Raw genomic sequence first — 1,153,433 nt, 5'->3', positions numbered from 1 at the left:
ATACAACATTATTTGCAAATACCAATTTACAAGTTACAAATATGAAATTTGCATTTGTGGATATCTGAACACATTTGCAAATCAATGATTATTTGTAGATCACCCTGTGTGCATTTACAAATATTAATGAGACAATTTTAACCCCATATTTGAACTATGGACTTCTAATCACACCAAACTTATATTGGTGAGCAGTGGTGGGCACACTTCCGATAATCCGATAACAGATAATTATCGAAGATAATGTTTTCATTATCGGATTATCTTTTTAGATAACTTTAAAAACCATCATCGGACTAATTATCTTCCGATGAATTGCCGTCCAATAACTTTTATACCGATAACGTAGTAAACCAAGCTGAACAGTGAAAAACATTTTTAAAACTTAAAAGCAGTTGAGACCTACGTGTTAAAAGTTTCCTAATAGGTATATTGTTCTACCCTCTGCAAACAGAAGAGAGCTGTTTTCAGAAGAAACCACTCTATCCTCTGTAGGCAAAGGAGAACTTTTTGGCTTTGCAAATGGCTTTTTTTTTTTTTTTTACAAATTAAGTTTAAAAACAAAACAACAAAAAAACATTACAAAACAGCTCTGCGGTTCGACGCTTGTAGCTCTTCGGCAGCAGGAGGTGGTCGTGAGATGTTAAAGCTTGTTACTCCACTACACGATGCAGGACGCGCGATTAACCTGAAACTCGGTCCAAAAAATTCTCGCATGAATGAAAATTCATCTGAAAAATGGCCAAAACACGCACAGTGTAAAGCCAACATTTATGTGTCAATTGTCCTTTGTTTTGTCTATGTTTTTATTATTTATTATTGCATTTTAACCTGTGAAGTGCTTTGTGACTTATGTCTGTGAAAGGCACTATATAAATAAATTTACTTACTTACTTACTAATATTGAGTGCACGTTTTACAATATCATAAAATGTGCGCACATCATCAAACGTGCTCATGGCACTAATAAAACGTGCGCACATTCTCTCCACATGCAAAACATTTTGCAATGACACTTCCAGGGCTCTGTAAAAATGCCTGTTTTTACAAATAAAAATGGAATATTTTACAAAAGCACATTTATCTTTAAACCAACACATGACACACGCCACATTAACGTGTTGGTTTACATAATGAATCAGTGTTTAGCAGAGGCACTTTTACGCAGAATGCTTTGCAGTCTGTGTTTGTTACAAAACCTCAGAATTAGTGCATTATTCAACATTAAAAGATATATATTTTAACTTTGTACAAATGACAGAATTAATGGAGTTATTCTATCAGTATTTTCACAAAACCATAAGTTAGTATGACTTTATTTTTCAAGACCTCCACCTGACCGGAGCATTATGAATAGTAGAGAGCTGATTTTGTGGGTGCTCTCAGGATTCTTCTGTGTAGCTTCCTACAGGTGGCAGCATGGTCAAGCATGGAAATACTGGCTAATTCTTTGGGTCTTGCATCAAAAGCGATCGTGTTAAAAGTCAATTTCAGCTTCTTAGTAATTGCAAATGTACCAGAGACAATACTGGAAGTTATCAATTATCTGTAACTTCCGATACATTTTTGTGTAGAGATGGGATTTATGGCTCTTTGGGGGGATCCGGATCTTTATGGCGCGTTCCTTTCAAAGAGCTGTTCAAAAAACTGGCTCATATGGCTCTTTTTTTTTTTTAAGTATTTTAGGCTTAATTATCAATTTCCGCCATGTGCGCATTTGTGGTGGTGCATGTGCACTTTGCCATTACAATGCATTCTGGTTAGAAATTCCTAGTGCCATTTGTGACATAAATTGATAATTAAGCCTAAAAATATTGAGAGAGAGAGAGAGAGAGAGAGAGAGAGAGAGAGAGAGAGAGAGAGAGAGAGAGAGAGAGAGAGAGAGAGAGAAATGAGCCATCTCAATGTCACTTTTCAAATTTGCTCCCCTATTATGTGTCTCCCTACCTTTTCTGCCAGCAGTGGACATCGAAAACATGAATCCTTGGGGAGAACAGCACGCTCAGGCAAAAGACTGGTGTTGACTGACTGAAATCTCATTCCAATTTCCAAACGAGAAGAGAACAGGGAATAGAAACCTGACATTAAACCAAACCTGTTGTTGCTTAAAGTAGCCAGTAGATGGCGTTAACGCATTGTAAATAACCAAGGAAACCGATACTGAGAAACACAAAAATGAATGAAAGGTCATTAAGACCAACACCATTTGTTTTTGTTCTTTCCATATATTTTTGATTTTGAAAGTTTTTGTATTGCACATGTTCTTTTTTTCTATTCACTTTAAATCTGATATCACAGCCATTATCAACCATTATCTGAGTTTGAATTATTTGGAAATGCTGATTATAACCCAATTATAATATGTTGAAAAGAATTTTGGTCTGAATTCATTGTAAATATTCCACTAGGTGGAACAACATCCCTCTGCCTAGACATCAATACTGTGGATTTACCTTGTACACGGATGTGTATGCGTGTGATGCTACCCTGACTTGTTATTCATGCAATAGATAAACACTTATAAATACACATTAAAAACAAAGCCAGCTGCAATGAATGTTTGTTCAAAATAGTTTTTAGTGCAAAAACAGAACATACAATGCAATACGATACACATTTTGATAGAAAATATATAAATAAATAAATACAAAAACGGTGTAAAATATTGGCCATTTTCAGTAACAGTAGATAAAATTAAAATAAATACAGAATACGATAACTAAGTCAGCTGCAGTGAGTGCAAAAATGTCACAGTATCACACGTGAGAAACAAAAACTTGTAAAATATTGGCCATTTTCAGTAACAGTAGATAAAACTAGAATAATTACAGAATACAATAAAAAGGTGCAGAGTTGCACAGAGCTTCAGAGAGTGAAAAAAAGTTTCTTATGTTGTCTTCTGTTTCTCTGTCTTGTCCTTTGGCAAATTTGCATTGAGGAAGACGAGTGCTTGGACATTTTTTGGGTTGAGGCGACTTCTTCTCTCGGAGATCAGTTGTCCAGTCTTCAAGAATATTCTCTCAGAGGGAACTGATGTCCCCACCACACAAAGCTTCTTGGCCATCAGCTTGCTTAGTCTAGGGTATAGAGGGGCTCGGCTTTCCCACCACTTCAGGGGGTCTTCATGTCTTGGAAGGAGAGGCTCCTCCAGGTAGGCTCGCACCTCCATGATGGCATCTGCGGTGGGGTTCCTGGCTCCTACTGTTTCAGCTACCTGCTCATAGGGGTGATAGGAGACATGACAATGGATACCATATTATATTACATTAAATTCAACTTTTGTCATTACACACATAGCAATAAAAGGCACTTTAATGTCTAAGTAGAAGTGTCAGTAACATTTGCATATGTGCAATATGTGCAGTATGTACAAATTAAATGCAGTTATGATAGAGTAAGCTAGACTGAGACTAGATTTAGAGGTAAAAAGAGAGTAGTTGTTTCCATCCTTACTTCTTCTTGGAAATAGCTCCAAACAATTGATCCAGCACCACCTCCTGCTCCTTCCGCTCCTCCTTCAGCTGCTTGCTGCTGGTGGGTGGGTCTGCTGAGTCTTGCTGCTGCGGTTGACACCCTCCGAAAGGCTTCATCTGCCGTTCTGCTATCAGGGAAGGCCATTCGCTTGAACCGTGGGTCAAGTGCAGCAGCATCTGCTAGTATGGGATGTGCTTCAATCCTGTGGAAGCGGGATGACATGCTTTCGGACAGACTCTGTAGCATGTCTTGTGCTGCTTTTGTTGTTGTGCTTCTGCGGAAATCAGCTGTGGCTCTTTGCAGTCCCCTGGCCAACACTATGACCTTAGAGGCAGTCAAATACCTAGTGAGCAAAATAAATAAATGAATAAATAAATAAATCTTAATCACTTTACTAATTATCACTTTAAAGTTACAATTTTAAAGCTGAAACAACGGGTAATACTAACATTATTACAAATATTTGTCATGGTATTAAATATTCATAATATACAGTTTTATCAGGTACATGCATGGTACAGAAATCTATTGCTGAGATACATACCTTTCTGCACCGAGTTCGACGGTGACCTCTTCAAAGGGCTGCAATATTGCGCACATTTCCTTGATGGCAGTCCATTCTTCTTGGGACAGGCGGTCCACGGGTACATTGGTGATGGTCAGTGTGGAGATGATTGCATCTTTGCTGTCAAGAACACTTCGCAGCATGTAGTAGGTTGAGTTCCACCTGGTGACACAATCCTGCTTTGGCCTCCGTTCCTCCATGTTCATTTGCACTTGTGTTTCCTTTAGTTTTTACGCACCCACTGTGCTGCGGTGGAAATATTCTACCGCAGCCTTCACCTTTTCAATTACGGACTGGTTGCTTTTGAGGGTATGTCGAACCACCAGGTTGATGGTATGGGCCAGGCATGGAAGGTGCATCCATCCCGTTATTTGTATGGCCCTTGTGATGTTGGCTGCATTATCGGTCAGGCAGCATGTCACCTTTGAATCCACCCCCCACTCTGCTGCAACATCCAGGAGTTTTTTTGCGATGTTATCTGCCGTGTGCTGCTCACTGAACTCGAAGCAGTCTAGGAGGCAGGAGGATATGCTGAAATTTTCAATGAAGTGACAGGTTACCGACATGAAAGCAGTTGTCGTCCTTGAGGTCCAACAGTCCGTGGTCAGACAGACAGCTGGCGCTTTTGACACTCTCCTTTTCAGTGCTGCGGCTTCCCTCTGGTACATGTCACGGCATCTCTGTGTTAGTGACCTCCGACTCGGAAGACTGTAAGCAGGGTTGAGAGCCTTGGAATAGCATTTAAACCCTTGGTCCTCCACTATCGAAAAGGGCTGAAAGTCAGTGGCAACCATCTTTGCCAGCTCTTCATCGATTCTCTCCTGTCTCAGCGGAGTCAAGACAGGAGGGAGATATTGTGATAAGAATGCCTGCTTCCTCTTTGGAGCTGGAGCTGGAGATGGTGGTGGTGGTGCCTGGCCAGGCGCAGATGTGGCACTTGTCTCAGAGGCAGCTGTTGAAGTTGACGCAGAGGATGCAGAGCCTTCATCATCACTGTCTACTTCTTTCCTAACTTCACTCAGTTGCACGGATGGGTGCTGGGTCCGTAAATCTCTATGCAAATTGTTCATTGATCCCGACCTGAATGATATCTTTTTTTGACATATGCACTTGGCTTTGGTTTCCCCCTCTGCCGAAAAGTGGGTCCAAATACTGCTCCTCTTCCTCTGGCTCATTTTAAAACAAACAAAGGCTGGCTTTCCCTTTCCGTCCCTTCCTTCGTGCGACGACCGCTCCCGCTGTCAAACACAGAGTTGAATTTATATTATTGCTACTGTAGTATAACTATCCCATAACTACTTTCAAATGCATTTGAGGGAATTATCCGGAGTTGAAAAATACTGGGCTGTTTTGTTTTTTTTGTTTTTTGTTGTTTTTTTGCATGTGGGAATAAATACAATCACTAGAGAGCAAATACACTTCACTTGGATGTCTTTTGAGAAAGGTTGACACAACCTCCGAGGCCCAAGCTAACTGACAGCGGTAGCTAGGTTGTGGTTGAGCAAACGCCTCCATCTATTTAAGTGCGCAATCTGTGTTGCTTAGATAGCTAATTGATTGTTGGCTTATTTCGCTAAGGTATGATCAAACTTTCTGAAAATACATCCATAATTTTGCCCTCCAGTATCTGCTCTCCGTATATTGTCAAACATACAAAAACATCCCAATATGCTTTCAATTCTGGATAATTCCTTTAACCAGAACAGGCAAGAACGATTAACACCAGCTAATTGTCACCGAACATGTAGGCCTACTGGTGGACTTGTTAAAGTAAATTAAATTGAATTCAGATTTGAGAATACCTATTAACCACCTAAGACAGCTCATTGTATACCATGGTGAAAATACACTGAAGGCGAAATGTATGCTGTTCTTGATTAATTCAGAAATTTACCTCAGCAGAACCTCCGTCCATATGTGGGGGTGGCACAAGACTGGCCTGCCCTGGCCTGACTCTGAGACTGATGCCTGTGCCCCTCCCCCCATAGCTGCTCTCTTTCTATGCGGGCGGGGGGGCCACAGCCGCAGCCGCAACTGGATGTTCCTGGGAGCTGTGTGAAACAAACACACATGAAAAAAAAAGAACGGCTCCCGTGCAGCCGCGACTCAGCTCCCTTCGTTCATATTAAAGAGCCGTTCAAAAGAATCGGCTCATTCGCGAACGTCACAACACTATTTTTGGGTGGTTTATCGGTTTATCTTTATCAAAAATAACTTTTCAGTTATCTAATTATGTTATCGAAGTTAATTTTTTGGTTATCTGTGCCCACCACTGTTGGTGAGTAAACAATCATATTTTATGCCAGAAATGAGGTCCAGGTTGTTATCTTCCTTAACTCAAACTGAAAGCAAATCTCTACAACTTGATATAAATGAATTAAAAATATAAAATCCAGCTTCCTGATGAAGTGGCATAGAGGAGGATTTTCTTAAAAGAAGACCTGAACGTTCAGCTACAATTTGACAGAAAGTACATTTGAGATGAAAGCCTAGATTTGATGTTTTGGTGAAAGAAACTTTTGTATTTCTTCATAATTGCGTAAATAAAGTCTAAGACATATTCAGTGACTTGTAAATGTTCATGTTTCCATCCCCTGACTTGTCTAAAGAAAACTGGCAATAAAACTGATTATTATTGAAAGGTTTTTATCAGGTTTTAGAGATTTGCTTTTAGTTTGCTTTCAGTTTGAGGAAGATAATTTTAGAAATTTTTATTCTTTATTGTTTTGTATCTCTTGTATTTAAAATGGCATAAACAAATTAAAATGTGTGAAATTCCAAGTCTTCCAATACTTTTGGAGGGCACAGTATCCTAACCTTATGATGAGTGCAAAATGAGTGTGGTATTATTACTGTTTTGTTTAAGAATGTTTAATTTTCACTGTTGCTGCACTGCGTGTGAAATCATAGTCATATCATATATCATACTGAAATGAAAATTCAGTAAGGTATATCTTCTATTATACATTCCAAAGCTAAGGTGGAACTGTACTAGTGTTTACTAAGGTACACCTAAATATCTTAAAAAAGAGAGAGAGTAGAGCCACTTAGGTGCCTGCGGTCTTGAGAACCAGGGATGGTAGGTTGAAAAGCTTTTTTATCCCATGGGAATTCTCCCTACCCACCCAAACGGCTCAAGAATATGGACAGTATGTAATTTACATGACAATTTATATGACAATATTGAGATACAATAATTTGGTCGTATTGTACAGTCCTACTGTCAACTATAGCTGAAAACTTTGAATATTAATTTACATCCACATCAAAAAATGCTTAACCTAATGCTCCCCTGAAGCATTTACTCAAAATAAAGTCTGAAGGACCTAAATGACACGGTGAGATGCTGACGAGCTTTGCTCATTCATGTCCACAACACATGCATATTAATAATGATGATAATTTTGCCCTGAAACATGAATAAATAGTAAATATCATTCTAATCAGATATAAAATATCATATTTGATGTTCAGTTTTACACACACAAACTAAATTCAATATGGCTGCCTAAAATCCAAGGTGGCACCTAAAATACTCCAAATGTATCAATCAATCAATCAATCAATTTTTTATATAGCGCCAAATCACAACAAACAGTTGCCCCAAGGCGCTTTATATTGTAAGGCAAGGCCATACAATAATTATGTAAAACCCCAACGGTCAAAACGACCCCCTGTGAGCAAGCACTTGGCTACAGTGAGAAGGAAAAACTCCCTTTTAACAGGAAGAAACCTCCAGCAGAACCAGGCTCAGGGAGGGGCAGTCTTCTGCTGGGACTGGTTGGGGCTGAGGGAGAGAACCAGGAAAAAGACATGCTGTGGAGGGGAGCAGAGATCGATCACTAATGATTAAATGCAGAGTGGTGCATATAGAGCAAAAAGAGAAAGAAACAGTGCATCATGGGAACCCCCCAGCAGTCTACGTCTATAGCAGCATAACTAAGGGATGGTTCAGGGTCACCTGATCCAGCCCTAACTATAAGCTTTAGCAAAAAGGAAAGTTTTAAGCCTAATCTTAAAAGTAGAGAGGGTGTCTGTCTCCCTGATCTGAATTGGGAGCGGGTTCCACAGGAGAGGAGCCTGAAAGCTGAAGGCTCTGCCTCCCATTCTACTCTTACAAACCCTAGGAACTACAAGTAAGCCTGCAGTCTGAGAGCGAAGCGCTCTATTGGGGTGATATGGTACTACGAGGTCCCTAAGATAAGATGGGACCTGATTATTCAAAACCTTATAAGTAAGAAGAAGAATTTTAAATTCTATTCTAGAATTAACAGGAAGCCAATGAAGAGAGGCCAATATGGGTGAGATATGCTCTCTCCTTCTAGTCCCCGTCAGTACTCTAGCTGCAGCATTTTGAATTAACTGAAGGCTTTTTAGGGAACTTTTAGGACATCCTGATAATAATGAATTACAATAGTCCAGCCTAGAGGAAATAAATGCATGAATTAGTTTTTCAGCATCACTCTGAGACAAGACCTTTCTGATTTTAGAGATATTGCGTAAATGCAAAAAAGCAGTCCTACATATTTGTTTAATATGCGCTTTGAATGACATATCCTGATCAAAAATGACTCCAAGATTTCTCACAGGAAATTAGAGGTCATCCATGTCTTTATGTCTGTAAGACAATCCTGCAGTTTAGCTAATTGGTGTGTGTCCTCTGGCTTCATGGATAGATAAAGCTGGGTATCATCTGCGTAACAATGAAAATTTAAGCAATACCGTCTAATAATACTGCCTAAGGGAAGCATGTATAAAGTGAATAAAATTGGTCCTAGCACAGAACCTTGTGGAACGCCATAATTAACTTTAGTCTGTGAAGAAGATTCCCCATTTACATGAACAAATTGTAATCTATTAGACAAATATGATTCAAACCACCGCAGCGCAGTGCCTTTAATACCTATGGCATGCTCTAATCTCTGTAATAAAATTTTATGGTCAACAGTATCAAAAGCAGCACTGAGATCTAACAGAACAAGCACAGAGATGAGTCCACTGTCCGAGGCCATAAGAAGATCATTTGTAACCTTCACTAATGCTGTTTCTGTACTATGATGAATTCTAAAACCTGACTGAAACTCTTCAAATAGACCATTCCTCTGCAGATGATCAGTTAGCTGTTTTACAACTACCCTTTCAAGAATTTTTGAGAGAAAAGGAAGGTTGGAGATTGGCCTATAATTAGCTAAGATAGCTGGGTCAAGTGATGGCTTTTTAAGTAATGGTTTAATTACTGCCACCTTAAAAGCCTGTGGTACATAGCCAACTAACAAAGATAGATTGATCATATTTAAGATCGAAGCATTAAATAATGGTAGGGCTTCCTTGAGCAGCCTGGTAGGAATGGGGTCTAATAAACATGTTGATGGTTTGGATGAAGTAACTAATGAAAATAACTCAGACAGAACAATCGGAGAGAAAGAGTCTAACCAAATACCGGCATCACTGAAAGCAGCCAAAGATAACGATACGTCTTTGGGATGGTTATGAGTAATTTTTTCTCTAACAGTTAAAATTTTGTTAGCAAAGAAAGTCATGAAGTCATTACTAGTTAAAGTTAATGGAATACTCAGCTCAATAGAGCTCTGACTCTTTGTCAGCCTGGCTACAGTGCTGAAAAGAAACCTGGGGTTGTTCTTATTTTCTTCAATTAGTGATGAGTAGAAAGATGTCCTAGCTTTACGGAGGGCTTTTTTATAGAGCAACAGACTCTTTTTCCAGGCTAAGTGAAGATCTTCTAAATTAGTGAGACGCCATTTCCTCTCCAACTTACGGGTTATCTGCTTTAAGCTACGAGTTTGTGAGTTATACCACGGAGTCAGGCACTTCTGATTTAAAGCTCTCTTTTTTAGAGGAGCTACAGCATCCAAAGTTGTCTTCAATGAGGATGTAAAACTATTGACGAGATACTCTATCTCACTTACAGAGTTTAGGTAGCTACTCTGCACTGTGTTGGTATATGGCATTAGAGAACATAAAGAAGGAATCATATCCTTAAACCTAGTTACAGCACTTTCTGAAAGACTTCTAGTGTAATGAAACTTATTCCCCACTGCTGGGTAGTCCATCAGAGTAAATGTAAATGTTATTAAGAAATGATCAGACAGAAGGGAGTTTTCAGGGAATACTGTTAAGTCTTCTATTTCCATACCATAAGTCAGAACAAGATCTAAGATATGATTAAAGTGGTAGGTGGACTCATTTACTTTTTGAGCAAAGCCAATAGAGTCTAATAATAGATTAAATGCAGTGTTGAGGCTGTCATTCTCAGCATCTGTGTGGATGTTAAAATCGCCCACTATAATTATCTTATCTGAGCTAAGCACTAAGTCAGACAAAAGGTCTGAAAATTCACAGAGAAACTCACAGTAACGACCAGGTGGACGATAGATAATAACAAATAAAACTGTTTTTTGGGACTTCCAATTTGGATGGACAAGACTAAGAGTCAAGCTTTCAAATGAATTAAAGCTCTGTCTGGGTTTTTGATTAATTAATAAGCTGGAATGGAAGATTGCTGCTAATCCTCCGCCCCGGCCCGTGCTACGAGCATTCTGACAGTTAGTGTGACTCGGGGGTGTTGACTCATTTAAACTAACATATTCATCCTGCTGTAACCAGGTTTCTGTAAGGCAGAATAAATCAATATGTTGATCAATTATTATATCATTTACCAACAGGGACTTAGAAGAGAGAGACCTAATGTTTAATAGACCACATTTAACTGTTTTAGTCTGTGGTGCAGTTGAAGGTGCTATATTATTTTTTCTTTTTGAATTTTTATGCTTAAATAGATTTTTGCTGGTTATTGGTAGTCTGGGAGCAGGCACCGTCTCTACGGGGATGGGGTAATGAGGGGATGGCAGGGGGAGAGAAGCTGCAGAGAGGTGTGTAAGACTACAACTCTGCTTCCTTCTAATGTTTTCCCAAGAATATGTCTTTTATGGTCATATATAACATGTATGCATATGAGTGCTTGTAGTTTTTGTTTTAACAACATGCAAACCAGATAGATATGCGGAGATAACAAAAAACATCATTATTTGTGGAAAAAAATTATTTCAAGTCTGAAAATATTTGAAACAAAACTTCAATTCAAAACAAAGTTTTAAAGGTTTTTGTGTGTTTTGTTTATTAAATGTCATGTTTAATACATTGCTACAGTTAATATAATTAGTTGAATAATTTAAAGCAATTACCACTTAAAGACAAACTAGGCAGTTTTGCTGGTTTGAACGTCAGCCATGACGTTTAGTATGATTACAATGCCATTTGTCTTATTGTATTATGCATTTGTATGTGCTTATGTGCAAAAACAACAAAGATTTTAATAAAATTTAAATGTTATTCCAAAGGAGGTTTGTTGAAAAGGCTATAAAATCAATAAGCTACACGACAGTGATTGCTATCATGCCAAAATCAACTCCAGAGACACTGTAGAAAGCTTTCAAAAAATGTATATACTTTGCATTTTCCCACCCAAGTGGCAGTTATTCACCCCCCTGGACCATACTCTTCATGGTATTGTCTTCCCTGAACTTTGACACATCGATCAGTAGCCAGATCCTCATTGACGAGGACATGGGTTTGAGCCTTCTGTAGCTTCAGTAGTTACGAATGCACACGTCCACTGGTTCATCAATTGAAGCATTCATGCTTCTTCCTGTTCACTGTCTCTTTTAGAGGACCCTTCATTTGGGACTCAACCCACAAATACCACCCTTGTATTTTCTTTGTTTTGCCCTTTTGATCCTAACATGCTCCCACAATCCCTCAACTTGCTCATCTTTTATCTTTTTTATCTTAGTAAAACCCATTTTCACCCCATTTTGAGTTTCCATTACTTCTCTGAAATTAAATGATATTCCCATATTTTCTTTATGGCCCCTTCACACATAGTGCAAAGTTTGGACGGCGTTTGGATGAAAATGGCAAAACAGCACGAAACAGTTCAAAATTAGCACACAAAACATCGTACCAACGGGCAGGGGTGCATGAACCTGGTGCGAGAGTTTGTGCACGCACCACTGTCTTTTGAGCAGGAACAGTGCCAGGTGCAGCACATGGTGCCGCTTATGTGGAAGAAATAAAAAATATAAACCAGCCAGTATCTGTGGAACCACATCACACCACTTATGTGGAATAATTAAAAAAAAAAGAGAGAGAGAGAGAAAACACACCCACTGAATGCAAACTCATGCCTTTCAAAAGCTCTGATTGCGAGTTAGTGACTTTATCGCTGAACTACGGAGCTGTTCTTTGAAAGTTGTGGGAATCTTCCTCATATTAGGAAGGACATGGAAGTATTACAAAAAAAAAAAAATTAAAATCACACACCATATAAAAACACCGCATTTTTCAAGCGCACACACACATTAAGGGTCACGGGGGGCTGGAGCCTATCCCAGCAGTCACAGAGTGCGAGGTGGGGTACACCCAGGATAGGATGCCAGTCTGTCACAGGCATTTACCAAGCGAGCAATACAAATATGATCCCTTCTGTTTCTTTGTAAATGACCCATGGTCACAGACGTACAGTCATGAAATGACATGAATGAGAAGCAGTTCATCGTCTCATTCATGTCCACATCTACTGGTGCATCTCCAACCGGCCATGTCTTGTGGACGATGCACTGCAGGACACCACGTCATGTCGAGCTCACATGGGTGACGTGACAGAGATCACCTGCTGCGTGTTCTGATCTGGCGGTCCGTTTCAGCCTGGGAGCACCCTGTCCATGTGCACGCCGTGCCTGCATTAGCTCGCTACAGCACGTTGCCACAGTGATGTGTTCTGATTTATGTCCAGTTGATAACAGCAAACAGACACACACACGTCACAGTGGGCAGTTGTTTGTCTATGTCCATCCAAACACAGTACGTGGTGTCCATGTGGAATGTCCAGATCCTCAGATTTCCACAGCCATTTCAGTGGGAGGAGACACCTCCTGTCAGTTCTCAGCGCACACACCAAACCCTTACCAAAAAGTAGTACATGCAAGTATGTTTCAAGTATACGTCCAGTTTACTTTTTCTATACTTATCAGTACTATTTTTTGGTAAGGGAAGTCACATTCATTTGGGACTTAGACAAATTTCTTTGTGAGTACGACAGTGATTGTTTGCAGACTGTTGTCGTGCCAAGAGTGCGACTGGCCACACATTTTCTAAGTCCCATGCGAGCGGTGTTTGATGTTCGTGCATGTCACCTGGAATTTGGCCAGCACCTGCCGCGAGAGGGTGTGATGGGTCACACGGGCGCATACGTTGTTTTTCAGGTGCTTGTGTGCGCAAATAGTTGTAGCAACAGGCGTACGAGGCGCTAGAGGCAGGAATGACATTACACGGTTTGCACACGATTCCTGTGTCATACGCACTAAGTGTGCACTTCGTCCAAACTTTGCACTATGTGTGAAGGCACCCTTAGGCCTGTCAAGAGTGTAAATATGCAGAATTGCTGCTTTTGCTTTGTACCAAACTGTTCCATAATGTGATCACCACAAACCTTTTAAAAGCTTGAAATAAAAATGCTGAATGAATTTGGAATAACATAATGATTTTAAAAATGAAGATCTCCTTGACTTTTGCTTTTATCGGTAGAGCACAAGTGTAAACTGATGTGGACTGGTGTAACGTCGCATCTTATCTGGGTTTCTATTCCTTTATTTTTGACAGTTGTCATCTGGAGGCTGAAGTTTTTTGAAAGGTGTGAAAATGATGCAGCTTGTTTTAATTCCCTTCAAATTCCATGTTGGCAATTCATTTATGGGATATTTGGGGGTGTTTTGCATAGCTTTGGAATATTGCCACCAAAACCAATCCCATGAAAAGGTATTTCTCTCAGAGGACCATTTATTTAGTGAAGGCTAGCGTAGTTTAGCGGGATGGCTTTCATTTCACGGTTCATACTCTCAATGTGATTAATAAGTAAAATGCTGTTGAGGAGAGAGAAAAGCTATCGTTCAGTTCTCAGAATTCTAGGAGGACACATCCTTTTGGAAATTACAGGTTGTTCTCAGTCACTGCATAGGTCATGAAGTAAACGTATTTAGTCTGACATCCTGACAATTTCTACAGCTAGAGTAAGATTTTTATCATTACAATATACCAGTGTTATAATTAAAGTGATGGATGATTTGTCGGATTCATAAAGTCTCTTTTGATTATGGATTGGTTTTCTTAACTGGTTTCATAATAAACCACTGGTTGCTCTGACAGCTATGTTGGATTATGTAATTTCAGTTTATGATTAATACTTACTTCCAAATGTAGCTCTGGAACTTGCTGAAACTGGCAGTTGGCCCTGTATGTGGGGATGTATATAGTAAATGGACTGGATTTATATACAGGCAAGTAAGTCCCTTCGGCTGCTCCCTTGTTTGCACTCGAGGTCGCCACAGCAAATCCAAGGTGGATGTTGAATTGGCACAAGTTTCATGCCGGATGCCCTTCCTTACACAACTCCACATTACATGGAAGCAATGTGGCAGGGGGTGGTGATTGAACCGCAAACCTTCCGTATTGAAACAAAATGCACATCTCAGTAAATTAGAATATCATTGAAAAATCAATGTATTTCAGTAATTCAATTCAAAAAGTGAAACTCATGTACAGATTAATTACACACAAGGTGATATATTTCAAGCATTTTTTTCTTTTAATTTTGATGATTGTGGCTTACAGCTAATGAAAACCCAAAGTAGCCAATGGGACGCCAACGCTGCACCTGGTTCTGACATTTAGATGCTCACTTTCAAGAGGTGAGGATGGGCCACTTCTCTGCCTGAGTGGTTGCCATTCAGGATCCAGGGTGGTTCTAGACTTGACTCAACTTTCCAATGATGCCTCCCATTCACACATTCCCATGCTGATGTTATGGTGCTGCCTTTCGAGATGCTAAACTGCAGATCAGGAGCAACCTGTAGATTAACGATCTCACTGAAGGGCATCATTGCAATTTTTCTGTCTGATCAAGAAATTAAACTTTTGACGCTCTGGTCACAAGCCTGCTTCTTTAACCTTTAGGTGACCTCATCCCCAAAGTGGTGCTAATATGTGGTTGGCTTTACTTAAAGTATCCATACTTCATCCAGCAGATGGCGCATCATATCTGCCATATTGCATTTGATTATAGGTGGAACTGGAGGTAAGAAATCAGATTTAAGTCAGTTTCAGTCTCCTCTATTTCAACCTACTGAAATCAGAGAACATGGGTTCCAGCGACCAAGCCAGATAATTAAAAAAAAAAACAAGGATAGCTGTGTGTGCGAAGGTTAATTACTATATCATGTGCTGCCAGTCAAAGCAGCCCAAGAATCCGATGTGGATTTCTGACTTCCTGCCATGTTAAGTTTTGTTCTTTTTCTCCTTTCTCTGAATCGGAAGTTGGTGAGCTCAAAGTAATAACTGAATGCAGCTCAAAACCAGTGGTGGGCACAGTTCTGCTAACTTCTAATTATCGAAGCTAACATTTTCATTAGCGGATTAGCTTTCCAGATAACTCTTAAAACCATCAGTGGACCAATTAGCTTCCAATAAATTTAGTTCTGGTAACTTTTAGACTGCTAACATATTGTTGCGGGCATAGTGAATAAAGCTTAACAGTTAAAACATTTGTAATGTCTTAAATCAAAGATTTTTGTGCCTGTCTGTCACATGTTTTGTAGCAGACAGACAGTCATCAATGGTAGAGCTCTATGCTCTGCAGGCACAGGAGAGCAGACTACCAGAGAGAAAGGAAGAGGGAGGGAAGGAAAAAAAGATAACTTCTCTTCACACCATACAGACCTGCCGGTCATTTCACTGGAGACTTGCACAGGCAGACAGTTTTGACTTATGGTTATAATTTCAGTGTTGGTATATCAGTCAGACGACATCTCCACCTCTTTGCCGAGATATCGTTCTACCTTGAAGGTAACGTACCTCAGCTGACTGTGAGACAGTATCCTTTTGTTACTTGAGCGTTGTATTGTGAACTACTTTTCCAACGAGAGGTGGAGGTAGCTTTCCTGCCATACGGATTGCTGGGTGCAAACGCGCCCTCATTTAACTGCTTTTTGTTCCTCGCCAGCAGTACCAGATCCGACACGCGGAGGCAGTGGCCACCTGGGAGTTCGGGACTTGGCGGCTCCAGTATTCCCGGGGTCTGGTGGCGGAGGAAATCGTGTGGTTCCGGTTCTGCTTTGGACAGGTGTCTCCTATCTTCGAGCCTGCCCACATGACACCTTTGTGATTTGACTCCTGTCTAGTGTTGTAATCTGTTGTATTGGTTGTGCACATTCGCAACAGTAAATTGTTGTTATTTGACCTACTCCATTGTCCGTTCATTTGCGCCCCCTGTTGTGGGTCCGTGTACCTACACTTTCACAACAGGATATCTCGGCCATCGTCATGGATCCCGAGGGGCGTCAACCGGCTGTTGAACGGCCAATGGAAGAACAGGGCGCACAGGCGTCCGCAGGAGGGGTGATCGGTGAGTTGCAGCGGATCCTCACCGCTTTCACGACTCGGTTGGATTTGATGACCGAGCAGAACGTCCTCCTGAACCGCAGGGTGGAGGCTCTCGCCGCGCAGGTGGAAGCGCGCCCTCCGGGCGCCGCTGCGGCTCTCCCTCCCGTCGACCCTGTGCGTAACAGTGACGTTCCACTGGTCGTTCAACGACCCCTCCCACCTTCCCCGGAAGCATACATAAGCCCCCCAGAGCGGTACGGAGGCTGTGTGGAGACGTGCGCGGATTTCCTTATGCAGTGTTCGCTCGTCTTCGCACAGCGTCCCGTCATGTACGCGACTGATGCTAGCAAAGTAGCTTATGTGATAAATCTGCTTCGTGGTGAGGCACGCGCTTGGGCTACAGCGCTCTGGGAGCAAAATTCACGGTTCCTTCAGACATATGATGGGTTTGTGAGGGAGTTCAGAACAGTGTTCGATCACCCAAATAGAGGAGAGACCGCTTCGGCCGTGCTACTGTCAATGAGACAGGGGCGCCGGAGCGCAGCTGCCTATGCAGTCGACTTCCGCATCGCGGCTGCGAGGTCAGGCTGGAATAGCACTGCCCTCCGCGCCGCCTTTGTAACGGACTGTCATTGGTTCTAAAGGAGCACCTGGTGGCTAAGGATGAACCGCGGGATTTAGATGGGCTTATCGATCTCGTCATACGATTAGACAATCGGTTGGAAGAACGCCGTTGGGAACGAGACAAAGGGCGTGGCCGGGCATGCGCCGTCCCTCTCCCTTCCGGTTCCGATCGCGTTCCACCCTCCCCACGCTCCATGGCCCCTGCGCCTCGTGTGGGTACAGCTCCCCCTGCTGACGAAGCTATGGACACGAGCAGGGCCACATTTAGAGCACCAAGTAGACAGAGGAGGCTGGACTGCGGGGCGTGTTTTGTTTGTGGCTCGATAGAGCATCAATTGAGAGACTGCCCCGAGCGGTTAAACACCAACGCCCGCCCCTAGAGACTGGGCTAGGGGTGGGCCGAGACATTCACGTGGGACACACCCACATTGCCACTCGACTCCCAGTTACAATCCTTTATGAGGATTTAACCCTGAAGGCCCCAGCACTGGTGGACACGGGCTCTGAAGGGAATTTGCTAGACAGCAAATGGGCCAGGGAGATAGGGCTCCCTCTGGTGGTGCTTACCTCGCCTGTGCAGGTGCGGGCACTAGATGGCTCCCTACTCCCTCCAATCACTCACAAGACACCACCAGTAACCCTGGTGGTGTCGGGAAATCACCGGGAGGAGATCGAGTTTTTTGTGACCCCGGCCACCTCCCATGTGATTTTAGGGTTCCCCTGGATGTTGAAACACAATCCCCGGATCGATTGGCCGTCCGGGGTAGTGGTTCAGTGGAGCAAAACCTGCCATCTGGTATGTTTAGGTTCCTCGGTTCCTCCCGGTTCCCAGGCCAGGGAGGAGGTCAGAGCCCCGCCCAATCTAGGGACGGTGCCGGTGCAGTACCATGACCTTGCGGAGGTGTTTAGCAAGGATCTGGCGCTCACCCTTCCCCCGCACCGCCCGTATGATTGTGCCATTGATTTGGTTCCAGGCGTTGAGTTCCCGTCCAGTAGGCTGTACAACCTCTCACGACCTGAGCGCGAATCAATGGAGACCTACATCCGGGACTCTTTGGCTGCTGGGTTGATCCGGAATTCCACCTCCCCGATGGGTGCGGGTTTTTTGTGGGGAAAAAAGATGGCGGACTACGTCCATGCATCGATTACAGGGGGCTGAACAAAATCACGGTTCGTAACCAATACCCCTTACCCTTGTTGGATTCTGTGTTCACGCCCCTGCATGGAGCCAAGATATTCACCAAGCTTGATCTTAGGAATGCGTATCACCTGGTTCGGATCTGGAAGGGAGACGAGTGGAAGACGGCATTTAACACCCCGTTAGGTCACTTTGAGTACCTGGTCATGCCGTTCGGTCTTACAAACGCTCCCGCGACGTTCCAAGCATTAGTTAATGACGTCTTGCGGGACTTCCTGCACTGATTCGTCTTTGTATATCTGGACGATATACTCATCTTTTCTCCGGATCCTGAGTGTCATGTCCGGCATGTACGTCAGGTCCTGCAGCGGTTGTTGGAGAACTGGCTGTTTGTGAAGGGCGAGAAGTGCGAGTTTCACCGCACTTCTTTGTCCTTCCTGGGGTTTATCATTTCCCCTAACTCCGTCGCTCCTGATCCGGCCAAGGTTGCGGCGGTGAGAGACTGGCCCCAACCCACTAGCCGTAGGAAGCTGCAACAGTTCCTCGGCTTTGCTAATTTCTACAGGAGGTTTATCAAGGGCTATAGTCAGGTAGCTAGCCCCCTGACAGCCCTGACCTCACCGAAAGTCCCCTTCACCTGGTCGGATCGTTGCGATGCCGCGTTCAAGGAGTTGAAACGGCGCTTCTCGTCTGCACCTGTTCTGGTGCAGCCCGATCCTAGTCGCCAGTTGGTGGTTGAAGTGGACACCTCGGACTCAGGGATAGGAGGTGTGCTCTCCCAGAGCGGGAAGACCGATAAGGTCCTTCACCCGTGTGCCTATTTTTCCCGCAGTTTGACCCCGGCCGAATGGAACTATGACGTCGGCAATCGAGAGCTCCTTGCGGTGAAAGAGGCCCTTGAAGAGTGGAGACATCTGTTGGAGGGAACGTCCGTGCCATTCACGGTTTTCACTGACCACCGGAACCTGGAGTATATCAGGACCGCCAAGCGGCTGAACCCCAGGCAAGCCCGCTGGTCACTGTTCTTCGGCCGTTTTGACTTCCGGATCACCTACTGTCCCGGGACCAAAAACCAGAGATCGGATGCCTTGTCCCACGTACATGAAGATGAAGTCAAAACGGAGTTGTCGGATCCACCAGAACCCATCATCCCGGAGTCCACTATCGTGGCCACCCTCACCTGGGACGTAGAGAGAACCGTCCGGGAGGCCCTGGCACGAAGCCCGGACCCCGGAACCGGGCCGAAGAATAGACTTTACGTCCCACCAGAAGCCAGGGCTGCAGTCCTGGACTTCTGTCACGGCTCTAAGCTCTCCTGTCATCCAGGGGTGCGAAGAACCGTGGCAGTTGTCCGGCAGCGCTTCTGGTGGGCGTCCCTGGAGGCTGACGTCCGGGATTATATCCAGGCCTGTACCACCTGCGCCAGGGGCAAGGCCGACCATCGCAAGGTTTCGGGATTGCTACAGCCGCTGCCCGTGCCTCATCGCCCCTGGTCTCACATCGGCCTGGATTTTGTCACGGGCCTCCCGCCGTCCCAGGGCAACACCGTCATCCTCACGATAGTGGACCGATTCTCCAAGGCGGCCCACTTCGTGGCCCTCCCGAAGCTCCCAACGGCCCAGGAGACAGCGGACCTCCTGGTCCACCACGTCGTCCGGCTGCATGGGATCCCAACAGACATCGTCTCCGATCGCGGTCCCCAGTTCTCCTCACACGTCTGGAGGAGCTTCTGCCGGGAACTGGGGGCCACGGTCAGTCTCTCATCCGGGTATCATCCCCAAACCAACGGACAAGCAGATCGGGCCAACCAAGAGATGGAGCAGACCCTGCGTTGCGTGACCAGCGCGCACCCGGCGGCCTGGAGTACCCATCTGGCCTGAATCGAGTATGCCCACAACAGCCAAGTGTCGTCAGCCACCGGCCTCTCCCCTTTTGAGGTGTGTCTAGGGTATCAGCCCCCGTTGTTTCCGGTGGTTGAGGGAGAGGTCGGTGTGCCCTCGGTCCAGGCCCACCTGCGGAAGTGCCGTCGGGTGTGGCGAGCCGCCCGTTCTGCTTTGCTGAAGGCCCGGATGAGGACAAAGGCCCATGCAGACCGTCGGCGGACCCCGGCCCCTACGTATCGTCCAGGGCAGGAAGTGTGGTTGTCAACCAAGGACATTCCACTGCAAGTGGCCTCCCCGAAACTACAGGAACGATTCATAGGTCCCTTTAAATCCTCAAGGTCATCAGTCCCGCCGCAGTGAGGCTTCAGCTTCCGGCCTCACTGCGGATCCATCCCGAGTTTCACGTGTCAAGGATCAAGCCCCATCACACCTCACCCCTCTGTACTCCGGGTCCGGCACCACCTCCTGCCCGGATCATCGATGGCGAGCCGGCTTGGACTGTGCGCTGGCTCTTGGATGTCCGCAGGATGGGCCGGGGCTTCCAGTATTTGGTGGACTGGGAGGGGTACGGACCTGAAGAACGCTCCTGGGTGAAGAGGAGCTTCATCCTGGACCCGGCCCTCCTGGCCGATTTCTACCGCCGCCACCCGGACAAGCCTGGTCGGGCGCCAGGAGGCGCCCGTTGAGGGGGGGGTCCTGTTGTGTGGGCCGCTGAAGAGGAGGTACTGCTGGCCCACCACCACCAGAGGGCACCCGGCCTGGAGTGCGGGCTCCAGGCACCAGAGGGCGCTGCCGCCTCACAGGAGCAGCCAGGGTGACAGCTGACGCTCATCATCTTTGACAGCTGTCACCATTCATCAGGATCAGTGTTGGTATATCAGCCAGACGACATCTCCACCTCTTTGCCGAGATATCGTTCTACCTTGAAGGTAACGTACCTCAGCTGACTGTGAGACAGTATCCTTTTGTTACTTGAGCGTTGTATTGTGAACTACTTTTCCAACGAGAGGTGGAGGTAGCTTCATGCCATACGGATTGCTGGGTGCAAACGCGCCCTCATTTAACTGCTTTTTGTTCCTCGCCAGCAGTACCAGATCCGACACGCAGAGTCAGTGGCCACCTGGGAGTTCGGGACTTGGCGGCTCCAGTATTCCCGGGGTCTGGTGGCGGAGGAAATCGTGTGGTTCCGGTTCTGCTTTGGACAGGTGTCTCCTATCTTCGAGCCTGCCCACACGACACCTTTGTGATTGACTCCTGTCTAGTGTTGTAATCTGTTGTACTGGTTGTGCACATTCGCAACAGTAAATTGTTGTTATTTGACCTACTCCCATTGTCCGTTAATTTGCGCCCCCTGTTGTGGGTCCGTGTACCTACACTTTCACAACAGAAAGTTGTCAGTTTAGCTTTTATCTGTAACTTCCACAATTTTTTAAAGGGATTTATTGGCTTAGCTTTGAAAAAGTTAACTTTTCAGTTAGCGGATTAACAGTTATCGAAGCTAACCTTTCGGTTAGCTGTGCCCACCACTGCTCAAAACTCCTCAAACGTTTGAGTCAGTGGTCCGTTGAATTTCTTTGGTATTGTATGTAAGACTTGAAGGTGAATAAACATGTATATGTCTTGCACATGCTGGAATGGGAAGAGCAATATTTCATTACACTGGAACAAAATTTAAAAATCAATATTTGTCCAATGTGTGTTTATCATAAAGTCATACTCGATGCTTTCTCAGTATTCTTTTTCTTTATATAATGTGCCTTCAGCCAAGCAGTGATTCTAAGCTGTATGTGTAAGCAGACTCCCCCTCCTCAGTCCTCTAGTCCCCCGCACCAATGGGAATATATGTGTGATTAATACCACTTTGGTGCGTAGAGTGCACTCACCATGTAGGCTGTGTCTGTCATGACTCATTCAGCCACTGACAGGTGGAACAATATCTATCTAAATTCCGAGGACTGTGTCGGTAACATCCTCTGCTTTGTTGTTTTTAATGGTGTACGATCACCTGTCATGTTGATTAAGTAAGCTCTTGAATCTTCTCTGCTGTTATTAACTTCTTTTTCCATTTCTCATTGTAGCTGCGGCAGACTGAGGACAAGAAGAAGAAGAAGTGGGCATGTCTTTTAAAGTCTGCTGTTTTAATGGTTCATTTCATTTTACATATTACATTCTCTTATTATACAATACACAAAACATAACATTTTTACACGATAAATAGACATGTGAGGGAAATATTTAGTGACAAAAATTACAGGCACAAGGCAGTAATACTGGGGGGGGGGGGGGGGGGGGGGGGGGGATTATGCTTACTGGAGTGAACCTGACCTGTTTTGCAATATGTCACACAATATTCATATATATGTACAGTATTTGTATATCCTTGTGGGGGATAGAAAAAAGGAATTTATTGGGCGGAGGAGGGGGAGGGTCAACAGTGTTGGGTTTACGCACTTTGTGCAAATGTCAGCAGGCTTTCCAGCACCTCCCAAGTGCTCTAAGTGGAAATGGCAGTGACACACTGCTGACCATATGGCTCTTGTAATTAATCGTGCCGATTAACTTTTGGCTTGCTTTCAGTGGCTGCACAGTCATTTATGCAAAACCAGAACCCTGCGTGCAGGCACTTTACCTCACTTTCCATAATGCTAGAATCGGAACAGAAGGTCACATCATGTTGAGGTTAACGCTGTAGCAGAAGGCTTGATTTAATTTGCAAAAACATGGTGTGTTCATTGCAGAATCAATGGATTTACTTATTTCAGCAGTTGAAGAGCTGAGTGAGTCCGAGTCGATGAGAATACTACTTCTAATTTTAGTTATATGATGTTTGCGGGTTCCACAGGGATCTGTCTTGGGCTCCCTGCTCTTTTCCCTGTATGTAGTACCCCTTGGGCATATACTGTGGCATTTTGGGATTGCCTTTCATTGCTATGCTGATGATACTCAATTGTACATCCTGATAACTGCTGGTAATCTCAGTCAAATAAAATCTTTAGAAGGTTACCTTGCATCAGTGAGAATTTGGATGTCTCGTAACTTCCCACTTTTAAGCTCTGATAAAACTGAAATGATGGTTTTTGGGACAGCGAGGCATTGGCATAAATTTGACCGGCTAGTACAACCCCTGGCAAAAATTATGGAATCACCAGCCTCGGAGGATGTTCATTCAGTTGTTTAACTTTGTAGAAAAAAAGCAGATCACAGACATGACACAAAACTAAAGTCATTTCAAATGGCAACGTTCTGGCTTTAAGAAACACTATAAGAAATCAAGAAAAAAAATTGTGGCAGTCAGTAACGGTCACTTTTTAAGACCAAGCAGAGGGAAAAAAAATATGGACTCACTCAATTCTGAGGAATAAATTATGGAATCACCCTGTAAATTTTCATCCCCAAAACTAACACCTGCATCAAATCATATCTGCTCGTTAGTCTGCATCTAAAAAGGAGTGATCACACCTTGGATAGCTGTTGCACCAAGTGGACTGACATGAATCATGGCTCCAACACGAGAGATGTCAATTGAAACAAAGGAGAGGATTATCAAACTCTTAAAAGAGGGTAAATCATCACGCAGTGTTGCAAAAGATGTTGGTTGTTCACAGTCAGTTGTCTAAACTCTGGACCAAATACAAACAACATGGGAAGGTTGTTAAAGGCAAACATACTGGTAGACCAAGGAAGACATCAAAGGGTCAAGACAGAAAACTTAAAGCAATATGTCTCAAAAATCGAAAATGCACAACAAAACAAATGAGGAATGAATGGGAGGAAACTGGAGTAACGTCTGTGACCGAACTGTAAGAAACCGCCTAAAGGAAATGGGATTTACATACAGAAAAGCTAAACGAAAGCCATCATTAACACCTAAACAGAAAAAAACATGGTTACAGTGGGCTAAGGAAAAGCAATCATGGACTGTGGATGACTGGATGAAACTCATATTCAGTGATGAATCTCGAATCTGCATTGGGCAAGGTGATGATGCTGGAACTTTTGTTTGGTGCCGTTCCAATGAGATTATAAAGATGACTGCCTGAAGAGAACATGTAAATTTCCACAGTCATTGATGATATGGGGCTGCATGTCAGGTAAAGGCACTGGGGAGAGGTCTGTCATTACATCATCAATAAATGCACAAGTTTACGTTGATATTTTGGACACTTTTCTTATCCCATCAATTGAAAGGATGTTTGGGGATGATAAAATCATTTTTCAAGATGATAATGCATCTTGCCATAGAGCAAAAACTGTGAAAACATTCCTTGCAAAAAGACACACAGTGACCCTGTGTGTCTTTTTGCAAGGAATGCCATGGCCTGCAAATAGTCCGGATCTTAATCCAATTGAAAATCTTTGGTGGAAGTTGAAGAAAATGGTCCATGACAAGGCTCCAACCTGCAAAGCTGATCTGGCAACAACAATCAGAGAAAGTTGGAGCCAGATTGATGAAGAGTACTGTTTGTCACTCATTAAGTCCATGCCTCAGAGACTGCAAGCTGTTATAAAAGCCAGAGGTGGTGCAACAAAATACTAGTGATGTGTTGGAGCGTTCTTTTGTTTTTCATGATTCCATAATTTTTTCCTCAGAATTGAGTGATTCCATATTTTTTTCCCTCTGTTTGGTCTAAAAAAGTAACCGTTACTGACTGCCACAATTTTTTTTACCTGATTTCTTATAGTGTTTCTTAAAGCCAGAAAGTTGCCATTTGAAATGACTTTAGTTTTGTGTCATGTCTGTGATCTGCTTTTTTTCTACAAAATGAAACTGAATGAACATCCTCCGAGGCCGGTGATTCCATAATTTTTGCCAGGGGTCGTAGTGCTTAGCTTGGGTTCATGTGTTATACATCATACGAACAAAGTGAGGAATCTTGGGATAATTTTTGATCCTACATTGTCTTTTGACCTCCACATTAGAGACATTACGAGGACTGCTTTCTTCCATCTGTGAAATATAGCCAGGATTTGTCCCATCCCATCTATGGCTGATGCTGATACTTTGATGCAAGCATTAATCTCTGCTAGATTGGATCACTGTAATGCTTTATTTTCTGGTTTTCCGCAGTTCAGTACTAGGGGTCTTCAACTGGTTTGAAATGCTACTGCCAGACTCTTGACAAGAAGCAGAAGGTTTGATCATATTATCCCCATATTGGCATCCCTTTACTGGCTACCTGTCTCTGCGAGGTTGGATTTTAAGTTTTTGCTATTGGCCTATAGAGTTGTTCATGGACTGGCACCGGCCTGTCTGGTTGATTTAGTTAAACCTTATGTACTGGCCCAGGCTTTGCGTTCACAGGATGCAGGACTGTTCTGCGTACCAAGGGTGAGGAAAAGCTCTGCAGGACAGAGAGCCTTTTTGTACCATGCTCCTGTTTTGTGGCATGCTCTCCCGGCCTCAGTGGGATTTTCAGATTCTGTGGAGATTTTTTAAAAAAGACAAAGAAACATCTTTTTATCCCGTCTTATGGCTTGGTCAGCAAACGTATAACTGTATGTGGTGAAAGTGATGAACTTATAGAGACATTCACTTTTCTCAGCAGGAATGTTCATGTCATCAGTTTTTGGCCTTTGAAACAGAGGGATTCCTGGGAAAAGCTTATGGAGTTAGTAAATCACTGGACCAAGATGTTTGGTGATGCCAATATCTTTGCAGGAGAAAGAAGGTCTGAGTCTTTGGGGTTCTGGTGCTTCCTGTAAATGGACTGCATTTATATACCGCTTTTCCATCTGCATCAGGCGCTTCCTGTCTTACTGTATAGTTGTGAGACTTGGACCAGCAGCCAAAGGAGACCAGATATACATGGTACCATGTCACTTCCGAGGATTCCTGAGTACCACTGGACAGGGGCATAGCACCAAATTCTGGGCCCTAGGTACTAGCCATATTGATGACCCCCCCCCCCCCCCCCCCCACACACACACACACACACACACACACATAGTTATGTTCTTTTTTTTATTAACGCAAACACCAAATTTCTAATGCGTAGTCAAACCAGGTCTAAATCATGTATACCTTAGATCACACCTGGGAGTCAGAACCCTTTTTAAAGTTGGGGGAGCAATATTGAGTTGGGGGGTCTGGGGGGCCAAATTGCACTATTCCCTAGAAAAATGGTGCAATTTGGTGCATTCCTGTCTGTTAAAATGCACAGGAATGCACCAAACTGCACCATTTTTTTCTAGAAAATGGTGCAATTTGGTCCCCCAGACCCCCCAACTCAATATAGCTAGCTTTCAAGCTCACCTCTTTTTTCAAAGAATTTGGTTAGTAGCTGCTTTCCCGCATTTAGTTTTCTTTCCCTGTCCTTTTTTCTCTTCTTTTTTGAAATCCAGACTTTGATCTTTTAGGAAAGACATATTTTATTTCAGCCTAAACACTATACATACATACATACATACACATACATACATCACCGACGCACCACAAAGAGATTTCCATCAGGTTTCACCTGATTATGAGCATTTTTAGATGCCTACAGCAACTATCTCAACCACTGCCAACATATTACAGCAAGAGTCCACGGAAGTATTTTAAAGGCCTGACTAAAGTGTAATATGTTATATTTAATAAGATATTTCATGCAATTTACTGCATTTAATTTTTTGTTATGTAAAATGTGATGTGGTTTGACCCAAACAAATTGTCATTAAACTTAATAAAATTAAATAAAATAGGGATGAAGTTGAGGTTTAAGAGTCACTAGGTGTTCACAGGAAACATTTATTTCTATATTTATTTATTTATTTATATTCATTGTTAGTTGGTTTAATCTTTTCTGTTTTGTTTTATCAGATTCTTTTTGTCCATTTCTCTAAAACTGTATTGTGGCATTATTAGTTATTATTACTATTATTGTTGTTGTTGCTATTATTATTATTGATATATAAATGAAAATAAATTAATAAAATTTACAATTTGTAATACATTTGACTCTTTTACAACAACAAACACCGAGCCATGAATTATTATAGAGGGTTTTCATGTGACGTATCGGTCACGTCATTTTGTGTCCTGCACCCATTCTGGATTACGACACGGTGGCTGCTGTGATACGCTACGTGCATTTGGCGAACACTTGCAGAAGCTTCAACGTCGGTGTGAAGAAGCCTCACGGCACAGTGGCACTGAGAGAGGTCCGCCGCTAACAGAAATCCACTGCCACCAGAATTTTATTTTATTTTATTCGGCAATAAAATTATATACTGCCCTTCTAGCGCCTGGTGAGAGAAATTGCTCAGGACTTCAAGATGACCTCTGCTTTCAGAGCTCCGCTGTGATGCTCTGCAGGAGGCCGGCGAGGCTGACCTGGTCAGCAGCTTCATAGTTCACAATATTGCAGTGTGACACTGTCGGCCAGTTTGTTACATCACCACTACATTCACTATCTGGTATAAGATATGGATCCAACTGCTACACATCTATCATGATAAATAGCTTCATCTCGCTTTAAAGCATCGTAATAACCATACATTCTCTCAATTTTTCTATCACGCACCAGCCTCCTTGTAATTCAAGATGGAGACGGCACCTGTCCTGCAGAAAATCGGTCACGTGATTGAAAACCCTCTATACAAAAAACAAATGTGCTAACAGCTTCAACAGCTTAATGCTAACTTTAACATGGAAAATGCCATAGACATGCTAACGCATTAGCATCTGTCCCGTTTTTAAGTTAGAAAATACATCCACTGTTTCAGAAGACCATAACAGGTCAGATTAACATAAAAGGTAAATGTTACTCACAGACATATGCTCTTTGGGGTTTTAGTGGGGAAAAAATAAGATTAAGTGAAATAAAACACTGAATCAACAAAGCACCAGATTGAAGCACTGCTTTGATCTGTGACTCACTGCTTCGATTGGTTCAAGGTTCAAAAGCAAAGCCACGCTGCAGAAACGTTTGATTTATATGGAAGAAACTAAACATTTGCGGTAAAACAAAGTTATTTAACAACTAATTGATGACTGAATTAGTTGACAACTATTTTAATAATCAATTAAATCGATTGATTAGTTGTTTCAGCACTACTAAACACCTCCTCTTTCTGTCAGAACCCGTTTAGGGTGTGTGTGTGTGTGTGTGTGTGTGTGTGTGTGTGTGTGTGTGTGTGTGGTGTGTGTGTGTGTGTGTGTGTGTGTGTGTGTGTGGCAGCGTGCCACCTGTGCGCCTGGACTAAACCATTGTACAACTGCGCAGGGGTGGGAAGGGCCCTCATAGATCTTTCAATATTATTGTTAGAGCAGAATTATGTTTTGCAACATTTATACATTCATTCTAATTATATTCTTTTACAACATGATTTGTATGGACATTAATAACATGCAACACAAAAATGTATTTAATGCCAATTCTTTGGCATTAAATACATTAAATACCCCCCCCCCCCCCCATGCTCTGGACCCCCCCAGTCCGACGCTCCTGCCACTGGAATGACTTTGCATGAAAGGAGCAGTTACTTAGAGAGACCTAGATGAGTACTGTCACTTGCATTGTGAATTAACATCGTGTACAACCTTTTGGCCATGGGGCTGGACATCAGCAAGAGCTGGACATTAGCAATTTTCCGGCAGATTTCACTTTTAACAAGAGATTTTGTCATGAAAAGACCCGCGGAGGCTTCGCTCATCATGACAGAGCCGCTGATGGAGCGAGACAAAGAACGCCTCCGTTTTGGAGTGTCAGAGGACAAGTTGGGACATGCCTATCTCGGCTTTCAGTGGCTTACCAGAGAAATTGTGGAGAGCTGGGTATGTCCCAACTTGTCCTCTGACACTCCAAAACGGAGGTGTTCTTTGTCTCGCTCCATCTGTGAATCCGTCGTGACGCACGAAGCCTCCGCGCAGCTTTCCATGACAAAATCTCTTGTTAAAAGTGAAATCTGCCGGAAAATTGCTGATGTCCAGCTCTTGTGATAACCAGAGGAATTGCACACGACGGTCCCGGATCCACACAGCGATCCATTTAGAAATGATCTGGTGGTTTCTGCCTGTCGATCGAGCGCAGCGCGCTGTGCGCCATTGTGGGCCGTCCTGAAAGTGGTAGTAACACTCCTTAATCTCTGTGAAGCCCATAAAATTTTCACCGAAAGCCATCTGAATTTTCCGAATGGTTTCCAGCTGCCTGTCTCTAACAGTTTCTGAAAAAATTCTGATGGAACAAAGCCCAAATCATTCTGCCATTTCCTCGCAATGAAAAAATGACGAGAGGGGTGGACCAGTGCTCACTCAAAGCCTGCCCACAGGCGAATGACGCAACCGACAGGCGTGAAAAAACTCACGCATGCGCACAAAGGTTCACGACGTAAAAACATATGAATGAAAGCCATATATTTTTTGCATAAAATAAAAAGGTCGGATACTTTTCTAACAGACCTCGTATATTCACCCATAAAATTGCAAATACATGGGTATGTTAATTGTTCATAAGTGTTTTTCTGATGTACACATCACTCTGATGACTTCTTCTTTTCACACTATTAACTGTTCCCACCATCACCTCTATATGTTGGCTGTGGAACAATAGCTGTAGAAATCTGTACGCCAGCTGTGATCTTTGTGTGGCGCACCACACATTTCCACAGTCATTTCACTTCTGATACATCTGAATGTGAGCGTGGAGACAGACATATGTCACATTTTTGTGCATACGCAGCCTTTATACATGAGGCCCCTGACCTCTAGTTAAGACAAGCTAGCATGGACAAGCTAGAACAGACAAATACGGCTTACCTTACTGTAGTGAGGTAGGCTATACACTTTGGTTAGACATTTGGTCATCTTTGTTTGTGGTTGAACAAAAAAAGTAAAAAACAGGAGCAGTTTTGTGCATAAATGTGGTAAATCTTAATAATGATGAGGCGGCTACTCTGTCTGTAGCCACCTCCCATTTCAGTACCATCCCCCAGTGATACGAAGTTCAAACATTCCCTCAATACTCATCATGTCCTACAACGGGTATTTAGACCTCAGTACTCACCTCTTAACTCCCGTGGGAACAGAGGGATCATTCATTTTTAGTATAGGACTGTTGTTTACAACAGAGAACACTGGAAAACAGGATGTAACTGTTGATATATTACAGCGTAGGCCTTTACTGCTATGAACAAGACCTGCGGCTGAAAGACAGTGTGTCCTGTGGGAGCCCATCAAACCCTGTCCTGGCAGGTGTTGGCCAAATTCCAGGTGACACACACGAACATCTCACAATGCTCGCTTGGCACTTAGAAAATGTGTGGCCATTCGCTCTGTCAGCATGAAAACAGTCAGCAGATGATCACTTTCAAGCTGGCGGTAAAACATGTCTAAGTGCCCCCACGATTGTGAAGTTGCTAAGTACACATGTGGTATGACAGAGTGTCTGCTTCCCCCACAACACATGTGAGTGTTTTTTTGCGTGGTCCTCAACCCAACACATGGCGTGCGTGTGACCCCCCCCCCCCCCCCGCAGAGGAGGTGCCTCTCATCTGATCACATAGTAATGGCTTGGTCTGTGTGCTGACCAGACAGGTGGCATGGCTGGCTGCCAACAGCAGGAGCTGGTGACATCTCTGGTCCTGGATGTCACAGCTGCAGAACATGTACCGTGTTTTGGCGGACACACACTCGCGTGTGTGCGCTTGCTGTCCTCACGTGGATATGCAGAAAATATATATCGCTTTTGTGATGGGCTGGAGAGCGTGCACATGGACAGGCTGTCCCAGGTTAAACGGATCATCAGTTCATGTGGACACGCAGTCACATCTGTCTGACAGGACACACGTGTCCTGTGAGTGGCGTGCCGCAGGACTATATAACCAGCCAACAGTGCGACAAATACGCCACTTTCAGTCACGTATCAGCAGAAATACACTGTAACAAAGGCCTTTTGGTCAGTTATCATGATGCTTTTTTCTGTTTTTTAAAGAAATGCATTCATGTCTTTGTTGATTTTAGCCATTTCACACTCTTGTGATATGATTATAGCACAGTGGTAAAGTTTCCATCTGGTAATCAGAGCTTTTATAAATTGCAGGTTCGAATCCCATGGGTGGCATGTATTTTTCTTTTTCTTTTTTTCCACAGCAGCTGTGCGATGTGGTTACACATGCTCCAGCTGCTGGCATTGTGTTCCCGCTGACGGCGTGCACAAAACCGTCGCAGCGGGATCGTTCATGCCTGCCCGTCGGCTTGAGGTTTTCTTGGTTCACTCATATGAGCTGTTCTGCCTTGATTCATCCTTATTTGTACTTATTCCTATTATGTGTGAAGGGGCCCTTAGATTGGCATAACTCTTGTGGTCTTCATGCCCACATATATCAGGTGTATTTTATTCATTTATTTTGAAAAATGAAATTTATTTGCCCGCCTTTTTCTTTCTTTTTTAAATCTATTTTTATATCTATTTTAGCCAGTCATACAGTAAAGGGTTATGTGTTTTTTTTTTTTCATTTTAATTAATATGCTTTCATTTTCTTGTCCTTATTGCTAGCACACATCTAATACTATCATGCAGTAACAGTGCAAAAGCTTAATATTTGATAAGGAACAATGAGCAATTGTTGCATTAAAGCTTGATTTAGTCAATTAATCAGTTTGGATAATTAACTTCAACTCTTAGTGCATATAAGACACATGATTCATTTTGAGTTTTTCTTCTTTTTCTCGAATGGGAGATGACAGGATGAAGTGACCTATATTAGTGGTGTACACTTTGTTTACCATGTACAGCAAACATCCTAATTTGTATGCACAGGCACCACCAAACACTGCACCAACCGCTGTGTCATACACACAGCAAATCGTCCTTGGAATGACTAAAGAGCTCAAACGTGAGCAATATTTTGTTTAAATTTAATGTATTTATTGTCATAGTAATGTGAAAGTTCAGCCCCTGAGAATAAAGACTGTGGGGTAAGTCACAGGATGGCCATCATAGACTGAAGGCTTGACGTGAGTCAGTCTTGGAGTCTCATCCATCTGCTGCTCTTTCACCTTCACTCTGGCACTGATAAGACTTTGGCTGATGCAGCTGTGCTGCTCTGAAGCATTGCCAGCGATAACAGACTAGCCAGACATCACGCTGTTATCTCCTTGATGCTGACATTCACCTTATGTACTTGGTAGTGTGCACCCAAAAGGCAGAGTGTCCTCGCTCACGAAGCTGCAGGGAACCTAGCAGACAAGATTCGCTCACATTTTTACAGTCGATCACAAAATAGACCGAAATGAGGTAAATACTTCACTGAACAACAACAACATCCTGATTGGAGATGACAGGATGTCAGCAAGCAGTTGCACTCACTGTAACACAGTCCTTTACATTAGGATTTAAAGTATTTGTGATGCAGAATCAATGCAGAATTATATTTTGCTGATATCTTGAGATATCAGTTGGGGGAGAAGGCCTACATATTTTTAATTATATACGTATATATATATACACGAGGTCTGTCCATAAAGTATCATACCTTTTTATTTTTTTCAAAAACTATATGGATTTCATTCATATGTTTTTACGTCAGACATGCTTGAACCCTCGTGCGCATGCGTGAGTTTTTCCACGCCTGTCGGTGACGTCATTCGCCTGTGAGCACACCTTGTGGAAGGAGTGGTCCCGCCCCCTCGTCGGATTTTCATTGTCTGGAAATGGCGGAATGAAAAGGACTTTTTTCCATCAGAATTTTTTCAGAAGCTGTTAGAGACTGGCACCTGGAAACCATTCGAAAAATTTATCTGGCTTTCAGTGAAAATTTTACGGGCTTCACAGAGAATAAGGACTTTAACTACAGGTTTAAGAACCCCTTTAAGGACGGTCGGTGCGCGCGCTCCGAGCTGCGACGATGCGGCACAAACCACTGGATCATTTCTAAGCTGATGGCTCTGTGGATACGAGACCGTCGTGTGCTCTTTCTCTGGTTATCACAAGACCTGGACATCAGCCATTTTCCAGCAGATTTCACTTTTAACAAGAGATTTTGTCATGGAAAGCCGCGCGGAGGCTTCGTGTGTCACGACCGATTCGCTGATGAAGCGAGACAAAGGAACACCTCCGTTTCAGAGTGTTAGAGGACAAGTTGGGACATGTCCAGCTCTCCACAAGTTCTTTTATACTCACTCGACTGGTAAGCACTGAAAGCCGAGATAGACATGAGTGTAATGTGGTCGAACTTTCTGCTTCGTGTCAAAAGTCTGGCTGCAGCATTTTGAACCAATTGGAGAGCCCTAATGCTAGACTGCGGTAAACCAGAAAATAGAACATTGCAGTAGTCAATCTAGAAGAGATAAACTCATGGATCAGGGTCTCAGCATCAACCAAAGACAGGATGGGACGAATGTTCGCTATATTTTGCAGGTGGAAAAAAGCAGTCTTAGTAATATTTCTAATGTGGAGGTCAAAGAACAATGTAGGATCAAAAATTACCCCAAGGTTCCTCACTTTGTCAGTGTGATGTATGACACACAATCCTGGGTTAAGCGTTAGCTGGTCAAATTGATGCCAATGTCTCACTGGACCAAGAACCATCATTTCAGACTTACCAGAGTTTAAAAGTAAGAAGTTTCTAGACATCCAACTTCTCACTGATGCAACATGTACACATGAAACATGTAGAAACAGATCCAGAAGTTAAAGAAAGATTAATAATTTCCAGCACAGTCGGCCCAAGAGTGGGCCATGGGTCCTTAAACAGTTTTGCTGGTATAGGATCAAATAAACAGGTTGTGCTTTTTGTTGACATTACGAGTTTCGTCAGCATGCCCAGTGAGGTACTATCAAATTCTGTAAATCTAGGAAATACCTCAGTAATGGTGCCCACCTCAATAGCAGGGCATAGTGGCTGGGTTAGGGCATGCTGGGATATGTTTAACCAAATGTGTTCAATTTTTTTCTCAAAGTAATCCAGGAAATCTTGTGCTGTAAAAGGAGAGCGAACTACAGGTGGTTGTCCATGAATAAGTGTTGCCACGATGTCGAACAAGAACTTTGAGTTATGCTTGTTTCTGTTGATCAAAACAGAGTAATAGGTCCGCTTTGTAGCCAGTAATGCATGCTTATAGTCTAAGATGGCGTCACGCCATGCAAGGTGGAAAACTTCTAATTTTGAACGATGCCATTTCCATTCTAGGTCTCTTGCCTTATGCTTGAGGTCACGCAGGTAATCACTGAACCAAGGTGACTGTGTTTTGGGGGAGCATGGTTTTAACACAGGTGGCACAATCATGTCGAGTGTAGTTTTGAGCATTGAGTTTAAACTATCCACAAGACTGTCTACTGACTGGGTATTTGCCAAATGTGAGGCTAAGACATCAGGCAGTTTAGCTTCAAATTCAGTCTTAGTTGAGGAGTTGATGCATTGCCGTAGTGATATATAAGGTTGTTGTTCCACTAAACATGGCAGCGAAACTGTAAACTTAATAAGTGAGTGATCAGAGACCACTGATGTAAGAGGCATGATGTCACTATTCGTGACAGCAATACCATGTGCGAGAACCAAATCTAGGGAATTTCCACTAATGTGCGTTGAGTCCCGAATGCATTGCCGAAATCCTAATGCATCCACAATTTCCATAAATGATTTGCAAAGGGGATCAGAAGGCTTATTTATGCAAAAGTTAAAGTCACCAATAATCAGAATGTTATCTGCACTAGTTGACAAGTTAGAGATGAAGGCACCAAATTCATCTAAGAATTCAGAATATGGGCCAGGAGGCCTATATACAGTGACAAAGTAATACGGCTGGTTTTTATTCTTCTGACTTTGGCAATGCTTAATATCCTGAGCAGAGTGGAGAATCACATGCTCAAACGAGTTATATTTGTGATCCCCAACAGCTAATAAGCTACACCTAGATTTATAAATAAGAGCAACACCCCCGCCTTGCTTCGCATTATGAGGGACGTGACTAAATGTACATATATGCTGGTGGGCAGGCCTCATTTAATGGGAGGATAGCTGTAGTTTTAAGCCAGATTTCACATAATCCAATCATATCTAAATGATGATCAATAATAAGATTATTAATCAACAATGATTTTGAGGATAGTGATCTTATGTTAATGAGACCCAGACTATGGACCTCAGTGGGGTTGACAGTTGAACTGTTTGAGTTTAGGAGTGGTTCCAGAGTAGCATATATAAGATGCCTAGAAGTAGAATTACATTTGAGACATTCCATGTGCGTTGTAGGTAGCGGACATGAAATCTTTGCTATTGCTGGAACAACCATTGGGCCATCCTCAATTTCAACATCATTCAATGTTGTAATGGGGATTAAGTTTGCAAAGCATATCTTTCTATGATTTTTATGGACATGTCTATGGACGCAGGCCATAGTCTCAACTTGTTGAATTTCCCTCCCTGGCAGATAAACTGCACTATCACCATAGTGGATTTTCTGGACTAATTTCCCTGCTAAGCTAATGGATTCCACACCTACATTTGTCATAAGCTTTGCAGGGTCTCTAATCACCTGATCTGTGGCCTGCTGTAAATTCCTAATGTTACCCTCCCTGTAGAGGTCTATCTATGTTTGGAGACAAGATGGCAGCGCCTTCCCCAGTAGGGTGGAGGCTGTCCGGCATCAGCAAGCCACGGCGTTGCCTGAACGAAGGCCAGTTATTAATAAAGCTAAAGCCTTGCTGTCTACAAAATTGCGCCAGCCACCTATTTAACGATGTCAGCCTGCTAAATGCTTCATCATTACCCCGGGAGGGGAGGGGACCAGAGACTATTAATCGATGCAGACACATCTTTCACAAGTCCTCTCTGTGTCCATTTTTGTGACTTCTGAGTGTTTCATCCTGATATCATTGGTGCCAACGTGAATAACTATGTGACTATATCTCATGTCATGTTCCTTTGTCTGTCTTCCCTTCTGCAGTGTCAGCACCCTAAGATGGGATGCAATCTCGGGAGCTCTGGCCCCAGGAATACCTTTAATGTCAGCCGGCGTCTGTAACCTGACTTTGCAGGTGATAGAATTCCCTATCACTAAAGTCTGGTGTTTTGGCCTGGAGACAGGAGTGGAAGTCACCTGTGGGCTCAGAGAATTCACATCAGGCAATTCCGAGGGGGGGAACCAATTCACAGTTCGCAGTGGCAAGTGTGCTCGGGGTACCACAACTGGGCATCAAGCCCTACGGGGCTTCCTCTGCCTAGCCACAGTCCGAAAGCCGTCCTCCACAGCCAGTGTTTCTAGGGTGATGCTAATGGGCTCGCTAGCCGGCCCAACACTAACCTCATCTGTAGTGCCCATAACATCTAACTCCACTGAGCTAAGAAGCTGCTTTAACTTATGAACACTGCTCTCTAAGAGAGCCACCCTATCTTCCAACATCACGCAGGATTTACGGAGGGTGTAAAGTAGGTAGTGTACTTTGTGCACTAAGAAATTCAAGCGTATAGCCAAGCAAGCACGAGCTAACCCATAATGGATAAGCTAACCACTCCTAAGGCTCACACAGGATTCACACAGACGCGAATAAATGAATTACAGTTTACAGCAGTTACACTGAAACAGTAGCAGCAGTATTAGACTTGTATGAACAGTAACAGTAAAAAAAAAAAAAAAGTTTTAACACCATGATCACAAACCCAAACAATGAATCACCACTTCTGTCTTTGTGCACTGTGCCCCGTCCTGGAAGCTCCTGTTTACTATGTATTTTTCTCCACCACAGCAAAAGGAGCCTGACCACCAAATTGTCACAAAAAAAGTAATTATGCCTTAACCACATACAGCAGTTCCATCGTGAGGCAGAGGTCTTTGAAAATAAAGCAGTTTTGACTTGTGGTTTTGATTCATAAATCAAATTATTCTGAATAGAATAACTACATTATCACAATTCTGTCATTTGTACAAACTTAAATATAACACATATCTTTTCATTTTAAATAATGCACTAATTCTGAAGTTTTGTAACAAACACACACAGATGCCAAAAGGATTATGGGTAAAATGAGCCTCCGCTAACACTGATTGGTTGACTCATTCATTCTATGTAAAAACTAACACATTTTGTGATGCGCATGTTGGTTTACATATAAATGTGCTTTTGTAAAATATGCCATTTTTTCATATGTAAAAAAAAAAAGCCATTTGCAAAAGCCAAAAGTCAAGTTGTGATTAGACAACCATCTGATATAACAGGGTCAAAATGCATAGAACACTGCCATCTACTTGCGACCAGATGCTCAGACCCTAACCCATAATCCTTTCCTCACCAGAGAGTTGCTGCGGTTTAAACAGCACAGAGAGAAAACACATGACAACAATTGTAAATGAACATTATACAACCAAAATGTACAGCAACTGTCTGCCATGCAAAGGATTATGGAATATCTCAATACTTAGGTCAAATACTGCCATGAACACTACTGGCCAGTAGATGGCAGTAGAGACCGTGAAAACTTGCCAAAACAAATATTCCAAATAAATAATCCATCCGTGTCTGCTATGTTTAATCTGCATGGAATTTAATAAACACAAACCGAATTTCAGACCTCTTATATATAAGATGACAAACAGTGTTGTAAAGGACAATAACCAGGACATTATAGAGCAAACAGGAAGCGAATGCAGCTCACAGTGATTCCAACTGAAAATAATGGAGAAACAACCTGAGCTTCTTCTGGCATTTTTACATAAAACAAACACAATTATCACGTCTATAAACCCAGAGAATATATTCACAAGAGTGTTAGGCACAATATACAAAGGGTTTAATACTGTTGTCCATGTGGAGCCTGATCAGAGCGTCTCAAATGCATTTCTCCTGTTGTGAACTTTTACGTGACCCATAATGCACTGGGGAGTGCGGCCACACCATGCCCACACTAAAACCTTTAAAATTAGTGCAATACTTTAAAACTAAAACATATAGCTGATATTTTCATTTTATAAAACTTCAGACATGACGTTAAGTTAAATAACTTGTCCAAAATTAGTTTGGTTAAAATTTTAACTATAAGTTAAAACTGTATGCCTCTGGATGACTTGGGTGATATTGCCAGCTAGTTAGTAGGGTGTCAAGAGAACTGACTTTGTTGGTGCTCATTTTGGTTCGCTTCTGTGACCAGCTCTTATAGAGGCTTTGATATCAGACTTTAAAAATGTTTATTAACTGTTAAAGGGCAATTCTATAGTAACAGAATTCCAACAGCAGCAAAATCTGGACATATGGCATCTAACCATGACAGATTAGCTCAGATTGTAATTCCATTACCGCACAATTGCCCTAAAGCTTTATTCACTAAACTTGCAATAATATGTGACCAAAATTTATTGGAAGATAATTGATCCGATGATGATTTTCAAAGTTATCTGAAAAGCTAATCCAATAATGAAAATATTAGCTTTGATAATTAGCGGTTAGCAGATTAGCGGAACTGTGCCCACCACTGATAGTATGTGTGTTGGGGAGGTGGGGTCCACTGTCCATGAGTTGTCGCCATCAACATCTTTTTCTGAAACAGGTGGTTCTGTGTTTCAAACCTGTGAGTCATTTTGTCTCAAAGCTTTAGATTCATTTTCTCAAGCAATTGTTTTACTTAGTTGAAAAACTATTTTGAAACAGTGAATCAATTTTGAATCAACAAATCCCCCATTGGCATCAAGGTGTAAGCAGTGTCAGGTTTTGAGGATTTTGAAACATTCAACCATGTTCTGAAAGTCTTGTTTTGAAACTGAGAATCATTGTATGAATCAAATGTTTAATTTAACTTTTCAAGTGATTTTAACATGCCTTTTTTTTTTTTTTTTTTTTGAGCAATTTCAAGGAAAATCTTGTCTTGTAATAAATCATTTTCCAAATCAATCTGGTTTGTGTGAAATTGAAGTTAATTAAAGTCTTTCATTTTGTATCCAATTTAATTTTTTTTTTTGACAACTGTGCTGCCTCACTCATCTTCAACCGCTTACTCCAGTTAAGGGTTGCGGGGGGCTGCAGCCTATCCCAGCAGTCTGTACTGCCTCAAAGGAAGCTAAAATTTGCAAACAATGTGCTCTAAACACGTCCACAATTACAGTAACTATGATGTTACAAGTGGCATACTTATCTGAGGAAGAAAAGTTGTGCCCATGACCACTTTGTTCTAATTCAAGCTGCTCCAACTTGGAATTGATATTCCAAAATTTCTTTTCAAAGGCGTCTGCCATTCTGCTCAATGTTTATACCATTTTGAATCAACCATTTCTCTGAGAACACAAACTCTGCAGCTGTCACTTCAACAGACAGGAAATTTGTGTAACATTGGACACTATGATGAAAACACCTATATTTCAATCGAACAAAAACCCAGATTTAGGCAACATGGTGGTTTATTGGTTAGCACTGTTGTCTCAGTAAGGTCATGGGATCACATCCCACCTGGTCCTTTCTGTGCTGAGTTTGCATGTTCTCCATGTTTGCAACACAGTGGATTATTGGTTAGCACTGTTGCCTCACAGCAAGAAGGTCATGGGTTCAGTTCCCACCTGTGGCCTTTCTGTGTGGAATTTTCATGTTCTCCCTGTGTTTTCGTGGGTTTCCTCACACATTTAAAGACATGCAGGTTAGGTGGATTGGAAACTTTATAACTGTCCAGGTATCCCTTGCAAAAGAGGTCTCCATCTCAATGGGACCAACCTGGTTAAATAAAGGTTAAATTAAAATTGTGTAGGTTCCCTCTGGGTGCTCTGGCTTCCTCCCACTTCCAAAGACATGCAGATTAGGTGGACTGGAAACTTTAAATTGACCATAGGTGAATGTGTTTGTTTATGTGTGGCCCTGCAGTTGACTGGCGGCTCATCCAGGGTCTTGCTCAGTGACTCCTGGGATGAACCTTAATTGGAAGAAGTGGGTGTCAATAATGAATGAATAATAAATAAATCACCTTTACATATGTGCATGCACAGGGTAGGCATCAGTATTTATTTGATTTCCTGTTCTGAGTACATAGATATACTATTTTTTAAAGTGTTCCTGCAACTGAGTCTTTTGATCTTTTGAAACACTGAATTGTTTTCTATTACTATTGTTTTTGTTATTAATATTATTCATTCATTCAAGGGTCACATGAGATGAGGTTGGTTACATCTTGGATAGACTACCAGTCTACTGCAGGGCCACATATAGACAGAAGCACACATGGGGAAAAAATGCAAATGCCACACAAAGAGGACAAGGTCTGAAGTGATGCCAGGATCTTCTTGTAGTGAAAAAACACTATGACGTGAAGGTGCCGACACTGACGTAGCAGATTCTCAAAACTCTCTGTGAACACCAGAGAAGGATCACACCAGTGGTCCAAATTTCTGTATGTATATGTGTATGTATATATGTATGTATGTATATGTGTATGTATATATGTATGTATGTATATGTGTATGTATCTCTCTGTGAACACCAGAGAAGGATCACACCAGTGGTCCAAATTTCCTGTCTTCAACTGAGGTTGCCATTGCTCAGCAGGGGGCAACATTTGGAAATGATCCACTGACTTACAATTGGATGTAGTTTAACGTTTGCCATCAGAGGGCGGTATTCTGATAGCGCACACTGCAGAGCAGTGGTCTAGCTTGGTGGAGCTGATTATTGACTTTGAGATGTCAAGTACATAGCCTATATAAACCCGAAGCAACTGTAGCTACGTCACTTGCTACTGGAGCATTGTTGAGAGAGTTTCCACATATTCTGTTACATTTCTTCATATTCCTACATATTTGCCCAGGGATTGAACTGAGGTGTTCCATCCAGTGCAGCCTCCGCTGGCCAACATCGGAGGCTGGTGGAGGTGAGGGGAGCAGTAATGGTGTACTAGTGTAGGTCATATAGTGGAGGCAGAGCTCAACTCTTGTCAGGGTTTTAGCATGAACTTAGAAGATTTTAAGCATTTTTTTAATTTTTCCAGGACCACGACAAGTTCAGCATTGCCCGATTAATGTCAACTTAAGGTGCCCTGACACTTGCATGACTTTTATCCGCGCACTTGCACTCACATTGTTGTGATGATCCCACCCGCTGTGTTCCCAGCTGGACACCACTTTTTCTTCCACTGGATGCCACGCATTGTGCGCTCAACGATGCGTATATAGTAGAGAAGCTTGAATCTTCGACTGGACTGAGTTGCTTGATGCGAGGATGTTTCTCTTCAAATCGCAGAAGCTTCCTCAGCTAAAATTCTTGCTCTGCTGGTCTGACTTCTGTCTTGACTCTTGTAGAGAAGAATAACAGAAGCCACAAAGGCTGGAGTTTTAAACCTAACCAGACCACTCCTACCGAGAGTCAGACTGCTATTGGCTAGTGACTAAACAATTGCTTTAATTAGCACCTATTGTGCTCTAGTTAGCACCCACCTAATGACAGGGTAGCTGTCCCTCCTAACGATGCCACTGACGCCTCTCCTGATGGCTCTCCTGACAAGTCTCCTGATGACATGAATGACTCATTAACGTGAGGTGCTAATTAAAGCAACTGTTTAGTCACTAGCCAGTAGCAGTCTGCCTCTCGGTAGGAGGGGTCTGGTTAGGTTTAAAAGTTCAAGCCTCTCTACTATGGAAACCACCTGGACAACTGAGAACCTTCACAGAAACATAGTGGAATAATCATTTTCTCTCCAAGTTGACTATTGTTTCTAATCACTTCCGGAATCACAGAGGACTATTCCAGCTGCCGCTTTTCTCTCTTGCATGTGCACGCGTGCTTACTGAGGCAGCGAATGCATTGGAGCCATCTAAGGTAATTATTTGTCATGTTGGTTTTGTAATAACTTGGTAAAACAGTTGCATGTTCTTTTCTTGTTATGAGTAGCTGTAAAATTATGTTTATGATAGATTTAACATCTCATTATAATCATTCACATAATGCGTGATGAAGATTTGAACATTTCAAAATTTTCTTTGCGCATGTGCACGAAGCAACGCACAATTTACACCAGGCTACGAGTTTGAGACGAGTTTACTCTCCTGCACGGCGGAGTGTGTGCAAGTGCAAGCGTTAGGGGGCCTTTAGCCCCTGTAGGGTCTGGCAGACCTCATCGCTGGTCAGCAGTAAGCAACTTTTCACTCTCCGTTAGCAAACACCGGGCTAATCATTAGCGTGCAAATGGGCAATTACCACCGTCCCACCATACCACCCATTATTATTAATGCTGTTATTTAATTTTGTGTTTCAAGCATTTTCTAATAGTGATTACGTTTCTCACAAAATTAGTTAATTTGCTTCCAAATATTATAAAAACACTTCATGAAATATTCCATGTAACAATGCCAGATGTTTAGCTAAGCAGCAATTCCACCCTCATATCTACACCTGTGCAGTCAGGCAGTAAAGATATAGGCGCTTCTGCTTCTACACAACTGCATACAAAAAAGATACAGTAGTTCAAAAACATGTCCTGTCATAAAGTGAGAGAAGACACAAGGCTCGCTTTGAAGCTGTCAGTCCTTTGTGTTTCAAACATGACTAGTTGGACAGAACACGCCATGTCACAATATGTTTTCTTACACTTTATTCTTCTGAATTAAATTAAGTTCCACATAAAAAGCGGTTTGTACTTCATAAGCGGCTGTAATAAAAGGGAAGGAGGTACGTTATCTCTGCCTTTGCTCTCTCACTCGCTTTCATTACGGAGGTAATTTGCATTTTAATTTGGAGCTTGAACCTGTGTTTAATAGAATTAAACTGAGATACACGGTGACATGGTTTTGTGACCCCTTCAAGGCCTGAAAGTACAGAAAGGGCAGAATCACTCAAGTTGTAGCGAGGCACAGAGATGACCGCAGCTCAGATAAGCCTTTAAGGTAAACATGGGCTTTTTAAGTGCCAATTATTTCCATAATTTTCAGCAAATTCCCTGCAGACGCAGTGCATTAACTGGTGAAATGCTGTTAAGTAAACACAAGTCAGAGATCTTTTCTTGTACTTTTTCAGCCATTTCTTTCTTGGTGGCTGGCATCCGAATACAATGCAGGGTAATTAAAGGTTATTCCAATTTCCATCATTTCACCATTAAATTTATGAAAAGGATTTTCTTCACCACAGTACAGTTTTGCTCCTTAGTATTCAAATAAACAATCCCCGATCTCATATTGCCAGTCTGATCAAAATTTACCTTTGTCTGGAAGCGGTTTAGGATTTTGAGTCACAGGTATTAAAATGCAGTGACAAGACGGCATACTTTCTTCAAAGATGACATGGTGTGTGTGTGGGGGGGGGGGGGGGGGGGGGGGGCGTCAGACACTTGAATGGTAAATTTGCTCAGCATCTTGCAGTTGATGCAGTGTGGCAGACCTTTAATTGTGACTCAAACTGTCAAAAATTTCACATAAAATTGAGGGAAAATAAAAAAGCAAGTCATAGGTGACCAGAGATCCTACTCCGGATAAAATCTGAACACATTTCACAGAAAGGTTTTGCATGATACAAAACAACTTTCACACAGATCAAGGAAGAACTTTGAGAAACATTCACTTAGCTTGTTTCTGTGTAGGCTCTCAGTTGTCCAGGTGGTTTCCATAGTAGAGAAGCTTGAATCTTCGACTGGACTGGGTTGCTTGACGTGAGGACGTTTCGCTTCAAATCACAGAAGCTTCCTCAGCTAAAATTCTTGCTCTGGTAGTCTGACTTCTGTCTTGACTCTTGTAGAGAAGAATAAACCAGAAGCCAACAAAAGCTGGAGTTTTTAACCTAACCAGACCCCTCCTACCGAGAGGCTGACTGCTATAGGCTAGTGACTAAACAATAGCTCTAATTAGCACCTATTGTGCTCTAGTTAGCACTCTCCTAATGATGGGATGGAAGCCTCCCCTGATGGCTCCCTTGACGACTCTCCTGATGATGTGAATGACTCATTACCATGAACAAAAGACTGAAACTGCTTTGACCTGAGTACCCCATTGTAAACAGGGGACAAAGCGTGTCTGAGACCCGCCCCCCGGTTAAGGCTGGGTTTCAGCTGTTTTACAAAGAATGCTTCCTTGACATCTCTCTCAAACCATTTCTTCTCTCTGGCTAAGATTTTAACTTCCTTGTCCTCAAACGTGTGGTTAGTGTCTTTCAGGTGGAGATGAACTGCAGACTGAGGTCCACTGGTGACCTCTCTGCGGTGCTGGTATAGCCTCTTGTTTAAAGGTTGCTTAGTCTCACCTATGTAGTGTTTATTACAGTTTTCCTGACATCTGATATAATACACTACATTGCTCTGTTTGTAACTAGGGATCCTGTCCTTAGGGTGAACTAATTTCTGTCTCAAGGTGTTAACCGCTTTAAAATAAACTGGGATTTTGTGCTGTCTGAAGATCCTCTGTAGTTTTTCCCCTACTCCTGCAAAATAAGGGAGAGACACTCCTCTTCTTCTTGTCTCCGTCTCCTGTCTTCTTCTTCTGCACTTCTGTACTTTGTCCAGGGACCATCGTGGGTACCCACATACTGTGAGGGCTTTCCGTACAAGTTGTTGTTCTTTAGCCCTTCCCTCTGCAGTTGTGGGCACCTGTAGGGCTGTGTGTTGAAGAGTCCTGATCACCCCGAGCTTGTGTTCAAGGGGGTGGTTTGAGCCAAAGAGCAGATATTTGTCAGTGTGAGTGGGTTTTCTGTAAACCTCTGTCTGGAGCCGCCTGTTCTCTCCAATCGTAACATCACAGTGTTGGGAAAGTGTAGTAACACGGACCCACAACAGGGGGCGTAAATGAACGGACAATGAAAGAGTCGAATATGAACACTTTACTGTTGTGAATGAGCACAACCATAACACAGAGGAATGTGAAATTTTGCAAACAGTCAATCACAAGGGTGACATGTGGGCAGGCTCGAGGATAGAAGACGTCTGTCCTGAGAAGAACCACACGATTTCCTCCGCCACCGAACCTGAAGAATACAGGAGCCGCCAAGTCCCGAGTCCCCAGGTGGCCACCGTCTCCGAATGTCAGATCTGGTACTGCTGGCAAGGAGCAGAGACAATAAGATATGGGTGTGTGCACACCCAGTAACAACAATGATGGAGAGTCCACCTCCACCTCTAACACACACTCGTGCAGCTCCTGTCTTAACACTTATCTGGTGGGGGTGTAAAGCGAAGCTGTCGCCGGTCATGCCAATCTCCAGATAAACACTCCGCTGGAAAACAGCTGCAAAAACGAGTTCACTAAACAAAGTCAGTACGGCACAGATCAAGGCTGAGAATGTTACCTTAACAGGTCGACGATATCTCGGCAATGAGGTGGAGATGACGTCCGGGTTTTATGGAGTGAGATGATGAATTGTAGATGGGTGACAGCTGTCAAGAGATAATGAGTGACAGCTGTCACCCCCGGCTGTGTCCGTGGCGGCAGCGCCCTCTCGTGCCTGAAGCCCGCACTTCAGGCAGGGCGCCCTCTGGTGGTGGGCCAGCAGTACCTCCTCTTCTGGTGGCCCACACAACACACAGTCCAAGAAGGCTAAATGGTTGTTTCTGGCATCCTCACGAGTGAACTTGATATTGGAATCCACCGAATTGATGTGCTCTGTAAAGTCCTCGACCTCCTGTTGCTTGATTTTAACCCATGTGTCATCGACATATCTGAACCAGTGACTGGGAGAGATGCCCATGAACGACGTCAAGGCTGTCTTCTCCACTCGCTCCATGTACAGATTGGCCACAATGGGGGATACCGGAGACCCCATCGCACAACCATGGATCTGCCTGTAGTAATTCCCCCTAAACAGGAAATACGTGGTGTTAAGACAGATCTCCAAGAGTTGGCAGATGTGGTCTGGTGTGAGTTTGGTCCTTTCAGGTAGAGACACATCCTCCAGCAGTCTCTGCTTCACAGCTGAGATGGCCTCAGCGGTGGGGATGCAGGTGAACAACGAAGTCACATCAAATGACACCATAGTTTCATCTGCCTCCAGCTGCAGGTCCTTGATCTTGTTCACAAAATCTTGTGTGTTCTCCACATGGTGGTCTGAGTTACCCACTAGAGGAGCCAAAATCCACTTGAGGTGCTTGGCCAAATTGTATGTGATGGAATCTGTGCTACATACAATAGGCCTGAGTGGCACGTCCTGTTTGTGGATTTTGGGCAGTCCATAGATGCATGGAATGGTGTCCCCCGGGTACAGTCTGTAGTATGTCTGCCTGTCGATGAGTCCCTCTTTCTCCAGGTTTTGGAGGTAGCTAATGATTTTATTCTTATAGCCACTCGTGGGGTCTCTTTTCAGACGTTCGTATGTACTGGAGTCACTGAACAAGTTGTTGATCTTGCTTCTGTGGTTTGAAGCGAAACGTCCTCACGCCAAGCAACCCAGTCCAGTCGAAGATTCAAGCTTCTCTACTATTCACTTAGCTTCATGTTTCTGGATCTTTGGAATTTAGAATTGGGAGACACTTGGAGTTTATGGAGCTTATGGAGTTGAGATGTCACTTGACAGAGGTGTTTCATGATGCCAAAATCTTTGCTTTAGAATGAAGGTCCAAGTATTTAGGGCCATGGTGTAAAGATGCTGAGAGAGTCGGTCAAAGTGTTTCTGGCTTGATTGTTGTGGATCATGACTAAGATCCAGTGACATTTATGTTTCTGGACACTGATACCTTTCCAGCAGAATGAAGGACCACATTTTTTTAGGGCCCTGGTGTTTTCTGTCTTGTGTGTGGTTGGGATCTGGGTGTCTGGATGTTTTAGGTAGTCATTCTCTTGCGAGGATCCTTGGGTACTGCTAGAGTGACTTTATGTTAAATTGAGTTACTAGAGACTAGGCAGAGGAGTATCACTTTCATTATGAGGGAATATCACCTGCAACATTTTGGCAATGTGGTGTGTTCCTCTGTACATGATCAAGCATGTAGGTGCATCAGTGTTGAGGACCCCAGCAGCTGGAGAAGGCCAAGATGATGCCCACATTTCACCTGGCTGCAACACATGGATTGTTATTTTTTTAGAGGTAGGAATGGATCGGTTGTCTGCCTGGGTGGTTGCCATCCAGGACACAAGGCAGTTTTGTAGTGTGATGGATGTGACAATGAATGACACCAGAGCATATTCCAGGACTTGAGTTGTCACATCTGTTTGCATACACTGATGCCATACTTTGCAACATCCACGACACCACAGAACCACCCTGGGTCCTGGATGGTAACCACCCAGGCAGAAAATTCCTCCATTCCTACATCTCTAAAATAACCAGAGATGTGGGAATAGACCAGTAGTCTTGAGGTCACTTTTAATAAAATTGAAGGGGGACTGTATCTTCAAAGCTGCTGTGCGTAGGATTTAGTGTCATCTAGTGGCGAGGTTGCAGATTGCACTATGCCATTGCCAGTCAGTTTTGTTTCCCTTCCCATTTTCATTTCATTGGTGACAGGGATTCATGCTTCCTTGTATTCTCTTGTGATAACTAATACGCATGACCTTCGAGTTCAGTGTTTCCAAATGTTGGTCCTCGGGACTCAAAGTACTGCAGATTTTTCATTTGTACCTGAACTAATCAGATCAGCTCAGTCCAGTGTATTCAGTTAATCAATAACAGACTGATAAATGAACACATCTGAACTGATTTGTTCAGGGATAAAAGGAAAATGCGCAATACTTTGGGTCGTAAGGACCAAGATTGCAAAACACTGCTCTAGTTCACAAAAAGGAGAGCTCTCAAACTTATTAGCCTCTGTTCACAACCAGTAGACAGCATAGGTGTCAAACTGATTCTAGAAACTGCCAAGAAGGTGCAGGTTTCTTTGTAACCACCAACTCCACCAGGTGATTTCATTGATTAACTCATCCCGTCTGCTCAAAGTGTCTGAGGGCATTTTTTGGACAGTTCACTCGCCTGGCATAAATGTTTTATTATTGCTGTTAACAGCTCTCTCTGCATCCCACAATCAAGTTTTATGTCTCTTTTTTTCAGGACAACATGTTCTTTCATAATCAGTGTTGGGGAAAGTAACTTTGGAAAGTTACTTCATTAGTTAATTTATACAGTTATATTTTACAGTTACTTCATACAGTTAGTTCATTAGCAGCTGCGGACACCTTGTCGGCAGCTGCTGAATGTAATTAATAAAGTTACTCATAATCTAATTTGGTTATTTTTAAGATTTAGTACTCAGAAAAGTAACTATTAGTTACTTTGCTGATGAGTTACTTTGCTGATTGCTCAATCTTACGAGTAACCAAGTTCCATTACTCGTTACCTTATTAGTTACATTACTTATTGTACTGTCCCCTTTATTGTATTGTCCCCTTTAGTCCCCCTTACTTATCTGCAAGTTTTCGGCAGATTCTAATAAAGTAATTGCATAATGCTGCTAATGAAGTAACTGCATAAAGCAACTGTATAAAGCAACTAAAAAAGTAACTAAAAAAGTAACTTGTCAAAGTTACTTTTGACACAACACTGTTCATAATATATATGCTTTTCTTGTGTTGTGTAATAAAGGTTTACATTCACAAATAAAGAAAAAAGTAAAGCGGAAAATAATTTTCCACACATTTATTCAAAACACACAGCAAACTATAATAAACACCTGTTTTGACACTTTATAAAGGTAATTTGAGGTCTTGTGTGAAAGACTACAACAAAACAATAAACACAAATGCACATTTTGAACAATATATACAAAATGGTCTATGCATTTATGCTCCAGTATGAGGAGCGGCTCCTCTCCCTCACCCCATTGATATGGTAAACAGTGCTTTACGCCAGAGGGAGAGAGCCACAGAGTAATCCAGTAACATTCAAATGTAAACTAGTGGAGCAATCCTGATAGTTACACACTCTTTGTTTGAGCACGTGAGGTTGTCATGCGAGGCTCTCTGTCTGCTTTCACTTTCGCTGTGCATAATGGCACAGGGTGCATTGGAGGAGTTAGGGGGCTATTCAAATGGGCTAACTAGTAAGATATCACTCCTGAAAATGATCTTTGGTTTATCACGTGAGGTAAATCTGCCCTACGATTGGATTTTGGAAAACCATGTGACAGTGAACCAATTCCAATTGGAAACTCACAGAAAGAAAACCTACACCCTCTTGGCCCTTTCAGAAATGAGTTGAACACCCCTGGTATAGAGGAACAACCAGAGTATCAATATGGCACTGCAACATGGGATCCTCCATAACGGGGCCCACTGCCATGTACGTAAGGGCTCATAGTAAGCTTATGAATACACACCGAGTTGTTGTTGCACACAATTATACACTAACGAACATATGGCTATGCTATCTTCCATTTCAACTCATAACCACCCATAAATTCTATACACTGCACCTTTAAAAACTCCTCTCTTCCCTTTCATGTACACCAACATTGCAGTTTTCTCTGTCATAATAACTCCCATGCTTGTATCTGGGAAAGTGGAAATGGACTTGTCAGACATTTGAATGTTCACAGCAGTTTTGAATTTCCTGTTACAGTCAATATTAGGTTAGGCTGTAGGGAAAGTTTCAGTAGGGGAGTGCTGTGAAGCATGAACAGCTTGCTGTCGAACTGCAAGAAAGCAAAGCAGATAGGATGAAGTTTGGCATTTTATAATTAGACATGCGGCCGGAGCGCCAAACAATGCGTTTCAGCTGGCAGACATCAGTGTCTTCGAGCGTAAGTGAAACATCATGAGTAAGACATACTCTGAGCTGCAGCACATAATAACAGGGCAAAACAAGTGATTATTTGTTTATTGTATGATCACTTTCACTGCTTTCAGCTCTGTGATGTGACTCAACAAAGCTGTATTGTATCATGATTGATTAAAAGTCTTACATCCCATCTAAATTCAAGAGCTAAAGTGACCATTGTTGTTTTGTGGAAGATTTGATTTTCATTGTTTTGTTTCGCAGAAAGCTTAGGGGGGTAGGGGTAGGGGATGTAAGATACAGGCAAGTGTTTGTGTTCTGCACATTAGGCAATAGGTACAGATCTTATTTTGTCATTTTTGCTCTCCGAGAACCATCCTTTTCTGGGAACCATCATCTTGTCATGGTGGAGAGGATTGTGTGTCCCTATGAACCTGAGAGCTGTGTTGTCTGGAGACTTCCTGCTCCTGGTGGGGTCTTCCATGGAAAATTGGTCTCAGGCGAGGAGCCAGACAAGGAATGGGTCACAAAGACTCCATGGAAAAACAATGCAGAGGAATTGTGACCCGGCTTGGATGAAGCCTGGGGCCCCCATCAGGCCTGGGCGGAGCGCTGGACAGAGAGTGCCAGGTGGCCGGGCTTGCCATGGATCCCAGCCGGGCACAGCCCAAAAAGGCAACGAAAAGGGATTTGAGCCAAAAGGTGAAGCTCTCATTCTACTGGTCAGTCTTCATTCCTGCTCTCATCTATGGTCATAAGGTTTCGATCATGATTAGGGATGGGTTTTGATATGATTTTATCGATATCGATGCCATTATCGATTCTGCTTATTGATCCGATTCCTTATCGATATCTCTTGTGGATGTTCTGTGTACTAAAAGTAGGCTTTACAGGTTTTCTATGTCAACATTTTATTGAGTCTTAAAGTAAATAAATATGAAATTGGTCACTGGATCCTTGAACTCTGGACATAAATAAAAATAAACAAAATCTGTAGTTTTTGTCCAAAGCATTTCCGTTCATAGTAGAGAAGCTTGAAACTTTGACTGGACTGGGTTGCTTGACGTTTCTTGATGTTGCTTAACATTTCCTTTCATACATTTTGGCATGAATATCTCTCCATACCTCTGAGCTGAGCTCAGTCAGCTGCTGCACGTCATCGCAGGACATCTCAATTTTGGAGGAAAAAAACTTTTTGATCGATTGCAGTTTGTTTGTTTTTCAACATTTGGAAAGAGGTGCCAATTGATTTAAACTTGACTCAGCAGTGAACAGCTTAATGCTAACTTTAACATTGAAAATGCCATGGACATGCTAACGCATTAGCATCGGTCCTGTTTTTAACTTATAAAATACATTTATCAACTGTTTCAGAAGACCATAACAGGTTGGTTTAACATAAAAATGTAAATATTATTCACAGACATATGCTCTTTAAGGTTTTAGCAAGGAAAAATTAAGATAAAGCAAAATACAACAAAGAACTGTTGGGAAAGTGTAGTGACACGGACGCACAACAGGGGGCGTAAATGAATGGACAATGAATGAGCCGAAAATAGAACACTTTGCTGGTGTGAATGTGCACAACGAAATACAGACGATTACAGAATTTGTATGTAGTCAGGCTACAAAGGTGACGTGTGGGCAGGCTCGAGGATAGAAGACGTCCGTCCAGAGAGGAGCCGGAATCCACACCATTTCCACCGCCACCGAACCCGGAGAATACTGGAGCCGCCAAGTCCCGAGTCCCCAGGTGGTCACCGTCTCCGGCTGTCGGATCTGGTACTGCTGGCAGGAAGCAGAAACAATCAAGGGTGGGTGTGTGCACACCCAGTAACACAGTCAGAACAGTTAGATTTCTCCTTTTGTGGGAGAATCTCCACCTCGGACACAAAAACACAGAAACGTGCAGAGACCGACTGTTACTTCTCTGGTTTGGAAAGAGGAGTGAAGTCCGTCACTCTTCTACGTCCAAAACCCAGCTCCCAGCTGACTGAAGATAACAGGTACTCCTGCAAAGGTTTCAAAAGACAATGATAAGTGCGTTCAGCACAGACACGGCTGAGAGTTTTACCTTCTTGGCTTGAAGATATCTCGGCAGCGAGGTGGAGATGTCATCCGGCTTTATGGAGTGGTTGATGAATGACAGCTGTTGGAGATGATGATTGACAGCTGCCACGTCTGACTGTCCTGAAGAGGCGGCAGCACCCTCTCGTGCCTGAAGCCCGCACTTCAGGCAGGGCGCCCTCTGGTGGAGGCCAGCAGTACCTCCTCTTCAGCGGCTCACACAACAGGAACCATGAAGCAGCGGGTCAGATCAATGCTTCATTGCTTCAACCTTCAAAGAAGAGCCACGCTGCAGAAATGGTTGACAGACCCTGCAGGGGTTCTGTAATCGACGTAGAGACATGATCATTTTCCTGACAAACACCCCAAAAAACAACGCCCACTCTAAAGGACCAATGAGGGAATCGTTAAGCAAAAAGGCTATTGATGTCAGTGGATCGAATCATTTCTTAATGATACCCGATAAGAACGATACCCAACCCTAATCATGATGCGAAAGAAGTATATCATGGGTACAAGCGGCCAAAAAGGATTTCCTCGGGAGGGTGGTTGGTGTCTCGCTTAGAGATGGGGTGAGAAGCTCAGTCATCCGTGAGGAGCTCGGAGTAGAGCCACTGCTCCTTGGTGTTGAAAGGAGCCAGCTGAGGTGCTTCAGGTATTTGGTAAGTATGCCTCGTGGGCGCTTCCTTAGAGAGGTGTTCAAGGCACGTCCAGCTGGGAGGAGACCCTGAGAAAGACCCAGGGCAAGGTGGAGAGATTACATCTACGTACACACTGGCCTGGGAACACCTCAGGATCCCCAGTCAGAGGTTTTTAATGTGGCCCAGGAAATGGAAGTTTAGGGTCTCCTAATGGAGCTGTTGCCCCCGTGACCCGATCCTGGATAAGTGGCTGAAAATGTATGTATTTTCCTCAGTACCGTGATGAATTGCTAAGGTTTGAAGCCTGAAACCTGTGGCCAGTAATATATAATGATAATGATAGAGATGTTGCAGTGTTGCAACACTTACTCAAAATAAAAGTAAGAATTTGATTTGTATCTTTGTTCCAGTCTGTGTGCAGTTTACTTGTAATAAAATATAACTGCTGTATGCTTCTTCAAACCACTTTTTTTCTTCACATTTAGTTAGTTTCATGAGCAATCTGTATTTTAATGTTTCTGGTTTTGGGTTCTACCTTGATTATCATCCCCGTACCAGTTAGAACCAAATGAAATACTGGTTAAGAGTGTGACATAATATCTTTCAGAAGTTATGAAAATGTCAATTGCTATATGTCAGGGGTGCCCAAGTTTGGTCCTTGAGATCTACCTTCCTGACACTCTTAGTTGTCTCCCTGTTCCAACACACTTGAATCCAATGAAAGACTTATTTGGCGGCTTTTAATGAGCCTTTCATTGGATTCAGGCGTGTTGGAGCAGGGAGACAACTAAGAGTGTCAGGAAGGTAGATCTCAAGGACCAAACTTGGGCAACCCTGCTATATGCTGTATTTTATTAAGATGAAGCCAACTTTGAAGTGCCAAAATCTGCAGTTCCTTGAATGGCCCTTTGAGACAATCCCTATTGAATTCCATGTTAAATTCTCTAAATTCACAGCACAAATAAAAATGTTTACAGAGTGTGGTAGAGAGGTGAAGGATGCGTGCAAGAAGGATGGAGTGGGTGACGAAAGGCGGCAGGAGTGATTTGTGACTGAAGAATATCTGCAAGAGTGAAGGGGAAAGTTTACAAGACAGTAGTGAGACCAGCATGTTGTATGGCTTAGAGGCGGTGGCACTAACAAAAAGACAGGGGGCAGAGCTGGAGGTGGCAGAGCTGAAGATGTAATTCTCTTTTGGAGTGACGAGGATGGCCAGGATTAGGAATGTACATATCAGAGGGACAGCTCAAGTGGGACAGTTTGGAGGCAAAGTCAGAGAGGTGAGATTGAGATGGTTTGGACATGGACAGAGGAGGGACCCAGGGTATATAGGGAGAAGGGTGCTGAGGATGGAGCCATAAGATAGCAGGAGAAGAGAGAGGCCTAAGAGGAAGATACAGAGGACAGGTTGAGATGGAAATGATTGATCTGCTGTGGGAACCCCTAACAGAAAAAGAAAAAAAAAATGTTTTGGTCTCTGTGCGTGTTTCTTCATTCATGAGGGTTGAGTGGGAGAATTATTATATCACCACAAATCAGCCATTGTCCTTTACCCCTTTGTTTACATTAGCTACAAGAGACCAAGGCAAAGCGATGAGCTGCCGTTGCTGAAGCCAGTCCCGGCAGTCATATGGAGTAAGGCGGGGTACACTCTGGACAAGACACCAGTCTATTACAGGCCCATACACAGACGGACAAACAGATTCACACTCGCATGCACGCCTACGGTCAATTTAAAGTTTCCAACCCACCAAAGTCAAAACAGACATGTTTCTCAGTGGTGATGTCTGATGTGTGCATGCAGGGTATTGTAACCACTGGTATGTGTGTGTGTGTTCACTTGTATAGGTTATTATTGCAAAAAATAATAATAATAATAAATAATAATAATAATAATAATCCAGAGAATGTTGAGCAGGTTTTGTCAAAGTTGGTAGGAATATTTCTTTGGTGAGTGTCTCTAACTGATTAACTTTTGGAACAGATCGGTCAAAGAATAGAAGAAGGACCTTTTATTGTACATACAACAAAATTTGTATTCTGCATTTTTAACCAATCTTAATTAGTTAGATACAATCCATCCACTAGGAGCAATGGGCAGCCACAGTCCAGGGCCTGGGGACCAACTCCAGATGTAAAGATGCTGCCTTGGTCAGGGGCAGAAAAAGAAGCAGACCCTAAATAAATGTTTATTAATATTATTATTATGGGAGAAAACCGGAGTGCCAGCAGGAAATCTATGCAGACATAGGGAGAACATGGAAACTCTACTCAGAAAGGACCAGGTGGGAAGAGATCCCATGACCTTCTTGCTGTGTGGCAGTAGTGCTCATTAGACTAGGGTTAGGGGTTAGCCACCGTGCCGCCGTCAAAAGGTCAAAGTAATCAATAGCATGTTTTTCAAGATAATGCTTGAGAGACGATGAATCATGATCATAATCTGTAAATTATTTGTAACTGAATAAAATGAGTGATGTTATGGTAATGTCACACACACACACACACACACACACACACACTTTACAGCATATAAGGGTTAGAGGGGGGATCCAAAGCTAAAATAAAAATACATTTATTGTGTTTGTACAAGGTACATACCCCTCTGATGCCTCTCATGCAGAAGGTAACCAGAAGGTTTGGGTGTGTGTGTGTGGAGGTGGGGGTGGATTGAGGTGCCACATGCAAACCTGAATGTTTACAGATTGATTGTTCAATTAAAAGGCAGACAGAAGGATCCTCATTCATTGCACCAGAGAGATTATATCAGCATACACAATATTTCAAATTAAACAAGCTCCCGCTGCACCAGAATAATAAAGCTTGCAGGAGAGAATGATCAAACTACTGAGTGAAAAAAAAAAAAAATCTTTTCATATTTTTCCTTAGAATTTGAAGGGAAAGTCTTGTACATTCAGTCTGATTTAGGCATGTTGTTTCCATCACATACATACTCCTCTATAAAAAAAAAAAAAAAAAAACAGTTTCAAATGTGTATGGGAGGTTCACACAATTATTCACTTTGAACTGCTGTGTTGTCGCAGTGGGAATCTGTTCTGCACGGGAGTTGTGGGTATAAGATCTCCTGAACACACTGAGATCATTCCACATAATCCTTGCTTGCTCTTTCCGGTTGCTGCTCTAGTCACAGTGAGCAGTTTGGAAATTTGAATATGCTATGTGTTTGTTTTGCCGAAGGATGGCACGCACGCACCCCAGAGTATGATCTGAAAGAAAGTAGCTTTAGCCCTGATCTATAATTGGAATCTGGATGTGGAGCATGTTTAATGCTTTTTGCCCAAAACACTTCCGAAGGCATGGACACACATTTTTGAGATTTTACTTTGTGTTTGGTGGTCTGCACAGAGGACAGCAATGCTTTTGAGACATACTAACACAGAATTTACTGTGCGATTTAATGCATGAACTGTCGCACCGGCATCATGCACGCCTGCCCATCGCGGGGGGGGCAATGTGCAGGAACACATTGCCACCAGCTGTGTGATGTGTAACAACATCGCACAGCTGCTGTGAAAAAATAAATAAATTACATGCCACCCATGGGAATCAAACCCACGCCAAAAGCTCTGATTACCAGTCAGAAACTTTACCACTGAGCTACAATCACTGTACTGTGATAGCTGTGGGAAACTGCCTCATATCAGGAAGGACACGGACGTATCTAAAAAAAAAAAAAACAATAAAACCACACACCATATAAAAACACTGCATCATATTCAATCCCTCTTATCAAGCGGGCAATACAAATATGACCCGTCTGTTCCTCTGTAGATGACCCATGGTCACAGACATACAGTCATGAAATGACAAGAATGAGAAGCAATTTGCTCTTCTCATGTCCACACCTACTGGTCTGGTGCCTCCAGCTGGCCACGCGCGCGTTCGGCCCAACACGTTTGTCTTGTGGATGCCGCGCTGCAGGACTGACACTGCATCATGTGGAACAGAGCTCACATGGATGATGTGACAGTCACATGGTGCTCTGTGTGTTTTAATCTGATGGTCCGTTTCAACCTGGGCGCAGTCTGTCAATGTCTGCGTCGTGCACTTGCGTGCTTACTGCAGCCCGTCGCCACAATGATATGTTTTTATTTATGTCCATGGAAGGACAGCAAGCAGACACATGCACGTCACAGTGGGCAGTTGTTAGTTCATGTCTGTCAAAACACAGTATGTGTTGTCCAGATCCACAGTCACCACAGCTGCTTCTGTCAGTGGCCACACCTACTGTCAGTTCAGCACACACACCAACGTGTCAGTGTGTGTGTCTGCAAAGCCACACTCATGGGGCACTTAGGGAAATTTCACTGCCAGCACGACAGTGTTTGTCTGCTGATTGTTGTTGTGTTAATAGTACGAATGGCCACATATTTGAAATGAGGGATTCTGTTGGAACCAAACCACGGTCAGGTAGACCAACAAAAAATTTCAGCAACAAAAAAGGTTACATTTGCAGATGAGTCAACAAGGCCTATGATGAAAGCTACACCCTTCCTACTGTGAAGCACAGAGGTGGACTGCTAATGTTTTGGGGATGTGTGAGCTACAAAGGCACAGGAAACCTGGTCAAAATTGATGGCAGGATGAATACAGCATGTTGTCAGAAAATACTGGATGAAAATTTGCATTCATCAGCCCGGAAGCTGTGCATGGGACGTACTTGGATATTCCAACATGATAACGATGCAAAATTTGACCTGTCATTGGCTACAGCAGAATAAAGTGAAGGTTCTGTAGTGGCCATCTCAGTCTCCTTACCTCAATATGACTGTGCCACTCTGGGGAGAACTCAAATATGCAGTTCATGCAAGACAGCCCAGGAATTTACAGGAACTGGAGGCTTTTTGCCAAGAGGAATGGACAGCTTTACCATCAGAGCAAATAAAGAACCTCGTCCACAGCTTCCACAAAAGACTCCAAGCTGTCAATAATGTTAAAGGGGGCAACACACGGTATTAAGAACTGGGGTATACAAAATTTGATCAGGGTCATTTGGGTAGTTTCTGTTGCTATTCTGATTTAAAAAGAGTAAACACAGTAATTGTCAATAAATGGCTTCACACAACCACTAACCATGGATGAAAAAAAGGTTCTGTTTTATCATTCATATTCTCTGAAAAATTGCCAAAAAAATCAAAAGTTGTAATTGGAAAAATGTAAACTTTTGAGCACAACTATATGTGCAGTTAACAACAACAACAATTTTATTCATACAGCACTTTAACTCAGACAAATTGTTTTATAGAACAAGCCACAATTAAAAACACACCACCAGTAGTCAATAATTAGACAACTATGGCAAATAATGAAATAACACACACACACACATCTTCAACCGCTTAGTCCAATTAAGGGTCGCAGGGGGCTGGAGCCTATTCCAGCAGTCATAGAGCACGAGGCGGTATACACCCTAGATCGGACAACAGCCTGTTGCAGGGTCACATACAGACAAATAAACACATTCACACCCGCATGCACACCTACGGACAATTTAAAGTTTCCACTCCACCTAACCTGCATGTCTTTGGATGTGGGAGGCAGCCGGAGCACCCGGACGGAACCCACACAAACACGAGGAGAACACGCAAACTCCACACAGAAAGGCCACAGGTGGGAATCAAACCCATCACCTTCCACTGTGAGGGAACAGTGCTAACCACTAATCCACCTGTGCTGCCTAATAAATGGCATAAAAACAGAAAAAAAAAAAAATAAAAATAAATCAATCCCACTATCAACAATTGTAGGCAGCCAAAAAACACCTTTTTCCACAGAAAAACCACATGTTTTCTCCTTGTCAGATCTATGCTTTACTGGATAAAAGACAAAATACCCTGACTGTTCTAAAATTATATCAAATTTTATTCAAAAGAAAAAAAAATATTAGTTTTGTGCCTACTATTATGCTACTATTCAAATTAAAAAACTTTTAAACTGATTTTGTTCAATAAAGTTTACATGGCAACAACAATTCCTCTTTAGCAGGGGGTGCTGCAGCATCCTCAGCACCCCTACTTCCAGTGTCACTTGTAATATTGCGTGTTCCATGTCTGCTGAGACATTGCTATGGCCTCCAGCTTGTAAAAGTGTGCTGTGTCCAACCTGAAATCAGAAAAAGTTGTGAAAAAACATCAAAGATTAAAAAAATAGAACCCCAGTGATCCTTATATTTACTTTAACTTCTTTTTTCAGTGCAAACAGTATGAACCCAAGATATTTCATTTTTTATACGGTAAACTGCATTGCCTTTTTTGTTTTTAACCTTATTCCTATTGCCCCATTCCAGCTTTTTAATGGAATGTGTTGCAGGCTGTAAATGCAGGAATTGATGTATATTAATAAATGAAATGAAGTTGATCACACAAAACATGAAATATCATGGGTTCATCCTACCTGCAGTGAAACAGAAATCCAAGTGAGTGCAACAATCACGACTCCCCCCCCCCCCCCCAATTTTCCATAACCTGCCAACCGTTTCCGATTTGGGATTGTTTTATTTGACCAGCAGATGTTAGAAATATCTAATGTACTGTTAAATGAGGCTTTGGTGAGGCAATTGTCTGTGAGGCATCTTTAAAGGTGTTTTCACATGAGGCGCAATTGCATTTTTCCATGCTTGAACACAATGTTGTTCTATACCAAGTACACTGAGGAGAGGTGATGGTCTAGTGCAGTGGTCTCCAAACTATTCCAGAAATGGCCGAGAGGGTGCAGGTTTTCTTTGCAGCCACTGATTTCACTGATTAACATCACTTGGAGCAGGTGGGATGAGTTCATCAGTAAAATCACCTGCTCGAGTCAGTGGCTAAGTGAGTGGTTAAGCACTGGGCTTGAGACCAGAGGATCCTCGGTTCAAGTCCCAGCCTGACCGTAAAATCACTAAAGGCCCTTGGGCAAGGTCCTTAATCCCCTAGTTGTTTCCTGTGTGTAGTGAGCGCCTTGCATGGCAACAGCCTGACATTGGGGTGAATGTGAGGCATACTTGTAAAGCGCTTTGAGCATCTGTGCAGATGGAAAAGCGCGATATAAATGCAGTCCATTTACACTTGTATCATCACAGTTCATCATTACACATTTGCTGTGAACCCTAAATATAAATTCTCTTGAAATATTGCAAAAATGACTGAATATTTTTGGCTCAGGTTTACACAGATGTTGGCCTGGTGCCCTGCTGTGAAACCCCCATTAACTGTCTAATGCCCCAGTCACACGGCAATGAAGATAGCTGGACAAAGGATTAAAAGTCAAAAATCACCAAGAAAAGATAGGTGAAAGATGCTGCACTTTAACCATCATCGAAAAGCCTGCAAATCAAGCAAACTCAAGCAGAACTTAAAATTTATTGACGTCTGCGAAGATTTCAATGAAGGACTGAACGAAACTAACAAAAGAAAAATTAAGCGAACGTCAACCTCGACGCTTTAAACAAAATCAAAAGGAAACATTCACGATGACGTGACCGAAAGTGGATATAAAACTGAGCGCAGCCAGCCGTGTCCTCATTTCAGCAGTACTTGCAGGTGTGAAATTTTGTTTGTCTCAACAACAAGTTTTGTTTGTCTTCACATTCTCGTGGCATGTCTGTACCTTGTTGTACACTTTATCTGCGATAGTACTTGTCCTGGTGAGTACCTTTGACGACTCCATGGCATCAGCCATGGGGAACTGTCTGTGTCAGACGAAGGCTTCTCCCGAAGACATGCAAATATAGGCCAGCCACAAATGGTTAAAACATGCGTAATTAGTTAAAGTAGTTGATAAAACGTTCTTAACACTATTTTTTTTTTCTGTATTAAAACATTACTTTTTCATCCCAAACATGGACGATTCATTAGCAATATAAGGATGTTTTGTTCAGCTTGTCGAAGCTTTAGTTACTGATTAGTTTAGCTATCGTTGCGTTCGTCAACCTTTGTTCAATATGTCGGACTTGGGAGGTTGAATGAAGTTGGACGAAAACGAAAGTCAAACAAATTGCTCGCGCTACAAAAACTAAGCAAATGATAATCATTGAGAATGATGGCAAAATGAAATATGGACAAATTGAGGTTGTCTGTTGTGTCACCATCCGGTTATGGGATCTTACTGTTTTGTGTGTTGTGTCTACCTCCCTGTTTTGACCGAACCTTTCCTTGTAAGGCTGTGGTACTTGTCTCCCTGCATGGGCATGTCTGCATGTGTTTGTGTGTGTGTGTGTGTGTGTGTGTGGGGGGGGGGGGGGGGGGGGGGGGGGGGGGGGGTGCGTGTTTTGTTTTCCTCCTCCTCGTCTGATGTCAGCATCATGTTAGTCCTGTGTCTGTCATCTCATTTGTGTCTTAGTCCTGTCTTATGGACGTGTCCCTCTTGGCAGCGTTGGGTGTGTCTCGGCGTTATGTTGTCTTTTGGATATTCTTATTTCTTCGTCAGTTTTGTAGTCCAAGTTTTATGTATTCTGATTTTCTCATACATTTTGTGATGTGTTCATCCTTGGTTGTTTTTTATTTGTCTTTGTAGAATTTATTCTAGCCAGCCTTTCGGGTTGTTTATTTTTAATCTTGGGTTTATTCACTGTTTTCTGTTATAATATGCATTGGGGTTCTTTCTCAGTGTCTGATTATTTTATGTGAAGTATTTTTTGTTTTCTCTTTAGACTGTTATTTTTCTCTAGGTGTTTATTTTCAGTCTTGGGTTTGTTCACCATTTTGTCTTATAATATGCTTTGTGGTTCTTTCTCAGTGTCTTTGATTATTTTCTGTGGAGTATTTTGTTTTCTCTAGAGGAAAGTCCAGGTTTCTTGCTTCGTTATCCTTTGTTAGTGCCGTGTGACCGGGGTTTAGCTTTAACACATTTTATTCTTTAGTCAGCTTTACCGTTATTATCAATACCAGTGGTGTGTCATGGACAGCTGTCACATGCGTTGCTGCAGTTGCTACAGAGGTGCTAATGCCACTGGCTCATAACATGTTTATGACCTCACTTGAAGCTCATGATCTTCCCTCACGCACTTTGCCTCATCTATTTCTTTCCTAAAGTGAAGCTGTGGTTCGTCTCCATGCATACATGCTAGCTCATATTGGAATAGACGCCTTTACGGTGTTAAATCTCGCGCGTAATCACGTTCTCCCTCGGGAGGCCGAGATTTCATTGTCAGTGTAAACAAGCGTTTGTGGGTAGTGGAGTGGACAAGCAACAAGCAACCTGTTTGCAACACTGCGTTGTTATGGAGGTGAGTTCAACCAAAATATGTATTTAGGTGTTTAACTAAGATAATCGTGAGTCTTTAATGTGAGTTTTATATTAAAAAAAAGTGTGTTGCTGTTAGGGTTGTGTGTCGGGAACCGGTTCTTTTTGGGTATCCTTAAGAAATTATTCGATCCATCGACATCAATAGCCTTTTTGCTTAATGATTCCCTTATCAGTCTTACAGAGTGGCTGTTGTTTTTGGGGGTGTTTGCCAGAAAAATGATAATTTCTCTACACTGATTACAGACCCTGCAGCGGGTCTGTATAATCAACAGTTTCTGCAGCTCGGTTTTGCTTTTAACCTTGAACCAATGAAGCAGTGCTTCGATCTGCTGCTCCGTTGGCTCTTTGTTTTATTTCGCTTTATCTTAATTTTTCCTCGCTAAAACCCTAAAGAGCATATGTCTGTGAAAATTTACCTTTTTATGTTAAACTGACCTGTTATGGGATTCTGAAACAGTTGATAGATGTATTTTATAACTTAAAAACAGGACCGATGCTAACGCATTATCATGTCTATGGCATTTTCAGTGTTAAAGTTAGCATTAAGCAGAGCCATTATCAAGCCTCCCTCCCCAGCGTGCAAAGGATTCTGGGATACTCTAAAACTGTGAATAGACATGCTGTTATGCTGATGTGTAACACAGTCACATAGACGAGCAATGGCAGTGAGCAACAGTGCAACACTCTCATACGCAGAATCTGTAATCTTACTGCACTTTTTACACACGTTGGCGTGCCGTCCAGCACACATGAAGCGTCTACATCAATCATAAAAACTGCTCGTGGCTTTTATGTTCTCGTCAGATTTTAAAATGTGCTTTTACCACAAAACGCTCACTGTTAAGTGTATTTTTCATGTGCAAAGCAAAAATTTTAACAAAAAAATCCCATAGCCTTTGCCAACAAATACGCATGATCGCTGTATTTTCTGGATCCCTGAGAAATTTAATCATGAATATTTTTTGCATGTTGTCTTATTGCATATTTTCTTATTAACAGCTTACAAGTTGTAAATATAGCACACAGCTATTTTCCAAGAGCGTTTATGGTTCAGTTTTGTGTTTGTGTGCACTGTACTCCTGAGCAGTGTGTTCTTATTGGAAACACCAACACGGAGCAGCCTGCAGCGCTAATGTCATGCTTTCGCATTTGTCCAGACACTGAGCAATGGTAAACGGTTACAGCATTCAGATCCTCTGCAGAGTCTCTGACTGCAGCCTGTGCCTCAGCATCCATCCTCAGCAGGATGTCTGTAGCTGTAGAGAGGAAAAATGAAAGGGCTTGCTGAGACTTTTTTTGTGGAAATCTCATGTCAGGTGTAATTTGATTTGAAAAGCATTTGTGATAAGGGAATTAAATGTGTTCCCTTTGACAGAGTGGATGAAGTCTGATGAAATGCTTTTTTGTGATGTGATCATTACTGTTGACTAAAGCCATGGCTGACAGTTATCATCTCAAAGAGAATAAAGAGTTGTTTTTTCTTCCTTTCTTCATTTTGCAATTATATATATATAGATAGATTGATAGATAGATAGATAGATAGATAGATAGATAGATAGATAGATAGATAGATAGATAGATAGATAGATAGATAGATAGATAGATAGATAGATAGATAGATATCCATCCATCCATCCATCCATCCATCCATCCATCCATCCATCCATCCATCCATCCATTTTCTTCCGCTTTATCCAGAGTCAGATCGCGGGGGCAGCAGCTCAAGCAAAGCCGCCCAGACCTCCCGATCCACACACACCTCCCCCAACTCCTCCGGGGGAACCCCAAGGCGTTCCCAAGCCAGCTGAGAGATGTAGTCCCTCCAGCGTGTCCTGGGTCTTCCACGGGGCCTCCTCCCAATGGGACGTGCCCGGAACACCTCTCCAGCGAGGCGCCCAGGGGGCATCCGGAAAAGATGCCCAAGCCACCTCAACTGACTCCTTTCGATGTGGAGGAGCAGCGGCTCGACTCCGGGCTCCTCCCGAGTGACCGAGCTCCTCACCCTATCTCTAAGGGAGCGCCCAGCCACCCTGTGGAGGAAACTCATCTCAGCCGCTTGTACTCGCGATCTCGTTCTTTCGGTCATGAGCCAAATCTCATGACCATAGGTGAGGATCGGAAGATAGATCGATCGGTAAATCGAGAGCTTTGCCCTCCTACTCAGCTCTCTCTTCACCACAATGGTCCGATACAGCGACCGCATCACTGCAGATGCTGCACCGATCCGTCTATCGATCTCACACTCCATCCGTCCCTCACTCGTGAACAAGACCCCGAGATACTTAAACTCCTCCACTTGAGGCAAGGACACTCCACCGACCTGAAGAGGGCAAAGCACCTTTTTCCGGTCGAGAACCATGGCCTCGGATTTGGAGGTGCTGATTTTCATCCCTGACGCTTCACACTCGGCTGCAAACCACCCCAGTGCACGCTGAAGGTCCTGATTTGATGAAGCCAACAGAACCACATCGTCTGCAAACAGCAGAGTCAAGATTCTGTGGTTCCCAAACCAGACCCCCTCTACACCCTGGCTGCGCCTAGAAATTCTGTCGATAAAAATAATGAATAGAACCGGTGACAAAGGGCAGCCCTGGCGGAGGCCAACGTGCACTGGAAACAGGTTTGACTTACTACCGGCAATGCAAACCAAGCTCCTGCTGCAGTCGTACAGGGACCGGATAGCCCTTAGCAAAGGACCCCGGACCCCGTACTCCTGGAGCACCCCCCACAGGGTGCTCCGAGGGACACAGTTGAACGCCTTCTCCAGATCCACAAAACACATGTGGACTGGTTGGGCGAACTCCCATGAACCCTCAAGCACCCGATGGAGCGTGTAGAGCTGGTCCAGTGTGCCGCGACCAGGACGAAAACCACACTGCTCCTCCTGAATCCGAGGTTCGACCATTGGTCGAATTCTCCTCTCCAGTACTCTGGAATAGACCTTACCAGGGAGGCTGAGGAGTGTGATCCCCCTATAGTTGGAACACACCCTCCAGTCCCCCTTCTTAAACAGAGGGAAAGCCACTGTCCCCGATCGCCATGCGATGTTGCAGAGGCGTGTCAGCCAAGACAGTCCCACAACATCCAGAGACTTAAGGTACTCAGGACGGATTTCATCCACCCCAGGAGCCTTGCCACCGAGGAGCTTTCTAACCACCTTGGTGACTTCGGCCTGGGTAATGGATAAGTCTGCCTCTGAGTCCCCAGTCTCTGCTTCCTCTTCGGAAGACGTGACGATGGGACTGAGGAGATCCTCGAAGTATTCCTTGCACCACCCGACAACATCCCCAGTCAGGGTCAACAGCTCCCCACACGCATCGTAAACAGTGCTGGTGTAGAGCTGCTTCCACCTCCCGAGGCGCTGGATGGTTTGCCAGAATCTCTTCGAGGCTGACCGATAGTTCTCCTCCATGGCCTCACTGAACTCCTCCCAGACCCGAGTTTTTGCGTCTGCGGCCGCACGGGCTGCAGCATGCTTGGCCTGCCGGTACCTGTCAGCTGCCTCCGGGGTCCCACCTACCAACAAAGATAAGTAGGACTCCTTCTTCAGCTTGACGGCATCCCTTACTTCTGGTATCCACCACCGGATTCGGGGATTGCCGGCGCCACAGGCACCAGAGACCTTGTGACCAAAGCTACACACGGCTGCGTCAACAATGGAGGTGGAGAACATGGTCCACTCGGATTCCATGTCTCCAACGTCTCCCGAGATCTGGGAGAAGCTCTCCCAGAGGTGGGAGTTGAAGACCTCGCTGACAGAGGGTTCCGCCAGTCATTCCCAGCAGACCCTCATGATACCTTTGGGCTCGGCTACGGTTGTCTTGGCTTACGGGCCGAGCGGCAGTGCAGAGTACCCGACCTTCTTGGAGTCCCTGGGAGGGGTACTAGATAGCGCTCCGACTGGGGACTCCATTGTTCTCCTGGGGATTTCAACGCCCATGTGGGCAGTGACAGTGAGACCTGGAGGGGGGTGATCGGGAAGCATGGCCTCCCCGATCTGAACCCGAGTGGTGTTCAGTTGTTGGACGTCTGTGCTAGTCACAGTTTGTCCATCACGAACACCATGTTCGAGCACAAGGGTGTCCATAAGTGCATGTGGCACCAGGACACCCTGAGCCGGAGGTCGATGATCGACTTTGTAGTCGTATCATCTGACCTTAGGCCACGTGTCTCGGACACTCGAGTGAAGAGAGGGGCAGAGCTGCTGACCGATCACCACCTGGTGGTGAGTTGGATCCGCTGGGAGTGGAGGCAGCCGGTCAGACCTGGCAGGCCCAAATGTGTGTGTGTGTATATATATATATATATATATATATATATATATATATATATATATATATATATATATATATGAGGTCTGTGATGAAAAAAGAGGTCCTTTTTTTTTCAAAAAATAAATGGATTTGATTCATATGTTATATATCAGACAAGCTTGAACCCTCGAGCGCATGCGTGAGTTTTTTCACGCATGTCTGTGATGTCATTCGCCTGTGGGCAGGCCTTGAGTGAGGAGTGCTCCACCCCGCCCGTCGGAATCTCTTTGTCTGAATAGCCGCTGCAAACGGCGCGCGTTGCTTTATCAACATTTTTCTGGACCTGTGAGGGATATCCGAGTGGACATTATTCGAGAAATTAAGCTGGTTTTCGGTGAAAAGTTTAATGGCTGATGAGAGATTATGGGGTGTTTCTGTCGCTGTAAGGACTTCCCATGGAGCGGGACGTCGCGCACCGCTTCCAGGCGCCGTCATCGGCCTGTTTCGACCTGAAAACATTCTAATTTAAGGCTTAATTCGCCCAGGACGTCGTGAGAGAACATAGAACATTCAGAACAGGCCGTCATGAGGACTTTATGCGGACATTCCACTGTTTAAGGACATTTTGTAATGAAAGACGTGTGCGCAAATTCGCCGAGTCATTTCCGTGACGACTCTACGAATCTGTGTGCGTTGCGAAAGGAAAAACACCTCCGTGTTGAAAACAATTTGTAAAATTCAGGCGGCTTTTGATGACTTTCAACAAGTGAGTAACTGAGAAATTGTTTAACAGCTTCGGCATGTTCCAACTTGCCCGTTAAGGTTTCCAACGGAGGTGTTTTTCCTGTCGCGACCCCCCGCGGTCGGGTCCGGACCTTTCTAATTTTAGACTCTGCCCGCACGTTCTTTCATTACAAAATGTCCATTAACAAAGGAATGTCCGAATAAACTCCTCATGCCGACTTCTTCTGAAAGTTCTCTGTTCTCTGATGACTTACTGGGTTAACAGAGCCTGAAATGTGAACGTTTTCAACTTGAAATGGCGAGACGCTGCCGCCTCGAAGTGCAGATCACCGTCAGGCGCCGTGGGCCGTCCTTACGGCGACACTACCATACCAAAATCTCTCATCATCAGTTAAAATTTTTACCGAAAACCAGCTGAATTTATCGAATGGTGTCCACTCAGTTGTGCCTTACAGTTTTTGAAAAAATTTTTATCAAACAAAGCAGCAGTCTCTGAGCCATTCCTAAACAATGAAAAAAATGACGAGAGGGTGGGCCACTCCTCACTCAAAGACTGCCCACAGGCGAATGACGTAACCGACAGGCGTGAAAAAACTCTCGCATGCCAACGAGGGGTCAAGCATGCCTGATGTAATCTGATGTAAAAAAAAATGAGGTGGGCTTCATAGATAATTGGCAAAGCTTCTGGGGAAAACCTGGTCTTGTTAGGAGAGACGGCATCCATCCCACTTTGGATGGAGCAGCTCTCATTTCTAGAAATCTGGCCAATTTTCTTAAATCCTCCAAACCGTGACTATCCAGGGTTGGGACCAGGAAGCAGAGTTGTAGTCTGCAGCTTTTCTCCCCCTGCCATCCCCTCATTACCCCATCCCCGTAGAGATGGTGCCTGCTCCCAGACCACCAATAACCAGCAAAAATCTATTTAAGCATAAAAATTCAAAAAGAAAAAATAATATAGCACCTTCAACTGCACCACAGACTAAAACAGTTAAATGTGGTCTATTAAACATTAGGTCTCTCTCTTCTAAGTCCCTGTTAGTAAATGATATAATAATTGATCAACATATTGATTTATTCTGCCTTACAGAAACCTGGTTACAGCAGGATGAATATGTTAGTTTAAATGAGTCAACACCCCCGAGTCACACTAACTGCGAGAACGCTCGTAGCAGGGGCCGAGGCGGAGGATTAGCAGCAATCTTCCATTCCAGCTTATTAATTAATCCAAAACCCAGACAGAGCTTTAATTCATTTGAAAGCGTGACTCTTAGTCTTGTCCATCCAAATTGGAAGCCCCAAAAACCAGTTTTATTTGTTATTATCTATCGTCCACCTGGTCGTTACTGTGAGTTTCTCTATGAATTTTCAGACCTTTTGTCTGACTTAGTGCTTAGCTCAGATAAGATAATTATAGTGGGCGATTTTAACATCCACACAGATGCTGAGAATGACAGCCTCAACACTGCATTTAATCTACTATTAGACTCAATTGGCTTTGCTCAAAATGTAAATGAGTCCACCCACCACTTTAATCATATCTTAGATCTTGTTCTGAATTATGGTATGGAAATAGAAGACTTAACAGTATTCCCTGAAAACTCCCTTCTGTCTGATCATTTCTTAATAACATTTACATTTACCCCATTAGAGCGCTTCGCTCTCAGACTGCGGGCTTACTTGTAGTTCCTAGGGTTTGTAAGAGTAGAATGGGAGGCAGAGCCTTCAGCTTTCAGGCTCCTCTCCTGTGGAACCAGCTCCCAATTCAGATCAGGGAGACAGATACCCTCTCTACTTTTAAGATTAGGCTTAAAACTTTCCTTTTCGCTAAGGCTTATAGTTAGGGCTGGATCGGGTGACCCTGGACCATCCCTTGGTTATGTTGCTTTAGACGTAGACTGTGTTTCATAATTATTGTATGGCCTTGCCTTGCAATGTGGAGCGCCTTGGGGCAACTGTTTGTTGTGATTTGGCGCTATACAAGAAAAAAGTTGATTGATTGATTGATTTACTCTGATGGACTACCCAGCAGTGGGGAATAAGTTTCATTACACTAGAGGTCTTTCAGAAAGCGCTGTAACTAGGTTTAAGGATATGATTCCTTCTTTATGTTCTCTAATGCCATATAACAACACAGTGCAGAGTAGCTACCTAAACTCTATGAGTGAGATAGAGTATCTCGTCAATAGTTTTACATCCTCATTGAAGACAACTTTGGATGCTGTAGCTCCTCTGAAAAAGAGAGCTTTAAATCAGAAGTGCCTGACTCCGTGGTATAACTCACAAACTCGCAGCTTAAAGCAGATAACCCGTAAGTTGGAGAGGAAATGGCTTCTCACTAATTTAGAAGATCTTCACTTAGCCTGGAAAAAGAGTCTGTTGCTCTATAAAAAAGCCCTCCGTAAAGCTAGGACATCTTACTACTCATCACTAATTGAAGAAAATAAGAACAACCCCAGGTTTCTTTTCAGCACTGTAGCCAGGCTGACAAAGAGTCAGAGCTCTATTGAGCCAAGTATTCCTTTAACTTTAACTAGTAATGACTTCATGACTTTCTTTGCTAATAAAATTCTAACTATTAGAGAAAAAATTACTCATAACCATCCCAAAGACATATCGTTATCTTTGGCTGCTTTCAGTGATGCCGGTATTTGGTTAGACTCTTTCTCTCTGATTGTTCTGTCTGAGTTATTTTCATTAGTTACTTCCTCCAAACCATCAACATGTCTATTAGACCCCATTCCTACCAGGCTGCTCAAGGAAGCCCTACCATTAATTAATGCTTCGATCTTAAATATGATCAATCTATCTTTATTAGTTGGCTATGTACCACAGGCTTTTAAGGTGGCAGTAATTAAACCATTAATTAAAAAGCCATCACTTGACCCAGCTATCTTAGCTAAATATAGGCCAATCTCCAACCTTCCTTTTCTCTGAAAAATTCTTGAAAGGGTAGTTGTAAAGCAGCTAACTGATCATCTGCAGAGGAATGGTCTATTTGAAGAGTTTCAGTCAGGTTTTAGAATCCATCATAGTACAGAAACAGCATTAGTGAAGGTTACAAATGATCTTCTTATGGCCTCAGACAGTGGACTCATCTCTGTACATGTTCTGTTAGACCTCAGTGCTGCTTTTGATACTGTTGACCATAAAATTTTATTACGGAGATTAGAGCATGCCATAGGTATTAAAGGCACTGCGCTGCAGTGGTTTGAATCATATTTATCTAATAGTTTACAATTTATTCATGTAAATGGGGAATCTTCTTCACAGACTAAGGTTAATTATGGAGTTCCACAAAGTTCTGTGCTAGCACCAATTTTATTCACTTTATACATGTTTCCCTTAGGCAGTATTATTAGACAGCATTGCTTAAATTTTCATTGTTACGCAGATGATACCCAGCTTTATCTATCCATGAAGCCAGAGGACACACACCAATTAGCTAAACTCCAGGATTGTCTTACAGACATAAAGACATGGATGACCTCTAATTTCCTGCTTTGGAATGAAGTTTATGTTGATGATGTTGATGAATCCTATGATGGTTTCATTTCTTTTATTTCCAAGTTATATGATCAACACTGTCCTCTTGTTGACAAAATATACACTAATCGATACAGCAATAAACCATGGATAACCAAGGGACTTCAGAGGGCATGTAAAAAGAAGAATTTACTGTATAAACAATTTATAAAATTAAGAACAAAGCTGAAAGTAAATATAAAATATATAAGAATAAATTAATTTATATTATGAGACTTAGTAAGAAAAGATATTATAGTGAGTTACTTATTAAAAACAAGAATAACATAAAAAATACATGGAACATTTTAAATGAAATAAAAAAGAACAAAATTCCTAGAGATTCTTCTTCTTTTTTTCTTCTGAATAAAACTGTGATTGATGATAATGAGTCCACTGCTGACTATTTCAACGAATATTTTGTCAGTGTGTGGAAAAATCTTGCTAGTAATATTGATTCATCGAGCGCCAACTCTTGGGAAAATAAGATAACATTCAATAAATCTGTGTCAGTGTTTATTGGTGGAACTAATGAAAAATAAATAACTGATCTGGTGCATAATTCCAAAAGCAAGAAATCAACCAACTTCAACAATCTGGATATGGGTTTTTTGAAAAACAATTATTGATTGTATAGTAAAACCTTTCAGATACATTTGAAATATATCATTAAGTTCTGGTAAATTTCCTTCTCAAATGAAGATAGCTAAAGTAATACCTGTTTAAAACTGGTGACAAACACATCTTTTCCAATTACAGACCTATCTCACTTTTACCACAATTTTCCAAAATACTAGAAAAATTTTTTGTAAAGACTGAATAATTACTTACTAAAGCATGAGATACTCTGCGAAGAACAATATGGATTTAGAAAATCTAGGACTACTTCACATGCATTGATGGATTTTGTGGAAAATATAGCGACTGCAGTTGATAATAAACAATATACAGTAGGTTTTTTTTTTTTCTTTTTTTACAGAAAGCGTTTGACGCTGTTAACCATGAAATATTACTAACTAAATTACAGAAATATGGAATCAGAGGACTGGCATATGACTGGATAAATAGTTATTTACATGGTCGGTCTCAGTATGTTCAATATAACAACATTGACTCTGAACTCCGGGAAATTACGTGTGGGGTGCCCCAGGGTTCGGTGTTAGGTCCTTTGTTATTTATACTGTATATAAATGATATAAGTTGGGTGTCAAGAGCACTGAGGTGTGTCCTTTTTGCAGATGACACAACTGTGTTCTGCAGTGGTGATAATCTTGAACAGCTTCTGGACACTGTGGAAAATGAATTGGATAAATTTAAGGCTTGGTTTAACGCTAACAAATTGTCACTCCACCTTGGAAAAACTAAATGTATTATATTTGGAAATAAACTTGTACCTAAATGTAATAATGTAACCATTAACAATATGGAAATAGAGACAGTAACTGAGAATAAATTCCTAGGTGTTATAATTGATAATAAACTCAGCTGGAAACCACATATAAATTACATAAAATCGAAAATGTCAAAATCTATCGCCATCATGTACAGGGCCAAGGACATACTGTCACAGGAAGGGTTACTTACTTTATATCATTCTTTAATAGCACCATATATGACATATTGTATTGAGTCTTGGGGTAACACTTACAAATCAAACACCAATCAAATATTTCTCTTACAAAAACGTGCCATTAGAATCATCTGTAACAAACATTATCTTGAGTCAACACATTCCCTGTTTACGACTTTAAATTTATTGAAATTCAGAGATTTAGTGGATTACTAAAGCTAACAACCAAGCCTTACCACTTCATGTCCAGAACCTGCTCAAGATGAGGGACTCTAAATATAGTTTACGAGGATGTGCTGTATTCAAGAAGCCTCCTGTACGCACCGATGTAAAGGGTTTTTGTGTTTCAGTTAAAGGGGTGAAGGTTTGGAACGAATGTCCTGTTGAAATTAGATTATGTGGTTCTTTAGTTTGTTTTAAGAAACATAATAAAAATTTAATAATTTCCTGATATCATGAAAAATATAATTGAATTAAATAATGTATAAATATGATGTATAACCTTGTTAATGTATGGTATGTAACTGTGGTGTATATATGTATATATAGGAGTGTGAGCAAAAATGAATATGTATTTATGAGTCTGTGTTTTTTTGAGAATAAGAGCTAATAGTGTTGGACTTGCACTTTTGGTATGGGGGGTGGGTAACTGATAAGCTTTGCTTCTGTTGTGTGGGCCACCTGAAGAGGAGGTACTGCTGGCCAACGCCAGAGGGCGCCCTGCCTGTTGTCGGGTTTCAGGCACCAGAGGGCGCAGTCGCCAGGTGTCACCAGGAGCCAGGAACTGACAGCTGTCAGCAATCATCATCATCATCCCCATAAAAGCCTGGAGGAGACACCACATCTCTGCCGAGTTATCAGCTTACCACGCAGGTAAACTTTCTCAGCCATTCGCACAATACTTCCTACTGAGTTTTGCAGTTGTAACTTTTGTATACTCGCAGCTTGGAGCTGGGTTTGTGGAAGTTGGAGGGAGTTGGCGTTCCCACTCCTCACTTTCCTAACTTGCTAAGTATACTGTTGGTACTGCACGTTCTCAGCGTTCCTGTTTTCTGGGAGTGGTGGATTTTTCCCTCAGGAAGGAACTGTGATTTTTTGCTGACTGTTTACTGGGTGTTCACACACCCACCCTTAACCTGTTTTTGTTCCTGCCAGCAGTACCGGATCTGACAGCTGGAAGCAGAGGCCACCTGGGGACTCGGGACTTGGCGGCTTCGACGTACTGCAGGTTTCCGTTGGCGGTGGAACCTTGTGGGTCCCGGCTCTTCTCTGGATAGGCGTCTCCTACCCTCGGGCCTGCCCACACGTCACCTGCTGTATTTGTGATTGACTGACTAAAAGCAGTATTTGACCTGTTGTGAACATTTGCTGCAATAAATTGTATTTATTGGCTCATCTATTGACCGTTCATTTTTCGCTCCCTGTGTTAGGTCCGTGCATTACACTTTCCCCAACAGGATAACTCGGCCAACGTCATGGATCCTGAGGGGCACAACCCACCCGTTGAACAGTCAGTGGAGATGCAAGGTGCACAGGCTCCAGCAAGAGGAATAATGGGTGAGTTGCAGCAGATCTTAACCGCCTTCACTGCTCGGTTGGATTTGGTAACCGAGCAGAATGTACTACTCAATCGTAGGATGGAGGCTCTCACCGCACAGGTGGAAGTGCGTGCACAGGGCGCGGCTGCTGCTACTCCTCCTGCCGACCTGTTGCTGAACAGGGACCCTCCAGTGGTCGTTCAACGGACCCCCCCCCATCCCCTGAAGCATACATAAGTCCCCCGGAGCCATACGGATGTTGTGTCGAGACGTGCACGGACTTCCTAATGCAGTGCTCGCTCATCTTCGCACAGCGTCCCGTAATGTACGCGTCAGACTCCAGCAAGGTGGCTTATGTCGTTAATTTGCTTCGAGGTGAGGCACGCACCTGGGCTACGGTGCTTTGGGAGCAGAATTCACGGCTCCTAACGACATACACTGGGTTCGTAAGGGAGTTCAGACAGGTGTTCAATCACCCTAATCGAGGCGAATCTGCTTCCACTATGCTGCTGTCCATTCGACAGGGGTGTCGGAGTGCTGCGGAGTATGCAGTCGACTTCCGCGTCGCGGCCACGAGGGCCGGCTGAAATGCTGTAGCGCTCCACACCGCCTTCATAAACGGAGTGTCTCCGGTCCTGAAAGAGCACCTGGTGGCTAAGGACGAGCCGCGGGATTTAGACAGGCTTATTGACTTAGTCATACGTTTAGACAACCGATTAGAAGAATGTCGACGGGAACGAGACGAAGGACGTGGCCGGGCACGCGCCGCCCCTCTCCCTTCCCGGTCCGAAGCAGCCCCGCCTTCCCCATGCTCCAGAGCCAGACCACTCCGTGTGACGTCAGCTCCCCCTGCTGACGAAGCTATGGACACGAGCAGGGCCAAAATGAGATCAGAAAACGGACAGAGGAGGCTGACCCGTGGAGAGTGCTTTTTCTGCGGCTCTAATGAGCATTTGCAGAAACAATGCCCCAAGCGATTAAACACCAACGCTCGCCCTTAGAGACTGGGCTAAGGGTGGGCCATAATACACACGCGGGTAATGCACGAAAATCCACACGAATCCCAGTTGTGATCCTCTGTGGTGATTTAACCCTTCAAGCCCCAGCACTAATCGACACGGGGTCAGAGGGGAATCTGCTAGACAGTAGATGGGCAAAGGAAGTGGGGCTCCCTCTAGTGGCCCTTCCTTCTCCAGTGAGGGTACGGGCACTAGATGGCACCCTTCTTCCACTAATAACACACCAGACACAGCCCTTAACACTGGTTGTGTCTGGAAACCACAGGGAGGAGATCATGTTATTTGTAACACCTTCTACCTCCGGAGTTATTTTGAGTTATCCATGGATTTGTAAGCACAATCCCCGGATCGATTGGCCGACTGGGGCTGTGGCTCAATGGAGCGAAACCTGCCACCGGGAGTGTTTAAGATCCTTGGTGCCACCTGGTACGGTTGCTAAGGAGGAGGTCCGCATTCCCCCCAATCTTTCGGCGGTGCCGGCTGAGTACCATGATCTCGCTGACGTATTCAGCAAAGATCTGGCCCTCACGCCTCCCCCACACCGACCGTATGATTGTGCCATTGATTTGATACTGGGCGCTGAGTATCCGTCCAGTAGACTGTACAACCTCTCACGTCCCGAGCGCGAATCAATGGAGACCTACATCTGGGACTCTTTAGCTGCCGGGTTAATCCGGAACTCTTCCTCCCCATTAGGTGCAGGTTTCTTTTTTGTGGGCAATAAGGACGGCGGACTCCGTCCATGCATTGATTACAGAGGGCTGAACGAGATTACAGTTCGCAATCGATACCTGTTGCCTCTGTTGGATTCAGTGTTCAAAATCTTTACAAAATTGGATCTTAGGAATGTGTATCACCTGGTTCGGATCCAGAAGGGAGATGAATGGAAGACGGCATTTAACACCCCGTTAGGTCACTTTGAATATCTGGTCATGCTGTTCGGCCTCACTAACGCCCCCGCGACGTTCCAAGCATTGGTAAATGACGTCTTGCGGGACTTCCTGCATCGGTTCATCTTCGTATACCTAGACAATATTCTCAAGAAGAGGAGGTACTGCTGGCCAATGCGAGAGGGCGCCCTGCCTGTTCTTGGGTTTCAGGCACCAGAGGGCACAGTCGCCAGGTGTCACCAGGAGCCAGGAACTGACAGCTGTCAGCAATCATCATTATCATCCCCATAAAAGCCTGGAGGAGACATCACATCTCTGCCGAGTTATCAGCTTACCACGCAGGTAAACTTTCTCAGCTGCTCTGTGCTGTTCACACAATACTTGCTACTGAGTTTTGCAGTCGTAACCTTTGTATACTCGCAGCTTGGAGCTGGGTTTGTGAAAGTTGGAGGGAGTTGGCGTTCCCACTCCTCACTTTCCTAACTTGCTAAGTATACTGTTGGTACTGCACGTTCTCAGCGTTCCTGTTTTCTGGGAGTGGTGGATTTTTCCCTCAAGAAGGAACTGTGATTTTTTTGCTGACTGTTTACTCGGTGTTCACACACCCACCCTTAACCTGTTTTTGTTCCTGCCAGCAGTACCGGATCTGACAGCTGGAAGCAGAGGCCACCTGGGGACTCGGGACTTGCCGGCTTCGACGTACTGCAGGTTTCTGTTGGCGGTGGAACCTTGTGGGTCCCGGCTCTTCTCTGGATAGGCGTCTCCTACCCTCGGGCCTGCCCACACGTCACCTGCTGTACTTGTGATTGACTGACTAAAAGCAGTATTTGACCTGTTGTGCACATTTGCTGCAATAAATTGTATTTATTGGCTCATCTATTGACCGTTCATTTACGCCCCCTGTGTTGGGTCCGTGCATTACACTTTCCCCAACAGCTTCTTCCCACCCTCTTTCAGACACACAGTGCAAATTTTGGTTTTGTTTTGATACGTTGTGACTGTGCTGTGTTGCTGAAATAAATTTCATTCATTCATTCATTCATTTATTCAGCTGCAAAAAATGTTATCTAATACGTAGTAGAAACTAGCCTAACCCTTAGGAGTAGAATGAACAACCATATACAGAGACTTAATAAAATGAGATTTATTTTTTGCTCATATGTCATAATGTAGATGACATAGATGTAATGCCTATAGAGGAATTATTTTTGGAAGAGGGCGAATGCCTGAGCTTAGTCTCAAAATGATTACAAAGGGAGGAATACTGGTACAAGGAACTAGCCACAATTTTTCTGTACGGGCTTAATGATAATGTCATAAAACTAGGTAATGTTTGTCAAAAGGTATTGAAAATATTGTAATATGGACACACTTTAACAAAAAACAATGCAAGTTCAAAAAACAATCAGGTAAGTGCAATAGACAACATGCAACTACAAAGACAGGTTTAGAATTTAGATTAAGAGCACTAGTTAACAATTACAATAGACCTGGGTTAGTACATGAACTTATCACATTAATTTTTTTCGGTTTTACAATGAAAATTTGGTATCCTCATAGCTTTTGCAAATACAATACTTTTGGAACAAAAATTACCTACTTATATTCCTCTTGTCATAAAAGATTTAGCTAGCTTTGGGTTAGGTTTACAAAAAACAGAAAAAACTACAATAACCAAAGATAACAATAAATCTTTCTTGAAAATTCCTTTTCACAACAAAGGCATCACAGATTCTACATAGCAAACCTATTCAAAAAACTATACCAAATTTCATCAGTGATTAACCCCCCGTTATTAGCTATTCATATACTAACACTATAGCTGGTAAAGTTTTTAATTTCAAACAAAGAATAAAAAAAATTAGAGTTTGAATTAGGTATGACAAACCTTAGCTGCGACTGCACTCATCAAATTTCAAATACAAGCCAACAGGACAGTAATCTGGAAGCTTAGAAAATTGCTGATTAAAGGACCATCGTTTAAAGAACAAAATAATATTAACTGGGACACAAACCTCACAATAATTAAAAAAAAAAAAAAAAAAACCATTAGGGATTACAAAAAACATTGGGCTAAAAAACAAGAAGTAGATACGAGAACATTGGATGAATGGGAAGGTAGAGTATTAGACACAGTTCAAATTAAGATAGATAGACTTAGGAAAAAAGGAAAAATCCATACAAAAAACATGTACTGTCAGACAAGGTTTGCCTAGAATACCTAAATAACTTTCAAAGACATTTTGTTTTAGTACCAGCAGATGAAGCCAGCAACAATATCCTAATTGGTTTGCAAAAGAATATTTAGATGTAGTTTTAAAGGAACTTAGCACTAGTGATGGGACTAGCCCACAAACACATATGTCTTATAATAGTCACATAGAAGATATTGTAACTAAACACCAAGAATTTTGACTAAATATAACATTAAAATTATGACCGATATGAAACAATTACCATCCTTCTATTGGCTTCAAAAAATGCACAAAAATCCGATATGTAGTAGATTTATAGCAGCCTCTAGTGCATGTACAAGTAAATCATTATCGACACCTGCTAATCTCTAGCCTTAAATTAGTTACAAAACATTTCAAACAACACTGCGAAAGCATAGCTCGGAACACTGGAGTTAACTGTTTTTGGATTATCGATAATGCCACAGAGGTTTTAAATAAACTAAAAAAGTTAAACAAAACAAAAGTATCTACACATTTTGATGGTTTAGATTTTTCCAACCTGTATACGAATATCCGACATGACCAACTTATATATAGTAGCAGTGAACTAGTCAGGGAAGCTTTTAGGATTAGAGGTTCTAAATATATCATTATTAGAAACTATGGTACTACATACTGGTCTAACACAACAGCAACACATTATCGTAATGTAACTCAAGAAAACATGATAGAATTCCTTGTAGACAATATCTACATACAACCCCAATTCCAATGAAGTTGGGACGTTGTGTAAAATGTTACATCACCTTTCCTTCTAACAACACTCAATAAGCGTTTGGGAACTGAGGACACTAATTGTTGAAGCTTTGTAGGTGGAATTTTTTCCCATTCTTGCTTGATGTACGCCTTCAGCTGTTCAACAGTCAAGTGTCTCCATTGTCGTATTTTGCACTTCATAATGCACCACACATTTTCATGGGCGACAGGTCAGGACTGCAGGCAGGCCAGTCTAGTACCTGCACTCTTTTACTACAAAGTCACACTGTTGTAACTTGTGCAGAATGTGGCTTGGCATTGTCTTGCCGAAATAAGCAGGGACGTCCCTGAAAAAGATGTTGCTTGGATGTCAGGATGTGTTGCTCCAAAACCTGGATGTACCTTTCAGCACTGATGGTGCCATCACAGATGTGTAAGTTGTGCATGCCATGGGCACTAACACACCCCCCATACCATCACAGATGCTAGCTTTTGAGCTTGGTAACAATCTGGACGGTCTTTTTTCTCTTTTATCCAGAGGACACGATGTCCACGATTTCCAAAAATAATTTGAAATGTGAACTCATCAGACCACAGCACACTTTTGCACTTTGCGTATTTCCCTTTCAAATGAGCTCAGGCCCAGAGAAGGCGATGCATTTCTGGATGTTGTTGATGTGTGGCTTTCACTTTGCATGGTAGAGTTTTAACTTGCACTTGTAGATGTAGCAACGAACTGTGTTAACTGACAATGGTTTTCTGAAGTGTTCCTGAGCCCACATGGTAAGATCCTTTACACAATGATGTTGATTTTTAATGCGGTGCCGCCTGAGGGATCGAAGGTCACGGGCATTCAATGTTGGTTTTCGACCTTGCCGCTTACGTGTAGAAAGTTCTCCAGATTCTCTGAATTTTCTGATTATATTATGGACTGTAGATGATGTAATCCATAAATTCCTTGCAACTGAACATTGAGAAACATTGTTTTTAAACTGATGGACTATTTTGTCATGCAATTGTTCACAAAGTGGTGATCCTTGGCCCATCTTTGTTTGTGAACGGCTGAGACTTTTGGGGATTCTTCTTTTATACCCAATCATGAGTGTCCTCAGTTCCCAAATGCTTACTAAGTGTTGTTAGAAGGAAAGGTGATGTAACACAGTGGTTAACATATCACTGTTGTTGGGGAAAGTGTAGTGACCCACAACAGGGGGCGCAAATGAACGGTCAATAGATGAGCCAAAAGGTAACAATTTAATGTTGTGAATGTGCACAACGACTATACAGACAATCTCAGAATATGATAGCAGTCAATACACAAAGGTGACGTGTGGGCAGGCTCGAGGATAGAAGACGACTGTCCTGAGAAGAGCCGGAACCACACGATTTCCGCCGCCACCGAACCTGGTGAATACTGGAGCCGCCAAGTCCCGAATTCCCAGGTGATCACCGTCCCCGACTGTCGGATCTGGTACTGCTGGTGAGGAGCACAAACAGTGAGATGTGGGTGTGTGCACAACCAGTAACAAAAAGAGTCAGAAGGTGGAAAGTCACCTCCACCTCTAATCACACACTCGTGCAGCTCCTGTTAACCACTTATCTGGTTGGAGTGTGAAGCGAAGCCGTCGCTGATCACACCAAACGCCAATCCCACAGATAAGGAAACACTTACAGGAAAACAGCTGCAAAGAAGTTCAGACTATTAGTCAGTGTTTTCAGTTTAGCAGAGAATTACCTTCACAGGTAGATGATATCTCGGCAATGAGGTGGAGATGACGTCCGGGTTTTATGGAGTAGTATGATGAAACGTAGATGGGTGACAGCTGTCATGAGATAATGAGTGACAGCTGTCACCCCCGGCTGTGTCCGTGGCGGCAGCGCCCTCTCGTGCCTAAAGCCCACACTTCAGGCAGGGCGCCCTCTGGTGGTGGGCCAGCAGTACCTCCTCTTCTGGCGGCCCACACAACAGGACCCCCCCCTCAACGGGCGCCTCCTGGCGCCCGACCAGGTTTATCCGGGTGTCGGCAGTAGAAATGGGGGCTGGTACCCCAGACACACCTCAAATGGGGAGAGGCCGGTGGCAGAAGACACCTGGCTGTTATGTGCATACTCGATCCAGGCCAGATGGTTACTCCAGGCTGTCGGGTGCGCGGATGTCACACAGCGGAGGGTCTGTTCCAACTCTTGGTTGGCCCGTTCTGCCTGTCCGTTCGTCTGTGGGTGGTACCCGGACGAGAGGCTCACGGTGGCCCCCAGTTCTCTGCAGAAACTCCTCCAGACTTGAGAGGAAAACTGGGGACCACGATCCGAGACTACGTCAGTTGGTATCCCATGCAGACGGACGACGTGGTGGACCAGGAGGTCTGCTGTCTCCTGGGCCGTTGGGAGCTTCGGGAGGGCCACGAAGTGGGCCACCTTGGAGAATCGGTCCACTATCGTGAGGATGGTGGTGTTGCCCTGGGACGGCGGGAGGCCCGTGACGAAATCCAGGCCGATATGGGACCAGGGGCGATGAGGCACAGGAAGCGGCTGGAGAAGTCCTTGGGACCTTTTGTGGTCTGCCTTGCCCCTGGCACAGGTGGTGCAGGCGTGGATATACTCCCGGATGTCGGCCTCCATAGACGCCCACCAGAAGCGCTGCCGGACAACTGCCACGGTCCTTCGCACCCCTGGATGACAGGAGAGCTTGGAACCGTGACAGAAATCCAAGACTGCAGCTCTAGCTTCTGGTGGGACGTACATACGATTCTTCTGACCAGTTCCGGGGTCCGGGCTCCGTGCCAGGGCCTCCCGGACGGTCTTCTCCATGTCCCAGGTGAGGGTGGCCACGATAGTGGACTCCGGAATGATGGTGTCCGGTGGATCCGACAGCACAGTTTTGACTTCGTCTTCGTGTACCCGGGAAAAGGCATCCGATCTCTGGTTCTTGGTCCCGGGGCGATAGGTGATCCGGAAGTCAAAACGTCCGAAGAACAGTGACCAGCGGGCTTGCCTGGGGTTCAGCCGCTTGGCGGTCCTGATATACTCCAGGTTCCGATGGTCAGTGAAAACTGTGAACGGCACAGACGCTCCCTCCAACAGGTGTCTCCACTCCTCAAGAGCCTCTTTCACCGCAAGGAGTTCTCGATTGCCGACGTCATAGTTCCGTTCAGCGGGGGTCAACCTGCGAGAAAAGTAGGCACACGGGTGAAGAACCTTATCGGTCTCCCCGCTCTGGGACAGCACGGCTCCTATCCCTGAGTCAGAGGCGTCCACTTCAACCACAAACTGGTGGCTAGGGTCAGGCTGCACCAGAACTGGTGCAGACGAGAACCGGCATTTCAACTCCTTGAACGTGGCTTCGCACCGATCCGACCAGGTGAAGGGGACTTTTGGAGAGGTCAGGGCTGTCAGGGGGCTAACTACCTGACTGTAGCCCTTAATGAACCTCCTGTAGAAATTTGCAAAGCCGAGGAACTGTTGCAGCTTCCTACGGCTTGTTGGTTGGGGCCAATCTCTCACCGCCGCAACCTTGGCCGGATCAGGGGCGACGGAGTTGGAGGAGATGATGAACCCCAGGAAGGACAAAGAGGTGCGGTGAAACTCACACTTCTTGCCCTTCACAAACAGCCGGTTCTCCAACAACCGCTGCAGGACCTGACGTACATGCTGGACATGAGTCTCAGGATCCAGGGAAAAGATGAGTATGTCATCCAGATATACGAAGACGAATCGGTGCAGGAAGTCCCGCAAGACGTCATTTACCAAAGCTTGGAACGTTGCGGGGGCGTTGGTGAGGCCGAACGGCCTGACCAGGTACTCAAAATGACCTAATGGGGTGTTGAATGCCGTCTTCCATTTGTCTCCCTTCCGGATCCGAACCAGGTGATATGCATATCTAAGGTCCAGTTTGGTGAAAATTTGGGCTCCATGCAGGGGCGTGAACACTGAATCCAACAGGGGTAAAGGGTATCGATTGCGAACCATTATGTCGTTCAGCCCCCTGGAATCAATGCATGGATGGAGTCCGCCGTCTTTCTTGCCCACAAAAAAGAAACCTGCACCCATCGGGGAGGTGGAATTCCAGATCAGCCCGGCAGCTAATGAGTCCCGGATGTAGGTCTCCATTGATTCGCGCTCAGGACGTGAGAGGTTGTACAGCCTGCTGGACGGGTACTCAGCACCCGGGACCAAATCAATGGCACAATCGTACGGACGGTGCGGGGGAAGGGTGAGCGCCAGATCCTTGCTGAAGACGTCAGCAAGGTCGTGGTACTCAACCGGCACCGTCATCAGATTGGGAGGGACTTTAACCTCCTCATTAGCATTTACACCAGGAGGAACCGAGGATCCTAAACAATTCCGGTGGTAGGTTTCGCTCCACTGAGTCACAACCCCAGACGGCCAATCAATCCGGGGATTGTGTTTAATCATCCATGGGAAGCCCAAAATCACGCGGGAGGTAGAAGGAGTTACAAAAAAATCAATCTCCTCCCGGTGATTCTCAGACACTACCAGGGTTACAGGTAGTGTCTTGTGTGTGATAAAAGGGAGAAGAGTACCATCTAGTGCTCGCACCTTCACTGGCGAAGAAAGCGCCACCAGAGGGAGCCCTACCTCCCTTGCCCATCTGCTATCCAGCAGATTCCCTTCTGACCCCGTGTCCACCAGTGCTGGGGCTTGAAGGGTTAAATCCCCGCTCAGGATTTTAACTGGGAGTCGTGTAGACAGATGTGTATGACCCACGTGAATGTTTTGACCCCCCCTCAGCCCAGTCTCTAAGGGCGGGCGTTTGTGTTTTGACCATTTGGGGCAGTCTCTCTGCTGATGCTCACTCGAGCCGCAGACAAAGCACTCCCCACGGACCAGCCTCCTCTGTCTGAATGCGGCCCTGCTCGTGTCCCTAGCACCGTCAGCAGAGGGAGCTGTAGCCACACGGAGCGCTGTGGCTGTGGAGCGTGGGGAAGACGGCTCCCTTTTGGACCCGGGAGGAAGAGGGACGGCTTGTGCCTGACCACGCCCTTCGCCTCGCTCCCGTCGGCGTTCTTCTAACCGGTTGTCCAACCGTATAACCAACTCGATAAGCTCAGCCAAATCCCGCGGTTCCTCCTTAACCACCAGGTGCTCCTTCAGGACCGACGACAGTCCGTTTATGAAGGCGGCGCGGAGCGCAGTCATATTCCAGCCGGACCTCGCAGCCGTGATGCGGAAGTCGACTACATATTCGGCTGCGCTCCGACGCCCCGTCTCATTGACAGCAGCACGGTAGACGCGGTTTCGCCTCTGTTAGGGTGATCAAAAACAGTCCTGAGCTCCCTCACAAACCCAGTATAAGTGGTAAGGAGCCGTGAACCTTGCTCCCAAAGCGCTGGCGGCCCACACAACAACTGTCCCAGCTTTTTTGAAACATGTTCCAGGCATCCATTTCAAAATGAGCAAATATTTGCACAAAAACAAAGTTTATCAGTTTGAACATTAACTATCTTGTCTTTGTTGTGTATTCAATTCAATATAGGCTGAAGAGTCGTATTCTGTTTTTATTTACATTTTGCACAATGTCCCAACTTCATTGGAATTGGGGTTGTATATAGAGGTTGGCAATAGAATTTTCAAACAAACAATAGGGATGCCTATGGGAACAGATTGTGCTCCACTTTTAGCTAACCTTTTCCCTTTTAATTATGAATATAAATTTATAATAAATAAACATAAAACAAATAACTAGTCAGCAAAAACCTTTAGTAATACCTTCCATTACAATTATGACCTACTTACTTTAAATAACCCTAATTTTGAGAATGAAATTAAAAATATTTATCCATCAGAATTAGAGCTTAAACAGACTACAGAAAACAATAACAAACTCTCATACTAAGATATATAGTTGAGCATTATAGATAGACAGCTTAGAACAGCAGTTTTCGACAAACGGGATGATTTTAATTTTTATATTGTTAAATTTCCTTATATGAGTAGTAACATACCGAGTAAACCTACATATGGTGTTTACACCTCCCAATTAGTCAGAATTGGTCGTATCTGTGATAATTACCAGCGTTTTTCCATTAGACAGCATAAACTGACTAGTAGATTAGTTAAAAAAGGGTTTCTGTATAACAAACTGGTTCTTCAATTTAAAAGATTTTTTAATAGATATCAAGAGATAATATCTAAGTTTGGGGTTCCCATTAAAAAGCATGTAGAAGATGGAATTTTTTTCTGCCTATAGTAGCTAGCCATAACCTAACAATTACGATAAACTTTAAATATAAACTTATATTATATCTTAGCTTCTGTTTATATAGTAACATAGCTACAATTACAGCTTAGCCTACTAGCTATTATTTATTTAATAACCTGCCTGACCTGATTCACCTCATTATTCATCATAGGTACACTTCAACTATGAGAGACAAAATGAGAAAAAAAAATCCAGGAAACCACATTGTAGGATGTTTACAGAATTTATTTGTAAATTATTGTGGAAAATAAGTATTTGGTCAATAACAAAATAATATCAAAGCAATAACAAATGTTCAACTCAATACTTTGTAACATAATCTTTGCTGGCAATGACAGAGGTCAAACGTTTCCTGTAAGTCTTCACCAGGTTTGCACACACTGTAGCTGGTATTTTGGCCCATTCCTCCATACAGATCTCCTCTAGAGCAGTGATGTTTTGGGGCTGTCACTAGGCAACACGGACTTTCAGCTCCCTCAACAAATTTTCTATGGGGTTGAGGTCTGGAGACTGGCTTGGCCACTCCAGGACCTTGACATGCTTTTTACGGAGCCACTCCTTTGTTGCCTGAGCGGTGTGTTTGGGATCATTGTCATGCTGGAAGACCCAGCCACGTTGCATCTTCAATGCTCTCACTGAAGGAAGGAGGTTTTGGCTTAAAATCTCATGATACATGGCCACATTCATTCTTCCCTTAACACGGATCAGTCGTCCTGTCCCCTTTGCAGCCAAACAGCCCCAAAGTATAATGTTTCCACCCCCATGCTTCACAGTAGATATGGTGTTCTTGGGATGCAACTCAGCATTTGTCTTCCTCCAAACATGACGAGTTGAGTTTTTACTATAAAGTTCCATTTTGGTTTCATGTCACCGCATGATATTCTCCCAATCTCTTCTGGATCATCCATATGCTCTCTGGCAAACGTCAGATGGGCCTGGACAGGTACTGGCTTAAGCAGGGGAACATGCCTGGCACTGCAGGATTTGAGTCCCTCTCTGCGTAGTCTGTAGCCTTTGTTACTTTGGTCCCAGCTCTCTGCAGGTCATTCATCAGGTCCCTCCATGTAGTTCTGGGATTTTGCTCACCGTTTTCATGATCATTTTGACTGCATGGGATGAGATCTTGGGTGGAGCCCCAGATTGAGGGAGATTATCAATGGTCTTGTATGTCTTCAATTTTTTTACAATTGCTCCCACAGTTGATTTATTCACACCAACCTGCCTGCCTATTGCAGATTCACTCTTCCCAGCCTGTCTGGTGCAGGTCTACAATTTTCTATCTGGTGTCCTTCAACAGCTCTTTGGTCTTGGCCATGGTTGAGTTTGAAGTCTGACTGTTTGAGGCTGTGGACAGGTGTCTTTTATACAGATAACAAGTTCAAACAGATGCCATTAATACAGGTAACAGGTGGAGGACAGAAGAGCTTCTTAAAGAAGTAGTTACAGGTATGTGAGAGCCAGAAGTTTTGCTTGTTTGTGGGTGACCAAATACTCTATTGGTTGATAGATTATCCAAGATGGCTCATTTTGTTCCTCTGCCTCAGTTACATTCAGCCAAGGAAACCGCTGAGGTGATGCTTAAGAACATCTTTAGGATCCGTGGTTTTCCCCAGGATATTGTGTCTGATCGGGGTCCTCAGTTTGTATTACATTTCTGGAAGGAATTCTGCCATCTCCTTGGGGTTTCAGCTAGTCTCAAGTAGGTTACCATCCACAAGCCAATGGACAGACCAAGCGGGTCAACCAAGATTAGGAAAAGGGTCTCTGAATTTTAGCCTCCCAGCAGCCTGCCACCTGGTACGTTCAACTGCCCTGGGTAGGACTTGCTCATAATCACTTGCCCTCAGTATCTACCGATTACTCACCTTTTCATGTCGTTTTTGGTCATCAACCCTCTCTGTTTCCTCCCCTAGATCTCAGCTCCTCGGTTCCTTCTGCTCTCTGCCTCATCCTTCGCTGCCAACAAACCTGGGAGCGGGCCAAGAGGGTTTTGCTTTGCACCTACCGGGCCTATAAAGTCGATACTGACCACAGGAGGGCCCCTGCCTATGTGCGCGGCCAAAAAGTGTGGCTTTCCACACTTCATCTAAAATTGAGAGGACTGTCTTGTAAACTGGCTCCCAGGTTCATCGGTCCATTCCCTGTGACCAAAATTATTAACCCTGTTTCCGTTCATCTTCATCTCCCCAGGTCACAGCGCATTCATCCGTCCTTTCACACCGGTCAGATCAAACCTGCTAGGTCCAGTCCTTTATCCTAAGAGCTTTGTTCTTAATTGATGCAAAGTGGCTTCATACATATTTGTTTGGTAATTTTCTACATAATAATAGTAATAATTGGTGACCCAAATTCATCATCAAATTCCAAACATATCTCTTCACTTTAAATCGTTAACTTTGTTCTTCACTGCTTCATCTTTTAACATCTCATGTATAACATTGTCTCTGTAATAAAACCAGGAATTATTATTCATCGTCTCAAAATGACACTCATCTTTTTTATCTCGTATATACGTATGTAAATGTGAGAAAATTACACCAGTGGTTTTTAATTGTGTTCAGTGAAACAGAATTTGGTAAATCATATTCATCAGAGAAATCACGACCGTAGATAAGAGACTGATTTATGTTTAAATGAACATTTCTGTTCGTAAAACAGGTGGTGCCCCTTATTTCTCGGGTAATTAAGTTTCATACCTAATTATATATTGTATTATATTTTTAGTACATAAATTTATTGTGAGCATGCAGGTGCTCTCCAAAAAAATTAAGAATTTAAATTTGTTACATTAATGGTGCCCGTATGTGAGGCACAGTCAAACATTGTTAATCTTAAAAGTTAATCATTATTAATGTTTCGAATTGTTACATTGTTACAACTATTTATTTTCTTACTAAATTTTAACAGCACTGCAAACCAATTCTGAAAAGGCAACGTTTTGGTGGAGACTCATCATTACATAAAGCCGACCTCTGAGGACTGCATTAATCTGATAATATGCTGCATGTAGCCGTGTTAATATTAATAGAAAACCATTTCAATGTCAGCAGGCATGTTTACCATTGAAGTGTGAACTGAGAGTGGCAATGACAGCAATGGAAAGGCTGTCGGATGATAAAGCCACAAAATGGTTCCCCATCGTTGGAGCTCAGCCTGTGCAAATGTCAATAATTTATGCTGACACATGTAAATGCACTGTCACATTAATAATTATGTCCACAAAATAGCTAAGGAAAAAGGCACATAGAGCAAAAAGTAGGCAGCGGACAATATGTAATGCTTTTCAGACATGTAAATTATACAGTACGATAACGATCAGTGCAAAGCTGGAGCCCATTAAAAGCTGTCCTCCAATCAACTTCTGACTACGAAGCCGGCGTGGAGACTTCAGGGAAATCCTTTAATTCTATTTAGAGAAACCTTTAAGAACCAAAGCAATGCAGAAAGAAATTTGAGACCACAAAAGTCTTCTTTCATACAAGTAGATGGCAAATCAATAGTGGTTCTGTGATTTTTATTTTGCACAGCAATTTGATTCATGCATGTCTTTTTGCATCCTATGTCTTGCCTTTCAGCATTGAAAATCACAAGCTTTTTATTTATTTGGTCAAACTGATTATGGATATAATTTTGGACCCAGGTCACGACTCTCTGCATTATTGAAAGTACACTCTTTGAGAGCAGAGGCACAAACCGAACACTTCATCATACTTAATGTTTTTCTTACTAAATTATTGCAGCTATTCATTCTTCTACACATCCACCAAATGTGTGTGTTTCTAACGATAAAGTTATATTTAAAAACAATCAAAAGTTGCTTGTTGTATTTCAGGAAAGAAAAATAAAATCTCAAGCCCCAAATAAAATCCAAAAATCAATACTATGTAATCCACTTCATAACATTACAGAACAAACAGGTGTGAATCAGGTGTTCCCTATTTAAGGATGAAGCCAGCACCTGTTGAACATGCTTTTCTCTTTGAAAGCCTGAGGAAAATGAGACGTTCAAGACATTGTTCAGAAGAACAGCGTAGTTTGATTAAAAAGTTGATTGGAGAGGGGAAAACTTATACGCAGGTGCAAAAAATTATAGGCTGTTCATCTACAATGATCTCCAATGCTTTAAAATGGACAAAAAAACAGAGACGCGTGGAAGAAAACAGAAAACAACCATCAAAATGGATAGAAGAATAACCAGAATGGCAAAGGCTCACCCACTGATCAGCTCCAGGATGATTAAAGACAGTCTGGAGATACATGTAACTGCTGTGACCATTAGAAGATGCCTGTGTGAAGCTAATTTATTTGCAAGAATCCCCCTCAATGTCCCTCTGTTAAATAAAAGACGTGTGCAGAAGAGGTTACAATTTGCCAAAGAACACATCAACTGGCCTAAAGAGAAATGGAGGAATATTTTGTGGACTGATGAGAGTAAAATTGTTCTTTTTGGGTCCAAGGGCCACAGACAGTTTGTGAGACGACCTCCAAACTCTGATGCAAGCGTCATGTTATGGGCATGTTTCTCGTACTATGGTGTTGGGCCTATATATCGCATACCAGGTATCATGGATCAGTTTGAATATGTCAAAATACTTGAAGAGGTCATGTTGCCTTATGCTGAAGAGGACATGCCCTTGAAATGGATGTTGCAACAAGACAATGACCCCAAGCACACTAGTCAACAAGCAAAATCTTGGTTTCAAACCAACAAAATTAATGTCTCGCAGATGTGAAGAAATCATGAAAAACTGTGGTTATACAACTAAATACTAGTTTAGTGATTCACAGGATTGCTAAAAAAGCAGTTTGAACATAATAGTTTTGAGTTTGTAGCGTCAACAGCAGATGCTACTATTATTGCGGACACCCCCTTTTCTACTTTTTTTTTACTAATAGCCCAGTTTCATAGCCTTAAGAGTGTGCATATCATGAATGCTTGGTCTTGTTGGATTTGTGAGACTCTACTGAATCTACTGGTACCTTGTTTCCCATGTAACAATAAGAAATATACTCAAAAGCTGGATTAATCTTTTTAGTCACATAGCACTTCTATTATTCTGAACACTACTGTATAACAGCTGAGTGGATCCTTATCATTTGATTGGTGCTTTTTATGTCACATGACATGGATTATTTGTCGCATTTGTATTGCATTGCATTTAGAGTGCAATTAGGTTCCATTTAGAGTGTAAATTTGGTTCCATACGTTTGGTACCATTGCATTCTTCACACACACCTACACACACAACGTGCACGCAGGCACACACAAAACAAATCCACTGCACTGTCTGGAGGCTCTTAGCAGGAATTTAGAATGAAAAGCTGGACTAATTTCTGACGTAATTTTTTTTTTTTTGCACTGCACTGAGGATGTACACAGCTTTTTTTGTAGTACATGTGTGCACAAGTGCGGACCCGGTTGACTCGCACAAGTGCGGGACAACGACACAAGCAAGACGACGATTTGATTGAGCTAACTGATAGTGCTAATTCTTGTAACACACACATACAAAATCCACTCCGCTGTAAGCCATTTGGATGCATGAAGAGCTGTTCAGATGAAAAGCTGATGTGATTTTTGGCTGGATTGAGGAACTACACAGTCTTTTTTTTTATGGAAGTCTGAAGTCAGTGCACTGCATCACCGGACTACACGTCACAATTTGGACTCCAGCAGCAGTGGAACACCAAAATGCAAGTCCCTTTTCTGTTGTTTACAAATTAATAAAATATCAAATGACAAGGATCTATTTTAGCCATTATATAAAACAAATAATTAATGTTTTTAAATTCTTTCAATGGTACGAATATTTCATGAGGTGAAAGCTGGAACACACCATTCAATGAGGCAAAGCCGAGTTGAATGGTATGTTCCAGCTTTCAAAGAATTAAACTCATAAACATTCATTATTTGTATACCATTTTTTTCCACAAAGATCACAGCATCGTCTACGAAATCAAGATCAGTAAACCTTTCTTTGTGACCAAAAGAACATACAGAAGTCACTAATTTACACAACCTTACCCCAAAAAAGAGATCAATTATTTGGTGTTTGTTACTTGGTAGTGTGAAATATACTTTGTTTTTGGCACTAAACTTGTTTTTGGCACAAAAATACAACTTTTCTACTCTAGCAGATTCATTCATTCATTGTGACTATACAGTCATCATTATAATGACTGAAAAGTCCATAATTTATGTAATTAACTTATTTATTGAAAGGTATTTCTGCTTTAGATAATAACATTTTTTTTTACATAAAAATAATAATACCAGATTTTGCTTCTGCACTCCTTCATCGTATCAAGACCAGGATTCAGAAACATTTGTTCGGCTGATAGCTTTGGAATTTCTCCAACGACACTGAAGGCAGTGCTACCTAATGGTACCTGAACATGTAATACAAGTGCAGAGCAGTTTTCACGCTATCTGAGCAAAGCATAGCAATAATCCCTCCTGAGAAAATAATATATTGTAAAAGATAGCAGTTATCTGGGCTTCCTCTGTGCTGAAACTCAACCATGTTCCTTGATGGCTGATATAAAAATGGAGCTCTGACATGTGCTCTGTTATTTTGGTGAGGTTCAAGCCCATCACCTGAACACAGCAGGAAATTCAACCAGTCAGCTACAGTGCATCAAGAAAATATTCGTAGTGCTTCACTTTTTCCACATGTTATGTTTAACCTTATTACAAAATGGAGTAAATACTTTTTTCCTCTAAAAATTGTACTCACAACACCCCATAATGAACATGAAAAAAGTTTTTCTTTTTTAATTTATTTTTGCAAATTTATTATGAATAATAAATTTGGCCATCTTTCCATGCCATACATAAGAAATTACAGCCTTTGCTCAAGACTTTGTTGAAGCATTTTTGGCAGCAATTACAGCCTCAAGTGTTCTTATATATGATGCCACAAGCTTGGTACACCTATCTTTGGGCAGTTTTGCCCATTCCTATTTTCAGCAACTCTCAGACTCATCAGGTTGGATGGGAAGCATCGGTGCACAGCTATTTTCAGATCTCTCTGGAGATCTCCATTTGGATTCAGGTCTGGGCTCTGGCTGGGCCACTCAAGGACATTCACAGAGTTGTCCTGAAGCCACTCCTTTGATATCTTGGCTGTGTGCTTAGGGTCATTGTCCTGCTGAAAGATGACCCATTGCCCTAGTCTGAGGTCAAGAGCGCTCTGGAGCAGGTTTTCATCCAGGATGTCTCTGTACGTTGCTGCATTCATCTTTCCTTCAATCCTGACTAGCCTTCCAGTTCCTGCCGCTGAAAAACATCCCCACAGCATGATGCTGCCACCACTATGCTTCACTGTAAGGATGGTGCCTGGTTTCCTCCAAACATGATGTCTGGCGTTCACGCTAAAGAGTTCGATATTTGTCTCATCAGACCAAAGAATTTTGTTTCTCGTGGTCTGAGTCCTTCAGGTCCCTTTTGGCAAACTCCAGGTGGGCTGCCATGTGCCTTTTACTAAGGAGTGGCTTCCATCTGGTCACTCTACCATACAGACCTGATTGGTAGATCGCTGCAGAGATGGTTGTCCTTCTGGAAGGTTCTCCTCTCTGCACAGAGGAATGCTGGAGCTCTGACAGACTGACCATTAGGTTCTTGGTCACCTCCCTGACTAAGGCCCTTCTCTCCCGATCGCTCAGTTTAGATGGGCAGCCAGCTTTAGGAAGAGACCTGGTGGATCTGAACTTCTTCCTTTTACGGATGAGGGAGGACACTGTGATCACTGGGACCTTCAAAGCAGCAGAAATGTTTCTGTACCCTTCCCCAGATTTGTGCCTCAAGACAATCCTGTCTGGGAGGTCTACAGACAATTCCTTTGACTTCATGTTTGGTTTGTGCTCTGACATGCACTGTCAACTGTGGGACCTTATACGAGGTCTATTAGATAAGAAACCGACACTTTTATTTATTTTTTTAACTATATGGATTTGAATGACGTGCGATTACACCAATCATGTTGGGGAAGTGTAATGACACGGACCCACAACAGGGGGCGCAAACGAACGGTCAATAGGTAGTCCAATAAATACAATTTATTGTGGCAAATGTGCACAGCAGGTCGAATACTGCTTTTAGACAGTCAATTACAAAATACAACAGGTGACGTGTGGGCAGACCCGAGGGTAGGAGACGCCTATCCAGAGAAGAGCCGGGGCCCACAAGGTTCCGCCGCCAATGAAGACCTGCAGTACACCGAAGCCACCAAGTCCCGAGTCCCCAGGTGGCCTCTACTTCAGCTGTCAGATCCGGTACTGCTGGCAGGAACAAAAACAGGTTAATGGTGGGTGTGTGGACACCCAGTAAGCAGTCAGCAACTCACAATGTTTATCCACTTGGAGGGAACAACTCCACCTCCAACTCTGGAACCAGTTAATGGCAGAGCCTGAACTACTACTTAACGTAAGTGGAATGAGGAGTGAAGATCGTCACTCCCCCACTGTCCACCAACCCAGCTCCAGCTGTAAGTAGAGTTCCAGGTACTCCTGCAAAAAGTTCAGAACAAACAAGGTATGTGCGTTCGGCACAGAAACAATGGCTGAGAGAATTACCTGAGTGGTAAACTGATATCTCGGCAGATATGTGGTGTCTCCTCCAGGCTTTTATGGTGCAGTGATGATGATTACTGACAACTGGTAGTCCTGGCTCCTGGGTGGTGACTGCGCCCTCTGGTGCCTGAAACCCGACTACAGGCAGGGCGCCCTCTGGCGTTGGCCAGCAGTACCTCCTCTTCGGGCGGCCCACATAACAAATCATGCTTGAACCCTCGTGCGCATGCGTGAGTTTTTTCACGCATCATTTCCCTGTGGGCAGGCCTTGAGTGAGATGTGGTCCAGCCCTCTCGGCTGAATTCCTTTGTTTCACACGCTGCTCGAGACGGCGCGCGTTGCTTTATTAAAATTTTTTCTGAACCTGTGAGGAATATCCGAGTGGACACTATTCCAGAAATTTAGCTGGTTTTCGGTGAAAAGTTTAACAGCTGATGAGAGATTATGGGGTGTTTCTGTCGCTGTAAGGACTTCCCATGGAGCGGGACGTCGCGCAGCGCTTCCAGGCGCCGTCGTCGGCCTGTTTCGACCTGAAAACATCCTAATTTAAGGCTTAATTCACCCAGGACGTTGTGAGAGAACAGAGAAGATTCAGAAGAGGCCGGCATGAGGACTTTATGCGGACATTCCACTGTTTAAGGACATTTTTTAATGAAAGACGTGCGCGCAAATTCACCGAGTCGTTTCTGTGACGTAAAATTCAGGCAGCTTTTGATGGCTTTCAACAAGTGAGTAACTAAGAAATTGTTTAACAGCTTGGGCATGTTCCAACTTGCCCGTTAAGGTTTCCAACGGAGGTGTTTTTCCTGTCGCGACCCCCCGCGGTCGGGTCCAGCCCGACATGCGACTCTGCCCACATGTTCTTTCATTACAAAATGTCTGTTAACAATGGAATGTCCGAATAAACTCCTCATGCCGACTTCTTCTGAAAGTTCTCTGTTCTCTGACGACTTACTGGGTCAACAGAGCCTGAAATGTGGAAGTTTTCAACTTGAAACAGCGAGACGCTGCCACCTCGAAGCACAGATCGCCATCAGGCACCGTGGGCCGTCCTTAAAGCGACACTACCAGACCAAAATCTCTCATCAGCAGTTAAAATTTTTACCGAAAACCAGCTGAATTTATCGAATGGTGTCCACTCAGTTGTGCCTTACAGTTTTGAAAAAATTTGGATCAAACAAAGCAGCAGTCTCTGAGCCATTCCTAAACAATGAAAAAAACAACGAGAGGGTGGGCGACTCCTCACTCAAAGACTGCCCACAGGCAAATGACGTAACCGACAGGCGTGAAAAAACTCTTGCATGCCCACGAGGGTTCAAGCATGTCTGATGTAATCACACGTGATTCAAATCCATATAGTTTTTGAAAAAAATAATAAGGTTGGATACTTTTCTAACAGACCTCGTATGTAGACAGGTGTATGTCTTTTCAAATCATGTCCAATCAAACATCTCAAGGATGATCAGTGGAAACAGGATGCACCTGAACTCAATTTTGAGCTTAATGGCAAAGGCTGTGAATACTTACGTATGTGTGTAGTACTGCATTTCCTTGTGCCGTAATCCACATGCTGCGGATGTCCCGTGTAAATCCACATAAGGTTTGGGTTCATCCTCTTGTACTACAGCACATGAGGATGTTTCCACAAAACCTCTTTGCAAATCTTCTGTCCAGCAATCAATTTTCTGTGCTAAACCTTCAAGGCATTGCATAGCAAATATCAGCTTTGCCAAACAGGAAATATCATCTGAGGCTGTGTTTATGTGTGGTAATCTTGTAGACTTTCAAGTGCAATCACTCTCCAGCAGAAAGTGCTGCTCTTCATTGGACATGGGTAGTTAATGTAGACCGTGGGCTAATCATTTTGGCTCAGTGATTAACAGTTAAAGGAAGAACTCTTTTTCAAAAGTGAGGGCAATGTTTGTTTTGCAACAGAAATTCAGTTGTCTTTTTTTGTTACTATCGTGTAGTTGCTGTCCCTATGATTTCTGTGTATCTTACTTTTGAATATAGTGATAAAAAATGTCAGACTACCTGCAGCACAGGTTTTGTTGGCCAAGATCCAAAAAGAAGGTTAAGCCATTTGTGTTTGATCCAGAAAGGCTTATCTGGTGTCCCATAATGTTTTAATTTATTATACCTTTCAGTTAATGTTCAGTGCTGTGAAATAAAGATTAATTCAGGTTTAAAATTCAGAAAACTATCTTTATTATTGTGATTATTACGTCCGCTGTCTGTCTGTTAGCAAAATTATGTCAAAACTACTGCACAGATTTTGACAAAGTTTTCAGTACAGAGACATATTAGGCCATGGAAGACTCCTAGTGCAGCAGATGAGTGAATATTTAGTGAGGGATCATTCAAATGGTGATGCAAGCACCAAATTTGGTACACATACTCCTTAGACATTGCTCTTTTTAAAATGCCAAATGGCCACATGAATTTTCAATTGGCGGCCAAGAAGGGGTCAATTGAAAAATTACACAGGGGTCAAAATTGAAAAATGCTCTAATCATATTGAAAGGTATTCCATATTATTTGTCTGATGATAAAGATTCCAAAAAGGTATAGTTTGGACTATCTATGAATGAATGTTATGGAGTTATGGGGTAAAAACAGCAAAACACTGAGAAAGGTCAATTTCAGTTTGTACAGGGGTCAAAAGTTAAAGTTGCTCCAATTTTGGTAAAAAGTGGTGCAAATTACTGGTTGAGCTAATAGGATTAATAAATGGAATAGTTTTGACTGTGTTGCATGCTTGGTTTGCAAAGTAAAGGTTAAACAATGTTGGCATCCATTGGATTCTATGACATGTGACATATGCTACCCTGTAACATGATAACTTTTTGATAACATGATAACATGATGCAAACTATTCCTTTTTAAAACCATATTCACTCAACTAATAATTTGCATCACTTTTTACCAAAATTATAGCAAATAGAAAGTGACCTTTGTTACCATTCTTGCTGTTTTTTCACCCCATAACTCCATAACATTCATTCACAGATAGTCCAAACTATACCTTTTTGGAAACTTTATGATCAGACAAATAATATGGAATACCTTTCAATATGATTGGAGCATTTTAAAATTTTTACTCCTGTGTAATTCTTCAATTGACCTCTTCTTGGCCGCCTGTTGAAAGTTCATGTGGCCGGCCACTCAGCATTTTTAAAAGATTCATCTCTAAGGAGCATGTGTGCCAAATTTGGTGCTTGCATCACCATTTGAAGCATTTTTTTCAGTTATCCACTGCACTATCCATTAAATTTTGGAGGTGATCCGGATTCATTTTATATAGGCTTTGAAGGATTATGTCACAACTACTTAACAGATTCTCACCAAATTTGCACCACAGATAAATATTAGGGCATGGAAGACTCCAATGCATTTTGAAGGTGATCTGGATCCGGATTGGAGAACTTCAGAAATCTCTGATTACTCTTTTTATTATTTAAATATTATCTTGGGGCACCACCTACCGCCAACAGCAGAAAACCACATTAAAAATCAGTTTCAGTCTATATGAAAGATTACCAAACTAAGGGGTTAAATTTCTGTCTTTTAATTGGACACACAAGTCACAGCTGTCTCATCTTAACTTTTATTACATTAGTTGCAGATACAGTACTAAAATCCATGTTGCGTTAATATGAACTTTGGTTGAATGTTGTGAGGCTTGAGAAACATGAGACTATAGAAATATGAGTAACCACAGGACTCCATGTTACAATGTGCAACTTTAGAGCAGAAACAAACATGATTATAATTGAACTGAATTGAATTTATTCATGTATCCGGCACACAGCTGAGCAACAACAAAGGCAATAACAAAACATAAAAGAAACAATGTACAAAGAACCCGTGTGGCCGAAAGGGTGAAGGCATATATATGTATATATATATATATATATACATATATATGCCTTGAATTGGCACAAGTTTGATGCTGGATGCCCTTCCTGACGCAACTCCACATTACATGGAGAAATGTGTCAGGGGTGGGATTTGAACCCGGAACCTTCTGAACTGAAACCAAGCACATTAGCCACTTGGCCATTAACCAAGTAGAAAAAAAAACAGTTTCGATATCTGTAGATACTTTTCTTCTCCAAGACAATTGTACATGGGGTGAGTTTTTATTTATTTACTTTTTTAAAGATGTTTTAAGGTATAAAGTTCTGTATAGTTATGGTTGTTGGTGCGTCTCTTCATCTTGTACCGTCTGACCATAATTCAGAATCCACTGGATGTGGCTGGTAACTGTTGTGGAAGGCTATGTATGATTGTTTAGAGTATTTTATTAGAAACACCTGGAATAATATGGCTTGTTGGGTCATGAAACGTCCTAATGGATCTTCTAAGATGTCTCTGCTGCAACATTCATGCTGAGTGAAACTCTCGTCTTATTTAATGTTGTATGCTAATGGTGTTAGCCCTTTTAGCAGCTGTTGGTAGCTTCATCCGTTAAGTCCACTTAATGTAGGATTACTAAGAAAAGAGTGTTTTTTGCAGGCTGTGACTGTGTTGCGCTCCTCTCAGTGCTTAGAAGCTGGGATGGAGTACACTGTGGAAAGTTCTTTCATCAGGCAGTGTTAAAACTCTGCTTTTGTTTCCGGGTCTTTGAACTTGGTGATGTTGAATCTTCACAGTTTTGCAGTGTCTAAGCTTCCTCTTGGGGTGGATGTTTAGCTGGATCTTGGAGCAGATTATACAATGATTTGCCCAACAGTTGTCTGCACCAGTCATTGCCTTGGTGGACAGGACATCTTTTTTTCATGCTTTCGGAAGATGATGTCGAGCAGGGTAGAGCGAGGGTGTTGCCAGGAGAGTTTGAACTTTTCTGGTGCCTGAAGATGATGTTGGTGATGACGAGCTTCTGTTCGACACACTTTGTGAGAAGCAGAGTGCCATTGATGTTGCACTTGCCTATTTCGTTTTTCCCGATGGTTCTGTTCCACAGCTGATGGTCCTTTCCGATCTGGACATTGAAGTTACAGAGGAGGACGATCTTGTCAGATGCTGGGATCACAGATAGAATGGTGTCAAGCTTGGTGTAGAAGGTTTCTTTCTTTTCATGGTCTACGTCAAGTGTTGGTACATAAATACTGATGACTGTGGCATGGCATTTGCTTGCCATTTGGAGACTGAGTGTCATCAGTCATTCATTGACACCCACTGGGAGTTCATTCAGTTTTGGAAGGAGAGAGTTTTTGATGGCCAAACTGATACCGTGGATTCATTGTTTCACCTCAGGAATCCCTTTCCAGAAGAAAGTGTAGCCCCCCTTGCTCTTCCAGTAGCTGGCCTTTGCCTACTCTTCTTGTCTCACTCAAGGCAATGATATCGAGGTCAGGTTTCTGGAATTCACGGGAGATGAGAGCTGTTCGCCTTTTTGGTCAGCCGGACTTTTTGTTGTCCATCAAGTTTTGCATGTTTCATGTACCAAATTTCATCACTTTTTTTTTTTTACTGCAGAGCTGGTGACTCCTGGACACTGGATTCCAGACAGTTTAAGGTGAAGCGGTGAGCGGAACCCAATAGGGCTGCTCAGTCACTTCTTCCGAGGGTTTGACGACTGAATCACACATCTGTCGCATCTGTGCCAGGTCTGAGCTAAGGGTTTCCATTGGTGGATTGCAAACCAGATTTTGAGGTGTGTGCATACTGCCTCTACTATTTTGGATTTGGTGGATCTGTGGCATTAATTCTTCTGAATCAATACAATACAGAACATGAAACAATAAAATAATGAAAATGTACAATATTAGCACCATATTAGGAAGTTTGATCATTTTAGCACAATCACACAGAACTATTAAAAGACTGAAGAACAACACTGAGTGGTGCAGTTTGTTTATAACCTAATACCACTGAGTTATGTGCTGAATCCAAGTGTGTGCTTCTTATTTTGTTAATTTAACCAAAAACACTTGGTAACTACTCTTCACCCAGGCAAAGACAAGTACCTCTGCTAGTAGGACTAAAAGTGGAGCAATACACACAATGATTAAACCTCTGTTTGACAATTGTGGTGTGTTTCCAGTTTAGTGTGAGCCAACTTACTGAAAGGTTACATTTGCAGACACACAAACACAAATTATGAGGATCAGTATATAAATAATGAGCATTGTCAGGAAGAATGACTGCATTTCACTGAATAAATAATTGTATGTGTATTTTGCAAGAATGTTCATTATTGTCTGCATCAAAAACATGCTGGTGTTTTCAAAGAAGTAAAGGATCGGACTCTCATTTTCAACTATAAAGAGTACTGAGAGCTGGACAAGACAGAATACTAATTAATGCAATTACAAGCACAAATTACAGCTCTGAATATAGTTTTATGTTTAGTAACTGTGCTGAAGCCATTGTTCCTGCAGGTCCATTGTTTTCCACAGTTATTATTGTATTCACGGTTTAAATAAAGGGCCTCCAAATGAAAATGTCGTCATGTTGAACAGCAGCTGGAGAATTCAGTCTTCAATTGCTGCACAATGTTGTGCTGTTTTTATATTACTTTCCTTAACTTTGCCAAGCTTTTGCTTTTTTTGCCAATAGGTTCACATGTTGGAGATGTGTAGTTTAAGCTAAAATATAATCAAAATATTATTTTAAAAAAAGATGCTCTGCAGAAGCAGAAAATATATAAATAAATAAAAGTCAAGAACTGGCTGCATTAGTTTCAAGACAGCTCAGTGATGCATGAAATAATGTCCTGTGGCATGTTGCTAAGACCCATCCCCAATGGGAGACAGCACTGAAATAGCCACCGAGCTCCAGTGTTCAAGCACCAAGGCACCATCAGCTCTGTTGGGAAAGTGCAATGACACGGACCCACAACAGGGGGCGTAAATGAACGGACAATAGATGAGCCAAAATACAACACTTTACTGTTGTGAAATGTGCACAACGAGAATACAGACAAACACAGAATTTGGGTTACAATCAAAATGTACAAGGTGACGTGTGGGCAGGCTCGAGGGTAGGAGACATCTGTCCTGAGAAGAACCGGATCCCACACGATTTCCACTGCCACCGAACCCGAAGGATACTGGAGCTGCCAAGTCCTGAGTGCCCAGGTGGTCACCGTCTCCGACTGTTGGATCTGGTACTGCTGGCAGGATGCAGAGAAACATATGATGAGTGTGTGGAAACACACCCAGTAAACAGTCAGCTGGAACAATAGTTTCTGTTACGGTGGGAAAGACACCTCCACCTCAAGTACACATTTTATGCAGAGTCTGTTTTCCTACTTAATGAAGTTCGGAGTGAGGAGTGAAGTGCGTCACTCCTCCACCATCCACGAAACCAGCCTCCAGCTGAAAGTAGCGAGCAAGACACCTGCAAACAGTTCAACAAACACGAAAACAAGTAACGTGCGTCAGCACAACAACGGCTGAGAATTTACCTCGTATATAGACGATATCTAGGCGATGAGGTGGCGATGTCGTCCGGCTTGTATAGTGTGGTTGATGACCTGGTGATTGGTGACAGCTTTCACAGTGATGAGTGACAGCTGTCACCTCCGGCTGTTCTTGAGCGGCGGCAGCGCCCTCTCGTGCCTGAAGCCCGCACTTCAGGCAGGGCGCCCTTTGGTAGTGGGCCAGCAGTACCTCCTCTTCAGCGGCCCACACAACAGGACCCCCCCCCATCAACGGGCGCCTCCTGGCGCCCGACCAGGCTTGTCGGGATGACGGTGGTAGAAATCAGCCAGGATGGCCGGGTCCAGGATGAAGCTCCTCTTCACCCAGGAGCGTTCCTCAGGTCCGTACCCATCCCAGTCCACCAAGTACTGGAAACCCCGGCCCTTCCGGCGGACGTCCAGGAGCTGACGCACAGTCCAAGCCGGCTCGCCGTCGATGATCTGAGCAGGAGGCGGTACCGGTCCGGGAGCACAGAGGGGTGAGGTGCGATATGGTTTAACTCTGGAGACATGAAAAAGCGGGTGGATCCGCAGTGAAGCTGGGAGCTGGAGCTTCACTGCGGCAGGACTGATGACTTTGAGGATCTTAAACGGTCCAATGTATCTGTCTTTAAGTTTTGGTGAGTCCACTTGTAGAGGAACGTCTTTCGTGGAGAGCCATACCTCCTGCCCGGGCTGGTATGCAGGGGCTTTGGAACGCCGGCGATCTGCACGGGCTTTCAACAGGGCAGAATGGGCGGTGTGCCACACCCGACAGCATCTCCGCAGGTGGGCCTGGACCGAGGGCACACCGACCTCTCCCTCCACCATGGGAAACAATGGGGGCTGGTACCCCAGACACACCTGAAACGGGGAGAGGCCAGTGGCAGAAGACACCTGGCTGTTATGCACATACTCGATCCAGGCCAGATGTTCACTCCAGGCCATCGGGTGCGCAGACCTCACACAGCGTAGGGTTTGCTCCAGTTCTTGGTTGGCCCGTTCTGCCTGTCAGTTGGTCTGCGGGTGATACCCGGACGAGAGACTCACGGTTTCCCCCAGTTCTTGGCAGAAACTCCTCCAGACTTGAGAGGAGAACTGGGGACCACGATCTGAGACGATGTCAGCAGGTATCCCATGCAGACGCATGACGTGGTGGACCAGGAGGTCTGCTATCTCCTGGGCCGTAGGAAGCTTCAGGACGGCCACGAAGTGGGCCGCCTTGGAGAACCGGTCCACTATTATGAGGATGGTAGACATGCCCCGGGACGGCGGGAGGCCCGTGACGAAGTCCAGGCCGATGTGGGACCAGGGGCGATGGGGCACAGGTAACGACTGGAGGAGTCCCTGTACCCGTTGATGGTCAGCTTTACCCCTGGTGCAGGTGGTACAGGCCTGGACATAGTCCCGGACGTCCCATGGACGCCGACCCTGCCGGACCACTGCCACGGTCCTTGGCACCCCTGGATGACAGGAGAGCTTGGAACCGTGACAGAAGTCCAGGATGGCAGCTCTGGCCTCTGGTGGAACGTAGAGGTGGTTCTTCGGTCCGTTACCTGGGTCCGGGTTCCATGCCAGGGCCTCCCGGATGGTCTTCTCCACGTCCCAGGTGAGGGTGGCCACGATAGTGGACTCAGGTAGGATGGATTCCAGCGGATCCGACAGCTCGGTTTTGACTTCGACTTCGTGAACCCGGGACAGGGCATCCAATCTTTGGTTCTTGGTCCTGGGGCGGTAGGTGATCCGGAAGTCAAAACGCCCGAAGAACAATGACCAGCGGGCTTGCCTGGGGTTCAGCCGCTTGGCGATCCTGATATACTCCAGGTTCCGGTGGTCCGTGAAAACCATAAATGGTACCGCGGCTCCCTCTAACAGATGTCTCCACTCCTCAAGAGCCTCTTTCACAGCGAGGAGTTCCCGATTGCCCACGTCATAGTGCCGCTCAGCTGGGGTCAACCTGCGTGAAAAATAAGCACAAGGATGGAGAATCTGATCGGACTCCCCGCTCTGGGACAGCACGGCTCCTATCCCTGAGTCCGAGGCATCCACTTCTACCACAAACTAGCGGCTAGGATTGGGCTGCACCAGAAGTGGTGCAGTCGAAAACCAGCATTTCAACTCCCTAAACGCGGCCTCGCACCAATCCGACCAGGTAAATGGTACTTTGGAGGAGGTCAGAGCTGTCAGGGGGCTAACTACCTGACTGTAGCCCTTAATGAACCTCCTGTAGAAATTTGCAAAGCCGAGGAACTGTTGCAGCTTCCTACGGCTTGTCGGTTGGGGCCAATCTCTCACTGCCGCAACCTTGGCCAGATCAGGGGCGACGGAGTTGGAGGAGATTATGAACCCCAGGAAGGACAAAGAAGTGCAGTGGAACTCGCACTTCTTGCCCTTCACAAACAGCCGGTTCTCCAACAACCGCTGCAGGACCTGACGTACATGCTGGACATGGGTCTCAGGGTCCGGAGAAAAGATGAGTATATCGTCTAGATATACGAAGACGAACCGGTGCAGGAAATCCCGCAAGACATCATTAACCAACGCTTGGAAAGTCGCGGGAGCGTTTGTGAGACCGAACGGCATGACCAGGTACTCAAAGTGACCTAATGGGGTGTTAAATGCCGTCTTCCACTCGTCTCCCTTCCGGATCCGAACCAGATGGTACGCATTCCTAAGATCGAGTTTTGTGAATATTTGGGCTCCATGCAGGGGCGTGAACAACGAATCTAACAGGGGTAAAGGGTATCGGTTGCGAACCATAATCTCGTTCAGTCCCCTGTAGTCAATGCATGGACGGAGGCCGCCATCTTTCTTGCCCACAAAAAAGAAACCTGCACCCATCAGGGAGGTGGAGTTCCGGATCAGCCCGGCAGCTAACGAGTCCCGGATGTAGGTCTCCATTGATTCGCGTTCCGGACGTGAGCGGTTGTACAGCCGGCTGGACGGGTACTCAACGCCCGGGATCAGATCAATGGCGCAATCGTACGGACGGTGCGGGGGAAGAGTGAGTGCCAGATCTTTGCTGAAGACGTCAGCGAGATTGTGGTACTCCTCAGGCACCGCTGCAAGATTGGGGGGGACTTTAACCTCCTCATTAGCGGTCAAACCGGGCGGAACCGAGGATCCTAGACATTCCCGGTGACAGGTTTCGCTCCACTGAGCCACAACCCCAGACAGCCAATCAATCCAGGGATTGTGTTTAATCATCCATGGGAAGCCCAAAATCATGCGGGAGGTAGAAGGAGTCACATAAAACTCAATCTCCTCCCAATGATTCCCAGACACCACCAGAGTAACTGGTAGTGTCTTGTGTGTGATTAAAGGGAGAAGGGTGCCATCTAGTGCCCGCACCTTCAATGAGGAAGGAAGCGCCACCAGAGGGAGCCCTACCTCCCTTGCCCATCTGCTGTCCAGCAGATTCCCTTCTGACCCCGTGTCCACCAGTGCAGGGGCCTGAAGGGTTAGAGCCTCACTGAGGATCGTAACTGGGAGCCGTGCAGAAAGTCGGGTTTGTCCCACGTGAATTTCTTGGCCCACCCTTAGCCCCTGTGCGCGCGCTTCCACCTGCGCGGTGAGAGCCTCCATCCTGCGATTGAGTATTACGTTCTGCTCGGTCATAAAATCTAACCGAGCAGTGAAGGCGGTGAGGATTTGCTGCAACTCACCTACCACGCCTCCTGCTGATGCCTGTGCACCCTGCTCTTCCATTGGTCGTTCACTCGATGGTTGCTACCCCTCGGAATCCATGATGATTGGCCGAGATATCCTGTTGGGAAAGTGCAACGACACGGACCCACAACAGGGGGCGTAAATGAACGGACAATAGATGAGCCAAAATACAACACTTTACTTTTGTGAAATGTGCACGAGAATACAGACAAACACAGAATTTGGGTTACAATCAAAATGTACAAGGTGACGTGTGGGCAGGCTCAAGGGTAGGAGACGTCTGTCCCGAGAAGAACTGGATCCCACACGATTTCCACTGCCACCGAACCCGAAGGATACTGGAGCCGCCAAGTCCTGAGTCCCCAGGTGGTCACCGTCTCCGACTGTCGGATCTGGTACTACTGGCAGGATGCAGAGAAACAGATATGATGAGTGTGTGGAAACACACCCAGTAAACAGTCAGCTGGAACAATAGTTTCTGTTACGGTGGGAAAGACACCTCCACCTCAAGTACACAGTTTATGCAGAGTCTGTTTTCCTACTTAATGAAGTTCGGAGTGAGGAGTGAAGTGCGTCACTCCTCCACCATCCGCGAACCCAGTCTCCAGCTGAAAGTAGCGAGCAAGACACCTGCAAACAGTTCAACAAACACGAAAACAAGTAACGTGCGTCAGCACAACAACGGCTGAGAATTTACCTCATAGGTAGACGATATCTCGGCGACGAGGTGGAGATGTCGTCCGGCTTGTATAGTGTGGTTGATGACCTGGTGATTGGTGACAGCTGTCACAGTGATGAGTGACAGCTGTCACCTCTGGCTGTTCTTGAGCGGCGGCAGCGCCCTCTCGTGCCTGAAGCCCGCACTTCAGGCAGGGCGCCCTTTGGTAGTGGGCCAGCAGTACCTCCTCTTCAGCGGCCCACACAACAAGCTCCAAGATGTGGGAGGTCACATCCTCTCCTCTGTTTCTTCAGCTCATGCATCCCATAATTTCTGTTTCATGCAACCCTTTTAAGTTTGTTATATAATGCATCCGTACAATGCTTTGCGCTTTCCAGCAGCTGTCTGGCAAGCCCTTTCTTGTTTCTTGCTGATAGTCTGAACCCACGAGTTGTTTGTTTTTAATTAGTCGGTTGTGAGATTGCACTCGGGAAAAGATTTGGAAAAGGTATGCACAGTGGGTGTTACATGGCATTTAAATATCTCCTCTGAATAGTTGCATTCTTTGATACTCTCCAAATTACATACTGTTGCAAGTGGACTACAGCACAATGAATGTCAATACTATGAAATCAATGTCAGCCACTCTACGATCTAAAAGCTCACACTGAGCTGCCTGTTCAGACAAAGACTAGCTCATGCATTGCTGTATCAATGTCCAGCACTTTATTCAACGACATATGCTATGGTTCTTATCATATCTTAGACAATTTATGTCACTATAATTGAAAGGAACCAATTCAGCCAGTGATAGGGTAGTCTAAAATCACACTAGGCTTACATCTAGTGATACTGCACAGTCTTTTATGACAGCTGTAAGCTGCATGTCAAACAGATTTAACTGAAAAACAGTACATAACCTACTGGGGAAAGTAAGAACTGTGGTTTAATTAAATTATACTCGAAATTTAATTTTGAGTAAAATTCTGCTGCCACACTTCTGAGACAAAGCAGAAGGGTTGACCACATTATGCCAGTTCTGGTATCCCTTCACTGGCTTCTGGTCTCTTTGAGATCCGATTTTAAAATTGTTCACAGACTGGCACCCCCCTACCTGGCCGGCCTGGTTGAGCCCTATGTACCAGCTCGGGCCCTGTGTTCACAGGGTGCAGACCTACTGTGTGTCCCTAGGGTGAATAAAAAGTCAGCGGGTTACAGAGCCTTTTCCCACCGTGCCCCAGCTCTGTGGAATGATCCACCTGTGCAGATCTGACAATCAGACTCTGTGGAGATTTTTAAGGCTAAATTGAAGACACACATTTTTCCTGTTTTATCATCAGCATTTGTCTTCTTTTATTCCTTTTACTTATTTTATTCTTTTTACTTATTTATGTTTTTAATTTTTTATTGTGTTTTGAATCTTTATTTAATTTTATTCTGCCTTTTAAATGATATTTGTGAAGCGCCTTGAGGCGACTTGTCATGATTTGGCGCTATATAAAATAATACATTTGAATTTGAATTTTCAAAAAATCTCACTGATATATACTAGAGTTGGGATGACTCATGAAAATCACTAGTCATCAACTTGTAAACTACTCGGTGACTAAAATGGACATTGAATGAATTAAGCCAATTTGGAATCTTCATATAAGCACAAAATCACAAATACAAAAAAGCATTAACATGAAGATAATACGTGCATTCATTTACTAGGCATAGGCGACCTGTTTCACCTGCCAAGGTTCAGACTTTCTTCACTGAGTGAAGGGAGTGGTGGCAGCTCCAGCAAGTCTATTCTTTAAAGGGTTAAATGAACTTAATAAGAGTATTAAATCATACCATCTACAAAATCAGAAATGTTTCTGAATAATTTTCTGGACCAATTAGTGTTTTTATTGAAAATAAATGAGAAACCCTGAAATTTTCTTTGGATTCATCTTCATTTACAACAATATTCTTTGAGTGCTGTTGTGATCACATTATGGATAGACATCAGTGTACTGATTGTAAATGGGAGGGCCTGGTTGAGATACACAAATTTATATTGTTACAGCTGCAAAATTAAGGTACTTAAAGTTGTGCGAGGGTTGTACCATCTGATGTTACCTGATGAACACAGAAGAATTTTTTCAATTTATTTTTCTTTATATAGCGCCAAATCACAACAGAGATGCCTCAAGGCGCTTCACACAGGTAAGGTCTAACCTTACCAACCCCCAGAGCAACAGTTGTAAGGAAAAACTCCCTCTGAGGAAGAAACCTCAAGCAGACCAGACTCAAAGGGGTAACCCTCTGCTTGGGCCATGCTACAAACAGAAATTACAGAAATAATTCACAGAACAATTTACGGACAAATATACAAGAATTGCTGTTGGTGCACAGGACAGGAGGGTCGCCAACACAAACACAACTCCCATCTCTGGATGGAGCTGCACCTTAAACAGAGAAAAAACAGAATCAGGCATCAGAAAGACAAAAAATACTGTATAATTTGCCAGCATTAATCAACAAGAAAAACAGAAGAAATACTACTAAGGTGATCGCCGGCCACTAGCCCTAAACTTCACTAAAAGACCCAGAATTTAGGTGAAGTTGAGGCCACGGCCTACTCCAATTACTAATAACATGAATTAAAAGAGTAAAAAGCATAAAACAAAACTGTACCAGTATGCTAGCCATATGAAAGGGGAAAAAAGTGCGTCTTAAGTCTGGACTTGAAAGTCTCCACAGAATCTGATTGTGTTATTGATGCAGGGAGATCATTCCACAGAACAGGGGCACGATAAGAGAAAGCTCTGTGACCCGCAGACTTCTTATTCACCCTAGGGACACAAAGTAGTCCTGCACCCTGAGAACGTAAAGCCTGGGCCGGTACGTAAGGTTTAATTAGGTCAGCTAGGTAGGGAGGTGCCAGTTCCATAAATAATTTTATAGGTTAGTAGCAGAACCTTAAAATCTGATCTCACTGGGACAGGAAGCCAGTGAAGAGACGCCAAAATGGGTGTAATGTGGTCGAACTTTCTGCTTCGTGTCAAAAGTCTGGCTGCAGCATTTTGAACCAGTTGGAGACCCCTAATGCTAGACTGCGGTAAACCAGAAAATAGAACATTGCAGTAGTCCAATCTAGAAGAGATCAATCAATCAATCAATCAACTTTTTTCTTATATAGCGCCAAATCACAACAAACAGTTGCCCCAAGGCGCTCCATATTGTAAGGCAAGGCCATACAATAATTATGAAAAACCCCAACGGTCAAAACGACCCCCTATGAGCAAGCACTTGGCAACAGTGGGAAGGAAAAACTCCCTTTTAACAGGAAGAAACCTCCAGCAGAACCAGGCTCAGGGAGGGGCAGTCTTCTGCTGAGACTGGTTGGGGCTGAGGGAAAAAACCAGGAAAAAGACATGCTGTGGAGGGGGGCAGAGATCGATCACTAATGATTAAATGCAGAGTGATGCATACGGAGCAAAAAGAGAAAGAAACAGTGCATCATGGGAACCCCCCACAATCTACGTCTAAAGCAGCATAACCAAGGGATGGTCCAGGGTCACCCGATCCAGCCCTAACTATAAGCCTTAGCGAAAAGGAAAGTTTTAAGCCTAATCTTAAAAGTAGAGAGGGTATCTGTCTCCCTGATTTGAATTGGGAGCTGGTTCCACAGGAGAGGAGCCTGAAAGCTGAAGGCTCTGCCTCCCATTCTACTCTTACAAACCCTAGGAACTACAAGTAAGCCCGCAGTCTGAGAGCGAAGCGCTCTAATGGGGTAATATGGTACTACGAGGTCCCTAAGATAAGATGGGACCTGATTATTCAAAGCCTTATAAGTAAGAAGAAGAATTTTAAATTCTATTCTAGAATTAACAGGAAGCCAATGAAGAGAGGCCAACACGGGTGAGATATGCTCTCTCCTGCTAGTCCCCGTCAGTACTCTAGCTGCAGCATTCTGAACCAACTGAAGGCTTTTTAGGGAACTTTTAGGACAACCTGATAATAATGAATTACAATAGTCCAGCCTAGAGGAAATAAATGCATGAATTAGTTTTTCAGCATCACTCTGAGACAAGACCTTTCTGATTTTAGAGATATTGCGTAAATGCAAAAAGGCAGTCCTACATATTTGTTTAATATGCACTTTGAATGACATATCCTGATCAAAAATGACTCCAAGATTTCTCACAGTATTACTAGAGATCAGGGAAATGCCATCCAGAGTAACGATCTGGTTAGACACCATGCTTCTAAGATTTGTGGGGCCAAGTACAATAACTTCAGTTTTATCTGAGTTTAAAAGCAGGAAATTAGAGGTCATCCATGTCTTTATGTCTGTAAGACAATCCTGCAGTTTAGCTAATTGGTGTGTATCCTCTGGCTTCATGGATAGATAAAGCTGGGTATCATCTGCGTAACAATGAAAATTTAAGCAATACCGTCTAATAATACTGCCTAAGGGAAGCATGTATAAAGTGAATAAAATTGGTCCTAGCACAGAACCTTGTGGAACTCCATAATTAACTTTAGTCTGTGAAGAAGATTCCCCATTTACATGAACAAACTGTAATCTATTAGACAAATATGATTCAAACCACCGCAGCGCAGTGCCTTTAATACCTATGACATGCTCTAATCTCTGTAATAAAATTTTATGGTCAACAGTATCAAAAGCAGCACTGAGGTCCAACAGAACAAGCACAGAGATAAGTCCACTGTCCGAAGCCATAAGAAGATCATTTGTAACCTTCACCAATGCTGTTTCTGTACTATGATGAATTCTAAAACCTGACTGAAACTCTTCAAATAGACCATTCCTCTGCAGGTGATCAGTTAACTGTTTTACAACTACCCTCTCAAGAATCTTTGAGAGAAAAGGAAGGTTGGAAATTGGCCTATAATTAGCTAAGATAGCTGGATCAAGTGATGGCTTTTTAAGTAATGGTTTAATTACTGCCACCTTAAAGGCCTGTGGTACATAACCAACTAACAAAGATAGATTGATCATATTTAAGATTGAAGCATTAAATAATGGTAGGACTTCCTTGAGCAGCCTGGCAGGAATGGGGTCCAATAAACATGCCGATGGTTTGGACGAAGCAACCAAGGAAAATAACTCAGACAGAACAACCGGAGAGAAAGAGTCTAACCAAATACCGGCATCACTGAAAGCAGCCAAAGATAACGATACATCTTTGGGATGGTTATGAGTAATTTTTTCTCTAATAGTCAAAATTTTGTTAGCAAAGAAAGTCATGAAGTCATTACTAGTTAAAGTTAATGGAATACTCAGCTCAATAGAGCTCTGACTCTTTGTCAGCCTAGCTACAGTGCTGAAAAGAAACCTGAGGTTATTCTTATTTTCTTCAATTAGTGATGAGTAGAAAGATGTCCTAGCTTTACGGAGGGCTTTTTTATAGAGCAACAAACTCTTTTTCCAGGCTAAGTGAAGATCTTCTAAGTTAGTGAGACGCCATTTCCTCTCCAACTTACGGGTTATCTGCTTTAAGCTACGAGTTTGTGAGTTATACCACGGAGTCAGACACTTCTGATTTAAAGCTCTCTTTTTCAGAGGAGCTACAGCATCCAAAGTTGTCTTCAAAGAGGATGTAAAACTATTGACGAGATACTCTAACTCCCTTACAGAGTTTAGGTAGCTACTCTGCTCTGTGTTGGTATATGACATTAGAGAACATAACGAAGGAATCATATCCTTAAACCTAGTTACAGCGCTTTCTGAAAGACTTCTAGTGTAATGAAACTTATTCCCCACTGCAGGGTAGTCCATCAGGGTAAATGTAAATGTTATTAAAAAATGATCAGACAGAAGGGAGTTTTCAGGGAATACTGTTAAATCTTCTATTTCCATACCATAAGTCAGAACAAGATCTAAGATATGATTAAAGTGGTGGGTGGACTCATTTACTTTTTGAGCAAAGCCGATAGAGTCCAATAATAGACCAAATGCAGTGCTGAGGCTGTCATTCTCAGCATCTGTGTGGATATTAAAATCGCCCACTATAATAATCTTATCTGAGCTAAGCACTAAGTCAGACAAAAGGTCTGAAAATTCACAGAGAAACTCACAGTAACGACCAGGTGGACGATAGATAATAACAAATAAAACTGGTTTTTGGGACTTCCAATTTGGATGGACAAGACTAAGAGACAAGCTTTCAAATGAATTAAAGCTCTGTCTAGGTTTTTGATTAATTAATAAGCTGGAATGGAAGATTGCTGCTAATCCTCCGCCCCGGCCCGTGCTACGAGCATTCTGACAGTTAGTGTGACTCGGGGGTGTTGACTCATTTAAACTAACATATTCATCCTGCTGTAACCAGGTTTCTGTTAGGCAGAATAAATCAATACGTTGATCAATTATTATATCATTTACCAACAGGGACTTAGAAGAGAGAGACCTAATGTTTAATAGACCACATTTAACTGTTTTAGTCTGTGGTGCAGTTGAAGGTGCTATATTATTTTTTCTTTTTGAATTTTTATGCTTAAATAGATTTTTGCTGGTTATTGGTGGTCTGGGAGCAGGCACCGTCTCCACGGGGATGGGGCAACGAGGGGATGGCAGGGGGAGAGAAGCTGCAGAGAGGTGTATAAGACCACAGCTCTGCCTCCTGGTCCCAACACTAGACAGTCACAGTTTGGAGGATCCCAAAAAATTGGCCAGATTTCTAGAAATGAGAGCTGCTCCCTCTAAAGTGGGATGGATGCCGTCTCTCCTAACAAGACCAGGTTTTCCCCAGAAGCTTTGCCAATTATCAATGAAACCCACCTCATTTTTTGGACACCACTCAGACAGCCAGCAATTCAAGGAGAACATGCGGCTAAACATGTCACTCCCGGTCTGATTGGGGAGGGGCCCAGAGAAAACAACAGAGTCCGACATTGTTTTTGCAAAGTTACACACCGATTTAATGTTAATTTTAGTGACCTCCGATTGGCGTAACCGAGTGTCAATACTGCCGACGTGAATTACAATCTTACTAAATTTACGCTTAGCCTTAGCCAGCAATTTCAAATGTCCTTCGATGTCGCCTGCTCTGGCCCCCGGAAGACAATGAACGCATGGATCAGGGTCTCAGCATCAGCCATAAACAGGATGGGATGACTCTTCGCTATATTTCACAGGTGGAAGAAAGCAGTCCTAGTAATATTTCTAATATGGAGGCCAAAGGACAACGAAGGATCAAAAATTACCCCAAAGTTCCTCACTTTGTCAGTGTGATGTATGACACACGAGCCTAGGCTGAGTGTTAACTTGTCAAATTGATGCCGATGTCTCACTGGACCATGGGTTATTTGCTCCTAAACTTCACATTCATTTCCTAGCTATATACATGCTACCTATGCTAATATGGATAGATAAAAACTGTACCTATAGAATGGACAAAAGTGGCTACCTAAATTAACAATTACATGAAGGGAGTGATTCATCTTGTGCTGCATTATCTTATACGCTACACTACTAAATATTACATCAGTGTTTTAGGAAAGTTTTATACTTTGGTAAGGCAAAATTGTACCAAATTATATGTCACATGATGCTGAGCTAATATGCCACCATGGTAAGGTAACATTGTACACTGCAGTAACTAGCTAGCTAGCAGATAATGCAATAGTGATAGCTGCCACATTAACAACTATCTGAAGACACTGTCTTTGCGTAAGGTATGTAGTATTTTAATGCAAGTGACTTCAAACTATATGGATATGTTTTTACATATGTTTTGGTTGGGAATAATTTTTACAAAGTACACAAACGTTTTGAATATTATTATATCAGCCTGATCTAAACTGCCATTTAAGCAACACAGTTTTGCATCCAAATCATGTTTAAATTTTGTTTTTAATTATTTGTGTGTTTCTACGTCATGTATTGAATGACTGCAATAATGAGACATATAAAGACATATTATAAATACTTTAGAAAACGTTACTTTACGCTATTTCTACCTTACATACATGGATAGAAAACAAATAAAAGTGTGCAATGTCATAATCATGTGACCTAGACCATTTGTTCTCAAACGGAGGTATGTGTACCCCTGGGGGCACTTGAAGGCATTCCAGTGGGTATGTGAGATTTTTAAGAATATATATATATATATATATATATATATATATATATATATATATATATATATATATATATATTTACAAATGTCATCAATTGAAAAATCATTTAAACATTTTTATTATAAATTTTTCAGTAAAATATAAGTGCAAGTTCATAAACTGAATTTTATATTCAGTAGGCTATTCAACTTCATTATCCTAAAAAATGCAGAGTCTACCCCAATCCAGGATGGTTTGACCCAACCTGGCACATGCCACAAGGCATCAATGTCCCCTTGACGGCTCAACATCAATGTTGCCTTGACAAACTGTTGTTTGTTAAATTGCATGTCTGACTGAAACAGGGATTTCTTAAGAATGAGACTTTGTGCATAAATAATGGTTAAATAAAAATAAAAATGGTTTTGGGGGGGGGGCACGAGCGTGCGAAAAAAAAAAAAGAAACACTCAAAGGCGGACACACTTCACACTAGTCTCGCGCCAGTCCCAGCTAGCGAGCTAGCTAGGTAGCAAGCTGCACATAATGGCAGACAATTTGAATGTTGTGGACCGGATTTTGGCGAAGCCATTTGATAGTCTTCCTTACGAAGAAGCCATGGCTGCTGTCATGGCTTCAGCTCTCAATGGTTTGCAGGCCAAAGTTAAAGCAACAGCCCCCAGTGCAATGTTTGTGCATTACTATGCACACAGACTGAATCTGGTTCTGTCTCAGGGGGCTAAATGCTTATCTGAGTGCAGAATATTTTTTGCATCACCCTCTGGGTTTGCCACATTTTTCTCAAAATCCACAAAGAGGATGTCTTTTCTTGAGTCTGCAGGCTGCTCAAGGTTGCCCAGAAATGCTCCTACTCGATGGAATTTCACATCACGGATAGTGAGCACTGTGGCAAACAATTATGATGCCCTCCTGCAAACTTTTGTATATAGACTGTTTTCCTCTTACTTCTTTTGCACTTCTTGTTATTTATGACAAATTATTGTGGTTTGCCATTTTTGCCTTTAAAGAGTGTTAACTTCTTCACTTGTTGCTTCCTGTTACTTATGATACACAATAGTGTTTGTTATTTCTTTTTATGTGTACAGTAATGGGTATAGAATTTACCTCTGTCGTTAGTTCATTTATTTATGATACATGATTGCGCTTTACCATTTTTGCCACTTTAATGTATAGGGGTTTTTTGTACATTTTTTGTCACTTCATGGTATTCTGTAATATACAGATTGTTTAACTTCTTTTCTTATTTATATGGTGCGACTTTAATGGTGGTTTAAGTCTTGTTCATTATGGTGTATGGTACTCTATGATAATGCAAAGTGCACTCTGTTGGTAAAACTGAATGACGTGCAATATTTTGACCATCGGGTGGTGCTGTAGTGCAGTTGTGCTTTCTTAAATACCTGTACTGTACATAGTTATAATGTGAAGTCACTGAGTCTTTTGTTTTTTTTATGTTCAAAAACTTTATTGAAGTAATTATTGTTTATCTTTGTGTTTGTTATTGCAGTAAACATTAAAACCGGAAATTTGTTCTTGAAAATAGCTGTTGTGAGTTAATTTGTGGAATTGTGTGTGTTCTGGATGAAGTTAGTGTTTTCATGGGTGGTGGCCACATTAGTGTGCGCGGGGGGGAGGCACGCAGGGGGTTTGTAACAATACAATAAAATAAGAAAATGAGGTAGAGATAGAATATTATGTGTGTGTATATATGTGTGTGTGTGTGTGTGTGTGTGTGTACATATGCATATATAAACATGATTGGACAAGAAAAAAGAGCATCTTATTTACAATATGTGAAGTGGAATTAGGTGTGATAAAGTGACATTAGTGCTGGGATTTGTAAACAAGTTGTTACTGCACATGCTTTGTGGACATATTGCATGTGGTTATTTCACAGTGTTATTGTACAGTCTGACAGCAGCAGGGAGGAATGACCTGCGGTATCGTTCCTTCTTGCACTGAGGGTGCCTCAGTCTGTCACTGAAGGAGCTGCTCATCCCCATGACAGTCTGGTGCAGAGGGTGAGAGAATCACAGAAATTCCACAACAGATTGGCGTCACAAACAGGATTTCAACATAATAATGCTGGTAAGTGCAAACCCTTTTATTCTGCCTTGCCAGGGTATTCTTTGATGAAATCTAAAAGAATTTATAATGTGGGTTATTGTTAAAATGGAATCAAATCTTTTCATTGTTCGATGTCAGAAGTCAAAATTACAGGCCAGTGTCATTGCTTCCACAGTTTTCTAAAATGATGGAAAACGGACGGAAGATGGCGTCAGATGTGTCCACGTCGCGTCAGCGGCGGTGATTTTGCATGACGAAGTCATTGTTCCTGTGCATATTTTTAGTGAACTGACTGAACTTTTGAAAGTTAACGAGCATTGAGTTTGATCTTGGACATAACTTTGAGTATGAGCTGATCGTACCTGGGTCGGCCATTCGTCTGGGCCCGCGGCGCCCGCGGCGTGGAGGTTCATCCAGGCCCACGGCATCAGCGGAGGCGGTTCATCCAGGCCCACGGCATCAGCAGAGGCGGTTCATCTAGGCCCGCGGCATCGGTGGAGGTGGTTTATCCAGGCCCGCAGCATCGGCAGAGGCGGTTCATCCAGGCCCGCGGCATCGGTGGGGGCGATACATCCAGGCCCGCAGCATTGGCTACATCCGAGGCTAACGGAGGCTACATCCGTGGCTAGCGGCGACTACATTCGGAGTTGACGGCGGCGACATCCGAGGCTGGCGGCGGTTACATCCGAGGCTGCCTACGGCTACATCCTGGGCTGATGGCGACTACATCCATGGCTAGCTGCGGCTACGACCGAGGCTGGGGGCGGCTGAGACTGAGACGGGGAGGGCTGGTGTGTGGCGACCGAACCTGTGGTGGTGGAGGCTACGGGTGAGAACTGTTTTGTAATTGATAGTGGCCATACTGGGCCATGATAATTAACATAGCACCACGCAAGAAAACAGATAAACTCGAGGAAAATATAGAGGAGATAAAGACCTCAATAAACCGGATATCAAAAGACATGTCTAATTTAGACAAGCTGACAGTGGAGATTAAAGAACTCCAAAAGTTGGTTAAAGAGAAGGACAAGATCATTAAGAAACTTGAACAACGTGTAGATGAACTTGAACAATTCACTAGAAAAGATGATGTTATAATATCTGGACCAGAAACTAAACATCGGACATATGCAAGGGTAGTGGATTCTGGTGGAGCCAATGGGGAGGATGCACCACCTGAACAACGACTATCATTGGAACAAGTAACAAACTTTTTATATCAAAAAGGTGTTGTCATCCATCAAGACACAATATCAGACTGTTATACTATTCCATCTAAAGAGAGAAAAAATAAACTATCTAACATTGTTATACGATTTACAAGCAGAAAATAAAAAAATGAATTAGTAAGACAGGCAAAGAATTTGAAAGGAACGAGTGTCTATATGAATGAGCATCGAACAAAAAAACATGCAAATATTGCTCGGGAAGCAAGACTACTAAAAAAACAGAAACACGTTTGTACATGGGTCTGGAATTGTAGGGTGTGGATTAGAGTGAAAGAAGGAACAAATGGTATACAAATCAAAAACATGGAGGACCTTACAAAATACAGACCTGAATAGACAATCAAATATGATGTCTGTTGGTAATTTGACCAACAAAAAATCAGATTAAACATGGAAACAGATGATAAAATATATGACATAGACACTAATATTGATGAAAGTATATTTGACTTAAAAACGATTGGTTGCGAGTATTATACGGAAGAACAGCTAAATAGTGAAAAAATTGCAGAAGATACCCTATCACTCATACATATAAACAGCCGAAGCTTGTATTGTAAAATGTCACAAATAAAAGATTATTTAAATCAGTTTAAAAATAAATTTAGTATTGTTGCAATCACTGAATCTTGGCTTAAAGATGATCTCATGGCTGATGTTCAAATGGAGGGATATGAGCTGTATTTTGTAAACAGAAGAGATAAAAAAGGCGGAGGTATTGCTCTGTACATAAAAACAGATCTGATATGTACAACTGTAGAAGAAATGACAATTATGGATGATGTCATAGAAATTGTAACAGTGGAACTTATACATGAAACATCTAAGAATATTCTAATCAGTTGTGTATACAGAGCACCTGACTCATGTGTTGTGAAATTTACAGATAAAATAATAGAGTTATTCCATCAAATTAAAAACAAAACGCTTTATATGTGTGGAGACTTTAACATTAACATAGAAAGCTCCAGTTGCCAAAGAATAAGTGATTTTGTGAATTCAGTGTATAGTTTGGGGTTATTCCCCTTGATAACAAAACCAACCAGAATTACATCGCAAAGTGCAACGGTAATCGACAATATATTTACAAATAGAACAGATGAAAGTATCAAGAATGGGATCTTGATGACAGATGTTAGCGATCATTTACCGGTTTTTTCAATATTTAAATATAAAAATAGGTACAAGAAAAAAACTGTTATAAACTTTAAAAGAGATAAGTCAGTAAAAGCCTTAGAGGCATTAAAATATGACCTTAAAAATCAAAATTGGGAAGAAGTTATGTCAGTGATGTTAATGTAGCATATAATTCATTTATGAAAATATTGATGAAATCATATAATAAAAACTGTAAATTAATAGAAATTAGTAAGAAAAGAGTAAATAAACCATGGCTGACAAAGGGAATAAAAAATGCTTGTGCAAAGAAAAACTATTTATACAGGTGCTTTTTAAAAATGCAAACAAAGGAAACAGAACACAGATACAAAAAAATTTAAAAATAAACTATTGACAATAATTAGGAAACAAAAAAAAAGATTATTATTGTGAACAATTAAATAAGAGTAAAGCTAATATGAGGGCAACATGGGGAATTATAAAGTGTGATTGAAAGTGATGGAGCGAAAGCAACTTTTCCAAATTACTTTGTCGTGGAAAATAAAGAAATATATGACATAAAAGAAGTTGCAAATGGGTTTAATGATTATTTTTCAAATGTAGGATCAAGTCTGGTGGGAAATAAACCAATAGTAGAAGATAAATTACATACACTTGTAAATACGGTCAACAGTATTTTCCTGGACAGTGTGGAAAAAGATGAAATAAGAAATATTGTAAAAAACTGTGTAAGCAAAAGATCAACTGACCATGAAGATTTAGACATGATGACTGTAAAAAGTATAATGGAAACTGTTATTGAACCATTTACTTAGATTTGTAATCTGTCTCTGTCAACAGGGATTTTTCCAGACGAAATGAAAATTGCCAAGGTAGTCCCATTATATAAAAAGGAGACAAACATAATTTTTCTAATTACAGGCCAGTATCATTGCTTCCACAGTTTTATAAAATTATGGAAAAAGTTTTTTGTAACAAGGTTGGATAAATTCATTGAGAAACATCATATTTTAAATAATGCTCAGTATGGTTTCAGAACAAAACATTCGACAGCTATGGCAATTATGGAATTAATAGAGAAAATATCAACAACAATAGAAAATAAGGATTATTTTGTAAGTATTTTTATCGACCTGAGAAAGGCTTTTGATGTTATCGACCACTCAAGATTGCTTTACAAGTTACAACAATATGGAATAAGATGTATTGCACATCAGTGGGTAAAAAGCTACTTAGAAAACAGAAAACAGTTTGTTCAGATAAATAATACCAAATCAGAATTGTGTAACATTATTTATGGAGTACCACAAGGATCGGTACTTGGACCCAAACTGTTTATTTTGTATATTAATGATTTTGTGAATGTATCTAATGTGCTTGGCAGCATTTTATTTGCTGATGATACAACGCTGTTTTACTCTGGATCAGATATACAGGAAGTAGGACAAGTGATAAATACAGAGTTGAAAAAAGTTAAATATTGGTTTGATATAAACAGATTGTCACTAAATATTAGTAAGACAAATTTCATATTGTTTAATGACAGAGTGAAAAAAATAATGTGTCATTACAAATAGATGGAATGGATATACAAAGGGTAAAAGAAATTAAATTTTTAGGAGTCATGATTGATGAAGATCTTACATGGAAGTCACACATAAATTACATAAAAGGGAAAATAGCGAAAGCCATTGCTGTTTTGCATAAAGTAAAATATTCATTAAATAGTTATGGTTTATTAACATTGTACAATTCATTGATTGTTCTGTATTTAACTTATTGTGCAGAAATCTGGGGATCAACATATACAACTTATTTATTCTGCAGAAAAGAGCTTAAAAAGTGATTAGCAACAGTGGTTTTAGAGATCCATCTAATCCATTGTTCATTAAGTATAGGGTACTTAAATTTCATGATTTAGTTGATTTGAAAATATTACAAACAATGCACCAAGCTAATAAAAATACTTTACCAACAAACATTCAAAATATGTTTGAAAAAAGAGTAAGTAGTTATAAATTGAAAGGAATAGAAGTCTTTAAAAAACCAAGATACAGAACCAAAGTAAAGGAACGGAGTATTGCAGTAAATGGTGTAAAATTATGGAACAATCTCAACAAAGAAATCAAAGAATTAAGGTTGCTTAAGTTATTTAAAAAACATATTAAACTAGATGTATTAAGTATGAAACTATGAAATAAGTCAGTGGGCTGTGAGAAAGCCAAAACATGTAATCTGTTAATAATGTTTAAAATATTTTAAGTTTAAAATGTAACCTGTCAGAGATGTAATCTACTAAATAATGGTCATAATTATGAAATAAGTCAGTGGTATGTGACAAGTCAAAGAAATGCAATCTGTTAAATAATGTTGAATAATGACGCTGGATATTGAAAGATTGTATTGTAAAAAGGGCAGAAAACATAAGACTTGTTCTTCTCTTTGCTCCTTTTTATTCAGGTGATTTGTGATGCTTTATTTCTGCTTTTCTGTTTTTTTTTTTCTTTTAAATGAATGAAATAAATATTAAAGAAAGAAAGAAAGAAAGAAAGAAAGAAAGAAAGAAAGAAAGAAAGAAAGAAAGAAAGAAAGAAAGAAAGAAAGAAAGAAAGAAAGAAAGAAAAGGTTGAAGGAGCAAGGAGCTAATTTAATTCAAGTTGTTTAATTGTTGAATTAAATTAAAACACCAGTTTTTGTTTGCAGTGACTGGGTTTGAAAGAAAGCAGGTAGTGAGATTAGGGAGGTTGGTTGGACATTAGACAGTCTGAGGCAGACGGTAGATTCCTAACAATACACATCAGTCTATTGGTGCTAAAGGGTTCTGACACCTCTAAATGTGAAACATTAGAAGTGCTAATAAAATCCACCTAAATGGCCAGAATCCTCAATGTATACACTAAGTTGCATCCACAGACTTAACTGACCACTGTTAATTTGTGTTTATAGATCTGATTCCATTTGCCTCAGCTTGTTCACTGTGAAGCGATAAAGTCAAATGGCCACTTGTTGTGCCTTGGTTCTGGCTCTTCACTTCCTCAGGCTCGTATACTAATCCTGATGTTCAGGTACAGCAGCAACTTGTGACCTCACTTCCCAGAATGGTTGCTTTCATGAGAGTCTGCTTGGGACTGATGTCTATGATTCTGAAATGTTTGTCACTTTATAATTTCTGGGTAAAATTGAAAGTTTTATTGGTATGTAAAAGAACCTATCTTACTTTCATTATTTGGGCCATTCATTAATTCATGGTAATTCAACTCATGAACAAGCACTTTGTTGATAGTTGTAAAGAGGAACTCCCTCAGTGTTCTTTGATTATACGTAGGAAGTCCATTCAAGCAGACCTCAGTCACTGGGGTGGCCAACTGCTTCTGACATACTAACAAATAAAATCATACAGAATTATCAGAGCATGCAGTGAAAAATGTTGAAGCTCAGCAATCATAAATAGTTCAGTGTTCACCAGAGGCATCATGTACAAAGGTTGCATACGCAGTACATCCTTCTCCAAGCTAATTTTCAGATATATTAAAAGTGAAATGGCCATGGAAATGTGAGGTGCACCACACCAAAATCATGGCTGATGTACACGTTTCTACAGCTATTGATCCATTGCCGACACGTACGTATAAGTGATGCTGGGAAACTGTTAATAGTGTGAAGACAATAAGTCCTCATAGTGATGAGCACACCACTGACACACTTATGAACAATTAACACAACCACATCTTTGCAATTATATGGGTGGAAATAAAAGCATGTGCAAAGTGATGAGGCAGATGACATGAACAATGGCTGCATTAGCTTTGTTACAGGTCCTTGCAAATGGTGCAATCCGAGGTGAGCGTGTATTCAGGGAACACAAGGATTTACTTGCAAATGACGATAATTGACTCATAACCTTATTCCAATTATCAAGGCCACTGTTACTGAAGCTGCATCCAGAATTGCAGTTGGCCCGAGAGTGCAATACAGCGAGGCGCCAGGGCTTGTCTGTACCTAGACAGATGTTGACCATGCTGGGCTTCCTGACAACAGGGGCATTGCAGCCGAAGCTGGCCGATCTGTCAGGAGTGTGCCTGTCTACCTTGAGCCGAGCTATGCCAGCTGTGGGGAATGCAATCATCCAAATGTCATCCAGGTACATCACATTCCAACATTAAAGTGCAATTTGCCATGAGAGCCGATTTCCCTAATGTAATCGGAGCGATTGACATATTGCTATAAAAGCGCCATCACATGATGAATTTGTTTTTGTTAACTTATTCACTGCCAAAGACGTCTATAGACGTTAATTATGTTTTTCAACCGGATCAACTTGGGAACGCCCTCGCACAGCTTGTCAGTAAATATCGGACTTCTAAATCACTTGTAAGTACCACTACCAGCCAGTAGGTGGCAGTGGTGCTTTAGATCATGTGAGATGAATACAGAGTGACTATCAGAGAAGAAGAGAACGGTTCAACGTGAGAGACTGTCGGGAAGTCGGAAAATTTTAGGCAGCTCACACTCGAACAGAGTTTGTGTCGCAGTCGATGTTCAGGTAATGTCCCGATCGTGAAAAATCAACTCGGCCCAAACGGAGAGAGTAGGGCTCAATTGAGGTGTTTTTCACCGCAGCCACAGCTGAGTTCTACAGACAGTTCCAGATCAACAGAGTTTAGAAACCTGCTCATGGGCTGATCCAGATTCATCTGATGAGTGGTTGCCGATACCCAGGAGCAGCAGAGCCTCATCCCCAGACTTTCCACGAAGACATGAGGAAGGTGAGAGCTAGCTTTTGGTTTGATTGATTTATTCGTTCCTCCCCGCCGCCTCCCGCTAGTTCATGTACCACCAGTTAGCCTCGGCTAGCACTACCGTTAGCCTACCGATGTGAGGGAATTTTCAATTTACAGATAATGCATCCAGGCTATCGGGCAGAGCTCAGAGTCGTGTTGTTGGCACTATGAAGATAAAAGGTTATAAAATACAAACTATTGTCCTCGTCATACTTCAGCAATTTTATTTGTAGAAATGTATATAATTTACAGATCTATAATTTGCAGGTTGTGCATCGAGCATCAACCACACTCCCACTCCTGTTGTCAGTGCAAAGATTAAAGGTAACATCATAGCAAACTGCAACAATAAATATATGACCAAATAAATTCATGATAAAAGTATATGTCTCTATAATTTACAGGTCGTGATCCACACAGAGATCTCACTCCTTGCAGTAAGAAGACGAAAGGTAAAAAAAATAAATTGTCTACATCATACATAACATACATACATTTATAGTATATGTATATATTTCTATAATTTACAGGCTGTGCATCAAGCAGAATTCCTGGGCAAGATTCTTGCTGGCATACAGACAGCTGGCAACCAAACAAGATTCCCTTCACTGCAACCCCTGGACCCAGAACTGAAAACTTTCTTTGGACTCATTTGTATTGATTGTATTGACATTTGTATTGATGAGGGTATGATGCTCTGGCGGGGGCACCTGTCTTTCAGGGTATACAACCCACAAAACCCTGTGAAATATGGAATCAAATCCTACATACTGTGTGACTCTGCCACAGGGTACTGCTTCAATATGAGGCCACACCAAGATGTGATGCAGAAGGTTGATGTGTGGCAGAAAGGACAAGAAGTCAAGATTACTCAGTTCAAGCCAGTGTATTGTTGCCTACATATCCTTCATGAATGGGGTAGATAAGTTGGACCAAAATATTGCATACTACCCCTTCATCCAATGTTCGCTAAACTGGTCCAAGAAGTTTGTAGCCTAGAGGAGGAAGAGGAAGGCTCAGATGTGGAGGTTGAGGGGGGTGGGGACCTGGAGGAAGGTGGACTAAGAGCAGCATATATGACTGACCCAGAGACTAGGCTAGATGGAGACCTCCGCAGACACAAGCTCCAACACCTGACACCCACCAGCAGGAAGAAAAGGCCAGCAAGGAGGTGTAGGTTCTGCATGCGCAGGGGCAGGCGCAGTGAAACTAAGATGTGGTGCAGGTCATGTTGTGTCCCCTTACATGTGGGACAGTGTTTTCCAGACTATCATACAAAGAGGAACTACTCTGTAACACACACACACACACACACACAAAATTCATTAGGTTACAGCTCCAACAGCATACAGTATATGCATACACCTGATGTACAGTAGTTTGTTTTTTGTTTTTTGTTTTTTTGCAAAAAAAAAGTCAGAACTATTTACATTTGTAAATAAATCATTATTTTGTCATCAAAAGACCTTTCTAAGTGTTGTTTTTTTTCCATATTATTGAAGAAAAACACTTTTCAGATGTGTAAGGTCTCAGTAAAGCTGAAAATATTAGTGTCAAAGACACATTTCTGCTTGATATGTCTCTCTTCACAAAAAGCTCGTTTTCTCCCTTTTTTGGTGAGAAACTGCTGTTTCTAGTGAAACCACCCCGTGTTCTACTGCTGATTCCTAAAGAACAGAACAAGGTAGGAACAAACTTTTTTCTGGATGAAAGAAGAGAGAGTGTCTACCCTTTCTTTTGATAGTTTTGGTGTTTACATTGTCCTAAAACTCAGTATTCTGTGCCTCCTTAAAAATCAGTCAAAATACTCAAAAATGGCTGGCAGTATGGAACGCTCTGCTCTGAACTCTGAAAATGGCTGGCAGTGAATGAGTTAATAGGAAACAGTTTCATTCCATCAATATATAAAACTTATGTGATACAGACATTGGGAGGTGATGGTCTATTGGTTAAACCAGAGGATCCTCGATTCAACCTCCAGCCTGACCTGAAAATCAATAAGAGCCCTTGGCCAAGATCCTCAATCCCCAAATTGCTCCCGGTGTGTAGTGAGTGTCTTGCATGGCGGCAGCCTGACTTCGGTGTGTGAGTGTGTTTGTGTGAATGTGAGGCATAACTGTTAAGTGCTTTGAGCGTCTGATGCAGATGGAAAGTCACTCTATACATGCAGTCCATTTACCATGTGCAAATGCATTGGGTTGGGTTGGGAACAGGCTACGGGGTGGCACAGTGCACAATGGGTGGCTGCTTAGTGAGTATATAGTTTATTCATGTAACTGTTTGGGCCCATTTGGGCATGTATGCATTCAAATATTTTTTTGTTATTATTATTAATGTCTTTTTATTTTGCTTGATGGTGAAACTAGAGCTGCAGTGCTTCTTAAAAGGCCCCCGATTGTTTCCCTGTGTTCAGTATTTGACAATAAATGCGCATGTAAAGTTGTGCACGTCGCACACTGTCAGCAGTGGCGTACTTCAGTGTGTGCACTACTCTGAACCCACAGGGTTTATGGGCACACACACACACACACACTCCCGCTAAATTTATTTCCGTTTCATGTTTATTCCATTTGACAGGGAACCAAATAAACTATCCCTGCATGTCCCCACATAATTTCCAGTCATCTATAGCTCATAGTCAGTATAATTTCTTTTCTGTGTTAATTCAAAATTATTGGACAGAGGGTAATCCCACATCCCAGGGCATATTTACATGAATTTGCATATTTAAATAGGGGCATGGAGAGGGAGGAGTTTGGTACTTCTGCATGTGCACTCAGTTCCATGTTCAGTGGGATATACAAACGGAACATACTTGGATCCATGTGTACACACATGTTGATACATCTGGATTTTTTTGTGCGTACACCGGTTTCTGGGTTTTAGCATATGCCATATTTTAGTAGGAATCCATGCAAGTCATTGTACATGAGGCTCCAGGTCAAATGGACTGAAAGGAAAACCCAGAGGCACAGAGCAGTGTCCTGGCCAAACAGACTGCACAAGATAATCAGAAATTGCATCTATGCCAGATCAACCATTGAAATTATGAGATTCCCCAGTTGGAACCCCAACTTGATTCATCTCCAAACCCCCACAAAACATCTCATGTCCCGCAAGCTTCTTCTGGGTTTCAACAGCTTTAATGAAGACCACATGCACCTCCACACTTTAGCATGACAGGCCGACATAATGTATCATAAATCTAAATCTTGTTGCATATTTTGGGATACGTTAGGACCATTTGTATAAAGTTATCTTCACTTGCCATGGTTGGCAATGACTGGCCATGAGTAAGTTTGACATGTTGAAAACATGCTACTTTTTTACAGTCACTGTGACAAATTCCGACAATGTTCCATGATGCACCAGAAGTAGTTATGGTTAAGCAATGGATAGCTAAGAGTGACCACAAGCTCTCTATGTCTGAGTGATGAGTTGTCATGACACGATGTAGAATCAATGAAATGCCATTGACTGTTTTCTAATGTCATATTATGCAGGTTATCCTCACAGAACAATTCATAGTATAACATCCAAAAGGTAATACACAAAAGTGGTGGCTCTTGTGACCTGAGAAAAGGCAGAGCTTCATCTTATTAATATTTTTAAACAGACCCTAACCTTAATGCATGCTTCTGAACATTAAATGTGAAACACATGGAAATTTGAAGGAATATGCAGTTTTTTTTATATCATCTGAAAGGCTTCATGAGAACACGTTGCACTACAAAACTTGGAAGCACCAATTTAAAATCCATCTGGTGCTCATCAGCAACCATTCTGGCCCGAATCAATTACATGTGATGTGTATAATCACCTTAATGAAGTACTACATTAATGTGTTGTGTGTATGATATGTTTTGACTTTAATCCGTTAATAAAACATAGGCATATTTTTAGAAATCAAAGGGTTGACTTTTTTCATGTCTCTCTCTTTCAGCATATTTCCTTGTGGAAAGAAAATTTGTGTCACAGCGTCAAGAATTTTCAACACCATCTATAGGAAAATCAATGGGTCCCAGTCATGTTCATTGACGTCCACTTTGATATCTTGAAGCAATTGAAGATGTGCCCCAGGCAACCCTTAAATTGTAAATGCAGTTTAGCCTGAGATCATCAAAAGTGAGTATGCGAGTTTGAATGCTGAAGTACCCAATGATACAGGAGATCAGTGTGTTTAGATACATTTAAAGCTCAAACCCTTTCAAAAGAGGCCTACCAGTGATTTCTTGACATCACCTAAGCCATCTTTGCGTTAGTATCTGCATCAAATCAAGGTTTGCATTATTTTCAAATTCTCTGAGGCAATCTAGTGAAGACCATGTCTGTTAAAAACCATGGCTGCACATATTAAATGCAGCCCTCAAGAACCTTGAATGAATGCCAGCTGTTCCCTACGGTGAGACACTGTTGGGAGCATCTGGCTGATTTCAGTGAAAAGCAACATTTATCAAAACTTGAAGTGCAGCACAAGAGCCAATTTAAAGGAAGATGCAGCTGCATTTAACAACAGGTATAAGAGCAAGAGAGTATAGCACAATGTCATCATTATGTGACAACGTTGCTGTAAAAAAGGTCAAACTATGTGTGGCAATATGAGCAGTTCTAATTGATTGAGAAAGGAATGTAATTTAACTTAGGGAAGAAACCAACAACGCCATGTGGAATTATTAAGAAAAAAAAAAAAACACCACCCGGGACGCAAACCCGCACCTTTCAAAACCTCTGATTACCAGTCAGAGACTCTACCACTGAACTACAGAGCTGTTCTTTGAAAGCTGTGGGAAGCTGCCCTATACCAGGAAGGACATGGAAGAATTACAAAAAAAATTAAACTCCCACACCATATAAAAACACTGCATTTATCAAGCGAGCAACACAGTACAAATATGATCCGGCTGTTCCTCTGGTGATGACCCATGGTCACAGACATCCAGTCATGAAATGACATGAATAAGAAGCAGTGTGCTCTGATCATGTCCACATCTACTGGTCAGGTGCGTCCAATTGGCCGCGCACGTGTTCTGGCCACAGCACAGGTACCGCGTCATGTGGAACAGAGCTCACGTGGGTGATGTAACAGTCAGATCGCCCACTGCGTGTTCTGATCTGATGGTCCGTTTCAACCTGGGGGGCTGTCAGTGTCCACTCCATGCATGCGCTCACTTGCTGCAACTTGTTGCCACCATAAATACAGCAATCAGACACATGCGCCTCACAGTGGACAGTTGTTTGTCCATGACTGTCCAAACACAGTAGGTGTTGTGTAGCTGGAATGTCCAGCATGACAGATCACCACAGCTGATTCTGTCGGAAGCCACGCCTCCCGTGAGTGGAGTGCACACACCTACGGGTCAGTGTGTATATGTTTGCAAAGTCACACTCGTGGGGAACTTAGACAAACTTCACAGCAGTGCAACAGTGGTCATCTGCAGTCCTTTGTCGTGCCAAGGCAGCGACTGGCTACACATTTTCTAAGTGCCATGCGAGCGGTGTTAGACGTTTGTGCGTGTCACCTGGAATTTAGCTGACACCTGCCACGAGAGGGTGGGATGGGTTCGCACAGCGCACACTTTGTCTTTCAGGCGCTTGTGTGCACAAATAGTTGTAGCAACAGGTGTACGAGGTGTTGGCGACAGGGACGACATGACACAGTTTGCACACGACTCCTGCTTCATGTGCACTAAGTGTGCACTTTGTCCAAACTTCGCACAGTGTTAAGGGGCCCTAATAGGTAGCAGATCAAGTATTTTCCTGGTGAAAAAATGCATTTTGTAGCAGTTTACCAGCTGAAGAACACCTTGCAGTATAACATCTCACAGGACATGGCCAAAGCAGAGCTTTTAGTGATGTACAACCCCAATTCCAATGAAGTTGGGACATTGTGTAAAATGTAAAAAAAAAAATGAATACAATTATTTGTAAATCCTCTACAACTTATATTCAGCTGAGTACACCACAAAGACAAGCTATTTATTGTTCAAACTGATAAAATTTATTGTTTTTGTGTAAATATTTGCTCATTTTGAAATGGAAGCCTGCAGCACATTTCAAAAAAGCTGGGACAATGGTATGTTTACCGTTGTGTTACATCACCTTTCCTTCTAACAACACTCAATAAGCATTTGGGAACTAAGGACACTAATTGTTGAAGCTTTGTAGGTGGAATTCTTTCCCATTCTTGCTTGATGTATGACTTCAGTTGTTCAACAGTTCAACAGGGTCTCCGTTGTCGTATTTTGCACTTAATAATGCACCACACATTTTCAATGGGCGACAGGTCTGGACTGCAGGCAGGCCAGTCTTGTACCCGCACTCTTTTACTATGAAGCCACGCTGTTGAAACACGTGTATAATGTGGATTGGCAATGTCTTGCGGAAATAAGCAGGGACGTCCCTGAAAAAGACGTTGCTTGGATGGCAGCATGTGTTGCTCCAAAACCTGGATGTACCTTTCAGCATTGATGGTGCCATCACAGATGTGTAAATTGCCCATGCCAGGTGTACTAACACACCCCCATACCATCACAGATGCTGGCTTTTGAACTTGGCGCTGGTAACAATCTGGATGGTCTTTTTCCTCTTTTATCTGGAGAACATGACGTCCATGATTTCCAAAAACAATTTGAAATGTGGACTCATCAGACCACAGCACACTTTTCCACTTTGCGTCTGTCCATTTCAAATGAGCTCAGGCCCGGAGAAGGCGGCGGCATTTCTGGATGTTGTTGATGTATGGCTTTTGCTTTGCATGGTAGAGTGTTATCTTGCCTTTGTAGATGTAGCGACGAACTGACAATGGTTTTCTGAATTTTCCTGAGCCCATGCAGTAAGATCACAATGATGTTGGTTTTCAATGCAATGCAAGCTGAGGGAGCGAAGGTCACAGGCATTCACTGTTGGTTTTCGGCCTTGCCGCTTATGTGTATGAAGTTCTCCAGATTCTCTGAATCTTCTGATCATATTATGGACTGTAGATGATGGAATCCCTAAATCCCTTGCAACTGAACATTGAGAAGCATTGTTCTTAAACTGTTGACAAACTGTTGGACTACTTTTTCATGCAGTTGTTCACAAAGTGGTGATCCTCGCCCTATCTCGCCCACACAAGTAAGGTTAGACCTTACTGTGTGAGGCGCCTTGAGGCAACTCTGTTGTGATTTGGCGCTATATAAATGAAAATAAGTTGAAATTGAAATCTTTGCTTATGAATGGCTGAGACTTTGGGGGTGGGAAAGAATTCCACTTACAAAGCTTCAACAGTTAGTGTCCTCAGTTCCCAAATGCTTATTGAGTGTTGTTAGAAGGAAAGGTGATGTAACACAGTGGTAAACATACCACTGTCCCAGCTTTTTTGAAATGTGTTGCAGGCATCCATTTCAAAATGAGCAAATATTTGCACAAAAACAATAAAGTTTATCTGTTTGAACATTAAATATCTTTTCTTTGTAGTGTATTCAATTGAATATAGGTTGAAGAGGATTTGCAAATCATTGTATTCTGTTTTTATTTACATTTTACACAATGTCCCAACTTCATTGGAATTGGGGTTGTGTGTGGGCTCTAGAGTTTAGTCAGTAACAATAAATAATTTTCAATTACGTGTAATGTAATGGCATGGATTATTGTATAATTAGCAAATTTGTCCAATTACCTGTGGACCACATAAAAAGGATTGTTTTGCATTCGCAATTCTGATGATTTTGATGTTAAAACTCAAACAACGTTAAGCTCATGCTAACTCTTTAATATGCTCCACAAATAAAACAAGACTAACACTGACAGTGTCCAAGTATCAATCAATATTTACAGCATACATGAGTAAAATTAAAACAGATTGAATTTTATATGGTGAAATGAAATATGATTTTTTTTTTTTTTAGATTATACTTTAAAGGATGTCATGCTGATTTTGTCACAACCTATTGTTAACATATATTATGTTGCATGATGGGAAGCTTATAAAATGAGTTGGGAAATGTTGCAGTAACAGCTTTGCTCAATCTCTTCTTCAGTCAAAATCTATAGGCCTTTTTCTGATGGTACAATAATGACATCTTTGTGAAGTGTGCTATGCATGAACATGTGCAGACACACACACACACACACACAGAAAATCCTTTTAGAACTCAAACTGTTGTCTTCAGCTGACAACTGTTCTTGATTAATCAAGTGATAAGGAGGTAGCAAAATGACAGTGACATGATGAAATTGCTCAAGGTTTTTGTCAAAATTATGATTATTATTATTTTCTTAAAGAATCTTTTATATTTCTTGATTACGACCAGAGTCGACAAGCCCTGACTTGGAGACAAAACAAAGCTATTCTTAATTTCCAGCAGTTACAAATGCCAGAACCCGAGGCACATGGAGGAGGCAGATAAAGTTGTTATTGGCAAATGTCCTTGGTGCAAGCAAAGTGAGCGCTCAGTAATCCTACTGTGTTATTAGTCTCCGAGGACCCTGGGACTTTGAGCTATCACAGGCTGGTCCCATGTAGATAACACCAGCTCTGTTCACCCTCACATCTACTCATAGCTAAATTGAACGCAATTATCAACACTGGGGAGCTTATTATTAGTTGTTTTTATTTACACGCAGACCCGCATACAAATTCAGACTTTTTTTAATTGGAAGATGTCGGACATTTACTGACTTGTCTTAATTCACTTTTAAATCCATGGGGGAGCAACAACAGTGATTCCATCTGTTTCTTCCTAAGCCATAATTGACCCTAAAGCAAATGAGGTATTGTATAGCTTGTATTCACAATTCTTCATGTAAAAGTTGTGTAAGTTAATCTGAAAAACTTCAAATTCATTAACACAAATTATGGCTCACTGGTATGCAAACAAAAGAAATATTCTTCACTTTTACAACCAGCTTTTTTAGAGACATGCCAGGGGACGGGTACATGAATATTTTAAAGTCAATGAAAATACCTTGGAGTTAATTTACATCAGTCATGAAGAAATACAAACATAATGGTACAATGCAGTAAATCTGTCTGGAGTGGGCAGGTCTACAGTTAAAACTCAGGAGATGAGAAATCATTAAAAAGTTCATCCATAGTGATATTGTACAAAATGTTAGAACAGTCTTTGGGAAGGTCTCAGTCACAACTGTGAAGGGGTATGTTGATCTTGAATCCTGGTGCTGGAAAAAGGCAGGGACAGAGCCTATCCCAAGCCTCAGACAGGGACCAACTGGTGGCAGTGGGGTGGAGGAGGTATTGTTTTAGGCCAACAACTCCAAGCAGCATAGAGGTGAGTTAATACAGTTATTTTTAATGATATGTACAATTCCTGTTGTTTGTAAGTTGATGAAGAAATGAGTGAGGGAAGCCACCAAGACATACATAGGAGCTCTGAAGAAATTATAGACTTCTGTGGCTAGGATCCCCTTCCTGGACTGCCCCCTGTTGGTGGTGGAGGGCTTTGTGTGCTCCAATGATCCTGGGAGCTGTGTTGTCTGGAGAATTAGCTCCTGGTAGGGTTACCCTTGGCAAATTAGTCCCAGGTGAAGAAACAGACAAAGGGGAATCCATCTGAGCCTTTATGACAGACACAAATAGAGAAGGTCACCTCAACCAGATTAGGGATACCCTGGTGACCGGGTCTACAACCGTGGGACTCGGTTGGGCTCAGCCCGAAGAAACAACATGATGTCATCTCCATATGGGCTCACCGCCCTCAAGGAGTCTGTAGAGGGTCTGGTGCCCTGCTTTTCTGGCAGTGGACAGAGGCAAATGTCCACACGGACTGACACTCAGTTATGGAACTTAACTCTTGAAACATGGAGCCTGAGCTTGTGCAGGAGGTTGAGCAATACAACTAGAAATAGTTTGGCTCACCTCCATGCAGAGCACAGGCTCTGGAATCAAACTCCTGGAGAGGGGCTGGACTCTCTTCTTTCTGGAGTTGTCCAGGGTGATAGGCACCGAGTGCGCAAATACTCAAGTCCCCGGCTGAGTGTCATTATTTTTTACTTTTCCCCAGTGAATTAGAGGGCTGCCTCAATGAGACTTTGTGTCGCAGAGAGGAATCTGACTGTTATTGTTGACTTCAGTCGCAACTTAGTGAGCAACAATGGAGAAACTTGGTGATTGGGAGGAATGCCCCCCACCCCCCCCAAGCCTGATCTGATTCAGAGTGGTGTTTTGTTGTTGGACATCTGTGCTGGTCATGGATTATCCATAGTAAACAACTTGTTTCGGCACAATGGTGTTCATAAATACAGATGACACCAGAACACCCCAGGTTGATGATTTATTTTGCAGTGATGTCATCATCACAGAGGTCTCAGCAGCAGGGACTGACAGGCCAAAAGGACTGCAGCCTCACTGGTGGTTTAGGCAAAAAAAAAACTCGGGCATGGGAGGAGTTTGGAGAGGCCATGGAAAATGACTTTTGGTCAGCCTCAATGGTTCTGGCAAACTGTCAAGTGCCTCAGAAAAGGGAGACAGTTCTTAGCCCAGGCTGTGTTCAGCAGGGGAGGAGAGCTGCTAAACTAGACTGAGGATATCATCAGGCAGTGGAAAGAATACTTTGAGGATCTCCTCAGCCCCACTGACATGTCCTTCATTGAGGAAATAAGGATAGAATACTTGGACAGATTTTGGGGCCATCGTCCAAGTGGAAGTCACTGAGGTAGTCAAAAAAAATCCTTGGTGGCAATTTGCTGGGGGTGGACGAGATTTGTTGTGACATGCTGAAGTCTCTGGATGTTGTTGGGCTGTCATGGCTGACACGCTTATACAATGTAGCATGGAACTCCGGGACAGTGTCACTGGATTGGCAAATTGAGTTGGTGGTCCCCATATTTAAAAAAGGGGACTAGAGCATGTGTTCCAATTATATGATAAATTCCAATAAAGGAATCACACTTCTCAGCCTCCCTGGGAAAGCCTATGCCACGGTACTAGAGGAGACTTAGACTGATAGTCGTACCTCAGATTCAAGTCAAGCAATGTGGATTTTCTCCTGGTCTTGGAACAGTGGTCCATCTCTTGCAACGATATTACAGGGGTCTTGGAAGTATGACCAACCAGTCTACATATATTTTGTGCACTTGGAAAACGCATATGACCAGGTCAATCAAGATAACCTGAGGGCAGGTGCTCCGGGAGTATGGGGTTCAGGATTTGCTGCAATGTGCAATCCAGTATCTATTTGACTAAAACAGGAGATGTGTCAGTATTCTTGGCATTACATCAGACCTGTTTCTGGTGGGTGTTGGACTCCAGCTGGGCTGTCACTTGTCTTCAATCCTCTTCATGATATTCATGGATGGGATTTCAAGGCACAGTCAGGGACCAGGGGGTATCCAGTTTAGTGACCTTAGAGTTGCATCTCTGCTTTATGAGGATGATGGTTCTTTTTGCTTCACCATCAATGTGCACTGATCAGGTCTGAGGTTAAGTGTGAAGCAATTGGGATGAGAATCAGCACCTCCAAATCTGAGTCCATGGTCCTCTGTCGGAAAACCGAATTGTCCCCTTAAGTTCAGAGCAGAGTTACTGCCCTAAGGGGAGAAGTTTAAGTATCTCTGGGTCTTGTTCATGAGTGGGGGAAACTTGGAGTGTAAAGCCCCTATCACACATAGCAAGAATGTGCAGGATGGTTGGAGTATCACATGGGATGTATTTTTTTTATTGTGGGTGAGAGGATTTTAACCACAGGCTGTGGTCTGGCTTCACATCCACGTCCATGCTGTGAACCACTCCTGGACCGCTGTTGGTGGTGAGATTCATGTTTATTAATGCTGTAACGGCCCGGCACAACAGTTCCATGTCATATCTCCTACAGAGTTAGAAGGCGATCATATATTACAGCAGTGAGATCTGTTCAGCTCCGAACCTGATGCGTGTAATGATGCATTACTGTGCATGAGAGCACGGAGAGGCACAGTTGCCCGTGTTATATGCAGTTGTGATGGAGATAATAGTTCACATTATTTATGCCACCCTTGGGAAGGAATGGACAAATATCTGTACTGTAAGGTCTATTGTGGATATAACAGCTTTTTCAGATTTGTGGCGGTGCGTGCACAGTAATGCACAGTGCTTTTGGTTTGATAATTCAGAATTATTATCATGATGAAGCATGCCACATACATTTCAACAAATCCTTTGCGCTCCGGGGGGGGGTGGACATTATTATACATGGCACATGCAGGTCATGCTGGCAGGCTTTGCCATGCAAGATCCATCTTGATGTTCCCTTGTATGCGCTGAAATCGTTTCGCATCCCGTTTTGCCACCATCGAAATATGTAAATAGCGGTCAGTTGGTCCGCAGATTGGACATGGATCGTCACCACATAAGTGTTCCATCTCGACGGTGCCGGGAGAGTTTTGAACATGTGCATCACACTCGGGGCCGCCGTGCAATTTTGACCAACTGTGGATTTCCGCAGACGGCTGTCAGAACGTTTTGGAACTGAAATCTGACACTTGGATACTTTGGATGTGCGCCGATTTGTCATTCTGATGCCATTCTGCATGATTCTGCCTATGTGTGACGGGGGTATAAGACTGACAGATGGATTGGGGCAGCATCTTATGTTTTATGGATGCTGTTTTGGACTGCTGTGGTGAAGAAGGAGCCGAGACAGAAGGTGAGGCTCTCAATTTACCAGTCGATTTATGCCCCTATCATCAGCTCTGGTCATGAACTTTGGGTAATGACTGAAAGAAGATGATCATGGATACAAGCGGCAGAAATGAGATTCCTCCGTCACAAATCTGGGTTTACGCTTTTGGACAGGGTGAGAACCTTGACTATCATGGAGGGACTCAGAGTAGAGCAGCCGCTCCTTTGCATCAAAAGGAGCCAGCTGAGGTGGTTCAGGCACCTAGTGAGGATGCCCTCTGGTAGTCACCCATGGGAGGTCTTCAAGGCACATTCAACTGGGGGGAGGCCATAGGGAAGAACCAGGACACACTGGAGAGATTATATTCCCCAGCTAGTTTGGGAACACCTCAAATCCCCCAGGAAGAGATAAAGTACTTGGCGGAAGACAGGGAAATGAGCTTGCTCTCCTGCCACTATTATCCTGACCTGAATAAGTGGCAGAAAATGAATGAATGGATGAATGTGGCAATGATTTGGGAAACTGGCCAGTGTGCATATTTTATTTGTTGCATCACCTGTTATATAGCTTCATGTTGGAGTGGAACAGAGAAGGAGAGTGGAGGAGAACAGAGATTTTGTAACAAAAAATGGGTAAAATCTAGGCTTGAATCTCATGTGCCTTGTGGCAAATTCTATCTGAAAATTCACATTTTGTTTTTCATCAAAGCACTTCTCGGATCACTGTTGATCCAACAGGTGACAAGTTGCACTGGCTCAACTTTTTCATGTCACTGTATTTGCTTGTAATATTTACAACATGTTTATCTCCTTCTAATTTCTGGGCCACAATTAACAGAGGGCATGAAGCAAGAAGGTAAGGGTTGAAAAAAATCCACTTGGAAAAGACCAACTGCCTGTGACTCACAGTGACCCCTCTATCAGGAAGATATCACCTGTGGTCATCTGCTGTATGTGAAACTTATAATTTTTGACACAACATTCATCAAAGCATTTTCAGCCTCATTTGTATTCCAAGTTCCCAGAGACTTTGGTTTCCATCCATATAAGCGTGATAGCTGAAAAGCTCAATAAAAAATAAGCCTTCTGGATAAACCGACATACAAGTACCATTGGACTTAAAGTACACAGGGATTTTTTTTCATAAAGAAATAATGAAGGTGAGTGTACTTGTAATATATCATATTTTAAAAATAACAAAAATTTCTCAAAATGGTGGAAAAAAATTAATGCAAATGACATATTTTGTTACCCCTAATAGCAGCTATTAACATGAAGGCTAGACAGGAGATTACATCTGACTTGCCCAAAATCATATAGAGAGAAGGCAGACCTGTTTTTTTCTGAGAATCCCTTGTACCTTTGCCAAATGAAGGATCAGTCCATGTACTTGTGTGTGTGTGTGTGTGTGTGTGTGTGTGTGTGTGTGTGTGTGTGTGTGTGTGTGTGTGTGTGTGTGTGTGTGTGTGTGTGTGTGTGTGTGTGTGTGTGTGTGTGTGTGTGTGTGTGTGTGTGTGTAGAACACAAAATCAGAAAAGGTTGGGATGTAAGAAATTTGCAAAATAAATAAATAAAATAAAACTGATTCTTATTGTGCTTATTTCCAGTGCAGAAGGTTTCCGCTTCAAAGCTACTGCTGCCTATTCCCTATGTAATATGGAGTTGCATCATTAAGGGCATCCGATGTAAACCTTAAAATTAACATGCATATCCACATCCAATTTGCTGTGGTGACCTCAAGTGAAAGGAAGGAGAAATCGAAGGGAGTTATTCAATTATTTTGATTACTACATTGCAGACATATGAATCTTGTATATTTCATGTTTTTGTGTGGTCAACTTAATTTATTTATTAATATAATATGATATAGTCAAATCTGAGCTTGTAATGAGATAAAATAATAACAATATGAAGATAAAAATAAATGCATCTTCTTCTTCGTCTTTCAGCTGTTCTTGTTAGGGGTCGCCACAGCAGATCAATCGCTTCCATCTCACCCTGTCCTCTGTATCTTCCTCTTTCACACCAACCACCTCAGCACATCCATAAACCTCCTCTTTGGCCTCCCTCTTCTCCTCCTGCCTGGTGGCTCCATCCTCAGCATCCTTTTCCCTATATATGAGGTCTGTTAGAAAAGTATCCAACATTTTTCATTTTTTTCAAAACCTGATGAATTTGAATCGCGTGTGCTTGCACGAGCCAACCTTGAACCTTCGTGTGCATGTGTGAATTTTTTCACGCCTGTCGATTGCGTCATTTGCTTGTAAGCAGCCTTTGTGTGAGGATGGGTGTAGTCTCTCGTCGTTTTTTTCTTTGCAATTTCTCGGATAGTCACATGACTGAAAAGCCACCGAAAGCCGTCTGAATCTTCCGAATGGTGGAAGAGGTGGGCATGTCACAACATATCCTGTGAGACTTCAACACGGTGTCGCCTTTGTTCCGCCATCAGCTTCGTGCCAAAGCCATCGGCATGAATTTCGCTGCAACTCTTTTCATGGCAAAATCTTCTGTCACAGTGGAATGTGCCGAAAAAGTGCTGATGTCCACCTCTTCCACAATATCTCGGATAGTCACACCACAGTCCCACATCACCACAGCGTTCACTTTGGAAATGATCTGGTCATTTCAGCATGTTGATGGCCGACCGGAGTGTGGTTCGCTCTCCACCGTTGTGCAGACGTCTTTAAACCAGTTGTACCACTCCTTAATCTGTGTGATGCCCATAGGATCGTCACTGAAAGCCGTCTGAATAATCCAAATGGTTTCCACCTGGCTGTCGCACAGTTTCTGGCAAAATTTGATGCAGTCGCGCTGCTGCAGTCGTTCCGCCATTTCCTTGCAAAGAAAAAAACGGCGAGAGACTCCACCCATCCTCACACAAAGGCTGCTTACAAGCAAATGACACAATCGACAGGCGTCAAAAAATTCATGCATGCGCACGAAGGTTCAAGGTTGGCTCATGCAAGCACACGTGTTTCAAATCCATCAGGTTTTTGAAAAAAAAAAAAGGTTGGATACTTTTCTAACAGACCTCATACCCTGGGTCCCTCCTCTGCACATGTCCAAACCATCTCAGTCTCACCTTTCTGACTTTGTCCCCAAACCGTCCCACCTGAGGTGTCCCTCTGATATGTTCATTCCTAATCTTGTCCATTGTCGTCACTCCCAAAGAGAATCTCAACATCTTCAGCGCTGCCACCTCCAGCTCCGCATCCTGTCTTTTTGTTAGTGCCACCGTCTCTAAACCGTACAACACAGCTGGTCTCACTACTGTCTTGTAAACTTTCCCCTTCACTCTTGCTGATATTCTTTGGTCACAAATCACTCCTACCACCTTTCGCCACCCACTCCACCCTGCCTGCACTCTCTTCTTCACCTCTTTAACACACTCTCCATTACTTGGAACAGTTGACCCCAAATATTTAAACTCATCTACTTTCACCACTTCTACTCCTTGTAACTGCACTATTCCAATGGGCTCCCTCCCATTTACACACATGTACTCAGTCTTTTTGAAATGTTTAAAAATAATGTTCATTAGAGAAAGATTGGAATGGATTTGTATGTTTTCTCTGATCCTTCTCACAGCACTGTGACAAGAACCTCATCACAATCTGATATACAGTAAACACATGGTAAGGGGCTACTTTGGGAATCCATTCTCAAGCACTACAATTCGAAGATACATTCACAAATGCTACTTAATACTTTACTGGGCAAAAAAGGGTCTGGTTTTGACCTTGCGTTGATGTCTGTGGGCTCGGAGAAATCTGGGATTGGACCATGACAATGGAAATGTGTCTTGTGGTCAGACAAATCAATATTCCAGAACTTTCTTTCTTTAATAAATATGTGGCATGTGCTCTTGACCAAAGACCCATGGAGACTGTTATCAGCAACAAGTCCAAAAACCAGGTTCTGTCATGATATGGCTGTGTCAGCACCCTTAGCAAAGGCGATTTACACTTCTGTGATGGCAGCATTAATGCAGTAAACTACAACATATTTTACCTTCAAGATGGCATCTTTTCCAGTGACGTCTGTGAAATTTTCAACAACAGTCCAAAAATACATTCTGGGCACATTATAAAGGTAAGACTGTGGAAGAACAAAGTATTGGAGTAGTCTGCCTGCTGACCTGACCAACAACACCCCCATGCTGTTGCACAGTAGTTTGCAGGAAGAATGAGACAAAATAACACTGGAAACACTTAACTGCTTTTCAATGCCAGTACACCTTTTAAATGCTGAGAAGGAATGGCAACATTGCAAAGAGGTAAATGCTGTTGTGTCTCAACTTTTTTGAACATGCTGCAGACCTTAAATGCAGGAATGGATGTATTTTCCCAAACTAAATGAGGTTGATCAGGAAAACAATAAATATTTGGGGTGACCTAATTAAACCCTACGTACCGGCCCAGGCTCTGCTTTCTCAGTGTGCAGGGGTACTTTGTGTCCCTAGATTGAATAAAAGGTCTGCGGGTCAAAGAGCTTTCTCTTATCGTGCCCCTGTTCTGTGGAATGATCTGTCTTTATCATCTTTATCAATAAAACAGTCAGATTCTGTAGAGACTTTCAAGTCCAGACTTAAGATGCACTTATTTTCCCTTTTGTATGGCTAGCATACTGGCATAGTGCGTTACTATGCTTTTTACCCTTTTAAATTCATCAAGTTAGGAAATGGAGTGGGCCGCGGCCTCAACTTTATCTAAATTCTGGGTCTTTTAGTGAATCTTAGGGCTAGTGGCCGGCGATCATCTTAGTATTTCTTCTGTTTTTCTTGTTGCTTAATGCTGACAAATTATACTGTATTTGTTGTCTTTCTGATCCCTGATTCTGTTTTTGTATTCCTCTTTTTGAGATGCAGCTCCATCCAGAGCTGGTTGTGGTGTCTGTTTCTGAAACCCTCCTGTCCTGTGCCCCATCAAAATTTCCTGTATATTTGTTTCGTAAATTGTGTTGGTAGCATGGCCCAAGCAGAGGGTCACACCTTTGAGTCTGGTCTGCTTGAGGTTTCTTCCTCCAGTCATCAGAAGGAGTTTTTCTTTACTTGTGTGAAGCACCTTGAGGCAACTTTGCTGTGATTTGGTGCTATATAATTGAAAAAAAAAATTGAAAATGTTTATGCAATGAAATAAAAGTCAAAGTAAATGCATGAATCACTGCTTAGGTATTTTTTTTTATCTTTGCATTTTCCATATTGTCTGATTTAGGGTGGTACTTAGATCAGGGTTTAGAGATTAGAAACAAAATATTACTGGGCCAAATATAGAGTTAGGCATTTCTGACACATTTCAAGAAAGTGTGAGCCTTACTGTAGTCTGATCATGGTGATGTTTGAATTTATCGCACTCATTTAGGATATCCACTTCAAATTTGGTCAAATTCCAACAAATATTGCAGAATTTATCATTTGCATGAGAGTGTTTTGTTTTTTGTTTTTTTTTCTGACAAACATACCTCATAGTATGGCCAGCGTAGGGAGCAGGGGAGATGGAATGTGTGGATGGAATTAAACTTGTGCTGTCCTCAGGTCTAAAAAATTATGATGTGCAACATGTATTTTGTGAACCATAATGTCTGTTGTTCAATTAACAAGACACACTGTAATCAGTCCTACTGTCAGCGATCATCACAGAAAGGGGGAAAAAAAAGTGTCCAGGAGCTGCGAGAACAGCCTCATTGTCTTGTGACGTACCTTCCACCAGTCTTGGAAATGTGTTCCAACATTTGTTGCTTTGTTTGACATGTAGGTGTGCAGGACATGAAGTTTTGGTGACCTTGAAAGACACATCATGTGATTTAAACATTTTTCGTATTCATTAACTCTGTGTTGGTTGACATGACACTTTTTGGTGCCATTTCACTATGATCTGGCACAAATAGCAAGTACATAAATTACAAGATAACAAAAGCACAGCAACTTTTAAGCAAAGTATTCCTTGAAGATTTTAAAATGTATTTGTTATGAATGAGCAATAAAACAAAATTTAATTAGTCTCACGGCAAGTTGGCTTACATTATTAGTTATTGGTTTGGACGATCGCACCTCCAAGGCTATTGGAGGTATCAGCATAAAATTTGGCAGAGATTTTTATTTTGATCTCCAGATTGCTGTTGGGGGATTTATTTGGAATTTGGCTGTAATGATAATGAAAAATTTTAGCATTTGTGTCCGCCCCCCCTCCCCCAACACCATGTACCAGCAGTAGTGGCTTTGATGGGCCTTAAACATATGACATTGGAATGCAAATCCTGATGAACAAGCACATTTCAAGCTACATGTATGTTCAAACACATTTGATACCAATTCCCATCATCCATACAGCAATACTCAACCAAGCTGTGGGTTAGATCTGGGAGCATGTACAGTAATTGTGCAGTATGTTACCTCATCCACCACACTACAAAAACACTGTGGGTCCTGAATGGCAACCACTGAGGCAGACAATCATTCCATCACCACATCTAGAAACACTGTGGCACCTGCATGGTGGATAATACCAATCATTCCAGCGACACCCAAGGATCTTCCAAAAAGACTATGTATCAAAGACATCTAGTTGTTGCCTAGATCACAGCAAGTACACTGCCATTGACTGGCAGGAAAGATGATTGGTCTGGTCCATTAATCAGTGAATTTCATCAGGGTTTTTTTCTCATTACATGACATTTCTATTTGGAGTTGTACAAAATGAGATTTGTTAGTTTTCAGTTATTGTTTTAACAAAGTGAAATAGTCATTTGTTTCTCTAACATTCATTCACTTACTACATTTTACAGGGTGCATGCCTTGACTTTAGCAATATCTATTCTATATTTCTGCAGTCATACATTTTATATGACAAGATGGGGCACTTCATGTGCGCATCATCATCAAGTAGGCCACTGTCAGTGTCATGTCACCAAAATGGAGGAAGTAACCCTAATGCATGACCCTTACCATATTCATGTTGATGTGCATCTCCCCCAATAAGCACCCATCCTTACTCTGAGTTTTCCATCTGATCATAGCAGTTTCAAAGCAAGTTTCTAGAATTTTTTCTTGTGTTGCTATGTGTAATGCTGTGAGCACAATCGACCCCAGAGCAGAGGACAACATGTATGTAAAAACTGAACAGGTTTTGTTCTTAGCTATTGTTGTTGCAATGTTCTGGATGCAGCAGCAGATTAGCCAATAGAGAAAATGCCTCCAGGCAGGAACACAGAGATGGCTGAACAAATTAGACCGGCAATGGGTCAGAATACACCAGGAAAACAGTCCACAATGTAATGCTACATTTACACATAACTACGACAAGTCACGAATGCCACGAAGTACGCATTCTTGGCCGCTGATCACGAATGTGATTATTCGGGGCAGAGGCGTCAGGTGTCCTCAGGAACTGCTGCAACCTCTTACCACACGTTACGATTAATGGCACATGTTGCCGGAGAATTATCAGGAACCATTACGCACGGTCAAGAATAGTGTTCCGTGTTGTTGCGCGCTATTGCGCGTAACAGCGCATCGTTAAGTTCTGTCACGTTGTGAACGAGGTGAATTGTCTCCGCACACACACCCATATTCATCCAATCGAATTCAGATCGCTCCAGTTTTTCAGAAGAACTTTGTGACTGCATGCGTAGTTGGGCTCTGTGCCATGGAGTGGCGCAGAGAGGAGGAGGAGGACAGAGCCGGCTCTCGTCTGGCACATTTCCCCAAACATTGGCACATGCAGCAGGTGTAACACCTGCAGGAGCGCGCTGAAGAGCACTGAAATTTGACTTTTAACCGACTTGGTGTCAGCAATCAAACAATGTTGTGCAGCGCAGGGTTTAATTGTGCGCGCGCTTCTTCCTCCGCCGAACTGGAGGAGGTGCAGAGATGTCTGGCTGCACGTGAGTCTCCTCTCACTCCTCTGGCTCACACTCATTCTCCCGCTCATCGGTTACAGCAGGTGGGACACCTGCAGGGGCGTCCTGAGGAGCTTCAGCAGGAACTGTGGACTGACATTTAAAGCCGAGTTTAATTGTGTACACGTGACAGGAAACTGATTCGTCGTGGCGCGCAGTGAAATGTGACGCCGCGTTACAAGTCGTGTCAAAACTTGACAGTTTCCGTGTCACTTCGTAATAACGCGTGACAATTTGGGCTCCAAGAACCATCACATGAACCACTACGAACGTTGTCACGTTCTATTAAGGATCAATACTCATCAAGACGGATCAATACGCTCAGTTGCGACCTCCACGACGTGAGACGAAATGAGGGTGGTGTGTGACATTCGTGGAAGATTTTTTGACCGGCAAAAACATGCTCCACGAATATCAAGAATATCACGCACCAACACGCACTATTAAGAAACCTATTCAGATGCGTTAAGTCACATTAAGAATGTCAGGAATGTGTCACGAATGACAGAAAAATGACATTCGTAACGTGTCTTGCTTATGTGTAAACGCACCTTAACACTGTCTGTGAATGATCAGGTGAAGAGGTTAACCAGTAAATCTAGCACACCATGCACAAAACCCAGAAGACTGCATACTAACTCATGGAAAAAAGTGTGGTCAATGTGGTTTGGCAACTGTTGACAAAACACAAAGAACAAACATGAGCCAGCAAGTAGTGAGATAATCTGGCGCTGGAATGAGAGATATGTGATAGCAAAATAATTTTTCAAGCAATCATTAAGGAAACAACAGTGCACTTGAACCCAAAAGGCCACTGACAGGAAGTGAAACAAATAAAATGAATAAAGAACAGATGTCGCAATAAATAATAATATAAGATGGACTGAGAAAAGTCGCTGCTTCTTCACAGTGAAAGCAGCCAGCTGAGGTGGCAAAGGCATCTAGTGAGGATGAGCCCTTGTCATCACCCTCTGGAGGTCTTCCAGGGATGACCTCGGGAAAGCGCACTTGGGAATGCCTCAGGATTCCCCAGTGAAGAAATAAAGGACTTGGCTGAAGATAGGGAAATGAGCTTCTTCATCTACTGCCACTGAGACCCAAACCCAGATGAGTGGCAGCAAATGATTGAATTAAAGAGTGAAAATGTTATTAGAAAGACAAATAGAATTTAGATGAAGGAGGAACACCATAGATTAAAAACACGACTCACAATATCGCACATAATAGAAACCCAGCTATTGGAAACTCCATCAGGAAAATGAACCGTAACTCTATGTGTATGTTTGAGACTAGATGTGATGAAGACAGAGAACAAAAACTGAGCCAAAGACTCACATTTTTTTTCTATCAGATGCACACTTCTGAGCAGATTTAAAATGCACATTTAAAAGCCTGCGATAGCTATTTGTTTAAACAGTGACTGGAATTAAAGATCAAGCTCATGTCTCCTTTACCAGAAGGGTAGTTGCGCTTTCGCCCCCTGGTGACCAGCTGCGGCTGATGAAATCATTCAGTAAGTCCATACATGAGACACTGCTATCGTGGGAGAGGACAGAGATTTATCTCACAACCTGAGCAGATTAAATGCAATCCATATGCACGATAACATCCAGAGGATGAGATGAGAAAATCACTTTCTCAGTCAGGTTGACCCGATCCTTTCAATTACATGAAAGCGCAACTACGGCCATGAAGTAACAAAAGCAATACAAGTAATTATGTTGAATAAACATACATCCATATATTATCTGTGTGCTTCATTACTCATTAATAAATGGTTCAGTGTTGCATGACGAAGCACTGAATAATCATCAGCGATGTTGACACAGCTCCCAAGTGCTACCCCACTGTTGGGTGCCATCGCTGCTGGAGCTGCCCAGTTGAAAAATAGGCAGTTAATTAATTCAGCCCAAAACACAGTCAACACACTGACATTTTGTTTGCATAAAATCATTATATAAATAATGGGATATTCACCAATGAAAAACACACATTCCTACATTCTAGAACGCACATGGACCGTCCCGAAACGGTGCGCGTCACCTTTTCCTCGGGATGCGTCATAGCAGCTGACCTTTTGAAAATGTAATCTGTGATTGCTTTGAATGGGAAGAAAAAATACATATATATATTGAAAAGATCTTAATCCACAGTCCACATTTCAGTCCGGTTCTTTGCACGCAGAGACTTTAAATTGAATTGCGAAATCGCGCGTTCCTCATTTTCCATTTTCTTGTCTTGCGCCGAGTATGACGAGTCTAACAGACACATCTACTGACCTTTTGAGAGCAAATATGTGAGGAATTTATTCACTGTGGCAAATTTATGAGTATGTGTCTTGTTTCATAGTCGAGACATGGAGAAAAGAGAAGACCTCCATTGATTGGGCTTTTGACAGAGTGAGGTAGTAATAGAGAAACAGACGATCGATCTGTCTTATGTGTTTTCCAATATCCAAGCTGCACATGAGGCAGAATGCACAAATTTGTGTGTTAAAATGAATTATTCAGCTGGGACTAAAAACTTGTGATCTTGCTGATACACCATGCGAAAGGACTTGCAGTAACTGTTGAAATATTTATGCAATTAAACACGAGAATACAGGGCAGAGAGAAGGTTATATCTCATGCTCATCAGTCACAGTTTGTCCAGAGAAATCATCCTATAGGAGGCTTAACTCGCCAAATAATGTGTTTTTAAACCTTACAAATGTACTTAGTGTATTTTTAATCACACAAAATGCTGAGTAATAACCATGACCATTGCAGGAGCTGTTAATTCTTCAGTATGAGCATAAGTTGGAGCATTCTGATAGAAGAGATTCTCCCCGTAGGTGTAATTAGAAATGCAACTGCCAAAGCATCCCTTATAGAGAACCTGCCACAGGTTCTGTTTCTTCCTAGTGGAGGCCTGAGCAAAGATAATTGGTATAATGTTCACATGCGACATTGTAAGCTAATTAAAGCTCGGGGCATTGGCTATCAGATTTCACAAAACTCATAGCAGATGTCCACTAGTCTACAAAATCTCATAAAATAACCTTTTTTTTAATTGGTCATGGAGGTGTTTTTTTTTTTTTTAACCTGCAGTGTCTGTTTGCTGTTTGTTTTATTTGCATTTTTTTCAAGCTTACTCAAAACCTAGCATCTGGATTTTGATGAAAATTGGTGAAAAGGATGATTGGATGGTTTTTTGAGCAATGGGGTTGTTACAGCCACTAGCCTCTACAGTACATGTATATGATTGCTGAGTGATACATTTCTTTGCTTACTTGGTTTGACATTTATTGGTTATGCTTTATTATTGATAGTATGGCCAAAGCAGATGTTCACCCCACTGAGTCTGGTCTGCTTGAGGCTTTTTCCTGTAATCAAAAGCGCCTGAGGGAGTTTTGCCTTACCACTATTGCCAATATGCTTCCTCAAGGGGTGAGTAAGGGTAGACCATATTTTTGTGAAGAGCCTTGAGATGACTTATGTTGAGATTTGGGGTTGTACAAATATATTTAATTGAATTTAAAAGTTGGGACTGGCCTGGTGGTTGATCTGGACAAATGATTTTCTGACAGTGCAAGAAAAGACATGGTGCTTTAGGTCTTGCTTTAGGTCTTGCATGGGTGGTGCTGGTGTCATTGCATCCACCACACTAGAACCACCTAGAATCTTGAATGGAGGCCACCCAGGTGGACAATCAGTCCATCCCTATCTCTTGAAACTATCTATCTGCCACAGCCAGGTGAAACGTGCTCCCCTTGGCCATCTTCACCCTGTGGGGCCTTCAACACTGAGGCAGCTGAGTGCTGGATATACACCACCTGGCCAACATTATGCAGCTGACTTTCACTCACAAAGCAAGTATTCTCTTCATCTGTTTGTCTAAGTACCTGTTCATTTAACCCAAAGTCATTCCAGCACTATGCATAGATTGTCCAAAGAGACGAAGTACCAAAGACACAAACAACTCTGTCCATTGACTCGCATGACGCCACAATCTCCTTCCCAGGGGTGTGGGAAGGAAAGTCTGAGGTCCTGAAGACTTGAGTGTTGGAGAAGTGAATGTCTACTGTGTACAAGTTCAACACTTTTGCTGCATGCAGATACAGTGATGGAAGTCATTCAACATATGGATCTTAGTCATGATCCAGGACAGTTGCAATTCCAGACACTCTGATTCTTCCCTTTGCTTCTCACGTGTTGCTATAAGGGCATCCACGGATTCTACAAGAATTACAGCATTGTAAAAAAAATAAATAAATAAAATTGAAGTCTCTAAATTTTGTAATTTAGCTTCCAAGGTTTAATGCTAGTGGCCTTTCTGGTCATTAAAAAAAGTTAATTAATCATGTTTGATAAATTATATGATCGCCTCTTTCTGTCTGTTTTTAGTGGACATTAAAATGCAAGCAGTGACTTACAGATAATGATAATGATGATGATCATCATCATGAAAAGCTGGTCTCTGTCATGAGGGAGAGTGGAATGAATTTTGGTTGTAATGTGAGAATGTATCCAAGCTTTTCCTTTAACCTCCTTGTTCCCTTTTGCCAAAAGCAAGACAGGTTTTCCATTTACTTATTTCCACTTGAACTATGGTGAGCTACCAACATATAGACCTGGGCTTGATTCTCACTGTAGGGTTTAGAATTCCTATGTCCATGGACAAAATACATCATCTGTATTGTCCCAGACCACCCAGCTGTACATGGGTACCAGCCTCTGCTGGGGAAGGAACCTGTGACTCCCATCCAAGGGGATTCATAGACTGACAACACTGGTCCAATGGGCCGCAGGGCCTGTACTTAATTCTTCTGCAGTAACAGTAGTGATATTCTTGGCTCATGTCATCACAAATATGTGATAAAGTAAGAAAGTAAAATGAAGTATCCATTTTTGAGAGGATATAGAGATAAACCAGATTTACACACATGCACATTTTAATCTTCAGCTGTCTGGGAATTTTTTCCCACTAGCTGCCCTTGACTGCTTGTCTTTTACCTGTTCTGCATAATGCTGATGTGTATGATGTCATCACATTGCCAGGAAGTGTGTGGTTCATGTGCCATACATGATGGTATAGTGTCTGTTTAGTCTGTTCTTTCATGTGTTCAGGCTTGGGGCCTCAACAGCTTTAGTAGGTAGGTTGTTCCAAGGTGTAATAACTGTCTCTGTGAAGAAATTCTTTTTGATGCTTTTGCTGCAGTGATTCTTGACAACCTTGAAACTATGTCCCCTGGTATTCACTTCTGCTTCATTGATGACTAGAGGACTTGAATCAAGTTGATAGGTACCGTGGGTGTACTTGTATGCTTCTATTATGTCACCCATGTATCTCCTGTAGGCCAGTAATGTTCGTGTCAGATATTTAGTCTCGCCTCATACCCTCTGTTTCAGCATTCTTATACAAGCTTGATTGCCCTCCTGTGTACACATATAGCACAAATCAAACTTCAGAAGGATACTGGATATGTTACAGTATTCCTTATGTGGACATTCAAGTGTCTTATTCATCAGCTGAATGAGTCTATATTCATCTTGTCAAGTGATCTTCTCATGATTCTTAAAAGTTATTCAGTTCTTCAATTCATCTTGAATACTTGGTTTTTATAGTGGACATCAAATTTCAGTTCATTGTTGACTAAATGTTGTGCAGCAAACTTTAAATTAACTTCAATGTGCTTTTTCTTCAGCAGTGGAGTCTGCATGATGAGCGTGCATACAGACCATGGCAATTGAGTGCATTACTTACTTTTTTTTCTTTGAAAGAATTACCTGCTAATTCCAGGTCTTTTTGAAGCTCTCCACAAGTGGTCCTTTGTGCTTCAACAACTCTTCAGATAATTCTTTTCATTCCTCTGTCAGATATCTTGCGACGAGCACCTGATTGTGGCCAGTTTAGGGTGAAATGATGTTCTTTCCACTTCCTGATTATAGACCCAAGAGTGCTCACTGGAAGTTTCAGAAGTTTACAAATCCTTCTGTAACCAATGCCCTTCGTATGTTTTGCAACAGTAAGGTTTGAACATATTGAAAGACCTCTTTGCTTTTACCCATCATGAGATGTTTCTTGTGTGACATCTTGTCAATAAAACATATTTTCCTAGGCCATCAGTTGGGACTGAACAAACTGATATTAATGTGCACTGACAAAGGGCAGGATTGCTTTCTAGTTACTGATAGATTTCAGCTAGTGTCATGGCTTTCCACGCCATTTTGCACCTCCCTTTCTTCAGATGTTCAGTAGTTTTTTTGTGTCATTTCACATAATTACACACAAGTTAATTTATGGACATATATGGTTTGATTCCATTCCTTGTATGTATTACTTGGGTTGTTACCAACATCTGATGAAAATGTCATGTCAGTAGCACCTTTAGAAATATATTTACTGAGAAAAATGGTGATGGTAAAAAAAATGGTGAAATGACTTATTTTGCCAACTGTATGTATGTGTGTATATATATATATATATATATATATATATATATATATATATATATATATATATATATATATATACACACACACAAACACTTGACTGGGCTCATCATCAGCACGCTAACTATCCATAGGTTGGAATGTTGGTCATTTCTTCACACTGCTGACTGAATTGTTGTGGAAATGAAACTCCTCGTACTTCACACATAGCACTGCTCCCCTGTACCACTTCAACATTCCACATAACTTTCACAACTTTTCCCACCCAGAAAGGTTGTTACAGTTTCTTCCAAATACATGCAGTACAGTGATGCACGTTATGATTTATGCTTGCGACCATAATGCTGAGATGTCAAATGATAGAAGGGAACAGACAATCTGGAGAGTCTTTTGTACACAATGAATTGCAAGGTAAATCATTTTCTAATGTCCTTGCTGTAACTGCATTTTAAAATCTACAGTAGTCGTAAATCTTGCCTTGACAGACCACACCACATTACTGGAAAAACTTATAATGGTTTACAGCTTACATGTTTATTTATGTTTGGAAATATAGCCCACTCCAATTTTATTATTGGGCTGATGGTGAATGTTCAGCGGGATGCTGTTTGCAGGACTGATGAGGACAACAGCCTGCACAGCAATCTGACCTCCTGCAGACAGGCGCTGTGGACATCAGCAATGAGATCTCCATTACTCTGTTGAATTGTGACCGAGAACTCAACCTCACTATTGTGCCAGTGTCACCGGTTTAATCCTGATTCACGCTGCTGCACAAATACCAGATTAACCTCCAAGATGGAAGAGCTCATTCAGCCCAGACTGCAAATCCAGATGAAGAGACAATGTGACTTTTTGGGGGGGATTTATCCACAGCTGAAAATTCATTTTGTATGTTTTTAGCTGCCTTTTTGCTGATGTTTTGTTATCAAGTTATTCTTTCATGCTTTTTTTTTTTTTTTATAGCCTAAGTAATTGCTTACTACTTGGATTTTTAAAATAAAAAATAAGCACTGCATGTTCCAAAGGATAATTCGTATATAATATAAAGTTGTAGTGGAGTATAAATTGCACTTTGTATTATCAGCTGTTTAATTTGGATTTTCTGTGCTCTGCTGTAGTATACTTTTTATTATTAGCATTTATTCCTTTATTATTAGTGTTTGTTTCGTTTAGTGCTTTGGAGAGTCAGACTATTTTACATACCACCAAAAATACACAAGGACCTCATGAAATTCCACCAGGGAGACCAATTGTCTCAGACTGCAGTAGTGAGATTTACCACACAGGAGCTTTCATGGATTTTTATTTGAATCCTCAATCTTGAATCATCAATTTTAGGCTGAAGTTACATTAAGGACACATATAAACTTGTGGAAAATGTTAAAAAAAATCTCAGCGTACCCACAGATGCCATCCTTTTCACCATGGATATTGACAGCCTATACACAAATATTAACATTAAAGAAGACATACAAGCCATTCAAAAAAATATTTCAAAAGTACCCCCCCCCCCCCCCCCAAAAAAATGGACAAAGAATTCTACAACTATTGGAAATACATTTAACCAGGAATGATTTTGATTTCAATGGTGATTTCTTCCTTCAAATTAACTCACTCGATGTCATTGACTCTAAAACGCGTCATTTCTGATAGTAACGCCCTGCGCCAAAAACACGTCATCGAGCCAATTTCTTTTCTTCTCTTTTCTTTTCTTGTGGTATGTTTGTTGTTGACATGGACATAGAACTCAATTTTCTGTGGGTCTTGAAAAAACACTCAAATGCTGAAGAAATCCTGGCACTGGGATGTTCTGAACTTTGAAAATGGCTGGCACTCAATGAGTTAAGGGCACAGCTATGGATAAAAAGTTTGCACAGGCCTACGCAAATATCTTTATGGCCGAGTGGAAAACCTCTGCCTTGGCTACTTGCCAAAAAATAAACACTTCATTATTACAGTTACCTAGATGACATTTGGGGAGTCTGGACTTACTCCAAAGAGGAATTCAACCAGTTTTTGTCCTGTTTGAAAAATCACAATAATCCATTAAACTTAAATCCACCACGGCCTTGACCTTGGTACATTTTCTGGACACAACTACATACAAGGGGAAGTATTTTTTGGAGACCAATAAACAAATCCACCACGGACTTGACCTCGGTACATTTTCTGGACACAATAGTAGAGAAGCTTGAATCTTCGACTGGACTGGGTTGCTTGACGTGAGGACGTTTTGCTTCAAATCACAGAAGCTTCCTCAGCTAAAATTCTTGCTCTGTTAGTCTGACTTCTGTCTTGACTCTTGTAGAGAAAAATAAACCAGAAGCCAACAAAAGCTGGAGTTTTTAACCTAACCAGACCCCTCCTACCGAGAGGCCGACTGCTATAGGCTAGTGACTAAACAATAGCTCTAATTAGCACCTATTGTGCACTCTCCTAATGATGGGATGGAAGCCTCCCCTGATGGCTCCCTTGACGACTCTCCTGATAACGTGAATGACTCATTACCATGAACAAAAGACTGAAACTGCTTTGACCTGAGTACCCCATTGTAAACAGGGGACAAAGCGTGTCTGAGACCCGCCCCCCCGGTTAAGGCTGGGTTTCAACTGTTTTACAAAGAATGCTTCCTTGACACCTCTCTCAAACAATTTCTTCTCTCTGGCTAAGATTTTAACTTCCTTGTCCTCAAACGTGTGGTTAGTGTCTTTCAGGTGGAGATGAACTGCAGACTGAGGTCCACTGGCGACCTCTCTGCGGTGCTGGTATAGCCTCTTGTTTAAAGGTTGCTTAGTCTCACCTATGTAGTGTTCATTACAGTTTACCTGACATCTGATATAATACACTACATTGCTCTGTTTGTAACTAGGGATCCTGTCCTTAGGGTGAACTAATTTCTATCTCAAGGTGTTAACCGGTTTAAAGTAAACTGGGATTTTGTGCTGTCTGAAGATCCTCTGTAGTTTTTCCCCTACTCCTGCTAAATAAGGGAGAGACACTCCTCTTCTTCTTGTCCTCCGTCTCTCTGTCTATCTGGTCTCTTTGTTTTCTGGGACTTCTGCACTTTGTCCAGGGACCATTGTGGGTACCCACATACTGTGAGGGCTTTCCGTACAAGTTGTTGTTCTTTAGCCCTTCCCTCTGCAGTTGTGGGCACCTGTAGGGCTCTGTGTTGAAGAGTCCTGATCACCCCAAGCTTGTGTTCAAGGGGGTGGTTTGAGCCTAAGAGCACATATTGGTCAGTGTGAGTGGGTTTTCTGTAAACCTCTGTCTGGAGCTGCCTGTTCTCTCCAATCGTAACATCACAGTCCAAGAGGCTAAATGGTTGTTATGGCATCCTCACGTGTGAAACTTGATATTGGAATCCACCGAATTGATGTGTTCTGTAAAGTCCTCGACCTCCTGTTGCTTGATTTTAACCCATGTGTCATCGACATATCTGAACCAGTGACTGGGAGAGATGCCGGTGAACGACGTCAAGGCTGTCTTCTCTACTCGCTCCATGTACAGATTGGCCACAATGGGGGATACCGGGGACCCCATTGCACAACCATGGATCTGCCTGTAGTAATTCCCCCTAAACAGGAAATACGTGGTGTTAAGACAGATCTCCAAGAGTTGGCAGATGTGGTCTGGTTTGAGTTTGGTCCTTTCAGGTAGAGACACATCCTCCAGCAGTCTCTGCCTCACAGCTGAGATGGCCTCAGCGGTGGGGATGCAGGTGAACAACGAAGTCACATCAAATGACACCATAGTTTCATCTGCCTCCAGCTGCAGGTCCTTGATCTTGTTCACAAAATCTTGTGTGTTCTCCACATGGTGGTCTGAGTTACCCACTAGAGGAGCCAAAATCCACTTGAGGTGCTTGGCCAAATTGTATGTGATGGAATCTGTGCTACATACAACAGGCCTGAGTGGCACGTCCTGTTTGTGGATTTTGGGCAGTCCATAGATGCATGGAGTGGTGTCCCCCAGGTACAGTCTGTACTATGTCTGCCTGTCGATGAGTCCCTCTTTCTCCAGGTTTTGGAGGTAGCTAATGATTTTCTTCTTATAGCCACTCGTGGGGTCTCTCTTCAGACGTTCGTATGTACTGGAGTCACTGAGCAAGTTGTTGATCTTGGCCTCATAGTCCGATGTGTTCAGGACCACTGTGCATCTGCCTTTATCCGCTGGCAAGATAAGGATGCTTTGGTCCTTCTGCAGTGCTGCCAAAGCTTTCTGTTCTTCTCCTGTGATGTTGGACGGAGGAGGCTTAGCACTGTTAAGCACTGCTGTGACTCTTAGACGGAGGTCCCCAGCTTCTGACTCTGACAAACTGTTATGTTTAATGGCTGACTCTACTGCAGTGATGTAAGCTACTGTTGGTATATGTTTAGGGGTCACTGAGAAATTTAGTCCTTTAGCGAGCACATGCTTTTCTGTCTGTGTAAGAACCCTGTCGGACAGATTCTTTACCCAATTTTCCCTGTTGTCACTAATTTGTCTGGGTGTATCTTTAAAACTACTCCCCCTGAAAGTACACCTTTTCAGCACTAAAAGGTTGTGAAACTTCCTGATTTGCCGTTCCTTACTTTTTAAATGCTCAGCCATTTGAATTTTAACTATGAACTTTGTGATCTTATTATGGGCCTCTTCCTCCACTAAGGTTTCTAACCTTTTGTAAAGACTATCAAGATTATTTTGGAGGTCTAATATTTTAAAATGAAGCCTTCTAATTCTAAGACCCAAAATCCTCCTAAGGTAACAGTGCTGGATCTTTTCTGCTGTGTGACCTGCTTCTAGTGCCTTTTGCTTCATGCATTTGGGAATAACATTGTTTTGTTTGCATCTTAGGTTAAATCTTAAGTGGTTTCTAAAGTTAGCTATCTTTTTCGCAGTCCTTTCTAGCTTACGTACCAGTGCCAGGACATCATGCCCATAGTTGGTCGCAATGTTTCTGTGTAGGCTCTCAGTTGTCCAGGTGGTTTCCATAGTAGAGAAGCTTGAATCTTCGACTGGACTGGGTTGCTTGACGTGAGGACGTTTCGCTTCAAATCACAGAAGCTTCCTCAGCTAAAATTCTTGCTCTGGTAGTCTGACTTCTGTCTTGACTCTTGTAGAGAAGAATAAACCAGAAGCCAACAAAAGCTGGAGTTTTTAACCTAACCAGACCCCTCCTACCGAGAGGCCGACTGCTATAGGCTAGTGACTAAACAATAGCTCTAATTGTCCACTCTCCTAATGATGGGATGGAAGCCTCCCCTGATGGCTCCCTTGACGACTCTCCTGATGACGTGAATGACCATGAACAAAAGACTGAAACTGCTTAGACCTGAGTACAACATTGTAAACAGGGGACAAAGCATGTCTGAGACCCGAGTTTGCATAACGGCTGGACCCGCAATGCAAACTCCCAGACTAGGCTTGGGTGTAAGAGAAAACATGGTCTTTATTCCAAGCTCTGGTTCGGTACACATGTGATCAAGCAGCGGAGCAGAGGTACAATCAGGATCAGGCAAAAACGCAGTGATGGTTGAGCAGGGGTCAGAGGCACGAGCAAATACAGACATCTGGGATGAGGCAAGAGGCATGGTCGAGGAAAACAGAGCAAAAATACATTACATGGCAAGGCAAAAAGCAGGACTGACAAAGAGAGCTGGAATGTGTACAAGACAACAAATTGCCGCTGGTGTGGTGACTGGGAGGAGGTTACATAGGACAGGGGTTAACAAGATGCACGTGAGGAACAATCTAGAAAGGGGTGTGGCTAGTGAACGAAGATAAAACTGTGCAAGATGAGGAGGGAGAGAGTGCACAAAGTGAAGTGATGTAGGAAACAAAGATGCGTGAGCAGGTGCCAAGAGTGAGAGTGAAAGAAAACACAGAGCGGACAGAGACAAAATGAAAGACAAAGACATGAGGCAGGTGCAGAGATGTGAAGTGAGAACATAATCGGATGGGTGTGAGAGAAACAGGGAACTGTGAACCTAGGATATAAACAGATGATAGAACAACTAATCAAAGACTAAATTATTAACAGAAAGCAAAACCGGATAAGTAAGCATAACTGATGACAACAAAATAAACAAGTGATAACCTAATGAAAACTAAATGAGCATAAACAGAGATAAATTCTAAAACTAAACAGAAGCTGATTAAAAAAACAAGGTGGTAAAACAAACCATAAGAAAAGCAGTGACAAAACAGTAACAGAAAACAAAATCTGACATTTAAGCACCACAAATGTTAGAAATGAGACAATCTAAATAACCAAGTGATAAATTAATGAACAGTAAATGAATACACAACTGACTGACAAAAATGAGAAGTGAATGAAAGGCCAAAGTAAAAACTGCTGGGATAGGCTCCAGCCCCCCGCGACCCATAACTGGAATAAGTGGTAGAAGATGAATGAATGAATGAACTCAAACATGAGGTAGAAAGGGGAAAAAATGGGCTCAATGCCCTAATCAGGCCAAAACCATGACAAACAGATGGACACACATTCACTACTTTACAAAAAAAGTCAACATCCCAAGCAGGTTTTTGCAGGTTTGATCAAATTACAGCTATTATGCTTTCTTAGAACAGTGATTCTCAACCGGGGTGCCGCGGCACCCTAGGGTGCCGTGATCGATCGTCAGGGGTGCCGTGGGTATTTTTCATATTCGTGATTACCATGAATTATTTATTTTATCCACAAAGCATAAAATGACTCAGAATCTGATGTCAAACGTGCTGCAGCCTCGCTCTCGTCTTAAGGCGGGACAATAACAAGGAGGCTGACGGCCGATTAAAACAGTGCCGTCTCCATCAAAAGCCGTCTAAAATGCGGAGCTGTTGGTGTATGTGTCAGTGCTTGTGTGTGTGCGCGCGCGCGGAGTTAACAGGCTGCAGACTGTGAGGGAGGGGTGGGTAAGGGAGATTCCTGAATGCAGGCGCGACACGTTCGGTGCGCAGCGAGCGCGGAGCAGAGAGAGGATTTTAACCCGAGTGAACGTTAACAAAACGGAAACATGAAGCTGCCTTTACTTCTCTCTGAACTTTCTCTAAAGGTGTGATTCTGCCGTTACCGTCCTGTTCACACCATGTGCGCGTCGTATGCTGAATTTATGAGATCATGAGATGAAATAAATGGTCAAATATCTTTAAAAACATATTTAAAAAATGAGAATATATGAATGAACTGAGCCACAAAAAAAACAATGAACTTTAACAGCTGTTATTTTCCAAAGGTATTTATTTGTTCAATCTTGAGCTTAATGCAGTGTTTAAGCACAAAACGTGACTGATGAGGAGAAACAATTTCAGAAATGCAACACAAACAACCACAAATCAGAAAAAGTTGGGACTGTATGTAAAATGAAGATAAAAATAAAAATGTTGCACCATTCCCAGTTTCTCCACTCACAGAAGCCAAACGTTCTTCCAGAGTTGTGTAATTATACTACAATACTAGAATATAAAGAAGGGGAAAAAAAGAAGAAAAAAAAGACAATATATTCGTCAATCGCAATTATTTGTCTGACAATTAATCGTCTCCAGAAATTCCTAATCGTGACAGCCCTACTTGAGATCAGAGCACAAAATGCTTGAGGATTTTCGAAATGCGGTGTTTTCTGTATCGATTTTCTATTGCGATAATTGGGTTTTGCGCAAAACCAGAGGTACTAGCATTATAATATTATTTTGGTTGGTGGTGTGCCGCAGGATTTTGTAAATATAAAAGGGTGCCGCGGCTCAAAAAAGGTTGAAAATCACTGTCTTAGAATATGCACAATGACATTAAACAAGCTACCAAAAAAGTTACCCCTCATAACAATGTACTCTCCATCAGCAGTCCAGTTGGTCACAATATGAAAAAGCAGTTTCCAAAAGGCCATTTACAGGCACAGAAATTTTACCATGACACTGAATTATAGCAGCATTCAGAAAGAACAGAAATCTACAGGACCACCTGGTTAAAGCCAAAATCCTCCTGGTAGAACTACCAGCCAAAAGAGGACACAGGCAATTGTTTTTAAACACCAGACCTAGGTCCAAAACAGATCCAACAATAATCTTTATAAAACAATGACAGGGGGAAACCCACATTGCCACAACTGTGTATACTTGATTACATGCAACAAATGTGGCATTCAATATGTGGGGTAAACTAAAAACAACCTATTGACAAATCAAATCAAATCAATTTTATTTATATAGCGCCAAATCACAACAAACAGTTGCCCCAAGGCGCTTTATATTGTAAGGCAAAGCCATACAATAATTACGGAAAAACCCCAACGGTCAAAACAACCCCCTGTGAGCAAGCACTTGGCGACAGTGGGAAGGAAAAACTCCCTTTTAACAGGAAGAAACCTCCAGCAGAACCATGATCAGGGAGGGGCAGTCTTCTGCTGGGACTGGTTGGGGCTGAGTGAGAGAACCAGGAAAAAGACATGCTGTGGAGGGGAGCAGAGATCAATCACTAATGATTAAATGCAGAGTGGTGCATACAGAGCAAAAAGAGAAAGAAACACTCAGTGCATCATGGGAACCCCCCAGCAGTCTAAGTCTATAGCAGCATAACTAAGGGATGGTTCAGGGTCACCTGATCCAGCTCTAACTATAAGCTTCAGCCTCCTTCAACCCAACCCTAAATCTCCAACAATTAAACCCCTAACCCTAACCATCCTAAACCTGAACCCTAACCCTAAACCTAACCCTTAACCCTAGCCCTAACTCTATGGCCTGTGCATTGAGGTCTGTCATTAGCTCCCAGTTGCGAAGCTCCAACTTCAACCTCCTTCAACCCAACCCTAAATCTCCAACCCTTAAACTCCTAACCCTAACTCTAAAAAAATATATATATGTCTAAAAAAAATCAACCCAGTCTCATGACAGGTCATGGGACTGGGGAACGAAAGGTAATCTAATGGTTTGTGACGGGGTTACGACAATGCGGCACTTTTCTTAAGGGGGGCACGATTTAATTTCATGTCAGGGGCCACAAAATGTGGGGTGACGGGGGGGAGTATGGGGGAGTCATGGTTAACGTTGGGGGAGGGTACACACTTATGCTATGGATATGGTTAGCGTTAGGAGGAGGAGAAGATTAGAAATAGATAAAATTTTTAAAAAGGGCCACGAAACATGAACGCTAAACGTGAGGGGGGGGCATGAAAAAAAAAATGTGAGACCGAGCTGAAAAAAATAGATAATTCACGCCAGAGTTGCAGGATGTCCCAAACTAGTAAAAATAATGTGACTTATACACCAGAAAATATGGTATGTGTGTATTTGTGCATGCACATGTGTATAAATGTTTTTTTATTACCTTCCTAATATTTCCAAAATGATTATGTTCAATATTCAGCTAAACATTTGACTAAATAGTTCATTACATAATTGTACAAAGACATTTGCGAAATATTTAATTATATATTAAATAATTCAGTAAATCCTAAACACTTAACTATATATTTATTCAATTTTCAGTACACGCTAAATACTTCACAAAATACTGAGTTAACTTTTAGCAAAATATTTAAGTGAAATATTTGGCAAGAAGATTTAGGATCTGGTTAGTACTTGGATGGGAGACCTCTTTGGAACACCAGCGGCTGTGTGTGTTTCTCCAGGTAAAACTGGAGTTGCGTCAGGAAGGGCATCCGGCGTAAAACTTGTGCCAATTACTAATGCGGATCTGGCTGTATCTGCTGTAGTGGCCCCGAACAAAACCGGGGGCAGCCGAATGAACAACAACAATTTGGCAAGAAGATTGTTGATAAAGAGCTGGTTCTTCTGTGTCCAAAAGAAATAAATGTTGCAGACAATGGACTCTGTGGACGGTGGTTACACTGAATGGGGAGGATGTTAAGGTAAGCGGCTGACTGTATAATCATTCTTTAAAAGAAGAAAAACTTTTATTTTCATTTCTGAAAATAAGCTTGCATAGTGGGTCAAAGAAGTTTTTCTCAGTCAGCTGGTCCACAAGCTGCTGAAAAACAACTTTCAAGAATTTTGTAAAGAAACGATAGGTTTGATATCTATTTTCAGTAGACTTGGATCAAGGTTGTTTTTTTTACCTCCGCCAAGGAGGTTATGTTTTCGGTCGCGTTTGTTTGTTTGTCTGTCTGTTTGTCAGCAGGATAACTCAAAAAGTTTTGAACGGATTTTGATGAAATTTTGTGGAGTGGTTGGAAATGACAAGAGGAACAAGTGATTAAATTTGAGTGGTGATCCGGATCACGATCCGGATCCCAATGCTAATGCATTAGCATGTCTATGGCATTTTCAATGTTAAAAGTTAGCATTAAGCAGTTGCAGCTGTCATCACGTTCGGGTGCATTTGTTTTCAAATTGTAATATTTCTTACATTTATTTTTGTTTATATATTAATAATGTAATGATTATCATATACAATTTTAGAGAAAGAGACAAAAAGAAATAGATCACTGTGCTTTAGGGTCACTGACCCCAAAGAGATTGTGTGTTTCAAGTGTTTCATGAATGTTAAAAAATTCATATATTTGCAGTTTAGTTGAATAATAAATTGAATTTTGTCTCTTATTTGTTTTTGTCTATAAGCACATGCAATATCAATATCAGTGCTCAGATGACAGTAGCTTCTGGAAAAGGTGCAAGTTGCAATAAACTGTGATGCCAAGCGCTAAGGATACATGCTGTCCAGTCACGGCAGATGAAACTTTTTTTACTACTGAGCAAACATCATTGTTAAGACTTTTTTTAGGTTCAATGATTCCACGGCGTGTAGATGTTATGGCGTCAGTGACCCCATGGCCTTGGCGGAGGTTTGCACTCTCTGAGTGCTTCTAGTTTAAGTATTTGTTTAATCAGGTGAATGATTAATAATTTCCAGTACAGTAGGCCCAAGTGTAGGCCACAGGCCCTTAAGCAATTTAGTTGGTATAGGGTCAAAACCCAAAAACTTTAAATCCTGGTGTTGCCCATTTACAAAATTATTGAATGGCACACTATCATAAAGTTTAACTGATTGCCCTCACATTTGTGGCCAGGTGGTTAGTGCACTTGGTTTCAATGCAGAAGGTTCCTGGTTCAAACCCCAAGCCTGTCACATTTCTTCATGTAATGTGGAGTTGCACCAGGAAGGGCATCCGGCGTAAAACCTGCGCCAATTCAACATGTAGATCCACCTTGGATTTGCTGTGGTGACCCCGAGTGCAAACAAGGGAGCAGCAGCAGAGACTTACATACCTTCTTCATGCAGTCATTTTCTTTTTCATTGTCATAAATCCATCATAAATTAGAACCAAGGTCCAGCACGCTTTGGAAATCCTCTTTTAACAAGACTTAACAATTGGAATTTCTTTTAAATTACTTTCAGATGATCATAACAGTTCTCTTCCTCTAATAAGAGTTGAAGAATATTCTTGTAAAATTGCTCCTGTCGGACTGTGACTGATGTCTGTCTTCAAAGCTCAGGGTTCCCATTCAAAAGCAATGAAAGATGGTTTGTGTTGATAGCATGCAATGTCAGTTGAAGTACTTTGGTGTGACAAAAAAAGAGTGCTAATATTTTTTGACATGTGCAGTGTGCTCACACAGACAGTTTTTATCACTTTACAGTTTCAACTTGCATTAATGATTGCTAAGCAATTACCACATGATGTATTGGGAAAATTTTGAGTTTTGACTTCAAGCATGGGCACAATTTGGTGGGTGATAGGGGGCATGCCCCCCCCCACCTTTTCAGCCAGGGGGGACAGAATATGGTATGTCCCCCCCACCTTCTGACATATATGTGTGTACTTGAAACATGCTATGCCAGTCTTATGTGCAAAACCATTAGGGAATAGTATCTTTAGCCCCGTTTACACATAGATGGTAAGAGCTCCCAGAAGCGTCCCGGAAGAGTTTTTTGCCGTCTTAAGGATCACACGGCGTTGTTAACGCCGGCACTAGGGGGCGTGGCTTACTTCCGGCTTTACCGGGAATCATCGAAAAAATTATTCAACATGTCGAATAATTCCGGGAGCGCTCCCGGACAATTCGCGTGACGACGGAGACAACGCAAACAACGGCATTTGATACATTTTAATCACCGTTTCATCCTGCCCCTTCCTGTAGTGCCGCAGTTTACACCGCCGTAATTGGCGGCCGGCGTTGTATCCCTAATCAACGGCATGTAAAACGGCGATAGAGCCCACATCGGCGTCCTCAAGGGCATTTTAACCGGCGACAGAGGTAGACAAAACGGTGGCGCTAGCGGACAGTATGCCGTTCTAAACGCCACCTCCCGGTTAACAGCATTCCAAACGGCCGATAGGCGGCGGTCAGTATAAAAACGCTAGCGCGCTGCATGCAGGCCTCTCACTCGCAGCCAGCTCCAGATATTTTTGCAGAGAAGCTCCAGTATGCCTCCTAAAAGAAAACTGGCAGCGGCAAGGACTTACCAAGAGGTCTGGTTCAGAAGCAGAGGGTAGCCCTGTGGTGGAGACGGAGCAACACGTTGAGGAGGGGAAAAGAAAAGGCTGAGTATGATCTCCCTCCCCCTGCAGTGACAGAGGCATGTATTCCTGCTGCTTCAGCCTATTATACTCTGGGGGCGGTGCCTATATGCAAAAGTTCCTGGAGTAACGCAGGATTTACCTGGATAAATCCAGCGGTACACAGGGCATTATTGGCGGCAGCAGAACACCGCCGTTCTCACGCGCATCTTAACCTGCGATTGCAAAGGATGGGTAAGGATTGTAAGACTGGGTATTAACTCCCGTTGCCTGACGTGTGCTGGATGCTACGGCATCAAAACACCACTTTATTCGGTGGATTTAGCGGCGTTTAATCCGCGTATTTGTGGCTAGTATGGTGGTCAAAACGCTGGCGAAATGCTCCACCCCTTTCTACCGCGAAAACAGCCGGAACTACCGCGAACTTCAGTCTACATACTACTCGCCGACAAAACCGTCTATGTGTAAACCATGCTTTAGTTTCTGCACGTTTGTATTTTAGCAGCATTGACTTGTTTACAACACCTGTTTCTTGTTTGTCACATTCGGAATTTTCTGGGACTGCATTCGCCCAGATTTGAAACCAAAAATAGTTGCCTCTAGGGACTAGTGTCTACACATAAGTATCAATGGACCATATGCTAATTTACTAAATTCTGAAAGTTAGAAAAGGAAATCAGAAAAGCTATCTGGGACCTCAGAAAGCCCATCTGCAATTATTGCTTGATCTCCAAAATCAGTCTATGCAAGCGAAATTATGTTCAGTATGAGTGTTCGAAAATTAAATTCATGATAATTTATCCTAAACTTATGATCTGTTGTTTTTTCAAACTTATGCAAAAACAAATCTTGAGAAAAAAAATACAGTATGCGATAGTTAATAATTATTAAGAGCCTGTTCTTTCATATTTATGAATACATTTTACCACATTGCAGTTGTTTTTTTTAATGAGAACTCAACCTATCATTCTTTTTGAGTTCTACACATGTGGTGATACCTTATTTACACCAGGATGTTAATAAAATCAATGCTGGCTATTCTCAGAATAAAGTATTTATATCCACAGTTTCAAATTGCATATGTCAAATGGTGTCCACTTTATGGTCTTCTCAAAACATTAAAATTACTGTTCTGGATGCTCAGAATGCATCTGAGCTTATCTAGAAACCGTTGGCTTCTGGGGGCCTACAGCGGCCCCCAGACCCCCGGCCTATGGGCTTCAGCCCTGTGGACCTCGCACTTTGTCTCCCCCAACTTCTAGTTCTAAATTGCACCCTTGACTTCAAGGGATGAGACACGACTTTTACAAACAGATGAGCAGCTGCCTAAAGCACTTTTTTTGTTTTCTCTGTGGATTACACTGCATAACCGTGTGGAAAATAAATGCATAAGATGTAGCTCGGAAAGCACAACTGGGGCTGAGACACGGTATAATGAAGGGTATGTCTTGCAAGGTTATGAGGTCTTGGGTTTGGCATACATAAACCAGGATGGAACAATGGAAAATACACAGAAAAGAGAAACTGGCAGTGATCTGATACAGTGAGATGTGCCAACACAGCTTTCTAAGCAAAGCCGGGACAATGAATCAAATACAGAAAGATTTTTTGTTGCAGATTTGGGGAAAACATGGATTATTTCATCTGTATTATTATTCAGATATCCAAAACTAAAACTCTCAAACGTCCTTGGGTCCTTGTGAATGCACGTACATGCTCAGCATGTCAAGTTATTTAAATGAAATAATCTCCATTCATCCTGGTGCAATGATGTCTGTTAGACGAAATGTGCATTGTTCAATTAATTCTTTACTGGCTGATCTGCAGCGGATGCAAATGTTCTACCAGACTTCCAGTTACTTCAGTTATTATTGTATAGATATTTGGTTTCAGAATGAGCCATCTGTTTGTTAGTTTTTGATTAGCAGTAAAATACTTATTCTGATATTTTGATTTGAAGCCAAGGGGTTAGTTGGATGACCTTTTAGTCTTTAATTGCTGAAAAAAAAAAAAAACACACAAAAAAACAATGTTTTGGAGCTGTGAGTGTCAGACCAGCTGTTCCAACAGCATATATCTGGTCTGCTTGTTCCTTCATGGAATTTTGAGGCTTCAAGTAATTATTATGGGACACCACATTCTTGCAGACTGTTGGGTCTCAGATTCAGAAGTACCAGGGTGCAAAACAGTGGGCCAAATGTTATATTATTGTAGGGAACATTTTTAGGTAATGACAGTTCAGTCACCCTTCCTGTGCTTTCTAACTTGAAAAACATCAGTATCAAATTCCATGAGAAAAAAAGTGCAGTTGTGTTATATGTCACTTTTTCCATTAAAATACTGCTATAATGTATCATAGCAACAACCAATGGAATTAATAACACAACAACAGCATGTTTGGTGGACATTTTGGATGCCATCTTGAATATCTGGCCAGTTTTTACTTTTAGTAAAATTCTGATTATATTTTGGGGGGTCAAGAAGTAGATTAATTGTAGTTTTTTTGGGGGGGGGCAATGGATGCACACAGGGTGCTCCTCAATACCCTCCTTCTCTTTGACATTAGACATATTACAAGGACTACCTTCATCCATCTGCAAAACACTGCGAAGATTCGTCCCATCCTGTCTATGGCTGATGCTGAGACTCTGATACATGTATTTATCGCTTTGAGTTTGGATTATTGTAATGCTCTGTTTTCTGGTCTGCCACAGTCCAGCATTGGGGTCTTCAATTAGTGCAGAATGCTGCTGTCAGACTTTTGACACAAAGTAGAACATTTGACCACATTACACCCATTCTGGTGTACTTTCATTGGCTTCCAGTTTCTGTCAGATCGGATTTTGAAGTCCTGTTGCTGGTCTATAAAATTGTTCATAGACTGGCTCCTTCCTACCTGGCGGACTTGGTCAAGCCCTACGTACCGACGTGGCCCTTGCGTTCACAAGGCGCAGGACTTCTGTGTGTTCCAAGGGTGAATAAAAAGTCTGTGGTGTACAGTAGTTTTCAGAATAATAGTAGTGCTATGTGACTAAAAAGATTAATCCAGGTTTTGAGTATATTTCTTATTGTTACATGGGAAACAAGGTACCAGTACATTCAGTAGATTCTCACAAATCCAACAAGACCAAGCATTCATGATAGGCACACTCTTAAGGCTATGAAATCGGGCTATTAGTAATACAAAGTAGAAAAGGGGGTCTTCACAATAATAGCATCTGCTGTTGATGCTACAAAGTCAAAACTATTATGTTCAAACTGCTTTTTTAGTAATCCTGTCAATCACTAAACTAGTATTTAGTTGTAGAACCACAGTTTTTCATGATTTCTTCACATCTGCGAGGCATTAGGTTTGTTGGTTTGGAACCTAGATTGTGCTTGTTTACTAGTGTGCTTGGGGTCATTGTCTTGTTGAAACACCCATTTCAAGGGCATGCCCTCTTCAGCACAAGGCAACATTACCTCTTCAAGTATTCTGACATATCCAAACTGATCCATGATACTGGTATGCAATATATAGGCCTATATCATGATGCTTGCACCACCATGCTTCACTGTCTTCACTGTGAACTATGGCTTGAATTCAGAGTTTGGGGGTCATCTCACAAACTGTCTGTGGGCCTTGGACCCAAAAAGGACAATTTTACTCTCATCAGTCCACAAAATATTCCTCCATTTCTCTTTAGGCCAGTTGATGTGTTCTTTGGCAAACTGTAACCTCTTCTGCACATGTCTTTTATTTAACAGAGGGACTTTGCGGGGGATTCTTGCAAATAAATTAGCTTCACACAGGCGTCTTCTAACTGTCACAGCACTTACAGGTAACTCCAGACTGTCTTTGATCATCCTGGAGCTGATCAATGGGTGAGCCTTTGCCATTCTAGTTACTCTTCTATCCATTTTAATGGTTGTTTTCCATTTTCTTCCACGCGTCTCTGTTTTTTTTTTTTTTTTTTTGTCCATTTTAAAGCATTGGAGATCATTGTAGATGAACAGCCTATAATTTTTTTGCACCTGTGTATAAGTTTTCCCCTCTCCAATCAACTTTTTAATCAAACTACACTGTTCTTCTGAACAATGTCTTGAACGTCACATTTTCCTCAGGCTTTCAAAGAGAAAAGCATGTTCAACAGGTGCTGGCTTCATCCTTAAATAGGGGACACCTGATTCACACCTGTTTGTTCCACAAAATTGACGAACTCACTGACTGAATGCCACACTACTATTATTGTGAACACCCCCTTTTCTACTTTTTTTTTACTAATAGCCCAATTTCATAGCCTTAAGAGTGTGCATATCATGAATGCTTGGTGTTGTTTGGGAGAATCTACTCAATCTACTGGTACCTTGTTTCCCATGTAACAATAAGAAATATACTCAAAACCTGGATTAATCTTTTTAGTCACATAGCACTACTATTATTCTGAACACTACTGTATATCCATGAACATGACAATAGGGCTTTATTCCACACTGTCCACAGTGTGGAATAAAACTTCCCATAGGGAAGTAGAGGGCTGCGTTTAGCATATGGCTGGGCAGCAGGTTTGCCTGGGTGCCAGTTGCCAGTTGCATCCAGATGTGATTCTATCAGTTACTTCATTTCATTTCATTTATTTATTTATTTCATTCATTTAAAAGAAAAAAAACAGAAAAGCAGAAATAAAGCATCTCCATTACCAGAATGAAAAGGAGCAGAGAGAAGAACAAGTCTTATATTTTCTGCCCCTTTTTACAATACAATCTTTCAATATCCAGCGTCATTTTTCAACATTATTTAACAGATTGTATTTCTTTAACTTGTCACATACCACTGACTTATTTCATAATTATGACCATTATTAAATAGATTACATCTCTGACAGGTTACATTTTTAAACTTAAAACATTTTATACATTATTAACAAATTACATTTTTTTTAACTTCCTTACAGCCCACTAACTTATTTTATAGTTTCATACTTGCTTAATACATCTAGTTTAATACGTTTTTTAAATAATTTAAGCGACCTTAATTCTTTAATTTCTTTGTTGAGATTGTTCCATAATTTTACACCATTTACTGCAATACTCCGTTCTTTTACTCTGGTTCTGTATCTTGGTTTTCTAAAGACTTCTATTCTTTTCAGTTTATAACTACTTACTCTTTTCTCAAACATATTTTGAATGTTTGTTGGTAAAGTATTTTTATTTGCTTGGTACATTGTTTGTAATATTTTCAAATCGACCAAATCACGAAATTTAAGTACCCTGTACTTAATGAACAATGGATTAGATGGATCTCTAAAACCACTGTTGCTAATCACCCTTAAAGCCCTTTTCTGCAGAATAAACAAAGGTTGTATATAAGTTGTATATGTTGATCCCCAGATTTCTACACAATAAGTTAAATATGGGAAAATCAATGAATTGTACAATGTTAATAAACCATAACTATTTAATGAATATTTTACTTTATGCAAAACAGCAATGGCTTTCGCTATTTTTCCTTTTATGTAATTTATGTGTGACTTCCATGTAAGATCTTCATCAATTATGACTCCTAAAAATTTAATTTCTTTTACCCTTTGTATATCCATTCCATCTATTTGTAATGACACGTTATTTTTTTTTGCTCTGTCATTAAACAATATGAAATTTGTCTTATTAATATTTAGTGACAGTCTGTTTATATCAAACCAATGCTTAACCTTTTCCAAAACCATACATAACCATATTTTCCTGAGGCCAAAGGCCGAAGGGTGTATGGTTTTCTTCAGGGTGTATAAAGCCATATTCATTGGTGAACAACTTGATAACAATTTTATCATATACAGTGGTCCCTCGTTTATCGCGAGAATTACGTTCTAAAAATAACCCGCAATATGCGAAATCCGCGAAGTAGTCAGCGTTATTTTTTACAATTATTATAGATGTTTTAAGGCTGTAAAACCCCTCACTACACACTTTACACACTTTTCTCAAACAGGCATTAACATTCTCTCACTTTTCTCTCCTGTGTAAACACTCAAAGTTCAAACCTTAGTAGAAAAAAAATAGAATGTTTTCCTATAAATAATTATGAGGGCTTTTACGACTAACAAATTTAATTTTAATGATCAACCTACGAGGTTGGACACATAAGAAATTACATCCCCTGGCAAAAATTATGGAATCACCGGCCTCGGAGGATGTTCATTCAGTTGTTTAATTTTGTAGAAAAAAGCAGATCACAGACATGACACAAAACTAAAGTCTTTTCAAATGGCAACTTTCTGGCTTTAAGAAACACTATAAGAAATCAGAAAAAAAAAATTGTGGCAGTCAGTAACGGTTACTTTTTTAGACCAAGCAGAGGGAAAAAATATGGAATCACTCAATTCTGAGGAAAAAATTATGGAATCATGAAAAACAAAAGAACGCTCGGACACATCACTAGTATTTTGTTGCACCACCTCTGGCTTTTATAACAGCTTGCAGTCTCTGAGGCATGGACTTAATGAGTGACAAACAGTACTCTTCATCAATCTGGCTCCAACTTTCTCTGATTGCTGTTGCCAGATCAGCTTTGCAGGTTGGAGCCTTGTCATGGACCATTTTCTTCAACTTCCACCAAAGATTTTCAATTGGATTAAGATTTGACTATTTGCAGGCCATGACATTGACCCTATGTGTCTTTTTGCAAGGAATGTTTTCACAGTTTTTGCTCTATGGCAACATGCATTATCATCTTGAAAAATGATTTCATCATCCCCAAACATCCATTCAATTGATGGGATAAGAAAAGTGTCCAAAATATCAACGTAAACTTGTGCATTTATTGATGATGTAATGACAGCCATCTCCCCAGTGCATTTACCTGACATGCAGCCCCATATCATCAATGACTGTGGAAATTTACATGTTCTCTTCAGGCAGTCATCTTTATAAATCTCATTGGAACGGCACCAAACAAAAGTTCCGGCATCATCACCTTGCCCAATGCAGATTCGAGATTCATCACTGAATATGACTTTCATCCAGTCATCCACAGTCCACGATTGCTTTTCCTTAGCCCATTGTAACCTTGTTTTTTTCTGTTTAGGTGTTAATGATGGCTTTCGTTTAGTTTTTCTGTATGTAAATCCCATTTCCTTTAGGCGGTTTCTTACAGTTCGGTCACAGACATTGACTCCAGTTTCCTCCCATTCGTTCCTCATTTGTTTTGTTGTGCATTTTCGATTTTTGAGACATATTGCTTTAAGTTTTCTGTCTTGACGCTTTGATGTCTTCCTTGGTCTACCAGTATGTTTGCCTTTAACAACCTTCCCATGTTGTTTGTATTTGGTCTAGAGTTTAGACACAGCTGACTATGAACAACCAACATCTTTTGCAACATTGCGTGATGATTTACCCTCTTTTAAGAGTTTGATAATCCTCTCCTTTGTTTCAATTGACATCTCTTGTGTTGGAGCCGTGATTCATGTCAGTCCACTTGGTGCAACAGCTCTCCAAGGTGTGATCACTCCTTTTTATATGCAGACTAACGAGCAGATCTGATTTGATGCAGGTGTTAGTTTTGGGGATGAAAATTTACAGGGTGATTCCATAATTTATTCCTCAGAATTGAGTGATTTCATATTTTTTCCCTCTGCTTGGTCTAAAAATGTAACCGTTACTGACTGCCACAATTTTTTATTTTGATTTCTTATAGTGTTTCTTGAAGCCAGAAAGTTGCCATTTGAAATGACTTTAGGTTTGTGTGATGTCTGTGATCTGCTTTTTTCTACAAAATTAAACAACTGAATGAACATCCTCCGCGGCCGGCGATTCCATAATTTTTGCCAGGGGTTGTATTAATAGTGACTCACCAGTATTTCACAGTTCCTCTGACTGCGCCTCTTCGTCGTGGCGCCGCTCCACTGTCCAGATTGGCTGATTACTCGAGTGGTATGAAAAATATTACCCATCCGCGAAAAGGGTGTATTGCTATTTATTCTTTAGTGTTTTATCCAATCATATTGGCGTATCATTTATAGGTATATGATAATGTGAGTTATTGGATGTGGCAACACACAGCAGCAACACATCATCTTCGACTTGACCTGAGTATCTGCTTGTGAAACTACTCAAGATATGTGAACATTCTTACCCCTGTTTCTCACAACTAAACAAACTATCAAGTGTTATTAATGGGACAGAAACTATCAAGCATTCAAGTATTATTAATGGGACAGAAACTATGAAGCATTCAAGTATTATTAATGCAACAAAGCATAATTTGAACCTTTCCTAATATTCTTTTTGGAATATTACTGTGCCTCTGAAGATATTATTGTCAGGCTTTTACTGACATGTTTCACTGTAGGACAAAAAACATCCATAATTAAGATTAATGAGACTGGAGGTGGTTTTGTAACTTCTCTATTCTGTTTTTTCTCTCTGTTTAAGGTGCAGCTCCATCCAGAGATGGGAGTTGTATTTGTGTTGGCGATCCTCCTGTCCTGTGCGCCAATAGCATTTCTTGTATATTCGTCTGTGAATTGTTCTGTAATTTATGTTTGTAGCATGGCCCAAGCAGAGGGTCACCCTTTTGAGTCTGATCTGCTTGAGGTTTCTTCCTCAGAGGGAGTTTTTCCTTACCACTGTTGCTCTGGGGGTTGGTAAGGTTAGACCTTACCTGTGTGAAGCGCTTTGAGGCAACTCTGTTGTGATTTGGCGCTATATAAATGAAAATAAATTGAAATTGAAATTGAAAATTGAAATCTATAAAATGAAAAAATAAGTAAATGTGACATGTACATCGACATCATTAGTATTTATTAAACCATTTAGGTTTGTTGGCTTTAAAAACATTTTGGTCACATATTGCACAGCATGTATAATGTTATGAGCAACACACCATTGTGCACACACCAGCAGATAGCAGCATTCTGTTCACTCTAATTTCCAGTGTACATTCTGTTGCGGCACTGTAACATCCTTTCCTATGCTGGAAATTACATGCTTGATATGTTGAAATAGCGGATTACAATGCAGAGGATTAGCCTAAACCAACTACGCTTGCCTAATCACTACATGTTAAACAGGGTCAATGGGTTCATGCTCAGGTGAGGCTGTTTATTAGCATCCAATTTCAACTCCGACAAAAATAAACCCACTGTACAGCTGGTCCGTACAGACGTTGCCCAATATGCTAAAGAGATAATATGCTGTATTACAGCGTCAAACCATTTATCAGTGTTCTCCTCACTATTGTGCTGTCACCTTCTAGATTGTTTGACAGCTTTTGGATGGATGTGCAGCTCGCTGTTCTAAGTTATTAAAAGGCAAAAGGTTACAATAAGCAACAAAAACCAATTCTGGTTCTCCTGTCTAGTTTGTCCTGTTTGTTGTTGTGGACAGAATAATAATCCAGTAAACATTCCCACTAAATGAATAAAATGTAACACAGGGTTTCTTGGGGTGTTCGCTGAAGCTTATCATATCCTTTGGACAGACTGCAAAGTATGTCGTACAAAAGAGGAACTCACTGCCAAAGACAGAATTCTTGTGCAATGTCGATATCAGGATAATGGTGCTGCTTTAAAGGTACAATGTGTAGGATTTAGGGGTGCTTAGCATAAAGGGAACATAGCAGTAATAGCATATGTTCATTAGTGTATAATTATTTGCAACAGTGAATCAATGTGTTTTCTTAAGGTGAAAATGAGCCCTTCATATCAACATGGGAGTCGACCCCATCACAGAGGCTGCCATGTTGATATTCCCTGTGTACCGCAGGGCATCATGTTGGACGTCTTGTCTCGGGTCCTCATATGCTATGGTTAGTGAGTCATCCAGGGTCCAGGATACCTGCTCCAGTTTGTCCATCAGGAATGCATGCTGTATTGTATTGAAAGCACAGGAAAAACTGTAAAACATGATGTTCACAGGGATCCCAGGCTTTTCTACATGATGAAGAGCGCTGTGTTGAAGGTAGATGAAGGCATCATCCACCCCAATGACAGGCTGGGAGGCAAATTGCAGTGGGACCATTGATGGTCACAACAGGGACCCAGTCCCTCAGCCAGAACAAAAAGGCAAACAAGGACAAGGCACTGCAGAGTAAAGGTCAACCAGTTATCAGCCTTGCTGATTATTGGAGCCAATATCGAAAATTTGTAAGGGTATCGTGTCGGCCATTTGCTGTAGAAATGTGTAGCGGCTTGTAGTCTCTCTGCTTCTGCTGTGTTTTGTGTTGTCATTGGGTCACACTCACCCCCCTGGGACGTGACCTCAGGATCTCCAGCATAGGATGTCTGGGCTCTGGCCTGTGAGGCCAGAGTATCATTAGCTGTTGAGGGAATGAGGCTTATTGACTAGCACATGCACAGCTACTCCTGCTGGCCTTGTCACACATTTATGTGGCCGCTTTGAGTGTTTCTCTGCCCAGCCCAGCGCATGTATCCCCCCCGCCACATTTAAAAGCCCAGACTCTCTGTGTATTTATTTCATTTTTTTCAATTATCATTTTGAACTACATAATTTATTTTACTGACACATGAGGTCCGGGGTGCAAGTTATAAACATGCCCCCAAATTTATTACATCCAGCTTGAAAAATACAAAATCACAGGATAGGGCAAGAAAACAAACGTCTTTTTATGTTTTTTTTTTTTTACTTTGAATAACTAAAATAAAATTGAGTAGAGAGTCCCAGATGGATCAGGCAATGCCTGATGCTTTCATAGCCAAAATTCAAAGTAATCAGCCAAAGTGTCTCCAATCATCCAGTCAGCTCTCTTCTTGCAGGATCTGGACACAAATAATCAGAGCAGATACAGCTTGCAAGGCCAAGACATGTATTTCTGAAAAAACAAACACAAAAAAACAACTAAAACCAAAATTAGATGTGTGTGTGTGTGTGTGCCTTGGGGCAACTGTTTGTTGTGATTTGGCGCTATATAAATAAAATTGATTGATATATATATATATATATATATATATATATATATATATATATATATATATATATATATATATATATATATATATATATACATATATATATATATATATATAAAAATAATTTTCACATTTCTTTGTGGTGTATTCAATTGAATATAGGTTGAAGAAGATTTGCAGATACAGCTTGCAAGGCCAAGACATGTATTTCTGAAAAAACAAACAAAAAAACAACTAAAACCAAAATTAGGTGTGTGTGTGTGTGTGTGTGTGTGTATATATATATATATATATATATATATATATATATATATATATATATATATATATATATATATATATATATATATATATATATACACGAGGTCTGTTAAATAAGTATCCGACCTTTTTATTTTTTTAAAAAAACATATGGATTTGAATCACATGTGATGGCATCAGCCAAGCTTGAACCTTCATGCGCATGCGTGAGCTTTTTCACGCCTGTCGGTTGCGTCATTCGCCTGTGAGCAGGCTTTGTGTGAGCAGTGGTCCACCCCTCTTATCGTTTTTTATTGTGAATACCGTTCGGAAAATTAATATGGCTTTCAGGAACGATTTTGTGGGGATTACACAGATTAAGGAGTGTTACTGCCACTTTAAGGACGGCCCACAGCGTCTGAGAGCGCGCCGCGCTCCGAGCGCCTATCGATAGGCTCACACCCCGCTGAAACAACCAGATCATTTCCAACGTGAAGGCTTTGTTGATCAGGGACGTCGTCTGACTTTCACAAAAAGGCAGGAGACGTGGACATCAGCACTTTTTCGGCACATTCCACTGTTAGAGGAGTTTTTTTCATGGAAAGAAAAGTGGAGGATTGCGCCACCGTGCCGTTCATGGGGTGGGACAAAACCACCTACGTGTTGGTCTCACAGGACGGCTTTGAGATGGCTTTCAGATGGCTGTTGGTAGGTTTTCAGTCGTGTGACTAACTGAGAAATTGTGGATGAGCCTGGACATGCCAGAACATGTCCTGTGAGGGTTCATCACGGCGTTGCTTTGCACCATGCGGCTCCACCGCGACGCGCGGAATTCCTCCGCACGTCTGTCTCAATGTGCAGTTTTTGTCATGGATTGAGGAGCGGAGGAATTCCGCGCGTCGCAGCGGTGCCGCATGGCACAAAGCAATGCTGTGATGAAGCCTCACAGGACATGATCTGGAAATGCAACATCACAATAAATGGTCCTCAGTACTGTGGAGAGGTTTATATACTTGGGCAGCACCCTGTCACATCAGGTAAACAATGATGAAGAAATGAATTGCAGAATTGCCCATTCTAGTAGTGCTTTTGGGAAACACCGATGGAACGTATTGGAGCAAAGGGCATCACTCTCATTACCAACGTCAATGTATACTCTTTGCCTGTGAGACTTGGATGATATACAGAAGACACGTCCGGGAACTGAACCACTTCCACACATATCTCCGCTGGCTCATGAGAATTTGATGGCAGGATCACATCCCCAACACAGAGTCCTCGTCCATGGCAAACATGACCACCAACAAATCCCCAGAGTCCTGCTACTGTATATGGGGAAGCAGAGTGTAAGAGGCATGTTGGGTGCCCAAAGCTGCGCTATAAGGGCAATCTCAAGGCAACACTAAAGAGCCTCAACATTCCATTGGAAAGCTGGGAAAATGCTGCCTCTGATGGACTCTTATGGCGCAGAGGGACAAGCCAAGTCACCGGGTCTGCTGAGCATTGGTGCAACACTTCAGCTGTCAGCAAGTGGGCAGTTCGTAAGATGCACCCCACCCTGCCCAGCTACCACTCAGACTCGAGTGCATAATCTGTTGCAGGTGTTTCATTGCAAGGATTTGACCGATAACCCCCTGCTGAACTCACAAAGTCAATTGAAAAGTCAAGATCTTCATCGACTATGATGAACGAGCATCATCATGTATAGGGACGCAGAAATGCTGTCTATAAATGGAATAATAATCACAATAAAATTAATAATAATAAAGCATTCTATTCTATTCTATAATAACAATAACAACAATAATAATCACAAAGTACTTAACTAACATTGTTAGAAAGTCAGTTAAAATGATGACAATTATTTGATTGTGCAGTGGTAAACATTCAGCAGCGTAGATCCATTAGTGCTAACGTATTTCCTGCAGTAATGGAAATATGTATAATGCCTTGTGACAGTTATGACATAAAGAAAGCAAACCCAACTCTGCTGCCACCATGTATTTATCCATAAAGCCCAACATTTGTATGGCACAAATATTAAAAAATGATGGGAAGCACTGTCAGGCTTTTTTCCATCTTGTACAAAAAATAATTTCATGCTGGATTAACTCCATATTGACCGGGGTGATGTAATCTATTGCCAAAACTGTAGCTTGTAGTCTTGCAGATCTTCATCAATTCACTGTTAGAACACGACTGAAAACAGGGGCATTGCTATCACAAATCTCTGCTGAGGCACAGGCCAAACATTATTCATATTTCTATTTTTGAAAGACGGATGTGTGCCTAAAATGTGCTATAACAGCTTCCTTTGCTTAGACCATTTATTTATTCCAGCCACTGCTATAATCCTACTAAAATAAATACGGGTAAAGCCAAAAATGTAGAGATATACTGTATTAATTAATTCAAGAAGATACTTCAAATAAAGGAATATTCTCAAACATTTAATGGCATAAAAGGCATATTTTGTATTTGCAAGTAACAACAAAAGCTGACTCAAGTCATTAAACATTCTTGCACATTTGTGTGTCTGGAAAGCCCCTTTCACACCGGGTCTGCTTTGAGTTGCATCATGTGGCGTAATGACGACGCCAAGTTGATGCAACCTAGCGCCAAGTTTATGCAGCCTAATGCCACAATATCGCGAGAGACGCAAAGGTCGACGTAAAACGAATGCCAAAAAATAAACATGTTTATTTTTTCACGAATTTTTGATATTGAGCACTGGGCACAGAAAGGAAGTAGTTTTCGTGCAAGATGAGGAAACGTAACAGTACTTAATGTGACTGGATGCCACACCCATACAATATAACGCTACCTGATGACAATTTATGATTTCTGCTGTGCTCCATTGTTGCCGCGCTATAAATCATGCAGGATTGTCGACCTTTTTATACCGTGTATACAATGCAGTAAATCTATACCCCTCGAAGAGCACATCTGAACAATTAAAAGAAAAAAAATGCTCATTACAGCCTGGCTGCAGCTCCTCGCTCTCACCTCAAGTTCTCTCACGATTGTGTTAATGATATAAAATCAAAACAAGATCAGTCCACAAAACAGTTAAGCACATAAAATCTTTAACTTGCCTGGCAACATCTGATGCCTTGGAAACATCATCCACTGCCATCAGGACATGACACAAGATTTTCTTTCTGTAGTGCATCTTCAGTGTTTGTATGAATGTTGTTGATCCGCATTTTACCAACACTAAAATCAACAGCTAACTTTCACAAACCTTCTCCTTTCTCATTCAAATGAATGACTTTCACTGTTTCAACTAACATTAATTTAACACCGTTAAGCTTTTCTTTTCTGTGACACAGGAGTTTTGCCGACGTCAGCCATTTTTCTTTGTTCCTTGTTTTCACCATTTCTTTAACTGTAACGTTAAAATGTTTCTTTTACGTGATGCGGGAGTTTTGCCAGTGGGAGCCATTTTCTTTGGTCTTTTGTTTACAGGAGAGTTTGAACGCCACTTTCATGGGAAAATGAGGTTGGGAATTTCGTGGACTGGCTGTTGTTGAGGGGATTTTTACATTTTCAGTAGGTCTCTGGCTGCGTTTGAGGGGTGGCTGCTCTTGAGAGGAGAAATCAATAAAAAAACAAAACAACAACAAAAAAAAAAACAGTTGTTGCAGTAGAAATGTGGCCATATATGCGGGGTGGCCGCTCATGAGAGGAGCCGCTAATGAGGGAAGCCACTGTACGTGTCAGGTGACTATAACTCAGTTCTAAAACTACAGTTTCTCATGCCAGTACCTATCTGTGTGCACTTTTAAAGTCCAACAGCATTGCTCTCTTTGGAAAATATTTTATCTGTACAAAATTACACTCAAGCATTTCACAGGCTGGTTTCCCTGAAAATTACACAGAATTTCTTAGAGTAGCTGTGCCATGAGCTAGCTAGCCAGCTATTAGCTGTGTTGAACTCTGAGATTTATGCACAGTGAATGGAAATTGCATATCAGTAAAATGTTATAAACCTTCACACGCTGTTCTGCATTCTATTCGTCCCAGCACTCCCAGGATACATTGTATTGATGAGAACATGTTCTGTTCTCTATGCTGGCTATATACGTATGCACACTAATGGAGACAGACAGGAAGACAGAATATTCACACTTAGCATTTGGGGTTAAACTAACTTGCTTTTACATTTTGGATTCAAAAAAACATTATTTTACTGGTATTATCAGGCTAAATTATTCCACTGCCAAATAAATTAGGTTGCCTGGGAAAGGGAAGTCTTGGGTCCCCTGCTAGAGATGTTGCCCTGCGACCTGATACCAGATAACCAGTTGAAGATGAGTAATGAGTGAGTGAGTGTTCAAACTTGAATGTGTGATTTTACTGGGGGACTGCAAATCAATACTGGGGCATGTGCCACAATAAAATGGGTGTGGCAACACCCATGACTGAAAAAGACAGAAAATGTTAAATACTTACAAAAGATGATTGATTGAATTTAAATCTGAATTAGTCTATTTCCCTGAGGGCTGCCATGTATTTAATCGAGAGACATTACTTCTGATACCCTGGTGCACATTCCCTCACACATCAGTTATTAAATTCCACTATTTTACATTTTCATTGCTTATTATTGAAGGTGAAGAGAGAGCTGAGTAGGGGACAAAGCTCTCGATTTACCAATCAATCTACGTTCCGATCTTCACCTATGGTCATGAGATTTGGCTCATGACCGAAACAACGAGATCGCGAGTACAAGCGGCAGAGATGAGTTTCCTCCGCAGGGTGGCTGGGCGCTCCCTTAGAGATAGGGTGAGGAGCGCGGTCACTCGGGAGGAGCTCGGAGTCGAGCTGCTGCATCTTCCCCCAGAGGAGCTGGAGGAGTTGTGTGTGGATTGGGAGGTCTGGGCAGCTTTGCTTGAGCTGCTGCCCCCGCGACCCTACCGGATAAAGCGGAAGAAAATGGATGGATGGATGGATGGATGGATGGATGGATGGATGGATGGATGGATGGATGGATGGATGGATGGATGGATGGATGGATGGATGGATGGATGGATGGATGGATGCTTTATTACAGTGAGGAGTGTAAAGGTTTACAGTAGTAAAATGTCCTTTTGTAAAGCCTATTGTAATAGCAGAGACACGACCAGGATATGACCACCTGCTACCACTCAGACATTCTGTCTTCAGTTCATTAAATCACATGAAATCACTTCATTTGTCTTCACCTCCACATATGATGTGGCTGTGGCAGGCTGCAATGACTCAAAGTCAGTCTTAATTTGTAAAAATAAGGTAAACATGATGTAATTACATGTATTGTAAAAGTTATCTGCAAACATTTAGTTGATGAATTCAAACATGAGATTATTTTATGATCCTTTTGTTATTGCTCTCAAATGAAAACTTGATTTTCTAGAGCAAAGTACTGCATGCATAGTAACACATAAAGGTTTGGGGACTCTGACCTTTTAAACATTTGTTTGTTTTCATTAAAATTTCAAAAGTTATACTCTTTGAACTTAAATCACTTAGGTAAATAAAAATTCTGAGCCAAAATAATGGAAATAAAATTTTGGATGCTCTTTATTATCATCAAAATAAACCGTCACTTTAAAAGTCATTTCTCTTTAAACAAGTGAACATACATACAGTACATCTTCAACCGCTTATCCAGGATTGGGTCGCGGGGACAGAAAACAATTGCAAGTCAGTGAATATGTATTGGACTCGGTCTTTGTTGCTCTAAATGTCACATTTTTAGGTTTTTAAATGAAATTTCTCACTGCAATATGTGACTGTTGTGTTCGCTGCCATATATATGCAGTATCAGTCAAAAATTTCCCATTAAATGTTGACACTTTCCCATTTAACTGAATGGGAAAGTATCTCCAAAGTTTTGAGTAGTGCAGCTGTCCATCTATTTTGATGATCTCTCTCTCTCTCTCTCTCTCTCTCTCTCTCTCTCTGGGAAATTCAGAAAGTTAAGCAAGAGGGGGTGTCTTTGGGGTCTCCTTTGATAGGTTTGGATCCTAAAGTTGGGAACACAGCATTTCCCACAGGTTGGGCACAGAAAACCCTCCCCAAGAGGGAGAGACCCGCGGCTTTGTTCTTCTTGACGATGAGTGCAGTTGGCCTCCAAAGTTTGCACAGCACTGTGGCAGAGTGAGCGCCACTCAGCCCTGTTAATGGTGAGTCACTCCAGATTAGAAAGAGGGATGTCATACTTCTTTAAGGTAACCTTGAGGTGATATCTGAAGTACTTCTTCTGACCTCCAGCACTGCAGCGACTAATGGCAAATTCACCAAAGAGCAGTTTTTGGTGAAGGCATGTGACCAAAACAGTGACGCTGCTGTTGGATGATGTAGGCCTCTGTGCTCATACAACCTAAAGACTGGAGGATGGTCATGTGAGGAACCCAATCAGCCCAAGTGATACCTCAGATCTGTTGCAAGCAGCAGATATGAAATGCCACGAGGCTTCTGATATGGGTCAGGTAGATTGTCCAGGCCTCACAGCTCTAGAGCAGAGTGGAGACGCACATGGCTTTGTAGACTTTGTGGGCCTAGTGACCTTAGTGGGCATACTGAGGCCAGGATTGGAAAAATACATGGTGTGAGAGGTGACAAAAGGCACTAGATGCTTGCTGGGATCCTGTAGTGATATTATTTAGATATTGACAGTTTGATTCATTTGGCTTTCACATGCAGTCACTATTGTAGGAATTCAGATCTGCAGGTTTATTTCAGCTGCCATGTAAGCAGACATTGTTTGGTTGTTTCTTTCTGTGGTATTTATGAAGCAGTCTGGGTCTCAGTGCACAGATTCTGTGCACAACCTGATCAGTGAAAGCTTTTGTGACTGATTGCGAGTACAGATTGTATTTGTACTTAACCACGGCGTACAGGATCTGATGCTTCAGCAACTCCAGCAGATTAGGTCATTTTTCATTACTGAAGCTTATACACCACTATGCTGCATTACAAGAATGTAATTTTGATGATAAAGATTTTATAGAACCAGAAATAACTATATGGTTACATCCAATTGAGCAATTTAGAGCTATTCCCAGAGACATACACACAGAAATGTGAGTTCAATGTTTTCATCCTGGTCAAAATAATCAGCACGCTTGATTTTCAGTAGTATAATTCATAATTCATTTATTGTGTGATGTAAAAAATGTATCAAAATACAATAAAAGCACACATTATTAGTCATAAAAAATCAGTAAAACTCATAAATACCACAATATAAAACTCATACATACATAAAACTCATAAATATCAGTAAAAATCGACAACCACCGTAAAAATCATCATAGTTTTTTTTTTTTTTTTAAGTCAATCAATCAATCAATTTTTTTTTTATATAGCGCCAAATCACAACAAACAGTTGCCCCAAGGCGCTTTATATTGTAAGGCAAGGCCATACAATAATGATGTAAAACCCCAACGGTCAAAACGACCCCCTGTGAGCAAGCACTTGGCTACAGTGGGAAGGAAAAACTCCCTTTTAACAGGAAGAAACCTCCAGCAGAACCAGGCTCAGGGAGGGGCAGTCTTCTGCTGGGACTGGTTGGGGCTGAGGGAGAGAACCAGGAAAAAGACATGCTGTGGAGGGGAGCAGAGATCGATCACTAATGATTAAATGCAGAGTGGTGCATACAGAGCAAAAAGAGAAAGAAACAGTGCATCATGGGAACCCCCCAGCAGTCTACGTCTATAGCAGCATAACTAAGGGATGGTTCAGGGTCACCTGATCCAGCCCTAACTATAAGCTTTAGCAAAAAGGAAAGTTTTAAGCCTAATCTTAAAAGTAGAGAGGGTGTCTGTCTCCCTGATCTGAATTGGGAGCTGGTTCCACAGGAGAGGAGCCTGAAAGCTGAAGGCTCTGCCTCCCATTCTACTCTTACAAACCCTAGGAACTACAAGTAAGCCTGCAGTCTGAGAGCGAAGCGCTCTATTGGGGTGATATGGTACTACGAGGTCCCTAAGATAAGATGGGACCTGATTATTCAAAACCTTATAAGTAAGAAGAAGAATTTTAAATTCTATTCTAGAATTAACAGGAAGCCAATGAAGAGAGGCCAATATGGGTGAGATATGCTCTCTCCTTCTAGTCCCCGTCAGCACTCTAGCTGCAGCATTTTGAATAACTGAAGGCTTTATAGGGAACTTTTAGGACAACCTGATAATAATGAATTACAATAGTCCAGCCTAGAGGAAATAAATGCATGAATTAGTTTTTCAGCATCACTCTGAGACAAAACCTTTCTGATTTTAGAGATATTGCGTAAATGCAAAAAAGCAGTCCTACATATTTGTTTAATATGCGCTTTGAATGACATATCCTGATCAAAATGACTCCAAGATTTCTCACAGTATTACTAGAGGTCAGGGTAATGCCATCCAGAGTAAGGATCTGGTTAGACACCATGTTTCTAAGATTTGTGGGGCCAAGTACAATAACTTCAGTTTTATCTGAGTTTAAAAGCAGGAAATTAGAGGTCATCCATGTCTTTATGTCTGTAAGACAATCCTGCAGTTTAGCTAATTGGTGTGTGTCCTCTGGCTTCATGGATAGATAAAGCTGGGTATCATCTGCGTAACAATGAAAATTTAAGCAATACCGTCTAATAATACTGCCTAAGGGAAGCATATATAAAGTGAATAAAATTGGTCCTAGCACAGAACCTTGTGGAACTCCATAATTAACTTTAGTCTGTGAAGAAGATTCCCCATTTACATGAACAAATTGTAATCTATTAGACAAATATGATTCAAACCACCGCAGCGCAGTGCCTTTAATACCTATGGCATGCTCTAATCTCTGTAATAAAATTTTATGGTCAACAGTATCAAAAGCAGCACTGAGGTCTAACAGAACAAGCACAGAGATGAGTCCACTGTCCGAGGCCATAAGAAGATCATTTGTAACCTTCACTAATGCTGTTTCTGTACTATGATGAATTCTAAAACCTGACTGAAACTCTTCAAATAGACCATTCCTCTGCAGATGATCAGTTAGCTGTTTTACAACTACCCTTTCAAGAATTTTGAGAGAAAAGGAAGGTTGGAGATTGGCCTATAATTAGCTAAGATAGCTGGGTCAAGTGATGGCTTTTTAAGTAATGGTTTAATTACTGCCACCTTAAAAGCCTGTGGTACATAGCCAACTAACAAAGATAGATTGATCATATTTAAGATCGAAGCATTAAATAATGGTAGGGCTTCCTTGAGCAGCCTGGTAGGAATGGGGTCTAATAAACATGTTGATGGTTTGGATGAAGTAACTAATGAAAATAACTCAGACAGAACAATCGGAGAGAAAGAGTCTAACCAAATACCGGCATCACTGAAAGCAGCCAAAGATAACGATACGTCTTTGGGATGGTTATGAGTAATTTTTTCTCTAATAGTTAAAATTTTGTTAGAAAAGAAAGTCATGAACTCATTACTAGTTAAAGATAATGGAATACTCAGCTCAATAGAGCTCTGACTCTTTGTCAGCCTGGCTACAGTGCTGAAAAGAAACCTGGGGTTGTTCTTATTTTCTTCAATTAGTGATGAGTAGAAAGATGTCCTAGCTTTACGGAGGGCTTTTTTATAGAGCAACAGACTCTTTTTCCAGGCTAAGTGAAGATCTTCTAAATTAGTGAGACGCAATTTCCTCTCCAACTTACGGGTTATCTGCTTTAAGCTACGAGTTTGAGAGTTATACCATGGAGTCAGACACTTCTGATTTAAAGCTCTCTTTTTCAGAGGAGCTACAGCATCCAAAGTTGTCTTCAATGAGGATGTAAAACTATTGACGAGATACTCTATCTCCCTTACAGAGTTTAGGTAGCTACTCTGCACTGTGTTGTTATATGGCATTAGAGAACATAAAGAAGGAATCATATCCTTAAACCTAGTTACAGCGCTTTCTGAAAGACTTCTAGTGTAATGAAACTTATTCCCTACTGCTGGGTAGTCCATCAGAGTAAATGTAAATGTTATTAAAAAATGATCAGACAGAAGGGAGTTTTCAGGGAATACTGATAAGTCTTCTATTTCCATACCATAAGTCAGAACAAGATCTAAGATATGATTAAAGTGGTGGGTGGACTCATTTACTTTTTGAGCAAAGCCAATAGAGTCTAATAATAGATTAAATGCAGTGTTGAGGCTGTCATTCTCAGCATCTGTGTGGATGCTGAGAGTGTTAAGTGTTAACTTTTACCACATGGTGGGGGCTGTTCCACAAAATTATAATTCTATTAGAAAACAAAAATTTTCTTAGGTCATTTGCATCTGTGCACCTCAAACATGTGAGTGACCTCGCAAAACGGAATAAACTCAATCACACACTCATCTTCAACGGCTTATCCGGGACCAAGCTGTTGCGGGGGCAACAGCTCCAACAGGGGACCCCAAACATCCCTTTCCAGGGCCACATTAACCACCTCTGTCTGGGGGATACAGAGGCGTTCCCAGGCCAAAGTGGAGATATCGTCTCTCCACCTCGTCCTGGGTTTTTCCTGGGGTCTCTTTCTAGCTGGACGTGAATAAAAAAAAATCAGGCCTGATATATTCAAAACCATAAACCATCTTGTAAACCTTATTCAGGTGTCCATGAGCCTTTCTATTTTCAAGAGTAGTAAGCTTCAATTGCTTTAATCTCTCTTCATATGGTGAATCAACCAACTTGGGTACAATTTTTTTGTGGCCCTCCTCTGAACGTTTTCTAATACTTTTTGTCCTTCTGAAGCTGAGGGAACCAAATTTGGACACAATACTCTAAGTGAGGTCTGACATAACTTTTACACTCTGTGTAAATACATCTACTGATGCTACTGGACACATCGTCAGTGATGTTCCTGGAATCATTGAGTGTTTCGGGTCTTTCAACATCATACACCCTCAACCAGGTGACCCAGCCGGGGTTGATCATTCCCCAACTTGTGTCCAGATGGCTAACTAGCTACCACGACTCCATGATACTTCTCTCTTGAGCCACAGCCATCTTGAGGCCCTCTCTGCTGCTTCGATGGTATTGCGGATGGCTCTCCTCTTTCGCTCTCTTTTAATGCCTAAACTCTTTAAGGCTCTGGCAAAGGAACAGGCAGCAAAACATCTGCATCCTACCTCCACTGGGAGGCATCTTGCTCTACATCCAGCCTGCTGACAGTTGTTGACCAGCCCCACGTACTTAAGGAGCTTCCTCTCAAATGCTTCCTCCAAGCAGTCTTCCCATGGAACTGTGGGCTCCAGTAGCACGACTTGCCTGGTCGACAAGGACAATGTCTGGTCGGAGGGTGGTGACAGCAATGGGGCTGGGCAACTTCAGCTGCCGTTCGAGGTCCACCAGCAGCAGCCAGTCTCTAGCAGAGGTCAGGATACCACACCCCTTCAGCCACTCGCCATTGATCTGGGATCTTTCCCTTTCTCCAGAAAACTCGCAGGATTTTCCACAGTCGCAGTAGGAGTTTAGGACAGTTCTTGTACACTTTGTATGAAGGGCCACTTGGTTCTGGTGCAGATTTCGCCCTTGCTTTGTGGACGACTTCTCTGACTTCCTTCAGCTGCAGCTCTGACAAGTCAAACTGTACTTCCATTTCAGGGGGATCTATGAGGATGTTGCATTCTCCCAGCTCTGGCTCTTTTCCAGAGTCGCTGTAGATCTGTGTGAGGTGTCGGTCAATTTCTTCCTGTGTGGAGGCAAGTTTTCCACTGCACTTCTGTCCCAGAAGCTCTGTAGAGAACTTGAAGGGGTTGGCGATAAAGGCTGCTCATTTACGTGACTTCTCGCACCACCGCCTTTGATACCACTCTGCCCGGCGAAGAACTCTGATCTTCTTCCATAGGATGCACGTTAACTGGGCCAGGCCAATGCGTTCCTCTTCTCCTGCTACCTTATACTGAGACTTCAGAGATTTTATCTCCTTCCTGATATTCTGGATCTTCACAGCTCTCTGGTTCACTGAGTAAGATGTTCCAGAGCTCTTCTCCTCCTCCTTGCCAAACCGTTCAGCTGCAATGCTGACAATGATCGTAGTCATGGCTTATAGTAGAGAAGCTTGAATCTTCGACTGGACTGGGTTGCTTGACGTGAGGATGTTTCACTTCAAATCACAGAAGCTTCCTCAGCTAAAATTCTTGTTCTGGTAGTCTGACTTCTGTCTTGACTCTTGTAGAGAAGAATAAACCAGAAGCCAACAAAAGCTGGAGTTTTTTAACCTAACCAGACCCCACCTACCGAGAGGCTGACTGCTATAGGCTAGTGACTAAACAATAGCTCTAATTAGCACCTATTGTGCTCTAGTTAGCACTCTTCTAATGACAGGACGGAAGCCTCCCCTGATGGCTCCCTTGACAACTCTCTCCTGATGACGTGAATGACTCATTACCATGAACAAAAGACTGAAACTGCTTTGACCTGAGTACCACATTGTAAACAGGGGACAAAGCGTGTCTGAGACCCGCTCCACGGTTAAGGCTGGGTTTCAACTGTTTTACAAGGAATGCTTCCTTGACACCTCTCTTAAACCATTTCTTCTCTCTGGCTAAGATTTTAACTTCCTTGTCCTCAAATATGTGGTTAGTGTCTTTCAGGTGGAGATGAACTGCAGACTGAGGTCCACTGGTGACCTCTCTGCAGTGCTGGTATAGCCTCTTCTGTAAAAGTTGCTTGGTCTCACCTATGTAGTGTTCATTACAGTTTTCCTGACATCTGATATAATACATTACATTGCTCTGTTTGTAACTAGGGATCCTGTCCTTAGGGTGAACTAATTTCTGTCTCAAGGTGTTGACTGGTTTAAAGTAAACTGGGATTTTGTGCTGTCTGAAGATCCTCTGCAGTTTTTCCCCTACTCCTGCTAAATAAGGGAGAGACAAAAATCTTAAAATCTTAGCCAGAGAGAAGAAATGGTTTGAGAGAGGTGTCAAGGAAGCATTCTTTGTAAAACGGTTGAAACCCAGCCTTAACCGCGGAGCGGGTCTCAGACACGCTCTGTCCCCTGTTTACAATGTGGTACTCAGGTCAAAGCAGTTTCAGTCTTTTGTTCATGGTAATGAGTCATTCACGTCATCAGGAGAGAGTCGTCAAGGGAGCCATCGGGGGAGGCTTCCATCCTGTCATTAGGAGAGTGCTAACTAGAGCACAATAGGTGCTAATTAGAGCTACTGTTTAGTCACTAGCCTATAGCAGTCAGCCTCTCGGTAGGTGGGGTCTGGTTAGGTTAAAAAACTCCAGCTTTTGTTGGCTTCTGGTTTATTCTTCTCTACAAGAGTCAAGACAGAAGTCAGACTACCACAGCAAGAATTTTAGCTGAGGAAGCTTCTGTGATTTGAAGCGAAACGTCCTCATGTCAAGCAACCCAGTCCAGTCGAAGATTCAAGCTTCTCTACTATGGAAACCACCTGGACAACTGAGAGCCTACACAGAATCATGGCTTATAGAGCTTCCAGTCAGCTTCTCCCTTTGCCATTGCCTCCAGAATTTGGTCAACATCATTGTTGAACTGCTTCCACAGTGAAGTCATAGTGGCAGCCAGCCATTTAATCCGTACTCGGTCTGGCTTGATGTTTGGTCGATTAGTTGTCAACACTTGGAGGTTTCGGGTACTGTGGGGTGACTCCGGGCCAGGCTACTCCTGCGTCTCACCAGGCTGGACACCTGAGCGTTGTGTTGCTCCTATGCACAGCAAACACCTCATCCTCGCTTGGTGGATTTTTAGGTCGTGGATGTTCTTACAGACTTTGTCACATGTACACTGCTTACTCATAGACGTTTGTCCATTACCAGGGTCTGTTGCCAAAGTATCTGTCCAACTGGGGTGCTCACCCCCACCCCCGGGCACCCCTGGGGGTATTGTTCCATTCCACAAGATCAAAAAAACATTCTTTGGAAATATAAGTAAAAGTTCTCTTGATCATGCCCAAAACTCTATTTGCTTTGGCTGCTGCATTACATATATATTTGGGAAAAATTTAAATTGTCATTTAAAAGTGCACCCAAATCTTTATCTTCCTTTACAGTTTCCATTATAATTCCTGTTGTGTGGGCCGCTGAAGAGGAGGTACTGCTGGCCCACCACCAGAGGGCGCCCTGCCTGAAGTGCGGGCTTCAGGCACGAGAGGGCTCCAACTCCACCTCGCTGCCGAGATATCATCTACCGCTTAGGTAATATTCTCTGCAGTATCTAAACTGTGACTTACGTCTGATCTGTTTGCAGCCGTTGTCCTGTGGTGCACTTTCAGCTGGGTTGGCGGTCAGTGAGAGAACCGACGTCCTCGCCTCTCACTCCAACCAGATAAGTGGTTTAACAGGAGCTGCTATTGTGTTTCCTACTTCGGAGGTGGAGGTGCTCCCTCCCGGAGGAACTGTATCTGTGTGTGAGGATTTACTGGGGGTGTATCCACACACCCACCATTAACTGTCTCTGCTTCCTGCCAGCAGTACCAGGTCTGACAGCTGGAGACGGTGACCACCTGGAGACTCAGGACTTGGCGGCTCCGGTGTTCTTCAGATCCATTGGCGGTGGAAGCCGTGTGGGACCCAGCTCTTCTCTGGACGGACGTCTTCTATCCTCGAGCCTGCCCACACGTCACTTTTCGTATAATTGACTATCATTCTCCAACTGCATTTGACTGTATTCCACTGTGCACAATTCACAACATTAAATTGTTATATTTTGGCTTATCCATTATCCGTTCATTTATGCCCCCTGTTGTGGGTCCGTGTCACTACACTTTCCCAACAGGATATCTCGGCCAACGTCATGGATCCCGAGGGGCGTCAACCATCGCATGAACCACCAGTGGAAACGCTACGTGCACAGGCACCAGCAGGAGGCGTGTTAGGTGAGCTGCAGCAAATCTTAACCGCCTTCACTGCTCGGTTGGACTTGGTAACCGAGCAGAACGTTATACTCAATCGGAGGACGGAGGCTCTCACCGCTTGGGCGGAAGCGCACGCACAGGGCGCTGCTGCAGCACCTCCTCCTGCTGACCGAGTGCCGAGACATGCGCAGACTTCTTAATGCAGTGTTCGCTCGTCTTTTCACAGCGTCCCGTCATGTATGCGTCAGATGCTAGCCGGGTGGCTTATGTTATAAATCTGCTTCAAGGACAGGCAAGCGCCTGGGCTACGGCGCTCTGGGAGCAGAATTCACGGCTCCTAACAACATATGCTGGGTTTGTGCGGGAGTTCAAGCAAGTGTTTGATCACCCCAATAGAGGCGAGACTGCTTCAAACGTGCTGCTGTCAATGAGACAGGGGCGTCGGAGTGCAGCCGAGTATGCAGTCGACTTCCGCATCGCGGCAGCAAGGTCGGGCTGGAATACTGTTGCACTCCGCGCCGCCTTCGTAAATGGACTGTCTCCGGTCCTGAAGGAGCATCTGCTGGCTAAGGACGAACCGCGGGATTTTGACGGGCTTATCGACCTGGTTATACGGTTAGACAACCGACTAGAAGAACATGGTCGGGAGCGGGGCGAAGGGCGTGGCCGGGCACGAGCCGTCCCTCTTCCTTCCGGGTCCGAAAGGGTGCCGCCGTCCCCACGCTCCACAGCCAGAGAGCTCCGTGTGGCAACAGCTCCCCCTGCTGACGAACCTATGGACACGAGCAGGGCCAAAGTCAAATCAGATAACAGACAATGGAGGCTGGCCCGCAGGGAGTGTTTTTTCTGTGGCTCGAGTGAGCACATACAGAAGAATTGCCCCAAGCGGTTAAACTACAACGCCTGCCCTTAGAGACTGGACTGAGGGTGGGCCATAACACTCACGTGGGGAAACCCCATAAATCCGCACGCATCCCAGTCACGATCCTGAGTGGGGATCTAACCTTTCACGCCCCAGCACTGGTGGACACAGGGTTGGAAGGGAATCTGCTGGATAGCAGATGGGCAAAGGAAGTTGGGCTCCCTCTAGTGGCCCTACCTTCACCATTGAAGGTACGGGCACTAGATGGCACCCTTCTCCCATTAATCACACACCAGACACAGCCTGTACCATTGGTTGTGTCTGGGAATCACAGGGAGGAGATTGTGTTTTATGTAACACCTTCTACCTCCCGAGTGATTTTGGGATTTCCATGGATGGTAAAGCACAATCCCCAGATAGATTGGCCGTCTGGGGGTGTGACGCAGTGGAGCGAAACCTACCACCGGGAATGTTTAGGATCCTCGGTTCCACCCGGTGTGACAGCTAATGAGAAGGTCAAAGTTCCCCCCAATCTGACGGCGGTGCCTGAGGAGTACCACGATCTTGCTGACGTCTTCAGCAAAGATCTTGCACTCACTCTCCCCCCGCACCAGCCATACGATTGCGCCATTGATTTGATTCCAGGCATTGAGTACCCCGTCCAGCAGGCTGTACAACCTCTCATGTCCAGAGCGCGAATCAGTGGAGACCTACATCCGGGACTCTTTAGCTGCCGGGTTGATCCAGAACTCCACCTCCCCGATGGGTGCAGGTTTCTTTTTTGTGGGCAAGAAATACGGCAGACTCCGTCCATGCATCGATTACAGAGGGCTGAACGAAATTACGGTTTGCAACCGATACCCGTTAGCTCTGTTGGATTCGGTGTTCACGCCCCTGCATGGAGCCCAAATATTCACTAAATTGGATCTTAGGAATGCGTACCACCTGGTTCGGATCCGGAAGGGAGACGAGTGGAAGACGGCATTTAACACCCCCTTAGGTCACTTTGAGTACCTGGTCATGCCGTGGACCAACCAGGATTTGGAGCAGGCTCTCCACTGCGTGACCTCCACGCACCCGACAGCCTGGTGCAACCATCTGGCCTGGATCGAGTACGCTCACAATAGCCAAATTTCATCTGCCACCGGCTTCTCCCCATTTGAGGTACGTTTGGGGTACCAGCCCCAATTGTTTCCGCTCGTGGAGGGAGAGGTTGGGGTGCCCTCGGTCCAGGCCCACCTCAGGAGGTGCCGTCGGGTGTGGCGTACTGCCCGCTCTGCCCTGCTGAAAGCCCGGATGAGGGCCAAGGCCCATGCAGACCGCTGGCGTTCCCCGGCCCCTGTATACCAGCCCGGGCAGGAGGTTTGGCTATCCACCAAAGACATCCCACTGCAAGTGGAATCCCACAAACTTAAGGACAGATTTATTGGACCGTTCCCCATCCTCAAAGTCCTCAGTCCGGCCGCAGTGAAGCTGAAGCTACCAGCTTCACTGCGGATCCATGTGTCACGGATTAAGCCCTACCACACTTCACCACTCTGCACCCCCGGACCGGCGCCACCTCCTGCCCGGATCATCAACAGAGAGCTGGCATGGACAGTACGCCGGCTCCTGGACGACCGTCGGAAAGGCCGGGGGTTCCAGTACTTGGTGGACTGGGAGGGGTATGGACCTGTGGAACACTCCTGGGTGAAGAGGAGCTTCATCCAGAACCCGGCCCTCCTGGCCGACTTCTACACCCGACACCCCAAAAAGCCTGGTCGGACGCCAGGAGGTGCCCGTTGAGGGGGGGGTCCTGTTGTGTGGGCCGCTGAAGAGTAGGTACTGCTGGCCCACCACCAGAGGGCGCCCTCCCTACAGTGTGGCCTTCAGGCATGAGAGGGCGCTGGAGCAACTGGGAGTGACAGCTGTCACTCATCAACAGCACCAGCTGTCAATCATCATCACCACATCACCATAAAAGCCAGGCAGCAACTCCACCTCGCTGCCGAGATATCATCTACCGCTTATGTAATGTTCTCTGCAGTATCTAAACTGTGACTTACGTCTGATCTGTTTGCAGCCGTTGTCCTGTGGTGCACTTTCAGCTGGGTTGGCGGTCAGTGAGAGAACCAACGTCCTCGCCTCTCACTCCAACCAGATAAGTGGTTTAACAGGAGCTGCTATTGTGTTTCCTACTTCGGAGGTGGAGGTGCTCCCTCCCGGAGGAACTGTATCTGTGTGTGAGGATTTACTGGGGGTGTATCCACACACCCACCATTAACTGTCTCTGCTTCCTGCCAGCAGTACCAGGTCTGACAGCTGGAGACGGTGGCCACCTGGAGACTCAGGACTTGGCGGATCCGGTGTTCTTCAGATCCGTTGGCGGTGGAAGCTGTGTGGGACCCGGCCCTTCTCTGGACGGACGTCTTCTATCCTTGAGCCTGCCCACACGTCACTTTTCGTATAATTGACTGTTATTCTCAAACTGCATTTGTCTGTATTCCATTGTGCACATTTCGCAACATTAAATTGTTATATTTTGGCTGATCCATTGTTCGTTCATTTACGCCCCCTGTTGTGGGTCCATGTCACTACACTTTCCCAACAATTCCATTCATTTTGTACTGGTAACTTAGATTTTTACAACCTATATCCATAACTTTGCACTTGCTATTATTAAAGCCTAATAATCATTCATCAGACCACAAAAGTGATGTAGAAAGGACTCTGTGCCAGAGTAATGGGGGTCTTTGTCATAGTCTAAAGTCTAGACTAAAATGTCATGGTATTTAGTTGACTAAAACTAAACAAAAAACAATTCAAATGATTAGATGATGACTAAAATTTAATGACATTTTAGTCAAAGCTATGACTAAATATGCTGTCAGAACTTTACAGGTAATTTTATCATGTTTAGGGGCTGTTTTGTTGCCTTTGTGTTGTGTGTTGGGGGGTTTGGCTGGACATTTTGGTGTTTTCTTTTCTTTGCTCTCCAGGTGGTATGCAAACTGGTTTTTTTGTCTGTGGAGAAGGTGCTGGCAGAAGAGTCCTTCACCCTCATCAGCATTATTGGCTGCACTTGTGGAGGATGTTCACGTGCAGGCCTAATGACTTGCAGCACCTGTGGATGATGCTCACGTGCAAACTTAAAGACTTTCAGCTGAAGCAGATAATGAGATGGCGTTCTGCATTTAAGCCATGAGTGATTCGAGCAGAATTGCCGGGAACTCGACCTTGTGACGTTCGTTTGTGAGACGCTGAGGACCGCGCCAGGGTTTGACACATCGTGCCTGTGAAGGAGGACGGGTGAGGGACACATGATGTCAGCACACATCAGAGGTGATGATTGTCTGAATAAGTGTTAACAGTAATTTGGTATTTTGTTACGCAGTATATTTGAACATTGATGAGAATTGTGCAGCTCGCTTCTCACTGCTGTGGCGTACGGAATGATGATCCTCCACCTGTTGTGAGAGGCTGCTCATTTACATAAAGCTTAAATTCAGACCTAAATGTGTTGCTGATAGTGTGTGCCTTTGAAGGATATTTGTTGTAGCTGTTGACTTACCTCACCTTTTCCATCCTTCACAGAGTCAGTTTGTCGTGTCCACCTGGGGGGTGTTCGGCGGTGAGTCTGGGTCCAGAAGCGTCGGGCTTCGATCCATTTGGGCGCTGGAGAGCGCGCCGTCCTTCACCTCGCCAGATAACTGCACATTTATGTTGTACACAGTTATTGCACAGAAGGAAAATAAATTTGTTTTGTTTTTGGAACCGCTTTCTGGTTATTTAGCGCTGGGTTCAGTCAGACTCTGGTCCGCTCCTCAACTCGCGTCTGCACATAACACTTTGGTACTAGAGGCATTGAAAGTAGAAGGAATGATGAAATCAAAAGATTATCAAGGCAGTTCATAGACAAATGTGCTGCATAGTGTCAGAGCACTGGGTTTGAGGTGAAGGACTTTGGTAACAACCTGAAGTTCACACCCAACAACAGAAAATGGTCAAAAAGGAAAGCATGTACTGCTTTAAACTGGCCAACAATGAGTACCATTGAGAAGCATTAGAGAGACCTGAATTCCACTATTGTGTAAAGGATTCCTGCAAAGTTAAACAACACTGAAAAGAGTAAAAGAAGTGACAGAAACTACCAGCAGACAGGTGAAAAAAGCTTCTAGAAGACTACAACAAACTCAGGCTGTCACTAAGCATTTTTGTTGTGTGTTACTGTTATTTTTCATTCACTTTTGACATATTAATAAATATTCAAAGTATATAAAATGGTTCCATTTGAATTAACTTTGAAGGATATTTTGATTTATCTGCTTGAAAATCGGCATGCCAATAATTTTTACCACGACTGTATGACTGGCATACTTCTGTCTGCCAATATTGTTATGGTTAGAGGTCTGGACCGGTACAGACAATTAACTCAAATGCTGCGAACAAGGAACAGAACTGGTTGTGAAGGAAAAGATATTTATTTACAATAAATAAATAATATTGCTGCGCTGGGGGTGCCTGCAGAGTGGAGAGTCAGCCCGCTTGTAGCGATGGAAATTAATGGGCTGCAGGTTCCCGAGCCAGTCTTGTAAGAGAACCGAAATCCTGGGGTATATGGGACTGGAACATGAGCCAGGTGGGATGCATGGCACAGAGGAACTAGGAGAACAGAGGTGAGTGACTGCACTCATAACTCTGAAGCCTTTAACAACAAGCAGTTCACTGAAGTCTTAAACAGGAATGTTCACAGTTCTGGAAATAATGCTGCGTTTACACATATGCAAGACGTGTTATGAATGTCATATTTGCATCATTCTTGGCACATTCCTGACATTCTTAACGTGACTTAACGCATCTGAATAGGTTTCTTAAGCTGTGTTTACACATAACGACAACAAGTCAGGAATGCCGCGAAGTACACATTCTTGGCCACTGATCACAAATGTGATGATTTGAGGCAGAGGCGTCAGGTGTCCTCAGGAACTGCTGCAACCTGTTACCACTCGTTACGATTAATGGCACGTGTTGCTGAAGAATTATCAGGAATTATATAACGGCTGAGTGGATCCTTGTGATTTGATTGGTGCTTTGTATGTCACATGACATGGATTAATTCATCCCATTTGTGTTGCATTGCATTCAGAGTGTGGCTCGGTTCCATTTAGAGTGCAAATTTGGTTCCATACGTTTGGTACCATTGCACTCTCACGTGCACGTGCACGGCCTCGTGTACACGCGCACATGTGATCATGCATACACAAGTGCGCACGAGTATGTGTGCATGCACACGTCGCAAAACGCGCGCACGAGTACCCACACATGCGTGCGCGCGCACGCACACACAAAACCAATCCACTGTGCTGCCTGGAGGTTGTTAGCAGGAAGAGAGAACAGAAGCTGGACTCATTTTTGACGTGATTTTTTTATTTATTATTTTTTTGCTGCACTGAGGACATATACAGTCTTATTTTTGTTGTTCACACACGCACAAGCGCCGACCAAGTTGCGTGTGTGTGTGTGTGCGCACAGGGGACACGACTCTCCTGAGACATAATTTGAGCTAACTGACACTGCTAATTCTTGTAAGATTCAGACACACACACAAAACAAATCCATTGTGCTGCCTGTTAGCAGGAAGAGAAAGAAAACCTGGACTCATGTCTGATGTGACTTTTTTTTGTTTTTGCTGCACTGAAGAGGTACAGCTGGACCGAGCCGGTTGCGTGGGCGTGTGCATGGGACAGCGACATGATGATTTGATTGAGTTAACTGATGCTGCTGTGCACACACACACACACACACACACACACACACACACACACACACACACACACACACACACACACACACAATCCACTTCCCTGTAAGCCGTCTGGATGCATGAAGAACTGCTAACATGAAACACTGATGTGTTTTTTGGCTGAACTGAGGAACTACACAAACTCTTTTTCTTTTCTTTTTTTTTTTTTTATGGAAGTCCAAAGGCAGTGCACATGTTTTTACATTCTTTCAATGGTACGAATAAGTCGGTGAAAGCTGGAACATACTATTCAACGAGGCGACGCCGAGTTGAATGGTATGTTCCAGCTTTCACCTCATGAAATATTCGTACCATTGAACTCATAAACATTCATTATTTGTATACCATTATGCACGATCAAGAATAAGTTTCCGTGTTGTTGCACGCTATCGCGTGTAACAGCATATCATTAAGTTCTGTCACGTTGTGAATGAGGCGAACTGTCTCCACACATACCCATATTTATCCAACCGTCAGCTGCTGAACAATTCAGATCGCTCCAGTTTGCCCCTCAAAATCCACAGCAGCAGAACTTTGTGATTACATGTTTAGTTGGGCTCTGTGCCATGGAGTGGCGCAGAGAGGAGGAGGAGACGGAGAGAGCCCGATGTGTGGCTCCACATGGCTCTCATCTTGCTTGTTTTCTCAAACATCAGGCACATGCAGCAGGTGGAACAGCAGCAGGTGGAACGCCTGAAGGAGCGTGCTGAGGAGCACTGGAATGAAACATTTAGCCAACTTGGTGTCACTTTCCTCGTCTTGTTGTAAAAGTTGGTGATGATCTAGTGGTTAAGCATTGGGCTCGAGACCAGAGAATCCTCAGTTCAAATCCCAGCCTGATTGGAAAATCACTAAGGGCCCTTGGGCAAGGTCCTTAATCCCCAAGGTGCTCCTGGTGGGTAGTGAGCACCTTGCCAGGCAGGACCCCGACATGTGTGTGAGTGTGTTTGAGTGAATGGGTGAATGTGAGACATCGTTGTAAAGCACTTTGAGCTTCTGTTGCAGATGGAAAAGTGTTATATAATGTAGTCCATTTACCATTTAACCCTCTGGGGACGATGCCGTCATATTACTAAATTATAAATAACTTTTTAATGATATGAGATAGAAACATACTTTTTTTTTTTTTTTGCTGAAAAGTTAACTCTGCAGACTTTTGAGCCAGCCATCCACCATCTTTGTACACCTCATAGAAGCTGTGTGATGAAGTGCACAATGTGAGTGTCCAATCGGGATTGGTTCACCGTCACATGGTTTTCCAAAATCCAATCATAGCGCAAATTTACATCACGTGATAAACCAAAGATTGTTTTTAGGAGTGATGTGTTACTAGTTGACCCGTCTGAATAGCCCCCTGGCTGCTGGCGCCAATGCATCCTGCACCATTACGCACAGCGATCAGTGAAAGTGAGCAGACGGAGGGCTTCTCATACAATCTCACGTGCTCAAACAAAGAGTGTGTGAGTATCAGGATTGCTCCACTAGTTTGCCTGTGAATATTATTGGGTAAGCCTGTGACAAGCTCTCTCGCTCCGGCGTAAAGCACTGTTTACCATATCAATGGAGTGAGGGGCAAGGAGCCGCTCCACAAACTGTGAATGAACGTCAAAGTGTGAAAGCTGCTTTCAGTGCTGCCACAGTCAACTACATAAGAGTAGATGTTTGTGACGTGACCTTTTTGTAATAGCAGACAGAAATTGCTTTGAGATGAAGACAAACAAAATGCATAGACTATTTTGTATATATTGTTCAAAATGTGCATTTGTGTTTATTGTTTGAACCTTTTTGTTGTACAGTCTTTCACACAATACGTCAAATTATGTATAAAGTCTCAAAACTGTTGTTTATTATAGTTTGCTGTGTGTTTTGAATAAATGTCTGTGAAAATCATTTTCCAATTTACTTTTTCCTTTCTTATTTCTGATTGTAAACCTTTATTACACTTATAAAACACCACTATAGCATATATATTCTGAAAGTACAGGTTGTCCTGAAATGAAAAGACATAAAACTTGATTGTGAGATGCAGGGAGAGCTGTTAACAGCAATAATAAAACATTCATGCCAGGCGAGTGAACTGTCCAAAAAATGCCCTTGGACCCCAGAGGGTTAAAACTATATAATAACAATGAAACAGTGAATAATTAATAAGTGGACTTAAAATGTTTAAAAATATTTATTTCCTTGGAGGGATTGTGCACTCTGTAAGTGCTATAGTTTATTTATAGCCTAAAACTTTGGGGGAGGTGATGGTCTAGTGGTTAAGGTGTTGGGCTTGAGTCCAGAAGATCATGGGTTCAAATCCCCACCTGACTGGAAAATCACTAAGGGCCCTTGGGCAAGGCCTTTAATCCCCTAGTGCTCCCAGTGTGTAGTGAGCGCCTTGTATGGCAGCACCCTGACATCGGGGTGAATGTGAGGCATAATTGTAAAGTGCTTTGAGCATCTGATGCAGATGGAAAGGCGCTATATAAATGCAGTCCATTTACCATTTAAAACCACTGCAATGATTCACTACATATTCACAATGTTCTTCTTTTTTATTTTTCTATGCCTAGTAGAACCAACCAACCAACCAACTGCTAATCCAACAGACAAACACTTGTCATTTGTACAAGTAGGTTAAGCACTATAGGTGAAAGTAATTTTCTGTCAAAAGATGCACAGTTCATGCACAATTATTACAGGGGCTATGTGTTACACTACACATGCCGCACAGTAGCAGCTCGTGACTGGTGGTGGCTCAGCCAAAATAGGATGATTAGAGCTAATTAGCATAGAGTAGCATGATCACAGGCTGCTATCTGCTGTCCCCTACACCTGTCTAGTTAAAGTCACATATGATGTAAACCACAGCAACAGTCATGGCGTGCTACCCTCTGATTTCTGCTAGTTATGGCCAGGTTTTTGAAAACTGACAGAGGGACACATGGCCCATATGGCCAAGACCCAGTTTACCAGGCCACTTCCAGAGATGCATCACAATAATTAGATAGACAATTTACTGAGAGATGTACAGTATGCATCCCATCAAGTTAATGCGAAATCAGCCCAGAAATGTGTCTTCCGTAACGTTTTGAAACATTATCTCCACCTGATCTTGGAAAGCAGCACCATACTATTTTCGCAGATGTTCCAAACCTAATGCACTACTTTGTTATCAGGTACATTTTTATAGACAATGAGATAGTTAGTCGTTATTAATGTCAGCTCCAGCTCTGAGTCTGCCTCTGCTGTTGTAAACTCTCCTACAAAGGCTTGCAAAAGAGTGAAGCTATTTGTCCAATCAAATTTATGATAGTGTACGTTGGAGGTCACGGTGGAGTTCGAGTTGTAACAAGTTCATTAAAGAGCAGTTAAAGGTTGTCGACTTCAAATTGCCAGGACCATCTAATGCAGTTTGCCCTCTCCATAAAAAAAAACAACCTAATCAGTGTGTCCTTTGAAACACCTTATTAAAAATGTATCTGTTGAATTTGCTTCATTGCTCTTTAAATAATTTAAAACATATTAAATGCTCCATCTACATATTTGCAATTATAACTCTTAATTTAAAAGGGAAAAGCTCATAGTTCTCAGTCGTGAGAATACTGACATTGGCATAAGTTATTCATTGAATTTCAAGTGAGTATAATTTGGTAAACTTTATTTCAGTGTACAGCTTTGAAAACAGAATTTCCCTCTTAGATGTATTAATAATAGAACACACAGCAACTTTGTTTCCAGACTCTGGAGAGCAGCAGAGAGAGCTTTCCTTGAGAAATGAAGGAAATCACTGGTATCTACTAGCCCCGGGTCAAACTCATCAACATGCGCTACAGCAGAATTATGGGAACAGAGAGGACAGTACAGGACAGAAGGCTATAAAATATGTGCAACAAAATAATGGCTGTTTAATGTTTTATACGAGGTCTATTAGAAAAGTATCCGACCTTATTATTTTTTTAAAAAACGATATGGATTTGAATCACGTGTGATTACATCAGCCAAGCTTGAACCCTCTTGGGCATGCGAGAGTTTTTTCACGCCTGTCGGTGACGTCATTCGCCTGTGAGCACGCCTTGTGGGAGGAGTGGTCCAGCCCTCTCGTCGGAATTCCTTTGTCTGAGAAGTTGCTGAGAGACTACGCTGTGCTTCATCAAAATTTTTTCCAAAACTGTGAGGCACATCCGAGTGGACACCATTCGACAAATTAAGGTGGTTTTTGGTGAAACTTTTAACGGCTGATGAGAGATTTTGGATTGTTTCTATCGCTGTAAGGACTTCCCACGGAGCGGGACGTCGCGCAGCGCTCCGAGGCGACATTGTCATCCTGTTTCAAGCTGAAAACCTCCAAATTTAAGCCTCTGTTGACCCAGGATGTCGTGAGAGAACAGAGAACTTTCAGAAGAGGTTGGAATCAGCAGTTTATCCGGACATTCCACTCTTAAAGGAGATTTTTTTAATGAAAGACGTGCAGACGGATTGGCGCGTCGGTCGCAGCCGGCGCAGCGCGCCTGCCACAGGAAAAACACCTCCGTTGGAAGCCTTAAGGACAAGTTGGAACATGCCCTGCTGTTAAACAATTTCTCAGATACTCACTCAACTGAAAGCCACCAAAAACCGCCTGGATTTTACAAATGGTTATCAACACGGAGGTGTTTTTCCTGTGGCGGGCGCGCGGCGCCGGCTGCGACGCACCAATCCGTCCGCATGTCTTTCATTAAAAAAATCTTCTTTAAGAGTGGAATGTCCGGATAAACTGGTGTCCACTCGGATGTGCCTCACAATTTTTGAAAAAATTTTGATGAAGCACAGCGCCAGTCTCTCAGCAACTTCTCAGACAAAGGAATTCTGACGAGGGGGCTGGACCACTCCTCCCATAAGGCGTGCTCACAGGCGAATGACGTCACCGACAGGCGTGGAAAAACTCACGCATGCGCACGAAGGTTCAAGCTTGGCTGACGTAAAAACATATGAATCAAATCCATATAGTTTTTTTAAAAAATAAAACGGTCGGGTTCTTTTCTAATAGACCTCATATGTCAATAATGATACCTCATAGTCTGATCTCACAGGAGCAAGCAGCCAGTGAAGAAAAAGTTGAAGTAATATGGTCAAATTGTCTTGTATTAGGTACAATTAGAAGTAATGCCTCTAGTGATGTTCAGGTAAGAATACAACCCCTGGCAAAAATTATGGAATCACCGGCCTCGGAGGATGTTCATTCAGTTGTTTAATTTTGTAGAAAAAAAAGCAGATCACAGACACGACACAAAACTAAAGTCATTTCAAATGGCAACTTTCTGGCTTTAAGAAACACTATAAGAAATCAGGAAAAAAAATTGTGGCAGTCAGTAACGGTTACTTTTTTAGACCAAGCAGAGGGAAAAAAATATGGAATCACTCATTTCTGAGGAAAAAATTATGGAATCATGAAAAACAAAAGAACGCTCCAACACATCACTAGTATTTTGTTGCACCACCTCTGGCTTTTATAAAAGCTTGCAGTCTCTGAGGCATGGACTTAATGAGTGACAAACAGTACTCTTCATCAATCTGGCTCCAGCTTTCTCTGATTGCTGTTGCCAGATCAGCTTTGCAGGTTGGAGCGTTGTCATGGACCATTTTCTTCAACTTCCACCAAATATTTTCAATTGGATTAAGATCCGGACTATTTGTAGGCCATGACATTGACCCTATGTGTGTTTTTGCAAGGAATGTTTTCACAGTTTTTGCTCTATGGCAAGATGCATTATCATCTTGAAAAATGATTTCATCATCCCCAAACATCTTTTGTTTAGCTTTTCTGTATGTAAATCCCATTTCCTTTAGGCGGTTTGTTACAGTTCGGTCACAGACGTTGACTCCAGTTTCCTCCCATTCGTTCCTCATTTGTTTTGTTGTGCATTTTCGATTTTTGAGACATATTGCTTTAAGTTTTCTGTCTTGACGCTTTGATGTCTTCCTTGGTCTACCAGTATGTTTGCCTTTAACAACCTTCCCATGTTGTTTGTATTTGATCCAGAGTTTAGACACAGCTGACTGTGAACAACCAACATCTTTTGCAACATTGCATGATGATTTACCCTCTTTTAATCCTCTCCTTTGTTTCAACTGACATCTCTCGTGTTGGAGGCATGATTCATGTCAGTCCACTTGGTGCAACAGCTCTCCAAGGTGTGATCACTCCTTTTTATATGCAGACTAACGAGCAGATCTGATTTGATGCAGGTGTTAGTTTTGGGGATGAAAATTTACAGGGTGATTCCATAATTTATTCCTCAGAATTGAGTGAGTCCATATTTTTTCCCTCTGCTTGGTCTAAAAAAGTAACCGTTACTGACTGCCGCAATTATTTTTCCTGATTTCTTATAGTGTTTCTTAAAGCCAGAAAGTTGCCATTTGAAATGACTTTAGTTTTGTGTCATGTCTGTGATCTGCTTTTTTTCTACAAAATTAAACAACTGAATGAACATCCTCCGAGGCCGGTGATTCCATAATTATTGCCAGGGGTTGTATAAAACACTGTAAAAATCTGTTCTGGAGGCAACAAACACAAGAATTAGGCGGGGCTTAAAAATTAATACAGTGAATATTAGATAACACAAACAAAACAAAAATATTGCTTTTAAAATTAAGGAATGATTGAAGCTCATGCATAATCCCTTCATTTTCAATAACTGGGCAAACTAAGATAATTTTAAATATGCGTCATACATCATCACTTTTTTGTTGTTTAGACAAGTCAGGGGATTGATACATGAATGTGTCTTGGACTTCATTTACTTCATTTATTTTCAGCCACTTATACGAGGTCTCTTAGAAAAGTATCGGACCTTTTTATTTTTTTCAAAAACCTGATGGATTTGAATCACGTGTGCTTGCATGAGCCAACCTTGAACCTTCGTGCGCATGCGTGATTTTTTTCACTCCTGTCGGTTGCATCATTTGCTTGTAAGCAGCCTTTGTGTGAAGATGGGTGGAGTCTCTCATCATTTTTTCTTTGCAAGGAAATGGTGGAACGACTGGAGCAGCGTGACTGCATCAAATTTTGCCACAAACTGGGTGACAGCCAGTTGGAAACCATTCGGATTATTCAGACGGCTTTCGATGACGATCCTCTGGGCATCACACAGATTAAGGAGTGGTACAACTGGTTTAAAGACGGCCGCACAACGGTGGAGAGCGAGCCACGCTCCGATCGGCATCAACACGCTGAAACGACCGGATCATTTCCAAAGTGAACGCTGTGGTGTTGCGGGACCGTCGTGTGACTGTCTGAGAAATTGTGGAAGAGGTGGACATCAGCACTTTTTCGGCACATTCCACTGTGAAAGAATATTTTACCATGAAAAGAGTTGCAGCGAAATTCATCGGCATGAAGCTGATGGCGCAGCAAAAGCGCCTCCGTGATGAAGCCTCACAGGACCTGTTGTAATATGCCCTGACATGTCCAGCTTGTCCACAATTTCATCACGGAGGCGCTTTTGCTGCACTATCAGCTTCGTGCTGATGAATTTCGCCGCCACTCTTTTCATGGCAAAATCTTCTGTCACAGTGGAATGTGCCGAAAAAGTGCTGATGTCCACCTCTTCCGCAATTTCTCGGATAATCACACGACGGTCCCACATCATCACAGCGTTCACTTTGGAAATGATCCGGTCATTTCAGCATGTTGATGCCGATCGGAGCGCGGTGCGCTCTTCACTGTTAGGCGGACGTCTTTAAACCGGTTGTACCGCTCATTAATCTGTGTGATGCCCAGAGGATCGTCACCGAAAGCCATCTGAATAATCCAAATGGTTTCCACCTGGCTATTGCCCAGTTTGTGGCAAAATTTGATGCAGTCGCGCTGCTCCAGTCGTTCCGCCATTTCCTTGCAAAGAAAAAACGACAAGAGACTCCACCCATCTTCACACAAAGGCTGCTTACAAGCAAATGACACAACCGACAGGCGTGAAAAAAATCATGCATGCGCACGAAGGTTCAAGGTTGGCTCATGCAAGCACACGTGTTTCAAATCCATCAGGTTTTTGAAAAAAATAAAAAGGTCCGATACTTTTCTAACAGACCTCGTACGGGTCCGGGTCACGGTGGCAGCAGAGAAAGCAGCTCATCCCACACTTCCCTATCCTACGCCAAGTCCTGCAACTCTTCCCAGAGAATCCAAAGGCGTTGCAAAGCCAGCGGGGAAAATACAATCTCTCCAGTGTGTCCTGAGTCTTCCCCAGGTCCTCCTCCTGGTTGGACATGCCTGAAAGCCTTAGGGAGACAATGAGGGAGCATCCTAACCAGATGCCCGAACCACCTCAACTGGCTTCTCCTAATGCAGGGGTGGCCAAGTTTGGTCGAGAGCCACACTCCTGACACTCTTAGTTGTCTCCCTGCTCCAACACACCTGAATCCAATGAAAGGCTCATTAAAAGTCTGCTAACGAGTCTTTCATTGGATTCAGGTGTGTTGGAGCAGGGAGACAACTAAGAGTGTCAGGAGTGTGGCTCTCGAGGACCGAAGTTGGCCATCCCTGTTCTAATGCAAAGAAGTAGCAGATAATCAAGTTTCTCACCCTGTCCAGGAATGTAAAACCAGACACCCCACAGAGGAATCTCATTTCTACTGCTGGTATCCATGGGCTTATTCTTTCAGTCATTTCCCAAAGCTCGTGACCATAGGTAAGGATAGAAGTGTAAATCTACTGGTAAATTGAGAGCCTCGCCATGCGGTTCAGCTCCTTCTTTACCACAATGGTCCGGTACAACGTCCGTAAAATTTCACACTCTAACTTAACCCCACTCGTTAACTTGGGGCAGTAACTCTTCCCTAACCCAGAGGAGAACAACCCACCATTTTCCGACAGAAGACCATGGTCTCAGATTTGGAGGTGCTGAGTCTCATCCCAGTCGCTTCACACTTGGCCTAAAACCTACTCTGTGTGCTGCCTGATGAAGCCAACAGAACCAAATCATCTGCAAAAAGCAGAGATGTAAATCTCAGGCCACCAAACTGGACAACTGTTTGTTGTGATTTGGCGCTATATAAAAAAAAAATTGATTGATGATTGATTGATTGACAATCTCCAGTCCCTGACTGTGCCTTGAAATCCTGTACATGAACAACACAAACAGGATTGGTGACAAGGGGCAGCCCTGGTGGAGACCAACTCCCACCAGAAACAGGTTTGATGTAATGCAAAGAATGTGGACACAGCTCCTTCTTTAGTCATATGGAGACCAGATCAATCAATCAATCAATCAATCAATTTTTTTTTTATATAGCGCCAAATCACAACAAACAGTTGCCCCAAGGCGCTTTATATTGTAAGGCAAGGCCATACAATAATGATGTAAAACCCCAACGGTCAAAACGACCCCCTGTGAGCAAGCACTTGGCTACAGTGGGAAGGAAAAACTCCCTTTTAACAGGAAGAAACCTCCAGCAGAACCAGGCTCAGGGAGGGGCAGTCTTCTGCTGGGACTGGTTGGGGCTGAGGGAGAGAACCAGGAAAAAGACATGCTGTGGAGGGGAGCAGAGATCGATCACTAATGATTAAATGCAGAGTGGTGCATACAGAGCAAAAAGAGAAAGAAACAGTGCATCATGGGAACCCCCCAGCAGTCTACGTCTATAGCAGCATAACTAAGGGATGGTTCAGGGTCACCTGATCCAGCCCTAACTATAAGCTTTAGCAAAAAGGAAAGTTTTAAGCCTAATCTTAAAAGTAGAGAGGGTGTCTGTCTCCCTGATCTGAATTGGGAGCTGGTTCCACAGGAGAGGAGCCTGAAAGCTGAAGGCTCTGCCTCCCATTCTACTCTTACAAACCCTAGGAACTACAAGTAAGCCTGCAGTCTGAGAGCGAAGCGCTCTATTGGGGTGATATGGTACTACGAGGTCCCTAAGATAAGATGGGACCTGATTATTCAAAACCTTATAAGTAAGAAGAAGAATTTTAAATTCTATTCTAGAATTAACAGGAAGCCAATGAAGAGAGGCCAATATGGGTGAGATATGCTCTCTCCTTCTAGTCCCCGTCAGCACTCTAGCTGCAGCATTTTGAATTAACTGAAGGCTTTTTAGGGAACTTTTAGGACAACCTGATAATAATGAATTACAATAGTCCAGCCTAGAGGAAATAAATGCATGAATTAGTTTTTCAGCATCACTCTGAGACAAAACCTTTCTGATTTTAGAGATATTGCGTAAATGCAAAAAAGCAGTCCTACATATTTGTTTAATATACGCTTTGAATGACATATCCTGATCAAAAATGACTCCAAGATTTCTCACAGTATTACTAGAGGTCAGGGTAATGCCATCCAGAGTAAGGATCTGGTTAGACACCATGTTTCTAAGATTTGTGGGGCCAAGTACAATAACTTCAGTTTTATCTGAGTTTAAAAGCAGAAAATTAGAGGTCATCCATGTCTTTATGTCTGTAAGACAATCCTGCAGTTTAGCTAATTGGTGTGTGTCCTCTGGCTTCATGGATAGATAAAGCTGGGTATCATCTGCGTAACAATGAAAATTTAAGCAATACCGTCTAATAATACTGCCTAAGGGAAGCATATATAAAGTGAATAAAATTGGTCCTAGCACAGAACCTTGTGGAACTCCATAATTAACTTTAGTCTGTGAAGAAGATTCCCCATTTACATGAACAAATTGTAATCTATTAGACTATGATGAATTCTAAAACCTGACTGAAACTCTTCAAATAGACCATTCCTCTGCAGATGATCAGTTAGCTGTTTTACAACTACCCTTTCAAGAATTTTTGAGAGAAAAGGAAGGTTGGAGATTGGCCTATAATTAGCTAAGATAGCTGGGTCAAGTGATGGCTTTTTAAGTAATGGTTTAATTACTGCCACCTTAAAAGCCTGTGGTACATAGCCAACTAACAAAGATAGATTGATCATATTTAAGATCGAAGCATTAAATAATGGTAGGGCTTCCTTGAGCAGCCTGGTAGGAATGGGGTCTAATAAACATGTTGATGGTTTGGATGAAGTAACTAATGAAAATAACTCAGACAGAACAATCGGAGAGAAAGAGTCTAACCAAATACCGGCATCACTGAAAGCAGCCAAAGATAACGATACGTCTTTGGGATGGTTATGAGTAATTTTTTCTCTAATAGTTAAAATTTTGTTAGCAAAGAAAGTCATGAACTCATTACTAGTTAAAGATAATGGAATACTCAGCTCAATAGAGCTCTGACTCTTTGTCAGCCTGGCTACAGTGCTGAAAAGAAACCTGGGGTTGTTCTTATTTTCTTCAATTAGTGAAGAGTAGAAAGATGTCCTAGCTTTACGGAGGGCTTTTTTATAGAGCAACAGACTCTTTTTCCAGGCTAAGTGAAGATCTTCTAAATTAGTGAGACGCCATTTCCTCTCCAACTTACGGGTTATCTGCTTTAAGCTACGATTTTGAGAGTTATACCATGGAGTCAGACACTTCTGATTTAAAGCTCTCTTTTTCAGAGGAGCTACAGCATCCAAAGTTGTCTTCAATGAGGATGTAAAACTATTGACGAGATACTCTATCTCCCTTACAGAGTTTAGGTAGCTACTCTGCACTGTGTTGTTATATGGCATTAGAGAACATAAAGAAGGAATCATATCCTTAAACCTAGTTACAGCGCTTTCTGAAAGACTTCTAGTGTAATGAAACTTATTCCCTACTGCTGGGTAGTCCATCAGAGTAAATGTAAATGTTATTAAAAAATGATCAGACAGAAGGGAGTTTTCAGGGAATACTGTTAAGTCTTCTATTTCCATACCATAAGCCAGAACAAGATCTAAGATATGATTAAAGTGGTGGGTGGACTCATTTACTTTTTGAGCAAAGCCAATAGAGTCTAATAATAGATTAAATGCAGTGTTGAGGCTGTCATTCTCAGCATCTGTGTGGATGTTAAAATCGCCCACTATAATTATCTTATCTGAGCTAAGCACTAAGTCAGACAAAAGGTCTGAAAATTCACAGAGAAACTCACAGTAACGACCAGGTGGACGATAGATAATAACAAATAAAACTGGTTTTTGGGACTTCCAATTTGGATGGACAAGACTAAGAGACAAGCTTTCAAATGAATTAAAGCTCTGTCTGGGTTTTTGATTAATTAATAAGCTGGAATGGAAGATTGCTGCTAATCCTCCGCCCCGGCCCGTGCTACAAGCATTCTGACAGTTAGTGTGACTCGGGGGTGTTGACTCATTTAAACTAACATATTCATCCTGCTGTAACCAGGTTTCTGTTAGGCAGAATAAATCAATATGTTGATCAATTATTATATCATTTACCAACAGGGACTTAGAAGAGAGAGACCTAATGTTTAATAGACCACATTTAACTGTTTTAGTCTGTGGTGCAGTTGAAGGTGCTATATTATTTTTTCTTTTTGAATTTTTATGCTTAAATAGACTTTTGCTGGTTATTGGTAGTCTGGGAGCAGGCACCGTCTCTACGGGGATGGGGTAATGAGGGGATGGCAGGGGGAGAGAAGCTGCAGAGAGGTGTGTAAGACTACAACTCTGCTTCCTGGTCCCAACCCTGGATAGTCACGGTTTGGAGGATTTAAGAAAATTAGCCAGATTTCTAGAAATGAGAGCTGCTCCATCCAAAGTGGGATGGATGCCGTCTCTCCTAACAAGACCAGGTTTTCCCCAGAAGCTTTGCCAATTATCTATGAAGCCCACCTCATTTTTTGGACACCACTCAGACAGCCAGCAATTCAAGGAGAACATGCGGCTAAACATGTCACTCCCGGTCTGATTGGGGAGGGGCCCAGAGAAAACTACAGAGTCCGACATTGTTTTTGCAAAGTTACACACCGATTTAATGTTAATTTTAGTGACCTCCGATTGGCGTAACCGGGTGTCATTACTGCCGACGTGAATTACAATCTTACCAAATTTACGCTTAGCCTTAACCAGCAGTTTCAAATTTCCTTCAATGTCGCCTGCTCTGGCCCCCGGAAGACAATTGACTATGGTTGCTGGTGTCGCTAACTTCACATTTCTCAAAACAGAGTCGCCAATAACCAGAGTTTGATCCTCGGCGGGTGTGTCGTCGAGTGGGGAAAAACGGTTAGAAATGTGAACGGGTTGGCGGTGTACACGGGGCTTCTGTTTAGGGCTACGCTTCCTCCTCACAGTCACCCAGTCGGCCTGCTTTCCCGGCTGCTCGGGATCTGCCAGGGGGGAACTAACGGCGGCTAAGCTACCTTGGTCCGCACCGACTACAGGGGCCTGGCTAACTGTAGAATTTTCCACGGTGCGGAGCCGAGTCTCCAATTCGCCCAGCCTGGCCTCCAAAGCTACGAATAAGCTACACTTATTACAAGTACCATTACTGCTAAAGGAGGCCGAGGAATAACTAAACATTTCACACCCAGAGCAGAAAAGTGCGGGAGAGACAGGAGAAGCCGCCATGCTAAATCGGCTAAGAGCTAGTAGCTACGCTAAGCTAGCGGATTCCTAAAAACACGCAAAGTGAATAATGTGTAAATAATTTAGAGGTGATTCAGCAGAAGGAGTGCTTTAGTTAAGGCACGTAAAGATTACACTGGGAAACAAATCGTAATCTAGATAGCTAGATCAATCTAACTGCGCAGATTAAACAGCTAACAGATACAGAAAAACACTGCTGTGCTCCGGAACAGGAAGTGATACAATACCGCAGTGAGAGCCAACCACCAGTAGAGGCAAGCAAGAGCAAGAGGCAAGAGCAAGAGCAGATCACATCAAAGCTGCCCCAAGGGGCTTCACACAAGTAAGGTTTAACCTTACGAAACCCTAGAGCAAGCACACAGGCGACAGTGGTAAGGAAATACTCCCTCAGAATGATCTAAGCAGAGGCTCACCCCTTTGAGTCTGGTCTGCTTGAGGTTTCTTCCTCTATTATCAAACAATTACAAGGTTTTGCGAAGTTTTATAAAACACAAGAAAAGAAGATGCATTTGATGAGAAGTCCATGCAGTCCACAGGCAGGAGTCATCCAGCACTGCTCATGCACAGTATCTATCTATCTATCTATCTATCTATCTATCTATCTATCTATCTATCTATCTATCTATCTATCTATCTATCTATCTATCTATTCACTGCATTTTTCGGAGTACATGCCTCAGTTTTTCCAAAGTCTAGTATTATTCCCTATGCATCTTCACACTTGCTGTGAATGGCACTTGCACTTGTTCTCTTCAGAGACCATCTGATGCCCTTCATGTGGAGAGCGCTTGCATTATAGTATATCTAAGGAACACCCATCTCCAGAGAGTCTGTGCCAGATGCCAGCCGAGCGTGTGATATCTCCCAGAGGTGATATGTCAAAAACCTATTATTGGGTTCAAGGGACATCCTCCATCCCCAGCCCCCAACGCTCACTCCCACTTGCGCCCCATTCACAGCTAACCCTAACCATCTGCAAATTTGACTTTTCCAGGCAATTACACAACCTACCAATTTTCTCTATCTGAGTGCACCATGGAACTTAGTAAAGATAATTAAGAGTACGATAGGGACAGGGAGTTGAATGGGGGCCGCATGGTGGAGTCTGGGAGACTTTCAGATCTGTCATTTGGAGACAATGGGCATTCTTCAAGGGTCCAGGACCTTTTGCTGCTTCGCTGTAATGTTGTAGTCAAACACTGTCAATTTTTTAAAATGTGATCAAAATGGCTTGATTTAATACAGGACATGATGAGAAACAGTGTAGCCATGAGTAGAATTACTATTAGCACAGAGAGTGAGAGACAAAGGCAGAAAGTGAGAGCGGATTAATCATTGGTGCCCTGCAGCCTTTTCTTCAAATCTATAGCAGATGTAACTCCCCCACTTCTGTCTTTTGAGGTCAAAGCCAAGACTGGAGTGTTTTGTTTGCATTGCACTGACAAAAGCCCACGCAACATCACTAACTTCAGCCTTAAGCACGTATATAGTGCACCCGGAAAGTATTCACAGCGCTTCACTTTTTCTACATTTTGTTACAGCCTTAAGGCCCAGTCACACGGCATTTAACGAAGGGCAACGAAGCCCTAATGAAACAAGAAATCTGGACTTGCTGACTTTCGCTGGCATCGTTTAACCTTCGCTCAGCTTTGTTCCTGCAGCGGTCTCTTCGTCAGGATTTTTAACGTGTCAAAAAGTTTGAACAAGGGGTAACGAAAACCTCAATTCATCCGTATTTCATTTTGCTGTAGTCAGTGTTATTTTTTTTACAATTATTATAGATGTTTTAACGCTGTAAAACCCCTCACTACACACTTTATACACTTTTTGCAAAGAGGCATTAACATTTTCTCACTTTTCAAACCTTAGTAGAAAAATAAGTCCAGTATTATAGAATAAAACCAAAGATCAAAACCTGTTTTCAGGCCCAAACATTTGTTTGAGAAATCAAAATAGAACGTTTTCCTATAAATAATTATGATGGCTTTTAGAACTAACAAATTTAATTTTAACAATCAACCTACAAGGTTGGACACATAAGAAATTATTAATAGTGACTCACCAGTATTTCACAGTTCCTCTGACCGCGCCATTTCATCCTGGCGCCGCTCCGCTGTAGCTGTAGCTGGAGTGACACCTCGGTGCAGGTGTCTTCTTCCGAGTGAAGAACATAGTTATGGGTAGTTGTTGGCGCTCTTTCTTTCTTCTGGGCGAGAAGATTCTTATAAACAAATTTGGCAAGCTGAACGCATTCTGTACTGTACAGGAGACACGGCACGGAGAAGAATGATTGACAATGCGTGTGCTCTCCCTTAGCCAATCACAGTGATGTCAACCAGTGCCGCGACCGGCCTGCCTGATGAGAACGCAGAACACAACGCACTGTAAAAAACTGTAAATAACAACAATGTAAAAAAACAAAAAAACAAAAAAAAAAAAAACTTTTTTGAGATTTAAAAACAACAATAAAAAAACTTAGACAGGGGTGGTGGCCAAGTGTGTTTGGTTTCAGTGTGGAAAGTTCCTGGTTCAAATCCCACCCCTGCCACATTTCTTCATGTAATGTGGAATTGCATCTGGAAGGGTATCTGTCGAAAAACTTATGCCAGAGGCATGATGTCAATATTTTTGATAGTGATACCGCAAACAAGGACCAAATCCAGGGTATTTCCATTAATGTGTGTTGAACCCTGAATGCATTTCGGAAATCCTAATACATCTATAATGTCCATGAATGACTTGCAGAGGGGGTCAGAAAGCTTATTTATATGAATGTTGAAGTCACCAAAAATCAGAAAGTTATCAGGAAGGGTTGCCAAATTAGAGATAAACTCACCAAATTCACCTAAGAATTGAGAATATGGGGCTGGGGGTGCACAGTAGTGTTCCAAATAATAGTAGTGCTATGTGACTAAAAAGATTAATCCAGGTTTTCAGTATATTTCTTATTGTTACATGGGAAACAAGGTACCAGTAGATTCAGTAGATTCTCACAAATCCAACAAGACCAAGCATTCATGATATGCACACTCTTAAGGCTATGAAATTGGGCTATTAGCAAAAAAAAAGTAGAAAAGGGGGTGTTCACAATAATAGTAGTGTGGCATTCAGTCAGTGAGTTCGTCAATTTTGTGGAACAAACAGGTGTGAATCAGGTGTCCCCTATTTAAGGATGAAGCCAGCACCTGTTGAACATGCTTTTCTCTTTGAAAGCCTGAGGAAAATGGGACGTTCAAGACATTGTTCAGAAGAACAGTGTAGTTTGATTAAAAAGTTGATAGGAGAGGGGAAAACTTATACGCAGGTGCAAAAAAATATAGGCTGTTCATCTACAATAATCTCCAATGCTTTAAAATGTACAAAAAAAAACAGAGACGCATGGAAGAAAAGGGAAAACAACCATGAGAATGGATAGAAGAATAACCAAAATGGCAAAGGTTCACCCACTGATCAGCTCCAGGATGATCAAAGACAGTCTGGAGTTACCTGTAAGTGCTGTGACAGTTAGAAGATGCCTGTGTGAAGCTAATTTATTTGCAAGAATCCCCCGCAAAGTCCCTCTGTTAAATAAAAGACATGTGCAGAAGAGGTTACAATTTGCCAAAGAACACATCAACTGGCCTAAATAGAAATGGAGGAATATTTTGTGGACTGATGAGAGTAAAATTGTTCTTTTTGGGTCCAAGGGCCGCAGACAGTTTGTGAGACGACCCCCAAACTCTGAATTCAAGCCACAGTTCACAGTGAAGACAGTGAAGCATGGTAGTGCAAGCATCATGATATGGGCATGTTTCTCCTACTATGGTGTTGGGCCTATATATCACATACCAGGTATCATGGATCAGTTTGGATATGTCAAAATACTTGAAGAGGTCATGTTGCCTTATGCTGAAGAGGACATGCCCTTGAAATGGGTGTTTCAACAAGACAATGATCCCAAGCACACTAGAAAACAAGCAAAATCTTGGTTCCAAACCAACAAAATTAATGCCTCACAGATGTGAAGAAATCATGAAAAACTGTGGTTATACAACTAAATACTAGTTTAGTGATTCACAGGATTGCTAAAAAAGCAGTTTGAACATAAAAGTTTCGAGTTTGTAGCGTCAACAGTAGATGCTACTATTATTGTGAACACCCCCTTTTCTACTTTTTTTAAGTAATAGCCCAATTTCATAGCCTTAAGAGTGTGCATATCATGAGTGCTTGGTCTTGTTGGATTTGTGAGAATCTACTGAATCTACTGGTACCTTGTTTCCCATGTAGCAATAAGAAATATACTTAAAACCTGGATTAATCTTTTTAGTCACATAGCACTACTATTATTCTGAAAACTACTGTATATACGGTGACAAAATAACACTGTTGATATTTATTCTTCTGACATTGGCTATACGTAGTATCCTGGGCAGAGCAGAGTGTCAAATATTCAAACAAATTATATTTTAGACCCCCAATAGCCAGTAAGCTGTACCCAGATTTATAAATTAGACCAGCTTGCCTTGTATCATGTGGGATGTGACTAAATGTGCAGGCCGGTGGGCAGGCTTCATTTAAAGGAAGGACAACAGTAGGTTTAAACCAGGTTTCACATAAATCAGTCATATCTAAGTGGTGTTCCATAATTAGATAATTAATCAACAGTGATTTTGAGGACAGTGACCTTATGTTAATGAGACCCAAACTAAGGATGTCATTGGCATTGACATTTGGACTATTGGGATTTAGGGGTGGTTCCAGAGTAATATATATAAGATATCTAAAATTAGGTTTATGAAGCTCCACCCAGGTTGATGGTAGTAGATATGAAATATTTGATGCTCCAGGAACAGCAAGTGGGGTATCCTCAATTTTACTGTTTTCCAATGTAGTAATGGGAACTAAGTTTGCAAACCATGTCCCTTTATGCTCTTTATGGGTACATCTGTGCAAACAGACCACAGTCTCAACTTGAAAAATTTCCCTTCCTGGCACGTAAACTACACTGTCACCATAGTGGAGTTTCTGTGCTAATTTCAGACTACAACCATGTAGCTGTTGCAATCCATGCAATTGGGCACACCTTTGCGTATGCTGATGCACATAAATCATCTTTGTCTTCTTACATTTTTAAATGTCATTCTTAGTGCATTTGTAAAACTGCATTTGTATCCACAACTCAGGTTAAATAGCTTCTAAATGACATCATTACATGTATTGATTGGTAGGATAATGGTCATCTGAGACCACAACAGGGTGTTTTATTGTGTGATAAGTAAATCACACAATAAAACACCCTGTGACACTGTGATGTGACTGCACTTCTGAGTGACACTGTTAACTGTCCTGTTGGTACAGTCGGCTGCATATTCCTCCTTAGAGGGAACTGGTCTCCCGGTACCTGTCTGCTCATCAATCTCCATCCCTGCTGTTATCAATCAATCACACATCTACAGTTCATGATTTCAGGGTCTGACAGAAGTAATGGTCCAAGCAGAAAACAAACCTACTGCTGTTTCGACAAAATAAACTATCTAACAAAGAAGAGAGGGAACCCACAACTTACATGTTTGACACATAGGCATGCAAAGTATTTCCTTGTGATTCAGTGTTATGCTAATATATGGTGTGGGCTTGACAAACTCACAGCCCTAAATTTACTCCATATGCGCTCCACAGTGTTTGTGTTAACCCTCTGGAGTCGTTTCACACGGAGATGCATCAAAGTCACTTGACTGAATTAAGCAGTCATACCATCAAATCCCCCACACTCTGAATTTCTGTTTGAATGTGTGTTGAAAATGTCTACTTCAAACTATATACCAGTTTTTAAATTTTGTTGATAGGCCCAGTGAAACTAGAATAATGATTAATAATTTTTGCCAGGCTTTTTCCTGAATATTATGAGAATGTGTGGAGGGGCGTTTCATGCAGCACATGTGTGAATGGGAGTTCTCTCCCTCTTTTCTCCTCTTTGGTTGAAAAAAAAAACGTGACTTTCCCTTTATCATTTGGTGGAAAATGCACAACCTAAACCAATCAAAAATGATCCTCAACCCATGTATTTGGATGTTGAGGCGCTGTGTTTGACGTGCACAAATGTCTTTCTCTCTTCTCTGACTGGGGGGGGGGGGGGGGCAACGACAATGACAAAAACACAATGTAAACCAATCAAAACCACCAACCCCATGTAGATTGATCAACATCCCCACGTGGGGGTGTTGCTGAGGAAAAAAAAAGTCACCAAAGACAAACTAAGGTGCCAACCCTGCCTCCAGATGGACAACAGGAGGAATGATGACAAAGTGTCAGGCCTGTGACATGTCCATCACAAGACAGAGAGCTTGTGTTGGACAGTAACAATTGTCTGAGTGGCACAAATAATTTCTGTGCTATCTGTACAAATAAACACGTGAAGCGTTTCTTGCATTTGAATGTAAATAGTTGTATATCATTTTGTTGTTTACTACATTTGTACATATGTTTTTTAATTTATAATTTATATTTCCATTCTAAGTTATTAAAATGGTTTGTTAAACATGTTTTTGGTTTTCACAGTAAAATCAAAAAAACTTTTTTTCAATTCGGATTTTATGTTTCCATGTGAATTTAGGTCCATTGTGTTAATGCAGTATGTCTGAATGAAAGAAAAAGTGTAAAGTCACACAGGAGAGGTTGTGCTGAAAAAAAAGACACCAAAGGCAAAGTAAACAGTTTTTAAGGTAAATTATGATGGTAAAACCAAAAGTAGTCAAAATGAACTATTATACCCTGGACTCCAGAGGGTTAAAGAAATAATAGTTTGTGTTTAAACTTTTGAGATCACCAAAGGTCAAAGGTGACATGGTCAAAGGTGACGATAGGAGATATATGAATTCACATTACTAATTCATAGTAATCATAGGTGTGTTTTTCATCAGCTGTTTGGAATAACCATTCTCATTATCTCCTAAATTGTGTATAAGCATTGGGTCACAATTTCATCAGTGTTATTTCTCAACATCCAGTCACTTTGTCCTTGGCTGATCCTCAATCATTCCGCCAACTTTGGTCCAAATTAGATCAAAACCCTTCTTGTTCACTCACTAATGGACACACAGGACCAGAAATACATGTCACATTTAAAACAAAACCCATTCTGTTCTTAATCAGTGTGTTTGTTATTGTTAACATAAATCTTACTAATAGTGACTGTTGATTCCATCTCTAGCCGCTCCCTATTCTGTCTTCAGCCACCTCCCAGTTATGTACCATCCACCAGGGATATGGTACAAACTTTCCATCAATACCCATCATGTCCCACAGGGTGGACAGAGGGTAGTTAGATTTCAATGCTTGCTTTCTTTCCTCCCACGGGAAGAGAGGAATCTTTCACCCAGGCTTTAAGTACAGGACTGTTGTTTACTGCAGTGAGCAGTGGAAAACAGGTTACTGCTGCTATATCACAGCTTCTGCCTTTATTGCTATGAACAGGACCTGCACCCAGAGAGCACCCCTGTGTGGTGCAGTACATGTGGAAGTTTCTATTTACAGCAATTAAATCTTATACTGCAAAGAATTGTTTGGCTGTGTGCTACCAGGAGGTTACAGGCTGGTTAGAACAGAAGCCTTATAGACACTATCTCCATGCTATAAGCTCAGGTGAGTCTGTATGATGAGGCTATGCCATCACTTACACTAAAGTGATTTATTTGAAGTTTCATTGATAGGACAGTAATGTGCATGTGCACTGTTTATTGTCGAGTTAGTGAACGTAGCGTGGGGTTTGCCGCTAGTACCCAATAATAATGTCTATCACACAAGGTGTTATGTTGCATCTCAGCTGTTTGTGCAAGACCTGTGATAGACTGGTGTCGTGTCAAGGGTGTATCCCAACCTCATCCAATGACTGATGGGATGGTCCTGTTTCTAATTAGCAGGATAAAGGGTTCCTATGCACCACAGATTTTAAATGGGATGACAAATGACTATTTGACTGTTGAAATTCACATTAAATGCAAAACATATCAATGACGACCGAGAATTAACATCCCCTCTGCAGTCAGATCATAACACGTTAAAAAATTTAAAGTAGCGCTGAACATGCCCCAAATTCACTCATAATTTGCACTGTAGACTGTCCAGCATATATTTCAAGATAGGCCCCTCTGAGTCAAAAATAGTGAAATATTGTAAAACCACTTACATAGGGAGTATCCTTTTCAGAACAGGCAATGTAACTTCGATTAAAGAGCACAGAGGTGTGTGATGAGATAGGATGGGGTGTCTTCACAGACATTTTTCCATTTCCATCACTCTGCATGACATGCTCGTTTCATGGAAAACGAAGACTCAAACCCATCAACAGATTATCATTCAAGTACAGCTTCTGTCTGACTCAAGGACATGGGCATGACCGCAGGAATGTAGTGTCACCTGACATCACTTAAACATCTCTCCCTCTCTCTCTCCATATTATATATATATATATATATATATATATATATATATATATATATATATATATATATATATATATATATATATATATATATTTATATATATATACACACACACAACACACACCACTTTTAGTAGCACAATTGTTTTTGTTTAGCAAATTGATCAGTAATTGAAGTGTAATGTTTCTCATGTGGAGGGGAAAATTAAACGATAGAAATAAAATGAATACCATGACACCACACATGGCCTGGCTTTCCTGCTACAACGGCCACCACTCTGCTCCACTGTGTCCCTCACATCGCTCATTCTATTTACTGTGGAGTTGCGGATCTTACATAGGTCTTGTATATTTGCAAACAACAGCCAAGTGTGTCTAGCCGCAATAACGCAGAGCGTGCACTTCCGGGAAACATAACCCATAAATGTAAGCACGGAATTGCTTCCTCGTTGCAAAGTTAGTGCTAATTAAGTAAAAACAAAGTACATTTTCGAGTTAGGATTAGGGTTGCGGTCAATTATAAGCTTGACAGAGCGTGCACAGACTGCACATGCTGCAGCTAAACCCTTCTCTCCACATCTGGCTTCTTCTTCTAGGTTTCTTTTATGCTGTGCTTTCTGCTATTAATTGGTGCTGCCTCCAGTGGTGAACAAAAGCTGCACAGAGGCAGCACCTATGTTTTGCAGTACTGCAGAAAAAAACCTGAAGATGCTCCTCGGTTTTTCATGAAATATGTTTTGGAAGGTAAGCAATGTCTCTTTTGGGTTACTCTAATTTGTCATGCAAAATTAGTTTCTACAATAATAATAATTCTTCTAAATAGTCATTCTCTGAATAAATGTGGGGAATTTATTGATATATGAAAATGACTTAAGGAATGACACCAGCAACATCAATAAAAAAAAAAAAAAAAATTTGACTGACAATAATAATAATATTATTGTCATTATTCTAACTATTATTATTATTATTATTATTATTATTATTATTATTATTATTATAGATATCCATCACTAATATATGACAACAATTACATAATAATAAAAAAGGAATATTGGTCACACTCGGTAGTGGTAATAATATATGAGTGTTTGGGGGTGGGATTAAATAAGCTTGTCTTCGTCCCACCCCTTTTCAGGCTAAATGCGTGTGTATTTATGTATGTACGTATGTATTTCCTGTTCTTTTCAACCCAATGTGGGTAAATGTAAATGTGAAAGAAATGCTTATTTTGTAAAGCTCGAAATAAATTATCAATCAATTAAATTCAACAATAAACAAAGAATTGTGCTGGATTGCATATTATCACACTGAAATGAATTGCTGCTTATTAAAAAAGTGTAGTTCCAGGAGTGTATTGCAGCCCATGTACCTAGATTGGTATTGTATTGTTTTAAAAAGGAGAATAGCACCCCCACAAAATACGTATAAATAAGGTGACAGATCACAATTGTGCAATCACACAATGTTAAATTCTTTTGCCTGTGCTAAAAGGAAAAAAAAAGTTTTCATTTTCACTTCATCCTCGTTACTAAAAGCAAAAATTGCATCATATGTTATTGCTGTATGGCAGCACACCAAGTTATTAAGTTACATGTGTCATAGGTTTCTCTAAACTGAACTGGATTGAAATTGGATTGAATTAAAGCCACATTCCATCATTTTGCTGAAGAGATGTAAAAACATTTTTTGGTGGGGAGGTGGCATGCTGGTATTCCAACTCTGTGGGTGGGAAAAGCTAATTTCTGCACTGAGGACGTTTCCCTCTGAGGATGAACCTCTGTGCTGTTGGACATGTAAATGCAATTTGCAGGGAGGTGGTGATGCTTTTGCTCTGTGCAGGGAGATGCACTCAGTGGAGATCAGAAGACCAGTGCCATCTCGTGGTGTGATTCACATTATAAAAATAACTCCTGTTATTCAACATTAGATATACAACTGAAGAGATGCTAAAAGAAAAAAATAATAATTAGAATACATGGAATTGTCCTGCTAGATAGAAATGTATTTTTATGTTAATATTTTGTTGTCAAATCACATTACAGTTACATTATTTCACATTTATTGGCTTATTATTAATAGGTATTAATTAATCCATAAAAACAAACAATCAGCTGTGTTTTGGTTGTATTCCTACATTTGATTATATGATATATTTAGATGTTCGCAGTAATTAAAAAAAAAACTGGTAGATATTTAAGAGTGTCTCTGGAAACATTTTTGGAATAAAAGAAAAAAGCACTTTATTTAAGGTAAATAAATGTTGGATATTAACTCCATATTGTGCCATATAGACATGAAAGTTTGCTTTTTTTTTTTTTTTTTTTTTACAGATTGTACCTGCTCTGCCTTTGTCCCTGTTTATGAATTAAATGACTTGCTGATTCTCCAGATTGGTAAACTCCGGAAATCACTCAGCCATGTTCATCGCAGTAATTATATTTTGTTTTGCCCACACAAGTGAGTCACAAAAGAACATCTGCACATATTGTTGCAAACTCAGAAATGCCAGCACACACAGGAGGTGCACGTACAGATCTGTGCAAGTTATACAAGGTCACACAAAGCCTGAAATCGGCAACTGAAAGTTTTGATAGGACGTCATATTGAAGCGTGCTACATCCTTTATTATTATTGCCAGTCTTATAGATGTTTAGAAATCTGACAAGTAAAATAGTGTAAAACAAATTGTGAATCCATGTGTCCTTATGCAAAATATAGCAGGAACCACTCAAAGATCAAGATAAGAAAGTTTTCTTTTTCATTTTGTTTGCATTACAAAATGTACTGTGACAAGGAGTTGCTTCAGCAACGAGAGATAAAAATGCTTCAGTTCTCCACTACAAATTGTATAGGAGTGAAAATGTGTTTGATGATTATATTTCCAGTGTGCATCTGCTCACAAAAGCATTTGTCAAGAAAAGCTAAATAACAAAAGTGTAGCATTAGAATGTAAAACTGGTGCACATTTGATCTTATACTGAAAATGTAAAGCTGCAAAAAGCATCACTCAGTGCAAAACGGTGGGAAAAAAAGCTTTTATGAACAAGGGGAACATTTTTTGTTTGCTTTTTTTGCTGAAATAAATAATCTAAATGTATAATTCATTGGCCATTAGAAGGAGCTGGCACCCTTAATATACTTGTAGAAATGTGTGAGAATATAAATTTGCATATATATTGCAAAAGCATCAAGATATAAATGGCTTCAACAAAATTCAAAGTTTAGTCATATAACTGAATTAGATACTAATTGAAATCACCAGCATGTTTTGAATACATGAAGTCAAACAGTGAAGGACATTTTCATTTTGTTCTTTCTTGAACTTTCAAGCTTCCAAAATCATCATGGCTATTAACAAAGCATGGAGGATACACCAGCACATCATGGTCACATTTTTATCATATTTCCATAATGAACTCAGTGATGGAATGTTATAGAGACTTCATTCAACCACTTCATGAAACTACAACTTCTCAGCTGTAGGTTCCATCTTCCCCCTTGACAATTCATCACTCATAGACAGTCCTAGAAGCCAGATCACATGGTCAGTGCTTCTCTGCACTTTTTTTTTTTTTTTTTGGAACTAAACTATTGATTGATTGGGTTGATTTGGTCATGGTAACCACTGGATTTAATAAGTACCTGGATGCTGAGTTCCACCATCTCTGTCATCTTTGAAAATTCTTTGTTGTGCTTTATTTGAATTTTGATTATTGGTCATATGGCTAGAGCAGATTGTCACCTGTCTGAGTCAGGTCTGCTTGAGGTTTCATCCTACAAAAAATAAATAAATAAATAATGAAATGCCTGAGGAAGGCTCTTTTGCCTATGGGCTTACTAACGGAGGTTGGTAAGGATAGACCTCACCCTTGTGAAGTGCCTTGGCTAAGTTTTGCTATACTTTTGCATGCTGTAAATAAATTGAATTGAATAGTAGTAATAGCAGTATGTGGATTTAATTTTCATCTCTGAAGATATTTGTAGTTAGTTAAACTGTGGATGATTTCAAGTGATTAAATGCGTCTTCTTCTTTGTTATTTTTGTTATTATTAACACAGATCTTTCTGTTATTCTGTCCTACAGATGTTTCTCAACTATTCCTTTATGTCACAGCATCAATCGTCTGTCTTCTATGGATAGATAGATAGATAGATGAATGAACTAACACTTTCACTTCAACACTACACCCAGTTGTACATCCTTACTGTGGTTGCTGTAGTGTTTTGCACAGTTTTCATTATGGAGACTTGTTAGTTTTGACACCAACTATTCAGTATGTCTCACTGTCTCCCTCCCTCTAAATCTATTTCTTTTATCATATCCTCGGCCGTGCACTGTATTGTTGCGCTAGTGATGAATGACCGTGGCAGTAGAAGCCGCAATGAGCTCTCGCTGAGCCCACATGACTGCCAGACTTTCAATAGCTCTCCAGAAAGATTCATTACGGTAATTAAAGTTCTGTTTTCTCACATTATTTCTCAAAATTCACCTTGTGCAGTCATTCCCAAACTCTGAGTGGAAACAAAGCCCGCTGCACTTCTATCGGCAGCAGAAGTGGGCGGCTCGACTGCTTTTCTATTTTTATCGAGGTGGACATCAGCAGCTTGGATAATCAACTCAAACAGATTGTGCTCTGAGAAACAAATTGCTTCATTTAACCATGAAAATGATTGAGCAAAAGGATGACAAACACAGTGAAGTGCATTTATCAAAGCTGTTTACACAAGACTCAAATCACAGCCACTGTGTCCACTTGAAAAATTGTTTTATTAAACTTACAATTTATCATTGACATGTATTTACCAAAAAAATATGTATCTGTCAGTTTGTAATCAATATAGATCCAATCTGTCAATTATTACCAACAAATAGAATTACAGAGAGTGTGTGTCTGGGTCGTAATAATGTCCAAGCCATAACTGAGTTCAAATTTCAGACATGGCCATTTTGGAGAGAAGGTTCATTTGTACCTGTGCCCTCAGATTAGTTGGATATTATTATAAACTGATGAAGTATATGTTCTGGAAGTTATTTGATTCTGATTGTGTTTGTGAAGAGGATGACAAAATGGAAAGCTTTTTATTATTTCACCAAAGAATGTTTGCTGTGGATACACACTTTAGTTTTGAGACCGAAAATGAGTGAAATTACTGAAAAACACATCATGCTTGGATAGAAATATTAAGTCTGTACCTCTAGAAGGATTTACGTACCTCTTCACAGTATGAGTGCAGTAAATAAGGAGGTATACTGAATTCAGTATATATATATATATAGCGCCAAATCACAACAAAAGCTGTCTCAAGGTGCCTCACACAGAAAAGTTCAACATAAAAAATTAAAATAAATTAATAAAATAAAAAATCAAATACATAATTAAAAACAGAAGTAAAAGAATAAAACAGATAAAAAAATATTCATAAAAAAGAGAATAAAAATGGGTTTTAAGTCTTGACTCCGACTGCCTCACGATCGTAGGAAGACCATTCCACACAGCGGGTGCACGACAAGAAAACGCTCTTTGACCTGCTGACTTCTTCTTCACCCAGGGAACACAGAGAAGTCCCGCATCCTGCGACCACAAAGCAACCAGGCCGGGATGTAGGGTTCCACCAGATCGGCCAGATAAGACGGCGCTTTAAGGAATGAAACGCAAATTTTCCTTAGAATTTGCACTTTAATTATATTACCTTTATTTTTCAACATTGTCACCAGATAACTGAATACATTTCCACCAGTGATGAACATGTTTAGTGAAGTTGTTAAGGAAGAACTCCACCTTCTGTTTCTGCAACCAGCTCCTGACTGCCATCATCATTGGAGTTGTAGTGATTTCCACAAAGGTCTTTCTTCATTTTATGGAAAAGTGCCAAGTCTGGACTGTATGTTACCGCGGTAATGTGCAGAGTTGCAGCTTCCTCAGCTCTGATAGTAAAGCTGACACTGAATATGAGTGTCATACTGTTTGTATTTCGTCATAATTAATGTAAATAAAGTCCAAGACATGATCAGTGGCAGCTCTACCATCATAGAGTCTCATCCAAAACTACCACAAAAGACTCCAAGCTGTCAGTGATGTTAAAGGGGGCAACACACAGTATGAAGAACAGGTGAATGTAAACTTTTGATCAGGGTCATTTGGGTAGTTTCTGTTGCCATTATGATTTAAAAAGAGTTGTGACAATAAATGCTTCACACAACCACTAACCATGAGTGAAAAAAAAAAAACGTTTTTGTGTTATCATTCATATTCTCTCAAAAATGGCCAAAAAACTATACATTTCTGCCAGGGTATGTAAACGTTTGAGCACAACTGTATTATTTAGATGAATAGCTCTTTAATGTCACTGTAACACATTGCCAGGCAAAGTCATACTGTGTACAGTTTAGTAGTTCTTCGGATGATGATATACAAAAGAAAACAGTAAAATAATAATAAAAGATATATATACAAAATAGAATAAATGAGCAGCATAAAATGTACGAGTGACACTTTTAAAACATTGCATAAAAGCTAGAAAAAAAAGTCCACCCATTACAATTCAGATCAATATTCCATCACAAAGCCACAACATCCTCTGTCTCTATGAAGCATGTGTTAACTCAGAACAACACACATGATCAAATTAGGTGCCACTAATGACACAGGGTTCTGTTTTCACAGCGTGCAACAACCACAACAATGACTGTGGCCCATTTCAAAGGTGAGATCAGTTTAATCAGTTGGCCCTGATTTTCACACCACACATTCTTCGAGCACGCACACGCTACGCTTGAGCTGATTATTAAAATGTGTGCAAGGCCTCTGTTTCTTCTGCCTTTGTCCTTGAGTTCTTTCATAGGTGTTAATAGCAGACTGCACAGGCAGGCGACCTCCAGCCTGAATGTGTAAGAATTTACATGGTGGGACGGAGGCAACGCTGATGAAAAGAGACTGAAGGTTAAACAAGGACTGTGCTGAAATGAATCTGTTTAAAGGGTAGAATCCCAGGATGGATCTGATCATTTTCACCAGCCACAGCAGCAACACTCATTACTCAGTCTGCTAAACACCGTTCAGACCAAACTGAGACATTTCTGTTTGAAAATTAGTTATTTCACTGGGACTTGAGATAAAACCTGGAGGTAAAAGTATTATCTGTATCCAGCGGTGTGTGTGTGTGTGTGTGTGTGTGTGTGTGTGTGTGTGTGTGTGTGTGTGTGTGTGTGTGTGTGTGTGTGTGTGTGTGTGTGTGTGTGTGTGTGGAGAGTTGTATAGGTGGGCCCATACATATTTCAAGATCAATGCCAATTTATTTTAGCTTTCTGCAATTATTGGACAAACTGCTAGACATGGACGATGTCAGTCATTCTCTGCACACCATCATCAGCAACCAGAGGAGCCTCTTCAGCCACAGACTGCTCCTTCCCAAGTGCAGGACCAACAGACTGAAAAACTCCTTTGTCCCTCAGGACAACAGACTGTACAACTCCTCACTCAGGGAGAGGAGGAGTAACAAGAAGACAGAGGACGGGAATGAGAGGAGCAGCAGTAGCCAGTAAACAAGTGTTGATTAGTATGTCTGGTATTTATGTTGTGTATTTGTATTTATATTTATATTTGCAAACTGTTTTTCTTTTTTACTTTCACTTTTGATAGTCTGTGTGCTTCTTAGCCTGTGTGCTGCTATACAATGCTGCTGGAACCTCAATTTCCTTGAGGGAGTCTTCCCAATGGATCAATAAAGTTCTGTCTAATCTAATCTAATCTAATCTCTTCGAACACATTGTCGCATTTACTGTGATGTTACAGCTACATTGTGTATGATTTAGTGTCACCTAGTGGTCAGGTTGCAGATACTCTAGGTGATACTCTAGGAGAGTAGAATGGCAGGCGTTCATGTGACAGGGAAGAGTCTGAAATATGAGACACTGCAGCTGCATAAGCAACATGGAAACCAGAACAGACTTGATAAGATTACGTGGCAATGAGGTAGGGCTATTTTGTTTTGACTCTGTTCTCTGTGCTCTCAGGAATTTGCAGTTTCACTGCATGCAATGTGTTGAAAAAAATCAGGGGTGGTGTTTAATATGGTGGGGGCATTTAATTGAGTAAACACAGTATACTATGAACAGGTATAATTGAACAGCTTTGCAGTGGACAAAGGAAAAAAGCACTCAGATTAATATTGATTAAATGGCGCTGATAAAAAAAAAACAAAAAAAAACTTGTGGTTGTATTTCAGTTATTTAAAAAAAAAATTCATTATTATTGTGGGACAGCTAAAACAACAACAACAAAAAAAACCTTTGTCAGTGTCCAAATATATCTGGATCTAACTGTATGTAGAACACTAATGTATGTGCAATGAACACATCACACTCAGTTCTGTTTATTTATATCTTGGAAACAAATCTATGTGACTTTTAACGTACACAGTTTTATTTATTTGACGTCCCTCTCATTTCAAAGACTATGCCTGGTTATGTGCAGCGAAACCTGTTTACTGCAGTTTTCTGGAGAGTTTACTATGGTCTTCTGCTCGAGTGAGATCTCATACAACGTGCGTTTTCACAACAAAACCTTAGGAAATTGGCACAAAGATCAAAAAAAAAAAATCAAGCCTGTGATACGGAGAGCATGCTTGAGAGGTTTGTGCACGAGTGTGTTCATTTCCCTGGAAGCAACATTACATCCTCTACAGATCGGCCAGCCATATTTGTTGGATTTTCAGCCAAACAACAATTTGGAATGAGACCAGTGGTAACCCTCATCAGGATTTACTGGCAAACTGCCACACAGTCTTAAGGTGCACGACGATAATCTTTGCATTAAAACTAGATTAATCACTTCAGCCACCACAGATGGTACTAAATGCATATGCTGCTAGTTCATTACAAATGCATCTTATTTTTCCAGCAGTCTGTTTGTGCCTTATGGGCTCGAATGCTTTTGAGGTTGATTTAAAGGATTAATTCATGAGATATTCACTGCTGACTCAATTAACTTTTTTAATGTGAAGTTTACTGCAACCTTACAACAAATCTGCAATATCATACCAACTACTGCACCTGTAATTAATGACCTCAGTGGGAAGAGTAATTAATAAAGCATGTGGGTCTTACATGGTTCCTGTCTGCTCCTGTGGGGGACCAGCTCCAGCAGGGGACCCAAGACTTCCCTTTCCACATTGACCACCTCTGACTGGGGGGATCCCGAGGCGTTCCCAGACCAGTGTGGAGATATAATCTCTCCAGCTAGTCCTGGGTCTTCCCCGGGGTCTCCTCCCAGATGGACGTGCCTGGAACACCTCCATAGGAAGGCACCCAGGGGTCATCCTTACCAGATGCCCGAACCATCTCAGATGGCTCCTTTCAATGCGAAGGAGCAGCGACTCTACTCCGAGCTTCCCACGGATGACCGAATTTCTCACCCTGTCTCTAAGGGAAACATCAGCCACCCTCCTGAGGAAGCCCATTTCAGCTGCTTGTACCCGTGATCTAGTTCTTTCGGTCATGACCCAACCTTCATGACCATAGGTGAGAGTAGGAAAAAAGACTGACCAGTAGATCAAGAGCTTCACCTTTTGGCTCAGCTCCCTTATCGTCACAATAGCAAATGTCTCCTCAGGTAAAACTTAGGGGTTTAGGGCTAGTGGCCAGCAATCACCTTAGTATTTCTTCTGCTTTTCTTTTTGGTAAAGGCTGACAAATTATATTGTACTAGCTGGGGTACCTGTCGCTGCCCGGGTTAACCTGTTTTAGACATAAGCCAAATGCCAATCATTTTAATCAAAACAATTGCCCAACATTTGTTTTTGTAATGCTGATGTCTTATAATAGTTAATGGGCTAAAGTTTGTCCAACAGAACTACGAAGTCTATTAGAAAAGAAACCGACCTTTTTATTTTTCAAAAACTATATGGATTTGAATCACGTGTGATTACATCAGACAAGCTTGAACCCTCGTGCGCATGCGTGAGTTTTTTCACGCCTGTCGGTTAGCACTGGTCCACCCCCCTCGTCGGAATTCCTTTGTCTGACTTCTTCCTGAGAGACTGGCGCTTTGCTTGATCAAAATTTTTTCTGAAACTGTAAGGCACATCCAAGTGGACACCATTCGAGAAATTCAGACGGTTTTCGGTGAAAATTTTAATGGCTGATGAGAGATTAAGGAGTGTTACTGTTGCTTTAAGGACTGCCCACGGAGCCGGACGGCGCGCCGCGCCCCGAGCCGCCGTTGTCAGCCTGTTTCGAGCTGAAAACTTCCAAATTTAAGCCTCTGTTGACCCAGGACGTCATGAGAGAACAGAGAAGTTTCAGAAGAGCTCGGGATCAGCAGTTTATCCGGACATTCCACTGTTAAAGGAGATTTTGTAATGAAAGACGTGCGGACGGATTCGCGCGTCGCCACCCAGCCGCTCATCGTGCGGCGCCACAGCAAAACACCTCCGTTGGAAGCATTACAGGACAAGTTTGAACATTTTGCAATCAAAATTACACACAAAAGGTAGGTAACAGTAAATGTAAATATCAATGAATCAAAATTAAGGTAGTGGTGTATTTCACTGTTTTTACATTGCAATTTTACAAACATAAAATGAATGTATTCAGACAAGAAGGCAAACTGGGTTGTATAGGACAGTCAGGTGCTTAACAATTGAGAACATATAGTAGCTGAAGAAAGGGATTAAATAAACAGAGATGGCCAACACATATACAGGGCTGGAAATTTGAATCTGCCTGGTCATACCCACAGCCTCAGCCTAAGTATGTTGTTGTTTTGCTGAGTGTGCTGTGGCTGTGCTGTGCTGAGTGTGCTGTAGAAAGGGATTAAATAAACAGAGATGGCCAACATATATACTGGAAATTTGAATCTGCCTGGTCATACCCACAGCCGGCTACTTTGGGGGTAATTTTCAGTTCAGCTTTTTAAAAAATGGTACCAGTTTGTTCCCCATGTCATGAGGATTCAGAATATATATATATAGGTTTTAGGGCTACATATTATTGTTTGGGAGTTGTCAGATCCCGCTTTTTAGATACACTGCACACGCTCACCCTCCAATGAGTGTGTTTGTGTACAAAACCAGCTCTCCGTCTCTGGGGTCCGACCTTCGTGTCTCCACGGGTATTACCCCGCAGGGCTGAACAAAGGCTGTTCAAGCTGGTGGCGAGGAGATTCGTCTAGCCGCTCACTGCCTCCATCCGGACGTGCACCCCGCTGACGCTGATCTCGCACCCTGGTCGAATAACCTTCTCAGGAACCAGGATACAAACCGGCCACGCCCATTAACGGCAGCTCTCCTCTTATGGATCAGGGCTCTTGGAATGTTGCTAGATTTGAATTTAGTGACTCGTACAGCGAGTCCCCAGGATGTGTTATTTCATTAAAAAATCAGACTAACCTTTTAGAGCCTTCTTGATGTTGTACACCCAATAAACTTTAACTTTTACACCTTAAGAAGCATCAATAATCCAATGTCCAAGCCGTAACACTTTAACTGCATGCTTGGAAATTTATTGCAGGTTTTGCAAGTGCCAATAACATAATCCACATAGATTATATGGTGATAATCTCACAACAGTAATTCAAGTATAATTAGAATAATGATTGGCAGAGATTTTTGTTTTTAATTCAATAATTCTAACTGATCTTACTTTGACTGGGACTGGATTGACTTCTTAACATTTTTTTCTAGGAGTGAGGGAAGGAGGTTTTTGAGGTTAGGGTCCCCAGCTCGATGAACTTGATTTCCTCTTCATCAGCTGTTAATTGTTAGCTGACCACAATCCTTGTGTGATGTTATAATCCTTCAGGAAGTTAATCCACATAAGAATTTATTCCGTCTTCAATCAACCAAAAGTTGATCTAATCCATTCTGGTATGCGATGATGTTCTTTGAGAGAGAAATCGTTGAACATTCCCCACTCAGACTTAAGGCCAGTGGTTACTCTCCGTTGTTCTGCTACTCCGTGACTGGACGGCCTGAGTGGGAGTTGAAAACTCTCTCAAATGATCTTTTATGGCTCCAATCCTCTCACTCCACGATTCCAATTGATGCTCACAAGATGGTCAAGTCTTGTGATTTCCTCGTAGCAGGGGAGTAGTGGCAACAGCACCTCTCCCTGGAAGAATAACCCCGTTTTCTGGTGTTTCACAGTTTATATATGTGCTTGACTCTTGTTGTCCTCAGATGATCTTGGTTACCATGGGGACGCTGTTGACTCAAAACCTCCTCCCTTCTCCTTCCACTTTACTGGAAATCCCCGCAGCCCTTACCAGTAACTTATTTCTCAAGTTCCTCTTTTCTGTTAACACTTCAGCTTTTCTGAGAATTCATTCTTTTAAATCATTTCTTTAGAATCACATCAATCATATTCAATTGTTTCATTACAACTTTCTTTCACATAAAAACAATTCATATGATCATATACAAACATTTTCATTCCTTATCATTCATTTCATATTTTACCAACATCTTAATCATTTGATCAGTTGTTTAACATCAGCTCTTCTTGCCCTGCTTGCAACATCTTCTTCACTTCCTCTTTTTCTCTGACTCTGCACTCTTTATCAAAAAACAACTCATATAATCATTCATTTCACTTATTTGTAACATACTTTTCTAATCAACTCTTAATGTTAACACATTAATACTCCATTTGATCATACTTGTCATGTTAGAATCATTCTTAGACATATTCCCTCGTCTTCACCACCGAGTTCATTCAGTGGGCCTCCCCATTTACAATGGAAAAGTCCGGTATGACCTCACTTACTTCTGTAAGGTACCAAACACTGTGCAGTTTAATCCACCAGCATGTATATTAATCCCATGGCACGTATTATATTCCAAGATGAAAACAAGCTGAAAGCAAGCTTAAAGTCATCTTTCCTGACAGAGTTTATCCCGGACAAACAGACAGACAGACAGAAGTGGCAGCATGAAAAACACATGGTACAACACTGTATGGTCTTACATAAATGGCTATTTTGGGGGTAATTTTCAGTTAAACCTTTAAAAAATGGTACCAGTTTGTTCCCCATGTCATGGGGATTCAGAATATATATAGTTTTTAGAGCTACATATTATAGTTTGGGAGTTTATCCCGGACAAACAGACAGACAGACATAGCCCTTTATGTATACAGATTTGTTGTCTTTCTGATGCCTGTTTGTTTTTTTCTCTCTGTTTGAGGTGCAGCTCCATCCAGAGATGGGCGTGGTGTCTATGTCTGTAACCCTCCTGTCCTGTGCACCTGTATATTCGCTTTGTAAATTGTTTTGTAAAATTGTGTTGGTAGCATGGCCCAAGCAGTGGTCACCCCTCTGAGTCTGGTCTGCTTGAGGTTTCTTCCTCAAATCATCAGAGGGAGTTTTTCCTTACCACTGTCGCCTGCGTGCTTGCTCTGGGGGTTGGTATGGTTAGACCTTACTTGTGTGAAGCGCCTTGAGGCAACATTGTTGTGATTTGGTGCTATATAAATGAAAAAAAAAACTACAGACACTGATGTGGGTTAAAGTAGCCTTTGGACAACATTCCTAGTCTAATCATAACACCATAGGGACTGGATTGCAAAAATATTTGATTGAGTGGGTGAATAAATTCGTCCACCCCTGCCAAATTCTGCTGACAATAACTCCAAAACAACAAATGCTACCATCTTATAACTCACCACTTTAAAATAATATATAATGAAGAAAACCCCTGTTTCATCTGCTGAATTTTGGTGCACCACATTAATAAAAAGAGCAGTTCTGTTTTTTGCAGTGCAGCATCACTGATTCCTCGTTCTTGCTGAAAATCATCACTGTACTTTTTGCAATGAAATATATGTGGATCTGTATGACTTTGAGGCTCCTGCACTTCTACCCAGTCCAGCCTGTGCATTCATCCACCAATGTTCAGGCCTGATGCCGCACAATCTGATAAAAAAAAAAACAAAAAAAACAAACAAAAACAATGTTTCTGGCTTTGTGTCTTTCAGGCTTCTGCAGACTTGCTCATGAATTGCTTTTTGTGAGACAAGGCCCAATCTCCATTACATTCAGTGGAAAACCATCTCGTTGAAGTTGCTGTCACCTCCAGGCTGATGCTCTCTTACGTCTGACAAACAGCGTCCCTCCTTCTGTTTCCCTGTATCTCTCTGTTTGTCCCGGCACATCTATCTCTCTTTCGATCGCTTCAACCCCCTTTGCACTGCAGTCTGGTTAGATCAAACTGCCTCCTTCCTGCAAGCATCTCTGATTTTCAGTCAATTTCTGAATCGCCACCTCCTCGCTGTTGTCTGCCTGTCTGCCAGCCATCAGAACACCCGTTGCTCCAGGGAGTGGACGCCGAATCCATCAGCGACACAGCCTGATAACATGCACTCTTTACACGCTAGTTTGAGCTCCATTTATGCAACACTGAGTGCTTCATTCGTATGCCGCAAGGAGCCTGGGCCATAAATATTTGGAAAATTGTAAATTCTCGGTTGTTTTAGCTGCTGGAGCATAAGTAATGAATGTTTAATCTTGAAATGTATATTTAATAAACAATGTGGGAATTACAGCACTTTAATTCTGGTCCCAGATTTTTTTTACATACCCAAAAATTATGACAATTATTGATTGGTTGGCCAGGAACAAAACTTTCCCTAATTATTTTCTGTATTTAATTACAAATACGACTTAAGTTGATTTAATGTGTTTTTGTATTTGCATTTGGAGCTGGGTGATATCTGGGTGCAATTATAAAAACATGGTGTGACAAAATCATCTATTTGTTCTAATTTTTTGAAGAAAGGGTAAGTGATGGTTTAGTGGTTCAAGTGTTGGGCTTGAGACCAGAGGATCCTCGGTTCAATTCCCAGCCTGATCGAAAATCAGTAAGGGCCCTTGGGCAAGGTCCTTAATCCTCTAGTTGCTCCCGTTGTGTAGTGGGCGCCTTGCATGGCAGCAGCCTCACATCGGGGTGAATGCAAGACATTGATGTGTAACGCGCTTTTTTTATAAGAGCTTTCAAGATCAAAAACACTCTCCAAGAAATAAGAATACTGAATACTAAACATTAATATTCATCTATTTTCTGAAAATATTGATTCCAGTTCAGGATTATCGGGGTGCTGGAGCCTATCACAGCAGTCATTGGGCGAGAGGCAGGATACGACCTGGATAGACCACTACTCTTTTGCAGGGCTGATGCACATGGACAGACACATTCACATTCACACTTTCATTCAGTTCACATAAGCCGCATGTCTATGGAAGTGGGAGGAAGCTGGAGCACCCGGAGTGAAACCACCCAAATACAGAGAGAGCATGCAAACTCCCCAGGTGGGAAGTAATCCTGAGACTGTCTCACTCTGAGGCAACAGCACTAACCACACAGCCACCATGCTTCCCAGTTTAATGTCAAAGTACTCCAAATAATAACTCACTTTCTAATTTAGTAAGATTGTCAAATTATTTGTAATAGGGTAATACTATCGGTGGCCATGAAGACAGCAAGGGCATTTGTTCGCAATGACCGTGACCATCAGCCAAATGTTTTACCTATGGCTCACCTTGCCAGGCCAGTTCTGGAATCCACCTAACTGTGTGCCACCTTTGGTCCAAATTGGGTTGAGAATATACTTTGATTAACTTTGACAATATGAATTATTTTAGGAGAGTTTTGGAGTCAATCAATCAATCAATCAATCAATCAATCAATTTTATTTATATAGCGCCAAATCACAACAAACAGTTGCCCCAAGGGGCTTTATATTGTAAGGCAAGGCCATACAATAATTACGTAAAACCCCAACGGTCAAAACGACCCCCTGTGAGCAAGCACTTGGCGACAGTGGGAAGGAAAAACTCCCTTTTAAGAGGAAGAAACCTCCACTAGAACCAGGCTCAGGGAGGGGCAGTCTTCTGCTGGGACTGGTTGGGGCTGAGGGAGGGAACCAGGAAAAAGACATGCTGTGGAGGGGAGCAGAGATCAATCACTAATGATTAAATGCAGAGTGGTGCATACAGAGCAAAAAGAGAAAGAAACACTCAGTGCATCGTGGGAACCCCCCAGCAGTCTAAGTCTATAGCAGCATAACTAAGGGATGGTTCAGGGTCACCTGATCCAGCCCTAACTATAAGCTTTAGCAAAAAGGAAAGTTTTAAAGCCTAATCTTAAAAGTAGAGAGGGTGTCTGTCTGCCTGATCTGAATTGGGAGCTGGTTCCACAGGAGAGGAGCCTGAAAGCTGAAGGCTCTGTCTCCCATTCTACTCTTACAAACCCTAGGAACTACAAGTAAGCCTGCAGTCTGAGAGCGAAGCGCTCTATTGGGGTGATATGGTACTATGAGGTCCCTAAGATAGATGGGACCTGATTATTCAAAACCTTATAAGTAAGAAGAAGAATTTTAAATTCTATTCTAGAATTAACAGGAAGCCAATGAAGAGAGGCCAATATGGGTGAGATATGCTCTCTCCTTCTAGTCCCCGTTAGTACTCTAGCTGCAGCATTTTGAATTAACTGAAGGCTTTTCCGGGACCTTTTAGGACAACCTGATAATAATGAATTACAATAGTCCAGCCTAGAGGAAATAAATGCATGAATTAGTTTTTCAGCATTACTCTGAGACAAGACCTTTCTAATTTTAGAGATATTGCATAAATGCAAAAAAGCAGTCCTACATATTTGTTTAATATGCGCATTGAAGGACATATCCTGATCAAAAATGACTCCAAGATTTCTCACAGTATTACTACAGGTCAAGGTAATGCCATCCAGAGTAAGGATCTGGTTAGACACCATGTTTCTAAGATTTGTGGGGCCAAGTACAATAACTTCAGTTTTATCTGAGTTTAAAAGCAGGAAATTAGAGGTCATCCATGTCTTTATGTCTGTAAGACAATCCTGCAGTTTAGCTAATTGGTGTGTGTCCTCTGGCTTCATGGATAGATAAAGCTGGGTATCATCTGCGTAACAATGAAAATTTAAGCAATGCCGTCTAATAATACTGCCTAAGGGAAGCATGTATAAAGTGAATAAAATTGGTCCTAGCATAGAACCTTGTGGAACTCCATAATTAACCTTAGTCTGTGAAGAAGATTCCCCATTTACATGAACAAATTGTAATCTATTAGATAAATATGATTCAAACCACCGCAGCGCAGTGCCTTTAATACCTATGGCATGCTCTAATCTCTGTAATAAAATTTTATGGTCAACAGTATCAAAAGCAGCACTGAGGTGTAACAGAACAAGCACAGAGATGAGTCCACTGTCTGAGGCCATAAGAAGATCATTTGTAACCTTCACTAATGCTGTTTCTGTACTATGATGAATTCTAAAACCTGACTGAAACTCTTCAAATAGACCATTCCTCTGCAGATGATCAGTTAGCTGTTTTACAACTACCCTTTCAAGAATTTTTGAGAGAAAAGGAAGGTTGGAGATTGGCCTATAATTAGCTAAGATAGCTGGGTCAAGTGATGGCTTTTTAAGTAATGGTTTAATTACTGCCACCTTAAAAGCCTGTGGTACATAGCCAACTAATAAAGATAGATTGATCATATTTAAGATCGAAGCATTAATAATGGTAGGGCTTCCTTGAGCAGCCTGGTAGGAATGGGGTCTAATAGACATGTTGATGGTTTGGATGAAGTAACTAATGAAAATAACTCAGACAGAACAATCGGAGAGAAAGTGTCTAACCAATACCGGCATCACTGAAAGCAGCCAAAGATAACGATACGTCTTTGGGATGGTTATGAGTAATTTTTTCTCTAATAGTTAAAATTTTATTAGCAAAGAAAGTCATGAAGTCATTACTAGTTAAAGTTAAAGGAATACTTGGCTCAGTAGAGCTCTGACTCTTTGTCAGCCTGGCTACAGTGCTGAAAAGAAACCTGGGGTTGTTCTTATTTTCTTCAATTAGTGATGAGTAGTAAGATGTCCTAGCTTTATGGAGGGCTTTTTTATAGAGCAACAGACTCTTTTTCTAGGCTAAGTGAAGATCTTCTAAATTAGTGAGACGCCATTTCCTCTCCAACTTACGGGTTATCTGCTTTAAGCTGCGAGTTTGTGAGTTATACCACGGAGTCAGGCACTTCTGATTTAAAGCTCTCTTTTTCAGAGGAGCTACAGCATCCAAAGTTGTTTTCAATGAGGATGTAAAACTATTGACGAGATACTCTATCTCACTTACAGAGTTTAGGTAGCTACTCTGCACTGTGTTGGTATATGGCATTAGAGAACATAAAGAAGGAATCATATCCTTAAACCTAGTTACAGTGCTTTCTGAAAGACTTCTAGTGTAATGAAACTTATTCCCCACTGCTGGGTAGTCCATCAGAGTAAATGTAAATGTTATTAAGAAATGATCAGACAGAAGGGAGTTTTCAGGGAATACTGTTAAGTCTTCAATTTCCATACCATAAGTCAGAACAAGATCTAAGATATGATTAAAGTGGTGGGTGGACTCATTTACATTTTGAGCAAAGCCAATTGAGTCTAATAATAGATTAAATGCAGTGTTGAGGCTGTCATTCTCAGCATCTGTGTGGATGATAAAATCGCCCACTATAATTATCTTATCTGAGCTAAGCACTAAGTCAGACAAAAGGTCTGAAAATTCACAGAGAAACTCACAGTAACGACCAGGTGGACGATAGATAATAACAAATAAAACTGTTTTTTGGGACTTCCAATTTGGATGGACAAGACTAAGAGTCAAGCTTTCAAATGAATTAAAGCTCTGTCTGGGTTTTTGATTAATTAATAAGCTGGAATGGAAGATTGCTGCTAATCCTCCGCCTCGGCCCATGCTACAAGCATTCCGGCAGTTAGTGTGACTCGGGGGTGTTGACTCATTTAAACTAACATATTCATCCTGCTGTAACCAGGTTTCTGTAAGGCAGAATAAATCAATATGTTGATCAATTATTACATCATTTACTAACAGGGACTTAGAAGAGAGAGACCTAATGTTTAATAGACCACATTTAACTGTTTTAGTCTGTGGTGCAGTTGAAGGTGCTATATTATTTTTTCTTTTTGAATTTTTATGCTTAAATAGATTTTTGCTGGTTATTGGTGGTCTGGGAGCAGGCACCGTCTCTACGGGGATGGGGTAATGAGGGGATGGCAGGGGGAGAGAAGCTGCAGAGAGGTGTGTAAGACTACAACTCTGCTTCCTGGTCCCAACCCTGGATAGTCATGGTTTGGAGGATTCAAGAAAATTGGCCAGATTTCTAGAAATGAGAGCTGCTCCATCCAAAGTGGGATGGATGCCGTCTCTCCTAACAAGACCAGGTTTTCCCCAGAAGCTTTGCCAATTATCTATGAAGCCCACCTCATTTTTTGGACACCACTCAGACAGCCAGCAATTCAAGAAGAACATGCGGCTAAACATGTCACTCCCGGTCCGATTGGGGAGGGGCCCAGAGAAAACTACAGAGTCCGACACTGTTTTTGCAAAGTTACACACCGATTCAATGTTAATTTTAGTGACCTCCGATTGGCGTAACCGGGTGTCATTACTGCCGACGTGAATTACAATCTTACCAAATTTACGCTTAGCCTTAGCCAGCAGTTTCAAATTTCCTTCAATGTCGCCTGCTCTGCCCCCCTGAAGACAATTGACTATGGTTGCTGGTGTCGCTAACTTCACATTTCTCAAAACAGAGTCGCCAATAACCAGAGTTTGATCCTTGGCGGGTGTGTCATCGAGTTGGGAAAAACGGTTAGAAATGTGAACGGGTTGGCGGTGTACACGGGGCTTCTGTTTAGGACTAAGCTTCCTCCTCACAGTCACCCAGTCGGCCTGCTTTCCCGGCTGCTCGGGATCTGCCAGAGGGAAACTAACGGCGGCTAAGCTACCTTGGTCCGCACCGACTACAGGGGCCTGGCTAGCTGTAGAATTTTCCACGGTGCGGAGCCGAGTCTCCAATTCGCCCAGCCTGGCCTCCAAAGCTACGAATAAGCTACACTTATTAAAAGTACCATTACTGCTAAAGGAGGCCGAGGAATAACTAAACATTTCACACCCAGAGCAGAAAAGTGCAGGAGAGACAGGAGAAGCCACCATGCTAAATCGGCTAAGAGCTAGTAGCTGCGCTAAGCTAGCGGATTCCTAAAAACACACAAAGTGAATAATGTGTAAAAAATTTAGAGGTGATTCAGCAGAGGGAGTGCTTTAGTTAAGGCACGTGAATATTACACTGTGAAACAAATCGTTATCTAGTTAACTAGATCAATCTAACTGCGCAGATTAAACAGCTAACAGATACAGCAAAACACCGCTGTGCTCCGGAACAGGAAGTGATACAATACCGCAGTGAGAGCCAACCACCAAATGACGTGTTCAGTTCAAATCTGAAGCAAACTCTCACAAGTTTCACGAGTCAATTGACATATCCAGGTTGGTAGAAATTAGCAGAAGGACCTGAGAGGAGACAGTCAACAAACAGGACAGGCAGACAGGACCTTGGCCACAATGATGACCTTTGGCCAGTTTGACCTTGCCAATAAACTCCTGAACCCACTTTCACATGTATGCCGTGTTTGATACAAATCTGAATGAAAAACTTAAAATCATTAACCTCGGGTAAAATTGGCCTCATCATTGGTGTTAAATACCAGTCATAGTTTTTAATACCCCCACCCAAGCTAGCTGTTATTAGAATCACTGTTGACTCAATTATGTGTCATGTGTTAATCACCCAAACCTAGGCTACAGAGCTTGTTAACCTTAGCTAGCTTGGCAATATTGTGATAGATAAATGTGTTCAGGCTTCATTTGTCCCTCCATGGTCATGCCTGTCTTACCTATGCCCTACGTCGTTACTCACTTATGGCTTGGCTAGGTGTTAGGCAGAGCCAATCATGGCCAAGATGGTGACAACCACACTTTAGCTTCAAACCAGCTCTTCAGAAAGCCTGCGTGTGGACATCATGGAGAGTCCGTCCATTTTATATATTCAGCAGTGTTCAGAATAATAGTAGTGCTATGTGACTAAAAAGATTAATCCAGGTTTTGAGTATATTTCTTATTGTTACATGGGAAACAAGGTACCAGTAGATTCAGTAGATTCTCACAAATCCAACAAGACCAAGCATTCATGATATGGACACGCTTAAGGCTATGAAATTGGGCTATTAGTAGAAAAAAGCACCTGTTGAACATGCTTTTCTCTTTGAAAACCTGAGGAAAATTAGACGTTCAAGACAGTGTTCAGAAGAACAGCGTAGTTTAATTAAAAAGTTGATTGGAGAGGGGGAAACTAATACGCAGGTGCAAAAAATTATAGGCTGTTCATCTACAATGATCTCCAATGCTTTAAACTGGACAAAAAAAAACAGAGACGCATGGAAGAAAACGGAAAACAACCATCAAAATGGATAGAAGAATAACCAGAAATGGCAAAGGCTCACCCATTGATCAGCTCCAGGATGATCAAAGACAGTCTGGAGTTACCTGTAAGTGCTGTGACAGTTAGAAGACGCCTGTGTGAAGCTAATTTATTTGCAAGAATCCCCCGCAAAGTCCCTCTGTCAAATAAAAGACGTGGAGAAGAGGTTACAATTTGCCAAAGAACAACATCAACTGGCCTAAAGAGAAAATGGAGGAATATTATTGTGGACTGATGAGAGTAAAATTGTTCTTTTTGGGTCCAAGGGCCACAGACAGTTTGTGAGACGGACCCCCAAACTCTGAATTTAAGCCACAGTTCACAGTGAAGACAGTGAAGCATGGTGGTGCAAGCATCATGATATGGGCATGTTTCTCCTACTATGGTGTTGGGCCTATATATCGCATACAGGTATCATGGATCAGTTTGGATATGTCAAAATACTTGAAGAGGTCATGTTGTCTTATGCTGAAGAGGACATGCCCTTGAAATGGGTGTTTCAACAAGACAATGACCCCAAGCAAACATTAAAACAAGCAAAATCTTGGGTTCCAAAACCAACAAAATTAATGCCTTGCAGATGTGAAGAAATCATGAAAAACTATGGTTATACAACTGAATACTAGTTTAGTGATTCCACAGGATTGCTAAAAAAGCAGTTTGAACATAATAGTTTTGAGTTTTGTAGCGTCAACAGCAGATGCTACTATATTGTGAACACCCCCTTTTCTACTTTTTTTTTTACTAGCCCCATTTCATAGCATTAAGAGTGTGCATATCATGAATGCTTGGTCTTGTTGGATTTGTGAGAATCTACTGAATTGTACTGGTACCTGTTTCCCATGTAACAATAAGAAATATACTCAAAACCTGGATTAATCTTTTTAGTCACATAGCACTACTATTATTCTGAACACTACTGTACAGTCTATTGCTTGTAACCAAGGAGTGGGAAAGGTACATGTGAGATGTAGGCGGCCACGCCCCACATGAAATATCTCATCTTACCATCAGTAATGTTGTAATAGTCCAACCTTCATTCAAAACTTTGTTTGTGGGAGCAAAGATATTACATAGGCTGACTTTACTATGGCCAATAATATTTTTATTCCAAACCATCTCAAATGACATAGACTGTGTTTATTTTCCAAGATCAGGGTTATTTCTCCTTGTTCAATTTCAGTACATTCTTTTCTGCATGGACATGAATTTGTGGAAGGGCCCTTCTCTGTCTGCTTAGTGAGCACGCCTCACCTGCCGCCTGATTAGATGTCATGTGAACAGCGCAGTGGCCCTTCATCCATTAGACAGTTCTGTCATGCTGACCAGTTACCACATCGCCTGCTGATATATCACAAGCTGCCAATGTCAAATAATTCAAGAGATAGAAAACAGTGCCTGAGACTTTCTAATGAGGGATGTTGAGTTGAAAATAGAAGCATTTCTTTTAAATGTTTTAAATTAATTGCACATTAATAAACTAAATTTTTTTTTAACATCCTACAAGCCTAGTCAGATTATGGGATCCCAATATTCTATTGAGCACAGTTTTACCAAATGGAACAATTATTTCATTTCATTCACTTTCTATACCCCACTTCCTACCATCAAGGGTCATGGGAGGCTGAAGCCTATCCCAGCAGTCATAGGGCATGAGGCAGGGTACACCATGGACAGGATGACAGTCTGTCAGAGGGCCACACATTGATGACAAACACATGCACACATGGACACCTGCATTCAATTTAAAGTCACCAATTGGACTCCAACACTGCATGTCTTTGGAAGTGCAACTGCATGACGCTGTAGTGCCCTGAGGGAACCCACATAAACATGAGAGAAGATGATGAAAGAAGAAGACTGGAGAAGATGCAAACTCCACACAGAAAGGCCCAGGTGGAAAACGATCCCTGGACCTTCAGTCTCTAAGGTAACAATACCAAACACTAAGCCCACCGTTCCAAATGGAAACCATGCTATTTCTTAATGACTAATCGAAATGTGCTGTGTGCAGTCACCCTCTGCACACCATCATCAGCAACCAGCGGAGCCACAGACGCTCATTCCCAAGTGCAGGACCATCAGACTGTACAACCTCAGGGGGAGGAGGAGTAACAGGAAGACAGAGGACGGGAATGAGAGGAACACTAGTAGCCGTAAACCAGTAGCAAGCAGTATTTCTGGCATTGATTACATTTGTGTATTCATATTTATATTTGCATTTTGTTTTTTTTTGTTTTTTTTTTTACTTTCACATTTGATACTCTGTGTACTTCTTACCCTGTGTGCTGCTATACAATGCTGCTGGAACCTCAAAGGATTAATAAAGTTCTTCCCAAAGGATTAATAAGTTCTATCTAATCTAATCTAATGTAATCTAATCTGTCACGCATACATTTTACGAGGTCTGTTAGAAAAGTATCTGACCTTTTATTTTTTGCAAAAACCTGATGGATTTGAATCACGTGTGCTTGCATGAGCAAACCTTCATGCACATGCGTGAACTTTTTCACGCCTGTCGATTGCATCATTTGCTGGTAAGCAGCCTTTGTGTGGGACGTGGTGTTGTGCGCTCGGCGGATTTTCATTTCAAGGAAAAGACGGAACGACTGGAGCAGCGCCGCAATCAAATTTTGCCAGAAACTGGGCGACAGCCAGGTGGAAACTATTCAGAAGATTCAGACGGCTTTCAGTGGACGATCCTATGGGGCATCACACAGATTAAGGAGCGGTAGACCGGTTTAAAGACGTCTGCACAATGTGGAGAGCAAGCCACACTCCAGTCGGCCATCAACATGCTGAAATGACCAGATCATTTCCAAAGGTGAACGCTGTGGTGATGTGGACCGTCGTGTGACTATCCCAGAAGAGGTGAACATCAGCACTTTTCTGTAATTCCACTGTGACAGAAGATTGGCCATGAAAGAGTGGCTGTGAAATTCATTGCTGCTGCTAACGGCGGAGCAAAAGCACCTCCGTGTTGAAGTCTCACAGGACATGCTGTGACATGCCACCTCTTCCACAATTTCTCAGATAGTCACACGACTGAAAAGTCACCGAAAGTCATCTGAATCATCTGAATGGGTTTCCACCCTGGCTGTCACCCAGTTTCTGGCAAAATTTGATGCGGCGCTGCTCCAGTCGTTCCGTCATTTCCTTGAAATGAAAATCCGCCGAGCGCACTACACATGTCCTCACACAAAGACTGCTTACCAGAAAATGATGCAATCCACAGGCGTGAAAAAGTTCACGCATGCGCACAAAGGTTCAAGGTTTGCTCATGCAAGCACACGTGATTCAAATCCATCAGGTTTTTCAGCTCGAAACAGGCTGACGACGGCGCTTCAGAGCACAGGGGCGACGTCCCGCTCCGTGGGTTTTCTTTAAGGAAGTCCTTAAAGAAAACCAGCTGAATTTCTCGAATGGGGTCCACTTCGATCTGCCTCACAGGTTCTGAAAAAAAGTTTGATAAAGCAAAGCGCCAGTCTCTCAGGAAGAAGTCAGACAAAGGAATTCTGATGACAGGGGTGGACCACTCCTCACTCAAAGCCTGCCACAGGCGAATGACGTAACCGACAAGCGTGAAAAAACTCTCGCATGCCCACGAGGGTTCAAGCTTGTCTGATGTTATCGCACGAGACCTCGTAATGCTGAATTAATCAAGAATCTCATTTATCTCTGCACACTAGTGTAACCAAGATGGAAACAGTTTACCTTAAGTTTAAATTTTGAGTTTGCATACACCAGTGATCTTTCAGACATTGAAATAAAAGCAGAAAATGTATCTAATGAAGTTCATTTTTAGCCGAGGCCAGCAAATATGGCCATGGGGTATTGCCACGGCTTTTCGTCCGTTTGTCCATCTATCTGTGCTTCGCATGAGTCCAGTTCTACTACCAGCATCTTCAAATTCACAGAGAACATTCTTGGGACGCAGACCTTGGACAACTTCAAAGATGGCTAACCTGTGCCTATTCTAAGAGGTGTTTTAGGAGGTTAAAAGTCACATTCTGCTCCTGTTTTTTATGGTATGATCTCATGGACATTAGTGTGGTGACGTCACTAACTGGTGTCACTAGCTGGTAACTTTCCTTCATTTTTGGCTAGAAATAACACCTTTTTCATATATTATGTAAAAGCAAGCGACAAACACTTCTAAAACTGAAAATGTTGTTTTTGTAACCTGATAACACTCTGGAAAGATTTACAAAACATTTAGCAAATGTTAGCTTAGTGACATCACAGGCTGGTTGCTAGCTGTGAACTCTGTTTTGTTTGTGTGTAAATGTAACATCCATCCATCCATCCATCCATTTTCCTCCGCTTTATCCGGAGTCGGGTCGCGGGGGCAGCAGCTCAAGCAAAGCCGCCCAGACCCTCCCGATCCACACACATCTCCCCCAGCTCCTCCGGGGGAACCCCAAGGCGTTCCCAAGCCAAGCCGAGAGATGTAGTCACTCCAGCGTGTCCTGGGTCTTCCCCGGGGGCCTCCTCCCATGGGACGTGTCCGGAACACCTCTCCAGCGAGGCGTCCAGGGGGCATCCGGAAAAGATGCCCGAGCCACCTCAACTGACTTATTTCTACGTGGAGGAGCAGCGGCTCGACTCCGAGCTCCTCCCGAGTGACCGAGCTCCTCACCCTATCTCTAAGGGAGCGTCCAGCCACCCTGCGGAGGAAACTCATCTCGGCCGCTTGTACTCGTGATCTCGTTCTTTCGGTCATGAGCCAAATCTCATGACCATAGGTGAGGATCGGAACGTAGATCCATCTGTAAATCGAGAGCTTTGCCCCCGTACTCAGCTTTCTCTTCACCACGATGGTCCGATACAGCGACCGCATCACTGCAGATGCTGCACCGATCCATCTATCGATCTCACGCTCCATCCGTCCCTCACTCGTGAACAAGACCCCAAGATACTTAAACTCCTCCACTTGAGGCAAGGACACTCCACCGACCTGAAGAGGGCAAAGCACCTTTTTCCGGTCAAGAACCATGGCCTCGGATTTGAGGTGCTGATTTTCATCCCGGACGCTTCACACTCGGCTGCAAACTGCCCCAGTGCACGCTGAAGGTCCTGATTTGATGAAGCCAACAGAACCACATCGTCCGCAAACAGCAGAGACGAGATTCTGTGGTTCCCAAACCAGACTCCCTCTACACCCTGGCTGCGCATAGAAATTCTGTCCGTAAAAATAATGAACAGAACCGGTGACAAAGGGCAGCCCTGGCGGAGGCCAATGTGCAGTGGAAAAGAGGTTGACTTACTACCGGCAATGCGAACCAAGCTCCTGCTGCAGTCGTACAGGGACCGGATAGCCCTTAGCAAAGGACCCGTACTCCCGGAGCACCCTCCACAGGGTGCCCCGAGGGACACGGTCGAACGCCTTCTCCAGATCCACAAAACACATGTGGACTGGTTGGGCGAACTCCCATGAACCCTCGAGCACCCGATGGAGCATGTAGAGCTGGTCCAGTGTGCTGCGACCAGGACGAAAACCACACTGCTCCTCCTGAATCCGAGGTTCGACCATCGGTCGAATTCTCCTCTCCAGTACTCTGGAATAGACCTTACCGGGGAGGCTGAGGAGTGTGATCCCCTATAGTTGGAACACACCCTCCGGTCCCCCTTCTTAAACAGAGGGACCACCACCCCGGTCTGCCAATCCAGAGGCACTGTCCCCGATCGCCACGCGATATTGCAGAGGCGTGTCAGCCAAGACAGTCCCACACATCCAGAGACTTAAGGTACTCAGGACGGATTTCATCCACCCCAGGAGCCTTGCCACCGAGGAGCTTTCTAACCACCTCGGTGACTTCGGCCTGGGTAATGGATGAGTCCGCCTCTGAGTCCCCATTCTCTGCTTCCTCTTCGGAAGACATGACGATGGGATTGACGAGATCCTCGAAGTATTCCTTCCACCGCCCGACAACATCCCCAGTCAGGGTCAACAGCTTCCCTCCCGCACCATAAACAGTGCTGGTGGAGAGCTGCTTCCGCCTCCTGAGGCGTCGGACGGTTTGCCAGAATCTCTTCGAGGCCGACCGATAGTCCGACTCCATAGCCTCCCTGAACTCCTGCCAGACCCGAGTTTTTGCCTCTGCGACCGCACGGGCTGCGGCACGCTTGGCCTGCCGGTACCTGTCAGCTGCCTCTGGGGTCCCACCTACCAACAAAGATAAGTAGGACTCCTTCTTCAGCTTGTAACGTCTAAATGTAACGTCTTTGTCATATATTATGTAAAAAACACTTTGAAAACTGAAAATGCTATTTTTGGAACCTAATAACACCTCTGGAATGATTTATAAGACATTTAATGGACATTAGCGTCCGCTAGTTAAATTTGTCTCATTAATACCTGCAAATGCACAAAGGGTGAACTACAAATATTCCTTGATTTGCACAGCTTCCATTCTTGTCAAAAGCTCATTTAAACACACACACAAGGCCTCCTGCAGATGCTGTTAGAATGTAATCATTGATTTGATTGATTTGATAGAGGGGCTTTATTGAACATGTGCAAATTGTATGCAAGACAATAGGATCTTCATAATTAATTAAACAATTGCAAATTATTAAGAACACAATGTTCATAAGGCCGAGAGTATTTGGTGTTGCGTTATATTTATATATGTTGCTGTTAACGCAAGAGTTGTTAGCTACTTAATCAGCCAGCCTAAGTGTCACATTAATAAAGCAGCAGAGAAGTAAACAAATATGTTTTCCACCCTCATTAGGAATATTTCCACACTGGAGGAAGCTGCTGCCTAATCACACGGCAATAAATTAGACACAACCTATCACGCCATAATATTTCATGGACAGAACATTACGACTTAAAGGTAAATGCATACCCAGTCTCATCGGGGCACTTGGAGAGAGCTGCGGCGACAACAAATGCTCTGTAAAGTTGATAAAAGCAAATAACAAAATATCATAAAATGTGTTGTTGCTGGAAACATAAACAGAAGAAAACTGTAAAAGTAGAAGTTCTTCAAAGAACATCAGGTTAGAATCCCATCATTTGTCAAGTTAGTGCACAGAAGCTAAATATTTTCCATTTTATTAGAGGTTTATAATGAGAGGAGGGGGATTATGAAGTGAATCCTTCGTAATTAGGTCCCCCGGGTGAAAGTCTTAGAAATAATAAACTTCAGAGGAAGCAGAAATCAAGACAGTCTGCAGAACATTTCACTCAAACTCTATTTTTTCTGTACTCAAGAGTATTTCTACCTTTTATTAAATGTAGTAAATCAGATGTCCGCTCTACCATTGCTGACATGTTATCGTTATTATCTGGCTTCCTCCCTGTGGACCATCACGGCCCTCCTGCTTCCTGTCCCTGACTTTGGATGAAATATCATTGTCCCTGGTGTCTTGTCTGTTCAGCCACCACAGAAAGATAAGGAGTCCTGTGGCAGTGTTGGGTTCACGCAAGCACCAGCTGCAGTCTCGTCAGGTTGAGCCTGTGGCCCATGACCGCTGACTGGAGGCGGCACTGCAGCTGACTGCAGGGTTGTCTTGTATGAAGTCTCTGTAACACCTGACAAACTCAGTTTCCTTCCACTATATGTCCTTCATTAACTTCTTGATTTATCTGACAATGTGGCTGCAAGTATCTGGTTAAGCAGCACGGCTGGCCCGGCCCGACCCGATCCTCCCTGTGGAGCGGGATGAGTTGAGCTTCTGGCTACAGAGAGTTCACATGAAGCATCTGGATACTGTCACCCACACTTGCATCTATCTCTTCAACAGAGAAGTGTTTTCTTGAAAAGAACAGGTGAAATTTCAGCTGCTGTTTGTCAGAAGGCACATGGGAGACTCACGCTTGATTTTTAGGTTTTCTTGAAACAAAGTTCTCTTCTCTGGTCCACCTTGAATCTGTGTAATCACTGATGGAACAGGCAAAAGTTCTACTAAGCACAGTCCTTCAGAGTTATTATACTTATCTTGGTAACTTCCATTACTCATCTCATCTTACAATCACTCAGCTTTTGAGAACTGTCTATTGTAGGCTATCAGTTCGCAAAGACTGGTTCATGGCCAGTGTTGCCACAGTTACTTTGAAAAGTTACATTATTAGTTACATTTTACAGTTACGTTATACAGTTACATTATTAACAACTGCGGACAACTCGCAATCTAACTTGGTTTGAATTTAAGATTGAGTAACTCAGTCTTAAGAGTAACCAAGTCATATTCCTATTTACCTTATTAGTTACACGTTGTCGGCAGCTGCTAACAAAGTAACCGCATGAAGCTGCTAATGAAGTAACGGTATAAACTAAGTGTGCAAACTAACTAAATATGTAACTAATAAAGTAACTTTTCAAAATAATTGTGGCAACAGTGGTCATGAATAACAGTTGATTCACAGGAGATTTTATTTGGCTGCCATATAAATTTGCAGAGTTCCTCACATAGACTGTTATTGATGTGTCAGCAGTGCTTTGTTTTAATTAAACATTCTGATTTGGAAGGGCCAAGGAATGAGGAAAAGGGCATCCAGAGAGGAAGAGAAAACAGGGGCCATGGCCATACAAAACCTACTCTGATCCAAAACAGGAAACACAACCAACTGCGGCAAAAAAAACTTGCAAATGGGAGTCTGAAGTCACTCAACACATCACCAAAAGGTGGAAAATAAGCCACTGGCTTTCCTTCTAAGGAAAGCACAGGAAATGAAACCATTGGATGTACTACACAGTGCTACCAGGGGACTCATGATTCAGAGCTTCTTACAATCAACTAATTGACTCCATCCACGAATATAATGCTGAACAGGTGTTAGCGTTAATCATCACCACAACCAATAGGACACAGGCATGCCCTTTAAAGTTTTCAGTGTCTCGCTCACATTTGACTATTTTTCAGTTCCTGGCCTGGTGTTCCCTCCACCACCCCATCACCACCAGTTGGTCTCTATCAGCTGGGGGGAATGGGTTCCACCCCCTTCCTCTTCCATCAGCAGAATTTGATGGTTTCTGCTCACCCCACTGCTGTGATGGAGACTGGGGCCAAACCAAAATTGTAACTCTGTACTCACCTATGTAGTAAATAATTTTCTTTAAGCTGATGAGTCTTCTGATAGAAAAGATTTTTCTTATGAAATGGCAAAACCAGCTGCCCTCCTGTATGATTTGTTATAATGTGGCCATGGAGACACAGCAACACACATGTAGTTACGTATTTTGGTTCCCATTGACTTTCATTCCTCTTCAATCCAGAGCATATCTCCCCCTCTCTAGGCTTGGCTCAACCTGCTCTCTAGTCTCAATACAGATCACAAAGTCATCTGCAAACATAGTCCTGGCTGATCTCATCCTTCAATCTGTCCATTACCAGTCTATACAAGAAAGGGCTAAGAGCTGATCATTAATGTAATCCCATCTCTGACTGGAATGCATGTCATTCCAACTGAACTTACCACTGTCATGCTGTCTTTGTACATATCCTGCACCACCCTCACATACTTCTCTGCCACTGCATGCAATACTGCAAATCTTCTCTTGGCACCCTGTCATAAGCTTTCTCTGAATCTGCTAATCTAGAATTCAATTCCCCATTGCAGAAATACTAATCCTGATTGTCAAAGTTAGCACAATTATTGTTGAAAACTCAGCAAAAAATTAATTGTGAGTAACAACACTGTTTCCCAAAGAAATGATATTCCAGACAAACTTGAGGAGCAGCTTATTTTAACACTAAAGGAAGCAGGGAATTTCTCTATCCAGCTTGATTAAAACACAGATGTTTCAGATTTGTTGGTTTATGTAAGGTACATGTGGGAAAATAAATGTGTGGATTTGTTATTTTGGTTGACTATTCCTCCCGGAAAAAGGTTTGAGCAAATATTTTGTGTGTTGAAAACTATACTCAACAAAAATATAAACGCAACACTTTTGGTTTTGCTCCCATTTTGTATGAGATTAACTCAACGATCTAAAACTTTTTCCACATACACAATATCACCATTTCCCTCAAATACTGTGCACAAACCAGTCTAAATCTGTGATATTGAGCACTTCTCCTTTGCTGAGATAATCCATCCCACCTCACAGGTGTGCCATATCAAGATGCTGATTAGACACCATGATTAGTGCACAGGTGTGCCTTAGACTGCCCACAATAAAGGCCACTCTGAGAGGTGCAGTTTTATCACACAGCACAATGCCATAGATGTCGCAAGATTTGAGGGAGCGTGCAATTGGCATGCTGACAGCAGGAATGTCAACCAGAACTGTTGCTCGTGTATTGAATGTTCATTTCTCTACCATAAGCCGTCTCCAAAGGCGTTTCAGAGAATTTGGCAGTACATCCAACCAGCCTCACAACCGCAGACCACGTGTAACCACACCAGCCCAGGACCTCCACATCCAGCATGTTCACCTCCAAGATCATCTGAGACCATCCACTCGGACAGCTGCTGGAACAATCGGTTTGCATAACCAAAGAATTTCTGCACAAACTGTCAGAAACTGTCTCAGGGAAGCTCATCTGCATGCTCGTCGTCCTCATCGGGGTCTCGACCTGACTCCAGTTCGTCGTTGTAACCGATTTGAGTGGGCAAATGCTCACATTTGCTGCCGTTTGGCACGTTGGAGAGGTGTTCTCTTCACGGATGATGCGAAGGAGATGTGTTGCACTGCATGAGGCAAATGGTGGTCACACCAGATACTGACTGGTGTCCCCCCCAGTAAAACAAAACTGCACCTTTCAGAGTGGCCTTTTATTGTGGGCAGTCTAAGGCACACCTGTGCACTAATCATGGTGTCTAATCAGCATCTTGATATGGCACACCTGTGAGGTGGGATGGATTATCTCAACAAAGGAGAAGTGCTCACTATCACAGATTCAGACTGGTTTGTGAACAATATTTGAGAGAAATGGTAATATTGTATATGTGGAAAAAGTTTTAGATCTTTGAGTTCATCTCATACAAAATGGGAGCAAAACCAAAAGTGTTGCGTTTATATTTTTGTTGAGTATATGTGGTTACAAAATAAGGTTTGGAAAGGGGTAATTTTGAAGACATAATGAGTAACGAGGGCACGAATAGGGTTGGCAGTAACAGTGGAGATGTGAAACAAATCATGGAGACTGCTGGCAAGGACAATGAGTCGAATCATTGTTTCGTTCCTTGACAGGCATTGGCATACAAAGGAATACATCTCAATCTTGACAAAGCACTGACAGAAGTTGTCCTTGTGGTGTACTTTCACACAAATGCACATTCGGTTTCATCCAGAAGAGTTCTATAATAGGAACTGATAAATGAAATATGTGGCCAATATGTAAACTTGGGCCCAATTCCCACTCACACAATCTGTCTGCAAGGTAGTTCATCTGCATACTCCCAGTCCACACAGCTGTAAAGAGGTACCGCCTTGACTGAGAAGTAATCTGCATGCTACTGGCATCCTGTCTGGGGGGAGTTCTAGACTCTTGTTCATTTCTTGCTACTGAATGTGGAGATAAGCACCAACACCAATGGGCCTCACGGATGCCTCACAGGAGTTACTACTTATTCTCCTTGAGAAGATGTTCCCCTTGCATAATTCTTCATTTGCATTTGGCTTCTCACATTATTGTATCTTTTCATCTCTGTGCAAGTTAAATGGGAAATTGCAAGAACAAGAATGTAAGAATGTTTTCTAAAACTGGAAACATATTCTTGCTTTCCCAAAGTTCCTAAAGCTGTGGCTTTCGTGACTTAGACCCCTTAAACTCAAGCTACTACTTTCCACTGTGGTATAGCAGATAAACAAAAATTAGACCACAGACAGAAACACAAAACATCTGCTGGACTTTATCTAAGCATACCTAGTCGCAGTGCATTCTAAAAACAATAAATGTGCCCAACTTAAAAAAAGGTAACAATTTGGATCTATCTAACTAAGTAAATGCCATGAGGCTAAATAAAGTTTATTAATGCATTTAGGTAAGTAATTTAACATTGTTAATTTGCTTTGTATTTCACTGGGTTAATTAAGACAAACCAACTTAATTAAAAGATTTTGGTGTTAAGTAACCAACTCTTTTAAGTTATTTTGATTAAGTTTATTTTACCAAGTGGTGGGCACAGCTAAGCAAAAAATTTGCTTCGATAACAGATAATCAGCTAACTGAAAAGTTATCTTTTATAAAGCTAAACCAATAAATCACCCAAAAATTTATCAGAAGTTACAGATACCGATATCTTCCGGTATTGTCTCATGTACATTTACAAATACTAACAAGCTAATTTTGAGTTTTAACACCACAATTGCTTCTGGTAGCATCAAAGGCAACGACAAACCCAAACAATGAATCAGCACTTCTGTCTTTATGCACCCTGTCCCCTGCTGGAAGGTCCTGTTTACTACATAGCTTCCAGCATTGAAGCCGATGAGAAGAGCAGCAAAGCTCAACTCTCTACTAAATAACAATGCTGCCGTCAGGCGGAGGTCTTGGAAAATAAAGCAGTGCTGATTTATGGTTTGGTTTATAAATAAAATTAATACTGATAGAATAACTCCATTAATGTCAAATCTGTCATTTGTACAAAGTTAAAATATAACATATATCTTTTAATATTGAATAATACACTAATTCTGAAGTTTTGTAACAAACACAGACAGATGGCAAAGGATTATTGGTAAAATGTGCCTCCACTAACACTGATTGGTTGACTCATTCATTGTATGTAAACCAACACATTAATGTGAGGTGTGTCGGGTGTTGGTGTTTACAGATAAATGTTCTTTTATAAAAGATGCCATTTTTCGTAAAAAAAAAAAAAAAAAAAAAAAAAAAGGCATTAAAAAAAGCCAAGTTGTAATTAGATAACTGTCTAAAATAACCGGTGTCAAAATAAACAGAACACTGTCAACTACTGGACACTCAGTACTAGGGCGAATATTGCCATGAATACTACTGGCCAGTAGATGGCAGTAGAGACCGTGAAAACCTGCCAGAACAAAATTCCAGATAATCTGTGTCTGCTATGTTTAAGATGCATGGAATTTAATAAACGCAAACTGAATTTCAGACATCTTATATATATTACTCTGGAACAAAGACAGACAGTGTTTGACATAAGCAGGACTCAAATAGCAAACAGGAATTGATTGCAATGATTCCAATTGAAAATAATGGAGGAGCAACCAGAGCTTCTTCTGGCACTTTTACATAAAACAAACACAATAACAATGTCTATAAACCCAGAGAATATATTCACAAGAGTTTTATGCACAATATACAAATAATTTAATGCTGTTCTCCCTGTGGAGCCTGATCAGAGTGTCTCAAAAGCATTTCTTCTGTTGTGAATGTACTGAGGTACCCATAATGCACCTGGGCACAGCATGTCCACACTAAAACCTTGAAAGTTAGTGCAACTTTAAAACTAAAACATATATCTGATATTTTCACTTCAAAAAAAAAACTTCAGACGTGACTTTAATTTAAATAACTTGTCCGAAATTAGTTTGGTTAAAATTTTAACCATAAGTTAAAAATGTATGCCTCTGGATGACTTGGGTGATATGCCAACATGTCACTATAAGGTCATAAGAAATGAGCTTTTTTCTTTCTAGCACCAGTTTGTCTGTGCTTGCAGAGGATAGAGCAGTTTCTTCTACAACCAGCTCTCCTCTGTTTACATAGAATAGAACTGTGCATCTACTATAAAACATTTAACAGATAGGTGCTTAACTGATTTTAGATTTCATAGTAGAGGTGGGTGATACCTGGAATTTTGGTATTGGTCCGATACCAAGTAAATACAGGCCCAGTATAGCCGATACCAATACTTTTTCATATTTAAACTTCATAGATCCAAAGGATCCAAAAGACCTAGGAGAGAATTTTGCCAAACATTGTACATGACAACAAAATACTTTATTATCACAAACAACATTTTTGTTTAAAAAATACCACTCAACACAACTTAAAATCTCCTGAGGTAGAGGGCTGACAAACCACAATACAAGGGTGCACTGCTCCGTGTTGTGTGACACAGCGCAGTGCTGCTCTTACAGAGAATAGACCTTGATGAATCTGCGTGCACAGCAATCAGTGCGTGCAGGAGAGAAAAAAAGCTTGAGTATCAATCTTTTTACACGAGGATCGTTCAATATCAATACCAGCATTGGTATCGATATTAGGATCGATCCGCCCACCTCTATTTCATAGATGTTTGTTACTATTCAGCTTTGTTTACCACATCTGCAAAAATATTTTAGGGGTCTAAAACTTATCGGAAAACGTATTGGAAGATAATTAGTATGATGATGGTTTTCAAAGTTATCTGAAAAGATAATCCGATAATGAAGACATTATCATCGATAATTAGAGGTTAGCGAATTAGCGGAACTGTGCCCACCACCGATTTTACCTCCATTCTACTCAAACAAAATTTTGACCTTATTTTTTTTCTTGAGGATTAGTATCTTATTCCACTTAATGTAGAATAAATTAGATGTAGCAATTATTATGTGACTGTTTATTTAAAGCAATTGTCAACTATTGTCCACTAAGTTGTCAGTTTAGTAAAATGTGGTCATGTCAAAAACTTTTTTCAAGCTGAAGAGGTTTTTTTTTTTTATTTAATTGATCACTTTGATCGCTATTATTCAGCAAAGGCATTTTGAGTGATTTATGAAAATCTTTGCATTTTCAAATGTGCTTTACATTAAAATCCAATATTAGAGTTTGAGAACTGCCTACTCTACACAGATTTACCATCGAGTGCCATATGGTTTGTATTTCTTTATAACTGATGTAAATAAAGTCCAAATCATATTCGGTGACTTGGAAATGTTCATGTATCCATCCTCTGACTTGTCTGAAGAAAACTGGCAATAAAACTGATGATTTACAGGTATTATACCAAAGGGCCCCATTACTTATGCAACCCATCATCTTGGCTTTTATATTTTTTAATTAATTTATATCAAGTTGTAGAGATTTGCTTTCAGTTTTACTTTAAGGAAGATCATTTCAGAAAGTTTAATTTTTTGTATTTTCTGTATTTCAAATTACATAAATTAAAATGTGTGAAATGACAAGTGTTCCAATACTTTTGGAGGGCACAGTATGATGCAATGTTTGTTTGACTCCGGGAGCTGGGAACCCCGCAGTTCTTCTACTTCCAATACACAGGTAGAAATAATTTTGTCTGAATTTAGCCATTAAAGCAAAAAATAGTTACAGAGACAGTCAAATGAGGTACACAGTGAATGGTTTCCAGAAAACACACCAAAATGGACTAAATCTGACACATAAACCATGATTTACTGATGATTAACAGTGGTTGTGTTCCAAAATGCAAACAACACAGTGACGAGTCCCCAAAACCCCACAAAAACAATTTTGTATGAATGTAGATGAAGCACACAATTCTTCCTTCTCTCTGTCTCAACACACAACCCCAATTCCAATGAAATTGGGAAGTTGTGTAAAATGTAAATAAAAACAGAATACAATGATTTGCAAATCCTCTTCATCCTATATTCAACTGAATACACCACAAAGACAAGATATTGAATGTTCAAATTGATAAACTTTATTGTTTTTGTGCAAATATTTGTTCATTTTGAAATGGACCACTGTGTTATATCACCTTTCCTTCGAACAACACTGAATAAGTGTTTGGCAACTGAGGTCACTAATTGTTGAAGCTTTGTAGGTGGAATTCTTTCCCATTCTTGCTTGATGTACGACTTCAGTTGTTCAACAGTCCGGGGTCTCCGTTGTCGTATTTTGCACTTCATAATGCGCCACACATTTTCAGTGGGCGACAGGTCTGGACTGCAGGCAGGCTGGTCTAGTACCCGCACTCTTTACTATGAAGCCATGCTGTTGTAACACGTGCAGAATGTGGCTTGGCATTATCTTGCTGAACTAAGCAGGGACGTCCCTGAAAAAGACGTTGCTTGGATGGCAGCATGTGTTGCTCCAAAACCTGGATGTACCTTTCAGCATTGATGGTGCCATCACAGATGTGTGATGCCCATGCTATGGGCACTAACACACCCCCATACCATCACAGATGCTGGCTTTTGAAGTTTGCACTGGTAACAATCTGGATGGTCTTTTTCCTCTTTTGTCCGGAGGACATGATGTCCATAATTTCCGAAACAATTTGATACGTGGACTCATCAGACCACAGCACACTTTCCACTTTGTGTCTGTCCATTTCAAATGAGCTCGGGCCCAGAGAAGGCAGCGGCATTTCTGGCTGTTGGTGACGTATGTCTTTCACTTTGCATGGGAGAGTTTAATGTGCACTTGTAGATGTAGTGACGAACTGTGTTAACTGACAATGGTTTTCTGAAGTGTTTCCTGAGCCCACATGGTAAGATCCTTTACACAATGATGTTAGTTTTTAATGCAGTGTCGCCTGAAGGATCGAAGGTCACGGGCATTCAATGTGATTTTTGGCCTTGCCGCTTACGTGTAGAAAGTTCCCCAGATCTCTGAATCTTCTGATTATATTATGGACTGTAGATGATGGAATCCCTAAATTCCTTGCAAGTGAACATTGAGAAACATTGTTCTTAAACTGTTAGACTATTTTTTTTTCACAAAGTGGTGATCCTTGCCCCATCTTTGCTTGTCAACAGCTGAGCCTTTTGGGGATGCTCCTTTTATACCCAATCATGACACTCACCTGTTTCCCATTAGGTGTTCTTTGAGCATTCATCAACTTTCCCAGTCTTTTGTTGCCCTGTCCCAACTTTTTTGAAATCGTTGCGGCATCCATTTCAAAATGAGCAAATATTTGCACAAAAACAACATCTATCAGTTTGAACATTAAATATCTTGTCTTTTGTGGTGTATTCAGTTGAATATACATTGTATTGTTTTTATTTACATTTTACACATCTCAACTTCATTGGAATTGTGGTTGAATTTACACTTTTAGTTATCTGCAGTTGCTTATTAGTTTCTTTCATTTTCCAATCCTGCGTCTAGTGGTGAGACATCATTACTTGTTTATCAACCACACATCTCTTTGACCTGTTCAAGACAGGTGATGTGGAACTGCCACTACAAATGGGCATGAATATGTACAAATTTGACCTTCTCGCAATTTACAGATAATGGTGTCTGTGACACAAGTTATGCTTAAGCTGTTGTCATACTCTAATTTGAGAAATTCTTGTTTCTGTGTTTGTTCTGCATTTCCTCTGAGGTGCTTGGGACATTTTCACCAAACTTGCTGTGTGCATGTGGGTTGACCCCAGAATTGCCATGAAGGGATTTGTTTAGTGAGGGTTCTAGAATTGTGCGAAGCACTGATGTTCTGTCCAGGGGTGTACTTCTGTCTCATGCCCTATGATGGCTGGGATAGGCTCCAGCCCCCCATGAGCCTTAAATGAGAAAGCAGGTACAGAAAGTGAATTGATCTATGGGTTCCTGAATTGTCCAGCAAGATCACGTTTGACGAAGGTCAATCATTGGGATCAGATTTGGTTTGCCTAGCACACATACAGAAGTAGTTTCCAGAATTGCCATCAAAGACAAATTTGCCAGATGGTCACACACGGGGGGCCAAGATCATGTCTGCTCTCTTTTCTGGCTGACTCCTCCCAAGTCTTTCTGCTGATCACTACCAAACTTGATATTTCAACAAAAGTTGACCCCATACTTGGCAAGGGGAAGGTCAAGAATTTGATGTTCAGCTGTATTTGGACAAATCCTGGCACACCTTTAGGTGGATTCCAGAAACCAAAGTCCTCTGGCTGACCTTGCCAGAGGTCAAGGTCATTGGTCACAAATGGCAGATTGCCACAGCAAATCTTAAGAGAAAGAAAAGTGAGTGTCCAACGTAGAGATGTGGCATGCACCCCATCTTATGGGTGTTATGTATGATTTTTAATCAAATCTTCAGTATAAATAAATGAATAAATCAATAAATTATCCAATATAAAGGCTTTTTAAAAATATGAACAGTGATTTCAGACTACCATACAGCCATAATTTTCTTCGTTATAGAGCAGTAACTTAAAGCACTAAGCTATTCAAAACATTAATATTCACACACACACACACACACACACACACACACACACACACACACACACACATTTTCAACTGGTTAGTCCAATTAAGGGTTGCGGTGAGTTGGAGCCTATCCCAGCAGTCATAGAGCACGAGGCGGGGTACACCCAGGACAGGATGCCAGTCTGTCACAGGGCCACAAACAGACAAAAACATATTCACACCCACTCGCACACCTACGGACAATTTAAAGATTCTAATCCACCTAACCCGCATGTCTTTGGATGTGGGAGGAAACCGGAGCACCCGGAGGAAACCCACGCAAACACGGGGAGAACATGCAAACTCCACACAGAAATGCCACAGGGGGAATTGAACCCATGACTTTCTCGCGTGAGGCAACAGTGCTAACCACTAAGCCACCGTGCTGCCACATAATATTCAGTGTAGATTAATTACCTAGTACATTTTCGAGTTAGGATTAGGGTTGCGGTCAATTATAAGCTTGACAGAGCGTGCACAGACTGCACATGCTGCAGCTAAACCCTTCTCTCCACATCTGGCTTCTTCTTCTAGGTTTCTTTTATGCTGTGCTTTCTGCTATTAATTGGTGCTGCCTCCAGTGGTGAACAAAAGCTGCACAGAGGCAGCACCTATGTTTTGCAGTACTGCAGAAAAAAACCTGAAGATGCTCCTCGGTTTTTCATGAAATATGTTTTGGAAGGTAAGCAATGTCTCTTTTGGGTTACTCTAATTTGTCATGCAAAATTAGTTTCTACAATAATAATAATTCTTCTAAATAGTCATTCTCTGAATAAATGTGGGGAATTTATTGATATATGAAAATGACTTAAGGAATGACACCAGCAACATCAATAAAAAAAAAAAAAAAAATTTGACTGACAATAATAATAATATTATGTCATATTCTAACTATTATTATTATTATTATTATTATTATTATTATTATTATATTATCGATATCCATCACAATATATGACAACAATTACATAATATAAAAAAGGAATATTGTCACACTCGGTAGTGGTATAATATATGAGTGTTGGGGTGGGATTAAATAAGCTTGTCTTCGTCCCACCCCTTTTCAGGCTAAATGCGTGTGTATTTATGTATGTACGTATGTATTTCCTGTTCTTTTCAACCCAATGTGGGTAAATGTAAATGTGAAAGAAATGCTTATTTTGTAAAGCTCGAAATAAATTATCAATCAATTAAATTCAACAATAAACAAAGAATTGTGCTGGATTGCATATTATCACACTGAAATGAATTGCTGCTTATTAAAAAAGTGTAGTTCCAGGAGTGTATTGCAGCCCATGTACCTAGATTGGTATTGTATTGTTTTAAAAAGGAGAATAGCACCCCCACAAATACGTATAAATAAGGTGACAGATCACAATTGTGCAATCACACAATGTTAAATTCTTTTGCCTGTGCTAAAAGGAAAAAAAAATTTTCATTTTCACTTCATCCTCGTTACTAAAAGCAAAAATTGCATCATATGTTATTGCTGTATGGCAGCACACCAAGTTATTAAGTTACATGTGTCATAGGTTTCTCTAAACTGAACTGGATTGAAATTGGATTGAATTAAAGCCACATTCCATCATTTTGCTGAAGAGATGTAAAAACATTTTTTGGTGGGGGGTGGCATGCTGGTATTCCAACTCTGTGGGTGGGAAAAGCTAATTTCTGCACTGAGGACGTTTCCCTCTGAGGATGAACCTCTGTGCTGTTGGACATGTAAATGCAATTTGCAGGGAGGTGGTGATGCTTTTGCTCTGTGCAGGAAGATGCACTCAGTGGAGATCAGAACCAGTGCCATCTCGTGTGTGATTCACATTATAAAATAACTCCTGTTATTCAACATTAGATATACAACTGAAGAGATGCTAAAAGAAAAAAATAATAATTAGAATACATGGAATTGTCCTGCTAGATAGAAATGTATTTTTATGTTAATATTTGTTGTCAAATCACATTACAGTTACATTATTTCACATTTATTGGCTTATTATTAATAGGTATTAATTAATCCATAAAAACAAACAATCAGCTGTGTTTTGGTTGTATTCCTACATTTGATTATATGATATTTAGATGTTCGCAGTAATTAAAAAAAAACTGGTAGATATTTAAGAGTGTCTCTGGAAACATTTTTGGAATAAAAGAAAAAAGCACTTTATTTAAGGTAAATAAATGTTGGATATTAACTCCATATTGTGCCATATAGACATGAAAGTTTGCTTTTTTTTTTTTTTTTTTTTTTTGTACCTGCTCTGCCTTTTTCCCTGTTTATGAATTAAATGACTTGCTGATTCTCCAGATTGGTAAACTCCGGAAATCACTCAGCCATGTTCATCGCAGTAATTATATTTTGTTTTGCCCACACAAGTGAGTCACAAAAGAACATCTGCACATATTGTTGCAAACTCAGAAATGCCAGCACACACAGGAGGTGCACGTACAGATCTGTGCAAGTTATACAAGGTCACACAAAGCCTGAAATCGGCAACTGAAAGTTTTGATAGGACGTCATATTGAAGCGTGCTACATCCTTTATTATTATTGCCAGTCTTATAGATGTTTAGAAATCTGACAAGTAAAATAGTGTAAAACAAATTGTGAATCCATGTGTCCTTATGCAAAATATAGCAGGAACCACTCAAAGATCAAGATAAGAAAGTTTTCTTTTTCATTTTGTTTGCATTACAAAATGTACTGTGACAAGGAGTTGCTTCAGCAACGAGAGATAAAAATGCTTCAGTTCTCCACTACAAATTGTATAGGAGTGAAAATGTGTTTGATGATTATATTTCCAGTGTGCATCTGCTCACAAAAGCATTTGTCAAGAAAAGCTAAATAACAAAAGTGTAGCATTAGAATGTAAAACTGGTGCACATTTGATCTTATACTGAAAATGTAAAGCTGCAAAAAGCATCACTCAGTGCAAAACGGTGGGAAAAAAAGCTTTTATGAACAAGGGGAACATTTTTTGTTTGCTTTTTTGCTGAAATAAATAATCTAAATGTATAATTCATTGGCCATTAGAAGGAGCTGGCACCCTTAATATACTTGTAGAAATGTGTGAGAATATAAATTTGCATATATATTGCAAAAGCATCAAGATATAAATGGCTTCAACAAAATTCAAAGTTTAGTCATATAACTGAATTAGATACTAATTGAAATCACCAGCATGTTTTGAATACATGAAGTCAAACAGTGAAGGACATTTTCATTTTGTTTCTTGAACTTTCAAGCTTCCAAAATCATCATGGCTATTAACAAAGCATGGAGGATACACCAGCACATCATGGTCACATTTTTATCATATTTCCATAATGAACTCAGTGATGGAATGTTATAGAGACTTCATTCAACCACTTCATGAAACTACAACTTCTCAGCTGTAGGTTCCATCTTCCCCCTTGACAATTCATCACTCATAGACAGTCCTAGAAGCCAGATCACATGGTCAGTGCTTCTCTGCACTTTTTTTTTTTTTTTTTGGAACTAAACTATTGATTGATTGGGTTGATTTGGTCATGGTAACCACTGGATTTAATAAGTACCTGGATGCTGAGTTCCACCATCTCTGTCATCTTTGAAAATTCTTTGTTGTGCTTTATTTGAATTTTGATTATTGGTCATATGGCTAGAGCAGATTGTCACCTGTCTGAGTCAGGTCTGCTTGAGGTTTCATCCTACAAAAAATAAATAAATAAATAATGAAATGCCTGAGGAAGGCTCTTTTGCCTATGGGCTTACTAACGGAGGTTGGTAAGGATAGACCTCACCCTTGTGAAGTGCCTTGGCTAAGTTTTGCTATACTTTTGCATGCTGTAAATAAATTGAATTGAATAGTAGTAATAGCAGTATGTGGATTTAATTTCATCTCTGAAGATATTTGTAGTTAGTTAAACTGTGGATGATTTCAAGTGATTAAATGCGTCTTCTTCTTTGTTATTTTTGTTATTATTAACACAGATCTTTCTGTTATTCTGTCCTACAGATGTTTCTCAACTATTCCTTTATGTCACAGCATCATCGTCTGTCTTCTATGGATAGATAGATAGATAGATGAATGAACTAACACTTTCACTTCAACACACTACACCCAGTTGTACATCCTTACTGTGGTTGCTGTAGTGTTTTGCACAGTTTTCATTATGGAGACTTGTTAGTTTTGACACCAACTATTCAGTATGTCTCACTGTCTCCCTCCCTCTAAATCTATTTCTTTTATCATAATCCTCGGCCCGGGCACTGTATTGTTGCGCTAGTGATGAATGACCGTGGCAGTAGAAGCCGCAATGAGCTCTCGCTGAGCCACATGACTGCCAGACTTTCAATAGCTCTCCAGAAAGATTCATTACGGTAATTAAAGTGTCTGTTTTCTCACATTATTTCGCAAAATTCACCTTGTGCAGTCATTCCCAAACTCTGAGTGGGAAACAAAGCCCGCTGCACTTCTATCGGCAGCAGAAGTGGGCGGCTCGACTGCTTTTCTATTTTTAATCGAGGTGGACATCAGCAGCTTGGATAATCAACTCAAACAGATTGTGCTCTGAGAAACAAATTGCTTCATTTAACCATGAAAATGATTGAGCAAAAGGATGACAAACACACTGAAGTGCATTTAATCAAAGCTGGTTTACACAAGACTCAAATCACAGCCACTGTGTCCACTTGAAAAATTGTTTTATTAAACTTACAATTTATCATTGACATGTATTTACCAAAAAAATATGTATCTGTCAGTTTGTAATCAATATAGATCCAATCTGTCAATTATTACCAACAAATAGAATTACAGGAGAGTGTGTGTCTGGGGTCGTAATAATGTCCAAGCCATAACTGAGTTCAAATTTCAGACATGGCCATTTTGGAGAGAAGGTTCATTTGTACCTGTTGCCCTCAGATTAGTTGGATATTATTATAAACTGATGAAGTATATGTTCTGGAAGTTATTTGATTCTGATTGTGTTTGTGAAGAGGATGACAAAATGGAAAGCTTTTTATTATTTCACCAAAGAATGTTTGCTGTGGATACACACTTTAGTTTTGAGACCGAAAATGAGTGAAATTACTGAAAAACACATCATGCTTGGATAGAAATATTAAGTCTGTACCTCTAGAAGGATTTACGTACCTCTTCACAGTATGAGTGCAGTAAATAAGGAGGTATACTGAATTCAGTATATATATATATATAGCGCCAAATCACAACAAAAGCTGTCTCAAGGTGCCTCACACAGAAAAGTTCAACATAAAAAATTAAAATAAATTAATAAAATAAAAAATCAATACATAATTAAAAACAGAAGTAAAAGAATAAAACAGATAAAAAAATATTCATAAAAAGAGAATAAAAATGGGTTTTAAGTCTTGACTCCGACTGCCTCACGATCGTAGGAAGACCATTCCACACAGCGGGTGCACGACAAGAAAACGCTCTTTGACCTGCTGACTTCTTCTTCACCCAGGGAACACAGAGAAGTCCCGCATCCTGCGACCACAAAGCAACCAGGCCGGGATGTAGGGTTCCACCAGATCGGCCAGATAAGACGGCGCTTTAAGGAATGAAACGCAAATTTTCCTTAGAATTTGCACTTTAATTATATACCTTTATTTTTCAACATTGTCACCAGATAACTGAATACATTTCCACCAGTGATGAACATGTTTAGTGAAGTTGTTAAGGAAGAACTCCACCTTCTGTTTTCTGCAACCAGCTCCTGACTGCCATCATCATTGGAGGTTGTAGTGATTTCCACAAAGGTCTTTCTTCATTTTATGGAAAAGTGCCAAGTCTGGACTGTATGTTACCGCGGTAATGTGCAGAGTTGCAGCTTCCTCAGCTCTGATAGTAAAGCTGACACTGAATATGAGTGTCATACTGTTTGTATTTCGTCATAATTAATGTAATAAAGTCCAAGACATGATCAGTGGCAGCTCTACCATCATAGAGTCTCATCCAAAACTACCACAAAAAGACTCCAAGCTGTCAGTGATGTTAAGGGGGCAACACACAGTATGAAGAACAGGTGAATGTAAACTTTTGATCAGGGTCATTTGGGTAGTTTCTGTTGCCATTATGATTTAAAAAGAGTTGTGACAATAAATGCTTCACACAACCACTAACCATGAGTGAAAAAAAAAAACGTTTTTGTGTTATCATTCATATTCTCTCAAAAATGGCCAAAAAACTATACATTTCTGCCAGGGTATGTAAACGTTTGAGCACAACTGTATTATTTAGATGAATAGCTCTTTAATGTCACTGTAACACATTGCCAGGCAAAGTCATACTGTGTACAGTTTAGTAGTTCTTCGGATGATGATATACAAAAGAAAACAGTAAAATAATAATAAAAGATATATATACAAAATAGAATAAATGAGCAGCATAAAATGTACGAGTGACACTTTTAAAACATTGCATAAAGCTAGAAAAAAAAGTCCACCCATTACAATTCAGATCAATATTCCATCACAAAGCCACAACATCCTCTGTCTCTATGAAGCATGTGTTAACTCAGAACAACACACATGATCAAATTAGGTGCCACTAATGACACAGGGTTCTGTTTTCACAGCGTGCAACAACCACAACAATGACTGTGGCCCATTTCAAAGGTGAGATCAGTTTAATCAGTTTGGCCCTGATTTCACACCACACATTCTTCGAGCACGCACACGCTACGCTTGAGCTGATTATTAAAATGTGTGCAAGGCCTCTGTTTCTTCTGCCTTTGTCCTTGAGTTCTTTCATAGGTGTTAATAGCAGACTGCACAGGCAGGCGACCTCCAGCCTGAATGTGTAAGAATTTACATGGTGGGACGGAGGCAACGCTGATGAAAAGAGACTGAAGGTTAAACAAGGACTGTGCTGAAATGAATCTGTTTAAAGGGTAGAAATCCCAGGATGGATCTGATCATTTTCACCAGCCACAGCAGCAACACTCATTACTCAGTCTGCTAAACACCGTTCAGACCAAACTGAGACATTCTGTTTGAAAATTAGTTATTTCACTGGGACTTGAGATAAAACCTGGAGGTAAAAGTATTATCTGTATCCAGCGGTGTGTGTGTGTGTGTGTGTGTGTGTGTGGTGTGTGTGTGTGTGTGTGTGTGTGTGTGTGTGTGTGTGTGTGTGTGTGTGTGTGTGTGTGGAGAGTTGTATAGGTGGGCCCATACATATTTCAAGATCAATGCCAATTTATTTTAGCTTTCTGCAATTATTGGACAAACTGCTAGACATGGACGATGTCAGTCATTCTCTGCACACCATCATCAGCAACCAGAGGAGCCTCTTCAGCCACAGACTGCTCCTTCCCAAGTGCAGGACCAACAGACTGAAAAACTCCTTTGTCCCTCAGGACAACAGACTGTACAACTCCTCACTCAGGGAGAGGAGGAGTAACAAGAAGACAGAGGACGGGAATGAGAGGAGCAGCAGTAGCCAGTAAACAAGTGTTGATTAGTATGTCTGGTATTTATGTTGTGTATTTGTATTTATATTTATATTTGCAAACTGTTTTTCTTTTTACTTTCACTTTTGATAGTCTGTGTGCTTCTTAGCCTGTGTGCTGCTATACAATGCTGCTGGAACCTCAATTTCCTTGAGGGAGTCTTCCCAATGGATCAATAAAGTTCTGTCTAATCTAATCTAATCTAATCTCTTCGAACACATTGTCGCATTTTACTGTGATGTTACAGCTACATTGTGTATGATTTAGTGTCACCTAGTGGTCAGGTTGCAGATACTCTAGGTGATACTCTAGGAGAGTAGAATGGCAGGCGTTCATGTGACAGGGAAGAGTCTGAAATATGAGACACTGCAGCTGCATAAGCAACATGGAAACCAGAACAGACTTGATAAGATTACGTGGCAATGAGGTAGGGCTATTTTGTTTTGACTCTGTTCTCTGTGCTCTCAGGAATTTGCAGTTTCACTGCATGCAATGTGTTGAAAAAAATCAGGGGTGGTGTTTAATATGGTGGGGGCATTTAATTGAGTAAACACAGTATACTATGAACAGGTATAATTGAACAGCTTTGCAGTGGACAAAGGAAAAAAGCACTCAGATTAATATTGATTAAATGGCGCTGATAAAAAAAAAAACAAAAAAAAACTTGTGGTTGTATTTCAGTTATTTAAAAAAAAAATTCATTATTATTGTGGGACAGCTAAACAACAACAACAAAAAAAACCTTTGTCAGTGTCCAAATATATCTGGATCTAACTGTATGTAGAACACTAATGTATGTGCAATGAACACATCACACTCAGTTCTGTTTATTTATATCTTGGAAACAAATCTATGTGACTTTTAACGTACACAGTTTTATTTATTTGACGTCCCTCTCATTTCAAAGACTATGCCTGGTTATGTGCAGCGAAACCTGTTTACTGCAGTTTTCTGGAGAGTTTACTATGGTCTTCTGCTCGAGTGAGATCTCATACAACGTGCGTTTTCACAACAAAACCTTAGGAAATTGGCACAAAGATCAAAAAAAAAAAATCAAGCCTGTGATACGGAGAGCATGCTTGAGAGGTTTGTGCACGAGTGTGTTCATTTCCCTGGAAGCAACATTACATCCTCTACAGATCGGCCAGCCATATTTGTTGGATTTTCAGCCAAACAACAATTTGGAATGAGACCAGTGGTAACCCTCATCAGGATTTACTGGCAAACTGCCACACAGTCTTAAGGTGCACGACGATAATCTTTGCATTAAAACTAGATTAATCACTTCAGCCACCACAGATGGTACTAAATGCATATGCTGCTAGTTCATTACAAATGCATCTTATTTTTCCAGCAGTCTGTTGTGCCTTATGGGCTCGAATGCTTTTGAGGTTGATTTAAAGGATTAATTCATGAGATATTCACTGCTGACTCAATTAACTTTTTTAATGTGAAGTTTACTGCAACCTTACAACAAATCTGCAATATCATACCAACTACTGCACCTGTAATTAATGACCTCAGTGGGAAGAGTAATTAATAAAGCATGTGGGTCTTACATGGTTCCTGTCTGCTCCTGTGGGGGACCAGCTCCAGCAGGGGACCCAAGACTTCCCTTTCCACATTGACCACCTCTGACTGGGGGGATCCCGAGGCGTTCCCAGACCAGTGTGGAGATATAATCTCTCCAGCTAGTCCTGGGTCTTCCCCGGGGTCTCCTCCCAGATGGACGTGCCTGGAACACCTCCATAGGAAGGCACCCAGGGGTCATCCTTACCAGATGCCCGAACCATCTCAGATGGCTCCTTTCAATGCGAAGGAGCAGCGACTCTACTCCGAGCTTCCCACGGATGACCGAATTTCTCACCCTGTCTCTAAGGGAAACATCAGCCACCCTCCTGAGGAAGCCCATTTCAGCTGCTTGTACCCGTGATCTAGTTCTTTCGGTCATGACCCAACCTTCATGACCATAGGTGAGAGTAGGAAAAAAGACTGACCAGTAGATCAAGAGCTTCACCTTTTGGCTCAGCTCCCTTATCGTCACAATAGCAAATGTCTCCTCAGGTAAAACTTAGGGGTTTAGGGCTAGTGGCCAGCAATCACCTTAGTATTTCTTCTGCTTTTCTTTTTGGTAAAGGCTGACAAATTATATTGTACTAGCTGGGGTACCTGTCGCTGCCCGGGTTAACCTGTTTTAGACATAAGCCAAATGCCAATCATTTTAATCAAAACAATTGCCCAACATTTGTTTTTGTAATGCTGATGTCTTATAATAGTTAATGGGCTAAAGTTTGTCCAACAGAACTACGAAGTCTATTAGAAAAGAAACCGACCTTTTATTTTCAAAAACTATATGGATTTGAATCACGTGTGATTACATCAGACAAGCTTGAACCCTCGTGCGCATGCGTGAGTTTTTTCACGCCTGTCGGTTAGCACTGGTCCACCCCCCTCATCGGAATTCCTTTGTCTGACTCTTCCTGAGAGACTGGCGCTTTGCTTGATCAAAATTTTTCTGAAACTGTAAGGCACATTCGAGTGGACACCATTCGAGAAATTCAGACGGTTTTCAGTGAAAATTTTAAGGGCTAATGAGAGATTATGGAGTGTTGCTGTCGCTTTAAGGACTGCCCACGGAGCCGGACGGCGCGCCGCGCCCCGAGCCGCCGTTGTCAGCCTGTTTCGAGCTGAAAACTTCCAAATTTAAGCCTCTGTTGACCCAGGACGTCATGAGAGAACAGAGAAGTTTCAGAAGAGCTCGGGATCAGCAGTTTATCCGGACATTCCACTGTTAAAGGAGATTTTGTAATGAAAGACGTGCGGACGGATTCGCGCGTCGCCACCCAGCCGCTCATCGTGCGCGCCACAGCAAAACACCTCCGTTGGAAGCATTACAGGACAAGTTTGAACATTTTGCAATCAAAATTACACACAAAAGGTAGGTAACAGTAAATGTAAATATCAATGAATCAAAATTAAGGTAGTGGTGTATTTCACTGTTTTTACATTGCAATTTTACAAACATAAAATGAATGTATTCAGACAAGAAGGCAAACTGGGTTGTATAGGACAGTCAGGTGCTTAACAATTGAGAACATATAGTAGCTGAAGAAAGGGATTAAATAAACAGAGATGGCCAACACATATACAGGGCTGGAAATTTGAATCTGCCTGGTCATACCCACAGCCTCAGCCTAAGTATGTTGTTGTTTTGCTGAGTGTGCTGTGGCTGTGCTGTGCTGAGTGTGCTGTAGAAAGGGATTAAATAAACAGAGATGGCCAACATATATACTGGAAATTTGAATCTGCCTGGTCATACCCACAGCCGGCTACTTTGGGGGTAATTTTCAGTTCAGCTTTTAAAAAATGGTACCAGTTTGTTCCCCATGTCATGAGGATTCAGAATATATATATAGGTTTAGGGCTACATATTATTGTTTGGGAGTTGTCAGATCCCGCTTTTTAGATACACTGCACACGCTCACCCTCCAATGAGTGTGTTTGTGTACAAAACCAGCTCTCCGTCTCTGGGGTCCGACCTTCGTGTCTCCACGGGTATTACCCCGCAGGGCTGAACAAAGGCTGTTCAAGCTGGTGGCGAGGAGATTCGTCTAGCCGCTCACTGCCTCCATCCGGACGTGCACCCCGCTGACGCTGATCTCGCACCCTGGTCGAATAACCTTCTCAGGAACCAGGATACAAACCGGCCACGCCCATTAACGGCAGCTCTCCTCTTATGGATCAGGGCTCTTGGAATGTTGCTAGATTTTGAATTTAGTGACTCGTACAGCGAGTCCCCAGGATGTGTTATTTTCATTAAAAAATCAGACTAACCTTTTAGAGCCTTCTTGATGTTGTACACCCAATAAACTTTAACTTTTACACCTTAAGAAGCATCAATAATCCAATGTCCAAGCCGTAACACTTTAACTGCATGCTTGGAAATTTATTGCAGGTTTTGCAAGTGCCAATAACATAATCCACATAGATTATATGGTGATAATCTCACAACAGTAATTCAAGTATAATTAGAATAATGATTGGCAGAGATTTTTGTTTTTAATTCAATAATTCTAACTGATCTTACTTTGACTGGGACTGGATTGACTTCTTAACATTTTTTTCTAGGAGTGAGGGAAGGAGGTTTTTGAGGTTAGGGTCCCCAGCTCGATGAACTTGATTTCCTCTTCATCAGCTGTTAATTGTTAGCTGACCACAATCCTTGTGTGATGTTATAATCCTTCAGGAAGTTAATCCACATAAGAATTTATTCCGTCTTCAATCAACCAAAAGTTGATCTAATCCATTCTGGTATGCGATGATGTTCTTTGAGAGAGAAATCGTTGAACATTCCCCACTCAGACTTAAGGCCAGTGGTTACTCTCCGTTGTTCTGCTACTCCGTGACTGGACGGCCTGAGTGGGAGTTGAAAACTCTCTCAAATGATCTTTTATGGCTCCAATCCTCTCACTCCACGATTCCAATTGATGCTCACAAGATGGTCAAGTCTTGTGATTTCCTCGTAGCAGGGGAGTAGTGGCAACAGCACCTCTCCCTGGAAGAATAACCCCGTTTTCTGGTGTTTCACAGTTTATATATGTGCTTGACTCTTGTTGTCCTCAGATGATCTTGGTTACCATGGGGACGCTGTTGACTCAAAACCTCCTCCCTTCTCCTTCCACTTTACTGGAAATCCCCGCAGCCCTTACCAGTAACTTATTTCTCAAGTTCCTCTTTTCTGTTAACACTTCAGCTTTTCTGAGAATTCATTCTTTTAAATCATTTCTTTAGAATCACATCAATCATATTCAATTGTTTCATTACAACTTTCTTTCACATAAAAACAATTCATATGATCATATACAAACATTTTCATTCCTTATCATTCATTTCATATTTTACCAACATCTTAATCATTTGATCAGTTGTTTAACATCAGCTCTTCTTGCCCTGCTTGCAACATCTTCTTCACTTCCTCTTTTTTCTCTGACTCTGCACTCTTTATCAAAAACAACTCATATAATCATTCATTTCACTTATTTGTAACATACTTTTCTAATCAACTCTTAATGTTAACACATTAATACTCCATTTGATCATACTTGTCATGTTAGAATCATTCTTAGACATATTCCCTCGTCTTCACCACCGAGTTCATTCAGTGGGCCTCCCCATTTACAATGGAAAAGTCCGGTATGACCTCACTTACTTCTGTAAGGTACCAAACACTGTGCAGTTTAATCCACCAGCATGTATATTAATCCCATGGCACGTATTATATTCCAAGATGAAAACAAGCTGAAAGCAAGCTTAAAGTCATCTTTCCTGACAGAGTTTATCCCGGACAAACAGACAGACAGACAGAAGTGGCAGCATGAAAAACACATGGTACAACACTGTATGGTCTTACATAAATGGCTATTTTGGGGGTAATTTTCAGTTAAACCTTTAAAAAATGGTACCAGTTTGTTCCCCATGTCATGGGGATTCAGAATATATATAGTTTTTAGAGCTACATATTATAGTTTGGGAGTTTATCCCGGACAAACAGACAGACAGACATAGCCCTTTATGTATACAGATTTGTTGTCTTTCTGATGCCTGTTTGTTTTTTTCTCTCTGTTTGAGGTGCAGCTCCATCCAGAGATGGGCGTGGTGTCTATGTCTGTAACCCTCCTGTCCTGTGCACCTGTATATTCGCTTTGTAAATTGTTTTGTAAAATTGTGTTGGTAGCATGGCCCAAGCAGTGGTCACCCCTCTGAGTCTGGTCTGCTTGAGGTTTCTTCCTCAAATCATCAGAGGGAGTTTTTCCTTACCACTGTCGCCTGCGTGCTTGCTCTGGGGGTTGGTATGGTTAGACCTTACTTGTGTGAAGCGCCTTGAGGCAACATTGTTGTGATTTGGTGCTATATAAATGAAAAAAAAAAACTACAGACACTGATGTGGGTTAAAGTAGCCTTTGGACAACATTCCTAGTCTAATCATAACACCATAGGGACTGGATTGCAAAAATATTTGATTGAGTGGGTGAATAAATTCGTCCACCCCTGCCAAATTCTGCTGACAATAACTCCAAAACAACAAATGCTACCATCTTATAACTCACCACTTTAAAATAATATATAATGAAGAAAACCCCTGTTTCATCTGCTGAATTTTGGTGCACCACATTAATAAAAAGAGCAGTTCTGTTTTTTGCAGTGCAGCATCACTGATTCCTCGTTCTTGCTGAAAATCATCACTGTACTTTTTGCAATGAAATATATGTGGATCTGTATGACTTTGAGGCTCCTGCACTTCTACCCAGTCCAGCCTGTGCATTCATCCACCAATGTTCAGGCCTGATGCCGCACAATCTGATAAAAAAAAAAAACAAAAAAAACAAACAAAAACAATGTTTCTGGCTTTGTGTCTTTCAGGCTTCTGCAGACTTGCTCATGAATTGCTTTTTGTGAGACAAGGCCCAATCTCCATTACATTCAGTGGAAAACCATCTCGTTGAAGTTGCTGTCACCTCCAGGCTGATGCTCTCTTACGTCTGACAAACAGCGTCCCTCCTTCTGTTTCCCTGTATCTCTCTGTTTGTCCCGGCACATCTATCTCTCTTTCGATCGCTTCAACCCCCTTTGCACTGCAGTCTGGTTAGATCAAACTGCTCCTTCCTGCAAGCATCTCTGATTTTCAGTCAATTTCTGAATCGCCACCTCCTCGCTGTTGTCTGCCTGTCTGCCAGCCATCAGAACACCCGTTGCTCCAGGGAGTGGACGCCGAATCCATCAGCGACACAGCCTGATAACATGCACTCTTTACACGCTAGTTTGAGCTCCATTTATGCAACACTGAGTGCTTCATTCGTATGCCGCAAGGAGCCTGGGCCATAAATATTTGGAAAATTGTAAATTCTCGGTTGTTTTAGCTGCTGGAGCATAAGTAATGAATGTTTAATCTTGAAATGTATATTTAATAAACAATGTGGGAATTACAGCACTTTAATTCTGGTCCCAGATTTTTTTTACATACCCAAAAATTATGACAATTATTGATTGGTTGGCCAGGAACAAAACTTTCCCTAATTATTTTCTGTATTTAATTACAAATACGACTTAAGTTGATTTAATGTGTTTTGTATTTGCATTTGGAGCTGGGTGATATCTGGGTGCAATTATAAAAACATGGTGTGACAAAATCATCTATTTGTTCTAATTTTTTGAAGAAAGGGTAAGTGATGGTTTAGTGGTTCAAGTGTTGGGCTTGAGACCAGAGGATCCTCGGTTCAATTCCCAGCCTGATCGAAAATCAGTAAGGGCCCTTGGGCAAGGTCCTTAATCCTCTAGTTGCTCCCGTTGTGTAGTGGGCGCCTTGCATGGCAGCAGCCTCACATCGGGGTGAATGCAAGACATTGATGTGTAACGCGCTTTTTTATAAGAGCTTTCAAGATCAAAAACACTCTCCAAGAAATAAGAATACTGAATACTAAACATTAATATTCATCTATTTTCTGAAAATATTGATTCCAGTTCAGGATTATCGGGGTGCTGGAGCCTATCACAGCAGTCATTGGGCGAGAGGCAGGATACGACCTGGATAGACCACTACTCTTTTGCAGGGCTGATGCACATGGACAGACACATTCACATTCACACTTTCATTCAGTTCACATAAGCCGCATGTCTATGGAAGTGGGAGGAAGCTGGAGCACCCGGAGTGAAACCACCCAAATACAGAGAGAGCATGCAAACTCCCCAGGTGGGAAGTAATCCTGAGACTGTCTCACTCTGAGGCAACAGCACTAACCACACAGCCACCATGCTTCCCAGTTTAATGTCAAAGTACTCCAAATAATAACTCACTTTCTAATTTAGTAAGATTGTCAAATTATTTGTAATAGGGTAATACTATCGGTGGCCATGAAGACAGCAAGGGCATTTGTTCGCAATGACCGTGACCATCAGCCAAATGTTTTACCTATGGCTCACCTTGCCAGGCCAGTTCTGGAATCCACCTAACTGTGTGCCACCTTTGGTCCAAATTGGGTTGAGAATATACTTTGATTAACTTTGACAATATGAATTATTTTAGGAGAGTTTTGGAGTCAATCAATCAATCAATCAATCAATCAATCAATTTTATTTATATAGCGCCAAATCACAACAAACAGTTGCCCCAAGGGGCTTTATATTGTAAGGCAAGGCCATACAATAATTACGTAAAAACCCCAACGGTCAAAACGACCCCCTGTGAGCAAGCACTTGGCGACAGTGGGAAGGAAAAACTCCCTTTTAAGAGGAAGAAACCTCCACTAGAACCAGGCTCAGGGAGGGGCAGTCTTCTGCTGGGACTGGTTGGGGCTGAGGGAGGGAACCAGGAAAAAGACATGCTGTGGAGGGGAGCAGAGATCAATCACTAATGATTAAATGCAGAGTGGTGCATACAGAGCAAAAAGAGAAAGAAACACTCAGTGCATCGTGGGAACCCCCCAGCAGTCTAAGTCTATAGCAGCATAACTAAGGGATGGTTCAGGGTCACCTGATCCAGCCCTAACTATAAGCTTTAGCAAAAAGGAAAGTTTTAAGCCTAATCTTAAAAGTAGAGAGGGTGTCTGTCTGCCTGATCTGAATTGGGAGCTGGTTCCACAGGAGAGGAGCCTGAAAGCTGAAGGCTCTGTCTCCCATTCTACTCTTACAAACCCTAGGAACTACAAGTAAGCCTGCAGTCTGAGAGCGAAGCGCTCTATTGGGGTGATATGGTACTATGAGGTCCCTAAGATAAGATGGGACCTGATTATTCAAAACCTTATAAGTAAGAAGAAGAATTTTAAATTCTATTCTAGAATTAACAGGAAGCCAATGAAGAGAGGCCAATATGGGTGAGATATGCTCTCTCCTTCTAGTCCCCGTTAGTACTCTAGCTGCAGCATTTTGAATTAACTGAAGGCTTTTCCGGGACCTTTTAGGACAACCTGATAATAATGAATTACAATAGTCCAGCCTAGAGGAAATAAATGCATGAATTAGTTTTTCAGCATTACTCTGAGACAAGACCTTTCTAATTTTAGAGATATTGCATAAATGCAAAAAAGCAGTCCTACATATTTGTTTAATATGCGCATTGAAGGACATATCCTGATCAAAAATGACTCCAAGATTTCTCACAGTATTACTACAGGTCAAGGTAATGCCATCCAGAGTAAGGATCTGGTTAGACACCATGTTTCTAAGATTTGTGGGGCCAAGTACAATAACTTCAGTTTTATCTGAGTTTAAAAGCAGGAAATTAGAGGTCATCCATGTCTTTATGTCTGTAAGACAATCCTGCAGTTTAGCTAATTGGTGTGTGTCCTCTGGCTTCATGGATAGATAAAGCTGGGTATCATCTGCGTAACAATGAAAATTTAAGCAATGCCGTCTAATAATACTGCCTAAGGGAAGCATGTATAAAGTGAATAAAATTGGTCCTAGCATAGAACCTTGTGGAACTCCATAATTAACCTTAGTCTGTGAAGAAGATTCCCCATTTACATGAACAAATTGTAATCTATTAGATAAATATGATTCAAACCACCGCAGCGCAGTGCCTTTAATACCTATGGCATGCTCTAATCTCTGTAATAAAATTTTATGGTCAACAGTATCAAAAGCAGCACTGAGGTGTAACAGAACAAGCACAGAGATGAGTCCACTGTCTGAGGCCATAAGAAGATCATTTGTAACCTTCACTAATGCTGTTTCTGTACTATGATGAATTCTAAAACCTGACTGAAACTCTTCAAATAGACCATTCCTCTGCAGATGATCAGTTAGCTGTTTTACAACTACCCTTTCAAGAATTTTTGAGAGAAAAGGAAGGTTGGAGATTGGCCTATAATTAGCTAAGATAGCTGGGTCAAGTGATGGCTTTTTAAGTAATGGTTTAATTACTGCCACCTTAAAAGCCTGTGGTACATAGCCAACTAATAAAGATAGATTGATCATATTTAAGATCGAAGCATTAAATAATGGTAGGGCTTCCTTGAGCAGCCTGGTAGGAATGGGGTCTAATAGACATGTTGATGGTTTGGATGAAGTAACTAATGAAAATAACTCAGACAGAACAATCGGAGAGAAAGTGTCTAACCAAATACCGGCATCACTGAAAGCAGCCAAAGATAACGATACGTCTTTGGGATGGTTATGAGTAATTTTTTCTCTAATAGTTAAAATTTTATTAGCAAAGAAAGTCTGAAGTCATTACTAGTTAAAGTTAAAGGAATACGTGGCTCAGTAGAGCTCTGACTCTTTGTCAGCCTGGCTACAGTGCTGAAAAGAAACCTGGGGTTGTTCTTATTTCTTCAATTAGTGATGAGTAGTAAGATGTCCTACTTATGGAGGGCTTTTTTATAGAGCAACAGACGCTTTTCTCTAGGCTAAGTGAAGATCTTCTAAATTAGTGAGACGCCATTTCCTCTCCAACTTACGGGTTATCTGCTTTAAGCTGCAGTTTGTGAGTTATAGCCACGGAGTCAGGCACTTCTGATTTAAAGCTCTCTTTTTCAGAGGAGCTACAGCATCCAAAGTTGTTTCAATGAGGATGTAAAACTATTGACGAGATACTCTATCTCACTTACAGAGTTTAGGTAGCTACTCTGCACTGTGTTGGTATATGGCATTAGAGAACATAAAGAAGGAATCATATCCTTAAACCTAGTTACAGTGCTTTCTGAAAGACTTCTAGTGTAATGAACTTATTCCCCACTGCTGGGTAGTCCATCAGAGTAAATGTAAATGTATTAAGAAATGATCAGACAGAAGGGAGTTTCAGGGAATACTGTTAAGTCTTCAATTTCCATACCATAAGTCAGAACAAGATCTAAGATATGATTAAAGTGGTGGGTGGACTCATTTACATTTTGAGCAAAGCCATTGAGTCTAATAATAGATTAAATGCAGTGTTGAGGCTGTCATTCTCAGCATCTGTGTGGATGATAAAATCGCCCACTATAATTATCTTATCTGAGCTAAGCACTAAGTCAGACAAAAGGTCTGAAAATTCACAGAGAAACTCACAGTAACGACCAGGTGGACGATAGATATAACAAATAAAACTGTTTTTTGGGACTTCCAATTTGGATGGACAAGACTAAGAGTCAAGCTTTCAAATGAATTAAAGCTCTGTCTGGGTTTTTGATTAATTAATAAGCTGGAATGGAAGATTGCTGCTAATCCTCCGCCTCGGCCCATGCTACAAGCATTCCGCAGTTAGTGTGACTCGGGGTGTTGACTCATTTAAACTAACATATTCATCCTGCTGTAACCAGGTTTCTGTAAGGCAGAATAAATCAATATTTGATCAATTATTACATCATTTACTACAGGGACTTAGAAGAGAGAGACCTAATGTTTAATAGACCACATTTAACTGTTTTAGGTCTGTGGTGCAGTTGAAGGTGCTATATTATTTTTCTTTTTGAATTTTTATGCTTAAATAGATTTTTGCTGGTTATTGGTGGTCTGGGAGCAGGCACCCGTCTCTACGGGGATGGGGTATGAGGGGATGGCAGGGGGAGAGAAGCTGCAGAGAGGTGTGTAAGACTACAACTCTGCTTCCTGGTCCCAACCCTGGATAGTCATGGTTTGGAGGATTCAAGAAAATTGGCCAGATTTCTAGAAATGAGAGCTGCTCCATCCAAAGTGGGATGATGCCGTCTCTCCTAACAAGACCAGGTTTTCCCCCAGAAGCTTTGCCAATTATCTATGAAGCCCACCTCATTTTTTGGACACCACTCAGACAGCCAGGCAATTCAAGAAGAACATGCGGCTAAACATGTCACTCCCGGTCCGATTGGGGAGGGGCCCAGAGAAAACTACAGAGTCCGACACTGTTTTGCAAAGTTACACACCGATTCAATGTTAATTTTAGTGACCTCCGATGGCGTAACCGGGTGTCATTACTGCCGACGTGAATTACAATCTTACCAAATTTACGCTTAGCCTTAGCCAGCAGTTTCAAATTTCCTTCAATGTCGCCTGCTCTGCCCCCCTGAAGACAATTGACTATGGTTGCTGGTGTCGCTAACTTCACATTTCTCAAAACAGAGTCGCCAATAACCAGAGTTTGATCCTTGGCGGGTGTGTCATCGAGTTGGGAAAAACGGTTAGAAATGTGAACGGGTTGGCGGTGTACACGGGGCTTCTGTTTAGGACTAAGCTTCCTCCTCACAGTCACCCAGTCGGCCTGCTTTCCCGGCTGCTCGGGATCTGCCAGAGGGAAACTAACGGCGGCTAAGCTACCTTGGTCCGCACCGACTACAGGGCCTGGCTAGCTGTAGAATTTTCCACGTGCGGAGCCGAGTCTCCAATTCGCCCAGCCTGGCCTCCAAAGCTACGAATAAGCTACACTTATAAAAGTACCATTACTGCTAAGGAGGCCGAGGAATAACTAAACATTTCACACCCAGAGCAGAAAAGTGCAGGAGAGACAGGAGAAGCCACCATGCTAAATCGGCTAAGAGCTAGTAGCTGCGCTAAGCTAGCGGATTCCTAAAAACACACAAAGTGAATAATGTGTAAAAAATTTAGAGGTGATTCAGCAGAGGGAGTGCTTTAGTTAAGGCACGTGAATATTACACTGTGAAACAAATCGTTATCTAGTTAACTAGATCAATCTAACTGCGCAGATTAAACAGCTAACAGATACAGCAAAACACCGCTGTGCTCCGGAACAGGAAGTGATACAATACCGCAGTGAGAGCCAACCACCAAATGACGTGTTCAGTTCAAATCTGAAGCAAACTCTCACAAGTTTCACGAGTCAATTGACATATCCAGGTTGGTAGAAATTAGCAGAAGGACCTGAGAGGAGACAGTCAACAAACAGACAGGCAGACAGGACCTTGGCCACAATGATTGACCTTTGGCCAGTTTGACCTTGCCAATAAACTCCTGAACCCACTTTCACATGTATGCCGTGTTTGATACAAATCTGAATGAAAAACTTAAAATCATTAACCTCGGGTAAAATTGGCCTCATCATTGGTGTTAAATACCAGTCATAGTTTTTAATACCCCCACCCAAGCTAGCTGTTATTAGAATCACTGTTGACTCAATTATGTGTCATGTGTTAATCACCCAAACCTAGGCTACAGAGCTTGTTAACCTTAGCTAGCTTGGCAATATTGTGATAGATAAATGTGTTCAGGCTTCATTTGTCCCTCCATGGTCATGCCTGTCTTACCTATGCCCTACGTCGTTACTCACTTATGGCTTGGCTAGGTGTTAGGCAGAGCCAATCATGGCCAAGATGGTGACAACCACACTTTAGCTTCAAACCAGCTCTTCAGAAAGCCTGCGTGTGACATCATGGAGAGTCCGTCCATTTTATATATTCAGCAGTGTTCAGAATAATAGTAGTGCTATGTGACTAAAAAGATTAATCCAGGTTTTGAGTATATTTCTTATTGTTACATGGGAAACAAGGTACCAGTAGATTCAGTAGATTCTCACAAATCCAACAAGACCAAGCATTCATGATATGGACACGCTTAAGGCTATGAAATTGGGCTATTAGTAGAAAAAAGCACCTGTTGAACATGCTTTTCTCTTTGAAAACCTGAGGAAAATTAGACGTTCAAGACATTGTTCAGAAGAACAGCGTAGTTTAATTAAAAAGTTGATTGGAGAGGGGGAAACTAATACGCAGGTGCAAAAAATTATAGGCTGTTCATCTACAATGATCTCCAATGCTTTAAACTGGACAAAAAAAAACAGAGACGCATGGAAGAAAACGGAAAACAACCATCAAAATGGATAGAAGAATAACCAGAATGGCAAAGGCTCACCCATTGATCAGCTCCAGGATGATCAAAGACAGTCTGGAGTTACCTGTAAGTGCTGTGACAGTTAGAAGACGCCTGTGTGAAGCTAATTTATTTGCAAGAATCCCCCGCAAAGTCCCTCTGTCAAATAAAAGACGTGGAGAAGAGGTTACAATTTGCCAAAGAACACATCAACTGGCCTAAAGAGAAATGGAGGAATATTTTGTGGACTGATGAGAGTAAAATTGTTCTTTTTGGGTCCAAGGGCCACAGACAGTTTGTGAGACGACCCCCAAACTCTGAATTTAAGCCACAGTTCACAGTGAAGACAGTGAAGCATGGTGGTGCAAGCATCATGATATGGGCATGTTTCTCCTACTATGGTGTTGGGCCTATATATCGCATACCAGGTATCATGGATCAGTTTGGATATGTCAAAATACTTGAAGAGGTCATGTTGTCTTATGCTGAAGAGGACATGCCCTTGAAATGGGTGTTTCAACAAGACAATGACCCCAAGCACACTATTAAACAAGCAAAATCTTGGTTCCAAACCAACAAAATTAATGCCTTGCAGATGTGAAGAAATCATGAAAAACTATGGTTATACAACTGAATACTAGTTTAGTGATTCACAGGATTGCTAAAAAAGCAGTTTGAACATAATAGTTTTGAGTTTGTAGCGTCAACAGCAGATGCTACTATTATTGTGAACACCCCCTTTTCTACTTTTTTTTTACTAGCCCAATTTCATAGCATTAAGAGTGTGCATATCATGAATGCTTGGTCTTGTTGGATTTGTGAGAATCTACTGAATGTACTGGTACCTTGTTTCCCATGTAACAATAAGAAATATACTCAAAACCTGGATTAATCTTTTTAGTCACATAGCACTACTATTATTCTGAACACTACTGTACAGTCTATGCTTGTAACCAAGGAGTGGAAATGTACATGTGAGATGTAGGCGGCCACGCCCCACATGAAATATCTCATCTTACCATCAGTAATGTTGTAATTAGTCCAACCTTTCATTCAAAACTTTGTTTGTGGGAGCAAAGAATATTACATAGGCTGACTTTACATGGCCAATTAATATTTTTTATTCCAACCATCTCAAATGACATAGACTGTGTTTATTTTCCAAGATCAGGGTTATTTCTCCTTGTTCAATTTCAGTACATTCTTTTCTGCATGTGACATGAATTTGTGGAAGGGCCCTTCTCTGTCTGCTTAGTGAGCACGCCTCACCTGCCGCCTGATTAGATGTCATGTGAACAGCGCAGTGGCCCTTCATCCATTAGACAGTTCTGTTCATGCTGACCAGTTACCACATCGCCTGCTGATATATCACAAGCTGCCAATGTCAAATAATTCAAGAGATAAGAAAACAGTGCCTGAGACTTTCTAATGAGGGATGTTGAGTTGAAAATAGAAGCATTTCTTTTAAATGTTTAAATTAATTGCACATTAATAAACTAATATTTTTTTTAACATCCTACAATCCTAGTCAGAATTATTGGGATCCCAATATTCTATGAGCACAGTTTTACCAAATGGAACAATTTATTCATTCATTCACTTTCTATACCCACTTCCTACCATCAAGGGTCATGGGAGGCTGAAGCCTATCCCAGCAGTCATAGGGCATGAGGCAGGGTACACCATGGACAGGATGACAGTCTGTCAGAGGGCCACACATTGATGGACAAACACATGCACACATGGACACCTGCATTCAATTTAAAGTCACCAATTGACTCAAACTGCATGTCTTTGGAAGTGCAACTGCATGACGCTGTAGTGCCCTGAGGGAACCCACATAAACATGAGAGAAGATGATGAAGAAGAAGACTTGGAGAAGATGCAAACTCCACACAGAAAGGCCCAGGTGGAAAACGATCCCTGGACCTTCAGTCTCTAAGGTAACAATACCAAACACTAAGCCACCGTTCCAAATGGAACCATGCTATTTCTTAATGACTAATCGAAATGTGCTGTGTGCAGTCACCCTCTGCACACCATCATCAGCAACCAGCGGAGCCACAGACTGCTCATTCCCAAGTGCAGGACCATCAGACTGTACAACCTCAGGGGGAGGAGGAGTAACAGGAAGACAGAGGACGGGAATGAGAGGAACACTAGTAGCCAGTAAACCAGTAGCAAGCAGTATTTCTGGCATTGATACATTTGTGTATTCATATTTATATTTGCATTTTGTTTTTTTTTGTTTTTTTTTTACTTTCACATTTGATACTCTGTGTACTTCTTACCCTGTGTGCTGCTATACAATGCTGCTGGAACCTCAAAGGATTAATAAAGTTCTTCCCAAAGGATTAATAAAGTTCTATCTAATCTAATCTAATGTAATCTAATCTGTCACGCATACATTTTACGAGGTCTGTTAGAAAAGTATCTGACCTTTTTATTTTTTGCAAAAACCTGATGGATTTGAATCACGTGTGCTTGCATGAGCAAACCTTCATGCACATGCGTGAACTTTTTCACGCCTGTCGATTGCATCATTTGCTGGTAAGCAGCCTTTGTGTGGGACGTGTGTTGTGCGCTCGGCGGATTTTCATTTCAAGGAAAAAGACGGAACGACTGGAGCAGCGCCGCATCAAATTTTGCCAGAAACTGGGCGACAGCCAGGTGGAAACTATTCAGAAGATTCAGACGGCTTTCAGTGACGATCCTATGGGCATCACACAGATTAAGGAGCGGTAGAACCGGTTTAAAGACGTCTGCACAATGGTGGAGAGCAAGCCACACTCCAGTCGGCCATCAACATGCTGAAATGACCAGATCATTTCCAAAGTGAACGCTGTGGTGATGTGGGACCGTCGTGTGACTATCCCAGAAGAGGTGAACATCAGCACTTTTTCTGTACATTCCACTGTGACAGAAGATTTGGCCATGAAAAGAGTGGCTGTGAAATTCATGCTGCTGCTAACGGCGGAGCAAAAGCACCTCCGTGTTGAAGTCTCACAGGACATGCTGTGACATGCCCACCTCTTCCACAATTTCTCAGATAGTCACACGACTGAAAAGTCACCGAAAGTCATCTGAATCATCTGAATGGTTTCCACCTGGCTGTCACCCAGTTTCTGGCAAAATTTGATGCGGCGCTGCTCCAGTCGTTCCGTCATTTTCCTTGAAATGAAAATCCGCCGAGCGCACTACACATGTCCTCACACAAAGACTGCTTACCAGAAAATGATGCAATCCACAGGCGTGAAAAAGTTCACGCATGCGCACAAAGGTTCAAGGTTTGCTCATGCAAGCACACGTGATTCAAATCCATCAGGTTTTTCAGCTCGAAACAGGCTGACGACGGCGCTTCAGAGCACAGGGGCGACGTCCCGCTCCGTGGGTTTTCTTTAAGGAAGTCCTTAAAGAAAACCAGCTGAATTTCTCGAATGGGGTCCACTTCGATCTGCCTCACAGGTTCTGAAAAAAAGTTTGATAAAGCAAAGCGCCAGTCTCTCAGGAAGAAGTCAGACAAAGGAATTCTGATGACAGGGGTGGACCACTCCTCACTCAAAGCCTGCCCACAGGCGAATGACGTAACCGACAAGCGTGAAAAAACTCTCGCATGCCCACGAGGGTTCAAGCTTGTCTGATGTTATCGCACGAGACCTCGTAATGCTGAATTAATCAAGAATCTCCATTTATCTCTGCACACTAGTGTAACCAAGATGGAAACAGTTACCTTAAGTTTAAATTTTGAGTTTGCATACACCAGTGATCTTTCAGACATTGAAATAAAAGCAGAAAATGTATCTAATGAAGTTCATTTTTAGCCGAGGCCAGCAAATATGGCCATGGGGTATTGCCACGGCTTTTCGTCCGTTTGTCCATCTATCTGTGCTTCGCATGAGTCCAGTTCTACTACCAGCATCTTCAAATTCACAGAGAACATTCTTGGGACGCAGACCTTGGACAACTTCAAAGATGGCTAACCTGTGCCTATTCTAAGAGGTGTTTTAGGAGGTTAAAAAGTCACATTCTGCTCCTGTTTTTTATGGTATGATCTCATGGACATTAGTGTGGTGACGTCACTAACTGGTGTCACTAGCTGGTAACTTTCCTTCATTTTTGGCTAGAAATAACACCTTTTTCATATATTATGTAAAAGCAAGCGACAAACACTTCTAAAACTGAAAATGTTGTTTTTGTAACCTGATAACACCTCTGGAAAGATTTACAAAACATTTAGCAAATGTTAGCTTAGTGACATCACAGGCTGGTTGCTAGCTGTGAACTCTGTTTTGTTTGTGTGTAAATGTAACATCCATCCATCCATCCATCCATTTTCCTCCGCTTTATCCGGAGTCGGGTCGCGGGGGCAGCAGCTCAAGCAAAGCCGCCCAGACCTCCCGATCCACACACATCTCCCCCAGCTCCTCCGGGGGAACCCCAAGGCGTTCCCAAGCCAGCCGAGAGATGTAGTCACTCCAGCGTGTCCTGGGTCTTCCCCGGGGCCTCCTCCCAATGGGACGTGTCCGGAACACCTCTCCAGCGAGGCGTCCAGGGGGCATCCGGAAAAGATGCCCGAGCCACCTCAACTGACTTCTTTCTACGTGGAGGAGCAGCGGCTCGACTCCGAGCTCCTCCCGAGTGACCGAGCTCCTCACCCTATCTCTAAGGGAGCGTCCAGCCACCCTGCGGAGGAAACTCATCTCGGCCGCTTGTACTCGTGATCTCGTTCTTTCGGTCATGAGCCAAATCTCATGACCATAGGTGAGGATCGGAACGTAGATCCATCTGTAAATCGAGAGCTTTGCCCCCGTACTCAGCTTTCTCTTCACCACGATGGTCCGATACAGCGACCGCATCACTGCAGATGCTGCACCGATCCATCTATCGATCTCACGCTCCATCCGTCCCTCACTCGTGAACAAGACCCCAAGATACTTAAACTCCTCCACTTGAGGCAAGGACACTCCACCGACCTGAAGAGGGCAAAGCACCTTTTTCCGGTCAAGAACCATGGCCTCGGATTTGGAGGTGCTGATTTTCATCCCGGACGCTTCACACTCGGCTGCAAACTGCCCCAGTGCACGCTGAAGGTCCTGATTTGATGAAGCCAACAGAACCACATCGTCCGCAAACAGCAGAGACGAGATTCTGTGGTTCCCAAACCAGACTCCCTCTACACCCTGGCTGCGCATAGAAATTCTGTCCGTAAAAATAATGAACAGAACCGGTGACAAAGGGCAGCCCTGGCGGAGGCCAATGTGCAGTGGAAAGAGGTTTGACTTACTACCGGCAATGCGAACCAAGCTCCTGCTGCAGTCGTACAGGGACCGGATAGCCCTTAGCAAAGGACCCCGTACTCCCGGAGCACCCTCCACAGGGTGCCCCGAGGGACACGGTCGAACGCCTTCTCCAGATCCACAAAACACATGTGGACTGGTTGGGCGAACTCCCATGAACCCTCGAGCACCCGATGGAGCATGTAGAGCTGGTCCAGTGTGCTGCGACCAGGACGAAAACCACACTGCTCCTCCTGAATCCGAGGTTCGACCATCGGTCGAATTCTCCTCTCCAGTACTCTGGAATAGACCTTACCGGGGAGGCTGAGGAGTGTGATCCCCTATAGTTGGAACACACCCTCCGGTCCCCCTTCTTAAACAGAGGGACCACCACCCCGGTCTGCCAATCCAGAGGCACTGTCCCCGATCGCCACGCGATATTGCAGAGGCGTGTCAGCCAAGACAGTCCCACAACATCCAGAGACTTAAGGTACTCAGGACGGATTTCATCCACCCCAGGAGCCTTGCCACCGAGGAGCTTTCTAACCACCTCGGTGACTTCGGCCTGGGTAATGGATGAGTCCGCCTCTGAGTCCCCATTCTCTGCTTCCTCTTCGGAAGACATGACGATGGGATTGACGAGATCCTCGAAGTATTCCTTCCACCGCCCGACAACATCCCCAGTCAGGGTCAACAGCTTCCCTCCCGCACCATAAACAGTGCTGGTGGAGAGCTGCTTCCGCCTCCTGAGGCGTCGGACGGTTTGCCAGAATCTCTTCGAGGCCGACCGATAGTCCGACTCCATAGCCTCCCTGAACTCCTGCCAGACCCGAGTTTTTGCCTCTGCGACCGCACGGGCTGCGGCACGCTTGGCCTGCCGGTACCTGTCAGCTGCCTCTGGGGTCCCACCTACCAACAAAGATAAGTAGGACTCCTTCTTCAGCTTGTAACGTCTAAATGTAACGTCTTTGTCATATATTATGTAAAAAACACTTTGAAAACTGAAAATGCTATTTTTGGAACCTAATAACACCTCTGGAATGATTTATAAGACATTTAATGGACATTAGCGTCCGCTAGTTAAATTTGTCTCATTAATACCTGCAAATGCACAAAGGGTGAACTACAAATATTCCTTGATTTGCACAGCTTCCATTCTTGTCAAAAGCTCATTTAAACACACACACAAGGCCTCCTGCAGATGCTGTTAGAATGTAATCATTGATTTGATTGATTTGATAGAGGGGCTTTATTGAACATGTGCAAATTGTATGCAAGACAATAGGATCTTCATAATTAATTAAACAATTGCAAATTATTAAGAACACAATGTTCATAAGGCCGAGAGTATTTTGGTGTTGCGTTATATTTATATATGTTGCTGTTAACGCAAGAGTTGTTAGCTACTTAATCAGCCAGCCTAAGTGTCACATTAATAAAGCAGCAGAGAAGTAAACAAATATGTTTTCCACCCTCATTAGGAATATTTCCACACTGGAGGAAGCTGCTGCCTAATCACACGGCAATAAATTAGACACAACCTATCACGCCATAATATTTCATGGACAGAACATTACGACTTAAAGGTAAATGCATACCCAGTCTCATCGGGGCACTTGGAGAGAGCTGCGGCGACAACAAATGCTCTGTAAAGTTGATAAAAGCAAATAACAAAATATCATAAAATGTGTTGTTGCTGGAAACATAAACAGAAGAAAACTGTAAAAGTAGAAGTTCTTCAAAGAACATCAGGTTAGAATCCCATCATTTGTCAAGTTAGTGCACAGAAGCTAAATATTTTCCATTTTATTAGAGGTTTATAATGAGAGGAGGGGGATTATGAAGTGAATCCTTCGTAATTAGGTCCCCCGGGTGAAAGTCTTAGAAATAATAAACTTCAGAGGAAGCAGAAATCAAGACAGTCTGCAGAACATTTCACTCAAACTCTATTTTTTCTGTACTCAAGAGTATTTCTACCTTTTATTAAATGTAGTAAATCAGATGTCCGCTCTACCATTGCTGACATGTTATCGTTATTATCTGGCTTCCTCCCTGTGGACCATCACGGCCCTCCTGCTTCCTGTCCCTGACTTTGGATGAAATATCATTGTCCCTGGTGTCTTGTCTGTTCAGCCACCACAGAAAGATAAGGAGTCCTGTGGCAGTGTTGGGTTCACGCAAGCACCAGCTGCAGTCTCGTCAGGTTGAGCCTGTGGCCCATGACCGCTGACTGGAGGCGGCACTGCAGCTGACTGCAGGGTTGTCTTGTATGAAGTCTCTGTAACACCTGACAAACTCAGTTTCCTTCCACTATATGTCCTTCATTAACTTCTTGATTTATCTGACAATGTGGCTGCAAGTATCTGGTTAAGCAGCACGGCTGGCCCGGCCCGACCCGATCCTCCCTGTGGAGCGGGATGAGTTGAGCTTCTGGCTACAGAGAGTTCACATGAAGCATCTGGATACTGTCACCCACACTTGCATCTATCTCTTCAACAGAGAAGTGTTTTCCTTGAAAAGAACAGGTGAAATTTCAGCTGCTGTTTGTCAGAAGGCACATGGGAGACTCACGCTTGATTTTTAGGTTTTCTTGAAACAAAGTTCTCTTCTCTGGTCCACCTTGAATCTGTGTAATCACTGATGGAACAGGCAAAAGTTCTACTAAGCACAGTCCTTCAGAGTTATTATACTTATCTTGGTAACTTCCATTACTCATCTCATCTTACAATCACTCAGCTTTTGAGAACTGTCTATTGTAGGCTATCAGTTCGCAAAGACTGGTTCATGGCCAGTGTTGCCACAGTTACTTTGAAAAGTTACATTATTAGTTACATTTTACAGTTACGTTATACAGTTACATTATTAACAACTGCGGACAACTCGCAATCTAACTTGGTTTGAATTTAAGATTGAGTAACTCAGTCTTAAGAGTAACCAAGTCATATTCCTATTTACCTTATTAGTTACACGTTGTCGGCAGCTGCTAACAAAGTAACCGCATGAAGCTGCTAATGAAGTAACGGTATAAACTAAGTGTGCAAACTAACTAAATATGTAACTAATAAAGTAACTTTTCAAAATAATTGTGGCAACAGTGGTCATGAATAACAGTTGATTCACAGGAGATTTTATTTGGCTGCCATATAAATTTGCAGAGTTCCTCACATAGACTGTTATTGATGTGTCAGCAGTGCTTTGTTTTAATTAAACATTCTGATTTGGAAGGGCCAAGGAATGAGGAAAAGGGCATCCAGAGAGGAAGAGAAAACAGGGGCCATGGCCATACAAAACCTACTCTGATCCAAAACAGGAAACACAACCAACTGCGGCAAAAAAAACTTGCAAATGGGAGTCTGAAGTCACTCAACACATCACCAAAAGGTGGAAAATAAGCCACTGGCTTTCCTTCTAAGGAAAGCACAGGAAATGAAACCATTGGATGTACTACACAGTGCTACCAGGGGACTCATGATTCAGAGCTTCTTACAATCAACTAATTGACTCCATCCACGAATATAATGCTGAACAGGTGTTAGCGTTAATCATCACCACAAACCAATAGGACACAGGCATGCCCTTTAAAGTTTTCAGTGTCTCGCTCACATTTGACTATTTTTCAGTTCCTGGCCTGGTGTTCCCTCCACCACCCCATCACCACCAGTTGGTCTCTATCAGCTGGGGGGAATGGGTTCCACCCCCTTCCTCTTCCATCAGCAGAATTTGATGGTTTCTGCTCACCCCACTGCTGTGATGGAGACTGGGGCCAAACCAAAATTGTAACTCTGTACTCACCTATGTAGTAAATAATTTTCTTTAAGCTGATGAGTCTTCTGATAGAAAAGATTTTTCTTATGAAATGGCAAAACCCAGCTGCCCTCCTGTATGATTTGTTATAATGTGGCCATGGAGACACAGCAACACACATGTAGTTACGTATTTTGGTTCCCATTGACTTTCATTCCTCTTCAATCCAGAGCATATCTCCCCCTCTCTAGGCTTGGCTCAACCTGCTCTCTAGTCTCAATACAGATCACAAAGTCATCTGCAAACATAGTCCTGGCTGATCTCATCCTTCAATCTGTCCATTACCAGTCTATACAAGAAAGGGCTAAGAGCTGATCATTAATGTAATCCCATCTCTGACTGGAATGCATGTCATTCCAACTGAACTTACCACTGTCATGCTGTCTTTGTACATATCCTGCACCACCCTCACATACTTCTCTGCCACTGCATGCAATACTGCAAATCTTCTCTTGGCACCCTGTCATAAGCTTTCTCTGAATCTGCTAATCTAGAATTCAATTCCCCATTGCAGAAATACTAATCCTGATTGTCAAAGTTAGCACAATTATTGTTGAAAACTCAGCAAAAAATTAATTGTGAGTAACAACACTGTTTCCCAAAGAAATGATATTCCAGACAAACTTGAGGAGCAGCTTATTTTAACACTAAAGGAAGCAGGGAATTTCTCTATCCAGCTTGATTAAAACACAGATGTTTCAGATTTGTTGGTTTATGTAAGGTACATGTGGGAAAATAAATGTGTGGATTTGTTATTTTGGTTGACTATTCCTCCCGGAAAAAGGTTTGAGCAAATATTTTGTGTGTTGAAAACTATACTCAACAAAAATATAAACGCAACACTTTTGGTTTTGCTCCCATTTTGTATGAGATTAACTCAACGATCTAAAACTTTTTCCACATACACAATATCACCATTTCCCTCAAATACTGTGCACAAACCAGTCTAAATCTGTGATATTGAGCACTTCTCCTTTGCTGAGATAATCCATCCCACCTCACAGGTGTGCCATATCAAGATGCTGATTAGACACCATGATTAGTGCACAGGTGTGCCTTAGACTGCCCACAATAAAAGGCCACTCTGAAAGGTGCAGTTTTATCACACAGCACAATGCCATAGATGTCGCAAGATTTGAGGGAGCGTGCAATTGGCATGCTGACAGCAGGAATGTCAACCAGAACTGTTGCTCGTGTATTGAATGTTCATTTCTCTACCATAAGCCGTCTCCAAAGGCGTTTCAGAGAATTTGGCAGTACATCCAACCAGCCTCACAACCGCAGACCACGTGTAACCACACCAGCCCAGGACCTCCACATCCAGCATGTTCACCTCCAAGATCATCTGAGACCATCCACTCGGACAGCTGCTGGAACAATCGGTTTGCATAACCAAAGAATTTCTGCACAAACTGTCAGAAACTGTCTCAGGGAAGCTCATCTGCATGCTCGTCGTCCTCATCGGGGTCTCGACCTGACTCCAGTTCGTCGTTGTAACCGATTTGAGTGGGCAAATGCTCACATTTGCTGCCGTTTGGCACGTTGGAGAGGTGTTCTCTTCACGGATGATGCGAAGGAGATGTGTTGCACTGCATGAGGCAAATGGTGGTCACACCAGATACTGACTGGTATCCCCCCCAATAAAACAAAACTGCACCTTTCAGAGTGGCCTTTTATTGTGGGCAGTCTAAGGCACACCTGTGCACTAATCATGGTGTCTAATCAGCATCTTGATATGGCACACCTGTGAGGTGGGATGGATTATCTCAACAAAGGAGAAGTGCTCACTATCACAGATTCAGACTGGTTTGTGAACAATATTTGAGAGAAATGGTAATATTGTATATGTGGAAAAAGTTTTAGATCTTTGAGTTCATCTCATACAAAATGGGAGCAAAACCAAAAGTGTTGCGTTTATATTTTTGTTGAGTATATGTGGTTACAAAATAAGGTTTGGAAAGGGGTAATTTTGAAGACATAATGAGTAACGAGGGCACGAATAGGGTTGGCAGTAACAGTGGAGATGTGAAACAAATCATGGAGACTGCTGGCAAGGACAATGAGTCGAATCATTGTTTCGTTCCTTGACAGGCATTGGCATACAAAGGAATACATCTCAATCTTGACAAAGCACTGACAGAAGTTGTCCTTGTGGTGTACTTTCACACAAATGCACATTCGGTTTCATCCAGAAGAGTTCTATAATAGGAACTGATAAATGAAATATGTGGCCAATATGTAAACTTGGGCCCAATTCCCACTCACACAATCTGTCTGCAAGGTAGTTCATCTGCATACTCCCAGTCCACACAGCTGTAAAGAGGTACCGCCTTGACTGAGAAGTAATCTGCATGCTACTGGCATCCTGTCTGGGGGGAGTTCTAGACTCTTGTTCATTTCTTGCTACTGAATGTGGAGATAAGCACCAACACCAATGGGCCTCACGGATGCCTCACAGGAGTTACTACTTATTCTCCTTGAGAAGATGTTCCCCTTGCATAATTCTTCATTTGCATTTGGCTTCTCACATTATTGTATCTTTCATCTCTGTGCAAGTTAAATGGGAAATTGCAAGAACAAGAATGTAAGAATGTTTTCTAAAACTGGAAACATATTCTTGCTTTCCCAAAGTTCCTAAAGCTGTGGCTTTCGTGACTTAGACCCCTTAAACTCAAGCTACTACTTTTCCACTGTGGTATAGCAGATAAACAAAAATTAGACCACAGACAGAAACACAAAACATCTGCTGGACTTTATCTAAGCATACCTAGTCGCAGTGCATTCTAAAAACAATAAATGTGCCCAACTTAAAAAAAGGTAACAATTTGGATCTATCTAACTAAGTAAATGCCATGAGGCTAAATAAAGTTTATTAATGCATTTAGGTAAGTAATTTAACATTGTTAATTTGCTTTGTATTTCACTGGGTTAATTAAGACAAACCAACTTAATTAAAAGATTTTGGTGTTAAGTAACCAACTCTTTTAAGTTATTTTGATTAAGTTTATTTTACCAAGTGGTGGGCACAGCTAAGCAAAAAATTTGCTTCGATAACAGATAATCAGCTAACTGAAAAGTTATCTTTTATAAAGCTAAACCAATAAATCACCCAAAAATTTATCAGAAGTTACAGATAACCGATATCTTCCGGTATTGTCTCATGTACATTTACAAATACTAACAAGCTAATTTTGAGTTTTAACACCACAATTGCTTCTGGTAGCATCAAAGGCAACGACAAACCCAAACAATGAATCAGCACTTCTGTCTTTATGCACCCTGTCCCCTGCTGGAAGGTCCTGTTTACTACATAGCTTCCAGCATTGAAGCCGATGAGAAGAGCAGCAAAGCTCAACTCTCTACTAAATAACAATGCTGCCGTCAGGCGGAGGTCTTGGAAAATAAAGCAGTGCTGATTTATGGTTTGGTTTATAAATAAAATTAATACTGATAGAATAACTCCATTAATGTCAAATCTGTCATTTGTACAAAGTTAAAATATAACATATATCTTTTAATATTGAATAATACACTAATTCTGAAGTTTTGTAACAAACACAGACAGATGGCAAAGGATTATTGGTAAAATGTGCCTCCACTAACACTGATTGGTTGACTCATTCATTGTATGTAAACCAACACATTAATGTGAGGTGTGTCGGGTGTTGGTGTTTACAGATAAATGTTCTTTTATAAAAGATGCCATTTTTCGTAAAAAAAAAAAAAAAAAAAAAAAAAAAAGGCATTAAAAAAAGCCAAGTTGTAATTAGATAACTGTCTAAAATAACCGGTGTCAAAATAAACAGAACACTGTCAACTACTGGACACTCAGTACTAGGGCGAATATTGCCATGAATACTACTGGCCAGTAGATGGCAGTAGAGACCGTGAAAACCTGCCAGAACAAAATTCCAGATAATCTGTGTCTGCTATGTTTAAGATGCATGGAATTTAATAAACGCAAACTGAATTTCAGACATCTTATATATATTACTCTGGAACAAAGACAGACAGTGTTTGACATAAGCAGGACTCAAATAGCAAACAGGAATTGATTGCAATGATTCCAATTGAAAATAATGGAGGAGCAACCAGAGCTTCTTCTGGCACTTTTACATAAAACAAACACAATAACAATGTCTATAAACCCAGAGAATATATTCACAAGAGTTTTATGCACAATATACAAATAATTTAATGCTGTTCTCCCTGTGGAGCCTGATCAGAGTGTCTCAAAAGCATTTCTTCTGTTGTGAATGTACTGAGGTACCCATAATGCACCTGGGCACAGCATGTCCACACTAAAACCTTGAAAGTTAGTGCAACTTTAAAACTAAAACATATATCTGATATTTTCACTTCAAAAAAAAAACTTCAGACGTGACTTTAATTTAAATAACTTGTCCGAAATTAGTTTGGTTAAAATTTTAACCATAAGTTAAAAATGTATGCCTCTGGATGACTTGGGTGATATGCCAACATGTCACTATAAGGTCATAAGAAATGAGCTTTTTTCTTTTCTAGCACCAGTTTGTCTGTGCTTGCAGAGGATAGAGCAGTTTCTTCTACAACCAGCTCTCCTCTGTTTACATAGAATAGAACTGTGCATCTACTATAAAACATTTAACAGATAGGTGCTTAACTGATTTTAGATTTCATAGTAGAGGTGGGTGATACCTGGAATTTTGGTATTGGTCCGATACCAAGTAAATACAGGCCCAGTATAGCCGATACCAATACTTTTTCATATTTAAACTTCATAGATCCAAAGGATCCAAAAGACCTAGGAGAGAATTTTGCCAAACATTGTACATGACAACAAAATACTTTATTATCACAAACAACATTTTTGTTTAAAAAATACCACTCAACACAACTTAAAATCTCCTGAGGTAGAGGGCTGACAAACCACAATACAAGGGTGCACTGCTCCGTGTTGTGTGACACAGCGCAGTGCTGCTCTTACAGAGAATAGACCTTGATGAATCTGCGTGCACAGCAATCAGTGCGTGCAGGAGAGAAAAAAAGCTTGAGTATCAATCTTTTTACACGAGGATCGTTCAATATCAATACCAGCATTGGTATCGATATTAGGATCGATCCGCCCACCTCTATTTCATAGATGTTTGTTACTATTCAGCTTTGTTTACCACATCTGCAAAAATATTTTAGGGGTCTAAAACTTATCGGAAAACGTATTGGAAGATAATTAGTATGATGATGGTTTTCAAAGTTATCTGAAAAGATAATCCGATAATGAAGACATTATCATCGATAATTAGAGGTTAGCGAATTAGCGGAACTGTGCCCACCACCGATTTTACCTCCATTCTACTCAAACAAAATTTTGACCTTATTTTTTTTTCTTGAGGATTAGTATCTTATTCCACTTAATGTAGAATAAATTAGATGTAGCAATTATTATGTGACTGTTTATTTTAAAGCAATTGTCAACTATTGTCCACTAAGTTGTCAGTTTAGTAAAATGTGGTCATGTCAAAAACTTTTTTCAAGCTGAAGAGGTTTTTTTTTTTTATTTAATTGATCACTTTGATCGCTATTATTCAGCAAAGGCATTTTGAGTGATTTATGAAAATCTTTGCATTTTCAAATGTGCTTTACATTAAAATCCAATATTAGAGTTTGAGAACTGCCTACTCTACACAGATTTACCATCGAGTGCCATATGGTTTGTATTTCTTTATAACTGATGTAAATAAAGTCCAAATCATATTCGGTGACTTGGAAATGTTCATGTATCCATCCTCTGACTTGTCTGAAGAAAACTGGCAATAAAACTGATGATTTACAGGTATTATACCAAAGGGCCCCATTACTTATGCAACCCATCATCTTGGCTTTTATATTTTTTAATTAATTTATATCAAGTTGTAGAGATTTGCTTTCAGTTTTACTTTAAGGAAGATCATTTCAGAAAGTTTAATTTTTTGTATTTTCTGTATTTCAAATTACATAAATTAAAATGTGTGAAATGACAAGTGTTCCAATACTTTTGGAGGGCACAGTATGATGCAATGTTTGTTTGACTCCGGGAGCTGGGAACCCCGCAGTTCTTCTACTTCCAATACACAGGTAGAAATAATTTTGTCTGAATTTAGCCATTAAAGCAAAAAATAGTTACAGAGACAGTCAAATGAGGTACACAGTGAATGGTTTCCAGAAAACACACCAAAATGGACTAAATCTGACACATAAACCATGATTTACTGATTGATTAACAGTGGTTGTGTTCCAAAATGCAAACAACACAGTGACGAGTCCCCAAAACCCCACAAAAACAATTTTGTATGAATGTAGATGAAGCACACAATTCTTCCTTCTCTCTGTCTCAACACACAACCCCAATTCCAATGAAATTGGGAAGTTGTGTAAAATGTAAATAAAAACAGAATACAATGATTTGCAAATCCTCTTCATCCTATATTCAACTGAATACACCACAAAGACAAGATATTGAATGTTCAAATTGATAAACTTTATTGTTTTTGTGCAAATATTTGTTCATTTTGAAATGGACCACTGTGTTATATCACCTTTCCTTCGAACAACACTGAATAAGTGTTTGGCAACTGAGGTCACTAATTGTTGAAGCTTTGTAGGTGGAATTCTTTCCCATTCTTGCTTGATGTACGACTTCAGTTGTTCAACAGTCCGGGGTCTCCGTTGTCGTATTTTGCACTTCATAATGCGCCACACATTTTCAGTGGGCGACAGGTCTGGACTGCAGGCAGGCTGGTCTAGTACCCGCACTCTTTTACTATGAAGCCATGCTGTTGTAACACGTGCAGAATGTGGCTTGGCATTATCTTGCTGAACTAAGCAGGGACGTCCCTGAAAAAGACGTTGCTTGGATGGCAGCATGTGTTGCTCCAAAACCTGGATGTACCTTTCAGCATTGATGGTGCCATCACAGATGTGTGATGCCCATGCTATGGGCACTAACACACCCCCATACCATCACAGATGCTGGCTTTTGAAGTTTGCACTGGTAACAATCTGGATGGTCTTTTTCCTCTTTTGTCCGGAGGACATGATGTCCATAATTTCCGAAAACAATTTGATACGTGGACTCATCAGACCACAGCACACTTTTCCACTTTGTGTCTGTCCATTTCAAATGAGCTCGGGCCCAGAGAAGGCAGCGGCATTTCTGGCTGTTGGTGACGTATGTCTTTCACTTTGCATGGGAGAGTTTTAATGTGCACTTGTAGATGTAGTGACGAACTGTGTTAACTGACAATGGTTTTCTGAAGTGTTCCTGAGCCCACATGGTAAGATCCTTTACACAATGATGTTAGTTTTTAATGCAGTGTCGCCTGAAGGATCGAAGGTCACGGGCATTCAATGTTGATTTTTGGCCTTGCCGCTTACGTGTAGAAAGTTCCCCAGATTCTCTGAATCTTCTGATTATATTATGGACTGTAGATGATGGAATCCCTAAATTCCTTGCAAGTGAACATTGAGAAACATTGTTCTTAAACTGTTAGACTATTTTTTTTTCACAAAGTGGTGATCCTTGCCCCATCTTTGCTTGTCAACAGCTGAGCCTTTTGGGGATGCTCCTTTTATACCCAATCATGACACTCACCTGTTTCCCATTAGGTGTTCTTTGAGCATTCATCAACTTTCCCAGTCTTTTGTTGCCCTGTCCCAACTTTTTTGAAATCTGTTGCAGGCATCCATTTCAAAATGAGCAAATATTTGCACAAAAACAACATCTATCAGTTTGAACATTAAATATCTTGTCTTTGTGGTGTATTCAGTTGAATATACATTGTATTGTTTTTATTTACATTTTACACATCTCAACTTCATTGGAATTGTGGTTGAATTTACACTTTTAGTTATCTGCAGTTTGCTTATTAGTTTCTTTCATTTTCAAATCCTGCGTCTAGTGGTGAGACCATCATTACTTGTTTATCAACCACACATCTCTTTGAACCTGTTCAAGACAGGTGATGTGGAACTGCCACTACAAATGGGCATGAATATGTACAAATTTGACCTTCTCGCAATTTACAGATAATGGTGTCTGTGACACAAGTTATGCTTAAGCTGTTGTCATACTATAATTTGAGAAATTCTTGTTTCTGTGTTTGTTCTGCATTTCCTCTGAGGTGCTTGGGACATTTTCACCAAACTTGCTGTGTGCATGTGGGTTGACCCCAGAATTGCCATGAAGGGATTTGTTTAGTGAGGGTTCTAGAATTGTGCGAAGCACTGATGTTCTGTCCAGGGTGTATTCTGTCTCATGCCCTATGATGGCTGGGATAGGCTCCAGCCCACCATGAGCCTTAAATGGAGAAAGCAGGTACAGAAAGTGAATTGATCTATGGGTTCCTGAATTGTCCAGCAAGATCAAGTTTGACGAAGGTCAATCATTGGGATCAGATTTGGTTTGACTAGCACACATACAGAAGTAGTTTCCAGAATTGCCCATCAAAGACAAATTTGCCAGATGTCACACACGGGGGCCAAGATCATGTCTGCCTCTCTTTTCTGGCTGACTCCTCCCAAGTCTTTCTGCTGATCACTACCAAACTTGATATTTCAACAAAAGTTGACCCCATAATTGGCAAGGGGAAGGTCAAGAAATTTGATGTTCAGCTGTATTTGGACAAATCCTGGCACACCTTTAGGTGGATTCCAGAAACCAAAGTCCTCTGGCTGACCTTGCCAGAGGTCAAGGTCATTGGTCACAAATGGCAGATTGCCACAGCAAATCTTAAGAGAAAGAAAAGTGAGTGTCCAACGTAGAGATGTGGCATGCACCCCATCTTATGGTGTGTTATGTATGATTTTTAATCAAATCTTCAGTATAAATAAATGAATAAATCAATAAATTATCCAATATAAAGGCTTTTTAAAAATATGAACAGTGATTTCAGTAAAACTACCATACAGCCATAATTTTCTTCGTTATAGAGCAGTAACTTAAAGCACTAAGCTATTCAAAACATTAATATTCACACACACACACACACACACACACACACACACACACACACACACACACACACATTTTCAACTGGTTAGTCCAATTAAGGGTTGCGGTGAGTTGGAGCCTATCCCAGCAGTCATAGAGCACGAGGCGGGGTACACCCAGGACAGGATGCCAGTCTGTCACAGGGCCACAAACAGACAAACAAACATATTCACACCCACTCGCACACCTACGGACAATTTAAAGATTCTAATCCACCTAACCCGCATGTCTTTGGATGTGGGAGGAAACCGGAGCACCCGGAGGAAACCCACGCAAACACGGGGAGAACATGCAAACTCCACACAGAAATGCCACAGGTGGGAATTGAACCCATGACTTTCTCGCTGTGAGGCAACAGTGCTAACCACTAAGCCACCGTGCTGCCACATTAATATTCAGTGTAGATTAATTACCTGAAAATAATTCTATATTAGTGAAGGTGATGAAAGTATTTTATAGTATAATAGCAATTTTTTCACAATCTGACAAATCAGAATTCAACTGATTTACAAAAAAAACAAAAACAAAACAAAAACAAAAACAAAAACAAAAAATCCCACTCTGCAATTTTTAAAACAAGCCCACAGAATAATGGACAGGTATAATTGATTTTCCAATATAAATTTATGCATAAAATAAAGGTAAGTATTTAAAATAAAAATGTAAAGTGTCGGACGACACTCTCCATGATGCATGAATAAGAAAGGGATCCTGTTTATCTGCACAATATTCATGTTTCAATAAAAAATATATGTTTAATGTTCTGAAGGTAAATTCTCACCGTGTGCTTTAACTTTATGGGTTTTATTCATGTGCAAGAAAAATGAGTGTGAATTTTAAAGATTAAATCAATAAAAACAACTTTTTCATTTTTATTGAAAAAAAATCTTTTTGCATGCAATTCGTCTGCTATTTTATAAATGGATACAGAGCGACATCTAGTGGTGCAGTGTTATGCAACTTTGTTTTTTCAAATAAATGTCACACGAAATCATTTTTATCACTTTACATAAAATTTGCATGAATTTTACAGTGTTAACAATCGACTGATATATAATAAAATGTTAATGCACATCTTAAATTTTGAAACAAATAAATTTGAAACACTTGCATCTTTTAACTAGAGCTGAAAGTATAAATAAATCAGTTGTGAGATATTTTCATAAATTCTCAACTTCCAGGTACTTAAATGAATGAATTAATGAATTTATTTAGCACACAGTTCGACAACAAAAAACTCATAACAAAACAACTTTACAAAGATTCCGTGTGGCCACAAGGGTGAGGGTAGAAGCAAAGCTCATAAATGCCCACCCCTTATACTAAAAATAAAAATAATATACAAACATTTATACAAGCATGCAAGCATAAACACAATTTTCAGAATACTACCAGGCAAACACTGTCACACAAGAAGCAATAACAAAAACAAGAAACCCAAGTCTTCAGTTATAACAAGAAATGTTATAATTATTGTAATACCCCCTAAAGCCCACCAAAGTACCAACACAGTGTCTCTTTGCAGCAATTCGGATCTTCAGTTTCTCAAAAAACAAAATACGTCTCAAGTTATAACTGCAGTCCCTCAGTTTAAACAGATCCTGGGCATGTCGTGGCAGCAGTTTATTTTTAATTTTATACATAATTTGTACTGTAATGTAGTCAACCAAGTCCCAGAATTTTAGAATATGTAAACAAGCAAACAATGGATTTGTTGGCTTGCAATATATTTTGTTACAAATAATTCTTTTAGCTTTCTTTTGCAACAAAAATATTGGATTAGTATTAGTTTTATATGTATTTCCCCAAACTTCAATGCAGTAGGTCATATATGGAATGAGCAATGAATGATACAAAATAGTTAATGAGTGTTGGGAAATCTAATCTCGTGTTTTATGCAAAATTGCAATGGCTTTTGACATTTTAGATTTAACAAAATTAATATGCATTTTAATATGGGGTTTACTGGTTTTCTCTTTCGAAATCATTATAAATTTAAAATATTTTGAGTTTAGGACTGTAAGTCTGTTATTACAAGACATTTTTGGACTACAGAGATGCAACATTAATTGATTAAGTTGACAAAATGTACACAATTAATTCAATTAAAATATGAAAAGGATTAATGTTTATTTGAAGGTGGGTAAATAATGTGATTTCCTCCAGTATTCAGGTTTACCTCTGTTGCTAAGGATACAATAAGATCAGTAGGGGGCGCTGCCTGCCCACAGTTGAAGCTTCTTGTTACAGTAAATCATAAATGATTGGATAATGTTCATTCGTCTTAATGATACATCCACTGAGCAGGATGCAGCACTGGATAATGAATATACATATTTATGAGCTTCTTCACTGATGACTTAGATTATACAGCTTGTGTATTTCCCTACAGCCAATTTCCCTTCATTTCCCAGTAGCTTCTGTGGGTCACACACAGTGTGGATGCCCCTCCGCCTGATCTTTAGCCCCTGCAATTTCCCACCACTCTCTGCAGAGAAAAATATAGTAAATGGTAATTACTGGAGTCTCATATTACCACACACATTATGTTAATTAGACAGAACACAATTAAAATATTATAGAAATAGTCTGGTGTTTTGTGCAGCACATGACTGGTGCAGTGCAGCATTTGTTCACACGACGAAGGTAATATGACAAGAATTAATGTTTCTTGCATCAATTGCGCTTTGTTTTGCAGATATTTTAGTAATGTTATAGATATTTTAATCATAAGTCTGGACATTCCAGTCCAAACTTAAGACAAATTTATTCTCCTTGTCGTATGGCTAGCATACTGCCATTATCCCTTTAAATTCATTTTATTAGTAACGGAACAGGTCTCAGCCTCACTTCATCTAAACTCTGGGTCTGTTAGTGAAGCTTTGGGCAAGTGGCCAGCAATCACCTTAGTATTCTCTCTGCTTTCAATTTCAAATTATTTTCATTTATATAGTGCCAAATCACAACAAAGTTGCCTCAAGGTGCTTCACACAAGTAAGGTCTAACCTTACTAACCCCCAGAGCAAGCACACAGGTGACAATGGTAAGGAAAAACTCCCTCTGATGATTTGAGGAAGAAACCTCAAGCAGACCAGACTCAAAGGGGTGACCCTCTGCTTGGGCCATGCGACCAACACAATTTACAAAACAATTCACAAAACGAATATACAGGAAATGTTGGCAGTGCACAGGAAAGGAGGGCCACAGAAACAGATACCACTCCCATCTCTGGATGGAGCCGCACCTCAAACAGAGAGAAAAATACAGAATCAGGCATCAGAAAGGCAACAAATACAGTATAATTTGTCAGCATTAAGCAACAAGAAAAACAAAAGCAGTACTAAGGTGACCACCGGCCACTAGTCCTAACCTTCACTAAAAGACCCAGAATTTAGATAAAGTTGAGGCCGCGGCACGCTCCATTTCCTAACAAGATGAATTAAAAGAATAAAATCATAGTAACATACTGTAGTGGGATGAAAGTCCCGGGTCCCAATTGAAAAGACATTCCCGCTAGCTTGGCTAACGGGGAGTTCCCCTTTGGCTGACCTGGTAGAGGAACGGTCTTTTGTGCGAGACGCGTGGGCTCGATCCCCACCGTCGTCCCGGCCACGAAGGTCCTGCTGCTTCAATCTGGCGTCACAAACAGGATGTGGGTCACAGAGTATGCTAACATGCACCTGTGACTTCGGGACAAAGTCAAAAATGGTGGGGAGTTCCCCTTTGGCTGACCTGGTAGAGGAACGGTCTTTTGTGCGAGCCGCGTGTGTTCGGTCCCCACCGTCGTCCCGGCCACGAAGGTCCTGCTGCTTCATTCTGGCGTCACGAACAGGATGTGGGTCACAGAGTATGCTACCATGCACCTGTCAAAAATGGTGGGGAGATGTGTAGCGGGATGAAAGTCCCGGGTCCCAATTGAAAAGAGGTTCCCGCTAGCTTGGCTAACGGGGAGTTCCCCTTTGGCTGACCTGGTAGAGGAACGGTCTTTTGTGTGAGCCGCGTGGGTTCGATCCCCACCGTCGTCCCGGCCACGAAGGTCCTGCTGCTTCAGTCCTATGCCAGTATGCTAGCCAAAGGGAAAATAAGTGCATCTTAAGTCTGGACTTGAAAGTCTCTACAGAATCTGACTGTGTATTGATGCAGGGAGATCATTCCACAGAACAGGGGCATGATAAGAGAAAGCTCTGTGACCCGCAGACTTCTTTTCACCCTGGGGACACAAAGTAGTCCTGCACCCTGAGAACGCAAAGCCCGAGCTGGTACATAGGGTTTAATTAGGTCAGCTAAGTAGAGAGGGGCCAGTCCATGAACAATTTTATAGGTTAACCCTCTGGGGTCTGAGGGCATTTTTTTGGCAGGCCACTCGCCTGGCATAAATGTTTTATTATTGCTGTTAACAGCTCTCCCTGCATTCCAAAATCAAGTTTTATATCTCTTTTTTTTTCAGGACAACCTGTGCTTTCAGAATATATATGTTTTTGTTGTGTTTTATAAGTGTAATAAAGGTTTACAATCAAAAATAGGCAAGGAAAAAATAAAGCGAAAAATAATTTTCCACACACATTTATTCAAAACACACAGCAAACGATAATAAACAACTGTTTTGACACTTTATAAAGGTAATTTGAGGTCTTGTGTGAAAGACTGAACAACAAAAAGTTTCAAACAATAAACACAAATACACATTTTGAACAATATATACAAAATGGTCTATGCATTTTGTTGTCCATTGATATGGTGAACAGTGCTTTACACAGAGAAAACAACAGAGTTATCCAGTAACATTCACATGCAAACTAGTGCAGCAATCCTGATAGTTACACACTCTTTGTTTGAGCATGTGAGATTGTCATCAGAGGCTCTCCTCTGCTCCTGCTTTCACTGATCGCTGTGTGTAATGGCACAGGGCACACTGAGTATGTACTAATAGTATGTACTCATTGGAGCACCCAGGGGACTATTCAAACAGGCCAACTAGTCACACATCACTCCTGAAAACGATCTTTGGCTTTTCACGTGAGGTAAATCTGCCCTATGATTGGATTTTGGAAAACCACGTGACGGTGAACTAATTCCGATTGGACACTCACATTGCGCACGTCATCACACAGCTTCTATGAGGAGTACAAAGATGGCTGATGGCTGGCTCGAAAGTCTGCGGAGTTAACTTTTCAGCAAAAAAAGTAAGTTTCTATCTCATATCATTCAAAAGTTATTTATAATTTAGTAAAGCTTGGTCTTAGCCGTCGTATACGACAGCGTCAGCCCCAGAGGGTTAATAGCAGAACCTTAAACTCTGATCTCACTGGGACAGGAAGCCAGTGAAGGGATGACAAAATGGGTGTAATGTGGTCAAACTTTCTGCTTCATGTCAAAAGTCTGACTGCAGCATTTTCAACCAACTGGAGAGCCCTAATGCTGGACTGTGGTAAACCAGAAAATCGAACATTGCAGTAGTCCAGTCTAGAAGAGATAAACGCATGTTTCAGGGTCTCAGCATCAGCCATAGACAGGATGGGACTAATCTTCATGGAAGATGGAAGAAAGCAGTCCTCATAAAATCTCTAATGTGGAGGTCAAACGACAATGTAGGATCAAAAATTACCCCAAGGCTCCTCATTTTGTCAGTGTGATGTATGACAGCCTAGGCTAAGCATTAGCTGGTCAAATTGATGTCGATGTCTCACTGAACCAAGAGCCATCATTTCAGTCTTATCAAAGTTTAAAAGTAGGAAGTTGCTAGACATCCAGCTTCTCACTGATGCAAGGCAATCTTCTAAGGATTTTATGTGGATTACCAGCAATTATCTACATGTATAACTGAGTATCATCAGCATAGCAGTGAATGGTAATTCCTGTCAATTTACTGCTAGTGAGCTCATACCTTTAGGTGGAGCTTTTCCTGCCGAATGACTCTGCTCTTTTTCTCTCTGTCTGAGGTACTGATGACATCTCACAAGACTGACAGCTACAAACCACAACATCCTGGACTGTTCATGAGATACCATGCTTGAAGCTAATGCAGCACACTGCAGTCTGTGTTTGGAATAAAGTTTGCCGTGGTGACAAGCACACTGGTATGATGGATGAACACTGGCCCTGCACCCCAGGGCACTGGATGACACCCCCCTCCCGCCTCTGCCTGTGGCGTAAATGCTTGCGGGGTCATCTTAACAATTGCACGTTGGTTTTTTATGTTGCTTTGATTTCCTGTCTTCTGTTTCTTCAATTTTGTAAAAACTTGAAAAAACCTTATAATTGTTACAATGGCATAAGCAGTGTGGGTCACCCCTCTGAGTCTGGTCTGCTTTCTTAAGTCATCAGAGGGAGTTTTTCCTTACCACTGTCACCTGTGTGCTTGCTCTAGGCTTGGTAAGGTTAGACCTTACTCATGTGAAGCACCTTGGGGCAGCTTTATTATGATTTGGTCAAGGAAATCAAGGAAAGTGATGGCTTAAGGGAATCTTGAAAAATTTGAAATCTTGAAACTATGAAACTGTATAAGCCATGTCTCTGTGTATTTTTCTAATGGGACAGCAGTCCCAGAGTTCACCGGGGACCATGACAGTCAAGAAAACTGTCAGTGTTCCCATCACATTTGCTCAGGTTCCGGCAGAGATGGGCAGCTGTTGGTCTTTGAAGGGTCATGGGGGAATTCTGAAACAGTCGAATAGTAAAACAGCACAGGAATGATCATGCATGGAGCACTTAAGGCACAGAGGTCACACAGAGGACACAGCGCCTTGATACAGACAGGAGATCTGCACCTGCAATGTAACAAAATAATCCAAAAATAAACAAATTATTATTCATTTCTGTTGTGTTCCTCAAGGGTCTGTTCATGGACCTATTTTATTTGCTTTATATTTGCTCCCACTTGGTCATGTCCGGAGCTCTCATACCACTGTTATGTAGATGGCATCCAGCTGGGGATGTATGTTCCTCAGAACTGTGTTGAGGTTATTGGATGCTGGATGGTGGCTAATTTGTCTCTTAATACAGCAAACACTGACCTCAGTGTTTGCTGTATTGTGCCCCTGATGAGTTTGTTTCCTCTGTGGTTAGGGACCTTGGTTCTCTGGCCCCTTTTGCTCGTTCAGCAGTCAGAAAATTGGGAACTGGGAATTATATTTGATCATTCCCTCAACTTTGATGCACATGTTACCTGCCTGATACAATCTTGCCTGTTTGAGCAGCATTGTGTCTCGACTACTCTAACTCTTTTTTTTTTTTTTTTTGCCTTAGTAAGTCCTCTCTGGACCGCTTACAAATGGGCCAGAATGTGGCTGCAAGAATTCTTACATAGACAGTTTTCATCAATGAGGTCCCACATAACACCGATTCTGTCCACTTTACATGGGCTCCCCATCTATTTCAAACTGCAATTTAAAATTCTGGTGCTGATTTTTAGAGTTTTGCACAGTCAAAGGCCACCTTACATCACTGTTTTACACCCATATGTTACAAGCAGGTCTTTGAGGTCTTCGAACCTGCGCCTGTTGGTTGTGCCTAGGTCACAGCTGAAGACCAGGAGAGACTGTGTATTTGAGCTTGTGGCACCTAAATTGTGGAATGCTCTGCCTTTGCACTTATGCTCCGTGGACTCTGTCGAAACATTAAAAGTTAAGGTCAAGACCCATGTGTATAGGCTGGCTTTTACCTAGTTACCTAAGGCCATCATACATGGCCATCTGGTATTGTGACGGCTTTGCGTCCCTCCGTCTGTCTGTCCTCAGCATAACTCCAGTCCTTTTGCTGCCACAGTCTTCAAATTCACAGGGAACATTTGTGGGATACAGACCTTGGACAAATTCAAAGATGGCTAACCTTGACATATTTGACTAGGTATTTAAAGAGGTTAAAAACGTCACATTCTTTTTCAGTCTGTTCTGTTTTGTTTTTGAGTGGCGGGGGTGACAGCCAATAAGAGTAGAGCTGCATTGTGATGTCAGTGGCTGGCCTCTCCAAAACTGCTTTGTTTTGTGTGTTTATATACATGTCTCTCATATATTATGTAAAAGCTAGTGAGAAATAAATACTTCTAAAACTGAAAATGCCATTTTCGGAACCTAATAACAACTCTGAACTTATTTAAAAGACATTTTGTGGATGTTAGCATGGTGATGTCACCGGCCGGTAGCTAGGTGCAAAACTGTTTTGTTTGTGTGTAAATATAACCTCTTTGTCATATATTATGCAAAAGCTAGCGAAAAATAAACACTTCTAAAACTGAAAATCCTGTTTTTGTAACCTGATAACACCTCTGGATTCTACAAGACATTTTGCGGCATTAGCACGCACAATAACCTCTGCTAACTCAAAGCTAACTTCCTAAGGAGTTAAATTTGTGTCATTAATACCAGCAAATGCAGAGAGGGTGATCTACAAATATTCCTTGATTTGCACAACTTCTGCTATTGTTAAAAGCTCACATGCAAGATCTTCTGCAGACACCGTTAAAACGTAAATATTGTTTTGGTTGATTGATTGACAGAGGGGCTTTATTGAACATGTACAAATTGTATGTAAGACAATAGGATCTTAATGATTAATTAAACTGCAAATTATAAAGAAAACACGGCTCATTGTGTTATATTTTTATGTTTCTGTTGTTTTTGATTTATGTGTTCTTATGTTTTTCTGTGAAGCACTTTGTGATTTTTTTTTTATCTGGAAAAATATATAAATAACTTACTTACGTACTAAATGAGGGTTGAGGGAGTCATAAAGGTACCTGATCTGCCATTTCAGTGACTGAGGTCATGGCAGCAAGAGTTACTGTGCAGGAGGCCACTGATCTGATCTTCCAAGACGACAGGGAAAGTTGTGATTTGGACGACAATGTGTCAGAGCAGGAAGACAACAAAAACTCGTTTGATGAAGATGCCTCTGAGGGAGAAGAGCAGGCATCAAGGGAGCCATTTACACCCAAACACAATGGTATCATTTGGTCCTCACTCTCACATCAAGTTGAAGACAGGAAGGTACTTGTAGTGGAAAATGTCATTCAAATGATTCCAGGACCCAGAATGCTCTTGCCATTTTCCCCTTTCAATAAAATATTCTTAAATCATTGTAGCTATTACATTTTCATGCCTTAGGTAAAACAGGACATGATATTGTGTGATAGCAGATGGTCTTCCAAAACAGGTGTTCTTTATCTTAAAAAATACATTCTCTCTTCTCTGTAAAACATTAAATATGGATTAATTTATTGATGTCAAATGGGCTATTTATACATTCTAAATAGATCTGCAGTTCAACATTCTGCACAGACAGCTATTATGATCAAATTCTTTGCTGGACGATACTGTGAATGTATGAAATATGAACATTATCCAAGGGTTTTTAATGTAGGAATTACACCCATGTTTATACACAGGCCCAACATTTTCAGATGCCATAAGTAATTGGACAATTGATGGTGAAGCTGTTTGATGGCCAGATGTGGTTTGTTTCAGTACTGCTACATAGAAAATGACAAAGATAAAAGATGTGGTTATTTCATTTGTTGAATTTGTATTTGGTATCTGTTTATTAAGCTTAAAGGATTCAGCCATAGTTTGCGGCTTAGCAACCAGACGAGCCTGGCTTCATACCCAAGAGGTCAGCCATCAACTGCATCCAATCTTGGCGAGTAGTCAATGAATGTAAGTGTGACTATCTGCAGTGATTCTTTGCTGCCTGTGTTGAGTTTCACAAATGTTTGATCAGTCTGCTCTCTGCGACATTCTGAACATTTGTGGCATCCCCAAAAAGTTGCATGTAGGAGCGTAATAATTAACCTATACAAGTCAAAAATCTTTGGACGGTGAAGAAAGAGTGTACTAATCGTGAGTCACTGACGTGGGAAAGTGTGTGGCAGTATACTGAGACAACGTATTAGCTTCCAATGTTCTCTAATGCCATATACCAACACAGTGCAGAGTAGCTACCTAAACTCTGTAAGTGAGATAGAGTATCTCGTCAGTAGTTTTACATCCTCATTGAAGACAACTTTGGATGCTGTAGCTCCTCTGAAAAAGAGAGCTTTAAATCAGAAGTGCCTGACTCCGTGGTATAACTCACAAACTCGTAGCTTAAAGCAGATAACCCGTAAGTTGGAGAGGAAATGGCGTCTCACTAATTTAGAAGATCTTCACTTAGCCTGGAAAAAGAGTCTGTTGCTCTATAAAAAAGCCCTCCGTAAAAGTAGGACATCTTTCTACTCATCACTAATTGAAGAAAATAAGAACAACCCCAGGTTTCTTTTCAGCACTGTAGCCAGGCTGACAAAGAGTCAGAGCTCTATTGAGCTGAGTATTCCATTAACTTTAACTAGTAATGACTTCATGACTTTCTTTGCTAACAAAATTTTAACTATTAGAGAAAAAATTACTCATAACCATCCCAAAGACGTATCGTTATCTTTGGCTGCTTTCAGTGATGCCGGTATTTGGTTAGACTCTTTCTCTCCGATTGTTCTGTCTGAGTTATTTTCATTAGTTACTTCATCCAAACCATCAACATGTTTATTAGACCCCATTCCTACCAGGCTGCTCAAGGAAGCCCTACCATTATTTAATGCTTCGATCTTAAATATGATCAATCTATCTTTGTTAGTTGGCTATGTACCACAGGCTTTTAAGGTGGCAGTAATTAAACCATTACTTAAAAAGCCATCACTTGACCCAGCTATCTTAGCTAATTATAGGCCAATCTCCAACCTTCCTTTTCTCTCAAAAATTCTTGAAAGGGTAGTTGTAAAACAGCTAACTGATCATCTGCAGAGGAATGGTCTATTTGAAGAGTTTCAGTCAGGTTTTAGAATTCATCATAGTACAGAAACAGCATTAGTGAAGGTTACAAATGATCTTCTTATGGCCTCGGACAGTGGACTCATCTCTGTGCTTGTTCTGTTAGACCTCAGTGCTGCTTTTGATACTGTTGACCATAAAATTTTATTACAGAGATTAGAGCATGCCATAGGCATTAAAGGCACTGCGCTGCGGTGGTTTGAATCATATTTGTCTAATAGATTACAATTTGTTCATGTAAATGGGGAATCTTCTTCACAGACTAAAGTTAATTATGGAGTTCCACAAGGTTCTGTGCTAGGACCAATTTTATTCACTTTATACATGCTTCCCTTAGGTAGTATTATTAGACGGTATTGCTTAAATTTTCATTGTTACGCAGATGATACCCAGCTTTATCTATCCATGAAGCCAGAAGACACACACCAATTAGCTAAACTGCAGGATTGTCTTACAGACATAAAGACATGGATGACCTCTAATTTCCTGCTTTTAAACTCAGATAAAACTGAAGTTATTGTACTTGGCCCCACAAATCTTAGAAACATGGTGTCTAACCAGATCCTTACTCTGGATGGCATTACCCTGACCTCTAGTAATACTGTGAGAAATCTTGGAGTCATTTTTGATCAGGATATGTCATTCAAAGCGCATATTAAACAAATATGTAGGACTGCTTTTTTGCATTTACGCAATATCTCTAAAATCAGAAAGGTCTTGTCTCAGAGTGATGCTGAAAACTAATTCATGCATTTATTTCCTCTAGGCTGGACTATTGTAATTCATTATTATCAGGTTGTCCTAAAAGTTCCCTAAAAAGCCTTCAGTTAATTCAAAATGCTGCAGCTAGAGTACTGACGGGGACTAGAAGGAGAGAGCATATCTCACCCATATAATTTAAAATTCTTCTTCTTACTTATAAGGTTTTGAATAATCAGGTCCCATCTTATCTTAGGGACCTCGTAGTACCATATCACCCCAATAGAGCGCTTCGCTCTCAGACTGCAGGCTTACTTGTAGTTCCTAGGGTTTGTAAGAGTAGAATGGGAGGCAGAGCCTTCAGCTTTCAGGCTCCTCTCCTGTGGAACCAGCTCCCAATTCAGATCAGGGAGACAGACACCCTCTCTACTTTTAAGATTAGGCTTAAAACTTTCCTTTTTGCTAAAGCTTATAGTTAGGGCTGGATCAGGTGACCCTGAACCATCCCTTAGTTATGCTGCTATAGACGTAGACTGCTGGGGGGTTCCCATGATGCACTGTTTTTTTCTCTTTTTGCTCTGTATGCACCACTCTGCATTTAATCATTAGTGATCGATCTCTGCTCCCCTCCACAGCATGTCTTTTTCCTGGTTCTCTCCCTCAGCCCCAACCAGTCCCAGCAGAGGACTGCCCCTCCCTGAGCCTGGTTCTGCTGGAGGTTTCTTCCTGTTAAAAGGGAGTTTTTCCTTCCCACTGTAGCCAAGTGCTTGCTCACAGGGGGTCATTTTGACCGTTGGGGTTTTACATAATTATTGTATGGCCTTGCCTTACAATATAAAGCGCCTTGGGGAAACTGTTTGTTGTGATTTGGCGCTATATAAAAAAATTGATTGATTGAATTGATTGAAAAGAAACTTTTCAAAGCATTTTGAAGTAGCAGCTATAGCAGACACACTGAGCCCTTATTTAAGAAGGATAAACTTCATCTTGTGTTTCTCTTATTTAATTATGTCTGATGCAAACTTTTAGAAATTGTCACAAAGCAGTATTTCAGAAATGCACAATGCAAAATCAGTAAATGACAAAATTACAATTTGCAAAGTTCATACCTTAAGGATGAATGGCGCCACCTAGTATATACTGAAGTATGATGGGTATGACAGATTATAATAAATTATGAGATTGCACAAAATTCAAGGCAAGACTGGAAAGAAAGTGTAATAAAAACATGCTGACATTTGTCTGCAATAATTAAGAAGCAATGTTTTCACAAAACTATACTGTTTTCATGCATTTTTTTGGGGGGGGGGGGGGGGGCAGCCTGGGTGCTATTTTCGGCATCAAAATGGGGCCGTAGCACCCGAACCATAATAGCTGGTGCAAATGTGATGATAGAATTGGAATCTGTGGATGTTTTTGCCCTAGAAAACATCTTCAAAAAAATTTCTATGACCTACCTTAATGAAATATGGACAAAAAAAAAAAAAAAAGCAGTGCTCAGTGATAATACATTGAATGTCATACATGGAAGCTGGACAGATTCATCGCTAAAACGCCATCTGGAGGAAACTGGCGGTAAATCACAGATCGCCGTTCTAATTAACCGCAAAATGTGGGCAATTAAGGGGATTTGTGAAAGAGACATGATATGCATCCAAAACTACAGAGGATATGGGAAGATCGAGAGCGTAGAGATGATATGTGAGGTGAGCAGATCCAGAGAACACTGAGGACAAAAAATGGAAAATGGGACCTCCATTATATATATATATATATATATATATATATATATATATATATATATATATATATATATATATATATATATACACACACACACACACACACACACACACACACACACACACACACACACACACACACACACACACACACACACACACACACACACAGGTGTAGCAAGAAGTTTACATGGGCATGAATGTCACTGTAATTCTGGGCTTTTAATGATGTCTTTGACATGTTCTTTCCCAGGGTGGAATCAATTCAATTTCAATTCAATTTTTTTTTATATAGCGCCAAATCACAACAAACAGTTGCCCCAAAGCGCTTTATATTGTAAGGCAAGGCCATACAATAATTATGTAAAACCCCAACGGTCAAAACGACCCCCTGTGAGCAAGCACTTGGCTACAGTGGGAAGGAATGATTGTACATCATGCACAGTATTATATAGTAACAAAGTAAAAATACTTCACTACTGTACTTAACTACGTTTTGGGAGACTTTGTACTTTACTTGAGTTTTTTTTTTTTATTCTGCTTACTTTCACTTTTACTTCACTAGATTTCCGACGTTAATTGCATATTTCTACTCCAATATATTTTCTATGCGCCATGCCGTTACTCGTTACAAAAAAAAAAAAAAAAAAAAAAAATACACACACGAAAAAAGTCGTGTTTTCACCCAGAGAAAACTAGCGACTGCAACGAAGTCAGGCCGATTTGTCATGAGGCATGTCCGGTAGGCTGTTTTGCAGTTGCGCACTTGGGTGTTTGTCAGGAAAATGATCATTTCTCTACAATGATTACAGACGTGCAGCAGGTCTGGAATCAACTTTTCTGCAGCGCAGCTTTGCTTTGAACCTTGAACCAATCAAAGCAGTGATTCGCAGATCGAAGCAGTGCTTCGAGCTATGATTCGTGGATTCATTGTTTAATTTCGCTTTATCCTAATTTTTCCCCACTAAAACCCTGAAGAGCATATGTCTGTGAGTAATATTTACTATTTTTATGTTAAACCGACCTGTTATGGTCGCCTGAAACAGTTGATAGATATGTATTTTATAACTTAAAAATGGGGCTGATGCTAACACGTTAGCATGTCTATGGCGTTTTCCATGTTAAAGTTAGTTAAGCTGTTCGCATCAGCACGTTTGTGTTGATTTGTTTTCTGTATAATTAATGGCTCAGCGTTCGTTGTCGTAAAAGAGTCAAATTGTAATTTTTTAAATTAATTTTTATTCATATATTAATAATACCAACAACAATAATAGTCTACATAATAGACAATAATAGTCAGTAATAATACAATACAATACAATTTTAGTGAAAGAGACAAAAAGAACCTAATGAAACAAAACACAACAGAAAAGATAAAACCATGTAACAATGAAAATAAATAAATACATATAGAAATAAATAACTGTTTCCTGTGAACACCTAGTGAGTAGCCTACTCTCGTTTAGGTTTTGAAACCTTGTTTCTGAAGTGTTTTTGTGTGATGTGCACAATTTTCAGTATTTTGACTAATACTACCAGTCATTTACAAGCCTAGATAAACTTTGTAATATAAAAAAAATCAGTTCCGTGTTTGATTATTAACATTTACTTGTACTTTTACTTTCAATACTTGAGTACATTTAGTTGTACATTACTTGTCATACTTAAGTACAATAAATACTAGATACTTTAAGACTTTTACTTGAGTAGCATTTCAGTCAGTGACTTGAACTTCTACCAAAGTCATTTTTTTAATGGGTATCTGTACTTTTACTTAAGTGTGATTTTTCCGGTACTTTATACAACAGTGATCATGCATGATTATACAGCATACATCATGAATGACTTTAAAAAGAAGAATTGGATCCACAATTTTGCATTTATTTTGGATCTTCTCTAATCCACACAGGATCAAAATTCTACATACAGGTTCAACTATATACATACACCTAAAGTAATATTTGGTTAAATGTCCCTTAGCAAGCTGCACCTCGACCAGACACTTTTGGTAGCAATCAACAAGTTTCTGTCATAATTCTGGCTGGATATTTGACCACTCTTCTTAGCAGAATTCATTTAAAATGTTTGGTTTCCTGACACAGATATGGCTTTCCAGTGTATTTCACACATTATCGTTATGGTTGTGGTCAGGGCTTTGGGAAGACCATTCCAGTTTCTTGGTTTATCCAACTTAGAACCGGTTTGACATGTGTCTGGAATCATTGCCCTGTTGGTATACCCAATTGTGGACAAGTTTCTACCATCTAGCTGTTGATTTGAGGTGCCCTTTAAGAATTTGGAGGTAGTCCTCCTTCTTCATTATTCTTGTTTTTTTTTTTTTTTTTTTTTTTGAAAGTCATTAATGATGTATGCTGTACAACAGTTCCACCCTGGTAAAAGAACAAAGGACATTATTAACAGCCAAAAACAAATTTCAAGTTCCTACACTCACAGAAATGTTTGCAAACCATGAGGATACCAGCAAACAGATTCACATTTTTTCTGTTAAGTCAGGACTGGAGAATACCACCTTGCTTTATGGCAGCACTCAACTGATCAATCAAAAAGTAAGTGCAACTCAAAGTACAATCAAAGTGTCAGTCACAAGTAATTGTACAGTAGTGTTCAGAATAATAGTAGTGCTATGTGACTAAAAAGATTAATCCAGGTTTTGAGTATATTTCTTATTGTTACATGGGAAACAAGGTACCACTAGATTCAGTAGATTCTCACAAATCCAACAAGAACAAGCATTCATGATATGCACACTCTTAAGGCTATGAAATTGGGCTATTAGTAAAAAAAAAAAATAGAAAACGGGGTGTTCACAATAATAGTAGCATCTGCTGTTGATGCTACAAACTCAGAGCTATTATGTTCAAACTGCTTTTTTAGCAATTCTGTTAATCACTACCTAGTATTTAGTTGTATAACCAGTTTTTCATGATTTCTTCACATCTGCGAGGCATTAATTTTGTTGGTTTGGAACCAAGATTTTGCTTGTTTACTAGTGTGCCTGGGGTCATTGTCTTGTTGAAACACCCATTTCAAGGGCATGTCCTCTTCAGCATAAGGCAACATGACCTCTTCAAGTATTCTGACATATCAAACTGAGCCATGATACCTGGTATGCGATATATAGCCCCAACACCATAGTAGGAGAAACATGCCCATATCATGATGCTTGCACCACCATGCTTCACTGTCTTCACTGTGAACTGTGGCTGGAATTCGGAGTTTGGGGGTCGTCTCACAAACTGTCTGCGGCCCTTGGACCCAAAAAGAACAATTTTACTCTCATCAGTCCACAAAATATTCCTCCATTTCTCTTTAGGCCAGTTGATGTGTTCTTTGGCAAACTGTAATTTCTGCACGTCTTTTATTTAACAGAGGGACTTTGCGGGGGATTCTTGCAAATAAATTACCTTCACACAGGAGTCTTCTAACTGTCACAGCACTTACAGGTAACTCCAGACTGTCTTTGATCATCCTGGAGCTGATCAGTGGGTGAGCCTTTGCCATTCTGGTTATTCATCTATACATTTTGATGGTTGTTTTCCGTTTTCTTCCGCATGTCTCTGGTTTTTTTGTCCATTTTAAACCATTGGAGATCATTGTAGATGAACAGCCTATAATTTTTTGCACTTGCGTATAAGTTTTTCCCTCTCCAATCAACTTTTTAATCAAACTACGCTGTTCTTCTGAACAATGTCTTGAATGTCCCATTTTCCTCAGGCTTTCAAAGAGAAAAGTATGTTCAGTAGGTAGGTGCTGGCTTCATCCTTAAATAGGGAACACCTGATTCACACCTTTTTGTTCCACAAAATTGACAAACTCACTGACTGAATGCCACACTACTATTATTGTGAACACCTCCTTTTCTACTTTTTTTTTTTTTTTACTAATAACCCAATTTCATAGCCTTAAGAGTATGCATATCTTGAATGCTTGGTCTTGTTGGATTTGTGAGAATCTACTGAATCTACTGGTACCTTGTTTCCCATGTAACAATAAGAAATATACTCAAAACCTGGATTAATCTTTTTAGTCACATAGCACTACTATTATTCTGAACACTACTGTATAAAAACAAAGGTTTTCAAGCTTCTTCAACAGTCCAAGTATTCATTCATTTTCCATACTTGCTTATTCCAATTAATGGTGATGGGGGTGCTGGATCCTATCACAGTGGTCACTGTTGAGAGTACACCCCGGACAAACCACCAGTCTGTCACAGCACCACATATAGGTTTTGAAGACTTTGAATCATGCGGGTGGCCCCAAAGACATGAACAGTAAACAGTTTGAAAATATGTGCCCTGGGTGGATCCTTGGTGCTATATCATGATTTGCTGAAGTACTATAATCATGATACATGAATGGAAAAAAGTCACAAATACAAATTATGTACCAAACAAATATCACCAGAAGCCACATGGCAAGTCAAGCTAACTTCACCGTTTCCACCTTGGATACTGTTTACTTGTGCAATGCCAATGGCTAGCATTACCAAATGCAACTATGACTGTTATTATGGATTCAAATTTGCTGGTCAGACTTCACTTATGTGAAATTAACTGACAAATAATTGAAAATTTCTCCAAAACGTTTATATTAGGTCACATTTACTGTACATGTTTGAGAATAGCTGTATTTAGTTAGTCATTGTTTTGTGTCAGTGCATACACATGCTGTGTGTGTTTTGGTGAGTTTTCCCATTCATATCAGCCACTACTTTACATGAATTAATAACAAGGGAAAGAAATTTCATGTGGAGAAGGCCTTTTACAATATTGCAGCAACTAATGTAGTATCATCATAATGATAGCAGTTACAAACACAATTTTAAATAATTGCATAAAATTTATTGTATGTGAGGCATTACAAGATCCTTCCTTGAATCAAAGAATCATTTCAGTCTGCAGCAAGTGTCTTCAGTTGCCTAGCAACTCCAACTCCAGTCCTGGTGCAAACTAATGCTGTTGGGCTTGTGGAGGTAAATCGGGGAGCAATCTGATTTCAAAATAGTTTGCATGTAGGTGGAGGGGGGTGGGGGTTGTGGTATCAAACTTTACTGTTGCTCTTGGACAGTTCACCCAAACAGTGTTGAATTGGTGTGTGTTTTCAAAATGAATAAATACAGGTGTATGCAAAAGTTTGGGCACCGCTGATAATTTTCATGATTTTCCTTTATAAATCATTGGTTGTCTGGATCAGAAATTTCAGTTAAATATATCATATAGCACACAAACACAGTGATATTTGAGAAGTGAAATGAGGTTTATAGGATTTACAGAAAGTGTGCAATAATTCTTTAAACAAAATTAGGCAGGTGCATAAATTTGGGTACCCCAACAGAAAAAAATACATCAATATGGAGTAGCTCCTCTTTTTGCAGAAATAACAGCGTCTAAACCCTTCCTATAGCTTCCAATGAGAGTCTGGATTCTGGTTGAAGGCATTTTGGACCATTCTTCTTTACAAAACAGCTCAGGTTTGTTGGTTTCTGAGCATGGACAGCCCGCTTAAAATCACACCACAGATTTACAATAATATTCAGGTCTGGGGACTGAGATGGCCATTCCAGAACATTGTACTTGTTCCTCTGCATGAATTCCTTAGTAGATTTTGAGCAGTGTTTAGGGTCGTTGTCTTGTTGAAAGATCCAGCCCCGGCGCAACTTCAACTTTGTCACTGATTCATGAACGTTGTTCTCAAGAATATGCTGATATTGACTGGAATCCATGTGACCTTCAACTTTAACAAGATTCGCAGTACCTGCACTGGCCACACAGCCACACAGCATGATGGAACCACCACCAAATTTTACTGTAGATAACAAGTGTTTTTCTTGGAATGCTGTGGTCTTTTTCAGCCATGCATACCGCCCCTTGCTGTGTCCAAATAACTCAAGTTTAGTTTCATCAGTCCAGAGCATCGTATTCCAAAATGAAGCTGGCTTGTCCAAATGTGCTTTAGCATACCTCAAGTGACTCTGTTTGTGGTGTGTACACAGAAAAGGCTTCATCTGCATTACAGCATCATACAGCATTTCCTTGTGCAAAGTGCGCTGTATAGTTAAACCATGCACAGAGACACTATCTGCAGCAAGATCATGTTGTAGGTCTTTGGAGCAGGTCTGTGGGTTGACTATGACTGTTCTCACTATATTTCACTTCAGCTTATCTGAGATTTGTCTTGGCCTGCCACTTCGGGCTTTAACTAGTACTGTGCCTGCGGTCTTCCATTTCCTCACTATGTTCCTAACAGTGGAAACTGACAGCTGAAATCTCTGTCCAATTTTGTTTAAATAATTTTTTAATACTTTCTGTAAATACTATAAACTTCATTTCACTTCTCAAATATCAGTTTGTCTGCTATATGATATATTTAACTGAAATTTCTGATACAGACAACCAATGATTTATAACGGAAAATCCTGAAAATTATCAGGGGTGCCCAAACTTTTGCATACAACTGTAAATAAAATTTTGCTCTCATCGATAATTGTGATACAATTAAAATAAGATTATGAGAGTGGAGTCCAAGGACAACAAATCAGATATGATCTACTGATGGGAAAGAGATGTTTGGATGCTGACTGTGTAGGCTAAAGCTTACAAGTTCTCCCAAATGGTGACTTTAATCATGGTTGCCACCTGAGCTGCTGCTGCCAGGTCCCTGCAGGCAAGCTGTGGCTCTCTTCAAAGCATGGAAATTTGCTTTGTGGGTTGCAGGCTGCAGCCATGTCCTTACTCAGTAGTGTGTACTATCTTTGCAATGGTGGCTAATACATTCACATGTGAAATGCAAATGCCTGCAGTCATGGTTCATCTTCGCTCAGGTTCCCTGCTTGGTTACGCTTCGCTAAAACAATTCCACATTGCCTTTAGCAAATCTACTTCTCTTTTGAACTGCTCCAACTATTCCACTATTTATTAAAGTTTTATGCCTGATTTATACTTTGATAACATATGCATAATGTATGTCATGCTTCTGGATGCAGGTGGCATCACAACTAAAAAACACTGAAGCAAGTCCAGATATTTTATATGGAGACTTTCAAAATTGTCAAATATTTCTCCTGCTTGCTTTGTATCGTGACAGATGTGTCTCTGCAAGTTATGAGACACTTTGACAGCAAGAAGACATATTTTATTGTCACGTTAAAACTCATTCATTGAACCGATCAAACCATTATGAAGGAACCTTCATGCATAATCAGATATGCTGTTTGAAATTCTATAGGTTGTCATGCTTCCTATTCAGCAAAGGCAGACTGCATTTCCTATGCACATGCAATCTGTGATATGCCATCTCAGAGTTGCGATGAAGAGAATAAAGTGTGAGGAATTATGGGAAATGCAATTTCCACATTCGACAGCCATATGCTCAGCTCTGTCCCGATTGATTTCTTATCAGAGTCTTAAGTGGAATTTTATGGCCAAAGATCATTTTCATGAAGCTGGATACACCTCCCTGATTGTTTTGCAGATATTTATCGTGTCTGTGTTCTATTCAACAGTCACTACAGCTGTTGAGCAAACATATAGCTGATTTATGTAGACATCGACAGAAACAAAGCAAAAGCAACACAAACTAGAGGCGCACTCAGTAGAGCATGTGTCTCTATCAAGGCAAAACAGGTCCTTCAGCTATATCTACTGACCCAAAATTGATTCGGTCAGGTCTGGGAACATGTGCTGGTGACCTGTATCACTGCATCCATGATGCTATGGAACTGGCTTGGGTACAGAATGGCATCCATCAAGGTAGATAACTGTTCCACTGCCACTTCTCCAAAATAACCATCTCTCTGCTGTAGCCAGGTGAAATATGAACAGCCCCTTGGCTTTCTTCAGCCGCTGGGGTCCTAAACACTATGTGCTAGATCATGCCCAAAGACAAACATCACATGGCCAAAATGTCATAACTGACATTCACTCACAAAGTAAGTAATAAGCCTCATCTGAGTCTCCCCAAGTAACTGCTCATTTGACAAAAAGTCATCCCAGTGATACTCAAGGAAATGTCAATTCAGTCATCGCATTATGTCAGTGGTTGTCACTGGTTAGTGCCCAAGTCTTACTGTATAGCAGAGGTGGAAAGCTCCAGCTTCAGAAAGTAAAAGTCCAACCACACCAATTAGCTAAACTGCAGGATTGTCTTACAGACATAAAGACATGGATGACCTCTAATTTCCTGCTTTTAAACTCAGATAAAACTGAAGTTATTGTACTTGGCCCCACAAATCTTAGAAACATGGTGTCTAACCAGATCCTTACGCTGGATGGCATTACCCTGACCTCTAGTAATACTGTGAGAAATCTTGGAGTCATTTTTGATCAGGATATGTCATTCAATGCGCATATTAAACAAATATGTAGGACTGCTTTTTTGCATTTACGCAATATCTCTAAAATTAGAAAGGTCTTGTCTCAGAGTGATGCTGAAAAACTAATTCATGCATTTATTTCCTCTAGGCTGGACTATTGTAATTCATTATTATCAGGTTGTCCTAAAAGTTCCCTGAAAAGCCTTCAGTTAATTCAAAATGCTGCAGCTAGAGTACTAACGGGGACTAGAAGGAGAGAGCAGTTCTCACCCATATTGGCCTCTTCATTGGCTTCCTGTTAATTCTAGAATAGAATTTAAAATTCTTCTTCTTATTTATAAGGTTTTGAATAATCAGGTCCCATCTTATCTTAGGGACCTCATAGTACCATATCACCCCAATAGAGCGCTTCGCTCTCAGACTGCAGGCTTACTTGTAGTTCCTAGGGTTTGTAAGAGTAGAATGGGAGGCAGAGCCTTCAGCTTTCAGGCTCCTCTCCTGTGGAACCAGCTCCCAATTCAGATCAGGGAGACAGACACCCTCTCTACTTTTAAGATTAGGCTTAAAACTTTCCTTTTTGCTAAAGCTTATAGTTAGGGCTGGATCAGGTGACCCTGAACCATCTCTTAGTTATGCTGCTATAGACTTAGACTGCTGAGGGGTTCCCATGATGCACTAAGTGTTTCTTTCTCTTTTTGCTCTGTATGCACCACTCTGCATTTAATCATTAGTGATTGATCTCTGCTCCCCTCCACAGCATGTCTTTTTCCTGGTTCTCTCCCTCAGCCCCAACCAGTCCCAGCAGAAGACTGCCCCTCCCTGAGCCTGGTTCTGCTGGAGGTTTCTTCCTGTTAAAAGGGAGTTTTTCCTTCCCACTGTCGCCAAGTGCTTGCTCACAGGGGGTCGTTTTGACCGTTGGGGTTTTTACGTAATTATTGTATGGCCTTGCCTTCCAATATAAAGCGCCTTGGGGCAGCTGTTTGTTGTGATTTGGCGCTATATAAATAAAATTGATTGATTGATTGATATTGGTTTCATCTTCCTTATAAACCAGCTGACTGTAATTAGTTCAACTCTTCAGCCAGGTGGATGAGCTAATTCTTGAGATCACCTGTTTTAGGGGCACAGGTAGAAGCAACACATGATAGGGTTTTATGGATGTACTGTTCAGCCAGAAAGTATTCACAGCACTGCACTTTTTCCACATTTTTTTGCTACAGCCTTATTCCTAAATGTATGAAATAAATTATTTCCCTCAAAACTGTACACACAGTACCCCAGAATGAAAATGTAAAAAAAGGTTTTTGAGATTTTGGCAAATTGATTAAAAATAATAATAATAATAAAAAACCTAATGAATCATATGTACAAAAGTATTCATAGCCTTTGCCATGAAGCTCAAAATTGAGCTCAGGTGCATCCTGTTTCCACAAATCATCCTTGAGATGTTTCTACAGCTTAATTAGAGTCCACCTGGGGTAAATTGAGTTGACTGGACATGATCTGAAAAGGTACATGGGTGATTCTTAGACTATGGGCACTTATTATGTCCTTTGTTCATATTGTATGAAAAACAGAAAAAAGGGGAAGTTTCACACTTTTATAGTTATCTTTACAATGAAAGTGTGTTAAGAAATTTGTTCTAGTAGTCTATGATGACTTTTTCACCTTTTTTCAGCATCATTATATGCAAATATTGCCGTTTTGTGCTTGTCCCACACCCAGACTTTTGATCATCAATGATAAAAATGAATGGTAAAAAAGACGTTTTTTCTAATGTTTTAAAATATCTCTGAATAAAATATCAGTAAAATAATCAAAACATAATTGGGGTATTCAATGTCATACAACTGTTGTGATCTTTTTAAACAAAATGTAGTTGTCCCACACTATTGCCGTAATTTCCACCACAACACTGTAATGTCCCTTTAAACAGTTTGTATGAAAGATTGTTTGGGTAGTTTCTATGGAGATAAACAGTGACATCAGAGCACATGTATATAGTGCCAAATCACAACAAACAGTTGCCCCAAGGCACTTTATATTGTAAGGCAATGGTGTGGTGGAAATTACATTTACAAGGCCAGTAGTGCCCATAGTTAAAGAATCACCCACATACCTATCTATATATAAGGTCCCACAGTTGACAGTGCATGTCAGAGCACAAACCAAGCACGAAGTCAAAGGAATTGTCTGTAGACCTCTGAGACAAGATTGTTATAAAGGCACAAATCTAGGAAAGGGTACAGAAATATTTCTGCTGCTTTGAAGGTCCCAATGAGCACAGTGGCCTTCATCATCTGTAAATGGAAGAAGTTCAGATCCACCAGGACTCTTTGTAGAGCTGGCCAATTGGGAGAGAAGTCAGGGAGGTAATCAAGAACCCGATGGTCATACTGTCAAAGTGCCAGCATTCCTCTGTGGAAAGAGGAGAACCTTCCAGAAGGACAACTATCTCTGCAGCAATCCACCAATCTGGCATGGTAGAGTGACCAGACGGAAGCCACTCCTTAGTAATCAGGACATGGTCGCCCGTCTGAAGTTTGCCAAGAGGCACCGGAAGGACTCTCAGACCAACAGAAACAAAATTCCCTGTCCGATGAGACAAAAACTGAAGTCTTTGACATGAATTCCAGGCATCATGTTTGGAGGAAACCAAGCACCATCCCTACAGTGAAGCGTGGTGGTGGCAGCATCATGCTGTGGGGATGTTTTCAGCAACAGGAACTGGAAGACAAGTCAGGATTGAGGGGAAAGATAAATGCAGCAATGTACAGAAACATCCTGGATGAAAACCTGTGCCAGACCATTCTTGACCTCAGACCAGAGATGGACAATCTGTTGTTCAGGTGGTACTTGAGGTCTGGATTGAAAACCACTGCTTCCTTTGAGTAAACCAGTATGACTACAAGCAAGAAGACAAAGTTGGCAAGAGGTGATGAGAATAAGTAAATTGACTGCATTTATACAGCGCTTTTCCATCTGCATCAGATGTTCAAAGTGTTTTACAAATAATGCCTCACATTCACCCCGAATTGAGGGTGCTGCCATACAAGGTACTCACACCGGGAGCAATAGGGGATTAAAGACCTTGCCTAAGGACCCTTAGTGATTTTCCAGTCAGGCTAAGATTTGAACTGAGGCTCTTCTGGTCTCAAGCCAATGCTTTAACCACTAGACCATCACCTCCCCTAATAAGTACTGTAGCTCAAGTCCCGAGGCCCATCAGGCTGATGCATACACCTGGATACCATGGCATGAAGAAGATGAAAGTGAATGACTTCATCAAGGGACAGGGGGTTTCAGTAGTGTGCCATGAAAGGCCAAGACAGCGCAGGTTTTTCTTGTGGCAATCACCTCTTGAGATGAATTCACAGATAATCAGAGCTTTCGATTGAGGTGGGGTGGGGGGAGAGTTTGTCAGTAAAACCACCTCTTTAGGCTATCGGTTACAAATAAAATCTACACCGTCTTGGTCTTTGTTGCCCCCCCAGTTGGACTGGGACAGTTGAGACGACTTGGCTTGTCCAAGGACACAGGCAAGAATCCTGAAACACACGGAGCTCAGTGATTATAAAAATAATCATTATTTGCAATCCTTACACCATCTGTACGCTGTATGCCAGGACATTTGACTACACTGTATATAAAACTAAACTGACATAAGTGGCAAAAATGCATAAATGTTGGATTTTTTGTTTGTTTTGTTTTTGCTTCCATATCTACATTAAAATTTTACACATTCTTCCTTGGCCAAACTCCCATCCTTCCATCAAGCTTCATAAAAAAATCAGATCATAAATTTTTGAGTAATCTGTGTGATAGCCAAACAAACAAACGATCCAGCCAACAGACCCGAGTGTCAATATAATCCACTTGCTGAAGGAAGTAAATTACTATTACCAATATTTTGTTTAAGCTAACATTCCATTAAACAGTGTAATAACTGATGTTTTCCACATGAGATATGGCAAAGTCCCGTCCTCCACCTTTCTTCATTTTTTTTTTGTTTTTTTTGTTTTGCTTACTGTACTTACAGATGCATTTGCAGCACTCCCCTATTGCACCCCCCACCCCTGTGAAAAAAAAAAAAAAAAAAAAATCACTTTGTCACATAGCGTTGCGTCATTTCACATGTTAAATTTTTAAAAACTGGAACTGGAACTCCTTTCTCAGCCTGCAATATCCATTAGGGAGTAAAAAATTTTTCATATCATTCCACTGCATTATTTATTGCTTAATGAAGAGAAATATGTGTCCCTCACATTCTCACCACTGCTCCCCGCCTATGCTTCACCTCTCAGGATTTCAGGTTCATCTTTGCACGACGGTATCGAGCCTTTGCCGGATTATCTGGAGTGAGAAACGGCTTCTGATCACACAGTAATTGGATTTAAAGTGCTTTTATTTCTCCATCACCTCTGCATGATTCACTTCAAGGAAGTCCAATAAATCTTCTCTCTGCAGGATGTTGATGTCTGCATTGATATTTTTTTTAGGATGCATTCACTTTATTGTGGGATTGTGGTGTTTTGTTTTTGTTTTTTTCAGATATGCATAAATAACTAATAGTGCACAAAAGCTTGCTGTCCCTCCTCTCCTCTCCTGCTGTGTACAGCTCCGACTCCTCCTGATGCACTGCAAACCGTCAGCTCAAAGAGTCGAGACCCAGCATAAGACATGGACAGAATGTAATTTGTAAAGACATTAAAAAATATATCTTAGTGCGCAGAAGAATACATTTGTTCCACAGACAACCGCAGGCAGTGAAAATAAGTGCAAACCTCGGAGTAGATATGGCTGTGTCAAATGCAAACTGTCATAAGGTGTAACAGTCGAGGTTGACTTGACTGTGCTTTGGGTTGTGGAGCTTTTTGTTGTAGGGCTGTGCAGAGAGGGAGCAGATGGAGACTTTGCAGGTGGGAGAAATAAGCTTCTGCTCTTGGTGGAAGAGGCGGAGCTCCAGTGCTTCTATCTAAGCCACTCCAGGGTTCCCAGTATCGCAGTAATGAGGGTGATAAATGGACCAAGTTCATGGTTCAAAGATTTGGTCACACAGCTCCTTTTTTTTTTCTTCACACTTCAAGAGATCAGATAATTCTTCAGAGGTTTCTCATCAGACTGGAGCTTGCAGACATCCGTAATTTTGTACATACATCAGTATCGACGTAAAGGATTTAAATATCGTGTTAATTAAATTTCATGGTTGCAAACACAGGGTTGTTTATGAAATTACGTACGAACGTGTGCGTGCGCGCATTTGCAAATTGAGGCAAATGGCAGAAACGTTGTAAATGTGAAAACGTTGACCTTTCAAGTAAACAATGACACAGTTCTGTTTCGCGGGTGACAAACGACACTGACATCAGCGTGCGCTCGTGTTTTTCGTTTTGGTCGGCTTCACCAAACTGAGAAAAACATCACCTTTGAATATCGTTATGGAATGTCAAATGAATGATAGTGATTTTGATTATTATGGAATAAGGTCACACAAAGTGGATCCACCCAGAAAAATGGTAAATCAAGTGTACATGCTGAAATGTACATAATTATATTGAATGAATAAATGCTACTTCAGTTCATACACAAAAGGAGGAAATAAAACACACTGTGCATTTCAACTACTGTACATTATATATACATAACCCACATCGTATAAACATATATGGTCAAATTGGAAAGATACTGGCTGACTATTCAACTTTTTGTGCATGCAGTTTATATTCCTATGAAAAGCTCTTACTTTGTGTTTTGAATTTAACAACTGTAGATCCTTACAAATGTTGGACAACATGGTCCTTATACAAAAATGCAACACATAAATAAAATTTCCAAGGTGACCACATATCAAAGTTCTTCTTACAATGATAAGTGTACAGTACTGTTCAAATGTTTTAGCCACATTGAATGCATCATAAAAGCATTACCAAATAATGAAAACCTGATCCATAAATAAATGACGTGTGATGAATTTCAACTTTAATGATAATTTCAATTTGAAAATTTTCGGTATATAAGTTGTACTAGTGTATAAGTTGCAGGACCTCAAAAACTATTTTAAAGAAAACATGACTTGAAGTATGAGAAATTGTGTTTTGCAATCATTTTATTTTTTTTTTAAACTTTATTTTTATTTTTGGTTGTTGAACAATTTTCCTATATATATAACAAATCTAAATGGAACAATGATAATAACAAGCAGACCTCTTAGAAAAAAAAAAAAAAAAAAAAAAAAGAGAAAGAAAATAAAGTTGGGCATCATCTATATGAACATGTAGTAATAATGTATAACACACTATACAGTACGTCATCTTTTAAAGGTTCAGTGATCGAATGTATCGTTCCCATTTCTCCCAATATCTGTTACATTTCTCGACAGACAATCTCAGTGAAAAAGTCATCCTCTCCATATCTTGAATTTCGTTAACCACATTAACCCAATCGTGGAGTGAAGGTACATCTTTACTCAACCATTTCCTAGTAATCGCTTTTTTTGCTCCAGCCAGCAAGATAGACAAAAGATATTTTTGTGATTTAGGCAATTCACAAGAGATATATCCCAAAAATATTTCAATAAATCCATTTGACACAGTTAATCCAATGATGTTTTGAATTGTTATCACCGTTGTCCAATAGGGTGCGATCTTCACACAGTCCCAGAATATGTGAAAATGTCCTGCTTTAGTATGTCCACATTCTCTCCAACAATAGGCTTTTACGGGGTCGTTACACTGCTTACTTTTGATATGTGGTGTGACAAAAAAACGTGTTACAGTCTTCCATGCAAATTCCCTCCAAAAACCAGAACAGGTAGTAATCGTAACAGTTTTGCATATACCAAGCCACTCTTTCTCTGTTATTATGATATTGGCTTCATTTTCCCATGCTTCTTTAATATACATAGTAGAAATATTCTTAAGCACTTGTACACCTTTATACACTGTTGTTATTTGTTTCTTTGGTGCGTTACCTTTACAAGCCGCAAGGAAATGTTTCACCAAATCCTCCTCTTCTCCTTCATATTTAATTTTCTTATTAAAGTAATGTCTTAGTTGAAAATATCTAAAAAGGTCATGTCTATTCAGATTATGTTTATCTAAAAGCTCCGAGAAACCTTTCAGTGTGCCTTTTGTTGTTATGACCCAATAGCTCGTTATGCCCTCCTGTGGCTATTGTTGAAACCTGCTATCAATTTTGGCTGGCAAAAATTCGGAATCATAAGATGGCCAGCGTAATATCTTAGCTTTGAATTCAACGTTCTTGTTTTTAAGTATTTTAATCCATTCGTTCATTGGAGATTTTATCCAAGGAGGGATCAAACAAGATTCTGAATATGTTTTCAATAGTGGTTTGTCACCAACCATAGCTTGTAGTGGTATATCAAAATATGCTTGGTCTATCTTTTTCCATTTAGCTTCATATCTAAGGTCACACCAGTTCAACAATATTCATATTTGCGCAGCTTTATTGTAACTTTCTAAACATGGTAAGGCTAAACCACCCTGTTCTTTCTGTAATTGTAAAGTCTGAAGTTGTATTCTTGGTTTTTTGTTTCCCCATATGAAGTTTGATAACATTTTGTTCCACTCCTTAAATTGTGTGAAAGTTATTTCAATTGGCAACGCTTGAAATAGGTAAAGAAACCTTGGTAATAAATTCATTTTAACTGTCTCAATCCTATCGTACATATTCATTGGTTTTAATGCCCATCGTTGTAGGTCTACTTTAATATTGGCTGTGTATTTTCTATAATTTTCATCATAAAGTGAAGATATATCCTTTGGTATCGATATTCCAAGGTACTTAATGATGTTGCCTTTCCAATTGATATTTATCTCTTTAGAAATTTCTATGGGTGGTTGATAATTAAATTCCAAATATACAGTATCTGAAAGGTCCCCATTTATCTTAATTCTGGCCGAAGGTAGTTCATATAATGATTTTAAACAGTTAATTATATTTGTATTGAAACCAAATCTGTTAAGGGTTAGGTAAAGATATTCCCAACTGACAGAGTCAAATGCTTTTTCAGCATCGAAACTAACTGCAACAGATTCTAATCTTTTCATGTTATAAATGAGGTGAAGAGCACATCTAATATTATCGTGTGTTTGTCTGCCATGTACAAAACCACATTGATCAGCGTCCGTCAGTTCTGGAATCAGAACTTCGAGTCTTTTAGCCAATATTGTCGCAAATATGCGGTAATCAATGTTTAAAACGGATATTGGTCGATAAGAACCGCATTGTGTTTTGTCTTTACCAGGTTTGTGAATCACAGATATAACTGCTCTTCTCCAAGATGGTGGAATCTTTCCACCTTTTAGAATATAATTAAAACATTTTTTGAGACAAGGGATTATTTAATCTCTGAAGTATTTATACCATTCTGCTGGGTAACCATCTTCTCCAGCCATTTTATTTCCTTTTAATTTAGAAATAACTTTATTGATTTCTTCCTCTGTTATTTCACTATTTAAAATGGCATTTTGTTCAGTTCCTATAGATGGTAAATCCAGCTGTGAAAGAAAACGATTTATAAATTGTGGATTCTGTAGATGTGGCTGAGCATACAGCTGTCGGTAGTATGCTACAAAAGATTTTTGAATACTCTTCAATTCATAGCACATTTTATTATCAGTAGGGTTCCTCACCCCGTTCACAAATCTATCCGTCTGTTGTTTACGTATTCTCCATGCAAGAAGTTTCTTTGATTTTGGGCCATTTTCATAATAGCTTTGTTTCATAAATTTGGCTTTCTTTTCTATTTGGTCCTCATATAATTTGTTCAAGCTATGTCTTGTTTCATCAATCCTTTTTAAAATGGCATTGTCTTTATTTTGGGTATGTTCAATTTCTAATTTTTTCAGTTTGTCGAGTGTTTTTTTGATACTACATTCTTTTTCTTTTTTCTTTAATGAGGACCACATAATTAATTTACCTCTTAACACTGCCTTTAAGGCATCCCATACAATGCTAGGAGAGGTCTCCTCATTGTTATTATGGTCCATATAATCTTTAAACTCTCTTTTCGTGAAGTCTAAGAATTTTCCGTCTTTAAGGAGGCTCGTATTAAACCTCCATAGGGATTCTTTTCTATCATTATCTAAATGTGTCAGACAGACTTCTGCATGGTCAGACACGTCTCTAACCCCTATGGTACATTTTATTATTCTGTGTCTATCCGACGTTGACATAAAAAAATAATCCAGTCTTGAATGTATTTGATGAGAGTGTGAGTAAAATGTATAACTTTTTCCAGAAGGATATAGATTTCTCCATACATCTATTAACCCTAATTCATTAAGCATTTTTTTGATAAGGTTTGTTTCGGTTTGGAGCTTTTTGTTTTTACTAGAGGAATCGATATAGGGGTTGAGACAAATGTTCCAATCCCCCGCACATATAAGTACTCCAGATGTTTCTGTAGCAATGAGGTCAAATATTCTCTTAATTTTATTCTTGTCTTTTCCTGGTGGTCTATATACGTTCAATAATGTTACTTCTTTGTTATCTATATGACCTTTTACTAATATGTAACATCCATCTTTATCACTTATCTGTGCGGTACACTGAAAATGTACTCTATTTGGTATTAAAATAGCTGCTCCTCTTGAGCGTCCTTTATTAACGGAAGAATAATACATATTGTTAAAGCCCATTTTACGTATTTTCTCATGCTCCGTGGCCGAAAGGTGCGTCTCTTGCCAAAATATAATATCGTATCTTTCTCTTTTCATTTTTGCAATCACTTTGCTTCTTTTAATAGGGCTATGTAGGCCATTTACATTAAGAGTGACGACTGTATATTTCTGCTTATCTAACATTGCCAAAATATAAATTATATCATAATAGATGCTCCAAATAACACAAAAGGGTCTGCTTAAAAAGAGAAAAAAAAAAAAAACATACGAACGTTGAACATATGTGACCTCCATTGGTGAAGGAAAAGTCCACCTTCAATGTTGAGAGGGAGTTTCCTATAAAAATAGGGGAACCCTCTCTGTGCTGTCCCTCCGCTCCTCTTGTCCATTGTGACAGCAAAAGGTGAGGAAGCTCTTTCTCCAACGGTCCGTCAATCGTCTTTAGAACTCACTTTACAGTTCAGCTGTACTATTCTTCTTTACGTAGGTCGATGCATTAGACTGTGTTCCGTTTAAATGCGCTCAATCTTTCTTGGATACTCTTCATCAGCTCTCCTTTGCTCTGCTTCTTTGTCATTCGCATGAATTTAGGTCGCTTTGCTCCGGTAGGCGGTGCAACTGTCTCATCCATTATATTTTCTGATCGTGATGGCAAAATCCCTCTTCTCTCCAGGTCCTTTGAAGCATCCTCCACATTGTTGTAAATAGCGCTGTCTCCGTCCGTGCCAAAGAGCACACGTAGTCTGGCTGGATGCAAAGTTTGGAAGCGGTAACCCTTTTCCTTGAGTGTTTTTTTCACATGGTTATAAGCTCTACGCTTGAACAGTATGTCACTTGGATAATCTTGGTCAAAGTAAATCCGTCTTCCACTGAATTGAATGTTGCCTTTACGCCACGCGGAGCGGAGCACTAACTCTTTCATCCTGTGTTCAAGAAAGTGGATCACGATGGATCTAGGATTAGCTCCATGTGGAGGCTTGGAGCTGAGTGAGCGGTGGCATCGCTGTATTGCCAAATTGACTTCAGGGAGGTCGACCTCTGCTTTTATAAAAGTTTCCATGAATGCTTGGATATCTGTTCCTTCAGCCTCCTCCGCAATCCCATGGATTCTAATATTATTTCTGCGTGCCTGAGATTCGATGCCCACCAATCTTGTTTGCAGATCCATCTGCAGTTGTAATGTGTGCTCCAATGCATCTTTAACATCAACACTGAACTCTTCCATGTCGGCCATTCTCTGCTCGACTTCCTCGACTCTCTGTGTAACGTTGTTTAAATCGGCGTTGAGCCCATCCATGCGATTTGCCATTTCTTCTCTGAAAGCGCTCACCTCAGCTTTAAGAAAGTCAATTTTGTCGTTAAACTCTCTTTTAATGTCATCTTGAACATTTTTCAGCGCTGCCAAAATATTAGCTTGAATAGCATCCATGGTTGTATTTTCAGCTAATTTACTAGCTTCAGGGTTAGCTTCCGTGATCTCCGCGAGCGTACCTTCTCTGTCTTTCGCAGTTTCTTGTACAGTTGTTCTTATCTTCTTCTTATTGCCCCCTGACATTTTTATAAAACGTTCGTTTGAATTTTAATAGTTTTTTGTCAGGGGGGTGACGGACCGTCGTGGAGCTCAGAAGTTATGCTGTTACTCGGCTCCTCGTCATCCCGGAAGTCCCTTTTGCAATCATTTTAATAGTGCATGAGCATTTGCAACTGTTTTTATGTGGTATTTTCCTGACCAGTACACTTATAAAGTAATCATCATTATTATTATTATTACTATTATGGAACAAAAAATATACAACCCCTGGCAAAAATTATGGAATCACCGGCCTCAGAGGATGTTCATTCAGTTGTTTAATTTTGTAGAAAAAAAGCAGATCACACACATGACACAAAACTAAACAACAACTTTGGATGCTGTAGCTCCTCTGAAAAAGAGAGCTTTAAATCAGAAGTGTCTGACTCCGTGGTATAATTCACAAACTCGTAGCTTAAAGCAGATAACCCGTAAGTTGGAGAGGAAATGGCGTCTCACTAATTTAGAAGATCTTCACTTAGCCTGGAAAAAGAGTCTGTTGCTCTATAAAAAAGCCCTCCGTAAAGCTAGGACATCTTTCTACTCATCACTAATTGAAGAAAATAAGAACAACCCCAGGTTTCTTTTCAGCACTGTAGCCAGGCTGACAAAGAGTCAGAGCTCTATTGAGCTGAGTATTCCATTAACTTTAACTAGTAATGACTTCATGACTTTCTTTGCTAACAAAATTTTAACTATTAGAGAAAAAATTACTCATAACCATCCCAAAGACGTATCGTTATCTTTGGCTGCTTTCAGTGATGCCGGTATTTGGTTAGACTCTTTCTCTCCGATTGTTCTGTCTGAGTTATTTTCATTAGTTACGTCATCCAAACCATCAACATGTTTATTAGACCCCATTCCTACCAGGCTGCTCAAGGAAGCCCTACCATTATTTAATGCTTCGATCTTAAATATGATCAATCTATCTTTGTTAGTTGGCTATGTACCACAGGCTTTTAAGGTGGCAGTAATTAAACCATTACTTAAAAAGCCATCACTTGACCCAGCTATCTTAGCTAATTATAGGCCAATCTCCAACCTTCCTTTTCTCTTAAAAATTCTTGAAAGGGTAGTTGTAAAACAGCTAACTGATCATCTGCAGAGGAATGGTCTATTTGAAGAGTTTCAGTCAGGTTTTAGAATTCATCATAGTACAGAAACAGCATTAGTGAAGGTTACAAATGATCTTCTTATGGCCTCGGACAGTGGACTCATCTCTGTGCTTGTTCTGTTAGACCTCAGTGCTGCTTTTGATACTGTTGACCATAAAATTTGATTACAGAGATTAGAGCATGCCATAGGTATTAAAGGCACTGCGCTGCGGTGGTTTGAATCATATTTGTCTAATAGATTACAATTTGTTCATGTAAATGGGGAATCTTCTTCACAGACTAAAGTTAATTATGGAGTTCCACAAGGTTCTGTGCTAGGACCAATTTTATTCACTTTATACATGCTTCCCTTAGGCAGTATTATTAGACGGTATTGCTTAAATTTTCATTGTTACGCAGATGATACCCAGCTTTATCTATCCATGAAGCCAGAGGACACACACCAATTAGCTAAACTGCAGGATTGTCTTACAGACATAAAGACATGGATGACCTCTAATTTCCTGCTTTTAAACTCAGATAAAACTGAAGTTATTGTACTTGGCCCCACAAATCTTAGAAACATGGTGTCTAACCAGATCCTTACTCTGGATGGCATTACCCTGACCTCTAGTAATACTGTGAGAAATCTTGGAGTCATTTTTGATCAGGATATGTCATTCAAAGCGCATATTAAACAAATATGTAGGACTGCTTTTTTGCATTTACGCAATATCTCTAAAATCAGAAAGGTCTTGTCTCAGAGTGATGCTGAAAAACTAATTCATGCATTTATTTCCTCTAGGCTGGACTATTGTAATTCATTATTATCAGGTTGTCCTAAAAGTTCCCTAAAAAGCCTTCAGTTAATTCAAAATGCTGCAGCTAGAGTACTGACGGGGACTAGAAGGAGAGAGCATATCTCACCCATATTGGCCTCTCTTCATTGGCTTCCTGTTAATTCTAGAATAGAATTTAAAATTCTTCTTCTTACTTATAAGGTTTTGAATAATCAGGTCCCATCTTATCTTAGGGACCTCGTAGTACCATATCACCCCAATAGAGCGCTTCGCTCTCAGACTGCAGGCTTACTTGTAGTTCCTAGGGTTTGTAAGAGTAGAATGGGAGGCAGAGCCTTCAGCTTTCAGGCTCCTCTCCTGTGGAACCAGCTCCCAATTCAGATCAGGGAGACAGACACCCTCTCTACTTTTAAGATTAGGCTTAAAACTTTCCTTTTTGCTAAAGCTTATAGTTAGGGCTGGATCAGGTGACCCTGAACCATCCCTTAGTTATGCTGCTATAGACGTAGACTGCTGGGGGGTTCCCATGATGCACTGTTTCTTTCTCTTTTTGCTCTGTATGCACCACTCTGCATTTAATCATTAGTGATCGATCTCTGCTCCCCTCCACAGCATGTCTTTTTCCTGGTTCTCTCCCTCAGCCCCAACCAGTCCCAGCAGAAGACTGCCCCTCCCTGAGCCTGGTTTTGCTGGAGGTTTCTTCCTGTTAAAAGGGAGTTTTTCCTTCCCACTGTAGCCAAGTGCTTGCTCACAGGGGGTCGTTTTGACCGTTGGGGTTTTACATAATTATTGTATGGCCTTGCCTTACAATATAAAGCGCCTTGGGGCAACTGTTTGTTGTGATTTGGCGCTATATAAAAAAATTGATTGATTGATTAAAGTAATTTCAAATGGCAACTTTCTGGCTTTAAGAAACACTATAAGAAATCAAGAAAAAAAGATTGTGGCAGTCAGTAACGGTTACTTTTTTAGACCAAGCAGAGGAAAAAAATATGGAATCACTCAATTCTGAGGAAAAAATTATGGAATCACCCTGTAAATTTTCATTCCCAAAACTAACACCTGCATCATATCAGATCTGCTCATTATTCTGCATCTAAAAAGGAGTGATCACACCTTGGAGAGCTGTTGCACCAAGTGGACTGACATGAACAACACGAGAGATGTCAGTTGAAACAAAGGAGAGGACTATAAAACTCTTAAAAGAGAGTAAATCATCATGCAATGTTGCAAAAGATGTTGGTTGTTCACAGTCAGCTGTGTCTAAACTCAGGACCAAATACAAAAAACATGGGAAGGTTGTTAAAGGCAAACATACTGGTAGACCAAGGAAGACATCAAAGCGTCAAGACAGAAAACGTAAAGCAATATGTCTCAAAAATCCAAAAATGCACAACAAAACAAATGAGGAACGAATGGGAGGAAACTGGAGTCAACGTCTATGACTGAACTGTAAGAAACCGCCTAAAGGAAATGGGATTTACATACAGAAAAGCTAAACGAAAGCCATCATTAACACCTAAACAGAATAAACAAGGTTACAATGGGCTAAGGAAAAGCAATCGTGGACTGTGGATGACTGGATGAAAGTGATATTCAGTGATGAATCTCAAATCTGCATTGGGCAAGGTGATGATGCTGGAACTTTTGTTTGGTGCCGTTCCAATGAGATTTATAAAAATGATTGCCTGAAGAGAACATCTAAATTTCCACAGTCATTGATGATATGGGGCTGCATGTCAGGTAAAGGCACTGGGGAGATGGCTGTCATTACATCATCAATAAATGCACAAGTTTACGTTGATATTTTGGACAATTGAAAGGATGTTTGGGGATGATGAAATCATTTTTCAAGATGATAATGCATCTTGCCATAGAGCAAAAACTGTGAAAACGTTCCTTGCAGAAAGACACATAGGATCAATGTCATGGCATAGGGTCAATGTCAACGAGCAGATCTGATTTGATGCAGGTTTTAGTTTGGGGGATGGAAATTTACAGGGTGATTCCATAATTTATTCCTCAGAATTGAGTGATTCCATATTTTTTTCCTCTGGTCTAAAAAAGTAACCGTTACTGACTGTCACAATCTTTTTTTCTTGATTTCTTATAGTGTTTCTTAAAGCCAGAAAGTTGCCATTTGAAATGACTTTAGTTTTGTGTCATGTCTGTGATCTGCTTTTTTTCCACAAAATTAAACAACTGAATGAACATCCTCTGAGGCCGGTGATTCCATAATTTTTGCCAGGGGTGGTAGCTCACATATTCATTTTTGCTGGAACGGAGTTTGGGCAGCACAGTGGCTTTGTGGTTAGCACTGTTGCCTTGCCTCACAGCAAGAAGATCATGGGATTGACTTCCACCTGTGGCGTTTGCATGTTCTCCCCGTGTTTGCCTGGGTTCCCTCCGGGTGCTCCGGCTTCCTCCCACATTTAAAGACATGCAGGTTAGTTGAATTAATTGTCTGTAGGTGTGCGTGCACGGGTGAATATGTGTGTTTGTCTATATGTGGCTCTGCAACAGACTGGCATCCTGTACAGGGTGTACTGCTGGGATAGGCTGCAGCCCCCCGTGACCTGTAATTAGAGTAAGTGAGTATAGACATGCCATGTCTTGACATGCCAATAAAAAAGTGGGTGGGGAAGGGTCATCAAATGCTACTTTTATTTTAAATCTGTAATGCCTAATATATATAATATAGTAGTGTGCAAAAGTTTTATGATGCATCAGTGTTTTTTAACAGTTTCTCCCTGTGCATGGAGTTGCACACATAATGAAACATCAAAACAGGGTGGATATGACCCTCGAACAAACTTCAACCTAAGTCCCTACGGCTGCTCCCTTGTTTGCACTTGGTTACCACAACAAGGTGGATCTTCATATTGAATTGACACAAGTTTTACGCCGGATACCCTTCCTGATGCAACTCCATATTACATGAAGAAATGTGGCAGGGGTGGGGTTTGAACCAAGAACTTTCTGCACTGAAACCAACTGCACTAACCACTTGGCCACCACCGCTGCCCAGTGAACAAACTTGAACACAGAACTCAGTTACAACTCAAGTCTAAAATGAATTAACAGTGCACCCAAAAACCCTCAACAAAATCCAAAAAAAACCAAAGACAAAGGGCACATGATAAACAATAGAGGAGGATTGTGACAATAATTCATGTACCCTTCTTGCAAAGTTGAAGCCATTAAGAAATACCTTTCACATTTGATGTATTCTCTCTCCATCGTGCTGTACCAGGAAGGGGTGCTATCCTCAATAAAGTGGATTAATGTGTCCATGAAATGAATAAACCGGTGTTAGAATACACCAAGGGCATGGTCAGGTGTCTTGCGTTAGGCTAAGCCTAGTGATTGTATAATATTGTTGAACTGAATTGCAAATCCTAGTATTCAGAAACATTCCATTAGTAATTTAGGATAGTCATAGCATCCGACATGACATTGGTTTGAGGGGCAATTGAGAAGCTTTGAGCCTAACCTAGATAAAGTAGGGTCTGGTTGTTCATCGTTTGCATTAGAGAAACCAGTTTTGTCTCACTGTGTGGAATGTTAAGAAATATTGGTTTCTCATGTATACATTAATAAAAATTATGGTTGTCCTGATCCAAATGAAGCAATCGGAATTTGCCCAATCAAGGCATTGTTTTGACTGAACTGTATTGATTAAGTGATACCAGAGTCACCAAATCACTCTGCATTCCTCTGGGTTTGTTTCATAGGCACAGTGACAGTGGAGGGAGCAGGCAGTCACTACTCCTGTTGACTTCAGGACAGAGCCGAGCTGCATGTTTTGAACGTACATTAACGCTCTCCTTCAGTATATGCAATGAGCCTATTTTATTCACACACATTATCAACAGTGCCGTCAGTCTCACTCGTTTCAGAGTACAGTGCCGATGAAGTGATAGCAGTCAATGCACCCGCACTGCAAGTTTTTAAAAAAACATGTCAACTTTCCTTTGCTTTAAATACGCACTGTCTGTTTCTGACAGATGGCACGTGTGATCTACTCTTCTTACCAGTCACAGGTTGCGCTTTCCACATAACATGGTTTTCCTTTATCCTTCTCGTCGTATCTGTTGTCTTGCTGCTCTCAGAGACTGAACAGGCATGTAGCCAAAGTAAATGTTCACTTTTGTAACCAAAGTAAAGGTCCACTTTTGAAGGGACTTTTAAGACATTTTGTGCTAATAAAAATAATAATGATGATGGATACTTTTTAAAGGATTAAAACAGTCAATCAATATTACTCTGTCCTAGTTCTACTACTACAATTCTGCATAAGTGGAATTGAAGAGCAATTATAAAAATCAGTTTCCTTAATTAAATAAATAAATAAATACATTTATCAAGGAGCAGCTTGGATTGGAGGTGATTTTTTTAGTTTTTCTTAATGCATGGTGGAGTTGGTAAATTGTCAATCATGTACATTGGTTTGACTTTGTGTTCTATACAACTATACAAGTGTAATATTGAGGAATATGCAAATATCACATCAGGACTTTGTACCAGCAGATACTCACTATTTAATGACTCAGTTGGGAGGTAAAAAAAAACCCTGATTGGGATGTCAATACTGAATACAAGAGCCTAATAATATAAAAGACACTCACTCACTCAGTCATCTTCAACTGCTTACCCCAATTAAGGGTTGGGGGGCACTGGAGCCAGTCCCAGCACTCATAGGGCATGAGGTGGGGTACACCCCAGACAGGACGCCTACGGACAATTGAAAGTTTCCAATCCACATAACTTGCATGTCTTTGGATGTGGAAGGAAGCGGAAGGAACCCACGCAATCACAGGGAAAATATGCAAACTCCCCACAGAAAGATCACCGGTGAGAATCGATCCCACGACTTTCTTGTTGTGAGGCAACAGTGCTAACCACTAAGGCACCGTGCCCATATACAAGACGATTTTATAAAATAAATGAATAAAACAAACTAAATATTAGGCAGCTACCTTTAAGAAATTGTACATTGTTAAACATGAAAATCAATTACACATTTTCATTTAATTTTTTTGTATATAATTAGAAATATTTTTAGCTTTGTAATAGTTTCAAACATTTAATGGCCTGAAAGTGAACTGTACTATATATATATCACATTTTATGCCCCCTCTTTTAAAAGTTAGAACCACTGCAGCCTTTGTTTATGTGCCTGGCCTTGTTTTTCCTCCCTTTGATAAATAATTGACATGTTCTTCTCCTGTGATATGTACTTTAGTGCTTCTTTTTTCTTTTTTCACTGACTGTGCAGCAATAGTGCTCCTTTCCCGTTGTGATTAGAGTGCATCTCAACACTGAAGCGGATTTCATGGTGACAGCATTTTGACTTTAATATGCACGTAGAGTTCAGCTGTCTTTCTTGTTTACTTTCAGGAAGATAGAGAATGCCATGAAAACACAAACGCTGCAGCTCGCTGACACATGTATTGCTAATCAATAAATGCAGCATTGGGTGAGTGCTGTTCTGTTAACTTATGTTTGTACTCACTTGCATTATGTCGATACAAAGGCTTGTTTGTTCGGATGCTGTTAAACTGAATTCTGCCCATCTAGACCTCATAACATTTAGTATATTGTTGACAAAAGTTATTGCCTGCTCACCGGTGCCTCATTTATTGTATGCTCCAGGCAACAAACATTTCAAAATGAGAAATTGTCTTTGAGAAACACTTTTGCTTCAGTAAATGCTGATTTTTTTTTTTTTTTTATAGAATTACTTGACGTACGTTCACTCAGAACAGTTTGACAACATCGGAAGCCTGTCTGAGGATTTGATTTTCTCAGTTGAAGGCCATAATGTTACAAAGTCTGGGGAATTAAAAAAAAAAAAAAAAAATCAAATATTCATTTCTCACTTTGTAACAATCAATCAGGTTTTATTGTGTTGTTGTTTGCATTTACCTATGTACATCACATGTTTTGGGTCATTTCAGTTAAACATCCAATAGCCAAGGTGTACGTAAACTTGTGACCTTAACTGGATGTTCACAGCAGAGCAATACTGGTCTCATATGAAACTGGACAGCGGCGGGGACACCAAACCTAAATTTGTAATGTAAGTCATGTAAATCACAGAGGTATTATCTCATTAAAAAACTGGGTTTTTAGATTTAAGTGTTTGTTCAATGCTAGCCTTCACAAAATATAATATAAAAAATGCTAAACATATTTGATTTATACAGAAATGCAGGAGATATTCTGCCATCTTGGATTATACTGGTCAACAAGAAGAGTTTTTTTTCTTGCATGGACTTTGAGAACTCTCATTTAGGGTAACTGTGGGGTACTGAATCCAAATCTGAGGTCAGATTTCCTCGGTCACATCATGTTTTGTTGCAATCTGCATCTTCCCTATTGATGGATTACACAGAAGTTGCTCATTCACTCACGAGTTTGACATCACTAATCATGCACAAAAGTAGCTTCAAAACCATAGTTTTTAAGCCAGGTTCGCAAAATGTGAAGAAGAGCCGTAATATTGTTTGTGGCGCCAAAGAGGTGTTCGAGAGTGCAGCTTTTGCTTCAATGTTTGATATGAGAACTATAGTTTCATATCTCAAAAACATGATGTGATTGGCAAAAACAAGACCAGATTTGGATTCAGCACCAGTGTCATTTTTTGGAGAAACCAACCAGCGCATGTCTCGCTGCCTACACTCTTCACTCAGATTGGGAGTCACTGTGTCACATTGCTCAGCATGGTTTATATGTGCTTGGATAGTTCATTCATTCATTTTCTGCCACTTATCCTGGTTTGGGTCATGGTGGCAGTTGACCAAGCTGCTTGGTCACATGACTGTAACCTAAGGACTACAGCATTTCTCTTCCTGTTTTACATGTTTGAACTTTTTTTTCTACTTTATTTGAGCCTTGTTGTCAGTGTGGCTGAAGCAGTTGGTCACCCCCCAGAGTCTGGGCTGCTTGAGGTTTCTTCCGCAAAAAAAAAAAAAAAAAAATGCCCAACGGAGTTTTTCTTTACCTCTGTTGCCTATGTGCTTGCTCAGGGGGGTTGGTAAGGTTAGACCTTAGCCTCATAAAGTGCCTTGTGATGACCTATGTTGTCATTTGGTGCTATGTAAATAAATTGAATTTAATTGGTCTACTGTTTGTGTGATGTATGTGATGATGTTGATGATGATGGCAATAATAATAGTAATAATAATTGCATGATTTTATTTAGGGCCCAGTGGTTGATTATCTGCCCTCCATCTATAGTTATCAGCCCACGATTTCACACAGGGCTTCTCAAATAGCAACGTTTATATTAAACATACTGTTTTGACAGTACAGACAGAAAGTATTAAATAAACAAGACTTTCAGAAATAAAACTACACATGAAAAATAATTTTAATAATCTCATTGATGCATTTCCTCTGGCTTGACCTGCTGCTCCTCAGTCCTCCTCGAGGTGATGATGCTTGTTGCCTTTGTGCAATGAGTAAATTTTGCTTATTGAATTCATGTATAAGCTCTAAGAGCAACAAACGTATATGAATTCAGGGTTTTGGCTGATATTTTTAAAAAATATGTTAGCAGACTTAATGTTAGCGGGACTAAATTGAGTGTGTGTTACTTCTGCTAAGGGTTTTTGAGGTTAACTGAAAAGCTACAGTAATCCATTAATGAAAAAGTGAACTTGGCTAATTAGTTGTTAACTGATTAGCTGAACTATGGCCACCACTGGTGTGAAAAGTGAATGTAGAGAGAAACACGTTTTTGTTCTTTCGTTTCCACTTGTGAGACCTTGGTAATACTCATCTGGTGGTGACTGTGACAGGAGGGAACCTCCTAATTAGTTCCTTCTGTAAAGGGGCGGGACAGCATGAGGTCCCAGCTGTCATTACTACCAATAATAAATGAAATAAATGGAGGTTTGCACAGGGAATACAATGTTCTAATTTCTCTTTTTATATGAGGACAGCTGAGAATCCATTTTCTACAGAATTGGTTCACACCAGAGCCTGACACTTATGGAAGAGCTTCACTATATCTTTGTGCAGACTGATGAGAGTAACATTTATGGCTGCAAAGTGAAGAATACTTTCTATTCATCCCCAACTCTTGTGTTCTATAAAGTACAGAAAATACCATACCATGCATTTAAGGAAATTCCCACAAGCAGCAAGAACGGAATCAGCAAAATTTGTGGAAGTATGATAGGAAGAAAGGGAAAAAAGTCCTCCACTTGCACATTTTTCTGCTTATTACAACTCAATGAAGACAATTTGACACAAAAGTGATTATGCATCCAGGGTGGAAAATGTTAAATAGGAGCACCGTTGGGACACAGATTCATAAACAGGCAATGAAAAATTATATTCCGTTGAAATGCAAATTCTTTGAGGGTTTTGTTCCAGAAGCATGCAGGGTGAAATTGGCCTTTAAACACATCGGCATACTAATGTGTTCAGGTGCTTCCACCTTCAGCCTGTTCGGAATAACCCTGGCATTATAATCGGCTTGTAGTTCACGGCAGCAATGCATATATTTGCATCAGATGGCATTAAGTATTTCTGTGCTCTAAAGAGAGTCTGAGAAGGTGTCGAAAGGTGCAGATGTGCGCCTGCGTCTGTAGGTGTGGATGGAAACTAAATAGTGTAGAGGGCGAAATGAAAGGTTGATTTATGTTTCTGCAGCAAATGCTGTAAGTAGATGCGTTGTAGAGGCAAGTGTGAGTATTCATAGGACACCTGCAGCAATAAGATCAAGAGGAAAACCACAACTATTATAGTAGTCTCAGCTTAATGCTGTGATATGTGATGTGCAGTTTTGTTTTTGAAGAGGTTTATGTAAATTACAACAGGTGTCTCCACGCGCATGTTCTAACTTTGTTGCAGACTCCTTCATGATTTTTTTTTTTATTAATTAATTTTTTAACTTGTGAATGATATGGTGAGTTTTTGGGTGTGCACAGGTTACATCATATTTTAAGTATGATTCAAACTCGCTGATGTTGTTGGGTCAGTTGTTGTGCACTCTGTGTGTGTGTGTGTGTGTGTGTGTGTGTGTGTGTGTGTGTGTGTGTGTGTGTGTGAGAGAGAGAGAATCATAGGCAAACATACAGTGGTGAATACGGGTTGCAACACTCGAGCAAGTGCAGAAAACATTTACAAATGCAAAAATCCATGTGCATCAATTCAACAACCATGTTCATTGCATTAAAAAAAAAACAAAACTTGATATTGGACACACATAAACACACACAAAAGTTAGAAATATACAGCCTGGTCTCACATTTTTGTGATGTTTTTCTTGTTTTTCTATCTATTATCTTCTCCTTTTCCTAACTCTAACCATAACGTTAGTGTCTACCCTCCCCAAACATTAACCATGGCCCCCAGACTCCCCCTTTCAATTCACAATTTGTGTCCCGATCACAAACCCATAGATTAATGTTCTTTTCGTAACCCAGTCCCACGAACTGCCATGAGACTGGGTGTAGGAATTTGATAACTTGTCTGCTGCAAATTCTCATAATGTATGCAACAACACAGAAATGCTTTGAAAAGCTTCACAATACAATACAAGTGTGAACAACAGCAAAGTCTGTTCACTGCATTGCACATCTATATAAGAAAACATAAAAAATATGTTGAATTTATTGGTAAAATCATCATTTCAGTAAAATTACTCAGCTCTGTTGATCAGGCAGACATTGTTTTGGCCCATTCACACTCTGACAATAAGTCTGGAATTTGCCAAAGGAGAGTGAAAAGTCACTTCCCGTTGACCAGCACTGAGGTTTGCCAGACAGTTTACAACAGTCGGGTAACACTGATGTTCGTCGTTGTCCCAGATAAATTTTCAACATGCTTGATATCTATTATGTTCATGCTAAAACACCAGGAAGAATTGAGCTCCGCTAGCACTACATCACCTCCGCTAGTATACTTTTACTGCTCCATTGCACTCTGCTGACCTCCACAGCCTCCACTAGCCAATGTCAGCGGCTTGACTGGTTGCACTACCAACTGTGGACCCTGTGAGCATGAAAAAATATGTAGAAATGTGAAGGAATGTGTAGAACCTGCCTCAACAACGCACCAGTAGCAAGTGTCGCAACTGGAGACTTGTGTGGCGTTTATATAGCAGCGTCACATGAAGTCTAAAATGTTGAATCGCCAATCAACTCTGCCAAGTTACCCTACTGTTCTGAGGAGTGCGCTACAAAGGCGCTCATCCTCCAATAGCAGAAATTAAACTACGTCCTGTGTAAGTCAGTGGACTGTTGCCAAATGTCAAGCTCCGTCAGTACAACAGTGCCCTCTGCTGGGCTAGGTTTGCCTGCTTTGGTGACAGGAAATTTGGACCCCTGGAAGAAGCCTTCGTCTGTGTTAAACTGAGATTTTTGTGAATCTGCTACGTTGGCCAGTGTCTGACACTTTACGTCATAGTGTGAATGTGTCCTTAATAGAGTCCAACAATGCACTGAATGGTCCATCAGTTAGTCTTTTGGGCAGAAACCTCTTTTTATGTTGTTAGTACTTCCGATGTATTGTGGAGTTTTGCAAAGTCCTGCGTTTGAATGCTTCATGTTAATTTGCAGAAGACACTTTATCAAATTAAATTATTGCATGTGTTTCAGGTTTTCTGTGCAAGTGTGTTCTTGTTTTTTCATTTGTCGGTATTTTCTGTATTTGATAGTGTTTTAATTTGGAAGTGTTGTCGCTCCTATTAGCCACTGCATTAACAAATGGAGGTGCTCTGTGGATAAACGACCACCCTGTGGTTGTACTGGGTAGAATCAAAGTGTGAGAATGAAATTGTGAGGGTGAGCAGGATGCTCTAAAAAAGAGTGGCCCTCCACTTTTTAATAAAAATTTAAAAAACATGAATAAGTTGTTCATGTGAATCCTAACATTCATGACACTCTTTCAGGCCCCATTGTTTTCCTCCTGTTTTTGTTAGAAACAAAATTATTAAAAATTGGATTTTTAAACCTCTTCGTTTAATCTGGAAGTCATGTTTAATCCTTGGTGGGTTGTTTGCTTTTTTTTAACCACCAGGACTGCTCAAAAACATATTACTGTGGCATTAATGGTCAGGTTATTGCTTAGTTGACATCATACCTATCCAACAGACATCAGTGTGTTTTGTACAGCATCGGTTCAAAACCTGTTCCAGTAAAATATGGGGTCCTACAGGGTTCTGTGTTGGGTCCCTTATTGTTTTCTCACTATATTGCACTTCTTGGACAAATTTTTCAAAGCTACAGACTTGAGTATTGCAATGGTCTGTTTTCTGGCGTGCCTCGTTCAAACATCTCCAGCTGGTTCAGAATACTGCTGTTAGGGCAGGGGTGAGCAATGAGGGCCGAGACACTTAACTAGGAGAAGAAAGTTTTCATCATGTTACTTCTACTCTCCCTTCACTGGCTTCCTGTTCATGGGAGGACTAACTTTAAGGTTTTGCTATCAACCTATAAAATTCTTAATGGACTAACACCCTCATATTTGGTTGATTTATTTATACCATATGTACCTGGTCACACTGTTCATTCTTGGGATCCAGGTTTGTTGTGCATTTTGATGCTAAAGAAGTAGTCAGCTTATAGGTTATTGGGCCTTTTCTTATTGGGCACCTCTTCTATGGAACACTTTGCCAGTTGTGATAAGACTGATCCTATGGACTCATGTAAATGTAGATTGAAAAATTATTTGTTTCCTATTTCTTACAGTTGCCACTCATGTAGTGTTTTTGATTTGTTCTTTTACCCTCTTGTTTTAATTGTTTTAATTGAATTTTATTGTTGTTTTATCAAAATTTTACTTCACTGATATTAGTTGTAATCAAATATCAAATCTCTTCTATTTTGTGTTGCTTTCTGATGATGTTTTGCATTATTCTGGTTGCCAGAATAGATGGGCGCACAAGTGAGTTGGGTCTGCTCTTTTGGACCCTGCTCTTGTGAAGTGAATTGAGATGACCTGTGTTGTGATTTGGCACAATTTTTCTGATCACAGTGATGAGGCTGGGTCTTTGTGCACAGGCGTTTAGTCTGTGCCAACAGCCTCCTGTGCCATGCTAAACAAAAATACTAAAAATATAAGGGATATCCAGTGACACGGGCAGGTTTTATGTCAATCCCCTGGATTCCTGTAAGCCAGCTGACAGTAAAAGCAATAATTTCGAAGTGCTACATTATAGAAGGTACATACCAGACTTACGCAGCCCATTATTTTGAGTTTCATGTCATTTAATTTAGATCATGTGGAAATTTGTTTTCATTGAGAACAAAAATCAAAGAGATCTTTTTACTGTATATGCATTCATTAATTCATTATATATATATATATATATATATATATATATATATATATATACGAGGTCTGTTAGAAAAGTATGCAACCTTTTTATTTTTTGCAAAAACCATATGGATTTGAATCACATGTGATTGCATCAGTCAAGCTTGAACCTTCGTGCGCATGCGTGAGTTTTTTCATGCCTGTCGGTTGCGTCATTCGCCTGTGAGCAGGCTTTGTGTGAGCAGTGGTCCACCCCTCTCGTCGGATTTTTATTGCGAATAAAATGTCTGGACGATTTGGAGCTTTGCTGCATCAAATTTTTCCAGAAACTGTGAGAGACCTCCAGGTGGACACCATTCAGAAAATTCAGATGGCTTTCAGGGATGATTTTATGGGGATCACACAGATTAAGGAGTGCTCCAGCCGGTTTAAAGACCGCCCACAGCGTCTGAGAGCGTGGCGCACTCTGAGCGCCGATCGACAGGCTGAAACCCTGCTGAAACAACCAGATCATATCCAACGTGAAGGCTTTGTTGATCCGGGACGTCGTCTGACTTCCACAGAAATGGCAGAAGACGTGGACATCACCACTTTTTCGGCACATTCCACTGTTACAGGAGCTTTTGTCATGGAAAGAGAAGCAGAGGGATGTGCCACGGAGCTGCTCATGGCGCGGACAAAAGCACCTCTGTGTTGGTCTCACAGGACGGCTTTCATATGGCTTTCAGACGGCTTTCGGTGGCTTTTCAGTCGTGTGACTATCCGAGAAATTGTGAATGAGCTGGACATGCCAGGACATGTCCTGTGAGGCTTCATCACGGCGTTGCTTTGCGCCATGCGGCTCCATCCCGACGCGCAAATTTCTCCGCACGTCTGTCTCAATGTGCCGAAAAAGTATTGATGTCCACGTCTTCTGCAAATTCTGTTGTAGTCAGACAACGTCCCAGATCAACAAAGCCTTCACTTTGGAAATGAACGGCACATTCCACTGTTACAGGAGTTTTTGTCATGGAAAGAAGAGCGGAGAAATTCGCGCGTCGGGACGGAGCCGCATGGCGCAAAGCAATGCCATGATGAAGCCTCACAGGACATGTTGGGGCATGTCCAGCTCATGCTCAATTTCTCGGAAGAGGAACTCCGCTCCTCTTTCCATGACAAAAACTCCTTTAACAGTGGAATGTGCCGTTCATTTCTAAACTGGACGCTGTCTTGATCCGGTATGTCATCTGACTAGCACAGGAATTGTGAAAAGACGTGGACATCAGCACTTTTTCGGCACATTGAGACAGACGTGCGGAGGAGTTCCGCGCGTCGCGGTGGAGCCGCATGGCGCAAAGCAACGCCGTGATGAAGCCTCACAGGACATGTTGGGGCATGTCCAGCTCATGCTCAATTTCTCGGATAATCACACGACTGAAAAGCAACCAACAGCCGTCTGAAATCCACCTGAAAGCCGTCCTGTGAGACCAACATGGAGGTGGTTTTGTGCCGCGTAATGAGTGGCTCCGTGGCGCATCCCTCCGCTTTTCTTTCCATGTGAAGCAGCAGGACCTTCGTGGCCGGGACGACGGTGGGGGATCTAACCCACATGGCTCGCACAAAAGACTGTTCCTCTACCAGGTCAGCCAAAGAGGAACTCCCCCATCAGCCAAGCTAGCGGGAATGTCTTTTCAATTGGGACCCGGGACTTTCATCCTGCTACACATCTCCCCACCATTTTTGACTTTGTACCGAAGTCACAGGTGCATGTTAGCATACACTGTGACCCACATCCTGTTCGTGACGCCAGATTGAAGCAGCAGGACCTTTGTGGCCAGGACGACGGTGGGGATCGAACCCATGCGGCTCGCACAAAAGACCGTTCCTCTACCAGGTCAGCCAAAGGGGAACTCCCCCGTTAGCCAAGCTAGCGGGAACGTCTTTTCAATTGGGACCCGGGACTTTTATCCCGCTACACTTGAAAAAAACTCCTGTAACAGTGGAATGTGCCGAAAAAGTGCTGATGTCCACGCCTTCTGCCTTTTTGTGAAAGTCAGACGAGGTCCCAGATCAACAAAGCCTTCACGTTGGAAATGATCTGGTTGTTTCAGCGGGGTGTGAGCTTGTCGATCGGCGCTCGGAGCGCGGCGCGCTCTCAGACGCTGTGGGCCGTCCTTAAAGCGGCAGTGACACTCCTTAATCTGTATAATCCCCACAAAATCGTCCCTGAAAGCCATATTAATTTTCCGAACGGTGTCCACCTGAAGGTCTCTCACAGTTTCTGGAAAAAAATTGATGCAGCAAAGCTCCAAATCCTTCAGACATTTATTCGCAATAAAAAAACGATGAGAGGGGTGGACCAGTGCTCACATGAAACCTGCTCACAGGCGAATGACGCAACCGACAGGCGTGAAAAAACTCACGCATGCGCACGAAGGTTCAAGCTTGGCTGATGCAATCACACATGATTCAAATCCATATGGTTTTTGAAAAAAAATAAAAAGGTCGGATACTTTTCTCACAGACCTCGTATATATATATATATGATTTGTTTAGTTTTTTATTTGAATGAAAAATAAGATTTATTTTAAAGTCTGAATGTGATAGCCTTTTTTACATCCACTGTAAATATAAAGTCACTCAATCTTGTGACTTGTAGCAATTTTGTGAGCCACAATTTACAGAAAATGGATGACAATTTTGCAAGCAACTATGGCAGTGTCAAACCTTCTGTAAACACTTATTTTATTTACATTAAAATCCTTTAGGTTTTACTTGAAATAATGGCATATGGGAATACATGTTCCCAACCGCTCCCAATTATAGTGTACATCCTGATTTTGCTCTAATGGGCCGCCTGTTATAACACAGAAGGAATCAGAGGACCAGTGCAAATATGGCGAGGGAGTTACCGATGCTGTACCATTAATCAATCAGCCTCCATGTAGCGTGGAGCCGGTGCTGTAGCATGCTGACTGGAAGTGCACATTTGTCTCCGTGACTCAGCTCTCTGATTGGCATTCAGATGTACTAGCAGCAGGATTTCAAGCTATAAATATGGAAATCTGAGCATGAGAGCCAGGCTCTTGTCTAGCTGCTTTTTGCCTATTGCACTGTTTAGTCAAGTATCACTTCAGCATAAACAGACTGATAGCAAACAGTGAAATTGGAGTTTTCTCAACTTGCATATATTTACCTCAACATGAATGTATTTATGGCGATAAATTAAGATTTTTCTTTTTTTTTTTTTTTTTTGAGTGGCACTACTGTTTTCGTTTTTACGTATACTGTATATGCACAGATATAACAGTGTCTAGTGGGGGAAATGCAATTTCCAAGACCATTTTGAGGAAGGTTTAAAATTACAAATATCCATGAATCTTTTCTGTCGTGATATGTTGTGATAAAGAACCTGAATCAGTTCAAACATTGGATGATAGCCTGAGCCAGTGCCAGATCAGCACCATGGACATCTCAACATCGGGAGCTCTTAAAAACTTGTGCATGTCACGATTTCAGAAGGTTTGAACCCATAAAGTGCAGACAGAGCCCATCCGGAATAAAGGGTAAAGTGATTATTTACCTAAGCCACACTAGATAACATAAGTCCAAAACTGAGAAACAGTTCAAATGATCCGGAACCAAGGAGGCAGCAACACCAGGAACAGGGAAGATGAGCAAACACAGATGTGAGTACTGACAACAGGGCCAGATGGAACTGGAATAATCCAGCAAGGTCAGAGCAGAGCAGTGAAAAACTAAATAGTGACATGTAATGTGAAGATGAGAGACAGGTATGGTAATTGTGATGTGGCACAGCTGTGAAAGAACACCGAGTAATGGGGCCACGCCTACAAACACACACGGGGACTGACAGAGTGAAACATCAAACCATAAAGAACCCTGCAGTGAGTAGCACCTAGAGTGGACCATGAATAATTACCAAAATAAAGGGGAACTAAAAACTGAATACAAAACTAAAGGACAATGGCTGCAAACTAAAGTGGAACTCAAGAAAGGCTAAAGTGTGAAATACAGGAAAACACAACTAACACCTTGTTTACAGAGTCCACAACTGAGTTGCAATCGAATAATGGCCTCCGCTCGCTGTCACTCTCATTGACTCCCACTGTAGTTACAGACTGACCACAATGGGGTCTTGATGTTCGGAATAAAGATACCTCTTGGTCCTCATCACTCCCCATCAGTCACCAACAGGTGTGGGAGTGTATTGAACTGTTTAAAACACTCGCACAAGTTGTGCAACCACTTAACAGACACATGGATCTCATAATCAATCTTGGTAAACTCTCACGTCTCAACTCACTCTCAACTTGATCGTGTGAGTTGTAATACACCCTCAATTGACTCTGCATGGGGTTGCATCAATGATTGCAGATATTAACATAAATTTCACTTGCACAATTCAGTTGCAATGCAAGCTTGGTGTAAATGCAAAAAACGATCACAACAGAGACCAGCCAAGACTTGTGAGAGTTGCCAAAATGCCATGATCTTGTAGGTTTTATATAGGTCTCAGTCCAGTGGAATAAGTCCGGTGGAATCCGGGGCATAAAAGACAGGACATAAGACGGGACAGACCACAACAGTGCACCTCTTCAGTATCGCAAGTTGCTTTGCGAAAACTGCATAAACACTTAAAATGTTTGCAGTTATGCTTGCAGAAAACACTTCTGGCACAGATCATTATCAGGTGAAACAGAAATAATGGTTTGATGAGCTGGACCCAGTATTTATATGAAATGTGACAGACATGCAGTGAGAACCTGCTACATATATGTCACAGATGTGGTACACATAGTTATAGCACAAGCGTGGAGAGGTCATAGTGAGAACTCCAGTGATCATGCAAGAAGGCAGTGACAATGCAGCGAGAAAACTGTGCAGTCTTTCCTGTTTTGCACCACGCTTGTATTACATCAATGAAGCCCCATTTGGATTTAGTCACATCATTACTGTGTCAGTGTGGTCTTACTGTAGTAAGACCACAGGTTGTCCTGATTCAACCACATGTTCACAGGATTTTTATTTTATTTTTTAATAGGCAAACTTCAACCATGTCTTCCCTATCCATGGAGACCATACCACACCCTCATTGGTTTTTATTGCATTCTTAAGGGCCCCTTCACACATAGTACGAATGTGGCCAAATTGCGCATTAAGCAGGAATCGTATCCAATACGTGTAAAATCTGAGCTGCCTCCAACGCCTTGTACACCTGTTGCTACAACTATATGTGCACACCAGTGTGCCCTGTGAGAGCCCATTCGATCCCTCGGGGCAGTTGTCAGCCAAAATCCAGCTGACACACATGAACATGTAACATCGCTCACCTGACCATTAGAAAATGTGGTGCCATTTATGCTTTAAGCACAAATAGTGATCAGGCAATCACTTTCGAGCTGGCTGTGAAATTTGTCTAAGTGCCCCTACAAATGTGGCGTTGCAAAACAGCAACACACATGTGGCGTGCCAGAGTGTCGGCTCCCCTTGCAACACATGTGCTGTGCGTGTGAATCACGTATGTGTTGCGCCGGGGGGGGCACTTGCATGAACTGCTGATATGGATGCACAGATAGAGAGGTCAGCCACGTCAGAGCGCACACAGCACAGTGAGCCGGCCCCCAGCTGCTGACCAGAGACTGACTGACAGCTACAAACACAGAGACCACAGCCAGGAGAGGTATATTAATAAGTACAACACTACCTACATACACAATTACATAAGAAATAATTAAAAAGAAATGATCACATAACACAGGAACACAGTGACACGGTGTGTGCACTGAACTGACAGGGGGCATGTCCACCGACAGCCACAGCTGTTGAGATCTATGGTTCTGGATGTCCCAGCTGGAGAACACATACCATATTTGGACGGAACAACTGTCCACTGTGACATGTGTGTGTCTGCTTGCTGTCCTCACGTGGACATACATAAAAACATATATCACTGTTGCAACGGGCTGCAGCGAGCGCGCACATTGACAGGCTACCCCAGGTGAAACAGACTGTCAGATCATAACACGCAGCAGCAGGAGATCTGAATGTCACGTCACACACGTGAGCTCTGTTCCACATGACGCAATGCCTGTCCTGCAGCATGCCGTCCACAGGACATGCGTGTCGGGCCGGACATGCATACGGGACTGGCTGGACACGCTGGAGCAGCAGATGTGGACATAAGAGAGCACTGCTTCATGTCATGTCATGACTGTACGTCTGTGAGCATGGGTCATCTACAGAGGAACAGACGGTTCATACTTGTATTGTTCTCTCGATAAGAGGGATTCAATAAGATGTGATGTTTTTTATGGTGTGTGATTTTTTTTTTTATATATATATGTTTATCTTGTTGATTTCAGGCATTTTACGCACCTTTTACAGTACACCGATGGTAGTGTAGTGGTAAAGTTTCTGTCTGGCAATCAGAGCTTTTGTAAATTGCAAGTTCGAATCCCTTGGGTGGCATGTATTTTTATTTTATTTTTCCACAGCAGTTGCGCGATGTCCTTCCACACACTCCAGCTGCTCGTATTGTGTTCCTGCTGTGATGGTTGCAGCGGTTTCACGCACTTTCATGCACAAAACTGTCTCAGGGATCGTTCACGCCTGCCTGACCACATGTCCCTCCCGACGTCAGCTCGATGTTTTCGTGGTTCGCTCATATGAGCTGTTTCGCCGTGATTTGCCCTGATTTGTACTTATTTGTACTATGTGTGAAGGGGCCCTAATATATTGCACACTTTCTTAGTGTGTCCACTCAATAATTTGCGGACATAGTGCAACCTTTCTTAAAGTCTGCAGACATTAAGAAAGATTGCAGATTCCATGAGCGACTCTGAGTGGTCCATGAGTATATTGGTAAAATGTCACATTTGAAATTCAAATTTTATTCTAACTGAGAAGTGTTTCTCAGATTGTGTAAAAAATACTCCATAATATTATAGACAGTAGTATATATGCATTATTTTCATTTTTAACTCCTCTTATACATAAATTATTTCTGTTTTTGGTTATTTGGGAAGTTAAGTGGCCAACAAGATTGAGCTTTCTTTTGGTTATGTGGTCCTTAGCCTGAAAATGTCTGAGAAACAGACATAGCGGGATTGTAATTTAATGAGACAGACATTTTTAACATCTGAAAGTTACATATTATGTCATACAGTATTAAATGGAATATTATTACATCCACCAAGAACGTAATAAAATCATTGGTGTTTATTTATTTCTTTGTCTGTCTGTCTGTTAGCAGGATTATGTCAAAACTACAGCACAGATTTTCACAGAATTTTCACCACAGATAGATATTAGGCCATGGAAGACTCCGTTAAATATTTTGGAGGTGATCCAGATCCAGATTCTGGCTCAGGATTTCACTTTATATAGGCTTTGAAGGATTACTGTTAGCAGGATTACGTCAAAACTACTGCACAAATTCTCACCAAATTTACACCTACCACTGGTACCGCAGTCTCTTATACAAAGAGACTGGTAGCATGTTTTTGAAAACATGGCTGTGATTGGTCCATCTGATACGTCGGCCGCTATTGGCTATCACGCTCTGTGATTGGCTGTGGCGTAACTGCCGAAAATGTAAGTTGGTTCCACTCCTCCAGAGACTGTGGTACCAGTGCTACGTTGTAAACAAAGGCTGCAGCCAATCAGAGAGCGATGTGTCTCAGCCAATCAGCAAAATGTCAGAATCCTGACTAAAAGTCACGTGACCAAATAACCCGATACCAACTCCTTTGCATTAGCTGGAGGAGTGGAACCAACTTAAATTTGCACCACAGATAGATAGGCTATGGAAGACGCCATTAAATTTTGGAGGTGATCCAGATTCTGGCTCAGGACTTTACTTTATTTAGGCTTTGAAGGATTACATCAAAATGTTTTCATGGATTCTCACCAAATTTGCACCATAGATACAAATTTTGCCATAGAAGACTTCATTACATTTTGGAGGTGATCTGGATTCTGGATCGAGTTTCAGTTTATAGGCTTTGAAGGATTATGTCAAAACTACTTCACAGATTCTCACCAAATTAGCACCACAGATAGACATTAGGGCATGGAAGATAGCACTGAATTTGGACATAAGTAATCTCTGATAGCTCTTGTTAACCAGTATTACACTTGGATGTCGCCATTTGGGAATGATTAGTTTAAGATGGAACCCAAAACTGGAAAAGTTAAAAGACAGATTATGTTCAAAACAAAGGTTTGGTGGGGGGGGGTGGGGGGGGGGTGTTATGATCTGGTTATGACGAACCCTTTTAATGAGTATCTTGTTTAATTTATTGCTCAGAATTGAGGATCCTATTAAACACTGTTACATCCGATTACACGGTTCAAGCTTTTACATCAGCACCTTCATTAAATCAACTTGATCTGGTCTCAGTGTGGTCTGGTGGTTTTCAGCAGCTACATGACCATGTACAGTGTGTCCCAAAAAAGTGCCACAAAAATAAAGTACACTTTTGAATACTGCTATCAGTCATATGTCATCTTGAAGCATATCTCAGGGAATTTTATCTCTGGTGTTCATTTCTAATTTCACCTGTTTGTAAGAGTTTTGGCATTCACAAGATGTGCTCAATATGTGCTCTGCGGCAGTTCAGACATTCATTCAAGCAGACTGCAAACTTTCCAATATCAGTTTGAAAATTCATTACAATCCTCCATAATGTCTTTCTGTCTGGAGCTTTTCTAACTGCAAAATGACATTGATATTGTTGCTGGGTTTGCACAATCGATTTGGTCTCAAAGGAGAATTCCACCAGTTTCCCTTTTTGCTCGATTGTAAGCGGCATCCTCATTGTATTAGTATCAAACTATATCAGAAGAAATTCCTCTCATATGTCTTGATGTCTGGAAAAAAGAAGAAGTAGAATTCAGATTAGACGTTGCAGAATTAGTCAAATAATTTTGTGGCACTTTTTGGGGGGGACACGATGTACCTGATCTTGAATGCAATAACTGCAAGACAAGTATCCCAATATACCTTAAATGTGTTTGAAATTACAAAACCAAAAAGCAATTCAGCCAAGCTGAAAATGGATGTTTATGAGGAGAAATGATGAAAGAGCGTAGCCAATTTACAGGTGGATTAGAACGTGAGCTGAATGTGTGTTTTACAAGTTAAACCATGGTAGAATGGACACAGAAAAGCTGCTGTTTTATTACTTACAAAGCACAAGGAAGGACATATCAGAGGTCATTCCCATTTTTTGTGTGTGTGTGTATATATATGTATATATATATATATATATGTATATATATATATATATATATATATATATATATATATATATATAGTGGTGGGCACAGATAACCAAAAAATTAACTTCAGTAACAGATAATCAGATAACTGAAAAGTTATCTTCGATAAAGATAAAACAATAAACCAACCGAAAAATGTATCGGAAGTTACAGATAACCGATAACAGATAAATTCCAATATTACCTCTGACACATTTACAACTAGTAGTAGAACAAATTTAATAGCTTATAATAATATTAAAAACAACAACAGACCCCAACAATGAGACCACACTTTTCTTTCAACATTCTGCCCCTGCTGGAAGCTCTTGTTTACTATAGACTTCCCAGCACAGAGCCATAAAGCCAACTCTCTATCAATTATGACACTCCAGTCAGGCGCAGGTCTTGAAAAATAAAGTCATGCTGACTTATGGTTTTGATTATAAATAACATTAATACCGATAGAATAACTCCATTAATGTCAATTATGTCATTTGTACAAAGTTAAAATATAACATATATCTTTTCATGTTGAATAATGCACTGATTCTGAGGTTTTGTAACAAACAGATCGCAAAGGATTCTGGGTAAAAGTGCCTCTGCTAAACACTGGCTCTCTCTTTTTGGAACGAGGCGGAGGGGAAGGCGAAGGGCTACAAATCCCTCCGTTTGGAGGGGTAGGAGGCGCTTACTGCTGTCTCTGAAAAAACAAACATGGTGCCGAAAGAGCCGCACAAATGAAGCGGATTTCATTACAGATTACACTGTTTAGAAAGTTATAACTTGCCAGAAAACTTTACAGGCAGTTGTCTATGACAGCAGCGTGTATGCTGCTGGATGCATGTTGCGTATGTTGTCGTTCTGAAGAATATCGTAACGTCGCTCGTGCGCTGCGTTATAATGCACATACACACGAATGCTACGATAAGACACTTTTATATCTCACAACGGAGAAAATCATGATAAAGTGTAAGCACGTTAATTTTGTATGTTCATAAATCTTTGGATAATATCAATCCCTGCTGTCCCTTATAGTTAGGGCTGGATCAGGTGACCCTGAACCATCCCTTAGTTATGCTGCTATAGACGTAGACTGCTGAGGGGTTCCCATGATGCACTGTTTCTTTCTCTTTTTGCTCTGTATGCACCACTCTGCATTTAATCATTAGTGATCGTTCTCTGCTCCCCTCCATAGCATGTCTTTTTCCTGGTTCTCTCCCTCAGCCCCAACCAGTCCCAGCAGAAGACTGCCCCTCCCTGAGCCTGGTTCTGCTGGAGGTTTCTTCCTGTTAAAAGGGAGTTTTTCCTTCCCACTGTAGCCAAGTGCTTGCTCACAGGGGGTCGTTTTGACCATTGGGGTTTTACATAATTATTGTATGGCCTTGCCTAACAATATAAGGCACCTTGGGGCAACTGTTTGTTGTGATTTGGCGCTATATAAAAAAAAAATGATTGATTGATTGATTGATTGAAGGTCTGTAACGTGTGTGTATTTTGTAAACAAACGGAGCCCTGAACACACTCATCTAATAAACTTTCAGGCAGAAAATGAAAAGTTTCATCAATGGGAATAAGTTGGAAAATATATGCACACACATGTATATGTGTAACACATAACCTGACGTCCTAATAGACTGATATTATTTGTCAAGGAAATTTCTAAAGGAAATAAGGCTGGATGCAAAAAATGGGAGAATTTGAAAAAGAAATAAGGTGGTTGTAATTCCATTAAAAAAGTGAAACTTGTATAATGTATACATTCATTGCACACACAAAAAAAATCCATTTACAAAGCCAAAAAGTTGATTTGACAATCATCTGACATAACCGGGGTCAAAATAAATAGAACACTGCTATCTACTGGTTCCCACACGCTTAGTGAACACTACTGACCAGTAGATGGCAGTAGAGGCCTTGAAAACAAAATTCCAGATACAGTAATCCCTGTCTGCTACATTTAAAATGCGTGGAATTTAACAAACGCAAATAAAACCAACATCTATAAACGCAGAGAATATATTCAAGAGAGTTTTAGGCACTAGAGTTTAATGCTGTTGTCCGTGGAGCCTGAACAGAGTGTCTGAAATGCATTTGTCCTGTCGTGATGTACTGAGATTACTACATAATCCTACCCAAAATGCATTGCGGGTCGCAGGATGTGCTCACAAAACCTTAAAAATTAGCACATTACTTTAAAACTAAAACATGTATCTGATATTTTCACTTAATAAAACTTCAGACATGACAGTAATTTTAAATAACTTGTCCAAAATTTGTTTGGTTAAAATTTGAACCATAAGTTAAAAATGTATGCCTCTGGATGACTTAGGTGATATTGCCAGCCTATTGGTATAGTGTTAAAGGAAATGTTTTTGTTTTTTTTTCTTTTGGGACTGTTTCTCCTTTGTCTGCAGAAGATTAAGATGCTTTTTATATAATTGGCTCTCTTCTGTTTGCAAAGGTTATAGCTGTGCGTCTGTTACAAAACTTTTAACAGGTGAGTGCTAAACTAATTTTAAAAATGCTTGTCGCTGTTTAGCTTTATTTTGTTTATCGATTTAAAAGTTATCGGACAAAGATTAATTGGTCCGATAATGGTTTTTAAAGTTATCTAAAAAGATAATCTGATAAAGAAAACATTATTTTCAATAATTGTTATCGGATTATCCGGCACACGCTCACCCTCCGATGAGTGTGTTTGTGTAAAAACCAGCTCTCCGTCTCTGGGGTCCGACCTTCGTGTCTCCACGGGTATTACCCGGCAGGGCTGCACAAAGGCTATTCAAGCTGGTGGCGAGGAGATTTGTCTAGCTACTCACTGCCTCCATCCGGACGTCCACCCCGCTGAAGCTGATCTCGCACCCCGGTCGAATAGCCTTCTCAGGAACCAGGATACGAACTGGCCACGCCCGTTAACGGCAGCTCTCCTCTTATGGATCAGGGCTCTTGGAATGTTGCTAGATTTTGAATTTAGTGACTCGTACAGCGAGTCCCCAGGATGTGTTATTTTCATTAAAAAAAAACAGACTAACCTTTTAGAGCCTTTTTGATGTTGTACACCCAATAAATTTTAACTTTTACACCTTAAGAAGCATCAATAATCCAATGTCCGAGCCTTAACACTTTAACTGCATGCTTGGAAATTTATTGCAGGTTTTGCAAGTGCCAATAACATAATCAACATAGATTATATGGTGATAATTTCACAATAGTAATTCAAATATAATTAGAATAATGATTGGCAGAGATTTTTGTTTTTCATTCAATAATTCTGACTGATCTTACTTTGACTGGGACTGGATTGACTTCTTAACAATTTTTTCTAGGAGTGAGAGAAGGAGGTTTTTGAGGTTAGGGTCCCCAGCTCGATGAACTTGATTTCCTCTTCATCAGCTATTAATTGTTAGCTGACCACGATCCTTGTGTGATGTTGTAATCCTTCAGGAAGTTAATCCACATAAGAATTTATTCCGTCTTCAATCAACCAAAAGTTGATCTAATCCATTCTGGTATGCGGTGATGTTCCTTGAGAGAGAAATCGTTGAACATTCCCCACTCAGACTTAAGGCCAGTGGTTATTCTCCATTGTTCTGCTACTCCGTGACTGGACGGCCTGAGTGGGAGTTGAAATCTCTCTCAAATGATCTTTTATGGCTCCAGTCCTCTCACTCCACGATTCCAATTGCTGCTCACAAGATGGTCAAGTCTTGTGATTTCCTCGTAGCAGGGGAGTAGTGGCAACAGCACCTCTCCCTGGAAGAATAACCCCGTTTTCTGGTGTTTCACAGGTTATATATGTGCTTGACTCTCGTTGTCCTCAGACCATGGGGACGCTGTTGACTCAAAACCTCCTCCCTTCTCCTTCTACTTTACTGGAAATCCCCGCAGCCCCTACCAGTAACTTATTTCTCAAGTTCCTCTTTTCTGTTAACACTTCAGCTTTCTGAGAATTCATTCTTTTAAATCATTTCTTTAGAATCACATCAATCATATTCAATCATTTCATTACAACTCTCTTTCACATAAAAACAATTCATATGATCATATACAAACATTTTCATTCCTTATTATTCATTTAATTTTTACCAACATCTTAATCATTTGATCAGTTGTTTAACATCAGCTTTTCTTGCCCTGTTTGCGACATCTTCTTCACTTCCTCTTTTTCTCTGACTCTGCACTCTTTATGAAAAACAACTCATATAATCATTCATTTCACTTATTTGTAACATACTTTTTCTAATACTTTTTCTAATCAACTCTTAATTTTAATACATTAATACTTCATTTGATCATACTTGTCATGTTAGAATCATTCTTAGACATATTCCATCGTCTTCACCACCGAGTTCATTCCGTGGGCCTCCCCATTTGCAATGGAAAAGTCCGGTATGACCTCACCTACTCCTGGAAGGTACCAAACACTGTGCAGTTTAATCCAACAGCATGTATATTAATTCCATGGTACGTATTATATTCCAAGATGAAAACAAGCTGAAAGCAAGCTTAAAGTCATCTTTCCTGACAGCACCCATGGGTGTGTTAGTCTAAAGTGGGGGGGCTACATCAAATACCATGGAAATTCAAGAGGATGTGCATGTTTCACTTGGTGGCAGCAGACAGATGACAAATTTTGATAGGTGGTTATACTCTGGCCATCTGCCTGGGTGGTTGTCCTCCAGGACCCAAGGAGGTTCTGTGGTATTGATGCATGACCCCCAGAGCATGTAGAGCGTGTGCGCATTGTTCATTTTGTTTGTGGAACAGTTTGCCTGCAAATATCATACAGTTCACTTCCATGGTCTTTTAATAACATAAGGTCACCTTAAAACATATTTAGTGTCTGTCACCTTACAATTACGGTTTTGTCCCCCTTACATTATTTTAGTTTTAATTTTACTCTTTATCAATCAATCGATCAATTTTTTTTATATATAGCGCCAAATCACAACAAACAGTTGCCCCAAGGCGCTTTATATTGTAAGGCAAGGCCATACAATAATGATGTAAAACCCCAACGGTCAAAACGACCCCCTGTGAGCAAGCACTTGGCTACAGTGGGAAGGAAAAACTCCCTTTTAACAGGAAGAAACCTCCAGCAGAACCAGGCTCAGGGAGGGGCAGTCTTCTGCTGGGACTGGTTGGGGCTGAGGGAGAGAACCAGGAAAAAGACATGCTGTGGAGGGGAGCAGAGATCGATCACTAATGATTAAATGCAGAGTGGTGCATACAGAGCAAAAAGAGAAAGAAACAGTGCATCATGGGAACCCCCCAGCAGTCTACGTCTATAGCAGCATAACTAAGGGATGGTTCAGGGTCACCTGATCCAGCCCTAACTATAAGCTTTAGCAAAAAGGAAAGTTTTAAGCCTAATCTTAAAAGTAGAGAGGGTGTCTGTCTCCCTGATCTGAATTGGGAGCTGGTTCCACAGGAGAGGAGCCTGAAAGCTGAAGGCTCTGCCTCCCATTCTACTCTTACAAACCCTAGGAACTACAAGTAAGCCTGCAGTCTGAGAGCGAAGCGCTCTATTGGGGTGATATGGTACTACGAGGTCCCTAAGATAAGATGGGACCTGATTATTCAAAACCTTATAAGTAAGAAGAAGAATTTTAAATTCTATTCTAGAATTAACAGGAAGCCAATGAAGAGAGGCCAATATGGGTGAGATATGCTCTCTCCTTCTAGTCCCCGTCAGCACTCTAGCTGCAGCATTTTGAATTAACTGAAGGCTTTTTAGGGAACTTTTAGGACAACCTGATAATAATGAATTACAATAGTCCAGCCTAGAGGAAATAAATGCATGAATTAGTTTTTCAGCATCACTCTGAGACAAGACCTTTCTGATTTTAGAGATATTGCGTAAATGCAAAAAAGCAGTCCTACATATTTGTTTAATATGCGCTTTGAATGACATATCCTGATCAAAAATGACTCCAAGATTTCTCACAGTATTACTAGAGGTCAGGGTAATGCCATCCAGAGTAAGGATCTGGTTAGACACCATGTTTCTAAGATTTTGGGGCCAAGTACAATAACTTCAGTTTTATCTGAGTTTAAAAGCAGGAAATTAGAGGTCATCCATGTCTTTATGTCTGTAAGACAATCCTGCAGTTTAGCTAATTGGTGTGTGTCCTCTGGCTTCATGGATAGATAAAGCTGGGTATCATCTGCGTAACAATGAAAATTTAAGCAATACCGTCTAATAATACTGCCTAAGGGAAGCATATATAAAGTGAATAAAATTGGTCCTAGCACAGAACCTTGTGGAACTCCATAATTAACTTTAGTCTGTGAAGAAGATTCCCCATTTACATGAACAAATTGTAATCTATTAGACAAATATGATTCAAACCACCGCAGCGCAGTGCCTTTAATACCTATGGCATGCTCTAATCTCTGTAATCAAATTTTATGGTCAACAGTATCAAAAGCAGCACTGAGGTCTAACAGAACAAGCACAGAGATGAGTCCACTGTCCGAGGCCATAAGAAGATCATTTGTAACCTTCACTAATGCTGTTTCTGTACTATGATGAATTCTAAAACCTGACTGAAACTCTTCAAATAGACCATTCCTCTGCAGATGATCAGTTAGCTGTTTTACAACTACCCTTTCAAGAATTTTTGAGAGAAAAGGAAGGTTGGAGATTGGCCTATAATTAGCTAAGATAGCTGGGTCAAGTGATGGCTTTTTAAGTAATGGTTTAATTACTGCCACCTTAAAAGCCTGTGGTACATAGCCAACTAACAAAGATAGATTGATCATATTTAAGATCGAAGCATTAAATAATGGTAGGGCTTCCTTGAGCAGCCTGGTAGGAATGGGGTCTAATAAACATGTTGATGGTTTGGATGAAGTAACTAATGAAAATAACTCAGACAGAACAATCGGAGAGAAAGAGTCTAACCAAATACCGGCATCACTGAAAGCAGCCAAAGATAACGATACGTCTTTGGGATGGTTATGAGTAATTTTTTCTCTAATAGTTAAAATTTTGTTAGCAAAGAAAGTCATGAACTCATTACTAGTTAAAGATAATGGAATACTCAGCTCAATAGAGCTCTGACTCTTTGTCAGCCTGGCTACAGTGCTGAAAAGAAACCTGGGGTTGTTCTTATTTTCTTCAATTAGTGATGAGTAGAAAGGTGTCCTAGCTTTACGGAGGGCTTTTTTTTATAGAGCAACAGACTCTTTTTCCAGGCTAAGTGAAGATCTTCTAAATTAGTGAGACGCCATTTCCTCTCCAACTTACGGGTTATCTGCTTTAAGCTACGAGTTAGAGAGTTATACCATGGAGTCAGACACTCCTGATTTAAAGCTCTCTTTTTCAGAGGAGCTACAGCATCCAAAGTTGTCTTCAATGAGGATGTAAAACTATTGACGAGATACTCTATCTCCCTTACAGAGTTTAGGTAGCTACTCTGCACTGTGTTGTTATATGGCATTAGAGAACATAAAGAAGGAATCATATCCTTAAACCTAGTTACAGCGCTTTCTGAAAGACTTCTAGTGTAATGAAACTTATTCCCTACTGCTGGGTAGTCCATCAGAGTAAATGTAAATGTTATTAAAAAATGATCAGACAGAAGGGAGTTTTCAGGGAATACTGTTAAGTCTTCTATTTCCATACCATAAGTCAGAACAAGATCTAAGATATGATTAAAGTGGTGGGTGGACTCATTTACTTTTTGAGCAAAGCCAATAGAGTCTAATAATAGATTAAATGCAGTGTTGAGGCTGTCATTCTCAGCATCTGTGTGGATGTTAAAATCGCCCACTATAATTATCTTATCTGAGCTAAGCACTAAGTCAGACAAAAGGTCTGAAAATTCACAGAGAAACTCACAGTAACGACCAGGTGGACGATAGATAATAACAAATAAAACTGGTTTTTGGGACTTCCAATTTGGATGGACAAGACTAAGAGACAAGCTTTCAAATGAATTAAAGCTCTGTCTGGGTTTTTGATTAATTAATAAGCTGGAATGGAAGATTGCTGCTAATCCACCGCCCCGGCCCGTGCTACGAGCATTCTGACAGTTAGTGTGACTCGGGGGTGTTGACTCATTTAAACTAACATATTCATCCTGCTGTAACCAGGTTTCTGTTAGGCAGAATAAATCAATATGTTGATCAATTATTATATCATTTACCAACAGGGACTTAGAAGAGAGAGACCTAATGTTTAATAGACCACATTTAACTGTTTTAGTCTGTGGTGCAGTTGAAGGTGCTATATTATTTTTTCTTTTTGAATTTTTATGCTTAAATAGATTTTTGCTGGTTATTGGTATTTATGTTTTCATATTTTATGGAGTAGAGCACTTTAAACATTTTACTTGAAAATCCCATATAAACATTAATATTATTATTATCTTCATCCCAGAAATGAGACAGCCTAGCCCACAGAGCACATTGCTATTGCATTATTTCTTTTTTTTTTCTCATCCCTACCTTTTGTTACTTAACAAGTAGTTAGTAGCCATTTTTCAATACTAATGTAAACTTATAACCATTACTTTTTTATATACAGTCATTGTACATATGGAGCCCCAGTTGTCTGTTGTTGTTTCTTTGCTTGTTTGTTTTATAATTTACTAACCAAAAATGGAAAAATCATGCAATGACTTTTGGAATTGTATCCTTCATTTTAGTGGGAAAAAGGCCACATTTGTTGGCGACATTCCAAGGATTCTTCAATTTGAGACAGTCTAGTCGCTCCACTATGGAGTATGTGCTCGACAATACAGCCTAAGAAGGACGTGACCCTTAAATGGAGTCACAGCCGCAATGTATCTACCACAAAAGAGACAAAAGCCTTGGCAGTGGTGCAGATGGAGAAGGTCTGTGAGGCCAATTATTACCCATCCTCATTGTGTCCTTTTACCTGGGGTGGTCTGCCTTGGACTTTGGCTATATTGCTTCTGCTATAATGTCACTGCTCTGTTGTGTTCACATTTGTACGGCAACAAAAAGCAGGCACAAAGAAGGACAGAAGATTGCTTATTTAAAGTTGACAAAAATGAGCCTTTTGACTACATGCTGTCGCTCATCAAACTAGGGCCCAATGATGAAGCATAAATTCACACCACATCTTTCCATTTTAATATTTCATCTGTAAGTCAAAGTTTGGAAGGCAGGGAGGGTGCTGAGTAAGTCAGTCAAGACGTAGCAGCGACTGCTGCGTAAACCTTTGGAGGCAATTCGACAATAAGAGAAATAAACAAGCTGCAAATTACAAAAGATGAAGAAGCAAATATGATTTTTAAAGTGTCCATATGAGAAATGTGCAGCGCTGTGCATTGGACATCTATCTGCTGGAGATTTAGCTGACAGAAACCTTGGGTTTATTTTGTCATAAACAACAAAGCACAACATCAAGATTAATCTTCAGTTCTACTGAAAATACACCCTGTCAACATTTAAAGGATCCCGAGAGGCAAGCTGCACTTGAGATACATTTCATATTATAGGTTTTATATTTTTGGAGTGTTTGATCCCATAAAATGACATTGTGTATTTTTTTTATTTTTGGTCACGGTTTGTTTTTCTTCATTGTTAGATGTTCATTTATGTGGTGTGCACAAAGCATATTGGTGAGTAACCTTGTTGTTCCTCCGCAGCTCATAAATACATGTGACAAGTGAATCCGTCACAGATTTATACGGGTTCGTAAATTATGCCTGCTATACCTACACTATACAATGTGAACAATATGTTTTTGTGCGAGAACAACAGAGCATTTGTAAAAACTACTTAATCAAGCAGAAGTGATCCTGTGTAAGAAAGGCAGCACAGCTTCATCATCAGTGCACAAGTTTTCACGTTTCATTCCACTCAAAAAAAAAAAAAAAAAAGCTTCACTGGGCTAGTTTGTATAAGTAAAATTGAAGAGCATTTTCAGCATGAAAAATAAGGTTTTTGCATGTTCACAATTCAATAAGTTTATAACTTTGAAGATGTTGGTACACAATCGGTCAGCTAACAAAACAAAAAGTTTTACATAGTTTGGCAACAGTTTTATAATAAATGTTTGGTCATAAAGCTAGAACTTAACATAATTCATTCTGAGTGAAGTGCAATAAGTTGAAAAAACATTTTCACAAAATTAAAGTAACAGTTTGCAGGGACATTTCTGAGTAGAATGGAGGTGAAATAAAGAAATTACAATAATTTAAATGAAATAATTTGGCTATATCATCTGGTGAGGATACTCCCTGGTCGACTTTTGAGGGAGGTTTTCCAGGCATGTCCAACTGGAAGGAGGCCCCGAGAAAGACCTACACGCTGGAGCGATTATATTTCCCAGCTGGATTGGGAACGCATCAGGAAGTTACCAGACTTGGCCGGGGATAGGGAAGTGTGGCATGAGCTGCTTGGTCTGCTGCCACTGCAACCCGGACCCTTTATAAGCAGCAGTAAATGAATGAATGATACAGAAAACATACTTATTAGTAGTAGTAGTAGTGTATTTATATTTATTTATCTATTTAAAATTTAAATAGATAAATAAACCAATCGAGTTGCACCATCTGAGTTCCAGTCGATGGCATGACACTGGTGCTGTAATGGACAGTGCTGCTATAACGGATTGATGCAGAAGGTGGCAGCACTGCACCAATAAGAATATCGGCTGCTATTAAACATAATAAAGGAAGAAGAAGGCTCCTCCTCTTCTTCTTCTTCTTCTTCGGCTTCTTTTTCTTCTTCTATGGTGCAGGATGCAGAGGAGAAAAAAAAAACTGAGAATAAAAGGTTTTGAAGCAACATAACAGCTTACAGAGCTGAAATATGTTACACTGTGGACAAAAACGGTATGTAAACAGTTCAAAAGTCAATATTTTTATGAATTTATTTTTCGTGCATTTGTTGTGTTTGTGAACACAAATAGCTCAGTTAAACTGTTATTATTAATTCTGTGATTTACTGCTTTTGTATAAGATGGTGACTGTGTTTGAGATTTTATTTTATTTTATTTGTGCGTTCATTTTGTGTAATGTTTACAGAAGCGACACAGGTGAGCCGTTTGTGTAACAGTTTATAAATATAATACAGAGATAAACTGTGACTATTAATACTGTGATTTCCTGCTTTTGATAAAGATAGCGGTCATTCTTGTTGTGAAAGTGTCGTGACACGGACCCACAACAGGGGACGTTAATGAACGCCATCTGGTGGTGGTGGGCCAGCAGTACCTCCTCTTCAGCGGCCCACACAACAATTCTAACAGTGTTTGTGGTTTTATGTTATTTTATTTATTTTTTCGTTATTCCGTGTGCAGCTGGAGGACTGCTGCACACAGACGTTAGGTCTCAGCAGAGGTAAATTTCTGGAACTGTTTAATGAATTGTTGCTTGAAATTAAAGAATTTCTGAAACGTTCAAACCATTCTGAATATGCACAGTTTTTGGATTTAGCCTTTCTTATTTCTTGCCTCCTCTCAGTGCCAGAAGTCCCACTAAGGTCGGGAACAACTTTTCCAACTTTAATTAGGTGTTGTGTAAGTTGAGTTGTTCGTTGTTGTGTTGTTAAAGGCCAGTCCTAATCCTATTTGTGCTTATTCTTTGCACATTTACTTCAGTAATGCATTATTATTGTTAAAACTTTATCTTTGTGCCAGGAAATTGTGTTATTATATTGGTGTACAATAAATTGCAGCTACGCTATGGCGTTCAATGCCGCTTGGTAGATAACTTTAAAAGTAGATATCGGTTCAAAAAAGGTTGGGCACCCCGATTTAAATGATCAATACCAGGAGGGGCGATGCTGCTGTCGCCCCCTCGTGGGACTCACCGCCAGTTTGTTGCTGGTGATTTCTTTCTTAACGGAGTACTGTATATATTTTATAAATGAGGATCATGTGCTGTGCTCTAAGGACCCTTAATTAAGAAACACACTAAATTAGCAGCAGTTATAGGCTCCACCTTTATTCTTTCTCCATTAATTCTCTACTGTTGTCGTCCTGTCATAATGTACATATATTTTACTCAAGTGAGTCTTTTTTTTTTTTTTTTTCTGTGGGAGCAGCATATTAAACACCACCATTCATCTGCTGACCTGTTTCTATTCCTCCTCCACACAAAGACTCGGGTCGGGTTCAAAAGGACCTTCTTGTTGCGAGGCGACGGTGCCACTTCACACTGCTCCCTTCCCACAGACAGTCAGTGAATAATGGTAGATTAAAACACACATGAACATTGGAGAGTATCTGTTTTCCTCTTAGCAAGTCACTTGTTGCTTTTTTTATCTTGTTATTCTCTCCTTAGATGGAGGATTTTTCCTAACGCAGTCTCTCCTCCTGCATCCCCAGCTTTCATGTACCACAACAATAATTAACTTTTATCATTTTAAAGGCCACTGTCCTGACAATAATCAAATAAAGCTGATTTACAGTGTAAATCTAAAGTATTGCTCAAATTTAATTATTGAACAAATAATTAATGTTATTGTTCTAAGCAGGAAAACCCCCAAAATAAACCCCTAATCCTATAGACAGCTCATGCAATAACAAAGATCAACTTTATTTATAGAGCACATTTAAGAATGACCAAAGGGCTATTAAGAATAAATGGAGTTTAAAGTGTGACAATAACTACACAGACAAAGAAAAAGCACTGGTGACAGTCTCAATAAAACCTAAAGGACAAAGAGAAAATGCTCTTTTAAACCAGAGAGAATACTTAAATGAATATTCAAAGTACAAGGCACAACAAGGAAAACAAACATATGTACATATGTCAAGCATTCATTAGCTGGGAGGCTGTGAATACATAATGGAACCTAATGGGACCAAACAAGACAGGATTTGTTGTCATTATTATTACTGTTATTATTATTATTATTATTATTAAGTTACGTAATCATCAGCATTTGTCTGTCTGTCTGTCAGCAGGATTATGTCAAAACTACTGCAGGGATTTTGAAGAAATTTGCAACACAGATGCATATTAGGCCATGGAAAAACCCATTAAATTTTGGAGGTTATCTGAATCCAGATTCTGGATCAAGTTTTCACTTTATATAGGCTTTGAGGTTTTACTTCAAAACTACTTCACAGATTCTCATCAAATTTTCACCACGGATACATATTAGGGAATGGAAGACTCCACTGAGTTTTGGAGGTGATCCAGATCCGGATCAAGATTTCCCTTTACATGGGCTTTGAAGGATTTCTTCAAAACTACTTGACGGATTCTCAACAAAGTCACACCACAGATAGATATTAGTCCATGGATGACTCCACTGAATTTTGGAAGTGATCTAGATTGGAGGATGTCAGAAATCTGATTGCTCTTGTTCCTAGTGTGTTGCCTGTGGAGATCCACAGGCTCTAGATTGGGTAGTGTTTATAAAATAGGTAGCTGACATTTTTCAAGGGTTGTGAATAATTATGCACAATTATGCACTAGAATGATTTTAACTGAAAGTGCAGGGGATTAAAATGAGAAAGTTTTGTGAATAATTGTATTTATTTGGCACATTTAGTTGATGTTATGTTTTACAGTTGGCAAGGTTGAGATATTTCCTTTGTTTAGAGCTTGTCTGTTTACCAGGGACTGATTAATGGTGATATCAGTGTTTATACACTCAACAAAAATATAAACGCAACACTTTTGGTTTTGCTCCCATTTTGTATGATATGAACTCAAAGATCTAAAACTTTTTCCACATACACAATATCACCATTTCCCTCAAATATTGTTCACAAACCAGTCTAAATCTGTGATAGTGAGCACTTCTCCTTTGCTGAGATAATCCATCCCACCTCACAGGTGTGCCATATCAAGCTGCTGATTAGACACCATGATTAGTGCACAGGTGTGCCTTAGACTGTCCACAATAAAAGGCCACTCTGAAAGGTGCAGTTTTGTTTTATTGGGGGGGATACCAGTCAGTATCTGGTGTGACCACCATTTGCCTCATGCAGTGCAACACATCTCCTTCGCATAGAGTTGATCAGGTTGTCAATTGTGGCCTGTGGAATGTTGGTCCACTCCTCTTCAATGGCTGTGCGAAGTTGCTGGATATTGGCAGGAACTGGTACACGCTGTCGTATACGCCGGTCCAGAGCATCCCAAACATGCTCAATGGGTGACATGTCCGGTGAGTATGCCGGCCATGCAAGAACTGGGACATTTTCAGCTTCCAAGAATTGTGTACAGATCCTTGCAACATGGGGCCGTGCATTATCCTGCTGCAACATGAGGTGATATTCTTGGATGTATGGCACAACAATGGGCCTCAGGATCTCGTCACGGTATCTCTGTGCATTCAGAATGCCATCAATAAAATGCACCTGTGTTCTTCATCCATAACAGATGCCTGCCCATACCATAACCCCACCGCCACCATGGGCCACTCGATCCACAACATTGACATCAGAAAACCGCTCACCCACACGACGCCACACACGCTGTCTGCCATCTGCCCTGGACAGTGTGAACCAGGATTCATCCGTGAAGAGAACACCTCTCCAATGTGCCAAACGCCAGCAAATGTGAGCACTTGCCCACTCAAGTCGGTTACGACGACGAACTGGAGTCAGATCGAGACCCCGATGAGGACGACAAGCATGCAGATGAGCTTCCCTGAGACGGTTTCTGACAGTTTGTGCAGAAATTCTTTGGTTATGCAAACCGATTGTTTCAGCAGCTTGTCCGAGTGGCTGGTCTCAGACGATCTTGGAGGTGAACATGCTGGATGTGGAGGTCCTGGGCTGGTGTGGTTACACGTGGTCTGCGGTTGTGAGGCTGGTTGGATGTACTGCCAAATTCTCTGAAACACCTTTGGAGACGGCTTATGGTAGAGAAATGAACATTCAATACACGAGCAACAGCTCTGGTTGACATTCCTGCTGTCAGCATGCCAATTGCACGCTCCCTCAAATCTTGCGACATCTGTGGCATTGTGCTGTGTGATAAAACTGCATCTTTCATAGTGGCCTTTTATTGTGGGCAGTCTAAGGCACACCTGTGCACTAATCATGGTGTCTAATCAGCATCTTGATATGGCACACCTGTGAGGTGGGATGGATTATCTCAGCAAAGGAGAAGTGCTCACTATCACAGATTTAGACTGGTTTGTGAACAATATTTGAGGGAAATGGTGATATTGTGTATGTGGAAAAAGTTTTAGATCTTTGAGTTCATCTCATACAAAATCAGAATCAGAAGAAGTTTATTGCCATTGCCAGTGAACAGGATTCACAGACTAGGAATTTGCTTCGGTACAATGGTGCAACATTAAGAATAGATAAAATGCTAAGATAAAATATAACATGTGTCAAAATAAGATAAAATCTAAGATAATAAAAAAACGAAATATGAAATATGAAAGGCTGTGTGCAACAGAAAAACAGGGAAACAGAAAAAACAGTGCAGTGGGAGGAGTGCAATTAAAAACCAAAGTACACTGTCTAAAGTGACCCGTGATAAAATGATAAAGTGACAGAGTTAAGCTTAAGGTGACTGAGTTGTGAGGTGTTCATGAGTCTAACGGCAGAGGGGAAGAAACTGTTCTTATGGTGGGAGGTTCTGGTCCGGATGGACCGTAGCCCCCTGCCCGAGGGGAGTGGTTTGAACAGACCGTGTGCAGGGTGAGAAGGGTCAGCTGTGATCCGACCTGCTCGGCCCAGAGTCCTGGAGACGTGTAGGTCGCGGAGAGATGGAAGGCTACAGCAGATCACCTTCTCAGCAGAGGCCACAATGCGCTGCAGTCTGTGTCTGTCTCTTGCTGTGGCCCCGGCGTACCACACCATGATGGAGGAGCAGAGGTTGGACTCGATGATGGCCATGTAGAACTGCACCATCAGCTGGACAGGCAGCTTGGCCTTCTTCAGCTGCCGCAGGAAGTACATCCTCTGCTGGGCCTTCTTGATGAGGGAGCTGATGGTTGACTCCCACTTGAGGTCCTGGGTGATGGTGGTGCCGAGGAAGCGGTGACAGACCACAGTGGTGATGGGCCTGTTGTTGAGGGTGAGGGAGGGCGGAGGGGCTGTGGCTTTCCTGAAGTCCACGATCATCTCCACTGTTTTCAGGGCGTTGAGCTCCAAGTTGTTGCTGCTGCACCAGGTCACCAGCCGGTCCACCTCCCTCCTGTAGGCAGACTCATCCCCATCCGAAATGAGTCCGATGAGGGTGGTGTCGTCCGCAAACTTGATGAGCTTTACAGAGTCGTGGCTGGAGGTGCAGCAGTTAGTGTAGAGGGAGAAGAGCAGAGGGGAAAGGACACAGCTGTGGGGATCCTGTACTGAGAACCCGAGTGTTCGAGACATTTTTTCCCAGCCTCACACGCTGACTCCGGTCCGTCAGGAAGTCTGTGATCCACCTGCAGGTGGAGTTGGGCACGTGGAGCAGAGAAAGCTTGTCCTGGAGCAAAGCTGGAAGGATGGTGTTGAATGCAGAGCTGAAGTCCACAAACAGGATCCTAGCGTAGGTTCCTGGGGAGTCCACGTGCTGCAGGATGGAGTGCAGGGCCAGGTTTATGGCGTCATCTACAGACCTGTTGGCTCTGTAGGCAAACTGCAGGGGGTCCAGGAGGGGGTCGGTGATGGACTTCAGGTGGGATAAAACCAGGCGTTCGAAGGTCTTCATGACTACAGATGTGAGAGCCACAGGCCTGTAGTCATTAAGTCCAGTGATGTGTGGTTTCTTGGGGACTGGAACTATGATTGAGGACTTGAAACAGACTGGAACATGGCATGACTCCAGGGAGGTGTTGAAGAGCCCCGTGAAGACTGGGGCCAGCTCATCAGCGCAGTGTCTCAGGGTGGCAGGAGAGACACAGTCTGGGCCCGGGGCCTTACGTGGATTCAGCCTTTTGAATATGGGAGCAAAACCAAAAGTGTTGCGTTTATATTTTTGTTGAGTGTATAACGGCTGAGTGGATCTTTGTCATTTGATTGCTGCTTTGTATGTCATGTGACATTGATTATTTGTCCCATTTGTGATGTGTTGCAGTTAGCGTGCAAATTTGGTTCCATTTATCGTGCAAATTTGGTTCCATACATTTTATACCATTGCACTGCATGCTGCGTGCGACCACTGCCCACACTAGTGGGGTTGGTGTTTAGCTAAACATGACGAAGTTTGTTTTGTTGACGGATGATGATTTGAAGGACCTAATTGACGGCGCTAATTCTTTTAAAACAAAAGAACAAATCTACTGTGCTGTAAGCCGTCTGGAGACAGGTAGGGGTGTTAGGATGAAGTTTAGATGAAAAGGTGGACAAATTTCTGACACAAAATTTTTGCTGGAGTGAGGAAAGCAGACAGCAATCTGTACACAAAGTCAATCGACTGTGTCACGGACTACATCATCAGAAATATTTTTTGCAAGTTGACTGAGAACAATTTTGGACTCCTATTAGGGCCCTTCACACATAACACCATTGAAGCCGACTTGCGCACGAGGGAGGAATTGCATGCCATTCGTGAAAAATCGGAGCCGCCTCCAACGCCTCGTACACCTGTCGCTATAATTATTCACGCACACCAGTGGTGAAAGACAGAGTGCCCTGTGAGAGCCCATTCAATCCCTCTCGCGGCAGGTGTTGGCCAAATTCCAGGTGACACACACGAACATCCAACACCACCAGAAACTATGTGGCCATTCGGGCTGTTAGCACAAAGACAGTCAGCAGACAATCACGTACAAGCTGGATGTGAAATTTGTCTAAGTGCCCCCACGAGTGTGGCGTTGCAAAAAGTAACGGCACACTTGTGGCGCAATGCCTGTCTATCACATGTGTGTGCGTGTGTCGCCCCCCAGAAACACATTTGGCGTACTATGTGTGTTTCATGTGCGGGGAGGTATACTGAGTGCACACAGCATGGCGAGCCACCTGTCAGCTGATTGCAACACACTCACAGCTGTAAATGATGGCCCAGTGCACACAACGTGTCACATTACAAACACAGAGACCATCGCTAGGACAGGTATTTTAATAATTAGGACAATACCTACATATGCAATTACATAACAGATAACTAAAATGAATAGCCACTAGGGGTGTAACGATACACAAAAGTCACGGTTCGGTACATCGTCCCTCGGTTCTGAGGTCACGGTTCGGTCATTTTAGGTGCATTATGGGAACAAAATGCAAAACCTAAATTTGCTTGTTGTTTAAACCAACAATTTATTGTAACATTATACAAACAGGAAAATAAAATGATTGCAAAGTGCTGCCTGGTAATAAGTTAAATAAAATGTTCTCAAATAAATGACAAATGTATGAAATATTATAAAAAATACATTCCTAATAAACAGCTTTTAACAAATCCTTTCCACAAGGAAGCCCTGTTCAATTTTATTTTATTTTATTTATTTTTTATTTTTTTTATACCATATTTTTTGCCCGAAAAATTAACTTGTCCAAAACTGTCACACTCTATAAGGGATTTTTTTTAAAGAGAATTAATGTTAAAGAGTCCCTTTACTTTTGTACAATTTATTTTATTTTTTATCTCTTTCTATTAACTGATCATTTAATGGTTGTTAATATATCTTTTTAAATAATGTTTTGAAAACAAAAACATTGTGGGAGAGGCAAAAAAGTGAGTAAAACCACCTTAAAATATTTAGAACCACAAATAAACTTGATTCTTGGTTTGTTTATTTATTTTGCCATTAAAGTTGGCCATCGCTTATTAAAATAAAATAACTTCTCAAGGCCAGGGCTTTTCAAAGTCTGGGGACTATTTAATCACAGCGCAGCCAGTCTGAGTGAGGAGGATTGTAGATATCCCTCTGCTCAGTGCTTTACGGCTGCTGCAACTGTCAGCAGAAGAGGAGGGGGAGACCTGCTGCCGCTCGGTGACAGAGACTTTCACTTTCAGTCGCCAAACACCAGAAAAGTCTCTGGTAACACCAGGAAAAATAGCTAGATTTGTCGCTAGTCGCTTTTGAGAAAATAAGTTGTCAAGAGGGTTTGGAATGTCACCAGATTTAGCGAGAAAGTCGCTAAGTTGGCAACACTGAAAGTAAACACATGCAATGTGAACTCACCCGTGAACAGCCCTGAACTGAACCGAACATCCTGTACAGAAACGGTTCAGTACAAATGCATGTACCGTTACACCCTTAATGACCATATAACACAGCAACAGAGTGACATGTTGATCTGGGCACTGAATGGACAGGGGGCGTGGCCGCCAACATCAGCTGTTGTTGAGATCTCTGCTCCAGGACGTCCCAGCTGGGGAACACATACCGTGTTTTAAAGGATATAAACTTACAGCTTTCCTCCATGAGACGCATGTCTCTGCATGCTGTCCTCATGTGGAAATACATAAAACATCTTTCGCCTTTGTGCCAGGCTGCAGCGGCCGCACACAGTGCACCTCAGCAGGCTGCAGGCTGACCCGACACACTTGTCCACACATCATCTGGTTTCCCTTTTTAGAAAATACGTTTATGTCCTTGTTGATTTTAAGTATTTCACGCTCCTGTAATAAGACAGCAATTGTAGCGCAGTGGTAAAGCTTCCATCTGTTAATCAGAGCTTTTGTAAATTGCATGTTCAAATTATTTTTTATTTCATCAGGGTTATTTAACTGCAGGGTTCTGTATTGGGTCCCCTTTTATTCATATCAACCCAGTGTTTTTCACTAATTATAATACAATAACATGCTTTTGGAGGGCGGTATGCATTTTCAGAGGCCCAACGTTCACGCCCAGTCACCCAAAATGACAGATATTCTGATATATCTGTCATTGCGGGCGACTGGGCATGAATGTCGGGATTCAGAAAATGCATACCGCACGACAAAAGCATGTTATTTGCATTATTATCACTTTTTACTGAGATACACAACATGTAACGCGTACATAAAAAGTTGGCTCACTTAACTTTAGCTGTGTTGGCTGGCGCGCGCGCTGCTCTCCGAATTTGGCACTGTGTCCTCATCAAGCTGGCTGCTTTAGCTGCTGTTCATTGTCATACTATCCATGAGAAAATCATCCAGAATATCCATATTGGGACCAAAACACACTTCTCGCCTTTTCATCAACAGTCCTCCCCCCCGCGGACAGTTCTTGGACTTTGTGCTATGGCGTCATTGTTTATGCACAGCGGGTGAGTATAGGCAGGTAGCGTCGACGTAAATCTACGATACCGGCCTAGCAACGCCCAGGTAAAGTGATAATAATACACAATATCTCCTCTGTCAGTGTCTGGTAATTGTATTAATTATTTATATACCCAGCTGGACATAATAAGACAAAACGGTATTTGTCATGGCATATTTTTGGTGATACGTGACTGAAAGTAGCGTATTTGTGGCACTGTTGGCTTGTCATATTGTCATAGTCCTGCGGCAGGCTGGACATTCGTGATATTCAGATCATATGCTGCGTGATCTTATGGACCATTTCACATGGAGCAGCCTGCCAACGTGCACTGTGTGTATCCGCTGCAGCCCGGCTGTGTGCACTCAGACGTGGCTCCCCCTGCATTCCACGTGTGTGTGTTGGGGGGGACACACGTACGCCACATGTGTGTTGCTTTGCAATGCCACACTCATGGGGGCACGTAGACAGATTTCACTGCCAGCTTGAAAGTGATTGTCTGCTCACTATATTCGTGCTGACAGTGCGAATGGCCACACATTTTCTAAGTGGCCAGCGAGCGGTGTTGGATGTTGGCTGAGACCTGGAATTTGGCTGACAACTGTCACAAGAGGGATCGAATGGGCTCTCACAGGGCACGCTCTCTCTTCGGCTGGTGTGTGCGAATAGTTGTAGCAACAGGTGTACAAGGCGTTGGAGGCGGCTCCGATTTTTCACAACTGGCATTCCTCCTTCATGCACTAGTCGGCTGCAATCATATTATGTGTGAAGGAGCCCTAAGTTCATTTTCTGTTGTTCATAAATTAATAAAATATCAAATGACAAGTATCTGTTATATCTGTTATATAAAACAAATGAATGCTTTTTCATTCTTTCAATGGAACAAATATTTCACTTGGTGAAAGATGGAATGTACCTTGCCAAACACCAGCTTTTCCAGAAAGGATGAGAAACAACTATTTATTCATTTCTTTTGGATCAAGAATATTTCAATATGCAGGAGGACTCGGGAATTGATTCACCAACCTTTTGGTTTATTCTCACCCGCCATCCAAGCTACAAACAGTGTGTCTTTTTTGCACAAATGATATTTGTTTTTCATCTTCTTGTTTTGTCAATTTAAATCATATTCTAGCTGAGTTTGATGGTGGGATAATCTCCCATTGCTCTAACCAGGTTGTGGTCAGGATCAGAATTATTAGCATGCTTGATTTTAATGTACAAAATCATTTTGAGTCCAAATTTATTGAATAACAGCCACAAAAATCTTTAATATGGTGATATAAAATGTATAAACATAAAATACTTGTGTAACACTTATAAACACACTGTCTTGACAGTAAATCACTTTTGCTGGTTTCTTTAGACAAATCAAAGGATGGATACATAAACATTTGCAAAGTTACTGAATATGTCTCTGACTTCATTTACTTATTCTTAAGACATGCAAACAGTGGATTTGTATGATTAATCTGTCTGGAGTAGGCATTTATCAAAACCTACTGACCATGCAAGATGGAGACTAGTGAGGGAAGCCACCAAGACACCTGTGACAACTCTGATAGAGTTACGGACTAAAAATGAGCATATTGCATATTTCATGTTTTCAGTCACTTTTTACTAAACTTCATGGCAAAGTGAAACAAAAAGGACTTTGACACAACACAGACACCATTAGTCCTATCCATGCCATGCCAGCATTGGTCTACTGCTTATCTCTGAAGACCATGTGGCATAAGGTGGTTTCTGCTGTCGCGTGGATGAGATGCCAGTCCATCACAGGTCACCCACCAGCCAAGACTGAAACCCATTTACAGCTGGGTGGACTGGATCCAAGCTGATGCAGTGATTTGTCCAAGCACACAAAATAGGTAGCTTAAAGAAAACTGGTCAATCTAGGCTTTTGTTTCCCAAATACCTTCTGGTGAACTGTAGGTGAAATTTCACATTTTTCTTCTATATGAAAATCTGTTTGTTTCATACAACAAAATCTGCTATGCAGTCTCTCCAGTTGTAGCAACAAAAGCCGATAATGCTTTCAAAGTTGTCGCGGGTGGCTTGGTGGCTTCCCTCGCAATCAGGTGTAGACAGCTGCCTACTCATTTACACATTTACCACACAGCACCAGAACCTTTGACTGGAGAAAGCCATTGCCAATAACTGTGTCAAATGTGCATACTTCTCTGCATTTTTATTTTGCAACACAGTATTTTGTTTTTGTTTCTTTTGTCCAATAAACCTGGATATTTTCTAAACTATTCTGATCACACACTACCCAGCCTTGACCTTGGTGCCACCATGGTTTGTCAGACAGCTGTTGCTCTACGATACATTGTCGAGAAAAGTGGTGGATCAGCAAAACTCCTCCTCTGTGAAGCAGAAGGAGTTATTGCATGAAAACATAAAGAGCAACTAATTTTTCTCTATGCCAACAGATCATTTCAGGTTTAATAAATTTGAGCTTTTCAGTCGTGCGCTGAGTGGATTCACAAACATTGTGGATTGATTTAAGTTGACATTTAAGTTGTGTATCACTTTGAATGAACATGCTCACCCACATCAGGAGTCTGCAACCTTTACTGTTAAAAGAGCCATTTTTGTGTCATCTTCCACAATTAAAATTCTTCTGGAGCCACAAAACATATTTGACCGTTAACCTTAATGGATAAAGACATCACAGCTTATAGGTTTTTCTATATACAGCCTTGCCCAAAGGCCCTTATTGATTTTCCAGTCAGGCAGGGATTTGAACCGAGGATCTTCTGTGCTCAAGCCCAACACCTTAACCACTAGACCATCACCTCCCACATTTTCAATGGGTGAAAGGTCTGGACTGCAGGCAGGCCAGTCTAGTACCCGCACTCTTTTACTATGAACCCACACTGTCATAACACGTGCAGAATGTGGCTTGGCATTGTCTTGCTGAAATAAACAGGGACGTCCCTGAAAAAGACGTTGCTTAGATGGCAGCATGTGTTGCTCCAAAATCTGGATGTACCTTTCAGCATTGATGGTGCCATCACAGATGTGTAAGTTGCCCATGCCATGGGCACTAACACACCCCCATACCATTACAGATGCTGGCTTTTGAACTTTGTGCTGGTAACAATCTGGATGGTCTTTTTCCTCTTTTGTCCAGAGGACACAATGTCCATGATTTCCAAAAACATTTTGAAAAGTACACTCATCAGACCACAGCACACTTTTCCACTTTGCATCTGTCCATTTTAAATGAGCTCAGGCCCAAAGACGCCGACAGCATTTCTGGATGTTGTTGATGTATGGCTTTCGCTTTGCATGGTAGAGTTTTAACTTGCACTTGTAGACGTAGTGATGAACTGTGTTAACTGACAATGGTTTTCTGAAGTGTTCCTGAGCCCACGCGGTAAGATCCTTTACACAATGATGTCGGTTTTAATGCAGTGCCGCCTGAGGGATCGAAGGTCACGGGCATTCAGTTTTGGTTTTCGGCCTTGCCGCTTACGTGTAGAAAGTTCTCCAGATTCTCTGAATCTTCTGATTATATTATGGACTTTAGATGATGGAATCCCTAAATTCTGTGCAATTGGACATTGAGAAACACTGTTCTTAAACTGTTGGACTATTTTTTTTCATGCAGTTTTTCACAAAGTGGTGATCCTCGTCCCATCTTTGCTTGTGAACAGCTGAGAATTTTGGGGATGCTCCTTTTACACCCAATCATGACACTCACCTGTTTCCAATTAACCTGTTCACCTGTGGAATGTTCCGAACAGGTGTTCTTTGAGCACTGGTGATGTAACACAGTGGTAAACATAGCACTGTCCCAGCTTTTTTGATGCATGTTGCAAGCATCCATTTCAAAATGAGCAAATATTTGCACAAAAACAATAAAATGTATCAGTTTGAACATTAAATATCTTGTCTTTGTGGTGTATTCAATTGAATATAGGTTGAAGAGGATTGTCAATCGTATTCTGTTTTTATATACATTTTACACAATGTCACAACTTCATTGGAATTGGGGTTGTGTGTGTGTGTATATATATCAATCAATTCAATCAATTTTATTTATATAGCGCCAAATCACAACAAACAGTTGCCCCAAGGCGCTTTATATTGTAAGGCAAGGCCATACAATAATTACGTAAAAACCCCAACGGTCAAAACGACCCCCTGTGAGCAAGCACTTGGCGACAGTGGGAAGGAAAAACTCCCTTTTAACAGGAAGAAACCTCCAGCAGAACCAGGCTCAGGGAGGGGCAGTCTTCTGCTGGGACTGGTTGGGGCTGAGGGAGAGAACCAGGAAAAAGACATGCTGTGGAGGGGAGCAGAGATCAATCACTAATGATTAAATGCAGAGTGGTGCATACAGAGCAAAAAGAGAAAGAAACACTCAGTGCATCATGGGAACCCCCCAGCAGTCTAAGTCTATAGCAGCATAACTAAAGGATGGTTCAGGGTCACCTGATCCAGCCCTAACTATAAGCTTTAGCAAAAAGGAAAGTTTTAAGCCTAATCTTAAAAGTAGAGAGGGTGTCTGTCTCCCTGATCTGAATTGGGAGCTGGTTCCACAGGAGGGGAGCCTGAAAGCTGAAGGCTCTGCCTCCCATTCTACTCTTACAAACCCTAGGAACTACAAGTAAGCCTGCAGTCTGAGAGCGAAGCGCTCTATTGGGGTGATATGGTACTATGAGGTCCCTAAGATAAGATGGGACCTGATTATTCAAAACCTTATAAGTAAGAAGAAGAATTTTAAATTCTATTCTAGAATTAACAGGAAGCCAATGAAGAGAGGCCAATATGGGTAAGATATGCTCTCTCCTTCTAGTCCCCATTAGTACTCTAGCTGCAGCATTTTGAATTAACTGAAGGCTTTTCAGGGAACTTTTAGGACAACCTGATAATAATGAATTACAATAGTCCAGCCTAGAGGAAATAAATGCATGAATTAGTTTTTCAGCATCACTCTGAGACAAGACCTTTCTAATTTTACAGATATTGCGTAAATGCAAAAAAGCAGTCCTACATATTTGTTTAATATACGCTTTGAATTACATATCCTGATCAAAAATGACTCCAAGATTTCTCACAGTATTACTAGAGGTCAGGGTAATGCCATCCAGAGTAAGGATCTGGTTAGACACCATGTTTCTAAGATTTGTGGGGCCAAGTACAATAACTTCAGTTTTATCTGAGTTTAAAAGCAGGAAATTAGAGGTCATCCATGTCTTTATGTCTGTAAGACAATCCTGCAGTTTAGCTAATTGGTGTGTGTCCTCTGGCTTCATGGATAGATAAAGCTGGGTATCATCTGCGTAACAATGAAAATTTAAACAATGCCGTCTAATAATACTGCCTAAGGGAAGCATGTATAAAGTGAATAAAATTGGTCCTAGCACAGAACCTTGTGGAACTCCATAATTAACCTTAGTCTGTGAAGAAGATTCCCCATTTACATGAACAAATTGTAATCTATTAGATAAATATGATTCAAACCACCGCAGCGCAGTGCCTTTAATACCTATGGTATGCTCTAATCTCTGTAATAAAATTTTATGGTCAACAGTATCAAAAGCAGCACTGAGGTCTAACAGAACAAGCACAGAGATGAGTCCACTGTCTGAGGCCATAAGAAGATCATTTGTAACCTTCACTAATGCTGTTTCTGTACTATGATGAGTTCTAAAAGCTGACTGAAACTCTTCAAATAGACCATTCCTCTGCAGATGATCAGTTAGCTGTTTTACAACTACCCTTTCAAGAATTTTTGAGAGAAAAGGAAGGTTGGAGATTGGCCTATAATTAGCTAAGATAGCTGGGTCAAGTGATGGCTTTTTAAGTAATGGTTTAATTACTGCCACCTTAAAAGCCTGTGGTACATAGCCAACTAATAAAGATAGATTGATCATATTTAAGATCGAAGCATTAAATAATGGTAGGGCTTCCTTGAGCAGCCTGGTAGGAATGGGGTCTAATAGACATGTTGATGGTTTGGATGAAGTAACTAATGAAAATAACTCAGACAGAACAATCTGAGAGAAAGAGTCTAACGAAATACTGGCATCACTGAAAGCAGCCAAAGATAACGATACATCTTTGGGATGGTTATGACTAATTTTTTCTCTAATAGTTAAAATTTTATTAGCAAAGAAAGTCATGAAGTCATTACTAGTTAAAGTTAAAGGAATACTCGGCTCAATAGAGCTCTGACTCTTTGTCAGCCTGGCTACAGTGCTGAAAAGAAACCTGGGGTTGTTCTTATTTTCTTCAATTAGTGATGAGTAGTAAGATGTCCTAGCTTTACGGAGGGCTTTTTTATAGAGCAACAGACTCTTTTTCCAGGCTAAGTGAAGATCTTCTAAATTAGTGAGACGCCATTTCCTCTCCAACTTACGGGTTATCTGCTTTAAGCTGCGAGTTTGTGAGTTATACCACGGAGTCAGGCACTTCTGATTTAAAGCTCTCTTTTTCAGAGGAGCTACAGCATCCAAAGTTGTCTTCAATGAGGATGTAAAACTATTGACGAGATACTCTATCTCACTTACAGAGTTTAGGTAGCTACTCTGCACTGTGTTGGTATATGGCATTAGAGAACATAAAGAAGGAATCATATATTTAAACCTAGTTACAGCACTTTCTGAAAGACTTCTAGTGTAATGAAACTTATTCCCCACTGCTGGGTAGTCCATTAAAGTAAATGTAAATGTTATTAAGAAATGATCAGACAGAAGGGAGTTTTCAGGGAATACTGTTAAGTTTTCAATTTCCATACCATAAGTCAGAACAAGATCTAAGATATGATTAAAGTGGTGGGTGGACTCATTTACATTTTGAGCAAAGTCAATTGAGTCTAATAATAGATTAAATGCAGTGTTGAGGCTGTCATTCTCAGCATCTGTGTGGATGTTAAAATCGCCCACTATAATTATCTTATCTGAGCTAAGCACTAAGTCAGACAAAAGGTCTGAAAATTCACAGGGAAACTCACAGTAACGACCAGGTGGACGATAGATAATAACAAAACTGTTTTTTGGGACTTCCAATTTGGATGGACAAGACTAAGAGTCAAGCTTTCAAATGAATTAAAGCTCTGTCTGGGTTTTTGATTAATTAATAAGCTGGAATGGAAGATTGCTGCTAATCCTCCGCCTCGGCCCGTGCTACGAGCATTCTGGCAGTTAGTGTGACTCGGGGGAGTTGACTCATTTAAACTAACATATTCATCCTGCTGTAACCAGGTTTCTGTAAGGCAGAATAAATCAATATGTTGATCAATTATTATATCATTTACTAACAGGGACTTAGAAGAGAGAGACCTAATGTGTAATAGACCACATTTAACTGTTTTAGTCTGTGGTGCAGTTGAAGGTGCTATATTATTTTTTCTTTTTGAATTTTTATGCTTAAATAGATTTTTGCTGGTTATTGGTGGTCTGGTATATATATATATATATATATATATATATACGAGGTCTATTAGACAATAAACCGACCCTTTTATTTATTTTTTTAACTATATGGATTTGAATGACGTGCGATTCCAGCAGTCATGCTTGAACCCTCGTGCTCATGCGTGAGTTTTTGCGGTGACGTCATTTCCCTGTGGGCAGGCCTTGAGTGAGATGTGGTCCCGCCCTCTCGGCTGAATTCCTTTGTTTCACACGCTGCTCGAGACGGCACGCGTTACTTTATCAAAATTTTTTCTGGACCTCTGAGGAATATCCGAGTGGATACTATTCGAGAAATTAAGCTGGTTTTCGGTGAAAAGTTTAACGGCTGATGAGAGATTATGGGGTGTTTCTGTCGGTGTAAGGACTTCCCACAGAGCGGGACGTCCTGCAGCGCTTCCAGGCGCCGTCGTCGGCCTGTTTCGACCTGAAAACATCCTAATTTAAGGCTTAATTCACCCAGAGAGAACAGAGAAGATTCAGAAGAGGCCGGCATGAGGACTTTATGCGGACATTCCTCTGTTTAAGGACATTTTTTAATGAAAGACGTGCACGCAAATTCGCCGAGTCGTTTCCGTGACGACTCGACGAATCTGTGTGCGTCGCACAATGAAAAAACGACGAGAGGGTGGGCAACTCCTCACTCAAAGACTGCCCACAGGCGAATGACGTAACCGACAGGCGTGAAAAAACTCGCATGCCCACGAGGGTTCAAGCATGTCTGATGTAATCAGACGTGATTCAAATCCATATGGTTTTTGAAAAAAATAATAAGGTCGGATACTTTTCTAATAGACCTCGTATATACTCATCTTCAACCGCTTAGTCCAATTAAGGGTTGCGGGGGGCTGGAGCCAATCCCAGCAGTCATAGAGCGTGAGGCGGGGTACACCCAGGACAGAACACCAGTCTGTCACAGAGCCACAAACAGACAAACAAACACATTCACACCCACTCGCACACCTATGGACAATTTAAAGATTCCAATCCACCTAACATAACTGGATGTGGTAGGAAACCGGAGCACCCGGAGGAAACACGTGCAAACATGGGGCGAACATGCAAACTCCACACAGAAAGGCCACAGGTGGGAATTGAACCCATGACCTTGTCGTTGTGAGGCAGCAGTGCTAACCACTAAACCACCGTGCTGCCCTATATATATATATATATATATATATATATATATATATATATATATATTTACAATCCCAAATCAAACGTTTGTATGATGCAGTGGGTGACCCATAATGATACTGACATTTTTTTTTAAACTTCTATTTACATAACTGCAGATACTATGGAACCAACATGTTTCATGTTTTGTGTGATCAGCTTTATTTTATTTGTTAATATACATCCAATCCTACATCTACAGCCCGCAACATATTCCAAAAAAAAAAAAAAAAAAAAAAAAGGTTGGGGCAAGGCAGTTTATTCTAAATGTAAGAATTAATCAATCATTTTTACAGCCATTTTTCTTGAGAAATGTCAGGGAATGGATACATGAACATCCAAGTCATTCAATCTTTCTTGGACTTCATTTACATCAATCATTCAGAAATACAAACAGCGTGGTACTGTGTGGTAAGTCTGTGTCAAGTTAGCAGTTCTCAAAAACTAAATGTCCATGCTGAAAGGAGATGAGTGAGGGAAGCCACCAAGACACAACTCTGAAAATAGTTTTGGCTTCTGTGGGCGAGTGAAGAAGTTGAGATGTTTTTTTATTATTATTTTCATTTTACATTTAGCACAACCTTTTCTGATTTGTGATTGTTTCTCTTGCATTTCTGAAATTACAGAACTGTTATAAAGAAAAAAAAATGTTAACATTTTATTGTTTTTTTTTAAACTTTGTAGAACAAATGTGAAGACCAAACTTATAAAAAAAAAGGGAAAAAAATGCATGTGCACGCAAACTTTGATATAAACTAAACAGAACAATGCAGGCTTATTTGACTCCCCATATTTTCTGCAAATAAATAAAACATATCACTTGCAGCCTAATAATATCGAAAAAACCACATAAAAATCACCCAGCTTGTATTTTTGTTTTAACTTGAGTTGATTTTAGTGTGATTAAGTCATCCTGTTATTTTGTCCCCCTCTTCAGTCACATTTTGTGCTTGAACATAAAACAACTACATAAGCTCAAGCTCTAAAATAAATACCTTTGGAAAATAACAGCCTATTAAAGGACAGAGTTCTCACCTGCTTAATGGGATTTCTGCTTCGGAACATCACTGCAGAGTTTCTCCATATTAGATTTTTTAACACACATATGCATGATTTTTACTCGGTGCATTCATATATATTCTTGTTTTGTATTCACTGTTGTTAGTGCTAGTGACTTATTGTGTTTTTTGTAGTTGTAGTTAGTCATTTTAGTTAAGTGTCATGTTATTGTTACCATGAGTACCAACAGCCAACGAGTACTGCATGATGTCTTCCGCCACCGTCTCTGTTTGTGCATTAAAAGCACCTGCTTGCAGCAGAATACAGAAAAAAAACAAGCTCTGCATGCATGTGACTGGGGACTGCTGACCTTTGCCATTTGATATGCTTATGTATTTTGAGTCAAGGATGAATGCTACAAAAACAGAACGTTGATAGGACTAATATTTTTGGAGAAACTATGGATATTAGCTAACATTGCTAATTACAATCTTGACTGACACGCTATTCTAGCAGAGGGTGGTAAATCTGTGAGTGATTTTATTTTGTAAGTTCAATGTAAGTACATAATATAATTGTAAATACTTTAAAAATACATGGATGACACAAGAAAGTGAAAACACTTATTTCCAATGTGGGCCATTTAAAAATCAAATGATGGAAGAAGTAATAATAAAATATAATGATAATGATATAATAACAGTGTTTATATGATAACAAGAGCCTAAACAATGTATAAATACAATAAGACAGCAAACTATTTTAACTATTTTATGAACACTACCCAATCTAGAGCCTGTGGATCCCCATGGGTTACCACTTATGTATTTTGGGTCAAGGATGAACCCTGTGAAAATGGAAAGTTGATAGGACTAGTATTTTTGGAGAAATTCACAATATTAGCTGACAACAGTGAACAAAGGACATTGTGCTGCAGTGCACCGTGGAAGTTTGAGGGTTTAATGTTTTAAATGTTACTGTGGTTCATGTTAGTTTAACAGTGTTGTCAGTGTTATTGATATTATTATTGTTATTGATTCATTGTGTTTTTGTAGTTCAAATGATTTAGTCAATTTAGTTAAGTGTCATGTTGGCATTACCATGAGTGAAATGTGTAGTGATTTTGATGTCTTCCGCCATCGTCTCTGTTTATGGATGTGTAAAGTTAAAAGCATGTACAGATGCAGAAAAGAGAAAAAGGCAGTGTGTACATGTGTATAGGTTAGATCATAGACAAATTGGGGAAAGCTGACATTTGCCGTTTGGTATTTTTATGTATTTTGGGTCAAGGATGAATGCCGCCAAAAGAGGAAGTTGATAGGACTAATATTTTGGGAGAAACTACGGATATTAGCCATCAGCCCTGAGTAAATCTGGACTCCCCCACCACCAATTTAAAAATAAAATGACAATATAGAAGTAATAATAAAATAAAACAATAATAATAATAATTGTGTGTATATGATAACAAGAACCTAAACAATTCATAAATACAATAAGACCGTAAATTAACATGAAAAAAAAATCACATAATTAAAAGGAAATAAAAAGGGTTGAGTTCTTCTTCTAAAAACTGTTGAGGTCTAAGGTTCTAAAAACATCCTGGACTCACATGCCATTCCAACTCATTATACAAGCTTAAAATGTATTACTACCCTTGAAAAATGTCAGCTCCCTATTTTATAAACACTACCCAATCCATAGTCCGCGGATCTCCATGGGCAATGTGCTAATAAGCTATAAAAGTGAAAAAAATCTATTACTGGTTTGTTCACATTTCTACCTTTCTGTCAAATTTGTTGTGTGGGCCGCTGAAGAGGAGGTACTGCTGGCCCATCACCACCAGATGGCGCCCTGCTTGGAGTGCGGGCTTCAAGCACGAGAGGGCGCCGGAGCCACTGGGAGTGACAGCTGTCACTCTTCATCAGCACCAGCTGTCACTCAGTCAACTCATCACCAGCACCATAAAGGCCGGACTGCAACTCCACCTCCTCGCCGAGAAATCAGCTACCTTGGAGGTAACTTCTCTGCTGACTTAAAACTGAATAATAGTCTGAACTCTTTTGCAGCCGTTTTCCTGTGGTGTTGCCTTATCTGTGGGATTGGCGTTTGGTGTGATCAGCGACGGCTTCGCTTCACACCCCAACCAGATAAGTGATTAGGAGCTGCACGAGTGTGTGACTGGAGGTGGAGGTGCTCCCTCCTTACTGAACACAGACTGTGGGATTACAGAGTGTGCGTAATCACACTCACCTGTGCTGTTTCTGTTCTCTGCCAGCAGTACCAGGTCTGACAGCTGAAGACGGTGACCACCTGGGGACCCAGGACTTGGCAGCTCCGGTGTTCTTCAGGTCCATTGGCGGTGAGGGCCGTGTGGGATCCAGCTCGGTTCTGGACGGGCGTCTCCTATCCTCAAGCCTGCCCACACGTCACCCAACGTGTAATTGACTGTAGTCCCAAACTGATTGTTGTCTGTATTCCATTGTGCACAATTTACAACATTAAATTGTTACTGTTTGGCTTATCCATTGCCCGTTCTTTTACACCCCCTGTTGTGGGTCCGTGTTCCTACACTTTCACAACAGGATTTCTCGTCCAGCGTCATGGATCCCGAGGGGTGTCAACCATCGCTTGAACAGCCAATGGAAGAGCAAGGTGCACAGGCGCCAGCAGGAGGCGTGTTAGGTGAGCTGCAGCACATCTTAACCGCTTTTACTGCTCGGTTGGACTTAGTTACCGAGCAGAGCATTGTTCTCAGTCAAAAGATGGAGGCTCTCACCGCCCAGGTGGAAGCGCATGCTCAGGGCGCTGCTGCAGCACCTCCTCCTGCTGACCGAATGCCAGAGACAGACATTCCACTGGTCGTTCAACGAACCCCCCCACCTTCCCCTGAAGCATACATAAGCCCTCCGGAGCCGTACGGAGGCTGTGTGGAGACGTGCGTGGACTTCTTGATGCAGTGCTCGCTCGTCTTTTCACAGCGTCCCATCATGTACGCGTCAGACGCTAGCCGGGTGGCTTACGTTATAAATTTGCGTCGAGGAGAGGCACACGCCTGGGCTACGGCGCTCTGGGAGCAGAATTCACGGCTCCTAACGGTTTACACTGAGTTTGTGAGGGAGTTCCGACAGGTGTTCGACCACCCTCATAGAGGCGAGACCGCTTCAAGCATGCTGCTGTCGATACGACAGGGGTGTTGAAGTGCAGCGAAGCATGCAGTCGACGTCCGCATCGCGGCAGCTCGAGCTGGCTGGAATGCTGTTGCGGTCCGCGCCGCCTTTGTAAACGGACTGTCTCTGGTCCTTAAGAAGCACCTGGTGGCGAAGGACGAGCCGCGGGATTTAGACGGGCTTATCGACCTGATTATACGGTTAGACAACCGATTAACAGAACACCGACGGGAGCGAGACGAAGGGCGTGGTCAGGCACAAGCCGTCCCTCTTCCTCCCGGGTCCGAAAGGGAGCCGACTTCCCCACGCTCCACAGCCAGGACTCTCCACGTGACGACAGCTCCCCTGCTGACGTTGCTATGGAAACGAGCAGGGCCAAAAAGCGATCAGATCAGAGACAAAGGAGGCTGATCCGTGGAGAGTGTTTTCTCTGCAGCTCAACTGAGCACACACAGAGAGAATGCCCCAAATGGTCAAAACAGCAGCACTCATCCTTAGAGACTGGGCTAAGGGTGGGTCACAATACCCACGCGGGGAGACCCCGAAAATCTGCACGTATCCCAGTCACGATCCTGAGTGGTGATCTAACCCTTCACGCCCCAGCACTGGTGGACATGGGGTCGGAGGGGAATCTGCTGGATAGCAGATGGGCAAAGGAGGTTGGGCTCCCTCTAGTGGCTTTACCGTCACCATTGTCGGTGCGGGCACTAGATGGCACCCTTCTTCCACTAATCACACACCAGACACAGCCCGTGACTTTGGTTGTATCTGGGAATCACAGGGAGGAGATTGTGTTTTATGTAACACCTTCTACCTCCCGAGTGATTTTGGGTTTTCCATGGGTGTTAAAACACAATCCCCGGATTGATTGGCTGTCTGGGGTTGTGGTTCAGTGGAGCGAAACCTGCCACCGGGAGTGTTTAGGATCCTCGATTCCACCCGGTGTGACAGCTAAGGAGGAGGTTTTAGTCCCCCCCAATCTGGCGGCGGTGCCAGCTGAGTACCATGACCTTGCTGATGTCTTCAGCAAGGATCTGGCACTCACGCTGCCCCCACACCGTCCATACGATTGTGCCATTGATTTGATACCGGGCGCTGAGTACCCGTCCAGCAGGCTGTACAACCTCTCACGTCCGGAACGCGAATCAATGGAGACCTACATCCGGGACTCGTTAGCTGCCAGGTTGATCCGGAACTCCACCTCCCCGATGGGTGCTGGTTTCTTTTTTGTGGGCAAGAAGGACGGCGGACTCCGTCCATGCATTGATTACAGAGGACTGAACGAGATCACGGTTCGCAACCGATACCCGTTGCCTCTGTTAGATTCAGTGTTCACGCCCTTGCATGGAGCCCAAATTTTCACAAAATTGGATCTTAGGAATGCTTATCACCTGTTTCGGATCCAGGAGGGAGACGAGTGGAAGACGGCATTCAACACCCCGTTAGGTCACTTTGAGTACCTGGTCATGCCGTTCGGCCTCACCAATGCGCCCGCGACGTTCCAAGTGTTGGTTAATGACGTCTTGCGGGACTTCCTGCATCGGTTTGTCTTCGTATATCTAGACGATATACTCATCTTTTCTCCGGATCCTGAGACCCATGTCAAGCATGTACGTCAGGTCCTACAGCGGTTGTTGGAGAACCGGCTGTTTGTGAAGGGTGAGAAGTGCGAGTTCCACCGCACTTCTTTGTCCTTCCTGGGGTTCATAATCTCCTCCAACTCCGTCGCCCCTGATCCGGCCAAGGTTGCGGCGGTGAGAGATTGGCCCCAACCAACAAACCGTAGGAAACTGCAACAGTTCCTCGGTTTCGCAAATTTCTACCGGACGTTCATCAAGGGCTACAGTCAGGTAGTTAGCCCCCTGACAGCCCTGACCTCCACAAAAGTCCCCTTCACCTGGTCGGATCGGTGCGAAGCCGCGTTTAGGGAGTTGAAACGCCGGTTCTCGTCTGCACCAGTTCTGGTGCAGCCCGATCCCATTCGCCAGTTTGTAGTTGAAGTGGACGCCTCTGACTCAGGGATAGGAGCCGTGCTATCCCAGAGTGGGGAGTCCGACAAGGTTCTCCATCCATGTGCCTACTTTTCCCGCAGGTTGACCCCGGCTGAAAGGAACTATGATGTCAGCAATAGGGAACTTCTTGCAGTGAAGGAAGCTCTTGAGGAGTGGAGACACCTGTTGGAGGGAGCATCGGTACCATTTACGGTTTTCACGGACCATCGGAACCTGGAGTACATTCGGACCGCCAGGCGTCTGAACCCCAGGCAAGCCCGCTGGTTGCTGTTCTTCGGGCGTTTTGACTTCCGGATCACCTACCGCCCCGGGACGAAAAACCAACGATCTGACGCCCTGTCCCGGGTGCATGAAGAGGAGGTCAAGACCGAGCTGTCAGACCCGACGGAAACCATCATCCCCGTGTCCACTGTCGTGGCCACCCTCAACTGGGACGTGGAGAAGACCGTCCGGGAGGCCCTGACACGGAGCCCGGACCCGGGGACAGGTCCGAAGGACAAAATGTATGTCCCACCAGAGGCCAGGGCTGCGGTCCTCGACTTCTGTCACGGTTCCAAGCTCTCCTGTCATCCAGGGGTGCGAAGGACCGTGGCAGGGGTCCGGCAGCGCTTCTGGTGGGCGTCTATGGAAGCCGACGTCCGGGAGTATGTCCAGGCCTGCACCACCTGTGCCAGGGGCAAAGCCGACCACCACAAGGCCCAAGGCCTCCTCCAGCCTCTGCCCGTGCCTCATCGCCCTGGACTTTGTCACGGGCCTCCCGCCGTCCCAGGGCATGACTACCATCCTCACGATAGTGGACCGGTTCTCCAAGGCGGCCCACTTCGTGGCCCTCCCGAAGCTCCCGATGGCCCAGGAGACTGCAGACCTCCTGGTCCACCATGTCGTGCGTCTGCATGGGATTCCATCGGACATTGTTTCGGATTGTGGTCCTCAGTTCTCCACCCAGGTCTGGAGGAGTTTCTGCAGGGAACTGGGGGCCACCGTAAGTCTCTCGTCTGGGTACCACCCCCAGACGAACGGGCAGGCAGAGCGGACGAACCAGGAACTGGAGCAGGCCCTCCGCTGCGTGACCTCCGCTCACCCGACGGCCTGGAGTGACCATCTGGCCTGGATCGAGTACGCTCATAATAGCCAAGTTTCATCTGCCACCGGTCTCTCCCCGTTTGAGGTGTGTTTGGGGTACCAGCCCCCATTGTTTCCGCTAGTGGAGGGAGAGGTCGCGGTGCCCTCGGTCCAGGCCCATCTGAGGAAGTGCCGTCGGGTGTGGCGTACCGCCTGCTCTGCCCTGCTCAGAGCCCGGACGAGGGCTAAGGCCCATGCAGACCGCCGGCGTTCCCCGGCCCCTGCATACCAGCCCGGGCAGGAGGTTTGGCTATCCACAAAGGACATCCCCCTGCAGGTGGAATCCCAGAAGCTCAAGGACAGGTACATAGGACCCGTTACCATACTCAAAATCCTCAGTCCGGCCATTTTCATCCAGTGTTCCATGTTTCACGGATCAAACCCTACGACACATCAGCTCTCTGCACCCCCTGACCGGCACCGCCTCCTGCCCGGATCATAGATGGAGAGCCTGCCTGGACCGTGCGCAGGCTCCTGGATGTCCGTCGAAAGGGCCGGGGATTCCAGTATTTGGTGGACTGGGAGAGGTATGGACCCGAAGAACGCTCCTGGGTGAAGAGGAGCTTCATCCTGGACCCGGCCCTCCTGGGCGACTTCTACCGGCGGCACCCGGACAAGCCTGGTCGGGCACCAGGAGGCGCCCGTTGAGGGGGGGGTCCTGTTGTGTGGGCCGCTGAAGAGGAGGTACTGCTGGCTCACCAGCACCAGATGGCGCCCTGCTTGGAGTGCGGGCTTCAAGCACGAGAGGGCGCCAGAGCCACTGGGAGTGACAGTTGTCATGTTGTGTGGGCCGCTGAAGAGGAGGTACTGCTGGCCCACCACCACCAGAGGGCGCCCTGTCTGGAGTGCGGGCTCCAGGCACCAGAGGGCGCTGCCGCCTCACAGGAGCAGCCAGGGTGACAGCTGTCACCCATCACCTGAGACGAGACAGCTGATATCAATCAACAGGGAGGTATATCAGCAGGACGGCATCTCCACCTCATGGCCGAGATATCGCTCTACCAAGGAGGTAACGTATCCAGCCAAACGGATCATCTTTTGACCATTAAATACTTTTTGCCTTTACACAGAAAGAGAAAAGACAGCAGGAGACTGTATTTTGGATAAGTACTCACATTCCTGCACTCACCTGTATTTTCCTGACAAGAGGTGGAGGTGGTGTTTCCACCCTGTGTGTTGCTGGGTGCAGCCGCACCCACACCTGACTGTATCTGTTCCTTGCCAGCAGTACCGGATCCGACGAGCAGAGGCAGTGGCCACCTGGGGTTCGGGACTTGGCGGCTCCAGTATCCCCGGGGTTCGGTGGCAGAGGAAATCGGGTGGTTCCGGTTCGACTCGGACGGACGTCTCCTATCGTCGAGCCTCTGCGCCGCTACGGCTCTCCCTCCCGTAGACCCTGTGCGTAACATTGACGTTCCACTGGTCGTTCAACGACCCCTCCCACCTTCCCCGGAAGCATACATAAGCCCCCTAGAGCCGTACGGAGGCTGTGCGGAGACGTGCGCGGATTTCCTTATGCAGTGTTCGCTCGTCTTCGCACAGCGTCCAGTTATGTACGCGACTGATGCTAGCAAGGTAGCTTATGTAATAAACCTGCTTCGCAGCGAGGCATGCGCTTGGGCTACAGCGCTCTGGGAGCAAAAGTCACGGCTCCTTCAGACATATGATGGGTTTGTGAGGGAGCTCAGAACCGTGTTCGATCACCCCAATAGAGGAGAAACCGCTTCAACTGTGCTACTATCGATGAGACAGGGGCGTCGGAGCGCAGCTGCCTATGCAGTCGACTTCCGCATCGCGGCTGCGAGGTCCGGCTGGAATAGCGCTGCCCTCTGCGCCGCCTTTGTAAACGGACTGTCATTGGTTCTTAAGGAGCACCTGGTGGCTAAGGACGAACCGCGGGATTTAGATGGGCTCATCGATCTTGTCATACGGTTAGACAACCGGATAGAAGAACGTCGGCGGGAACGAGACGAAGGGCGTGGCCGGGCACGCGCCATCCCTCTCCCTTCCGGTTCCGACCGCGCTCCGCCTTCCCCACGCTCCACGGCCCCTGCGCTCCGTGGTGCCACAGCTCCCCCTGCTGACGAAGCTATGGACGCGAGTAGGGCAACATTTAGGGCACCAGACACACAGAGGAGACGGGCCCACGGAGCTTGTTTTGTTTGTGGTGCGATAGAGCACCACATGAGGGACTGCCCCGGGCGGTTCAACTCCAACGCCCCGCCCCTAGAGACTGGGCTAGGGGTGGAGACATTCACGTGGGACACACCCACATTGCCACACGACTCCCAGTCACGATCCTTTATGAGGACTCAACCCTGAAGGCCCCAGCACTGGTGGACACGGGCTCTGAGGGGAATCTGTTGGACAGCAGATGGGCCAGGGAGATAGGGCTCCCTCTGGTGGCGCTTACCTCGCCGGTACAGGTTCGGGCACTAGATGGCTCCCTACTCCCTCCGATCACGCATAAGACACCACCTGTAACTCTGGTGGTGTCAGGAAATCACCGGGAGGTGATCGAGTTTTTTGTGACTCAGGCCACCTCCCGTGTGGTTTTAGGTTTTCCCTGGATGTTGAAGCACAATCCCCGGATTGATTGGCCATCCGGGGTAGTGGTTCAGTGGAGCGAGACCTGCCATCGGGTGTGTCTAGGTTCCTCGGTTCCTCCCGGCTCCCAAGCTAAGGAGGAGGTCAGAGTCCCGCCCAATCTGGGGACGGTGCCGGTGGAGTACCACGACCTTGTCGACGTGTTCAGCAAGGATCTGGCTCTCACTCTTCCCCCCCACCGTCCGTATGATTGTGCCATTGATTTGGTTCCGGGCAGTGAGTTCCCGTCCAGTAGGCTGTACAACCTCTCACGGCCTGAGCGCGAATCAATGGAGACCTACATCTGGGACTCGTTAGCTGCCGGGTTGATCCGGAATTCCACCTCCCCGATGGGCGCAGGTTTCTTTTTTGTGGGCAAAAAAGATGGCGGACTTCGTCCATGCATTGATTATAGGGGGTTGAACGAGATCACGGTTCGCAACCGATACCCGTTGCCCCTGTTGGATTCAGTGTTCACACCCCTGCATGGAGCCCTGATTTTCACCAAGCTCGATCTTAGAAATGCGTACCACCTGGTTCGGATCCGGAAGGGAGACGAGTGGAAGACGGCATTTAACACCCCCTTAGGTCACTTTGAGTACCTGGTCATGCCGTTCGGTCTCACAAACGCTCCCGCGACTTTCCAAGCGTTGGTTAACGATGTCTTGCGGGATTTCCTGCACCGGTTCGTCTTCGTATATCTAGACGATATACTCATCTTTTCTCCGGACCCTGAGACCCATGTCCAGCATGTACGTCAGGTCCTGCAGCGGTTGTTGGAGAACCGGCTGTTTGTGAAGGGCGAGAAGTGTGAGTTCCACCGCACGTCTTTGTCCTTCTTCGGGTTCATTATCTCCTCCAACTCCGTCGCTCCTGATCCGGCCAAGGTTGCGGCGGTGAGAGACTGGCCCCAACCCACAAGCCGTAGGAAGTTGCAACAGTTCCTAGGCTTTGCTAATTTCTACAGGAGGTTCATCAAGGGCTACAGTCAGGTAGTTAGCCCCCTGACAGCCCTGACCTCACCAAAAGTCCCCTTCACCTGGTCGGATCGTTGCAAAGCTGCGTTCAAGGAGTTGAAACGGCGCTTCTCGTCTGCACCTGTTCTGGTGCAGCCCGATCCTAGTCGCCAGTTAGTGGTTGAAGTGGACGCCTCGGACTCAGGGATAGGAGCCGTGCTGTCCCAGAGCGGGAAGACCGATAAGGTCCTTCACCCGTGTGCCTATTTTTCCCGCAGGTTGACCCCAGCCGAACGGAACTATGACGTCGGCAATCGAGAGCTCCTTGCGGTGAAAGAGGCTCTTGAGGAGTGGAGACATCTGTTGGAGGGAACGTCCGTGCCATTCACGGTTTTTACTGACCACCGGAACCTGGAGTATATCAGGACCGCCAAGCGGCTGAATCCCAGGCAAGCCCGCTGGTCACTGTTCTTCGGCCGTTTTGACTTCCGGATCACCTACCGTCCCGGGACCAAAAATCAAAGATCGGATGCCTTGTCCCGGGTACATGAAGATGACGTCAAAACGGAGTCGTCGGATCCCCCGGATCCCATCATCCCGGAGTCCGCTATCGTGGCCGCCCTCACCTGGGACGTGGAGAAGACCGTCCGGGAGGCCCTGACACGAGACCCGGACCCCGGAACCGGACCGAAGAACAAACTCTACGTCCCACCAGAAGCCAGGGCTGCAGTTCTGGACTTCTGTCACGGTTCTAAGCTCTCCTGTCATCCTGGGGTGCGAAGAACCGTGGCAGTCGTCCGGCAGCGCTTCTGGTGGGCGTCCCTGGAGGCCGACATCCGGGGTTACATCCAGGCCTGTACCACCTGCGCCAGGGGCAAGGCCGACCACCGCAAGACATCGGGATTGCTACAGCCGCTGCCTGTGCCTCATCGCCCCTGGTCTCACATCGGCCTGGATTTTGTCACGGGCCTCCCGCCCTCCCAGGGAAACACCGTCATCCTCACGATAGTGGACCGATTCTCCAAGGCGGCCCACTTCGTGGCCCTCCCGATGCTACCAACGGCCCAGGAGACAGCGGACCTCCTGGTCCACCACGTCGTCCGTCTGCATGGGATACCATCAGACATCGTCTCCGATCGCGGTCCCCAGTTCTCCTCGCACGTCTGGAGGAGCTTCTGCCGGGAACTGGGGGCCACGGTCAGTCTCTCGTCCGGGTATCACCCCCAGACCAACGGGCAAGCAGAACGGGCCAACCAAGAGATGGAGCAGACCCTACGTTGTGTGACAGCCACGCACCCGACGGCCTGGAGTACCCACCTGGCCTGGATCGAGTACGCCCACAACAGTCAAGTATGATCAGCCACCGGCCTCTCCCCTTTTGAGGTGTGTTTGGGGTATCAGCCCCCGTTGTTTCCGGTGGTCGAGGGAGAGGTCGGTGTGCCCTCGGTCCAGGCCCACCTACGGAAGTGCCGTCGGGTGTGGCGTGCCGCCCGTTCTGCTTTGTTGAAGGCCCGGACGAGGGCGAAGAACCATGCAGACCGGCGGCGGACCCCGGCTCCTACGTATCGTCCTGGGCAGGAAGTGTGGTTGTCCACCAAGGACATTCCCCTACAAGTGGACTCCCCAAAACTACAGGAACGATACATTGGTCCGTTCAAAATTCTCAAGGTCATCAATCCCGCCGCAGTGAGGCTTCAGCTTCCGGCCTCACTGCGGATTCATCCAGTGTTCCATGTTTCCAGAATCAAACCTCATCACACCTCACCCCTCTGCACTCCGGGTCCGGCACCACCTCCTGCCCGGATCATCGACGGCGAGCCGGCTTGGACTGTACGCCGGCTCCTGGACGTCCGACGGATGGGCCGGGGTTTGCAGTATCTGGTGGACTGGGAAGGGTACGGCCCCGAAGAGCGCTCCTGGGTGAAGAGGAGCTTCATCATGGACCCGGCCCTCCTGGCCGACTTCTACCGTCGCCACCCGGACAAGCCTGGTCGTGCACCAGGAGGCGCCCGTTGAGGGGGGGGTCCTGTTGTGTGGGCCGCTGAAGAGGAGGTACTGCTGGCCCACCACCACCAGAGGGCGCCCTGTCTGGAGTGCGGGCTCCAGGCACCAGAGGGCGCTGCCGCCTCACAGGAGCAGCCAGGGTGACAGCTGTCACCCATCACCTGAGACGAGACAGCTGATATCAATCAACAGGGAGGTATATCAGCAGGACGGCATCTCCACCTCATGGCCGAGATATCGCTCTACCAAGGAGGTAACGTATCCAGCCAAACGGATCATCTTTTGACCATTAAATACTTTTTGCCTTTACACAGAAAGAGAAAAGACAGCAGGAGACTGTATTTTGGATAAGTACTCACATTCCTGCACTCACCTGTATTTTCCTGACAAGAGGTGGTGTTTCCACCCTGTGTGTTGCTGGGTGCAGCCGCACCCACACCTGACTGTATCTGTTCCTTGCCAGCAGTACCGGATCCGACGAGCGGAGGCAGTGGCCACCTGGGGTTCGGGACTTGGCGGCTCCAGTATCCCCGGGGTTCGGTGGCAGAGGAAATCAGGTGGTTCCGGTTCGACTCGGACGGACGTCTCCTATCGTCGAGCCTGCCCACACGACACCTTTGGAATTCGGTTACTGCTGTATTTGTAAATCTGTTGTGTTTGTTGTGTGAGTTCACAACAGTAAAACTTTGTGATTTGACTTTCTCCATTGTCCGTTCATTTCCGCCCCCTGTTGTGGGTCCGTGTTCCTACACTTTCCCAACATGTCACTCTTCATCAGCACCAGCTGTCACTCAGTCAACTCATCACCATCACCATAAAGGCCGGACTGCAACTCCACCTCCTCGCCGAGAAATCAGCTACCTTGTAGGTAACTTCTCTGCTGACTTAAAACTGAATAATAGTCTGAACTCTTTTGCAGCCGTTTTCCTGTGGTGTTGCCTTATCTGTGGGATTGGCATTTGGCGTGATCAGCGACGGCTTCACTTCACACCCCAACCAGATAAGTGATTAGACAGGAGCTGCACGAGTGTGTGACTGGAGGTGGAGGTGCTCCCTCCTTACTGAACACAGACTGTGGGATTACTGAGTGTGCGTACTCACACTCACCTGTGCTGTTTCTGTTCTCTGCCAGCAGTACCAGGTCTGACAGCTGAAGACGGTGACCACCTGGGGACCCAGGACTTGGCGGCTCCGGTGTTCTTCAGGTCCGTTGGCGGTGAGGGCCGTGTGGGATCCGGCTCGGTTCTGAACGGGCGTCTCCTATCCTCAAGCCTGCCCACACGTCACCCAACGTGTAATTGACTGTAGTCCCAAACTGATTGTTGTCTGTATTCCGTTGTGCACAATTTACAACATTAAATTGTTACTGTTTGGCTTATCCATTGCCCGTTCTTTTACGCCCCCTGTTGTGGGTCCGTGTTCCTACACTTTCACAACAAAATTGCTGTTAAGGTGATGAAAATTACTAATTTTTGCAAAATCCACACTTTATTGATAAATATATCAATTGTTTTTATTGTTGTTTTGTCTTTTAACTGATGTGCAAACTGCAACAAAAAGAGAATTGTTGGATGTACATACAATGAAAAAAGAAAATACTTGAATCATCATTATTGAATTGTGTCAGTTGGTAACACCTGAATGAATTAAGTTCATTGAAATTAAGTTAATACATTAGATGTGATAATATAACTTAACTTAATTTCAATGAACTTAATTCATTCAAGTGTTACCAACTGAAACAATTCAATTCAGTCTTGTTCTTTTTTCAGTGTAGAAGGTGCTTTAATTACATTGTCTCTTTTTTTTATGTGCACTGATGTTGAAAATGAGAAAAGAGGCTTAAACTTAATGCATGACGCTAGAAATGTATGCACAACCTCATTTCACTCACACACACATGCACACACAAAGATTCATGTTCGATCAACTTAAAAAGAGCTTCAGTAGATGACACTGGATTCATGTAGGTTAATAGGTTGATTCTAATTAAATTAAGATGGCGTAAATATTACTTTGAACTTAATTTATTTGAGCATTACCATTTAATTGATTTCTTTAGGCTTTCTCTTTTTTGAATGTATTGTAATTCAACATTTTAACACATTTTCAGCTTCCTATCTCTCTCGCATGCTCCCATGTCTGAGGAGTACCTTAGAATTTCACCGTTATTTATATGAGGCATTATCAGAAAATGGAGTGAGTGAAAATGGAAGAATTTGCAAGTTGTGGTCCAGAGAATCTGTCTCCAGAATGATGTAGGTGGGAGTACTGAAGTGTGGCCAATCAAAAAATGAAATAATTAACAAAAATACTCCTTTTCGCTGCTTTTGTGAAAGAGCTGTCAGATTTTTTTTTTTTTTAAAGTGTAGAGTAGAAGGCATCAATCCATCTGCTTCTTTTCATGTACGGTGCGTCATGCGCCCTTGGTTACCTTAGTAACTCTCCATCTCCAAACGGCGCTCCCGAGGATTCGGATCGCGCCGCGCGTTCTCGCCGAGCTCGTGTTGAGCCCAAGACGTGGGGGGGAAATAACATCCCAACGCGCCAGGACGAGGAGGAGGTGTTCCGTGGCGAAAAATGATCACAAATCCATGAAGATGGCACGATGGGGGAGAACCGCAGGCGCTGACTGACAGGAAGGTCACTGCGCACACCGAATGTGGATATTTGGACTGCAAGTGAAGATCGCAGAGCTTGAAGCACTGTGCTGGCTTTTTGTTTAAGGCATGGAGGGATTTACATCTCGACAAGGCAGGTGAGTCATTTCACGATACGGGAACAAAATACTGTGCGCGGTGAAGATGCCACCGTTGGGTTACTTTGTCATTCTGTTTGCGAAAGAGCGCTGATTTTTTTTTTCTTTCTTTTTTGGGGGGGATGCGGCAGGAAGCGCGAGTACTTCCAAAAAAGACGGATTTTTAAGCACTTGACGGACTATCCAGAGTCTTTTGCTGGCGCTGGCCTGTGAAAGCAGCTCAAAAAATATCAATGTTCAGAGCACTTGTTACTTATATCGCTTTTGCGCGATGGAGCAGTGACGCGCGCTCCTCATCCACCTTAACGCAACAGAAACACGTTGTTTTTTGTTTTTTTCTTGAGCAACGAATAGAGACATTCACACTTTAACGAAAACGAACAATTTCTTAAACTAAGTAGGCACTCAGAGCGCCTCCCTTCGCCAGAGCAGGATGGAGATGGTGAGAGAGGAGGGCGGGCACAATTCTGCTCCGCCTCCACCCCATCTATCAATCAATCAATCAATTTTTTTTATATAGCGCCAAATCACAACAAACAGTTGCCCCAAGGCACTTTATATTGTAAGGCAAGGCCATACAATAATTATGTAAAACCCCAACGGTCAAAACGACCCCCTGTGAGCAAGCACTTGGCTACAGTGGGAAGGAAAAACTCCCTTTTAACAGGAAGAAACCTCCAGCAGAACCAGGCTCAGGGAGGGGCAGTCTTCTGCTGGGACTGGTTGGGGCTGAGGGAGAGAACCAGGAAAAAGACATGCTGTGGAGGGGAGCAGAGATCGATCACTAATGATTAAATGCAGAGTGGTGCATACAGAGCAAAAAGAGAAAGAAACAGTGCATCATGGGAACCCCCCAGCAGTCTACGTCTATAGCAGCATAACTAAGGGATGGTTCAGGGTCACCTGATCCAGCCCTAACTATAAGCTTTAGCAAAAAGGAAAGTTTTAAGCCTAATCTTAAAAGTAGAGAGGGTGTCTGTCTCCCTGATCTGAATTGGGAGCTGGTTCCACAGGAGAGGAGCCTGAAAGCTGAAGGCTCTGCCTCCCATTCTACTCTTACAAACCCTAGGAACTACAAGTAAGCCTGCAGTCTGAGAGCGAAGCGCTCTATTGGGGTGATATGGTACTACGAGGTCCCTAAGATAAGATGGGACCTGATTATTCAAAACCTTATAAGTAAGAAGAAGAATTTTAAATTCTATTCTAGAATTAACAGGAAGCCAATGAAGAGAGGCCAATATGGGTGAGATATGCTCTCTCCTTCTAGTCCCCGTCAGTACTCTAGCTGCAGCATTTTGAATTAACTGAAGGCTTTTTAGGGAACTTTTAGGACAACCTGATAATAATGAATTACAATAGTCCAGCCTAGAGGAAATAAATGCATGAATTAGTTTTTCAGCATCACTCTGAGACAAGACCTTTCTGATTTTAGAGATATTGCGTAAATGCAAAAAAGCAGTCCTACATATTTGTTTAATATGCGCTTTGAATGACATATCCTGATCAAAAATGACTCCAAGATTTCTCACAGTATTACTAGAGGTCAGGGTAATGCCATCCACAGTAAGGATCTGGTTAGACACCATGTTTCTAAGATTTGTGGGGCCAAGTACAATAACTTCAGTTTTATCTGAGTTTAAAAGCAGGAAATTAGAGGTCATCCATGTCTTTATGTCTGTAAGACAATCCTGCAGTTTAGCTAATTGGTGTGTGTTGTCTGGCTTCATGGATAGATAAAGCTGGGTATCATCTGCGTAACAATGAAAATTTAAGCAATACCGTCTAATAATACTGCCTAAGGGAAGCATATATAAAGTGAATAAAATTGGTCCTAGCACAGAACCTTGTGGAACTCCATAATTAACTTTAGTCTGTGAAGAAGATTCCCCATTTACATGAACAAATTGTAATCTATTAGACAAATATGATTCAAACCACCGCAGCGCAGTGCCTTTAATACCTATGGCATGCTCTAATCTCTGTAATAAAATTTTATGGTCAACAGTATCAAAAGCAGCACTGAGGTCTAACAGAACAAGCACAGAGATGAGTCCACTGTCCGAGGCCATAAGAAGATCATTTGTAACCTTCACTAATGCTGTTTCTGTACTATGATGAATTCTAAAACCTGACTGAAACTCTTCAAATAGACCATTCCTCTGCAGATGATCAGTTAGCTGTTTTACAACTACCCTTTCAAGAATTTTTGAGAGAAAAGGAAGGTTGGAGATTGGCCTATAATTAGCTAAGATAACTGGGTCAAGTGATGGCTTTTTAAGTAATGGTTTAATTACTGCCACCTTAAAAGCCTGTGGTACATAGCCAACTAACAAAGATAGATTGATCATATTTAAGATCGAAGCATTAAATAATGGTAGGGCTTCCTTGAGCAGCCTGGTAGGAATGGGGTCTAATAAACATGTTGATGGTTTGGATGAAGTAACTAATGAAAATAACTCAGACAGAACAATCGGAGAGAAAGAGTCTAACCAAATACCGGCATCACTGAAAGCAGCCAAAGATAACGATACGTCTTTGGGATGGTTATGAGTAATTTTTTCTCTAATAGTTAAAATTTTGTTAGCAAAGAAAGTCATGAACTCATTACTAGTTAAAGTTAATGGAATACTCAGCTCAATAGAGCTTTGACTCTTTGTCAGCCTGGCTACAGTGCTGAAAAGAAACCTGGGGTTGTTCTTATTTTCTTCAATTAGTGATGAGTAGAAAGATGTCCTAGCTTTACGGAGGGCTTTTTTATAGAGCAACAGACTCTTTTTCCAGGCTAAGTGAAGATCTTCTAAATTAGTGAGACGCCATTTCCTCTCCAACTTACGGGTTATCTGCTTTAAGCTACGAGTTTGAGAGTTATACCATGGAGTCAGACACTTCTGATTTAAAGCTCTCTTTTTCAGAGGAGCTACAGCATCCAAAGCTGTCTTCAATGAGGATGTAAAACTATTGACGAGATACTCTATCTCCCTTACAGAGTTTAGGTAGCTACTCTGCACTGTGTTGTTATATGGCATTAGAGAACATAAAGAAGGAATCATATCCTTAAACCTAGTTACAGCGCTTTCTGAAAGACTTCTAGTGTAATGAAACTTATTCCCTACTGCTGGGTAGTCCATCAGAGTAAATGTAAATGTTATTAAAAAATGATCAGACAGAAGGGAGTTTTCAGGGAATACTGTTAAGTCTTCTATTTCCATACCATAAGTCAGAACAAGATCTAAGATATGATTAAAGTGGTGGGTGGACTCATTTACTTTTTGAGCAAAGCCAATAGAGTCTAATAATAGATTAAATGCAGTGTTGAGGCTGTCATTCTCAGCATCTGTGTGGATGTTAAAATCGCCCACTATAATTATCTTATCTGAGCTAAGCACTAAGTCAGACAAAAGGTCTGAAAATTCACAGAGAAACTCACAGTAACGACCAGGTGGACGATAGATAATAACAAATAAAACTGGTTTTTGGGACTTCCAATTTGGATGGACAAGACTAAGAGACAAGCTTTCAAATGAATTAAAGCTCTGTCTGGGTTTTTGATTAATTAATAAGCTGGAATGGAAGATTGCTGCTAATCCACCGCCCCGGCCCGTGCTACGAGCATTCTGACAGTTAGTGTGACTCGGGGGTGTTGACTCATTTAAACTAACATATTCATCCTGCTGTAACCAGGTTTCTGTTAGGCAGAATAAATCAATATGTTGATCAATTATTATATCATTTACCAACAGGGACTTAGAAGAGAGAGACCTAATGTTTAATAGACCACATTTAACTGTTTTAGTCTGTGGTGCAGTTGAAGGTGCTATATTATTTTTTCTTTTTGAATTTTTATGCTTAAATAGATTTTTGCTGGTTATTGGTAGTCTGGGAGCAGGCACCGTCTCTACGGGGATGGGGTAATGAGGGGATGGCAGGGGGAGAGAAGCTGCAGAGAGGTGTGTAAGACTACAACTCTGCTTCCTGGTCCCAACCCTGGATAGTCACGGTTTGGAGGATTTAAGAAAATTAGCCAGATTTCTAGAAATGAGAGCTGCTCCATCCAAAGTGGGATGGATGCCGTCTCTCCTAACAAGACCAGGTTTTCCCCAGAAGCTTTGCCAGAAGCTTGGATTCGGACTGCATCTGTGGAGACTGTGCTGCACAACTTGGTGGTAAAGCAAGAAAATGGGGAAAAAGAGGTAGATCCTGATCACCACCATAAATGCTTAAGATATCTTGCACACAAATGATTAGAAAAGCAGACAGATTGCTGGAATAATGTTTTCCCTCTGTCAGTTGGTCAGAGTGACCTCAGATGCATAAAATTTATTTTACTTATTTTTAATGCTACAAGAATCCATCCATCTCTGTGTCTTTTTGTGAGGATGCATTACACAGGCGTACTTGAGGATTTCAAGTTTTTGAGTTCTTTTTGAAGTTTTGCATCAAAAGTTGTTTCTTGGATGAGCTTAGATGCATCAAACCTTTGTCACGTTCCTTCGACTGTAATGCAAATGAAGAGAGTTTGCCCCGACATGCATTTTTTCCCAGCAACATTTTTTTCCCCAAGTGTCTTAAGCAGTGAACATAAATAAATACGCAATTTAGTCTGTGCGAATATTTTTCCTCAGCTTCCTAAAACTTTACCACCTGCATTTACAAGAAGACACAGATGTTGTGATTTATTCCATGACCTTGCCGTTTTATGGAATGCATTGGAAATAGCTTCACTTTCTGAATACCAGCTATATGGAGTGTATGAGGCACCCTTATTCTTGCTTATCAAGTGGTATAGTTCTAATTTAAATAAAAAATAATGTCTTCCAGGCTTCAGATGTCTATTTTTTTTTGGAGGTGCGGTGCAATCTTGAAGATAAATGGTGTCATTGTAGTCAGCTGTGAGAGTTGATTCCCCAAAGGGAAGAGGGAGTGAACATGGCAAGCAAGAGTTGTCATGGTGATTGGTTGAATAAGCAGTGTGTCCCTGAAACCTAAGCATTTAGGAAACGACCCAGTCTCTTATTTGGCACGATGTCACCCTCAAAGAAACATTTAAGGAATAATAGGTGCAGTTGTATGTTAAAACCTCTGAAATCTGGGCAGTTGAATTTTGATTTGCAGGCACGCTGTATCCCTTCGTGTGTTTTCAGCATCGTGGGGAGAATTATGAATGCTTCTATTGCTTGTTAATTCTCTCTCTGGCCCATCACTGTGTTTGCATTCCAGTCCAGTAACGTGTTATTCTTCAAGCTCCCTGCTGTTTTAATAGCAGGTTTTTTTTTTTTTTTTTTTTTTTTTTTTTTTCTGAAATATTCTTTGCTGTGCTTGAATTGGGCAACTTAATTCATGGTGCTTTCTACTTCTGATGTTGCAGAATAATTAGCAAGCATGAAGGCGACGTGCTGAAAGTATCTGAAGGCTTGTGAAGTGCTGGCATGCACGCACACACACACACACACACACACACAGACATTTGAAGTGCAGCAGTGAGTCTCTTGTTTGCCCCGTGAGTCTCCAAACTGCTCATGAAAAGCTCCTTGAGACTCCAAGTCTGCTGCAAAGGTCAGCACAGCTTGGTCCTGAGCGTGCATTCACCTGAGCGTGTGCCGGCCTGACTTAACATGGATGAGCAGCGCACCGCTCTTTTGCATGAGAGGGTTCTGGCGCTCATTATTGCGCTTTACCTTCAGATTATGCAGACTGAGGTGTGCGATTGCACATCCTTTGTTGCACATGGGAGAAGGCAAAAGAAGGTGAATGTTATTTCTGTTTTCTAATATTCTTCATTGTGTTGACATGTTGTCTTGAAGCAGCAGGCGCTGGAGCTGAATAATTTCCCAAATGAATATCCTCTGACCTTCTGAAAATGTGTCCTATCACCACCTATCTCATGCTCGCGGAAAAGCCTGCTATTGTTCTCGCAACTTGTTTTCACAACTTTGCAATGTGCAGAAAGAAAGTGTTGCACAAATATGATGCATTTGGACACACTTCCAATTTCAACGGATGATCAAGCAAAACAAGCGACTGTTTTGTCCTTGATGGCTCATTATCTGAGTAGACTGGATTTGAAACATCCTCTAAAGCTTTATTCATGATGTTTCTGAAAGAGGAGACATTCATTCAGTATACATAATTTGACTCATTACCATTTACAATGGACCTCTGGAGTTTATCAGCCTGGCCTCTATTTTGAGATGTTTTTGGATTCACCTTTTCACTCAGGACAAAAACAGTTTTAATCTGTCAACACAAACACTGTCACAGGCTAAAGAGCTTCACAGTGTGACTGTATGGGCCAAGCAGCTTATTGCCACTGAAGAAGAATTAGCCGAATCCCAATACTCATCCTTTGCCATTCGTGTGAATGTGCAAAATGAAGGAAAATGGTGAAGTGTGTGTGTGTGGGGGGGGGGGAGACTATGTGCTATCATTCCCAGTGTTATGCGATCAATGCAGAAGTGCCTAAATCTGAGTCAGTTATAAGTCATTCCCCGTCAGATGTTTGGGTTTGCATTTCTTTATTTTCTCTCAGTAATTTCTTTAACAGAGAAAAGACAATGATTAACCATTGATTAGGGCCCCTTCACATATAAGACGAAAGATGCGGAAACTGGAAGAAAATCCACAAACCATAAACAAAGTGGGGAACCACGAAACATTCCACCTACTGTCGGGAGGAACTCACGGTCAGACAAACGGTTTCATGCATGCTCATGTTCGCACAGACGAACACAGTGCGAGCATGTGGAAAGTCATGCACACAGCAGCGGAGGGAAAAATCAATAAAACACCACAATTAATAATACTTAATTCCTCTTATAAAGTAGCAGGGGTGGTGGCCAAGTGGTTAATGTGCTTGGTTTCAGTGCAGAAAAAAGTATTATTATGTGTTTGACAACACATTCCACACACCAATTTATGTGTGTGTGTGTGTGTGTGTGGCGGCGGGGTGGTCTGGCACAGTTACACCCTTGTGTATTGCCAGGTGACACCACACTCGTGTTGCACTTTGACAGTTTTCGCGAACAGGTCGAATGTGATCGCCTGCTGTCTACCATCGTACCATGTGCGCGAATAGCCCCGCCTTTTCTATGTGTGCAGCGAGCAGTGTTGGATGTTTGTGTGTGAAACCTGGAATTTGGCCAACACCTGCCGAGAGGGGGATCGAGTGAGCACGTGCACGGCATTCGCTGTCTTTCTGCCACTTGTGTGCGCGAATGGTTGTAGGAACAGGTGTACGAGGCGTTTGAGGCAGCTCAGATTTTTCACTAATGGCATACAATTCCTCCTTCGTGCTCTAGTCGGCTTCAATCGTGTTATGTGTGAAGGGGCCATTAACAGTGGCCTATTTTTTAAACAAAATTAAAAATCCATTGTCCATGTAAAACATATACAAATCAATCTCATTCTATAGCCCATCCTATATGTTTATGTGACAGTGAAGAGAATATTAACACTGGAGTGAAATGCAGTCTGTTGTGGGAACACACATTTGAAAATCATTGCTTTAAACTGTCATTTTAAAGTGAGCGCTCCTGAATTTGAACTTGTGCCACAAACACTGCACACTTCCCGGGACAAAACATTTTCAAGGCACATTCGTTTTTTTTTTTTGTTTTTTTTTGGTAAATGTTCATTAAATCACATTTTGCTGAAAATGTGTGTCTGATTGAATTGTCATTTTGCTCTTATGATCATTAACACACCCAAAATCCTCTATTACATACTGCTGTCTTTGTCATGTTACCACCCGCTGTAATATACACAACCCAGTCTCATGCCAAGTCGTGATTCAGCAGCACAAAATGTCCATTAATCTATTGGTTTGTGATATTGTGACGAAAAGCGCCTCATTTTCATCATGGCAGCACAAATTCATTTTAATTCATTCCGTGATTGTTGCACGAAATTAAAAGTGGAGCAGGGGGGTCGGGGTGGTATGGTTAGGGTTGGGGAAGGAGTAAGATTAGGTTATGGTTAAGAAAAATTTGACTCATTTCATGATGGCAGCACGAAGAAAAAAAAAACATGAGACTGGTTTGCATATACACTGCTATTCTTAGTGAATCACCTGCAAAATGTTCACTAACCCAATGTGCAAAAGTTTAGTGTCAACAAAATGTAGCACTCACTATATGGGATTTTAGCAAATTAGGCCATAAATGTGAAGAAACCTTTTAAAATGAATGATTATACAGTTAGCTTCTTAGCTTAGCCTTCTGCCCATTTAGCGGTGCCTGTCACCAACAGATGTAGTTGAAATTTTAGCTTGCCCTACACAGCTACAGCTGTTTAACCATGTCAGTGTTTGCATTCTAACACAATACTGCATCAATTTAAAAAAATGCACCCTGTAAAAATGCATTTTCCACCCAGCTGGAAATGGGTCCTGGCCTTGGTTCGTAAAGTAACCTTCAATGGAGTGGAGTTGTGTCCAGGAGAAGTGATAGACTCTCATCCAGTGTCCGGGACAAGCACCAGAATCGATGGGGCTCAAGACCTCTATAGGTTTTTAATTGCTCAACACAAAAGCGGCTCTGAAAGCTGATGAGGCAAAAAATAAGTGAAATGTTTAAAATCTCAATCAAACTGTTTAGCCTGACATGTCATTTGGGATCTTTTGTTATCTGGTCATCGACAACATAGATTTAGAGGCTAATGAAGAATGAAAAACTTGTCTCTTCACATCTGCCCATGAGGATGCACTTTCATTTTAATTTAATTGCATCGTTTGTTGGAAAAATGCCCTGATTGTTTTTTTTTTTTTCCGTCTTGAATGAGCCAATATTCACTATTATATCTGTGTCATTTGAATAATGAATAAGAAATTGCTCGTGGCCCAAAAACATCTCCCTGACGAACAGGTTTCCCTGCCAAAGACCAATGTCTGGTTCGTAAACGGGATTCTTTTGGACATCACCGTTCTTACTACAAAGCAGATGCCACACAGTATGTCTCCACTCACTGTCTGCCAGGAGTTATCTGCTATGTAATTATTTATTAATGAAACCATTTACACTCAAAACACTCAACACATTGGAAGCAGAATTGAATAAGATTTATGATTGTTTTCAATTTTACAGAAGGGTTTTTGAAAAATCAACAACTTGGTAGGATTGGGGTGTGGGCAACAGTGACCTTCTATAGGCAAGAGTATGCATTGCCGTATGTTGACTTGCATTAACATTTACTGGAATAACACAATTTCTTTCATATATTACATGCAATCTTTATTCAAACTTGTACAGAGCGTCCAGAAATAATTCACAGTGCTTCAGTTTTCCACATTTTGTTATGTTACAGCCTTTTTCCAAAATAGAGTAAATTCATTTTCCCCTCAAAATTCTACTCACAACACCCCATAATGACAACATGATTTTTTTTTTTGACAAATGAAGTAAAAATAAAAACTAAGAAATCACATGTACATAAGTGTTAACACCCTTTGCTCAATAATTTGTTGATGCACCTTTAGCAGCAATTACAGCATCATGTCTTCTTGAATGTGATGTCACAAGCTTGGCACAAGGTGTACTCCAGTTAAGCTGTAGAGACATCTCTAGGTGGAAAGAGGATGCACCTGAGCTCAATGTTGAGCTTCATGATAAAGGGTGTGAATTCTTAGGTACATGTGATTTCATAGTTTATTTTGTTTTTTGTTTTGTTTTTTAAATACATTTGCAAAAATCTCAAAAGACCTTTTTCACATTGTCATTATGGGGTATTGTGTGTAGAATTTTGAGAGGAAAAAATTAATTTAATCCATTTTAGAATAAGGATGTACCATAAAGTGTGGAAAAAAAATGAAGCATTGGGAATACTTTCCGGATGCACTACATGTCTGTGTTGAGTAGAAAAATGGGTTCTTGTGGTTGTAATAACATGGAAATGGGAGCAAATGATGTGCTGGCTGTGTGACAGTTAAACAGTCACCTGGTCAGATACAGAAATTAAATTAGGCCTGTTTTTAAAACTTTGCCAGTGCCCAATAACCCTCAAACACTACATAATCCAGGACGGCCCTGCCTGCTGATTTAGACATAATAGTGCAAACACTTACATGTCTGACCACTGGCAGAACATCTATTACCATCTGGAACACATCCCTAAGTTATATGCTAACAATGTGCAGATTGGCGATTCATTGTGTCATTGTTGAAAAATACAATTTTGATTTGTAAATGTGAGAGTGACTCGAGGAGGTACCTTATTTGTTATTGTTCAGTTAACAATATTTTTGATGTTACACTTAATCCACAACCATAATCCTGAATCATTACATCATTATTGGCCCTAACCTCCACGGTAAACTGCTCTGTGCATTAAGGTTGGCTGAGACACCTGTTACCATTCATAGAACAGCTGCACCTCTTGTGATACACCTCCCACATTGCCTAATATTCCATTTCAAAGCAGGTCCCTGTAAATTGGAGGTATTTTACCTGTGGCTGTGGCATCTTACCTGTGGCAGAATGAGAGCATATTGGGTTTCCAATCGGGTTCCACAGCATATATACAGTGTATCCACAAAGTATTCACAATGCTTCAGTTTTCCACATTTTATGTTACAGCCTGCTTCCAATATTGATGAAATTCAGTTTTTTCCTCAAAATTCTTCACACGATACCCAATAATGACGATGTGAAAAAAGTGTTTTTGAGATTTTTGCAAATTTATTAAAAATAAAAAACTGAGAAATCACATGTACATAAAGCCTGGTTCACACGACAGGATTTTAAAATTATCTTTAGGTTTCCAAAACCTGAGAGTCCACACACATGAAGATAAAAAATCATGGATCTAACAGGTTTGGTCGTACAGTGTGTGGTGTTCAGCCACACGGTAATAACAACAACACCACACACGAACAGATTTAACACACCAACATTTACAGTTCAGACAGGAAATCTCGCCAAAATCTCTCGAGATTAAACGTGACTTCAGAGTAAACAAACAGAGGTACTTTGTGGACTATTTAAAACAGAGGGAAAAACGATAAAAAAAAGGAAAAGGAAAGGCGTTCTTTAAAGAAGTGGAGACAGCGCGACCACCGGACTTTCTAGTAAGTCAGAACAGCTGTTTTGATTTTATTTTCCGCTCCGTACGTCCGTCACATCGCTTTCTGATTGGCTGCACGTCACATTCAGCAGGCTGTGAGCTCGTTTGTGGTCGGAGGACACAACACACGCTGCGATATCGGGCCAAAAAAACCCAACATGTTGAATATCCCCGATTTGCGATCGGAGCGCTCCTGACGCCCTTCTGAGCAGATCAGAGTGCTCTTAACCCACCACATACGACAGGAATATCTGATAAGATTATCTTTGACTTCATCACGATTGTCGGGGCATCCTTACGATTGTCGGAAGGGGAAGATCGGGTCCGATATCGGCCTAATTATCCTGCCGTGTGAACCCGGCTTAAGTATTCACAGACTTTGCCATGAAGCTCAGAATTGAGCTCAGGTGCATCTTGTTTCCACTGATCATCCTTGAGATGTTTCTACAGCTTAGTGGGAGTCCACCTGGGGTAGTAACTTCAGTTGATTGCACATGATTTGGAAAGATACACACCTGTCCACATATAAGGTCCCACAGTTAACAGTGCATGTCAGAACGTAAAACAAATATGAAGTCAAACGAATTGTCAGGAGACGTCCGTGACAGGATTGACTCAAGGCACAAATCTGGGGAAGGGTACAGAAACATTTCTGCTCCTTTGAAGGTCCCAATGAGCACAGTGGCTTACATCTTCTGTAAATGGAAGACATTCAGATCCACCAGGACTGGGGGAGAAGGGCCTTAGTCGGGGAGGTGACCAAGATTTTTATATAGTGAACATTTATAACAGTTTATATTTTTTTCTGTGTCATCGAAGTATCACAGTAATTTTATTTCTTTCTTTTCAGTTTATTATGACTATTTCACTGGGGCACATTATCTCTTTGCGCCATCCCAACATGAACAAAGACAGCAATCATTTGCTATAGGCTTTAAAGTACTAACGAACTATTTCCATTAACTCTTTCCGAAAATCACTGTTTCCATTATCTATGCACTTTTTAATTTTTTCCTAAATTGGGTAGTAGTCTATAATGTCATAAAATGAAGTGTCTGTACACAATTTTTCAGAACATAAGGACGTATCTTCATAAAGTTCTATCTGACCATGTATTAAGAAAAAACATGTATACTTGGATATAAAATTAGAAAGTAACAGTGAGTTCAGAAACTACTGGTGGGTGTTTAGTTTTTGGCCATGTAGTACATTTCTCTGTGCTTGATCCAGTGCACTGGGGCTTGAGTGTTGAGGACCTCAGTTTTTGGAAAATGCCAAGGGGATGCCCACAGGTCACCCAGCTGCAGCAGATAGATCCCACTTTGGTGAGATGGGCCGGTTTTCTGCTTGGGGGGATTGCTATCCAAGAACCAGTGAATTGTTGGTATTGTGGATGCATCGAAGGGAGGCACCAGCACACATGACAGACTTGGCTTGACTGCCCAGATTTCTCTCTATTTCAAAGTCAGAGGACGGACCCAAAGACATGAATGGCATTGCCAAGATGAGTGAAACACTTGCCACATACAGATACACTTCTGATGGCCGAGTCCAGTAAGTCGCTCAAAGCCTCAGCCTTAGTCTTAATCCATGACAATGATAATCCTAGACCCCCAATTTATCACTCAGCTTCTCAATGGCTATAATCAGGATATCCATTGATTCTGCAAAGATCTCACCATCGTCCAAAAAGTCAAGGTTAATAAACCTTTCCTTACCAACAACGGCATCTAATCTGCTGGTTTCAACAACCTTATCCAATATCCAGTCCATGCTAGCTAGCATTGAAAAGTGTACGAGCCATAACACATCCCTGATGAACACCAGTTTTAACTTAAAAATACAGAGCTTCTGCCTCTGCTCCATATCGCACTCACAGAACTTTTTTATGATACCCAGCAACTTCTTGGGGCTCCCACAAATTCTCAGGATGCCATTTAGATTGTCTATTTAATTAATCTTAAAATGTGACATGCCAGTAAAATATAAGCCACATTTTAAAGAAATATTAATTATTTCCTGAGTCTGAGGTTAAAAGGGATGAAGCCCTGCCTGTTTGTTTTCAAGGATTTAACTTTAATCCTTATGATTCAAATTGCCATTTATTTTTCTTACTCCGTGCTGAAATATTCAGACAAGTGACAGGGGATCAACAACTTAAACTCTGCGGATCAGTTGTGCTGTCCAGGTAAAGTTGACGTGGCAGTGTGTGAGTTTACCTCATCAATTCCCCAGGTCCTTATCCAACGAAGCGATCACTAAGCTCCTTTCGCTCCTCGTTTTCTTACCATGGAGCGAGTATTGTGTGGGTCTGGCGGGACACAGAAGCAGCGTTCATCTAATTCACGGGGTAAATTAGTCGAGATAAGGACTGAGTCGGTACCTCCAGCCTACCATAGATCCCCTGGGCAGGCTCTTAAGGAGCTTACTAAAAGCCTGTCGTATGAAGACATGACATGGATCTGGCTAAATGGTCTACGTTGGAGTGTCTTCCATCATCCAAATATTCATGTATGGATCACTGTCATTCAGACTATAATCCTATTCAGTTTATTCACGCTTGGATATTGATTCCGAGTTTTGGGAACATGCGGCACAGTGAAGCCAGACTGTACAGTGAGAAAGGTGAGAGTGGGCAGGCTGCACACAATCCTGACAAAACAGTCCGATCATGCCAAAACATTAATAATGAATCCCGAGTTACCCGTAGTGAAAGTACAAGAAAGTACTCCTCCAGAGCCACTGGGTCACATACACGGGGGAAACCATTAGAGGCTTCCTTGAACTTGCAGTTGGGGTTTTATTCCACCCCTACCTCCTACTGCCTACTTTATTTTTTTCCTTCAGCCTTCCTCTTAATTTTCCTCTTGGGTCCGGCAGCTTGTCTGTGCCGCTGTTCAGAAATTACAGACACCAGCAGCAAAGTCTTTCTGGAGAGAACTACAAAAGGCCATGTCAGGTCCTGGTGATATATGCAGGGCTGTGTGAAGTGGAAAACACTGTGACGGATAGGACACCAGTCTTGCGGGTGTGTTAACCTCATAATGCTGACAGATTACAGATTTAAATATTTTAAATCTCACAGAGCACATGCTGCTGGTGATGAAGAGAGTGGAAATGACGGCGGTAATGCAAGAGATTAATGGAGATCTTTACTCCCTCTCTCTTACTCACACATGCACACACACACACACACACACACACACAAAATCTCTACTGCTGCTGGTTGGCCGTCGTTTACTCACAGACCCCTGAGCCATGACAAGAATTTTTTTGTTCTGATTTATAGATGCTTTGTGTTCTTTTGTACAGTCATTTAGGCCTCAAATTAATGCTCCAGGAAGTTAAATAATTTCAGGATTTAAAATTATTGATGCTTTGAGGAATAATTTCACACACTGAAGCCATGTGCATTGGTATATCTGGGGGGTGGGGAGTGAGGAGGTGATTGATGAATGCGATTGATTTCCTGTTTAAAATAAAAATGGTAAAACGTACGTATTAAAAACTGACTAGAAGAGAGTCCATATTGTGCTTCTCAGATGCCATTAGAAAGCAGGAAAAAAGGCAACAGAATTAAAAGGCTGTAAAATTAACTTTCTGATGGGTTTAACATGCCCTCAGACACCCCTTGTAGAGGGTGCTTTCGGTCCCCCCCCCCCTCCCCCACACACACACACACACACCTTTTCCTGACACAAGATCCACCCCTGATGCATACACGGACAATAACAAACCTGTGTTGGAGATGTTGAATGGGGAAATGGAATCTAAAAAGGAACAGACACTTTATTAATCCAAGGTGATCTTTTTATTTTTTTCAAAAACTATATGGATTTGAATCACGTGCGATTACATCAGACAAGCTTGAACCCTTGTGGGCATGCGTGAGTTTTTTCACGCCTGTCGGTTGCGTCATTCGCCTGTGGGCAGGCTTTGAGTGAGGAGTGGTCCACCCCTCCCGTCTGTTTTTTCATTGTTTAGGAATGGCTCAGAGACTGCCGCTTTGCTTGATCAAAATTTTTTCAGAAACTGTAAGGCACATCTGAGTGGACACCATTCGAGAAATTCAGCTGGTTTTCGGTGAAAATTTTAAGGGCTGATGAGAGATTATGGAGTGTTACTGTCGCTTTAAGGACAGCCTGTTTCAAGCTGAAAACTTCCAAATTTAAGCCTCTGTTGACCCAGGACGTCATGAGAGAACAGAGAAGTTTCAGAAGAGGTCGGGATCAGCAGTTTATCCAGACATTCCACTGTTAAAGGAGATTTTGTAATGAAAGACGTGCGGACGGATTTGCGCGTCGGCAGGCAGCCGCTCATGGCCCGGCGCCACAGAGAAACACCTCTGTGTTGATAACCATTCATAAAATTCAGGCGGCTTTCGATGGTTTTCAGTCGAGTGAGTATCCGAGAAACTGTTTAACAGCTGGGCATGTTCAAACTTGTCCCGTAACGCTTCCAACGGAGGTGTTTCTCTGTGGTGCCGGGCCATGAGCGGCTGCCTGCCGATGTGCGAATCCGTCTGCACGTCTTTCATTACAAAATCTCCTTTAACAGTGGAATGTCCGGATAAACTGCTGATCCCAACCTCTTCTGAAACTTCTCTGTTCTCTCACGACGTCCTGGGTCAACAGAGGCTTAAATTTGTAAGTTTTCAGCTCGAAACAGGCTGACGACGGCGGCTCGGAGTGCGGCGCACCCTCCGGCTCTGTGGGTTGTCCTTAAAGCGACAGTAACACTCCATAATCTCTCATCAGCCCTTAAAATTTTCACCGAAAACCAGCTGAATTTCTTGAATGGTGTCCACTTGGATGTGCCTTACAGTTTCTGAAAAAATTTTGATCAAGCAAAGCGGCAGTCTCTGAGCCATTCCTAAGCAATGAAAAAATAGATGGGAGGGGTGGACCACTCCTCACTCAAAGCCTGCCCACAGGCGAATGATGCAACCGATAGGCGTGAAAAAACTCTCGCATGCCCACAAGGTTTCAAGCTTGTCTAATGTAATCGCACGTGATTCAAATCCATATAGTTTTTGAAAAAAATAATAAGGTCGGATACGTTTCTAATAGACCTCGTATGTATATATATATATATATATATATATATATATATATATATATATATATATATATATATATATATATATATGTATGTATGTCAAGGTCGAAACTGTGATCTGGTAGAAACTGTGATTCTGGTAGTAGAGAATGCGATCATAGTCTCTACCAGTAACAGATGTGTCAAAACTAAATTTAGGATTTTTTTTTCTTGTGGATGGAACTGTACAAAATGTGTGTGCTTGAATCTGAATAAAATGCATGATACTGATCAATTACATTTCCTGTGTTTCTGCCTTTACTTACTCTGAGTACTATTGACAACATTTGGGTCAGAGTTTGAAAAAAGTAAACATTGATCAGAAATGTAATAAAATATCAGGATATTGCTGTATTTAGCAATTAAAGTAGTGCAAAGATTATGATCGCAATCTCTACTGATTGATTATATATATATATATATATATATATATATATATATATATAATCATTTATAATTGGTTCAGTCGAAATGTTCTGTACTTAAAGTTGACAGGTCTTGATAATTCTGACCAGGACTTGATGTTTTGCTTTACACTGAACTGTGTAAACATGAATTATGCTGCTGATTTGGTATCCAATATTATTTGTGTTTTAGCACCTGGTTGAGCTGCAAAAAAGACATAAGCCTAAATCAATCAAAATAAATTTTTTACTTCTTTCATGAAAACAGACTTATGCAATTACTGTTTTAATCATACAACTGAGCAGCTGAATATGCTGATTGAAATAATTGCTAGCTGCAGCCCTGTACTTATTTCCTCATCTTGTCAGTGCACCACATGACCACAATCCTTCTCCCCTCAGGTATGGTGCAAAGATACTTTTATTTCTTAACTTGTAGGAGACTCAGGAACATACTGTCAGTGCATTTTTCTCTTATTGACGCCAGTTAACAGGACAATAGCAAACAGGTATTCCTGTTTGCTATTGTATGTTGTATGGGACCTCAGTTACTGTTTTCGTTAATGGCAGTTTGTGGATTGTCATTTCATAAATTAGTCCATAAAATGTTCAAATTGTAAAAAAAAAAAAAAAAAAATTGCATCAAGTTCCCCATAGTTTAAATTGACCTTAGTTCAAATTACAGTACAAAAATAGTGAATGCAGTTTGAGAAAATTGAGAACTGAAACTGAAACTGAAAAAAAATGCTACTTTGGATCAACTTTAAAAAATTGATGTAATTTGTTACAGCTAATTTTTTTAGTTTCTCACAATGTATATTTATGATTTTGTAAAGTGATTCCAACAGATTTAAACTGGAAACCACAATTTTCCATTAGACCAATGTAAATAAGTACTTTGAATGAAGTGCACTGTGTTTCACTTTTTTCAGTGTAGTATTTATGAAACTGGAACCACACACTAGGCTTTTTTTTAACACGAGTGATTAATGAAGTGTCAAAATAAGTGATGTTTCGTTCTCTATAGTATAATGACTGTGCAGTTACTTACGTCCACACTCAGTGGTCATACATGCCTCGGCCATGATTTCAGTCCTGTGTGTCTGTTCCTCTGTGTGTGAATAAATTAACTGGAATACCTTTGACCCAATTTGGATCAAGGTTTGTTGAATGATTAAAAGGTCAGTGAGAGACAAAGTGATTTGATTGTGAGGAAGAAAAAAAACAGTTAAAAGTCTATCAATATTTGGGCACAATGCTAATATATGGGAGATATACAGAATGTCTATGTAGTGGAGTGAACTGGTTAAAGATGCTCCTGTGGTTGCTGTTAAACACTAATTTGAAGGCATGTATCACCTTTCTATTGGACATATGACCTTGGGTAATATTGAAACTCAAACTCAAGGTCATAATTGCTTTGGAGCCAATATGGATCCAAATCACTGGAAGGGCCGTGTGTGAGTGAAGGATAATGAGGTTCAATTTTGGACATTTGTGAGTAAATGTTAAGGCCACACAGAACCATATATCCTGGCATCACTGAATTACAACAAATTAATTGGTGTCAAACACTCTTTGTGCCCCTTCTTGCGGACTAATTATTTTGTGCATGATGTACATACGCACATTGTTAAACATGAGTACAGCGCATCCAGAAAGTATTCACAGTGCTCCACTTTTTTCCACATTTTGTTATGTTACAACCTTATTCCAAAATGGAGTAAATTCATTTTATCCCTCAAAATTCTACTCACAACACCCCATAATGACAACATGAAATGTGCCCGTGGGAAGTTTGTATTCCTATAGAAAATTGGGGGCTTAAGTAGATTTCTCATGGATGATCATATGAGGCTGTGTTTGAAGGTGGGATATACAAAGAGGTATACTTATGTTATATTATTATTTGAATATAGAATTTCATATTGTTTTAAAAATCAGTCTTATCATCAATTATATGAAAACAAAATGATTCCTATGAAACAGGTTATTGGAAGAGACTCATACAAAATTAAACAGAACATTTAGAATATTTGAAATGGCAAATGCTCAGTATCCCACCTCCTGACACAGTTTATTTAAACTTAAAGTCACAGCAAATGTAAGATTTTATTCAGCTTATGTACTTACTGAAACATTGTACAAATTGTGAGAAAATACAAGAATTTATTCATCATATCTACTTACTGAAACATTACACAAATTGTGGGAAAATATAAGATTAGTAATCTTATGTACTTACTGAAACGTTGTACAAATAGTGGGAAATGTGTTGGTGTTAGCAAAAAACAAATTTTAACTAACATCTCCTCATTGTTAAACTCACTTGCAAGGAACATTGACAGCATGAGTTTCACAGTAAAGTATTTGCTGGGTTGCTGGCATTAAATGTTTTATTGTGAAATGGTGCATGCAACATGAATGATCTGATGTTGTTGAACTTTGCTACCAGTAACATCAGTGAGCCATGCCGTCTTGGAAGTACAAATGTTACAATGTTAATCAAAATAAAGGATGCACATCATCATGCTATGCGCAAGCCATATCCGAAATCTGAGGCCGATCTGACAAACAGTCAGATAGATATACAGTAGTGTTCAGAATAATAGTAGTGCTATGTGACTAAATAGATTAATCCAGGTTTTGAGTATATTTCTTATTGTTACATGGGAAACAAGGTACCAGTAGATTCAGTAGATTCTCACAAATCCAACAAGACCAAGCATTCATGATATGCACACTCTTAAGGCTATGAAATTGGGCTATTAGTAAAAAAAAGTAGAAAAGGGGGTGTTCACAATAATAGTAGCATCTGCTGTTGATGCTACAAACTCAAAACTATTATGTTCAAACTGCTTTTGTAGCAATCCTATGAATCACTAAACTAGTATTTAGTTGTATAACCACAGTTTTTCATGATTTCTTCACATCTGCGAGGCATTAATTTTGTTGGTTTTGAACCAAGGTTTTGCTCGTTTACTAGTGTGCTTGGGGTCATTATCTTGTTGAAAAACCCATTTCAAGGGCATGTCCTCTTCAGCATAAGGCAACATGACCTCTTCAAGTATTTTGACATATCCAAACTGATCCATGATACCTGGTATGCGATATATAGCCCCAACACCATAGTAGGAGAAACATGCCCATATCATGATGCTTGCACCACCATGCTTCACTGTCTTCACTGTGAAATGTGGCTTGAATTCAGAGTTTCGGCGTCGTCTCACAAACTGTCTGAGGCCCTTGGACCCCAAAAGAACAATTTTACTCTCAGCAGTCCACAAAATATTCCTCCATTTCTCTTTAGGCCAGTTGATGTGTTCTTTGGCAAATTGTAACCTCTTCTGCACATGTCTTTTATTTAACAGAGGGACTTTGAGGGGGATTCTTGCAAATAAATTTGCTTCACACAGGCGTCTTCTAAATGTTACAGCACTTACAGGTAACTCCAGACTGTCTTTGATCATCCTGGAGCTGATCAGTGGGTGAGCCTTTGCCATTCTGGTTATTCTTCTATCCATTTTGATAGTTGTTTTCCGTTTTCTTCCACGCGTCTCTGTTTTTTTTTTTTGTCCATTTTAAAGCATTGCAGATCATTGTAGATGAACAGCCTATAATTTTTTGCACCTGCACATAAGTTTTCCCCTCTCCAGTCAACTTTTTAATCAAACTACGCTGTTCTTCTGAACAATGTCTTGAACGTCCCATTTTCCTCAGGCTTTAAAGAGAAAAGCATGTTCAACAGGTGCTGGCTTCATCCTTAAATAGGGGACACCTGATTCACACCTGTTTGTTCCACAAAATTGACAAACTCACTGACTGAACGCCACACTACTATTATTGTGAACACCCCCTTTTGTACTTTTTTTACTAATAGCCCATTATCAGGTATTGTGTGTAGAATTTTGAGGAAAAAATGAATTTCATCCCCTTTGGAATAAGGCTGTAACATAACAAAATATGGAAAAAGGGTAGTGCTGTGAATACTTTCTGGATGCACTGTATGTTTTTGTTATTTTGCCACTTTGGAGAATAAAGGTCCTGCTGAACAGATACAGTATTGCGGCTGTGTAAGTATTCAACATATTTTAAAGGACAACTCACTCAAAGTTGCCTTATTTTTGATCTTCTGCACAACTCTTGCTCTTCATTTTTCTTGCTGGTGCTCACATTAGTAATCAGTTAGAGGGAGGCTGAATCACATGTCGCTTTGAATTGGAGTTTGAGTGATTGCCAGAGTGTCCTGTTTGACTTCTAACCCAAATCACAATAAACGGTTCAAGACAACGTATGGATCAGTAGCTATAAAGCAAACCACTCTCGTCAGATGCATTGTCCTTTTATTGTGGAAGCTTTTTAATCTGGGATAAATGACTTTGTTGGCCGTGTAGTTTGTCCAACATTGCCTTATTTTGGCACTCACATGCAGACCTGCTCTTCAGTCTATTTATATCTGCTGCCACCTTGGCGGTGCTTGCTGATAGCTTCTGAGGACAGAGATTCCTCCATCAAACTCAGGCCCCATCTGTGCTGATATTCCTCCCAAAAGGAGCCATCTTCAACCGTTATAACTTACCTCCAAAGATACATTACCACCTTATCACTCATAGTAAGAAAAAACTGCAGGAGCTGTTATGAAGTTAATCAGATATAATTACCAATAAATTGTGCCACTGAGTGTGGTTGAAAGGACAAATGCACACTTTGGCTGTTGGAGTTTAAATAACAGCACAGTTACTGGGTGATTATATGAAATATTCTGGAACAGTACAAGCCAAGGTTGAGTTTGGGAAATCTGGGTCATTACGATATATTGTATACTGGGCTCCGTGATATCACCCATAGGTTTTCTGAAAATTTGTACTTCAGGCTCTAGAAATCGCCATCTTTGCAGTGCCTTCCTCCTTCTAAGTCCCAGCCAACCTATAAATGGGTAAAGATAAAGACATGGAGCATATGCAAGACTGGTGTGACCTGTTTTTTGTTGTTTTTTTGTTTGTTTTTGTTTAAAGCACATGAAAATACAAGGTATCACAAAAATAGAATAAGTCACGTGAGGGCTGGAGCCTATCTCAGTAATCCTAGGGCATGACGCGGGTACACCCTGAACAGGATACCAATCTATCGGAGGGCCACATAAAGACAGACAAACATATTCACACCCACACGCACACCTATGGACAATTTCAAATTTCCAGTATTCATACCTGCTGTGCATGTTAATTTGCATGTGTTAACATGCAAATTAAGTAATGCTAAAATTTCACTCAGTGGAAATACCGACACACCGACTTCTTAGATGGCCTGTTAATACAATTAACTACATAACGTCTCAGATATTTCTCATAAAATGCTCAGAAAGGATGGACACAGTCAAGCCCACAGCACGACACAATACCTGTCACTTATAGTCAGCACATCCATAATTATGCATAACATAATAGGCTAAAATAGTTTTAAATGCTAAATTAAATTAAATAAATATCAGCCACCTTCCCCCGCCCCACATTTCTCACAAGCATGGACACTAACTATTCACCCTATTGGCGTATCCCATAATCCCTTGCACGCTAGAGAGTCGCTGCAGTCAAACAACACAGAGAATCCACATGATGACAAATGTAAATTAATATTATACTACAAAAATGTAATTTTTTTATGCTTTTTGTCACATTAATAAGAGACTGCATGCATGATACCCTGAAAACTTGCTAAAACAATTATAACAATCCATGTCTGCTACGTTTAATCTGCGTGGAATTTAATAAATGCAAACTGAATTTCAGACATATTATATATATTAGTCTGGAACAAAGAGGACAAACAGTGTTGTAAAGGACAATAATCAAGACGTTAAAGAGCAAACTTCACTTTCCCCCAAAACGACATGATCAGAAGCGAGCGTAGCTCACAGCAGCTCCCATTGAAAATAACGGAGAGACAGCCTGTGATTCTCGCATGTTTACATAAAATAAACACAATAACAACAACTATAAACCCAGAGAATATATTCATGAGAGTTTTAGGCACAATATAAAAATATGTTTATGTTGCGATGTTAATGGTGTTGTCTGTGTGCAGTGGTTAAAGTGTAGACTGATCAGGGTGTCTCAGTGCAGTTCTCAATGTTACTGAGATCTCGCAGCGTGGCAACCTCTTCGAAGTTTTGTGGGATTTGAAACGTCAATAGGGTGAATAGAGACCAAAAATGTTTTTGTATCAGGATCTAAACATGTTTATTTCTGCTCTATGCTTTGATATTTTAACATGGCCATCTCAGGGGATTGACTCGCTTCTGGAACAAGCCTCAAGTGACCCTTTCAAGGAACTGCAAGATTGGGCACTTCTGTGTTGGCTTCATTTTTCATCACTGAAGGTTTCCACTTGGTTATACAGTGTATTTCACACATGGTTTGCATAAGTAATGGAACGGTTTGGTATAATACCTGTAAATAATCAGTTCTATTGCCAGTTTTCTTCAGACAAGTCAGGGGATGGATACATGAACATTTCCGAGTCACTGAATATGTCTTGGACTTTATTTACAGTTCAGTTATGAAGAAATACAAACAGTATAGCACTCTATGGTAAATCTGTGTGGAGTAGATAGTTCTCAAAAACTGAGCAACTGTGCAAGGAGAAGAGTGAGGAAAGCCACCAAGACACCCAGACAACCCAGAAGAAGTTACAGGCTTCTGTGGCTGTGGCTGGAGAAATTATGCATAGTACATGTTTTGCATTTTGTATCCCCAGTTACACATCTTCATGATGACGTGGTACAGAGGAGGATTTTCATCAAACATCAAATCTAGGCTTGCATCTCAGATGTACCTTCTGGCAAATTGTAGCTGAAGTTTCAGGTCTTCTTTTTAATAAAACATTATTATTATTTTTTAAGGACAGATATTCCTCCATCAAGCGCAAGCCCCATCTGTGCCGGTGTTCCTCCCAAAAGAAGCCATTTTCAACCATTATAACTTGCCTCCAAAGATGCACCACCTTATCACTTATAGTTAGAAAAAGCTGCAGGAGCTGTTTTGAAGTTAATCAGATATTACCAATAAATTGTGCCATACTGTTTGTATTTCTTCATAATTGATGTAAATAAGGTTTCGTTGACTTGGAATTGTTCATGTATCCATCCTCTGACTTGTCTGAAGAAAACTGGCAATAAAACTGATTATTTACAGGTATTATACCAAAGCTTTCCAGTACTTATACAACCCATCATCTTGCCGTTTATATTTTTAATTAATTTATATCGAGTTGTAGAGATTTGCTTTCAGTTTAAGTTTAAAATTTTTATTTTTATTTTATTTATTTTTATTATTTTTTTGTATGTGAAATGGCATAAACAAATTAAAATGTGAAACCAAGTCTTCCAATACATTTGGAGGGCAATGTAGTTTCACCCTTCCAAGATGGCCGCTCTGATGACTCGGTATCTGCAAGAGCAAAAATGGGACAAAGTGGACAATGAGGTGAGGCGCTTGACATGTTGATTGCTTTTTTCCTTTGTTTATTTGGCATGACTGTTTGATAACTGAGAAAAAAGTTTTGTCTTTGAAGAGTTTGGTGTTGTGTGTCTGTGTGTGTTCACCCACAAGACCAGAGGGATCCTTTAGGCACTTATTTTTATCCCTTAAGTAGCTAAAATTTGTGGGTTTTACTAAAACTGCCCTCCAATATGTATAATCGCATATTATTTGCAGAAAGTTGAAACTACATGGGATTGTAATTTGAAGCATGAATATTAATACACTGCATGTCCACAGGCTAATTGTAGCGGTTTGAGTCTCAGCGGGATCCTGTGGAGTGACACGGGTGTTTGTACTTTTAGGTCACGGCACCGCCGATGACGTTGTAGAGTCGTGGACGACGGGCGGGTCCTTTGGCGGGTCCTTTGAGTTCTCACTGTGGATTTCATTGGCGGTTAAGTACAGGTCCTGAATGACATAATAGTGGTGGGCAGTTCAGTCTGAACCTGAAGAGCAAAATGATACAGCTGGATAGAAACGGTTGTCTGAGAGTAGCAAGAATGCAGGAGTGGGGGATCAGAAAGGATAAGCGCAAGGACAGAAGGAAGAGGTGAGATTGAAAAGAAACAAGAGGGAAATGGTGAGGTTGGAGACAGGTAAGCCCAGGATAAGCCTTTCGACAAGTGAGCTCTAGGCTGGAGAGCCAGTCAAACATATCTGACCACTTTGTTTTATTCATGCTTTGGACAACCGTGGCTTTACTATGTATTTTTACAGCAATACACAAAGAACAAGCAGAATATGAGTGCTGCTGAATTTAACTCTGTTTTTTATTTGGTTTTCTGCCTTTCATGTGAAGATTTTTTGATGGATCTAGATCTCTAGGCTGTTGAAAATGACTAAATGATTCAACATTTTTTGACACCCCAGAATTTACTGGTATTGTCATCGCTTATTTTCTTTGATCACATCCTCTTTCAATCTGTGCCTGCTACACAGAGATTTGGTGCATTTAAAATTCTACAGAAAACTCCAAAGCAAACACTGAAGCATTTGTTGTTGAACTTTTTAGTAGCTCAACACTCGATAATATGTTAACTAATGAGATGTTGAATGGAGTTATTTGCTGTTTGCTGCTGCAGAATAATAATTCATCAAACATGATTGTGGCTTTGCATCCATTTTGATTTATGTGGCAAAAATATCTCCCATATCTGTAATAAATTATTGAATTGAAGATGCATTTTTCTTTAACAGTGCAAAAGGATTCAGGAATCTATTCCAGGAGGACAGCCAAATGGCTACAAATCATTTTATTTCAGTAGCTATATTAAAGCCATCGCTGAGACAAAGTCGTTATCCAGTGTTTACACACATAGTCCACCGCATGACTCCTCAGGGTTTGTCCTTATGACACCCATGTGATGGAACAGTCGATTCTAATCACTTCGTTAACAGAGAATCCAAAACTGACCCAATAATGAAAGCCAAGGCTTTGACTTTGGTGCCTCTGCCAAGAGACGGACGGTGGAGGGAACGGCCTCGCTGGTGTGTGTGTCTGTCTGTGGGCCAAAACTAATGGGCAGATTTTGATTAAATTGTGTGGAAAAATACTCCTCAGCTCAGTGATTAAATTTGGAAGCAAATAGATACGTAGAAAAAAAATTCTCATTTAAAATTTTCTTTTTTGTTTCTTTCACATTCTAATGCAGGATTTTTTTCAACACTTCAAAATGTAGGATTCCAAAATTGTAGATTTCATCTGGAATGCTTCAATTTTCATTCGACTCCATGTTAGGATCATCTTAACTGATGTTTCAGAGGCATTTTTGAGGTTCTTTGCCTTTATAGTTGGCATCAGTAGGAGGCAGTGTGACATACAGCACCAGAAAACCCTTTAATAGGAGCCAGCAGGCCCCCGGCAGCGAGGAAACCTTGAATTTAAAAAATTAAACCGATGCGGAAGTGCCAATACCTGCAGTTCCTTGAGTGGCCACTTGAGACGAGCTCCAAAAGCGACTCAATCCCCATAAACCCCCATGTTAAAATGTTCAAGTCTACAGTAGAAATACTCATGTTTACAACCTGGTTAAAAAAAAAAATGTTTTTGTCTCTATAGCTAGTTTTCCCTTTTCATGATGACTACACATTGGGGTGCTAGCCGTGAAGCAGCCACCAGCTAAGAGGCAACTATAGTTCCTTTTTGAAAATTTGAATACAAATTAGATAATATAGCTTGCTTTGTGATTAATTGTATTAATGGGCAATCTAAGAAGTGTGCACTGCAGTATTTTCTGCTGTGTAAATTATCATTTAAATTGCACGGTAGCTCCATTAGCACTAATTGATAGCTAGATAGTATTAGCTACACTGGTAATTCCATGGTTATTGAGACTGTATATTAAGCATAGTTTTTAACCTAATGCCATCACCCAGTCTGCAAAAATATACATTAACCAATCACTTGAATTCAGGTTAAGGCTTTTCAGCCTTAACCAGTGTGGTAAATTTGAGATTTGTGGGTGTGTTTGGGCTTCATTCGCCCTGTCTACTTCATGTAGGTCTTGTCCACACACCATGTCTGTACTAGGGATGTGATTCTCATCACTAACAACGATTCGATACGCTTCTCTTTACACTACCAGTGATACGATACATATCGCGATACATGACGATTCTGACGATACAATGTGATACAATTCACCCCTGTTCCCGATTCGATGCATTTTACATTTGGTGGCGTTTCAATTTCTCACAATGCGATACGATGCGATTTGATGCGATACGATGCGATTCAACGTGATACAAAAAATTATACCAAAAATTTAAATAGAAAATAAGAAGCTGCAATTCAGTATTGTACTATGGTATTCTTCTTCTTCTGATTCTACTAGAGGCAGAGGATTTGTTTTACTCATTATAAGCAGTAAATTTACCAGATGCAACATCAAGGAACAAGAATCAGTTCTCTCATATATGGAAGCTGTTTGATCACACTGTGAGAACTAAAACAGTACAGTAAACAGTAAAACAACATCACTCTCAATAAGTGACTTGAAGTGAGTCAGTCATTGGGAGAGTACAGCCTTGGCAAAAGTAACTTGTGATATTTTCTCACCTGTCTTATCCAGTGGCGCAGTGGTGGCCACATGATTCTTTCCAAATGATGTTTCCCATCTTTAAAAAAAAAAAAAGCTAAAATATCTCCAAATGTATCCATCCATCCATCCATCCATCCATTTTCCTCTGCTTTATCAGGAGTCAGGTCGCGGGGCAGCAGCTCAAGCAAAGCCATCCAGACCTCCCGATCCACACACACCTCCCCCAGCTCCTGTGGGGAACCCCAAGCCAGCCGAGAGACGTAGTCCCTCCAGCGTGTCCTGGGTCTTCCCCGGGCCTCCTCCCCATGAGACGTACACCTCTCCAGTGAGGCATCCAGGGGCCATTCGGAAAAGATGCCCGAGCCAACTCAGCTGGCTCCTTTCAACATGGAGGAGCAGCAGCTCGACTCCGAACTCCTGCCGAGTGACCTCACCCTATCTCTAAGGTAGCGCCCAGCCACCCTGCGGAGGAAATGCATCTTGGCCGCTTGTACTCGCGATCTCATTCTTTCGGTCATGAGCCAAATCTCATGACCATAGGTGAGGGTCGGAACATAGATCGATCGGTAAATCGAGAGCTTTGCCCCCCTACTCAGCTCTCTCTTCACCACGACGGTCCAATACAGCGACCGCATCACTGCAGATGCTGCACCGATCCGTCTGTCGATCTCACGCTCCATCCATCCCTCGCTCATGAACAAGACCCAGAGATACTTAAACTCCTCCACTTGAGGCAAGGACACTCCACCGACCTGAGGAGGGCAAGGCACTTTTTTCCGGTCGAGAACCATGGCCTCGGATTTGGAGGTGCTGATTTTTATCCTTGACGCTTCACACTCGGCTGAAAACTGCCCCAGTGCACGCTGAAGGTCCTGATTTGACGAAGCCAACAGAACCACATCATCCGCAAACAGCAGAGATGAGATTCTGTGGTTCCCAAACCGGACCCCCTCTACACCCTGGCTGCGCCTAGAAATTCTGTCCATAAAGATAATGAACAGAACCGGTGACAAAGGGCAGCCCTGGAATCCAAGGTTCGACTATCGGTTGAATTCTCCTCTCCAGTACTCTCCATTTAAATGTTTTGCGTGCGTCAAAAATGTCTTCCAACCCTTTGCTGCTGTTTCCGCAGGCCTCCATTTTGCAAACAGATTTGTTGCGATAGAAATGTGCTTTCAGGCTTCCATCGATGATTGAAGCAGTGATGGTGCATTCAGTGTGCCTCGAAAAAAATCGTTGCAAGCATGCAGCGATGGATGCATTGCGATTTCAGACAACTGAATCGATGCACACTAAATGAATCGATACGCTCACATCGCGCATGTTTGTATCTAGATACCAATTTGTATTTATTAATAACCATATCCCTAGTCTGTACCCATTTTTGGGTTGGCCAGAATTAAGCGAAGTTGCACAGTGCCACTATGGTGACATCTGGAGCTACGCCACTTATTTGATTTAATTTTAACCAGATTAGTCCCACTGAGATCGAGACCTCTTTTGCAAGGGAGACCAGGACAGTTATAAAGATTCCAGTCAAGCTAACCACCTAAACTGTGGGAGGAAGCACCCTGAGGAAACCCACACAAACATGGGGAGAACATGCAAACTCCACACCGAAAGGCCACAGGTGGGAATTGATCCCACAACCTTCTTCCTGTGAGGCAACAGTGCTAACCACTAACCACCGTGTTGCCCCTTAAGCTTCAGTTAGTCTCTGGGTGGCATCAAGGAGAGTTTATTCGTGGTGAGTGTAACATAGACCGTAGGTGCTGTGCAGTGAGAAAACCTCACAACCCCATACCAATCAATCAATCAATCAACTTTTTTTTTTATATAGCGCCAAATCACAACAAACAGTTGCCCCAAGGCGCTCCACATTGCAAGGCAAGGCCATACAATAATTATGAAAAACCCCAACGGTCAAAACGACCCCCTGTGAGCAAGCACTTGGCTACAGTGGGAAGGAAAAACTCCCTTTTAACAGGAAGAAACCTCCAGCAGAACCAGGCTCAGGGAGGGGCAGTCTTCTGCTGAGACTGGTTGGGGCTGAGGGAAAGAACGAGGAAAAAGACATGCTGTGGAAGGGGGCAGAGATCGATCACTAATGATTAAATGCGGAGTGATGCATACAGAGCAAAAAGAAAAAGAAACAGTGCATCATGGGAACCCCCCCACAGTCTACGTCTAAAGCAACATAACCAAGGGATAGTCCAGGGTCACCTGATCCAGCCCTAACTATAAGCCTTAGCGAAAAGGAAAGTTTTAAGCCTAATCTTAAAAGTAGAGAGGGTATCTGTCTCCCTGATCTGAATTGGGAGCTGGTTCCAGAGGAGAGGAGCCTGAAAGCTGAAGGCTCTGCCTCCCATTCTACTCTTACAAACCCTAGGAACTACAAGTAAGCCTGCAGTCTGAGAGCGAAGCGCTCTAATGGGATAATATGGTACTACGAGGTCCCTAAGATAAGATGGGACCTGATTATTCAAAACCTTATAAGTAAGAAGAAGAATTTTAAATTCTATTCTAGAATTAACAGGAAGCCAATGAAGAGAGGCCAACACGGGTGAGATATGCTCTCTCCTGCTAGTCGCCGTCAGTACTCTAGCTGCAGCATTTTGAATTAACTGAAGGCTTTTTAGGGAACTTTTAGGACAACCTGATAATAATGAATTACAATAGTCCAGCCTAGAGGAAATAAATGCATGAATTAGTTTTTCAGCATCACTCTGAGACAAGACCTTTCTGATTTTAGAGATATTGCGTAAATGCAAAAAGGCAGTCCTACATATTTGTTTAATATGCGCTTTGAATGACATATCCTGATCAAAAATGACTCCAAGATTTCTCACAGTATTACTAGAGGTCAGGGAAATGCCATCCAGAGTAAAGATCTGGTTAGAGACCATGCTTCTAAGATTTGTGGGGCCAAGTACAATAACTTCAGTTTTATCTGAGTTTAAAAGCAGGAAATTAGAGGTCATCCATGTCTTTATGTCTGTAAGACAATCCTGCAGTTTAGCTAATTGGTGTGTGTCCTCTGGTTTCATGGATAGATAAAGCTGGGTATCATCTGCGTAACAATGAAAATTTAAGCAATACCGTCTAATAATACTGCCTAAGGGAAACATGTATAAAGTGAATAAAATTGGTCCTAGCACAGAACCTTGTGGATCTCCATAATTAACTTTAGTCTGTGAAGAAGATTCCCCATTTACATGAACAAACTGTAATCTATTAGACAAATATGATTCAAACCACCGCAGCGCAGTGCCCTTAATACCTGTGACATGCTCTAATCTCTGTAATAAAATTTTATGGTCAACAGTATCAAAAGCAGCACTGAGGTCCAACAGAACAAGCACAGAGATAAGTCCACTGTCCGAAGCCATAAGAAGATCATTTGTAACCTTCACTAATGCTGTTTCTGTACTATGATGAATTCTAAAACCTGACTGAACCTCTTCAAATAGACCATTCCTCTGCAGGTGATCAGTTAGCTGTTTTACAACTACCCTCTCAAGAATCTTTGAGAGAAAAGGAAGGTTGGAGATTGGCCTATAATTAGCTAAGATAGCTGGGTCAAGTGATGGCTTTTTAAGTAATGGTTTAATTACTGCCACCTTAAAAGCCTGTGGTACATAGCCAACTAACAAAGATAAGTTGATCATATTTAAGATTGAAGCATTAAATAATGGTAGGACTGGTATGGAATGGAATGGTAGTACCACAACATATCAGATCTCCCACGGAAAAAAAAAAATATGGAAAAAAGAAATAATTTATTTTCTTACTGAGGTTTCTTGTGTGCTGATATTTGTCTGCATTTCTCAGTGTTCCTCGTAAACATTGAGCACCTCCATACACATGGTTATTTTGTTCTGGTTAAAGCTGCAGCAATGGCAAATTCAAACAATTGGCTTTTATTTTTACACGCAGTAGAAACAACGTGCTGTTAAGATTTGAGAGACATGCCTTCCAGGACAAATAAATAATTAAAAAAAGGCTCTACTTCATTTGATTACTGCCAATTCTTTCTGTGTGTTGGCTCAAGGTCATGTAGCTGTGCAGCAGTGGATAAGCAAAAAAACAGCTTTTAGATGGCATCCTTTTTCTTAAACAAGTCATTAAGGAGAGATGAGAGACAGTTTGGCTTTAATTTGCCCATTTTAATTTACAGTTTGTGGCAAAGGGTGAGCTAATTAAATATTTTTGTACATCTCGATAAGTATCCAAATGTGTTACAGTATATATGTTACAAATGTGTTACAAATATATGTTAAGAGATGGGTGATAGTAATGAAACTGCTGTATAGAGCAGCACTTTATTTACTCAAAATAGTGATTTTGAAGACCGCTGCGTTCAAACCACAAGAGGTACAATTATAATTAGGTTTTCACATGTATTATTAACATTGTCTCAGTAAGCGGTAAGAGTGCTGTGCCTGCACAGTTTGAGTTGAGATCTTCCAGCTCAGCCAGAGATAGTGTGGAGTACACTGATTTTATTTAAATTTTATTTCTTTGCTTTTTTTAAAGGTGCCCAGTCAATTTACGAGGTCTGTCAATAAAGTAACGGTCCTTTTTATTTTTTTCAAAAACTATATGGATTTCATTCATATGTTTTCACGTCAGACAAGCTTGAACCCTCGTTTCATTGTCTGGAAATGGCGGAATGAAAAGGACTTTTTTTCCATCAGAATTTTTTCAGAAGCTGTTAGAGACTGGCACCTGGAAACCATTCGAAAAATTTATCAAATTTAACAAAGGAACACCTCCATTTCGGCGTGTCAGAGGACAAATTTGGACATGTCCAGCTCACCACAATTTCACTGATACTTACTGGACTGGTAAGCATTGAAAGCCGAGATAGACATGTCCAAACTTGTCCTCTGACACGCAGAAACGGAGGTGTTCCTTTGTCTCGCTTCCAGAGCGAATCGGTCGTGACGTGCGCGGCTTTCCATGACAAAATCTCTTGTTAAAAGTGAAATCTGCCGGAAAATGGCTGATGTCCAGCTCTTGTGATAACCAGAGAAAGAGCACACGATGGTCTTGTATCCACAGAGCCATCAGCTCAGAAATGGTCCGGTGGCTTGTGCAGTGTCATCGCAGCTCGGAACGCGGCGCACTGAGCGTCCTTAAAGGGGTCCATAAAGCTGTACTAACAGACCTTATTCTCTGTGAAGCCCGTAAAATTTTCACTGAAAGCCAGATACATTTTTCGAATAGTTTCCAGGTGCCAGTCTCTAACAGCTTCTGAAAACATTCTGATGGAAAAAAACCCCAAATCATTCCGCCATTTCCAGACAATGAAAATCCGACGATGGGGCGGGACCACTCCTTCCACAAGGCGTGCTCACAGGCGAATGACGTCACCGACAGGCGTGGAAAAACTCACGCATGCGCACAAGGGTTCAAGGTTGTCTGACGTGAAAACATATGAATCAAATCCATATAGTTTATATAAAATAAAATAAAAAGGTACGATACTTTATGGACAGACCTCGTATCTACAATAGTTTATATATATATATATATATATATATATATATATATATATATACGAGGGCTGTCCATAAAGTATAGGTCCTTTTTATTTTTTTCAAAAACTATATGGATTTCATTCATATGTTTTTACGTCAGACATGCATGAACCCTCGTGCGCATGCGTGAGTTTTTCCACGCCTGTCGGTGACGTCATTCGCCTGTGAGCACTCCTTGTGGGAGGAGTCGTCCAGCCCGTCGTCGGAATTCCTTTGTCTGAGAAGTTGCTGAGAGACTGGCGCTTTGTTTGATCAAAATTTTTTCTAAACCTGTGAGACACATCGAAGTGGACATGGTTCGAAAAATTAAGCTGGTTTTCAGTGAAAATTTTAATGGCTGATGAGAGATTTTGAGGTGACACTGTCGCTTTAAGGACTTCCCACGGTGCGAGACGTCGCGCTGCGCTCTCAGGCGGCGTCATCAGCCTGTTTCAAGCTGAAAACCTCCACATTTCAGGCTCTATTGATCCAGGACGTCGTGAGAGATCAGAGAAGTTTCAGAAGAAGTCGGTTTCAGCATTTTATCCGGATATTCCACTGTTAAAGGAGATTTTTTTAATGAAAGACGTGCGGACGGGTCCGCGCGTCGGGACGCAGCCGACGCGGAGCGGCGGCACAGGAGAAACACCTCCGTGTTGATAACCATTTGTAAAATCCAGGCGGCTTTTGATGGCTTTCAGTGGAGTGAGTATATGAGAAATTGTTTAACAGCTGGACATGTTCCAACTTGTCCTTAAGGCTTCCAACAGAGGTGTTTTTCCTGTGGCGGAGCGTCGCGGCGGCTGCGAACCGACACGCAGACCCGTCCGCACGTCTTTCATTAAAAAAATCTCCTTTAACAGTGGAATATCCGGATAAAATGCTGAAACCGACTTCTTCTGAAACTTCTCTGTTCTCTCACGACGTCCTGGATCAATAGAGCCTGAAATGTGGAGGTTTTCAGCTTGAAACAGGCTGATGACGCCGCCTGAGAGCGCTGTGCAACGTCTCGCACTGTGGGAAGTCCTTAAAGCGACAGTGTCACCTCAAAATCTCTCATCAGCCGTTAAAATTTTCACTGAAAACCAGCTTAATTTTTCGAACCATGTCCACTTCGATGTGTCTCACAGGTTTAGAAAAAAATTTGATCAAACAAAGCACCAGTCTCTCAGCAACTTCTTAGACAAAGGAATTCCGACGACGGGCTGGACGACTCCTCCCACAAGGAGTGCTCACAGGCGAATGACGTCACCGACAGGTGTGGAAAAACTCACGCATGCGCACGAGGGTTCAAGCATGTCTGATGTAAAAACATATGAATGAAATCCATATAGTTTTTGAAAAAAATAAAAAGGACCTATACTTTATGGACAGACCTCGTATATATATAAGGCATGTGGAGATTAATCAATACAAATCGGTATCTATATACAAACGTGAAGGATGCGAGTACATCAATTCATTCGATGTGCATCGATGCAATTCACAGGTTGCATCACTCGCTGCCTGCATGCATCAATTTTATTTTTTTTTCCCTCCAAGGCACATTGAATGCACCACAGACAGTTCGGGACACCGGAGCGGCCGTTGTTTTGAGGGTGTTTATCGATAAAAGGATTATTTCTCTATGTTGATTGCAGACTTCAGCGGGTCTGCTTGAAGCTCAAAGCAGTGCTTCAGCCCACTGTTCGCTGGTTTTCTACTTCGCTGGTTTTCAGAAGCAGCAAGAGATTTTGGTCGGCATTAATAACTTCAGAGCGAATCACCATTATAAATCAAATGACACCTCTTTCCAAACATCATAATGCAACAATAAACTACAACGGACCAAACCCAGGTTTTATTTCCCAAAATGAGATGGCCTGTGTTTTTTATGAATTACATCCTGACGTGCTGCGCAGCCGACTGAGCTCAGCTCAGAGGCTGTGAAGTTACATTTGTGTCAGTAGCTGAAAGGAAATGCTTTTGACAAAAACTACAGATTTTTATTTCTATTTATGTCCAGAGATCAAGGATCCAGTGACCAGTTTCATATTTATTTACTTAAAGACTCAATAAAATGTTGTTGACCTAGAAAACCCATAAAGCCTACTTTTAGTACACAGAAAATTCACAAGATGTATTGATTCGATTTGATAAATTATCAGATGGATAAGCACAATCAATAATGGCATCGATATCGATAAAATCTTATCAATACCCATCCGTATCATATCGCACCAAATCGCATCATATCGCATTGTGCGGAATTGAATCACAATCAAATACATATCACATTGCATCGAATCGGGAACAGTGATGAATCATATCGCATGGTATCATCATGTATCACAATATGTATCGAGGTGCGTATCGAATCCTTGCCAGTGATGAGATTCACATGCCTTATATATATATATATATATATATATATATATATATATATATATATATATATACCTGTGTATGCATGCGTATGTACTGCTTCGATCACGCAGAAACCAGGGAGAACTGACATTTGCCATTTGGTGTACTTACGAGGTCTGTTAGAAAACTATCCGACCTTTTAATTTTTTGCAAAAACTATATGGATTTGAATCATGTGCGCTTGCATCAGCCAAGCTTGAACCTTCGTGCGCATGCGTGAGTTTTTTCACGCCTGTCGATTGCGTCATTTGCCTGTGGGCAGGCTTTGAGTGAGCACTGGTCCACCCACCTCGTTGGATTTTCATTGTGAAGAAATGGCTGAGCGACTGCTGCTTTGCTGCATGAAAATTTTTTCCAAAACTGTGTGAGACAGCCAGGTGGAAACCATTTGGGAAAATTCAGATGGCTTTCGGTGAAGATTGCATGGGCATCACAGAGATTAAGGAGAGGTACAGCCGGTTTAAAGACGGCCTACAATGGCGCAGGGTGCGCCGCGCTCCGAGCGGCGATCGACAGGCTGAAATGACCAGATCATTTCCACACTGAATGCTGTGTTGATCCGGGACGTCGTCTGACTACCAGAGAAATGGCACAAGAGATGGACATCAGCCATTTTTCGGCAGATTCCACTGTTACAGGAGATTTTGTCATGAAAGACATGCGGAGGCATTCGCGCCTCGGGATGGAGCTGCTAATGGCGGAGAACAAAAGCAAGTCCATTTTGGAAGTCTCACAGGACATGTTGTGACATGCCAAGCTCTCCACAATTTCTCGGATACTCACTCGACTAAAAAGCCACCGAAAGCCATCTGAATCTTCTGAATGGTGGAATGGTGCTTTTGTTCTCCGCCATTAGCGGCTCCGTCCCGACGTGCGAATGCCTCCGCACGTCTTTCATTACAAAATCTCCTGTAACAGTGGAATCTGCTGAAAAATGGCTGATGTCCACCTCTTGTGCCATTTCGCTGGTAGTCACACGACGTCCCGGATCAACACAGCATTCAGTTTGGAAATGATCTGGTCGTTTCAGCCTGTCGATGGCCACTCGGAGCGCGCGAGCCCTGCGCCATTGTGGGCCGTCTTTAAACTGGCTGTACCACTCGTTAATCTGTGTGATCCCCATAGAATCTTCACCGAAAGCCATCTGAATTTTCCGAATGGTGTCCACCTGGCTGTCTCTCACAGTTTCTGAAAAAAATTTCATGCAGCAAAGCGGCAGTTGCTCAGCCATTTCTTCACAATGAAAATCCGACGAGGTGGGTGGACCAGTGCTCACTCAAAGCCTGCCCACAGGTGAATGACGCAACCGACAGGCGTGAAAAAAGTCACACATGCGCACGAAGGTTCAAGCTTGGCTGATGCAAGCGCACATGATTCAAATCCATATAGTTTTTGCAAAAAATAAAAAGGTCAGATAGTTTTCTAACAGACCTCGTATGTATTTTGGGTCAAGGATGCTGCAAAATTGGAAAGGTCATAGGACAAATGTTTTGGAGAAATTAACAATTTTATTTAACCAGTATACAATAGATGTGCTGTAATGCACAATGGGAATTTGGCGTTTTGGGTGTTTAAAATGTTGTTGTTGTTGTGGTTCATGTTAGCTTAAAAGTATTGTTAGTGTTATTGATTTATTGTACAATAAATTTATTTGTCAGTTTAGTTAAGTCTCATGTTGCTGTTACCGGCATGATAAGTGAGAAATGCATATATGCATGCAATATTGCATTTAATGTCTTCCGCCATGTTCTCTGTTTCTGCATGTCAAAAATTTGTCGCACCCGCTTGCAGCAGAAAGCAGAAAAGACTAAATCTTCTCCGTGTGTACATGCGTGAATACATTTAACTTTGATCACGAAGAAACTGGGGACTGGTGACATACTTTTGTCTTTTGGGTCAAGGATGAACGGTACCAAAATGGAATGTTGATAGGACTAATATTTTTGGAGAAGCTATAGATATTAGCTAACATTGCTAACCACATTCTGAACTCACACGACATTCCAGCAGGGGGCGGTAAATCATCTTTATGTTCATAGCATGAGTGTGTGCATGTGTGTACATGATTTTATTTAGTAAGTTCAATGTAAATACATAATATAATTGTAAATGCATTAAAAATACACGGATGACACAAGAATGTAAAAACACTTATTTCCATTTTGGCCCATTTGAAAATCCAGTGACAAAATAGAAGCAATAATAACAAATAATAGTAATTATGATAATAATAATAATAGTGTGTATATGATTCCAAGAACCTAAACAATTTATAAATACATTAGGACAGTAAATTAACATTAAAATAATCATAAAATCATAATTAAAAATCATAATTAACAGAAATAAAAGAGTTGAGTTCCTCTTCTAAAAATTGTTGAGGTCTAACATTCTAAAAATATTCTGGTCTCACACACCATTCCAACTCATTATACAAGCTTTGCCTAATTTATTACCACCCTTGAAAAATGTCAGCTACATATTTTATAAAGACTACCCAATCTAGAGTCTGTGGATCCCCACGGGCAACACGCCAATATGTGTATATATATCATACCATTTGCTCAAAGCTTGCAAAAAAGAAAAGTACAATTAATAAATAAATCAAATAAGTGACCAGATTCAATGTTTTTGCACAAGCACAACATTGTACCCCCACTGTGTTAAACAGACACATAGAAGCAAAACAGTATCTAAACCATGAATAAGAAATACTAAGCCCATAAATTGTGATGGTTTCATTGAAAAACCTTTATATTAAGTCTAAATAAACTGATAATGGTAGAAAATAGACAAAATAGACCTTTTAAAAGACCATCTGACCAATATCTCGACCCCATGGTTTCATAACAAATTAAACATGTATGATCAACTGACATTCGACCATCTTCACAGACCATAACCTCCATGCTGCTGAGTCACACGTTAATTCATGTAAGGTTTAAGATTATGAAGTGGCTACTTAAACAGTACTTTGTTACAAATGTAACGTTTTGTCTATTGACACAGCACCAGTCAGATGCTGCCATTTCTTCTGTGCATGGGCAATGCCGGGGGTGCTAGTGCTCCCCCTGATTTGCCATAGCACCCCCAAGAAAAAGAATTCCTAATTTATTGTTTAAATTTAATTCCACCCCATGTTTTTAAACCCTTGTCTACATTGAAACTGAACTTCTGCTATACAAACTTTTTCTTTGTCATTTTCAAAAAGTGTTCCATTCAAGAAATGTCTCTGTTCTCACAGACCCAGTGAAACTGCGTGAAAATGTTATAGTACACATGCCAGGCCTGCATGTAGCACTGTAATGCTTCTACAAAAAATGGAGAAGACGACGTGGGGCTAATGTAGCAACTAAAGCGAACACTTTAGAAGCCAGCTCACGGATTAAATAGTGTGTTTTAATCTGACCTGTTGCCAGAATTCATAATCACAGATGAAAACTGTTATGCATATGACACCCTTGTTTTGGAAGATGACGTCTGGAAATGCATTAATTCGTTATGATGGAAATTACTTGTTAAAGGTTTTATTTTTTAAGTTTTTTAAAGAGTTTTTAAAGAAGCCCCTCAGCATCTCTCTGCTCTGGGTGACTTTCTCAGCCTGAGCTGCAGGACGCCAGCACTTTTTCAAACCAACAAGAAGAAAAAACAATAATATGCTAAATTAGACTGTTAAATGACACTGTTTGTTGTGTGGGCCGCCGAAGAGGAGGTACTGCTGGCCCACCAGCACAAGATGGCGCCCTGCTTGAAGTGCGGGCTTCAAGCACGAGAGGGCATCGGAGCGACCAGGAGTGACAGCTGTCACACATCATCCGTACCAGCTGTCACTCATCCACTACTCATCACCACCACCATAAAGGCCGGACTGCAACTCCACCTCCCCGCCGAGAAAGCAGCTACCATTCAGGTAATTTTCTCTGCTGACTCAAAACACTGAGTAATAATCTGAACTTCTTTGCAGCCATTTTCCAGTGGTGTGTCCTTATCTGTGGGATTGGCGTTTGGTGTGATCAGTGATGGCTTCGCCTCACACCCCAAACCAGATAAGTGGTTAAACAGGAGCTGCACGAGTGTGTGATTGGAGGTGGAGGTGCTCCCTCCTAACTAAACACTGACTGTGGGATTACTGAGTGTGCGAACTCACACTCATCAGGACTGTCTCTGTTCTCTGCCAGCAGTACCGGGTCTGACCGCTGAAGACAGCGGCCACCTGGGGCGCAGGGCTTGGCGGCTCCGGTGTTCTTCAGCTCCGTTGGTGGTGGAAGCTGTGTGGGGATCCGGCTCTTCTCTCGCCAGGTGTCTTCTATCGTCGAGCCTGCCCACACGTCACCTAGTGTATGATTGACAGTCACCATATTGTTATTGTCTGTACGTCGTTGTGCGATTCACAACATTAAATTGTTACTTTTGGCTTATCCATTGTCCGTTCATTAACGCCCCCTGTTGTGGGTCCGTGTCACGACACTTTCACAACAGGATTTCTCGGCCAGCGTCATGGATCCCGAGCGGCGTCAACCATCGCTTGAACAGCCAATGGAAGAGCGAGGTGCACAGGCGCCAGCAGGAGGCGTGTTGGGTGAGCTGCAGCACATCTTAACCGCCTTTACCTCTCGGTTGGACTTAGTTACCGAGCAGAGCAGTGTTCTCAATCGTAGGATGGAGGCCCTCACTGCCCAGGTGGAAGCGCACGCTCAGGGCGCTGCTGCAGCACCTCCTCCTGCTGACCGCGTGCCAGAAACAGACATTCCGCTGGTCGTTCAACAAACCCCCCCACCTTCCCCTGAAGCATACATAAGCCCTCCGGAGCCGTACGGTGGCTGTGTGGAGACGTGCGCGGACTTCTTGATGCAGTGCTCGCTCGTCTTTTCACAGCGTCCCGTCATGTACGCGTCAGACGCTAGACGGGTGGCTTACGTTATAAATCTGCTTCGAGGAGAGGCACGCGCCTGAGCTACGGCGCTCTGGGAGCAGAATTCACGGCTCCTAACGGTTTATACTGAGTTTGTGAGGGAGTTCCGACAGGTGTTCGACCACCCTCATAGAGGCGAGACCGCTTCACGTGTGCTGCTGTCGATACGGCAGGGGCGTCGGAGCGCAGCGAAGTATGCAGTCGACTTCCACATCGCGGCAGCGCGAGCCGGCTGGAATGCTGTTGCGCTCCGCGACGCCTTTGTAAACGGACTGGCTCTGGTCCTTAAGGAGCACCTGGTGGCGAAGGACGAGCCGCGGGATTTAGATGGGCTTATCGACCTGGTTATACAGTTAGACAACCGATTAACAGAACACCGACGGGAGCGAGATGAAGGGCGTGGTCAGGCGCAAGCCGTCCCTCTTCCTCCCGGGTCCGAAAGGGAGCCGACTTCCCCACGCTCCGCTGCCAGGGCTCTCCACGTGACGACAGCTCCCCCTGCTGACATGGCTAGGGAAACGAGCAGGGCCAAAAAGCGATCAGATCAGAGACAAAGGAGGCTGATCCGTGGAGAGTGTTTTCTTTGCAGCTCTACCGAGCACACACAGAGAGAATGCCCCAAACGGTCAAAACAGCAGCACTCGTCCTTAGAGACTGGGCTAAAGGTGGGTCACAACACCCACGTGGGGAGTCAGGTAGTTAGCCCCCTGACAGCCCTGACCTCCACAAAAGTCCCCTTCACCTGGTCGGATCGGTGCGAAGCCGCGTTTAGGGAGTTGAAACGCCGGTTCTCGACTGCACCAATTCTGGTGCAGCCCGATCCCAAGCACCAGTTCGTAGTTGAAGTGGACGCCTCTGACTCAGGGATAGGAGCCGTGCTATCCCAGAGCGGGGAGTCCGACAAGGTTCTCCATCCATGTGCCTACTTTTCCCACAGGTTGACCCCAGCTGAACGGAACATGACGTCGGCAATCGGGAACTTCTTGCGGTGAAGGAGGCTCTTGAGGAGTGGAGACACCTGTTGGAGGGAGCATCGGTACCATTTACGGTTTTCACGGACCATCGGAACCTGGAGTACATCCGGACCGCGAAGCGTCTGAACCCTAGGCAAGCCTGCTGGTCGCTGTTCTTCGGGCGTTTTGACTTCCGGATCACCTACCGCCCCGGGACAAAAAAACCAACGATCTGACGCCCTGTCCCAGGTGCATGAAGAGGAGGTCAGGACCGAGCCGTCAGACCCCCCTGACACCATCATCCCCGAGTCCACTGTCGTGGCCACCCTTACCTGGGACGTGGAGAAGACCATCCGGGAGGCCCTGACACGGAGCCCGGACCTGGGGACAGGTCCGATGGACAAGTTATACGTCCCACCAGAGGCCAGGGCTGCGGTCCTTGACTTCTGTCACGGTTCCAAGCTCTCCTGTCATCCAGGGGTGCGAAGGACCGTGGCAGTGGTCCGGCAGCGCTTCTGGTGGGCGTCTATGGAAGCCGACGTCCGGGAGTATGTCCAGGCCTGCACCACCTGTGCCAGGGGCAAAGCCGACCACCACAAGGCCCAAGGCCTCCTCCAGCCTCTGCCCGTGCCTCGTCGCCCCTGGTCTCATATCGGCCTGGACTTTGTCACGGGCCTCCCGCCGTCCCAGGGCAACACCACCATCTTAACGATAGTGGACCGGTTCTCCAAGGCGGCCCACTTCGTGGCCCTCCCGAAGCTCCCGACGGCCCAGGAGACTGCAGACCTCCTGGTCCACCACGTCGTGCGTCTGCATGGGATTCCATCAGACATTGTCTCGGATCGTGGTCCTCAGTTCTCCTCCCAGGTCTGGAGGAGTTTCTGCAGGGAACTGGGGGCCACCGTCAGTCTCTCGTCTGGGTACCACCCCCAGACGAACGGGCAGGCAGAGCGGACGAACCAGGAACTGGAGCAGGCCCTCCGCTGCGTGACCTCCATGCACCCGACGGCCTGGAGTGACCATCTGGCCTGGATCGAGTACGCTCATAATAGCCAAGTCTCATCTGCCACCGGCCTCTCCCCGTTTGAGGTGTGTTTGGGGTACCAGCCCCCATTGTTTCCACTGGTGGAGGGAGAGGTCGGGGTGCCCTCGGTCCAGGCCCATCTGAGGAAGTGCCGTCGTGTGTGGCGTACTGCCCGCTCTGCCATGCTCAGAGCCCGGACGAGGGCTAAGGCCCATGCAGACCGCCGGCATTCCCCGGCCCCTGCATACCAGCCTGGGCAGGAGGTCTGGCTATCCATGAAGGACATCCCCCTGCAGGTGGAATCCCACAAACTCAAAGACAAGTACGTCGGACCTTTTCCCATCCTCAAAGTCCTCAATCCGGCCGCAGTGAAGCTGAAGCTGCCAGGTTCACTGCGGATACACCCCGTGTTTCATGTGTCAAGACTCAAGCCCTGCCATACCTCACCACTGTGTGCCCCGGGACCAGCGCCGCCTCCTGCCCGGATCATTGACGGGGAGCCCGCGTGGACGGTACGCCGGCTCCTGGACATCCATCGAAAGGGCCGGGGGTTCCAGTATCTGGTGGACTGGGAGGGTTATGGCCCCGAAGAGCGCTCCTGGGTGAAGAGGAGCTTCATCCTGGACCCGGCCCTCCTGGCCGACTTCTACACCCGTCACCCGGACAAGCCTGGTCGGGCGCCAGGAGGCGCCCATTGAGGGGGGAGCTCCTGTTGTGTGGGCCGCTGAAGAGGAGGTACTGCTGGCCCACCACCACAAGATGGCGCCCTGCTTGAAGTGCGGGCTTCAAGCACGAGAGGGCGTCGGAGCGACCAGGAGTGACAGCTGCCACACATCATCCGTACCAGCTGTCACTCATCCACTACTCATTACCACCACCATAAAGGCCGGACTGCAACTCCACCTCCCCGCCGAGAAAGCAGCTACCATTCAGGTAATTTTCTCTGCTGACTCAAAACATTGAGTAATAATCTGAACTTCTTTGCAGCCGTTTTCCTGTGGTGTGTCCTTATCTGTGGGATTGGCGTTTGGTGTGATCAGCGACGGCTTCGCCTCACACCCCAAACCAGATAAGTGGTTAAACAGGAGCTGCACGAGTGTGTGATTGGAGGTGGAGGTGCTCCCTCCTAACTAAACACTGACTGTGGGATTACTGAGTGAGCGAACTCACACTCATCAGGACTGTCTCTGTTCTCTGCCAGCAGTACCGGGTCTGACTGCTGAAGACAGCAGCCACCTGGGGCGCAGGGCATGGCGGCTCCGGTGTTCTTCAGCTCCGTTTGTGGTGGAAGCTGTGTGGGGATCCGGCTCTTCTCTCGCCAGGCGTCTTCTATCGTCGAGCCTGCCCACACGTCACCTGGTGTATGATTGACAGTCACCATATTGTTATTGTCTGTACGTCGTTGTGTGATTCACACAGTTACTTTTGGCTTATCCATTGTCCGTTCATTAATGCCCCCTGTTGTGGGTCCGTGTCACGACACTTTCACAACACTGTTAACAACATGTTATAGAGGCAGGGCGATGACATTATCCTTTCAGTTTTCAACAGTAAGACACTTACGGCATTTTCAGATTCATGTGATTAGATTAATATTCCACTAATAAACAGAACTGGTTTTACACAAAATGAGTGTAACGTGATGTTCAATGACATCACTTTCAACAATTTAATGATAATAATAATAAGTTCATAAGTTATAATAAGTTTTATTTAAAATGCACGTTTCATTAATAAAAAATCTCAAAGCTCTACAGGGAAAAAATTTAAACCAAGGAGAAATAAGATAATAAAAACATAAAATCTTAAGATAAAAACAGTCGCCAGTATGTAATAAAGTTCCAAATTTGGGGGGGGGCAGCTGAACAGAAGGTCCTGTCTCCCATGGTGTGATGTTTGGTGCGAGGGGGTGTGGAGAAGATTAGTATTGTATCAAACATGGGAATGGGAGGATGTGTGAGGAGTGAGGAGGTCTTTGAGGTATGTGGGGGCATTGCCATGGATGCATTGGTGGCTGATGAGAGTAATCTTAAAATGGATTCTGTAGGTGATGGGGAGCCAGTGAAGGTTGAGTATAGGTGTAATGTGTTCCTGTTTACATACTCTCATCAGAATTCTAGCTGCACTGTTTTGAATGTATTGGAGCCTTTGAAGGTTTTTTCCAGAGATCCCAAAGAGCAGGGACTTACAGTAGTCAAGCCTAGAGGAGACAAAAGCATGGATGCATTTTTCAGCATCAATGATGACGTTGTACTGCAGTGAGTGTAGTTTCAAATTGCTGAAATGGTTCAGTTTTTGCTGCCCAAATATCCAGGAGTGGAACTGGACAGAAGTGAAATCTGTGTGGCCTAGACACAGACAAACCAGTGGCCTAGTGTCATTCCTGGCAATTAACCCTCAGAGAACACGGCCCCTGGACAACAACCAACTCACTGATGCTTTTGCTCTTAACCACAACAACAGGCGCATTGTGCTATTATGAAGACATCAGTAGTAGATGAAAGATTTTCTCTCTGCCTGCTGTTGGCATTTTTTTTCTCCTGAGGCTATAGGCTACACGTGGAGGTCTGTGAATATGTGTATTGAACAGTAGCCTTAGTTTGTGTGTGTGATTTTGGTCATTCTGTATGTCATTAATGACTGTCGCAGATCAGAATGTGGCTATGTGTACGCACGCCCGTGAATGTGACAGAGGTCTAAGTTGAGAGTCATCATGACACATGAGCCCATAGCATCCTCATAAAAATACCAAGCTCCCCCATAGCACCTGCAGAAAAAAATCTCTGGAGCTGCTACTGCTTCTGTGCTAATGAGTGACTTTCTTAAATAACTTGTTCTGCCCATTCTGTCTGTTATTGACTTGCTTACAGTCTACATCCAAAGTAATGTGGAATGGAATGTGATTGGCTCTGTGTCAATAGACAAATGGAGCTCCTATTGACACAGTACTGTGGCAGTAGCCACAACCTTAAGGTTATCAAAACCTTCTGGAATGTCTGAAATTCTGGAATGGCTTAAGCCGTTTAACCCTATCAGTGAGTGATGTCAATGGTAGCTGTTCCTGCAAAAGTACAAAGTTTTTACAGGAATCGAGATTGGGCCTCAATTCCTGTAAAAACTTGGTGGCAAATTTGTCTGTCTGGGTGGTTGCCATCAAATTCCTTGATGGCAACCACCCAGACAGACAACCAGTCCTTCCCTTTTAAGAAACTAACAATCCATTTGCCCCAGCTAGCTGAAACGTGGGCTTCTGTTTGGCCTTCTCCATCTGTGGTTATCTTCAACAATCGGGCACTTCCATAGTGGCTTCTCAGTCATTCCAGCAGTCCTCCAAATACACCTAGTATGAAAGACATCTTGTCGTCACCTTAGTTCTAGTGCCCAGGTCTTACAACCATACACTAAGACAGGTAGCACCAGGACTTTAAAGACCTGGACCTGGACCTTCATTCGCCTGCAAAGATATTGGCATTGCTAAACACCAACAAACTCATGACTCCATGAACTCTTACTAAGTGTCTCTCAATCCTAAATGCTGAGAACCCAGAATGCCCAACCCCTGCTCTTTTCACTCACATTATGCACAGCATGAATAGCAAACTTGAGTTGGACACTGAGTTGGCAGTTACTCTATACACTTCACATTATGTATTATAGATAATCAAGATAGTGTCTATGTTGTTTTATATATTTTTTGTCCCCCATCTAAAGGTTTTGTTTTATTGTTTTCACTTTATGACATTGCAAACATTAGAAGGGGATAACGTTGGAATTCAATTTTTGACACTCTCAGTACATCTTCTGGCTCCTTACTGTGCTTTTTGAAATATGTTTAATGAGGAATTTGTTGTGAAAGTGTAGGAACACAGACCCACAACAGGGGGCGTAAAAGAACGGGCAATGGATAAGCCAAACAGTAACAATTTAATGTTGTAAATTGTGCACAACGGAATACAGACAACAACCAGTTTGGAACTACAGTCAATTACGTTGGGTGACGTGTGGGCAGGCTTGAGGATAGGAGACGCCCGTCCAGAACCGAGCCGGATCCCACACGGCCCTCACCGCCAACGGATCTGAAGAACACCGGAGCCGCCAAGTCCTGGGTCCCCAGGTGGTCACCGTCTCCAGCTGTCAGACCTGGTACTGCTGGCAGAGAACAGAAACAGTACAGGTGAGTGTGAGTACGCACACTCAGTAATCCCACAGTCTGTGTTCTTTTGGGAGGGAGCACCTCCACCTCCAGTCACACACTCGTGCAGCTCCTGTCTAACCACTTATCTGGTTGGGGTGTGAAGCGAAGCCGTCGCTGATCACACCAAACGCCAGTCCCACAGATAAGGCAACACCCACAGGAAAACGGCTGCAAAGAAGTTCAGACTATTAGTCAGTGTTTTCGGTTTAGCAGAGAAAATTACCTCCAAGGTAGCTGATTTCTCGGCGAGGAGGTGGAGTTGCAGTCCGGCCTTTATGGTGATGGTGATGAGTTGAATGAATGACAGCTGGTGCTGATGATGAGTGACAGCTGTCACTCCCAGTGGCTCCGGCGCCCTCTCGTGCTTGAAGCCCGCACTCCAAGCGGGGTGCCATCTGGTGGTGGTGGGCCAGCAGTACCTCCTCTTCAGCGGCCCACACAACAGGACCCCCCCCTCAATGGGCGCCTCCTGGAGCCTGACCAGGCTTGTCCGGGTGCCACCGGTAGAAGTCGGCCAGGAGGGCCGGGTCCAGGATGAAGCTCCTCTTCACCCAGGAGCATTCTTCGGGTCCATACCCCTCCCAGTCCACCAAATACTGTAACCCCCGGCCCTTCCGATGGACGTCCAGGAGCCGGCGCACGGTCCAAGCCGGCTCCCCGTCGATGATCCGGGCAGGAGGTGGCGCCGGTCCGGGGGTACAGAGGGGTGAAATGTGGTGAGGTTTGATGCGTGACACATGGAAAACCGGGGGGATCCGCAGCGAAGCTGGCAGCTTCAGCTTTACTGCGGCTGGACTGAGGATCTTGAGTATGGTGAATGGTCCAATGTATCTGTCCTTTAATTTCTGGGATTCCACTTGCAGGGGAATGTCTTTTGTGGAAAGCCAAACCTCCTGCCCAGGCTGATACGTAGGGGCCGGGGCACGCCGGTGGTCTGCATGGTTCTTGGCCCTCGTCCGGGCTTTGAGCAGGGCAGAACGGGCGGTACGCCACACCCGACGGCACCTTCTCAGATGGGCCTGGACCGAGGGCACCCCGACCTCTCCCTCCACTAGCGGGAACAATGGGGGCTGGTACCCCAAACACACCTCAAACGGGGAGAGGCCGGTAGCAGACGATACTTGGCTATTATGAGCGTACTTGATCCAGGCCAGATGGTTGCTCCAGGCCGTCGGGTGTGCGGAGGTCACGCAGCGGAGGGCCTGCTCCAATTCCTTGTTTGCCTGCTCTGCCTGTCCATTCATCTGAGGATGGTACCCGGACGAAAGACTCACGGTGGCCCCCAGTTCCCTGCAGAAACTCCTCCAGACCTGAGAGGAGAACTGAGGACCACGGTCTGAGACAATATCAGATGGAATCCCATGCAGACGCACGACATGGTGGACCAGGAGGTCTGCAGTCTCCTGGGCCGTCGGGAGCTTCGGGAGGGCCACGAAGTGGGACGCCTTGGAGAACCAGTCCACTATCATGAGGATGGTAGTCATGCCCTGGGACGGCGGGAGGCCCGTGACAAAGTCCAGGCCGATGTGAGACCAGGGGCGATGAGGCAAGGGCAGAGGCTGGAGGAGGCCTTGGGCCTTGTGGTGGTCGGCTTTGCCCCTGGCACAGGTGGTGCAGGCCTGGACATACTCCCAGACGTCGGCTTCCATAGACGCCCACCAGAAGCGCTGCCGGACCACTGCCATGGTCCTTCGCACCCCTGGATGACAGGAGAGCTTGGAACCGTGACAGAAGTCTAGGACCACAGCCCTGGCCTCTGGTGGGACGTACAGTTTGTCCTTCGGACCTGTCCCCGGGTCCGGGCTCCGTGTCAGGGCCTCCCGGATGGTCTTCTCCATGTCCCAGGTGAGGGTGGCCACGACAGTGGACTCGGGGATGATGGTTTCCGTCGGGTCTGACAGCTCGGTCTTGACCTCCTCTTCATGCACCCGGGACAGGGCGTCAGATTGTTGGTTCTTCGTCCCGGGGCGGTAGGTGATCCGAAAGTCAAAACGCCCGAAGAACAGTGACCAGCGGGCTTGCCTGGGATTCAGACGCCTGGCGGTCCGAATGTACTCCAGGTTCCGATGGTCCGTGAAAACCGTAAATGGTACCGATGCTCCCTCCAACGGGTGTCTCCACTCCTCAAGAGCCTCCTTCACCACAAGAAGTTCCCGATTGCCGACGTCATAGTTCCGTTCAGCTGGGGTCAACCTGCGGGAAAAGTAGGCACATGAATGGAGAACCTTGTCCTGATGAGTGAGTTAGCACACTCAGTAATCCCACAGTCAGTGTTTAGTTAGGAGGGAGCACCTCCACCTCCAATCACACACTCGTGCAGCTCCTGTTTAACCACTTATCTGGTTTGGGGTGTGAGGCGAAGCCGTCGCTGATCACACCAAACGCCAATCCCACAGATAAGGACACACCACAGGAAAACGGCTGCAAAGAAGTTCAGATTATTACTCAATGTTTTGAGTCAGTAGAGAAAATGACCTGAATGGTAGCTGCTTTCTCGGCGGGGAGGTGGAGTTGCAGTCCGGCCTTTATGGTGGTGGTGATGAGTAGTGGATGAGTGACAGCTGGTACAGATGATGTGTGACAGCTGTCACTCCTGGTCGCTCCGACGCCCTCTCGTGCTTGAAGCCCGCACTTCAAGCAGGGCGCCATCTTGTGGTGGTGGGCCAGCAGTACCTCCTCTTCGGCGGCCCACACAACAGGAGCCCCCCCTCAACGGGCGCCTCCTGGCGCCCGACCAGGCTTGTCCGGGTGACGGGTGTAGAAGTCGGCCAGGAGGGCCGGGTCCAGGATGAAGCTCCTCTTCACCCAGGAGCGCTCTTCGGGGCCATAACCCTCCCAGTCCACCAGATACTGGAACCCCCGGCCCTTTCGATGGATGTCCAGGAGCCGGCATACCATCCACGCGGGCTCCCCGTCAATGATCCGGGCAGGAGGCGGCACTGGTCCCGGGGCACACAGTGTTGAGGTATGGCAGGGCTTGAGTCTTGACACATGAAACACGGGGTGTATCCGCAGTGAACCTGGCAGCTTCAGCTTCACTGCGGCCGGACTGAGGACTTTGAGGATGGGAAAAGGTCCGATGTACTTGTCTTTGAGTTTGTGGGATTCCACCTGCGGGGGGATGTCCTTCGTGGATAGCCAGACCTCCTGCCCAGGCTGGTATGCAGGGGCCGGGGAACGCCGGCGGTCTGCATAGGCCTTAGCCCTCGTCCGGGCTCTGAGCATGGCAGAGCGGGCAGTACGCCACACACGACGGCACTTCCTCAGATGGGCCTGGACCGAGGGCACCCCGACCTCTCCCTCCACCAGTGGAAACAATGGGGGCTGGTACCCCAAACACACCTCAAATGGGGAGAGGCCGGTGGCAGATGAGACTTGGCTATTATGAGCGTACTCGATCCAGGCCAGATGGTCACTCCAGGCCGTCGGGTGCGTGGAGGTCACGCAGCGGAGGGCCTGCTCCAGTTCCTGGTTCGTCCGCTCTGCCTGCCCGTTCGTCTGGGGGTGGTACCCAGACGAGAGACTGACGGTGGCCCCAGTTCCCTGCAGAAACTCCTCCAGACCTGGGAGGAGAACTGAGGACCACGATCCGAGACAATGTCTGATGGAATCCCATGCAGACGCACGACGTGGTGGACCAGGAGGTCTGCAGTCTCCTGGGCCGTCGGGAGCTTCGGGAGGGCCACGAAGTGGGCCGCCTTGGAGAACCGGTCCACTATCGTTAAGATGGTGGTGTTGCCCTGGGACGGCGGGAGGCCCGTGACAAAGTCCAGGCCGATATGAGACCAGGGGCAACGAGGCACGGGCAGAGGCTGGAGGAGGCCTTGGGCCTTGTGGTGGTCAGCTTTGCCCCTGGCACAGGTGGTGCAGGCCTGGACATACTCCCGGACGTCGGCTTCCATAGACGCCCACCAGAAGCGCTGCCGGACCACTGCCACGGTCCTTCGCACCCCTGGATGACAGGAGAGCTTGGAACCGTGACAGAAGTCAAGGACCGCAGCCCTGGCCTCTGGTGGGACGTATAACTTGTCCTTCGGACCTGTCCCCGGATCCGGGCTCCGTGTCAGGGCCTCCCGGACGGTCTTCTCCACGTCCCAGGTAAGGGTGGCCACGACAGTGGACTCGGGGATGATGGTGTCAGGGGGGTCTGACGGCTCGGTCCTGACCTCCTCTTCATGCACCCGGGACAGGGCGTCAGATCATTGGTTTTTTGTCCCGGGGCGGTAGGTGATCCAGAAGTCAAAACGCCCGAAGAACAGCGACCAGCAGGCTTGCCTGGGGTTCAGACGCTTCGCGGTCCGGATGTACTCCAGGTTCCGATGGTCCGTGAAAACCGTAAATGGTACCGATGCTCCCTCCAACAGGTGTCTCCACTGCTCAAGAGCCTCCTTCACCGCAAGAAGTTCCCGATTGCCGACGTCATAGTTCCGTTCAGCTGGGGTCAACCTGCGGGAAAAGTAGGCACATGGATGGAGAACCTTGTCGGACTCCCCGCTCTGGGATAGCACGGCTCCTATCCCTGAGTCAGAGGCGTCCACTTCAACTACGAACTGGCGCTTGGGATCGGGCTGCACCAGAACTGGTGCAGTCGAGAACCGGCGTTTCAACTCCCTAAACGCGGCTTCGCACCGATCCGACCAGGTGAAGGGGACTTTAGTGGAGGTCAGGGCTGTCAGGGGCTAACTACCTGACTGTAGCCCTTGATGAACCTCCGGTAGAAATTTGCAAAACCGAGGAACTGTTGCAGTTTCCTACGGTTTGTTGGTTGGGGCCAATCTCTCACCGCCGCAACCTTGGCCGGATCAGGGGCGACGGAGTTGGAGGAGATTATGAACCCCAGGGAGGACAAAGAAGTACGGTCAACTTGCACTTCTCGCCCTTCACAAACAGCCGGTTCTCCAACAACCGCTGCAGGACCTGACGTACATGCGTAACATGAGTCTCAGGATCCGGGGAAAAGATGAGTATATCGTCTAGATATACGAAGACAAACCGATGCAGGAAGTCCCACAAGACGTCATTAACCAACGCTTGGAACGTCGCGGGCGCATTGGTGAGGCCGAACAGCATGACCAGGTACTCAAAGTGACCTAACGGGGTGTTAAATGCCGTCTTCCACTCGTCTCCCTCCCGGATCCGAACCAGGTGATAAGCATTCCTAATATCCAATTTTGTGAAAATTTGGGCTCCATGCAAGGGCGTGAACACTGAATCCAACAGAGGTAATGGGTATCGGTTGCGAACCGTGATCTCGTTCAGCCCTCTGTAATCAATGCATGGACGGAGTCCGCCGTCCTTCTTGCCCACAAAAAAGAAACCAGCACCCATCGGGGAGGTGGAGTTCCGGATCAACCTGGCAGCTAACGAGTCCCGGATGTAGGTCTCCATTGATTCGCGTTCCGGACGTGAGAGGTTGTACAGCCTGCTGGACGGGTACTCAGCGCCCGGTATCAAATCAATGGCACAATCGTACGGACGGTGCGGGGGCAGCGTGAGTGCCAGATCTTTGCTGAAGACAAAGGTCATGGTACTCGGCTGGCACCGCCGCCAGATTGGGGGAAACTATAACCTCCTCCTTAGCTGTCACACCGGGTGGAACCGAGGATCCTAAACACTCCCAGTTGCAGGTTTCGCTCCACTGAACCACAACCCCAGACGGCCAGTCAATCCGGGGATTGTGTTTTAACACCCATGGGAAACCCAAAATCACTTGGGAGCTAGAAGGTGTTACATAAAACACAATCTCCTCCGTGTGATTTCCAGATGCAACCAATGTCACTGGCTGTGTCTGGTGTGTGATTAGTGGAAGAAGGGTGCCATCTAGTGCCCGCACCGACAATGGTGACAGTAAGGCCACTAGAGGGAGCCCAACCTGCTTTGCCCATCTGCTATCCAGCAGATTCCCCTCCGACCCCATGTCCACCAGTGCTGGGGCGTGAAGGGTTAGATCCCCACTCAGGATCGTGACTGGGATACGTGCAGATTTTCGGGGTCTCCCCGCGTGGGTATTGTGACCCACCCTTAGCCCAGTCTCTAAGGACGAGTGCTGCTGTTTTGACCGTTTGGGGCATTCTCTCTGTGTGTGCTCGGTTGAGCTGCAGAGAAAACACTCCCCACGGATCAGCCTCCTTTGTCTCTGATCTGATCGTCTTTTGGCCCTGCTCATTTCCATAGCAACGTCAGCAGGGGGAGCTGTCGTCACGTGGAGTGCCCTGGCTGTGGAGCGTGGGGAAGACGGCTCCCTTTCGGACCCGGGAGGAAGAGGGACGGCTTGTGCCTGACCACGCCCTTCGTCTCGCTCCCGTCGGTGTTCTGTTAATCGGTTGTCTAACCGTATAACCAGGTCGATAAGCCCGTCTAAATCCCGCGGCTCGTCCTTCGCCACCAGGTACTCCTTAAGGACCAGTGACAGTCCGTTTACAAAGGCGGCACGGAGCGCAACAGCATTCCAGCCGGCTCGCGCTGCCGCGATGCGGAAGTCGACTGCATACTTCGCTGTGCTCCGACACCCCTGTCTTATCGACAGCAGCACGCTTGAAGCGGTCTCGCCTCTATGAGGGTGGTCGAACACCTGTCGGAACTCCCTCACAAACTCAGTGTAAATCATTAGGAGCCGTGAATTCTGCTCCCAGAGCGCCGTAGCCCAGGCGCGTGCCTCTCCTCGAAGCAAATTTATAACGTAAGCCACCCAGCTAGCGTCTGACGCGTACATGACGGGACGCTGTGAAAAGACGAGCGAGCACTGCATCAAGAAGTCTGCGCACGTCTCCACACAGCCTCCGTACGGCTCCGGAGGGCTTATGTATGCTTCAGGGGAAGGTGGGGGGGTTCGTTGAACGAGCAGTGGACTGTCTGTTTCTGGCATTCAGTCAGCAGGAGGAGGTGCTGCAGCAGCGCCCTGAGCATGCGCTTCCACCTGGGCGGTGAGAGCCTCCATCCTTCGATTGAGAACAACGCTCTGCTCGGTAACTAAGTCCAACCGAGCAGTAAAAGCGGTTAAGATGTGCTGCAGCTCACCTAACACACCTCCTGCTGGCGCCTGTGCACCTCGCTCTTCCATTGGCTGTTCAAGCGATGGTTGACGCCCCTCGGGATCCATGACGCTGGCCGAGAAATCCTGTTGTGAAAGTGTAGGAACACGGACCCACAACAGGGGGCGTAAAAGAACGGGCAATGGATAAGCCAAACAGTAACAATTTAATGTTGTAAATTGTGCACAACGGAATACAGACAACAACCAGTTTGGAACTACAGTCAATTACGTTGGGTGATGTGTGGGCAGGCTTGAGGATAGGAGACGCCCGTCCAGAACCGAGCCGGATCCCACACGGCCGTCACCGCCAACGGATCTGAAGAACACCGGAGCCGCCAAGTCCTGGGTCCCCAGGTGGTCACCGTCTCCAGCTGTCAGACCTGGTACTGCTGGCAGAGAACAGAAACAGTACAGGTGAGTGTGAGTATGCACACTCAGTAATCCCACAGTCTGTGTTCTTTTAGAAGGGAGCACCTCCACCTCCAGTCACACACTCGTGCAGCTCCTGTCTAACCACTTATCTGGTTGGGGTGTGAAGCGAAGCCGTCGCTGATCACACCAAACGCCAAGCCCACAGATAAGGCAATCACCACAGGAAAACGGCTGCAAAGAAGTTCAGACTATTAGTCAGTGTTTTCGGTTTAGCAGAGAAAATTACCTCCAAGGTAGCTGATTTCTCGGCGAGGAGGTGGAGTTGCAGTCCGGCCTTTATGGTGATGGTGATGAGTTGAATGAGTGACAGCTGGTGCTGATGATGAGTGACAGCTGTCACTCCCAGTGGCTCCGGCGCCCTCTCCTGCTTGAAGCCCGCACTCCAAGCAGGGCGCCATCTGGTGGTGGTGGGCCAGCAGTACCTCCTCTTCAGCGGCCCACACAACAGAATTTTAGAAAAAATAAAGAAAGAATCAAAAAATGACATCCTTCCTCAGGAGTACATCTGTTTCTCTGTGGTGATTTCCTCTTTCTTACTGATGTGTTGCTGCACATGAATGACGAATAGCTGTGTAGCAGCTAAACTTCTTGTTTGTGAAATCCTTGAGCTAAGGTCCAGAACAGAGGGCTTATGCAGTAAATGCGCTCCGTTGAGAAATGGTTGATTTTTGTTTGTTCAAAACAATGTGGAAAAAATTCTTGTCAAATTGGTGTAAATGTGGAGCCTCAGTTTCCCTTTTAATCTGAGATTTTAAAAAAATGCAGCAGAAGATAAAAAAGCATCATAGATACAGCAGTGACTGTCTCATGGTGGATATTTATGTAATCTTGGGGCACCAGAATTGACTGAAACTCCACTCAAAGCTGCTGCTGCAGAGAGAGGCCCAAGGACAGTAGCAAATTTTCTAAATCCCTGGTAGACACGGAAAGTTAAGACAAGCAGTGTAGCAATAAAACAAAGCCCAACCCATTTATCTGAGCATCCCACACAACCCCTGGCCGAAATTTACAGCCCCAGGCATCAAGTGCTCCCAAATCTTCTGGCAGCCACTGCCGCAGAAATTGATAGGAAGAGTGAGAATCACACCAAAGTATTCCACACTGTGGGGGCTTACTCTCCAAAATATTAACTGTCCCTTCATATTTTCAAATAACAGGCCAAAATGGTTGTGATACAAATGTAATATATGGTCACATTTTAAATCACGTTATAAAGCAATAACTAGTTTTTCATTGATTTGTGCTTTCTGTGAATTAGAAAGTATCTCGTCTAACATAGAGAGTTATGGATTGTTTGACAAATCCAGGTCTTTGATGAGAATTTGTAGCCTCCAGAGACGGAGCACAGCCACTTTTCCATTAGTACAAAACGCCTTCTTGAAAATAAAAACAGGCCCTCGCTCATCATTAGTTCTAAAGCTTTTAATCCTGCACAGAGGCAGGTCTCTGGATTCAGTGACAACTTTGTGTTTGTATCAATCGCAGGGATTTCCCATACCAAGTTGCTGAGATGGAGGGTAATAATACACATACACAGGGGGCTACATTGTTCCCTCTGGGTAGTTTAGATGTTTTCACAAATAGACATAAGGAAAAACTACACAATTTTACTAATAATTTGCAAATATGCAGGATGTAAACTCTTGCTCTCAATTCTTGCACCTGAGGTTGTTGGAGAGATGAGTTTGATGGTGGTATGACCTTACTAGGAATCTCGGTGATTCCTGACTTAATGTATCCTTGTCAGACCTGGATGCAAACCAGCGATATAAGTGAAGACTGAAATATCTTTGGGAATAGGTGTCTTCGAAGGATCCTTGGGTATCAGTAGAATAACTTTCTATCAAACGACCTGTTGCTTAGGGTGACATAGATGATGTGCACAATTTGCATTGTGTTAGAGCATCTGCTATGACCTTATGGTCACATGATGTGGTTCTCTGGAGACCAAAACTGGAAAGGGCTAAGGGGATGCCCAGGTATCACTTTGCTGCAACAGGTAGATCGTTACATTTCGGAGGTGTGATGGATCAGCTGCCTGACCCCAAGGAGTTCCATACTTTGTATTGCCATAAATGAAGTTCAAGATATATCACTTGGAAATCTTCGTGGATCCATCTCCTGACTTATCTTAAAATGTTGTGGAATAGTGATGATTTAATTCTTTTACAACCCCTGGCAAAAATTATGGAATCACCGGCCTCGGCGGATGTTCATTCAGTTGTTTAATTTTGTAGAAAAAAAGCAGATCACACACATGACACAAAACTAAAGTCATTTCAAATGGCAACTTTCTGGCTTTAAGAAACACTATAAGAAATCAAGAAAATAAGATTGTGGCAGACAGTAACGGTTACTTTTTTAGACCAAGCAGAGGAAAAAAATATGGAATCACTCAATTCTGAGGAAAAAATTATGGAATCACCCTGTAAATTTTCATTCCCAAAACTAACACCTGCATCATATCAGATCTGCTCATTAGTCTGCATCTAAAAAGGAGTGATCACACCTTGGAGAGCTGTTGCACCAAGTGGACTGACATGAATCACGGCTCCAACACGAGAGATGTCAGTTGAAACAAAGGAGAGGATTATCAAACTCTTAAAAGAGAGTAAATCATCATGCAATGTTGCAAAAGATGTTGATTGTTCACAGTCAGCTGTGTCTAAACTCAGGACCAAATATAAAAAACATGGGAAGGTTGTTAAAGGCAAACATACTGGTAGACCAAGGAAGACATCAAAGCGTCAAGACAGAAAACTTAAAGCAATATGTCTCAAAAATCCAAAAATGCACAACAAAACAAATGAGGAACGAATGGGAGGAAACTGGAGTCAACGTCTGTGACTGAACTGTAAGAAACCGCCTAAAGGAAATGGGATTTACATACAGAAAAGCTAAACGAAAGCCATCATTAACACCTAAACAGAATAAACAAGGTTACAATGGGCTAAGGAAAAGCAATCGTGGACTGTGGATGACTGGATGAAAGTGATATTCAGTGATGAATCTCAAATCTGCATTGGGCAAGGTGATGATGCTGGAACTTTTGTTTGGTGCCGTTCCAGTGAGATTTGTAAAGATGATTGCCTGAAGAGAACATCTAAATTTCCACAGTCATTGATGATATGGGGCTGCATGTCAGGTAAAGGCACTGGGGAGATGGCTGTCATTACATCATCAATAAATGCACAAGTTTACGTTGATATTTTGGACAATTGAAAGGATGCTTGGGGATGATGAAATCATTTTTCAAGATGATAATGCATCTTGCCATAGAGCAAAAACTGTGAAAACGTTCCTTGCAAAAAGACACATAGGATCAATGTCATGGCATAGGGTCAATGTCAACGAGCAGATCTGATTTGATGCAGGTTTTAGTTTGGGGGATGGAAATTTACAGGGTGATTCCATAATTTATTCCTCAGAATTGAGTGATTCCATATTTTTTTCCTCTGCTTGGTCTAAAAAAGCAAGCGTTACTGACTGTCACAATCTTTTTTTTCTTGATTTCTTATAGTGTTTCTTAAAGCCAGAAAGTTGTCATTTGAAATGACTTTAGTTTTGTGTCATGTCTGTGATCTGCTTTTTTTCCACAAAATTAAACAACTGAATGAACATCCTCCGAGGCCGGTGATTCCATAATCTTTGCCAGGGGTTGTAGTTGGAATTATGTTTGCCTGATTCTGTATGGGCTCTGAAAATGGAAGGATACTTCATTTAAAAAATGGCTGTAATACCTTAAAGGTTATTGAAAATTTTTTGTTAAACTCACTGAATTAAAACTGAATTCCTACCCTAAAAGCACATCTGGATGGTTTCATATCATTTCCATTGTGGTTGTGTACACAAGTAAAATTTGATAAATTGTGTCTCTGTCTAAATAGAATACAATAGGGCCTTCATTATCGTACATAAATACAACAAAATCTGTCCTCTGCATTTAACAAATCCTAATTACAGTTAGACACAATCCAACCACTGGGAGCAGTGGGCAGCCACAGTCCAATACTTATGGACCTGAATGTACACAAAGCATTTAAGTCATATTCCACCAAAAATATGGTCATAGGACAATAAAACAACTGAACATAATACGAGCAAAGTGGCGCGAAGCTCGCTGTTATGGTAGACGAAAGCACAAACCGGAAACGGCACAAAAAAATCTCCGCAGTGGAGAAAAAGCCACAAACATTGTCGTAAAAAGCCACAAACATTGTCGTAAAAAGCCACAAACCGATGGTAGACGAACATAGACATTATAAAAAGAGTATATGCCACATTGGTCGTTGAGGCCCAAGAAATACGGGCGCCATCTTGGACGGGTCATTGTAGTGATTCCATCACAAGGCACAGTTAAGGTTTGATTTTCTAATCTTGTTTATTTTTATTTTTTTTATCCTTCAATAACAAAGTTGCTTTATTCTTTCTTATTTTCTCTGTTCTGTAAAGTGTCTTTTAGCACTGTGAAGCATTTACTAAAAAAAAGTCTGAAGGACCTAAATGACATGGTGAGATGCTGAAGAGCTTCACTCATCATGTTCATGACATATACATATTATTTAATGATGAAACAAAAACAATAGCTCATGCAAAATAGAAAGCATTACTAACTAGGTTGTACCATAGTTCTACACTGCTTTTCTTCCTCCTCAGAGCTGGGTTGGGTGGATAAATTGGGGCGGGGGGGTGATTTTCAAAGAGTTTCTCGACTTTAAAAAGGAAACATAAGAATTCTGATAATTCCTCTTTACCAACCTGTGCTTGGATGTTAAAACACTTTACAAAGACATATCACACACTCCAGCCTGCAGATCTGTGTCTTTGCCAAAAAAACCCCATACAAATCCAAACCTCTTACTTATACCCATTTAATACCACAGTGCTGCATAGCTGGGGCACTCCATTTTAAAGGGGATGAGAAGAATGCTGTGATTGGTTCATTTTATGTTTGGCCCAGAAAGCGCCCCGACTAATGAAAAGTACAAATTCAACCACTTGGTTCCAAGTTCCAACGTTTGTGCTCAGTGTATGCACTTACTACATAGTAATAAGAACTACCACAAGCCCACAAAATTATTTGTGTCACACATTATGCACCAACCATCAAAGATATAGCCCTTAATATTTTCGATTTCAGTGTTCTTGCATCTTTAATGCAAAGTTTGTCCAAAGTAATGCCTTTTTGCATGAAAATTTCAAACATTGCTGGCCTGCCACATGTACAAGCTTTGATTAAAAGTGAAATTTTGTTCCTGCTGAGTGAAAATTTTCTCTTGATTTATCACAGCATTTGTTCGCTGCCAGCACACCTACGCAGGGCATTATTTATGCTCACCAGCCCTCCTGTTCACAGCAGGGGTAATGTGGTAATCGGTGATGTGCCATTTCAGCTCTGAGGGCTTTACTTTTGCTTTTTTTTTTTTTTTTTTACAATAAATAAAAGGAAGACCTTGTCATCACATGAAATTTTACCGCAAGCATGGAGTCACTACTCATTGTCATATTTGCTCTTCCCAGAAGCTCCAAGGCTTTTTAGCAAGAAAACAACAATGGCCTCATTGTTCTGTCTTTTCCACATTCATGCCCGGTAAAAGGAACATAAAAGTCTCTTCGGCCTGTGGTCACAGTGCGAAGAGGGTGAACTGTATTGGCACAGTTCAGACACAGAGGAATAGTTTTCAAAGTGTCACTGTTTAGGGCATGGTTTGGATGTCACCTGCTAAATGAATTAATAATGTGCCCTCAAGTTGCATTTGATGTAGCGGGGTCTGATCCGATACGACTTTTAACTCAAGCCAGTTAAGATCCAGATGTTTCAGGAAAACGCTGTTTTCCTCTCAGGTTGGTAATGAAACATGAAGCAGGAAACACGTTCACTGGTGATATACCATCAAGAACCTCAAGTGGAAAAGCGGGTACAAAAATCAGCTCAAGGAAATTGTGTTTTGTGCTTTTTGCAGGTACTGAACCTGTACTGACTGTCTTACCGTGAGCTTCAGATCACAGAATCCTCTGTTCAGTTCCTCGTCAGCTCAGAAAATTGACTCAGTGCCCTAATCACTAATTGCCAAGTTGCTTCAGTGCGCAGTTGAGCCTCTTGTATGGCACCCTGCTGACATATGTGTATGTGTTAATGTGAGGCATCGTAGAGCACTTTGGATAAATGCACTGTATAAATACAGTCCATTTAGCACAATTCGGGATGTCTTCCTTTTGGGTATAGAATTCAGAACAGTTTGTGTGCAGGTTTAGAAACATTCCTGAGTATTATTTTGAGTTTGCCATCACTAATTTGCAGGACATCCCCAGCCACACTTTCTATCTGTTTTTGAATTCCAGTTTCATGTTTCCATTCAGCTGCATATAATGCCACGAGTTTGACCACGTAGTGATCAGCATTCTTTTAACCACAGTTCCTAGATTGTTACTGAGTTGAAGCAGAGTGATGAGCACAAATGTATCCATTGTTCACAAAGCAGACAAATGACATGTAAGTTTCAACCACTATTGTTTTTAATTTGTGATAATTTATCCATTAACGACCAGCCATCCAGTGGGTGCCAGACACACACGTATTGGATATTACACAGGCAAAACAAATTGATCTTTTAGTTGACCAGGTGCATCAAATGTTTTGGTATTGTAATTGGTCCCGTGTGTGTCTGTTGGTGAACAAAATAGGTTTAAAATAAATAAATAAATGGCTGGATGGATTTTGACCAAACGTGAATAGATATCTGGAGATGATTAACAAAAATTAAGGTCAAGGTCAATGATGCAAAAATTATCTGCTATTTCTAGGGCTATAGAGATGAGCCAAAGTGTATATTGATCACAAAAATATTTGTGATTGATTGAAACATGAACTATCAGACATCGATATATCCCGGTGTGCAGCACACACAGAGTTTGCGTCAGTCCTCTGATGTGTTTCAGCTATTTTTGTGAGTTACAAACTGGCTATATAAGCTGGCTGGGATGGAATAACATATTCACTCACTCACTCACTCATTCACCCACTAATTTACATTTTTGCTGTCCAAGCCCTACACTATTACCAGTGCAATGAATAATGTTGTATTATTATCACACTATTATGCACTCACAACTAAATGGGATGCATATACAATATGTACCAGACACTGTATGCACTTGCAGTCCTCTGGGCTTTTTTTTTTTTTTGGTGCAAGGTAGGCATAGAATAATGAGAGTGATTCAGTTGTACCTTACAGTACATGCTGTGTGCATTTGTTGAGCATGTGTAGACAACCCGGGGCCAAATGTGCCTGCAGTGTTTGGACATGGCCTACTTCTGAGTGTGCAGCCATTAATGTGAGCTAGTCTGTTTAAAATACACAAATGGGATTTTAATTCATTCTCAGCATTCTGTGTGCATAGCGCTTGCACTTTCAGTGTTGTGCCGTTTTTCCGTTAAGTCAAGCTAATTTCAGAGCTGTAGTTCATGATTATGAGCATTTACATGATCTGGATAAACTCACGGATTGCAGGATGCCGTGCCCTGCTGCATGAACTTGAGTACCCGCATAAGCCTCAGCGTGCGAGGATGTGCGCCGCCACAGCGGCCCACTCTTGTCTCACAGGCTTTGTCGTGCCAGTGCATATTTGAATAATGTCCTGCAGGAGACACTCTAAGTGCAACGTCTAGGATTCAGGCGTCAGCACTAATATCAGGGCAACCTCTCCTCTCTTCTCCTCTATGTGCAACGGCATGGGGGGATATTACAGCACTGGAGCTATAAATTAGAGCCACATTGTTAGCTCAGTGTCAGGGGATGTAGACATGCCTCTTTTACCAGCATAGCATCAGTCAAAACCTGGAAAAGGAGAAATGGGGATTATAAAAATGTGCCTTAAGTATATCCCCATGCACAGTTTTGGACTTGTGTGATAAATTTAAGCCAATTCCACCAAATAATACTATATTGAATTAGGATGCCACATTTGTCACAAAGTGTTGCGAGCTTAAAGCCGCTCCCCCGTTTGATTTGAAAGCTTCCGTGCTGCCGCAACAGCAGGTAAGAGCGAGTATTTTGTATCATTGCAAAAGGATCGGCGTGTTTCCCAGTGACAGGAGAGAAAGAGAAAAGAGCAACCAGTGCAATAACAAAGGATGCATTACTTAATAGATTTGGCAAAAAAAATACAGAGTTCAGGGCGGTCTGATAAAGCTGGGTTACAGTACTTTAATCAATCACGAGGAACACGAGCCAATTTAGCAAGAAGCCTGACATTCAAGATAGGCTTTCAGACAGGATTAGAAATAGTGAATGGAGAGCAGACGTATCTACCGGGGCGAGCTGAAAGGACTGTTGTCAGGGGATGGTGTTTTCTCCTCCGTGTGAGATATTAATGCTCATCGCTTCCTTTCCTCCACCATCACATCCCCACAGCCTGTTGGGTTTTGAAAAGTCACATTCCCGTCTCTGCCGTGGCCTCTCAGACTCTTTTATTTCTCCTTTTCCAGCAAATGCAGATGAACATTCATAAGAAGACAGCGTCGCTTGTGCCTGTTTACTCTCTCACTTCAAGAAAGGGCAATGCCGTTTTAAGTGCCCCTCACAGCTCATCATAAGTGGGATTCTCTGGCCTGACGAATAATATCTGGAATATCTGCAAGAGCCCTGAAAAGGCTATGAAACAGACAGCCGTTTTTGCAAACAGACAACCGAGACAGAAATGACTGCTTTCTTCCCATTTTCAACATCTTGAGTCTCCTTCAGCTTATTTGTGGTTTCATCATCCAGACACTTCAGGGATCAGCGTTGCCTGGTTACACATCTGTGAAGTGACAATGACTCTGTTGCAAAGGTTTCAAAGTGGAAGAGTAGCTGTTGGAAGATGCTGAAGAAATGCAAGATGTTGGGTTTTACCAAACACTCAGCGAGACATAAAAAGAGCCTTCTGCACATTTCTTGGACAGAACAAGTATAACTAAGTAGTGGCCAGTGTTGGGAAGATTATGTTTAAAATGTAATACATTACAGATTACTAATGACTCTGATAAAAATGTAATAAGCAATATAACTTTGAATGACTTCATAAGAGAAAGGTAATTTATTACATTTGGTAGGTTGTGAGCTAGGATTTTTAGTAGCTACGAAAGGTCAAAAAGTCATAAATTTAGTGACAAAGTCATTAATTTGGCACCACTGAGACAGTGGGTGCACAGCAGACAGGATGTGGCTGTGCAAATTCAAAATAAGGATCAATCAAATTTGTCTCCGAGGCTTTTGCTGACCCACATTGCTCAGAAAAATTCCATTCTGATGCAAGAAAGATGTGAAGCAACAGAGCCTGAATCAATATTTTACACCTTGTATTTTTTATTTATTATATCCAAATGTAATGACCAATATTTCAACTAGTAAACATAATTTAATTACGTGTTTTTCTAAGATACTGTAACAGATTACAATTACATTTATGTTGCAATTTAATTAGGTGACTCTGTTACATGTAAGTAGTTACTCCCAAATACTGCTAGTGGCCAAAGGCAATGGCTGGATCTCTTTGGAACCAAGACTCTTTAGTGGCTCCTTCTGTACCGTTGGAATGTGTCAAAAGTGCGGTTACTCAGGAAGACTTAGCTGAGATCCATTTCTGTACCATACACTCTCATACTTCAACTACGGAATCCAGCATCTAACAGGGTGCTGTTCTACAACAAATGCCCACGATCCAAAAAATTGCAAAAACAGGATAAAACTGCTTAATCCAGCTTGCCTCACACTAGTTTATAAAGTGCAGGTCTGGCAACTTGCCCAAAAATGAAAGTAAGTTGTTGCACCATTGGACAGAACTGCAATAAGTGCTGCTTCAGCTTCAGATATTTCAGAATCAGAAGAAGTTTATTGCCATTGCCAGTGAACAGGATTCACAGACTAGGAATTTGCTTCGGTACAATGGTGCAACATTAAGAAGAGATAAAATGCTAAGATAAAATATAACATATGTGTCAAAATAAGATAAAATATAAGATTAAAAAAAAGTGACCCGTGATAAAATGATAAAGTGACAGAGTTAAGCTTAAGGTGACTGAGTTATGAGGAGTTCATGAGTCTAACGGCAGAGGGGAAGAAACTGTTCTTATGGCAGGAGGTTCTGGTCCGGATGGACCGTAGCCCCCTGCCCGAGGGGAGTGGTTTGAACAGACCGTGTGCAGGGTGAGAAGGGTCAGCTGTGATCCGACCTGCTCGGCCCAGAGTCCTGGAGACGTGTAGGTCGTGGAGAGATGGAAGGCTACAGCCGATCACCTTCTCAGCAGAGGCCACAATGCACTGCAGTCTGTGTCTGTCCCTGGCTGTGGCCCTGGCGTACCACACCGTGATGGAGGAGCAGAGGATGGACTCGATGATGGCCGTGTAGAACTGCACCATCAGCTGGACAGGCAGCTTGGCCTTCTTCAGCTGCCGCAGGAAGTACATCCTCTGCTGGGCCTTCTTGATGAGGGAGCTGATGGTTGACTCCCACTTGAGGTCCCGGGTGATGGTGGTGTCGAGGAAGCGGTGACAGTCCACAGTGGTGATGGGGCTGTTGGTGAGGGCGAGGGAGGGCGGGGGGGCTGTGGCTTTCCTGAAGTCCACGATCATCTCCACTGTTTTCTGGGTGTTGAGCTCCAAGTTGTTGCTGCTGCACCAGGTCACCAGCCGGTCCACCTCCCTCCTGTAGGCAGACTCATCCCCATCCGAAATGAGTCCGATGAGGGTGGTGTCGTCCGCAAACTTGATGAGCTTTACAGAGTCGTGGCTGGAGGTGCAGCAGTTAGTGTACAGGGAGAAGAGCAGAGGGGAAAGGACACAGCCCTGTGGAGATCCTGTGCTGAGAACCCGAGTGTTCAAGACATTTTTTCCCAGCCTCACATGCTGACTCCGGTCCGTCAGGAAGTCTGTGATCCACCTGCAGGTGGAGTTGGGCACGTGGAGCAGAGAAAGCTTGTCCTGGAGCAAAGCTGGAAGGATGGTGTTGAATGCAGAGCTGAAGTCCACAAACAGGATCCTAGCGTAGGTTCCTGGGGAGTCCAGGTGCTGCAGGGTGGAGTGCAGGGCCAGGTTTATGGCGTCATCTACAGACCTGTTGGCTCTGTAGGCAAACTGCAGGGGGTCCAGGAGGGGGTCGGTGATGGACTTCAGGTGGGATAAAACCAGGCGTTCAAAGGTCTTCATGACTACAGACGTGAGAGCCACAGGCCTGTAGTCATTAAGTTCAGTGATGCGTGATTTCTTGGGGACTGGAACTATGATTGAGGACTTGAAACAGACTGGAAGATGGCATGACTCCAGGGAGGTGTTGAAGATCCCTGTGAAGACTGGGGCCAGCTCATCAGCGCAGTGTCTCAGGGTGGCAGGAGAGACACAGTCTGGGCCCAGGGCCTTACGTGGATTCAGCCTTTTGAAATGTCTCCTCACGCCCTCCTCTTGGACCGAGAGGGCAACAGGGGGAGTGGGGAGGGCAGCAGTGAGAGGAGGGAGGTCCAGAGTGTTTGAATATCCAGTTGTGTGGGGGGTGGGGAGGTGTGAGTCCTTGTCTTCAAACCGTGAATAGAAGACTTTCAGGTCGTTGGCCAGCTTGAGGTCGTCAATAGAACGAGGTGCTTTGGGCTTGTAGTTGGTGATCTCTTTCAACCCCCTCCACACAGAGGCCGAGTCGTTGGCAGAGAACCTTTGCTGCAGACGTGAACTGTACATGGATTTAGCCTTTGCCACCTCCTTGCTAAATCTGTACTTTACACCTCTATAGCTGTCTCTGTCTCCTTCTCTGAAAGCCACCTCTTTCTGCTGACGGAGCTGCTGGAGTTTAGGTGTGAACCAGGGCTTGTCATTGTTATATCTCACCCTGGTACGCTGTGGGATGATGCTGTCTTCACAGAAATGAATATATGACGTCACAGTGTCCGTGTAGTCATCTAGACTGTCTGTTGAAGCCTCAAACATATCCCAATCCGTGGTGGCCAAGCACGCGCATAGCTCCTCTACAGCTTCATTGCTCCACACTTTAGATGTCCTCACAACCGGTTTAGAGAGTTTAAGTCTCTGTCTGTACGTGGGGATCAAGTGGACCATCACGTGATCTGAGAGTCCCAAAGCTGCACGTGCCACCGCGCGGTAGGCACCACTCACTGTCGTGTAACAATGATCTAACGTGCTCCCTTCTCTGGTCGGGCATTTAACAAACTGTTTGTATTTTGGTAATTCCTGACTGAGATTCCCTTTGTTAAAATCGCCGAGAATTATAACAAGAGAGTCCGGAAAGTCTCTCTCCACGCTCATAATCTGATCCACGAGCGCGCGCTCGGCCTCGTGCACGTCCGCGCTCGGTGGAATATACACAGAGCAAAGTATGAAAGAGTTAAACTCATGTGGAGAGTAGAACGGTCTGCAGTTTATGAGGAGATATTCCAGAGAGGGAGAGCAGTGTTGGGACATCACAGTCACATCGGAGCACCAGGCGTTGTTGATATAGAAGCAGAGTCCTCCCCCTCTAGTTTTTCCACCAGAGAGTGCTCGGTCTCTGTCTGCGCGGAGGAGTTGGAATCCCTCTAGTTGGAGCGTGCAGTCCGGTGTCTGTGCATTTAACCACGTCTCCGTGAAGCACAGTACATAAGATGAGGAGAAATCTCTATTCTTCTTCATCAGCAGTGCCAGCTCATCCATCTTGTTGTGGAGTGAGCGGACATTGGAGAGAAATATCCCAGGTAGGGGCGTGCGCGTGCCTTTACCCCAATGGAGCACGGTCAAACAAGTTTCAAGCTGTTCTCACTCACAATATGTGGTTTATAACCCCGTCAGGCGAGAGCACGAATTGCATGAATGCCGTCCATCCATCCATCTATTCCGCTTATCAACTAGGTCGGGTCACAGGGGCCGCAGCTCAAGCAAAGCCGCCCAGACCTCCTGATCTACACACCTCCCCCAGCTCCTCCGGGGGAACCCCGAGGCGTTCCCAAGCCAGCTGGGAGACGTAGTCCCTCCAGCGTGATCTGGGTCTTCCCCGAGGCCTCCTCCCGATGGGACACGCTTGGAACACCTCTCCAGCGAGGCGTCCAGGGGCCATCTGGATACCTCAGCTGGCTCCTTTCGATATGCAGGAGCAGCGGCTCGACTCCGAGCTCCTCCCGAGTGACAGAGCTCCTCACCCTATCTCTAAGGGAGTGCCCAGCCACCCTGCGGAGGAAACTCATCTCAGCCGCTTGTACTCGCGATCTTGTTCTTTCGGTCATGAGCCAAATCTCATGACCATAGGTGAGGGTCGGAACGTAGATCGATCAGTAAATCGAGAGCTTTGCCCCCCTGTTCAGCTCTCTCTTCTCCATGACAGTCCAATACAGCGACCGCATCACTGCAGATGCTACACCGATCCATCTATCGATCTCACGCTCCATCCGTCCCTCACTCATGAACAAGACCCCGAGATACTTAAACTCCTCCACCTGAGGCAAGGACACCCCACTGACCTGAAGAAGGCAAGGCACCTTTTTTTTGGGATGTGGAACGCATGAATGCCATACGAATTGATATTCGAATGACACTCATGCAATTCATGCTGCATTGGAACAGCACTCGAACGCCTCACAAAGCATTCCTACACTAGTTTTGAATATGTACACTACCATCGTGCTGCAGTTGAACCGTGGAATATTCGTACGGTGGTCATACTGCTCTGTGACTGCTAGCCTGAGTGACATTTAGGCTAGCATACAATTGGCAGCTGAAATGTCAACCCATCAGCATTCAGAGCAGTCTGATTGCATTGGCATGTCCCAATTGTGCCCCCTATAAGCTGGAACCCCCCCCCCTCCCCCGCATCCTGTTTGGTGCACAAAAGAAATATAGTAATGTGCAAAGTCACAGTCATCATGTGCACTAGACTTGAAAATTGAGAAATCACACAAAATACACCATGTGACACAGTGTGTCACAGCTAGTCAGTGCCTCTCCATGATGCGTTGACACGCACTGTGGCCATGTGGACGGGGCCTAACAGCCATGACAGCATAATAATTCAGATGAATCCTCTGACACCAATGGTTGTGTGATTACATGCAGAATCTGGAACATTTTACCTCAAACACGGGTGCTGCATCAGCATCAGTGTGTGTCAGAGTTGTGCAAGTTGCCATGTGCCTCTGACATGCTCAGACTTGCCCACCTGACTGTTTTAATTTTAATATATCCTTATTATTTGTTTTCAAGAAGGAAAAAAAGGGAAAAGAGAAAACAGGCCGGTCAGGTGGGTGAGTCTGTGCATCTCAGAGCCGTGTGAGGTGCAGCACACATCTGGACCACTGGCACTTTGTACAGACAACTGCCAAACTTTAAACTAAATGTAAACATCAAAATAGTTGCGCTGTTCCGGACCAGTGCACCAAATGACATACAGGCCAGGGAATTGAAACAATCAAGCACATGAATCGTGTTATTATTGGCTTGAATGACGTGTTTTCCCCAAGAGACAGGAGGAGACACAGAATTAATGCAGCTCTATTATACGCACATAAATTCTCAGTGTGTCGCTGATACTGGTGGGACTAGACAGGCCCATTGCGGGACCGGGTGGGAGTGTAACACACACATTGCAGTTGCAGGTGATAATGATCTGATATTCAGTGCGAGTAGCCAGGAGTTGTGCAGGGCTCTAGTCCTCCATCACTTGGTCTGCCACTCCCTCCTCTCCCCCCCAGAACAGCTGATTTCCAGACATGGAGAGAGAGTGGGGGGCAACCCAGGAACTGTCTATTCACAGCACTCTGCTCCCCACAACCACCACTTGCTTTCCATCCAGACCTCTGGTGCAGCATTGTGGGGTTTTGTGCTGTGTTGTTCTTATTTTTTGTTTTTTTATTTTATTCTGTTTTAATTTTTTCATGGGGACAGTTTATGTCCGCATTCAATTTGCACTCTAGTCCACCTGGATTCAGGTGCTGCTGCACTCCTAATTGCACAAATCAATCTTCCTGGCTCCGTACCACATTCTCCGTACACGCCTGTACAAATGTCTGTCCTGTACAAATGCAGCTTAAATTCTGTTTTTCCAATTCGTGTGACATTCATGCTCTAGTGTGATGGGGCCTTTAAAGATGTTTGAACATGACTGAAACTGTTAAGACTGTGAACACCTGGAAGATGCCATGTACTAGCAATCAGGATGAAAGTTTTGAACAGTTGTCCCCAATTTCAAAACTGGTGCCGATGATGGCAGTAACTACTATGTATACCAACTTTGTTCAAGATTGACAAAGATGGATCAACAAGCTACTATAATGCTTCAAAACATGCCCCAATTTGCTATTTGAGATTAAACAGGAAAGAACTACACTCTGTGGAATAGCCCTATAAGTAGCAATGCATCATGTGCTTCAAGATGACATTCTGATTAGTGTAATTCATGTTATGCCCAAAACACACCCATGATTAACTGAATAAATGCAACCTCTTTGTGCCCTGCACCTTACTTTGCACTCAGATTGTGTGTCTTGTAAATAGCAAACTGGAGTTGGACATGACCGAAATGCACTTGTAGTGGCCAGTTGCAATGTAGACTGTACTGTGGAACATCAAGATAGGACCTTATATCTCTATATACACATAAAACATTCTCTCTATTACTTGTGTCTTTTGTTGACTTAAAGCTTTTCTATTTCACTTCAGTCAGTCCTTCAGCCTCATAATATCTGGTTTTTGATTTGTTCTACCCACCAAAACACTGAGTGCCCAGTTAATTAAAACAAGTGACATCAGTGGAAAACATCAAGTAGGTGGAAACGGATACCTTTGTTAAATTTATTAAAGGAGAACTTCAAGACTTTTCAATCCAGGGCATAAAAACCAAAAACATTTTCATCAGTTCAGTACTGTGCTCAACAAAGCAGGTAACTGTGTGAGATAAGAGTTGAGCAACTAATATGTAGACATGGTTCCCGACATTACTCCTGGTCTGTGTCCTTGGACAAGACACTTCATCTGCATTGACTCAATCCAACTTGAACTTGGCTGGTGAAGTAAATTGCGATGGACTGGCATGACATCCAGAGGTAGTGATAGACTCTGATCCACTTCACACTATGGGATCCAGGGACAGGCAATGGTATCAGTGGGCCTCAGTGCCATATATAGGACTTAATTACAACTGCTAATCCTGTCATGGGATAAAGCCAAACTATGTAAGCCTATGGAGTGAACTAAAAATCTGAAATAGTCCATGGGCCAAGCAGGTTTTCTGTACCACTTAAGGGGAAAAAAAAATGACACTTAGGATCCAGCCTCAGTGTATCATGGCCTACACAAAAATGTATGATAGCCATCCCAGGGTGGTAGCTGTAGCCAGTTAGGGGTCAATGAAGAATTACACAGAGGTCCAGTCATGTTGAAAACTATATGACATTACTTGTCTGATCAAAACAATTCCAAAAAGTTATAGTTTAGACTATCTATGACGGAATGTTCTGGAGTTATGGGGGTAAAAACAGCAAAAATGGTGACAAAGGTCAATTTCAGTTTGTACAGGGGTCAAATATTAAAGCTGGTCCAATTTCAGTAAAAAAAAATATGCAAATTATTGTTGGGTTAATAGGGTTCTAAAAAGGAATAGTTTGCACCATCTGTCATGCTTAGTTATCATGTTACAAATTGTCATATGTCATAGAATTCAATGGATGTTGACCTTGTTTGACCTTTACTTTGGAGACAAAGCATTCAACACAGTCAAAACTATTCCATTTATTGATCCTTTTATTTCACCCAATAATTTGCATCATTTTTTGCTGAAATTGGAGCAACTTTAACGTTTGACCCCTGTACAAACTGAAATTGACCTTTGTCACCATTTTTTTTGTTGTTTTTACCCAACAACTCCAGAACATTCCATCATAGATAGTCCAAACTATAGCTTTTTGGAATTGTTATGATCAGACACACACACACACACACACACACACACACACACACACACACACACACACACACACACACACACACACTCATCTTTAACCACTTAGTCCAATTAAGGGTCGCTGGGGGCTGGAGCCTATCCCAGCAGTCATAGAGCGTGAGGTGGGGTACACCCAGGACAGGACGCCAGTCTGTCACAGGGCCACACATAGACAAACAAACACAGTCACACCCACTCGCACACCTACGGACAATTTAAAGATTCCAATCCACCTAACCTGCATGTCTTTGGATGTGAGAGGAAACCAGAGCACCCAGAGGAAACCCACGCAAACACGGGGAGAACATGCAAACTTCACACAGAAAGGTCACAGGTAGGAATTGACCCCATGACCTTCTCGCTGTGAGGCAACAGTGCTAACCACTAAGCCACAGTGCTGCCCATGATCAGACAAATAATGTGATATATTTTTCAACATGATTGGAGCATTTTTAAAGTTTGACCTCTGTGTAATTCTTCATTGACCCCTACCTGGCTACAGCTGCCACCTTGGGATGGCTATCATACATTTTTGTGTAGGCCATGATACACTGAGGCTGGATTCTAAGTGTCGTTTTTTCCCTCTTAAGTGGTGCCGATTAGTCAAAATTCATGACTGGCTCATGGACTAAAAGCGAAAACCACCACTACTGAATAGGTGAAAATGTCATTTGGAATGTCTGGTACCATGGGGAGGCTCCTACAGAGGTACACATGCATGTTTACCTCAGTAAATGTAAATAAAGTTTTTAAAACAACTGATTGTACATGCAGACACTTAGCCTGTTTTTTCTTTTAGTGGGGCAATGTCACTCCCCACTAAGTCCATACAAGTTGACTGTCAGTGAGGGGCTCATTCCTGTTGTATGCAGGAGACAGATCAAGTCCCTCATTGACAATCAACTTTTATGGCTTCATGAACCCAAAGTGGATCAGGGTAATCAAAGTTGTAAAAGCAGGTCACTGAGCTCAAAGCAGTGGTAAGGTCACATTTTGGATGAGGAGCATAGTGATGTCAGAGGCCTCTCAGTCAAATACAAGTGGAGAAATAGGCATGTTTAGAGGTCAGGAGAAGGGTGACAAAGACAAAACAGACATAAAGACTGGAGGTCAAGGCTCAAACATGCATGACAATGTAGGAGTTCTTCCCATCATTGACTGCATGGAGCTCCAATGACTGGTGAGAACAAAACCAGACGCACATGAACCATGGTGTGCTTGAAGGCCATCATAAAATGCATGAACACACAAAGTAACAAAGTATTCCAAAGCAGCATTGCATGGAATTGCATATACATTCAAACATAAGTAAATCATTGATCACACATGACAAAAATTACTATGGTGGAACCTCAACATACAAGCAAATCAACATAAGAGGTTTTTGAAATACGAGCAGTCGCTTGGTCCATATTTTTGTCTGGAATACTAGCGGAAATCTGAGTTGTGCTTCAGGACGCCACTGGAGCAAAAAGGAAACTGGAGAAGGATGAAGAAGAGGGAGAAGCTTCTAGGGCGGACATTAAGGCAGCGGATGAATACATCACACGCTTTGCTGCACTTGTTGCGAAGGAAGGCTATGTCCCCCAACAAGTGTTTAACTGTGACGAAACTGGATTATTCTGGGAAAAAATGCCACAGAGGACCTATATAACAGCAGAGGAGAAGAAGCTGGGAGAAGCTTTCAGGTTTTACTGAAAAGAAACACCCAGAAAAAGTTTCCACTAGTCGTACTTCAACACTTTTTAATGACGCTTGTCTGTTACATGTCCGCAACATTTTGAAAGGCAGGCAGAAGCAAACCTCTTGGATAGGTTTTTATCCAAAAGACCTGTAAGTTTACAATTAAAGTTACATCTGTATGATCCTTTTAAGGATCTACAGTTTAAATTTATGCTTACAGTGTGTGTAAACCTTCTTCCCTCCCTTCTCCTTCGCCATCATCTCCATTCGCCACATTCGTCTGTTTCTAAGGTAAGAACACTTAATAAAACTTTTTTCTTTTCTTTATATATTTTGTTATGTAAAGTATACGTCTGTTAATGAAAATCTTTTTTTCATAATTTAGAGTGGTTTGGGGATGTTTTACAAGGCTGGAACGGATTAAAATTATTTTAGTTATTTTCAATGGGGAAAATTTGTTTGAAATACAAGCATATTGGCTTACTTGTATCTCGACGTTCCACTGTGTCATTATTTCTCCTGCCAAAGAGGTTATGATTTCATTGCTATTCATATTTGTTCATTTGTATGTACACCATGGCCTCATTCACCATTTGTCTATTTGTTAAATTGTCAGCAGGTTATCTCAAAAAGAGATGAACATATTTCAGTGAAATGTGGTAGAGGTATAGACCTTTGGTCAAGGAAGAGCTGATTAGTTTGATGCTAATCCAGATCAAAGGGTGGACTTTGCCTTTGATGTTGTGTTGTAATACCTCAAAAGGATTTCAATTACATTTAGTGAAGAGGTAGTAAATTTGGGAGACCTCATTTGATCTTGGGTCTTTAATCTTTGATATATGGAATATATATTATATATGGATTATTTTATTTGGATTGGGCAGTTTTACTGTAGAAATTCTCAATACATAAAGGGATTAGAACCCAAATTCAGGATGAAAGATGATTGATTGGGATCATATCATCACCCTGTTCTGCCCACGGCCTTCTGGTTGTTGCTTTGAACAAACCTGCAATGTAATGAACCAAGATTCAGATTATTGGATGAAATCTTATATATATATATATATATATATATATATACGAGGTCTGTCAATAAAGTATAGGTCCTTTTTATTTTTTTCAAAAACTATATGGATTTCATTCATATGTTTTTACATCAGACATGCTTGAACCCTCGTGCGCATGCGTGAGTTTTTCCACGCCTGACGGTGACGTCATTCACCTGTGAGCACTCCTTGTGGGAGGAGTCGTCCAGCCCCTCGTCGGAATTCCTTTGTCTGAGAAGTTGCTGAGAGACTGGCGCTTTGTTTGATCAAAATTTTTTCTAAACCTGTGAGACACATCGAAGTGGACACGGTTCGAAAAATTAAGTTGGTTTTCACTGAAAATTTTAACGGCTGATGAGAGATTTTGAGGTCACACTGTCGCTTTAAGGACTTCCCACGGTGCGAGACGTCGCGCAGCGCTCTCAGGCGCCGTCGTCAGCCTGTTTCAAGCTGAAAACCTCCACATTTCAGGCTCTATTGATCCAGGACGTCGTGAGAGAACAGAGAAGTTTCAGAAGAAGTCGGTTTCAGCATTTTATCCGGATATTCCACTGTTAAAGGAGATTTTTTTAATGAAAGACGTGCGGACGGATTGCAGCGTCGGCTCGCAGCCGCCGCGACGCTCCGCCACAGGAAAAACACCTCCGTTGGAAGCCTTAAGGACAAGATGGAACATGTCCAGCTGCTAAACAATTTCTCATATACTCACTCCACTGAAAGCCATCAAAAGCCGCCTGGATTTTACAAATGGTTATCAATACGGAGGTGTTTTTCCTGCCGGCTGCGTCCCGACGCGCGGACCCGTCCGCACGTCTTTCATTAAAAAAATCTCCTCTAACAGTGGAATATCTGGATAAAATGCTGAAACCGACTTCTTCTGAAACTTCTCTGTTCTCTCACGACGTCCTGGATCAGTAGAGCCTGAAATGTGGAGGTTTTCAGCTTGAAACAGGCTGACGACGGCGCCTGAGAGCGCTGCGCGACGTCTCGCACCGTGGGAAGTCCTTAAAGCGACAGTATCACCTCAAAATCTCTCATCAGCCGTTAAAATTTTCAGTGAAAACCAGCTTAATTTTTCGAACCGTGTCCACTTCGATGTGTCTCACAGGTTTAGAAAAAATTTTGATCAAACAAAGCGCCAGTCTCTCAGCAACTTCTCAGACAAAGGAATTCCGACGAGGGGCTGGACGACTCCTCCCACAAGGAGTGCTCACAGACGAATGACGTCACCGACAGGCGTTGAAAAACTCATGCGTGCACACGAGAGTTCAAGTATGTCTGACGTAAAAACATATGAATGAAATCCATATAGTTTTTGAAAAAAGTAAAAAGGACCTATACTTTATTGACAGCCCTCGTATATATATATATATATATATATATTTATTTTATTTATTTATTTATTTATTTTTACAAAAACCATCAATCTGTATTTGAATGAATGAATTCATTAATTTATTCTGCACACAGAACAACAACACAGACAATAACACACTCATACACTCAACAAAAATATAAACGCAACACTTTTGGTTTTGCTCCCATTTTGTATGAGATGAACTCAAAGATCTAAAACTTTTTCCACATACACAATATCACCATTTCCCTCAAATATTGTTCACAAACCAGTCTAAATCTGTGATAGTGAGCACTTCTCCTTTGCTGAGATAATCCATCCCACCTCACAGGTGTGCCATACCAAGATGCTGATTAGACACCATGATTAGTGCACAGGTGTGCCTTAGACTGTCCACAATAAAAGGCCACTCTGAAAGGTGCAGTTTTGTTTTATTGGGGGGGGGGATACCAGTCAGTATCTGGTGTGACCACCATTTGCCTCATGCAGTGCAACACATCTCCTTCGCATAGAGTTGATCAGGTTGTCAATTGTGGCCTGTGGAATGTTGGTCCACTCTTCTTCAATGGCTGTGCGAAGTTGCTGGATATTGGCAGGAACTGGTACACGCTGTTGTATACGCCGGTCCAGAGCATCCCAAACATGCTCAATGGGTGACATGTCCGGTGAGTATGCCGGCCATGCAAGAACTGGGACATTTTCAGCTTCCAAGAATTGTGTACAGATCCTTGCAACATGGGGCCGTGCATTATCCTGCTGCAACATGAGGTGATGTTCTTGGATGGCACAACAATGGGCCTCAGGATCTCGTCACGGTATCCCTTCTGCATTCAAAATGCCATCAATAAAATGCACCTGTGTTCTTCGTCCATAATAGACGCCTGCCCATACCATAACCCCACCGCCACCATGGGCCACTCGATCCACAACATTGACATCAGAAAACCGCTCACCCACACAACGCCACACACGCTGTCTGCCATCTGCCCTGGAGGGTGTGAACCGGGATTCATCCGTGAAGAGAACACCTCTCCAACATGCCAAACGCCAGGGAATGTGAGCATTTGCCTACTCAAGTCGGTTACGACGACGAACTGGAGTCAGGTCGAGACCCCGATGAGGACCACGAGCATGCAGATGAGCTTCCCTGAGACGGTTTCTGACAGTTTGTGCAGAAATTCTTTGGTTATGCAAACCGACTGTTTCAGCAGCTGTCCGAGTGGCTGGTCTCAGACGATCTTAGAGGTGAACATACATGCTGGATGTGGAGGTCCTGGGCTGGTGTGGTTACACGTGGTCTGCGGTTGTGAGGCTGGTTGGATGTACTGCCAAATTCTCTGAAACGCCTTTGGAGACGGCTTATGGTAGAGAAATGAACATTCAATACACGAGCAACAGCTCTGGTTGACATTCCTGCTGTCAGCATGCCAATTGCACGCTCCCTCAAATCTTGCGACATCTGTGGCATTGTGCTGTGTGATAAAACTGCACCTTTCAGAATGGCCTTTTATTGTGGGCAGTCTAAGGCACACCTGTGCACTAATCATGGTGTCTAATCAGCGTCTTGGTATGGCACACCTGTGAGGTGGGATGGATTATCTCAGCAAAGGAGAAGTGCTCACTATCACAGATTTAGACTGGTTTGTGAACAATATTTGAGGGAAATGGTGATATTGTGTATGTGGAAAAAGTTTTAGATCTTTGAGTTCATCTCGTACAAAATGGGAGCAAAACCAAAAGTGTTGTGTTTATATTTTTGTTGAGTGTAAAAGAAACAATGTACAAAGAATCTGTGTAGCTGAAAGGGTGAAGGCAGAAGCAAAGTTTATACTGTAGATACTGTCCCGACCATAAAAAATCAAGAAAGTAAAGAATGTATACATATACGAGGAAATTTATGTTTTTTTAAGATACTGGATTTTGCATCTGAACTCCCCACATATAAACATATATACTTATAACAACAATACAAAAGAAATGTGCACAAACAAAACAACTCATAAACCCAAGCACAACAACAAAATGGTAAACCTCATTTCCCAAACTATAATGAGTAAGTATATGATTTTTATAAAGTCTTTTAAAGCTGACTAATGTACCAAGTAACTTAATATTATCAGGACACTTATATCAAATATTAACACCCTTAACGGAAACACAATGACTTTTTGTAGTAGTTGTGATCCTTAGTTTCTCAAATATTAATGTCCCTCTCAAATTGTAGCAGGAATCCATCATTTTAAACAGATCCTGGACATGTTTAGGCAAGAGTTTATTTTTGACTTTATACATAATTTGTACTGTGATATAATTAACAAAGTCTGAGAATTTTAAAATTTGCAAACCAACAAATAATGGATTTGTTGGCTCCTGATATGGCTTATTAATGATAATTCTTATAGCTTTCTTTTGCAATAGAAATACTGGATTAGTATTAGTTCTATATATGTTTCCCCAAATCTCAACACAGTTTGTCATATATAGAACAAGTAATGCTTGATTCAAAATAGCCAAAGAATGTTGGGAGAGGAAGTCTTGTACTTTATGCAGAATTGCAATGACTTTTGACATTTTAGATTAAACATAGTTAATATGCATTTTCCAGCTTAATTTATCATCAATATAAACACCAATAAATTTTGTATTTGTTACAATTTCAATTTCAGTATCATGTAATAATAAATTTCTACTTACGTTCCTAGGCTTATTACCAAATATGATACACTTAGTTTTACCATAATGGAGTGATAATTTGTTTGAATCGAACCACAGTTTAAATTTATGAAATTCATTCTCCATTTTGTCCAGGAGCTGTCCCGAATGATCCCCACTACAAAACACAATTGTATAATCAGCAAACAAAATACAAGTAGCAGACTTGGAAACCAAACATATATCATTAATGTACAAAAGAAACAGCAATAGCCCCAGGACAAAACCCTGGGGTACCCCACATGTAATCCTCAAAAACTCCCAGTGTGTCCCATCAATGTGGACACACTGATACCTATTGCGCAAGCAGCTTGTCACCTAGTGATGTGCCAGTCCCCTGATACCATACATCTTTAATTTGTTCAATAGCAAAGTGTGATCAATAGTATCAAATGCTTTCTGTAAATCAAAAAAGACCCCTACAGTATATTGCCTATTCTCGATTGCTTTGGAAATTTGTTCCACAAGATCCATTACTGCCAGTGAAGTAGTGCAATTTTTCCTAAAACCGTATTGCTGCTCACTAAGGATATGATGTTTAGCTAAGAAATCATTTAACCTAATTACAAATACCCTTTTCCAGAATTTTAGAAAATTGTGGTAGGAGGGAGATTGGCCTATAATTTGAAAAAACATGTTTGTCACCAGTTTTGAACACTGGTATCACTTTAGCTATTTTCAATTTTAAAGGGAAATTTCCCAGTCATTAATGACAAATTACAGATATACGTTAAGGTGTAACAATACAATCAATAATATTTTAAACCAAAAACATATTAAAATTGTCACTATCAGTTGATTTTTTTCCCCTCAAGTTTATGAACTATGTCATAATCTCTTTTTCATCTGTTCCTTTGATGAACATTGATTCCAGGACTGTTTTAATTGTTTTATTGTAACCCAAAGACAACGTTTTAGAAGATACAATTGAATTTGCTAAATTTTTACCCACTTTAACAAAATAACCATTAAAGTGATCTGCTATAACTTTCTTTTCTTTAACAGTGGTATCAGTATTTGTATAAAAAACCAGGATATTCTTTAACAACTTTTTTTATTTACAATTTCATTTACAAACTTCCAGGTACTCTGTATATTCGTTTTATTTTTATCCAATAAATCACTATAGTACTGCGTTTTACACGATCGCATAATATTAATTAGACTGTTTTGTTATATATATACTAGTGTGACGGAGGCCAGCAGGAGTCGCTGTGCAATAGTAGTCAATAAACCTCATTCTCTAACAGCTAAAAGGAATCTGGACCATCTTCTGGTTAGAGCGTCAACCCGGAGATCGTGAGTTTGCATCCTGAGGGGAGCAAATGGAAGGAGTCAACACAATGCAGAAGAGAGTACAAGCCACTATGCTAGCTTTCCCCATGCAATGGCCAAATCAAAGCTTCAAACATTGATAACTGGAACATATATTTATTGGTGCACTAACATTGTTTCAATTAGAAGTAATAGTACCTTTATACCAGTGTTTCTCAAATGTTTTCAAACCAAGGATCACTTAGCCGATTAAAAAAAAAAAAACTCCCCAAATACCTGCATGTCTGCTTACCACTCCAACAGTATATTACAATATATTTATTATGTTAGTACTGTATGTGTTAGACTTTGGAGTTGTTTTTAAATAGTTAGTATATTTTAACTTTTCAGTTAAAATATATTATTTAAAATATGATATTTTACCAATATACTCATGGACCATTAGGGGGTGCCAGTGGCCGGCGGGCTACTCTTTGAGAAAAGCTGCTCTATACAGTAGGTGTTTCTGATTGTGTTCTTGATTTGCTGTGTTAATTAATTACTCATCTATAAATGGTGGCTTATATCATAAGTTATAAATATTTATATGATGGCTGAGTCGATCTATGTCATTTGATTGGTGGCTTGTATGTCACATGACATAGATTATTTGTACCATTTGCCGCTGTGTTTCATTGACCATGCAATAGTTCCTTTTGCGGGCAATTTTGGTGCTATATGAAATGTACTATTGCACGCCCGACCACCGCGCATGGTTACACTACCGGGGAAGTCATTTAGCTAAACATGGCGGAGTTTGTTTTGCTGGTGGACAATGATTTGAAGGAGCTAATTGACTGTGCTAATTCTTCTAACACAAGAAAACAATTCCACCACGCCGTAAGCCGTAGGATGAAGCTAGGATCAAAAGCTGGACAAATTTCTGACACGATTTTTCGCTGGAGTGAGGGAAGCAGATGGCAGTCTGTTCACAAAGTCAGTGGATGGCATCATGGACTGCTGAGAACAATTGTGGACTCCTATTTAAAGTTCGTGTTGGACTGTTAAGCACTAGTGACGAACACGAAAATGTAAGTCCCATTTCTATTGTTTAGAAATGAATAAAATATCAAATAACAAGGATCTGTTTTTGCCATTATAAAAAACAAATAATTGTTTTTCCATTCTTTCAATGGAACAAATATTTCATGAGGTGAAAGATGGAACGTACCATTCAACGAGGCGGACCATGGTACATTCCATCTCTCACCTCATGAAATATTAGTGCCATCGAACTCATAAACATTCATTATTTCTATTATATTAAATTATGGTTGTTGTATATCATTACATCTCATTAAATCACATCACTGAATGGTTGAATCATTGAACTTGTTGAATGGTACGTTCCATCTCTCACCTCATGAAATATTAGTGCCATTGAACTCATAAACATTCATTATTTGTATTACATCAAATTATGGTTGTTGTATATAATTACATATCATTAAACCATATAATTCAATGGTTGAATCATTGAACCCATTGAATGGCACATTCCATCTTTCTCCTCATGAAAAATTAGTGCCATTGAACTCATAAACATTAATTTTTTGTATTACATCAAATTATGGTTGTTGTATATAATTACATATCATTAAACCACATCGTTGAATGGCACGTTCCTTCTTTCTCCTCATGAAATATTAGTGCCATTGAGCTCGTAAACATTCATCATTTGTATGATATCAAATTATGGTTGTTGTGTATCGTTATATATCATTAAATCACATTATTGAATGGTTGAATTATTGAACTCATTGAATGGCACGTTCCATCTTTCACCTCATGAAATATTAAATCAAATCAAATCAATTTTATTTATATAGCGCCAAATCACAACAAACAGTTACCCCAAGGCGCTTCATATTGTAAGGCAAAGCCATACAATAATTACGGAAAAACCCCAACTGTCAAAACGACCCCCTGTGAGCAAGCACTTGGCGACAGTGGGAAGGAAAAACTCCCTTTTAACAGGAAGAAACCTCCAGCAGAACCAGGCTCAGGGAGGGGCAGTCTTCTGCTGGGACTGGTTGGGGTTGAGGGAGAGAACCAAGAAAAAGACATGCTGTGGAAGGGAGCAGAGATCAGTCACTAATGATTAAATGCAGAGTGGTGCATACAGAGCAAAAAGAGAAAGAAACACTCAGTGCATCATGGGAACCCCCCAGCAGTCTAAGTCTATAGCAGCATAACTAAGGGATGGTTCAGGGTCACCTGATCCAGCCCTAACTATAAGTTTTAGCAAAAAGGAAAGTTTTAAGCCTAATCTTAAAAGTAGAGAGGGTGTCTGTCTCCCTGATCCAAATTGGGAGCTGGTTCCACAGGAGAGGAGCCTGAAGGCTGAAGGCTCTGCCTCCCATTCTACTCTTACAAACCCTAGGAACTACAAGTAAGCCTGCAGTCTGAGAGCGAAGCGCTCTATTGAGGTGATATGGTACTAAGAAGTCCCTAAGATAAGATGGGACCTGATTATTCAAATCCTTATAAGTAAGAAGAAGAATTTTAAATTCTATTCTAGAATTAACAGGAAGCCAATGAAGAGAGGCCAATATGGGTGAGATATGCTCTCTCCTTCTAGTCCCTGTCAGTACTCTAGCTGCAGCATTTTGAATTAACTGAAGGCTTTTCAGGGAACTTTTAGGACAACCTGATAATAATGAATTACAATAGTCCAGCCTAGAGGAAATAAATGCATGAATTAGTTTTTCAGCATCACTCTGAGACAAGACCTTTCTAATTTTAGAGATATTGCACAAATGCAAAAAAGCAGTCCTACATATTTGTTTAATATGCGCATTGAATGACATGTTCTGATCAAAAATGACTCCAAGATTTCTCACAGTATTACTAGAGGTCAAGGTAATGCCATCCAGAGTAAGGATCTGGTTAGACACCATGTTTCTAAGATTTGTGGGGCCAAGTACAATAACTTCAGTTTTATCTGAGTTTAAAAGCAGGAAATTAGAGGTCATCCATGTCTTTATGTCTGTAAGACAATCCTGCAGTTTAGCTAATTGGTGTGTGTCCTCTGGCTTCATGGATAGATAAAGCTGAGTATCATCTGCGTTAGTGCCATCAAACTCATAAACATTCATTATTTCTATTATATTAAATTATGGTTGTTGTATATCATTACATATCATTAAATCACATCACTGAATGGTTGAATCATTGAACTTGTTGAATGGCACGTTCCATCTTTCTCCTCATGAAAAATTAGTGCCATTGAGCTCATAAACATTCATCATTTGTATTACATCAAATTATGGTTGTTGTATATAATTACATATCATTAAACCACATCATTGAATGGCACGTTCCATCTTTCTGCTCATGAAATATTAGTGCCATTGAGCTCGTAAACATTCATTATTTGTATTATATCAAATTATGCTGGGTGTATCATTACATATCATTAAATCACATCACTGAATGGTTGAATCATTGAACTCATTGAATGGCACGTTCCATCTTTCACCTCATGAAATATTAGTGCCATTGAACTCATAAACATTCATTATTTGTATTATATCAAATTATGTTTGTTGTATATCGTTACATATCATTAAATCGCATCATTGAATGTTTGAATCATTGAACCCATTGAATGGCACGTTCCATCTTTCTCCTCATGAAAAATTAGTGCCATTGAGCTCATAAACATTCATCATTTGTATTACATCACATTATGGTTGTTGTATATAATTACATATCATTAAACCACATTGTTGAATGGCACGTTCCATCTTTCTCCTCATGAAATATTAGTGCCATTGAGCTCATAAACATTCATTATTTGTATTATATCAAATTATGGTTGTTGTATATCGTTACATATCATTGAATGGTTGAATCATTGAACTCATTGAATGGCACGTTCCATCTTTCACCTCATGAAATATTAGTGCCATCAAACTCATAAACATTCATTATTTCTATTATATTAAATTATGGTTGTTGTATATCATTACATATCATTAAATCACATCACTGAATAGTTGAATCATTGAACTTGTTGAATGGTACGTTCCATCTCTCACCTCATGAAATATTAGTGCCATTGAACTCATAAACATTCATTATTTGTATTATATAAAATTATGTTTGTTGTATATCGTTACATATCATTAAATCACATCATTGAATGTTTGAATCATTGAACCCATTGAATGGCACGTTCCATCTTTCTCCTCATGAAAAATTAGTGCCATTGAGCTCATAAACATTCATCATTTGTATTATATCAAATTATGGTTGTTGTATATCGTTACATATCATTGAATGGTTGAATCATTGAACTCATTGAATGGCACGTTCCATCTTTCACCTCATGAAATATTAGTGCCATTGAACTCATAAACATGCATTATTTGCATTATATCAAATTATGCTTGTTATATATCATTACATATCATTAAAGTCCCTGTATTAGTGACTGATAGCACCAGTGTGCCAGAACACGTGTGTGTTTGGTCTTTGTTTATGCTGAAAATGAAGGTCACCCCCTCATTAGTGCTGAAGCATCTTTTTTGATGTTGTGATATACACGGTAATCAAGCGTGCCTCACATTGCTGTTGACCTTTAGTTAAAAGCACATCACAGTCTGGGTTGCTTCAAAACTTAATTATGCTCTCATAAAACTCCAGACAGGGCATACACTGGATATCCCTCATTTAATCTGTTGTTACTCGGCCGTGTACTAACCCCGTGCGTCCTGTCTGAACAGAACCCACGATGCCAATGAAGCCGGCGTGCCATTTTTGTGTTCTAAATAAATGCTGTGGGCTTTTTGCTGTGTCAAGCGAACAGTACTCATTTACATCTCAGCTTTCAGCTATGTATTCAGAAATCCTGCTTGTCACACAACAATACACTTTGGCACCTCTCACTTCTCTGCACCATTCCGCCACTGCACTTTTGGCATTCATGAATACCGCGCAAGGAAGTCAAACGCTTTTAGAAAAGAAACATCGGAATAATGTGTTGTGCAGTCCTCTGTTCATTAGCGCATTGTTTTCTCCAAAAATCTGCTGTGGCTTAATTGATCATAAAGGGCTTTTATGCTTAAGTTTAGTACAGTTTTAAAAGCTGCTTTCAGCATCTGAAAGGACACATCAGAATGGAAAAGGTGAGGGTGGAACACTAATGTGCTAGTTTTTGTTAGTCAAGCAAGAAAAAAAATCTTATAGGAAATTAGACACTGTTTTTACATTATGTGTCACAGTCCAGTACTATTTTTTTAACCGAAATCGCTGGGCATGTAATAGCTCATTAATTTTACATGCAGCAACTAGGTCATGTCTGAGCTCAGTGTATGTATATTTCTGTGTTGCTCCTTCATGCCACATGATAAAGCTGATCTTTTTTTTTTTTTTTTTTAATACAGAGAACCGCGGCCCTCTTACCTTTAAATAAAATCGGATATTTAGCTTATTAGGCCATGGAAAGGTTCTATTTCTTTGCTTACTTATCAGGTAAGGCACAATGCTGCAGGCCGCATTTTACAGCAGTCATCAAAAGCTTTTATTTTATTGTTAAAATGAAAAATAAAAAAATATATTCTTTTTTTCCTCCAGAAAAAAGTGAGACTGAATTTTTAATGCATGTCTACAGAAAACATAATTCAAAATGCAGTAGATGAAAGCGGTGAATTACTTGCACTCTGGGCTTCAGTGCGTTTTGAAATGTTGCATACAGTATAACTGCCATCCCCAGGATGTGATCAGCTCTGAGAACTGCAGCCTACTACCCTTAAATTAAAGCTGCACGATTTTTTAGCTTATACTAGGCCATGTAAAGATTCATTTTCTCAGCAATTTCATCTGTCCTTCCAGCAATGTGTATCTTATGATTGCAGGAATGAATGGAAAATTTTAAGTGATAACTGGATTATTTGTGCAACCTTGCAAATGTTTCAAATCCCTACTATATTTCTATGATTCACAATCATTTATACATTTATTTTACAAGCCGAGGTCATATTATTTAATGAGACTCCTTCTTTGTATCCATGTATTTATAGATTGGCTGGGAGTTAGGCGGAGCTGAGCGCTGCCAAGGGGGCGACCTCCCAAGCTGCCCCATTTGAACTTCAAAACCACTCTTCAGAAAAACTAAGGGTGATGTCATGAAATGATTTGTTTTGTCCACTATATATATGGTCATTGTTGTTAGCCTGAAAGCACGACTTATTTCTGTAATAGGACCAACAGCCGTCCATCTGTTTTCAAGGCATAGCTCCAGTAATTTATACAATAACATCACACAAGCTAAGCCAGCTGAAACAAAACAGAGTCTTTGGGAATTTGACTATTTTGAGTGAGTGTCTGTTGACATATTGGTTTAGACAAATGACTACCCAAGGGTTGTTTTTGTTTTGTTTTTTTTTCTGTTGTGCCTGTTGTGAAAGTGTAGGAACACGGACCCACAACAGGGGGCGTTAAATGAACGGGCAATGGATAAGCCAAACAGTAACAATTTAATGTTGTGAAGTGCACAACGGAATACAGACAAATACAGTTCTTGGAACTACAAACAATTATATGTTAAGTGACGTGTGGGCAGGCTTGAGGATAGGAGACATCCGTCCAGAATCGAGCCGGATCCCACACAGCCCTCACTGCCAACGGATCTGAAGAACACCGGAGCCGCCAAGTCCTGGATCCCCAGGTGGCCACCGTCTCCAGCTGTCAGACCTGGTACTGCTGGCAGAGAACAGAAACAGAGTTGATGAGTGTGAGTTCGCACACTCAGTAATCCCACAGTCTGTGTTCTTTTGGGAGGGAGCACCTCCACCTCCAATCACACACTCGTGCAGCTCCTGTCTAACCACTTATCTGGTTGGGGTGTGAAGCGAAGCCGTCGCTGATCACACCAAACGCCAATCCCACAGATAAGGCAACACCACAGGAAAACGGCTGCAAAGAAGTTCAGACTATAAGTCAGTGTTTAGTTCAGCAGAGAAATTACCTCTTATGGTAGCTGATTTCTCGGCGAGGAGGTGGAGTTGTGATGGTGATGAGTTGTATGAGTGACAGCTGGTGCTGATGATGAGTGACAGCTGTCACTCCCAGTGGCTCCGGCGCCCTCTCGAGCTTGAAGCCTACACTCCAAGCAGGGTGCCATCTGGTGGTGGTGGGCCAGCAGTACCTCCTCTTCAGCGGCCCACACAACAGGACCCCCCCCTCAACGGGTGCCTCCTGGCGCCCGACCAGGCTTGTCCGGGTGCCGGGTGTAGAAGTCGGCCAGGAGGGCCGGGTCCAGGATGAAGCTCCTCTTCACCCAGGAGCATTCTTCGGGTCCATATCCTTCCCAGTCCACCAAATACTGGAACCCCCGGCCCTTCCGACGGACGTCCAGGAGCCGGCGTACAGTCCAAGCCGGCTCCCCGTCAATGATCCGGGCAGGCGGTGGCGCCGGTCCAGGGGCACAGAGTGGAGAGGTGTGGCAGGGTTTGAGTCGTGACACATGAAAGACCGGATGTATCCGCAGTGAAGCTGGCAGCTTTAGCTTCACTGCGGCTGGACTGAGGACTTTTAGGATGGTGAAGGTGTATGTATCTGTCCTTCAGTTTTTGGGATTCCACTTGTAGGGGGATGTCCTTTGTAGATAGCCAAACCACCTGCCCGGGCTGTTACGTAGGGGCCAGGGCATGCCAGCGGTCTGCATGGGCCTTAGCCCTCGTCCAGGCTTTGAGCAGGGCAGAGCGGGCGGTACGCCATACCCGACGGCACCTCCTCAGATGGGCCTGGACCGAGGGCACCCCAACCTCTCCCTCCACGAGTGGAAACAATGGGGGCTGGTACCCCAAACATACCTCAAATGGGGAGAGGCTGGTGGCAGATGACACTTGCTGTTATGAGCGTACTCGATCCAGGCCAGATGGTCACTCCAGGCCGTCAGGTGCGTGGAGGTCACGCAGCGGAGGGCCTGCTCCAATTACCGGTTCGCCCGCTCTGCCTGTCCGTTCGTCTGGGGGTGGTACCCGGACGAGAGACTTACGGTAGCCCTCCCTGCAGAAACTCCTCCAGACCTGGGAGGAGAACTGAGGACCACGATCTGAGACAATGGAATCCCATGCAGACGCACGACATGGTGGACCAGGAGGTCTGCAGTCTCCTGGACCGTCGGGAGCTTCGGGAGGGCCACGAAGTGGGCCGCCTTGGAGAACCGGTCCACTATCGTGAGGATGGTAGTCATGCCCTGGGACGGCGGGATGCCCGTGACGAAGTCCAGGCCGATGTGAGACCAGGGGCGATGAGGCACGGGCAGAGGCTGGAGGAGGCCTTGGATCTTGTGGTGGTCCGCCTTGCCCCTGGCACAGGTGGTGCAGGCCTGGACATACTCCCGGACGTCGGCTTCCAGAGACGCCCAGCAGAAGCGCTGTCGGACAACTGCCACGGTTCTTCGCACCCCTGGATGGCAGGAGAGCTTGGAACCGTGACAGAAGTCTAGGACTGCAGCCCTGGCCTCTGGTGGGACGTACATCTTGTTCTTCGGTCCAGTTCCCGGGTCCGGGTTCCGTGTCAGGGCCTCCCGGACAGTCTTCTCCACGTCCCAGGTAAGGGTGGCCACGACAGTGGACTCGGGAATGATGGTTTCAGTCGGGTCTGACAGCTCGGTCCTGACTTCCTCCTTGTGCACCCGGGACAGGGCGTCAGACCGTTGGTTCTTCGTCCCGGGGCGGTATGTGATCCAAAAGTCAAAACGCCCGAAGAACAGTGACCAGCGGGCTTGCCTGGGGTTCAGACGCTTGGCGGTCCGGATGTACTCCAGGTTCCGATGGTCCGTGAAAACCGTGAACGGAACCGAAGCTCCCTCCAACAGGTGTCTCCACTTCTCTAGAGCCTCCTTCACCGCAAGAAGTTCCCGATTGCCGACGTCATAATTCCTTTCAGCTGGGGTCAACCTGCGGGAGAAATAGGCACAAGGGTGGAGAACCTTGTCGGACTCCCCACTCTGGGATAGCACGGCTCCTATCCCTGAGTCAGAGGCGTCCACTTCAACTATAAACTGGCGATTTGGATCGGGCTGCACCAAGACTGGCGGGATCAAATCAATCGCACAATCGTACGGACGGTGCGGGGGAAGGGTGAGCAACAGATCTTTGCTGAAAATGTCAGCAAGATCGTGGTACTCACTTGGCACCGCCGTCAGATTGGGAGGGACTTTAACCTCCTCACTAGCTGTCATACCAGGTGGAACAGAGGATCCGAGACATTCCCGGTGGCAGGTTTCGCTCCACTGAGCCACAACCCCAGACGGCCAATCAATCCGGGGATTGTGTTTTATCATCCAAGGATAACCCAAAATCACACGGGAGGTAGAAGGTGTTACATAAAACACAATCTCCTCCCTGTGATTTCCAGACACCACCAATGTCACTGGCTGTGTCTGGTGTGTGATTAATGGAAGAAGGATGCCATCTAGTGCCCGTACCTTCAAAGGTGAAGGTAGAGCCACTAGAGGGAGCCCGACTTCCCTTGCCCATCTGCTGTCCAGCAGATTCCCCTCCGACCCCGTGTCCACCAGTGCTGGGGCGTGAAAGGTTAGATCCCCACTCAGGATCGTGACTGGGATGCGTGCAGATTTTCGGGGTCTCCCCACATGGGTATTGTGACCCACCCTTAGCCCAGTCTCTAACGACGAGTGCTGCTGTATTGACCGTTTGGGGCAGTTTTTCTGCGTGTGCTCGGTTGAGCTGCAGTGAAAACACTCCCCACTGAACAGCCTCCTTTGTCTCTGATCTGATCGCCTTTTGGCCCTGCTCATTTCCATAGCAACGTCAGCGGGGGGGCTGTCGTCACGTGGAGTGCCCTGGCTGTGGAGCGTGGGGAAGACGACTCCCTTTCGGACCCGGGAGGAAGAGGGACGGCTTGTGCCTGACCACGCCCTTCGTCTCGCTCCCGTTGGTGTTCTGTTAATCGGTTGTCTAACCGTATAACTAGGTTGATAAGCCCGTCTAAATCCCGCGGCTCATCCTTCGCCACCAGGTGCTCCTTATGGACCAGAGCCAGTCCGTTTACAAAGGCGGCGCGGAGCGCAACAGCATTCCAGCCGGCTCGCGCTGCCGCGATGCGTAAGTCAACTGCATACTTCACTGCGCTCCGACACCCCTGTCTTATCGACAGCAGCACGCTTGAAGCGGTCTCGCCTCTATGAGGGTGGTCGAACACCTGTCTGAACTCCCTCACAAACCCAGCATATGTCGTTAGAAGCCATGAATTCTGCTCCCAGAGCGCCATAGCCCAGGCATGTGCCTCTCCTCTAAGCAAATTTATAACGTAAGCCACCCAGCTAGTGTCTGACGCGTACATGATGGGACGCTGTGAAAAGACGAGCGAGCACTGCATCAAGAAGTCCGCGCACGTCTCGACACAGCCTCCATACAGCTCCGGAGGGCTTATGTATGCTTCAGGGGAAGGTGGGGGGGTTCGTTGAACGACCAGTGGAACGTCTGTTTCTGGCATTCGGTCAGCAGGAGGAGGTGCTGCAGCAGCGCCCTGAGCACGCGCTTCCACCTGGGCGGTGAGAGCCTCCATCCTCCAATTGAGAATCACACTCTGCTCGGTGACTAAGTCCAACCGAGCAGTGAAAGCGGTTAAGATTTGCTGCAGCTCACCTAACACGCCTCCTACTGACGCCTGTGCACCTCGCTCTTCCATTGGCTGTTCAAGCGATGGTTGACGCGCCTCGGGATCCATGACGCTGGCCGAGAAATCCTGTTGTGAAAGTGTAGGAACACGGACCCACAACAGGGGGCGTTAAATGAACGGGCAATGGATAAGCCAAACAGTAACAATTTAATGTTGTGAAGTGCACAACAGAATACAGACAAATACAGTTCTTGGAACTACAAACAATTATATGTTAAATGACGTGTTGGCAGGCTTGAGGATAGGAGACATCCGTCCAGAATCTAGCCGGATCCCACATGGCCCTCACTGCCAACGGATCTGAAGAACACCGTAGCTGCCAAGTCCTGGATCCCCAGGTGGCCACCGTCTCCAGCTGTCAGACCTGGTACTGCTGGCAGAGAACAGAAACAGAGTTGATGAGTGTGAGTTCGCACACTCAGTAATCCCACAGTCTGTGTTCTTTTGGGAGGGAGCACCTCCACCTCCAATCACACACTCGTGCAGCTCCTGTCTAACCACTTATCTGGTTGGGGTGTGAAGCGAAGCCATCGCTGATCACACCAAACGCCAATCCCACAGATAAGGCAACACCACAGGAAAACAGCTGCAAAGAAGTTCAGACTGTAAGTCAGTGTTTAGTTCAGCAGAGAAATTACCTCTTATGGTAGCTGATTTCTCGGCGAGGAGGTGGAGTTGTAGTCCGGCCTTTATAGTGATGCTGATGAGTTGTATAAGTGACAGCTGGTGCTGATGATGAGTGACAGCTGTCACTCCCAGTGGCTCCGGCGCCCTCTTGTGCTTGAAGCCCGCACTCCAAGCAGGGTGTTATCTGGTGGTGGTGGGCCAGCAGTACCTCCTCTTCAGCGGCCCACACAACAGTGCCACTCTTTAAAAGCAACAAAATGAAATAAAATAATCTTAGACTCAACATTCAGCATTCTTCCTAGAAGAGCCTGATGTAATTATGCAATAGGGTTACTGGATACCAAGGAAATGTTATTGAAGCAATACTGTCAACTGTATCCTGCACTTTTAGTTTCACATTCTCATTATTAAACTCAAACTATGAGAGAAAACGTTGTACCTCTGACGGCACACATTCACCATTGCAGAAAACACTCAAGTATGTTTTGCATTTATTAAATACAGTTAAATAAATACAGTAGGAATTATCATTTGTCCCCAAAGTGAGTCCATCTTGACTAAGCCCTAGAGTTAATTCATTGCAGAACAGCTGATGCAGAAGAGATTTTTTTTTTTAAGGCAGCACCAGTAAACCTGGAAAATGGACAGAGAATTCAACTCCCTGTTGTAATTAAGAGCCAGACCTCAATTAACTCCAAGCAAAGCTTCAGTTCACATCTATATGTTTGTGAAGTGTTAATAGGTTTATCATCTCTGTCATTAGGTTCCACTGATCTGTCTAGAATCAGCGTTACCATCAATGCATATGGAGTCAAAAACAGTTTGTGTTATGCACATTTTCAGCAACGCATGAGATTTCTCAAAATTAGATGTTAACATTTGCATCCAAAAAGTCACACATCAGTGTGATGTGTTTTCACCCTAGCGTGAGTCTAATACACTTTGTGATTTCCTTTTAAAACAATCATTATTTAAAGGGTAATATATGAATATATCCAACCCAATGTCACGTTTTGTTTTTCTTTTTTTTGTGTGTGTGTGCTCCCGTCATGAAATGATTCAAATTTTCGTGATAGGGTTTTTTTTTAACTCACTATTACTAACTCTGCTCCTACCCCCAACCCTAACCTTAACCATAACCTAACCCACCTCCTACCCCAACCCTAACCTTAACCATAACCTAACCCTACTCCTACCTCAACTCTAACCTTAACCATAACCTAACCCACCTCCTACCCCAACCCTAACCTTAACCATAACCTAACCCTACTCCTACCTCAACTCTAACCTTAACCATAACCTAACTCTACTCCTACCCACAACCCTAACCTTAACCATAACCTAACCCTACTCCTACCTCAACTCTAACCTTAACCATAACCTAACTCTACTCCTACCCACAACCCTAACCTTAACCATAACCTAACCCTACTCCTACCCCAACCCTAACCTTAACCATAACCTAACCCTACTCCTACCCCAACCCTAACCGTAACCATAACCTAACCCACCTCCTACCCCAACCCTAACCTTAATCATAACCTAACTCTACTGCTACCCCAACCCTAAACTTAACCATAACCTAACCCTACTCCTTCCCCCAGTCCTAAACATAACCACCCCTGGCCCCCCCGCTTCATTTCTAATTTCGTGCAGCTGTCACAGAATGCATTAGAATGAATTAGTGCTCCTGTTACGAAAATGTGGATCTTTCGTTAAAATATCATGAACCAATAGATTATTTATTTTGTGCTGCTGAATCACGACATGCCATGAGGTGTTGGAGATATATCAGGAAAGCTTACTGTCTTGATATGACTCCAAGTGTGGCATGTTGTGATGATGCAGTCTCAGTATAAATCCAATGAAAACAGCCTACAGGCTACACATATACACATAGCTTTTTCACTTCCCAATGACATCACTTCTGGGAGGTCTTTAAATTTTAAAGTCCTTCTCTGTCCTTGTCCCATCCCAGTAATTATGGCTGATGGGACAGTCCCAACAGCTGACTCTTCTTTACTGTCACTTTGAGTCAGCTAGTTTGAAAAGTTGTATAAAGTCGCATTCACACCGGATGCCATGCGAGTGACGGCGGCAAGAGGTTGCCATGTAATCCCTATGGAAGGACGCGTTGTGGTGCCACAAAAGCCCAAGCCACACAATGCGACGCGATGGACGCAAATAAAGCTATTTTGAGCGATTGGCACATTTGTAGCGCGATATCACATTGCATCGCATCTCGTTGCCCTCTTCCCCAAGTTGAAAAATCTGAACTTTTTCGTCTTGTCACACCGCGATGTCCAATCAGGGACTGGACATGTAGTGACGTGGAGATGTCTGGACTTTATACTTGATGTGGACATGTCCTGTCTCTGGCAGCCAGCCTGTGAGCAGGACTTATGTCCCTTCTGTCCTTTATTTTAACACAATTATGACAGAGTTTGAGGGGAGAGTGAGGAACTGCAGCAGCAGCCAGTTTTTTTTTTTTTCCCCACATGTGCGTGCGAACTAATTGTCTGTGAACATAATTTTATTAACTACACAGATGTATAAAAGAAATGGTGACTGGTTAATAACACAAGTTGGAGGGGAGAGTGAGGAACTGCAGCAGCAGCAAGTTTTTTTTTGTAATTGTTCACGTGCGCACGCTAATGGGACAGGAGGTCCTCAAACTTGGTCCTGGAGAGGCGGAAGTACTGCTGAAAGTGGCTGTCATCCAGGCGCAGCTCCTGCAGCAAATGATGAAACCCCCCCGAATTGGGAATGTCTCATGAGGGACGGGGCCGCTGGTGATGTTTGTCAGCTTTCCACAACAAATAGAGCACAGCAACTTGCTCTATGTGATCAAGGTCCAGCATATTGACTTGACGGCGAGCTGAATGGAAGCTCCTCCTATTTGATGATGCATTGGAGGAATTTTCGCAGTGAAAGCAGAGTGACACACCGGGCGATGGTGGCACGTCCCTTGCCTGGTGATGGACGCAAATTTGTGGCTTCGCGTGGTGTCCAGTGTGAACGCAGCATAAGGCTGATCCTACTGTCAGGATGTTCAATCAATCAATCAAACAACTTTATTAATCCCACAAGGGGTAATTCAATTTGAGCAGCCTGTACAAAAAAATCCCCACAATAACATAGCAACATATACGTAACAACAATGAAACTAATAAAAACAGACTTAAGGAGTTAAAATTGGTAGCCAGAATAAATTAAATCACGGCAGACCTGAAGGGACAAATTGCTGAAGGGATAAATGACTTTAAAAAATGGTTGGTTCTACAAACTGGTGAAGCATAATAGCATCCTGCAGGAAGCAGAGAAAGCTCCACTAAAAGAACATAACCTAACAAAGACAAGATACTTTCAGCCTTCTGGAGGATCTGTTGGACAGAAAGAGTTTAAATCTTTTTGTTGGACATCATCAATACCAGGATTCAGGTGATCCACCAGTTGGATCTGAGATATCAGATTTTATTGAAATTGCAAAATGTGGTGAAAAGTTGAGGGCAGAGAAAGCTCCAGGTATCCCATGGTATTGCTGCTGAACTCTTTCAGACAAGTGGAAATGCTGTTGTCCTGGTATTCCAAACAGGCTTTGTTTTAATCCAGGATATCTATATCATCCCAGTTGACTGCTGTCCATCACTGAATAGTAAGAGATATTGCCTGGATTGTAGTAGCATCATAGGAATTACTCTGCTGTCCATGCCAGGAAAGGTACTTGAAGGGATCATTTTTAATAGGATTCAGTCCCAGTTACTTGCCACTCAACTACTAGAGCAGTCTGACATCATGCCCAAGAAGCCATACTGCAAAGTACTTTCTAAATCTGCTAGTTCTTGCTGAATGGAAGTGCAAATATCAGCAGTGCTTTAAAGTCTATGTTGATCTTCACAAACCATTTGATTGAGTTGACCAGGCTACCTTGTGTGTGTGTGATGTCTCAAGGCTCCGTCACACATAGCAAGAGTGTGCAGTAACCAGGCCGAAATGGCTAATACTACCATAATCGGACGCAGTCATGAGGGAAAGAGGCGTGGTCAGCACTGTCAGAATGCAGCCAGACTACCTCGTCCACACCTGCACGATGGCATCCAAAGCGTATGTAGGCAACAAGTAGTTGACACAGACTGCCATCAGACGACCGTAAAAGGCGCTGAAGACTGCCCGATGTCCAAACGTCTGGATGGCAAACACAGGACTGGAGTGGGAGGCAGCGCTATGTTCCTTACGTGCACGTGTGTGTGTGTGTGTGTGTTTATAATGGCTGCATGAGCCACTAAGTGTCCGCGTGCCACTGGACACCTTTGCTGAAACTTTGCTGGCAGTCGGCCAAGCAGTAAGACCACGCGTCAGACACAGCCTTTCCAGCAAAGTTTAATTTCTTTTTTCTTTTTTGCTCACTTCAGGAGCACAACACAACTCTGTACACTGTGATGTTGGTTGGATTATCACATGGGATTTAATTTTTGCCGTGGCTATTTGCAGCACACGTCAGCCATGTGAGAGGCTTCTCAGCATAGTCTGTGGTTTGGATCCTGTGTGTCGTGTGCTCTGCACTGTCCTGGTTCCATGCTGGAGGTGAGTTTCATATTTGATAATGTTGTCATGGCCTGGGATACAGTCCAGTGGAGGTGGACATCTGTGGCACAACATGTCGGCAGGCTTCGCTGTGACCGATCCATCTCAGAGCTCAATCAACCACAATCAGATGATTTCAGATACTGTTTTGATGCCGTCAGAATATGTAGACTGCGATCAGATGACGCAGAAACTGCACATAGACCTCCATCAGATGTCCCTCCCATCTTGATGGCGCCAAGAGTGTTTTGAACATGTGCAACACACTCAGGACAGCCGAGCGAATGGGACCTAATATGTAGATGCTCATAGACTGCTGTCTGTAGGTCTTCAGATCGCACCTCAATACTTCCCAATGGTGGCCGGGTGTGTCATTCTGACGCCATTCGGCCTCAATCGCCATATGTGTGATGGGGGTATAAGAATTGGAAGGATTGTAGATGGCCTATAACTAGCATGGCCAACTGGTTAATCGCAGGCTGAGTTCCACTTGATAGCATGAAAAAAAAAGTCTGTCACTGGACTTGAGAGGATTTAGTGCTGCTATAACAGATGGATGCAGAAGGTGGCAGCAGTGCACCAATAAGGATTCCAGCTGCCATTAAATGCAGCTGTTAAATGAAGAAGAAGAAGAGGGCTCTCTTCTCCTTCTTTATGGTGAAGTAGAAAAAAACAAAAAAATTCTCATTTTCATTGTGAGTGGGAGCAGGATACAGCCGGTCTGCTCTGTGTAAGTCTGATCCTGTCAGATCTCAGAAGCTAAGCAGTGTAGGCTCTGGTTAGTACTTGGATGGGAGACCTCTTTGAAACACCAGTGGCTGTGTGTGTTTTTCCAGGTTACACTGGAGTTGCGTCAGGAAGGGCATCCAGTGTAAAACTTGTGCCAAATACCAATGTGGATCTGGCTGTATCCACTGTGGCGACCCCAAACAGAATGGGAGCAGCCGAATGGACGACAACAACATTCTGAGTGGGAGGAGGATTATTTTTTTATTTGTTCGAATGGCAAATCCATCTGTCTTACCTTCAGTGTAAACGTGGCTTTACTGAAGAAAGGGAATTTGGAGCAGCATTTCAAGATGATTCACAAGAGCTATGATGCTAATGTCCCGGCTAAATGCACGCCTGAAAAGTCCAGGAATTGAAAAGTCGGTTAGCAGCACAACGGTCCATAAATATGGAAGAGTGATGAATGTGGAGAATGAGATTGCGTGTTCTGTTCGGGCCAGGAGTCCGAGGATGCATTTATTCTGTGCGCAGCTGGAGGAGACACACCAGAACACACACATTTAGGGGAGATGATGGTCTAGTGGTTAAGGTGTTGGGCTTGAGACCAGAATATCCTCGGTTCAAATCCCCGCCTGACTGGAAAATCACTAAGGGCCCTTGGGCAAGGTCTTTAATCCCCTATTGCTCCAGGTGTGTAGTGAGAGCCTTGTATGGTGAGGCATAATTGTAAAGCACTTTGAGTGTCTGATTCAGATGGAAAAGTGTTATATAAATGCAGTCCATTTACCATTTGTCTGCACACACACACTTCTGCAACGGTTTTCTGAATTGTTGAATTAAAGAATTTCTCAAACATTTAAAGCATGCTTTAAAAGTAGATCTCTGTTCAAACAACGTTGGGCACCCTGGCCTATACACATTCATTGCCATGTTAAGTGGGGACAGAGCCTCTGACTTCTTTCCAGTGATTTCTGGCCTTCATTCCTTTCCAACATTTCACTCCACTGATAAAATGATTATCACTTAATCTTGATGCATCTTTCCCTCCACTACTTGCTACTTTTAAAACAAAGTATAACTAACAGTCCACAATTAAAAGAAACAGATGAACTTATGTCCATTATTTTTCATAATGAAATAAATGGAAGAGATGTCAGGTGGAAGGTTACATTTGTCATCATACATATTTCCCACTATTGCAAAGAACTAACAGGCAGTGTTGTCCTCAAGACCACCGAAAGCAAAACCACGTGATTACCAACACCAGTTTATCAAGACTGAGACACGAACACAACTTTAAGGAGTAGAGACCAAGTAAAGCCCATGATCGTATCTCTGCAAGCTCCACGCTGCATGAAACGCTGTGCAAAAAATAAAACAAAAAAAACTGTGCAAACCCTGAACACAATTGACCTGAAAGATTTACATTCTCATAAAAGCTTCCACATACAAACAGACACTGAAGCCGGTCTGTCATTGCCGATTTTTGGCTCTGATGGATGTCCTGATTCCAAATACCAGGTAATCAGGTCTGATTGTCCCTAGCAGCAGTCTACAATTGTTTGCCACACAATTATCACCAGATCACTGCTAATTACAAGTGACACTGAATGCAGCACCATGTAGTCACAGCATGCATGTGCGCTAATGTCTGTGGTATAACGACACGTTACAAAGCTAAAATGTATTTGTTGATGTCTGAAGACTGCGGCATGCCTTTCATGGGATTATAGACATATATTGTATTTCCAGTCTTTGAATTACACACACACAAACTGCTGCGCTCACTTCACTGATAACACAAGTGGATGTTATTTTCTCTGGATTTTATTTTCATTTCTTATACTTCTTAGATTGTAGTCTGGCATAATCAAAACTGAACTGTTCAATCCAGATTCAAGTAGACATTATTCATCAGAAGAGGTACTGACAAAATGATACCAAAGCTATCTATATCAATGGCGACTGTACGAATAAGAGACGCATGGTGTGTGTGTGTGTGTGTGTGTGTGTGTGTGTGTGTGTGTGTGTGTGTGTGTGTGTGTGTGTGTGTGTGTGTGTGTGTGTGTGTGCGTGTGTGTGTGTGTGTGGCCCAGTACTGATATGCAACAATACTCCATACAGCCTATGCTCAAACCGGTACAATGCTGTGTGCCTCAGCATGGCACCACGGTTTGGTATTTTAAAAAATGTAAAACTTGGAATGGAGTCTTTCAGGGACCCATAATTCCTTGCACGTGGGGAATAGTTCCTGTATCAGCCTACATTTATGTACCTGTGACCACATGTGTGAAAATCAGTCTCTTACAGCTATGAAAACCAATGTAGGTGTTTGCAAATTTTGCTGTGTGTAGTAATCAGTGTAGAAGGGACAAGTTAAGTATAATTAAAGAGTTATAACGAGTTAAGTTGGACTTAATTAAAATCACAGTTCAGTCATAAAGTTTATTAACATACAAAATCTACTGGTGACTTTTTAAATTGTTACGAGACGCCATCAAATATGGTCATCGAGTAATGCGAAGACTTTGCGTCCGTCCGTCTGGCCATCTGTCTGTGCTCAGCATCCAGTCCTATTCCTGCCAGAATCTTCAATTTCACAGGAAACATTCTTGTGACACTGACATTGGACAAGTTCAGAGATGGCTAACCTGGATGTATTTTAAGAGGTTAAAAAGTCACATTCTGTTCCTATTTTTATGATATGTTCCTGTGGACGTTAGCGTGGTGACATCACTTCCTGGTGTCACTAGCTGCTAACTTCGCTTTGTTTTTGGTTGAATATAACACTTTTATCATATACAACCCCTGGCAAAAATTAATGGTATTACCGGCCTCGGAGGATGTTCATTCAGTTGTTTAATTTTGTAGAAAAAAAGCAGATCACAGACATGACACAAAACTAAAGTCATTTCAAATGGCAACTTTCTGGCTTTAAGAAACACTATAAGAAATCAGGAAAAAAAATTGTGGCAGTCTGTAACGGTTACTTTTTTAGACCAAGCAGAGGGAAAAAAATATGGAATCACTCAATTCTGAGGAAAAAATTATGGAATCATGAAAAACAAAAGAACGCTCCAACACATCACTAGTATTTTGTTGGACCACCTCTGGCTTTTATAACAGCTTGCAGTCTCTGAGGCATGGACTTAATGAGTGACAAACTGTACTCTTCATCAATCTGGCTCCAACTTTCTCTGATTGCTGTTGTCAGATCAGCTTTGCAGGTTGGAGCCTTGTCATGGACCATTTTCTTCAACTTCCACCAAAGAGTTTCAATTGGATTAAGATCCGGACTATTTGCAGGCCATGACATTTACCCTATGTGTCTTTTTGCAAGGAATGTTTTCACAGTTTTTGCTCTATGGCAAGATGCATTATCATCTTGAAAAATGAATTCATCATCCCCAAACATCCTTTCAATTGATGGGATAAGAAAAGTGTCCAAAATATCAACGTAAACTTGTGCATTTATTGATGATGTAATGACAGCCATCTCCCCAGTGCCTTTACCTGACATGGAGCCCCATATCATCAATGACTGTGGAAATTTACATGTTCTCTTCAGGCAGTCATCTTTATAAATCTCATTGGAATGGTACCAAACAAAAGTTCCAGCATCATCACCTTGCCCAATGCAGATTCGAGATTTATCACTGAATATGACTTTCATCCAGTCATCCACAGTCCATGATTGCGTTTCCTTAGCCCATTGTAACCTTGTTTTTTTTCTGTTTAGGTGTTAATGATGGCTTTCATTTAGCTTTTCTGTATGTAAATCCCATTTCCTTTAGGTGGTTTCTTACAGTTTGGTCACAGACGTTGACTCCAGTTTCCTCCCATTCGTTCCTCATTTGTTTTGTTGTGCATTTTCGATTTTTGAGACATATTGCTTTAAGGTTTCTGTCTTGACACTTTGATGTCTTCCTTGGTCTACCACTATGTTTGCCTTTAACAACCTTCCCATGTTGTTTGTATTTGGTCCAGAGTTTAGACACAGCTGACTGTGAACAACCAACATCTTTTGCAACATTGCGTGATGATTTACCCTCTTTTAAGAGTTTGATAATCCTCTCCTTTGTTTCAATTGACATATCGCTTGTCGGAGCCATGATTCATGTCAGTCCACTTGGTGCAACAGCTCTTCAAGGTGTGATCACTCCTTTTTAGATGCAGACTAACGAGCAGATCTGATCTCTCTACTTTTAAGATTAGGCTTAAAACTTTCCTTTTTGCTAAAGCTTATAGTTAGGGCTGGATCAGGTGACCCTGAACCATCCCTTAGTTATGCTGCTATAGACTTAGACTGCTGGGGGATTCCCATAATGCACTGAGTGTTTCTTTCTCTTTTTGCTCTATATGCACCACTCTGCATTTAATCATTAGTGATTGATCTCTGCTCCCCTCCACAGCATGTCTTTTTCCTGGTTCTCTCCCCCAGCCCCAACCAGTCCCAGCAGAAGACTGCCCCTCCCTGAGCCTGGTTCTGCTGGAGGTTTCTTCCTGTTAAAAGGGAGTTTTTCCTTCCCACTGTCGCCAAGTGCTTGCTCACAGGGGGTCGTTTTGACCTTTGGGGTTTTTACGTAATTATTGTATGGCCTTGCCTTACAATATAAAGCGCCTTGGGGCAACTGTTTGTTGTGATTTGGCGCTATATAAATAAAATTGAATTGAATTGAATTGAATTTGATGAAGGTGTTAGTTTTGGGATGAAAATGTACACGGTGATTCCATATTTTTTTTCCTCAGAATTGAGTGAGTCCATTTTTTTTTCCCTCTGCTTGGACTAAAAAAGTAACCGTTAACTGACTGCCACAATTTTTTTTTCCTGATTTCTAATAGTGTTTCTTAAAGCCAGATAGTTGCCATTTGAAATGACTTTAGTTTTGTGTCATGTCTGTGATCTGTTTTTTTTCTACAAAATTAAACAACTGAATGAACATCCTCTGAGGCCGGTGATTCCATAATTTTTGCCAGGGGTTGTATTTTGTAAAAGCTAGAGAGAAATAAACAGTTGTTAAACTGGACACGCTGTTCTATTAGACTGATGACACCTCTGGAGTGATTTACAAGACATCTAGCGGACATTAGCATGGTGCCCTCCCTTCCTGGTCTAGCTAGCCACTAACTGCATCCTTTGTGTTTAAATATAACTTTTTTGTCATATATTATGTAAATGCTAGCAAGAAATAAACACTTCTAAAACTGGAAATGTTTTTGTAATCTGATAACACCTCTGAAGTGATTTAGAAGACATTTCACATACGTTAGCATGCACGGTAATGTCCGTTAACTCAAAAGCAAAGTTCTGCTCTTGTTTAAAGCTCAGAAATGTAAATATTGTTCATGATTGACTGATTGATAGACAGGTTTTATAGAAAATGTACAAATTATAAGACAATAGGATCTTAATTATTAATGAATATAACAATAAGTGCATATATATATATATCAAATCAAATCAATTTTATTTATATAGCACCAAATCACAACAAACAGTTGCCCCAAGGCGCTTTATATTGTAAGGCAAAGCCATACAATAATAACGGAAAAACCCCAACGGTCAAAACGACCCCCTGTGAGCAAGCACTTGGCGACAGTAGGAAGGAAATATATACACTCAACAAAAATATAAACGCAACACTTTTGGTTTTTCTCCCATTTTGTATGAGATGAACTCAAAGATCTAAAACTTTTTCCACATACACAATATCACCATTTCCCTCAAATATTGTTCACAAACCAGTCTAAATCTGTGATAGTGAGCACTTCTCCTTTGCTGAGATAATCCATCCCACCTCACAGGTGTGCCATACCAAGATGCTGATTAGACACCATGATTAGTGCACAGGTGTGCCTTAGACTGTCCACAATAAAAGGCCACTCTGAAAGGTGCAGTTTTGTTTTATTGGGGGGGATACCAGTCAGTATCTGGTGTGACCACCATTTGCCTCATGCAGTGCAACACATCTCCTTCGCATAGAGTTGATCAGGTTGTCAATTGTGGCCTGTGGAATGTTGGTCCACTCCTCTTCAATGGCTGTGCGAAGTTGCTGGATATTGGCAGGAACTGGTACACGCTGTCGTATACACCGGTCCAGAGCATCCCAAACATGCTCAATGGGTGACATGTCCGGTGAGTATGCCGGCCATGCAAGAACTGGGACATTTTCAGCTTCCAAGAATTGTGTACAGATCCTTGCAACATGAGGCCGTGCATTATCCTGCTGCAACATGAGGTGATGTTCTTGGATGTATGACACAACAATGGGCCTCAGGATCTCGTCACGGTATCTCTGTGCATTCAAAATGCCATCAATAAAATGCACCTGTGTTCTTCGTCCATAACAGACGCCTGCCCATACCATAACCCCACTGCCACCATGGGCCACTCGATCCACAACATTGACATCAGAAAACCGCTCACCCACACAACGCCACACACGCTGTCTGCCATCTGCCCTGGACAGTGTGAACTGGGATTCATCCGTGAAGAGAACACCTCTCCAACGTGCCAAATGCCAGTGAATGTGAGCATTTGCCCACTCAAGTCGGTTACGACGACGAACTGGAGTCAGGTCGAGACCCCGATGAGGATGACGAGCATGCAGATGAGCTTCCCTGAGACGGTTTCTGACAGTTTGTGCAGAAATTCTTTGGTTATGCAAACCGATTGTTTCAGCAGCTGTCCGAGTGGCTGGTCTCAGACGATCTTGGAGGTGAACATGCTGGATGTGGAGGTCCTGGGCTGGTGTGGTTACACGTGGTCTGCGGTTGTGAGGCTGGTTGGATGTACTGCCAAATTCTCTGAAACGCCTTTGGAGACGGCTTATGGTAGAGAAATGAACATTCAATACACGAGCAACAGCTCTGGTTGACATTCCTGCTGTCAGCATGCCAATTGCACGCTCCCTCAAATCTTGCGACATCTGTGGCATTGTGCTGTGTGATAAAACTGCACCTTTCAGAGTGGCCTTTTATTGTGGGCAGTCTAAGGCAGTGATTCTCAACTGGGGTGCCGCGGCACCCTAGGGTGCCGTGATCGATCGTCAGGGGTGCCGTGGGTATTTTTCATATTCGCGATTATTTTTCATATTCGCGATTACCGTGAATTATTTATTTTATCCACAAAGCATAAAACGACTCAGAATCTGACGTCATTGTGCTGCAGCCTCGCTCTCGTCTTAAGGCGGGACAATAACAAGGAGGCTGACGGCCGATTAAAACAGTGCCGTCTCCTTCAAAAGCCGTCTAAAATGCGGAGCTGTCGGTGTGTGTGTCTGTGCCTGTGTGTGCACGCGCGCGGAGTTAACAGGCTGCAGACTGCGAGGGAGGGGGTGGGTCAGGGAGGGGAGGGGGTGGGTGAGGGAGATTCCTGAATGCAGGTGCGACACGTTCAGTGCGCAGCGAGCGCGGAGCAGAGAGAGGATTTTAAATGGAGTGAACATGTTAACAAAACGAAAACGTGAAGCTTTTACTTCTCTCTGAACTTTCTCTAAAGGTGTGATTCTGCCGTTACCGTCCTGTTCACACCATGTGCGCGTCGTATGCTGAATTTATGAGATCATGAGATGAAATAAACGGTCAAATATCTTTAAAAACATATTTAAAAAATGAGAATATATGAATGAACTGAGATACACACAAAAAAAAATGTTCAGACGCACAGATCACAAAAAGCAGGTGAGAACTCTGAACTTTAACAGCTTTTATTTTCCAAAGGTATTTATTTGTTCAGTCTTGAGCTTAATGTAGTGTTTAAGCACAAAACGTGACTGATGAGGAGAAACAATTTCAGAAATGCAACCGAAACAACCACAAATCAGAAAAAGTTGGGACTGTATGTAAAATGAAGATAAAAATAAAAATGTTGCACCATTCACAGTTTCTCCACTCACAGAAGCCAAACGTTCTTCCAGAGTTGTGTAATTATACTACAATAGTAGAATATAAAGAAGGGGAAAAAAAGAAAAAAAAATAGACAATATATTCGTCAATCGCAATTATTTGTCTGACAATTAATCGTCTCCAGAAATTTCTAATCGTGACAGCCCTACTTGAGATCAGAGCGCACGCAAAATGCTTGAGGATTTTCGAAATGCGATGTTTTCTGTATCGATTTTCTATTGCGATAATTTGGTTTTAATAATAAGGTGGTGTGCCGCAGGATTTTGTAAATATAAAAAGGGTGCCGCGACTCAAAAAAGGTTGAGAAACACTGGTCTAAGGCACACCTGTGCACTAATCATGGTGTCTAATCAGCATCTTGATATGGCACACCTGTGAGGTGGGATGGATTATCTCAGCAAAGGAGAAGTGCTCACTATCACAGATTTAGACTGGTTTGTGAACAATATTTGAGGGAAATGGTGATATTGTGTATGTGGAAAAAGTTTTAGATCTTTGAGTTCATCTCATACAAAATGGGAGCAAAACTAAAAGTGTTGCGTTTATATTTTTGTTGAGTATACATACATATAGTATACATACGTATGTATATATATATATGTATGTATATATATATATATATATGTATATGTATATATATGTATATATATATATGTATATATATATATATATATATATGTATGTATATATATATATGTATATGTATATATATGTATATATATATATGTATATATATATATATATATATATGTATATATATATGTGTATATATATATATATATATATATATGTATATATATATATATATATATATATGTATATATATATGTATGTATATGTATATATATATATGTATGTATATGTATATATATATTTGTATGTATATGTATATATATATGTATGTATATATATATATATATATATGTATGTATATGTATATATATATTTGTATGTATATATATATATATATGTATATATATATATATATGTTGCACTGGGATACCAATTACGCAACTGCAAATTATAAATGCTAAATGAACTGCATTTATATAGCATTTTTCCATCTGCATCAGATGCTCAAAGCGCTTTACAACAATAATGCCTCACATTCACCCCAGTGTGAGGCTGCTGCCATGCAAGGCGCCCACTACACACCGGGAGCAACTAGGGCATTAAGGCTCATACGGCCAAGGGTATTTTAGCAAGGCATTATATGTGTTTTTTTTTTTAAGCACTGGTCTTTCAAAACTTACATTTTATGTTAAAACAATGTTAATTTTAATGTTAAATCCAGTTATCACAGCCATCAATGAGAACCTAACAACTGGAATTATTCCAAGCACGTGTTGCATTATGGGTTCCTGAAAGACTGAATAAATCCTCTTTTTGCCTCCATATTTTTGTCATCACTGTTGAAACTGAGAATGTATAATCTTGCTGTCACCTCTTTTCTAAAACTTTTTTTTGTTTCAGTTGGTACAAAGTAAATGGCTCTTTTCTTAAATGCTTGAGTAATAAGCCTCTACCTTTTGGTTATGTCATTTCAGTGGCACTTGTTCGAGAACACCCACGTGTCATAAAGGGATAACAAGATCCCATTGTCATGTTTGAAAGAAACACGTAATTGTACTGTCATTTTAAATAAAAGAGATGCTACTGGACACACTTAATTTTCCTTTCAAAGGGGGACAGCTCCATCTCTTTCCCACTGACTTTATGGATGTGTCACACAAGTGCAGCCCCCTTTAGTGGGTGTGTCACAGAGAGCAATATTTACAACAATATTATTACTTATTACAATATTTGATTGACGTATGTCACTGCAGTTTAAGTTTTAGGAGGCTCATCATAAGGGAGTCTCTCCAAACAAAGACAGAATCATGGGACTTTCATGAAACTTCAACTATATGCATTTGTTCAATATCATGACATGTATCTTATGATATGGAAAGTTAAACGCAACATTTCGCGCACATTCCTTTGAACGGTTCACATTTCATATTCAGAAATGCATGTTAGGGTTAGAATAACAATCATCCCAGCAGCCTATCCCAGCAGTCATAGTGTGTGAGGTGGGGTACACCCTGGACAGGACGCCAGTCTGTCGCAGGGTCACATATAGACAAACAAACACATTCACACCCGCACGCACACCTACGGACAGTTTAAAGTTTTCAATCCACCTAACTTGCATGCGTTTGGATGTGGGAGGAAGCCGGAGCACCCAGAGAGAATCCACACAGACAACAAACTCCACACAGAAAGGCCACATGTGGGAATCGATCCCATTACATTACCTTCTTGCTGTGAGGCAACAGTGCTAACCACTAATCCACCATGCTGCCTTAATCTGTAGCTATAAACCCATTAATGTAAATGTTAAAGTAAGACCGATATCCTGCTGTGGCTTCCACTAGAAACAGCTTTTTAGACCAAAGCCAGGAGTCGGAGTGATCCACAGTCGTTCACATTTGAAGTGATTGTCATAAATTTTGATTTTCTTTATAGCCAAAAGTTTCATACCAAAGCTGTTCGAGCTCCTTGCAGTTGCTTGAATTTTATTAGGAATGTATCCCAGATGACTTAAAAAAAAAATCCATCCTCTATTCCACTGTAAGCAGGAAATTGATGTTAGTGCTGCCGTGTTCTACGTGCCGTCTTCACACTGCAGGAGATGAGACGAGCTGCTTGAAATATCTCCTGAATTCTCCTCACTGAGCTCAAGTGAATCCTCTGTAATAATTCAATCATGTGTCCGCACACATGTTCCAACAAGTCAGAAATGTTCCTACAGCACTCATCAACCCGAAGAACGTGTTTTCAACATTTAAACGTTTACTGTTGATGAAGTCATGAGGCTGAAGCTGATAAATTATCAGGTCTGATCCACTATTATTTTAGGCACCATAGAATTTTAAAAGAAATGGGATTTTGTTTTTTTTTTTGTTTGTTTGTTTGTTTTTTATAAGATTTGACAGAAAAGTCCAAACATTGCAACAAAACCCAAAAGTTCTGTTTTGTTCAACTAAACTAGTCAATTATTAGTATATACTATAAGCCTCATTTTCAAATCATAAAGAATAATTCAATTTCAGTTCAGTTTGTTTATACAGCACCAAATCACAACAAAGCTTCCTCAAGGTACTTCAAACTCTCTCTCTGATGATGTTGAGGAAGAAACCTCAAGCAGACCAGACTCAGACGGGGTGACCCCTGCTTAGGCCATTCTAAAGCCGCGTTCACACTGGGCGCGATGCGAGTGACAGTGGTGACAGGTTGCCATGTAATCTATGGAAGGACACGTTGTGGCGCCAAGCCACGCAACGCGACGCGATGGACACGAATGAAGCGATTTTGAGTGATTGGCACACTTGTGGGTGTGGTGCCAAAGAAGAGGAGCCCGTGAATGCACTGTGTGGACTATAGGCCGCTGAACAAAGTCACTATGAAAGACAGTGTAACGACCCGTACTTATGTATGTGGATGTTCATGTTGATGTTACTAACTCTGTTCATGTTTACTGTTGTTTTAAGACCAAGTGAAAGTAGCACACTCTGATTAGTTGCTAAAAAGCTGTATCGGTGGCATTTGAGGAAGTTGAGTGAGTTGTGGGACCAAGAGTTTTGGAAGAAGTTTGCATGGGCTACGGCCAGAACAATACCCCCCTTTGTGTACATGTCATAAGCTGTGGTAAAAAGAAAATAAAGCCATCCTTGTCTGGTCTGGTATACGACCATGAATACTGCAGACGTTACAATCTATTACAGGGGTGGCCAAGTTCAGTCCTCGAGAGCCACATTCCTGACACTCTTAGTTGTCTCCCTGCTCCAACACACCTGAATCCAATGAAAGGCTCATTAAAAGTCTGCTAACGAGTCTTTCAGTGGATTCAGGTGTGTTGGAGCAAGGAGACAACTAAGAGTGTCAGGAATGTGGCTCTCGAGGACCGAACTTGGCCACCCCGATCTATTAAATTACATCTTTAAACGTGTAACATGAGCTCTATTAAAGCAAATGCTTTGAGATTCTAGGTTCATAGTCAGGAGGCTTCAGAAGTATGAAAACTAAGCTTAAGGGTGGCAACAACACTTCTTTGTAGCTATAATTTGTCTAGTATGTGACAACATAAAGACAGTTGTTGATGATCACTCAATAACACTTTAAAATCTGATGAAACACAAACTCATTCTCAGAAATTTCAGCAGACCTCATACAAAGTCAGTATTTTTTAAAGTGAAGAAGTCACATATCTATATTATAATAGCCAAGTGTCCTCTGTGTGTGTGTGTGTGCGTGTGTGTGTGTGTGTGTGTGTGTGTGTGTGTGTGTGTGTGTGTGTGTGTGTGTGTGTGTGTGTGTGTGTGTGTGTGTGTGCGCGCACGCACGCATGGCTTCAATCATGATGAAACCGGGGAGAGCTGACATTTGCTGTTTGGTATGCTTATGTATTTTGGATCAAGAATGAATGCTGCTGAAACACTTGATAGGACAAATATTTTTTGATGAATTAGCAATTTTAGCTAAGCAGTAAACAATGGGCATTGTGCTGCAATGCACCATGGGAGTTTGGGGTTTTGAATGTTGTTATTGTGGTTCATGTTAATTTATCAGTGTTTTTAGTGTTATTGATTTATTGTGTTTTGTTTTGTTTTTTGTAGTTCAAGTGGTTTAGTCAGTTTACTTTAAGTGTTATGTTGCTGTTACCATGAGTGACTTATGTGTTATGCTCCCAGTACCATAAGTGAAAAGTGGAGTGCTTTTAATGTCTTCCACCACACACACGTTTGTCAAATTAAAAACACCTGATTATAGTAGAATGCAGAAAAGACAAAAAGCTCTGAGTGTGTGCAATTTTGATCATGCATAAATTGGGGAGAGCTGACATTTGCCGTTTGGTATGTTTATGTATTTTGGGTCAAGGATCAACATCACCAAAACCGAATGTTGATAAGACTAATATTTTTTAGAGAAGCTACATATATTAGCTAGTAACACTGAACAATGGACATTGATATTTACATTCTGGACTCACACACCAATCCAACAGTTGGAGGTAAATCATCTATATATTGAAAGCATGAGTGCGAGCGTGCATGATTTTAATTTGTAAGTTCAGTGTAAGTACATAATATAATTGTAAATATGTTAAAATTACATGGATGACACAAGAAAGTGAAAACATGTATTTCCATTGTTGTCCATCTAAAAATCAAATGACAAAATACAAGTAAAATAAAATCATAATAATAACATTGATAATAATGATGATATTATAATCATAATAATAATAGTAATAATGTGTATATGATAACAAGAAAGTAAACAATTTCTAAATACATTAAAACAGTAAATAAACATTAAAAATTACATAATTAACAGGCAATAAAATGGTTGTGGTCTTCTTCTATAAACTGTTGAGGTCTAAGGTTCTAAAAAACATTCTGGCTTCACACCCCATTCCAACTCGTTGTAGAAACTTTGCACAATTTACTACCACCCTTGAAAAATGGCAGCTACCTATTTTACAGTATGAATACTACCAATCTAGAACCCATGGATCCTTACGGGCAATGCGCTAGTTTTACTTATATTATTCTTAAAGATTTGTAGCAGCATGCCATTATATATATTGCTTTTGGGACATTAAATGTGTGCATTTGTGCAATAGTTTTTCCTATGAAACAGTATTCATTTAAAAAAGGAGTTACAGAATGAAAAGAAGCGGAAATAGCCTCCAAAATTAATGATATGGCCATGAATGATTATCTATCAGCATAGCATGCAGTTTGTATAGTTTGAAATAAATAATTCAAAATGTATAGAACAAAGTCACACAATTTGATTTGCTGTGGATACAAATTAATGAAGCGCTCTTGTATGTTTTGCCTTTGCAAAACTTTGGAGCCATGTTATCAAGGTGATCGAAATTAGAGACAAAAACCACTTTGTGGAGAGAACAGATCTCACACTGCACTGTGGGAGCTCAGATAATGAGCTTGCCATGTGCAAAGCCTTAATGTGTTTACATATGGCTAGATTAGAGATGGACCCAATACTTGCCCCTGTGGTTTCTCAAAGATTCCCTGCGGGCTACTTGAGTGATTAGCTACTTTGAGATTTGTTTTTTCAGTAGAAGTGTCTGCAGAGGATCAATAAGACGATGAACTGTTGTGGGAAGTTTCTCTATTTATCACTGTTAAATGCCAGTTCCTCGTTTATTTTCTATCTAGTAGAGTCAAGAAAGTTTGATTTATGTAGCTGTACCACTGCATATTTTTCACTTGTATTCACTGGCTCTGCAGGTTTTTGTTATTTTCTGCTTGATGGGGCTTGGTAGGGCTTGATTATTGTGTGGTTTGGTGACAGAGTTCGAATTAAATGTACAAATGTGCATTTTTAAGTAAATTGAAGCGCATGCTAGATAAGTGTTATCAGACTCAACTCTGATATGGGGTGGGCTTTAAACAATGATTAACTGATTCCATAACTACCGCTGCGTGATGGAAACTGGCAACTCCTGAAAAATTAAACAAAACATCAACATAGTTTGGTGTCTCTACTCTGTATTTGTGGTAAGTTGTCTCAATTCTAGTTTCCGCATTTGACATCATTCCACAAAATAGCAGTTTACACAGTAAACAATATCCATCACATCATGGCCAAACCAATCAAATAGTTTGAGAGGGTGAAACATTACCACATTGCCTTTTTGCTCTTCTTTTTCTTCAAGTGAGTGGCGCACGTGACTTTTTCTCCATTTATGCATTAAAGGAGTTGAAGTTGAAAATGATGGAATTCAAAGTTATGACTGGCTGTTGCCAGTTTTGTTTTGTTTTGTTTTTTCTCATTGGAATAACGGCCATAGCAGATCTTTGGCCATAATACCAATGATTAAATAAATAAATAAAACTGAGTCCAGTCTGTTTGAGGTTTCTTCCAATAATCAAAAACACCCAAGTTGGTTTTCCCTCACCGCTGTTGTCAGTGTGCTTGCTCTGGGATTTAGTGAGGTTAGACCTTACCCTTGTGGAATATATCGGGTGACTTATAGCGATATAAATAAACTGAAGTGAGTTGAAACTGAATTGGGCATAAACCTGCAGTAAATGTTGCAAGTTTTTGTTTGGTAACTCGGAGTTCTGACTGTGATGCCTTCAAGGTTTTACAAGAAGCCCCTAGGGCTTGTCATGGATGGGGCTTGTCATCATTATCAATCAGTTTCGACATTTGTTTCATATGATTTAAATCACATTTTAAAAAGGCTGCTGAAAAGGATTTATGGGTATCACAAGGCCGCTGGCAGTAGAGCGCTAAACTAACTTTTAAACTACATTTTCCCAAACTTTAAAATTGTGTGGCATCAGTACATTTTTTATTACTGACAACATATACTACTGGTGTCCTGTCCAGGGTGTACCCGGCCTCACACCCTTGGACTGCTGGGACAGGCCCACCTCTGGGGGTGGCTTGAGCTGGATTTCAAGACACCGATTTGAATAAATGGACTGCATTTTAATATAGCACTTTTCCATCTGCATTATAATTTCAAAGTGCTTTACAATGATGCCTCGCATTCACCCATTCACACAGACAGACACACTCACACACCAATGTCAGGGTGCTGCCATGCAAGGCGCTCACTACACAGCAGGAGCAACTAGAGGATAAAGGACCTTGCCCAAGGCCCCTTAGCAATTTTCCAGTGCAGTTGGGTTTTGAGCCGAGGATCCTCTGAGCTGATGCCCAGTGCTTCAAACCAATGGGATTTGCTAAGGTCTGAAAACAAATGTTGCTAGAGTCTGGCTACCTTGAGGATCATGCCATCAAATGTACTTACTATGGTCATACGTCCACAGTGTCCTCTCCACTGTGTGGCCTCAACAGTGAGGACAGCAAACAACCTTCTTTTTCTGTGGCACCTTCTCACCAAGACAATCCACAAGGTTCGTTCCCTTCCATGTGTCACACACATCCATACTGTCAGATCCAGATCCACACACACACATGCTCTCACATCCAGAGCCAGGAAATTCTTACCAAATTATTTGGTGAAACTGCAAAGAATTTGGCTTCAGCCACACTGAAATTAAACAAGTGTGTAGGATGAGCCAGAATTGAAAAACAGCTCTGAACACTATCTGGCTACAAAGCATTTTGTATTGAATGTAACTCAAGCCGGATTGCCAAACCTAGTCTGAATCTACACCTCAGGGCCTATATAGGACGTCACTTTCCCTTATGGCCCCTTCACATATAACACGATTGAGGCCGAATGGTGCACGAAGGAAGATTCAAATGCCACTCATGAAAATTCAGAGCTGCCTCGAACACCCCGTACAGCAGTCGCCACATCCATTCGGGCACAGCACATGCACTCTACATTTGTGTGTCGCTCGCACTGGAAACCCATTCAAATGGCAGGTTAGAGGAGGTCACACTGACATCTGATCGTGCTCGCGTCATTCGCACAGCATCTCAAACGCATGGTGGACAAATTGTGCCACAGTTGAGGGGTTGTACGAAATCAGTAGCTGTAGAAATGTGCATGTGCCAGCCATGATTTTTAATTTTATTTAAGCTTTATTTAACCAGGTTAGTCCCATTGAGATCGACACCTCTTTTGCAAGGGAGACCTGGACAGTTACAAAGTTTCCAGTCCATCTAACCTGCATGTCTTTAGATGTGAGAGGAAATCGGAGCACCCAGAGGAAACCCACACAAACACGGGGAGAACATGCAAACTCCACACAGAAAGTCCACAGATGGGAATCAAACCCATGACCTTGTTGCTGTGAGGCAACAGTGCTAAGCACTAAACCACTGTGCTGCCCGTTTTGGCGTGACACACCGCACATTTTCATCGTCATTTCACTTTTGATACATCTGAACGTTAGCGTGGAGATGGGCGTAGGCCACGTTTTTGTGCGTATGCAGCCTTTGTACATGAGGCCCCTGGAATCTATCTTGAAACACTCTCCCAAACGCATCTCTCCATGTTTGTCTGCCCACCTGGAGGCTAATGGCACTCAGGGGCGGTGCTGATCCTTCAGTAGGGAGAAAGGGTGGATGCATGTGGCTCAGCAGGCATCCGCAACGTCGGTGCTGCCATTCCGTACCCGCCCCACCCACTCACACTCCCACCATACACCGCTGTGCTTCTTTGAAAAAATTATGTCAGCATCTCTGCAGTGATTAGCAGTCAGAATGTGCCGCGCCTTTGTCCTTGATTTAATGCCAAATCTCCTAAGTAATAATGACTGCACAGGCTTTGTGTGTGAAGAAAAGCAGCGGAAGAGTGGACCCTCATCCCTCACTGTTAAAGCAGCATTGGTTCTGAACAGGAATTTCACAAAGCTTTGCTTTCGGTTTTGACATTTCGAGTGTTGAAATGAATAAATGTTGTTTCAGAAACACACCAACATCCTTGACTTGGTACCGCGTGCCGCTGTGCACCAAGCCCCTGCTGCTTATAGAAAGAACACGCCTGGGAGAGAGTCGCACACGTGTGTACGTTCATTATTGATTTGTGCCGTGTTTAAATCCATGTTTGCCTGGTTGAAATAAGCATGTGCTACCAGACAATTTGCAGACACGTTCCTACATTATTGACACGCGGACGGCAGGGAGCATTACTATCGCGACGTGAGCTGTGCTCGAGACCGAGCCTCTGCAGAGTGGTGGCGTTCTGCAGCACAAATGGAAGGTGAAGCACTAAATTAAGTTTTTGCAGTCGCCTCTCACATTTTAATGAGTTCAGCCGAGGTAACAGGATGGGTACATGGGTTTCTGTCTCCTGTGCTCTGTCTTGTTGCCTGTCTCTTATCGTTTTTTTTTTTTCCTCATAATGGCACATAATGTAGCAGCACATGAAGCATTTGTAATCGGTGATTACATTCTCTCAGGTCAGGATAGCTCACTTTATTTGAAGTTTGATGTTCCAGAGGACTAATGCAACTTTGTGAACACTTTTGTTGCGCACTAGCTGCTATAATAACAGAAACGAGAGAGTCACACAAGCTTCATCTACCCAGAACTCTTTTTGGTTCCTTTTTTTGTCAGAGTCCATTCAGCCTCTCTCTAAGGGATGTCGGGATGTAGGAGTACATTTGGCTGTGTGCTCAGACTTTTATTGCGATGCAGAGATCTCCCCGCTGTAGGAGAACAAAGAGTCTTCTGCAGTTTGTCGACATGTCTGTAGACTTGGACTAAAATCAGGAGGAATAAAGACTACATACTCACTTCTAAAAATAAGATCTGTATGACAAATAGAGATCAGAGGAGCCGAATTTAACCTATCAGATTAATCAGGAAGAGGAAGAGGACGTATAACAGCATGTACTTGGTGGAACAGCATCTTGCATTTAGGGCTAATGACCTCACAGAGAGTCAGCAAAGCAACCACCCCCACCCTACCTCCATCACCGCAGTTGTATTTATTAGCGGCTGCAAGGCCGCAGTGATGAGACGATCAATATTTCTGGGATGATGAGGGTGAACTCGCGCAATATCTCTTTCTCCCTCTTGCTGCTCCTCTCTTGGCACCACTTCAGCAGGTAGAGAGATCAAAGCGGAGAAGACCTCTGAGATGCTGTTGGAAGGGAGACTGATGAAGTCTTCTCTGCCGTGTGTCCTCTAAACACACACACTCCATCACACTGTCCCATGTCCTTGCTGTGTTCTGATTGAAACGGTTGACCTGGTGTATTTTAGCTCAAATGAAATAAATTGTTATCATGCTTATTTTTGATGCCACTGGAGCCTGAAGCTGAGGAAAATGTTTCTTTTCCTACCAAATATTCAGTTGAGGCTATATACATATATGTTGGCTAAAAACATTTCAAACTGTTTTCTCAAATTCTCCTCATTTCATGTTGTAATGGTTTGACAAAAGGATACCAATGCAGAGAACCACAACGATGGAAAGTAAAAGCAGGTTTATCATCCCGCAGGCAAAAAATATTACAGTTTTGAGCAGCAGACAAACAGGATGGTCAGAAACAGGCTGAGGTTAGGCACACAGGTGATCTGTCCAACAGGTAACAATCTTAAACAGGTGAACAATGGAGGGTATTCATACCAAGTGATCAATTAGAATGGCAGGCAAAAGCCAGGAATATGGGACAGCACCAAAGGTCAGTAACAGGACTCAAAAACACTGGAAAAAAGCACTGGGAATAGTAATGCAAGAGAACCAGACAAACCTACACAATCTGGCAGTGAAGGAATGCTCTAATTGCAACTAACCTGGCAATCAAATAACCAGACATGGAAGTGTGGAAACAGCTGAACCCAGTTGACCGTAAACAGGAAGTTAAGCTACATGAAATGAACATGGAAGAAACATGAAAGTAAGAGTGCCAGAGAATAGTTGCCATGTGAGAAAATTAGCCAGATAACTCATAGAATAATAATTAAACGGGAAATACCAGGGCGTTAGAACCTGACAGTGGTGGGCACAGTTCCGTTAATCTGATAACCAATAATTATTGAAGATAACGTTTTCATTATTGGATTATCTTTTCAGATAATTTTGAAAACCATTATCAGGCTAATTATCTTCCGATAAATTTTTGTCTGATAATTTTTAGACCGTTAACGTGGTAAACAAAGGTGAACAGATGTGTAGTTCTACCCTCTGCAACAGAGGAGAACTGCTTCTAGAAGAAACCGCTCTATCCTCTGCAAGCAAAGGAGAACTGGTCACCAAAGAAAAAAAAAAAAAGCTAATTTATTTTAACCCTATACTGATACACTGACAATATCACCCAAGTCATCCAGAGGCATACATTTTTAACTTATGGTTCAAATTTTAACCAAACGTATTTCGGACAAGGTATTTCAATTAATGTTATGTCTGAAGTTTTATAAAGTGAAAATATCAGATATATGTTTTAGTTTAAAAGTAATGCACTAATTTTTAAGGTTTTAGTGTGGGCATGCTGTGTCCAGGTGCATTATGGGTATAGGATAATCTCAGTACGTTCACGACATGAAAAATGCATTTGAGACACTCTGATCAGGGTCCACGGATAACAGCATTAAACTCTAGTGCCTAAAACTCTTGTGAATATATTCTCTGGGTTTATAGACGTTGTTATTGTGTTTGCGTTTATGAAGTTCCACGCATCTTAAACGTAGCAAGTAGCAACACAGATTATATGGAATTTTGTTTTGGCAAGTTTTCAAGGTCTCTACTGCCATCTACTGGCCAGTAGTGTTCATGGCAGTATTCTAACTGAAGCTGGGCTGATATTTTCAATCACTGTACTCGGTTCCAGCTCAAACTGTACCACAGAACTGCATGGTGTAAAAGTTCAGAGCACACGATTTATGTTCTCACACACATTGTACATTCAAAAACCACACGTCGGACTCGTGTTTCCAGAAGCAAAACGTAAACAGAAGCTCTTTTTCAAACTTAATTTACAAAAACTCTCGATGGGAGACATCAAAGTTTAAAAAAAAAAAAAAACGTTATAAGACAGGTCTGTGGTGTTTGCACAGGCACAGTGCAAGAGGTTGGACGCTTGTAGCGCTTCAGCAGCAGGATACCCTCACTACGGCCAACCAGAATATCAAACAGGTTTGATTTTCATCTGACCATACGATCGCCGATCAAAAGGTGGTCATGAGATGTTAAACGCAGCTCGTTACTCCATGTATACTAACCGATGCAGGACGCACGATTAACCTGAAACTCTGTGCAATCCAAAAAATTCTTGCATGAATGAAAAATCAGCTGAAAAAGGGCCAAAATTCACACTGGCACCAGTAGATCATGGCAGTGTTCTATTTATTTTGACACCGGTTATATCAGACGATTATCTAATTACAACGTGGCTTTTTTTTTTTTTGAAAATGACTTTTTTTTACCAAATAAAAAATGGCATATTTTACAAAAGCACATTTATCTGTAAACACCAACACACAACACACGTCACATTAACTTGTTGGTTTACATAGAATGAATCAACCAATCAGTGTTAGCGGAGGCACATTTTACCCAGAATGCCATCTGTCTGTGTTTGTTACAAAACTTCAGAATTAGTGCATTATTCAACATTAAAAGATATACGAGGTCTGTGAGAAAAGTATCGTACCTTTTTATTTTTTTCAAAAACTATATGGATTTGATTCATATGTTTTTGGGACATGCCTATCTCGGCTTTCAATGCTTACCAGCCCAGTGAGTATAAGAGAAATTGTGGAGAGCTGGGCATGTCCCAACTTGTCCCCTGGCACTCCGAAACGGAGGTGTTTGTCTCGCTCGATCAGCGAATCGGTCCTGACGCGCGAAGCCTCCGCGCAGCTTTCCATGACAAAATCTCTTGTTAAAAGTGAAATCTGCCGGAAAATGGCTGATGTCCAGCTCTTGTGATAACCAGAGAAATTGCTCACGACGGTCCCAGCTCCACACAGCCATCCGTTTAGAAATGATGTGGTGTTTTCTGCCTCTTGATGGCGGCTCGCCGTGCGCCATTGTGGGGCGTCCTTAAAGCTGTAGTAACAGTCCTTATTCTCTGTGAAGCCCGTAAAATTTTCACTGAAAGCCAGATGAATTTTTCGAATGGTTCCCAGCTGCTTGTCTCTAACAGTTTCTGAAAAAATTCTGATGGAAAAAAAAGCCCAAATCATTCCGCCATTTCCTGACAATGAAAATCCGATGAGGTGGCTGGACCACTCCTCCCACAAGGCGTGCTCACAGGCGAATGACGCAACCAACAGGCATGGAAAAACTCAGGCATACGCACGAAGGTTCAAGCATGTCTGACGTAAAAACATATGAATCAAATCCATATAGTTTTTGAAAAAAATAAAAAGGTCCGTTACTTTTCTCACAGACCTCGTATGTTATATCTTAAGCTTCTGGGGAAAACCTGGTCTTGTTAGTAGAGACGGCATCCATCCCACTTTGGATGGAGCAGCTCTCATTTCTAGAAATCTGGCCAATTTTATTAAACCCTCCAAACCGTGACTACCCAGGGTTGGGACCAGGAAGCAGAGTTGTAGTCTTACACACCTCTCTGCAGCTTCTCTCCCCCTGTCATCCCCCCAATACCCCATCACCGTAGAGACGGTGCCTGCTCCCAGACCACCAACAACCAGTAAAAATCTATTTAAGCATAAAAATTCAAAAAGAAAAAATAATATAGCACCTTCAACTGCACCACAGACTAAAACAGTTAAATGTGGTCTATTAAACATTAGGTCTCTCTCTTCTAAGTCCCTGTTAGTAAATGATATAATAATTGATCAACATATTGATTTATTCTGCCTTACAGAAACCTGGTTACAGCAGGATGAATATGTTAGTTTAAATGAGTCAGCACCCCCGAGTCACACTAACTGTCAGAATGCTCGTAACACGGGCCGAGGGGGAGGATATCCACTCCAGCTTATTAATTAATCAAAAACCCAGACAGAGCTTTAATTCATTTGAAAGCTTGACTCTTAGTCTTGTCCATCCAAATTGGAAGTCCCAAAAACCAGTTTTATTTGTTGTTATCTATCGTCCACCTGGTTGTTACTGTGAGTTTCTCTGAATTTTCAGACCTTTTGTTTGACTTAGTGCTTAGCTCAGATAAGATAATTATAGTGGGCGATTTTAATATCCACATAGATGCTGAGAATGACAGCCTCAACACTGCATTTAATCTATTATTAGACTCAATTGGCTTTGCTCAAAATGTAAATGAGTCCACCCACCACTTTAATCATACTTTAGATCTTGTTTTGTTTTATGGTATGGAAATTGAAGACTTAACAGTATTCCCTGAAAACCTCCTTCTGTCTGATCATTTCTTAATAACATTTACATTTACTTTAATGGACTACCCAGCAGTGGGGAATAAGTTTCATTACAGTAGAAGTCTTTCAGAAAGCGCTGTAACTAGGTTTAAGGATATGATTCCTTCTTTGTTATGTTCTCCAATGCCATATACCAACACAGTGCAGAGTAGCTACCTAAACTCTGTAAGTGAGATAGAGTATCTCGTCAATAGTTTTACATCCTCATTGAAGACAACTTTGGATGCTGTAGCTCCTCTGAAAAGGAGAGCTTTAAATCAGAAGTGCCTGACTCCGTGGTATAACTCACAAACTCGCAGCTTAAAGCAGATAACCTGTAAGTTGGAGAGGAAATGGCATCTCACTAATTTAGAAGATCTTCAATTAGCCTGGAAAAGAGTCTGTTGCTCTATAAAAAAGCCCTCCGTAAAGCTAGGACATCTTACTACTTATCACTAATTGAAGAAAATAAGAACAACCCCAGGTTTCTTTTCAGCACTGTAGCCAGGCTGACAAAGAGTCAGAGCTCTATTGAGCTGAGTATTCCTTTAACTTTAACTAGTAATGACTTCATGACTTTCTTTGCTAATAAAATTTTAACTATTAGAGAAAAAATTACTCATAACCATCCCAAAGACATATCGTTATCTTTGGCTGCTTTCAGTAATGCTGGTATTTGGTTAGACTCTTTCTCTCCGATTGTTCTGTCTGAGTTATTTTCATTAGTCACTTCCTCCAAACCATCAACATGTCTATTAGGCCCCATTCCTACCAGGCTGCTCAAGGAAGCCCTACCATTAATTAATGCTTTTAAGGTGGCAGTAATTAAACCATTACTTAAAAAGCCATCACTTGACCCAGCTATCTTAGCTAATTATAGGCCAATCTCCAACCTTCCTTTTCTCTCAAAAATTCTTGAAAGGGTAGTTGTAAAACAGCTAACTGATCATCTGCAGAGGAATGGTCTATTTGAAGAGTTTCAGTCAGGTTTCAGAATTCATCATAGTACAGAAACAGCATTAGTGAAGGTTACAAATGATCTTCTTATGGCCTCAGACAGTGGACTCATCTCTGTGCTTGTCCTGTTAGACCTCAGTGCTGCTTTTAATACTGTTGACCATAAAATTTTATTATAGAGATTAGAACATGCCATAGGTATTAAAGGCACTGCGCTGCGGTGGTTTGAATCATATTTATCTAATAGATTACAGTTTGTTCATGTAAATGGGGAATCTTCTTCACAGACTAAGGTTAATTATGGAGTTCCACAAGGTTCTGTGCTAGGACCAATTTTATTCACTTTATACATGCTTCCCTTAGGCAGTATTATTAGAAAGCATTGCTTAAATTTTCATTGTTACGCACATGATACCCAGCTTTATCTATCCATGAAGCCAGAGGACACACACCAATTAGTTAAACTGCATGAATGTCTTACAGACATAAAGACATGGATGACCTCTAATTTCCTGCTTTTAAATTCAGATAAAACTGAAGTTAATTCAAAATGCTGCAGCTAGAGTACTGACGGGGACTAGAAGGAGAGAGCATATTTCACCCATATTGGCCTCTCTTCATTGGCTTCCTGTTAATTCTAGTGTAGAATTTAAAATTCTTCTTCTTACTTATAAGGTTTTGAATAATCAGGTCCCATCTTATCTTAGGGACCTCTTAGTACCATATCACCCCAATAGAGCGCTTCGCTCTCAGACTGCAGGCTTACTTGTAGTTGCTAGGGTTTTTAAGAGTAGAATGGGAGGCAGAGCCTTCAGCTTTCAGGCTCCTGTCCTGTGGAACCAGCTCCCAATTCGGATCAGGGAGACAGACACCCTCTCTACTTTTAAGATTAGGCTTAAAACTTTCCTTTTTGCTAAAGCTTATAGTTAGGGCTGGATCAGGTGACCCTGAACCATCCCTTAGTTATGCTGCTATAGACTTAGACTGCTGCGGGGTTCTCATGATGCATTGAGTGTTTCTTTCTCTTTTTGCTCTGTATGCACCACTCTGCATTTAATCATTAGTGATTGATCTCTGCTGTCTTCCACAGCATGTCTTTTTCCTGATTCTCTCCCCTCAGCCCCAACCAGTCCCAGCAGAAGACTGCCCCTCCCTGAGCCTGGTTCTGCTGGAGGTTTCTTCCTGTTAAAAGGGAGTTTTTCCTTCCCACTGTCGCCAAGTGCTTGCTCACAGGGGGTCATTTTGATCGTTGGGGTTTTTCTGCAATTATTGTATGGCTTTTGCCTCACAATATAAAGCGCCTCGGGGCAACTGTTGTTGTGATTTGGCGCTATATAAATAAAATTGTTTTGATTTGATTTGATATCTTAACTTTGCACAAATGACAGAATTGACATTAATGGAGCTATTCTATCAGTATTCATTTTATTTATACACCAAACCATAACTCAGTACTGCTTTATTTTCCAAGACCTCGGCCTGATGGCAGCATTTTGATAGAGTAGAGAGTTGAGCTTTGTGGCTCCTCTCTGTTGTTTCTGTGCTGGAAGCCATGTAGTAAACTGGAGCTTCCAGCAGGGGGCAGGATGCTCAAAGACAGAAGTGCTGACTCATTGTTTGGGTCTGTTGTCGCTCTTGATGCTTCCAAAAGCGATTGTGGTGTTAAAACTCAAAATCAGCTTGTTAGTAGTTGCAAGTGTACTGGAGACAATACTGGAATTTATCGGTTATCTGTAACTTCCGATACATTTTTGGGTGGTTTTTCGTTTTAGCTTTATCGAAGATAACTTTTCAGTTATCTGATTATCTGTTATCAAAGTTAATTTTTGGTTATCCATGCCCACCACTGGAACCTGAAGACCAAAACGTAACCCATGACACGTTAGCAAGCAATACAGGTGCTAAGTCAGTAAGAATGTCTATATCCGTACAAAGTAATTCAAAAATAAAAGTTACACATTTCAGCTGGTCAGAATTTCAGTCTGTCAGTGGTTCACATAGACCAAGATGAATGCATCTGAAACAGTAGGGAATCTATACATTAATAGTGAAGTGGCCTCTGTGTATGTGTGTAACCTTAATCATGGAGAAACTGGGGAGAGCTGACATTTGCCGTTTGGTATGCTTATGTATTTTGATTCCATGCCAGTACAGGGATCAAATTTGTGCAAGTATTAAGGTGCGTACCCTCTAATGACACACATTGGCATGACTAATTGCGCAGCAGTGCGGAGCCAAAATTTATGCAAGTGTCAAGGTGTCTCTATGCTGTCGGCTGTATAAGCATAACAGTAGGAAACAGAATGTGGCCTTTTGACCTCTTCGAATAGGTCAAGATTAGCCATCTTTGAAATTGTCCAAGTTATGTGTCTCAAGAATGTTCCCTGTAAATTTGAAGACCCTATGCGGTACACAGACAGACGGACTGATGGACGGAAGCAAGACCTTTGCAATACCCAATGGCCATATTTTGGCCTCAGGTAAAACTGAAACAATAAAATGACAAACTGATCAAAACGTACAATAAACACCTTAATACTTTTTGGAGACAGCACAAGTTTGATAGTTTTAGTGCAATCATATACAACACTTTTGATGGACTGATTCCAACCCTGTACCGAATATTTTATTTATTTAGTTATTTATTTAAGGAAAATGCTTAAACTTGGCAACTATTTAATTTCCCAGACCAAGACTGATGATTTTGCTAGTGTAGGAAAAGACCAAAAAGAAATAACTTATTTTTAAAAGTAAAATATCAATACAATTTTTATGTATTCATATTTATTCATAAATATACAACATTGCTGTAGTTCATATAATTTTTTCAAGATACTGAAATAATGCCTGTAGGGTATTCTGCTACTGCTAAATCGAACCTGTTGAGCAGGCTAAAGTCTTTTCCAGCACTTTAACACCTTTTCTAATGCTGTGCCACTTCCAGCAGTGCTTAGGTTTTAGTCTCTAAATTGGACATGGCTGTTTTTTTTTTCTTCATGTATTATCACTTAGTTGCTGCTCTGTGCGATTCCCAAGCAGACAAGTCTACCATGTCTACCATGCACATTTCCATTTAGGCAAGTATCAGGGAAGGTGTGCTCCTCTACGCAGTTTCCAAAATGCATGTGTTTTCGATATAAAGTGGCTTCCTTGTACAGCTATGCACGTGGCTTCTACCAGCCGGCCACTGATCCATGACGACGGCAGATGGGAATAGCAGCCTAGAGATAACAGCACCTCCACCATCATCAGGATTGCTTTTTCTCAGTGGTTAGAGGCTCTCCAACAACTGCTGATGCATTATAAATCATTTACGCAGTCATTTTGAAATGCAATATCCTCTCTAAATGCTGGCTTTTCTTTTCTATTGTTGTTGGAATGAACAGTGTGGCGGGTACAGAAGGCTGAGGGGATCCTAAGCCACAGAAATTGAAAATTGATCAGGTGGCATGGGGAGGTGTTGTAGCTGGTGCCGCGGATCACCTCGGGTCTGTTGATTAGCATTTCCAGGGTGGTTGCTGTGAGCGCACGTATTGCATGTAGCTACTTTCTCCCCTGCCCTCTGTTCTGTTTATCCTCAGAGTTGTCATGATAAATGTGTGGCGTGGCTCATGTTGCCATGTTTTCCTGTAAATATTGCAGTTTCTTAACCAGAAATGCAGACTTTTGGATTTGAAAGACAGGACACTTATCAACTGACAGCAGATGTCATTTGAATTCCAATTGTCCAATTAACATTATTAGGGACATCTTGACAACTTGCCTAACAGTTAATTGCAGTATCAAGTCAAAGGCATGCTCTTGATGATGTGGATTGATGGCAGTGCTAAGAGCTCTGTCATGTTTATGTGAGCTGTTTCATTTCATGACAGGAAAGGACTCCACTAGTCAATAAAAATGACTGACTAAAAATAGGAGCAAACTGGTGGGCTGTCAGGGAAGCGTCATTAATTTTCCTGTCCTCTCTTCTTGCAGCACAGGATAGAAGATTTGACGAGCCAAAAGAGGACAGTGAATAAGGACCTCACCGCAGAGAGGAGCCACATAACAAGAACTGCTCTTCTTCATCTTCTACACCGTCGGATTCTGGTATCTCAGCTGATGACAATCCCTCAGGTGGCTGAGTGAAGCTGCGGGAGGCCTCTGTCTGCTGAGGGGGGCGCCTCAGCGCCGACGCCAGTCACTTGCAGTCGCGCTCCATCACGACAAACATGTGGTTTTCATCAAGGAGATGTTGCCCCCCCTCACGGAACTGCCACAGTGCCCACCGCCGCACTAATTTCAGTGCATCCTTGTGGGTGTTGAGCTTTTGCTGGTGCTTCATGCCCGTCAGAGGGCAGAACTACCACCCGACTGTCAACACGCAGTACGGGAAACTGCGAGGGGTGAGGGTGCCACTTCCTAGTGAGATCCTAGGGCCTGTGGATCAGTATCTTGGCGTGCCGTACGCTGCATCCCCGGTGGGAGAAAAACGCTTCATGCCCCCCGAACCTCCTTCCTCCTGGTCAGGGATCAAGAATGCCACCCACTTTGCTCCCGTCTGTCCCCAAAATATTCACAACGCCGTGCCAGAGATTATGATGCCAATATGGTTCACCTTCAACCTGGATATAGTCGCCACATATATACAGGATCAAAATGAGGATTGTCTCTATCTAAACATCTACGTACCAACCGAGGATGGTGAGTGCGGCGTGTTGACAGGATAAAAGCAAACCTTCCTTCTTCTGTCTCCTTCTCTCTCTTTGCCTTTTCTCTAAAACTTTGTGCCCTCTTTGTGTTTGGCGCGGAGCATGACCTGTTGTCTGGCGCATGCTGTGTCTGTGTCCATCATCTCAACCTCCCATCTTGACTTGATCTCTGCGTAGCCTTTTCATCAACTCTCCCCTTCCATGCCACTGTTAGAGGTTCCTCTTTTGATGACTAAATGAGTTGTCAGTATAACAGAATGATAATTTAAAAAAGTCTCATTGTACAAAGGAATAGATTGGAATAACATGGTGCACCTTCCCTCCCTCACTGTCTTGACTGTTCTGGGGAATTTAGTGATTAGTAGCCTGCTTCATAAGTGAATGATCTGCTGTAGGGTTGGTGAAATATTCTACCTGGTTCACGAGAGGCCTGTGGCATCAGCCTGACCTATGTAAGACCCTTTACTCTCCTTGCAAAATGCATAAAAAAAAAAACAAGTTTTCTGCAGCATGCTTTTGTGCACAAGTCAAAAAACAAATTGAGCTTGTGGCAGAAAGTTTAATATCTTCACCTTGAAGGAGACCCACACGGGGAAATTGGTTTAAAATATTAAGTGCTGTCATGAGAAACAATCAGATTTGAATTCAAAGTGGGAAACTTTGATTGTGTCCGTTGTGTGTGGCTGTAATGGGTCTTAAATAGAAGTGCATGTGAATATGGGCTTCCTGTGTCCCAGGATGCAGCAAATTCATTCCACCATTTTGGAATATTTCTGCAGCAGCACCCCAATTTACCTTCTCAACAGGTCCTCTGTCTTTCTTGTTTTGTTGATGGAGAGGGACGGGGTGGTGGGGGGGTGAGTGGGGGTCTGACTCAGTCTGAGTTGTTGCATGTCACGTGCGATCTTTTTTTGCAGAGCTCTCTGTTATTTTGTAGTTTTTCCATTCATTTTACAGTCAAAAGAATATCCAAGGAATGTGCCAGGAAACCCAACAAGAAAATGTGTAGAAAAGGAGGTATGTAAAAGGAGAAAAAACAAACAAACATAAGCACAAACAAACAAATAAAGAAAAAAAAGCACACATGGAATGAAAGAGAAGAGTTGAAAGCGAGAGGAGAGTGATGGTACGTCTGGTCCAAAGCTGCCAGTGTCGCCGCCTATGTGCCCCTAAATCTTTTAAGTGGGATGACCGTGGGACCTGTGACTAAGATCAGCCTTCACCTGTGAGAGAGAGCAACACGAGTGTGATGTGCACACGGCAGTGCACGTGCTCCACAGCACTGTACAAATGCTTTAATGGCAAAAGAATATTGATCAAAATATATTTTCCTCTTTGTCAGTTGGCCAACAAAAAATCAAGTTTGTAATGTCCAACAATCATTCTTACAACATCTAAGCATCAAATTTCTTTTTCTTTCTTTCTTTCTTTCTTTCTTTCTTTCTTTCTTTCTTTCTTTCTTTCTTTCTTTCTTTCTTTCTTTCTTTCTTTCATCAGTTCAATCATCAGTTGTTCAAATGTCAGTCATCAATGAAGTAGGAAAATAAATATTTTTGGGCTTTTAAAAAATTATTTTATGATGACCCACTGATAAAGGGGGAAAAAGATACATCAACTGCAGTACTGTATAAAAGTTGAAGACATAACAGAATTTCATGAAAATATTTATTTATTTATTTATTTTTCAAGCTGTTTAACAGAAAGCCAGATCTGGAACGTCCAAATAGTAATTTTCCATCAATAACCAAATGCATTATATATTTTTTAAATAGTCTCTTTATTATTGAATGATAATCAATAACTACTGTCTTGTCACATGCCAGGTGTCCCCCTCCCCCACCCCCAAAGGTGTCTACAGAAAATGTAATTTGGGATTTGTTTTGATTTCATAAAAGACATCATTAAGTGACAAGGCGTATTTACAATAATGAGCAAAAGAATATACGTTTCACTTGGAACTACAAAGCTATAATCATTCAATAATAAAATGACTGTGGATGTCAATAATGCAAACTGATTCTATTATCAAGTGCACTGAAAATAATTGTGGTACAGGTGAAAAGTGACCACACATTTACATATTAATATTTATTTGCTTAGTATTTTAATAGATTTAATGTGTCAAAAATGTTTTTACAGTGTTGTGCGTCTGTCAATTGCAGTGGTCGACGGGGGCCACAAGAATTGAAAATAAATCAACACAAGCAAATGCAGAAAACAAATTTAAAAAAAGACGCATTAAAACAACAGATAGCTGCATTTCAAAAAATGTCTTGGAGATTGGAAAAACGCTTGCAAACAACACAAACAAATATAGGCAACAGCATATATGCATATGCAACATGATTTGATAGCATGTCTGCTGCAAATTCTAACAGACAAAGAAAACCCCATGCAAATAACCACAAAACACAGAGTGGTTCAGAACACAGTGGTATCTGCCCAGAGGACTCTATTAATGAACCATTCTATTTTTGTCAGTACTAGGCAAAACAACCAACTGGTTGGATATCAATGTAGTGAGTGTGCAATATAGTGAAAAAAAGAATTAAGAATAAAAGTAATCAAAGTCAACTTTAGTTCGGAATATGCAATATCCTATAATGCATTGAACAGTCCGTTAAAAAAAACTCCTTTGGGCAGAAACCTCTTGTGTTGTGTTGTGATTGTGAACCACTCTTTGCATCGTGGCAACACATCTTTATTTGTATGTGCTTTGAGTGAATTTAAAGCAGACACATTATTAAATAAAATTGTTGCACATGCTGTCGGTGATGTTTGTGTTCTCTGTGTTTGCAAATGCCGTCCACATCTGCCAGGCATTTTTGTGCAACAACCTATTGTTGAATTGATACAGGTGTTTGTATTTGTAACTGTTTTCTGCATTTACTTATGTTGTCTTAATGTAAGCTGAGATAAAATTAAAAAAAACTAGCCCTATAATAAAGAATTGAACATTGTTTAACAATTGAGTGTCTGATAAACATTTGTGTCCCCCCCCCCCCCCCCAAAAAAAAATTACTATGTGGCATTGTATTTTGAAAAAGTTGAAAATCAGCTAACTGTGTATTAAATCAGAAGCTAGAGTGCTTTGAACCAATCTGAAGAACAAATGCGAAAACCTGTTACAATGCAAGGAACAAACACAAAACCAGAAATAGTACATGTATATGTTATTATTAATGAATGAATGAATAAATGTATTTATTTTTTGTTTGTTTCGAAACATAAATAATGGCAACCAGATTTAACAAAAAAACTTTTTTGTCATTCTTTTATTCCAAACTAAAATCTTTTTTGCTTCCACTAACTTGGTCCTGAGTTCACTTCCTGTTTTCCTCTGAACAAAATTTAAGAGAAATTTAGCAGCAGCAGGTAATTAATATACAAATAATGAATGTTTGAGTTCAATGGTATGAATATTTCGTGAGGTGAAAGATGGAATGTTCCATTTAACAAGGCAAAGGCGATGAATAGAACATTCCAGCTTTCACCGAATTAAATATTTGTTCCACTGAAAGAATGTAAAAGCATTCATTATTTGTTTTATACAACAGCCAAAATAGATCATTGTTATTTGATATTATATTTATGTCTAAACAACAGAAAAGTGTCTTACATTTTGGTGTTCGTCTCTGGTGCTTTGACATCAACAGCCCAACACAAACTTTAAATAGGAATCCAAAACTGGTCTCAGTGAACTTAGAAAAATAGATGTAGTCCGTGATACTTAGAAAACAAAACAAAACAAAAAAAGACTGTGTACTTCCTCAGTCCAGCAAAAAATTGTAAAATTTGTCCGGGTTTTCATCCTAACAGCTCTTCATGCCTCCAGACGACTTATGGTGTAATGGATTTTTTTTTTGGGGGGGGGGGGGGGGGGGGTTACAAGAATTCGCACCATCAATTAGCTTGCTCAAATCATCGTCCGTCAGCAAAACAGACTCTACCATGTTTAGCTAAATGCCGCCCCCACTAGTGTATGTGTGGGCGTGGTTCACAGCCTGCAAAGGTACAAAACATATGGAACCAAATTTGCGCGCTAAATACAATGTAACACAAATGGGATGAATAATCCATGTCACATGACATACTAAGCACCAATCAAATGACAAGGATCCACTCAGCCATTATATAAAGTAAAATGTGTTATGTTCTCCCTGTTCCCAGAGGTAAGAATTGTGCTATGTACCTTATGCATGTTTATTTCAGATATAAACGTCCTCAATGTTTGATGAAGAGGCTAACATATAAAGAGAACTAATGTTGGAAATAGCTAGCTAGCTCCAGTTACGCTAAACAGTATGCCCAGCATAGCCTAGCTTGTTAACTATGGTATTAGCAATAGACTATGGAGTAAAATATAAACTATATCAAAAGGTATTTTTATAACTTCTGAAACATGCATATTGTTATGTAATACAGACTCAAATTGAGTCTTATTAACCGGTATTCCATTTGTTTGTATCCACTTCAGGAATGACCATTTTAAGGGCCCCTTCACACATAGCACGAATAAGTAGGAATCAGAGCATGAATGAGCGAACCTCAAAAACACTGAGCTGACGTCAGAAGGGACACATGGTCGGGCAGGCATGAATGATCCCACTGTGTTTCGTGCATGTGTGTGCACGAAACACAGTGTGAACAGCTGGAGCGTGTGGACCCATATTGTGCGCTGATGTGAAGATGAAAAAAAAAACAGCTGGAGCGTGTGGAACCACATCACGCTGCTGATGTGGAGATAAAGAAAATATAAACTACACACAATATAAAAAAACACCGTAATGTTCAATATTTAATCCCTCTTAGCGACAAAGCGGACAAAGCAACTGCGATCCCTCTGTGCCTCTGTATATGATCCATGGTCATAAATATACAGTCATGAAATGACAAGAATGAAGCAGTGCGCTCTCATTATGTCTTATTATGCCCAGCCGGGTATATAAATAATTAATACAATCACCAGATACTGATAGATTATATATTGGTGTATAATTACTGAAAATCACTGGATTGATATAAATAATAAATAAAAGGGGACCCAATACTGAACCCTGTGGTTAAATAAACATGGTGAAATAAAAAATAAATGCCACTCACAGGATTCGAACCTGCAATTTACAAAAGCTCCGATTAACAGATGGAAACTTTACCACTGCGCAACAATCACTGTCTTATAACAGGAGCGTAAAATGCCTAAAATCAACAAGAAGATGAACATATTTTTTAAAAAAGAGAAATTAAACGATGTATAGAAAAGGAAGCTTTCATTGTCTTCAGTTACAATGAAAAAACCATCGTAATAACTGACAAAACTTGGTTACAGTATATTTTTGGTGATATGTGACTGAAAGTGGCATATTTGTCACACTGTTGGCTTGTCATATAGTCCTGTGGCACGCCACTCACAGGACACACGTGTCCTGTTAGACAGACATTCTAATCGCCTGCTGCATGTCCACGTGATCTGACGGTCTGTTTCACTGACCGCTTGTCAATGTGTGTACTGTGCACGTGCGCCAACCCATTACAAAAGTGATATATGTTTTATGTACAACCCGAGTTCCATTGAAGTTGGGACATTGTGTAAAATGTAAATAAAAACAGAATACAATGATTTGCAAATTCTCTTCAACCTATATTCAGTTGAATACACCACAAAGACAAGATATTTAATGTTCAAAGTGATAGACTTTTTTGTTTTTGTGCAAATATTGCTCATTTTGAAATGGATGCCTGCAACATGTTTAAAAAAGTTGCGACAGGGCAACAAAAGACTGGGAAAGTTGATTAATGCTCAAAGAAAACCTATTTGGAAACAGGTGAGTGTCATGAATGGGTATAAAAGGAGCATCCCCAAAAGGCTCAGCTGTTCACAAGCAAAGATGGGGTGAGGATCACCACTTTGTGAACAACTGCATGAAAAAAATAGTCTAACAGTTTAAGAACAATGTTTCTCAACATTCAATTGCAAGGAATTTAGGGATTCTATCATTTACAGTCCATCATATAATCAGAACATTCAGAGAATGCAATGAAAATGACGGAACACTGGAGCAGCGCTACTGCATCAAATTTTGCCAGAAACTGGGCGACAGCCAGGTGGAAACCATTCGGAAGATTCAGACGGCTTTCGGTGACAAAGCTATGGGCATCACACAGATTAAGGAGCGGTACAACCGGTTTAAAGTAGACCTGCATTGAAATAAATGTGGTCAGATTTCAGAAAGAAATAGCTGATATGTATTTATAAGACCCTTGTGAATGCAGTAAAGTAAATCTGTAAGCCCAAATTTGTAATTCAGCGGAGAAATCTTCGTTTAAAAATGACAAATTTGCAGCTAAAATTTAGCCCTCTGTGAAAACAGTTTGTACAGCCGTATCATTTCCATGACGTCAGGGACAAGACGACGTGCTCCCGCCTTCAGTCCGATCCCGCATTGAAATTGATTTTATCTGTTAGTAATGTTACTTATACACGTCCTGGTTTCAACATCCAAAAGTAAGCTGCAATGAATATGAGATACAGATCTGTGTGCTCAGATCAGCAACGACATCGACAGCGGGCACCGTTCTTCCTCTCCCGCTCTCTGCCTCCGTTGCGCTTATTAAGTTTGCAGGCTCGTTAACGAGCTTGTTAACCGCCGACGCGGGCCTTTCACACCGCCCGTGTCTGCTTTGCAGCCGCCGGCATCACCTCTCTGTCTACTGAATGGAGCTGCAGCACACTTGGCACAAGTCCTGAGATTACGCTCGCTGTTTTAATGCGAAGCGGCCGGTACACCTGTTGCTGCAAGGACAGACTTCTTGCGGCAAAATCCACAGCACCGCACGTCTCGGCAATCGGAGCCCCAGAGCTCCATGGATGCTGAGAGAGGTTTATATATTTTTAATGACTGGGATTCTTTGCGGGTCTCGCCTCCATATCCCGCGATGGTACCGGAGATGAAAGACAGTAGATTTTCATTGCGACACCACTCAATCAAACGGGCGTATGAAAAAGTCCCCCAAAATAATTTTCAAGCACAAATAAAAGAAATGTGTACTCACCAAACATGCCACAAGACAATATGAAGTTTTAAAAAAAGTAGATCCTTCCGTATAAGACAAGAAAAAGGTGCAGATGCAAACTGACGTAAATCCAAAAATTATAATTGGCGCAATGCATGCACGTCTTCTCTGTGACGTCTCGGCAGCGTCCATGATGAGAGGGACAATTTGCGGAGGGCTAAATGTTAGCTGTAAATTTGTCATTTTCAAATGAAGATTTCTCCGTTGAATGACAGATCTGGGCTTGCAGATTTACTTTACTACATTCAGAAGGATCTCATGTGTAAATGTAAGTCATTTTTTGTTCAAAAAATCTGACTGCATTTTTTTCAATGCACAACGGTGGAGAGCGAGCCACGCTCCGGTCGGCCATCAACATGCCGAAATGACCAGGTCATTTCCAAAGTGAACGCTGTGGTGATGCGGGACCGTCATGTGACTATCCGAAAATTGTGGAAGAGGTGGACATCAAATCAAATCAATTTTATTTATATAGCGCCAAATCACAACAAACAGTTGCCCCAAGGCGCTTTATATTGTAAGGCAAGGCCATACAATAATTACGGAAAAACCCCAACGGTCAAAACGACCCCCTGTGAGCAAGCACTTGGCGACAGTGGGAAGGAAAAACTCCCTTTTAACAGGAAGAAACCTCCAGCAGAACCAGGCTCAGGGAGGGGCAGTCTTCTGCTGGGACTGGTTGGGGCTGAGGGAGAGAACCAGGAAAAAGACATGCTGTGGAGGGGAGCAGAGATCAATCACTAATGATTAAATGCAGAGTGGTGCATACAGAGCAAAAAGAGAAAGAAACACTCAGTGCATCATGGGAACCCCCCAGCAGTCTAAGTCTATAGCAGCATAACTAAGGGATGGTTCAGGGTCACCCGATCCAGTCCTAACTATAAGCTTTAGCAAAAAGGAAAGTTTTAAGCCTAATCTTAAAAGTAGAGAGGGTGTCTGTCTCCCTGATCTGAATTGGGAGCTGGTTCCACAGGAGGGTAGCCTGAAAGCTGAAGGCTCTGCCTCCCATTCTACTCTTACAAACCCTAGAACTACAAGTAAGCCTGCAGTCTGAGAGCGAAGCGCTCTATTGGGGTGATATGGTACTATGAGGTCCCTAAGATAAGATGGGACCTGATTATTCAAAACCTTATAAGTAAGAAGAGGAATTTTAAATTCTATTCTAGAATTAACAGGAAGCCAATGAAGAGAGGCCAATATGGGTGAGATATGCTCTCTCCTTCTAGGCCCCGTCAGTACTCTAGCTGCAGCATTTTGAATTAACTGAAGGCTTTTCAGAGAACTTTTAGGACAACCTGATAATAATGAATTACAATAGTCCAGCCTAGAAGAAATAAATGCATGAATTAGTTTTTGCGCATTGAGTGACATATCCTGATCAAAAGTGACTCCAAGATTTCTCACAGTATTACCAGAGGTCAGGGTAATGCCATTCAGAGTAAGGATCTGGTTAGACACCATGTTTCTAAGATTTGTGGGGCCAAGTACAATAACTTCAGTTTTATCTGAGTTTAAAAGCAGGAAATTAGAGGTCATCCATGTCTTTATGTCTGTAAGACAATCCTGCAGTTTAGCTAATTGGTGTGTGTCCTCTGGCTTCATGGATAGATAAGGCTGGGTATCATCTGCGTAACAATGAAAATTTAAGCAATGCTATCTAATAATACTGCCAGCACTTTTTCGGTACATTCCACTGTGACAGAAGATTTGGCCATGAAAAGAGTTGCAGCGAAATTTGTGCCGGAGCTGCTGACAGCGGAGAAAAAGCACCTTCGTGTTGAAGTCTCACAGGACATGCTGTGACATGCCCACCTCTTCACAATTTCTCAGATAGTCACACGATTGAAAAGTCACCGAAAGCCGTCTGAATCATCCAAATGGTTTCCACCTGGCTGTCGCCCAGTTTCTGGCAAAATTTGATGCGGCGCTGCGCCAGTCGTTCCGTCTTTTTCCTTGCAATGAAAATCCGGCGAGCGCACAACACACGTCCCACACAAAGTCTGCTTACCAGCAAATGACGCAATCGACAGGCCTGAAAAAATTCACGCATGCACACGAAGGTTCAAGGTTGGCTGATGCAAGCACACGTGATTCAAATCCATCAGGTTTTTGCAAAAAATAAAAAGGTGCAATACTTTTCTAACAGACCTCGTATTTACACAAAAACAATAAAATTGATCAGTTTGAACATTAAATATCTTGTCTTTGTGGTGTATTCAGTTGAATAGAGGATTTGCAAATCATTGTATTCTGTTTTATTTACATTTTACACAATGTCCCAACTTCATTAGAATTGGGGTTGTATTTCCATGTAACGACAGCAAGCACACACACGTGCGTCACGGCAGACAATTGTAAGGTTATGTCCGTCAAAACCAGCACCAGAGATCTCAACAGCTGCTGCTTTTGGCAGCCAGCCACACCCCCTGTCCATTCAGCGCACAGACCAAAGTGTCACTCTGTTTCTGTGTTATGTGATTATTGTTTTTAGTTATTTTGGCATGTAATTGTGTATGTAGTTATTGTAGCAATTATTTATATGCCTGTGCTGGCTGTGGTCTCTGTGTTTTTAATGTGACACGTCGTGTGCACTGAGCCGTCATTTCCAGCTGTCAGTGAGTCTCTGGCCAGCGATCAGCTGATAGGCGCCTCGCTGTGCTGTGTGCGCTCTGGCTGGCCGCTCCCCATCTGCACATAAATATCAGAATTTCATGCAAGTGTGAGAAACACACGCACGCCACGTGTTGCGGGGGGGGGCACGAAACACATGCACGCCACATGTGTTGTCGGGGGAGTGGGGAGCACAACACACGTACTATACAGACCCAGCCACATGTGTTGCTTGGTGACGCCATAGTCATGGGAGCACTTAGACAAATTCCACATCCAGCTTGAAAGTGGTCACCTGCTCACCATTTTCATCCTGCCTGTGCGAATGGCCACACATTTCCTAAGTCAGGGGTGCTGAAGATCGGTCCTCGAGAGCTACCTTCCTGATACTCTTAGTTGTCTCCCTGCTTCAACACACCTGAATCCAATGAAAGGCTCATTAAAAGCCTGCTAACAAGTCTTTCATTACTTTCATTCAGTATCAGGAAGGTAGCTCTCGAGGACCGAACTTGAGCACCCCTGTCCTAAGTGCTCCGTGAGTGGTATTGGATGTTTGTGTCTGGTGCCTGGAATTTGGCTGACACCTGCCAAGAAAGGGTTTAAATGGGCCCTCTCAGGGCACTTTCTGTCTTTCAGCCACTTGTGTGCGCGAATGGTTGTAGCAACAGGTGTATGAGGCATTAGAGGTGGCTCAGATTTTTCACGAATGGCATGCAATTCCTCTTTCGTGCGCAAGTCGGCCTCAATCGTTCTATGTGTGAAGGGGCTTTAAGGTGGAACATTAAAATACATTCTGTCCAGAATGAACTGATTGAAGGAAAAAAACAGATTTGAAACCTGGTTTTGAAATCCTCAAACATATTAGCTGAGTTGGAATTCAAAAGCTTTGATCGTGTTTCAGGCTGCCGTGACAACACTTTAGACATCGGCTTATTGAAAATATTTCTCAAACATGACACCTGAAAGCATCTGAGCCGCCGCCGTTGATTACATTCATACTAATTTATTATTCACAATTGTTCAAATAGGGAAAGATATTTTATTGGCGTGACAGCTTTCATCTATCCGCGTGGCAAACGTTCAAACACATTGCCACAGTCCAATTTCATTAGCAACAGCTTAAATTTGATTGTTGGTAACAACAACAAGCTCATTTCCTGAAGGTGCCTGAAGGCACCGGAAGACTTTATGAGTCGCCTGAAGACTGCGATCCTGAGCATGTCGCGTGGCACACTTTCAGCTCGGAGACCTCTGCTGCTGATTTCCACGGAGGGCAGGAAGCAGCGATTGGCCTCACTCTCTGAGACTGCACATTCTGCTTTGGTAAACCAATTTTGCTGGAGACAGACTATCCCTCCAGGCACTCCTGCTTCTGAATTAGTCCCAGTTGAATATACACAGAAATATCTCTTTAATATTCCCCTTCCACTTGGAATTTTTCAATTATCTTCCTCATGTCTTGTAATGAGAAAATGGTTTATTATAAGCTTCATATGTTGGTTTTGTGACACATTTTTGTGCAGAGAGGTGACTGTTGTTCCTCTGTTGTTATAAACATGAGGGTTATAATTTTCAGTGTTGCTGGAGCCTCGATTTCATTTGCACCTTTTTCTTTAAACTGCTTCCACTAATCGTGGCTTATGTTGAATTAGCTGTGCAAATGAAGCATAATTTATGCTTCTTAGGCAAAGCAGAAAACAGCCTCTGAAGCCTGCATTTGGTATTTTAAATGTTTAAAACAGGGCAGCCGAAGTCCTGTTTGACAAATTCAGAGTGAATTAACAGCTCACCACTCCTCTCATTAAGTATTTTAATTAGTCTCATTTCAAAAGTTAGGGGTGTTTCATCATGCTGGAAGTGCTAATATGCTAATGTGGTTTCTATTAAGAGATTTTAAGCTTTGAGGGGACACCTGTATGATGTAGTTGAGTCATACACACTGTGCTTATTCAATATTAATAACCAATTTCACAAACTATCTCTGAACATTCACCCTGGAGGGCAGATTATTTATTTATTTATTTATTTATTGTCAAATGTAAGGTATTTTAACACTGATGATACACTTAAGTGATTGTTGCCAGGCAACAGTATCCAGTTGTGAGCTACAGCATCATGTCAGAGCGCCGTTTGCTATTTACTGACATGACGCACCTGAAGACAATTCATCAATCGTGGCCCTTCCGAAAGGCTTCACTCTGGATCAGCTTCTATAGAATAGAATAGAATAAAATAGAATAAAACCTTTAACCCTTTGGGGTCCGAGGGCATTTTTTGGATAGTTCACTCGCCTGGCATAAATGCTTTATTACTGCTGTTAAAAGCTCACCCTGCATCCCACAATCAAGTGGTATGTCTCTTTTTTTCAGGACAATCTGTACTTTCAGAATATATATGCTATAGTGGTGTTTTATAGGTGTAATAAAGGTTTGCAATCAGAAATAAAAAAAGAAAAAATAAAGTGAAAAAATAATTTTCTCACACACTTAGTCAAAACACACAGTAAACTATAATAAACAACTATTTTGACACTTTATGAAGGTAGTTTGGGGTCTTGCACAAAATAATTTACAAAATAAATGTTCTAACAATAAACACAAATGCACATTTTCAACAATATATACAAAATGGTCTATGCATTTTGTTTGTTTTTATGCCACATCTCAAAGCCATTTCTGTATGCTTTTACACAAAAGCTTACAACACAAACTTTTTATTTCCTGGAGTTTGACTCTCTCTTGGAATGTGTTCATGCACTGTAAACAACCTATTTTCACAGTTTGAGGCCCTGTTAACACCCCCCCTTTCATTCAAATGCGTAAATGTCACTTTACGAGTGAGGGAGACTTATTCAACAATATTCACTGGCCAAGTACTGAATCATTTATCCCAGTGACACTCTTTGGTCAACCACATGAGGTTGTATGAGGCCTTCTTACGCTGATCACCTTCATTCATATGTGCAACATTGTGCTTTTACGCATGGAGCCAAAAGCCAGAGGGCGATTCAAACAGCATTCACATGCCAAAGAGTAACACATTGCTTCTACAACCCCTGGCAAAAATTATGGAATCACCAGCCTCGGAGGATGTTCATTCAGTTATTTAATTTTGTAGAAAAAAAGCAGATCACAGACATGACACAAAACTAAAGTCATTTCAAATGGCAACTTTCTGGCTTTAAGAAACACTATAAGAAATCAGGAAAAAAAATTGTGGCAGTCAGTAACGGTTACTTTTTTAGACCAAGCAGAGGGAGAAAAATATGGAATCACTCAATTCTGAGGAAAAAATGATGGAATCATGAAAAACAAAAGAACGCTCCAACACATCACTAGTATTTTGTTGCACCACCTCTGGCTTTTATAACAGCTTGCAGTCTCTGAGGCATGGACTTAATGAGTGACAAACAGTACTCTTCATCAATCTGGCTCCAACTTTCTCTGATTGCTGTTGCCAGATCAGCTTTGCAGGTTGGAGCCTTGTCATGGACCATTTTCTTCAACTTCCACCAAAGATTTTCAATTGGATTAAGATTTGACTATTTGCAGGCCATGACATTGACCCTATGTGTCTTTTTGCAAGGAATGTTTTCACAGTTTTTGCTCTATGGCAAGATGCATTATCATCTTGAAAAATGGTTTCATCATCCCCAAACATCCTTTCAATTGATGGGATAAGAAAAGTGTCCAAAATATCAACGTAAACTTATGCATTTATTGATGATGTAATGACAGCCATCTCCCCAGTGCCTTTACCTGGCATGCAGCCCCATATCATCAATGACTGTGGAAATGTACATGTTCTCTTCAGGCAGTCATCTTTATAAATCTCATTGGAACAGCACCAAACAAAAGTTCCAGCATCATCACCTTGCCCAATGCAGATTCGAGATTCATCACTGAATATGACTTTCATCCAGTCATCCACAGTCCACGACTGCTTTTCCTTAGCCCATTGTAACCTTGTTTTTTTCTGTTTAGGTGTTAATGGCTTTCATTTAGCTTTTCTGTATGTAAATCCCATGTCCTTTAGGCGGTTTCTTACAGTTCGGTCACAGACGTTGACTCCAGTTTCCTCCCATTCGTTCCTCATTTGTTGTGCATTTTCGATTTTTGAGACATATTGCTTTAAGTTTTCTGTCTTGACGCTTTGATGTCTTCCTTGGTCTACCAGTATGTTTGCCTTTAACAACCTCCCCCTGTTGTTTGTATTTGGTCCAGAGTTTAGACACAGCTGACTGTGAACAACCAACATCTTTTCCCTCTCTAAACTGTTTGGTCTCCTGCCTCTGTAACCCAGACCTGCATGAGCAGCAGAAAAAGAATGAATGATTAAATGACCCCAATAATGGGCTGGCAGGCCACCTGCAGTACATCAGTACCATCCCAGTGTCCCATGCCTTTGGAACCACTTTCTTGGAGCATACTTAGAATGGCTGTTTTGAGGAATTAGCTGAAGGTAATGCTATTGTTCTATTAAACATACAGTATGAAGTCATATATCACCTTTGTATTGACCTTGAGTGACCATCAAAGGTCCAGTTCAGTGTCATAACTGTTTAACTCAAAACAGTTTGCTGCCATTATGCACTAAACATGGTACAAGCACTATGTGTTGAGGACAACACTGCTCAGTTTTGGACAGAATTGATCAAGGACACATATTATACGATATCATTCAGAAATAATGACTGTGCATGAGTCAGTGTGCAATGTGTAAGTCACAGACACAATATTTGTAATTTTGCCTCTGTACACAACCACAAAGGAGTTGAAATTAAGCAGTCAAGATGTGATTGAATGTACCGTAATTCCCGGACTATAAGCTGCGACGTTTTCACACGCTTTGAACACTGCGGTTTAAACAATGATGCAGCTAATTTATGGATTTTTACAGGCTTTCTTATAAGTCGAAATACGTCAATTGATGCTGTCCCTTAATTGGCTGAAATCTGCGGTCCTCATGCAGCTTAAATTCACACACACAATAAATACAAAGTCTTTCGTGTTACTATTAGTGGATTCATTAACACATCCTGAAGAAAAGGACATCTGAAAATACTTTAATTCCTTGTCATGACTGAAGAAAAGTTCCTCTGGCACTTTGCGCTACAGTTATGCCCACCATTTCTTGTCTTTGCGACACAAGTTGGAAAAGTCACAGCGCCTCATTAACGTCTCATTTACCACAGACACCAGGCAATCCTGGTTGCACACGATGACATTATCTCATGATCCACAAAAAAAAAGAGTTAAAATTACTGAGTTCTCTGTGTGGAGCAGAGACGCCGAGCAACACTGTGCGCGCTGAATGACATGCTTGTCAGTAAAAAAGCATTTATGGTACGTATTTAATTAAAAGTTAAAAAAATCTTTCTATCTTTCTGGGCAAATATCATGTTACAACAGGGAGACCTGCAGCTTATAGACAAGCGTGGCCTATTTATGTACAATTTCTTTTTTCTTTTTAAAATTGGTAGGTGCGGCTTATATTCAGGTGCACTCTATAGTCTGGAAATTATGGTAGACATTCAGCTTTAATTAAAAGAGCTTAGCAAAAATAATGCATTGACCTTTAACAAATTAACTATTTTTATACTCAAGCAACTGCAATGAGTGATTTTTATACATGGTCCCTTCAGTTCCACAAGCCATAAGTAAATGGACAAACTAGCATAACTAATATAAGGAATGTTGTTAATACTTAGAAACTCCTTTGAAGTCAATGAGTGCCTCAAATCTGGAACCCAAGAACATCACCAAATGCTGTTGTCTGCTTTGAGATGCTTTACCAGGTCTTTATTGCAGCCTCTTTCGGTTGCTGCTTGGTTGTGGGCCTTTCTGGCTACAGTTATGTATTCGGTAAGGGATAAGCTTGCTTTCTTTGGATGAAGTCAGCTGACTAATTTGGCCATTGAAGAATATTCCATTTCTTTAAGACGATCTTGGGTTGCTTAGGCAGTATGTTTTGGGTCATTTGGCTGGATCTGAGCACGTACTATTGTCCAATACACTTCAAAATTCATTATGCTGCTTCCAGCAACAGCCACATCATCAGTAAACACTGGTGACCCAGTTATGTTGGTAGTCATGCATGTCCATGTCAAAACACTGCCTTCACCATAGTTGACAGACGATACGGTATACTTTAGATTGTGGTATACTTTAGATCATGAGTTCTTCTTTTCCTTCTCCATCCTCTTCTCATCATTCTGGTACAAGGAAATCATGGCCTCATCTGTACAAAGAATCTTGTTCCACTACTCACCGGGTTTCTTTTTTTTTTTTTTTTTTCTCAATGTCTAATCCGGCCTTCCTGTGGTTGAGTGTTATCAGTGGTTTGCACCTTGGTTTTCTTTCAGCCATTTATTTTCTAAACCTGCTTATTGCAGTTAAGGGTCAAAAGGGAAGGAGCCTTTCCCAGCAGTCATTGGGCAAGAGGCGGGGTACGCCCTGGACAGGCTGCCAGTCGCAGGAACAACACATAGAGACAGACAAACTCAATCAGCTGGTTCCTCACAGCTACGGTCAGTCTGTGGAGGTGGGAGAAGCACCCGGAGGGAAACCACACTAACACAGGGAGAACATGTATATTCCACACAGAAAACACCAGGTCAGATTTGAACCCAGGACCCACGCTGCTCTCACTGGAGTGACATCTCTGCTATTTTGGCATCTCTGCTATTTTGGCATACTACTTTTTTTTAAACAAAAAAAGCTATGTTTGCCTGACCCAGCGCTGAATTTACCGACATGAGGAGATGCTGCTGGGTGAGTATTGACTTACAATAATTTAGGTGTAAAAACACAGAAGATACAAAAGTTCTTGAGCCAAATATACTCCTTATGTTTTTGTTACCCATGAAAAAGCACTGTCAGCGCAAATACAGCATTGTTTGGGAACTACTTTTTGCACAGGAATTCATCAAGCACGTCGGCTGCGGACGCGTACTAACACAGAATATCCAGAAACTGGATAGTTGTTCGGCCAAAACGAGAGCGTCCACTTTTAGTTTGCCATAAGCTAAGCTAGTGGCACGTGTGAGAGTATGCCCAGGAGTACTAATCACTATAATTACATTCTTGAACACATCTCTTGAGTGCAGACATTGACCATGACAGACACACCTCCTCTAGTGTGTTCTTGATTTTGAAAAGTGAATTTTCTTCACCAAGGAAATAATTTGGCTATCACTCACTTTAGTTGTCTTCTAAGGTCTTGTTTGTCACTTGGCTCACCAGTGGACTGATTCATTTCAAGAATGTAGCAAATTATTGATTTGACCACTCTTAAAGTTTATACTATCTGTCTCATTGGTTTATTTTGTTTTTCAGCCTAATTATTGCTTCCTTCACTTGCATCAATATGCCTTTGGACTTTATATTGAGAGTTCCAATGAACAGTAACCAAATGCTAATTCAACACTTTGAATCAACTCCAGACCTTTTAATCTGCTTAATTTAACACAGAGTAATGAGGGGAAGAGTCACACATGGCCATGAAACTGCTGGCCAGTCAATGATCCAATTACTTATGGCCTCTGAAAATGAAGGGACTGGGTATAAAAATGGCTGCAATTCTGAAATGGCTAATACAATATTTTGTTAAACCCATTGAACTTGATTGCTTCGTTTCAGTCCAATTGTGGTGAAGTACAAAGGCAAAATTACAAAAAAAAAACAAAAAAAAAACTGTGCCACCATCCAAATACTTATGTTTTTGAGTTTATTTGACGGGCACTGATGTCTTTACACTCTGCACTCACCGGCTGTGCATTCAGTGTCAGAGCAGCGTACGGTCGAACTTCAACAAATTTAACTCTCAGTGTGGTGCACCTTTGTGGTATATGCCACATTCTGTAGAGCAGGACTGCTGGAAAACACCACAAACACAATAATAGAAATTATGCACACTGAATGGTTTGCTATAATAGTGTGATCAGAGATTTTGGAGTTAAATATAGTTGGAAATTCATGTTCAATATCCTTAAAGTGCCACAATTTACATCCGTGCATATGGGAACTTTCATGCTAAAAGGAAGAAATTTAGGGGTAGATAACTCCTTTTAGACATTGGCGATATATGTAACAGACATCTGTGTCTGAGTTGTTTGTTCCGAAACACCACCAAAGATCTATGTGATGGGTGTCACACTTATTCCTGAAAGGGCCAAGAGAGTGCAAGTTTTCTTTGCAAACTATGACCTCACCCATCTGCTCAAAGTGATGTTAATCAGTGAAATCACCTTGTTTAGTGAGTGGTTGCAAAGAAAGCTTGCACCATCGTGACCCTTCTTGGAATCAGTTTGACAGCTGCATGTTATGTTCATTCTCTGCGCAACAGTTCAGACACATCTTAGCTGTTAAAGGGGAATGTTTTATGATAAACTACAAAACACCCCTGTATAATGTGGAGCACTAAACCAGCACCTTTGCACCCTGTGCTCTTCTTTCTGTTAACCCTCAGTGGTCCAGAAACATAAAAAAACAACACTGATGTGGGCTAGAGTCCATGTACCTTAGATGGTGAACATTCCTCACTGCTTCAACAGCAGTTTGCATTCCACCAAGCCCCAAATGGATTTGCTCTCATTTGTACCAAATTCAGAGATTGTTTTTGTGTCCTTCAAAATGAAGCCCCTAGTAACCTCTGCTATCTTGCTGTAAAAGTGTACAATATCACCCTTATTCGCTAAAGCCCCTTTCACACCCAGCCTACATAGAGGTGCGTAATGCAGCGCAACGACTATGCCAAGCTTACGCTGCCTAGGTGGCAATACGCTGAGGGACGCAAAGGGGTCCACGAAATAGATGCAAAAAATTAAACAGGTTTCATTTTTTGCATCCGTTTCAGCGTAGAGGCACTGGATGCAAAAAGTACATCGTTTTTACACAGTTCTATGCAACACTATGCTACTATACAGCACGCCTACGCAACGGCACGCTACCCAACACCATTTTATTTATCCCACTGGACTCCATTATAGCTGCTGAACTTTATTATTCCTGGAATGCGGGACTGCTTTACTTACTGCAAAATTCCACAAAGGAAAGGCAGAAGTTGTGATGTAACTGGCAGTGAAGCTTCAAAACCATGGAAGAAAAAGAGTCTGTAATTCCAACAGCAGCGATGTCTTCTGGACAGCAGGCAGGAATGGATTGAGAGGCAGAAAACTAGGTTGATATAATGGCAAGGACTACATACATGGCAGTAAGCAACTGTATGCAACTGTATGCCATCGTACACCAGCGTATGCATAACCTACGCTGTCAAATCTGTGAGTGGCAACATTTTTTTCAGCCATACTCAATACGCAACACAACACAACTCTACGTAGGCCAGTGTGAAAGGAGCTTTAGAATAAAAAAATGTTGTTTAAATAAAAGTAAGCTTTTCATTTTGCAAGAAAAATATGCATCCATAAGGGCCCCTTCACACATACATATGTACAACTCAGGGCGACACCCGTCGAATCTGCTCGTATGAGCAAACCACGAAACATTGCACCGATGGGCAGGTACAATGTGCAGCTGCGCAATGTGTAACCACATTGTGCAGCTGCTGTGAAAATAAAAAAATAAAAATTACATGCCGCACACTGGAATCAAACCCATGCCAAAAGCTCTGATTGCCAGTCAGAAACTTTACCACTGAGCTACAATCACTGTCCTGTGATAGCTGCGGGAAACTGCCTCATATCAGGAAGGACATGGACGTATTTAAAAAATAAAACTGCACACCATATAAAATCATTGCGTTTTATTGAAGCCCTCTTATCAAGTGGGCAATACAAATGTGATCTGTCTGTTCCTCTGTAGATGACCCATGCTCACTGATGTACAGTCATGAAATGACATGAATGAGAAGCAGTTCGCTCATCTCATCATGTCTACATCTGCTGGTGCATGTCGAGCTGGCCTGCGCACGTGTCCTGCCTGACACGCATGTCTTGTGGACGTCACGCCCCAGGACTAACACTGTGTCATGTGGAACAGCTCACGTGGGTGGTGTGACAGTCAGATCGCCCGCTGCGTGTCCTGATATGATGGTCCGTTTCAACCTGGGAGCAGCCTGTCAATATCCACACCGTGCACATGTGCTCGCTGCAGCCCGTCGCCACAGCGACATATGTTTTTATTTATGTCCCCATAAGGACAGCAAGCAGACACACACGCGTCACAGTGGACAGTTGTTAATTCATGTGTGTCCAAACACAGTACGTGTTGTCCAGCTGGGATGTCCGGATCCACAGATCCCCACAGCTGCTTCTGTTAGCGGTCACACCTCCTGTCAGTTCAGTGCACACACCAACGTGTCAGTGTTTGTGTTTGCAAAGCCACATTCATGGGGAAGTTAGTCAAATTTCACATCGACTTCGACAGTGATTGTCTGCAGACTGTATTCGTGATGATAGTATGAATGGCCGCAGATTTTATAAGCGCCAAGGGAGCAGTGTTAGATGTTCATGTGTGTCACCTGGATTTTGGCCTACACCTGCCGCGAGGGGGTTCGATGGGCTCTTACAGCACACATTTTGTCTTTCAGCCGCTGGTGTGCGCATATAGGTGTAGCAACAGGTGTACGAGGCAGCTGCGATTTTACATGATTTGCACATGATTCCTGCATCATGCACACTTTATGTGCAAATCGACCAACTTCGCACTATGTGTGAAGGGACCCTAAGAGATGCTGTTGGGAATTAAGTTAATGCACTCATATCAAAGATGTGGCACGTTATTCAATATTTAAAATTTGCACTGACTACATGAAACCCTGCTGTCTCTGCTTTTACTGTCCTGTCCTGTCCTGTACTGCGGTGTGCGAGGACAATACCTACTGAGGTTGTGTGGAGGAATTCTAATCTGCGCAGTCAGCACTGCTCCCTCTGAGGTGGCCTTATAGTGCACACATGGAGCCCAATCAGTAATTTTGTCTGCTATGAGTCAGAGTCAATGCACTGAAGAGAGCCGTAATGATGTGCAGGAATACATCTAAGCACTATTCAGTGTCTAATCGCTATATTGTCAGGGGCTGGGTCAGTTTTGCAAAGAAACGAACTGAGGATAATCTTTGTATTTGAAAAGATTTTTACAATCGCATTAATCGGCAAACTTCAAAAGGCATCTGTAAAATCTGGTTGCTCTGATGAGGTCTTCTTTGTGGCAGAGCTCTGTGGATAAGACTGTTTATATAACATTCACAGTATGCCTCTGTCACGGCTTGTAACCCGCTTATAAAAGCCGTCCTCAGACTCCTTCACAGCGATCGCTCTGGATAAGACCGGATAACCTTCCAGACTTGGAACTTTAACTCACATCATGAATCTGTTTGAGATAAGCACTGCAAAATCTGTTGTACATTTTGGCCTCACGGGTAGCGAGCGACCATCCAAACAGCCCGATCAGTTGCCAGATCAGTTGCCAGACCTGTAGATTAATTTACCCCAGCAGACGCCTTGGATAATTTCCCCTTTCACCAGATGACCTCCAGATGCTAAAGAGCTGTGAAAGCTGCAAGATAGTCCCAATCCTGGTGTGACAGTGTCTGGGGCCACTGCAGACAGTAACACACCATGATAATCCCTCTGGTTGGCTGACTCAGCCCTACATCAGGGAAGGAGGGGTCGCTCCCGGAGCGATACTGAGGGAATCCACACACCGAGTGCAGAGAGTAAAAATTTCCAAGATGACAAGAACAAATATTGACTTATGTGATTTCAAAACAGATCTGATGCTCCCTTTTTTTTTTTTGACTCAGAATTGCTACTATGGTTGTGTTTGTGCAACGGTCGATGACCTCAGCAAGAGAAGGCTGAAGTCAGCAGCATGTCTGGTCACACCAAATTAAGATGCAAGACGGAACCGAAGCAGGAAGTTCCTATTCACAGGCCTCCTGCTGCTGTGCTGTCCAGCACCACCATCAAGAGTCAGCTCTGTTCTTTATTTATCCCAAACAATATCAGAGCGAAATCAAGGATGGAGACTGGAAAGCCCCAGTTGAGGAAATCACAGTTTCTTCCATGAACTATGATTTTCTTTTCTTAAAATTTAAATAGGCATCAGAATAGTTAAACCCAAGTTTCTATAAATCATTTTAAAATGGACTTCATTGACTTCATCAACATAATTGGTGTCTTTGTTTTTTTTCTAAATTGTGTCAGATGCATTAATTTGCCTGGCAGTGAGTGAACAGAATATACATATTTGCAATATTACGTTGCATTATGTCTCATCAAATTTCTAAGTATGATAAATTGTACTGATGGTCCCTGAAAATGCAATTTATGAAAGGTTTTATTGCAACTAAGCTGCCAGGCGAATAGCCGGCTAAATTAATGCACTGTCAATATTTTATACAATAAGGCTTTGATTTTGTATGCATGTCCTCATATGTGGAGAACTGCAAACTGCACATTGATCATTTTTATTACATATGGAAGCATTTGTTGTAGTCGTCATAGTAGTAATAATAATAATTAAATGCTTTTCAGAAATTCCAGTGCTCTTATTAAAAGATGTGCAATTTGGGGTGTGTCCACCCGGGTGTGTAAAGTTGTCAGGGTTGAACATCTAAATAGGAGATGTTTGCACATGAAATACAATGTTGTGTGGGCCGCTGAAGAGGAGGTACTGCTGGCCCACCACCACCAGAGGGCGCCCTGCTTGGAGTGCGGGCTCCAAGCACGAGAGGGCGCCAGACCTAGAAGAAGTGACAGCTGTCATTCATCCCCTGCACCAGCTGTCACTCGTTCATCATCATCACCATCATAAAAGCCGGACTGCAACTCCACCTCCTCACCGAGAAATCGACTAGCAGTAACAAGGTAATTTCTCTGCTGACTGACACTGTGTGTGTTTAACCTGAACTTCTATTGCAGCCGTTTTCCTGGAGTGTTTCCTTATCTGGAGGATTGGCGTTTGGTGTGACAGTGACGGCTTCGCCTCACACCCCAACTCAGATAAGTGGTTGACCAGGAGCTGCACGAGTGTGTGTGATTGGAGGTGGAGGTGCTCCCTCCTAACTGTGTTTGGACTGTGAATTACTGAGTGTGCGGACTCACACTCACACATCATATCTCTGCTTTCTGCCAGCAGTACCAGGGTCGACAGCCGAAGACAGAGGCCACCTGGGGACTCGGGACTTGGTGGCTCCGGTGTTCTTCAGACCGTTGGTGGTGGAAGCCGTGTGGGACGCGGCTTCTCTCTCGTCGGGGGTCTTCTATCTTTGAGCCTGCCCACACGTCACCTGGTGTTTATTGACTGTGCAAATTACTGTACATTTCGTTGTGTATTATCACAACATTAAATTGTTACCTTTTGGCTTACTCATTGTCCGTTCATTTGCGCCCCCTGTTGTGGGTCTGTGCTACGACACCTTCCCAACAGGATTTCTCGGCCATCGTCATGGATTCCGAGGGGCGTCAACCCGAGCTTGAACGGCCAATGGAAGAGCCAGGAGCGCAGGCGTCAGCGGGAGGCGTGTTGAGTGAGCTGCAGCAAATCTTAACCGCCTTCACGGCTCGGTTAGATTTAGTGACCGAGCAGAATGTCCTCCTTAATCGGAGGGTGGAGGCTCTCACCGCCAGGGTAGAAGCGCGCGATCAGGGCGCTGCTGCAGCCACTCCTCTGGCTGGTCCTGGGCCTGTATCAGACGTTCCACAGGTCATTCAACGAACCCCCCCACCTTCCCCTGAAGCATACATAAGCCCTCCGGAACTGTACGGGGGCTGTGTTGAGACGTGCGCAGACTTCCTCATGCAGTGTTCGCTCGTCTTTTCACAGCGCCCTGTCATGTACGCGTCAGACGCCAGCCGGGTGGCTTATGTTATTAATCTGCTTCGAGGAGAGGCACGCGCCTGGGCTACGGCGCTTTGGGAGCAGAATTCACGGCTCCTAATGTCTTATACTGGGTTTGTACGGGAGTTCAAACAAGTGTTTGACCATCCCAACAGAGGCGAGACCGCTTCGAACGTGCTGCTGTCTATGAGACAGGGGCGCCGTAGCGCAGCCGAGTATGCAGTCGACTTCCGCATTGCGGCAGCGAGGTCCGGCTGGAATAACGTTGCGCTCCGCGCCGCCTTTGTAAATGGACTGTCCTCGGTCCTTAAGGAGCACCTACTGGCTAAGGAGGAACCGCGGGATTTTGACGGGCTTGTCGATTTAGTTATACGCTTAGACAACCGTTTAAACGAGCATCGTCGGGAGCAGGCCGGGGGGCGTGACCGGGCACGAGCCGTCCCTCCCCCTTCCGGTTCCGAAAAGGTGACGTCGTCCCCACGCTTCACTGCCAGAGAGCTCCGTGTGGCTACAGCTCCCCCTGCTGAGGAGGCTATGGACACGAGCAGGGCCAAAGTAAAAACAAACATTAGACAAAGGAGGCTGGCCCGCGGGGAGTATTTTACCTGCGGCTCTTGTGAGCACCTGCAGAAGGACTGCCCCAAATGGTCAAACTACAACGCCCGTCCTTAGAAACTGGGCTAAGGGTGGGCCATAACACGCACGCGGGGAAACCCCGCAAATCTGCACCAATCCCAGTAACAATCCTTTGTGGGGATTTAACCCTTCACGCCCCAGCACTGGTAGACACGGGGTCGGAAGGGAATCTGCTGGATAGCAGATGGGCAAAGGAAGTAGGGCTCCCCCTGGTGGCTCTGCCGGCACCATTGCAGGTGCGAGCACTAGATGGCACCCTGCTTCCGTTAATCACACATCAGACACAACTAGTGACTTTGGTTGTGTCTGGGAATCACAGGGAGGAGATCGTGTTCCATGTAACACCATCTACTTCCCGAGTGATTTTGGGCTTTCCATGGATGGTGAAGCACAATCCCCGGATAGATTGGCCGTCCGGGGTAGTGGTTCAGTGGAGCGAAACCTGCCACCGGGAGTGTTTAGGATCCTCAGTTCCTCCCGGCACTACGGCTAATGAGGAGGTCAAAGTCCCCCCCAATCTATCGGTGGTGCCAAAGGAGTACCATGATCTTGCTGACGTTTTCAGCAAAGATCTGGCGCTCACTCTTCCCCCGCACCAACCGTATGATTGTGCCATCAATTTGGTCCCGGGCGCTGAGTACCCGTCCAGTAGGTTGTACAACCTCTCACGTCCGGAAAGCGAATCAATGGAGACCTACATCCGGGACTCCTTAGCTGCCGGGTTGATCCAGAACTCCACCTCCCCGATGGGTGCTGGTTTCTTTTTTGTGGGTAAAAAAGACGGCGGACTCCGTCCATGCATTGATTACAGAGGGCTGAACGAGATCACGGTTTGCAACCGATACCCGTTACCTCTGTTGGATTCAGTGTTCAGGCCCCTGCATGGAGCCCAAATTTTTACGAAATTGGATCTTAGAAACGCGTACCACCTGGTTCGGATCCGGAAGGGAGACGAATGGAAGACGGCATTCAACACCCCATTAGGTCACTTTGAGTACCTGGTCATGCCGTTCGGCCTCACTAACGCCCCCGCGACGTTCCAAGCTTTGGTAAATGATGTCTTGCGGGACTTCCTGCATCGGTTCGTCTTCGTATATCTGGACGATATACTCATCTTTTCCCCAGACCCTGAGACCCATGTCCAGCATGTACGTCAGGTCCTACAGCGGTTGTTGGAGAACCGGCTGTTTGTGAAGGGTGAGAAGTGCGAGTTCCACCACACTTCTTTGTCCTTCCTGGGGTTCATCATCTCCTCCAAGTCCGTCGCCCCTGATCCGGCTAAGGTTGCGGCGGTGAGAGATTGGCCCCAACCAACAAGCTGCAGGAAACTACTGCAGTTCCTTGGCTTTGCAAATTTCTACAGGAGGTTCATTAAAGGTTACAGTCAGGTAGTTAGCCCCCTGACTGCCCTGACCTCCACCAAGGTCCCCTTCGCCTGGTCGGATTGGTGCGAAGCCGCGTTCCAGGAGTTGAAACGCCGGTTCTCGACTGCACCAGTTCTGGTGCAGCCTGATCCTGATCGCCAGTACATAGTAGAAATGAACGCCTCTGACTCAGGGATAGGAGCCGTGCTGTCCCAGAGCGTGGAGGCTGATAAAGTTCTCCATCCTTGTGCCTTTTATTCCCGCAGGTTGACCCCAGCTGAACGGAACTATGACGTCGGCAATCGGGAGCTCCTCGCGGTGAAAGGAGGCTCTTGAAGAGTGGAGACACCTGCTGGAGGGGGCATCGTTGCCCTTCGCGGTTTTCACGGACCATCGGAACCTGGAGTACATCCGGACCGCCAAGCGGCTGAACCCCAGGCAAGCCCACTGGTCTCTGTTCTTCGGGTGCTTTGACTTCCAGATCACGTACCGCCCCGGGACCAAGAACCAAAAATCGGATGCATTGTCCCGGGTGCACGAAGAAGAAGCCAAAGCGGGGCTGTCGAACCCCACCGAGACCATCATCCCCAAGTTTCGTCTGCTACCGGCCTCTCCCCTTTTGAGGCATGTTTGGGGTACCAGCCCCCATTGTTCCCGCTGGTGGAGGGAGAGGTCGGTGTGCCCTCGGTCCAGGCCCACCTCAGGAGGTGCCGCCGGGTGTGGCGGACCGCCCGCTCTGCCCTGTTAAAGGCCCGGACGAGGGCCAAGGCCCATGCGGACCGCCGGCGTTCCCCGGCCCCCACATACCAGCCCGGGCAGGAGGTGTGGCTCATCCCTTTGTGTGTCGACTCCCCGAAGTTGAAAGACAGGTTCATAGGACCCTTCAAGATCCTCAAGATCATCAACCCGGCCGCAGTGAAGCTTCAACTCCCGGCTTCACTGCGGATTCACCCTGTTTGTCACGTTTCCCGTCTCAAGCCACACCACACCTCGCCCCTCTGTACTCCGGGACCTACGCCGCCTCCTGCCCGGCTCATTGACGGGGAGCCTGCCTGGACAGTCCGCAGGCTCCTGGACGTCCATCGTAAGGGCCGGAGGTTCCAATATCTGGTGGACTGGGAGGGGTATGGACCTGAGGAACGCTCCTGGGTGAAGAGGAGCTTCATCCTGGACCCGGCCCTCCTGGCCGATTTCTACACAAGACATCCGGACAAGCCTGGTCGGACGCCAGGAGGCGCCCGTTGAGGAGGGGGTCCTGTTGTGTGGGCCGCTGAAGAGGAGGTACTGCTGGCCCACCACCACCAGAGGGCGCCCTGCTTGGAGTGCGGGCTCCAAGCACGAGAGGGCGCCAGACCTAGAAGGAGTGACAGCTGTCATTCATCCCCTGCACCAGCTGTCACTCATTCATCATCATCACCATCATAAAAGCCGGACTGCAACTCCACCTCCTCGCCGAGAAATCGACTAGCAGTAACAAGGTAATTTCTCTGCTGACTGACACTGTGTGTGTTTAACCTGAACTTCTATTGCAGCCGTTTTCCTGGAGTGTTTCCTTATCTGGAGGATTGGCGTTTGGTGTGACAGTGACGGCTTCGCCTCACACCCCAACTCAGATAAGTGGTTGACCAGGAGCTGCACGAGTGTGTGTGATTGGAGGTGGAGGTGCTCCCTCCTAACTGTGTTTGGACTGTGAATTACTGAGTGTGCGGACTCACACTCACACATCATATCTCTGCTTTCTGCCAGCAGTACCAGGGTCGACAGCCGAAGACAGAGGCCACCTGGGGACTCGGGACTTGGCGGCTCCGGTGTTCTTCAGACCGTTGGTGGTGGAAGCCGTGTGGGACGCGGCTTCTCTCTCGTTGGGGGTCTTCTATCTTCGAGCCTGCCCACACGTCACCTGGTGTTTATTGACTGTGCAAATTACTGTACATTTCGTTGTGTATTATCACAACATTAAATTGTTACCTTTTGGCTTACTCATTGTCCGTTCATTTGCGCCCCCTGTTGTGGGTCCGTGCTACGACACCTTCCCAACATACAATTCATCAAGGTTAAAAGCAATTTCAGGTCATATAGCATGATTGAATGCTTTGTGCCAACTTGCCCAGTGTTGCACGATCAATGCAGACAACGCCTCAGTCAGACTGAAAGTCACTCCTCATGAAGTGTTTTGGGCATGCATTTCTTTATTTTCACTGAGTAAGCTTCTTTAACTCTGAAAACACCACAATCAAACAATAATTAATAGTGGCCTGTTTTTAACAAACCAGAACATCCACTGCCTAAGTCAAATTAAATGTGATAAGTAGAAAGTTTTGTGTGTGTCTGGCCAGCACACCACCAACAGTCAGTGCCACAGTCTGTGGTCAACACCATGGAAAGTTTGGACAGCAGCCATGAACATATAAAACATGCACAAATGATTCTCATTTGACATCACGCTCTGTATCATTATGGAAAGAAGAAGAGAATATTAACCCTCTGGGGCCGACGACCAAGCTTTATTAAATTATAAATAACTTTTGAATGATATGAGATAGAAACTTACTCTTTTTGTTTGCTGAAAAGTTAACTCCATGGACTTTCGAGCCACACATCGGCCATCTTTGTACTCCTCATAGAAGCTGTGTGATGACGTGCGCAATGTGAGTGTCCAATCGGAATTGGTTCACCGTCACATGGTTTTCCAAAATCCAATCGGAGGGCAGATTTACCTCACGTGAAAAGCCAAACATTGTTTTCAGGAGTGATATAGTACTATTTGGCCCATTAGAATAGCCTCCTGGGTGCTCCAGTGAGTACATACTATTAGTACATACTCAGTGCGCCCTGCACCATTACGCACAACGATCAGTGAAAGCAGGCGCTGTCGGAGAGCCTCTGATGACAATCTCACGTGCTCAAACAAAGAGAGTGTAACTATCAGGATTGCTCCACTAGTTTGCATGTGAATGTTACTGGATAACTCTGTTGCTTTCTCTGCGGAAAGCACTGTTTACCATATCAATGTCAACAAAACGCATAGATCATTTTGTATATAGTGCAAAATGTGCATTTGTGTTTATTGTTTGAACCTTATTGTTTGTACAGTCTTTCACACAAGACCTCAAATTACCTTTATAAAGTGTCAAAACAGTTGTTTATTATAGTTTGCTGTGTGTTTTGAATAAATGTGTGTGGAAAATTATTTTTCACTTTATTTTTTCCTTGCCTATTTCTGATTGTAAACCTTTATTACACAACAAAAACATATATATTCTGAAAGCACAGGTTGTCCTAAAAAAAGAGACATAAAACGTGATTGTGGGATGCAGGGAGAACTGTTAACAGCAATAATAAAACATTTATGCCAGGCGAGTGAACTGTCTAAAAAATGCCCTCGGACCCCAGAGGGTTAACACCATAGTGAACTGCACAAAGTTGAATAAATGACATTTTAAGTAAAAAGGTGTGTGTTTAAGCAGCTATATAAAGTTATGAATGAATTTGCATTTGTATGCAGAATTTCATTTTGCAGTTACGGCCATTAACACACACAAAATTCTCATTTACATACTGCTGTCTACATCATGTTTCCGCCCTCTGTCATTTGCTCAGTTATTCTTATTAAATCACCTGCAAACATTTTCCAACCCACGTTTATCGAGGCACATCTACAGGAACGGAATTACAATCAGAGACAATTTTTAATGGTAAGCTAAAATATGGCCAGATTTTGCTGTCATTCTACTTCAATTATTGTAGAATTACCCTCAGACCCTATATTTGTGTTGGTCAAGGATATACTGCTTCAGTTTTGGACATACTTGATGAAATGTCAAGGCCACACAGGACCATATATTGTAGATTATGATATCACAAATAAGTAACTTCTACCAATAACTGTCCGATGGTGCTGATATAGTCCTAAAGGTCCATTTGAGGATTTTTTGATTTCTGTGTACATGCTTGTTTGTTTGTGTGTGTGTGGGAAAGGGGGGCAACTGTGGCACAGTGTGAGATTTGGCCGTCCTTTACTACAGGATTACAGGCTCCTTAACCTTTTAGCCACATTCTCCAGCTTTTTCTCTTATGTGTCCCTCCCAAGCTGTTCCTTAACCTCTACAGCGGGACACAGATTGAGCAAGACGTTGAAAGACAAGTAAAAAGACACAGCAAGGAAACAAAAGGAAGGGCAGGAAGTGAGAGATCCAGACCTTCAAAAAGAGGAAAAATTGCCACCTGAGGATTTGAGCCTGAATAACTACTCTAAATTAGCCAGGCTGCAACATTTCACATTTCACTAAACCCCATTCCACAATCTGACCTTTCTGATATTTAACTCCAAGGCCCATCTGTTGCCTGCACCCCCTTTTCCACAGAAGAAAAGGAGCTTAACATTCAGCTTTCCACAACACATTGAGTCAACAAGCCTCTGGAGTCTGAAAGCTCCAAGTATGTGCATGTTTCACATGCTTCAGATTTTATTTTAATGTTAACATTGAGTATTCTTTAGGTAACACGTCTACCCATGCATCCTGGTATGTTTGTACTTGATTTGATGAATGCGACGGGTTTCTATCATCCTTGTCAAACTATGTGAATGATAGCTGTTGTTGCAGAAGCAGCCAGTTTTGGAGCGATGCAAATGCTGTCTCCTGGAAACCTGGATGTCAAAAGAAAAGCTACAAAATTGACTGTGGAATGCAACATCACTTTAAAAAAATAACTCAAGGTCAAAAAAGGTTTAGTTGCTGAGTCACTGCAGGTGCCACGTGCTTGTGGTTTATTTTACAGAGCTAGGATTTGACAGACTCGCAGACGACACGATTCAAAGTGACAGAGTTCTCCGTCGACACCTGCCATCCAATCTATGCCTGTCTGAAACACTATCAGTCAATATCCTCACTGTTCTACTACACCCAGAGCACAGCACGTGGTAGAATAACTGTAATCACTAACAAGCCATCAGAAAAAAGTTGACTGAGGGGGCCAGAGGTGATGGTTCTATATTTTTTATGTTAATAGACAACCTCTATGTGACAGATATGTGATGCAGGCATGCAACAAAGATGCTGGCCCTGATGGAGCTGAATTAAAATTGTTTAGCTACTTATTTATTTATTTATTGTTCATGTTTAAAAAAGGATCAAGAGGTTTTGCTGTGTATCATTCAAGGACAGGACAGGACCTGCACACTCTGGCTTCACAGCCAAAAACTGAATGACTATCACCCATGCAACATGATTTTTGCAAGGCTTTGTGACCCTTAGCTGGAATAAGCAGGTTCAGTTAATGATGGATGGATGGATGGATGGATGGATGGATAGATGGATGGATGGATATTGACATCATGCCTCTTACATCAGTGGTGTCTGATCACTCACTTATTAAGTTTACAGTTTCGCTGCTGTGTTTAGTGGAACAACAACCTTATATATCATTACGGCGATGCATCAACTCCTCAACTAAGACTGAACTTGAAGCTAGACTGCCTGATGTCTTAGCTTCACATTTGACAAATACCCAGTCAGTAGACAGACTTGTGGATAGTTTAAACTCAGTGCTCAAAAACTACACTCGACATGATTGCACCACCTGTGTTAAAACTGTGCTCCCCCAAATCACAGTCACCTTGGTTCAATGATTATCTGCATGACCTCAAGCATAAAGCAAGAGGTCTAGAACGGAAATGGCATCATTCAAAATTAGAAGTATTTCACCTTGCGTGGCGTGATGCTATCTTAAACTATAAGCATGCATTACTGCCTACAAAGCGGACTTACTACTCTGATTTGATCAACAAAAACAAGCATAACTCAAGGTTCTTGTTCAACACGGTGGCATCACTTATGCATGGACAACCACCTGTAGTTCACTCTCCTTTTACAGCACAAGATTTCCTGGATTACTTTGGGAATAAAATAGAAGACATCAGGTTAAACATATCCCGGCATGCCTTAACCCAGCCACTACACCCTGCTATTGAGGTGGGCACCATTACTGAGGTTTTACCTAGATTTACAGAAGTTGATAGTATCTCAAAAGGCATGCTGACAAAACTTGTAATGTCAACAAAAAGCACAACTTGTTTATTTGATCCTATACCAACAAAACTGTTTAAGGACCTGTGACCCACTCCTAGGCCGACTGTGCTGGAAATGATTAATCTTTCTTTAACTTCTGGATCTGTTCCTAAACGTTTCAAAAGTGCAGTGATTAAACCATTACTTAAGAAACCTAATCTTGACCCTAGTGTATTGACAAACTATCGGTCGATATCAAATCTATCATTTTTCTCTAAAATTCTGCAAAAAGTGGTGTCATGGCAGCTCATAGACTATCTTACTGAGAATAATCTCTTTGAGCCACTGCAGTCTGCTTTTAGAAAATATCATTCCTCAGAGACAGCTCTCACTAAAGTAGTGAATGATCTTCTGCTTACAATGGATTCGGACACCACTACGGTTCTGTTGCTGTTAGCTCTCAGTGCTGCATTTTATACAGTGGATCATCATATTCTACTTGATAGGCTGGAAAATCATTCTGGGATTACTGGGAGTGCCCTTGCATGGCTGACATCATACTTGACCAGTCATTCTCACTGTGTTTTGTACAGTAACACTACCTCTAACCTTAGTGACATGAAATTTGGGGTTCCACAGGGGTCTGTCTTAAGCCCCCTGCTTTTCTCCCTTTATATAGCACCCCTTGGGCACATATTGTGGCATTTTGGGATTACCTTTCACTGCTATGCAGATGATACTCAGTTATACAGTAGTGTTCAGAATAATAGTAGTGCTATGTGACCAAAAAGATTAGTCCAGGTTTTGAGTATATTTCTTATTGTTACATGGGAAACAAGGTACCAGTAGATTCAGTAGATTCTCACAAATCCAACAAGACCAAGCATTCATGATATGCACACTCTTAAGTCTATGAAATTGGGCTATTAGTAAAAAAAGTAGAAAAGGGGGTGTTCACAATAATAGTAGCATCTGCTGTTGACGCTACAAACTCAAAACCATTATGTTCAAACTGCTTTTATAGCATTCCTGTGAATCACTAAACTAGTATTTAGTTGTATAACCACAGTTTTTCATGATTTCTTCACATCTGTGAGGCATGGAGTCACCCAACTTGTGGCACCTTCAGCTGTTATTTAACAACATTCCACAACTCATTCACATTCACATTTCTTGGTTTTGCTTCAGAAACAGCTTTTTTAATGTCACCCCACAACTTCTCAATTGGATTTATGTCCAGGGATTGGGCAGGCCACTCCAAAACATTCATTTTGTTGGTTTGGAACCAAGATTTTGCTCGTTTACTAGTGTGCTTGGGGTCATTGTCTTGTTGAAACACCCATTTCAAGGGCATGTCCTCTTCAGCATAAGGTAACATGACCTCTTCAAGTATTTTGACATATCCAAACTGATCCGTGATATCTGGTATGCGATATATAGGCCCAACACCATAGAAGGAGAAACATGCCCATATCATTATGCTTGCACCACCATGCTTCACTGTCTTCACTGTGAACTGTGGCTTGAATTCAGAGTTTGGGGGTCATCTCACAAACTGTCTGTGGCCCTTGGACCCAAAAAGAACAATTTTACTCTCCTCAGTCCACAAAATATTCATTTCTCTTGAGGCCAGTTGATGTGTTCTTTGGCAAATTGTAACCTCTTCTGCACATGTCTTTTATTTAACATAGGGACTTTATGGGAGATTCTTGCAAATAAATTAGCTTCACACTAACTTCTGTCACAGCACTTACAGGTAACTCCAGACTGTCTTTGATCATCCTGGGGCTGATCAATGGGTGAGCCTTTGCCATTCTGGTTATTCTTCTATCCATTTTGATGGTTGTTTTCCATTTTCTTCCACGCATTTCTGTTTTTTTTTTTTTTTTTTTGTCCATTTTAAAGCATTGGAGATCATTGTAGATGAACAGCCTATAATTTTTTGCATCTGCGTATAAGTTTTCCCCTCTCCAATCAACTTTTTAATCAAACTACGCTGTTCATCTGAACAATGTCCTGAATGTCCCATTTTCCTCAGGCTTTCAAAGAGAAAAGCATGTTCAACAGGTGCTGGCTTCATCCTTAAATAGGGGACACCTGATTCACACCTGTTTGTTCCACAAAATTGACAAACTCACTGACTGAATGCCACACTGTTATTATTGTGAACACCCCCTTTTCTACTTTTTTTACTAATAGCCCAATTTCATAGTCTTAAGAGTGTGCATATCATGAATGCTTGGTCTTGTTGGATTTGTGAGACTCTAATGAATCTACTGGTACCTTGTTTCCTATGTAACAATAAGAAATATACTCAAAACCTGGATTAATCTTTTTAGTCACATAGCACTGCATTATTCTGAACACTACTGTACATGCCAATAACTGCTGGTAATCTCGTTCACATAAAATCCTTAGAAGATTGCCTTGCAGCAGTGAGAAGCTGGATGTCTAGAAACATCCTACTTTTAAACTCTAATAAGACTGAAATGATGGTTCTTGGTCCAGTGAGACATCGGCATCAATTTGACCAGTTAACGCTCAGCCTCGGCTCGTGTGTCATACATCACACTGATAAAGTGAGGAACCTTGGGGTAATTTTTGATCCTTCATTGTCCTTTGGCCTCCACATTAGAAATATTACTAGGACTGCTTTCTTCCACCTGCGAAATATAGTGAAGATTCATCCCATCCTGTCTATAGCTGATGCTGAGACCCTGATCCATGCATTTATCTCTTCTAGATTGGACTACTGCAATGTTCTATTTTCTGGTTTACTGCAGTCTAGCATTAGGGGTCTCCAATTGGTTCAGAATGCTGCAGCCAGACTTTTGACACGAAGCAGAAAGTTCGACCACATTACACCCATTTTGGCATCCCTTCACTGGCTTCCTGTCCCAGTGAGATCAGATTTTAAGGTTCTGCTACTAACCTATAAAATTATTCATGGACTGGCACCTCCCTACCTAGCTGACCTAATTAAACCTTAAGTACCGGCCCGGGTTTTACGTTCTCAGGATGCAGGACTACTTTGTGTCCCTAAGGTGAATAAGAAGTCTGCGGGTCACAGAGCTTTCTCTTATCATGCCCCTTTTCTGTGGAATGATCTCCCTGCGTCAATAAAACAGTCAGATTCTGTGGAGATTTTCAAGTCCAGACTTAAGACGTACTTATTTTCCCTTTCATATGGCTAGCATACTGGTACAGTTTTGTTTTATGCTTTTTACTCTTTTAATTCATTTATTAGTAATTGGAGTGGGCTGCGGCCTCAACTTTACCTAAATTCTGGGTCTTTTAGTGAAGTTTAGGGCTAGTGGCCGGCGATCACCTTAGTATTTCTCTGTTTTTCTTGTTGTTTAATGGTGGCAAATTATACAGTATTTTTTCGTCTTTCTGTTGCCTGATTCTGTTTTTTCTCTCTGTTTAAGCTGCAGCTCCATCCAGAGATGGGAGTTGTATTCGTGTTGGCTATCCTCCTGTCCTGTGTGCCAATAGCATTTCTTGTATATTCGTCCATGAATTGTTCTGTGAATTGTTCTGTAATTTATGTTTGTAGCATGGCCCAATCAGAGGGTCACCCCTTTGAGTCTGGTCTGCTTGATGTTTCTTCGTCAGAGGGAGTTTTTCCTTACCACTGTTGCTCTGGTGGTTGGTAAGGTTAGACCTCCCTGTGTGAAGCGCTTTGAGGCAACTCTGTTGTTGGGAAAGTGTAGTGACACGGACTCACAACAGGGGGCGTAAATGAACGGACAATGGACAAGCCAAAATATAACAATTTAATGTTGCAAACTGTGCACAACGGAATACAGACAAATGCAGTTTATGAATGATAATCAATTATACGAAAAGTGACGTGTGGGCAGGCTCGAGGATAGAAGACGTCCATCCAGAGAAGAGCCGGGTCCCACACGGCTTCCACCGCCAACGGATCTGAAGAACACCGGAGCCGACAAGCCCTGAATCTCCAGGTGGCCACCATCTCCAGCTGTCAGACCTGGTACTGCTGGCAGGAAGCAAAGACAGTTAATGGTGGGTGTGTGGATACACACCCAGTAAATCCTCAGACACAGAAAACAGTTCCTCCGGGAGGGAGCACCTCCACCTCCGAAATAGGAATACGTCAGCAGCTCCTGTTACCACTTATCTGGATGGAGTGAGAGGCGAAGACATCGGCACTCTCACAGACCGCCAACCCAGCTGACAGGGCACCACAGGACAATGGCTGCAAACAGATCACACGTAAGTCAGCGTTCAGACTCAGCAGAGAATATTACCTAGTTTGGTAGATGATATCTCGGCAGCAAGGTGGAGTTGCTGTCCGGCTTTTATGGTGATGTGGTGATGATGAGTGACAGCTGGTGCTGTTAATGAGTTAATGAGTTATATTGGACTTGGCTACGCCTCGTCCAATATAACTTTTCTTCATCCAATATTTCTCTATGTTGGACTCCTTACCATCCATTATTTGTATAATATATTATATTCAGATATAATGTACAAGTATATTATACAAATAATATATATATATATATATATATATTTATATATTATATATATTATATATGACTGGTGGTTGGCTCTCACTGCGGTATTGTATCACTTCCTGTTCCGGAGCACAGCGGTGTTTTTCTGTATCTGTTAGCTGTTTAATCTGCGCAGTTAGATTGATCTAGTTATCTAGATTATGATTTGTTTCCCAGTGTAATCTTTACGTGCCTTAACTAAAGCACTCCTTCTGCTGAATCACCTCTAAATTATTCACTTTGCGTGTTTTTAGGAATCCGCTAGGTTAGCGTAGCTACTAGCTCTTAGCCGATTTAGCATGGCGGCTTCTCCTGTCTCTCCCACACTTTTCTGCTCTGGGTGTGAAATGTTTAGTTATTCCTCGGCCTCCTTTAGCAGTAATGGTACTTGTAATAAGTGTAGCTTATTCGTAGCTTTGGAGGCCAGGCTGGGCGAATTGGAGACTCGGCTCCGCACCGTGGAAAATTCTACAGCTAGCCAGGCCCCTGTAGTCGGTGCGGACCAAGGTAGCTTAGCCGCCGTTAGTTCCCCCCTGGCAGATCCCAAGCAGGCTGACTGGGTGACTGTGAGGAGGAAGCGTAGTTCTAAACAGAAGCCCCGTGTACACCGCCAACCCGTTCACATTTCTAACCGTTTTTCCCCACTCGACGACACACCCGCCGAGGATCAAACTCTGGTTATTGGCGACTCTATTTTGAGAAATGTGAAGTTAGCGACACCAGCAACCATAGTCAATTGTCTTCCGGGGGCCAGAGCAGGCGACATTGAAGGAAATTTGAAACTGCTGGCTAAGGCTAAGCATAAATTTGGTAAGATTGTAATTCACGTCGGCAGTAATGACACCCGGTTACGCCAATCGGAGGTCACTAAAATTAACATTAAATCGGTGTGTAACTTTGCAAAACAATGTCGGACTCTGTAGTTTTCTCTGGGCCCCTCCCCAATCGGACCGGGAGTGACATGTTTAGCCGCCTGTTCTCCTTGAATTGCTGGCTGTCTGAGTGGTGTCCAAAAAATGAGGTGGGCTTCATAGATAATTGGCAAAGCTTCTGGGGAAAACCTGGTCTTGTTAGGAGAGACGGCATCCATCCCACTTTGGATGGAGCAGCTCTCATTTCTAGAAATCTGGCCAATTTTCTTAAATCCTCCAAACCGTGACTATCCAGGGTTGGGACCAGGAAGCAGAGTTGTAGTCTTACACACCTCTCTGCAGCTTCTCTCCCCCTGCCATCCCCTCATTACCCCATCCCCGTAGAGACGGTGCCTGCTCCCAGACCACCAACAACCAGCAAAAATCTATTTAAGCATAAAAATTCAAAAAGAAAAAATAATATAGCACCTTCAACTGCACCACAGACTAAAACAGTTAAATGTGGTCTATTAAACATTAGGTCTCTCTCTTCTAAGTCCCTGTTGGTAAATGATATAATAATTGATCAACATATTGATTTATTCTGCCTAACAGAAACCTGGTTACAGCAGGATGAATATGTTAGTTTAAATGAGTCAACACCCCCGAGTCACACTAACTGTCAGAATGCTCGTAGCACGGGCCGAGGAGGAGGATTAGCAGCAATCTTCCATTCCAGCTTATTAATTAATCAAAAACCCAGACAGAGCTTTAATTCATTTGAAAGCTTGTCTCTTAGTCTTGTCCATCCAAATTGGAAGTCCCAAAAACCAGTTTTATTTGTTATTATCTATCGTCCACCTGGTCGTTACTGTGAGTTTCTCTGTGAATTTTCAGACCTTTTGTCTGACTTAGTGCTTAGCTCAGATAAGATAATTATAGTGGGCGATTTTAACATCCACACAGATGCTGAGAATGACAGCCTCAACACTGCATTTAATCTATTATTAGACTCTATTGGCTTTGCTCAAAATGTAAATGAGTCCACCCACCACTTTAATCATATCTTAGATCTTGTTCTGACTTATGGTATGGAAATAGAAGACTTAACAGTATTCCCTGAAAACTCCCTTCTGTCTGATCATTTCTTAATAACATTTACATTTACTCTGATGGACTACCCAGCAGTGGGGAATAAGTTTCATTACACTAGAAGTCTTTCAGAAAGCGCTGTAACTAGGTTTAAGGATATGATTCCTTCTTTATGTTCTCTAATGCCATGTACCAACACAGTGCAGAGTAGCTACCTAAACTCTGTAAGGGAGATAGAGTATCTCGTCAATAGTTTTACATCCTCATTGAAGACAACTTTGGATGCTGTAGCTCCTCTGAAAAAGAGAGCTTTAAATCAGAAGTGCCTGACTCCGTGGTATAACTCACAAACTCGCAGCTTAAAGCAGATAACCCGTAAGTTGGAGAGGAAATGGCGTCTCACTAATTTAGAAGATCTTCACTTAGCCTGGAAAAAGAGTCTGTTGCTCTATAAAAAAGCCCTCCGTAAAGCTAGGACATCTTTCTACTCATCACTAATTGAAGAAAATAAGAACAACCCCAGGTTTCTTTTCAGCACTGTAGCCAGGCTGACAAAGAGTCAGAGCTCTATTGAGCTGAGTATTCCATTAACTTTAACTAGTAATGACTTCATGACTTTCTTTGCTAACAAAATTTTAACTATTAGAGAAAAAATTACTCATAACCATCCCAAAGACGTATCGTTATCTTTGGCTGCTTTCAGTGATGCCGGTATTTGGTTAGACTCTTTCTCTCCGATTGTTCTGTCTGAGTTATTTTCATTAGTTACTTCATCCAAACCATCAACATGTTTATTAGACCCCATTCCTACCAGGCTGCTCAAGGAAGCCCTACCATTATTTAATGCTTCGATTTTAAATATGATCAATCTATCTTTGTTAGTTGGCTATGTACCACAGGCTTTTAAGGTGGCAGTAATTAAACCATTACTTAAAAAGCCATCACTTGACCCAGCTATCTTAGCTAATTATAGGCCAATCTCCAACCTTCCTTTTCTCTCAATAATTCTTGAAAGGGTAGTTGTAAAACAGCTAACTGATCATCTGCAGAGGAATGGTCTATTTGAAGAGTTTCAGTCAGGTTTTAGAATTCATCATAGTACAGAAACAGCATTAGTGAAGGTTACAAATGATCTTCTTATGGCCTCGGACAGTGGACTCGTCTCTGTGCTTGTTCTGTTGGACCTCAGTGCTGCTTTTGATACTGTTGACCATAAAATTTTATTACAGAGATTAGAGCATGCCATAGGTATTAAAGGCACTGCGCTGCGGTGGTTTGAATCATATTTGTCTAATAGATTACAATTTGTTCATGTAAATGGGGAATCTTCTTCACAGACTAAAGTTAATTATGGAGTTCCACAAGGTTCTGTGCTAGGACCAATTTTATTCACTTTATACATGCTTCCCTTAGGCAGTATTATTAGACGGTATTGCTTAAATTTTCAATGTTACGCAGATGATACCCAGCTTTATCTATCCATGAAGCCAGAGGACACACACCAATTAGCTAAACTGCAGGATTGTCTTACAGACATAAAGACATGGATGACCTCTAATTTCCTGCTTTTAAACTCAGATAAAACTGAAGTTATTGTACTTGGCCCCACAAATCTTAGAAACATGGTGTCTAACCAGATCCTTACTCTGGATGGCATTACCCTGACCTCTAGTAATACTGTGAGAAATCTTGGAGTCATTTTTGATCAGGATATGTCATTCAAAGCGCATATTAAACAAATATGTAGGACTGCTTTTTTGCATTTACGCAATATCTCTAAAATCAGAAAGGTCTTGTCTCAGAGTGATGCTGAAAAACTAATTCATGCATTTATTTCCTCTAGGCTGGACTATTGTAATTCATTATTATCAGGTTGTCCTAAAAGTTCCCTAAAAAGGCTTCAGTTAATTCAAAATGCTGCAGCTAGAGTACTGACGGGGACTAGAAGGAGAGAGCATATCTCACCCATATTGGCCTCTCTTCATTGGCTTCCTGTTAATTCTAGAATAGAATTTAAAATTCTTCTTCTTACTTATAAGGTTTTGAATAATCAGGTCCCATCTTATCTTAGGGACCTCGTAGTACCATATCACCCCAATAGAGCGCTTCGCTCTCAGACTGCAGGCTTACTTGTAGTTCCTAGGGTTTGTAAGAGTAGAATGGGAGGCAGAGCCTTCAGCTTTCAGGCTCCTCTCCTGTGGAACCAGCTCCCAATTCAGATCAGGGAGACAGACACCCTCTCTACTTTTAAGATTAGGCTTAAAACTTTCCTTTTTGCTAAAGCTTATAGTTAGGGCTGGATCAGGTGACCCTGAACCATCCCTTAGTTATGCTGCTATAGACGTAAACTGCTGGGGGGTTCCCATGATGCACTGTTTCTTTCTCTTTTTGCTCTGTATGCACCACTCTGCATTTAATCATTAGTGATCGATCTCTGCTCCCCTCCACAGCATGTCTTTTTCCTGGTTCTCTCCCTCAGCCCCAACCAGTCCCAGCAGAAGACTGCCCCTCCCTGAGCCTGGTTCTGCTGGAGGTTTCTTCCTGTTAAAAGGGAGTTTTTCCTTCCCACTGTAGCCAAGTGCTTGCTCACAGGGGGTCGTTTTGACCGTTGGGGTTTTACATAATTATTGTATGGCCTTGCCTTACAATATAAAGCGCCTTGGGGCAACTGTTTGTTGTGATTTGGCGCTATATAAAAAAATTGATTGATTGAATTGATTGATATATATATATATATATATATATATATATATATATATATATATATATATAATGTATGTAATTAATTAATTATACATTAATGTAATTATACATTTATTGTTATTTACGCCTCGTCCAATATAACTTTTCTTCATCCAATATTTTTCTGTGTTGGACTCCTTACCATCCATTATTTGTATTATATATATATATATATATATATATATATATATATATATATATATATATATATATATATATATATATAATGTATGTAATTAATTAATTATACATTAATGTAATTATACATTTATTGTTATTTACATTAATTACATTCCATTAATTAAGATCCTATTGTCTTTTGTACAATTTGTACATGTTAAACCAGTGTTATCGCCAGTGCAGTTGAGCACAGGGGGCATCTGTGCTGTGATTTGGATCCCCTATGCTGTGATTTGTGCCCCTATTCTGTGATTTAACCAGCATCGGGCTGTTCTGTTGTTTGTTTATTTATTTTTTTAGCAACACAAAGTGGCCCTCAAAGTGCAGGATATATTGTGTCAAAGGGTTATAAATTTCTAAATTTTCTTTCGGGGATGCCCGTGGACCCTCCTACAATACTCGTGCCTTTAATGCTCGTTGCGTGGCTATACCTCACTAAGTTTCCTGTATGCTGTGAAAAAGTGCTGGTGAGAACCCTGTCAGTAAAACCCCTCTATCAATCAATCACACGCTCACACTCATCTTCAACCACTTTGTCTAATTAAGGGTCGTGGGGGGCTGGAGCATATCCCAGCAGTCATAGAGCACGAGGGGGTTAACAATTTAATGTTGCAAACTGTGCACAACGGAATACAGACAAATGCAGTTTATGAATGATAATCAATTATACGAAAAGTGACGTGTGGGCAGGCTCGAGGATAGAAGACGTCCATCCAGAGAAGAGCCGGGTCCCACACGGCTTCCACCGCCAACGGATCTGAAGAACACCGGAGCCGACAAGCCCTGAATCTCCAGGTGGCCACCATCTCCAGCTGTCAGACCTGGTACTGCTGGCAGGAAGCAAAGACAGTTAATGGTGGGTGTGTGGATACACACCCAGTAAATCCTCAGACACAGAAAACAGTTCCTCCGGGAGGGAGCACCTCCACCTCCGAAATAGGAATACGTCAGCAGCTCCTGTTACCACTTATCTGGATGGAGTGAGAGGCGAAGACATCGGCACTCTCACAGACCGCCAACCCAGCTGACAGGGCACCACAGGACAATGGCTGCAAACAGATCACACGTAAGTCAGCGTTCAGACTCAGCAGAGAATATTACCTAGTTTGGTAGATGATATCTCGGCAGCAAGGTGGAGTTGCTGTCCGGCTTTTATGGTGATGTGGTGATGCGGTTACGCCAATCGGAGGTCACTAAAATTAACATTAAATCGGTGTGTAACTTTGCAAAACAATGTCGGACTCTGTAGTTTTCTCTGGGCCCCTCCCCAATCGGACCGGGAGTGACATGTTTAGCCGCCTGTTCTCCTTGAATTGCTGGCTGTCTGAGTGGTGTCCAAAAAATGAGGTGGGCTTCATAGATAATTGGCAAAGCTTCTGGGGAAAACCTGGTCTTGTTAGGAGAGACGGCATCCATCCCACTTTGGATGGAGCAGCTCTCATTTCTAGAAATCTGGCCAATTTTCTTAAATCCTCCAAACCGTGACTATCCAGGGTTGGGACCAGGAAGCAGAGTTGTAGTCTTACACACCTCTCTGCAGCTTCTCTCCCCCTGCCATCCCCTCATTACCCCATCCCCGTAGAGACGGTGCCTGCTCCCAGACCACCAACAACCAGCAAAAATCTATTTAAGCATAAAAATTCAAAAGAAAAAATAATATAGCACCTTCAACTGCACCACAGACTAAAACAGTTAAATGTGGTCTATTAAACATTAGGTCTCTCTCTTCTAAGTCCCTGTTGGTAAATGATATAATAATTGATCAACATATTGATTTATTCTGCCTAACAGAAACCTGGTTACAGCAGGATGAATATGTTAGTTTAAATGAGTCAACACCCCCGAGTCACACTAACTGTCAGAATGCTCGTAGCACGGGCCGAGGAGGAGGATTAGCAGCAATCTTCCATTCCAGCTTATTAATTAATCAAAAACCCAGACAGAGCTTTAATTCATTTGAAAGCTTGTCTCTTAGTCTTGTCCATCCAAATTGGAAGTCCCAAAAACCAGTTTTATTTGTTATTATCTATCGTCCACCTGGTCGTTACTGTGAGTTTCTCTGTGAATTTTCAGACCTTTTGTCTGACTTAGTGCTTAGCTCAGATAAGATAATTATAGTGGGCGATTTTAACATCCACACAGATGCTGAGAATGACAGCCTCAACACTGCATTTAATCTATTATTAGACTCTATTGGCTTTGCTCAAAAAGTAAATGAGTCCACCCACCACTTTAATCATATCTTAGATCTTGTTCTGACTTATGGTATGGAAATAGAAGACTTAACAGTATTCCCTGAAAACTCCCTTCTGTCTGATCATTTCTTAATAACATTTACATTTACTCTGATGGACTACCCAGCAGTGGGGAATAAGTTTCATTACACTAGAAGTCTTTCAGAAAGCGCTGTAACTAGGTTTAAGGATATGATTCCTTCTTTATGTTCTCTAATGCCATGTACCAACACAGTGCAGAGTAGCTACCTAAACTCTGTAAGGGAGATAGAGTATCTCGTCAATAGTTTTACATCCTCATTGAAGACAACTTTGGATGCTGTAGCTCCTCTGAAAAAGAGAGCTTTAAATCAGAAGTGCCTGACTCCGTGGTATAACTCACAAACTCGCAGCTTAAAGCAGATAACCCGTAAGTTGGAGAGGAAATGGCGTCTCACTAATTTAGAAGATCTTCACTTAGCCTGGAAAAAGAGTCTGTTGCTCTATAAAAAAGCCCTCCGTAAAGCTAGGACATCTTTCTACTCATCACTAATTGAAGAAAATAAGAACAACCCCAGGTTTCTTTTCAGCACTGTAGCCAGGCTGACAAAGAGTCAGAGCTCTATTGAGCTGAGTATTCCATTAACTTTAACTAGTAATGACTTCATGACTTTCTTTGCTAACAAAATTTTAACTATTAGAGAAAAAATTACTCATAACCATCCCAAAGACGTATCGTTATCTTTGGCTGCTTTCAGTGATGCCGGTATTTGGTTAGACTCTTTCTCTCCGATTGTTCTGTCTGAGTTATTTTCATTAGTTACTTCATCCAAACCATCAACATGTTTATTAGACCCCATTCCTACCAGGCTGCTCAAGGAAGCCCTACCATTATTTAATGCTTCGATCTTAAATATGATCAATCTATCTTTGTTAGTTGGCTATGTACCACAGGCTTTTAAGGTGGCAGTAATTAAACCATTACTTAAAAAGCCATCACTTGACCCAGCTATCTTAGCTAATTATAGGCCAATCTCCAACCTTCCTTTTCTCTCAAAAATTCTTGAAAGGGTAGTTGTAAAACAGCTAACTGATCATCTGCAGAGGAATGGTCTATTTGAAGAGTTTCAGTCAGGTTTTAGAATTCATCATAGTACAGAAACAGCATTAGTGAAGGTTACAAATGATCTTCTTATGGCCTCGGACAGTGGACTCGTCTCTGTGCTTGTTCTGTTGGACCTCAGTGCTGCTTTTGATACTGTTGACCATAAAATTTTATTACAGAGATTAGAGCATGCCATAGGTATTAAAGGCACTGCGCTGCGGTGGTTTGAATCATATTTGTCTAATAGATTACAATTTGTTCATGTAAATGGGGAATCTTCTTCACAGACTAAAGTTAATTATGGAGTTCCACAAGGTTCTGTGCTAGGACCAATTTTATTCACTTTATACATGCTTCCCTTAGGCAGTATTATTAGACGGTATTGCTTAAATTTTCAATGTTACGCAGATGATACCCAGCTTTATCTATCCATGAAGCCAGAGGACACACACCAATTAGCTAAACTGCAGGATTGTCTTACAGACATAAAGACATGGATGACCTCTAATTTCCTGCTTTTAAACTCAGATAAAACTGAAGTTATTGTACTTGGCCCCACAAATCTTAGAAACATGGTGTCTAACCAGATCCTTACTCTGGATGGCATTACCCTGACCTCTAGTAATACTGTGAGAAATCTTGGAGTCATTTTTGATCAGGATATGTCATTCAAAGCGCATATTAAACAAATATGTAGGACTGCTTTTTTGCATTTACGCAATATCTCTAAAATCAGAAAGGTCTTGTCTCAGAGTGATGCTGAAAAACTAATTCATGCATTTATTTCCTCTAGGCTGGACTATTGTAATTCATTATTATCAGGTTGTCCTAAAAGTTCCCTAAAAAGGCTTCAGTTAATTCAAAATGCTGCAGCTAGAGTACTGACGGGGACTAGAAGGAGAGAGCATATCTCACCCATATTGGCCTCTCTTCATTGGCTTCCTGTTAATTCTAGAATAGAATTTAAAATTCTTCTTCTTACTTATAAGGTTTTGAATAATCAGGTCCCATCTTATCTTAGGGACCTCGTAGTACCATATCACCCCAATAGAGCGCTTTGCTCTCAGACTGCAGGCTTACTTGTAGTTCCTAGGGTTTGTAAGAGTAGAATGGGAGGCAGAGCCTTCAGCTTTCAGGCTCCTCTCCTGTGGAACCAGCTCCCAATTCAGATCAGGGAGACAGACACCCTCTCTACTTTTAAGATTAGGCTTAAAACTTTCCTTTTTGCTAAAGCTTATAGTTAGGGCTGGATCAGGTGACCCTGAACCATCCCTTAGTTATGCTGCTATAGACGTAAACTGCTGGGGGGTTCCCATGATGCACTGTTTCTTTCTCTTTTTGCTCTGTATGCACCACTCTGCATTTAATCATTAGTGATCGATCTCTGCTCCCCTCCACAGCATGTCTTTTTCCTGGTTCTCTCCCTCAGCCCCAACCAGTCCCAGCAGAAGACTGCCCCTCCCTGAGCCTGGTTCTGCTGGAGGTTTCTTCCTGTTAAAAGGGAGTTTTTCCTTCCCACTGTAGCCAAGTGCTTGCTCACAGGGGGTCGTTTTGACCGTTGGGGTTTTACATAATTATTGTATGGCCTTGCCTTGCAATATAAAGCGCCTTGGGGCAACTGTTTGTTGTGATTTGGCGCTATATAAAAAAATTGATTGATTGATTGATTGATTGATGTCTACTCTCATCTCTCACCTCTGAGTTTGTGGTCTGAAAAATACAGTAACAGTTCTTGGCACACCTCTCTCTCTCTCTCTCTCTCTCTCAAAAGGTAACAATTAGTTTATTTCATGCTGTACCAAGAACATGCCCATGACTATTAATATAAGGCTGGAGAACACAATTGCACTAAGGATAGGATGACTTTTTCATGTCCAGTCCAATACCAGAGCCATCAGTTCATGGTGATACTGATATGATTCTGATATCGTTTCTTCTGTCTTTCAACAATCTTTCATTAAAGACATTTTTGTGGCTGTATTTTGCTAACCTAGCCATCTAACAAAATATCAACTCGAACTGTAAAACATATTCTCCACTGTATCCTCCACTAAAGGTAAATGCACACATTATCCAGATGTGCTATATGTGTTTGTTTTTCTAATACCTGATTCAGTAATTTTGGCCAGTATCACATACCAACAGTACCAATCCGATTGTTTGGATTGACACACCCCCACTTCTCGCAATATGCTTTACTCAGTTTGCATCCCATGTAATGGGCAAGGTGGAGTTGGACACGTCCCAAATGCAATTCGCTATGCGCTTTAGGCATTCATTAGTAAAGCATTTATAAAGTGTAAGTAAATGCTTAAATATCTACTTGTAAAACATTTACAAAGCATTCTTTTTTATTAGCTACTCATTGGTAAGAACATAAATAGATAACCTTTCAGACGGAAACAAAGTGTCCGCTTGATGATTTTCAACCTTAGAATATGTTAAGCAGTTAGATTTGGTACAACGGTTAGCCAGTGCAGCTTTAGCCTAGCTTTCACTAACACTTACGAGCATAGCCAATTAACCATCGTTTTCGGTGAGGTGTCCGCTGGAAGTGTGCGTGAAAACGCCAGTGATTAAGCAACAATAGTCCATATGGCCTGAAAAACACTTAAAACCAGTTTTTCATTTTAATGTTTTTCCTCAGACATTCGTCATTAATGAGAACAAAAACAGGAAGTGTCGTAGGACAACTTCCTCGCCATTTTAATTTGAACAATTGTGTGAGCTGCTGCCATCTGTCGTTGATATAGTATCATTTGCATTTGGGGTTGCAGCCATTTATCGGTGAGGTAAGTAAAATCACATTGTATTTGGTTTGAAAAAAATCAATAGGTTTATATTCCTAGAAAAGATTGGGTGCTTAAAATGAAGAAATTAAATTAATAAAACATAAAATAAATAAACAATTAGATGCTAAAAAATAAAATTAAGAAATTGAGTAAAATAAAATAAAAATAAGGACTAATAAATAATAATAAATAAATAAATAAATAAATAAAATAATAATATTAATAATAAAAAGAGAAAATATGGCATTGGGAAAAAAGTTCAATATGAGGACCTCCTTAACCGGAGGTACAATATTTGAGAGAAGTAAAAAGGAAAAGAGGGAAGAATTATTAGAAAGCAGAGCAGGTAGCAGCTAAAAGAACAGAAGAGGAATGTGATGAACAAATAATAGGTGCAGAGCAAAGTCGTTATTGTGAGATTCTTAAATGGTTTATAGAGAATTTAAAAAATCATTTATAAATGTTTTATAAAGACATTACATATTTTGTTATTAATAATTATTAAGCCATCTGTTTATGTTCTTACCAATGAGTAGTGAATAAAAAAGTGCTTAATAATTTGTGAGGAAAAAATGAAATGACAATAAAAATATGATTTGTAAATGAATAGTGTCTGATTTTACATTTGTAAATGATGAACTACTAATGATCAACTTTTGTTGAATGTTTTATAGAGAATTAAAAAATCATTTATAAATGTTTTATAAAGTCGTTACATATTTTATTAATAATTATTAAGCCATCTCTTTATGTTCTTACCAATGAGTAGCTAATAAAAAAGAATGCTTTTTAAATGTTTTACAAGTAGTTATTGATGCATTTACTTACATTTTATAAATGCGTTATGAATGCTTTATAGCATGCAGTTAATATATAGTGTTGTCAGCATTTCTCTATAGATCACCAAGATAGAGCCCTCGTTCTTCTATCCAAGCTACAAGCTGAAAGTCTAGATTTTATTTTCTGCACAATAATGATCTTCGGAGCTGAGATGTGAGGTGAACTTCAACCCTTTCACACATAAGATGAGCATTACATCCATCAAATACAAAGCTTATGAATGATGCAGTTTGGTGAAGCTAACCTCCCACACAGAATCAAGTGTTCTGTGCAGTCAGCTTCAATAATGGACAGAAAGAACAACCCTGATGCTCAAATCATCAGTTATTATAGTTCATCTGACTGACAGCATGACTGCTCCGTAAATGTCATGGCAAACAGCTCGTTACATTATGCAACATATTAAAGCTGCCTTTTAGCCAAGAAGAGAATGCTCAGACAATTTTGTTCAATTAATAGCTGCTCGCTTGGCCTGTACCATATAATAATAATGATAAAATAAAGGAATTGTTTCTGCCATGCACATGCATGTGATTTGCAGGGTTTTTCTTCAGCTCCACTTGGCAGACTGAAGATAAGAGTCCTGGCAGATTTTAACATCACATTGTTATGCCAAGGTGACTACGTAGCGACACCTTTGACATTTTGTTGCTATGTGGGCACAGAAGTTACTGTTCAGCATCTGTGTCCAGACGCAGCAGGGACTGGGGCTGCCTCAGTTATTGAGTCCTGATTTAATTGCAGTTATGGTGCTGTTTATTTTTAGGGTGACATTCACTGCACTTTAACATTGTATTAACATGGAATGCCAAGAGTCTCTGGACGTGCTCATCCAGCTGTAAAAGGACACCTTCACTTCAACGAGCTGCTGATTTGTGGAAGGTCTACGTCTTTGGGACAATTTGGTGGCACTGGGGTGTGGATAAAGGGGATTATACTGATACACTTTCAAAGTGAGCTCTGATGTAATGCCGTATCCATGGTGTAACCAAAGCATAACCACGGCATAATCGCAAGGCAAACCAAAACATAAAACCAAAATAAACCCAGGGTGGGGAGGTCCATGCGTAGCGTGGAGTCTACTCATGCTCTGGGCATGAAGTATGTTGAAATATAACATATACAACCCCTGGCAAAAATTATGGAATCACCGGCCTCGGAAGATGTTCATTCTGTTGTTTAATTTTGTAGAAAAAAAGCAGATCACAGACATGACACAAAACTAAAGTCATTTCAAATGGCAACTTTCTGGCTTTAAGAAACACTATAAGAAATAAAGAAAAAAAGATTGTAGTTTTGGGGATGAAAATTTACAGGGTGATTCCATAATTTATTCCTCAGAATTGAGTGAGTCCATATTTTTTTCCTCTGCTTGATCTAAAAAAGTAACTGTTACTGACTGCCACAATCTTTTTTTCTTGATTTCTTATAGTGTTTCTTAAAGCCAGAAAGTTGCCATTTGAAATGACTTTAGTTTTGTGTCATGTCTGTGATCTGCTTTTTTTCTACAAAATTAAACAACTGAATGAACATCCTCCGAGGCCGGTGATTCCATAATTTTTGCCAGGGGTTGTATGTACTTTAAAGCAGTGACAGAAGGTACTCACAGAAGATGTGTTTGGTAACAATATTACCTCAAGAATTAAAAAAAAAACTAACTATCCTTTTGTAGCAACATAAAATGTTGGTTCCATCAAGTCAATAGGTGATTGGTTTTCATACAAGAAAATGATGTATCTTCTTCTTTAATGCCTTCGGAGTTGTTACAGATGTCTTGGGCTTCTCTCATGAGTTTCAGTCTTACATGGTCACTCAGTTGTTGAGAACTGCCAGCTCCAGACAGTTTTAATGATTGATGTAACTGAAGTCCAAGACATATTCAGTGACTTGGACAAGTTCATGTGTCCAGCCTCTGATTAGTCTATAGAAACCCGGCTGTAAAAGTGATGGTGTGAATTAACAATAATCCTGATATGTAGTTTGTCCATGTAATGTGGAGTTGCATCAGGAAGGGTGATGTAAAACATCTGCCAATTCAACATGCAGATCCGTTTTGAATTTGCTGTGGTGACAAGAGACAAGAGAACAGCCTCTCTCTCTCTCTCTCGATATGGAGTTTGTCCAATTACATATGGGCTCTAAAAATGCAAGGAGTGTATATACAAAGGGTTTTTTATTTTTATTTTTAAACGAATCGCGCAACATTTTTGTTATATAAAGCTAAAAATCTACACTTCAAGCACACCTCAGTTGTTTCAGGTCATCTCCACTGTTGTGGTGCAAAGCGTCAAAAGTACCCAAAAACAACACTGTCCAAATACTTATGGACCTTATTATACACAGACATTATACAGAGATATCAAGCATGTGCTTCAACCAGATGTTACGCAAAGGGGCCAAATTCAGAGTGTTCTTTCAATGAGGTTCTGTGTTTCAATTTATGCAAGCTGTAATCACGTTGTTGCTGTTGTCACTTTATTCCAACTTTAATTGTACGCCCAAATTGCAAAGAAACATCAGAATTGTAATCCAGAGAGAATTAAAAAATAAAAATAAAAAAATCAATAGATTGCTAGTAGAGCACTTTAAAAAAATGCCCTGCCAAGAAACATTTCAAAATTTGATCAGCTCCAATATGTAATTAAAACCAATTAAAATTGCATGCTGTGGCTGCTCAGTTGTTCAACAGTGCTTTGAGAACATAAGTGTTGTTATCCAATTAAAAGATTGGACTTCCTTTTGAATGTTGAAAATACTTTTTGACTATTAAAATGCCAGTGGTGTATGACTCCTCTACAGATATATGATGGAACACTGTTATCTTGTTTCAAACTTACATTTATGACACCATAACTGTATTAGTTTGATGATTATTCTTTTTTTCCACTTTATTGTATATGCTTTTTTTTTTAAGTTTACAACAAATGCACTTTATTGTTTTTGTGACAAGAATATATGAAATTATTATAGTTATTGTTATTATTATTTCAAATACTGCTGTGGCTTTTTATTGAATTGCCTCTTCTCTCATTTCTGTGTTGCCAAACATGCTATTTTGAATTTCCTTGTGCCTCTCTATGTCTCTGCCTGCTTCAATAACAGGGGTCCATGCAAAAAAACAGGGCGAGGATTTATCGGATAACGACGGTGATGAAGATGAAGGTATTTTCTGTGGTGAACTTCGATGATGCATGATTCTTCTCAGTATTTTTTTTTTTTTTTTTTTTTAGAGCAAAAACAAACATCAAGCACCCCTGACATGTTGTAATCTGCAGACTGGTGATGTCTTTGTGAATGATCACATGTGAGAGTGCATGTGTGAATGAGCGTGGCATCTATTTTTTTTTGTGTTCCCGTATAAGTATATTAATGCGACCAGGGGTGTGATTGGCTTCAGAGTCACATGAGATGTGAAAGCCTGGGTTTAATCGGTGGAGTGGCTGCAGTGGTGGCCGTGGCGAGTCTGTTCTTAAGGTGTGGTCAGCAACTATATTTGTGGCAATAACAGCTGAAGGAATGCAAAGTAGCAGTCTAACCGTGTGTTCAACCGGTCTGCTGGCAGATTTAGATGAGTGGCAGTTCAGGAGTGCTGCTGAAGAGGATTAGAGGAGAGAGGTGTGGAAAATGGGAAGTTGCTGCTCAGCAATTGCATTGTTCACTTTCCATATTTATCTTGGGATATTCCTGGCTCAGGGTGGATCTTTGCCGAGATTAGAATGAGAGAACATTTCTTGTGCTGCAACAGAAACAGCTTAAGTCTCTGACTCTAAATCAAACCCTCGATATCACCCCGCCCTCATCATCCACTGGGGCTTTGGAGCACGTGATGTTTGCTTTTGATCCACACAGTATGCTTCGTTTTTTTTTGTTAAAACGGTCATATCATACAGCTCTTAAGTCAGTTACTGTAGGTCACAGGGGCCTCGTTTATAAACCGGGTGGGTGCACAAAAACCATGGATACGTACTTGTACACCCTTTCTTTGAACACACTTTCCTACACATGACATTTATAAAAAGGAACTTGCTGTGAGAATGTGTGCACCTCCCACATTCTTCAGACCATACATACACATTATTTTCAAAGCAAGTAAGCATGATACATGGAATAGTCAGGTGCCCAAAGACGTTAACCATCTTTAACAATAGCAGTTAAAGATGGTAGGTTTTCAGTATCTTAGCTTCTACCTTCTAGATGACCTAGGATCTTTATTCCAGTAGTTGAATACGAGGTCTGTTAGAAAAGTAATGGACCTTTTTATTTTTTACAAAAACTATATGGATTTGAATCATGTATGATTGCATCAGCCAAGCTTGAACCTTCGTGCGCATGCGTGAGTTTTTTCACGCCTGTCGGTTGCGTCATTCGCCTGTGAGCACGCCTTGTGGGAGGAGTGGTCCAGCCCCCTTGTCGGATTTTCATTGTCAGGAAATTGGCTGATCGACTGCCGCTTTGCTTCATCAAAAATTTTTCAGAAAGTGTGAGAGACAGCCAGGTGGAAACCATTTGGAAAATTCAGATGGCTTTCGGTGAAGATCTAATGGGGATCACACAGATTAAGGACAATTACAGCTGGATTAAAAACGGCCCACAGCGGTGGATGGCGCGCCGCACACCGAGCGGCGATTGACAGGCTCAAATGACCAGATCATTTCCAAAGTGAACGCTTTGTTGATCCGGGACGTCGTCTGACTACCAGAGAAATGGCAAGACAGCTGGACATAGCACTTTTTTGGCACATTCCACTGTTACAGGAGTTTTTGTAATGGAAAGAGGAGCGGAGAAATTCGCCACGGAGCCGCTCATGGCGCGGGACGAAAGCACCTCCGTGTTGGTCTCACAGGACAAGCCCTAACATGCCCAGCTCTTGCACCATCCGGAAGATTCAGACGGCTTTCGGTGGCTTTTCAGTCGTGTGATCAAACAACGCATTTTATTTTCTTAATCAATGACTCAGACTTTTGGACCAAATGCAGGAAGTTGTAGCAATGATGGCTGAAAACCATCCCTTATATTATTGCTCTCCCAAGACATAATTGCTGTGACTCATTGGATTATTTGTACTCTTCTCTTCCCTTTCTGTTGAGAATGACAACTTTTCACACAGAAGTTGTTTATTTGGCTAACTAGAACTAGTCTCAAATGTTGCTCATGAAGTTGTAACTGCTGCTAGTATTTCATTCACTTATTTCTTGCCACTTATCTGGGTCTGGATCGCAGTAACAGTAGACCAGACAACTTAGTTCACACTTCTATATCCTTGACCAAGTCCTTTAACTCTTCCTGGGGGATCCTGAGATGTTCCCATGATGGGATATAATCCCTCCTGCATGTCCTGGGTGACCCAGGGCCTCCTCTCAGTTAGACATACCTAGAAGTTCACACTTCAAAGATGACCAGGGGGCATCCTCATCAGATGCCCAAACCACCTCAGCTGGTTCCTTTCCTGATTTCCTACTCCAAGACCTTCACGACTATTCAAATTTCCTCACCCTGTCCTAGAGTCTAAACCCCAGATACCCAACAGCATTTCCACCACTTGTAACCATGATCTTGTTTTTTACGTCATTACCCACAGGTCATGACCATTGGTGAAGATAGGAGTGTAACTCAACTAGCTAATCGAGAGGCTTGCCTTCTGGCTCAGCTCTTTCTTCACCATGACAGTCCAGCAGAGCTACCCAGATCATGAGGTGCAGCCCCAATCCATCTATCAAACTTGCGCTGTCTTATCCCCACTCTTGAACAAGACTCAAGATACTTCAACTCCTCCCACTTAGGCCAGTAATTCTTCCCTGACCCATAGGGGGCAAGCCACCCTTTTCCAACAGAGGACTTTGGTCTCAGATTTATAGGATCTTATCCTCATCCCTAGTGTATATTGGAGGTCACAATCTGATGAAGCCTACAGAACCGAATCATCCACAAAAAGCAGAGATGCTGGTAGTGTTACCATCATAATACTATCACATGTAAAAGAAATGAACTTGCAAACATTTTCCTCCATTGATTCAAACAGTATTACTCTTGTCAGACCCAAATTTGTCTACAAACAAAATCATTTGCAAATTCAGGGAGGCACAGCTCAGGTGTGTGAGGATGACAGGACAGGCATCGGTTCAAATATTCAGGTGTGATGCTGCCTGAACCGTGTTGCACCTTGACACTCCCTTTCATCTGTCTGAGGGTGTGTGTGTTCTTATTTCAGGCTCATTTAGGCTGTCACACAGTGTATGCTCAGATAGAAATTTACAGCAGGAGAATGTCTCCATGCACAGTCACAGAATTATGGGAATTTCAGTCTGTTAAACATGAAACCCCAAACATATTTAACTGTGAAACGAAGATGAAACAGATTTTGCAGAATGTAACCCATTTAACGACAGATGTTTAGACCTCAGGCTGTTTTAGTGCATCTGGGTCTCTTCTTTGGCAGGAAAGCTCAAAAACTTTCAGTAGACCTTAACCATTTATGTCAGAGTGTTTTTGACCAATTTCCACCTCAATGACATACTCAAAAGTAAAGCCTTACTGTTCCTGAACCTATAATGAGGGAGCCATTTGCTTAATACCAACTGAGAAAATCTTTTAACATTTCAGGAAAATTAGTTTGCTTCAAATTTAGACCTTCACAGGTTCTGCAGTGGTGATAAAAGCACTAAAGCAGCCATTTCCAAACTTAAGATTGGTAGGGTGAATTTTAGATTCTGAAAATCATCTGGGGCTTTCTTATTGTCCACAAGCAGTATCTTCATGGCTCACCAGAGGGTTGTGGCCTATTTGCAGTATGTTTGAGTATCACTGCACTAAAATAGTCCAGCAGGCATCTTGGTTTTAGTTCCAATTGTACATTTTTCAGAATACAACAAGTCATCTCCTTGGATTAACTATTGTGATGTTGCTAAATATATAAATAAGCTCAGGAAAGTCGGGGACTGTGTGCTGGTGCCGCACTTTGCTGCATACACTAGACCAAATAACCGCATCGGGTCCTGGATGGTAAAAACCCAAGCAGACAACCGGTCCATCTTTTCACCCTACATCTTTACAATAATCTATACGTTACAGCCAAGTAGAACGTGAGCATCCCCTTGGCCTTCTCCAGCCACTGGGGTCCTCAGCACTCAGGCACCAGTGTGCTGGATCATGCAATGCGCCACATGGCCAAAATGTTGAAGCTGACGCTCCGTCACAGCACAAGTGATAATCTTCATCTTAGTCATTCTGAGTAACTGCTTGTTTGACATAAAGTCATTTCAACAGTACCCACAGATTCTCCAAAGAGACAGAGTACCAAAGAAATCTTTAAGTAATTAGCTGACATCCAAGTCTCACAACCATACAGTAAGACAGGTAGCAGAGGTGGGACAAAGTCACCATCAAGTCATTCTCAAGTCATCAATCTGCAAGTCCCAAGTCAAGTCTCAAGTCAGCTATGCCTCCACTCCACACAGCACGCACAGTATCTGTGTATAGACTGGCTCTGATTTTCTGTAACTTCTTGAGGATCCCAGAAATTCTCAGGACATACCAGGGAACAGACAAATTAACTGATTGACTTGCGTTGCCTAAATCAACATAGGCTAAGAAGAAGCACTGCCGATATTCATGCTTGCATTCTGTAAGTAGTCAATGTCTGGAATGCAGTCAATGGATGATTTACTGGTCATGAAGCCAGACGGTTCTGTTCACTGAACAGTAAGTAGCTGGACATGGATCCTATTAACAATAATCTTTGCAGGCACATTCCCCAGCACACAGAGCAGTACATATAATAGCCCTGTAGTTGTTACAGTACTGTGATCACGCTTTTCTTTCCAAGTTTGTACATCAAGTCTATTCTTCACTGCTGTGTGGATGCTACCCATCTCTTAGATTGAAACCCAGATTGTTTGCAATACCAGGAGAACAGAATCTCCACCCACCTGAAGGAGCTCACCTCTGATGCTGCAAATACCTGGAGCTTTCCCTGTCCTCAGCTGTTTCACAGCCTTTGCAATCTCACCGACATTTGGTGACTAAGTGACTGGAGAATCAGCCACAAGAACCTCGGCACTGGACATGTCTAACGTCCCAGCAGGACATTATACAACTGCTAGTATCTGGCTCACCGCGGCAGTACAGCAGAGGCATTTGTTTACCATCTTCTGCCATAACTGCAATAGGTAGGTTTGGAAGAACAAAGTGCTTTGAGTCCTCTATAAGCAGGTCGAGGGTCACAGGACCACGGATGGTGGGTCACTTGATCACAGATTCCTCTAAGACATGCCTTTGCATCCATTCTCAGGGTCATCACACCCCACTTTCTTCACTCCCTGTATAGCCTAGAATTTTCATCAAGCAGGTGCACTGCTACTCCTCTGGATGATATCAAGAGTGTCCATTTTGCACCCCATCTTATTTCTAACAGATAAAAATCATGCTGTTTCCAATGTATTCCATAAAAATATTTCTGACTTTTGATTTTGCCTGTTTCGCGTTGTGTATAAGTAGCTATGTCTTTATTCTTTGCATGGGAATTTCATAGCTAAACAAAAGTTGATCAGGCCACCAACATCAAACAATTAAAGTAGAACTTTAAACATTTAAGCCTTCTTGGAAATGGCATCATCAGGAAGTGTAGGAGCAAGTGTAGGAGTGTTCACTGGATTTATTTAGCATCAGAAAATAAAAAGAGAAAATATAATTCTTGTGCTTGGGCTCATTTTTGTTATATTTTAGATAAGCTTACATTGATATTCATAGACTACCATTTTGTTGAGGCCCTGGGTCGCTCTGCTTTTAAAGCATAACGGTCACTTATGTGTTGAGTGTTGCTATTCGTAACAGCACAATAAAAGTTATCTGTCAACTTGTAATTTTAAGCCCATGGCCAACTGTTCGCGAATCTCTTTAGATGTTGAAGTATTTCTGGTGAAGCTTCCTCTTCTTTGCCAGTGGCCTCTTGTCTCAAAGAGAAGCCTCACGCTGGCCTAGATCAGAGAACAGGAAGCGTTGCTATGGCACCACTTTGACACACAGGTGTTTTCTCATTCAAGCCCAAGGCGAGTTGTTGCAAGTGAAGCCAAGTTGCCTTCAGTATGCAGCTCGAATGCATGTATATGTGCATGCATTTGTATGTTTATCTACCTCCAAGGCGGCCCACATGCATCGGTGCATCCAGCCCTTAAGTCCATTCAGAATTGCTGACAAGTGCCAATCCCTTTTGTCTGGCAAGTCTTTGCATGCGTGCACAGTAGTTTGGTCTCCAAGCTGCTGTGCAAGACTAGCCTTTCTGAGAATGTGACAAGTCTATTCTTTACTGAGCACAACTAATGCTATTTACAGAGCATCGCCGGAACGGCACAGCACAGTCCCAGCAGTGTGGTTTTTTCCCCCCACAGCATGACATTGAAAGCATGCATAGCCGACTTAGCCATCAAATGCTGAGCACGAAACGACGGATTGTCATTGTTCTAATCCATGTATCGTTTTTTAAGTGTCATGGTCGGGGACACCCGTCTCCTCCTCTCTAATCTCTCCTCAAATAGTGAGTTACTTACATTAAAAAAAGAACTTTCCTTGCTGAAGGATGAATGAGTTCACAGAAAAGACCGCAAAGTCTGTATAAGCTGTCTACCGTGCGCACAAGTGTCTGCATTGTTATTGTGGTTAATAGGAATCTGCTGGTCTCTGGTAAATATATTGCATATATTAAGAGTGAAAATCAAACATTTTCATTCCAGTTAAAGGACATGTGGAGTCAGAACCTGTTATCTGTCTGTCTGAAGCAGGTGCACCTCTTATCCACATATTCTCATTCAGTCTCTCTGTCTAACCCCTTCCATCGCTCAGTCTGTTTTGCTCAGCATTACCATGCTGTCTCATTTGGCAGTCTGTCTATCCTGGCCTAATTCCCCCCTCTATCATATTTCATCTGGCCCCCTCCCTGTTAGAACCCTGTGGACATTCTCCAAATTCTAATTCAAATGCAGTTTATTGGGTCAATAAAGGATTGCCCACATTACCAGAGAAATGTAAGTAACATTCATAATGAAGTAGTAATATATATAAATTTGCAGTAATAATGGATTGGAGCAGCCAATGCAAATATGCAGCTGAGATCAAGTAAAATTAAATAGAAATTGTAGATATGTGGAGTAGATTGGTCAAAGGTCAAGGAAAATGTGGTCCTAAAAAACAGCTTGGGACTCCGGCGAGGGTGGACGCATCTCCTCCTCTCTCCCTTAGCTCTCCTCCAACCTTCAAAGTCCCTACTTCACCAGACTGTGAATTCTTCAAACTATATTGAATTAACCATGGAATTGATCAGTTGGTCTCTGAACGCTATTGACACCATTTTCTATAAGAAGATCAGGGCCGGGGGACCCTGCGTGCCCAGATGGAACCTACCCTGCGGGCTATGTTCTTGACGCCTGGGAGACGTGGCGAGTTGCATGCTTTGCGCCATTCTCTCTGGAGGAAGTTGAGGATTTATTTATATTTGGTTTCATGGTAGGAGGGCTGGTACTTTTTGGCTTATGTGCTGCCCTGACCTACTGGAAAATTGGCAAGACGGCTGCCACCAGAACCATGACCCCTCACCTGTCGATCATGATTACTGAGTTGGGCAAGGCGATGCATTCTCAGACTGTGCTAACCCTTCAACTTAGATGCAAGTTGGATGACATCTCGGAGCAGATGCGCACCTTGCAGAAGAAGATTTCAGAGACCAGGGAATATTCTTAATTTGGGATCTTGTTTGTTCATGTGAAACTGTAAAAGTGTTTTCACTGCTCAACCACAAACATGGCAGGCTTATCAGCCTCTGAAGGAAAAAATGCCTGATGCTTTCCTCCAGAAGAATTTCTATGCCCTTGGTGAACATTTGGCTGCCCTTATCTTAACTCCCACATGGAGAGAACTGACTCAGACATGGACAGAGACTGGAAGCATGCTCCATTTCTCCCCCACTCCCTTCTTGCTCCTTATCACACACCCCATCCCGGCCCCCACTCACGCCACTTCCCCCTCCCCCAAGCTGATGGTGGCGCATCTCACATTTGCTGTAGCCTTCACCCACTTTGCCTCAGTTCGGATGACGGACTGCTTCAAGTTTAGAGCATATAAACAATGTCAAATGTATATGTGTTGTGTTTAATTTTGATGTGTGCCATTATTACGGTAAACAAGTAATAATTGTGGATTAATTGCTGTATTCTGAGGTAATTGGAGTGTAAACGTAATTTCATTGTTGTTGTATTTGTAATGACAATGACAATAAATCTCTCATTCATTCATCATTAAAAACACCTTTATGTATGTCTCATCAGCCTAGAAGCTTAGACTTAAACTTGGTGGGAATATTAATTGGACAGATATCAAGACTTGATTAGAGTTTGTAATAGTTTTGTTGAAAATCAAAGTTCAAGGAAAATGTGGTTTGAAAAGCATTTTGTACAACCAAGAAACCTAGATGGATGATCGAAAGCATATATTGATCAACAAAATATTTGTAATTGATTGGTATTGAATGTGAAACTTCACAATGAAGTCACACAGAAGTCATGATGAAGTTATACCAGTGGTGGGCACAGCGAACCAAAAAGTTAGCTCCGATAACCATTAAACCACTAACTGAAAAGTTGATTTTTATAATGCTAAACTGATAAAATGCTAAAAAAAAAAACAAAAAAACAAATTGGAGAACTTACAGCTAACTTTTAGTATTGACTCGCGGCCACATTGGATTACACTGTCGGCTACTGAAAAGCCAGTTTCAAGTGTAAGTGCCGCAGGGCCTGCTGGGTAAATTCGAAGGTGATCACAAGCACAAAACGAATGCACAAAAAATAAATAAATAAAAAATAAAACCCCAAACACTGCCATCATCTTTATCAAAAGTAATAAATCGCAGTATTAGAAGACACAGTTTATCTCTGTATTATATACTTATAAACCATTAACGGAGCTATGGCTCACCCATTTGCGTTCACAAACACAAAACAAATGCAGGAAAAACAAATACATACCGTTTTTTTTTGTCTACAGTGTAACTTCTTATGTCTGTATGTTGCAACAACAGCAGCGTTTGTGTGCGTTGACCTGTGAAGCGGAAGTGTTAGCTAGCTCTCTGCATTCATAAACAGGAACAAACATGTATGATTTTAGAGTTTACAAACATTTTGGGGTGTTAAATTTACTCACTTTACCAGCAAAAAAAAATAGTAAATGTTAGAGCAATGAAAGTTAGCTGAACTAAATTTCGCGGAAGCTAATTGGTCCGCTGATGGTTTTCAGATTTAGTTGAAAAGCTAATAAGGTCATGAAAACGTTAGCTTTGCTAATTAGCGGTTAGCAGATTAGTGGAATTGTGCCCACCACTGAGTCATACATAGTCCAAAACACCATCACAAACATATGTATATTTACTGATACATCTACAACCCCAATTCCAATGAAGTTGGGACGTTGTGTAAAATGTAAATAAAACAGAATACAATGATTTGCAAATCCTCTTCAACCTACATTCAATTGAATACACCACAAAGGCAATATATTTAATGTTCAAACTGATAGACTTTGTTGTTTTAGTGCAACAAACGAACAACTGCATGAAAAAATAGTCCAACAGTTTAAGAACAATGTTTCTCAATGTTCAACTGCAAGGAATTTTGTTTCCATCATCTACAGTCCATAATATAATCAGAAGATTTAGAGAATCTGGAGAACTTTCTGCATGTAAGCGGCAAGGCCGAAAACCAACATTGAATGTCCATGATCTTTGATCCTTCAGGTGACAGTGCATTAAAAACATCATTGTGTAAAGGATCTTACCGCGTGGGCTCAGAAACACTTCAGAATCAGTTCATTATCAGTTAACACAGTTCGTCGCTACATCTACAAGTGCAAGTTAAAACTCCACCATGCAAAGAGAAAGCCATACATCAACAACATCCAGACACGCCGCCGCCTTCTCTGGGCCCGAGGTCATTTGAAATGGACAGATGCAAAGTGGAAAAGTGTGCTGTGGTCTGATGAGACCACGTTTCAAATTGTTTTTGGAAATCATGGACGTCGTGTCCTCTGGACAAAAGAAGAAAAAGACCATCCAGATTGTTACCAGCGCAACATTCAAAAGCCAGCATCTGGGATGGTATGGGGGTGTGTTAGTGCCCATGGCATGGGCAACTTACACATCTGTGATGGCACCATCAATGCTGAAAGGTACATCCAGGTTTTGGAGCAACACATGCTGCCATCCAAGCAATGTCTTTTTCAGGGATGCCCCTGCTTATTTCAGCAAAACAATGCCAAGCCACATTCTGCACGTGTTACAACAGCGTGGTTTCGTAGTAAAAGAGTGCAGGTACTAGACTGACCTGCCTGCAGTCCAGACCTGTCACCCATTGAAAATGTGTGGCGCATTATGAAGCGCAAAATACGACAACGGAGACCCCGGAATGTTGAACAACAGAAGTCGTACATCAAGCAAGAATGGGAATGAATTCCACCTACAAAGCTTCAACAATTAGTGTCCTCAGTTCCCAAACGCTTATTGAGTGTTGTTAAAAGGAAAGGTGATGTAACACAGTGGTAAACATACCACTGTCCCAGCTTTTTTGAAACATGTTGCAGGCATCCATTTCAAAATGAGCAAATATTTGCACAAAAACAATAATGTTTATCAGTTTGAACATTAAATATCTTGTCTTTGTGGTGTATTCAATTGAATATTGGTTGATGAGGATTTGCAAATCATTGTATTCTGTTTTTATTTACATTTTTCAATGTCCCAACTTCATTGGAATTGGGGTTGCACAGTATATTCTGTAGTTTAGAGTGTGCAGGGTATGCATCAGTCCTCTAATGCATTTCATATATATATATATATATATATATATATATATATATATATATGAGCAACTGTCAAACCTTTAACACTCCAGATGTACCCTCAAATTCAATGCAATGCCAATGTGAGAGCTGAGTTGCTGATATTTACACCAGCCCATAGTCAAAACTCAATTTTACACAGGCTGTTTTTGTTCTGCAAAGGCAGCACAAGCTTTCAATCACCGACCTGCTATTGCTTGATAAGAGTGGGTGTGCGCACGCGGGAAATGCATCTATATATGGGAGTTAAATCTTCGGTGTGGAACTTGGGAATGGCACTGATGTTCTGTGTTGGGCACAGAGCAGCAGTCATCTCCACTTCATCTCCGGTGCCGCCTCAGCCCTCTTTCACTGATGGAAAAAAAAAACTGTGAGACTCTATAGCTCTAATTAGGAGGAACGCTTCTTGTGAGTGTGCATGGTCAAACATGTGCAGCCATATCCATTAAATCAGCAAAGCACGCACACATGCGCATGCATAAACAACCCCTTCTTCCAAGCAGAGCTTTTCATCGTTACCGGTGCCAGCGAGCCGAGCCGAGCTCCACCTGCCTGGGTATTACCATTAATTCCACTGCACAGGCCTGACTGGAGCACCATCCAGCAAAGCCCTCAGCTCAGCTCGAGCAGCCTGCAGAGTGCTGAAATCGGCAGTGGGGGCAATTCAATTCTCTCCATTCTCAGTATGTCCCATTCTCTGTCCGATGTGGCACACATGAGGAATCACGCCCCCTTGAAGACCTCGTGCACATATCTCGAATGCTGTTACTCAGCTTTTGTCCCCATCCAAGAAAAGAATTACATTTGCACCATTTTAAAAGATGCAGGTGTCATCCTTTATTTATTTATTTGTTTGTTTATTTGAAATGTATTTGTTATATTCTGCTTTCATTCTGTTTCACAATGCTCGTAGGGCAGGATTCAAACCATGGACCTGAGCTTTCCATAGGATGAAGTGTCCCTATCACTTGCTTGTCAACACACTTTAGAGACTATGGACTGTTCTCGATCTTGTACAAGCCCCAACCTCCCACTGTCAAAAATGAAGCCATCCAGAAGAGGGAAGCAGTTGCAGTTAATTTTCTGTGTTTGTACTGTTAGTACTTTTAGCTGTTATCTTTAACCTGATGACCGTGAAAATAAGTAGGTCATAATTTTTAATACTCGCACATGAGCTGCCTGTTCTGAAAACCACTGCCCAGTAATCAATAATATGCTTTCATAACACACCTGAACCAAGGTTAGCGTGTTACCTGGGTCATGCAAGTTTTCACCCAGACCCCACGTCTTTACTCATTTATGGGCTGGCCGGGATATAGGTGCAGTAGGCACTACCAACATGGCAACAGCCAGAACATCACTCTTTAAGCTTCATAAAGGTCTCTTTTGGGTCTCTTAAGAAAACGTATGGGTGACATCATGTAGATACAGTATAGACTATGATCTTGTACACATTGATGTATCAAGAAATTCTCTCAATGTGGATTCTTGGTTATCCCCAACACTACACTGCCAATGGTGATGTTGGTCTCCATAGTTAAAGTAAAAACAATGCCACTGTTTTGTTGGCTTTTTGGTTTCAGTGGCTGACTTTCTGGCATTTGCTCAGTTTTTCTGAGACTGAACTCGAAGAAGTGTTTTTTGTTGTTTTTGACCACGATGTCTGGTCTGTTCTTAATTCTTCATCTGTGTGGATAGCCACATCCCAGAGGATAGTGACATTGTAGCCCTCTGATGCTGTCATTGGTATGTTTGTATCATTTGTCTGCATTGGCCTTGATTTTGTAAAATCAGCAGGTCTCCCAGTGGAGCGACGCTGCTTTGCTTTGTCTTTGTGCATATTTGGTAGCTGGGAGTACTTGGCAGCCTGACACTACCTATATGATCAGTCATCCCGTCAGATTTGCTACAGAGTCTGCACAAGACACTGATGTTTTCATTGATGATTTTGCTCAGGTATGCTTATGTGATGAGGCTTTGAACTTTCATCGATGCTTCAGCTAATTTCTCCATCTGCTCAGCCTGATTTATCATTCAGGGGTCCACATCTGGGTTATTCATCCTATTATTATTCACTCCATGTCGTGGTTTCTTCATCCATGCAGCTTGCAGCTGCTGTGTCTCACAGCTGTACGAGTAAAACTAGGCTGTTGTTATAATTGTTATTATTATTATTATTATTATTATTATTATTCCCTATCTATCTATCTATCTATCTATCTATCTATCTATCTATCTATCTATCTATCTATCTATCTATCTATCTGTCTGTCTGTCTGTCTGTCTGTCTGTCTGTGTATATATATATATATATATATATATATATATATATATATATACGAGGGCTGTCAATAAAGTTACGGTCCTTTTTATTTTTTTCAAAAACTATATGGATTTCATTCATATGTTTTTACGTCAGACATGCTTGAACCCTCGTGCGCATGCGTGAGTTTTTCCACGCCTGTAGGTGACGTCATTCGCCTGTGAGCACTCCTTGTGGGAGGAGTCGTCCAGCCCCTCGTCGGAATTCCTTTGTCTGAGAAGTTGCTGAGAGACTGGTGCGTTGTTTGATCAAAATTTTTTCTAAACCTGTGAGACACATCGAAGTGGACACGGTTCGAAAAATTAAGCTGGTTTTCAGTGAAAATTTTAACGGCTGATGAGAGATTTTGAGGTGATTCTGTCGCTTTAAGGACTTTTCACGGTGCGAGACGTCGCGCAGCGCTCTCAGGCGGCGTCATCAGCCTGTTCAAGCTGAAAACCTCCACATTTCAGGCTCTATTGATCCAGGACGTCGTGAGAGAACAGAGAAGTTTCAGAAGAAGTCGGTTTCAGCATTTTATCCGGATATTCCATTGTTAAAGGAGATTTTTTTAATGAAAGACGTGCAGACGGGTCCGCGCGTCGGGACGCAGCCGCCGCGACGCTCCGCCACAGGAAAAACACCTCTGTTGAAAGCCTTAAGGACAAGTTGGAACATGTCCTGCCTGTTAAACAATTTCTCATATACTCACTCCACTGAAAGCCATCAAAAGCCGCCTGGATTTTACAAATGGTTATCAACACGGAGGTGTTTTTCCTGTGCCGCCGCACCGCGTCGGCTGCGTCCCGACGCGCGGATCGGTCCGCACGTCTTTCATTAAAAAAATCTCCTTTAACAGTGGAATATCCGGATAAAATGCTGAAACCGACTTCTTCTGAAACTTCTCTGTTCTCTCACGACGTCCTGGATCAATAGAGCCTGAAATGTGGAGGTTTTCAGCTTGAACAGGCTGATGACGCCGCCTGAGAGCGCTGCACGACGTCTCGCACCGTGAAAAGTCCTTAAAGCGACAGAATCACCTCAAAATCTCTCATCAGCTGTTAAAATTTTCACTGAAAACCAGCTTAATTTTTCGAACCGTGTCCACTTCGATGTGTCTCACAGGTTTAGAAAAAATTTTGATCAAACAACGCGCCAGTCTCTCAGCAACTTCTCAGACAAAGGAATTCCGACGAGGGGCTGGACGACTCCTCCCACAAGGAGTGCTCACAGGCGAATGACGTCACCGACAGGCGTGGAAAAACTCACGCATGCGCACGAGGGTTCAAGCATGTCTGACGTAAAAACATATGAATGAAATCCATATAGTTTTTGAAAAAATAAAAAGGACCGTTACTTTATTGACAGCCCTCGTATATATATATATATATATATAAATAATAGCACAATTGAAAAACAAAAGCCAAAAAAATACTGACTCATTTTATTTTATTATTTATTAACAGTTATTTTAGCAATTAATGATTATTTTATTTTAAAATATTAAGAATTATTTTTAGTGAAATACAGCACTGTGCAAAGTTTTTTCACACATGACAACTTTTCCACAAAACGTAAAGATGCTATATGTTTGATATTCACAAAAATTTATGTACATAACCAGTGGTGATCACAGTTAACCACGAAGTTAGCTTCTATAACCGCTAATCCAATAATTGAAAAGTTAGCTGTGAAAGTGTTAAACAGATAAACTGTTGAAACAATGAGTTGAGGCTGCCGCATTTATTATCTGAACTTAGGGCTCCTTCACACATAGTGCAAATTTGGTCGAAGTGCACATGAAGTCAGAATCGTATGCAAAATGTGTAAATTCGTAGCTGCCATGAACGCCTCTAACGCCTGGGTATAACACAGTTACTGAATTGTGTGGTGGGTTTTACAAATAAATCTGTATTTGTAAATATGTAATTTTTTTCATTTGTAAAAAAAAAAGGCAATTTGAAACCTGAAAATTATGTTTAAGTCCTTCATCACTTTAAGCAAATGTGTGGCTGCTCACACTGCCATGAACACTGCCATCTGCTGGTAACTGTGTGTTATACCGACCATCCTGGCGTCAGGAAATTAATGTACCCATAATGCAATGAGGCATGTATGTCTAAACGCTAAAACCTTCACAATTAGTGTATTACTTTAAAACTAAAACATATAGCTGATATTTTCACTTTGTAAAACAAAAGACGTGATGCTAATTTCAATAACTTGTCCGCAATTAGTTTGTTTAAAATTATAACCATAAGTCAAAGCTGTCTGCCTGTGCAAGAATCCAGTGAAATAACTAGCAGTTCTGTATGGTGTGAAGAGAAATTGTCTTTTTATTTTCTTCTTCCATCTCGCTTCCTTTCTCTGTGGTAGTCAGCTCTTCTCTGTCTGCAGAGAATAGAGCTATACCATTCATGGCTGTCTGTCTGCTACAAAACATATAACGGACAGGCACTAAAATTTTTGATTTCAGACTTTACACGTTTTTAACTGTTAAGCGTTATTCACTATGCCCACAAAAATATGTTAGCAGTCTAAACGTTATCAGAACAAAATTTATCGGATGCTAATTGGTCCGCTGATAGTTTTCAAAGTTATCTGGAAAGCTAATCCTCTCATGAAAATGTTAGCTTCGATAATTAGCGGTTAGTGGATTAGCGGAACTGGACATAACAAAACTGACTAAACCAATTCAACTTCAAAAACACAATAAATCAATAATACTAACAACACTGTTAAACTAACATGAACGACAATAACAACATTCCAAAACCCTGAACTCCCATGGTGCAGTGCAGCACAACATCCATCCATTTTTTACTGGTTAGCTAAAATTGCTAATTTCTCCAAAAATACTAGTCCTATCAATTTTCGATGTTTGCAGCATTCATCCTTGAATCAAAATACATAAGCATACCAAACGGAAAATGTCATTTCTTCCCGTTTTTTGCGTGATTGAGGCCACTCACGCATGCACACTTGCCCACTTGGCTATTATAATATAGACAGGTCATTTGTTTTTGGTTGTCTCCTGTAATGTATACAAAAGTTATTATATTTAATCATGCATTTAATGATTGATTGAGCTATAATCCACAATTTTTTCTTTTTCGTTTATAGTGGGGTGGGGGGGACACGAATGCTACACACTTCAGAATTCTACTGTGCGTAAAATCCTATAATTTCCTTCTACCCTAGCTGTGTGCATACTGTGAGGTGAATTTGGCTTCACTATGCATGTCTGTGTGCATGTGCATGTGGTCAACCGGTATACTCACATCTTCTGTGCCCCACACTGCAGACTGCAAGCTGCCCTGAAAGACTAACGGCCTAGTCGTCCCTCATTGTGGGAGCACAACTCTGTCTGTGCCTCTGCAGCCTCCTCCTCTCATCTTGATCCAGCCCAGCTGTTGGGAGCTTTGGCCAATATCTTCCCTTTTATTTGAAGCAGCCTGCTTCCGTCTCAGTGCACTCCGTCTGTCTCTTTCTTACGTATATCCACTGCTCTCTCTGTCCGCCCCGAAACTGACATCATATTTAATGCACAAACAACAGTGGGGGAGCAAGGAGTCACCTTCACGCAAAGTTCATTCCTCCCATTACACTTGCTGCAGGGATGTCAAGTCCGGCAGAGACGCACACATGCTTACACAAGCTTGCAAACGCATCTCCCTTTCCTATAGTAAGTCCCGTGTTCTGATTTCCTTTATATACATAAGACATGCCTCAGTTACTTTTAAAAATGACAAGTGTTGCAAGGAACAGCGTGGAGTCTGACATACTCCAACTATGAGGTGCTCTTTGCCTGCCACTCCTGATGATGTGCAGCCTCTGAAAGTCCGCAGGCCTAAAATAGAAACTGCTATGCAAGAACTACTTTTTTCATAGTCCACTGTCTCGTTTGAGAACCAGATAGAAATTTTCTTACTGTGTTCCTTCACTTCAGCCGTCTCTTTCTCTGAGGCTATGCTTGTTCATTTGATTCTGCACAAATGGAATATTACAGAAGACATTCTGTGACGCTCAGAATGTTGTCAGCGGCTTGTACAAGCACGCGGGGTGCTGCATAATTCGAAATTATTACACCGCTTGTTTTGCAAGGAACGCTGCAGATAAAGTGTATGCCGTCCTTAAGCATGAATGCGGCAAATAATGGACTTGTCAAGAGTGAAGCGTGAAGCCCGACAGTGCTACAGTTGGGTGGATGTCATGCAATGACACATCAGGACAGTGTCACTCGTTCTCCCACCTCAGACTGCGCTGATGGTCACTGACAGCCAGCATGTTTTACCAAGTGTTGACACAGTGAATGCCATCATCACTTATCTCCACTCGTCTTTGTCCTGTCCCACTCAAGACTGTCAAGGCCGCTTCTGCGGCCCTCAGTGTCAGATATATGACTGACTGTTCTCATTGGAGTCAGACGCAAAAGGACAAAAAGGTAAAATAAAAACTCAATGCTAAAAAAATAATATGTTAAAATCTCAGAATAAGATATGGCTGAGTTGATTTCAATGCTGACAGCCCCTATCTTCCTACTTGGAACAAAGCAATGCACAGTGAATCCCAAGTGCTGTTGCTAGTTTTCAACTGACGAAGTCCATTTTTTGCAGTTGGGTTTGCAGTTGGTTCAGTTGCACTGTTTTGTGCACTCATGGCCTTGTAGAGCTTAGCCTTCAGCTCCATATAGTGTGTTTTTTTTGTTGTTGTTCGTTTGTATGTATGTTTGTATTTTCCGTGCAGAAAAACACTGAACACTGTTTCAGTGGTTAATGCAGGGGGGAAAAAAAATCATGTCTGTGGAATTTCTATGATGTGTGGTGATAAAAAGTACTCACCCTCAGCTAGGGATGGGTATTGATAAGATTTTATCAATATCAGTGCATTTATAGCGATTCCACTTATCAATCTGATTCTTTATTGATTCCCTTATCAATACCTCCTGTGAATTTTCTGTGTAATAAAAGTAGGCTTTACAGGTTTTCTATGTCAACAACATTTTATTGAGTCTTAAAGTAAATAAATATGAAATTGGTCTCTGGATCCTTGATCTCTTGACATAAAGAAAAATTAATAAAATCTGTAGGGTTTTGTTTGTTTTTTTTTGTCAAAAACATTTCTTTTCAGGTATAAATGAGACAAATTCAACTCCATAGCCTCTGAGCTGTGGACTTGCAGCCAGCTGAACTGCACATCAACATCAGTGTAATTCATAAAGAATGGAGGACGTCTCTTTTTGGGAGGAAAAAAACAGTTTTGGTCGGTTGTAGTTTGCTGTCTACATTACAGCGTTTGGAAAGAGGTGTCATTTGATTTAAAACTTTGATTTGCTTTGAAGTTTTTAATTCTGACCGAAATCTATCTTTCCAACTTTACTCAGCAGAGTGCTGTGCAGCGTTTGGAGCTGTGTGGTTAGTCCCACAAAACAGGAATGGAATTTCTTTCCCGCAACAAGACAATAGTCCAAGTTAGTGACTATAACCAGCACAAAGGTGACTGAATGATTGATATCTTTAAATGGCTTTGAGGGAGGTTAATGAAGAAATTGTGGACCTGCTGCTTCTGAAAAGCAGCGAATCAGAGAACCAGCAAAGCTTCATTGCTTCAGATGCAGAAGCAGCGGGTCTGCAATCAACGTACAGAAATTATAAATTTCCCGACAAACACCCTCAAAAACAACAGCCGCTCCAGCGTGATGTGAACAGAAGGACTGATAAGGGAATTGTCAAGCAAAAAGGCTATTGATGTTGGTGGACTGAATTTCCATTTCCATTTCCATTTATTTGTACAAGGACAGCATACAATTACATTATGCTCATCAAGCAGAGATGTTTGTACCAGATTGTAGCTGCAACAGCTAATTTCCATCTGTAGTCCTTGAGGGTCAGGGGGATACACATAGCGCTATTAAATACATCACAAACAAACCTACAAAATATATAATACTAAATTCATAAAATATATAATATTAAATCCATTCTTACGTCATTCATTTCTAAAATACTGTGCCATATTAAAACATTTAAAACAACCATTCATAATTCATCCCTGTCACTCATGCAGCATCAAAACATCAAAATTGTCAAGACATTCATAAAGTCATCTAAACCTCTCAATTACTGTACAATATCAAAACACTTGTAAAAAATATTCACCCTTCATACAGTTCATCTCTCAATTTCTATATAGAATCAGAATACTTATTACACATGTTCAGTGTTACCTTTAGCAGTGCTATATATTTAGTGCCTACATCTTTGGTTTTGAAGAAGCCATGATTTTACCTTTACAGAAAATGTCTTAAAGTCTGGTTGTGTTTTTATTTCTTCTGATAATATATTCCACTTCTTTGTGGCTCTGTAAGAAAATGTCGATTGTGCAAATGCAGTCATACATTTGGGAATGGTACACTGCCTCCGAGTGCTTGCTCTTGTTACCCTTGTTGTTGTATTAGAGGACAGGTGAATGAAGTTCTTGAGAGGTGGCGGAGCTTGATTATGAACTATTTTGTATACCATTTGAACCTCATGGAAAAAGATAAACATTTTCAAAGCTGAGCATAGCATATTTGCTCAAAATATGACAATGATGATATTGAATACTTTTTTGATCAAGGATTTTAAGAGCCATTTTATACAGGGACTCCAAAGGTCTTAACGTTGTTAGATTTGCTTGAGCCCAACTTGTTATACAGTAAGTAAAATGAGGTATTATCATTGCATTTAGAAAGCATTTTGCAGCCTCTGTTGTTAATGTATTTCTTATGCTTTTAAAAGTAACAATTAAATTTCAAAGTGTTTGAGATCCAGTGGTGGGCACACTTCCGATAATCCGATAACAGAAAATTATCAAAGATAATGTTTTCATTATCAGATTATCTTTTAAGATAAATTTAAAAACCATCATCGGAGTAATTATCTTCCGATGAATTACCGTCCGATAACTTTTAGACCGATAACGTACTAAACTAAGCTGAACAGTGAAAAACATTTTTAAAACTGTTAAAGCTGTTGAGACCTACCTCTTAAAAGTTTCCAAATAGGCATTTTGTTCTATCCTCTGTAAGCAAAGGAGAACCGGTGACCAAAAAAAAGTCATTTCTGTTAACACCATACTAATATAATCGCAATGTCACCAAGTCATCCAGAGGCATACATGTTTAACTTATGGTTCAAATTTTAACCACTCATTTTAGACAAGTTATTTAAAATTATTGTCATGTCTGAAGTTTATAAAGTGAAAATATCAGATATATGTTTTCGTTTTAAAGTAATGTGCTAATTTTTAAGGTTTGTGAGCACATGCTGTGCCAGGCAACAATGCATTAAGGGTAGCATAAGGTAATCTCAGACGTTCACGACAGGACAAATGCATTTCAGACACTCTGTTCAGGGTCCACAGATAACAGCATTAACCTGTAGTGCCTAAAACTCTCGTGAATATATTCTCTGGGTTTATAGACGTTAGTGTATTTGTGTTTGTTAAATTCCACGCATTTTAAATGTAGCAGACACGGATTATCTGGAATTTTGTTTGACATTTTTTCAAGGCCGCTACTGCTATCTACTGGCCAGGAGTGTTCATGGCAGTATTAAACGTCTGGGTACATGGCTGCTCTCAAAGTGGTGGTATTGTCCAATGTTCAGGCGCTTTTTGTGTGCATATATTTGTTAACTTTGTATTCTAAAACTATGGTTAGAAGTAATTCCGACTCATCGGTCCACACGAACGAGGTTGGCGCCATGTTTTTAGTTTTTGTGGAAGTGATGACAAGAGAATAAGGCTCCTGATTGGATACAATTTTAATCAGTACCGCCACCCAAAGGTTTGGCAGACTAATTACAACACATTTATACGGTTTGATGTGGATGGAATTTTTTTTTAAACAACGTAGTGTGGATGAAGTTTTTTCCCCAAACTGAAAGGGTAAGATATTCGGTTTTACAAATACCCGACAACGTGTGTACATGGCCTTATGTCTGTGAAAGGCACTATATAAATAAATTTACTTACTTACTAATATTGAGTGCACGTTTTACAACATCATAAACGTTTTAAAACATGCAATTGCGATGACACTTCCAGGGCTCCGTAAAAATGCCTGTTTTTACAAATAAAAATGGAATATTTTACAAAAGCACATTTATCTTTAAACCAACACACGACACACGTCACATTAACGCGTTGGTTTACATAATGGATTACTGAACCAATCACTGTTTAGCACTTTTACCCAGAATGCTTTGCGGTCTGTGTTTTTTACAAAATCTCAGAATTAGTGCCTTATTCAACTTTAAAAGATATATATTTTAACTTTGTACAAATGACAGAATTGACATTAATGGAGTTATTCTATCAGTATTTTCAAAAAACCATAAGTTAGTATGACTTTATTTTTCAAGACCTCTGCCTGACCGGAGTGTTGAAATTGATAGGGAGCTGGCCTTATGGTTGTTCTCAGTGTGCCTTTGTGGTGGGAACACTGTTGTAAACAAGAGCTTCCAGCAGGGGCAGAATGTTGAAAGAAAAATGATTATGATTAGTAAAGAGTTGATTTCGTGGGTGCTCTCAGGATTTGTCTGTGCTGCTTCCTGCAGAGGACAGCATGGTCAAACATTCTTGCTTATTCTTTAGGTCTTTTACTGCTTTTGATGCTTTCAAAAGCGATTGTGTTAAAAATCAATTTCAGCTCTTTAGTAACTGCAAATGTCCCATAGACAACACCGGAATTTATCGGTTATCTGTAACTTCCGATACATTTTTGGGTGGTTTATCTTTATCAAAGATAACTTTTCGGTTATCTTATTATCTGTTATCGAAGTTAATTTTTTGGTTATCTGTGCCCACCACTGTTGAGATCTTTTTTATATGCTTCTTAAAACTGAGAGTTGAATCTAATGTAAGCCCTAAATATTTGAACTCAGTTACATTTTTTATAATTTGATCATTGATAATAATATTTGGATATACTGTTGTTTTATTCTTATTAGTGAAATACATGGCTGCTGTTTTTTCCAAGTTTAATGTTAGACAGGATTCCTGAAGCCAGGTAGAAACTCTTCCCATGGCTATAGTTAGTTTGCTCACAACCTTAGTCATATTTGTTCCGTGTGTGTATATTATTGTATCATCTGCGTACATTTGTATGCTCACATTGTCACATACTGAAGGTAAATCATCTATATATAAAGAAAATAATGCCGGGCCCAAAATTGACCCTTGTGGTAAACCTATATTGCACAGTTTTATCTCAGATACTACATTATTAATTCTGACACATTGATTTCGCCCTGATAAATAAGATTTTAACCAACTTATTGTGTTTTCTGATAGTTTGAATCTTTGTAATTTTGAATAGAGAAGTTCATGATTTACAGTATCGAACGCTCTGCGTAAGTCTAAGAAAATTGCTCCAACAACTCCTCCTTTGTCTAAATTTGATTTTATGTTTTCCAAGAAATAGCTACAGGCTGTATCTGTAGAATGGTACTTTCTAAAGCCAAACTGCATAGGATGTAACAACGCATTTGATTCTAGATGGTCAATTATTTGCCTCGACACTACCTTTTCTATGATTTTGGAAAATATTGGAAGAATGCTAATCGGTCTATAATTTTCCATTTCTTGTTTATTACCATATTTGTGTATAGGAATTGTTGCTGCAATTTTCATTTTATCTGGAAAAGAATTTTGTTCAATTGAAAGATTTGTTAACCTTGTTAGTGGTTTGAATAAGTATTCATAATTTTTTTTAATGAGCGCAGAGTCTATTCCATAGATGTCTTTGCTTTTTGAATTTGTCAGAGAAACCAAATTTTTTTTTTACCTGAAATTCATTAGTTAAGCATAGGTTCAATTTTGGGTTATCTGTTATTAGTCTTTGTTTGGGATACACTGGAGTGAATTTTTGTTCATATAAGTTCATATATAGAATTGCTAAAATATGTGTTAAAATTATTTGCAATACTTACGCTATCATTAAAAATTTCATTACAACATTGAATTTGTGTAATTTCACATTTTTGAGGATCTTTGCCCATCAATTTATTGAGTATTTCCCATAAGGCTTTATTATTGCCTTTTGCTTCTTTTATTTTATTTAGAAAAAAATTTGCTTTAGCTTTCCTGAGTTCTGATGTTACTTTGTTCCTCATCCGTTTAAATACTATGTGATCTGTATTCCGGCCTGATTTAAAAAAAATGTTTAACGCCATATCTGTAATTTTCATCATTTGCCTCAAGGTCTCATTTAACCCGGGTATATTTTGCTTTTTATCTTTTATTGGTACTGTCTTCCTGTATCTAGACAATATGTCTTGGATTGTACTTATTATTTGATTTGCCACGTCTTCAGAATCGGGTCCTACAATTTTTCCATCCCAGTTAATCAGCCCAAGATCATTTTCCAAAAGTTCTAAGTTTCTTTTTGGAATAATATCTACACATTTTACCTTTATTTCTCTATTTTGATTTTTAGTCCTAAATCGGGATAATTTACGTGCAACTAATATAAGATTGTGGTCAGACATTCCAGTTATTAAATTGTATGTTTTAGAGATACGGTCTACTTTATTACTAAGAATTAAATTCAGTAAAGTTTGTGATTTATTGGTGATTCGGGTAGGCTTACTGATTAATTGTGACAGTTGATATTTAACGCACATGTCACTCATTTTCTTTCTTGTTTTTTTGTCCATCCAATTTAAGTTGAAATCCTCCAAAAGGATCATTTCTTTTGCACTATAAATTTTTAACAATTGACCCAGGTCATCATAGAAATCTTCCTTAGCGGACGGTGGTCTGTAGAGGACAAATACAAGAAAAGACATTTCAGGTGATAATGTAAATTTTACACCAATACACTCTAAATTGTTGTTGGGTAAGTCCAGTTGTTCACATTGCAAATATTCTTTGACATATATCATAACCCCTCCACCTTTGCAATTTAATCTATCGTTTCTATATATTTTGTATCCAGGTACTATTATGTGACTTAAGAGGGAGTGAGGTTTTAACCAGGTCTCCGAGAGACACAGATAGTCTAAATTTGAGTCCGACAGAAGATGTTGAAGCTGTTCCTCTTTTGAAAATATGCTTCTAATATTTATGTGCCCCCCAAATATGCCCTTTGGTTTTAACTTTCGATCCCATAAAACCCTGGCATGATTAACAGTTAGAAATAACTTTGTTGCTTTCTGTTTTGTAGTCGCTATATGCATATTTTTAACGTCCTGATTTATTTTCTTACTGGTCTGAATCGGTGAATCATTTCTTACTGATTCTTAACAGGAACCGGGTTTCGATACTCATCCCTACCATCAGCAAGAACCAAGCTTCTGTCCAATCTGCTATCACAGATGAGTTTTTATCTCTATTGTGACAGATTTTAAGTGACAAATCAGTAAAAATAAACCTGTCCTCCCGGTTGCCTGCAAAGGTGCTCCAGTGACATCACAGCAGCTTTCTGAAAAGTTCAGGAATTTTCAACATAAAAGCATTTAGATTGGCCGCCCAAAAAAAAAGCCATCCACTCTGGAAAAAAAGGCGCAGGATGCTGTGTATTTGTTTTTTTTGTTTTGTTTTGTTTTGTTTTGTTTTTCTGGAGGTTATGCATACATTCAGTTCTCATTTTGAGCAACTGAAAAAAGACACTGATGCACAGAAAAAAAACACTACATTGGGATGGGGCCTTGCACTGAGGCATGCTCTGGTGCAGTGTTGGTGGATTGCTGTCACATGCAGCTGAAAGTGATTGTGCCACAAACAACTGAAAACATGGTGTGAAGAAGTAAAGCAAAGTTTTTCTGCTACTTATATGGCACAATATTCAGGCGCACCGTACATTAGTGTTTTCATGATGCACTTACACTATGCTTGTACATACAAAAAAACTGAATTGAACCATTAAACTACAACCATTATGCCACGTTCACACCGGGTGCGACGTGAGCGACAGCAGCGACAGGTTGCCATGTAATCCCTATGGAAGGACACGTTTTGGCGCCAAGCTGCGCAGCGCGACACAATGGCGACGCGAGTGAAGCGATTGGCACATTTGTGGATACTGTGCGATATTGCGTCACGTCACGTTGCCCTCCTCCCCAAGTTGAAAAATCTGAACTTTTTCATCTTGACCAATCAGGGACTGGATATGTAGTGATGTGGAGATGTCTGGAGTTTGACTGAGTTGGATGTGAACATGTCCTGTCTCTGCTAGCCAGCCTGTGAGCAGGACGTATGTCCCTTTTGTCCTTTATTTCACAATTCTGACAGAGTTTTTGGAGCGAGCAGCAGCCCCGCAGCAGGGGGAGCGAAGGTTTCTTTTTCTTTTTTATATTGTACGTGCGCGCGTGAGCGAATTGTTCGTGAAGACTATTTTATTTATTAACTACACAGATGTAAAATAAAGCAAATGGTGACTGGTTTCTAAACACAATTATGACAGAGTTTTTTGGGGAAGAGCGAGGAGCAGCCCCGCAGCAAGCAGCGGAGTTTTTTTTTATTATTATTGTTTACATGTGCATGCATGAAGGAGGTCCTCAAACTGGGTCTTGCAGAGGCAGAAGGACCACTGAAAGCAGCCGTCATCCAGACACAGCTCCTGCAGCAAATAATGATACTCCCCGAATTGGGAACATCTCATGACGTTTGTCAGCTTTCCACAACAACTCGCTCCGTATGATCAAAGTCCGTCATGTTAACTTGACTGACAACCAGAACCGGCGAGCGGAATGGAAGCTCCTCCTATTTGATGATGCACTGGGGTGAATTTTTGCAGTGAAAGCAGAGCAACACACCAGGCGATGGTGGCGCGTCCGTCGCCACGCGACCAACGTGAATTTGTGGAATCTGGTCGCTCCCGGTGTGAACGCAGCATTAGACTACAAAAAATTGAGCAGGAATGGGAAAAATGCACTTCACTGCTTCACTTCAGGGAAATTTGGTGGCTGCTCTCCACATACTTTGACCTGTTGCGCTTAAATTTGTTAGCCAGAAAACCTCTCACGTGACCTCATTGTCAAATCAGCCGTGCATCAGGTTGCAGCGTGCCCCAATTCTTAAAGGAGGTGACACATGGCAGACTGATATGTTTATTTTATGAGTAACTAGAAGATACAGCCTCTTTGCTCCCTGCACCCTGCTTACATGACATCAGATTAGACATCTTGTAAATAGCAAATTGGTGTTGGACATGTGCCCAAATGCACTTTGCAGTGCCCTTTATTTAGACCACAGGTCATTGATTGACAAGATTACTTTTAAGATGTTATTTTAACACTGTGTGTTGAAAGCTGCTTGGTGTTAGTGTTGTTTTTTAAGCTTTGTATCATCTTAACTCTCTGAAGGAGTCATTCTGTTAGTGAAGTGAGGGAGAAATAAGAAAAAAGAAGTTCTTCTGTGTTCTTCTTGTTATCCTTGCTGAGGGTTGTCAGTGATGGTGCTATGACAGTGCTGTTGCTTTATAGCCAGAAGCTTATTGGTTCAGACCCAACCTGAAACTTTGGGCAGTGGTATTCTTATAACCAGTCATTCTCTTAAAAATCACAATAGTATTAAATTATTCTCCAGATTGCAGAAAATATATCTTCCTTTTGTCTTGATTTCACAATGAAAGTTAAGACAATGAAGGAGTTAATACTTTAACACAATCAAATGTGTAACTTTATCTCAGAAATGGTGCCACGTCTATGAACTCAGTAGTGTTAATTTTAACACTGAGAAGTAACACTGGGGATTTTCCTGTTATTTCAAATGAGGGGAAGCAAATTTCTGTTTATTTATTCTGAATCCAGAAATGTGGTGTTTATGTAATGTGTGCTGAGAGTGTGTGTGTGTGTGTGTATTTATACATGAGTTTACTGTGTGGATGCTGCATGCGCCCACTCAGCAATCTGAGAGAAATAGCAGAAGAAAATGATATACTATACAAACTAGAAGTGTGCTGTCTTCTACCTCTGCCAAGGTTGAAAAATGATGACATTTTGAAGTAGGATTAACATTATTATGTTATGTGTGTGTATTTCTTGCACACAGAAACTTCAGTGTAACAGATCGTTATCTGAATGAACACAAAATTTTCCTCATCAGTTGTGTAGTGTGGAACATGTAGTTTGTATCATTATTTTTGAGACAATCAAAATTTTAAGAAACTAACATAATGATGCAGGATGCATATACTCATCCAGAAATAACTCCAGTTTGTTTCTGCAATGTCTGTGGAGATCCTGCTGAAAACAGACAAATGTTTTCCACCTTGGTAAAGCACATTTCTGCCCAGCAGCCAGCTCACACTTCATTGCATCAAAGTTGTCGTCTACATTTATGGGTTTGATTTTGTATTCTGGCTTTTGTTGTTTAGTTCTCATCTTCAGATCATAATTTTATTTGCCTTTTGTTTTTGTTTTGTTGTTTGTTTGTTTGTTTGTTTGTTTGTTTTACTTCATTTTGCATGGAATTTTATTCCAGAAATACTGAATTAATGTGTGTACTATGTCTCCAGTTTGGACTTTATGATGTGACTATGTCTGTTGATGTGTTTGCCTTGATGAAGTACTAAATCAAATAGCTGGTTACACAGTAACATTTGCACAGTCAAACAGACTATGCAGTGAGGAAAAATGGTCTCACTCCAAGTACTGTGAAATTACCTCCATCAAGAGTTAAATCTGCTCTATCATAATGTTACGACAACTCTATCATTGTATAAATGACACTATGGTAGAGCTGATTTAACACTATGATACAGATGATTGAACACAATGATAGAGCTGACCTAACACAATGTTAGAGCTAATTTAACACTGTGATAGAGTTGACTTAACACTGTGATAGAGCTGACTCAACACAATGTTAGATCTATTTTAACGCTGTGATAGAGCTGTGTTTACATGATGTTACAGCTGACTGACCATGGTGAAAGAGCTGATTGAACACTGTGATGGAACCGACTTAACATGATGGTAGAACTAATTTAACACTGTGATTGAGCTCATTTAACACTGTGATAGAGCTGAATTAACATGATGGTAGAACTCATTTAACACTGGTGATTGAGCTCATTTAACACTGTGATAGAGCTGAATTAACATGATGGTAGAACTAATTTAACACTGTCATCGAACTCATTTAACACTGTGATAGAGCTGGCTTAACATGATGGTAGAACTAATTTAACACTGTGATAAAGCTGACTTAACATGATATTAGAGCTGATTAAACATGGTGAAAGAGCTGATTTAACACTGTGATAGAGCTGACTTAACGTTGGAGCTAATTTAACATTGTGATGGAGGTCACTTACCACAATGTTAGAACTAATTTAACACTTTGATAGTGCTGATTTAACACTGTGCTAGAGCTGACTTAACACTTTGATAGAGCTGACATAACATAATGTTAGAGCTAATATATCACTGTGATACAGCTGATTTAACACTGTGATAGAGGTCACTTACCACAATGTTAAAACTAATTTAACAATTTGATAGTGCTGATTTAACACTGTGATAGAGCTGACTTAACGTTGGAGCTAATTTAACATTGTGATGGAGGTCACTTACCACAATGTTAGAACTAATTTAACACTTTGATAGTGCTGATTTAACACTGTGCTAGAGCTGACTTAACACTTTGATAGAGCTGACATAACATAATGTTAGAGCTAATATATCACTGTGATACAGCTGATTTAACACTGTGATAGAGGTCACTTACCACAATGTTAGAACTAATTTAACAATTTGATAGTGCTGATTTAACACTGTGATAGAGCTGACTTAACGTTGGAGCTAATTTAACATTGTGATGGAGGTCACTTACCACAATGTTAGAACTAATTTAACACTTTGATAGTGCTGATTTAACACTGTGCTAGAGCTGACTTAACACTTTGATAGAGCTGACATAACATAATGTTAGAGCTAATATATCACTGTGATACAGCTGATTTAACACTGTGATAGAGGTCACTTACCACAATGTTAAAACTAATTTAACAATTTGATAGTGCTGATTTAACACTGTGATAGAGCTGACTTAACGTTGGAGCTAATTTAACATTGTGATGGAGGTCACTTACCACAATGTTAGAACTAATTTAACACTTTGATAGTGCTGATTTAACACTGTGCTAGAGCTGACTTAACACTTTGATAGAGCTGACATAACATAATGTTAGAGCTAATATATCACTGTGATACAGCTGATTTAACACTGTGATAGAGGTCACTTACCACAATGTTAGAACTAATTTAACAATTTGATAGTGCTGATTTAACACTGTGATAGAGCTGACTTAACGTTGGAGCTAATTTAACATTGTGATGGAGGTCACTTACCACAATGTTAGAACTAATTTAACACTTTGATAGTGCTGATTTAACACTGTGCTAGAGCTGACTTAACACTTTGATAGAGCTGACATAACATAATGTTAGAGCTAATATATCACTGTGATACAGCTGATTTAACACTGTGACAGCTCACGTAACACAATGTTAGAACTAATTTAACACGACAGCAGAAGTGACTTAGTATGATGTTAGAATTAATTTAACACAATGATCGAGCTGATTTAACAACATGCTGGAGTAGTTTTAATACAGTGATTGATCTGATTTCACGCATTGATAAAGTTGATTAAACACTAAGATGGATGATTTAACACAATGGCAGATCTGACTGAACACAATGCTACAACTGATATAACATGATGACAGAGACAACTTAACATCATTTAACACTAAAATAGGCCTGATTTAACACTAAGATAGAGTTGATTTAACACTATCTGAAGTGGATCCACATATAATCACTGCAGAGTCCATTTTATTCAGCAAAATCTATTGTGTAGCTCATGCACTGAAAAAGGTTTGGATCATCCACAGTTACTGACAAGACTGATCTGATTGGCTGATGAAACTGTCACATCTGGCTAAATTCCGTGCAGAGTTTTCCCGAGCAGCGCCGGCTGCAGGCGGTGGGGGGGGTGGGTCAGTACGCCGCTTAGCGTGGATCATCCCCAATCTGGACGGGTCTGTTAAACTCATGAAAGTTTTGAACATGTTTAACACGACTTGTGCCAAGTGGTGCGCCTGCTCAGGAGGACTCAGCACAGAATGAGCCAACAGCGAGGTCTGAGAGGTGGGAGAGGCTTCAGAAGTCCCGTAGACATCATTACCTTTAAGTCATGCGGTGATGCAGCCCCTGAAGTGCACGTACTATATAAAAGACAGATGAGCTCACAGTATCTGTATCTCACATGTATCTGATTTTCCTGTGTGAGACACCTCCTACATCACATCAACTCAATATATTACAAGTAGAGCTTCTGTGTTGGAATGGGATTTAACTGTTGTCATGGAGACACAAAGTGAATCAACAAAAGAGGTGACTGATAACACTGACATGACTAATCTCTTTTCTTATTTCTGCCCCCCCCCCCAGTCTTTCTTCCATTTTTCCATTCTCTCCATATCTGTGGCCCGTTTGTTTAAGTAGTTCGTGCCGGAGACGGTTCTGCTGTTTTTTGTTCTCCTTTTCCCAGCCCAAACCTTCCCTCTCTGACTGTACCTCTCATGCTTCCTCCTCACCCCATGCATCTCCTCCTCCTCCTGTCTGAGATAAGTGTGTGCATAGAGAAGTGTCCGCTATAAATCACATGTCATCGTGCAGCCTTCTCAGATACCAGCCAGATAGAGAAATCTGTAAATAAGGCTGCATCTTGCATGTTATGGCTTTGCTTTTAAATGTAATAGGGCCACGGATAACCCAGGGAATAATGGGGCGAAGGCAGGAGAAGGCGGGCGGGGGGTGGGGGAGTCGTGAATCCAGGCTGAGGTCTTACACAAAACCCACGTCTTAACAAAATGCATTTAAGTAGTTGTCATCAGCGCTGAGCATACTAATGTGCCAGGGCGCATGGCGGAGCGCGGATCCTGCAGACTGATTCAGAGTGGGCTGTGGAGGATGCGCGCTCTGCCATTAAGTGGTCTTCAGGATTTTGAATTTTGGCTCTCAGTCACCACGGAAACCAGAATACAATACTGCCCTTTTAAATTTGAGCCTATTTCCTTTTCTTGCTTTCTTTCACTCTTTCTTTCTATCTATTTTTCTACTGGGCGTCCATGAGTCAGACGACCGAGGAAAGGGTCTGGGAGAGAAAGTGATATAAAGCGAGGGAGGGGAAGGGAAGATGCACTGCAAAAAGACAGCAGCAGCAGGAGTGGAAATGAGAAAGCGAGAGAGTTTCTTCTCTTCTCTCCCAGCTCAAGCCGCTCAGTAATTCGGTCTCTCTCACGGACAGAGACATTTTTTTTTTCTCTCCGCCTCTTTGGGTGTGCTTTATCTGGCTGGAGTGTCGCTCCAGCTGGGTATCAAGCTCCGGTTCAGGAATAAAAACAAACAGCATTTTGCCAAAACTGAAGCACAAATTCAACCACAGTGGCAAACAAGACCATGCAAATAAATTGTTGCAGGGAGATAGGCCCGTTTAAAAAAAGCAGGCACGCGGTAACTTTGTGTAATTAGCCGGAGTGTTTCTCTTATCTCTGTCAAACCAGATTAGCCCGGTTAGATGTGTCAGACACGTCTATCTTCATTGTCTGTAATGGATTCCTGTGTATCTATATTGGGAAAGTGGCCTCAAACCTCAAACACACAAAGACTGTTTATGTGACACAAATGTCATGGTTCAAAAGTCAAGCGGGTTTTTGGTATGATCTAAGCTGACAAAACAAACACTACTAGTATAACGTCACTATACCATGGCTGATACTGGGAGGTGATGGTCTAGTAGTTAAGTGTATGGCTTGAGACCAGAGCATCCTTGGTTCAAATAAAATCCTGACTGGAAAATCACTAAGGGATCTTGGGCAAGGTCCTTAATCCCCTAGTTGCTCCCAGTGTGTAGTGAGCGCCTTGTATGGCAGCACCCTGTCATCGGGTGAATGTAAGGCATTATTGTAATTATTGTAAAGCGCTTTGAGCATCTGATGCAGATGGAAAAGCCCTACAGTTTTGCCACACAAAAACGTATGATAATGTCCCCATAGTGGCAGTTATAGGCAGGAAGAGGACAAATATATTGGGTCAAAGTTTAAAAATACACTAGTCATTAGTGTTGCCACAGTAACTGAAAAGTTACTTTATTAGTTACTTTATACAGCTACATTTTACAGTTAATTTATAGTTACTTCATTAGCAGCTGCAGACAACTTGTTGGCAGCTGCTGAATGTAACTAATAAAGTAACTAGTAATCTAACTTTATTTTTAAGATTTAGTACTTATAACTATTAGTTAGTCAAATAACTATTAGTTACTTTGCTGATTAGTTACTTTTTTGATTACTCAATCTTATTGCTGCGTTTACATATAACTATGGCAAGTCACAAATGCAACGAAGTATATATTCTTGGCCGTTGATCACGAATGTGATGATTTGAAGCAGAGACTTCAGGTGTCCTCAGGAAGTGTTACCACGCGTTACGCTTAATGGCATGTGTTGCTGGAGAATTATCAGGAACCATGCTGTTGTGCGCTGTTGCATGCTGTTGCGTATAACAGCACATCATTACATTCTGTTGCATTGTGAATGAGGTGAATTGTCTCCACACACACCCATATTTATCCTACCGTCAGTTGCTGAACAGTTAAGATCACTCCAGTTTGTTCCTCAAAATCCACAGCAGAAGAACTTTGTGATTGCATGCTTAGTTGCGCTCTATGCCATGGAGTGGCGCAGAAAGGAGGAATAGACAGGGAGAACCAGATATGTGGCTGCATGCGGCTCTCGTCTTGCTCATTTTCCCAAACATTAGGCACAGCAGCAGGTGGAACACCTGCAGGAACACACTGAGGAGCATTGGAACGAGACTTTTAGCAAACTTGGCGTCACTGTCCTTCTTCAGCATACTGCAGCAATGAAACTGAATGCGGTGCAGCAGGGTTTAATTGTGCGCACGTCAGAGAAGAATGCTGTCACGCTCTATTAAGGATCACCACTAATCAAGATGGATCAACACGCTCAGTTGCGACCTCCATGACATGAGGCAAAAAGAGGATGGTGCGTGCAATTCATGAAAGATTTTTTGACAGCCAAAAACATGTTCCATGAACATCACGAATATCACGCACCAACACACACTATTAAGAAACCTATTCAGATGCATTAAGTCACGTTAAGAATGTCAGGAATGTGCTAAGAATGATGCAAATATGACATTTGTAACACGTCCTGCCTATGTGTAAACACAGCATTAGAGTAGCCAAGTTAGATTACTAGTTCCCTTATTAGTAACATTACTTATTAGCTACAAGTTGTCTGCAGCTCCTAATAAAGTAACAGCATAAAGCTGCTAATGAAGTAACTGTATAAAGTAAAGTAACTAATAAAGTAACTTTTCAAAGTAACTGTGGCAACACTGTTAGTCATGTTTAAATTATACTACATGACTTGTCTCATGATAAGACTTCCAAAAAGGCATAGTTTGGATTATCTTTAACTGAAAGTTGTGGAGTTACAGGGTAAAAACAGCAAAAGTGGTTGACAAAAGCCAATTTCAGTTTGTACATGGTTCAAAAATTAAAGTTGCTCTAATTTTGATAAAAAAGTGCTGCAAATTATTGGTTGAGCTAGTAGGATTTAAAACGGAATGGTTTGCATAATTTTTTCGGCTTTGTTATCACATTATGTGGTGACATATGCCATATGTCTTTAAACCCGATGAGCGTTGACCTTGTTTGCTCATTACTGTGGAGACCAAGTATTAACAATGGTCAAAATTATTCACTTTTTTAATCGCGTTGCCTCAACTAATAATTTGCATCACCTTTTACTAAAATTGGAGCAAGTTTAATTTTAATTAATTTGACATCTGTACAAATTTGAATTGACACAATTCCCATAACTCAAGAACCTTCATTCATATAGTCCAAACTATACCTTTTTGGAATACTTATGATCACACAAATAATGTGCTACAGTATTCAAAATGGAGCATTTGTTAATTTTTACCCCCTGAAACATATTTGGCTCTAACTGCCATTCTGAGAAGGTTATCATAGATTTTAGGTTATAGTCTTCTGAAACTTGACCGCAAGTGTTGTTTAGTTACCTTAGGTCAGGTGTCTCGAACCCAGCTCCTGGAGATCTAATCAAGAGTTAGCAAACAATATTATTAGGTGTAAATGGATGAGGTGCACATGGAAACATGCAAAGCAGGTGATCTGGAGGAACGAGTTTGGAGGCCCCTGTGTTAGGTGATACCGATTCAGTCAAAGTCGGCCGTGGGCTCATGGACTAACAAGGGTCGTTTTTTAGCTGAGACGGCTAATTACTATAATAGAGTTGAACTGGGATGTTTCTTTCTTGTCGAGCAGATATGATTATTGCTTCAGTTTCCAGCAGACTGCATCCTTACAGCTGGTATCTGGGAGGTGACTGCCAGCTTGTCTGTCCGCGCTGCATCTGAATGTGAGCTGACCCTTGATGGGAGTGAATGAATGACAATGTGAATGTGTTAACGATGGCCGCTCTTGCAGACATACGAGACACCGGGGCCAAGCCTGTAATGGTCTACATCCACGGAGGATCCTACATGGAGGGGACGGGCAACATGATCGATGGGAGCGTCCTGGCTAGCTACGGAAACGTCATCGTGATCACTCTCAACTACCGTGTTGGCGTCCTCGGTAAGCAACTTTTCTTCTTCTTCTTCCTCTTCTTCTTCTTCTTCTTCTTCTCTTGTCACTGTGTTCTTTCAGGATGACTTTCTTGGGGCATGTGTTTTTATTTTCCGGCAAAGACTGATTCTGGTGGTTTTTGTGGGCGTGGCACAGTAGCTGTGTGTGCTGAGTGTTAATTTGATGTTGTGAAGATAGCTGAGAGCAAATTAATAACTGAGTGTGAACTTGGTGCAGTTCATACATCATACAAGGAGAAGGAGAGAAGAGCGTTTTAGACTGCAACAAGGGGTTCTGTCTCAAATTTGCGGTTGGCTGCAGGTTGACTCGCACAGCTGAATCCTCTTTCAGACACCTTGTGTGTGTGAGTGTGCATGTGTGTGTGGTGACAGCTGCAGCAACACAAAATGGAGTGTGTTAGCACATGACACCAGCTTTATACCTTTTCCTTCTGTGTCTTAGACACAACTGATTCCCAGTGTCACACATTTTTACATTTAGAGTGGTTTTGTCAAAACAGTAAAATTATATCTGCCTAGTTGTTTGTTTTTCTTGAGTTTACTGGTCCAAATGTGCACCAAATTGTTCACTTTACAAGTTGTCAGGCTCACCTTGCTGTTCAGAGAGTTCCTCATGTCAAGAGGAAGAGGATGGAAATGTTTTTATTGTGACATCGATGTGTTTGACTCAAAAACAAAAGCATTCAGCCTGAGCAGGGGCGGAGCTAGAATATGTAGAATTCAAGATTAACACCCCTATTCCACAGAGCACCTTATGATTTCCCATGTTCCAAATAAAAGTGTAAAAACAGGATGAAATGGGTTACTCTGGCTTGCCTCCTACCAGGCTGACTTATGAAGTGCAGACCTGGTGACCTGGGCCACTGACCAAAGGTGTGAATAAAAAATATGAAAGATCCTGCATAAACAAAGGCTTATTGATGAACACTGCTGCATGCATAATGAGAAGTTTTCCAGTGTTTAAGATAAAAAAAAACTGTGTGCTAAAAAAGATTACTAGAAAAAGGAATAAGGCCATACAAAAATGATCCTTGGTTGGGCAAGCACCTGAATCTCCCTAGCCCTAAACCAAGTCACACACACACACCTTGCCCCCTCCTCCTTCACCTGAAGCTCCAGCCGCCCCTGTACAGTCATGCTGGCAAAAATGAGGTTTTTTGATACTTTCAACCACATGAACTGCAGAAAATGATTCCCTGTTTACTCACACCCGCACAAAGAAAATACATAAATGCAGCAGCTACTTTTGAAAATGAGCCCTTGCTTCAGGTAATAATTTGTTTAGAAACACTCAAACACTTTTTACCATGATTCTGTGTTTCAAAAACAGTTCAAAAAAAAGAATTGCCTGTGAAAATGACTTACTGTCTGGATAAGATCACATAATGGCATCTAGGATTCTGATCTGCACATGTTCATTTCTATTCACCATCTTATCACCATGAATACTTGAAGATTTATGCTTTTTGAGCTGCAAAATTTCTGTCTTTATGTGTTTTGTCAATCTTGTGTGCCTTTTCTTTTGTGTTGTTAGTATGACAGATGTTCACCCCACTGAAGCTGGTCAGCTTAAAGTTTCTTCCTATAATCAGAAAATACAAAGGGAGGTGGTTTTTTTCTTGCTACTTTGATAACTAGAAGTACTCGGAGAGCACAAACCTCCACCAAGGCCATAGGGTCACTGACATCACATGGAATACACTTTGGCAAAGAGAGTTATTCCATGTTGTTTCACGCATCTACCATGATGTTTCAGATTCAGTGGTTAACCCTCTGGGGTCCGAGGGCATTTTTTGGACAGTTCACTCGCCTGGCATAAATGTTTTATTATTGCTGTTAACAGCTCTCCCTGCATCCCACAATCAAGTTTTATGTCTCTTTTTTCAGGACAACCTGTACTTTCAGAATATATATGCTATAGTTGTGTTTTATAACTAATAAAGGTTATGTAATAATGGTTTACAGTCAGAAATAAGAAAGGAAAAGTAAAGTGGAAAATCATTTTCCACACACATTTATTCAAAACGCAAAGCAACCTATAATAAACTAGTGACACATCACTCGTAAAAACAATCTTTGGTGTGTCACGTGAGGTGAATCTGCCCTACGATTGGATTTTGGAAAACCATGTGATGGTGAACCAATTTCGATTGGACACTCACATTGCTCACATCATCACACAGCTTCTATGAGCAGTACAAAGATGGTGGACGGTGGCTCGAAAGTCTGCGGAGTTAACTTTTCAGCAAAAAAGTTTCTATCTCATATCATTAAAAAGTTATTTATAATTTAGTAAAGCTTGGTCTCAGCCGTTATATACAGCGGCGTCAGCCCCAGAGGGTTAAGCCCTTAGATCTTCAGCAAATGTATCAGCAAAACACGGACAGGTGTGCATGGAAAGCACCAGAACAAGGCGTGGCCACAGAAAGAGAGAGAGAAACACCCAGCAAGAGAAGAAGCCAACCAAACCCAAGCCAACCAAACCCATGAAACGCAAAAATAACTAACAGCACAAAAGAACAAACAACCCAGAACACCAAGCAAAACTCAAACCGTGACAGCCCCGTTTGAATAGCTCTAATGAGTACATACTATTAGTACATATTCAGTGCGCCCTGCGCCATTACGCACAGTGATCAGTGAATCAATCAGTCAATCAATTTTTTTTTATATAGCGCCAAATCACAACAAACAGTTGCCCCAAGGCGCTTTATATTGTAAGGCAAGGCCATACAATAATTATGTAAAACCCCAACGGTCAAAACGACCCCCTGTGAGCAAGCACTTGGCTACAGTGGGAAGGAAAAACTCCCTTTTAACAGGAAGAAACCTCCAGCAGAACCAGGCTCAGGGAGGGGCAGTCTTCTGCTGGGACTGGTTGGGGCTGAGGGAGAGAACCAGGAAAAAGACATGCTGTGGAGGGGAGCAGAGATCAATCACTAATGATTAAATGCAGAGTGGTGCATACAGAGCAAAAAGAGAAAGGGTGGTTCAGGGTCACCCGATCCAGCCCTAACTATAAGCTTTAGCAAAAAGGAAAGTTTTAAGCCTAATCTTAAAAGTAGAGAGGGTGTCTGTCTCCCTGATCTGAATTGGGAGCTGGTTCCACAGGAGAGGAGCCTGAAAGCTGAAGGCTCTGCCTCCCATTCTACTCTTACAAACCCTAGGAACTACAAGTAAGCCTGCAGTCTGAGAGCGAAGCGCTCTATTGGGGTGATATGGTACTACGAGGTCCCTAAGATAAGATGGGACCTGATTATTCAAAACCTTATAAGTAAGAAGAAGAATTTTAAATTCTATTCTAGAATTAACAGGAAGCCAATGAAGAGAGGCCAATATGGGTGAGATATGCTCTCTCCTTCTAGTCCCCGTCAGTACTCTAGCTGCAGCATTTTGAATTAACTGAAGGCTTTTTAGGGAACTTTTAGGACAACCTGATAATAATGAATTACAATAGTCCAGCCTAGAGGAAATAAATGCATGAATTAGTTTTTCAGCATCACTCTGAGACAAGACCTTTCTGATTTTAGAGATATTGCGTAAATGCAAAAAAGCAGTCCTACATATTTGTTTAATATGCGCTTTGAATGACATATCCTGATCAAAAATGACTCCAAGATTTCTCACAGTATTACTAGAGGCCAGGGCAATGCCATCCAGAGTAAGGATCTGGTTAGACACCATGTTTCTAAGATTTGTGGGGCCAAGTACAATAACTTCAGTTTTATCTGAGTTTAAAAGCAGGAAATTAGAGGTCATCCATGTCTTTATGTCTGTAAGACAATCCTGCAGTTTAGCTAATTGGTGTGTGTCCTCTGGCTTCATGGATAGATAAAGCTGGGTATCATCTGCGTAACAATGAAAATTTAAGCAATACCGTCTAATAATACTACCTAAGGGAAGCATGTATAAAGTGAATAAAATTGGTCCTAGCACAGAACCTTGTGGAACTCCATAATTAACCCTAGTCTGTGAAGAAGATTCCCCATGTACATGAACAAATTGTAATCTATTAGACAAATATGATTCAAACCACCGCAGCGCAGTGCCTTTAATACCTATGGCATGCTCTAATCTCTGTAATAAAATTTTATGGTCAACAGTATCAAAAGCAGCACTGAGGTCTAACAGAACAAGCACAGAGATGAGTCCACTGTCCGAGGCCATAAGAAGATCATTTGTAACCTTCACTAATGCTGTTTCTGTACTATGATGAATTCTAAAACCTGACTGAAACTCTTCAAATAGACCATTCCTCTGCAGATGATCAGTTAGCTGTTTTACAACTACCCTTTCAAGAATTTTTGAGAGAAAAGGAAGGTTGGAGATTGGCCTATAATTAGCTAAGATAGCTGGGTCAAGTGATGGCTTTTTAAGTAATGGTTTAATTACTGCCACCTTAAAAGCCTGTGGTACATAGCCAACTAACAAAGATAGATTGATCATATTTAAGATCGAAGCATTAAATAATGGTAGGGCTTCCTTGAGCAGCCTGGTAGGAATGGGGTCTAATAAACATGTTGATGGTTTGGATGAAGTAACTAATGAAAATAACTCAGACAGAACAATCGGAGAGAATGAGTCTAACCAAATACCGGCATCACTGAAAGCAGCCAAAGATAACGATACGTCTTTGGGATGGTTATGAGTAATTTTTTCTCTAATAGTTAAAATTTTGTTAGAAAAGAAAGTCATGAAGTCATTACTAGTTAAAGTTAATGGAATACTCAGCTCAATAGAGTAACAATAGTGAAAGCAGGAGCAGACGGAGAGCCTCTGATGACAATCTCACCTGCTCAAACAAAGAGTGTGTAACTATCAGGATTGCTCCACTAGTTTGCATGTGAATGTTACTGGATAACTCTGTTGCTTTCTCTGCGTAAAGCACTGTTTACCATATCAATGGACAACACAACGCACAGACCATTTTGTATATATTGTTCAAAATGTGCATTTGTGTTTATTGTTTGAACCTTTTTGTTGTACAATCTTTCACACAAGACCTCAAATTACCTTTATAAAGTGTCAAAACAGTTGTTTATTATAGTTTGCTGTGTGTTTTGAATAAATGTGTGTGGAAAATTATTTTTTGCTTTATTTTTTCCTTCCCTATTTTTGATTATAAACCTTTATTACACTTATAAAACAAAAATATATATATTCAGAAAGCACAGATTGTCCTGAAAAAAAGAGACATAAAACCTGATTGTGGGATGCAGGGAGAACTGTTAACAGCAATAATAAATCATTTATGCCAGTCGAGTGAACTGTCCAAAAAATGCCCTCGGACCCCAGAGGGTTAAAAAAAATTAATGTGATATTTTAGCTACAATCAGACTCTATTAACTGTTTTGAAATGACAATAAAATTAAAAGAAATTACACAGCTGCTTCAGGAAAGAAGTCATTGTTTCAAATGGTTTGAAACACTACAAGAACCATTTGCCTCAGAAACCTATTCTCTTTGGAAAAACTTTATACACAAAAATAAGCAAGGTGGCTTAGTAGTTATTGCATCACGATGAGAAGGTTACAGGTTGGCTTCCGACCTGGTCCTTTCTGTTTGGGGTTTGCATCTTCTCTACATGTCTGTCTGAGTTTCCTCCAGGCGCTCCAGCTTTGCTGAACTGGTAACTCTAAATTGGCCGTAGGTGTGAATGTGTTTGTTTGTTTGTCTGTATGTGGCCCTACAATAAATTGGCGGCCTGTCCACGGTGTATGCTGCCTCTCGCCCAATGACCACTGGGATAGGCTCCAGTGCCCCCACCCCCATTACCCCTAATTTGAATAAGTAGGTGTAAAAATTGTATGAGACACAAAAATTACATTACAAAATGTTTCTTTCTTTTGGAATCCAAAAACCTGAGATAATTGTTTCAGAAAAGAGGTCATTGTTTGAACAGCTTGGACCATGAACAAAATCACTTTCCTCAGAAAATGACATGAATTTGTTTGGAAACACTTGATACACAAAACAATAATAATACAAACTGTTCCTTTGTTTCCAAATGCTGCCAAAAAGTAGTTGAAGGAATTGCTTCATTAAAGAGGCTGTTGTTTGAGAGGCTTGACACAAAATTAACCACTTTCCTCAGAAATGATTCTGTTTGGAAATGCAATACGTTCATCAGCACTAAAAATACTTTGTTTTGAAATGATCAAAAAATGAAATAAAAAGATGAAAAATTAATGAACCAGATGCTTCATGAAATTATTCTTGTTTAAACCCATTTAACACTGAAAAAGAACACTCGTGCAATGTATAGCAGTGATTTTACACACACAAACAAACATGCATTTTTGAAAAAATAGTATATATGTGCATAATTAAAAGTGCTCAAAAACTGAATAAAACAATTACTTCAGAAAATAACTCACTGTTTTGAAATACTCAGAAAATTAGGATGTGACAGTTTGCCTCTAATCATGATTTTTTTGGAAAATGATTCACTGTTATAAGTGCTAAACAAACCAAATGAAGCAACTGATTGCTTAACAAATTTTGAACCTCATTCAAATTGCTTGAAAAAATTTTAATGCGGAATTAGGCTTTTGTTTAAAAAAAAAGTCTTTGAGTTTCAAAACACTGTAAACATTGTGATGACTCCATTGAGTAGACAGTGGGACTCCCCCCCCACCCCCACCGTAATATATAAATTTCTGTCTACGCCCCTGCATCCTGAGGTTCTCTTTTTGATGAAGATGAGAGTTACATCCTGTCACTGTTGTCATCCAAATCTGTCACCTTGAATGTCATTTTTGTTAAGCATCATTTTGTCATCAATCCTCTGGGAGATGAGGTCGGAGCTGATCCCGCCTCCTGCTCCTAGTTTAAAGCCCAGCGCATAAACCTAATAGAGATTCATGACCATATTTCTTTCATGGCACTTCAATTATGAGTCAGATGTTTCCGTTCTGCAAAATGCCATTCTACATACACGCACAGAACAAGCACAGACACTGACAGACGTGGGTGCAACCAATTTACACGTGCATGCAGACGTGAGTTCACAAGCACACACTGGCACCACAGCGCTCTTGGTGAGCTACCCAGCAGCCATTCTCAGAAATGAAGCAGAGGAGAAGTGATGCATGTAGCGGGGCGATAATGTCCGTTGCTGTACCATGGTCTGATAATCTCCCCAAAGTACGGCTTTAAACACTTATTACAGACACACTCGTATAAACCAAATAAAACCAAGGCCAGAGAGAAATCAGACTATGATGGAGTAATTACAGTAACGCTAAGCTGTCTGAAGAGTTTCACTCTGAAACTGAAATTATAATTACATTTTTGTTTGTAGTTTTTATTGACTATGAGTATCACTGACTATTTCAGCCTTAATGTGTCCTAATCAGCATTATGGGGAGTGACTATATTGGATGTGATGCGCATTCACTCATCATTCCAAGCAACAAACTTACCACGTATCTCTCCATGTGAGGATTATGTCATCTGACTGCATGCAAAGTGCAAATATTCTGGTTTTTGCTTCTCTGCTGTGGCATCAACATGAGTACTGTGCAGCAAGATTCCCTGCTTTTAAATAAATAAAAGCACAGTAAGTTAGTGACAGAGCCAGGTGAATGATTTTATGTAAAAATGAAAAATAAATAAATAAATAAATTGATATTAATGAGTGGAAAGTGAAAACCCTTTTAATTAGGCTGCTTAGAGGGATGAGGGGAAGAAAGGAGGCTGAGAGAATTAGACAAGATAATGAGTTTAAAGTGAAAGCAGACAAGACGATTCAAACTATGCTTTCTGACACGAATATAGTTCTCCCAGCGTCCCTGGTCAATCTGGCATTAATAATGCAGTAAACACCTTTGAAATGCACACAACAATCTGAATATTTAACAGATTTCACAGAAATAATGCGGTAATGCTATGTTAATGGGAAAACATTTTAAATGTTATCCAGCCCTTCAGTATGCTAATATAGGTCAACAGGTGTACGGAAAACAGAGGGTAAAGTTTATAGCCAAAAATACACTGCAGATACAACATTAAAGTAGATAGAATAAAAATAGAGCCACTGCAGGAATTGTTCGGCATGTTATTCTGTTTTTAGCTGATTGTTAATGACGTCTATTAACCCTCTGGGGCCAGTGCCGCCGTATACGACGGCTAAGACCAAGCTTTACTAAATTATCAATAACTTTTTAATGATATGAGATAGAAACTTACTCTTTTTTTGCTGAAAAGTTAACTCCGCAGACTTTCGAGCCAGCCATCGGCCATCTTTGTACTCCTTATAGAAGCTGTGTGATGACGTGCGCAATGTGAGTGTCCAATCGGAATTGCTTCACCGTCACATGGTTTTCCAAAATCCAATCGTAGGGCAGATTTACCTCACATGAAAAGCCAAAGATCGTTTTCAGGAGTGATGTGTTACTAGCTGGCCTGTTTGAATAGCGCCCTGGGTGCTCCAATGAGTACATACTATTAGTAAATATTCAGTGCGCCCTGCACCATTATGCACAGTGATCAGTGGAAGCAGGAGCAGACGGAGAGACTCTGATGACAATCTCACCTGCTCAAACAAAGAGTGTGTAACTATCAGGATTGCTCCACTAGTTTGCATGTGCATGTTACTGGATAACTCTGTTGCTTTCTCTGCATAAAGCACTGTTTACCATATCAATGGACAACAAAACGCACAGACCATTTTGTATATATTGTTCAAAATGTGCATTTGTGTTTATTGTTTGAACCTTTTTGTTGTACAGTTTTTCACACAAGACCTCAAATTACCTTTATAAAGTGTCAATACAGTTGTTTATTATAGTTTGCTGTGTGTTTTGAATAAATGTGTGTGGAAAATTATTTTTCACTTTATTTTTTCCTTGCATATTTTTGATTGTAAACCTTTATTACACTTATAAATCACAACAAAAACATATATATTCTGAAAGCACAGGTTGTCCTGAAAAAAAAGAGACATAAAACTTGATTGTGGGATGCAGGGAGAGCTGTTAACAGCCATAATAAAACATTTATGCCAGGCGAGTGAACTGTCCAAAAAATGCCCTCGGACCCCAGAGGGTTAAACCAAAGTTTATGGTACGTCTAGGTTTAACTTACTGAAGCCTTGCAATCTACTTGTCAAATTAGTCTCTGCATATGTTAAAATGTTGCAGTTGGGGCAGCGTCACATCAGATGAGATCAAAATCTGTTCACGGGGTTCCTGGGGCTCTTCCCAGATATTTTGAGTGTAATGGTGCTGTATTTCTGGCCAGGGTGCGGCAACAAAGGGGGGAGGTCTGGAAAGAGGACGCTCTCGTGTTTTGCTGGGAGCAGTGTGACGTCAGATGAAATCAATATTGAGTTCAATGATTCTATCATCTGGACGCACTAATCAAATCAGTGGTTGTGTGGAGCACAATGGACAATCTAGTTGCTAAACCTTGTTAGCATTAGCCATGTCATTAGCTCAGCTACACAACCTGAATTTATTTGGACAGCTGCAATTGAAAGCTGACATTTATCAAAAGAGGTTTGGGATTTTACATTGGTCTCTAAAGGAGAGTAATTTGATGCTGCACAGTATTTAAAATCCAGACACGTATTAGTATTAGCATGTCCTCCATTGTCAACACAGTTCCCCCACCTTCCACACACACTACTTGTACTACTATGTGAAAAATGCTGAGCATGTTTGCAGGGGTGTAATTAAAAAAATTCAATTCAATTAATAAAGACTTTGTTACCATACTTTACTTTTTATGATAATCCAAACTTTGCTTGAGGTGTTCGCTTTCTGGCAGCATTCATGTTTATGTCTCTACAGTCCCTGAACCAAATCTGTACTTTTGCTTCAGTCAGTTTCCAACTAGAGCATCGCGCTCATAGAGCGCAAACCTCTCAGGTGGACAATCATCTTCCACTGTTTGTCTGTGCAGGAACCAGCACATAGGCAGGCGTAGACATTAAGCTTTTTCAGGGACAGTAGAATGAGCGACCCACTCATCCTGTTGCTATCCCGACTTGTCCCATGTTGGTAGGTTTGGCGATGATGGCTTAAGAAGCAACATTGTTCTTGCTTAACTTACTTTAATATGAAATCTTCAAAGCAAACTCCAGCTTCTGAGAATGCATCTGAATGCACACTCCTTCAGTGGTTCTGTGAGTATATATCAGAGATGTGATTCAGTTACAGAGAAATACAAAAAAATGGGTTTTGTCCAATTTGAGCAATGTTATAGGGGATCTCTGTTGTCCAATCGCATTTTTTTTTACTTGTCCCGCACAATCAGACAGGCTTTGGTGCCTGAGTGTTGAGGGCTTCAGTGGGTGGTGAAGGCCAAGGGAACGCCATGCCTCACCTAGCTGTGACAGATACATGGTTATTTTAAACATGTGGGAAAGGACCAGTTATCTACCTACGTGTTTGCCATCCAGGACCCATGGCAGTTCCACGGTGTAGTGGATGCTGCAAAGCGCAGCACTGATGAATGTTTACTGATTTTTAATAGTACCCTGAAGGGTATCTGTAGACACCTACTCAAGAAAGCCAATCTGAATCCAAACATTTTGTCCTTGGACTATAATCTTGACTTTAAGTTTTTTTTTTTCTCAAGACCAAATGTGTTATTGACTGACCTTCAATCATTCCACCAAGTTTGATCAGCTGTGCATTGGTGTAATGATTGTAAAACTCTGAGCTGCAACTTCATTATTTACTTATCTGTATATACTGCAAATACTGAGCAGTCAGCAGCTTTTCATGACTTCTAAACCAACCTCGCAGATATTAACTGTGCACTCTCACACATGGTGGTCAGAAACAGCTGATCTTGTTCAAGTCTGTAATGAAAAATACATCTGTGATTTTAAACATATCTTCACTGTGCAAATGACAATATCAAGCACAAATTGGTAAGCATTTGCGTTGTGTTCTGGACGTGGACACTGAGAGAGATCGATGGCTCCAGCAAACTGTGACTGGAGAAAATATATGTGTTTGTGTCGGAGATGAAGATCAAATTAGTGAGAGAAACACAAATGGAGAAACTGGTAGATGACTGCTCGTTCGCTCACTCTATTATTTACCATGTTGAACTGATGAACACCGATACAAGGTATAAACAAAAAAAACACATCAGATATGTGCATCAGACACTTGACATGGACACACAATATGCAAATATGTGTACTACGCTTGATGATCCTCTTTGATCTGGATAAATATTGTGATTTATTGGTGGTGGGCAGTGTTGTATAGTAACGAAGTAAAAATACTTCACTACTGTACTTAAGTACATTTTGGGAGACTTTGTACTTTACTTGAGTTTTTTTTTATTCATCTTACTTTCACTTTTACTTCACTAGATTTCTGATGTTAATTGCATACTTCTACTCCAATACATTTTCTATGCGCCATGGCGTTACTCGTTACAAAAAAAAAAAAAAAATACACACACGAAAAAAGCTGTGTTTTCACCCAGAGACAACTAGTGACTGCAACGAAGTCAGGCTGATTTGTCATGAGGCATGTCCGGTAGGCTGTTTTGCAGTTGTGCACTTGGGGGATGTTTGTCAGGAAAATTATAATTTCTCTACATTGATTACAGACCTGCAGCGGGTCTGTAATCAACTTTTCTGCAGCGCAGCTTTGCTGTGAATCTTGAACCAATCAAAGCAGTGATTCGCAGATTTGTGGATTCATTGTTTAATTTCGCTTTATCCTAATTTTTCCCGCTAAAACCCCAAAGAGCATATGTCTGTGAGTAATATTTAATATTTTTATGTTAAACCGACCTGTTATGGTCTTCTGAAACAGTTGATAGATGTATTTTATAACTTAAAAACGGGACCGATGCTAATGCGTTAGCATGTCTATGGTGTTTTCAATGTTAAAGTTAGCATTAAGCTGTTTGCATCAGCACGTTTGTGTTGAATTGTTTTCTGTATAATTAATGGCTCAGCGTTCGTTTTTGTAAAAGAGTCAAATGGGATTTTTTAAAATTTATTTTTGTTCATATATTAATAATAGCAACAACAATAATAGTCTACATAATAGTCAATAATAATGTTACAATACAATTTTAGTGAAAGAGACAAAAAGAACCAAAACAGAAACAAGAAGAAACAAAGAAACAAAACACAACAGAAAAGATAAAACCATGTAACAATGAAAATAAATAAATACATATAGAAATAAATAACTGTTTCCTGTGAACACCTAGTGAGTAGCCCACTATCATTTAGGTTTTGAAACCTTGTTTCTGAAGTGTTTTTGTGTGATGTGCTCAATTTTCAGTATTTTGACTAATACTACCAGTAATTTACAAGCCTTGATAAACTTTGTAATATAAAAAAATCAGTCCGTGTTTGATTATTAACATTTACTTGTACTTTTACTTTCAGTACTTGAGTACATTTAGTTGTACATTACTTGTCATACTTAAGTACAATAAATACTAGATACTTTAAGACTTTTACTTGAGTAGTATTTCAATCGGTGACTTGAACTTCTACCAGAGTCATTTTTTTAATGGGTATCTGTACTTTTACTTAAGTGTGATTTCCTAGTACTTTATACAACACTGGTGGTGGGTGACCCCACATGGGAAGTTTCAAATATGAACTTGTGTTACACATGTTACAGAAGTCTAAAACAAGATGTTCTAGGTTAAATTTTGCTGTTAATGGATCTGTATGCATATCAGGGGTGGGTGATCTGACTTAAAAAAATAAACTTTTTGAATGGTGGTAATATAATATCTGTGTTGCAAGATATGATCCTTTGAATAATTACATTATTTAATGAATGAATGAATGAATTTATTCGGCAAACAGAATAACAACACAGACAATAACACACTCATAAAAAGCGTGCAATGAACCCGTGTGGCCAAAAGGGTGAAGGCAGAAGCAAAGCTTATAGATCCCCTCCCCTTATACCATAACAAATAAAGAAAGTAAATAATGTATGCATATATAAATATATATACTCATAACAACAATAAAAAAAGAAATGTGCACAAACACAACAACTCAATCAGTGCACCAGAATTTTAAAACAAAACCAAACGAGCAACAGTGTATAAACCCAAGAACAACAACAAAATGGTAAACCTAATTTTCCAAACTATAACGGGTAATTATATTATTTTTGTAAAGCCTTTTACACCCAACTAAGTTACCAAGTAACTTAATATTATCAGGATAATTATGCCAAATATTAACACCCTTAACGGAAACACAATGACTTTTTGTAGTAGTTCTGATCCTTAGTTTCTCAAATAATAATGTCCCTCTCAAATTGTAGCTGGAATACCTCATTTTAAACAGATCCTGGACATGTTTCCTGGACTTGCAAGAGTTTATTTTTGAATTTATACATAATTTTATTGTGATTTAATCAACCAAAGCCCAGAAGTTTAAAATTTGCAAACCATCAAATAACAGATTTGTTGGCTCACAATATGGCTTATTACTGATCATTCTTATAGCTTTCTTTTGCAATAGAAATATTGGATTAGTATTAGTTCTATATGTGTTTCCCCAAACCTCAACACAGTATGTCATATAGGGAACAAGTAATGTATGATACAAAATCCGATAAGTTTTGGTCCAATAATTTTTAGACCGCTAACCTTTTTGCAGATGTAGTTTTTTTGTAGTAGATGCGCTGTTCTATCCTCTACAAACAGAGAAGAGCTGGTTCCAGGATAAACTGCTCTATCCTCTGCAGGCAAGGTAGAACTGGTCACTGGTCATAGAAAAGGAAAAAACTCATTTCTTTTGACCCCCATTCTAATTCGCTGGCAGTAGCACCCAAGTCATCCAGAGGCATAGAGTTTTAACTTCTGGTTAGAATTTTAACCAAACTAATTTTGGACAAGTTATTTAAATTAACATCACATCTGTTTTATAAATTGAAAATATCAGATATATGTTTTAGTTTTAAAGTAATGCACTAATTTTGAAAGTTTTAGTGAGAACATGCTGTGCCCAGTGCATTATGGGTAAAAGTTCACAACAGAAGAAATGCATTTGAGACGCTCTGATCAGGCTCCACACGGACAACAGCATTAAACTCTTTGTATATTGTGCCTAAAACTCTCATGAATATATTCTCTGGGTTTATAGACGCTGTTATTGTGTTTGTTTTATGTAAAAATGCCAGAAGAAGCCCAGGTTGCTTTTCCAAAAGCCAAAATTGTGATTCAGGCCATGTGATATAACCGGCGTCAAAATGCATAGAACACTGCCATCTACTGGCGAACGGTTATATCACAGTGTTGTCGACATCCTGAGCAGATCAGAGCGCTCTTACAAACCACACACAGCAGGAATATCTGATAAGATTATGTTTAGCATCATCACGATTGTCAGGGCGTCCTTAAGGTTGTCGGAAGGGGAAGATCGGGTCCAATATCAGCCTAATTATCTTGCCATGTGAACCAGGCTTAATGTTATGATGCCTCACTGAGCAACTGATTGATCTGTTATAACACCGCAACAAACATGTTTTCATTATTATTTGATTTCTTTGTGCGACTGACATTGTTATTCAAACATTCAAATGGCGATTCCTATCGCCACACAATTCCAACACACGAGAAAGTTTTTTGACAGTTCTTGTTATTGAAAGAAACCTTGTCTCCCTAACCGATAGAGTTGTGATGTCATCACGCGTGTACTTTGGCGCTGTCTAGCGGGATCTTGAAAATTTCAATTTTTTATACAAATGAAAAAAAATGACATATTTTACAAAAGGACATTTATTTGTAAACACCAACATGTTACATTGATTCACTTGTGTTGGTTTTTAAATAGAATGAATGAATCAACCAATCAGTATGAGCGGAGGCTTAGTTACCCATAATCCCCTTTGAGAATTAGTGCATTATTTTAATTAATAATTCATTAATAATTAATAATTTTATTTTTAAAGCAAAGCCATCATTCAAACCTGCTTTCCATTTCAAGACCTCTGCCTCATCGCAGGACCACTGTATCCTGTCAGGGTAAATGATGTTTTGCTATAGCAGGGGGCAGAGTGCACAAAGACAAGTGCTGGCTCATTGGCTGTTTGAGTTTGTAATCACCGTTGGTTCTGTCAGAAGCTTTGGCGGTGTTTAAACTCAAAATCAGCTTCTTAGTAGCGGAGAGCGTATGGGAGGCAAAATTTAAAGTTATCGGTTATCTGTAGCTTCCGATAAGTTTTTCGCAGTTAATCAGTTTAGCATTAAAAAAGATAACTTTTCAGTTAGCTCATTACCAGTTATCGAAGCTAACTTTTTGGTTAGCTGTGCCCACCACTGCTTAATGGCCAAAGAATGTTAGGAGAGGAAGTCTTGTGCTTTATGCAGAATTGCAATGACTTTTGATATTTTAGATGTAACATAGTTAATATGTGTTTTCCAGCTTAATTTATCATCAATATAAACACCAAGAAATGTTGTATTTGTTACAGTTTCAATTTCAATATTATGTTCTGCTGAAGTTCCTGGAGTTATTACCAAATATGATACACTTAGTTTTACCAAAATGGAGCGATAATTTGTTTGAATCGAACCACTGTTTAAATTTATGTAATTCATTCTCCATCATGTCCAGGAGCTGTCCTAAATTATCCAGCTGTATCGTCAGCAAACAAAATACAACTTGCGGACTTGGAAACCAAACATATATCATTAATGTACAAAAGAAACAGCAATGGCTCAAGAAAAACCAGAATTGGTGAACTGCGAAAAATTCCAGCCGCTGTTGGGAGGGACATGCAGTCGGACAGGCGTGAATGATCCCATGGCGACGGTTTTGTGCACAATAGTGAGCATGCGCACAAACTTCACACTCACATCACATGCACAAATATACATAAATCGAGAAAATGTGTAAGGACAACATACGTAATGAGAACGCACAGAACATTATAAGAACTATGAATGTACTGTTCAAATGTAACACAGTCATGTTACTGGTAATGCTTCGCTTCTCACTGTTAAAAAAAGCAAAGCAAAGCCATCACACATGAATGAGCTGATGCTTTTGTCCTCATTGTATGCATTTTTATTTAATTTTACACTGTTTCTTTTAATTGAACATCTCGTTGTTACTTGCAGTCTCTCCTGACAACGTGTGTTATCATCTGACTGTGTTGGTGAGCCTGCACTGACATGATCTGAGTGACACACCCCCTTGTGCTCCTGGCTGGCTGTCACTCAAAGCCCCACGTTGCGATTACGTGTCACATGGCTGTCCACTTGTTTGCACACTGGCTGTGGACCGCTGCATCATATGGGGTTTATATGGGATCTATACGAGTCATATGGTAAGGCTCTTTTGTGAGCATTTTTATTTTTAACTCTGAGGTGCCAGCATGTGCACACTGCTGCCTGGTGATCCTACCTCCAGAGGGACATGCTGAATATGTCATGATGGGTGGTCCACAGCTCTGACATGCCAGTCAGTTGTGTGTGAGGAGCCTGTCACATTCATCGACTCACGTGAGCATGCATCTGCGTGCACCTGCACATCTGGTATTACAGCTGTAATGATCAGAATGTCCCATATACATTGTGTAATGGGAGGGACTGTGTTACATGGTGTCCATCATGGACAGGCCGTCCAGATGTGCACACTGAGATGGACAGCGATTGCACTGCACTCTGGCCATCATTGGAACATTTTCCACCTCAGCTGCACCTCCACAGTGTTGGATTGTGGTTTGGGGGAGAGAGACACACTCGCACGCCATTTGTGTTGCTCGGGGGGGGACACTCGTGGCGCACTTAGAAAATATGGGGCCATTCGCACAGCCAGCTTGAAAGTGGTCTGCCTGCTCTCTACTTTCATGCTGAGAGCGTGAACGGCCCACCTTTTCTAAGTGCCCCGCGAGTGGTGTTGGATGTTCGTGGGTGGCACCTGGACTCCAGCTGACTCCAGCCGAGGGCGGTTGGAATAGCTACTCACCCGGCACTTGCCACTGATGTGAAGGCTGCCTCGATCACACCGTTTGGCCACAATTCGATATGGCCAATGATTTTGAAAAGCCCCTCAGCTGCGGTACGGTATATCCGACCTGTGTTGGACATGCTGACCTCATCTTGGCTGTCGTTTGAATGGGTTTCCAGTGCAAGTGACACGCGAATATAGAGTGCATGTGCTGTAGCTGAATGGTTGTGGCGACTGCTGTATGAAGCGTTTGAGGCGGCTCCAAAATTTCACAAGTGCCATTCAAATCCTCCTTTGTGCACCATTCTGCCTCTGTGTGAGGGGGCCCTTATGGTTGTGCACTTTTGACACTAACCAATGACGACTGGATATTTTTGGTATTCTGCATATTTGGAGGAACCTTGGGTACCACTGAAATGACTTTGTTTCAAACAAACAGTGACTAAGGGATAGTAAGTTGAGGTATACCACTTGCATTGTGAGGGAGCAACAACTATTCATTTTGGAAATGTAAAACACTCTGGGTATGAACCAACTCATACTAGGTTAGGGTTAGTTGGGTTGGTCTCAGTGATGAGACCAAGTGTCTACCTTTCACCTGGATGTTGATGATAAACAGCTGCCTTCAGAAGGTGAGGATGGACTGGTTGCCTACTTCAGTGGTTGCCATTCAGGACTCAGTGTGGTTCAGTCGTGTGGATGTGTTAAAGGCTTACATAAATAAATAAATAAATATATATATATATATATATATATATATATATATATATATATATATATATATATATATATATATATATATATATATATATATATATATATATACGAGGTCTCTTAGATAATAAACCGACCCTTTTATTTTTTTTTTTAACTATATGGGTTTGAATGACGTGCGATTACACCAATCATGCTTGAACCCTTGTGCGCATGCGTGAGTTTTTTCACGCGTGTCGGTGACGTCATTTCCCTGTGGGCAGGCCTTGAGTGAGATGTGGTCCCGCCCTCTCGGCTGAATTCCTTTGTTTCACACGCTGCTCGAGACGGCGCGCGTTGCTTTATCAAAATTTTTTCTGGACCTGTGAGGAATATCCGAGTGGACACTATTCGAGAAATTAAGCTGGTTTTCTGTGAAAAGTTTAACGGCTGATGAGAGATTATGGGGTGTTTCTGTCGGTGTAAGGACTTCCCACGGAGCGGGACGTCGCGCAGCGCTCCCAGGCGACGTTGTCTGGCTGTTTCGAGCTGAAATCATCCTAATTTAAGGTTCTGTTGACCCAGGACATCGTGAGAGAACAGAGAAGATTCAGAAGAGGCCGGCATGAGGAGTTTATGTGGACATTCCACTGTTAAAGGTCATTTTGTAATGAAAGAACGTGCGCGCAAATTCGCCGAGTCGTTTCCGTGACGACTCGGCAAATCTGTGTGCGCCGCGACCAGAAAAACACCTCCGTGTTGAAAACCATTTGTAAAATTCAGGCGGCTTTTGATGGCTTTCAGCAAGTGAGTAACTGAGAAATTGTTTAACAGCTTGGGCATGTTCCAACTTGCCCGTTAAGATTTCCAACGGAGGTGTTTTTCCTGCCGCGACCCCCCGCGGTCGGGTCCAGCCCGACATGCGACTCTGCCCGCACGTTCTTTCATTACAAAATGACCGTTAACAATGGAATGTCCGAATAAACTCCTCATGCCGACTTCTTCTGAAAGTTCTCTGTTCTCTGACGACTTACTGCGTCAACAGAGCCTGAAATGTGGAAGTTTTCAACTTGAAACGGCGAGACGCTGCCGCCTCGAAGCGCAGATCGCCGTCAGGCGCCGTGGACCGTCCTTAAAGCGACACTACCAGACCAAAATCTCTCATCAGCCGTTAAAATTTTTACCGAAAACCAGCTGAATTTATTGAATGGTGTCCACTCAGTTGTGTCTTACAGTTTTGAAAAAAATTTTATCAAACAAAGCAACAGTCTCTGAGCCATTCCTAAACAATGAAAATAATCGATGAGCGGGTGGACGACTCCTCACTCAAAGCCTGCCCACAGGCGAATGACGTAACCGACAGGCGTGAAAAAACTCTCGCATGCCCACGAGGGTTCAAGCATGTCTGATGTAATCACACGTGATTCAAATCCATATGGTTTTTGAAAAAATAATAAGGTCGGATACTTTTCTAATAGACCTCGTATATATATATATATATATATATATATATATATATATATATATATATATATATATATATATATTATATATTTTTTTTTTTTTTTTTTTTTTGCATATTATGACCCCCTTAACCAAGAAATCTCAACAGACTGGATTACCTGATGTAAATATCAGTGACAGCAGCTTTGTCAATTTACATTTGTATTTAATAAGTCGTATTTCACACATTGATGCATTCCATGCCAAAAAAGATGGTGCACAGTGGAATGAATTATAGATTTCGCATTTATTTCCAAAAGATATGCAGTGGATGTATCCTCAGTTTTGCTTCTTCTTCTTTTAACTCCTCCTCTCATTGAGATAAAAGAGAGGAGAAACATTCTAGAAAGAAGAGTAAAACAGAGGACAGCTGGACAGATTCTATACTGAGATTAACATGCGTTGAGTTGCTGTCATTCCTGTTCCAATTAAAGCCGAATCCACTAAGTTTTTAATGCTGTTCTATCATCCCCCTGCAGTGCCGAGCCCCACGCTGTCTTAATGGTAATCATTGCTTTAAAGGGTGAACCACAATTCTCCCAAGGCATCGTTTTGATACTTTATCTCAACCTTTCATGATTTAGATGAAAAGGAATTTATTGCAGATCCAATCCTTAATTGCTTATTGACAGAACGCAGCGTGATTATGAGTAGATGAAACACTGAGATACAGTGCGGCGCCGTCCAAACTGTCAGTGTTCAGCACCTGTGTGGGTGTCAGTGGGCCCGAAAGCCATAGTTTATTTACCAAAGATGAACATGTTTCCATTCCTGATGATCGATCTATGTGTGTGTGTGTGTGTGTGTGTGTGTGTGTGTGTGTGTGTGTGCATGAGCCCCATTGCCCTGCCTCTCTAATGATGTGTAATGAATCCCAGTCAGAGGGGAGTATCTTGTATCACTGCTCTTTACAAATATAATTACTCAGTTGCTCTCCCAAGCATGTCAATTTCTTAGTCCACTGGGGGGAGGGACTTAATTACTAGTTTCTAAATGCATTAAAACAATTAACAACGGCTTCTTCTCTTGCCAAACCCTAGGTGAGACGCTTCCTCCCAGCCGGCTGCTCTCGAATGAATCCGGTCAAGTACAGCGTGTACTTCTGGAGAGGTTTCACCTCTTGCTGGGCTTATTTGTGACCTGTGATGCTGATCTCTCTTATCTTCTCTCATCTTTTTTTGGTGCCTACTGCACACCGCCACCTTTGTCTGCTAACTCATACAAAAGAACAACTTTAGATCCAATCTAAATAACCCCCAGTAACCCTCTCGCCAGAATGAGAGAGTTCACATTGATTTTGTTGAACCATCAGATGTGGCGGACCTTGCGCACAAAGTGCACTGCACTTGTATGCATGAACAAAATAAGGATATTAGTGGGAATCATCAGTGTGTTCTTGTGTGCATGGGTGCAAACAGGCTTTAAAATTGGTCTGACCCACTTGAAATCAAGAGCAACAGATTGGGCCATGATACTGCAAATAAAATAGGATGCTCGGCAGGAAAATAACAGAAGAGGTGGTAGGAACCTCTACCAATGTCCATAACTGTTAGTTTGCCTGCCCTTAACTTGTATCAAATTGGAACACAATCAATTTTCCCTTGACACTCTCTCACCAAATGTCACTGAAAAATGGTTCTTTTTGAGATATCCTGCAAACCAGCAAACAAAGTAAACAGGTCCAAAATCATCATCTCCTTGATGATCCTTGATGGAGGTAAATACACCAACGCAGTTATTAATTAAACATTCTTTATTGCATTGTCACCCAGTACTTGAAATGCAATGCTGCCCCATGGATCCTAGTAATACTTTGAGATATGCCACAAACAAACAAATGCAAATGCAAAAAAAAACAAAAAACATTTACATAAATAAATAATAAGTAATCACATCTAAAAATCTTGGTTGAGGTAAATACACAACACAATTATTAATTAAACATTCCTTATCACATTAATTGGGTGTCCATTACTTCCTAAAACTGAAGTAGGAAATTGAACATATGGAAATGTGTGTTTTTTGAAAACAGTCAAATATTGCAAAAAAGTTTTATACAGTAAATTTTGCAGAGTAAAAATACTCTGCCAGGGCTACATTTGGTCCCAGTCCAAATAGAGTTAAATATACTCTATCATAGTGCTAAATTAACTCTATCATGCTGTGAATGACTCTTATTGGAGTAGAAAAACTTGATTTGACAAAACAGTAGAACTGATTTCACTCTATTATAGTAGGGAGTGGTGTTATTTCAAAAAATTTGGAAATCTATAAGTGTTTGCATGGAATGTGGAAATATACACGGAATAAACTATAGCAGGATAAATTTTGGGTCATTTGGTTCCAAAAACCCATATGGACGGAGCCAGTGAATATATCAGGTTCAAAAATCACCCACAATATCGACGAAAATGTCATCTTGAGAACTGCTGCACCTAGAGACTTGAAATTTGGCTCCAAATGTTGCTTGACCCCAAGTTTATATTCAACTTCTATAGTAACAATAAGTCTATCTGGTGTTTTTTAGAGTAATTGACAAAAAAACTAATTTCAGTACATATGTTACAATCAATTGTAACAAACAAAATCTATGTAGTTTTTATTTCAGGAACATCAGTTGAGTATAATCATCACATGTAAAGAATGACATGGCCACAATGAACTAATTATAAGCAACAGAGTGGTTTTCTACGTCAGCAGCACATATACGACACACGCGTTACTTGAAATTTTCAAACGCTCCGTCCATATGGGTTTTTGGAACCAAATGACCCAAAATTTATCCTGCTATGGTTTATTCCATGTATATTTCCACATTCCATGCAAACATTTATAGATTTCCACATTTTTTAAATACCCCCCCCCCCAATAATAGAGTGTATTTGGACTGGTGTTTTTTCAGGTGATTCACAAAAACCTTTATTTCATAAAACAGCAATGGAAACACTTTCTTGCTATTACAGGGAACATGATGTAGTGAAAGGGTCACATGACATTCTAAAATATAAGAAATGGAAAATAATTTTAATAACAGAATTATTTACTCCAGCTTGACCTCCTGCATCTCATCTCCTTGAGGTGATGCTTGTTTTGTTGCTTGATGATTTTACAAATGTTTTTGGACTGTTAAATGAGAAAAAAATATATAGTAAGTAGAACTAATATCATTGGAAGCTAATTATGCCACAAGTCCAAAAAGCTAATCTGCTTGCACAAACGTTAGCATCAGTAATTAGCTGTTAGCTGGGAGAACTGCGGTAGAAAACATGTTTCTTTGTGCTGTATTCAGTGATATTTATATGAAGAATGTGTATGTGCTGTGACACACACATACATATATATATATATATATATATATAGATAGATAGATAGATAGATATATATAGATATATATGTCTGGAAAGCTGATTTTCCAGACTGTGCCCACCGCTGATACCTAGTAAGGGAGGACGTTAGCATATGTAGCATTTTATTCTGATGCTTTCTTCTGCACTACAAAAAAAAACTGCTCTGTTTTTTAGATTAATAGTATGTTTCTTTCTTAAAATCTTAAAATCTTTAAAATCTTTCTTAAAATTAAAATGAGGATCTAATTTGTTGGCACACATCTCATTTGTCTATCAGTTGCCTGAAATTACAAAACTCACTCGATGAGTAACGGCAGAATAAAATTGGACATGACAGCCTCCGCTGTGGTGAAGGTGAATCTGCTTAAATTAAATCCTTCCCATAACTCAAACCTCCCTCTCTGTAAGGTTGCTGTTTGCAGGCACTTCTGTTATCGTTTGGTATATCGGCCCACTACTGAGTAGAGAAATTTTCAAACTGTAGGTGAAAGTAAAAACGAAGGCGGAGTGACTTCCCTTTGTCTTCCTTTATCAGAGGGGGAGCAGAGATGGATATTTACTTGTTTTCTTTGCCATTTGGATGAATTCATCCAAATTAAGAGGAGAACAAAAACATTTATTCATCCTATTAATGTCAGGGAGTGAGGGATTGAAGTAATGGTTTTCATGCTCCAGTCTGCAGCAGCTTGTTGATGCTGCTTTCCTACAAATCACTGCCAGGAAATTAACTCTTAAGCCTCTCTTGCCAGATGCACAGCAACAAACGTCTGGCTCCACAAGACGGGGCAGAGAGAAGGCTTATTGTTTGTCTGTGCTTGGCTTTTAATCGTCCTCTGGAAAATTGTTGCAGAAACTTTAAGAAACTTTTGTTTACAATTGAAAAGATGCAGTACTAAGTATAGGACTGTGCACATATTGTGCACACAGCAGAGCCAGAATATTGGCTCTGTGCTCTCCAAGGAGTGTCGTGTAGTTTGTTCGCGAGTGCAATTCTTCTAGTCATTTGTTCTTTAATGAAGCGTTTTTGTATTATTGTTATTATTACAAAAAGAACCTATTACATATGACGACTGAGTAATTAGCACTTTGTTTAAGATGGATCTTGTGTACGTGTTGCACGGCTGATGCAGAGAATGAGCTTTTGGACCATACTTACATACATGCATTGTGTAGTATTGATCAAAAAGATGTCACTTGGACAATGTTGAATTGTTTTCAGAAATGCACTCAGAGTGTTTTTCTACTTTGGAGTGGATGTGATTTTGCGTTTGAAAAGCAAAATCAGTTAATTGCAGCGACAGTGCTAGGCTTTGATTAGCTGGGGACAGTCACCAATCACCAATAATTCCTCACAGTTTTAAAGTTAAAAGTTGGAAAGCTTCTTGATTAGAAGAATTTATGCAGCAGATAAGACAGGCAAACTAATCAAGACAAACTGTGTTTTCACACACTGAGGGGAACGTCCAGACTGTGGGTCTGCCAACGATCTTACAGGATTTTAAATTCATGCAGTGTTTTATTGAAAAGTCAAGCCTTCAAGGGAGGAATGCATCTTCATCTCAATGCCAGTGTAGGGGTGTGTTTGACATTCTGTTACTATTGGATCCTTCTATGTTTGTGTGCAGACATGTGGCAGGGCATCATTGAGATCTGCATGATGGAAAACAAAATTTCCCATGTGTCAAGTTTTGTGTAAGATTCAAAATTCAATGTTTTGCTGCCTTTGTGGCACTTTGTGGCCTTTGTGGCGCCCCATGTGCATACTTATCATAATATAATTTGAGCTTGAACATTTGTCTGTTTGTTCCCTTCCTCCTCCCAGGCACTTACCACACTTTCCATCAAACTTGCTATGTGAATGAAGGTTAAGTCTAGAACTGGGAGCCTATTAGAGGTGGGTGATACCGGGAATTTTGGTATTGATCCAATACCAAGTAAATACAGGCCCATTATCACTGATATCAATACCGATACCAATACTTTTTCATATTTAAGCTTCATAGATCCAAAAGATCCAAAAGACCTAAGATAGAATTTCGCCAAACATTGTACGTGACAACAAAATACTTTATTATCACAATCAACATTTTTGTTTAAAAAAATATCACTCAACACAACTTAAAACAAAATCTCCTGAGGTAGAGGGCTGACAAACCACAATACAAGGGTGCGCTGCTCCGTGTTGTGTGACACAGCGCTGCTCTTACGAACAGAGAGTAGACTTTGATGAATCTGCAGTCAGTGCTTGCTGGAGAAAAAAAAAAAAGCTTGAGTATCAATCTTTTTACACGAGAATCGTTCAATATCAATACCAGCGTTGATATCAATATTATCAATATTAGGATTGATCCGCCCACCTCTAGAGCCTATCCCAGCAGTTAATGGGTGAGAGGCGGGGTACATTGACAGGCCGTCAATGTATCACACATAAACAGACCAAGACATTCACACTCGCATACATACATTTTCTATACCTGCTTATTCCAGTTAAGGGTAACCTTGGAGCTGGAGCCTATCCCAGACGTCACTGGGAAAGAGGTGAGGTACACACTGGACACACTAGTCAATCGCAGGGCAATTTAGAGCCACAAATCCACCTAATCTATTTGCCTTGGGAAGTGGGAAGAAGATGGAGCACCCAAAGGTGGGGAGAACATGCAAAATCTACACAGAAATGGCCGGGCCAGAAGTACACCAGGGACCTTCTTGCTGTGAGGCAACGGGACTATCCACTAAGCCGTACATGTAAATGAACCCATTTTGTACAATGAGAGTATTAATTTCAGTTCAGTTACTTTATGCTGCACATAAATTATCTCAGAGTGCCATATATGATTAAAGTCTGGACCATTACCCACCTCATAAACTCCCTTGGCATGTTTTTTTTTATACGTGAAGAAATCTCAAGAAGACTGGACACAGTGGGTTGACCATCTGCTACATCTGTGGTGCAAACACATATGAGATAGAAAATATGACACACACAAAAAATGAAGCTAAACAATCACATAAGAATGATTATTTGAAATAGCGGAACTCCTGATAACATTGGTCAACATGATTCTTCTTGCATGGAGTTTTTCAATGGATTTGGGGTCATTTGGGGGCGCTGAATCCAAATCTGGTGTTAGTTTCTGTCAATCACATTATGTTTTTGAGATATGAAAACATATTTCTCATGTCAAGCATTGACTTGCACACTTTTTTGGTGCCATAAACGATAGTACAGCTCTTATTCACTGTTATTTTTCCCGGCTCTTTCTGTAACACTGCCCCTCACAAAGTACAAACTTGAACTATTCTGCACTTTTAAATTTATTCAAAGCCACAGTGAAAAATCAGGCCTGGATTCTGAAAAATTTTCTCTCACAGATGAGATCCACTCTTTAGGAACTCTGAACAATGGACACAAACAGTTTTTATAAAGCACAACCTAGGCGTGACAAAGGTGGACCTTATTTTGCAAAATCCTTTCCTTATTGATCCCCGTGGGCATTCGAGGGAGGTCCCACCCCCTGCCACTAAACCGCGCAATAACGGAACATGTATGATTTATAATGTAATCTGATTCTCTTTGTCCTAAGTGGTAAAACTGGTTAAATCCAGCTTGACATTCACATTCCAGCAGAGGCACATTCCAAAAAGAGAACCGAGAAAAATATATAAAACTAAGGATACAATCCTAAGTAAAATAACTACTTTAATACTAAAACAAGTAAAGAAAACAAATAAAGAAAACAATAATTAAACACACAAATATATCTAACATCACATTTCCCAAACTTGGTTTAAAAACTATGCTTATAAAGCTGCTGTTGTGCATGATTAGTGGTGTCAAACCCGTGAGTGACTGACCAGCCTTTGCGTAATCCATCCATATGGAACGTGCAGATTGCAAAAAAAATGGGATGTGATAGAGGAAATCTGAGCTCAGATTCAGCACCCCAAAATGACCCTAAACCAGTTCTCAAAGTCCATGCAAGAATTTTGTGGTTGTTGTTGTTGTTGTCGTTGTTGACCAGTGTAATAGAACAATGAGGTGCAGATCAGAAGCCAGAGAAGCAGGTTACACAGGTATGTCAGTGAGTCAGTAATTTTTCATGATTTGATTTTCAATTAAATGTCCAATGTACTGAAAAATGTGTATAACAGTGAAATAATACAAATACAATACATACCCTTGATATGATTATTGTCACGTTTCTCCAATGCGATGGGCAATGGAGAAGTTATGAGCCTGACCCAGAAAAGTAGCATGTGGTTTTGTCCATCTTTTGCATTCTGAGAAATCAACATTTCTTTTAAGAATGTGTGAAGGTTTTGACTCACTGGTTGTAATGTTGAGAAATGTGGGTTTCACAATCCATCTTCTCCTTTTCAACCACTTTTTTGTGCTGCTGGATGTGAGCTTTGGATCATTGTCCAGCTGAAAGACCAAAGACCTTCACCTCAAGCCATGTGTTCTAACAGTCAGACCCATATTTTCCTCTAAAACGCCTGGGTAAACGGCTGATTTCATTCATCCTTCCTTTTGACACTGTTACTGTGCCTCCTGATGTTCACATTTTACAGTTGAAAATGAAGTACCAAATAAAATTCAAAAGCATCAGTGTGTACTACTCCAAAGGCCAGTCACTCCTCATTGACCGCAGTGTTAAATTTTACTTTACAAGAGAAATAAGCATGTTTTCAGCCTGTTCTTAAACAGTTTTGGTCTTTATAGCTAGTGCTTTCTCAGTTTCTTTTATTTTTATAGATCACAAGAAAGCCACCTCAAGGTACATGAGTAAGGTCTAACCTTACCCCCCCCCCCCCCCCCCCCCAAGCATGCACACAGGTGTCAATGGTACCTCTTAAAAGAACTTCCCAGTCCATAAAAATTTGCATTAATCAAACACCAAATCAAAGTCAGCCTGTTAGCCTTAGCTGGCTTGGGTAACTACAAGCTGCGGGGCATCTAGGTCATGCCAGTCTTGCTCACACTCCACCCTATTACCCACTTATTGACTTATTTCCCCACTGCCAAAATACCCACGTTCACTTGCATTTACTTGCTTGCCTCTACTGGTGGTTGGTTCTCACTGCGGTATTGTATCACTTCCTGTTCCGGAGCACAGCGGTGTTTTTCTGTATCTGTTAGCTGTTTAATCTGCGCAGTTAGATTGATCTAGTTATCTAGATTACGATTTGTTTCCCAGTGTAATCTTTACGTGCCTTAACTAAAGCACTCCTTCTGCTGAATCACCTCTAAATTATTTACACATTACTCACTTTGCGTGTTTTTAGGAATCCGCTAGCTTAGCATAGCTACTAGCTCTTAGCCGATTTAGCATGGCGGCTTCTCCTGTCTCTCCTGCACTTTTCTGCTCTGGGTGTGAAATGTTTAGTTATTCCTCGGCCTCCTTTAGCAGTAACGGTACTTGTAATAAGTGTAGCTTATTCGTAGCTTTGGAGGCCAGGCTGGGCGAATTGGAGACTCGGCTCCGCACCGTGGAAAATTCTACAGCTAGCCAGGCCCCTGTAGTCGGTGCGGAACAAGGTAGCTTAGCCGCCGTTAGTTACCCCCTGGCAGATCCCGAGCAGCCGGGAAAGCAGGCCGACTGGGTGACTGTGACGAGGAAGGGTAGCCCTAAACAGAAGCCCCGTGTACACCGCCAACCCGTTCACATCTCTAACCGTTTTTCCCCACTCGACGACACACCCGCCGAGGATCAAACTCTGGTTATTGGCGACTCTGTTTTGAGAAATGTGAAGTTAGCGACACCAGCAACCATAGTCAATTGTCTTCCGGGGGCCAGAGCAGGCGACATTGAAGGAAATTTGAAACTGCTGGCTAAGGCTAAGCGTAAATTTGGTAAGATTGTAATTCACGTCGGCAGTAATGACACCCGGTTACGCCAATCAGAGGTCACTAGAATTAACATTAAATCGGTGTGTAACTTTGCAAAAACAATGTCGGACTCTGTAGTTTTCTCTGGGCCCCTCCCCAATCAGACCGGGAGTGACATGTTTAGCCACATGTTCTCCTTGAATTGCTGGCTGTCTGAGTGGTGTCCAAAAAATGAGGTGGGCTTCATAGATAATTGGCAAAGCTTCTGGGGAAAACCTGGTCTTGTTAGGAGAGACGGCATCCATCCCACTTTGGATGGAGCAGCTCTCATTTCTAGAAATCTGGCCAATTTTCTTAAATCCTCCAAACCGTGACTATCCAGGGTTGGGACCAGGAAGCAGAGTTGTAGTCTTACAAACCTCTCTGCAGCTTCTCTCCCCCTGCCATCCCCTCATTACCCCATCCCCGTAGAGACGGTGCCTGCTCCCAGACTACCAATAACCAGTAAAAATCTATTTAAGCATAAAAATTCAAAAAGAAAAAATAATATAGCACCTTCAACTGCACCACAGACTAAAACAGTTAAATGTGGTCTATTAAACATTAGGTCTCTCTCTTCTAAGTCCCTGTTGTTAAATGATATAATAATTGATCAACATATTGATTTATTCTGCCTTACAGAAACCTGGTTACAGCAGGATGAATATGTTAGTTTAAATGAGTCAACACCCCCGAGTCACACTAACTGTCAGAATGCTCGTAGCACGGGCCGGGGCGGAGGATTAGCAGCAATCTTCCATTCCAGCTTATTAATTAATCAAAAACCCAGACAGAGCTTTAATTCATTTGAAAGCTTGACTCTTAGTCTTGTCCATCCAAATTGGAAGTCCCAAAAACCAGTTTTATTTGTTATTATCTATCGTCCACCTGGTCGTTACTGTGAGTTTCTCTGTGAATTTTCAGACCTTTTGTCTGACTTAGTGCTTAGCTCAGATAAGATAATTATAGTGGGCGATTTTAACATCCACACAGATGCTGAGAATGACAGCCTCAACACTGCATTTAATCTATTATTAGACTCTATTGGCTTTGCTCAAAAAGTAAATGAGTCCACCCACCACTTTAATCATATCTTAGATCTTGTTCTGACTTATGGTATGGAAATAGAAGACTTAACAGTATTCCCTGAAAACTCCCTTCTGTCTGATCATTTCTTAATAACATTTACATTTACTCTGATGGACTACCCAGCAGTGGGGAATAAGTTTCATTACACTAGAAGTCTTTCAGAAAGCGCTGTAACTAGGTTTAAGGATATGATTCCTTCTTTATGTTCTCTAATGCCATATAACAACACAGTGCAGAGTAGCTACCTAAACTCTGTAAGTGAGATAGAGTATCTCGTCAGTAGTTTTACATCCTCATTGAAGACAACTTTGGATGCTGTAGCTCCTCTGAAAAAGAGAGCTTTAAATCAGAAGTACCTGACTCCGTGGTATAACTCACAAACTCGTAGCTTAAAGCAGATAACCCGTAAGTTGGAGAGGAAATGGCGTCTCACTAATTTAGAAGATCTTCACTTAGCCTGGAAAAAGAGTCTGTTGCTCTATAAAAAAGCCCTCCGTAAAGCTAGGACATCTTTCTACTCATCACTAATTGAAGAAAATAAGAAAAACCCCAGGTTTCTTTTCAGCACTGTAGCCAGGCTGACAAAGAGTCAGAGCTCTATTGAGCTGAGTATTCCATTAACTTTAACTAGTAATGACTTCATGACTTTCTTTGCTAACAAAATTTTAACTATTAGAGAAAAAATTACTCATAACCATCCCAAAGACGTATCGTTATCTTTGGCTGCTTTCAGTGATGCCGGTATTTGGTTAGACTCTTTCTCTCCGATTGTTCTGTCTGAGTTATTTTCATTAGTTACTTCATCCAAACCATCAACATGTTTATTAGACCCCATTCCTACCAGGCTGCTCAAGGAAGCCCTACCATTATTTAATGCTTCGATCTTAAATATGATCAATCTATCTTTGTTAGTTGGCTATGTACCACAGGCTTTTAAGGTGGCAGTAATTAAACCATTACTTAAAAAGCCATCACTTGACCCAGCTATCTTAGCTAATTATAGGCCAATCTCCAACCTTCCTTTTCTCTCAAAAATTCTTGAAAGGGTAGTTGTAAAACAGCTAACTGATCATCTGCAGAGGAATGGTCTATTTGAAGAGTTTCAGTCAGGTTTTAGAATTCATCATAGTACAGAAACAGCATTAGTGAAGGTTACAAATGATCTTCTTATGGCCTCGGATAGTGGACTCATCTCTGTGCTTGTTCTGTTAGACCTCAGTGCTGCTTTTGATACTGTTGACCATAAAAGTTTATTACAGAGATTAGAGCATGCCATAGGTATTAAAGGCACTGCGTTGCGGTGGTTTGAATCATATTTGTCTAATAGATTACAATTTGTTCATGTAAATGGGGAATCTTCTTCACAGACTAAAGTTAATTATGGAGTTCCACAAGGTTCTGTGCTAGGACCAATTTTATTCACTTTATACATGCTTCCCTTAGGCAGTATTATTAGACGGTATTGCTTAAATTTTCATTGTTACGCAGATGATACCCAGCTTTATCTATCCATGAAGCCAGAGGACACACACCAATTAGCTAAACTGCAGGATTGTCTTACAGACATAAAGACATGGATGACCTCTAATTTCCTGCTTTTAAACTCAGATAAAACTGAAGTTATTGTACTTGGCCCCACAAATCTTAGAAACATGGTGTCTAACCAGATCCTTACTCTGGATGGCATTACCCTGAGCTCTAGTAATACTGTGAGAAATCTTGGAGTCATTTTTGATCAGGATATGTCATTCAAAGCGCATATTAAACAAATATGTAGGACTCCTTTTTTGCATTTACGCAATATCTCTAAAATCAGAAAGGTCTTGTCTCAGAGTGATGCTGAAAAACTAATTCATGCATTTATTTCCTCTAGGCTGGACTATTGTAATTCATTATTATCAGGTTGTCCTAAAAGTTCCCTAAAAAGCCTTCAGTTAATTCAAAATGCTGCAGCTAGAGTACTGACGGGGACTAGAAGGAGAGAGCATATCTCACCCATATTGGCCTCTCTTCATTGGCTTCCTGTTAATTCTAGAATAGAATTTAAAATTCTTCTTCTTACTTATAAGGTTTTGAATAATCAGGTCCCATCTTATCTTAGGGACCTCGTAGTACCATATCACCCCAATAGAGCGCTTCGCTCTCAGACTGCAGGCTTACTTGTAGTTCCTAGGGTTTGTAAGAGTAGAATGGGAGGCAGAGCCTTCAGCTTTCAGGCTCCTCTCCTGTGGAACCAGCTCCCAATTCAGATCAGGGAGACAGACACCCTCTCTACTTTTAAGATTAGGCTTAAAACTTTCCTTTTTGCTAAAGCTTATAGTTAGGGCTGGATCAGGTGACCCTGAACCATCCCTTAGTTATGCTGCTATAGACGTAGACTGCTGGGGGGTTCCCATGATGCACTGTTTCTTTCTCTTTTTGCTCTGTATGCACCACTCTGCATTTAATCATTAGTGATCGATCTCTGCTCTCCTCCACAGCATGCCTTTTTCCTGGTTCTCTCCCTCAGCCCCAACCAGTCCCAGCAGAAGACTGCCCCTCCCTGAGCCTGGTTCTGCTGGAGGTTTCTTCCTGTTAAAAGGGAGTTTTTCCTTCCCACTGTAGCCAAGTGCTTGCTCACAGGGGGTCATTTTGACCGTTGGGGTTTTACATAATTATTGTATGGCCTTGCCTTACAATATAAAGCGCCTTGGGGCAACTGTTTGTTGTGATTTGGCGCTATATAAAATTGATTGATTGATTGATTGATTGATTGATTGATTGATTGATTGATTGATTGATTGGTTAGAAGTTAGTTGGAGTCAGGCACTGATAAGATGGCAACATCAAGATCCATCCTTTTTGAGCTTCAATCCCCCTCTTCAGAAAACCCATGGGTGATGTTACGGAGGGATTGTCCACCATATATACAGTGTACGGTTTTTCAAAAGAGATTTCAAGAACATAAGATGAAGAACGACTGTAAAGACAAAATATTTTCCAACTTTACGGAAGACTAAATTCATAACATTTTAAGTTGGATACTGATGTTTTTGCCAACTTACGTCACCTTGACACTTGCACAAATTTGATCCCCAATCCATCATGTAAATGTGTCCCGCTTTGTCCCCCTGGACACCACGTGTTGTCCCGTTTGATGCCACGTTGTATAAAATAATCATTTCATAGCCAATGATGCATTTGCTCTCAGAACGTGGCTGATGAAACTATCTCTCATCACTCCGAGAATCACGGAGAAATGATCTGCAGCTGCAGCTTCTCTTGTGTATGTTGTGCAGTGGAGAACGCATTTGGAATCATCTCAAAGGTAATTATTTATAATATATATATTGTAATGGATTGGTAAAACAGTTGTATTGTTACTCCTTATGTGTTAGGTAGTGTATCTGTGAAATTCTATTTATTACAAATGCAACGTCTCCTTCAGATGCACTGTGTTGCAGAAATGAGACGCATTGACTTGCAGTGACACACAGTGTTTCCGAATAGGCTGGGCTATGTTCAAATCTAGTTCACAAAATGAATGCTTACCAGAAGTTTTGAACATTTCCAAATTTTCTTTGCGCACTCGCACGCAGCCGCACACAGCTCATGCACAGTTTACAACGAGTTTAGTCACTGCCACACCAGATTGCATGCCAGTGCTGGAATCAAAATTATGCAAGTGTCAAGGCACCTTCAGTGATGTTATTTGTGAGAGTTCCACATCTGTTGCAGTGACATTGTACAGTGTAGACATTCTAGGAATAAATAATGGTTCTGACTTTGTTATGCAAAGATGTATTACACCATATGAACAACAAATTTCCTCCTCACAGACTTGACTGGAGCTCGGCATATGTAATGTTAATGAGATGTTGGTTTTCTTATTCGTCTTACAAGAAATGGAAACAAGAACAAAGCTTATTGTGTTTCATAAGCGTGACATTTCATAAAACTGTGACATAAAAAAAAACAACTTCTACAGTAGAGTGGTGCTTTTTACTTTGCAAAACAAGCTTTGCCCTGAGATGAAAACCTGCTCAGATGATTGGAGCACTTTCACCAAAACAGTAAATATGCAACACAAAGACATCAAAGCGTAAACACAACAATTGCTTTCATCTGGTCAAGAGGTCCTCCGCTGTCACATGTAAAAAAGGAACACTTTACCCGCAGATGGAAATGTGAAGCGCCTGGATGGAATGGCAGTTCACTGAAGGAAAATGTCAACCTGGTGTCAACGTTTGTGGATGAGATGCTTTATTGCTGGCTGTTTGACCTTTTTTGCTATCAGCAGAGGATGTGCTTCTTGTGAAGTTGTCATTTACATCCTGAACATTAACTGGCATACAAATTTAGACTTTTGTGAGGAGAGATTGAGCGGCTCCTCACAGACAGAAAACCAATATTTACAGGCAAACTACCCCACTTGCTTTGAGATGGAACAGTAGAGCAGCACGAGACACCGTTTTATTTCTCAACCTAATGCGATATAATACTGATTCTGATGTAGAGCTGCAATTTGCAGGTATGAAAACTCAGTGCCAAAACCTTTTTCAGTATTTTTTTTTTTTTTTCTAGTGGTCTTAAATTGAGTGCATTTGAGTGTGAGACTCAAATAAAGTACTTTGGAATAATTTATAATGCAATGCATGAACACTGGCAGCCGCTTCCAAAGCTGTGATTAAGCCATTCTTTCACCTTTGTTTTGCACTACAGGCTAATAACATGAACAAATAGACTTTTCAGAGTTTTATGCGAATGGCTGGCTGGCCTTCCCCTTTGCATTTCGAGCCAGGTGACCTTTTAAACCACAGCTGTAAATCCAAAAATATATTTACATGAAGGGAGGCTTTTGTGTGACCTACTGTACTTGGTCATGTTGAGTGTGATGGGCAGAAATTAGAAGATGACCTGTTTTCTCCCTCATAAAATGAAGGTTATCTCAACCTTTATTGTGTCATTTTATATCAGCCATGCAACTTGAACGTGGCATGTCTTGCTGCAGCCCTGTGTGTCACTACTAATTACTAGTAAGCAGCAGTGAGGGTCTGGAAATTAAAGAATTCGATAAACTAATTTATTTGAAGCAACATGTAACTTCAGCCACATAAGACTAGAAGAAGCAAATACTCCTAATTTTCATCATGCATATTGATGATAAGATAATCATCTGCAACTTGTCCAGAAATGCCCAGTGGGCAGACAGATATACAGTTGTGCTCAAAAGTTTACATACCCTGGCAGAAGTTTTGCTTTTTTGGCCATTTTTAAGAGAATATGAGTAATAACACAAAAACGTTTTGTTCACTCATGGTTAGTGGTTGGGTGAAGCCATTTATTGCCAAACAACTGTGTTTCCTCTTTTTAAATAAAAATGACAAGAGAACTACCCAAATGACCCTGTTCCAAAGTTTACATACCCCCGTTCTTAATACTGTGTATTGCCCCCTTTAACATCAATGACAGCTTGGAGTCTTTTGTGGTTGTTTTGGACGAGGCTCTCTGATGGTAAAGCTGCCACTGAATATGTTTCGGACTTTATTTACATTAATTACAAATAAATACAAACAGTATGGCACTCTATGGTAAATCTGCATGGAGTAGACAGTTCTCTGTATGGAGTTCAACTGTATGGAATGTTAAATAGGTGCAACAAACCTGCTTTCTAATTGATCATCAAAGTTAACCAAATTTTAATCAGTTCATCCACACTGTAAAAAAAAAAAAAAAATCATTAAATAAATTCTGTTGTTTATACGGAAAACTTCTGGCAGCTGTGGTTGCCAGGGGAATTTGTAAAAATTACAGTGAATATGTAAATTTTACAGTTTAAACCTGTAATTTACAAAAAAAAAAAAAAAATCTTAACTGTAACTTTAATGGTCATTTCCTGTTGAATTTGCATGGTCATGCTGTTATTAAAACCTTTTTTTCTGTAATATTTACACATATAGTAAATCCCTTCAGCTGCTCCCTTGTTTTCACTAAGGGTCACCACAGCAGATCCAAGGTGGATCTGGATGTTGATTTGGCACATGTTTTACACCAGGTGCCCTTTCTGATGCAACGTCACATTCCATGGAGAAATGTGGCGGGGGGTGTTTGAACCGGTGTCGTAGACCGAGCGGTCCCCCCTAAAAATTGGTTCGCCCTGTCTTCACTGCGCATGCGTCATTTCGGAGCTCAGCAGCTCGTCTGAGACACTCTCTTCACCCAAAGCGATCAAATGGATTAATGGGATTATTAACCATCAGATGACAAGGTAAAACCTCTTCAATCATTCTAAAATCAATTTTAAGCAGAAACGAGGCAGTTTTAAGCAGAAACAAAGTGATGATCTGCGACGCTTTGAAATGACGCATGCATAGTGTAGCTGTCGCGCTCTGATCCCTTCCTCCATCTTTTATGATGAAATCATGCTGAATTTATGTGGAAATGATTGTTGTACAAAAGCTTCAGATATCTGTCACTGAGATAAATGATGACTGGAGTGCAGTTTGAAGCAGAAACGAGGAGATAATCAGTGAACCGCGGATGATGATGCGTGCACAGTGAAGGCACAGCGGACCGATTTTTAGAGGGGACCGTTCGGGCTACGACACTGGAACCTTTGGCACTGAAATCAAGTGCACTAACCACTTAGCCACCACCACTGCTATCTATGAATATCTTATTGATTAATCATGATTATTTTTGCATGTTAATAATTACAATGCAAATATATGGAACAGCTAACCTATTAATTGTCTATTTAGAAGATAAGATCTCTGCAAAAGGGTCACCTTATGTTTAAATATCCTTAAAATGTAGTTTAAACAGACACATCACCTCTTTTTTTCAAACCCTTAATTTACAGTATTTTACTGTATTTGAGAAAATTCTTATCTGTAACGTCTAAAACAATAGTAAAATTGAAATTAACAGGAAAAAAAACATTTTAATAGTGTCATGTTGTAAATGTAACTGTATTGTACAGTTTTGGTATTACAGTTTTTCTGTATTTAAACTACAACCATTTGTAAATTCCACAATGGTATATGATATTTTAACATATTTGTACAGATAGATTCATAGTTCAGTTTCATTCCACATTTTGCAAATTATTGCTGTCAATTAAACACTACTCCACTGTTATTCTTTTCACAGTTTTTTTTATGTCATGATTTTACAGGATTTCCCTGTTAATTTCACAGTCTTTTTTTTTACATTGCACATTATACACTCTTTTAATTTGGAGACTAACAAAATGATTTGTTTCAAGAAGCGTGGACTCATGTATTTATCTATCTATTCACTCACTGCATTTTACAGAGTATATACAGTACCAAGACCTTTGCCACAGCCTAAGAATACCAAACAAGAGCTGTTGAGACTGCATTGACCACAAAGTAGTCATCCATCTGTTGCATCCAGATGAAATATGAGCATCACCTTGGCCTTTTCCAGTCACTGGAGTCCTCAAAACTGAGGCACCTGTGTGCTGGATAATGCACAAAGAAACGTGCCCCATGGCCAAGATGTCAAAGTTGATGTTCCCTCACAATGTAAGTGGCACTCTCTCCTGAGTCTCCCTAAGTGAGCATTCATTTAACACAGTGGTGCACAAGGATACTCCAAAGAGACTAAGTACCAAAGGCATCCGGCACTTCAGCCACTGGTTAAATCAAATCAAATCAAATCAATTTTATTTATATAGCGCCAAATCACAACAAACAGTTGCCCCAAGGCGCTTTATATTGTAAGGCAAAGCCATACAAAAATTACGAAAAAACCCCAACGGTCAAAATGACCCCCTGTGAGCAAGCACTTGGCGACAGTGGGAAGGGAAAAACTCAATTTTAACAGGAAGAAAACTGATATTAATTAACTGATATTAATATTGCATGTGCTTATAGACAAAAACAAATAAGAGACAAAATTAAATTTATTATTCAACTAAACTGCAAATATATGATTTTTTTTAACATTTATGAAACACTTCTCTGAACAAGGCCATAGGGTCACTGACCCTAAAGAGATTCCCCCTTGGCACAGTGATCTATTCAACAATTCAGTGTTACAACCAAAACTATGATACATACACTTTTCTTTCCTTTATATTTGACATCCTTGACCATGAAAACATACCACTAGAACTTGGAATCACTTTTATGTCTTTATTAGTTCAAAAGTTATTGTATAAAAACGATTTTTCGGTAATGGCGGTTTTCTTCTGGATCTAAATCAAATCAAATCAATTTCATTTATATAGCGCCAAATCACAACAAACAGTTGCCCCAAGGTGCTTCATATTGTAAGGTAAAGCCATACAATAATTACGGAAAAACCCCAACTGTCAAAACGACCCCCTGTGAGCAAGCACTTGGCGACAGTGGGAAGTAAAAACTCCCTTTTAACAGGAAGAAACCTCCAGCAGAACCAGGCTCAGGGAGGGGCAGTCTTCTGCTGGGACTGGTTGGGGCTGAGGGAGAGAACCAGGAAAAAGACATGCTGTGGAGGGGAGCAGAGATCAATCACTAATGATTAAATGCAGAGTGGTGCATACAGAGCAAAAAGAGAAAGAAACACTCAGTGCATCATGGGAACCCCCCAGCAATCTAAGTCTATAGCAGCATAACTAAGGGATGGTTCAGGGTCACCTGATCCAGCCCTAACTATAAGCTTTAGCAAAAAGGAAAGTTTTAAGCCTAATCTTAAAAGTAGAGAGGGTGTCTGTCTCCCTGATCCGAATTGGGAGCTGGTTCCAGAGGAGAGGAGCCTGAAAGCTGAAGGCTCTGCCTCCCATTCTACTCTTACAAACCCTAGGAACTACAAGTAAGCCTGCAGTCTGAGAGCGAAGCGCTCTATTGGGGTGATATTGTACTATGAGGTCCCTAAGATAAGATGGGACCTGATTATTCTGTTGGGGAAAGTGTAGTGACACGGACCCACAACAGGGGGCGCAAATGAACGGTCAATAGATGAGCCAAAAGGTAACAATTTAATGTTGTGAATGTGCACGACGACTATACAGACAATCTCAGAATATGATAGCAGTCAATACACAAAGGTGACGTGTGGGCAGGCTCGAGGATAGAGATGAGAAGAGCCGGAACCACACGATTTCCGCTGCCACCGAACCCGGTGAATACTGGAGCCGCCAAGTCCCAAATTCCCAGGTGATCACCGTCCCCGACTGTCGGATCTGGTACTGCTGGTGAGGAGCACCAACAGTGAGATGTGGGTGTGTGCACACCCAGTAACAAAAATAGTCAGAAGGTGGAAAGTCACATCCACCTCTAATCACACACTCGTGCAGCTCCTGTTAACCACTTATCTGGCTGGAGTGTGAAGCGAAGCCGTAGCTGATCACACCAAACGCCAATCCCACAGATAAGGAAACACTTACAGGAAAACAGCTGCAAAGAAGTTCAGACTATTAGTCAGTGTTTTCAGTTTAGCAAAGAATTACCTTCACAGGTAGATGATATCTCGGCAATGAGGTGGAGATGATTTCCGGGTTTTATGGAGTAGTATGATGAAGCGTAGATGGGTGACAGCTGTCATGAGATAATGAGTGACAGCTGTCACCCTGGCTGTGTCCGTGGCGGCAGCGCCCTCTCGTGCCTGAAGCCCGCACTTCAGGCAGGGCGCCCTCTAGTGGTGGGCCAGCAGTACCTCCTCTCCCTGCTCTGAGATAGCACTGCTCCTATCCCTGAGTCAGAGGCGTCCACTTCAACCACAAACTGGCGGCTAGGGTCGGGCTGCACCAGAACTGGTGCAGACGAGAACCGGCAACTCCTTGAATGCGGCTTCGCACCGATCCGACCAGGTGAAGGGGACTTTTGGAGAGGTCAGGGCTGTCAGGGGGCTAACTACCTGACTGTAGCCCTTAATGAACCTCCTGTAGAAATTTGCAATGCCGAGGAACTGTTGCAGCTTCCTACGGCTTGTTGGTTGGGGCCAATCTGTCACCGCCGCAACCTTGGCCGGATCAGGGGTGACGGAGTTGGATGAGATGATGAACCCCAGGAAGGACAAAGAGGTACGGTGAAACTCACACTTCTCGCCCTTCACAAACAGCCGGTTCTCCAACAACCGCTGCAGGACCTGACGTACATGCTTGACATGAGTCTCAGGATCCGGGGAAAAGATGAGTATGTCATCCAGATATACGAAGACGAATCGGTGCAGGAAGTCCCGCAAGACGTCATTTACCAAAGCTTGGAACATCGCGGGGGCGTTGGTGAGGCCGAACGGCATGACCAGGTACTCAAAATGACCTAATGGGGTGTTAAATGCCGTCTTCCATTCGTTTCCCTTCCGGATCCGAACCAGGTGATACGCATTCCTAAGGTCCAGTTTGGTGAAAATTTGGGCTCCATGCAGGGGCGTGAACACTGAATCCAACAGGGGTAAAGGGTATCGATTGCGAACCGTTATGTCGTTCAGCCCCCTGTAATCAATGCATGGACGGAGTCCGCCGTCTTTCTTGCCCACAAAAAAGAAACCTGCACCCATCGGGGAGGTGGAATTCCGGATCAGCCCGGCAGCTAATGAGTACCGGATGTAGGTCTCCATTGATTCGCGCTGAGGACGTGAGAGGTTGTACAGCCTGCTGGACGGGAACTCAACGCCCGGGACCAAATCAATGGCACAATCGTACGGACGGTGCGGGGGAAGGGTGAGCGCCAGATCCTTGCTGAAGACGTCAGCAAGGTCATGGTACTCAACCGGCACCGCCGTCAGATTGGGAGGGACTTTAACCTCCTCATTAGCATTTACACCGGGAGGAACCGAGGATCCTAAACAATTCCGGTGGCAGGTTTCGCTCCACTGAGTCACAACCCCAGACGGCCAATCAATCCGGGGATTGTGTTTAATCATCCATGGGAAGCCCAAAATCACGCGGGAGGTAGAAGGAGTTACAAAAAACTCAATCTCCTCCCGGTGATTCCCAGACACTACCAGGGTTACAGGTAGTGTCTTGTGTGTGATAAAAGGGAGAAGAGTGCCATCTAGTGCTCGCACCTTCACTGGCGAAGAAAGCGCCACCAGAGGGAGCCCTACCTCCCTTGCCCATCTGCTATCCATCAGATTCCCTTCTGACCCCGTGTCCACCAGTGCTGGGGCTTGAAGGGTTAAATCCCCGCTCAGGATTTTAACTGGGAGTCATGTAGACAGATGTGTATGACCCACGTGAATGTTTTGACCCCCCCTCAGCCCAGTCTCTAAGGGCGGGCGTTTGTGTTTTGACCGTTTGGGGCAGTCTCTCTGCTGATGCTCACTCAAGCCGCAGACAAAGCACTCCCCACGGGCCAGCCTCCTCTGTCTGAATGCGGCCCTGCTCGTGTCCCTAGCACCGTCAGCAGGGGGAGCTGTAGCCACACGGAGCCCTGTGGCTGTGGAGCGTGGGGAAGACGGCTCCCTTTCAGACCCGGGAGGAAGAGGGACGGCTTGTGCCTGACCACGCCCTTCGCCTTGCTCCCGTCTGCGTTCTTCTAACCCAGGGGTAGGCAACCTGTTCCAGAAAGAGCCATGAGGGTGCAGGTTTTCTTTGCAGCCACTGACTCCACCAGGTGATTTCACTGATTAATATCACTTTGAGCAGATGGAATCAGTTAATCAGTGAAATCACCTGGTGGAGTCAGTGGCTGCAAAGAAAACCTGCACCCTCATGGCTCTTTCTGGAACAGGTTACCTACCCCTGTTCTAACCGATTGTCCAACCGTATAACCAAATCGATAAGCTCAGCCAAATCCCGCCGTTCCTCCTTAGCCACCAGGTGCTCCTTCAGGACCGACGACAGTCTGTTTATGAAGGCGGCGCGGAGCGCAGTCATATTCCAGCTGGACCTCGCAGCCGTGATGCGGAAGTCGACTGCATATTCGGCTGCGCTCTGACGCCCCTGTCTCATTGACAGCAGCACGGTAGACGCAGTTTCGCCTCTGTTAGGGTGATCAAAAACGGTCCTGAGCTCCCTCACAAACCCAGTATAAGTGGTAAGGAGCCGTGAACCTTGCTCCCAAAGCGCTGTAGCCCAAGCGCGTGCCTCACCCCGAAGCAAATTAATCACGTAAGCCACCTTGCTGGCATCAGACGCGTACATCACGGGACGTTGTGCAAAGACGAGCAAACACTGCATAAGAAAGTCCGCGCACGTCTCCACACAACCTCCGTACGGCTCTGGGGGGCTTATGTATGCTTCAGGGGATGGTGGGGGGGGTCATTGAATGACCAGTGGAATGTCTGTATTTGGCACCGGGTCGGCAGGAGGAGGAGCTGCAGCAGCGCCCTGAGCACGCGCTTCCACCTGCGCGGTGAGAGCCTCCATCCTGCGATTAAGGATGACGTTTTGCTCGGTCATCAGGTCCATCCGAGCGGTAAAGGCGGTGAGGATATACTGCAACTCACCAATCACGCCTCCAGCCGATGCCTGTGCACCCTGCTCTTCCATTGGCTGTCCAACAGAAGGTTGACACCCCACGGGATCCATGACATTGGCCGAGATATCCTGTTGGGGAAAGTGTAGTGACACGGACCCACAACAGGGGGCGCAAATGAACGGTCAATAGATGAGCCAAAAGGTAACAATTTAATGTTGTGAATGTGCACAATGACTATACAGACAATCTCAGAATATGATAGCAGTCAATACACAAAGGTGACGTGTGGGCAGGCTCGAGGATAGAAGACGTCTGTCCTGAGAAGAGCCGGAACCACACGATTTCCGCTGCCACCGAACCCGGTGAATACTGGAGCCGCCAAGTCCCGAATTCCCAGGTGATCACCGTCCCCGACTGTGGGATCTGGTACTGCTGGTGAGGAGCACAAACAGTGAGATGTGGATGTGTGCACACCCAGTAACAAAAACAGTCAGAAGGTGGAAAGTCACCTCCACCTCTAATCACACACTCGTGCAGCTCCTATTAACCACTTATCTGGTTGGAGTGTGAAGCGAAGCCGTCGCTGATCACACCAAACGCCAATCCCACAGATAAGGAAACACTTACAGGAAAACAGCTGCAAAGAAGTTCAGACTATTAGTCAGTGTTTTCAGTTTGGCAGAGAATTACCTTCACAGGTAGATGATATCTCGGCAATGAGGTGGAGATGACGTCCGGGTTTTATGGAGTAGTATGATGAAGCGTAGATGGGTGACAGCTGTCATGAGATAATGAGTGACAGCTGTCACCCCCGGCTGTGTCCGTGGCGGCAGCGGCCTCTCGTGCCTGAAGCCCGCACTTCAGGCAGGGCGCCCTCTGGTGGTGGGCCAGCAGAACCTCCTCTTCTGGCGGCCCACACAACATATTCACAACCTTATAAGTAAGAAGAAGAATTTTAAATTCTATTCTAGAATTAACAGGAAGCCAATGAAGAGAGGCCAATATGGGTGAGATATGCTCTCTCCTTCTAGTCCCTGTCAGTACTCTAGCTGCAGCATTTTGAATTAACTGAAGGCTTTTCAGGGAACTTTTAGGACAACCTGATAGTAATGAATTACAATAGTCCAGCCTAGAGGAAATAAATGCATGAATTAGTTTTTCAGCATCACTCTGAGACAAGACCTTTCTAATTTTAGAGATATTGCGCAAATGCAAAAAAGCAGTCCTACATATTTGTTTAATATGCGCATTGAATGACATATCCTGATCAAAAATGACTCCAAGATTTCTCACAGTATTACTAGAGGTCAGGGTAATGCCATCCAGAGTAAGGATCTGGTTAGACACCATGTTTCTAAGATTTGTGGGGCCAAGTACAATAACTTCAGTTTTATCTGAGTTTAAAAGCATGAAATTAGAGGTCATCCATGTCTTTATGTCTGTAAGACAATCCTGCAGTTTAGCTAATTGGTGTGTGTCCTCTGGCTTCATGGATAGATAAAGCTGGGTATCATCTGCGTAACAATGAAAATTTAAGCAATGCTGTCTAATAATGCTGCCCAAGGGAAGCATGTATAAAGTGAATAAAATTGGTCCTAGCACAGAACCTTGTGGAACTCTATAATTAACCTTAGTCTGTGAAGAAGATTCCCCATTTACATGAACAAATTGTAATCCATTAGATAAATATGATTCAAACCACCGCAGCACAGTGCCTTTAAGACTTATGGCATGCTCTAATCTCTGTAATAAAATTTTATGGTCAACAGTATCAAAAGCAGCACTGAGGTCTAACAGAACAAGCACAGAGATGAGTCCACTATCCGAGGCCATAAGAAGATCATTTGTAACCTTCACTAATGCTGTTTCTGTACTATGATGAATTCTAAAACCTGACTGAAACTCTTCAAATAGACCATTCCTCTGCAGATGATCAGTTAGCTGTTTTACAACTACCCTTTCAAGAATTTTTGAGAGAAAAGGAAGGTTGGAGATTAGCCTATAATTAGCTAAGATAGCTGGGTCAAGTGATGGCTTTTTAAGTCATGGTTTAATTACTGCCACCTTAAGCCTGTGGTACATAGCCAACTAATAAAGATAGATTGATCATATTTAAGATCGAAGCATTAATTAATGGTAGGGCTTCCTTGAGCAGCCTGGTAGGAATGGGGTCTAATAGACATGTTGATGGTTTGGAGGAAGTAACTAATGAAAATAACTCAGACAGAACAATCGGAGAGAAAGAGTCTAACCAAATACCGGCATCACTGAAAGCAGCCAAAGAGAACGATATGTCTTTGGGATGGTTATGAGTAATTTTTTCTCTAATAGTTAAAATTTTATTAGCAAAGAAAGTCATGAAGTCATTACTAGTTAAAGTTAAAGGAATACTCGGCTCAATAGAGCTCTGACTCTTTGTCAGCCTGGCTACAGTGCTGAAAAGAAACCTGGGGTTGTTCTTATTTTCTTCAATTAGTCATAAGTAGTAAGATGTCCTAGCTTTACGGAGGGCTTTTTTTTTATAGAGCAACAAACTCTTTTTCCAGGCTAAGTGAAGATCTTCTAAATTAGTGAGATGCCATTTCCTCTCCAACTTACGGGTTATCTGCTTTAAGCTGCGAGTTTGTGAGTTATACCACGGAGTCTGATTTAAGGCTCTCTTTTTCAGAGGAGCTACAGCATCCAAAGTTGTCCTCAATGACGATATAAAACTACTGACGAGATAATCTATCTCACTCACAGAGTTTAGGTAGCTACTCTGCCCTGTGTTGGTATATTTCATTGGAGAACATAAAGAAGGAATCATATCCTTAAACCTAGTTACAGCGCTTTCTGAAAGACTTCTACTGTAATGAAACTTATTCCCCACTGCTGGGTAGTCCATCAGAGTAAATGTAAATGTTATTAAGAAATGATCAGACAGAAGGGGGTTTTCAGGGAATACTGTTAATTCTTCAATTTCCATACCATAAGTCAGAACAAGATCTAATGTATGATTAAAGTGGTGGGTGGACTCATTTACATTTTGAGCAAAGCCAGTCGAGTCTAACAATAGATTAAATGCAGTGTTGAGGCTGTCATTCTCAGCATCTGTGTGGATGTTAAAATCGCCCACTATAATTATCTTATCTGAGCAAGCACTAAGTCAGACAAAAGGTACGAAAATTCACAGAGAAACTCACAGTAACGACCAGGTGGACGATAGATAACAACAAATAAAACTGGTTTTTGGGACTTCCAATTTGGATGGACAAGACTAAGAGTCAAGCTTTCAAATGAATTAAAGCTCTGTCTGGGTTTTTGATTAATTAATAAGCTGGAGTGGAAGATTGCTGCTAATCCTCCGCCTTGGCCCGTGCTACGAGCGTTCTGGCAGTTAGTGTGACTCGGGGGTGCTGACTCATTTAAACTAACATATTCATCCTGCTGTAACCAGGTTTCTGTAAGGCAGAATAAATCAATATGTTGATCAATTATTATATCATTTACTAACAGGGACTTAGAAGAGAGAGATCTAATGTTTAATAGACCACATTTAACTGTTTTAGTCTGTGGTGCAGTTGAAGGTGCTATATTATTTTTTCTTTTTGAATTTTTATGCTTAAATAGATTTTTGCTGGTTATTGGTGGTCTGGGAGCATGCACCATCTCTACAGGGATGGGGTATTGGGGGGTGTGGCATGGGGAGAGAAGCTGCAGAGAGGTGTGTAAGACTACAACTCTGCTTCCTGGTCCCAACCCTGGATAGTCACGGTTTGGAGGATTTAAGAAAATTGGCCATATTTCTAGAAATGCTCCATCCAAAGTGGGATGGATGTCGTCTCTCCTAACAAGACCAGGTTTTCCCCAGAAGCTTTGCCAATTATCTATGAAGCCCACCTCATTTTTTGGACACCACTCAGACAGCCAGCAATTCACGGAGAACATGCGGCTAACATGTCACTCCCGGTCCGATTGGGGAGGGGCCCAGAGAAAACTACAGAATCCGACATTGTTTTTGCAAAGTTACTCACCGATTCAATATTAATTTTAGTGACCTCCGATTGGCGTAACCGGGTGTCATTACTGCCGACGTGAATTACAATCTTACCAAATTTACGCTTAGCCTTAGCCAGCAGTTTCAAATTTCCTTCAATGTCGCCTGCTCTGGCCCCCGGAAGACAATTGACTATGGTTGCTGGTGTCGCTAACTTCACATTTCTCAAAACAGAGTCGCCAATAAACAGAGTTTGTTCCTCGGTGGGTGTGTCGCCAAGTGGGGAAAAATGGTTAGAGATGTGAACGGGTTGGCGGTGTACACGGGGCTTCTGTTTAGGACTACGCTTCCTCCTCACAGTCACCCAGTCGGCCTGCTTTCCCGGCTGCTCGGTATCTGCTGGAGGACAGCTAACATCCAAATCTCACAACCAATTAGTAAGACAGGAAGCACCAGGACCCTAAATATTAGGATCTTTGTTCTCCTACAAATATATCAGTGTCACCATTCACCTCTGTCCAACACCCTTATGACTCCATGAGGCTCTTTGTAGATCTCTCTTGATTTCAAAGGCAGAAGGAATGAATGTCACTGTGAATTTTTCAACAACTTCAACACTTTCACTGCACACAGTGACACTTCTAATGGGCCAGTCCAGGAGATCATTGAAAGCACTGAAATCACTGATCTAAGTCTTGATCCAGGACAACCCCAAACCCAGACAATCCACTGATTCTGCAAAGATTGCAGATGTCAACAAAGGCAACTAATTCCTGCTTTACACAACTCTCCCAAACCCCAGTCCATCCAAGTACTGAATTTTGTAGAAGCCAGAACACATCCCTGATGTACACCAGTATCCACTGGGGAAAAAAAAAAAAAAATCACAGATTTGGTCTTACTCCATACAGCACTCACAGTGCCTGTTTTTACACTATATTTTCCAGCAAGTTATCGCAAATCCCACAAATTCTCAGGATGTCCCAGAGAACAGGCTGGTCAGCAGAATGAAGCTCTTTGAGAAAATTCACATACACTACAAAGAAGCAATGCTGATATTCATGGTTGTATTCAGTGAGTACTCGCAGACCTAGGATGCACTTCTGGTCAGTGAGCCTTATAATAAAAGTTCCTCACACTTTACACTTAACAGCAGGCTATCTCCAGAACACGAGGATACATTTGCTCCTCCTGTTGTCAGCTACACAGTATTGAGCACTTGTATCATGAAGTTGAGTAAATATTCAAATCACGGTGTGATTTACCAGTAACTCAAATAGTGTCACTTTGTCAGAAAACCCTTTTGATAATATACAGTAGTGTTCAGAATAATATTAGTGCTATGTGACTAAAAATATTAATCCAGGTTTTGAGTATATTTCTTATTGTTACATGGGAAACAAGGTACCAGTAGATTCAGTAGATTCTCACAAATCCAACAAGACCAAGCATTCATGATATGCACACTCTTAAGGCTATTAAATTGGGGTATTAGAAAAAAAAGTAGCAAAGGGGGTGTTCACAATAATAGTAGCATCTGCTGTTGACGCTACAAACTCGAAACTATTATGTTCAAACTGCTTTTTTAGCAATCCTGTGAATCACTAAAGTAGTATTTAGTTGTATAACCACAGTTGTTCATGATTTCACCACATCTGCGAGGCATTAATTTTGTTGGTTTGGAACCAAGATTTTGCTTGTATACTAGTGTGCTTGGGGTCATTGTCTTGTTGAAACACCCATTTCAAGGGCATGTCCTCTTCAGCATAAGGCAACATGACCTCTTCAAGTATTTTGACATATCCAAACTGATCCATGATACCTGGTATGCAATATATAGGCCCAACACCATAGTAGGAAAAACATGCCCATATCATGATGCTTGCACCACCATGTTTCACTGTCTTCACTGTGAACTGTGGCTTGAATTCAGAGTTTGGGGGTCATCTCACAAACTGTCTGCGACCCTTGGACCCAAAAAGAACAATTTTACTCTCATCAGTCCACAAAATATTCCTCCATTTCTCTTTAGGCCAGTTGATGTGTTCTTTGTGAAATTGGAACCTCTTCTGCACGTGTCTTTTATTTAACAGGGGGACTTTGCGGGAGATTCTTGCAAATAAATGCAGGTAACTCCAGACTGTCTTTGATCATCCTGGAGCTGATCAATGGCTGAGCCTTTGCCATTCTGGTTATTCTTCTATCCATTTTGATGGTTGTTTTCTGTTTTCTTCCACACGTCTCTGTTTTTTTTTTTTGTCCATTTTAAAGCATTGGAGATCATTGTAGATGAACAGCCTATAATTTTTTTGCACCTTTTTCCCCTCTCCAACTTTTTAATGAAACTACGCTGTTCTTCTGAACAGTGTCTTGAACGTCCCATTTTCCTCAGGCTTTCAAAGAGAAAAGCATGTTCAATAGGTGCTGGCTTCATCCTTACATAGGGGACACCTGATTCGCACCTGTTTGTTCCACAAAATTGATGAACTCAATGACTGAATGCCACACTACTATTATTGTGAACACCCCCTTTTCTACTTTTTTTTTACTAATAGCCCAATTTCACAGCCTTAAGAGCGTGCATATCATGAATACTTGGTCTTGTTGGATTTGTGAGAATCTACTGAATCTACTGGTACCTTGTTTCCCATGTAACAATAAGAAATATACTCAAAACCTGGATTAATCTTTTTAGTCACATAGCACTACTATTATTCTGAACACTACTGTATACGAGGTCTATTAGAAAAGTGTCCGACCTTATTATTTTTTTCAAAAACCATATGGATTTGAATCACGTGTGATTACATCAGACATGCTTGAACCCTCGTGGGCATGCGAGAGTTTTTTTCACGCCTGTCGGTTACGTCATTCGCCTGTGGGCAGTCTTTGAGTGAGGAGTCGCCCACCCTCTCGTCGATTTTTTCATTGTTTAGGAATGGCTCAGAGACTGCTGCTTTGTTTGATCAAAATTTTTTCAAAACTGTAAGGCACAACTGAGTGGACACCATTCGATAAATTCAGCTGGTTTTCGGTAAAAATTTTAACGGCTGATGAGAGATTTTGGTCTGGTAGTGTCGCTTTAAGGACGGCCCACGGCGCCTGATGGCGATCTGCGCTTCGAGGCGGCAGCGTCTCGCCGTTTCAAGTTGAAAACTTCCACATTTCAGGCTCTGTTGACCCAGTAAGTCGTCAGAGAACTTTCAGAAGAAGTCGGCATGAGGAGTTTATTCGGACATTCCATTGTTAACGGACATTTTGTAATGAAAGAACATGCGGGCAGAGTCGCATGTCGGGCCGGACCCGACCGCAGGGGGTCGCGACAGGAAAAACACCTCCGTTGGAAACCTTAACGGGCAAGTTGGAACATGCCCAAGCTGTTAAACAATTTCTCAGTTACTCACTTGTTGAAAGCCATCAGAAGCCGCCTGAATTTTACAAATGGTTTTCAACACGGAGGTGTTTTTCCTGTCGCGGCGCACACAGATTTGCCGAGTCATCACGGAAATGACTCGGCGAATTTGCGCACACGTCTTTCATTAAAAAATGTCCTTAAACAGTGGAATGTCCACATAAAGTCCTCATGCCGGCCTCTTCTGAATCTTCTCTGTTCTCTCACGACATCCTGGGTGAATTAAGCCTTAAATTAGGATGTTTTCAGGTCGAAACAGGCCGACAACGGCGCCTGGAAGCGCTGCAGGACGTCCCGCTCCGTGGGAAGTCCTTACACCGACAGAAACACCCCATAATCTCTCATCAGCCGTTAAACTTTTCACAGAAAACCAGCTTAATTTCTCGAATAGTGTCCACTCGGATATTCCTCACAGGTCCAGAAAAAATTTTGATAAAGCAACGCGCGCCGTCTCGAGCAGCGTGTGAAACAAAGGAATTCAGCCGAGAGGGCGGGACCACATCTCACTCAAGGCCTGCCCACAGGGAAATGACGTTACTGACACGCGTGAAAAAAGTCACACATGCGCACGAGGGTTCAAGCATGATTGGTGTAATCGCACGTCATTCAAATCCATATAGTTAAAAAAATAAAAGGGTCGGTTTATTATCTAAGAGACCTCGTATAAAGGTGGAATGCTGTACTCTCTCATTAGCCACAGGAAGCAGATGGAAAACAGAAACTGTATCATCAGGAGTTGCATTAATTTTTGTGTCAACACTGATCACAAATTGTAATGGATTCATTTGCATAACAATACAATCCTAATATTTCCTATATTCAGCTGCCAACTGTTATACATTTTATATGTCTGTATGCATTACATGTTCCAACTGTGCTGTTACGCAGTTGCACCCAAAACTACACTAAAGCATTCAAACTGGAACCTCAATCTGAGTGAGCAGAGCTGCTGCTGCTTTAAGTTTCCCTGCTGTCGACATCAGAATGCACTTATGTGTAAAGCTACAGCTAATATTGTAATTTACAATAAAAGCATTTCACCATCAAAGTGGTGGTCATTCTGTAAGAGCTTCATCAAAGAACTTTGATATGAAATGGGGAGGTCATTGCGCTACTCTACAGACCTATAACAGAACCACTGGCATATGTATCTGCAGGCTAACAGGCTAAGCTAACAGTAGTTGAGGTTCAAAATGGTCAGGTTTGTGGATTAAACAATCAATAAAGACATCCATGGAAGTGACATGCAAAAATTAACACACAGTGTGCTGCCACAGTTTGGAAACTCAAAAGTTTAGTGAGTTAGCATTTAAAGTACAGAACTGACAATGCGCCCAAAAGAATGGAGCTGTGCCCTCAGCCAGACATGATTGAGCTGTTCAACTTTGAATAAAAACCGCAACAAACATTGCTTTTGCTTCACATTTTTATCCTGATGGAGCACAATCAAACAAGTTTCAGGCCGTAGTCACTATGAATACCTCAATTAAAGATGTTCGAACATGACTGAAGCCATTAAGACTACAAATACCTCAAAGTTACCATGTGTACAATCAGTGATTTTGAGAATGGGGATGAAATTTTTGAACGGTTTAAAAATCGCATCCCACTTTAAAATCTGGTGCTGATGATGGCCGTAACGACTACCAAGTTTGTTGAAGAGTGACAAAGATGGATCAAGAATTTACTATGATGCTTCAAAACATGCCCCGATTTACTATTCGGGACCAAACAGGAAGGAACAATGCTCTGTAGAACAGCCCCATAACGGGGTGTAAAAATTCACCTATACAAATTATTAAGTGATATTACAGTAATATGACTCCACTGATATACAAATCCTGAAGCAATTTATATGTACTATGAACTCATCAGTGGTTTGATTTGAACATTACTGGTTTAGCTCATATGCTGCTATTTGCGCGCCTTCACACGATTCAAAATGAGGCTCTTGTGAGGTTGGTCATCAGAACATTAACTCTTACAGTGAGGTAAAAACAAAATCAACATACCTGGCAGTGGTAGGTGGCATAACAGATTAATATACTTATTTGATCTTTACATTCTGTTCACAATTTGTTAATACTGTCATATCGGTTCAGAATGGGACTGTTCCGCTATGCTATTTATGCTGTGCTATTTATGCTATGCTATCAGGCTAAAAACAGCTGTCTTCTTCTGTGCTTCATCTGTGATGCTCTTTGTTTCTGCTGCTATATGATGCTGCTCCCAGGGGTGAAGAAAAGACAAACAGATGTAGCGCCAACATGTTGTAGCACAGTAGCAAAAACCAGAAGACGACCATACAGAACCCAGGACTGTCCCATGCTGTGGTGGACGTGGCAGCGTGCAGCACCAGAGCATGTTCCAAAACCTGAGACCTGACCTGAAGCAGTGATGAGTGTAAAATCATTAACACTTGAAATCTAAAATGCACAGGTAAATAAATGGTAAATGGACTGCATTTATATAGCGCTTTTCCATCTGCATCAGATGCTCAAAGCACTTTACAATAATGCCTCACATTCACCCGGTGTGATGGTGCTGTCATACAAGGTACTCACTACACATCGGGAGCAACTAAGGGATGAAGGACCTTGCCCAAGGGCTCTTCGTGATTTTCCAGTCAGGCTGGGATTTGAACCGAGGATCCTCTGGTCTCAAGCCCAACGCTTTAACCACTAGACCATCACCTCCCCACCTCCCCGGGGGCAATAAATGTCACAAAAAAGGAAAACACCACACAGCGTGTGTATAATGGGGCTCGCAAATTACTATTTTGTTTCTCTGCTGAGATTTTGACACAGGGATTTAAAATCAATTAAAATGAAAACAGTACATATCAGCGTATGAAGTCTATGGACAAATAACATTCTGTCAGAAAATGGCACCAGCAAGATGCATTGTGTCCCCAAAGGTGAATGTTTGTATTTCTGGGACTGTTAGAACTTTCGTCTATTCCCATCTCATATTGGGCGTCTTGTTTACGTTGCCAGAAAAATGTTTCTGTGGTGATTCATTGCTGGGATGCTTTGTTTTGCTTTATGCTCTTCTCGAGCAGGGAGTACAGGGCTGCTAATGGCAGCACAGCTTTTCTTCTTGGTACATTTGTCCTTGAGGGATTTTTAACTTCAGAACTGAAAACACACAGGCGCTTCTTCTTCCTCAGGGCAAACTCTGTGCAGGTAACTGCCTTATCGAATGGGAAGCAGCAGGGGCACTTTCCAGATGATCATGTTTGATCATGTTTGAACATTCAAAGAGAAAGGGGAGGGGGGGGTGTGCAAATCTGAAAGTCTCGCTTTCAGTCTTCACTCTGTCTTTGCAGAGTGATGAACAGTAGGAAGCGGGATTATGGCGCACGGAGGTTTTAACATTTGCCCGTCATCATCTGTGTGCTGAGACAGGAACGATGTGTGTAAGAAGATATATAATGGCCGGCCAGGTAGAGCTACTTGTTTCTTGTCTTGTAGAGACATTAATCATAGCCACGGCGAGCCTTACCGCCAAGGTCAGCGGTCCTCGCATGCGTGGGCGGCCTTCTTTGCAGCTGCCGCCACAAAGCCTCGCTACGCGGAGAAGGAGGCCGCCTCAAAGCAGGTAAGGAGCAGGCTGTCAAAATGACATGATGAGGGTAGGAGGAGAAAAAAGGGGCGGAGAATAAAGGTGGATTAGCTGTGACCTCCTGGAGGTGTGGCTGGAATGGAGTGGCACTTGTGATGGTGGTGGACGAGATTGCTAATCAAAAGTAGGTAGTCATTTTTGGGGATAATGGATAGAAGTGGGCAACCCGGCTGCCGTGAGAGCTCGTGATGTGCGGTTGGGCAGAACCGCGCCGATCAGAGAGAGGAGGCTTTAGAGGGACAATGAGCCAATAAGGTCACAACTGTAATTGCACCTCCCAAGTGGGAGTTATATTAAAACAGGAGGTGAGAATGACTACTATTATGGTTGAATGGCACGTGGAATGGGTGGATTTGACAAACGTTCAGTGCTGTGTTTATATATAAAGGCATCCAGAGGGCAAAAGTGAAAATAAAGTGACATTACATCACATTCACGTTGGGTAAGATTCCACACTAAACAACAGCATTACACTCCTCAACATGAATGTGAAATATATAAAAATATATGTGCATGCATGTGTGTGCATTTATATATTATAACCCCAAAGTTACATGTAATACAGTGAGGTAAATAAGTATTTGAACACCCTGCGATTTTGCAAGTTCTCCCACTTAGAAATCATGGAAGGGTCTGAAATTTTCATCTTAGGTGCATGTCCACTGTGAGAGACATAATCTAAAAAAAAAAAATCCGGAAATCACAATGTATGATATTTTTTTTTCCAAAGGTCTTTTTATTGATGCAAAGTAACACAAATTGGTACATTATACAATCGTACATATTTTCAAAATATACATTTTTTTTTTTACCCCAAGTACAAATCCCCAGACAGCAAAGACCATTAAACATATACAACTATCAATAAATACAACAACACCAAACACACACAAACAAACAATAATCACATAATATGAACAATGTTAATACAGTACAGTTAAAGAGAGGGAAGCAGGGGGAAGGAGAGAAGGGGGAGGAAAAAAAAAGGGGGAGGGGCTGGGGCTACTCGGAGACAATAGTAGTGGATTTATTAAAAAATGTCATGAAAGGTTGCCATACTTTATAAAATTTGTTTTCTGAACCATGGACAGTATATCTAATTTTTTCCAAATCCATACAGGACATAACATCCCTTATCCAGTGAGTATGAGAGGGAGGAATAGGGTCTTTCCACCTCAGCAAAACAGCTCTTCTAGCGAGTAACGTTGAGAAAGACAGCATTCTAAGCTTGAAGCCTGGCAGGTCGAGATCTGGGGCAACCCCAAAGATGGCAGAGACAGGGTTTGGCTCGACATGACACTGCAAGACTTCAGAAACTGTAAGAAAGACTGACTTCCAAAAATTGGCCAGGGAGGGACACGACCAGTACATGTGCAATAGTGAAGCAGGTGCACACCTACATTTTTCACAGGTTGGATCCACGTTCGGGTACATGCGTGCCAGTTTAACCTTGGATAAGTGCACACGATGAACCACTTTAAATTGTAAGAGTGCATGCCGAGCACACATTGAGGAGGAGTGCACCTGGTTCAAAATAGAATCCCATACTTCATCCGAGAGATTTGAATTAAGATCCTGTTCCCATACAGTTTTAATAGCAGCCAATGAGGGGCAGTGTAATTTGGCAATTAAGTTATAAAGTTTAGACAATACACCTCTCACTGTAGGGTTAACTGATAGGAACTCATGTAACGGGTTGTCAGGGGTTTATTTGGAAATTGTGGTGTCATACTCTGCACATAATGCCTGACCTGTAAAAATCTAAAGAACTGAGTAGATGTGATTCCAAATTTTGTAGTCAGCTGAGCAAAACTAGAGAAATGGTTATCCGAATATAAGTCTGTAAAGAATATTAAGCCCCTTTTATGCCAAGTATTAAAAGCAGCATCAGGCACAGATGGAACAAACAAGTGATTAGCTGCAATTAGACTCAGAAGTGAAAAAGCCTGGAGACCCAAAGCCCTTCTAAATTGGGTCCAAATTTTCAAAGACTGCTTAACCACTGGGCATCCATGCACTGAGGAGCTGGTAAGGGGAAGAGGTGCACCCAAGAAAGCAGACAAAGAAGCTCCTATACCAACAGCACGGGCCTCCATAGTGACCCAGACCGGGAACAGAGGTTCCAGATGAAAGTGCCTCCAAAACAACATACATCTAATAATCGCGGCCCAATAGTAGTGCTGAAAGTTAGGCAAGGCCATTCCTCCCACCTGCTTAGGCCGTTGAAGGAAAGCCTTTCTCAGTCTTGGATGCCTGCCATTCCAGATAAAAGAGAGGATTAAGGAGTCCAAAGATTTAAAGAACGATTTTGGAATCAAAATAGGAAGACACTGAAAAAAATAAAGAAATTTAGGAAGCAGCATCATTTTCACCGAATTTATTCTGCCCAAAAGAGACAGTAACAGTGGGGACCATTTAGAAAGAAGCTGTTTTGATTGATCAAATAATGGAAGAAAATTATTCTTGAACAGATCACAAAAACGTCTAGTAACACACCCCCCCAGGTATTTGAATTGTTCAGTAACAACTTTTAGAGGAAAACTTCTGTAATTGAGACATATAGCCTCCTTATTAATCAAAAATAGCTCACTCTTATTTAAATTGAGTTTGTATCCAGAGAATCTACTACATTTATCCAACATATCAAGTACCACTGGCAAAGAATTGAGTGGGTCAGAGATATACAAAACCAGGTCGTCTGCATATAGTGAAACTTTATGCTCAAGCCCGCCTCTGAAGATGCCCTGTGCCTCCCTACTACTATGAATTGCAATAGCAAGTGGCTCGATAGCTAGGGTAAAGAGGAGAGCACTTAAAGGACAACCCTGCCTCACTCCACGATACAGTCTGAAATATTCTGAGCACCGACCATTAGTAAGTACTGAGGCTGCAGGGCTCACGTACAACAGTTTAACCCAAGACTGAAATAAAGGACCAAAACCAAATTTCTTTAAAGTAAAAAATAAATATTCCCACTCAACTCTATTGAATGCCTTTTCTGCATCCATAGACACCAGACATTCAGCTACACGGCGACCAGGTGTATAAATAATGTTGAACAAACGCCGAATATTGTAAAACAAATGACGATTTTTAACAAATCCGGTTTGATCAGGTGAAATCACTGCTGGTAGGGCACCCTCTAGTCTACGAGCCAGCAACTTAGCCAGAATCTTGACATCAGTATTTAATAAAGATATAGGCCTGTAGGAGGCACAATCCAATGGGTCCTTATCCTTCTTTAGCAACAAAGAAATACAAGCCTGATAGCAAGAGGGGGGAAGTTCCCCAGACTCATGCGAGTCAGCAAAGACTAAACATAAAAAGGGGGAAAGTTCGTCTGAGAAACTTTTAAAAAATTCAGATGGAAACCCATCAGGCCCAGGTGATTTCCCTGACTGCATCGATGATATGGCTGCTTTGATTTCTTCTTTGGTAATGGGCGCCTCAAGATTAAGCCTAGTGTCTGAAGGAAGAGAAGGCATATTCAAGGATTTAAAAAAACGCCTCCATATCATTCAGGCCGGCAGTAGAGTTGGATGTGTACAGGTTCGAATAGAACAGTTTAAATTGATCATTAATTACCTTCTGATCTGATGTAGTGTCCCCACTGTCTGTCCTGACACCTGCTATAAGTTGCTTGGCCCTTATACCGCAAAGCTGGTTGGCCAGAATTTGACCAGTTTTCTCACCATGCTCATAGAAGTCACTTTTACTCCTAATCAAACAGCCTTCAACCTGGCGAGACGAGAGGATGTTAAATTCTGTCTGAAGCCTTAGTCGTTCTTTATATAATGCAGGGGATGGTGAGTGTGCATATTGTCTATCTAAATTTAGAATCTGATCTGAAATATCCTTCTGTTTCTGATTCGCAGTTTTCCTTTTAAATGCAGCAAATGAGATAATTTCACCCCTGAGAAAAGCTTTCATTGCCTCCCAAATTGTTTTACAGGGCATGCCCGGTGTCCTATTTTCACTCAAAAATGTTCTAATTTTAGAAGAAATGTCAGAGACAAATGTGTCATCTGCCAATAACAATGGGTCTAGCCTCCAATGCTTTTTCACGATATCCCCATCCAAGAGAGCCATTTCAAGAATAAGGGGGGCATGATCAGAAACTGTAATACTTTCGTAACTACAAGATCTAAGGTTCGGGAGTAACAGATTATCAATAAAAAAATAATCAATGCGTGAGTAAGTAAGGTGCACATTAGAAAAAAAGAAATAGTCCCTACCTGTTGGATATAGAAAACGCCAGGGATCCGTAAGGCTAAAATCTCCAAGAAAGGATTTAATGTATTTGGCAGATTTGTTTAGACTGGCAGGTTTAGAGGAGGAACCATCTAACTGTGCATCCAAAAAGCAGTTAAAATCCCCACCTAAAATCAGAGAGTGAGAGTTTAAATCTGGAAGTTGAGAGAAAAAATTGCGAAAGAATTGTACATCATCAAAATTGGGCACGTAGACATTAGCCAAAATTGCAAGCTTGTTGCAGAGTTTGCCAGACACGATAATAAAACGTCCATTTTTATCTGATATGATATTTGAGGCAATAAAGGGAATATTTTGACCAATGAGGATAGCCGTGCCCCTGGCCTTTGCTGAAAAATTGGAGTGAAACACTGCCCTGACCAACATTTCCCCATATGCCAGTGTTCTCGGTCTGACAGGTGTGTTTCTTGTAAAAACACTATCCCAGTCCTGAGCTGTCTAAGGCGTGAAAAGACCCTCTTCTGTTTCACTGGGTGGTTCAGTCCTTTTACATTCCAACTAACAAAAGTAAGGCTGCTGTTCATCTACTGTTATCAATTAAAGATATAAATGTGAGTAGTCCCAGGGGAAAGAGGGGAGGGAAAGAGGGAAGGGAGGGGAAACACAAGATACAAAAGACATAAAAAATAAACAAAATTAGCTGTCCCAACCTGCCCCAAAAAGAACCCCAACAACACAGGTTGCAGTGAACGGCAACCACAACAGCTCCTCTGCCCTTAGCTGACATCCCAAAAAAATACTCCCCAGCTAAACTAGCCTTCCCCGCATATGAAACAGTAAATCTTCACCCAACAGAAGACAATAGGGCTAAATAATACAACCAAAATACAACAAAAAGTTTTACCTTGTATCAGACTGTAGAAAAGGAGAGAGAAAGAAAAAAGCGCACTGGTCCTTTGATGACATGTAAGCGTCCAATAAATCCAATCCGCGGCACATCACAGGAATTTCAGGAAATATAAGTCAAATCCCAGTGATACGCATTATTTGTCCTCCAAAGATTGAAGAAAGTTAGTGGCTGCAGAAACAGACAACAACCACCACTTCTCCCCGTCCGGAAGGGTGATGCGCAGCTTCGCAGAGGAAAAAAGAGACGGTCGCAGCCCTTTAGAATAAAGATCAGCCATAACTTTCTTATACTCAGCCCGCTTCTTCAGGACGTCCGCGCTGTAATCCTCGTAGAAACGAAGCTTGTGACCCCGATAATCCACCGTTCCAAGTTTCCGCGATTCTCTCAACACCACGTCTTTAATTTGGAAGCGATGAAAGCGGATGATAACTGGGCGTGGGGGCTCGTCACGCCCCGGCTTCGGTGCGAGGCTACGGTGGGCTCTATCCAGCTCAGGTGGAGATGACAAGATCTGATTTTTTTAATAATTTATTTGTATGTTACTGCTGCAAATAAGTATTTGAATACCTACCAACCAGCAAGAATTCTGGCTCACACAGACCTGTTATTTTTTCTTTAAGAAGCCCTCTTATTCTGCACTCTTTACCTGTATTAATTGCACCTGTTTGAACTTGTTACCTGTATAAAAGACACCTGTTCACACACTCAATCAACCACACTCCAACCTGTCCACCATAGCCGAGACCAGAGAGCTGTCTAAGGACATCAGGGACAAAAGTGTAGACCTGCACAAGGCTGGGATGGACTACAGAACAACAGGCAAGCAGCTTGGTAGAAGACAACAACTGTTATGATTATTTATTAGAAAGTGGTAGAAACACAAGATGACTGTCAATCTCCCTCGGTCTGGGATTCCATGCAAGATCTCACTTTGTGGGGTAAGGATGATTCTGAGAAAGCTCAGAACTACACAGGAGGACCTGGTCAATGACCTGAAGAGAGCTGGGACCACAGTCACAAAGATTACATTAGTAACACATGATGCTGTCATGGCTTAAAATCCTGCAGGGCAGCAAGTCCCCCTGCTCAAGCCAGCACATGTCCAGGCCCGTTTGAAGTTCACCATCTGGATGATCCAGAGGAGGCATGGGAGAAGATCATGTGGTCAGAAGAGACCAGAATAGAGCTTTTTGGAACCAACTCCACTTACCATGTTTAGAGGATGAGAACAACCCCAAGAAAACCATCCCAACCGTGAAGCATGGGGGTGGAAACATCATACTCTGGGGGTGCTCTTCTGCAAAGGGGACAGGACGACTGCACCGTATTGAAAGGAGGATGGATGGGGTCATGTATTGCGAGATTTTGGCAAACAACCTCCTTCCCTCAGTAAGCGCATTGAAGATGGGTCATGACTGGGTCTTCCAGCATGACAATGACCCCAAACACACAGCCAGGGCAACTAAGGAGGGGCTCCGTAAGAAGCATTTCAAGGTCCTGGAGTGGCTTGGCCAGTTTCCAGACCCGGTGTTATGTGTCGACGCGGATTGAGGAGCGAACCTGCGTCAGACAGAACCCAGCGCTAAAAATAACCAGAAAGCGGTTCCGACAACAAAAACAATTTATTTTTCACCTGTGCCTAAATAAAATGTACAAAACCAAAACCAACGTCCTTCTGGAGGAGTGACTGCTGGTACGCTCTCCAGCGCCCGCAAGGAGAGAAGTCCGGCGCTCCTGGACCCACTACCACCAGACAAACACCCCCCAGGTGGACACGACAAACTGACTCTCTTTAATGTGTGCTGACAGCATGTGTCCTCACCCTTCCTTGCTTCACGGGCTCGATGTGTCAAACCCAGGTGCGGTCCTCAGCGTCTCACAAACGAACATCACAAGGTCGAGTTCCCGGCAGTTCTGCTTGAATCACACATGCCTTAAAGCAGAACGCCATCCAATTATCTGCTTCAGCTGAAAGTCTTTAAGGTTGCATGTGAGCACCAGTCACAGGTGCTTCACATGATGTTGATGAGGGTGAGGATTCTTCAGCCAGCACCTTCTCCACAGACAAATCAGTTTCCATGCCACCTGAGGAGCAAAGAAAAGAAAAGAACACCAAAACATCCAGCCACACCCCCAACACACAACAGTACCCCCCCATCAACGGGAAGCCTCCCGGCGACCGAACAGACCAGGCCCGAGAACAGCACCTCCCTCCGGGGTCCACGTCAGGAAGAAGACAGCACCACGCTCCCAAGGTCCACCACAGACAGCAGGACAGGCACCGCAGCTGGAAGGCCGGCTGGAATCAACAAAAGCCCCAAAACATACCCCAATACACTCCAACACACAGAAAAAAACATAAAACCCACCCCGCAACCTCCCCAGGGGACCGTCCCATCAAACCCCGGGAAGAAAAGAAAAACTCCCAAACACCAAAACCCAACACAGCCCCACAAACACAATACAAACAGAAATGCATAAAAGAAAAACAACAAACAACCCCCCCAGAATGACCTACAGAGTCCAACCCCCCCCAGAAGGCCTTCATCGCCAGTTCCAGGTGGAACAGCCAGAACCATGATCCCACACAGGTCCCCAGGTATACATGGAGCAAAACGGCGCCCCCCAGGGGACCGTACCATCAACCCCAGCAGGTACCCTCCCCACAACCCCGGAACCGGTCACACTTGGCCAGTTGGCCCCAAGCCAATTCCCCCCCAGAGGACCGTCCCATCAACCCTGGAGGTAGAACCCGGAAGGAAACAGAACAAAATCAAACATCAACCCCCGGAGGACTACCAAAAACAACCCCGGGGGGATATAAAACGACTGTAAACCCTGTTACCCTCCCCGGCACCTCGAAAGACCCCAGGTCCCTCCCAGAGCCTTCGGCGGCTCAATTTTGGCGAACGGCTCAAAATATCAAGCCGGAGAAGGGAACAGAAAAAAAACTAACCCAGCTCCAACCCCAAGGCGCAGCAGAAAACCGGAAATACGTCCGGTGCCCCAACTCGACCATACCCCAGCCTCTCGGGAGGGGTGGAACTACCGAAATGGCGAACGGCAACAGATCGGCCCACCCCTCCGACTGAGGTAAGTCTCCGCTGCACCACACCCCGGCAACACCAATGACGAACGGTACAAAGGCTCACCGAGGCTGGAGTGGAACCGGGCCCTAACCAAACCAAAAAAACGCCTCTAACACCCCCCCCTAGGTGCAGAGGTCTTCTGAGAATGCTCAGCGTGACCAACCTGCACCACCCCACCACCCACAAGACAAACGGTCTTGGGGCAAGTGAGGTTGGGGTTAGGGATGTAGAGAAATAAAAAAACAACAAAATAAAACGACCCAACAACCCAAACAGAAAATACCTAAAAACACATAAAAAATTAATAATGACGTGAGCCCAGGCGGACTTCCAACCGCCTAACAGTCACTCCACCAGATACGCCTCTGACTCCCCATACAATTATAACCCCTATTTAAGAAAAAAAAAAAAAAAAACGTTTACCCGTGCTAGATTTTTATTTTTTTATTTATTTATTTATTTTTTTATGTGTGTTATGTTGCCTGTCCCGGAACACTTGGAGACACGTCACCATTATTTCTCTTGACGTTTACATGTCGGGGCAATACAGTAATCTCTGCTCGTCCGAGCTGCATGGGCTCGTCAACAGGAGGAGCCAGAGGTCCCGTCGGAGGAGCCTCAGTGGGGCAAAGAAGAGGCGGCCTAGATCTGTGTCGGGGAAAGCCCCGAGACGAAAAAACCCGCTCTGATGGGCGTCCTCTCTTGCGTCCACGCTCCTTCATCCGATCATCTAGACGAATCACCAACGATATTAGCTCATCTAATTCGTTTGGCTCGTCACGGACTACCAGCTCGTCTTTCAATGACTCACCCAACCCATCTACAAATACGCCTCGTAAAACTGCGGCATTCCAACCTGTGGGTGACGGAGTTATCGGCACCGGTATCGATAGTGCCGCAGCTGGAGCAGCAGGAAGCAGAACGGCTTGCGCTGCAAGCTCCGTAACACGGGCGTCTATTTGTTTAATTTGGTTCGCGAGATGCTGTAATTGCTCCCGTATGTTCTCCAAGTGTTCTTGAACTTTTTCGACAAAAGGAACCGCTTCTGCCGCTGGGTCCATTATGGAATGGCCGGGAACTACTGTTATGTGTCGACGCGGATTGAGGAGCGAACCTGCGTCAGACAGAACCCAGCGCTAAAAATAACCAGAAAGCGGTTCCGACAACAAAAACAATTTATTTTTCACCTGTGCCTAAATAAAATGTACAAAACCAAAACCAACGTCCTTCTGGAGGAGTGACTGCTGGCACGCTCTCCAGCGCCCGCAAGGAGAGAAGTCCGGCGCTCCTGGACCCACTACCACCAGACAAACACCCCCCAGGTGGACACGACAAACTGACTCTCTTTAATGTGTGCTGACAGCATGTGTCCTCACCCTTCCTTGCTTCACGGGCTCGATGTGTCAAACCCAGGTGCGGTCCTCAGCGTCTCACAAACGAACATCACAAGGTCGAGTTCCCGGCAGTTCTGCTTGAATCACACATGCCTTAAAAGCAGAACGCCATCCAATTATCTGCTTCAGCTGAAAGTCTTTAAGGTTGCATGTGAGCACCAGTCACAGGTGCTTCACATGATGTTGATGAGGGTGAGGATTCTTCAGCCAGCACCTTCTCCACAGACAAATCAGTTTCCATGCCACCTGAGGAGCAAAGAAAAGAAAAGAACACCAAAACATCCAGCCACACCCCCCAACACACAACACCCGGACTCAATAGAAAATCTTTGGAGGGAGCTGAAACTCCAAACCTGAAAGATTTGGAGAAGATCTGTATGGAGGAGTGGACCAAAATCCCTGAGCAGTGTGTGAAAACTTGGTCAAGAAACGACTTGAACTACAGGAAACGTTTGGCCTCTGTAATTGCAAACAAAGGCTACTGTACCAAATATTAACATTGATTTTCACAGGTGTTCAAATACTTATTTGCAGCAGTAACATACATATAAATTATTAAAAAATCATACATTGTGATTTCTGGATTTTTTTTTTTTTTAGATTATGTCTCTCACAGTGGACATGCACCTAAGATGAAAATTTCACACCTTTCTAAGTGGGAGAACTTGCAAAATCGCATGGTGTTCAAATACTTATTTTCCTCACTGTACATATCTTCTGAAGTGATTTCCACTCAGCCACTATCAAGAAATTGCCTTAATGTCTGCCCAGATATCCAATATATCCTTATATTCTGCAGTAAATGGAGTCATGGCTGCAATCCAACTCAGTCCAACTTCATTTCTCTCACTATTAAGAATCCTTGATTACTATAGAACTGATGCAAGTGGGAGTTTTTAACTGTCCCTTTTTCCTGTCCATTCTACTCAACACTATGAAGGAGAGAGCACACTGCAGGGAAATTAGAATACACTGCAAAGGCTTTGTTCTTGTAACCTACAATACAAGGACTTCTGGAGATGGGATAGGGACCGTCTTATGTAACTTTTATTCATTTCTGGTTTGGGAAGAGGGGTTTAGTGTTCACGTTTCGGACCTAGTACTCCAAAGGTATCAGGTCAGGTTAGGTCTAGAACCATGCACTGGTGCCACTGTGGAATGGCCCTGACTCAAGTTCATGAACCCACAGCTCATTGTGCTTTGCAGAACATCTTGCATAACAAGCTGATGTGGTTTTATCAAGGGTCATAAGACACAGCAGCCATCAACTAGAAATGTTTGACAGTTAAAGCTGTTACTGAAGAATGCTCTTGATTCCAACAGCGTTAGCTCTCTGATTAATAGTCAGTAGCCTGCCATCCTTCACCATGTGGTGAGCACAATCGATGTTTTCCTCAGTGGTGGCTGTAGTGGTTGTAGGTCATCCTGATCTTAGGTCACCTTCAAGACTCTCTGTCTATCCCTGTCATAAAGCATTCATTATGAATGCTTTGTGAATTGATATTGATCAGATCTGTGACAAATTTGTCAAATTAACGAGCAATGAGAAGGAATTCACTTACACAATACTTCTTGGAGACCGGAATGCAGTGGTTGGAGAAGGAAGAGTGAGGATGTAGTGGAACCTCATGGACGAGGGGTAAGGAATGAGATATTTATAAAACTTGTTCAGTTCCATCAAAGGACAGTATGGGTTACTGTCCTTTGATGGACAGTATGTATGGGGATGTTCTTGAGAGATAAACATTCCTTCTGCAGGTATTTGTTTATCCCACAATACTAGTTTTGTTCTATGATGGTTAATGCTTGCTATCGTTAATCTTCAACATCTCCTGCAGCAAGAACAAATAACAAATTCATTCATTTTCTATACCCGCTTACTCCAATCAAGGGTCACGGGAGGGCTGGAGCCAACAGCCATTGGGTAAGAGGCAGGGTACACCTGGACAGGTCGCCAGTCTATCGCAGGGCCACAGATACACAGACAAGCACAGCCACACCCTTACTCACACTTACGGTCAATTTAAAGTCTTCAGAACATCTAATCCGGCATTTGATCAAACATTGCCGGTAAATTGACTCACTTAGTTTAGCCCAGATGACATCCAACCATCACACTGCACTTGCTGTCTTAAACATTATCAATTTTATGCTAGTTGGTAATAGTGACATTGGTTTAGATTTGAGAGAGTATTAGCCATTTCCACTAAATATTTGATTTGCTACACTTGTCACAGGGTTGATTGTTTAGAAAGATTTGTTTCTGATGCAAAAATGTTCATCACACAGTCACAGTAACACAATGACAGCCATAACTGTCATTACACAAATATATGCCTGGATTTGCACCAGATAAAGGAGATATAAAAATTGGACAAAACAGTTCAGAATCGTTAGAATAAATGCAGCAGAAAATGTCTCCTAAATATTTTAACTCTGGCTTCATTTTATATCCTGATGTTTTTTTTTCCCTTTTCTTTTACCCTGTGCGCACACTACCTAATCATCAGTACACCTGAACTGAGAATTGTCTGCAGAAGAGAAAAGGCGGCTTTGTTCCTTGAAGGCAAAAGAAGTTCAAGGGATTCTTGTAAATATTACTGATGCAAGCGTGAGGTGTTTCTCCCGAATAACAGTCATGAAATGTGTTGATAAATCCTGAGTGTCTTGTCTCTGAGTTGCCGAGCTGACAGTCTCTTTGTAGAGCTACCTGTTAATCCTTCCTGTCTCTTTACGTTGATATTATTCAGCGTAAAGTCACTTATACATGTTGCTTCAGGAATGTGAGCAAAATGCAGAAAAAGAACAACCCGTATTGTTTCTGTATGCAGAGGTCTTACGTGTTTCTTTGTTGTTTGCACACATAGGAGAGATGCTCGGTTCTCTCGTATTCAAGCTTTCACCGCTGATGTGAAGAAGCAGGTTAATAAAAGCATCCGAGCATGTGGCACATAAGCATATGCTGGCAAACGGCAGACGTTCTGGGAACCGTCGCTTTAAAGCAACAGCTCTCTTTTGGATTTATAAGAATGGTGGGTCCTTCTTTCATACATTTGCCAGCAGAGTGGTGACCCCATCACATTTGTTCTTCACGCTCACCAACTACACACTGCCAAGCTGACCTTTAGCGTTCGCCCCGCTGCGTGCCTTCATTTGAAGTCTTTATTAGTCACACTCTCCTTTGGGGATATACAGAAATGCCATAAGAAAAAATTGGGCCAATGAACAAAAATGTCTTTATTATCCAAAACCACTTTGACCTCCTAAAGAATCTAACAAATTTTTTAATTACACTGGTCAACAAAAAAAACCTTTTTGTCTGCTACCTGAAGAGAAACAACTGATTTTGACTAATTTGAGTATGCTGATTTCAAATATGCAAACAGAATTTCTCTAGCACGTCAACATTTTGAGTTATGTGACTATACCAATAAACGCCAGTCGCCAAATTGTTCTCAATGATTTTATTAGAAATGAACACACAACTGGTGAAAAAAATTACAGATACCAAAATATCAATCATTATGAGGAAACTCAAATTAATACACTCCACAGTTAGTCTTAACAGTTCAAAAGTGAGCCAAACACTTGCTCTTGCGCTTGTGGGTCACAGACGTTTCACGCTGTAGAAACCAGCAGTAGTCACCCATCATGTTTGCATTATAACGCTCCTGGTACCTGGTCTCCATTTCAGAGATATCTTGGTGGAATCTTTCACCATGCTCATCACTCACATCACCCAAATTGGGTGGAAAGAACTCAAGATGAGAGTGCAGGAAGTGAATCTTAAATGACATTCTGCAGCCCATGCATTTGTATGATTTGAGCAAGTTGTCAACTCGTTCTTCATAGTTTGTGGCTTTGTGGCTGCCCAAGAAATTCTGTACCACTTGCACAAATGACTCCCATGCTCTTAGTTCAAGTGGTCTGAGCTTAGATGGAAAGTCTGTGTCTCTGATAAGCTCACGTATTTGAGGTCCATCAAAAATCCCAGCTTTAAGCTTGGCATCACTTTGGACTGCCCCAAATTTTTGCTTCAGGTATTTAAAGCCATCTGAGCCATCTGATCCATTGCCTTCACAAAGTTCTTGATGAGGCCAAGTTTTATAAGTATGGGAGGAAGGTATACTTTCTGTGGATCAATCAATGCCTGGTGTTTGACATTGTGTTTTCCAACTGTGTGTTGGACTCGTTCTGGCCACGTTTTGATTTTGATTTTGATAGATTGTTCCTTTCTCATAAACATTTGCAGTGTGCTAGGTTTGATGCATTTGCCAAATATCTCTAGGTCTCTTTTTTCATATTTTGCATTTCTGATTTTAGAACACTGAACAAACTATTTTTAAGGCTAGATTAATCATATATATATATATATGTATTCAGTGCTCCAACAGTATTCCATCACTTGATGTACATGTACCACAAAAACTTGGTTTTCATCTGTAGACTGATCAAAGCAATCATAAAAAAAGTTACAAATTAGATTGTTTATATTGCAAATATAATAATAAGCGTGAATCCACTGGGGAATCATATGCAGCATAACATCTGTTTAACATCAAAGTCTCTGTTAACATCCTCTCTGCCCCCTAAATAAATTATTAAAAAATACACGTGGAAAAATAAAGAACAAGAACCAGCAATTCCACATTTCTTTCTCTATTATCTAAATATACCTACACAACATTTTAATTTTTTTTATTATTAAAATGAATGTTAATGTTCAACAGCTGAAATAAAGTTGTCAGTTTGAACCGTCTCCTCTCCCTCACCCCCCTCTGTTGGCGACCACCGCCCTAACGCTCTCTGACTCTGGTCACTATGGTAACATTTAAACATGCCTTCAAAATAAGATACAGATACACCACAAAAATGAATATAAGGTGCATGAATTTTAACTCACTATAACGCTGTCCTTCGTGTTCCTGTTTTTTTCTTTCAAAATACTCTGGGGGCTTGTCTTTTAATCCAGGGTGCTTGGTCTCCAAGTGGCGAAGCAGTTTTGAAGGCTTCATTGCCTCATTAGAGAGCCAGTCGCCGCATATTATGCAGAGAGGGCTTGGTCTGTGGGCATCATCTGTCACGATAAATTCATATTTCAAGTAGAACTCCTGGTACTGTCTGTTAAAAGCTTTCTTTTTCTTGGAAGTTGTAGGCTTTTCTTCTGTCTCTTCACTGGGCCTTTTCCCCTTCGATAAGAAACTTTCCAAAGAAGTCTGTTTTTTCTCATTTTGCTAACTTGTGGGTTAAATTTTTGGCGCTCAAGTGATAGAGATGTAACTTGAGAGAATCCGGTCATTTTTTTAAATAAAACATTTTTCAAAATAAAAGATTATTCAGACTCAGATAATAAATACAACGGAAATAATTAATCATTTCTTGGGCGGCCGGCAGCCCAGTACCAATTGATCCAGGGGTTGGGGACCACTGCCTTAGTATACACTAGCACTAGTGAAGTTCCACCTTAGATTCAGAATGTAAAATAGAAGATATACCTTACTGAATTTCCATGAATGCATACCTTAAAATGATTGATGATTGACCTTTAAAAAAATACATGTTTTGGAGGCACTGTGACATATTTCAAAGTTACTTTCATATGAAAATGTACTGTATTGTCTTCCATGACCACCATGTCTCAAACTGAAAGACTACACTCTGGAATAAAAACTTGGCATATATCTTTCATACTTGGACAACACTTAGTTGGACTGTGAGACAACAAGAATTGCAAGCAAGCAAAATTGAAGGCGTTTGCATTATAAATAAATGATGCACCGAGTTTTCAAACACTTTATTACATTGCAAATTTGCCTCACCTATGATCATGTGCTGAGTGGTAGCAAAAAGCAGTTTACTTGCATTTTGTGCCTCGTACATTAACAGTAATTAGCTCATTACCTTCTGCTCACTAATGTGGTGTTTAAGTACGTAATGTGCCAAGTGAAGTAATTTTGCGTCCTGCTGCATGAAGCAGTAGCCTCACCCTTCGTGTGATAGATAGATAGATAGATAGATAGATAGATAGATAGATAGATAGATAGATAGATAGATAGATAGATAGATAGATAGATAGATAGATAGATAGATAGATAGATAGATAGATAGATAGATAGATAGACAGACAGACAGACAGACAGACAGACAGACAGACAGACAGATATAATCAAAGGCCTGGTCTAGGCGCATGTGCTTCTGGCATGCATAACCAAATTCACTGCCCTGAATCCTTGCTGGCTGTCACCCAGGCAGACCATCCCCACCTCCTGAAAGCTGTCATCTGCCTGCCAAAAACAGGTGACATGTGTAATACCCATAGCTTTTTCCAGTTGCTATGGTCCTCAGCACTGATGCCTCTGCATGCTGAATCCGGCACAGAAAAACTGCACCACAGGACCATATATATATATATATATACACAAACACACACAGTGGGTAAAATTTCTATTGAACACGTCACAATTTTTCTCAATTAATACATTTCTAAAGGTGCTGTTGTCATGAAATTTTTACCAGATGTCCACATTTATTGAAATTTATTTAATACTTTGTACAAAAGCCTTTGTTGCTATTGACAGCTTCAACACACCTCCTGTCTGGAGCAACTGGTCTCATGCATTGTTCAGGTGTGATTTTGGCCCATTCTTCCACACAAACAGTCTTCAAATCTTGAAGGTTCTGAACCTCTTCTATGAACTCTGATCTTTAGTTCTTTCCAGAAATTTTCTATTGGATTGAAGTTAGGTAATTAGCTGGGCCATTCTAGCAGCTTTATTTGCATTCTCTGACACCAGTTGAGAGTTTCATTGGCTGTGTGTTTGGGATCACTGGCTACGTTTACATGCCATTAATATTCGGGATAAGGTCAATATTCCGGTTTCTGAATCATTAGGAATAATCTGTTTACATGCTTAAGCAGACATAGTTACTCCTGTATGCATGGTCATTGGTATCATTTGGAATATCCCCATCTAAACAGCAACGCACATCTTCCACCGGTGCTTGATTTGGTCTGGCGTTCGTGCAAATCCTGCTTCGTGTAACTTTTCGGCCACCTTCTTGTAAATGTCGCTATCTTGGTACTTTCTACCGTCAATAAAAGACATTATATTCATGTCTTTCACGATACTAATGAAGTACAGTGGTCCCTCGTTTATCTTGGGAGTTACGTTCTAAAAATAACCCGCAATAGGCGAAAATCGCGAAGTAGTCAGCGTTAGTTTTTACAATTATTCTAGATGTTTTAAGGCTGTAAAACTCCTCACTACACACTTTATACACTTTTCTTAAACAGGCATTAACATTTTCTCACTTTTCTCTCCTGTGTAAACACTCTTTTTTCTTCTGGGCGAGAAGATTATAAATAGACACACGCAGAACACAATGAGCGTGCTGTCCCTTCGCTCACTGCCTCCGGGGGTACGGATGCAGGACCCGCAAAGAATCCAAGTCATGGCCACGGAGCTCTGCGGCTGTGGTATACCGAGACCTTGCAGCGCTGTGGATTTTTTCCGTACGAAATCTATCCTTGCGGGCTGCCTCCGCATCAAAACAGCGAGCGTAGTCTCTGGACCTGTTGCCAGAGTTGGCGCAGCTCCGCACAGCAGAGAGGGGGGCAGTGTGAGTGGCTCGCTGCGGCGTTTACCAAGCCTGCAGAGTCAGTAAGCTCATCGGAGGCAGAGCAATCACAGTGATACGGGACACCAGCCCACCTGATAAGGACGCAGAACACAATGCACTGTTTATCTCTGCTTCTGTGGTGTCCGGTGGGCTGCGCGTGCCGTATACAAGTAGTTGCCGTACTCAAAAGATCAAGATTCCTTGCGGATAGGACATGTGCAGAACACAAAATAATGTTCCTTTCTATGGGGATATCCTGATGCGTGTTTATATGACCTGATATTCGGGTTAGAAAAGGAGTAACCCAGGGGTCTTATTCAGGTTTTTAAAAACCGGAATATGAGCATATTTGGGTTTTTGCGGGTGTTTACATGGCCGTGCGAAACCGGGTTATTGCTAATATTCCGGTTATGAAAGGGTTATTGGCTGCATGTAAATGTAGTCAGTGTCTTGCTGAAATTAGATTAGATTAGATTAGATGCAACTTCATTAATCCCTTTGGAAGAGTCCCTCAGGGAAATTGACGTTGCAGCACCAATGTATAGCTGCACACAGGGTAAGAAGCACACAGGGCATTGAAAGTGAAAGTAAAAAAATAAAACAACAATTTGAAAACATAAATATAAATACAGAAATATAAGTACCAGACATACTGAATTCTACTGGTTTACTGGCTACTACTGTTCCTCTCCCTCCGTCCTCTGTCCACTCTGGTCATTTTTTTTTTTTAATCAAGAATGTCTCAGTACATTTTTCCATTCATCCTTCTTACAATTATATGAAGTTTGCCAGTGTTGTAGTCTGGCGAACAGCCAGGCACCATGATGTTTCCACCTCGAAACTTCACTGTTGGTGTGGTGTTTTTGGGGTGATGTGAAGTGCTGTTTGACCTCCAATTTTGGTCTCATCTGACTAGTTTATATTCTCCCAGTATTTCACAGGCTTGTGTAAATGTTGACCAGCAAAATTTAAACAAGCTTTTTCTTGGAGTGTTGCGTGGTGCACACAGGCCATGGTGGTTGAGGGCATTACTTATTGTTTTCTTTGAAACAATTGTTCATTTGCTCTCCACAAGTAGTTCTTGGCTCTTGGACAACTCTTCTGATAATTCTTTTCACTCCTCTGTGAGATATCTTGTGAGAAGCACCTGCTCATGTCCAGTTTATGGTGAAAATATGTTACTATTTTTTTCCCCAGAACAGATGATCTTGGTCAATATGAGATTATGAATGCTTTATTTGAAAACTACATAACATTATAGTGGTAACAAAAATGATTTTTAAGACTAAATTATAAAGCATTCAGAGGGATTATGGCTTTATATAACATTTAAAGCAAATGCATCGATAACATTTCTTCCAAAACACACTGGGTGTCTCAGACAGTACTTGGTGTATTCTGAACACATGAATCAATCAATCAATTTCAATCAATTTTTTTATATAGCGCCAAATCACAACAAACAGTTGCCCCAAGGCGCTTTATATTGTAAGGCAAGGCCATACAATAATTATGTAAAACCCCAACGGTCAAAACGACCCCCTGTGAGCAAGCACTTGGCTACAGTGGGAAGGAAAAACTCCCTTTTAACAGGAAGAAACCTCCAGCAGAACCAGGCTCAGGGAGGGGCAGTCTTCTGCTGGGACTGGTTGGGGCTGAGGGAGAGAACCAAGAAAAAGACATGCTGTGGAGGGGAGCAGAGCAGTTTGGTGCCATTTTTTTAGTGTGTTCATTCTTTCTTTTGCATAAAAACATATTTTTGACTTTGATGTTAAAGAGTCTTTGCAGCATTGTTAATATTCTTAGAACACTGGTCTTTATCCGCAGCTGTGTTCATCAACAGCCGTTTTAATTAAAGTCAGCTTGCATTTGAAATGCTTTCAAATAAGTTCAAACACTTGTGAGTGACAACTGTTTGATTGAACACTTTGTCACTTCAGCCCTGCTCCAAGGTGATAAGAGCGGCTTGCAGAAGAGGGACGGCCGTATTTTGAAAGTGCAGGTTGTCTGTGTGTAATCACACCTATTCCATCAACATCACACACCTTCCCTATGATTTTATTCACCGTTTTTTTTTTCGTACCTGTATCCCTCCTCCATTACATCTTTATCACAATAATTTTCATTATCACTCGGCTGCACCACTTCACTCGGCCTCGTTCTGCTGCGTGCCGAGTCAGCGCTCGCACACAAAAAAACTAATCCGCTGCTTTTCCTGATGGCCAGCGATATGGCTCTCGTCTGTTTTGTGCCGCATCGTCGTCGGCTGCAGAACGTGGCAAGCAGGCAGTTGACACCACAGTTCTTCTCTGTCAACTATCCAGTTTGAACAAAATCCCATCAAAATGAATCCTCTCAAATTACCCGATTATATCACACAGCCTGTTCCAACGATGTGTTGGTTTCAGGAATGGAAACGTGCTGCTGGAAGCGAATCATTTCCATTTTTTATGTAGGTGAATTATTAACATTTGACTTGGAGCAAAACAATGCAGCGTAGACGTGCACACAGTTTGTGTACTTGTCTGTAGTCCTGCATACTGTATGACATAAGCGTTCACTAGAGGACAAATTGTGAAACGTTTTATCTCGCAGAATTTCCGTCATTTAAAAAATAGAGGGGAAAAAATGCAGCTCAGGCTGGAAATGGGAATATTTTCAAATGTAATTTTTTTCCCCCCCTTACTTTAGCCTGTCTGAATCAATTGAACAAACCGGTGTGATGTTTGATGGGCTGTGAGCTCCTGTTATTAGAACAATATTATGGCTGGAGTATGTTGGGGCACTCTGGTAGAATTCCAATGATGTTTGGAAGCTATTCGTATTTGGCGCTTGTCCTTCAGGGTCTGGAGAAGGGCATGCAGCTCAATAACTCAATTCTAAACAATTAGCCCCTGACACATCCCTCAGAAAACAGAAAGGACTCAATTGGATAATATTTTCCAAACGATACAGATCGTTGCTTCAAAGTCTCAGACTGAATTACCAAAGAAGTTGTCTTCACTGATAAGATCAAACTTGATAAGGGCATAATCCTTCATCTCTCAGCTGTTTAGGTGCCTTTTACTTTGTTAGCATCAGCAAAGATCTCTACTTTCTTCTTGCTGTTCTGTTGGCAAAAATCTCTTCTCCTCTTCTCCATGGTTGCTAATTATCGGCACCCGCAACATAATAAATGCTATGAACTGTGCAAACATTTTAGGCCCATTTAATGTGGCTTTTAAATTGTAAAAATAAGGAAAACAGCAAAATATGTAATATTTATAAATAAATCCAAGTAAATGAAATGTGTGATCTTGAACACATCGTTTCTTTTAAGTCGTAAGAAAAAAGCACTGTTTTACTTTCATTAGTCTAACTTATAAATATAAATGAATATAAACTTATAAATGAATAAAAATTGGGTTGTATTTAAATAGATTTTTATGATGTTTGCCATATTTTGGGGAGATCAGCAGCAACTGTCTTTGTGTAAAAGTACATCCTATATTTCTGTCTTATTTGAAATATTAGGTTTGTGACTTGACATTCTCATCCTGAAAAGCCAAACTATCAAGAGATTTCAGGATGAGAATATTGTAATTACTAATGTATAATATGCAAGGGTGTGTAAACTCAACTATGGGCAATGGAATAATGTGAAATGTTATCTCGTTCAATATGTTTGTTTTTGTACAAACAGCCATTTATATATATATATATATATATATATATATATATATATATAATATTACAAGTGCCCCTGAATTTGCAATTGAAATTGACAGACTGCGGGCTACAATATAACGCTTATATAAAATATCCATGAATTGCAAATCTGAATAAACACGCCCTTACATACTAAATTTCTGTTATTAGATGCTTTATTAATCTGTCTTTCAGGGAGGAACAATTAGGTCCTTTATTAAGGTGCATATGTGTCTCAACATTTCGCTTAATATTTAGCTTAATATTTGTAAATATTAGGCTAAATGTGTAAATATTTAGCATTAATTAATCTGCAATAGTTTTAGATTTGACAGAAATTCAATAATGTAGTGTTTGCCTTTTTTCTCCCTATTTTTTTTTGGTCTTCATTTGTGGCCTCGCCTGTACCAAAAACCACGTCTGTAGTGCACACCTTAATACAGTGGAATCTCGATTTTAGCACTTAATTTGTTACCAAATGTTAAACAGAGTTGTTCTTAAACTGAAACCAACTTTCCCATAAGAAACAATGTAAAATGGATTAATCCATTCCTGGCCCCAAAAAGAATACTGTGTTTTTACCGTTTTAAACATTTCATTCATAAAAGGCAGACAAAATACAAAGAATATGCATAATATCTTATACAAAATACACTACAGTAATTATTATAAAATAGACAATTTAATTTCACCTTACCTGTACAGAAAAGACTGATGTCAGTTCCTCTATCACCTCCCTCTGTTATTCTTTCTGAAGAAGTTCTAGTTCCTCCATAGACAGCTCAGTACTGTGGTTGCCGGCTAACTGCTTTTCATTTATCCAGGCACACAGACGCCAATTTCGAAATGATCTCTTTCTTCACCTCTATTGTGGTTTTCACAACTTTGCTCTTCGGTTTTCACCTTTGCCTTCTTTCTTTGGCCCTATAATGGCTTCTTTACGGGCAACACCAACAAAAAAAGGAAAATCCAATGTGCATATTCCACAATCTTGTTGAGCGTTGAGCATCTCTGCCGGAAACCAGACTTTCTTTCTTCTTCTTCTTCTTCTTCTTCTTCTTCTTTCAAGTTTATTGGCAGATTGCAAACCTACATGGTGCATAACTGCCACCTACAGCGGCAGCAGTTGTTTGTGAACCAAGATTTTGTTTGAAAAGCGGTGCATTTTTCATTCAAAAAATATGTTCATGAATTGATTTGAAGAACCGTTCGAAAACCGAGGTTCCGCTGATTTGGGTTTTATAATAAAAAAATTGGGGGGGGGGGGATATGTATCATTAGAAGTGTGAAGTGACTAGGATGTGGATCAGCACCTCCAAATCTGAGACCATTGCCATCTGACTGAACAGGGTGGATTGTCCCCGCTGAGTTAGGGGAGGATTATTGCCCCAAGTGGAGGCATTCAAGTATCTCGGGATTCACAGATTGGGGCTGTGTATGAGGTCATGCGGACACTGTGCCGAATTGTCCGGATAAAGAAACAGCTGAGCCAGAAGGCAAGGTCAGATTACACTCTAATCATCACTTGTGATTATGAGTTTTCATTAGTGACTTAAAGAACAAGTTCATGGATACAAATGGCAGAAATAAGTTTCCAAAACAGCTGGTTACCCAAACAGCCCTAATCCATTGAAGAATGGACTTCATGAGACCTCTGAAGGTGTGTGCTCTGATATCTGGCATCAAGGCATTAGCAGCAGATCCTTTAGATCCTGGAATTGGTGAGGTGGGGCTTCTGTGGATTGGACTTGTTGATTGTGGATTGGTATCAACTTGTCGTTGGTTCACCAAGTTTTCCTTCTTTGCTCCACTTTTGGTAGGTACTGACCACTACAGACTGGTAACACCCCACACAAGCTGCAGTGATGGAGATGTACTAGCTCACTCGTCTAGCCGAGACAATATGAGCCTTGTCAGAATCATTCAAATCTTTATGCATCCCCATTTGTCCTACACGTCATCTTTGAGGATCAAATGATAACTTGTTGCCTAATGTATCCCACCTATGGACAAGTACTACTCTAACAAGATAACACTGCTATACAAATATTTAAAAGTTGTCTGCTTCAGAAATAAAATGTGCTCACTATTATGGATTTTGGCATGTTGAATTCAAATATGACAATAACAATGGCTAATTGGCTACTGTTTCCAAGATATACAAGATTTTACATTTTGCGTCTACATAATTATATTGTGTTAACAGTAGAGTTCATCAAAAACATAGCCCTTTTTTATGTTTCTCTGACTATTTGTATAATATTTCACCTGTTCTCTTTTTGTAACACTTTAAAAATCAGCAAAAGGGTTATATATTAATCTTTAGCAGCACAGTAGTAGCATTTCTTAAAACTACAGCCAGTCAGCAATTTCAAACAACATTTTCATTCTCCATGGCCCAAAATTAGTAAAGTTTGATGATCGTTATTTCAGAAGCATTTTGGCTGTAGACCAGTGGAATCAATCTTGCTCACTTCACCTGTCAGTGGTCACGATGTTTTTGGCTGATCAGTGTGTAAACCTGAATAGATACAAAATGACTGCGTCATAGATTGCAGCAAAGCAGCAACATGAAACAGTGTATTTTTAAAGATGGAAAGCTGTCACACATTTTATTTATTTATATTTATTTACATTTGTGATGCTGTATACAAAATGCGCCTAAAAGCTTTTGGCAGTATTGTGTTTTGTGTAACTAAAAGGCTTATCAAATCTGGGATGAGATCACATCTCTCTGGCCATATGCTTTCTGCTCGCCTCCTGTCCTCTCAGTGCACCTCCTCGGTTACAGACCCAGCAGAGAGTTGACCTTGAACCGAGGGCGACCTTGCTGCGTTACGGCGGTCTGATGTTATTAGATTGTCCGGGAGGAAGAAATGTTGAAAAAAAAGTCTGTCTTTATTTTGTCTTCGTGAACTTTCAAGGCAAGAGGACGAACAAACAGAGCATCCCGCCAACGTCTGACTCCCCTGTGTGGGCCTTAGCGTTTAACGTTTGTGCGTAAATGCACTTGTGTCTGTTCAGATGTGAACAACGGGTCGATGACGATGATGAACAGACGGTGAGGTACATGCCAGAGGGGAACACAGGGAGCTGGACTCTGCTTTGGGTCTCGGTGATCTGACTGTATGGAGGTCATAGCTGTGTGAAGGAAGCCCCAGAGGCCCGCTGTAACAATTAGAATTATGTGTTTGTGGGTCACTGGAGCACGGGTGCAAGGCTGCTACGAGGGAAAGAAAGTGGCTTTGCTCTGTGTTTGATCTCCGACATATTATCTCTGTTCTGGATTCGTGCACGTTGCATTGTTTGAACTGCTTTGCACTTACCACAAAACCATAGATTTGCAGGCTTTTATTTTTAGTCTATATTCTAATCTCACTCTTCCAAAACTCAGCAGTCTTTAAATCAACAGCAAGCAGCTCTGAAAACAAAGCGCCAACAGTGTTAAAGCATCAACAGTAACCCGACTACAAACAATGCAGATACAGTCAGCGTAAGTAATAGATCCCCGTGAATAGACCTCAGCGGGGCATACATATTTGATGGAATAAACAAAGTGTCTGTATGTGACATTATATGAAACAATACGGTTTAATTCATCGTGACTGTAAAACGTCTGTGGGTTTTATTGGAACTAAGCCGCCAAATGTTATATTCCACACTATGAAACACAATATCTTACAGTCATGAGTTAATAATGTTGGACAGGAATTAAAACAGATGTGGGCTTTTAAAAAAGTGAAGCAGTTTTCCTTTTAACCCGCTGAATACAGCACATTGTCTAGTCATTTCCTGTCACATTTTTATACACTGTGGGTTTTTCATTGCACCTGCAAGTCCTGCACCTCTGCGGAAACGGTACAATCATGACTACTAGTATAGAGAAAAAAAAAGTCGCTGTTTTTGATGTTTTTTGCTTACTTTCTGTTTTAATTATTTATTTATTTTCTGCATCCAATGCTCTATCCCGAAAGTCCTCAAAAAAAACTTTAATGAAAAATTAAATGTGTTTAATTTTGTTTTCCAGTTCTCTACGCCGAAAGTCCAAGAAAAAAATGTAATTAAAAATTAAACGGGTTTAATTTCATGGACCCCTTTGCGTCCCTCAGCATATTGCCACATAGGCCTGCATAAACTCTGCACCATTAGTGCACCACATTATGCAACTCTACGTTGACATGGTGTGAAAGGGGCTTAAGCAATGGCATAATCTGACAATAATTTCTCTTTTTAAAGTTTTTGTCTGTGGAAAATTCTCTCTCTCTCTCTCTCTCTCTCTCTCTCTCTCACTCTCAGAAAACATGCCTTTCAAAGCAACCCACAGGTTGTGCAGTTCCGAGGGTTACTGTTTCCATCCAGCTGTGTATGTAGGAAGAGTGGACCTGTTCCAACTAAACTGGAAATTCAGTTTGTGACGTTTTCACCCAATACCACAATGTGACAGTCATGTGGTGGTGAAGTTGTTAGTTGTTGTCCATTCAGCTGCTCCCATTTTGTTCAGGGTTGCCACAGCAGATACAGCCAGATCCGCATTGGTATTTGGCACAAGTTTTACACCAGATGCCCTTCCTGACACAACTCCGGTGCAACCTGGAGAAACACACACAGCTGCTGGTGTTCCAAAGAGGTCTCCCATCCAGGTACTAACCAGGTCCCACACTGCTTAGCTTCTGAGATCTGACAGAATCAGGCTGACACAGAGCAGACCAGCTGTGGTGGTGAAGTGGTTAGTGTGTGTTAACATCACCTCATTCTCCAGGTAATGTTGGGTTGTGTGATGAAGGACATCTGGTGTAAAGCTTGTGGCAAATCAACATACAGCTCTACATTGGCTCTGCTGGGGTGAAAAAGGCAGACGATGCAAGAGGTTACTTTTATTAATGAAGATGAAATCCACCTTTAGGTTTTTCACCATTAAAATACCACAGGTATCCGGGCAGGCTGAGCCTGTGATGTGTGAGTAGGAACATGGAAAGGTGAGATTATCATAAGTGATATAAGAGCTGCATTAAAAGTGATTGTCTTTCACTTCAATATTTTCACAGAGTTGTAACACACCAGTCTAACTTGATCATCCACACTCCCTTTATTTAAATATGAATGGGGTCAATTACCTCACTTCGAGTTCTGAGAGCGTCCCCGTATGATTTGCTTGATCTGGAATTTTAATTTATCCCAAGATAATATTTTCCATGCAGGATTTTAAACTGCTGATGGCACATTTTAAAGAGCTGCATTTACATTTTAATATAAATCTTCACTTGCTCTGATGAACAATACTGTTGTCATCAAAAGTATAATCGGATAAACCCAAATCAAAAAAGTTGGACAGTACGGAAAATGCAAATTTTAAAAAAATGCAGTGATTCTTACATTTATTTGCATGTCTATTTCATTGCAGAAGATATGAACCCATGATATTCTATGTCTTATGTAGTCAAGTTCATTTAATTTGATTATATACATTCATCCCTATTACATATTCAAATTAAAGTTGCAACAGGGTCAATTTAGGGCTAATAAAAATTTAGGGCTAATAAAAATGAAATAGTAATTTATTTCAAACCGGTGACGTCAACAGGTGATTGTAATCATGATTTAATACAAAAGCAGTATACAAAAAAGGGAGAGTCTTGAGGAGCAAAGGTGAGCAGAGGATGTCCAGTTTTTCTACACATGCATCAGAAAATTGAAACTTTTAAAAACAATGTTGCTTAAAGAAAGGAGGAAAGGTATTTAAATATTTCTCCCTCTACAGTGCATAATATCATTAAATAATTTAAGGAATCTGGAAGAATTTCAGTACACAAAGGGACAGGCGGTCTAGCCTAAGTTGAATAACTGTGATCTCCAATCACTCAGACGGCACGGCGTCAAGTCATTCATCAATAGCTGATATAACTACGTGGGCATGGAACTACTTTGGGAAACCTTTGCCACTTATTACAGTACAGAGTTGCATTCACAAATACTACTTTAATAACATGCCATTGCATTCACAAACACTGTTGTCCATAGAAGAAGTGTTATTGAAAGTTGTACAGAAGTGATGTCAATGTTGGTGGTCTCAAAGGCATCTGAGTTAGACCGTCACACAGTGGAATTTTGTTTGGACAAATCAGTATTCCAGATCTTTTTGGATGAAATACTCACCATGTGCTGCAGACCTAAGACAAAGACTAATCCAAAATGCTGTCAGTAACAAGTTCAAAATCCATGATTGGTCATGGTGTAGAGTTCTGTCAGTCCTCTTGGCAAAGGTAACTTATACTTCTGTATTCGGAGCATTAATACAGAAATGTTCATTGAGATTTTACAGTGACATATGCTGCCTTCAAGAAGGCGTGTTTTCAAGAGATGGCCATGTATTTTTCAACAAGATAATGCAAAACCATATTCTGCATACATTACAAATGCATGGTTGCAGACGCATACTGGATTGGCCTATCTGCACTCCTGAGCTGTATCTAATAGAAAATGTGTGCAGAATTTGAGAAAAAAAAAAGTAACAATAATGACCCTGTAGCACAGTGCAACTTGTGGCATGTTTGCAGGAAGAATGGAACAAAATACCATCTGAAATTCTTCATGGCTTGCACCCTCAATGGCAAAACATCTTTTTAGTGTTGGGAGAACGAATGGCATCATTACAAAGAGGGATATATATATATATATATATGTGTGTGTGTGTGTGTGTTTTCATATGTAAAATAATTAAATCACACAATTCTACATGTGTGCCAGTAGAATGTCATGTTGTATGTAATACATTGGCTTAAAACAGCTTTTTTTAGACTACTGTTACATCATGGAAGTCCAAATTTGAACTCTTATTTGCGAAGTCACTCTCAAGTCATGAATCAGTAAGTCACAAGTCAAGTCTCAAGTCATAATGACCACCAATTGTTTGCAAGCTGACTTGAGACTTGACTTGGGACTTGCAGATTGATGACTTGAGAATGACTTGATAGTGACGTCATCCCACCTCTGGCTATCAGCAACTCAGTTCCAATTAAAGTAACAGGCACATAAAATATTTTTAGAAGGCATCTCCTCAGTGCTCATGATTTTATGTATTTTTAACTGCAAATTTTGTTGATAGCAACACTGCTCTAATGTTGTAAAAAAAAAAAAAAAAAAAACCCACCAAAAATCAGCTAAATTGGTCGTCTCTGGAGCCAGATTAGCTCAAGTAGCGTTAACAGGTCATAAATATATTTCATTTCAACTTACAATAATGCATCACAATGAGAACCTTTCTCGTTTGCCTACCTCAATAGCAGATACTTTCAAACTAAATAAGACCAAAAAAAAAACAAAAAACTCATCATTCCCGAACTGTCAAGCAAAATTTGCAGGTATCTAATATCTAAATGGCATTTTACCAAATGAAGCCTGCAGCCCAGTGTATGTTTGACCATGGAGCTACCTCGTTAAGTTAAATAATGAATGAAGTGCACGGGTAATTATGAAAACTGCTCGCAACCGGGACTGATGCTTCTGCTGGTTTAATTAGAGCACGCCACTCAAACCTGCTCCCCGTGCCAGTCTGAAGGACATAGTCATGGAGATAAGGCTTAGCTCAGACGCTCGTAGTAGAACAACCTCAAACTATTGCATTGGCTGCTACAGGTAGCAGTGCTGCAGCGTTTTCAGCCACAGGTAATGAGAAGAGTGACAGTGAGCCACAATAGACTTTGGTCCACTTATCCCAGGCTGCAGATGGAACATGAAGTTACCCACCTGTTTCCCAGTGTGGGGAGCTATAGCACTAACCTGTCAAAGACAGAAGTATTGTCAATGGCATGCGTCTTAATAGCACCACAGAGAGCCTTAATAGACATTAAAGAGTATTACCCATAGCACAGCCATTTACTGGACACTCAAGGAACGGAAGAGATGTGGGCTGGCAGAATGGGGAATAATTCAATCATCACAATTGCCTTTATTTCTGTTCTGCACCTGCTGGCTGCGTGCTGCCGATACTGTCACAGAGCTGCAGGAAGGGACGGGGGGCTTTGGGAATTACTGTAGCATTGACTGAAGTAAGATAGTGTGCTACTACAATACGGAATTGTTCGTTCCATTAGGATGTCTATTTCAAACCCATTAATACATCCATCAAGGATGTAATAAAATCATTGGAGTGTATTTATTAATTTATTTATTTGTCTGTCATTGGAGTGTATTTATTAATTTATTTATTTGTCTGTCTGTCTCTCTGTCAGTTAGCAGGATTACGTCAAAACTACTGCACAGATTTTGACAAAATGTTCACCACAGATAGATTTCAGACCGAGGAAGACTCTATTAAATTGTGGACGTGATCCTGATCCAGATTCTGGATCAAGTTTCACTTTATATAGGCTTTAAACGATTACCTTTAGCTGGATTACGTCAAAACTACTGCACAGATTTTGACAAAATGTTCACAACGGATAGATGTTAGACCGAGGAAGACTCTATTAAATTTTGGACGTGATCCTGATCCAGATTCTGGATCAAGTTTCACTTTATATAGGCTTTGAATAATTACCGTTAGCTGGATTACGTCAAAACTACTGTACAGATTTTGAAAAAATTTTCAACACAGATACATATTCAGCCATGGAAGACTTCATTAAATTTTGGAGGTGATCCAGATCTGGATCCCGGTTCGGGATCAAGAGTTCACTTTATATGCATTTTGAAGGATTACTTTAAAACAACTTCACAGATTCTCACCACATTTGCATCACAGACACATATTAGGCTGTGGAAGACTCCAGTAAATTTTGGAGGTGATCTGGATCCAGATCTGGATTCTGGATGAAGATTTATTTTTATATAGGCTTTGAAGGATTACATTAAAACTACTTCACGAATTTGCACCAAATTTGCACCACATATAGATATCAGGACATGGAAGACTCCACTGAATTTTGGAGGTGATGCGGATCTGGATTGGCAGACGTCAGAAATCTCTGACTACTTTTGTTGGGATTGTTTTTGGATCATCTGCGTAACTTCTATCCAAGTAGTGGTGTCCAAAAGTGGCCACAATAATTCTAAATTAAGACAACACTCATAACAAATGCTATGTATATATATATATATATATATATATATATATATATATATATATATATATATATATATATATATATATATATATATATATATATATATATTTATTTATTTTTTCAAACAACAGGTAGTTTCATCAAAAACATTTTGCAAATCGAAGAAACACAAACACAGTGAAATCAAATGAATGAAACCTACAAATCATGCAACAATTTAATTTTATAAGGTGTCTCCTACAAATTTGGACAACTTACACAAAAAAAAAACATGTTGGGCAATAAACTTAATCAGCTCTTCCCACCAAACATGTGCTATAGCCCAGAGATTACAGAGAGCCATAATCTATGGATAATCCATCAGTAAAACTCCTCTGGAAAGAAAACCTTTTTTGTGTTGGTAGTACCTCTGTTATTTTGTGAATATTTGCAGCATTTCTCTGTGCATTTTCTACAGCAGACATTTTATTAAATCAAATTGTTGGATCTGCTATAGGTTCCATATGTTTGTGTTTTGTATGTTTGTAAAAACCTTTTCAGTTTGTACAACATTTTTTGAAATAAGGATCTACCTGTTTCTGTAAGTGGTGTTTGTGTTTTTAAGGCATACAGAGCAAGTGGATTTGCAACCTGATCTCACATCAACACCATCTCATTAGTTCATGTTACCATTGTGAAATGTGTTCCATTTTTGTGATGTATCATGAAATTTGGGGTGACACGGTATGGGTAGGGTTAAAAGTAGTGAACTAAACTGGACTGTGTCATGAAATGTGATGCATTTTGTGATGGTATCATGAAAAAAGCATGACTGGCCTGGGATTTGGGGGAATGTCTGCAGGATCCACTGGGTTTGTAATATAATCAGTCATGGACATGTTTTAGACATAACATAAAATAAACCAATCAGATTGTCATTTGTCATCCCCTTTAAACCACAAATGCACTAGTATTTAGTGAATTGTTATTTAGAGGGTGCACTCAGTAATGAGAGATATTCTGGTGAGGAAACACATTTCTGTGCACAAAGCACAGGAGTAAGAGATACATGTACAACACAAAATCAAAGTACCACAAAATTGCCTGGAAGCCATGACAACTGTCGTAATCAGACTTGGATTAACACTTGTTCGGCCCACTGCTGTGTGTGATGATTCACTGTCAGTAACAAATTCCTGAAGTAATGGAAACTTAAGATCCACAAGACATTCCACGCTGAGGCTCATCACCTGCAGCACTTTTAAATGGAAGGTAAAAACTGGTCACTCTATGTCAGAGTGAAACTACTACACTGTGCACACATATTCATAAGACACCTTTCATATGGTAACATATTAAAAGTTACGTTTGATATATCATGCATTTTCCTACGTATGCCCACATGCATATGTAATTTTGCATTTCACACTCAAAAATGAGCACTTGCGTTTTGCTTTGGGTTAGGGTTAGGAATATGGTTCAAACAATAACATGTAGAAAATGACTTACCACATTTTATTTTTTTGCCCAGATGATTGGCCACCTTGTTATCAGTGATGTCATCACCACCTCCCAGTGGAGGAATATATGAAAAATGTACAAATTTAGCTGAAAAAATACATACAAATTATTGTGCATTGCTTTTTTGTATGTTTTACTTCTGATGTTCATGAGACTAGGCTAACTATGTGCACACATGGAGTGAGTGAGTATTTTTCTTTTTCTGTTAAATATGGAGTGATTAGTGTTTGTATTTTTTAATGCAAATCACAGGTTCTTACACATCTTAATTGCATTATCTGCAGTCTATGATTTGTTATAGGCCATGCTTGAAAGGAACACCTCCGTTTCGGCGTGTTAGAGGACAAGTTGGGACATGCCTATTTTGGCTTTCAGTGCTTACCAGTCGAGTGAGTATAAGAGAAATTGTGGAGAGCTGGCCATGTCCCAACTTGTCCTCTAACACTCCGAAACGGAGGTGTTCCTTTGTCTTGCTTCATCAGCGAATCGGTCGTGATGCGCAAAACCTCCGCGCGGCTTTCCATGACAAAATCTCTTGTTACAAGTGAAATCTGCCGGAAAATGGCTGATGTCCAGCTCCTGTGATAACCAGAGAAATTGCACACGACGGTCCCGGCTCCACACAGCCATCTGTTTAGAAATGATGTGGTGGTTTCTGCCTCTCGATGGCGGCTCGGAGCGCGGTGCGCCGTGCGCCATTGTGGGCCATCCTTAAAGCTGTAGTAACACTCCTTATTCTCTGTGAAGTCCGTAAAATTTTCACCAAAAGCCAGATAAATTTTTCGAATGGTTTCCAGTTGCCTGTCTCTAACAGTTTCTGAAGAAATTCTGATGGAAAAAAGCCCAAATCATTCCGCCATTTCCTCGCAATGAAACAACGACGAGAGGGGTGGACCAGTGCTCACTCAAAGCCTGCCCACAGGCGAATGATGCAACCGACAGGCGTGGAAAAACTCACGCATGCGCATGAAGGTTCAAGCTTGGCTGACGTAAAAACATATGAATCAAATCCATATATTTTTGCATAAAATAAAAAGGTTGGATACTTTTCTCACAGACCTCGTAAGTGGCAAAACCGAAAGCCAACATTGAATGCCCATGACCTTCGATCCCTCAGGCAGCACTGCATTAAAATTAGACATCACTGTGTAAAGGGCTCAGGAACACTTCAGAAAACCATTGTCAGTTAACACAGTTTGTCACTACATCTGCAAGTGCAAGTTAAAACTCTACCATGCAAAGCAAAAGCCACACATCAACAACATGCAGAAAGGCCGCCGCCTTCTCTGGGCCCGAGCTCATTTGAAATGGACAGACGCAAAGTAGAAAAGTGTGCTGTGGTCTGATGAGTCCACATTTCAAATTGTTTTTGGAAATCATGGACGTTGTGTCCCCGGGACAAAAGAGGAAAAAGACCATCCAGATTATTACCAGCACAAAGTTCAAAAGCCAGCATTTGTGATGGTATGGGGGGTGTGTTAGTGCCCATGGCATGGGCAACTTACACATCTGTAATGGCACCATCAATGCTGAAATGTTCATCCAGGTTTTGGAGCAACACATACTGCCATCCAAGCAACGTCTTTTTCAGGGACTTCCCTGCTTATTTCAGCAAGACAATGCCAAGCTACATTCTGCAGGTGTTACAACAGTGTGGCTTCATAGTAAAAGAGTGCAGGTACTAGACTGGCCTGCCTGCAGTCCAGACCTGTCGCCCAGTGCTTAATTTGTAAAGTGGGAGGTCCCGGAGTGCAGTAGGTTGGGTGGCTCCGGTGCAAAAAAAAAAAAAAGAAGGGTGGGGGGCGGGGCTTGTGAACAATGCTGTGCGCCACACGTAAAATAAACTGCACACAGTCCCGTCGCCAGATCTCAGTCTTAAGGGGGGCTTATGAAATCCACCAGGTGGGCACCACTATTAATAGCTTACGAGGTCTGTCCGTAAAGTATAGGTCCTTTTTATTTTTTTCAAAAACTATATGGATTTCATTCATATGTTTTTACGTCAGACATGCTTGAACCCTCGTGCGCATGCGTGAGTTTTTCCACGCCTGTCGGTGACGTCATTCGCCTGTGAGCACTCCTTGTGGGAGGAGTCGTCCAGCCCCTCGTCGGAATTCCTTTGTCTGAGAAGTTGCTGAGAGACTGGCACTTTGTTTGATCAAAATTTTTTCTAAACCTGTGAGACACATCGAAGTGGACATGGTTCGAAAAATTAAGCTGGTTTTCAGTGAAAATTTTAACAGCTGATGAGAGATTTTGAGGTGATTCTGTCGCTTTAAGGACTTCCCACGGTGTGAGACGTCGTGCAGCGCTCTCAGGCAGCGTCATCAGCCTGTTTCAAGCTTAAAACCTCCACATTTCAGGCTCTGTTGATCCAGGACGTCGTGAGAGAACAGAGAAGTTTCAGAAGAAGTCGGTTTCAGCATTTTATCCGGATATTCCACTGTTAAAGGAGATTTTTTTTAATGAAAGACGTGCGGGCGGATTGCAGCGTCGGCTCGCAGCCGCCGCGACGCTCCATCACAGGAAAAACACCTCTGCTGGAAGCCTTAAGGACAAGTTGGAACATCTCCAGCTGATAAACAATTTCTCATATACTCACTCCACTGAAAGCCATCAAAAGCCAACTGGATTTTAACAAATGGTTATCAACACGGAGGTGTTTTTCCTGTGCCGCCGCGCCGCGTCGGCTGCGTCCCACGTCTTTCATTAAAAAAATCTCCTTTAACAGTGGATAAAGGGATAAATAGCTGGCAGAGCCAACGTCAGAGGTTCCGGAGCGCGCGTCCGAGGTTCCGGAGCGCGCTCCGGCTTGCTCCCCCTCAAATTAAGCCCTGCTGTCGCCCATTGAAAATGTGTGGCGCATTATGAAGCGCAAAATATGACAACGGAGACCCCGGACTGTTGAACCACTAAAGTTGTACATCAAGCAAGAATGGGAAAGAATTCCACCTACAAAGCTTCAACAATTAGTGTCCTCAGTTCCCAAACGCTTATTGAGTGTTGTTAGAAGGAAGGTGATGTAACGCAGTGGTTAACATACCGCTGTCCCAACTTTTTTGAAACATGTTGCAGGCATCCATTTCAAAATGAGTAAATATTTGCACAAAAACAATAAAGTTTATAAGTTTGAACATTAAATATCTTGCCTTTGTGGTGTATTCAATTGAATATAGGTCGAAGAGGATTTGCAAATCATTGTATTCTGTTTTTATTTATATTTTTCACATCGTCCCAACTTCATTGGAACTGGGGTTGTAGTCTAACCCCCCTGTACATACCCCTGAAGTCACCCCCCCCCCCCCCCCCCCAAAAAAAAAAATAATCAGGCATTTTTCTCTCCAAAATGCTGCCTGGCAATGATAAAGAGCCTGTACACCAATAAAGAAAGCTATTTTAGTAGCATTTTCTTGTATCACACAAAAAAATAATATTACAAGAACATTGCAGATATTGTGGGTTTTAAATAATATTAGCATTTGTATCCATAATGGTCTGTTTCTGAACATGTTGGTCATAGTCCACGGAAAGAGAAGACCCTCAGCCCACAGCTAGGATTTGTCAGCCAGAATTGGATCCATGGCTTGCCTAAAGTCATCCAAAGTGACCTCTGCATTTGAGGTAATCTTGTTGAGGTAGAGCTTTAGATTCACTGCCTACATGTTCCTGGGGAGCTCCTTGTGGTCCTTCGTGAGGCAAAAGAGGTCACTCGATTTAGTCAGGGAAAGCGAGGTATCTCAAGCATAACGAGCCTCCAGGTAGAGACGTCCTACCCTGGTGTGTTTGTCTATGTCAGTGGCTGCTACATTTTCTTCAACTGCAGCAGCATCCCACTTGGAAACTCAGCCTTCTGTATGTAGTCTACACCACGAAGTGTTTTTTTGGCCTGTGATCTTGTAATGGCTTTATTAGCAGCCATTTTTCACCTGCAGCAAGCATACAAATGACCAACATCTGAAATATAGCAATGATGTACCGTTATTTGTCACTATTTATGCCTTTTATTCAATTCTGTTACTTTTACTGAAATCAAAATGAGTCTGTAATGACATACGAAACACCTAACCATCATAGTAAATTGTCTTCTGTGGTGAAAATATCTGCAAGAGACCAAAAAAAGTCATATTTTAAGCAATATATGGACCATTTTTGTCATTTTTCCACAGCACTCGTTCAGAGGTTATGTACATGGGGGTTAGGTTGGGTCAGTTTGTCAAGACTTAATAGATTCCTATTCAGAAGGTCTGTCTCCACATTTTTAAGGGATTAATACACCACAACATTTAATTTTGTAAAATAGTACCACCCCCTAATTCTAGTTGGGCAGACAATATCAATTTTACAGCAAAACCATGCAAATGATTGTAAAAGCACACAATTTGGCATGATGATTCCCAAGGTAGTACGTACCAAATCTGGTCAATTGGCCATTTGAATATCGAAGATGGCGACCATTTTCCAAGATGGCCACCAGATTGACCTACCGGAAAATAAATGTTTGCATTGAAATGTTCCTGTCACAATGGATCTGTTTTTTCGACCCCCAAATCTTTTTTTCCTCACAAAAATGTTGTTACTTATTTGATTTGAGTGATCTTGGTGTCAAATTGTAAGTTTTCAGGCATGCCCAACTGAATTTTTCACATTCCAACCAAAACATGGCACTCATAGTGGCATATTTAAATTGCCATTTGTCCATGTTGACTGCAGATATTGAAAATTACAACACAATATATTCAACACTTAACACCTTTTAATCGGCCGACATGCAGTAGTTTCAAGAGATGAACACTTTCAAAACATGCGCTGAGTGTAAGCCATTGCTACTAAATGTAATAAACTTCACTCTAATTTGACACATATGTAAAATCAAACATACTAAATAGCACAAGGGGCAAATAAAATCGAATATGAGTGAAGCGCCGCACAAGCGGTGCGAACTCGCTCATGGCACAGGGAGTCTCAAACAGGAAGTGCCAAATTTCTTGAACTGACAAAAGATGGGCTCTCGTGGAATCTCACTTAAATTCAGTGGCAAGTTGACACTGAAACAGGAAGTGCCAAATTTTGAGCCCACAGTGAAACACGAAATGTTGAACACTTCCTGGAGCTACAGCAGAGGAGCTTATCCTGTTTTTCAATATGTTGTTTTTGCACTCCTATGGTTATCCTCTGTAAGGTTTTGTGTAACTTTTTGTTCGCCTCAATTTGAAAAAATAAAAATAAAATAAAAGAGAAAGAGGAGATCTTGCATGAATAGAGGAGATCTTGCGGGAATTCAGTGCACAGTCAACATTGAAACAGGAAATGCTAAATGTTGAGTCGACATTGAATCCAGGAATGCTAAACTGAGACGCAGCATGCACCTTGACAGTACATGAGGTCAGCCTGTGACTATTCATTGTGTAAAATGCATTATGTTTTATAGCCACACTAATGCTCCCCATAAGCATTTACTGAAAATAAAAGGTGAAGGACCTAAATGAGATGGTGAGGACTTCTCAGGCATGTGAGCATGCTAATGCTCCCCAGAAGCATTTACTGAAAAAAAAAGTCTGAAGAACCTAAATGACATGGTGAGATGCCGAAGAGCTTCGCTCACTCGTGTCCATGACATATACATATTATATAATATATCCATCCATCCATCCATCCATTTTCTTCTGCTTATCCTAGGTCGGTTCGCGGGGGCAGCAGCTCAAGCAAAGCCGCCCAGACCTCCCGATCCACACACACCTCCCCCAGCTCCTCCGGGGGAACCCCGAGGCGTTCCCAAGCTAGCTGGGAGACGTAGTCCTGGGTCTTCCCTGGGGCCTCCCCCCGATGGGACGCGCCCAGAACACCTCTCCAGCGAGGTGTCCAGGGGGTATCCGGAAAAGATGCCCGAGCCACCTCAGCTGGCTCCTTTCGATGTGGAGGAGCAGCAGCTCGACTCCGAGCTCCACCCGAGTGACCGAGCTCCTCACCCTATCTCTAAGGGAGTGCCCAGCCACCCTGCGGAGGAAACTCATCTCGGCCGCTTGTACTCGCGATCTCGTTCTTTCGGTCATGAGCCAGATCTCATGACCATAGGTGAGGGTCGGAACGTAGATCGATCGGTAAATCGAGAGCTTTGCCGCTCTGCTCAGCTCTCTCTTCACCACGACGGTCCGATACAGCGACCGCATCACTGCAGATGGTGCATCGATCCGTCTATCGATCTCACGCTCCATCCGTCCCTCACTCGTGAACAAGATCCCAAGATACTTAAACTCCTCCACTTGAGGCAAGGACACTCCACTGACCTGAAGAGAGCAAAGCACCTTTTTCCAGTCAAGAGCTATGGCCTCAGATTTGGAGGTGCTGATTTTCATCCCGGACGCTTCACACTCAGCTGCAAACCGCCCCAGTGCACGCTGAAGGTCCTGGTTTGATGAAGCCAACAGAACCACATCGTCCACAAACAGCAGAGATCAGATTCTGTGGTTCCCAAACCGGATCCCCTCTACACTCTGGCTGTGCCTAGAAATTCTGTCCATGAAGGTAATGAACAGAGCCAGTGACAAAGGGCAGCCCTGGCAGAGGCCAACGTGCACTGGAAACAGGTTTGACTTACTACCGGCAAAGCTAACCAAGCTCCTGCTATAATATAACTAAATGGAATTTGACATCAATATCATTTTAATCAATCAAATAGGAGCATTTCTAAGCAAAAGTTGATTTTCAATCAATAATTTTGTTGGCCATCGTGGAAAATGGCTGACATCTTGAATTTTTTGAGTGACCAATCATCCAGACATGCTCAGGAATGTCATGAGAGTCACCATGCTAAATTTGGTGCTTGTACCACCAAATGCATGATTTTTCCATTATCTGCTCCAGATGTGTGGCACTAGGTATAAAAAGTGCTCTATGATACAATACTAATTACACTGGTGCTGTGTACTGGTTTGTATCGGATGCAATATAGGGCCCTCGGAGTTAGCAAGAAAGTATGTGTGCGCTCAATGTTATTAGTGAATCAGGGCGCGATGTCATTCAGACTGAGACGCAGTGACATTGTCCTTGGCTACCCAGAAACACCATAAAGCAATCTGTGTAATGATTGCTTTCCCTTCTGACTGAGACGGTTCGTCATTTCATTTATACGTCGATGCTTGATATATCCTTCTAAACTCCACTCAGGCTTCTGCAGCCTGTGGGGGGGAAGCAAGATGACACAACAGATAGCAAACACCAAGAGAGACAAAGTACACATTGTGAAATATAATATTCACTGAAATAAATTATCACATTGATTCACTTTATTTGAAAATCACATTAGATCATAACGTAACAACGTTACAACTAAAATATGAGAATTGGGTGTTTGAATCATTGTATTAATTTTTTTTTCTTTCAGAAAATGATAATACAATTCCTGCAGCAGCTGGTGGAAATTGGTAAAAATTTGTTTAAATCTTTGGTGTGTAACGACTCTCTGAGCTGGTGCTGTTGTTTGCTCTGTGCAGCTTTTGAAAAACATGCGCCCCAGATAAGCCCACCGGCTTGTGCAGAGCGCAGCCATGGCTCAAACATATGAACTCATAAACGTCTGCTATCAAATAAAGCAAACGAAACTCAATTAAGGGACGTGATCTGGTGGGGATTGCATCAAATTAGGTGACTGACAAGCCTAGTAATCTGGAGTATATAGTGTTTTTAAAAATCTAATAACACTGAGAGATGTCCTTGGAAAATTGGAGGGAAATGTGGGGCTTTTGAGCTGAGAGAGGAGGACAAAAGCAGAGGCTGGCAGGGCGGAGGTCAGCGCAGGAGCACGGTGACTATTCTTCTGACAGCGCCTCGTCTTCTTTTGGCTTCGTCAGCACACCCCTTAAAGCAGGCGTCGCATTTATATCAAATTACCTTTGAGAGCTGCTTCTTCTTTTATTAATTTACTCAAGGGGTGGGGAGGGAAGGGGGGGTGAAAGAGCACAGACGCGCCCCTTTGGGACGACTGTGTTTGTGCGCTCTGAAACATGAAGCAGAGAGCGCTGAATTAACGAGAGCTGACAGCGGCTACCGCTCCAGTGCTCGGCTGTAAGAGGACCGGTTGTCTGTTTGCTCGGTCCTCGTTAGGGAAACAGTGCGACGAGCCATCTGAGGCTAAGAGACGGGAACTGGGTCAGGTGTTGGTGCTGCTCAGAAAAACGACTCGGGTTTGTCTGTCGATGGGGAGTTTGACTGTCAACATTTGTGAAGAGATTGAGAGGATTTTCTTTAAAAGAAGACTTTTACCATTTGAATACCTGTCTCAGTGCCACGACACCATGACGTTGTTCTACTATGTGCAGTTTCTACAATCACACACACACACACACACACACAAAGGAGGGTGTTTTGGTTCCCTTGCAGGTCTTCTTGCAGTTTCACAATGTTTTTGAGATGCTGCATACTCCAGATGTACCATACTGTACAGTGGTGGTTGTATTTCTCAATGACTGATGTAACTCAAGCCCAAGACGGTTGTTCGTGAATTCATCCCCCGATTTGTCGAAAGAAAACTGGCTGTAAAAGTGATGATTTGTATTGAAAATAACCCTTATATTTAGTTTGCCCAATTATTTATGACCACTAAAAATGGAGGAACTGTGTATATAAATGGCCATAATTCCTAAATGATTAACCTGAAATTTTTTGTTAAACCACTAGATAGATAGATAGATAGATAGATAGATAGATAGATAGATAGATAGATAGATAGATAGATAGATAGATAGATAGACAGACAGACAGACAGACAGACAGACAGACAGACAGATTTGAACTGGTGGCCAGCAGGGGTGGTGGCCAAGTGGTTAGTGGGCTTGGTTTCAGTGCAGAAGGCTCCCAGTTCAAACCCACCCCTGCCACATTTCTCCATATCATGTGGAGTTGCATCAGGAAGGCCATCCAGTGTAAAACTTGTGCCAAATCAACATACAGATCTACCTTGGATACCCTGTCATGACCTGAGTAAAAACAAAGGGAGCAGCCACAGGGACTTTATATACATACATACATACATACATACATACATACCCTACATCAGCAGAGAGCGGAGACGATGGGACGAGAGATGAGATGAGCGAGAGAGAGAGAGAGATGGAGAGAGAGAGACTTGGAGAGAGTGGGTTGAAGAGTGAGAGAGAGGAGAGAGTAAGAGAAGAGGAGGAGAGAATAGAGGAGAGAGAGTCGAGAGAGAGAGATGAAGATGAGAGAGAGAGAGAGAGAGAGAGAGAGAGAGAGAGAGAGAGAGAGATGAGAGAGAGAGAGAGAGAGAGAGAGAGAGAGAGAGAGAGAGAGAGAGAGAGAGAGAGATGAGAGAGAGAGAGAGAGAGAGAGAGATAACATACTAAATAGCTTGTATGTTTTATATATATATATATATATATATATATATATAAATAAATACACTTGTATATTTATATAGATATATTGTGTTATATTACACACATTATATATATATACCCACAAAATGAGCTCTCTACTAATCATAATGCTTCAGTCAGGCGGAGGTCTTGAAAAATAAAGTCATACTAACTTATGGTTTTGTGAAAATACTGATAGAATAACTCCATTAATGTCAATTCTGTCATTTGTACAAAGTTAAAATATAACATATATCTTTTAATGTTGAATAATGCACTAATTCTGAGGTTTTGTAACAAACACAGACTGCAAAGCATTCTGGGTAAAAGTGCCTCTGCTGAACACTGATTGGTTCAGTCATTCATTATGTAAACCAACACGTTAATGTGACGTGTGTCGTGTGTTGGTTTAAAGATAAATGTGCTTTTGTAAAATATTCCATTTTTATTTGTAAAAAGGTGGCAGTAATTAAACCATTACTTAAAAAGCCATCACTTGACCCAGCTATCTTAGCTAATTATAGGCCAATCTCCAACCTTCCTTTTCTCTCAAAAATTCTTGAAAGGGTAGTTGTAAAACAGCTAACTGATCATCTGCAGAGGAATGGTCTATTTGAAGAGTTTCAGTCAGGTTTTAGAATTCATCATAGTACAGAAACAGCATTAGTGAAGGTTACAAATGATCTTCTTATGGCCTCGGACAGTGGACTCATCTCTGTGCTTGTTCTGTTAGACCTCAGTGCTGCTTTTGATACTGTTGACCATAAAATTTTATTACAGAGATTAGAGCATGCCATAGGTATTAAAGGCACTGCGCTGCGGTGGTTTGAATCATATTTGTCTAATAGATTACAATTTGTTCATGTAAATGGGGAATCTTCTTCACAGACTAAAGTTAATTATGGAGTTCCACAAGGTTCTGTGCTAGGACCAATTTTATTCACTTTATACATGCTTCCCTTAGGCAGTATTATTAGACGGTATTGTTTAAATTTTCATTGTTACGCAGATGATACCCAGCTTTATCTATCCATGAAGCCAGAGGACACACACCAAAAAGGCTAAACTGCAGGATTGTCTTACAGACATAAAGACATGGATGACCTCTAATTTCCTGCTTTTAAACTCAGATAAAACTGAAGTTATTGTACTTGGCCCCACAAATCTTAGAAACATGGTGTCTAATCAGATCCTTACTCTGGATGGCATTACCCTGACCTCTAGTAATACTGTGAGAAATCTTGGAGTCATTTTTGATCAGGATATGTCATTCAAAGCGCATATTAAACAAATATGTAGGACTGCTTTTTTGCATTTACGCAATATCTCTAAAATTAGAAAGGTCTTGTCTCAGAGTGATGCTGGAAAACTAATTCATGCATTTATTTCCTCTAGGCTGGACTATTGTAATTCATTATTATCAGGTTGTCCTAAAAGTTCCCTAAAAAGCCCTCAGTTGATTCAAAATGCTGCAGCTAGAGTACTAACGGGGACTAGAAGGAGAGAGCATATCTCACCCATATTGGCCTCTCTTCATTGGCTTCCTGTTAACTCTAGAATAGAATTTAAAATTCTTCTTCTTACTTATAAGGTTTTGAATAATCAGGTCCCTTCTTATCTTAGGGACCTCGTAGTACCATATCACCCCAATAGAGCGCTTCGCTCTCAGACTGCAGGCTTACTTGTAGTTCCTAGGGTTTGTAAGAGTAGAATGGGAGGCAGAGCCTTCAGCTTTCAGGCTCCTCTCCTGTGGAACCAGCTCCCAATTCAGATCAGGGAGACAGACACCCTCTCTACTTTTAAGATTAGGCTTAAAACTTTCCTTTTTGCTAAAGCTTATAGTTAGGGCTGGATCAGGTGACCCTGAACCATCCCTTAGTTATGCTGCTATAGACGTAGACTGCTGGGGGGTTCCCATGATGCACTGTTTCTTTCTCTTTTTGCTCTGTATGCACCACTCTGCATTTAATCATTAGTGATCGATCTCTGCTCCCCTCCACAGCATGTCTTTTTCCTGGTTCTTTCCCTCAGCCCCAACCAGTCCCAGCAGAAGACTGCCCCTCCCTGAGCCTGGTTCTGCTGGAGGTTTCTTCCTGTTAAAAGGGAGTTTTTCCTTCCCACTGTAGCCAAGTGCTTGCTCACAGGGGGGTCGTTTTGACCGTTGGGGTTTTACATAATTATTGTATGGCCTTGCCTTACAATATAAGGCGCCTTGGGGCAACTGTTTGTTGTGATTTGGCGCTATATAAAAAAAAATTGATTGATTGATTGATTGACACATAAATGTGGGCTTTACACTGTCCGTGTTTTGGCCATTTTTCAGATGATTTTTCATTCGTGCGAGAATTTTTTGGACCGAGTTTCAGGTTAATCACACGTCCTGCATCGTGTAGTGGAGTAATAAGCTTTAACATCTCCCGACCACCTCCTGCTGCTGAAGAGCTACAAAGCATCCAACCGCAGAGCTGTCTTGTAATGTTTTTTTGTTGTTGTTTTGTTTTTAAACTTAATTTGTAAAAAAAAAAAAAAAAATCCATTTGCAAAGCCAAAAAGTTGATTTGACCACCATCTGATATAACCGGGTCAAAATAAATAGAACACTGCCATCTACTGGTGCCCAGACGCTTAGTAATTGGGGTGAATACTGCCATGAACACTACTATTACTATTACTACTACTCTTTTAAATAACTTGTCCAAAATGAGTAGGTTAAAATTTGAACCATAAGTTAAAAATGTATGCCTCTGGATGACTTGGGTGATATTGCGGTTATATCAGTATGGTGTTAAAGGAAATGATTTTTTTTTTTTTTTTTGCGTCACCAGTTCTCCTTTGCCTACAGATGATAGAGTAGTTTTTTCTAAAAACAGCTCTCTTCTGTTTGCAGAGGGTAGAACAATATACTTATTAGGAAACTTTTAACAGGTAGGTCTCAACTGCTTTTAAGTTTTAAAAATGTTTTTCACTGTTCAGCTTGGTTTACTATGTTATCGCTCTAAAAGTTATCGGTCGGCAATTCATCGGAAGATAATTAGTCCGATGATGGTTTTTAAAGTTATCTAAAAAGATAATCCGATAATGAAAACATTATCTACATTAATTGTCTGTTATCAGATTATTGGAAGTGTGCCCACCACTGTATATATATAAAATGTGTGTGTGTAATATAACACAATATATCTATATAAATATACAAGTGTATTCTGTAAGTTGTGCAATGTATTGATTTTGGACAGTGATTCCTTCAATATGTGCTGAGAACTGTTTTCTTTTATGCCATGTAAGTACACCTACTGGTCATGATGAGTGGTACACTAAATTTAATATCTGTTCAAAATTTGCAAATACCTTCCTACCAGTCCATAGGGGAAAAGTATTTGCTGAGCTGCACCCAATCACAAACAATGCAAAATACAGATATATCATAATTATGCAAACTTAACATATCCACAAGATTCCCAGCAGGTTCACATCAGATTCCCATCACAGTGCCTTGCTAAATATTTAACTCGGCCTATAATTCTATCAGCGTGCCATGCACTCCTGTTAACAGCGGTCACTCGTCATCATGTTCTGTCTGATTCTCCATGCACCTTCTTCGGCGAGACTCGCCGGTTTCCCACACGTAGCAACTTAGCTTAGCATGACGCAATGCTGCGACACAAACATGGCCAGTTCCACGCTTTCAGGAGAGGCAAAACGCTTTATTAGTGTTCTCCTTGCCACAGGAATGGAAAGGATGAAATCTGTGGTTCAATCTGTTTTTGAGATCATTACCATATTGTGCTCACCTTCGTTTTGGGCGGTCTGTCTGAGAGGCGCTTAAAAACAAAATGGATTAAACTCTCACTTTCCCCCTCAAAATCTTATCTTTGGAAAACTGTCCGCCTAATAAACATCACAAGTGCTGTTGCTGCACTCTCCCAAAACACACCTGCTTACCATTTCAACGTATTTACTGTGAAAGTCTACAAAAACCAGATTCTGAGCTGGGAAAAAAAAAACAATCTTTTCATTAGTTTCATAAAGAGTCTTGAGGGGCATTGCCCAACATGACATCGAAGTCCACATTCCTCACAAGTTCTTGTTTCGGAGTGTTTATCAGCAGCAAGTGAAATCAGGCATAATTCCCCGTATTTTATTACTTAATTTCTCAGGGCATATGGCATCAAAAATAAACAGTGCATCAATATTTTTGGAGTTCTTTATTATTTTTTAATTGTCAGCTCATTTGAAATTTCATTTACTAGTGATATGCACTTTAACTCATCTTATAATTCCATCAGAGTGCTATACTAGCATATATTTCCATCAGCATGCCATACTAACGTATAATTCTATCAGAGTGCCATACTAGCTTATAAATTTATCAGAGTGCCATACTAGATGTTTTACTCAGTCTATAATTCCATCAGTGTGCCATACTGGACTATAATTCCTTTAGAGTGTCATATTAGATGTTTAACTCAGCCTATAGTTCTATCAGAGTACCATACTAGATGTTTTACTCAGCCTATAATTCCTTTAGACTGTTGAATTAGATGCTTAACTCAGCCTATAATTCCATCAGTGTGCCATACTAGCCTTTAATTCCATCAGAGTGCCATATATTAGATGTTTAACTCAGCCCATCATTACATCAGAGTGCCACACTAGATGATTAACTCATCCTATTATTCCATCATCATGCCATACCAGCCTATAATTCCACCAAAGAGCTCTACTACATGTTTAACTCAGTCTATAATTCCATCAGCGTGCCATGCTAGTCTGTATTCCATCAGAGTGCAATATACTAAATGTTTAACTCAGCCTATAATTCCACTACAGTGTCATGTTAGGTGTTTAACTCAGCCTATAATTCCATTAGATTCCCATACTAGTTGTGTAACTCGGCCTGTCATTTGATCGGAGTGCCATGTTGGATGTTTAAGTCAGCCTATCATTTGTTTTTAATCAAATAGCTCAAAGCTTGTCAATGAAGACAAATGCAGAAACTTAAAAAAGTGTGGTATTGTGACACAGGCAGTAAAAATTCACAAGACTGGATACTGGATGTTCTAAATACACCACCCATGTCTTGGTGTGCCTCGGCCTTCAGGCTCTCAGGTGTACAGTGAGTCTGGCCAACCTATAGAGTCACGTGGAACAAAGTCGTGGTGACATTTTATCTGACGGCAGCTCCTGTGGGGCCAGAGTCATGCTGCCGAACTGTCAGGCAGATTTCAACGCGATGAGGAGGCAAAAAAGCCAAACAAACAGAGGCCTGGCAGAATCTTGCATCGTGAGGCTGTGCAGACGAGCACAGAGAGACGTCTCTAGGGAATGCTGGATGCTGGAGATGAAACAGAAAGCGAGATGTAAACTTTTTGTTGTCGCTGGAACGCTGTTCTTTAGTTCTGCTACATTAAAAGTAGTGCAAAGAAAAATGAAAAGGGAATCATTTCAAGCTGTTCAATCCTGGAGACCCTTACGACAAATAAAGCTTCCGTATCAAATGCAAATATAAAAATATAATGCAATGCTAAAATACCCTAGGGCATATGACCATTGTCTTCTTTACAATTTGCAGTTGTCCAATTGGCAATTGGTATCCCAGTGCAAATTTCACAAACATATATGTGTGTGTGTGTGTGTGTGTGTGTGTGTGTGTGTGTGTGTGTGTGTGTGTGTGTGTGTGTGTGTGTGTGTGTGTGTGTGTGATTAATTAATTATAAATAGGTTAAATGCAGAGGACAAATTTCATTGTATGTATGTACAACGACAATAAAGGCTCTATTCTATTTTAGGTAACAGCTGAGTGGATCCTTGTCATTTGATTGGTGCTTTGTATGTCACGTGACATGGATTATTCATCCCATTTGTGTTGCATTGCATTTAGCTTGCAAATTTACTCAGCTTTGCCTCGTTGAATGGAACAGTCCAGTTTTCACCTCATGAAATAGTCGTACCACTGAGCTCATAAACATTTTTTATTTGTCTACTGTTCTATTCTATTCTATTATTATTTATTTATAGTATATAGTATATTTATATATTACATTATTTTTTATATTACATTAATTATTAAGATCCTATTGATTTACATGCAATTTGTACATGTTCAATCAAGCCCCTCTATCAATCAGTCAATCAATCATAAACAATATTTACATTTTAATGGTGTCTGCAGGAGGGTGTGCGTGTGCTCATACATGAGTTTTTGACAAGAGCGGAAGTTAATTTTGAGTTAGCAGAAGTTAGCATGCATGCTGACATCCGCTAAATCTCTTGTAAATTACTCCAGAGGTGTTAGCAGTTTACAAATACAGAATTTTCAGTTTTACAAATGTTTATTTCTCACTAACGTTTACATAATATATGACAAAAAGGTTATATTTACACACAAACAGAACAGAGTTTGCAGCTAGCGAGACCAGCCTGTGATGTCACCATGTTAACATCCACAAAATGTCTTGTAAGTCACTCTAGTGGTGTTATTAGGTTACAAAATCAGTGTTTTCAGTTTTAAAAGTGTTTATTTCTTGCTAGCTTTTACATAATATATGACAAAGAGGTGCACGCAAATGAAACAGTTTGCAGCTAACTAGACCAGCCTGTCACGTCACCACGCTAACGTCTGCAAAATGTCTTGCAGATCACTTCAGAGGTGTTATCAGGTTCTGAAAACAGCATTTTCAGTTTCAGAAGTGTCTATGTCTCACTAGCTTTTACTCTGATTACTCTTCAGCTGGTTCAGAACACTGCCGCCAGACTTCTGACACGTAGCAGAAGGTTTGAACATATCACACCCATTTTGGCATGTTTGCACTGGCTCCCTGTCTCTGTGAGAGCAGATTTTAAGGTTGTGCGCCATCTTATCTGGCTGATCTGGTGGAACTTTACGTGCCGGCCCGGGCTTTGCGGTCGCAGGATGCGGGACTTCTCTGTGTTCCCAGGGTGAAGAAGAAGTCAGCGGGTCAAAGAGCCTTTTCGTATCATGCACCCACCCTGTGGAATAGTCTTCCTGCAACCGTGAGGCAGTCGAAGTCCGTGGACATTTAAGTCAAGACTGAAAACCTATTTTTATTCTCTTTCTTATGAATAGTTTTTATTTTTTATCTGTTTTTTTTTTTACTTTACTTCTGTTATTAATTATGTATTTGAATTTTTTTTATTCACTTTTAATTATTTGTTGAAATTTTATGTTGAATTGTTTCATGTAAGGTGCCCTGAGATGGCTTTTGCTGTGATTTGGCGCATTATAAGCTAATTAAATTGAATTGAAATTGGCTGTCACTCTCAAAAAAACAAAACAAAACAAAACAAAAAAAAACGAAACAAAATGAAACGGAATGTGACTTTTTAACCTGGTAAAATACCTCTCAAAATTGGTCAAGGTTACCCATCTTTGAACTTGTCCAAGGTCTGTGTCCCAAGAATGTTCCCTGTGAATTTGAAGACCCTGGCAGCAATAGGACTGGAGTTATTGTGATCAAGCACACTATTTTTCGAAAACTTTTCATTGATTCATTTGACAGCTTCAATTTCTATAAAATAGAAAAACTTCCAACGGCAGATATCGACATATCAAATATGTTCATTGTGAGAATTGTTAGTGCACCACAAAACCACGCTGACAGTCCCGTCTCATGTTCTTTAGAGGAGGTGGAACTCCAGCAGGGATGATAATAAGTTTACAGAACAACTGCTGTTTTAAATACATTTCACTTACAACATGATTACCGTGTGTCTTCTACTCAAATTAGTCTTTTTGTTGTTGCTGTTGTTTTAAACCATCTCTGTGTTAGAAGAGAGACAAGCAAGATCGAGTTTACTGTGCTCGCAACCTGGTTCTCACCTTTGTGGTTTGCCAAAGCACCTTCCCTCCTGAGTCCAAGTAGAATCATATTTTAGAAGAAAATGAGTGCCTGGACTGATTCCACTGTCAGTCAAAGGTTTTTGTATCCTTTAGTCTCCAAATACTCAGTTAAGTTCTCCTAATCTTCAACACTGGTCCAGTTAGGTGTCACCCCTAAATTGTCTATGGTGGCAAGTGTACAGCTCTATCTGGAAGGTCTTCTATCAAGTTTTACTTAAAGTAACAAAACTGGACTGGACAACCCACATCAACCATCCATACAGGAGGGAACAGAGCAGGCTGTACTTTCTGAGGAGGCTGTGGTCATTTAACATCTGCAGGAAACTCCTGTAGATGTTCTACCAGTCCATAGTAGCCAGCATCCTCTTTTACACCGAGGTGTGCTGGGGGGGCAGCACATCCAAGAAGGACACATCCAGACTGGACAGACTCATCACGCGGGCTGGCTCTGACGGTGGCAGAGAAGAGAACACTGGACAAACTGCTGGACATTATGGATTATGCCGGTGACCCTCACAACACCGTCATCAACAACCAGAGGAGCCTCTTCAGCCACAGACTGCTCCTTCCCAAGTGCAGGACCAACAGAATGAAAAACTCCTTTGTCTCTCAGCCCATCAGACTGTACAACTCCTCACTCAAGGGGAGGAGGAGTAACAGGAAGACAGAGGATGGGAATGAGAGCAACAGTAGTAGCCAGTAAATGAGAAGTGAGCAGTATTTGTGGTATTTATATTTATATTTGCAAACTGTTTTTTTGTTTTTTTGTTGTTTTTTTTTTACTTTCACTTTTGACACTGTGTGCTTCTTACCCTGTATGCTGCTATGTAACACTGCTGGAACCTCAATTTCCCAGAGGGAGTCTTCCCAAGAGACTAATAAAGTTCTGTCTATTCTTATCTAATCTAATCTAAAAAGCCATATCAGATGGTTACATAAAGATTGAGGTCAAAATTTGACATCAGACTGTACAACTCCTCACTCAAGGGGAGGAGGAGTAACAGGAAGACAGAGGACAGGAATGAGAGGAACAGTAGTAGTCAGTAAATGAGTAGCGAGCAGTAATTGTGGTATTTATATTTGTGTATTTATATTTATATTTGCAAACTGTTTTTTGTTTGTTTGTTTTTTTTTTTGTTTTGTTTTTTTGCTTTCACTTTTGATACTCTGTGTGCTTCTTACCCTGTGTACTGCTATGCAATGCTGCTGGTACAATTTCCCAGAGGGAGTCTTCCCAAGAGATTAATAATGTTCTGTCTAAATAATCTAATCTAATCTAAAAAGACGTATCAGACGGTTATGTGTCAGCTTGTATGTATGTATATATACGAGGTCTGTTAGAAAAGTATCCGACCTTTTTATTTTTTTCAAAAACCTGATGGATTTGAATCACGTGTGCTTGCATGAGCCAACCTTGAACCTTCGTGCACATGCGTGAACTTTTTCACACCTGTCGATTGCGTCATTTGCTGGTAAGCAGCCTTTGTATGAGGATGGGTGGAGTCTCTCGTCGGATTTTCTTTGCAAGGAAAATGGCGGAACGACTGGAGCAGCGCGACTGCATCACATTTTGCCAGAAACAGCGAAATTCGTGCCGATGGCACGAAGCTGCTGACGGAGCAAAAGCGCCACCGTGTTGAATTCTCACAGGACATGCTGGATTCCGAAAAATGATGCTTACCTCTTCCACCATTCGGAAGATTCAGACGGTTTTCGGTGGCTTTTCAGTCGTGTGACTATACGAGAAATTGTGGAAGAGGTGGGCATGTCACAACATGTCCTGTGAGGCTCCAACACGGAGGCGCTTTTGCCGTTAGCCGCAGCATGAATTTCACCGCCACTCTTTTCATGGCCAAATCTTCTGTCACAGTGGAATGTGCCGAAAAAGTGCAGATGTCCACCTCTTCCGCAATTTCTCGGACAGTCACACGACGGTCCCACATCACCACAGCATTCACTTTGGAATGATCCGGTCATTTCAGCATGTTGATGGCTGACCGGAGCGTGGCTCGCTCTCCACCGTTGTGTGGCCGTCTTTAAATCGGTTGTACCGCTCCTTAATCTGTGTGATGCCCATAGGATTGTCACCGAAAGCCGTCTGAATTTTCCGAATGGTTTCCACCTGACTGTCGCACAGTTTCTGGCAAAATTTGATGCCGTCACGTTGCTCCAGTCGTTCCGCCATTTCCTTGCAAAGAAAATCTGACGAGAGACTCCACCCATCCTCACACAAAGGCTGCTTACAAGCAAATTACACAACCGACAGGCGTGAAAAAAATTCACGCATGCGCACGAAGGTTCAAGGTTGGCTCATGCAAGCACACGTGATTCAAATCCATCAGGTTTTTGAAAAAAATAAAAAGGTCGGATACTTTTCTAACAGACCTCGTATATATGTGTATATATATATATATATATATATATATATATATATATATATATATATATATATATATATATATATGCACATATGTGTGTGTGTGTGTGTGTATACATATACACATACATATTCTATTTCTACCTCATTTCTTATGTCTTGTACTGTTACAAGTATTATTATTATTGCTTATCCTTGCACACGCTGTTTGATTAACATTTTCCTCTACTTGCACCCACCTTGTGTGTTTTTTAAGAGCTGATGTAACGTGAATTTCTCCTCTGTGAGATAAATAAAGTTTATCTTTATCTTTACATAAAGATTGAGGTTAAAATTTGACATACAACAAAAACCTAAACACAAACAGTGCAGTTTAATAGTATATATGTGCTGATTTTTCAAGTTCAAGTTTATTCGGCATTTTGCAATAAAATAAAACAAAACAAAACTGACTTCTCACCCAGTCAACTCATGCAACCGAAAGGGTTTTGGTAGAAGCAAAGCTTATATACACCTTCCCCTTTTACCTCAAAACCAAACAAAACAAAACAATGTGAGCAGAACAGCAAACACAGACATCTTAAAATAATCAATAAACTCAAATTCCTCATCATATCCACACCAATAACAGCACACATCGCATAATCAAAAAAAAAAAATATACAAAATACAAAAATCAATAACTTAAATGTCCATTCTTTAACCAACAGCTATATAGTCCTTCAACCATATATTGAATTTTCAAAGAATTTAGACAATTTTCACATATTCAGAGAACATCATTTCCTTATATTGGTGTTTAAACTGATTGACATTTGGACATCGCTTGAGTTCCTTCGCCAGATTATTCCTGTATTTTAGGGCCACAGGTAGAAACACAGAAAGGTTTCCTGGTCGTCCAAGTGCCAGCAATTTTAAAATGATACAAGCCCCTTAAATTATATTTTCCCTCTCTCTCCTTAAAAAAACATTCTTGAATTCTGAGGGGCAGTTGCTTATTTTTCACTTTATACATTAATTGCACAGTTTTAAACGTAATCATATTGTGAAGTTTTAATATTTTAGATTTAATAAACAATGAATTGGTGTGATCTCGATAACCTACATTGTGAATTGTTCTAAAGCTCTTTTTTGAAGAATGATTAATGATTGCAATGTGGTTTTGTAATTATTGCCACATACTTCAGCACAGTAAGCCAAGTAGGGAGCACCCAATGAACAATACAGAATATGAAGTGCTTTGCAATCAAGAACAGGCCTTACCTTATTTAGCACTGCAATACTTTTTGACTCTTTTATGAATATATTAAATATGAGCTTTCCAATTAATTCTTTCATCAATAATAACACCTAAGAACTTATTTTCTTTGACACGCTCTATGATTACGCCTTGTATATTTAACTGAATTTGTATGTCTTTATTGTAATTCCAAAATAATATTATTTTGATTTTAGACAAATTTAGTGATAATTTATTAATATCAAACCATCTCTTTAACTTCATCATTCCAATATGTAAACTGGACAATAATTGCTGCAGATTTTCTCCTGAACAAAACAGGTTGGTATCATCTGCAAACAGAACTGCCTTAAACAGATCCGAAACTTTACATAAATCATTAATGTACAAAATAAATAATTTTGGTCCCAACACAGAACCCTGAGGAAGCCCACAAACGATGTCCAGATACGAAGAGCAGCAATCCCCGAGATTAACAAACTGTTTCCGGTTGTGGAAGTAATTTTAAATCCAGTTCAAAGCCACCCCTCTGATCCCGTACAGTTCCATTTTTTGAAATAATATGTTGTGATCTATTGTATCAAAAGCCTTTCTCAGATCAATAAATAAACTATTTCCCTTTGGTCCATATGACTACTGATCTCTTCTACTGAATCGAGCAGAGCCAGTGCTGTGGAACCTGTTCTAAAACCATATTGACATTCGTCCAGCAAGTTATGTCGTTCTATAAATTTAAGCTGCTATTGTAAAGCTTTTCCAATATCTTAGAAAATGCTGACAATAGAGACACATGCCTGTAATTTGTAAAAAGATGTTTACTTCCAGATTTAAATAAGGGTATCACTTTTGCCACTTTCATACTGTTTGGAACAATTCCAGTTTGAAATGAGTTATTAAAAATATATGCTAATTGTTTTCATTGGTGAACAACTTGATAACGATTTTATCATTATACCTATAAATGATATGCCAATATGATTGGATAAAACACTAAAGAATAAATAGCAATACACCCTTGTGATATTTTTCGCGGACCGGTAATATTTTTCATACCACCTGAGTAAAACCCACAAAATGAAGGCGGCATTCGTTTTGTGGGTTTTGTGTTGTATTGTTCATCTGTGTAATACTGACAATTATGATTTCTAAAGGAATAGAAATTACTGTCTGGATCTATGTCATATTCCATATCCTGTATATGGTGCTCAGTATACTGAAAAGATTGCAATTCCTGCACAGAAGTAAAATCAAAGGAATCAGTTGTCATCATATAATAAAAAGAAAAGTCCACAAACCAAAAAAAAAAAAAAAACTGTGAAATTAGGTTTGTCTCTTTGACTACTTTATACTCACTTGTCCCATCGCAGCTTCACAAAAACAGTAGCTATCACTTGTTCCAAGCTCTATCTGCTATAATGTCAGGTATACCCATAAACCATTGCAGCATCCCAAGTGTCTCATATCATCAGTGCATAAGAGAATGTGCAGTTTTTTTTTTCAATTCCCATTTGAATAATTAGTCTTACCCTATAACTTTCGCTGACCAATGCCCCTAACTAAATTTATTCTTCATTATGTATTATGACACTCAGTTATTATGAAACCATGAAAAGTTAATTTAATATGATAATTAATGCACTGACACAGTGGAATTTGTTTCCCTTCTCTCTCAGCCTTACTATAAGTTTCATGTTAATATCTAGATGCTTCCAGTGATAAAGCCCACAGGTTTTTTTTTTTTGTTGTTGTTTTTTTAAGAGTGGCTTGAAGGTCTAATGGAATGGCTGTTGATGTTGCCATTTAGACAGTGCTGACTCCACCTGAATCCCAGCAAACCCATTAACTGGTAAATGGGTGGACAAGACCAGCATCGTCTGGTCTGGGCTGGATGAATAAAGCCTGAACATGCCCTTATCTCAGTTACCAAACAAGCTAAACCTAGGCTAACCTTGGTTCAGGTGAGTTATTAATGCACATTTTTAAGGATGGTGTGGTGGTTTTCTTGGTGAGTGCAATTATTGCCTCAGCAACTGGGACGTGTCAGTGGAGCTAACATCACCAAGCTGCTAATACCTGCCAACCGTGCTAGCATACTAATTAAATAACACAAAAATTTAACTTGATAGAAATACTGGAGCACATACTTCTTTGGTGCATTACTACAATTAACCACCCAACAGGCTGTATTATTTCAGATATTTGTGACAAAATGCTCAGAAAGGACAGATATGGTCATCCACAACATTGATGGCGGAGCTCTGGACACAGCTTGCCACGGCACATGCTAGCTGTCAATCAAAGCGGCCTTGACCCTTATTAGTCTTAACTTTATGGCGTAAAATATCATAAACTGAGTTATTAAAAATTGAAGGAGCAACTCGAGCCCAAAACCATCTTTTTGAACCAGGGTGTAAACATGTTTACTTCTGCTCTGAAATTGGAGATTTTAACATGGGGATCAACAGGGCGTGACTCACTTTTGAAGAAAGCCTCAAGCCACCATTCAAGGACCTGATAGATTGATTTCAACAGGACAGGAGACTGAGGTTTATTCAAGGTACACTGACCACATATGAATGCTGGAACTGGCATGAACCCGGAGGAGGCTCTGATCAAATCCCCAGATTAGCATTCCATGGTACAATACACCACCCAGCCTAGCCTGAAGTGGCCCCACTTGCCTTTTCTTACACCAGTGATCATCTCTTTCTATGTGTCTCTTGTGAAGAAGAGGTTGAAAACAAAGTAGATCCCAGTCCAAAGGAAAAGAGCAGAAGGTGCCATGAGAAGTGGCTTTGAAATAAAGGACACGGATCTCAACAACATCACCATCTGGACCGAAACCTTCCCTCTGAGCTCCCTTGCATTTGCTTTAGATAGGCACGAGGTTGGAAATGGGGCTTACTGCTTCTGGTTAGTGATATCAGACCTTTAAAACAGGGTTTAACCCTCTTTTTAGAGGCATGAAAACTTTAAAATCCAGCTTGGTTCCGTTAGTTAGCGGTGTCAAGCTTTTGAGAGCAGCGCTATAAACAGCCAGTGAGAGACCTGCACCTGGAGCTGCAGCTCACTGTGATGGCTGCTACGGATCTTGTACCTTTTTCCACATCAGAGAGTAAATGCATGCTATTATTGATGGCCCAAACAACTGATCACTTTGCCATTGTTCCGCCACTTCATCAAATTGATATTGTGGGAAAACACACGGACAGTGCCCAGTCTTTAGTTGGTAAACACACCCAGCCTGGCTGCCAGCTCCCACTGACTAGTATGCTGGACGTAGACTTAGTCAGTGCACTTGGCTGATGGTATAAATGCTAATGAGTGACTCACCGCTGGGATTGAAAGCAAAAGTGCAGTTCTAATTGAGTTGGATTCATTAAGGAAGCTCCTGTATTCTTACAGATGAGTGAATCCTGTTAGCGAGGGGGGTGATATAGGTTTGGGCACTGAAGGGGAGGTGGGTTTGTGTCCAAGCGTACATGTTTGTGCATCTGTAAGCTGCAGATTGTGGGTTAGGTGCGTTGTTGTGTGAGGAACTAATTGAAATGAGAGGCGATGTGCGAGTCTCAGCCAACATGGCTGGTCCATTTGTCAGGGTGACATCATTGCACTCACACCCCATCCATCTCAGCCCGATGCCACCAAACCATGCTCCTTCTGGTGATTAATATCCATACCTCTCTCGCCACACTGCATGCCCCCCTCCCCACCTCTAAATACGCACACGCTGCCTCTGCTCCCCCACACACAGGCACACAATGGTGCATGCAAACAAACAAATGTACTCTGTTGGAATCCGTCCTCGTCACTGATGCACATAGTGACTGCACAATCAGCCACACTTGCTGTTGTGGCTCCACCATTTACTCTCTCATACCCCATGGAAGACAACCAGTCGAAACACAAACTAGTTGTGGACAGCAGTGAGGTTTAGTGGAGTTTGTACGTCCACCAACGAAGTTGGAGGAGGTTATGGTTTCGCCCATTTGTTTGTTTGTTTATTTGTGAACAGCCTGGAGCCCACAGTTTTTCATATACTGTTGCAAAATTTTTAATTATGATTCATATCCTGATAGGCAAGAACTGATTCAGTTTTAAAGGTCATAGGTCAAAGGGAAAATCTTGGAAAACTGGAAAAATCCCTATCTTTAACATTGAATGAATTTTCAAAAATGTATGACTCAATAAAGAAGGAATTTTGTTCATATTTGAGAGCATCTCTGGAGAGCTCTGAAAATGGCTGTGCACCGACGCTCCCCATCCAACCTGATGGAGCTTGAGAGGTGCTTCAGAGGAATGGGCAAAACTGGTAGGTGAACCAAGCTTGTGGCATCATATTCAAGAAGACTTGAGGCTGTAATTGTTGCCAAAGGTGCATCAACAAAGTATTGGATAAAGAGTCTGAATACTTATGCACATGTGATTTCTTTTTTTTTTTTTTTTTTTAATAAATTTACAAAAATTTCAAAAAACAATTTCATGTTGTCATTATGGGGGTCTGTGAGTAGAATTTTGAGGGGGGAAATGAATTTACTCCATTTTGGAATAAGACTGTAACGAAATGTGGAAAAAGTGAAGTGCTGTGAATACTTTCTGGGCGTACTGTATCTAGTGATTCTGGTGAAAATACTGTTTTATGACTTCAATGGTTAAAACAACAAATGAACCAGAAGGTAAAACATCTTTAAGTTGTCTATATGCTATCTGGGAATGCTGAAATTAAAGCTACACATTCCCTGCTGCACTTACTGTCCGAAAACATTTAGAAATTTCACGAGTTGCAAATTAAAGTACCCTTTGGAAGATGTGTTGTAGTCTGCAATCTTGTGCTGATGTTAGCATACTCGTGCAGTGCAAACAAAGGTGCAGCAGTAGATCTAATCTTTACTTTCAGGAAAATATTTTGCTTATTTCATTTATTTTTTTATTCACACAGTTCTGTTTGAGAATCCAAATATTTTGGCAGCAATACCACCTTCTGCAGCCAAAAAATATTACGCCCTTCCATGCGAAAATACAACTCTCACTAACCAGCTCTGATAAACCTCGAGAAATCGAATGTTAATTTATATTTCTACCATTCTAACTCACAAATAAAGTTGGCAGGGTTGTGCAAATAAACAAAGCATGAGAGGGTGGAATTCATGTCAAGTTTATGTTAAAAATAACTGCTGAAGTGCACTGCCTGGGCTTATTTTCACAAGGTCTCATGAGGAAGTGCCAACCAACACTAAGCTCATTATGCACAGCTATCAGAGTAACTCAAACCTGAGGAAAAGAGGACATGCACTTTGAAGATCAACTAAATGATGACCTTTCTCTCTCATTCTGCTCTGTGGATGTGCTTTGATAGGACTTGCTCTGATCTGTTTTTCGCAGCATCACAGTACATGGCACCGCACACTGCCCATCCTCTCCAAGCTGGGCGGTGCTGAACTTTCTCCCCACGCCAAGAAAATAGATCACTCGGGCTTCATGTCATTTTTTTTTTTTTACACCACGTCTTTGAACTTGTCTGCTGCCACAGGCCAAACAGTGAGAAATAACACCAGACGTGCCGTGTTGTGATGTTTGAACAAAGGATGGCAAATTTAACGAGAGTGTTAAATACCATGCGATTAAAGAACTTTTTTTTCTTCTTCTTCTTCTTCTTGAAATTTCGCCTCCAGATGCACAGTCCTCCATCTGGAACAAAAGCACAGCACAGCTTCACAGTTGTGACTTTCCACACCACTCTCTCCCTCTGTGGGAGCAGGCAGGTCCACCTCCACACCAGCTGTGAAATGCAAAGCACCCCTTAATGTAAATGTGTTTCCTCTGTCTCTGACAAGCCGCTGTCTGTGCTATTTGCTGAAGGCAAAGATGCTGGGAGATACAGAAAAGAGAGATGGTGATAGGTAGTGGAAAAGGTAGATGCAGAGATGGAAAATGGAGAAAGACACTCGGAGCGACAGAAAACATGTCAAAGAGATTTAGTAAAGGGACTGTTGGGGTGGGGAGTAACAACAGCTTCTGTGCATCCAATGTAAGATTTATATATATATATATAGCAATGACAATATAAGAACAAGTCAATTCAACTTCTTGGATATTGATCAGATCACTTAAATAACATAGTGTTGTGTGGGCCGCTGAAGAGGAGGTACTGCTGGCCCACCACCACCAGAGGGCGCCCTGCCTGGAGTGCGGGCTCCAGGCACCAGAGGGCGCTGCCGCATCATGGGAGTAGCCTGGGTGACAGCTGTCACCCATCACCAGACACAGCTGTTCTACTCAGCACCGAGGTATATCAGGAGGACGGCGTCTCCACCTCAGTGCCGAGATATCGCCTAAGACCAAGGTAGTATTCTCTGCAGTTATACATTGCATCATCAGCTAAGACTGTTAAAACCTTTTTCAGGACTGGTGACTACTGAAAACCTCATTCTTTGGATAAGTACTCACCTTCCTGCTATACTTTGCCAAGAGGTGGAGGCGGCTTCTCCCCTCTCTGTTACTGGGTGCGTTCATCCACTCCTGTGTGTTGTTGCTCTCTCCTGCCAGCAGTACCGGATCCGACGAGCGGAGGCAGTGGCCACCTGGGAATTCGGGACTTGGCGGTTCCAGTATTTCCAGGGTTCGGTGGCAGAGGAGATCTGGGTGGTTCCGGTTCGACTGAGACAGACGTCTCCTACCTTCGAGCCTGCCCACACGACACCAGCGGATTCGACCCCAAATTGTGTTTGTTGTATTACTCGTGCTTGTTTCAGTAGTAAATCTTGTTATTTACTCTCTCCATTGTCCGTTCATTGCGCCCCTGTTGTGGGTCCGTGTTCCTAAAGTTTCACAACACATAGTGTGTTGTCAATTTGGTGTTCATGAAATTGCTCGAGACCAGACCTCAAGCAGACGTCTGGTCTGCTTGAGGTTTCTGTCTGGTCTGCTTGAGGTTTCTTCCTCAGAGGGAGTTTTTCCTTACCACTGTTGCTCTGGGGGTTGGTAAGGTTAGACCTTACCTGTGTGAAGCGCCTTGAGGTGACTCTGTTGTGATTTGGCGCTGTATAAAGGAAAATAAATTGAAAATTGAAATTGAAACAATGAGATGACCCCCAAAACAGGGATGTTTTACAGGGTCAGTGTCACTACTGGTAGCATGGCATGGTACCTGGACCCTACAGAGGTTGGATAGGTAGTCCATTGTCTCCAGGATGGCACATCAACATGTGCCATTGCCAGAAGGTTTGCTGTGTCTCCCAGCACAGTCTCAAGAACATGGAGGAGATTCCAGGAGAGAAGCAGTTACTCCAGGAATGATGGACAGGGCCGTATAAGGTTCTTAACCCATCAGCAGGCACCATCTGCTCCTTTGTGTAAGGAGGAACAGGATGAGCCCTGCCAGAGCCTCACAGAATGACTAGGTAGGTCACTGGTGTGAATGTCTCTGAGCAAACAATCAGACTTCATGAGGGTGGCCTGAGGGCTCATCGTCCTGTAGTGGGCCCTGTGCTCACTGGCCAGCACCGTGGAGCTTAATTGGCATTTGCCATATAATACCAAAAGTGGCAGGTCCACCAGTGGCACCCTGTGCTTTTCACAGATGAGAGCAGGTTCAACCTGAGCACACAAGACAAACGTGAAAGGGTCTGGAGACACTGAGGAGAACGTTATGCTGCCTGCAACATAATTCAGCATGACCAGTTTGGTGGTGGATTAGTGATGGTCTGGGGAGGCGTATCCCTCTACAGGCTAGACAATGGCACCCTGACTGCTATTAGGTATCAGGATGAAGTCCTTGGACCCATTGTCCTACCCTATGCTGGTTTAGTGGATCCTGGTTTCTCATGTTGCACAACAATGCCCAGCCTCATGTAGTGAGAGTGTGCAGGGACTTTGTGGAGGATGAAGGAACTGATACCACTGACTGGCCCCAATGCTCACCTGACCTAAACCCAATGGAACACCTCTGGGACTTTATGTTTTGGTCCATCCGATGCCACCAGGTTGCACCTCAGACTGTCCAGGAGCTAAGTGATACCCCGGTCCAGATCTGGGAGGAGATCCCCCAGGCCACCATCCACTGTCTCATTTGGAGCATGCCCCAAAATTGTCAAGCACAACTACTGAGTACCATTTTGAGTTGCTGCAATGTAATTTTTGCAAAATGGACAAGCCTGCCAGATAATTTCTTTGCTTTGATTTTTGGGGTGCCTTTGAATTTTAATTTCCATCAAATGATGTGGCATCCATTCATTCCTAACACATTACCCGGTCCATATCAGGAAAGATATCCTGCATGATCATTTCTTCACATTGACATCACATGTGTTTTCAACATCTTCCTTTATTTTTTCAGCAGTGTGTGTGTGTGTGTGTGTGTGTGTGTGTGTGTGTGTGTGTGTGTGTGTGTGTGTGTGTGTGTGTGTGTGTGTGTGTGTGTGTGTCTGTGTGTGTGTGTATATATACAGATAGATAGTCAAAGTCCTCCAGGCAGAAACATAATCCAGTCAGATGCAGCTAAAATTCTATCACCAAATTAACAATTTACACAATAAATGTGTGAGGGGAGGTTATAGCATTATGCTCATGTTTAAAGATGTAGCAACTGAGGCAGTGTGACATCAGATCATATCAATATTCTATTCAAGGGATCCTGTCATAATTGGCTACATCCACTCAATGGTTAAGCATAACACAACATGCCGTCTACTGCAGTCTACACATATATACAAACTATTCATTTGTAGTTGATGCCGGGGTTACTGAGTTCAGCATGACCCTTCAGAAGCCTCAGAAGAACACATCACATATTCAGATCACCTTTGACTTATAATACCTATATTTTTTTGTTTGTTTAATCCGTCTTTTTGCAGCCACTGTCTGTCTATCAGGGTATAGGACCTTATATATCTACTGAAATTCCGTTGTTTCCTTGACTACACATGAAGCAGGTTTTGCACATTTTGAGGAGCTCAGTCTGGATGCTGCAGCACCAGATGCTGTATGTTCAGCATCCTTGTCACTCTGTCACAAATGTGATGTTGACGACAGAGCAGCAGAGCAAAGATCTGTTCCCCTGAAATGTCCTTCATGTCTTCCTGACATTAAGTGTCCTCTGACCATGTGGGCACTTAATCCCTCCATATTACTGCATTCATTCTATTGATTATTTGCTCATTATTATTTGCATTCATTAGATTTTAAAAATGATCACACTGGCAAGTGGGGTTTAAATTTGGATTTGAGAGTTGGAGGACTGAGAAATGATTTAGAGGTATTTAAATAATTAGTAAAACTAATTAATATTTGGAGGAAAGTACAGACCTTCTTTGTATTTTCGTCTTTTCTTGCTTGCAAGGTTAAAATATTCATTAAAATCGCTAACGTGTTTGCAGGCTGAATTTACTTAATGACTACAAGTTAACACATTAGTACATTATTCTTACACCCAAACCAACAAATCAGACTTTTTCCCCAGTCAGTTGCATGGCAATCTCACGATCAACACTACGTCTACTTGGAAAACAAATGGAACAGTTCACGAAAGGAGTATTTGTGTTAATGTGCCCTTACTTAGGGCCCATTAACACATAGTGCAAATTTGGTCAAATTATAGCAAAACAGCGCGAATCAGTTTGAATTAGCGCACCACGAAACATCGCGCTGATGGGCAGACATGCACAATCCTGGTACGATGGTTCATGCACGTTACAGTGTCTTTCGAGCAGGAACACAGTGGGAGCTGCTGCAGTTGCTCGCACTGTGGGACGAGCTGAACCACATCACACTGCTGATGTGGAGGAAAATAAAATAAAAACCAGCTGTATAATTTGTGAATATCACTGGGTTGATATAAATAATACATAAAAGGGGACACAATACAGAATCCCGCGATTAAATAACCCTGGTTAAATATATATATTAAAAAATGCCACTCCTGGGGTTTGAATGGTCTGCATGGTCTGTGTATTGTTGATGGTTGTGTATTGTGTGCATGTTGTTTGTTTATTTATTTTTTAAAGTCATCCAAGCCACTGTCATACCTTTTCAAAATTCCCCCTTGGGGATAAATAAAGTGATTTGATTGAACCCACACATTCTGATTACCAGTTGGAAACTTTACCACTGCACTACAATCACTGTCTCACAAGCAGATAAACGTATTTTCTAAAAAAAAGAAAAAAAGGGCTATGATAACTGACCAAACGGCATTTGGTATGGTGTATTTCTGCTGATATGTGACTGAAAGTGGTGTATTTGTCATACTGTTGGCCTGCATATGGTCCTGTGGCGCACCGCTCACTGTTCTGTCAGACAGACATGACGTTCAGATCGCCTGCTGCATGTCCACATGAACTGGCGGTTTGGTCCAGCTGGAACAGCCTGTCAATGTGCATGCTCTCCAGCCCATCACAGAAGTGATATATGTTTTTATGTATTTCGAGGGAGCAGCAAGCATACACATGCGCATGTCCATCAAAACATGTTACATGTTTTGCAGCTCTGATGTCCAAGACCAGAGTTGTCAACAGCTGCCACACACCCATCGTTCAGCACACAGACCAAGGGGTCACTCTGTGATCAGATGAGAGGCACCTGTGGGGATATCTTTGCAGGAGAATGAATGTCCAAGTATTTTGTGCCCTAATGCTTCATGTCTTACTGTACGGTTGAGACACTTTGATGCTAATCAGTGACATAAGGCGACAACTGGATGTCTTTGGTGCTTGGTCTCTTTGGAGGATCCTTGGTTACTGCAAGGAATGACTTTGTGTCGAACAAGTGGTTACTTAGTAGCGCTCACATGATAAATATCAGCTTCAATATTTTGGCCATATGGTGTTTTTTTTTTTTTGTATTATCTAGCATGCAGGAAACTCAGTGTGCCTGCTTGATAAATACAGATTTTTTTGTACTTACGTACATAGTTTACAGCCACTTTTTAAACTGTACTTTATTCATTTGTTTGCATTCATATATATATATATATATACGAGGGCTGTCAATAAAGTTACGGTCCTTTTTATTTTTTTCAAAAACTATATGGATTTCATTCATATGTTTTTACGTCAGACATGCTTGAACCCTCGTGCGCATGCATGAGTTTTTCCACACCTGTCGGTGACGTCATTCGCCTGTGAGCACTCCTTGTGGGAGGAGTCGTCCAGCCCCTCGTCGGAATTCCTTTGTCTGAGAAGTTGCTGAGAGACTGGCGCTTTGTTTGATCAGAATTTTTTCTAAGCCTGTGAGACACATCGAAGTGGACACGGTTCGAAAAATTAAGCTGGTTTTCAGTGAAAATTTTAACGGCTGATGAGAGATTTTGAGGTGATACTGTCGCTTTAAGGACTTTTCACGGTGCGAGACGTCGCTCAGCGCTCTCAGGCGGCGTTGTCAGCCTGTTCAAGCTTAAAACCTCCACATTTCAGGCTCTATTGATCCAGGACGTCGTGAGAGAACAGAGAAGTTTCAGAAGAAGTCGGTTTCAGCATTTTATCCGGATATTCCACTGTTAAAGGAGATTTTTTTAATGAAAGACGTGCGGACGGGTCCGCGCGTCGGGACGCAGCCGCCGCAACGCTCCGCCACAGGAAAAACACCTCTGTTGAAAGCCTTAAGGACAAGTTGGAACATGTCCTGCCTGTTAAACAATTTCTCATATACTCACTCCACTGAAAGCCATCAAAAGCCGCCTGGATTTTACAAATGGTTATCAACACGGAGGTGTTTTTCCTGTGCCGCTGCACCGCGTCGGCTGCGTCCCGACGCGCGGATCCGTCCGCACGTCTTTCATTAAAAAAATCTCCTTTAACAGTGGAATATCCGGATAAAATGCTGAAACCGACTTCTTCTGAAACTTCTCTGTTCTCTCACGACGTCCTGGATCAATAGAGCCTGAAATGTGGAGGTTTTCAGCTTGAAACAGGCTGATGACGCCGCCTGAGAGCGCTGAGCGACGTCTCGCACCGTGAAAAGTCCTTAAAGCGACAGAATCACCTCAAAATCTGTCATCAGCTGTTAAAATTTTCACTGAAAACCAGCTTAATTTTTCGAACCGTGTCCACTTCGATGTGTCTCACAGGTTTAGAAAAAATTTTGATCAAACAAAGCGCCAGTCTCTCAGCAACTTCTCAGACAAAGGAATTCCGACGAGGGGCTGGACGACTCCTCCCACAAGGAGTGCTCACAGGCGAATGACGTCACCGACAGGCGTGGAAAAAGTCACGCATGCGCACGAGGGTTCAAGCATGTCTGACGTAAAAACATATGAATGAAATCCATATAGTTTTTGAAAAAAATAAAAAGGACCGTTACTTTATTGACAGCCCTCGTATATATATATATATATATATATATATATATATATATATATATATATATATATACACTCAACAAAAATATAGACGCAACACTTTTGGTTTTGCTCCCATTTTGTATGAGATGAACTCAAAGATCTAAAACTTTTTCCAAATACACAATATCACCATTTCCCTCAAATATTGTTCACAAACCAGTCTAAATCTGTGAAAGTGAGCATTTCTCCTTTGCTGAGATAATCCATCCCACCTCACAGGTGTGCCATATCAAGATGCTGATTAGACACCATGATTAGTGCACAGGTGTGCCTTAGACTGCCCACAATAAAAGGCCACTCTGAAAAGTGCAGTTTTATCACACAGCACAATGCCACAGATGTCGCAAGATTTGAGGGAGCGTGCAATTGGCATGCTGACAGCAGGAATGTCAACCAGAGCTGTTGCTCGTGTATTGAATGTTCATTTCTCTACCATAAGCCGTCTCCAAAGGCGTTTCAGAGAATTTGGCAGTACATCCAACCAGCCTCACAACCGCAGACCACGTGTAACCACACCAGCCCAGGACCTCCACATCCAGCATGTTCACCTCCAAGATCGTCTGAGACCAGCCACTCGGACAGCTGCTGAAACAATCGGTTTGCATAACCAAAGAATTTCTGCACAAACTGTCAGAAACCGTCTCAGGGAAGCTCATCTGCATGCTCGTCGTCCTCATCGGGGTCTTGACCTGACTCCAGTTCGTCGTCGTAACTGACTTGAGTGGGCAAATGCTCACATTCGCTGGCATTTGGCACGTTGGAGAGGTGTTCTCTTCACGGATGAATCCCGGTTCACACTGTTCAGGGCAGATGGCAGACAGCGTGTGTGGCGTCGTGTGGGTGAGCGGTTTTCTGATGTCAATGTTGTGGATTGAGTGGCCCATGGTGGCGGTGGGGTTATGGTATGGGCAGGCGTCTGTTATGGACGAAGAACACAGGTGCATTTTATTGATGGCATTTTGAATGCACAGAGATACCGTGACGAGATCTAAGGCCCATTGTTGTGCCATACATCCAAGAACATCACCTCATGTTGCAGCAGGATAATGCACGGCCTCATGTTGCAAGGATCTGTACACAATTCTTGGAAGCTGAAAATGTCCCAGTTCTTGCATGGCTGGCATACTCACCGGACATGTCACCCATTGAGCATGTTTGGGATGCTCTGGACCGGCGTATACGACAGAGTGTACCAGTTCCTGCCAGTATCCAGCAACTTCGCACAGCCATTGAAGAGGAGTGGACCAACATTCCACAGGCCACAATTGACAACCTGATCAACTCTATGCGAAGGAGATGTGTTGCACTGCATGAGGCAAATGGTGGTCACACCAGATACTGACTGGTATCCCCCCCAATAAAACAAAACTGCACCTTTCAGAGTGGCCTTTTATTGTGGACAGTCTAAGGCACACCTGTGCACTAATCATGGTGTCTAATCAGCATCTTGATATGGCACACCTGTGAGGTGGGCTGGATTATCTCAGCAAAGGAGAAGTGCTCACTATCGCAGATTTAGACTGGTTTGTGAACAATATTTGAGGGAAATGGTGATATTGTGTATGTGGAAAAAGTTTTAGATCTTTGAGTTCATCTCATACAAAATGGGAGCAAAACCAAAAGTGTTGCGTTTATATTTTTGTTGAGTGTATATATATATATATTTATATATAAAACCTCCATTTTTTCCACTACTCCATGCAGTATATCCTGCGGGATTCCTATTGGATTCCCAAAGGACTTCTTGAATAAGTAAAGTCAAAGTATGAAGCATAGACACAACCAGTCATGTTGTGAGTGGCTGTGAACAAATCAGTGGATCCATGCTGTTGTCTTGGCATGCCTTCAGGGAATTAGTAGCGGTCTCTGAAAAATAGTAGTGTAGCAGTTGTTGTGATAGTAGTCACCCAGCCTGTGATAACAACAGTCATCCTGTTCATTCATGTTTTCGCACATTTCACTTTGGGAATACTGTACTTACATAAGATATGTGGGCACTTCCATGTGCTACTGATGTGTGGAACACAGAGTCAGTTTAACATCAATCCTTATTCATAAAGCTGTGCACACTGACAAGCGAAAATCATTGCGTGTGCATTTTTTAACAACGATGAATCTGAATATATTCTTGATTGACATTCTTTGAGTACATCTGAGACTGATCTTCAAGGAGAACCCTTCAGGCTTATGTGGAGAATCTTATTTTCCTCCAAGCACCCAGCAGAATGTTATCATTCAGTTTGAACAATCCGCTGTCGAGGTGCAGGCCCCTGAAACATTAAATGACTTTTTTTTTTTACCATTTAAGATGGTGTGATATTTACTTTAATTATTGATTTGTGATGAGGGTAGCAGATACCAGGACCTCATGCATACATTCCTTTTTTTGCATTACCTCGTATTGATGTGCCTGATAGAAAATGATTAATGTGGAAGTAGCAATTTGTAGGAGTGACAGTCATAAAGCACGGCTTGATTCCAAGCCCTGACAAGGATGTGGTGTGAGGTAAATGGCCTCCAGTGTTCGACCTGCTACAAAGAGGCTTTCTTGTCTTTGCCTTCCTCTCCCTCTCTTGCCATTCCTCGCCTTCGCTGTCTCTCTCTCTCTCTCTCTCTCTCTCTCTCTCTCTCTCTCTCTCTCTCTTGCTGTCTTTGTTGCTCTCTTGCTCCCGGATCAGGCTGTGCTCCGGCCACGTTGTTGGGCAGCAAGCTGTAAACAGGCGCTGGAACAATGATCCAAGTGGCAGTCACGTTTATTCATGCCCATGCTCTTCCTTCTGCCACTTTGCCATCACTTTTTTGTGCATGCGCCTGTTGTTTCATCATTTTAATAAAAAAAAGGGGGGTGGAGGGTAAAGAAATCTTGTCAGAATGACTCTGCTGGGTATGTCTTCTGCTCATCATGACTGAGACACAAGCTCTTTATGTGACTGAGTGGAGGGTGGCCCCCTTCCCTCCTCTGCTTCTCATCCACACCCCCCAGAGGCTCCCATTGAGCCTGGGTCTGGCCAGGAGGGGAGGTTGGAGCCCCTTTGTGGCTGTGTGGGCCTTTCTTTCCCGAGAGAGCAGGAGAAAGATAGAGGGAGACGGAGGGAGCTCTACCAATGGGCAGTTTGGACACAGACACAGCCTTGTTAACCAAAGAAAACTAGGATGAGAGGGAGAAAAGCGAAGCAAAAGTGAAACGGTATCTACCAGGAAATCACAAAGCCTCCCCTTGGTTACGTCAGCAATAGTTGTGCCCTGTCCTCGTTCTCCTCTGCCTCGTACTATCACCTCCTTTGCTCTTCCATCTGTCCCTGTGTAATCTCACTCTCCAGCTCAATAACAAGATTTTGTCCTCCCCCTCACCCATCCTCGCTGCCTTCTCACTCTCCGCCATTACTTTACACACATTCCATTATCTGGGAGACCAGGCTAAGAGAGATGTCTGGGGTCGGAGCGATCATTATCATCACCTCTTTCCGCTACGCTGTGAGTTATAGCCCGCTGTATAGGAAACACACATTTAAATCATAATCAATAGAGCCGTATCAATGCCAGAGAGACTTGGCCAAAGAAAATCGCTGCATATCACGGCTGCTGCTACTCAGCTGAGTTCAAGAGGAGACTCTCGCTTTTGACTGAGATAGTGGCAGATGCCTGCTGATAAAGGGGGCTCGAGTCACAAAATGCATTATGTGGATTCTCACCCATATTGGCCTCTCTTCATTGACTTCCTGTTAATTCTAGAATAGAATTTAAAATTCTTCTTCTTACTTATAAGGTTTTGAATAATCAGGTCCCATCTTATCTTAGGGACCTCGTAGTACCATATCACCCCAATAGAGCGCTTCGCTCTCAGACTGCAGGCTTACTTGTAGTTCCTAGGGTTTGTAAGAGTAGAATGGGAGGCAGAGCCTTCAGCTTTCAGGCTCCTCTCCTGTGGAACCAGCTCCCAATTCAGATCAGGGAGACAGACACCCTCTCTACTTTTAAGATTAGGCTTAAAACTTTCCTTTTTGCTAAAGCTTATAGTTAGGGCTGGATCAGGTGACCCTGAACCATCCCTTAGTTATGCTGCTATAGACGTAGACTGCTGGGGGGTTCCCATGATGCACTATTTCTTTCTCTTTTTGCTCTGTATGCACCACTCTGCATTTAATCATTAGTGATCGATCTCTGCTCCCCTCCACAGCATGTCTTTTTCCTGGTTCTCTCCCTCAGCCCCAACCAGTCCCAGCAGAAGACTGCCCCTCCCTGAGCCTGGTTCTTCTGGAGGTTTCTTCCTGTTAAAAGGGAGTTTTTCCTTCCCACTGTAGCCAAGTGCTTGCTCACAGGGGGTCGTTTTGACCGTTGGGGTTTTACATAATTATTGTATGGCCTTGCCTTACAATATAAAGCGCCTTGGGGCAACTGTTTGTTGTGATTTGGCGCTATATAAAAAATTGATTGATTGATTGATTGATTGATTCATATTGACTTTTTGGAAAAGTTAACTGGAAAAATAAACCAACTTATGCTGATGTCCAGGTGATGCAGCAGTTGTGTGGAAATGGGGGGTGTGGGTTGAGCTGTGATTTCCTGCTCCCTGAGCATTGCCCTGAAGTTCAAATCCTGCAGAGAAGAAAGCGGCGTCATGCTGTTTACCAGACCCCGAGCAGCGAGAATGCATGACACAAGAAGTGGATGGACTCAACATGCAGAGTCTCAGACCAGGCGTTGGAGTAAAAGAACACGTAATCTTTAATTTGGGCCAAGGTATGGTACACATCTAATTGGTCAATGGAGCAATGGTACAGGCAGGGCTAGGCAAAGACGCAGTCAAAAACAAGCAGGGTCCAAAGGCACAAACAAACACAGTAATCAGGGCTGAGGCAAAAAGGTGCGGTCAGAAACATAGAGCAGGATCAAAAACACGGCAAGACAAATCAGGACTGAGACAAGAGCTGGACGGTGAACTGAGTGAACAAACTGGCAAGGGAGTTGTAACTGGAAACAGCTTAAACAGAGAAGGGGAAAATGAGAAGAGGATTCCAGAAAAGGGGCGTGGCAGGACAAGGACAAAGGCAGAGCAAGGTACAAGATAGTGAGGTAGGGAAAACACAAGGTGGAGTGACAAAACTAGGATGGAACAGACCATGGCTCAAGTATGCAACTAAAGAAAACAAAGGGGCTAAACAAACTATAAGCGAAACAGAGACTAAATGATGAACAGAAAACAAAACCCGAGACTACAGTATAACAGATAATTCAACATATGATAAGAATGAAATGAACAAGTGATACACAATGAAATGCAGACTGGATGGACAAAACAAGAACAGGACTGAAGGATGGCTAAAGTATAAAAAGTAATAAAGTTACAAAGTGACAAAGCAAAACACAGCAGAGAATAAATGATGAACCAAAAACAAAGCTAGGAACGAAAGTCATATGTGCAGAAGGGGGATGATCAGAGCCAAACTAGGCAGAAAATAAATACGTAACAAAAATAAACCAACTATTAAATCAAGACCGAGGCAGACAGTGGGAAAAGGAAAGGGGAAAAAATATCATGAACCAGAACAGGGTCGAACCTTACACCCTGAGGTCTGGTTAAGATAACAAATACAGCTCAGTTCCGCTAGAAGACGTGCAATGTTAGCCTGTTGAGGACACTGCAAGGTGACAGGTGGGATCTGATGTAGTGGCCAAATCAATGCCAAATATGGTGCATCTGGAAAATATTCACAGCGCTTCATGTTTTCCACATCTAGTTATGTTACAGCCTTATTCCAAAATGGATTAAATTCAATTTTTTTTCCACAAATTTCTACACACAATACCCCATAATGACAGTGTGAAAAGGATTTTTTTTTTATTTAGATTTTTGCAGATTTATTAAAAATTTCAAAAACTAAGAAATCACATGTACATAAGTATTCAAAACCTTTGCCATGATGCTCAAAATTTTGCTTGGGTGCATCCTGTTTGCACTGATCATCCTTGAGATGTTTCTACAGCACAAATGGAGTCCATGTGGAGTAAATTCAGTTGATTGGACATGATTTGGAAAGGCACACACCTGTCTACATATAAGGTCCCACAGTTTGACAGTGCATGTCAGAGCACAAACCAAGCATGAAGTCAAAGGAATTGTCTGTAGACCTCTGAGACAGGATTTTCTCAAGGCACAAATCTAGGGAAGGTTACAGAAACATTTCTGTTGCTTAGAAGGTCCCAATGAGCACAGTGGCCTCCATCATCAGTAAATGGGTGATTCTTAGACTACGGGCACTTATTATGTCCTTTGATCATATTGTATGAAAAACAGAAAAAAGGGGACATTTCACACTTTTATAGTTATCTTTACAATGAAAGTGTGTTAAGAAATTTGTTCTAATAGTCTTTTTCACCTTTCTTCAGCATCATTATATGCAAATATTGCCGTTTTGTGCTTGTCCCACACCCAGACTTTTGATCTTCAATGATCAAATCAAATCAAATCAATTTTATTTATATAGCGCCAAATCACAACAAACAGTTGCCCCAAGGCACTTTATATTGTAAGTCAAAGCCATACAGTAATTACGGAAAAACCCCAACGGTCAAAACGACCCCCTGTGAGCAAGCACTTGGCGACAGTGGGAAGGAAAAACTCCCTTTTAACAGGAAGAAACCTCCAGCAGAACCAGGCTCAGAGAGGGGCAGTCTTTTGCTGGGACTGGATGGGGCTGAGGGAGAGAACCAGGAAAAAGACATGCTGTGGAAGACAGCAGAGATCAATCACTAATGATTAAATGCAGAGTGGTGCATACAAAGCAAAAAGAGAAAGAAACACTCAGTGCATCATGGGAACCCCCCAGCAGTCTAAGTCTAAAGCAGCATAACTAACGGATGGTTCAGGGTCACCTGATCCAGCCCTAACTATAAGCTTTAGCACAAAGGAAAGTTTTAAGCCTAATCTTAAAAGTAGAGCGGGTGTTTGTCTCCCTGATCTGAATTGGGAGCTGGTTCCACAGGAGAGGAGCCTGAAAGCTGAAGGCTCTGCCTCCCATTCTACTCTTAAAAACCCTAGGAACTACAAGTAAGCCTGCAGTCTGAGAGCGAAGCGCTCTATTGGGGTGATATGGTACTATGAGGTCCCTAAGATAAGATGGGACCTGATTATTCAAAACCTTATAAGTAAGAAGAAGAATTTTAAGTTCTATTCTAGAATTAACAGGAAGCCAATGAAGAGAGGTCAATATGGGTGAGATATGCTCTCTCCTTCTAGTCCCTGTCAGTACTCTAGCTGCAGCATTTTGAATTAACTGAAGGCTTTTCAGGGAACTTTTAGGACAACCTGATAATAATGAATTACAATAGTCCAGCCTAGAGGAAATAAATGCATGAATTAGTTTTTCAGCATCACTCTGAGACAAGACCTTTCTAATTTTAGAGATATTGCGCAAATGCAAAAAAGCAGTCCTACATATTTGTTTAATATGTGCATTGAATGACATATCCTGATCAAAAATGACTCCAAGATTTCTCACAGTATTACTAGAGGTCAGGGTAATGCCATCCAGAGTAAGGATCTGGTTAGACACCATGTTTCTAAGATTTGTGGGGCCAAGTACAATAACTTCAGTTTTATCTGAGTTTAAAAGCAGGAAATTAGAGGTCATCCATGTCTTTATGTCTGTAACACAATCCTGCAGTTTAGCTAATTGGTGTGTGTCCTCTGGCTTCATGGATAGATAAAGCTGGGTATCATCTGCGTAACAATGAAAATTTAAGCAATGCTGTCTAATAATACTGCCTAAGGGAAGCATGTATAAAGTGAATAAAATTGGTCCTAGCACAGAACCTTGTGGAACTCCATAATTAACCTTAGTCTGTGAAGAAGATTCCCCATTTACATGAGCAAATTGTAATCTATTAGATAAATATGATTCAAACCACCGCAGTGCAGTGCCTTTAATACCTATGGCATGCTCTAATCTCTGTAATAAAATTTTATGGTCAACAGTATCAAAAGCAGCACTGAGGTCTAACAGAACAAGCACAGAGATGAGTCCACTGTCTGAGGCCATAAGAAGATCATTTGTAACCTTCACTAATGCTGTTTCTGTACTATGATGAATTCTAAAACCTGACAGAAACTCTTCAAATAGACCATTCCTCTGCAGATGATCAGTTAGCTGTTTTACAACTACCCTTTCAAGAATTTTTGAGAGAAAAGGAAGGTTGGAGATTGGCCTATAATTAGCTAAGATAGCTGGGTCAAGTGATGGCTTTTTAAGTAATGGTTTAATTACTGCCACCTTAAAAGCCTGTGGTACATAGCCAAATAATATGATTTGATAAATGATAATGATAAAAATGAATGGTAAAGAAACGTTTGTTCTAATGTTTTAAAATATCTCTGAATAAAATATCAGTAAAATAATCAAAACATAATTGGGGTATTCAATGTCATACATCTGTTGTGATTTTTTTAAACAAAATGTAGTTGTCCCACACTATTGCCGTAATTTCCACCACAACACTGTAATGTCCCTTTAAACAGTTTGTATGAAAGATTGTTTGGGTAATTTCTATGGAGATAAACAGTGACATCAGAGCACATGTATATAGCGCCAAATCACAACAAACAGTTGCCCCAAGGCGCTTTATATTGTAAGGCAATGGTGTGGTGGAAGTTACATTTACAAGGCCAATAGTGCCCGTAGTTAAAGAATCACCCAAATGGAAGAAGTTCTGATCCAACCAGGACTCTTCCTAGAGCTGGCTGACCATCTAAACTGAGTGATCGGGGGAGAAGGGCCTTAGTCAGGAAGGTGACCAAGAACCCGATAGTCACTCTGTCAAAGCTCCAGCATTCCTCTGTGGAGAGAGGAGAACCGTCCAGAAGGGCAATCATCTCTGCAGCAATCCACTAATTAGGCCTGTATGATAAAGTGGCCAAATGGAAGCCACTCCTTAGTAAAAGGCACCTAGCAGCCTGCCTGGAGTTTGCCAAAAGGCACCTGAAGGACTCTCAGACCATGAGAAACAAAATTCTCTGATCCGATGAGACAAAGATTGAACTCTTTGGCGTGAATGCCAAGCACATGTTTGGAGGAAACCAAGCACCATCCAAACAGTGAAGCATGGTGGTGGCAGCATCATGCTGTGGGGATGTTTTTCAGCAGCATGAACTGGGAGGCTAGTCAGGATTGAGGGAAAGATAAATGCAGCAATGTACAGAGACATCCTGGATGAAAACCTGCGCCAGAGCGCTCTTGACCTCAGAATGGAGTGATGGTTCATCTTTCAGCAGGACAATGATCCTAAGCACACAGTCAAGATATGAAAGGTGCTTGAGTGGTCCAGCCAGACCCCAGACCTCAATCCGACTGAACATCTCTGGAGAGATCTGAAAATGGCTGTGCACCGATGCTCCCCATCCAATCTGAGGGAGCTTGAGAGGTGCTGCAAAGAGGAATAGGTAAAACTGCCCAAAAATAGATGCACCAAGCTTATGACATCATATTCAAGAAGACCTGAGGCTATAATTGCTGCCAAAGGTGCATCAACAAAGTACTGTGCAAAGAGTGTGAATACTTATGTACATGAGGTTTTATTTTTAATAAATTTGCAAAAATAATAAAAAAAAAATTGCATGTTGTCATTATGGGATGTTGTGTGTAGAATTTTGAGGGAACAAATTAATTTGCTCCATTTGAAATAAGGCTGTAACATAATGAAATGTGGAAAAAGTGAAGTGCTGTGATGACTTTCCGGATGCACTGTATTTCTCTGCCTTTGGGCTGCATCATGAAGAAAATAGCAGTTCTCCATACAGCTGAATAACACCTGTTAAGAAAGAACAGTGTGGAGACAGAAGCCAGCAACACATTGTGTAATCAGTTGAGACAAATTAGAGAGAAAGAACACAGAATCACTGTTACTAAGTCAGAGAATGTGTTTGCTGTGAATAAGGAACCTGTAATCAAATATCTCATCTAATCCAGATATTGAAACCAGACACAGACTTACCATTACACAACTGCCTCGGGCTCCAAGCTGCCAAGAACCCCATAAAAGTCTCATTCACATCAGCCTGAAAAAGACAGAGGTCCTGTATCAGCGTGCACCTAACATGGTCAATCCAAAGCTTTCTGATCTGAAACTGCACAGACAGATCCTGGAGAACATCACCCACTTCTCATACCTGGGCAGCCATGTGCCAACATGGATGACAAGCGCCAACATGCAAGCGTGAAGGAACTACTTTTGTCTGGCTCGTATTCACATTTTCAACAACAAAAATCTTCGTTAGGAAACAAAATCCTTGTGTATAACACTGCCAACCCTGCTGTATGGATTTGAGACCTGGTGTTTATTAGCTGTTCGGGGTCACAAATATACAGTAGTGATCAGAATAATAGTAGTTCTATGTGACTAAAAAGATTAATCCAGGTTTTGAGTATATTTCTTATTGTTACATGGGAAACAAGGTACCAGTAGATTGAGTAGATTCTCACAAATCCAACAAGACCAAGCATTCATGATATGCACACTCTTAAGGCTATAAAATTGGGCTATTAGTAAAAAAAAAGTAGAAAAGGGGGTGTTCACAATAATAGCAGTGTGGCATTCAGTCAGTGAGGTGTGAATTCACTGATTCACAGGTGTGAATCAGGTGTGAATCAGGTGTCCCCTATGTAAGGATGAAACCAGCACCTGTTGAACATGCTTTTCTCTTTGAAAGCCTGAGGAAAATGGGATGTTCAAGACATTGTTAGGAAGAACAGCGTAGTTTGATTAAAAAGTTGATTGGAGAGGGGAAAACCTATACGCAGGTGCAAAAAATTATAGGCTGTTCATCTACAATGATCTTTGCTTTAAAATGGACAAAAAAAAAAAAAAAAACAGAGATGCGTGGAAGAAAATGGAAAACAACCATCAAAATGGATAGAAGAATAACCAGAATGGCAAAGACTCACCCATTGATCAGCTCGAGGATGATCAAAGACAGTCTGGAGTTACCTGTAAGTGCTGTGACAGGCAGGCCTTGAGTGAGATGTGGTCCCGCCCTCTCGGCTGAATTCCTTTGTTTCACACGCTGCTCGAGACGGCGCGCGTTGCTTTATCAACATTTTTTCTGGACCTGTGAGGAATATCCGAGTGAACGCTATTCGAGAAATTAAGCTGGTTTTCGGTGAAAAGTTTAACGGCTGATGAGAGATTATGGGGTGTTTCTGTCGCTGTAAGGACTTCCCACAGAGCAGGACGTCATGCAGCGCTTCCAGGCACCATCGTCGGTCTGTTTTGACCTGAAAACATCCTAATTTAAGGCTTAATTCACCCAGGACGTCGTGAGAGAACAGAGAAGATTCAGAAGAGGCCGGCATGAGGACTTTATGCGGACATTCCACTGTTTAAGGACATTTTTTAATGAAAGACGTGCGCACAAATTCGCCGAGTCGTTTCCGTGACGACTCGGCAAATCTGTGTGCGCCGCGATAGGAAAAACACCTTCGTGTTGAAAACCATTTGTAAAATTCAGGCGGCTTTTGATGGCTTTCAACAAGTGAGTAACTGAGAAATTGTTTAACAGCTTGGGCATGTTCCAACTTGCCCGTTAAGGTTTCCAACGGAGGTGTTTTTCCTGTCGCGATCAGGTCCGGCCCGACATGCGACTTTGCCCGCACGTTCTTTCATTACAAAATGTCCGTTAACAATGGAATGTACGAATAAACTCCTCATGCCGACTTCTTCTGAAAGTTCTCTGTTCTCTGACGACTTCCTGGGTCAACAGAGCCTGAAATGTGGAAGTTTTCAACTTGAAACGGCGAGACGCTGCCGCCTCGAAGCGCAGATTGCCGTCAGGCGCCGTGAGCCGTCCTTACTGCGACACTACCAGACCAAAATCTCTCATCAGCCGTTAAAATATTTACCGAAAACCAGCTGAATTTATCGAATGGTGTCCACTCAGTTGTGCCTTACAGTTTTGAAAAAATTTTGATCAAACAAAGCAGCAGTCTCTGAGCCATTCCTAAACAATGAAAAAATCGACGAGAGGGTGGGCCACTCCTCACTCAAAGACTGCCCACAGGCGAATGACGTAACCGACAGGCGTGAAAAAACTCTCGCATGCCCACGAGGGTTCAAGCATGTCTGATGTAATCACATGTGATTCAAATCCATATGGTTTTTGAAAAAAATAATAAAGTCGGATACTTTTCTAATAGACCTCGTACTTGGGAAGTCAGCTGTCATCCATCATAATGATGTGACCCACCCACTAAAGTTGGCTCTTGATGATGACAGACTATGAACTGTAAAAACAGCTGATGAGAGATTTTGGTCTGGTAGTGTCGCCGTAAGGACGGCCCACGGCGCCTGACGGTGATCTGCGCTTCGAGGCGGCAGCGTCTCGCCATTTCAAGTTGAAAACTTCCACATTTCAGGCTCTGTTGACCCAGTAAGTCGTCAGAGAACAGAGAACTTTCAGAAGAAGTCGGCATGAGGAGTTTATTCGGACATTCCATTGTTAACGGACATTTTGTAATGAAAGAACGTGTGGGCAGAGTTGCATGTCGGGCTGGACCCGACCGCGGGGGGACGCGACAGGAAAAACACCTCCGTTGGAAACCTTAACGGGCAAGTTGGAACATGCCCAAGCTGTTAAACAGTTTCTCAGTTACTCACTTGTTGAAAGCCATCAAAAGCCGCCTGAATTTTACAAATGGTTTTCAACACGGAGGTGTTTTTCCTGTCGCGGCGCACACAGATTTGCCGAGTCGTCACGGAAACGACTCGGCGAATTTGCGCGCACGTCTTTTATTAAAAAATGTCCTTAAACAGTGGAATGTCCGCATAAAGTCCTCATGCCGGCCTCTTCTGAATCTTCTCTGTTCTCTCACGACGTCCTGGGTGAATTAAGCCTTAAATTAGGATGTTTTCAGGTCGAAACAGGCCGACGACGGTGCCTGGAAGCGCTGCGCGACGTCCCGCTCCGTGGGAAGTCCTTACAGCGACAGAAACACCCCATAATCTCTCATTAGCCATTAAACTTTTCACCGAAGACCAGCTAAATGTCTCGAATAGTGTCCACTCGGATATTCCTCACAGGTCCAGAAAAAATTTTGATAAAGCAACGTGCGCCGTCTCGAGCAGCGTGTGAAACAAAGGAATTCAGCCGAGAGGGCGGGACCACATCTCACTCAAGGCCTGCCCACAGGGCAATGACGTCACCGACACGCATGAAAAAAACTCATGCATGCGCACGAGGGTTCAAGCATGATTGGTGTAATGGCACGTCATTCAAATCCATATAGTTAAAAAAAACTAAAAGTGTCTGTTTCTTATCTAATAGACCTCGTAGATCTTCTACTCCCAGCTGAGCAAAGAAAACCAATCCAGAGGAGGGCAGAAGAAATGCTACAATGACCTCCTGAAGTGCAATCTCAAGAGCTGCTCCATTGACCGAAAGACTTAAGAACAAGTGAGGGACAGAGCCAACTCTTCTCTCGTGTAGAGAAGAGGGAAGGAAGACAGAGAGAAACCAAGATTCTCACCGGCAGAAGCTCCAGGTCCACTATCCCATTGGTGAATCGATCAAGAGACAGTTGTCCTCACCACCTAGGGTTTCGCCACCCCGACGATGACCCTTTTGTGTCATGTCATGTGCATTGCACGTCTTTGATTTATTATGCATCTTCTTTCTATTAAATATTAATTTTGCTTGCATAATTTCTTTTACTGATGTAGTAGTTTGTTTCAGTTAGGAGAATTATATCTGTCCAGCTCTAGGCCATATAGTTATATGTTGGTCTTTACACATTTTAAAGATGGTAGCATTTGTGAAAAGTAATTTAAAAAATAATTTTGTCGAAGAATTTAAATAGAATTTAAAATTCTTCTTCTTACTTATAAGGTTTTGAATAATCAGGTCCCATCTTATCTTAGGGACCTCGTAGTACCATATCACCCCAATAGAGCGCTTCGCTCTCAGACTGCAGGCTTACTTGTAGTTCCTAGGGTTTGTAAGAGTAGAATGGGAGGCAGAGCCTTCAGCTTTCAGGCTCCTCTCCTGTGGAACCAGCTCCCAATTCAGATCAGGGAGACAGACACCCTCTCTACTTTTAAGATTAGGCTTAAAACTTTCCTTTTTGCTAAAGCTTATAGTTAGGGCTGGATCAGGTGACCCTGAACCATCCCTTAGTTATGCTGCTATAGACGTAGACTGCTGGGGGGTTCCCATGATGCACTGTTTCTTTCTCTTTTTGCTCTGTATGCACCACTCTGCATTTAATCATTAGTGATCGATCTCTGCTCCCCTCCACAGCATGTCTTTTTCCTGGTTCTCTCCCTCAGCCCCAACCAGTCCCAGCAGAAGACTGCCCCTCCCTGAGCCTGGTTCTGCTGGAGGTTTCTTCCTGTTAAAAGGGAGTTTTTCCTTCCCACTGTAGCCAAGTGCTTGCTCACAGGGGGTCGTTTTGACCGTTGGGGTTTTACATAATTATTGTATGGCCTTGCCTTACAATATAAAGCGCCTTGGGGCAACTGTTTGTTGTGATTTGGCGCTATATAAAAAAATTGATTGATTGAATTGATTGATTGATTGAAGATAAATAAGGATTGAAAGAGGAGGAGGACAAGGAATGTCAATGGCCTCATGCCTATGTTTGCCTTCGTCCCCAATGTAACTTAATTCAGACTTAATTGAAATGTGCCATTTGCTAATACAGCCTTCTAAAATTGTTGTTCGTATTAAGAGTTTTCTCAACACAGGCATTTTTGATTCAGCATCCACGGGCATTTTCTCTTCTCTTATGCTTCCTCCACTCCTCAGGAGAACAGCTGAGTCTGATTCAGAGGGAAAATAAAGCTTTGCAGTGACCTGATGGATGACTGCTTAAAATGTGTAACATTATGCTGCGAAATTTGGGCTGGAGCATGCACAGGGTCAGTTACTGGACTGATCAACCTTTGTTGTATATCTATCACTGTTACAGATCGATTATTTACTGTATGTTCCAAACTAAAAGTCTTCACTGCGCCACCGAAAAAATTGATTCCAAAAATACAAAAAATTCCATTCCAGTATATTAGATACATTTTTAAAACCATATACATTAAAAATATATCTTTCACTTACTATGTAATGAATTTAATTTTGTATTAAATTACTACTACATGTTTAGCCGCATGTTCTCCTTGAATTGCTGGCTGTCTGAGTGGTGTCCAAAAAATGAGGTGGGCTTCATTGATAATTGGCAAAGCTTCTGGGGAAAACCTGGTCTTGTTAGGAGAGACGGCATCCATCCCACTTTAGAGGGAGCAGCTCTCATTTCTAGAAATCTGGCCAATTTTTTGGGATCCTCCAAACTGTGACTGTCTAGCGTTGGGACCAGGAGGCAGAGCTGTGGTCTTATACACCTCTCTGCAGCTTCTCTCCCCCTGCCATCCCCCTATTACCCCATCCCCGTAGAGACGGTGCCTGCTCCCAGACCACCAATAACTAGCAAAAATCTATTTAAGCATAAAAATTCAAAAAGAAAAAATAATATAGCACCTTCAATTGCACCACAGACTAAAACAGTTAAATGTGGTCTATTAAACATTAGGTCTCTTTCTTCTAAGTCCCTGTTGGTAAATGATATAATAATTGATCAACGTATTGATTTATTCTGCCTAACAGAAACTTGGTTACAGCAGGATGAATATGTTAGTTTAAATGAGTCAACACCCCCGAGTCACACTAACTGTCAGAATGCTCGTAGCACGGGCCGGGGCGGAGGATTAGCAGCAATCTTCCATTCCAGCTTATTAATTAATCAAAAACCTAGACAGAGCTTTAATTCATTTGAAAGCTTGTATCTTAGTCTTGTCCATCCAAATTGGAAGTCCCAAAAACCAGTTTTATTTGTTATTATCTATCGTCCACCTGGTCGTTACTGTGAGTTTCTCTGTGAATTTTCAGACCTTTTGTCTGACTTAGTGCTTAGCTCAGATAAGATAATTATAGTGGGCGATTTTAACATCCACACAGATGCTGAGAATGACAGCCTCAACACTGCATTTAATCTATTATTAGACTCTATCGGCTTTGCTCAAAAAGTAAATGAGTCCACCCACCACTTTAATCATATTTTAGATCTTGTTCTGACTTATGGTATGGAAATAGAAGACTTAACAGTATTCCCTGAAAACTCCCTTTTGTCTGATCATTTTTTAATAACATTTACATTTACCCTGATGGACTACCCTGCAGTGGGGAATAAGTTTCATTACACTAGAAGTCTTTCAGAAAGCGCTGTAACTAGGTTTAAGGATATGATTCCTTCTTTATGTTCTCTAATGTCATATACCAACACAGAGCAGAGTAGCTACCTAAACTCTGTAAGGGAGTTAGAGTATCTTGTCAATAGTTTTACATCCTCATTGAAGACAACTTTGGATGCTGTAGCTCCTCTGAAAAAGAGAGCTTTAAATCAGAAGTGTCTGACTCCGTGGTATAACTCACAAACTCGTAGCTTAAAGCAGATAACCCGTAAGTTGGAGAGGAAATGGCGTCTCACTAATTTAGAAGATCTTCACTTAGCCTGGAAAAAGAGTTTGTTGCTCTATAAGAAAGCCCTTCGTGAAGCTAGGACATCTTTCTACTCATCACTAATTGAAGAAAATAAGAACAACCCCAGGTTTCTTTTCAGCACTGTAGCCAGGCTGACAAAGAGTCAGAGCTCTATTGAGCTGAGTATTCCATTAACTTTAACTAGTAATGACTTCATGACTTTCTTTGCTAACAAAATTTTGACTATTAGAGAAAAAATTACTCATAACCATCCCAAAGATGTATCGTTATCTTTGGCTGCTTTCAGTGATGCCGGTATTTGGTTAGACTCTTTCTCTCCGATTGTTCTGTCTGAGTTATTTTCATTAGTTACTTCATCCAAACCATCAACATGCTTATTAGACCCCATTCCTGCCAGACTGCTCAAGGAAGTCCTACCATTATTTAATGCTTCAATCTTAAATATGATCAATCTATCTTTGTTAGTTGGTTATGTACCACAGGCCTTTAAGGTGGCAGTAATTAAACCATTACTTAAAAAGCCATCACTTGACCCAGCTATCTTAGCTAATTATAGGCCAATCTCCAACCTTCCTTTTCTCTCAAAGATTCTTGAGAGGGTAGTTGTAAAACAGCTAACTGATCACCTGCAGAGGAATGGTCTATTTGAAGAGTTTCAGTCAGGTTTTAGAATTCATCATAGTACAGAAACAGCATTAGTGAAGGTTACAAATGATCTTCTTATGGCTTCGGACAGTGGACTTATCTCTGTGCTTGTTCTGTTGGACCTCAGTGCTGCTTTTGATACTGTTGACCATAAAATTTTATTACAGAGATTAGAGCATGTCATAGGTATTAAAGGCATTGCGCTGCGGTGGTTTGAATCATATTTGTCTAATAGATTACAGTTTGTTCATGTAAATGGGGAATCTTCTTCACAGACTAAAGTTAATTATGGAGTTCCACAAGGTTCTGTGCTAGGACCAATTTTATTCACTTTATACATGCTTCCCTTGGGCAGTATTATTAGACGGTATTGCTTAAATTTTCATTGTTACGCAGATGATACCCAGCTTTATCTATCCATGAAGCCAGAGGATACGCACCAATTAGCTAAACTGCAGGATTGTCTTACAGACATAAAGACATGGATGACCTCTAATTTCCTGCTTTTAAACTCAGATAAAACTGAAGTTATTGTACTTGGCCCCACAAATCTTAGAAGCATGGTGTCTAACCAGATCGTTACTCTGGATGGCATTTCCCTGATCTCTAGTAATACTGTGAGAAATCTTGGAGTTATTTTTGATCAGGATATGTCATTCAAAGCGCATATTAAACAAATATGTAGGACTGCCTTTTTGCATTTACGCAATATCTCTAAAATCAGAAAGGTCTTGTCTCAGAGTGATGCTGAAAAACTAATTCATGCATTTGTTTCCTCTAGGCTGGACTATTGTAATTCATTATTATCAGGTTGTCCTAAAAGTTCCCTAAAAAGCCTTCAGTTGGTTCAGAATGCTGCAGCTAGAGTACTGACGGGGACTAGCAGGAGAGAGCATATCTCACCCGTGTTGGCCTCCCTTCATTGGCTTCCTGTTAATGCTAGAATAGAATTTAAAATTCTTCTTCTTACTTATAAGGTTTTTAATAATCAGGTCCCATCTTATCTTAGGGACCTCATAGTACCATATTACCCCATTAGAGCGCTTCGCTCTCAGACTGCGGGCTTACTTGTAGTTCCTAGGGTTTGTAAGAGTAGAATGGGAGGCAGAGCCTTCAGCTTTCAGGCTCCTCTCCTGTGGAACCAGCTCCCAATTCAGATCAGGGAGACAGATACCCTCTCTACTTTAAGATTAGGCTTAAAACTTTCCTTTTCGCTAAGGCTTATAGTTAGGGCTGGATCGGGTGACCCTGGACCATCCCTTGGTTATGTTGCTTTAGACGTAGACTGTGTTTCATAATTATTGTATGGCCTTGCCTTGCAATGTGGAGCGCCTTGGGGCAACTGTTTGTTGTGATTTGGCGCTATACAAGAAAAAAGTTGATTGATTGATTGATACTTCGGAAATATTCATTCACATAACACACATAATACACAGAACTATCAGCAATCTTTCTGAATGTTGAACTATCAGTTTCATCTGCTTCTGGTTCCTGGATAGAATTGATTGGCAAGGAAACAATCCATTTTTAATCATTCCAGGATATCATACACAAAAGATGTAAATTTTTGTGTCATGTGAGTGGTATGAAGTGATTTAGTTGATCACTGTACGGTGCATAAACAATATCTCATGGGTGTTTTTGCAATTCGAGGTGTTACACTGAGACATTCATGTGGGCCAGTCATGACACATATGGCTCAGTTCTGGCAAAATTACAGAGATCATATGAGCCAAATCTGGGCCACACACAACAAGCCACAACTCACCCACAAACCAGCTGGTTGTGTATGGACCAGATTTGGCTCACATGACCTTTACATTTTTACTAGATCTAAGCCATATGTGCCATAGTTGGCCACATCAGGCCCCAAAGTGTATGCCGTCTGGGTTGAGTCATCTCCATCAGTCCACATAGTATTAAGAATATGGTAAATGTGGGCTATAACTGAGTCAAATGTCATTTCCTGTCTAGGCAGGACCAGATCAGTCAGGAACAGGGAAAACCTGAAGCAAAAAAACAGGATTTTGAATGGTGAAAATGAATTTCTGGTGGGGATGCGATAGGAATATTAAAATTATTTAGAGGGACAGATTGGACAGATCAATAGGCATGCTAAAATGGCTACTGATATGGACTTCTACAACATCAGGTCTAAATTTTGCTTCAAACTATAAGTGTAAAAGACCACTGAAACCAATTATGCACAATACGCATGTCAGATATGGGACCACGTGCTTGTGCCACAGATAATCACTTCTACCACACTATGTGTCTAACCTGAGTCCTGAGTGGCAACCACCCAAGTAGACAGCTGGTTAATCCACACCTGCCATAAGTAGCCATCCATCTTCTACAGCATATGATACGAGGTCTGTCCAAAAAGTAACAGACCTTTTAATTTTTTCAAAAACTATATGGATTTGAATCACGTGTGTTTGCATCAGCCAAGCTTGAACCTTCGTGCGCATGCGTGTGTTTTTCCACGCCTGTCGGTTGCGTCATTCACCTGTGGGCAGGCTTTGAGTGAGCACTGGTCCACCCCTCCTGTCGAATTTCTTTTGTCTGAGAACTTGCTGAGAGACTGCCACTTTGCTCCATGAAATTTTTTTCAGAAACTGTTAGAGACAGGCAGTTGGAAACCATTTGATAGATTCAGTTGGATATCAGTGAAGATTCTGTCGGTGTCACGCGGATTATGGACTATTAAAACCTTTTTAAAGACGGCCCACAGCGGCGGAGGGCGCACGGCGTGCCGAGCGGCCATTCGACAGGCTGGATCGACCAGATCATTTCTAAACTGAACGCTGTGTTGATCCGGGACATCATGTGACTACCACAGAAATGGCAACAGAGCTGGACATAGCACTTTTGCGGCACATTCCACTGCTACAGGAGATTTTGTAATGAAAGACGTGCGGAGGATTTCGCGGGTCGGCATGGAGCAGTTCAGGATGCGCAGCAAAAAAAAACACCTCCGTGTTGGAAACCATTCAGAAGATTCAGACGGCTTTCGATGGCTTTCAGTCGAGTGAGTATCCGAGAAACTGTGTAACAGCTGGACATGCCCCAACATGTCCTGTGAGACTTCCAATATGGAGGTGTTTTTTGCTGTGCGTCCTGAGCTGCTTCGTGCCGACGCGCGAAATCCTCCGCACGTCTTTCATTACAAAATCTCTCAGTAGGAGGGGTCTGGTTAGGTTTAAAAAAAAACTCCAGCTTTTGTTGGCTTCTGTTTTATTCTTCTCTACAAGAGTCAAGACAGAAGTCAGACTACCAGAGCAAGAATTTTAGCTGAGGAAGCTTCTGCGATTTGAAGCGAAACGTCCTCGCGTCAAGCAACCCAGTCTAGTCGAAGATTCAAGCTTCTCTACTATGGAAACCACCTGGACAACTGAGAGCCTACACAGAAACAGAAACCAGAATACATCCCCGAAGAACACCAGAATGTACTGAGAAAAGTCCGTCTCACGGTATGTGTGTAGGCCATCTTTGATGTCCAGCAACTTATCGGGCGATCCCACAGAACAGCCAAAAGCTTTACAAAATTTAAAATACACAGTATGATTGCAATAAAATGAAACTATCTCACTGCTTTGAATTCAGACAGCTAACAGGGATTAATATTCCATCATGGATAAAGAGAGAAGCTTGTCGCAAAGCAGCATGTATTCAAACCTTCACTAGAAAGTCAGCTTTTGCAGTGCAGTCAAACACGTAGCCAGCCTGGCCAGATAGTTCAGAAGCACTGAGCTGCATCACAGATTCCCAAGGTCCTGTGTAGGTGTGAGCTGTGAACAGATAGCGCACAGCACATCACGGTTCATGTGCAGCCAAAGCCCACGCAGTGCCAATCAGACAGGGATCATCTGCTAGATCTGGAAATCTATAACCAAATCCCTATTGGGGAAGGCGATACGATATATTATATAACTCAAATCAGAGACAAAGTGGAATTATGTGATGTGTGAAATCTGAGATTATTTGTTAGGATAATGGCATTGTTGCTCCTTATAAGAATGCAGATTGAACGTCGGGAGGTGATGAACAGGTGATCAGAGTGAAACAGCCATGCACGAGAAAACAAAAACAATTACTTGCTATCTTAATTGCTTTTCAAAGAAAATACCTTCTGTCACTTTTCCAATTAAAATATAACCAGCGGCTGTGTTAGATGTATTTTTTAACGGTGCCTGCAGCATGTCTCATCTAAGATACTGGATTCCACCTCTGCAATTTAATGACCAGTCTCATTTATAGATGCACAATGAATCAACACGGCAGAAACAAAGAGTCACAGCAGAATAGACCTCTGAATTTTGTGTTTATTGTGCCAGCTGGACAGCCAGCTCTAATGATTTACCCGCTGTCATTTTACTAATGCTTCAAATTACAATGCCAAATGGATAATGTTTACTGTATCTTTTCAATTAGCTGTGCAGTATCCCTTTGACATACCAGCCTCCTGATATTTCTTAACCCATCTGACATGCACTTGGTGAAGTGTGAATCAGTTTAAAAAAAAAAAAAATGGGAGTTATTCTAGTACAGTCACGTCTCCACTTTCCCCAACACCCATGAGAGGGTTTGTAAAAGCTGTTGTCCTCTGGTCATGATGGAGCACACAGAGAAGCCGCAGGAGCAAAAGACAAAAAAAAAAAAAAGCTCTTCAGTTCAGATGAGTTGTCCCCTCTCGCCTGCTCTTTATTCCTCTGCCTGTGTCTCTCTCGTTCGCTCTCTCGCTTTCTGTGTGTGCCCTGCTGCTCTGTCATCCTCAGGGATGCGTCTGAAGGAGACCATCTGTTGATCCATTTGTCTTCTGCTCTGCCTCCTGTGCCATCGCCTCTCTCTCCTATCGATGATCAGGCCCGGTTTTTCCTGCGCCTGTCCTCACTGATGCCGCTAACAGCCGCTCGCAGCAAGGCACTGCCATAGAGGTTGGGCATTAGGTTGTGTCCGCAATAGCTTGTGATTTCCTGAGGAGAAATAAAAGAGATGGGTGGTCTTTGTAGGTAAATACCCAATGAGCTACAAGAAATTTCTGAAAAATTAAGCCAATCATGCAGTTCCTTGTATGGCCACTTGAGCGTGGTTCCATGAGGGAGTCACTCTCTATCGAAGCCCGTCTTAAAATCTGCAACTTTACAGTAGAAATAAACATTACAGCCGAGTACAAAAACAGGTTTTGCTCTCTTAAGATAGTTTCCTCATGTGTGGCAACTTTTTTCCAGGAGGAGGTGGTATATTATACAAATAATGTATGTTTATGAATTCAATGGTATGAATATTTCAGATTTCAGATTAAATATTCGTACCATTGAAAGAATAAAAAAACATTCATTATTTGTTTTTTATAACGGCTAAAATAGATCCATCCATCCATCCATCCATTTTCTTCTGCTTTATCCAGAGTCGGGTCATGGGGGCAGCAGCTCAAGCAAAGCCGGCCAGACCTCCCGATCCACACACACCTCCCCCAGCTCCTCCGGGGGAACCCCAAGGCGTTCCCAAGCCAGCCGAAAGATGTAGTCCCTCCAGCGTGTCCTGGGTCTTCCCCGGGGCCTCCTCCCAATGGGACGTGCCCGGAACACCTCTCCAGTGAGGCGTCCAGGGGGCATCTGGAAAAGATGCCCGAGCCACCTCAACTGACTCCTTTCGACGTGGAGGAGCAGCGGCTCGACTCCGAGCTCCTCCCGAGTGACCAAGCTCCTCACCCTATCTCTAAGGGAGTGCCCAGCCACCCTGCCGAGGAAACTCATCTCGGCCGCTTGTAGTCGCGATCTCGTTCTTTCAGTCATGAGCCAAATCTCATGACCATATGTGAGGATCAGAACGTAGATCGATAAGTAAATCCAGAGCTTTGCCCCCCTACTCAGCTCTCTCTTCACCACGACGGTCCGATACAGCGACCGCATCACTGCAGATGCTGCACCGATCCGTCTATCGATCTCACGCTCCATCCGTCCCTCACTCGTGAACAAGACCCCGAGATACTTAAACTCCTCCACTTGAGGCAAGGGTACTCCACAGACCTGAAGAGGGCAAAGCACCTTTTTCCGGTCGCGAACCATGGCCTCAGATTTGGAGGTGCTGATCTTCATCCCGGACGCTTCATTTATAAACAACAGAAAAGGGACTTACATTTTGCTGTTCCACTGGTGCTTAACAGTCCAATACAAACTTTAAATTGGAGTCCAAAATTGGGATGATGTAGTCCGTGATGCCGTGCACTGACTTTGTGTATTTCCAAAAAAAAAAAAAAAAAAGACTTTGTGTAGTTCCTCAGTCCAGCAGAAAATCAGGTCAGAAATATGTCCAGCTTTTCATGTTAACAACTCTTTATGCCTCCAGATGTCTTACAGCATAGTGGATTTGTTTGTTTGTGTTAGAACAATTAGCAGCATCAGTTAGCTTCTTCAAATCATCGTCCACCAGCAAAACAAACTCTGCTATGTTTAACTAAACATCCCCTTAGCAAAACGTAGTATACTTAAAGTTAATTTTATTAAGTATGCTTCAGTGTAAGTATAAGTATAGCAAGTATACTACAGACCGTGTACTGTTAGTGTACTAGAAAGTACACAAATTTAATAATTTTTTCGGACTAAATTGGAACATTTCAAGTTTATAAAAGTATATTTTAAAGTTTGTTTTAAGTTTGCAAAAGTACACTTTAAAGTATACAACAAGTACACACATCTATATACTATCATTGTACTTGGTATATCCCTCTTGTATGCTTAAAGTATACCACCCATACACTTATCAATGTACTTGATATATGCCTCTCCTATGCTTAAAGTATACCACAAGTGCACTTATCTACAACCCCTGGCAAAAATTATGGAATCACCGGCCTCGGAGGATGTTCGTTCAGTTGTTTAATTTTGTAGAAAAAAGCAGATCACAGACATGACACAAAACTAAAGTCATTTCAAATGGCAACTTTCTGGCTTTAAGAAACACTATAAGAAATCAAGAAAAAAAATTGTGGCAGTCAGTAACGGTTACTTTTTTAGACCAAGCAGAGGGAAAAAAATATGGAATCACTCAGTTCTGAGGAAAAAATTATGGAATCACCCTGTTGTTGTTGGTTGTTCACAGTCAGCTGTGTCTAAACTCTGGACCAAATACAAACAACATGGGAAGGTTGTTAAAGGCAAACATACTGGTAGACCAAGGAAGACATCAAACCGTCAAGACAGAAAACTTAAAGCAATATGTCTCAAAAATCGAAAATGCACAACAAAACAAATGAGGAACGAATGGGAGGAAACTGGAGTCAACGTCTGTGACCGAACTATAAGAAACCGCCTAAAGGAAATGGGATTTACATACAGAAAAGCTAAACGAAAGCCATCATTAACACCTAAACAGAAAAAAAACAAGGTTACAGTGGGCTAAGGAAAAGCAATCGTATCAGTCATATTCAGTGATGAATCTCGAATCTGCATTGGGCAAGGTGATGATGCTGGAACTTTTGTTTGGTGCCGTTCCAATGAGATTTATAAAGATGACTGCCTGAAGAGAACATGTAAATTTCCACAGTCATTGATGATATGGGGCTGCATGTCAGGTAAAGGCACTGGGGAGATGGCTGTCATTACATCATCAATAAATGCACAAGTTTACGTTGATATTTTGGACACTTTTCTTATCCCATCAATTGAAAGGATGTTTGGGGATGATGAAATCATTTTTCAAGATGATAATGCATCTTGCCATAGAGCAAAAACTGTGAAAACATTCCTTGCAAAAAGACACATAGGGTCAATGTCATGGCCTACAAATAGTCCGGATCTTAATCCAATTGAAAATCTTTGGTGGAAGTTGAAGAAAATGGTCCATGACAAGGCTCCAACCTGCAAAGCTGATCTGGCAACAGCAATCAAAGAGAAAGTTGGAGCCAGATTGATGAAGAGTACTGTTTGTCACTCATTAAGTCCATGCCTCAGAGACTGCAAGCTGTTATAAAAGCCAGAGGTGGTGCAACAAAATACTAGTGATGTGTTGGAGCATTATTTTGTTTTTCATGGTTCCATAATTTTTTCCTCAGAATTGAGTGATTCCATATTTTTTTTTTCCCTCTGCTTGGTCTAAAAAAGTAACTGTTACTGACTGCCACAATTTTTTTTCCTGATTTCTTATAATGTTTCTTAAAGCCAGAAAGTTGCCATTTGAAATGACTTTAGTTTTGTGTCATGTCTGTGATCTGCGTTTTTCTACAAAATTAAACAACTGAATGAACATCCTCCGAGGACGGTGATTCCATAATTTTTTGCCAGGGGTTGTATATACTGCCATGGTACTAGGTGTATACTTTTAGCCCCTATTTTTAGTTTATTATCATATACTTAAAGTATACTGTTATACACATTGGTTATTTCACTATTTTACTTTTTATACTTTAATTTTGCTTGGCATATTACTTGTAGCTTACTATTTATATACTGAAAATATACTCCTTAAAGTATTCTTAAAGTTTACTCATACTGTATGTACACAAGAGTGTGATGCATTTAAAAAATCACGACAGAATGTTGAAAACAAGTTTGATATATTTTCATTTCAAAAACAAAGACCTATGAAATCAAGTCCTTCCTTTGTGGAGTAAATTAAAGGAAAAAGTGCATGTAAAATGTAAACATAATGGTCTCTCCAAGATCAAGTCCTTATTTGTAAAAATGTAAACATAGCGTTTTCAACTGAGAACTAAAGTCTTTCCATGTCAAAAAACGTAAAAGAAAAGTGCGAACCTTTGGAACCAAAAATAAATAACTACATAGAAAAAAATCTGTACTTTTATGACTTCTTTTCAGTTCAATTTAATTCAATTTATTAATTTATATAGCGCCAACTCACGACAAAGGCGCTTCACACAATTCATAACACAAATTAATTTAAAATCAAAAATAAAAGCAAGAAAAACACAATAAAAAGATAAAACACAGTAGAATAAAAAGAAATTACAAAGCAAACACAAAAAAATGAAACTAATGATAAGACAGTCTAAAAAAGTGGGTCTTCAGTCTTGATTTAAAAGTCTCCACCGTGTCAGACTGCCTAATAACAGCAGGTAGATCATTCCAAAGAGTCGGACGACGGTAGGAGAAGGCTCTATACCCCACAGACTTCTTCTTCATCCTCGGAACACACAGAAGCCCTGTGCCCTGCGAATGCAAGGGCCGCAAAGGTACGTAGGGCTTAACCAAGTCCACCAGGTAGGTAGGTGCCAGTCCATGAACGATTTTATAAACCAACAATAAAACTTTAAAGTCCGATCTGGCAGAAACCGGTAGCCAATGAAGGGATGCCAGAATGGGAGTAATGTGGTCAAACCTTCTACTTTGTGTCAAAAGTCTGGCAGCAGCATTCTGTACCAATTGAAGTCCTCGAATGCTAGACTGCAGCAGGCCAGAAAATAAAGCATTACAATAATCCAGTCTGGAAGAAATAAATGCATGTATCAAAGTCTCAGCATCAGCCATTGACAGGATGGGACGAATCCTCGCCACTTTTTGCAGATGGAAGAAGGCAGTCCTCGTAATGTCTCTAATGTGGGGGCCAAAAGACAATGTAGGATCAAAAAGTACTCCAAGATTCCTCACTTTGTCCGTATGATGCACAACACACGAACCCAAATTAAGCATCAGCTGGTCAAAATGATGCTGATGTCTGGCTGGACCAAGAACCATCATTTCAGTCTTATCAGAATTCAAGAGTAGGAAATTACTAGACAACCAACTTCTCATAGATATAAGGCAATCTTCTAAGGTTTTTATATGGGCAAGATTACCAGCAGTTACCGGCATGTACAATTGAGTATCATCAGCATAACAATGAAAGGCAATCCCGTAATGTCGCAGAATATGCCCAAGGGGCGCTATATGAAGTGAGAAAAGCAAGGGGCCTAACACAGACCCCTGTGGAACCCCAAATTTCATTTTACCAAGGCCAGAAGTAGTATTATTATACACAACACAATGAGTATGACGTCAGCCAAGCAAGAACACTTCCAGTAATCCCAAAGTAATTTTCCAGCCTATCAAGTAAAACACAATGATCCACAGTATCAAACGCAGAACTAAGATCCAAACGCACTAAAACCATCGTGGTGTCTGAATCCATTGCACACAGAAAATCATTCACCACTCTGGTAAGCGCTGTCTCTGTGGAGTGATGTTTTCTAAAAGCAGACTGAAGTGGCTCAAAAAGATCATTCTCAGTAAGATGGTCTACTTACTTTTTTCAATGGCTTGACTTAGTATATCTTGCTCCAAGTGCATAATAAGTGTTAGTACTTTGTGGCAGAAAGACGTAAAAAGTATACTAAAGTATAAGTTTTAGTATTAAAGTATAAGTGTAAGTCTTAGTATTCATGTACTTAGACGTAGACTTTTGTTTATACTTCTCAGTATAAGCCAAGTATACTTCACTATGCTATTCTTAAGTATATAAAATATAGTTTCTAAAAAGTCACCTTCAGGTATACTTCCTCAATTTTAGTAAAAAATAAGTATACTCATAGTACACTTGAATAAACTTCTTTTTGCTAAGGGTCGCCCTGTTAGTGTGAGCGTGTGTGGTGGTCGGGGTGTGCAATAGCACATTTCATATAACACCAAAATTGCACGCTTTGAAAGAACTATTGCACAGTCAATGAAACACAACGGCAAATGGTACGAATCATCCTTGTCACGTAACATACACGCCACCAATCAAATGACAAGGATCCACTCAGCCGTTGTATAAAACTCATCAGTTTAAGATATTGTAAGCCTTAAAGTTATGAATAATTAGAGGCGTAGTCACTTTGAGTGACAGCTAGTCTGTGCTAGGGGTCCAGCTAGCAGAGGCTGCTAGCAGTAGGCGCTAGCCATTGTGGACTCTACCATGTCTGTCCTGTCTGAACATTTTATTGTAAATATCTGAGACTATATGGCTTGCTGTGTGCTTAATTTTCTAAGACATTTATGCTCCAGTACATCCACTGAGGAGAATTTAATTGTTTAATTTATATATTCCCAGAGGAAAATTTACTGTTCAAAGTTTGCGCTACTGCAGCTATAAAAGTGAGTCTCACTTCAGCCTCATTTTACTTGCTAGTTTGTCTGTGAGAACCATTTTAGCTTGATGAGATCTCTTTTGAAATTTCAAATGAGGCTAATTTGAGATTTTGTGCATCTTTCTGTTTCAGAGGCAAAACTGAGAGAAGGAGAAATAGGCGATTGTATAATATGGGTTTCACACAGACTTCATAGTTGTAGTGGAGAAATAAATGAAACGTTTGTAAGATCCTGCTTCTAACTTTCTTTTCCTCTGGGTTACCACTGTTAGCACTAATTAGCCCTTGTATTTAGAGCTTGGTGACATCACCACTATTACTCCATGATTACTGAGGCAATATATTGCTCCTAGTTTTTAATATTCACATCCAAGAAACCTAGTTCAAAAACTATTGTCCAGTCTGCAAAAAATGCATTCATAAAGCATTAGCCTTAGCTTCTTTTGTAACTACGAGACAGGGGATGTGTTTGGGTTCATTTATCCCACTCAGGTCTCACGTTCCACCTCTTTACTCATATGTGGGTTGGCCAGAATTAGGGACAGTCAGGCACTGCCATGATGGTGACACGTGGAATCCATTTCAACTTCAAACCCACCTTTCAGAAAACGTCTGGGTGGCATCATGGAGGGTTTGTCCAGTACATATACAGTCTATGATCAGCTTTTTTCTAATCGGTATGTATCTAAAGGGGTCATTGTTCTGCTGATACCAGTCTGGACACAGCAATTTGATCTCAGACTTGCATTTATTTGCTGATTTTTCCCTGCACTGATATCAAAACCAATCCAGAAGCCTCCAGGAATTGAGCAAAAAGACTTCATCATTATTTCGAGGCACTGAGCATGAAATAGATGTGAGGAACAATGCTGGTAAGACTGCCACTGGAGCAAGCTTTAAACTGTTTATTGAGTTTGAAGCATTTGGCGCACTTGCCACCTAAGAAAGCAAACCTCAGATTCCACACGCCTCCTGTCACGTCCATACTCAAGACTCTGATGGACGTTCAGTCTACCGTGGGGATTTGTGGGATTGCTTGGCTTTGATCTTCTCCATTGATTCTATTTTCCCATCATTCAGCAGAGCTTAGACCCTGGAGAGCAGCTTGGAGAGTGAAGTGTGTTAACATGATCTGTGGTCGAGCCCCAGATAGACTCCTTGTCCCACTCAGGCATCATATAACAGATTACAGTATTGGTTGTAAACGCATGTGGTGCTCCAGTGTGCACAGAGATAAAATATGTCAGATGGAGGCGGTAACACTGAGAGCATGTACGATAAGGTTGTAATCTGTCAGAGGTTCTTGCAGCATCAAACTGATTGTTGATCTTATTATCACTTCTGTTCTCACTCTGTCTGTGATATTTTCATAGATTTCACAAGGTTCCCATCACAACTACTCAATATATCAGATGATGGGTTCTCACCCAGGAAGACGCACCATTGATTTCCTATAATGTGGAGATGACATGTGGTCACACACAGCCCTATTTTACCAGCACCCCTTGCTATCCCACAATTCATAATGTCACCATTGCGGTCACATGACAAAATGATGGGTGGGGTTCATCACTGCAGATAATATTTTGGAATAAATAAGTGTGACGTGCTGCGTTATCTCAACTACTGAGAATAAGCAAAGTTGTGACAGTAGATTTTTATGTGTGTATGCATACAGTACACAATCTTTGTGTCTGTCTGTGTGTATCCATATATGGATGAGTTCTTTTAAGTGCAATAACTCCAGAGCAATATATGGCGCAAATGTCATATTCATAACAAAAGTAACCCTTTGGGAGTAAATATGTTTTGTCAATTTTCAGGGTGCTCTGTGCATAAATCTGAATAATAATGCAAGGACACCTGATTTTCTGGGAACACCTACTGTACACTTATTGCAGTTGCGCTGGTGGCCACCAGATGTAAGCTGAGGAAATGAAAAGAATCGGAGAGCTGATGCATATCCTGCACGCTGTGCGGACTGAGATATAAGGTTAGATTAGGTTTGGTGGAGCCAGTGTGCTCTGTGTATGCCTGATGCTGTCAGACCTCAGAAGTTCAATGGCGTTGGTCCTGCTTATGAGAGAACTCTTAGGAAGAACAGGGGCTGTGTGTGTTTCACCAGGTCAGCTGGAGCTGCGTCAGAAAGGGCATCCAGTGTAAAATTTGTGCCAAATCGCAATGTGGATCTGTACTGGCTCAGGTGTTTGTTGTATTTATTTATTTATTTGTTACTATATACTAGCAGAAATATCCACTGGTTAGCATGCACTAAGCAAAAGAGTAAAATAAAAAAGAGATTAAATAAATACAGTGACCATATTATATCAGTCAGAGAATGAATTGTTTGAAAATGACTGTAAATACTGGCCATGGGAACTGTCATGTTTTTGAGAGAAAACAGCAGTTATTGTGATCATCTTTGAACATTCTGTTGTTCAGTACTTTGCTGAAGCAAGTTGAAAGAATGAAAACAGCTTAGATTAAAAATACATGTAAGATCAATGGCAGTGATATAATTTAAATATGTATTGATTGCCTTTCCGACATCATCATCATGTTGAATCTCACGTTCCCTAAAACCCAGTTATTCGAACACAGAGGTCTTCAACTCATTCCAGAAAGGGCCAAGAGGGTGCAGGTTTCCTTTGCAACCACCAACTTCACCAGGTGATTTCACTGATTAAGTGATTCCATCTGCTCAAAGTGATGTTAATTAGTGAAATCACTGGCAGCATGATTTTACACGTATTGCATACGATTCTTGCTTCATGCGCACTTCATGCGCAGTTCGACCAAATTCGCACTGTGGGTGAAGGGCCCTTAACGAACAGAATTTTCAGATTTTTTTTTTTTACAAATTTAAAAAATGACTTATTTACAAATACAGATTTATTTGTAAAAACCACTGATGACAGGAAACTAATTTCCCATAATGCCTTTTGGCATGTGTGTCTGTAAACACTAAAACCTTCAAAATTAGTGCAATACTTTAAAACTAAAACATATAGCTGATATGTTCACTTTGTAAAATGACAGAGGTGACATTAATTTCAATAACTTGTCCAGAATTAGTTTGTTTAAAATTTTAACCATAAGTCAAAATTATCTTGCTGTGCATGACTCCTGAGATACGTCTGCAAGTCTGCATGGTTGTGAAAATAAATGATCTGTTTTTTTCCTCCCTATTCCTTTCTCTCGTAACCAGCTCTCCTCTGCTGGCAGAGGATTGAGCTCTACCTCTCATAGCTCTCTGTCTGCTGCTAAATATGTAACAGACAGGCACTAAAATGTATGATTTCAGGCTTTACAAACATTTTTTAACTGTTAAGCTTTATTCACTACGCCTGCAAAAATATGTTAGCAGTCTATAAGTTATCAGAACTAAATTTAGCAAAAGTTAATTGGTCCGCTGATGGTTTTCAAAGTTGTTGTTGATGTAAAACCAAGATCAACTTGTGAATTAAATATCAGATTGCAACATCTTGATCAGTCTGACCATTCTATATCAGTATCTAATTATTGCATTGTGTTGGGGAATCCAGATCGAGGTAAAGTCCGGTTCACGATGTGAATCACATATCTTTTAATTTGAGTCCTCGTCAATCCTTGGCAGATGTCAGAAATCTCCGATTGCTCTTGTTTGCTCATGTGTTGATGCTGTGGTCGGCCAGAGGCTCAGGCTATAGCTGGTGTTACAGTCTTTGAGCATTTTATTACATATATTTGCAATAGTATGTCTTGTTGTGTGGTTAATTCATTTAAGAGGGCAAAAAGCATAGTACCATACTGTGCCAGTATGCCTAGCTATACGAAAGGGAAAATAAGTTCGTCTTAAGTCTGGACTTGAAAGCCTCTACAGAATCTGATGGTTTTATTGACATAGGGAAATCATTCCACAGAACAGGGGCACGATAAGACAAAGCTCCCTGACCCGCAGACTTTTTATTCACCCTAGGGACACAAAGTAGTCCTGAACCCTGAGAACGCAAAGCCCGGGCTGGTACGTAGGGTTTAATTAGGTCAGCTAAGTTGGGAGGTGCTACTCCGTGAATAATTTTATAGGTTAATAGCAGAACCTTAAAATCTGATCTTACAGGGACAGGAAGCCAATAAAGAGACACCAAAATGGATGTAATGTGGTCAGACTTTCTACTTCCTGTTAAAAGTCTGGAGAGCACCTGCCCTGCATGTTCTCCCTGTTCCAGTCTGCGGCAGATATCTTGAACACGTGTTTTCAGCCTATCAAGTGCTGGAAAACACTCATTTTAAAAAATAAGGTGTGGCTTGAGTAGGTAGATGTGGGAAAAATGCAGGATGGATAATCTCCAGGAACAAGGTTGGGGATCCCTGACTTAAATGTTAAAAAAAACAGTGGCACTCTACTTTTAATGATTGATCTCTATGAAGTCCAAGACATAGTCAGTGACTTGGAAATGTTCATGGATCTGTCCCCTGAATTGTCTAACAGAAACTGGGCATAAAACCATGAATTTAATCCTAATATTTACAATTGTGTTATTTTGTCCAGTAATGACTTCTGAAAATTGTGGGATTGTGGATGAAAATAACTTAAATTTCTAATTAATGCAGTATTTTTGTGAAGCTGTTTAAATTAAAGCTGAAAGTCTACACTACAGACACATCTTGACTGGTTAATTTTATCTTCATTCCAGTGGTGTACAGAACCAAAGCCTCTTTCTGTCATGGTAGTGCAGCGGATAAGAGAATATTTAGAGGGGAATCCTGCAAATGGTGATAAAAGGATCAAATTAGGCAGAAATACTCCTCAGACAATCCTCTTTTGAAAAAAACGATTGGCCACTTGAATTTTCAATCGGTGGTCAGGTAGGGGTCAATTGAAGAATTACTAGTTGAGCTGACACGGGTTTAAAAAGGAATAGTTTGGACCATGTATCATCCTTACTTATCATGTTACGGGGTAACATATGTCACATATCATAGAATCCAATAGACGTAGACCTTGTTTGACCTTTACTTAGGAGACCAAGCATTCAACACTGTTAACACTATTCCATTTATTAATCCTATTAGCTCAACCAATAATTTGCATCACTTTTTACCAAAATTGGAGCAACTTTAACTTTTGACCCCTGTACAAAATGACACTGACCTTTGTCACCATTCTTGCTGTTTTTACCCCATAACTCCATAGAATTCAGTCACAGATAGTCCAAACTATACCTTTTTGGAATCTTTATGATCAGGCAAATAATGTGGAATATTTTTCAATATGATTGGAGCATCTTTTAATTTTGACCTCTGTGTAATTCTTCAATTGACCCCTACCTGACCACTGTTTGAAAAGTCAAGTGGCCAATCGTTTTTTTCAAAATAGGAGTGTCTAAGGAGTATTTCTGCCAAATTTGATGCTTTTATCACCATTTGCATGATTGTTTCACTTATCTGCTGCACTATGGGGTTTTTGACTATGTCATGTGAATTCTGTATGACTTCATTATGAAGTCATTCATAGCAGTTAATCACAGATCATCAAGATAGACTTCTTGGTGTTGAGATAAACAAAAAAAAATCACCACTGTATATCTTTCCAAGTACTTTTTCTGCTAATGGTGCCTTGATACTTGCACAAATTTGATCCACGCACTGGCACACAATCTGACGTGCCAGAGAGTAAACTTGTTGTAAACTGTGCATGAGCTGTGTGCGGCTGCATGCCAGTGCGCAAACAAAATTTTGAAATGTTCACAACTTTTGTGAACTTGTTGTGAACATTGCACAACCTATTCAAAAACACTGTGTGTCACTGTGTGCCAATGTGTCTCATTGCCGCAGCACATCTGAACGACTATGACGAGATGTCACATCTATCATAAACAGAATTTTATCAATCCATAACAAATAACTAACTACCTTTGAGACAGCTTCACATGCGTTCTCCGCTGCATGGTGCGCATGAGACAAGCTGCAGCTGCAGGTAATTTCTCTATGATTCTGGCAGCGATGAGAGATGGTTTCATCAACCAAGTTCTGAGATGAAATGTGTCATCAGCTATGAAATGATTATTTTATTTTATTTTTATATGGTGGTGTCAAGCAGGACAAAAGCGGGTCACATTGGCACGATCAAGTGCACGGCAGTGCGGAGATCAAATTCGTGCAAGTGTCAAGGTGGCTTAAGTTAGAAGGAAATCTGTCTAGCTGTTTTTGTGTTATCTTGTTGAGACACACACACACCAACGAAAACAGTACTTTGCTTCTCTGCTTCAAAAAAGGGCTGCAGAAGAGGACTTAATTTTGTAAGCAATAATCTGGTAATTAGTATTCAAGGTTCTGCCAAAAAACCTTTCAGCTACGTCCTGCTGTTTGTCTTTGCAAACCTGGAATTACATCATTCATTTATTCTTGAGTGAAACCATATGAATAGTTGTGTGGTGGGGGACTGTGAGTTTCCTTTCACTGCTCCATCGTGTTTGATTTGCTTCCAGTGGATGTATTTTTGATCTCATAATTTCTATTTTGCAGGCTTCCTGAGTACAGGCGACCAGGCTGCCAAAGGTAACTACGGGCTTCTGGACCAAATCCAGGCTTTAAGATGGATCAGCGAGAACATCGGATTCTTCGGAGGAGACTCCAACCGCATCACTGTGTTTGGTTCTGGGATCGGGGCTTCCTGTGTCAGCCTACTCACCCTCTCCCACCACTCTGAAGGTAGGGAGGATCCAACTACAAGTGTGGAACGAATGCCTGTGGTTCTGTGCACTGCTTACTTTTAGAAACTGGTGATGCAGATAAGGAGTTATTGGGTAATGTTTTCCACCGTAACCGCACAAAGGTTTTAGGAAGCAGTTGTTTGCATTTAAATGAATCCAATGTTCATTTCCATCAAAGGAATAAAGAAAGAAAGAAAGAAACTCATTGGCAGCTTTTAAAGCTGTGTGTGGCCCTTAATGTATTCTGCTGGTGCACCGGTAGTCAACATGCACCTACTATACCTCAGAGTCAAACCTGTAGGCATAATATTTTATTTGTAAGCAAGATAAAATGGACATCAGGTACCAGAGGATGTTTTCCCTGGCAGCTGCATTCATGCACACCCTGTTCTTTTTGTAAGTAATGTTGTTTATCTGCTGGCTGCCTTGATGCTGCTTCATGATGATTTACTATTCGTGTCTGCCATACTGAACACACCATACACGATTCACCCATAAATGCGATAAACATCCCTCACATTCTTCTAATGCCTCACCTAATTAGAGCTCTGCTCCTTTTTTTCTTCCACCAAGAAAGTGTCACTTGTTTGTCTGATTGATTGCCAGCAGGGTATGTCAAAAAGACACAAGCAGATTGCAGTGAAATTTGGTTGAGGGGGTCGGGCTTTGCAATATATTATTTTGAACCACATGTGGATGTGTCATCATTTGTATTGTACGACCCCTAAATCAATCCTTGTCATTTGATTGGTTGATTGTATGTCATGTAACATTCATTATTTGTCCCACTGTGTGAGTGACATCAGGTATCGTTCATTTTGGTTCCATTCACAGTACATTTTTGTCCATCTGACTCCATTAGCTTTTCTTAAAAATGCTTCCATGATATGAGGAAGCTAAATCCAGTAGTCGAAGTGTCAGGTAAAGAAAAAATTGGACAAGTTCCTATTGTGATTTTTCAGTTTATTGAAGAAAACAAACATGCTTCCACACACATTGCTGAGCATCTTTGGTGACACTCGCTAAGCTCAGCAGTGTGTTGTCAGTTAATCTGTGGGGCGGAGTCAGCTGCCAGGTGGACACACAGCCATCTGTGCCCACTGATTCCTGTTCCAAGAAGAAACACCTATGTAATTTTCAGTAAAATATCACATGGCTTGAATCTGTTCAGGTGTCATATAACACAAATAATGAATGTTTTCCATTTATAGAATGAAAGGAATACAATATTGTCATTCACTGAAAGATGGAATGGTCTAAGCCAAGTTAAAATGAACATTCCATCTTCCAACTCACAAAAATATTCTTACCATTGCTCTCATAAAATTTATTTTCTTTTATTATATATTTTTTATTATATATTAATGTCAACTACCATATTGTTTCTGAAAAACAAACAGATTTCAATCAAATTTGCAGGACAGGTAGGCTTTGGGTCAGAGAGGAATCATTTAAGTTTTGAACCAAATGTGGATCCAGAATATTTTTGATCAACATTTTTTTGGTGTTAGATTGATTTTGATGTCAGGGCTGTGCAAAATTCAGAATTTAATTGAAAATGACTCTTGAATTCCAGTTCATTTATTGAATTTCAGTTGAATTTCGAACAGGGCTGGGAAATAGGATGCAGAATTACAATTCTAAATTTTTGCACAGCCCTGTTCAATGTTATTTGTATGTTAGCAAAGCAGCACCCCCATATGCACTTAAACTGAATCTAGTTTAGTAGTTAGCACTGTTGCTTCACAGCAAGAAGGTCATGGGATTGCTTCCCGCCTGGGCCTTTCTGTGTGAAGTTTGCATGTTCGTGTGGGTTTCCTCCAAGTGCTCTGGCTTTCTCCCACTTCCAAACACATGCATCTTACCTGAATTGGTAACTTTAAAGTGACTGTAGGTATCTATATGTGGCCCTTGGATAGACCGGCGTCCTGTCCAGGGTGTACCCGTCCTCTCACACTATGTCTGCTGGGATAGGCTCCAGCTCCCAGCGTGACGACTGACTGGACTAAGCGGGTATAGAAAATGAATGAATGATTGATTGAAATAATGCTTGTTTTCACACAACACTATTCCAAATGAAAAAATCTTGACATTCAGGCATATTCATGTTAACACACAAATACGTTGTTCCTTTACATTATCAGTTCAGTTCAGTTTATTGGCCATTTGCAGTTACAGAAACCACATTTGAAAAAAAAAGGTGCAAGAAGCTCAAGTGCGCTGTTGACATTAAAAACTATACCACAAGATGTGAACAAGCAATTTAACAGACACACATGGTAAACAAATGCCATGTAAATTCTAAAAGATCTAAAAACTATATCACGAACAAGAAAACAACCAAACGCCTGAAGAAAACATATGTACAAATCTAAAATTAAGGAGTTCATAAAAAAGCAAATTAAAAACAAATTAAACAATGGAAATATCAAAGTGCATTGTTAACGTGCAATAAATAAATAAATAAATAAATAAAATGCACTATATAAAGTGCATTGTGCAGATCCAAAATTCAAAGTGTGCCGTTCAGAATCATCACAGCTTGTGGGGAAAAAAAACTCCTCGAGTGTTGGACAGTAGAGCATTTAACACAACGGAATCTTTTTCCAGAGGGAAGAAATTGTGGAAATTAACTGTTTTAAACTGATCTCCGTTACATTACGTAGGAATTTGGTCTGAGCCAATACTGCATTTTTAATTGAAGCTCCAGAAACCACCACATGTGTTCTCACAGACTTCACATTTCATTTTTCCTCACTAGTCAAAGTAAACACATTCTTCTTGTATTTTTGATTATTAAACCAGCGTGCATTTGAAAGAGGCATTTGAGCTTCTCTGTTTTGGTCCCATTACACTGCCAGGGATTTGTGATGTGTTTTGTATTCTCCAGTTTGCATTAAAGTGTTACTAATTGCCTTGATTTCCTCCGATGAATGATGACTACTTTTGGATTGAATTTTTACCATAAATGCCTTTTTATTCATATTCCATAATACTACGCTCCATGTAGCATGTTATTATACTGCTAGTGGAACCATCTTCTCTGCCTCCCAGTAAATTGGATATTACCGGGCCTGTTTTTTCCCCTGAATAGAAATGTATGCCCTACTGATGGGGTGGGGGGAAAGAGCCAGTAAAACTTGAGGGATGCTAGGAAATTGAAACAGGAAGCCTTCTATCATGCCAGAGCTCTTGCTGTGAATGTTACCAATGGCAATCAGATTTCACACAGTCTCTCTCTGAGCACAGCCTGTTGTAATTATATAAAGTTTAGGACTGGAGTGGGCTGCAGGATATGACAGGAAATTCAAGTGAAGAAATGTCTTTTTGCACCTGCTTTCACAACTTGCAGTGTAATCTGCCCCCCTCCCCTCTTTCTACAGTCATAAACGTTGAATAAACAAGAAAGGAATCAAAGTGTCAAAAAAACCGAAGTAAAAATCAATAATCACACAGATCATACACCACAGCATAAACACACCTGTCGTCATGGATTTGGGTTATGATTTCCTATCCGTGATGGTAGATTGTTGCTTTTCAGGAACGTGCCTTCCATTGACATTTTTGTTCGCAGCCTGAAAGGAAATTAAGTCAGGAAACATGAATGTAAACAACATAATATTTCTCACTATTTAACTTTTTATTCTCACATGCCTGTGATTATCAGTCTCTGCACTGGGGTCACCTTGACCTTCTGCAACCACTGAAGTCCTTAACAGTGAGGCACCTACAGCCTGGATTATGCACAGAGAACCGTGGCACATGACCAAAATGTTGCAGCAGATGTTCCCTCACGCTGCAAAGGATGCTCCTCATCATCAAAGCCATTCCAGTGGCACCCAAGGATCCTCAAGAAGAGACCTAGTATAAACCAGAGCACTGTGAAGAACAAAGAATGTGCAGCATGATGTCAAAGTCATCATCAAGGAGCCTCTGAAGAGACCAATTACCAAATGCATCCATCCAGTCAGCACCTTAGGGCACTGGTTATGAATGTTTAGTGGATATTAAGTAAAAATATCACCTGCAAAGTCATAATTATGAGTTAGTGCCGTTTTGACTTTCTGTGTCATAAGTATGAGGTTGAACAATGACAACTTGAACTTAGGTCATCATTTTGAAACATTTATTCAAAATTTGAACTTTCAAAGTCATAGTAAGTGAAAGTCACAATTGACACAATTGCTCTCTAAATTTCAACTTTCTGAACCAATTATCAATCAATCAATCAATTTTATTTATATAGCGCCAAATCACAACAAACAGTTGCCCCAAGGCGCTTTGTAAGGCAAGGCCATACAATAATTACGTAAAAACCCCAACGGTCAAAACGACCCCCTGTGAGCAAGCACTTGGCGACAGTGGGAAGGAAAAACTCCCTTTTAACAGGAAGAAACCTCCAGCAGAACCAGGCTCAGGGAGGGGCAGTCTTCTGCTGGGACTGGTTGGGGCTGAGGGAGAGAACCAGGAAAAAGACATGCTGTGGAGGGGAGCAGAGATCAATCACTAATGATTAAATGCAGAGTGGTGCATACAGAGCAAAAAGAAAAAGAAACAGTGCATCATGGTGCATTATGAATGGAACAAAAAAAACTCTGGCTATCTACGTTACACTTATGAGGGAACCTGTCAGACTTTGTTTGCTATGCTGTAATTATAACATAATAGGTTAAAATTTCAAGTGTCAAAGTTGCAACAATGAGATGGTGCAATTTGGACTCTAAACCATAATTATGGGGGTGGTGGGGGTGGGGTTACTTTGACTTTTGAAAGTCATAATTACAAGATTATATCAAAATCTTGACTTTCTAAAGCTGTGTTGTTAGTTTTGTGAATATGCATCATCAGCTCATCAGCATGTGAAGAACACAGCTGCACATGAATGATCCAGTGTGCAGATTGATGACATACCGTACCCGTCCAGCATGCAGTGTGATGTTATAACGTGCTGAGACTGTACGTTGAAATATGTGCATATTTTTTCTACCAGTCCGTAGTAGCCAGTGTCCTCTTTTACACCGTGGTGTGCTGGGTGGGGGGCAGCACATCCAAGAAGGACACATCCAGGCTGGACAAACTGATCAGGCGGGCCGGTTCTGTGGTTGGCATGAAGCTGGACTCTGGTGACCTTGACAGAGAAGAGAACACTGAACAAACAGTTGGACATTATGGACAATGCCAGTCACCCTCTGCACACTGTCATCAGCAACCAGAGGAGCCTCTTCAGCCACAGACTGCTCCTTCCCAAGCACAGAATTAGATTGTACAACTCCTCACTCAGGAGGAGGAGGAGTAACAGGAAGACAGAGGACAGGAAGGAGAGGAACAGTAGTAGCCAGTAAACCAGTCACAAGCAGTATGTCTGGTATTTATATTTATATTTTTATATTTATATTTGCAAACTATTTGGGTTTTTTTGTTTGTTTGTTTTACTTTCACTTTTGATACTCTGTGTGCTTCTTACCCTGTGTGCTGCTATACAATGCTGCTGGAGCCTCAATTTCCCTGAGAGATCAATAAAGTTCTATCTAATCTAATCTAATGTGGAAAACAGCAACAGAATGCCCATAGTATATCTTTATCAGAATGGCATCACTTCTGACAAACATCTTGGTCAGGGGTAGGGAACCTATGGCTCGTGAGCCACATGTGGCTCTTTTGGGAACTGCATTTGGCTCGCGGACAAACCTGACATTTGTTTACACAATAAGTCATGAATAATTTTGGTACTGTATCAAAGTAAAAATAGACCTACTGAAATCAAAGTGTTAAAATAATGTTCGAAATGTAAAATATGATCATGTATTTTAATCCATCCCAGATCTGTTCTCTACCGCTGAAGTTCTGACGCAATGCGTCAGATCAGCCAATCACAGCCGTTCGGTGTACTGTACAGAAGGGTGACACCAGGTCAGACATGAAAAACGTGGTTTTTATTGGACAATGCCGTGCCCGCGGGGTCGTGTGAGGTAACATTCCATCCGCTAATGCTTTACTTAAAAATTTCAGGTAGCTAGCTGTTGTATGCAGAACAAAGAAAATGGCAAAGAGAAAAAAAGATGACGAGTACAGATCCTTTCAGCATGAATGCTTAGCCGCCGTTAGTTCCCCTCCAGCAGATCCAGCACATCGGGGAAAGCAGGCCGACTGGGTGACTGTGAGGAGGAAGCGTAGTCCTAAATAGAAGCCCCGTGTACACCACCAACCCGTTCACATCTCTAACCGTTTTTCCCCACTCGGCGACACACCCGCCGAGGATCAAACTCTGGTTATTGGCGACTCTGTTTTGAGAAATGTGAAGTTAGCAACACCAGCAACCATAGTCAATTGTCTTCAGGGGTCCAGAGCAGGCGACATTGAAGGAAATTTGAAACTGCTGGCTAAGGCTAAGCGTAAATTTGGTAAGATTGTAATTCACGTCGGCAGCAATGACACCCGGTTACGCCAATCGGAGGTCACTAAAATTAATATTGAATCGGTGTGTAACTTTGCAAAAACAATGTCGGACTCTGTAGTTTTCTCTGGGCCCCTCCCCAATCAGACCAGGAGTGACATATTTAGCCGCATGTTCTCCCTGAATTGCTGGCTGTCTGAGTGGTGTCCAAAAAATGAGGTGGGCTTCATAGATAATTGGCAAAGCTTCTGGGGAAAACCTGGTCTTGTTAGGAGAGACGGCATCCATCCCACTTTGGATGGAGCAGCTCTCATTTCTAGAAATCTGGTCAATTTTCTTAAATCCTCCAAACCGTGACTATCCAGGGTTGGGACCAGGAAGCAGAGTTGTAGTCTTACACACCTCTCTGCAGCTTCTCTCCCCCTGCCATCCCCTCATTACCCCATCCCCGTAGAGACAGTGCCTGCTCCCAGACCACCAACAACCAGTAAAAATCTATTTAAGCATAAAAATTCAAAAAGAAAAAATAATATAGCACCTTCAACTGCACCACAGACTAAAACAGTTAAATGTGGTCTATTAAACATTAGATCTCTCTCTTCTAAGTCCCTGTATGAAATGATATAATAATTGATCAACATATTGATTTATTCTGCCTTACAGAAACCTGGTTACAGCAGGATGAATATGTTAGTTTAAATGAGTCAACACCCCCGAGTCACACTAACTGCCAGAACGCTCGTAGCACGGGCCGAGGCGGAGGATTAGCAGCAATCTTCCACTGCAGCTTATTAATTAATCAAAAACCCAGACAGAGCTTTAATTCACTTGAAAGCTTGTCTCTTAGTCTTGTCCATCCAAATTGGAAGTCCCAAAAACCAGTTTTATTTGTTGTTATCTATCGTCCACCTGGTCGTTACTGTGAGTTTCTCTGTGAATTTTCGGACCTTTTGTCTGACTTAGTGCTTAGCTCAGATAAGATAATTATAGTGGGCGATTTTAACATCCACACAGATGCTGAGAATGACAGCCTCAACACTGCATTTAATCTATTGTTAGACTCGATTGGCTTTGCTCAAAATGTAAATGAGTCCACCCACCACTTTAATCATATCTTAGATCTTGTTCTGACTTATGGTATGGAAATTGAAGACTTAACAGTATTCCCTGAAAACCCCCTTCTGTCTGATCATTTCTTAATAACATTTACATTTACTTTAATGGACTACCCAGCAGTGAGGAATAAGTTTCATTACAGTAGAAATCTTTCAGAAAGCGCTGTAACTAGGTTTAAGGATATGATTCCTTCTTTATGTTCTCCAGTGCCATATACCAACACAGTGCAGAGTAGCTACCTAAACTCTGTGAGTGAGATAGATTATCTCGTCAGTAGTTTTACATCCTCATTGAAGACAACTTTGGATGCTGTAGCTCCTCTGAAAAAAAGAGCCCTAAATCAGAAGTGCCTGACTCCGTGGTATAACTCACAAACTCGCAGCTTAAAGCAGATAACCCGTAAGATGGAGAGGAAATGGCGTCTCACTAATTTAGAAGATCTTCACTTAGCCTGGAAAAAGAGTTTGTTGCTCTATAAAAAAAAGCCCTCCGTAAAGCTAGGACATCTTACTACTCATCACTAATTGAAGAAAATAAGAACAACCCCAGGTTTCTTTTCAGCACTGTAACCAGGCTGACAAAGAGTCAGAGCTCTATTGAGCTGAGTATTCCTTTAACTTTAACTAGTAATGACTTCATGACTTGCTTTGCTAATAAAATTTTAACTATTAGAGAAAAAAATTACTCATAACCATCCCAAAGACATATTGTTATCTTTGGCTGCTTTCAGCGATGCCGGTATTTGGTTAGACTATTTCTCTCCGATTGTTCTGTCTGAGTTATTTTCATTAGTTACTTCCTCCAAACCATCAACATGTCTATTAGACCCCATTCATACCAGGCTGCTCAAGGAAGCCCTACCATTAATTAATGCTTCGATCTTAAATATGATCAATCTATCTTTATTAGTTGGCTATGTACCACAGGCTTTTAAGGTGGCAGTAATTAAACCATTACTTAAAAAGCCATCACTTGACCCAGCTATCTTAGCTAATTATAGGCCAATCTCTAACCTTCCTTTTCTCTCAAAAATTCTTGAAAGGGTAGTTGTAAAACAGCTAACTGATCATCTGCAGAGGAATGGTCTATTTGAAGAGTTTCAGTCAGGTTTTAGAATTCATCATAGTACAGAAACAGCATTAGTGAAGGTTACAAACGATCTTCTTATGGCCTGAGACAGTGGACTCATCTCTGTGCTTGTTCTGTTAGACCTCAGTGCTGCTTTTGATACTGTTGACCATAAAATTTTATTACAGAGATTAGAGCATGCCATAGGTATTAAAGGAACTGCACTGCGGTGGTTTGAATCATATTTATCTAATAGATTACAATTTGTTCATGTAAATGGGGAATCTTCTTCACAGACTAAGGTTAATTATGGAGTTCCACAAGGTTCTGTGCTAGGACCAGTTTTATTCACTTTATACATGCTTCCCTTAGGCAGTATTATTAGACAGCATTGCTTAAATTTTCATTGTTACGCAGATGATACCCAGCTTTATCTATCCATGAAGCCAGAGGACACACACCAATTAGCTAAACTGCAGGATTGTCTTACAGACATAAAGACATGGATGACCTCTAATTTCCTGCTTTTAAACTCAGATAAAACTGAAGTTATTGTACTTGGCCCCACAAATCTTAGAAACATGGTGTCTAACCAGATCCTTACTCTGGATGGCATTACCCTGACCTCTAGTAATACTGTGAGAAATCTTGGAGTCATTTTTGATCAGGATATGTCATTCAATGCGCATATTAAACAAATATGTAGGACTGCTTTTTTGCATTTGCGCAATATCTCTAAAATCAGAAAGGTCTTGTCTCAGAGTGATGCTGAAAAACTAATTCATGCATTTATTTCCTCTAGGCTGGACTATTGTAATTCATTATTATCAGGTTGTCCTAAAAGTTCCCTGAAAAGCCTTCAGTTAATTCAAAATGCTGCAGCTAGAGTACTGACAGGGAATAGAAGGAGAGAGCATATCTCACCCATATTGGCCTCTCTTCATTGGCTTCCTGTTACTTCTAGAATAGAATTTAAAATTCTTCTTCTTACTTATAAGGTTTTGAATAATCAGGTCCCATCTTATCTTAGGGACCTCATAGTACCATATCACCCCAATAGAGCGCTTCGCTCTCAGACTGCAGGCTTACTTGTAGTTCCTAGGGTTTGTAAGAGTAGAATGGGAGGCAGAGCCTTCAGCTTTCAGGCTCCTCTCCTGTGGAACCAGCTCCCAGTTCGGATCAGGGAAACAGACACCCTCTTTACTTTTAAGATTAGGCTTAAAACTTTTCCTTTTTGCTAAAGCTTATAGTTAGTTTGTTGTGATTTGGCGCTATATAAATAAAATCGATTTGATTTGAATGGACCGAAGAGTTCGCATTTGTGGAGAGAGGAGGCTCTGCTGTGTGTCTCATATGCAATGACAAAATTGCATCGATGAAACGGTTGAATATAAAGCACCACTTTGAGACACGACACATTGCTTTTGCAACCAAATATCCAGTGGGGGACAGCAGAAAGAAAGCGTGCGAAGAGCTCCAGAGGAAGGTCCAGGCTAGTCAGCAGCAACTCCATGTATGGACCAGACAAGGTGACTTTAATTCGGCTAGCTTTGCTGGCTTTTTAGCAATCGTGAGGAACGGAAAGCCTTTCACTGATGGCAAGTATGCCAAAACATTCATGCTTGATGTGGCTAATGAACTTTTTGATGACTTCACGGATAAAGAGAAGATAATCAAACGCATACAAGACATGCCTCTGTCAGCAAGAACCGTTCACGATTGTACCATTATGATGGCAAATCAAGTGGAGGAAACACAAGTGAGGGACATAAATGCAGCGCTGTACTTCTCCCTCACTTTGGATGAATCAACTGACGTAAGTCATGTATCCCAGTTCAGTGTGATTGCGAGATATGTTGCCGGTGACACACTGCATGGGGAAAGTCTTACTGTCTGGCCAATGAAGGGATCAACGAGAGGGGAGGATTTATTCAAGGCGTTCATGGAGTTCGTCAAGGAAAAAAAATCTACCAATAGATAAACTTATTTCGGTGTGTACCGATGGTGCTCCATGTATGGTGGGGAAAAACAGAGGATTTGTGGCGCTTCTTCGTCAACATGAGAACAGACCTATCCTCAGCCTTCACTGCGTTCTACATCAGGAGGCGCTTTGTGCGCAAATGTGTGGCGAGCAACTTGGTGAGGTGATGTCGCTGGTCATTCGGGTGGTCAACTTCATTGTTGCTAGAGCTTTACATGATCGCCAGTCCAAAACACTGCTGGATGAAGTTGGGAATACTTACCCTGGTCTGGTTCTGCATAGCAATGTCCGGTGGTTGTCAAGAGGGAAGGTGCTCAGCCCATTCGCGGCTTACCTGAGCGAAATCCGGACTTTTCTGGAAATGAAAGGTGTCGAGTATCCTGAGCTAGCCAACACTGAGTGGCTTCTGAAGTTTTACTACCTTGTAGACATGACTGCACATCTAAACCAACTCAATGTGACAATGCAAGGCATTGGAAATACAGTCGCATCCCTTCAACAAAGCAGTGTTCGCATTTGAGAATGAGCTGGAGCTCTTCATTGCGGATATTGAAACGGGCCGTTTACTGGACTTTGAAAAACTGAGGGAGTTTAAAGATGCCGGCACAGCAAGTGACCCCGCTCGACATGTTGATATTCAGCAGCTAGCTGGCATGACATCTAATCTCCTGCAGTCATTCAAAGCACGTTTTGGAGATTTTCGTGAGCACAGTCGTCTTTTTCAATTCATCACTCATCCACACGAGTGCGTACTGGACGCAGCGGAGCTGAGTTACATCCCTGGTGTGTCTATCGGAGAGTTTGAGCTTGAGGTTGCTGATCTGAAGGCCTCAGACATGTGGGTGAATAAGTTCAAGTCACTGACAGAAGATTTGGAAAGACTTGCATGACAACAACCAGAGCTGGCCAGCCAACACAAGTGGACAGAAATGAAAAACCTCCACACGCAGACGAGCTGATTGTCAAAACATGGAACGCGCTTCCAGTCACATACCGCACACTGCAGCGAGTGAGCAGTGCTGTATTGACCATGTTTGGATCTACGTATACATGTGAGCAGTCCTCTCATCTAAAACACATCAAGACCAACCTAAGATCACATTTGACTGATGAAAGCCTCAACGCCTGCATGAAGCTTAACCTCACCATGTATCAACCAGACTACAAAGCCATCAGCAAAACGATGCAGCACCAGAAGTCTCATTAATGGTGAGAAGTGTTTGTAAGCTTCAAAATAACAACATGGGAGGGTGGGAGAGAGGTGAGGCCGCCACAGAGACTTGTGACTTTATGAGGCACTTATTTGACTCTTTTAAAAAAAAAAAGAAAAAAGAAAAGAAAAGACCTGCTGAGACAAAGGCAGTCCACCCTTTGTCTCAAAGAAAGGGAAATGAGTGAGGTCAAATAATGTTAGACACTGTTAGAGCCGTTTAGCTCAGTAACTTCCTACTTACCTGTTATCAATAAAAGTAATAACTTGACAGTACACTCTAAAATTGTTGGTCTTAATTAAAATACATGCTTTTAATTGTATTTAGTGTTTTTAAAAATGGCATGGCTCTCACGAAAATTTCTTTTAAAAAAATTGGCTTTTATGGCTCTCTCCACCAAAAAGGTTCCTGACCCCTGATCTAGGTGATGTTAGAGAACGTATGACAAGGTTACAGACTTCACGAAAATGCGAGGGTTAAGAATATCAAAGATCACACCTGAGGACGATCAATTTAATCATGATGAAAATTCTGCTATGCTGGTGCAAACACTAAGCTTGTCTCCAGAGCAAAACATCCCAGATTCAAAGCTGCGTGGGGTCCATTTACCTTGCACAGTTGTAGCTGTGTTAGAAAAATGTGGATCCCATGCCAAGATGTGGTGACCCTGAGCGAAATGGGATTAGCACAACAATATCTCACTGATTGGGGGAATAATTAGTTTGAAAACAGCACGATAATGTTATTTTAGTAATAAAAAAAATAGTCTTGGATTTACTGCTTTCAAAGTTTTTTTTATTTATTCATTCATTATTTCTGATTTATTACAGGTTGTTCTGTAAAGGATTTTATATATTTCACTGTATGTTTTATAGAATTATTCTTGGAACCACAGCTACCCCTTTTTCTTTAAAAACAATGACACACACACACACACACACACACACACACACATATATATATATATAAATTTATCTAATAATTATGTATTCCTGAGGGATTTTAGTGTCTTTCTATTTCTGTGCCATTCTATAATCCCACAGAGCAGATGGACAATCAGTATACAGACTGGACTTCTATTCCAGGTTTGTGTTCCAGGCTAATTGTATTTGTCACTTTGTCTGCATTGTCACACTCAGCCCAGCTATAATATAGGTGCCAGCCTTGTCTGGGGAGGTAATCTGGGATGGACTGGTGTCCCGCTCAGGGGAAATCATAGATTATCATCCACTTCACACTTTGGTATCCAGGGACAAGCAGCGGCCCGATGGAGCTCAGGCCCTGCATAGGACTCTGTAATTGTTATCTTTTTTCATCCCTGGTAGAAGCAGGTCTCCATAGTTAGTGGTGTCACGCTGAATGTGTCCACAGTCAGGAGCAGAATAACATTATATGATATGATTCATGTGTTCATGCACAGGCACAAACATTTTCCTTCACCTGCTGCTCAGATGCAATATAACGAGGCCCAGGTAAAAAAAAAACGTATATCAGCAATGACACACTGTTCCTGCGCTCCCTGGTGTGCTGTGTACTTAATGACAGTATTCCCACTCTTGCTGTACACACTCTGTCATCACTGCCTCCGATGCACAGGCTCCATCTAACGGGATTCTTTTATGCTGGTTGGTGGCAGAGTGACAACTTACTTCAGATGCTCCGTACTCCTCCTGAAGCCTGTTTAATAAGCCGGATCCTCCTACATCATTCCAGCCCTGCGGCTTCTCTCTTTGATTGCCTGCTCCTCTGGCCAGGCCATGGTGGCGTCACCGTGTGGGCGTGCCACGGGCTCCAGTCACGCTGTATATCCATCAGCAAGGGTTGCCCTTCTTGGTGCAGACATCCTCTCGTCAGGGTTGGATTCTCAGACCGGGGTCCCTGCCCTGCCAACGCCATCTAATCTCATCGTCATTGCGTCCATCTGTCTTGCTGCTTTCACACACAGGAAAAGCATGCACGGGACATGTGCCCGTGTGCTTCTGTCCTCTCTGGGCTTGGGCTTCTGTTTTTCCAGTCTGCAGCATGTGTGGCGCGTTGCTATTAATAAAAATGGCTGCCTCGCCTGCTATGTGGCAAGCAGTCGAGCTGCACATCTGAGACTTTGGAAGCAGAACGGTCATTAAAAGCACAGTCTCTCTCTCGGCAGGAGAGTGTTTCTGACCACCTTATTAAATGTAGCTCAACAGTTGCGATCCCACAGAGGGAAATCTCTCTCCCCTATCTCCGTTTTCTTACGACTTCAAACAGAAAGCAGCTGAAGAAGTTCAGAAGCAAGGACATTAGCCTGGGCTATGTATTATCTATCTGGCATCGCAGGGGTGCTAATTGAACATGCAGATTTGGCTATTTCTATATCTCCTACTAATCATTATGATTAAAATACAAAAAAGTGAGAAGGCTTCACTGCACGCCACCTGAATAACAAGCAGCTAATGATTCAGATGTGAGTTTGCACACGGTGTATCTCTCAGATGAGAGTGAGTAAGTTCGTGTGTGTGCACGTGCATGTGTGTGTGCACATGCATGTGTGTGTGCGCACATTGTGCACAGAGGCGTGTAGCTTCATGAGAGCACATAAGAGAATGACTAGCTGCAGAGGAGATGAAGGTCATTTGGGGTTTTTTTTCACTCTTCCTCCCTCCCTCCCTCCCTCTCTCTCTCTCTCTCTCTCTCTCTCTCTTCCTGTAAGTAATCAGGATAAAAGCTCTGCTGCCGAGGAAGTGCTCCCCTTTTAATGGAATGTCTTGGACATTAAAGACAGCTAGTTTGAAGGATCCTTCATGCCAATGTCAGCTTTCATTTTTATTAAGACTTCTGGGTTATTGAAGACCATAAATGTGCATGTTAAATGGTTGGGTTTTATTACAGCAATGCATTGAGTTGTAAGGCTTTTTAATGCAAGGCATCACCTAGCAAACATGGAAACCCTTTGAAGCATGAGTATTAAGGGGGCATGGTGACAGGTAGTAGGATTTTAGTAAAGGATGACCTGTCTTTGAATCACATGAAGAATGCTTGATAGGATGTGAAGAAAAGGAAATTTAATCATCCCCCGCTTTTTCCTAGCTCAAATCAAATCAAAATAAAATATTAACTTTTTTCCTCTGTTTTATCTTTATTTGTGTATTTATTTAACAGTCAAATTAAAAACTAGCAGTGATGTCCATATTGGCCATCAGACCTTGGCCTTAAAACGGAATAAAACTAATGAATAATCACATGGAACTTCAAATAAAAATATGTTGAGAGCAGTGTTGCCACAGTTACTTTGAAAAAGTAACTTAGTTACTTTACTGATTACTCAATTGTAAAAGTAACTTAGTTACTTTACTGATTACTCAATTGTAAAAGTAACTAAGTTAGATTACTAGTTACTTTTTTAGTTACTTTTCCCAGCTGCCGACAACAACCCTCTGCCACCTCAACATGACAATGATACCTGTTTTGCCAAAACTCACTTTATAGTCACCCTTTCTTGACTTCAATGAAAATAAATACTTGTTTTATAAAAAGTAAAATAAAGACGTCTTTCTTGACCTCATATTTAACTGTTGACAGCACTGTAACAGTAAAACTTGCAATTTCGAGCCTACATTGTTTATAAAGGTAACTATTAAATTCTAACATTTTTCTAACATTTAAATTCTCTCTAAACATTTTACTTGTCGAAATTATTATTATTTTAAGCAATATTAGCTGTAGTAAAAAACGGCTTCAAAATTGCACCTTTAATCTAGGGGTGTTGTGAAGGGGGCACATCCCTCCCCCATGCCCCCATTCCATCTAGATTCGCCCCTGCTTTGGCGTTTGAGCACAAAGAATGGATAACATTTATTTATGCAGAAAACATGACCAGATTTACAGGTAAGAAAGTTTTATTGCGTTTTCACATCATGTGGTCCTCAGAAAGAGAGTTTAGGTGCATTTGAGTGGAAAATAGTGTTAGTTGTTGACGCGTCGCGGAGGATCAGCTGTTTTTAACGACCAGATACAGAGCGGCTCAGCTCAGAATTCTAAAGAAAGGAGGAAAAAAAGTATAAAATGTCTTTGTAAAGTTCAGTGCAGGTGTGCTGATCACCGCGCTTTAAGAGGTGAGGACGAGTCGAGCAGCTGCAAAAAACCGTGGATTAAAAGCTCACAGCTCGCTTAAAGTGGTCAGTTCAGTCGAACCCCGACCTCCTGCCCACAGACCAAGTTTAATGCTGTTATCGACCCACAATGAAAAATAATAGTAACGCACAGTGACATGGAGAAGTAACTTTAATCTGATTACTGATTTGGAAAGATTAACGCGTTAGATTACTCGTTACTAAAAAAAGTGGTCAGATTAGAGTAACGCGTTACTAAGTAACGCGTTACCGGCATCACTGGTTGAGAGAGAGAATAAAGTGCCTGCTTCCCTTACATTCATACAAAACCCTTACCGCAATATTTTTTTTTTCATATTGATATTTAGCAGGATATTGTTAGATAACATCTGTGCTAATGCTTTGTTTTATGTTAGCTATTAAGTATTTGTGTTATTTGTTTGGAAGTTCTGAGAAATATGTTGTTTTACTGTATCATCTGTCCAAGTTTCAGATACATTGAGAGCTCCCCTGTTGGTGAGAGCCAGTAACATTAGAAATGTGAGACTAAACCACACCCATGTTGACACCCACAAGGTATAAAAGTGTTGTATGACTCATTTTAGGGGACTTTCACAAGATGGACACTGTCTGTGAGGGTCCCAGGCCTGGTTTCTAACATGACCTTTAATAAACGCAAAATGAGGAAATTTCTGTAGTTCTGTAGTTAATATTAAAGCCCCAATCATAAAATGCTAGGGTGGAATAGAAAAAAAAATACAACCAAACTGATTCTTACTTTTACTTTGACTTCTGTTTCATTGCAGACTGTATGAACCCAAGATATTTCATGTTTTGTGTGGTCAGCTTCATTTCATTGCATTTCATCTGCAACACATTAAAAAAACTTATTTCAAACAGGTGATTGTAATCATGATTTGGTACAAAACCAGTATCTACAGACGAGCAGAATACCTCCAGTTTGTCAAGAAATGCAGGAGAAATTTATAGAAAAATAATGTTTTTCAGAGAAAGAGTGGAAGGGATTTGTATATTTTTCTAATCTACAGTGCGAAATGTCATTTAACAATTCAAGAAATCTGGAGGAATTTCAACAGGAAACCGAGGGATTGCCTAGTCCGGGTAGGGAATGTGCTCTTGCCCCATGTGAAGGAGTTCAAGTATCTCAGGGTCTTGTTCACGAGTGAGGGGGCAATGGAATGTGAGATTGGTCTTAGAATCGGTGCAGCAGGGGTGGCATTGAATTCACTCTATCGTACTGTTGTGACGAAAAGGGAGCTGAGCCAAAAGACGAAGCTCTCAAGCTACTGGTCAGTCTTCATTCCTACTCTCACCTATGGTCTTGAGGGTTGGGTCATGACCGAAAGAATCTTGTAAGGTAAGGATGGAGGTGTTCCAGGCACATCCAACTGGGAGGAGACCCCACGGAAAACCCAGGACTAGGTGGAGAGATTATATCTCCACACTGGCCTGGGAACGCCTCAGGATCCCACAGTCAGAGGTGGTCAGTATGGCCCGGGAAAGGGAAGACTGGGGTCCCCTGCTAGAGCTGTTGCCCCGCCACATGTTAACCTTGCTCAGAAGTGGCAATTTCTCTGGGCTTGGTGGCCATGACATAACTAGCGGGAAACAGGTAACATGACTGTACTGGGGCCTGAGACAGAACAACGGTACGCAATGCTTTCAAGTACAGAGCCGGATGGTGTTGGAACCCGCCTCCTCTTTGTATCATAGCTAATATCAGTCATTTAATCATGACAACTGTGATGTCAGGATGAAATGAAACTTTAGGAAAATTTGGGGAAATTAAGAAGAAAAGAAAACCTCAGTGACAGTGCATTTTGAGAACAGCAGTGAAGTAAACATGTTCTCTCTCCACATTTGGTGTCTACAGACATAACAGCAGGGTAAGATGACTTTTATTGTGAAGTGGCTTTCACAATAAAGTCATCTCAATAATCCAATTTGTTTTTGATGTTACTTTGGTTTTCTGTTTCCTGTTTCTTCAGCTTTGTAAAAAAGACTTGTAAAAACTTGTAAAAACCTTGTAACTGTTAGAATGGCCTAAGCAGTGGGTCACCTCTCTAAGTTTGGTCTGCTTGAGGTTTCTTCCTCAGCATGATCAGAGGGTGTTTTTCCTTATAAGTGTCAGCTGTGTGCTTGCTGTTGGGGCCGGTAAGGTTACATCTTACTCGTTTGAAGCGTCTTGAGGTAGCATTGTTATGATTTGGCACTAAATAAATGAAATAACTTTAATTGAAGTGTTTTAATGCAAACGAGACAATGCCATTTACTGTGAAAATCACACCATCATTGTTCCATGAGTAGCTTGACAGCACTGATAAGATAGCAAAAATATGTTCCTTGCTACAAGAAAAAATGAATTAAAAAACTTTATAGATATTCATTCATTCATTTTCTATACCGGCCTATGGTGTGCTGGAGCCTATCCCAGCAGTCATAGGGTGAGAGGTAGGGTACACCCTGGACAGGACACCAGTCTGTCACACTCTGTGAATTGACAAAGACATTCACACTCTCACTCACATCTACGGCTAAGTCGAAGCACCCGAGGGAACCCATACGAATACATGCAAGCTCCACACAGAAAGGCCACAGGTGGGAATTGATCCCATGACCACAGTGCTAACCACTAAGCCCTAAAGTGGGGCCAAAAAGTATTTAGTCAGCCCCTGATTGTGCAAGTTCCCCTACTTAGAAAGATGAGAGAGGTCTGTAATTTTCAACATAGGTACACTTCAACTATGAGAGACAAAATGAGAAAAAAAAATCCAGGAAAATCACATTGTAGGATTTTTAAAGAATTTATTTGCAAATTATGGTGGAAAATAAGTATTTGGTCACCCACCAACAAGCAAGATTGCTGGCTCTCACAGACCTGTAACTTCTTCTTTAAGAAGCTCTTCTGTCCTCCACCTGTTACCTGTATTAATGGCACCTGTTTGAACTCATTATCTGTATAAAAGACACCTGTCCACAACCTCAAACAGTCAGACTCCAAACTCAACCATGGCCAAGACCAAAGAGCTGTCGAAGGACACCAGGAAGAAAATTGTAGATGTGGACCAGGCTGGGAAGAGTTAATCTACAATAGTCAAGCAGGTTGGTGTGAATAAATCAACTCTGGGAGCAATTGTAAGAAAATGGAAGACATACAAGACCATTGATAATCTCCCTCGATCTGGGGCTCCATGCAAGATGTCATCCCGTGGGGTCAAAATGATCATCAGAACGGTGAACAAAAATCCCAGAACTACACGGAGGGACCTGATGAATGACCTGCAGAGAGCTGGGACCAAAGTAACAAAGGCTACACACTACACAGAGAGGGACTCAAATCCTGCAGTGCCAGGCGTGTCCCCCTGCTTAAGCCAGTATGTGTCCAGGCCCATCTGAAGTTTGCCAGAGAGCATATGGATGATCCAGAAGATGATTGGGAGAATATCATGTGTTCAGATGAAACCAAAATAGAACATTTTGGTAAAAACTCACTTCGTCATGTTTGGAGGAAGAAGAATGCAGAGTTGCATTCCAAGAACACCATATCTACTGTGAAGCATGGGGATGGAAACATCATGTTTTGGGGCTGTTTTTTCTGCAAAGGGGACAGGACGACTGATCTGTGTTAATGGAAGAATGAACGTGACCATGTATCATGAGATTTTAAGCCAAAACCTCCTTCCATCAGTGAGAGAACTGAAGATGCAACGTGGCTGGGTCTTCCAGCATGACAATGATCCCAAACACACCGCGCGGGCAACAAAGGAGTGGCTCTGTAAAAAGCATTTGAAGGTCTTGGAGTGGCCAAGCCAGTGTCCAGACCTCAACCCCATAGAAAAGTTGCAGAGGGAGTTGAAAGTCCGTGTTGCCCAGCAACAGCCCCAAAACATCACTGCTTTAGAGGAGATCTGCATGGAGGAATGGGCCAAAATACCAGCTACAGTGTGTGCAAACCTGGTGAAGACTTACAGGAAACGTTTGACCTCTGTCATTGCCAACAAAGATTATGTTACAAAGTATTGAGCTGATCTTTTGTTATTGACCAAATACTTATTTTCCACCATAATTTACAATTAAATTCTTTAAAAATCTTACAATATGATTTCCTGAATTTTTTTTCTCACTTTGTCTCACATTTGAAGTGTAAATATTTTGGAAAATTACAGACCTCCCTCATCTTTCTAAGTAGGAGAACTTGCACAATCAGGGACTGACTAAATACTTTTTGGCCCCACTGTATATAAACAACCAAGTTCTGTTGGACCAGCTGGCGTAACTAGATTGAGTAAACATAGCATTGCAGTGTTTGTAGTGTATAGAGCCTGACAGATGTGTTTACTTGACTTAAAATCAATCCACCTCAGTCAGTCACACTGATGTGGTACAATTGTTCCGGGATTGTAAGGTTGCATTGCTATGATCACCTCTGCTCTGGCAATCGTTCCCTGTGCATGAGCAGCTGAGGCAACAGTACAAATGCTTGTTTTACTGCCATCACCGTGAATCGTGAGGATGTTAGCCTCAAGAACTTGTACGCCTTTTCATCTTCAAATATCGACACGTAAGCTAATAAAAATGCCTCTTCAAATGACCCTATTTTACAAAGTCGAGAAGCAGGCCACCAGGCCATGTAGATGAAGGCCGACTGAGTTGTGCACTACATCATGTCCTTTACTGTAATGCAACAGCTGCTTCTGACCTTTGAAAATAACAACGTGTGGGTTTCCTCCCTGAAATGTGACCCATGGGAGTTTCTCCTTGCGGAATGGCTTCTAGGCTCGTATACACCCACCCCACTCCCCATAATTTCACTGTACTGAGCCCTGACTGTATGGATGCAGAGGTGCAATCCATCTACAGTAAGTGCCAAGTTAATTTCTATTGGCTCGGACACGGCGTAGCAGCCATCCGTTGCCTATAGACTTTGTCCTCGTGTAAGGCACCTTGCTATAGCCGCAATGAGAGCTGGAGTCAAGACAGCAACATAACCACATTCCAGAGATGTTATTCATACAAGATGCGGCTTGCATTGTTGTGCAAATGCCTCATGCTTGACAAAAACCAGGGACAATTCTCAAAGTTGAATAGAGCCCATTTCTGAGGTGTCATTCAGCCGCCGCACATTGTAAAGTTAGCCGGGTGTTTGGGGCAGCAGAATGCCTCCTTCACACGCTTTGATTTGTCTGTTTTCTGAAGGGTGCCTGTGCATCTCAACATGTGAAAAAGTCCGATGCGAGATGAGAGAATGGGGATGTGGCTTGTCAGGTGCCATATTCTTCCACCCCGATTGACAAGAGCGATAATTAAACCAGGGGGATGTCATCTCTGCGGAGCAAGAATGCTTGTATTTATTTACACTGGCTGCTCCGCTTTGTTGTTTTCTACGTACTGTGGCCATGATAGTGCAGAAAAAACAAACAGCTTTTAAAAAATGTGACATTTTTCCATCACCAGTTGAATAGCGTTGCGTTTGGCTTTGTATATCAAAGCAAAATTGCTCTATTTTTACAAAACAAATATGGGAGATTACTCACCAACTAAAAGCTATAGCGCTTTTGAACTTGAAAGAAATTGGAAGAGGCCCAATTCAGGTGGCATAATGCATTTTTCCTTCTTTCTACTCTCAGTTGAAAAGAAAAAAAATGTGAAGCCCCAAAGAAAACAGGATGAGATATAGTGTGAGGTTATGTGGAAGGTTGTTCTGAGAGCTTGACTTGGTAAAGTAAAATACAGTGGATCTGTCCACCACTAAGTGTCTGCAGGCTCAGTTACACATGAAGGGACTGATGAAGAACTGAGACAGTTCAATCAGGACCCAGCCATCAGGAAATAACTGGCCACCAGGAGGGTAACAAAATAAAAGCTTACAAAGTGCTACAACCCCTGGCAAAAATTATGGAATCACCGGCCTCGGAGGATGTTCATTCAGTTGTTTAATTTTGTAGAAAAAAAGCAGATCACAGACATGACACAAAACTAAAGTCATTTCAAATGACAACTTTCTGGCTTTAAGAAACACTATAAGAAATCAAGAAAAAAAATTGTGGCAGTCAGTAACGGTTACTTTTTTAGACCAAGCAGAGGAAAAAAATATGGAATCACTCAATTCTGAGGAATAAATTATGGAATCACCCTGTAAATTTTCATCCCCAAAACTAACACCTGCATCAAATCAGATCTGCTCGTTAGTCTGCATCTAAAAAGGAGTGAACACACCTTGGAGAGCTGTTGCACCAAGTGGACTAACATGAATCATGGCTCCAACACGAGATGTCAATTGAAACAAAGGAGAGGATTATCAAACTCTTAAAAGAGGGTAAATCATCATGCAATGTTGCAAAATATGTTGGTTGTTCACAGTCAGCTGTGTCTAAACTCTGGACCAAATACAAACAACATGGGAAGGTTGTAAAAGGCAAACATACTGGTAGAAAGCAATCGTGGACTGTGGATGACTGGCTCCAACCTGCAAAGCTGATCTGGCAACAGCAATCAGAGAAAGTTGGAGCCAGATTGATGAAAAGTACTGTTTGTCACTCATTAAGTCCATGCCTCAGAGACTGCAAGCTGTTATAAAAGCCAGAGGTGGTGCAACAAAATACTAGTGATGTGTTTTAGCGTTCTTTTGTTTTTCATGATTCCATAATTTTTTTCCTCAGAATTGAGTGATTCCATATTTTTTTTCCCTCTGCTTGGTCTAAAAAAGTAACCGTTACTGACTGCCACAATTTTTTTCCTGATTTCTTATAGTGTTTCTGTCCCAACTTGTCCTCTGACACTCCGAAACGGAGGCGTTCTTTGTCTCGCTGCATCAGCGGCTCTGTCATGATGAGCGAAGCCTCCGCGCGGCTTTCCATGACAAAATCTCTTGTTAAAAGTGAAATCTGCCGGAAAATGGCTGATGTCCAGCTCTTGTGATAACCAGAGAAATTGCACACAATGTTCCCGGCTCCTCACAGCCATCTGTTTAGAAATGAAATGGTGGTTTCTGCCTCTCGATGGCGGCTCGGAGCACGGCGCGCTGTGCGCCATTGTGGGCCGTCCTTAAATCTGTAGTAACAGATAACACAAAAATCTCTGTGAAGCCCAAAAAATTTTCACCGAAAGCCAAATGAATTTTCAGAATGGTTTCCAGCTGCCTGTCTCTAACAGTTTCTGAAAAAATTCTGATGGAGCAAAGCCCAAATCATTCCGCCATTTCCTCGTAATGAAAAAACGACGAGGGGGTGGACCAGTGCTCACTCAAAGCCTGCCCACAGGCGAATGACGCAACCAACAGGCGTGAAAAAACTCACGCATGCGCACGAAGGTTCAAGCTTGGCTGACGTAAAAACAGATGAATCAAATCCATATATTTTTTGCATAAAATAAAAAGGTCTGTTACTTTTCTAACAGACCTCGTAAATGCAGTCCATTTACACAAAATATAAAATATATTGGGTTCATATTATCTGCAGTGAAATAGCACTAAAAATAAAGGTGAAAAAAGCTTCTTTTTTTTTTGGCATTTTTCATACCGTCCTAAGCTGTTTTTGATTTGTGGTTGCACATTCTCCTATAGATTGTGTTTGCTTTTATGGTGGCTCTAAATCATCATCTTTCTCTGCATGTTTTCTTACGTCTGTGTACTTGAAATGCTTTATGAGTTTTGGATGAGATTCTAACAAAGATCGTTTTGAGATTTTATGTGGGAGCAGCATCATGAGACATTGCCTCAAGGACTCTTCAATACACAAACCAAGGCTTTGCTTCCCAAAAAGCATCTTTAAATTATCTCTTTTCCTATTGTAAGGCTACAGGCTAAGATCACGTCAGTCATAAAATACTTTTGTTCAATGAGGCCCCGGAGTCATTAAGGATCAACTCCCTGACCAGTCAAATATTTGACAATATACTGTTTGCAATAAATTGCAATTGCAATAAAACTGTTAAAACTTCCTATGTATAGCACAGAAGTCCTGAGCAAATGGTGAATGGTAAATATATGGGTGATTCTTAGACTACGGGCACTTATTATGTCCTTTGATCATATTGTATGAAAAACAGAAAAAGGGGAAATTTCACACTTTTATAGTTATCTTTACAATGAAAGTGTTTTAATAAATTTGTTCTAGTAGTCTGTGATAACTTATTCACCTTTTTTCAGCATCATTATATGCAAATATTGCCATTTTGAGCTTCAATGATAAAAATGAATGGTAAAAAAAACATTTTTTTCTAATGTTTTAAAATATCTCTGAATAAAATATCAGTAAAACAATCAAAGCATAATTGGGGTATTCAATGTCATACAACTGTTGTGATTTTTTTTAAACAAAATGTAGTTGTCCCACACTATTGCCGTAATTTCCACCACAACACTGTAATGTCCCTTTAAACAGTTTGTATGAAAGATTGTTTGGGTAATTTCTATGGAGATAAACAGTGACATCAGAGCACATGTATATAGCGCCAAATCACAACAAACAGTTGCCCCAAGGCGCTTTATATTGTAAGGCAATGGTGTGGTGGAAGTTACATTTACAAGGCCAATAGTGCCCGTAGTTAAAGAATCACCCAAATGGAAGAAGTTCTGATCCAACCAGGACTCTTCCTAGAGCTGGCTGACCATCTAAACTGAGTGATCGGGGGAGAAGGGCCTTAGTCAGGAAGGTGACCAAGAACCCGATAGTCACTCTGTCAAAGCTCCAGCATTCCTCTGTGGAGAGAGGAGAACCGTCCAGAAGGGCAATCATCTCTGCAGCAATCCACTAATTAGGCCTGTATGATAAAGTGGCCAAATGGAAGCCACTCCTTAGTAAAAAGCACCTAGCAGCCTGCCTGGAGTTTGCCAAAAGGCACCTGAAGGACTCTCAGACCATGAGAAACAAAATTCTCTGATCCGATGAGACAAAGATTGAACTCTTTGGCGTGAATGCCAAGCGCATGTTTGGAGGAAACCAAGCACCATCCAAACAGTGAAGCATGGTGGTGGCAGTCATGCTGTGGGGATGTTTTTCAGCAGCATGAACTGGGAGGCTAGTCAGGATTGAGGGAAAGATAAATGCGCCAAATCACAACAAACAGTTGCCCCAAGGCGCTTTATATTGTAAGGCAATGGTGTGGTGGAAATTACATTTACAAGGCCAATAGTGCCCGTAGTTAAAGAATCACCCATATAGCACTTTTCCATCTGCATCAGATGCTCAAAGCACTTTACAATTATGCCTCACATTCACACAAACACACTGATGTCAGGGTGCTGCCATGCAAGGTGCTCACTACACAACGGGAGCAACTTGGGGATTAAAGATCTAGCCCAACAGCCCTTAGTGATTTTCTGGTCAGGCTGGGATTTGAACCGAGGATACTCTGGTCTCAAGCCCAACGCTTAACCACTAGACCATCACCTCCCCCTCAAGCAAGCCCTGAGGCCCAGTGGTGCCAGTGCTTATGCTGGGATACAACATCTTAAAGTTCTTGAGAATCTTTGACTCTCCCTGGATGGGACACCAGTCCATCATGGGTGACTTCCCCAGCCAAGGCCAGTACCCCGTGTCATCTGGTTCAAGGACACAGCACAGGTAGCGTGATTGAAAATTGAACCCAGGTGCACATGTTGGTAGTCCATCTCCTATGCCACTGAGCTGTCTGCCCTGCCTACAACATGATATATCAGCATGCCAAAGAAAAAAAGATATACTGTTTGTGATACCTTTTAATTTGTGCACTTTGCAGATTACATTGGATCACAGTAGAATTTTGTATTGAAACCAGATGAATGCTGTACAGTATTTTATTTCTGTAACCAACCTGTGCTTGCAGCAGGTATTTGAATCTAGGCAGGAAACACTAACAAGCTGAGGATCAGGTAGCGACAAAGAATTAGGAGATAATTGAGCTCCATTAGTAAATCCTTGCCTCCATCATTTAAAATACCAGCAGAGGATCACATATCAATGTAGCTGGAGATATATATGAAGATACTTCAGCGGCTTGAGCGACATGTGGTACACATGGGCCATCTCAGCAATATTCTCCAAGACAATGCAGCAAGACGCATCTAGTGATGTATCGCCGAGATTGCTTTTGGAATCTAATCACCGCTGATGAACGAGGCGGCTACAGATTATGTCATCTGTTGCTGACCTGCGATCGCCAGTGAAGATGACGGCAAGTCATTAGTTCAGGTAGATGTCGTCTATGAATCATTCTTTATAAATCACTGTCAAGGGCACATTTGTCCGCCTCCTAATGGGCAGAGTGACATTAGGGGCACGATGGCAGCAGTGTCTGCCTGTGTTCTTTGATGCAGTTCAGCTTTAGGTCATTTGGACCAGTAGCTGAATGGTATTGCACCCAGACTGACTTGCGTGTTTCCTCTCCTGATTGGTTTAATGACTATGTTTTTTTGTGTCTGTCTCTCCGTGCAGTCGCCTGTTACACTTATCCCCGGTCTCAGAGGCATTTCCTTCAGTTCCTCTCACTTTTTCTCAGAGTTCCCTCCCTTTTTCACTACTATCCGTCCTCATCACTCCCAGTCTGCAGCTCTCTTTCTCTTTCGTCTCATCACTGTGTCTCTCTCTGCCTCAGTTTTTCTCTCTCTGGCACTGGTGTAAAGCATCCATTATAGAGCGATGCATGGGTGTCTGTGTGACTGGGAGAGAGGGACTTGGCACGGCTCCTGCCCCACCTGCAGAGGAAGCACTGACAGCTGAGGACTGGGGGGGGGCTCATGGCGCCCCCTCCTCCTCATCCTCCTCCTCCTCTGCTCATCTCCGCATCTCTGCTTATTTCTCTCCTCCGCTCACAGCTTCTCTCCCTTTTGTTCCATGCGTTGCCAGCCCAGTGTCCACCACCAGTCACTGCTCTCCTTTGCTGTTGTCCTTCCATCTTTATACCATTTTTTTGTTTTTTCACTTTCTGATGTGTGTGTGTGTGTGTGTGTGTGTGTGTGTGTGTGTGTGTGTGTGTGTGTGTGTGTGTGTGTGTGTGTGTGTGTGTGTGTGTGTGTGTGTGTGTGTGTGTGTGTGTGTGTGTGTGTGTGTGTGTTTTTTCACATCACATTTTGCCTCTGTATTTCCATCTATGATCACATGACGTGGCTCCAACCTGCAGTGTCAGTGGAACAAAGAAGTTTGAAAGTTGGAGCCAAATGAAACAATTGCTTTACAAAAGGAGCTATTAATTTGAAGTGTTTTAAATCCAAACTTAACGTAACGGTTGCCAGGGGTTGCTGTGAAATGAGTAAATTTGGGTTTTTGCCTCATGGTTATATCGTCTTCTTCTCTGTCTGGACACTGTGAGATTGCGCTCAGTGAGGAACAGACACAATTCAGGTTCCTTTCAAGAATTCAATATTTATTTCAACAAAATTCTCAACTTTCCTCCATATTAGCATGAGGCCATGAATTTAACCTTGATTTTTGGCCTTGATTGTTGACCGATCCTTAGATCAAAATTGGATTAGGCAATTTTAACCCTCTGGGGCAGACGCCGTCGTATATGATGGCTAAGACCAAGCTTTACTAAATTCGAAATAACTTTTTAATGATATGAGATAGAAACTTACTTTTTTTTTTTTTTTGCTGAAAAGATAATTCCACAGACTTTTGAGCCAGCCGTCGGCCATCTTTGTACTCCTCATAGAAGCTGTGTGATGACATGCGCAATGTGAGTGTCCAATCGGAATTGGTTCACCTTCACATGGTTTTCCAAAATCCAATCGTAGGGCAGATTTACCTCACGTGAAATGCCAAAGATTGTTTTCAGGAGTGATATGTTACTAGTTGGCCCATTTGAATAGCCCCCTGGGTGCTCCACTGAGTACATACTACTGGTCTCCAATGCACCCTGGGCCATTACACACAGCGAAAGTGAAAGCAGATAGAGCAGACGGAGAGCCTCTGATGACAATCTCACGTGCTCAAACAAAGAGTGTGTAACTATCAGGATTGCTCCACTAGTTTGCATTTGAATGTTACTGGGTAACTGTGTTGCTTTCTCTGCATAAAGCACTGTTTATAAAAATAACAAAAGGCATAGACCATTTTGTATATATTGTTCAAAATGTGCATTTGTGTTTATTGTTTGAACCTTTTTGTTGTACAGTCTTTCACACAAGACCTCAGATTACCTTTATAAAGTGTCAAAACAGTTGTTTATTATAATTTGCTGTGTGTTTTGAATAAATGTGTGTGGAAAATTATTTTTTGCTTTATTTTTTCCTTTCTTATTTCTGATTGTAACCCTTTATTACACTTATAAAATACAACAACACAAACAACAAAACATATATATTCTGAAAGCACAGGTTGTCCTGAAAAAAAGAGACAAAAACTTGATTGTGGGATGCAGGGAGAGCTGTTAACAGCAATAATAAAACATTTATGCCAGGCGAGTGAACTGTCCAAAAAATGCTCTTGGACCCCAGAGGGTTAAGGGGCCCTTCACACATAGTGCAAATTTGGTCAACTTGCGCATGAAGTGTGCATGAAGCAGGAATCGTATGCAGTACGTGTAAAATCGTAGCTGCCTCCAACAACCTCATACACCTGTTGCTACAAATATTTACACACACCAGCAGCTGTAAGACAGAGTGTGCCCTGTGAGAGCCCATCGAACACTCTCGCGGCAGGTGTTGGCCAAATTCCAGCTGACACACATGAACATGTAACACTGCTCACTTGGCACTTAGAACGTGTGGCCATTCGCTCTATTTGCACGAAAACCGTCAGCAGACAATCACTGTCAAGCTGGGTGTGAAACTTGACTAAGTGTCCCCACGATTGTGGCTTTGCAAACAGACACAGTGACACATTGGTGTGTGTGGGGAACACGTATCGTGTTTGGACAGACATGGACTAACTAACAACTGCCCACTGTGACGCATGTGTGTGTACTCTGTGTGCTTCTTACCCTGTGGGCTGCTATACAGTGCTGCTGGAATTTCAATTTCCCTGAGGGAGTCTTCCCAATGGATCAGTAAAGTTCTGTCTAATCTAATCTAATCTACCAATTCAGAACAACAAAGTCACGCCATGCTGTTTATACTAAGATAGCAACAGTCGGCTTTTTCTTCTGGGCCTCTTCTATGCTGCACTTTGTGCTACTGTATGTGATGCTGCCCCCTGTGGTGTACAAAAGATAGGCAGAGGCAACACTAATGTGCTGCAGCACAGTAGGAAAAATCTGAAGAAGGTCCCTGTTTTTTTCTGAAATATATATATGAATGTAAGTAATGCCATTTTTGGCTTATTCTTGGAAGATGAACACCTACATTAGACAAAGAATTGCAACGGACTGCATTGTATCACACTAAACCGAAAATGATCACCCCTGAATGGACTCGTAACTCATGTATGCAGATATGTACAGTAGTGTTCAGAATAATAGTAGTGCTATGTGACTAAAAAGATTAATCCAGGTTTTGAGTATATTTCTTATTGTTACATGGGAAACAAGGTACCAGTAGATTCAGTAGTGTTCATGACGATATTCGCCCTAAGTACTGAGCATCTGGGTACCAGTAGATGGCAGTGTTCTATTTATTTTGACACCGATTATATCAGACGGTTGTCTAATCACAATTTGGCTTTGTTTTGTAATTTTTTTTTTTTTACAAATACAAAAATGGCATATTTTACAAAAGTACATTTATATGTAAACACTAACACACACACACCTCACATTAACGTGTTGGTTTTTATATAGAATGAATGAGTCAACCAATCAGTGTTAGCGGAGGCATATTTTACCCATAATCCCTTTGGCATCTGTCTGTGTTTGTTACAAAACTTCAGAATTAGTGCATTATTTAAAATTAAAAGATATATGTTATATTTTAAATTTGTACAAATGACAGAATTGACGTTAATGGAGTTATTCTATCCATATTAATTTTATTTATAAATCAAAAATCATAAGTCAGCACTGCTTTATTTTCCAAGACCTGCGCCTAATGGCGACACTGTTATTGAGTAGAGAGTTGAGCTTCACTGCTCCTCTCAACTGTTTCACTGCTGCAAGCTATGTAGTAAACGGGAGCTTCCAACAGTGGGTAGGGTGCACAAAGACAGAAGTCCTGACTCATTGTTTGGGTCTATGGTCACCTTTAATGCTACCAGAAGCAATCATTGTGTTAAAACTCAAAATCAGCTTGTTAGTAGTTGTAAGTGTACTGGAGACAATACTGAAAGTTATTGGTAAGCTGTAGCTTCCGATAAATTTTTGGGTGGTTTTTTTTTTGGTTTAGCTTCATAAAAGATAACTTTTCAGTTAGATGATTATCTGTTGTTGAAGCTAACTTTTTGGTTAGCTGTGCCAACCACGGGTTATGGTCAAGGTTAGGGTTGGGGGTAGGAGTAGGGTTAGTAATAGTGAGTTAAAAGAAAAACCCTGTCACAAAAATTTGACTCATTTTGTGACGGGAAGACAAAAAAACATGAGACTTCCTTTCTCTCTGGTAGCCAGCTCTCCTCTGCTGGCAGAGGATTGAGCTCTACCTCTCATAGCTGTCTGTCTTCTCCAAAACAGGAACTAAAATGTATGATTTCAGGCTTTATAAATGTTTTTAACTGTTAAGCTTTATTCACTATGCCCACAAAAAGGTATTAGCGGTGTAAAAGTCATCGGAACTAAATTAACGGATGTTAATTGGACCGCTAATGGTTTTCAAAGCTACCTGAAAAGCTAATCAGCTAACAAAAAAGTTAGCTTCACTAATTAGCAGTTAGCGGAACTGTGCCCACCATTAGGAGCAATTTAGTGAACTTTGCCCTTTGAAATGACCGTATGCACTCTGTTTGCTTGTTGCCTTCAGCTCAGCTGTGCTTACTTTAACTCTGCAGAGTGAGAAAGGCTCATTTTGCTCTGTGGGAACATCACGGATATTGTGGAGCTGTGCCACGTTTGACAGCGTGGTTGCATTCCTCGTTAAATTCACCGGTTTACGTAACAACTGATTCATATCCATATCTTGCAGCAGGGAGGGAACATTACCTCGCGCTTCAGACTGTTGTGCCAGATGGTTTTGCAACTTCTGAATTATTTTGTAAAAGGAAATGGATGTGATCACTTAATTCTGGTATAACTCCATCATCTGCACAGAGGGTTTCTGTTTCATTACATGATTATAGGCATTCAGAAATGCATCACTGTTTGCTTCCAGACAGATCTGGAAGAAAAAAATTGTTGATTTCAATGTGAGAAAGAAGCGAAGTGTCGCATAAAAAAACATCAGTGGGATTATTTTTCTGTGGGACTAAGCTGGTGTGATTTGCTTGGTGGGATCTTACAACGTGTGAGAAATGTAGCATTCATGTGTGCCATCTGGACCCACATCACTGATATGTTCTTTAAGGGTATGTGTTCATGACTGTGTGCAGCCATGCGCTGGAGTCTGCCTGCAAAGATGCTCAGTGCCGGGCAGCGCAAACGAATTAGCTTGAGCTTTGAAATTTGCATAGTCTGAGCACAATCAAATCCCCAATGAGAGGAACTCCTGCAAACATGCTGACGAACAGAAACCTCGACAATAAAGGGCCGACATTGTGCAACCTGACAAAAAGACGAAAATCTTTAGCTCTCAACCTGCCAGGCTGTAATAGATTTTTAGCTTAGAGAGTTACAGTACCGATATACTCCAGTACAGGGGTACCCAATACATCGACTGCAATCAACTGGTCAATCCCAAAGGTAGTGTGGGTAGATCGCATGGCTTTAAAACTGGCCAGCTGCGAACTGTTCATCTGCTGCACACCTGCAGTGAGTTTTACAAAAACATTTTTACACTTTTCTTTTCTTTAAAACTCTGTGCCTTTCTGTGAGTGTCCTCGCTGTGGTTAAACTAAAAGCAGTTAAAGACCTGCAACGCAATAACAACAAATACTAAAGCTTTTTTCCCCCAAATATACCTAAAGTCTCTTTCTGAGGACAACATGGTGTAAAAAACCCTGACAAAACCTTCTTACCTGTCAATCAGGTTTGCTTTCTGCATAAATACACACGCTAACTGCTCAGACAGCAAAAGAAAGCCGAATCCAGATGAAAAGAGGGTGTTGTGCTGAGGGGGTGGATGTGCTCCCCCACCCTCACACAACACCCCTTCATTAGATGTCCACTTTTGATGACATTTTTTATCCTACTAAATACTAATACCACTACTCATAAAAATAATCATCATCATTTTAACAATTAAAACATTTAAGTCAGTATTACTCTGGGACTACATTTTACTACAACTCTGCACTAACTTTAATTGATGAGTTTTTTGCTATTGGATTAGCTTTTCAGATAAGTTTTAAAATCATCTTCCGATAAATTTAGTTCTGATAACGTTTCATTTTTTATTTTATTTTTTGCTGGTAAAGTGAGCAAAGTTTAACACTCAAAATTTTTGTAAACCCTAAAATCAAACATTTTAGTCTGTCTGTTGAGTGTTTATAGCAGACTGGCTGCCTGTCACTTGATGATGACATCATCATTAAGCGCAAAACGTGATTGGCCGGTCGACGCAGGGAGCAGTGTAGTTCAGGTTCACTTTGGACGTTACTCCACTCAACACAAAAATAAAACAGACTAATTTTAACATTATTTTATTTTATTTCTTTGTGGCTGTAATTTAATCTCTTTAATTTCTTCACGTTTAGACACTGTTTTGGATTTTTTTTTTTTAAAGGACACTTTATGTGGATTATTTATTCAGATGAATCCCACTGAAACTAACAGGTAAGAATTTATATTTACTACGTGCATTTTACTTTACAGTCTTTACAATATTTTACAATCAATGCATTAATCAATGTATTTTGGTTGTTTAAGCCGCAGGGTTCAAAGCATGTGAAAAAGCAGCAGCTTTTAGCTTGTAAATTACTTTTTATCCAATACCGAGATAAACTGTGACTTCTAATACTGTTTGGGGTTTTATTTTTTATTTATTCATTTTTTTGTATGTTCTTTATGTTTGTGATCCTTGAATTTACCCCCCTGCGGTGCTTAAAGTTAAACTGGTTTATCAGAACCTGACAGTTATCGGTTATCTGTAATAAAGATCAATTTTTTAGCAGTTTATCGGTTTATTGTCATAAAAGATAACTTTTCAGTTATCTGATTAATGGTTATCGAAGCTAACTTTTTGGTTAGTTGCACCCACCACTGTTTGTAATGTAAGTAGATCATTTTGACTTGGTCATTTTAAAAGTGGCTCACAAGCTGAATATCTGTGGGCACACCTGCTCCAGTACAAGTTGCATAAATAATTTTTTTTTTTTTTAAAGATGCATTTTTTTTTGAGTGGTATATCTGATACTTTGGAAAACACGGTACCAGGAATTGTGGACAGAAATGTATGGACACAATTGCAGGACTCAACAACGTAGCTTTGGTTCTAAAGGTGTTTACTGAAGGATTCAGTGGGGTCCGGTACACGGCAAGGCAGTCCAAAACAAGCAAACAGCTCAAAAACATCAAGCTTAAGGCGTGGTCGATACAAACAGGCAGGTGGTCGAAACACAACGTGGTAGCAGGACTTGGAGACATGGAATACAAGGCTGGAAGCGAAGGCACAAGGCGCAACGAGAGTAGTGCCACCAGTGGGACATAAATACACCCAGGTGATGAGATGCAGATTAGAAACAGGTGTATGGAAACATCCAGAACTGGGTGTGGCCAAAACCGAGTGCAACGCTCACCACCAAGCACCAAGAGACACAGACAAAAGAGATAGGGACAGAAAAAGAGCAGGCAGGAAAAACCCAGCACTGATAAAACCATAAAAACCTAAAGCACAGGTACAAAGCATGACAGGACCCCCCCCAAGGGCCGACCCCTGACGGCCCAGGGTACCAGGGTGCTGAGCGTGAAAGTCTGCAATAAGGTCTGGGTCCAGAATGAAGCGGGAGGGGATCCAAGACCGCAGTACCGATTGTGACCACGCGAGGGCACCCCTGGATCGACACTCAGTCACCACGTCCAGCCCGCCCACAGTAAAAACAAAGGCCCAGGTCTTTACGTCGCTGCCGTTCCTTAGCACTTAGCCGGGCGCAATCCGACTGCATGGGCTCTGATGTGGAGGGCTGCAGCCAGGAGGAGGAGACCAGGTGTCGCGAGCTGGAGTCATCTCGTTGCGCTGAGCCAGGAGGCGTGCGTCCCGTTGAGACTGGTCCGCCAGCTGGCGGTCGGTGCGGATGGCGAGTGCGATGAGTTCATCCAAATTTTCCGGAAGATTAATGGCAACAAGTTTGTTCTGGATCTGGTCAGAGAGCCCCCGGAAAAACACATCCTGGAGCGCCGTCTGGTTCAATTCACTCTTTACTGCCAGGATGCGGAAGTCGATGGCATAGTCAGCGACTCATCTGCTTTCCTGCTGGAGCCACATGAGGGAATGGGCCACCTCACGTCCCGGCTATGTGTGCTGAAAAACTTGGAGAAAAGCAGTCTTGAACGCCTGGAAGGAGTCGCACGCCGGTAACTGCCTGCTCCACTCTGCCGAGGCCCACGCTGCCGCCTGGCTGGTCAGGTGACTAATGATGAATGCTATCTTCGTCCGATCGGACGGAAACATTGCTGACATTAACTCAAAGTGAAGTTCACATTGGGTGAGAAAAGGTGTAGCGTCTCCGGATTCTCCGGAGAAATGCTCAGGTCGAGACAGCTGATTACAAAAAATTGGAGCAGCTGTAGGTATCGGCGGGGCAGCAGTCGCTCCCGAAAGTGGTTGGTTGTTAATGGTGGGGAAAGAGTCAGAAGAGGCCTGATGTGTCACAGCAGCTACAAGCTGATCGATCTGTGAGCTTACAGAGGTCATGAAAGCGTCTTGCCATTTAGCGAGGTCGCTGATGCCAGAACTCAGGTCTCTGAGGCGATCTTCCTGATCTGCTAGCTGGTGGCTATGATAACGAACCGCTAGCTGGAATGTGTTTGAGTCCGCTGTGTCCATTGTTTGCCAGATTGTTCTATCAGGAATGGTGGACAGAAATGTCTGGACACAATTGCAGGACTCAACAACGTAGCTTTGGTTCATAAAGGCGTTTACTGAAGGATTCAGTGGGGTCCAGTACACGGCAAGTTAGTCCGAAACAAGCAAACAGATCAAAAACATCAGGCTTAAGGCGTGGTCAATACAAACAGGCAGGTGGTCGAAACACAACGTGGTAGCAGGACTTGGAGACATAGAATACAAGGCTGGAAGCAAAGGCACAAGGCGCAACAATCTGGCGAAGGAGTAGTGCCACCAGTGAGACATAAATACACCCAGGTGTTGAGATGCAGATTACAAACAGGTGTATGGAAAGATCCAGAACTGGGTGTGGCCAAAACCGAGTGCAACGCCCACCACCAAGCACCAAGAGACACAGACAAGAGAGATAGGGACAGAAAAAGAGCAGGCACGAAAAACCCAGCACCGAGAAAACCATAAAAATATAAAGCACAGGTACAAAGCATGACACACGGTATATGACTCAAGTTAGGTCAGCTGTTGCTGCTGACCTTTCCATCCTGAAATAAGAAAACGAAAGATTTGGATGCAAAACCCTGTCATCCCATTTTTGTTATTTGTTTTTTAACCCTCTGGGGTCCGAGGGCATTTTTTGGAGGTTTTGCCAGGTTTTTTGTCTCTTTTTTTCAGGACAACCTGTGCTTTCAATATATATATATATATATATATGTTTTTGTTGTGTTTTATAAGTGTAATAAAGGTTTACAATTAACAATAGGCAAGGAAAAAATAAAGCGAAAAATAATTTTCTACACACATTTATTCAAAACACACAGCAAACTATAATCAACTGTTTTGACACTTTATAAAGATAATTTGAAGTCTTGTGTGAAAGACTGAACAACAAAAAGGTTCAAACAATAAACACAAATGCACATTTTGAACAATATATACAAAATGGTCTATGCATTTTGTTGTCCAATGATATGGTAAACAGTTTTACACAGAGAAAGCAACAGAGTTATCCAGTAACATTCACAAACTGGTGGAGCAATCCTGATAGTTATACACTCTTTGTTTGAGCACGTGAGATTGTCATCAGAGGCTCTCTGTCTGCTCCTGCTTTCACTGATCGCTGTGCGTAATGGCGCAGGGCGCACTGAGTATGTACTAATAGTATGTACTCATTGGAGCCCCAGGGGGCTATTCAAACGGGCCAACTAGTAACATATCACTCCTGAAAACGATCTTTGGCTTTTCACGTGAGGTGAAAAAAAAAATTACAGTTTGGGATTTACCGAGTTTTGCCTTTGAACCTGTCAAATGTACTTTGGTATTAGGCTTTTACACAAAGAAGTATCTGTATTTTCCAAATGCATGACTGTATTGTTGTGCACAGCTTTTCCACACTTCCAGCAAAGTCATTTTTGCAACTATGTGATAATCAGGGAGCAGATGCAGGTAAAGTAGAAACAGGGCAAGACAGAGGCATTAGTCAAAAACAATGCAAACAAAAATAGAGAACAGGGGCGAGGTAATGATCGGAACAAATACAATCATGCGGAGGAGTAGGGGAAGAGGCAGGTGTATATGTGTGCCGAGGCTATTGACGAGATGAAGAACAGCTGTAGGGTCATGATGAATATCCAGAAGACTGAGGATGCAGGAAAGACCAGAATGAAGAATTGATCGTCGAATGAGTCTGTGACAGCGACAAGTCCCACGACCGCTGGGGACTGAAAATCACTCATGTCTTTTCTGAAACAAGATAAATCAAAGGAGTGGCAAGAGGCTGTCCATCAAAAAGAGCCATGAAAAAGAACAGTGTGGGGCTATTTGGTTTATTGTGTTAGTTTTTAAACACAGCAAAGAGGCAACTGGGAAGGGACCTGGCTGAAAAATATTGCAAAAAAAAAAAAAAACAAACCATAACAATAATGCCATTGAATAGTTTTTTGTTTGTTTTTTAACAATATAGTTGTGCTTGGTACAGGCATAAGATCTTCACAAACTCATCTTGGTCATACGGTAAAAATATTACAGTATAGTCAGACAAAATATTTTTGAATGGAAACTCCATTTCTATACATTTCTCCTTTTCAGTAGATGATTTGCGTTCTTTTGGCCTTATCTTCCTTCTGATACCAAGAGCTGCATAGTGCAACGGAAGTGTCATTGCTGCTTTCCACATGGTGAAAAATTTATGAAATAGTACGAATAAAACCAGTGTTGGAAATAATGCATTTAAAATATGTAAATCTTGGTAGTTTTCCTAAATATTTTTGAGTGTACACAAGAAAAAAAAAATTGGTTAAAAAATTAACCAATTGCCTCAGATTCTGAACTGAGATATGCATCAAGATGAGTTTCTGCTTCAAAACGCTTCAAAGATTAAATGAAGCAACTGAGTCAGTGTTTTAAAACACTTGCTAAATGAAATAATTGCTTCAGTCATTCATTTAATGTATTAAAATTCTTTCAAAACTATCATGTGATACTTAGTGGACCACCTCAAAAAGAATTCCTGGTTGCACCCCTGAAGATGTGGAAAGGTTTGTTGTTACGTGGATTGTTTTCCTGTTCGTCTGCCAACTGAACATCTGTGGTGTAATTAACTGAACCTTGCCCTTTGAAATGACCACAAGCGCTCTGTTTGCTTGTTGCCTTCAGCTCAGCTGTGCTCACTTTAAGTCTGCAGAATGAGAAGGGCTCATTTTGCTCTGCGGGAACATCACGGATACTGTGGAGCCGCTGTGGAGCTGTGCCACATTTGACAGCGTGGTTGTGTTCCTCGTGAATTTTGCTGGTTTGCATAACAACCGATTTATAACTGTCTCCGGCAGCAGTTTCCTCATCTTGCTCCTGTGTGAAAAATTATCAGATGAAATCATGTCGAAGGAATATTTTGAAAGGAAACTTGGTTTTTACACATTGCTCATTTTCTGTGGATGATTTTGGCTCTATGGGCACTATCTTCCCTTACACAACAGTGGTGCTTTTGCTAGTTTCCACCTGATTAATGACAGTTTTCATGACCAGCACCCACATCCTCTAAATCAGGTGTCCACAATCTTTTTTGCGTATGGACCAGTTTAGTCCATGGTGCAAAAATCTCAAGGTTAGATTTGAAAATGTTTTCATGGTCTGGCTGACAACGAGGAGAGGGTGCAGTCATTATAAGTTAACAGCGTCATTATATTTAAGTACCATTTGGATATTAAACACACAGCATTTGGATATTAAACATGGTGCATATTATCCTCACATTAACATGGGGAACATTGCAGCCCACCAGTAATAGTGGGAGACTTGAGCCTGTTTCCCTGCAGCAAGACGTTCCCAAAACATTCATAGAGATGGTGGCTAAAGGCACCTGCTTCTGTCCCGAATGCCCCCGTTTTTTCCAACTAAAAATTCTACAGGTTTGTTTTTAAGTGCAGGATGCTTTGGCATAAGGTGTCAAAGCAGTTTTGAGGGCTTCATTTGCCTCATTTGCCAGCTTGTTGCTACATATCACACACAGCGGGCTTGGAGTTTGCAGGTCCTTGATCAGAATCAATATCATAATTTTCTAAGGCCCAAGTTTGTGTGTCTGTTATTAGTTGGTCTGACTGGCGAAAAAGTCAAAAACCATACCTAGTTAGATCGTCATATTTTTCAGATAATGTGTAAAATTATCTTTAAAATGTTCAGCAAGACTTGTTTTTTGAAGCACATTATGAATCCCATTGCTCACAGTGGACGCACTCATTCAGCTCATGCTAGCATTAGCCAGTGGGTTTTCACGGCTGTCACTGAAAGCACGTGTCACATTGACGCATCATGTCCAACATGTTGGCCTTGCACTTGTCACTAAACAGCTGCTAAAGCAATCTGCACCCCAATTACTGTTATGACTACAACCGGTAGCTCACAAACATTAACTCACAAACAAGCTGGCACCATGGTGGACAAAATTAGCTAAATATAAAATTAATCCTTTTCAACATTTTACAGTGTGCATTCATCCAAGGCCATCAAATATGGGCATTAGGTGTTGCAAAGGCTTTGCGTCCGTCCATCCATCTGTCTGTGCTCAGCATAAGTCCAGTCCTATTATCGCCACAGTCTTCAAATTAATAGGGATCATTCTTGGGACACAGACATTGGACACTTTCAAAGATGGCTAACCTTGACTTATTTTAAGAGGTATTTTTTAGAGGTTAAAAAGTCATGTTTATTTTTTTTTTCAGTGGTGGAGGTGACAGCAAATCAGAGTAGAGCTTTGACAGTGGCAGGTCTGTCTAAAATCGCTTAATTTATGTGTTTATATACCATGTTTCTCATATATTATGTAAAATCTAGCGACAAATGAACACTTCTAAATTGGAAATGCTGTTTTTGGAACCTAATAACACCTCTGAAGTGATTTAGAAGACATTTCGCTGATGTTAGCATGATGACGTCACAGTCTGATTTAGCTAGCTTCAAAACTGTTTTGTGTGTGTGTTAATAACCTCTTTGTCATTTAGTAAGTCCATTTCAATTTAATTTCAATTTAATCAGCTTATAAAAGCGCCAAATCACAACAAAAATCACCTCAAGGCGCCACACATAGAATAATTCAAAATAAAATTTAAAATAAGTGAGTAAAAACAGCAAATAGAAAAAAAATTCAAATACATAATTAAAAAACACAAGTAAGAGAATAAAACAGATAAAAAAATAAAAAACTATTCATAAGAGAATAAAAGTACATTGATTGATTTAAAAATGTCCACGGACTCAGACTGCCTCACGGTTGCAGCAAGACTGTTTCACAGGGCAGGTGTATGATGAGAAACAGCTCTTTGACCCTCTGACTTCTTCTTCACCTTGGGAACACACAATAGTACTGTATCCTGCGACCACAAAACCCATGCTGGCACGTATCACATTGTATCACTTCCTGTTCCGGAGCACAGCGGTGTTTTTCTGTATCTGTTAGCTGTTTAATCTGCGCAGTTAGATTGATCTAGTTATCTAGATTACGATTTGTTTCCCAGTGTAATCTTTACGTGCCTTAACTAAAGCACTCCTTCTGCTGAATCACCTCTAAATTATTTACACATTATTCACTTTGCGTGTTTTTAGGAATCCGCTAGCTTAGCGTAGCTACTAGCTCTTAGCCGATTTAGCATGGCGGCTTCTCCTGTCTCTCCCGCACTTTTCTGCTCTGGGTGTGAAATGTTTAGTTATTCCTCGGCCTCCTTTAGCAGTAATGGTACTTGTAATAAGTGTAGCTTATTCGTAGCTTTGGAGGCCAGGCTGGGCGAATTGGAGACTCGGCTCCGCACTGTGGAAAATTCTACAGCTAGCAAGGCCCCTGTAGTCGGTGCGGACCAAGGTAGCTTAGCCGCCGTTAGTTCCCCCCTGGCAGATCCCGAGCAGCCGGGAAAGCAGGCCGACTGGGTGACTGTGAGGAGGAAGCGTAGCCCTAAACAGAAGCCCCGTGTACACCGCCAACCCGTTCACATCTCTAACCGTTTTTTCCCACTCGACGACACACCCGCCGAGGATCAAACTCTGGTTATTGGCGACTCTGTTTTGAGAAATGTGAAGTTAGCGACACCAGCAACCATAGTCAATTGTCTTCCGGGGGCCAGAGCAGGCAACATTGAAGGAAATTTGAAACTGCTGGCTAAGGCTAAGTGTAAATTTGGTAAGATTGTAATTCACGTCGGCAGTAATGACACCCGGTTACGCCAATCGGAGGTCACTAAAATTAACATTAAATCGGTGTGTAACTTTGCAAAAACAATGTCGGACTCTGTAGTTTTCTCTGGGCCCCTCCCCAATCGGACCGGGAGTGACATGTTTAGCCGCATGTTCTCCTTGAATTGCTGGCTGTCTGAGTGGTGTCCAAAAAATGAGGTGGGCTTCATAGATAATTGGCAAAGCTTCTGGGGAAAACCTGGTCTTGTTAGGAGAGACGGCATCCATCCCACTTTGGATGGAGCAGCTCTCATTTCTAGAAATCTGGCCAATTTTCTTAAATCCTCCAAACCGTGACTATCGAGGGTTGGGACCAGGAAGCAGAGTTGTAGTCTTACACACCTCTCTGCAGCTTCTCTCCCCCTGCCATCCCCTCATTACCCCATCCCTGTAGAGACGGTGCCTGCTCCCAGACTACCAATAACCAGCAAAAATCTATTTAAGCATAAAAATTCAAAAAGAAAAAATAATATAGCACCTTCAACTGCACCACAGACTAAAACAGTTAAATGTGGTCTATTAAACATTAGGTCTCTCTCTTCTAAGTCCCTGTTGGTAAATGATATAATAATTGATCAACATATTGATTTATTCTGCCTAACAGAAACCTGGTTACAGCAGGATGAATATGTTAGTTTAAATGAGTCAACACCCCCGAGTCACACTAACTGTCAGAATGCTCGTAGCACGGGCCGGGGTGGAGGATTAGCAGCAATCTTCCATTCCAGCTTATTAATTAATCCAAAACCCAGACAGAGCTTTAATTCATTTGAAAGCTTGTCTCTTAGTCTTGTCCATCCAAATTGGAAGTCCCAAAAACCAGTTTTATTTGTTATTATCTATCGTCCACCTGGTCGTTACTGTGAGTTTCTCTGTGAATTTTCAGACCTTTTGTCTGACTTAGTGCTTAGCTCAGATAAGATAATTATAGTGGGCGATTTTAACATCCACACAGATGCTGAGAATGACAGCCTCAACACTGCATTTAATCTATTATTAGACTCTATTGGCTTTGCTCAAAAAGTAAATGAGTCCACCCACCACTTTAATCATATCTTAGATCTTGTTCTGACTTATGGTATGGAAATAGAAGACTTAACAGTATTCCCTGAAAACTCCCTTCTGTCTGATCATTTCTTAATAACATTTACATTTACTCTGATGGACTACCCAGCAGTGGGGAATAAGTTTCATTACACTAGAAGTCTTTCAGAAAGCGCTGTAACTAGGTTTAAGGATATGATTCCTTCTTTATGTTCTCTAATGCCATATACCAACACAGTGCAGAGTAGCTACCTAAACTCTGTAAGGGAGATAGAGTATCTCGTCAATAGTTTTACATCCTCATTGAAGACAACTTTGGATGCTGTAGCTCCTCTGAAAAAGAGAGCTTTAAATCAGAAGTGTCTGACTCCGTGGTATAACTCACAAACTCGTAGCTTAAAGCAGATAACCCGTAAGTTGGAGAGGAAATGGCGTCTCACTAATTTAGAAGATCTTCACTTAGCCTGGAAAAAGAGTCTGTTGCTCTATAAAAAAGCCCTCCGTAAAGCTAGGACATCTTTCTACTCATCACTAATTGAAGAAAATAAGAACAACCCCAGGTTTCTTTTCAGCACTGTAGCCAGGCTGACAAAGAGTCAGAGCTCTATTGAGCTGAGTATTCCATTAACTTTAACTAGTAATGACTTCATGACTTTCTTTGCTAACAAAATTTTAACTATTAGAGAAAAAATTACTCATAACCATCCCAAAGACGTATCGTTATCTTTGGCTGCTTTCAGTGATGCCGGTATTTGGTTAGACTCTTTCTCTCCGATTGTTCTGTCTGAGTTATTCTCATTAGTTACTTCATCCAAACCATCAACATGTTTATTAGACCCCATTCCTACCAGGCTGCTCAAGGAAGCCCTACCATTATTTAATGCTTCGATCTTAAATATGATCAATCTATCTTTGTTAGTTGGCTATGTACCACAGGCTTTTAAGGTGGCAGTAATTAAACCATTACTTAAAAAGCCATCACTTGACCCAGCTATCTTAGCTAATTATAGGCCAATCTCCAACCTTCCTTTTCTCTCAAAAATTCTTGAAAGGGTAGTTGTAAAACAGCTAACTGATCATCTGCAGAGGAATGGTCTATTTGAAGAGTTTCAGTCAGGTTTTAGAATTCATCATAGTACAGAAACAGCATTAGTGAAGGTTACAAATGATCTTCTTATGGCCTCGGACAGTGGACTCATCTCTGTGCTTGTTCTGTTAGACCTCAGTGCTGCTTTTGATACTGTTGACCATAAAATTTTATTACAGAGATTAGAGCATGCCATAGGTATTAAAGGCACTGCGCTGCGGTGGTTTGAATCATATTTGTCTAATAGATTACAATTTGTTCATGTAAATGGGGAATCTTCTTCACAGACTAAAGTTAATTATGGAGTTCCACAAGGTTCTGTGCTAGGACCAATTTTATTTACTTTATACATGCTTCCCTTAGGCAGTATTATTAGACGGTATTGCTTAAATTTTCATTGTTACGCAGATGATACCCAGCTTTATCTATCCATGAAGCCAGAGGACACACACCAATTAGCTAAACTGCAGGATTGTCTTACAGACATAAAGACATGGATGACCTCTAATTTCCTGCTTTTAAACTCAGATAAAACTGAAGTTATTGTACTTGGCCCCACAAATCTTAGAAACATGGTGTCTAACCAGATCCTTACTCTGGATGGCATTACCCTGACCTCTAGTAATACTGTGAGAAATCTTGGAGTCATTTTTGATCAGGATATGTCATTCAAAGCGCATATTAAACAAATATGTAGGACTGCTTTTTTGCATTTACGCAATATCTCTAAAATCAGAAAGGTCTTGTCTCAGAGTGATGCTGAAAAACTAATTCATGCATTTATTTCCTCTAGGCTGGACTATTGTAATTCATTATTATCAGGTTGTCCTAAAAGTTCCCTAAAAAGCCTTCAGTTAATTCAAAATGCTGCAGCTAGAGTACTGACGGGGACTGGAAGGAGAGAGCATATCTCACCCATATTGGCCTCTCTTCATTGGCTTCCTGTTAATTCTAGAATAGAATTTAAAATTCTTCTTCTTACTTATAAGGTTTTGAATAATCAGGTCCCATCTTATCTTAGGGACCTCGTAGTACCATATCACCCCAATAGAGCGCTTCGCTCTCAGACTGCAGGCTTACTTGTAGTTCCTAGGGTTTGTAAGAGTAGAATGGGAGGCAGAGCCTTCAGCTTTCAGGCTCCCCTCCTGTGGAACCAGCTCCCAATTCAGATCAGGGAGACAGACACCCTCTCTACTTTTAAGATTAGGCTTAAAACTTTCCTTTTTGCTAAAGCTTATAGTTAGGGCTGGATCAGGTGACCCTGAACCATCCCTTAGTTATGCTGCTATAGACGTAGACTGCTGGGGGGTTCCCATGATGCACTGTTTCTTTCTCTTTTTGCTCTGTATGCACCACTCTGCATTTAATCATTAGTGATCGATCTCTGCTCCCCTCCACAGCATGTCTTTTTCTTGGTTCTCTCCCTCAGCCCCAACCAGTCCCAGCAGAAGACTGCCCCTCCCTGAGCCTGGTTCTGCTGGAGGTTTCTTCCTGTTAAAAGGGAGTTTTTCCTTCCCACTGTAGCCAAGTGCTTGCTCACAGGGGGTCGTTTTGACCGTTGGGGTTTTACATAATTATTGTATGGCCTTGCCTTACAATATAAAGCGCCTTGGGGCAACTGTTTGTTGTGATTTGGCGCTATATAAAAAAAATTGATTGATTGATTGATTGATTGACGTAGGGTTTCACCATGTCAGCCGGACAAACAAGAGCCAGTCCATGGACAACTTTAATAACAAGACCTTATAAGCTGCTCTTATCGAGACAGAAAGCCATAAGTGCTAGCGAGAAATAAACACTTGATAATGCTGTTTTTGGAACCTAATAACACCTCTGGAGCAAAATCATGGATTTTTGCATGCACGCTAACTTTCACTAACTCAAAGCTAACTTCCTATGTAGTTAAATTTGTCTCATTAATACCTCAAAATGCACAGAGAGTGATCTACAAATATTCCTTGATTTGCACAACTTCCGCTCTAGTCAAAAGCTCATGTACACACACACGCAAGACCTCCTGCAGACGCCGTTAAAATGTAAATATTGTTTTTGATTGACTGATTGACAGAGGGGCTTTATTAAACATAGGAAGTTAATTTGAGCTAGTGGATGTTAGCGTGCACTCGAACGTCTGCTAAATGTCTTATAAATGACTCCAGAGGTGTTATTAGGTTCCAAAAACAGCATTTTCAGTTTTAGAAGTGTTTATTTCTCGCTAGCTTTTACATAATAAATGACAAAGAGGTTATATTCCCACACAAACAAAGCACCTAGCTATCAGCCTGTGACATCACCACGCTAACGTCCGCTAAATGTTTTGTAAATCTTTCCAGAGGTGTTAGCAGGTTACAAAAACAGCATTTTCAGTTTTAGAAGTGTTTCTCTGTAGTGTTTACATAATATATCAGAAAGGTGTTGTTTCTAGCCAAAAACAAAGCTAGTTACAAAGCACAGTTAGCAGCTAGCGACACCAGGAAATTATGTCACACCGCTAACGTTCACTAGATCATCACGCTAACGTCCGCGAGATCACACCATAAGAGCAGAATGTGACTTTTTAACATCTTAAAATACCTCTTAAAATAGGTCAAGGTTAGCCATCTTTGAACGTATCCAAGAGCTGTGTCCCAAAAATGTTCCCTGTGAATTTGAAGACTGTGGCAGTAGTAGGACTGAACTTATGCTGAGCACGGACAGACGGACGGACGGACGGACGGACGAAAGCCTTCACAATATCCGATGGCCATATTTGATGACTTGACAAAGTTGATGATGAATATCCATGAAATTAATGTACTTATTTATACTTATACGTTTATACATTTAAACATTCCAGGCAAAGTTCTTTCAGGCAGGTGCTGTCAGGTGCACGGCAGTGGAAAAAAAAAAGCCCTCACGTGCACACACAAGAAAAATCCAAACTGAATGTGCTCTGTACAGACAATGTGGAAAAGGATTAATTTAATATTTACGTCATTTTGTCCACCATGGTGCCAGGTTGTTAGTTAGTTAATGCTAATTCAGCAACTGTTCAGTACAAGTCAGACGCATTGGACGAGACGCATCAACGTGACACGTGCTTTCAGTGATTTTCAGGAGTTTTTATGCTAACATTAGCAATGCTAACATGTATGTATTTTTAAGCACAGTATGAATGTCATTCATCCCATTGGACGCACTCTGTTCATTCTAACAAACCTAACATTTATTCAAGCATTATTTTTTAACATATACATTTATATATTTAAGTATCCTTGTAGCCCCATAGCAAATGCTGTGCATCCCAGTACCACTCTGTGGCCTGTGGTGGAGGGGACTGCTGCTCTGAATCATGCCCTCTTGTGAACACATGGACATATTCTGAAAGTGAGATGCGGTCAAGCAAACAGCTTTCATAGTACCTTCTTTCAGAATGTTACCATTTGTAGTTTACATAAAACTGTTCAGAGTGTGAGTCTGAATTCTGTTACAATTTGATAATTGAACTCTCAAAAACGTTTTCAGTTTTAAATGATTCAGCGAGTGTCTGCCATTATCTTTGCCTGTGTGCTCACTCACATAATTTAAAAAAGGTATTGCTTAATAACTTTGATGGTTTATCCAAAGAATGGTGTAATTATTGCTTATAAGTCATTAAGCGATAAACCATTTATGACACTTTGGCTTCTTACTCTGATCATATATATTTAACCGAAGTGACAAATTTAATGAAATTTGCACATGAATGGCTACAGAACTGTGACACGTGATATGAATTTGTTCATAAGTTCAAAAAATTTATTTTATTTTTATTTATTTATTTATTTATTTATTTTGTCCAATGAAAATATTACAGACATTTCAACTTTAAGAACCGATGGAAACAAGAGGTCTAATTTGGCTTGTCTACTTATCTCTGCCCTCAGATGGATGAGAATGGAGGTACTGCCATTGTCCTGCTTATTTGTTAACTGAAAAAGCACAAGAATGATTTTGAGGAGATTTTGTGTACAGACAGTGCTTGAAAAAGGAAATTCAGCTTTAAGGCAGATCTGGACATGATTCAAACTCACTGATGTCTTTCTTCAACATGACCAACTCCGGCACAGCATTGATATACTGGAAGTACCTGCTTGTTTACCAAGCACTATCAATATACAGACATGGGTTATATTCCAGATTTGTGCTTCACTCTACCTGTCTTTGTCATTGGACATGCCATTACATCTGCATTGTCCCAGTCCACCCAGTTGTAAATGGGTACCAGCCTTGGCAGGAGAAGTAACCTGTGATGGTCTGGCATCACATTCAGAGGGAGTTGTAGACTTTTTTCTGCTTCATGTTGTGGAATCCAAAGATATGCACTGGCATCAATGACATCAATGAATGCCGGGGGCATATGTATGGCTCACTTCTTTACACTTATGAGATAGGGATCCACCCTTATGGCATAACAAAGATCTAGACATATCTTGTTTAAACATCTAATTTTGACTTAGAGGTCATAAGCACCAAAGACCACAGATATAGCCCTCCTCTATCATTTGTCAGAGGTGATGGAGGTATCTGAGTGCACATCTAATTTTCTCAGTTGCAATGTTTGAGATTAATCAGCAAACAAGCACAGAAAAATGGCAAAAACTGATTAAGGCTACACTTTCTAGCATCAGTTCTATTACAGTCATACCCATCAATTCTCAGTACTTAAAGTCATTTGCTGCAACTGAAGGTCCAGGTTTGTAGGGTCCTGGTGCTTCATTTCTTATTGAATAATTGAAAGATGTAGACATTAACCAATGACCTAAGGTGATGACTGGATGTCTTTGGTATTAAGTCTCTTCACAGGATCCTCAGGTACTACTTGAATTACTTTACATCATATGAACTGTTACTTCAGGACACTAAAATGAAGAGTATCACTTATATTATGATGGGATGTCAGCTTAGGGTTGGGTATCGAATACCGGTTCCTTTTAAATATCGTTAAGAAAATGCGATCCGCTGACATCAATAATCTTTTTGCTTAACTTTTCCCTTATCGGACCTTCATTTCAGGACACCAGAGCTGCCGTTGTTTTTGAGGGTGTTTATCGGGAAAATGATCATTTCTCTACACTGATTACAGACTGCAGCGGGTCTGCTTGAAGCTTAAAGCAACGAAGCAGCGCTTTGATCTGCTGTTCGCTGGTTCTCTGCTTTGCTGGTTTTCAGAAGCGACAGGTTCAAAATTTATTCATTAACCCCTTTCAAAGCCATTTAAAGATGTCAGTCATGAGCAGTGTTGCCACAGTTACTTTGAAAAAGTAATCCAATTACTGATTACTGATTACTCCTTGAAAAAGTAACTTAGTTACTTTACTGATTACTCAATTGTAAAAGTAACTAAGTTAGATTACTAGTTACTTTTTTAGTTACTTTTCCCAGCTGCCGACAACAACCCTCTGCCACCTCAACATGACAATGATACCTGTTTTGCCAAAACTTACTTTATAGTCACCCTTTCTTGACTTCAATGAAAATAAATACTTGTTTTATAAAAAGTAAAATAAAGACCTCTTTCTTGACCTCATATTTAACTGTTGACAGCACTGTAACAGTAAAACTTGCAATTTCGAACCTACATTGTTTATAAATGTAACTATTAAATTCATTCTAGCATTTTTCTAACATTTAAATTCTCTCTAAATATTTTACTTGTCGAAATTAATATTATTTTAAGTAGTATTAGTAGTTGTAGTAAAAAAAGGCTTCAAAACTGGACCTTTAATCTAGGGGTGTTGTGAGGGGGGCACATCCCTCCCCCACGCCCCCATTCCATCTGGATTCGCCCCTACTTTGGCGTTTGAGCACAAAGAATGGATAACATTTATTTATGCAGAAAACGTGACCAGATTTACAGGTAAGAAAGTTTTATTGTGTTTTCACATCATGTGGTCCTCAGAAAGAGAGTTTAGGTGCATTTGAGTGGAAAATAGTGTTAGTTGTTGACGCTTCGCGGAGGATCAGCTGTTTTAATGTGCAGATACGGAGCGGCTCAGCTCAGCTCTAAATAAAGGAGGAAAAAAAGTATAAAAATGTCTTTGTAAAGCTCAGTGCAGGTGTGCTGATCACCGTGCTTTAAGAGGAGACGACGAGTCGAGCAGCTGCAAAAAAACGTGGATGAAAAGCTCACAGCTCGCTTAAAGTGGGCAGTTCAGTTGAACCCCGACCTCCTGCCCAAGTTTAATGCTGCTATCGACCCACAATGAAAAATAATAGTAACGCACAGTGACATGGAGAAGTAACTTTAATCTGATTACTGATTTGGAAAGATTAACGCGTTAGATTACTCGTTACTAAAAAAAGTGGTCAGATTAGAGTAACGCGTTACTAAGTAACGCGTTACCGGCATCACTGGTCATGAGTCACCTTTGTGTGGATTAAAGTCACTAACTGGGGCTCTTGTCTTGTTGCATAACTTCAGAGCGAATTGCCATTTTAAATCAAATGACACCTCTTTCCAAACATTATAATACAAACAATAAACTACAACTAACCAAACAGTTTTTTTCCCAAAATGAGACGTCCTGCGTTCTTTTTGAATTACATCCTTAGGCTGCAAGAGCTCAGCTCAGAGTCTACGGAGTTACATTTGTGTCATTAATATCTGAAAGGAAATGCTTTTAACAAAAACTACAGATTTTGTTTATTTCTATTTCTTCTCGGAGATCAAGGATCCATCATGTACATCAAGGACCCAGTGAGCATGTACAGATTTGATTGTTTTTTATTAACGTGCAGAGATCAAGGATCCAGTGACCAATTTCATATTTATTTACTTTAAGACTCAATAAAATATTGTTGACATAGAAAACCTGTAAAGCCTACTTTTAGTACACAGAAAATTCACAAGAGGTATCGATAAGGGAATCAATAAGGATCCAGATTGATAAGCAGAATTGATAATGGCATCGATATCGATAAAATCTTATCAACACCCATCCCTATATCAGCTACAACATTTTGGACATATGGTGTGTTTCTCTGGGCATGATCCAGTTCACAGGTACATCAGCGTTGAAGACCCTACCTGTCGGGGAAGGCCAAGGGAACACCCATGTTTCACCTGGTTGTAGCAGTTAGATGGTTACTTTGGAGACAGACGGTTGTCTGCCTTTAGTGTGCTGGATGATGTAATGCATGGATCAACACATGCTCCCGGATCTGACCTGACCTAGCATGAAAATCACGCAAGTTATTCCTGTTTGTCTTACTCAACTCCATCGTTAATGCTATTGATGGCTTTAATCAAAGGCATTTAACATGCTGGTTGCCTAACCATACTGTCAGAGGAGAAGCAATCATAAATGTCTATAAAATCTCACACCCAAGCAATGGCCGGTGACTCTCCTATCATGTAATTAGCATAATAGGATGGGGGGGGAAATGTCCACATACATAAAGATGTGACTAATCACAATTGCCACCAGGGGGCATTTCAAGGATGTAGGATGTAATGATTCCCTTGATACCATGACATCTATATAAAAGTGTCTTGATAAAATGACAACAGAATCTATCTTATAATAGCCTTAAGGACTTTGTGTCTGTCCATCAGTCTAGAGCATCACGTGACAACTGTGTTGATTATGGTAAAAACAACAACAAAAAAACAATGACAATTCACCCTGGCAACTACAGACAATAAAATTCAAATAAATTAAGTTAAAATCTGTATTTTAGACATTTCACAACCAAGCAATGCCCAGGTACCCTGCTAGTGTGATATATACTAGGTTTTTCTCCACCGAAAATGATGAATATCTCACTCTTTCTCTCACAGTTGTTTTATTGAAATCAACATCTTCTTCCTCCTAATTATTGCAGCAGCAAGCAGAAAGCATCTAAAATTTTGAAATTTTGGCAACAGAAACCATCACCATGGTGTTTAACTGCCGCTTTCTGTCGTCCTCACATTGAAAACAGTTTAACATCCGGTTTACCGTCTGACGCACACCACCAACCATGTGAATGCAACAGTAAAACAAAATTCATTGTGCTGCACCAAAGTTATCCCCCTTTCAATAAACACAAACTACAGCAAACTCTAAAAAGGTGGCTTTTTTCCACAAAGCTGTTCATTTTGAGGATTCCAGGCATGCAGCACTAGAAGTGTTTGAAAAATGAACAAAAAGGAAATTGCTGAGTTCCCACAGCCTGTATTATCGTGTCGGAGAACACCTGGCTAATTGCTGTAATATCCTTGTGTGACTGACAAGCTTTAAGCATCACCACAAGCCTGATCTGCGATGCTGCCCCTGGTTCAGAACATCTCTTCATTTCAAACATGGAGTGGCCCCAACGGTTAAAGAGGCTGCTGAACGAAGGAAAAAGGAATATGAGAGCAACTCTTCATTTCAAGATGACCTTGCCCTTCTCAGACCAAAAGCCTTTGACAGACTCAATATTTAACTAAAACAAATACAGCTTTTTGCTGGCCAACCCTACGCTGCATCATGCTTTTAAAACTGAAGCACTGGGATCACTCTGCAGGCGTGTGTTCGGAGAGCATTCGTCCTCTGCAGTTTTTCAGAAGCTGACAAACCCATATGGCATGCCTGTAATGTTGATCGATGTCCACCGCTGTGCACACCACTCAACCTCTAATGCATAATGAGATGGAGCAATCTAACATTTCACAGAAACCCCTCACAGTGATCTCTTTACTATCCTTCTTGAAAGGTGTGACGCTGCTTTTCCACTCAGAATAACGGTACTTTCAAAACACGGAGTGTCACAGACAGCTTTATAGTGCTATTCTTAGGGGTCCCCTTTGAGCCACTATCTAATTGGAGCTGTGGTTATATTTCTGAAGCGAACCTCCACACAGATTTTTTTTTTTCATGAGGCCTGTGAGTAAGTGAGAATCCCTGCCTGGGTATCGACGGCTGTTCTCCAACATGTCCCGGGACTCCTTCTTGTCGGTGAGGGCTTCATTAGCTGGGAATGGGAGGTGGCATCAGAGAGAGAACAGCTGTTTAGCCAAAGCACGTGCATTGTTAGCCAGCCTTCTCCGTATGCCTAACTGCCTAAGTCCGTCCCCTAGCTGCTAATAGAACGCTCATTAAGAAAAGGGAGGGAGACTCGATGGGAAACAGCATCACTGTACGTCAGCTCTAGCAGCTACTCCTCCTCTCCCTCTGGTCTCTATTAAACAACAAACCAAGCTTTCCATTGTAGATCAACTACCATTCCAGCACATCTTGACCTCTGCCCCCAAAGCCAACTGGGAAGACAGTATTTATTTATTTGTGTGAGTATTTTTTTTTTTTTGACAATTGTTGCAAACTTCTTGACCAAATTGAGTTTCACACACACATACACACAAAAACTACAATAAAATTTATGAATACCCTCAATTAAAATATAACAACATACAAATAAAAAGAAAAACATTAATAATTTAATTTGATCATTTAAACTGATGCAATAAAATAATAAAATGCAGTAGTTCCAAATTAAAGTAAATTCCAAACAGACTTCTGCTGCCAGTGTGTGACATATCACAAATATCGTAGTAGTCTATTCTCCAAGAAACAAATGCATGAACCGATATCGGGTCAATTAGTACAGCAGATAACAGAATATTTACAGAGGAATCCTTCAAATGGTGATACAAGCATCAAATTTGGTAAAAGTACACCTTAGATATTACTCTTTTGAAAAAAATAATGGGCCACTTGAATTTTCAATAGGTAGCCACGTAGGGGTCAATTGAAGAATTACATAGGGGTCAAAATATAAAAATGCTCCAGTCATATTGAAAATTATACCACATTATTTGTCTTATTGTAAAGATTCCAAAAAGTATAGTTTGGACTATCTATGACTGAATTCTATAGAGTTATGGGGTAAAAACAACAAGAATAGTGACAAAGTTCAATTTCAGTTTGTACAGGGGCCAAAAGTTAGAGTTGCTCCAATTTTGTTCCACGGTGATGCTAATTATTGGTTGAGTTAATAGGGTTTCAAAAAGGAATAGTTTGCACCATCTGTCATGCTTAGTTATCATGTTACGAGGTAACATATGTCACATGTCATAGAATCCAATGGACGCCAATATTATTTGACCTTTACTTTAGAGACCAAGTATTCAACACAGTCAAAACTATTCCATTTATTAATCCAAGTAACTCAATCAACAATTTGCACCATTTTTTACTAAACTTGGAGCAACTTTAGCTTTTGACCCCTGTACAAACTGAAATTGATCTTTGTCACCATTCTTAAGGTATTTACCCCATAACTCCATAACATTCAGTCATAGATAGTCCAAACTATACCTTTTTGGAATCTTTATGATCAGACAAATAATGTTGTATAGTTTTCAATCTGACTGGAGCATTTTTATATTTTAACCCCTGTGTAATTCTTCAATTGATCCCTACGTGGCTGCCTATTGAAAATTCAAGTGGCTCATTGTTTTTTTTCAAAAGAGCAATGTCTAAGGAGAATTTGTGCTGGATTTGGTGCTTGTATCACCATGTGAAGTATTGTTTCAGTTATTTGCTGCACTAAATGGCCATGGACAGCATATGTCAAATCTTTGCAGTATTAGGTAATGAGTGCAATCTCTAGCGCCATGCATTGATATGCCAGCTCAGGAATATGATGCTCTTGTGGCATTTAATTGTCACTGGTACTGCTGGCTCTTTACATCTTTAGGTTAGTGACTCCTTTGTTGACCCTTCCGTGACATTTGTCACTGATGTCTCCAGTGTAATTTAAAACCAGATCAATTATATCTTTGTTAATAAAATAATGCTTGTCTAAGATTTAAAATGCTAAGACAGATCAATTTGATTCCAGTTGATTTGGGGCCTGGAAATGACAGTGTTGATAAAGCACATCAGATCATTGGCCACCAGGTTATTGTTGGTCAATGATCTGGTGTTAAAGCATGATCTAGATACAGTATGTCTGGTTTCTAAGACATGACTGAAGCTAGATGTCTATGTCCCATTCCTACTAGCTCACCATGTTGCATTAGATGCAACAGTGGGTGGCTTCATAGATTGTACTTTACCTTGAAACAGAAAGAGTATTTTAACTTCAGCTCCTTGGTTTTAGGTTGTATAAATCATGATAAAAGTAGCAACATTCGAGCTGGTGTACTCTCATCATTTTCTTTGTTTGTTTTATGCATGCCTCCTGAGATTAATATTAACCTTGTAGATTAATTAATTTAATGTGCCTCTAATTTGATTTGATGTAATTTAATTTAATTCATTTATACACTGCCAATTCACAACAAAGTTGCCTCAAGTCGCTTCACACAAGTAAGGTCTAACCTTACCAACACCTAGGGCAAGCACACAGGTGACAGTGTTAAGGAAAAACTCCCACTGATGATACTGAGGAAGAAACCTCAAGCAGACCAGACTCAAAGGGGTGCCCCAATGCTTTGGCCTTTCTAACAATTACAAGGTTTTGCAAAGTTGAAGAAACAGAAACAGGAAATCAAACAACATAATAATTTAAAGAAGTTGAGAAGTCCACGCAGGCGTCTGCATCACAGGCAGGGGTCATCCAGCAGTCCTCACGCCGTGAGTGGCCCTGTCCCCGCGACAGGGTCACCGCCAAACACAGACGGCAGCATGCAGCTCCTGTGTCAGGCCCTGTATCTCACGATCACTCCTGCCCCTTGCGGTGAGATCCCCCTTGTATGTGTAGATAGAGTTAAAGTTTGTCCTCTTTCTTCCTCTTTTTTCCTGATCTTTTTTTGTTGTTGTTGTTAAGTTTGCATTGTCACTTTCTATAGTGAATGATTAAATTGTTGTCTTTTCATCATGATTTGTTATATCAGCAGCTTTACTCGGACTTATGGCTAGACTACCTAAGGTTCTTGGGTCCCTTTCAGGTCAGTGTGGCTCAGTGGACAGAATTCCTAATAATCTTTGTTGATAGACTGATGGATGCCGTTGCACTAGTGAAGATTAGACAGCAGTGCCTGCAGAAACAGATGCCTCTGCGAAGCAATAATATGCAAGTTTTTTCAGTTAATGTTAAGGTAGGAGGAGGTTGGAGAATATATGGCATCACTCAAGGCTAGAGATAGCTTACCAAATGTGGCATGATTGTGTGACTGAATATACACGACTTGCCAGCTGCTAGGGCAGCTTCCTATCCTAAATTAATTATCAACGATAAGAACATCCTAATATTCCTGTTTGGCACAATGTTATGAGAGGCTAACAGATGGAAAGCTGTCTAAAAATTTCAGTTGAGGACTTAATTGGTGGTGGTGGTGGTGGGGGGGCGCGTCTGTGATAAACAAGAGGAATTTAAATATAAAATAGCCCATCCTTCTCTAGCCATGATAGGAAGTCATCTCTGGGCTCTCAGAGTTAAAGGTTATGATAATTATTTCCTTACAGAAATTGTTTGAGAGTATGATAGTTTCTCTAAATGTGCTACTTGTTTTCTTGATCTGGTGCCAACCACCCTCGTAAAGGATCTGTGGTTAAGACTTCAGCCATCTTTGCTGAATATTGTGAATTTAATGCTTATCACTGGATATGTTCCTGCAAGCTTTAAAATGGATGTGATAAAGCCTCTTCTTAAGTTGTTGGCAAACTATAGACCTATTTTTAATTTGTCTCTTTTTTAAGTATTAGAAGAAGTGGTTACAAAGCAACTCATACGTACACATTTGTTGGGGAGTAATCTTGTAGACTTAGACTGCTGGCGGGTTCCCATGATGCACTGAGTGTTTCTTTCTCTTTTTGCTCTGTATGCACCACTCTGCATTTAATCATTAGTGATTGATCTCTGCTCTCTTCCACAGCATGTCTTTTTCTTGATTCTCTCCCCTCAGCCCCAACCAGTCCCAGCAGAAGACTGCCCCTCCCTGAGCCTGGTTCTGCTGGAGGTTTCTTCCTGTTAAAAGGGAGTTTTTCCTTCCCACTGTCGCCAAGTGCTTGCTCACAGGGGGTCGTTTTGACCATTGGGGTTTTTCTGTAATTATTGTATGGCTTTTGCCTTACAATATAAAGCGCCTTGGGGCAACTGTTTGTTGTGGTTTGGTGCTATATAAATAAAATAGATTGAATTGATTGATTGATAGACCCTATACCAGGGATGGGCAACAAGGGCCACGTCAGTGCAGGTTTTCCTTGCAACCAATCACCTCAGCAGGTGGGTTGCTGATGAGCTTCTCCCCTGAACATAAACACCTGATCATCAATGAAATCACCTGCTGAGGTGATTGGTAGAAAGGGAAACCTGCATTGTCTTGGCCATTCATCACACGTGATTGCCCACCCCTGCCCTGTACAGTTGGAATTTAGACTGCACTCACTAAACTGAATGTTTTAACTCGCTATGGACACAGATGTTATGTCTATCTTGCTGTTATTGGATCTAAATGCAGCCTTTGTCACAGTTCGAGCAATATATTTGTTTTAGAGAATGGAAAGTTACCTTGGCATTTCTGGTCAGGTGCTTTCATGGCTGAGTGTGCACTTTATTCATTATAATGGTACAATGTCTGAGGTTTCTGCAGTGAAGTGTGGGGCTCCCCAGGGTACCATTTTAGATCCACTGCTATTTTTTCTTTTAACACCACTTTGTCAGACTAATCAAACTCATGTGATTGACTTTCAGTGTTACGCCGATGACCTGCAGATGCAAATGCCTGTTTATGTCGGTAATGTATCTCAGATTGTAAATTTGGAGGGTTGTCTGGCTGCAGGGAAAAAATGGATGTCTTCCAAATTTCTACTTTTGAACTCAGACAAGACTGAGATGATTGTTATTGGTCCTGCTACTCAGATACATCTTGATGATGAATTCACACTGTCACTGGGTGGCTGTGTTATTCATCATGTTGAGAAGGTTAAACATCTTGGTGTGATTTTTGATACATCATTTTGTTTGACTTGCATATTAGAGAGGTGGCTAAGGCTGCCTTTTTGCATTTATGAAACATTGCAATGATTAGACCTATCCTGTCCTTCATGGATGCTGAAACGTTGATTCATGTCTTTGTGTCCTTCAGAAGTGATTATAACAATGAATTATCACAAAAGAGTATAAAATGTATCCAGATGATTCAGAACACAGCTGGTTGAGTTTTAGCTAGGACTAGGAAATGTGACCACATCACGCCTGCATTGGCTGTCCATCATTGGCATGTTGTGATTGTGAGAGCAGATTTTAAGGTCCTGCTGTCCACCTGTAAAATTCTAAAAGGTTGTGCACCATCTTAAGTTGTCATACTTAACATGCCTTTTGCTCCATTTCATGCTCTGCTGTGTCTGGGTGAAGATTTACTCTGTTCTAAGGCTTGAGAAGAAAGATGTAGAGCTTTTTGTTATTGCTTGTCAATCCTTTGGAATAATTTATGACAGTCAAGTTAAAGTAATTTTGCCTAAATATTTTATGTCTACAGTGTGTATCGTATATCCTCAAGTTCAGTTGCTCCTCTGTTTTCCTGTTACTGACTTTTATTATAATGGCTTTTAAATGAATCCTGCCTTACTCCAGACTTGATTGCCAAGAATTCAGATATGACACCATTGTAAGAGACACATTGTGGCCGATCCCATACACATGGACTTAACAATAGAAGAGACTGACCACAGACACAGAAACAGTTTTCAAGTCTCTCAAACATTATATTATGGTCAACAATGCAAAAGATCTAATGGCAATAACAAAAACATAGGATTTACATATAGACTATCCACACATAGACTATTGACAAATTCTTTAGAGCAGAGGACGCCATTTGTATTAGTAGCAAACTAGCTTGGAGCATCCAGTTGTTGTGGAGTTGACTTCTGCTTATCTCTTATCTGGTTGGCTGAGACCCTGCATTGACATATACACAGATTCCATGCACTCTGCTCTCTGGGACTTTGATCTACACCTTATGGCTCTGTATTCAATTATGTTATCCTGTCATTCTACCCAGCAAACTATATTTTGGTTTTCTCAGTTTCAACTTTCTTGTTATAAGTTACTCCATGTTATATCATGACCAAATGGTCATAGCTAGACGGGTAAACCAAGCCATAATTCACTTTGCGCATAAATTCACTTAGTGAAATGGTCTGGTCCCCTTCCCATTCATGGCCAGTTCCTCTCGGCTGAAACAGACCAGGCCAATCGCAAACTTGATCTCATATGGGGACGGCTTTATGCAATGACTCATTGAGGAGCATTGACAAGCTACTATTCCAGATGGCTGCTGCTGATGTGAAATGATTATTTGAAACAGCTCTCACTTCTGTTTTGAACAACCTGGACAATATCAAGTCTGTAAAAGAAGAATAGCGAACATTTCTAAAAAGCTTTGCTTTGCAAGAAAGATGTTTGCCTTACTCCTGACTGGATTTAAGAAGAGTTTAATTTATCAGCTGGGGTCACTCTGTCGATGTTTCATGCTTCATTTCTCTGAATGGATGAATGTGTATCCAACAGCATCCAGAGGCCATTTGTCTGCATCCGATGGTACTGCTCCCTGGAAATGAAACGTGAATGGAGAGGTACTGGACCTGTGCCAGGTTAGGTCATAGCACATGGCTGCCTCACTGAGTCTGAGCTGCTTGAGGTTTTTTCTGTAAAACCAGCCTTGATGGCCACCAGCAACAAGGCATCATAAGTTGCATGTACAACCCCCGGCAAAAATTATGGAATCACCGGCCTCGGAGGATGTTCATTCAGTTGTTTAATTTTGTAGAAAAAAAGCAGATCACAGACATGACACAAAACTAAAGTCATTTCAAATGGCAACTTTCTGGCTTTAAGAAACACTATAAGAAATCAGGAAAAAAAAAAATTGTGGCAGTCAGTAACGGTTACTTTTTTAGACCAAGCAGAGGGAAAAAAATATGGAATCACTCAATTCTGAGGAAAAAATGATCATGAATCATGAAAAACAAAAGAACGCTCCAACACATCACTAGTACTTTGTTGCACCACCTCTGGCTTTTATAACAGCTTGCAATCTCTGAGGCATGGACTTAATGAGTGACAAACAGTACTCTTCATCAATCTGGCTCCAACTTTCTCTGATTGCTGTTGCCAGATCAGCTTTGCAGGTTGGAGCCTTGTCATGGACCATTTTCTTCAACTTCCATTTTCAATTGGATTAAGATCCGGACTATTTTTTGACCCTATGTGTCTTTTTGCAAGGAATGTTTTCACAGTTTTGCTCTATGGCAAGACGCATTATCATCTTGAAAAATGATTTCATCATCCCCAAACATCCTTTCAGTTGATGGGATAAGAAAAGCGTCCAAAATATCAACGTAAACTTGTGCATTTATTGATGATGTAATGACAGCCATCTTCCCAGTGCCTTTACCTGACATGCAGCCCCATATCATCAATGACTGTGGAAATTTACATGTTCTCTTCAGGCAGTCATCTTTATAAATCTCATTGGAACGGCACCAAACAAAAGTTCCAGCATCATCACCTTGCCCAATGCAGATTCGAGATTCATCACTGAATATGACTTTCATCCAGTCATCCACAGTCCACGACTGCTTTTCCTTAGCCCATTGTAACCTTGTTTTTTTCTGTTTAGGTGTTAATGATGGCTTTCATTTAGCTTTTCTGTATGTAAATCCCATTTCCTTTAGCCGGTTTCTTACAGTTCAGTCACAGACGTTGACTCCAGTTTCCTCCCATTCGTTCCTCCTGCTTTTTTTCTACAAAATTAAACAACTGAATGAACATCCTCCGAGGCCGGTGATTCCATAATTATTGCCAGGGATGGTAAACAAAAGGCCTACCTTACTGGAAAGTTGCCTGCTTGAACAAGCCCAGACATGTCCTTCTGTGTCAACATTACTATTTTAACTAATATATAAAAGAAACAAGAGCAATCAGAGATTTCTGACATCCCTCAATCCGGATCCGGATCACCTCCAACATTCAGTGGAGTCTTGCCTAATATCTATCTGTGGTGCAAATTTGGTGAGAATCTGTGTACTTTTGAAGAAATCCTTCAAAGCCTATACAAGGTCTGTCCCTAAAGTATAGGTCCTTTTTATTTTTTTCAAAAACTATATGGATTTCATTCATATGTTTGTACGTCAGACATGCTTGAACCCTTGTGCGCATGCGTGAGTTTTTCCACGCCTGTCGGTGACGTCATTCGCCTGTGAGCACGCCTTGAGAAGGACTGGTCCCGCCCCCTCATCGGAATTCCTTTGTCTGAGAAGTTGTTGAGAGACTGGCGCTTTGTTTGATCAAAATTTTTTCAAAACCTGTGAGGCACATCGAAGTGGACACGGTTCGAAAAATTCAGCTGGTTTTCGGTGAAAATTTTAACAGCTGATGAGAGATTTTGAGGTGATATTGTCGCTTTAAGGACTTGCCACGGAGCGAGACGTCGTGCAGCGCTCTCAGGCGCCGTCGTCAGCCTGTTTCAAGCTGAAAACCTCCACATTTCAGGCTCTATTGATCCAGGACGTCGTAAGAGAACAGAGAAGTTTCAGAAGAAGTCGTTTTCAGCATTTTATCCGGATATTCCACTGTTAAAGGAGATTTTTTTAATGAAAGACGTGCAGACGGGTCCGTGCGTCGGGACGCAGCCGGCGCGGTGTGGCGGCACAGGAAAAACATCTCCGTGTTGATAACCATGTGTAAAATCCAGGCGGCTTTTGATGGCTTTCAGTAGAGTGAGTATATGAGAAATTGTTTAACAGCTGGACATGTTCCAACTTGTCCTTAAGGCTTCCAACAGAGGTGTTTTTCCTGTGGCGGAGCGTTGCGGCGGCTGCGAGCCTACGCTGCAATCCGCCCGCACGTCTTTCATTAAAAAAATCTCCTTTAAATCTCCTTTAAACTTCTCTGTTCTCTCATGACGTCCTGGATCAATAGAGCCTGAAATGTGGAGGTTTTCAGCTTGAAACAGGCTGACGACGGCGCCTGCGACCACTGCACGACGTCCCGCTCCGTGGGAAGTCCTTAAGCGACAGTATCACCTCAAAATCTCTCATCAGCCGTTAAAATTTTCACAGAAAACCAGCTGAATTTTTCGAACCGTGTCCACTTCGATGTGCCTCACAGGTTTTGAAAAAATTTTGATCAAACAAAGCACCAGTCTCTCAACAACTTCTCAGACAAAGGAATTCCGACGAGGGGGCAGGACCAGTCCTTCTCAAGGCGTGCTCACAGGCGAATGACGTCACCGACAGGCGTGGAAAAACTCACGCATGCGCACGAGGGTTCAAGCATGTCTGACGTACAAACATATGAATGAAATCCATATAGTTTTTGAAAAAAATAAAAAGGACCTATACTTTATGGACAGACCTCATATAAAGGGAAATCTTGATCCAGAATCACCTCCAAAATTCAGTGGAGTCTTCCATGCCCTAACATCTATCTGTGGTGCAAATTTGGTGAGAATCTGTGATGTAGTTTTGACATAATCCTTCAAAGCCTATATAAAGTGAAACTTGATCCAGAATCTGAATCCGGATCACTGCCAAAATTTAATGGGTTCTTCCAGGGCCTAATATGTATCTGTGGTGAAAATGTCATCAACATCTGTGCAGTAGTTTTGATGTAATCCTGCTAACAGATAGACAGACAGACAGACCGGCAAATATATGATTTTATTACGTCCTTAGTGAATGTAAAAAGTAAGTACCTTCAGCTGCTCCCTTGTTTGCACTCACAGCAGATCAGTGGTGGATCTGCGTGCGCTTCCACATTGCATGGAGAAATGGGGAATTGCAGGGATGGGGTTTGAACCAGGAACCTTCCGCTCAGAAACCAAATGTACAAACCACTTGGTCAACACCCCTAGAAACTAATATATAAATGAATAACTGGAAATTATATCAAAATATAGCATCACGGCCAAAAATAGGTGGTTCACTGTCCTCACCTGTATCTCTCAGAATCCAAAACTTCAAAGCTGAATATGTGATCGTTTTTATAGTATTACTGATGGAAACCTTGCGGAACCACTCACTGAGTCCCTGGTTGATTACTTATGTCTATTCTTGCCCAATCGCAGGAAATAAAAAACACGATTCGGGAGTTTTTCCTTACTGCTGTCTCCAGCAAGCTTCCTCCTGGATTCAGTAAGGTTTGCTCATGCTTTGTGCTTTGGTGTGTCTTATGACACAGCAGTAAATAAATGGAAGTGAACTGAATCTGCATCCATAGCAAACAGAAGGTCATTCATTAATTTAGCGAGTGCAGTCTCTGTGGAGTGATGAGCCCTGCATGCCGACTGTAGTAGTTCAAAGAGATTATTATTATTCAACAGATGTGACATAAGTTGTTTATACACCACTTTTTCAAGGATTTAGACAGTGGGTATATGGGTACCTGAGTTCCCTTGGAGATGACCACCTGGCCATGCAACAGCAGAACGTGCATGCTACATTTCCCTCCTGCTTGCCAAATACAAGCAGAGATACTGAAAGACACAAGATTACAAACTCCCAGGGAACAGCCAGATGACACCTTTTGCCTCGGGTCCCGAGGAAAGAAGCGGAATGGGTTTGCTCGCTATGTGTTCCCCAAAATTCCCCCCAAGCCGTATGCTGCTAAATTATTCAAATGCTGTAGATTGTGCTGGTGTAATTTGGCAGGCACCCAAAAGCACAAGTCTATTTCTCTGTGTCAGAGCTGACAAGGGAGGATGCCATCATAGATGGCAACCGTGAATATCTGATGGCGCTCACGAGAGCGGCGGAGCCAGAACGTTGCACTCAACCGCAGCCAAAACTGCCTGGCTGAAAAGCGGTGGCACCTGTTTGATTAAAATTCAAAACAATAAAATATGTTGCTGTTGAAGCACTTCAATGAATCAACGCAGGCTGGTTGGTAGCACGCCCCCTTGTAGAAAAACAGGCAAATAAAGCGTCCTGGGGGAAATCGACATAAATCAAAGTTTAGCAGAGCCGTGGTGCTCCAAACAGAAACTGACAGCTGCTGTAGATTCTGCTGTCATGTGAGAAAGACTACAAGCAAGAAAATGTTTTTAACTTGTTAACAACACCCCCACTGCAGTACCTGCTGTGACAGGACTCTAATGTTCATTTTGATGTTTGAACCCAAAGTACTGATTAAACACACAAACTATTTTCTCATCCATAAATTAAAAGAGAAATGTTAAAACCACTGAGTTTTGTATCTCGGTAAAGGTGTCGAATAGTATTCGATGTCAGTTCAGTACAATGTTGTGTGCTGGAACACGGCATGTACACACAAACATGTTAAATAAAGTCATAGTAATCACTGATGGAAAAATGGAAAATTTCACCTTACTGCTTTACTGTTTCTCTCAGGAAGCTTTGTCGACTGGTCACGCCATGTGGCCCTGTGCATTGATCCGTTAACACTCCAGACAGCCTCTCACTTTAGTCTAATTTCTAAATAGCAGTGCACCAGGTAGACAAATGGCACTGATTGTTTTATTTCATCTTTCCCACAAAATACACCTCCATTGTGCCCCATGCCTTAATTGGCACTCAATTTGCATGCTCTGTAAATAATAAAGTAAACACACTATGAATTGGTCAAATCAACCAATACATTGGATTAAATTAAACAATCCTCTGCACTGATATGTATCCAATCAAGTTCTATTGTGTGTGTATTTTTCAATTTCAAGACTCAAAACGCCCTTAAATTTGGCCATTCAAAGTCAAAGATATTGAGATGTCCATCATTTCACACAATCAGGAAACAAAAACAAAACGCAGTACTGTACACTGTGCCAGATTATTAATGCGGAAGTCAAACGAACCGGTCACAGGCAGACCAATGTATCTGTTAAAACAACTAATACCAGACCAGCCAATTATGTTGGTAAATGGTTTAACCAATCTGTTTACAGGGTGCAGCTGAATATGTTCCAGATGCATTGCATTGTGTGCTTTAGACCCGTGTGCTATAGATCATCAAGGCAGGGACCATCCCTTTGCAGTGTTATTTCATACGTGGAGAAGATGTAAGCCCTGAAGTACTTTGGTGCTGGTGTTTATCTCCCAAGTCTATTGTGTGACGCGGATGAGAGTCTACAACTCCCCCTGGACAGGACAGCAATTTGAATCAAGTAACCTCCCCAGCTGAGGTACCCATTTACAGCTGGGTGAAATGAGACAGCAGTCAGTGTACAACTGGCCATGACCCAAGTACTTATATTGTTGGCCTTTGAGATTTTGTATTGAGCAGCCATGCCACTTTGCGTACACCTGATCCTGTCAGATCTCAGGAGTGATGCCGAGTAGGTCCTGATTAGTACTTGGTTGAAAGACTGCTTGGGAACACAAGGAGTTATGAGTGTTTATCCATGTAGAAATGAAGTTGCATCAGCTGTAAAACTTGTGTCAAATAACAATGTGGATCCCTAATGGATCCCCTGTGGTGACTGTGATCAACCAGGGGCAGCAAAAAGACAAATAACAACTTGGGATTTTGTTATTGTCATTGCAGAATTGTGCCAAAACAGGAAACTGCACCCTTCTTAGCTGAAAGGGCAATTCTGTGTCTGTTCTTGGAATATACACATGTGCCTTTATATGGTCTCACAGCCACTTTGGCTTTGATGACATTTGGTGAAAGCCCAATACATTCTCAATTCCAAGTCATCGCATTTTGACGCAAATCCTTTTTTCTTTTTTTTTTACAGTGTGTCAGTATGTGACAAATTGGGTAGCTCCTTTGTATCATGTAGTGAAGTGTGAGGAACCAGGCATTGATGAATACGAGGTCTATTAGAAAAGTATCCGACCTTATTATTTTTTTCAAAAACCATATGGATTTGAATCACGTGTGATTGCGTCAGACAAGCTTGAACCTCGTGTGCATGCGTGAGTTTTTCCACGCCTGTCGGTTGCGTCATTCGCCTGTGGGCAGGCTTTGAGTGAGGAGTGGTCCACCCCCTCGGCGGATTTTCATTGTCAGGAAATGGCGGAATGATTTGGGCTTTTTTCCATCAGAATTTTTTCAGAAACTGTTAGAGACTGGCAGCTGGAAACCATTCAAAAAATTTATCTGGCCTTCGGTGAAAATTTTACAGGCTTCACAGAGAATAAGGACTGTTACTACAGCTTTAAGGACGGCTTTAAGGACGCTCGGCGCGCCAGAACATGTCCCGTGAGGCTTCATCACGGCGTTGCTTTGTGCCATGCGGCACCGCCACGACGCGCGAAGCCTCCACTCCTCTTTCCATGACAAAAACTCCTGTAACAGTGGAATGTGGCGTTCATTCCAAACTGGACGCTGTGTTTTATCCGGGACGTCGTCTGACTAGCACAGGAATTGTGAAAAGACGTGGACATCAGCACTTTTTCGGCACATTGAGACAGACGTGCGGAGGAATTGCGCGCGTCGCGGTGGTGCCGCATGGCGCAAAGCAACGCTGTGATGAAGCCTCACGGAACATGTTCTGGCATGTCCAGGCACATCCACAATTCTCAGATAATCACTTGATGGAAAAACCACCAACAGCTGTCTGAACGCCATTGCAAAGCCGTCCTGTGAGACCAAAATGGAGGTGTTCCTTTGTCTCGCTCCATCAGCAAATCGGTCATGACACGCGAAGCCTCCGCTTGGCTTTCCATGACAAAATCTCTTGTTAAAAGTGAAATCTGCCGGAAAATGGCTGATGTCCAGCTCTTGTGATAACCAGAGAAAGTGCACACGACGGTCTCGGATCCACAGAGCCATCCGTTTAGAAATGATCCGGTGGTTTGTGGCTATCGATGGCGGCACGGAGCGCGGCGCGCCGAGCGTCCTTAAAGCCGTCCTTAAAGCTGTAGTAACAGTCCTTATTCTCTGTGAAGCCTGTAAAATTTTCACCGAAAGCCAGATAAATTTTTCAAATGGTTTCCAGCTGCCAGTCTCTAACAGTTTCTGAAAAAATTCTGATGGAAAAAAAGCCCAAATCATTCCGTCATTTCCTGACAATGAAAATCCGCCGAGGGGGTGGACCACTCCTCACTCAAAGCCTGCTCACAGGCGAATGACGCAACCGACAGGCATGGAAAAACTCACGCATGCGCACGAGGGTTCAAGCTTGTCTGACGCAATCACACGTGATTCAAATCCATATGGTTTTTGAAAAAAATAATAAGGTCGGATACTTTTCTAATAGACCTCGTATTCTATGATGGTCTGTTATTGGAGAGAAATAATGCGACTGCAGATTAATGTGTTTCCCTGCGCGTCACGAAATGACAACAAGGGACTACCTATCTCATCACATAGTGATGCAAAGGGGCAGTGACCAAGCATAAATACTATGACAAGTTGGGAGTGAAAATGTATGGGAACTTTTGTAATAATACTCCTGGTTCCTTCTACCCCACCTAACAATTTCTCTGTTAGAAAACCCTTTGATGAACTTATTCGGGGCTCAAGCTATCAGTCTTGTTAAAACATGACCCCTCTAAGATTCAACTGGACAAACTAAGACATTATTTTGCAAAGTTTCTGGTGTCTACAGTCTACAGTACACCATGCAAGTTAATGTTGTGTTATATAGTATTATAGCACTCTACCTAGGCAAAATAAATGCTTAATAACAAAGGTATTGTGATTTACAAGTGATTTAATATGTTACATTATTAATTTTGTTTAAATCACGCACAATTCACCTTTAATGTTTGCAGAGTAATCTATTAAATATTATCCTCATGTTGTGGCATTGCTGATAACAGCAATTCAAAATGCTATTTTCACACAAGAGCTGCAGAAATAGCTCATATGTGAATGTGTAATCTTTGCTTTGCAAACCAGACCTGTGTGACATTTTTGTTGTGGCGGAAGCTACAGTGCATTGACACATTCTACAGCATTGGCAGTAGGTTTAGTGATGGCACTGATGCAGTGGAAAATAATGTCTGTGGGTGATATATGTGTCAAGTGTTGTGGCGTTAGTTGCTGTTGAATAAGGGAGCTTGACAACGAGAAAGTAGAGCGTGCCAGAATGCCTAACTGAGCACGCTCAGTTGCATGCATGCAAACATACTCCCAAAGATTCTTTTTCACAGTTTGTCACGAACATATATATATATATATATATATATATACATAGTATGCGCTTTCTCCTGCTATAAGCAAACTTTAATTTCTGTTTTTAAGACACCTGGTGACCTAAATTAGTTTGCAAAAGCAGTGCAAAATATATCCCCTTTAAAAAAGAGTAAATACTCCTATCTCTGCACAGCTCAATTTAGCTCCAGTTTGCACATGTGCAAGCAGGCCAAGGGTATGTCTAGGTCCACATACACCCACACTCCAGTGGATTTCATGTGGCTGCTGCTGTGTGCCTACTGGCACTGGTGGCAGCAAACACAGTGGCTGCAGAGCAGATTCTAAAAAACAGGAAACAGACAGATTGCAGGGAAAGTCATGTTACCATGGAAAAAAAGGACAAAAACATGAGAAATTAAACTCTGCACTCTCTCACATGTTTGTGATCCCCTCCCCTCTCCTTTTTAAATTTTTTATTATTATTATTTTCTCTCCTCCTGCAGCCTGCAGTATCGGTTGAATGTAAAAGACGGATAATCTGAAGTGTGACCACGGAGGTGGAAAGGCAACTATTCAATGAATTTCTTACCTAAGAGAGGGAGGTACACTGTTGCAGGAGCGACACAGAAAGTTCACCAAAATGCAACACACACACACAACTTAGGGAGCAAATGCTAACACACACATACACAAATACTGAATAGTGGATGAGGCAGCTCCTCGCCATAGCTGCACTCACCGCTCTCTGTCCTTGTGTCGGGGCCTCGGCCTGTCACTCTAAGTTTTACTCCCTGCATCATCCCTCCACTGTAAGCGGCCAACACAATTTTGAGCATTGAAGGGGTGAATAAACTGTCTCCTGCTACCCGTTTGGACTTTTCAGTGCTTGACAGGAAAGGCCGGCGGTAAAAAATAAATAAATAAATGAAATAAAATACACTGCCAAAATTGAAGGAGGCTGCTGTAAAAAGGTTATATGTACATACTCCGTGTTATTGGGGCGTCCAGTCTGACATGAGGTTGACAGGAAGCCAGGCACTGAGATGGTTTCTGTCATTTCATTTTTTATTTATTTTGTTGTTGTTGTTGTTTCATCTGAAATTCAGCATGATACATTAATGATCCCAACCGAAGGCCATGCAATGGATATTAATTACTTGTCCATTATGGTTTGTGACACTATCAATCTGTTATCAGCTGGCTACTCCAATGAGTGAAATTAACTGTCACTTCTCAATATCATCCAAGTTGTCTCTGTCTTTTATTGCCTTCATTAAAATATTCAGTTGTTAAATGGTCTGCTCATGAGATTGGCAAGTAACCAAGATGTTGGCAAATAGAACAGATGGATGTTTAGTCATGTTTATCTGCAGGGTCTGGAAGGTTACTTTAAAAATGTATTCTGTTGAACATAATATTGATCTTATAAAGGAAAATAAGGAAAATGTCAAGGGAAATAAGTTGTTATAGTGATTACTGATGATAAAATTAACTGGAAAGCTCATATTCATCATATTCAAAAGAAAGTTTCTAAAAGTATTGCAATATTGAACAAGGCAAAGTTTATTCTCGATGGTAAATCACTACATACTTTGTATTGTGCATTGATTGCACATTATCTGACATACTGTGCTGAAGTTTGGTGTAATAACTATAAAACTACATGACAATCATGATTCATCCTTCAAAAAAGAGCATTAAGAATAATTCATAATTCAGGGTTTCGGGATCATACCAATCCGTTGTTTATTAAATCAAAGATATTCAAACTTTATGATATGATTTTATTTAAGACTGTTCAGTTGATGCATAAAGCAAGAAATAAACAATTACCTCTCAGAATTCAAGAATATTTTACGTTGAGAGAAGGAATGTACAACCCCTGGCAATAATTATGGAATCACCGGCCTCGGAGGATGTTCATTCAGTTGTTTAATTTTGTAGAAAAAAAGCAGATCACAGACATGACACAAAACTAAAGTCATTTCAAATGGCAACTTTCTGGTTTTAAGAAACACTATAAGAAATAAGGAAAAAAAATTGTGGCAGTCAGTAACGGTTACTTTTTTAGACCAAGCAGAGGGAAAAAAATATGGACTCACTCAATTCTGAGGAATAAATTATGAAATCACCCTGTAAATTTTCATCCCCAAAACTAACACCTGCATCAAATCAGATCTGCTCGTTAGTCTGCGTCTAAAAAGGAGTGATCACACCTTGGAGAGCTGTTGCACCAAGTGGAATGACATGAATCATGGCTCCAACACGAGAGATGTCAATTGAAACAAAGGAGAGGATTATCAAACTCTTAAAAGAGGGTAAATCATCATGCAATGTTGCAAAAGATGTTGGTTGTTCACAGTCAGCTGTGTCTAAACTCTGGACCAAATACAAACAACATGGGAAGGTTGTTAAAGGCAAACATACTGGTAGACCAAGGAAGACATCAAACCGTCAAGACAGAAAACTTAAAGCAATATGAGGTCTGTTAGAAAAGTATCCGACCTTTTTATTTAAAAAAAAAAACATATGGATTTGAATCACGTGTGATTGCGTCAGACAAGCTTGAACCCTCGTGTGCATGCGTGAGTTTTTCCTGCCTGTCGGTTGCTTCATTCGCCTGTGAGCAGGCTTTGAGTGAGGTGTGGTCCACCCCTCTCATCTATTTTTTATTGCGAATAAATGTCTGAATGATTTGGAGCTTTGCTGCATCAGTTTTTTTTTCCAGAAACTGTGAGAGACCTCCAGGTGGACACCGTTCGAAAAATTAATATGGCTTTCAGGGACGATTTTATGGGGATTAAACAGATTACGGAGTGTTACTGCCGCTTTAAGGACGGCCCACAACTGCTGAGAGCGCGGCGCGCTCCCAGCCCCCATCGACAGGCTGACACCCCGCTGGAACAACCAGATCATTTCCAACGTGAAAGCTTTGTTGATATGGGACCTCGTCTGACTTTCACAAAAAGGCAGAAGATGTGGACATCAGCACTTTTTGAGGCTTCATCACGGCGTTGCTTTGCGCCGAGCGGCTGCACCGCGACGCGTGGTGGAGCAGCTTCTCTTTCCATGACAAAAACTCCTGTAACAGTGAAATGTGCCGTTCATTTTTAAACTGGATGCTGTCTTGATCCGGTATGTCATCTGACTAGCACAGGAATTGTGAAAAGACGTGGACATCAGCACTTTTCCGGCACATTCCACCGTTACAGGAGTTTTTTTCATGGAAAGAAAAGCGGAGGAACGCGCCATGGAGCCGTTCATTACGCGGGACAAAACCACCTCGGTGTTGGTCTCTCAGGACAGCTTTCAGGTGGATTTCACATGGATTCCGGTTGCTTTCCAGTCGTGTGAATATCCGATTGTGATTGTGCATGAGCTGGACATGCCAGAACATGTCCCGTGAGGCTTCATCATGGCGTTGCTTTGCACCAAGTGGCTGCACCGCGATGCGCGGAACTCCTCCGCACGTCTGTCTTAATGTGCCGGAAAAGTGCTGATGTCCACATCTTTTCACAATTCCTGTGCTAGTCAGATGACATACCGGATCAAGACAGCGTCCAGTTTAAAATGAACGGCACATTCCACTGTTACAGGAGTTTTTTTCATGGAAAGAGGAGCTGCTCCACCGAGCGTCACGGTGCAGCCGCTCAGCGCAAAACAACGCCGTGATGAAGCCTCACGGGACATGTTCTGGCATGTCCAGCTCATGCACAATCACAATCGGATATTCACACGACTGGAAAGCAACCGGAATCCATGTGAAATCCACCTGAAAGCTGTCCTGAGAGACCAACACCGAGGTGGTTTTGTCCCGCGTAATGAACGGAGCCGTGGCGCGTCCCTCCGCTTTTCTTTCCATGAATAAAACTCCTGTAATGGTGGAATGTGCCAGGAAAAGTGCTGATGTCCACGTCTCCTGCCTTTTTGTGAAAGTCAGACGAGGTCCCGGATCAACAAAGCTTTCACGTTGGAAATGATCTGGTTGTTCCAGTGGGGTGTCAGCCTGTCGATGGCGGCTGGGAGCGCCGCGCTCTCAGCAGTTGTGGGCAGTCCTTAAAGCGGCAGTAACACCCCGCAATCTGTTTAATCCCCATAAAATGGTCCCTGAAGGCCATATTCATTTTTCATACGGTGTCCACCTGGAGGTCTCTCACAGTTTCTGGAAAAAAATTGAAGCAGCAAGGCTCCAAATCATTCAGACATTTATTCGCAATAAAAAATAGACGAGAGGGGTGGACCACACCTCACTCAAAGCCTGCTCACAGGCGAATGACGCAACCGACAGGAATGAAGAAACTCACGCATGCGCACGAGGGTTCAAGCTTGTCTGACACGTGATTCAAATCCATATGGTTTTTTAAAAAAATAATAAGGTTGGATACTTTTCTAACAGACCTCGTATGTCTCAAAAATCGAAAATGCACAACAAAACAAATGAGGAATGAATGGGAGGAAACTGGAGTCAACGTCTGTGACCAAACTGTAAGAAACCGCCTAAAGGAAATGGGATTTACATACAGAAAAGCTAAACGAAAGCCATCATTAACACCTAAACAGAAAAAAACAAGGTTACAATGGGCTAAGGAAAAGCAGTCGTGGACTGTGGATGACTGGATGAAAGTCATATTCAGTGATGAATCTCGAAACTGCATTGGGCAAGGTGATGATGCTGGAACTTTTGTTTGGTGCTGTTCCAATGAGATTTATAAAGATGATTGCCTGAAGAGAACATGTAAATTTCCACAGTCATTGATGATATGGGGCTGCATGTCAGGTAAAGGCACTGGGGAGATGGCTGTCATTACATCATCAATAAATGCACAAGTTTACATTGATATTTTGGACACTTTTCTTATCCCATCAATTGAAAGGATGTTTGGGGATGATGAAATCATTTTTCAAGATGATAATGCATCTTGCCATAGAGCAAAAACTGTGAAAACATTCCTTGCAAAAAGACACATAGGGTCAATGTCATGGCCTGCAAATAGTCCGGATCTTAATCCAATTGAAAATCTTTGGTGGAAGTTGAAGAAAATGGTCCATGACAAGGCTCCAACCTGCAAAGCTGATCTGGCAACAGCAATCAGAGAAAGTTGGAGCGAGATTGATGAAGAGTACTGTTTGAGTACTGTTCTATTTTTTCCCTCTGCTTGGTCTAAAAAAGTAACCGTTACTGACTGCCACAATTTTTTTTCCTGATTTCTTATAGTGTTTCTTAAAGCCAGAAAGTTGCCATTTGAAATGACTTTAGTTTTGTGTCATGTCTGTGATCTGCTTTTTCTCTACAAAATTAAACAGCTGAATGAACATTCTCTGAGGCCGGTGATTCCATAATTTTTGCCAGGGGTTGTATAATTTAAGGGGTACGTTTTATTTTAAAATTGCGGGCGCTAGGACGACTAGGAGGTGCTTCTGTGTCTCCATTTGTGGCCCCAAAAAATGGACTCATTTACCAGAGGAACTTAACCAATGTCCAGATATTAACCCGTTCAAACATTTATACAAACAAATGGTATTTTCTAGATATATATTCGATTAATATGGTTGTGTTATATGTAAATGCTGTTGTACTGGAACCTTCTTTTTTTGGGGGGGGGAGTTGTCTGGAGAAATATTTGACTTCTTTCATCTGTAACTATGTGCTGCTGTGTTCAGATTGTGTTGGATATAAATGTCTATGAACAGGCATATATGTCTGTTTGATTGATTTTATACAGGAGGTTAGGCGTGGATAAGCGTTGCTTCTGCCTACGCCTTTAGGCACCATGTATTTTCTTTTTCTTATATTTCTTTTCGTTATTGTTACGAATTTGGTTATTTGTATGTGAGTGAATTTCTGTTATGCATGGGTGTCTAATAAATTATTATTATTATCATTATTATTATTATAAAAAGTACATGTGATTAGTAACTGAACCCCAGTGTCATGAAATTTAAGCGACATAATGTGATTGCTTGCTAGTATTCCTGGAGGATCTTGGTGTGCAATCCAATGCATATAAAGACGAGAGAAAATATCAGAATGACTTTTACTGAGATGCATTTGTAAAACAACAACAGCGTAACTTGAGAAACTAAACAGTCAAATAGTACTGCTTTGCTTTCCCCATTTAAAACAAAATAATGGAAAAACCTGCATACACTAACAGCATGTCAATTTAAAAAATGATTAATCTCAGTTTACATGGTTACATCGTACACATGTTGTATTGTTATACTGCTGCTTATAAAAGTAATGATATAATAATAGTTTGGTGTTTTTTTCCATTGTGTGACATCAGAATACATGTATCTGTTAAAGAGGAGAAAGAGCAAGGAGCGAGAGCATGATTCTGACCAACAAAAACCTCCCGCAGCATCCACGTGCAGCATCTGTCAGACACAGTGCACATCAAGACTGGTCAGTCATCTCTGCGTCCACCATCCCGCCTAGAAACCGGATTAAGAGATGATATTATGGGAGTGAGATTTCCCGCAGTTATCGGCATGTGTGGCAGGCCTCTACTGGTGGTTGGCTCTCACTGCGGTATTGTATCACTTCCTGTTCTGGAGCACAGCGGTGTTTTGCTGTATCTGTTAGATGTTTAATCTGCGCAGTTAGATTGATCTAGTTACCTAGATAACGATTTGTATCACAGTGTAATCTTCACGTGCCTTAACTAAAGCACTCCCTCTGTTGAATCGCCTCTAAATTATTTACACATTATTCACCTTCTGTGTTTTTAGGAATCCGCTAGCTTAGCGCAGCTACTAGCTCTTAGCCGGTTTAGCATGGTGGCTTCTCCTGTCTCTCCTGCACTTTTCTGCTCTGGGTGTGAAATGTTTAGTTATTCCTCGGCCTCCTTTAGCAGTAATGGTACTTGTAATAAGTGTAGCTTATTCGTAGCTTTGGAGGCCAGGCTGGGCGAATTGGAGACTCCGCTCCGCACTGTGGAAAATTCTACAGCTCGCCAGGCCCCTGTAGTCGGTGCGGACCAAGGTAGCTTAGCCACCGTTAGTTTCCCTCTGGCAGATCCCGAGCAGCCGGGAAAGCAGGCCGACTGGGTGACTGTGAGGAGGAAGCGTAGCCCTAAACAGAAGCCCCGTGTACACCGCCAACCCGTTCACATCTCTAACCGTTTTTCCCCACTCGACGACACACCCGCCGAGGATCAAACTCTGGTTATTGGCGACTCTGTTTTGAGAAATGTGACGTTAGCGACACCAGCAACCATAGTCAATTGTCTTCCGGGGGCCAGAGCAGGCGACATTGAAGGAAATTTGAAACTGCTGGCTAAGGATGAGCGTAAATTTGGTAAGATTGTAATTCACGTCGGCAGTAATGACACCCGGTTACGCCAATCGGAGGTCACTAAAATTAACATTAAATCGGTGTGTAACTTTGCAAAAACAATGTCGGACTCTGTAGTTTTCTCTGGGCCCCTCCCCAATCAGACCTGGAGTGACATGTTTAGCCGCATGTTCTCCCTGAATTGCTGGCTGTCTGAGTGGTGTCCAAAAAATGAGGTGGGCTTCATAGATAATTGGCAAAGCTTCTGGGGGAAACCTGGTCTTGTTAGGAGAGACGGCATCCATCCCACTTTGCATGGAGCAGCTCTCATTTCTAGAAATCTGGCCAATTTTCTTAAATCCTCCAAACCGTGACTATCCAGGGTTGGGACCAGGAAGCAGAGTTGTAGTCTTACACACCTCTCTGCAGCTTCTCTCCCCCTGCCATCCCCTCATTACCCCATCCCCGTAGAGACGGTGCCTGCTCCCAGACCACCAATAACCACCAAAAATCTATTTAAGCATAAAAATTCAAAAAGAAAAAATAATATAGCACCTTCAACTGCACCACAGACTAAAACAGTTAAATGTGGTCTATTAAACATTAGGTCTCTCTCTTCTAAGTCCCTGTTGGTAAATGATATAATAATTGATCAACATATTGATTTATTCTGCCTTACAGAAACCTGGTTACAGCAGGATGAATATGTTAGTTTAAATGAGTCAACACCCCCGAGTCACACTAACTGCCAGAATGCTCGTAGCACGGGCCGAGGCGGAGGATTAGCAGCAATCTTCCATTCCACCTTATTAATTAATCAAAAACCCAGCCAGAGCTTTAATTCATTTGAAAGCTTGACTCTTAGTCTTGTCCATCCAAATTGGAAGTCCCAAAAACCAGTTTTATTTGTTATTATCTATCGTCCACCTGGTCGTTACTGTGAGTTTCTCTGTGAATTTTCAGACCTTTTGTCTGACTTAGTGCTTAGCTCAGATAAGATAATTATAGTGGGCGATTTTAACATCCACACAGATGCTGAGAATGACAGCCTCAACACTGCATTTAATCTATTAGACTCAATTGGCTTTGCTCAAAATGTAAATGAGTCCACCCACCACTTTAATCATATCTTAGATCTTGTTCTGACTTATGGTGTGGAAATTGAAGACTTAACAGTATTCCCTGAAAACTCCCTTCTGTCTGATCATTTCTTAATAACATTTACATTTACTCTGATGGACTACCCAGCAGTGGGGAATAAGTTTCATTACAGTAGAAGTCTTTCAGAAAGCGCTGTAACTAGGTTTAAGGATATGATTCCTTCTTTATGTTCTGTAATGCCATATATCAACACAGTGCAGAGTAGCTACCTAAACTCTGTAAGTGAGATAGAGTATCTCGTCAATAGTTTTACATCCTCATTGAAGACGACTTTGGATGCTGTAGCTCCTCTGAAAAAGAGAGCTTTAAATCAGAAGTGCCTGACTCCGTGGTATAACTCACAAACTCGCAGCTTAAAGCAGATAACCCGTAAATTGGAGAGGAAATGGCGTCTCACTAATTTAGATCTTCACTTAGCCTGGAAAAAGAGTCTGTTGCTCTATAAAAAAAGCCCTCCGTAAAGCTAGGACATCTTACTACTCATCACTAATTGAAGAAAATAAGAACAACCCCAGGTTTCTTTTCAGCACTGTAGCCAGGCTGACAAAGAGTCAGAGCTCTATTGAGCCAAGTATTCCTTTAACTTTAACTAGTAATGACTTCATGACTTTCTTTGCTAATAAAATTTTAACTATTAGAGAAGAAATTACTCATAACCATCCCAAAGACGTATCGTTATCTTTGGCTGCTTTCAGTGATGCCGGTATTTGGTTAGACTCTTTCTCTCCGATTGTTCTGTCTGAGTTATTTTCATTAGTTACTTCCTCCAAACCATCAACATGTCTATTAGACCCCATTCCTACCAGGCTGCTCAAGGAAGCCCTACCATTATTTAATGCTTCGATCTTAAATATGATCAATCTATCTTTATTAGTTGGCTATGTACCACAGGCGTTTAAGGTGGCAGTAATTAAGCCATTACTTAAAAAGCCATCACTTGACCCAGCTATCTTAGCTAATTATAGGCCAATCTCCAACCTTCCTTTTCTCTCAAAAATTCTTGAAAGGGTAGTTGTAAAACAGCTAACTGATCATGTGCAGAGGAATGGTCTATTTGAAGAGTTTCAGTCAGGTTTTAGAATTCATCATAGTACAGAAACAGCATTAGTGAAGGTTACAAATGATCTTCTTATGGCCTCAGACAGTGGACTCATCTCTGTGCTTGTTCTGTTAGACCTCAGTGCTGCTTTTAATACTGTTGACCATAAAATTTTATTACAGAGATTAGAGCATGCCATAGGTATTAAAAGCACTGTGCTGCGGTGGTTTGAATCATATTTATCTAATAGATTACAATTTGTTCATGTAAATGGGGAATCGTCTTCACAGACTAAGGTTAATTATGGAGTTCCACAAGGTTCTGTGCTAGGACCAATTTTATTCACTTTATACATGCTTCCCTTAGGCAGTATTATTAGACGGCATTGCTTAAATTTTCATTGTTACGCAGATGATACCCAGCTTTATCTATCCATGAAGCCAGAGGACACACACCAATTAGCTAAACTGCAGGATTGTCTTACAGACATAAAGACATGGATGACCTCTAATTTCCTGCTTTTAAACTCAGATAAAACTGAAGTTATTGTACTTGGCCCCACAAATCTTAGAAACATGGTGTCTAACCAGATCCTTACTCTGGATGGCATTACCCTGACCTCTAGTAATACTGTGAGAAATCTTGGAGTCATTTTTGATCAGGATATGTCATTCAATGCGCATATTAAACAAATATGTAGGACTGCTTTTTTTGCATTTATGCAATATCTCTAAAATTAGAAAGGTCTTGTCTCAGAGTGCCGCTGAAAAACTAATTCATGCATTTATTTCCTCTAGGCTGGACTATTGTAATTCATTATTATCAGGTTGTCCTAAAAGCCTTCAGTTAATTCAAAATGCTGCAGCTAGAGTACTAACGGGGACTAGAAGGAGAGAGCATATCTCACCCATATTGGCCTCTCTTCATTGGCTTCCTGTTAATTCTAGAATAGAATTTAAAATTCTTCTTCTTACTTTTAAGGTTTTGAATAATCAGGTCCCATCTTATCTTAGGGACCTCATAGTACCATATCACCCCAATAGAGCGCTTCGCTCTCAGACTGCAGGCTTACTTGTAGTTCCTAGGGTTTGTAAGAGTAGAATGGGAGGCAGAGCCTTCAGCTTTCAGGCTCCTCTCCTGTGGAACCAGCTCCCAATTCAGATCAGGGAGACAGACACCCTCTCTACTTTTAAGATTAGGCTTAAAACTTTCCTTTTTGCTAAAGCTTATAGTTAGGGCTGGATCAGGTGACCCTGAACCATCCCTTAGTTATGCTGCTATAGACTTAGACTGCTGGCTGGTTCCCATGATGCACTGAGTGTTTCTTTCTCTTTTTGCTCTGTATGCACCACTCTGCATTTAATCATTAGTGATTGATCTCTGCTCTCTTCCACAGCATGTCTTTTTCCTGATTCTCTCCCCTCAGCCCCAATCAGTCCCAGCTGAAGACTACCCCTCCTTGAGCCTGGTTCTGCTGGAGGTTTCTTCCTGTTAAAAGGGTGTTTTTCCTTCCCACTGTCGCCAAGTGCTTGCTCACAGGGGGCGTTTTGACCGTTGGGGTTTTTACATAATTATTGTATGGCCTTGCCTTACAATATAAAGCGCCTTGGGGCAACTGTTTGTTGTGATTTGGCGCTATATAAATAAAATTGATTGATTGATTGATTGATTGATTGATGTACAACTGAGTATCATCAGCGTAACAATGTGTTAGAATCAACTCCACATCAGTGTTAGAATTAACTCCAGTGAGTTTGTTTGTGGGGTTTGCAACACACAGTGAAATGTCACTGTAGCGTAGGGGTCTATACCGAGTCACTGCATTATTAAAGCACAGGTTTGAGATGATGAGTACGCGTACTGGAATTCTCGTCCCCATATTTTCGATACCTCAACACTGGATGTGGCAAGCAGTTAGTCTGATGTTTTCTGTAGCAGTTCTGAATACTTTCCAGCAATTTGTGTCTTGCTGCGTGGCAACGCAACATACAAACAAGAACAGGACACCCACAGTGAGTTTTAGAAACAAAGTCTGTGTGCGTCCTCTGGCTGCGATCGCACAAAGTAGACAGCAGCTAAAAACAGAACAGCAGCACACTTGTGGTGAGTTCAAAAATACTAATGCTTTGCCTCCCCTCCTCTGCACTTTCCACATAAATACACAAGTTTTCCATTCTTCCTGCCCACCGTGCAAGGAATGCCAGGGGCTTAGCCGGGGGAGAGAGGACAGAATGCCCCCCCAAACCCTTAGACTATATGTCCACTTTTGAAGACATTTTTTGCAAATACTACTACTAATAATAATAATAATATTTTTGACAACTAAAATGTTTAATCACTATTACTCTGTGTTGATGTTTTACTACAGTTCTGCACTAAGTTGAATTGATGAGCCACACGAAACTGTTTAATTTAACTTAATTTTACTGTTCTGCATAGCTAATGTGTGATGTGAATATTTTTAAGCAATGTCTAAACTCAGGCAAACAGTCATGATCAGGGTTACTGACGCCCCATATTTTATGTCCACATTTTAATATATGGTCAGAAATAAATGCAAACAAAGCAATTTTGTTTAATCAAAATATTTTAGAAAAAATGTTCAAAGTTACTTAGCAATAGCAATAAATCAAAGTGCTTTCATAAAGTGAAACAAAAAATACTAGTGTGAAATGTATGCTGGACACAGTTATTGGCACCCTTTGATGAATTTACAGTAAATCATCACTTTTACAGCCAGTTTTCTTCAGAAAAGTGAAGTGATGGATACATGAACATTTCCATGTCACTGAATAGCTCTTGGACTTTATTTCCAGTCATCTTTAAGAAATACACACAATATGGTACTGTATGGTAAATTAGTCTGGAGGAGGCCCTTCTCAAAAACTGAGTGACTGTACAAGAAGGAGACTAGTGATGGAAGCCACCAAGACACCCAGGACAACGCTGTAGAAGTGACAGGCTCCTGTGGCTGTGATTAGAGAAAATGTGCAGAGTGCAACTTTTGCCTGTTCTACCATCACTCACAGCCTCATAGTGAAGTGGAGCAGAGAAGGATTTTCATCCAACAAAACAGATCAAATCTAGGCTTGCATCTCTCATGTACCTTCTGGCAAACAGTAGCTGAAATTTCACATCTTCTTTTCAGAAAATTATTCTCTCTGCTATTCCACTATGACACTGTATACAACCCCATTTCCAAAGAAAAATTGGGACAATGTGCAAAATGTAAATAAAAACAGACTGCAATGATTTACAAATCTCATAAACCCATATTTTATTCCCAGTAGAACATAAACAACATATCAGATGTTGAAACTGAGACATTTAACCATTTCATGGAAAATATTAGTTCATTTTGAATTTGATAGCAGCAATACACCTCAAAAAAGTTGCAACAGGGCGATTTGCCATTGTGCAGCATCCCCGCTTCTTTTAATAACTGTCTGTAAATGTCTGGGAAGTGAGAAGACCAGTTGCTGGAGGTTTAGGAACACTAAACCTCCAGAAATGGAGGATAACTAAACCTCCAGAAATGCATTAACTGGGTGTCAGTGTTGTCTGATTCTTGTCCCATGCAGGATTCTAGCTGCTCAACAGTCCTGGGCAGTCATTACCAGGTTTTTCATTTTATGATGCACCAAATGTTTTCTATTGGTGAAAGGTCTGGACTACAGACAGGCCAGTTCAGCACCCGGACTCCTCTCCTGTGAAGCCATGCTGTTGTGATGGATAAAGTCACATGGCACTAACAAAGGACACCGAAGCCAAAACGAAACAAGAAATCTGGACTTACACTGACTTTCGGAGACATCGTTTAACCATTGCCCAGCTTCCTTCCTGTAGCTGGTGCTTTGTCAGAATTTTGAAACTGTTGAGAAATGTGAACGAATCCTGATGACAACCTCAATTCATCCGTTTTGCTTTCTGTGTTGATGGTTCCTCGTTGTTTGTGTAGTTCCTGTACCGTCAGCATTCCGTTTGATTGTCGTCCAACCTCCCAAGTCCAGCATCTTGCATGAACATTGACAATATCTAAACAGATCAGTAACTAAAGATTCGATGAGCTGAACATGACTCGTCCATGTGTGGGATGAAAAGCAACGTTTTCATACAGAATCAATAGCGTAAAGAATGTATAATCAACTACTTTAACTATTTACACATGTTGCAACCGTCTCTGGCTACAATGTGCATGTGCACACACGTTGTTGTAGTAAAGACAGACCTGTTATCAAGACAATGCAGCTGCAGGTCGCTGTGGAGAGCACAGACTCTGCAGAATTGATCACAGCATCAAGGTCGGCGTTCGCTTCATTGTTCTGTTGTTAGTTTCGGTTTTGTTTCTGTCTTTTATGCGTTCTGCACTTGCAGGCTTTTCGTCCTCTTTTTCTCAACGATTTGTGGCTTTGTGACTTTTGTCCTTCATTCATCTAACGCCGTGTGCCTTGTGCCCAGGCCATTAGTCTGCAGGACATGCTGTCTGTATTTTCCAAAAAGGATTTCAAATTGTGATTCATCTGACCACAGAACGGTTTTCAATTTTGCCTTTTAGAACTTTGCATGGCCAGGCTCCCTGCTACATTAGAGACCTGTTATGTCCCTACACTCCCTCTCGGAGCCAGAGGTCAGTGGATCAGAACCTTCTGAGGGTCCCTCGTACCCACTTTAAGACCTGAAGAGATCGCTCTTTCCAGGCTGTTGCGCCGAGGCTCTGGAATGATCTCCTTTTGTCTCTTTGTTCACTGGACTCTGTTGATGTTTTAAGAGCAAACTTAAAACCCATCTGTTTCTCCAGACATTCAAACCATAGTAGTGAGAGGGCTGTTTTATGTGTCTTAGTGTTATTTTATTGTGATGTAAATTGTATTTTTCGCAGAATTTCTATCTGTGTGTGCCTTTTGTGAAGCACTCTGTGACTTCCCTTGTCTATGAAAGGTGCTATATAAATAAACATTACTTACTTACTTACTCAGATCATTTTAAATGAGCTGTGGCCCAGAGAGGACAGCAGGTTGTGGATTGTGTTCATAAATGGCTAAATCTTTGATAATGATAGAGCTTTAACTTTTTTAACTGCACAGCAAACTAACTGTGTTCGGGGACAGGGATATCTGGCAGGAATAGTTGCTCTATGTGCACCTGATCCCATCAGATCTCAGAAGGTAAAAAGATCCTGATTACAGTTTGCCTGGGAGAAGGCCACCGGCTGCACATTTCTCAGCTTACAACTGCAGTTGTGTTGAGAATGACATCCGGTGGAAGAGTTATGCCAAATCTCAATACACACTGGTACTGCATCTGCTGTGGTGACCCTGAACAACCAGGGTCAGCTGAAAGCAACATAAATACTCACTCACTCATCTTCAACCGCTTAATCCAATTAAGGGTCACGGGGAGGGCTTTTGCATATCCCAGCAATCATAGGGCGTGAGGCGGGGTACACCAAGGCTGGACTGGGATCAAAAAATGCTGGCATTTTTGGTCCACCATGATTATTTATATGATATGTGATGCGTACAACATACTAAAGGATATATGTGCACGTTGTGTTGTTTCAAAAATTTTTAAAAAGTGCAGCAGCCTACATGGAAGAAAGTAACCATGTTCAAAAACTGATGCGTTCTTTCTCTACTCACTTTCATCTTGGGAGAGATGGCCATGGGGTCATCTTGAAATAAAAGTGGATGTCAAAGAAACACTGCTAGTGACATCTTTTCAGTGTTTAATGAAATATACTGTTCATACAAATACACAATTGTGCCCATAGTAAGACCATATATCCATGTAAAGAGCTCCTCATTGAAGTGGCACCTTTACGTAAATATGATAAACAGAAACAGTGCAAGAGAAAGAGACAGAGGGATGTAGAGACAAGAAGACAAAGGAAAGAAAGAGAGCAGGGATCATTTAAGGTATAGTTTAATGTTTTGGTCAACAGTGAGATAACAGCTTATTTTGTACTTACATAAGCTGAGACAAAAGGATGCATGGACCTTGGTGCTCTGAGGGAGACAGAAAGCAGACTTGAGGTCAGATATGTTCGATTCATCTGATACTGTCCCTTCTAGAATTAAAATAAGAGCCATTTAATAAACTCAAATTGAAAGAAAAAGAACGCATGTAAACTCCACATCAGGAAAAGTCGAACCTTCACTCTAAATATGCCCTAAGGGGAGCGAAAGAGAGGCCAGGTGGGTCAAGAGAACAGTGAGAATGAGACTGTTTCTAAAAATTTACATTGACGGTATTGGTGTCTTTTAAATAATGCAATAATAGATGGTTGCATTCATATACATATATAGTCACTCTGTAAAAGTAGTCAGATTTATCACTATCCAGGTGGATGTCAGCAAGAACACGTAACAATATAGAGCAGAGTAAATTTACAAATGTGAAGAATGCCTGTGAAGTTCACACCAATGACAGGCTCGTCCCTGGAACATCTCTGGGGGACAGAGCAGCCTGAAGACAAAAAGGTTGGGAAAAAAAAGTGAGTGATACACAACAATTGCATTATAGCAGGACTAGACAATAGTCTGAAATACTGTACATACATGATTGAGAAAATGTTGAATGGCCCTCTGATAATCTTCAAGAATATTTATGGTGGTGGTGTTTTGATTTTATAGTAATTAGTTTTGATGTGTTGACACCACTCATATTGTTTTCAGCATCTTGATATAATCGCAGGATGATAATTGCACGATTATGGTGATAGATAATATGGTGATAGATGTGCATTTTGTTTAATTACAGATTTACTTTGGTTTGCATTTAAAAAAAACGAAAAACAGATTTAGTATTCCCTGTGGCTGAGAGACCTTTTAAGAAAGCAAAAGTATCTGAATAAGTCAGCCATAATCTGCATTGATAATATGTAATTTTCTTTGCATCATACACCATGCTCACTTATAAATTTATTCTTCATTCTCTCTTCTTTCATACAAATTCTTTGTAGATAGTCTCTTTGGATTTCCTTGTCTTTAATTTGTGAAAAATAGACAAATTGATCAATAAAAATTAACTATTAGCAAGCCGAACACACTTTTTGTATACTTTTTACATGTCACATGAGAAAATCACCTGAGATAGATTTTTGTGGAACATATAAAAAATTGTTGCTTCAGGACTAAACAAACATCTCCACAAAGTTTGGTGATTTGTCCACTCTGTGCTACCGCCATCTACTGGTTGGGAGTGTAAATAGCATCCAACTGTCATACGGTCGCCATTCGGTGCACTTCTGTATCATACTTAAACAGAATTTTCAGTTTTGCAAATGCTTTTTTTTTTTTTTACAAATGAAAAAAATGTACATATTTACAAATACAGATTTATTTGTAAAACCAACACACACGTTACAGTAACTTGTGTGATTTTTTTTTTTTTTTTACAACCAACCAGTGATAAGGAGGCTCAATTTCCCATAATGCCTTTGGGCATCTGTCAGTTTTAATGCTCAAACATTCAGAATTAGTGCATTACTTTAAAACTAAAAGATATTTGTGATATTTTCACTTTGTAAAAATGACAGTTAACATTAATATCAATAAACCATTAGGAATTAGGTTAGTTTTTAAATCAAGCCATAAGTCAAAAAAGTTAGCAAAACTAAATTTAGCGTAAGCTAATTGGTGTGCTGATGGGTTTTGAAGTTAGCTAAAAAGGTAATCCTGTAACAAAAAAGTTAGCTTCACTAATAAGCAGTTAGCAGATTCGCGGAACTGTGTCCACCACTGAGGAGGGCTGAGAAATGTCATTGGCTAATGATTAGTTAGCGTATGCCAACAGCCCCATTTCCACCAAGTGGTTCAGGTCAGCACTGCACTGGGTGGTGCAGATCTGAAACACAGTAATTTAACATTATTTAATTTTTTTATTTTCATTTTTTATCTTGGTGGACCATTTTCACTGTGTACAGAATCCTAATGATTCGACTGGCGGTGGTAAATGCTGCCGTGAATGAATGGAGTGCTGTGACTCTTTAAACTTTTAAGGCGCCGTCACTGTCGTTGGATCAGACTTGATTAGGTCATCACAGACCTGAATAATGAAACGCTGTGGTGATTTATACTTTTAAAGTACCAGTCGACCGCGATGCCAGCATTTTTTAATAAGGTTGGCATACGCTGCTGAAATCGTCAAGGTGTGACAGGGCCTTTAACACAATGTCCTTCAGGAAAATCAACCAATGGGCCGTTGCTGCCGATAAAAAGGATTTGTAACATACTTTTTCTTAAATTATGACGACAGCATCAGCCTACTAGGCATTGCCTGGTACACCAGGTGGCCAGTCCATGCCTGGAACCAGTGTGTCACAGGCAAAATAAATAAAAATATAGATGCTTGCTTTTTAATAAACTTTTTCCTTTAGTTAACTTCTGTTAAGCTGAGTTGCAGTAATCAGTTTCCTCCATGAATTTGAGTTGCACTACATAACCAGTTCTTACAGTGTCGACTCTGGACCTTTTGACTTTTGCCGGTGGTCAGGAAATTAATGTTAATCTATCATCATTTACATGAGCCTATTTAGTTACACTGCTTTTGAGAAACATTCCTCTAAAGACACTTGTATAATCCACAGTCATCTTGGCCTTAAAATGCTTTAAAATGCTTTTGCTAACCCTGACCCTGGTGCAGGAACCCCTGCAGACGGTCCATCTCCAGAAGAAATAATTTTCACTTTGCCTCACTTTGCAGCACAGTGATGAGGCATCTGTTTCATTTGTATGCACAAATTCATGCATTCCAGAAAATCAGACACATTTTCACCAAATGTATCTGCAATTACATTACTTTTATGGCAAGTGGATTACTTTTTCTCTGCAGTTATAACAGAATACAGGTGCATATTTATTGTATCCTAATATTGTAATCAAGTTACTAATCTGTTTCTGGTACATCCTGTTTATGATGTGCAAATATGGCAAATATCCAAGTAAATGTTAGCAAGGAACAAGCGCATGCTGTGAACGCCAGGAAATAATGCGAGTGCGGCCGTATTGTGATCATTTTGAGCCTCATGTATATTTGATAGGGCCTTGCCGGATGTGTGGATGTGTATCTGCAAGCAATCTCTCTTACTGAGCTCAGAGAAATTAGATTTCATCTCAGGCCCCAAATCTAATACACAGCCTTATATTTACTCACAGTTGCAGAGTATCATAAGCCAATATGACCCGATAGAGGGGCGACAGAGCAAAATGAAAGTGCTTTGAGCAAACCATTCCAAATGCCATTGATGCATTTCAGCTGAGCCCTCGCTAAGAATGCGGTTGTTGTGGCGCTGTGTGAGCTTCAATTGCATACGGCACGGCCTTAATGTAAACCTGCAAAAAAAGAAAAAATTCCATTGAAAAATTAAGATTGGGGAGGGCTCGGATTTTCTTTTCTCATAGGTTGAATGTAGAAATCATTCAGGCATGCTAAATCGACACGAGGACTTACAATATACATATTTCTTCCATGACGATGTTTTGAAGTCGCCTCAGAATGGTTGGACAAGAACAGCGCGTCAGTGATGAAATGATTGCATGTGCCAAGATGCTTTATCTTCTTCACAATGAATGCAACGTCACAGTTAGCCTGCAGAGTGCCATTTTTCACCACCGAGAGCCTCGCCCGCATTCAATATTCTCCGGGGACAATAGCACCCACTGAATCTTCTTTCCTTTCCTTTTCTTTTTCAGCGTGTTCCTCGCTATCCTCCTATGACCTCCCCTCTTCTCTCTCCTCTCTCAGCGTGTGACGCAATGAGAATAGATGTGCGCAGCTCAGTTCATCCCATACACTTTGTCTCTTTTTCCAAAAATATATTTTCTGCTTTGTTGCACAGATAAATGTGTAGTCAGCATGCTTTTGCTCGGAGGAGGCAGGAGTGAAGAATCTCAGATTGATGAACGCTTTGCTCAACATATTTTTAATCTTGTATTATTAAAGTCAATGTCTCAGCAAGTCAATGCATCTCAAAATAAAATTTAAAAAAATAAAAAAAACATTTTTTTAAGGACCAGTGAAGCTTGTTTTGCAGCAGATTGATGCTCAGAACTCAAACGCTGAGTTTGCGTAAACGGCACAAATAGCTCTTAATTGCCAGGATTTCCAGTTGACTTGATTTGATTGAGTAGATTTTAGAAAACCTCTGCTGCTAAAGCTTTGCTCTAAAGCATTTTTGCAGCAGGACGTGTCATAACCCAATTGTCTCACCGTCCACTTACAGTAAGTGGCTATGGTGGCTAACAAGTGTGTCGCCGTAATTGACTTGGTGGGAGTTTACAGTTTGAAGCATGAGGCCAAAAAGCCAGCACAGCGCTCTCAGGAGATGAGCTGTTGTGACAGTGCCGCTGTCTATTTTTCTAACACAATGTCCAGGCTGCTCATATTATCATGTTGTAAAAAAAAGAAAAAAGCTAAAGGCCACCTGCTGCACACGCCCTTTGGGTTTTTTCCCACTAATGGCGGTATTTTATTTATTTATTTAGTCAGGAATCACATGCAACACCGAACATAACGAATGGTGCATTCCATTTGTACTGAGGTTGAGATTTCCCTGTGACACCCCCAGGAACACCCATTGAAGTTGGAATTTCAATTTCAGATGATGGACTAGTGCTGGCGTGCCCAACCAGCCGATCACGATCGCAATCTACCGGTCGATCGCCAGCTGAGTTCCAGTCGATCGCATGACACTGGTGCTGTAACGGACAGTGCTGCTATAACAGATTGATGCAGGAAGTGGCAGCACTACACCAATAAGGATGTCAGCTGCCTTTAAACATGATAAAATAAGAAGAAGGCTCCTCCTCTTCTTCTTCTTCTTCTATGGTGCAGGATGCAGAGGAGAAAAAAATTAAAATGAGAAAAAAGTTTTTGAAGCAACATAACAGCTTAAAGAGCTGAAATAAGTTACACTGTGGACAAAAATGGTATGTAAACAGTTCAAAAGTCAGTATTTGTATTAATTTATTTTTCGTGCATTTGTTGTGTTTGTGAACACAAATAGCTCAGTTAAACTGTGACTATTCATTTTGTGATTTACTGCTTTTGTATAAGATGATGACTGTGTTTGAGATTTTATTTTATTTGTGCGTTCATTTTGTGTAATGTTTACAAAAGTGACACAGGTGAGCCATTTCTGTAACAGTTTATAAATATAATACAGAGATAAACTGTGACTATTAATACTGCGATTTCCTGCTTTTGATAAAGATAGCGGTCATTCTAACAGTGTTTGTGGTTTTATTTTATTCTATTTATTTTTTCATTATTCCGTGTGCAGCTGGAGGACTGCTGCACACAGACATTAGGTGGCTCAGCAGAGGTAAATTTTTGTAAAAAAAAAAAATTCAGAAACGTTCAAACCATGCTGAATATGCACAGCTTTTGGATTTAGTCTTTCTTATTTCTTGCCTCCTCTCAGTGACAGAATTCCCACTAAGGTAGGGAACAACTTTTCCCACTTTAATTAGGCGTTGTGTACGTTGAGTTGTTGTGTTGTTACAGGCCAGTCCTAAGCCTTCTTGTGCTTATTCTTTGCACATTTACTTTAATAATGCATTATTATTGTTAAAACTTTATCTTTGTGCCAGGCAATTGTGTTATTATATTGGTGCGCAATAAATTGTGGCTACGCTATGGCATTCGATATGGCTTGGTAGAGCTCGATACACTGTCAACTTTAAAAGTAGTTCTCAGTTCAAAAAAGGTCGGGCACTAGACGCTAGTGGTTAAGCGGTAGGCTTGAGACCAGAGGATCTTCAGTTACTCCCATCATTAAACTCCCATCAGGCTGGAAAATCACTAAGGCAAGGCCACTAAGGCAATTGGGCAAGGTCCTTAATCCCCAAGTTGCTCCTGGTGTGTAATGTGCACCTTGTATTGCAGTGCCCTGTCATTGGTGTGAGGGGTGTGTCTGTGTGTGCCACTCCCCCCCCAAGCTTGGCGGTGTGGCACGTTGCTGTGGCCACCTATACCCTTGTGGCTTCAATTCGGACGACGGACTGTTTCAAAGTTTAGCGTACATAAACAATCAAATGTATATGTGCAGTTGTTTTAATTCTGATGTGTGCCATTATTACGCTTAACTAGTAATAATTGTGGATTAACTGCTGAGGTAATCGGGTGTGAAGAACAAATTGCCCTTTTAGGGATCAATAAAGCTGTTTGAATCTTGAATGGGTAAATGCGAGGTATCGTGTTCAAGCACATTGAGCTTCTGATTCAGATGGAAAAGCGCTATATAAACCAGCGTACTTGAAGTTCACAATCCAGCATGGCTGGTCCCAGCAGCAACAGTAGTGTAAGGTGAAGTTTTTAATGATTTCTAGCACTTCTGTCTTTTTTGTGTCCAGTTTAATAAATTATACACAAAATACTGTCCTACTGTTGTCTGCGAACATGTTGCTGTAGTATTTTGTGTGAAATGTGGCGTCATGTATCATTTATCCACTGGAGACGCTAATATTGGCTAACCCAATTAGAAGTTGGTAACGTGGTGACTGTGTACACCGTGCTACAAACCAAGTGGTAAATTAAAACACTAATGTAACTTCTACACCATCAGCTTTCTTCCCTAAGGACTACTTGGTGGACCAAATATTTTTTGTAACACTCAATACTCCAAAATCTTTGAGATATCCATTTTATTTTCAAACTTGAGGGGATGGAGGGAAAATGGGGGAAATTTACGTTGGGAGTAATGTCATTCCCATTTCCGACTTATGACTTGAAATGGATCACAGCATAAATGCTGCTGTTTTATGTCAGCTACATGCTCATTTAAATTTGTTAACTAATCACATACAAACAATAATGTACGAGACAGTACGTAAGACAGTAAACACATAACACAGTAAAAACACAGTATCAACCAAACCCAATATCAAACTCAGTGTATTGTTGATATGTAGTACAACAGGTCACATAGATCCACAGTTAGTGGTATTGCATCTTGAAGAAATACCAGTTTGTTTTGGCCTCGATGTTGCCGGCAGTGCTTTGTTCCCTCTCAAATCAATGGATGCTGTGATTACAGCACTTGAGAAGCTGACTGAGGAGGTTGCTGGGTTTGTAATTTTCCAAATCAAGACAATGATTTCCAGGACTCAGCCATCACAAGTGTATCCATTTGTGGTGAAAGTGTCAAATTTGTTAAGGGATTCACTTGTCTCTGCAGTGATGCTCATGTCTCTGGATTCTGACCCTGTGAGATTGAAAGGTGTCTGGGAATAGCTTGTAGACTTCTGAGGTCACTGAAGAGAGGTCTTTGGCGATGCTGATACCTTTGAAAGAGCAAGAGAAAGAAGGTCCAATTTCTTAAGGGTATTGGTTTCTTTGTTACTGTGTTGTTGTGGCAAGAAAACCCATCCATTTGCAACTGTGTTACAAGTCAAGTCAACTCTAGAGTATGCACTGGTGTTGCATGTCACCACATCCACCACATCACCCTGGGTCCTGGAAGTCAATGACCCAGGCAGACAACTGACCCATCCCCATTTCTCAAATGTAGCCATCTATCTACTGCAGCTATTAGAGAGACAAGCATCTCTTTAGCCTTTTCTAGCCACTGGTGTCCTTAACACTTAAGACACCTGTGTGCTGAATCATACCCAAATAAATGCACCACATGGCTAAAATGCCAAAATGATATTTCCTCACAATTCAGTTGAGACTCCTCATCTGAATCTCGCTAAGTCAGTGTTCATTTGACACAAAGTCATTCCAGTGGTATCCAAGCTACTACTTAGTGTCCAAGTCTCATGTCTATACTGGCTGCTCTTACTAAAATCATTATGGCAGGTCGAGGTACAACTTGTTTATTGGGCCCTCTGCCATCTTGGGTTGTAAAAGACTTATGGTCAAAATTAGGGCCTTATATATTGAACATTCTGCACTCATCACTTTATTCTGGAGTTTTTCCAGCCTCTTTTAAGATTGCAGTGGTTAAACCTTTGTTAAAGAAGCCAAGTTTGGATGCTAACTCCTTGACAAGCTATAGACCAATATCAAATCTTGCTTTTTTGTCAAAAGTGTTTGAGAACGTGGTCTTAAATCAATTGGAGAAGTATTTGTTAACTAGCAAACTTTTTGAGCCACTTTAATCTTCTTTTAGAGCAAATCAATCATCCACTATAACTAAGGTGGTGAATGATTTACTACTTGTATTGAATTCAGAGTCATCTTCTGTTTTGCTATTGTTAGATCTTAGCACTGCATTTGATAACTGTGAATCACCAGATTTTGCTGGATAGACTAGGAAACTACTTTGGCATTTCAGGCCAGGTTCTCCAGTGGGTAAATTCATACTTGTCAGAGAGATCTTACCTTGTTCTGTTTAACAGTTCTCTCTCTGAGTCATGCATGGTTAAATATGAGGTTCCACAGGGTTCTGTTTTAGATCCACTATTGTTTTCATTGTATCTAGCACCGCTGGGTGAGATTCTCCATTCATTTCAATTGGATTTCCATTTTTATGCTGATGATCTGCAATTGTATATGCCATTGGCTATGAATGATGGTTCTGAAACATGTAAACTTGGGGCATGTCTAACTGTTGAGCTGGTTACCATAAAAATTCCTGCTCTCTAACTCAGCCAAGACAGAAATGCTCATTATTGGACCAGAAAGACAGAGTCACCTTTATGATACTTTAACTCTGTCTTTTGATGATTGTGTTATTCATTGCAATGACAAAGTTAAAAATCTTGGTGTGTTGTTGACAAAACACTTTCTCTTGATTCTCATATAATGATAAGCATGATCATTGATATGATATGATAAGCATTATCATATATGCTTGTTCATCTCTGTGCTTGTTCTGTTAGACCTCAGTGCTGCTTTTGATACTGTTGCCCATAAAATTTTATTACAGAGATTAGAGCATGCCATAGGTATTAAAGGCACTGCGCTGCGGTGGTTTGAATCATATTTATCTAATAGATTACAATTTGTTCATGTAAATGGGGAATCTTCTTCACAGACTAAGGTTAATTATGGAGTTCCACAAGGTTCTGTGCTAGGACCAGTTTTATTCACTTTATACATGCTTCCCTTAGGCAGTATTATTAGACGCCATTGCTTAAATTTTCATTGTTACGCAGATGATACCCAGCTTTATCTATCCATGAAGCCAGAGGACACACACCAATTAGCTAAACTGCAGGATTGTCTTACAGACATAAAGACATGGATGACCTCTAATTTCCTGCTTTTAAACTCAGATAAAACTGAAGTTATTGTACTTGGCCCCACAAATCTTAGAAACATGGTGTCTAACCAGATCCTTACTCTGGATGGCATTACCCTGACCTCTAGTAATACTGTGAGAAATCTTGGAGTCATTTTTGATCAGGATATGTCATTCAAAGCGCATATTAAACAAATATGTAGGACTGCTTTTTTCCATTTACGCAATATCTCTAAAATTAGAAAGGTCTTGTCTCAGAGTGATGCTGAAAAACTAATTCATGCATTTATTTCCTCTAGGCTGGACTATTGTAATTCATTATTATCAGGTTGTCCTAAAAGTTCCCTGAAAAGCCTTCAGTTAATTCAAAATGCTGCAGCTAGAGTACTAGCGGGGACTAGAAGGAGAGAGCATATCTCACCCATATTGGCCTCTCTTCATTGGCTTCCTGTTAATTCTAGAATAGAATTTAAAATTCTTCTTCTTACTTATAAGGTTTTGAATAATCAGGTCCCATCCTAAGGTTTGTAAGAGTAGAATGGGAGGCAGAGCCTTCAGCTTTCAGGCTCCTCTCCTGTGGAACCAGCTCCCAATTCAGATCAGGGAGACAGACACCCTCTCTACTTTTAAGATTAGGCTTAAAACTTTCCTTTTTGCTAAAGCTTATAGTTAGGGCTGGATCAGGTGACCATGAACCATCCCTTAGTTATGCTGCTATAGACTTAGACTGCTGGGGGGTTCCCATGATGCACTGAGTGTTTCTTTCTCTTTTTGCTCTGTATGCACCACTCTGCATTTAATCATTAGTGATTGATCTCTGCTCCCCTCCACAGCATGTCTTTTTCCTGGTTCTCTCCCTCAGCCCCAACCAGTCCCAGCAGAAGACTGCCCCTCCCTGAGCCTGGTTCTGCTGGAGGTTTCTTCCTGTTAAAAGGGAGTTTTTCCTTCCCACTGTCGCCAAGTGCTTGCTCACAGGGGGTCGTTTTGACCGTTGGGGTTTTTACGTAATTATTGTAAGTAAGTAAGTAAGTAAGTAAATTTTATTTATATAGCACCTTTCACAGATAAGAGCCACAAGGTGCTTCACAACATAAAAGCAGAGTACACCACACAAAACATCAGACAATGGCCGAGACATAAAAACATAAAACATAACATAGGATCACAGAGCAGCCTAAAGGCTTGTATTGTATTGTATGGCCTTGCCTTACAATATAAAGCACCTTGGGGCAACTGTTTGTTGTGATTTGGCGCTATATAAATAAAATTGATTGATTGAAATTGATTGATATAAGGCGGTCACTAGAATCGCCTTTTTTAATTTGAGAAACATTGCAAAGGTTAGACCTGCCTATTCTTTTAAGAATGCTGAGATTTTAATCCACTCTTGCGTTCTTTTATCTGGTCTGTCAAAGAAGACTACTCAAGGTTTCCAAATTGTTCAAAATGCAGCAACTCGTATCCTGACCAGATCTAACAAATTTTAATACATTATTCCTGTGCTGGCCTCTCTTCATTGGCTCCCAGTTCGGGTTAGAACAGATTTCAGAGTGCTCTTTCTTACTTACAAAAATGTTAATGGTTTAGCACCATTGTACTTATCTGACCTGTTGAAGTCATATGTCTTTGCTCGTACACTGCTCTCCCAGGATTCTGGTTTTCTGTGTGTCCCAAGGTTCCAGAAAATGAGTGTTGTAAGCAAGCTTTTTCCTTTTGTGCACCACCTCTGTGGAACAGCCTGCCCCTTGACATCAGGCTTTTTCTGTTGATGTATTTAAAGCCACGTTGAAGACCCACTTATTTACTTCTACATATGAGTCATGAGTTGTGGTGCTACAGCTATGATTATAAATATATTAACTAATCAAACTGTAATTATATCAAAATTTGATTGTGATTATAACCTTGCTCTTAACTTGTTTATTTTGAATTGTTTGTTGTGCAGCACTTTGATGGAAAGCACTTTACAAATAATTTTTTTTATTATCATTATTATATAAGAAGGGTCCTATCTCACTGGGCGTGGCTGTAGGAGAGCAGTAGGAGATGCAAATTAGCGACCAAATGCATGATCGAGCAACAGTGGTATTTCACTGAAGTTGGCTGGAACAGTTTCTTCTCTGTGATGCAGTGATGTTGCTGCATCACTGTGCTTCAGGGGTGTGCATCCTTTGGTTTGATTTGATTAATTCATCAATAACGTTGTAAGTCCCTTTGGCCATTCCCTTATTTTATTTCTCACTTGGGGTGTCCACAGCAAATCTGGGGTGGATCTGCATGTTGATTTGGCACAGATATGTCCTCCTCTGTCTCTTGCATTTTGGCTCTGATGGACATATGATGTCACATTTCCACGGCATAGCATTTAGTAGAAAGATTTTCCTGGTTTAAAGACAAATATGTACACTGGAACTGAGAAGTGTGTGTGTTGTTTAACCCCCTACCACCCGCATCATTTTGGCTTGTCAGTATCTCACAAATAAAAAGTGAAATTTCCCATCGATGGGATATTAGAAGGGGTTAATGAAAGCATGTCATCATATTTCCTCAATGTTCGTGAGTCCCTCAAAATGAGCACATCAAGGAGCTCCCACTGCACATCAGCAGAGAGAGACACAGAGGTAGAGAGAGCAGGAGAGGGAGAGAGAGAGAGCAAGAGAGGGAAAGAGAGAGACAGGAGAGAGGAAGTGCAGGACGAAGAGCAAGGGGGAGAGACAGCGAAAGCGCTTCAAATAAAATGTAATAAAATCAACACAGTGCTGTGTGCTCCACTCCTGCCGAATTGTGTGCCTCAATAAAAAACAAAAAACGAAAAAAAAACATTAAATGCAGTAGTCCAGAAGTCCTGATGTCCGCTGCAACTGTGGTCAGGCTGGCAGCAGCTCAGTCACTTTGAAAAGCAACTGTTCCTCTCCGATCATCTCACTATTGTGGCATGCTCCCCCGCAGCCTGTGTGTGTAGCCCAGCCTCGCCTCCCATCCCACAGTTTTCTCATGAATCTCTCAGGTTAGGAGTTGCAGCAAGTACATTCAGAGGGTCACACGACACCAGTGGCAGCTCTGGGAGCATGTTAGGAAGAGCCTTTCCAACTTTCAAAAATTCCAAATCCAATGAGTGACTCCTGTGAGTGGAGCATGAGAAGAGCATCATCCAGCAAATGTCAAGTGAAATTAAATTATTTCTCTCGCAAATGCCATTTGCAGGCTGTTGCAGCCCAGTGAGATAGGACTCTAAATATTTGGACTTTCATTCTTCTGCAAACATATCTGCTTCATCAAATACCTCTGTCCAGCAACCTTTTGACTCTATAAGCTCTTCCCCGGTGTGTCTCAATCCCAAAGATCAAGACCCCAATAACATGAATGTTACTGTCTAGATGAGTGAATATTCCTACAAATTCAACAGTTTCACCACAGAAAAACTACTGATAGCCAAGTCCAGGAAATCACTGAAAGCCCGAATCTTAGTCTTGACACTCTAAAAAGCTTACCTTTTAATAATATAATTATTATTTTAAATGAAGGGACAATGAGCCCACAAAGTGATTAGAATCACATCTACAAGTTGGTCAGCCTTCACGCATCACTTGAGTTATCTTGTTAAGTTATTCCAATTAATGTTCTTAAGTGGAGCAAAGTGTTTAAATTTACTTAACTTTTCGTTTTTGACATTGCACAGAAAATGATCCATGTGCACAAACCTAACATCATGTATAGATAAAATGTGCAGCTTTATTCCATAGTCTAAAACTTAGATAAGGTTCCTCAAGCTTGTGCTTCACACTCAATCTTTAATGTGTGCCCAAGAACGAGGGCGAGGCGAGGGCGACACATATCCATCCTATTTTTGTCCACTGCTTGGATGATGTGCCGCCTTGAATTAGACCGAGCTCGCGTGGCTGCTGGCTGCAGGGCTGATGGTACAACGTGGCAGAGTGACATTGCTGTGAAACTGCAAGAAATGCACACGTGCACAGTGAGGAGAATATGTTCCTGCCGTTAGAGCTGACACCCATCACACCACATTCACATCTGCTAAGATCAGATCGGACCCTTCTGGTGGTGGTTTGACCACTTACCCTGAAAGGGACCGTTAATAGGTCAGCTCTTTGTAAAACCATCGGAATTGGTTGTGTTGTGTTTTGTTTTGTTTTTCTTTTTTTTTTTCTGGCTCTGCTTCATTAATGGTGGCTTAGATTAAAAGAGTTGATGCTCTCGCTGACAGAAAAAAAGATGGTTACCCCTCCATACTCTGTGCTAAGCGCCTAATGAGCTTGCTGAAGTATGTGACTGTGTGTGCATGCACGCACACACTGTGAGCATTTAGTGTGTGTGTGTGTGTGTGTGTGTGTGTGTGTGTGTGTGTGTGTGTGTGTGTGTGTGTGTGTGTGTGTGTGTGTGTGTGTGTGTGTGTGTGTGTGTGGGCGGGTTGTATAGTATACAAACATTACATGCTGCCTGCAGGTATTTTTTGTTAACTAGAGTCCAATAGTCTGACTTCCCTGGAGAGAAGATTGATATTTACAGAATGCACTTAGCCGAGCCTCTGTGTGTGTGTGTGTGTGTGTGTGTGTGTGTGTGTGTGTGTGTGTGTGTGTGTGTGTGTGTGTGTGTGTGTGTGTGTGTGTGTGTGTGTGTGTGTGTGTGTGTGTGTGTGTGTGTGTGTGTGTGTGCGCATTGTTTGACTTTGCATGTACGCTCAGATGAAATTGGGGACACGTTCTTTTTGGAATCAGTCTCAAAGGCTGGTACACGAGGGATCTGCTATATTGGAAGATTGTGAAAAGGGTAAGAAGTAAGCTTCCACCCACCGCTGCTTTTAGCTGGGATGCACATATCCATCTCTTTTTCCTCTTGTACCCCTGCAGCTCACTGCTAATTTATCTCTGCAACTACACCCGCCCCCCAACACTCACACACACACATCCTCTCTCTCTTTCTTGCTGCTGTCACTCATTCATCCTTTATTTGCTCTGAATTCTACTGATTTCACCCCATGGGAGTGTGTATTCTTTGCAATAATTTGTCTATCGCAAATACAACTCTCTGCAGCTTTCCTTGGACCCCCAAAAAATAAGTCTCAGCCATCCCATCTGGCTGTCACGGGCGAGATGTCGCCAAGAATAGAAGCTCCCCATTTTTCCTTATTTCAAGGCCGAATTGTCACATCTTTGTGCACAATTTATATCTCCTGACCGTTCTGTGATAAGTGTATTTTGCATCTGATTTGCACTTACAGAACATGATTTCCTTGAGTTCTGTCCTCTCTCTCTCTCTCTCTCTCTCTCTCTCTCTCTCTCTCTCTCTCTCTCTCTCTCTCTCTCTCTCTCCGTGTCCTCATGTCACTGCCAGCTGCATGTGTAAAAATGAGGCAAGCTTTAGGGGCTGCAACACTTTGCAGATGGGATGTAAAACATGCTGCATATATTTAGAAACAACCGGAGTCAGATGTTTTTCCAGTGTTACAACACAGTGGGCTCAAGAAAACCGCATTCAGTGGAAGCTAAAGGCGCCAATCATTTCCTCACAGCACTTCGGTCTATTTGCAGACACAGTGTGAGAAGAGAAAAGGAATCACAAAACATCTTTAACAACTTGTCTCATCTAATGAGATTAGCAGAGGCGCTTACACAGTTGTGGCACGGAGATACACACAGATAACCCTGTAATAACTCATTATTCTGTGTTTTCCATGTCAGTGCCATGTCAAGGCTCACAGACGGCGTTCATCGTAGCTTGCGCACAGCTATCCTCATGATGTAAAAGCTGGAGAAGTGGGGTCTGAGCAACCAAGAATGCTACAGCGCAAAGAAAGCTAGTGATACAAGGACACACAGACAGTACACCCTGATTTTCTTACTCAAGTCAGGTTAAGGCACAAGCTGGTTCAACATGGGCGTGTCCTTAGTCTTATCACGTCACTGGGGTTCTCAACGTGTGGCCATAATGTTGTAGCTGATGACACCAACATTGGCTGGTTCACCAGTGAAACAGAGAAGTGCGCCACATGTCCAAAATTTTATAGCTGACATTCCGTCACAATGCAAGTGATTCTCCACATCTGAGTCTCTCTAATAACTAGTAACTAGTAACTCTCTCTAAGAGGAGTTGCATAATGCGGTTTGCTGACTACGCCAAATTTAAGCAGCTCTACGTGGCAATATGCTGAGGGACGCAATAAATTAAATATGTTTAATTTATTTGCAGACTTTTGTTGTAGAGCACTGGACGCAGTGCTCTACACAAGTCTGTGCAACAGTCTGCTACTGTATGCAAGTCTACGCAACATTATGCGACTGTACACCATACTGCCGCAATTCTACGCTCCCCTACGCCAGTCCGGCGAAAAATCCTTTTAGGTTTTTTCAGTACATACCTGCATTGCAAGATTTTATTTATCCCGCTGGACTCTACTGAACTTTGCTGGCAGTGAAGCTTCAAAACCACAGAAGAAGAAGAGGCGTGCCAAGCTTCCCCCTGCACTCAACATACACAGCCATTTCAGCATAATATGAGCGAAGCGTCGCGCGGCGGTGCGAAGTTCACTCATGGTACAGGGCATCCTAAACAGGAATTGCCAATTTTCAAATCCACAGTAAAACAGGAAATGTTCAAATGTCAAACACTTCCTGGATTGACAGACGAGATCCCATGGAATCTCACGGGAACTCAGTGGCAAGCTCACACTCAAACAGGAAGTGCTAATTTATCAGTCACAGTGAAACAGGAAATGTTCAAATGTCAAACACTTCCTGGATTGACAGACGAGATCCCATGGAATCTCACGGGAACTCAGTGGCAAGCTCACACTCAAACAGGAAGTGCCAATTTATCAGTCACAGTGAAACAGGAAATGTTCAAATGTCAAACACTTCCTGGATTGACAGACGAGATCCCATGGAATCTCACGGGAACTCAGTGGCAAGCTCACACTCAAACAGGAAGTGCCAATTTATCAGTCACAGTGAAACAGGAAATGTTCAAATGTCAAACACTTCCTGGCATGGGTGGAGCTAGAGTGGAGGTCGGGGTTTCACTGGACTCCCCTGAAATCTGATTGGACACAGATGACTGACATGTCACAGCACCACATGTCTGGTTGAAAGACCTGCATCTTCAAATCAGTGAGTCACATTGACTGCTGGGTTCCTCCTGTCCAGTAGTTTGTGCTGTGTACCACAAAAAGTTCTAATCCACCTTAGAAGAAGAAAAATGTTTGCTTCAGATTTGAACTGAACATGTAGTTTGAACTGTGGACTTCTAATCACACCAAACTTATATTGGTGAGTAAACAACTGTATTTTATGTCAGAAATGAGGTCCACATTGTTAAAAGCAGCATTTCTCCTTTAATTTGGGTTGCCTTATGTAAACATGTTTAAACTAACAGACAGCAGCTTGTTTTATTGTTTTTCCATGCTAATGCTCCCCTGAAGCATTTACTCTAAATAATGTCTGAAGTTCCTAAATGACATGGTGAGATGCTGATGAGCTTCGCTCATTCATGTCCGCGACATATGCATATTAGATACACAGCACAGTGAAAGGGGCTTACGCCGAAAGTCTGTGAAAAAATTAAACATGTTTAAAAATTAAACATATTCAATTTTTTGCATCCATTTCATGGACCCCTTTGCGTGCCTCCGCGTACTGCCACATTAGGGCTGCATAAACTCGGCGTAGGGCTGTGTGAAAGGGGCTTAAGTGTGTGTCCGCTTGACACAAAGTCAGCAGGCTTTTCCAACCCTGCACCTGTCCAGCATGTTTTACAACTCTCTCTACTCCACCCACACCTACTTAACCCAGTCAGGTGTGAGTTGGCTTGTTAACTGACCAGGTGTGACTACAACAAGTAGACATGGAAAATATGCACTCCAGGTGCATACAGGGTTGGAGAGGCCTGTTCTAAAGAGCCCGGGTACCAAAGATAACCAGATCCCCAACCTCCTTCACAATGAATTTTTTCATTTTGAAGTAATTCCGAAGTGTTCAGATTATGTCATAAGTAATCCAAAAGTATTCTCACCCAACTATCATATAAAATGCATCATGAGAATGTGTTGCAAAATGTGCATGAAGGAAAATAATTCTAGTCCAACATCTTTAAGAGGAGATATTTGCAAATGTTTAAATGCATATTTAACACATCATATTTCTTAATTCCATTTACACAGATTGACCAGTTTGTTCATTCATGTGGTTCATAGCAAAATATTTACTACCACTGACATCTAATACATATTCAACTAGTACAGTATGGCAGAGTGTGGGTATCACTTTCTCAATGACCAAATGTCAACTAAAACAAGTAAATAAATAAATAAAAAGACTGTCTGCTTGCACCCTGTGATCACTGTATCTGTCAAACACACTTCCTCTCACTTCTACAGCATCAATGACAACCTGTTTCAAAGCAGCCCCAGCCTCGTGTCACAAACCGTTTTAGAGGCTAAACATGAGTGTGTGGGTGTGTGTGTGTGCGCGCGTGCATGCACCTGTGTGCTCATGTCTGACGGCAGCATAACTGGATCATTTGAGATTATCCAATAAATAGCATTTGCCATTTTAAACAATGTACGACAGAAGCACGGAAAAAGTTGTTGAAACGATCCCGAAGAAAGAAGTCTTTGAAATCTGGCTTTAATCTGCTTTCCTGTGGATGTCAACACGCACTAATCTGAAAAGTTCTGGTGTAATAAGCCCCACCCACACAGATTCAAGCTTGAAATACATTTGGAGAATTAGTCTACAAGTGCCATTGACTCAGACTGGGACGTGCTGTGCATACCCGTCATTAGCAGGCAGATTGAGGAGGTCAAGAAGGAGAGGCGCGGCCCTGTAGTGTTGGGCACGTGTGCACAAAGGGAGGCCCGTGTGAGTGCGATGGCGAAGCCTGGACTGTGTGTTATTGACCCGAGGATGTCACGCCACGATTAGTAGGAGATATCACACTTGCTGAGGCCAGATGGACATCGATCGTGAAACCTGCATACAGCCTGTCAGTGGGGTCACTTTTATCCAATTCTATCCTCGACTTTGCTCAAATTTTTTTTTTTTTTTTTGGCGGGGGGGGGGGGTTCTGTTTTTCCCTCTCTTCTGTTTTTCCTCCCTCCTTCTGTCCACCGTCATGGATCAAACTCTTTATCTGGTCTAAGCCACGGCCCGCAGGCAAGCAGGCGCTCTCTGCAGAGAGTGGAGCAGAAGCCCAACAGCTTCAAACGGCATTATATAGGTCTGCCATGAAACATGTCTCACACTGATAGATGAAAACACTTGCACCTCACACACGGCTTCTGGACAGACGTGATGAAACACGAGCTGCTGAAAATCCACTGCATTCCACTTAAACACTGTTACAACACCTCCTGGGGGGTGGGGGGGCAGCCTAAACGGCTGTTTTATAGAAATTAGGCAACAGCACATTTGTGTGTTCTGATCTATGCAAAAAAAAAAAAAAAAAAAGATTGTGGGAGGAAGATACGTTTTGTTTTGTTGTTTGGCAGGAATCCTGCTGGATGATCTGTTCTGAAAAGAGTCAGTCTGGTTAAGCAGGAACGTGTGAAGTGAGGAAAGAAAGATAGTTGCACTGATAAAAGATGAAGAGTAAAAATAATGCATTGAGTCATAAGTAGTAGTAAGCCTTCTTTGGGCTGGTTTGGGTTTCATGCTTTGAAAGTTAAAAACAGAAAAGTATATATTATATTATGTATATATTAGTATAATGTAATATAAGTATATATTATATAATGTGCAAATAATGAATCTTTGACTTCAATGGTACGGATATTTCATGAGGTGAAAATGGAATGTTCCATTCGAAAACTCCACCTTTCACCGAATTAAATATTTGTTCCATTGAACTCAAACATTCATTATATAAAACAGTGTTTTATATAATGGCTAAAATAGATCTTTGTCATTTGGTATTTTATTCATTTATAAACAACAGAAAAGGGACTTACATATTGGTGTGCATCACTGGTGCTTTGAAATCAACAGTCCAACACAAACTTTCAATAGGAGTCCAAAATCGTTGTTGCCTTCTCACTAAGCTGCTTGCCTGTTGTCCTGTAGTCCATCCCAGCCTTGTGCAGGTCTACACTTTTGTCCCTGGTGTCCTCAGACAGCTCTCTGGTCTTGGCCATTGTAGATAGGTTGGAGTGTGATTGATTGTGTGGACAGGTGTCTTTTATGCAGGTAATGAGTTCAAACAAGTGCAATTAATACAGGTAAAGAGTGCAGAATAGGAGAGCTTCTTAAAGAAAAACAGGTCTGTGAGAGCCAGAATTCTTGCTGGTTGGTAGGTGATCAAATACTTGTTTCATGCAATAAAATACAAATGAATTATTTAAAAATTATACAATGTAATTTTCTCGGGGGGGGTTGTTGTTTTTTGGGGGGGTTAGATTCTGTCTCTCACAATTGAAGTGTACATATGATAAAAATTACAGACTCCCCATTCTTTGTAGGTGGGAAAACCTGCGAACTTGGGTGGGAAAACAATGGATCAAATGTTTACTTGCCTTACTGCATTGATCATGTGCCATTTGACCTTGAGTAATCTTGAAAGTTCAAACTCATTCAGAATGGCCATTTCAAGGAATTAATGAAAGATACAGCTATGGTTACTATGAAACACTAATATGAAATCACATTACAACAACTTGGTGGTCCCATTACCTTTGACGTTGGGTGACCTTGAAAGGTAAAACACATTTAAAATGGCTATTTCACAGAATTTGGTTAACTCTTGGGGAGGTCCAGAAATATAAAAGACCATTGATTTGGACTGCATGGGGTCCCTCAGGGTTAGTTTTGAAAATTTATAATTCAGCTATACGAGGTCTCTTAGATAATAAACCGACCCTTTTATTTTTTTTTAACTATATGGATTTGAATGACATGCGATTACACCAATCATGCTTGAACCCTCGTGCGCATGCGTGAGTTTTTTCACGCGTGTCGGTGACGTCATTTCCCTGTGGGCAGGCCTTGAGTGAGATGTGGTCCTGCCCTCTCGGCTGAATTCCTTTGTTTCACACGCTGCTCGAGACGGCGCGCTTGCTTTATCAAAATTTTTTCTGGACCTGTGAGGAATATCCGAGTGGACACTATTCGAGAAATTAAGCTGGTTTTCTGTGAAAAGTTTAACGGCTGATGAGAGATTATGCGGTGTTTCTGTCGGTGTAAAGACTTCCCACGGAGCGGGACGTCCTGCAGCGCTTCCAGGCGCTGTCGTCGGCCTGTTTCGAGCTTAAAACATCCTAATTTAAGGCTTAATTCACCCAGGACATCGTGAGAGAACAGAGAAGATTCAGAAGAGGCCGGCATGAGGAATTTATGCAGACATTCCACTGTTTAAGGACATTTTTTTAATGAAAGACGTACGCGCAAATTCGCTGAGTCGTTTCCGTGACGACTCGGCAAATCTGTGTGCGCCGCGACAGGAAAAACACCTCCGTGTTGAAAACTATTTGTAGAATTCAGGCGGCTTTTAATGGCTTTCAACAAGTGAGTAACTGAGAAATTGTTTAACAGCTTGGGCATGTTCCAACTTGCCCGTTAAGATTTCCAACGGAGGTGTTTTTCCTGCCGCGACCCCCCGCGGTCGGGTCCAGCCCGACATGCGACTCTGCCCGCACGTTCTTTCATTACAAAATGACCGTTAACAATGGAATGTCCGAATAAACTCCTCATGCCGACTTCTTCTGAAAGTTCTCTGTTCTCTGACGACTTACTGCGTCAACAGAGCCTGAAATGTGGAAGTTTTCAACTTGAAACGGCGAGACGCTGCCGCCTCGAAGCGCAGATCGCCGTCAGGCGCCGTGGACCGTCCTTAAAGCGACACTACCAGACCAAAATCTCTCATCAGCCGTTAAAATTTTTACCGAAAACCAGCTGAATTTATTGAATGGTGTCCACTCAGTTGTGCCTTACAGTTTTGAAAAAATTTTTATCAAACAAAGCAACAGTCTCTGAGCCATTCCTAAACAATGAAAAAAATCGACGAGCGGGTGGACGACTCCTCACTCAAAGACTGCCCACAGGCGAATGACGTAACCGACAGGCGTGAAAAAACTCTTGCATGCCCACGAGGGTTCAAGCATGTCTGATGTAATCACACGTGATTCAAATCCATATGGTTTTTGAAAAAATAATAAGGTCGGATACTTTTCTAATAGACCTCGTATATGACAGGTTTTAGGTTTGAGGCACTGCTTTTCTTAATTGGCATTGACAGGCATGCCCACTGGTTTTATAACAAAAAAGAAAAAGAAGAAGGTACAAAGATTTTCCACCAGCTTCCAAAGGATATCCAGTGAAATCTGGAGGATTGCCAGCAAATCTGAAAAGTGACGGGCTCTCTGGACCAATGGGCAAAAAACCCTGTAATGTCTACCCCCCTGCCTCTCCTTGTAGCCTGGAGTTGTAATCAATAGCACAAGTATAGTTTCAGAAAACTATGGCTTGCCCTTTGTCTGAAATCATCAAGTTCTTTTTGAAGCAGACAGCATTGGGCAGAAAATTTAATGGAACAGAAAAACAATGTAGGTGTTGTTTCAAAGCTGCCAGACCAGTGTGAAATTATTCATAGACTAATGCGTGATCAGACCAGAGGCACTTGTATATAAGTGGATGCAGCCCAGGGTATTGCAGGCTGTAGCCATGGAGACGGCAGCTTTAACCCAGTGTTATGAAACCACAAGTGGCTACGGATGTACAGTTAAGATAATTTTGTAAGTGTTCGTCTCCCAGGCGGCTTTCAGTATTTCAGGTGAGATTAAAGTGTCATATATTTTTATTTAAAACAAAAACTAAGTTGAGAAAGTAAAGAAGACCCTGCTCAAAATTGAGAAACAGAGAGAGAGCCGCTTTTATTGAGCGTGTCTGACAGACAGCTAGCATAGTTTGGCTGCAGACAACAAAAGATCTCGCAGCAGCACGAGCTGTGCAGAGTCCGCGGGTCTGTGGAGATTTGCTAAAATTGAAGAGATGGCGGAGGTAAGATGGCTCAGAGGAATCAGGCTCCACTGAACGCAGGCTTATGTCTAATAATCAGCAGGGAGGGAGTCAGCGTGGTCTTTGTGAAAGAGAGACGGAGTGAGAAAGAGTACGAAAGAGAGAGGGGAGGAAGGCAGAAAAACAGAGCAGGGAGAGACGGAACACCAGGAAAACAAAAGTGCAAGATTTAGTGGAAATTTTGTGTGTTACTCTGTGAGAGAGAGAGAAAAGGAGAAAGACGCATCCCAGTGGCAACGATATTTCTCTGGTGATGCTTTTAAGCATATGAAAAGAGTTTAGATAAGATTTTACATATTGTCACCCCTATTAGCTCTTAAAATTATGCAGTATTTTCTGGGAAATGAATGGCTGTCCTATAAAATGAGACATGGCCAAGGTCACATCATCTGCTCATCACAGTTAATTTCTTTTTTCTGTCTATCAGGATATCAAAAAACACACACAGACTGATTTTATTGACATTTGGTGTAGGGAGGCCTTGAGTTAAGCATGATTTTATTAAATTTTGTGGATCCAGACTCTAATAATAATAATAATTTTAAGCATGTCTGTATTGTCTCTTTTGATTTCTTGATTTTTCCTGTGAAAAACAGTTCCCCCAACACGTCAGCAGAGTGAAGGACAGATTATTAGGCCTTGGTGGAAGTATACGGCTCTCTGAGTGACCTCAAATTTGTTTGTTTATTTCTTTGTTTGTTGTGTTGTCTTGAATGACATTGTTAAGGGGCCCTTCACATATAGTAAGACTAAGTACAAATCAGGGCAAATCACGGCAGCACAGCTTGTATGAGCAACCCACGAAAACATCAAGCCAACATTAGGAGGGACACGCGGTCGGGGCAGGCATAAACGATCATGCACGCTCGTGCATGAAACCATTGCAGCGGGAACACAGTGTGAGCAGCTGGAGCATGTGTAACAACATCGCGCAGCTGCTGTGAAAACATTTTTTAAAAATACATGGCACCCACGGGATTCGAACCTGCTATTTACAAAAGCTCTGATTGCAAAACTTTACCACTGTGCTACCATCACTGTCTTATAAAAGGTGTGGGAAAATGCCTGAAATCAACAAGTAGATAGACGTATTTAAAAAAAAATAACACCACATACCATAAAAGCAAAACCACAGTTTATCAAATCCCCATCCGCAACACATACACCACATGTGTTGCGGATGGGGGAGCGCAACACATGCGCGATTCATATGCATGGCACATGTTGTGGGGGGAGCCGACACTCTGGCACACCACATGTTCATTGCTGTTTTACAACTCCACACTCGTGGGGGCACTTAGACAAATTTCACATCCAGCTCGACAATGATTGTCTTTTGACTGTTTTCGTGCTAACAGTGTGAATGGCCACACATTTTCTAAGTGCCAAGTGAGCAGTGTTAGACGTTCGTGTGTGTCACCTGGAATTTGGCTGACACCTGCTGCAAGAGGGATTAAGTGGGCTATCACAGCACATCACACTCTGTCTTTCAGCCGCTGGTGTGCGCAAATAGTTGTAGCAACATGTGTACGAGGCGTTGGAGGCAGCTACGATTTGTACTATGTGTGAATGGGTCCTATGGCTGCAGGGGTTTTTGTGTGATGCGTTTTAAAGCAGAGTATGTCTCAGGGTCAGACTGATAAAATCTCAGCACTTATGCTTCAGTGATTTTTGCTGCCCCACATTACAAAGTACAGTGCTGACTGACATCATCAACAGCATACTTGTCCATGACTTACAGTAGAATCAATATATTCAACTATTTACACTGTAAAATAGCATTCATTTTTTCAATCAAATCAACTCGTCTTTTTTTCCAGGAATGTAATGAGAACAATTAATACATTGGTGGATTTAGAAGGGAGGTTGAGGGGAGTTGCAACCCCCCCCCCCCCCAATTCTCCGAGCCACTGACCAATGGTGTGAACAAAGGCTGATTGATGAATGCTGCTGCATGCAGAATTAGAAGATTTCCTGTGTTTAGAAAATGTAATTGTAAAAAATGCAGTGATACCTCGGTTGTTCTTAAACCGAAACCAATTTTCCCATAAGAAACGATGTAAAATGGATTAATCCGCTCGTGGCTCCAAAAACAGCAGTGTGTTTTTACTTTTTTTGCAGCATTTCATGTCTTCAGCTCTTTTCTACTAATCTTTAACCAGGCGCATGCAAATTTATTCTTTGTGATTTTGCCAAAAAAAAAAATGCCTTCATGTGCAGCTATAAACTGCGCAAATTGCCAGTTCAAAGGCTGTGGATGAACATCTCACCTGTGAGTGTGACTGAAATGGAAAATAATGAATAATAATTTGAATAGTTCTATCCCTTATTCCAGCATATAGGCATAGATAATAATAATAATAATAATAATAATAATAATAATAATAATAATAATAATAATAATAATAATAAGTGGCTTGTGTGTAGCCACATGTTGAATTTTGTGTTGGACAAACTATTTTAAGACATTTATCATGTCTACTTGTGCAGAGTTTTGAAGCTTTAGGTGTTGTTGCTACAAGCTTTATTCCTAAAATTAGGCTGAAGCTCATAGAGCTGCGTGTATTAAATATTGTCATTGCGAAGGAAAAACCAACTCTCCTGTAGCTACTTAAGTGGTGTTTTATTCTTTCAGTGCAACTGTTAAAAAAAAATCTATTTTTGCTACATTATCCATCATGACTTTTGTTATCCATCCACTTTTGTTCTTGTTCACTTTTGTTCATGACATGGTAAGTGCATACACATATATAAATATATATACAGTGAGGAAAATAAGTATTTGAACACCCTGTGATTTTGCAAGTTCTCCCAATTAGAAATCATGGAGGGGTCTGAAATTTTCATCTTAGGTGCATGTCCACTGTGAGAGACATAATCTAAAAAAAAAATCTGGAAATCACAATGGATGATTTTTTTTTATATATATAATGTATTTGTATGTTACTGCTACAAATAAGTATTTGAACACCTGTGAAAATCAGTGTTAATATTTGGTACAGTAGCCTTTGTTTGGAATTACAGAGGTCAAACGTTTCCTGTAGTTTTTCACCAGGTTTGCACACGTGCAGCAGGGATTTTGGTCCATTCCTCCATACAGATCTTCTTTAGGTCTTTCAGGTTTGGAGTTTCAGCTCCCTCCAAAGATTTTCTATTGAGTTCAGGTCTGGAGACTGGCCAGGCCACTCCAGGACCTTGAAATGCTTCTTACAGAGCCCCTCCTTAGTTGCCCTGGCTGTGTGTTTGGGGTCATTGTCATGCTGGAAGACCCAGCCATGACCCATCTTCAATGCTCTTACTGAGGGAAGGAGGTTGTTTGCCAAATATCACAATACATGACCCCATCCATCCTCCCTTCAATACGGTGCAGTCGTCCTGTCCCCTTTGCAGAAGAGCACCCCCAGAGTATGATGTTTCCACCCCCATGCTTCACAGTTGGGATGGTTTTATTGGGGTTGTTCTCATCCTCTAAACATGGTAAGTGGAGTTGATTCCAAAAAGCTCTATTCTGGGCTCATCTGACCACATGACCTTCTCCCATGCCTCCTCTGGATCATCCAGATGGTCACTGGTGAACTTCAAACGGGCCTGGACATGTACTGGCTTGAGCAGGGGGACCTTTCTGCCCTGCAGGATTTAAAACCATGACAGCATCATGTGTTACTAATGTAATCTTTGTGACTGTGGTCCCAGCTTTCTTCAGGTCACTGACCAGGTCCTCCTGTGTAGTTCTGAGCTTTCTCAGAATTATCCTTACCCCACAAAGTGAGATCTTGCATGGAATCCCAGACCGAGGGAGATTGACAGTCATCTTGTGTTTCTTCCACTTTCTAATAAATAATCATAACAGTTGTTGTCTTCTACCAAGCTGCTTGCCTGTTGTCCTGTAGTCCATCCCAGCCTTGTGCAGGTCTACAGTTTTGTCCCTGGTGTCCTTAGACAGCTCTTTGGTCTTGGCTATGGTGGACAGGTTGGAGTGTGATTGATTGAGTGTGTGAACAGGTGTCTTTTATACAGGTAACAAGTTCAAACAGGTGCAATTAATACAGGTAAAGAGTGCAGAATAAGAGGGCTTCTTAAAGAAAAATTAACAGGTCTATGTATGCCAGAATTGTTGTTGGTTGGTAGGTGTTCAAATACTTATTTGCAGCAGTAACATACAAATTAATTATTACAAAATCGTACATTGTGATTTCTGGATTTCTTTTTTTTTTAGATTATGTCACTCACAGTGGACATGCACCTAAGATGAAAATTTCAGACTCCTCTATGATTTCTAAAAGTGGGCGAACTTGCAAAATCACAGGGTGTTCAAATACTTATTTTCCTCACTGTATATATATATATATATATATATATATATATATATATATATATATATATATATATATATATATATATGTATATACACACACCATGGTCAGTGAGAATTCCATGTCTAACTGGCGTGCATTATTTTCGTGTATACGCACACTTAGTTCGGCAAGTTAAGTCACTGTTATAATCACTCCGCTCTGGTCGTCACCATAGCAACGCGAAAATCATTTAGCACAGATCAGCTGTGTTTTGACAAGTGAATGACAGAAATGCGATAAAACATGGATTTCCAAGTGAATGTTAATATTTTTGGCCAAAATAAAACGTTCGAGGAATGGAAAGAGGAGAAGAGCAGACAAGAAGAACAGCAAAAGCAACGGCATAAAGATTTAACATCGGCCGAACTGGACAAGAAGAAGAAGAAGAAGAGACCGGTTCTGTCCTCGCGGGCTGTCGGAGCGCTCTGCATCAAAACAGGGAGCTTAGTTTCTGGACCTGTTGCCAGTTGGCTGCATGTTAGAAACATGGTGTCTAACCAGATCCTTACTCTGGATGGCATTACCCTGACCTCTAGTAATACTGTGAGAAATCTTGGAGTCATTTTTGATCAGGATATGTCATTCAATGCGCATATTAAACAAATATGTAGGACTGCTTTTTTGCATTTGCGCAATATCTCTAAAAGTAGAAAGGTCTTGCCTCAGAGTGATGCTGAAAAACTAATTCATGCATTTATTTCCTCTAGGCTGGACTATTGTAATTCATTATTATCAGGTTGTCCTAAAAGTTCCCTGAAAAGTCTTCAGTTAATTCAAAATGCTGCAGCTAGAGTACTAACGGGGACTAGAAGGAGAGAGCATATCTCACCCATATTGGCCTCTCTTCATTGGCTTCCTGTTAATTCTGGAATAGAATTTAAAATTCTTCTTCTTACTTATAAGGTTTTGAATAATCAGGTCCCATCTTATCTTAGGGACCTCGTAGTACCATATCACCCCAATAGAGCGCTTCGCTCTCAGACTGCAGGCTTACTTGTAGTTCCTAGGGTTTGTAAGAGTAGAATGGGAGGCAGAGCCTTCAGCTTTCAGGCTCCTCTCCTGTGGAACCAGCTCCCAATTCAGATCAGGGAGACAGACACCCTCTCTACTTTTAAGATTAGACTTAAAACTTTCCTTTTTGCTAAAGCTTATAGTTAGGGCTGGATCAGGTGACCCTGAACCACCCCTTAGTTATGCTGCTATAGACTTAGACTGCTGGGGGGTTCCCATGATGCACTGAGTGTTTCTTTCTCTTTTTGCTCTGTATGCACCACTCTGCATTTAATCATTAGTGACTGATCTCTGCTCCCCTCCACAGCATGTCTTTTTCCTGGTTCTCTCCCTCAGCCCCAACCAGTCCCAGCAGAAGACTGCCCCTCCCTGAGCCTGGTTCTGCTGGAGGTTTCTTCCTGTTAAAAGGGAGTTTTTCCTTCCCACTGTTGCCGGGGTCGTTTTGACCGTTGGGGTTTTTCCGTAATTATTGTATGGCCTTGCCTTACAATATAAGGCGCCTTGGGGCAACTGTTTGTTGTGATTTGGCGCTATATAAATAAAATTGATTTTGATTTGATTTGATTTAATTTCTGACGTGATTTTTTTCAATTATTTTGGGTCTCCTATTTAAAGTTCATGTTGGATTGTTAATGGACAAATTTCTGATGTGATTTTTTGCTGGACTGAGGAGGTACACAAAGTCTTTTTCTTTTTTTTCTTTTTTTTTTTTTTTGGAAGTACACAAGTCAGTGCAGTGACGCACCAAAATGTAAGTCCCTTTTCTTATGTTTGTGAATTAATAATATAATATCAAATGACAAGGATCTATTTTAGTCTATATATAAAACAAACAATGAATGTGTTTACGTTCTTTCAATGGAACAAATATTTGATTCAGTGAAAGCGCCTCGTTGAATCCAGCTTTCACCTCATGAAATATTTGTACCATTGAACTCATAAATGTTCATTATTTGTATAACGTCATTGGCGGATATCACAATAGTACAGGTCAAAAAAGGTACTAACACAGTGAACTGTATAAAAAGTAAGTTTGTGGTACCACTAGATGCAAGATATTTTTCAACACCCTTAAGTGAAGGGAGCGCTGGCTGCTGGTGGATGCTGGCGTGTGTTGGTTCCTGTTGCACCTCTCCAACAGTGCGGAGTGAATTTCCAGAATCTACGGCCGGTAGCACGGGAAACCGGCAGTGCTCGTGTGAAGGCGACCACTGAGACCCCAGCAAGGATAGCGCTGGTAAACGCTCGATTGCTGGCAAATAAAACCTTTGTTATTAAGGACTTTATTGTGTCTCACGGACTGGATTTCCTCTGCGTAACTGAGACCTGGGTTGGTGTTGGTAAGTCGAGCGCCTTTTTCTGAACTTTTGCCTGCTGGCTTTACTTATTTTTCTACGCTGAGAGCTCTGGGTCGTGGAGGCGGTGTAGCAACTGTTTACAGAGAAGTTTTAAGTGTAAACAGTTTGCTTCAACATTTACAGCATCAAGCTTTGAGCTAAATGCATTTGTTTTGACTGCTGATCCTCCCGTGTTGTGTGCCGTTGTTTATAGGCCACCTAAATACAACAAAGACTTCTTAAATGACTTTTCTAACTTCTTGGCCGAAATCATGCCTCAGTTTGATCGTATTTTGATTGTGGGTGATTTTAATGTTCATGTATGTTGTGCTGATAATCCTATGGCCAAAGACTTTTTGGAGCTTATTGACTCTTTTAACTTTGTGCAGTGTGTTTCTGGATCCACACAAGTACATGGACATACAAGGTCTATTAGAAAAGTATCCGACCTTATTATTTTTTTCAAAAACCATATGGATTTGAATCACGTGTGATTGCGTCAGACAAGCTTGAACCCTCGTGCGCATGCGTGAGTTTTTCCATGCCTGTCAGTTGCGTCATTCGCCTGTGAGCAGGCTTTGAGTGAGGAGTGGTCCACCCCCTCGGCGGATTTTCATTGTCAGGAAATGGCGGAATGATTTGGGCTTTTTTTCCATCAGACTTTTTTCAGAAACTGTTAGAGACTGGCAGCTGGAAACCATTAGAAAAATGTACCTGGCTTTCAGTGAAAATTTTACGGGCTTCACAGAGAATAAGGACTGTTACTACAGCTTTAAGGACGGCTTTAAGGACGCTCGGCGCGCTGCGCTCCGTGCCGCCATCGAGAGCCACAAACCACCGGATCATTTCTAAACGGATGGCTCTGTGGAGCCGGACTGTCGTGTGCACTTTCTCTGGTTATCACAAGAGCTGGACATCAACCATTTTCCGGCAGATTTCACTTTTAACAAGAGATTTTGTCATGGAAAGCTGAGCGGAGGCTTCGCGCGTCACGACCGATTTGCTGATGGAGCGAGACAAAGGAACACCTCCGTTTTGGTATCACAGGGCGGCTTTGAGATGGCGTTCAGACAGCTGTCTGTGGTTTTTCCATCGAGTGATTATCTGAGAAATTGTGGATGTGCCTGGACATGCCAGAACATGTCCTGTGAGGCTTCATCACGGCGTTGCTGTGCGTCATGGAGCACCAACGCGATGTGCAGAATTCCTCCGCACCTCTGTCTCAATGTGCCGAAAAAGTGCTGATGTCCACGTCTTTTCACAATTCCTGTGCTAGTCAGACGATGTCCCGGATAAAACACAGCGTCCAGTTTGGAAATGAACGGCACATTCCACTGTTACAGGAGTTTTTGTCATGGAAAGAGGAGCAGAGGCTTTTGACTATCTTTTGACTAGAGGGTTGATGATTTTATTGTTTTTAAAAACTTTTATTGTTGCCAATTTATTTATTTATTGATTTATTTTATGTCATTGTACAGCGCTTTGGTCAACTTTGTTGTTTTTAAATGTGCTCTATAAATAAACTGGATTGGATTGGATTGGATTGATATCTGTCCTCTGAAAAAATGCTTGCAAGTCTGTGTTTGAACACTGTGCAGGAAAAACAAGTTTGAATGTTGAAGCTACAAAAATACAGGACCTAAGCAGGTATTTAAGGAAGAGTATTTATGTTGATGGTTTACTTTTAAATTATAGGAAAATCTTACCCAACTAGTCACCCACCTCAAAGAAAATTTGTCAAATTGTCAGGTTCTAGCTAGTTGTAGTCGACACTTGTGACTAGTCATCCCAGTGCTAGAAAAAATAGACTTTCAGACAGGGGTTTTAGCTTTGTTCCTTTCTGATATGCAGTGAGTTAGAAGCATTTCGTTGTTGCACATAGAAGGGATTGTCCCATCTTCCGAAAAGAAGTCTGTCATATTCTACCTGCTTCATTAGAGAAATGGGGTTCCGAGAGGAGCCTAATTTGTTGAAGTCTCCTACTTCTTCTCCTGAAGAACTTTCTATTGGAAAGTTATTTTGGTGCATTGCTGCCACCACCTGGACAAGAGGTTTGAGCCCATGCTGAGTTTGGTGATTTCTTTGGCATTTAAGTTCATTGAAGCATCATATAAGTTGTACTTATTTTTTTAACAAGAGTTGTGCAATTTAATGTCATTCATTCATTCATTCATTTTATGCTGCTTATCCGTGCCATGAGTGTGATTGAATGTCTTATGACTTCAGTGGTGAGCTGAATGAATGTCACGCTGAACATTCACAAAACTCATTAAGGGAAAACAGCCCATAGCATATTTTCCAGCATACTTCATGAGAAAGTTTAAAAAGAAAAGTTGCCAGATGTAGAAGATGCTCAGTAAAATCATAATAATACACTTATGGGACAATCAAAAGTAATTACAAAGACAACAAAGGATGAATCAAAGAGATGGAATTATATGTGCTCGTGTGTGTGTGTGTGTGTGTGTGTGTGTGTGTGTGTGTGTGTGTGTGTGTGTGTGTGTGTGTGTGTGTGTGTGTGTGTGTGTGTGTGTGTGCACTTGCAGATGTGTTGTGTTGTTGTGCAAAAACAGTACTGAACATGAGCAACAATACAAACATAATATTAAAAAAAGAGTATTAAACAATAAAATAAATGAATCCATTGCTGAACTTTAAGGCTCATTTTTAAGAACGGACATCATTTTTAACGGTTGACCCAAAGCGGTGCCACATCACATCCGAGCATCTCCAGTGATGCAGCAAAGGCTGCGGCTTCTTCAGCGTTTCTTCCTTATATTCTTGTTTGTGTTTAAGCCTTTGGGTGCGTTCATGACTCGTCTCTCTAACCTTTGTGGTCGTCATCATGCCTCAGGGGCAATGTTTTATTTTTTGCTGAATTATCTCCAAGTCAGGCCAATAATCCAGGGCTTGAACCACGCGCGCAGTTAACGGGTGTCTACTGAGGGGGTAGCATTCATATAGGCAGCAGCAGAGCAGCATGGCGGCGTTTTAGCGTGAGCTCGATGAGCGATTACCTCAGAGGTCCAATCATAACTCAGCATGACCTCAATCTGCCAGCAGCACTATAGTTTGATGGATCCTCTCGTAGTTTGGGTGTCTGGATGGGGTGTGTCAAACACAGGCACGTACTGATAAGGCTATCTGTTGTGTGATAGTTGTGAGTGTGACACACGGTTTTTTTGTGTGTGTGTGTGTGTGTTTTGTTCGAATTCAGGAACTCTTTCATTCCACAGACGCCACAGAGGAGGCTGAAGGCAAAAACATTACAAATGCATAACCGCCGTCATCATCAGAGGACTAATCATCATCTATGTGTCCCATCAGTCTGTTACCACAGATTCACATCCACATGCACTTGCCTCCCTGTAAGGATAATTAGTGGGCTCCCTCATGCTCCTCTCTTCCTGTGACCTTCTCCGGCGAGGTGTGCACCACGCCGAGGCTCCTTCTCCAGTGCATATTTATTGGCTTGTGCACGCTGGATTTATATGTTTCTGCACAAACAATACTGCGGCCTCACTCTCTCTTCTTCGCTTTCATCAACCAAAAGCAAGCCATAAATCTAACGGCACCAGCCGGGCTTGTTAGGAGCAAGCCACCTGTGGGTCCCGAGTGCCGAGACCAGCTTCATTCACCCGCTCGCTTCGATTACAGCGAACGGATTAGATATATACGTGCGTCTGTCAAATCGTCTTGGCAATCGCAGGAGGCGCTCTCCTGCCAAATGCTCTCCCGCAGCAGACTTCTGATCAAAGACATTCGGAAAGCGGCTGTGGCATTTCAGGCGGCATTGGGATGCAGTGCCAATTCCATGGCGCCGCGACAGGCACAGCCTGAGTTGAAATGTGAAGAAGAAGCAGTACAGCTAAAGAGTGATAGGGGAGGAGGGCGAGAAAGGGGTGCCAGGATTAACCACCCCCACCCCACCCCCCGACACACACACCCATCGCCTCCCAGCGGCCATCTTTCATCTTGCGGCTGCCCTTCTAATGCTTTCAAGTGGCTGAAACCCACGACATCTGCTTTCGCAGCCTGACACGCAACACGGAGCGCCGTCCTGCTGCGGCGAACAAATGCAACGGCTGTTTAAGAGGGCACGTAGTGGGCAAGGGTGAGGCCACGGTTCATCAAATGAGACGTTTACACCCACACGTGCGCTGAAATCGTCCCCGCAAATACACACAATCAAATGCAAAAACTAGAAGGCACTCAGAGAACATGTACCTCTGCTAAGGACACACATTCCTGGGTCCAAAACAGCTCAAAAATCACATTAATTATTTCCTACGACATTATTCATCTGCTCACAAAATGTTACTGAAGTTCATTAAAAAAATTTGTTAAATGTTCCTGAATGATTCAAATTTCTTCTGGATCCTCATTTATCAAACAGTGTGTCGAAAAGGTTCTAAATCCTGTCCTATGAACAAAATTCAGTGTGTGTGTAAGAACCGAAAAAATCTGCATTTCCCAAAAAGGTGGACACCATTTGTGTACACATCAGTCAATATGCTCATTCGTCTTCATGGTCATTCAGGGGGAGGAGGAGTAAGAGGAAGACAGAGGTTGGGAATGAGAGGAACAGTAGTACCAGTAAACCAGTATTGATCAGTATGTCTGGTATTTATATTGAAAACTGTTTTTCTTTTTCTTTTCTTTTCTTCTTTTTTTTTTTTTTTTTTGCTTTACTTTTGATGCTCTGTGTGCTTCTTACCCTGTGTGCTACAGTACAATGCTGCTGGAACCTCAATTTCCCTGAGGGAGTCTTCCCAAGGGATCAATAAAATTCTATCTAATCTCTAATCTAATTTGCATTCAGAAACTACTTCAATTAACATATATGATAAGAAAACATTTCCTTAAAAAAAAAACAATGGAATAATGGCAAAAAAAAAAAAACAATCAAATTTTGTGAAACAGAAATCGAGGCACTTATGTGTGGACTAGGTGGTGATAGAGAGTCCACAAGTATTTGTGAACCCAACCATTCCTAATAACCATTCACTCATGATATCACGTTATGCTGTTTCTTAATTTACACATCACAGTCAGTGATGGAAATAACTTTAAGAAACTTTAACAAGCTCACCACAAGAACCAGCATAAAACTTTCCAACTAATGGAATAAGGACACAATTTTTAAATTGTTGCAGAATCCTTTGCACTGTTGTCTTTATTATGATTTAATCTCTTCTAATGAAATGCAAGCAGCAATGATTTTTGTGGGCCTATTTTCTATATTTAATATAAAAGTACAGTTGGGAAATGATTTGCTCCGTTTTGTAGTAATATAGGTGGGGATCCAAGTGCTATTGTTTCTGAAGTTGAAGCCAAAATCTGCTGTTGAGTTCACACAGGTGTCATTTGTAGGTTTTGACACCAAAGAGGCAACACACCTGTTTCTAACTAGACATAATTAGTAACTGTGTATCTATTAATTGAGGAAATAAAGGACATTTGTGAATAATTGCATGGTGTGACAGCAGCAATGCTTTATAGTTGCAGTTTCCCTGTTCTACCGCTAGATGCTATGTGCACACATAGTCAGAGTTGTTTGTATATTTACACACATTCCTAAGTATAAGTACAAGTTGGGAAAATCCACACTTTGTGTTGAAATGTTTATGGGGTTAAGCACAAACCTGTGCATATGAACAGTTGATAAATGAGGGCCCAGGATCTAAAATATGTTCCAGATCAAATTCAAAATAAAATCCTTTATTTTCTAGGAAATCATCCATCTGCTAATCAAATCTCATCAACATTCTCTCACAATCTTTTGAGTCAAATGCTTTTATGTGCCAAACATTTTTCTGGATCTCAGTTCCAGAATATGTTGCAAATTGCCTCCAAAATGGAATCATTTATTACCCATAACATTATCTATCTGCTCACCAAATCTCATTGAAATGTGTTTGTTACGTTTTGAGTTATCCTGCTAACAGACAAAGAGATGAACACCTTGGCAAAGGTAATCATGGTTCAACTGCACAGGTTCAGGCTCATTCTTATAAACACACTGAACAGAAACACTTCACTCACCCAGACGCATTAATTCTACTTACCGCTTGTGAACAAATAAATGTAAATAGCTCTGTAAATAAACACTTTATCTTCGCCAAGAAGAAATAAGCCCCCCGCTGCTTCTGATTAAGACTACCAAAGTGATATATCTGCCACTTAAGTCGGCTGTTTACCCCATAAACACAAAGGCATCAACACGAACACCCACACTGATGCAGACACACAAACCCATTTGTGTTTCTCTGCCCCAGCTTCAAACGTGAAATAGTCAAACGAGTGCTTTGCTCCTGTGCCGGAGAGTTCGGCGGCTTTTTCCCAGCGATACCACTGCCAGCACTGAAGCTGTATGGTCAAGTGACATGAATTTCACCTTTGATTTGCTGCCAGATCGTCAAAACGATTGCACTCGATTGCACTCTGAAACCGCATCAGGAGGATGCGCCGAGCCGTGCTGCAGAGAAGACGACCCATGAGGCATCTCTGATGTGACGGAGGCCTTCTCCAGACACAGAGGATGTCACGACCCCGTTTCTACCCCGCCTGTCCTCTGCAAGGAGGAGATTTTTTTGTTGTTTTGTTTTTCTTTCAAAGTGATGCAATTCAGTTATTTCAGAGGAGATGATGTTTGTTATTTCCGATCTGTTTCTCGTGATGAAATGTCATTTTAGATTTCCTCGGCGCTGCACTGCAAATCAAGTGTAATTTCATTAAGAGCACTGCACACTCCTTGACTTCGGTTTGTCAAACACCATGAAAGCCACTCTGTCTTGTATTGGCATGGTGTGGTTATGTTTGCAGCGAGCAGGAAGCCACCGTTTTTTTTTCCTTCAATTTTGTCTTCCTTTATTGTTTTCCATCATGTTGTCGGGTAACTATCTGCAGCTTGATTCCTTCTGCACATGTAGGGAGTAGGAGTTTATTTTTATTTATAGAATTCCACCCACAATCTACAGAATTTTGTGCTCTTTCAGATTAAAAAAACATTACACACAACATAACTGAGGCAGAGGCTGGTGTGTGTGTGTGTGTGTGTGTGTGTGTGTGTGTGTGTGTGTGTGTGTGTGTGTGTGTGTGTGTGTGTGTGTGTGTGTGTGTGTGTGTGTAATTACTGCAAAAAGCAGCATCTGTATTTATAATTGCAGTGATTGAAGTTCATCCAGCGTAAGCTACCTTGAAAAGCGCATTAAAGTGAGGGCACGGCACAGGGTTCACATGTTCTTACACCAAACTGCGCATGTCCACATGTCACACTAGTAGGGGGTGTGGCCAGTAATTCTCTTTTGTGCTCGAGGAGCCTGTTGTCCATTAGATCCAATGTTTCTTATACTGAATCATTTTCTGATGCATTGTTTCATTTGCTGTCTAGAGTGTTTCTTCATTACCTGATTCAGCTGCTTCATTTTGTGTTTCAAACATTTCAGTATGTTTTTTTCTGATACAATTCTATTTCAGTGTTTGGAGCATTTTGAAACATTGAATCATGTTTGAAGCACTTGTTTTATATGCTGTTTTTAGGATTATATCAGTTTTCATAGCAATTAATTCATTTAATGTTTTGAACTTTGAGAACTGTAGATCTGTTATTTTCTGATACAAGTGTGTGACTTATTATTTTAATCATTTTTGAAGCAATTGTTTAATTTCTGTTTTGAGCATTACATCCATTCCTGAAGCAATTAATTCGCTTAGTGTTTCAAACTTTGAGAACTGTGGATCTGTCATTCTCTGATACAAGTGTGTGACTTACTATTTTATCATTATGAATTATGAAACAGTGTCATTTTGAAGCATTTGTTTCTTATGCTGTTTTGAGCATTGAATCTATTTCTGAAGCAATTAATTCATTTAGTGTTTCAAACTTTGAGAACTGTAGATCTGTCATTTTGTGATACAAGTCTTTGATTTACTATTTTAAGCATTATGAAACAGTGTCATTTTTGAAGCAACTGTTTCATAAGCTGTTTTGAGCACTACATCAAATTCTGAAGCAATTAATTAATTTAGTGTTTCAAACTTTAAGAACTGCAGATCTGTCATTTTGTGATACAAGTCTTTGATTTACTATTTTAAGCATTATGAAACAGTGTCATTTCTGAAGCAACTGTTTCTTATGCTGTTTGAGCATTGCATCAATTTCTGAAGCAATTAGTGTTTCAGATGTTGAGAATCGTAGATCTGTCATTTTCATTCTTTTATTTCCTTTTTAAGAATGATGAAACAGTGAACCATTTTTGTGAAGGAATTGTCTCACATACTTGTTTCAGCATTACAGGATTTCTGACTAGGTGTTTCATTTTGTGTTTTAAGCATTTAGCAGCTAGTTTTCTTGAGACACATGAGCAGATGGATTCTTGAACATTTCCAGTTCTCTGAATATGTATTTGACTTAAATTACATCAATTATTAAGAAACATAAACAGTGTATTGATCTGTGGTAAATCTGTCTGGGGAAGGCAGTTCTCAAAAACAAAGGAACTGTGTAAGAAGGAGACAAGTGAGGGAAGCCACCAAGACACCCAGATAACTCTCAAGGAGTTATTATAGGCTTCTGTAGCTGTGACTGCAGAAATTGTACGTAGTCCAGCTGTTGTCTGTTGCACTACCAGTTGGAGTGACACAGAAAAGGATTTTCACACAAGAAAATGAATCAAATCTGGGCTTGAGTCACCCATGTGCCTTCTGGCAAATGGTAGCTGAAATTTTGCATCTTCTTTCAGAGTAAATCCTGCTCTATACCACTCCACCATGAAGCTGTCCAACTGTAATTTTTGAGATCTACCTACTCATGACAGAGCTGCTTGTACCACACAGTACCATACTACTGTAAACTATCTCTAAAAGTCATGATTCGTATTAAAAAATAATCCACAGTTATTTTGTCCAATTTCTGTCTGCTCTCTAAAAAAGTGAGGTAGTAGAGGCCTATGGAACCATACTGGCAACATCTGCTTCTGCCAAACAGTTTATTGCACAGAGAGCATATAGAGATGGAGGGAGGAAGAGCAGATGACAGACAGAGCACTGATTCCCTCTTCTGTCTGCTTGCTGTCTGTCAGTCCAGGCCATCTGCACATTCATTATCACAGCCATGATTCCATTACTGAGTGCCAACAAGGACTCGTTCTGTCTGGCCTTTGTTATTCTTATCAGCTGTGTAGTACACAGGCCCCTTTTGATCATGACTGCAACCAAATTAAAGGCTATCAGGTAGCATAGCACACGCTAACGGGATTATCCTCTGTAATTGTGACACACTAAACACCTCGTCTCTTTCTCCCATGTCTTTTGTTCAGGTTTGTTCCACAGAGCCATCATTCAGAGCGGCTCAGCCCTGTCCAGCTGGGCAGTGAACTACCAGCCGGTTAAATACACCCGTCTTCTGGCAGAGAAGGTCGGCTGTAATGTCCTCGACACTCTAGACATGGTGGATTGTCTGAGGAAGAAGAGCTCCAGAGAGCTGGTGGAGCAGGACATACAACCTGCCAGGTACCACGTGGCCTTTGGACCCGTAATCGATGGCGACGTCATCCCAGATGACCCCGAGATCCTGATGGAGCAGGGCGAGTTCCTCAATTACGACATCATGCTGGGGGTCAACCAGGGCGAGGGCTTGCGGTTTGTAGAGAATGTGGTGGATTCAGAGGATGGCGTCTCTGGGAATGACTTTGATTTCTCTGTGTCAGACTTCGTGGACAGTCTGTATGGCTACCCGGAGGGCAAGGACACACTGAGAGAGACCATTAAATTCATGTACACAGACTGGGCAGACCGGGACAATCCGGAGACCAGACGTAAGACCCTGGTTGCTCTGTTCACCGACCACCAGTGGGTGGAGCCTTCAGTGGTAACGGCTGACCTCCATGCCCGCTACGGCTCACCCACCTATTTCTATGCCTTCTACCACCATTGCCAGAGTTTGATGAAGCCTGCGTGGTCAGACGCTGCCCACGGCGATGAAGTGCCATATGTGTTTGGAATTCCCATGATTGGTCCCACTGACCTGTTCCCGTGCAACTTTTCGAAGAATGATGTCATGCTGAGCGCAGTGGTCATGACCTATTGGACCAACTTTGCCAAGACTGGGTGAGTAAAATTATCCAAGAGATGGGTTCTGGTTCGTGTGTGTGTGCGTGTGTGTGTGTGTGTGTGTTGGGGGGGAGTCTTTTCACTCACTACAGCACAGAAAGTAAGGCTTCTCCCTTGTTTCACTTGAGGTTGTCACACCAGGTCTGAGATGGATCTGCATGTGGATTTGTGCACAAGTTTGACACCAGATGCCATTTGTGACGCAACTCCACATTACACGGTTTTGAATTGGGAACCTTTTGCACTGGAAACAAGCACACTTGCACACTTAACCACCACAAAACTATCTAACTTGCACTGTTTCCTAATAGTGTTAAGATATTGTTGTATGTTTTGATTATTTTATTTGTCAATTTATTGTTTCACGTTCTGTATTGTATTGACTTAGAATAATTAATGTTATGAATCCACACACTCCGATGCAGTAGGTGGCAGTATACCCCTCTAAAGCTTGTTTGTGATATGCCCATAAACAGAAAGAAGAAGTTTTGCTTTATTCATTTATAAGTTTTTTTTCTCAGATTGTGGTTGATGATCTGTCAACAGCCCTGGAAAAAAAGGCATTGTGGAGAAACATATGGAGCGATTATTTTCTTCAGGAATGTTGTAGTGTTTTTTGTTGTTGTTGTTCAAGGCACCAGTGGATGTTATTTTCCATCAGTTTTTATCACCGAATCATTTTATACATCCAAAAGGTAATTATATGACAAAAAGAAGCTTACAGCAGACAGGTAAGAGATATTATTTTACAAATATACTGTTTTGGAATGTTCCACATGTCTGGCTTGTAGCTCTCAGCAGGAGGCGCTGCTGCACTGCACAGTGCATATTATGTTTTCTAAATTCATCATACATTGTTTTAAACAATTTTTCATATATGTCACTACTTTTGTAGAAAACACAAAACAGTTCAACCACATAAATAAAACTATATAATTACTGAAGAATTTTTTTTGAAACGCATTTCATCTTCATTTTTAGTTTCAGAGCCAAATTATATCTTTTATGCAGTGTTCTAGACAAATATTTGTCTCACATTCAGAAAGCTGAGATTGTTTTGATGAGCAGTACATGGGCATTATACTATGAGAAAGTACCGTGGCCACCCACGGCAGTCTGTCACCTGCCGTCTCTTGCCCTGCTTTTAATGCAACACCTTATCTTTGCACACTTAGGGGGTCGTACACAGCAAGGGCGATAATTGTAACAACTTGGTGGGGTTGGTAGGTAGGGTGAGTGTGGCACGTGGAGTTGGCCCCGGGTGGCTGTGGATGTCTGGGGCTCTGGGGTAAGGGGTCTGCCTCGTCGGTTCTGCCGTGGTCCCCTGGCCCTGCTCTGGGTCTGTGGGGCCCGGGGTGCCACGGCCTGTTGTTGGGGTGGGTGGTGGCAGTGGGGTGCGGGTGTTGGCACTGGGGGCCGGCGGCTGCTGGGGGGATGGGGGGTCGTGGTCTCTGTCGAATGGGTCTTGCTCAGGCAGTCTCCTGGTCATGGGCTTTGGTGGCTGGGGTGGGATCCGGGGTGGGGGGTAGGTCGGGGGGTGGGGGAGCTTGGGGGGCACTGCTGGCTGTGCTGGGGGCTCTGGCTGTTGGGGGGCCTTGTGCTCTTCCTGGCACTGGGGTCGGGCCTCGCCTCTTGTCTGGGAGCTAGGACCCACCCTCGTGTGGCTCGGTGGTCCCTACCTTGTGCTTTGGGTTCGGTTGTGGTGGCTTCTTTGCTCCCTGTCCTTGCCGCCGCTTGCTCCCACCCTCGGGGGCCGTGGCCCGTGTGGCGTGGTTCTGGGGCTCCCCCTGTTGGTGGGCCCATGCCAGCGCCTTGTGTGCTTCCCTTGGGTTTGGGGCAACTCCCTGTGACCCCGTGGGGGGGGTGTTGTCGGGGATGGGTTCTGGCGCTGTTGGGCCACTCCCCTGTTGGCTTGCTGTGCTGCCCGGTGGCTCTGGGGGCTGCCTTTCCTGGCCCCTGTGCCCTTCTGCTGCCCCTTTTCTCCTGGTTCCTCCGGTGCCCCGTGTCCTGGACCCACTTCCCTCATCACTTGCGGCTGGCCGTGTGGCTTCTGACGTCCATGTCATATGGTAAGGTTCTGTACTCTTGTCTTGGCCCAACACACCAGCCACAGTAGTGATCGGATATTTAGCTGTGATCTGGGTCTCTGCGTGTGGATGGTTGCGTGTTTGTGGCGGTCACCACAATTCGTTGTTTGGGTTCTCTTAAGAGGATTAACACTACGGTGTTCTAGATTAGGGTATGGATGCTCACTAATTAAACAACAGACTGTTGCTGTCACTGTTGGTTCATGTGTGGTTGTTTGTCATGGTATGTTGTATGGTTGGGGCCCCGTCTCCTCGGTGTCTCACATCACAGTTATTGTCTTCTCCACTTGTCTTTGTTCTTGTCTGTCTTTGTGTTGTTTTGGTGGTCGGCCCTTCCTGATAGAAGTTGTCGGTTGGCTTTGAGTATGATGTTGTAGGCTGATCGGGAAGGGCGGATGGGGGTCACACACACACCATATTCACTCATGCACTACATACCTTCTGTCTTGCAAGAATAAATTGCATATATGGGTATTAATGTTCATAAATGGTTCTGCCAGTGTGGAACTTACTATTACTATATATGCAGACAGGGGGAAAAAAAAAAAAAGAGAAAGTACCATATGGAGTAATTCTTGAAAAATTGAGAAAAAGCTCTTGAACCCCAGGCGGTAAAGCAGTGGTACGTGATGAGTTTAATTGTTCACGTGTCTTGAAAACGTCATATTTTAGAAGTCGCTACCATCGTAATGTGATGCTAATGGCTAGCGTTAGCATGACTGAATGGCTGCTTTGTGATCATTTTGTTACAAATATCTGGAATATTATGGCTTATTGTGTGGTTGATTAGCATCTAAGAAATGTGTACTGGAGTTTTTCCTGTCAAGTGAGGTGGCGGCTTACGCACGTAGAAAGTCACAGCGCAGAGAGCTCCACTTTCAATGCGGACATGCATACAGAGGCAGTCGCAATGTTGACAACGCAAATTAGCACGCAAAGTTCCTAAAGCAGTTCCAAAAAAGTATTTCTGCAAGGCATAAAATAACCTGCAGGATAAAGGAAGTTCCACTTTGGATGTCAGTGTACAGAAGAAGCATTTTTCAACAGCGTCATGTTTTGTTTTGTTTGTTTTTTCCACCTGGACTTCCTGAGACATATTGAACATGAGGAAGATTAAACAGTCCTGCAGAATGTGCATGAGTGGTGAATGTTTGGCTGGAAACACTGTCTTCTGTTCTACGCTAGATGCCTCCACACAAAAAATAATAGACTGAGTATTATCAGCACAGAACTCTTGCCCTTGGCCTTATTAATTCACCCGCCGAGACCCAGACGATCTCGCCCGCCCTGCGTGACTCCCACTTCCCACACCACGTACATCTGCACTCCCGCCCATCACAAAGCATATCTATTTTTCTATGACTGCTATTAATCATTTTTAACAACTGAAATTTAATTTGACAATCTCTGTTACTAGAAAAGTTTTGATCTCATCCTGAGTGGGATGTAGCGCTGTCACCTTGTCTATTTAGCTGTCCGTCTATCATCAGGTGGTATTTGCACTGGGTCGTCTGGCTGACCTCTCCGGGCTGCAGAGTGTGCTGCTTCTTGAAACGGCAGATGGATTCATGTCTGCTGTTTTGGTCCCTTGAGGTTCATCTGTGACATTCAGGCTAAACAGCTGTCCCCCCCCCCCCCCCCCCCCCCGCCTGGCAGCCAATCTTGTGTCAACATGTGCAAATGTGCAGTTGTAGAAGCAGATTGAATTTGTAGCTTCTCCTATCAAGAACATTATCTGTAATGCTGTAAGAGTAGACGGCCTGTTTTTGTATTTTAATGAGAAACGGTTGCGGCCGGAAGGTAACAACAAGAGCTGTTTAATGTGCTGAGCACTGTGACCTTGTGATGTCAGCAGAATTCATTCTGGATGGGTTGTGACAGCCTGCCTGTCTTTACTGATACTCGTCCATATTCACGGCGTTGCAGACAGAAAACCAACTATCTGAGGCCGCTGCCCTTTAATACTGAGCTTATTGTGGAGTTCCACACTGTTGATTGATTAAGATAAGGACAGAGCAGCAGCAGGTTAAAGTGATCCTTGTGTTGTTGGTAGTCAGCGGGCGTAACTGCAGCCAGTGGACTTAAAGGGCAGAACACGATGAGAACTCAGATGGTAAAGGAAGATGAGATCAGATACCAGGCGGTGGGGCACTTCATTACTTTAACCGGGGGAAAAAGCTCAGGTGGGACCTTTTCTGAAATTAGCCCTTATGTGCAAGGCAGCAGAGAGTGATTGTGCCATACAACAACAAAAACAAGAACTATAGCTGTTTGTCCATTTGGCTCCTCCCTTGTTTTTTCCACTTGTGGTCGCCACAAGTGGATCTGCGTGTTGATTTTACACCCTTCCTGATGCAACTCCACATTACATGGAGAGAACCGGGAACCTTCCGCACTGAAACCAAGCGCACTAACCACTTGGCCACCACCTCTGCCTGAAGCCAGCGCACAAACAGTGAGGAAACATGACAACATGCTTCCGACCACGGCAAACCCTGCTCAAATCCAGCTTCCCCCAGCGTTGTATGTCTTGAAACTGGAAAATCATTCTGCTTAATGTTCTGCTTAATGCAGCTGTGACATCAACTGTCTGTCAGAGCCCCAAATCCATGGGAGACCAGTAGATTACACAACAAAATATTTAAATACATAAATACTCGTTTGGTCTGTCCCTCGCAGTGTGACACAGCCTTATGACTTCAGCTTCTTTATTCCCTCAAGAGATGAGGAGGCGTATATTGGGCACTGCAGTCTCATTGGAGGGCAGGTGCTAAAGGGGTAAAATATGAAGCATATGACATAATTTCTCTACTTCCATGGGGAAACCATGGCATTTTCAATGGGTTTTTGGGAGAATTGCACGCAAACAAAGTGAAAATGCAAACAAAAAGTGATGATGCAATGGTAAAGTGAACATGTGTTGTGGTTTGTTTATGACCCAGAGCTCAAACGTGTCGAGGCGGTTTTGCAAGCGAGAGAACGCAGCTATTCTGGCTTCGCTGTGTCGGCTAATTCTTATGGAACACGACATCTCCCTAACCCTAACCACTCGCTTGTCTTCCCTTCTCCACTGGGAACCTGAAAAAAATATATACTTTTCGCGGCTGCTTGGTGATTGTAGCAGAAAACAAAACAGTACACTATTTATCCGTGTGAAGTTATGCTGCATATATATTACACAACGGGAGCCGAGGTTGCCATAAGCGGTCAAATCCCGTGATATCACGCAGGGTTCAAATGAGACTCTGGTGCCCTATTGTGTGATGAGATGGTAACAATAATAATTTTATTTATAACCCTTTTTGTGATAAATTCACTCATCCTACCTACTAATCCTGGCAAACAGACACTCTAAAACAGTGATTCTCAACCGGGGTGCCGTAAACGATCGTCAGGGGTGCCGTGGGCAATTATCAAATATCGCCATTATCGGGTGTATGTGCTGTAAAAGTGTGGCAGATGATGTAATGCTCTTTTATTCCAGTAGGTGGCAGCAAAGCATGCAGTAGCGCTGAGCCGTGTGCCGACAAGGAGGAGTGATCGCCATTTTAATTCCGGGCAAGTTAGTGATTTGCATGCATAGAAGTTCACTTAGTTTCGTCAAGAAACAGGTGGAATATGCCGGGAAGCTGCGCATATTGGCAAAGTCACAAACGGAGGAACAAGGGAGACAATATTTCCTTCCATAAGTAAGTGGTTTTGGTTATTGTTGTCACTTTGACCGTGATATTTGGATGATAAACAGCTGTATGTCTCCTGCCGTACCTGTGTCGCCCGATGACACGGATCATTAATTTCACTTATGTCTAGTTGATATTTTCCACTGCTAGACCAATGTCTAGTTAAAATTCTTGTCGTTAGTGACTAAAAATTGTTCGACAAGACTGGGGAGTTTTTTTTTATTTGCACCTTAAAATAATGAGATTATAGTGACCCGCGCTGTGCCGCCACACACATAGAGATGTGCACACACACCGCTGACTTCATGAATGAAACTCGGTCAATAAAGGATAATTGTGTAAAAATATAATATATATAATGTGTTGTAATGCTTTTAGGAGCCACGCTGAGAACACAGCAGCAGCTCAGCCCAGCAGCGTAGCTTATCAGCGCAGATCCGTGTAACTTTTCAACACTAATATTTGTGAATGTGTGTGTGTCAGAGTAAGTTTAATACTTTCCTGACATAATTTAATGTAATTTAATTTTACTGGCTCGATATCCAGGACAAAATGGCATTTTAACACGTATTTTGCGAGCATTTTTCTGAGTGTGTTCAGTCGCGAATCTCCATTGAAAATGCATTAACATCCGGGTACTTCATCAATATTTTGCCCGGTTAGGAGGCGTCATGTGGCTGTCCATGAAGGGACGTTTTCGTTTAGTGTGCAGCAATGGGACTGCGCTCTCTATTTCTTATATACAGCTCCATGACTATAGTATACTATGTTACGTCATATCTGTACCGCACGTGTTGCTAACGTGCTAACGCACCGTGTAGAGACAGTCGAGTTAGTGCTGCGTGACACGTGACACATGACAGTGGTGTGCCGCAGGATTTTGTAAATGTAAAAAGGGTGCCGCGGCTCAAAAAAGGTTGAAAATCACTGCTCTAAAACACTTGGGAATACTCCTTATTTTTCCAGAGCTGTGGACTTTCAGTCATGTCGGCTGTGCACCTGCTTCGAGTGCAACACTCTTCGGTTGCACTTGGAAGAGACAACAGTCACTTTGTCCTCAAAATCTTAAACGAGAAGAGAGATTCTTTTTGCAAAAAGTGTGTTGAGCCTGTTTTCTGCAGCGGAACACGAGGCTTAACTTGCTGCATTAGCGCATAACTATAGTGGGAGCTACAGTCTCTCTGCGAGGCTGCTTTTTTTCTGTTTTACAAGGCTGTGTGAGCATGTAGCAGCTGTATTCTTCAACACAAACTGAGATTTTAGAATCAATCTGATGTCATTGGTGCATAAACAACAATAAAAAGAAAAGGAAAAAATACTTCTGTAAGAAGTATGAAGTCAAATAGAAAAATAAGCAAAACTATGTTCACTGTCAAATAAATATAGCATAGTGGAATGGGGCTGTGCAAAGGCATGCAGATGTACAGTACCTTCACTGCAACTGCATCCAAATTAATACAGTTGTCACATTAAAAACAGGACACCATGACACAAAATCAGACTTATATAAATTCTGTAATTAATCTGCGGCCCCTATGTGTTCCGAATTGTTGGGCGGGGGGGGGGGGGGGGCCTTTGGACACAGGGCTGGTCTATAGCTGAGCACACAGCGTTCTGCTATTTATACGGCACTGTAGTCAGATACATTTTACGTAGGTGGGTCCATGACGTGTGTGCAGGTCTGCTCATAAACAGTTAAATTAAATAAAACTGCAAAAATACAAAGCTTTATATTATATCACTGCTTCACAGGGAGATTTGGTGGCTGCTATCCACTGTCGCCCTTTGACGCTCTGCACGCAGCTCTCTCACCTCACCAGAAAACCTCTCACTTGAGAGCGCTGTTTAAATAACAATGTCCCAACACTTAAAGGAGGATGCTGTGCCCAAACACAATGACCTAATTGACTAAACATGACACTTTTGTGCCATAGTTTTGGCTCAGATTAGCACCCTGTAGAACAAAGTGTTGTTGCACACATCCCAAATGCACTTGTGCTATGCTGTTTACACAACGCACCACAAGTCATCGTGGTGAGCTCAGGTCTGTCAGCATGTGCTGGTGCCTGCATGTCAGCGCATTCACCACGCAGTGCCCAAAAAGCGCTATGTATAAATGCCACTTCATTTACCAAATTCATGAAACATCTTCAGAGTGGAAGCCATTGTGCACTTCTGCCACATTTGGCGTATGGCACGTATTGAAACATTCCTCTGCATGACACCATTATAGCACAGTTATGTGAGTTACCATCAAGGTGTTTCACCCCCACAAATGCCGCCGCTCACTGGATGTTTTTTTTTTTTGGTTGGGGGGGGGGGCTTCTGTAGCATTCTGTCTGAACTTGACAGAATGTTGTGTGTAGAAATCTGAAGAGATCACCTGCTCCTCAGACACTCAAAGCATCCCTTGTGGTACAAACAGTCGCTGCACTGCCTGTCACTCTTCATCACAGTTCTTCACATTTGCCCTTGACAACTGCCGAACCTTTTCGAGTGCGTCTGCGTGCTTTGGTGCATTTGCACATGCTCGCATTGACAAGTAGGTGTGCCTAATAAAGTGGCCAGTGAGTGCAGCTCTCACCCGGCCCGATCTGGCTCGAGAGGAAAGCCTTTTAATTAAGACCCAGTTGAATTCTGACTGGCTGGACCAGCCATCTTTCCTGCTCTGTGAAGCAGCGCTCGCTCCTCTTCCAGATGTTAATGAACTGACCCAGATTGCACTTCCTGCCCTCGTGTCTTGATCAGCTGTTGAAACACGTACTGTATGACACCATGTTGAGGCACTTGGGTCAGCAGTGTGTATCATCACCTGCTAAAAGCTGGTCCTTTCCCCGGCTGTCATGTGTCCACTTGTCGTCTTTGAAGGGCAAATCCCTGCCCATGTGCTTTTTGGCCCCTTTTTGTGCACACAGCAACTGTACACAAAAACAGAGCCCGTCAGAAATGATGAAAAGCCGAGAAAACTTCAATCAAAATCTATCATTAGTGCTATAAATATGTTGGTCCATCTTCTTCCACTTTTTATGTTTTTTTCTTCTTCTTCTTTAGCTGGTGCTTATTTCTCCATTTTTGTGGCGCTGTGCAGAGGGTGTTAAGAGCGGAGTGCTGAATCTTTCCTCATATTCCTTCGCTGCTTCTCCATTCCTCTGTCTCTCATTCCATTAAAAACGAAAGTGTGTGCAGGTGTTACACAGTTAAAATATGCAGCATTGATCACTTTGTGGCAGCTGACTAAACACAACTGACTGCAGTGTGTCAATAATGTGTTTAGCTACAGCTTTTTCATTTCCATCCTTTCTTTTTTGTTTTACTTCACACTTGTCAGTTGAACAACTGCATTACAAAAAGTTAAAAGGGTCATATCGTGCACCTTTTCATCAAGCTAGTACAGCTCACCAAGTGTCTTTAAGACACACATCAAACACCTGTCAATGTTTGTAGAGAGTAAGTGGTCATTCGTACCTTCCCAGGACCCTATCTTCCCTAGATTAATGTGGTAGATATTAGGGACCATTATAACGGATCTTATGTTCCCATACTCCTATGTTCCCCGGGCTCTGTGTTCCCCAGATTAGTATGGTAGATAATAGGAAACATAACAAGGACTCTATGTTCCCAGGATCCTATGGGACAATGACAAAGGGCTCAATGTTTCCACACTCATATATTTCCAGTTATATGGTACTATTTCCCAGGCTCCTTTGTTCCCCAGTTCTAGGGATCTATGTTCCCAGGCTCCTATGGGGACCATGACAAAGGGCTCTATGTTTCCACACTCATATATTCCCCAGTTATATGGTACTATGTTCCCAGGCTCCTTTGTTCCCCAGTTCTAGGGATCTATGTTTCTAGGCTCCTATGTTCACTAGTTCTAAGGTCCTATGTTCCCAGGCTCCTATGGGACCATGACAAAGGGCTCTATGTTTCCACACTCATATATTCCCAGTTATATGGTACTATGTTCCCAGGCTCCTTTGTTCCCCAGTTCTAGGGATCTATGTTCCCAGGCTCCTATGGGACCATGACAATCGGTTCTATGTTCCCAGGCTCCTCTGTTCCATTGTTCTAGGGCCCTGTTTCCCAAGCTCTATGAAGCACATTATGGGTTCCTAGAAAAGGTAAGGGGGGACCCTTACCCTTACCATGGGCAAAAACTCCTGTCACACTAAACCCACACCCTCTGCCCCTTCATCCTGTAGCCCAGTAATTTAGAAAAATAAAGTCCCATGTAGAAGTTGCATAAACTTGGGAGGGGAACCAACGTTAGTTGGAAAAAAATGCCAATTTCTTTCCTTTTTTTAAGTATTATTATCAGTGATTAGCCCTAACTCAGTTTTTAAAGTTTTTATTTCAGTTTGTTTATTTATTTGTTTGTTTTTCCACTGATTTTTGGTAGGCGATTTTTGGCACAACAGAGCATCAGCTCACACGAAACTTGACATGCATGTACTCCACAAGGCCAAAAAGGAATATCACACACACACACACACACACACACACACACACACACACACACACACACACACACACCACACACAACACACACACACCCACACAACACAGTGTGTAGAGACACACACACACACACATATACTGGCATACACATGCAAACACACTTGCACACACGCAAAATTTCTTCTCCAGTTGGATTGTATTTCAATATGGCATGCAGCAATAAAATATTTTGGGTAGTTTTGTAGATTTAATACTAAACTTATACAAGAACTGAAGTCAAGTTTGAGCAAAATTTTATAATCAGAGGCTCTCTGTTTCTTTAATATTTTCTATCAGGTCAGATTTAGCCTAGAATACTAAAGATTTTATTCTTTTTAGAAACCATCACACTCACAATGGCAATCATTGGTTATGTTCTATCTATAGGGCAGGGCAGTCTCATCTGAACCCTGCGTGATATCGTGGGATTTGACCACTTATGGGGACCATCGCTCCTGTTGTGCAATATATACACAGCACAACTTCACACGGGAAAATGGTGTACTGTTTTGTTTTCCACTGCAATCACCAAAGCAGTCACAAAAAGTGCAGTTTTTTCAGTTCCCAGTAGAGAAGTGAAAATGAGGCAAATGGGAGACGTGTCGGTAAGTGTTAGCCTACACAACTAACCAGAGTAGCTGTGTTCTCACCGCCTTGTCACATTTCAGCTCTGGGTCATAAACAAACCGCAACCCATGTCCACTTTCCCACCGCATCGTCACTTTTTCTTTGCATTTTCTCTATGTTTGCGTGTAATTTGCCTAAAAACTCAGAGAAAATGACATGTTTTTTCCCCGTAAGTAGAGAATTTAAGTCAATTTATGCCATCAGAAAATGCATGATATTTTACCCCTCTAGTGCCCGTCCTCAAACGAGACTGCACTGCCCAATTCCTGTTTTGAACCCATTCTTGATACCAAAGCCTAGATAATATTAATGAAATATTCCAACTTAAAATCTGTCCAGACCTGAACATAATAAAATGGTTAATGTGTGTGAACAGAAAACTGAACTGGGGATCATCGACTCTGGGAACATCGGGCCTTAGAAACATAGGTACATCCTGCCAGAAACACTCCAAAACACTGAGGTGATGCAGGTCTTATCTGACCAGTGTTGATTTTGTCATCAAAGATTTTGCTGAAAATATTTAATTGACAGCTTTTTATTTCATGAATTATTTGGAATGACAACATAAGTACCATATTTTTGAGAGTAAGTCTCACCAGAGTATAAGCCACATCTTTTTTTTTTTTTTTTTTTTTTTTTTTTGGTATCACCTGTTTAATTTGGGAGTTTTGTGGCTTGTTGTAGTGTTGTTTTTATTGTTGGCATTTACCATATTTTCCGGAATATAAATTGTACCAGAGTATAAGTCACACCTTTTTTCTGTATTATCTGCTCTTGAAATTGAGATTTTTGTGCATAGTTGCAGTAGTGATTCCCTGACTATGCCAAAATATCATTTTTCATATTGATTTTTGATATGGTATATGTGTGAGAGGACATCGTGCAGCTTTCCTCTGTAGTCACAGCTTGATTGTAAAGTTGAATAGAAAAAGAGTTTAATTTAAAAAATAGATCAGATCTAGGCTGTAGTGTCCCATTTACCTTCTGGCAAACTGCAGTTAAAATTTCACATCATCTTTTTGAGGAAATCCTTCTCTGTTCCACTGAAGGACCAGCCGATCACAGCCACAGAAAGCCTCGAACTCCTTTGTGGATGTTGGATGTGTATTGTTGGCTTTCCTCACTAGTCTCCTTTTGCATGTACAGTCTGAGAACTCTGGGAATGCAGAGTTGAAATAAAAAATTTTGCACAATCCATTGAAACGCAGGAGCTGTTTGTTCCATCCAGCATCTTGCATCTTGTTCTTTTGTTTGTTTTTTAACTCAGATTGAGGAGTGGTTACATCACTCATCTTTGATCTGCCCCCTCCTGTTCTATTCCCCAGATTATTCCCCTTCAGCTTCCTTCCTTAGGATGAGCGTGCACAGGAATCCTGTGTGAGTGTTCTGCCTCGTGCAGCAGCCATCTACGGTACCTATGTACTCCATTAAATAGGCATCTCACTCCATAGGACAGTTTTTGCCAATATCCTGATTTGCATCAGAGAAGGTAAGGAAGTGTGTGGTTTGTTAAGTGGCCTGGATGCCATTGATTGGTGTGCACGTTGTGCACTGAATTTAATGAGAGGCAGACAACAGGGGAGAAGACGAAGCACATTTGAACATTTATAGGAAAATGATAGATAGATAGATAGATAGATAGATAGATAGATAGATAGATAGATAGATAGATAGATAGATAGATAGATAGATAGATAGATAGAATTAAGTATTTAAATAAGGCATTGTTTCAAAAATGAATTCCAAGTTTAATGATGAACACATCTCAGCCAACTGCACAGACGCTGTGTGCACAGTTACACAGACGCAAAGTGTCAGACACAAGCACCCCATGGACAATGCAAGCAGCAACGCAATGCTTAGTCATGTAAAGTCCTTTAAAATAAAAATTCAAAATATATCCGCAACATAAAAACAGGTTGGCTCAGCGGCCAAATTATAAAATTGATAAACAATGGAAACCGTGGCTCGGCGGCCAAATTAAAAACCATCAGAACGGACACCAACATGATTTGTGGCAGTTGCAATATAATATTAACAGTTAGGCCTATTTAGAAGAAAAAAGTAATTAATGGTCTCACACTTACATTTGATGAATCCTTTTAATGCTACAGCAGAAGACGACAGGGTTTTTTGTTGAACTCTCTTATCACGTCATCGTAGTCCAACGATTCGGTCAGTTCTTTTTCAAGAGAAAGCACGGAGAGTGCATTCAGTCTGTGAGTCAACATGGATGTTCTGGTGGACGTTTTCTGATTAACAGTAGAAAACAGCCGTTCGAAGGTGCATGTTGTTATTGGCATTGTGATGAGGGCCCGCTGAAGACTATTTATTTGAGGAAAAATGTGGTCCCTCGTTTATCGCTGGAGTTACGTTCAAAAATAACCCGCGATAAGCAAAATCCGCGAAGTAGTCAGCGCTGTTTTTTGCAATTAATAGATGTTTTAAGGCTGTAAAACCCCTCACTACACACTTTTCTCAAACAGGCATTAACATTTTCTCACTTTTCTCTCTTGTGTAAAGACTCTGTTTTTATTTCTGGGCGAGAAGATTATAAACAGACACACGCAGAACACAATGCGCAGCTCTCCCTTCGCTCACTGCCTCCGGAGGTACGATGCGGGACCCGCAAAGAATCCAAGTCCTCTCTCGGTGGCCACAGAGCTCTGCGGCTGCGATCAACATCTGGATCAAAACAGCGAGCGTAGTCTCTGACCTGTTGTCAGATTTGGCGCAATTCCGCACAGCAGACAGGAGGGTGGCGGTGTGATTGGCCCATCCAGGCCCACCCTTGGCTACGCGTAAGCTTCCCACCCCTGCACAGTTGTACAATGGTTTAGTCCAGGCGCACAGGCGACACCCCCCCTACGCACACACACACACACACACACACACACACACATCCCAAACAGGATCTGACAGAAAGAGGAGGTGTTTAGTAGTGCTGAAATAACTAATCGATTTAATCGATTATTAAAATAGTTGTCAACTAATTTAGTCATCAATTAATTGTTAAATAACTTTGTTTTGCCACAAATGTTTCATTTCTTCCATATAAATCAACCGTTTCTGCAGCGCGGCTTTGCTTTGAACCTTGAACCAATCGAAGCAGTGATTCGCAGATCGGCTGCTTTATTGATTCGGTGTTTTATTTAGCTTAATCTTAATTTTTCCCCACTAAAACCCCAAAGAGCATATGTCTGTGAGTAACGTTTACCTGTTATGGTCTTCTGAAACAGTTGATAGATGTATTTTATAACTTAAAAACGGGACCGATGCTAACGCGTTAGCATGTCTGTGGCGTTTTCAATGTTGACGTTAGCATTAAGCTGTTGCAGCTGTCAGCACATTTGTTTTCTGTATAATAATTCATGGCTCAGCGTTTGTTGTCGTAAAAGAGTCAAATGTGTTACAAATTGTAATATTTATTCATTTATTTGTATTTATATTTTAATAATAATAATAGAACAACAACAATAATAGTAATAATAACTAATAATGCCACAATACAGTTTTAGAGAAACGGACAAAAAGAATCTGATAAAACAAAACAGAAAAGATTAAACCAACTAACAATGAACATAAATACATATAGAAATAAGTGTTTCCTGTGAACAACTAGTGACTCTTAAACCTCAACTTCATCCCTGTTTTATTAAGTTTAATGACAATTTGTTTCAGTCAAACCACATCTAAGCTGTGTTTTTACACAACAAAAAATAAAATGCAGCAAACTGCACATTTGTGCTTTTTTCATGAACATATCTTATTAAATATAACATATTACACTTTAGTCAGGCCTTTAAAATACTTTCGTGGATTCTTGCTGTAATATGTTGTCAGTGGTTGAGATAGTTGCTGTAAGCATCTAAACCTGATAGAAATCTTTGTGGTGCGTCGGTGATGTATGTATGTGCAAAATAAAACAAAACACTACTCCAGGTATGTTTTTGATGAGAATATAACATAACTTTGATACAAGGTCAATCGTTGATGTTGCGTGATAAAGGCCTTTTAATAATAACTCACTTAAAGAAATAATGGCAAAACTCACATCTAAGTAAAAAACAAACAAAACAATTAATCACAAAAATAATCGACTGATGAACTGATTAGTAAAATAATCGTTAGTTGCAGCCCCAGTGTTTAGGCTGAAATAAAATATGTCTTTCCTAAAAAATCAATGTCCAGATTTCAAAAAGAAGAGAAAAAAACAGGGAAAGAAAACTAAATGAGGGAAAGCAGCTGCTAACCAAATTCTTTGAAAAGAGAGGTGAGCTTGAAAGCTAGCTATATTGAGTTGGGGGGTCTGGGGGACCAAATTGCACCATTTTCTAGAAAAATGGTGCAATTTGGTGCCTTCTTGTGCATTTTAACAGACGGGAATGCACTATTTTCTAGAAAAATGGTGCAATTTGGTCCCCCAAACCCCCCAACTCAATATTGCTCCCCCAACTTTAGAAAGGTTCTGACTCCCAGGTGTGATCTAAGGTATACATGCTTTAGATCTGGTTTGACTACGCATTAGAAATTTGGTGTTTGCGTTAATAAAAAAGAACATAACAGTAGGGGGGTTCTTCAATATGGCTAGTACCTAGGGCCCAGAATTTGGTGCTACACCCCTGGTTATGTAGGATGGTATCCTTTATCACCTGACAAAGTGCGATTCAGATCGGATCCAAATTACAGTTTTTGTGGCCATTTAAATTTAACATTGAAAACCCTGTTTAATGTATATTTTTACATTATATCTTTTTCAAATGTGGTGCAATCACTCTCATATTTGGAAGAGAGGTGCAGTCAGGAACTCACTATCACCTGACAAAGTGTGATTCAGATCGGATCCAAATTATAGTTTTTGTGGCCATTTAAATTTAACATTGAAAACCGCATTTAATGTATATTTTACATTATATCTTATTCAAATGTTGCACAATCATTCTCATATTTGAAAGAGAGGTGCAGTCAGGAACTCACTATCACCTGACAAAGTTTGATCCGGATCTGATTCAGATTGTGGATTTTGTGGACATTTGAATATAATATTGAAAAGCCCATCTGGCGTATATTTTGCATTATATCTCAATTAAAAGTGCCTCAATCACTCTCATTTGTGACACTGAGGTGCAAACTGGCACTCAGTGAACAGTTTGCACCTCATGCACACCTCAAGTTTGATCCGCATCTGATCTGTATTGCGGATTTAGCGGATATTTGATTTTAATATTGAAAAGCCCTTTAGAAGCTCAATTTTGTCAGTTTTGTGAAATTTGAAAGGCCATAAAGCTTTAAGAGCAAGTATTTATGAGATTAGAAACAGCATAAATTATTAAAAAATTAAAGACTGATGCACTCACAGATATGAGTTTATAATGAAAGAAATATATCAAAAATGTGTTTTCTGGGCTCTGAGGTCATTATGTGACTTCCTAATGGTGTCATGACTCAGTTTGTACATATACAAGCTTTAGATCATTTCTCCAGCTGCACTGGTTGCAGCAATATCACAAGAAATGTTTTGTTGAACGATATGACTTCATATTGTGAAGCTTTTGACTTCATCATGAAGTCAGTTATGCCACTCGATCACAATTATTTGATGGATCAATATGAGTGTTTGATCAAATCTCTAGCCACAGTGGTAGCAGAGATATAATGATAAATGCATTTTTCAATTCCTCATGACTTCATTTTGACTTCATTTATACCAAATGGGGGCTTTTGTTCTGCAGATGAGTCATGATGGTGCTGCAAGTGGGCCTGAGTGATAATTAAAGATAGATTGGAAAAAGTCTTTGATTTTTTATTTTGTAAATTTAAATGACATAATAATAATAATAATAATAATAATAATAATAATAATAATAATAATAATAATAATAATATAATAATAATAATCCATGGGATTAAAATTGTGTTATTCTTCTTTTATCTTTCCTAGTTTAACAGGGCTTGACATAAACCAATTTGGCCCACTGGCCCAAAGGGCCAGTAGAATTTAGAAGTTAGTGGCCCACAGTGTAGGAGCACTGGCCCATCGTTTTGCGTGCGAGAGTTCATGATATTCCACCTTGAAATCCTGCAAATAAAACTGCCTATATAATATAAACCAATCCAGAAAAAACATAATAATAGTCTATGGACCATGAAGTTTAAAAAAATAGAATTTATCAGAGGGCATTCTCAAGTGTAAAAAATAAAGTGACTCCAATAAATTTAGACAGCATTTTTTAAGCAACCCTCAGAGTTGGCTAACTCACAGTCAGAAATGTAAAATACAGATGTAGGTCCATATCAAAACTATAAAATATGCCTTGTCTGGACTGGAGATATAGATCTAAAAAATAAAAATAAAAATTATGCTTGGCTCCTTTGCTAATGTTGTCACCGTGGGTTTCCACAAAGGCAAGCTGGTTAGACTTTTAAACTAGCTTCAAAACAGCCAGGGTCTACCAGGACCAAGCATATACTTTACTTATTTGTCAGCATACGACAGATAGGCCCTGCAGATTTGGCAGAAAACCTCATTCTTCTCTTAGTCATGACCAAGCCAAGGCCATGTCTGTGGCCAGGTCAGGACAAAACCTCTCTTCCTCTTGTTTCTTTCACATAGCCTGTCTCTCTCCATGAACTCATCATCACTAAGCTTCATCTTCTGGACAATTCCTTTAGCAAAACTCTTTCCTGGTTGTTGTCCAGGTTTGGGTGGTTTGTAGTTTAAACATATTTCAATTCGAGTTCGAATTTCGAATTCAAAGTGTTGTGTAAATTTCCGTCTTGTTCATCTTCGTTTCTTGTAGCTTCCCGCGCATTTAAAGATGCTAACGAACATTGCCGAAGATTGGTGACGGAAATGGCCAAATGCATGCTCCACGGATCGACAACATACATTTCAATATGCGCAAGATTCTGCAGGAGCATGGAACATGGTTAGGGATGGGTATTGATAAGATTTTATCTATCGATTCTGCTTATCGATCCAGTTCCTTATCGATTCCTTTATCGATAGCGCTTGTGAATTTTCTGTGTACTAAAAGTAGGCTTTAAAGGTTTTCTATGTCAACAACATTTTATTGAGTCTTAAAGTAAATAATATTAAATTGGTCACTGGATCCTTAAACTCTGGACAAAATAAACTCCACACAGTGGCTCCTTGATCTCTGAATATAATAGAAATCTGTAGTTTTTGTCAAAAGCATTTCCTTTCAGACATTATTGGCATGAATGTCTTTCCATACCTCTGAGCTGACCTCTTGCAGCTGTGCTGCACGTCAGCATCAGTTTAATTCATAAAGAATGCAGTACGTCTCATCTTGGGAAAAAAAAAATGTTTTAGTTGGTTGTAGTTTATTTTCTGTATGACAGCGTTTGGAAAGAGGTGTCATTTTATTTAAAGCGGCAATTTGTTTTGAAGTTATTAATTCCAACCGGACTCGGTCTCGGCAGAGAGCCGCACAGCGTTTGGAGCTATGCCAATGGAACGGAGGACGATTCTCGTTTCTTGACTGCAACAAGATCCCACTTAGCGACTTTAATCTTCACAAAAGTTACTCACAGTCATGATTGACATATTTTAATGGCTTTGAGAGGAGTTAAGAAGCGGACCTGCCGCTTCTGAAGAGTTATTATTACTATTATTGCTGTTGTTGTTGCTATTATTGTTATTAATATATAAATAAAATAACATTAAAAATATTACAATTTTTAATACATTTGACTCTTTTACGACACAAGCACTGAGCCATTATTATTATATAAAAAACAAATGCACACAATTGTGCTGAAATGCCAACAGCTAATGCTAACTTTAACATTGAAAACGCCATAGACATGCTAACGCGTTAGCATCGGTCCCATTTTTAAGTTATAAAATACATCTATCAACTGTTTCAGAAGACCATAACAGGTCAGTTTAACATAAAAGGGTATATATTACTCACAGGCATATGCTCTTTAGGGTTTTAGCGGGGAAAAATTAAGATAAAGTCCAACGACCCCGGATCAAACCATTGCTTCATGCTTCAAAGTGCAGTCGCTCTGCAGAAGCGGTTGATTACAGACCTGCTGCAGGTTCTGCAGTCAACGTAGAGAAATGATCATTTTCCCGACAAAGACCCTCAAAAACAACAGCCACTCTGAAGGACCGATAAGGGAATCGTTAGGCAAAAAGACTATTGGTATCTGTGGATCGAATCATTTCTTAATGATACCCAAACCGAGATGCAAGATGTGGTCCGTGGTGCGAGACCAAAACAAACAAAGAACAAGAAAACCAAAACAAACATGGCAGACTTGGTGAAGTTTGATGACACGGAGATGTGAAGAAATTCGACTTTGCCGCCACAAAATGAATAGAATTTTGTGTATTTTTGTAGTGGCCTGAGTGGGCCATCATTTGATAAATTGTACTGGCCCAGTGGCCCAAAAGTGAGCCAAATCGGTGCCGGGCCAGCGGGCAAATGGCTCTGTGGAGCCCTGTTTAACATTATATATATGGTTGAGTCCTCCAAGGTGCTACACAATTAGTGATTAACAAAAAAAATTATAATATAGGTCCATTTGATGTACTATAATGTATGAACTGTTCTGCTCCCCCAGACCCCCCACCTTTTTAAGCATTTTTCCTTTTATTGCCTTTCAGCTTCTGGGAAGCTCCACCCCCAGACCCCCTAATTACAGCCCTCTTAACCCCCTGCCACATTAAGCATTTTTAATGTACATGTAAATTAATATTCACACTTTCAGCTAGTTGACAGTAGGGACGTTGTGTAATGTAAATAAAAACAGAATACAATGATTTGCAATTCCTCTTCAACCTATACGAGGTCTGTGATAAAACAAAGCGGTTGTTTTTATTTTTTTCAAAAAATAAGTGGATTGATTCATATGTTTTTACATCAGACAAGCTTGAACCCTCGTGCGCATGCGTGAGTTTTGTCATGCCTGTCGGTGACGTCATTCGCCTGTAGGCAGGCTTTGAGTGAGGTGTGGACTCCCCCTCCCGTCGGAATCTCTTTGTCTGAGAAGCTGCAGGGAGACGGCACGCGTTGCTTTATCAAATTTTTTCAGGACCGATTAGGGATATCCGTGTGGACACTATTCGAGAAATTCAGCTGGTTTTCGGTGTAAAGTTTAACGGCTGATGAGAGATTGTGGAGTTTCTTTCGCTTTAAGCACAGCCCACAAAGCGGATCGGCGTGGTGCGGTCAGAGGTGGCGTCCTCTGGCTGTTTCGAGCTGAAAACATTCTAATTTAAAGCTCTGTTCACCCAGGACGTCGTCAGAGAACAGAGAAGTTTCAGAAGAAGCCAGCATCAGGAGTTTACCCGGACATTCCACTGTTAAAGGAGATTTTGTAATGAAAGAACGTGCGGACGAATTTGCCGAGTCGGATCCGTGACGACGTGGCAAATCCGTCTGCGCCGCGACATGAAAAACACCTCCGTGGTGAAAACCATTTGTAAAATTCAGGCGGCTTTCAACGAGTGAGTATCTGAGAAATTGTTTAACAGCTTGGGCATGTTCTAACTTGTCCGTTAAGGTTTCCAACTGAGGTGTTTTTCCTGTGACGACCCCCCGCAGTCGGGTCCAGCCCGACATGCGAATCTGCCCGCACGTTATTTCATTACAAAATCTCCTTTAACAGTGGAATATCTGGATAAACTCCTGATCCCGAATTCTTCTGAAAGTTCTCTGTTATCTCTCGACGTCTTGGGTCCACAGAGCCTGAAATTAGGAAGTTTTCAGCTTGAAACAGCGAGACGCCGCCACCCCGGAGCGCAGATCGCCGTCAGGCGCCGTGGCCCGTCCTTACGGCGACAGTAAAACTCCAAAATCTCTCATCAGCCATTAAAATTTTCACCGAAAACCAGCTGAATTTATCGAATGGTGTCCACTCAGTTGTGCCTTACAGGTTTTGAAAAAATTTTTATCAAACAAAGCAGCAGTGTCTGAGCCATTCCTAAACAATGAAAAAATCGACGAGAGGGTGGGCGACTCATCACTCAAAGACTGCCCACAGACGAATGACGTAACCGACAGGCGTGAAAAAACTCTCGCATGCCCACGAGGTTTCAAGCATGTCTGATGTAATCACACGTGATTCAAATCCATAAAGTTTTTGAAAAAAATAATAAGGTCCGTTACTTTTCTCACAGACCTCGTATTCAATTGAATACACCACAAAGACAAGATATTTAATGTTCAAACTGATAAACTTTATTGTTTTTGTGCAAATATTTGCTCATTTTGAAAATGGATGCCTGCAACACATTTCAAAAAAGCTGGGACAGTGGTATGTTTACCACTGTGTTACATCACCTTTCCTTCTAACAACACTCAATAAGTGTTTGGGAACTGAGGACACTAATTGTTGAAGCTTTGTAGGTGGAATTCTTTCCCATTCTTGCTTGATGTACGACTTCAGTTGTTCAACAGTCTGGGGTCTCCGTTGTCGTATTTTGCACTTCAAAGTGCGCCGCACATTTTCAGTGGGCAACAGGTCTGGACTGCAGGCAGGCCAGTCTAGTACCCGCACTCTTTTACAACAAAGCCACGCTGTTGTAACACATGCAGAATGTGGCTTTGTATTGTCTTGCTGAAATAAGCAGGGACGTACGTGAAAAAAGTTGCTTGGATGGCAGCATTGTTGCTCCAAAACCTGGATGTACCTTTCAGCATTGATGGTGCCATCACAGATGTGTAAGTTGCCCATGCCATTGGCACGAATACACCCCCATACCATCACAGATGCTGGCTTTTGAACTTTGCGCTGGTAACAATCTGGATGGTCTTTTTCCTCTTTTGTCCGGAGGACATGACATCCATGATTTCCAAAAACAATTTGAAATGTGGACTCATCAGCCCACAACACACTTTTCCACTTTGCGTCTGTCCATTTCAAATGAGCTCAGGCCCAGAGAAGGCGACGGTGTTTCTGGATGTTGTTGATGTGTGGCTTTCGCTTTGTGTGGTAGTTTTAACTTGCACTTGTAGATGTAGCGACAAACTGTGTTAACTGACAATGGTTTTCTGAAGTGTTCCTGAGCCCACGCGGTAAGATCCTTCACACAATGATGTCGGTTTTTAATGCAGTGCCGTCTGAGCGATCGAAGGTCACGGGCATTCAGTGTTGGTTTTTGGCCTTGCCGCTTACGTGTAGAAAGTTCTCCAGATTCTCTGAATCTTCTGATTATATTGTGGACTGTAGATGATGGAATCCCTAAATCCCTTGCAATTGAACGTTGAGAAACATTGTTCTTAAACTGTTGGACTATTTTTCACGTCATTGGAATTGGGTTTGTACAATATGGCCAAATTATCATATCTAAATATTGTCAGATCAGTATGTTATACAATATGGCTATGATTTGACACAAAGTGCAGCAACAGTGAAAATTAAACATTCTTAAACAAAAAGTAATAATACCACACTCATTTTGCACTCATCATAAGGTTCAGATACAGTGCCCTCCATATTTATTGGAACATATGGTATTTCACACATTTTATTTTTTTTATGCCATTTCAAATACAAGAAATACAAAAATATAAAGAATGAAAATTTCTAAAATTATCTTCCTCAAACTCAAACTGAAAGCAAATCTCTAAAACTTGATAAAACCTGTAAATAATAATCAGTTTTATTGCCAGTTTTCTTCAGACAAGTCAGGGGATGCAAACATGAATATTTCTAAGTCATTGAATTTGTCTTGGAATTTATTTACATCCATTATGAGAGAGCTTCATGCCACTGCGCATCGCTTTGCTTGTAATATGTATCTGTGTTGAACATTTTGTCAAAATCCATGAAGTAGTTTTGACGTAATCCTTCAAAGTGTATATAAAGTGAAATCTTGATTCAGAATCCAGATTCTTATCCGGTGTAACAGTTTATCTTCCCCCCTGGATAGGATATCTTACCTTCCCCCCCCCCCCAATATCTTTAAGATATCTTTGTTTATCTTTGTTTTATGTATGTTTGTCTGTATGTTTGTTTGTCTGTAATCATTGCATTTTTCATCTTTAGCTCTCTGTGCTGCACACAGTTTTCATCGCAGACTCTTGCAACTTCACTATAGCAGCCCTAGTAAGATACCTTTCAGTACACAAAAGGTCAAGGTCAAAGGTCAAGGTCACAGGAAGGTCAAACACTAAATTCAACTAAACAACTTTCCTGGTCGCAATTTTTGAATTTTTGCCATGAACATAGTCATAGGCCTTGCCCATAATCCATTACCTGGGATAAGTGATTGACCTTGGCCTTCAGGGTTTCGCTTGAGGTCAAATGTCACCTAAATTAGGGCAAACTTCAGATTACAGTCAAACATGTGTATTAAATCAAATTAAAAGGCTTGATGAGAGGATCCAGATTATAGTAAAGGTTTTAAGATATGGCATCATTGGACAACATCATCATGAAATAACGTGCACAATTTAGATTTTTTTAGGGTGTGACAAAGCGTGTAAATCATCATTGCACTCTTGTAAGTTCACATAGAGCAGTCCTCTGGAGATCCCTTTCAGCACACAAAAGGACCAAGCTCAAGGTCAAACACTAAATTCAACAAAACAACTTTCCTAGTCGCACTTTTGGAAATTTTGCCTCCAAATTTGGCATGCACATAGTGATAGGCCTTGCTTATAAGCCATTATCTGGGATAAGCAATTGGCGTTGACCTTCAGGGCTTAGCTTGAGGACAAATGTCACCTAAATTAGGTCAAACTTCAGATTACAGTAAAACATGTCATGTAAATTAATAATATTTTAATACTAGCAGAATAGTTACAGTATATGAGTACAAATAGATAAAACTTTAATGATAATTAAAATGTTCATTACAGCAAACTGTTGCTATCATACTGGGTGTTGAAAAACTAAGATAAATGTATTGTTTGCTTATTATCATACTGTCAGAATAATAACAAGTAAACTGATTTTTGCAGGGTAGAGAAGAATCTGTTCCAGGGACTTCGTTCTTTGAATACATTTGATCTTCACTTATTGTGGGGTGACTTTTCATGTAGTCATGTTGGGACTCTAAAATTTGATTCATTCTTCATGCTACTAAAACTTGAAACCACTTTGCTGTAATATTTAGTGGATACAAATGATTTGAACACATCTTTATTAATTCTTTCCCCTGCCGAGCTGCTCATCCAGTGAGAATCACACTGTTTCAAATCATCATATTTGTCAATTTCATGCTACATTTATATTATTCTGTTGATTCCTATCTGACACTTTATATTTATGACCTCGTCAGGTCCATATATTTGGAAAAGGGATTTAAAGATACTTCAAAATAGGAAATATGCAGACAACACAGCAGTGATGGCTCATCAGCCAAGGGAAGGTACAAAGATTTCCACCAGCTTCCAAAGGATATCCAGTGAAATCTGGAGGATTGCCAGCAAATCTGAAAAGTGACGGGCTCTCTGGACCAATGGGCAAAAAACCCTGTAATGTCTACCCCCCTGCCTCTCCTTGTAGCCTGGAGTTGTAATCAATAGCACAAGTATAGTTTCAGAAAACTATGGCTTGCCCTTTGTCTGAAATCATCAAGTTCTTTTTGAAGCAGACAGCATTGGGCAGAAAATTTAATGGAACAGAAAACAATGTAGGTGTTGTTTCAAAGCTGCCAGACCAGTGTGAAATTATTCATAGACTAATGCGTGATCAGACCAGAGGCACTTGTATATAAGTGGATGCAGCCCAGGTATTGCAGGCTGTAGCCATGGAGACGGCAGCTTTAACCCAGTGTTATGAAACCACAAGTGGCTACGGATGTACAGTTAAGATAATTTTGTAAGTGTTCGTCTCCCAGGCGGCTTTCAGTATTTCAGGTGAGATTAAAGTGTCATATATTTTTATTTAAAACAAAACTAAGTTGAGAAAGTAAAGAAGACCCTGCTCAAAATTGAGAAACAGAGAGAGCCGCTTTTATTGAGCGTGTCTGACAGACAGCTAGCATAGTTTGGCTGCAGACAACAAAAGATCTCGCAGCAGCACGAGCTGTGCAGAGTCCGCGGGTCTGTGGAGATTTGCTAAAATTGAAGAGATGGCGGAGGTAAGATGGCTCAGAGGAATCAGGCTCCACTGAACGCAGGCTTATGTCTAATAATCAGCAGGGAGGGAGTCAGCGTGGTCTTTGTGAAAGAGAGACGGAGTGAGAAAGAGTACGAAAGAGAGAGGGGAGGAAGGCAGAAAAACAGAGCAGGGAGAGACGGAACACCAGGAAAACAAAAGTGCAAGATTTAGTGGAAATTTTGTGTGTTACTCTGTGAGAGAGAGAAAAGGAGAAAGACGCATCCCAGTGGCAACGATATTTCTCTGGTGATGCTTTTAAGCATATGAAAAGAGTTTAGATAAGATTTTACATATTGTCACCCCTATTAGCTCTTAAAATTATGCAGTATTTTCTGGGAAATGAATGGCTGTCCTATAAAATGAGACATGGCCAAGGTCACATCATCTGCTCATCACAGTTAATTTCTTTTTTCTGTCTATCAGGATATCAAAAAACACACAGACTGATTTTATTGACATTTGGTGTAGGGAGGCCTTGAGTTAAGCATGATTTTATTAAATTTTGTGGATCCAGACTCTAATAATAATAATAATTTTAAGCATGTCTGTATTGTCTCTTTTGATTTCTTGATTTTTCCTGTGAAAAACAGTTCCCCCACACGTCAGCAGAGTGAAGGACAGATTATTAGGCCTTGGTGGAAGTATACGGCTCTCTGAGTGACCTCAAATTTGTTTGTTTATTTCTTTGTTTGTTGTGTTGTCTTGAATGACATTGTTAAGGGGCCCTTCACATAGTAAGACTAAGTACAAATCAGGGCAAATCACGGCAGCACAGCTTGTATGAGCAACCCACGAAAACATCAAGCCAACATTAGGAGGGACACGCGGTCGGGCAGGCATAAACGATCATGCACGCTCGTGCATGAAACCATTGCAGCGGGAACACAGTGTGAGCAGCTGGAGCATGTGTAACAACATCGCGCAGCTGCTGTGAAAAAAATTTTTAAAAATACATGGCACCCACGGAATTCGAACCTGCTATTTACAAAAGCTCTGATTGCAAAACTTTACCACTGTGCTACCATCACTGTCTTATAAAAGGTGTGGGAAAATGCCTGAAATCAACAAGTAGATAGACGTATTTAAAAAAAAATAACACCACATACCATAAAAGCAAAACCACAGTTTATCAAATCCCCATCCGCAACACACACCACATGTGTTGCGGATGGGGAGCGCAACACATGCGCGATTCATATGCATGGCACATGTTGTGGGGGAGCCGACACTCTGGCACACCACATGTTCATTGCTGTTTTACAACTCCACACTCGTGGGGGCACTTAGACAAATTTCACATCCAGCTCGACAATGATTGTCTTTTGACTGTTTTCGTGCTAACAGTGTGAATGGCCACACATTTTCTAAGTGCCAAGTGAGCAGTGTTAGACGTTCGTGTGTGTCACCTGGAATTTGGCTGACACCTGCTGCAAGAGGGATTAAGTGGGCTATCACAGCACATCACACTCTGTCTTTCAGCCGCTGGTGTGCGCAAATAGTTGTAGCAACATGTGTACGAGGCGTTGGAGGCAGCTACGATTTGTACTATGTGTGAATGGGTCCTATGGCTGCAGGGTTTTTGTGTGATGCGTTTTAAAGCAGAGTATGTCTCAGGGTCAGACTGATAAAATCTCAGCACTTATGCTTCAGTGATTTTTGCTGCCCCACATTACAAAGTACAGTGCTGACTGACATCATCAACAGCATACTTGTCCATGACTTACAGTAGAATCAATATATTCAACTATTTACACTGTAAAATAGCATTCAATTTTTCAATCAAATCAACTCGTCTTTTTTTCCAGGAATGTAATGAGAACAATTAATACATTGGTGGATTTAGAAGGGAGGTTGAGGGGAGTTGCAACCCCCCCCCCAATTCTCCGAGCCACTGACCAATGGTGTGAACAAAGGCTGATTGATGAATGCTGCTGCATGCAGAATTAGAAGATTTCCTGTGTTTAGAAAATGTAATTGTAAAAATGCAGTGATACCTCGGTTGTTCTTAAACCGAAACCAATTTTCCCATAAGAAACGATGTAAAATGGATTAATCCGCTCGTGGCTCCAAAAACAGCAGTGTGTTTTTACTTTTTTTGCAGCATTTCATGTCTTCAGCTCTTTTCTACTAATCTTTAACCAGGCGCATGCAAATTTATTCTTTGTGATTTTGCCAAAAAAAAATGCCTTCATGTGCAGCTATAAACTGCGCAAATTGCCAGTTCAAAGGCTGTGGATGAACATCTCACCTGTGAGTGTGACTGAAATGGAAAATAATGAATAATAATTTGAATAGTTCTATCCCTTATTCCAGCATATAGGCATAGATAATAATAATAATAAGTGGCTTGTGTGTAGCCACATGTTGAATTTTGTGTTGGACAAACTATTTTAAGACATTTATCATGTCTACTTGTGCAGAGTTTTGAAGCTTTAGGTGTTGTTGCTACAAGCTTTATTCCTAAAATTAGGCTGAAGCTCATAGAGCTGCGTGTATTAAATATTGTCATTGCGAAGGAAAAACCAACTCTCCTGTAGCTACTTAAGTGGTGTTTTATTCTTTCAGTGCAACTGTTAAAAAAAAATCTATTTTTGCTACATTATCCATCATGACTTTTGTTATCCATCCACTTTTGTTCTTGTTCACTTTTGTTCATGACATGGTAAGTGCATACACATATATAATATATATACAGTGAGGAAAATAAGTATTTGAACACCCTGTGATTTTGCAAGTTCTCCCAATTAGAAATCATGGAGGGGTCTGAAATTTTCATCTTAGGTGCATGTCCACTGTGAGAGACATAATCTAAAAAAAAATCTGGAAATCACAATGGATGATTTTTTTTTATATATATAATGTATTTGTATGTTACTGCTACAAATAAGTATTTGAACACCTGTGAAAATCAGTGTTAATATTTGGTACAGTAGCCTTTGTTTGGAATTACAGAGGTCAAACGTTTCCTGTAGTTTTTCACCAGGTTTGCACACGTGCAGCAGGGATTTTGGTCCATTCCTCCATACAGATCTTCTTTAGGTCTTTCAGGTTTGGAGTTTCAGCTCCCTCCAAAGATTTTCTATTGAGTTCAGGTCTGGAGACTGGCCAGGCCACTCCAGGACCTTGAAATGCTTCTTACAGAGCCCCTCCTTAGTTGCCCTGGCTGTGTGTTTGGGGTCATTGTCATGCTGGAAGACCCAGCCATGACCCATCTTCAATGCTCTTACTGAGGGAAGGAGGTTGTTTGCCAAAATATCACAATACATGACCCCATCCATCCTCCCTTCAATACGGTGCAGTCGTCCTGTCCCCTTTGCAGAAGAGCACCCCCAGAGTATGATGTTTCCACCCCCATGCTTCACAGTTGGGATGGTTTTATTGGGGTTGTTCTCATCCTCTAAACATGGTAAGTGGAGTTGATTCCAAAAAGCTCTATTCTGGGCTCATCTGACCACATGACCTTCTCCCATGCCTCCTCTGGATCATCCAGATGGTCACTGGTGAACTTCAAACGGGCCTGGACATGTACTGGCTTGAGCAGGGGGACCTTTCTGCCCTGCAGGATTTAAAACCATGACAGCATCATGTGTTACTAATGTAATCTTTGTGACTGTGGTCCCAGCTTTCTTCAGGTCATTGACCAGGTCCTCCTGTGTAGTTCTGAACTTTCTCAGAATTATCCTTACCCCACAAAGTGAGATCTTGCATGGAATCCCAGACCGAGGGAGATTGACAGTCATCTTGTGTTTCTTCCACTTTCTAATAAATAATCATAACAGTTGTTGTCTTTTACCAAGCTGCTTGCCTGTTGTCCTGTAGTCCATCCCAGCCTTGTGCAGGTCTACAGTTTTGTCCCTGGTGTCCTTAGACAGCTCTTTGGTCTTGGCTATGGTGGACAGGTTGGAGTGTGATTGATTGAGTGTGTGAACAGGTGTCTTTTATACAGGTACAAGTTCAAACAGGTGCAATTAATACAGGTAAAGAGTGCAGAATAAGAGGGCTTCTTAAAGAAAAATTAACAGGTCTATGTATGCCAGAATTGTTGTTGGTTGGTAGGTGTTCAAATACTTATTTGCAGCAGTAACATACAAATTAATTATTACAAAATCGTACATTGTGATTTCTGGATTTCTTTTTTTTTTAGATTATGTCACTCACAGTGGACATGCACCTAAGATGAAAATTTCAGACTCCTCTATGATTTCTAAAAGTGGGCGAGCTTGCAAAATCACAGGGTTCAAATACTTATTTTCCTCACTGTATATATATATATATATATATATATATATATATATATATATATATATATATATATATGTATATACACACACCATGGTCAGTGAGAATTCCATGTCTAACTGGCGTGCATTATTTTCGTGTATACGCACACTTAGTTCGGCAAGTTAAGTCACTGTTATAATCACTCCGCTCTGGTCGTCACCATAGCAACGCGAAAATCATTTAGCACAGATCAGCTGTGTTTTGACAAGTGAATGACAGAAATGCGATAAAACATGGATTTCCAAGTGAATGTTAATATTTTTGGCCAAAATAAACGTTCGAGGAATGGAAAGAGGAGAAGAGCAGACAAGAAGAACAGCAAAAGCAACGGCATAAAGATTTAACATCGGCCGAACTGGACAAGAGAAGAAGAAGAAGAACCGGTTCTGTCCTCGCGGGCTGTCGGAGCGCTCTGCATCAAACAGGGAGCTTAGTTTCTGGACCTGTTGCCAGTTGGCTGCATGTTAGAAACATGGTGTCTAACCAGATCCTTACTCTGGATGGCATTACCCTGACCTCTAGTAATACTGTGAGAAATCTTGGAGTCATTTTTGATCAGGATATGTCATTCAATGCGCATATTAAACAAATATGTAGGACTGCTTTTTTGCATTTGCGCAATATCTCTAAAAGTAGAAAGGTCTTGCCTCAGAGTGATGCTGAAAAACTAATTCATGCATTTATTTCCTCTAGGCTGGACTATTGTAATTCATTATTATCAGGTTGTCCTAAAAGTTCCCTGAAAAGTCTTCAGTTAATTCAAAATGCTGCAGCTAGAGTACTAACGGGGACTAGAAGAGAGAGCATATCTCACCCATATTGGCCTCTCTTCATTGGCTTCCTGTTAATTCTAGAATAGAATTTAAAATTCTTCTTCTTACTTATAAGGTTTTGAATAATCAGGTCCCATCTTATCTTAGGGACCTCGTAGTACCATATCACCCCAATAGAGTGCTTCGCTCTCAGACTGCAGGCTTACTTGTAGTTCCTAGGGTTTGTAAGAGTAGAATGGGAGGCAGAGCCTTCAGCTTTCAGGCTCCTCTCCTGTGGAACCAGCTCCCAATTCAGATCAGGGAGACAGACACCCTCTCTACTTTTAAGATTAGACTTAAAACTTTCCTTTTTGCTAAAGCTTATAGTTAGGGCTGGATCAGGTGACCCTGAACCACCCCTTAGTTATGCTGCTATAGACTTAGACTGCTGGGGGTTCCCATGATGCACTGAGTGTTTCTTTCTCTTTTTGCTCTGTATGCACCACTCTGCATTTAATCATTAGTGACTGATCTCTGCTCCCCTCCACAGCATGTCTTTTTCCTGGTTCTCTCCCTCAGCCCCAACCAGTCCCAGCAGAAGACTGCCCCTCCCTGAGCCTGGTTCTGCTGGAGGTTTCTTCCTGTTAAAAGGGAGTTTTTTCCTTCCCACTGTTGCTCATAGGGGTCGTTTTGACCGTTGGGGTTTTTCCGTAATTATTGTATGGCCTTGCCTTACAATAAGGCGCCTTGGGGCAACTGTTTGTTGTGATTTGGCGCTATATAAATAAAATTGATTTTGATTTGATTTGATTTAATTTCTGACGTGATTTTTTTCAATTATTTTGGGTCTCCTATTTAAAGTTCATGTTGGATTGTTAATGGACAAATTTCTGATGTGATTTTTTGCTGGACTGAGGAGGTACACAAAGTCTTTTTCTTTTTTTTTCTTTTTTTTTTTTTTTGGAAGTACACAAAGTCAGTGCAGTGACGCACCAAAATGTAAGTCCCTTTTCTTATGTTTGTGAATTAATAATATAATATCAAATGACAAGGATCTATTTTAGTCTATATATAAAACAAACAATGAATGTGTTTACGTTCTTTCAATGGAACAAATATTTGATTCAGTGAAAGCGCCTCGTTGAATCCAGCTTTCACCTCATGAAATATTTGTACCATTGAACTCATAAATGTTCATTATTTGTATAACGTCATTGGCGGATATCACAATAGTACAGGTCAAAAAAGGTACTAACACAGTGAACTGTATAAAAAGTAAAGTTTGTGGTACCACTAGATGCAAGATATTTTTCAACACCCTTAAGTGAAGGGAGCGCTGGCTGCTGGTGGATGCTGGCGTGTGTTGGTTCCTGTTGCACCTCTCCAACAGTGCGGAGTGAATTTCCAGAATCTACGGCCGGTAGCACGGGAAACCGGCAGTGCTCGTGTGAAGGCGACCACTGAGACCCCAGCAAGGATAGCGCTGGTAAACGCTCGATTGCTGGCAAATAAAACCTTTGTTATTAAGGACTTTATTGTGTCTCACGGACTGGATTTCCTCTGCGTAACTGAGACCTGGGTTGGTGTTGGTAAGTCGAGCGCCTTTTCTGAACTTTTGCCTGCTGGCTTTACTTATTTTTCTACGCTGAGAGCTCTGGGTCGTGGAGGCGGTGTAGCAACTGTTTACAGAGAAAGTTTTAAGTGTAAACAGTTTGCTTCAACATTTACAGCATCAAGCTTTGAGCTAAACGCATTTGTTTTGACTGCTGATCCTCCCGTGTTGTGTGCCGTTGTTTATAGGCCACCTAAATACAACAAAGACTTCTTAAATGACTTTTCTAACTTCTTGGCCGAAATCATGCCTCAGTTTGATCGTATTTTGATTGTGGGTGATTTTAATGTTCATGTATGTTGTGCTGATAATCCTATGGCCAAAGACTTTTTGGAGCTTATTGACTCTTTTAACTTTGTGCAATGTGTTTCTGGATCCACACAAGTACATGGACATACGAGGTCTATTAGAAAAGTATCCGACCTTATTATTTTTTTCAAAAACCATATGGATTTGAATCACGTGTGATTGCGTCAGACAAGCTTGAACCCTCGTGCGCATGCGTGAGTTTTTCCATGCCTGTCAGTTGCGTCATTCGCCTGTGAGCAGGCTTTGAGTGAGGAATGGTCCACCCCCCTCGGCGGATTTTCATTGTCAGGAAATGGCGGAATGATTTGGGCTTTTTTTCCATCAGACTTTTTTCAGAAACTGTTAGAGACTGGCAGCTGGAAACCATTAGAAAAATGTACCTGGCTTTCAGTGAAAATTTTACGGGCTTCACAGAGAATAAGGACTGTTACTACAGCTTTAAGGACGGCTTTAAGGACGCTCGGCGCGCTGCGCTCCGTGCCGCCATCGAGAGCCACAAACCACCGGATCATTTCTAAACGGATGGCTCTGTGGAGCCGGACTGTCGTGTGCACTTTCTCTGGTTATCACAAGAGCTGGACATCAACCATTTTCCGGCAGATTTCACTTTTAACAAGAGATTTTGTCATGGAAAGCTGAGCGGAGGCTTCGCGCGTCACGACCGATTTGCTGATGGAGCGAGACAAAGGAACACCTCCGTTTTGGTATGACAGGGCGGCTTTGAGATGGCGTTCAGACAGCTGTCTGTGGTTTTTCCATCGAGTGATTATCTGAGAAATTGTGGATGTGCCTGGACATGCCAGAACATGTCCCGTGAGGCTTCATCACGGCGTTGCTGTGCGTCATGGAGCACCACCGCGATGTGCAGAATTCCTCCGCACCTCTGTCTCAATGTGCCGAAAAAGTGCTGATGTCCACGTCTTTTCACAATTCCTGTGCTAGTCAGACGATGTCCCGGATAAAACACAGCGTCCAGTTTGGAAATGAACGGCACATTCCACTGTTACAGGAGTTTTTGTCATGGAAAGAGGAGCAGAGGCTTTTGACTATCTTTTGACTAGAGGGTTGATGATTTTATTGTTTTTAAAAACTTTTATTGTTGCCAATTTATTTATTTATTGATTTATTTTATGTCATTGTACAGCGCTTTGGTCAACTTTGTTGTTTTTAAATGTGCTCTATAAATAAACTGGATTGGATTGGATTGGATTGATATCTGTCCTCTGAAAAAATGCTTGCAAGTCTGTGTTTGAACACTGTGCAGGAAAAACAAGTTTGAATATTGAAGCTACAAAAATACAGGACCTAAGCAGGTATTTAAGGAAGAGTATTTATGTTGAATGGTTACTTTTAATTATAGAAAATCTTACCCAACTAGTCACCCACCTCAAAGAAAATTTGTCAAATTGTCAGGTTCTAGCTAGTTGTAGTCGACACTTGTGACTAGTCATCCCAGTGCTAGAAAAAATAGACTTTCCGACAGGGGTTTTAGCTTTGTTCCTTTCTGATATGCAGTGAGTTAGAAGCATTTCGTTGTTGCACATAGAAGGGATTGTCCCATCTTCCGAAAGAAGTTCTGTCATATTCTACCTGCTTCATTAGAGGAAATGGGGTTCCGAGAGGAGCCTAATTGTTGAAGTCTCCTACTTCTTCTCCTGAAGAACTTTCTATTGGAAAGTTATTTTGGTGCATGCTGCCACCACCTGGACAAGAGGTTGAGCCCATGCTGAGTTTGGTGATTTCTTTGGCATTTAAGTCATTGAAGCATCAATAAGTTGTACTTATTTTTTTAACAAGAGTTGTGCAATTTAATGTCATTCATTCATTCATTCATTTTATGCTGCTTATCCGTGCCATTGAGTGTGATTGAATGTCTTATGACTTCAGTGGGAGCTGAATGAATGTCACGCTGAACATTCACAAACTCATTAAGGGAAAACAGCCCATAGCCTATTTTCCAGCATACTTCATGAGAAAGTTTAAAAAGAAAAGTTGCCAGATGTAGAAGATGCTCAGTAAAAATCATAATAATACACTTATGGGACAATCAAAAGTAATTACAAAGACAACAAAGGATGAATCAAAGAGATGGAATTATATGTGCTAGTGTGTGTGTGTGTGTGTGTGTGTGTGTGTGTGTGTGTGTGTGTGTGTGTGTGTGTGTGTGTGTGTGTGTGTGTGTGTGTGTGTGTGTGTGTGCACTTGCAGATGTGTTGTGTTGTTGTGCAAAAACAGTACTGAACATGAGCAACAATACAAACATAATATTAAAAAAAGAGTATTAAACAATAAAATAAATGAATCCATTGCTGAACTTTAAGGCTCATTTTAAGAACGGACATCATTTTTAACGGTTGACCCAAAGCGGTGCCACATCACATCCGAGCATCTCCAGTGATGCAGCAAAGGCTGCGGCTTCTCAGCGTTTCTTCCTTATATTCTTGTTTGTGTTTAAGCCTTTGGGTGCGTTCATGACTCGTCTCTCTAACCTTTGTGGTCGTCATCATGCCTCAGGGGCAATGTTTTATTTTTTTGCTGAATTATCTCCAAGTCAGGCCAATAATCCAGGGCTTGAACCACGCGCGCAGTTAACGGGTGTCTACTGAGGGGGTAGCATTCATATAGGCAGCAGCAGAGCAGCATGGCGGCGTTTTAGCGTGAGCTCGATGAGCGATTACCTCAGAGGTCCAATCATAACTCAGCATGACCTCAATCTGCCAGCAGCACTATAGTTTGATGGATCCTCTCGTAGTTTGGGTGTCTGGATGGGGTGTGTCAAACACAGGCACGTACTGATAAGGCTATCTGTTGTGTGATAGTTGTGGTGTGACACACGGTTTTTTTGTGTGTGTGTGTGTGTGTTTTGTTCGAATTCAGGAACTCTTTCATTCCACAGACGCCACAGAGGAGGCTGAAGGCAAAAACATTACAAATGCATACCGCCGTCATCATCAGAGGACCTAATCATCATCTATGTGTCCCATCAGTCTGTTACCACAGATTCACATCCACATGCACTTGCCTCCCTGTAAGGATAATTAGTGGGCTCCCTCATGCTCCTCTCTTCCTGTGACCTTCTCCGGCGAGGTGTGCACCCGCCGAGGCTCCTTCTCCAGTGCACATTTATTGGCTTGTGCACGCTGGATTTATATGTTTCTGCACAAACAATACTGCGGCCTCACTCTCTCTTCTTCGCTTTCATCAACCAAAAGCAAGCCATAAATCTAACGGCACCAGCCGGGCTTGTTAGGAGCAAGCCACCTGTGGGTCCCGAGTGCCGAGACCAGCTTCATTCACCCGCTCGCTTCGATACAGCGAACGGATTAGATATATACGTGCGTCTGTCAAATCGTCTTGGCAATCGCAGGAGGCGCTCTCCTGCCAAATGCTCTCCCGCAGCAGACTTCTGATCAAAGACATTCGGAAAGCGGCTGTGGCATTTCAGGCGGCATTGGGATGCAGTGCCAATTCCATGGCGCCGCGACAGGCACAGCCTGAGTTGAAATGTGAAGAAGAAGCAGTACAGCTAAAGAGTGATAGGGGAGGAGGGCGAGAAAGGGGTGCCAGGATTAACCACCCCCACCCCCACCCCCCGACACACACACCCATCGCCTCCCAGCGGCCATCTTTCATCTTGCGGCTTGCCCTTCTAATGCTTCAAGTGGCTGAAACCCACGACATCTGCTTTCGCAGCCTGACACGCAACACGGAAGCGCCGTCCTGCTGCGGCGAACAAATGCAACGGCTGTTTAAGAGGGCACGTAGTGGGCAAGGGTGAGGCCACGGTTCATCAATGAGACGTTTACACCCACACGTGCGCTGAAATCGTCCCCAGCAAATACACACAATCAAATGCAAAAACTAGAAGGCACTCAGAGAACATGTACCTCTGCTAAGGGACACACATTCCTGGGTCCAAACAGCTCAAAAATCACATTAATTATTTCCTACGACATTATTCATCTGCTCACAAAATGTTACTGAAGTTCATTAAAAAAATTTGTTAAATGTTCCTGAATGATTCCAAATTTCTTCTGGATCCTCATTTATCAAACAGTGTGTCGAAAAGGTTCTAAATCCTGTCCTATGAACAAATTCAGTGTGTGTGTAAGAACCGAAAAAATCTGCATTTCCCAAAAGGTGGACACCATTTGTGTACACATCAGTCAATATGCTCATTCGTCTTCATGGTCATTCAGGGGGGAGGAGGAGTAAGAGGAAGACAGAGGTTGGGAATGAGAGGAACAGTAGTACCAGTAAACCAGTATTGATCAGTATGTCTGGTATTTATATTGAAAACTGTTTTTCTTTTTCTTTTCTTTTCTTCTTTTTTTTTTTTTTTTTTTGCTTTTACTTTTGATGCTCTGTGTGCTTCTTACCCTGTGTGCTACAGTACAATGCTGCTGGAACCTCAATTTCCCTGAGGGAGTCTTCCCAAGGGATCAATAAAATTCTATCTAATCTCTAATCTTAATTTGCATTCAGAAACTACTCAATTAACATATATGATAAGAAAACATTTCCTTAAAAAAAAAACAATGGAATAATGGCAAAAAAAAAAAAACAATCAAATTTTGTGAAACAGAAATCGAGGCACTTATGTGTGGACTAGGTGGTGATAGAGAGTCCACAAGTATTTGTGAACCCAACCATTCCTAATAACCATTCACTCATGATATCACGTTATGCTGTTTCTTAATTTACACATCACAGTCAGTGATGGAAATAACTTTAAGAAACTTTAACAAGCTCACCACAAGAACCAGCATAAAACTTTCCACTATGGAATAAGGACACAATTTTTAAATTGTTGCAGAATCCTTTGCACTGTTGTCTTTATTATGATTTATCTCTTCTAATGAAATTGCAAGCAGCAATGATTTTTGTGGGGCCTATTTCTATATTTAATATAAAAGTACAGTTGGGAAAATGATTTGCTCCGTTTGTAGTAATATAGGTGGGATCCAAGTGCTATTGTTTCTGAAGTTGAAGCCAAAATCTGCTGTTGAGTTCACACAGGTGTCATTTGTAGGTTTTGACAACCAAAGAGGCAACACACCTGTTTCTAACTAGACATAATTAGTAACTGTGTATCTATTAATTGAGGAAATAAAGGACATTTGTGAATATTGCATGGTGTGACAGCAGCAATGCTTTATAGTTGCAGTTTCCCTGTTCTATACCGCTAGATGCTATGTGCACACATAGTCAGAGTTGGTTTGTATATTTACACACATTCCTAATATAGAGTACAAGTTGGGAAAATCCACACTTTGTGTTGAAATGTTTATGGGGTTAAGCACAAACCTGTGCATATGACAGTTGATAAATGAGGGCCCAGGATCTAAAATATGTTCCAGATCAAATTCAAAATAAATCCTTTATTTTCTAGGAAATCATCCATCTGCTAATCAAATCTCATCAACATTCTCTCACAATCTTTTGAGTCAATGCTTTTATGTGCCAAACATTTTTCTGGATCTCAGTTCCAGAATATGTTGCAAATTGCCTCCAAATGGAATCATTTATTACCCATAACATTATCTATCTGCTCACCAAATCTCATTGAAATGTGTTTGTTACGTTTTGAGTTATCCTGCTAACAGACAAAGAGATGAACACCCTTGGCAAAGGTAATCATGGTTCAACTGCACAGGTTCAGGCTCATTCTTATAAACACACTGAAACAGAAACACTTCACTCACACCAGACGCATTAATTCTACTTACCGCTTGTGAACAAATAAATGTAAATAGCTCTGTAAATAACACTTTATCTTCGCCAGAAGAAATAAGCCCCCCGCTGCTTCTGATTAAGACTACCAAAGTGATATATCTGCCACTTAAGTCGGCTGTTTACCCCATAAACACAAAGGCATCAACACGAACACCCACACTGAGCAGACACACAAACCCATTTGTGTTTCTCTGCCCCAGCTTCAAACGTGAAATAGTCAAACGAGTGCTTTGCTCCTGTGCCGGAGAGTTTCGGCGGCTTTTTCCCAGCGATAACCACTGCCAGCACTGAAGCTGTATGGTCAAGTGACATGAATTTCACCTTTGATTTGCTGCCAGATCGTCAAAACGATTGCACTCGATTGCAAGCTGAAACCGCATCAGGAGGATGCCCGAGCCGTGCTGCAGAGAAGACGACCCATGAGGCATCTCTGATGTGACGGAGGCCTTCTCCAGACACAGAGGATGTCACGACCCGTTCTACCCGCCTGTCTCTGCAAGGAGGAGATTTTTTTGTTGTTTTGTTTTTCTTTCAAAGTGATGCAATTCAGTTATTTCAGAGGAGATTATGTTTGTTATTTCCGATCTGTTCTCGTGATGAAATGTCATTTTAGATTCCTCGGCGCTGCACTGCAAATCAAGTGTAATTTCATTAAGAGCACTGCACACTCCTTGACTTCGGTTTGTCAAACACCATGAAAGCCACTCTGTCTTGTATTGGGCATGGTGTGGTTATGTTTGCAGCGAGCAGGAAGCCACCGTTTTTTTTTTCCTTCAATTTTGTCTTCCTTTATTGTTTTCCATCATGTTGTCGGGTAAACTATCTGCAGCTTGATTCCTTCTGCACATGTAGGGAGTAGGAGTTTATTTTATTTATAGAATTCCCCCCACAATCTACAGAATTTTGTGCTCTTTCAGATTAAAAAAACATTACACACAACATAACTGAGGCAAGAGGCTGGTGTGTGTGTGTGTGTGTGTGTGTGTGTGTGGGTGTGGTGTGTGTGTGTGTGTGTGTGTGTGTGTGTGTTGTGTGTGTGTGTGTGGTGTGTGTGTGTGTGTGTATTACTGCAAAAAGCAGCTCTGTATTTATAATTGCAGTGATTGAAGTTCATCCAGCGTAAGCTACCTTGAAAAGCGCATTAAAGTGAGGGCACGGCACAGGGTTCACATGTTCTTACACCAAACTGCGCATGTCCACATGTCACACTAGTAGGGGGTGTGCCAGTAATTCTCTTTTGTGCTCGAGGAGCTGTTGTCCATTAGATCCAATGTTTCTTATACTGAATCATTTTCTGATGCATTGTTTCATTTGCTGTCTAGAGTGTTTTCTTCATTACCTGATTCAGCTGCTTCATTTTGTGTTTCAACACATTTCAGTATGTTTTTTTCTGATACAATTCTATTTCAGGTGTTTGGAGCATTTTGAAACATTGAATCATGTTTGAAGCACTTGTTTTATATGCGGTTTTTAGGATTATATCAGTTTTCATAGCAATTAATTCATTTAATGTTGTGAACTTGAGAACTGTAGATCTGTTATTTTCTGATACAAGTGTGTGACTTATTATTTTAATCATTTTTGAAGCAATTGTTTAATTTCTGTTTTGAGCATTACATCCATTCCTGAAGCAATTAATTCGCTTAGTGTTTCAAACTTTGAGAACTGTGGATCTGTCATTCTCTGATACAAGTGTGTGACTTACTATTTTAATCATTATGAATTATGAAACAGTGTCATTTTTGAAGCATTTGTTTCTTATGCTGTTTTGAGCATTGAATCTATTTCTGAAGCAATTAATTCATTTAGTGTTTCAAACTTTGAGAACTGTAGATCTGTCATTTTGTGATACAAGTCTTTGATTTACTATTTTAAGCATTATGAAACAGTGTCATTTTTGAAGCAACTGTTTCATAAGCTGTTTTGAGCACTACATCAAATTCTGAAGCAATTAATTAATTTAGTGTTTCAAACTTTAAGAACTGCAGATCTGTCATTTTGTGATACAAGTCTTTGATTTACTATTTTAAGCATTATGAAACAGTGTCATTTCTGAAGCAACTGTTTCTTATGCTGTTTGAGCATTGCATCAATTCTGAAGCATTAGTGTTTCAGATGTTGAGAATCGTAGATCTGTCATTTTCATTCTTTTATTTCCTTTTTAAGAATGATGAAACAGTGAACCATTTTTGTGAAGGAATTGTCTCACATACTTGTTTCAGCATTACAGGATTTTCTGAACTAGGTGTTTCATTTTGTGTTTTAAGCATTTAGCAGCTAGTTTTCTTGAGACACATGAGCAGATGGATTCTTGAACATTTCCAGTTCTCTGAATATGTATTTGACATTAAATTACATCAATTATTAGAAACATAAACAGTGTATTGATCTGTGGTAAATCTGTCTGGGGAAGGCAGTTTCTCAAAAACAAAGGAACTGTGTAGAAGGGAACAAGTGAGGGAAGCCACCAAGACACCCAGATAACTCTCAAGTGAGTTATTATAGGCTTCTGTAGCTGTGACTGCAGAAAATTGTACGTAGTCCAGCTGTGTCTGTTGCACTAACCAGTTGGAGTGACACAGAAAAGGATTTTCACACAGAAAATGAATCAATCTGGGCTTGAGTCACCCATGTGGCCTTCTTGGCAAATGTAGCTGAAATTTTGCATCTTCTTTCAGAGTAAATCCTCTCTATACCACTCCACCATGAAGCTGTCCAACTGTAATTTTTGAGATCTACCTACTCATGACAGAGGCTGCTTGTACCACACAGTACCATACTACTGTAAACTATCTCTAAAAGTCATGATTCGTATTAAAAATAATCCACAGTTATTTGTCCCAATTTCTGTCTGCTCTCTAAAAAAGTGAGGTAGTAGAGGCCTATGGAACCATACTGCAAACATCTGCTTCTGCCAACAGTTTATTGCACAGAGAGCATATAGAGATGGAGGGAGGAAGAGCAGATGACAGACAGAGCACTGATTCCCTCTTCTGTCTGCTTGCTGTCTGTCAGTCCAGGCCATCTGCACATTCATTATCACAGCCATGATTCCATTACTGAGTGCCAACAAGGACTCGTTCTGTCTGGCCTTTGTTATTCTTATCAGCTGTGTAGTACACAGGCCCCTTTTGATCATGACTGCAACCAAATTAAAGGCTATCAGGTAGCATAGCACACGCTAACGGGATTATCCTCTGTAATTGTGACACACTAAACACCTCGTCTCTTTCTCCCATGTCTTTTGTTCAGGTTTGTTCCACAGAGCCATCATTCAGAGCGGCTCAGCCCTGTCCAGCTGGGCAGTGAACTACCAGCCGGTTAAATACACCCGTCTTCTGGCAGAGAAGGTCGGCTGTAATGTCCTCGACACTCTAGACATGGTGGATTGTCTGAGGAAGAAGCTCCAGAGCTGGTGGAGCAGGACATACAACCTGCCAGGTACCACGTGGCCTTGGACCCGTAATCGATGGCGACGTCATCCCGATGACCCCGAGATCCTGATGGAGCAGGGCGAGTTCCTCAATTACGACATCATGCTGGGGGTCAACCAGGGCGAGGGCTTGCGGTTTGTAGAGAATGGTGGTGGATTCAGAGGATGGCGTCTCTGGGAATGACTTTGATTTTCTCTGTGTCAGACTTCGTGGACAGTCTGTATGGCTACCCGAGGGCAAGGACCACTGAGAGAGACCATTAAATTCTGTACACAGACTGGGCAACCGGGACAAGTCCGGAGACCAGACGTAATACCGGGTTGCTCTGTTCACCGACCACCAGTGGGTGGAGCCTGTCAGTGGTAACGGATGACCTCATGCCCGCTACGGCTCCACCCACCGATTTCTATGCCTTCTTAACCATCATTGCCAGAGTTGATGAGCCTGCGTGTCAGGATCGCTGCCCACTTGGCGATGAAGTGCCATATGGGGTTTGGAATTCCCATGATTGGTCCCACTGACCTGTTCCCGTGCAACTTTTCGAAGAATGTGTCATGCTGAGGCGCAGTGGTCATGACCTATTGGACCAACTTTGCCAAGACTGGGTGAGTAAAATTAATCCAAGAGATGGGTTCTGGTTCGTGTGTTTGTGCGTGTGTGTGTGTGTGTGTGTTGGGGGGGAGTCTTTTCACTCACTACAGCACAGAAAGTAAGGCTTCTCCCTTGTTTCACTTGAGGTTGTCACACCAGGTCTGAGATGGATCTGCATGTGGATTTGTGCACAAGTTTGACACCAGATGCCATTTGTGACGCAACTCCACATTACACGGTTTTGAATTGGGAACCTTTTGCACTGGAAACAAGCACACTTGCACACTTAACCACCACAAAACTATCTAACTTGCACTGTTTCCTAATAGTGTTAAGATATTGTTGTATGTTTTGATTATTTTATTTGTCAATTTATTGTTTCACGTTCTGTATTGTATTGACTTAGAATAATTAATGTTATGAATCCACACACTCCGATGCAGTAGGTGGCAGTATACCCCTCTAAAGCTTGTTTGTGATATGCCCATAAACAGAAAGAAGAAGTTTTGCTTTATTCATTTATAAGTTTTTTTTCTCAGATTGTGGTTGATGATCTGTCAAACAGCCCTGGAAAAAAAGGCATTGTGGAGAAACATATGGAGCGATTATTTTCTTCAGGAATGTTGTAGTGTTTTTTGTTGTTGTTGTTCAAGGCACCAGTGGATGTTATTTTCCATCAGTTTTTATCACGAATCATTTTATAACATCCAAAGGTAATTATATGACAAAAGAAGCTTACAGCAGACAGGTTAAGAGATATTATTTTACAAATATACTGTTTTGGAATGTTCCACATGTCTGGCTTGTAGCTCTCAGCAGGAGGCGCTGCTGCACTGCACAGTGCATATTATGTTTTCTAAATGCATCATACATGTTTTAAACAATTTTTCATATATGTCACTACTTTTGTAGAAAACACAAAACAGTTCAACCACATAAAATAAAACTATATAATTACTGAGAATTTTTTTTTGAAACGCATTTCATCTTCATTTTTAGTTTCAGAGCCAAATTATATCTTTTATGCAGTGTTCTAGACAAATATTTGTCTCACATTCAGAAAGCTGAGATTGTTTTGATGAGCAGTACATGGGCATTATACTATGAGAAAGTACCGTGGCCACCCACGGCAGTCTGTCACCTCCGTCTCTTGCCTGCTTTTAATGCAACACCTTATCTTTGCACCTTAGGGGGTCGTACACAGCAAGGGCGATACTGTAACAACTTGGTGGGGTTGGTAGGTAGGGTGAGTGTGGCACGTGGAGTTGGCCCCGGGTGCTGTGGATGTCTGGGGCTATGGGGTAAGGGGTCTGCCTCGTCCGGTTTCTGCCGTGGTCCCCTGGCCCTGCTCTGGTCTGTGGGGCCCGGGGGTGGCCACGGCCTGTTGTTGGGGTGGGTGGTGGCAGTGGGGTGCGGCTGTGTTGGCACTGGGGGCCGGCGCGGCGCTGGGGGGGATGGGGGGTCGTGGTCTCTGTCGAATGGGTCTTGCTCAGGCAGTCTCCTGGTCATGGGCTTTGGTGGCTGGGGTGGGATCCGGGGTGGGGGGTAGGTCGGGGGGGTGGGGGAGCTTGGGGGGGCACTGCTGGCTGTGCTGGGGGCTCTGGCTGTTGGGGGGCCTTGTGCTCTTCCTGGCACTGGGGTCGGGCCTCGCCTCTTGTCTGGGAGCTAGGACCCACCCTCGTGTGGCTCGGTGGTCCCTACCTTGTGCTTGGGTTCGGTTGTGGTGGCTCTTTGCTCCCTGTCCTTGCCGCCGCTTGCTCCCACCCTCGGGGGCCGTGGCCCGTGTGGCGTGGTTCTGGGGCTCCCCCTGTTGGTGGGCCCATGCCAGCGCCTTGTGTGCTTCCCTTGGGTTTGGGGCACCTCCTGTGACCCCGTGGGGGGGGTGTTGTCGGGGATGGGTTTCTGGCGCTGTTGGGACACTCCCCCTGTGGCTTGCTGTGCTGCCCGGTGGCTCTGGGGGCTTGCCTTTTCCTGGCCCCCTGTGCCCTTTGCTGCCCCTTTTCTCCTGGTTCCTCCGGTGCCCGTGTCCTGGACCCACTTCCCTCATCACTTGCGGCTGGCCGTGTGGCTTCTGACGTCCATGTCATATGGTAAGGTTCTGTACTCTTGTCTTGGCCCAACACACCAGCCACAGTAGTGATCGGATATTTAGCTGTGATCTGGGTCTCTGCGTGTGGATGGTTGCGTGTTTGTGGCGGTCACCACAATTCGTTGTTTGGGTTCTCTTAAGAGGATTAACACTACGGTGTTCTAGATTAGGGTATGGATGCTCACTAATTAAACAACAGACTGTTGCTGTCACTGTTGGTTCATGTGTGGTTGTTTGTCATGGTATGTTGTATGGTTGGGGCCCCGTCTCCTCGGTGTCTCACATCACAGTTATTGTCTTCTCCACTTGTCTTTGTTCTTGTCTGTCTTTGTGTTGTTTTGGTGGTCGGCCCTTCCTGATAGAAGTTGTCGGTTGGCTTTGAGTATGATGTTGTAGGCTGATCGGGAAGGGCGGATGGGGGTCACACACACACCATATTCACTCATGCACTACATACCTTCTGTCTTGCAAGAATAAATTGCATATATGGGTATTAATGTTCATAAATGGTTCTGCCAGTGTGGAACTTACTATTACTATATATGCAGACAGGGGGAAAAAAAAAAAAGAGAAAGTACCATATGGAGTAATTCTTGAAAAATTGAGAAAAAGCTCTTGAACCCCAGGCGGTAAAGCAGTGGTACGTGATGAGTTTAATTGTTCACGTGTCTTGAAAACGTCATATTTTAGAAGTCGCTACCATCGTAATGTGATGCTAATGGCTAGCGTTAGCATGACTGAATGGCTGCTTTGTGATCATTTTGTTACAAATATCTGGAATATTATGGCTTATTGTGTGGTTGATTAGCATCTAAGAAATGTGTACTGGAGTTTTTCCTGTCAAGTGAGGTGGCGGCTTACGCACGTAGAAAGTCACAGCGCAGAGAGCTCCACTTTCAATGCGGACATGCATACAGAGGCAGTCGCAATGTTGACAACGCAAATTAGCACGCAAAGTTCCTAAAGCAGTTCCAAAAAGTATTTCTGCAAGGCATAAAATAACCTGCAGGATAAAGGAAGTTCCACTTTGGATGTCAGTGTACAGAAGAAGCATTTTTCAACAGCGTCATGTTTTGTTTTGTTTGTTTTTTCCACCTGGACTTCCTGAGACATATTGAACATGAGGAAGATTAAACAGTCCTGCAGAATGTGCATGAGTGGTGAATGTTTGGCTGGAAACACTGTCTTCTGTTCTACGCTAGATGCCTCCACACAAAAAATAATAGACTGAGTATTATCAGCACAGAACTCTTGCCCTTGGCCTTATTAATTCACCCGCCGAGACCCAGACGATCTCGCCCGCCCTGCGTGACTCCCACTTCCCACACCACGTACATCTGCACTCCCGCCCATCACAAAGCATATCTATTTTTCTATGACTGCTATTAATCATTTTTAACAACTGAAATTTAATTTGACAATCTCTGTTACTAGAAAAGTTTTGATCTCATCCTGAGTGGGATGTAGCGCTGTCACCTTGTCTATTTTTAGCTGTCCGTCTATCATCAGGTGGTATTTGCACTGGGTCGTCTGGCTGACCTCTCCGGGCTGCAGAGTGTGCTGCTTCTTGAACGGCAGATGGATTCATGTCTGCTGTTTTGGTCCCTTGAGGTTCATCTGTGACATTCAGGCTAAACAGCTGTCCCCCCCCCCCCCCCCCCCCCCCCCCGCCTGGCAGCCATCTTGTGTCAACATGTGCAAATGTGCAGTTTGTAGAAGCAGATTGAATTTGTAGCTTCTCCTATCAAGAACATTATCTGTAATGCTGTAAGAGTAGACGGCCTGTTTTTGTATTTTAATGAGAAACGTTTGCGGCCGGAAGGTAACAACAAGAGCTGTTAATGTGCTGAGTCACTGTGACCTTGTGATGTCAGCAGAATTCATTCTGATGGGTTGTGACAGCCTGCCTGTCTTTACTGATACTCGTCCATATTCACGGCGTTGCAGACAGAAAACCAACTATCTGAGCCGCTGCACTTTAATACTGAGCTTATTGTGGAGTTCCACACTGTTGATTGATTAAGATAAGGACCAGAGCAGCAGCAGGTTAAAGTGATCCTTGTGTTGTTGGTAGTCAGCGGGCGTAACTGCAGCCAGTGGAACTTAAAGGCAGAACACGATTAGGAACTCAGATGGTAAAGAAGATGAGATCAGATACCAGGCGGTGGGGCACTTCATTACTTTAACCGGGAAAAGCTCAGGTGGGACCTTTTCTGAAATTAGCCCTTATGTGCAAGGCAGCAGAGAGTGATTGTGCCATACAACAACAAAAACAAGAACTATAGCTGTTTTGTCCCTTTGGTCTCCTCCCTTGTTTTCCCTTGTGGTCGCCACAAGTGGATCTGCGTGTTGATTTTTACACCCTTCCTGAGCAACTCCACATTACATGGAGAGAACGGGAACCTTCCGCACTGAAACCAAGCGCACTAACCACTTGGCCACCACCTCTGCCTGAAGCCAGCGCACAAACAGTGAGGAAACATGACAACATGCTTCCGACCACGGCAAATACCCTGCTCAAATCCAGCTTCCCCCAGCGTGTGTATGTCTTGAAACTGGAAAATCATTCTGCTTAATGTTCTGCTTAATGCAGCTGTGACATCAACTGTCTGTCAGAGCCCCAATCCATGGGAGACCAGTAGATTACACAACAAAATATTTAAATACATAAATACTCGTTTTGGTCTGTCCCTCGCAGTGTGACACAGCCTTATGACTTTCAGCTTCTTTATTCCCTCAAGAGATGAGGAGGCGTATATTGGGCACTGCAGTCTCCATTGGAGGGCAGGTGCTAAAGGGGTAAAATATGAAGCATATGACATAATTTCTCTACTTCCATGGGGAAACCATGGCATTTTCAATGGGTTTTTGGGAGAATTGCACGCAAACAAAGTGAAAATGCAAACAAAAAGTGATGATGCAATGGTAAAGTGAACATGTGTTGTGGTTTGTTTATGACCCAGAGCTCAAACGTGTCGAGGCGGTTTTGCAAGCGAGAGAACGCAGCTATTCTGGCTCGCTGTGTCGGCTAATTCTTATGGACACGACATCTCCCTAACCCTAACCACTCGCTTTGTCTTCCCTTCTCCACTGGGAACCTGAAAAAAATATATACTTTTCGCGGCTGCTTGGTGATTGTAGCAGAAAACAAAACAGTACACTATTTATCCGTGTGAAGTTATGCTGCATATATATTACACAACGGGAGCCGAGGGTTGCATAAGCGGTCAAATCCCGGATATCAAGCAGGGTTCAAATGAGACTCTGGTGCCCTATTGTGGATGAGATGGTAACAATAATAATTTTATTTATAACCCTTTTGTATAAATTCACATCATCCTACCTACTAATCCTGGCAAAACAGACACTCTAAAACAGTGATTCTCAACCGGGGGTGCCGTAAACGATCGTCAGGTGTGCCGTGGGCAATTATCAAATATCGCCATTATCGGGTGTATGTGCTGTAAAAGTGTGGCAGATGATGTAATGCTCTTTTATTCCAGTAGGTGGCAGCAAAGCATGCAGTAGACGCTGAGCCGTGTGCCGACAAGGAGGAGTGATCGCCATTTTAATTCCGGGGCAAGTTAGTGATTTGCCTGCATAGAAGTTCACTTAGTTTCGTCAAGAAACAGGTGGAATATGCCGGGAAGCTGCGCATATTGGCAAAGTCACAAACGGAGGAACAAGGGAGACAATATTTCCTTCCATAAGTAAGTGGTTTTGGTTATTGTTGTCACTTTGACCGTGATATTTGGATGATAAACAGCTGTATGTCTCCTGCCGTACCTGTGTCGCCCGATGACACGGATCATTAATTTCACTTATGTCTAGTTGATATTTTCCACTGCTAGACCAATGTCTAGTTAAAATTCTTGTCGTTAGTGACTAAAAATTGTTCGACAAGACTGGGGAGTTTTTTTTTTATTTGCACCTTAAAATAATGAGATTATAGTGACCCGCGCTGTGCCGCCACACACATAGAGATGTGCACACACACCGCTGACTTCATGAATGAAACTCGGTCAATAAAGGATAATTGTGTAAAAATATAATATATATAAATGTGTTGTAATGCTTTTAGGAGCCACGCTGAGAACACAGCAGCAGCTCAGCCCAGCAGCGTAGCTTATCAGCGCAGATCCGTGTAAATTTCAACACTAATATTTGTGAATGTGTGTGTGTCAGAGTAAGTTTAATACTTTCCTGACATAATTTAATGTAATTTAATTTTACTGGCTCGATATCCAGGACAAAATGGCATTTTAACACGTATTTTGCGAGCATTTTTCTGAGTGTGTTCAGTCGCGAATCTCCATTGAAAATGCATTAACATCCGGGTACTTCATCAATATTTTGCCCGGTTAGGAGGCGTCATGTGGCTGTCCATGAAGGGACGTTTTCGTTTAGTGTGCAGCAATGGGACTGCGCTCTCTATTTCTTATATACAGCTCCATGACTATAGTATACTATGTTACGTCATATCTGTACCGCACGTGTTGCTAACGTGCTAACGCACCGTGTAGAGACAGTCGAGTTAGTGCTGCGTGACACGTGACACATGACAGTGGTGTGCCGCAGGATTTGTAAATGTAAAAAGGGTGCCGCGGCTCAAAAAAGGTTGAAAATCACTGCTCTAAAACACTTGGGAATACTCCTTATTTTTCCAGAGCTGTGGACTTTCAGTCATGTCGGCTGTGCACCTGCTTCGAGTGCAACACTCTTCGTTGCACTTGGAAGAGACAACAGTCACTTTGTCCTCAAAATCTTAAACGAGAAGAGAGATTCTTTTTGCAAAAGTGTGTTGAGCCTGTTTTCTGCAGCGGAACACGAGGCTTTAACTTGCTGCATTAGCGCATAACTATAGTGGGAGCTACAGTCTCTCTGCGAGGCTGCTTTTTTCTGTTTTACAAGGCTGTGTGAGCATGTAGCAGCTGTATTCTTCAACACAAACTGAGATTTTAGAATCAATCTGATGTCATTGGTGCATAAACAACAATAAAAAGAAAAGGAAAAAATACTTCTGTAAGAAGTATGAAGTCAAATAGAAAATAAGCAAAACTATGTTCACTGTCAAATAAATATAGCATAGTGGAATGGGGCTGTGCAAAGGCATGCAGATGTACAGTACCTTCACTGCAACTGCATCCAAATTAATACAGTTGTCACATTAAAAACAGGACACCATGACACAAAATCAGACTTATATAAATTCTGTAATTAATCTGCGGCCCCTATGTGTTCCGAATTGTTGGGCGGGGGGGGGGGGGGGCCTTTGGACACAGGGCTGGTCTATAGCTGAGCACACAGCGTTCTGCTATTTATACGGCACTGTAGTCAGATACATTTTACGTAGGTGGGTCCATGACGTGTGTGCAGTCTGCTCATAAAACAGTTAAATTAAATAAAACTGCAAAAATACAAAGCTTTATATTATATCACTGCTTCACAGGGAGATTTGGTGGCTGCTATCCACTGTCGCCCTTTGACGCTCTGCACGCAGCTCTCTCACCTCACCAGAAAACCTCTCACTTGAGAGCGCTGTTTAAATAACAATGTCCCAACACTTAAAGGAGATGCTGTGCCCAAAACACAATGACTAATTGACTAAACATGACACTTTTGTGCCATAGTTTTGGCTCAGATTAGCACCCTGTAGAACAAAGTGTTGTTGCACACATCCCAAATGCACTTGTGCTATGCTGTTTACACAACGCACCACAAGTCATCGTGGTGAGCTCAGGTCTGTCAGCATGTGCTGGTGCCTGCATGTCAGCGCATTCACCACGCAGTGCCCAAAAAGCGCTATGTATAAATGCACTTCATTTACCAAATTCATGAAACATCTTCAGAGTGGAAGCCATTGTGCACTTCTGCCACATTTGGCGTATGGCACGTATTGAAACATTCCTCTGCATGACACCATTATAGCACAGTTATGTGAGTTACCATCAAGGTGTTTCACCCCCACAAATGCCGCCGCTCACTGGATGTTTTTTTTTTTGGTTGGGGGGGGGGCTTCTGTAGCATTCTGTCTGAACTTGACAGAATGTTGTGTGTAGAAATCTGAAGAGATCACCTGCTCCTCAGACACTCAAAGCATCCCTTGTGGTACAAACAGTCGCTGCACTGCCTGTCACTCTTCATCACAGTTCTTCACATTTGCCCTTGACAACTGCCGAACCTTTTCGAGTGCGTCTGCGTGCTTTGGTGCATTTGCACATGCTCGCATTGACAAGTAGGTGTGCCTAATAAAGTGGCCAGTGAGTGCAGCTCTCACCCGGCCCGATCTGGCTCGAGAGGAAAGCCTTTTAATTAAGACCCAGTTGAATTCTGACTGGCTGGTCCAGCCATCTTTCCTGCTCTGTGAAGCAGCGCTCGCTCCTCTTCCAGATGTTAATGAACTGACCCAGATTGCACTTCCTGCCCTCGTGTCTTGATCAGCTGTTGAAACACGTACTGTATGACACCATGTTGAGGCACTTGGGTCAGCAGTGTGTATCATCACCTGCTAAAAGCTGGTCCTTTCCCCGGCTGTCATGTGTCCACTTGTCGTCTTTGAAGGGCAAATCCCTGCCCATGTGCTTTTTGGCCCCTTTTTGTGCACACAGCAACTGTACACAAAAACAGAGCCCGTCAGAAATGATGAAAAGCCGAGAAAACTTCAATCAAAATCTATCATTAGTGCTATAAATATGTTGGTCCATCTTCTTCCACTTTTTATGTTTTTTTTCTTCTTCTTCTTTAGCTGGTGCTTATTTCTCCATTTTTGTGGCGCTGTGCAGAGGGTGTTAAGAGCGGAGTGCTGAATCTTTCCTCATATTCCTTCGCTGCTTCTCCATTCCTCTGTCTCTCATTCCATTAAAAACGAAAGTGTGTGCAGGTGTTACACAGTTAAAATATGCAGCATTGATCACTTTGTGGCAGCTGACTAAACACAACTGACTGCAGTGTGTCAATAATGTGTTTAGCTACAGCTTTTTCATTTCCATCCTTTCTTTTTTGTTTTACTTCACACTTGTCAGTTGAACAACTGCATTACAAAAAGTTAAAAGGGTCATATCGTGCACCTTTTCATCAAGCTAGTACAGCTCACCAAGTGTCTTTAAGACACACATCAAACACCTGTCAATGTTTGTAGAGAGTAAGTGGTCATTCGTACCTTCCCAGGACCCTATCTTCCCTAGATTAATGTGGTAGATATTAGGACCATTATAACGGATCTTATGTTCCCATACTCCTATGTTCCCCGGGCTCTGTGTTCCCCAGATTAGTATGGTAGATAATAGGAACATAACAAAGGACTCTATGTTCCCAGGATCCTATGGGACAATGACAAAGGGCTCAATGTTTCCACACTCATATATTTCCCAGTTATATGGTACTATGTTCCCAGGCTCCTTTGTTCCCCAGTTCTAGGGATCTATGTTCCCAGGCTCCTATGGGACCATGACAAAGGGCTCTATGTTTCCACACTCATATATTCCCCAGTTATATGGTACTATGTTCCCAGGCTCCTTTGTTCCCCAGTTCTAGGGATCTATGTTTCTAGGCTCCTATGTTCACTAGTTCTAAGGTCCTATGTTCCCAGGCTCCTATGGGACCATGACAAAGGGCTCTATGTTTCCACACTCATATATTCCCCAGTTATATGGTACTATGTTCCCAGGCTCCTTTGTTCCCCAGTTCTAGGGATCTATGTTCCCAGGCTCCTATGGGACCATGACAATCGTTCTATGTTCCCAGGCTCCTCTGTTCCATTGTTCTAGGGCCCTGTGTTCCCAAGCTCTATGAAGCACATTATGGGTTCCTAGAAAAGGTAAGGGGGGGACCCTTACCCTTACCATGGGCAAAAACTCCTGTCACACTAAACCCACACCCTCTGCCCCTTCATCCTGTAGCCCAGTAATTTAGAAAAATAAAGTCCATGTAGAAGTTGCATAAACTTGGGAGGGGAACCAACGTTAGTTGGAAAAAAATGCCAATTTCTTTTCCTTTTTTTAAGTATTATTATCAGTGATTAGCCCTAACTCAGTTTTTAAAGTTTTTATTTCAGTTTGTTTATTTATTTGTTTGTTTTTCCACTGATTTTTGGTAGGCGATTTTTGGCACAACAGAGCATCAGCTCACACGAAACTTGACATGCATGTACTCCACAAGGCCAAAAAGGAATATCACACACACACACACACACACACACACACACACACACACACACACACACACACACACACACACACACACACACACACACACACACACACACACACACGTGTGTAGAGACACACACACACACACACATATACTGGCATACACATGCAAACACACTTGCACACACGCAAAATTTCTTCTCCAGTTGGATTGTATTTCAATATGGCATGCAGCAATAAAATATTTTGGGTAGTTTTGTAGATTTAATACTAAACTTATACAAGAACTGAAGTCAAGTTTGAGCAAAATTTTATAATCAGAGGCTCTCTGTTTCTTTAATATTTTCTATCAGGTCAGATTTAGCCTAGAATACTAAAGATTTTATTCTTTTTAGAAACCATCACACTCACAATGGCAATCATTGGTTATGTTCTATCTATAGGGCAGGGCAGTCTCATCTGAACCCTGCGTGATATCGTGGGATTTGACCACTTATGGGGACCATCGCTCCTGTTGTGCAATATATACACAGCACAACTTCACACGGGAAAATGGTGTACTGTTTTGTTTTCCACTGCAATCACCAAAGCAGTCACAAAAAGTGCAGTTTTTTCAGTTCCCAGTAGAGAAGTGAAAATGAGGCAAATGGGAGACGTGTCGGTAAGTGTTAGCCTACACAACTAACCAGAGTAGCTGTGTTCTCACCTGCACAACCGCCTTGTCACATTTCAGCTCTGGGTCATAAACAAACCGCAACCCATGTCCACTTTCCCACCGCATCGTCACTTTTTCTTTGCATTTTCTCTATGTTTGCGTGTAATTTGCCTAAAAACTCAGAGAAAATGACATGTTTTTTCCCCGTAAGTAGAGAATTTAAGTCAATTTATGCCATCAGAAAATGCATGATATTTTACCCCTCTAGTGCCCGTCCTCAAACGAGACTGCACTGCCCAATTCCTGTTTTGAACCCATTCTTGATACCAAAGCCTAGATAATATTAATGAAATATTCCAACTTAAAATCTGTCCAGACCTGAACATAATAAAATGGTTAATGTGTGTGAACAGAAAACTGAACTGGGGATCATCGACTCTGGGAACATCGGGCCTTAGAAACATAGGTACACTCCTGCCAGAAACACTCCAGAAACACTGAGGTGATGCAGGTCTTATCTGACCAGTGTTGATTTTGTCATCAAAGATTTTGCTGAAAATATTTAATTGACAGCTTTTTATTTCATGAATTATTTGGAATGACAACATAAGTACCATATTTTTGAGAGTAAGTCTCACCAGAGTATAAGCCACATCTTTTTTTTTTTTTTTTTTTTTTTTTTTGGTATCACCTGTTTAATTTGGGAGTTTTGTGGCTTGTTGTAGTGTTGTTTTTATTGTTGGCATTTACCATATTTTCCGGAATATAAATTGTACCAGAGTATAAGTCACACCTTTTTTTCTGTATTATCTGCTCTTGAAATTGAGATTTTTGTGCATAGTTGCAGTAGTGATTCCCTGACTATGCCAAAATATCATTTTTCATATTGATTTTTGATATGGTATATGTGTGAGAGGACATCGTGCAGCTTTCCTCTGTAGTCACAGCTTGATTGTAAAGTTGAATAGAAAAAGAGTTTAATTTAAAAAATAGATCAGATCTAGGCTGTAGTGTCCCATTTACCTTCTGGCAAACTGCAGTTAAAATTTCACATCATCTTTTTGAGGAAATCCTTCTCTGTTCCACTGAAGGACCAGCCGATCACAGCCACAGAAAGCCTCGAACTCCTTTGTGGATGTTGTGGATGTGTATTGTTGGCTTTCCTCACTAGTCTCCTTTTTGCATGTACAGTCTGAGAACTCTGGGAATGCAGAGTTGAAATAAAAAATTTTGCACAATCCATTGAAACGCAGGAGCTGTTTGTTCCATCCAGCATCTTGCATCTTGTTCTTTTGTTTGTTTTTTAACTCAGATTGAGGAGTGGTTACATCACTCATCTTTGATCTGCCCCCTCCTGTTCTATTCCCCAGATTATTCCCCTTCAGCTTCCTTCCTTAGGATGAGCGTGCACAGGAATCCTGTGTGAGTGTTCTGCCTCGTGCAGCAGCCATCTACGGTACCTATGTACTCCATTAAATAGGCATCTCACTCCATAGGACAGTTTTTGCCAATATCCTGATTTGCATCAGAGAAGGTAAGGAAGTGGTGTGGTTTGTTAAGTGGCCTGGATGCCATTGATTGGTGTGCACGTTGTGCACTGAATTTAATGAGAGGCAGACAACAGGGGAGAAGACGAAGCACATTTGAACATTTATAGGAAAATGATAGATAGATAGATAGATAGATAGATAGATAGATAGATAGATAGATAGATAGATAGATAGATAGATAGATAGATAGATAGATAGATAGATAGATAGATAGAATTAAGTATTTAAATAAGGCATTGTTTCAAAAATGAATTCCAAGTTTAATGATGAACACATCTCAGCCAACTGCACAGATGCTGTGTGCACAGTTACACAGACGCAAAGTGTCAGACACAAGCACCCCATGGACAATGCAAGCAGCAACGCAATGCTTAGTCATGTAAAGTCCTTTAAAATAAAAATTCAAAATATATCCGCAACATAAAAACAGGTTGGCTCAGCGGCCAAATTATAAAATTGATAAACAATGGAAACCGTGGCTCGGCGGCCAAATTAAAAACCATCAGAACGGACACCAACATGATTTGTGGCAGTTGCAATATAATATTAACAGTTAGGCCTATTTAGAAGAAAAAAGTAATTAATGGTCTCACACTTACATTTGATGAATCCTTTTAATGCTACAGCAGAAGACGACAGGGTTTTTTTGTTGAACTCTCTTATCACGTCATCGTAGTCCAACGATTCGGTCAGTTCTTTTTCAAGAGAAAGCACGGAGAGTGCATTCAGTCTGTGAGTCAACATGGATGTTCTGGTGGACGTTTTTATCTGATTAACAGTAGAAAACAGCCGTTCGAAGGTGCATGTTGTTATTGGCATTGTGATGAGGGCCCGCTGAAGACTATTTATTTGAGGAAAAATGTGGTCCCTCGTTTATCGCTGGAGTTACGTTCAAAAATAACCCGCGATAAGCAAAATCCGCGAAGTAGTCAGCGCTGTTTTTTGCAATTATTATAGATGTTTTAAGGCTGTAAAACCCCTCACTACACACTTTTCTCAAACAGGCATTAACATTTTCTCACTTTTCTCTCTTGTGTAAAGACTCTGTTTTTATTTCTGGGCGAGAAGATTATAAACAGACACACGCAGAACACAATGCGCAGCTCTCCCTTCGCTCACTGCCTCCGGAGGTACAGATGCGGGACCCGCAAAGAATCCAAGTCCTCTCTCGGTGGCCACAGAGCTCTGCGGCTGCGATCAACATCTGGATCAAAACAGCGAGCGTAGTCTCTGACCTGTTGTCAGATTTGGCGCAATTCCGCACAGCAGACAGGAGGGTGGCGGTGTGATTGGCCCATCCAGGCCCACCCTTGGCTACGCGTAAGCTTCCCACCCCTGCACAGTTGTACAATGGTTTAGTCCAGGCGCACAGGCGACACTCCCCCCTACGCACACACACACACACACACACACACACACATCCCAAACAGGATCTGACAGAAAGAGGAGGTGTTTAGTAGTGCTGAAATAACTAATCGATTTAATCGATTATTAAAATAGTTGTCAACTAATTTAGTCATCAATTAATTGTTAAATAACTTTGTTTTGCCACAAATGTTTCATTTCTTCCATATAAATCAACCGTTTCTGCAGCGCGGCTTTGCTTTGAACCTTGAACCAATCGAAGCAGTGATTCGCAGATCGGCTGCTTTATTGATTCGGTGTTTTATTTAGCTTAATCTTAATTTTTCCCCACTAAAACCCCAAAGAGCATATGTCTGTGAGTAACGTTTACCTGTTATGGTCTTCTGAAACAGTTGATAGATGTATTTTATAACTTAAAAACGGGACCGATGCTAACGCGTTAGCATGTCTGTGGCATTTTCAATGTTGACGTTAGCATTAAGCTGTTGCAGCTGTCAGCACATTTGTTTTCTGTATAATAATTCATGGCTCAGCGTTTGTTGTCGTAAAAGAGTCAAATGTGTTACAAATTGTAATATTTTATTCATTTATTTGTATTTATATTTTAATAATAATAATAGAAACAACAACAATAATAGTAATAATAACTAATAATGCCACAATACAGTTTTAGAGAAACGGACAAAAAGAATCTGATAAAACAAAACAGAAAAGATTAAACCAACTAACAATGAACATAAATACATATAGAAATAAGTGTTTCCTGTGAACAACTAGTGACTCTTAAACCTCAACTTCATCCCTGTTTTATTAAGTTTAATGACAATTTGTTTCGGTCAAACCACATCTAAGCTGTGTTTTTACACAACAAAAAATAAAATGCAGCAAACTGCACATTTGTGTCTTTTTTCATGAACATATCTTATTAAATATAACATATTACACTTTAGTCAGGCCTTTAAAATACTTTCGTGGATTCTTGCTGTAATATGTTGTCAGTGGTTGAGATAGTTGCTGTAAGCATCTAAACCTGATAGAAATCTTTGTGGTGCGTCGGTGATGTATGTATGTGCAAAATAAAACAAAACACTACTCCAGGTATGTTTTTGATGAGAATATAACATAACTTTGATACAAGGTCAATCGTTGATGTTGCGTGATAAAGGCCTTTTAATAATAACTCACTTAAAGAAATAATGGCAAAACTCACATCTAAGTAAAAAACAAAACAAAACAATTAATCACAAAAATAATCGACTGATGAACTGATTAGTAAAATAATCGTTAGTTGCAGCCCCAGTGTTTAGGCTGAAATAAAATATGTCTTTCCTAAAAAATCAATGTCCAGATTTCAAAAAAGAAGAGAAAAAAGGACAGGGAAAGAAAACTAAATGAGGGAAAGCAGCTGCTAACCAAATTCTTTGAAAAGAGAGGTGAGCTTGAAAGCTAGCTATATTGAGTTGGGGGGTCTGGGGGACCAAATTGCACCATTTTCTAGAAAAATGGTGCAATTTGGTGCCTTCTTGTGCATTTTAACAGACGGGAATGCACTATTTTCTAGAAAAATGGTGCAATTTGGTCCCCCAAACCCCCCAACTCAATATTGCTCCCCCAACTTTAGAAAGGTTCTGACTCCCAGGTGTGATCTAAGGTATACATGCTTTAGATCTGGTTTGACTACGCATTAGAAATTTGGTGTTTGCGTTAATAAAAAAGAACATAACAGTAGGGGGGTTCTTCAATATGGCTAGTACCTAGGGCCCAGAATTTGGTGCTACACCCCTGGTTATGTAGGATGGTATCCTTTATCACCTGACAAAGTGCGATTCAGATCGGATCCAAATTACAGTTTTTGTGGCCATTTAAATTTAACATTGAAAACCCTGTTTAATGTATATTTTTACATTATATCTTTTTCAAATGTGGTGCAATCACTCTCATATTTGGAAGAGAGGTGCAGTCAGGAACTCACTATCACCTGACAAAGTGTGATTCAGATCGGATCCAAATTATAGTTTTTGTGGCCATTTAAATTTAACATTGAAAACCGCATTTAATGTATATTTTACATTATATCTTATTCAAATGTTGCACAATCATTCTCATATTTGAAAGAGAGGTGCAGTCAGGAACTCACTATCACCTGACAAAGTTTGATCCGGATCTGATTCAGATTGTGGATTTTGTGGACATTTGAATATAATATTGAAAAGCCCATCTGGCGTATATTTTGCATTATATCTCAATTAAAAGTGCCTCAATCACTCTCATTTGTGACACTGAGGTGCAAACTGGCACTCAGTGAACAGTTTGCACCTCATGCACACCTCAAGTTTGATCCGCATCTGATCTGTATTGCGGATTTAGCGGATATTTGATTTTAATATTGAAAAGCCCTTTAGAAGCTCAATTTTGTCAGTTTTGTGAAATTTGAAAGGCCATAAAGCTTTAAGAGCAAGTATTTATGAGATTAGAAACAGCATAAATTATTAAAAAATTAAAGACTGATGCACTCACAGATATGAGTTTATATTATGAAAGAAATATATCAAAAATGTGTTTTCTGGGCTCTGAGGTCATTATGTGACTTCCTAATGGTGTCATGACTCAGTTTGTACATATACAAGCTTTAGATCATTTCTCCAGCTGCACTGGTTGCAGCAATATCACAAGAAATGTTTTGTTGAACGATATGACTTCATATTGTGAAGCTTTTGACTTCATCATGAAGTCAGTTATGCCACTCGATCACAATTATTTGATGGATCAATATGAGTGTTTGATCAAATCTCTAGCCACAGTGGTAGCAGAGATATAATGATAAATGCATTTTTCAATTCCTCATGACTTCATTTTGACTTCATTTATACCAAATGGGGGCTTTTTGTTCTGCAGATGAGTCATGATGGTGCTGCAAGTGGGCCTGAGTGATAATTAAAGATAGATTGGAAAAAGTCTTTGATTTTTTATTTTGTAAATTTAAATGACATAATAATAATAATAATAATAATAATAATAATAATAATAATAATAATAATAATAATCCATGGGATTAAAATTGTGTTATTCTTCTTTTATCTTTCCTAGTTTAACAGGGCTTGACATAAACCAATTTGGCCCACTGGCCCAAAGGGCCAGTAGAATTTAGAAGTTAGTGGCCCACAGTGTAGGAGCACTGGCCCATCGTTTTGCGTGCGAGAGTTCATGATATTCCACCTTGAAATCCTGCAAATAAAACTGCCTATATAATATAAACCAATCCAGAAAAAACATAATAATAGTCTATGGACCATGAAGTTTAAAAAAATAGAATTTATCAGAGGGCATTCTCAAGTGTAAAAAAATAAAGTGACTCCAATAAAATTTAGACAGCATTTTTTAAGCAACCCTCAGAGTTGGCTAACTCACAGTCAGAAATGTAAAATACAGATGTAGGTCCATATCAAAACTATAAAATATGCCTTGTCTGGACTGGAGATATAGATCTAAAAAATAAAAATAAAAATTATGCTTGGCTCCTTTGCTAATGTTGTCACCGTGGTGTTTCCACAAAGGCAAGCTGGTTAGACTTTTAAACTAGCTTCAAAACAGCCAGGGTCTACCAGGACCAAGCATATACTTTACTTATTTGTCAGCATACGACAGATAGGCCCTGCAGATTTGGCAGAAAACCTCATTCTTCTCTTAGTCATGACCAAGCCAAGGCCATGTCTGTGGCCAGGTCAGGACAAAACCTCTCTTCCTCTTGTTTCTTTCACATAGCCTGTCTCTCTCCATGAACTCATCATCACTAAGCTTCATCTTCTGGACAATTCCTTTAGCAAAACTCTTTCCTGGTTGTTGTCCAGGTTTGGGTGGTTGTAGTTTAAACATATTTCAATTCGAGTTCGAATTTCGAATTCAAAGTGTTGTGTTAAATTTCCGTCTTGTTCATCTTCGTTTCTTGTAGCTTCCCGCGCATTTAAAGATGCTAACGAACATTGCCGAAGATTGGTGACGGAAATGGCCAAATGCATGCTCCACGGATCGACAACATACATTTCAATATGCGCAAGATTCTGCAGGAGCATGGAACATGGTTAGGGATGGGTATTGATAAGATTTTATCTATCGATTCTGCTTATCGATCCAGTTCCTTATCGATTCCTTTATCGATAGCGCTTGTGAATTTTCTGTGTACTAAAAGTAGGCTTTAAAGGTTTTCTATGTCAACAACATTTTATTGAGTCTTAAAGTAAATAAATATTAAATTGGTCACTGGATTCTTAAACTCTGGACAAAATAAACTCCACACAGTGGCTCCTTGATCTCTGAATATAAATAGAAATCTGTAGTTTTTGTCAAAAGCATTTCCTTTCAGACATTATTGGCATGAATGTCTTTCCATACCTCTGAGCTGACCTCTTGCAGCTGTGCTGCACGTCAGCATCAGTTTAATTCATAAAGAATGCAGGACGTCTCATCTTGGGAAGAAAAAAAAATGTTTTAGTTGGTTGTAGTTTATTTTCTGTATGACAGCGTTTGGAAAGAGGTGTCATTTTATTTAAAGCGGCAATTTGTTTTGAAGTTATTAATTCCAACCGGACTCGGTCTCGGCAGAGAGCCGCACAGCGTTTGGAGCTATGCCAATGGAACGGAGGACGATTCTCGTTTCTTGACTGCAACAAGATCCCACTTAGCGACTTTAATCTTCACAAAAGTTACTCACAGTCATGATTGACATATTTTAATGGCTTTGAGAGGAGTTAAGAAGCGGACCTGCCGCTTCTGAAGAGTTATTATTACTATTATTGCTGTTGTTGTTGCTATTATTGTTATTAATATATAAATAAAATAACATTAAAAATATTACAATTTTTAATACATTTGACTCTTTTACGACAACAAGCACTGAGCCATTAATTATTATATAAAAAACAAATGCACACAATTGTGCTGAAATGCCAACAGCTAATGCTAACTTTAACATTGAAAACGCCATAGACATGCTAACGCGTTAGCATCGGTCCCATTTTTAAGTTATAAAATACATCTATCAACTGTTTCAGAAGACCATAACAGGTCAGTTTAACATAAAAGGGTATATATTACTCACAGGCATATGCTCTTTAGGGTTTTAGCGGGGAAAAATTAAGATAAAGTCCAACGACCCAGCGGATCAAACCATTGCTTCATGCTTCAAAGTGCAGTCGCTCTGCAGAAGCGGTTGATTACAGACCTGCTGCAGGTTCTGCAGTCAACGTAGAGAAATGATCATTTTCCCGACAAAGACCCTCAAAAACAACAGCCACTCTGAAGGACCGATAAGGGAATCGTTAGGCAAAAAGACTATTGGTATCTGTGGATCGAATCATTTCTTAATGATACCCAAACCGAGATGCAAGATGTGGTCCGTGGTGCGAGACCAAAACAAACAAAGAACAAGAAAACCAAAACAAACATGGCAGACTTGGTGAAGTTTGATGACACGGAGATGTGAAGAAATTCGACTTTGCCGCCACAAAATGAATAGAATTTTGTGTATTTTTGTAGTGGCCTGAGTGGGCCATCATTTGATAAATTGTACTGGCCCGTAGTGGCCCAAAAGTGAGCCAAATCGGTGCCGGGCCAGCGGGCAAATGGCTCTGTGGAGCCCTGTTTAACATTATATATATGGTTGAGTCCTCCAAGGTGCTACACAATTAGTGATTAACAAAAAAAATTATAATATAGGTCCATTTGATGTACTATAATGTATGAACTGTTCTGCTCCCCCAGACCCCCCACCTTTTTAAGCATTTTTCCTTTTATTGCCTTTCAGCTTCTGGGGAAGCTCCACCCCCAGACCCCCTAATTACAGCCCTCTTAACCCCCTGCCACATTAAGCATTTTTTAATGTACATGTAAATTAATATTCACACTTTTCAGCTAGTTGACAGTAGGGACGTTGTGTAATGTAAATAAAAACAGAATACAATGATTTGCAATTCCTCTTCAACCTATACGAGGTCTGTGATAAAACAAAGCGGTTGTTTTTATTTTTTTCAAAAAATAAGTGGATTTGATTCATATGTTTTTACATCAGACAAGCTTGAACCCTCGTGCGCATGCGTGAGTTTTGTCATGCCTGTCGGTGACGTCATTCGCCTGTAGGCAGGCTTTGAGTGAGGTGTGGACTCCCCCTCCCGTCGGAATCTCTTTGTCTGAGAAGCTGCAGGGAGACGGCACGCGTTGCTTTATCAAATTTTTTCAGGACCGATTAGGGATATCAGTGTGGACACTATTCGAGAAATTCAGCTGGTTTTCGGTGTAAAGTTTAACGGCTGATGAGAGATTGTGGAGTTTCTTTCGCTTTAAGCACAGCCCACAAAGCGGATCGGCGTGGTGCGGTCAGAGGTGGCGTCCGTCTGGCTGTTTCGAGCTGAAAACATTCTAATTTAAAGCTCTGTTCACCCAGGACGTCGTCAGAGAACAGAGAAGTTTCAGAAGAAGCCAGCATCAGGAGTTTACCCGGACATTCCACTGTTAAAGGAGATTTTGTAATGAAAGAACGTGCGGACGAATTTGCCGAGTCGGATCCGTGACGACGTGGCAAATCCGTCTGCGCCGCGACATGAAAAACACCTCCGTGGTGAAAACCATTTGTAAAATTCAGGCGGCTTTCAACGAGTGAGTATCTGAGAAATTGTTTAACAGCTTGGGCATGTTCTAACTTGTCCGTTAAGGTTTCCAACTGAGGTGTTTTTCCTGTGGCGACCCCCCGCAGTCGGGTCCAGCCCGACATGCGAATCTGCCCGCACGTTATTTCATTACAAAATCTCCTTTAACAGTGGAATATCTGGATAAACTCCTGATCCCGAATTCTTCTGAAAGTTCTCTGTTATCTCTCGACGTCTTGGGTCCACAGAGCCTGAAATTAGGAAGTTTTCAGCTTGAAACAGCGAGACGCCGCCACCTCGGAGCGCAGATCGCCGTCAGGCGCCGTGGGCCGTCCTTACAGCGACAGTAAAACTCCAAAATCTCTCATCAGCCATTAAAATTTTCACCGAAAACCAGCTGAATTTATCGAATGGTGTCCACTCAGTTGTGCCTTACAGGTTTTGAAAAAATTTTTATCAAACAAAGCAGCAGTGTCTGAGCCATTCCTAAACAATGAAAAAATCGACGAGAGGGTGGGCGACTCATCACTCAAAGACTGCCCACAGACGAATGACGTAACCGACAGGCGTGAAAAAACTCTCGCATGCCCACGAGGTTTCAAGCATGTCTGATGTAATCACACGTGATTCAAATCCATAAAGTTTTTGAAAAAAATAATAAGGTCCGTTACTTTTCTCACAGACCTCGTATTCAATTGAATACACCACAAAGACAAGATATTTAATGTTCAAACTGATAAACTTTATTGTTTTTGTGCAAATATTTGCTCATTTTGAAAATGGATGCCTGCAACACATTTCAAAAAAGCTGGGACAGTGGTATGTTTACCACTGTGTTACATCACCTTTCCTTCTAACAACACTCAATAAGTGTTTGGGAACTGAGGACACTAATTGTTGAAGCTTTGTAGGTGGAATTCTTTCCCATTCTTGCTTGATGTACGACTTCAGTTGTTCAACAGTCTGGGGTCTCCGTTGTCGTATTTTGCACTTCAAAGTGTGCCGCACATTTTCAGTGGGCAACAGGTCTGGACTGCAGGCAGGCCAGTCTAGTACCCGCACTCTTTTACAACAAAGCCACGCTGTTGTAACACATGCAGAATGTGGCTTTGTATTGTCTTGCTGAAATAAGCAGGGACGTACGTGAAAAAGACGTTGCTTGGATGGCAGCATTGTTGCTCCAAAACCTGGATGTACCTTTCAGCATTGATGGTGCCATCACAGATGTGTAAGTTGCCCATGCCATTGGCACGAATACACCCCCATACCATCACAGATGCTGGCTTTTGAACTTTGCGCTGGTAACAATCTGGATGGTCTTTTTCCTCTTTTGTCCGGAGGACATGACATCCATGATTTCCAAAAACAATTTGAAATGTGGACTCATCAGCCCACAACACACTTTTCCACTTTGCGTCTGTCCATTTCAAATGAGCTCAGGCCCAGAGAAGGCGATGGTGTTTCTGGATGTTGTTGATGTGTGGCTTTCGCTTTGTGTGGTAGTTTTAACTTGCACTTGTAGATGTAGCGACAAACTGTGTTAACTGACAATGGTTTTCTGAAGTGTTCCTGAGCCCACGCGGTAAGATCCTTCACACAATGATGTCGGTTTTTAATGCAGTGCCGTCTGAGTGATCGAAGGTCACGGGCATTCAGTGTTGGTTTTTGGCCTTGCCGCTTACGTGTAGAAAGTTCTCCAGATTCTCTGAATCTTCTGATTATATTGTGGACTGTAGATGATGGAATCCCTAAATCCCTTGCAATTGAACGTTGAGAAACATTGTTCTTAAACTGTTGGACTATTTTTTCACGTCATTGGAATTGGGTTTGTACAATATGGCCAAATTATCATATCTAAATATTGTCAGATCAGTATGTTATACAATATGGCTATGATTTGACACAAAGTGCAGCAACAGTGAAAATTAAACATTCTTAAACAAAAAGTAATAATACCACACTCATTTTGCACTCATCATAAGGTTCAGATACAGTGCCCTCCATATTTATTGGAACATATGGTATTTCACACATTTTATTTTTTTTATGCCATTTCAAATACAAGAAATACAAAAAAATATAAAGAATGAAAATTTCTAAAATTATCTTCCTCAAACTCAAACTGAAAGCAAATCTCTAAAACTTGATAAAACCTGTAAATAATAATCAGTTTTATTGCCAGTTTTCTTCAGACAAGTCAGGGGATGCAAACATGAATATTTCTAAGTCATTGAATTTGTCTTGGAATTTATTTACATCCATTATGAGAGAGCTTCATGCCACTGCGCATCGCTTTGCTTGTAATATGTATCTGTGTTGAACATTTTGTCAAAATCCATGAAGTAGTTTTGACGTAATCCTTCAAAGTGTATATAAAGTGAAATCTTGATTCAGAATCCAGATTCTTATCCGGTGTAACAGTTTATCTTCCCCCCTGGATAGGATATCTTACCTTCCCCCCCCCCCAATATCTTTAAGATATCTTTGTTTATCTTTGTTTTATGTATGTTTGTCTGTATGTTTGTTTGTCTGTAATCATTGCATTTTTCATCTTTAACTCTCTGTGCTGCACACAGTTTTCATCGCAGACTCTTGCAACTTCACATATAGCAGCCCTAGTAAGATACCTTTCAGTACACAAAAGGTCAAGGTCAAAGGTCAAGGTCACAGGAAGGTCAAACACTAAATTCAACTAAACAACTTTCCTGGTCGCAATTTTTGAATTTTTGCCATGAACATAGTCATAGGCCTTGCCCATAATCCATTACCTGGGATAAGTGATTGACCTTGGCCTTCAGGGTTTCGCTTGAGGTCAAATGTCACCTAAATTAGGGCAAACTTCAGATTACAGTCAAACATGTGTATTAAATCAAATTAAAAGGCTTGATGAGAGGATCCAGATTATAGTAAAGGTTTTAAGATATGGCATCATTGGACAACATCATCATGAAATAACGTGCACAATTTAGATTTTTTTAGGGTGTGACAAAGCGTGTAAATCATCATTGCACTCTTGTAAGTTCACATAGAGCAGTCCTCTGGAGATCCCTTTCAGCACACAAAAGGACCAAGCTCAAGGTCAAACACTAAATTCAACAAAACAACTTTCCTAGTCGCACTTTTGGAAATTTTGCCTCCAAATTTGGCATGCACATAGTGATAGGCCTTGCTTATAAGCCATTATCTGGGATAAGCAATTGGCGTTGACCTTCAGGGCTTAGCTTGAGGACAAATGTCACCTAAATTAGGTCAAACTTCAGATTACAGTAAAACATGTCATGTAAATTAATAATATTTTAATACTAGCAGAATATAGTTACAGTATATGAGTACAAATAGATAAAACTTTAATGATAATTAAAATGTTCATTACAGCAAACTGTTGCTATCATACTGGGTGTTGAAAAACTAAGATAAATGTATTGTTTGCTTATTATCATACTGTCAGAATAATAACAAGTAAACTGATTTTTGCAGGGTAGAGAAGAATCTGTTCCAGGGACTTCGTTCTTTTGAATACATTTGATCTTCACTTATTGTGGGGTGACTTTTCATGTAGTCATGTTGGGACTCTAAAATTTGATTCATTCTTCATGCTACTAAAACTTGAAACCACTTTGCTGTAATATTTAGTGGATACAAATGATTTGAACACATCTTTATTAATTCTTTCCCCTGCCGAGCTGCTCATCCAGTGAGAATCACACTGTTTCAAATCATCATATTTGTCAATTTCATGCTACATTTATATTATTCTGTTGATTCCTATCTGACACTTTATATTTATGACCTCGTCAGGTCCATATATTTGGAAAAGGGATTTAAAGATACTTCAAAATAGGAAATATGCAGACAACACAGCAGTGATCGGGCTCATCAGCCAAGGGGATGAGGCAGCGTACAGGTGAGAAGTGGAGAACCTGACACGGTGGTGCAGAGACAACAACCTCATCCTCAACACCCAGAAGACCAAGGAGATAGTTGTTGACTTCTGCAAGTCAGCCCCCACCACCCCCTCCCCCCTCTACATCAACGGAGCAGTGGTGGAGATCGTCTCCTCCATCAGGTACCTTGGAGTCCACCTCTCCACCACTCTCACCTGGCACACCAACACCACGGCTGTCATCAAGAATGCCCACCAACGTCTCTATTTTTGAGGAAATTGGGAAGGGCCAGACTGAACACAGACATCCTCAGGGCCTTCTACAGCTGTGCAGTGGAGAGTGTCCTGTCCTGCTGCCTCCCTGTGTGGTATGGTGGCTGCATGGTGGCGGAGAAGAAAGCGCTGCAGCGGGTGGTGACGTCCGCACAGAGGACCATTGAATGCAGCTTACCGCCCATTGGGGACATCTACATCTCCAGATGTAGAGACAAAGCCACCTGCATCCTCCGAGACTCCACCCATCCTGCGCACAGTCTGTTCACACCCCTTCCTTCTGGAAGGAGGCTGTGCAGCATCCGGGCAAAAACGTCCAGACTAATACTCTAACGCTGCTGCTGCTGCCGACCCTGTGCCTTGTATATATATTCTATGGCCACAGGGGTGCGCATATTGTACATTGCAAAAGTTTACAAAGGTTAGGTTAAATTGTCCCAGTTAATTACACCAAGACCTGGAGAAACTGCATTTCGTTCTGCCTGTATGGGTCGAGTGACAATAAAGTGAGTCTGAGTCTGAATCAGAATCAGAAACGTTTTATTGCCATATGAGTGAACAAGTTCACAACATTAGGAAATTGCTGCGGTACTAGGTGCTAACATAAAAAAAGAGTAGTAAAACAAGTAATATATAATAAAACTTAACACTATAGCAATGTTACAAAATGTACAGAATGTACTGCATTTATTTATTTATATAGCGCTTTTCCATCTGCATCAGATGCTCAAAGCGCTTTACAATTATGCCTCACATTCACCCCGATGTCAGGGTGCTGCCATACAAGGTGCTTACTACACACCGGGAGCAATAGGGGATTAAAGGCCTTGCCCAAGGACCCTTAGCGATTTTCCAGTCAGGCAGGGATTTGAACCCATGATCTTCTGGACTCAAGCCCAACACCTTAACCACTAGACCATCACCTCCCCTAAGAATCCCCAGAATGTATGAGCTAAGATAAATAAATGGTGATAATAAATGGTGATAGCAACAATCTAGAGTTCTAAAAGTTCTTGTTGATGAGGCTAACAGCAGAGGGGAAAAAACTGTTCTTATGGCGGGAGGTTCTGGAGGGACCATAGCCTCCTGCCTGAGGGGAGGAGGTCAAAAAGGCTATATCCAGGGTGAGAAGGATCGGCTCTGATCCGACCTGAACGCCCCATTGTCCTGGAGGTGTACAGGTCCTGGAGAGATGGAAGGTTGCAGCTAATCACTTTCTCGGCAGAGCGTATAATGCGCTGTAGTCTCTATATGTCCCTGGTGGTAGCTCCAGCATACCATACGGTGATGGAGGTGGTGAGGATGGACTCGATGATGGCAGTGTAAAACTGCACCATGATCCTTGCTGGCAGGTTGAATTTCTTCAACTGCCATAGGAAGTACATCCTCTGCTGGGCCTTCTTGACAACAGAAGTAATGGTGGCTCCCACCTGAGGTCCTGGGTTAGAGTGATTCCCAGGAAACAGAAGGTGTCCACTATGGCGATGAGGGTGTCTGCCAGGCTAATGATGGGGAGAGGGGCTGTGTTCTTCCTAAAGTCCACAATAATCTCCACTGTCTTCTTGGTGTTCAGCACCAAGTTGTTATAGCTGCACCAGGACACTGAATACTACTGTTGTAGAGAGCTGTAGATATATACAGAAACAATACCAATATCATTCACCATCAATCAACCTGCTTCATCTGGCACCATAAAACATCCATGAAATATAGATTTTAAAGGTTGCTCTATCCTGATTGGGCCTTATCAAGGTTTGGGTTCATCAGTGCAGCCCTGTGGGAATGTTGCCTGTTAGGGGTGGGGGTGGGGGTGAAGATTTCCAGGGTGAGGGGGACGATATCCTGGGGGGGAATATATACTGTTACACCGGGAAAGGGAAGTTTGGGGTCCCCTGCTAGAGCTGTTGCCCCCAAGCGGTTGAAGATGAGTGATGAGTGAGTGACAAAGGACAATACCATGTTGCCATGGCAGCATGAAATGATAAGCAATTACAAGGTATATTAATTCATACACAGGTAATGAAGAGGGAACTAGTGGTGCTTTATTTTCTGCCGCTCACCTAATCAAACAAATCAATAACATCCATCATGAGGCGTGACGTGAGCACTGTGTCCTCCAACATTTCTGCACACCAACAAAGTCCCGGCCTGCACCGATTAGCCCGCTGAACCAAAGGCTGCTATTAAAAATGAAGCGTGCATGGCTCAGTCCTCTGGCACAGCATGCACCTACATAAAGGGCAAAAGCGCACAGCCTGATAATTTACCCCATCAGTGTGTCACAGTTGCCCCCTACACCAAGTCAGTGCAAAGTCAACAAACAGAATGAAATGGAGCGCATTGATTTCAAATTCACACAGAGAGCAGGAGAAGGTATCAGAGTGAGAATTGCAATTCAGCACTTACTTGGTGTTCCCTGGTTAAAATAAATAAATAAAAAGGTAATTGCAGAGGATGAATGTGCTGAACAAGAAGAGTAATGATAATAATAAAAGTCTTCAACTCTGTGTGTCTGCAGCTCAGCAAATGGAGGAGTGACTGAGAGCCGCTGAATTAATGCATGTTCCTTGTTTTATATCTGAAGTTATACTCAGCTTAGAGACCTCGAGTGGAGTGAAAATAGAGTCTTGTCTTCTGCTGTAGGGCACCTAAATGTGTCTTTTTAGATTTGGTGATGCTAGGTCTATGATCATTCAAGCGCTTCAAATTACATCAGGATGAAAAGAGGAAGGAGGTACAAGGGACGTGAAAAAAGGGCAGAAAGAAAATGATATTCATTCTTTCCCCTTATCTACCTTTTACATCAGTGCTGGCAGAATAGACTCGGAATAGGTAATGAGCTTGCAGCTTGTTCTGTTTCACTTGTGGAGCCGCGGGTCTGTCCTTTAGGTGGCACATGGTATTATAGAGGAGATGTTTAACATTCATAGAGAAGCTTTTGTACAGTCCTCAAGATTTACGGGATGTATGGCTTTGTGAATGTGATGTATTTTAGCAAACTACTCGTAACCCTGGTTTCCTTAAATCTCTAAGATCTCTGAGGGTGGCTTCTTTCACAGTAGCCCATTTGGTAAGTTTCAATTGAATAACGGTGCTTTTTTCGAATAGTTAGTAGCCCCACCCTGGAGAGGAAGTCTCCTGAAGTATAACACTGGTTTTATCCATAGTTTGTATATATGCTGGACAAAACCTCTGTGACGTCACCTGTAGGTTTTTCCTGAAGAGTGGTTTTGAAGGTCAGATTGTTTGGTTCTAAATGTCGTCATCTTAGTCGTGCTAAACCTCTCCTAGCTTCCAGCAAACCCTATAAATGGATAAAGAGGTGGCACATGGACAAGACCAGTGTGAACTGAGCGGCCAAATGACATCTGAACATCACCCCGTTTCAGATTTATCAAATAAACTACACTTGGTTCAAGTGTTTTATTAAAGCATACTTTTCGGGACTTGGCAGTGGTTTTCATGTCAGGTGGCTTGAGTGTGGATATTAAAAATTATGACCAGCTTATTGCCTCAGTCACGCTGGAGTAACAGTGTAACTGTCATCAAGCTACCAATACATGCTAACAGTACTAATCAGTGCTAATGTGTAAATTTAATAACTTTAAACTTTCACTCAACAAAAATACTGCAACACAGACTTCTTAGATGGTCTGTTAGTACAATTAACAACACAGAAAGCCTTAGCTTAGATATTAAAGGATTATTAACTGAGCGTGATGTCTTTACGGGAAGATATCAGACTGAGGTATAAGTGAGAAAATCACAGAGGTCTGGTATTCCTGTACAGAGCGAGCAATCAAGGTTAACAATTCATTTGTTATGTGGCAAATATATATATCTATATATATATCTATATATATATAGATATAGATATATATATATATAGGTGATTCTTAGACTACGGGCACTTATTATGTCCTTTGATCATACTGTATGAAAAACAGAAAAAAGTGGAAATTTCACACTTTTATAGTTATCTTTAATCAATCAATCAATTTTATTTATATAGCGCCAAATCACAACAAACAGTTGCCCCAAGCCACCTTATATTGTAAGGCAAGGCCATACAATAATTACGTAAAAACCCCAATGGTCAAAACGACCCCCTGTGAGCAAGCACTTGGCGACAGTGGGAAGGAAAAACTCCCTTTTAACAGGAAGAAACCTCCAGCAGAACCAGGCTCAGGGAGGGGCAGTCTTCTACTGGGACTGGCTGGGGCTGAGGGAGAGAACCAGGAAAAAGACATGCTGTGGAGGGGAGCAGAGATCAATCACTAATGATTAAATGCAGAGTGGTGCATACAGAGCAAAAAGAGAAAGAAACACTCAGTGCATCATGGGAACCCCCCAGCAGTCTAAGTCTATAGCAGCATAACTAAGGGATGGTTCAGGGTCACCTGATCCAGCCCTAACTATAAGCTTTAGCAAAAAGGAACGTTTTAAGCCTAATCTTAAAAGTAGAGAGGGTGTCTGTCTCCCTGATCTGAATTGGGAGCTGGTTCCACAGGAGAGGAGCCTGAAAGCTGAAGGCTCTGCCTCCCATTCTACTCTTACAAACCCTAGGAACTACAAGTAAGCCTGCAGTCTGAGAGCGAAGCGCTCTATTGGGGTGATATGGTACTATGAGGTCCCTAAGATAAGATGGGACCTAATTATTCAAAACCTTATAAGTAAGAAGAAGAATTTTAAATTCTATTCTAGAATTAACAGGAAGCCAATGAAGAGAGGCCAATATGGGTGAGATATGCTCTCTCCTTCTAGTCCCCGTTAGTACTCCAGCTGCAGCATTTTGAATTAACTGAAGGCTTTTCAGGGAACTTTTAGGACAACCTGATAATAATGAATTACAATAGTCCAGCCTAGAGGAAATAAATGCATGAATTAGTTTTTCAGCATCACTCGGAGACAAGACCTTTCTAATTTTAGAGATATTGCGTAAATGCAAAAAAGCAGTCCTACATATTTGTTTAATATGCGCTTTGAATGACATATCCTGATCAGAAATGACTCCAAGATTTCTCACAGTATTACTAGAGGTCAGGGTAATGCCATCCAGAGTAAGGATCTGGTTAGACACCATGTTTCTAAGATTTGTGGGGCCAAGTACAATAACTTCAGTTTTATCTGAGTTTAAAAGCAGGAAATTAGAGGTCATCCATGTCTTTATGTCTGTAAGACAATCCTGCAGTTTAGCCTTTTTGGTGTGTGTCCTCTGGCTTCATGGATAGATAAAGCTGGGTATCATCTGCGTAACAATGAAAATTTAAGCAATGCCGTCTAATAATACTGCCTAAGGGAAGCATGTATAAAGTGAATAAAATTGGTCCTAGCACAGAACCTTGTGGAACTCCATAATTAACCTTAGTCTGTGAAGAAGATTCCCCATTTACATGAACAAATTGTAATCTATTAGATAAATATGATTCAAACCACCGCAGCGCAGTGCCTTTAATACCTATGGCATGCTCTAATCTCTGTAATAAAATTGTATGGTCAACAGTATCAAAAGCACACTGAGGTCTAACAGAACAAGCACAGAGATGAGTCCACTGTCTGAGGCCATAAGAAGATCATTTGTAACCTTCACTAATGCTGTTTCTGTACTATGATGAATTCTAAAACCTGACTGAAACTCTTCAAATAGACCATTCCGCTGCAGATGATCAGTTAGCTGTTTTACAACTACCCTTTCAAGAATTTTTGAGAGAAAAGGAAGGTTGGAGATTGGTCTATAATTAGCTAAGATAGCTGGGTCAAGTGATGGCTTTTTAAGTAATGGTTTAATTACTGCCACCTTAAAAGCCTGTGGTACATAGCCAACTAATAAAGATAGATTGATCATATTTAAGATCAAAGCATTAAATAATGGTAGGGCTTCCTTGAGCAGCCTGGTAGGAATGGGGTCTAATAGACATGTTGATGGTTTGGATGAAGTAACTAATGAAAATAACTCAGACAGAACAATCTGAGAGAAAGAGTCTAACCAAATACCGGCATCACTGAAAGCAGCCAAAGATAACGATACGTCTTTGGGATGGTTATGAGTCATTTTTTCTCTAATAGTTAAAATTTTATTAGCAAAGAAAGTCATGAAGTCATTACTAGTTAAAGTTAAAGGAATACTCAGCTCAATAGAGCTCTGACTCTTTGTCAGCCTGGCTACAGTGCTGAAAAGAAACCTGGGGTTGTTCTTATTTTCTTCAATTAGTGATGAGTAGTAAGATGTCCTAGCTTTACGGAGGGCTTTTTTATAGAGCAACAGACTCTTTTTCCAGGCTAAGTGAAGATCTTCTAAATTAGTGAGACGCCATTTCCTGTCCAACCTACGGGTTATTTGCTTTAAGCTGCGAGTTTGTGAGTTATACCACAGAGTCAGGCACTTCTGATTTAAAGCTCTCTTTTTCAGAGGAGCTACAGCATCCAAAGTTGTCTTCAATGAGGATGTAAAACTATTGACGAGATACTCTATCTCACTTACAGAGTTTAGGTAGCTACTCTGCACTGTGTTGGTATATGGCATTAGAGAACATAAAGAAGGAATCATATCCTTAAACCTAGTTACAGCGCTTTCTGAGAGACTTCTAGTGTAATGAAACTTATCCCCCACTGCTGGGTAGTCCATCAGAGTAAATGTAAATGTTATTAAGAAATGATCAGACAGAAGGGAGTTTTCAGGGAATACTGTTAAGTCTTCTATTTCCATACCATAAGTCAGAACAAGATCTAAGATATGATTAAAGTGGTGGGTGGACTAATTTACTTTTTGAGCAAAGCCAATAGATGTTAAAATCACCCACTATAATTATCTTATCTGAGCTAAGCACTAAGTGAGACAAAAGGTCTGAAAATTCACAGAGAAACTCACAGTAACGACCAGGTGGACGATAGATATAACAAATAAAACTGGGTTTTGGGACTTCCAATTTGGATGGACAAGACTAAGAGTCAAGCTTTCAAATGAATTAAAGCTCTGTCTGGGTTTTTGATTAATTAATAAGCTGGAATGGAAGATTGCTGCTAATCCTCCGCCTTGGCCCGTGCTACGAGCATTCTGGCAGTTAGTGTGACTCGGGTGTGTTGACTCATTTAAACTAACATATTCATCCTGCTGTAACCAGGTTTCTGTAAGGCAGAATAAATCAATATGTTGATCAATTATTATATCATTTACTAACAGGGACTTAGAAGAGAGAGACCTAATGTTTAATAGACCACATTTAACTGTTTTAGTCTGTGGTGCAGTTGAAGGTGCTATATTATTTTTTCTTTTTGAATTTTTATGCTTAAATAGATTTTTGCTGGTTATTGGTGGTCTGGGAGCAGGCACCGTCTCTACAGGGATGGGGTAATGAGGGGATGGCAGGGGGAGAGAAGCTGCAGAGAGGTGTGTAAGACTACAACTCTGCTTCCTGGTCCCAACCCTGGATAGTCACGGTTTGGAGGATTTAATAAAATTGACCAGATTTCTAGACCTCCGATTGGCGTAACCGGGTGTCATTACTGCTGACGTGAATTACAATCTTGCCAAATTTACGCTTAGCCTTAGCCAGCAGTTTCAAATTTCCTTCAATGTCGCCTGCTCTGGCCCCCGGAAGACAATTGACTATGGTTGCTGGTGTCGCTAACTTCACATTTCTCAAAACAGAGTCGCCAATAACCAGAGTTTGATCCTCGGCGGGTGTGTCATCGAGTGGGGAAAAACGGTTAGAAATGTGAACGGGTTAGCGGTGTGCACGGGGCTTCTGTTTAGGGCTACGCTTCCTCCTCACAGTCACCCAGTCGGCCTGCTTTCCCGGCTGCTCGGGATCTGCCAGAGGGAAACTAATGGCGGCTAAGCTACTGTGGTCCGCACCGACTACAGGGGCCTGGCGAGCTGTAGAATTTTCCACAGTGCAGAGCCGAGTCTCCAATTCGCCCAGCCTGGCCTCCAAAGCTACGAATAAGCTACACTTATTACAAGTACCATTACTGCTAAAGGAGGCCAAGGAATAACTAAACATTTCACACCCAGAGCAGAAAAGTGCGGGAGAGACAGGAGAAGCCGCCATGCTAAACCGGCTAAGAGCTAGTAGCTGCGCTAAGCTAGCGGATTCCTACAAACACACAAAGTGAAAAATGTGTAAATAATTTAGAGGTGATTCAGCAGAGGGAGTGCTTTAGTTAAGGCACGTGAAGATTACACTGAAACAAATCGTTATCTAGGTAACTAGATCAATCTAACTGCGCAGATTAAACAGCTAACAGATACAGCAAAACACCGCTGTGCTCCGGAACAGGAAGTGATACAATACCGCAGTGAGAGCCAACCACCAGTAGAGGCAAGCAAAAGTCAAAACCACAAGGCTCCTTGTGGTTTTGACTCTTTCTTTACATTGAAAGTGTTTTAAGAAATTTGTTCTAGTAGTCTGTGATGACTTTTTCACCTTTTTTCAGCATCAATATATGCAAATATTGCCGTTTTGTGCTTGTCCCACACCCAGACTTTTGATCTTCAGTGATAAAAATGAATGGTAAAAAAACGTTTTTTCTAATGTTTTAAAATATCTCTGAATAAAATATCAGTAAAATAATCAAAACATAATTTGGGTATTCAATGTCATACAACTGTTGTGATTTTTTTAAACAAAATGTAGTTGTCCCACACTATTGCCGGAATTTCCACCACAACACTGTAATGTCCCTTTAAACAGTTTGTATGAAAGATTGGATAAACCGACCCTTTTTTTTTTAACTATATGGATTTGAATGACGTGAGATTACACCAATCATGCTTGAACCCTCGTGCGCATGTGTGAGTTTTTTCACGCGTGTCGGTGACGTCATTTCCCTGTGGGCAGGCCTTGAGTGAGATGTGGTCCCGCCCTCTCGGCTGAATTCCTTTGTTTCACACGCTGCTCGAGACGGCGCGTTGCTTTATCAAAATTTTTTCTGGACCTGTAAGGAATATCCGAGTGGACACTATTCGAGAAATTAAGCTGGTTTTCGGTGAAAAGTTTAACGGCTGATGAGAGATTATGGGGTGTTTCTGTCGGTGTAAGGACTTCCCACGGAGCGGGACGTCCTGCAGCGCTTCCAGGCGCCGTCGTCGGCCTGTTTCGAGCTGAAAACATCCTAATTTAAGGCTTAATTCACCCAGGACGTCGTGAGAGAACAGAGAAGATTCAAAAGAGGCCGGCATGAGGACTTTATGCAGACATTCCACTGTTTAAGGACATTTTTTAATGAAAGACGTGGGCGCAAATTTGCCGAGTCGTTTCCATGACGACTCGGCAAATCTGTGTGAGCCTCGACAGGAAAAACACCTCCGTGTTGAAAACCATTTGTAAAATTCAGGCGGCTTTTGATGGCTTTCAACAAGTGAGTAACTGAGAAACTGTTTAACAGCTTGGGCATGTTCCAACTTGCCCGTTAAGGTTTCCAACGGAGGTGTTTTTCCTGTCGCGACCCCCCGCGGTCGGGTCCGGCCCGACATGCGACTCTGCCCGCATGTTCTTTCATTACAAAATGTCCATTAACAATGGAATGTCCGAATAAACTCCTCATGCCGACTTCTTCTGAAAGTTCTCTATTCTCTGACGACACACTGGGTCAACAGAGCCTGAAATGTGGAAGTTTTCAACTTGAAACGGCGAGACGCTGCCGCCTCGAAGTGCAGATCGCCGTCAGGCGCCGTGGGCCGTCCTTACGGCGACACTACCAGACTAAAATCTCTCATCAGCCGTTAAAATTTTTACCGAAAACCAGCTGAATTTATCGAATGGTGTCCACTCAGTTGTGCCTTACAGTTTTGAAAAAATTCTGATCAAACAAAGCAGCAGTCTCTGAGCCATTCCTAAACAATGAAAAAAACGACGAGAGGGTGGGCGACTCCTCACTCAAAGACTGCCCACAGGCGAATGACGTAAGCGACAGGCGTGAAAAAACTCTCGCATGCCCACGAGGGTTCAAGCATGTCTGATGAAATCACACGTGATTCAAATCCATATGGTTTTTGAAAAAAATAATAAGGTCGGATACTTTTCTAATAGACCTCGTATATATATATATATATATATATATATATATATATATATATATATATATATACGAGGTCTGTCAATAAAGTATAGGTCCTTTTTATTTTTTTTTAAAACTATATGGATTTCATTCATATGTTTTTACGTCAGACATGCTTGAACCCTCGTGCGCATGCGTGAGTTTTTCCACGCCTGTCGGTGACGTCATTCACCTGTGAGCACTCCTTGTGGGAGGAGTCGTCCAGCCCCTCCTCGGAATTCCTTTGTCTGAGAAGTTGCTGAGAGACTGGCGCTTTGTTTGATCAAAATTTTTTCTAAACCTTTGAGGCACATCGAAGTGGACACGGTTTGAAAAATTAAGCTGGTTTTCTGTGAAAATTTTAACGGCTGATGAGAGATTTTGATGTGATACTGTCACTTTAAGGACTTCCCACGCAGCTGGACGTAGCGCAGCGGTCCCAGTTGCCGTTGTCAGCCTGTTTCAAGCTGAAAACCTCCACATTTCAGGCTCTATTGATCCAGGACGTCGTGAGAGAACAGAGAAGTTTCAGAAGAAGTCGGTTTCAGCATTTTGTCCGGATATTCCACTGTTAAAGGAGATTTTTTTAATGAAAGACGTGCTGACGGATTGCAGCGTCGGCTCGCAGCCGCCGCGACGCTCCGCCACAGGAAAAACACCTCTGTTGTAAGCCTTAAGGACAAGTTGGAACATGCCCAACTGTTAAACAATTTCTCAGATACTCACTCCACTGAAAGCCATCAAAAGCCGCCTGGATTTTACAAATGGTTATCAACACTGAGGTGTTTTTCCTGTGCCGCCGCACCACGCCGGCTGCGTCCTGCCTTTCATTAAAAAATCTCCTTTAACAGTGGAATATCCGGATAAAATGCTGAAACCGACTTCTTCTGAAACTTCTCTGTTCTCTCACGACGTCCTGGATTAACAGAGCCTGAAATGTGGAGGTTTTCAGCTTGAAACAGGCTGACGACGGCGCCTGGGACCGCTGCGCGACGTCCCGCAGCGTGGGAAGTCCTTAAAGCGACAGTATCACCTCAAAATCTCTCAACAGCCGTTAAAATTTTCACCGAAAACCAGCTGAATTTTTCAAACCGTGTCCACTTCGATGTGCCTCACAGGTTTAGAAAAAACTTTGATCAAACAAAGCGCCAGTCTCTCAGCAACTTCTCAGACAAAGGAATTCCGACGAGGGGCTGGATGACTCCTCCCACAAGGAGTGCTCACAGGCGGATGACGTCACCGACAGGCGTGGAAAAACTCACGCATGCGCACGAGGGTTCAAGCATGTCTGATATAAAAACATATGAATGAAATCCATATAGTTTTTGAAAAAAATAAAAAGGATCTATACTTTATTGACAGCCCTCATATATATATATATATATATATATATATATATATATATATATATATTTTTTTTTTTTTTTTTTTTTTTTTTTTTTTTTACAACACAGTTTACAGTGGTTTACGAGTTTTCTATCTGGCATGGCAGATTGCATACCAGTGCACAGATCAAATTCGTGCACACTTTGTCAAGGCTTCTCACTGCATGCGGCTTTCATTCTTTCAAAACTTCAACAGCGCTGACCAATTGTAAATCAGTAACTTGGTGTAATATTGTATAACTATGGACAAATTAAAACTTCAGACAAATATCATAAAAATAAGAATTTGAATATCGCATTTATTCTTTGTGTTGTTTAAAATATATCAAAGTACATCTAAGCACAGCAAATGAATTTGGCTAATATGTAATATATAGTAAAACCAGCAGTGTCACATCACTTACTGCACTGTACATCTCATATACACCCAGAAACGGTCCAGCGTTACAAACAAGAAGCTGTGGTCTCAGTGGCCACCAGACTGAGGCTATGAGTATGATGACAAGGACTTGTAGCAAATGGATGTAATCTCGTTGTTGTTGCACTTGTAATGACAATGACAATAAATCTCATCCATCCATCCATCCAAATTTCATAAAATTCCTCCTAAAAATGTGAACGGAGTTGATTTTAGAATGCAGGAACCCACTCATGAAACTGACAGCCTAGATTTGTTAATCAAGGGCCATAACTCTGGTAAAATGTGCCTAAATCCAACGATATGATAATATGTGTATTACCAACCTATAACAAGGAAGGACTTGTAGCATGTTTAATGAAATTCTTCCTAAAAACGTGAGAGGAGTTGATTTCAGAATGCAGGCACTCACTCATGAAACTGACAGTCTGGATTTGTTAATCAAGGGCCATAACTCTGGTAAATTGGGCCCAACTCCAACAATATGATAATATGTGTATTACCAACCTATAACAAGGAAGGACTTGTAGCACGATTAATGAAATTCCTCCTAAATATATGACAGGAATTGACTGGGTGCCTGCATTTCAGAATGCAGGCACCCAGTCATGAAACTGGCAGTCTAGATTTCTTATTCAAGGGCAGTGGTGGGCACAGCTAACCAGAAAGTTAGCTTCGATAACCATTAATCAGATAACTGAAAAGTTATCTTTTATGACGATAAACCGATAAACTGCTAAAAAATTTATCTTCATTACAGATAACCGATAACTATTAGTACTGATTTGGATGCGGCCACATCAGATTACACTGTCGGCTTCTGATAAACCAGTTTCACTTTAAGCGCCGCAGGGACTGCTGGGTAAATTCAAGGATCACAAACACAAAGAACTCAAGCAAAATGAATAAATAAAAAATAAAACCCCAAATACTGTCATCATCTTTCAAAAGCAGTAAAACACAGTATTAGAAGTCACAGTTTATCTCGGTATTAGATATACCATTATCGCATGCTTTGAACCCTGCGGCTTAAACAACCGAAATACATCCATTAATGCATTGATTGGCAGAGTAAAATACATGTAGTAAATATAAATTCTTACCTGTTAGTTTCAGTGGAATTCATCTGAATAAATAATCCACATAAAGTATCCTTTTTAAAAATCCAAAACAGTGTCTAAACGTGAAGAAAAGTCCCTCCCTCTGTACACACAGCTGTGCTGTGAGAGCTCCTCTTCCCCACCGAGCCTTGGCAATTAAATTACAGCCACAAAGAAATATAATAAAATAATGTTAAAATTAGTCTGTTTTGTTTTTGTGTCGAGTGGACAAGTCACTGTAATGTCCAAAGTGAACCTGAACTACACCACCCATAATATCACGTCTTGCGCTTAATGATGATGCTATCAGCAAGCGACAGGCAGCCAGTCTGCTTGGTGGCTATAAATACACAACAAACAGCCTAAAATGTTTGATTTTAGGGTTTACAAACATTTTTGACCATTAAACTTTACCGGCAAAGAAAATGTTAGAGGACTGAAAGTTATCAGAACTAAATTTATCGGAAGATAATTGGTCCGATGTTGGTTTTAAAACTTATCTGAAAAGCAAATCTGATAGCAAAAACATTAGCCTCGATAATTATCTACTATCGGATTAGCTGAACTGTTCCCACCACTGCTGAATGGCCATAACTCTGGTGTAATGGGCCCAACTCCAACGATATGACCATATGTGTATTACCAACCTATAACAAGGGATTGTACCAAGTTTCATGAAATTCCTCCTAAATATGTGAGAGGAGTTGATTTCAAAATGCTTATACCCTTTTTGGACTGATTGTCCGACAGACAGACAGACAGACAGACAGACAGACAGACAGAAATCACCACAACATAATCCCCCTTTGGGCCTTAGGCCAGCGGGGGATAAGAGCCAACAAATAAATTATTTCCTTTGATTGTTCATGAATTAATGGACCTGCTCTTGAGGTGTGACTTACATACACATATTTACATTACAATTGAACATATTATGTGTCATAGAAAATTAACATTGAGAAACTAAAAAAAAAAATCTGAATAATAAATACACTACTCTTTAATCTTAAAAACAGTTATTTATTTTGTTTGCAGAGAATTGTTTCAATTACCATGGCAGCCCTAATCAAAGGTAGGACAGACCGAATGTGACCAGTAGGTTGCAGTTTTTGCATTTTGGTTTGAAAAAACAAACAACCAAAAAAAAAAAAAAACAATTTTGTTAACACAAAGTTTTGCAAATCTATGGACATTTTCTTTTTCATGCAGTCATAATTCTTTGATAGACTTTGAAACTTTGATAACATTTTACATTTCACATCAATGATACTTAACTATAAAAGACAGGAAAACAGATCTTGCACAACAGGACCCCTTTAAGTTCTGCAGCACAGAGGTGACCGTGCGAGCATGTGTTCGTGATACAGACACAGAGATGGTGGACAGAAGATGAACCATATAAATTCGCTGTCATTCAGACATACGAGGTCTGTCAATAAAGCAACGGTGCTTTTTATTTTTTTCAAAAACTATAGGGATTTCATTCATATGTTTTTACGTCAGACATGCTTGAACCCTCGTGCGCATGCGTGAGTTTTTCCACGCCTGTCGGTGACGTCATTCGCCTGTGAGCACTCCTTGTGGGAGGAGTCGTCCAGCCCCTCGTCGGAATTCCTTTGTCTGAGAAGTTGCTGAGAGACTGGCCCGTTGTTTGATCAAAATTTTTTCTAAACCTGTGAGACACATCGAAGTGGACATGGTTCGAAAAATTAAGCTGGTTTTCAGTGAAAATTTTAACGGCTGATGAGAGATTTTGAGGTGATTCTGTCGCTTTAAGGACTTCCCACGGTGCGAGACGTCGCTCAGCGCTCTCAGCCGCCGTCGTCAGCCTGTTCAAGCTGAAAACCTCCACATTTCAGGCTCTATTGATCCAGGACGTCGTGAGAGAACAGAGAAGTTTCAGAAGAAGTCGTTTCAGCATTTTATCCGGATATTCCACTGTTAAAGGAGATTTTTTTAATGAAAGACGTGCGGACGGATCCACGCGTCGGGACGCAGCCGACGCGGTGCGGCGGCACAGGAAAAACACCTCCGTGTTGATAACCATTTGTAAAATCCAGGCGGCTTTTGATGGCTTTCAGTGGAGTGAGTATATGAGAAATTGTTTAACAGCAGGACATGTTCCAACTTGTCCTTAAGGCTTTCAACAGAGGTGTTTTTCCTGTGGCGGAGCGTCGCGACGCGCGGACCCGTCCGCACGTCTTTCATTAAAAAAATCTCCTTTAACAGTGGAACATCCGGATAAAATGCTGAAACCGACTTCTTCTGAAACTTCTCTGTTCTCTCACGACGTCCTGGATCAATAGAGCCTGAAATGTGGAGGTTTTCAGCTTGAACAGGCTGACGACGGCGGCTGAGAGCGCTGAGCGATGTCTCGCACCGTGGGAAGTCCTTAAAGCGACAGAATCACCTCAAAATCTCTCATCAGCCATTAAAATTTTCACTGAAAACCAGCTTAATTTTTCGAACCGTGTCCACTTCGATGTGTCTCACAGGTTTAGAAAAAATTTTGATCAAACAACGCGCCAGTCTCTCAGCAACTTCTCAGACAAAGGAATTCCGACGAGGGGCTGGACGACTCCTCCCACAAGGAGTGCTCACAGGCGAATGACGTCACCGACAGGCGTGAAAAACTCACGCATGCGCACGAGGGTTCAAGCATGTCTGACGTAAAAACATATGAATGAAATCCATATAGTTTTTGAAAAAAATAAAAAGGACCGTTACTTTATTGACAGCCCTCGTACAAACAGGATGTACTTCAGCATGCAGACCAAGGTCACTCCAGGTCAGGAGGTCATTTATTTCAAGTAAGGAGGCACTGAGTAGGAGATGAAGTGGGGGGGGAGTTTTCTTACCAGAGCCGTCTGAACACATCAGAGGAAATCTAAAAAGCCTATAAAAATGTCTGCTTTTATGGGTGTAATAATCCCTCTCCTCTGCCTGGGAGTCCAGCCACAAGTCGAACCAGCATCCGGATTAACAGAGATCTGACAGGAGGCAGCCTATCAGCTAATGCAAGTCACTGAACTCACACAGCGAGCTCCAGAAGTGTTTGGACAATGACCCAACGTTCAGGCTTTTATCAGTAAACTCTTTTAATATCTGAATAACAAATGATACCATTCACACGAGGTTCGAGTTCAGAGTGTCAGCTTTAATTTGAGCCTATTCGGGCTCATCAAATGAACAGCCAAAGCAATAAAGTCTTTTTTTTTTGTCTTTTCTCACTAACATCTGAACATTTCAGCCGCCAGGAGACTGACAGATAATGATAATATTAAACAGTTCATTTTTGAAAAATCTCAAGGATATTGAAAGTTCATTACGGAATGCAAACTTCTGAAACTGTTCTAGCTATCAACATAAGAAGAACTGATATCTTACCACTAAATGACTGCAAGCACCTGCAAGTTAATGACTCGTATCTGTTTATTTCAGTTTTTTCTTCTTTTTTTTTTCTTTTTTTTGTATGTAGTAAAATAGAAACTGTTAATAACAAAAATATATATATTTTGAATTTGCCCTTTTTGGATAATGGATCCACAACAGATCCATTATTTTGACACAAGATTCATGATTCATGAACCAGGTGGACACAAGTGGTCTTCAACTGGAAAAAATCCTGATCCAGAATCCGGAGGTGATCTGGATCCTTCCAAGGCCTAACAACAGTGTGAGGGGCAAAACTGGTGAGAATCCATGACGTAGTTTTGACTTATCCTTCAAAGCCTATATAAAGTGAATCTTGATCCAGAATCCTGATCCAGATCCAGATCACCTCCAAAATTTAATGAGTTCTTCCATGGCCAAATATCTATCTGTGGTGAAAATATCATCAAAATCAGTGCAGTCATTTTGACCTAATCCTGCTAACAGACAAATACTGTTAAACACTTGGCACTTGGCAGACGTAATAATAATAATAATAATAATAAATGTAATTATTATTATTATTAATAATAATAATTATTATTATTCCGTAATAATAATACTTTCAATAATAAATTATGTTATTTACGAAAGTTATTATCTCCACACTCGACTACCAACCAACGTGTATGTGCGTGTGTGTGTGCGTGCACAGTGAGGAAGAGGAGCAAGATGACTGTGTGATGACTTCAGGAATGTAGAGATGGTGGCTCTTGGCCACACTGAGCTAACAAAGAAGTCCATATTTGTGAATTATAATTGTGTTAACTTAAGACAAATGAATGTGAGAGAGACAAACAGAGAAAACTGGGAACAGCATTCACAGAGTAGCGCAACAGGTTTCAATATGGCTACAATGTGGTTCTCGGACTTTCTTTTGTACAAATGTCCATGGTTCACTTTGAAAGGTCCCAAGTCATACAGGAAAGATGTGTTCATTGATGCCCAGAAACAGGCCTCTGACTATATTCGAGGTCCAGCTGGGGTGAGTTTGAGGTTCGTTGGCCTTCAGTACAGTCTCAGGCTCCTTTGTTCTTCAGAAAGCACATGGATTTATGGTGCGATCCCAACAGACGCAAGCACTTGACACAAGTACACCACTAAACTGCCTTGGGTCCTGGATGGCAACTCCTCAGGCAGACGCTTCGTCCATTCATAATTTCAACAGTTTGCATACATCAAGATGACTTGAACTTTTAAACAGGAGAAGATTTAAGAAGGGCAAATGGATGGAATTACTATTAAAAGCTTTGGTATGATTAATTAGCAGTTGGGGAACCTTTGGCCGTGTTTAAGGGACAAACTGTAGAATCAGTGCCTTCTTGCATTTAAGTGCAGGAGGGGGAAAAAAATCTTTTAAAGAATCACTCCATCACCATGACCTGAAAGCCTGGTGACCACAGGCAAAACCATTACCACAAAATTAAAATTAAAATTAAAAAGGCTTGGCCTTTGTCCTTGTGATCAACTGTAAGCTTTTATCTACCTTTTTTATGTTGATATTTGACTATGGACTTCTTGTTTGATCGACAGCCTTCAAATCAATTGTTAGTTGTCTAAAGGTTCTGGTGGTCCATTCCAACACTGGTTTGTTAATTAATGGTATTAACTGGCTCCTGACAGGCTCATCAGGTATTAACTGATGGCTCATCGGGAAAGCTGGCCCTGTCCTATGGGTTGAGTTAGAGTTGGTGGTGGAGGTGTCAGAGAAGAGGATGTTGAGGAAACTGCGCACCATCCAGGACAAAGCTTCCCAACCCCTGCAAGCCACACTGATATCCTGTCAGAGCAACTTCAGCCATAGACTGAGACCACCGAGGTGCACCACAGGAGGTCTTTCCTACTTGTGGCAATCAGATTGTAGAATTCCTCCCCCTTCTGTAGGATGAATATGAGGTCTGTCCAAAAAGTATCGTACCTTTTTATTTTTTTCAAAAACTATGGATTTGATTCATACGTTTTTACGTCAGCCAAGCTTGAACCTTCATGCGCATTGTCAGATCCCGTTATTTTTTTTAGATACACGGCACACGCTCACCCTCCGATGAGTGTGTTTGTGTACTAAACCAGCTCTCCGTCTCTGGGGTCCGACCTTCGTGTCTCCACGGGTATTACCCAGCAGGGCTGCACAAAGGCTGTTCAAGCTGGTGGCGAGGAGATTCGTCTAGCCGCTCACTGCCTCCATCCGGACGTCCACCCCGCTGACGCTGATCTCGCACCCCGGTCGAATAGCCTTCTCTGGAACCAGGATACGAACCGGCCACGCCCGTTAACGGCAGCTCTCCTCTTATGGATCAGGGCTCTTGGAATGTTGCTAGATTTTGAATTTAGTGACTCGTACAGCGAGTCCCCAGGATGTGTTATTTTCATTAAAAACCAGACTAACCTTTTAGAGCACTTTTTGATGTTGTACACCCAATAATGAACTTTTACACCTTAAGAAGCATCAATAATCCAATGTCCGAGCCTTAACACTTTAACTGCATGCTTGGAAATTTATTGCAGGTTTCGCAAGTGCCGACAACATAATCAAAATAGGTTATATGATGATAATTTCACAACAGTAATTCAAGTATAATTAGAATAATGATTGGCAGAGATTTTTGTCTTTGATTCAATAATACTGTCTGATCTTACTTTGACTGGACTGCATTGACTTCTTAACAATTTTTCTAGGAGTGAGGGAAGGAGGTTTTTGAGGTTAAAGTCCCCAGCTCGATGAACTTGATTTCCTCTTCATCAGCTATCAGTCATTAGCTGACCACGATCCTTGTGTGATGTTGTAATCCTTCAGGAAATTAATCCACATAAGAGTTTATTCCTTCTTCAATCAACCAAAAGTTGATCTAATCCATTCTGGTATGCTGTGATATTCCTTGAGAGAGAAAACGTTGAACCTTCCTCACTCAGACTTAAGGCCAGTGATTATTCTCCAATGCTCTGCTACTCCGTGACTGGACGGCCTGAGTGGGAGTTGAAAACTCTCTCAAATGATCTCTTATGGCTCCAATCCTCTCACTCCACGATTCCAATTGCTGCTCACAAGATGGTCAAGTCTTGTGATCTCCTCGTAGCAGGGGAGAAGTGGCAACAGCACCTCTCCCTGGAAGAATAACCCCGTTTCCTGGTGTTTCACAGTTTATATATGTGCTTGACTCTTTGTTGTCCTCAGATGATCTTGGTTACCATGGGGGCACTGGTGACTCAAAACCTCCTCCCTTCTCCTTCCCTTACTGGAAGCCATATGCGGCCCTTTGCCAGTAACTTATTTCTCAAGTTCCTCTTTTCTGTTAACACTTCAGCTTTTCTGAGAATTCATTTTTCTAAATCATTTCTTTAGAATCACATCAAACATATTCAGTCATTTCATTACAACTCTCTTTCACATAAAAACAATTCATATGATCATATACAAACATTTTCATTCCTTATTATTCATTTCATATTTTACCACATCTTAATCATTTGATCAGTTGTTTATCATCAGCTTTTCTTGCCTCGTTGCAACATCACTTCACTTCCTCTTTCTCTCTGACTGCACTCTTTATGAAAAACAACTCATATAATCATTCATTTCACTTATTTGTAACATACTTTTTCTAATCAACTCTTAATTTTTAACACATTAATACTTCATTTAATCATACTTGTTATGTTAGAATCATCTTTAGACATATTCCATCGTCTTCACCACTGAGTTCATTCCATGGGCCTCCCCATCTGCAATGGAAAAGTCCGGTATGACCTCACTTACTCCGGGAAAGTACCAAACACTGTCCAGTTTAATCCAACAGCATGTATATTAATCCCATGGCACGTATTATATTCCAAGATGAAAACAAGCTGAAAGCAAGCTTAAAGTCATCTTTCCTGACACCCCCTCCATGACTTGAAGCTCTGCCGATCTCTCTATACCTCCATAAAAACATCCTCGTCGTCGTCGACAGGGTGAAGGGTGAGCACTTCTTTCTCATCCACCATCGGAGACAGAACAGGAGGAGCTGGAGTTGAACGACACTCATCCAACACCACGTACTCCTCTCCGCCCATCTGTAGATTGCTGTCGCCATCAGAAGGTTGCTCTTCCAGTAGCGGTGATTGTGATGGTAATCCCGATGGAGACGAAGTTGCCTCATATTCCTGAGATGATAATCCATCCGGGAACGATGGTGCGCATGGTGAAGTGGGGGTGAAGGGTGTATAACATGGTGTAACTGCTGTAGATGGCCGTGGTGATGTATCCTTCGGTTGAGGTGAAGCTTCAGCGTGAATATCCTCAGGCTCGGGCTGTTGAAGGTGTTCATCCAGAAACACCTGCGTGAGGGCCTCCAAACACCAGTTCATATCCTCGGTCTGCACTCCAACCTCCGCAGTGTGCTGTGGAGATGAACGGGGAACTGGTGGTAATGAAGGACCAATGGCCACGATCCGGCCATCGGCAAGATGAGCTGTGGAGAATCTTATTCCCGTAGGGTACATCCACATTTTGGTAAACACGGGGCAATACATATATCCTTCTGGAGACACTATAGTGTCAGATCGTATTTGATCACTCAAGAGAGAATGCCAGATCATGTCTGCCTTGATCTCAATTTTTAAGTAAGCTTCTGTTGGTAGCTGGGGTAGAAAAGATGTATCCTTCCGTCCCAATATTCCTCGTGTCACTTGAACAGCGAAGTTGTTGCTATAACACGTTGGGCACCACAGAGTCGGTGTTATCTCCCAGAAGTAGAGCGCTTGTTCCAGGGTGGCTTGACAATGAATAAATCTTATATCCCCCTATAGTGTAAGAGGAAATATTAGTCTTTTAACTATTATATTGCAAGCAAGCAAAAGAGTTCGTCGGGATCATTCAGATGCACGCCAGAGCCGCCTCATGATCACCGTAGGAGAGTGGGACTGTGATGACGTTACCATTCCCGCTGTAGCTGAAGCAGCTGCACGCGGGAAGCAAGCATCATAGGTCGTAAACCATAACAGCAGGAGTAGTTGACTAACCATGGACAGCCAGTATAAAGCTGATAATATTCCCCATCCTAAGGCCCAAATTATGATAAGTCCAAGTTTGTAGAGCCAGGGTTTCTTGCGTTGTACGGCTCCAGTTAACGTAGCTATGTATGCCAATAGGGTCAGGGCCATCACAGCTTCACACACAATGTCAGCTATCACTGCCGGGGCGTAAAAGATTGCTGTCATATCTATCACCATCCAAATTGTAATTGATGTTTACTGCCATATTCCCCAACAGTCAAACTGGAGAGTAAAGCGACCGAGGACATGAGTGATGAATAAAGACAACCCTAAATCACTCTGACCGTAGTGCAGATTGATGATCGCCAATCTGACACATCCATGTAGTAGCGTTACTATTCGCAGTGGTTGTCGTAAGTCCCAACGGCCGACACAGCAGTATAGCAGCCATATTAACAGTAGTGCAATAAACTCCACTCTACTCACTTTGAAGATGGTGTCATTTATGCCGCCAGTATTGTTGGACATTGTGCTCTCTTATTCTTTTTACTTATCTCCTTAAGTTTGTACGCTGTTATGTAGATGCTTCTTCTTCCTTCACTCCCCCAAGGCAGAATGAACAGGGCGTCTCGGCGTCGGGCTTTGTAGGCTCCATCGCTCCTCCCCTAACGGAGGAGGGGCCCCATATCACTGCGTTGTGTGCTCCTCCCACACAAGCGCAGGGCGGCTGCGAAACTTCCTTTTAACAAAACATATCCAATTACTGCAGCAATAATAAGTCCTATTATGATTAACAGATAGGGCCAAAGATATCCAAACAAATGTCCAATCCAACCAGTCACTACTTCGAGACCTTCTTTAATGACCTCTCCGGTCTCTGCAGCGAAAGTGGTGATGATTCCTCCAGCGATTATTTGCGTTCTTTCCCACCAAGAACATTCATGCCGACCTCTTCCTTTTCCACAGCTCAACCAATGTTCTGCAGGCGATTCACATGTTCCATTATTGTAAATCCGATTGGGTCCCAACCATTCGTAACCAACAATTTCTTGTCCTTCACATAGACTTTTCTTGAAGGCATATCCTTCTTCAAGCATTATCAAAGCATCTCCAACAAATGGCACTATGTGGCCTAGGACCTGCTTCCTTTTTGACATTCCATGTCCCAGGACAGCCTTGGCACATCCAACGTTGGGTAGAAAAGCTCTTATCCATACACCAGCACTGTTCTTCTCCCAAACTGTTTGATGGCCGTAAGTGTCGTACTCGCCGTCATAGTAAGCGTCACAATATTCTTCCCAGCCAGGAACATTTCTACAATTTTGACGGGCGAGGCTTATCGTGCATGTGGTATTACGTTTATTACAAATCATTTTCCATGGCCGTGGCGTAACATAAGGATTTGGTCTCCAGAGTACACTGGACCAAGTAGCTCTGTCTCTGGAGTAGACCGTGGCGATGTATTGATATTTAACCCAATAGTTATTACTTTGATCTAAACAGGGGAATACCCAATCTTCAACTTCATATTTCTCCATTCCCCACCAGGTGACGTCCTTACTATGCCTAACTCCTTCCTGCCATGCTTGAAGGGTCCCCTTAATGGTTGGAATCTGTAACAACTTTGTACAGTTATATACCCATCTTAGCCAATTCCCTGTCTTAATTTGGTCTATGGGACATCGGGGGGATTTACCAGAGCCTTCAGCCAAATTATTATGGTATTCTGTCTCATGTAAGCTTCCATAGATTCTATTCGCCACGCATTGATCGATTTTGCTAAAATCTTCCTGAGGTACTGACCTTAGCTCATCAGGCTTTGGTAGTTTTTGCACATAGAATTTTGCTTTATGTGGACCCCGCAAACTATGCCCAGTCCACGTGTTTCCCTTTGGAAGATACTGTTATATGGCTGGGGGGGCCTGGCTGCCTTTTTGTTTCTGTCCTTTGCTTCTCCTTCCAGGTGGTTTGCATTTGGAACTGAGTGGCTGTGTTGCTGAGTTTATCAGGACCTCACCCTGATCACCTGAGGCTGATCACCTGCGGCTCATCAGGACTCACAGCTGTGGTGCATCTGCATGGATTGGAACATGGTGGCATTTAAGACTGGAGTGCACAGTGTGTATTTGCCAGAGACTCGACCTTGTGACCAGACGGGTGAGATCGTCGTCTCGGGAGCCATCTCATCATCAATGGATGCAGAGAACGTCCAGGTTTGATGCACGGTCTGTGAAAGAGGAGGGGGTGAGGTCTCACGCTCGTCAGCACACTTCCTGAGGTACGTTAGATTTTGTGACTAACATTTATACAGTCAGTAAATGTGGTGTCCCTCACACCTTTATTATATTGAGCTGTATGTTAGTCATGTATCGACTTCCACTGCAGTGGAGTTTTGTGAACTGGATGTTCCATGCCTGCAGGTTGGGAAGTTGATTGGTAATCAAGCCAGGAAGTGTTTGCTGTTTGTACACCTTTAAGTGTTCTCTCTGTGTGTAGAGTGTGGACTCACATAATGGTTCCTTCTTTCACAGACTCGGTTTGTTGCGGCCACCTGGGGGGTGTCGGCGGGGTCCTTGAGTCCGAACAGCTTCTGGCTCCGGACCGTTAGCGCTGCTGGGAGCGCACCACGCCAGACCGCACTTTGTTTTTTATGTATCACTGTTATGTATTAAATTCAGTTAGCCTTTGTACCGTGCTCTGCTTATTTCATACTGGGTCTTTCAAACGCTGGTCGGTTCTCCGAGCTGCGTCCGACACATAACAGATTCCCCTCAAAATGTATCAGTGGAACGCTCCAGACCCACGGAAAGGTGTCGTTAAGCCATTCATCATGTTTTGCCTCCTGCTTTTGTTTCCAAGTAATCTTGTCTATCAAATCAATAACTGGTGTAAGCACCATGTAATTTTGAGATTTACATCCAATAGGTCGATTCCAATAACATCTATCTAATTTTGCCACTTTTTCTTTTACACAATAATCATGAATCTTCTTCCATCTATTTTTAACCATGTTATCAATACTTTTAACTTTTGGTTCTAATACTCGCTGGGTATCTTGTGTTGGCGATGTAGGGAGTGGTTTGGTTTTTCCCTGTGTTGGTGATATCTTTGTGGATCCCACCAATGCTACTGGTGAGATGGCGGTTGGTTTGGAATAAGATATCCCTGCTCCCATGTCGGTAGCGTTGTTCAACGGAGGGATTATTGTAGATGTAGTATCCACTTTCGGCACTCTGCTGCGGGTGTTGTCACAGGTGAGGTTATAATTACCCCAATGTTTCCAGGTAGGCATTATCATTCTGCAAACATCATGTCTTGGTAATGCTGGAAAAACAGCTTCTTTCTCCCAATATCCTGCTCGATAGCCCAGTAGTACTCTGCATCCCCATGAGCAATACCAGGCTGGCTCGCCAGGTTCAGGTCTTATCCAAGTGCAGCCTGCTTCTCTTCGCTCTCTTTGTTTTAACCGTAAGATGGTTGCCACGATAATCTCTTGATCCCTCACTTGTAGGTTTTGAAGGATTTCTGCTCCGGTGGTCAGGTTGTGATTGGTAGTGACGGTTGGAAATTCCCCACTGTCGTTCAAGTATTGCAGCTACTTATTCTTTTGCATGTGCTGGGTTAGGTTCTTCATCTTTGCCCATTTCTCTGTAGAATTCTGGTCCCATATCATGTAGGTGTTTCTTGATTCAACTCCCCAACATGTCTGTTGGAAAGTTTTAGTTGTTGCGTACTGGACCCTGATATGGGTTAAGGTCCAGGGCATACTACCATAGTGGTACAGGATAGGTATAAGTACAGCAATGCCGACTAATAATGCTGTAAGTTTGGCCATCCAACTCCAACATTGGAAGCACTTTTTCTTCCACGGCTGTCTTTGTTGCTGCTGCCTTATTCCAACATTTTCGTAGTAGAATTCACTCGGTACTGGTGGCAGCGGCTCCAGCTTTTGAGGTTGTTGCAGTAGTGGCATTTCTATGCCAAATTCTCCTTCTCTTGGTCTTTCGTTGATCCTTTGAGGTTGCGTGTTGATCACGCTGTCTTCCCTTGGTTCTTCCATCTCGGAGATAGATGATCTTAGGTGCTGTTGTTTGTCTCGTGCTCCCAACAGAGACACTTGATGCTCGTTGCTGAAGAAGGGTGATTAACAAGGGAGATGGCCATGGGAGTCTAATATCTAGTCCTCGCCACGCCCATTTCCAAGTGACAACTGTCACCTCCTTCATTTCAGGCGGTGGTCCCTGGGGTGTGTAGAAACACTGTGAAGATGCAGGATTCAATTCTCTACGTAGGTGCAAGATATCCTCATAGGCGTCCCAATATGCCGCTCCACTGTAGACATACTACGCCATCACAGAGTACAGAGGAGTCGATCTCCGAAATAGTCCTCTTCCCGACTTTATGCCGAGTCGTATCAGTATAGCCTTTGAGGGTTGCCAAAGCCCCACTAGTACTCTGGTTCGCCATCCACTTCTAATAGGCGGAACACTTCCGCCTTTTTCAATGTCAAGGTACTGTACTGTCATACATATTGGCAAAGTTTGGTTCTCAATCAAATAAAAAGTTGAACGTGCCTCTTGTTGTTGAAGTCTTTTAAACATATAGGGACTACTGGTCCAAATCTGGAAAGATCCAAGCCAAATATCCACATACATTCCTTGTAATGGATCAACATAATTAGGTCCCCACCTTATTTTAAATCTGTAGCCCCTTTTCTGTACATACACCACGTTCAAGATGCAGGGGTATAAGTCTGGACATCGGGGAATTGGGTAAAACTTCCATCCGACCCCAGGGCAATTCCAGTGTTGTCCAACTTTGTTCACGATAGCTTCTAAAGGAGTGTATATTCCAGGCTCTGCAAGGTCAGCAGCTCTTTTATATGAGTCATTATCTACAAAATATCCTCCTGTTCCCAACAACCATCCTTTTTCTTTGTAATCCTTTTGTGGCCAGCTTAAACATATTTTCTTGTAGGGTAATTCCAAGTATGGTGTAAGTCCTCCCGGCCCGGAGCGTAGACTATTTACATTATTTTCATCCAGTTTGAAGGTCCGCAGCATGATTCAGAGTGAGTTGTTACTCCGCCATCGGTCTCCTTCTCTTTCTGCCAAGGTGCACCACCATAGGGAACAGTTGTTGTCTCTTAGAGAGATGAGTGTAGATGGGAGATGGGTGCTTAAGTTCTGAATCCATTCCTTTCCACATCGTAACAATCATTCTGTCAGGTTTAGGGAGGGGTCCCTCCGGGATCCTCTGTACTCGATGTGGGTGTACATAGTCCCATAGATCTTGCCAATGCTGCCAAAACCGGTATCCGGAATATCTGGTTTGTGATAGGGCTAGATAAAGGGGAACTATAGGCTTGTCTTCTTGATCCTTAGGCTCAATTTGAAGCTGAATCTTCCTTGCCTGACTACAGTTCCAGACTTCTCTTTTGTACAGGTAGCAGAAGTTTTGATTTTCAAAAATTGGTGGTATGGTTGGGGGTAGGCAGGTCATACAGGCCAGGGGTTGATCGATAACTCTTAAATTTAATATCTGGTTATCTAATACGGGATATCTTGGGTCTTGCAGTCGTTTGTGCAATTGACGTTGCATGTTGGGGCTTGTCGTCCAGATCAAGCACTGGTTAAGGTATATTTCAACATAGATTCCTTGGAGTGGCTCAACGTAATTAATCCCCTATCTCAATGTGAATCTTAGGTCTTTGAGTTGTAGGTAAATCACATTTAATATCCATGGGTAGGTATCTGGACATCTTGGAACCGATTGGGGCATTCTTCGGCGTCCTTTCATGTACCAATGCCGCAGACTTGCATCACTCAGCACTCGTTCAGCGAGTAATTTTTGTCCTGTTGTCTCTGTTAATTAGGCATCTCTTTTATATTCATAATTTGAGACATAATATCCTTTAGATGCTAGTTCCCAATCTTCTTCCTCAAAATCTTTTTCTGGCCAATTTAAGTATAGTTTCTCAGCACCGGGGACATCTTGTATGTAGGGTCCAAATCTTCCTCGATTATTAATAATGGGTACTCTATATACATTTGGTCCTTGCGACATTTTGCAAACCACCGCTTCTTTTTACTTCTTCTTTGTCCCGCGGAAAATGGAGGGAAACATCCAGCGACTCTGAGACTTTCTTGATTTTTCCTCACCTTGAGTCGGTTGGTCTAACGACTGCTGCTGTTCCTCCAGGAGGTCAGCGTGTGCTCCGACAGAATAAACCCCCACATAGGGAACCAACACCATCAGCACTGTGAGCTGCACCTTAATTGTTTGGTCCGGCCTACTAGGAGTGTCCGCTCTGCTAGCCACTCCCCCCCAGATTGTATCCTCCTTTTTCTCACCCATTCTTCGGGTGTCACATGGTACACGGCTGACTTTTTCTTTGGTTTTGCTGCTTTATTTCCCCAGGCGTCTAGTCCAGTGGTAAAATAATACAGGAGGGTTTCTCTGCCCCCTTTTTCTTGTGGCACCTCTTCTGCATCTTCCAGTAGAATTTCTGGGTTTTTTAGAACTTCCTCTATCAATTTTGCCCAAGTTGTCAATTCCCAAGGGCCGATCCATCCCTCTTCTTGGGCTTTTTGCTGTTGATCATCGGTCAGTCCACCCATCGTGTCTGTATATCCGGGTCGCTCCGGATCTCTATACACTCTGAACACCAGTGGAATTTGCACTGCATCTATTGGAGGGTCATAAGTTTGCCCATACTCTGGACCATGGGACCAATTTTGATGTATAGCTTCATGCAACAAAGACGGCTTTCGCTCACTACCTTCTGCAGCTTGATCACTTCCTCCTGCTCTAGTTGTGTCCAACATCAAATAGACACTTGGGGCCGTTGGACTCACGTCACCGCTGCCTTGATTCCCCTCTTCTTGATCAAGCACAGTTGTTGCTGCAGGATTAGCCCAACAGGTTTCATCGGTGTGAAAGGTCCTCAGAGGGTCTAAAAACCTTCTCACTTGCCATCCGTCTGCTTTTACCACATGCAGTAGTCTTCCCATATGAGTTCTTGCTTTACACACCAGGCAATACTCAATCTCACATCCATTCCAATAGCATGAACACACCTGCATATCCACATTGTCTCCACATATGTCCCACTGGGTATAAAAGACCATTCTTGGCAAGTGGGTTAGTCGGCATAACCCACATACAAGTGCATCCAAAACCTTCACCGGCTTGTGAAGTAATTGCTTGAATTCATTTTTTGCCCCATTTGGAATTGGGGGTTTTCTAACCCCAGGTCCCGACCATTGGACCGTCAGCGGGACTTCTTCGCAGCAAACCACACAGTGATTCTCAACTTTTTCCATTGTAATAACTCCTTTTCATTAGATAAAAATCCTTTCTTTGCATGATATAGTATCCTCAGGGCTCTGCCTGCCCAGAGGCCATCTCTTGTTCTTCTTAAGGCAACCACCCCATTGACAGTGGCCATTCTGACAAAGGGTGGAAGATCTTGGGTGTTTTTGGTCATATTTAGCTCCTGGTTTTGTCTAGTTAGGAGTTGGCTTCAGCTGCTCCACTCCTTGGATTCCCTTCCTCTTCAACTCTACTGTGTTACTGTCCAGTATCTTCACTACTGTATCTGTGGTCTCATACTTAGGTTTAACAGCAGTGTTGGTTGGGTGATCTCGAGCTCTCACCCACACCTTCTGTCCAACCTTAAATGGGATCTTTGGTTCTGGTTCTCTGTCCCTTTTAGTCTGACTCCGCCCCACTTCCGGTGTCGAAAATGGGCGTTGGTTCAGCTCTTGCGAAGGGGTGGGCCTGCCGGCACGATGGCGGTCATTCAGGGCCTGTCCAATTTCCAGGGCCTTAGTATTCCATTCCTTCATGTTAGCATTTTTTCCAATCCAGTTTTTCACCAGTCCAATAGCCCTTTCCACAACTCCATTTGCTTGTGGGGTGTATGGGGGCGAGTAAATTCTCATTACTCCATTTTTCTGGCACCACTGGTTGACTTGAGCATTACGGAAATGTGTCCCATTATCCGTTCTCAGCTCCTTAGGTATCCCCAGATTTGAACACACTTGATCCAACATGCTGATCACACTGCTGCCGTTGGCTTTTCTCACAGGCTTAACAGTCACATAGCCTGACATAGAGTCCACAAGCACCAACAGATACTTTTCTCCTTTCTTACCGGTCACCCCCATGGGCCCGGCAACATCCATGCATACTGATCCCCATGGAACAGTACTCTTTATGGTGAAACCATCCACCCTTTGTCCTCGTCGTCCTGCATTGTATCGACCACATACTTCACAGTCTTTGAGGACTCGGCAGACTTGGTTTCTCGGAATCCAAAGTTGCAGATTCTCCAGCTCCTTCCGTGCGGGAATGATGCCTGCATGGCCAAGCGCTTCATGTACGGCCAGCACCACTTCTTTCACGGACTCTTTTGGAACTACCCTTCCCTTGGGTGTCTGTTCCCACTTCTCGATCCCGACAACGATGACTTTTCTCAGCTGCACATAGCGGTCCACTTCTTCGTTCCCGCTCCAGTGTGCTCCTTCTTTTACATGGGCCTTCTGATGTACCACATCTAAGTCCATTGTTAGCCTCAACTCGGCTATTTTCCTCCACAAATCCATATGAGCTACAGGCTTCCCTTTAGCTCCCTCGAATCCATTTTCTTCCCAAATGGATAAGTCCTCTTTCAGGGCTTGTGCGCAGTAATGACTGTCTGTAACCACTTTAGCCCTTTTTACTTTCCTCTTGTTTAACTCCAAGAGTCCTTCCAGTATTGCTGTAACTTCTCCAGCTTGGGCACTCCCTGGCGTTTGACCTTTCCGACGATATTTCTCCTTATCTTGATACTTCAGAATATAGCCCCAATAAGCTATATTGTCTGTACCCTTCTTCGACCCATCAGTGTACATAGTCCAGTCATATGGCTCCATAGGGAGTTGTCTCTCCTTCTGTAACTTTTTTGTCGCCGACTGTTTTGGCCCATTTTCCAGCTCAGGGTCTAGCAGGATGTCCTCCCACCTTCCCCATCTGGCATTTGTGGCTTTAGTACTCTCAATAGTTCCTTTCCTTAGGAACCGGTGGACTTGGCTTTGAGTGATAACTTTTATTCCCTGTCCTTGTGCAAGTTCTTTCAATGCACTCCAATATCTAGCCAGGACTGCCAGTTCTTTTTCTTCCGGTGGATATTTTCTCTCAATCGAAGACAGAGTATAGCTCCACAATGTTACCATACCCCCTCCTTCATTGCTCACTTTTACCACCGAATCCTCTTCTTCACAGCTTATTTCGGCTAGCAGACGAGTAGTCAGACTACGCGGCTCCAGCCTAACTGCGTCTTGAATGGCTTTCTTTAACTTTTCCAAGCAATCCTGATCTGTAGCTGTCCAAATCCATTGCTTTTGCTCTTGTCCATTAGGTTTCTTCTTGAGACGAGCATAAAGGGGCTTTGCGTATCTCTGATAGTGTGGAACGTGATCTCTCACATAGTTACACAATCCCAATATTTTCTGTAGGTCATTCTCAGATTGAGGTGGTTTAATCTGACTCAATTTTTCTTGGTATACTTCTGAGAGTCCCAGGTCTGATGATACCTGGAATCCCAAATAGTTAACCTTGAATTGTCCAAACTGACATTTCTTCAGGTTGAGCTTTAATCCAGCTTCTGTGAGCTTCTGTATCACCTTTTGCAGCCGCATGAGGTGTTCATTTTCATCATCATCTGCGATAAACACATCATCGATGTAGACTGTTACTCCCAGATCTTTCAATATTTCCATTACTGCTGCTTGGAACACATTTGGTGAATTTCTGTATCCCTGCGGGAGTCATTGCCACACATAACTTTTCCCTTTATGTGCGAAAGCTGTTTTCCCTTGTGACTGTTTTGCTAATCGCAGGGAAAAGAATCCATTTGCCAGATCAATGCATGATTTGTATTTCTTAATTTGGAGCATTTTCAGTGCTCCTTGGGGATTTATCAAACTCGCTCTATTGGCTATTGTTCGTCGATTGAGAGCCTTGAAGTTGATTACTGGTCTCCAGCCTCCTCCTGCCGACTCTGGCTTCTTAACTGCTTGGATGGGGCTGTTAGTGATCAGATTCAATTCCACTCAAATGATCCCCAAAGCTTCCAATTCTTTCACTATTTTATCCATTTCCTCAACCACTCCAGGGTTCAAGGGATATTGTCGCACCGGTGGATGTACTCCTCCTTCGATGACATGCATGTGTTTAGCCCCCAAATCTCCACAATCATTTTTAAATCGTGCTACTTTAGCTTTGGAGATAATTTCCCTCAATTTTTCTTTCCCTGCTTCAGAGAAATCACTTTCTTCAGTCTTTTCTTCTGTGACAGCTGGTACATCCACTTCTTTGTACCAGCTTACCGGACTATTTCCAATTGGAGTCATATCCATTCCTACAACTCTTGCTTGTAATTTTTTCACTCGTCGTCTTATTAGAGTTCGAAGCCTTTTGGGCCGATGCAATTCTCTCAAATCCTTGACTGTTATCAAATTAAAGGGGCCTTTTATCCAAACTACCCCTTTCCATATTCCAAATGGTCTTTTCTCCGTTGCTGCATTTGCATACTGGATCAATAGGTATCCTTTGGTCTCGAGGTTTCTGCGGGTCATGGACACCTCTGCTCCCGTGTCCACCAGGTACGGTTCTCCATCCACATCAGTGTAGATGTTGTCCCCTTCCCAGTAGGCATGGTCTAGCATGACCCGCGCCTCCGAAGCCATTACTTCTTTTGCCCTCCAGCTGCCGCTGTAGCTTGGCGGACGTCCTGGAGGGCTTTCCTTTGTTCTGGAGTTAATTTGTCGTACTCCTCTTTAGGGAGATAGCCACCACCACGAGGTGCAGGTGTAGGTCGCGATTGTGGTGGTGGAGGTGGTGGACCTCTCGGCCGAGAGCTCCATTGTCCAGCTGGAGGCCTTTGATTATTCCTCTGTGGTGTTTGATGTGACTGAGGAGGTGGTGGTTTAGGCACTGAATTTCTTTTCTCCACTCCCATCGGTTTTTGTCCTGATCTCGGTGTGCTCTCCTTCGTCCTCTTTTCTTTATAGAACTGCTGCTCCAGATCCCAGCTCTTTACCACCGCGTCCATCTGTGGGACTGTAGTGCCGTCTATGGGCATTTTCACAAAGGTTATCTCCCCTCTTCTTCCTTTAGTGACCTCTCTCAGTGCCCTAACATAGCGTTGTGGCAAAATCGTCTGTTTCAGCCCATGCCAAACTTGAACCAATGTTTGACCTTTGTCTAGTCCAGCTTTAGCTCGAGCAATATGGAATCTTCATCGTTGGGATCTTCCGACACTAACCTGGCATAATGGTTTCGTGCTGGCTCACCCCGACTGATGGGTTGACTGGTAACTTGGGCTAGCCACATAGATTTACCCTCCTCGCTGTTAGAAGCTCTGTCAATAAGGGGCCACACTTCTTTCCTTTAGGTCTTCATTTGGTTCTTTCTCTCTCACCAACATCTTTAATTTCTTGAATTCACGGAATTCCCTGCCGTCTGCTTGAATTTCAGCTTGAATTGCTGGCAGACTTTGCTCTCTAGATCCAGCAGGAAAGTTCTGATTTGGGAGGCTTGCTTGTAATCCTGACAATGGTGGAATTGTTTCTCCCTCATCATCCAGATTTTCTTCATTGGTTTCTCTCAACACTTGCTGTGACCCACATAAAGCTGCTGTTTTTAGTTTTTCTCAACATCACATCATGGGCAACGCCTAAATAGGCGACTCTGAAGTTATTTGTTAACTCTTTACAGGCAGTCAGTGTAGGATAGAAGGGCCACATTAGTATATTAGCCCACTCTCCAACAGTAGCTGTTACCTCAAGAGTTTTCTTTTCATCTTGTCGCTCTATCCACTCTTCTGGGATGTCATACCCAGTTTGTCCAACTTCTGGAGCATAGGTTTGTCGCTTATCTCGGGTCTCCACTGGGTTGACCCTGACATCTCTTGCAATTCTCTCTGAGGCTACACGCACATTATACACCCCAACTTCTTTCTTTCGTCCTCTGTAACGTCCAGTTCGTAGTTCTGGGCGTGAGACTTCTCTTTCTCCTACCACAGATAGCGGTTCATCCTCTTCTGAGTCTTGTGGATTGATCTCCTCTTCAGACTCTCTTTCCTGGTCCTCATCCATATCAGATTCATGGGGAGGACATGGGTCTTTTGGTTGTGGGTCCCCGTTTTGTTCTGACTTTCGGGGTGACCCGGTTGCTTCAGTATTTCCGACAGGTAGAGGAATGAATATAGGATCCTCTTCTCCGTTATCCGGTGGAGGAGCCTGGAAAGGCTCTCTCATCCGTGATTGGGAGCCTGTTGGGTGTATGATAGTCTGGAGCCCTCTTGCAACTTGTTTGAATGTTAGTCGTGGGGTTTTAATCCTTAATCGCTGCACTCCCACAGCATGTACTGATCTTTTCTCACTTGTCGCCATGGGAATGGGCTGCATCACTAACGGGGGACTAGTTGCCACTCCACTTGCTCCAACTGCACCCTTCTTTGGACCTGCTCTATTTGGTCCTAGGTTCACCGCTTCAAGTGCCCTTCTCCCTCGATCTTGCTCCTGCTCATTGCTAGTGACCACCACTATTTCTCTCATTGATCCCCATACTCCTGGGGTACGCATGTGTAGGTTCACGGCTGCCATGGCAACCTTTTCTGCCTCTTCCCATGTCATATGTCCAGATCGTAATCCGTCCACACATATCACTACCCGCCGATGCTGGCGTTCTTTGGCCAAATCAATAGCTGTTCCCAGAGTTTTCAACATTTTCTCTGTGTATTCAATTGAATTTTCTCTCCCTGGGTAGCTTTCAAAGGGCACATGTATGAGTGCATGATAATCCATTCGTGGTGCGCTTGTTATCACCATCGATTTTCTGTCCAGACTTCTCCCCTTTATGTTCTTAAGCTCTTCTTGGTATTCTTTGCCTGCCCGCTCCTTGAGCTTTGCTCGGAATTTTCGGTTGGCAATTTTCAGTCTGTGATTTGTGAAGACAATGAGACTATCTCCATCTATATCCCAAGGACTGCCAAAATAATGATATGCCCGTCTTCCATCTTGGGTCACCATTTTTTTGGTTCCTTCGGGCATAGGGTTTAAGTCCTCCATGTAGTCAGATTCAATGTATACATGGTGGGTTTTTGCTTTAGATTTTCTAAAGATCTCCTGAGAACGCCCTTCCTCTTTAATATGGTAACTCGGTCCGGCAACACATTCTTCAGCTTTAAGCTGTCCCAAGCTTCTGGGCCCACATTCCGGCGATTGATGGAATATCTGTCCAGATACTCCTTGAAGGCTTCTTCGTCTTTCATCCTGTTCAATCAGGCGATTTGGGCTTTTTATCCATCAGAATTTTTTCAGAAAAGAGACAGGCAGCTGGAAACCATTTGAAAAATTTATCTGGCTTTCGGTGAAAATTTTACGGGCTTCACAGAGAATAAGGAATGTTAACAAGAGATTTTGTCATGGAAAGCCGCGCGGAGGCTTAGCGCATCATGACCGATTCGCTGATGAAGCAAGACAAAGGAACACCTCCATTTCGGAGTGTTAAAAGACAAGTTGGGACATGCCTATCTCGGCTTTCAGTGCTTACCAGTCGAGTGAGTATTATGCCGCGTTCACACCGGGCGTGATCAGACGCTACAAATTCGCGTGGTTCGCCAGGCAATTGACGCGCCTCCTTCCAGTGTGTCGCTCTGCTTGGGTGGACTTTCGCTGCGAAAATTCGCCCCGGTGCATCATCAAATAGGAGGAGCTTCCATTCCACTCACCAGCTCCGGTTGTCAGTCAAGCTAACATGACGGACCTTGATCACACGGAGCGAGTTGCTGTTGAAAACTCCCAATACAGATAGTATCGTTATTTGCTGCAGGAGCTGTGTCTGGGTGACAGCCGCTTTCAGTGGTCCTTCCTACTCTGTGGGACCCAGTTTGAGGATCAACTGTCCCGTTCACACGCGCACATGTAAACAATTACAAAAAAAAAGAAACTCCGCTGCTTGCTGCAGCTTGCTCTTCCCCCAAAAAACTCTGTCATAATTGTGTTTAGAAACCAGTCACCATTTGTTTTATTATACATCTGTGTAGTTAATAAAATATTCTCTACAGACGATTCGCTCGCGCGCGCACGTAAAAAAAAGAAAAAAGAAACTCAGCTGTTTGCTGCCAGCTGCTCCTCGCTCTTTCCCCCAAAAAACTCTGTCATAATTGTGTTTAGAAGCCAGTCACCATTTGCTTTATTATATAGCTGTGTAGTTAATAAGTAAAATAATCTCAAGGACGATTCACGCGCGCGCACGTAAAATAAAAATAAAAAGAAACTCCGCTCCACGCTGCCGTGGTGCTGCTGCTCACTCCAAAAACTCTGTCATGATTGTGAAATAAAGGACAAAAGAGACATATAAGTCCTGCTCACAGGCTGCTACCAGATACAGGACATGTTCACATCTTCAGTCAAACTCCAGACATCTCCACGTCACTACATATTCAGTCCCTGATTGGTCATCGCGGCGCGATGAGACGAGACGAAAAAGTTCAGATTTTTGAACTGGGGAGGAGGGCAACGCGACGTGACGCAATATCACGCCACAAACGCGCAAAATGCTCAAAATCGCTTCACTCACGTCCATCGCATCGCGCTGCACGGTTTGGCGCCAAAACGTGTCCTTACATAGGGATTACATGGCAACCTGTGGCTGCAGTCGCTCGCATCACGCCCGGTGTGAACGCAGCATAAGAGAAATTGTGGAGAGCTGGGCATGTCCCAACTTGTCTTTTAACACTCCAAAACGGAGGTGTTCCTTTGTCTCGCTTCATCAGCGAATCGGTCGTGACGCGCGAAGCCTCCGTGCAGCTTTTCATGACAAAATCTCTTGTTAAAAGTGAAATCTGCCAGAAAATGGCTGATGTCCAGCTCTTGTGATAACCAGAGAAATTGCACATGATGGTCCCGGCTCCACACAGCCATCCGTTTAGAAATGATGGGGTGGTTTCTGCCTCTCGATGGCGGCTCGGAGCGCGGCGCACCGAGCGCCATTGTGGGCCGTCCTTAAAGCTGTAGTAACACTCCTTATTCTCTGTGAAGCCCATAAAATTTTCACCGAAAGCCAGATAAATTTTTCAAATGTCTTCCAGCTGCCTGTCTCTAACAGTTTCTGAAAAAATTGTGATGGAAAAAAAGCCCAAATCATTCCGCCATTTCCTCACAATGAAACAACGACGAGAGGGGTGGAGCAGTGCTCACTCAAAGCCTGCCCACAGGCGAATGACGCAACCGACAGGCGTGGAAAAACTCACGCATGTGCACGAAGGTTCAAGCTTGGCTGACGTAAAAACATATGAATCAAATCCATATAGTTTTTGAAAAAAATAAAAAGGTACGATACTTTTTGGACAGACCTCGTACATAATAGAGTTATTCAGAGTTGTCGCCTGCTGAAAACCTTTGCAGTGATTCCAGCCAATTTTTTACGACATGCAGATAAGAAAGTTTGCAGCAGATCTTGCAAAACAATTCTGTGTTGCATCAGTACCCACTATGCCCCAGTATAAGGAATGCTGAGTAGCCCTCAACGCAACAACTATCATAGACCACACTCGCCGACTCTGACTCTGCAGCTGGAGGCAGGACTTCAAAGCCAGCCATGTTCCGAGTAGTAGTGGTAGAAATTGTTCAAAGGAATGCAGTCTGTTTATATTGACTTTGCAACAATTACCCGAGCATATGTGTGTGTAATTAGATAAGGCAGCCAGTTGTTCCTCTAATGCAGCAAATCAAATTAACTAAAGATGCCACATTGATTTCTTTGTGTTCCCTAAATTATTCATCTTCACTTGCACAGAACCAGCCTGCCAGCCGTCTTGGAGCTTCTCTTAGTCCTCTGCATCTCCTGCTCCCTTTCTCCCCTGTGCACAATGATTGTTTTGTGCGATCCATGCAAGTACCTTTTAGATATTTTTCACCCTCACAATTCAGCAAATTGACCCCCCCTGAGAAGAGAGCATTTGCACTGATTAGGAAATGCGCGGAATTCCCATTAACGGAGATTGCTCTGCCCTCCATCACAAGCTGTCACAGTGCGTAATGCATGAGGGAAAAGAAGGACAAAATGGGCTCACAATTCCGTGTGTGCACATGAACAAGACGGCTGCAAGAATTCACAGAGCACGCAGGCTGCAGACAGCCACGTCTCAGCCACGTCTCGGCCTGCTCCGCTGACGTCCTGTTCTCTGGCATGTTGCGCACAAGGGGATCAATATGACCTTACCTCCACCGCCCGCTCCTGTGAAACTTAATTACTGATATTCAGCTACAAAGTCATCATAGTCTGGCTGTCAATATTCATCGGGGATCATTACAGGCCTAATAAAAGAGGTTATTTACGGTCTGCTCTGCTGACACCAGCCCAAGTCCAGGGATTCAGCTCCAGCCATCTCAATTTGCTTTACCTCTCTGTCTCTTTCTCTCTCCTTCTCTGTTTCTCACCTCTCCCTGAAGCACTGACCTGAAAGAAAAAATTGACAGCAGAGAAACGAACAGCGTAGGACGGAGGCTGAATTCTTCTGGCTTGGTTGTTAATTCTCTTACCTGTGTTTGGACATTTTCAGCCACCGGAAAAAAAAAAAGCCTGCAGCAGCCACATCCCTAAATCCCCAACTAAATTTGAACTTTGCTTGCGACTGACATCATAATCAGAGCCACAAAGGGATATATCGTGACAATTACAGGGGTAAAAATTGTGTAGATCCGCACGTACTTGCATCAGGGTTTTGACTTTTGAGCTGTGGTGCCGGTTATTGTGTTTTCGAGGATGCAGGTTCTTCCGTAGGTGGTCATTTGAACAACAGCACATTCTAATCAAGTACCGCTCTCGACCTTGTACAGCCTCAAAATGACAAGGGACTATGTTGTTGCTGGAGAAGTGGACAACTTAATCAATACCTAGCTGGAACTGATCATCCTCTGAATGTTAAGATGGTGAAAAGTTAAACAGCGAAACCCTGTCGATTCAAACTGGTACTGCACGCACACTCCCGTCATGCTTTCATTTCTCTCACACAAGCAGCTCTGCAGTCGCCTCTTAGTGTCTTGATTAATACAGACCACTTTACATCAGTACACTGGATGCCAGGGCACACTGTGCCGCCTTCCCCAAGCAATTAGCGGAGGGACTCCTCCAGTGTTGGATTATCAGCAACAAGGTGCCTCCTGACGCGAGTCCTACAGCCCATTGATTTATTCATACGTCTTCTTTAAAAGCCTCTGCTCTGTTTTTTAGTGTGCATGGGCTGCACCAGGAACTGAATTAAGAGCAACATCTGGGGAGAAAAGACAAAAGGATGAGACAGACAGGCACTTTATGTCCACAGATGAACGGAGCTGAAGAGTGTGTATCTTGGCAACTGCAGTTATAGAAATATTCATGGATGTTGAAGAAAACTATATATACGAGGTCTATTAGAAAAGTATCCGACCTTATTATTTTTTTCAAAAAACCATATGGATTTGAATCACGTGTGATTACGTCAGACATGCTTGAACCCTCGTGGGCATGCGAGAGTTTTTCACAGCCTGTTGGTTACGTCATTAGCCTGTGGGCAGTCTTTGAGTGAGGAGTCGCCCACCCTCTCGTCGATTTTTTCTTTGTTTAGGAATGGCTCAGAGACTGCTGCTTTGTTTGATCAAAATTTTTTCAAAACTGTAAGGCACAACTGAGTGGACACCATTCGAAAATTCAGCTGGTTTTCAGTAAACATTTTAAACGGCTGATGAGAGATTTTGGTCTGGTAGTGTCGCCGTAAGGACGGCCCACGGTGCCTGACGGTGATCTGCGCTTCGAGGCGGCAGCATCTCGCCGTTTCAAGTTGAAAACGTCCACATTTCAGGCTCTGTTTGACCCAGTAAGTTGTCAGAGAACAGAGAACTTTCAGAAGAAGTCGGCATTGTTATATGGCTGGGGGGCCTGGCTGCCTTTTTGTTTCTGTCCTTTGTTTCTCCTTCCAGGTGGCTTGCATTTGGGACTGACTGGATGTGTTGGCTGAGGTTATCAGGACCTCACCCTGATCACCTGCGGCTCGTCAGGACTCACAGCTGAGGTGCATCTATATGGATTGGAACATGGTGGCATTTAAGACTGGCATTTAAGACAGTGTGTATTTGCCAGAGACTCAACCTTGTGACCAGCCGGGTGAGATCATCGTCTCGGGAGCCATCTCATCATCAGTGGATGCAGAGAACGTCCAGGGTTTTGATGCACGGTCTGTGAAAGAGGAGGGGGTGAGGTCTCACGCTCATCAGCACACTTCCTGAGGTACGTTAGGTTTTGTGACTAACATTTATACAGTCAGTAAATGTGGTGTCCCTCACACCTTTTTTATATTGAGCTGTATGTTAGTCATGTATCGGCTTCCATGCAGTGGAGTTTTGTGAACTGGACGTTCCATGCCTGCAGGTTGGGAAGCTGATAGTAATCAAGCCAGGAAGTGTTTGCTGGTTGTTGTACCCTTTAACTGTTCTTTCTGTGTGTAGAGTGTGGACTCACATAATGGTTCCTTCTTTCACAGACTCGGTTTGTTGCGGCCACCTGGGGGGTGTCGGCGGGGTCCTTGGGTCCGAACAGCTTCTGGCTCCGGACCGTTACGCTGCTGGGAGCGCACCGTATCACCACCACGCCAGACCGCACATTCTTTTATTTTTGTATCACTGTTATGTATTAAATTCAGTTAGCCTTTGTACCGTGCTCTGCTTATTCATACTGGGTCCTTCAAACGCTGGTCATGGTTCTCCGAGCTGCGTCCGACACATAACAGGCATGAGGAGTTTTATTCGGACATTCATTGTTAACGGACATTTTGTAATGAAAGAACGTGCGGGCAGAGTCGCATGTCGGGCCAGACCCGACCGCGGGGGGTCGTGACAGGAAAAACACCTCCGTTGGAAACCTTAACGGGCAAGTTGGAACATGCCCAAGCTGTTAAACAGTTTCTCAGTTACTCACTTGTTGAAAGCCATCAAAAGCCGCCTGAATTTTACAAATGGTTTTCAACACGGAGGTGTTTTTCCTGTCGCGGTGCACACAGATTCGCCGAGTCGTCACGGAAACGAGCTCGGCGAATTTGCGCGCACGTCTTTCATTAAAAAATGTCCTTAAACAGTGGAATGTCCGCATAAAGTCCTCATGCCGGCCTCTTCTGAATCTTCTCTGTTCTCTCACGGACGTCCTGGGTGAATTAAGCCTTAAATTAGGATGTTTTCAGGTGGAAACAGGCCGACGACGGCGCCTGGAAGCGCTGCACAAGTCCGCTCCGTGGGAAGTCCTTACACCGACAGAAACACCCCATAATCTCTCATCAGCCGTTAAACTTTTCACCAAAAACCAGCTTAATTTCTCGAATAGTGTCCACTCGGATATCCCTCACAGGTACAGAAAAAATGTTGATAAAGCAACGCGCGCTGTCTTCGAGCAGCGTGTGAAACAAAGGAATTCAGCCGAGAGGGCGGGACCACATCTCACTCAAGGCCTGCCCACAGGGAAATGACGTCACCGACACGCATGAAAAAACTCACGCATGCGCACGAGGGTTCAAGCATGATTGGTGTAATCTCACGTCATTCAAATCCATATAGTTAAAAAAATAATAAAAGGGTTCGGTTTATTATCTAATAGACTAGCTGAGTTACCGTTCTACACACGGGTAATAGAGAAGAATTTTAGGCTTGTCATTGTATATTCATGTCACTTTATAGTAAGTATAGTAGTTGCATTGCACTGTGTGTATGTTGTCATCATTAATTTTCAACAGAGCAATTTGTTACATTCATGAGACTCAAGTGAATGTTGATATAAGGTGATAGTACAGTATGTCATATCACTGCAATGCTCCAACAGGTACATTTTAATTGAAAAAACTCATGCTTTAACTCACACGCGGTGCACACTGGCCTGTTTGATTATAAATAAAGTGCACCATAGCCAGCCGCTATGACGTAGTAAGTAAAGTGTGATGCTTGCTACCTGAGCTGAGTACCACGTGAACTATGAAAATAAGGGCTCCAGTGAGTGGGTAGTGATCTATATACAACACTGACCGTGTGTGTGTGGTGTGTGTGTGTGTGTTTCTGAGTGTGTGTGTGTGTGTGTGTGTGTGTGTGTGTGTGTGTTTGCCAGTCTCCCAGTTCCTGCCACTGAGAAACATCCCCACAGCATGATGCTACCACCACCATGCTTCACTGCAGGGATGGTACCTGGTTTCCTCCAAACATGATGCCTGGCATTCACGCCAGAGAGCTCAGTCTTTGTCTCATCAGACCATAGAATTTTGTTTCTCATGATCTGAGAGTCCTTCAAGTGATTTTTGGCAAACTCCAGGTGAGCTGCCATGTACCTTTTACAAATGAGTGGCTTCTGTCTGGCCACTGTACCATACAGGCCTGATTGGTGGATTGCTGCAGAGATGGTTGTCATTCTGGAAGGTTCTCCTCTCTCCACAGAGGAATGCTGGAGCACTGACAGAGTGATCATCAGGTTTCTAGGTCACCTCCCTGACTCGGGACCTTCTCCTCCGATTGTTTAGTTTCGATGGGCGGCCAGCTCCAGGAAGAGTCCTGATGGATCTGAATTTCTTCGATAATGAAAAAACATCCATTGGGACCTTCAAAGCAGTAAAATGTTTCTGTACCCTTCCCCAGATTTGTGCCTCAAGACAATCCTGTCTCAGTGGCATACAGACAATTCCTTTGACTTCATGCTTGGTTTGTGCTCTGACATGCACTGGCAACTGTGGGACCTTATATGTAGACAGGTGGTGTGCCTTTCCAAATCATGGCCAATCAACAGAATTCATCCCAGCTGGACTCCAATTAAGCTGTAGAAACATCTTTTTTTGGGGATGCTCCTTTTATACCCAATCATGACACTCACCTGTTTCCAATTAGGTGTATTTTAGCATTCATCAACTTTCCCAGCTTTTGTTGCCCTGTCCCAACTTTTTGAACGTGTTGCAGGCATCCATTTCAAAATGTGCAAATATTTGCACAAAAACAAAAAAGTTTATCAGTTTGACCTTAAATATCTTGTCTTTGTGGTGTATTCAGTTGAATAATCATTGTATTCTGGTTTTATTTACAGTTTTACACAATGTCCACAATTCAATGGAATTGGGGTTGTAGGTAGTAACAGAACAGTTACCTGGATGAACTACTTTGTCCACAGTGTGGAAATTGGACTTACACTATGCTGTCTCATGAGGCCGCTGGAGCCTGGTACTGAAAAGACACGACTGATATGCGTGAATATGGAAGTGTCATCCAAGGGGCTGTGGCATTGTACAAATGTACATTAGTAAGTATTTTGAGCCATTTTTAAAAATGGCTGCCATTGCAAATTTTAAATATTCACAGCATGCGTTGAGATGTGCATTTATGTCATTGGTAAACATCCAGGACAAAGGACAGGTAAAAATGGCAGCGGCGCAGGTATGTGCAAATTGTGTTCCTGCTACAGCACTCCCTCGCTTACTTCTACTACAGACTACAGTAATTGTTGGGTAGTAGGTTCCGAACTAATGTTAGTAGGTACAGCACTGAGTATTCTGTTGCACAGAAGGGGTGTAGCAAGCACCAGCTCCTTTTTATTTAAAGCAACAGGCACACAAACAGGGTGTTCCTTAGAGAACTGAAAATGTTTCTTTTAGGGTGCATTACTGAAACTCAAGTAGTTCTACATGTTTTTGTATCTGTTGTTATTGTGTTGACGTGTCTGTTTTGATGCTTGTGTCCTGTTTGACTTGTTGAAATGTTGTATCATATGTTCTTAACACAATCTTGCATCTGTGTTCTCCTTATCTGCAGGGATCCAACAAAACCAGTTCCTCAAGACACCAAGTTCATCACACAAAGGCCAATCGCTTTGAAGAGGTCGCCTGGTCCAAGTACAACCCCCAGGACCAGCTGTACTTACACATTGGCCTGAAACCACGTGTGCGTGACCACTACCGCGCCACCAAAGTGGCCTTCTGGAAACACCTAGTACCGCACTTGTACAACCTTCATGACATGTTCCATTACACATCCACCACCACCAAAGTGCCCCCACCAGAGACCACCCATAACACCCTGTCCACCAAGAGGCCCAACGGGAAAACTTCCTGGCCTTTCAACACCAAACGGCCTCCCATGTCTCCGGCCTACAACAGTGAAGACAAAGACTCCTGGAGTGATGATGAGGAGAGGGGACCATTGGTGGTGGAGAACCCACGAGATTACTCCACAGAGCTCAGCGTCACGATCGCTGTAGGAGCCGCTACTGTTTCTCAATGTGCTGGCCTTCGCCGCTCTGTACTACCGCAAGGATAAGCGGCGGCAGGACTCCACTCATGGGCAGCCCAGCCCGCAGCGCCAGTCTGCTTCCAATGACATTGGCCACCATGCCCCCGAGGAGGAGATCATGTCGCTGCAGATGAACCAGACGCACCACGAGTGCGAAGCAGGGAACAGCAACGAGGGGGCATTGCGCTTGGCCTCGCTGCCAGACTACACGCTCACTCTACGGCGCTCTCCTGACGACATTCCTCTCATGACGCCCAACACCATTACCATGATCCCCAATTCTCTGGTGGGCATGCCCAACCTGCACCCCTACAACACCTTCACAACCGGCTTCAACTCCACCGGTCTGCCGCACTCCCACTCAACTACCCGCGTATAGCTTTAAGGACGCCGGGGGGCAGTCGCCAACACAGGAGGAGGTGTGGAGGAGGAGCAGAAGAATTAAAAGAACAGAGGAGAGGATTGTGTTTATAAATACCATTTGCAGGAGTAGGATTAAAACGTGAAGAGATTTAACTCATCTTTACTACAACGAGAGTTTCTGAGCGCTCTCTGTGGATGTCAAGTTGTGCAGAGCTGCCAAAATCAAACTACTTCCCTTCTCCCAAGCCGGAGAGGCGGGGTCTTTCTGCAGTTTTTTTTTTTTTTTCCTTTTTTTTTCTAAATAATCATTTTCAAAGCCTTTTTAAACAGACTGAGGAGTTATAAACACTTTGTCTCTCTTGAATTCAGAACAGAAACAAAAAGATGTGCTTTTTATTTCCCATCCCTCCTCCTGCAGGAGACACATCGAAAACAATGGCCTCGACGTCAGTGTTTGCGAATTATTTTTAATTGCTTATTTTATTTTATTTTACGTTTTGATGCCTTACAAATTCTTACCCTTTTTTCTTATTTTTTTGTCATTACTCTATTCCCTGAGACTATTCCAAGCAGAGTGTGTTAGAGACTCAAAAAAATGACAGACTGAAACCAGGATGGGAACCTAGAGGATATGCAGATGTAGAGATTTTAAACCCTTTTGGGGAGCTCTTTTTTTCATCTTCTTCTTCTTCTTCTTCTTTTCTTCATGTTGCATACCAATGCAACAACCACATACAGTCAATTGAAATGATTTGTCTGGGACAGCACTCGCTGGGAAGGCAGAGATAAAATATGTTACTGTGTTTGTTAAGAGGAGAAAAGTGCATCTTTTACAGCCAATTTATCTGTGAAGCTATCTGATATCTCCACGAAGTGTGCACGTACACATGCTGCTTTGAGCACCTGTGCGTTTGCGTGCATGTGAAAAGGTTTTTTTTTTGTTGTGTTGCGAGTGTGGTTAAAAAGATGAAGAAAAGGAAGAGACGTGCAAGGCTTGCAAAATCGGTGAGCGAGCGAGCGTGTGTGAGTGTGTGGCGCGCATATGTGTGTGTGTGTGTGTCCTTGCACCTGTTTTTCATTTGTAGGCTGTACAATGTGCTGGTTTTGTGGACGGGGTGGGGCTGAGTACTTTCTCACGTTGTTGATTTTTGATCATCACCAGTACTGTTTCTGCTGCGTCCTCTGGGTTCTTTGCAAAATAGCACTTTTTTTTTTTTTTTTTCCAAAGTTACATATGTCTAATTTTGCTTAAAGACAACAAAATAATTATTTTATGTGTAAGAAGAAAAAAAAAAGAAGATAAATATTCAGCTGAACTAACTGACATGATTCCATTGAATTTGTAAGAGTTACTCTTCAAAAGCAGACAGTGGCCTGTTTGCACTGAATAATCTTACATCAGTGCACACGTGTATTCTTTGAAATAAAAAATACATACATACACACACACATATGGGCATACATACATATGTGTATAGGGCTTCTAGGAGATATCCCACTTATAAAATAAGTCAAAGTGGTGACATAAATCTTTTTTTAATGTATTGTTTTAGAGACACCCACAACCACTGGTGATATCTTTGTATGAGCTCTATGTATATTTATATAAATATTTATTTATGTATACCAGATGCATACATTCTGATTGTGCCATGTGCCAAATTAAAACTGTAAAAAACAACATAAAGTTTCACTAAACTTTTTTTTTCTTCTCTCTGATCAAGGCCTTTCGCTCTTTTTAGACTTTGTTAGAAAAGAAATATTCTTGCACATCCCCCCGGGGTCCGACCTTCGTGTCTCCACGGGTATTACCCAGCAGGGCTGCACAAAGGCTGTTCAAGCTGGTGGCGAGGAGATTCGTCTAGCCGCTCACTGCCTCCATCCGGACGTCCACCCCGCTGACGCTGATCTCGCACCCCGGTCGAATAGCCTTCTCTGGAACCAGGATACGAACCGGCCACGCCCGTTAACGGCAGCTCTCCTCTTATGGATCAGGGCTCTTGGAATGTTGCTAGATTTTGAATTTAGTGACTCGTACAGCGAGTCCCCAGGATGTGTTATTTTCATTAAAAACCAGACTAACCTTTTAGAGCACTTTTTGATGTTGTACACCCAATAATGAACTTTTACACCTTAAGAAGCATCAATAATCCAATGTCCGAGCCTTAACACTTTAACTGCATGCTTGGAAATTTATTGCAGGTTTCGCAAGTGCCGACAACATAATCAAAATAGGTTATATGATGATAATTTCACAACAGTAATTCAAGTATAATTAGAATAATGATTGGCAGAGATTTTTGTCTTTGATTCAATAATACTGTCTGATCTTACTTTACTGGACTGCATTGACTTCTTAACAATTTTTCTAGGAGTGAGGGAAGGAGGTTTTTGAGGTTAAAGTCCCCAGCTCGATGAACTTGATTTCCTCTTCATCAGCTATCAGTCATTAGCTGACCACGATCCTTGTGTGATGTTGTAATCCTTCAGGAAATTAATCCACATAAGAGTTTATTCCTTCTTCAATCAACCAAAAGTTGATCTAATCCATTCTGGTATGCTGTGATATTCCTTGAGAGAGAAAACGTTGAACCTTCCTCACTCAGACTTAAGGCCAGTGATTATTCTCCAATGCTCTGCTACTCCGTGACTGGACGGCCTGAGTGGGAGTTGAAAACTCTCTCAAATGATCTCTTATGGCTCCAATCCTCTCACTCCACGATTCCATTGCTGCTCACAAGATGGTCAAGTCTTGTGATCTCCTCGTAGCAGGGGAGAAGTGGCAACAGCACCTCTCCCTGGAAGAACCCCGTTTCCTGGTGTTTCACAGTTTATATATGTGCTTGACTCTTTGTTGTCCTCAGATGATCTTGGTTACCATGGGGGCACTGGTGACTCAAAACCTCCTCCCTTCTCCTTCCCTTACTGGAAGCCATATGCGGCCCTTTTGCCAGTAACTTATTTCTCAAGTTCCTCTTTTCTGTTAACACTTCAGCTTTTCTGAGATCATTTTTTAAATCATTTCTTTAGAATCACATCAACATATTCAGTCATTTCATTACAACTCTCTTTCACATAAAACAATTCATATGATCATATACAAACATTTTCATTCCTTATTATTCATTTCATATTTTACCACATCTTAATCATTTGATCAGTTGTTTATCATCAGCTTTTCTTGCCTCGTTGCAACATCACTTCACTTCCTCTTCTCTCTGACTGCACTCTTTATGAAAAACAACTCATATAATCATTCATTTCACTTATTTGTAACATACTTTTTCTAATCAACTCTTAATTTTTAACACATTAATACTTCATTAATCATACTTGTTATGTTAGAATCATCTTTAGACATATTCCATCGTCTTCACCACTGAGTTCATTCCATGGGCCTCCCCATCTGCAATGGAAAAGTCCGGTATGACCTCACTTACTCCGGGAAAGTACCAAACACTGTCCAGTTTAATCCAACAGCATGTATATTAATCCCATGGCACGTATTATATTCCAGATGAAAACAAGCTGAAAGCAAGCTTAAAGTCATCTTTCCTGACACCCCCCCATGACTTGAAGCTCTGCCGATCTCTCTATACCTCCATAAAAACATCCTCGTCGTCGTCGACAGGGTGAAGGGTGAGCACTTCTTTCTCATCCACCATCGGAGACAGAACAGGAGAGCTGGAGTTGAACGACACTCATCCAACACCACGTACTCCTCTCCGCCCATCTGTAGATTGCTGTCGCCATCAGAAGGTTGCTCTTCCAGTAGCGGTGATTGTGATGGTAATCCCTGGAGACGAAGTTGCCTCATATTCCTGAGATGATAATCCATCCGGGAACGATGGTGCGCATGGTGAAGTGGGGGTGAAGGGTGTATAACATGGTGTAACTGCTGTAGATGGCCGTGGTGATGTATCCTTCGGTTGAGGTGAAGCTTCAGCGTGAATATCCAGGCTCGGCCTGTTGAAGGTGTTCATCCAGAAACACCTGCGTGAGGGCCTCCAAACACCAGTTCATATCCTCGGTCTGCACTCCAACCTCCGCAGTGTGCTGTGGAGATGAACGGGGAACTGGTGGTAATGAAGGACCAATGGCCACGATCCGGCCATCGGCAAGATGAGCTGTGGAGAATCTTATTCCCGTAGGGTACATCCACATTTTGGTAAACACGGGGCAATACATATATCCTTCTGGAGACACTATAGTGTCAGATCGTATTTGATCACTCAAGAGAGAATGCCAGATCATGTCTGCCTTGATCTCAATTTTTAAGTAAGCTTCTGTTGGTAGCTGGGGTAGAAAAGATGTATCCTTCCGTCCCAATATTCCTCGTGTCACTTGAACAGCGAAGTTGTTGCTATAACACGTTGGGCACCACAGAGTCGGTGTTATCTCCCAGAAGTAGAGCGCTTGTTCCAGGTGGCTTGACAATGAATAAATCTTATATCCCCCTATAGTGTAAGAGGAAATATTAGTCTTTTAACTATTATATTGCAAGCAGCAAAAGAGTTCGTCGGGATCATTCAGATGCACGCCAGAGCCGCCTCATGATCACCGTAGGAGTGGGACTGTGATGACGTTACCATTCCCGCTGTAGCTGAAGCAGCTGCACGCGGGAAGCAAGCATCATAGGTCGTAAACCATAACAGCAGGAGTAGTTGACTAACCATGGACAGCCAGTATAAAGCTGATAATATTCCCCATCCTAAGGCCCAATTATGATAAGTCCAAGTTTGTAGAGCCAGGGTTTCTTGCGTTGTACGGCTCCAGTTAACGTAGCTATGTATGCCAATAGGGTCAGGGCCATCACAGCTTCACACACAATGTCAGCTATCACTGCCGGGCGTAAAGATTGCTGTCATATCTATCACCATCCAAATTGTAATTGATGTGTACTGCCATATTCCCCAACAGTCAAACTGGAGAGTAAAGCGACCGAGGACATGAGTGATGAATAAAGACAACCCTAAATCACTCTGACCGTAGTGCAGATTGATGATCGCCAATCTGACACATCCATGTAGTAGCGTTACTATTCGCAGTGGTTGTCGTAAGTCCCAACGGCCGACACAGCAGTATAGCAGCCATATTAACAGTAGTGCAATAAACTCCACTCTACTCACTTTGAAGATGGTGTCATTTATGCCGCCAGTATTGTTGGACATTGTGCTCTCTTATTCTTTTACTTATCTCCTTAAGTTTGTACGCTGTTATGTAGATGCTTCTTCTTCTTCACTCCCCCAAGGCAGAATGAACAGGGCGTCTCGGCGTCGGGCTTTGTAGGCTCCATCGCTCCTCCCCTAACGGAGGAGGGGCCCCATATCACTGCGTTGTGTGCTCCACACACAGCAGGGCGGCTGCGAAACTTCCTTTAACAAAACATATCCAATTACTGCAGCAATAATAAGTCCTATTATGATTAACAGATAGGGCCAAAGATATCCAAACAAATGTCCAATCCAACCAGTCACTACTTCGAGACCTTCTTTAATGACCTCTCCGGTCTCTGCAGCGAAAGTGGTGATGATTCCTCCAGCGATTTTGCGTTCTTTCCCACCAGAACATTCATGCCGACCTCTTCCTTTTCCACAGCTCAACCAATGTTCTGCAGGCGATTCACATGTTCCATTATTGTAAATCCGATTGGGTCCCAACCATTCGTAACCAACAATTTCTTGTCCTTCACATAGACTTTTCTTGAAGGCATATCCTTCTTCAAGCATTATCAAAGCATCTCCAACAAATGGCACTATGTGGCCTAGGACCTGCTTCCTTTTTGACATTCCATGTCCCAGGACAGCCTTGGCACATCCAACGTTGGGTAGAAAAGCTCTTATCCATACACCAGCACTGTTCTTCTCCCAAACTGTTGATGGCCGTAAGTGTCGTACTCGCCGTCATAGTAAGCGTCACAATATTTTTCCCAGCCAGGAACATTTCTACAATTTTGACGGGCGAGGCTTATCGTGCATGTGGTATTACGTTTATTACAAATCATTTTCCAGGGCCGTGGCGTAACATAAGGATTTGGTCTCCAGAGTACATGGACCAAGTAGCTCTGTCTCTGGAGTAGACCGTGGCGATGTATGATATTTAACCCAATAGTTTTACTTTGATCTAAACAGGGGAATACCCAATCTTCAACTTCATATTTCTCCATTCCCCACCAGGTGACGTCCTTACTATGCCTAACTCCTTCCTGCCATGCATGAAGGGTCCCCTTAAGGTTGGAATCTGTAACAACTTGTACAGTTATATACCCATCTTAGCCAATTCCCTGTCTTAATTTGGTCTATGGGACATCGGGGGGATTTACCAGAGCCTTCAGCCAAATTATTATGGTATTCTGTCTCATGTAAGCTTCCATAGATTCTATTCGCCACGCATTGATCGATTTTGCTAAAATCTTCCTGAGGTACTGACCTTAGCTCATCAGGCTTTGGTAGTTTTTGCACATAGAATTTGCTTTATGTGGACCCCGCAAACTATGCCCAGTCCACGTGTTTCCCTTTGGAAGATACTGTTATATGGCTGGGGGGGCCTGGCTGCCTTTTGTTCTGTCCTTTGCTTCTCCTTCCAGGTGGTTTGCATTTGGAACTGAGTGGCTGTGTTGCTGAGTTTATCAGGACCTCACCTGATCACCTGAGGCTGATCACCTGCGGCTCATCAGGACTCACAGCTGTGGTGCATCTGCATGGATTGGAACATGGTGGCATTTAAGACTGGAGTGCACAGTGTGTATTTGCCAGAGACTCGACCTTGTGACCAGACGGGTGAGATCGTCGTCTCGGGAGCCATCTCATCATCAATGGATGCAGAGAACGTCCAGGTTTGATGCACGGTCTGTGAAAGAGGAGGGGGTGAGGTCTCACGCTCGTCAGCACACTTCCTGAGGTACGTTAGATTTTGTGACTAACATTTATACAGTCAGTAAATGTGGTGTCCTCACACCTTATTATATTGAGCTGTATGTTAGTCATGTATCGACTTCCACTGCAGTGGAGTTTTGTGAACTGGATGTTCCATGCCTGCAGGTTGGGAAGTTGATTGGTAATCAAGCCAGGAAGTGTTTGCTGTTTGTACACCTTTAAGTGTTCTCTCTGTGTGTAGAGTGTGGACTCACATAATGGTTCCTTCTTTCACAGACTCGTTTGTTGCGGCCACCTGGGGGGTGTCGGCGGGGTCCTTGAGTCCGAACAGCTTCTGGCTCCGGACCGTTAGCGCTGCTGGGAGCGCACCACGCCAGACCGCACTTTGTTTTTTATGTATCACTGTTATGTATTAAATTCAGTTAGCCTTTGTACCGTGCTCTGCTTATTTCATACTGGGTCTTTCAAACGCTGGTCGGTTCTCCGAGCTGCGTCCGACACATAACAGATTCCCTCAAAATGTATCAGTGGAACGCTCCAGACCACGGAAAGGTGTCGTTAAGCCATTCATCGTTTTGCCTCCTGCTTTTGTTTCCAAGTAATCTTGTCTATCAAATCAAACTGGTGTAAGCACCATGTAATTTGAGATTTACATCCAATAGGTCGATTCCAATAACATCTATCTAATTTTGCCACTTTTCTTTTACACAATAATCATGAATCTTCTTCCATCTATTTTTAACCATGTATCAATACTTTTAACTTTTGGTTCTAATACTGGGTATATTGTGTTGGCGATGTAGGGAGTGGTTTGGTTTTTCCCTGTGTTGGTGATATCTTTGTGGATCCCACCAATGCTACTGGTGAGATGGCGGTTGGTTTGGAATAAGATATCCCTGCTCCCATGTCGGTAGCGTTGTTCAACGGAGGGATTATTGTAGATGTAGTATCCACTTTCGGCACTCTGCTGCGGGTGTTGTCACAGGTGAGGTTATAATTACCCCAATGTTTCCAGGTAGGCATTATCATTCTGCAAACATCATGTCTTCGTAATGCTGGAAAAACAGCTTCTTTCTCCCAATATCCTGCTCGATAGCCCAGTAGTACTCTGCATCCCCATGAGCAATACCAGGCTGGCTCACCAGGTTCAGGTCTTATCCAAGTGCAGCCTGCTTCTCTTCGCTCTTTGTTTTAACCGTAAGATGGTTGCCACGATAATCTCTTGATCCCTCACTTGTAGGTTTTGAAGGATTCTGCTCCGGTGGTCAGGTTGTGATTGGTAGTGACGGTTGGAAATTCCCCACTGTCGTTCAAGTATTGCAGCTTATTCTTTTGCATGTGCTGGGTTAGGTTCTTCATCTTTGCCCATTTCTCTGTAGAATTCTGGTCCCATATCATGTAGGTGTTTCTTGATTCAACTCCCCAACATGTCTGTTGGAACGTTTTAGTTGTTGCGTACTGGACCCTGATATGGGTTAAGGTCCAGGGCATACTACCATAGTGGTACAGGATAGGTAGTACAGCAATGCCGACTAATAATGCTGTAAGTTTGGCCATCCAACTCCAACATTGGAAGCACTTTTTCTTCCACGGCTGTCTTTGTTGCTGCTGCCTTATTCCAACATTTTCGTAGTAGAATTCACTCGGTACTGGTGGCAGCGGCTCCAGCTTTTGAGGTTGTTGCAGTAGTGGCATTTCTATGCCAAATTCTCCTTCTCTTGGTCTTTCGTTGATCCTTTGAGGTTGCGTGGTGATCACGCTGTCTTCCCTGGTTTTCCATCTCAGAGATAGATGATCTTAGGTGCTGTTGTTTGTCTCATGCTCCCAACAGAGACACTTGATGCTTGTTGCTGAAGAAGGGTGATTAACAAAGGAGATGGCCATGGGAGTCTAATATCTAGTCCTCGCCACGCCCATTTCCAAGTGACAACTGTCACCTTCATTTCAGGCGGTGGTCCCTGGGGTGTGTAGAAACACTGTGAAGATGCAGGATTCAATTCTCTACGTAGGTGCAAGATATCCTCATAGGCGTCCCAATATGCCGCTCCACTGTAGACACTGCGCCATCACAGAGTACAGAGGAGTCGATCTCCGAAATAGTCCTCTTCCCGACTTTATGCCGAGTCGTATCAGTATAGCCTTTGAGGGTTGCCAAAGCCCCACTAGTACTCGGTTCGCCATCCACTTCTAATGGGAACACTTCCGCCTTTTTCAATGTCAAGGTACTGTACTGTCATACATATTGGCAAAGTTTGGTTCTCAATCAAATAAAAAGTTGAACGTGCCTCTTGTTGTTGAAGTCTTTTAAACTATAGGGACTACTGGTCCAAATCTGGAAAGATCCAAGCCAAATATCCACATACATTCCTTGTAATGGATCAACAAATTAGGTCCCACCTTATTTTAAATCTGTAGCCCCTTTTCTGTACATACACCACGTTCAAGATGCAGGGGTATAAGTCTGGACATCGGGGAATTGGGTAAAACTTCCATCCGACCCCAGGGCAATTCCAGTGTTGTCCAACTTTGTTCATGATAGCTTCTAAAGGAGTGTATATTCCAGGCTCTGCAAGGTCAGCAGCTCTTTTATATGAGTCATTATCTACAAAATATCCTCCTGTTCCCAACAACCATCCTTTTTCTTTGTAATCCTTTTGTGGCCAGCTTAAACATATTTTCTTGTAGGGTAATTCCAAGTATGGTGTAAGTCCTCCCGGCCCGGAGCGTAGACTATTTACATTATTTTCATCCAGTTTGAAGGTCCGCAGCATGATTCAGAGTGAGTTGTTACTCCGCCATCGGTCTCCTTCTCTTTCTGCCAAGGTGCACCACCATAGGAACAGTTGTTGTCTCTTAGAGAGATGAGTGTAGATGGGAGATGGGTGCTTAAGTTCTGAATCCTTCCTTTCCACATCGTAACAATCATTCTGTCAGGTTTAGGGAGGGGTCCCTCCGGGATCCTCTGTACTCGATGTGGGGTGTAACATAGTCCCATAGAGCTTGCCAATGCTGCCAAAAACCGGTATCCGGAAATATCGGCTGGTTTGTGATAGGGCTAGATAAAGGGGAACTATAGGCTTGTCTCTTGATCCTTAGGCTCAATTTGAAGCTGAATCTTCCTTGCCTGACTACAGTTCCAGACTTCTCTTTTGTACAGGTAGCAGAAGTTTTGATTTTCTAAAAATTGGTGGTATGGTTGGGGGTAGGAGGTCATACAGGCCAGGGTTGATCGATAACTCTTAAATTTAATATCTGGTTATCTAATACGGGATATCTTGGGTCTTGCAGTCGTTGGTGCAATTGACGTTTGCATGTTGGGGCTTGTCGTCCAGATCAAGCAACTGGTTAAGGTATATTTCAACAAGCTCCTTGGAGTGGCTCAACGTTAATTAATCCCCTATCTCAATGTGAATCTTAGGTCTTTGAGTTGTAGGTAAATCACATTTAATATCCATGGGTAGGTATCTGGACATCTTGGAACCGATTGGGGCATTCTTTCGGCGTCCTTTCATGTACCAATGCCGCAGACTTGCATTCACTCAGCACTCGTTCATCGAGAGTATTTTTGTCCTGTGTCTCTGTTAATTAGGCATCTCTTTTATTATTCATAATTGAGAACATAATATCCTTTAGATGCTAGTCCCAATCTTCTTCCCAAAATCTTTTTCTGGCCAATTTAAGTATAGTTTCTCCAGCACCGGGACATCTTGTATGTAGGGTCCAAATCTTCCTCGATTATTAATATGGGTACTCTAATACATTTGGTCCTTGCGACATTTGCAAACCACCGCTTCTTTTTACTTCTTCTTTGTCCCGCGGAAAATGGAGGGAACATCCAGCGACTCTGAGACTTTCTTGATTTTTCCTCACCTTGAGTCGGTTGGTCTAACGACTGCTGCTGTTCCTCCAGGAGGTCAGCGTGTGCTCCGACAGAATAAACCCCCACATAGGGACCAACACCATCAGCACTGTGAGCTGCACCTTAATTGTTTGGTCCGGCCTACTAGGAGTGTCCGCTCTGCTAGCCACTCCCCCCCAGATTGTATCCTCCTTTTTCTCAACCCATTCTTCGGGTGTCACATGGTACACGGCTGACTTTTTCTTTGGTTTTGCTGCTTTATTTCCCCAGGCGTCTAGTCCAGTGGTAAAATAATACAGGAGGGTTTCTCTGCCCCTTTTTCTTGTGGCACCTCTTCTGCATCTTCCAGTAGAATTTCTGGGTTTTTTAGAACTTCCTCTATCAATTTTGCCCAAGTTGTCAATTCCCAAGGGCCGATCCATCCCTCTTCTTGGGCTTTTGCTGTTGATCATCGGTCAGTCCACCCATCGTGTCTGTATGATCCGGTTCGCGTCCGGATCTCTATACACTCTGAACACCAGTGGAATTTGCACTGCATCTATTGAGGGGTCATAAGTTTGCCCATACTCTGGACCATGGACCAATTTTGAGTGTATAGGCTTCATGCAACAAAGACGGCTTTTCGCTCACTACATTCTGCAGCTTGATCACTTCCTCCTGCTCTAGTGTTGTGTCAACATCAAATAGACACTTGGGGCCGTGGACCACGTCACCGCTGCCTTGATTCCTCCTCTTCTTGATCAAGCACAGTTGTTGCTGCTGAGGATTAAGCCCAACAGGTTGCATCGGGTGTGAAAGGTCCTCAGAGGGGTCTAAAAAACCTTCTCACTTGCCATCCGTCTGCTTTTACCACATGCAGTAGTCTTCCCATATGAGTTCTTGCTTTACACCCAGGCAATACTCAATCTCACAATCCATTCCAATAGCTATGAACACACCTGCATATCCACATTGTCTCCACATATGTCCCACTGGTAGAAAAGACCATTCTTGGCAAGTGGGTTAGTCGGCATAAACCCACATACAAGTGCAATCCAAAACCTTCACCGGCTTGTGAAGTAATTGCTTGAATTCATTTTTTGCCACATTTGGAAGTGGGGTTTTCTAACCCCAGGTCCCGACCATTGGACCGTCAGCGGGACTTCTTCGCAGCAAACCACACAGTGATTCTCAACTTTTTCCATTTGTAATAACCTTTTCATTAGATAAAAATCCTTTCTTTGCATGATATAGTATCCTCAGGGCTCTGCCTGCCCAGAGGCCATCTCTGTTCTTCTTAAGGCAACCACCCCAGTGACAGTGGCCATTCTGACAAAGGGTGGAAGATCTTGGTGTTTTTTTGGTCATATTTTAGCTCCTGGTTTTTGTCTAGTTAGGAGTTGGCTTCAGCTGCTCCACTCCTTGGATTCCCTTCCTCTTCAACTCTACGTGTTACTGTCCAGTATCTTCACTACTGTATCTGTGGTCTCATACTTAGGTTTAACAGCAGTGGTGGTTGGGTGATCTCGAGCTCTCACCCACACCTTCTGTCCAACCTTAATGGGATCTTTGGTTCTGGTTCTCTGTCCCTTTTAGTCTGACTCCGCCCCACTTCCGGTGTCGAAAATGGGCGTTTGGTTCAGCTCTTGCGAAGGGGTGGGCCTGCCGGCCACGATGGCGGTCATTCAGGCCTGTCCAATTTCCAGGGGCCTTAGTATTCCATTCCTTCATGTTAGCATTTTTTCCAATCCAGGTTTTCACCAGTCCAATAGCCCTTTCCACAACTCCATTTGCTTGTGGGTATGGGGCGAGTAAATTCTCATTACTCCATTTTTCTGGCACCACTGGTTGACTTGAGCATTACGGAAATGTGTCCCATTATCCGTCTCAGCTCCTTAGGTATCCCCAATTGAACACACTTGATCCAACATGCTGATCACACTGCTGCCGTTGGCTTTTCTCACAGGCTTAACAGTGCACATAGCTGACATAGAGTCCACAAGCACCAACAGATACTTTCTCGCCTTTCTTACCGGTCACCCCCATGGGCCCGGCACACATCCATGCATACTGATCCCCATGGAACAGTACTCTTTATGTGAAACCATCCACCCTTTGTCCTCGTCGTCCTGCATTGTATCGACCACATACTTCACAGTCTTTGAGGACTCGGCAGACTTGGTTCCTCGGCAATCCAAGTTGCAGATTCTCCAGCTCCTTCCGTGCGGGGAATGATGCCTGCATGGCCAAGCGCTTCATGTACGGCCAGCACCACTTTCTTTCAACGGACTCTTTGGAACTACCCTTCCCTTGGGTGTCTGTTCCCACTTCTCGATCCCGACAACGATGACTTTTCTCAGCGCACATAGCGTCCACTTCTTCGTTCCCGCTCCAGTGTGCTGCCTTCTTTTTACATGGGCCTTCTGATGTACCATCTAAGTCCATTGTTAGCCTCAACTCGGCTATTTTCCTCCACAAATCCATATGAGCTACAGGCTTCCCTTTAGCTCCCTCGAATCCATTTTCTTCCCAAATGGATAAGTCCTCTTTCAGGGCTTGTGCGCAGTAATGACTGTCTGTAACCACTTAGCCCTTTTTAACTTTCCTCTTGTTTAACTCCAAGAGTCCTTCCAGTATGCTGTAACTTCTCCAGCTTGGCACTCCCTGGCGTTTGACCGTTTCCGAGGGATATTTCTCCTTATTTGATACTTCAGAATATAGCCCCAATAAGCTATATTGTCTGTACCCTTCTTCGACCATCAGTGTACATAGTCCAGATCATATGGCTCCATAGAGGAGTTGTCTCTCCTTCTGTAACTTTTTTGTCGCCGACTGTTTTGCCCATTTTCCAGCTCAGGGTCTAGCAGGATGTCCTCCCACCTTCCCCATCTGGCATTTGTGGCTTTAGTACTCTCAATAGTTCCTTTTCCTTAGGAACCGGTGGACTTGGCTTTGAGTGATAATTTTATTCCCTGTCCCTTGTGCAAGTTCTTTCAATGCACCTCCAATATCTAGCCCAGGACTGCCAGTTCTTTTTCTTCCGGTGGATATGTTCTCTCAATCGAAGGACAGAGTATAGCCCACAATGTTACCATACCCCACTCCTTCATTGCTCACTTTTAACCACCGAATCCTCTTCTTAACAGCTTATTTCGGCTAGCAGACGAGTAGTCAGACTTACGCGCTCCAGCCTAACTGCGTCTTGAAGGCTTTCTTAACTTTTCCAAGCAATCCTGATCTGTAGCTGTCCCAAATCCATTGCTTTTGCTCTGTACCATTAGGTTTCTTCTTGAGACGAGCATATAAGGGGCTTTGCGTATCTCTGATAGTGTGGAACGTGATCTCTCACATAGTTACACAATCCCAATATTTTCTGTAGGTCATTCTCAGATTGAGGTGGTTTAATCTGACTCAATTTTCTGGTATACTTCTGAGAGTCCCAGGTCTGATGATACCTGGAATCCCAAATAGTTAACCTTGAATTGTCCCAAACTGACATTGCTTCAGGTTGAGCTTTAATCCAGCTTCTGTGAGCTTCTGTATCACCTTTTTGCAGCCCGCATGAGGTGTTTCATTTTCATCATCATCTGCGATAAACACTCATCGATGTAGACTGTTACTCCCAGATCTTTCAATATTCCATTGACGCTGCTTGGAAACACATTTGGGTGAATTTCTTGTATCCCTGCGGGAGTCATTGCCACACATAACTTTTCCCTTTATGTGCGAAAGCTGTTTTCCCCTTGTGACTGTTTTGCTAATCGCAGGGAAAAGAATCCATTTGCCAGATCAAGTGCATGATTTGTATTTCTTAATTGGGAGCATTTCAGTGCTCCTTGGGGATTTATCAAACTCGCTCTAATTGGCTATTGTTCGTCGATTGAGAGCCTTGAAGTTGATTACTGGTCTCCAGCCTCCTCCTGCCGACTCTGGCTTCTTAACTGCTTGGATGGGGCTGTTAGTGATGCAGATTCAATTCCACTCAAATGATCCCCAAAGCTTCCAATTCTTTCACTATTTATCCATTTCCTCAACCACTCCAGGGTTCAAGGGATATTGTCGCACCGGTGGATGTACTCCTCCTTCGATGACATGCATGTGTTTAGACCCCCAAATCTCCACAATCATTTTTAAATCGTGCTACTTTAGCTTTGGAGATAATTTCCCTCAATTTTTCTTGTCCCTGCTTCAGAGAAATCACTTTCTTCAGTCTTTTCTTCTGTGACAGCTGGTACATCCACTTCTTTGTAACCAGCTTATCCGGACTATTTCCAATTGGAGTCATATCCATTCCTACAAACTCTTGCTTGTAATTTTTTTCACTCGTCGTCCTTATTAGAGTTCGAAGCCTTTTGGGCCGATGCAATTCTCTCAAATCCTTGACTGTTATCAAATTAAAGGGGCCTTTTATCCAAACTACCCCTTTCCATATTCCAAATGGTCTTTCTCCGTTGCTGCATTTGCATACTGGATCAATAGGTATCCTTTGGTCTCGAGGTTTCTGCGGGTCATGGACACCTCTGCTACCCGTGTCCACCAGGTACGGTTCTCCATCCACATCAGTGTAGATGTTGTCCCCTTCCCAGTAGGCATGGTCTAGCATGACCCGCGCCTCCGAAGCCATTACTTCTTTTGCCCTCCAGCTGCCGCTGTAGCTTGGCGGACAGTCCTGGAGGGCTTTCCTTTGTTCTGGAGTTAATTTGTCGTACTCCTCTTTAGGGAGATAGCCACCACCACGAGGTGCAGGTGTAGGTCGCGATTGTGGTGGTGGAGGTGGTGGACCTCTCGGCCGAGAGCTCCATTGTCCAGCTGGAGGCCTTTGATTATTCCTCTGTGGTGTTTGATGTGACTGAGGAGGTGGTGGTTTAGGCACTGAATTTCTTTTCTCCACTCCCATCGGTTTTTGTCCTGATCTCGGTGTGCTCTCCTTCGTCCTCTTTTCTTTATAGAACTGCTGCTCCAGATCCCAGCTCTTTACCACCGCGTCCATCTGTGGGACTGTAGTGCCGTCTATGGGCATTTTTCACAAAGGTTATCTCCCCTCTTCTTCCTTTAGTGACCTCTCTCAGTGCCCTAACATAGCGTGTGGCAAAATCGTCTGTTTCAGCCCATGCCAAACTTGAACCAATGTTTGACCTTTGTCTAGTCCAGCTTTAGCTCGAGCAATATGGAATCTTCATCGTTGGGATCTTCCGACACTAACCTGGCATAATGGTTTCGTGCTGGCTCACCCCGACTGATGGGTTGACTGGTAACTGGGCTAGCCACATAGATTTACCCTCCTCGCTGTTAGAAGCTCTGTCAATAAGGGGCCACACTTCTTTCCTTTAGGTCTTCATTTGGTTCTTTCTCTCTCACCAACATCTTAATTTTCTTGAATTCACGGAATTCCCTGCCGTCTGCTTGAATTTCAGCTTGAATTGCTGGCAGACTTTGCTCTCTAGATCCAGCAGGAAAGTTCTGATTTGGGAGGCTTGCTTGTAATCCTGACAATGGTGGAATGTTTCTCCCTCATCATCCAGATTTTCTTCAGTGGTTTCTCTCAACACTTGCTGTGACCCACATAAAGCTGCTGTTTTTAGTTTTTCTCAACATCACATCATGGGCAACGCCTAAATAGGCGACTCTGAAGTTATTTGTTAACTCTTTACAGGCAGTCAGTGTAGGATAGAAGGGCCACATTAGTATATTAGCCCACTCTCCAACAGTAGCTGTTACCTTCAAGAGTTTTCTTTCATCTTGTCGCTCTATCCACTCTTCTGGGATGTCATACCAGTTTGTCCAACTTCTGGAGCATAGGTTTGTCGCTTATCTCGGGTCTCCACTGGGTTGACCCTGACATCTCTTGCAATTCTCTCTGAGGCTACACGCACATTATACACCCCAACTTCTTTCTTTCGTCCTCTGTAACGTCCAGTTCGTAGTTCTGGGCGTGAGACTTCTCTTTCTCCTACCACAGATAGCGGTTCATCCTCTTCTGAGTCTTGTGTGGATTGATCTCCTCTTCAGACTCTCTTTCCTGGTCCTCATCCATATCAGATTCATGGGGAGGACATGGGTCTTTTGGTTGTGGGTCCCCGTTTTGTTCTGACTTTCGGGGTGACCCGGTTGCTTCAGTATTTTCCGACAGGTAGAGGAATGAATATAGGATCCTCTTCTCCGTTATCCGGTGGAGGAGCCTGGAAAGGCTCTCTCATCCGTGATTGGGAGCCTGTTGGTGTATGATAGTCTGGAGCCCTCTTGCAACTTGTTTGAATGTTAGTCGTGGGTTTTAATCCTTAATCGCTGCACTCCCACAGCATGTACTGATCTTTTCCTCACTTGTCGCCATGGGAATGGGCTGCATCACTAACGGGGGACTAGTTGCCACTCCACTTGCTCCACTGCACCCTTCTTTGGACCTGCTCTATTTGGTCCTAGGTTCACCGCTTCAAGTGCCCTTCTCCCTCGATCTTGCTCCTGCTCATTGCTAGTGACCACCACTATTTCTCTCATTGATCCCATACTCCTGGGGGTACGCATTGGTAGGTTCACGGCTGCCATGGCAACCTTTTCTGCCTCTTACCATGTCATATGTCCAGATCGTAATCCGTCCACACATATCACTACCCGCCGATGCTGGCGTTCTTTGGCCAAATCAATAGCTGTTCCCAGAGTTTTCAACATTTTCTCTGTGTATTCAATTGAATTTCTCTCCCTGGGTAGCTTTCAAAGGGCACATGTATGAGTGCATGATAATCCATTCGTGGTGCGCTTGTTTATCACCATCGATTTTCTGTCCAGACTTCTCCCCTTTATGTTCTTAAGCTCTTCTTGGTATTCTTTGCCTGCCCGCTCCTTGAGCTTTGCTCGGAATTTCGGTTGGCAATTTTCAGTCTGTGATTTGTGAAGACAATGAGACTATCTCCATCTATATCCCAAGGACTGCCAAAATAATGATATGCCCGTCTTCCATCTTGGGTCACCATTTTTTTGGTTCCTTCGGGCATAGGGTTTAAGTCCTCCATGTAGTCAGATTCAATGTATACATGGTGGGTTTTTGCTTTAGATTTTCTAAAGATCTCCTGAGAACGCCCTTCCTCTTTAATATGTAACTCGGTCCGGCAACACATTCTTCAGCTTTAAGCTGTCCCAAGCTTCTGGGCCACATTCCGGCGATTGATGGAATATCTGTCCAGATACTCCTTGAAGGCTTCTTCGTCTTTCATCCTGTTCAATCAGGCGATTTGGGCTTTTTATCCATCAGAATTTTTTCAGAAAAGAGACAGGCAGCTGGAAACCATTGAAAAATTTATCTGCTTTCGGTGAAAATTTTACGGGCTTCACAGAGAATAAGGAATGTTAACAAGAGATTTTGTCATGGAAAGCCGCGCGGAGGCTTAGCGCATCATGACCGATTCGCTGATGAAGCAAGACAAAGGAACACCTCCATTTCGGAGTGTTAAAAGACAAGTTGGGACATGCCTATCTCGGCTTTCAGTGCTTACCAGTCGAGTGAGTATTATGCCGCGTTCACACCGGGCGTGATCAGACGCTACAAATTCGCGTGGTTCGCCAGGCAATTGACGCGCTCCTTCCAGTGTGTCGCTCTGCTTGGGTGGACTTTCGCTGCGAAAATTCGCCCCGGTGCATCATCAAATAGGAGGAGCTTCCATTCCACTCACCAGCTCCGGTTGTCAGTCAAGCTAACATGACGGACCTTGATCACACAGAGCGAGTTGCTGTTGAAAACTCCCAATACAGATAGTATCGTTATTTGCTGCAGGAGCTGTGTCTGGGTGACAGCCGCTTTCAGTGGTCCTTCCTACTCTGTGGGACCCAGTTTGAGGATCAACTGTCCCGTTCACACGCGCACATGTAAACAATTACAAAAAAAAAAGAAACTCCGCTGCTTGCTGCAGCTTGCTCTTCCCCCAAAAAACTCTGTCATAATTGTGTTTAGAAAACCAGTCACCATTTGTTTTATTATACATCTGTGTAGTTAATAAAATATTCTCTACAGACGATTCGCTCGCGCTGAGCACGTAAAAAAAGAAAAAAGAAACTCAGCTGTTTGCTGCCAGCTGCTCCTCGCTCTTTCCCCCAAAAAACTCTGTCATAATTGTGTTTAGAAGCCAGTCACCATTTGCTTTATTATATAGCTGTGTAGTTAATAAGTAAAATATCTCAAGGACGATTCACGCGCTGCGCACGTAAAATAAAATAAAAAGAAACTCCGCTCCACGCTGCCGTGGTGCTGCTGCTCACTCCAAAAACTCTGTCATGATTGTGAAATAAAGGACAAAAGAGACATATAAGTCCTGCTCACAGGCTGCTACCAGATACAGGAACATGTTCACATCTTCAGTCAAACTCCAGACATCTCCACGTCACTACATATTCAGTCCCTGATTGGTCATCGCGGCGCGATGAGACGAGACGAAAAAGTCAGATTTTGAACTGGGGAGGAGGGCAACGCGACGTGACGCAATATCACGCCACAAACGCGCAAAATGCTCAAAATCGCTTCACTCGCGTCCATCGCATCGCGCTGCACGGTTTGGCGCCAAAACGTGTCCTTACATAGGGATTACATGGCAACCTGTGGCTGCAGTCGCTCGCATCACGCCCGGTGTGAACGCAGCATAAGAGAAATTGTGGAGAGCTGGGCATGTCCCAACTTGTCTTTTAACACTCCAAAACGGAGGTGTTCCTTTGTCTCGCTTCATCAGCGGAATCGGTCGTGACGCGCGAAGCCTCCGTGCAGCTTTTCATGACAAAATCTCTTGTTAAAAGTGAAATCTGCCAGAAAATGGCTGATGTCCAGCTCTTGTGATAACCAGAGAAATTGCACATGATGGTCCCGGCTCCACACAGCCATCCGTTTAGAAATGATGGGGTGGTTTCTGCCTCTCGATGGCGGCTCGGAGCGCGGCGCACCGAGCGCCATTGTGGGCCGTCCTTAAAGCTGTAGTAACACTCCTTATTCTCTGTGAAGCCCATAAAATTTTCACCGAAAGCCAGATAATTTTTCAAATGTCTTCCAGCTGCCTGTCTCTAACAGTTTCTGAAAAAATTGTGATGGAAAAAAGCCCAAATCATTCCGCCATTTCCTCACAATGAAACAACGACGAGAGGGGTGGAGCAGTGCTCACTCAAAGCCTGCCCACAGGCGAATGACGCAACCGACAGGCGTGGAAAAACTCACGCATGTGCACGAAGGTTCAAGCTTGGCTGACGTAAAAACATATGAATCAAATCCATATAGTTTTTGAAAAAAATAAAAGGTACGATACTTTTTGGACAGACCTCGTACATAATAGAGTTATTCAGAGTTGTCGCCTGCTGAAACCTTTGCAGTGATTCCAGCCAATTTTTTACGACATGCAGATAAGAAAGTTTGCAGCAGATCTTGCAAAACAATTCTGTGTTGCATCAGTACCCACTATGCCCCAGTATAAGGAATGCTGAGTAGCCCTCAACGCAACAACTATCATAGACCACACTCGCCGACTCTGACTCTGCAGCTGGAGGCAGGACTTCAAAGCCAGCCATGTTCCGAGTAGTAGTGGTAGAAATTGTTCAAAGGAATGCAGTCTGTTTATATTGACTTTGCAACAATTACCCGAGCATATGTGTGTGTAATTAGATAAGGCAGCCAGTTGTTCTCTAATGCAGCAAATCAAATTAACTAAAGATGCCACATTGATTTCTTTGTGTTCCCTAAATTATTCATCTTCACTTGCACAGAACCAGCCTGCCAGCCGTCTTGGAGCTTCTCTTAGTCCTCTGCATCTCCTGCTCCCTTTCTCCCCTGTGCACAATGATTGTTTTGTGCGATCCATGCAAGTACCTTTTAGATATTTTTCACCCTCACAATTCAGCAAATTGACCCCCCCTGAGAAGAGAGCATTTGCACTGATATGGAAATGCGCGGAATTCCCATTAACGGAGATTGCTCTGCCCTCCATCACAAGCTGTCACAAGTGCGTAATGCATGAGGGAAAAGAAGGACAAAATGGGCTCACAATTCCGTGTGTGCACATGAACAAGACGGCTGCAAGAATTCACAGAGCACGCAGGCTGCAGACAGCCACGTCTCAGCCACGTCTCGGCCTGCTCCGCTGACGTCCTGTTCTCTGGCATGTTGCGCACAAGGGGATCAATATGACCTTACCTCCACCGCCCGCTCCTGTGAAACTTAATTACTGATATTCAGCTACAAAGTCATCATAGTCTGGCTGTCAATATTCATCGGGGATCATTACAGGCCTAATAAAAGAGGTTATTTACGGTCTGCTCTGCTGACACCAGCCCAAGTCCAGGGATTCAGCTCCAGCCATCTCAATTTGCTTTACCTCTCTGTCTCTTTCTCTCTCCTTCTCTGTTTTCTCACCTCTTCCCTGAAGCACTGACCTGAAAGAAAAAATTGACAGCAGAGAAACGAACAGCGTAGGACGGAGGCTGAATTCTTCTGGCTTGGTTGTTAATTCTCTTACCTGTGTTTGGACATTTTCAGCCACCGGAAAAAAAAAAGCCTGCAGCAGCCACATCCCTAAATCCCCAACTAAATTTGAACTTTGCTTGCGACTGACATCATAATCAGAGCCACAAAGGGATATATCGTGACAATTACAGGGGTAAAAATTGTGTAGATCCGCACGTACTTGCATCAGGGTTTTGACTTTTGAGCTGTGGTGCCGGTTATTGTGTTTTCGAGGATGCAGGTTCTTCCGTAGGTGGTCATTTGAACAACAGCACATTCTAATCAAGTACCGCTCTCGACCTTGTACAGCCTCAAAATGACAAGGGACTATGTTGTTGCTGGAGAAGTGGACAACTTAATCAATACCTTAGCTGGAACTGATCATCCTCTGAATGTTAAGATGGTGAAAAGTTAAACAGCGAACCCTGTCGATTCAAACTGGTACTGCACGCACACTCCCGTCATGCTTTCATTTCTCTCACACAAGCAGCTCTGCAGTCGCCTCTTAGTGTCTTGATTAATACAGACCACTTTACATCAGTACACTGGATGCCAGGGCACACTGTGCCGCCTTCCCCAAGCAATTAGCGGAGGGACTCCTCCAGTGTTGGATTATCAGCAACAAGGTGCCTCCTGACGCGAGTCCTACAGCCCATTGATTTATTCATACGTCTTCTTTAAAAGCCTCTGCTCTGTTTTTTAGTGTGCATGGGCTGCACCAGGAACTGAATTAAGAGCAACATCTGGGGAGAAAAGACAAAAGGATGAGACAGACAGGCACTTTATGTCCACAGATGAACGGAGCTGAAGAAGTGTGTATCTTGGCAACTGCAGTTATAGAAATTATTCATGGATGTTGAAGAAAACATATATATACGAGGTCTATTAGAAAAGTATCCGACCTTATTATTTTTTTCAAAAACCATATGGATTTGAATCACGTGTGATTACGTCAGACATGCTTGAACCCTCGTGGGCATGCGAGAGTTTTTCACGCCTGTTGGTTACGTCATTAGCCTGTGGGCAGTCTTTGAGTGAGGAGTCGCCCACCCTCTCGTCGATTTTTTCTTTGTTTAGGAATGGCTCAGAGACTGCTGCTTTGTTTGATCAAAATTTTTTCAAAACTGTAAGGCACAACTGAGTGGACACCATTCGATAAATTCAGCTGGTTTTCAGTAAACATTTTAACGGCTGATGAGAGATTTTGGTCTGGTAGTGTCGCCGTAAGGACGGCCCACGGTGCCTGACGGTGATCTGCGCTTCGAGGCGGCAGCATCTCGCCGTTTCAAGTTGAAAACGTCCACATTTCAGGCTCTGTTGACCCAGTAAGTTGTCAGAGAACAGAGAACTTTCAGAAGAAGTCGGCATTGTTATATGGCTGGGGGGCCTGGCTGCCTTTTTGTTTCTGTCCTTTGTTTCTCCTTCCAGGTGGCTTGCATTTGGGACTGACTGGATGTGTTGCTGAGGTTATCAGGACCTCACCCTGATCACCTGCGGCTCGTCAGGACTCACAGCTGAGGTGCATCTATATGGATTGGAACATGGTGGCATTTAAGACTGGCATTTAAGACAGTGTGTATTTGCCAGAGACTCAACCTTGTGACCAGACGGGTGAGATCATCGTCTCGGGAGCCATCTCATCATCAGTGGATGCAGAGAACGTCCAGGGTTTGATGCACGGTCTGTGAAAGAGGAGGGGGTGAGGTCTCACGCTCATCAGCACACTTCCTGAGGTACGTTAGATTTTGTGACTAACATTTATACAGTCAGTAAATGTGGTGTCCCTCACACCTTTTTATATTGAGCTGTATGTTAGTCATGTATCGGCTTCCACTGCAGTGGAGTTTTGTGAACTGGACGTTCCATGCCTGCAGGTTGGGAAGCTGATTAGTAATCAAGCCAGGAAGTGTTTGCTGTTTGTACACCTTTAAGTGTTCTTTCTGTGTGTAGAGTGTGGACTCACATAATGGTTCCTTCTTTCACAGACTCGGTTTGTTGCGGCCACCTGGGGGGTGTCGGCGGGGTCCTTGGGTCCGAACAGCTTCTGGCTCCGGACCGTTAGCGCTGCTGGGAGCGCACCGTATCACCACCACGCCAGACCGCACATTCTTTTATTTTTGTATCACTGTTATGTATTAAATTCAGTTAGCCTTTGTACCGTGCTCTGCTTATTTCATACTGGGTCCTTCAAACGCTGGTCGGTTCTCCGAGCTGCGTCCGACACATAACAGGCATGAGGAGTTTATTCGGACATTCCATTGTTAACGGACATTTTGTAATGAAAGAACGTGCGGGCAGAGTCGCATGTCGGGCCAGACCCGACCGCGGGGGGTCGTGACAGGAAAAACACCTCCGTTGGAAACCTTAACGGGCAAGTTGGAACATGCCCAAGCTGTTAAACAGTTTCTCAGTTACTCACTTGTTGAAAGCCATCAAAAGCCGCCTGAATTTTACAAATGGTTTTCAACACGGAGGTGTTTTTCCTGTCGCGGTGCACACAGATTCGCCGAGTCGTCACGGAAACGACTCGGCGAATTTGCGCGCACGTCTTTCATTAAAAAATGTCCTTAAACAGTGGAATGTCCGCATAAAGTCCTCATGCCGGCCTCTTCTGAATCTTCTCTGTTCTCTCACGACGTCCTGGGTGAATTAAGCCTTAAATTAGGATGTTTTCAGGTGGAAACAGGCCGACGACGGCGCCTGGAAGCGCTGCACAACGTCCCGCTCCGTGGGAAGTCCTTACACCGACAGAAACACCCCATAATCTCTCATCAGCCGTTAAACTTTTCACCAAAAACCAGCTTAATTTCTCGAATAGTGTCCACTCGGATATCCCTCACAGGTACAGAAAAAATGTTGATAAAGCAACGCGCGCTGTCTCGAGCAGCGTGTGAAACAAAGGAATTCAGCCGAGAGGGCGGGACCACATCTCACTCAAGGCCTGCCCACAGGGAAATGACGTCACCGACACGCATGAAAAAACTCACGCATGCGCACGAGGGTTCAAGCATGATTGGTGTAATCTCACGTCATTCAAATCCATATAGTTAAAAAAAATAATAAAAGGGTCGGTTTATTATCTAATAGACTAGCTGAGTTACCCGTTCTACACACGGGTAATAGAGAAGAATTTTAGGCTTGTCATTGTATATTTCATGTCACTTTATAGTAAGTATAGTAAGTTGCATTGCACTGTGTGTATGTTGTCATCATTAATTTTCAACAGAGCAATTTGTTACATTCATGAGACTCAAGTGAATGTTGATATAAGGTGATAGTACAGTATGTCATATCACTGCAATGCTCCAACAGGTACATTTTAATTGAAAAAACTCATGCTTTAACTCACACGCGGTGCACACTGGCCTGTTTGGATTATAAATAAAGTGCACCATAGCCAGCCGCTATGACGTAGTAAGTAAAGTGTGATGCTTGCTACCTGAGCTGAGTACCACGTGAACTATGAAAATAAGGGCTCCAGTGAGTGGGTAGTGATCTAATATACAACACTGACCGTGTGTGTGTGTGTGTGTGTGTGTGTGTGTGTGTGTGTGTGTGTGTGTGTGTGTGTGTGTGTGTGTGTTTGCCCAGTCTCCCAGTTCCTGCCACTGAGAAACATCCCCACAGCATGATGCTACCACCACCATGCTTCACTGCAGGGATGGTACCTGGTTTCCTCCAAACATGATGCCTGGCATTCACGCCAGAGAGCTCAGTCTTTGTCTCATCAGACCATAGAATTTTGTTTCTCATGATCTGAGAGTCCTTCAAGTGATTTTTGGCAAACTCCAGGTGAGCTGCCATGTACCTTTTACAAATGAGTGGCTTCTGTCTGGCCACTGTACCATACAGGCCTGATTGGTGGATTGCTGCAGAGATGGTTGTCATTCTGGAAGGTTCTCCTCTCTCCACAGAGGAATGCTGGAGCACTGACAGAGTGATCATCAGGTTTCTAGGTCACCTCCCTGACTCGGGACCTTCTCCTCCGATTGTTTAGTTTCGATGGGCGGCCAGCTCCAGGAAGAGTCCTGATGGATCTGAATTTCTTCGATAATGAAAAAACATCCATTGGGACCTTCAAAGCAGTAAAAATGTTTCTGTACCCTTCCCCAGATTTGTGCCTCAAGACAATCCTGTCTCAGTGGCATACAGACAATTCCTTTGACTTCATGCTTGGTTTGTGCTCTGACATGCACTGGCAACTGTGGGACCTTATATGTAGACAGGTGTGTGCCTTTCCAAATCATGGCCAATCAACAGAATTCATCCCAGCTGGACTCCAATTAAGCTGTAGAAACATCTTTTTTTGGGGATGCTCCTTTTATACCCAATCATGACACTCACCTGTTTCCAATTAGGTGTTATTTTAGCATTCATCAACTTTCCCAGTCTTTTGTTGCCCTGTCCCAACTTTTTTGAAACGTGTTGCAGGCATCCATTTCAAAATGTGCAAATATTTGCACAAAAACAAAAAAAGTTTATCAGTTTGAACATTAAATATCTTGTCTTTGTGGTGTATTCAGTTGAATAAATCATTGTATTCTGGTTTTATTTACATTTTACACAATGTCCCAACTTCAATGGAATTGGGGTTGTAGTGTAGTAACAGAACAGTTACCTGGATGAACTACTTTGTCCACAGTGTGGAAATGGACTTACACTATGCTGTCTCATGAGGCAGCTGGAGCCTGGTAACTGAAAAAGACACGACGGATATGCGTGAATATGGAAGTGGCATCCAAGGGGCTGTGGCATTGTACAAATGTACATTTAGTAAGTATTTTGAGCCATTTTTAAAAATGGCTGCCATTGCAAAATTTTAAATATTCACAGCATGCGTGGAGATGTGCATTTATGTCATTGGTAAACATCCAGGACAAAGGACAGGTAAAATGGCAGCGGCGCAGTATGTGCAAATTGTGTTCCTGCTACAGCACTCCCTCGCTTACTTCTACTACAGACTACAGTAATTGTTGGGTAGTAGGTTCCGAACTAATGTTAGTAGGTACAGCACTGAGTATTCTGTTGCACAGAAGGGGTGTAGCAAGCACCAGCTCCTTTTTATTTAAAGCAACAGGCACACAAACAGGTTGTTCCTTAGAGAACTGAAAATGTTTCTTTTTAGGGTGCATTACTGAAACTCAAGTAGTTCTACATGTTTTTGTATCTGTTGTTATTGTTGTTGACGTGTCTGTTTTGATGCTTGTGTCCTGTTTTGACTTGTTGAAATGTTGTATCATATGTTCTTAACACAATCTTGCATCTGTGTTCTCCTTATCTGCAGGGATCCCAACAAACCAGTTCCTCAAGACACCAAGTTCATCCACACAAAGGCCAATCGCTTTGAAGAGGTCGCCTGGTCCAAGTACAACCCCCAGGACCAGCTGTACTTACACATTGGCCTGAAACCACGTGTGCGTGACCACTACCGCGCCACCAAAGTGGCCTTCTGGAAACACCTAGTACCGCACTTGTACAACCTTCATGACATGTTCCATTACACATCCACCACCACCAAAGTGCCCCCACCAGAGACCACCCATAACACCCTGTCCACCAAGAGGCCCAACGGGAAAACTTCCTGGCCTTTCAACACCAAACGGCCTCCCATGTCTCCGGCCTACAACAGTGAAGACAAAGACTCCTGGAGTGATGATGAGGAGAGGGGACCATTGGTGGTGGAGAACCCACGAGATTACTCCACAGAGCTCAGCGTCACGATCGCTGTAGGAGCCTCGCTACTGTTTCTCAATGTGCTGGCCTTCGCCGCTCTGTACTACCGCAAGGATAAGCGGCGGCAGGACTCCACTCATGGGCAGCCCAGCCCGCAGCGCCAGTCTGCTTCCAATGACATTGGCCACCATGCCCCCGAGGAGGAGATCATGTCGCTGCAGATGAACCAGACGCACCACGAGTGCGAAGCAGGGAACAGCAACGAGGGGGCATTGCGCTTGGCCTCGCTGCCAGACTACACGCTCACTCTACGGCGCTCTCCTGACGACATTCCTCTCATGACGCCCAACACCATTACCATGATCCCCAATTCTCTGGTGGGCATGCCCAACCTGCACCCCTACAACACCTTCACAACCGGCTTCAACTCCACCGGTCTGCCGCACTCCCACTCAACTACCCGCGTATAGCTTTAAGGACGCCGGGGGGCAGTCGCCAACACAGGAGGAGGTGTGGAGGAGGAGCAGAAGAATTAAAAGAACAGAGGAGAGGATTGTGTTTTATAAATACCATTTGCAGGAGTAGGATTAAAACGTGAAGAGATTTAACTCATCTTTTACTACAACGAGAGTTTCTGAGCGCTCTCTGTGGATGTCAAGTTGTGCAGAGCTGCCAAAATCAAACTACTTCCCTTCTCCCAAGCCGGAGAGGCGGGGTCTTTCTGCAGTGTTTTTTTTTTTTTTTCCTTTTTTTTTCTAAATAATCATTTTCAAAGCCTTTTTAAACAGACTGAGGAGTTATAAACACTTTGTCTCTCTTGAATTCAGAACAGAAACAAAAAGATGTGCTTTTTATTTCCCATCCCCTCCTCCTGCAGGAGACACATCGAAAACAATGGCCTCGACGTCAGTGTTTGCGAATTATTTTTAATTGCTTATTTTATTTTATTTTACGTTTTGATGCCTTACAAATTCTTACCCTTTTTTCTTATTTTTTTTGTCATTACTTCTATTCCCTGAGACTATTCCAAGCAGAGTGTGTTAGAGACTCAAAAAAATGACAGACTGAAACCAGGATGGGAACCTAGAGGATATGCAGATGTAGAGATTTTAAACCCTTTTGGGGAGCTCTTTTTTTCATCTTCTTCTTCTTCTTCTTCTTTTCTTCATGTTGCATACCAATGCAACAACCACATACAGTCAATTGAAATGATTTGTCTGGGACAGCACTCGCTGGGAAGGCAGAGATAAAATATGTTACTGTGATTGTTTTGTTAAGAGGAGAAAAGTGCATCTTTTACAGCCAATTTATCTGTGAAGCTATCTGATATCTCCACGAAGTGTGCACGTACACATGCTGCTTTGAGCACCTGTGCGTTTGCGTGCATGTGAAAAGGTTTTTTTTTGTTGTTGTTGCGAGTGTGGTTAAAAAGATGAAGAAAAGGAAGAGACGTGCAAGGCTTGCAAAATCGGTGAGCGAGCGAGCGTGTGTGAGTGTGTGTGCGCGCATATGTGTGTGAGTGTGTGTCCTTGCACCTGTTTTTCATTTGTAGGCTGTACAATGTGCTGGTTTTGTGGACGGGGTGGGGCTGAGTACTTTCTCACGTTGTTGATTTTTGATCATCACCAGTACTGTTTCTGCTGCGTCCTCTGGGTGTCTTCTTTGCAAAATAGCACTTTTTTTTTTTTTTTTTTTCCAAAGTTACATATGTCTAATTTTGCTTAAAGACAACAAAATAATTATTTTATGTGTAAGAAGAAAAAAAAAAGAAGATAAATATTCAGCTGAACTAACTGACATGATTCCATTGAATTTGTAAGAGTTACTCTTCAAAAGCAGACAGTGGCCTGTTTGCACTGAATAATCTTACATCAGTGCACACGTGTATTTCTTTGAAATAAAAAATACATACATACACACACACATATATGGGCATACATACATATGTGTATAGGGCTTCTATGGAGATATCCCACTTATAAAATAAGTCAAAGTGGTGACATAAATCTTTTTTTAATGTATTGTTGTTTTAGAGACACCCACAACCACTGGTGATATCTTTGTATGAGCTCTATATGTATATTTATGCATAAAATATTTATTTATGTATACCAGATGCATACATTCTGATTGTGCCATGTGCCAAATTAAAACTGTAAAAAACAACATAAAGTTTCACTAAACTTTTTTTTTCTTCTCTCTTGATCAAAGGTCCTTTCAGCTCTTTTTATGACTTTGTTAGAAAAGAAATATTCTTGCACATCCCCCCGCCCCCCAGGGCTTCCTCTCTACCTCCATCTTCCTCTCTTCTCCTCCTCCCTCCTTTTCTCTGACTGAAACCTTTGAGAAAAACAGGCTCGGGGCCCATCTGCGTGCATAACTCCACATTTTGCTGTAATTCATGCAAAGTAGCGCAGCAGCAAACGGAGATTGTGAAAAGATTGCCTTGAAGTACTTGCGTTGCATCCTATTATATGTTATTCTCTGAGAGAAAAGCAGAATTATTGATTATGGTAGTAAAACTGACTATTTTCATTACGTATCTTGGCATAGCTGTGATTGTCTAGTGTGTTGGAGTAATATGTCCTGACCAGTGATCCAAAGATCAGCATTCCAATATCTGTATCTCTCACAGAACTCAACATTTTCATAAAGTATTCCATTACTGTTTCTGCTGGTATTTAAGGATTGGAAGAGCAGCAGTGCAAGGAGCACAGTCTGGTCAGCTCATCATTGATCGTGCTGCGAGGCGAAAGAGAGAAGGGGTTATTTGAGGGGAATTGCTTTGAGACTGATTTATATGAGTCATCTTGTTTTTGCTCATCTTGCCTCATACTGGGCTCATCTCCTAATCAGTCAATCTTGTAGTGAATCACAGCCTTCCTAAAAGAAACAAGCAGCTGGTTTCTGCATGCAGTTGTGTCACACATATGGAAACATTCATCTTCTCACTGGATTCAGTAGCAGTTGTGCCTGTGAAACTATGTTTTGTGGACACAAGGAACAAAAAGAGCATCATATTGTTCTGAATATAAGACATGGGGTGGGTTTTGCTTTTTTGTTTGTTTTTTGTTGTTGTTGTTTTTGGAAATACATTTGAAAAAAATGGGATTGTCTTGTACTGAAGGTTTATACTTTACATAGCAATACATCCCGAACAGTAGGTGGCGCCAAATACCCTTGAAATAATCATTCCCCACAGGACTGAAGAGACCACGCCCTCTAACTAATGAAGCAGTAAATGTTCTTAGTGTTAGTAGTGGGGTTTTTTTTCAACTTATATATTGTAAGACCCGAAACACCCAGTGACTCTAGGAAACAACACTGATGATGTGTCCAAGTTAGTGCATCAGGGGATGTTTGCAAAACTAAGGATGTTGTTAGCTATTTTCTGTTGAAACAAAACCCACAAATAGCATTAGTGTGTGTGCGTTTTTCTCAAAACAATGGGCTGAAATTTTTGGCAGTGCTGTGCCAGCTAGTACCAAATCTTATTTGAACTTGGGGTCTGTGAAATTGAGGAGAATTTATGACACAAACCTTAATCTTACAGTGATAACTACAGCAGATTACATACCATACCACACAACTTTATTTATAAAGCACCTTAAAACAGCCACCGCTGACACAAGGTGCTGTACTGTACACTACAATCATAACACAGATTAACACAATAACATAAAAAGAAGAACCACAAGATAAAACTAAAAGTTATCAAATTAAGTCTCGTTGGTGTCAAAAGCCAGAGACAAGAGATGGGTTTTTCAATGAACTTTAAAAATAACCAATGAATGTGCCTCCCTAACACCCAGAGGCAAGCTATTCAACATTTTAGAAGCAATGACAGAAAAAGTCCTCCCCCTGAGCTTCCTTTTCAACCTTGGCACTTCCAGGAGCAGTAGGCCGACCTGAGAGACCGACTAGTCTCTCAGAAGCACAGAGAGGTACTACGGAGCTAAACCATGGAGAGATTTAAAGATAAACATAAGAATATTAAAATGAACTCTAAAATATACCAGGAACCAGTGAAGTGCAGATTCATCAAACTGTTTCCAAGCAGCCATGAAATAACAGTGTGACCGAGTGTAATGTTAGAAGATAAGTCTAAAAGACCATATTAAAAATGTTAAGTCACAAAAGCTTTCTGTGATCCTAAAGGTTGCAGTACGAAGAGATGTAAAAGTATGATGTGGCTGGAAAAAAATGAGGGGCTGCTCATAAAATATGATTTTATAAGCAATATGTAGAAATAAAGCCAATTTCTTTATAGAAAAAGAAGATTTGGTCTTCCAAAAGTCATTTTCCAAAAACATGTCTTAAAAGAGGGGGATTGCCTTATAATCAGGTCTGTCTTATATTTGGAACAACCATATCCTGTCACTTACAGAACATATGGGAAGGTTTTTAGAAATATGTCCTTAAGATCGGACACAAGCTCCCAAAAGAGACTGCCCCATGTGTGATCAGTCTTCAGTGGTGTAAGGTCAGTTTCCTTTGGCTCTACCACACACACTTGTAGTGGCAGATGGACTAAAAACTGGGTGTTGGAGTAGAGAGTGAACTATCAAAGTCAAGAAATGTCATGGGAGAGCAGCCTGTTTTTTGTTTTTTTGCCATGAAATTTCCCCATATGTCGTTAAAGCAGAGCAGATGTCACTGTGTATTGGCAGGAGCAGACCTGGTGGCCTTTGGGACACGCTTTGGGATCCACAGTCCTCTGAAAAGCCATAGAATTAGGTACTGGACTAAAGGGAAATGCAGTGAGAACTGCAGCACTGCAGTAGAGCAAAAGAAAACGAGGTCAGGCATTTTCTTTAATCAGCCACCTGAAGGCTTGTTAAAATTATCGCAAAACTTCTTGTGACCTATCAACAGTAAAAGGAAAAAATGGGACAGTTTTGAGCGAGACACTTTGTGCAGTCGTTATTTGTTTGCAGTTCTGTAAATGCAGTGGAAAGTGACATCATTCATGGATTGGCTGGAATACCCCTGTGGGGTTTGTGACTGCCTCCTCGACAGCCCCGAAGACAAACCCCGCCTCGCAAATGGAGGTGCCAAATTACACAGTGCCACCCGCTGGGACAGAATTGTTGGTTTGCGCACACACGCCTTTGGGTGTGCGGCCAGCGTGCTTTCAGGTACTCAGAGTTTTCTTTCTACTGCGCCAAACGTGTTGTTGTTACCTATATTTGCTCTCACCCTCCCACTGACCCCCATCTCTCTTCCTGCGTCTCGTTCTTTTTCTCTCGTCCCCCTTTCGTGCAGTTATTTATCCTTGCTCACACAAAAACAAAATCTGAGCCTCCTTACCTTGCTTTCTTGCAGACATGACTTACCCCATTTTCCTCTTTCTTCTATTTTGTAAATGTCACAATCTGGTCGACCTGCTCGTTTCATTTGGGGGTTTTTTTCCTGAGTGCCGTGCTCCTCTGCTGTGTAAGAGGCTAATGAATATTACTCATCATAGAGCAAAAGAGAACCAGTTTGAAATAGCCTGTTTTTCTCCAAGGAGACATCACAACTTTTTTTTTTCTTTGTCATAACATCAATAATGTATTATTTCCATGTGTTCTTTTGTACCCACAGAGCACAGGCGAATCAATGGAGTATTTTTCAGCTGTCCAAAGGAGCGTTATGCGCCAGATCTTTCCGGTGGCATTAATACCAGATATACTACACCTCTTTTTCACTCCAAAAGCCACAATGAAATCAACAAAAATGACGGTCTTTGAGCGCAAATGCATCACGATCAGTGTCATTGTACAGACTACTAAAGATGCCCTGTTACTTCTATGTTTATGTCCATAGAATGTATTTATATTCACGCAAACTGAAGTAATTAAAATAAAATATCTATTGTTTCTGTATCTCGCTGTGGCTCTCGTGACTATGGGAAGCGACATCCATTGTTAATGGAGTCTGATGCCAAGGCGCTTTGTGCTGATAGTATTGTTTTGTGTATTTTTCATTTTACAAAATGATTGTGGAGAGAGCATTATAATCCAAGAGAGTGTGGCCACAGCTGTGTTTGAATGTTCCTCTGCTCTCGCATTAAAGGATAAGGTTGCCATTATTTTATCTTTGTATTAATACCACCACAAATCTCCAGAAAAAAATCAAAATCAAGCAAGAATTTATCTAACAAATATTGTTGGTGCAGCTTATGCCTCCATGCTATAGGTGTTCAAAACCCTTTTGTGTTAAGTGATGTATTTCTTGAGTAAAAAAAGAAGCATGTGGGGTATAATTCCCCATCGAGGTGTTTAAGTAGAACAATAACTGATAGACAAGACAGACTGAAGATGAGGTATTTCAGTGTGTACTGTGCTGATGGAATTTCGCCAAGATAACTGTCAGCTAGGTATAGAAAGCACTATGTATTCTACTTGTGGTAAACATGGTGGACTTTATAGCTACAACTTGAATATTAAAGAGGAACAAAGGGATGTTTCACCCTTAGCTCCATTTAAAGGTGTTTTGGGTTCAATATTTTATGCGTCTCATGGATGATCTACACAAACCAGATTTATTGTTTATTTATTTATTATTCCGTGGACAGAAGTGGATTTAATTTTAATGCTGCTGGTTGCGTGCACAGCGGGTATGATGATGTCAACGCTATGGCTTCATTCTTTTAAATTTATTGGAGCACTTCCAAAGGATCACGGTGCCCATGCATCCTGTCCTGGTACAGCAGAGCCGTGCCATCTAATGGAACTCAATTTTGTGAGTGGCCCGGCTGTGGACGCACAGTCCAGCTGTACAGACACGCTTTATGCGTCGTGCCCAGCCACAAACCAGATCTTCTCTTTTTATTTACTTTTCTAAGGACCGCAGTCTAATGCTGCCAGCCGGCAGCAGGGACAGTGGACTTCACCTGTGTTGGGAACGTGGACGAGGCAATCTAGATTTGTTTTGTTTTTGTTGTCTGTGAGGACGTCAATGGAACTTGATAGATGCAGCTCAGTGGACATTATTCTGTAAGTCAATGAGTTGTTGCTCTTTTGGGGGGTTTTTTCAACGAGATTCCACATGAGAAAGTTATCGCCTTTTCGCCTGTTGCGCACAATGTTGCATCTCCGCCTCCTCTGCACCAGTCGTACATTAGTGACTAACCTTAGGATCAAAGCTCAGCAACCAAGCTCAAAGCTCAGTGATCAAGATCACAGTACAGCAATCAAGATGAAAGATCAGTATTCAGGTTTGAAGGTCAGCAATCAGGATGAAACATCAACCATCATAAAGTTCAGTGATGCATATCAACGTTCAGTGATCAAGATCAAAGATCAGGGTTCAGATTGTAAGACCAGCAACCAGAATAAAAAGTTCAGTGATTTGGATTACAGGTCAGGTCACTGTTCAGGTATGAAGGTCATCAACCAGAAAGAAAGGTCAGCAATCAAGCTCAGTGCTCAGCAATCAAGATCATAGTTCATCAACAAGGATTAAAATATACTTATTCAGGTGTGAAGGTCAGCAATCGGGATTAAAGTATCAAGTATCAAGTTGTCTTTATTAGCCCTTCAGGGGCAGTTTGTTGTGCAGCCAGCAGTAGAACACATTCATACATACATAAACATAACATGATCTTAAATATGGCATGAAAACTCACCAAACAGTAAACATAATAACACAATAATAAGAAAACCTAGTTAAAAACCACTCATGTGATAGTGTTTAAAAATCTAGTGACAGTGGGAATAAAACAGTTCTTGTTCCTATTGGTCTTACATCTCTTGGACATAAATCTACCACCAGATGGAAGCATCGTGAACTCGGGGTACAGGGGGTGACTGGGATCGTCCAAGATCGACCTCGCCTTTTTAATGGATCTGTTTTTATATGGCAGGTCATTTACGCCAGCAATCTTGTTGCACTCATTGACAATACAATGTAGACGGTTTTTGTTTTTCAAAGTTAAAAACCCATACCAGCAGATAAAAGAAAAGGTAAGAACAGATTCAATAAAACAGCAGTCACCAATGAGGATGGAAGTACTGTGATACGGATCAAAATTCAGTGAAATATATCAAAGGTCAGTGTGCAGGTTTGAAGGTCATCAACCAGCATCAAAAATGAAGATAAAAACCTGATGACCAGGATCATACTTTGGCAATTGGGATTAAAGATCAGTATTCAGTATTTAAAGAACACTTATCAGGATTTAAACTGAGTGATTAAAGAGAATGAACAAGCTTAAAAATGAGTCATCAGGATTACAGGTCAGCTGTATCAGTGGACATAAATCTATTTTTTTGGACAAAAGTCCACTTGAATGGACTACAATCTGGTTTCGAGGTCACAGTATTATCTTCTCGATTCAGGACTATTTTCCTCATCAGTCTGGGTCAGTGTTATCTCTCAAGTGCATCAGTTGGACGTCTCCATCAGATGGCAGTCCACTAACAGCCTTCTCATGTGTGGCTGTGGAGACGCCAGATCAGAGGACCTGTGGCCTTTGTACATGCTGAGCTGCTTCAGAGACCACAGACACACACCAAGCGGACTTCCAAAAAGTATCATCGCTTAGATCACATTACAGTGACAACAAATTGATCTTTAGTGTTAATCCAGGCTACCAGGCTTTTCACACATCTTTCAAATCAAATATGAGTCTGACTTCAATATTTGAGCTTACTCCTAAACACTCCTTTGAAGTTAAGCCTCTTTCTGCCCTGAGAGGCAGACTTTTTTTTTTTTTTTTTGTGGTGCCAAGCCAACAGTCTAGTGCAAGTGCAGTGAAGTCTCATGATTTCTCTCTCTCTCTACCTAAAAAGACAACATATATATATATATATATATATAGATAGATAGATAGATAGATAGATAGATAGATAGATAGATAGATAGATAGATAGATAGATAGATAGATAGATAGATAGATAGATAGATAGATAGATAGATAGATAGATAGATAGATAGATAGATAGATAGATAGACAGACAGACAGACAGACAGACAGACAGACACAGTGAGGTTAAAAAAGTCCCTGATTGTGCAAGTTCTCCTACTTAGAAAGAATAGTTCAAAAGTTCAGCTCAATACTTTGTACCATAATCTTTGTTGGCAATGACAGAGGTCAAACGTTTCCTGTTAGTCTTCACCAGGTTTGCACACACTGTAGCTGGTATTTTGGCCCATTCCTCCATGCAGATCTCCTCTAGAGCCGTGATGTTTTGGGGTTATCGTTGGTCAACATGCACTTTCAACTCCCTCCACAACTTTTCTATGGGGTTGAGGTCTGGAGACTGGCTTGGCCACTCCAGGACCTTGAAATGCTTTTTACAGAGCCACTCCTTTGTTGCCAAAATGGTGTGTTTGGGATCATTGTCATGCTGGAAGACCCAGCCACATTGCATCTTCAATGCTCTCACTGAAGGAAGGAGGTTTTGGCTTAAAATCTCACGATACATGGCCACGTTCATTCTTCCCTTAACACAGATCAGTCATCCTGTCCCCTTTGCAGAAAAACAGCCCCAAAGCATGGTGTTTCCACCCCCATGTTTCACAGTAGATATGGTGTTCTTGGGATGCAACTCAGCATTCTTCTTCCTCCAAACACAATTAGTTGAGTTTTTACTAAAAAGTTCTATTTTGTTTTCATCTGACCACATGATATTCTTCCATTCCTCTTCTGGATCATCCATATGCTCTCTGGCAAACATCAGATGGGCCTGGACATGTACTGACTTAAGCAGGGGGACACGCTTGGCACTGCAGGATTTGAGTCCCTCTCTGCATAGTGTGTAGCCTTTGTTTCTTTGGTCCCAGCTCTCTGCAGGTCATTCATCAGGTCCCTCGTGTAGTTCTGGGATTTTTGTTCACCATTCTCATGATCATTTTGACCCCACTGGATGAGATCTTGTGTGGAGCCCCAGATTGAGGGAGATTATCAATGGTCTTGTATGTCTTCCATTTTCTTACAATTGCTCCCACAGTTGATTAATTCACAGCAACCTGCTTGACTATTGTAGATTAACTCTTCCCAGCCTGGTGCACATCTACAATTGTCTTCCTGGTGTCCTTCAACAGCTCTTTGGTCTTGGCCATGGTTGAGTTTGGAGTCTGACTGTTTGAGGCTGTGGACAGGTGTCTTTTATACAGATGAGTTCAATCAATCAATCAATCAACTTTTTTCTTGTATAGCGCCAAATCACAACAAACAGTTGCCCCAAGGCGCTCCACATTGCAAGGCAAGGCCATACAATAATTATGAAACACAGTCTACGTCTAAAGCAACATAACCAAGGGATGGTCCAGGGTCACCCGATCCAGCCCTAACTATAAGCCTTAGCGAAAAGGAAAGTTTTAAGCCTAATCTTAAAAGTAGAGAGGGTATCTGTCTCCCTGATCTGAATTGGGAGCTGGTTCCACAGGAGAGGAGCCTGAAAGCTGAAGGCTCTGCCTCCCATTCTACTCTTACAAACCCTAGGAACTACAAGTAAGCCCGCAGTCTGAGAGCGAAGCGCTCTAATGGGGTAATATGGTACTACGAGGTCCCTAAGATAAGATGGGACCTGATTATTCAAAACCTTATAAGTAAGAAGAAGAATTTTAAATTCTATTCTAGCATTAACAGGAAGCCAATGAAGGGAGGCCAACACGGGTGAGATATGCTCTCTCCTGCTAGTCCCCGTCAGTACTCTAGCTGCAGCATTCTGAACCAACTGAAGGCTTTTTAGGGAACTTTTAGGACAACCTGATAATAATGAATTACAATAGTCCAGCCTAGAGGAAACAAATGCATGAATTAGTTTTTCAGCATCACTCTGAGACAAGACCTTTCTGATTTTAGAGATATTGCGTAAATGCAAAAAGGCAGTCCTACATATTTGTTTAATATGCGCTTTGAATGACATATCCTGATCAAAAATAACTCCAAGATTTCTCACAGTATTACTACAACAGATGCCATTAATACAGGAAACAGGTGGAGGACAGAAAAGCTTCTTAAAGAAGAAGTTACAGGTCTATGAGAGCCAGAGATCTTGCTTGTTTGTGGGTGACCAAATACTTATTTTCCACCACAATTTACAAATGAATTCTTTAAAAATCCTACAGCGTGATTTCCTGGATTTTTTTTTTTTTTCTCATTTTGTCTCTCTTAGTTGAAGTGTACCTATGATGAAAATTACAGACCTCTCTCATCTTTGTAAGTAGGAGAACTTGCACAATCAGGGACTCACACACACACACATATATATATATATATATATATATATATATATATATATATATATATATATATATATATATATATATATATATATATATATATATATATATAGACATGACTGTAATCCGTCCTTCTTGTATCATAGCAGCAGCATTTCCCATTTGACAGCAGTAAGAATCAAGCAAATAAAAGACATTGCTTGTGTTAGCATCCATGGCTAAATGCTAGGCAGTGATAGCCATGTTTATACATGCAGCTAACTTCTGTAGTTCTGCAATATTCTGAACTGATATTACTCACAATGGAGTGAGTGTCCCAGCATAAAGGAGTTATAACTGGGACTTTCTATCATTTACATTAACTGCTTCAATCAGCACAAAGTCCTAGTTAACAAAATGAGCCAAAAAGCTAGCATAGGATGAACGAGCTAACTGGGTGATTCTTAGACTATGGGCACTTATTATGTCCTTTGATCATATTGTATGAAAAACAAAAAAGGGGAAATTTCACACTTTTATAGTTATCTTTACAATGAAAGTGTATTAAGAAATTTGTTCTAGTAGTCTGTGATGACTTTTTCACCTTTTTTCAGCATATGCAAATATTGCCGTTTTCTGCTTGTCCCACACCCAGACTTTTGATCTTCAATGATAAAAATGAATGGTAAAGAAACGTTTTTTCTAATGTTTTAAAATATCTCCGAATAAAATATCAGTAAAATAATCGAAACACAATTGGGGTATTCAATGTCATACAACTGTTGTGATTTTTTTAAACAAAATGTAATTGTCCCACACTATTGCCGTAATTTCCACCACAACACTGTAATGTCCCTAAACAGTTTGTATGAAAGATTGTTTGGGTAGTTTCTATGGAGATAAACAGTGACATCAGAGCACATGTATATAGCGCCAAATCACAACAAACAGTTGCCCCAAGGCGCTTTATATTGTAAGGCAATGGTGTGGTGGAAATTACATTTACAAGTGCCTGGTTCAGCAATTATTAAATAACGAAGAAACATTCCCAAACACAGAGCCAAGTGAATGGATCTTAAAGGGGAACTGCCACATTTTTCAACTTGGGTTCGGTTTTTACTGGTTCAGCTTTTCACATAGGCCGAAATTATTTGAATGGTGTAGTATTGATTCAGAAAGCCAACATCACACAGGCTAAACAGCTACATAATGTAATTTCATTAGGCAGTTTGCACACTTTAGATATGTTTGCAGGAAGAATGGGATAAAATAACTGCTGAAACAAGTGTTGCGAGAAGGAATGGCGACATTACAAAGTGATAAATTCTTTAGCGTCCCAACTTTTTTTTTTTTTTTTTTGAAATGTGTTGCAGGCCTTAAATGTAATAATGGATGTATATTAATAAATGAAATGAAGTTGACCATGCAAAACATGAACTATTTTGGATCCATACAGTCTGCAATAAAATAAAAGTCTAAATAAATATAAGGGGTGGGGGGGAGTGTTACACAGTTTCTTCATTATGTACAGTAAGCATTACGTTAAGAAACTGTTTGAGCTTACATAAGTTTCAGTTATGAATTATAGTAAACTGTCCAGCGTGTAAATGGAAGAAGGAAGTAGTGTCAAGAAATTCCCAGTCAAACGTGACATAACAACTAGATGAGGCACATTCTTTGGAAATTTCTCTGAAAGGTCTAACACTGACTTCCCATCTTGTACAATTAGTCCTGTGGATGCCGTGAGCAAAACAGGAACTGGCATAGATCAAGAGAGAGAATTAAATTTATGCCATTATAAAATGTTTTAATGAATGAATGCGTTATGACTTCTTTGATTAGATTGTTGTCACTTTAATGGACAGCATAAATCTTAGTGAAAATATGAATAAATGAATAGAGAAATATAAAGTTCCTGGAACATTCAGATTCCAGACCATCACCCATGTTTATCAGTTCTTTGCTTTGCCATCTTTTCCTGCAATTATTTGGACACTGTCACAAACTGTCACTCCAGCATATGCATATGAAATGATGTTTAAATTTATGTTGTTTCATATTATTTAAAAATAATAAGCAGACCCTAGACCTCAGATTAATCCCAGGTCTGTGTCCTTGGACGAGACACTTTGTCTACATTGTTTCATTCTGTGTCCGTTCAGGTCCACTTGTCTCCTTTAGCGAAACATTCCCTGTACATTATTGCTGTTATTTTGATTTTTTTTACTTTAATCCTGTAGGCTGGAGCCTATCCCAGCAGTCATTGGGTAAGAGGTGGAGTACACCCTAGATAGGCCTGGATTAGTTTGGGGCAGCTATATGTATCTGGACTGAACTGCATTTCTATTGTGCATTACAATGATGGGTCACCCATGCACAGTCATTCACTCAGTCATTCAAGATCAGATATGCAAGGCGTTTAATTGTACACCAAACAATTAATGGAATAAGGACCTTGTAATTTAGGATTGAGCTCATGGCCATCTGATCACAAAGACACTAGTTTAACCATTTAAGCACATATATTACTCATAGCAAACAAACACCTCATAAAGTGTCAGAGGCATTTTTTGGGAAGGGCAACCTAGATGATCTTGAGCTGAATTAGAGCTGCACAATTAATTACATTGCAGTCATAATTGCAATGTCAGTCTATGCAATTATAATCACAAAAGGGTATAATTTAAGTAAATAAATAAATCATCTTTGTGCACTACACTGTGTTCTGCTGTGGTCTGAGTGTGTTACATCAGATGCTTTAGACTTTTTACATGTTTGTTGAAGACCGATATGTGGGAGATGTTGCCAGTGGTACCAGAATGGCCAGAAACATCACTGTAGGGACACTCAAAGAGGACATTCATCCACCATGATCCTACAGTCTTCTCTGTCTTTCCTGAAAGGGGAACTCCAGCACTTTTAAGCCTAGGCTGTTTTTAAATGTTGTGGGGTTCATCTGTTCACTCAAGACAAAACAAAATTAAGCAGTGCTGTACTGATTTTGAACACAAACTCCATCACAGGGTAATTAATGTTTTCATCACATAATCTCCTTGGCAGATGTAATAAGATGCTATCTTGTTGGTATTTCCTTACACTAGGTAACAGAATAGAATAGAATAGCTGTTTATTGTCATTGTACAACTGGGATATATATATATACAGTGAGGAAATATTTTTAATAATTTATTTGTATGTTACTGCTGCAAATAAGTATTTGAACACCTGTGAAAATCAATGTTAATATTTGGTACAGTAGTCTTTGTTTGAAATTACAGAGGTCAAACGTTTCCTGTAGTTTTTCACCAGGTTTGTACACACTGCAGCAGGGATTTTGGTCCACTCCTCCATACAGATCTTCTCTAGAACTTTCAGGTTTGTAGTTTCAGCTCCCTCCAAAGATTTTCTATTGAGTTCAGGTCTGGAGACTGGCCAGGCCACTCCAGGACCTTGAAATGCTTCTTACGGAGCCCCTCCTTAGTTGCCCTGGCTGTGTGTTTGGGGTCATTGTGATGCTGGAAGACCCAGCCATGACCCATCTTCAATGCTCTTACTGAGGGAAGGAGATTGTTTGCCAAAATCTCACAATACATGACCCCATCGATCATCCCTTCAATATGGTGCAGTCGTCCTGTCCCCTTTGCAGAAGAGCACCCCCAGAGTATGATGTTTCCACCCCCATGCTTCACGGTTGGGATGGTTTTCTTGGGGTTGTTTTCATCCTCTAAACATGGTAAGTGGAGTTTATTCCAAAAAGCTCTATTCTGGTCTCATCTGACCACATGACCTTCTCCCATACCCCCTCTGGATCATCCAGATGGTCACTGGTGAACTTCAAACAGACCTGTGCATGTGCTGGCTTGAGCAGGGGGACCTTGCTGCCCTGCAGGATTTTAAACCATGACAGCATCATGTGTTACTAATGTCATCTTTGTGACTGTGGTTCCAGCTCTCTTCAGGTCATTGACCAGGTCCTCCTGTGTAGTTCTGAGCTTTCTCAGAATCATCCTTACCCCACAAAGTGAGATCTTGCATGGAATCCCAGGCCGAGGGAGATTGACAGTCATCTTGTGTTTCTTCCACTTTCTAATAAATAATCACAACAGTTGTTGTCTTCTACCAAGCTGCTTGCCCGTTGTCCTGTAGTCCATCCCAGCCTTGGGCAGGTCTACAGTTTTGTTCCTGGTGTCCTTAGACAGCTCTTTGGTCGTGGCTATGGTGGACAGGTTGGAGTGTGATTGATTGTGTGAACAGGTGTCTTTTATACAGGTAACAAGTTCAAACAGGTGCAATTAATACAGGTAAAGAGTGCAGAATAAGAGGGCTTCTTAAAGAAAAATTAACAGGTCTGTGTGAGCCAGAATTCTTGCTGGTTGGTAGGTGTTCAAATACTTATTTGCAGCAGTAACATACAAATAAATTATTTAAAAATCATGTACATTGTGATTTCCGGATTTTGTTGTTGTTGTTGTTTGTTTGTTTTAGATTATGTCTCTCACAGTGCACATGCACCTATGAAAATTGATGAAAATTTCAGACCTCTCCATGATTTCTAAGTGGGAGAACTTGCAAAATCACAGGGTGTTCAAATACTTATTTTCCTCACTATATATATATATATATATATATATATATATATATATATATATATATATATATATATATATATATATATATATATATATATATAAACCATGTCATTGAAACATATCAAACATGTCTTCTATTTTACTCTTCCTTTTTAGATATTTAAATATACCTTAGTATTCTGGCATAGTTTCACCTTAGAACTGGAATATAATATATAAGATATACATTACTGAATTTTCATGACAATTATAAGTATAAATATTGCACTTGGTTGGATTTTCCTTTGGATTTGGAACCCGTAGGGGTCACACCTGTGCATTCAAGAGTCCACCGGTAAAAACTGTCATTGAGGCATTTTGTCTGGCACCTGTGGCTTTTGAATGTTTTTCCAGAGGGCTGGAGACAGATCAGTCGCATCCGGGCAAGAGCCCGGATGCGACTGATCCGAGAAGATTTTCTGTGCTCTGCTGAGGCCACAGGAGGTGGCAAAATCTTCCAGGGAGGGCAGGAGGCAGTCAATGATGTTCTGAGCTGCTTTCATCACTCGCTGCAGCGCTCTTCTGTCTACCAGCTGTGCAGCTTGCAAACCACAGCGTGATGCAGTATGACAAGATGCTTTCCACTGTGGTTCGTTAGAAGGTCCTCAGCAGGCCGACCTCCAGGTAGCACTTCCTCAGCAGTCATAAAAAATGCAGCCGATGTTGGGTTGTTTGGACTACTGACGATGTGTTGGTGGACCGTGTTAGGTCGTCAGAAAGGTGCACCCCCAGGAACCTGAAGGAGACTCTCTTCACGCAGGAGCCGCTGATCTGAAGAGGGATGTGGTTTACTCCCTCTCTACTGAAGTCTGTGACCATCTCCTTGGTTTTGATGGTATTCAGCATGAGACTGTTTGTTGAACACCATGCCTCGAGCCTCTGGACCTCCCCCTTGTATGTTGAGACAATCTTTGAGTGGTGGGAGGGGACGCAGTCATATGTATATAGGGCATACAGGAAGGGGCTCAGCACACAGCCCTGGGGGAGCCTGTGCTGAGTGTCAGGGTGGAAGAACTGAGGGGTCCCACCTTTACTGTTTGTGGATGCTAGGTCAGGAAATCCTTTATCCAGTCACACGTAAAGGGTGGAAAGTCCAGGTCAGTCAACGTTTTGACTGACAGGGCTGGCAGGATGGTATTAAAACCCGAGCTGCAATCCACAAAAACATCCTGACGTAGGTCCCAGGTATCTCCAGGTGGCTCAAGGTGGTGTCGTTAGTGCCAGTCAACTTCTTGAGGATGGGAATGATGGTGGCAGCTTTTCAGCAGGCTGGAACAGTAGCCAATTGTACGGAGGTGTTGAAGATCCTTGTCAGGACCCCTGACAGCTGCTCTGCACAGGCTTTTAGCACCTTTCCCAGTACCCCATCTGGTCCGGTTGCTTTGTGTGGGTTTACAGCCTTCAGTGCTCTCCTATAGTGAGGGTGGGTTAGCACTGGCGGCATGATACTAATAGTACCCTGGGGCGTGAAGACAACAATGGCTATAACAATCTGACATTTAACCCCATTGAATATGACTTTCACCTAAAAGATTGACCTCTGATTAACCTAAGTGTGTGCCACAATTGGTTAAAATTGGGTTGAAAATGAAATTGCTTTAGCTTGACCTTTGCCAAAATGAATCATTTAGGGTAATTTTTTTGGATCAACCTTGACTGACAAGCCAAGTTTGTTAGAAAGTAGTCAACAACTACAACCTTGGAACCAATGATTGAACTTTGGGAAAATATGACATTACTGGGATGTTTCACAATCATCCACCTTCATACGTTTGCAACGTTTGGTGTGAATTGGAATGAAATATTTAAATGCTGACCATAGACACTGATGAATTCTGGATCACCAGCTCTGTATGGGTGCCACGTTTGGGTGATACTGGAGTGAAAAATCCTAATTTTGACATTTGACCCCAATTCAATTTATTTATACAGCACCAAATCACAATAGCGCTGCCTCGAGGCGCTTCATACTGGTAAGGTCAAACCTTAACAATCCCCCCCCCACCACGAGCACATAGGTGACAGTGGTAAGGAAAAACTCCCTCTGGCATTTTTGAGGAAGAAACTGCAAGCAGACCAGATTTATTTTTTTTTGGGGGGGGGGGGGTGACCCAGTGCTTTCACCATGCTAACAGTTAAAAGATTTTTGCAAACGATGGGGGGAACAAAACTGAAGAAACCAAAAAAAAAAAATAACGCAACAAAATCAGAGTTCATATTGAGACTAAAAACAGCCCATCTTGCTACTTCGTCTCTGCCTCCAGGTCTTGAATAGGCAGGGTGCTGAGGTCAGGCCAGTGTGAAGGGTCAGTGTTGATCACCCCATTGATCTTGACCTTTGCCCAAACAAACCCTTTAAAAGGTAACTCTGGAGTTGACTGTCTTCCACAAATCAAGTTTGGAGGAAACCGGCCAAAGAAGCTGGGAGGAAATGTCACAAAACACTGCAGCAGCGAGTTAGTTTTTGCTGTTTCTTCACGTCACATTTATGATTACTGTCTCATCCTGTTAAAACATCAGGATAACCAAAAAGCAATTAAGGATTACATGAATATCTGATATGACTTTGAAGTGGTGTCAAATGAGAGATAAAATGTCAAAGCCCTTTTATGGTTCACTCTCCTATTTCTGCAAGAATAACAAACAAGTGATCTGAATCTTTGATCCTGACTCGCGGACCAGCCTCGGTTACATAAAGCACAGTGACAATGTGACGGTTCAGCGTGTGTGTGTGTTCTGAGTAAGGCGGCTGAAACGCCCGATTCCTTGGGAGGGCATTGTTCGCCTGGACCATTTGTGGAGCTCTCAGGGGAAAGGCATTGCTCCGGTCTCTCATCAGACAGATGAAAGACACCCGCGTGCTCCACATGCCTGAGTCATCTCGACTGCACAGGCCATATCCCTGCTTCATTTACTCATTGTCTGATAATAACAAGCACATCCCTTCTGCTGTACTCAATTACATCTTCATTAAGCTGCTAACTACCTTCAAACAAACCAGCATTGTACGTTTACAAGTAAGTCTTTGTGACATTTATTGTTAAAAAGCCTGTGTCTATAGGTGAAGGCCGTGAGGGATATTTATTATGTCTCCATCTCAAACGGCCATTCACTGTCTCATTATAACACCAAATCGTTTTTAATTTATCAGCTAATGAACCCAGTTCATTCATCATTCCGTGTGTACGTTATCTAAACAAGGCGACCGACTGGCTGACATATTGGCCTCTTATTTTCATATGCTGCCAATCAACACAGCTCTCATCGTAATTAGCGGGTAAACAATGAGGAGGTGTTCCCACAAGACAAACTGATATATTACCCCAGACCCAGTTCAACAGCAATCTAATAAAAATCGTAATTAGCTGCCAGTGACATTTTGTGTACAGTTAAATGGCAGCGTGGCAGTGGAGTGCGTCCGGTGGCGGGCATACAGAGGTAGATGTGCTTTAAAACATTGTGTAAATGTGTTTCGGTTTCTGTACATGCCTGTTTCCTGCACTGTTACTGTTTCTCACCCTGAAAACAGGATGCGACCTTTGTTTCGGAGGGAAGTTACATCACGTTGAAGTAAACTTTGTTCGCTGCTCTCCCGAACAGCTGCAGCCTCGATCAGTCATCTTCGCCTTTTCTAAATGGAGCAGACAGCACAGAAAGAGCAGGTTATGGTACGCTACTAACGAATGGATTGGGGGGGGGGGGGGGTTGTTTTTTTAGGGCTCCTATTTTTGTCCCCATCAGCATTCTGCTCCAGTGTCTTCATGCATCTCAGATTTGTGTTTTCACTTTGTATTTCTCACACCACTCAGACTAGTGCAGCAGATAACAAGCAATCATGCAAATGGTGATAAAAGCATCAAACTGGGCAGAAATACTCCTTAGACATTCCTCTTTTGAAAAAACCGATTGGCCACTTGAATTTTCAATCGGTGGTCAGGTAGGGGTCAATTGAAGAATTACACAGAGGTCAAAATTAAAAGATGCTCCAATCATATTGAAAACTATACCAAATTATTTGCCTGATCATAAGGATTCCAAAAAGGTATAGTTTAGAGTATCTGTGACTGAATTCTATGGAGTTATGGGATAAAAACAGCAAAAATGGTGACAAAGGTGAGTTTCAGTTTGTACAGGGATCAAAAGTTAAAGTTGCTCCAATGTTGGTAAAAAGTGATGCAAATTATTGGTTAAGCTAACAGGATTAATAAATGGAGTAGTTTTGACAGTGTTGAATGCTTGATCTCCAAAGTAAAGGTCAAACAATGTCAACGTCCATTGGATTCTATGACATGTGACATATGTTACCCCGTAATGTGATAACTAAGCATGATACATCGTCCAAACTATTCCTTTTTAAAACCCTGTTAAATCCCTGTTAAATTATATCATCATAAAAGTATCAAATTTTGTATGGCTTTACATGATATACCACTAATTCAAAAACAGCATTAAGGTTCACAAAAATATCTGTGCAATGCCAGTGAAGGTGCACTACAGGGGTACAAATTTTCTGTCTCCATTGCAGGTGGACATAGCCCAGCAGAGGGTGCTGTTGTACTAGTGGAGCTCAAAGTTTAGTGATAATCCACTGACGTAGTTTCAATTTTGCCAGCGGAGGGCATGCACATTTGTATTGCCCTCCTCAGACCAGTAGGATAGCTTGGTGGTGCTGACCTTCCATTCAACATTTGAGACGTCGCGTGAAGCTGCCTATATAAACTCGACGTAACTCTGTGACGGTTTTATTTGTGACTGGTGTGTTGCCGAGACAGGTTCGACACATTTCTTCATGTCCAAGGGATCCAGAGAAGGTGCTGTATCCAGTCAAGTTTCTGATTGGCAAGCAGAGGCCAGCAGTAACGGTGTACTGGTGGAGGTGACATAGCAGAGCTCAACTTTTGCTGTGGTTTTAGCATGAACATGGAAGATTTTAAGCATATTGAAAAAAATTTCAGGACCACGACAGACATCACCGGGACCACGGACATCGGTGTAGCTCCTGTGGAGTCCGGCGTCCCTCGGCTATGGTCAACGGTAAGCAACCTTTCACTCACCACAGGCAAATGCCGGGCTTATTGCCAGCATGTGAATCGCCCATTACCACCGAGTAATTCAACATGGCTGCCATTTTTCAAGGTAGCGTATAATACTTTGCCCCCTACAGTGTTACATAAAAGTTTGGATACCCCTGATGATTTCCATGACTTTCCTTTATAAATCATTGGTTGTTTGGATCAGCAATTTCAATTAAATATATCACATAGTAGACATACACATTCTATATTTGAGAAGTGAAATGAAGTTTCTAGTATTTGGAGCCAGTGTGTAGGTCACCATCCTTCGCTTCAGCTTATGAGATTTTTCTTGGCCTGCCACTTCCGGCCTTAACTAGTGCTGTGCCTGTGGTCTTCCATTTCCTCACTATGTTCCTCACAGTGGAAACTAACAGCTGAAATCTTTGAGATAGCTTTTTGTATCCTTCCCCTAAACCAGATGTTGAACAATCTTTGGGTGATTCTTAGACTACGGGCACTTATTATGTCCTTTGATCATATTGTATGAAAAACAGAAAAAAAGGGGAAATTTCACACTTTTATAGTTATCTTTACAATGAAAGTGTGTTAAGAAATTTGTTCTAGTAGTCTATGATGACTTTTTCACCTTTTTTCAGCATCATTATATGCAAATATTGCCGTTTTGTGCTTGTCCCACACCCAGACTTTTGATCTTCAATGATAAAAATGAATGGTAAAGAAACGTTTTTTCTAATGTTTAAAATATCTCTGAATAAAATATCAGTAAATAATCAAAACATAGTTGGGGTATTCAATGTCATACAACTGTTGTGATTTTTTTAAACAAAATGTAATTGTCCCACACTATTGCCGTAATTTCCACCACAACACTGTAATGTCCCTAAACAGTTTGTATGAAAGATTGTTTGGGTAGTTTCTATGGAGATAAACAGTGACATCAGAGCACATGTATATAGCGCCAAATCACAACAAACAGTTGCCCCAAGGCACTTTATATTGTAAGGCAATGGTGTGGTGGAAATTACATTTACAAGGCCAATAGTGCCCGTAGTTAAAGAATCACCCCTTTGCGTTCAGGTCATTTGAGAGTTGTTTAGAGGCTCCCATGTTGCCACTTATTTGAAGAGATGCAAAGAGGAGAAACATTTCTAAATGGCCACCTTAAATACCCTTTCTCATGAATGGATTCACCTGTGTAAGGAAGTCAAGGGTCAATGAGCTCACCAAACCAATTTTGTGTTCGAGTAATTAGTGCTAAATGTACAGTAGTGTTCAGAATAATAGTAGTGCTATGTGACTAAAAAGATTAATCCAGGTTTTGAGTATATTTCTTATTGTTACATGGGAAACAAGGTACCAGTGGATTCAGGAGATTCTCACAAATCCAACAAGACCAAGCATTCATGATATGCACACTCTTAAGGCTATGAAATTGGGCTATTAGTAAAAAAAAGTAGAAAAGGGGGTGTTCACAATAATAGTAGTGTGGCATTCAGTCAGTGAGTTCGTCAGTTTTGTGGAACAAACAGGTGTGAATCAGGTGTCCATATTTAAGGATGAAGCCAGCACCTGTTGAACATGCTTTTCTCTTTGAAAGCCTGAGGAAAATGGGACGTTCAAGACATTGTTCAGAAGAACAGTGTAGTTTGTGAGACGACCCCCAAACTCTGAATTCAAGCCACAGTTCACAGTGAAGACAGTGAAGCATGGTGGTGCAAGCATCATGATATGGGCATGTTTCTCCTACTATGGTGTTGGGCCTATATATCGCATACCAGGTATCATGGATCAGTTTGGATGTGTCAAAATACTTGAAGAGGTCATGTTGCCTTATGCTGAAGAGGACATGCCCTTGAAATGGGTGTTTCAACAAGACAATGACCCCAAGCACACTAGTAAACGAGCAAAATCTTGGTTCCAAACCAACAAAATTAATGCCTCGTAGATGTGAAGAAATCATGAAAAACTGTGGTTATACAACTAAATACTAGTTTAGTGATTCACAGGATTGCTAAAAAAAGCAGTTTGAACATAATAGTTTTGAGTTTGTAGCGTCAACAGCAGATGCTACTATTATTGTGAACACCCCCTTTTCTACTTTTTTTACTAATAGCCCAATTTCATAGCCTTAAGAGTGTGCATATCATGAACGCTTGGTCTTGTTGGATTTGTGAGAATCTACTGAATCTACTGGTACCTTGTTTCCCATGTAACAATAAGAAATATACTCAAAACCTGGATTAATCTTTTTAGTCACATAGCACTACTATTATTCTGAACACTACTGTATTCAAATCAATAAAATGACAAGGGTGCCAAGATTTATGCACCTGTCTAATTTTGTATAAATAATTATTGCACAGTTTCTGTAAATACTAGAAACTTCATTTCATTTCTCAAATATCAGTGTGTTTGTCTGCTACATGATATATTTAACTGAAATTTCTGATCCAGACAACCAATGATTTCTAAAGGAAAATCATGAAAATTATCAGGGGTGCCCAAACTTTTGCATACAACTGTATATTTTGATTGGACTATCCAATCTGTATGACACCAGCATCAAAAATGTTTTCAAACCCTCCTGAATCTTATTTGAGAGAAAAAAAAGAAAATCACCTGTGGTGTGTGTGTGTGTATGACAAACAGGTCTATTTTTCACAGTGACAATCGGCTTCATATCTCACAAGTTAAATTCATGCTGTTGGACTAATCAGGGTGTGGCCATTGCTGTGCATGTGCACAACATTGTGAACCCAGAGGTGGGAGTCGAGTAAGTTGTGAGGACGAGTACCAGTACACTATGCAGAGGATGTGGTTGACTGTGGAAACAAAAGTGCTACTCCACTGCCACATGCCTGCACTTGCATATTAACACACAAGAGTAATGATCTGCTTCTTTAAATATATTTATATTTTCAAATAAAATGTGCCAATTGTGCTATAAGAGTGTTTTATAGGCATGCTGAAACATGAAATTTGCCATCTACATGTTAAAATACACACATATTAAGAGCAAAATGATCTTGATATGATTTGGCCTACATGAGAGTGATTTTAAAAAGTGTTAGTCACCTCTTTAAATGGTGAAACATTTTAAATTAAAAGTCCTCGATTCTTTCTGAGCCATTATTGGCACAATATAAAAATACCAAGTCCACCCACAGCAATCAGTCTACAATACATCACCAGGGTCAGTGGTCTGGATGACAAGTCATATCAACCAAGTGCCTGGGGCTCAAAAACAATGACAATGCAGTGAACTGCTAGCCCCTAGCATCTCTGCGCTAGCGGGGAAAAACATTTTCTTGTCTGTTACACTGAAATGTTTTTATGTGCAACACCCTGAAAACATTTCTGTTCACGTTACAAGCTTTAATGCTGAATGCAGGTTTTACATTGATCTCAATTTAGAAGGTAAACACCATGATGGGCAAAGGCAAAGTGGAACAGAATTAACTGGTAAGTAAGAGAGCATCACGCCAAGTATTTTTTCATCTGTTTACGTGTTGACCGGCCTGCACGAGCGCATCTTTTTCCTCATTTCTGCTCATACGAATTCAGTCTCATTTGATTTCAGTTATCTTGTTTTAATAAGACATCTCAAATTATATTTAAAAATGGAAGACATTTTGCATACATCTGGCAGATAAAACTGCTGACGCCAATCAACAAAAACGATTGAGAAATCACAGGATAACAAGTCACCTCTGTCCTATAAAACACTTCTCACGTCAGTGGATGGCTGTTAGATGTGTTACTACAGTTACATGACAGCAGGAGATGAACATAGCGATCATACCTGAATTAGCAAACAACTGCAAGAAGCTATTCTACTTTGAGCCCAAACAATAAAACAAAGTTTAGTTCATTTGCTCGACTTGTGCAGATAAGTCATTGTGGAGTCATCACCCCCCCATGAGAAGTCTAAATGGCCATTGTTCATCTCGGCACAAATGACGCATTTCCCTTTTAAGCTGTCTACACAAAGTGTCTGAGCTAAATTTGTGGCTTTTCTGATTTGGCAGCAGAAGTGAAACTCGAAGCATAATCAGAACCGACGTACAGGAAGCAACACTGCAAGCAAGGAAGACGTGTGTGGTGACACGAGCAGCAGTAAGTGTGTGTGGAGGTGAAAGTGTCGACACCCTAAGGATGATTTGTTGGCAGGTTTGTTTGTTTTCAGAGGCGTCTCTGCAGTATTTCAACTGAGTGCGCCCCGAGACCGCCTTAATGGAGGTTCGTCATCACAGGCCGACATGTGACCGATGTTAAAATCACAAGAACATGAATGAACCCATTGGGGAGCGGTTGCCTAAAAATTACATAATTTATTCAAAGGAATCTACAGTGCTGCCAAAATGTTTGCAGTCTTGAGCTTTTACAAGTTTGAATTTTGTGATGACAATTTAAAATATAATGCAATGCTAAAATGCCGTCAGCTGTATGAGCATTGTGTTCTTTATAATTTACAGTGATTAATTGGTGTCATAAAATCAATTATGCATTTATCGTTATTTACGTTAATTATTAATATCCTGGCTTGTAAATCACCTCAGAGGCATTATCAGGTTACAAAAACAGCGCTTCCAGTTTTAGAAGTGTTTATTTCTTGCTAGCTTTTACATAATATATGACAAAGAGGTTATATTTCCACACGAAGCAAATAGCAGCTAGCTAAACCAGGAAGTGATTTCACAGTGCTAAAGTCCACTAAATGGCTTGTAAATCACTCTACGGGTGTTATGAGGTTACAAAAACAACATTTCCAGTTTTAGAAGTGTTTATTTCTCTCAAGCTTTTACATAATATATGATAAAGGTGTTACATTTAGCCAAAAACAAAGCAAAGTTAGCAGCTAGCGACACCGAGAAGTGCCGTCACCACTCTGTCTGCAAGATCATACCAAAAAAATAGAAGCAGAATGTGACTTTTTTTGTCCCAAGAATGTTGAATTTGGAGACCTTGACATTAATAGTACTGGACTTATACTGAGCACAGACAGACAGAGAAGGACGGACGCAAAGTCTTTGCAATACCTGATGGCCATATTTGATGGCCTCATGAAAATATAACACAGTGCTAAAATACCCTCAACCGTAAGAGCATAAAAATAGGAAACAATGTGACCTTTTGACCACTTAAATAGGTCATCGCTAGCTAGGGTTGCCAACCGTCCCTTGAAAAACTGAATCGTCCCTTATTTGGAAATAAAAGTGTGTGTTCCGTATTGACCTGAAACGGGACGCAGTTTGTCCCGTATTTCTGTGAGAATCAAAAAGTCTGTAAAATGTCAATGGAATTGACTGGCGCTTTATATGGAAACTTACGGTAAATATGATCCCAGCCTTTCTCCTGCTCTTCACCAATGAGCTGACAGACACGAGTTGATGATACAGAATCACTCTTATCTCATTGGTTGAGGGACATCTGCTCGCAAGAAGATCCCGGACGAGAATCATGAGCCGACGACCATAACAAAGTAGCATGGCTGATACCGACACTGGCACCGCAGACACGCCTACGAACAGCAATGTCTGTAATGTCGTTACTCCTCCTCAAAAAAAAGAAAAAAAAAAAAAAGAAAGCAAAAGTACATGGGCAAATGGGAAAAGGAAAATGGCTGGGTGGAAAAGGTGCGCGACAACAGCTATATGTATTGTAAGTATTGTTTACTTTTCAGACTTTCACTGTTACATTGTTTTGGATGATTTTTTTTTTTTTTTTGTTAATTTATACACTTTTAAGTTAAACAAAAACACGACAGAGAAAGAAATTTTTTTTATATACTTTGAAGCAGGACAGGATGCTCATATTGAAATTGTGAGTGAAAATTTATTTTGCACTAAAAATAAATTGCTAAATAATAATTTGTTTTCCGCATGTTCATATCATAACAAATGCATGTGTGCATCTACTTAAATTCAGGGTCAAGTCAATAGTCAAATGGTTAAAAATCGTTTCACACACATGCTGGGAAGGGTGAAGGCAACGGTCAGTTGGTCGGTCCATGGAAATAGAGACTGGAATGGACGTCACGTGATTAGCGGTGTGCTGCACGGCGGCCATTACTGAGGGTGGAGAGAGACCTTGATCCTGTTAAACAGAAGCGATATGAGGAGAAAAAAGGCAGCCAGTACTTCATCAACTGCACGAACCACAAAAACAAATTCTCCAATACTAAAATGAACTGTACAAGAGCCTTAATGTAATTATGTAAAACAAATGTCTATTTTAAAGTCGTTATGCCGCAATTTAATGTCAATATACTGAGACTATAACTCAACGCCATAAGTTCTTTTCATTAAGCTGCATTCACATGCGGAAACAAAAATGTTTAAATATATTTATGTATATATACACTTGCAGCTGTTGTTTAATATGATATGTACATGGTGGTCACAGGAGGCATTTAAATTTGAACAGTGTGGTTGGAGGGGATGGAGGAGGTACTTTTTACCCTGACTGAGGGTCAAAAGTCAAATTCTGAATGGCTTTATATCTACTTGTAATAAAATGTAGGAAAAATCATATATATGTTGTTGTCATTAAAAGTCTAGCAGTAATATTACAGTGGAAAAAGCAGCAACATAAATGAGTACATTGGCAAGGCATACTTCAGATTAATATTTTAATACATAAGGATTGTTTATCCAGACATGTATGGGTTCGTTAGACCTTTTAATTAGCATGAATACAACTTACAAGCGTCATTTATAAAAATCCATCGAGAATTATGACAGGAAAAAAAAAAATCACAGTAAATGAACAGAATGGAATATTTTCCACAAATTTCCACACTTTACATAAAACATTTTTTTCTACCTAGACATGTATGGGTTCATTAGAAAGAGCAATGAAAGGGCTTTAAAACAAGCCTACTTTTATTAAAATCTGTTAAATAGCGACAATAAAGCGAGAAAAGCAGCACAGTTTGTCGTAATTTCCCCAAATTTCTGCATTTTACATAAAAGTTTTTTTTTTTTTTTCACCCACACATGCATAGGTGCATTGGAAAGAGCTTTCAAATGGCTTTGAAACAAGCCTACATGTATTAAAATCCATTAAGAAATAGTGACGCTAGTGCAAAAAAAAGCGGTCAGTTTATTATTGATGAGCTGCACATTTCCACCCTTAGTAATGGCGCCTTCCTATCCTGAGTGACGCTAATAGATAGAGGCGCGCACGTCCATTCCAGTCTATATTTCCATGGGCCGGTCAGCCCTGCCAGTGAGGTGTCCCTTATTTATTTTTCAGAGAGTTGGCAACCCTATCGCTAGCCATCTTTGAACTTGTCAAAGGTCTGTTTCCCAAGAATGCTAAGTGTGAATTTGAAGACCCTGGCAGGAATGGAGTTATGTTGAGCACAGACAGACGGACAGACAGAGATGGATGGGCGCAAAGTATTTGCAATACGCGATGGCCATATTTTGGCCTCGGCTAATAAGAATTCAGTCTTTATTTTAAAATTTCTAAAATAATGCAGTAGTGAAAAGTAATCTCTACATCACTCACTCATCTTCAACCGCTTACACCAATTAAGGGTCACAGGGGGCTGGAGCCTATCCCAGCAGTCACAGGGCGTGAGGCGTGGTGCACCCTGGACAGGACACCAGTAGGTCGCAGGGCCACATACAGACAAACAAACAAATTCACACCTACCTACGGACAATTTAATGTTTCCAGTCCACCTAATCTGCATGTCTTCAGATGTGGGAGGAAGCCGGAGCACCCGGAGGCAACTCACGCAAACACGGGGAGAACATGCAAACTCCACACAGAAAGGGCAGATGTGGGAATCTAACACATGACCTTTATGCTGTGAGGCAACAGTGCTAACCACTAATCCACCATGGTGTCCAGCTCTACATCATGACAAATGGAATAAAAATATACAGTAAAAGCCAAAACAATGGCATGAATAAGTATGGAGGATGGATACGTCAGTATTTTCAAGTCACTGAGTATGTCTTATATCCATCCTTAAGGAAAAACAAACAGTATGGTAAATCTGTCAAGTAAGCAGTTCTCAACACTGAGTAAGCGTGCAAAGAGGAGACCATTGAGGAAAACCACCACGACAACTCTGAAGGGGTTATTGGCTTCTGCCGCAGTGACTGGAGGAATTGTACCTCATGCAACTTTTGTCTGTTCCATCCGCACACACAGCTTCATAGTGGAGTGGAGCAGAGAAGGATTTTCATACAGGAAAACAGACCATAGTGAGGCTTGCCTCATGTCTTCTGACAAACTGTTGAAATTTTTCCCCCCTTTTTGTAGGTCATTCCAATATTCAAACATAAAAGCTCAAGGGTCCGCAAATGTTTATAGTCCTTTTCTGAATGTGAAGTTTCCAGCTCTTAATCATTATATCCTGGTTAAATGACTGAAATGTCATACTAATGCTGCATTCCAGCAACCTCGGAAGTCATAAGTCATTACTGGGAATGACGTCACACCCAAATTAAATGCATTCCACTTTCCGCACACCACCACAAGTTGGAAAACAACCTACTGCATTTTACTCAAGAACGTTGTGCTGTCTCAATGAAAAGCCATAGAACAAACCTGCCCAAATATTTTGCTGAAATAACAACTGACTACACTTTTTTTTTATTGGGGGGGGGGGGGGGGGGGTCTGTGCTTTTAACTAAATCCAACAAAACAGGATCCTTTATGCTTGTTTGTGTTTTGAGTGATTTCTCCAGCAAAGCCATTGTTGTGTTTGTTTTTAGGAGTATAGCGTACTATAAAAATACAAGATCCGCCAAAGAGACCTCATGGAAGAGAACAGATGGCACAGAAAGTACATTTGTGTTTCAAGGCTAGTTGTGCATTGTGCCCAATCATTGGGTGGGTTGCCATTAACCTTCAAATCACACACTTTTTATAGGCAAATTAAGACATACTTAAAGTAAACTTGGGGGGGGGGGGGGGGTCTAGTGGTTAAGTGTTGGGTTTGAGATCAGAGGATCCTCAGTTCAAACCCCATCTGGCCAGAGAATCACTAAGGACCCGTGGGCAAGGTCCTTAATCCCCAAGTTGCTCCCGTGTGTAGTGAGCATCTTGCATGGCACCACCCTGACATCGGTGTGTGTATGGGTGAATGTGAGGTATCAGTGTAAAGTGCTTTGAGCTTCTGATATAGATGGAAAAGTTCTCTCTCTCTCTATATATATATATATATATCTATCTCTATATCTATATATATATATATATATATATCGCAAAAACATTTGTATGCTCACTTGAGGTGGTTTTTCAGGCAATAAGAGTAAAGGGAAACTTTTAAAAAATGTTCGTGAGACTATCGATGTTATACGGATTAGAAGTGGTGGTACTAACAAAAGAGGAGGCAGAGCTGAAGAACCTGCAATTTCCCCTAGAAGTCACTGAACATGATTAGGAATGAACATAGAGGAGCAGCTGACATCATCCTCTTTGGAAATAAAGTGAGGCGAGACTGAGATCATTTGGGCATGTGCAGAGAAGGGATGTAGGGTATATAGGGAGAAGGATGCTGAGGACTGAGCCTCAAGTCAGGATGAGAAAAGTAAGCCTAAAGGGGAGAAAGGATGTGGTGAGGGAGGGCATGCAGGTGGCTGGTGTGGCAGAAGACATGATCTGCTGCGGTGAACCCTGACAGGAACAACCCAAAGAAGAACTGTCTATTTGAAGGTATGAAGCTAAATCTTTTGTATTCCAGCAAATCATCCATTCATCCATTTTCTTCCGCTTTATCCGGAGTTGGGTCGCGGAGGGAGCAGCTCAAGCAAAGCCACCTAGACCTCCCGATCCACACACACCTCCCCCAGCTCCTCCGGGGGAACCCCAAGGCGTTCCCAAGCCAGCCGAGAGATGTAGTCCCTCCAGCGTGTCCTGGGTCTTCCCTGGGGCCTCTTCCTAATGGGACATGCCGGGAACACCTCTCCACCGAGGCGTCCAGGGGGCATCCGGAAAAGATGCCCGAGGGTTTCCAGCAAATCACCTAAATCAAAACCCATTTGTCAAGCAGGTCAACTCAAATTGTTTAAAGTGAGCTTGCACATGTCTGATGTGTTATTATTCCACATATAGGTGATATTTGTGGGGTATTTTATGAAACTGATTAAAATTTGTGCACCCTGTGGTTCTTTTCAGCTTTGTTTTTATAAATAAAAGTCTCAAAATTGCTCTAATGTCTAGCACCAATAACATCAGTGAAGAGTGAATTTGAAAGAATAAATTGTTTTGGACAACATGAAACCAATTGGCAAAAAAAAAAAAAAAAAAAAACTATTGCCAAAGATGTAGAAAATTTAGCTTTATTTATAAGTATATGCAATTACCTGTACAAAAATGTATCACTATAGAATATTAACAAACACTGTACATTGAAAACTCACTTTATGAATGGCTTGATATTACAAGATTTGAACCATGCAAAGAGAGGTTTAGTTTAAATTAAAGTGCTCGCCCATCTGTTATTTACAATTAGACCAAAATCAGCCTCTTTAAAAGAAACATGGCACTGAGTACATCTGGCCCCATACTGATATAATACTCAAGGAAATTTCCACCGTGGCATCAACATTCTCAATATCTCTGTAGACAGCATTTTCTCAAGTGGTGGCACAGATGGGAGCTTTGTCTAGTTTTGCGAATACATGTCACATATATTGGATTTGATGCTGCATCTTGTGGACTGCAGCATTGCCACGGGTTTCAGGGTGCTCTTGCATTTTAGAATGGAATGCCTTTTTTAATTTCCGATGTTAACCTTTTCCCCTGGAGCAGACAGAGGAACATTTGCTGCCTCTGATCTGTGCTGGTGTAGATCAGCCCGTCTGCTTGGCAGCAGTCAGCCACGTCGCCCGGAGCCTGTTCCTCACCCTCCATACAGCTCACTCTCTTTCTCCTCATTCACATCTCTGCAAGAGGGAAAGTACAAAAGCTCAGGAGCTGAAACAATGAGTCACTTAATGGAGCAATTATTTCAGCGTTGTGAGTGTTTCAAGAGAATAAATCATTATCTAAAGCAAATTATTCATTTAATTTTCTAAAGCACTTCAAATAGTGAATATTTTAATCAAACAATTGTTTCACTTCATACTTGTTATTCCATATCAGTTTTTAAAAAAAACAAGAATTGTGTTTTGACTGTTTCAAAACAAACCATTTGTTGAAGCATTTGTTTTATTCAGTTTAGCATTTTGAAAGTGATGGGTGTAATTGTGTTTAAGTGATTAAGTGTGTATAGGTTCAAACATTTTGAAATAAATAATCCTCTGACATCAGCATATATGAAGTATTCCAGGACAGGTTTAAACCCCTTAGCTACATCTGTAAGACCTTTGTGCTGAAACACCACTGCTTTAATGCTGATGGCAGGAATATAATGTTCCTTCCTGTTAAAAGGGAGTTTTTCCTTCCCACTGTTGCCAAGTGCTTGCTCACAGGGGGTCGTTTTGACCGTTGGGGTTTTCCGTAATTATTGTATGGCCTTGCCTTACAATATAAGGCGCCTTGGGGTAACTGTTTGTTGTGATTTGGCGCTATATAAATAAAATTGATTTGATATAATGTGCTTGCAGTCAAGTGCTATCATCACTAAAGTTGTTTCTAGTTTCCATTGATACATGGCTCTTGCTTGCCTCTACTGGTGGTTGGCTCTCATATTGGCTCTCGTATTGTATCACTTCCTGTTCCGGAGCACAGCGGTGTTTTTCTGTATCTGTTAGCTGTTTAATCTGCGCAGTTAGATTGATCTAGTTATCTAGATTACGATTTGTTTCCCAGTGTAATCTTTACATGCCTTAACTAAAGCACTCCTTCTGCTGAATCACCTCTAAATTATTTACACATTATTCACTTTGCGTGTTTTTAGGAATCCGCTATCTTAGCGTAGCTACTAGCTCTTAGCCGATTTAGCATGGCAGCTTCTCCTGTCTCTCCCGCACTTTTCTGCTCTGGGTGTGAAATGTTTAGTTATTCCTCGGCCTCCTTTAGCAGTAACGGTACTTGTAATAAGTGTAGCTTATTCGTAGCTTTGGAGGCCAGGCTGGGCGAATTGGAGACTCGGCTCCGCACCGTGGAAAATTCTACAGCTAGCCAGGCCCCTGTAGTCGGTGCGGACCAAGGTAGCTTAGCCGCCGTTAGTTACCCCCTGGCAGATCCCGAGCAGCCGGGAAAGCAGGCCGACTGGGTGACTGTGAGGAGGAAGCGTAGCCCTAAACAGAAGCCCCGTGTACACCGCCAACCCGTTCACATCTCTAACCGTTTTTCCCCACTCGACGACACACCCGCCGAGGATCAAACTCTGGTTATTGGCGACTCTGTTTTGAGAAATGTGAAGTTAGCGACACCAGCAACCATAGTCAATTGTCTTCCGGGGGCCAGAGCAGGTGACATTGAAGGAAATTTGAAGCTGCTGGCTAAGGCTAAGCGTAAATTTGGTAAGATTGTAATTCACGTCGGCAGTAATGACACCCGGTTACGCCAATCGGAGGTCACTAAAATTAATATTGAATCGGTGTGTAACTTTGCAAAAACAATGTCGGACTCTGTAGTTTTCTCTGGGCCCCTCCCCAATCAGACCGGGAGTGACATGTTTAGCCGCATGTTCTCCTTGAATTGCTGGCTGTCTGAGTGGTGTCCAAAAAATGAGGTGGGCTTCATAGATAATTGGCAAAGCTTCTGGGGAAAACCTGGTCTTGTTAGGAGAGACCAGGCATCCATCCCACTTTGGATGGAGCAGCTCTCATTTCTAGAAATCTGGCCAATTTTCTTAAATCCTCCAAACCGTGACTATCCAGGGTTGGGACCAGGAAGCAGAGTTGTAGTCTTACACACCTCTCTGCAGCTTCTCTCCCCCTGCCATCCCCTCATTACCCCATCCCCGTAGAGACAGTGCCTGCTCCCAGACTACCAATAACCAGCAAAAATCTATTTAAGCATAAAAATTCAAAAAGAAAAAATAATATAGCACCTTCAACTGCACCACAGACTAAAACAGTTAAATGTGGTCTATTAAACATTAGGTCTCTCTCTTCTAAGTCCCTGTTGGTAAATGATATAATAATTGATCAACATATTGATTTATTCTGCCTTACAGAAACCTGGTTACAGCAGGATGAATATGTTAGTTTAAATGAGTCAACACCCCCGAGTCACACTAACTGTCAGAATGCTCGTAGCACGGGCCGGGCGGAGGATTAGCAGTAATCTTCCATTCCATCTTATTAATTAATCAAAAACCCAGACAGAGCTTTAATTCATTTGAAAGCTTGACTCTTAGTCTTGTCCATCCAAATTGGAAGTCCCAAAAACCAGTTTTATTTGTTATTATCTATCGTCCACCTGGTCGTTACTGTGAGTTTCTTTGTGAATTTTCAGACCTTTTGTCTGACTTAGTGCTTAGCTCAGATAAGATAATTATAGTGGGCGATTTTAACATCCACACAGATGCTGAGAATGACAGCCTCAACACTGCATTTAATCTATTATTAGACTCTATTGTCTTTGCTCAAAAAGTAAATGAGTCCACCCACCACTTTAATCATATCTTAGATCTTGTTCTGACTTATGGTATGGAAATAGAAGACTTAACAGTATTCCCTGAAAACTCCCTTCTGTCTGATCATTTCTTAATAACATTTACATTTACTCTGATGGACTACCCAGCAGTGGGGAATAAGTTTCATTACACTAGAAGTCTTTCAGAAAGCGCTGTAACTAGGTTTAAGGATATGATTCCTTCTTTATGTTCTCTAATGCCATATACCAACACAGTGCAGAGTAGCTACCTAAACTCTGTAAGTGAGATAGAGTATCTCGTCAATAGTTTTACATCCTCATTGAAGACAACTTTGGATGCTGTAGCTCCTCTGAAAAAGAGAGCTTTAAATCAGAAGTGCCTGACTCCGTGGTATAACTCACAAACTCGTAGCTTAAAGCAGATAACCCATAAGTTGGAGAGGAAATGGCGTCTCACTAATTTAGAAGATCTTCACATAGCCTGGAAAAAGAGTCTGTTGCTCTATAAAAAAAGCCCTCCGTAAAGCTAGGACATCTTTCTACTCATCACTAATTGAAGAAAATAAGAACAACCCCAGGTTTCTTTTCAGCACTGTAGCCAGGCTGACAGAGTCAGAGCTCTATTGAGCTGAGTATTCCATTAACTTTAACTAGTAATGACTTCATGACTTTCTTTGCTAACAAAATTTTAACTATTAGAGAAAAATTACTCATAACCATCCCAAAGACGTATCGTTATCTTTGGCTGCTTTCAGTGATGCCGGTATTTGGTTAGACTCTTTCTCTCCGATTGTTCTGTCTGAGTTATTTTCATTAGTTACTTCATCCAAACCATCAACATGTTTATTAGACCCCATTCCTACCAGGCTGCTCAAGGAAGCCCTACCATTATTTAATGCTTCGATCTTAAATATGATCAATCTATCTTTGTTAGTTGGCTATGTACCACAGGCTTTTAAGGTGGCAGTAATTAAACCATTACTTAAAAAGCCATCACTTGACCCAGCTATCTTAGCTAATTATAGGCCAATCTCCAACCTTCCTTTTCTCTCAAAAATTCTTGAAAGGGTAGTTGTAAAACAGCTAACTGATCATCTGCAGAGGAATGGTCTATTTGAAGAGTTTCAGTCAGGTTTTAGAATTCATCATAGTACAGAAACAGCATTAGTGAAGGTTACAAATGATCTTCTTATGGCCTCGGACAGTGGACTCATCTCTGTGCTTGTTCTGTTAGACCTCAGTGCTGCTTTTGATACTGTTGACCATAAAATTTTATTACAGAGATTAGAGCATGCCATAGGTATTAAAGGCACTGCGCTGCGGTGGTTTGAATCATATTTGTCTAATAGATTACAATTTGTTCATGTAAATGGGGAATCTTCTTCACAGACTAAAGTTAATTATGGAGTTCCACAAGGTTCTGTGCTAGGACCAATTTTATTCACTTTATACATGCTTCCCTTAGGCAGTATTATTAGACGGTATTGCTTAATTTTCATTGTTACGCAGATGATACCCAGCTTTATCTATCCATGAAGCCAGAGGACACACACCAATTAGCTAAACTGCAGGATTGTCTTACAGACATAAAGACATGGATGACCTCTAATTTCCTGCTTTTAAACTCAGATAAAACTGAAGTTATTGTACTTGGCCCCACAAATCTTAGAAACATGGTGTCTAACCAGATCCTTACTCTGGATGGCATTACCCTGACCTCTAGTAATACTGTGAGAAATCTTGGAGTCATTTTTGATCAGGATATGTCATTCAAAGCGCATATTAAACAAATATGTAGGACTGCTTTTTTGCATTTACGCAATATCTCTAAAATCAGAAAGGTCTTGTCTCAGAGTGATGCTGAAAAACTAATTCATGCATTTATTTCCTCTAGGCTGGACTATTGTAATTCATTATTATCAGGTTGTCCTAAAAGTTCCCTAAAAAGCCTTCAGTTAATTCAAAATGGTGCAGCTAGAGTACTGACGGGGACTAGAAGGAGAGAGCATATCTCACCCATATTGGCCTCTCTTCAATGGCTTCCTGTTAATTCTAGAATAGAATTTAAAATTCTTCTTCTTACTTATAAGGTTTTGAATAATCAGGTCCCATCTTATCTTAGGGACCTCATAGTACCATATCACCCCAATAGAGCGCTTCGCTCTCAGACTGCAGGCTTACTTGTAGTTCCTAGGGTTTGTAAGAGTAGAATGGGAGGCAGAGCCTTCAGCTTTCAGGCTCCTCTCCTGTGGAACCAGCTCCCAATTCAGATCAGGGAGACAGACACCCTCTCTACTTTTAAGATTAGGCTTAAAACTTTCCTTTTTGCTAAAGCTTATAGTTAGGACTGGATCAGGTGACCCTGAACCATCTCTTAGTTATGCTGCTATAGACGTAGACTGCTGGGGGGTTCCCATGATGCATTGTTTCTTTCTCTTTTCGCTCTGTATGCACCACTCTGCATTTAATCATTAGTGCTCGATCTCTGCTCCCCTCCACAGCATGTCTTTTTCCTGGTTCTCTCCCTCAGCCCCAACCAGTCCCAGCAGAAGACTGCCCCTCCCTGAGCCTGGTTCTGCTGGAGGTTTCTTCCTGTTAAAAGGGAGTTTTTCCTTCCCACTGTAGCCAAGTGCTTGCTCACAGGGGGTTGTTTTGACCGTTGGGGTTTTACATAATTATTGTATGGCCTTGCCTTACAATATAAAGCGCCTTGGGGCAACTGTTTGTTGTGATTTGGCGCTATATAAAAAAATTGATTGATTGATTGATTGATTAAAAGAGCATGGAGATAGCCCACCTGAGTCCCCAGACATGGCATTTACACACAAGAAGCAATCAGAGATAAAGAGGATGGAGGTAATACATGGTAGAAGCACAATGGCTTTACTACGCACTCAGTTTTTAAATGTGTGCATAGAAAGATGAACTCTGTCAGTGCCTCTGCTGCCGTTGTGCACAGCAGCCTGCTGGCTTGTCAGATTAAGTGCAAAACGAATACAAAGACGGCGATCGTGGGGGGGGGGGGTTAACTCTCTTAAATACGCACCAGCAAGTTCCTGGTCCAACATGTTGATAAAACTCTCAAGTTCCCTCGTGTCTCCCAGCTTGGCTGCAGAAAAAGGACAGAAAGAAAAGAAATTTGAGCAGCTATAGGGAGGAAAGGGTGGGGGGGTGAAGCATGGAACATTCCTGTGGAGAAATACAGCTCAGTTCAGTGGTATTTCCTTTGGTACAAAAGCTGAATCCAAATCCCAGAATATTACATATGACCTAAACTGCTTTTGGACTGAGGAAATAACATCTTCAGCTTCTTTTCCACATACGGAGACGGGGTTCGGTTTAAACTGATGTGCTAAGTTTGGCAGCGCGATGGCTCCCGGCAGTGTCTCTGCAGAAACCATCTGAAGGTGTTCTGCATAAACACACACACAGTCTGAATGGTACCCCCTGGTCACCTTCTTGTTTGGTCTGTGGAGATTTAAACACTGCACTACGCAACGAAACACAAGTCGGAGCCAGTCTGCTCGCTACATAACACAGCAAATAATCCCTGCAGGAGACGTGAGGACTGTTGAGGTGGGGGACAGAGACATCACAGTCACAGCGGCGAGGCTTTGTGGTGTGAAAAACAAAACCGCTCCCAGCTTTAACGTGCATGTTGTGCAACTCTGATAGCGATCAGAGCAAAAGTGATAGTGATCAGTGTTTAAATAAAATAATAAATACCCAGGGTTTTGTGACTGAAGCTTTGGGTACCTTTCGGTGCCAGCGTTACGCCTGCTGTGTGAAGCTCCTCCTCGCTGGTGTTCAGACTGTTTCCCAAAGATGCTTCGCTGCCTGGAGGAAGATGGGATGAGAGGAGATGATAAACAGAAGTGAAACAAAGGCCAGAACTGCAATCTAACAATCAGAGAGCTGTACATCAGGCATAATTTGCAATAAAATGAAGGTAAACGTGTGTTTACTGTTCATGGTTCCCAAGTGGCAGAATTTGAAACCCACTTTCCTGATTAAACGATGGTGGAGGGTTTTTTTTGGGGGGGGGGGGGGGGACTACATTGAATAATGACGACAAGGGAGAAGCAAAACACAGCTTCTTTTATCTCTTAAACGTCCACAAACACAAACAAAGGAGCAGCAACCGAGGAAAAAAAAAAGACAATTACAGGAGATGAGCTATCCGTAATTGCAGTACGTTACTGTCGTGAACATAACAGCTACTTTACAAGATGTGTACAGGGATGCATCCTCTTGTAGCACTAATTTCATGCAAATTAAAAGTGTCAAGCTGCAGTCATCTCGGCTGATAAAGGGGGTATCCGCCACTGTCCATGGGGAATCCATCCTGAACCCTCACTCACCACTAAATGAGTCAATGAATAATACCTTTACCTCGAAGACCACATTATCTCCATGTAGTGCAGTTTCTGTATATGAGGATTTGTTAACTCACTGAAGTCTGAGTCCTCCACTCCGCTGTCATCTCCCAGCCCCATGCGACTTTTAGCCTCCTCCAGGACATGTTGGTAGGCATGAGGTTTACTTTGGGAAGGAGCCTTCAGTTCCTCTGCCACTTCCTGGAACTCCTGCAGCAACTCTCCCAGCTCGGCGTCCAAGTCTACAGAAAGCGTTACGCAATTGAACAATAGTCACATTGCATATTGTAGTAGAAAACAAAGATTGCAGAGTAAATTAAAGTCTTTATTATATGTAGGCTATAAAATTTAAAATTTTTTCATTTAAAACATTTTCATTGACAAATGTCTTTTTGGTGACAATACATTCAATCAAATGCTACCTCAAGAAAAAGCATATGGCTGAAGTCAATGTAGATGTCAATAAACCAAACAACCTCTAAAATGCTGCAGTGTATATGAAGGAGTTATTAGTACGGTTAAGTTACGACTGCAAGACAAACCTTGAATAACTGTACTATCAAAACAAGAGCAATCATATTTCTGACATCCGCCAATCTGGATCACTTCCAAAAATCAGTGGAGTCTTCCATGCCTCAATATGTATCTGTGGTGTAAATTTGGTGAGTATCCGTGAAATAGTTTTGACGTAATCCTTCAAAGCCTATGTAAAGTGAATATAAGGTGATCCAGAATCCGGATCACCTCCAAAATTTAATGGTCTTCCAATGGCTTAATATATATCTGTGGTGAAAGCTTTGTCAAAATCTGTGCAGTAGTTTTGTCGTAATCCTGCTAATAGTAATCCTTCAAAATCCTGCTAACAGACAGACAGACAAATAAATAAATGAAAGCAGATGCATTATTACGTCCTTGGTGGACGTAATAATGCAGCAGGTGTAGTATCAGGACACATTTACAGTATGTTACAAAGATTTTAGACATCATTTAAAAAAAAAAAAATCAAAGATTCTGTTAAAATAGTTATATCAATTACACCAAATATTTTTTTATTGAGACTGGTGAACATTACTATAAGTATCTTTTGTGACTACCCTTCATAGTGATCAATTCATTTTTCATTGATTAATATACCTCTGTTGTCTTTGTGGAATCATACATGAAATCTAGAGTAAAGTGCTTTTGCAAAATCATATCATCAGAATACTTAATCACATGTCCAAAGTTATTAAACAACAACAAAAATTTACGCCATATGGGACCAAAAAAAAAAAAATGTATGAGTAATATAAAATGTATGCTGGACAGAATAATTGACACCTGTTTGTTGAATTTAAGTTCATACTGTAAACATAAATAAAAATAGGCCGATTGTTTCCAGCAAAGACAATAGTTGTCTGAAAGCATCATCCTTCTGTTAAAACATCAACATGGCTATCAACAAATGCATTGAAAATCCAGTTTCAAGAGTTCACATTAAACCTAGTTGGGCTCATTTGGTGAAGGCCAAAGAGAATCCCACTATTGAAAGAAAAGCACTGGAAGATTAATGTTTGCAACAACTTTTATAGATAGCCAAAATAGCCAGAGTCTTTCCAAGAGAATGTTCCATTAACAGATTACACCAAAGTAGGACTCTGGGAATTCAATGCACCAGTGTACAAGAGACAGACTGAAGCTCTTAAGTAAAAGAACACCAACCCGCAGTAAAACTTGGAGGATGGGATGATAGAATCAAAAGATTGGCAAGCCATTTTAGAGTCAAACACGTCGCCCAGTGTGAGAACACTGAGCTTAAGGTGAAGGTCTTTGGTCTGGATAACGGCCCAAAAGACATCCAACACCACAAAAGAATGGTTGTAAAGGAAAGGATGGACTAAAACTGTACAGCAATGAGACATGAGCTAAAAGGTCATTCTTTGGAGAGACCTGAAATCTGCCATTACAAAAATGACTCCTGCAAACCTAAAACAGCTTGAAAGCATCACAAAAGAAGACACCATCAGCAGACAGGTGTGAGAAGCTTCAAAATCACTGCAGGAAATATTTATAGGCCATCACTGTTCCCAAATTTTGCATTCATTAATAATTTCACTATTATGTAAGTTTTGCAAAAATATAATGATGATAATAATAATAATAAAATAATTTTATTTTGCTCTGTAACCTTGCATGTTTTTTAATATGATTTCAACAGACTCAATTTCTGAATATATTCTGAGTAATATACTTTAAAATGAAGGGTGCCAATAATTTTGACCAAGAATATGTTGTAACACAATAGAATCTCATAATTAGACTTTAATAGCTCCAATGTGGGGAAATACCAGCCATAAATGTAGTGGTACACCAGAACAATGGAAAACAAGAAGACACAATTAAAAAGAAGAAAAAATAAAGTCTATGTTGTCCACAAACATTGGCAGCAAGAACTTCAGAAAAGTAGTTTAAGAAGTACACAAACCAAACCTATATGTGCCATGTATAATAAGTGATACTGAGTGAGACTTTAAGGTCAATTTTATACGTGTTTGTCATTTTTATCAGAACCAGTTTTACAATATGCGTGTCGAGTATTTGAACTTACCTGTGATAAAGTGTGAAGACATACTACAGCTGTGGAACAACACGTGTGTCCGAACTCAAAAGACAATTTAAAGTTCCAGGCGGCACCCGTGAAGTTTGGTTATAAAAGCCCCGCTCAGACCGCGAAGCCGGCCAACCAATCAGAGCGCAGAACAGCCGCAAGACTTTCCACAATGGGCGGGACATTTGGGGGTGACACCCAACCAATCAGGAAGCAGAATAGCCGCAACTCGTTTCACTGTGGGCGGGATCTATGGAGGTAGGAAAAGTTCTCAAAAAGAAAAAGAAAGAATGAAAGATCAGTCTGCAGGTACAAGGCACTTTTGCTCCAAATTCATTGAGATATTTGCATAAATGATAGCACACATAATTTCCAATTTCTAAGAAAAAAAAAAAACAGCATTTGAAACTTGTAGTGACAGATGTTATAGTTAATGAAAAAATATTTTTAAAGTGTGTATCTGCCACAGCTAGGTGATACATAGGCATCCTCTTGGCTTCAGCCTTGAGGCACCTATGTGCTGGATCATGACCAGAGAAACACGCCACATATCCACGGATCCTCCAAAGACTGATGTGCAGATGTGCAAATTTTGTCCATGACATCACTTTTTTTTCCATTAATAACAGTGTAGGGCAGCAAAAATGTAGATGACTGGGGGAATAGGTTATTCCGCTCTAGCTTGTTTGTGTAAGCAATAACTCTGAAACAATAAATACTGTCATCTTGTATCGCATAAAATTCAAAAGAACACATAATGAGATTGACCAGATTAGATTGTGGTGAACTTTGATGCATCAGATCAATTCAAAAAGCAACTTTTTCTTTTTTTCTTTTTTCTTTTTTTTTTTTTGCCTGTGTAATATTCTATAGACGTGTCACCAGGTGGATGGTTAGTGGATGCTAGATGGATTATGGAAAACTATAAACATTTGTGGCGCTTATATGTAGTTTGTCTGCCACCGGCTGAAACACAAACATCATGTGTTTGATGGTACACTTCACTCTTAGCATCTGCGACTCTTAAGTTAGCAACTGTGAGAAGAAACATAATGCCCAGTAAGTATGCAGCCAAATACGGGGCAAAATATGCCACCGCACGGAAGAGTATATGCACCTAGCTGAGGATGGCGCAAAACTTTTTCTCTGTACTGCAAATTAGTAATAGTTAATTATTATTGAGTGTGCAGGAAAAAAAAAAAAAGAAATCACAATTTGTGCCAAAATATGACATGAATTAAAGAGTGTGTGCCTGGGGCTGGAATCTTTCTGGAGTTTGTAATTTTTGTCATTCTGGACTTTATTATTATTATTGTATTTATTTATTTTGTCAGTACTACTTGAAACACTGCTTTAAAATGTTTTGAAACCTTTGAAACACCCATGTTTCGAACATGTTCCAGAGGCCACATAAAAAAAGAAGGTACCATGTGCTTTGGAGCAACCTGGAGAACAACTGCACCTGCTGGTCAGATCATGAATGTGCATCCATATCAGATTACAAATTTTATATTTAGAGTTAGTGTAGGATCTGTACGTTCACAAATACATATTTTCTTGTTTAACAGTAATATGTGAATGTGTTTTGCACCACATTCACTGCAGTAAATGTAGTGAAACTGATCAGATGATTTTCATTTGTTGTGACACATAAGAGAGATTTTTTTTTGTGCATTTGTAATGAAGAATTTGAGAAGATGTAATTGCTGTATCGTATCTGTGTCACACGGGGGAAATCTCGAACTTCAAATTTGCTGACTCATGGCTTTTTCCGACCGCAAGCGATTCTACTTTTGCAGGTGGTCAGGTGTTTTGAACCAAATATACATTCAAAGTCACCTTTGAAGCTCTGTTGAATTACGTGTGTGTGTGTGTGTGTGTGTGTGTGTGTGTGTGTGTGTGTGTGTGTGTGTGTGTGTGTGTGTGTGTGTGTGTGTGTGTGTGTGTGTGTGTGTGTGTGTGTGTGTGTATTAGTGCAATGCAGGGGTCAAAATTATTTTAACAAAACTGTCCAAAATAATAGCTGACTGAAACAAATTTGACATATGTCAGCATTTCATTGGTCTTTCAGATACAGCACTCCAGTGGTTTCGGTCCTACCTGACTGATAGAGCTGAGTATGTGGCCCTTGGGGAAGCCAGGTCGAGGCCCCACATTGCAACCTGTGGGGTCCCCCAGGGGTCGGTCCTTGGACCGACCTTATTTTCCATCTATATGCTCCCCTTGGGCCACATCATCAGCAGACATGGAATATCCTTCCATTGCTATGCTGATGATACTCAGCTCTATGTCAGATTAGACCACACTTCCTCATTTTCCATTCACACTCTCACTGCCTGCCTGGAGGAGACAAGGGTGTGGATGAATGACAATTTTCTCCAGCTAAACAGCACAAAAACTGAAGCCATTCTCATTGGCACTCCACATCAACTGAAATCATCCCCCCTCAAAGTATTTTCATTTTCTGGCCACAACATTCCATTATCAACATCTGTTACAAACTTGGGAGTCCGTTTTGACCCCAACCTTTCATTTGACATCCATATCCAGCATATCTGTAAGACAGGATTCTTTCATCTTAGGAACATTTCCAAACTCTGCCCCTCCTTGTCGTGGTCTGATGCTGAGAGGCTGGTCCACACCTTTGTCTCCTCCAGGCTGGACTATTGTAATGCACTCCTCATCGGGATCTCTGGCAGAAATTTACAACGTCTCCAGTCCATTCAAAACTGTGCTGCCAGGATCCTGATGGGGGTGCCAAAAACTCAACACATTACTCCCATCCTCAACAAACTCCATTGGCTTCCTGTTAGGTTCAGGGTGGAATATAAGATCTGCCTCCTGACCTATCAGTGTGTCTACGGCGGTGCACCAGCGTACCTCAAAGAACTTCTGTCCCCCCATGAGCCCATGAGACGCCTCCGCTCAAACAACAGTCACCTCCTCCAGGTCCCCAAAACCAAGCTCCACACAATGGGGGACAGAGCCTTTCAGGCAGCAGCACCATGCCTGTGGAATGCCCTGCCCATCCACCTGAGGGCGCCACAGTCAGTGGACTCTTTTAAATCAAATCTTAAAACGTTTTTATTTCAGAAAGCTTATGAATTATAGTTGCTAATTTTAACTGAATTTTAATTGATCTTGTTTTATTTTTATTGTTGTTGATTGTTGTTTTATGCTTTCTGTTTAACCTCTGTGGCACTTTCAGATTTGTTTACAAAAGTGCAATATAAATAAAATGTATTATTATTATATGTCTACATTCACTGATTTATTTGTAATGATTTTGAAATAATGAACATGTACACAAGACAAATTCAATTACACATTAACTGTTACATTGTACTGAACAGAGTTGGGTCCAAAAGTTCTCTTTGAAATCCTGGAAAGTAACTGTAATTGTAATCAGTTGCTTTTGAAAAAGTATTGTTGAAGCAATTACTTTTCAAATACTTTTTTAATTGAGTTCATTTGCTTGTCACTGAGACAGAGAATTTTCAAGAGTTCTCACGGTGCATCCAGAAAGTATTCACAGCGCTCCACTTTTTCCACATTTTGTTATGTTACGGTTTTATTTCAAAATGGAGTAAATTCATTTTTTCCTCAAAATTCTGCTCACAACACCCCATAAAGACAACATGCAAAAAGTTTTTTTTTTTTTTTTTTTGCAAATTTATTAAAAATAAAAAAACTAAGAAATCACATGTACATAAGTTTTCACATCCTTTGCTCAATACTTTGTTGATGCACCTTTGGTAGGAATTACAGCCTCACATCTTCTTGAATATGATGCTACAAGCTTGGTGCACCTTGGTCATCCAGGATGTCTCTGCATATTGCTGCATTCATCTTTCCTTCAATCCTGACTAGTTTCCCAGTTCCTGCCACTGAAAAACATCCCCACAGCATGATGCTGCCACCACCATGCTTCACTGTAGGGATGGTGCCTGGTTTTCTCCAAACATGACGCCTGGCATTCATGCAAAAGAGGTCTCATCAGACCAGCAAATTTTGTTTCTCATGGTCTGAGAGTCATTCAGGTGCCTTTTGGCAAACTCCAGGTGGGCTGCCATGTGACTTTTACTAAGGAGTGGCTTCCTTCTGGCCACTCTACAATACAGGCCTGATTGGTGGATTGCTGCAGAGAAGGTTGTCCTTCTGGAAGGTTCTCCTGTCTTCACAGAGGACTGCTGGAGCTCTAACAGAGTGACCATCCAATCTTCTTCCATTTATGGATGATGGAGGCCACTGTGCTCATTGGGACCTTCAGAGCAGTAGAAATGTTTCTGTAACCTTCCCCAGATTCATGCCTCAAGACAATCCGGTCTCAGAAGTCTCCAGACAATTCCTTTGACTTCATGCTTGGTTTGTGCTCTGACATGCACTGTCATCTGTGGGACCTTATATGTAGACAGGTGTGTGTCTTTTGAAATCATTTCCAATCAACTGAATTTACAATTAAGCTGTAGAAACATCTCAAGGATGATCAGTGGAAGTAGGATGAACCTGAGCTCACTTTTGAGCTTCATGGCAAAGGCTGTGAATACTTATGTACATGTGATTTCTTAGTTCTTTATTTTTAATAATGTGTGGGATGTTGTCGGGTGGTGGAAGGAGTACTTCAATCCCATCGTCACGTCTTCCGAAGAGGAAGCAGAGACTGGGGACTCAGAGGCAGACTCATCCATTACCCAGGCCGAAGTCACCAAGGTGGTTAGAAAGCTCCGCGGTGGCAAGGCTCCTGGGGTGGATGAAATCCGTCCTGAGTACCTTAAGTCTCTGGATGTTGTGGGACTGTCTTGGCTGACATGCCTCTGCAACATCGCGTGGCGATCGGGGACAGTGCCTCTGGATTGGCAGACCGGGGTGGTGGTCCCTCTCTTTAAGAAGGGGGACCGGAGGGTGTGTTCCAACTATAGGGGATCACACTCCTCAGTCTCCCCGGTAAGGTCTATTCCAGAGTACTGGAGAGGAGAATTCGACAGATGGTCGAACCTCGGATTCAGGAGGAGCAGTGTGGTTTTCGTCCTGGTCGCGGTACACTGGACCAGCTCTACACGCTCCATCGGGTGCTCAAGGGTTCATGGGAGTTCGCCCAACCCGTCCACATGTGTTTTGTGGATCTGGAGAAGGCGTTCGACCGTGTCCCTCGGGGCACCCTGTGGGGGGTGCTCCGGGAGTACGGGGTCCAGGGTCCTTTGCTAAGGGCTATCCGGTCCCTGTACGACTGCAGCAGGAGCTTGGTTCGCATTGCCGGTAGTAAGTCAAACCTGTTTCCAGTGCACGTTGGCCTCCGCCAGGGCTGCCCTTTGTCACCGGTTCTGTTCATTATTTTTATGGACAGAATTTCTAGGCGCAGCCAGGGTGTAGAGGGGGTCTGGTTTGGAAACCACAGAATCTCGTCTCTGCTGTTTGCGGACGATGTGGTTCTGTTGGCTTCGTCAAATCAGGACCTTCAGCGTGCACTGGGGCGGTTTGCAGCCGGGTGTGAAGCGTCCGGGATGAGGATCAGCACCTCCAAATCCGAGGCCATGGTTCTCGACCGGAAAAAGGTGCTTTGCCCTCTTCAGGTCGGTGGAGTGTCCTTGCCTCAAGTGGAGGAGTTTAAGTATCTCGGGGTCTTGTTCACGAGTGAGGGACGGATGGAGCGTGAGATTGATAGACGGATCGGTGCAGCATCTGCAGTGATGTGGTCGCTGTATCGGACCGTCGTGGTGAAGAGAGAGCTGAGTAGGGGGGCAAAGCTCTCAATTTACCGATCAATCTACGTTCCGATCCTCATCTATGGTCGCGAGTACAAGCGGCCGAGATGAGTTTCCTCCGCAAGGTGGCTGGGCACTCCCTTAGAGATAAGGTGAGGAGCTCGGTCACTCGGGAGGAGCTCGGAGTCGAGCCGCTGCTCCTCCACGTCGAAAGGAGTCAGTTGAGGTGGCTCAGGCATCTTTTCCGGATGCCCCCTGGACACCTCGCTGGAGAGGTGTTCCGGGCATGTCCCATTGGGAGGAGGCCCCGGGGAAGACCCAGGACACGCTGGAGGGACTACATCTCTCGGCTGGCTTGGGAACGCCTTGGGGTTCCCCCGGAGGAGCTGGGGGAGGTGTGTGTGGATCGGGAAGTCTGGGCGGCTTTGCTTGAGCTGCTGCCCCTGCGACCCGACTCTGGATAAAGCAGAAAATGGATGGATGGATATTTTTAATAAATTAGCAAAAATCTTTAAAATAAATCACATTGTCATTATGGGGTATTATTGAGTGAAGAATTTTGAGGGAAAAAAAATGAATTTCATCTATTCTTGAATAAGGCTGTAACATAACAAAATATGGAATAGAGTGAAGTGCTGTGAATATTTTCTGGATGCATTGTATGTGCAATATGTGTTATTGTTATAATCATACTGTAAATGGCCTAAAACAAAAGTAATTTCAAAAGTAATTACAATTACTTCTTAAAGTAACTTTATTTATATTTGTAACTACTTTTAAAAGTAAATGTATGTTTAATTCGTTGCTTTTCAAAAAACACAGTAGTAATTGTAATCAACTGCTTTTAAAAGTAATTGTATTTGTAATCGATTGCTTTAAAAGTATTTAGACCCAGGTACTGAATGTGCATCAGTGGTAATTATATTCACTAACAAATTCTAAGTGATAGTAAATGGAAACAACCAAGATTGTCTATTTGTGTTTTTCATTTGTTCCATCAAGCCAATATTTTCATATTTGCTGACTAGTTTGTATTTTTCTTGTTGTTGACATATAAACTTCACTTACATTCTTGTTTTCTTATATAAACACATTTTTTTCAGACAGACCTTAACAAATACGTATATTTGTTTTGAACCTTCTTACATACAACAATTCGTGTGATTGTTTTGCCACCAAACATGTTTTGGAGCAACGTGATATTTTTGAAACTACTTCCTCTATACAAAGCCACGTCAACATGTGCAAACACAGAAGTCTGACCAAACCTAAAAGTTATTTCATCATATACCACAAATAGTCTAACTTGTAACATAAGTTATAAATGGTTGCCACTGTAACCACGGAAAAAAAATACAAAAAAATTATGCTGAGAAACGTGCCTTGAGATGGTTGCAATGGTGACCAAGAAAAACACTGATATGCTTTTAAAAATAAAAGTTAGTTTGTGTCAGCTCAGTAAAAACACAACAGATTAGGGTATGAGATGGCTCATCCGAGAGCTCTTGTGGTGTATAATCAAGAGGTAGTATTAATAGTTTTTATTTGCTTTGCTTTTGCCAGATTGGTAACCAGTTTGTAACCAAGATAAAACTGAACCATAGAACTCTTATGCAAGTTAAAAAGTATGTATATTTGTTCCGTGTAATATGAGATTTGGTCCACTTTCAGAATTGGACCCAGACCATATCAGAAATTTGAGATTGGTCAGGACCAGTTTTTTTTTTTTTCTTTCTAGGCATTTGGATTAATAATTTTCCCACAGTACCCATCATTGCATCATTAAAACACAAAGGGAAAGGTAATAATTTGTCATTTGAATTCACATAACAGACATGGGGCCTTATTTTGACACTACGTAATTTTTAAAGTGCGTAGCACAAATCCATTTTGGGCGTATTGAGTGCCACTTTTGCTTTTTATGTGGAATGTAATCTGAGCACAAAGTAAGGGGTTTTGGGTTTAGCATGAATATTACACCAATCGTACTGTCATTTGTCATTCCCTTTTAAAGTCACGGGCACTGCATTGCTGCTGTATTTAGGTCATAGACTCAGTAGGTGACAGAAGTGAGAGGTTTTCTGGCAAGAGAACAGATCTGGGCACAGAGCATCAAAGATCTCTTCGCTGAAGCAGGTGAGCTCCTCATTCCTGTAACACCAAGACCCCCTCCATTTACTATCTATCTCATCAGGCACAGACAATAGGGGAAGGGTTGAGTCAAGTCAATTGTGGGACCATACATGTGACACATGTCAGTGTATCCACCCTGGGTCCTGGATGGCAATCAGCCAAACATACACCTCTCAGAAGTAACCAACAATCTGCCACAGCCAGGTAAAACATGGGGTTTGCCTTGAGCTTCTCCAGCCACTGGGGTCCTCAGCACTGAGGCACCTGGATGCTGGATCATGCATAGAGAAACACCATCATCCCCTGAAAAGACAAAGTAAAAGTTATCACATATATAGGTCATTGGTAAAAGCCCTGGTCCCACCGAATAATAAACAATGAATCATGAACCCCGTAGCATGTTTTTTTGGTATGAGTGGAGTTATTCAACAAACGTGGGAGTATAAGGGCTCTTAAGGCCCCCTACACTGTTCCATGCACAAGAGTAAACTTGTCTTAAACCGTTGTAAACTGTGCGCAACTTTGTGCAAGTGCGCAAACAAAAATTTGAAATGTTCAAAATCTCCATCACGCATTAATTACATGAACTTCACACGAACATTACGCAAACAAGTCAGAAACACTTCATGTGAGTGCAAGTGATTGCATCAGTGCACCACATCAGAGCGCAGATCGTCTGAACAATTATAACGAGATGTTAAATCTATCATAAACATACTTTTACAGCTGCACACAAGACGGAAAGAACATGCAACTGTTTTACCAAGCTATTACAAGATAAACATGACAAATAATTACCTTTTTAGATGGCTCCAAATACATTCTCCACCTCGTTAAGCGTGCGTGAGAAAAGCAGCAGCTGGAGCGCTCATCTGTGATTCCAGAAGCGATTAGAGCCATTTTTAACAGCCAACTCAGACAGAAAATGATGAATCCACTACAAAATAGTTATTTTATATATGCAATGTCCAGCGCACAGCGAGTGGCAGCTAGTGGAACAAGGCATGGCGTCCAGCTGGGAGTACAGCAGGTGGGATTGTCACAACGTGTGTGCAAATGCTTGGAACAAAGTCGTGCAAGTGTCATGGCACCTTTAGAGGCTCTTAGATGCAGAATATTTGGCTAACAAGGCTCATCTCTGAGCATGGGGCTAAGTTCAAGAAGTTCAAAATTTAGGAAAAACAGCATGGGGCAGTTTGTGTGCGAGGTACTACGAGGACAAACGAGGATGTTAGAGACATGTTAGTGGTGAGTACGAGGCTGTTAGAAGCCCATTAGCCAAATACCTGGCAGCTACGAGGACAAGACAGGCTATAGTGGCTCCGCTGCCGCCGATAATGCCCTGTGTACTGCTGGATTTATCCAGGCAAATCCTGCATTACTCCAGGAACTTTTGCATATAGGCACCGCCCCCAGAGTATAATAGGCTGAAGCAGCTGTCACTGCAGGGGGAGGGAGCTCATCCTCAGCCTTTTCTTTTCCTCTCCTTTTCCCCTCCTCAACATGTTGCTTGTCTCCACCACAGGGGTACCCTATGCTTCTGAACCAGACCTCTTGGTAAGTCCTTGCCGCTGCCAGTTTTCTTTTAGAAGGCATACTGGAGCTTCTCTGCAAGAATATCTGGAGCTGGCCGCGAGTGAGAGGCCTGCATGCAGCGCGCTAGCGTTTTTATACTGACCGCCGCCTATCGGCTGTTTGGAACGGCATTAACCGGGAGGTGGCGTTTAGAACAGCGTACTGTCTGCTAGCGCCGCTGTTTTGTCTTCCTCTGTTGCCGGTTAAAACGCCTTTGAGGATGCCGATGTGGGCTCTATCACCGTTTTACACGCCGTTGGTTAGGGATACAACGCTGGCCGCCAATTACGGCGGTGTAAACTGCAGCACTACAGGAAGGGGCAGGATGAAATGGCGATTAAAAAGTATCAAACGCCGTTGTTCGCGTTGTCTCCGTCGTCACGCGAATTCTCCGGGAGCCCTCCCAGAATTATTCAACATGTTGAATCATTTTTTCGACGATTCCCGGTAAAGCCGGAACTAAGCCACGCCCCCTAGTGCCAGCGTTAACAACGGCTTGTGATCCTTAAGACGGCCAAAAACTCTTCCGGGATGCTTCCGGGAGCTCTTACCGTCTATGTGTAAACGGAGCTTAAGACAGGAAGCACCAGGATCTTAAACACTTGGAGCTTCATTCTCCTGCAATGATACTGACATCAACTAAACACCTCACTCAGCTTCTCAAGTGCTGCAATTAGGATATCATTGATTCTACAAAGTTCACAATGTCCTAAAAGTCAAAGTAGGTAAACATTTCCTCGCTCACAAAGGCACCTAAGCCACTGGTTTCTGCAACCCTACCCACACCCAGTTCATGAAAGCACTGAACAGTGTAGCTTTGAGAAGACTGTGTAAGTTTGAAACCTGCAGGCTGCTTTTTAAAGAATCATTTCCCTTTGCAATAAACCCTCTTGTGCAAATAAGAGAATACTTTGTTCCCACTGGATAATTATCTTGTGCATGTAAGATAATAACTTGTTGCGACAGGATAATTATGACTGGAACATAAGTTAATAATGTGTTACTGCAAAATGGGGGGGAAGAGTATTTTCTGGACTGCGGGGGTTCAATGACAGCAGCTCAAACAACAGCAAAAACTGGATGAATAATAAACCGATGACAGGTGTGCCAAGATGTGCCAAAAAATAAACAGGTGTTTAGTGCATTTGGCACATGTTCTTCATTCTGTAAGCACACATAATGCCCTACCAGTCTGGGAAAAAATAATAGAAGCTTTATGTATGTGTGGTTTTTTATTCAAAGGAAGCACAAAGACACAAAGCTGCTTTGATCTCATGCAAACAAACCTGTTGTTCTGACTTCTCTCGTGTCACACTGACACACAAGGTAAGTGCTGTAGGAGGGGCGTGTAATGAATTCTGCCCTCAGCTGCACAGGTTTCGGCTCCTGCCTCAGTGTTCAGCGTTGACTTGTTGCTGCCGGGGCAGTTCGGTGACATAAGTGAGGCTGATGGGCCATGGGACCTCTGATAACATGAACTGGGCTGGTCTACTGCAGGTCAGTAAGTCAAAAAGTAATGCGGAGAGTCTACATTCTGCTGTTAACTTGCATTTAAATATTTCTGAAGAGGATAACAAAGAATTCTGGTTTGTTATCTTGTATTGTGCAAATTTTATACATTTTTGTAATTATGGGAATACCTGGAATAGCACAGAACAGTTAAGTAGTCAGATTTCAAAGGGCTTCCCATAAGAAGTCCTTACTGATCGGGACCACATATGCATGTTTGCTTATATTGTGTAGCCTTTTATGTGGGGACATAATTGGTCCTAGAGCGGTGTGGGGCATCATATTACTGTCACTCTACAAAGCCTGCTTTTAAGAGCGCTTACTGGAGCATGAAGTTTAAACCTAATCACAAACTGGGAAATTTCCACACTGTCAAGGGCAGATGCAGCCAAAATGTATCAAACGATCAGCACAAACTAAATGCTGTTGCCTTTCATTGAAATATATTATGCCTCACAGCTTGCTTGTTCTCTCATCAGAATCTGCTGGTCGTGGTCCATCTTCGGCAGACCGTATGTGGTTCAATCCAATTTTCCATCCCAGAGGAACTGGAGGCTGGTATTCTGGCTGGGTCACTTAGTAAATACTTTCCCCCTCCATATCAGCTCCTGACCCGGGAGTATCTGTGGATGGATAAAAACACGGGGGATTTCTACACCACTGGGCAAAAGATGGATCGTGAGGCCCTATGCCCCAAAGAGACAAAAGCCGAGGGATGCATTATCCTACACAATGCTGTCGTGGGGCCCTCAGGAGACCTTATACAGTTCTCTGTGATCACTGAGGACATCAATGACAATGCACCTCATTTTGAAAACAGTGAAATACACCTGACGGTGTCTGAGGACGTGACTGTAAGGTCCAGTTTTCTATTGGATGATCAGGCTCAGGATAGAGATAGTGGACGTAACGGAGAGTTGCAGTACCACCTAGAAGGTTCTGAAGGGATTTTCAGTTTGAAAGTTGAAGACGGCCCTGTCATCATGTTGGTAGTGCAAACTGTTCTGGACAGGGAGAATCAAGACCAGTATCGCATGATGCTTGTAGCCAGTGACTGCGGCACAGAGCCTTTAAGTGCTACAGCAACCCTGGTGGTCAAAGTGACAGATGTTAACGACAACTGTCCAAGCTTTAGCTCAGAAAGTTCCAGCCGTGTCACCGTCCCCGGAGACTCCCCCAAAAACATGGTGATTGCTCAAGTCAAAGCCACAGATCCAGATTTAGGTGCAAATGCTGCCATCGTTTACGCCTTCAGTCCCAAAGTCTCTGAGCGGGTCAAGAATCTCTTTAAGCTGGACAGCCACACTGGGTACATCAGACTAAAACAGGACCTAAAGAGTGACACTGCCGAGGAGCTGGTTTTGAAAGTGTTAGCTAGTGGCCTTCACTGCTCCCCAGAAGACACTCAGGTAACTGTATCTGTGCTCCCCAAGGCAAATCAAGAGCCAGAGATAAAGATTGGGTTCATAGTAAAGCATCAAAACCATACTATGGTGTTACCAGAGAACCAGCCGCCTTCTATCTTAGCTATTTTAGAGCTCGGGGGTGACAGCAGCATAAAAGATGCATCACTTTCCATTGTGGGTGAAGTGCCTTTCACTTTAAGTCCCCAGAATGGCAAATACCTACTTTCCACATCAAAGCCCTTAGACTACGAGAGGAAAAACGAGCATCATATTTCTGTGGTGGCGCAAAGGAGATCAGCTGAAGGGTCTGTGATCAAGTCGACGACACATGTCATCAGAGTGCTGGTGGTGGATGTCAACGATAATGCACCGCATTTCCCACGTTCTCACTACGAGCTAGAGGTGGAGGAGAACAACCAGCCGGGTATGGTACTACTGTCAGTCTCAGCTTCTGATGCAGACAGCGGAAATAATGGGAGGGTGGCTTACAGGCTGAGTAAACACATGTCTGACATCTTCAAAATTGACCCTGTAACAGGTCAACTTTCCGTGTTGGCTTCTCTGGACAGGGAGCAGCAGGACGTGCACAGGTTTACCTTGTTAGCACAAGACGGCGGCTCTCCGCCTTTGAAAGGAGTGGCGAAGGTATCCATTTTTGTTCTGGACCAGAATGACAATGCGCCTGTGTTTCTAACTCCTCACTTCATCTTTTCCATACCTGAGAATGCGCCACCTCTCACCAAGGTGGGCAGATTAGGGGTGATAGATCCAGATGATGGGGAGAATGGGAAGCTAGAGTTGCATGTGTTAAGCAGCAGCGGACATTTTGTAGTGGATAACGGCCAACAGACATTACGCACCGCAAAAAAATTGGACAGAGAGGAAGAGGACCACTACGAGCTACAACTGCTGGCTTGTGATCACGGTCACCCAATTGCTTTGACCTCCACTGCCCGAATAACTATTTTTGTGGAGGACATTAATGATAACCAGCCAAAAGTGATCATTCCCAACAGTAACCTCTCATGTCTGGTTGTCTCTCCAGGAACAGCCCCTGGCAGCATGGTAACAAAGATCTATGCCTTAGATGAGGACTCAGGGCTAAATTCAGAGATAACATATACAATTGTGGTGCGAGATCCAGCTCACAAAAGCAGCCTGTCCAAGTGGATTCAAAGTCAGGAAACATCACACTGACTCACTCACTGCTACAAAAGGACCAAGGAATGCATCACCTGTTCATTATGGTGAGTGATGGAGGGACACCAGCTCCGCTTTACGCCACCGTCTGGGTTAATATATTAGTCACCAACACCACGGAGCCTTGCCACCTGGATAGTGTGCCCACGTCTTTGTCTTACACTCTGGCACAAACACCCCCAAAGGCGCCTATCTGCGAGATGAACAGCGGAGCAAACAGATCTGCTCAGGTGATTCTACTGGTGGGCCTGAGTATGATGGCAGCATCCATTTGTTTGCTAGTGTTAACAGTTGTTTTATTCTTGAAACAAAAGCAAAGAAATGCAGAGCACAGCAAGAGGGGACATTTTGTGGAGAACGAGATTCCACTCAGGATCAAAGATAAATATTACTCTGATGACTAGGAAAATAAAGAAGGCACATTTGTACAGTGTCAAGGATGGAAATCAAACTTACCATATTTTTTAGAGTATAAATCACAGGGATTGTTTTGTTTGTTTGTTTGTTTGATTTTCTACCAGCTTGGGCGGTTCTGTGACTTATACGCTGGTGTGACTTACTATAACCAAAAAAAAACTAAAAAAAAAACACGTTTGTTATTAATAATAACTATTTATATTGGGTTTTCCCATGAATCAATGCACTGAACAAAAGAAACTCCAGTAATAATCATAATAATAACACACTACAGCAATGCACAAAAATCCCAAATTAAAGCACTGATGAAAAATCAAATGGATTCATGTTTCTGTTGTGTTTTTAACATGGGTTTGCAATCTATAATCATATCCATATTCATCTGCATCAAATATGCTGCCTATTGCATATTTATTTGTTTATTTTTGGAATTTAAAAGACCTTTTTGCACACGCCACAAGTTGGTGCTTCCTGAAAAAAAACTGCTGTTCACTTCCCCATCAGTGTCTGATGTTTTCTGTTGTCCAAACTGTATCAAATAACATTCAACATGTTGTCCATTGTACCTTTATTTGTCCATCTTAATATTTTTGTTGAATTTAAAAGTCATTATATTAAGTAACACCACATACTGTGGTGTGCACAGGTTCTACACTACACTAAGCTCCTGTCCATTATTAAACTTGCCCCCTGAGACAACATGTTAAAAAGCGAGTTATACATAATGGAAAAAAGTGCAACTTTATATATATATATATATATATATATAAAATTTTGTCTTCTTCAACTGGTATTTTTTGACAGGTGCAACTTATTCTCCGAAAACTACAGTAAACATGTTCGGAATATTTGTGAATGGCTTTGTGCATTCTAAGGCTCATATTCCTTAAATTACTGGGGCAGCACATTCCAAGATTCATTAAGAAGAGCAAAACTGCAGCAAAATTTAAGAGATGATTTATTTTACCATGCTGATTATCATCCCCAAAGCAATCAGAAGCAAACTGTAAATGCAATCTGATAAATAGAGCATTTGGAGATAACGTGTGAAGAGACATGTGCTCTCTGTAGAAAAGAGCAATTTAACATTGGTACTCTGTGATATGTGCAGTGTTAAACGTCGGAAGATAGACCTTATGAGAGTACGGTGCTGCTAAAATACCAATAACACGCTCATTATCTTCAGAGATTATACTCCGACCCCTGCTGTAAAAAAGACGAATGAGGTAACGGTCTGGTAAGACTGAGCCTTTCTCAGATTTCTCCTTTCTGACTGATGGAAAGTCTGAAGTATTTAGACACACAAAAGGGTTTAATGTTACTCCTGTGTGGAGGTGATGAAAGTGTGAGACATCCACAGAAAGGGGAGGGGGGCGGAGCAGGTGAGGGGCGAGAGAAGGACGGCGTGCCGCCTTCTCAGGTCACAGCGTCACTCCTGTTACATTTCTGGATTTCACCCAAAGGCAACAGCTACTGTACCGACGCAACGCAACAGACTTGTTCAAACGACAGATATTTGGGCTGAAATCACACTCTCACTCTGTCTCTCTCTTTTCAAAATTCGACGTGTGCCTATGGGGAAAGAATTGAGATATCAAAGGTAGGCTCGTTTTTGGGGTTCTTTGTCTTGATGGCATCACAAAATATCGAGCGATTTCTCCAAAATCCATCTGTTTCAGTGGAGACGAGGAGAGCTGTGAATCATGTGCTTGTAAAACACGATGCACAGCAACCTGGTTAGCAGAGAACAAGAACTGTACAGTACGAGCCGTGTCTCTCTAAGGATTCTATAGCCAGAAGCTCAAAAATAAAAAAAATTAGATAAGGCTGGACTGTGAGAGACGGCTATATTAACCAAGACGAAATAAACACTTCAGTAACAAACAACAAAAAAATTAGGTATTTCCCATCTGGCATCTTCTTATGAACTCATAAATTATAATAAAACAAAGGAAAGTAACATAAAAGTGCATGGATAGATGACACTGTGCTGACCCACACAAGCTGCACACAAGTGCTTTTGCAGGAGAAAGTCTGCCATCTACTGGCCAAAGCAGAGGAGGATTTCCAGACGCTGCAGATGAATCTGAGGGCAGAGGTCATCTGATGTTTCTCTCTGCTCTGCTCCACTTACAGCACTTTATGTTTTAATGATGCACTCTCTTGGCCTGAATACTTCACGGTTTGTTACGAGGTTTCGCGAGCTGCTCCTGACAAAGAAACAGCCGCCAACACAGAAAAGCACATCAGAGAGGTTTCTGATGACAAAAACATGTCACTGATGTTTTTTTCCAGGCAAAGAACATCTTTGTGTTGATAAAAGCTCTCTCTTTTTTTTTTTTTTTTTTTGTCCCTGAACAATCGGACATGTTAGATTTGATCAGCATCATCTGTGTCCTTGTTTGGCTTTTAAAGGGTCGCCATCAGCAGAAAGAAGCCTACAAAGTTGGGTTTTTTTTTTCCTTTCTTTTTAAAGAAAAGTACATGTCAGTTTTACAGGCTGGAACATGAGGTCCTTGATGCTCGGTGTTTCTCCACAAACACTGCAGCCCAGCAGGCTTCAGTTTCATTTCCCCCTCAGTATTCAAGCCGACTCGTCTCAGGCGTGCACTGATGCGTGACACTTTAGAGAAATCCTATTTGGTGTCATCTCGCCGTGTGCATCATTCATGAGCTAGAGCTCATTTTGGTTTCATTTATTATGCCGATGTACAGTATTTAAAGAGGTTGTGTCATACACCTTGTCAACAAGATACAGATCAGCAGGTGTCTTAAGAACAGATTACCTTCTGGAGGCAAAAACACCACATGGACACTGAGGTGATGCATCCTAAAACTAGAGCGGTACTTTCACTAAGGCATAACAGAGCCTTCAACCATATTAACAAAAACACATTTTATATATATATATATATATATATATATACACACACATACACTAGCTGGGGTACCCGGCGCTGCATGGGTTACCTTGTTTTAGACATAAGCCAAATGCCAATCATTTTAATCAAAATAATTGCCCAACATTTCTTTTTGTAATGCTGATGTCTTACAAATGTAATATTTAATGGGCTAAAGTTTGTCCAGCAGAACTGAGGTGGACTCCCCAAACTAAGTGGAAATACTTGGTTAAAAGACAAACACATTTGAAGTCCTTCATGCAGACATTGTTTTAGGGCCATATTGATTTTTTTTTAGACTGAGAATAATTTCATAATATTATGATAATGATGTCGTAATTTTATGAGAAAAACTCATAATATTCCGAGAATAAACTCAATATTCCGAGAATAAACTCCTAATATTACGAGAATAAAGTCGTAATGTTACGAGAAAAAACTCGTAGTTTTTTCTCATAAAATTACGTTTGTTTGTTTTTTTTTGTTGTTTTTTATGATGATGGGAAAAAACAGCGTCGCAGACTGAACAATTCCCCACCCCCCCCAAAAAAAATTGGTCCCCCCTGCCTCCACTGCGCATGCGTCATTTCGGAGCTCAGCAGCTCATCTAAGACAGTCTCTTCACCCAAAGTGATCAAATGGATTAATGTGATTATTAACCATCATATGACAAGGTAAAACCTCTTAAATCATTCTAAAGTCAGTTTTCAGCAGAAACGAGGCCATTTTAAGCAGAAACGAGATATTCCGTGACGCTTTGAAATGACCGACACGCAGTGAAGGCATTAGCTAGCAGCTCATGTAGCTGCGACTATCTGATCGCTTCCTTTGTCTTTTATTATGAAATGATGCTGAATTTAGACGATTCAGACAGCTTTCGGTGATTTTTCAGTCGTGTGACTATCCGAGAAATGGTGGAAGAGGTGGGCATCATTTTTCGGAGTCCAGCATGTCCTGTGAGGCTTCAACACAAAGGTGCTTTTGCTCCGCCATCAGCAGCTTCGGCACGAATTTCACCGCCACATCTTCTGTCACAGTGGAATGTGCCGAAAAAGTGCTGATGTCCACCTCTTCCGCAATTTTTTGGATAGTCACACGATGGTCCCACATCACCACAGCATTCACTTTGGAAATGATCTGGTCATTTCAGCATGTTGATGGCCGACCAGAGCGTGGCTCGCTCTCCACCGTTGTGCGGACGTCTTTAAACTGGTTGTACCGCTCCTTAATCTGTGTGATGCCCATAGGATCGTCACCGAAAGCCGTCTGAATCATCCGAATGGTTTCCACCTGGCTGTCGCCCAGTTTCTGGCAAAATTTGATGCAGTGCTGCTCCAGTCGTTCCACCATTTTCCTTGCAATGAAAATCCGCCGAGAGCACAACACATGTCCTCACACAAAGGCTGCTAGAGCATGACACAGGAGTGGATTTTCACTCCCGTCCCATCCCGCTTCCAGAAAAAAAAAAAATCCCATCCTGCCCAATCCCGGACTGGAGTAAAAAAATAAATCCCATCCCGTCCCACTCCTGTAAAGATGACTCCCAATCCCTCCCGCTCCCACTCAAAATCAGTCCCACTCCCATCCCACTCCCGTATGTCTCGCGCCGTGATGATCAATCAGGGACTTGTGACATGGAGATGTCTGGAGTTTGACTGAAGATGTGAACATGTCCTGTATCTGGTAGCAGCCTGTGAGCAGGACTTATGTCTCTTTTGTCCTTTATTTCACAATTATGAGAGCGTTTTTGGAGCGAGCAGAAGCACTACAGCAGGGCAGGGGCGTAGCACCATATTCTGGGCCCTAGATACTAGCCATATTGAAGACCCCCCCCCCACTGTTATGTTCTTTTTTATTAACGCAAACACCAAATTTCTAATGCGTAGTCAAACCAGGTCTAAATCATGTATACCTTAGATCACACCTGGGAATCAGAACCCTTTTTAAAGTTGGGGGGAGTAATATTGAGTTGGGGGGTCTGGGGGACCAAATCGCACCATTTTCAAAAATGGTGCGATGGTGCGATTTGGTCGCCCAGACCCCCCAACTCAATATAGCTAGCTTTCAAGCTCACCTCTCTTTTCAAATAATTTGGTTAGCAGCTGCTTTCCCCTCATTTAGTTTTCTTTCCCTGTCCTTTTTTCTCTTCTTTTTTGAAATCCAGACTTTGATTTTTTTTAGGAAAGACGTATTTTATTTCAGCCTAAACACCAGGGCTGCAACTAACGATTATTTTACTAATCAGTTCATCGATCGATTATTTTTTTCGATTAATCGTTTTGTTTGTTGTTTTTTTTACTTACATGTGAGTTTTGCCATTATTTCTTTAAGTGAGTTATTATTAAAAGGCCTTTATCAAGCAACATCAACGTTTGACCTTGTAATAAAGTTATGTTATATTCTCGTCAAAAACATACCTGGAGTAGTGTTTTGTTTTATTTTGCACATACATACATCACTGACAGACCACAGAGATTTCCATCAGGTTTAGATGCTTACAGCAACTATCTCAACCACTGAGATTGGGGGGGGGAGTGCCGCCTGTGAGCCTGGACTAAATTATTGTACAACTGTGCAGGGGTGGAAGGGCCCTCAGAGATTTTTCAGTATTATTGTTAGAGCAGAATTATGTTTTGCAACATTTATACATTCATTCTAATTATATTCATTTACAACATGAATTGTATGGACATTAATAATATGCAACACAAAAATGTATTTAATGCCAGTTTTTTGTGGGTCCCCCCCCCCATGCTCTGGGCCCTGGTAAATAGTACCCTTTACCCCCCCAGTCCGACGCCCCTGCAGCAGAGGGAGCAGAGTTTTGGTTTGTTTTTTTTTTGCTTTTTGCCTTTTTACGTGCGCGCGCGAGCGACTCGTCTATGGACAATATTTTATTAATTAACTACACAGATGTATAATAAAACAAATGGTGACTGGTTTCTAAAACACAATTATGACAGAGTTTTTTGGGAAAGAGCGAGGAGCAGCAAGCAGCTGAGTTTTTTTTTACGTGCGCACGCGAGCGAGTTCGTCTGTGGAGAATATTTTATTAATTAACTACACAGATGTATAATAAAACAAATGGTGACTGGTTTCTAAACACAATTATGACAGAGTTTGGGGGTGGAGAGCAAGCAACAATACCACAGCAGAGTTTCTTTTTTTATTATTATTATTATTATTTTTTACATGCGCGCGCGTGAACGGGACAGTTGGTCCTCAAACTGCGCCTGCAGGACCGCTGAAAGCGGCCATCATCCAGACACAGCTCCTGAAGCAAATAATGATACTGATAATGAGCTTTCCACCACATCTCGCTCCGTGTGATCAACATCCGTCATGTTAACTTAACTGACAAACGAAGCCGGCGAGCGGAATGGAAGCTCCTCCTATTTGATGATGCACCGGGGCGAATTTTCGCAGCAAAAGCAGAGCGACACACTGGGTGAAGGAGGCACGTCCGTTGCCACGCGACCCCCGCGAATTTGTAGTGTCTGATCGCGGTGTGAACATGTTTTGGTTGTTTTAAATAGATGAAAATCATCATCTATTTTTGGCATTCCCGCTCCTGCCCACTCCTGTTCATTTTTATTCCCGTCCCATCCCAATCATGTGATTGATAAAATTTTGACTCCCATCCCGCGGGAATCACGTGACCCACGGGAATTCCCGAAAAATGTCATCCTGGCTGCATACCAGCAAATGACACAATCGACAGGCGTGAAAAAGTTCACGCATGCGCACGAAGGTTCAAGGTTGGCTCATGCAAGCAGGCTTGATTCAAATCCATCAGGTTTTTGCAAAAAATAAAAAGGACCGATACTTTAACAGACCTCGTATACATGCAATAGACAAAGAAACAGTGGGTTCAAATAGAGGTCAACAAAACAAACATGATGTCTGTTTATGGTATCCTCTTTCTGTGTCGCAGACCTGCCTTCACTGCACGTGCATCATCAGCCGCGGTTCACCGATTATCACCTCATTTCTGCTTCAAACTGCACTCCAGTCATCATCTATCTCAGCACCAGATATCTGAAGCTTTTGTACAACAATCATTTCCACATAAATTCAGCATTATTTCATCATAAAAGACGGAGGAAGTGATCAGAGCGTTCACTGCGCCTCCGTCATTTCAAACAGATTATCGCCTCATTTCTGCTTAAAACGGACGTTAGAATGAGTTAAGAGGTTTTTGTCATCTGATGGTTAATCAGTGGTGGTTTTTAGTACGAGCGATGCGGGCTGCCACCCAGGACGGCATTTATGCAGGGCTGGATCCAGAATGAAAATCTGACAGATGCATTTTTGCCCAATGATAAAATAAAAATCGTACGCGTCTTGTTATTCAATAATCTTCATTCTTTTATTTGTGTGCAACATACACTGTCACACTTCTTTTAATATATTTCTTATACTTTATGAAGCATAGTGAACACTTCTTATTTGTATAAATATGATGTCCTAAAAAACAACACTATAGCAAAAATTGACTGTAAACAGAATCAAATTTATTGCCAAAATCTTTCAGTTATACCCGAATCTATAGTTTCTGAATCTAAAGATTTTTTTTTTTACAGACGACGAACGATGCATAAAAAAATGTGACCGATGCAACTGGGATTCGTGGGCTAAGTCAGTTATACCTTGACTTTGGAGGCATCCATTTCAAAATGAGCAACTATTTGCACAAAAACAATAAAGTTTATCAGTTTGAACATTAAATAGCTTGTCTTTATGGTGTATTCAATTGAATATAGGTTGAAGAGAATTTGCAAATCATTGTATTCTGTTTTTATTTACATTTTACACAACGTCTCAACTTCATTGGAATTGGGGTTGTATATTAAATGGAAGTCCCCGTAAGTGGTCATATCCTACGATATCACGGAGCGTTCAAATGAGACTATGGTCTCCTATTTCAGGGGCACTTCTAAGATATTAATAATAAAATTTTACAAAATAGCTGTTTGTGTAAAATTTGGTGGGGGGCACTCGGAGGGGGTCTTGCCCAGGATTATTAACCACAGTGGTGTAGAACCGCCAGTGGTGTAGAACCGCCACTGTGGTTAATAATCCCATTATTCCATTTGATCGCTTTAGGTGAAGAGAATCTGTCTCAGAAGACCAATTTTTAGGGGGGACCGTTCGGTCTGCAACAACGGCTCCAATTCCACCCTGCTCAGCGCCAATGTCACAACTTGATAGTTGATTCAACAGCTTCTGTCCTTCATTAACATGTCACCTATCCCAAAAAAAGCACTCATGATACTGGATTCACCTGTTTGTCTGCGACAGACGGTAAACTGGACATTTCAATATCTTTAATGAGAAAAGAGCGGAAAAGTGTGCCGCTGCTAGCTGTGAAAGCAGCAGCCACACCCCACTTAATTTTTTATAAAATTTAACCTTTATTTAACCAAGTTAGTCCCATTGAGACTGAAATCTATTCTGCAAGGGATACCTGGGCAATTATAAAGTTTCCAAATTCACCTAACCTGCATGTCTTTAAATGTTGGAGGAAACCGGAGCACCCAGAGGAAACCCGTGCAAATACGGGGAGAACATGCAAACTCCACACAGAAAGGCCACACGTGGGAATCAAATCCATGACCTTCTTGCTGTGAGGCAGCAGTGCTAACCACTAAGCCACCATGCTGCCACTTAAGTATGCAACAGCAAAATATTTTAAATTTTTCCACTTGCTGCAGTGACAAACACAAACCACATCACGGTCTATGAAATTGCATCATGGCTGCGTGCCAGATACAAGAACACTGGTTGGAAAAACCTCCTTTCATGCAGGGGGTCAGCTGCTTTGCTTTTCCCCATGAAGAAGAAATGTCATGTCACTACACAGTGGAGTGTGTTTCCCAACTTTCAGCGAGACTTCACTCATTTTCTTTTTCCTTCATGAGAGATGTTGGGATCCTTGGAGAGTCTTGCTTTCTTTTACGTTATGATAGCATGCTGGAAGTGTGGGTGCTGAGAGGGCCGCAGGGCATATGAACAGATTCTAGCATTATTTCTTGTTTTGTCTTGTTGCTATCACTATAGAATGGATCTGATGAGGAGAAAACCTGCAGTCTATGTGTGAGAAAAGGTGGGTTCAATCGACATTTTTAAATCAAACAATAAATGAATAGATCATTAAAAATGTCCATGAAATCAAAGTCAAAAACATTTGCACAGGTAGAAGCTCTCCCCTTATTGTGCATAATTTTAAAACATTCACAATCAGAAATTATTCTGTCCTGATCACAACATTAAAGGCAATCACAAATTTTGATGAAATTACAAGTTGAAATGACTCAGTTAAAAAAAGTTCATTGTGAGGTTTATGTCACAGAAATCCTACTTTACAATCACACTGCAGTCATTCTTAAATTATTTCCTGTTGCATTTCTGATAAACATTTGTATTTATTTACAGTGTCTGTTTTTCTGATTGAAATGACATGTTATTATGTTATTTTATTTGTCTAAAAATAAATCTCCAAGGTTACATGTTCATTTACAGATGCAGAAAGGTTTCTAAAGAACCATTTATTTATTTATTCAGCTATTTTAATTACAAGTGTTCTAAACTGTTTAACAGTAATCAGAAATTTCAGTGGTTTCAGCACTGATCTGTTTTGTACAGATCAGTGGTTTCTGCCAATAGTCTTCCATGTTTTGGCTCAATGTGTTGGACAGCGCGAAGCTACGTCATAGCTCAAAGCGGCAAACGTTGGATTGGGTTGAACTTTGACCATGTCAGCCTGTCGACAAGCGGCAATGCGCGCTCCCGTCAGAAGCGTTGCTTTAGCTTGGCTTTTGACGTGACGCTTCTGACGCCTCTAAAAAGCAATGCGTCTCATTGAAAATACTGCTTTGCATCTGGTGTGAAAGGCGCTAAAGTGCGAAATGGCAAACAGAATTTATTTTTAATTTATCACTGGCCATGACGGAGCATTTAGTGTCAGTGGAAAAAAAAAAACAACCTAAAATCGGAATTTAAATTTATTTTAAAATGCCAAAAATCGTGTCGGCAGGTCTGTAAACCATAAAAAAAAAAGTCTGGCCTTATCTGATGCACTAATAAGCCAACAGAGCTTGAACCAGCTGCTGTCTGTTAGCTTAAACATTTGTATCTAAGACAACCTGAATTAAAGGAGAAATGCTGCTTTTAACAACCTGGACCTGATTTCTGACATAAAATACGGTCGTTTACTCACCGGTGTAAGTTTGGTGTGATTAGAAGTCCATAGTTCAAATGACGTGTTCAGTTCAAATCTGAAGCAAACATTTTTCTTCTTCTACTAAGGTGGATTAGAACTTTTTGTGGTATGGTACACAGCACCAGCTACTGGACAGGAGGAACCTAGCAGTCATTGTGACTCACTAATTTGAAAATGCAGCTCTTTCAACCAGACGTATGGTGCTGTGACATGTCAGTCATCTGCGTCCGACCAGATTTCAGGGGAGTCCAGTGAAACCCGGCCTCCGCTCTAGCTCCACCCATACCAGCAAGTTTTCAACATTTCCTGTTTCACTGTGACTGATAAATTGGCACTTCCTGTTTGAGTGTGAGCTTGCCACTGAGTTGTCGTGAGATTCCATGGGATCTCGTCTGTCAATCCAGGAAGTGTTTGACATTTGAACATTTCCTGTTTTACTGTGGATTTAAAAAATTGGCACTTCCTGTTTAGGACACCCTTTACCATGAGTGAGCTTTGCGCCGCTGCGCAACGCTTTGCTCATATTATTATTTTTATTATTAATAATAACTCTAAATAGTTGAATATGCCATAAATTTGGTTTTTCCCGAGGCCATCAAATATGGCCATCGAGTATTGCAAAGACTTTACATCTGTCCATCTGTCTGTGCTCAGCATAAGTCCAGTCTGTCAGAGTCTTCAAATTCACAGGGAACATTCTTTGGACACAGACCTTGGACAAGTTCAAAGATGGCTAACCTGGATGTACTTTAAGAGATATTTTAAGAGGTTCTGTTCCTATTTTTATGGTATGATCTCGCAGACATTAGCATGGTGATGTCACTTCCTGGTGTCGCTAGCTGCTAACTTTGCTTCGTTTTAGGCTAAATATAACACCTTTATCATATGTTATGTAAAAGCTAGTGAGAAATAAACACTTCTAAACTGGAAATGCTGTTTTTGTAACCTGATAACACCTGTGTATCCACCCTTTTCGGGTTTCAAATCCCGCAAAGCCTCAGAGAGGTCGCTGCGCTGCGAGATCTCAGTAACATTGAGAACTGCATTGAGACGCTCTGATCACGCTGCATTTAACCACTGCACATGGACAACAGCATTAACATCAGAAAATAAAACTATTTTTATATTGTGCCTAAAACCCTCATGAATATATTCTCTGGGTTTATAGATGTTGTTATTGTGTTTGTTTTATATAAACATGGGAGAATCACAGGCTGTCTCTGTTATTTTCAGTGGGAGCTGCTGTGAGCTACGCTCGCTTCCTGATCATGTTGTTCTGGGGGAAAGTGAAATTTGCTCTTTAACGTCTTGATTATTGTTCTTTACAACACTGTTTGTCCTCTTTGTTCCAGACTAATATATATAATATATCTGAAATTCGGTTTGCGTTTATTAAATTCCATGCAGATTAAACGTAGCAGACACGGATTATTTTAGTAAGTTTTCAGGGTATCATGCATGCAGTCTCTTATTAACATGATGAAAAGCATAAAAAATACATTTTTGTCGTATAATATTCATTTACAATTGTCATCATGTGGATTCTCTATGTTGTTTTGACTGCAGCGACTCTCTGGCACGCAAGGGATTATGGGATACATGAAAACCCTGGATTAGGTTATTTTATGTGGTGAGTGATCTCAAAAAGAACTGGACAGGAAACGGACTTCAAAGTTTAGATGTTGTATTAAAAGGTGCCTACACTGATTACAGAGAGTCATCTAGCAGAGCTGGGGGTCTTCGAACAGACCACATGCAATGTCTGGACAAAGAGTCTGGATATTCTTCCTTTGCTAACTTTTATTCCTGAGTCTAGGCTGGCCCCATGTGGGCGGTCCTTAGCCTGTCGTGACGCAGTGGCTATGTGATTGGCTGCAAAGTGAAGTGAGGTAGACGGGTATAAGCTATAAGCAGCTATAAAAAGATCAGATGGTTTTATCAATTAGACAGCTATAAAAAGATAAGATGATCGTGTCAAATACAAGGACATTTTGGATGTGTGTCGGCCATTTTGAAAAGCAGTTACGTTCAGATCAGACAGTTACAAGGACATTTGGATGTGCATCTGCTATTTTGTGGTATGCATCATAGAACACTGACATGTGGAGTGATTTACAAGACATCATTAATTTAAATAACAATATTTACATGATACCAATTAAACAACTGCAAATGATAAAGAACGCAATGCTCATATGGCCATGGGTATTTTAGCATTGCATTGTTTTCAAGTTTACTGTCTACTGTGGGGTAAAAGCTATTAAATCTCCAAAAATTACAAGTTTCTGCATTTAATATGATGACTAACTCCTGTGTCCTTACCATGCTGCAACATGCTTGGTGAACAGGTTGGCATCTGTATCCACTCCAGGTTTGTGTTGCCCCAAGTGGCAATATACTGTAACCGAGTGATACTGTGGCTTTGGTGGGGCTCAAATTCTACACTTATTGATCACCAGACCAATACCCTACCAGGTCACCCAAAGATGAACTTCCACTCCCTAAGACCCCATTCAGACTGTTGTTTGCAATTCAGCTCCAGCGGGATTCAGTCACAGCTATCTTAGGCAAATGTTGTCACACTACCTCCATGGGGCCACAGTGTCTTCTCCAGTAAAGTGCTCAGTAAAGCAAACAACCTTCTTTCTCTTCGGTGTCTTATCACTACACAGAAACGCACACACTCACACTCATTCAGATATCACTGTCAGAAAACTGTCAAAGCGGTGGTTACAACAGAATTTCTGTCATCTGCAGCGACAGACTGCAGGTTGATGATGTGATCTTAAAAACTGATTTCTTTCTGAAATATCACACAAATTCACAGCGGACTTGCTGCTTCTGAAGGGCAGTGAATCAAAGAACCATGAGCCAGTGGTTCGAAACATTGCTTCTATGGCTCACGCATCAAAGTGGAGTCGCGCTGCAGAAATGGTTGATTATAGACCTGCTGCAGACAAAACCCTGAATATCTATAAGACTTTATTTGTACGTCCGTATGACTCTGAAACTCGGAAAAATCCATATCATTTACGGACAATCCGTATATGTTGACGTATGTTTAGCCAGGTGACTATCTGCCCTGTTAAAATAATCCATCAAGCTGTCTGTGATTCCAGCAGCAACACCCCATACACGCATGCGTGTGCTCATGCCTTGAATTCAGCCTGAGCCAGGTTGAGTTTTGACATGGATGAGCCAGATTTGAAAGACAGGTCTGAACACGATCTGGCTAGAAAGCAATCTGGATTGGATCAGTGCAGTCACCCAATGTGCAGCAGCGCAGAAGGTGACTTTAAAATGAATATCACTCTGTGACATATGTCACGGAACTCTACAAGCAGGTTTTCCAGACCTAAATTGATTGAATAGCAGCAAAGTTTACATGCAGTGGTATAAAATTGTAGGAGTTTGAGGGTTGTTTAACTTGAACCCCAACCACATTTAAATATAAAGTCAGATTTTAAAAAGATTTTACACAGTAGGATCCCCTTTAAGATACATGCGCAGTGCCGTGGCGCAACCTTGATTTTGATCATTAATCTGCATCTTGGAGTTCACTGAAAGGCGACATTGTTTCTTTAAGAGTTTTGTCCCAGTCTATGGTTTATCCATTGTTGGGGGGGTGGAAGGGAAACAGAAAGAGAGTTGAGACTTACGGAGGCCGCACACAAGTTGCGCATATCATCAACGCAGCAGCTGCAGTGCAGGCGCACAACGAGTCCAGAGCGCACCTCGGCTGACATGGGTGAGTCACTTCAAACCGGTGTGGATCCACAGCGTTTAGCAGATAGAATGCCTCATAGAGTGAGTGTGGGACGTTTTGTGTCCGTCCAGGGCTCGTTGATGACATTTATTTCATGCTTCAGGTGACAGCGCTGCGCTTTCTGTTCAGGCTTTAAGACTTAAAAACTGACCCTGCATGGCCTCAGCTCTGCGTAATTCTGCAAGAAAGGAGAAGAAAAACATAATAAGGCCAACATTTTTTTTTCTTCGAGCTGTACAAGTTTGAGTTTTGAGTGTGACTTGCACCTGTGTGTTCAGGCGTCTGCAAGTTAATTGATTAATTGCGCCAAGCTGTACCACCACGTTGCAGTTTTGCGTGATGATCACCATTTTTACACACTAACTATAATGCACTGACTTGTCATTGTGAAGCTCTTATTTTCTTGTAGTCTCTCTGGATAAACTTCCTTTTCTGTGCATGTTGATGACAGCAGTGTCAGTTTTTCTCCACCCAGCCAGCGTGTTGATGGCTCTTATTAAAGAGCTCTTTTTCTCCCCATCACGCCATCTGTGCTTACTGTAATGGTACCAACCACAGTCTGTCTGCTTCTATTGTGTGTGTGTGTGTGCGCGCGCGCATTAATGTATAAATGCACAGTTGCATTGTTTGCAGAGTTGCTTCTTTAACCCACTTCTCCAGATTATCTTTCTCATGCCTGTATTCCCAGAAATCTGTGTGCATGGAGGTGCCTCTGGCCTTTGTGTTGCTTGACATTGGTGGCCCTTGTAACCCCATGATGCACTGGGACAAAGACTGTTGTCTGTGCAGTCACAAAAGCAACCTCTCTCTCTCCTCTCCATCCTCCCACTTTTTTCTCACATTTTCCATGCTGGGTGGTGAGTAGAATCAGGGTGTGAGCTGGGCTCGGAGCAAATATGTCCCCGTGCCCTTGGCCCTTGACCTCTATTCAAGTGGCACATGACTTGGAGAGAATGAACGGTGAAAGAAAGTGAGTGGAAAGGCACGGCGAGGAAAATGTTCCAGCAAGTTGTACAAATGAATTTGGGTTGCAAGGATCTGAAGTGATCAGTGAAATAATCAGCAAAACTGTTTTGCTTTTTTTTTTTTATAAAAATTAGTCTAATTTAGAAATGTACAAATATCAACCACAACGGCAAAATTTTGGATCACCACAGTTTTTGGATTTTAAGGATTTTCTCCCTTATTAAAATTAAAGTAGTAACTCAACTATCGCTGGCTTCTACACATTTGATTATGCTTAAGTAATTTGAAGACTTTATTTTTACTCTAGACATGGGTGTTCATTAAAATTTCTGGTGTTTAATAGAGTAAATGATGAAAAGTAGTCAGTGATTATGAGTTGCAGTGTACTCGTCTGCAGTAATAGATAGAACTTAACATTGGCGGCTCTAGAGTATGTTGGATCTGGTCCCCTCACCCACATACTTACCTAATCCCTGTGAATTTCTGTAGCCACATCAGAAAATTGATATTCTCCATTAGGAATGGAGAATATGCCATTATCGATCCGATTCCTTATCAATTCCCCTATCAATACCTCTTGTGAATTTTCTGTGTACTAAAAGTAGGCTTTACAGGTTTTCTATGTCAACAACATTTTATTGAGTCTTAAAGTAAATAAATATGAAACTGGTGACTGGATCCTTGATTTCTGGACATAAATAAAAATAAACAAAATCTGTAGTTTGTCAAAAGCATTTCCTTTCCTTTCAGACATTAATGGTATGAATGTCACTCCAAACCTCTGAACTGAGCTCAGCCATCTACGCTGCACGTCAGCATCAATGTAATTCATAAAGAATGCAGGACGTCTTGTTTTGGGAGGAAAAAACATTTTGGTCGATTGTAGTTTGTTTGTGTTACAACATTTGGAAAGAGGTGTCATTTGATTTTAAACAGCGATTCGTTTTGTAGTTATTAATTCCAACTGGACTTTGTCTTTCTAACTTGACTCGGCACAGAGTGGCACAGCTTTTGGAGCTGTATGACTGGGAGGGAGGACAATTCTCATTTCTTGCCTGCAGCAAGACAAGAGTCTGAGTTAGTGACTTTAATCTGTACAAAAGTGACTCAGGATTGACATTTTAATGTCGTTGAGAGGGGTTAAGAAGCGGATTTTCCACTTCTGAAAAGCAACAAAGCAAAGAACCAACAAAGCAGGTAGTCGGAGCACTGCTTTGTTGGTTCAAGCTCCAAAGCGGAGCCGTTACAGAAGCGGTTGATTACAGAGCCGCTGCAGGGTCTACATTCAATGTAGAGAAATGGTCATTTTCTCAAAAACACCATCAAAAACAAAGGCCGCTCTGAAGGACCAATAAGGGAATCATTAAACAAAAAGACTATTGATGTCGGTGGATCAAATAATTTAATGATTCCCGAAAAGAACCGGTTCTTGATACCAATCCCTATTTTCCATTCGAAACATTACCAGCCTCAGTTTCGCACACTACCATAACCAATCGGTGAGATATTGTCTTAGATCAACTGAGATAATTCATTCACATAACGGGTCTATTTTTCCATGTCGGCTAGCTTGATTACAAATGTATAATTCGTTGATGGGTAACTCCAGAAACCAGAATCTGGTAAAAAAAGAAGTAAAGACAAAAAGTCTAAACATTCAGAAAGCATGAAGGTGAATAGTCGCATGTAAATGAAAGCAGCCGCTATCCTGACTTTGAGTTGTTTGTCATTATTATTAGTCTGCCTGTAAATTGTGAGGTTTAAATCTAGATTAGTGTCATTTTGAGGAGAAATTGTGCTTTTTCTGCTGTGCATTGTCTGTGTGAATTAACATGTAGCAGGAACTTGAATATGTATATTTACACATTTATTACACACTCTGTTACCACCAAATGATCATGCACCCATCTAACCTTCCAAGGGGAAAAAATGGGAGGAGGGGGGACCTGTGGAGCCACCACTGGCATTGTACATCTATTGGACAGCATGCTTATCATCTAAAGACATGTATATTACAGTCAAATTATTTGAAAAAGTAGATCATGGTTCTCCATCTTTTCCATTTCTCAACGTTGCACCCAGTGAGTCAAAACTTCACAGATTCTTGGGAAATGTTGGTTTCTCAGAATGGAAAAGATGGAGAACCACAACCTACTTTTTTCCACACAGTAGATGCTGAGTGTATAAAACTGGTCAAGAATGATACCAGAGATCATGAGTTGAAACTACAGAAGCAGAGAGCTACCAAGATAGTGAGGCAGAACTTTCTGACACCAAGAGCCAGCAACATCTGGAACCCGCGTCCCCAAGAAGTCATATCAGCACAGACGCTCAATGCCTTCAAGTCAAGGCTGGACAAATACTGTTTCTCTATGATTTATACAAAGTTGATGGTAACTGTGCTTAGTGTACCGTGCTTCACACGCTATGACTTCGGGGATTGGTCCCCCCCCACTCTTTTTGACCCTTGACTGGAGTAAGCAGGTATAGAAAATGAATGATGGTAATGGTTCAGATGGGCTCAACTTTCCCAAAGGCTTTTCAATGCCTAACATTACAAGAATGTAATGCATGAGGATGTATGACTGTATGTACATACAGTGGTCACTTCAGGTCAAAATTAAATGGTTCATATTCAAACTGCCCAGACAAAGTGGTCCAAATATCTTTTAAACCATTTGATTCGTGTACCTCCAAAAATGGTCATAATGCTAAAGCAGGTTTCATTACAGCCATTCCTTTCAGGGTGGTACTACAGCATTTTTGATTACTATTAGCCAAAGTGTTGCCCTGCCATCCTCAGTAGTTCAATATTCCAATATCTCAAAGCCTCATTTCTCACAGCTGTTGGTATTTTATTTTATTACTTTTTAAAATAAACTTTACACCTTAAAATCTCTGTTTTCAACTAGAACTGCCAATGGCAATGGTTATAGCTATACAACACAAGCTGGACAAAGTCAGCCCAGTCTTGCACTTTTTTTCGTGCTCCGGTCACGAAATGAGTCATTTTCATGGCACGTTAATTTTTTTATACTATTTCTAACCCTAACCATAACCCCCACAGACCCCCCATGTCATCCCCCATTTCATGCTCCCATCACAAAAATGTGACGCTTTTTGTGAATGTATCGTGAATCACAGATTAATTTACTTTTTGTGATGCCATCATGAAATGGTGTAAGATTGGGTTGGAAAAAGCTGGAAGTTCCTTCTTCAGACCAAGTGGTTTCATCTTTAAAATTCGCAGTCTGCCAAAATGGGGGAAATTAGACTCTGACTACATTTGATTCTTGTGCCAAAGTGTTATTCGTCAGTCAATCAATCAATCAATTTTTTTTTTTTATATAGCGCCAAATCACAACAAACAGTTGCCCCAAGGCGCTTTATATTGTAAGGCAACGCCATACAATAATTATGTAAAACCCCAACGGTCAAAACGACCCCCTGTGAGCAAGCACTTGGCTACAGTGGGAAGGAAAAACTCCCTTTTAACAGGAAGAAACCTCCAGCAGAACCAGGCTCAGGGAGGGGCAGTCTTCTGCTGGGACTGGTTGGGGCTGAGGGAGAATTCAGTTCTGCCAATATCACCATCTTCCTTTTATTTTTTTAGCTAAGGTGACTGTTACATGTATGTTATCCTAAAATGGACCAAATTATAGTGTGGACAACTTCGTTTGATTCTACAATTTTACAGCTGCCAACAATACTTTATCTATTGATGCAGTACAACTGACCGTCTATGCAAATAGGCTCTGAATACTGTTGTGTATGTGATTTTAAAATAAGAGTTAAAAACTGATGCTTTTTTTCTGATAATTTTTTTGTTTTGGGTTAAAGCCATCAGAAATCCCACAGGCATACCTTAATTATTATTTCTGGCTACGCCCCTGCTTTGACCGCCAGGTTGCTACGAATGCTGTATGCGATGTTTGGGTGGGGTCCCCTACTGCTCCCTAGTGGCCACACTGCTGTGTTTCTCTGGGATTGCACTCTTCTGTGGCTGTGGGCACCAGGCACTCACAGAGACAGAGAGAATCATTGAGACGTACTTCGCCCGTAACCTTCAGGACTACATCACCCTCGCCTACATGTGGGTGATTAAAACCAACATTCTCATTGTTAAAGAGTGAAACAAATGTTGCCATGTAATCCAACGTCTTTTTTTTAATGTTTCGTTCTCAGCATTCAGTATTTCCAGTATGTCATCTACGGTTTGGCCTCGTTCTTCTTCCTGTACTGCATTGTCCTGCTGGCTGAGGGTTTCTACACCACAAGTGCTTCCAAGCAAACCTTTGGCGAGTTCAGGAGCACCATGTGCGGCCGCTGCCTCAGCTCCTCGGTGAGAAGCCCAGAGATGGGACAGGGAAAGTAGATTAGAGAGATTGTATGGGATTAATGCACATACTTGTAGTAGATCACTCCCACTTGGGTTCTGTGCTAAAAATATTCAAGATGATTTTAAATAAGTCTGTAGGAGTGTGCAAAGATAAGCATATAGTGTTTGAGTGGCTCAGGAATGGACGGAGTGGATGGAGGAGAATCCGCAAGCGTGAAAAAAGTGACGCGAATAATAAAATTAAATATGGACACAGTCGCTGTTTGTAAACTTTTGTTTTGGTTCCACTTTTTTCCTGAGGCCCGTCTTTGTTCTGTTTCTTCTTCCTGTAGTTCATAGTGATAACATATTTACTGGCTGTATTGTGGCTGTTGGTGTTTGCCTTCTCCGCCCTGCCAGTCTACTTCTTCTACAACATGGATGCCACCTGCCACACCATTGACATTCTGACTGAGACCCCAGCGAGTATCAACCAGCTCTGCATTGATGCAAGACAATACGGTAACGAAACAGCAATTAAAGTCCACTCCTGTGTGCTCATGTAAAAGTTGTACCGCAGCAATTCTCTGACCCCCAATGATGTTGAGCTTCACTCACATGACTGACATCTCCCTGTCCCTGTCAGGGTAATTCTGGAATCCACCTAAGGGTGTGCCACCTTTTTGGTATAAATGTGGTTGAGTAGCAAATTAATTCTTTCAAGGAACTTTTGGGTCAACCTTCACTGGCATACCAGCGTTGTTAGGACCCGGGAGAAACAGGCCAACAATTAAACGGGCAGGCATGTCTTTGACCCAGTGATGGACCTTTTGGAAATGTAACCTTGCTGAGCAATTGAACAAACATCCATACGTACCAAGCTTGGTGCAAATGAAAGTGGGAAAGTTTAATTTTGACTTTTGAAGCTAATGACCCAACCCCAGTGATTATGTTTGTTAAATTTGATCTCACTTGGGCAATTCCAATGAATGGATAACCTTGACCTGAAACAATCTCTTTAAGGGAGATTCAAGGGTTAATATTTATCCACATCCCAAGTGTGGTGGGAATATGACAAAGGACGTGTGAGAACTTGGGGAATAGACACTCACATGTCTGGATATCTGTCTCAGGAGAGCCAGCACCATCCTAAAGGACTCATCCCACTCTGGTCACTCTCTGTTTGACCTACTGCCATCAGGCAGACGGTACAGGGCTATTAAAGCAAGTACAAATGGATTGAAAAACAGTTTCTACCCAACTGCTGTTAGAGCTACAACCCCTGGCAAAAATTATGGAATCACCGGCCTCGGAGGATGTTCATTCAGTTGTTTAATTTTATAGAAAAAAAGCAGATCACAGACATGACACAAAACTAAAGTCATTTCAAATGGCAACTTTCTGGCTTTAAGAAACACTATAAGAAATCAAGAAAAAAAATTGTGGCAGTCAGTAACGGTTACTTTTTTAGACCAAGCAGAGGGAAAAAAATATGGAATCATGAAAAACAAAAGAATGCTCCAACACATCACTAGTATTTTGTTGCACCACCTCTGGCTTTTATAACAGCTTGCAGTCTCTGAGGCATGGACTATTTGCAGGCCATGACATTGACCCTATGTGTCTTTTTGCAAGGAATGTTTTCACAGTTTTTGCTCTATGGCAGCATGCAATATCATCTTGAAAAATGATTTCATCATCCTTTCAATTGATGGGATAAGAAAAGTGTCCAAAATATCAACGTAAACTTGTGCATTTATTGATGATGTAATGACAGCCATCTCCCCAGTGCCTTTACCTGACATGCAGCCCCATATCATCAATGACTGTGGAAATTCACATGTTCTCTTCAGGCAGTCATCTTTATAAATCTCATTGGAACGGCACCAAACAAAAGTTCCAGCATCATCACCTTGCCCAATGCAGATTCGAGATTCATCACTGAATATGACTTTCATCCAGTCATCCACAGTCCACGATTGCTTTTCCTTAGCCCATTGTAACCTTGTTTTTTTCTGTTTAGGTGTTAATGATGGCTTTCGTTTAGCTTTTCTGTATGTAAATCCAAGGTTTTGGTTCATCGTTTATTCGCCTCATCATATATACAGATACATACAATGTGGAAATCATTTTGGTCCTATGCACTCTCTTGAAAAATAAAATACATTACATAATAAATACATTCACCATGTTGACACAAGACAATTTTCAATAAATATAAATCATATGTAAATACTCTACTACAATTTACTTGTTAGCAGACGGACGGCCGAGGGGAAAAATCCAGAGTAGGCTCTGGTTGAGGTGGTTGCTAATGACCGGTATCTTCTACCTGATGGGAGTAGCTTGAAAAGTTCGTTGGCGGGATGAGACTTGTCAGCCTGAATCTTTCCAGCTCGCCGCTCCATGCGTTGCAAGTATAGATCATTCAGCGGAGGAAGCTCCACTCCCACAATCCTTGACGCCGTGGAAACCACGGCATCCAAAAGACTACGGTTTTCAACAGTAGCTCCTCAACGGAGCTACTGTTGAAAACTATCCCATTTCCTTTAGGCGGTTTCTTACAGTTCGGTCACAGACGTTGACTCCAGTTTCCTCCCATTTGTTCCTCATTTGTTTTGTTGTGCATTTTTCGATTTTTGAGACATACTGCTTTAAGTTTTCTGTCTTGATGCTTTGATGTCTTCCTTGGTCTACCAGTATGTTTGCCTTTAACAACCTTCCCATGTTGTTTGTATTTGGTCCAGAGTTTAGACACAGCTGACTGTGAACAACCAACATCTTTTGCAACATTGCATGATGATTTACCCTCTTTTAAGAGTTTGATAATCCTCTCCTTTGTTTCAATTGACATCTCTCGTGTTGGAGCCATGATTCATGTCAGTCCACTTGGTGCAACAGCTCTCCAAGGTGTGATCACTCCTCTTTAGATGCAGACTAACGAGCAGATCTGATTTGATGCAGGTGTTAGTTTTGGGGATGAAAATTTACAGGGTGATTCCATAATTTATTCCTCAGAATTGAGTGAGTCCATGTTTTTTTCCCTCTGCTTGGTCTAAAAAAGTAACCATTACTGACTGCCACAATTATTCTTCCTGATTTCTTATAGTGTTTCTTAAAGCCAGAAAGTTGCCATTTGAAATTACTTTAATTTTGTGTCATGTCTGTGATCTGCTTTTTTTTCTACAAAATTAAACAACTGAATGAACATCCTCCGAGGCCGGTGAGTCCATAATTTTTGCCAGGGGTTGTATGAACACCACTGGAACCAAATAGCCAGGTCACATGCCTCAGTTGAAATGAGCGCAATTTGTTTATGTGCGATATTCACTGCCACTGGAATATCCACAGTTTTGTACATACTTTTCTCTCTTTTTTTATATGTAATCCCTTTTTTGCTACTATGTTATTTTTTTCTTTTTAATTTGCGCTCTGGACATGCCTTTTTCACTCTGTTCAATTTTATGTTTTTCTTTTCTTCTGTAGACCTTTTAAGTCTACATGTGGTTTACTCAGGTCGATATTTGCACCGAAAGGCTTTCACCTTACATTTCGTTGTACTTGTTTACAATGACAAAGTATCTGTAAAATCTAAAAGGATGTATGAGAACTAGTGGAATAAACACTCTGGTTATCTCCACTATGTCTGCGTGTTGTGTCTTAACCAGTGAATGTAACAGGACAGTTTTGAGCTGTCCTGGATAATTTTGGTGACACAATCAGGAAATGAAAATGTTTAAACGAAAGAATAAAAAAAAATACGGCTCATACATAGTCCAACAATTTCAGCATTGTATCAAGCTTTCTCTCAAAGCAAGATATTTGTTCTAAATATATATTGTGCAAAGTTATGTCCTATAAAGGTAAAAAATGCAGCACAAAATCAAGTCTTCAGAGACAGTAACGCCATGCTCAGATTTCAAAGTATCAGGCATCAAGAAAAAAAAAATTCTTTTATCAAGTTTATGAGCAAAAAAATACCTGAACATTTTTTTCCTGTAACCTAGTGATTATTGGGCACCACAGTCTTGATTGTGGGTGGGCGCTAAAGGGGTAAAATATGACGTAATTTCTTTACTTCCTGGGGACCAACCACGGCATTTTCAGTGTGTTTTTGGGAAATTACTTGTAAAGAAAAAGTGATGATGTGGTGGGAAAGTGGACATGTTTTGTGGTTTGTTTATGACGTGGTGTCACTGACCAAACGGTTCCCTCTAAAAATTGGTCCACCCTGCCTTCACTGCGCATGCGTCATCAGCCGCGGTTCAAGGATTATCTCCTCGTTTCTGCTTAAAACTGCACTCCAGACATCATCTCAGCGACAGATATCTGAAGCTTTTTTGCAAAAACTAGGGGAGGTGATGGTCTAGTGCTTAAGCATTGGGCTTGAGACCAGAGGCTCCTCAGGTCAAATCCCAGCCTGACCGGAAAATCACTAAGGGTCCTTGGGCAAGGTCCTTAATCCCGTAGTTGCTCCTGGTGTGTAGTGAGAGCATTGTATGGCAGCATCCTCACATCGGGGTGAATGTGAGGCATTATTGTAAAGCACTTTGAGCGTCTGATGCAGATGGAAAAGCGCTATATAAATGCAGTCCATTTACCATTTATAACAATCATTTCCACATAAATTCAGCATTATTTCATCATAAAAGACGGAGGAAGCGATCAGAGCGCCGCTGCTAGCTGATGCGTTCACTGCATGTCGGCCATTTCAAAGCCTACTCGTTTCTGCTTAAAACTGACTTTAGAATGATGTAAGAGGTTGTACTTTATCATCTGATGGTTAATAATCCATTTGGTCACTTTGGGTGAAGAGACTCTGTCGCAGACAAGCTGCTGAGCTCCAAAATGACGCATGTGCAGTGGAGGCAGTGCAGACCAATTTTTAGGGACAGACAGTTCGGTCTCCGACACCAGAGCACAAACATGTCGAGGTGGTTTTGCAGGCGAGAGAACACAGCTACTCTGGTTAGCTGTGTAGGCTAACACTTACAACACAACATCTCCCACTCGCTTTGTCTTCCCTTCTCTTCCTAAGGGTGTGCCACCTTTTTGGCTCTTCTTCTTTTGGGTCGAGGCGGAGGATTAGCAGCAATCTTCCACTCCAGCTTATTAATTAATCAAAGACCCAGACAGAGCTTAAATTAATTTGAAAGCTTGACTCTTAGTCTTGTCCATCCAAATTGGAAGTCTCAAAACCAGTTTTATTTGTTATTATTTATCGTCCACCTGGTCGTTACTGTGAGTTTCTTTGTGATTTTTCAGACCTTTTGTCTGACTTAGCATATCTCACCCATATTGGCCTCTCTTCATTGGCTTCCTGTTAATTCTAGAATAGAATTAAAAATTCTTCTTCTTACTTATAAGGATTTGAATAATCAGGTCCCATCTTATCTTAGGGACCTCATAGTACCATATCACCCCAATAGAGCGCTTCGCTCTCAGACTGCAGGCTTACTTGTAGTTCCTAGGGTTTGTAAGAGTAGAATGGGAGGCAGAGCCTTCGGCTTTCAGGCTCCTCTCCTGTGGAACCAGCTCCCAATTCAGATCAGGGCGACAGACACCCTCTCTACTTTTAAGATTAGGCTTAAAACTTTCCTTTTTGCTAAAGCTTATAGTTAGGGCTGGATCAGGTGACCCTGAACCATCCCTTAGTTATGCTGCTATAGACGTAGACTGCTGGGGGGTTCCCATGATGCACTGTTTCTTTCTCTTTTTGCTCTGTATGCACCACTCTGCATTTAATCATTAGTGATCGATCTCTGCTCCCCTCCACAGCATGTCTTTTTCCTGGTTCTCTCCCTCAGCCCCAACCAGTCCCAGCAGAAGACTGCCCCTCCCTGAGCCTGGTTCTGCTGGAGGTTTCTTCCTGTTAAAAGGGAGTTTTTCCTTCCCACTGTAGCCAAGTGCTTGCTCACAGGGGGTCGTTTTGACCGTTGGGGTTTTACATAATTATTGTATGGCCTTGCCTTACAATATAAAGCGCCTTGGGGCAACTGTTTGTTGTGATTTGGCGCTATATAAAAAAAAAAATTGATTGATTGAATTGACTTGGTGCTTAGCTCAGATAAGATAATTATAGTGGGTGATTTTAACATCCACATAGATGCTGAGAATGACAGCCTCAACACTGCGTTTAATCTATTATTAGATTCAGTTGGCTTCGCTCAAAATGTAAATGAGCCCACCCACCACTTTAACCACACTTTAGATCTTGTTCTGACATATGGCATAGAAATTGAAGACTTAACAGTATTCCCTGCAAACCCCGTTTTGTCTGATCCTTTCTTAATAACATTTACTTCAATGGACTACCCAGCAGTGGGGAATAAGTTTCATTACACTAGAAGTCTTTCTGAAAGCGCTGTAACTAGCTTTAAGGATATGATTCCTTCTTTATGTTCTTCAATGCCATATACCAACACAGTGCAGAGTAGCTACCTAAACTCTGTGAGTGAGATAGATTATCTCGTCAATAGCTTTACATCCTCATTGAGCACAACTTTGGATGCTGTAGCTCATCTGAAAAAGAGAGCCTTAAATCAGAAGTGCCTGACTCCGTGGTATAACCCACAAACTCGCAGCTTAAAGCAGATAACTCGTAAGCTGGAGAGGAAATGGCGTCTCACTAATTTAGAAGATCTTCATTTAGCCTGGAAAAAGAGTCTGTTGCTCTATTAAAAAAAAAAAAAAAAGCCCTCCGTAAAGCTAGGACATATTACTATTCATCACTAATGAAGAAAATAAGAACAACTCCAGGTTTCTTTTCAGCACTGTAGCCAGGCTGACAGAGTCAGAGCTCTATTGAGCCGAGTATTCCTTTAACTTTAACTAGTAATGACTTCATGACTTTCTTTGCAAATACAATTTTAACTATTAGAGAAAAAATTATTCATAACCATCCCGAAGACATATCTTTATGTTCGGCTGCTTTCAGTAATGCTGGTATTTGGTTAGACTCTTTCTCTCCGATTGTTCTGTCTGAGTTAATTTCATTAGTCACTTCCTCCAAACCATCAACATGTCTATTAGACCCCATTCCTACCAGGCTGCTCAAGGAAGCCCTACCATTAATTAATGCTTCGATCTTAAATATGATCAATCTGTCTTTATTAGTTGGCTATGTACCACAGGCTTTTAAGGTGGCAGTAATTAAACCATTACTTAAAAAGCCATCACTTGACCCAGCTATCTTAGCTAATTATAGGCCAATCTCCAACCTTCCTTTTCTCTCAAAAATTCTTGAAAGGGTAGTTGTAAAACAGCTAACTGATCTGCAGAGGAAGGGTCTATTTGAAGAGTTTCAGTCAGGTTTCAGAATACATCATAGTACAGAAACAGCATTAGTGAAGGTTACAAATGATCTTCTTATGGCCTCAGACAGTGGACTCATCTCTGTGCTCGTCCTGTTAGACCTCAGTGCAGCTTTTGATACTGTTGACCATAAAATTTTATTACAGAGATTAGAGCATGCCATAGGTATTAAAGGCACTGCGCTGCAGTGGTTTGAATCATATTTATCTAATAGATTACAATTTGTTCATGTAAATGGGGAGTCTTCTTCACGGACTAAGGTTAATTATGGAGTTCCACAAGGTTCTGTGCTAGGACCGATTGTATTCACTTTATACATGCTTCCCTTAGGCAGTATTATTAGAAAGCATTGCTTAAATTTTCATTGTTATGCAGATGATACCCAGCTTTATCTGTCCATGAAGCCAGAGGACACACACCAATTAGTTAAACTTCAGGAATGTCTTTCAGACATAAAGACATGGATGACCTCTAATTTCCTGCTTTTAAATTCAGATAAAACTGAAGTTATGGTACTTGGCCCTTCAAATCTTAGAAACATGGTGTCTAACCAGATCCTTACTCTGGATGGCATTACCCTGACCTCCAGTAATACTGTGAGAAATCTTGGAGTCATTTTTGATCAGGATATGTCCTTCAGTGCACATTAAGCAAATATGTAGGACTGCTTTTTTGCATTTGCGCAGTATCTAGGGTTGCCAACTCTCTGAAAAATAAATAAGGGACACCTCACCGCCAGGGCCGACCGACCATTGCCTTCACCCTTCACAGCGTCTGTGTGAAATGATTTTTAACCATTTGACTGTTGACTTGACCTGAATTTAAGTAGATGCATACATGCATTTGTTCTGATATGAACACGTGGAAAACAAATTATTATTTAGCAATTTATTTTTAGTGCAAAATAAATTTTCACTCACAATTTCAATATGAGCATTCTGTCCTGCTTCAAAGCATAAAATTAAAAAAATATTTAAAAATCTCTAGTGCTATTCCGTAACTTAAAATTGTATAAATTAACAAAAAACAATTGAAAATTTGCATCATCCAAAACAATGTAACAGTGCATATTTACACATTTAGTGTAATAAAAAGTGCAAAAAATAAAGTCTGAAAAGTAAACAATACAATACTTATAGCTGTTGTCGCGCACCTTTTCCACCCAGCCATTTTCCTTTTCTCATTCGCCCCTGTATTTTGCATTCTTGTTTTTTTTTGTTTTTTTTTTAGGAGTAGTAACGACGTTACAGACATTGCTGTCCGTAGACATATCTGCAGTGTCGGTGTCGGTATCGATATCAGCCATGCTGCTTTGTTACTGTCGTCCATCGACCGTCGTCGGCTCATGACGTCGGTATCTTCTTGCGAGCGGATGTCCCTCGACCAATGAGATAAGAGTAATTCTGTATTGTCAACTCGTGTCTGTCAGCTCATTGGTGAAAAGCAGGAGAGGGGCTGGGATCAAATTTACCGTAAGTTTCCATATAAAGCGCCAGTCAATTCCATTGACATTTTACAGACTTTTTGATTCTCACAGAAATACGGGACAAACTGCGTCCCGTTTCAGGTCAATACGGAACGCACACTTTTATTTCCAAATAAGGGACGATTCCGTTTTTCAAGGGACGGTTGGCAACCCTAGCAGTATCTCTAAAATTAGAAAGGTCTTGTCTCAGAGTGATGCTGAAAAACTAATTCATGCATTTATTTCTTCTAGGCTGGACTATTGTAATTCATTATTATCAGGTTGTCCTAAAAGTTCCCTGAAAAGCCTTCAGTTAATTCAAAATGCTGCAGCTAGAGTACTGACAGTCACTAGAAGGAGAGAGCATATCTCACCCATATTGGCCTCTCTTCATTGGCTTCCTGTTAATTCCAGAATAGAATTTAAAATTCTTCTTCTTACTTATAAGGTTTTGAATAATCAGGTCCCATCTTATCTTAGGGACCTCATAGTACCATATCACCCCAATAGAGCGCTTTGCTCTCAGACTGCAGGCTTACTTGTAGTTCCTAGGGTTTGTAAGAGTAGAATGGGAGGCAGAGCCTTCAGCTTTCAGGTTCCTCTCCTGTGGAACCAGCTCCCAATTTGGATCAGGGAGACAGACACCCTCTCTACTTTTAAGATTAAGCTTAAAACTTTCCTTTTTGCTAAAGCTTATAGTTAGGGTTGGATCAGGTGACCCTGAACCTTAGACTGCTGGGGGGTTCCCATGATGCACTGAGTGTTTCCTTTTTATTCACCTGTTTTTGCTCTGTATGGACCACTCTGCTTTTAATCATTAGTGATTGATCTCTGCTCTCTTCCACAGCATGTCTTTTTCCTGATTCTCCCCAGTCAGTCCCAGCAGAAGACTGCCCCTCCCGGAGCCTGGTTCTGCTGGAGGTTTCTTCCTGTTAAAAGGGAGTTTTTCCTTCCCACTGTCGCCAAGTGCTTGTTCATAGGGGGTCGTTTTGACCGTTGGGGTTTTTCTGTAATTATTGTATGGCTTTTTGGTTCTCCACTGGGAACCAAAAAAAAACCTACTTTTCACGATTGCTTCACTGATTGCAGCCGAAAACAAAACAGTACACCATTTTCCCATGTGAACTTATGCTGTGTATATAATGCACAATGGGTGCACAGGTCCCCGTAAGTGATCCCACGATATCACGCATGGTTCAAATGAGACTGTGATGCCCTTTTGGAATGGGGCCAGAAATTTGCCCTTGACCTCTGACCTTAATAGTTGACTAGTCCAGCGCAACCCAAAATAACTTCTTTCCATCCATTTGTGTTTGCCATGTTTGATCAATATCAGATTTGGCATTTTTAAGATATTTACAAACATACCAGCATAATCATATCGAAGCCAAGGTGACCAAAAGAGTGTATGTGCATATGTCTGGATGGACAGAGAACATGTGAAATTGGATATACTGCATTTTGTGAAACCATACCACAAACATTCTATAATTTTGTCTTGATCCCAATGTAAAATTCCACTGCGCTTGTGTGTGTGTGTGTGTGTGTGTGTGTGTGTGTGTGTGTGTGTGTGTGTGTGTGTGTGTGTGTGTGTGTGTGTGTGTGTGTGTGTGTGTGTGTGTGTGTGTGTGTGTGTGTGTTTCCTTCTGGTTATCTCTGTAAAGATGGTCAATTTGTTAAAGAAAGCTATATTCTTCCAGGACTCCTGCCTTGGAATGCTGTACCAGGAAAAGCTTGTGGAATGACTTTGTCGACTGTTTGCAAAACCAGAGAGGTATGCAAACGGCTGAGCGGCCTCTGCTGTCATTTCCTCCAGTAACTCTTGCTGCTGTGAAATAAAGCTGACACTCTATTGCCACTAACGCTAATTTGTCCTCTCAGTACAGAGTGACCTACAACCTCTACATCGCCGCCTTCGCCGGTGCGGGCATTACTCTGCTGGCTCTGGTGAGTGATAACGCTGGGACCAGTTTGGCTGCGTTCCCACAGCGTGGTGTAACAATAGTTTTGCAGCTCATGTGACTCAGTGACGCTCAGCGTGTAGGCAGCGAGGCATCTAAAGCCTCCATGACTGATGACTTCTGTACTGTTGCTCTCTGTTCCTTTTTTCTCAGCTGACACAATCATAATAATGCCGTAATGTCTGATGGTTTTCCAGCTAGGAAAATGGTGCACCCATTATGCTTGCATGGTCCATTACAGAAGCTATTACACGCATGATATCTGCAATCAGATTAGAGCCATTAGCAGTCCGTCTCATCTTTGCTCTTATTCGTTTCGTGATGTGTTTTTTTTTTCTGTCTTTGCTGTTGCTGTTGTTCTGATGCTTGTGTTGTTTTTTTTCATCTCATTCCTTAGCTGACCTATACTGCATCAACCACCTATAACTTTGCGGTCCTACGATATCTGGGACGAAAGGGCGTAGGGGCACGGTGTTAGGCTTGCCAGCTTCCTGTCGTCACTGCACCGCCACCACGGGGATCTAAAGGGAAGGCGACGCTATTCGCCCTGTGCACAGAATCACCTGCGGTGTTGTCTCTTCGGGCTAGACTTTACCAATCTGCACTACCTTCCCACCAGACTTTATGTGACTTTTCTTACTGGGAATGAATGCCACTGAATTCTGTGTTTTCTCCCTTTGTGGATTATTAGGATTGTGTCCAATTTTGGCATCTTTTTTTTTCCAGTGTGTTCAGTGCCGTGTCAAAAAATATTTGTAAATTATTGCTGAGGTTTATGCAGTGTCACTCCCTCTTTGCGGCGCACTCAAAATCTGAAATAACATTCCACTAATCATTTAGCATAATTAAGAAATAACAAGCAATTTGCAACAGATGTGCAGCTCTACACGTTCTAGAGAATGGGGGATTATAGGTTACCATGGCTACCATCCCTTACATCTGGTTGCTGTGGAGGCAGACAAGCATGCATTTGCAGTCTCGCGCTGACCTCAGGACTTTTCTCACGGGCTTGAGAAAAGCCTCAACAATGGGAGTCACGCCTGGTTTAAAAGTCCACCAATCAGGAGTCTGTTACGGGGGCCACCTGCGCTTGGAGTCTCTGCCAAGAATTACGTTACATCAGGAGACGAGGTCTTCTGGACAATAAGAGGTTCGGATGTCTTCAAGGGATGAATGCAGCCCCTCTGGGACGGCAAACGCACCCACGGCACATCCACACGCTCCTGCACGACCCCACGTCCCCCTGAACAGTGCAACCACTTCAGAGTGCGGGAATCTTTATTTCCAATAGTTTTGTTCCTACAAAAGGATGTGTTTTGTTGGTTTGTACTGATCCAGAAAGGTCTGAAAATGTTTCTCATGATTTTGAGATTGCAAAAATGCTATAGCGCTGAAATTACAGTGTGACCTCGTGTATTGGAACAAAGGCAGTTAAACACATTTGGGCTTGAGATCATGTGTTGAGTTTGAGAAGATCGTCATACTTTATTTTCTGGTATTTACATCGATGTGCTAAATAATATGGATTATCATAGATCTGTATCAGATCATCCAATTTCAGAGAGCTGGAACACAAATAATACCTTAATATCTGGTTCCATGTCTCTTGCTTGGAATAACGACATTAACCCTGTGACTCATTGGCATGGCCAAATTGTCAGTTTGGTTTCTTCTTTGTTCTTTCACAGCAGCCTTTTTGGTTATTTTCAGAGCATTTCTCCTTTCACTGTTCTCTTCAGGAGGTGAAGTTTGTGCTCAGTTTGATGATGGACTCCATCAGTCTTGAACATTCCACACCTTCCTCTGTAGTCCCCTTGTTGAGTTAGTCGTATGTTTTTGATCATCGTCTTGCTCCATGATGATGTTCCTTCTAATTAATTTGGGAACATTTCTATGTAAATTAATATAAAAAATTCATGCAGATCAGTTGTGTGATTTAGTGATGCCACGCATAATGGTTTTGTGACATTTGACATTTTATCAGTTCTGTCCAGAATTGATCGTAAACCCATCCACAACCCTTCCACCATTTTTAGTCCATACTGGCTCCAAACTGCTTGAATTCACCTAACCTGCATGTCTTTGGATGTGGGAGGAAGCCAGAGCACTCGGAGGGAACCCACACAAACACGGGGAGAACATGCAAATTCCACACAGAAATAGTGCAGCAGATAACTGAAACAATCGTGCAAATGGTGATACAAGCACTAAAGTTGGTACAAATACTCTTTATATATTATTCTTTTGAACAAACCGACTGGCCACTTGAATTTTCAATAAGCGGCCAGGTAGGGGTCAACTGAAGAATTACACAGGGGTCAAAATTAAAAATGCTCAAATCATTTTGAAAGCTACACCACATTATTTGTCTGATCGTAAAGATTCCAAAAAGGTATAGTTTGGACTATCTATGACTGAATGATCAGGAATTATGGGGTAAAAACAGCAAAAATGGTGACAAAGGTTAGTTTCAGTTTGTACAGGGGTCAAAAGTTAAAGTTCCTTCAATTTTGGTAAAACATGATGCAAATTATTGGTTGAGATAATAGGATTAATAAATAGAATAGTTTTGATTGTGTTGAATGTTTGGTCTCCAAAGTAAAGGTCAAACAAGGTCAACGTCCATTGGATTCTTTGACATGTAACATATGTTACCCTGTAACATAACTAAGCATGATACATGGTCCAAACTATTCCTTTTTAAAACCCTGTTAACTCCACTAATAATTTGCATCATGTTTTACCAAAATTGGAGCAACTTTAACTTTTGACCCCTGTACAAACTTAAAGTGACCTTTGTCACCATTTTTGCTGTTTTTACCCCATAACTCCAGAGCATTCAGTCATAGATAGGCCAAACTATACCTTTTTGGAATCTTTACAATCAGACAAATAATGTGGTGTAGTTTTCAAAATGATTTCAGCATTTATAATATTGACCCCTACCTGGCCACCTATTGAAAATGAAAGTGGCCAGCCGGTGTGTTCAAAAGAGTAACATCTAAGGAGTATTTGTGCCAATTTCGGTGCTTGTATCACCATTTGCATGATGTTGCTCTAAATATTCTCTTAGCTGCTGCACTAAAAGGCCACAGGTGGGAATCAGTCCCATCACCTTCTCACTGTGAGGGAACAGTGCTATCCACAAAGCCACCATTCTGCCTGTCAGCTGGATATAAGCTGTGACAATTTATCTCGCTCACATTAACCATCCATAGCTTGCTCCTCCACTAATCATCCAGTAGGTGGCAATAAATCTATAGGACATTACATAGGCAAAACAGAGTTGCTCTTTCAATCATTCTGGTGCATTAATGTTCACCAGATGCACTCAGGTTCGTCATTGTTGCATGCCCGTCTGATTTGGTGGATTACAGTTTCATAGCCTTTATTGTTTTAGAGTTATTACGTCCTTGGCGGACGTAATAAAATCATCGCTGTTGTCTGGTAGCAGGATTACATCAAAACTACTGCACAGATTTTGATTAAATTTTAAACACAGATGTGTATTAGGCCATGGAAGAACTCATTAAATGTTGGAGGTGATCCACATTCTGGATCATGTTTCACTCTATGTAGGCTTTGAAGGATTACTGTTAGAAGGATTAAGTCAAAACTACTGCACAGATTTTGGTGAAATTTTAAACACATACAAATTAGGCCTAGGGCATGGAAGACTCTGTGAAATTTTGGAGGTGATCCAGATTGGTGGACGTCAGAAATCTGATTGCTCTTGTTTATGCAATCTGACCGGGAGTGGTCAACCTACTCGCCCACTCGCCCTACATATTTGCTATCTGATTCCTATGCTGGTAACGAGGACAATAAGAACTGATCGACTTGAATGCACACTGATTTGACACCGTTTAGTGTGGATCCATATGTGCACACTGCAAAGGTACTTTTACTCTGCAAAGTACACTGTTTAAAAGGTCCTATCCTCAATATGAATACAAGATGTACTTGGAAATAAAAGCTGACATTCTAAACTCTCTTCCCATCTTCATCTTTTGATCTCAAACCCAAATGTCTTCAGTGACCTTGCTGTTCCAGTACTTTGTGAGGGGAGGGACTGTGATGGGACTGAGAACACGTTGAGGTGTGACCTGCTTCTGCTGGAAATGCATGACTGAGGTGTTACTGTAGAGAACAGACAGCTTTATTCTGCCTCTAATTCTTTAGGGATATTGATGTAGTTATTGTATAACATTTTTGTACCTTGAATTTACTGCTGACTTTACATTTAGAGTATTACTAACACAATAATTAGATTATTGTAGTTGGAAGTTTTTTCTTGTTAATGTTTGATAATAAAAAGAATGATGGTGTGCCAGTGCCTCTTGTAACATTTGTAGGTGGTGGGCGTGGAGGTGCCACGGCGTTTAACCGGGCGCCACCCGCAGGGCGAAGGTGTTTTGTAAGGTGGCGTGTGCGCTCTCCTTTTGTCCACAGGCGCACTGTCCCCTTCATCTAGCAGTGGCCCAGCTGTATCTAAGGCACAAGGCAAAAGAGGAGAGGATGACCTTTGATCTGTGTGGGAAGCTGCAGAGGGACAGGGGAGGAACGCTCTCCTCTCCATATGCCGCCAACACGTTTGACACCTACTGACAGCGGCTCCACTTTGGCTCCTGGAGCTTTTCATGATTGTGGCGTGCAGATGTAACGGTCTTCGAGTGCTCCAGTTTCTCTCGGATTTACACACTGTGTTAAGACTCTCGTTATCACTGTCTTCATTAAAACACTTTTTGTTAAATTTGAAGCCGCAAGCGCGTACAAGTGCAGTTGCTAACTTTTGTTTTGATCTTGCTGAATCAAAATGAGCCATAACTTTACTCATTGTGACTTGTGACTGGATTCTGTTGTTTTGTGTATTTACTCAAGTCTGAAGTTGAAAATTGTGCATTTTAGAAGGCTTTTTTTTTTCCCTTTCGTGTGTAGGTTTAATGATTTCTCCCCCTGAAGCAAGGTGAATAAAAAATGCAGTGCATGCATCCTTTATTTTTAACATTTCAAATGGAAAACTCTTCAGTTTTATGATTACTCAAAATAAGTTGTAAGATACAAATGCGACTGTGAACTTTTGCTCTGATCTTTATTCATCAAAGCATATTGGTTCAGCATTTTGTAGATTTTCCATCATCTCTGTACCTGATTTGTGACAAATTGTCATTTTCACATATTTAGTCAAGTTTGAAGCTGAAAATGTGCATTATGAGACACTTTTTATGCCTTCAAACTCAAGCTGGGTAAATAAAACAGCTGCACGTGATCTATCCACTTATTTAAAATGTTTAGAAAACAAATTCTCAAAGTTTGGGTAAAATGTCAAGGCAACTTTTGCTTAAAATTGTTATAACAATCTGTTGGTTGATTTGGCTGAAGTCTTACACTGGATGCCTTTTCTGATGTAACTCCACATTACATGGGTGGTGTAGAACCAGGAACCTTCACCTCGAGAAACAAGCACACCAATTGCTTGCCCCCTGCACTGCCCTTAGCTCGTATCTCAGATAGCATGATTTTCCAACAAATTAAGAGTAACCTATTAAACAAAAATAACAGTTTAAAATACTGCTGTTGCATAGTTTTATCCCTTCAATGCCCCCCCACCCCCTTGCACATTTATCACTTTGATTTTGTGATGAAATGACAGGAAAAAAAGATCTGACCCCAATGCAGCAGCTCCCAACCCCGAATTGTGGCACAAGCTCAAGACGCTTGGTAACTTTAACCCCACATCAAGGCAAGTGACACACTTCAACGTTAAACTTTTTTCCAAACATTCAACAAATAAAAACCAACTGTTAGAGAATCAGTACAACAAACGAGACTGTGACTCCAATGGGTTATGCTGCATGTTTTATTTGTAACCAAGCACTGGACAGAATGCTTTCCAGTACATCGGCACAACCAGTCTTATCCTCAGTAGTGCAAAAAGAGGCGTAAGGCAAGTTGCACATTAGATCAACTAAGATATCTGGCTGAACAGTTGTAACTTTCACAATGTTAAAAAGAATACTCTGATTTAGTGCGGTGAAAGTAAAATGGACATTACTCAAAAATGCATGCCCTTTGCAGTTTACTGAAGCAATATGGGGAGTTCATTTACATTCATAAATACTACAGCAATAGTTAAAAAAAAAAAAAATGACATTTTACTGGGCGAAGACAGTAAGATGGGTTCAACACTGTAAATTATGCTACCATTGTAAAAATACCTGATGATTCTCAGGTATGTTAGAGTTCACTTAAAAGTTGTGGTCGGCTACATCACCACCTTACAAAGGACCTTAAAGTTTAATTCAGAAAACAATATTGTAACCGTTCAGCCCTCGTTCACCTTTGATTAATGTAGACTAACAGCTTAATTTAATTAAAATGCCCTGTGCCTTTCACAGTTAAAGCTTCTTTCATACTTTGAGGACCGTTACACATATTACAGTCCTCATCAAAGAACCGTGTAATAATAAACATGACAGTACCTGATTGGGTTCACTTTCACAGTGAGACCCTTGTAATGTTTATAACACATATGGAAACATAATACGTACAATCTCAATTTGGATTTGACGAGTACCTTTGCTGTCTGACAGCTGAAACAAAGTCAGTAACAAAAACATATGAACAACATGGAAACACAATGAAAGTGACAAGAGGACAAACGTTTCATCTTAATGCAACAGTTTCTTGTTTGAGGACACAAAAAAACGCATTCAAAATACAGATGACAAGGAACTTCATGTTAACTCTGAACCATGGTGAATTGGTATTGAACATCAAATAGATTACTTTCTCAAAACCACACAGGGTAACGACAACACTTCTGGCTGACAGCAGCCATAGGGACAAAACACAAGCACACCCATGACAAATTAGCCCGTTAAGTAATAAGCACCAAACAGTTCTCACAATACTGCATGGACAGATGGGAGAGGAGGTGCACAATCGACATGAGTGTTAACAGCATTACTCCTTGTGCTCAAGATTTATTAAAGTAGAAGAATAAGAAAACTGATACAGCACAAGGCATATATATAATATGTCATTAAAGCACAGGAGGCCTTTAGAATAGGCAAAGCTCAACATCTGGAATGTGAAGGCTTGCTATGCTGTGAACCAGGCGCACACAATTACAACCACGCCATAGTTAGCGTTATTATAATCAATGTCCTCTACACACCTAGGAGACACTAATGAAACAAACGAAGCCCAGAGTATCACACATCCACATCTACTGAAGGGAGGAAAAAAAAAACCTGACAGAAATTTGACTCACTGAGAACTAAAAAGCAGCTCACAAATGGTTCAAAAGCAGTATTATTTATGAACTTCATAAATAATGATCTTTACACAGTAAACAATCCCGTGTAAATAAACAATTGGAATAAAATGATCTGACACGTGGGAATAAAACATCTCCAGTTTTACCAAGAACCAAAAACGTAATGTTTTAAAAACATGTTGCTACGTATAATAGCATCCATCCAAAAATAAACACGTTCTCCATGTTTTGTCAAATTGGGTTCTAGCATTTCATATCATTTTGAAGAGAGGGGTGGGGGGGTGCTGGAGCCTATCCCAGCAGCCATAGGGTGTGAGGTCATTATATGAATATAGAGCCAAATTATAAGTCACCTCAAAGTGCTATACGTAAGGTCTAGACCTTACCCATCCCACGACAAGGACAATGCAAGAGTGGTAAGGGGAGGAAACAAACCTTTTTGTTGTCATTTTAATATTTTTCCTCATCTACACCAGCTGAGCTGTGCTGAGCATCTGCCCTATTCATTTTTTTTTTTTTTTTCTGGCTCTACAATTTTTGCAAAACCACCTCAAAATGCAAACTTTTCCAGACCAGACTACTTTCACCAAGTTTCCACAGTAATCAGATAATTTGTGTAACTGGCTATATGGCAATGTTTAACAAAAAATCCTTTCAGAATGTCCTGGTGGCATTTGTTGACAAGATAACTGACAAAAAAAAAATATGTGATAACCCAGAGTTTGATTTAAAATAATACATGTAGTGTTTCTGCCTCTTTTGGCAGATGAACGCAAACATTTAATATTTTAGTGATTAATTTAAATAATCCTACTTCCAAACATTACAAATGTAACATCCTTGGCAGATGTAGTAAGTGAATGACAGACAGCAGAGCATCACAGTACTCTGTAGCCAAGGTGTAAACAACTGCCTACCCACTGATAACAACAAGGTCATCTTCCCATTCACAACTGGAATAATGTATCTTCATCATAACTAAATTTGTGTTATAGTCCATGAGCCAGTCATCAATTTTGACCTAATCAGTGCCACTTAAGGTGACTAAACAACACTTACAATCCAGCCTCAGTGTACCATGGCCTACCCAAAAATGTATGCTAGTCATCCCAGGATGGTAGCTATAACCAGATGGGGGTCAATGAAGGGTTACACAGAGGTCAAAATTTGAAAATGCTCCAATCATGTTGAAAAATATACCACATTATTTGTATGATCATAACAATTCCAAAAAGGTATAGTTTGGACCAACTATGACTAAATGTTATGGAGTTATGAGATTAAACAGCAAAAATTGTAACAAAGGTCAGTTTGTATAGGGGTCAAAAGTTAAAGTGGCTTCAATTTCAGTTAAAAAAAAATGCAAATTATTGGTTGAAATAAAAGGATTAATAAATGGAATAGTTTTGAACGTGTTGAATGTGTTTTGTCTCCAAAGTAAAGGTCAAATAACGTTGACATCCTTTGGATTCTTTGACATATGACATATGTAACTAAACATGAGAAATGATGAAAACTATTTCTTTTTAAAACCCCATTAACTTGGGCAATAATTTGCATCACGTCTTATCAAAATTGGTGCAACTTTAACTTTTGACCCCTGTGCAAACTGACCTTTGTCACAATTTTTGCTTTTTTTACCCCATAACTCCACAGACGTCAGTCACATATAGTCTATACCTTTTTAGAATCATTATGACCAGGCAAATAATGTGGTGTATTTCTCAGTATGATTGGAGCATTTCTAAATTTTGACCTCTGTGTAATTCTTCATTGACCCCTACCTGGCTATAACTACCACCCTGAGATGGCATCATACATTTTTTTGTGTAGGCCATGGTACACTGTGACTGGATTATAATTGTCATTTAGTCTCCTTACGTTGTACCGAAAACCAGCTTGACCCATAAACTATTAGTCATCAAATAATGTTGCACTTCTCAAACACACGTGCCATCAGTAACAATGATGAACAAAGTCTCCACATACAGACTGCAACAACTGCTAACAGAACTGATATCAAAAGAAAAATCAATGTAGCCATTAAATAAAAACACATACACACACACACAAAATCACTGACACGGTTCAAAGGTTTCAAGACTTCTAGTACTGTGCTAAAGGTAGAGTGTGCTCTGCTAGAGTAGTTAGATTCTCTGAACCTCTTATTTAAAAAAAATAGCACTATTGAAACCACTGTTTGATACAATCCCTGCGTAGGCAGACAAAGCTCAGAGTGGGTAAAAGTGACAACTTCCTACAAACACTGAAGAGTACCCATGAAATGACTGTGCCTCTTACAGTGTGTGGGTACCTTTGTCGGCGCAGTCATTCAACAATCAGAATATCAGCTGAGTCAATGACACAAGGCCTCTGGATAGCTATGTTATCCACATAATATTAAAAGGATACTGTAAGCAGCATTGTGTACCTACATGTGTGTGATAAACAATATCTCAACAGCTCTTAAAACCAACACAGGCAAGTTTCAGCCCAATACATTAAAAAAGGGAAGATTCAGACCAGATCATGTGACAGCAAACCAATCAGCAGCAGGATGTACGAGAGATCTTGCGGTTGCCATGGAGATCAATGGTACTACTCAGCAAAGCATGGTCTATCTTGTCCTCAGCAACCAGAACCTCCCTGACAGCCGCCTCAAATGCGGCCGTGACATTTGTGTCATCCTTAGCGCTGGTCTCAAAGTAAGGGCAGCAGCCATTCTCTTCACACCACGCCCGCGCCTCATCCTCCCACACCTCCCTCTCCGCCATGTCTACCTTGTTACCTAGTACCACAAAAGGGAACCGCTCAGGATCCTTAACATCTGAGTAGTACATGAACTCCTTCTTCCAGCATCCTAGATTCTGGAAGCTCTGCAGGTCATTCACTGCGAACGTAAGCAGGCAGCAATCGGCGCCTCGGTAGAACGGTGTGCGCAGCGACTTGAAGCGCTCTTGGCCCGCTGTGTCCCAGATCTGAAGAGTAACCAGGCGCCCATCCACCTCCAGGTCCCGGTTGAGGAACTCCACGCCAATAGTGTGAAAGGACTGGGAGTCAAAACGGTCTGTGACATAGCGGTTCATCAGGGAGGATTTTCCCACTCCGCCATCTCCCAAGAGGATCACCTTCAGCAGCAGGCTTTTCCCACTCATTACGCTTACTTCCCTCCAATTCGGCCTCCTCGCTGGCTTATAGGTCTCCACACCAGGTGGAAGACCAGGGTTGATGGAACCTGCAAAAAGAGGAAGAAATTAAACACGATACTTACTGCATAGAAAACGGAAGCAAAATCACCACATTAACAGGAAATTAAGTATAATCACTTGTTAGAAAGCAGTCAACTCTCAAACTCAACGTCTGCAACTTTTCTTTGTTTTATTACCCATATCACATATAGTTACCTATGAACCAATATGCAGGGTGCACCATTAGTATTCCTTATTTTGCCAAGATTTGCAGTCAGCATACTTCCACATCCAGTTACATTATAAGTCATGTGGTCAGAAAGAGAGTGTTTACATGTACATACTTGGTATTCATTAGTTGCTGTGATTCAGCTGACAGAATTTGGCTGTTTCTCAGATTAGCAGATTTTTCTTCTGTGATAGTGGAGCAGATAACTGTAACAATTATTCAAGCTCCAAAATTGGCACACATACTCCTTAGACATTACTCTTTTGAAAGAAAGAAAGAAAAAAAAAAAAAACAACTGACCACTTGAATTTTCAATAGGCAGCCAGGTAGGGGCCAACTGAAGAATTACACAGGGGTCAAAATTAAAATATATTCCAATCATATTGAAAATTATGCCACATTATTTGTCTGATCACAGAGATTCCAAAAAGGTATATTTTGGACTATCTGTGACTGAATGTTATGGTGTTATGGGGTGAAAACAGCAAAAATGGTGACAAAGATCTAATTCAGTTTGTACAGGGGCCAAAAGTGAAAGTTGCTCCTTTAAATAAACAATATAATCACATAGACATCTGTGCTGCACCAGTGTCACCCACCCAATGGCCCCCAATAAAAATCAGTCCTCCTTGCCTTCACTGTGCATGCTTCATTTCAGAGCGTCAGCAGCAATTCATCAATTATCACCTCATTTCTGCTTGAAACTGCACTCCAGTCATCATCTATCTCAGCAACAGATATCTGAAGCTTTTGTACAACAATCATTTCCACATAAATTCAGCATTATTTCATAAAAAAGGCGGGGGAAGCGATCAGAGCGTGACAGCAGCTCGTCTGAGTCTGATTCTCTACACCCAAAGCGATCAAAGGGAATAATGCGATTATTAACCATCAGATGACAAAGTAAAACCTCGTAAATCATTCTAAAGTCAGTTTTAAGCAGAAACAAGGCAATAATCTGTGAATCGCCGCTGATGCTCCGAAATGACATGTGCAGTGAAGGCAGGGGGACCAATTTTTTTGTTGTGGGGGAGTTCGTTCTGCAACGCCAGTGTTCCTATACTCTATAATGTCTAAGGAGTATTTGTGCCAAATTTGGTGCTTGTTTCACCATTTGAAAGAATCCTCTCTGTAAATATTCTGTTATCTGCTGCACTATCAGGTTGCAAATTTAAGTTGACCAGAAACTCTCATTTGTGCTCAAAACCTTTTGATCACTTTGAGTTAAATGAAGATGGAACTGCTACTGGTGAACCAAAATCTTTTGGAACTGTGGATTAGGAGTGAAACAGAAAAATAGGTCTGTAACAGAGAACGTTTGCCATTGAACTCACTGCAATACTTTGCAATGTCACAAAAATAATCCAAGAATGAAGAAATCTATATAAAATTCACCAGTATGGGCATCTGGCATGGCTAGAAGGTAATGTGTTGCATTTTACATCTTGAAGTTGAAGCAAAAAATATTGCTACATTTACTGAACTGGACATTTTCACTGATTCCTTGAATTTAAAGATGGATGAACTATTCCTGTAATGCTGATTCTTAGTATGAAACTGGTTTTGTTGCAAAAAAAAAAAACAAACCTGAACAATTATTGTCAACACATTATGAGAACTGGGTGACTAGTTTCAAACTGAGGTAAATGACCGAGAAGTCAGTTCAGCCTGCTTACAAGCTGCAATCGGGACTTCTAGCTCTCCATTTGTATTTTATGCCTTTTTTGCGGATTATTAGTTCTTTGCCCCTTTTTTTTCCTGAGGGCCACAATGGAAATAAGTTTAACATTTTATTGTGTCATCCTTGGCAAGTTTATATACCGTTTTGTATGTTATGGTCATGTACTATTTCAAATCAAATCAAAATTTGGTGCTGACTGACCCTTTTTTTCGTCAAACAATTCAATTATCTGACAAAAGAAAAATAAAGTATTTTTTTTAAACATAAGATATGAGGGTGAGCACTTTACTTGGCTAAAAAGCTTACTATCAAACGTGGCAGGTAGTTAAAATCATGAATAAACTGTTTTAATAACGCTCTCACGAAAGACGCTTAGGTAGGGCTTCAAAACAGCTGACTAGAAACTGAAGCAAGTCTCGAACCTAAGGAAACTCAAGAAACAGTCAGTGAAACTGTCAGCGGATAAGAAAAAACAGCTAGCTAAAACCGGCTAGTGTAGCTGTCTGCTAACCGCTAGCCTCAGCGCACAACAGACTCAAAGCAACTAAAAGCAGCTCCATAAACGGCGAAAACCACAGCTGCAAGAGCAATACAATACATTCACAGATGTTAATCCGTGATTTAATAAAATGTGTTTACACTCACCCTGTTTCAAACAGTTACGTATTATGCTCACTAGCGCCTCTACAGCTGACATTTGTCATTATCCTGAGCGCCAAAACGAACAAACGGGTCCTAAAGCCCGACGTTTTCATCCACTTTCGTGATTGGAAACCATGTATGTCTGGAACAATGAAAAAGAGGAAATATGACTTAAATATGTACATCGGTTGCACATTCTGATCATGGTCCAACCAGCCACTAAACCAGCCGATTCTAATTAGTTCAACTCTTCAGCCAGGTAGATGTTTTAGGTGCACACGTAGAACCAATGGTTGGACTTTAACTCACCGAACCAGTTTCAGTAGGGGTAACTGCATTTTGTGGCAGCGACAAGTTGTCTCGCAACTTCCAGTGGCATCTGTATGTGCCGCGGCAGATGCCGCTGCCACAAAATGCACCTGCCTTCTCTCACCAGTTTTCCACCAGTTTTTTTAAGAGATACTTGTCTGTTTTATTGCATGCCCTTCTATTCCTACTGTTCTATGCTGCGATGTGACACTGAAATTTACCCATTGAGGGATGAAAAAAGGCTTTTCTTATCTTATCTTATCCACTTCTACTTCTCAGACATATGTCAAGATAAGTAAATGTCTCTACAACTTCAACACTTTCCTTGTGTTCAGACACACTTCTGACGGGTGAGTCCAGGAAGTCACCGAAAGCCTGGATCTTGGGTCTTGATCCAGGACAACTGCAAATTCAGGCACTCTGATTTCTCACTCAGCTTCTCAAGTGCTGCAATCAGAGCATCTGATATCCACATAGATTATATAGTATTGTCTATGAAGTCAAGGCCAGTAACCTTTCCTTGGTGACAAAGGCCTCGTAAGCCACTGTTTTCAACAACTATATGGAACATCAAGTCCATGCAAGTGTTAAACAGAGTAGAAGCTAGAACACATCCCTGGCAAACACCAAAATTTACTGGGAAAGGTCAGAGCCTTGGCCTCCAGTACAAAGAACACACTTCAGCATTGTCCCAGTCTCCGCATCTGTAAAATTGGTACCTACCTTGGCTTGGGAAGCAACCTGTGTCAGACTGGCGTTCTGTACACGGTCAGTCATAACCTCTCATCTGCTTCATGCAACAGAATCTGGACACGAGCACCGCCAGTAATTGTACATTGGACTTCATCGGACTTTTCATTCATTCATACATTATATAGTATTCTATATTATTCATGCGCAATTCTTAATGAAGTGCTATTTATTCTAGTATTTGTAGCAGAATAGCGAGATATATTGTTTTGGCAGCATAACCTTTTTTTAACAGATGCACTTTTATCTCTCTCTCCCACTCTCATTTGTGCTTTTGTGTGATTGACCTTTACATACTCCAGACGTGTAGGTGGCAGTGCGGAGCCGAGATTTGCTCGTATCGCAGCGAGAAGAAGAATCCAGCTGCGTTGCTGTGGTTGCAGTCTGGATCTCAGTGATTACAGCGTTTAACAACCTGATGTTTCAGAGGATTATTGCGCGTTTTAGTGTCTACAGAAAGTGAAGGAGACGCGTTTTCATGTGCTTTTTGTCGGGATAATGGTAGGAAACTATAATTTAATGTTTGTCGACGACCTGCTCTGAATACTGGAAAGAGTGAAGTTAAAGCTACGTGCTAATTTTAGCCTTATCACTAGTTTATGAATTTCTGTTTACACAAAAGAGAAACTAAGGTTTTGAATGTTTGTTTTAAATTCCCTGCACTTGTATGACATTTTTGGATGTGTTCTTTACAGATGGCAGGTAGGGGCAGACTGGTGTCCTGTCTCTGTTTGGGGCTTCTGGTTGTCCTGTGCTGGGTCTGGGTCTCCTTTGCCTCCTTTCCTGACACTCGACGCCCACTGGAACTTTTGGATCTAGTGGACCAAGCAGCTTTTCAGCCCCAGAGTGCTTTATCAGAGATGGAGTTTGCCTCTATCAGTTCATACCGTGGCCCAGGCAACAGAGACCACCGTAGCAACAAGGAACTGCCCATTCTCCTCTGGTGGAGTGCAGGACTGTTCCCACATTTCCCTGGCGATACCGAACGCATTGACTGTGCCACATCCTCCTGTCTGGTCACAAGTAACCGCAAGGTATCACATGCACTTAAGCTTACGTAATGCTCATTGCAGAAATGCTTGGAAAATTGCATGCACACATTAATCAAAATCTGTAACTTTCATCTTGATAGGTCCAGTTGTTTAAACGGACAGCATCCATCATCTTCTATGGGACAGACTTCCGGGCATATGAGGCACCGTTGCCCCGTCTTCGACACCAGACCTGGGCATTGTTCCATGAAGAATCGCCCATGAATAACTACCTTCTCTCACATGGACCAGGAATACGGCTGTTCAACTACACTGCCACATTTCGCAGAGACTCCGATTATCCTCTGACTCTGCAGTGGCTGCCATCTCTGAGTTATTTGCTGGAGCCTGTGTCCATGTCCCTGAAGGAGAAAAATCGCTTGAGGAGGGAGGGCCTAGCCCCTGTGCTCTACATGCAGTCTCACTGTGATGTACCTTCAGACAGAGACCGATATGTTCAGGAGCTGATGAAGTACATTGAGGTATGCTATGGACGAGTATTACTGTCAGCACTGTAGCTTCCATTTTAGCAAGACTATGTAAGTTGTATGTTTTGTATATTGACACTTTAAAATTGTAGCCAGTGAGAAACCGTAATTGAAAAATGAGACCAATTCTGTCGTTAATCAGGATTACTGTTACAGTGTGTTAAATTGAATAATTTTGTCTAACATGTCAGAAATTAGAAAAAAAAATCTTAAATTCCCAGCACTTAAGCCAGTGCCTTCCAATTTCTTGTGTAATTCTGAATGTAAATCTCAAATCTATGTAAAATTTTTTGAAGTGTGTTCCTACCACCTTCTTTTTCTGAGCAGACATCACACAGGTCTAAAATTTGCATGACAGCTGATGGGTTCCATTTGAACCTTATGGAATGAGGTTGGATGAGGACAGATGAGAGAATGTAAAGCATTACATTTAGTTTCTATGACCAAGTTGCATACTGTAGTGTTTTTGTGCCATAGACTGGACATGTATCCAGTTATCTAGCCACACATCATTCATCACCCAGAGCAGGCAAATTCATATCCCAGCCCTATAAGCAAGCTGAGGCTGTAATTGCTGCGAAAGGTGTATCAGCAAAGTATTGAGCAAAGGGTTGTAAATACTTATGTAATTCTTAGTTTTTATTTTTAATAAATTTTCAAAAAAAAAAAACTCATGTTGTCATTATGGAGTGTTGTGAGTAGAATTTTGAGGGGGAAAATGAATTTACCCCATTTTGGAATAAGGTATAACACATATATAACAAAATGTGGAAAAAGTGAAGTGCTGTGAATACTTTCTGGGTGCACTGTAGTTAAAAACCAAGTTACTTTTCCATTGATCTGGTGCATGAAAGTTTATGATCTGTGTTTTTTCTGTCATTCTAGTATATCTTATTCATTTAAATCAAGGTGCCATTTTCTGCTACACAGTTATGTCATCCAGTAGTAATATTCAATAAAGCATTTAATGTAAACAATTTTTTGGGGGTCTCCTCTGGTTAGAGGGGGCTTTTTTAAGCCTGTATGGAAGAGCAGTAATTTGTGATTCCTCCCCCTCCCCTTTTTACATTTTAATCCTTTGACTTCTGAATGAAAGCTGTTTTCAGACACATACACCAGGGTTAGGGTTAGAGTTTTTTGCCCAGAAAGAAGTGGGCAGCAGTACCATCCAGTGCCATGGTGCTGATACACCAATTTCAGGACACGCTTATTTGCTAGCTTTAAGTCTGATGTGGGGCTTTTTCTGTGTGGAATTTTCATGTCCTCTCTGAATCCAGGGACAAGTGGGTTGGTCATAAGTTCAATTCCCCAGTCAGTCAGGAAAATCACTTTGGTGCCATTGAGCATGGTCCTTGATCCCTCGGTTGCTCCCGATGTGCCGGCAGGTGTTGCCTGGCAGCACTGACATCCGTGCGTGAATGAGTGAATCATGTGTCATTTGAGTGCCTTGAGTGTCTCCATCAGTTGAACATTTAAATGCAGTCCATTACCACTAAGAGGTAAATGACAGACAAAAACATGAAACTTATTCCAATTCTCATTACTTCTATGCTTCCTTAATGGTATTTATTTATTTATTTCAGTCTCCACTCTCTCCCTTGCTCAGTGGAATATGAATTTAAAAGCCTCTCTAGCATGTTCTATAATCTTTTGAGAGACCACTTTTTAGACACACCCCTGATTGTCACTTTGAGCAGATGGAATCAGTTAATTAGTGAAATCACCTGGTGGAGTGGGTGGTTGCAAAGAAAACCTGCACCCTCTCAGCCCTTTCTGGAATGAGTTGAATATCCCTGTCCCAGTACGTCAGCAGTGTCTGAAATTCAAAGTTGCTAAAATCATCTCTTCCCTCCCTCATTGTCCTCTTGACCATGTCTACATTCCAAAATAAATTGAGTTTCATGTGATTAGACAATTCACTTTAATGGCTAGTTGAACAGGTGTACCTAATGAAGTGGCTAATGAGTGTCATTTGAGAGTTTATCTATTTTGCAGCATCTAAATGTTTTTTCTGAGGATGCATTTACTACCAAAGTCACACTTTGGTCACAAGTTAATTAAATTGAACTGCGATTTGTTCATCTGCACCAAAACCCTCAATTTGAGTCAGCCCAGCTTGCACTCACAGATAGTACTGCATGCTTCAATAAATCAGAATTACAGTATTAATATTTATGGATACAGCAGAGTAACTGCTATAAATTCAGATTTTAGCATTTAGGCTAATGGTTGAGCTGTTGCAGAGAGGGCATTTCAGAATTCCTCAGGCTTTATTTCAGTAGAATAAAGAAAACCTTAACATTCCTTCATTCTTCAGTGTGATGATGTTGTTCTTTCTATAGGTGGACTCCTATGGAAAGTGCTTGAACAACGAGCTTTACCTGAGCACTTGGAGGACACATCCACTGCTACTGGTGAAGAGCCTAGCTTCATGAGTTTTGTTGCACGCTACAAGTTCCACCTGGCGCTGGGAAAACGGCTTGTGTCCAGATTACATGACGGAAAAACTATGGCGGCCTCTCCACCAGGCTGTGTGCCAATCTATAGAGGATCCCCTGTGGTCAAAGACTGGATGCCCAACGGACACTCTGTGATCGTCATAGATGACTTCCCCTCCCCAAAAGCCCTCGGGGATTTTCTCAAATTTCTGGATGAGAATGATGAAGCCTATTCAAAATATTTAGCATTCAAGGATCCCAGCGGATCAGTAATGCTCATTTGCTGGAGGCGTTGGAAACTCGGGAGTGGGGTGTTAATGACATGAGTAAGCCCAACTATCTGAACGGATTTGAATGTTATGTGTGTGACCAGGAGAACGCGCGAGTAGCAGCCTCGAACAAGCCTTTAGGAAAGCGCCGAAAGAGAACCAACCACCTCAGCCTAAAGTGGCTAACAACTCCCACATGGGATGCCCTCTGCCCAGCCCGGGATATGGAGACATCCACAATTAGCCCAAGATGACGGGTATGCTCACCGTATTTAAAAGGCTTTTTACTTCAAAATTTGCCTCACAGCAGAGAGAAATCCCAGTCTGGTTTGTCTAATTAAAATATCCTTGGTGTCAAGCCTAAACTGTTTCTGTATCTGTCTGCAGGTGGTTGCAATATGGCCTCAGGATTACTGGCAGAGTCTGGACCAAGCGGAGGGGCTGGAGTCTCTGATAAGACACAACGAGTCGGACCCTTCACTGCTGTGGAAGCACATGCAGAACATTGCTGTGAGCAGAGCCAGAGGAAAACACTGACACAGGCTTTGAAACAAACAGCATCTGGAGCACATCCAGAATTGCAGAGGTGTCCCATGTTACATTATTTAAATGTGGAACGAAGCAGACATTGCCTCAGTTGCACCTGAGCCAAAATTGTTCTACCCCTGTGAGCAGTTTAATCACACTAAAAACCAATTCTGTCTTTGGACTTAACTGACATCATCCTTTTAAAATGAGATTTTTAAAAAAAAAAAACTGTTATATCTAAATATTTGAGTTGTTTTATCACTATAAACTCCATTGCTGCCCCTGACTTTGGGTTGCATTGTTGATATTTACTAAAATGCAACACAGGTGTTCTTGAAATGCACATTTCCTTTGGGAGGCAGAATTCCTTGGACTTGGCCAGAGCCAAAAGCTTCCTAAAACTGTGTGTAAGACCATTAAATCTCAGCAATGGGCCCCATAAGTTTCTTTGCAGTTAGCTAATAGTGATTAGTTCAAGTCACATAAAACAAAACATTTCAAATGACTGTGTAAAGAAATATTTGTTTCATCAATAGATGAAGAAAAATGTAAAATTATGCACAATTCTCCAGTGGGAAACAGCTGCTGTGTTTGCAGTAGTAGTTCTCAAGAACAGCTAATGAATCTCTGTGGCAATACTTTACAATGTTTTCCTCTTAGATGGTGCTACAATTATTATGTGCAATAATCCTTAAGTCCTACTTTTTCCTAAAGCAGAACATTACAGTGTTTTTATATCACTTTTGTAGCAGTACAGTATAAATGATTTTATTTTGCTAACAAAGCATAAAGATTGGACACAATTTTATATCAAGAATATCATAGCATTAAAATAACTTTCATTGCATGATAAACAAATTGCCATATTCTTACCCCACTTGTCAGTATTGTCTGTTCACATTTAAGTGTAGCACAAAATGCTGTAGACACCATATTCTTCATAGCATGCTGAAACAAATATCACAACAATGCTGGGGGGGGGGGGGGGGGGGGGGTAAATTTAACTAAATGTAAGAATCTGTATCAAGTAGTCACATTGTTTATACAGAACTCTTTGTTCCCCTTAAACCACATCATTCCAACTATAGTCCACACGTGTTAAAGGCCAACTTCTCAGTATTTTAGGTAAACTAACATGAAGGGAACACGGCGAAGTAGAAGAAGCTCGGTAATCAGTCGAGGGCTCTGGAGTAGCAGCTCTCACAGTGAACTTTGCCACGATGTATGAACATGCTGTCGAAAAGCTCTCCCATAGGCTTATAACACACGGCACACTGAAATGGCAAGAGAGAGCCATTAGGAAATGCAGTTATGTGAAACAAGGTGAGCATTTCCTGTCTGCACTTGATTTGAACTAGTGTGTTATTGAAGTAATGTGGTAAAATATGTATGTAGCCTATAAAACAGAAGTTACAATATGAATGAAAACGAATCCATTCGTGCAATCACAATATTTTTAAAAACTCTAAAGGTATTGGACAACAAAACAAAACACTTTCAAATAGTGAAATAAAATAAATAAATACAAAAACATAAAATGAACACACAGGATTGGTACCAATTATTGAATTTATAGGAAACCTTTACTTTCACAACCAGTTTGTCTCAGACAAGTCAGACAATAGGTTCCAAGGTCACTGAATATGTTTTGGACTTCATTTATATTAATCATTAAGAAATATAAATCTGCCTGGCAGTTATCAAAAACTGAGTGACCATGCAAGAAGAAGACTAGCTAGAAAAGTCACTCGTGACAACTCTGAAGGTGTTATAGGCTTCTGCAGATGTGATTGCACAAACTGTGCAGAATTAAACTTTTTTCTGTTGCATTAACAGACACAGCTTCATGGTGGAGTGGAACAGAAGGATTTTTAGCCCATTGGACTGCTGCTGCTTATCCTCAGATATGAAGCACATGAACATCCTCCGAGGCCGGTGATTCCATAATTTTTTCCAGGGGTTGTATGTATATATATATATATATATATATATATATATACCGGCCTCGGAGGATGTCATTTGTTTAATTTTGTAGAAAAAAGCAGATCACAGACATGTCACAAAACTAAAGTCATTTCAAATGGCAACTTTCTGGCTTTAGAAACACTATAAGAAATCAGGAAAAAAATTGTGGCAGTCAGTAACTGTTACTTTTTAGACCAAGCAGAGAGAAAAAAAAAATGGAATCACTCAATTCTGAGGAAAAAATTATGGAATCATCAAAAACAAAAGAACGCTCCAACACATCACTAGTATTTTGTTGCACCACCTCTGGCTTTTATAACAGCTTGCAGTCTCTGAGGCATGGACTCAATCTGGCTCCAACTTTCTCTGATTGCTGTTGCCAGATCAGCTTTGCAGGTTGGAGCCTTGTCATGGACCATTTTCTTCAACTTCCACCAAAGATTTTCAATTGGATTAAGATCCGGACTATTTGCAGGCCATGACATTGACCCTATGTGTCTTTTTGCAAGGAATGTTTTCACAGTTTTTGCTCTATGGCAAGATGCATTATCATCTTGAAAAATGATTTCATCATCCCCAAGCATCCTTTCAATTGATGGGATAAGAAAAGTGACCAAAATATCAATGTAAACTTGTGCATTTAGTGATGATGTAATGACAGCCATCTCCCCAGTGCCTTTACCTGACATGCAGCCCCATATCATCAATGACTGTGGAAATTTACATGTTCTCTTCAGGCAGTCATCTTTATAAATCTCATTGGAACGGCACCAACAAAAAGTTCCAGCATCATCACCTTGCCCAATGCAGATTCGAGATTCATCACTGAATATGACTTTCATCCAGTCATCCCACAGTCCACGATTGCTTTTCCTTAGCCCATTGTAACCTTGTTTTTTTCTGTTTAGGTGTTAATGATGGCTTTCGTTTAGCTTTTTCTGTATGTAAATCCCATTTCCTTTAGGCGGTTTCTTACAGTTCGGTCACAGACGTTGACTCCAGTTTCCTCCCATTCGTTCCTCATTTGTTTTGTTGTGCATTTTCGATTTTTGAGACATATTGCTTTAAGTTTTCTGTCTTGACGCTTTGATGTCTTCCTTGGTCTACCAGTATGTTTGCCTTTAACAACCTTCCCATGTTGTTTGTATTTGGTCCAGAGTTTAGACACAGCTGACTGTGAACAACCAACATCTTTTGCAACACTGCATGATGATTTACCCTCTTTTAAGAGTTTGATAATCCTCTCATTTGTTTCAATTGACATCTCTCGTGTTGGAGCCATGATTCATGTCAGTCCACTTGGTGCAACAGCTCTCCAAGGTGTGATCACTCCTTTTTAGATGCAGACTAACGAGCAGATCTGATTTGATGCAGGTGTTAGTTTTGGGGATGAAAATTTACAAGGTGATTCCATAATTTATTCCTCAGAATTGAGTGATTCCATATTTTTTTTCCCTCTGCTTGGTCTAAAAGTAACCGTTGCTGACTGCCACAATTATTTTTTCTGATTTCTTGTAGTGTTTCTTAAAGCCAGAAAGTTGCCATTTGAAATGACTTTAGTTTTGTGTCATGTCTGTGATCTGCTTTTTTTCTACAAAATTAAACAACTGAATGAACATCCTCCGAGGCCGGTGATTCCAGAATTATTGCCAGGGGTTGTATATAGGTATTCCAACTCCTGTTGGACAACAATTCAAAGTCCTGTCTCACAGAGCCACTTGCTCTGACTGTTCGAATTAACATTTTAAAATTTTAAATATGTAATTTTGCTTCTGTTCACTGCTGCAATGGAGCTGAAATCATACAGTCATGATGTAACAGAAGTGTAGACTTTCAGCTTTAATTCAACAAAAATACTGCATTTTTGTATGGACAAACTAACATAAGGATTATTGTTAATATTTGGATGAAAGTCCTTTTGATTCAATGACTTCCTGAAGTCTGGAGCTCATGGACATCACCAGATATCGAGTTTCCTGCTTTGAGATGTTTTGCCAGACCTCTGCTTCAGTCACTGCTTGTTTGTGGGTCTTTTCTGCCCTAATAGGTGTATCTTCAGTAAGTGAAATGTATGTTCTGTTAGTCAGCAGACACATCATCAGTAAACACCAGTCACTCCATTCAGCTGGCAGCCACATGTGCCCATGCTGTAACACTGCCTCAGCCACGTTTGACAGATGATATGGTACACTTCAGATCATGAGCTGTTTCTTTCCTTGGCCAAACTATTCACTCTGGTACAGAATAATCTTGGATTCATCTGTCCAAAGATCTTGTTTCAGAACTGGGCAGGCTTTTTTTTAAGATGGTTTCTGCTACAGTCTATTCTGGAGATCCTGTCCTTAAATGCTACCAGTGGTTTGATGATGTCATAAACTGTATTTCAATTCATGAAGGGCATCTCTTAATTCTAGACTGACAGTGATACACAACCTCCTCCAGTGTTCTCACTCCACTAGATGTTGTGAAGGGGTTTTCCTCACTAGGAAACTACTTGTGTCATCATGCCTTTTAGTTGTGTTTACAGGCCTTTTGGTGTTGATTAATTATTTTTAAGACTGTCCCAAATTGCTTATTTGGCTGTTCATAACGTTCCTGCCATCTGTCTAATAGTTTTATTCAGTTGTTATTGCTTGCATCCCGATGCCCTTTTTGGGTACCACATAGAAATTCAACACTTGGAATCAAGGCCAGGCCTTTTATCTGCTTCATTTGCTGCAGTATAACTAAGAAACAGGCCACATAAGTGGCTTTGAAATTGTATGTCAGTCAATTGTCCAATTATTTATAGCTTCTGAAATGGAGGGACTATAATTAGTGCGATTCCAAAATAGTTGATGCCACATTGTTTGCTTGAATTAAAGCTGAAAGTCAAGCTACAAGCACATGCAGATTACTCTGTTTAAACTTCACTGTGAAGGTGTATCGAGAAAATTACAAAATTTTGCCAAACAAAACGTGCCCAAATGTATGATCCTAAATTGTTTAAGATATTCTTGGAATATTTGATCTAGAAGAACATCAACATGAGCAAACACCAATGCAGTTTTTAAATAATCACTATTACTTGTACATACTATCCTTGATGTATAGTAAGAGGGTGCTGAAGACATTTTCACATTACTGCATATGAACATACTCTATCCAGCATTTTACATTCCAGTAACTAACAAACTGTGTCTTGAGCAGGAATACAGCAAAGTAAACATGACGTACCTTGAAGCAGGATGGGTGGCAGCTGATCCCGAGATGATCGATGGTGATCTTGGCATCATTGCCCACCGGCTCTCCACAGTATGTGCACAGGGATGTCAGGGAGCTGTTTGGGAGAGACAGCGATTGAGATAAGTTTAGTTTCTGACTCAGTAACAAGTCTCATGTCGCTACGACTGTTTTGTAATAACCTGTGACCCACTCTGTCCTGTGTGAGAGGTTTTAACAAGTCAAAGTAGTCCTTTGATATGTTTGCTTAGTCACCAAATTAACAGGCTTGGTGGAATCTCTGGCTTACTGTGTGTTGTATATCTGGTTATGTGACATCAGGAAGAAAAAAAATAGTAGGAGAACAGTCTGGTTAGAGTCACTTTTAAATACTTTTGTGTAATTACCTGGAGTAGTATGAGGGGCTGCTGTAAGAGTAACTAGAAGAGCTTGATCTCAAATAATCAGATCCCACTGTGGAAACAAGAACAGCAATTAGTCATGAAAACAACCATTTTATCAGCGGTTGGTTGTTTTTTTTCCCTTTCTTTCTTAACCAACATTCTGAATGGTAACGTGTTTGTATTGTTTCTGCAGTTATGGTGGTTTTCTAGAACTTACCAGACTCCTGGATTTGGCATACATCAGTATTTATACTAGACATTGTTACATTAAATAGCTGTATTAAAGAAAATTAAAACCAGATATGACATTAACCATGGTCACTGCTAAGGGCTAGCGTTGGCGTTAATGGTTAGCTTGAATGTTAATGTGACTGCGGTTGCTGTCAGTGTTTACCATCAGTGTGTTTTCTTTAACACTTCCCATCAATAGGCAAACAAGCCATGCTGACATAACAATTACAGCCCGACTGAACCGTTGGTTGATAATGTTGGCTGATATGAGCCTTTCATAAATATCGGTATCTATATTATATTATTTTTGCTGATAGGAAAACTTTTATTTTACAGAATAAACAATGCAGAAAACATTGGCTGTTGGAAATTCTCATTGCATAGTTTGTCCAGCGGAGAGAGGTCTGGCAACATTGTTTACAATGCTGTTAAGCGTGACTAGGACCCCCATCACCCCTTGGTCACATTAGCTACAAGAAACAAAAGCAAACTGACCATTTTTAGTCAGAATGGGTGCTGTACAGCCAAGAGGACAGTGACTGCTATACTGAGCTGAATGATGCAACATGGTGACTACCAATCCAAGTGGTGGCAGGACGACATGTACATTGATTGGTTGATGGTTACAGTAAGTCCCTTCGGCTGCTCTTTTGTTTGCACTCAGGGTTGCTACAGCAAATCTGAGGTGGATCTGCATGTTGAATTGGCACAAGTTTTACGCAGGATGCCCTTCCTGAAGCAACTCCACATTACATGGAGAAATGTGGCAGGGGTGGGGTTTATACTGGCAACCTTCCGCATTGGTTGGTTGATGGTTATATTGATCATTATGGAAAATAAAGTTCATGTTTAAACTCTAAATCATTAAGCCACAATTACATTTTTTTTCATTAGGATTTGAAAATGAAATGTTTGGAATATTGCCATTTTATTGTACATATCTCTCCATATCTTGGTATTATAAATTTTTGTACTATCTAATATTGGTATCAGCCCCAAACAATCCGTATCAGTCGGGCTGTCATAACAATGTATGCTACAAATAGCAGCAGGCTCCGAAATGTGTATTTATACCTGTCAAAGCTCCCTCTTTGGTTATGCGTTGAAAGCTCTGAAGCATTGAGGTACTTCACATACACAACAGGCCTGGAGTCAAGGCAGATGAAGACGAGTTTCAGAAATAAGACAGATTGAAGTTAATATACACATTTAAAAAACAGTTTAAAAATGCTGAGGTTTGTAAAAGTTGCTCACTTTTTGGACTCAGGTTCTGGTTTTGGAACATACTGGTCGTCCTCTGTCATTCTCACCGAATGGGTTTCAAAGCTGGAGAAAGAAACCAATGACAGAAGTATGCTGGATTACACATAAGTACTCCACATCTGCCAAATGTATCTCTGGAGATAATCGTTTTCTGCCATTGCTTGTTAATGGTGCACTGTTTAACAGGCTGCCATTTGACAAAGGGACATCCCTAATACACATCATTAATCTGACATCTGGAGACTGATAATTAGAGGGAAGGAAACGAGGGCAAATTGAGCGATAGTGGAAGAGAAGTTCTTGTCATTTAACTTCAATGGTAGAGTTAAGACTTAAGTCCATCTACCCAAAAACATTGAAGTTAACAGTAACTTTGGATTCAGATTGGAATGTGAAGATGGTACAGCAGTGTTCCCACAGGGTTTGGCCTCCGAAGTCTCACATTCTAACTATGTCGTCTGTCAGAACCACAGAGGTGATGATCTGCTGGTGGGGGGGCATGCTACACTGACCAATATAGTCAAAACACATCCAATGATTACATTTATTCCACTAATATAACACTACAGCAGCACATCCTTGTTTATGTTTAAAAGTCCAATCCCCTTCTAAACAATACTCCTGAGAAAAGTAAGAAACTCACTGAACCAAATGGTTAAAAAAAAATACACTCTGAGAAAGTATTGTACATTATTTTCTGATGTTAACAAGATCATAAACTTACTGATCCATAACAGGCTCTGCTCATGGTATGTCTCGCTGGAAAGATTTTAACAAAGTGGGGGGGGGGGAGAGAGAGAGAGAGAGAGTTTTTTACTGTAGGCTGTAGCAATCAATAAACTGGACTGGATCCAATAAAAAAAAGAACGCTGCAGGTTTTTATAAGTGCATGATGCTGATGTCTTTGTGACTCACAGCTCCAGAAGGTCTACATTTATTGGGCAGGTGTGTGTGGTTTGTTTCTACAGTATCGTGTCACTGCTTCATTCTCCTCCCAGGCATTTAAATTTAAATGTTACTCATGGCTCCCAGCCCTTCCGTAATTCTTAACAAGTAGAAATGATGAGGTGAGAATCGAACAAGGAAAAAATAAATTCCTACAGTGCACAATCCACTGTATCGCTACCTGCCATTGCAGTAAATTGAATTGGATATTTGGACCAGTTGTAAAGTCTTGATGTTTAGTGTCAAATTCTCCCGAACATACAAAACCATTTCCCATCTGCATTACGTGACTATGAATTGAATAACTGTAGTTATTTATGTTCTGTTAAGTTGATCACTTCTGTGAAAATATCTTGGTGGTATTTTCAAAAAGCTGTTTTACAGGAACTCCATCTTGGAGCGAATCATATTTCCAGCATGTGTGAGAGATACAGTACATCCAGAAAGTATTCACAGCACTTCATTTTTTCCACACTTTATGTTACAGCCTTATTCCAAATGGAGTAAATTCAGTTTTTCCCCTCAATATTTTACTCACAACACCCCATAATGGTAACATGATTTTTTTTTTTTTGCAAATGTATTAAAAATAAAAAACTAAGAAAAATCTCATGCACATAAATATTCACACCCTTTACGCTGTACTCTGGTAGAAATTACAGCCTCATGTCTTCTTGAATTTGATGCCACAAGCTTGGTGCACCTATCTTTGGGCAGTTTGCTCATTCCTCTTTGCAACACCTCTCAAGCTCCATCAGGTTGGATGGGGAGCGTCGGTGCACAGCCACTTTCAGATCTCTCCAGAGATGTTCAATCAGATTCAGGTCTGGGCTCTGGTTGGGCCACTTAAGGACATTCACAGAGTTGTGCTGAAGCCACTCCTTTGATATCTTGGCTGTGTGTTTAGAGTCATTGTCCTGCAGAAAGATGAACCATCACCCCAGTCTGATGTCAGGAGCTCTTTGGAGCAAGTTTTCATCCAGGATGTTTCTGTACATCGCTTCATTCATCTTTCTCTCAATCCTGACTAGTCTCTCAGTTCCTGCCACTGAAAAACATCCCCACAGCATGATGCTGCCACTGCCATGCTTCACTGTAGGGATGGTGCCTGGTTTCCTCCAAAAATGACACCTGATATTCACACCAGAGAATTCAATCTTTATCTCATCAGGCCAGAGAATTTTGTTTCTCATGGTCTGAGAGTCCTTCAGGTGCCTTTTTGCAAATTCCAGCTGGGCTGCCATGTACTTTTTACTAAGGAGTGACTTCTGTCTGGCCACTCTATCATACAGGCCTGATTGGTGGATTGTTGCAGAAATGGTTGTCCTTCTGGAAGGTTCTCCTCTTTCCACAGAGGAATGCTGGAGCTCTGACAGAGTGACCATCGAGTTCTTGGTCACCTCTTGACTAAGGCCCTTCCACCCCCGATCACTGAGTTTAGATGGGCGGCCAGCTTTAGGAAGAGTCCTGGTGGATACAAATGTCTTCCATTTACAGATGATGGAGGCCACTGTGCTCATTGCGACCTTCAAAGCAACAGAAATGTGTCTCTACCCTTCCCCAGATTTGTGCCTCAAGACAATCCTGGCTCGGAGGTTTACAGACAATTCCTTTGACTTCATGCTTGGTTTGTGCTGTAACATGCACTGTCAAGTGTGGGACCTTATATGTAGACAGGTGTGTGTCTTTCCAAATCATGTCCAGTCAACTGAATTTACCCCAGGTGGACTGCAATTAAGCTGTAGAAACATCTCAAGGATCATCAGTGGAAAAAGGATGCACCTGAGCTCAATTCTGAACTTAGGTACTTGTGATTTCTTAGTTTTTTGTTGTTGCTGTTGTTTAAATAAATTTGCAAAAATCTCAAAAGCTTTTTCACATTGTCATTATGGAGAACTGATTGTAGAATTTTGAGGGAAAAAATGAATTTAATCCATTTTGGAATAAGGGTGTAACATAACAAAATGTGGCAAAAGCAAATAACTGGAGAGACAACTTTTCAAGGACACCCAATATCAAAGGTCATGCGACAGACATAAATGTGATGTGACTTTATATGAGCGTTTAATCGTCACAAAAAAATGTGTCTTTAACCAGTTCCTTAAAATAGCCATTGTATCCTCTATATGTAAACACTGGGCCAAAATTTTGATGTGCACCTATGTCCTTGACTTTAAACTGATTTTTTTCCCCCTTTTTTCACAATCAATTCAGTTTATCCTTGGTTAAATCTCAAACATTCAAATGACAGTCATCCAAATCTGACTAAATCTTTGTTCATACACAGGACCAAAAACAATACCTTCACAAGTGCTAGGGCTACATACTGTACATACAGTGGTAATCACATTACACCACTCAACTGAGAGTCCAGAGCCTTGATCACTACACTTCAGAATCACCAGTTGAGAGGAGGATGTCCACATGTTGCTCCACTTTTCAGGTGTTTTGTTGCACATGCAGTAAGTATGGTTAGTTCCTAGACTAATGTTCTATCTAACGAACAATTAGTCACGGCCTTCATAAAATACAAAGAGACGTCATTTCATCAAGGTCAGGCAGGAATGTCTGGTCATTTTCAGGAAAAATTATTAAAAACATGGGATCCCTGAGTAGCAACTGGGACCCAAAATCTCGTCTTTAGTAAAAGAAGCATTCACCATGTAAATAAACTGATGGCAAAATTAAAAGCATGAGTTGTGAATATGTGGCACAACGCCCACAGACATATATACATGGGGAATTAACATGTACTACACTACTACGTACTTTACCTTTCACTCCTATTTTTGAGTTCATTCTTCAATCGTTCAGTTAGTCAGTATGTGCTTTGTTGAATTTGTCCTCACCTGATCGTTGTGATTGTTGTTACTGTTTGCGTCTCCACAGGGCTACGAAACAGAGGACATTCTAGCATCATGTTTAAAGTCACAGTCCAGAAGAGAAAGCGATAACATTTTTAAAATATACATATCAAACTGAGAAGGAGCCGATTATTCTCAGCCGGAGCCGTGAGCGTGAGCAGGTTACAAGCTGCGTTTTCTTTTGCTTTCAATTAAACTGTGACAGAGACTGAATTCAATGGTCCAACAATGACAACCTGCTAAAAACAAATTAAAGTGCTTGAACATGCATTTAACAGCCTCGTGGTGATACCTGTCCTCCTGTTCATCCTCCTCCTCCTCCTCTGTTGCCGTAGTAACCGTATAGACAGTGGGTGATGTCCATTTGTCCCACGGGGAGTCAGTCTCCTTGGACCTTGAGCACAATATGGAGACAGGCTGACAAATTCACACTCTGTGCATTGCTGGCTAGAAAGGGACATGTTTACTGCACTCGCAAGGGAAAGTGGGAACAAATGTATATCTGACCTATTTTCATGAGCATCGGCACACAATGTCTTCTAGCTCAATGAGCAGAGGTTCACGCCATAAAAGCCTACTTACTTCAGCGCAGTGAAAGGGATACGCAGATACGCACCCAAGGCTTTTAATAAATAAATAAAAAATATAGATGACTTACTTTCTCTCAAACTTGACCACTGTCTCTTGATCTACGGTATGACCTTTGGGTTCAGGCTCTTGGCTGAAAGGAACATACAGCGAAAGGCTTTTAGCAGATAATGGATATGGAAAGGTGGATAAAGATGAATGAAAAGGCATTCGCTATACAGAGTCGTTGAGAGTGTGTTATCACCTTTCTTCTGTGTTGGTTACCCATGTGTGCGACCACAAGCGGGGACTGCTCAGTCCAGAGAGCCAAAACAGAGAGAAAAAAGTTACAACCTGGCCTTCAAAACAGATTTTCTTTTTTCCCTATCGGTTTGTTCTGATTAGACCTGTATGGTGGCCATGAGAGGCCGTAACTCTCCCAAATCAAAACAACATTAGCAGATGCATGAAAAAAAAAACGGAGTGGCTATACGCCCAACTGTTGGGTCAATAAAGTAAATTTGCGAGCATATACGCCCAACCACAATACCGACCAATGAGACGCGCTTGTAAGCTCACTTCCGGTTTCAACGCGGGAGGGGAAAAAAGGCGGATATTTTCTCACTGGCTGGGTTCGCAGGCCCGCGGAGGAGCTATGATCTAAAGTGGTTCTGTTTGGCTCATCACACCCAGGGAACAGTGTCAAACTTACACCATCTACAGCCAACCAAGCAGCATTTTGTTCAAAACTGTTTCGTCGTCGTTAACAGGCTTCCATTCAAAATGCTTATGAAGTTTGTCTGTTTTCATCCATTGCGGTGTTTCGCAGTAATTAAGACGGCGCCATTAAATGTGTCAAACATACGCAGCAATAGAGCCTTAAAAAGTGGTGTAAAAACGTAGTATAGATGCACAAAACATGTCCAAATACACAATCACGGTTGGCGAATAAGAAAGACATTATATTATTTGCCCAACGGTTGTGCATGTAACGTTCAATGTATGACTTATCTGCCCAACGGTTGGGCGAATAAGGTAGGACATTATATTTATCTGCCCAACGGTTGGGCGTATAGCCTTTGCCAAAAAAAAAAACACCTGCCTCCATTCTTCAACAGGTAGTCACATCAAAAAAAGATTATGCAAACTGAGAAAACTATTGCAAATGCAGACTGCTTAAATAAACTAATTATTTTGTTAACATCTCTGCTGCAATTCACACACAGAGAGACAGATATGCTGCAAAGCTCCACAACGAATGACTAAACACCAAAGAGCTTTCTGACCAGAGAACTTTTGCTGACATCTACTATTCAGTGCATTGCAAATAAATGATAAAACGGAAGTACTGCTCTGTATTGGTTGTTCCTGGTTTTCATTTCCATTCCTTGAACTGGCTTAAAGTCTAACTGATTGACTGAGCGAGTCAGACTGCAGTAACTTGGGCAGTTTGTCGAATTACATTCAATAGGCCCGAGTTCGTTTCCTCTTCGTCTCTCACTCAAACAGACAAAGCAGCGTTATGCGGCAGGTTGATTTTTCATACCTTTGGCTTTCCAGTACTGACAGAGACGTCTTTGGCAGAGGATTCTAACATGCTCACGTAACAATTACTCTTTAATGTAAATGTTTTTCTTTTTCTTTACTACTGTACGACTCTTGTTGCTGCAACAAGTGATTTTCCCCACTGTGGGATCAATAAAGTTTATCTTATCACACTATCAAACACACAAATAAAGAAACAGGTTGGAGTGCGTTATCGTCGCAAAATGCGAGTGTCCTCGGCTTAATCACAAACATAATTGCAGGGTAGTTGCAGCTCAGCCTTACTTGATTGACGGACTGGGATCTGTTGCTTCCACAAACGTACGTGACACACTGAATGAAATTAAATGCACAAATCAGCTGTATGCAGTCGCAATGATCACATTGTAAAAGTAACATAAAAATAACAGTTACAGACTACGGTTTCTCAAAAAGTGGAATTTGCATCGTTGCTCTCGTACCTGGTGATGGAAGTATCTGAAAGAGGCTCGAGCACATTGGAGGAGCTGCAATAGAGAAAAGTGGCTCATAATCACGAGCTGCTGCATTATGCATGCAGAGACGCTATCTGGCTGGCTGGGAAACAGTTGCAGCACCAAACCAATATGATTACCTGTTCGCGGATGTGGTCTGTATCGGATATGGATCAAACGGATCAGTCGAGCTGAAAAACAATTTCACACTGATTTCACTCTCAATTGTCAGCACGGCCCATCTTGTGTCAGAGGAATTCTGATCATATTGACTCATAATGGAAAGACTTAATGCAGCTGGAATGGTAAATGGAAACACAGAGGGACCCGCAGATGCACTCAACAATCAACATCAGGGCTGGATGTGTTGACAAATGGAGAGACAATTGGACTGCCGTGCGGCAAAAATCAATGTGTTTCAGTGTTTGTTTCGCTGATAATGAACTGTACCGATGAAAAATGACCATTATTTACCGCATTTTCAGATATTTTCACGTTTTCAGCAGACAGCCTACAAATTGATTGTAAATCACAAGTGAATTATTTATTTATTTACTTATTGAGCAGTGCCATCCCAGATGTACATATCCAACTTAGAGGCATCCACACATTTAGACCAATTAATGTAAACATAAATGTGTATCATATCAATCAATCAATCAATTTTTTTTATATAGCACCAAATCACAACAAACAGTTGCCCCAAGGCGCTTTATATTGTAAGGCAAGGCCATACAATAATTATGTAAAACCCCAACGGTCAAAACGACCCCCTGTGAGCAAGCACTTGGCTACAGTGGGAAGGAAAAACTCCCTTTTAACAGGAAGAAACCTCCAGCAGAACCAGGCCCAGGGAGGGGCAGTCCTCTGAATATGCATACAATGTACATAATCAATATCTCCAAGTACATGGATTGATGATATACTTCTTTTTTTAGTTTTTAATGGAAATTATATTTCACTAAAAACATTAAAGGCAGAGAGTAAAAGTGTGTGAGAAAAACTACAAAACATCTCAACAGCTACACCATTTATTTCTCACTAATATCTTCCTTATATACCATATTTGACAATACACGGGCCTTGCATAGGTGTTACAATCAACAAAATAATAGAGGTTTAAAGCTACAGTATGTAGGATTCACTGCCATCTAATGGTGAGGTTGCAGATGGCATTGTAACCTCACTGGTCACGAATCTGTTTCCCTTCATGTTTTCTCTCCTTTCCAGAGGAGGATTTATACTCTTGTGATGAGCAATATATATGATCCTCTATTTCACAAAAATGAAGGCTCTTGTTAGCCTGCACTAGCCAAGGACGGAGTAAGTATGTCCCTTTTGGGCTACTGTATAAACATGGTGGTGCACCATGGTGACCTCCATGAAGGAGCCTGCTCCCATGTAGATACGAAGGACTCATTCTAAGGTAACGAAAATTAAATATAGAACGCAGTGCTAAAGTACACTGTCGTATGAGCATAAAAATAGAAAACGCAAAATGCCGTTTCCCTTGGCCAACTTGTGCAGTAGCGCCAGTATACTGCCCTGGTGGACAAAACCCAACAAAAATGTGACCTTTTAGGCCAAGGTCAGCTAACTTCAATGTTGTGCAAGCTCATTATCCTGAGATTACACCCTGTAAAAGTAACACTGCGACAACAGAGAGAATGAATGAATGTGTAGAAAGAATGTGAATGTTCTTTCGGCTGCTCCTGTTTTGTTCTGGGTCGCCACAGCGGATACAACCAGATCTGCATTGGCATTTGGCACAAGTTTTCCGTCGGATGCGCTTCCTGACACGACTCCAGTTTGACCGGGAGAAACACACACACACAGCTGCTGGTGTAACAAAGAGGTTTTCCCACCAGGTCCCGCACTGCGGGTTTTGAGTTAGCCGCTCATATTCACCTGGACTGTGTGACTGTTCTGGTGGTCACGTACGAGCTCTGGGGACTCTCGCTGTCTTCTGTGCGGTACGGCGGTGAACTAGAACAGTAAGGAGGGTGGAACAGAGGCACGGGTGAATGGCATGAAGGGGGAGAGAAGAACGGACAACCCCCCCCCCACCATCATCTACACATGCAGTATTTACAATATGGGTCCATTAGAAAAGCTCTAAAGCCACTGAACTGTTAAAGAAGCATGTGAGCACAATGGGGTCAAGACAGTGTGTGTGTGTGTTCCTACTTATCGGTAATGATCACACTTTTGGTGGTTATAGTGGTGACTGTCTCTGTGGTGCTATTCCTGGCCAGTCAGACACACAGCAGAGTTATGTGTGAACAGAATGCATGTCTGAGTAGGAACAGTTCTGTGTAGCTGGATAATTGTTAAAGAGCAGCTCCTTCTACCTTTGTGTTTCCATCACTGTTTCTCCCGTCTGCTTCTCCTCCTCTCGCACCCCGCCGAGGCTGGCAGAGACAAAAAAAAAAAAGAAAGGAGCAACACTAATCAGTACAGAACATTCTCTCCTGCTTCCAGTTGTGCACAGATAAGACAGAGAGATTTCTATTTGAAAAAGCAGTGCTCCGCCACTTCAGGAATGTGCGGCTTTGTTTTGGTCCAACGTGGAACAGGGGTTCAAACAAACCAGTACTGATTCTACAGATCAGACTTGAGCAGGGTGGCATTTGTTCAGAATCAAACGCATGGGGGAATTGGTGCTGATGTCTACACAGTACGTCGTGCACGCATATCAAGACTGTGCCAAGAGTGTGCAGCGCCATTCCAACCTCAGCAGGTGATTTTACTGATTTCACTCCTCCGCACAAAAGAGCGGTAATCAGTGAAGTCCCCTGCTGTGGTCACTGTCGGATTGAAAACACGCAGTGTTGGGCCTCTGTGGTACGTGACTGGCTGCGCTGAGAGTCCGGCCCATAAGTATTTGGACAGTTGCGCTATTTTTGTACATGCTGCCTGGGTACACCACCACAATGTGTCTGAATTTCAACAATCATGATGTGCAGCTTTAACTCAATGGGTTTAACAAAAATATCACTTTAAATGTTTAGGAATTACAGCCGCTTTTATACACGGTCCATCAGTTTTCAGAGGCCATGAGTAACTGGACAAACTCAATATGAGGATTATTACGGCCGCCAACGACGTAATAAAATCATCAGCGTTTATTTATTTGTCTGTCTTTTAGCAGGATTATGTCAAAACTGTGGCACGGATTTTGACAAAATTATCAACACGGATAGATATTAGGGCATGGATGGATGGATGAGATTTATTGTCATTGTCATTACACGAGTGCAACAACAACGAGATTACGTCCACACTCCAGTTACCACAAAGATACAGCAATTAATCCACAATTATTACTTGTTTACCATAATAATGGCACACATCAGAATTAAAGACAACACATATACATTTTACACTTATGTGCACTAAACTTTGAAACAGTCCATTTTCCGAATTGAGGCGATGTGAGTGGGGGGGGCAGCAACATGTAGTTGCACCGCCGTCAGCTTGGGGCGGAGTCCCCCCGAAGCCGGCGGCAGCAGAAGACTCCACTGAATTTTGGAGGTGATCCTGATCCGGATTCTGGATCAAGATTTCCCTTTATATAGGCTTTGAAGGATTACGTCAAAACTACTTCACGGATTCTCACCAAATTTGCACCACAGGTAGTTATTAGGGCATATAAGACTCCACTGAATTTTGGAGGTGTTCCAGATCCAGATTGTCAGACGCCAGAAATCTTTGATTGTTCTTGTTATTCATATAAATCTGCACCTTTGTAACCAGTTTTCTTCAGACCCGTCAGGAACATTTCCAAATCACTGAGTATGTCTTGGACTTCATTTACAACAGTCAATACAAAATACAAACAGTATGGTACTGTGTGGTAAACCTGTCTGGAGTAGGCAGTTCTCAAAAAACTGAGTGACCGTGCAAAAATGAGACAAGTGAGGGAAGCCACCAAGACACTCATGACAACTCTAAAGGAGTTATAGCTTCTGAGGCTGTGATTGGAGAAACTGTGCGTAGTGCAATTTTTGTGTCTTGCCTGACCAGTTATTCAACTTCACGGTGGGCTGAAACAGAAGAATTTTCTTTAAAAGAAGATGTGACATTTTGGCTACAACAGACAGAAGTTGCACTGTGCAGTTTCTATGCACTATGCAAGCAACTCTGTAAGCTCACAACTACTTCAGAGTTGTTATAAGTAGCGGCTTCCCTCACTGGAACTAAATTGTAATGGACTAGCATCCTGTCCACGGGACATTTTAGACTTTTAGACCTCAGGGCCTGGTTGGTCTGACACACTCTGTATTATAACACAGAACGTAAGAGACCTTTTTTAAACCAGGAAAAACCTGACTGCTTTGTAGAAGAAGTGAAATAGAAGAAGCTAACACAAATAATGCAACATCAAATCAAGGTTCACATCTCATGTGCCTTCCGGAAACTGCAAATGAAATATTGCATCTTCTTTTTGAGAAAATCCTTTTCTGTTCCAATCCACAATGAATCTGTGTGACTGTTGATGCAACAGGAAAAAAAAACAAAAAAAAAACTTTTACTCTGCACAGTTTCTGCATTCACATCCTCAGAAACCTACAACTTCTTCAGAGTTGTCAAGGGTGTTGGTGGTGGCTTCCCTCACTAGTCTCCTTCTTGAACAGTCACTCATATTTTGAGAAATTACTACTCCAGATAGATTTACCACACAGTAACACACAGCTGCTTGTATTTCTTAATGATTGACAGGCTGTAAAAGTGATCATTTGTCTGTCAGTAATGGACTATGTATAAAAATAGCCATAATTCCTAAACAGTTAATATTTTTGATAAACCCCTTGAAATAAAGCAGAAAGCCTACACATCATGAACATCTTGAATGTTTCATGTCAGTTCCACACCAGTAGAGTACAGAGGCAAAATTACTCAAATAGTGTCACTGTTTGAATACTTATGGACTTGACTGTATGTGATGATACAAACTAAGTGTAGAAGGAGGGCTGGAGGGCAGGAATGATCACTAATGTGTTTCTCACCTGCGTGCCACTGTGTTGATTACAATGTTGTCGGGCAGAAGATGGGGGGGACTGCTGGTCCTTGCTGGGTGGGGCTCACTGAGGTGTCAAACACACAATCAATACACAGCAGAGTTTGCGTGCAAGCTCCCTTGAAACTGCATATCTAACTCTGGCAAGGTATGTCCAGATAATGCTCCGGGTAGCAACTAGCAAGGCAGATATTGATTTTGTTGTTTTTTTTTTTTTTGTTTTTTTTTATTGACTAAAGGATAATTCTTCACATAATGGCATATCTGGAGCTTGAGGTGGGAAAAGAGCTCTTCCGATACCTGTCTAGACCGTTAAGCAAATCCTGACTCCAGCGTCCTGGACTTTGGGGAACAGGCTCTGTAGGTTCCTCTGGGCTGAGAAGGCAGAATGGGGAAAGGAAAAACGAAATAGAGGAAGCAATGAACAAATGAGATTTAGGATGCAGTGAAATATCAGAAGAACCATCCAGCAAAGCTGGAGGACACAGTGATTGCTAGAAGCCCAACAGTGCCACCATGTGGGTATTATATAGAGAAGGAGCCATCACTAAGAGTAGAAGACATCAGGCTTGCTCAACTACCCAGTCATTAGGAAAGTATTTTTAACGTACCCATCACTTAGAGAGAGGAGATCGTGTGTTACTGCTTCCCTGTTGCTAGGCACTGGCTCGGATTCAACACTACAGGAAGGAACGGGGGAAAATATATCAGGGCACCTGTTTTGTCAGGTATACACACATTATAACAGTTTATAGAACACATTTAATGAAGACTAATTTGGGAAATCCTCGTGTGCAGTTGTGGGAGCAAACGTATTTGAAATATGGATTATTTGCTGATTAAGTGAACACAATGGCAGTTGGCCACCATCTGTTCAGTTGCCAGGTCTACTATGACATGAATGAGGAAGTTGTTAGGTCTTTTTTTTTTGTTTTGTATTTTTACCTGTCCTCGATGTGACCCCCCGCTGAGCCTACTTCCTCTTCTGGCATCACCGGCTTCTTGACCTCAACGCTGGAGATGGTATAAACAATTAATATCGGGCGAAGCGTTTTGGCAAGAAGCACAGCTGAACATAATAAATGCTTCTTTAAAACAAATTTTTTTTGTATGCTTGCCAATACCTGGTTGAGTTTGTGTCAAAAGAAATGAGCGTGTCAGACAAGGCAGCGAGTGTGCCGACGCTGGGGCTGCGAAACGAGATCAAGAACAAAAGTGTGACATTCCAACGTCGCTTTCCATCATTCGGTGTGAAAAGAAGGAGTGCAAACATTCCACATAAGCAGACAAGAAAAATAAATAAATAAATAAAAATTGAAAGCGCTTTTAACACTTTGCTGGGCAATTCAAATACAACTAGTTGCAGCAAATGCTTGAATAAATTTGATGGTAATGTGTGAATCATTCATACCTGACATCATTACACATTATAATTTACAATGTGAATACTAAGTATGCTGCAGCATGTGGCAACATAGGTTTTGATTTATAGCAATGGTTTTCAAAGTGTGAGGTTTGAGATGTGCCCCCCACACACACACAGAGTTCTTCATAGTTCGCAAAAAAATAACTGTAAACACTGTTAACCAACAAAAGAGCAGAATGGATAAGATTTTAGTGCGTAAATCTTCCAGTGAGAAAACGGAGTTTGGGGCAACCAAAAAAAAGAAAGTAGAGGATGATCTTTGTTTGCTCCTCTCCACAGTGCATCCCCGCATCAGCTGCCTGTGCACGTCAAAGACCCAGACTTATTGCTCACACTAAACAAGAGGTGAGACTAGAGGAGAGACTAAATATGTCTAAAAGTTTAATTAATATTATGTTAAAATGTGTTAGTTATGTCAAAGACATTTAAAAACACACAGAAATGTTTAAATGTTAAAAAATGATGTTTAAAATATGACAAAAGGTAAAAATAGAAGAATAGAAAGTTTTTAAAAACATGCTTAAAATGTTTGAAAAGGGTGTAAAATGTGTGAAATAGAAAGCTCTTTAAAAACTTTACAAAGGCTGTATAATGTGTAAATGCATAGACAGTTCCTTAAAAACACATAAATACATTTAAAATGTGTTTAATGTGTAAAAGAATAAAAAGAAACACACAAAGATGTTGAAATTGTGTGTATGTGTGTCGGTGGGGGGGAGCAGTTATTCATTTCTTCTCTGAGGGGGGCTCACTCTCACACACTTTGAAAACCCCTGGTTTATAGGAACATCTCACCTTGGGTTTGCAGAGTCTTCAAGTTCAAGGTTTGTCTTCAATGCATCATCATCTGTGATGGTAGACATCAAGACAGAAGACACTACTGTAGATACACCTGGGGTACGTGATGCCAGGGTAGAAGACACTGCAGCAGGTAACTCTAAAGGTGATGTTGCAGCAGGTTTGGCCGCAGTGGGAGATGTTGCAGCAGGTATATCTGATACTGGAGCAAATGCAATCAGAGAGCTGTCAGCTCCCTCAGAAATGACCGAGTCCATGAGGAGTTCAGGCATAGGAGTGTCCACCTTGACACACCGAGGTTTAAGACCATCTTCTATAATGGAGACTGATGAGGTTCCTTCTGTCAGCACCTCTGGTGGAACTGGTTCATCACTAGTGACAGTTGTCTTAACAGTAGTGGTGACACTCGTCTTCACGCTGCTGTCAGCTCTGCAAAACAGAGATGATGAGTTTGAGATTGATTGCTCATTAAACTCAACATGGTTGTTTCTGACAAAGGAAACGTGCAGAATTTACACGTCCTGTGCAGTGGATTGAGGAGCGATGGTAGAAGATGTGTTGGAGATGGTGGCAGGGGAGGAGGGTAGAGTGGTGGCAGGTGCTGTAGTGGCAGCACTCCCGTCATCTTCATCATCAGTAACCTCCACTCTGCATATTTGTAGACAAGCACACACAAGTGCAAGTGCACGTAGACTTTTTCTTTTGGCTTCAGTGTCAAAGCTATTAGAGGTGCATTTTTTTTTGTTGTTTTGTTTTGTTTTTTTTACCTTTTAGCCACAAATGATAGAGTGTTGTTGACCACTGAAGTGTCGGGGTTTTGCTCTTTAGACCTGGGGGATTTTCCACACACAGCTTTAATAAATACTTCCATAAAGCAAAAGCACTTACAACTACATATAATGAATTGTGACATCTGAAGGTGAAATGTAAAGGGGTGTTTGAGGCGGTAAGGTGTTCAGAGAGCGACGTAACATATGACACGTACTCATACATCTTAGCAGCAGAAAGCACATAAGAACGCTGTCTGCCTGCAGAGCTTTTCAGAACACTGCTGGCTGCCTCTGTCCTGTAAAATGACTCATTGTAATGTTAATGTCATCTCTTTCCCGACTGTGCAAAATCAAATTGGATGGTGCCAGCTGAGTCTTACCGTTTCTCCTGCTCCTCCGAACTAAGCCCGTCCTCCAGGTTGTCTGAGGACCTCACAGTGTGAGGCGCTCTAAGGAACACAAGTACAAACATCAAACTCAAGACAACCGACACGGCAATTAACTGGAAATGGGATTTTTGCACTCACAGTTTCTTGTAGTTTTCTGAGGGTTTTTTAATGAATTGTTTTGAACCACTGTAGAGAAAAAAAACGTACATTATTGTACAAATTAGCATATCCAATAATATTAACATCCTTTTTCAACAAGACAAGTGTTGTACCTCGTGTCGTTAGATGTTGGGGATGGAGCAGTCTTTTCTGTGTTAGTGAATATTCCTCTGGAAAAAATAAATAAATAAATAATGCAAGGCTAAAATAGCCTCGGCCGTATGAGCATTATCTTCTTCATAATGTGTATTATAAAGTGTATTATACATTTGGTCGATAATTCATGCAGATACAGTTTGTCCACAGTAGGTTCTGTGATGAATCATATGTGCACAACTTAATCATCGGTCTTATCAGACAGTTTCACCGTGCAGCAAAGTACAGAAGAGTTGGGAGGAATAGGATTAAGATCCTGTTGTCTTATGTACAAACACGAGGTCTGTCAATAAAGTAATGGTCCTTTTTATTTGTTTCAAAAACTATATGGATTTCATTCATATGTTTTTACGTCAGACATGCTTGAACCCTCGTGCGCATGTGTGAGTTTTTCCACGCCTGTCGGTGACGTCATTCGCCTGTGAGCACGCCTTGGGAAGGAGTGGTCCCGCCCCCTCGTCGGATTTTCATTGTCTGGAAATGGCGGAATGATTTGGGCTTTTTTCCATCAGAATTTTTTCAGAAGCTGTTAGAGACTGTTACTACAGCTTTAAGGACCCCTTTAAGGACGCTCGGCGCGCCGCGCTCCGAGCTGCGACAATGCGGCACAACCACCGGACCATTTCTAAACGGATGGCTCTGTGGATACCAGACCGTCGTGTGCTCTTTCTTTGGTTATCACAAGAGCTGGACATCAGCCATTTTCCGGCAGATTTCACTTTTAACAAGAGATTTTGTCATGGAAAGCCGCGCGGAGGCTTTGCGCGTAAAGACCGATTCGCTTTGGAAGCGAGACAAAGGAACACCTCCGTTTCGGCGTGTCAGAGGACAAGATTGGACATGTCTATCTCGGCTTTCAATGCTTACCAGTCCAGTAAGTATCAGAGAAATTGTGGAGAGCTGGACATGTCCAAACTTGTCCTCTGACACGCCGAAACGGAGGTGTTCCTTTTTCTCGCTTCCAAAGCGAGAAGGAGGACCGTTACTTTATTGACAGACCTCGTACCACTGTCGCAGCTTTTTTGAAACATGTTGCAGGCATCCATTTCAAAGTGAGCAAATATTTGCACAAAAACAATAACGTTTATCAGTTTGAACATTAAATATCTTGTCTTTGTGGTGTATTCAATTGAATATAGGTTGAAGAGGATTTGCAAGTCATTGTATTCTGTTTTTCTTTACATTTTACACAACATCCCAACTTCATTGGAATTGGGGTTGTACATTTTGTACAAGTTCAATAAAGCCCCTCTATCCATCAATCAATCAATCAATCATCAACAATATTTTATTTCCGTTTTAACAGCATCTGCAGGAGGGCATGCATGTGCATACAACATCTTTTGAGAAGAGCAGAAGTTAGCTTTGAGTTACTGGAAATTAGAATACATGCTAATGTTCGCAAAATGTCTTGTAAATCACTCCAGAGGTGTTATCAGGTTACAAAAAAAGCATTTTCAGTTTTAGAAGTGTTTATTTGTCAGTAGCTTTTGCATAATATATGAGAAACAAGTTATAAACCGGTTTTGGAGCATGTTAACCCCCAAAATATGAATCAGCTGCAAATCATGAATTATCCACAAACTATGAATTGCAAAGTGTGAATAATGAAAAAATATCTTGATTGCAAACCCTATCTCAGCAAATAAACAGTAGTAATAAACTGGTTGTAGTATGATCAAGAAGAAATGCTTCATGAATGCTGTGAGTTTGGTGGCACTACAACATGTTATACTGTAGTTACTGCTCATGTTATTACTTATTTTAATGATAAAAATGACTAAAATGAATTTTTTGCACATTTTTCCAAACTGAGTGCTGTAGTCTAACCAGGAGGAAACCACTGATGTGTGCTGTGGAGTTTGTGTCACTGCACCTTACAACAATCAATCAATCAATCAATCAATTTTTTTATATAGCGCCAAATCACAACAAACAGTTGCCCCAAGGCGCTTTATATTGTAAGGTAAGGCCATACAATAATTATGTAAAACCCCAATGGTCAAAACGACCCCCTGTGAGCAAGCACTTGGCTACAGTGGGAAGGAAAACTCCCTTTTAACAGGAAGAAACCTCCAGCAGAACCAGGCTCAGGGAGGGGCAGTCTTCTGCTGGGACTGGTTGGGGCTGAGGGAGAGAACCAGGAAAAAGACATGCTGTGAACAATGATGCAACTGAAAATTTAAACAATGAAAAATTCCCTTAAATTTTTCAAAAATGCATTTTTCCAAACTGAGACCCAGCAGGAGACCATTGATGTGTTCAGTGAATGTGGTGACACCACACCGTACACCATGGAATTTACTGAATATTTTTCTGGTGTCTCTTTTCATTTTTGCACTTTGTAGATGGTCCCTATGCTTCTGATTCTCTGTCGCCTGCTCATTCAGATCAGTGTTATTTTTCCAGCTCAGAGGACAGTTCATATGGATAAAAATAAGATTTAGCTCATTGTCTACCTTCCTGAGGTTAGAAACTAGTGTTGTTTGTTTTTCTACGTTTCTCTTTGAGCCGTGAACTTTGAACTTTTGAATATCTTTCTAACTTCACCTGAGTCTCCAGGGGAGGTTTCTGTCCTCCCTGAGTTTGACACCTGCGTGTTTGACAGGTGCACCGCCCCAGGTAAACTCCCCACCTGCCACTATCCCCGGAGCAGGTCATGCGCAGCGGGACTGGGCGCTTGACACCAGAAGCGAAAGTCTGTTTGGGGCTCACCTCCTGACCTGTAGTGACCACCCCCCACCCAAAAAAAAAACCCAAACATTTTTGCAGAGATAGGGTTTGCGATTAAGAGAGACCAGCCAATGACATCATGGTGCCGCTCTACTTGGATTGGCTGTCTCCCCCACCCCTCAAAAAAAAAAAAAGGAAAAAAGGATTTGCATGATTCATAGCATAAAAATAGGAACAGAATGTGACTTTTTAACCTCTTAAAATAGGTCAAGGTTAGCATCTTTGAAGTTCAAGTCCAAGGTCTGTGTCCCAAGAATGTTGTCTGTGAATTTGAAGACTCTGGTCGTAATAGCACTGGACTTATGCTGAACAAAGACGGACGGACGGACAGACGGACACAAAGACCATATCTGATGGCCTGGGGTAATAAAAACCCTGGAATAATTGCTATTTATTTTAAGTTCCAGAAAAGACTAAACATAAACATTTTTTTTTACATACCTTAGATGACCCCAAAACACAAGCAGAATGTTTCTAATAATAAAAACCAGCCTCAGTTGTAGATATTCAAGAGAGTGTACAAAAATCTTCAAAAATATTACCTGAGAGGAAAGTTTGAATACATTGGTACCTAAGTCATTTAATTCATGGGTTTTAAATTCAAAATGGCATCCAAAATGGCCACCAAAACGCAGTTTTTGTTTAAAACTCCCCAAAAATCCTTCATAGCAACAAACAATAAAATTAATAACAACAGATCATATTTTGGTGGGCATGTTAGACGCCATATTGAATAGTTGTTATTTTGGGGAGTATTTGGATTGTGTTTTGATGTCATCTAAAGAACCTTTAAAAAGTTGGTTTGGTTTCGCTATGAAAGCTGTGAAGAAATACTGCTGGAACAAGAAGCAAGCCGGGGGGGGGGGGGGGGGGGGGGGGGTGATGATTATGGTTTCATGTTAGTTCGTCACAAAATAATTTAAAATATGTCAGACTAATTTTCAATATTCAAATATGAGGAAGCAGTTTCTACATGGTATTACCTAACAGTTTCATTACCTGAACAAAAACTGAATAAATATTATCACTGAATTCTAAATCCTATTGGGTCACTTCACATGTTAAGATTGATTCAAAATGTCCCATTTAGTTCCACTTTTCAATCATCTGCCTTGCATGTTCGCCTTAATTCAGTTTTATACATCAAACCTGGGTGGGTACCTGAAACTGACTATACAAGCTTTTTTGTCATATACTGTATGTTCTGTGTATTCTTTAATGCCTGTTATGTCAGTTGACAAAAATGACACTAACAGACTGAGGTTTAAATCATCTCAAAATGCACCTGTTGCTCTTACCTGATCATAAATCCTGATGATGGCACTCTGGTTGAAAGCAGAGATTCATTATCAGAAAAATCGTGTTTCACAATTGGTTCTGAAATACTTAGCAATTAGCTTTATGCCATAATAAACCAGTTACTTGTCATCTTCAGCTTTGGTGGGTGCAGGAGTGGGTTTTGGTGGGGAACTGGTTGCTGGACTCGACTCAGTTCCAGCTAAACGACTGGCTCGTACTTCTGCTACCCTGTATGGATACACTGGAACTTAGAATTGCCATTTTAGGACATTGAAAAAACAGAAAAAAAAAAGACAAATGCACTATTTAAAACATAGGTAGCACATATAACCCCTGTCATAACAATCTATGGCGCATTGGCCAAAAATGCAAAATGAAAATCATTTGGGACATGTCCAAGTCCTTGTCAATATCTTACGGGGTGTGTAAAATAAGCACAGTGAGAGCTGTGCTCCAAAGGGGTTGGTTTATCTGGTTCAGTATAAATGGTAGCTTATAGACATATCATGAAATCAACCAAACTGGGCAACAAAGGGCACCTCGCTGCTGCACTGAGTGAGTACAAGTAAAAAAGCAGGGAGAGGCTTCTGTGGAGGATCAGTGTGGACAAGGTGACCAAAAAAGATCAAGCTGAAAGTTGTGACAGTTGATTAGCGCCTATGTGAATGTATCCATTAACATATTTATTAACCACTGCGCCTAACTCATGCATTTAAGGTATTCCTGTTTCAGCTGGCTTGTGAGATGACAGTAGATAGACCTGTTTCAGTACTTTTGTCTCTCTTTTGTGTACTTTTTGTGTGTGTGCCTTGATGCGGTTGGAGTGATCTTTCTTTGTCTATTATAAGGTTGGAGTGTGTGATTAGTGTTTGTAATGTATTGTTGTTAAAAGCACAGGCTGGTACACATCTTAATGATATATTATCACATGCTTTTTATTGTTTCCACGTTTAACATCCAGAAAATGTCCTGTGTCCTTGTCCACACGGCCCCGGCTGCGGGGAGGAAGAAAGATGGCATTAAAATGTGGCACAAAATAGAGTTATTAATGTTTTGTTTCCTTCTATTTGTTATTCCTTTTATTTCATTATTATTTTTATGGTCAGTTCAGTTTCGTGGTCCTATTGTGCTCTGTGTGGTGAACCTGCTTATGAAAGACACATCTGAGTGCTGCATTCTTAAAATACCACAGTCATTGCTCCAGATGAGTCAGACTGTAGACTTGCTTTCAGGGCACACTCACACTTGGGCCAGTTGTCATGTACTTTGTCCAAGCACAACTGTGCTCACTAATTCACGTCAATACAACATGAATTTTGTTTCGAAAAAGAGGTCCTCTCCCACACCACAATTATGGAGGCACATCACTGACACATTATTGACTTTGCATCTTATTTCGAGTCATTCTGGGGTGTTACATGCCTAGCCTGATAATTTATGGAATACAGCATTTATCAGAAATTCATCCCCCATATTATATCCCCCAAACAGCATTTATCCCCCATATTTAAAAAGGGGGACCAGAGAGTGTGTGCCAGCTCTCGATCTACTGGTCAATCTTCGTTCCTGAGGGTTGGGTCATGACCAAAAGAACTAGATTGCAGGTAGAAGCGCCCCAAAATGGGTTTCCTCTGGAGGGTGTCTGATGTCTCCCTTAGAGATAGGGTGAGAAGCTCAGTCATCTGGGGGAGCTTGGAGTAGAGCCGCTGCGCCTTCATGTTGAAAGGAGCCAGCTGAGGTGGTTCGGTCATCTGGTAAGGATGCGCCCTGCACGCCTCCCTAGGGAGGTGTTCCAGGCACGTCCATCTGGGAGGAGACCCCGCGGAAGACCCAGGACTAGGTGGAGAGATTATATCTCCACACTGGCCTGGGAACGCCTCGGGATCCACCAGTCAGAGGTGGTTAATGTGGCACAGGAAAGGGAAGTTCGGGGTCCCCTGCTGGAGCTGTTGCCCCCACGACCCGGTGCCAGATAAGCGGTTGAAGATGAGTGAATGAGTGAGTGAGCATTTATCCATCAGTTGTGCTGCACATATGACAAGACAGCAGTTGCTCAATGACCATGTTTAGTGTTCATCAATTACGTGCAACATCAGACCTATTTTAACCCGAAGATTTTTAAATGAACTGAGAAATACCACCCAAATAGTAATAATATTAGTTAACGATTATGAAAATTTGAGGACATTGGGGAATTTCCTTTTGAGGAAATTGATGCAAACAGACCTGCATGGGGATCTGCCATCCATGGTGGCAGCCTCATCTCGTCAGGCAATTTCACCGAGCTCTGCCACCGCCAACATATTGCCAGAGTGTCTCGGTGCCAATAGCGGCTACACAGCGTATGACAGCTCTTCACTACTATCATCAATTTGATGTAAAGACCACATCGCATCACTGACATCAGGTCCAAGATCCCTGCTCTGGCACGGTTAGTGATCACACTACATGTGCACCATGCCCGAGTCCAACTGAATCATGTCTGAAACCACCTCTTCAAGCGAGGCCAGACATGGTTCAGCGTCAAGCATGATACAGAACACTCCCATTAGTCAAACAAACTGAACTTTTGGGGTCAAACGTGCTCCAGCACCGTACAGACCATGCCTTATTTTTAGATGAACACATCCATGGGTGAACAGATGAGCACAAATATGTTTGGTATTGAAGAAAAATGGGTGCTGGGTGTGAAAAAGACAAGTGCGTCGGGTATAGACTAGCAAAGACGCTTGCTTTGCATCATGTGTTGCTTTGCGCGCCGTAGAAAATGCCACAGTGTCATGGTCACAGCCTCTTACCATGGTTTCTCTTCTGTGGACATGTCCTCAGATTGGGAGTGACGCTGCATCCAGCTGGTGTCATCTTTCAGTTTGTTCTTCACTTTGGTGGTACTGAACACAGCTTCTCTGCCGCCGTCTGAGACTAAAAACATTTCCATGTCAAGCACCTTCTGAGAGTTCTCACATCCCAAACTGCATCATGTTTTACTAACATGTTAATCACCACCAGCCTGAGGACATTCAGTCCCGTTTGATACCAAATAATCAAGAACTTGTACTTTAACGCAGGGTGGTGACAAAACATAACACACACACACACACACACACACACACACACACACACACACACACACACACACACACACACACACACACACACACACACACACACACACACACACACACACACACACTCATCAGCCTGGTATACGGAGACACACCCTCTGGTGCTCTGCACCTTAATGGGCTGAAACACGTCATTTCACATTCAGATCACGTCAGTCAGTATAATCACCTTTTGATGTGGTTGTTTTAGACATTTCCCTCTCTGCTTTGGTTTGTTTTCCTTACAGGCCACCTGAGAAATATGCTGAAATCCCCTGTGGATGAAAGACACAGATCCTGCTGAACAAACAGCACCATTTACAACATAAAATTCAAGTTTTCTAGCCCTTCCCACACCACGTTCCCAAGAAAGAATATGTGGTTTGTTCAAGAATTCCTCAGCCTCATCCTTCAAACATGCAGGAGATCCTGTCCGACCACTTCGCTGGTATTGTTAAAATTTGGACGGACACACAGACACAAATGGATTCCTATTGGTCCACATCAGCAAATGTGGACCAGGCAAATAATTTTTTAGGTAACGTAAGATAGGGGAAGCACCGATACAACAACTGTCACTGTATGTGAAGGTAAACGCCAAGTATAATGCAATACTTCCAAATACGTAATGCAAAAACATCCTGTAAGACTCCCCAAGGCTGTAAATTCACTTGGTTTGAAACGTGCTGCCGCAATACCCTGAGTATTGGTGACACAACAAATTAGAAAGGGTGTAAAGATAAGGGAGGGGAAGCTCAAATGACATCAGTCAGACTCTTGAGTCCGTATGATTAACATTAACAAAAATAAAGCCTTCAAAAACAAGCAAAGGGGCAAGAGATCTTGACAAGGAAACACCCAGTTAAAAAAAAACCCCAGAGGATAAACATAGATCTACAGTTCAAACAGAACACCACCTTTGAATCTATTTGACAGCATGATTTCTTTGGTGTTTTGTTCTTACAGCTGCTGATTGTTGAAGCTTTCCAATATCACGTAGAAGCCAGACAGGTTGTTAAATCCTGTTGGAAGGCCTCTCGGGCAGGGTGATCAGCGGGTACCCAGATTGACTTGGAGTCGATCAAAGTCCAGCCGGCGTAGTCGAGTCTGCAACTGTGAGTCCCACAGTGCACCAAAGGAGAGTCTTTTGTGTCCGACAGGTGTCACAATCCCAAGTGAACAGGTAGGGGTGTGAACGCTAACAAGCCCAGCCAGTCGAGGAGGGTAGATACGGGGTGGAGCAGCGTGTTTGTCTACCCATGTGTGTTGAGCAGTGTGTGTACATGTGTGGGTGTACGCAAGACAGGTTGCTAGGAACTCATTTGTGTTTAATATCTCTCTGCTTTAGAAGGTGTGTGCGTGCACACGCCTGCCACATAGGTGGCTGTGACAAAAATAAATAATAGAAAAGAGGCTCAGATAAGTCAGTGGGGCAGCGGAGAGCTCAGTCTGGCAAACATAAATGAAGCGACCTGCTGTAACGACTCCTGTGGGACGGCTCCTCTCACGCTCGGTGGGCAGGAAAACCCCAAGCTGCACACATCGTTAAAACAAGATCAAGAGTGAAGCTGGCAATCCAGGCGAAGACGAACAACAACAGTGGACTGCACGTCTGTAAAAGGCAATCTAAGCATTTACAAGATTATCCTTTCAGCCTGACGATCAACTGGACTGTTGACATTAAAAACGCCTTATCTCAAAACCTCATTTCTCAGGCAATCAGTCTTGCAAAAAACAATTATGACTACAAAAGGTTACAATAACATAGGTAGAAAAGCAGTTACAAGCCTTTGACGTCTAAGTGAAACATGATAAGGTAGTTGCTCCTGCAGAAGGGCCACACAGAGAGCAGCGCCCGGCGCCTTATATGTTTGACACTGATTTGTGAAAATTAATTCTTTGCGAGTCAGTGAAACCATAATTATTGGTTCTGAGTGGCATTAAAGCTACAGTGTGTAGGATTTAGTGTCATCTAGTGGTGAAGTTACAGATTGTATAAAGCCATTGCCTTTCAGGATTTTGTTTCCCTTAATGTTTTTGCTATTTTGGTGATGGGGACTTATGTTTCCTTGCCTTCTTTTGTGATAAGCAATATGTATAATCTGATGGTTCTCAAGCTTGTTAGCTGGCACTGGCTGGCTCATTTTATCAGGGCTATTCCACAAGGCACCATTCTACTACGGTCGGTCAAAATCCAAAAAAGTGCAAAAACGGGATGAAACTGCTTAACCTGGTTTGCCTCCTAACAAGGTGGCTTACAAAGTGCAGACCTGGCAACCCGCCCAAAAACGAAAGATAGGAGTTGTGCACTCAGCCAGACATGATCAAAAACTGCAACACAGGCTGCTTCAGCTACAAATTTTTACCCCAATGGAACTCGATCAAACAAGTTTCACTCCGTCGTCACTACGAATGTCCCATTTAAAAATGTTCAAACATGGCTGAAGGCATTAAGACTACACATACCCTGAAGTTACCATGTACTATTTTAAAAATATTATGGTGATTTTATTCTTTATTAGTTACATTTTCTTTTTCTTATGCTAACTTGTCTTTCTATCATTACATGAATAAAACCACTGTGCCTTTGTGTGCTAAAAAGTGCTGATAAACCAGTATTGAGATGGGAAACATGTTTTTCTATTTTTCTGATGATTCATGTAACTGAGACAAGGCCAAGTTTGTTTGTCTTATTGGGCAATCAGAAGACAAGGTCAAGTTGTTGTTCTCATTGAGGCAGGGGTGACACGTGCAGCTCAATCAGGATGGGGGGGTATATATTTCCTTTTTAGGTCATGATCAGCGCTGGGATACAAGAAGAAACAAGACTGCACTGCGCGCAGGATGAGAAGTGGACCAGTCAAGAAAGAATACAACATCTTAGCATCGTGATGCAATATTTAGACAGAAACTCAGATAGTATATATGGGTTCCGGGAGAGGTAGACGGGGTTCCTGCTCAGAGCCTGACTACTCGGGCAAACTAAGCGTGAACCCAGAGACTCTCTGTTATTGTTACTTTGGCTCATTCTCTGTATTAAAGTCAAGGTCAGTCTGAGAACTGGACTGAGTCCTGGTCATCTTTCCCTCTCTCATCAATGGACACGTGGGGTGTGACCGAGGTACATTATTAAATAATTTCATGTTGATGTTTTGGGTTTACAATTGTGTGATACTGTAGTAAAAAGGTCCGCTCCAACACTATCAATGATATAGTCGGAATGAAATTTTGAACAGTTCAAAAATTGGATGCCGATTTCAAATCTGGTGCTGATGATGGTTCTAACAACCACATATACCAAGTTTGTTCAAGATGGACAAAGATGGATCAAGAAGTTACAACAATGCTTCAAAATGTCCCCCAATTTGCTATTTGTGATTAAAAGGGAAGGAACGGCGCTCTGTGGAATAGCCCCATATACTGATGAAAGACATAAGACTCGTTGTATGTAATTATACATGAATGAACGGATGGTTGTGAATGCTGTATTTATGCTAAAAAAAAAAAAACACCCATAAATCCTGCATACTGTAGCCTTAATATTTGATAAATTCTGTCCAAACCTGATCCATTTTATCTTTAACGAACACACAGCCCTTCCACCATGTTTAAACTTGGGTTTGACTTTGACCTGTCAGTGTCCTCAAGGTCAAAAGTTATGTGAAAAACACAGCAGAAAGGTGACTTTATATTAGGAATTCATAACAACATGTGCATCCATTACAAATTCACCTGTAATATTCCCAAGAAGCATTATGTCAAAGTTTTAAAGATGGCCTGTGACTGAGTTTGACAGAATTGTTCTCAAAATCTAATCACTTTGTCCTTGGAAGGACAGCCACTTTTTTCCCCACTTAGCTTAGTCCAAATCAGATAAAAACTGTTTTAGTTATTTTGTTCACACGCAGAGAGACACAAAACCAGACATGGGTATAATAAAATGCAACACAAACCACGTACTGGCTGACTGACAATGAGATGTTCTACATAAATTCAAAGGACAGAATCCTGCTTCCATTCTCCTGCTTCTTATTCTTAAATAATTTCTGTTTTATTTATCCATTTATTTTTAATATCACATACTGTGAATATAATGACTTGCTGTATTAAAATGTGAAAAGAGAGTGAAGTGATTGTGCAACATGTCCAAGAAATGGGATTTCTCAGGAAATCAGCAAGTGTAACCCCCCCCCCCCCGCGGTCCCTCTCTCTCTCCTGAACAAAAACAAAACCAGTCAGACAACCTGGCCCTGTGACGCGGAGTGTAGCAGTGAATCATTAAGGTGCTGCTGGTGCAGAATCAATCAAGGGAATGCAAAGTATCCTGCCTTAACCCTCACCTCGGTCTCACCACACCGCAGCATGGAATGACAAAAATTCACCACTTGCAAGACACGCGCTTCTAAAGAAAACAACAGTTGTGAAATGTCTGCAATCCAGCATCACCAACTATGTAAGAGCATTGACATTTGTTAAATATCCATTCAAGTGTCCAGATAGAAGACATGGTTCAAGGTGCACTTGTATTGCCCTCCTGATTTGCGAGCCAGACATTGACCTTTCCCCAACCCCAGCAAACTTTTTATTTTATTTTTTTGTCATCTATATTACTGACATGTTTTGGTCATGAATGTGTTTCTACCTTCTGTCTTTGGCTGTTTTTGGCACAATAAAAAATTTAAATTTATGAATAAATTTTTATATACCAAGTTATTCATTCATTCATTTATTCGTTCCGAGCAAATCATCACAAGAGGAAAATAAATACATATATCAAATACATATGTACAGTCAATACACACTTTTAGCTCGGAAAGGAGTGGGAAGAAGAAAACTTATTAAATCCCACCCCTATCTTCCATTACATCATAATAGAAATTCTTATTTCAACTTCCTTATCAGTACAATTGAAAGGCAAAACAAAAAGCAAAAACAAGGAACAATTTCATTCTCATTCAAAATATAAATCACTAACACATATGGAGATTACTACACAATGGTGAAACGTAACACATACCAAAATGGTAAGGAATCATTAAGTACCAAACACAAAACTAATACCGAAAAGTGCAATACAACAATACATCTAAACTCTCTCTCTATATTCTGACCAAACGGCATCTTTATATAACAAATTTATGAATATTCTGACACAACTTCTGCTGTAAATCCAGAGCATTCCACATTTTAACCCCACATACT

The 1,153,433-nt window shown here is 41.7% G+C and overlaps 7 protein-coding genes and 4 long non-coding RNA genes across 17 annotated transcripts; 6 read left to right on the top strand and 5 right to left on the bottom strand.

Annotated features, from left to right (window-relative positions):
* Positions 1-192,655: 192,655 nt before the first annotated feature.
* Positions 192,656-211,747, bottom strand: LOC117520685. The gene is made up of 3 exons (XR_004563733.1): positions 211,614-211,747; positions 198,684-198,690; positions 192,656-192,665 (listed from the first exon to the last, which is right to left on the bottom strand). It is a non-coding gene; the product is annotated as an uncharacterized LOC117520685 (long non-coding RNA).
* An 11,288-nt stretch (positions 211,748-223,035) lies between these two features.
* LOC117519805 lies at positions 223,036-239,244 on the top strand. The gene is made up of 3 exons (XR_004563432.1): positions 223,036-223,243; positions 227,386-227,393; positions 239,234-239,244. It is a non-coding gene; the product is annotated as an uncharacterized LOC117519805 (long non-coding RNA).
* Positions 239,245-262,341: 23,097 nt separating this feature from the next.
* LOC117519613 lies at positions 262,342-278,517 on the top strand. The gene is made up of 3 exons (XR_004563373.1): positions 262,342-262,549; positions 266,684-266,691; positions 278,507-278,517. It is a non-coding gene; the product is annotated as an uncharacterized LOC117519613 (long non-coding RNA).
* Positions 278,518-394,688: 116,171 nt separating this feature from the next.
* On the top strand, positions 394,689-988,180 carry nlgn3a (neuroligin 3a). Its single transcript, XM_034181354.1, is given in 8 exon segments — positions 394,689-394,911; positions 517,812-518,519; positions 604,078-604,227; positions 756,422-756,607; positions 876,953-877,742; positions 987,244-987,278; positions 987,281-987,692; positions 987,694-988,180. Coding segments are annotated over 7 exon segments (2,451 nt in total). The 5' UTR covers positions 394,689-394,911; positions 517,812-518,047; the 3' UTR covers positions 988,100-988,180.
* Positions 681,293-693,108, bottom strand: LOC117520050. The gene is made up of 3 exons (XR_004563516.1): positions 693,029-693,108; positions 685,751-685,757; positions 681,293-681,303 (listed from the first exon to the last, which is right to left on the bottom strand). It is a non-coding gene; the product is annotated as an uncharacterized LOC117520050 (long non-coding RNA).
* Positions 988,181-1,046,042: 57,862 nt separating the features above from the next.
* Positions 1,046,043-1,056,393, bottom strand: si:dkey-27i16.2 (regulator of cell cycle RGCC). Of its 2 annotated transcripts, XM_034181618.1 has the most exons (5): positions 1,056,231-1,056,355; positions 1,053,721-1,053,885; positions 1,053,024-1,053,104; positions 1,052,314-1,052,376; positions 1,046,043-1,046,662 (listed from the first exon to the last, which is right to left on the bottom strand). In XM_034181618.1, exons 1-5 carry the CDS (start codon positions 1,056,250-1,056,252, stop codon positions 1,046,655-1,046,657), a joined length of 339 nt encoding a protein of 112 aa, XP_034037509.1. In that variant the 5' UTR covers positions 1,056,253-1,056,355; the 3' UTR covers positions 1,046,043-1,046,654. The 2 variants fall into 2 exon arrangements, with proteins under 2 accessions (XP_034037509.1, XP_034037510.1); XM_034181619.1 differs by lacking the exon at positions 1,052,314-1,052,376 and having other exon boundaries at positions 1,056,231-1,056,393.
* Positions 1,056,394-1,064,184: 7,791 nt separating this feature from the next.
* Positions 1,064,185-1,070,192, top strand: pcdh20 (protocadherin 20). The gene is given in 4 exon segments (XM_034180936.1): positions 1,064,185-1,064,269; positions 1,067,082-1,067,137; positions 1,067,629-1,069,708; positions 1,069,711-1,070,192. Coding segments are annotated over 4 exon segments (2,670 nt in total). The 3' UTR covers positions 1,070,160-1,070,192.
* Positions 1,070,193-1,083,920: 13,728 nt separating this feature from the next.
* On the top strand, positions 1,083,921-1,105,351 carry plp1a (proteolipid protein 1a). Of its 2 annotated transcripts, none has more exons than XM_034181351.1 (7): positions 1,083,921-1,084,042; positions 1,088,933-1,089,119; positions 1,089,212-1,089,368; positions 1,089,698-1,089,866; positions 1,099,824-1,099,897; positions 1,100,005-1,100,070; positions 1,104,537-1,105,351. In XM_034181351.1, exons 1-7 carry the CDS (start codon positions 1,084,039-1,084,041, stop codon positions 1,104,690-1,104,692), a joined length of 813 nt encoding a protein of 270 aa, XP_034037242.1. In that variant the 5' UTR covers positions 1,083,921-1,084,038; the 3' UTR covers positions 1,104,693-1,105,351. The 2 variants fall into 2 exon arrangements, with proteins under 2 accessions (XP_034037242.1, XP_034037241.1); XM_034181350.1 differs by lacking the exon at positions 1,104,537-1,105,351 and adding an exon at positions 1,100,482-1,101,445.
* A 4,190-nt stretch (positions 1,105,352-1,109,541) lies between these two features.
* On the bottom strand, positions 1,109,542-1,113,181 carry rab9b (RAB9B, member RAS oncogene family). The gene is made up of 2 exons (XM_034182014.1): positions 1,113,110-1,113,181; positions 1,109,542-1,110,601 (listed from the first exon to the last, which is right to left on the bottom strand). Exons 1-2 carry the CDS (start codon positions 1,113,159-1,113,161, stop codon positions 1,109,913-1,109,915), a joined length of 741 nt encoding a protein of 246 aa, XP_034037905.1. The 5' UTR covers positions 1,113,162-1,113,181; the 3' UTR covers positions 1,109,542-1,109,912.
* Positions 1,113,182-1,114,558: 1,377 nt separating this feature from the next.
* On the top strand, positions 1,114,559-1,119,906 carry fut11 (fucosyltransferase 11 (alpha (1,3) fucosyltransferase)). Its single transcript, XM_034181347.1, is given in 9 exon segments — positions 1,114,559-1,115,199; positions 1,115,298-1,115,678; positions 1,118,027-1,118,057; positions 1,118,060-1,118,154; positions 1,118,156-1,118,207; positions 1,118,210-1,118,380; positions 1,118,383-1,118,516; positions 1,118,519-1,118,659; positions 1,118,779-1,119,906. Coding segments are annotated over 9 exon segments (1,509 nt in total). The 5' UTR covers positions 1,114,559-1,114,845; the 3' UTR covers positions 1,118,929-1,119,906.
* A 36-nt stretch (positions 1,119,907-1,119,942) lies between these two features.
* On the bottom strand, positions 1,119,943-1,149,538 carry znf185 (zinc finger protein 185 with LIM domain). Of its 5 annotated transcripts, XM_034181339.1 has the most exons (33): positions 1,149,196-1,149,537; positions 1,148,422-1,148,506; positions 1,147,926-1,148,049; positions 1,145,251-1,145,355; positions 1,145,127-1,145,153; positions 1,141,053-1,141,109; positions 1,140,919-1,140,966; positions 1,140,772-1,140,840; positions 1,140,607-1,140,687; positions 1,140,389-1,140,451; positions 1,140,138-1,140,269; positions 1,139,619-1,140,050; positions 1,138,522-1,138,587; positions 1,138,343-1,138,411; positions 1,138,009-1,138,077; positions 1,137,698-1,137,772; positions 1,137,387-1,137,464; positions 1,134,729-1,134,788; positions 1,134,565-1,134,624; positions 1,134,286-1,134,363; positions 1,132,518-1,132,568; positions 1,132,366-1,132,410; positions 1,132,190-1,132,237; positions 1,130,625-1,130,669; positions 1,130,451-1,130,513; positions 1,130,085-1,130,186; positions 1,129,778-1,129,819; positions 1,126,708-1,126,742; positions 1,125,975-1,126,046; positions 1,125,795-1,125,866; positions 1,124,493-1,124,559; positions 1,124,101-1,124,203; positions 1,119,943-1,120,193 (listed from the first exon to the last, which is right to left on the bottom strand). In XM_034181339.1, exons 2-29 carry the CDS (start codon positions 1,148,444-1,148,446, stop codon positions 1,126,027-1,126,029), a joined length of 2,169 nt encoding a protein of 722 aa, XP_034037230.1. In that variant the 5' UTR covers positions 1,148,447-1,148,506; positions 1,149,196-1,149,537; the 3' UTR covers positions 1,119,943-1,120,193; positions 1,124,101-1,124,203; positions 1,124,493-1,124,559; positions 1,125,795-1,125,866; positions 1,125,975-1,126,026. The 5 variants fall into 5 exon arrangements, with proteins under 5 accessions (XP_034037230.1, XP_034037231.1, XP_034037232.1 ...); XM_034181340.1 differs by lacking the exon at positions 1,141,053-1,141,109 and having other exon boundaries at positions 1,149,196-1,149,538; XM_034181341.1 differs by lacking the exon at positions 1,140,607-1,140,687 and having other exon boundaries at positions 1,149,196-1,149,534.
* Between the last annotated feature and the right edge of the window lie 3,895 nt (positions 1,149,539-1,153,433).

Source organism: Thalassophryne amazonica, chromosome 11 (assembly GCF_902500255.1).
Source record: "Thalassophryne amazonica chromosome 11, fThaAma1.1, whole genome shotgun sequence".
In the NCBI taxonomy this organism is placed as follows: Eukaryota; Metazoa; Chordata; class Actinopteri; order Batrachoidiformes; family Batrachoididae; genus Thalassophryne; species Thalassophryne amazonica.
Note: the sequence above shows the minus strand (reverse complement) of the source record. Positions and strands in the feature narration are given on the sequence as shown.

Bases quoted from the DNA above. Each gene is read 5' to 3' on its own strand.
- si:dkey-27i16.2 (XM_034181618.1), bottom strand. From the start codon at position 1,056,252: ATGTCTTCACACTTTATCACAG. The intron at 1,053,886-1,056,230 runs GTAAGTTCAAAT...CGCTTTCTGTAG, and splicing joins GTCTTCACACTTTATCACAG to ACTTGGACGCCGAGCTGGGA. The intron at 1,052,377-1,053,023 runs GTACCCAAAGCT...CTTTTTCTGCAG, and splicing joins CGTAACGCTGGCACCGAAAG to CCAAGCTGGGAGACACGAGG.
- plp1a (XM_034181351.1), top strand. The intron at 1,089,369-1,089,697 runs GTGAGAAGCCCA...TTCTTCCTGTAG, and splicing joins GCCGCTGCCTCAGCTCCTCG to TTCATAGTGATAACATATTT. The intron at 1,089,867-1,099,823 runs GTAACGAAACAG...ATATTCTTCCAG, and splicing joins CATTGATGCAAGACAATACG to GACTCCTGCCTTGGAATGCT.
- rab9b (XM_034182014.1), bottom strand. From the start codon at position 1,113,161: ATGTCAGCTGTAGAGGCGCTAGTGAGCATAATACGTAACTGTTTGAAA. The intron at 1,110,602-1,113,109 runs GTGAGTGTAAAC...CTCTTTTTGCAG, and splicing joins ACGTAACTGTTTGAAACAGG to GTTCCATCAACCCTGGTCTT.
- znf185 (XM_034181339.1), bottom strand. From the start codon at position 1,148,446: ATGTCTAAAACAACCACATCAAAAG. The intron at 1,141,110-1,145,126 runs GTAAGAGCAACA...TATTTTTTCCAG, and splicing joins TCATCAGGATTTATGATCAG to AGGAATATTCACTAACACAG. The intron at 1,140,270-1,140,388 runs GTAAAAAAAACA...ACAAATATGCAG, and splicing joins CTATCATTTGTGGCTAAAAG to AGTGGAGGTTACTGATGATG.